This window comes from Mesoplodon mirus, assembly GCF_964341445.2.
Source record: "Mesoplodon mirus genome assembly, chromosome: 12".
NCBI classification, from domain to species: domain Eukaryota; kingdom Metazoa; phylum Chordata; class Mammalia; order Artiodactyla; family Ziphiidae; genus Mesoplodon; species Mesoplodon mirus.
The window spans coordinates 88,428,319-89,415,957 of record NC_138988.1 but is presented as its reverse complement, the minus strand read 5'-3'; the positions used below and the strand labels follow the sequence as shown (position 1 = coordinate 89,415,957).

Below are 987,639 nucleotides of genomic sequence, written 5' to 3'. Positions count from 1 at the left end.
CATCAGGATTGCTTGTAGGTAAGGAAGTCTCCTTCATCTTGGAATGTACAGCTGGACGAAGAGATTTTTGGAGGCTGTAGTCCAAAACAAGCAATTTTTTTGGTCAATGAAAAGCAATAATTCCCCCCTCCAAAATAATACAACTATCACGTTTCAGTATAATTTCATCTTTTAAAGATCATTTTAGCTACTAGTCTCCAAATTTTTCTTTCATGTATTCACATACATTTAGTTTTAATTGCATTTGTGTTCTGTAATGGTAATATCGTTTTTTTAAAAAGATCTTAAAAAAAAAACCAACATGGTATCTTAAGTTTCTTCAAAGACTTTTGTAAAAGGACTCTTCTACAAAGTGCTTTAATTTTTGTTCATGGTAGTGATAGTATGATTGTTTAGTTTTTTCAGATCCAAAGTATGAAAACCTTGATGTAAATGAAGACTATATGTTGTAATTTTTTAAGTATATTTTATTTTGTAGGGTTCTGCTAGAACTACATTTATTCTTCCTTGACTTTCCATATAAGGACAGATGCTTTAACTATTTTCTTTAAGAATTTTGATAACATGGCTTTAAAAACAAAAGGTTAAGTAAAGTGTGTGTCCTTCCTAGGAGATGATAGAGTAAATGTAGGAAACATTTTTGTACTTTCTTTCCTCTGAATCAGTTTTTATTCATAAGGGATACTTACGTGTTAGGTGGTACAAGGCATAATAAACCTGAGAGACCAAATAGTTTAGTATGACTTTTTCTTTCAGATAATTTGGATCAATAGAAAACAAATTTCAGATTTTAAGAATAAGAAGCCACTTTTCTTTAGAGATACTCCTCTGGCCCTGGGCTCCATTAGAAATGTGAATCAGTAATACTTGCTTAAGCAAGTTTTGTCGGTTCCTAGTTGAATACCTATTAAGTGCCAAGGAAAAATGTAAGCTGATAGGCTGGGCTGAGTGCCTGGATTTTCTGCTCACATTGCTTGGTGGGGGGAAACGGGGCAGGGGTGCTGGAGGCATTAAGGGATTCTGAAGAAAATGAGAAAGCAAAGGGCTGGGACGTGGACATCCACATCTACCAACTCTTCCCTGGGTTTATGGGGTACCCAGGAATCAGAACACATGGTTTGGATAATGCTAGCGTTCAGAATATTTAATCATAAATTTAAAATAATTTATTTTAAAGGGGCATCTGGATAGATCCATATGTCAAGAAAACACTAAGAATTCTGGTAAGAATACAAATCCATCTTACCCATTTGGATTTCTCAGGGTGGAAGGTTGGTACGCTTTATTTTTCTTTGTGGTTATTTTATTATGCCTTTTTTTTTTTCCCCTCCTTTGAGTCCTGTAGTACAATATCTCTCTAACCCATATTTGCTAACGTTTACCCTACCCGCCCTATTCTCCTGGAAAATTATCTCCCTATCCATTTTCAGATCTTCACTCTGGCTATCATTTGAAAGCCAAAGGGGGAGGGAGGGAAGCCATTCCAGACATCTGGTGTTCAGACTCTGCTAGAAACCTGCCAGATTCCCGCTTGCCCCAGGGTGAAGCACAAAATTCGTATGCTGCCATCCAAGGTCCTGCACACAATGAAATGCCCACCTTTCCAGTTCTCCAGAAAGAATTCCAGTCCAGTGGTCTCTCCCATTGGACTGCAATTGTTGAAAGACAGGAACTAGACCTTAAATAATTAGTTTCCCCAAATTTACCTTCTCTGTTTTGTGGCATACAGTAAAAATGTTATTGTTATTTATTGAACTTACATTGTTTCATTGGCACTTTAAGAGCTTCCAAAATGCCTTTGCATATTAGGCTTTATTATCACAGCTGTGGTAAGGAGGGAGCCTTGGATTTATTGAAAGCCTGGGTTACAATGCTACCTCTTAGACCAGCCAGCTGTGAAGGATGTTCACATTTCTTAGCCTCCTTAAGCCTCAGTGTTCTAAGCTGTTAAATAGAAAGAATGCTATGTGACATATAAAGCCATTGTGAGAATCTAGTGGAATAACACATGGAGCATATCTGGCATCAAGCCTGGCCTCTTGTATGGGCTCATTAAATGCTAGTTCCTTACCTCATGGGTTGTTCTAAAAAGATAATTCATGTTCAAGCCTAGCACAGTGCAAGCAATATAGAAGGTACCAAGTTCTTAAAAAGAAAACCCTGGAATTGGTGTCTCCTCCTCTGCTACATGAACCCTCACATCTCAGAATTACCCCAAGATTCTTGTTAAGGGCAAAGATGATAAAGATTATCAGACTCTGGGGGTGGGGCCCTAAATAAGCCTCCATATACAATGCTCACTGAAGTTGGAGAATCATTGCCTCCACGGTCATTTAGCATTTTCTCCTAATAAATATGCAGCAAGGGCTTATTACCAGCTTTTGCTCCATGGAGAAATGGAATTCAGAGTGGCTCAATGAGGTCACGAGGTCAGAAGTGAGAGAAACAGCACTGGAATCCCTTCTCTTGAGCCCTAGTTCCGATTTCCAGAAATAGATGTCTTCTGTACTTTAGTCGTAGAGATAAGAGACTTAATCCAGGCCTTAAGTTGGAGAGAAGGATTGGCAGTCCTCTGACTTCCTGTCCACTTCCCAAGGATGCCCTCCAACCTCCCTAGTTGAAAGGGTAAGTGTAAGTAATTAGCTGTGTATACGTATCTATGTTCCAGTTCAACAAATGTGAGCTAAGATAAAAGATCAACTCAGGGACTAAGTTTTGGAAGAAGTAACTGAGGCAGAAGAGAATAGGAACAGTATAAACATGGTGAGTGGAACTTCTGCTTTGCTATCTAAAAGTGAGATAATTGGAAGTTATTCAGAGGAGTGTACTCAACCTTTATAGAGAGAGCTACAACCTACCCATTATATCCTAATGAGATTGACCGTTGGCTACAGTTAACTTGAAGGGTTTTATGGTTTCCTGCATGTGTTGTTTTCCTTCTCAATGTTAAAAAGAAGAAGAAAAAAAAGTCTCACATCACCAAACGGTATTTCCCAGGGGGCTGTTGGAGCAGGCTGCTGCATTTTGGTGTGTGCCTTAGTTAACAATGCACCTTCATGTATGTCTGTGGATCCAGGTGATAATAAATTTAGCCTATTTTTATTTTCTTCTGACAGGTTCAATTCAGGGCAATTGGTTTATGGAGTACTGCCAGACAGGCCAGGCCTAAGTCAGGGCAGGAAGCTTCATGTTAGAGCCTTCCTTTACCCTGCAGACTTGTTCTTTAAGGACCAAGTTGTAACTCATTTTAGCACCAGTACACAAAATTGCTTTCCATTTTTGCATCACTCATACCACATTCAGATGATATTCTACTTGAATTTGTTTTTGGTTTTTTTTAAGGATAGGATAAGAGAAGAAACAAATATCATATTTATCATCATTTAGCCTGCTTGGTACTTTAGATATTTTCCCCAATATATAATTCTTTGGACCAGTTGTTAGACAACTAATGAAAGTGCTGTTTCCTTTCACAACATACAACTGAAAGACTGGAGGCAATGAAAACACTGAGCATTATCTTTAGTAGGCTCTCAGCGTAGTGAATGCCCAGCAGTGTAGCATGATGATTGGCTAGAATGTATGGTGCATATAACTGCTTTCATAAAAGCTGAGCAGCCAGGCCCTGTTTAACGATCAATTAGCTCTGGTTGTATGTGTGGTTAATTGCCACTTTCTTACCAGGGCTTGTCCTAGCTTCCCCAGCTCCAACACCTAAAACCTGTGAAAATAGTCTCTTCTGGAACTCCTGACCTTCAGTCTTGGCCTCTGCTTTCTCCCTCCCCTTTCCCACACTCCCAGTACTTCGGGCCTTTTATCTCTCTTGCCTGCCAATCCCCTGAGATTTTGAATAATTTATTTGAAGTTCCTGGGAAGTTGTGGGGCTGTAGTCTCAAAACACATTGCACTTTGTTCCTCCCCTGGCAGAATTAGGTCCAGAAACCTGTCTTTGAAAGAGGTGGTGCTGGGCTTCCCTGGTGGCGCAGTGGTTGAGAGTCCGCCTGCCGATGCAGGAGACAGGGGTTCGTGCCCCGGTCCAGGAAGATCCCACATGCCGCAGAGTGGCTGGGCCCGTGAGCCATGGCCGCTGAGCCTGCGCGTCCGGAGCCTGTGCTCCACAACGGGAGAGGCCACAACAGTGAGAGGCCCGCGTACCGCAAAAAAAAAAAAAAAAAAAAAAAAAAATGAAAGAGGTGGTGCTAAGGACGTTTGGGAATTTGCTAACAGTTATAATTTGGTTTCTGGGTGAGCACCCAAAGAATCCGAAAGCTGGAGGGGAATAAAACTGGGGTGGAGTTTGGGGAGGTGTTGCTGAAGGTGAAAAGTACTTTACCCAAAGACTATCTACAAATAGTGTCTCTCAAGATTTTAATAGGTGTTCTGTGGTCAAGTAAATTAAAGAAATGCTGTAAGAAGATTTCCATTTTTTATTGTTATATCAATGTATATTTTTTCATATCTGTGCAAACATGTAAGAGTTTTTCTTGAGTAGCTCCTAGAAATAGAATTGCTAAATCTTAGTGTTATAGACATTGGCTTGTGACAGTTTTTCCACCCTGGAGCTGGTTGGGTATGAAGTGGGGTGGATGTTGAGAAAAATCAGTGATAGGTCTAAGTGAATAAATTAGACTGAAACAATCACTTTACGTTCCCCCCTCTGCGCCCAGAGGGTGAATAGATTCTTTTAGCATGTAAAAAGGGACATCTGCAAATCATGTTGAGATGATTTTCTATGCTTAGTGTCTGATAAACATACATGATTCGAAAAACAGAACAATTACAGAAATAGCCTTGACCCTCACATGGTGACAGAGTATAGGGATTTTAGCACTATGGAAATGAACATGAGGACAGGTTCAGCTCCCTCTGGTCTTTTTCTTCTATTAGAATTCACCAGGCTGATTCCCATTCCTGTGTTACTGGCTCTACTTTTTTTAGGCTCTGTGATTGCAAAAAACACTCACTCGAGTAACTTGAAATCATGGGGCTTTATTGCAAAGAAAAGCATGACTATCAGGGAATTAGAAATTTCATGAGCATTCTGAGAGAAATATCATTCAAGATACATGGCTCTAGTGAGCAGGTTAATCGGTTGCCTAATTTAGCATCAAGACTGCAAAAATATTAATACTGACCTGATAGTCTCTTGGACTTCCTATGTGTCTTGACTTTCTCCCAACACTAAATTCTTGATTCTTTTCTCCTTATCTGATCCTTCAAATTCCCTTTTTTTTTTTTTTTTTTTTTGCAGTACACAGGCCCCTCACTGCTGTGGCCTCTCCCATCGCGGAGCACAGGCTCCGGACGCGCAGGCTCAGCGGCCAGGGCTCACGGGCCCAGCCGCTCTGCGGCATGTGGGATCTTCCTGGGCCCGGGCACGAACCCGTGTCCCCTGCATCGGCAGGCGGACTCTCAACCACTGCGCCACCAGGGAAGCCCTCAAATTCCCTTTTAAGACACAATTTCATGTGCTCAGTTACTTCATCATTCACTTGCCCGGCAGTAAATTGGCTGCTTCTGGGTTATATGCCCACTTCTAGACCAATCATTGAGTGTCTACCCACTGATTAGTTGAGTCTATTCTTCACTCTCTCATCCCTCCTTTTTTACCTTTGCTCCAGGGATCTGAAAGCCCTCACTTCCTCTTACATTCCTTCTTTGCTCTCCTTATACTCCAGGATGGCAAGCCCAAGGTCCACGAAGCAGTGCGCTTCCTCCTCTACAATCCGCAGTATCCTCACTTGGAAGAGTTTGGCTTTTATCTACTTGATAGACTGATTTTTTTCCCTGTAGCTTTAATTTTGTCGCTAAGACTTAGAGATATAAACACAAGGATGAAGTATACCACATTCTAAAGAGAGTGCTCAACATTGGCGGCCAGAGAAAGCCCCTTCCCCAATCGTCCAGGGCAGAATTGATCCTAATATAATCAATATTCTCCTTCTCACCACCCCACCACCGTCCGCAAGTCCAAATAAGCAGAAGATGGGAGAAAGGGAAGGAAGAGAGTCAGAGACCTGAAACATCTTTGAGGGGAGCACAGTGGGTCCTCACGCCATTGTATTTGGTCATCGGCTTATTTGTTCTGCCAGAGAGAGAGAGAGAGGAGGGCTGGAGGGGTTTGTTGATTATCTGCCTTCTACTGTTTGACTCAGGAAGGATATGAGTTTGCACAGATCAAGTACACTGAAGTAGGAGTCTGAGAAAACTGTGAGGAGTACTTTGGGAGCCAGAATTAGAAAAGTAAGGAAGAATCCAAGCTGGAACCCTCCAGGACAGGGAGAATAGGGCTGTTCCTCAGAAGAACCCACATATGTGCCCTTGGGAAAAACAGCATTTGGATAATCACCCATCAGAAGGCCATCAGTGACCAGTAGGTGTTCGCTGGAGAATCAACACAAAGAGAGGATTCCAGCCCTGGGCAGTTCGGTGAAGGGATATTCACATTGTTGTCTCTCCTTGCTCCCTCCCCCAACACACTGGAGGAGTTATGCTTTGAAGCGGTATGGGAGGAAAGTATTTTTCCACTCCAAGCTGCTGAAGTTGACTCTGGAAAGGTAAGGAGAGGCGATCTGAGTCAAGTTTGAGGGTAAATGTAAAAATTGTATTTGCTTTTTAAAAATTGGAAGTGACCAGAAAGTTATGGACCATACCATCATGTCAGTAGATGCTCTAGTTTGTTTTTTTTTTCCTGCACCGTGATGCCAGTCTTATCACACTATATTCTACGGGTGGAACATCCATGTGGCAAATTAGCAAAAGATATTTGGGGATGGGCGTGAGGCTATTTTAAAAATAAGTAAGAAAGGGAGTCCATCCTCTCTAGTCATCATGAAGCCCCAAAATTCCCTACTCCCTTCCTTTCTCCTTTAGACAGATGTGCTCAAAGAAATCCACACATAAACATACAACCAGAACAGTTCCCCTTTCACTTATTTTACATAAAAAATTATGCTTAAAAAAAGTGGGGAAAAAAAAAAACTCCACTGCTTTAGGATATGCTCGTAGAATCTTAAACTTTTTCGATTACAAAGGAACGTTAGAGGCCATCTGACCCATTGCCCTTCACTGATCCTACCAAATCCCCCAAGCCCCACCTAACCCTGGAGAGCAGTCCACGCTCCCAAATTATGATTGTCAAAATTGTTATTCAAATCCCTGTCCCCTCAAAACAAGATAAAACCCAGTGTCTTTCCCTGAGGACTACTGTTAGGTAGGTGTTGGAAGAATATCAATATGGTTGAAACTTTTAAATTAAATGACCCTCATTCTCTTAACTGCTGACATATTTACATTTTAAAAAGATGACGTTAAGTTCAACGAAGCTATTCATTTGTACAAGGGTGAGTAGTTTGACAAAATGAAGTGAGAATATGCAGGAAATGGGGGAGATTTCTTTAGCTGTAGGTTAGTAATTGGTCGCCATTTTGGCCGACTCACTGGTAGCAGACCTTGGGAATCTGCCAGAGGGTCGACTCCTCTAAATTGTTTCAGCTTCTCCCAATTAATTCTCCTTCGCCATCCAAACTCACATGTTCTCTGAAAGAGTGGGAGGATGTTAAGGGCAGTGTTCAAATGTTGTAGGTTCAAATACATATTACTAACGAAACTGGCTTAAAGAACTTCTCAATAAACCACAAGCATTTTATGAAGGAACCTAGCCTCAAATATTTAGGGAGTAGAAAAACCCAAGATATTCTCCATTCTTTCATGCCCGTTTGTAAGAAGACAGGTTTGCAAACTGAGACTGCCAATTGCTTTCCCCTTCTTGCTACGATTAACAAGACCTTAACAACTGTGGAACGTTTAAAAACTAAACCCGACAAAGGATAATTGAAACTATTCAGTTCTACCTAACAAAAGAAGCTGGAGACCACTGTGGTTTTCTAACCTGTACACACTCATACAGTCCGGGAGGAGGACCTCCTCATCTCTTGCCCCTTGATTCCCGCATGGCTCAGTCCCTTGGGATGGAGCACTTTTCTCTCTGTGCCATCTCTGATTCAAGTTGGTCCATCTGGAAGTAGGATTACCCAAGCATTTATACCCCGAGCCTGGTTCGCCACAAGCGACTGCATGTTTCCTGAAACCAACTATTGGCAGCTGTTACATAGGCCTTTTCTGCTTTTTAGATACCTATAATTACACCAATTATGCCAATCACTGATGTTTATAAAGGATTTAAAATTTTACACACCCGGAGGAGTCTATCAGAAAGCAGCATCTGAGGCAGAGTGACACCCCACGGAGGGGCCTATATGGCCATTGCAGTTGCTGCATCAAAAGAGTAAGTGGGGCTTCCCGGGTGGCGCAGTGGTTGACAGTCCGCCTGCCGATGCAGGGGACACGGGTTCATGCCCCGGTCTGGGAAGATCCCACATGCCACGGAGTGGCTAGGCCCGTGAGCCATGGCCGCTGAGCCTGCGCATCCGGAGCCTGTGCTCCATAACAGGAGAGGCCACAACAGTGGGAGGCCCGTGTACTGCAAAAAAAAAAAAAAAAAAAAAAAAAAGTAAATGAGGCTTCTTATGAGCCTATATGTCTTAGGCAAGTTAATCCTGTCACTGGAATAAAATTGTTTGCTTAAGGACCACAGAACTCAATCTAACTTTTATTTTCAAAGGAAAGAACACTGTATCCAAGTCAATGAAATCAGGTTTTTTTTTTGCTTTTTTTTTTTTTTTGCGGTACGTGGGCCTCTCACTGTTGTGGCCTCTCCCATTGCGGAGCACAGGCTCCGGACGCGCAGGCTCAGCGGCCATGGCTCACGGGCCCAGCCGCTCCGCGGCATGTGGGATCTTCCCAGACCGGGGCATGAACCCGTGTCCTCTGCATCGGCAGGTGGACTCTCAACCACTGCGCCACCAGGGAAGTCCTGAAATCAGGTTTTTTGAACTGTGACCCTCTGAACCGCAATATGAGGATGAGATGGTTGGTATTCCTGTCCCAGGCTCCACCTTTAGATACAATAAAAGACTGGACGAGGACCATCCAGTCAGCACGCTGAGCTGGAAGGTAAAGAGCCATCCTGGCAGTGCCCAGATGAGCCGTATTACAGCCTGGGGCAAAGGGAAAATAGGGTAATACTGATCCTGTATTTAAAATTTTGATACTTGGTTCATCATGGATTTTTTTTTTTTTTGCATTGATTTTGATTTTTTTTAAATACTGCATTAAGATATTGTTTATTTTGATTGATGAGTTTTTTGGATCCCCCTTAAATTTTGTGTCTCGCTTGCCTCACCCTAGCCCTTGCCCAGGGTTCCCTGGGGCAAGTTTGGTGTGTGGTTTGCTGGCTTGGTGACTGGTCCTTACACCTGAGTCCTTTTTATATGCCTTTAAATGCAATTAATGTATTTGCCATTTGCCCAGCAGCCAGCTGGACAGAATTTGAAGTATTTTTAGTTGACTTCTTGAAACATTAGAACAATTGTCCTTAATTGCTAGTATTTGTAAGGATTGTCTGGGGTGCTTGTTAAGAACCCAGATTCCCAGACCTCATGCCCAGAAGTTTGGGATTTCCTATGCCGAGGTGGAATTCGGATCTCTGCCTATTTGCATTTTTAGATAAAAATGCTTCTGATGCAGGTATTTTACAAACCACACTTGTGTAAAAGCCTCTTTTCAGGGGATAGTTCTATTTTGTGAGTTATACCCCGTTCCATCAGGGGCAAAGGGGATTACTGGGGGTTGGCAGCTGCCTATGGAATAGCCACCAAAAAAGTAACAATAACAAAGTTACTCTCCAAACCAGCCCTGTAAGGAGCAGAGACCCAGAGCCAGAAACTCCTGTTACAGTAGGCTGTTAGCTATCTGCAGCAGGTAGGATTTTCTGATAATTCAGCAGACATTAAATAAAACAACACATGTGTAAGCACTTGATAGCTAAAAGCAGCTCACAAACACAAGAAGTTATTGTTATTACATTTATTCAGTGCTTTTAGAGACACTTAAGACGTTCCACAGAACATTGCATTCCTTCACAAATCCCCATCAGACCAAATTCTCTAAATTTAATAGGATTATCCCCTCATGGAATGCTTTCACAGTATTTCTGAAATCGAGGTCTGAGGATCACCTCTTTATTGTGCAATCCAGAGGTGATAAGGTGGCTTTTCCTGAAAATGTTACCGGGAGCTTCCCAAATGCTTTTTCACAGCCTCAGGCACTTATGGAAAGCTGCAGCATTATCTAAATCACGATAGGAGGAACTTCATAACAACAGAAGCTGAAGCGGTTACCATGGGCAGGTTCTATGCATTTGCATGGATTACCGGCCACACTTAGTTCTTGTAGAGCTGGCAGGGACTTTACCCGTGATCAACAGAGGCAGAATTTGAACTGGGAAGTAGGACACTGGGAACAGGGCACTTTCCCACAGTACTGCAGCTGGCAGTGCTGGGGACTGTGCTTCTGTCAGCTGAAGTCTCTTCCCCTCTAGAGTAACATTCCTAACCGGTTTATCAACGCTTCTTCCCTAGACAGTTTTTCGGGTGATCCCCCATCTTGGTTCTCTGTTGCACATTTCATACTTGTGAAGGGACTTTGAGGACTGAGGACCCTGTCCATCAGCATCAATCCTATGTCATATGTCAGGCCAGCCCCAAACCTTCCTCAAGTCGCCCCATCTTCTTGGATCTTGGTCACGCTGCTGGTCTCTCTCTCTGAGTTTCCTGCCCTAATCCTAATCCTCAACATTCTTATCTGATGCTTGTGACCCACCATTTACCCCACTAGAATTGTACTGATTGTGGTTTTGGCTGGTGTAGAATGATTTTGATCCAGTTTCTTCGAAGGTACACAAGCATTGACCTCTCCAACTCAATTCCATTTATGCTGGCCCTCACTGGCTGTGGTGAGGCATGCTCCGTGTTTGGGATTCTCTTATCTTTCTGCAACAAGATTGGCCCAGGGCATCTGGTTAGGCGAGTCCCCACAATGAGGGGAAAGAACATAGTGCCTCCTTTGAAAGGCAGGAGCAGAAGAGATGACTGCCGTCCCTGCTGCACGCTCTGCTGTAGAAAGGGGCCATCTAGTTCTCACGAGTTCTGCTTTACTTTTACAGCAGATGGAGAGCTTTTTAACCTCCTGACTTTCTCTCTTTGGGGGAGGTGGGGAGCAGGGAGAGTGCCTGGGCTGGGATGAGAGGTGTGGGGAGGGTAGAGAGGGAGCCAAGCCTGGGAATTATCAGAAAGATACCGATGGAATCTTTATTTTACGTTTGGAAGTTAACAGGGGTGAAGTTAAAAGGCAAGTCTAGTTTCTCTGTCCACACTCTACACACAAACACAGACACACACTCACTCAGTCCCTTCTCCACCGTCATTCTCCTGTTGCATTGCTTAGAAGAGGAAGGTGATTTTTTGAAAGACATTTGATCCACCTAGTGGAAGAGGAAGCCAACAGGGAGATGAGATCAGGGGGATTTCTGGGAAAGAAAGTGTGAAACACAAGGAACAAAAGCGTGAGTCATCGGGCCAGATGCAATCATGAGAGACCATCTGGCTCAGTGCTTCCCAAACTTTTTAAGGGATATTTGTAAATTTCTACATCAGTTAATAATTGCCTGTTTTGCCGCATTAGGGAGGCGGTGGGGGGTGGGGGTGGCGTGTTTATCTATTTACCTCTGACAATGAACATCTGTGCAGAGATTGAGGTAGGGCATTCTATTTTGGCTTAGTCATCTGAAATGAGCCTTTGGAAAACAAATATATATCTGATTGATAAGGAAAAGGAGAAACAAAGGTAAAATAAGGTGGCAAACCCTGGTTCACCTTTTTTCTCATTGGGAAGGTGGGAAATCTCCTTTCCCACTGCTGTGGGTACAAAGGGCAGATACTCAGTTCCCAGCCTCCTCTTGGCCAGGACCAGCCCCTTGTGTCCCACAAGACATGCTGAGAGAAAGCCTGCAGGGGAGGGGAGGGGGATGTCTGAGAATGGTTTTCTTGCCGGATAATGGGTGAGAGGCCTTTGATGAGTGCCTGTTCCTGTTTCCTTCCTGTTGGGAGCAGCTGCAGTGGCTTATCCTGTGGCCATGAGGGAAAACCCGAGAGAACCGTGGAGATGCTGACCCAGAGCCATTCAGACATGGTGAATTATGGAACGAAGTCAAGAACAGCACCGCTGAACTCCTTGTTACACAGGGAAAACAAAGTCACATTGACAAAGACACTTAGTCAGGTGCTCTGTGGCTTGCAAGCAAAATCTTACCTGACACAGATAGAGAAGATCATTTTCATGCAGAAAATATTGATTGGCTTGCTTGGAAACAAATGAAATTACTACTAAACAATTACCACCACTCATGGCATCAACATTTATAGAGCACTTTATATATTTGTGCTTTATATATGTTGTTTCATTTAATACTGGCCCTTTGAGATAGTTATTATTATCCCCATTTTATAGATAAGAAAATTAAGTCCAAAGAGGTTAATTAGCCCCAGGTCTAATAAGAAGTAGAACTGAACCTAGGCAGTGCAATTCCACAACTGACCCCCTTTTCTATTAGACATAGGACCAACATTTAAAGTATGGCATATGTGTTAAGGTAATTCTTAGAAAGTGGTTAGTTATATGTTGTTCATACATAATAGCCTTCACTTAACCATCACAATTACTTGGATCAACATGTCCATTTTTACAATTATTTTGAATAGCAATTCAATTAGAATTCCTTTGCAAGATTTTCCAATGTCTGAAGTAATAAAAGCTTGCCAAGAATGAAGTCACAAAAGAAAACAAAAGGCACTTTTGAAGAATCATCAAATCTTAGGTTTGAAAGCAACTTGGAGAATATCATGTGACTTTGTGAAATGTTTGGCTGAAATCAGAATTTACCTTAAATGTAGTATTTATATCTGCAAGATTAGTAGCCCCTATTAAAAGAAAAAAAAAAGAAGAAACCAGAATGTAGTCACTTAATTAAATTTAGTTTGGCTCCATGTGATTGCTGAGTTATTTTCTCAGCAATCACAATCAGTTAAATAGAATGAAAATCTTGAGTTTTTCTGGGGCTTAATGTAAAGCACTTTGGCCTATGGTTAATCTTACCCCTTCCGTTCCCTCTTGAAACAGAAGGATGTTTGCCTTTCTCTGCCTGTCTCCGTGATTACATAAAGATGCCCAAGGGTGGTCCTTCTGTTGTCCTTCAGCCTTTTGGGTCTTTGGGAGATTTTCCTGTGGGGCCTCAGAGACTCAACCCTGGGGAGACAGACAGGGGAGCTCTCACTTTCTCCCCCCATTTGGGGCCTTGGTTGCTCTCAGCCAACATGCCCTTCTTTTTCTAAAGTCAAGCCTCAAGATGGTGAAGATGGAAACTAAATGGAAGAGAAATTGTTCTGAGTTTTCTCTGGACCAAGCAGCAGACCTGTCTCTTTCTTTTCGTGCTTCCTTTCTGAGCCACAGACTGTTTTGCTTTCAGGGATGTGCTTCAGAGGCCTCTGGGCATCCAACTTTCTGAATCTGTTTCAGGTTGGTGCCCTTCTCTCATCTTTAGCTCGGGCCCTTTGCAAACCTGAGCACACCAGAAAGCTTTGCATGCAGCTGGCTTGCAGCTGTCTTCACCTTTTCTTCCTCATGCAAATTCTAATAATACAATCACAAATGATCCCGATTTTGACAGTCCTCTGTTCTCTTACACTATTTCTCATTTTCAGTTGTACCCATCTTTGAATATTTGAAATCTGCTTTCCTCACCTCTTCAAGAGTATGTTGGATGCTACTTAGCTTTTCCTTTCTCTGTTGGATAATTATGATTCCGTGGGCCTCCTGCCCACCCCCCACCCCCAAGTTTCTTGTCATTTCCACTGTACTAAAGAATTATTTTCCAGATAAGAATTAAATCCAGAAAGAGCATCCAAATTCCACTTTAGAAGGGAAATTTTAATTTATTTGAATTCCAGTGTAGAAGGGAAATTCACCTATTTCAAAATTAAAATCTGTAAACAAAGGAAAAATTTATTCTTTATTCTTAAATCAATTCTATAACCTCCTCCTTCCTGGAATTAATATAACGTATTCCTCTTTGGGTGTTAAAGTATATAATGGTGGATCAAAAATCATGCATAGTTTTGTTGATTTAATTGAAAGATTTGGAAGTAACTTTTTTTCAATTTTTTCCTTCTTTTAAAATTCCATGGACACAAAACTTTAAAACTTGATATGTCTTTTATTATTAGCTATAACTGATTCTTTTAAAAATGCCATAACTTAATTGCACTGTGGCCTCAAATCATGTTTATTTTTAAGAATCCTAACTTGATTGTTTCCTGCTAATTTTTTTTTTTTTAATTGAGGCTGTTTTCAACCGTTTTCAGCCCTGATTTGAATTTTTAAATTCAAATCAAAGTAGCTTTTGCAACTTTGAGAACCAAATGTCTTTCAGTGCATAATGCACTCTGTGTGCATGTGTGTGTGTGTATGTATGTGTGTATGTTGTGTATAAAATTATTTTTATTGATTGAGAAAATCAATCAATTTTTATTGATTTTTATTTATTGATTTAAACCTATTTAAAAATGTGTTTAATTATTAGGGTCACTGTCTTCCCCAACAAGAAGTCAAGGGAGCAGTTCCTGGTTGATTGACCATCTCCACAGTGTCTTCAGAAACCCAGTCTCTTTCCTTCTCACTGCTCAGCATCACTTGACCAAATTAATGGGTTTAACAACTCTAGGCATCTCATTGTCACTGAACACCACTGGGAAGCAGGAAGGGAGGAGAAAGCCTTTCTCTTCTTGTCTGCTTCTTTCTCTCTGATGTCTCTCTCTCCCCAAAGTTTCCTGAAAACACCCCCCCCAAACACACACATACATACATATACACACATATATTTTTTATGTCTTACATATATGCATTAACAATATTATTAAAATTTACAAACAGACTACAATTTAAGTAGTGTCATGGAACATTATTAAAGCAAGAAAAAATTAATTCTACTTGTCCTCATTATTTAAAAAATTAGATAAGTAAATTGAGAAAAAAGAAGAAATCTTTGAAATAATGCAGGAGGTGAGGATCATTATTACCCTGATTTAGGCATGTCTGTTGATAAATCACATTCTCTGAAAGAAAACTCTACCAGTAAAAACCTAATATAATGCTATTAAATCTACATTAGGGGTTAATTCTAACCTCTAGCAGTATTTTAAAAACAGTTAATTCTATTAAAATAATCTTCTATTAAAATAAAATAAAAGGTGTAGGTACATATCGAAGACAACAGAACATTCTAGGACTTAGCTCTAAATGAATCCCTGTGCTATGTCTGCAAATTATCAGAACTGGGATCATGTCCTAGGCTCCTTCTAATTAGACTTTATATATGCAAACTGTATTAACTGGTTTGAGTTAATGATAGCTTTTACATGGAAGCCTAGCCTTAACCTTATGCTGCAGCCAACCCATTTTACAGAGGAGCCTGTTGGTACATGAAAGTGAATAGATTATGAAAGCTGTAATTAAGGAAAGGGCATGTACAAGTCCTTTGCTTATTTAACTGCCAACTAAATGAAAGTGCTTGAAAAAAGTTTAAACTTTAAAATTGGCACAAAGCCTTCAGCAAATAAGAGTTCTATGAGTCTCTGTTTCATTCAGGAAACTCTATCAGATGAGAACTTGAGTCTGGGTTCTATTCCCACAAGTCCACTGACCCAGCTCTCACCTTTTTAGTCAATGTCATCTTTGTTACTAAATCCACTGTGTGCTTTTCCATCTTGATCTGACTGGCCCTCCCTGGACACTGCCTGTCACATCCTCCTGCTCAAAGCTCTCCTCCCTTGCTTTCTATGATACCACCTTCTCCCAGGGGTCCACTGCTCCATGGGTGCTTCTCTTGGGCTCTTCTGCTGCTGGACCATGTCTTCCATATTGGTGATCTGTGGTTCTCTCTTCTCATCCTCCACCTTCTCTGGTGAGTAAGAGCATCCAACTAGCATGCTCTGGTTCACTTCCATGGCTTTAAAAATGATATACATTGTACACTCGTAACATATAATATTGTATATCAACTATGCTTCAATAAAACATATTTTTAAAACAAGACATATGAGCTGTTGGCTCCCGGAATCTGTGTTTAAGTGCCCTAGCCTCTCTCCTGCACCCCGGACCTACTAAACAGCTCCATGTGGATGTCTCCCATTGATGTCAAACTCACGTTTGATGTCATGAACTCCTGAGCTCCCCTTCAACACTGCTCTTTCTCTGACACTCTTTTTGATGAGTGACACTATTGTCACTCAGTGGCGAGGTCATTAAAAGGAACAATTCTAGATACGTTCTTCAGCTTTTCTTCACTCACACGTCCAGTGATTTACTAAGTGTCCTGCAGTCTACCTTCTCGATGTCTCTGGAATTTACCTTTCACTCCATTCCTGCTGCCACTACTGTAGGCCAGGACTTTATCATGATCTCACCTGGGATATTTTGGCGGCCTTTCACCTGTTCTCCTATCTAATCTTGCCCAGCTTGAGTCCATTCATCACACTGTCCCTAGCATGGTCTATTTAAAACATAAGTCCAATCATTTCACTCCCCAGGTTGCAATCCTTGAATGCCTCTGCATCACCTTCAGGAGGGTTCAAAGGTTGTAGCATGGCTTACAGCACTCTTGGGAACTGGTCCTGACTTAGCTTCCTGGTGTCATTTGTTGCCGCCCCTCCTTCCTCCTTTACAACGAACCTCTCTGTATTCTGTACATCAGCAGTACTAAAATATTTTCAGTTACCGAAAGATACCATGATTTCTCACTTTTGTGCTCTTGATATGATTTCCTGGCTTCATGTTATCCCCTTTCTCCAATTCTTCACCTGGCTAACCCTTTCCTTGAGAAATCAACGTGGACTTCTCTCTTTGGGGAGGCCTTCCCCACCCCAGTCTGGCCACCTCTGCTGTGATTCCATATTACTCTGTGAATATCAAAGTGCTTATTTCATATCCATCTGTTTGCCTGTCTTCCCCCCTCACCATAAACTCTTTGAGGGAGCAACTAGTGTCTTACTGGTCCTCGTAAGCTCCCCACCTTAAATAGGCCATTCCTTAATACATGCTCTAATGCAGCAAAAATTAGGCAACTAGTTAAGATAGAAAACAAGTTTCGTAACTTTTTCAAGAAGAAGGAAAAAATTAAACATATATTCAAATGACTATTTGGGGTCGTATTTTGGTAGAGAATAGGAATATTTTGATTATAGTAGAAACATTATTTTGCTTTTTCGGGGGGGGGGTGTTATTTATTTAACTGAAGATCTTTTGTTGAAGTGAAATAACTTGGATGTTGGGAGCAAACAAACTGGTCTTCAAACACTAGCCCAAGCCTCCTCTAGTGGTTTGCTTTGGATGAGTTACTTATACTTTGGAAACTCATCTCTCTCATCTGCAAAATGAGGATTGTATTCACCTTAGAAGTGTGTTGTGAAGGTTTAAATAAGAGACTTATTTAAAAGTATCTGGATATAGTGAGTGTTCAGTAAATATTGATCATCTTTCCCCTCTTTGAGTAGCTTATTAAACTAGGAGGTTAAGGGGACTTCCCAGGTGGTCCAGTGGTAAAGAATCACCTTCCAGTGCAGGGTACGCAAGGTTTGATCCCTGGTAGGGGAACTAAGATCCCACATGCCGTGGGGCAACTAAGCCCACATGCCACAACTACTGAGCTCGTGCACCTTAACTAGAAAGCTCGCATGCTGCAAACTACAGAGCCCACACGCTCTGGAATCTGTGTGCCACAACTAGAGAGAAAAAACCCACACACGACAACTAGAGAGAAGCCCGCGCGTCACAATGAAGAGCCCGCATGACGCAACTAAGACCTGACACAGCCAAAAAAAAGAGCCTAAGAGACACATCACTTGACCTTCAGATTATATGGATTATAGAATCTAAATATCGCAAAATTGGGTCTATTTGTTCATTTCTTTAATTATAGTAGCTTTGTGAGTTGTGGAATAAACTCATTTTATGGTAATTAATATTATATAAACTATTTTTTCTGTGTAATAATATAGAAGCATCTACAGTTTCCCCAATTATCTATTATATTGAGTAGCACATTAACAAAAGTGGCCTTATTTCATTCCTTTCTAGAAAACATTTTTAGGTATACTAAATAATGTGTAAGTGTACAGAGTTAAAATAAGTCCAAATGATAATCCATATATTGAAAATTACTAGGTGGAAAGTCATACACTTTATAATTTATTTCTTTGCTATTGCACATGGCATAGAGCACTGCTTGTAATTCTGGAAAGTAAATCACATGAATCTGAGCAAGTGGATTTAAAAGGAGACTATAATTCAGATAGTTACTAAAATAAATTTTCAGATAAAAAAGCTAAATCTAGGCAGTAAATTGGGCAATTTAACATTTTTAAAGTATTCTGCAAACATTTGAAATGGCTTTTTAAAGTTTTTTAAAAGTCAGTTCAGTCCTTTTTTAGGGTAAATAATTGCTCCACTTGAAAGCCTTGGCAAAGGAACTCAAGCTCCTATCCCAATACCCCTCACTTTATGGGTTCTTTCACCCACAGATCTCTAGCAGGTTAAACTGGCTACATATTGGCTTATTTTCACAAGATATGAGTAATTACTTTAATTGCTCTGGTTTTTTAAGTGAAATCCAAAGTAACTTCTTTGCCTACCTAACATTTAGTTAATGAGCACAGTGGTACCTCCAGGAGATTAATGGAACTTTGATAAAGGGGTAGTTTAATGGGTGAAGCAGCACATCAGATTTCATTGGGAAAGGGATGGAATAATCCATATATTTGGATGCAATTTAATGTAATTACATTGTAATTTTGGTTATTGTGAAAAGACAGTTTGCCACTGGAAGTGGGAGCTGGAGGATAACTAATGTAAGTAATTGGAATCTATAACAAATATTAATTGAGTACCTACAAGTTTCAAGGCTCCAGGGTAAGTATTGTGACAAAGACAAGGAAACATAGGACTTAGTATCTCTTCTCAAGTAACTAACTTTCATTTGAAATGAGAACAGATTATGTCGCTCACCTAATTAAAACCCTTCAAATGTTTTCCATTGCAGAGAATAACTTGCAGACTCTTCAACATAGCCACAAGGACTGATGTGACACTGAATATGATGTTCCTCATTGCTCAGTAGATTCTAGCCATACATTCTATGTTTTCCCTGAACATGCCCGGCTTGTTTCTGTCTTAAGGGCTTTGCAGGAACTGTTTCTTATGCCTGGAATGCTCCTTTCCAGTCTTCACATGGCTGCTTCTCATCCTTCAGATCTCACCTCAAATGTCCCTTCTCAGAAAAGACTTCCTCAACCACCAACACATCTCTGGTGCATAACTTACTTTCTACATAGCTTATCACTATGAGAAATTATCTTATTTGTTCTTTCTTTTCCCAGCCATCACTAAAACGCAAATAACCTGACTGTGTCTATTCTGTTTGTCTCTGTGATCTCAATGCCTGGAATGATGCTTGATACACAGTAAATAGTCAACAAATATTTGTTGACTATTGAATGAATGAGGTCGCCACATCTCTTTGAGCCCAGAGTTTCTATTAAGAGAGAATTATATGAGATTTTATACATATCACACATGTATATGATATATTGTAAAATATAATTCAACATATATAAAATCTCATTTCATATATCGATATGTAATACGTAAAATCTCATTATATATAATGTATACACATAAAATGAGATTTTATAATATATAAATGTCAGATCTCTATCTATATCTACCTGGCACTTAGCAAATCATCTGGCCCAAATTAAGAGTGCAGGGCTTCCCTGGTGGTGCAGTGGTTGAGAGTCCGCCTGCCGATGCAGGGGACATGGGTTCGTGCCCCTGTCTGGGAAGATCCCATATGCCACGGAGCGGCTGGGCCCATGAGCCATGGCTGCTGAGCCTGCGCGTCCGGAGCCTGTGCTCTGCGACGGGAGAGGCCACAACAGTGAGAGGCCCAAGTACCACACACAAAAAAAAAGAGTGCAATATTTGGTAACTGTTGTATTTTCCACGGATAATGCAGGATAAAGTTAGGATCCTGGGAACAAGTTTTGAAACTTACATTTATTCTGCTAACAATACTTATGGAAAACACTTGTAGTTTCTTCAGAAATTTCATCTCAAGAACTTGCTGAAAACGTGTTCAAAATTATGAGGAGGCCACTTGATAAGAGTTTTCATAAATATTTTCTCAAACCAGATGGCAATGATTTAGCAAAAGGAAGCACTTCCAAAATCACTGTTCTGAGTTTTACCAAATAACCTGACCCATTCAGAAGATTTGGGAGTTCACTTTAGGAGACTACTGGAAAAGACAAAATTTGTTGTGCAAAACCTATATCATTTTGATTAGGAATTAATTCTTAGTGTCCAATCTTTCCTGAGAAGGCCATTAAATATCTTTTGGATAGCTCATCTTTATCTTGAACTAAGCAACATTGAACTGAATATTCATTTTCAATTGATAAGAATGAAAAAACAGATTTTTCTCTTACTTTCAGGTGTACACTTTTGCAAACCAATTAGCTTTGTTATTACTACTTGAAGATCTTATTATTTTTTAATTGAGTTGCATTCCTTTGTTTTCATAGTATTTGCTTTTATAGTTATTTTCTATTTACAGAGTAATACAGTGCATATGGTGGTGATATAGTATCATTTAAAAATAAATTTATTTAAATAAAAATTTGATTTTCTTTAAATAAAATTATTATTATTATTATTATTATTTTATTATTATTTTTTTTTTGTGGTACATGGGCCTCTCACTGTTGTGGCCTCTCCCGTTGCAGAGCACAGGCTCCGGATGCGCAGCCTCAGCAGCCATGGCTCACAGGCCCAGCCGCTCCGCGGCATGTGGGATCTTCCCAGACCAGGGCATGAACCCGTGTCCCCTGCGTCTGCAGGCGGACTCTCAACCACTGCGCCACCAGGGAAGCCCTAAATAAAATTATTGAATAAATGATAAAGTTAGTGACAGATATGGCAGACTCATGAGGATGGTATATGGCCACTGAAGTTGGAGAAACAGGTCTAGAGTAGTATTTCTATATGTGGTAAAGGACCAGTTTTGTTTTGATTTTTAAGTTTTCAAGACACTGCAAGAGTTTACTTTTATAAAACACAGTAGCAATTAATTACTACAAAAATAAAAGCAAAAAAAAAAAGGCACTAAAAGAACAGGCTTGGATTTTAAATTATTAGATTCACCATTCATAAAATAATTCTGTCAAATTGATATAAAAGTTTTAAACATTTACTCTCAATTTCAGAACTGACCTCCTTGTATACTGGTGATGGTTTGCAGACTGGCAGGTGGGTCCATAGACCACACTTCGAGTAACAGTGGCCTAGAGAAAGGGTATAGACTGGAGGAAGGTTGGTATTGAAAGCTAGAACAGAGGAAGAGTAATTGCAGTGTCTCCTTTTTCAAATCCTTAATTCCAGATAGTCACTACTAATTCCTATTAATTTTTTCTCTCTCTATTGCTGTTGACTTAGTTCAAGCCCTCCCTTATGAATTGAATATAAATGTATTATTGTGTAAAAATGTTGTTTTTCATCAAGTTTTTTAAAAAATGAGGCCTATAAAAGTTTACTAAGAAATTATCCAATGACTGTTGAAGATATTGTTCTGTATACAGTTCAACATCTCTGTGTAGATGGACCTGTAAAAGTTTCTCTTTGGAATTTAGTACCAGGAAAATATTTTCTTCTTATGAATCGGTATGCTTCCTTTTATTCCTTCAATGAGAAAATGAGGGTTACATAAAACATCCTGTTATACACCTCATGGATATTTTTTTGCCGGGAAAATCAGGGATAGATTTAATATATAATCACAGTAATTATATTGGTATTCAATATTCTTCCTCCTTTTATATCAGTTTTAGTTTTCTATTATATGAATCCCCAAACTGAGAAAAGGAATAACCATTGGAAAATCAAAGATATGATTACTTTTTCAGTACTTTACTTCTATCCAAGCAAGGTGAAAGAGCTTAAATCTTAAGAAAAAGAAAGAATTAACAGACACTGAATCTTAAAATACCCATTAGTCTTCCTATTTTTACATATTTCTGAGGTCTTCTATAAGTTCAAAGTAGATAAAGCCTACAGAGCTACAGATTTAAGTGATTTGTTTTAAAATTGTCTTTTTTACCAGCATGGAATTTAACTTGTCCTCTGAGATTGAAACAGTTAACAAGAGAGATCATGATGGAGCTAGTTCTGCATGTATTTTCTGGTTATTGTTAGTTGACTGTTGGAAGTGGACCTAAATTTGTTCAGGATATGAAGTAGGCATGATTCATCCAGTTATTTTGAAAGGGTTGTCTGTCCCAGTTCCGGGAGAGATGCTGTTGTTTGCCCGCTCCACTAAGGAGGAAGGCAGATGTGAAGTGGATTGTATGACTCCATGATTACTGGTCTCAGATAAGGAATTGAAACTGCAGTGTCAACCTAAGGGCATCCAAGCAAAAGTGGCGGGGAATGGGATTTGGAAATACCAGGAGGCAAAGTCCTAGCTTGTAGTCAGTTCAACTCTGTGTTTCTCTAGGTACATTCCTTGTTTTGTTTTGTTTTTCCACATGAGTTTAACTCACAACATGCTCTTATTGGAGGTCCAATAATAGCTCTTTAATTTTTCACTATTTTCTGTGTAACTGCTGGTCGGGTAGAGGTACCATTCCAGCCTTATCTTGGAAGGTGGTTGAGGAGGAACCAGTGAACTAAAGTGTGAATTAGAATGTCAAGAGGATTGGAGCTGTAAGATGGTATACTGAATACAAAGTGTAGAAAAGTAGGAAACGATCATAGTTTTGGTGGCAATGATGAATTTATTGAAATTTGAATTGATATTTGTATTTTTCATCCATCATGAACACTGATTTAGAGTCGGGAGCATATTACAACATTAAGATGCTCATTCTTTATTAGTGATTGGGGTCTGGGAAGTCTTTATTGTGCTACTCAGTTGACTTAATGCATAAGAGATGAGAGAGGAAATAAATTCCTGAAGTATTTACACTAGAAGAAAGTGCTGGCTGCTTGCTCATCCAGAAACATTTATATAAAAGTTACTTCCCTGATCATCATAGGTATTTAGTATATGTGAGTCCTTGCTGCATAAAACGTCCATTTTTATTGGAAAGGACTTTAGTACAGAAACTGTGTCTAAATTAGTGGTTTATTTGTGATAGAAGGAATGAGATAACTTCTATTATCTGCCTTTAATGTAAGAAATTCTTTCCCAGCTGTATTAGGAATGTTCTGGAATAGAGCTGCAACAACATACCAAGAAGTCTTGGCTAACAGACTAAACATTCTATCTTATATTGTAAAAAATGATAAAAAGGAATGGACTTATTAATGTAGCAATACTGTTTGTTGCAAGGAACAACCAAAAAACTAAAACACAATGCAAGCTTAGCAGAGTTAAGCAAAGTATAAACAGAAAAGTGCATGCTAGTTATATTAATAAGTGATCAGATTTCACAATAGGAACACCTTATGGAACTAGAATGTCCCCCATATTTTTGCAATAATTTACAAAGCAGTTCATTTAAAGATTTGTAACTCCAGAATATTTATATTGCTAAAGTTGATTTGACTAGAGCTGATGCTTCTACAGTTATAATCTAATTTTATAGAATTATGAGATTTGAATGCTAAAAATAGCAACCAAGGAGTAATAGTCCCTTCTGACCATAATGAGAACTGTTTGTAGTTCATATTAATATCCTTAAGTTATTCTATGTTCAAGCTAAATGGTTACTGTGGGATTAATTTTTTTTTTTTTTTGCGGTACGCGGGCCTCTCACTGTTGTGGCCTCTCCCGTTGTGGAGCACAGGCTCCGGACGCACAGGCCCAGCGGCCATGGCTCATGGGCCCAGCCGCTCCGCGGCATGTGGGATCCTCCCGGACCGGGGCACGAACCCGTGTCCCCTGCATCGGCAGGCGGACTCCCAACCACTGCGCCACCAGGGAAGCCCCTAATTTTTTAAGATAACTAATTTATACCTTGACATTAGTTTGACTGAACAGGTATTCTAGTATAAAATATTTAGTCACTGAGAAATTAGAAATCACAGAAGAACTTGTTTTCTTTTTTCATATTCCATAGTCTCTAGACAGTTTTCCACTCAGATTACATATTTCAAAAGTATGAGGAAATAAAAACTTTAGACATAAAGATGGCACGTGAAAAGATGCTCAACATTGTTAATTATTAGAGAAATGCAAATCAAAATCACAATGAGGTACCACCTCACACTGGTCAATGGCCATCATTAAAAAGTCTACAGATACTGGAGAGGGTGTGGAGAAATGGCAACCCTGCTACACTGTTGGTGGGAATATAATTTGATGCAGCCACTATGGAAGACAGTAGGAGGTTCCTAAAAAAACCTAAAAATAGAGCTACCATATCATCCAGCGATCCCACTCCTGGGCATATACCCAGAAAAAATGAAAATTCTAATTTAAAAAGATACATGCACTCCAATGCTCATAGCAGCACTATTTACAATAGCCAAGACATGGAAACAACCCAAGTGCCCATCAACAGATGATTGGTTTAAGAAGATGTGATATATATATATATATATATATGTATATATATATATATATACACATATATATATATATACACATACACACACATACACACACACACAATGGAATATTACTCAGCCATAAAAAGAATGAAATATTGCCATTTGCAGCAACATGGATGGACCTAGAGAACATCATACTAAGTGAAGTAAGTCAGGCAGAGAAGGACAAATATTATATGATATCCCTTATATGTGAAATCTAAAAAATAATACAAATAAATCTATATACAAAACAGAAGCAGACTCACAGACATAGAAAAAAAAATTATGGTTACCAAAAGGAGAAGGGGGGAGATAAATTAGGAGTATGGCATTAATAGATACAAACTACTATACATAAAATCAACAACCAACAGGGATTTACTATATAGCACAGGAAACAATAGTCCATATCTTGTAACAACGTATAATGGAAAATTATCTGAAAAAATATATATGTAACTGAATGACTTTGCTGTACACCTGAAACTAACACAATATTGTAAATCAACTATACCTCAATGAAAAAAATCTTTCTCTATAAATGAATTCTAGTGTTTCCAGTGAAACCTTTTAAACACACTTCAAAACTTTTCCTTTTCGCGGCATCCATGTCACCTAGCAACAGACTATGTAAGAAATCAACCTCACGATCAGTAGGAATCAGATTGTAAAAGTTTTTCATATTACCTTTGCTTTTTTTTTTTTTTTTTTGCAGTACGCGGGCCTCTCACTGTTGTGGCCTCTCCCGTTGCGGAGCACAGGCTCCGGACGCACAGGCCCAGTGGCCATGGTTCACGGGCCCAGCCGCTCCATGGCATGTGGGATCCTCCCGGACCGGGGTACGAACCGGTGCCCCTGCATCGGCAGGCGGACTCTCAACCACTGCACCATGAGGGAAGCCCTATCTTTGCAATTTTTTAATAGAATCTTTTGCTGTTTACAGCACCATGGTTTTCTATATATTAATATATCCATAAAACTGCTAGAACCCTTATTCCATGTCCCTTGCTATATAATGCGCCAATGTCTTGTGACTTCTCACAGGTCTTAGGTTATCACTGTCTTCTCTGGTTCTGGACTCCTTTTACTGCTGAGTTATTTAAGATTTGAGACTGTTGTTACGTTTTTCCTGCTCTCCATCCTGTTGAGCTAGATAGGGAATTCATTCTTGGTGGGTTTTTTTTTAAAGTTCTCTCAGAAAACAAAAAAAAAACACTCCCAAAAGGCATTACCACATGTACAGGTCTTTACTGAATATTTTGTCATGGCAGAGACTCTTATTCATGAAAGTTCAACTATCTTAACTATGGAATGTTAAGAAGACCTGGCCCTCAGATCCTTTCTAAATATGGGGTTTGGCCTCTAGCAATATTGCGATCTCTTCCTCTCCCCTCTTTTCAGTCTCATTTTCTCAGACCCAAATATTCTTTGTTTTAAACACAGAGACACTGAGGTTTTTTTGTTGCTTTGGCTCCTGTTGCCCCAAGCTCTCACCTCCCCACTAGTAGTTTGGCAAGAAAATCTAAACAAAGATAGTTCCTTCCCTAAAGGCATTCATTCTCTTGCATTAACCATAGTAGATGCCAAGATCAAGTTCCATGCCCTTTGCTTTATCTTCCTTTCTTCATTGTTTGAAGCAGGATTTCCAGTAGAATGCTGAAAAGAAACTGTGAAATCAGCTTCTCATTGTTTTTTTCTAACAATCAAAAAAAAAAAAAAGCTTCTGACATTTCACCATTATGTATGCTGTTAGCTATAGTTTTTATCTTTTTAAGATATCCTTTATTATGTTAAGGAAAGGCCAATCCATTCCTAATGTGCTAAATTGTTTGTTTTATCATGAAAGGATCTAGAATTTTAGTGATGGTTTTCCTGAAATCATTAAGAAAATCTGATAATTATTACCCTTTAACTTGTTATTTTGTTAAGTAACTTCAATAGATTTTTCTAATGCTAAATGATTCACGTATCCTTGGGGTACACCATACCTGTTCTTGTGGTATTACTTTTTAAAGTACAGTGGTAAAGTAAGTTTTTTAATATTTCATTAGGATTTTGGGGTCTATGTTAATAAATAAGATTAAACTCTAGTTTTCCTTTTTTACACTGTCCTTTGCCAATTTTGGTATTAAGGCAATATTAGTCTCATAAAATGAAGTAGGGAACTTGCTCACTTTCTTCAATTCTGGAACAATTTGTGAAAGATGGAGCTTATCTTTTTAACAGTAAAAAATCACTGTAAAATCATTTGGCTCTGATGCCTTTTTGTGAGTAGATTTATGTTTACTGATTTAATTTTTAAAATGATTACAGGTAAGTTCAGATTTTCTCTTCTTGAACCAATTTTGACATTTTATATTTTCAAATAATTTTCAATTTTATATTTTTAAGTTCATTGGCATAAAGTTGTTTCTAATATTGTCTCATGATTAAACATAAGACACATAGATCTCTTGACTAGTATTGTGTATTCAAGATCTTTCTTTCTATGTTCATCATCTCTGTAATATCTTTGTCTTCCATTGCATTACTTTCTGCTAATTTTTGTTTTTGTAGTGGTAACAAACTGTTCTAGCACCATTTGTTGTAAAGACTTCTCTTTTCCTATTTAATTGTTTTGACGGCTTGGTCAAAAATCAAATGACTGTATAAGTGTGGGTCTTTCTCTGGACTTTTTATTTTATTCCATTGATCTGGTTGTCTGTCTTTACATTAATGCCATACTTTCTTGATTACCTAATGCTATTGCACTAAACAGAGTAAGTTTTAGAGTAACTCTTGAAATCAGATAGTAGAAGTCCTACCCTTACATTTAACATTCATAGGTTACTTGGTGTCTGCTTATTTACATTTCTCATGGCATAGCAATTGCTTTGCCTACTCTTGCTATTTGAATTCTGAGCCTTCACTCGAGTAACATTTCCTTCTTACTAAAATTTGGTGAATAGCAGATTGTCAAGGCCTTTGTAGGTTTAAAATGTCTCTATATTGCCCTCATTCTTGTTTTTTTTTTTGCTGTACGCGGGCCTCTCACTGTTGTGGCCTCTCCCGTTGCAGAGCACAGGCTCTGGACACGCAGGCTCAGCGGCCATGGCTCACGGGCACAGCCACTCCGCGGCATGTGGGATCTTCCTGGACCGGGGCACGAACCCGTGTCCCCTGCATCAGCAGGCGGACTCTCAACCACTGCACCACCAGGGAAGCCCTGCCCTCATTCTTGAATGACAGTTAAACTGAGTATAGAATTCTGTGCTATTTTCCCTGAGCACTTAGATAATATTATGATATCATCTTTCTGCCTATATTTCTGCTAATGAGAAGTTTGCTGTTCCTCTTATTGTCATTCATTTTTGTGTGCATGTATATATATTTCTATCATTCTCTCTGGGTAAATTGATACTTCTCTTTTGGTTTTTCCAGTTTTGCTATGTTGTGTCTGGACTCAGTTTTATTTATCTTGAGGACTTGATTCTTCAATCTGTTCAATTCATGGCTTAATTCTCAGGAGCTTATATGCACATATTTATATAAATATATAATTATATATAAACTATATTTATGAATTTATAAATATAAAATTTATATATATAGATTGCCTCTCACATTTTCTCCCTATACAGGCATACCCTGAAGACACTGTGGGTTCAGTTTCAGACCACAATAAAGCAAATATTGCAATAAAGTGAGTCACATGAATTTTTGGGTTTCCCAGTGCATATAAAAGTTATGTTTACACTGTACTGTAGTCTATTTAGTGCAATAGCATTAGGTCTAAAAAAGCAATCTACATACCTTAATTTAAAAATACTTCATTACTAAAAAAATGCTAATCATCATCTGAGCCTTCAGCAAGTCATAATCTTTTTGCTGGTGGAGTGTGATATATTGCAAGAATTACTAAAATATGACCCAGAGACACAAAATGAGCAAATGTTCAATGCAGGTTGCCACAAACCTTCAATCTGTAAAAAACACAATATCTGCAAAGCACAATAAAGCGAGGCATGCCTGTACTTTCTTCCTGAAAATTATTTAATGTGTTGATATGATTGTCTTTCTCATTCTAGCTTATAAATCTTTCAATTTCTCTTTCATATATTTTATCTCTATCTTCCTGTTTCATTCTAGGATATTTCCTTTGGTCTCTCTTCCAGCTTATAGTGTCTCTCTTTAGCTGTGTTTGCTCCTTAACTCAGTGTGGTATCAGTGGCACAAACATCTCCCTGGGACCTTTCAATGCTTTTTGGCCAGCTTCCAACTGCCAGTATTGCATTTGTTTCTGGAACAGTAGGCTGGAAGTGTTGGGAAATAAGCACCCTTTCCATCAACCCAAAATGACTAAGACAACATAGTAGAAATATGGACTATTTACCCATATATGGAGAGTTTTGGCATTTTGGTTTCTCACAAGACTTTTTTATGCAGTGGACCTGTAAGCTGGTGAAAAACTACTTTGCTGTGTCCCTTAGTGGGAGGTGGAGTTTTTCTGGCTCCTCTTTCACAGTATAGACAGCTATAATAGGGATCTCAGCTACAGCTACAGTCTTGCATGGCAAATATCACAAATATCACATCTATTGTAGCACACACACACACACACACACACAATCCCATGGACTAGGGCCGCCGCTTCTCTGAGTTTCTAGTTCCTTAAGTCATGTTTTTACTACTCTGTGTAACGTACTCTCTTTCTCTCTGGCACTTTGGCACTTCCCTTTTATTCTTTCAAGTGTGTGTATGTGTGTGTAGTATTTCTATTTGTTTGTAATGGTGATGGGAGAGGGAGAGCCACAATCAGCTCAGTCTCCCATTTTGCCATATGTTGGATTTTGAGATCATCTCATTGATAAACAGGTTGTCATTGCGGCCACTGTGATTTTCCATGGTGCCTTGTTCATGGTGATTGTTTAATTCTCTGAGCTGTGGAAGGCTGCAGTGACTGTGGTGTCTTAAGTGTTCTAATCCATGCCATGCAGACACAGAGTTATGGATTATAATGAATGGAAAAAAAGAATGTTTTGAATATTTAAAATCTTAGAATTTTTATGGAGAAAGGCATTTTACCTCTGAGAAAAAGGAATTTCAAATTTGCAAGTTAAAAGAAAAATTTGTTAAGAATATTTAGCAAAAGTAAGTGGGGCACAATGATAGATCTTTTCAAAAAGAGCTATAGCTGATGAGTCCTTTTTTTTTTTTTTTTTTGGTTTCTGCAGGTGAAAATACAACCAAAGATAGGGTATATTTGACACACCCTAACTGCACTGCACGTTCACGAGGATTTCCTTATAAATACAAGGATCTTTTTTTTTAATTGCATGTAGATTTTTTGCCTTCTATGAAACTGCAAGTATACTGATTTCTTCTGACTTTTGATGTCAGACTTTGTGAGCAAAATGTATTCACCATCTTTTTTTTTTTTTTAAGATGTTAGGGGTAGGAGTTTATTAATTTATTTTATTTATTTTTGCTGTGTTGGGTCTTCATTTCTGTGGGAGGGCTTTCTCTAGTTGTGGCAAGCGGAGGCCACTCTTCATCACGGTGCGCGGGCCTCTCACTATCGCGGCCTCTCGTTGCGGAACACAGGCTCCAGACGCGCAGGCTCAGTAGCTGTGGCTCACGGGCCTAGTTGCTCCACGGCATGTGGGATCCTCCCAGACCAGGGCTCGAACCCGTGTCCCCTGCATTAGCAGGCAGATTCTCAACCACTGCGCCACCAGGGAAGCCCCTATTCACCATCTTTACATCCATAAATTTCTGGGTTTTATGCTCAGTGTTATATTTTCTACTTTCAGGTAAGTCCAGATGTTTTTAATTGATGTAATAATGACAATAAGTACTTAATACAGTCTTCTGTTTATTCAATTAATATATTCTTAAGTAATGGTTTTCTAAAACATATCTGTTTTGAAAACTTGAAACTCACCTATTTCTCAACATGCTTTATGCCTATGGTATTTTCTATACCATACGTTTTATGCTAATATTATTTTTTATTACCAGCCTCTTTTTGAAGCTGGTGTATCTAAATTACGACAATGCTATTACTCCGGAACAGATCAGGTTCCAGGAAGTCCTGTTAATTATCTTCCATTCCAGAGAGTCACAGGTTGTTTCATCCTAGAATCTGTGAGTTGTTTATCAGCCATATTGAAGTAAATCTTGAAAAACACCAACACAGGGTATAGAACAACATTAGATGTTAATACATTTTTTCCCCAAGAATGGGTAGTTGAAATATATCAAGCCTGAGTATAGAGGCCCAGCAGGATACATGAGTGTATCTCAGGTCACTTCTGAATTTTCTAATCCACCATCCACTCCTCTAACTTTCTACATCTTTCATCTCACAGATTGCAGTCTAGAGCTCAAAGTTCAACTAGCCATTTCACAGAAAAGAAACAATTGAATAGCATACGGTGGGTTTATACTTTAGAATTGTTTCAGTGATCTCAAATGAAAGATAGACGGGAATTCAAGTGAGCTATGTCTGGGTTTGAATTCTAGTTTTGTCCCTTGCTACTGCTCTATGAGCTTGTGCAAATTGTTTAGCCTCTCCAAGAAGTGGGCATAGTTGACAAAGCTCCCTTTCTGGGTTAATGGAAGGATTACATGAAATCATGAGCATTGAGACAGCACAATTATCTGGCATATAAGCTCATAGCAAACAATTTTCCTTCCTCACTTTTCCACCATAGCTCTTAGCTTTCTTATACATTTAGATATTACTATAAAACCAGTCCACAAGTAGAATTTTATTCTGCATTTGTTTCAGCAAACATTTAATAGGTACCTATCACCAGTCAGCATGTGCTACACAAGAGTTTGTAATATAGGTTCTCAAGGAATAGACTGTGCCTGAAATTGATTTGTCTCTATTTAATGTATTAGCCTTCATAAATGAACTTGTTTTCAAGTGGGTTTGTATTGATTTACCCATGGTGTTTCACTTTGTCCTCCGTGTGACCCAGATCACATGTACTGCAGCGTAGACAGACAAAGCAGAGTCTCACTACAGAGAGAGCAAGCCCAGGGCTTGCCTGAGGTGCTGGTAGTCAAGCCTATGAGGTTTGTTTACCAGCCAGGCATATAAATGGGCCACGATAAGGACTGAATTCTGATGCTCCATTCCCACTTTTGTGCAAACCATCAAAGCAAGCGAAAAAGATTTTTTAAGTTATGATGCTAAGATGTTAATAGCTTAGGGCAAAAATAACCTATTACCTGGGTGAAAAGCAACCTTTCAAAGAAGGGGAAATGAGAAGCCTATGCAGAAGGAAGTTTAACCCTGGACATGATGGGGAAAACTGCCACATGGTGGCCAAAGACAAATAGATGGAGCCTCCCAAAGTGGGAGCTGAATGGGGAATTACTGTCTAACAGGTACAGAGTTTCTGTTGGGGATGATGAAAAAGTTCTGGAAATGGATAGTGGTGACGGTTGCACAACAATATGATCATATTGTACCTAATGCCACTGAATTTTGTACACTTTAAAGATGGTTAAAATAGTAAATTTTATGTTATGCATATTTTACCACAATAATAAATAAATTTATTTCTATAAACAAACAAGCAAATAAATAAATAACTTAATTTTTTTTAAAAGCACAATGGAGATATAGTCATTCCCCCCCTTAAAAAGTAGAAGTTGGCTGGTTAAATCCGGAGGTTCTCTAGGAAACCATCTCACTTCCTTATTTCTATGGCTAAAATGCTAAGGTACTGCACTTCCTTTTTTTAACTCATGAACCTGAACATGTGTGTATATGTATGCTTCCTGTGACCTGCTCTATTAAAAAAGTTGGAATCTTTGTATACAAAGTATCATTATGTAGCAATGATAATGATGTGTTTTCTGACTCAAAGCCATTTTCTAATAATCATATAGCACTTCATATTTCTCCAAGTGCTTTTATATCTATTATCTCAATTGATCTATAGAACCCAGGAGGCATTACCTTTGTCTTACAGATTCGAGGAAATGGAAATGCAGAGAGGTTCAGGCCTCACTAGAGTCTTAGTATAATATATAAGTAGGACTAGAACCTGTGTGTCCTGGGAACTGAGTTAACATTTTTCAGATACAAGACAGTAGGACTTTCATTTCACAGGGCTGACACTACAACTTTTCTGTAAAGAGTGAAAAGAACCACCAATCACGAATGTTTGCTTTCAGTGATAATAAGTAGGACCAACACCAAGATAATTAAATTTTTACTTTCTATCCAAGGATTTTGACATGCTACAGTCATACCCTAAATATAAAAAGAATTTATTACAAATGTTGGAACAAAATAATTTGAGGGGCTTCCCTGGTGGTGCAGTGGTTGTGAATCTGCCTGCCAATGCAGGGGACACGGGTTGGAGCCCTGGTTTGGGAGGATCCCACATGCCGTGGAGCAACTGGGCCCGTGAGCCACAGCTAACTGAGCCTGTGCGTGGAGAGGCCGCGATAGTGAGAGGCCCGCGCGCCGTGATGAAGAGTGGCCCCCGCTTGCCGCAAATAGAGAAAGCCCTCGCACAGAAACGAAGACCCAACACAGCCATAAATAAATAAATAAATTTATAAAATAATAATAATAATTTGAAACCAGGCCATACTTGGCATAGTCTAAAAAGCTCAGTCTCAACTGGAGCTTCAAGATGGCGGAAGAGCAAGATGCGGAGATCACCTTCCTCCCCACAAATACATCAGAAATACATCTACATGTGGAAAAACTACTACAGAACACCCACTGAACGCTGGCAGAAGACTTCAGACCCACCAAAAGGTAAGAAACTCCCCCACGTACCTGGGTAGGGCAGAAGAAAAAAGAAAAAACAGAGACAAAGGATAGGGACGGGACCTGCACCAGTGGAAGGGAGCCGTGAAGGAGGAAAGGTTTCCACACACTAGAAAGCCCCTTCGAGGGCGGAGACTGCAGGTGGCGGAGCGGGGGGAGCTTCGGAGCAACGGAGGAGAGCACAGCAACAGGGGTGCGGATGGCAAAGCGGAGAGATTCCCGCACAGAGGACTGGTGCCGACCGGCACTCACTAGCCTGAGAGGCTTGTCTGCTCACCCGCTGGGGCGGGCGGGGCTGGGAGCTGAGGCTCAGGCTTCGGTAGGATGGCAGGGAGAGGACTGGGGTTGGCGGTGTGAACACAGCCTGAAGGGGTTAGTGTGCCACGGCTGGCTGGGAGGGAGTCCGGGAAAAGATCTGGACCTGCTGAAGAGGCAAGAGACTTTTTGTTGCCTCTTTGTTTCCTGGTGCGTGAGGAGGGGGGATTCAGAGAGCCGCTTAAAGGAGCTCCAGGGAAGCCCCTGGTGGCGCAGTGGTTGAGAGTCCGCCTGCCAATTCAGGGGACACGGGTTCGTGCCCCGGTCCGGGAAGATCCCACATGCCGCGGAGCGGCTAGGCCCGTGAGCCACGGCCACTGAGCCTGCGCATCCGGAGCCTGTGCTCCACAACGGGAGAGGCCACAACAGTGAGAGGCCCGTGTACCGCAAAAATAAATAAATAAATAAAGGAGCTCCAGAGACGGGCGCGCGGCTATCAGCCCGGACCCCAGCGACGGGCATGAGACGCTAAGGCTGCTGCTGCCGCCAAGAAGCCTGTGTGCGAGCACAGGTCACTCTCCACACCTCCCCTCCCGGGAGCCTGTGCAGCCCGCCACTGCCAGGGTCCCGAGACCCAGGGACAACTTCCCCGTGAGAACACACCGTGCCTCAGGCTGGTGCAACGTCACGCCCGCCTCTGCCGCCGCAGGCTCACCCCGCATCGTGCCCCTCCCTCCCCCCAGCCTGAGTGAGCCAGAGCCCCCAAGCAGCTGCTCCTTTAACCCCGTTCTGTCTGAGCGAAGAACAAACGCCCTCAGCGACCTACACGCAGAGACGGGGCCAAGTCCAAAGTTGAACCCCAGGAGCTATGCGAACAAAGAAAAGAAAGGGAAATCTCTCCCAGCAGCCTCAGGAGCAGCGGATTAAACCTCCACAATCAACTTGATGTACCCTGCATCTGTGCAATACATGAATAGACAACGAATCATCCCAAACTGAGGAGGTGGACTTTGGGAGCAATGATATATATATATATATATATTTTTTTTTTTCCCCTTTTTCCCTTTTTGTGAGTGTGTATGTGTATGCTTCTGTGTATGATTTTGTCTGTATAGCTTTGCTTTTACCATTTGTCCTAGGGTTCTGTCTGTCCGTTTTTGGTTTTTTTTAAGTATAGTTTTTAGCACTTGTTATCATGGGCGGATTTGTTTTTCTTCTTTCTCCCTTTTATTCTGAGTCGTGTGAATGACAGGCTCTTGGTGCTCCAGCCAGGCGTCATGGCTGTGCCTCTGAGGTGGGAGAGGCAAGTTCAGCACACTGGTCCACAAGATACCTCCCAGCTCCACGTACTATCAAACGGCGAAAATCTCCCAGAGATCTCCATCTCAACGCCAAGACCCAGCTCCACTCAATGACCAGCAAGCTACAGTGCTGGACACCCTATGCCAAACAACTAGCAAGACAGGAATACAACCCCACCCATTATCAGAGAGGCTGCCTAAAATCATAATAAGTCCACAGACACCCCAAAACACACCACCAGACATAGACCTGCCCACCAGAAAGACTAGAACCAGCCTCATCCAACAGAACACAGGCACCAGTCCCCTCCACCAGGAACCCTACACAACCCACTGAACAAACCTTAGCCACTGGGGGCAGACACCCAAAGCAACAGGAACTATGAACCTGCAGCCTGCGAAAAGGAGACCCCAAACACAGTAAATGAATCAAAATGAGAAGACAGAGAAACACACAGCAGATGAAGGAGCAAGGTAAAAACGCACCAGACCTAACAAATGAAGAGGAAATAGGCAGTCTACCTGAAAAAGAATTCAGAATAATGATAGTAAAGATGATCCAAAATCTTGGAAATAGAATGGAGAAAATACAAGAAACGTTTAACAAGGATCTAGAAGAATTAAAGAGCAAACAAACAGTTATGAACAACACAATAAATTAAATTAAAAGTTCTCTAGAAGGGATCAATAGCAGAATAACTGACGCAGAAGAATGACTAAGTGACCTGGAAGACAAAATAGTGGAAATAATTACTGCAGAGCAGAATAAAGAAAAAAGAATGAAAAGAATTGAAGACAGTCTCAGAGACCTCTGGGACAACATTGAATGCACCAATGTTCAAACTATAGGGGTCCCAGAAGAAGAAGAGGAAAAGAAAGGGACTGAGAAAATATTTGAAGAGATTATAGCTGAAAACTTCCATAATATGGGAAAGGAAATAGTTAATCAAGTCCAGGAAGCACAGAGAGTCCCATACAGGATAAATCCAAGGAAAAACATGCCAAGACTCATATTAACTAAACTATCAAAAATTAAATACAAAGAACAAATATTAAAAGCAGAAAGGGAAAACCAGCAAATAACACACAAGGGAATCCCCATAAGGTTAACAACTGATCTTTCAGCAGAAACTCTGCAAGCCAGAAGGGAGTGGCAGGACATATTTAAAGTGATGAAGGGGAAAAACCTACAACCAAGATTACTCAAAGCAGCAAGGATCTCATTCAGATTTGATGGAGAAATTAAAACCTTTACAGACAAGCAAAAGCTAAGAGAATTCAGCACCACTAAACCAGCTTTACAACAAATGCTAAAGGAACTTCTCTAGGCAGGAAACACAAGAGAAGGAAAAGACCTACAATAAAAAACCCAAAACAATTAAGAAAATGGTAATAGGAACAAACATATCGATAATTACCTTAAATGTAAATGGATTAAATGCTCCAACCAAAAGGCATAGACTGGCTGAATGGATACAAAAACAAGACCCGTATATATGCTGTCTGCAAGAGACCCACTTCAGACCTAGGGACACCTACGGACTGAAAGTGAGGGGATGGAAAAAGATATTCCATGAAAATGGAAACCAAAAGAAAGCTGGAGTAGCAATTCTCATATCAGACAAGATAGACTTTAAAATAAACACTATTGGGCTTCCCTGGTGGCACAGTGATTGAGAGTCTGCCTGCCAATGCAGGGGACATGGTTCATGCCCCAGTCCAGGAAGATCCCACATGCGGCGGAGCGGTTGGGCCCATGAGCCATGGCCGCTGGGCCTGCGCGTCCGGAGCCTGTGCTCCGCAACGGGAGAGGCCACAACAGTGAGAGGCCCACATACGACAAAAATAAATAAGTAAGTAAGTAAGTAAATAAATAAATAAATAAACACTATTACAAGAGACAAAGAAGGACACTATGTAATGATCAACGGATCGATCCAAGAAGAAAATATAACAATTGTAAATATTTATGCACCCCACATAGGAGCACCTCCATATATAAGGCAAATGCTAACAGCCATAAAAGGGGAAATCGACAGTAACACAATCATAGTAGGGAGCTTTAACACCCCACTTTCACCAATGGACAGATCATCCAAAATGAAAATAAGGAAACACAAGCTTTAAATGATACATTAAACAAGATGGACCTAATTGATATTTATAGGACATTCCATCCAAAAACAACAGAATACACATTCTTCTCAAGTGCTCATGGAACATTCTCCAGGATAGATCATACCTTGGGTTACAAATCAAGCCTTGGTAAATTTAAGAAAATTGAAATCATATCAGGATCTTTTCCGACCACAGCGCTATGATACTAGATATCAATTACAAGAAAAAATGTGTAAGAAATACAAACACATGGATTTAAACAATACACAACTTAATAACCAAGAGATCACTGAAGAACTCAAAGAGGAAATCAAAAAATACATAGCAACAAATGACAATGAAAACAAAACGATCCAAAACCTATGGGATGCAGCAAAACCAGTTCTAAGAAGGAAGTTTATAGCAATACAATCCTACCTTAAGAAACAAGAAACATCTCAAATAAACAACCTAACCTTACACCTAAAGCAATTAGAGAAAGAAGAACAAAAAACCCCCAAAGTTAGCAGAAGGAAACAAATCATAAAGATCAGATCAGAAGTAAATGAAAAAGAAATGAAGGAAACGATAGCAAAGATCAATAAAACTAAAAGCTGGTTCTTTGAGAAGATAAACAAAATTGATAAACCATTAGCCAGACTCATCAAGAAAAAAAGGGAGAAGACTCAAATCAATAGAATTAGAAATGAAAAAGGAGAAGTAACAACGGACACTGCAGAAATACAAAGGATCATGAGAGATTACTACAAGCAACTCTATGCCAATAAAATGGACAACCTGGAAGAAATGGACACATTCTTAGAAATGGCACAACCTTCCGAGACTGAACTAGGAAGAAATAGAAAATATGAAGACCAATCACAAGCACTGAAATTGAAACTGTGATTAAAAATCTTCCAACAAACAAAAGCCCAGGACCAGATGGCTTCACAGGGGAATTCTATCAAACATTTAGAGAAGAGCTAACACCTATCCTTCTCAAACTCTTGCAAAACATAGCAGAGAGAGGAACACTCCCAAACTCATTCTACAAGGCCACCATCACCCTGATACCAAAACCAGACAAAGATGTCGCAAAGAAACAAAACTACAGGCCAATATCACTGATGAACATAGATGGAAAAATCTTTAACAAAATACTAGCAAACAGAATCCAACAGCATATTAAAAGGGTCATACACTATTATCAAGTGGGGTTTATCCCAGGAATGCAAGGATTCTTCAATATATGCAAATCAATCAATGTGATACACCATATTAACACACTGAAGGAGAAAAACTATATGATCATCTGAATAGATGCAGAGAAAGCTTTTGACAAAATTCAACACCCATTTATGATCAAAATCCTCCAGAAAGTAGGCATAGAGGGAACTTTCCTCAACATAATAAAGGCCATATATGACAAACCCACAGGCAACATTATCCTCAATGGTGAAAAACTGAAACCATTTCCACTAAGATCAGGAACAAGACAAGGTTGCCCACTCTCACCACTATTATTCAACATAGTTTTGGAAGTTTTAGCTACAGCAATCAGAGAAGAAAAAGAAATAAAAGGAATCCAAATTGCAAAAGAAGAAGTAAAGCTGTCACTGCAGATATGATACTATACATAGAGAATTCTAATGATGCTACCAGAAAACTACTAGAGCTAATCAATGAATTTGGTAGAGTAGCAGGATACAAAATTAATGCACAGAAATCTGTTACATTCCTATACACTAATGATGAAAAATCTGAAAGAGAAATTAAGGAAACACTCCCATTTACCATTGCAACAAAAAGAATAAAATACCTAGGAATAAACCTACCTAAGGAGACAAAAGACCTGTATGCAGAAAACTATAAGACACTCATGAAAGAAGTTAAAGATGATACAAATAGATGGAGAGATATACCATGTTCTTTGATTGGAAGAATCAACATTGTGAAAATGACTCTACTACTGAAAGCAATCTACAGATTCAGTGCAATCCCTATCAAACTACCACTGGTATGTTTCACAGAACTAGAACAAAAAATTTCCCAATTTGTATGGAAACACAAAATACCCCGAATAACCAAAGCAATCTTGAGAAAGAAAAACGGAGCTGGAGGAATCAGGCTCCATGAGTTCAGACAATACTACAAAGCCACAGTAATCAAGACAGTATGGTACTGGCACAAAAACAGAAATACAGATCAATGGAACAGGATAGAAAACCCAGAGACAAACCCACACACATATGGTCACCTTATCTTTGATAAAGGAGGCAAGAATATACAGTGGAGAAAAGACAGCTTCTTCAATAAGTGGTGCTGGGAAAACTGGACAGCTACATGTAAAAGAATGAAATTAGAACACTCCCTAACACCATACACAAAAATAAGCTCAAAATGGATTAAAGACCTAAATGTCAGGCCAGACACTATCAAACTCTTAGAGGAAAACATAGGAAGAACACTCTATGACATAAATCACAACAAGATCCTTTTTGACCCACATCCTAGAGAAATGGAAATAAAAACAAAAATCCACAAATGGGACCTAATGAAACTTAAAAGCTTTTGCACAGCAAAGGAAACCATAAACAAGATGAAAAGACAACCCTCAGAATGGGAGAAAATATTTGCAAAGGAAGCAACTGACAAAGGATTAATCTCCAAATTTTACAGGCAGCTCATGCAGCTCAATATCAAAAAAACCCAAACAACCCAATTCAAAAATGGGCAGAAGACGTAAATAGACATTTCTCCAAAGAAGATATACAGATTGCCAACAAACACATGAAAAAATGCTCAACATCATTAATCATTAGAGAAATGCAAATCAAAACTACAATGAGATATCATCTCACACCAGTCAGAATAGCCAACATCAAAAAATCTACAAAGAATAAATGCTGGAGAGGGTATGGAGAAAAGAAAACCCTCTTGCACTGTTGGTGGGAATGTAAATTATTGATACAGCCACTATGGGGAACATTATGGAGGTTCCTTAAAAAACTAAAAATAGAACTACCATATGACCCAGCAATCCCACTACTGGGCATATACCTTGAGAAAACCGTAATTCAAAAAGAGTCATGGACCATAATGTTCATTGCAGCTCTGTTTACAATAGCCAGTGCATGGAAGCAACCTAGGTGTCCATCAACAGATGAATGGATAAAGAAGCTGTGGCACATATATACAATGGAATATTACTCAGCCATAAAAAGAAACGAAATTGAGTTATTTGTAGTGAGGTGGATGGACCTGGAGCCTGTCATACACAGTGAAGTAAGTCAGAAAGAGAAGAACAAATACCGTATGCTAAGACATATATATGGAATCTAAAAAAAAAAAATGTTCATGAAGAACCTAGGGGCAAGATGGGAATAAAGACACAGACCTACTAGAGAATGGATCTGAGGATAGGGGGTGGGGACAAAGCTGGGATAAAGTGAGAGAGTGGCATGCACATATATACACTACCAAACGTAAAATAGATAGCTAGTGGGAAGCAGCTGCATAGCACAGGGAGATCAGCTCGGTGCTTTGTGACCACCTAGAGGGGTGAGATAGGGAGGGTGGGAGGGAGGGAGACGCAAGAGGGAAGAGATATGGGGACATATGTATATGTATAACCGATTCACTTTGTTTTAAAGCAGACACTAACACATCATTGCAAAGCAATTATACTGCAATTAAGATGTTTTAAAAAAAAAATAAGCTCAGTTTCATGGGGTTAAAGAGTCTTAAAACTTTAACTAAATTTATCCCCTTATCAGGGCTTTCAATTCCCATGTTTGTAAAAAAAAGACAAAATTATTTTTGCCCCGATTCATGTGCTACATTTGACATAAATGCAAAATATAAACCTCAATTTTTGAAATAATTTTTTGGAGGGTAGAAAATAAGGGTAGAAAAACTAAATGATTAAAGCAAGGGATAAGATTACACACACAAACAGGTTAACCTTCTCACCTTGAGTAGGTGCTAGAGAAGATCGGCTAATTGGGCTTTACATTTCTGAGGAACAAAGCAAAGAGGGAACCTGCTTAATTACAAGATTTATCCACAGGATTAAAGCCAAACTATAAATGGAACACTTTTTCTGAACCTAAAACCTGTGAAACATTTCTCCTGTAGATTCACATAAAGAGGACAGGGTATGATATTGTGAAAATGTCCTTGGCAACATCGCTACAATAGACACAAAAATAACTTTCATGTCTCTGGGTCTTTGATATCCTTCAGTTGAGGCCAATAGCATATCACTAAAGCTCGTTCTGCACGGGGTCACTGAGAATCTGTGTTCTGAAAGTCTCAGCTTCACATGTAGTAACAATAATGGAAATATAGTACATTATAATTTGAGCTCAAATTCAATTTCAAAGTATATATAAAATGCTTAAAATGTTTAGAGTGAACTTTATCGAATCCAAGTGTACACAGACTAAATACTAGTGTATATCATAAACAGTAAGGGACGAGGTAGAAGAAGAAACAATAACTTTACAGATTAAAGCGTGACATATTGGGCGGGACGTTCTTGTGACCAGGTTTACCCTTAGGCAGATATGGTTTAGGGAAAAAAGTTATAATGGATTGTGGCAGTAGAATTAGGTGGATAAGTAAGCAGGTGAAATGTGAAAGTAATTAGTTAATGAATTGATTTCAAAGTAGAGGGAGAGTTTTAATGCCCTTTCTCAGGGCTCTCACCAGGACATATTAATCCTTTTATGAAATCAATAACTTAGCTGAAGGTGCAGAATTTGTAATTGGTGGATCCATTATATTAGATCTAACTGCCAAGAAAAGAAAACAAGCCCAAACCTTGACAGATCAGAGTGATGAGATAATGTTAGCAAAATCAAAGTCAAGAGATAAAATAAGGTCATCTACTTTTGAAGTAGTAGGAGCAGAAATGCGGTGTTGATATTTTACCTAGGTCATTCTTCCAATTAAACAAACATTGAGTGCCTGTTGTATGCCAGGCACTGTGCTAGGCACTAGAAAGGCAATGATAAATGAGGCACACGACCTAGTAGGGAAGACATGTATAAACCCTGCTAGACAATTGGTCAGTGTTGTAATAGAGATGTGGATGAGTTTCAACGGTTGTATGAGGCATGGGGAATGTTCGGTTTCTTGCATGTGGAAGATCAGGGAAGGCTTCAATGAGAAAGGGAAGCCAAGTTAAAGGAGAGAGGGGTAGAGGGTAGGAGTGGCACAGACAGAAAAAGACACAGCGTGCTGTAAGTTATTTAATGTGGACGGAGATGTTTATATGTGAGGAGGGGAGATGGTAGGAATGAGGGGAGGGTGCTAGATAAGGCTAGATCACAGAGGAGGCTGAGTTTGGACTCTGGCAATGTAGGGAGCCATTAATAATTTTCTTTTTTCTTAAGGAAATAAATAATGTGATCAACATGCCATTTTTATAAAAGTCACTCTGGGAACAGTGCTTCAGGTTGTTTGGACATGGCGCCAGGGTGACCGCGGAGGAAGAGACTGGTTTGGAGACTGTATTGGTCTGCTCGGACCGCCGTTACAAAATAACACAGACTGGGTGTCTTAAACAGCAGAACATTTATTTTCTCACAGTTCTGGAGGTTAGAAATCCTAGAATAAGGTGCTGGCTGAGTCTGTGGCTGGTGAGGGTTCTCTTCCTGGCTTGTAGATGGCCTCCTCCTTTCTGTGTCCTCACATGACATTTCCTCCATGTGTGCATGGAGAAGGAGAATGAGAGGTTTCTGGTGTCCCTTCTTACAAGATAACTAATCCTATCAGATCGGGACGCCACCCTTATGACCTCATTCAACCTTAATTACTTCCTTAGAGGCCCCATCTCCAAACAAAGCCACACTGGGAGTTAGGGCTTCAAGATAGGAATTTTGGGACCGTTATAGTTGTTCAGTTGAAAGATGATGAGGGCCTGAATTGAGTAGTAGCTATGGGGCAGGATGGGAAGCATGTTGGAGATGCTAAGGAACTAAAACTGACTGTTCTTTTTGAGTGTTTAGGCATTTAGTTGTGGACTGAAGGGAGAGGGGAAAAGTGTGGAGTAACTCCCACAGTTTTGTTGTTTTTGTTCCCTTTACCAGTGTGTATATCTATATATCCTACTGGTTCTCTTTCTCTGGAGAACCCTGAATATATATGGGTTATAATCTCGTGAGTCAGCTGAGAAGTCCCACCATCTGCAGACTACAAGCTAGAGAACCAAGAAAGCCAGCTGTATAATTCAGTCTGAATGCAAAGTTCTGAGAACCAGCAACACCTGTGTCTGAGGGCAGGAGAAGATGGATGTCCCAAGCTTCTTGGGAGAGAGCAAATTCGCCGTTCCTGTGCCTTTTTGGTCTACTCGGGCCTTCAGCGGATTGGATAACGCCCACTCACGTTGGTGAAGGTGATCTTCTTTACTTAGTCCTGTTTAAATGCTAATCTCCTCTGGAATCACCTTGACAGACAACACGCAGGAATGTTTTACCAGCTATCTGGGCAACCTTTAGCCAAGTCAAGTTGACATAAAATTATCCATCACAATTGGCTAAATAGTAGTAGAGCTAATAAGAAGGATTGTAGGGGAGAGCTTCCGATTTTTGAGAAAAAGCTGGTAAAATTAGCTTAAGCTATGTTAAATGAGAGGTATCTGTGGGACCTGTGAGTGAAAACCTCCAGTGAACAGTTGGATTTATAGGTGTTTGGGTCAAGGAAGAACAATCTGGGCTGGAGGTACAGGGATGGGGGTTGTGAAACTCAAAGCCATAGTTGATAGAGTCAGCATAGATAGGCGGGTGTAGTTCAGGAAGAGAAGAAAACCAAGGATTAATTCTTGGGAAGAAACTGGGCATGGAAACATGAAAACCCCTTGTTAAATGTCTTATTACTTTATTTTAAATTTAGGAGAAAAAAAGGGGAAGTACTTTTGGTGTAATACTGTGTATTTTCCCACATCAGACTCTCACCCTTATTCTTAGTAATTTTGTATGAGCACATCTGCACCTTTATTGCTGACTCAAAGTGATATTTTTGCTAATAAATGAGTGAACTCTCTGGAAGTTGCTGTAATGAGTAAAGGATTGCACTTAGCTGTAGATTTAACCTCTGTAACTCCAGTGGCAAAATGAAATCATTTATTACAGGGAAAAATTGCTGGCTCTGAAGGAGAAGACAAATGGTTGCCTCTTTGCCCTAGTTTAAATAGGATGATGGCTCTAACACAGTTCCTTAAAGACAAGGGTCTGTTCCGTGGAGGCTACTGGCAACCATTTATGAGGCCAACTGTGATCGCAGCTGCAACAAGGACCAAGTGGTTCCTCTTATAGGGCAGGAAGTGCTGTTATCAGAATTCCTGCCTGTGCTCTTGATCAATGGATGTCTCTAGCCCTTTTTATGAGGGCTAAGCTTGCCAGCAAATAAAAAGCAAACTAAATAAATAATGAGACAAGAAAATACTATAAAACTGAAGGAAATCTCTTATGAACTAACATAAACTGAAATGAGAAAAGAATATCTAAGCTGGGAGTATAGAGCTTCCAATCCCAAAGTAGGTGATAACCCAGGCAAAGTTAAAAGATGCACTATTCCAAATCATGTTAGAGAAAGTATAATCAGTGTTACTATTGATATACAGGACAATAAAATAGAAAGCAGGGGAGAGATAGCAGGTGGCTGGGGAAAAAGCCACCTTGTTTTTCCCTTGTTCTTTTTAATTGTATCTATTAGTGATAGGCTTCCTGGATTAAGTCAAAGCTATAATAAAAATGTCTTTCTGAGAAACTTCTATGACTAGGATGACCTTGATTTTTTGTTTTTAGCCTGGAGAAGAAAGTCTAATAATACCTTTCTCCACAAAACAAAATATTCAGCAGTTCTGTTCTTATTTAAGGCTGTTATCATCTCAAATAAGTATTTCCACAGGAAATACTAAGCAATGGCAAAATTACATGAATTTTAGAGCCAAAAATATTGCAAAATTGGAAGAAAACAGGTAAGACTATTTCCATTAAATTGTATTTGCCTTTGGTTAAAGATTTTATCTAAGTTAGATATCAGGGATAAATGTCATGAAACAGAATCGGGAATTAAAACCAAAAATTACGCCATTTCACATGGAACAGTGTCAGGCTTTTACCCCCTGAAGTTAAAGATATTACTGTTGCATAATCATGTTAGCCTGAAGGACTGCTTCATACACAGGGTAATCATCCAAGAACATGAGTCGTAATCAGAAGTTGTGAAGTACATTTTCCTAAAAAAGGTGCCAGCCATCTAATTCATGTGGAGGGGTTCAGGGAGAGCTCTATAATGGATGGAAACTTGATTCCACTGGGACGCATACAGTATAACAGTGCAAATACAGGGACGGTTAGATGATAGGAACTGGGTGAGCAACAAGCAGAATGGGCAAAGTTGCTGGAAAGGGAAGGAAAAAGAACCTCAACGGAGGGAAATGTTTAAATTTGTTTTTTAAAAGATGCCATGCTGTTTTAGAATCTTCTAGAATAATGACATGGAAATGATCCTTGGTTCAGATGGGAAGACAGAAACTAAGGAGTTGTAATGCATGAAGAAATGCAGGGACTTTGTTGGTGGCGCAGTGGTTAAGAATCCTCCTGCCGGGCCTCCCTGGTGGCGCAGTGGTTGAGAGTCCGCCTGCCGATGCAGGGGATACGGGTTCGTGCCCCGGTCTGGGAGGATCCCATATGCCGCGGAGCGGCTGGGCCCGTGAGCCATGGCCGCTGGGCCTGCGCATCCGGAGCCTGTGCTCCGCAACGGGGGAGGCCACAACAGTGAGAGGCCCGCATACCGCAAAAAAAAAAAAAAAAAGAATCCTCCTGCCAATGCAGGGGACACGGGTTCAAGCCCTGGTCTGGGAAGATCCCACCTGCCGGGAAGCAACTAAGCCCGTGCACCACAACTACTGAAGCCCGCATGCCTAGAGCCCATGCTTCGCAACAAGAGAAGCCACCGCAATGAGAAGCCCACACACCGCAACGAAGAGTAGCCCCACCTTGCCGCAACTAGAGAAAGCCCACACGCAGCAACGAAGACCCAACGCAGCCAAAATAAATAAATAAATAAATAAATAAATGTATAAAAAATAAAAAAGAAATGCAAGCAGACGCTGATGGATTGTCTTGGACAGATGGAAGGTGGAATTTGTCGAGATCTCTCTTGCACTAATATGGAAAAAGGCTGCATGTGACACATGTGACAAGACAGATTACTGCCAGTACCTTCATGTCAGGTAAGATATTTCCCCCCAAATGATCCTTCAGAAGAGGAGTTTGCCTTACCCAAAAGACCCTATGATGTAATCTTTCAATTTCTCAATTATTTTATTTCAAACAACAAATTATATTTGGCAAAGCCACATTACCCTCAATCTTTGGGCCTCAAGCTGGTTTCTAATGCTTATGGAGGTCATATAACAAACTAGAAATGAAGGAGGCTAACGTATTTAATATAGACTTATTTATTTAAAAAATTTTATCCTGGGGATAAGACCTCATGATCATCAAATTTTGCTGTCTTTGTAAACAAATCTTTTCAAGGTAAAACAAATCTTTTCGTGTTGTGGCTAGCTCAGCTATACATCTGTAGGAAAGATGACTACTTTGTTTTAATGTTATGTGAATGATATTTGTGGGTTGGGATAAAATTTCCATTTTCAGTATCAACATCAGCTCCAGAAGAGCTGTGTTTTCAACAATTTAAATAGAAATAAAGATGATGGGCTCTGATAATGAGAGATAAATGAATCAGAGTGGCTATGGGGATGACAAAGATGTGTAAGAAGAGAAAATAAAATTGTTTCGTGAATTGTGAGTGGCAAAAACAAATATTTCTGAATTATTATTTCTAAATTTATTAATGTGACGAAAATATGGAAGCATATTAAATAAGTAGACACATGATCTAAAAGTGTGTATATTTAAGTTGGCCAAGAAACTTTTAAAACAATCTTCTTATTGGGAAAATGGAGAATTACTGTATATTATTCAGTTACATACAGTACATAGAGCAGAACTCCACTGTAGCCTGGATGAAATACTCTTCAGTCCAATACATGGACAATACAGTAGATTCCTTGCTCTTTCTGAACCTTCTAATGGTCTACTGTGGCCTATATATATTGATATAAAGACTGAAGCACTGTTGATTAGGAAATCTAGTTTCTGGTATAACACAGCACAATTGTCTCTTGAGAGTTTGGGTAGCTTTTGTTTTCAATGCCCAGCATCCTTAAGGAAGATACTTTACTGAAGTTCCATACCTTTATATCGGAGAAGAAAAGCTGAGAATCAAAATGAAATTCACCATCTGCTATTTTACTACTTTAACTTTATTTAAATCTGCTAGAGATAATAAACACTCAATAAATGACAGCTAATTTTTATTACTGTCAGGTTTATATGCTTAGCTCTTTACATTTTTGATGACATTTTATCCATGCAATCCCATGATGCAGGTAGCCTTATGTTATCTTACACATGGTAACCGAGGTCAAAAAGGTAAAGTTACTTGATCACAGTCACACAGCTGGCAGTGGCAAAGCCAGGTGGCAAAGCCAGGTGATACACACCCAGCTGATGACTCTAAAACTCACATTCTTAATAAAAATTCTACTACCTCCTGAAAGGATAGAGATATTTGATGGGATAAATGAAGGAGGGACAGTTAGTCCAACTTGGGGTTTCTGGAAGGAAACCTATTACAGGAGATGCTTGTGTAGAAGGATCTGAAAGGCAAGTAAGGATTAGAGATAGGAAAAAGGTGGGATAAATGTCTTCCGAGAGAACAGCATGAGTAAAAGTGCATAAGCCTGAGCTGGCATTGCTACAAGCAATTTAGTATTATCAGGGCATGTAGTATGAGTCAGGTTGATGGAAAATACAGATTGAGGGGGTGGGGAGGCTTTCTGTGGAGGACCTTACATTCGAGGCTATGGAGTTGGGATTTTACCAGAGGAAATGGAAATCATTAGAAACAATAACAGTATCAACAAGAGTACAAGTAAAACCAACAGTCCTTAGGGCTTAGAAGTAAAACGGGGTTTCAATTTTCCAGATATCTCTTGGGAAAGGAAAAAGATGTGCTGTTCATTATTCTTAGCAACATTTTTGCAATATAGTGATAATTGCTGGGATATTAAGAAAATGAAAAAACATTTCAGAACAGGCAAGCCTCCTTATTAATGTTTCTGAGCCAGGAAAATTGATAGATAAGCTATGAAGTATTTGTAACTGAACGGTAGCCACTATTACATGTAGCCCCTCGATTAAGGACCTGAAAATCTCATTTAATTCTCATAACAACCCCATGAAGTAGGTGATTACTTCTCAGTTTTATTAGGTAAATAAAACCAGTAAAACTTCACCAAAGGTTAAATGACTTGTGGAAAGAACTTTACTTTAAAATGCAGCATGATAAAGACTCATTGAGTTGATGGTGTTGGTTAAAGAAGTTCTGAAAGTTGGTAAGCCAGTGACAAAGATTGGGGAAAGTCAACTCTTTCTGGGGCAGATGCAAAAGTGAAGTGTATCAGACTCCACAAAATCCTACCCCCTTCTTCGTAATTTGTTGCTAGGCTTTTATTTTTTTAACAAGAAGATAAACTAATCTTTCATAAAACAATTTACCCAGCACAGTACCGTTAAACTTGAAGTCCAGCTGCAAAATATTATGGGAAGTTCACGGGAGCTACTGTATAAACTTTCCAAGATCCCAAACCCATAAGGAAACCAGAAGTATAACTTTGTAAAAATAAATGACTGAGAGTATCTGAACAAGTGAGAAGCAGCCAGGTTGTACCGTGATTACAAAAGACCCTAAAATCTCAGTGGCTTAGGACAAGAAAGGGTTATTGTTTTGCTAACACAAAATGATCACTGAGGTTGGCTGTGGAGGGGGCTCTCCCTGGTACCCAGGGCAAATCAGCAACCTTATCCAGCACGGAGGCAGATGGAAAAGGGACACATGAAATCATACACTGGCTCTTAAAGCTTCCACCTGGAAAAGACACTTATTATTTCTGCTCGCATTTCATTGGCCAGAACAGATGACGTGGCCCCATCTGATTCAAGGGGAGTAGGGAATTGCATTCCTAACGTGTGCCCAGAGGGAGAACAACAAAAATTTGGTGAGGGCTTCCCTGGTGGCGCAGTGGTTGGGAGTCTGCCTGCTGATGCAGGAGACACGGGTTCGTGCCCCAGTCCGGGAAGATCCCACATGCTGCGGAGTGGCTGGGCCCGTGAGCCATGGCTGCTGAGCCTGCGCGTCTGGAGCCTGTGCTCCGCAATGGGAGAGGCCACAGCGGTGAGAGGCCCGCGTGGCGCAAAAAAAAAAAAAAAAAAAATTTGGTGACTAGCACTGAGGACCATCACAGGGAGAATTTAAGAAAAACAGCAGTGAAAGCAACCTAAGAAGGAAAGTTCTAGGAGCTAGGGACGGCACTGGGGCTTATAATTATGTGGATACTTGAGGACTTATTCATAATGATGGCTAAGAGCAGAATAAGATTTAATATATAATTTCATAAAAACTGTTATAACAGTTGGCCAATTTATGCTGTGAGAAGTTTGGTGAAAAACACCGTAGGATCTCTCACTGGAAATATTACTGACTAGGTCACACTGAGACGTAATATGAGATGTGTTTGTCATCCTTCTTAACTCTCATCAGAGGCTCAAAAAAAGCCCTCTATGTTACTTCTAACTCAGTTTTTAAAAAGGTGATTCTAATAGAACATGCTGTTGCTTTGCTGTCTGCTGGCATCAGACTTAAAGAACTTCTTTTCTTATGAATCTATGTACAGAAATTTCACACACGAGGTACGATTCTATACTTCATTTAGTAAAATATCTAATTTTAAAGTATGACCCAGAAAGTAAACTAGATAACTTAAACACTTTTCATTGCTGAAATAACCTCTTTTCCAGGGAAAATCTGATTTTGTAACTTCGTTCTCCGAATCGAGTGGATTCCTCCCTTTAAAAAGCACGTATCTGAGAGGTGTCTTCGGCTGAGTTCCTGCAGAAGCTGACCGTGAGACCAGGATTCGAGGGCAAGTACTGTGGCCTGTTTGGGATGTGATGGCAGAAAGCACTAGAAGTACGGGGAGACAGGTAAGGAAGAGAGCCAGCATAGGGTTCCTTAGAGAGCAAGTTACTGCTGTGGGAAACTGAGACTCAGAGATGAGGACCTGTGGGAGACAGTGTAGAATACAACTTAGTAAGTCTAGGCCTACCTCCAGGTGAGGAAGCTGGGGTAGTTTTAAACTGACTTGCATCCTCCATTGCTTGAGGGCTTCTCTGAGGGGCATTATCTGCCTGGCACTTCTAGCCTTCCCTCCTGCACTAGCAAAGTGGGGTCTTCTTCTGTTCAAGGAAGCCCTTGAACAGAGAAGCAGAGAAGGGAGAGCTATAGGATGCTGTCAGCCTGCCGTAGGAATGGCAGGGGTGGAGTCCCAAGTGTGGTGCCCACATTGTGAATTCAGAGAGGATACTTGGATTTCCAAGTCCATTTGCTCTGGTATATCCACCATTTTTATTAATTTAAAAATATTAATAATATGGTGGCCTGGGAGAAACGATGGCATCCTTTTCAAAAGTAGCAGTGGCTAGTGTCGTACACAGAGAAGCCCAGGAGTGGAGATGGGGGAGCTCTGACCAGTTAAGGACCAAGATTCTTGGGAGGAGATCACTTGTTTTCCCTGCAAGCAGGTTGGGAAAGAGATACGTCGAACAGCCCTGACAGGAGTGTTTCATAAAGCAGGGAGCAAACCTTCTTGAAGCCATGTTGACTGTTCACCTGGCAAACGGCCCTTCCCCCTCATTTCTTGAGAAAAGAGAGAAACAAGCAGTCGATATTTTCAAAAGGTTTGGTAATGTTTTAATAGATTCAATTAGTCCAGTATAGCAGTCAGTGGAGTATTGGGTATTATTTAGAAGTTAGCAACTCTTCGTTGATTTACCCCATAGCTCGAGTATTTTTGAGAGGCAGCAGAATTGAATTGTCTCGAAGTCCTGACTTTTCATTATTTTCCAAGCAGATCCCTGAGAAGAGCGGAAAGTAAGGGTTTGTCGCGTGGGGGTGGGGGGAGGGTAGACTTCTTCTAAAAAGACAATTCTGGAAGTCATCATAATTAGACAAAGAGGAAAATGTGCCAGACAGGAGTGGAAAGGGGCTGTTTTCTCTTTGCGGTTGGTTGTGGAGCGTTCAAGATCCCTAACCTAGGATGAGGCTTCTGAGTTCCCAGTAGGCGAGGAGCCGCCCAGGAGACCCGAGGTTCCAGGAGGAGGCGGCGCAGGTGTCCAGGCTCCGGGCAGGTGAGCAGGCCGATGCGCCAGGAGGCGGGCCGGGCGGCCCCGGACCCCGAGCCCTGATTCTGCGGCCTCGCGGCTGCTCGCCGAGCTGAGAGGGCCGGACGGGGCGCGCGGGAACCCGGCCCGAAAGGCGCGGCTCGCGCTCGCTCCCGCGCTCTCGCCTCCCGCGCAGTCCGAGCCACCGCCCTCCGCCTTCCCTCCGCCCGCTTCTCTATTTGCCACCTCTTTCCTCGACCTCACTACCCAGCCCTGCACGCATCCAAACGAAAACTCGCTTCGTTCTCTTCAGGGAGCCGGGGAAAACGTGTGCTCCTCTGGCCCTTGCACCGTGGGTCACCCTGCGCGCGGGTGGGAACGGCGGCGCCAGGAGTGCTGCTCCTCGTCCGGGAGGGGACGGGGAAGAGGGCATCTCTGGTCCCCGGGTACGATTGTCCCCATTTCTTCTTCTGTTCCCTGCGCCGCGCGCGCTAACTCTGGGGGAAGTTGGTTGCAAAGTTTCCGAGAGCGGCGTGGGCTCGTGCAGGCAAAGCGGAGGGCGGGGTGCGGGCCCCGGGAGGCGAGGACCGAAGCGCTCCTCGCGGCGTCTTTGTTCTGCTCTGGGCGAGAGACCTGGCGAGGAGTCGCCGGGAGAGTACCGGGGCCGTCGGCCGCAACATTCCGGCCTCAGCAGGGGCTCTTCGCTCCTTCCCGCACCTCCTCCTTCAGGCATCCCCCACCTCCACCCCAACCCTGGACACTGGTCCCAGGTTCCCAAGCCTCCTTGTACCGCAGCCCTTTACCCCCAAACTCTACCGTCCCAAAGATCCCAAGTCTGGGATGGGGAAGGAGAAAGGGTGGAGGCGAAGGTGGGCGAAGGGCCGGATACCTCCTGGAGGGTGGATGTTCGCTTTGGAATGCTCGTTGTTCGTTGTTGTTGTTTTCCTTTGCCCTAGAAAATGCTTCCCATTGCGGGCCCCCCCATTCTCTCCCATTTCCCCCACCTCCGGCTTTCCTCCTCTTCAATTCTAGTAAGATCTAGAAGGAAAATTAGCGCTACTCTGAGTCACTCAGAGCGCCAATACTGTGGCCCGCAGCTGGGATGAGGGTCTAAGGATGGGGGAGGTGAGGATGGGGTCCCCAGTTCTGGAGGTTGGGGAACGACTGGTAAAGGGCCTGGGGAAGAGTGCGGAGCTGTTCCTGGTCCGAGACACCCGATTTGCCCGGGGCAAGGCAGTGGGGGAGGAGACGGAGAGAGGGGATGTTCGGCCTCGCCAGGGGGTAGAGGATGGGGAGGCAGCCAGGGACCCTGAGTCTGATCTTTGGAGCGAGGACACGGCAGTGGTGTAGAGAAGGGAGCCGGTGAGGAGCGCTTGGCTCCAGGGTCAGAGGGAGCGCGGTCACCCGGAGAGCCGTGCAGTCTCGGTCTGAGGTTAGGAGAAGTTTGGGGTCTGAGAGGTGGGTGCGATGCTCGAGGTGGGAATCCGCCCTCGGCGCCCCTGGACCGAGTCGCGCAGCGCCTGCAGCAACAGGTAGCCCCTAGGGGTGGAGGTCCCGGTGGGACCCCGAGCTGGGCTTTGTCCTCCGGATTAGAGGGAGCTCCCAAGGGACAGAGTGAGTGGGGGGTGGGCGGGGGGGGAGAGTTTTCTAACACTTTTTGATGCCCCTTTGAGTTGTTTTGGTGTGTTGGGTGGAGGGGGTGATCCAAGGGATGGAACCAGGACGGAGAGCCTAGGGTGCACCCCACCTCCAATTGTGTGAGCGCCTTTATCTTCTGGGGTTGACCCCTTGCCCTTCGGATTTTGTCTCTTGGGATGAGGAAAAACTGACAGAAACTCGATGCCAAAGTGGATTGCTCACACTGATTGGCAGGGAAAGTGCAAACAAAGAGGTGCATCTCCCGGAAACAATGATTTTGGAGATTCCTCCCCCTCTCCCCCCGCAGACTTGAGCGCGTTAGACAGCGTGGTGGGTGTGGAGGGGACCAGGACAGGCATCTCCCGGGGAAAGTTTCGGGTGAGGTAGTGGGAGCAGAGGGTCGGGGCAGAGTTGCGATGGGCTGGGGACTGAGCCGCCCAGTCTCGCCTCCGAGGTTCCCGGCCGGGCGGGAGATGCGGGGAGAGGGAGGGGGCGGGGAGGGGAGGGGAGAGAGAGAGGAAGAAGGGGTGAGAGGGAGAAACCTGCCGCCGCTCGCCGCCTCTTTGTCTGCTCCGGGACTTGGAACAAAAGGGGGAACTCTGATGAACTCTCTTTCTTCCCCTCTCCCCCGGACGCGCGGGTATCTCCCTCTCGCAACTTTGCCGCCGCGACTTTCTCCGCTGTCAGGCCACACAAAAGTGTCCGAGCGCCGCGAGGACCGCGACAAGGGAGACGTCTCTCAGAAGTGCGACGAAGTGGGGAAGAAGGTGAGTGGGGACTGTTGTCTTGTTTATCTCTCTCCCCCGCAACGCGCCCCGCTCCCCGCCCTCCGGAGGACCGAGGAGCAGTCCGGTGGCGAAGTTTGGCCAAGTTGTACCTCCTTTCCCCTGTTCCCTTCTCTTTTGTTCTTTAAGGAGCTTGCACAGATTGTTTTATGTGTTTATTTCTAATGGGCAAAAGCCAGGCGGGCATTTCTCTCAAGTGCCTCTTTATATGAGGAGCTGGGGGGATGGGGGGAAGGGTGTCTCAAGGGGGCATTGCCTCGCTTTCTCCCAGCTGCGCGCAGACCGGAGGGAAGCGTGCTGAAATGGTTGGGACTTGCCGGGTCTGACTTTGGTCCTGCCAAGGAAAGAGATATGGAAGCGGGGGTCGTTCCCTCACCATTTTATAACTTAACAGCCTGCGAAGCGTTGCGCAGATCCAACGCACCATACCCAAAGCTGCTGCACGAGAACGCAGAAGAGGTTTGGGTGGTAGGGTATTGGACTCTTGTGTTTGCGGTCGAGGGTGTTAGAGCAAACAGGTAAGAGTTCAGAAAGTTTTCTCTGGGGCTGGGATAGGTTGGAGGAAGAAGCCACAGGTTCTCGACTGTCAGAGATGCAGGGATGGAGGGATGGGGCCTGGACCACTAGCTAGAGTCGGCCATCCCGTCCACCCCTCTCAGTTTCACGACCCACCCAGAATAACCTACGCGGTGCTGGCGATCCATCATCACCTCTCTCACTTAACGCGGGCCCCCACCCCCTCCCCATTTCAATGTGTTTGAGTAGAAAGGGGAACGCGAGCGCCTGAAGCTCCACAGACCCAGCGGCCCGCCCCGCCTTTTGTGTTTTAACCTTTTGTTTCTGTCTGCCACGCCCGCCCAAAAGAGGGATGGCTGTTGCAGCTTCTGCGGGGTGGAGGGGCAGCGCAAGTCCCTCTGTGTTTATAGGCAAAAGGAGACTCCCTAACTTTGTTTCCCAAGTAGCTTCACTTCGCAGTGTTTCTGGGTTGGTTCTTGCTCAGATGAGGCGAACACTGCGCACCTAATAAACATCTCCACTTTATAGGGCATTTCTTTCAGCACTTTCCCACTTTATCACCAAGTTGTTTATCCTCCCAGTCACTTGGTTCATAGAAAGACATTTAGGGACAGAAATTGGGAGTTTGTTGAAAGTGGGCAAACGTGGTATGTTCTAGCAGTGTTTAAATATTGGGAATGTGTGGAACAGGGTTCTTGAGTTAGAAAATGCAAATTTAGGTCATCATCTTCAGGTCTGTTTTGTGAGATCGTTCCAAATACCAGGGTAATTAATTTATCACTGCCACCCTCTCCTATCCCCACCCCAGAGCTAGAAGCTTTCCTCCCACCCTTTGCCTTTATCTCCCACCTTTACAGTTTGACCGGACAGAGGAAACATCAAACTGTGCTGCTAATACCTGGAGGAAAGAGCCAAACATAGTCTATTTGAACTTCTTAAAGTTGTGATTTCGTACAGTAGTATCCATTATTAAAACTTGCAGCTAGGAATGATTCAAGTGCCAGAACTATGTAGTTTTGAATTTTTGTGTCCAAGAAAGAAATATATTAACGCTAAGGTTACTTTCTTAAAAGAAACTGAGTGTGTTGAGTGACTTGGAAGCTAACACTAATTAATTTTAATTGTATAGGTGTGATTACTATTGTCAGCATCTAGAAAGCATGATGAGTGCACTGACTCCTTCGTACTGCATTGTTCTTACTGGATCTTTCTATCAGTGAACATTATGGAAGTACCAGTACAACATCAAGTCATTCCTGAATGAAACTTACCAAACTTTTTTCTTTGGAGTTGCTTAAAAGTTGTTGGGATTTTTGATGATGCCTTCCCTATGTGGATTACTACAATTTGATCACTGGGAACTCTCCACCTTAAAGAAGGTATGTTGCTTTTTAAATACTCTACAATCACTTCATTTTGGAGCTGGTACTTATGCCACTAGAGAATTGCCTAGTTATTTTGAGCTGTTGCCTGATCAAAGTGATTTATGACTTTGGATTTCCTTGTTTTGAACTGGTTTTTGTAGGTTCATTTTCATCTGGAATGATGATTTGGGTACTTCTAAGGAAATTTTATTAATTTGACAGTGTCTTCGATATTATTACACATAATGAACGTGGGTTATATAGTTACTAAGGAAGGTTATGTAACAATGATGGGTTCGATAGGCAAATGTCCTATTTTATTTATGATTGATTTTGCTTTTAAATATCACATTGAATGTTTCTATAGTAGCAGGACTTTTGTGGTTTGCATTAATTTTTTTTCACTTTTGACATTTCATTTTGGTAAACAAAATCCAAAAGTGGTCAGAAGGAAATGAATTCCTACCAGCTGGGAGTCAATATAAAGTACAATAAGTTCTGTTAGAATAAAAACTTTACTATGTAATAACAACAGAAACTGTACATTTGTTTAATCTTTATGGTAGACATTAAGTTTTTATAGTGGTCATTAAGAGTCTTATATTCCTTCTTTTATGTCTTATAATTCATTCTTGATCATCTCTGCGAGAAAGCCATTCGAAATTCACATAAATACTGTTGGTAATACAAAAAGTATTTTGATACAGTATTTACTTTCCTTGTTTAGCAGTTGTTTGCCATGGAAAGTGAGAGTTTTCTTTGTTTAGAATAGGTTGCTTTGAAATGATTTAAGTTGTAGGATTTGATCCTCAAAATTATTCAAGTTCAAGGTGGTTTTAAATGCTACAGATGGAGAATATCATTGATATATTACTGTAATTGAGAAATGTTAAGGTATGGTCAAAAAGATAATTGGGAATTGGAAATATTTTTATCCCGCTGTAAGTAAAAAGTATTATGATTTGCTTTTTTTTAGTTGTAGAAACTTGGACAAATTACTTCATCTTCCTGGACTTTAGTTTGTCATCTATAAAATGAAGGGTTAGGTTAAAGAAACTTGAAGAAATCTTTTAGCTTTAAGGTTTTTTGTGATTTGTTGATTGCTCCTGTAATTAAGGAGCATCCTCTCTTGTGAAGTTCATTTTGAAACTGTTGAACAGTAGAGTTACTGACATGGAAAACTTTATGTGTATTAATAACAATTATTTTATATGACTGTTTAGCTCAGGGAGTATTAGTTCAAGAAATAGGCTTTAAATTTTCTGTGAAGTATACTTTCGGCAGTGTGTTGCATGGAAACGTCAGATTTCCTGAAATGTTTTCAACAAAAGTTTATCTGCTGGAATATTTTGGGGTGTGTGTGTGTGTGGAGTGCAGTGTTATTTCCCAACAAATATTTTACCTACAAATGTCTGATGTGAATATCTTTGAATCTGTTTTAATGGCCACCCAGCATTGCGCTCAGAGGTTTAGAAACAGTCTCTGGAATGAAACAGACCCGAGTTTGAATCCTCATCTTGATAACCTTGGCCAGTTTACTTGCTTTCCTGGGGTCTCAGTTTTCTCATTTGTAAGTGGGGAGCGTAACACTTATCCCATGAAGTTGTTGTGGGGAATATATTTTTTAAAACCATATATGTAAGAAAAAACTTAACAGAGGGGTAAGCATCTGTAAGTATGTTTAGTTATAATAAAAGCTACTATTGCCTTTCACAACGAATCAGTGATGTTTTGATACTTCCAACTTTCTTTGTTGACTGCCTTGCAACTTTCAAGCCACATTAACCAAAAGTATTCATTGAAATATTCAAAGTCAGTTTGGATAGAAGTTTTCACATGTTTAGATATGTTCTTTTCTCTAAAAGTATGTTCTATTCAAGTTTTTTTATCCAGTTAAGCATGGATTAATTAACTTCAACAAACATTTATTAAGGTTTGTTACGTATAAACATGTTACCGAAGGTCATGACTTCCTCTTGTACTATGTGGCCTTTCCTTTTCCTTACAGAAATTTCTGTAAATTGAGATAAGAGCAAGTTTCTAGAATTGATGTACACAAATTCTCTATTTTCAATGTTGTCAGTGAGGAGTAAACTTAGATATAGTTTAAAAAACTTTGTTCATTCACTTTTCAGCTATGATATAAAGTGATGGTTCAGTGATTTCTTGATGAGGAAATCAAGAACTACAGCACATTTTCTGACGTTAGTTTTTATAGAATCGTCTTTATTTAAATAAAACACCTCACAGTTAGTACATACAATACTTAGAAGAATAGCATATCATTGTGAAATGAAGTTTAAAGTCTTGGATTTTCATTTTCTAGATCTGTAATTTAGCAAAATACATGGCCATCCCTGAGTGATAATTTAGTTTGGGGGAGATTATATTCATTTACCCTTAAGAAGTTTCTGATGGGAACGTTAAAGTACTGTTTCTCCTCATTTGTAATTTATCAGCAGAGAGTTGCCTGGAAATGATAATAATTTAAAAGAAAAACATGGGATAAATCAATATTAAAACGGGAAACTTTTTTTCCATATGTATCCACAACTTTCTGTTTGTGGACAACATCTATTTTAATCAAAAGATTATATATCTTTAGTATAGCAACTACTAATATAAAAATTTGTAATTACAGAGTTTAAAATGGTAAATTCCTTAAAGTTTTTCTGTGATGTTAATTCTTAGGTTATAACCAAATATACTTAATAACTTTACTCTAAGTATCAAATTTTATAGTCTTGGTTATTTAAAAGTGTTTGTTGACATGATTAGTTTGAATTATTGAAACCAGAAAAATTTGCCAAGGTACTCACAAGAAACTTACAGAGGAAGAAAATCTAAATGTTCAGCTCTGCCTTCTAAAATGATAAATACAACACATACTAAGCATCTTACAAGTAAATAGAAAGCATTTATTTAACTTTGAACTTTATAATAAGTCTAGGGGGTGATCAACTGAATATTTTGTTATATTTTGAGTACCATTTCTACTTATTTATTTAATTGAAGTATAGCTACTTACTTATTGGCTATGAGTTTCTTTAGGAACATTAAGTGTTTCCAAATTTACTTTGATTTCTTCTCTATGGCCTCACATTTCCTGACTTTTAAGTGTCAGTCATTTCTAAAAACTTTGATAGTATTTCTGCCCGTTATTGTTGAAGATACAGGTGTTTAGAAATATATTTATCATGAATCTATGAAGCCTACTTTGTTCATTCATTCTTTCCTCATTCATTCTTTTAAGTGATATGCCATCTATGTGTCAGGCATTGCTCTAAGCACCGAGGATACAGAAGAAATAAAAATTTTTGTACTCTTGGAGCTTTTACTAGTGACAGTAAAACATATGTTAAAAGGTGACAACTACTGTTGAGAAAAATAAACCAGGAAAGGAAGATGGGGAGTCAGAGGAAAGGGGCTTGCAATTTTCAATGGGATGGCCAGGGAAGACCTCACAGAGAAGGTGACATTTGAGGAATGATATAAAGGAAATGAAGGAATGAGCCACATGATATCGGGCAGAAGAGCATTCAGGCAGAGGCAGGCCAAGCGTCTAGTTTATCAACAGAAAGCAAGGCGGGCATAGTGGCCGGAGTGGACTGAGCAAAGGGGACAATGGTAGGAGATGAGGTCAATGAGGAAATAGGAGTATGGTGAGCAGATCACATGGATCCTTAAAGGCCATTGTGATTTTACACTGAGAGAGATGGGGTACCAATGAAGGGGTTTAAACAATGATTGACCTGATGTAACTAATGCTGTAACAGAGTGACTCTGGCTGGTGGGTTCAACGAGATCAAAGATGGGCAAGGGCAGAAACAAGGGAGACCATTTCGGAAGCTCTTTCAGCTGTCAAGTGAGAGGTGATGGCAGCTCGGACAAGGGTAAAAGCAGCATGGAGGTAGTGAGAAAGGATTGAATTCTGAAGATATTTTGGTTGGAGGAATTTCTGGTGGACTGGATAGGAAGTATGACAGAAAGAGAGGAGTCAAGTCTGAGATTTTTTTTGACCCAAGCACCTGAATGGACCCAATGCCCATGAACTGAGATGAAGTGTGTACTCGGGGTGGGGGTGACGAGGAGCTCAGTTTGAGCACATTGAGATACTTAAAGCATCTAGGCAGTTTGATACACAAGTTTGGTTTTCAGGGAAGAAATCTACAAATTTGTGAGTTGGAAGAAATTAAATGCTATGTAGGGACTTCCCTGGTGGTCCAGTGGTTAAGACTCTGTGCTTCCACTGCAAGAGACACGGGTTCAATCCCTGGTCAGGGAACTAAGATCCCTCATGCCGCATGGCCAAAAAAAAAAAAAAAAAATTAAATGCTATGTAAAGTCATGAGACTGGATGAGATCACTAAGGGAGTGAGTATAGGAAGGAAAGAGGTCTTGATACTGAGCCTTGGAGCCCTCCAGATTTAGAAGTGGGGAAGATGAGAAGGGGCAAGTAAAGAATAGTGAGAAGGGGCTGCCACTGAGGTGGAAGCCCAGTGAAGAGAGTGTGTCCAGGAGGAAGGCAAGGCCGTCTGGGTCAAGTGCTGCTCATGGATTGAGCAAGATGACAATTGAGAATAGACCTTCGTGGTTAGGCCTTTGGGAGGTCAATGCTCATGGGTAGTCTTGGCTAGAGCTGTTTTGATAAATGGTGAGAGATCACATCTTTTTCCTAATTTGTGTGGGCCATTACATACCTTTAAAAAAACCTTATCTATTCTAAATAAAATTTGTCAGTGCTTTATAATTGATAAAATGCTCTTGTTAAAATGCATATGTTATGTTAGTTGTCTCATAGTAGTCTAAGAGAGATGGGATGATAATATCCATGTTTATCTTACAGAAGAAGAAATTGAGACTCAGAAGTAAAGTGATTTGTTCAAAGCCACCCAAATATAAGATAGAGCTGTTTTTTTTTAAACTTCATACCCTTTGTCATTCACAATAGGGGAGATAGTAATAATAAAACAAATTCCAATACAATGTGACAGAGGTGATAATAGTGATATATACAAGGTATAGAATTAAATCAGGGCAGGGAGTGATTATTTTTTGGGGTCAGGGAAGACTTTCCCAAGTTGGGATTTAAAAGATGCATAGCATTTTAACATGTAGTCAAAGGGAAGAACGTTCTAGGCTTGGAAAATATGATGTGCAAAAATGTGGAGGGATGAAACATGGGGTGATAACTGGAATGTATTTGGGATGTTTAAGCCATTTGATTCATGCTGAACATGAAAGAAAGTAGAGGAGAGATAGGCTGGAATGACAGCAAGTGCTAGTTCAAGCTTGGATTGAAATATGTTTTTCGTAAAACAGCTACTAGGTGCCATCTTAAATGTATCTCACGTCACACAAGATAGTATGCAACCTAGTTAGAAATGTCTGAATATATGTATATATACATCACCACAAATGCATTGTCTTTGTCACTTCAGGCTGCTATAACCAAGTACCATAGACTCGGTGGCTTATAAACAGCAGAAATTTATTTCTGTCAGTCCCAGAGGCTGAGTAGTCCAAGATCAAGGTACTGTGTCTGGTGAGGGCTGGCTTCCCAGTTCATAGATGCTGTTTTCTTGCTGTGGTCTCACATGGTGGAAGAGGCAAGGGAGCTCTCTGGGAGCTCTTTATAAGGACACTAATCCCATTCATGAGGGCTCCACTCTCATGACCTAATCACCACCCAAAGGCCTGGCCTCTAAATACTGTAATTTTGATATTTTTAGGTTTCAGCATATGAATTTTGGTGGGATACAAACATTCAATCTATAGCATGTGTATCTTCAAAATTCAATGTATATGTGAATCATATACCACTGAAAAAGCTCTGGTGACTGTATTTCTAGTCTATATCAATCAGGATGCTTTTGGCTTCAAGTAAGAAATACTTAAGTGAGGGTTTTTATTTTATTTTATTTTTTGGTTCCACCTTAAATAAATTTGGATTAGGGCTATTTCAAGAGCATCTAATTTAACAGCTCAGCAAATGTCATGCATGGTTCCTGGTTAGCTGACTTTCTCCTTCTGGTCCTGAGATAGCTACTACAGCTTCAAGCATCATGTTCCCACATGGGAACCTAAGATAGGAAGGATTGAATCCTTACTTTCTCTCTCCCCCCCACCCACCCCCATACACACACACACACACACACACACACACATACGCACGCAAATGTACAGAGTTGTGCAACCATCACCACTTTTAGAACTTTTTATTACCCCTAAAATATCCCCTTTGCCCAATGCAATCAATTTCTCTTCTCACCCTCTGATCTCAGGGAACCACTAATGCAGTTTCTGTCTCTTTAGATTTGCCTTTTCTGAACATTTCACACATAAATGGAATTATACAATAGTGATCTTTTTGTCTGGCTTCTTTTGCTTACCATAAAGTTTTTGAAGTTCATCCATATTGTAGCATATATCAGTACCTAGTTCCTTTTTATTGCTGAGTAGTGTTTTATTGTATGGATATATTGTACTTTTTCTGTTCATCAGATGAAGGGCATGTGGGTTGTTTCTGTTTTTCAACTAGAATGAATAATGCTGCTAGGAACATTTATGTGTAAGTTTTTGTGTGGACACATGTTTTCATTTCTCTTGGGTAGCTAGGTAGGAGTTGAATTGCTGTATTGTATGGTACATTATTAAACTTTTTTGTGAAACCGCCAAACTGTTTTCCAAGGTGACGACAGCATTTTGTGGGTTTGAGGATTCCACCAGTAATGTGTGAGGCTTCCAGTTTGTCCACATCCTGGCCTTTTGTATCTTTTAAGGAGTGAGGAAAGCTTTAAAAGAAGTCCATGAGAAGATTCCCAGGGTAACTACCGAGGGCCATGATGAAACCTAGTCACTAGCAAGGGGGATGCAATTGCTCTGAGCTGCTCAGACTGATCAAGTGACACCCTGAGCCTGGGAAGATGCCCATCATGTCTATCAGTACATAGTGTCAGAACGAAATTGAAGGGAGATGGCTCATGGGTAGGTAACCAACAGAGTCAGCCAATAGGCTGTGTGTCAGGCTAAGGACCTGTGATATAAACATACAAAGTAGGGCCAAGTGTTTACATTACAATTATGATTTAAATGGTAGCCACAAACTTGAACAGAAATAACCCATTCTATTGGAATTCAGGTTATTTTCTGCTTATTATGTGAAGAATTTTTGAAAATTAACCTGTCCAAACTAATAGCAAAATAAGCATAGCCTTGGTGAGTGACTCTGGGCAGTTGCTAAGCCCCAGCATTCCTTTCCTATGAAGTACCATGTAACATTTTTGGCATCCCAGTAATAGTTTTATATAATCTCGGTTGAGTGTAAGTTAACAGCCACCAAATCCTGTCTATATCCTTAAGATATAGACAGATATTTAGACTATTTTAAGTGTTGGACAACCTGGTGGCACCTTGAAAAAAAGTATTTGAGCTTTGATGGCAACAAAAACCCCACAAGACTATATTTTATAGTCCTAACTTATTCTTCCTGTTAATTGTTTTTAAATATATCTTTTATTGGGTGGTGTGACATACATAAGGATAGATAAACCTGCAGTGTGTGTAGGAGATTGATGCTACCCTGCCTTACAAAACCCAGAATATGTGGGTCAACATATTCGTTTCAGTGAATGATGGAGTTTCAAGTGATTCATACTTGAAAGTCCCTGAAAATCTGATAATTAGAATGCATAAATAAGTAATTCTAAAAATGTAGGCAGATACAGATAACTGTGGAGGGAAATTATGTTTGAAATTGATTTCTGTGACCCTCTAGCTCTTACAGTTATTTTCTTCTTTCTTCAAATCTTAGAGTAGGCACCTAGAAGACTATGATACCTAAAATTTTGTACTGTAGTTTTAATGCTAACATTTTGAAGTATACAGTGACTTAAAAATCCAAACAACTCCAGTAGTTCTCTCATAATGAGCCACTGATGGGGAAAGCCAAGAAGAGAAACTTAAGTTTCTTAATTATTGGTCTGAGTGGGTATAAAGTATATGTCTTAAAATTCATAGTTCAGTGTTCTGTTTCTCAGAGAAGTGATAACTATCCAGAAACCTCAGACATTTGTGCACCAGTATCTTATACAGCCTCTTATTTGAGCCTCACTCCAATCCCAATGTAGTAGGTGTTAGTGACATTCTCATTTTACAGGGAAGAAATTGGGGTTCAGAGAAATATCTGGCCCAAGTAACCAAACTGGTAAATGGAATATCACAAATCCATTCATTAGGGACCAGCAGTGTAAATTAAGACAAGAAGGAATATCCCTTTGAGAGGTTCTGCTGAACCTGATAACATTTCTAGTTTCACGTTGATGATTTACCCTTATTCTGCAGGTTCTGTGAATATATTTTGAGACCCAAACATTGAATCAGGCTTAAAAAGAGGACCCTCTGCTCTGCTGGTGTTTTAGATTCCTGCTTGTGTTGCAAGCAGCAGTTGAGAAGCTGGTAAGATGGTGAAACCAGTCGGTGTTCAAGAGTTTTACTTGTCGGATTTTAATGGGATGGTGTCATTATTTGTAATGTATTTTTATACATTATTTATAATGTATTGTAATGCATAAATAATTGTAATGTTCTGGATTTTCAAATGATGTATCAAAGATGATACGTAACAATGTTCATAGAGTCGTCTTTCTGTAGCAAAAGAAAAATGGGTTTTGGAACATCTTTTCATTCTGTTTCTTCTTCAAGGAAGATGTCCAAGGAAGAGCTCTGGGTAGAGCTTACAAATCCTGAATGGAAAACCCTGAGTAGAGGACCTCCCTGTGACTTCAGCTTACTTTGTCTTTGCCCTTAGGTGTCTCTCTTCCTCTATATATGTATGAAAAAGGACACCATGTAGCGACATACTCTTTGTCCGTAGATCTAGCTCCTGTTCTGGGCTGTCTACTTTGGTGAGCAACTGTTCTGGACTGTGGTGAGGCTCTAGGGGCCCTTCTTGGGGCCTAGGCCAGAGGTTGGCCTAAGTGACCTGGTCCCTGCCTTCTTTCCCTCGTCCCGGGGTTGGCCTTCTTAGGCTTCTGGTTCTTACGGCTTCGATAGGGGGAATAGGACTTCTCTAAAAGTCTAGAGCAGAATTGGCCAAGCTGGAGATGCTTTGCTTCCTTTCCCTTGGACTTGGCCTTTCGATGGTGTTGGTGTCTTTTCTGGGGGGCAGGGGTATACAGTGTTTATATTTTATTATACTTACATTGAAATTTCACCATTAAATACTGAGCATAAGTATTTAAGTAGATGCTGGCCTCATGTTCAGATTTTCAAAATGTAAAGATAAATGGATGGACAGCTTTAAGGATGTGATGGATGAGACATTGAGGAATATATTAAACAATTAGAGAATCTAGGGGGTGGTAAAATTTCATCTCTACACATTTACACATTTAGTGGCACAAGAAAACTCTAGGGACATGAAGACATATGTAAAGCTTTGGGTTGCAATTGGAGGAAAAGCCCGTTCAGGAGTTGTGGGTGTCTTTAATCGGGAGACTTCCTGAAAAAGAGGGGCTTTTCCACAGTAGAAGGAAGAAGAGAACTTGAACCTCCCTCGACACTTCACACCAGAAGTTCCATTGCCTACACTTTTTGTGACCCTCATGTTGTGTCCCCGAGGCTCATTTTGGCCTGCACCCAGATCTTCATAGCTCCTGTTTGGATTGAAGGGTGAACCCTAGATATTATGGGCGAGGCGGAGTGCATAACTGAGCCCCTTTCAATTCTTTCATTGGGATGCAAGGAAGATGTAGAAGAAAGGAGTTGTCCCCAAACTCAGAACACCCAGAGGTGGGCAGTTCTTGGCTCTCACTTTGCACAGTGACCCCATGTTTCCACCTCAGATTCTATTTAGCCCCCGCCTCAAATTGACATTCTAGAGAGCTTTCCCTTCCTGTCTTCCCCCTTCCTCGTGAAAAATCTCACACTGCACTAGCACATCAAGGATGATAGTTCCTAATGGTGAATTAGTACAGAATGGAAAGCCCATCAGGGGTTGGCACAATTAGTTATGATGAAATACGTCCTACTGTATTTGACCTCAGTGATTATAATAAAGGGATGGTAGTGTAACAAAAAATTACTAGCCTATGTTTTCAGCTTCTTTTATATTTTGCAGATTAGTGTAGTTAAAAGACTAAAAAAAAAAGGCACTTGTTATTCTGTCTTTGGGATAAATAAACCTTGCTTCGTAATATGTTTTCAGTATTTGTCTCAGCGTGGGAATTTGGGTGAAAGTTCATGGAATTTTTTCTTCAAAAATTTCTGTTGAATTCTGCCTGACTCTGCAGCCAAATTCAAAATTCTCACTTGACTGTAATGATTCAACTAGTATACCTAAATATATTGTGTAGGTTTCTAACTAAATGGCTGTAAGAGTGCATTTGAGATGCAAGCAAACAAACAAGGGCAAGAAGCATCATGTTATCATTACTCTACTGCCAAGTCCTTGCTATGTAGGGTGGCCTCCTGAGTCCTCAGAGTTTGTGTGTGCTGAGGATTCCGAAGCCAGGGATGGGTTTGGCTAACTCTGGGTTGGTATCCAGATCACCTTTGGAACATAGGAAGGGATCCAGGTGCCCAGAAAAGGGGCTCAGAGTCTGAGCATCTTGTAATTCCCATCTTATTTTCTGACTCTTGGCTTTGCATCAATTTAATTCTTATTTACCTACTGATTCAAGTTTGCTATGCAAATTCCATGACTTGGTGCGCAGATTCAAATAGTTTATCTTTGCATATCCTGGCCATTTGTGCTCCTCAGTTGTTTTAGTCACTGACCTTAACTCTGCCTGGTGGTATCCTGCTACTGCTTCTTGTCCTTGGTTCTTACCTTCTTTAGATCTCAATCCCCAGAGCTCATCAATTTCAGCAGCTCCTGGCCAATCCCAGTGATCTCAGGTTCTACCTCCTGTTCTTATGGAATAACATTAGATCCTAATATGTTGCTAAAAACAGTAATCTAGCATATTTCCAAAATCAGAACTCTCCATTTGCTATCACTTCTGCTCTTTTCCAGGGAATTACTTTGATTCAGTTACCAAAAATGACATCTCCGGAGTACAGTGAAATACAGAGCCTCTCAATCATCTAAAAAGAATCAAGCTGTGCTGAGTACTATTTTTATGCCAAATGTATCTGAGTGTTCTGAGTCTTTGAAAACTGGTGATGGATGAATACTATAGGTGGTGGTTCTTTATTAACCAAGCTATTTGATGAATCCACATAAGGAATTGTAGCAAACTAGCTGAAACAAGTTAGCCTTGGTGGGAGACCTTCTGGAGTGATGAATAAGAATAGGGCATTTTGTTTTGAGTTGCTTAAACCCAGAATAAGCCTAATTTACAAGCATCTGTTGACCTAAAGTCTCTTGCTGGTAAAATTGGATGCTTCAGAAAGGGGCTGGATGCCTGGGTACAGCGGAAGGAGGGAGAATTTTCATGGTATATTCTTGTGTATCATTTGAATTTTGAACTATGTGACTGTATTTTACCCAGTAGAAACAGGAGGATAAAAGGAAAAAAGGAAGGAAGGGAGGGAGGAAAGAAACTAATTACAGGGAAAAATACATCAATTAAGTAATATTTCAAAGTCACGTGCTTATATGAAGCACTTTGCAAAACTCTTGGGAGATAAAAGTGTATAGTAAAAGGAACTCTTCAGAGATTCCTAGATGCTAGTCTTTAGGGAAATGATCTCTAAAGCTGTCAACCACCCCATAAATTAGGCATTGTTATCCACATTTTGCAAGTGAGGAAAGGGAAGCTGTTAAGGGTAGAGCTGGGAGTTGGATGCAGGTGTGTCTGACTCCAAACACTGTGCCATGTGCCTATCTTAGCTTGGGTTGCTATAACAAAATACTGCAGACTGGGTGGGTTAAATAACAGACATTTATTTCTCACAGTTCTGGAGGCTGGCAAGTCCAAGATGAAGGTGCGGGCAAATTCAGTGTCTGGTAAGGGCCTTCTTCCTGTTTTGCAGATGGCTGCCTTCTTGTTGTATCCTCACCTGGTGGAGAGAGATCTCTGGTCTCTTCATACCTTTATAATGGCACCAATCTCATCATCGGACCTCCACCCTCATGACCTCATTCAAACCCAATTACCTCCCAAAGGTCTCACCTCCAAATACCATCACATTGGAAACTAGGGTTTCAACATATGAATTTTGGGAGAGACACAAACATTCAGTCCATAGCACTACGTCTCCAACAAAGATGTAGCATAAGGGATCTGTAAATGTTCTCTAGTATCAACTCCCTGGTCAAAACTGGCTTCAAGCAAAATTGTCACGTAGTAGAAATTTGACTGCTACTGTCTGCAGTTCTCATTCGCTCAATCCCTTTTCCTTCCTTTGTTATTTTCTCTCCTTCTCTTTGTCCTCTTTCCTTTTCTTGGTCATCCAGAGCAGTTGAGTCTCTCAAGATGTTATTCCATCCATCCATCCACCCATCCATCCATCCATCCATCCATCCATCTATCCACCTACTCATCCATCCACCTACCCATCCATCCATCCACCACACACCCACATGTAAGGACTGGACTAGATTCTGGAGACACAAAGTTGAGCAAAAATGGACATGGTTCCTGCCATCATGTAGCTTAAGAGGAAAAGAGGCATCTGTGTCTGAATATGTTGGGGGAACTCTACACACTGTGCAGCCCCTTTTGGAGGCTCAGCAGGCCCTCTGAACACCCTGAGATGTCCATTGGTTAGAGTTTCACTTTTTTTAAAAAAACTTTTCAAATATGGAATGATGGTTCCACTGTGATCTGTCCTGGAGTGTAATAATTTGGGGCAGCAGAAAACTTTCTGTGCCTCTCAGGTCATATAAGGAAGTTGCTCACTACAGCCGTGAAAAGATTAGCCCCAAGACAAACAACAAAAACAACAATAAAGGGCTTCCCTGGTGGCGCAGTGGTTGAGAGTCCGCCTGCCGATGCAGGGGACGCGTGTTCATGCCCCGGTCCGGGAAGATCCCACGTGCCGTGGAGCGGCTGGGCCCGTGAGCCATGGCCGCTGAGCCTGCGTGTCCGGAGCCTGTGCTCCTCAACGGGAGAGGCCACAACGGTGAGAGGCCTGCGTACTGCAGAAAAAAAAAAAAAACCACAACAATAAAAACAAAAACAGGAACCCAAAAAATGTACCAGATTATAATGGGGTGGGACAAAACGTAAAGGAGTGCAGTAAAATTAAGATGATGTAATAAGCAAGGGACCGTAAGAACAGCCAGAATGATAAAGACTACTGGGCTGAAAGCGGCCCTTCAGAAGCTCACAAAATCATCTGAGAACATCTGAAAGAAGATAAGCAGACCCTCATCTAGTCCCAGGAGAACCATCTAAGTTTAGGCAACCTGGACCACATTCCCTGAACTCAGGCAGAAAGTTTGTTGATATCACCCAGTGTAGCACCTGCTTAGGATGCTCTGCTTGGTTTTCAGTCATTTCAGTTTGATGGCTGGTAGCCCTGCCTCCCAAAGAGATCAGGTCCTAATATCTGGAACATGTAAATATTACCATGTAAAGAAAATGGTCTTTGCAGATGTGATTAAGTTAAAGATCTTGACATGGAGTGATTGTCCTGGGTTATCTGGGTGGCCCTAAATCCAGTCACAAGTGTCCTTCAAAGAGAGAGGCAGAAGATCAACCCCACAGAGCAGAGCAGAAGGTGATATGAAGATGGTGGCAGAGATTAGAGTGATAGGGCCACATTCTAAGAAATAACAGCATCCGCCACAAGCTAGAAGAGACAAGGAATAGTCTCTGACGGGCACATGGCCCTGTCAACACCTTGATTTTGGACATCTGGCCTCCAGAATCGCGAGAGAATAAATTTCTGTGGTTTTAAGTCATGGAGTTTGTGATAATTTGTTACAGCAGCCCTAGGACACTAATAAAGGTTGTAAACTCTCTGAGTGCCAGGCAATGTCTTCTCCTCTGTATTGGACTTCTACTCAGCATTCAGAATTCTGCACATAATAGGCATTCAAATACTTACGTACTTGAACTAACTGACTTCACTGCTTCAGCCATTCAGAGCCTCAAGACTAGTATTTGAAATTTTATTGGAATAGAAGTGAGACCAGAAAGATCTGGATATTCACTTGCAAAAGAAGGAATTAATACCCCCAAGGCTTAGTCTCTTGTGAATTTGTTTCATCTTAAAACTTGGGGGGCTTCCCTGGTGGTGCAGTGGTTGAGAGTCGGCCTGCCGATGCAGGGGACACGGGTTCATGCCCCGGTCTGGGAGGATCCCACATGCCGCGGAGCGGCTGGGCCCGTGAGCTATGGCCGCTAAGCCTGCGCGTCCGGAGCCTGTGCTCCGCAACGGGAGAGGCCACAACAGTGAGAGGCCCGCGTACCGCAAAAAAAAAAACCAAAAACCAAAAAAAAACTTGGAGTTACACTGCCTTTTAATGTAACAATTCTTTTGCTATACTGGAATATTAATAATACCACCGAGGGGGACTTCCCTGGAGGTCCAGTGGTTAAGACTAAGAGCTTCCAATACAGGGGGCGTGGGTTCAATCCCTGGTCGGGGAGCTAAGATCCCGCGTGCCGTGCAGTGCAGCCAAAAATAAAAAATAAAAATAAATAAAAATAATACCACCGATACCACTGAGAAGACTTCATCTAGCAGAACAAGAAAAGTGAGTCATTCCAGGCAGTGGTTTGACATCTTAATTAGATACTTCCTTGGTGCTGGACTTCTCTTCTTTTGCACTGACAGTATCTAAATGACAGTGTTCTGGGATTTCTGGTTCAAACACAAAATGTCTTCTGCTCAAATCTTCCATGAAATGTCATTTTGAAACTATGAGCTTAGTTCTTATTCAAGCAGAACCCTTAGTGTATTTACTGGGACTTTAGCTGAATAGGCACTGCAGGATCATGTTTTTTGGGAAATAGAAACAGTTTGTTTTTACATATAGGGAAGCTGTAGAAAAGAATTTGGAATCTTGACTCAGTAGACTGACCTGGTGGTGAAGATTATTCTCCCTATATTATGGCATTTCTTTATTTTTCTTCTGTAGGGAAACGGTCTCCTCTAAGACCATTCCTCTAGGATCTCAGTTATCTTATATAGCCATGTAACAGCTAAAATAAATTGTTAGAACATTTAACTGATATTATTAAACTAATGGCAAAGGAAAGGCAAATCACATACCATGCAGTGTTGTGGAATGTGTTGATTTTGTTTTTGTTGATCTATAGAGTGTAGGTAGTGGTTTCTTTACAGATTTTCTGTGAGATTCATTTTTTTAATCACTTATGTCATTGCCTGATGCCACACAGAAACGTTAATACACTCCTAAACTTTACAATATTTGGTCACTTTCATTGATTTTAGTAAGAAAGTCTAGCAGATAATTATAGTAGTATGGCTAAAGTGAAATGCAATTAATCTCCACCATGGCTACACAGGTGGATGGGGTGAGGATTAGATTTGAAAGAGATCTTGTCCCCTCTTGAGTTGAAATTGCATTTGCATGATTACTTTATCTTCTGATTAAGCTTGAAATTTACATTAGACAGTTTTAGCTTTAAATCAACCCACCTCACATATCCAATTAATGAAATCCTTGAATTGTTGTTGACACCATCCCCTTCCCAACTTGCCATATTTTAAATATGCTCCAAATATGCCATTTAGTTTTTACTGCAAATAGCTACAGCCCTATGACCGAAGTATTAAGCTGTGTGATTGGGACCTTGCCTAAAATGTTCCTTATGAAATTCCCTAGACTTTGCCTTATTTCGCCTACAACATAGCAGTTGCTCAATAAATAATTATTTAACTGAATGAAAGAATGATTGAATAATGATTAAAATCCACACATTTGGTGTCAGCAAAGCTTTAACTAGCAAATTAGGTGTCATGGGCTCACATATCAACTTTGTAATTCTCATCTTGTGCTGAAGGTGAGAACAGAAGGATATTCTTAACAGTTTACCCACTGCTGTCCAAGAGAAATATAATGAGAGCCACAAACGTGAGCCACATACATAATTTTAAATTTTCTAATAGCTAGTCCCATTAAAAAAGGAAAAAGAAATGAATGAAATTATTTTTGGTAATATATTTTAACTCTGATATTGAACATATAATTTCATCATGTAATCGAAATAAAAATTATTGAGATATTTTACCTTCTTTAGTTTTTGAAGTTTTATGCGTGTTAGTACTTACATTACATCTCAAATTGGCTTTGCCTTGTTTCAAGTGCTCAAAAGCTACATATGGCTAGTGGCTACCATATTGGATAGCGCATGTTTATACCATCTGGTGGCTCCTATTTTAAGTAATTATTCTCGCTAACTAGATGTAAAATTTGGATTTTATAAGCTATTGAGTGGGATAGGTGTATAGTCCTGTCAATGAACTGATAAAAAATTGTATCAGCTATGTAACTGAAACAAAACTTACAAAATTAAAAAAAAAATCATCATTTAGAGATTGTGTAAAATATGTAATGCCCTCTAGATTTTTGAGTCCACAGCCAAGCTTCCATTGCTCTGAGATTCAGATTTTCTCCTGTGCTGTAGTGGAGCAAGTTAATTATCCTCTCTTAAGCCTCAGCTTCCTCTTCTGTAAAATGGGAGTAATATTTATCTTAAGGTATAACGTTAACATTTCCAAAGGATTTAATGATGAAGCCCCGAGTACTCATCGTTAGCTGGAATTAGTTCTTATCTAGTATTTTCTTTTGCACACAAAACTCTAGGAAAAAAATGGGTGACTTCTCCCCTATATTTGCTAATCTTTTCATAATATTTTTTTCCGAAGTCAACTCCCCATTGTGGCAAGAACTTGATGTGATTATTTGATGAATATAAGATCATTGCCATTTTGTTTAAATTGGTTCGACATGGGCTGCTCCAGGTAGCTCCTGTACAGGGGGCTGTGGAGGATGCCAAGATAATACAAGACTGGCATTTACAGATAAGAAAACTTGGGAGACCCTTAGTTGACTTTCTTGAGCTATTGAACTGAATTTGGAGATTCCATGAATGCATTTCTATTAAACATATACCAATATCAAGCCAAAATCTATTAGCTAGTGGGAAAAGGTGATCATGGTAGAGAATTAATTACAAATACATCTAGACTGTTCATTCTACATAAGACCTATTTTGCCCTCTGTACTTTACTGATTTTATAGAAATTTATGATAGAAAAAGGTTCTAAGCCATTGTTTGTTTACCTTGCTTTGGGTAGGGGTGAAACATATAATAAGAGATCCCTGGAGATAATAGCTAAAATTTCTTTCAGCATCCTACCAAAGCACATCTAAGCTTGGTCAAACACTTGTTTTCTATTTTTAAATGATATAAATATTAAAATTTCCTCTGGTACTTCCTAGGAATTTTTTCATAACTTAAGTACCTTTATTTACATGTAGTCCCTGATTCTAAGTAAGACGATATTCCTGATAAAGTTTGGTGACAACTAGAGTTCTATTTTGGGGAATATACAGTCAGTTCCCTGTTGCTTGCACTAATGATTAAGCAGAGTTCTGATCCTCCTTTAATTGTGGAAAAACATTTATCAAGGGAAGAATGTGCAATTTCAACAATACTTGACAAACCTCTGACAGACTAAGGGAGAATATTATTTTTGAGGCTGGTGTAGATTAAGATTCGTCTAGTTTCAATTTTTTTGTGTGTTTTTAACTTTTTAAAAAACCTTTGTCTGGTTAGTGGCCCCCAGACAGTTGGACTTTGGAAAAGAATTGTTAACTTTGGGGTTGAAAACAGAGCTTTAAACTTAGTGAAAGCCGCATACCTTTGCAAAATATATTTTCCAATAAATAAATAAATAAAATGATTTTTTGCTTTTTTCTTGTAAATTGAAAAAATACACAAAACTGGCCCTTGCATTTTTTTTTACCTTGCACAACACGAATGACTATTTAGTTGAAATAGACATTCATTTAAATGGAGAAAATGGAGAAACACTTAGCATTTCTTTTCAAATGTTGCTGTTAAAATATTGAGGGACTGGGGCTTCCCTGGTAGCGCAGTGGTTGAGAGTCCGCCTGAGATGCAGGGGACACGGGTTCGTGCCCTCGTCTGGGAAGATCCCACATGCCGCGGAGCGGCTGGGCCCGTGAGCCATGGCCGCTAAGCCTGCGCGTCTGGAGCCTGTGCTCCGCAACAGGAGAGGCCACAGCAGTGAGGCCCGAGTACCGGGAGAGGCCGCAACAGTGAGAAGCCCGCGTACCACAAAAAATATATATATATATATTGAGGGACAAATCGTGGAGAATCTAGATCATTGAAAGCAATGGTTTTCCTTTTTTCTGAATCCTTGATTATAAAAACCATATATTTGGCTTATTTTTGAATAGGTGAAAGGTGGCAAACCTAATTTTTGTTTTGTTTTGTTTTTGTTTTTGTTTTAAGGGAAATCAGTCTGAGGTCTCCTTTGGCTGTGAGGTCCAGGGCATTTGACTTCTTTTTTGAGCTTTTCTTTGACATAGTCCACCTTAATGGAAATGTTGGAAACTCTTCTCTGAGAGAAGAAATTCTAGCTGATTTGGCACTGCACTTTATCCTGTGTAGAATGCTCACAGAAAGGAAACCATCTCTGCGAACTTTTGGGACAAGTTGTATTCCTGTGGTATTGAAGGGGTGTTGAGATAGGTACATATTTTCCCTCCTGTGGAAATAAGATAATCACTCTTCAGTGTTCCTGAGTCAAGAAGCAGTTACAAAGCTATAATGAGGTAGTTTATTTGGGGGGAAAAGAAGAAGGAGAAAAGAAGAGCTGGTGAATTGAAAATAAAAATATTTGTTTTCCTTGTATCTACTTGCAAATCTGGTTTTTCCTTTATTCTGTTTGTAAAGAAACCCAATAGATGTATGAACCCTTCTTCATCTTGTGACTGTGCTTTTTAAACCTTTGTTTCAGCTTTGTTATGACTGTGGTTGGGAATAGGGTAATTTTCCTCCTTGGACCTGTGCTCTCTTAATTATTTGGTAAGAAACCTCTCATTGTCAAAGGAGCCAAAAGGCAGGTCTAGCTAATATTTTTGAACCTAGGAAATACTTATTATACGAAATATTGTTCAACTGATGGGTTAGCAGGAAATCCTGGGATAAGATAATTTTCTTCATGATAAGGAGAAACTGTAGCTCAGTTTCTTTTCTAGAGGGCTTTTTTGTTTTCCTTTTCTGATTACTGATCCCGGATTTAAGATTCACTTTTTAAACTAAATGATGATGCTGTTGAATACGAATGTCACTTTTTTAGTTTGGGGATACTTGGTTTTTATTTCATAAGTTAGTGGAGTTCTGTTCTTCATAATAATGGTAACTATAGAGCCCTGGCCATCAGTCTTTATTGAGCCAATAAAGTTTTATTTACTTGCTCTTAAAAGCTTGGTTCAAAAGCCCTGGCAGTTAGATGGATAAATATATTTAACACAGATTTCAAATATCTTTCTTTGAAATGAGGCAAGGGCCGATTGACTTATTGGTTAGGATCTGTGAGAGCGTTTCAGTTGATGTTTTGAACGTTGCTTGATGCTCTCAGAGATGGTTCATTCTGGAACAGGTCCTTGGATTGTGAGAGAGGTGAAGGTGGTTCCTTCCACCAAAGCTAAGTGATTTGCCCAAGGGGTCATTTACACAGCTTGAGGTAAAGCCTGACCCTGCTATGCAGTCAGTAGTACCCCTTCCTTGCTTTATGATTCAAACAGTCATCCAAGGGAAAGTGGAGTCAATTTTAAGGAATATTTTTTCGGTTAGTAAAATTGAAATTTTTCCTAAAAGCCTTGGTTCTTTTACATTTTATTGTGGAAGAATTGGCCAGGTACCTACATTTGTGAGCACCAGAGACTTTCAGTAAGATAACTTACAAATGTTGAATACTCTATAAATATTATGTATACTCCAGTATGCTAAAGTTTTTGTAGTTACTACTGCATGCAGTGAAAGCAAAGCACTCAAACTCCATTAATGATTAGGGTTTCTTGCAGGCATTGAAGAGCCACCACAAGGCACAATGCTGCCTTCAGAAAGATCCCGGCTTCTCGTAGACTACTGTTAATTTTGTGTGTGTGTGTGTGTGTGTGTGTGTGTGTGTGTGTGTGTGTGTGTGTGTGTTACGCGGGCCTCTCACTGTTGTGGCCTCTCCCGCTGCGGAGCACAGGCTCCGGACGCGCAGGCTCAGCGGCCATGGCTCACGGGCCCAGCTGCTCCGCGGCATGTGGGATCTTCCCGGACCGGGGCACGAACCCGTGTCCCCTGCATCGGCAGGCGGACTCTCAACCACTGCGCCACCAGGGAAGCCCTCGTAGACAACTCTTAGCACTGTCATACTGCTGTCGTCTGGTTTAGACAGTCCTGAAATAGAAGTTCTGTAGCAGGAACACTGGATTCATTTTGGTTAATCTTTGGTTATGTGTCATTTAATTATGTATTTAATTAAAAAACCACACTGGTAGAGTTCAGTATCCAGAATAACATGGTGATTTTACCCCTACCCCTCCCTTTCAAGAAAGGACAATATGGGTGTGGGCTATTGGCCAATGTTTGAAAGTAATTGAGTGTACATTAGCTGCTTCCAACACTGAAAGCTTTTATCCCCTAGGCAGTTTGAATTCTTCTGTTTTACTGGATGGTCTCTAGGAATGTCTGATATCCTCGAATTCTGCAGATGGTGGCTATTGAATATTAAAAACATATGTCTGCGAACATTTTAAAATGATGCGATGCAGACTCCTCCTTCGATGTTACATATTGAGTGTGTGGACCCACAAGTGTCCCTCATTAATTACAGGGCTTGACATTTCTAGGACTAACCAAGGAAGATGCAGTTGGCTGTGAATCACTTCTTCCCATGCTGAAATGCCAAGCTTCTGTTTTAGAGCACTAAAGAGGAAGTCCAACGGATTCATCGCTATTCTCAGCACCAGTATTTTTTGCCTCCCTCCACTTGCTGATGCAGCCTTTGTGTAACAAACAATGTACCTCTTCACCTCTTTAAAGCGCTTTACATTTCAACAAATACGTCTTATCAAAAGGTTAGTCCTGACACATTATTGTAAATTATTTCTGGAAGGTCTGCTACGGGTGCAGTTGAATTAAGTCTATGCTATGCATAGCCAGATGTATATTTTAAGAAAGTTTTAGTGCATTTACTCTGGTAAAAGTAGAGCTAGAAGACTAGGGAAGCTCACAATGGGACCAGGATCTTTGCACTACTGGGCAGATAAGGTGCAGATAAGTGATGTTCTGGAAAGGTTCAATTAGAGCTTTAATATTCCTCAATGAAGCACCTTACTTTCTAGTGTAATCCATTTTTTCCCTCTGTCTTTGTGACTTTTTCCCCTTTTCATTTTCTCATCTTAGTGGGAAGGTAAAACCTCTATTCATTTATCTTCTGGAAAGAAATGTTCTTTGTGTTTTTATGACAGGCACTTCTCATACCCATTGTTTGTAGAAGCAGGAGGATTTGTCTCATTCCTTTGCTTCCTGGGTCACAGAGATACAAAGAGAGGATGAAACAAAAGTGGGCCCTGAGAGAGGAATATAAGTTAGTGTTCCAAACAAAGTAAAAGAAAGAAAAAAGGTGTTGAGCACATACCTGCAGAAGGCTTGATAAGTGGAACCGATGAATTAAGTAGATGCAGCCCCTACCTTAGAGGCGCTTTCAATCCAAGACCCACATAGACAGGCTGTAACAGCAACTCACAAATTGATGTTCCTATGGATTGAACCTATGAACCGATGCAATGATGTTTCTGAATTTTGCACTGTGAATGGTGTATTAGTTTGCTCTGGCTGCCATAACAAAGTACCATAGACTGGGTGGATTAAAAACAGAAATTAATTTTCTCACAGTCCTAGAGGCTAGAAGTCTAAGATCAAGGTGTCGGCAGGGTTGGTTTCTTCTGAGGGCTATAAGGGAAGGACCCATCTGAGGCTTCTCTCATTGGCTTGTAGATGGACGTCTTCTCCCTATGTCTTTCACATCATATTCTTTTTGGGGGTGTCTGTGTCCAAATTTCCTCCTCTTCTAAGGATACCAGTCATATCAGATTAAGATATATCCTAATGACTCTTTTTTTTTTTTTTTGGCGGTACGCGGGCCTCTCACTGTTGTGGCCTCTCCCGTTGCGGAGCACAGGCTCCGGACGCGCAGCGACCATGGCTCACGGGCCCAGCCGCTCCGCGGCATGTGGGATCTTCCCGGACCGGGGCATGAACCCCTGTCCCCTGCATCGGCAGGCGGACTCTCAACCACTGCGCCACCAGGGAAGCCCTCCTAATGACTCTTTTAACCTAATTACCTCTTTAAGGACCCTGTCTTGAAATAGTCACATTCTGAGATACTGGGAGTTAGAACTTCAACATATGAATTTTAGGGAAACACAATTCAGCCCGTAACAAATGGTTGCACTTATCCCTGGACACTAACCCACATACTTCTTTTCTCTTTTCTTTTGTTCTTTCAAGTATGTAAGAAGTCAGAATTTTAAATGTTTCAGTTTCTCTTAGACACTTCTGTACTAATGATCTTGAAATCGCTTTTAGAGTTTCTCAGTGAGTTTTGAAGTTCTATTGTAGCCCTCATCATTGGGTCAAATTCAGTGACTTATCATTTCTTATTTTCTGGTGGTCATTATTGGTCTGGTATTGAATAAAACAGTGAATAAAATTAGGAAAAAAAATTTGAAGACTAAAATGTTGGGTCGATCCGTGTAGAGAACATCCTCCTCCTCAAACATTGACAACCTGCCACATGAGCCTTTTCAGATAGATCTGGGGTGAATGAAGTGATTTTTTTTTTTTTTCTCAGCATGTCTGCTGAGTTAAGAAGTCTTGGGAGAAAAGGAAGGAATGAGAATATCATATCTTGGGTATATTTTTTTCATAGTTTTTCGGCTAAGTATATTATAGAAATGTAGAATGTACATTAAAGAAAAGCACGCCAGCCTTGAGTGCACAATTCAATACATTAGCACAAAGTGAACTCTTTAGATTAAGAACACTGGTAGCTCCTTTTCTGTCCTTCTCAGTCATGGTTCCTCCCACAGGTAACTATTGTCAAGACTTCTGTCACCATAGATAGACATTTTATATGCTTTTCCATTAGTCTAAGTGGAATCATATACTATGTACTCTTTTGTGTTTGGCTTCTTTTCTTTTTTTTTTTTTTTTTTTTTTTTTTTGCGGTATGCGGGCCTCTCACTGTTGTGGCCTCTCCCGCTGCGGAGCACAGGCTCCGGACGCGCAGGCCCAGCGGCCATGGCTCACGGGCTCAGCCGCTCCGCGGCATATGGGATCCTCCCAGACCGGGGCACGAACCCGTATCCCCTGCATGGCAGGCGGACTCTCAACCACTGCGCCACCAGGGAGGCCCTGTTTGGCTTCTTTTGCTCAACATTTTATTTGTGAAATTCAACCATGTAGCAATAGTTTCTTTATTTTTATTGCCTTGCAGTTGTCAACTGTTTGGATATTTCATAATATGTTTATCCATTCTACTGTTGGTGAACATTTGAGTTGTTTCCAGTTTTTGACTGTTGTGAATAGTACTGCTGTGAACGTTCTTGTAAATGTCACTTGTTGAACATGTGTATGCATTTCTTTTGTGAGATGGAGTTGCTGGATCATAGGGCATATATTAAACTTTAGTAGGTACTATTAAACGGTTTTCTAAAAGTGCTTGTACCGATTTACACTTCCACCAGTAACGTATGAGAGTTTTTGGTGTTACCACAGCTTTGCTAATACTTTATACTGTCATCAGTTTTAGTTTTAAAAATAAATAAATAAATTTATTTATTTATTTATTTATTTATTTATTTATTTATTTATTTATGGCTGCGTTGGGTCTTCATTGCTGCGCACGGGCTTCCTCTAGTTGCGGTGAGCAGGGGCTACTCTTCTTTGCGGTGTGCGGGCTTCTCATTGTGGTGGCTTCTCTTGTTGAGGGGCACAGGCTCTAGGGACATGGGCTTCAGTAGTTGTGGCATGTGGGTTTCAGTAGTTATGGCTCATGAGCTCTAGAGGGCAGGCTCAGAAGTTGTGGCACACGGGCTTAGTTGCTCCGCGGCATGTGCGATCTTCCCGGACCAGGTCTCGATCCCGTGTCCCCTGCATTGGCAGGTGGATTCTTAACCACTGCGCCACCAGGGAAGTCCCTATTATCAATTTTTAGACTTTAGCCATTCTCTTGGATGAGTACTGGAATCTCGTTGTGATTTTATTTTAAATTTCCCTGATGACAAATGAGTTTGAGTGTCTTTTCATCTGTTTTGCTCATTCAAATATCTTCATTTATGAAGCATTTTAAAGTAATCTTGACCATGAAACAATCCCTCTCATTTCTCAAAACTCTTCTAAGTCTTAAGCAGACAAATAATGGATTGATCTTTTTGCACATTTTGGTTCCTTATTGCTAGAGTGAAGCAGTTGGTTTGCTTGGGAGAGTCTAAGTGTATACTTATGAAGAGAATCCTCATTCACTCTCAGAATCGTTTCAATTTGCACAATAAATTTATGGTCATCTTATTTATATCCATCATCTCTTCTGCATTTTTTTTTTTTTTGCGGAACGCGGGCCTCTCACTGTTGTGGCCTCTCCCATTGTGGAGCACAGGCTCCGGACGTGCAGGCTCAGCGGCCACGGCTCACGGGCCTAGCCGCTCCGCGGCATGTGGGATCTTCCCGTACCGGGGCACGAACCTGCATCCCCTGCATCGGCAGGCGGATTCTCAACCACTGTGCCACCAGGGAAGCCTGTCTTCTGCATTATTTTTAAAGCTTTTCTATCTGATTTCACTTGTTCACTTATTCTGTCATTACTAAGCTCTTACTTTATGCCAGTAGTGTGATAAACACTGGGGATATAAAGAAACATAAAGCATCCGTACCTTAAGGTCCTAAGTCTTGCAGAAGAAAACAGACTATAGAACAGTTTTACCTGATTCAATCACAGCTCTGTAATCACAACTCTAAATTTCAGTGGAGCTAGATTTCTGTAAGAAGAATATCTATGCTAATGAAGTGATTTGTTATACCCAGTAGTTTCCGTTGATGGTTTAGGATATGTTTTATGTGACTGAGCAATTATATTTGGTCTGAATCACTGAGACAGTTCATTGTATGTTTTCCTCTAGCTTTGTGAGGGCAGTAGTCTAAAAAATATCCCTTTTGGCATTCTATTTGTCTCAAGATCTTAATCTGTGTTGTGTATTTATGGCCAGAGAATTCTATCATCAACAGCTTCATAGAACTCATGTTGCAGACACAAGCTTTAAACCCTTGAGTTATAGTAAGAGAAACTGGTCTTAATGAGTTGAACTAAATGTCTTAAAAAAAAAATCATTCCGGTCCCTATGTCCTTGTTCATTTGAATCCAGCTGTGTTAAAGAGGCAATCTAATACTGCCTCTTATCCAGCAGAGAATACTGCTTTAATTTAAATGTGTCTTGTCACATCTGCCAAGGTGCTTAGTTATCACTCTGTGCTCACTCCCCTGTGTGACTGAGCCATAAACACTGTCTTGGAATTGTCTGTTTAGTTGTCCACTTCCTAGATTAGATTGTGATCAACTCAAAATTTCTGGCGCCTGACATGATGCCGATCAGTAAATGTCTTTTGAATGAATTGGGGATAAGCAAATAGCATTAGAACCCAAACTCATTCACTCATTCATTCATTCTTTCTTTCCACTCAGTATGTAATTACCTAGAAACTGTAATGTACCTGGCACAGAACTAGGCACTGGGGCTGGATAAGGGTGGCCCAGAACAGATATGCTGACTGCTTCAATAGGCTTAGAGTTGTGGCGTGAGGAGCAGACAATAATTAAGTAATCACACAAAGTGACGTTTAGTTACAAATTAAGGTGAGTACTTTGACACAAAGGAGCCTGTGACAAATAAGCCTGACCCAGATTTGGAGGGTGGGAAGGCTTCCCAAAGAAAGTGGCCCTTGGGATCTGAAAGATGAACAGAAATTAACTAGAAGCAGGAGGTGGGGCAGAGGCGAAGGCATCTCAGGCTAAGGGAACGGCTTGTGCGAAGGCTCTGTGGTGGGAAGGAACATGTGTGTGCTGGACCACAGAGTTATCCAGAAAAGAGGAATCCGGGGTGACAGGTCATGGGTAGACTATTCCTGGCTGAGCAGGCTTCATTGAAGGTGCTGTTCTTCAAGAATAATGGTATGCTTTTTAAAGCTTTTTCAGGAAGGTATAGGAGTGCTATAGGTATAGATTTGCGCTAGCTGAGGAACTAGCTCATTATTTTACAAATGTAAATAAAGAGAAAGAAACAAATATTTAACTCACTGTGCTGTGCAATTTGTATCCCAAAGCAGCTAGCACATGAAAATTTTCTCTAGAAGTGTGCCAGCTAATACATGAAAAGGAGTGATGGGATACCATCATTTTGTAGTCCTTAATGAATAGTATGTTTAGGCAAGAATTATCAATAGCTGTGAACATTACAAAAAGAGATACAAGCAGCCATTATATCATTCCTGGAAGTATATAATACGGTAGACTTGTTAAGAAATCAAACCTGAATCTGACCAAGCTTCTAGACCTGAGTAACATATTTTCAGGAAATGTGACGGGCAGAGGAATATGCTCCTGTCCACACCACCATGGACATGCAATCAAAGTAAAATCCAGATCCCGGGAGACCCTACAGCATGAACAACCCGGATTATTTCAGCAAAGAAATTGCCAGAGGAAAAAAAGAAAGATGGAGAGGAACCTATAGATTAGAAGATTTACATAAACATATAGATCCTATTTGGATTCCGGTTTGAACACACTACAGTAAAATAAAACAAAACGTTTATGAGACAATTGGGATAATTTGAACACTGGATGAATATTTGGTGATGTCAAAGGAGTATTATGAATTATTCTTATGTAATAATGTTATTTTAATTATGTTTAAAGAGCAGGAACAGAAAGCATCCCTATCTTTTAAAGATACACGCTGAAGTATTTATGAAAAGAATGATGTGATGTCTGGGATTTGCTTCCAAGGGGGAGTAAAAGTGGATGAATGTTGAAGCTGGGTGATGGGTCAATGGGATTTCATTTTACTTTCTTTCTACTTTTGTTTATACTTGACATTTTCCATGATAAAATTTTGAAAACTTATAGGGGAAAAAAAAGAGATCACCTTGGGTTGACTTTTCTCCTTACCCCCCACATTCTCGGTATGTTCAAGATGAAATTTCATCGGCTATTCATATTTTAATGTATTAATATATTTAAATATTTTAATTTTAATACCTTGATATATTAGTATATCTTAATGCCCCTTAGAATGATTAATCTTTTGGAAAATTAATACTGTTAATTGTGGAAAATTAGGATGTTTAGGAGAAACCCAGTGAAGACAATAAATAGCACTGATGATCTCATCACCCTAGGCAGAGCTGTAGTTAATATTTTTGGGTATTCAGTCTCATTGAGGATATATACATATTAAGTATAATTTTAATCATAAAATTGTTTGATTATCTGATAAGTTCCTTGGTTCTTTTCCTAACAGTCTATTGTAAACCTTTCCCCAAAGCATTAAGGATTCTTTTATAAACTAATTTTAGTGGCCATTTAGTATTACATCATATAGTCATTAGTGGCAAAATTTATTTAATTAGTTCCTTTTTGTTGAATATTTAGGGTTTGTTTTGTTTGTTTGTTTTTTAATTTATACCATTAATGACACTCTAATGAATAGCCTTATTGATATATCTTTGTGCACACTCTGATCATTTCCTTAGAGTAAATTCTTACAATCGAGTAGCTGGGTCAATGAGCCTGTATTTTTAAGCAATTGATACAGAATCTTTCAAAATGTTGATACTGACTTGTGCTCCCATAAGCTGTATTTTGTTTTTTCTGTGTCCTCATTAACTCTGCATATTTTCTATAATTTTTTTTGGCAAGCTTGTTGATGAAAATGGTATTAAAATGCTTTAACTTACATTTCTCTGATTACCTCTGAGGTTGAACATTTTTTCCTATTTATTACTGCATTAATCTTTCAAATTGCCAGACATGTCCTTTGTATATTTTTTTATCTGTGCATTCTTTTTTTTATTATTGATTATACATACTCTTTATATATTAAGGACAGCATCACTTTGCCAGTCACGTGGTAACAATTTTCCCTACATATTTTTTAATTCAGCATATGGAATTTTCTGGTATAGACTTTTCATATTTTTATATACTCAGATTGATTAATCTCTTTGTTCATGGATTCTCTCTTTGGTATTATAAAGTCCTTTTCCATTTCAAAATTGTTGTATTTGCCTTTTATTCTTCCTATTTTTTTACTTCTTTTACCTTTGACTCTAATTCACAGTGACCTTATTATTGCTATATTGTTTAGATTAGGGATCTAACATTTTTCTAATAGTGACCAATTATCTCAGAAGTTGAACAGTTCTTCTCTCTTTGGTTTGAATTACTACCTCTCTCACATATTAAGATTTTTTGTACATGGGCTTTGTGTATGCCATGCTATACTCTTTCAGTGCCACGCTAGCTAATCTTATGCCAGTATAGCAGTATTTTAAGCCTTGCAACTATATAGTTTTTATATATAGTATCAATAATCTCTCTTTTTTAAATTTAATTTTATTTTATTGAAAGGAAATGTCTTGGCTCCCTTCCTTCCCCCTACCCTTTTAATCTTCCAGATGTCTTTCTCACTCTTATTAAGGTTTGACAAGAATTTCCTTGTAATGAATGGGATGACATCAGATTTATTTAAGAGAGATTTGATATTTTCACATTATTCGTCTCATCCAGTAATGGATAAGATGTCACCCTTCAACAATGTTCTTTTATGTTTTTCACATCAAGTTTTGTATAGGCCCTGCATCTTTCTTGTTCATTCCTAGATATTTTATTAAACATTAAACTCTGGTCTCTGTCATCAACTGGCTGTGTGATCTTAAATCACTTAATGTTTCTGGACTTTGTTTTAATCTAAGGTTCTTTCTGGCTCTATATTTCTAAATATACAATAGGCCATCAAAATATTTCAGCCTTACAATTTATATTCTATTTCCCCTCTTTCTAGACTGAATGGATTTATTCATTTAAATTCAGAATAAATTCATTCAGGATAAAGTCATTTAAAAGAATTTAAATGGTAGCAGAGCAAATAAAATGTTACAGAAATGAAATTTTGAAATATATTCTGTGTTTCCTCTTCTTTCTATTTACCTGGTATAAGCTCAATTTGGCATTTTAATTGCCCAAAATGTTAACTTTGGGTCCTAAGACTATCAAGTGTGATTAAGAATAAAGCATGACTTCACTCTTGGAGGCTATGTCACCCCTCTGTTTTAGAAGCTAGTTTTAACACTTCTGATGGGAAGAACACGTTTTTATTTCCAGGTTTATTTTATAACAGATGACCCAACTTTAATATTTTGAAACTGGTAGTGTTTTCACATAGGCTGTTAATTTTCCTACTGTCACAAGGAAAGAGTTCACTTAAGTTGAAATCTGAAATGCTTATTGATTATGAAAAACAAAGAGGAAAATTAATGACTAGGAATCCATGCCACAGTCCAGTTGGGCAGAGATTATGTTCCTGGTGAGGTGCTCAGGATTACAAACTTCTGTCAGTTGCTCTTCATTTCTGCCACTGAATATGTAATAACCCTGTGTTCTCAGAAGTAACTGAACTTGCAGAAATAGCTCATGAAGTCATTTTCTATTTAAATGGTCTGCACTCTTTAGACTAAATACTCTTTAACTAGGACAATATTAATATATGTCTTTGACAGCAACTGCATTGAGAAGACAGCCTTTGCAAAACACTTTAGTCACCCATCCAAGTGTGGGTCTTTTATGACAGATTGTTGTGTATCTGAAGGAGCTATTGTGTCAACAAAGAGCATCATAATGAGTCCAAAAATCTGACTCAATGGAACAAATGTGTTTTAATGGCATGCATTTTATTTTAAAAGGATGTACCAAAATAGAGCGAGAATCTGAAAGCAGGGCATTATTTTATAATGAAAGACTAATATATGGGTAGTTCTTAGTAAGAATGTAACTGGGAATGAAAATTGACTTAGGGTGGATAAAATCATTCCCATCAGCAAACCACAAATGCTCTATGAGAGTTATCTGCAGTGGTACAGGAGGCAAAATTAAAAGGGGTACAGGCCCCCAGGAATGTCATTTACTGCAGTGCACCCCAGTGAGGTGCAGGATTCCGTTGGGCATAAGATTGCCTTCCTATGGCTCTCAACACACATAGCACCTCGTTCTGGGCTTGCAAAATCACACTTACTAAAATGCTGTGCAAGCAATCCCAGAATAGCCTGTTCCTGTCCATGTTTAAATTCTACTTATTAAGTGTGCTATAATCTTGAGGGAGAAAGAGTTAAGTTTGGAGACTGAGATAAATTTTCTAACATGTTTAGTGGTAAGGGGTATATTTGTAGAACTCAGGACACCAAACTTGTATGTAAAAGGTAGATGTTACATAATAACAGTGTTCTTTGAAATCTATATCACTGAACTTCTGGAGTTGACTTTTAAGGACTGTTTATTATATTTTTGGTAAGGAAATTTGCATTTTATGGGAATGTAGTATAGTTTATTTTCTGCATTTATATTTTTCAATTTATTAGAATCCCTAGTCTGAGATATTGGAAATCCCATTCATGTGTACTTATATACCAAAAAATTAGGCATGTGATGTCAACCTGGGGATTATGACTTTTTTTTTACTGCCTGTGATGATCCACTTTTTTTTTTTTTTTTTTGATTACATCTGCTGCCTGAAAACAATAGAATCTATATTCCAACAAAGGCCCTTTAGGAGGCAGAACCCTTTTGGCAAGACAGAATAGAGGAAATGGGAAGAAGAATATGAGTCCTGAATTGTCACTTCAGACATTTTATTTTCTGGGCAGGGTTTCCTGTTGACCCAAGTCACCATTATGTCCCTTACCATCTCCTCTTTCCTGCTTAGATTGCTACGGTGTTGTTTCTGGTTTCTTTTGCAAAATTGCTCACTTCATAAATGCATGGTGTGGTTCTTTTCTCCTTCCTTTAGATGCCTCCTTTTAGCTACCAGTAAGCTTGCATAAGGCAGCGATGCCTTTTTATAAATACTGTGTGACTTGCAACTTCTTGGGGGTGGAAGTTTGGGAAGAGAGAAATAACTACAAGAATTAGGATAAGCATTGCTAATTGAGCACCGCTGTGGTGGATACATGGACTTTTATGTCTAATGATCTCCTGAGGAAGGTGCCTTATCCTGATGTGCAACCCGGGGAGCCCTTTGGCAGGAAGCATCTACTTGGTTTACAGATTTGATACAGAATGGGAGCTCTGTGATCTGGAGCTGAAGGGTGGTGAAGCTCAATGCATGTTTTCCAGTCTTCTAGGTTGATGGGAATATGATCCCCCTTTTAAAAAGTAATATGGACCAGCTACTTCGGTGTAGGAGGTACATGTTCTTAGAGCACTGCCGTATACCATCATTCCAACCATGTTATAAACTATTTAAGAGAATGGACTGTGTCCCATCTACCTCTGTGTTGTCTCTGAAACAATGCCGCCCATTAAAGCACCGATGGCTGCAGACCAATAAATTGATACTCAAATGCTAGTTGAAATGAGAGGAAAAAAATTAGAGAACCATCTCCTCTCCCTTCCAAGTTCCTGAACCATTTGCTTATCTGTGTGGTTGTTCTTCTCCACGGAAAAGAAGCCGGGAGTGTATAGATGATACAGAAAAGACGTTCTTGTCAATTGGCACCAGAGAAAGGGCAGAGGTTAAAGAGAGAACAGGGAAAGTCAAACTTTGGGGCTGCAGAGGCATCCCCAGGCTCGTGAGGTGGATGGAGAACTGTCTAGGGGGCACATGCCTCCATCAGTGTGAGGGCTGCCCCGGGAGGTCAGGTCTAGTTTTATGCAAAGCCCCAGAAGTGAGCTCCTCTTCACAGAATTCCAGACTGTACTTCAGTGAACAGAAGGGAGTCTTTTGTTCTTTGGCAAACTGCACATTCCAGAGTCCACTATGGAGAGGTCAGATTTGTGAATGCTGAAAGGGTTCATTTAAGGAAAAGGCATCTTTATTGAAAATGGAACGGGTCGAGGGTGCAAAGGTGAGGTGAGGCAGATGTCGTTTTGTGTATTGTAGTTTCCCATTATCTAAGACATCACTGGTGAATAGTAATTGCTTAATACCTAGTTGTTGAGTGACGGCCTGATGAATCTTTGGGACATTATTTGCTATGTATGTGTCACTAAAGAGTATTAAACTTTTCCCACACTATCTGGAATGCCTCGCTAGAGAGTGACAATTCTCTTTCCAGAGTGAAGCTTACCACCAGAAAGGAGTCTGTTTTATTGAAAATGTACTGGAGTCAGTTTCCATAGTTGGCATTTTCCTTCTGCATTTAAATGAGTTTCAGAGTGCTTTCCGAAGCTGCTGGTAAAGATTACTCTCTCAGGGTAACCAAAAGGCCAGCACTGCCCATGTCTAGGTTATACAGAGATAGAAACGTGCTTCTGGACCCCTTCTAGGCCAAAACTACTCGTTGGCACCAGAAACTCTTCTGTATTTAAAAATTACTGTAGCCTGTAATTTTGGGCACTAAATTTGTCTGTGTTGGCATTGGCATCAGTTAACTCAACCTCTTTTTCCAATGCGTTGCTCACCCACACATTTGTAACCCAGGATGGTGGCATAGGAAATATTTCCAACCTGGAAACATAATAAAGAGAAGGCCTCCTTCAGCAAGACAACTGGAAACCTGCTTTAGCCGTTTCTTAGCAATCTTTGGGTTTACCTTTTCAGTTGTTCAAACTTAAATAAATTTGCTTAACAATACAGATCTGAACACATGATGGGAAAACTGGAGACAGGACATTGGGAAGCATTTATTCACAATTCAGTGAACACTGGTTGCCCTCCCCCCAACTCTGTGTTAGGTGCTCTCTTAGGCTTGGGGGCTGTGGGTATGAATAAGGCAATCACCCACCCCTGAGGGTGCTCACAAACTTAATTTTTTCTTCTCCAAGGGAAGTAAGCTTATGAGAAGACATTAATTTAGGAATTACTAGTTCCTTTTTTTTTTTTTTTTTTTTTTTACCAGTCTCTATGCAAGGCCCTTTATATCCTGTCTAGTCTCGAGAATGCAAGGCACTTACTTACTCTGCTTACTGGTTAGAACAATCCTGTGAGAAAGATTCTGTAGATGTGGAAACTCCAGCTTTGACAGTATGAATAAGCTGTGCAAAGGTCCACACCTGGAGTCAAGATTAGCCCCAGGTCACGGACTCTAACAAATGCTCTTTGGTCTAAACCAAGCTGCCCCCTGCTTCTACACACCCTGTACTCCTATAATCCATCAAGCCATCCTCTAGCGAGGGCAAGAGCTGAAGCAGCAGAATTTTAGAGCTCTCTAAAACCAAGTCCACCCCTGCCACCGGTTCCTGCTTCTTCCTTGAATGGTTGAATACGACCTGTCTGGGCCACGGTGCTCTCTCTTCATGTAGGGCTTGCTTGGAAAAAAAAACCAAATCTTGGTTTTCTTGAGACCCTGTTGACCTGTCAGTCATTTTTTTGTTGACACAAACATATTAGGCTGGTGTCAAGAGAAGATACTTATTTTATTTTGGGAGGAAAACCTTGAAACTTAAATCTAATTTTTCTTTAAGTCTTTAAAAAGGGATGAGATAATTTTCAGTAATCATACCTCCTAAAGGTGTTACCCATTAAAGCACCGATGGCTGTGGACCAATAAATTGAGTTGATAATCAAATGTTAGTTGAAATGAGAGAAAAATAATTAGAGAACCATCTCCTCTCCCTTCCAAGTTCCTGAACCCTTTGTTTATCTGTGTGGTTGTTCTTCCCTACCAAAAAGAACCCGGGAATGTATAGACGATACAAAAAAGACATTCTTGTCAATTGGTACCAGAGAAAGAAGGTCAGAGGTTAAAGAGAGAAAAGGGAAAGTCAAACTTCGGGGCTGAAGAGGCAATATCAACGTTTGATATTATCTCAATTTACTGTGTTTCTCTAATGCAGTCTGTAGCCATAAACTTGATACATTGAAGGTTTTGACAGACTAATAAAATGGCAAGAATCACTAGCAGAAAACATTTACCAAGAGAGTATAGCTGACCCTTGAATAACACGGATCTGAACTGCATGGGTCCACGTATACATGGATTTTTTTCAATAAATACACATAAATATGAATTTCTTTTTCACATTAGTCAATTCATTTTTGATGGCTAGTGTTAGTAATACGTATAACATCTACAGTATTTTGTATCATATAAGGCAATAATGATGTAGCTACTGATAGATGATTTATCTTGTGAACAGACAGCAGACACTTATGGTATCCATAAATACAGTAAAATACTGTAAATGTATTTTCTCTTCCTTACGATTTTCTTAATAACACGTTCTTTTCTCTAGCTTACTTTATTGTAAGAATACAGTATATAATGCATATAGCATACAAAATACGTGTTAGTCGACCATGTATGTTATCGGCAAGGCTTCTGGCCAATAGTATGCTATTAGTCGTTATGTTTTGGGGGAGTCAAAAGATATATTTGGATTTTCGACTGTGCGAGGGGTCGGTGCCCCTAACCCTTGCGTTGTTCAAGGGTTACCTGTATTTCCTATCCCTGTTACCCTACAGGTATCTAAAGCCTTCATCCCTATTCTTTGGATGCAAAGTCAAAGAAGAGAGGGGTGCTTCATTTATAACTTAGTAATACTTGAGTGTCTTCCGCTTGAGGACATGGCATGACACGTTTAATATTAGTTACTCCTTTAATACGCCTTTAATACTGCACTGTCTTGTTTAAACATTTAAGAAAGTGTGGCTCCATTGTACACTTTGAGTGTTTCATTGGAGGTTAAAAGGAAACTGTCTCTCTCCCACACAATTGTGTAACATGGTTGAGTGTATGTATTATTTATCGCTGAACGGAATGGATTCAGTGCGTAAGTTTCTAGCTGCGATGTACTCTAGAATGTGGAATTCCCTGATGATTGAAAGGATGTGGAGTATTCTTTTGAGGACTGCCTCACATATTTAATGTATAGCTTGTTTTGTCTGGGGACTGCTTCTCAGAACTGTGCCATCTGTAGTGGGTGGCAACCAAATCTCAGTCTTGAAGAATTCATCTGTTAATTTTCTTTCTTTCTTTGACTTGATGACACCATTGTGGTTACTTCTCCTCCCTCTCCAATCAATGACATCTCATTTTCCATTATTACATCTTAAGTATATTGCCGTGGTTGCAAGCTGTTACATTTTCATTGTGGAAATATGATGGCTGGAAAAAATCTGTCTGGAAAAAATAGTAGGAGTTCAGATTCTCCAGACAGGGTGGTCTTTCAGATGAATTAGTGCTTCGATGGGAGAGCAACTCCACCTGCCTACATTTCTCAGTTTACCTCCCACCCTGTGTCACCATTTTGTAGATGAAGGCCCTGGAACTTGGGCGTGAAGTCACCTGTCCCCGTATGGCCAATGTAGCTCTCAGAGTACTGGGTCCTGACTCTGTTCTTCTTTACTGCTTCTTTTAAGCTTACATTTGAAAGAATATCAGGGAATTTTAGAAGCAGAGTCTTATTTCTGTTTGGCTATCAGGAAAGGTGTGTTTGACCATCAATAAAAACCAGCCAGAATTTTCTATGTTGTTCTCTACCTAAACGTTGGAGTGGCAGGCCTCATACAATGACTGGACTTGAAATCATGATTTGGTCTTTTGGCAAATGGAAGAAATCTGGAGGGTAATTTCCTTTGTTTCTCTGTGTTAGTGTTTTTAATGCCTTGGTTGATCTCTCACGGACACCCCTTTTTGGCGGAGAGGAATGGGGGTGTTCCTGCCTTTTACCAATGCATTTCAAATGTAGAAAAAAGAATAGCCCATGTTTGTAAAGTTGTATGGGAGCCTTTCTTGAGAAACAATGGAAATACTTAGGGAATGTGTTCTAAATTGGAGGAAGAGTGTGATTTAAGGTTGCTTAGCTTGGTGGGATTGCGACTAATTGGGACTGGATGGTGGATGAATCTTGCCTGGTAATACTCATGGGTAAGTGAACCATGGGAGCCCTTTCTCCATAATGGTTTGGGCTCAGGATGTTGGTGGGAGGCTAGGCGATGGGGGGCCGGTACCGAGCTTCCCTTTCCTCCAGCATTCTCGCTGGCCTCCACCTTGGGGCCAGGGTAAGGGGAACAGAGTGGGAAGGAATGGGAAAAATTCAGCTCTTGGGCCTCTTACAGCATTCTTTCAGGGAGCTGTGTCTTGGTGCAGTTTGAGCTAAAATGTAAATCAGGGTTTATTTCCTTTTACAAAGTACAGTATTATACTCCTCTTACAACAAAGAAAAGCCCTCAGGTGGAGGTGGTGCCCCAGAGGAATGGATTGAACGGATTTCTGTGGTAAGAATAGGGCCCGTCTTGTTGACCTCCATTCCTTCTTTCTCTCTCTTCCTCCCTCACTCCCTTCAAGTCTATTGTATTAATCTATTGATTTTGCCTTCATAATGTTTTCCTGTGGGTTTCCACCCCAGGACACTCCCAGGGCTTTCTCATTGTAGAACCGAAAACCACTCTTCTCACCCTTCCGGCTCACCTGGATCGCTCCTGTTGAAATATCTTAAAATCCGCAGGGCTGTGTGGCCTTAGGCAGTTACCTATCTCTCAGTGCCTCAGGTGTCCCTACAATGAGCGTGATCATAGTACTGACATCTTGGGTTCTTGTGGGTTTTAGATGAGTTAATATATGTAAAACACTTCGAAACAGGCCAGGCATACAGTAGGTGCTTTGCCAGTGTTAACTGTTTTTGTTAACACTGTTAATTGTTACTGTTACTCTTCATTTCCTTGCCCAGGACCAACACTCTCAAATGCCTGGCATCACTTATGGGGTAGCATCCCGTGTGGCCTGAACCTGGCCCCCCTTGGCCTGTACCTTCCCTGCTTCCTCCCTGGTGCTAATCTACCCCAGCAGCCTGCCTAGCCCGGGGTGGGGATGGGGTGGGGAGGTCGGCATGCGGCTCCTTCCTCGTTGAACTACTCTGTCCTCCTCATCAGGGCTTCTTCCCTCTCATCTCCCTTCCCCTGTTGCTGGCATTAACCCTCTAACGCATCTCTCCATCTTCTGAGTTTGAACAAGTCACCCTTCTCTACCTCTCTGCTCCCTCTTTTGCCTCTGCTCTTCTTCCCATTTCTCCCTCTCTTTCTTCTTTTTTCTTTCACCTTCTACCTCCCTGACACCCACCCTATGTTTTATTATTAAAAACAGCTTAAACACTGGGAGAAAGGTCACCCTTTTCTCCTATTCCTAGTGGTCTAGCACATAGCAAGAGTGTGTGACTAGAATGGCTGAAAATTTATATTAGCGAGAAGAGCAGGTTGGGAGGACCCTGAAGGTACCTCATCCTGACGGGTGTGAAAAATAGAGGGTGATAAAGTTCATGAAAACTACGTTGCTTAGTATAATTCAGTGGTGGAGCGGCAGTAGTTACAGCAAAAGGATAAACAGAGGTACTTAGGGTAAAAACCTGTAGCACATAGTTTTTGCTTAACGATGTCAGAGAAGTTTCCTCTTCATTTTTATGGAAAAACTGTATTTAAAAAAATAAATTTATTTATTTTGTTTATTTTTGACTGCATTGGGTCTTTGTTGCTGCTCGTGGGCTTTCTCTAGTTGAGACGGGCGGGGGGGGCTGCTTCGTTGTGGTGTGTGGGCTTCTCACTGCAGGGGCTTCTCTTGTTGCAGAGCATGGGCTCTAGGCGCACGGGCTTCAGTAGTTGTGGCACGCAGGCTCAGTAGTTGTGGCTTGCGGGCTCTAGAGCGCAAGCTCAGTAGCTGTGGGGCATGGGCTTAGTTGCTCTGTGGCATGTGGGATCTTCCCGGACGAGGGCTCAAACCCGTGTCGCCTGCATTGGCAGGCAGATTCTTAACCACTGTGCCACCAGGGAAGCCTCAGAAAAACCATATTTTAGAATCTAGAAACTTCTACCTAATTCTTTTGATGTGTGTGTGTGACTATGCGTGATGCACATTCATATTTTAAAATAGGGTAGTTTACTATGAACTTGCTATATTTAAATAGTGTATATGGTTAATGCAAGGGAGATATTTTAATACCACATATTTAAGTGTTCTTGTGAAACACAATATATCTTTTTTTTTTTTTTTTTTTTTTTTTTTTTGCGGTTCGCGGGCCTCTCACTGTTGTGGCCTCTCCCGTTGCAGAGCACAGGCTCCAGACGCGCAGGCTCAGCGGCCATGGCTCACGGGCCCAGCTGCTCTGTGGCATGTGGAATCTTCCCGGACCGGGGCACGAACCCATGTCCCCTGCATCGGCAGGCGGACTCCCAACCACTGCGCCACCAGGGAAGCCCACAATATATCATTTTTGAATGTGCTTTTTCCCTTTTGTGACTTTTCATTCATTTTACTCCAAATTCCCTGTAAATCTCACTAATAATTAAGGTGAATTAAACAAGGTGCTGGCATACTGATAGATTTGTTCAAGATCTGGTTCACAGCTTTTGCCTTCAACTGGTTTTGTGTGATAAAAGCCCTGCATGCTTAAGAAAATTTCTTTTTTAACCTCATCTATTAATTGATGAGACATTGAGATTCGCAGTTGCATAATATCTAGAGTTGAAAATAGAAAAAATAAGGCTACAGGATCATTTTCTTTTAACATGTTGGGTAATAATTCTTTCTTGTTGAAGCAAGTGGAGGCCTCTCTAGGAAGAGTAGATATTTCTCTGTGAGGCCAGGAGGCTGTCTCTTGGGGCCAAGAACAGATGCTTAGAAATCAGCTTGTTGGCCTCCCCAGATATCAGGAGAGAGTTCAGGGTAAGCACATACCTTCCCCCTTTTCCAACTGTCACCTTTCTTTCTGCCTACAATGCCCACTGATGTTGAGCTGGTGAGAGTGGATGAATAATTTATATCATAGTATCAGCTTCATCAGAAACCCATAAAGATTTCTTGAAGGGTTCAGATCTAAAATCTTTCTGAATTAAGCCCTAAATTATTAATAATGTGAAACTAGAGTATATTTCTTGCCTGTGGTGTGTGTGCTAATATATTTTGAAACTGAATGATTTGTGGATCCCTTTACCAGTCGTTCCTCTTTTTTTGGTCTAATGCAGACAGCATGGAAAGTTCTAAGCATTTTTTCAACCACTACTAGATGTCGTTTATGGCCCTGATAAATTCAGTAGACAAAATAGAAGTAGTTAGTCTCTTGGGCCTTAGTTTTCTAATCTGTAGAATCAAGAGATGCATTGAAGATTCTTTGTAGCTTTAGATTGTGTAATTCTTTCTTTTAGAATTTGTCTGGAATTTATAATATTGATGGGAACTAAAGTTTAAGCCACTAAAACAAGACAGAAATCCGGTTATCAGACACAGGGTTGTTTTTTCAGCCTAGTCTCTGCCATTCCAAGCCTTGTTACAACCACAATGTGGCAAGGTCTGATGTCCCATTATTATTTCTTTCACTTGAGAATGCTTCAGCTGTACAGATCTATCACAGCAGCTGTTACACTGTGAGTTTCCCCATATCCATCAGAAGAGGAAAATCCATCATACTTTTGACCACTTTTTCCTCTCCAAGAAAATGATCTTTAAGAGAATGACATGTAATATAGACTTGACTATTCTTAAGGCATTGGAGAAACTGCATCTGAAATAAAATCAATACATGATGCAGTAGTTTATTTACATTTAAAATATTGAATGGCAAAGCATTTTATCAAAGACTTTGGGACGGAATACACATTCCAGACTTACATAAAGTGAAAGGATAGAAGGAAGCAGAAGTACGGGTATAGTTACTGTGTATAATACCTAGCTGTGGTTCAATTACTCTATGTAGCTCAGCTACACTAACAGAATAAGGTAGATTTTTTTTTTTTTTTTTTTTTTTTTGCGGTATGCGGGCCTCTCACTGTTGTGGCCTCTCCCGTTGCGGAGCACAGGCTCCGGATGCGCAGGCCCAGCGGCCATGGCTCACGGGCCCAGCCGCTCCGCGGCATATGGGATCCTCCCAGACCGGGGCACGAACCCGTATCCCCTGCATCGGCAGGCGGACTCTCAACCACTGCGCCACCAGGGAGGCCCTAAGGTAGATTTTTGAGCACTTAAGAAATGTAGATATTAGGGTCGGTATGTTTAGAGTTTTTTTTTAAATTTCATCCCATAATCTCAATTTAAGTTAAAATGGTTACCAGGCAACTGAGAGGAACAAAAGTACAGTCTTACCCTTCATATTCCTAGTTTTATTTTACACTCTGTTTTGTAGGTAAAGGTATAAATTTTGTTTTGCTGTTGCATCTTTTTAGAAGATTCCTTTTTTTAATGTTCTGTAGCAGTTTATATAGCATGGAAATTGCTGGTCCTTGAAATTTAAAATAATTGGCCAATAAAACCAAATGGGCACTGAGCATTTTTATTGGTGTAAATTACTTTATGCGTTTCTTAATTTCTTCTATTTATTGGTTTACTTTCAAGAATTGAAATCTATATAGAAAACCATCAGTTACATAAAGATTTAAAAACTTTACCATGAATCATTTTGCAATACGTATGTGTATTGAATCATCAGATTGTATTAAATTTACACAATGTTACATGTCAATTATATCTCAGTAAAGATGGCAAAAAGACAAATAAAATTTTGCCATGAAATTATACGTTAGATAATCATAATTTTCTCAATAAAAACCTAAACACAGTTATTTCTAATTTTATTGGTGTGTTCTATTTCTCTTTGATTAGATCTATATATTCTTCCCCCACAAAAATCTAGCTCTTGGAATCCTTTGTTTACTCTGAGGCTTTTTGGGTTTTCTATATACTTTTGGATGCGATCTTTTTTCTTTTCTTTTTTTTTTTTTTTTCTTTTTGCGGTATGCGGGCCTCTCACTGCTGTGGCCTCTCCCATTGCGGAGCACAGGCTCCGGACGCGCAGGCTCAGCGGCCATGGCTCACGGGCCCAGCCGCTCCGCGGCATATGGGATCCTCCCAGACCGGGGCACGAACCCGTATCCCCTGCATCGGCAGGCAGACTCTCAACCACTGCGCCACCAGGGAGGCCCTCTCTCTTCTTTTCTTTTCTTTCTTTTTTTTAAAAAAATTAGTTTCTGCTTTATAACAAAGTGAATCAGTCATACTTATACATCTGTTCCCACATCCCTTCCCTCTTGCGTCTCCCTCCCTCCCACCCTCCCTATCCCACCCCTCCAGGCGGTCACAAAGCACCGAGCTGATCTCCCTGTGTTATGCGGCTGCCTCCCACTATCTATCTACCTTACGTTTGGTACTGTATATATGTCCATGCCTCTCTTTCGCTTTGTCACAGCTTACCCTTCCCCCTCCCCATATCCTCAAGTCCATTCTCAGTAGGTCTGTGTCTTTATTCCTGTTTTACCCCTAGGTTCTTCAAGACATTTTTTTTCTTAAATTCCATACATATGTGTTAGCATACAGTATTTGTCTTTCTCTTTCTGACTTACTTCACTCTGTGTGACAGACTCTAGGTCTATCCACCTCATTACAAACAGCTCAGTTTTGTTTCTTTTTATGGCTGAGTAATATTCCATTGTATATATGTGCCACATCTTCTTTATTGGATGCGATCTTTAATCTTTTCCTGCTTTCCTTTGTACGTATTCCAGTGGCTCCCATTATGATATAAGGTGGCATCACATTCACAGGTCAACCCGAAACCCACTGGCTTGTAGCCCCGCACTGGGAATAGAAGGCTTTTTGCCTCCTCTGTGGTTCTGTCTCCTTCATTCTCCTGCAGAAGGATTCAAGAACTCACAGGCTTTCATGTCTGTCTGGCTCTTTCCTGCATATCTCCCATCACCTGCCTTCGACTCAGCGCTATTGCTGCTCGTAGGCTCATGGTTTACAGCCACCATCACAGAGGTGGGTTCAAAAAAGGCAGACCCTTTCCTTTATTGCTCTAGTCCAAGCTTGGACTTAGACCACCCCCCTTCTCCTGCTGCCATAATTCCTCAAAGACTTCTAAATTGAGGCTGTAACACTGAACATGACTTGATCAAAGTTTAGGCTAAGGGAGAATTATAGCACAGAGAATAACTTATAATTAGCTGTGAGATATGATTATTATGGGGATCCATAGGTCTAGGTCATGCATAAGATTTTATTTTAGGGTTGATGTGTCTCCAGTCTCTGGCTGCTTTCCATGGGGGCAGAAGTCGGGTTTTCTCCCTGTTCTCGGGCACTTGTAAGTGAATCTCCACTCCTGAGAGTCCAGGCCAGAGTCTCACTAGAATTAGAGAGGAAAAGGGAGTTTCCTTCTTAGCCTAAGGCCTTTCCTCTTTATTTCCCCATTGAGGATCTACTTCTTCCCAGCATGACTGATGGAAAAAATACTCAGTTCCATCAAAGGAAACATCACAGCTTATCCAGAGCGTTATTACCTTAACCTAAAGCTCTAGCCAGACCACCATGTAATCTAGTGGTCCATAAGTTTTTAGCTTTGTGGAAGCAGGCTTTGAGCGATCCATGAACACCGTGAAGCTGAGTGCAAAATTTTGTGAGCGTATGCTTTTTTCTGGGGAGCAGATTCACAGCCTTCATCAGGTTGTTAAAATGATCTGGCATCTCCCCCAAAGATTAAGAACCACCTCAGCCTGGATTAATTAGGTAGGACATCCACGGTTTCCTGTAGATGGGGCTTCACTTGTAGTCCTTCCTCCATCAGCACATAAAGATGGGGCTTTCATATCTTCTCTCCAGACATCTGTGTCCAGACAGCTTCTGATCTTCTACAAACAACCACTCAAATGCAGATGTCTCCATGGAATACTCTGTAGGAATAATAGGGTCCAAATCCATTCTTGGACAAGAAACATTCCTTTAGGACAAGAAACAGTCTGCAGAGATGCAATTCTGCCTAGTCTTGTAAAGATCTTCATTTCGTAAGAGGTCTTTGCATAATTAAACTGCCTATTTGGCTGGTTTTTCTAGGACAAAGAGATAGTCTTCTACAAAGGGGTAGGATTTTGGGGGTCTTAAAGCCAAAACTTAACTAGGTCTGAATTCTTATAACCATATGTACCTCCTTTCCCCAGCAGTCTTTGCAAGATGCAAACTTACCTCAGGCACCTGCCCTAGGACTTAGAGCCCAGTAGAGAGATGATGGTAGCAAAAGTTTTCTTTTCTATCATCACATGTACTGCCAGACATCTCATCTCCTGTTATACTTGGAACTTGGATATCTGTCGGGCTTGATATTGGATTCCTCAGTTCCTTCACAGTCCCCATAGACTCTGGCAAAGTCCCTCTTCCTTTGCTGAAATTGCAGGGCAGCTTACTTTGCATTGTAATGAGCCCAGCTTATGATGTCCGGCAATGCGTTTACTGAATGCTGTTTCTCTTTTTGTGCACGGGACTCATTCACTCTTCCAAGTAATGCATGGGTGTTCACTCCAGTGCAGGTTTAGGGTTAGGTGTAGGAGTGGGATAAAGTCATTTGCAGTGGGATGGCAGCTTTGAAAATTGAGGACCACTGTTTTTCTATCTTGTGTGGCTGTCTTTGTAAGAGGTGGTTTCTGGGGCTTTGAAGACAATCTGCTGGAGATTTCTAATACCGTTATTAGGTGTGGAAAAAGGAAACCCGAGAGATGTGAATCTGGGTCACCGCCCTGGCAGGTTGTCCATTTTTTCAGGATAATGTAGTTTCTCGCTCAGGTGCCATCAGCTAAGGTTAGTGGAGCCCTCTCACTTCCACCCCTCACATTGTAACTCAGGAGGTAGACTGCAAAACGGTGTTTCTGAATCTCACCACAATCAGTGCAAGGGTGGAAAATGTTTCCAGATTACGATCATGCCTGCTTCCTGTCTTTGTTCCCCATGATAAGATTTCTCCCTCTCTTGGTATTTTTTCATTTTATAGGAAGCTAGGAGTGAAAAGTCTCAGACTTTACCATTCTATCATTTCACTTGAAATTTTGGAATTTATTTTTTTACAAAAAATGATTTCACAAAATTACAACTTGGGATCATTTAGACACTAATAGGGAGTTTTAAGCAATTTAAAATAATGTCTTTCCCACTGACTTGTAGAGCTTGAAATTTCACATAAAGGAAATATAAAACTATGAAGTACCCAACAGAGTTTAAGATTAAAGGATCCTTCAGTTTAACATGAACTTTTAAGTGTCTCAGTGAATTGTTTTTATTGTAAAGGATCTGATAGTCCTCTTTAGTATTTATGAAATGTCCAGTTTTGAACTGGATTAAAATAACTATTTTACAGCATTATTAGCACCTTAGTTTAAAACACAGAGTATATAAAGAAAAGTTGTTTCAGGGCTTCCCTGGTGGCTCAGTGGTTAAGAATCTGCCTGCCAATGCAGGGGACACGGGTTTCAGCCCTGGTCCAGGAAGATCCCACATGCCGCGGAGCAACTAAGCCGGTGCGCCACACTGCTGAGCCTGCACTCTAGAGCCCACGAGCCACAGCTACTGAGCCCGTGTGCCACAAGTACTGAAGCCTGCGTGCCTGGAGCCCGTGCTCTGAAACAAGAGAAGCCACCGCAATGAGAAGCCCGTGCACCTCAATGAAGAGTAGCCCCCGCTCGCCGCAACTAGAGAAAGCCCGCGCGCAGCAACGAAGACCCAACACAGCCAAAAATAAATAAATAAAATAAATTTATAAAACAAAAAGGAAAAGTTGTTTCATGATAAATCATTTTGTAATACCAATCTTCATGAAATGACAGTCTCCTCTCACCTGATTTCTTTGAATTTGTACCACTGTAATCCATGTTCAAAAAGAGGAGACAGGGCCTCCCTGGTGGCGCAGTGGTTGAGAGTCCGCCTGCCGATGCAGGGGATACGGGTTCGTGCCCCGGTCTGGGAGGATCCCATATGCCGCGGAGCGGCTGGGCCCGTGAGCCATGGCCGCTGGGCCTGCGCGTCCGGAGCCTGTGCTCCGCAGCGGGAGAGGCCACAACAGTGAGAGGCCCGCATACCGCAAAAAGAAAAAGAAAAAAAAAAAAAAAAAAAAAAAAAAGAGGAGACAGTTTGCAGAGTTTTCAGGCCTAAGTGGCAGTTCTGACCGGATTTCCTGTGGCTGGTGAGGTTTCCACTGACTTCCGAGATAGCGCTGGTGGTGGGACCAGGGCTGGGCCTTGCACTGCAGCCAGAGGCTGAGCCTGTGTTGCCTTAAAGTTTTGACAGTTGGGCCTGTGCTGTATATCTTTATTTCAGTGTGCTTTTTTTTTTAAACTTACTTTTTGTTTAAGAAGCGCTTTCCCACTCCTAGGTATCATGAGTGTTGTCCTGTATTTTCTTCTATTGACTTTAGAGCTTTACTTTTTGTATTTAAATCTTTAGTCTACCTATCTTTAGATTACCTGAAGGTAGGAATTTAGTTTTATTTCTTCAATAAAATTAGTCAGTTTTCTCTACACCATCTTCTAAATACTCCATCTTTTTCTGTTTGACTTATGGGGCTATTTTTAATCATATATTAAGTTTTCCTATATGCAGTTGGCCCTTGAACAACACAGGTTTGAACTGCACAGGTCCACTTATATGCAGATTATTTTCAATAAATATGTACTACATTACACATGATTCTTGGTTGGCTGCATCCACAGAAGTGGAACTATGGACATGGAGGGCCAACTGTAAAGTTATACGTAGGTTTTTCGCTGCTTGGGGGTCGACACCCTTAACCTCCTTGTTTTCAAGGGTCAACTGTATATGGGTCTGTCTTTAAGCTCTCTAATTTGTTTAATTAGTTCACTTTCCTGTTTTGCCTCAGTACCACACTGAACTAACTTATGGTTGTAGCTTTGAGATCGGTCCCCCCATCCCCTCTCCCCTATCGAGATACTGCAGGGTGCTTTTTCCTGGTATTTGAGCTATTGGTGCCCAGCCTTGATCATTTAGATTCTTCTTTGCTGTCTCCCTGGCATCCTTGCATGTTTAGTTGTTTTGTCATATTATTTATTTTTCCTCGTAGATGTATGTTGTAAGACACAGAGGAGGGTGTCTCAGGCTGCTATAAAAAAACACCATGGACTAGGAGGCTTAAATAACAGACATGTATTTCTCATAGTCCTGGAGATTGGGAAGTCCAAGATCAAGGTGGCAGCAGATTTGGTGTCTGGTGAGAGCCTGCTTCCTGGTTCATAGACAGCCACCTTCTTGAGATGTCTTCACACGGTAGAAGGGACAAGGGAGGTCTCGAGTGTCTCTTATATAAGAGCGCTAATCCCATTCATGAGGGCTCCGCCCTCATGGCCTGATCACCTCCCAAAGGCCCCAATTCCAAATACCATCACATTAGGGATTAGGTTTTAACATAGGCATTTTGAGAGGTTACAAACATTCAGTCAAAACAGATGGGTAGGACTTCCCTGGTGGCGCAGTGATTAAGAATCCGCCTACCAATGCAGGGGACATGGGTTTGAGCCCTGGTCGGGGAAGATCCCACATGCTGCAGAGCAGCTAAGCCCATGCCCCACAACTACTGAGCCTGTGCTCTAGAGCCTGCAAGCCACAGCTACCAAAGCCCGCATACCTAGAGCCCAACGAGAGAAGCCACTGCAATGAGACGACCACGCACCACAACGAAGAGTAACCCCCGCTCGCCACAGCTAGAAAGCTAGTGCGCAGCAACAAAGACCCAATGCAGACAAAAATAAATAAATAAATAAATAATTTTTAAAATTTCTTTTTAAAAAAAAACAAAACAGGTGGGTTAATATATTGTGTTATTATACTTCCCCAACAAAGCTTACAGTAGAGCAGAGTTGCAGAGAGCCAAAAAGGAACTTTTATATCATCCAGTCCTGCCCAGTGGTCTCATAAATTTGAAGACTGAGGCCTAGCAAGCCTGACCATGGCTTCCTTTTACTACCTGTAGTTATTTCTGTGTCTGGACTTGTAATCATACATGGATTCATATAGTTCATCACTGAGCACTGAGAACAGCAACATCCACCCTCTTTATGATGAACTATAATGTGGATTCTTCTTCTTCTTTGGTGGGTTCTTCTTCTTATTTTTTTTTTTTTTTTGCTGTACGCGGGCCTCTCACTGTTGTGGCCTCTCCCGTTGCGGAGCACAGGCTCCGAATGCACAGGCTCAGCGGCCATGGCTCACAGGCCCAGCCACTCTGTGGCATGTGGGATCCTCCCGGACCGGGGCACGAACCTGTGTCCCCTGCATTGGCAGGCGGACTCTCAACCACTGCGCCACCAGGGAGGCCCATTATTTTTAATACATTTGTTGCTACATATGCTGGGAGTCTGTTGAACATTGTTGAATGTAAACTGTTGAATAATTTGAAGTATTTGTACTCATCAGCACTCATAAGTACAAATGTCATGTCTGTCCCTTGAAGTGTGCAAAGCATAGGTGCTTGAGGGCCTGCCAACCAATGCACAGGTACCTTTATTTTCTCTACATCCTCTCCAACACTCGTTATTTGTAGACTTTATGATGATAGCCCTTCTGACAGGTGTGAAGTAATATCTCCTTGTGGTTTTAATTTGTATTTCTCTGATGATTAGTGGTGTTGAGCATCTTTTCATGTGCCTGTTGGCTATCTGGTATATCTTCTTTGGAAAAATGTCTGTTCAGGTCCTCTGCCCATTTCTTAATTGGGTTGTTTGTTTTTTTGATATTGAGTTGTATGAGCTGTTTAAATATTTTGGAAATTGACCCCTTATTGGTCATATCATTGGCAAACATTTTCCTTCCATTCAGTAGGCTGTCTTTTTGTTTTGTTGATGTTTTATATCATGGTAAATATTTTAAATTAATTTTTTTTAATTGTGGTAAAATACACATAACAAAATTTACCATCATGGCTATTTTTAAGTATACAGTTCAGTGGCATTAAGTACATTTACATCATTGTGCAAGCGTCACCACCATCCATCTCCAGATCTCTTTTCATCTTGCAAAACTGAAGTTCTGGTAATGGTAAAATGTATTGTCTCTACAAATACATCCATAAAGCTGAAATAGTAAAATTCTTATGGTTGAAGGTGCAGTAGTGACATATGACTAATTAGGTTTGTATTCTCCATTTCTTCAACATTTCAACATCTTCAATTAACATTTATATGGTGCTTTATTATAAATATTCTCACTTAATATTCAAAACGCATGTGAGGTAGACATTAATATTCCCATTTTATAAAGGAAGAAGTTGAAGTGGTCGTAGAGCAGTAGTGAAGGAGTCAGAATTCCAGCTTAATGCCATTGCCCTTACATCCTTTCTGTTTCCACTGCACCGCACTTCAAAAGACTGTGACTAGTATTTTCTTTCCTTCCTCTCTTCCTTCCTTCCCTCCCTCCCCCCCTCTGCCCCTCCTTTCCTGCCTTCCTTCCTTCCGTCCTGATCTATCTATCTCTTTTTTTTGGTAGTGATGGGGTAGGTGTCCAGAAGGTAAATTTCTGGAGTTTTGTTTTAAATTATGGGTCTTGCCCTAACAGCAGACAGTCTTGTTCATAACCTTGGGCATGCTCATCAGATCAGGGATTATTATGCTTTGCCTAAACACTTAGTACGTGCAGCAGATGTCTATTCAAATATTACTTTAAAAAAATGCCCGGAATTGTATTTAAATGGCTTCCATTCTTCACTAATTAAATTGCAGATTGTTTCTCCTGGGGATTTTGCACTAGGCTGAGTTTCTTCAATTGTTTGTGTTGGACGATGACAAAATAAATCTATTGCATTGCAGCTCAGTGAAAAATCCTGCTGAATGGGCTAAAAAGTTCACATTCATCCTACAACAGACTTATTTAAAATATATATATATTTTCTTTTTTTCCTGGTAAGATGGAGCATGAGCAGATAGTGGGCTTTTGTTTGTTTTTATTTGTGTGTATGGTGTTTTTTTTTTTTTTTTTTTTTTTTTTTTTGCGGTACACGGGCCTCTCACTGCTGTGGCCTCTCCCGTTGAGGAGCACAGGCTCCGGATGCGCAGACTCAGCGGCCATGGCTCACGGGCCCAGCCGCTCTGCGGCATGTGGGATCTTCCCGGACTGGGGCACGAACCCGTGTCCCCTGCATCGGCAGGCGGACTCTCAACCACTGGGCCACCAGGGAAGCCCTATTTGTGTGTTTTGATTCTAGTGCTTAAGATACCTGGAGGGGGTCTGGGATACAATGGAGGCCCATGTGTTCTATTGAGTGTGTCAGCTTCCTTGGTCTGTATGGATTTTACAAAGAGCAGCGCAATGGAATTCAGATATTTTAAAACCACATGTGTGTTTCTTCCACGGGTGCCACAATTTAAATCTTTAATCAGTCTTGTCAAGAGGTTAGGAGTAGCAGCTGGTTCGCCCTCAGACTTCCTCTAGGGTCATTATTAGTTGCTGTTGCCTTGCTAGGTAGCGTTTACAGAACATCCTCCCATGTGCTATTTTCATTTATACTGAGAGAGGGAAGCAAAACCAGAATTAAGAGAAGGAATCAGCCAGAAGAGTTCAGTGTTTCTGCAGACCAGAGACTTGTCACAATATGCCTTTGAATTTTTGCAGAGGAATGCTTGCTTGCTCTTAATATGTAAATTACTTCCATTCCCCTAATAAAAAAATAGATGAAAATTTCATGCTAATGTTCAGTCTTATAAACAGATAATTAAGACTTTGCCCTCAGAATAAATAAATACCTGACACTTGCCAGCAGTGGCTTTGGGGCAGCAGTGTCTTTGCTAAGCCTCATATACATCGTCATAATGAATCCTTACAACCTTGTTAAGAACGTGGTATTCTCCCTATTTTACGGACTAGGAAAGTGACGCTCAGAGAGGTTAGGAGAATCGCTCAAATGTCACACAGATAATAAATGGCAGATCTGGGATTGTGTCCTTTTTGTGATATCAGTGCTCACTTTTTCAGCATTGTTGTTGATATTAATGTTCTTTAGACTTGAGAACCGACGCTGACCCAACTCAAGCCTGTGGGTGTTATAGACAATCTCAGATAAAATGTAAGAACTTAGTTCCATTCCACAATGCGCTAACATGGCAGAGCTGAAGTGGGGAGCTGTGGAGCTACCAAAATATTGGATGGGAAACTGAATGCTTTTTCAAATCAAGTGCCCTGAGTAGTGACCCTGGACAGTTGGTAAGAGTGTGTCACCAACATAAATAATTGGAAAGAAGTGTTGGATAAGTTGGAAGCAAAGCCAGCGATTCCTACATGGAGCTGTTAAGAGGGGACCAGGAAGCGTGAAGAAATGAAGGTTACTCAGTGTCCAGACTAAAATAAGGGATGGATCTTAGCACAACAGATGGAAACTGCAGCAACAAGTAACAGAGAACCAGAAGAGAGACACTTCCATCTGGATTCATTCAGAAAAGGATGTCAGAGGACTATAACAATGAAAGCATATAAATCTCCACTGGTTATGTCAGATCAAAATTCAGGACAGATTCAACATGGGCCCTTCACATGCATATTACTGTTTTGAGGTACCTTATGCCATATAAATGATGTTGTAGGTCAAGACCTATTTTAGCCTTATACATTAAATAAACACTTCATAGAATCTGTTACCACTTTATTGTTAATTTTTGGAATAAAATGTAGGTAGTTTGTTCTTACTGTTGTTTCCCAATTTTTAAAAATAAATTTATTTATTTATTTGTTTGTTTATTTATTTACTTATGGCTGCATTGGGTCTTCGTTGCTGTGCACAGGCTTTCTCTTCATTGCGGTGTGCGGGCTTCTCATCGTGGTGGCTTCTCTTGTCGTGGAGCACGGGGCTCTAGGCCCATGGGCTTCAGTGGTTGTGGCATGTGGGCTCAGTAGTTGTGGCTCTCAGGCTCTAGAGCGCAGGCTCAGTAGCTGTGACACGCGGCCTTAGTTGCTCTGCAGCATGTGGGATCTTCCTGGACCAGGGCTCGAACCCGTGTCCCCTGCATTGGCAGGTGGATTCTTAACCACTACGCCACCAGGGGAGTCCCCCAATGTTTCAGAAGATGAGCTGGCAGACACAATTCTGTTGTTCTGTAGCTGTGATGTGGTCTTTGAGGAATGCTGAGGAAGTTCAATTATCTTTCGTAGGGTGGTGATGAAATTCAGGACTGGAGGGTGATTTACAGGCCAGTAGGAATAAAATGCTGCTGTTTATTTCTGAATGTCAAGTCACAATGACCTACTTTCTTTTTTGCTTATGTTTTTCATGATTCAAGTTTTTTCAGGCATAAATAATTTGGGGGCTTTTGTTCTTTTTCTTTGCTGCCTCTTATCCTAGGATCTTCGTGTTCTGGCACTTGCTTGCTAACATGGATATTTTAATCATATTTCATCTGAAAAGGCATGGGAAAAGATGTTGACACTTTTCATTAGACAAATGGAAATTGTGTTGTATTTGTATACAAAAATGTGTTCTTTACCAAACCAGCAGGATATCATGTATTTTGGAGTCTGTGTGTGTGTGTGTGTGTGTGTGTGTGTGTGTGAGGTCCCTATGAGAATTTCTTAAAAGCAGTGGAACCTAGCCCCAAGAAAAAATCCATATGTTCACGTACACATAAGATTTTCTCATGCAATTTCACATGGTGGATTCATCCCTGAATTCTTGGTTATGAATCCTTTGTTCTGAAATATCGAAAGTCAGTTTGAATATACTTGGCCTTGGGCACTGGCTATTTGTTCGGTCCCCAGGGAAAGGTGGACTGTTGCGGTTGTATGAGACAGTAGGTGATTTGGAGATTTCTAGATTTCAAGCGAATGCACTATAAGCCACACTTACAGAGTGTGGTAGAAAAAAAACGTGACTTTGAGAGTGTGTATCCTGGGGATGCCGGATGTTGAGAAATGAAACTAGAGAAATATTAGAAAGCATAATTAGTGATTTAGTTTTTTCTTTTTAAAAAAAACTTGGAACATATACTCAACATGGGGATTTCCAATAACAAATACAATAAAGACAAATAAAAGTAAATATTTACAGCCACATTAGACCTTGAGAATGAAGGATGGAAATCCTTGAAGGCAAGGACACGGCCCTGTGCTATATATTCAGGGACCTCCTATATGTGACTGAGGAATTAGCTCTGGGAGTGGAAGAGGCCAGTCCTCATTAGGTATCTTCTGGGAGGAGATGAGTTTTGGGTCAGAGTTTCATCTTGAAGCTTATTGGATTTAATGCTTTTCTCTCAAGGCATCTCAATGATAAACCACCTAGGATGGGAGAAAACCCTAGAAGAGTTAGAGGCCTCCCTGTCCTCCATTCCCCTCATGGTAGAAGCGCCTTTGCTCTCCAGCTCCTGAATTGCTATGGTGAGAGCTGCAACTAAACAAACTGTGCAAAACTTTAACCTAAAAGGAGCCAAAATCTTAGACCACATTTACCATCCTACCAGCCATATACAGTAAAAGCCCATAAAACAAAAAACTTGTCTTCATCCTCCTGTAAATGCCAATAATCCCGTTTATACCGTTTACGTAACATCTATAGGTAATGCCTTATAGTTGCCTTAGTTCATTTGCTGGCCTGAAAAGCTCTTAAATTAAGGTCAGGGATCTTTTCTAACACCACTTGGTAGTCCTTTTACTAGTAAAGCAAGCCGAGCATGTTGCTGGTGTTCAGCAAATAGTTGCTGAACAAACAGTAAAAAGGCCGGTTAGTGTCACTTAAAATCTCTAAACATTCTCGGTGCTTTGTGACCGCCTGGAGGGGTGGGATGGGGAGGGTGGGACGGAGGGAGACGCAAGAGGGAAGGGATATGGGAACAGATGTATATGTATAACTGATTCACTTTGTTATAAAGCAGAAAGTAATAAAAAATAAAAATAAACATTCTCTTTTGAATTGTCTCCAACTGCTTATCCAGTTGGAACAACAATTCAAAGTTACGTTGACAGAGGTGGAGCTATTTGCTTGTCATTCTGACGATTAGTCTTGTAAGTTACCCAAAGTCTGCATAGCAAGTAACATGTAGTCCTTGCATGTTTGGTTTTCCGTTGCTGTTTATGAGGTACAGAATCCTGATGGATGGAATTGCAGTCAGATTCTGATCATTTTGTTGTTTGGTCTCAGTTGTGGGCAGGGATGAAGCAGGTTCGTTCATTAAATGACCATTCATTGACTACCATGTGCTAGGTATTATTTTCTACACCAAGGATCTCAATATGAGTACGATGTGGCATCTGCTTATCATCAGCTCTCCACTTGGTAGGGGAGACAGGTACATGAGTAGTGACTGCAACATCTAATGTGTTAAGTGGCTTGAGAGAGGTAAGGAAGGGAAGCGCAAAGAGGGGACTAACTGATTCTGCTCGTGGGTGGGAGGAATGTGCGAGGCACAGGACAGAGGGAGGAATGAGACTGGAATGGCGACATTCCAAGCAGAGAAAAGAGCCAGTGCAAAGCACAGAGGAAGGTTTGGAGATCCTGGAGCGGAGGGTGCGAGGGCCAGGCGTGGCTGGGATGAGACGGAAAGGGGCTATGTAGACGCTCCAGAAGTGTTTTTAAACCCGCCTCCTTTCCCACACAGAGTAGTTTGGATTTTCTCTTGTAGGCACTGGTGCTTTTGAATGGGAGGAAGCCAGTTCTGACTACCGGGTTTTTTAGAGTAAACATCTACACCCAGATCTCAGTTCTTGCCTGGGGTAAATAGTAAACAGAGGCTGTAATTGGCCAGAGGAACTATTTCATCACACTGCAACAAATTATCAGGGGACCTTAAGCAAAATTCAGAGTAGGGCAGGCTGACTGCCAAATTACCGTAGAATCATTTTAGAAAGTGGGGAGATACTCTTGAATATAAGTTTGTTTGCTTAGACTTAAGAGAAATAAGGGCGAACTTTGTTTTTCATTTTAGCGTTTTGACTGGGATCTGAGTGGGGCTAATGGTGTAATCAGCGCTGTCCTTTCTAAACTGACTTTGTACGGGGCTGGCATCAAAGAGTAGTGGCCAGTGGTATAAATGAAAAAGGAGCAACAGAGAACAATCAAATACTGAATCTAAGTTGTCTTGCGCTTGGTGGGGTGAGGAAACTACGTTAGATCCAGCACTTGTATAACCTGCATAACTGGATTTCCATGTTCTGGCCCCCTATTCAGAGTCTGACAAGTAATTTTAATTAAAAGAAACCGAAAAACTCCACTTTGTCATATACCTAGTAGCATTGTCACCCTGTTCATTCCTTTATCCAATAGCAAGTATTTACTGAGCACCTACTAAGTGCTACTCTTATAGATTAAATTTTTTTTTTTTTTTTTTTTTTTTTTTTTTTCTTTTTGCGATATGCGGGCCTCTCACTGTTGTGGCCTCTCCCGTTGTGGAGCACAGGCTCCGGATGCGCAGGCCCAGCGGCCATGGCTCACGGGCCCAGCCGCTCCGCGGCATATGGGATCCTCCCAGACCGGGGCACGAACCCGTATCCCCTGCATCGGCAGGCGGACTCTCAACCACTGCGCCACCAGGGAGGCCCTAGATTAAATTTTAAGAGGGAGAGGGAAGATGGCACAGTGGGGATGCTGCAGGCATTTGTAGGAGTATGCACCAAAGCCCAGGGTGAGTGTGTGTGTGTGTGTGTGTGTGCACGCGCGTGTGTGTGTGTGTGAGTTTGGGGAGAATGAAAAACACTTAGCCTGGCTGTACAGTGGAGTGTGACGGGAAGCAGAGAAATTGGACTGAAGCATTGCTCAGAGCCCGATCGTGATTTGAACTATGTTCAGGTGTCTGGAATTTATCCTAATGGCAGTAGGAGATTTGCTTCCTAGAAAGATCGGTTTAGCTGGTGTGAAGAACGGATGGAGTAAGGCAAAGTTGAAGGCAGACCAGTTAGGAGGTTTCTGCCGCAGTCTGGTTGGGAGATAACAGTAACCCTAACTGGGTAAGAGGCTGTAGGAATGCAGAAACATGGCTGGAGTCCGAAGATATTTAAGAGGTAGATTTTAAATGGGACTTGGTGACTGACTGGAGGTGGGGTTCTTGGGCAGCTAGAAAGAAGAGGATGCTCTTTCTTGATCTAGGAAACATAATACTTATTTACGGGGGTGGGCATTCTTTACAGTGTAATTCAAAAAGTATTAAATTGATCTAGGAAATCTTTACATTCTGTGCTAGCTCCGTCAATGTACAGATGCATGAGAAAGGAGAGGAATAAATTCAGAAGCATGAAAGCACTCCCATTTTGATTTTTCTCCCTCTGCTTTTCAACTTCAAGGCCAGGAACATATGCCTCGTGAGTTCGAAGGAGATTGTGATCCTATAATCGTTTTCATTTTCACAGAACTAGAGAGATGTAAACTTCCTCGGAGAAGGTGATTTTGCAGCCTCTGGATTAAAAGCTCTTCCAGTTCCACCTTTGGTTGAAAATCAGTGGTGTCTGGTGTTTATCAGAACCCCCCCCCCAACACTCTTGTGTACAGGTCACCAGCACTTGTATTTTATGCCTGGCATTTTTTTTATTTTTATTTTTTTTATGCCTGGCATTTTGAGCCAGAAATTTTCCAGTGGTCCCCAACTGCTAGGATCTCAAGCCCCTATTTTCTTGGATCTTCAATTTATTTTAATTAAAAAAAATCTCTTCTAGAAAAGCACATTTGATGTGTTGCTGAATAAATAGTTTTTTTTTTTTTCCTGAACATGTCATCCCGGTCATTAAATGGAAAAATGTAGTTTACGATGCTACAGAGCTTGCCCTTTTTAATACATTTTAAATATAAAAAATCAAAATTGCGCTCTGTTAAAAGAATGTATAGCTGGAATTTTAATTTGATTATCTTCCCCAATTTTCCCAGGCTTTCATAGGCCAGCACTTTGTTTGAACAGCTGTACTCCCGTAAATCTCAGTAACCAATGAATCAGGAATAATTTTGTGGAGCAAGTCAGATGAAAGGAACTTCCTAAGGAAGACAGGTCATTAAGAGAAGGAAGAAGGAAAAACTAGCAAAAATTTGAGACATTTAACGACTGTTTTTTTAATAAAGCAATTTGCTGTCATAATTCTTTTCTGATAATCTTAACATATGCTGTCCTTTATTTCCCTTTAGGTTTTAATATTGGGTGGAAATACAATTTAAAACTAAAGTCAGCAGGAAAAGAGAAATGCTAAAAACTGAGAAGCCTAAAAAATAGGATAGAGCAGTGTAGTCAGTTTTCTATTATCTATAATTTTCTGTCATCTATACGTGTATTATCCATATGCTGGGGTTGGCGGTATAGAAGAGGAGGGGGTGAAACTGTGAAATCTGTCTGCCTCCAATCACAAAAAGATCAAATTAACATGTGAAAAGATATTTGCAAGAGCTGGAGGATAGAAGGGTTTTTGGCTTCTAACATCTTACCTAGTGGATAGATTTGAAAGCAAAAAATAAAGCTAAAGTAAATTCGGGGAAACATTAATTCACCCAGCTGAATAAACAACTTACTGAATTTGCTAAGCTAATTAATCAACTCTTGCTTCTCCTTTCCAACGTAGATTCGCAGGCAGTAAAATAAATTAAATCAACGTTCCCCTCCCCCGCCCTTACTAAAAGTAAGCTTGCTTTCCCTGGGTAACTCAGTCACTTAAATTCCCAAGGCTGTCCCCCCCGCAGTCCACTGGCAGGAAGCAATTGTACGGAGACAAAATTGGTTCTCTGCAGATTGCAGACTTTGGGTTCTGAGTATTATACTTTAGCTCAACTACCTAAACTGATGAATAAAATAAATATTAACTGAGGTTATTTTTAGAAATAAATGGCCTATGGATGATGTTGATTTGCAGATAGAGGAGACTGTGACTTATAGATTGATCTTTTTATGAAGCTTAAAACTATATTGACAGTAGGAAATGATGACTTGGGGGGAAAATCCTGGAAAATTAAGGATATTTAAAGTTTGAAAACAATTGTAATTGTGAAAATCTGGACACTGAAATATTAAAAATATTTCAGTTCAGTAGTCTGCAGATCTGGTAGTTAATATTGCGCTTACTTAAATTTAAATCACTAGAATAAGATTTGGTTTAGATTGCATGTATCTACACATTTGATACACACATACATTCACCTAAACACAATATACAAGGAACCGTGAAAGAATAAACAGGGAAGAAAACGAATGAAAAAGATTGCAAAGTGGTGAATGACAAGTTTTGCGCAAGTTAGGCAAAATATAATACAGGGATATCCTCATTAACAAGTTAATTATGAGTCAAGACCATATCGCTAGGTTTTTCATTGTTCAAAGGCATGATATCCAGATGCAGAAATAGGAAGATAGCAGATTAGAATTGAGAAAGAAAACAATGCTTAATATAAAAGTTCTGCTCACATTTGCAGCATTTCCTTGCCTTCATCATGATTGGGCACCCTTCCAAGGAAGAATCTAAATGGAAAATACTTCCAGCTGACTTCTTAACGCCACAAACCTTAATCACCTTCTGGTGCCCTCACCTTGAGGATCAAAGACTCCCCACGGATTGCCTTTCCTTACTTTTCCTTCTCTGCTGGACCAATTCTGATTCTTTCCAGTCTTGTTCACCCTAGGATATTATGCTCAAGACTCATTTACATGCTCAACTAATCTTAATTAAAATGTAAGGGAAGATCAGGGCCTGATCAGATTCGGTTCTGAATAAACTTGAACAGTTGGGCATCAGTTTATAGGATTAGACAGTTCTTGGAACGGCTTCTCTTCCTGACATTGTCTTAGTCTTGCTGTCATTTCTTAATACTCTCATCAACTTCCATGTTTAAGTATTGGCTGAATGTTCTCTTTTAACTTACAGATGATTTTGCTATCTGGAAACTTATGCCCACGTCTTTGACTGCGGGTCAAAATTGCTTTCCTCACAGTCTGATTGGGAGAGTTGTTAAGCGTTGGAATGTCCTTCTGAGGTGGGCTGTGGAATGTCATGTAAGTTATTAATATTTTTTTCTGAATATGATGGATTTCCATATGTTGCAGGAATGGCTTGGGCAAGTCCGTGAAATTTCCTTCTTTTTTTATTGAGGTACGATTGACATGTAACTCCCTTCACCCATTCTCCTCACCCACCCATTCCCAACCACCAGTCTATTCTCTATGTCTATGAGTTTGTTTTCTTTTTCTTTTTTTAAAGATTTCACATATAAGTGAGATCATATGGTATTTGTCTTTCTCTGACTTATTTCACTTAGCATAAATGTCCATCCATGCCGTCTCAAATGGCAAGATTTCTTTTTTAATGGCTAAATAATATTCCATTGTATATATACCACATTTTCTTTATCCATTCATTCACCAATGGCCACTTGTTTCCATATGTTGGCTATTATCAATAATGCTGTGGTGAATATTGGGTTGCATGTATCTTTTCAAATTAGTGTTTTCATTTTCTTCAGATAAATACTCAGAAGTAGAATTGCTGGATCACAAGGCAGTTCTATTTTTAATTTTTTGAAGAAAGTCCATACTGTTTTCCATAGTGACTGCACCAATTTACATTCCCACAAACAGTGGACAAGGGTTCCTTTTGCTCCACATCTTCACCAACACTTGTTATTTCTTGTCTTTTTGATAATAGCCATCGGACAGGTGTAAGGTGGCATCTCGTGGTTTTGGCTTGCGTTTCCTGATGATTAGTGATGTTAAGCATCTTTTCATGGACTGGCTGGCCATCTGTATGTCTTTAGAAAAATGTCTACTCAGATCTCTGATGTTTCCTTTTAAGCTTGTGAGTCCCAGAGTTGTTGTTGGACTTTACAGTGTGAGCTCCTTGATTAGTGAAAATGTAGAAGGCAAAGAAGTAATTTAATTTAATAATATTTAAAATCCACCATCTCCATTCTGTTCTGTGGTCAAATATACTGAAAATTGAATGAACTGTTTTAAACTTGGTTATCATGGATTTAATTGCATACGTGGCCAAACTAGATTGATTTCTAAGAATTCGTAATTTATCAAGTAATCTTTAACTCAAATTGGGGAACAATTTGGCTAGATGCAGGTGAAGAAGATAAACATGACCTTGTGTTAATTGTGATGGCTAAGTCACCCTTAAAAACTCATCACTTCTCCTGTGACATCTTCCCAGGCCTCCCCTCCCCACTCTCCAGCCGTTAGTTACTACCTGAGTTGATCCATGTGAAGCAGTAAGCAAAGTGTCTAGGACCATGTAAGTGTGTTCATAAATGTTAGGTTTCACTAATAATATTTTTAATATTCATAATAAATTTTTATTTTATATTAATTTAATATGTATAAAAGATTTATTTTTATTTTATAATAAAATACTTATTTTCATAAACTGTGCTCTTATATGGCAGCTTGTACATCATATGTGTATTCAATCAGTCATCAAAAATTTATTGCTTGACTAATGTGTTTTAGGCACTGGCACTAGATCCCAGAGATACAGAGATGACTAAGACAAAGATGTCCTTTTGAAAATGATGGTTTACCTCTTATAATAATGTGTTATCCTAGTGTGTTTATGTCTTTTATATTTGTGAGTTCGTTTGAGGTCAAAACCATGAGAGCGAAAAAAATCATGTCAACTTACCCTGAAATAGTTTAGAATGAGAAAGATAAATCATCACAAAGTAACCTTGCATTGGTTAAACTACTTTAATTTTTAAATTTTAATTAAGAAATTTTTATTAGCACTTAGCACATTATCTGACACATAGAAAACTCTTAATACCCAACTATTATTATCAGGTCATTTATTTTCAATGTTGCTCTCTGAGCGACTTTTCACTGAAAATTACTACTTAGTAAGGAGGCTCTAAAAAGGATAGAGCATCATGCTGATGCTGATCAGCACTGAGTTCTTTTCTCCCAGTTTAACTGAGATATAATTGACCTGTAACATTGTATAAGTCTAAGGTGTACAAGGTAATGATTTGATAGATGTACATTTTGCAAAATGATCAGCATAATAAGTTAACATCCATCACCTCACATGGTTATTTTTTTTTTTTATCTTGTGACAAATTACTTTTAAAACATTATAGTATATTCAGTTCTGGACACATTAGGAATGTTGAGAACTTCAGCATATTGACATTCCTCTTTATCCTTTAGGAGACCATACTATAGCCACAATGACCACTGGTATCATCATTACAGTTACTCTCTACTAACAATACCTAGTATTGTATGGAGCTCCTGCATCTCTTGGCTCATGTGAACCTTAAAGCAATTCTATGAGATATGAAGGGCCGCAGAATCATCTGTTATTTTATGGATGTGGGCAACCTTCCCAGACAATGTGAGTGATGTCCTTAAGATCGTGCATCTAGTAAGTCTAGCATCACGGCTCAAATCCAGGTTTTTTCAGTCAAAATCCATTGTGTTCACCACTAGATTATTATGGCTGGGATGTTACGTGGACAGTTGAAGAAGCTGGGATGGTTTTAATGTGGAAAAGAAAATATATGTGGGGAAGATGACCACTGTCTTTGCATGTTTGAAAGCCCATTCTGTATCTGGGGTACTAATTAGTCTTACTCTGAAGCTTCTCAGGGTAAAACTTTGAATATTTGTTGCTTATGCCTGCTTTTATTTTAGCTACATAAGGACATTTTTTTTTTCTGATATGTAGGGCCACAGGTGAGCAAAACCTACCATGCCCTGTGCACCGGCCTCTGTGCATCTATTTGCCTCATTTCATCAAGTTCTTCCCCATCCCATTCATGACTCATTGGTCATCTTTTCTACCACAGGACCTTTGCACCTCTAGACCCTCTGCCTAGGTTGCCATTCCACTTTCCCCACAGCTTTGCTTGGCTGAATGTCATGTATCCCTTTGGACTCAGCTTAAAGATTGCTTGCCCAGAGAAGACTTTCCAAAGAGAATGCTTGTTGTGTGCCAACTTCACTAAAGAGTCAGGGTCCCTCATGGCAAGCAACAGAAAATGCACTTGAAGCAGAAATGAAGCTTACTGAAAGGATATTGAGACGTTCATGGGAGAGAGCCTCCACGGGAGGGCTGAAGAACTAGGCACACAGCTAAAATTTCAAGAACAATGTCCACAAGCATGCCAGAGAACTGGCCCAGAGAGGAATATTTTGCCCCCTGAGCACTGGAGGCCGTGGTTTGCACTGCTGCCAGGAAATCTGCTTTATTGCAAGCGCTGCCAGCAGTAGTGATGCTCTGGGAACTCAGCCTTGCAGCCAGCATTGGCCCCCTAAGCTGGACACCTCTCCTGCCATCCTGACCAGTAAAAGCAAATCGAATCCACACCAGTATGTAGCGCCCTTCATCCAGTTGCCCACATGTGAATCCCAGTTTTGGAAGCTTCAGTCTAATTAGTGGTGCTGAAGTCACCCTAGCTGCAAAGTTGGCTGGAGAGCTGAGTTTCCTAGGTTCTATCTTGGGGAAGTGGGACCCCAAAAGCCAAAAATGACCCAGCTGCATCAAGGGCGTTCCAAATGTGCTGGCTGGTCAGAAAACACGGCAAATACCTTCTACACTGAGTCCTAAGGTTCTTATCTATATTATAGGCCAATCATTCCTACTTCACAGGGTTGTTATAAGGATTAAGGAAGGTAATTTAGGTGAAGCTGCTTAATAAACTGTACAGAGAGATATAAGTATAAAATAATATGATTCTTTTACTATGATTTATATCTTGGGCCAAAGCATAAAATTGAGTGCTTAATAAGTTGATTAACCTCCAATTCACTTTAGAGGTTTTTAAAATAGGAAGAATATTCTACTTCCCCCAAAGACATTGTGTAAATATTTGGGAGAAACTGAAAAAAACAACAGCTACTTCTATCAAAGAGCTGCCCTCATAAATTTATATCATCTCCACATTTTTATTTTGTAATGGAATCATACAAAATGATACCAAGCATAGAAATGGTAGTTTTAAAATTTGGGTGGGTTTTCAGCTACTTTTTGACTTGTTTCTGAATTTTAAGTATTTGTTCTGCTTTAGTTTTTACTCTGGTTTCATCATGAATACAGACCTCTTGTTCCAAAGCAGACAATGGGCTTATTCAACCCTCAATGCCCTCTACATTTGGTTGTTTTGCCGTGGCCTTTCAGTGACTCTACTAGAGGGATTATTACTCAGAAAAAAATGTAGCTGTGACAGATGAGTATTTAGCACAAGTAATAGCAGTTGTGTAAAAGAGGGTGTTAGTGTAAATGGCTGTAGCAGTTGCCAGATTGCATTAATGCTAATGCAGTGGGAATTAGTCACATATTCAGTGAATGCCATTCTGGCCTTCCAGGTAAACCTCTATAGAAGAGGAGAGGTCAATAACAGTGTAATTTCAGAGGAGAAAGAGCCAGGCAGGGCTACTTTCTTCTTTGACAGAAATAGTTCTCTGTATACTATCAAGATTTTGAGTTAAGTTATTTGATTAGCTTTCCTTTTTTGTAAATATTAAAGTAATATGTTGCTAGAAAAATTAAAATATGACCCAGCTTTAGAGTGCCGAAAATTGGGTTATAATTCTCAGATTGTTTGATTTCTGCCATCTTAAAGGTTATTCAAGAATATGGAGAGTTTTAAGATACGTGTTTTCAGATACCTTCTTACTTATGCAATGCTTCATACTAGATTGAACTGCCTCTTGAATTTCCAAATCCCTCATGTTGAATTCCGGGGAATTTCTTCTTAGAATTAAGAATTTCTTCTCAGTTTCTTCCTCCATGTCTTCACATATGTGTATACACACTGTTACTCATTTATGTTGAACCTAAATAGGATATTTGTTTCAGGACATTGGAAGTCTGGAATCCTTACATTGTGTTTTGGTAGAGATCTTAGCTTGGAAGTGGAGGCTGCCTTGTAAATAGCATGTAGTCAAGAGAGCTTACTGGCGTAAACGGAGCATTCTAGCAAATAGTAAATTTTGGTGACTCAAAATTTATTTTGGTTATCTGACATGTAGAAGTATTTATGTGATCTGTGAATATTTTCTAGCTCTCAACATTTCTAACTTCAACTCTCGAAGTATATACTCTAGATAATGGAGCTGACTGTTGGTTGGTTCAGGGCCCGGGGCGGGATGAGGTAGATTGAGCAGCAAATGGAATATTCAGTGCTGAAGCTTTTGCTTTAACTGGTGTTGTTGAAAGTAACTTGACACCCTGCCCCCACCCCCCCAGCCAGGCTCCAAGTCTGCAAAGGAGTTCTCAGTGTGGGTGTATTGTGATTGCCTTTTATTTTATTGACTCACTAGATTCTTAGATTACTCTCCACCATGTGATATTGACAGACCATAAAATTCTTATGGAACCTGCTAAGTAGTGACTTCTAAAGAATTATCTTGTTAATAAACTCAGAATCGTTAGGAATTCAAGTTTAATTAAAATGGAAAAGTAAATGATTATGTAAATATTTTTCCTCAGTTAAGCTTGTATACTTTTACTGTCTCTTTGCCTTTTCTCCGAATTCATAGATATTATTTCAAACCCAGTTTTGGTAGGTGAATTTTTACAGAATCTGTTGTAATACCTGTTTTGTTGTTAGCTTTTGATTTAAAGATTTTTTTTTTTTTTAATTAAAAAGGCTGAGAAGGACTTCTGAAGTAGAGTCCGAGGGAGGTAAAATTGAAAAACAAATCTATGTTATCCAGGGGGTTTAGTTTTTAAGGATGCTGTTTAAAGATAATGATTGTTTATGGACTCTTTAAAGGTGTTTTCTCATAACAGTTGCCAGATAACAGATTACTTATCTGGGAGTGGTTTGAAAGGCCTTTTGAAATTGCCTGGGTGACAATATTACCTTACAGTACTTAGAAAGCTCCTTTGAAGTTGGTTTTTTGTTTTTTGTGTTTTTTTTTTGCCATACGCGGGCCTCTCACTGTTGTGGCCTCTCCTGCTGCGGAGCACAGGCTCCGGACGCACAGGCTCAGCGGCCATGGCTCATGGGCCCAGCCGCTCCGCGGCATGTGGGATATTCCCGGACCGGGGCTCGAACCCGTGTCCCCTGCATTGGCAGGCGGACTCTCAACCACTGCACCACCAGGGAAGCCCCTGAAGTTGGTTTTTTATATTGGAAAACCAGAAAATATTTTTCTTTTCTTTTTTTATTAAACAGAAAGTAATATATGGAGTAGAGATTTAGTAAAATGTTGTAGAAGAAATACACTGGTTATTTTTGTGATTGACTTGATTTTTCATCTTTCGGACTTTGTGGGTTACAAGATTTTTCTCAATTTGGATTCTTAGCATCATGTGTGTGCTGTTATTTGCAAATGGTACATCGCTACCAAGTACCCACTGCCATGCCTTCAAATCTGAGGCTCTCTTCCCTTTTCTCACCTCTTTTCCTCCAGATATTATTCGGTGCAAAGTCTGTATTGCTGCTCCCAAGCATGGTTGTTAAGAGAGCTTTGGGCTGTAGGGCACGAAACATTCCTGCACAACCTTTGTAATACACAGTCACACTAAAGGAACAGGGTCAATGGAATGGGCTGTTGGGGTCAAGGCTAGAAACTCGCAGAGGCAGATATTGTTGTCTGGGATGGCGGGAGTTTATGAGAGTCTGAAGTCCAAGCTTATCTGAGCTCACAAAGGAGATTCACGGTCCGTTGCTCTACAAAAGCTATTTAGGCAGGCACTTTCCTTCCCAACTAGCTTTTAAGTGCTCCTGGGGCCTTCCAGTCTGTTCACTTAGGCCTCTTAGATTATGAAGACATAAACCTTAATGATTTTGGAGTCCTAAAGAAAGACATCCTAACCAGAGCATCATCAAAACATGATTCTGCTAATTGAATGAACAAATACATTTTAGGCTATCACAAATTCACTCGATTCTAGTAGTGAATACAGTAGTTAGTCTCTAACACTTGAAGAACATTTATTCTGTTTTAGGATGGTTGATATTGATTATAAATTTGCATTCAAATAGTGGAAACAGTCTTGTGTGATAGATCTAACTTCTGAGAGCAGCAGAAATGATTTTAGTTTTTATGGTTTGACAAAACACACAAGGCATTTGATGAATACACAAGTTGTTTATTTCAAACATGTTGGAGCTTTCATTATCTCATAATCCACAGTTACGGAGATTATGCAGCTTTTCCCCCTTTTCAGTTTTTTCTTTCAAAATAAAAATTGTTATTGCAATTATTTTAAATATATTGTCCAATATATTTTAAATATTTCAGTTGCTTTAATCAATGTTTGATATAACATGAATCCAACTCAAAATTCCTTCAAGGGAGAATAGAAACAATCATATGAAATTTGTTATAATAGGATTTAACCTGTAGTGTTCTGATTCTCTCTTCCCTTCAATTTTTATCAAGTTTTTAATTGCCTACCAGATGATTTATTTTAGAATTGGCCTACTTTTTTTTTCTTACTTTAATGCCTGTGGGCAAATGTAAATTGGTAGCTGAATTAGCAAACCAGGGATCTCTGTATAAGTTAATAACTACAATAGGGAATCAAATAGCTGATTTCTCTGCTTTCCTAGGTTGGCTGTGTATGTAAGGTGGGTAGAGCTAGGACTGGGAGGTAAGGGGGTTTATGGGGGCACAACTGATTTCACATTGTTTTATTAATATAAAAGGAATATATGTTTATTGTAGAAAACACAGAAAAGTATATAAAAGAGAAGGGTGGGCAGAATTAAGATGGAGGACTAGGAGGACGCGGGATTCGTGTCTCCTCACCACTAGGGCACCTATCAGCCACCGGTGGGGGACCACGGACACCTAAGGGGATGGGAGGAACCCTCAGTGACCGGGTAGGACAGGGGGCGTGGGGGGAGTGAAGGGGGAGGAGAAGTGGAGGCGGGACGGGACTGGCGCCCCTGAGGGGCGGCTGGGGGGAGGGGAAGGGATCCCACGCCCGAAGGGGGAAACTGGGGAACCACTGGGAGGGCAGAGGATCAAAAGGGAGCGTGGCCAGGTTTCTCCTGCCCACGTGGGTCCCCGGGAGCCTGCTGAGGGCCCCAAGGGCCCCTCCAGCTGCATGGGTCCTGAGGGAGTGGGAGGGAGGGAAGGGGGAGCAAAAGTAAAGGCCGGACCTCTGGAACCGGCACCCCTGAGGTGTGGCTAGGGGAAGGGAGGGGGTCCTACAGCAGCGGGACCCACCCCGGCTAGGGGTCCAGGGGCTAGGGGAGAGACACTGGGGTGGGGGAGGGGCACAAAGGAACGGAAGGGAACGGGGCGTGCTCTCCCTGTCCGCTTGGGCACCAGGACGCCTGCTGGTCTCCCGGGCCTAATCCTCTGCCCTCGGAGCCTCCCTCCTGCTGCGCAGAGCCCAAGTCCCGCCCCTGCTACCCCACCCGGGACCCCACCTCTACCCTCAGAGATCCCCTCTGAGACCCCTTCCAACGAGCTGAGCCTAAACCCCCCCACACACACCCTCATGCAGGGCCCTAGGAACTCCACACTCCCTGGAGGCCCTCCTTTGCACATGCCGCCTCTCCCTTTCCGAGCAGGTCCTAAGCAGAGGCCCTGCCCCACGCTTGAACAGTCACCCTGCCTAGGCCCCACCCCCAGGGCCTTTTCTGGCTAGCCTAGGACCCGCCCCATGCTCAAACGTCACCTCCTCACCCACTTAGGTCCCGTCCTTGCTTAAGTTCCACCCCCACCTAAACTCCGCCCCCATAGCCAAGGCTTTTTTTTTTTCTCTTTTAGATTGGGGTTCTGTTTTACCTTGTTGATTCACTATTGTGGATTATTTTATATTTTTATTTTCCCTAATGAATCTTTTATGGTTCTAATTTTACTTTATTCTTTATACTTTGTTACTGTTTGCTCCTTTTGGCTTGTGCCCCCCCTCCTTTTTTTTTTTTCTTTTTTCTGTTGTGGTTTTCTTTGCCTTGTTGCAGTTGTTCAATTATAATTTTATTTTTCCTAATATATTTTTTAAATTTCTAATTTTAATTACGTTTTTTATTCTTTGATATTGTACTGCTCCGTTTTTACTTTTTTTTTAACCATGCCACGAAGCCTGCAGGATCTTGGTTCCCATGCCAGAGATTGGCCCAAGCTCCTGTGGTGGGAGCTCCAAGTCCAAACCAATGGACTCACAGAGAACCTCAGACCCCAGAGAATATTAATCGGAGTGAGGCCTCCCAGAGGTCCTCATCTTAGCACCAAGACCCGGCTCTATCCAACTGCCTGCAAACTCCAGTGCTGGACGTCTCAGAACAAACAACCAGTAAGACAGGAATACAGCACCACCCATCAAGAAAATAAACAAACAAACAAAAGGAAACAACAAAAAAATATGTTACAGATGAAGGAGCAAGGTCAAAACCTACAAGACCAAATAAATGAAGAAGTAATAGGCAACCTACCTGAAAAAGAATTCAGAGTAATGATAGTAAAGATGATCCAAAATCTCGAAACAGAATGGAGAAAATACAAGAAATATTTAACAAGGATCTAGAAGAACTAAAGAGCAAACAAATAGTGGTGAACAACAAAATTACTGAAATTAAAAATACTCTAGAAGGAATCAATAGCAGAATAACTGAGGTAGAAGAACTGATAAGTGAGCTGTAAGATAAAATAGTGGAGATAACTACCACAGAGCAAAATAAAGAAAAAAGAATGAAAAGAATTGAGGACAGTCTCAGAGACCTCTGGGACAACATTAAATGCACCAACATTCGAATTATAGGGGTCCCAGAAGAAGAAGAGAAAAAAAAAAAGGGACTGAGAAAATATTTGAAGAGATTATAGTTGAAAACTTCTCTAATATGGGAAAGGAAATAGTTAATCAAGTCTGGGAAGCGCAGAGAGTCCCATACAGGATAAATCCAAGGAGAAACACTCCAAGACACATATTAATCAAACAATCAAAAATTAAACACAAAGAAAAAATATTAAAAGCAATAAGGGGAAAACAACAAATAACTTACAAGGGAATCCCATAAGGTTAACAGCTGATCTTTCAGCAGAAACTGCAAGCCAGAAGGGAATGACAGGACATACTTAAAGTGATGAAAGGGAAAAACCTACAACCAAGATTACTCTACGCAGCAAAGATCTCATTCAGATTCGATGGAGAAATTAAAACCTTTACAGATAAGCAAAAGTTAAGAGAATTCAGCACCACAAAACCAGCTTTACAACAAATGCTAAAGGAAACACAAGAGAAAGAAACGACCTACAAAAACAAACCCAAAACAACTAAAGAATGGTAATAGGAACATACATATTGATAATTACCTTAAATGTAAATGGATTAAATGCTCCAACCAACAGACATGGCCTGGCCGAATTAATGCAAAAACAAGACCTGTACATATGCTGTCTACAAGAGACCCACTTCAAACCTAGGGACACATACAGACTGAAAGTGAGGGGATGGAAGAAGATATTCCATGCAAACGGAAATCAAAAGAAAGCTGGAGTAGCAATTTTCATATCAGACAAAATAGACTTTAAAATAAAGACTATTACAAGAGACAAAGAAGGACACTATGTAATGATCAAGGGATCAATCCAAGAAGAAGATATAACATTTGTAAATATTTATGCACCCAACATAGGAGCACCTCAATATATAAGGCAAATGCTAACAGCCATGAAAGGGGAAATTGACAGTAACACAATCATAGTAGGGGTTTTAACACCCCACTTTCACCAAAGGAAAGATCATCCAAAATGAAAATAAATAAGGAAACATAAGCTTTAAATGACACATTAAACAAGATGGACTTAATTGATATTTATACGACATTCCTTCCAAAAACAACAGAATACACATTCTTCTCAAGTGCTCATGGAACATTCTCTAGGATAGATCATATCTTGAGTCACAAATCAAGGCTGGGTAAATTTAAGAAAATTGAAATCATATCAAGTATCTTTTCCGACCACAACACTATGAAACTAGATATCAATTACAGGAAAAAAAAAACTGTAAAAAATACAAACACATGGAGGCTAAACAATATGCTACTAAATAACCAAGAGATCACTGAAGAAATCAAAGAGGAAATCAAAAAATACCTAGAAACATATGACAATTAAAACACGATGACCCAGGGCTTCCCTGGTGGTGCAGTGGTTGAGAGTCTGCCTGCTGATGCAGGGGACATGGGTTCGTGCCCCAGTCCAGGAAGATCCCACATGCCGTGGAGTGGCTGGGCCCGTGAGCCATGGCCGCTGAGCCTGCGCATCTGGAGCCTGTGCTCCACAATGGGAGAGGCCACAACAGTGAGAGGCCCGCGTACCGGGAAAAAAAAAAAATTGTATAAAACACGATGACCCAAAACCTATGGGATGCAACAAAAGCAGTTCTAAGAGAGAAGTATATAGCAATACAGTCCTACCTCAAGAAGCAAGAAAAATGTCAAACAAACAACCTAACCTTGCACCTAAAGCAATTAGAGAAAGAAGAACAAAAAACCCCCAAAGTTAGCAGAAGGAAACAAATCATAAAGATCAGATCAGAAATTAAAGAAAAAGAAATGAAGGAAAGAATAGCAAAGATCAATAAAACTAAAATCTGGTTCTTTGAGAAGATAAACAAAATTGATAAACCATTAGCCGGACTCATCAAGAAAAAAAGGGAGAAGCCTCAAATCAAGAGAATTAGAAATGAAAAAGGAGAAGTAACAACGGACACTGCAGAAATACAAAAGATCATGAGAGATTACTAGAAGCAACTATATGCCAACAAAATGGACAACCTAGAAGAAATGAACAAATTCTTAGAAAAGCACAACCTTCTGAGACAGAACCAGGAAGAAATAGAAAATATAAACAGACAAATCACAAGCACTGAAATTGAAACTGTGATTAAAAGTCTTCCAACAGACAAAAGCCCAGGACCAGATGGCTTCACAGGCGAATTCTATCAAACATTTAGAGAAGAGCTAACACCTGTCCTTCTCAAACTCTTCCAAAATATAACAGAGAGAGGAACACTCCCAGACTCATTCTATGAGGCCACCATCACCCTGATACCAAAACCAGACAAAGATGTCACAAAGAAAGAAAACTACAGGCCAATATCTCTGGTGAACATAGATGCAAAAATTCTCAACAAAATGCTAGCAAAGAGAATCCAACAACACATTAAAAGGATCATGCACCAAGATCAAGTGGGGTTTATCTCAGGAATGCAAGAATTCTTCAATATACACAAATCAATCAGTGTGATACACAATATTAACAAACTGAAGGATAAAAACCCTATGATCATCTCAATAGATGCAGAACAAGCTTTTGACTAAATTCAACACCCATTTATGATAAATACCTCCCAGAAAGTAGACATAGAGGGAACCTACCTCAACATAATAAAGGCCATATATGACAAACCCACAGCCAACATCGTTCTCAATGGTGAAAAACTAAAACCATTTCCTCCAAGATCAGGAACAAGACAAGGTTTCCCACTCTCACCACTATTATTCAACATAGTTCTGGAAGTTTTAGCCACAGCAATCAGAGAAGAAAAAGAAATAAAAGGAATCCATATTGGAAAAGAAGAAGTAAAACTGTTACTGTTTGCAGGTGACATGATACTATACATAGAGAATCCTAAAGATGCTACCAGAAAACTACCAGAGCTAATCAATGAATTTGGTAGAGTAGCAGGATACAAAATTAATGCACAGAAATCTCTTGCATTCCTATACACTAATGATGAAAAATCTGAAAGAGAAATTAAGGAAACACTCCCATTTACTATTGCAACAAAAAGAATAAAATACCTAGGAATAAACGTACCTAAGGAGACAAAAGACCTGTATGCAGAAAACTATAAGACACTGAGGAAAGAAATTAAAGATGATCCAAACCGATGGAGAGATATACCATGTTCTTGGATTGGAAGAATCAGCATTGTGAAAATGACTATACTACCCAAAGCAATGTACAGATTCAGTGCAATCCGTATCAAACTATCAGTGGCATTTTTCTCAGAACTAGAAAAAATTGCACAATTTGTATGGAAACACAAAAGACCCCAAATAACCAAAGCAATCTTGAAAAAGAAAAATGGAGCTCGAGGAATCAGGGTCCCAGACTTCAGACTATATCACAAAGCTACAGTAATCAAAACAGTATGGTACTGGAACAAAAACAGAAATATAGATCAATGGAACAGGATAGAAAGCTGAGATAAACCCATGGACATATGGTCACCTTATCTTTGATAAAGGGGGCAAGAGTATACAATGGAGAAAAGACAGCCTCTTCAATAAGTGGTGCTGGGAAAACTGGACAGCTACACATAAAAGAATGAAATTAGAACACTCCCTAACACCATACACAAAAATAAACTCAAAATGGATTAAAGACTAAGTGTCAGGCCAGGCACTACAAAACTCTTAGAGGAAAACATAGGCAGAACACTCTATGACATAAATCACAGCAAGATCCTTTTTTGACCCACCTCCTAGAGAAATGGAAATAAAAACAAGAATAAATAAATGGGACCTAATGAAACTTAAAAGATTTTGCACAACAAAGGAAACCATAAATAAGATGAAAAAACAACCCTCAGAATGGGAGAAAATATTTGCAAATGAAGCAACTGACAAAGCATTAATCTCCAAAATATACAAGCAGCGCATGCAGCTCAATATAAAAAAAAACAAACAACCGAATTCAAAAATGGGCAGAAGACCTAAATAGACATTTCCCCAAAGAAGATATACAGATTGCCAACAAACACATGAAAAGATGCTCAACATCACTAATCATTAGAGAAATGCAAGTCAAAACTACAACGAGGGGCTCACAGCCCACCCATTGAAACCATCTGGCACCAGGAACTCTGGTCTGAAATGCCAGATGCAATGCCTCTGCACACGACAGCCTACGAACAAGTTAAACTAGAGGAACGACAAACGGGAAAAAAAGTTTCTTTCCTGCTGCCTGGTGCTAGTTTCTCTGAAGTGGGCAGGGGAGCCCTGTGAGCCCATTGTAAGACCAGGAACCCCAATGTCTGGAAAACCTGTGAGCTGCTGGCCAGAATAAGAAACACCCATTGCCCCCCCACCCAACTTTTGAGGCAAACCTTGGGTGATTATCGACTGAGGTTCCACGAGCTCTCCTCCTGGTATCAGCACAGAATACCATCTGCCCCAGCGGTCTGGTATTATATGGGTGGCAGGACGCAGATAAGATCACACAAATCCATGCAATGTAATTTCCTGTCTCTGGGAGAAATCACAGATGATTGCAGAATGTGGACCCCTTCCAGGGCCTGCAAGTGGACTCTTGTCTAACACTCGGAAATGAATTGTCTGAGGAGACACATGTGCTGACAGAGCAAGAGACTTTATTGGGAAGGGGCACCTGGGTGGAGAGCAGAAGGCTTCCTCCGGAAACTTTAATGAGAGTACTTAGCTTCTATTCAAGGGAGGGGCAGGGTTATGATTCTGGGGCTATGGCCTTGGTAACAATATCATTTAACAAAATTTAACAAAATGTTGTAACTCTAATGATTATTTCCCTCATACCCAGTAGACCAGTGGTTTCCAAATGTTTTTAAAATAAACTTTATTGAGGTATAGTTTATGTACAGTGAAGTGCAGGTACGTTTCAAAAAAAAAACTACAGTGAGGTCTGATCTCACACTGGTCAGAATGGCCATCATCAATAAGCCTACAAACAATAAATGCTGGAGAGGGTGTGGAGAAAAGGGAACCATCTTACACTGTTGGTGGGAATGTAAATTGATACAGCCACTATGGAGAACAGTATGGAACTTCTTAAAAAACTAAAAATAGAACTACCATATGACCCAGCAATCCCACTACTGGGCATATACCCTGAGAAAACCATAATTCAAAAAGTGTCATGTACCACAGTGTTCTTTCCAGCACTATTTACAATAGCCAGGACATGGAAGCAACCTAAGTGTCTACTGACAGATGAATGGATAAAGAAAATGTGGCACATATATACAATGGAATATTACTCAGCCATAAAAAGAAATGAAATTGAGTTATTTGTAGTGAGGTGGATGGACCTAGAGTCTGTCATACAGAGTGAAGTCAGAAAGAGAAAAACAAATACCATATGCTAACATATATATATGGAATCTAAAAAATAAATGCTTCTGATGAACCTAGGGGCAGGACAGGAATAAAGACGCGATGTAGAGAATGGACCTGAGGACACGGGGAGGCCGAAGGGTAAGCTGGGATGAAGTGAGAGAGTGGTATGGACATATATACACTACCAAATGTAAAATAGATAGCTAGTGGGAAGCAGCCACATAGCACAGGGAGATCATCTTGGTGCTTTGAGACCACTTAGAGGGGGTGGGATAGGGAGGGTGTGAGGGAGATGCAAGAGGGAGGAGATATGGGGATATATGTATATGTATAGCTGATACACTTCGTTATAGAGCAGAAACTAACACACCATTGTAAAGCAATTACACTCCAATAAAGATGTTAGAAAAAAAAAAGAAGAGAAAATCCATTATTCCTCTACTCAGAGGTAGTCATGTGAACATTTTGATATCTTTTACTTCGTACTTTGAAAAAATATTTTATATGTAAAAAGTGTGTTTTTGTAATAAAATATAATAAAATACCCACCTGTGCATCTGCCTCCAGCTTAACAGAGCAGCACCCATCCTGTTTTATCCCCAGTCATGCCTCCTCACTTGTGTTCCAGATGCAGTTTTTTTCCTTTTCAATTCAAATTTGTCTTTCAAAAAAAAATGTTATCTTGATTATTATAAACTTTAAGTCTCAGTGTATTTTAAATAATTCAGTACCTTCGATTTTGTGTGTATCATTTTCTTGTGTTCCTTTATAGTTTCACCACACACATGTGTGATCCTAAGTAATCATTGCTTTTTTGTGTGTGTTTTAATCCTTTAAATAAGTGGAATTATATTGTATTTCTTCTACTGCAACTTACTTTTTTTTTTTTTAAAACTAGTTCTTGATATTTAATTCTGATTTCAGCTGACTGAATTCACAGATTATTTTTTGACTTTATTTTTTATTTTTTTAATTTTTGGCTGTGTTGGGTCTTCGTTTCTGTGCGAGAGCTTTCTCTAGTTGTGGCAAGTGGGGTCCACTCTTCATCGCAGTGCGCGGGCCTCTCACTATCACGGCCTCTCTTGTTGCGGAGCACAGGCTCCAGACGCGCAGGCTCAGTAGTTGTGGCTCACGGACCTAGTTGCTCCATGGCATGTGGGACCTTCCCAGACCAGGACTCGAACCCGTGTCTCCTGCATTGGCAGGCAGATTCGCAACCACTGTGCCACCAGGGAAGCCCGCAACTTACTTTTTTCGATTAACATTATATGTTTTGTGAGGCATGTGGCTGTAGTACATTTATTTTCACTACTGTATAGTATTACTTTGAGTGAATGTACCACAATTTACCCGTTTCCTATCGATGGACATTTGGGTTTTAGTTGTGCAGCAGATTCTGTCAGTGCCTCACCCTTGACCCTTGGGTCTCTCTTGGTGCTCTCAGCAATTTCCAGATGCTGTCCTCTGCATCTATGCCTGAGGACGTTTCTCCCCACTCCCTGCAGAAAGCTGTGTGGCCAGTGCACAGTGCAGCAGGTTAGGCACACCCATAGGAGTAGCTCTGAACCAATGACTCTTGAGAATTGGGATATAAATCCCTTTGCTCCCTCTGATAATTCCAGTCCCCATAGTTTACCCATGAGGTGATAATCCAGTGACCCGCATAGTGACTCGTTTAATAATATGGTCAATATTTGGTATCCGCAAGGGATTGTTTCCAGGAGCCCTGTGTATCCCAAACCCAGGGATATTCAAGCCTCTTATATAAAATTACATAGTACAGTAGGTTCTCTGTATTCATGGGCTTTGCAACCCTGGGTTCAACCAACCATAGATGGAAATTTTATGGTTGAATCCATGGATGCAAGACCTTCAAATTTGGAGGGCCAACTGTTCAGTATTTATTAAAAAAAAATCCACGTATAAGTGGACTCCTGCAGTTCAACCCCATTTTCTTCAAGGCTCAATTATATACCCTTTTTTGACTGCCTTTCCTCCCATGTAGTACTTCTCCACACCACTACCAGTCTTCCTGTTTATTTTTCCTTCTAAGTAACCTTAATCTTCACCTCAGGGTCTACTTCTAGGAGAAGCTAAACTAAGACTGGGTGTTTATTGCTGTGGATATTCTTGAACATGTGTCCTGGTACAAAGAGCAAGTATTTTTCTAGGATTTCTTCCCAAGTAGAATGACTGGATTACAGGGTTTGCCTATGTTCAACCTTATTAGATGATACTGAGTTCTTTTCTAAAAAGTGACCAACACTTATGAGTAGTGAATAAATGTTCCTATCATTTAACACCCTTGCTAAGTTACCTTTGGTATCATGGTGAACATAAAGTAGTTTGTCATGGTTTTAATTTGTGTTTTTGGATGATTAATTAGATTGTGCATCTTTACATATATTATTGGCCATTTGTATTTGTCTTCTGTAAAGTGCATATTTGTATCTTTTGTCACTTTTTCTATTGGTCTGTAGTTTCTATTTGTAGGAGCTCTTTATATATTCTAGCTACTAGTGTTTATGTGCTTTAAAGATATCTTCTCTCAGTTTGTGGCTTGTTAGCTCATTTTCTGATGAACACTTTTGATGAACAAATATTAATTTAAAGTAGATTAATTCAGAAGAAAGCATTAAATCTTTAAAAATTAAGTATGATATTACTTGTAGGTTTTTCTTAGATGCCCTTTTAATTGGAATGTTTAGACCATTTGTATTTAATGTAATTTTTTTTTTTTTTGCGATACGTGGGCCTTTCACTGTCGTGGCCTCTCCCGTTGCGGAGCACAGGCTCCGGACGCGCAGGCTCAGCGGCCATGGCTCACGGGCCCAGCTGCTCCGCGGCATGTCGGATCTTCCCAGACCGGGGCACGAACCCGCGTCCCCTGCATCGGCAGGCGGACTCCCAACCACTGCGCCACCAGGGAAGCCCTAATGTAATTATTGATATGATTTGGTTTAAATCTATCATCTTACTTACTTTCTGTTTTTCTTATTTTCTTTCTTCTTCATCTCCCTATTCCCCCTTTTCCTCCTCTTCCTCTTCTTGTCATATTCAATACTTCATACATAGAACCAGAAATCCAATACATTAAAATTTTCACAGTGTTTTTATTACGTGGACAAGTAGAGGATTCCTTTCTATCCTGGATTGCCAGCCGTGGAGTACATATCTAGAATAAAGTGTTTCTGACAGAATGGATTTGGACATCACTCATATCATGAAAAGTATGGAGTGTGAGTTTGTAATACTGAGCCACACTCAGTGGGTGACATTGTTTGCTGATAAGGTGGCTCTTGAAATGTCACAGACCCAGACAAATTTCCTAGAAAACACCAAACAATTGAACATAATACTCACCTTTGAAGACCATGTGAGATAAGTGATGGGCAACATGTAGAGAGTGCAACTTAGAGGAACATCTGTATGTAGTTCATTAGGTTCATGATCAAATCAAGAGTCTCATGCAAGGGACCCAAAGCCGTGTCTCAGTTCATTCACCAAATAAAGGGAGACTTGTTTCTCAACTTTGTTATGTTAATCTGCCCGTAAGTTCAGCAAAACTTTTTTTTTTTTTTAAAGTAACTGAAATTACATGAGAACACTTTATCAGTTAACCTAAGTCTTGCTGCTTTAAACAGCTTAGTGTAGAGAGTCTTCATAATGTTTATAAAATGAGGTTGTGTGAGGTCCTTAGAATGGTGTTTGTTTTTCTTGCAACTATTTCTGTGGCAGTTATATATGCTGCTTGATAGGCTTTGTTTGGCAACGCGTGATATCATGAGCATACAAATTTTTGGTCTGTACTTCCCGAAGCAACATTTTACTCTGTGTATAGATAGTGTGGTATATGCTAGTTCCTGTGATTTTAATAACAGAATTATACTGTGTGAGACCTGAAATGGGTCTTAGATGTCATCCAACTGCTTCACTTAACAGAAAAATAAATAGGCATGGAGAAATTAAAAATCTTGTTTCAATCCTGCTAACTTGGAAATACAGATAGATCACGTAAAGTAGAGTTTACCCCCAAAATGTATTAGTGGTTGAGTATTGATCTGGCAGAACCATTCACAAAATTTTTTTCTTTTTACTATCAGATCCTTTAATTCAGAAAGTGACTAAAGTTACAAGAATGTTGAAGGAAGGCTAAGTTGCAGGAGAATATCTATTTCTCAAGTGATGCATTCAGTGAAAAGTGGTGGGTACGGAGATAGGAATCATAAATCTAAGCTTAGGAGTGTTATAGCCAATCTCAGTAATTTGAAGGCCAAATCTCATGCATGCATGTCTTGAGGTAGTCCCTGTCAGTGATTGCTTAAGAAAGAGGGGACACTTAAAAATAGTTAAAATGGAAAATTTTATATTATGTATATTTTACCACAATTTTAAAAAGAAAGAAATACAAATTTAAAAAAAAAGTAGGCTGTGAATTCACGCCATTTTTTCTAGTTCCTTGGGTAAGAGAGAAGGTAGCCTCTAATGGGTATAACTTCTGTGACTTTCCTGAGGGTTGCTACCAACTCCTGAAGACAGGTATCTCTTTTGAAGGTAGAGCTGAGGGGATCCTCAAAAAAGTTATGGGAAAATAAAAATGGGCCTGGCTACCAGAGGCTACCCAATCCTCTTCTTTCTGTCTTGTCAAATGAGGACTTCATTCCTTTTGCTCTGGCCTTTCTGCTGTGAATGACTCATGATTCCATGTAAACCTGAATGGATGGTATTTATTCAGTATCTGTTATGTGTGAGGCAATGTACTAGAAATTGTATATACATTATCACAATTGTTCATCACAATCATGTGCTGGAGGTGATATTATCCCTAATTTATATACAAGAAAAATGAGGCTCTGAAAGGTAAAATAAACTATTCAAACTCACATAGGTAGTATTTTAGAGTTAGAATCCAACTCCAAGTCTGTTATTGAAGTTCTTGATCTTTTTACTATAACACAATTACTTCAAATTTTTTATCCCGTTCAAGTTAAGTGAGGGCAAGAATTTAGCACCTTACACTTGGTATATAATTTTGCAAGGGAAATAAATATAAGAAAAAGGATTTTGTTTGGCATGAAGTGAGTATTTCATTCATTCATTAGATTTTTAATGAGAGCCCACTTAGTGCTGGGCATGGTGATCCACAGCCCTGAACAAGATAGACAGGGTTCCTGCTTGCAGGGAAAAATAGATTATGTCATTTAAACCCACCTCATCTATATGCAGAAATTTATTTAAAATCTAATTAAAGACAAAAGTAGAGCTTTTGTCTAAACCCACTTCATCTATATGCAGAAATTTATTTAAAACCTAATTAAAAACAAAAGTAGAACTCTTAACCATTTCTCTGCTACTTTCGTTACCACCAGCTGTCGTCTGGTTTAGCAGGAGCAAAATAGACTGATTCGCCAAAATATCTTTCTTTGGAGAACTCCAAGAATACCCATATTTAAAATAAGTGCATTCAATTCTTGTTATTCATGGTAGTTATGCTCTGTAAGGTCACTGTGAACACTGAATTTGCAAATATGGAACCATTGCTCCTAGGGGAAATAGAAGGTTAGGTTCCTGTGAGCCTCTGGTCACAACATTTTTGTCAACTGAACAACACATAGCCTTGTTTTATTTGTGTTTCTGCTTAAAAACACTTGATTTAATATATATTGTTGATTGGTTAATATTTAACTCACAGCCAACAGCCCTGGTACTCATGCCTGAAAGATGTTTATCTAACACAAGAATTTTCTCTGTAAGTACACCATAGCCTTCCTGTGCAAGACGACACTTCAGTACCACACTTGGGGGGGCATCCTAAACAGCAAAATCACCAATAAAAAGCACCAAAATGTGAAAAATGGGCAGTAAATAGACCACAGAAAGGATACTTGTTTGCTGTATGAGACCTGAAACAAAAAATAGAGCAGGGCTTCCCTGGTGGTGCGGTGGTTGAGAGTCTGCCTGCTGATGCAGGGGACATGGGTTTGTGCCCCGGTCCGGGAAGATCCCACATGCCGCGGAGCGGCTGGGCCCGTGAGCCATGGCTGCTGAGTCTGCACATCCGGAGCCTGTGCTCTGCAACGGGAGAGGCCACAACAGTGAGAGGCCCACGTACTGCAAAAAAAAAAAAAAGAAAAAAAGAAATAGAGCATGACCTTGTTGGACCCCAGCTGGGAATGTGTGCCTTGGTCAACTCAATATTTTTGCTGCTCTGTGCTTGCCCTGAATGAATGTGGAAGCACTGCGTGTATTGATTTGGGGGATTACAAATGAATTTTAGCCAGTTAGGCATGTTCATAAATACAAAAGGTGTAACTAATGAAGATGGACTGTTCTGATTTCAATAATAACGAATAATGCGCAAGAAAAATATCAGATGTTGCTCTGCAGAGAATTAAGTAGGGTGATGCAGAAGCACCAGGGTGGGTGCTGCTGATTGGGAGGTCAGGTGAGGTGCTTCTGAAGAGGCTTCCTCTACCCTGGGATCTGGATTGCAAGGAGTAGTCGGTCCTGTGAAGATCAGAGGGAAGGGCATTTGAAGTGGGGGGAACAGGCAGAGAAAAGGCTCAAGACAGGAAGGAATTAGGAATGAGGAACCCCAAGAAGGCCAGTGTGGTCCTGAGGCATGAGGGAAGGACAGGCCAGCTCATTAGGGCTTTGTAGGCGGGGGTGAAGGGTGAGGATTGGATTCTCGTGCGATGGGACACACAGGGATGATTGCAATATCAGGGCCGCTGAAGGTCAGTTTGGGGGCTGCCTGTACAGGTTGAGGAACTGTAGCAGTGTCCTGGTTGCACGGGCTATTTCAAGTGTGCCTGGGAAATTCAGGTTTTCCCGATCCCATGCTTGCACAAGCCTTTCCTCTCCCTGTGAGTGCTGGTCCTTGCTTTTCCAACAAATCCCTGGCCAGGAAGTCCTTCCCTTGTCAGAAGGACTTGATCCTGACCACTGCTGTGTTCTGCATTTCCTGAGCATTCTTACTTATTCCTCTGGTACCTCATCACTGACTCTTGGTCTGTCTCTCTGTCAATGTTATACCCTTTAAAACACTTTCTCAGTCACACTTCCTAAGTGTAGGGGTCATTTTTTCTTCTTTATTCTCTTTTTTTTTTAAAGTAGTAATTTTTTAATTGAAGTATAGTTGATTTATAATGCTGTGTTAATTTCTGCTATACAGCAAAATGATTCAGTTATATATATATTTGATATATATATATATATTCTTTTTTTAATATTCTTTTCCATTATGGTTTATCACAGGTTATTGAATATAGTTCCCTGTGCTATGAAGTAGGACCTTGTTGTCTATCCATTCTAGATATTTTGTTCTCTTTTGGTACCCTGACACAGTAGCCCCCGTATGTGTTGAATGACATTGAACTTTTGTGTTCCGGTGCTGTGACCATTCATCCTGCGGACATTATGGTTGCGAGTGAAATATACATGAATGATGACACAGGAGTTTGCTGGGAGGTAGGGGCTGAGTGGTGGGCAAGGAGGGAGAGGGCAGTACTTACAGGATGAAGGTTACCTATATGCTCCAGGTCTGAGTTTTCTCTAAAGGAAGAATAGCAATGTTTGCCAGGAAACAAAAGTCTGGACCGGAAATACATTTAAGGTCTTTGATAATTCTTAATATCTGTGGCTTTAAGATGGTCATAGAGCAGTTTATGTAGCTCAAACCCTTGAGGAATGGGGCAAGGTAAACATAAAGATATTATACTTTGCTACCTTTTGGTATGTTGGAAGCTCAAAACTGCTGCATTGAGCATTTGATGCCACATTAACCGATAGTTTGCTTCTCTCAGTTATCTGTATTCCCTTTGATCCCTGTCTAGGTAAGCTTTTAGTAAATGCAGCTTCTCGCTTCTGTTTAGAAGCATTGACTGAAAATGATAGAACTTGTGAGTTTTAAAATTTCATAGAACACACTTTGTATGTTGTATTTGTTGGACATTTTTCAGCATATTTGGTGAAGGTGGGCAAATTAAATTTGCCTTTTCCAATGTCCTCTGAATTTTTAATGAGCTGCTATATGTCTTGTCATTTTTTTTTCTGCCCATAACCATTGTTTTCAGCGTAACTGTGTTCTAGAATTCTTTTTTCTACAGAAGTAATTTGTTTCTTTTACTTTTCAAGATGGCTTCTATTTTTCTGCATGCAGGTTGCAAATTTAGTACAGTATAGGGTGTATAAAACACCTTTTTTTAGACTGAAAAGCTATAGAATCTGTTATATGCAATATATAACTGTGACATATTTATCTAAGAAGAAACATGTCACCACAAAGACATGGATTTCTTTGCTTTGGAAGAGTTTTCAAGTGCATCAGTGCTTTAAAAATCACCCTTGTGTTATCCAAATGTGAGAATGAGTGATTTGTCAGAAAGAAAAAATGTGTTCCAAATAGATCTCAGGTGATTTATTTAATCATGCATTCATATTATGGGCTTTTTTTTTTTTGAAGCTGAATGTTTTTACTAAACACTATGAAACTGCAATTATAAGCTACTGTGTCAATTGGGAATTAGAGGTTCTTAGACCCGTGGATTATTCCATAGCTCTGTGAGAACACTGTCTGCATGCTAAAATTCATTTTGACCATAATTAAGTACAGAAGTAGAGCTTTTAACCACTTCACTGCCAGCTTTTGACACCATTAGTCGTGGTTAAGTTAAGCAGGATCAGATAATAGACTAATTTAATAAAATATTTTATTTTGAGAACTAAAAAATACAGGTACTTAAAAATATTTCATTCTAGTCAAAATTTTGTTTATTTACACAAAACTGTAATTTGGTTTTGGAAAGTACCGATTGTTTTTACCTTGGTTTTAAACCCCAGAAGAAAAAGTCCAGTCTCTACTACAGCCAAGATGAACCAGTTGATCAGCTTGAGTGTCTTTGTAAACAACCCACTCTTTCAAGAAGATTAATGACTCAGCCGTCTCGGTTGCCTGATGGATTTAGCTTGGGATCATGGACTAGATAGGAAATTGTGGCTCTGTCTTTGCCCAGTTGTCTGTCACATGCCACCCATTGAACACGATGGTTTATACTGAGAAAACGTGAATAATTCAATGCCAGATACGTCTGTAATGATTGGAAATACAACTCAGAATATACAGGTCCCTAATAGTAACGTCATAAGTATGTGAGAAGATGAAATCATTATATTAACCCTGTGTGCAGGAAGGCAGAACCATTTAGAGTTTCCATTATTAATAATGTGATAATTTTATGAAAATATTGCATCTTCGGCAAACAAAAATGTAAACATTCATTCCTTGGTATATGAGGGGGATTGGTTCCAGGACTGGCTGCAGATTCCGTAATTCATGGGTGCTCCAGTCCCATAGTTGGCCCTCCAGTATGCTTGGTTCTGCATCCATGGATTCAACCAACAATGGTTTGTGTAGTACTCTGTGCATTTATTGAAAACAATCACATGTAAGTGGACTTGTGCAGTTCAAACCTGTATTGTTCAACGGTCAACTGTATACATTTGTCACTATGTTGGTAGACATGCAAAATCAGTAGTATGGGTTTTTTTTTTTTTTTTTTTTTTTTTTTTTTTTTTTTTTTGCTGTATGCGGGCCTCTCACTGCTGTGGCCTCTCCCGTTGCGGAGCACAGGCTCCGGACACACAGGCCCCGCGGCCATGGCTCGCGGGCCCAGCCGCTCCGCGGCATGTGGGATCTTCCGGGATCGGGGCACGAACCCGTGTCCCCTGCATCGGCAGGCGGACTCTCAACCACTGCGCCACCAGGGAAGCCCAGTAGTATGGGTTTTTTATGGAACTCTGAGTGTCTGGGTGATTGGTGACCTTATAGCAAACACATACAAAAAAATCACGTCTGGCCTTTAGGGTTTGTTTGTTTGTGTGTTTTTTTAAGTATAGTTGATTTACAATTTTGTGTTAGCTTCTGGTGTACAGCATAATGATTCAGATATATATATATATGTATATACATATACATATATCTGAATCATTCATATATATGCTCTTTTCCTATTCTTTTCCATTATGGTTTATTACAGGGTATTGAATACAGTTCCCTGTGCTATACAGTAGGACCTTGTTGTTTATCTGGGCTTTGGGATTTTTTAAACTGGAGAGTATAAGGGAGACTATTTAAAAGGAGGTTGAAGCCTCATTTTTCTAATGTGCACTCATATTCATGATAAGAACATTATATATTGCCAACCACATCTCTCTTACTATCTATTCATTTACATTGTATCTTTATGTATTACTCTGTATCTCCCAGAAGGTAGCCATTAACTTGCCTCTTAAGATTTAGTTAAGATTTCCTCATATCCTCATTCCTCAGATTTTGAAGGGTTTGAACCCACTTCCCTCACCGTCCCCTGTCAAGATATCCTTGAATTTCCAGGGCTCTTTTGGCCATTTCTTGTTTTTAGCTCCTTTTCCAACTGAATCCTTAATCTCACTCATATGTCCCCCTCTATGGCTGTCCCTTTCTCTTCCCTCTGCACAAACTCAAAGCCTCAGACTCCTTTCCATGATTAAAAAAAAAAAAAAAATCACACAATGCATTAGGAATGTAGAGACTTTAATGAAAGGTGTTTTAGAATCACAGCAATACCAGTAATTCAAAACTTATAATAAACATCCCTGTTCTTCAGTATCTTACTGGCCATCCTTTCTCCATGGACTCTGGGATTCTGCAAATTGCTGATTCTTCTTTCTCTCTCTCTCTCTCTCAAATTTCCATAATATTTTTACATCAAGAGGTTAGCTACACTATATCCTTTCTCTCCTGTCTCCCTTGCCCTCAAGTGGCTCATAAAGATATTTTCCTAAATAAAGGCAGTTTCTTTCCCAAGAGGCTCTGGGATCAGCTGTTATAATAATACTTATTTTTCCTACAACAAATACAATTGTCATGCAAAATATTGCCAAATTCTCATCCCATTATCTTTCTTTCTCTCTGTGTTTCTCTATCTTGGGGAATATCTGTAGAGTTTTTGTTTCATATTACAGCAGGCTTTGATTACTTTGGCCATCTGTGCCAAGGCAGCAAGGCGTTGGTACTCAGCAACTCAGTGGCAAAGTAGGAGAGTCACTTTGGTTGCTTCTCATGCTTTTCCACATTATGGCACATAAAATATCTGTAAGGCACACACTCAGGAGCCAATAGATAAGGTTGCATGTGGCCAAAGATGCCTGGTCCAGGGGCTCCAGCTGTTCTGAGGGCTCTGGCCACCCAGGCTCTGTCCAGCCAACACAGGGCTGAAGAGATCAATATGGAAGCATACCTGTGAACATCACGTGGCCACTTGTTGGGAAGCTCTGAAACACAGTAGCCTCACTCAAGCCAGGGAAAATCAACGCAACTCCTCATCTGTTTGGGTCAAATGTCTCTGTTTGGGACTTCTTGTGATACTTTCAGGAGATGTATAGTTTTTTCTACATAGTCAAATATGTATTGCATTAAGTTGCATTACCTCCAACTGTGGAACTCTTAAAAATACAAAACCAAAAGCCTGCCTTATGGCACCAGGGTTACTGGATTGTACTTCATTAAATCATGTTGCCAAATGTACTATATTAAGATGCACCATAGAACTATCTTTTGTGTTTATTGTTATTTTAACATTCTAGTCATTGCTCCTTTTAATCAGCTGGATAATTTAAGGGGACTTTAGAACATCTGCAGGAGAATCACCTCAACATGTAGGTGGTTAATTCCAAAGCTCATTTTCAAAAGGGATGGAGTGTGATCATTCATTTTTTTCATTCAATCATTCATTCAAGAAGTGTTGGCTGAATGCCTGATGTGTGGAAAAGAGAGAAAGGAAAAAAGTACGTCATAGTTGCTCCCTCCAGGAACTATGGAAACTAGAGTCCAATGGAGAGACAATTCTGGGATATTTGAAGTGTTGAAGTTACGGATAAAAGAGTTTATAGTAGAGAACAACAGTGATGGAGGAATTTCCCCAAAAGTGTGCTCTGGATGAGGGTGCATTGTTAGGGAGTAAGGCATAATTTTAGCTGGTTTGGAAGGACTAGTGGGATTCAGAATAGCGAGAAGTGAGCTAGTCCTAAGACCATGGATTCCTGCAGAGTTCAGTTTAGTATAAGAAAGGGCTTGTTTTAAAGTAAAATACCTTCAAGAAGAGAGGTAAACATTGGAGCTAAGAGTTTTCCTAAGTAAAATTGTATTTATTTTAATGAAAGAGAGGGTGAAATAAAGAAGAAATGATCAATGATGTTGGCATAATTCTAGTGTAAAATGATCCAGCATGATTTATTCACTAAATATTGGCGAAGGATTGTGTGTTAGCTGTTCAGATGGGAGCTCATTGTTCTGATAATGAAGAATAAGTGTCTCAAAATTGTTGCCTACTAAGAGAGCAGAAATAGGAATAATATGCATTTTTAAGACCCTGTAAATATTTTATTTGTTCATAGCCAACACCTTTATTGAAGGGAAACACTTTGGCTATTTTGTGACAATTTATCTTATTAGCCATGCTGCAAGATGTGATTGATGATAAGAGAAATAAGGATTGTCCATCTGTATTCTCATCCCAGCTCAGCAGAACCCAGTTAGATGTCATTTATTTTCCTTTTCTCCTCTGGATTGCTTTAGGGCCTGCAATAGAAAGGACATAAAACTGTGATTTTTGAGTTCTTCTGGGCCAGGGGACCAGGACTATTTTAAATCCCTAGAAAGAAACAAGACTAAATTCTAGTCCGTTTTTTCCTTGAATGTGCTGGTCTGAATAAATTCTTCCCACGAGTTTTGAAAATTAGTCTGTATAGGAAAGTTGCCCAAGAATTAGAGTGTAGAGGGGCCAGAAAGGGAAAAAAAGAAACACAAAAAAGCCTAGCTGTTCACTTTTGTCATTGTAATCAGTAGAATAAGTAAAAACTGGAGAAGATTCTTTTTGCCAATTAAAAAGGAATGGACTCTTACACCTGCTGAGCAGGTTAAACTTGTCTGTGAAGGTTTTGTTCACATGAGAACCAGCTATTCAATTTATAAAGCAGCCACTTAGAGCATTTATCATTCATTCATTCATTCATTCATTCATTCATCCTTTAAATGTTTTGTACCTACTTCCCAGGTAAGCTACCCTGGTGTATGTGGGTTGTCATACCTCTTTTTGTGCTGTTTGCGTTTTCCCCCACGTGTTCATATACTATGATCAGCTTTCTGCGCCCAAACAACTAGATCTTCCTTATTCTTATGAATGGCATGGCAGTTTTGGATGGAACAGAATGAATGTATCATAATTTATGCAAGGAGTTTCCTTTAAAAAAGTGCAGGAAAACTTGTCAGTTCTCATACTTAAATTAGAGTTAGGGAAGGCAGTTAATATTTGATTTATTTAAAGAATTCCACAAGCCCTGGGGGGCGGGTGGTCTGTGTATACGAATTAGATATAACATTTTCAAATAGAAAATCTGAAGTTAAAATCACCCCTAAAGGACAAAATACATTCATTCTTTACAGGTCCACACACAGAGACAAGACAAAGCATTCTATGGACTGCAAGAAAGTCTTCTGCAGCTTGGGCTGGCCTCCATTCTTTTTAAGGAGCTATCTGCTTTTGATTGTTCCATTGCCCTTCCTCTTGCATATTCAATCATGGTGGGGCTTTTGCTCCCCAACTGCTCTCCGTATTCCTGGAGGGACCACCTCCCTCCCTAGCCTCATGCATATGTTTGGGTGTCCTGAAGATTTGCACAAGCCTGCCCACCATGCACCTTCTATTTAAGACTTGCTGTTTTATTGTAGGTAGAACTGGAACGACTCTTCTGTAAGGTTTGGTACAAGACCTGGTCCTGTTTTCACAGAATCTTCCATCCTTGCTTTCTTCCCTCACTTTGAACACCTTGATGTTTTGGTCTGCCTGATTATAGTTATACTAATTTATTTTATTTTACCTATGTGGATCGAACATTTCAGATTCATCTATTCACATCTATGTAAACATCATTACATAAAATTAATTTGAAGGTTGTTTTTCATACAACAAAGAACAATAGGTGATGTCTTTAGTTTTGGCTGCAAAGTTGAAATAAATCAGTGTTTTAACAAAATGGATTTATTGGGAGATGAAATACAAACATCGCTGAGAAGGAAATGTGGTATGTATTATCTATTTAGGAGTTTACCAAAGATAGACACTTTTGTAATTTGAGAAATAAAGCCTTCCAGAGATATACAGAATTAATCTTACCCTTTGAATGATTGTGGTGGGAGAGGGTTCTTTTTTGTTTAAAACTCAGGTGAAGTCTGATACTTTTGTCTAGAGTCTACTTGGCTGCATTTTATTTGACATCACTGAACAGGACAATGCAACCTTATCCAACATGACTCCCATTCTTTAAAAAAAATTAAAATGGGTCGTGAGACGATAAAAATTTAATTTCTTTTAAATAGAGGAACTTGAGAAAACTATAAAGTGCTTACCCAAACAGTGATATTTCCATGGATTGATAGCTAAGTAATTTAGAAGAGGTTGGTTCATTTCTAACTGTAGAATGATATCTGTACCAAGATACATTTGTGAAATAGGAGATCTCTAGAAAATAATGAAAAATTATAAACCATGCCCATAGACAATACTCAGCCAAACCAGATTGTGGAAGTACAAGAAGATATAGCTCATCTTAGTCATGGTAAGGAGTGGAGAAAATTTGAGAATTATGCATACTCCTCAGAAAAACCCTGTATGGTTAACAGTTCATGCTAAGGCAGCCTGATTGAAAGCATTTCTCTTCATATTATCTTATAGCACTAACATCTACCTGTACATTGTCTCAAAAGAACTTTGGCCTCATAACGGTCTTGGTTCAGCTCACACAATGTCTTTTTATTGTTCTGAGTTATATTCGTTTCACAGGGATGATGCAACTGATTATAGAATCAGTTTATTTGAAAGAGATGCAGCATAAGTACTGTGAATCCTGAAATGTTTTTATTACTTCTTTTAGATTCTCATTTCCTTTGGTCATGATCTTATGGGAGATTTCAGTGGTAATATAATCTTGATTTCTCTTTTCACCATTCTTTGCCCATGAGAAGGCAATCTTCCCTTTATTGTTTTTATTTAATAAATTCTGATGTTTTAAAGAAATCAGTTGTTCACTCATTGATAACTTACCAAGCACCTACTAAGCGTCCTGCACTGAATTAGGTGTTAAAAGGATATTATTTTCAGTTTTTCAAGTCATCTTATTTACTGGATTAAAAAAAGGGTATTAGTATAGACTAGAATGTAGATTTTTGTTTTCTTTACCAGTTGTTTGCTGCTTATATAAATGTGGACTAAATGGTTAGTTTTTGGTGTTCCCAACCACCTAACCTTCAGAGTTTTAAAGGTACTGCTGTAGGGGCTTCCCTGGTGGCGCAGTGGTTGAGAGTCTGCCTGCTGATGCAGGGGACGTGGGTTCGTGCCCCGGTCCGGGAGGATCCCACATGCCGTGGAGCGGCTGGGCCCGTGAGCCATGGCCGCTGAGCCTGCGCGTCCAGAGCCTATGCTCCACCACGGGAGAGGCCACAACGGTGAGAGGCCCACGTACAGAAAAAAAAAAAAAAAAAAAAAAAAGGTACTGCTGTAGAATTAAAATAAATAGATCCCTTAGTCCTGGCCAAACTCATGAATTGGTGATGCTTCAGAATAATGTTGGCTTTTAATGAACAGAATAGATTTGTATGGAAATGCCATTTTCAGAGAGAGAAATGGAGTTGGGATTTAATTTTCCCCTGAAGATCTGCATTGAAAATTTGTCCCAGGCCTGCTTTGCCCCTATCCTAGTGATAAAAATTATCACTTTTATTCTTCCTTGGGATTCATAAAGGTAAGAATGGCAAACAATCTGTTTTGCAGTGCAATTATTTTTACCTTATCTTTTACCATCCACGTAAAATCACTTTTCCCCTCTTATTCCACCTGCCTTGCACAGACCGGACAAGAAGAGTGAATGTGAAGGTGAATTCAAGGGCATCGCTGAAGTCCTTCGCCTGCCCTGAGCCACAAGAATTTTTTGCATAAAGTTACAAGTTTATATTAACTGCTCAACTTTCAAACTTTAACGGAGAACCCAGTCTTTATTCTTCAGTGGTGTTATCAGTCAATTAAGTTTGTATTCTGCATCCTGTCTTAATATTTCCCCTCTCAGCTTCTCCCCAACCCCAGAGATCATATTCTCTGCATGTGTCAAACTTCCTTTTCTCTCCTCATATTTCATCCTTCTAGGATCTGTCAAGTGTCCAAGTTGTCCAGAGCTCACTTAAAAATGGATCAGGTCCAGAGGGACCAGTGCCGACTTCCCATTAATCTATCAGAGTTTCAAATGTACGGGCTTTTGAGGTGGGAGAGGCGGAAAAAGAGAGTTAGGGCTCCTCTCCAGGAAAGGAAGGTGTTTCCTCTATTTCTGTGGCAGGATTCTTACCGTAAAGTTCACTTTCTCCAAGGTGAATTCTGAGCTTAGCCGTGCAGGGACAAGTCAGCTCGAATCCACAGGAGTGAGACAAGAGTTTGGCTAGGACCCTGTGACTTAGCTTTGTGGTCAAGGAAGAACATGTAAATTCACTCAGTTCCCAGGCCTTTCAGCCCTAGAGGAAGAGGATTAGGGGAATCCAAGAGTCCTGACTTTCCTGGGAGGCTGAATTACAACTAGAGCCTGTTTTAACTAGCACAGCTTGAGTTTCATACTTGAAATGAAGCTTAAATCAAAATACTCTCTACTCTCACCATATTCTAATGGGAAATTTATTAAATGTTAAAGTCTAATCTGATAGCAAACGTAGCTTTAAATAAAACTATGCAACATCATTTAATAGTGTTTATAACTTGAGTGTTGGGTATCTGGGCCTAATAACCCAGATAGGAGAAGGAATTCCACAGCCCTCCTTCCCAATCTGGACCTGTCTGGAAGCGTTTATTTGTACTAAGTTTTCCAGTCTGAAAGTCTGTGTCATTGTTTAGATTCTGCCTGAATAAACAGGCAGAATGATAAACTTCCTCTTCAGGTGAGGTTTATATCTTTTGAATCAGACCATAGCCTCTAAGCCATAGCTTTCCTGTTCAGAGGCTGCAGAATCAGTTCTGCAGATGTTTCTGGGAGGCCCTAATATGTGCCCAGACCTGTAGGGTGTACTTGTAGGTATAACGATGATGACAATGATACATAGCCCCTAATGAAGCTGTAGTCATGTTGGGAAAGTAAATCTGACACACATGAAATAAGATGCTCATTTAGGAAAATCCTAAAGTAAATAAAGTCAAAAGTCACGATGTCACATATCAAGTTCATTTCAAGCAGAAATTTTGCACTTAGTCATCAGGAAGAGGAAAAATGAGTGTGGGCTTTAGTTATTGGGGGAAAGCTTGATGAAATAAATTGGATTTGAGATGGTCAGTGCAGACTGTGTTCAATTTGGGGTGCCAGATTTTAGAAGAGTAATCAATACTATTAGTGTAGATCTTCCCATGTGGCTACCATGCAGGGGTTATAGGCATGCTACACATCCATCCTACGCATCCATGCTACACAATCCTGGGCAGGGGCCTGAGCCGAGAGTCCTCAAGCTGGTCAGCACTGCCCCAAACCCTTGTCATCCTCTCCCAGTATGTACCAGTGAACATACAAGAATTCTGCTCCAATAAGTGTTTTCTTACAATTAAAATGTCTGACAGGGCACTGTTTTTTCAGAGCAGTGACTCCGTCATCCCTGAAAGCGTGAAGGAGAAGTTGGATGTCCATGTGGTCGGCTGTGTGGAGAGGGCGGCCGGGTTGGACCGAGTGGGCTCCAAGATGCTTTTCCATTCTGATAGCTTGATCACTGGGTGTGTATTGAGGAAACCTAGGTGAGTAGGAAGTGTGGTGGCAGAGACCTGAAGGGTGAATAAACATGTCAGGGGAAGCAGGGGGAGAACTGGAGATTTCTCTGCATCAGGTGAGTGGTGAGGAATGAGATTGATGGTTGAGAACTTTACGTATTCTGATAGGCAATGGGGAACTTGCTTCCTGTTCCGGGGCAGGATATGATAAAACCAGTGTTTGAGGAAGCTTTGCTTTCTATTCTGTACTCAAAGGATGTAAGAAAGAGAGCGAGAGAGAGACAGAGAGAGAGACAGAGAGAGATTGGTTCCAGCCAGGGAGACCACTTAGGAACTTTCCTGTAATCCTATGCCTTACCTGTACTATGGTGGGTGGTAATGGAAATAGAGAAAAAGGGGCAAAATCAGAAGTTAATGGAAGGATTAATATGGGTCTCCTTGAAAATGGCTTGGAATTAGGATTCTTTAGATTATTACTTGAAAGGTATGTGGTTGATGTTTTTAGGTCAGCAGGGCACAATCAAGTATTTACATCTTGTCTACCACTCCAGCTGACCAGTGACCTGAGACAAGTCATGAAAATTCCTCTTATTCCCATTCCCTGGTAGTATCATCCCAACAAGAAAGAGTGTTTACAAAATAGTCTGAGCCCTGGATGTAAGGGAGCTTGTTCTATTAATATTGTGCTATAACAATTCTTGGTGTTGGGGTTATTGTTCTCCAATACATCTCCAATACAATGGTGATGTAACTCTATATTTCCTACCTTAGGGATATTTTTGTCTTCCAGCAGGATTCTGAAAGTGGGCTTTCCTGTGAGGTGTTCTTTGAAAGACTGGCAAATCTTTCAAATATTTGTTTTAATATTGGTCCATCAGGAGAAAGTGAAAAATATATAATATTCAAGATGATCACTCCTATTCCCCCCTCAATCTAATACCTCAAATATATTGAAAATCCTCTGGCCTCATCTATTTACAAGAAGCTATAATGATGTAGATGGATGCTTTCCTGGGGTACTGATGTTATTTTTCTGTGGAATTCTCTAAGCAGGGCTTTCCTGAAAAGAATACATTAAGACTGTCAGAATGATTCTTTTCAGCAGGCTAAGCTTTGCAGATGCCCTTTGTTGAGGGAAAAATGCATTATTCTGCAAGTCCTTCTGATCTTCAGGAAAACTGAAAATATCAAATGTTCTTCTACAATTTGAACTTCTCTATAAGAAAATCCCGGAAACTTTTATTTTCTGGACTAAGATCATTCAGAGCTTATGGTATTTTAAAACATGAGAATAGAAATGTCTGGAGGAAAACAACAACTTTTAACACATGCGTTTACTGAGAGGAAGACGCCTCTGCTCTCGAAAAGCAGAAATCCTTGTGCCTCCTTTCTGTTTTCCGTTTAACCTTTTTTTTTTGCACCTGAACATTTTTCTGAGCAATGTGTCCAGCATAAACATCTTGGGATATAATTACTTAATGTGTGCAAGTAAGACATGGTTCAGATACTCACTGAGCCCTGGTTGGCTGTGTCCTGAACAAGATCGTGCTGTTTCAGGACTGCAGCAACAAATCCAGCGCATTGGAAAAAGAAGAAAGGAAGACATTCCTTGAAAAGAGTTGCTTTCATGGTTTAGACATCCACTTTGTGCTTCTATGGGCAGACAGAGCTTGGGTGGGAGAGAACTCACTTTGATTTACAGGGCCTTATAAAACATGCTACCCTTTGTACCCAAAGCCCCAGACCTGCTGTTAATAGGGCATGGACCCGGAGTTTTTTCTGGTGGTAAAATTTGTAAAACCCAACACTATTCTCTTCGGTGAGCTACTCAAAGATGGGAGCGAGTCTGTTAACTTCCGTCTGTTTGTTCAATGTTTGGCACGGGGCCACATGTCCACAAGCCCTTGCACATGTCTTTGCTGTTGTGGATGATGATTGAAACGGGGACGAGAGTGACGAGCAGAGGGGTTTGTTTAGCATGAAGGATAGAGGAGAGCTCGGAGAGGGGGAGGGGAAAGATGGATGGGCAGGTCGAGGACGTATTTTGGCAGATGCTACTGCTGTTCTTGAAGAAAAAGGAAAAATGGCTCAACTGATCTTCCAGGAGTGTTCTGGCCTTCTGCTAGGACACTGGTCCCTGGTTTGAAGGTGTCTGAGATGTACACTGTGATTAGAGGGTGAAAGGTCATTTGTGGCAGAATCCTGTCTTGGCTTTGCTGTCTGCCTCCTCTGCTCGGTCTTTTAGGTCAGTCCCAACTCCCTTCCTTTCCTTCCCCTTTAAGTGTCTTCCTTCCTCAACTACTTCTTTAGTGCCTGCTTCTCTTCTAGGCTGGGAAGATACCATTCTTTTCCTTCACGCATACAGAGACCATTTCAGGGAAGGTAGAAGGACCTCACATCAGCATTTTCGTATGTGAGGAAGCTGAGGCTTGCTTAGGGCCAGAAGGGGAAAACCTACAACGTTTTCTCAGGTGCATATTGCATTTTCTTACCCATTGAGTGGAAAAGCATATCAATGGGCCATCCTGTCCATAGGATGAATATAAACTTCAGCAGTATTGCGGTTTATTATTGTTTAAAATGGATTCATGTAAAGCAATTTTGTTGAGAAAAATTTCTCAGTTTGGGGGAAAAGATAGTAGAATCCAGTATGTGGTTGTTTCATTGTTGAGTTATTCTTGAAGTAGCAAGAACAATGAAGAAAAATTTCTCTCAGGTAGTATGCTGCAACTGAGCTGAAATTCTACTCTGCACACATATGCTTGTGAAAAGTTACAGTAATTTCGAATTGAAAATCCTGAAAAACCTGTATGTTGCTGTCAATAGTTACCCTAATTTTAGTTTTTGCAGAAAAGATGATTCATAATAGAAGGAAGAAAATATACACAAGGTATATAGTTTGTTATACTTTTAAAAGAGATTTTGCATGCACGAATTACTGTGATTTTAAATATGTATTTTTATTTATTTATTTTATTTAATTTAAATTTTTTTCGGTACGCGGGCCTCTCACTTTTGTGGCCTCTCCCGTTGCGGAGCACAGGCTCCGGACGCGCAGGCTCAGCGGCCATGGCTCACGGGCCCAGCCGCTCCGCGGCATGTGGGATCCTCCCGGACCGGGGCACGAACCCGTGTCCCCCGCATCGGCAGGCGGACTCTCAACCACTGCGCCACCAGGGAAGCCCTGTATTTTTATTTTTAAAACGTTCTTTTTTATTTGAATCATAGAGCTCTGTTCAGTGAGAACTTTTTACACTATATATTGGTCAACAAGCACATTTTCTTCTAAAATGAAGCCCTCCAACCTGATTTTTGCCTCTGTCCCCAGTGTAGTCTTCCTTAGGGCAACTCTAACTTTGTCCTACACTCTGGATGGCAGTGGGGCCCTTGTGGCCACAGGGAGAAAATGCCACCCCTCGTGGTTTCCTCACTGCCAGAGGCGGAATGACATCCATCAGTTGTAGGCCCATTTGTTCCCAGAGACAAGTTGTGCCCTTTGCATCTGGAATAGTCCAGTAACCATGGTCAATGGTGTCCCTCCTCAGGTCTGGTTTTGCTTTAGGGTTGAAGTGACTCTACACTCTGGCTTGTCCGACACTCCCGTTGAACACCTGCTATCCCAGTAGAATTACTAGAAGCACCTCTTTCATTCTCTGGGTTTATTGCTGACTTTCCTCAGGTATTAGTAGAGAGAGACCAGGGTCAAAGTGGGTGTTACGTTAAACCCAATACTATTGTATTGGGAGAGAGAAACCATTGTTGTTGGTAACTTAGTAACCATGGGTCTACGTGAATAGGTTTCTGATCTGGGAAGTGGATCTCAATTATTCACTTAAGAGAGATTAATTCACCACCTATTTTGCGTCAGATGCTGTTCTAAGTATGGGGAATATTGGTGTGAAGACAACAGAGTCAGGGCCTAAAGAAGCTTAGGTTTTGTCAGGGGAGACTGGCAATGGTGGAAATAAAAAGAGCTACAATTTACTGTCAGGTAACAATAAATGCCATAAAGAACTAAGGCAGAGTGTGGGGATAGGGGTGTCATCAGTAGTGTGGGGTTAGGTGGAGTGTCCACAGACATCTTCTGACATTTGGACCACCATCATCATTCTCTCAGACAGATCCTGTGCAGCAGGGAAGGCTTCCTTGAGTTGCCTCACATGCTCCTGGAGTAGCCAGAACCCTACAAGGGAAAGGACAGTGATAGCTCAGTGCTATGGCAGATTGTTTTGTGTGTTATCTTCAATTGCTCTGAACTTGCTTTCCACATCTTAACTCCGGTCCCAGCCATCCTACACCAAATATTTTCTACTTGGTCTATTCCCCACATTGCACAGCCAGTCCGTTTAAAAGCTCTAAGAGGTATGGAGAGAGGTGGGCATCTTAAAATACGGTGCAGCAACACTACCGAATGTTTCCCGAAGCTGCTTCCTGTCAGTCACTTGGCTTCTTGGGGAGGCATTCTGGAAACTTCTTCCTATGCCCCAGGTCTTAGTGCAGAGCTTCCTGCCATCTGAGAGGACTGCTGTGTTTCCTGAACCTTACAGAGTGAAGGGGAATGGGCTCCTATATCCAAAACCTTCAGACTTAAGGGTTTGCCAAGTGCTTTGCAATCTGCCTTTGCATAATTCCTCTCATTATCTCTGTGATGGGGTTTATCATGCCGGGACTGCACATCACTGAATACATGGAGGGACAGATGGAGGCGGCAGAATGGAGGAGAGGAGGAAGAAATGACATTGCGTCCTGAGCTCTTCACGGGGATGGTCCGTCTGTGGGCTTCCTGTGGGAACAGGCTTGTGACGGGCAACATGGGATGGGCTTTCAGCAAAAGTCGTGGCATGAGTCAGATACATCAGGTGGTGGGCGGGCTGCTGTTTACCTGAAAAGTTTTGAATACAGTCAGATTGTAAATTAACTAAGAGATCGTGCTGTTGATGAGGAATGCGATCTCAAATCCTCTGGCATGGTGAATCCTCTTGATCTGTATATCGTAAAGAATTTTAAAGAAATGGATGGCATTTAAACCTTTTTGGTAGATGAAGAAAGCCTGAGTGATGAGGGGGTTATTATATGGTGGGTTAGCTCACTACCCCCTCGGGTTTGAATTGCTGACAATATCTTGAAAGCTGTAGCTGATGGCTGGTTGGTCTGTCCCTATGTTCATTTGCCCATCCGTTCATCCATCCACCCATTCGAGTTTGTCATATAGGAAGAGGTTCTATCGCTTCACCAATAGTGTGGTTATTCGGTTTTCTTTTTTTTTTGGCCGCACCGCGCAGCATGTGGGATCTTAGTTCCCAGACTAGGGATTGAACTCATGCCTTCTGCATTGGAAGCGTGGAGTCTTAACCACTGGACCACCAGGGAAGTCCCTGTTCAGTTTTCTTATCTATAGAATAAGAAAACTAGATCATTTTGTCTATATCATTTAAAGGGTCCTGTTAATTCTAGAATCCTGAGCTTCTTATAATTTGATTATATGTAAGACAGTGGAACGAATACAAACATGAATTAAACCTGGGTCCCGCCTCCCCCAAAAAGCACACAGTGTGGTAGGTGTGCTGACATTAGAGGGGTAGTGATAATGCAGTTAGAGGGTGCGGAGGAACCCAGCACAGCTGAGTTAAATTGGGAGGGGAATTGAGAGACGGGAGAGATTATTTTTGGCTGCAGGTGTTAAGGAAGGCTTGGGGGTTAAGGGGATGGGGGCATTTAGTTTGGGGGGGGGGAAAGTAACACTAAGTTGATGAGCATGTGTTGATTATCATCCTGGGCTCACTTAAAGTTCACAACGAGATAGCCTTTATCATCCCCATTTAGCAGATGAAGAAACTGAGGCGGGGAATGAGATGAAGTCACTTGTCCAAAGCCACTGGGCTGTTTAGAGGCAGAGCTGTGATCCAGGAGGAGGGCTCTTAACCCCGGTTTCATCCTTCTGTCTTGAAGTTTGAGTCAGTAGAGAGATGAGGATGGCTAGGCATTTCAGGTGAATAAAATACCATCCCCATCGGCATGGCTGGGCAGAAGTGCCTGCACACAGGAGGAACAGCAGGGACGGCAGGCGGCCTGGAGCACCGTGAGCCTCACGGGTAGTAGTAGAAACCAAGCCCGGGAAGACAGTTTGGGGTCTGACAGGAGAGACTCCCTAGTGTCTGGCTACAGGATCTGGTCTTTATTTGGCCCAAACGGAGGTTTTGTGCAGGGATGGGACATGATTAAAGGAGTACATTTTAGGATGTTTATGACGGTAAGACCTTCCTATGATTCTAAAATACTTTCATGCAACTAAGCTCTTCAGTGTGATGCTGAACAAACTCCCTCCCCAAATGCTTCCTGCAGTCTAAGCCCTTGAGAGTTTTAATCCCAGGGTTTCTGTCCTAAGGAACACCCAGGCCCTGGCTCCACCGTCCTGCCATTCTGAGCATCAGCACTTTAAAAATCCCTGCTCGATTCTTGGGATTTTGAGAAGAAAATTCCTTAATCTTCCTCCTCTCTGCTGTTCCCTTGCTTTTAACCTATTTTCTGCTATTTCAAAACTTCTACCTAGATAGACGAATAATTAGATGTCCTTTGGCTTTGCTAGTGAAAAATATACCAAAATATTTAGATTAAAACAGTGTAATAACGACACTAGAAAAATACATCCTGGTTACAAGATGAATTCCTCCTTTTCCTTGTTATTCGTGGTATCCTGGGGTGGCCTACTGGAGAAAAAATACTATTTGATTCTCCCTGGGTGGTCAGACAGGACTTGTAAAGACTTTTGTTTGTTTAGTGTTGAGGCTTCAAAGGCACGCAGACTTTCCTACATAAAGATGTACTAAGAAAATAGGAATTTTTTTGAAGTTGCTTTGTATAAAGGGAAATTCAGAGCAAGCATCTTCCTTTAGAACTACAAGCTAATGTGATTAGAGGGTCCCTTTTCACCAGGCATCTTTGTTGTTTCCATCTTGGGTCATTACCACCAGTCTGATGGGGAAATTTGTGCCTACGAAAACCATCTTCACCTTTTTTTTTTTTAACCCATCATACAAACACATCATTTCAGTTTTAAAACTACATTTATTGTGCATATTTAGATTTCGTAAGAACTAAAAATGTGTGTGTGTGTGTGTGTGTGTGTGTGTAATTCAGGGCTCTCTGGTGGTGTGTACTGCCCAAACCTTCCAGGTCACGTGATCTGCACGTTCCAATTAGTAAGGCCCACCTGCTGTGGTATGGGAGAAAAGTTTGGACTGGGGTTAGGGCTGGCTAAATGTAGGGTACTTTTTAGTGCAGGCTTTGCAGAACTCCCTTATTAGGACCTCGGAGTCAATGAGCACTCGGTGAAGCTCGTATCCTGTGCACATTTGGTATTTTCTGCTGTGCGTGGTGTGTTTCGGCCATTTTATTTACCCATGCTTCTTTTTCTCATTTCAGAATATTTTTAAAATGTTAAAAAGCTTATTTATTTATTTATTTTAAAAATTGAAGTACAGTTGATTTACAATGTTGTGTTAGCAAAGTGTACAGCAAAGTGATTCAGTTATACATATCTATTTATCTATTTATAAAATTAATTGTACATAATGGGGGAGGTTGATAGTGCTGAATTATTTTAAGCCTGGAGGGAGCGGAGCAGCTGTGTCCTGCATCATACCACTGATCTATCTAATCGGTTGTCTTGCTACCTGATTCACTGGATGAATGTGCGTAGCCAATTATGTGAATCCCTATAAGGGAGGAAGAATGACCTTGAACCCAGAGAGCCAGACAGTTGCTTTATGCAATGCATTCACCCACTGAAGCTGCTTCACTGCCTTGGCCTAATAGGAGTGTCATATTTCTAATCCCTAGAAAATTATTGCTCCTTAAAAAAATAGCCACGATGTGAAATAGCTGAATCTTTCATGACTTGCCAAGAACTTTGCTTTTGGAAAAAGGTGCTGAGAAAATAAGTAATTTGGGGATGTTGCCTCTAAAAATTTTAAGCAAGCTCAAAACCTCCAAGCTTCTTCCTTGTTGTACCCAGACATAACCTGCTGGTATAAACTATGTTTTTCTGTTAAATGAGGGATATTAGAGAAAGGAAAATACAGATTTTTAAGTAAAAACATTAGAAATACAAGCTAATTTTCCTGGGCATTCTATTGGGCAATTATTTTATAGTCAAGAGCATTTTCACAAAGTATCAGATATTTTGAAAAGATAAGTCTGGCACAGAAAACAAACTTAACCCTTGATGTAATCTTGCATGTCTTTTTAAGTCCTGGAGTCAAAGTTCACGGTGGCTTTGATGTGATGCTACCAGCAACACGATGGCATTCGGTAAATCACCAAGGGTGTAGTGGGAAGAACTTCCCCTTTGGGGTCAGCAAGCTCCTGGTTTTGATCTATGGCTTTGCTACTGCTGGATCTGTGACCTTGGCCACGTTCCTGCACACTCTCAGCCACAGCCTTCTGTTGCTGTCAAGACTAGCCTCACTAAAGGGTTTTAGAGGTTAAATGAAATAAGCTATAGAAAAGGACTATCTAGGGTCTAGGATGTATACTGCCATTAGCTCCCTTTTCTTCTGATTACATCCCAGGACTAGTCTTTTCCAGTGTAGCTTTTTACTGTCAGGTTTGGGAGTCACTCTGGAGAACATCTAAAAACCCTTCATTTTCCAGATAATGAAGTCTGGGCCCAGAGAAGGGGAGTGATGTGCTCGCAGTGCCTTAGTGTAGGACTAGCAGAGCTGGTGCTAAAACCGTGCCTCGCTGGATGCTTCCAGTTTTACTCCAGGTAGGAGGAGGGCTTAGCACTCTGGAGTGTGTCCCTGGCATGGCTCCAGAGCAGTCAAGTCCAAGGCTGGTTTTAGGGCTATAGTTTAAGACATAATCAGCTCTTCAGATTTTCCTCTAGGTACCTTCAAGGTAGACAAAACTGTGTTCTGAAACCTTACTCTGCTGTGTACTCCTTCCTTTGACAACTTCTGACTCAGTTTCCTTTTCTCTCCTAGTACTCTCAGGTGACTACAGAAGTGTCAGCACCCGCCATGGTCAGGTAAGAGACTTCCTGGATGGGGAAGATTTCCAGACAAATCCCTGACTCCCTCAGTGGTTACCGCTTGTCTCTTGCTCATTTCTGGGCCACCCCAAAGATCCTAAGGGCCACCATTCCCTTGTCTGTTCTCCATTTTGTTTTCCTTTGTTTAAGTTTCTTTTTTATGCTTTTAGTCTATCTATCACATTTTTGGTTTTATTTTTATACATTTGTCCATGCACGCTGTTATGACATAAAACATGCATGGGGATGGTAAATCCTGCGTTCAGGACAAGGGTTGCCTATGAGGAGGGTGGCTGGGTGCAGGGTGGATGCCAACTCTGTCTGTAATGTTTTAAAAAAAAGAAAATTTTTTCAATATGTATCTCTTAAAGATAATAACTTTTTGTTTTTTAACACATAAATACAACACTATTTTCACACCTAAAACAATAGTTAACAATAATTCCTTTCATAAAATATCTAGTCAATGTTCAATATTATTAGAGAGACAGATACTGGAAAAACAAATCTCTTAGGGATGTAAGGCAGTACAGGAGGGCTGTAGTTCCCACTGCTGTCTGGTATAGCTGACAGTTGTTAAGGTAGATCCCAAGACTTATCATCACAAGGGAAAAATATTTTCTCTCTTTTTTGTTGGGTACCTATACGAGATGATGGGTGTTAACTGGACGTTAAGTAAACTTACTGTGGTAATCATTTCACAATATATGTAAGTCAAATCATTATACTGTACATGTTAAACTTATACAGGGCTGTATGTTAATTGTCTCAATAAAACTGGGGGAAAAATAAAAAATAAAAACAAAAACCAATCTTTGGTAGTTCGACTATTTGAACGTGCCAGAAGTGTAGTGAGACCAGCGGCATTAGCATCACCAGGGAATTTGTTAGAAATGCAGATAGTTGGACGCTACCCGGAAGGACTGGATCAGAAACTTTGTTGGTGGGGTGTTTTAACAAGCCCTCCAGATGATTCTAATATTTGGTAGAGTTAGAACCACTGGCCCAAGGAAAATAAAAAATGTATGCTCTCTACTCAATTTTAATTTGTGTTTAACACAGCAACATATCTGGAGACCCTCAGAATACCTAAGATGGTATACTTAACACCTGGATTGCTGTGATATAATAGCAAATACACTTTTTGATCTTTGTCCCTGGCTCCTGGCCAAAGCTCCTAAACGCCCTTCAAGTTCCGAAGACATGAGCAATAGGAGCATGTTTTGTTCTAATATTTGGTTTTTGTCCAAATAACCTGAAACAGCTCTGGAGTGGTGAAGGTGAAAAGACCATCTTTTTTTTTTTTTTGCGGTATGCGGGCCTCTCCCTGTTGTGGCCTCTCCCGTTGCGGAGCACAGGCTCCGGACGCGCAGGCTCGGCGGCCATGGCTTACGGGCCCAGCCGCTCCGCGGCATGTGGGATCTTCCCGGACCGGGGCACGAACCCGTGTTCCCTGCGTTGGCAGGCGGACTCTCAACCACCGCGCCACCAGGGAAGCCCGAGACTACCTTTCTTGTTTTTCAAAACAAGCCGCTTTCAACCACTGCTGAGTTTATGTTAATGAGGTGATTTTGGAAAGCCCCAATATGGAGGCGGGTTGCCAGGGGAACCAACCTTCTAATTGGGGAATTGGCACTCTTAGTCCCGCCCCCTGACCTCCAGGAAGGCGAGTGGGGCGGGAGGTTGAGTTCCTCAGCTGTGGCCAATGATGCAATCAATCGTGCTCACCTGCTTACGTGCTTACGTAAGGAGACCGCCCTTAAAAGCCCTATAAGGCGGGGGATTAGAGTGAGCAGCTAGGTTCAGTACGTGGAGGTAGTGGGAGGTTGGCGTCCTGGAGAGAGCGTGGAGGCTTCACACCTTTCCCTGTGCATCTCTTCCATTTGGCTGACTGTTCCTGGGTTGTACCCTTGATAATAAACCAGTAGTCCGGTAAGTGAACTGTTTTCCTGAGCTGTGTGAGCTGTTCTAGTAAATTGTGGAACCTGACGGAAGGGTCGAGGGAACCCCTGATTTATAGCTGGTGGGTCAGACGCCCAGGCCACAACCTGGACTTGGAATTGGCGTCTGCAGTGCGGAGCGAACTGCCTTGCGGGCCTGAGCCCTCAGCTAGCGAGGTCTGTGTTAACTTCGGGCAGTTAGTGTCAGAATTGAATTAAGTTATAGGACGCCCACTCCGTGTCCGTTGAGAAATGGAAAATTGTTTGGTGTGGAAAAACCCCACACATCTGGGGCCAGAAGTGCTGTGTGAGCAGAGAGAAATGGGAGTTCTGCTTTCCGTTATTATTGTGTTTTATTAAATTAAAAAAATTATACAATTTTTAAAGGTTACTTTCCACCTAGTTATTATAACATTGTCTGTTCCCTTGTTGTACAATACATCCTTGAGCCTATGTTATACACAGTAGTTTATACCTCCTACTCCCCAAGCTTTTACTTTTTAATCCCCAAGATGGCGTCCGGCGTTTCCTCGCCTCCTGGGGCGGGTCCCAAGCCTGCTCCCACCTCTAGCTGTGGAGAGCTTCAAACTCAACCTGCTCCCACGTTAGGAAGTGTGAGTGCTCGCAGGCGGTGGAAGTAATGACCAGAACTTGCTGGAACAGGACAGCCTGGGTGGAATTAGAGCTCTAATGCCTTTGAGTGGATTTGGTAGAGAAACTAGATGCTTTTGTAAAGAGCATACTTCTAAAGTTGTGGTTCTCATCTACTGGTTGTGTAGTGGAGTCACCTGGGAGGCTTAAGAAACACTGGTCCCCTGGCCTGACTTCAAGAGATTCCAGTTTCAACTGAGTTGGGGGTAGGGGTGGAGGGAGGTGAATGCACAGGGTCTCAGCACCCCGTTGGTTTGAAGGCTCTCCAGGTGATTCTAATTGCAGTCCTGGTTCAGCACCACTAGGAAAGACAGGTTTGGTTTGGGACTCAGACGAGAAAGAAGGTAAAGAATCCTGCAAGAGTACACTTTCAGGGGTCCTGTCCCTCAAATGAGTAAGTGCTTTTCAAACTGTGGGTCTTAAGCTATTAGCGACCTGATTTTGGGGAAGCGTTCTTCTGCCAGTCTTTCACTTTTTTGTTTTTGTTTTCATCTGGTGCTGATCCGTTGCACAGTATTTTTGGCCAGATTGTTCTAGGCCAGGGGACTTGACTAAAGTTTATCTATTCATCTGTAGGTGTGTTGGAGGAGACTGTTTCTGTTGCATGTAAATGACATCCCCTCTCACCTCTGTGGTTCTCTTTATGTGAGTGGATAGAGCTCCAGGGAAGGAAGTCAGAGGTACTGATACACATTTTGCAGTGTGAGGCATTCCTTCCTTGCAATCCCGAAGTTAACCGAAAGGAAAGACTGAGCTGTGTTTGTTGAGTGTTGAAATATTCCATGGAAAAAGGAAAGGGAAACAAGTTCTACCACTGATTTTTTTTTTTTTTTTTTTTTGGCAGGGTTTATCACCTCCCCCCATACCAAATTTCTGGCAATTGCGATTAGAAATTGACTTGCAGGGTTTGCTCACACTAGCTTCCCAAGACATCTTTTGTTTGCTTGCTGCTGACTAGCAGTAGTTAATTTGCTATCTCTCACACGTGTTATCCAAAAAATCACAGAACTCATTAGCAATAAACAGCATGAACTTGGTCGGTCACATTTGGAGGATTAGCCAGATGTAAATCTGAGTTGCACTTGGGAGGTTTCGTGGGCCTCATTTTAAAAATAAATAGAACTCTAGCCTTGAGTAGAAACAGATTTTTTTTTTAAAAGAAATATCTTACTGGAAAACAAATTTTTTTTTCCAGTAAAAAATATGTGGAGGAGGTAAGCTTTTCTTGATGCCAGTGCTTATTTGATTTCATGCCCTTCTCCTTGCTGATGGCAGATGTGGCAGAAATAAAGACCCAATTTCATTGTTCAAAATGGGAGAAAAATTTAATCAATTCAGGAATTTATTCTTAATTGACAGCAGACGTTTAAAACTTGATTGGTCACAGTCGACTGTTTAACGTGCCTTTTAGGAAAATAAACATTTTTGTATTTCCCCAACCGTTCTGTGCACTCATCACTACACTGCAGGTTATGGAGGTGTTGGCCTTGATGATGATTCTTAGACCTTTTAAATAATGTTTCTCACTAAGCAATTGAAAGGGGTAATTTTCATGTGGTTACAATATATGATTGATGTGATTAGAAAATTTCTGTTTTCTGTTGATATGCAGACTCGCTGCCAGTGTTACTGGATATTCATATGCCACCTGTTTTTAATTCCAGCAGAACTTATCAGAATGAAATAAATAACTTACCTTTGAAGAATCAGAAAAATAATTCAAATTTATTGAAACTTTTTGTGTTTATCCTTCCAGATCATACTAAATCAGATGAATACACAAATGCCCAGGGGTTGACTCTACCAAGTAGAGATAATGTTTCATGCAGACACATGAACTGAATTAGAGACCTGTTAGAGACTTCCCATGAACTGATTTTGATCATCCTGGTTTCTAGCGCTCCCCAAATGCAACAATTATATCACACTACCTCCTGTTTTCTATTTCTTACAAAAATATAACCTCCTTAGGAAGACATCTGCTTTATCAAAATCAGTACAGGACTGTCAGCAGTTCAGTCCATCTCTCTGCTCATGAAATCATTCATTTTCTATTTATCGTCAATCCTGAGGTCAAATTAACAGTGTATGTTTTTCTTCTTTTCTAGGGAGAAAGACATTTTGCCCAGTTAGCATAAATTTAGTGTTTCAGAAGAAGTAGATGGTCAGATCTGCAGCAGGCTGACTTCTCAGGATTCATTACAGAAGGGCTCTTTTTTGAAACATCTGTCATTGAAGGTGTGTCATGAGGGATGTGGGAGGAATGGAGAATATTTGATCTTCCTCACTTCCAAAGAGCTCTGTCCCCTTAAAAGCTCCATGGTAGCAAGGTAGTAGAACATTTCAATAAGGAAGGCTGCAGGAAAGGGTAAAGAGAAAGAAAGACAAAATGAAGTACCAGAAGCAGGTAGTTCTATCCATGTTCATATCATGTCCATACGACCTGAGAAACGGATACTGAAGTGGCAGAACCAGACTGCTGCTTCGTCCCGATGATCTAATTAAATGTATTTTCACTTAAAAAGGATAACAATGTTAGATCTTAATGGGATTAACCTAAGTGAAATTTATTACTCTTTGCTTTGACGGTAAAGATTATGGATGGCTCAAGTGCCATTTTGAGATGGTAGCTTTGGATCCTGTAATTTTTACTATTGCTGCTCTGCTGAAGATACCAAAGTTACCCAACAAAACTTGTGGGTTATATAACTGAGACTTGAAATACAAGTAGAGTTTGAATATTTTTCCCTTTAATTTTTTGGAGGCTAATTTTTACTCTTTCATACTAGAGTGAAGTGTCTTTAGCTGAAACAAAGGAAATGGGGGCTTTTTTAAAAGACAAGGCAGTGTTGATCACTCCTTATGGTCTGTCTTGCTCAGAATTACCTTCAGTCCATGTTCACTTATCTACCTGCTCCTTTTCCTTTGTATGTATTACAGGAGCTCAATAATATAAATAGATTTTTGGTGGTAAAATATACATAAAATTTACCATTTCAACCATGTTATGTGTACAGTTGAGTGGAATTAAGTACTCATATAATTGTGCAGCCATAACTACCATCTGTCTTCAGAAGTTTTTCATCTTAAACTGAAACTGCTTACCCATTAGACACTTAATTCCCCATGCTGACCTCCCCCAGGCCTTGGCAATCACCATGCTACTTTGTTTTCATGAATTTGACTATTCTAGTGACCTCATGAGTGGACTCATACAGTATTTGTCTTTTTGTGACTGGCTTATTTCACTTCGCAGAATGTTCTCAAGGCTCATCCATGCTGTAACATGGATCAGAATTTCCTTCCTTCTTAAGACTGGATAATATTCCATTTTATGTATGTGCCACACTTTGTTTTCCCATTTGTCAGTGGGATAAGAGCGTTTTTAAACCTTTTGGCTTTTGTGAATAATGCTACTAAGGACACAGGTGTATAAATATCTGTTTGAATTCCTCGATATCTTTGAATTTTTTCCCCATAAGAAATGTCTTTCCAGCTTAATGCTGGTTTTGGTACTAACTTAGTGACTTAATATTGTTTATAATAAAGCCTTTTATGTAGCATAATTGGAATTAGTATGTTGAGTCTGAGTTATGAAGGTCCCCAAAAGCATATGGGACAGGTAATCACAAGGCAATGAAAACCCTTTTGGAACACACTTGACTAGGTATTGTGAGCCATTTTCATTGATAAAGACCCATTGCAAGAGACTTTTTTAAAAATTTGGATTTATTGTAAAGAGCTGTGTTTTAGCATCTTCATTAAAAGATATGTTGCTGCATGGCATCTGGAAAAACCAAACTGTAAAAATGACTTGCAAAATAAACATCCTGTGATTAACCAAAATCCTCCGAGCAGAAGACAATCCAGGGTTTGGGATGTGTGTCTCCTTCTCTAGAGGCGAGTCTGGCTTCCCTCTTGGAATGTAGAGTAATAGCGCATCTGCTGGCATGGAACACCTGAAGATACATATCCTACCCTCACATTCTTGGTGTTTTCAGTGTCTTCTCTATTTTCTAGAACAACCTTGAGAATTCTTTCAGATACCTTAAGCTTAACTAGACAGAGACAAGCTCCTTCGTTTAGTTAATACTATTTATTGAGCATGAACCATACATCAGAGCTATATTATTACTAGCTAACATTTATTCAGTGCTTGGCATATATTGGGCATTGTTCTAAGCTCTATATGTGTTATACCTTATTTGATCTTCACAACATCTCAATGTATTTGATACCAGCATAACTTCATTTTACAAATGAGCAAAGTGAGATACAAGTTGACTTGACTGAGAACACAGAAATTGGCAGAGTAAGACTCGAACCCAGGCATCTGACTTCAGACCTTGTATCTTTGGCCTCCATGCTGTGCTGACCTGATACTTTACAGTTGATCTAACTTATTAGCCCTGTGAACAACAGTCTCTGGAGGACAAATTCTTTTTAAGAAGAATAACAGCTTGTAAATCTAGAAGTTGTGTGGGTCTGTCTGGAAACCCATGCCATGTTAAATGATCCTAGAGTAGTTTAGAGGTTTAACACCAAAGAACCAAGGTTTCTACTGACCATAGTGACCTTTATGTCACTTTTAAAGGTGAAACAGAAAACGATATTCATAGAAAACATTTCATAGAAAACGATATTCAAAAAGACCATGCTGGGCTTCCCTGGTGGTACAGTGGTTGAGAGTCCACCTGCCGATGCAGGGGACACGGGTTCGTGCCCCAGTCCGGGAAGATCCCGCATGCCGCGGAGCGGCTGGGCCCGTGAGCCATGGCTGCTGAGCCTGTGTGTCCGGAGCCCGTGCTCCGCAACGGGAGAGGCCACAACAGTGAGAGGCCCGCGTACTGCAAAAAAACAAAAACAAAAAACCATGCTTAGGAATATTGAGAAGGAGTTTATATTTGTAAAAGGTGTTATTACTTCACTATGAATTCATATTTGGCGAAGAAATTACCAGGAATATGTATTAGGAATCAGCCTCACTCAGATATTTGGTATTAAAGAGTTTGTAAGGAATACCTGCTTAGGTCCATTTATAAAGAGATTTCTCTTAGTAGAAGATATTGGGGGTTTCAAAAATACTTGCAGCCACTTTCATTTAAATATATCTGTGTACCTTTATTTACATCTGTTAGCAAGTGGTGAGTCTTTTTAATGAGAGGTCTTAATTCTTAATGCTCATGGTGAGGTTTAAAGAGTTCTTTACAGCTGAGGGAACATCCACTGAGCAGCAGAGTTGCCAGGAATTTTGCTAGATGCCAGGGCTTTAAAGACAGTCAAGGAATAATTGTTACTTTTAAGGTATGCTTAATTTATGAGATACAGAAGGAAGAAGAGACTTCTTCATCCTCTTGAGGAAAGAGGTGAGGAGAAAACAACTGGGTGGGAGCTGGGTTTTGAAGGTTGAAGAGGAGTTTTCCAGGCAGACAAAGTAGGGTGAGGGGGGTGAGTGGTGTCAGGCAGAGGAAAAGCCATGTACAAGGGCACTGAGACAAGCAGCATGGCACGTTTAGCAAACCTTTAATAGCGAATTGATTATAGTGTAAAGACCGTAGGCTTAGGCAAAAGTTAAAAAAACTACTCTTGAGTCTTGGTTTTACCCTCTTAAAAAAACAAAAACAAAACCTCAGCCACTTTCGTTCTTGTTTTGAGGATTAAAAATAATACATGTAAATTGTTCGGTAACGAACACTTTAATGACATACAGGTTTTTATATTGATACTATCAATTATTTTTAATTTTTGTCTTGATTTATTGTTTTGAATAATAAATCTGCATGGTTCAGAAACCCAAAGAGTAGACAAAGCACCCATCTTTGTGCCTCGTCAAGTTCTTCCTTTTCAGCCCCCATCAGAAGCCACTGTCCTTCGTTTCTTATCCTTCCATAGTCCCTTTATGCTCCACGAGGGCCCTTTTACAGAAAGGTAGCATGTTACACACATTGTGTAATACCGTCCTCTTCTCACGTAACTGTTCACCTTAGAGGACTTTGCACATCAACTTGTAGGGAGCTTCCTCATCCTACTATGAAGTCGTGCTACTTTATTTTCATGTAGCTTGACTCAAGAAGTTGTGACAGTATAGAGTTCCCATTGTGCCCTTCCCCCAGCTTCCCCCAGTGGTGACTTTACATGACTGTAGTAAAGCTGTCAGAACCAGGAAACTGGCATCAGTACAGTACTGTTAACTCAGGTAGAGACCTTATTTGATTTTACATGCATATTTTTATATGCAGTTTTTTTTTTTCTTGCGGTACATGGGCCTCTCACTGTTGTGGCCTCTCCCGTTGCGGAGCACAGGCTCCGGACGCGCAGGCCCAGCGGCCATGGCTCACGGGCCCAGCCGCTCCGCGGCATATGGGATCCTCCCAGACCGGGGCACGAACCCGTATCCCCTGCATCGGCAGGCGGACTCTCAACCACTGCGCCACCAGGGAGGCCCTATATGCAGTTTTTATATGCAGTTTTTGGGGGGGGTACATATTTCTATGAGGTTTTATCATCCTTGTACATACAGTATCTTCAAATAACCATCACCACAGTCAAGGTACAGAGCTAATTGTTCCCTTACCACAAAGGAGCACCCTTCTGCTACTTTAATAGTCACACCCTCTCCCCAATCCTAGCTACTGACAGCTGCTGATTAATCCACACATTGCACGTGTGCTTACTTTAAGACAACCCTACCATGTATTATACCTTCCTCAAGGGTAAGAAACCTACTTTCAAACTTTTTTATTCCCTGCAGGCCTGCACACTTGATGGGTACTTAATGATTTTTTTCTTTATAGGTTTATTTATTTTTGGCTGCGTTGGGTCTTCGTTGCTGCGCAGGCTTTCTCTAGTTGTGGTGGGCGGAGGCTACCCTTTGCTGCAGTGTGTGGGGTTCTCATTGTGGTGGCTTCTCGTTGCGGACCGTGGGCTCGGCGCGTGGGCTCAGTAGTTGTGGCTCGCGGGCTCTAGAGCGTAGGCTCAGTAGTTGTGGCGCACGGGCTTAGTTGCTCTGCGGCATGTGGAATGTTCCCGGACTGGGGATCAAACCCGTGTCCCCTGCATTGGCAGGTGGATTCTTAACCACTGCGCCAAGAGGAATCAAAACCAAAACAAAGCCAAGCCCAAAAGACAATTCAAAGTTGAAAAACAAATGAGTCAGGATAATTTGCTTTCCAAAATAACAGAAGTTCAGACACTCTTAAATAGGAACTCCTCAATGTGAATGAAGTGATAATTTATCACTTCTTTCTGGCAAGACCCAGTAACCTAAAAGTGCTAATGATGAGAAACACAATTTCTCTAAAACATCACTTTGCACTTTTCAAAGCATTTTCATTTTTATAAATTTTTCTCTTTAAGGACTTTGATACGGTAGAACATTTATCTGTAGTTGACAGAGTAGGAAACTGAGGCTAAGTGAGGGAAGAAAGAGAACAGTGACTGAATCTAATGTGCTGTTTCGTTTCGTCCTCCCAACAACTCTGGCCTCGACATTGTTGTGCTCGTTTTACAGAAGAGAACGTGGGTGCTCAGAGGTTCAGTAATGTGTTTGTGGTCAGTGTATAACCAAAAAGTTTCTCAAACCCCACACACCACTATGCCATTATGAAGCTTTCCTTAGGGAATCTGAATTCTTATTTAACTCCTGACCTTTTCTTTTTTTTTTTTTTTTTGCGGTACGCGGGCCTCTCACTGCTGTGGCCTCTTCCGTTGCGGAGCACAGGCTCCGGACACGCAGGCTCAGCGGCCATGGCTCACTGGCCCAGCCGCTCCGCGGCATGTGGGATCTTCCTGGACCGGGGCACGAACCCGTGTCCCCTGCATCGGCAGGCGGACTCTCAATCACTGCACCACCAGGGAAGCCCAACTCCTAACCTTTTCTAAAAAAATGGTGGTGGGAGTGGTGTTTCAGTACATTACTCAGTTATAAACGATAACTACTGCAGTAGTTTATAGAAGTGGTTAAGGGTTTTGGAGTCGGCCAGACTTCTGTCCAAATCCCAGGTCAGCCGTCCTCTAGTTGTGCTGACTGTGGGCACAGTTTTATTTATATTTATTGAAACTTCAGGTAATCAGCTATAAAATGGAGACCCTCGTAGCTCCTGCATCAGGTTGAAGCAATTAAATGGAATAAAACCAGCAAAGCACTTAGCATAGTGCGTGTTGGCTGCCACTCGTTCAATAAACAGCAGCTGTTATATGTGAGTCTTCACTTTATGGACTTTCCACTTCTAATAACAAATTTTAAGCAAATACTGAGATGGTGTTGTGCAAAACAATGTACTATTGATGGAATTAACGTAGCTACACAGTTAGACTTAATCTTTAAACTTAGACATTTAGAATACATTTTACCTATACAATTTTAATATCGTTCAAGTTGTTGTATTTTCACATCTAAAGCTGCCATTCTCCCCCCAACCCCCTAAAGTTTATGACTTTGGTCTGTGAACGAGTAGACTTTCCAGAAATGAAGAATTCGTATCTATAACATGGGAAAACTGTGAAAGAACTATTTGTGGCTTAGCTCTTGCTAAGGTTCTGGTACCCTAATCCCTATATATCGATGGACATTCATGACCTGAGAAATGGTCCAGTGGAGAAGGGGGTAGCTGGTGTGTGTGTGTGTGTGGAGGGGTGAGGGGTACTCATTGTATACAGCTTTTTATATATATATACAGATAATTAAGTACAATCAACAGGCATTACAGTCATATCCTTTGAATTGTTCAGAGAATGTGCTTAGCTCTGCTTAGCGGGGTGTGTGTTTAGGGTGAGACTGACAGTTGAGGTATATCGGTGAGCACAGCGACAGACTGCAGAGCTCTTTCCTGTGTTACAGATTGCTAGGAAATTGGATAGGACCTCCTGAGAAATTCTATCCCACGCCTTCCCCCACGACTAGTCAGTGACATCCGTTAGGAAGGCAGCGGGGGTGGGGAGGAGAGCCGGGGGCTTTCTGGGAGTGAGCTGCCCCCCCCCCACCCGGGCTGGTGTGGGAAACACCCTGTACTTAGGGGCACTCTGCACAGAGCGGTTGAGCGTCCTCAGGTCAGCATGGGGAGTGTGCGAATGTTCCCTTGAGAGCCCTTTGGACTTGTCAAAAAACCTCATCATAAAGGAGAGCTTGCTTGGCAGTTCTCATCAGAAGTCTAAATGACGGAGTTTAATGCTGAGATAGAACAGTGGCTCTCAACTCTAGGTGCAGATGACGTGGGAATTTTCCTTAACCTTCCAGGTGATTCTACTGTACCTCTGGGGTTAAGAACCACTGGGATAAAGAGAAAGCACTCTGACAAAAGGGCAAAAGGGCAAAAAAGCCCCTCACCCTACAATGGGTGGCTGGGTCCCCATATTTCCCAATGAGGCCACTGGCCTTTTCAGTTGGCTGAAATTTCTCTTCACATTCTGGATCAGGGTCCACTGGGCGGAGATGCTGTTGACTGCCGTGGCCATCCAGCTGCATTTCCTGGTGAGTGGGATAAAACTGCTCTGCTTGTCTCTGGGGTAAGGAGCATGATGTTTCCTTACTTTGGAATCATTTTTTCAAGCCTCGGCCCTCAGGCTTTAAGCAGAAATGTATGCCACATTCTGAAGGATATTGTGTTTAAATCTTAATAATTTGTCTCTTTCACATAAGAGAAATAACTGTGCAGGGTGGACAAAAACCCTCGGAGAAAACCATGTGTTTCACATTTACTACGAATAAGTCATTCCCTTGCTTAGCTGTCAGAAGTCATAATCTGGGAATCATTCTTTTCCTACGAAAACCAGAAACCTGTTTTTTTCCCTCTCCTTTTGATAGCAGCCGTAACAAAAGTTCCCATGGGCAAGAGCTTTTGATTTGATAGGATGCAGTGGCTGTCTTTCTAGGGAAGCTGTGGAAAATGCATTGGTGCATTTTTTTTTCTCAATTGCATGTATCTTGTATCCCCTGAACATCACGTCCAAGCATGATGTCACTCACGTGACTTTGCTACATCCCAGGTCCTTTTACAAATGCAAACTACAGAAGAAACAAACTGGTTGAGTGTACAAAGTATATTTCAGGAATGTCCTAAATGGTCTGTTTCAGAGGCACACAATTGTCAGCAGTATTTGCTGACATTTATTGTCCGGCTTCAAATTATTAAATGTCTTTCTGATCACATGGTGCCATGTTTTGCATAGGGTGACATATCTGTCCCCTTTTAAATGCATGGGAATTGGCAACCATCTTATTTCACTGGTGAGTTTGCTCAAGTGTTATTACAAGACAGCCAGGATGATTCATGAATGCTCTTCAGGTAGGGAAATGCTGCCAGCTTGGTTTGTGTTTTGTCTACCTAGAGTTCTGCTGCTTAATTTTCTATTTCGGTTAAGAGTAATCCCTTTTCCTGCTAGTAGCCGTAATCACATTATAAGAGACTTAAAAATTCTCATCTCCCAGTAGTTCTCACAATGTAAGCATTTTTATTTCATGTAAGATTGCTCTTTTTTTCCCTGACATTGGGAAATATAAACTAGGAAATCTAAATATTGGTCTAATTGGAAGAACTTAGGGTACGTTCTGGTCAAGTGGAGAAGTTAAGGAGTGATGGAGGGGAGTCCTGGACTCCATCTGAAAGGGTAGCAATAGGCCTTGAATGTGATAAGAGACTTTACCTTGACAGTTTTTAAAAAAGAACATTAAAATTTTGCCTGAGAATCTGATGCCTTTGGTAAATATGGGATCTAGTGAGGCATACTCGTTTCTGCCTCTCCCCATATATCCCTTTGATCGTGTTTGTGCCGTTTTTGAAAGAACCACATGTCTCTCCCTGACTGGACAGGCCCAGAGATGGAGATAAGTAGGCCCTTCGTAGACACCTATTTTCAAGTTTGTTCTTGCAAGGAGGCCAAGAGTGTGGAGGACAGCTCTAAAATCTGGGAAGTGCAAACTGTAGCTACTTTTTTTTTTTTTTTTTTACAACCTTGAAACTACATTTGGACGTGGTTAATTCTCAGGTGACTTGGAGCCATGGAGCATATGCCTTTCATAATCATATGTATCTATGTCTAGAACTTGTGTTTCATCTCACCTTTCATAGAGTGTTTTGAGTGGTACATTGTTCACAGAACTATCTTTTCTGGACCTAGGATATAAATTTTCTTATTAGGTCCTTTGCCATTCAATACTAGGTATTTAGGAAGTTCACTGCATGTTGAGAGGATGTGATATTATGATATTGCTTGATTAATTGTATGGTTGTTGCAGTTTGGATTTATAGATACTGCAGATACTGTTAATGGTTAGTGGTCAGATAGGCAGAGTGAATCACTAAACTAGCAAGGAAATTGACTTTAACTGGAGGTTTCTGATTGGCTGCCTAAGGCTGCTTAGTGATGTCAATTATCTTAGAAAAGATGAATTGGAAGTATTACTCATTTTTATTTATGAATTTAATCCTGTGGATAAGTAATGTTGAACATGCCAAACAGTAATCCTGTGGCGCTTGTCACCTAAAGGCCACGTGACTAACTCTGTAGTAAGAGACATGGAAACCCATGGTACTCATCTCTTTTGGGATTTGTTCTTTTTTTCTCCCTTTTTTTGGGTTCATGTCTCCTGATGTTCTAGGGGGCTCATTGAGATACAAGAGTTTTATACTTTGGTTTCTTTGCAGAAAGACGGCAAACAGTTCAAATTAAGTTCATAAGTATTTGCTTGGCTGCAAATAATTTTTTACCAGGTGATGATGGAGGTGAGTGCACATGGAGTCAAGCCAAGGGCAGGCGGAGAGGAGCGGGGGTCTGTGTGTGAAGATACATTTCCTATTTCCCATAGCTTGGTTCCGTGCTGCTGTCAAAAGCAAAGAAGTTAATTGGTTTTCTTCCTGGGATGGTCTGTTGGACTGACAAGCCCTCAGTCAGCTATTAAATCCCACTGTCTTGGCCTTAGATTGGGAAATTCAGGTTCCTCACAGATGGACTTTTCCAGTTCTTACTTGATTCTCCTCCTATTCTCCACTGAGGGAAATGGAATGGAAGGGAGAAGAAAGAAGAATCAGATTTCCAACTCAGATTTTACTGATTTGGAATTAGGAGTTGGCTTAGTTAGATGCTACCTTATTTTCTTGTTTCAAGAAAAACAAAGGGTGTGTGTGGGAGTTATAAATAGCGTGACCTAAATTGTGTGACATTTATTTGACACGACGTAGTTTAGAAATACAGCTCTTACACCAAGAGTTGTTATGTTAATTACATATTTACTAGGCCAAAACTAAAAACATTTTGTTTTGGTATTTTATGCCTTTCAAAGCAATCCAACTTTTTTCTTTTTCAATTGTAGAATTCAGATGAACCTTCAAGGCAATTAATGTGAGTTAGGTTGTATTGAACCTACATTCAGAGATGCATGATGATCTGAATTCGTGCCTATGACGTGCCAGCTCCTATTATCATTTTAAAGTCAGCGACGGGCAATGTGTTATGACATTGGGGTTAGACGAATGCTACCTAAACCTAGATTTTTTTTTTTTTTTTCAAATAGTAAACCAAACTGTTAAAACAACGTCGATACATTCTTTGGCTACAGTTCAGTCATTTGAGAGGTTTGAGAGGCTTTTTAAAAGAAAAGTTCATGTACGTGGATTGTCGTCTTTAAATACTAAAGAATTTCACACCAAGAATGTTAACGTTTTGCAGTTAGTTAAAAGACCATTCCACAGTAATTAGAATTACCATGGCATTAAAAAAGCTTACCAAGAATTAAAGAGAGGGGGCAGCTGGGGTATGAGGGGCAATTTGGGGTTCTGTTGATCCTCTGGGGCTGGCAGAGTCTTTGGGCAGCAGAGTTCAGAGCTGGATCTAGGTTGCACCCTGTAGTTTCTCTTTCCACTTGGACAGAAATGGAGGTGTTGGGCCTATAATCTGGTTGTTGCCCACAGCCAAGTTAGTGTTAGGCAGTATTTCTGTTTTGAACACGTTTGTCCTTATTTTCCCTCTTCTCTGCTTGCCCACTAGAAGGGAAAAAAATAATCAGAGGTCCTGCTTGCGTGGAGCCACCCTTTGATCTCAGCGCGCCAGGTTTTTCTAGGTTAACCAACTAGAACTTTTCAGCCGGCTGAGGAGGGAGTGGGCTGCAGCTGCTCTGTGCTGCCTTCTCAGGTTCCCTTCCTCCCTTCCCACTCAGGAGCAGCCCAGTTGCTGAGCTCGGAGGGGAAGACACACTGGTTGAGGGGGCTGGGGACTGTTGACAGCAGCTGTGTCCTTTTGTAGGGAGGAGTCCCAGCAGATTTCCTGGAAGGTGTGGGATGAAAAATATCCACCTTTGAGTTAGCTACTTCTGTAACCTTGCCGTGTGTGCCTGGGAGCTCAGACGTGCTAGGGCGGGGGAATGGTGTGCCTGAAGATTCTGGTGAGGATGGATGGCGAGGAGGTTGAAGCCTCTGGGGCTCCATCAGAACGGGAGTCAGCATCCCAGGAAGCAGAGACTCACCCTTTGGCTTGCATCCTTAACGCTCCCCGGGGGAATTAGGAAGGACCTTGTTCAATTGTGTGGGAGCTGAGAAAGCCAGTGGGGTAACTTGATTCCTCCTTGGAGGAATTGGGCTTGTCAGGCTGCCTCCCCACTGCTTCTCTTTGCTGGGGGTGTGGAAGGGGCAGCGTGGGGAAGTGGGAGGTTTTCTGCTGGAGTTGATTGAAAAAACAGCTGCCCTCCTCCGTTCTCCCCTCCCTCGCCCCTGCCGCACCCCATCCTTCTTTCTGTGGCAGGATAGAACTATGCTGTAAACTTTGGCAGGGGTGAAACATGTTAATATTTTTCGAAACAGGAAACTTTTTTTTTTGTTTGGCATGGGCCTGTTAGGTTAAAGCTGGGGGAAAAAAGCATAAATAAAATTTGATATAGTCATTCAAGAAATGATTTGTGTTCGTCCAGAAAAGGGTCAGAGTTCAGTGGGTTTGAGTCTAAAAGAGCCAAACGAAGATAAGGTAACGAGCCAGTATTTGGAGCTGGCAAGCTCATGCCAGAACTCGAAGGCGCGTTTGTAGCCCTTCCTTTATTATCATAACCTCTTGAACAGAATACACCATTTGAAATGACAGTAAATGCTTCTCAGTGGATAAGTTTATGACCTAGTTTTTTGACCAAGAGCACTTTATGGGATTGAACGGCACAGGGAAGCACAGGAGCTTGGACACCATTGGCCAGAAGTTCTGTGCAAATCAGGAGCTCAGGGCTAATGAGAAGCCCGAGACATGAAGCAGCAGCTGTTTTATGGTGTGAACTTTTGCACAGAGGATTTCACCAGCCTCATTCTCCTTGGAAGTCTGTTTGGAGAGTGGTTCTTTGCTGGCTGTTGCTTCATTCTTCTTTGGAGGCCTGTTTTCACTGAGTGTGAGAGTTTTGTGCCAAACCTAGCAATGACCTTCTGGTGCCTGGAGCTGCCTCCCGCGTGGGCTGACCCAGTGGGGCTGGGCTGGGGGGGATACTTGGGCAGAAATGAATGGGGTGGGAGGGTCATCTTAAGCTCTGCTGGCTCTGGGGTCGTCCCACATCTCAGACCTGGAGTTGAACAGAAACCAAGGGGAAGAGAAAATGTGTCTTCTGTCTGTTCTGCTCATAAAGGGGGATGCTTGGTCCCTTCCTCCCTTGTGCTTTTTCTCTGGACTCTTGGACCCACTCTTACCTATGTCTCTTACCTTACTCTTGGCCCCTTCCCCTCTGCACTCTGTTAAATCTGAACTTGTTTTTTTTGTTACACTTAACATGTGAGAATATGTTTTTCAGGGAAAATTTTGGGAAATGAATTAAAATGAATCTGAAGTTCACTAATGGTATGGGCCTTAGGGTGTAGTTGACAAACTCCTCCCCCCCCACCCCGCTTTTTCCCTCCTTCTTTCCTCCACAGTTGTTTTTCTTTCTATCCTCCCGCATATATTTGCTTTTACAGTGGAACTACTAAACATTCTTAGAAATGTTTTAGAAAGTAAAATCACTCTCTAAAAAGTACCATTAATGGCATGATAACAGAGTCTGGGATCCATGAGAAATTGCAGAATTAAAAAGGGCTAAAGTTAATATCAATTATTTAATTATTAATAAAAGTTACTTAAATAATTACAGAAAACACTAAATTTTCATATTGCACATTTCTTTTTTAGGAATGCACAACTTAAAGACCTTAAAAGATACACACACTTCTATCATTTATAGACACATGAAGTCTCCATGCAAAAGGCTCTTTACATGGGAAAACTATGACAATACCCCTATCATACACCAATAGAGAAATAATTATGTATGTTAAAGTGTATGAGAAATATTGGATATTAAAACTGTTTAGGCATTGTTTTTAATTCACATTTAAGTTTGATTTACATTAGAAAATGTGAAAGGAATATAAGAACGCAGATACAATATTACCTATGTAAAAATGTACTTACAGATATTTAGAAGTAACTATGCCAGAACATTTAACAATAGTTGAATAGGGGTTATGAACCTGTGAAATTATTCACATTTGCTCCACTCAGTTTTCCACAATGAGCTAGCAAATCTGTTATAACATCTAACTTTTGCTAATACACTTTAATGAATGAGCATGACAATGGCTTTCTCCTATGTTTCTTTCTGACACAGTTCAGATGAGATATGAATTACAGGACTTCAGCAAAAGTTATTGTTTTAGGTCTATTCACATTTCCAAGGCTTTCAGTCATATGTATGTGTAACTGACATCGTTTGGGGCAAGGCTGGCACAGGTGGTTTGCACCCCGATTTCCAGGAAGTTAATGGAACACTTCTTGTCTTCCATGGTACGTGCCCATTTTTTTCCTCAGTGCTCGATTCCTTTCCTTTGACTTGAAGGACTCATCCTTCCTCCCTCTTCACGTCGTGTTTCTGTTTTTTTCCTTCTGGGATCTTGCCCGCCGTCCTTGTTGTTGCTGCTGAGTATTCCCTTTCTGCCACCGTGGATATGATCCCTGCATGACTTTATTGAAGATGACTCATAATCAGGGAGCCACAAGTCGCCAGTAAAGTTAATAGTGCATCTTTGGGATCCCATTTGTGGCAATAAAATTTGCAACTAGGTATGAGCGATTTCAATTTGCGACACAGTGTTTTAATTGTTTGGAGGTATCTATAAAAAGCGTGTGGCAAATTAAAATCGCTTATGAACGAGATGCTTTTTCTTACCCAAAGAGGTGCCCCTGGAAAGCACTTCTTTTCCGTGGTGGCACGACTGTTGGCGCCAGCATTTGCTGTCTGCAGTGATCAGGCTCTGCTTGACACAGGGCGCAGGGGCACACGTTTCTCAAACTGCCAGCTTTCCAAATCTTGTCTGAAGGAAGATTGAAGCTAGAGGTAGCACCACCCAGGTTGGTGAATTGAATGAATCATTCCACTATTGATGCATTTTAGCCCTGACTCAGCCTCTTTACATACCACCCAATGAAATGAAATCTAGTTGAATGAATTCTCCCAATCCCCCCCTTTTTTCATGGGAGAAATTAAAATCTTACGAGCTCTCTTCCGCTTTCCCAATTTCCGAAAGGTAAGTGGGGGAGGAAGGGGATGTCTCTAGGGTGTCATGTTGTCACTAATAACTGTGGTACTAGAATGTTTCAGGTAAATGTTTCTGTTTCTTGCCTATATCTGCCCATCTTACCTTCTTCCTCAGTTTTCTTGGTATCATCCCCCACAAGCGACCCACTCTCTTCCTAAATCATTTCGAGGGTGAATGCCAGTAAATACCTGAGATTGTTGCCTGCTTGTAATGCCTTTCATTTTGAGAAATGCCATATACAGCAAATTTCATGAGGCCATTGCTAGTTAAGCTTGGACATCAATTACACCCAAAGTATTCTTCCTTAGTGGGTAATTGGTGAATGTTTCAGGCTGAACCAGACACATTCTGGGTAGAGACTACAGTACTTGTTACCAAGAAGAGAGTTTAAGAAACATTGAATTCTTAACCAGATGAACCTGTTGTGTAGGTAACCATCCTCTGAAACCCAACAGAAGGAGATGATTTGGGCAGTGAGGTTTGGAGTCAGTCTCCCTCATTCTGTAGATTGTGGCATATAAACAGGATATAGTATGTATATTTGGGGAAGGGTTGGGAGCATAATACTGTATCTGAAATGAAAATGGAAAGTGAGCAGGAGACATACAGAGCATCAGGGAACTACCTCTGTTATCACTAGTAATTCTCAGGTAGAAATGCAGCTTAGAGCGTCTACGGTAGCATTGCGTCCTCCCACTAACAGAAAGGTTGCTGGAGGAGTGAGACAAATACACACTCCAAAATCAGACTTCCTGAGTCGCTTACCTTTCTGTACCTTAGTTGCCCCATCTGTAAAATGGGGGTTAACTCGTAGAGTTGTAAAGTCTCTCCTCAGAAGGCCATACAGGAAACACATGCCTGGCTGAATTTGTGGATCTCAGAGCTGGCCTGCTGAGCTGGAGGAAGGCCCCAGAGGCCCTTCTTTGATCAAGTTTTGGCCTTCCCGCCATCTGTCCTGGGCTGGTCATTGTAGCCTTTCTGACTTGAGTGACTTCCCTTGTGGAATGAGATGATGGTGCTCCGTCATCTATTCCCTTAAATCTCTCTGACCCAAACCATACCCTGCAAGAGTCTGGCTCTCTGGAGGGTGAGGGTGAGGGATGCCTGATCTGGAGATCAGGCAGGGTCATTTCTCCAAGTCTGAGTCCCTTTCTACACTGACAGCCCTCTCGTACGAGTGAGGGGGAGGTGAGGCATCTTCACTGTGCTGGGTGTTACGTGCTTGACCTTAACTGTGAACATCAACAACTTAGGCAGAGGTGGGCAGTAAACTTTCTTGGTTCCAAATCGCCCTCTTTTTTCTTCTCCTCACCTATGTGATTTTTTTTTTATTACTTAAAAGCAGAGATGACTTGTGCGGGGAAAAAACCACAACCCATTGTAACATTAAAAAAAAACAACAAAAAACACAACAGAACCCCTCCAGATGGCTATTTGTGCTTGTTTTACAGCCGGAAAACCTACCTCCCCTTCCAGTCCCCCGTGGAGCCCTTGAACCTTTGCTTTCCTTCAGACTCCCCCATGTCAGACTTAATTATGAACAACCAGTGTTGCGGGTTTGGAATGGGTTTGTACACTGGGGCAGGCAGAGAACAAAACCCAGTCTGTCCCCACTTTGAGGCCTTAGGGCAATACTTTTGAGCCGCTGATGAAGCTGTAGTACACACTTTCTAGGGAAGGTTGCTTTTCATAAGCATACAGAGAAGAGAGAATTTGTTGTGTCACCAAACCTGTCTCTAGCTTGCCGTTCATACCATTCTCCTATTAGATCCTGCCACTGACAAGATAGTTAAAGAACTTAAGTTGGAGAGGATTTCCTCCATCCACCTAAATTCTGTGCATTTCTTTCAGATCAGATTTTCGAACTGAAAACCTCTACTGTGCTTCTTTGGAAGGAATTACAGTGACAGAGTTGATGTTTAGAATCTTGTTTGAATCAACTCTGTGTCTGAGGGCTGGTTTCCCTTTGAAAAGGAAGATCTTTTATTTTTTCTCAAACGTTTTTCTCTAGCACCTTGGAATAGTGACTTGTGCGTGGTTGATGCTTACTTAATACATATGTGTCAGATGAATTAACACTTCCCCTTAATCTTGTCTACCCTCTTTTTTTTTTTTTTTTTTGTGGTACGTGGGCCTCTCACTGTTGTGGCTTCTCCCGTTGCGGAGCACAGGCTCTGGATGCGCAGGCTCAGCGGCCATGGCTCACGGGCCCAGCCGCTCCGCGGCATGTCGGATCTTCCCAGACTGGGGCATGAACCCGTGTCACCTTCATCGGCAGGCGGACTCTCAACCACTGCGCCACCAGGGAAGCCCCTTGTCTACCCTTTTTTTACACTGTTTGCCATCACCATAGTTCTTGAAAATCTGCTAAAGCCAAGTGAGTCTACTTGCTATTTTTTGGCACGCAACACACGTGTTTTCACTTTGTTATTTTGCACAAATTTTCTCTCTGCCTAGGTTGCCCTCCTCTCCCGTTCAGTAACTTATATTTGCTATTACTGACAGTCTAGCTGAAAACCTGAGCCTTACAGTAAGCCTTCAGTGAGTGGCCCCATGTACCTAGATCTTCTCTCCTCCTTACCTGCATCAGCACATACACTTGCTCTGTTTTGAGCACCCAGAAACCTGGGTGTATCTTTAAATAGTGAGTATACTTTGATATGGTGGAAGAAGAGTGTGGAGCTTGGGTGCTGGAAGGGACAGCCCATCCTCCCTGGGCAGCAGCACCCCTGGGCTGCCAGACTGCAGTATGTTGATGCCATGATGGTGGCAGTCCTGATTCCCTGCTAGCATTTACGGGCTCGCCTGTATCTGAGATGAAGCTTATTTCAAGATGACTCTTCCACAGCCTTTCTCTCTTCAGCAGTCATGAAGAGATTAGATTTCTTGAAATATCAGCATTTGTTGGCCCCCTGGCTGAATAGTGATCTGTAGCCTGAGGAGGAAGGGATTTCTGAATAGATCTTCAGCAGTAAAGAAGTGCTGAGCCTTAAAAAGAAACATTCTTAGTGCAATGCACTCTCTTACCTACTGTGAACGGGCATATGCTTCTCAAAAACGTGACTCTGTGAAGGGCATTTAGAGGTGTTTGTAGAGAGGGGAGGGGATTTAGAGGGTGGGGAGGGGCATGGGATGGAGAAGGAGACACTTGGGTTTCTCATCCTAGTTTGGTAATCATCACACAGTCGTATTTGAATATCCCAATTCTTACATGTGTAAACCTCTTATTTGGAAGGAATTGCTCAAATTACTTTGCAATTAAACAGTTCTTGGATCAGCATTTATAGGATAAGAGGTTGCAGGATTAAGTAAAGCTATTCTCTGGCCTGTTCAGAACCACAAAGCATCTTTCATAAAGTCTAGCACTCTGTTGCTGAAGTGCCCACTGATGTCAGGGTAAGGAATGAAATGAGACTTAGGATTCAAACTGGTAGTAACAACTTAGAAACAAATTATATCAAAATAACTACTTAAGGGAAGGCTGTGACCACTTAGAGGGCCTGGGTGTGAGCAGTAGGGTTACTTAGCACCTGGACATGGCAGATCCAGTTTTGCTTGGTAGCTAGAATACAATCCTGCATTTATGGCATTTTTATACCTTTTTTATTAAAAAAAAAAGTCTTAGTTGAGGAACCTCTTTGGAGAGGAAAAGAGGTCAAAGTTGTATATCTAACGGTCATTTCCAAATCCATTAACCTGATTAGTGAATTGGGTACTATTTAGTGAACATGGGTATAATTGCATTAACCCAAATGATTGGGCTAGTTCTGATAACAAGACAGAGTAGAACTTTCTGTTTGACTCTACTGCAATCTACTGAGGCTCGCAGCCAGCTGTGGAAACCCAGTGAAATTGGTAGTCAAGCATACTGAAAGATGAGAGTGTACTTTCTCACAGTTGGAGCAGGAAAATAGGGAAGCTACCCTCGGCGTTTGAATAGAAATTCCATGTGCCTTGGTCACATGTACATTGATTCTTGTGTTAGCTCCTGCTTTCATTTTATTACTGATACTTAATTGATAAATCCAAAAGACTTCTTCTGGGTGTTTCTAATAGCACCATGTGTTCACAACGTCATTATCTCCTTCCTTGACCTTTACCTGGGCAACTGCTCTTCTAGATGCAACTTCTTATTTCTTCTAGGTTTTCTTTCTGTCCGCTTCTCTCCATAGAGTTGAAACTAAAATCTTGTGTATCTTAATATGTTTAACAAATAGAAAGAAACCAGCCAAAATTTGTCCCTGAAATATTTTGAGAGTCATGTATATTTCAGCAATTCCTTCATATCGTTGAATAATTAACAATATACATTTGCTTCATATTTTTGGTGATAGAGCTCATGGCCACAGTATGTTCCCATCAATCTGAGAGTAATTTAACCTAAAACGGAGCTAGTGATGGAGCCTGGAACATGAGCAAAGTTTAAGACCAAAATGGATAGTAGGCATTAGACATTTCTCACATTATCTTCTCCATGAATCGCTGGTAGGGTCAGGGAATAACTTTCATCAACGTCTTGACTTGTCTGGCCAATTAAGACATGTTTCTGCAATGTAAGCCTATTAAGTGAAAAGGGTCGAGTCCTATTGGGTATAACTGTAATTAAGAACAGCCCACCATCCCTCAGGTAATTGAACCAAAATAAATATCCTAAATAGAAATAAATCATGGTTAAAGCAAAGCAAAACCTGTAACTCTTATTACCATCCCAGCGATGTTACATCAATATCAATATGTGGATTTCATAGGATATTTTTTCTTCTGTGGGATCTGAGACTCATTTGGAATTACCTTGGCAGAAGAATATTAGCTATTCAGACCTATAAAGCATATTTTGAGCTGAACTATAAAAAGCACATGTAGTAATTAATATAAAAGCAGCTGAAAGTGCCTGAGGTCAGTAGTTACTACATCTATATTGCATGTAAACAAAGTATTAGCCAAAATTAGTTTCAGAGGGCACTAATTACATCTGTTTTAATTTAGTCTGATTTAATGATGCTTTTTTTTAATATGAATTTGCTTCATGGTTACTCTGATTGCAATTTCCTTTCCTTGAGAAGAGTGTATATGAGCTGGGATAATTGTAAACTTTTGTAATCATTTAGTTTGACCCTGGATATATCAAAGGTGTGATGTCTTACTGCATAGAATTTTCGGTCTAAAGAATGAAAAGCTAATAGATAGAAAGCTAGTGATTCAGGCTTCATTTCAATTTGTTTACAGTTTTTTTTTAAATGTAAAGTTTACGTATAATGAAGTGCACAAATCTTGCTGGTGTGTTTGATTTTGACAAATGCATACGCTTGTGTAACTTGGACTCCTATCAAGATCTAGAACGTTACTGTCGCCCCAGCTAGTTTTTCTGCACCTTCCGAGTCACCTACTCCTCGCCTTACCAGCAGGTAACCACTCCTCTAGCTTTAAATTTTTTTCCATTGGAGATTAGATATGCCTCTCCTGCAGCTTCACGCAAATTGAAGCCTCACGATGTGTGTGCTGTTGGTTTAAGGCTTCTTTCACTCATAAGCTTAATTTTAATGAATCGTTTTCATAATATATATAATGGAAGCTAGTTATGATAAGTAATTGCTTGGGAATGAAGCAAAGAGCTGTCTTGTTTCAAAGAAGGAAGACAAAATACTAATTCCAAGATGGTTAAGCTAGCAAATACTTGTTCTGTTTTTTTTAATTGAAATTTGAACTAAGATAATTATAGCTTCACATGCAGTTGTAAGAAATAATAAAACCTTAAACTAATTTCCCCAAATGGTAACATTTTGCAGAAGTATAGTATGATATTATAGCCAGGATATTGATGCAATCTACCAATCTTGGTTACACTTACAGTTTAGCTTATACTCATGTGTGTTTGTGTGTATTTAGTTCTGTACAGTTTTATCTCGTGTGGACCTGTGGATCCACCACCACAATACAGATACTGAACAGCACAAGGAGCCTTCTTGCTGCCCTTGTTAACAGTGACACCCATGTCCCTCCCACCATTCCTCTACTATCCCTAGCCCCTAACTGGTTTGCCACTTCTAAAAAAGCCTTACATAAATGTAATTATATAGTTTATAACCTTTCGGATCGGCTCTTTCAACTCACCATAACTCCCGGGAGAGTCATCCAGGTTGTTGCATACACCAAAAACTTGTTTCTTTTTATTGTGGAATAGTATTCCATGGTATGTGTATGCCATAGTTTAACCATTCACCTGTTGAAGGACATCTGGGCTGTTTCCAGTTTTTGGCTATTACGAGTGAAGCTGCTTTGAACATTTGTGTACAGGTTTTTATGTGAACATAAGTTCTCATTTCTCTGGGACAGATGCCCAAGACTGAAATTGCTGGGTCGTATGGTAATTGCATGTTTAGTCTTAAAAGAAACTGCCAAACCATTTTCCAGAGTAGCTGTACCAATTTATACTCCTCCAGCAAAGTATGAGTGATCTAGTTTTTCTGCATCCTCACCAGCACTTGGTGGTGGTCTTATTTTCACTGCTCTGAGAGGTATGAAGTGAGATCTCATTAGATTTAATTTTCAGTTCTGTGATAACGAAGGATGTTGAACCTCTTCGTGTGCTCTTTTGCCATTGATAACATTCTCTTCGGTGAAATGTCTGTTCGTGCCTTTTATCCATTTCTCTAATCGAATTTTTAAAAAATCTGTGCTTAAAAGACAGACTAAACAAAACACAACCCAAGTAGTTTTCAAGAACATTTAAGAAAATATCTCAAAGATCTCACTTGGGGCCTCCCTGGTGGCGCAGTGGTTGAGAGTCCGCCTGCCGATGCAGGGGATACGGGTTCGTGCCCCGGTCTGGGAGGATCCCATATGCCGCGGAGCGGCTGGGCCCGTGAGCCATGGCCGCTGGGCCTGCGCGTCCGGAGCCTGTGCTCCGCAACGGGAGAGGCCACAACAGTGAGAGGCCCGCATACCGCAAAAAGAAAAAAAAAAAAACAAACAAAAAAAAAAAAAAAAAAAAAAGATCTCACTTGGCTTGAGATGCTTTTAGACTCTAGACAAGTAAATTGAATCACTTAACAGATGTAAATGCATGCTTTTCAACAAAGGGGTGGAAAGAATTGGGAGCTTTTTAAGGCTCCCACAATTCTCCTGTCAGTAGCTTGGGCTTCCAATCACTCCCATTTTCCCAGGTTCTGTGCTCTCTTCCCCTCCTCTTCAGTCTCAGACCTTCTATTCTTTATTGCTTTTCTCTGAGAAGCCTGGTGACAGATGTCACCCCCTTGACTAGTTTAATTCTGAAGCATATTAACAGATTCTTTAAACAGATCTTGTGGACCAATTTCTTTTTTGTAGAACTTGGACATTTGAGATCATCTTTGCACAGTTCAGTAGTGTCTGCTTCTATCATTGTAAGACAGTGTGTCAGTTATCTTGATAGAAGGTTAAGAAAGAAGCAGTCTAGAGACAGAACCTTTCGCGTATACTTGGTAATGAATTACTGTAGAGTGACCTAGGAGTCATCAGAATGTTTCTTAGATGATGCCTTTCTGACCAAATAATAAGAGCCTAAGACTTACAAAAGGACCTGGATTTGTGACGTTGTTTTGCCCTTATTAACTTAGTGACATTGGGCAGATTATGTAACCTCTCTGAGCCTCCACTTAATTATTTGTGAACATGGGTAATAATTCCCATACTATTACAATGAGTTTATAAGGATCAAAAAGAATAATGTAATGCATTTGTAAGTGGTAAAGCACTATACAAATGTAAGCTGCTATTACATTTATAATAGTTATACTTCTCCTTCCCACATCTAAAGCAAACACATACAACCTGAAAGAGAAACAGTCATTTGCACAGAATGAGGTCAAATGATCACTGTTTCCTAAGGGTGGGGGGAACCTCTACACATTGTTTTCTTAGGTGTGATTTTAATTTTGTTTGGTAGGCAAGAGACTGCTAAAAATTAATCAACCAGCAATAATTGCACTTCATTTATGGCCACTGAGGAAAGCTACTAAAAGTTAAAATTGAGTTGCTTTAGGAGTTTCTTGATCTTACTCATTTAAGTTCTAGTTTTAAAGATGGGTTATGAATCTACTTGCCAGTTGAAGCCTTACCTGAAGTCGTATTTCCCTCCACTGTTGTCTTTAGTCGGCAACGACGTTAGCCTTATAAAGAAGCCAGACAGACCTAGGTTTGTACAAGGAATGTTACTAACTGTGTGTAACCTTGGACGAAAGATAGGGTCTCTCTCTCTGTCTGTAATACAGATCCAAATGAAATTGCTAATTGGTGTAGGTGGTAAACTATCTGAATATCTGCCTTTAAATAGTAACTTTGAACAATGCTGTACACAGTAGACACAGGGTAGCTGGTACCCCTATCTATAAATTGAGAAGTGTAGAGAAAAGGTCAGTGAGGGTCTGCTTAGCAGCAAAAATACTTTCTTCTAAAATGTCATTGGTAACAAGCAGCCTAAGATTTGATGAAGCCAAAAGCCAGTTCGCAATTCTTTACCCCCAGATCTTAGTTTAGACAATTTATTTTTGTGATTTAGGGAAAATTAAAAGGGCTCAAGACTGTTGTGAGGATCAGATGAGGTAAATGTATGTGAAAATGCTTTGGGAATTTTTATGTGCTATGCAGGCTTTCAGTTTTAGAGGTGATGGTGAAGGAGGTGGTAGTGATAGGAGCAGTGCTGTGAGAATGTGTTCATCAAGTTTGATGACTTGTCTAAGAACATGTCCAGTTATTGGATCGCATTGGAAAAACATTTAAACTTTCATTCATTGAATGTCATGTATATCACCACCCCACTCTTGGAACACACAGCCATGAATTGAATCACTGTCTACGTTTTGAACAATTCAGTTGTAGTAGGTGACGTTTATAAAATTATCCATGAAGTTGGGGAGAACCAGTGCAATGAATTGAGAGCACAACGGGGAGAACCTTGAGTTAATGGAAACCCAGCCAATGATTAGATTAGGTGACAGGAAGGGGGTCAAATTCATTATGGAAAAACGAGGAAGGAAGTGAAATGAGTCATTATGCTTTTAGTTACAGTATATTTTTACAGTTGATTCTGTGGGTGGTATATTGTTTAATTCATTACAGCTTTTAAGGACCAATTTCAGATTAAAAAACATGAATGATGGAAGCTCTAACCAAAGTCTAATTCCAGTTACTAGAAAGATGACTTTTTAAATGTCCTTCCACATATAGCGGATTCACTTTGCTATACAGCAGAAACTAACACAACATTGTAAAGCAATTATACTCCAACAAAAGTGTAAAAAAAAATTAAAAAAATAATCTGAAATAGATTATGGCTTTCCTGTACTGTCGGATTCCTCCAGTATTTATTTTCTCTCAAATACAAGGGTTTATTTCACTCTTTCAAACCTCTAAGGCAGTCGCCTCCTGCCTTTTAATATAGGATATTGGTATCTTTAAAAAATCTGCATGTTTTAAATAAGAATTACACTAGGAATTTGTTTGAAGCTTGTCCCTCCTTTATTAAGAATAAAAAATATGTATCTGATCATAATTGCAATCATATAATCTTTGTAAAATCTTATTACTTAGGCTACTTGCATCTGGTGGTATAAGTTACTACATTCAGTTATTGCTGTGAAAAAGAGAACCCCAAGGAATTCAACAATAGCTTTCCTTGGATTCCTCATTTTTCCTTTTGTGCAGCCCTTTACATGTGAGTCAACCTTGCGAATGATCTTGGTCAGCTCATGTGAGGAGGGCTAGAGGAGGGGCATGCCTCTCTTTCTTTGCTTCGGAGTCAACCAAGCAAATAGAAGAATCTAGCCTCACACTTTTCTTTCCTTCTCTAAAATTCCTAGATACTCATTAATTCACGTGCTTGTAAGCAGCCTTCCACTTCTCATGATGACCCATGATTGTGACTCTGGAGTTAATATTATTCTTGTTGGATTTAGTCAATATGATTTAAATTCTCTTTCTGTCTCCTCTACTTAAAATAGCAAAATTCTTTCCCTAATCCTTTGTCACTTTCCATCCGCCTTATTCCATCTTGTTTTACTTCTTGGCACTTAAAATTATTTGATGTTATGTTAAATATTTGACTGGTTTTATTGTCAGTCTGCTAGGATATAAGCACTATATGACAAGGACTTGGAGCCTCTCAATTTGGACTGGAGCTGTGGGGCAATACACAAGGATTTGTTGAATCAGTTAATGTGTTTCTGTGAAACACAACCAGCCAATGAGATAGATTCTCCTAATATTTAAATTTCAGGTTCTAAGCTTGGTATCTTTGGAACCATGCTTTTCTCTTTCTGGCTTCTAACACTGTCGTTGTGCTGCACGAGGAGGAACTCCTAAAGAACATGTTGGGAGGAAGGAAGGCAACTGAGTGTGGGTGTCAGGTTATCAAGTAAACACTGGAACCGTTTTTGCCTATGATTGGGAATGTTTATTTTGTTCAAATGTATGTTTGGTCTGACCTTAGAGTTAGAGTTACTTAAGAAGTTGCATAAATGTTAATGAATGTTTATAATGTTGAGTCTAAGCTGAAAGCACTTAAAATATAAATATTTGAGCCATATGTTAGAAAATAACCAGAGCATTGCAGCTCTCTTGGATTGTGGAGGGAAATTGCTTGATTTATTGACAAGAGCTGGAAATTTTGGAGTCCTGGGTTCTATTTCCATTCCTGCTTTTGACAGCACTTCACAAAATGTCTGTTGAATAAATGCTTAATAGGCAGAGCTAATCCTTTTTAAAAATACTTTTATATCACTTAGGCTTCTTGTGCTCCAGGTGCTCCGCTTTATTGATATTTTGTTTGTCTTTTCTTCAGGTTCTTTTTTAAACCTTTTGAGGTCCTCCCTTGAGTGCATGTGTGTGTGTATTTGTGGGAAGTTTGATTCTATCTTATCAGTGCCTCATGAGTATTTTTCTACCTCTTGTTTAAGGTTGACCTAAAAAAAAAAATGAACATGGTACTTAAAATATAAAGTAGTCTAACTGTGCTTATTGTAGCAAATCTTACAAAAGTAAGAACAACAAAAAAAGACGAACTAGACAAATTTTGATGGCACTGGGGAATGGCATTCCCCCATGAAAGTAACCAAAGATGAGAGCTTTCTTCTCCAAAGCAAAGAAAGCGAAGAGGCTGGACCTCGATAAATCTTGAAAGAAGGCAGCTAGGCACAAACAAGGTGCCCTATTTAAAGAAATTCCCATTACCACCGTTAGTGTTATCAGGGCTTCCATGTCAGACTTCTGTCTGTGGTGTGTTTGGTGAATTTTTAACTGAGCAGGCTTTGAATTGGAGCAGTGGAACAGACTATAAACAAAGCTAAAACCACTTTAGAATTCCAGAGGCCTGACTCAACTCCTTCTCTCATTCTCTGTACTCGCCTCTCTTGCTGGGGTTTCTCGAGGGGTGGTCCTCGGACCACGGGCATCCAATCACTTGGGGCCCTTGATAAAAGTCCTAGGTCAGGCTCTACCTGTGGACCTGCTGAGTCAGAAACCACGGGGGAAAATTTTTGAAATCATTTTTAACAAGCACCACTCAGGTGATTCTCAGGCACATTCCAATTTGAGAAGCACTGGTTTAGTGCTTCTAGTTTAGTGCTGTCCCTTGTCTTAAGGTAGCAGTTGATTTTTTATAGCTTCTTCTAGGACCACGCTAGGCTGTGAATGGAGGGGGAGAAAACCAAGATATGAAGAAAGACGTGTTTTTTTCTTCTGAGTCCAGTTTCTTAATAAAGGTTGTAGATGGAGAAGCCATGCACTTGTTTCCTCTGTGGGCCTGCTCTCTAGTGGGATGCCCTATAACTACCAGACTAACATATTGGTGTGTATTCACTAGGAAAACCTCTGCAGATAGGAAGAAGAAACTATGAGCTCAGCAAGACCATACCCACTGGTGCCTATAACCACTTTGATGAGGAGGATGTCTGGGTAACCAAGCCAGACGCATTGAGTATGCAGGGTGGGTTGGGGCTGACGTTTCAGCTCTGGGTGACATTGAGGGCTTTTCACAATGACATTGGTGTACAGTCTTTTCTTGGGGAGCGGGTTCACAATAGAAGTACTGCTAGAGGTCCTAAAATGGGATATAATGTGGTTGCACCCTTTGTGATAGTTGTCCAATAAGGAGTTTCTGTAAGAGTCTCGGTTTCCTAATGTGTGAAAGACAGCCCATCTAATGTAAGAATGCAGTCTCCCTGAGACTGGGAGCAGGGGACAGGCTGAAAAAGCCATCAGGAAGGAATTAGAGAGGTTTTGACTGATCACGGAAAAACGGAGTTTCCTTGTCTTACGTGGGGCACCTGCAGTGAAAGAGAAGAAGCAGCTTCCTCAGTTTATTTAAGTCAAAAAAGAAAGTTGGTGTGCCCAGCTTCCATGACATCATTCATAAAGAGAGTTCATGTGGGAACTTCTCAAGCCAGGCTCCCTGCGTGATGTGATGCAGAGAGTGACTGAGATGCTGAACTTCTTGCTGTTCTTGCCCTTCCCCCTTGCCCGTCTGGGGGAGACTGAGAAGCTGCAGCCTGGTATGGAGAATTAATTTATTTTGATATAGACAGATGGCTAGGTCACGAGAATCGGTTGAAATGCTTTAAGAAACTGCTGCATCGGATCAAGTATTGTGTGCTTTTAAATTGAATTGATGGGCTTGAAGAGACCCAGGGAGGAGACAAGGTATGCTCTTGGCGCTGACGTTGACAAGACATAAGAACTTAAAACTGCAGGGCGAAGGAGGAGCTGGGCTAAGCTATGGAGGAATCGTGCATACAAATGGGGCTGGCGTGCTGGGCATCTGGTGGAACTTATCCAAGACATGTGGATTCAGGGACGTTGCATTTTCAGGAGAGACACACAGGTCATCTTGAGAACCAGTCTTGACTGAAATTCCTGCTGCTGCCTTTGGAGTTAGACCCTTGTTGAGTTCCAGCACACAATTTAGATCCTGCCCCTATTTTGCAGGCTTGTGGGAAGGACTAACTCGGACAATACTTATAAAGCCTCCATCCAGTTTCTGATGCACAGTGAGTGCTTGGCAAAATGTGGCTCCACTTCATGAAAACACGTACAAAGGAGGAAAAGGAGTTATTCCAGAAATGCTAGAGCATTGTTGCTGCCAATGGCCTTTGAAGATTTTTCCTTCTACCAGTTTTTACTGGAGACAGCCCCTAAGTGTCCTCTTTCCTTTTCACACTACACGCAATTGTGTGGGAGAGCTTGGTTTCCTCGTCTGCACCTCAGGGATTCTTTACCCCTTAGATGGTACCACTGAGTGGATTCATCTATGAATATTTTTGCCATTGGAGTTTGGAAGTGGGGATAAGGGGGCAGAAAACACTGTCTCAGTGACAGAACTCTGTGCTTGTGCCTGGGACAGGGTAAGAGAAAAGCTGGATTGAGAAGTGAGGTTTTTTATCCCCAGTAAACCAAGAATCAAGAAGCCACCTATAATCTCAAGATATTTCAACAGAGCGGGCTTATGGTTTTGTCTTGATCTCCTTCCTCTGTGTGGGTTTTCTTTCTTTCTTTCTTTCTTTTTTTTTCTGAGCATAGGATGGGTGAAGAACCAGGCTATAGAGGCCTCATGGAACACCTATTTGAGGATCTGCCTGGGGCTGGGTGTTGGAGAGCTAGCCCTGCTTGCTGGGGTGGTGAAGAATGAATAGACAGTTGCACGTTGACAGGAGCTGTGGAGGCTCTACTAAATGCAGAGAACTCACTGGGTGGGGAGGGAAAGCTTCAGCTTCAGATGTTTTGACTTTTGCTGCTTGGACTTTTTGAGAAGCACAGCTTGATTTAAGATTAGCCAAAGCAGCATCTTAATTGAACGAGTAACAGCTATTGGGACAACCACATATAATTAACTTTGATGTTTTTGAATTCCTTTTCCATTCTTTGGTTCGCCTGTGCTTTGATCCTTAATGATGTGTGCACAATGAATTGCCCTGGAAGAGAAATGTCTGTGTTCATATTAAATATTACCAGACCATTCTTTTCACTGAGTGCCGGGGCATTTTCACCTCATGGCAAGACGAATTGGTAAGGCACACAGTGTCCTCGGTAAGTATGTTTTCAGTTGAAGTAACAGCCAGTAACATCACAAATTCAGGGTCAGAATAAACTCTCTTCCAAACAGACAAATATTTGTGATGTTAGGAAATGCAATAAGTTGTGGAAATAGACTCAAAAGATGGAAATTTTCACTTATTAATCATGAAGCAAGCTCACTACCTACTTACTTGTATGTAACTTTGCCTGTGATATTCCTGACTTGGAGAGCTGCACATTCACTAGGTGTTCATTTTCCTGCAGCTTTTATTCCCCTTATTTTTATAAACTGAAAGTTAATGATAAAAATGGAACCTGTTACTCAGGAATCAGAAGATATGTGTTGTGGTTCTCTGGGCACTTGTTATTGTTTTGGGAAAGCCACTTTCCTGAACCTCAGTTTTCTTACCTGTGAAGTGGGTGTGCCTACTTGATGGATTGCTGTGGGATCAAATGAGGAAAATATATGTGAAAATGGCTTGGAAGCTGTAAAACTCTTTATAAATAGGGTTCTACAATTATGCATAGAGAAAGGCAGCCCAGACTAAGCAGAATAGCATACGTGCAGCTTTTTCGAGGTCTAATCCTTTATCTCACACATACGTGGTAAGAAAAGTTTCCTTCTCTAGGTATCTGCCCTTCAGGTTAGTCTCCTTTCACCTGTCTTATCACTACATCTATTACTTTGGAATCTGTGGTTATTAGGTGACAGACTGTTTGGAGTGCATTGATCAGTTGTTTGAAATAATTGCTGGTTCAGTAAGCCACGGTCAGTTAGAAGACGTAAATACAACTTTTTCTTTTATGGTTCTCACTTGTTTCCTCCATTCCTTTACCCAAGTTTTTGGAACGTAAGTACTGAAATTTTGGTGTATCAGCACAAATTTCTAGATCCAATTATGGATACAGGAATTTGGACCCATTTTATCCAGAGAATGTTGTTCTTTTACTTTCAGGATGAGCTGATGTATCAGCATGTGTTTAGTCTTTTGCTTTTAAGGCTTAAGAACTTGAATAAATTTTACCAGTTCTATTCTGATCTTGTACCTGTTATGTGTGTTGAAATTGGGTTCTCCTGCAATTTGGTTTGCATTCTTATATTTTGATCGTCACCTCACTGGATGTTCGTTTAGGAAGGCGATTTGAAGCAATTGCTTCTTTGCTTGATTGCTTCATTACATCCATGTCCACTCATTTCTCATGTAAAAATCATTAACCTGTCACCGATGTGACCCAATCCTTGCAGTAAGTGTGTACTAAGTATTAGATAAGCGTGCTGGCATTTAGAAATGCCCATCCCCCTTGTTTCCTTAGATGTGTTTTGTTCTGTGTGACATCAAATTTACACTTGTCCTTTTCTCTTAGAGACAAGCAGTGGGAAGGGAAAGACAAGATCATAACATGAAGATTGAATGTGTTTCTCAATCTTCACATCCTTAACTGGTTTCTTTGATGCATTTGAGTTTGCTATAAAATGTTAGGGGAGGAAGGCAGGCAACCAGTGATAATCAAAGGGGAGGAAAGATCAGGGTAAGGCTCGGTGACATTTGAGGCTGTTTTGGAGCTGTTGCAGGAGTTATTGCTGCTTGTGACTGGCCTGGAGACATGTCAGAGCCATTAACTTGAGAATAACAGACCCTTTAAGAGAATGTCCTCTTTTAGAAAACTCCTCATTAACTTAATTTATGGAAGGGGAGAGGAGTTAGGGAGCCGAGAGCTGGGGATGCCTGGAGTGGAGGTTAGGAAACAACACGCACAAAAGCTGTGAATGCTGGATTATGTGAAAAATGTAAAGAAACAAACCCCCAAAACCCAGCTCTGCCTCTGGTATTCTCAGAGGCCGGTCCTGCTGGAGATGGAATTGCCTCCTTGGTGATGGCTTTTGAAGCTCAGTCCCTAACATGGTTCCCAGACAGGAAATCTTCAACTCTAATTAAGCTTTGGCTTATTTTGATTCTCTTCCAGCCTTGTGGTTGAATAGCTTTGTGTATATAGTCTTTTGCTCACAACTTTTCCCACAGTCAGGAAAATGTACGTCTGCAGTGCTGATCCTTACCTGAAAGGCTTTGGCCACCGTCTCGCAGAAAGTGGCTGACTGGTGTACATGCCTCTCCCTCTGGTCCCCCACTTGCCCTTCACCATATTTGGGGAATGGAAGGAATAAAGCAGCTATCATTAATAGAAGAATGGGGGAAAAAGTGCTGTCTGGTCTCGTGTAGCCATGAGAACGCGTCAGGATTGGCCATTCCCCTTGAATGTGTGCCGCTCTGCCCTCCCCTGCCTGGGGAGAAGAGGTGGGATAGGAGGAGACAGTTTAAACTAGTAATGAAATCGTTCAAAAATAGTTGATGCTACCCATCTGTCATGTGTTCAGATGCAGAGGAAGGAAGGATATTGTCATGCCAAGTCATTGCAAGGCAGTGGTGTTGTTGCTGTGGTGTTGTGTATACGGTACCATGATAACAGAGGGAGAAGAGCCCAGTGTGTGTCCTGGGGAGGCCGAGGGAGACTGTCCTGAAAAAGGGGCCTTTTTGGCTGAGGATTAGAGTAAATGTTTGCAAGGTTTTGAAGTGAAAGTAGGGTGTTTGTGTGGAAGGCATATCATGGAAGATGGTATGGGGGAATGAAGCGATCTGTCCACAAGTAGTTTACAATTTCCATAAGATGTTCACTTGTTCACTTAATATGGATTTATTGTGCACTTATTTGTACCAAGTGCTTGGCTAGGTACCAAGAGTTTTACTGGTGAATAAGCTGAGATAGTCAATAGAATCTTGTGATGGATGGCCTTTGGGAGGGGAGGTCTCAAGGTATGTAATGTGGACACCTAGGTTGATGGTGGTCCATTTACTGAGCGAGGAGGAGAGGACCAAGTTTCCAGGGGGAGCAGGTGTGGCCATGGTTTGGGTGACAGATGATGAAGCAATTTACATAAGCTCCTTTGTATCTCAGGGAGATGTTAAGTGGGTGGTTGGATTTACAGCTTTGGAGTTCCGAGCAGAGGTCTGGGTGGGAGATACGAATTTGAGGCGGTTACAGGTGTATAGATGGTAGTTGAAAGAACGGATGAGACCGACTAGGGGAAGAGCAGAGACTAAGGAAGGAAGAAGACCTCTGGGCCGGTGTCACTGAACTGCAACATTTCATGGCCAGGTAGGAGGCGATAAGCTCCTAAAGGATACTAAGAATCGGGAATGAAAGGAAGGTAAGAAAATCGGGAGAGTTTGTTACTGTAAAAGTCAAGGGAAGAGAGTACTAAAGAAGAAGAGACCAACTGCAGACAGAAGATGAGAAAAGCCGAATGTCTACTGGATGTAAGGATGTAAAAGATCACGGTCATTTTAGAGCTATTCATATGGAATGATGGGGGTGGAAGCTAGATTGTTGGGGAGAGGCGGCTGTTCACTCTGGGGGGTGTTTGGGAAATTTGTGTGATGCTTTTTTTTCATCATAATTGATTGGAGAAGCACTGCTGGCATTTAGTGAGCAAAGCCCAGGGTGCCAGTGCCTTACGACACGCTGGCTAGTCCTGCACAAGAAGAATCGACCTGCGCTTAACAGGATCCTCAAAGGTCTTACCAGACCTTTATGTAAGGTTAGGAACAAAACTTGTTTCAGGTGTTTGAGCTGGAACCTAACTCTGCTTTACATACAGGCATGAGTATTTGTGATTAGGTTTTAATATACACACTGGATTTTCCAGGAATAAAACATTTTTTAGATTGGAGAAAGATTGTACATCTTTTCATGTGAACCTTTACTAAATTACCCACTTAGCAGTAGAAATATTGCTGATCTGTGTTTCTTATTGTTGCGTTCATGGTGATTCTATGTATAAATGTGAGCATCTGTCCACTTCATGATATTCCCTAGTATGGTTTTGTGTAAGTACATGAATAAGAAATTATTTAGTGTAAAGTACACTTTTTTTTCTTCCACCATACTAAGGACATTATGCAGGTAGGTTACAATAACTTTTATTTCGGGACAAAGTGTTAATGCAAAGGGGACTTGAGATTTTCAAGGCTATCAAATGCTGGCTTGACCTGGAAGCACTTCATATACCATTGAAAAGAGCTGTGTATCTTGTAGTCTGTTGTTCCTTATAGGTTGAGCCTCAACCTAATCAGAATCACCTGGAGGGCACATAAAAAGTATGTTTTCGGGTCCCACTCTGAAACTACTGACTTCCTTGTGGGGAAACCCAGGAATCTGTATTATCAGTCTCCCTTCCCCAATGTAGACAAGAATTTTTTTTTCATTTACTTGTTTATATGATCACCTTTTCTTTTTCTCTTTTGGCTGCGTGGGGTCTTTGTCACTGCGCACAGGCTTTCTCTAGTTGCGGTGAGCGGGGTCTACTCTTCGTTGCACAGGCTTCTCATTGCGGTGGCTTCTCTTGTTGCAGAACATGGGCTCTAGGTGCGTGGGCTTCAGTAGTTGTGGCATGTGGGCTGCAGACCGCAGGCTCGGCAGTTGTGGTGCATGGGCTTAGTTGCTCTGCCACATGTGGGATCTTCCTGGACCAGGGATCAAACTGGTGTCCACTGCATTGGCAGGCAGATTCTTAACCACTGCACCACCAGGGAAGTCCCTAGACATGATTCTTAACTCCACTAACATTTGAAAACTCTTCCCTGTAGACAGGGGCAATTGTTTAAGGATTGAGAGAAAGGGACAGAAGCTGGTTTGGGGGTTAAAAATAATATTCTGATGGGACTTGAGAAGGTAGGTGGATGGAGCTTGGGACTTTGGGCTGTGAACCAGTGAGGTTTCTATTTTAATGCTCTAGATGAAAAATTTTGATGCAATATAGCAGTGGTAGACCTGGAAGAGAAAAGTTATTAAAAAGTAAAATGATTCAATGTAGTGATTGCACATGGGGACTAAAAGAATAAAAGAGGGATAAACGGTGATTAGAGATGGTTTCCGGCTATGGTAGGATCATTGATCAAGCTGAGGAATCGAGGAGGGTGGATGGCTAGGCTGTGAGTTCTGGTTTGGGCATGCCGGTGCTTAGGTTCCTGTCTACCTGTAAGTGGAGATGTCAATATAAACATATGTGGTTTAAGAGAGCAGTCATCCAGAGATTAGAATGAGGGAATCATTCATATAAGGTGGAAGCAGAAGCCGTTCAGGTGGTAGAGATTGTCCCCCGGGGGGTGTGTGTGTATACAGAACTTTCATTAAAGTAAACATATGTGAGCTTGTTTTGTCTTCCTGTTTCTAAGCAAATCTTACTCCCTGAATATTCAAGACTCCTTTTAGGCATGGTGGTTTTGATTATTGAAGACAACATGAGTTGAAACATCAGGTAAAGGGAATGTAGTTACATCTTTGCTGAATAAGCTTAATTGGGGTGGAGTGTGGGAGACCCATAAACCTGATACACAACATGCCTCTGGTTTTGCTGCTCAGTCCCGCCTTGGGACCAAAGATGTGCCTGAAAAAGGCTGATGACACGGTTTATGACATAGGAAGGAAGGTTATACTGAAGACAGCTGCCAGTGGACAAAATCAGTGCAGTTTATAGAAATGGCATCTGTGAGGCTTATTGATCATTAAGACCACCAAACCAGTTGGTTTAAAAGATTTTTACTTGTCTTTGCGTTTTCTTTTCCCTTAAGAGTACACATACTCTCGCCTTTGAAAAGATCATCCTTTGGGCTGAGGCAGTAGTGAGGATGTTCTAGCTTTGTCAGCTAAGTCACTTCTCATTCAGTTCCTTCCGTTCACTCGTGCACATTTGAACTTGCAAAATTAAACAAATAGACTGACTTTGTTTAGCTGTTGACCTCTGCATGTGAAACATCACAACTTTCTGTTTGTCCTCCTTTCTCTCTGCTGCTAGGAGAAGTGGCAGTGTACAGTTATTCCTGAAGTGAAATCTGTGTATTTCTCTCCTCCCTCTGATAATTTAGTAACACATTGGGCAAGTGCTTTTTAAAATGTTTCTTCGTCAATACTCAGTGCCTTCATTTAGAAGTCAAAGGTCTCCAGCCCTTACCGTGGTTTTCATTGCTGGCGAGTTTCACTTTTACAGTTTAAAATCACAAAGTCATAGGCTCTGGAGCCTGACTTCATAGGGGAGAGTCAATATATTTAAAAGCCTTTTTGCGGTGCCAGCTGGGGCTAATGTTGTGTCAGCATTTCCATCGTAATTCCCAACATTCGAGGGTTCATAACCAGACTGTTAGTTTCACCACAAAATGAAGCTTGGTATGTAAGAGTAGAGCCTGAAGGAAACTTTCATGAAAAAAAAAATGCAGTTTCTCTATAAAACCACTAATAAAGAAGCAAAGCTAGTGATCACTGTTGTTACAGTACCCGAACTGCTTGGTTTACTTAATGCTGCAGGGACATTAGTCTGTAACATAAACCAGTCACTCCAGGAGTTGGGAAAAAGACAGTGAATGTGAATATTTAATTTTGAAGGGTGTCTGTTTGAACAATCGAAAACATTTTCTTCTCAATTTTAGTATAATTTTCAAGGCTTGTTTAACTATCCCATGGGGCAACAAAAGTGCTTGGGACTCGTGATAATAAAGTCAATAGAAATATACAAATGCTGAGGACCTCAGGCAAAACCCTTTTCCCCCATCCTAGGGACAAGAGACATGGAGCATATTGATGAGGGCACTGTGCAGCCCAGCGCTGCTGTAGAGTTGGGCTATCTTGATTCAATAATGTGCTTTCACTTCCAGGTAAACTTGATCCTGAAGGACTGTTGTAGGGAGAGCAGATACCTTGAGAGAGATATTTGTGTGCAGTAATGATGACGGATTTCTGTGGATACACCCCTAAGCTCTGGCCTCTCTGTTGTGACTAGCTGGAAGAATATGCAAGATGCTAATTTGAGTTAAGCACAAAATCTATGGCCCTGGAACAGAAAGAGTGTGACTCACACATGGATGAACCCATGACTCTGGCTCCTCTAACACTCCGTGTTTAAATCACCTAAGTTGCTTAGCACCGGGTTAATGGAATGAAAGCTAAAGATAACCTCGTGTGGGTCAAGTCCTGCCAATCTTGTCCTCCCTCCACTTTGTTGTCCATAGATATTCATTCCACTTTTCTATTTACCTTGTGTTGACTCATCCTCTTTTCTTCATCTTCATCTCTTCTTGGTGGATCTTCTCTTCACTCTGCCTTACTCCAAACAATTTAGGCCTGAGAACTATTTGTAGAGATCCTGCTAAATATGGATACTAGGTGATGAGCTCCATGTTACCACATGCATTCCAAAATTTAAGTGGGTGGACTCAAATTTATTGATAATGAAATGATATACATACGTATATATACACATACATGTATTTATATATACATATATGTATGTATTAACAAATAAGCATATTAAAATAGTTTGAGGGCTTCCCTGGTGGCACAGTGGTTGAGAATCTGCCAGCCAATGCAGGGGACACGGGTTTGAGCCCTGGTCTGGGAAGATCCCACATGCCGCGGAGCAACTGGACCCATGAGCCACAATTACTGAGCCTGTGCGTCTGGAGCCTGTGCTCCGCAACAAGAGAGGCCGCGATAGTGAGAGGCCTGCGCACCGCGATGAAGAGTGGCCCCCGCTTGCCACAACTAGAGAAAGCCCTCGCACAGAAACGAAGACCCAACACAGCCAAAAATAAATAAATAAATTAATAAAAAATACTAAGGTTGTTTCAAAACTGACTCTAGACAAAAATCAATTAAAAAAAAGTTTATTTGAGCAAAAATTGATTTGAATTGGGCAACATCCAATCTAGTAGGCAGAGAGGAGCTCTGAGGAGCTGTACAAAATGAAAGACTTTTATAGTTAGAAGGGAGCAGGAACAAGGAAGTTACACTAGGCAAAAAAGTGGGTTATTGTAAGGTTACTTTCCTCTGGGGGATGGCAGGGGTCCATCAGGCAGATGATCTCACTCGTGCTGATCAGGTGATTCCTGATTGAATAGTTTAAGATTCCATTTCTGGGAGAACTGAAATGCTAAGTTAAGCCTCATTTTGGTGATGTGGGGCTTAGCATAAGTGACTCCATTTTGGGCCTTTCTTTTTTTTTTTTTTAAACAGTAGGTGTGTTTGTAATCTGACTTCGAATATTTCTGCAGCTAAAAAACGTACCCAGTTATGCTGTTCAGGTTATGGGTTTGCAGAAAATTTTAATGAATTAGAAAAAGTCCTTTCTGGCACCAGGGCATGTAGTTGGCGAGTAGGTGAGGGCTGGCTGGTGTTCCGCTCATCCCTTTGCTTAGACCACGGTTGTGTAGGGCAGAGCTTGTACAGCCCTGTGAGGTGACCCTGAGAATGTCATTAATTAGCATCAAGCCTCTTTCCAATGTGTTTTTCTCTATTACTCACTGTAACCCCAATTTTAAGAAAAGGGTCACAAATACTCAAGGGATAACAAAGTATTTTTAATATAATGCAAAATTCTTTCATTGATCTGTATCGGAGTGTATCTGAATTTTTAGATGTCGGGAAGAGGCATATGATCTGAGGAATTATTTGTGCTGATATCTGGCTATTCATATTATAGTGTGACTTGCAGGCAAGTGTTAGCCAGGCCTCTGAGTATGACCTGTGATCATTGTTTTTTCACCCTCAATAATTTAGAAGATAAGTTTCAAGCATAGAGACTGTGTGTTTTATACCAAATTCTATGAGTGCCTGGGGTAGGCCCCTTCTATTCCTAAAGTGTGATGGTTGTCAATTGGAATTATTTGCCTGGATAAATAGTATCTTAGTAATTGTTTTGTTTTTATGTAACTCATATCCTAACCTTCTCTCCAAATCCAGTGACTTAAATATAATTAGGGAAGTTAAGAACTAAACCCAGTATATAGGGAAATCAGGACTGCTGAAGATACTGAATTTATTGTGGACCTCCTGTATGGGTGTTTAAAAATGGGCTTATTAATCCTACCGTCACCATGCCTTGTCCTTTTCCATACTCATCAATTTTCTTTCTCCTGTGTGTGGTGAACACGACCCATAATGCTGCTTAAGCCACATTCTCCTCTAATCTCAACTATACAGTATTGAGGTTATAAACACTATGCTGACCCAGCCTGTTAATTGAGAATGTAGAGAATGTGACTATGAATCTGCTGCTCCCAATATGAGACCTTATTTTTATATGGAAACCAAATCATGTGAAGTGAGATGCAAACCATTCAGATGAAATGTCTGTAAGAACCGACTTAGGTCATTATAAACATAACGAATGATTTGGCTATCTTGGAATATATTGTTTCAGAATAAAAAGTTAATCTGGAGTTGTCTTTTTCCTTTGAAAATGATGGGTAGTTCCTTAGCTATGACTCACTTCCTGTGTTGGGGGACAGGACACTGGATAAGTAGTTAAGGCCCGTATATATCCACTAGCTTTGCAAGTGGATGGAGTTTCCATTGCTTATCCAAGGAACAAGGAGTAGAGATTTGCCCCTTGTTAAACTAGAATGATCTTCTTAGAAACAGAAAGCTGTTCTTTAGTGGTGGTTTATCTATAAAATCTTGTGACAAGATCTATTCTGTAACCTTGGCTTTACTCTTTTGTAAGATTATAGACTTCAGTTTGTCTTTTCTAAGTGTAAAAATGACAGCCAGCTCATGTGTATAAGAAGTGATTCATAGCACCTTAAATGTACATCTCCCTTACACCCCCTCCCCAAATTGCCAAGGCGTCTAAAAAATGAGTCTTACATGGGATTTAAAATTCCTTTCCTAAAATGTCAAACCTATCTTCATTTCTTTTGTACTTCAAATGCATATTGAAAATAACACCCATATTTGATTTGACCATTAATTTGTCCCAAACAAATCATTGGGGACTATAAGGAATCGTACTTGGGGTTGGGGAGGGAAGAAAAGAAAGATGATTCCTCTTCATGGTGGTGGTCTCATATTTTGGGAATATCCCTTCCACATTTCTTAAACTTTTTCTCTTGGATTCAGAAGCAGACATGATGCTTCTTCATTCCACAAAGGGATCACATAAAAAAATATAATTGGATTTGAATGAAGAGACAACAGCTTACGGTAAGATGAATACAAATAGTACCTCATGAGATAGCTTACATACCAACTGCTTGGTAATATTGAGGAAATAATTCACAATAAAGATAGCAAAGGGGGCTTCCCTGGTGGCGCAGTGGTTGAGAGTCCGCCTGCCGATGCAGGGGACGTGGGTTTGTGCCCCGGTCCGGGAAGATCCCACATGCCGCGGAGCAGCTGGGCCCGTGAGCCATGGCTGCTGGGCCTGCGCGTCCGGAGCCTGTGCTCCGCAACGGGAGAGGCCACAACGGTGAGAGGCCCCGCGTACCGCAAAAAAAAAAAAAAAAAAAAAAAAAAAAAAGGCAAAGGAAGTAGATAATGTGATACATAAACATACATGAAGGATTTCTGTACATGAAGGCCTGGGTTCACCTGTGTCTACTGGATCAGATTATTGGGCAATTATTATCCAATGTTCTTATGACTTACAATGTAGTCTAACTGTAGAGCCTCTGGAATCACAATTGGGGTCCAAATTCAACATGCCATTTCTGACTTTAATAAGGGTATGGATTTTGGGAATGTGTATGTTGGATTGGAGTTAGAGGTCCCAAGGTGCAAGCAGCGGCCTTACCTTTGGAGAACTGGGGGAAGGATCAGGTTATGAGCGTGGAACACTGAGTAAGGGGATGTGGTTATCATGACTAAAATGTGTATTTTTGATGTCTCACTGCCTCTCACACCTTGCCACGTCTGTCCCCACCTTTGCTTGCACACCCAAGATATCATTGGCAAACCTAGGCCTCAGGATGCCTACCAGCTCTTGCACCCTGAGCCAAGGCAAAATTCCATCACCGTGATTAGCTACATGTGGATAACTTATCTATGACAATTAAAAAAGCCACAATTGGCTTTTTTCTGTTGCCAGCCAGCCACTGTCTGCAGTTGTTAGCTGGCTTGTGCTGAGGGAATATAAAATTTAAAATCACTCTAAACTGAACTTAATTAGGGAGGAAAGTTGTTGCCAACTTACCACCCTCATGTAACCAAATGTAAATGATTTTTGGATGATCCAAATTAGTTTCGCCTTCTGCCAACTACTTTGGAGCCCCAAGATGAGAGAGAAACAGCAAGGCCTTGTAATAGGTAGGTTTTGGAAGGGATTCCCTTTGCCTTAGGAAAGGGCATTGGGAAGAATGCCCCTTAGAAACACTTAAATGTTTATTTTTGGATTTATGATACCACCGTATTGCCTTCTAATTTGTTCCTTGATTGTTGGGTGCTCAGCTTTTCCTGTCTTGCTTTTGATTTTTGTCTTGGTGAATTTTTATAACTTTGAAAATGACAACTCCCATTGCTTAGCATATGGGACAAAAGGAGCTCTTTTTTCCCTCGTGTGTGTGTGTGTGTGTGTGTGTTTTAAGAAGGCATCTAAAACTTCATTTTTTTTCTCCCCATTCTCTTTAAGCTGCGGATGACCTAAAGATTAGGAGGGTCCTAGGTCAGATTCCTTTCTTCTTTGATTCACACACAACTGTCTTTTCCTTTTTGTGATCCTTGTGATTTGTATGGGGATTCTGCAAGGAGAAGAGTGTATGTGGGTTGTTACAAGATACATAAGCTTTAAGATGTGGTAGGGAGAATCTTTATGCTTCGGTTTAGGTGGGGGCATGTAAGAAATTAGATGACTTTGATTACACAGCCCCTAAATAGTGAGGACCCCAATTCCTCTTCTCCCTCTGAATCTAATTAGTTTGCTTTGAACCCAAGTTAACTGTGGAAGGGGACAGGCTACAGTCACTGTCTTTGCATGTTTTTGGCATGTAGAAGAGTATGGAGTGGGTTGGGGGAGGCTTGTCAGAACCAAACTGAAAGACGCTTGTAGACGCTGAATTTGCTCTGAGCAGATTATTAATTTTTTTTTCTCCTTGTACCTTATTAAATCTGTTGGAAAGAAACACCAGCTCAAGATCTGTTATTCTGGCTCCAGGCCAGCATGCCAAATTCTGTCATCTTTGCAGCATGGCCAAGCATCTTTATTACATGTTACATTCTGGTATTGGGCTGGATCCAACAATCCTGATAACAACATCAGGTGGGTAGGGGTGTGGAAAAGGAAAAGGGCTATATTCATCTCCCAGTGAGGTTTTGGGAGAAGTGTGAGAGCAGGGTGCATGTTGCGCTTGTCAAGAGCAGGGATTTTTTCATGGATACCATAAACATCTTGTTTGTGTGGTCTCGAATTTGAATTGCATTATCAATTTCTGCTCATACAGATTGGTTTTAGACTGAAGACAAATTGGGGCCATGCTTCTGTTCTGGCCACAGCATTTCCAAGCAGTTTGGTAGTTAGTACCGGCCTTGAGAGCAGTGTCAGCATCACAGATGTGCTGGTTTCATCCCACTGCCCTGTTGCTGGGGTCCCTTGATGACACTTGGCCTCCATCAGTCTGGGGGAGTGGGGAGCTGAACTCCTGAATGGTTCTGTCTGCACTGGCCTAGGAGTGACTATTGCAGGGTTAACTTTTCTCTCTCCTTCAAAACTGCTTTAGAGGGGGAGGAAGAGGTGGGAGCCGAGAATAGTTTAAAAAAATAGGAGGGGGAAAAAAGATTGCATTCATTTCTTGAGTACAGGGAACCTTGACCCTGTCTTCTGCAAGCAGCCTCTCCTTTCTGCTCTTAGGGGTTTTGCAGATGAAGCCTTGGCTTCGGTTTGTCAGTGAAGGACTGTTCTGAAGCTCCAGAGTGCGTTCAGCAGCAGCGTCGCAGGAAGCAGTGACACAAGGTCCCGGGCCCTCTCCCCCACTTCCCACTTACTGTTTTGGGATTGTCAGAAAACAGGCTGGGATGAGGAAGAAGAGAGATTGAGGTGTTTTTTTTTTTTTCTCTCTCTCTCTCTCTCCAGTTTGGCTGCTGAATGAAAGCAGGCACTTTATTTAGAAGTGAGTAGGGAGGGAAATGCAGCTTAGGGTTGACACCCTTCTGGTGCTTACCCATAAATATGAAATGGTGTTAGAACACCCGACACCAGAGAGCTTTCTGATTGGCTGTTGGTGATGTCATCTTGTCATTAATACTGTGCTCAGAAAATAAACTGCTCCGCCTGTTTTCTTTCTTTCCCTCTTTTTTTAAAAGCTGAAACGTATAAAATCCATTTTGTAATCTAAAATGAGGCATGTCAGTCAGAGTGTTTTGAAAGAATATTATATTTCTCATGTGTTCAGAGTCATTTGGCCTTCACTTTGGAGCTGCAGTAATCAACCACCAGTATTCAGCCTGTCTTATTGCTTGAAAGTAAGGCAGGTGCTTTTCGACACCTGGGCACCAACAGTTGACATTTGACCACATTAAGGCTAATGCAGTAGATGGGAATGTTTTCCTTTAAATGTCTTAGGACGCTCAGAGCCAGGGTACGGGAGGGATTTGGATGGGTAATGAAAAGTACTTTAAAAATTTTTCTTAAATCCTTATTTTATTTCTCCATCTCCGATAGCCCTGCAGTTAAATCTAAGCTGGCCTGCTTTTCCCCTTAATGCATCTAATTGGGTGATGGTGTTTCACCTGGGGCATCACACTTGTGGCATGTCCAGACTGTGTGGGTGTGTGTGTGTAAAATCCAGTAGCGTTCTTGCTATGTAGGAGTGGAATTCTCAGGAGGAAAGCCACTATTCCAGCATCTCTTTGACCCCTGCATTGATTTATGACCCCTGCAGGTCTGGGAAGGTTTGACAATCCTTCATGCCTACTGGTTTACTCTGTTCGAAGGAGGCATCCTGTTTCCATTAACTATTGGGAAGCATTTTGTATAAACATGGCTCTATGCACTTTAAAAAAAAAGAAATCTAGAACTGCTCTTTTGAGGGAAAGCCATGTTCTTTGTCGTCAGAAATTTTGTGTAGAATTATCTTGCCCTTATTGTAATTAACTTTGCTTATGAAGAACCATTTAATAATGTATTCCTTAGTCAATGTACTCTTAGGAAGAATCTCCTAATATCATGTACAAATGTTATATAAATTCACTCCCCTTCCCTGGAAGCTGTGTCATATAGTGAAAGTGGAACCTAAGAGTTTACTTCATCACTGAAATGGCTGTCCAAGGTTATTTTATGCATGCTGTGGAGGTATTATTTGGATTACCAAAATGCATAGCAAGCAGGTGTAACTTATTTCTGCCGTGCAGTTGTAGCTCTCCTTACAGAGAGATGCTGTGCTACTTTTCAAAGTTTCCCCTCATTTTAGCAAGGTTAGGAACCAGACTTAGTGGCCTTTGGAGTCAAAGGGAAAAGAGAAGGACAATGAGTCCCATTCATTCTTATGAGCTCTAATGAGTCACAGAGATAGTCTGTTTTCCAGGTTAGAGCTCTTTCCCTGACAGCCTTTAATTATCTGTGAGCTGAAACAAGAAGTGATAGAAACATGCAAAAGCCTTTCAGGAACAGATTTTTGAAGATGAATCGCCCAAGTCGGTGTCCTGCTCAGCCTGTTACAAGGGCCGGCTCCCTCTACTTGCTTGCCTCTCGATCACGTGACAGCTGTTTGCAGACTAAAGGAAAGAAACCATCATTCACTAGCAGGAAACTCAATCTTGGGCAGGAACAGTTTGAGTAACGACTCTGGGCCCGGAGGTCATCATGGTTGCGAGACCTAAGCTTTTGCAGATGGTCTGAGTGGGAGGAGTGAGATCCAAGGGTCCTTCTCCCACTGCGGCTCCCAGACCGTCCCCTCCTCCGGGTGGTGCTACCATCTCTCCAGATACCGCTGGACTTTTGAACTCAAGTACAGTGCAGCGTTTAGGATGTTTGTTTTATAGGCTTCAGATAAAGCAGTAGCGGATTTTAAGGAAACAGTGGACAGATGCATTTCCCTTTTTCCTCCAGTGATGGTAGTGATCTAATTGAAGTCAGTGTTTGAGCAGCTTCCTCTGTATGTGCTTTGGGTTGTCTTTCTTTTTTCTGAAAGACGCTTATGGATGTGAACAAAAGCCGGATGTCGTACTAGAGCTTCTGAACAAGTGCTCTGTGTTAGATACGTCTGGAGTTGACACACCAGACTTGCCTCTGCAGACCAAACGTGATCCTGTCTGGTGTTACGGCTCCTTATTTTCATACAGCTGTTGTTTTCACTCTTTAACAGTGTCCCTCTGCCAGTACTGCTCGGCCATAAAAAAGAATGACATTCTGCCATTTGCAACAACATGGATGGACTTGGAGGACTCAGCTTAGTGAACTAAGTCAGGGAAACACAAACACTGTACGATACCACTTAATATGTGGAATCTAAAAAAAATTAGTGAATAAAACAAAACAGACTCACAGATACAGAGAACAAACTAGTGGCTAATAGGAGAGGGAATGGGGAAAGGAGCAAGATAAGGGGATTGAGGTACAAACCACTGTACATAAAATAAATAAGCTACAAGGATATATTGTACAGCACAGGGAATAAAGCCAATATAGTATAACTATAAATGGAGTATAATCTATAAAAAATTTTGAATCACTATGTTGTACATCTGAAACTAATAGGATGTTGTGAATCAGCTATACCTCAACTAAAAAAAAAAAGTGTCCCTCTGCCATTTTATTTCATATCGCTTACTAATGGCTGCTTTTCTAGTTATATTGCTTGGAACTAATGGAGATTCCTGGTGCAGAAACGTGTCACACCTAAGGGCTTGCACACTTGGAAAACTGTAACAATTGTAAAAGAGGATCAGCAGTCATCCTTTCTGGGGGTTGGGGGGTGGGTACCAAAAAACCCAAATAATAGGGGCTGTAGAAAGTATCAAATGTATAAACTTGTAGGGATAAGAGTAACGTTTTCTCAGTTGCAAACTAATTTATTGAAAACTGTGATTCTGGAAAGAGTATAGAGTATTTGCTAAACTAATCCACTTCTCTGAATAGCTCCCTCATTTTTTGTGGCTTGGCGACTAAAACTTAGAAATCCACAATTATACTGTATAGATGAGCCTTGTTCTATATTTAGTGTTTAATCTCCACTCAAGAGGTGCATATGGCCATGAGCACCCACTTAAGAGCTAAAAATGTAAGTTACCGCCCACTTTCTCCCGAATTGGAATCATACATGATGGCTCTATGCTTTAAAAAATCTTGCTTTGAGGAAAGGGTTCAAGATCAAGTTAGTAGGCAATCCCAAATATGAAGCAAAGAGTCACTTGGCTCTTGGACGAAGCTAATTAAATACTTGTTGAACAAGTAACATAACCAGCAAGAATTAACACCTCCTGTTGCTCAATCAGAAAGTGAAATGGTGAGTCCAGAAGCTCTGGAATCATCTTAGAAGTAAACACCCATCACAACATGGGCATACAATATCTAGAAGCAGTAAATGGTGTGCTAGGCTACGAGAACAGGTAAAAATAGAAACTATGGCAAGTCCACTGGTTTGAAAATCTGGCTGTTCATCAGTCATCTTGTGACCCCCCCCCTTTTTTTTAACATCTTTATTGGAGTATAATTGCTTTATAATGGTGTGTTAGTTTCTGCTTTATAACAAAGTGAATCAGCGATACATATATATATATATATATCCCCATATCGCCTCCCTCCTGCGTCTCCATCCCACCCTCCCTATCCCACCCGTCTAGGTGGTCACAAAGCACCTAGCTGATCTCCCTGTGCTATGCGGCTGCTTCCCATTAGCTATCTGTTTTACATTTGGTAGTGTATATATGTCCATGCCACTCTCTCACTTTGTCACAGCTTACGCTTCCCCCTCCCCGTGTCCTCAAGTCCATTCTCTACATCTGCGTCTTTATTCCTGTCCTGCCCCTAGGTTCTTCAGAACCATTTTTTTTATTCCACATATATGTGTTAGCATACAGTATTTGTTTTTCTCTTTCTGACTTACTTCGCTCTGTATGACAGTTTCTGGGTCCATCCACCTCACTACAAATAACTCAATTTTGTTTCTTTATATGGCTGAGTAATATTCCATCGATAAACGTGCCACATCTTCTTTATCCATTTATCTGTGTATGGACACTTAGGTTGCTTCCATGTCCTGGCTATTGTAAATAGAGCTGCAATGAACATTGTGGTACATGACTCTTTTTGAATTATGGTTTTCTCAGGGTATATGCCCAGTAGTGGGATTGCTGGGTCATATGGTAGTTCAATTTTTAGATTTTAAGGAACCTCCATACTGTTCTCCATAGTGGCTGTATCAATTTACATTGCCACCAACAGTGCAAGAGGGTTCCCTTCTCTCCACAACCTCTCCAGCATTTATTGTTTGTAGATTTTTTGATGATGGCCATTCTGACTGGTGTGAGGTGATACCTCATTGTAGTTTTGATTTGCATTTCTCTAATGATTAGTGCTGTTGAGCATCCTTTCATGTGTTTGTTGGCAATCTGTATATCTTCTTTGGCAAAATATCTATTTATGTCTTCTGCCCATTTTTGGATTGGGTTGTTTTTTTGGTATTGAGCTGCATGAGCTGCTTGTAAGTTTTGGAGGTTAAGCCTTTGTCAGTTGATTTATTTGCAAATATTTTCTCCCATTCTGAGGGTGGTCTTTTGGTCTTGTTTATGGTTTCCTTTGCTGTGCAAGAGCTTGTAAGTTTCATTAGGTCCCATTTGTTTATTTTTGTTTTTATTTCCATTTCTCTAGGACGTGGGTCCAAAAGGATCTTGCTGTGATTTCTGTCATAGAGTGTTCTGCCTATGTTTTCCTCTGAGAGTTTGATAGTGTCTGGCCTTACATTTAGGTCTTTAATCCATTCTGAGTTTATTTTTGTGTATGGTGTTGGGAGTGTTCTAATTTCATTCTTTTACATGTAGCTGTCTAGTTTTCCCAGCACCACTTACTGAAGAGGCTGTCTTTTCTCCATTGTATATTCTTGCCTCCTTTGTCAAAAATAAACCCTGCACATATGGTCACCTTATCTCTGCGCTTTCGTGTTCCATTGATCTGTATTTCTGTTTTTGTGCCAGTACCATAGTATCTTGATTACTGTAACTTTGTAGTATAGTCTGAAGTCCAGGAGCATGATTCCTCCAACTCCGTTTTTCTTTCTCAAGACTGCTTTGGCTGTTTGGGGTCTTTTGTATTTCCATACAAATTATGAAATTTTTCGTTCTAGTTCTGTGAAAACTGCCATTCGTAGTTTGATAGGGATTGCATTGAACCTGTAGATTGCTTTGGGTAGTATAGTCATTTTCACAATGTTGATTCTTCCAATCCAAGAACATGATATATCTATCCATCTGTTTGTATCATCTTTAATTTCTTACCTCAGTGTCTTATAATTTTCTGCATACAGGTCTTTTGTCTCCTTAAGGTTTATTCCTAGGTATTTAACTCTTTTTGTTGCAGTGGTAAATGGAAGTGTTTCCTTAATTTCACTTTCAGATTTTTCATCATTAGTGTATAGGAATGCAAGACATTTCTGTGTATTTATTTTGTATCCTGCTACTTTACCAAATTCATTGATTAGCTCTAGTTGTTTTCTGGTAGCATCTTTAGGATTCTCTATGTATAGTATCATGTCATCTGCAAACAGTGACAGCTTTACTTCTTTTCTGATTTGGATTACTTTTATTTCTTTTTCTTCTGATTGCTGTGACTAAAACTTCCAAAACTATGATGAATAATAGTGGTCAGAGTGGACAACGTCTTGTTCCTGATCTTAGTGAAAATGGTTTCAGTTTTTCACTATTGAGAACGATGTTGGCTGTGGGTTTGTCATATATGGCCTTTATTATGTTGAGGTAAGTGCCCTTTATGCCTGCTTTCTGGAGGGTTTTAATCATAAATGAGTGTTGAATTCTGTCGAAAGCTTGTCCTGCATCTATTGAGATGATCATATGGTTTTTCTCCTTCAATTTGTTAATATGGTTTATCACATTGGTTGATTTGTGTATATTGAAGAATCCTTGCATTCCTGGGGTACACCCCACTTGGTCATGGTGTATGATCTTTTTCATGTGCTGTTGGATTCTGTTGGCTAGTATTTTGTTGAGGATTTTTGCATCTATGTTCATCAGTGATACTGGCCTGTAGTTTTCTCTTTGTGACATCTTTGTCTGGTCTTAGTAAAAGGGTGATGGTGGCCTCGTAGAATGAGTTTGGGAGTGTTCTTCCCTCTGCTACATTTCGGAAGAGTTTGAGAAGGATGGGTGTTAGCTCTTCTCTAAATGCTTGATAGAATTCACCTGTGAAGCCATCTGGTCCTAGGCTTTTGTTTGTTGGAAGATTTTTAATCACAGTCGCAATTTCAGTGCTTGTGTTGGTCTGTTCATATTTTCTGTTTCTTCCTGGTTCAGTCTCGGAAGATTGTGCTTTTCTAAGAATTTGTCCATTTTTTCCAGGTTGTCCATTTTATTGGCATATAGTTGTTTGTAGTAGTCTCCCATGATCCTTTGTATTTCTGCAGTGTCAGTTTTTACTTCTCCTTTTTCATTTCTAATTTTGTTGATTTGAGTCTTCTTTTTTCTTTGAGTTTTGCTAATGGTTTATCAATTTTGTTTATCTTCTCAAAGAACCAACTTTTAGTTTTACTGATCTTTGCTATTGTTTCTTTCATGTCTTTTTCATTTATTTATGATCTGATCTTTAGGATTTCTTTGCTCTGCTAACTTTGGGGTTTTTCTGTTCTTTCTCTAATTGCTTTAGGTGTAAGGCTAGGTTGTTTATTCGAGAGGTTTCCTGTTTCTTGAGGTGGGATTGCATTGCTGTAAACTTCCCTCTTAGAACTGCTTTTGCTGCAGCCCATAGGTTTTGGATCGTTTTGTTTTCATTGTCATTTGTTTCTAGGTATTTTTTGATTTGCTCTTTAATTTCTTCAGTGATCTCTTACTTATTAAGTAGTGTATTGTTTAGCCTCCATGTGTTTGTACAGATTTTTTCTTGTAATTGCTATCTAGTTGAATAGTGTTGTGGTTGGAAAAGATACTTGATATGATTTCAGTTTTCTTAAATTTATCAAGCCTTGATCTGTGACCCATGCTATGATCCGTCCTGGAGAATGTTCCATGAGCACTTGAGAAGAAAGTGTATTCTGTTGTTTTTGGATGGAATGTCCTATAAATATCAATTAAGTCCATCTTGTTTAATGTGTCATTGAAATCTTGTGTTTCCTTATTGATTTTCATTTTGGATGATCTGTCCATTGGTGAAAGCGGGGTGCTAAAAGTCCCTTACTATGATTGTTACTGTTGATTTCCCTTTTATGGCTGTTAGCATTTGCCTTATGTATTGAGGTGCTCCTGTGTTAGGTGCATAAATATTTACAATTGTTACATCTTCTTGGATTGATCCCTTGATTATTATGTATTGTCCTTCTTTGTCTCTTGTACTAGTCTTTAGTAAAGTCTATTGTCTGATATGAGAATTGCTACTCTAGCTTTCTTTTGATTTCCATTTTCATGGAATATCATTGTCCATCCCCTCACTTTCAGTCTGTAGGTGTCCCTGGGTCTGAAGTGGGTCTCTTGTAGACAGCATATACACGGGTCTTATTTTTGTATCCATTCAGCCACTCTATGTCTTTTGGTTGGAGCCTTTAATCCATTTACATTTAAGGTAATTATCAATATGTATGTTCCTATTACCGTTTTCTTAATTGTTTTGGGTTTGTTGCTGTAAGTCTCTCCCTTCTCTTGTGCTTCCTAGAAAAGTTCCTTTAGCATTTGTTGTAAAGCAGGTTTGGTGATGCTGAATTCTCTTAGCTTTTGCTTGTCTGTAAAGGTTTTAATTTCTCTGTCAAATCTGAATGAGATCCTTGCTGGGTAGAGTAATCTTGGCTGTAGGTATTTCCCTTTCATCACTTTAAATATGTCCTGCCACTCCCTTCTGGCTTGCAGAGTTTCGCTGAAAGATCAGCTGTTAACCTTCTGGGGATTCCCTTGTAAGTTATTTGTTGTTTTTGCCTTGCTGCTTTTAATATTTTTTCTTTGTATTTAATTTTTGATAGTTTGATTAATATGTGTCTTGTCACGCTTCTCCTTGGATTTATCCTGTATGGGTCTCTCTGTGCTTCCTGGACTTGATTGAGTATTTTGTTTCTCACATTAGGGAAGTTTTCAACTATAATCTCTTCAATTATTTTCTCAGTCCCTGTTCTTTTCTCTTCTTCTTCTGGGACCCCTACAGTTCAAGTGTTTGGTGTGTTTAATGTTGTCCCAGAGGTCTCTGAGACTGTGCCCAATCCTTTTCATTCTTTTTCCTTTATTCTGCTCTGTGGTAGTTTTTTCCATTATTCTATCTTCCAGGTCACTTATCCATTTTCTGCTGCAGTTATTCTGCTATTGTTTCCTTCTAGAGAATTTTTAATTTCATTTATTGTGCTGTTCATCATTGTTTGTTTGCTCTTTAGTTCTTCTAGGTCCTTGTTAAACGTTTCTGGTATTTTCTCCATTCTATTTCCAAGATTTTGGATCATCTTTACTATCATTACTCTGAATTCTTTTTCAGGTAGCCTGCCTATTTCCTCTTCATTTGTTTGGTCTGGTGCGTTTTTGCCTTGCTCCTTCTTCTGCTGTGTGTTTCTCTGTCTTCTCATTTTGTTCAACTTCTTGTGTTTGGGGTCTCCTTTTTGCAGGCTGCAGGTTCATAGTTCCTTTTGTTTTTGGTGTCTGCCCCCAGTGGCTAAGGTTGGTTCAGTGGGTTGTGTAGGCTTCCTGGTGGAGGGGACTGGTGCCTATGTTCTTGTGGATGAGGCTGGATCTTGTCTTTCTGTTGGGCAGGTCCGCATCCGGTGGTGTGTTTTGGGGTGTCTGTGACCTTATTATGATTTTAGGCAGCCTCTTTGCTAATGGGTGGGGTTGTGTTCTTGTCTTGCTAGTTGTTTGGCATAGGGTGTCCAGCATTGTAGCTTGATGGTCATTGAGTTGAGCTGGGTCTTAGCGTTGAGATGGAGTTTTCGGGAGAGGTTTTGCTCTTTGATATTATGTGGAACCAGGAGGTCTCTGGTGGACCAATGTCCTGAATTTGGGTCTCCCAGCTCAGAGGCACAGGCTTGACATCTGTCCAGAGCACCGAGACCCTGTCAGCCACATGGCTCAGAAGAAAAGGGAGGAAGAAAATGAAAAAGAAAAAAAAAAGTTATTAAAATAAAAATTTTTTAAATATTAAAAATAAAAAAATTAAAAAGTAATAAAAAAAGGAAAAAAAAAAGAGAGCAAGCAAACCAAAAAACAAATCCACCAGTGATAACAAGCGCTAAAAACTATACCAAAATAGAGAGAACAAAGAAAAAGAAAAGGACACAGAGAACCCTAGGACAAATGGTAAAAGCAAAGCTATACAGACAGAATCCCACAAAGAAGCATACACATACACACTGACAAAAAGAGAAAAAGGAAAAAAAATATATCTTTTGGGAAGTCTGAGGTGTTCTGCCAGTGTTCAGTAGGTGTTCTGTAGCAGTTGTTCCACATGTAGTTGTATTTCTGCTTTTTTTGTGGGGAGGAGGGTGATCTGCACGTCTTAGTCCTCCGCCATCTTGAAGGTCTCATCTTGTGAGCTCTTAAACAAAGACAAGCAAGTATACTAAAACCACTGATTCCCAGACCTAACCTTCAGAATCTTATGTGTAGACAAGGAACCACTGCCGTTGTCCATAGATCAGAAAGGCTGGGGATGAGTAAGGGATCTGTGGATGGAGGTGATTCAGGGAAAGTGTAAACTAGAGACATGGCAAGACTCTGCCAACACAGAGCAAAAGAATTACACTGTCTTTTTGGTTTGTTTTAAAATTGACTCGGCACACATTTATGGAGTTTAACACACTGCATCATGTGTTGTGATAGAAGTACACAAAATGAGACTTACTGCTGCTGATGGGCTCACAGACATATTTATCTTGGACAGAATCTCACACTTCTTGTGTTATGGACCTCTGAGAACAGTTACTGTAGGAACCTAGACGAGGTAGTACTAACACCTGGATTTGAAGACGTTTTCACAGGGAGGTGATATTTAAACTGGCATGCTGAAGGAGGAGTAGAATTTTTCCAAGAGCAAGAAGACCAAAGGGGAGGTTAAGAAGGTGAAAGATCAAAGCATGCACAGAGACCAGGAAGTAAGAAGGAGCACGTTGTATTTGGGGAGTGGTCGAGAAAACAAAGCATGACCAGAGCTGTCAATACCTTTGTTAGTCTAAAGCCTTTGGGCTTGATACATGAAAGGACACCTTTCCCCACCTCCAGAAAGAGAGGGAAAGAAGGGTGGGTGTTGCCTGCTGCAGAAGGTAAGCCTTCTGAGGGTGGGGAAGCTTACCTTCCAGAGATTATTCTCATTCTGGCAGCATGCAGTAGGTGTTAATAATGACTCTTTTGCTAATTAAAAGATGTTTAATATATGTCTTATTAAGCAGAATACTCAGTTTCTCTGAGAATGCTCTGTGCCTTATTTTTCTCCTTTTAATAAAGGCAAAAATAAATTAGGGGGATAGAAAATAATTAAGGGCAATCTGCTAGCTCTCCATGTTTTTCCCTTGATAATTCTTCCATTCTCTTCATATCTCACTGTTGGCTGACTTTCTCCCTTGACTCCTGCCTCTTCTGATAATGTGAAGGTGAGTGTAGCCCACAGAACCAAGAGGGCTTAGGACTAGCCTGTTTTTCTTCACACAGCTCCCACGATGGAGCCATAAGGTTGTGGGAATAGAGGGATTTTAAACCTTGGTCATCCATGCCCCTCCATCTTTAATGCTAAAAGGCCTTCACAGGTGCCTTAAGGTGTAAAATGGCCCATATCCATAGGCCAGAGGTGCTGTTTCCAAGAGCTTGTTTTTGTGCTTATTTTTACTGCAGGTTTGTATCTCTACAGAATATTCATGAGATAGAAAAGGAATGTTTTTTTTTCCTCCTTTAAGGATGCCAAGTACAGGTAGGGAGTAATGATCTTGATAAATTCTAGCACTTGTCAATTTGAAAATGTTCACGGAAAACAAATGAAAGAGAGGATGGATTTGTTTCTATGCTGTCATTCAGTGATTCAGAGCTGCAGACATTTCTGTCTTCCTGTACTTGTGAAGTTAAGGATTGGAACTGGATAACTGACAACGTTCCAACATGAAACATTATCAAGCTTGAGGGGTTTTTATTGTTTTTTTTTGATATTTCATTGTTTTCTAGTTTGCCTTTATGTTGGATCACTTATTCCTCTGACAGAAGTGTGGTCATGTTGTTGCTTTCCTTTCTTTTCTAAGCATGTATGGTATGACAGGAATTATTTCTCTCCTTTTTCCTTTCTCTTACTAATTTTGTTGGTTGCAAGAAAAAAAATTATCTGTCTAGACCTTAGATAAATATACCAGTCAGCTGTAAATCTGCTTTTGTTTTTCCTTCAAATGTTTTCAGTTTTCTTTTTAAGTTTGTTCATAGTAAAGAATTTTAATTATAAATTAAAATGTAATAAAACCAGTTAAACTTTAGCCCAAGTATTTTAGGTTATCCTTGCTTGGTAAACCTTTATCAGTGCTTCAAATTAACAGCTAAATGATATTGTGGTAGATATGGTGGTGGTGGATGTTGAAGAATCCTGGAGTGTAAACTATTTCCAAGTGTCCTCAAGTACTGGAAGTCTCCATTTCCATAGCAGCACTGGATATGATAATTATGTACGATTCTCCTGTGTTCATTAAAATATGAGCCTGAGGCTCTGCCGACAATTTGTTAGCTTCCCATAGGTTGAAAGTAATAAAATTGCTTTGCTTTAAAACATCTGTACTTCAGGACTTTTACTAATTCAAATGAGCTTTCCCTCTACTTCTTTCCCAAGTAGGTAATGAGAGGAATTACTTTTTAAAATACCTCTGAGAAAATGAGGGGGTCTGGCCATACTAGGGAGGAGAAGGTATGGATGACCCTGGAAGGTGAATGTGATTGTTTTTAGTGCCTTGGTCCTCAAAGGCCAGCAGTTTTAAAGACATGGTAGGTAATCCTCTCCCTCTCAGTTCCAGCAGTCAGTCTCTCTCCCTGTGTTTCCAAAAAGGATATGTATTTTTCTAAAACCGAAATAAAAGTTTCCATTACCTCAATAAGACAGATATTTTAAGAATGGGGGAAAAAAGTTTAAAGACATATCCACACCATAGCCAGAAAGGTGGAAGCAACCCAAGTGTCCATCAGCAAAATTTGTTGCATACCTTCAGTAGACTGCTGTTCAGCCTTTAAAAGGAAGGACCTTCTGACACATGCTGCCACATGGATGAACCTTGAGGACATTAGGGTCAGTGAAATAAGCCAGATACAAAAGAACAAATATTGTATGATTCCACTTATATGAGGTACTTGGAATAGTCGAATTCTTAGAGACACAGTAGCATGGTGGCTGCTGGGGGATAGGGTGGAGAAATGGGGAGTTAGGAGTTGGGTGCAGAGTTTGTTTCGTGAGATGAAGAATTGTGTGGCGGGTGGTGATGGTGGTAGCACAACGGTGTGAATGTGCGTAATGCCAGAGACCTGTGTGTACGCTTAAGAATGACTCCCACGGGGCTTCCCTGGTGGCGCAGTGGGACATGGGTTTGTGCCCTGGTCCGGGATGATCCCACGTGCCGCGGAGCGGCTGGGCCCCTGAGCCATGGCCGCTGAGCCTGCGCGTCCGGAGCCTGTGCTCCGCCACGGGAGAGGCCACAACAGTGAGAGGCCCGCGTACCGCAAAAAAAAAAAAAAAAAAAAAAGACTCTCATGGTCAATTTTGTTAAAAATTTTACCACAAAGTTTAAAAAAACAACAACAAAAGGGAAAAAAAACTGTTAGTTTAAAAAACAAGTTAACATAAAACAAATTTGTCGCTTTAGCTAGTTTTAATGTTTTTACAAGCAATATAAATTGCAAATATGTTTAAAGTTACAACACCGTCTAAAAAACCCCAAAGATGCATGATGTCTTTGCGGCAAATAATTGGGCTTAATCTAAAAAAAACAAGTCAAATTAGGTTTTTGTCATTTGTGGTATTTGTGTCCCCTGTATAGACACTTTTAAAATTTGGATTCCTATCATAAGAAAAGTAAAATTATTTTCTTTTTTTGAATTTGGAATTCCCAGAGCACATGAACATTGATATGTGTCCCAAAACAAAATAGATTGAACTGAGTTTTTCTCAGTTAATACAAGTATGAAGCTCCTGGGGATTTAACGTCCACATTTTGATTGAGTGGGTCTGGGTTGGGACCTGAGATCCTGCATTTCTAACCAACTCCACCTGCAGAGGTACTTCGAATGGTTCTGCTTTCCTCAGGGCTAATTGAGGATCCCTCCAAAGGCTGGCTAGTCACTTATTTCTCCTCATTCTCCTTTTTAGCTTCCCTAGTAGCGAGGCTGTCATCATCTCGGTTGTCTTGTCCTTGTGGATTTCTGCATTCTAAATTCCTTCTTTTTCATTTCAGTGGGTTTTTAAATGAGAGGAAGTGAGGTAGTGTTTCTATTTAACAGGAAGTTACCAATCCCCTTTTCATCATTTGTGGCTATGCGCTCATTGTTGGCAGATCATCAGCATATATCATCAGCATATATCATCATTTCCCCTTGTACCTAACGTTCATTTGAATAAAAATTTATTGAGCACTGAGTATGTGCTGGGTATGATGCTTGTCTTTGGAGCTGAGAGACATGGCTCCTGCCTTAAGGAAACAGGTCACATATGCCTTAGCTGGAAGATGGAGGGAAAGGAGCTTAGGTGACTTTCTTGACCACGCATGTTCTTGAAGTCTGTTTTATATGGTAGGTGACTAAAATTCTTCTTCAGAGCCAACTGTATCACTGTGCCGCTCTGTCAGCTTCAGGTTTCTCCCCAGGTTACCCGTCTGTGTTTCGTTTTCCACTCCTATTGGTAAAATGATTGAAGTGGAAAGAATCACTCTGTCCTTAGTTTCAAGCAGTAGAACATGCTTGTTTCTGTGAGAGGTTTTTTAAATTGCATCCATGCCACTTCATGTCAACAATTATTTTTATAATTAGGCAGTGTTTGGAGTGTGGACAGATGTGGCCTTACAGCCTATTGTGTGGAAGGCAGAATTCTGATAGGGCCCTTGAAATCACCTCTCTCACCCCCTACTGCATATGCACCTTGAATAATCCCGGGGACTGTGAATGCGATGGATTTTAAATTGTTACATGGAATGTTTGACCTTAGGGAGATGATACAGGTGAGCCTGACCTAATTACATGTGCTCTTCAAAAGCAGAGTTTTGTCTGGCTCACTGAAGGAGAGCATAAGAAAGATGCAGTCAGTGCACCCTTGCTGGCTTGAAGATGGAGGGGGCCATGGGGCAGGGAGTGCAGACATACTAGAAGATGCCTACCAGCAAGGGAATGGGACCTCAGTCCTGTAACTGCAGGGAACTGAATTCTGCCAATGACGAGATCTCAGCCTTTTGATATACTGAACAGAGAACACAGCCATGATGTGCTGAACTTCTGACCTAAAGACCCGTAAGCTAATAAATGCTACTTGTTTCAGCCAGTAAGTTTGTGGACGTAGGTTACATAGGAATAGAAAACTAATACACCATGTTAGTGGGCAAATGCCTTCAAAGGCAGGTACAAGTCATAGCAGTGAAAACAAGCTAATGCTGCTTATACAGCTGGACAAAGAAGTCCCGCTATCTTAAACATAATGGAAATAAAGTGTCACTTGACCCATAGGGAATGTCAAACAGTAGAAAGAACTTAGATTTGGAGAGAGGAGACTTGAGCAAGTTGGGGCTCCCTCACTTGCTAGCTGAGGCAAGGCACTCACTTCTCTGGGTCTTATCTATAAAACCAAGAGGTTGACCAGTGGACATCTCAGCACAGTGCTACCACTGGTTTATTTACCAAGCAGTGTACTCACTTCCATAATTTCCCTAAATCCAGCTTAGCTCTGGCCTACTAGGTATAGAATGAGGGGTGTCTGTCACATTATTTTCTGGATAATTTTTTAAAAAGCTGCAGAAAATTTTCTGAGTTTGTTTTTTTTCCTGGGTTTTTTTTAGGACCAGTAAAAAAAAAAAAAAAATAAGTTCCCGTGTCAAAACAGCAATTTCTGTACCAAAAAGCTACATCAAAGTATATTACTTGGAAAAAGTAATGTCTAAGGCCTGTTCTGTCGCTAACAAAACTAATGCCCATGAACAGTTTTCATATCCTTAAAATCCAGAGATCCCGTTTTTATATGTTTAAAAGAAATAACTAGAAATTTACCTTTAAATTCTATTTTTGAAACCTAGGGTGATTCTAACTAGAAGTATTTCTTTGTCTGGAACACCTGCTCATCAGAATTCATTCTTAGTGTGTTTCTGCAGTCTTTTGGGGGTGAGCATATCGTTCTTTCTGATGCATCATCGTGCATGAACCAGGTCCCTTGAACTTAGTCATGTGCAGATCCATGGCTGTGTGTCTAAGTGCTGAAGTTGTAAAGGAAGTGGTTACATGGAGCTCTCTGAGTGGCAGTCTTCTCCTACAAGGTGATTCTTCTTGAGCTTCAGGATCTTATTCACACTGTAAACTAAAAATCTGCAGAAAATCAAGGATACTTGAGTTATGCAGTGTTTGGGAATATGATACTTCAAAGGGAAAATGCCCATCATGGTGACTTTCCCCCAACACATGGAGTTTCTTTTCCTGCTATCAACTAGCTGCTGATTTTTGAAAATAGGACCTTAAGAGGGAGGACAAACCCCAATAGCTCAACCATGAGGAAGAGAGAGAAAGGATCTCTCAGTCGTGAGAAAGGGGGAAAAGGCCTGCCTTCTTTTCCAACCACTGCCTAGATGCAGTGTGGAAACAAAGTATGGAAAACAAAGTTGCTTCCATTGGCTGTACTTAAAAACAACTTCTGAGTTGCTCTCCTACATACTTTAAAACACATGATGAAAAGACCAGAGATGAAGATGCCTGAGTTGCATGGTTCATGGCTCCATCAGACATTAATGGAGCCCTTGCATCTACTCAAAGGGCATCCCCTCCATCAGAGCAGATCTGTGCTGTGAGATGTTTCCCCGTCCATCACTTTTAAGTTTGTCCCAGCCTTGCCAGTCCTCATTTGACATTTGACTTGTGAAGATAACTTTTGTGGAGCTCTTGTCTCCTCTGTCACTCTTACACAGTAGCAGAGGGTGGGGGGAGGGGAGAGAAACTCATGGCTCCCACACAAGCAGATGCCGGAGATTGCAGAAGCAGTGGTACTCTGGGCATAGTAGTCTAGTTTTTCTTTCTTGTCCATTCTTCACCGTTAGTAGATGAGACATTTTCTGACAGTGGTTCAGGGTCCAAAACCTCGGGACTTTCCTGGTCAGCCACAGTTTTGAGGATGCTGTACTGTGAAAACACACCATGACATTCATTAACCAAAGCTGCCATTCCACCCTAGTGAACACCACCCCAGTGTTCTGTGCTGGGAGGGTTACAGTAAAATCCTTTCGAGTGGCAGTTTGGTAAGCACTTCACAAACAGTTAAGCCTTATGCAAATTAAGCTTCAGTTATTTCAACAATTTTATCCAGCATTTATAGCCTAACTGCCGTTTCCTCCTCCTTCATAAGTATGATTTATAAAATTAAGGGGACCAGAGATCAGTGAGTGTTTTGGTGTTAAAGTTCTTATGTATTTACCTCTGTGAAGAATTTCTGGTGATGCATTGTAAATAGATGGCGGCTGATTTTAATTTACAGTTGCCTAACTTTCCACATTACAAAATTCACAGTTTTAAAACCACAGCTCTGTCCTCCCGAGCAGCAACATTGAACCAATATACTGTCTTCAGAGGTTTGTGCCCTGTGAAATGTCCTTTGATGGGGAAAGTACCTAGGACCTTCCTGACCAATGGGGATGCTTCCTTCCTGAGCCATTTATTGTTTTAGTGGAACTGGGATTTCACCTGAGTTCTTTGAATCCTGGTTTCTTAACTCTTGGTCAGTTCTCTTTGGGGGGCTTCAGTTTCCTTATGTGGGAAATGGTTATGAGGACAGCTGCTTCACAGTGTCTTGTGGTTAACTGACTTGGGGAAACTAATTGCCAAGCACCTGACACAAAGCCAGGTCCTGAGTGGGCAACACGTTAAGAGTTGGCTCTTGTTACAGGTTTGCTTTTTAAATAGAAAACATTATTTTAACCACATTAACGTAGTCTCTTGCGCATAACAACAAAAAATGATGTCAGATAATATTTTATATAATGGTTTTAAGTGTGTAACTTACAGCATCGACTCTCCCAGAACATACATTTAAGTAGTATTTCCATTCCATGATCTTCCTGCTAATATTTCCAAGAATTGTTTGGGGCCAGTCGTACAGAACAGACTCAAGGAGGGGCTTAGCAAAGGCATGGGAGCCTGCAGGCCTTGGGCTGGAGAACCACACTCCAGATGTTTCTCGTTGGGCACCTTTTCTATCTCAGCAAGGGGGTGAGTGGTGTCCTCTGCCTCTCTTGGCTGTTGCCTGAGGTGTGAAGACTCACATAGTGCAGTCAATAAGTAGATCACCATGTTCCTTTTTCCTTTAAATGAAAGATACATTTGAAATGTGGATGCTGGCTGCCAGCAATGGCTTTGGCAGTGTCTTTGAGGTCAAGGCTGCTGCAGCAGTGAAGTGTCAGTGTGTAGATTTTAATTTCCATCCCTTGTTCCAGACAGGCCCTGTCCTTCTGCCTGGTGTTATGTGTGTGGCCTTGCCTTGGCTTCATCCTCTGCCTGGCGACAGTGCCAGTGTCTTCACACTGCCAGGGCTGACGTCGTGTAGGAGGGCTCCCTTTGAGATCTTTGGAGGAGTCTGAGAACTTCTCCTGCAGCCTCCCACTCCCTGTCTCCTCGTTTCAGGTCTCTTTTTGCCGCTGGCCAGCTCATTTCATCTTTCTTTTGCCTTCAGAGATGCGTAATCTCACTTGGTCTGGTGTTCCAGTGGTTTCTCTTTTTCTGTGGTGCCTTGTTCTGTGTTTAGACAACTCAGATTATGTTCTATCCTCTTTCTTTTCTCTTCTCCAGTTCCCTTTCCTGGGGGTCCCTGGGCAGGTAGCAGGAAAGGTTGGTGCTGTTATGTGGCTTGTCAGGTTCATGGACCCTTAGGAGTCAAGAATAAACTAATCTAACTGACTCTTCTTTCCTCTTGATTTCCTTGTGTTCTTGTGCAACAGGGTAAGAACTCAAACTGTAAATGAGAAATCTCTTGAACTGTAAGGGTTAATGTTTGCTAGAGTAGAAGTCAGAAGACTTGCTTCAGGCATTTTCTGCTCTTTTCTTTTGCTAAGTAAGTTAAGCTTTGATTTCTTCATCTTTAAAATAGACAAAGTATCTAATCTTCTCAATGGAGCCACCAGGAAAATCAAATGAGATAAAGTATATGAAGAACTTTCAAGTTGTAAGATGAGTTAACTAACTTGTCCCAGGCAATATGCTAAGTGCCGTGGGAGAGGTAGTCTACCTAGAAGAGCCAAAAAAAAAAGAAAAAGATTTAAAGTGAGAAGACCTGGGGTTGAGTCCCAAATGTGCACTGAGTAGCTGTGTTGACCTTCGTTAAATTATTTAGCTTCTTAGATGTTCACTTTCATCAGTTAGAAGAAATAATGTGATATGGTGATGTGTTATGTATCAAATGGCCACGTGTGGTGCAAATGTTAGCTGTTTCATTTTCCTCCAAAATTGTCTAGTGATTCAAATAATTAATTTTTGGCTGTATCTTAAAAAAAGCATATTGTGGAATCCGGGGAAACTAGGGAGTATTTCTTGTGATCAAGGCTGCAATTAACTTAAAGGGGCCTATTTCTAAAGTTAACAGAAGGACACCAGCCCAGCTCCCTTAACTTCCACATAGGTAATAGTTCTCAATTAGTTAAGCACATTTTAATTTTTTTAGGGTCTTGAGAAAAAGGAAAAGTTTCCTATTTCATCCTTTCTCATATTCTGCAAACCTAAGTGGATACCTGTTCGAACTTTTAAACGCTTTGGTATCTTAATGTTCACATCTTTAAAAGAGATTAAAAATATTTGTCTTACTAGGTGGGATTGTTCTAAAGGCAATGTGAGATAATTCAAGGATAGATTTTGGAAACTTGAAAGCTAACAAATATACTATTGCCATCATTTGAATATTTTGAACCAGACATTAAGCTTTTGTCTAAAGGTACCTTGAACAGAATAACAGGTAATGAAGAAAACAAAACAGAAAACAAAAATTAGTTGGGATTGCTCATTTTAAAATTAGCTCACTTTCAAGATGTTTCATCATGGTGGCCTTGAATTTCATAGTTCACTATAATATGAAATGCAGTTGAAGTAATCTCTCTAAATAACAAAGACACTAGTTTTAGTACCGAAGCTTCACGTATAGTATAACAGGGAAGTTTATTCTGTATCAAGCAGAAAAAAAAATCAAAAGTACAATTTCAAGGAGTAGTCAAATACCTATCAATGTCTGACAAGTCAAATGGACAGATACGAAATAAGGGAGCTAAGGATTCGATCAGTGTAATTAAGATGAATTAAGGGATGTAATGTAATTTGTACCCCACTGAGAACAGGCCTTTTTACGTGCATAAGACCTATTTCCAAGAGTTCATATCATTGCTTCTACTATTTTTAAGTGTCAGGATAATCTGGTGATTCTATACCATTAAGTTTTTTTTTTGTAATAATTAGACTTTTCTGCTGTCTTAGAATAGATGCTTTAGGCTTCACCTAAAACAGGAGGATTTGAAGACCTCACAGTCTGATGAGAACCATGACCATTTGAGGCCAGACACCTCCCCAAGGAGCTTACCAAGAGAAAGAAAAACTGGCCCTTCTGCTACCAGTTACCACCCCCTACGCTTACTCCCAATATTTTCTAGTCTGCATAGAACATTGGGGAGGGAGAAGAGAGGCTCATTAGCTTTACACCAAAAGTGAGAGGGCAAATTCCAAGAGACTCACCCAGAGGTTGGGGGTGATTGCAAGAATGTAAGACTGGCATTGGATTTTCTGGCTGGACGTCCACTCAGGCAGACTTGCCTACTTGCCCCTGTGCTTATCTGGATTGGAAAGGGGAGAACTGGTGAGGCAGGGCGGGAGGAGGGGCTGCCACTGGAGCAGCTTACATATCTCCTGTTTAGTTTGGCAAGGATATGGGAATTCTTCAGGGTGAACGCTGAGAATGGTAGTTGCTCTTGAGCCATCTTGCGAGACTGTCTGTCCCTAAGTGGCTGGCTTCTGGTTCATGGGGGCCAAACGGTGGGAGGAAGAGGTTGAGCCAGGGCTGGGGTCAGATCTACATCAGAGAAGCTGTGTGGTGAGGAGGTCCTGCAGGGCCCTTGGGAGAATTCCCACACCAGCCAGCATTAGCTCGGGAAGTCATCATGGCCAGTCATGTCGGGAGACATTTGCCTTTCCCTCCTTACAGGTTGATTGCTGGAGGGGGAGGAACAGCCCAGAGGAGGGAGGAGGGAGTGAGTGAAAGCAAATCCCAGCCCTCCCTGTTCACAGTCCAGGTCACAGCTTTGCCTGGGGTCAGAGTGGGGACTGGTGTAAAACCACAACCGAACTTGAGAATAAACATTTAAATTGGCCTTGAGTTTTAATAACCGAAAGTTACCCCAAATGGTGAGATCTGCCCAAGATGCTATTAAAATTGGGAAAGAAGCTGAAAAAGAGCGATTGGTAGCTCCGATGTGAGTAAAGCCATTTCCTGTTAATTGCCCACTGAGATGGTAACACTCAATAAACCCAGTTTCACAAATTCTCCTTCTTGATGTCGTTATGATACCAAATACTCGTTCTAATATCCAAATTCATCCTAGGAGTGTTGGTATGAAGTGATTAACCTTGAGAAGTTTTACTGTTAAGCTTGTAGCCCTTCGTCATGCTGTGTATGGTGTGAAGTGTGTATGAAGATAAAAAGATGACTCGGCATGAGATGTTTGCTTAAGCGAATTACTTGTGATCATTCCATGGCCTCTTTTTATGTGATTGGAAATGTCTTCATTTTAAAAACTGGGGTTCTGTTGTCAGTAGTGTGTAGGGCAGATCCCTGAGACATATAAAGGATACATACTAGATAAAATAGAGAAACGTATCGATACATAACTGTTGCATTGAAGGAGCCGCCGTGCTCCTTATTTGCTTATGAAGACTAAGCATTATGTGACAGTATGTCAACACACCCTCATAAAGGGAGAAACGGATACAACATGTCCTTCCTAATGTTTCCCAGAAAGTCAGGGAGTGAACTGAAAAGTGGATCCAGGATTTCATGGATCAGCACCATAGATTTTATCATTTATATAATCCTCTTTTTTTTTCCCCCCGTTGCTGTCAAGATTTCAGAGGGATTATGGTTTGAGTTAGAGAGGAGGCAATTCAGGCGCACCACACAAAGTTACTAAATCTCAGGGGCTTGAGATTTCTTAGCTCCTTTTAAGTTTTGGAAGCAGAGCAGTCTTAGGGAATGCTATTAGGAATTGGCTTCATGGAGAAAATTGTAGCTTTTGGACAGTTAGCTTTTGAAGCCGAGGAAGGATAATAGGTTGGTGAACATGAAGGGGGAATTTGCTTCTGGTTTAGAAAACAGGGTGTGAGGAGGTGATGGTCTTGTGCAGACTCGTGCCGTAATAGTTCTTCAGCGGGGCCAAGTGCTTCTACAGATCGAGTTCAGTTTTCCATTGAGTGCATTTTCTGAGTTTTGACAAAGCCCGGGTACCCCCTTGTGGAGTGTGTATCTCTTTGTGCCCTGATTGCTAGGGCTGTGCTATCATCTTGGCCAACTGCCCATTTCCTTTGGGTCTGAAAGGAATTGTTTAATTCCAATCAGATTGTACAGATTTAGGGCTTGGAAGAAAATCTGCAGTGGCTCTTTTTCTTTCTCTGATTCACATTAGTACAGGTCTTGTGTCTAGTGGGTAAATGAGAATGAGTTATACATAGAAGTGAACATATCAGACGTGAGGGTAGAAAGGAAGGAACGAGCTGCCCCGCCTGTGCTTTCCTGAGTGGGAAATTTGCCTCTAGACACTCACAGCATGAGACATACGAAAGAGCATGAGCAAGTGTGGAAAGAGGACTGGGGAGTTCTTCTAGGGAGGGCACGCCAGGACAGCCTTCACCCACTCAGGACATGAAAGGAGTCCATGGAAAAACAGGATCACCTCAGTGGCCCTACCCCAGGCTCTGTGCAGACTGTCTCTATTGCTTCACAGACATTGAGTCAGCTTGTTAAGTGTCATCCCTTATCAAGGATGGAGTTCTTCCTTGCCCCAAAGCTACTGGGATCCTAGTCAGGAAAGACACGTAACATGTACACAGGTCCCTACACCACAAACGAATAGTGCTGCTGTCTTTCAATTAAGTGGACTGCCGGGCAAAATGAAGTTATCTTGCTGGAAGTCCTCTGCCAGAGGGTTAGCTCAGCTGAGGAGAACTTGAACTTCCCTGTGACTGCAGTGCATCAGTAGCAATGCCATGGGGTCGTGCTTGTAGTATTACCCTTGAGGAGGTCTTGATTTTGACATAGAGGAGGAGAGAGGTAGTGGCTCTCATCCTCCATGTGTTTTAGTGAGATTTTTTAAGAGATATTTTGTTGGGATCTGAAGAGTGCTTCAGCAGGTGCATTGGTAATAAAGACCACTGTATTAAATCTTCTTAGAAGCTCGTGAATGTGCTGGCTAAAAAGTCCTGGAGGCTTCTTGTGCCAGGGGGACGTATGTTTCCATGTCGGTTTCCACGTCCCTTAGAATTCTGAGCTAGAAGAGCACATCTGCTCTTTATTTTACAGATGAGGAAATTGAGTCCCAGAGAGGGAGCAATTTGCCCCTTCCCCTGAGATTAGCCGGCAGAGTCAGTACAAAAATCTAGGTCTTCGGATTCAGCCCAGTGCCTTTCCCTGTATGCCGCACCGTTTCCCTCATTATCTTGAGATTTGCTGGAGCCGCAGGACTACATAATGCTTGTGCATATGTGGATTTTAGTGCTGCAGCTGAATTAACTCATCATGTTGGTCTGATCCTGAGCCCGTTTCTGCAACACGAGGTAAATTGTGACTCCTGTGGTCGGAGAATTGGGCACCTAGAGGGACAGCAGCATCACCGGGATGGTTCTTGATGCTGCAGCCTTGGTGTGCTCTCCTCTGCCTCTGCTTGTCCGAAGGCTCTTCCTTTTGGAGGCAGGGACTGAAGGGGTGGAACCTAGCGGTGCACATGTAAAGGCATGTAGCCCCAAGCTGAGCCGAATTTGAGCCCATGGAGTGGTATTCATTTTGACTCAATATATTTTTGAAAATCTAGGGCGTAGTTTTAAGTTGGACTTACTTCTGTTTTAAGAATACTTGTTTGACATCCTCTGAGACAGGATGAGGAGTATTGCCCCAGCCTCTGGTGATGAGGACTCCCTTATGGTTTTTCCAGGCTAGAACTTCTCTTCAGACTGGTTTTGCCTTGTGAAACTCATGATATCTCTTACCATACTGGTTGGCAGAGTTTGTGCAGTGGGTTTTATTGATAAGGAATTGAATTTAAATCTTGCAATTATATGAGGTGATTTCTTAGGGGACTTTGACCGTTGCAGGCCAGGACTGCCATCAAACAGGCCCTGGGCTCTGCTGGATTTCGAGTTCTTCACTTGTGGTGGGGGATCACCCTATACGTGTTCTTACTCTAATACGCGATGCAAGGTGTGTCAAGATAATTCACTGGACTTAAGGATCCAAATAGCAGCTATGGAAAATTACTTATTTTTGCATGAAGTGCACCGGCCCCATCCCTGGAGTTACGCTAGCCTCAATCACAGCCCATACTAAGTTTGTGCCTTGACACTCATTCTTAGACATGTTCCATTTCCTAACTTTTTCAAGGGGCCAACCAAAGTTTGCTTTCATGGTTGTTTTTCTATGTATGCCTGATTTCTCAAAGCCCTTTTCACAAGAACAGCCCACCCAGTTTGGCTGCCCAAGGCATTCTGGCTTCAGGTTTTGGCGCTGTGTGACTTTTCTTGCCCAGCCTCTGGGGCTCCTCACTTGTGCTCCCTGGGTCCCAGGTACTGCTTGCTCCTTTCACTTTACTGCCTATTAGAGGCATGGGCAGGTGGGAATGACCACACTTTTGCCTCTGGTTCCTCCTTCTTCCCCTGGAGAGCAGATATTAAAGAGGAGGATGGGCCGGCAGAGAGCTGTCCAACAGGAGGAAGAGGGCGGAGGCCAAGGGGGGCTGGGGTGCTGATTGCCCGTTAACGTGGCGGGATGCTGAGCACCAGGAAAAGGGTTAATAGAAGCAGGCTTCCTTTCTGTCCCTACAAAAGCCCTTTCCTCCCCGCCACTGCCTCCGGCCCTTAGGTCTGCTTTCCTGCCTAGGTTCTATCAATTACTAGCAGTTATCACCTCAGGTATACATGGAATGAAAAACAAGTTTCTGTAGGCCTGTCTGGAAATCTAATGACTATTGGATATTTCTTTCTATGAGAAAGCTGTGTTCTGAGTACCAAATAAACTACCGCATTCCTTAGGAATATGAACCATGTGCATGTGAGTAAATGTATCTTGTTTCTGGGTTTTTAAGTTTGCACTTCATTTTAGAATCTAGAGTTGTGATAGTTTTGAAGATAACAGGAGGGCAAAGAGCATATTCTTTGCTGGCATTAAATCTCATTTGCTACTTCCACGTGCTTCTGAGATCTTCACATTTTCCTTTCGTTGAATATCAGAGGATCATGTTTTGGTCTTTGGATAATTCTGCTTTCAGAATACAGCATATAGCTGGGACTTGCTTTGAAACTACACAGAGTTTTCTCATTTTGGAATATTTTTTTTTCCCTTGGCTGACTTCACTAAATTCTCTAAACTTAAGAAGTGCTCCATGGCTGCAGATCTGGTATCGATTATCATTAATTCTTCCCTTTATGACTCTGCCACTTAAACACACATTTAGAAACAAACCAAATAAACATTAAATAGCATAACTAGAATTTTGACTTGGGTGGTCCAGTTAGTTTCAACATGTGCTTAGCTTTGAAAGGTGGTTATAAAAACACTAGAGTTAACCAAACCATAAAATAATTGCAATAGATTTTTTTAATTTTAAAATGTATTAATTCAGATGTCTTTAAAAATAAACCTTGGATTATTTACAATTTATTGAAATACAAAATAACCTAAGAGGCAAATTTTTGCATGAATAGGTGCTTAGTTTCCCTGTATTTCCATTTGTCCGATATAACCCGATTGACTGGTTTCCAACTGTGTGGCTTTAAGTTGCTTAACTGCTTGAGCTTTAGTCTCATTTGTGACAGGAAATATGTACTAGTTGGTTCCCAGGCTCTCTCACTTCTGAAATGCTAGGATTCTGCAATTCTGTGAATTTAAAAGGAATCATATGAAGCAGAAGGTATACTATTGACTCCACAGTAGAAGGGAAGAGATGGCAAGTTGTGGAATAATCAGTAAGGTCTAAAAATAGCATATAATCCTGAGCCTTCTTTAAAAAGTCATTTATTGCCCTGTTTATTGAACTGTGCATATGGTTGGGAAAATAGATGGGACGCCTGGAAAAAGTGTTAAGAAATATTTGTAGGCAGGGACTATGCCTCAGCACCTTAAGTATGTTGTATTACAACAACGTGTGGTGATACTGCCATTAAATGCAGGGCCAGCCACGTGAATCAGCCCCATTGGAATCATTCTGGATTTGGCCACATGGTGTTTTGGTGGTTTCTGGATTGTGGGTTAGAAATCAGAGCTGCTAGAGTGAATCTCTTACTTATACAGGTATGTAACTCCCTAGTACAGAAAGGAGTCCTTTCCCTTTTTCTTTTCCATATCTCCTTGTGGTTGTCTTGGCTGTCCCTCCTGTGATCCATTTCCAGCATGACAGTAAGAGTTTCTTTGGGGTAATTAGTTGTCCTAAGTTACTTCCATTAAGGGTTCTTAACTGGTTTCCTTGAGTAAGAATTGGAGATTAGATGTAAAACCATTGTAGAAAGGCTGGTTATATAGAGAAGAAATATGTTAAATGTTAAAAAAAATTCTCAAGATCAGACATGGGTTGTTATTTAAAACTGGTTCCTACAAGCAGAGCAGAGCCTGGGGCAGCCCATTTCGATATGTCACAGAGGCAGCCTTTGGGCAAATGCTAACGGCATATGAAGGAAGAGTGACCACAGTGTTTCATTTAGGTTCCTTTAATCACTCTTTTTTTTTTTTTTTCCCCCGGTACGCGGGCCTCTCACTGTTGTGGCCTCTCCTGTTGCGGAGCACAGGCTCCGGACGCGCAGGCCCAGCGGCCATGGCTCACGGGCCCAGCCGCTCCACGGCATGTGGGATCTTCCCGGACTGGGGCACGAACCTGTGTCCCCTGCATCGGCAGGCGGACTCTCAACCACTGCGCCACCCGGGAAGCCCCTCCTTTAATCACTCTTAACTGGTTTTTAATATGACATCAACATGGTAACAGAAAGCAAAGCATTTCTCAGTACTCTAACTCTGGACATAGTTTTACCCCCTTCTCTGAACCTAGAATGAAAGATGGCTTGTTTTGTCAGTATCTCATGTAAGCAACTCTTTCTTAAAAACTATAGTGGTACGGACTTCCAAGTGTTTCTTTCCTTTTGTTCTGGCATGATGAGAGAGGGCAGAGATGATATCTTGTTAGTGTCCCAGGACCCTACTCAGTGCTTGGAGTAGAGTGGGGACTTCCTGTTGTTTGGCTTCTTATTGGATTGGGTTTTTGAGGACCCTGCAGGAATCTGCCTTTGAAATCTTTATAAACTAGATAAAATCTAATTGGTCAGGGAAGGTAGAGAATGCAATGGACCTTGTCTCTGTTGGTCCTTCTGTTATATCTTCAGAAATGAGGGGTTTTCTTCCCCCTTATAAGTGTAATCATGTAGTTTTTAAATCTACATTTGAAGAGTGTTCAAGTTGATTACTAAATGTGAATATTAAGCATAGAGTTGGTGAGAGAATTTAAAAAAAACCCCAAAAATCCTTCCTTTCAGTAATAGGCTAAAGAATTATGATTAAATCCTTAGAAAGCAAGGAGACAAAATTCAAGATGTTTTTGGTGACTTTTTCGGATCATAAGTTATTTAGAGTGGGACAGTCTGGCCATATCTGTTCTGCCTTTTTCGATACGATTGGGCTGTTAAGAAACATGGCTCTATTACCATCTTCACTTAGAACTTGGTTGTGTAGGTCTTGTTCTATGAGTTTTATGGTCATAATTTTTATTGATGTGTAGTTGATATACAGTATTACATAAGTTACAGGTGTATAAAATAGTGATTCACAATTTTTAAAGGTTATACTCCATTTATAGTTATTATAAAATACAGACTGTATTCCCTATCTTGTACAGTATATCCTTGTGGCTTATTTTATACAAAATAGTGTGTACCTCTTAATCCCCTACCTCCTGTATTGCTTCTCCCCCCCACCCCGTTTTCTCTCCCTGCTGCTAACCACTAGTTAGTTCTCCATATCTATGAGTCTCTTTTTTGTTATAGTCATTAGTTTGTTGTACTTTTGAGATTCCACATGTAAGTAATATCATACAGTATTTGACTTTCTCTGACTTACTTCACTTAACATAATACCCTCCAAGTCCATTCATGTTGTTTCAAATGGCAGAATTCTATTCCTTCACAAGGAATAGGTAGTATTCCATTGTGTGTGTGTGTGCGTGTGTGTGTGTGTGTGTGTGTACCACATCTTTATCCATTCATCTGTTGATGGACACTTAGGTTACTTCCATATCTTGGCAATTGTAAATAATGCTGCTATAAACATTGGGGTACATGTATCTTTCTGAATTAGTGTTATTGTTTCTTTTGGATATATACCCAAGAGTGGAATTGCTGGGTCATGTGGTAGTTCTATTTTTAGTTTACTGAGAAATCTATGACCATGTTTTTGCCACCTCCTTGCTTGACTTTATCTTTAGGTTCCTCAAAGATTTATCATTCTATGGGCTTCCCTGGTGGCGCAGCGGTTGTGAGTCCGCCTGCCGATGCAGGGGACAAGGGTTCGTGCCCCGCCCCCAGAAGATCCCACATGCCGCGGAGCGCCTGGGCCCGTGAGCCATGGCCACTGAGCCTGCGCGTCGGGAGCCTGTGCTCCGCAACGGGAGAGGCCACGGCAGTGAGAGGCCCGCGTACCGGGAAAAAAAAAAAAAAAAAAGATTTATCATTCTACCATCTAGGCATCCTGCCTTCTGATCATTCCACTGGCTGCTTTTATACTGGAACTGATGTTAGGGGTACAGGTCTGTGCAGCTGTGTTGATGCCTTGAGTACGTTGGGCAGAACCTGTGTTTGTCAGTTGTTGGTTTAGACAAGTTATAGGTAAAACACTATGAAAGCCTTTGTCTAGATTCTTATCTTTTGCTCCAGCAGAGTCGGACAGAAATGAAGTTGAATGTCAGGCAGCCTTTGTTTAAAAAAGAAGATGCTGGTGTTTAGAACAACTCAAGCCACTGAAACAGAGCGGGGCTTGGAGGTGGGGGAAAGATGTCATAAAGCTCCGTGTTAAAAGCCCAACCTGTGAAGTTAAGGCCTAGTAAAATCTCACTATTCCTAAAAGACTGAAACAAACCATCCAGGAATGTGAAGATGTTCATTTTATAAATAGAATGAAATCTTCCTCCATATACCCGAGGTCCCAGGATGGGGTAGTAAAATAGAATAAATCTGAAACGTGATCTCTTTTTAAATGTTCCCATTTGTTTTGTGTGTTCGGTTTGTTTTATAACATCCAGATAAGTCTGAAGGCTGAGAAGAGGTCTGTTAAGACAGCAGTGTTTCTTTGTATGGGATAGTTGAAGGGGATCTAAGTGACTCTGTGACTTATTTTTAGACAATACAGAGCCACCCTTGTGAGCGGGAGGAGCTGGGAAGAGTAGGTGTGTTGGGAGCCGGCTTAGCCTGGAGTTTTCTGTCGATGCTTGAAGCCTGGAGAAACTGGAAGAAGAAATTACTTCATGGGAACTCAGGCAAAACTGCTCCTCAGATTATGCCGAAGCAGCCCCGTCAGATCTGGGACCCGCCCAGCTTGCTTTACAGAGAAAGTGATCTGGGTTAGAGGAATTATTCGGTATATTTTAGCCCACAGTTCCTCATTACTCCTACTTCTTTAGCCCAATTTAAAACTCTGGTAAGTGGAAAAACTCCTATCTAAGCACAAGTAAGAGGATGAAGTCACTTATCTTGAAATTTCTTTAAACCTTTCATTATTGTAAACAAAAGATCTAGTTTCTTTGGAGCTCATGGTGATGTCTTAGTTTTGTGGCTGTTGGTGTTTTTTGAGTCTTATCAGATTGAGTCATCGCTTGACTGGAAGATCTAAGAATAACATACCAATCTACTACGAAGAAATGATTACTGTAGTTGGTCTTGACACACAAAAATTTGTATTAATTAATAAGATTATCTACAAGATGCTTTATTTAGTTACTGCAGCAAGTCTGTGCTACCCAGTGGCACTTGGAAGACAGGATTGCCATCCTCCTGCTTTCCTTGGACTCTGGGACTCTTCTGGCCAGTATGAGGCTGAGTACTGAACTCACAGTGATCCCCGCTCCTTAGTGAAAGAAACAATAGAAATGCAAGGGAACATAAAGCTCTTGGCACATAGTACGCATTTAGCAAACACTTGGAAGGCAGCTCGTAACAGGGGGCATCACTCGTGGCGGAATTCTGAAGTAGATGGTGGGTGAGGCTACTTTTTTATTTTCCAGCCCAACTTTACACTGGGCTCACACAGTGTGATCCTTGGGAGCGCAGCATCTGATATTTACTATGCTTTTGTAGACTCGCTCAGGGGGGCTTTGCAGGAGAGTCTGAATCTTGATCCGTGTTGTCCTTCTGTGTCGCTGCTTTAAGGCTTTTCGTCATCTGAGGAGAGTTGTCCTCCTGGTCTCTTTACCCAATTTTGGCAAAGGATCAACAGGCGATCCTCATGCCCCAAAGATCTTGTACAATTTAACTGGTATCAGGACACTGCTTATATGCAAGCAATCCCTACACTAAGGGCTTTAAAAATGAGATTTTTCTTTGAAATTTAAAAGAACGTGGAATAAAACTGTGCTTGCTTTTCAACATAGATTGACCAGCTGGCATGGAGGGAAGGCCGGCCTTTGAAATCTATAGGCATCACGTTGCAGGCCTGACCCCGCCGACCCTGGTGGATTAGTAATGGTCTCCGCGGTCTGCTCTGTCCGCACGTCTGGCAGGGCGTACACGGACGGTGCCAGCTGGAGAAAATCACTGCTGGACGTTGCATTGCAGCCTCACCTTGGCCAAGCGGCCTTGGGAGGAGGAGCCGAGACTGGGTCGTTTACAGACGTGTCTGTGCCCAGCGTGTCGGCATAGACCTGTGAGGATGCCAGTCTGGGTTTAGGATGCGTTTGCTGATCGTGACTTAAGTAATGCTTTCTTGTTGTAGCTTGGGCCATCCTGCCCCACTGAGCAGCCGGGATTTCTAACAGGGTCTGTGGCCTTCGGGTTGTTCTGACACGGAATTCGAAACTAGAACTGATCTCATTCCAAGGAGTCAAGCATAATGCAATACTTGTTTTCCTAGAGTCAGTCAGCCTAAGGAAAATGCTAGTAGGCTGGAATGGGTGGAGGAGGAGTCTTTAGAGTTGGAGTAATGCACTTAGGGGTAAGGGGAGCTTTATTACCGAAAGCAGCACGCATGACCTCTGTCCTTGCAGCTGCCACCAGTGTCTGGGTTGTGAGGTGGTACCGTGACACTTGATAATTAACACTCCTTGTGTGGGGTCTGTCTTAGAAATGGTGATTCTGCCCAAAGATAGCAAGGAAAAGACCCTCATTAACATGTAGCCATCGACTGAAACAGTCTCTCCACAAAGTCGAACTGAGCTGAATCTGTCAGTCTGCTCTTCCGAATTAGACATCGTACCCTTTCAAGTTTCTGCTTCACGTTGCATTGATAGTCCAGTGTTAAAGTGTAGCCTCCCAAGATACCAGCATCTGAGCTGAATTTCAGCAGATTGAGGACAGGCTAAAAAACACTAATGTTGAACAGAAGATGTGCAGGTGTCTACAGTGGCAGAGGGTCACTCGGTCACTCAGTGGACTTTCACCATTTGTATTTTGATTTTGTATTCTTCCTGTCACAAGTCTAAGTCTCCATCCCAGTTAGTTCTGGCTTTGCAGCTTATTACTGTTTAACTGACTGGTTGGATTCCTTTTGGGTTTGTTTTATGAACTACGTTGTTGTTTCATTCTTGAAGAATTTTCCTTGGAGACGCTACTGTTGGGAAATGTGAACTGCCTTTTAAAGCTCTTTAGAAAAGTTTACGGAGGCTTCGTAAAGGGGATTATTTTTTCTTCCCAAAGATGTAAGGAAACGGATCCTGTGCAGTGCCCGCTAGTGCCTTTGAAATGGGGACATAGGGGCATGGCCTGGAGGGAGCTCAGAAAGAATGGAAAGGGCACTGGCTAACCTCTCGTGGTGGGCGCACACTGCAGTACAGCGTGGCTTGCTGGAGTCTGGAAGAGAGATACTCAGCATACTTAAATCTGACAGAAGTCTAGCTCTTCTTGGTTAATAGAGCGTAGCTCAGGCCAGGATAGCTTTATTGACTAGATGTGAGGCGGAAGGAGAGAGAGAAGTCAAGGATGACTCCCAAGTGTGAGGGGGGAAGCTGGTGGGTGATGCAGTGCACTGGCAAGGGGAAGATGAGTGCAATCCTAAGCAGTTTGTACTTGAAACGTCCATTAGGTCCTCGGATATCTGGGTCAAGATTTAAGCCGAGCAGTCTGGCGTAGAGGGAGAAATTTGGGAGTTTTTGACACATAGCCCATAATGAAGCCACAGGAGTGCATGAGATTGGGTAGAGACCTAAGAGAGATGGGAGTGAATACAATTCAGGACAGAATGCGAAGCAAACTACCATCCCCTGCTACTCTGGGATTTGAACAATAATGTGTGTATTTGCCTAGAGAGGACGAATAACAAAAATTGCTTAGTGACTGTTTGTGTCAGGATCGTGCTTGATGTCTAGTTGATAGGAAAATTCATAGTAGTCTTTGGATATGTAGAAATAAATTCTTGAAAATAATCCTAAAGTAGGATTTTGGAAGCTTTGGTCCATTTCACAGACACTCTCCCATTTGAAGCAGATGCCAAAACACGCCAGAGGACAGAGAGCCGAGAGAGAGTCTGTAGGACAGGAAGCAAGCATCTGCTAGTTTATCCAGGAACGGGAGCTGGAAGAATGGAGGGACAAGAGGGCAGCAGAAACCAAGAATAAAACCTGGTCAAGAGGCCACATCAGCCCCACTTGGCAGACAGACCTAGTGGCTTCTGTAATTACACTGGTGCCTGCTGTGTGTGCGCCTTTTCCACTGAGTTTAAAAAAGCCTTTCCTCTAACGACCGGGTCTCCCAGAACTTGGGCCACTTCTGCCCTTGGTGGTTTTTTCCTGTGGAATCTTTGCTGTGTCTGTGCTCTGTGCTGTGCCTGCTGCTTCCACGAGAGCCCTCCTGGCCCTGCTCTTTGACACAGCTCCTGCCCTTATAGACGGTTTCTAGAAGAGCCCAGCAGAAACCCCATGCCTGCATGGCTAGACTGGCACACGTGGACTCGACCAAAGCCTTGTCTTTTTCTATTTCTCTCTCCCTCCGTCCCCCTTGCTTTTTCCCTCGGTGCTTTTGGCATAAATAATATGTAGCTGTCTAAAATCAATAGAAATTTCAAAGCAAGCCTTACAACTAACGGTGAGGGCTCATTAACACTGGCACTTCCTTTGGATTAATAATGTTATTTTGAATAGAAATGCCTTTTACACCCACATTTGCCACCAATTCTGTTTTCGGTATTCTAATTCCGGGAATGACATAGGAAGGAAGTGTACTCAAACTTTAGGGAAATGAATCCCGAAAAAAATTCTGTACTTTATATATACTTCCACTATTTCTATATAGTCCCATAAGAAATATCCAAGAGACTGATTTTCACCCATAGCTGGGGTTTTGTGTGTGTTGCTTTCTGGGAGAAGATAATCATAAGCACAAGTTAATAATGCATTTGTCCCTCTGTTACTATATTGATATGATCCTTTAGAAGGGGACACAGAGTACATTGAGACTAGGGTATCTTAAATATTTGCAGTTGGAAATACTTCTGGCATTTGTTGAAATTTTTGTTTCAGAACTCCATTCTGTTCATACATTTGTTTTCTTTTTGCCCCAGTCAGTATCTTTAAAAAAAAACCCCAGCTCATCCATAGCCTCCTATATATAAATAATAGGTAATGATCAAAGTTAAGCTTAGCCTGTTTTCCTGCCTATCATGTGCTAGGTACTGTGCTACCTTCTGGAGCTCAAAGATGAGTAAGAAATGATTTCTGTCCTCAAGGAGCTTAGGGTCTAGTGATGGTGGGTGTGCACATAAATAGATGATTTTAGTACAGTTTGGAACGGTCCATGGGAGTTTAGTCCATTCTTGGGGGCGGGAATCAGGGGGCACTTTTGGAAAATGCTCTAACTGGATTGTAAAGAATGAGGTGGAGTTAATCTAGGAAGAATGACGTGTTTTCTAATAGGAGTGATCTGAGTTTTAAACATCATGGGATAGGCAGATAACTGCAGTGCTTCAGTACTGGCCAGTTCTAAGACTGGAGGCCATGTGGGGAGGGTAGAGTGGGGGGGGGAGGTGGGACTCAAGAGCACAGCCAAGGTCAGGTTTTGAACCAGGGTTCATATCTATAGTTGATGATGTGTGTATGATAGTAGATTACTCTTCCAGTGGTGCAGAGACTGGGTGGAATTGGGAAATGGGAATCCAGTTGGGTGGTTAATGCAAAAGGGGACAAAGGAATGAATTGAAGCAGGACATTGAGGATAGTCAGGAGGAGATGGACGTGAGAAATAGTTGGAGATGACCTAGGTGGGACTTTGTCATGTGGTGGTTGTGGTGTGGTGTGTGTCGGGAGTGATAGCCGGTGAGGCGTGGGCCCTCGTCTCCAGCTGAGATGGTTGAGTGGATACCACCTGCTGGAATTGGGAGCAAAAGAGGAAGAACAGTTAGGTGAGATACCAGTTGTGAATTTGTACCATTAACATACTTCTTAACTATTTCTTCAGCTCTTAAACTGCATGTAAGGTTATGCTTTACTTCATGTGAATATTCAGACCCGGTAGTAGTGATATTTGAAGACTTGAGACTGTAAGAATTACCGTATGTATTGGGCCTCTGTGTCTAGAGACAGGAGTTTAGGAGAACTGGAACTGCCCTATTCTCATGATTTTGAGGACGTTCCGCATGTAACCCGCTGTAAAGCCTGTGCGGTCTATCTCTGTGATGTGTTCAGTTTGATTCCCTGCAGCCTCTACTGCTACCGCTTACAGTGCAGCCCGCTCACTCCCTTGGTAGTCTGCTCTCAACAAAAACAGCTACGGTGGCCCTTCTATAACAGAAATAAGATTTTGTTGCCCTCTGCTTCAACCTTCAAAGACTTCTTATTTCACTGAAAGTTAACAAAACAAAGAAACAAAAAAACAGCTGTTGGACGTTTTTTCCAGGATACAGCCTCAGAGTCTGAGATTTGCTTGCAGGAGGCTTACTGAGGAGGGCTCTAGGGAACACCCTATGCGAGGTGAGGGAAGCAGGACAGGGTGGAGGGAGAGGTAGAGCTGTGATGCAGTTGCAGGAGGAGGCTGAGCAGACCTCACAGGGATGCTGAAGCTGGGATGACCCTTCAGGCATATCCCTGTTACCCTTCATTGACTGGTCACTGGATCTACCCAAGGAGGGAGTTTTCCTCTATCATGTGGCGCCTGGAGGAGGACTCGGCTGTGAGCCATCAGCAAGCAACATCTATAGCATCTGGAGGAAGAAGGGTCTTGGTCCTGCAGGAGCATCTGGGTGGTAGGTAAGAGCATCCACTGCACGTGGCCTGTGGGATGCTGTGTGGTCTGAGTACTTACTCGTACCACCGCTGTGGCCTCATTCACTGCTGCTAATTTCTTTGCTCATTTTGCTGTCAGTACATTGTCAGTACACCCCTATAACATGATACACACTGAGTTGGTTTTTGCCTGTCTCATGGGAGTGTAAGCTCTGTGAGGGTAGGAACTGCTTACCACTGGTGTGTTTTCACTTGCGTATCTTTAAGTGTTTTGAAAGTTGTTCTTGCAGAAGATATCCTTAAAGTTGTGCTCTTTTTCTGGAAAAGTGAACATTCAAAGATTTAGAAGTGCAATTGAAATATAATTTGGTGGTAGTTGATACCGTAGTTTGATTACTACAGGACTCTTTTTTAGATGGGTGAATTTACCTAGAACATTTCTCATGTAATGAGATTTACAAAAGACTTTCCATATACCTTAGGTTTTAGGACTATATTTATTGTGTAAAATAATGTTAACCTATTATACCTATGAAGAGTATAGTAGTTTGTCATTGCACTATAATCTTACCTTGGACAAGCTTTAATTGAAATAAATATGTGTTTATCTGAAGGCAGACATGATTCTAGTATCATTAATAATTCAGAAGCATTTTCAACTAAGCATTAACAAATCATTGCCTTTGGCTGTGATCTGACTGCTTGAGCTCATAATATCAAATTATTTTTCTCAATGAAGATAAAATTAAACCTCAGATAACCAGAACTCAAAAGTTCCAGTTCTTTAATCAACATATGCTCTTTTTGAGCATCTCTCTTAGGAGAAAGAGATAGATGACAGTAAAACGTTTCAAGGATTTTAATTTTTTTAAGTGTCCTTTCCCAGGCATATCCTAGGATCTGTGTACATTTGGCCCAGTATTCTATGATATCATCACAGTTCACCACATGAAAAATTCTGATTCAAAAACATAATCTTGCAGTACTTAAATTCTTTATCATAAAAGATTATGTTCATTACATGAAAATGTGGACTAATACATTCATTCCTAAAAAGTCTCAGTGATAAGTACAGAAAGGCTTCCTTTTATTGGGTGAGATTTAATTGGATCATCTGTACTGTCCCTGCTAACTTTTTTTCTCCAATCAGAAGGCTTGAACCATAAACAGTCTTCTGGTTAATCTTTAGTAAATCAGAAATGCAGTTTATTAAAACACCTGATTCAACCTCTGGGAGCCTAATAACACATTGCGTGCATGTACTTTTGGTCAGAAGAATCTTTAACATTTAGTGACTATAGACATGAGAATGAGTCTATTTCCTGGAGCAATAGTTGATGCTTCTGCATTTCAAGTAAATGAGTGAATTTTCAGATTTCCAGAGGTGTTGAAGGTATTTGTATTACTCGACATGCCTGTGTGTGTGTGTGTGTGTAAAAACAAAGGCGGTGTTACTCTGAGATTTTATGCATTATTTTAATTTTATTTTTTTGCTAGGGAGATGCATTTCCATCCAGCCTACTTCCAAGTAGGCCAGTATCAAACTCAATACCTCACATTCACCCCTGATTTTTTATAAAAGGCACTTTCCCACCTCAGACACTAATTATTAAAATTGCATGATTTGCCAGGCAAACACGACTCAGTAGTAGTATTTGAGCAACAAATCAATAAGCAAATATTGATACAACACACATGCCACATGAGCATGACACCATCTGGGGTTCTGTACATGATTTATACAGGAAGACAGAGCATCTCTGCCTTTAAGTGGCTCAAAATGTAATTAATAGGAGACTGGGAAGAAAAAGCAGAAAAATATAACCAAAGTTCTTAAACCACTTTTCACAGTGGCTAGTGTAGTAGTATCACCATCCATTGATTATCTGTTGAGTGCTTTGCTGCTTATCAGGAGGTGTGCTGAGGGCTAGGGATCAAGAGGGAATGGGGACATAGTCCTGGCCCACTAGGAACTTACAGATGGGCTTTACTATCTTCGACCATATATATATATACTCAGTAAGATGAAAAGATCATCTTCAGTGATCCAGAAATGAGTGACATAATTATATTGATTACTTAGGAGTAAATTGTCTGGAAGGTTTAATATCTGCTACTGCAGAAAGAGTACTCTTTATCACTCTTCAAGTGGTGGATTTGCCTATGGGGCTCTAATACTACTTAGAGCATAACTATTGATGCTGGAGTTCACAGTCCTGGTTTTAAGTTTGACTTTGGAATTTACCAGCTGTGTGAAATTAGGTAAATAACAAACTCGTTGTGCCTCCACTTATACATCTGTAGGGGAAAGACAGTACAGTAAGAAGTCTGAACTATCCACTTCCTGTGCTCCTTGAGGGTTCAAAAGAGACTATCTGTAGAAACAAAAGGAGTTTGAAAATTGTGCTCTGTGTGTATTACTTGTTAGTATTGATTGGTGGTGGTGGATTGATCCTCATTAAACACCCCTTCCCAACGTGTGTTTTCAGTTTTTGAAGATAATTGTGGCTGCATGCAAGGGATATGTTACAGTTTGTAGGCTTAATAGTAGAATGCAGGAAGTGTGAGGGCCATGTCTCATGCCTTTGATCATTAATAAAAGGAAGTTAATGATAGTTCCAGGCCTCTAAATTTCATTTGCAGTCAGGTTTGGGCCTTCACAATTGCAAAGAATGATGTAAAAGCAGGCCATATTCGTGTTTCCTTTTGTTTAAGTAAATTTCCAAGAGATCAAGAAGAAATATTGTTGTTTCTCTAATGTTCATCCATTATCCATTCCAACATCACTTGAATGTAAGCTCAGTGAAGGCTGGCATTTTCCTATGTTTGGTTCACTGCTGGAACCCAGCGCCTAGGGCAGGGCCTCGTCAATAACAGATACTCAATGGATTTTCCTTAAATTACGGACGCTGCGGAGTGCTGGTTGTGTTTGAGGTACTCTGCAAGGCATTTGGAAATATTGGGGAGGTAAATCTAGAGTCCACAACCTCATCATCCAACAGGGAGAAAGAAAAATAAACAGAAAATCATAATTCATAACGTGCTCCAATGGAGGAGTTGGGGGAAGGCTTCACGGAGGTGGTGATCATTACATTCCAGAGTGTTTAGTAGTGGGGGCCAGTGGGCATGCTCCGCTCCCTGCATAGGCAGTAAAAGCGTTCACTGTCTGTAGAGAATTTAAAATAATCAAACTGGCTAAAAGTTGGTCTGTTATTTTATTCCTCTGCAGGGAGCAATTCTAAAGTGAGACACTGATTAAAAATACTCCTTCTCCGGGGCCAGCTACAAGGCCTGCTCCCCAAACATCTCACTCACCCCTTAGTGCGCCTGTTTCTCTGGGAGGAGTTGGTCCCTTTGAGACATCTGAGCTTCAGAGACTGTTGTCTCCTAAAGTAGAGCCTTCAGGCTTGGTAGTGATAATTTTACATGTATTCTATAAAAATCCAAATATTGAAAAAAGCTTTAACTCTGAATACACACACAATTCAAGACAACTACGATAGAAGGAAAATGTTTTCTGTAACACTCAGAAGTCTAGAAAGACTTTTCTTTTCCCATTCTTTGAAAGCAATGTGATCTCTCAAAAAATCTGCTCAGTCTTAAAAATTGATACTTTCTTGGGTCAGCTTCATGTCCCATCACAGTTCTTTTATCAAAGAATGACCTTTCATTTGTTGAAACATAGAATTCAAAAATTTTAATGAAAACTACCATTTTCATTTTGAATGTCCTGTTGTGATACACTGGTCGGTTATGGTTATACGTTAGGTATCTTTTTCTAGACTTAAAAAAAATTAACCCCTCTCTTGCACCAGACAGCTGCCTTCCAAAATTTACAATTGAGTGGTCATCGTTTGCTGTTGAATTTCTATCTTAATATTTTGCTCTATTTCGGGTGTTGTCCATGTGACAGGCTAATAAGGATCAGTTACCTCACTGGTTTTCAGGTATGTGGAATTAGGTGGGACATCTTTCTCCATATCTGTAACAAACTAAAAATCAATTTAAGAAAGCTCTGAATTCCCTAGGATGGTTTCATCCCTTGAGGCAGTCACTTTTCAAGCGGTACCTAATACTGTGTGGATAGACATACCCACCAAAGTAGCTTATTTACCCGGCAACATGTATACAATTGATTTTTGGAGAGTAAATCATAACAGCCTATTAACATTCCATTATGCTGAGCATAGGACTAATAGGAGAACATCTGTGAGGTCAGATCAGAAGTAGACTTTAGAATGTACTAATTCAAAAAAGGACGAAATGTAAACCATTTATGGAGGCCGGTGGGTAAAGCAAAGGCTTTGAGCGAGACTAACAAAGAACAAAACTGTGCCGTTGTGCAGCCTTCTAGTCAGTGGAATATTATGGCACATTCTGTCTATTGCTAACCTTATTTCCTCTTCGCCAAAATTGAGCTGACTTGGACGTCCACACACCTTTGGAGCTTCCTCGAATTTTCTCTTACTAGAGTTTCAAGTATTTAACTCATTTAGTTGAATCAGAAAATGCAGGAAAATTACTTGAATGTTCTAATCTCATTTAATGTTATTATGTTGGGGGGAGACCCTCTGAGGGCAGAAAGGGCAGGTGAGACACAGCAGTCAGGGCATGGCAGCATCCTGTGGAAGTTCCTATAAAATAGCTCAGGGTCGCTCTGATGCAGACCTGGTAGGGCTCTGAGAACTACACAGTAAGGGACAGTGGAGATATTCTGCCGCTGCTTTAGTTGTAGTCTGGAGCCCAAGTTGTACCCTTAACTGGCCTTGGAATGAAGGGGACAGTTGAATAGTTTGGGAACTTTTCTCAGTAAAAAACTTGGTGGAGTGTGCTAGGGAAAGCAGATTTGAAAGTGAGGAACAAGCCTGTGTTAAGGTTTATTATGTGTCAAATAGTGTGCCAGACAACCAGAGGTGTGAGGTACATGAAATAGAACCCTCATCGTCAAGCGACAGCTCCGGAGGACCTGCATCCTGGAGCCTGTAGAACCTATTACAGGAGCCTCAAAAGAGCGCTGTGGATTTGTTAAATCAGTTTAGAGTAAATCGATTTTGTCATCCATTAACCGTTGTTTGATGGAAGTTGGGGAAGAAAATCTATTAAGAACGTGATAAGGAAGGAGTGGTCAGACGAGGAGGAGGAGGACGGCCAGGAGAAGACGGTGTCCAGAACACCGAGGGAAGAGATAATTTCCAGAAGGAAGAGGGTGGGTCAGACACATCCCTTGCTACATAGAATCTAAGTGAGATAAGCTCCCAAAGCTGAATAGCAGAGGTGTGAAGGTGATGGGTGACCTTTGGGAGATCTGTGGAGTGGGTGTGGTGTGGGGGAAGCCTGCTTGCAGAAGGTTGATGAGAGAAGTTAGAGAGTAGAGGCAGCGGCTTATAAGATTCTCTTGAAAGAGAAGGAGGGTTTGTGTGAGAGGTAAAGGAGGTGACATATGAATTAGGTGCTGTCAGTGCCATCAATTTGTGGTTATGATCTTGGACAAGTCACTTAATCACTTTGGGCCTTGTCTGTAAAACAAGGACTAATACTAGTAGCTGCTACTTCAGAGAATCAAATGAGTTAAGAGCATTATAGTAAGTAAATTTCTATTGGAACAATATCTTAAGAGAGAGACAGTGAAAATGCAATAGTAATTTAGAGGAAGGAGCAGTTCCTTCGGATTATGGGCTAGATATGTTTCTCTTTATTTTCAATCATGGGAAAAACAAAGTTTACTATGTTAACTATTTCTAAGTGCACAGTTCAGCAGCATTAGGTATATTCACATTGTTGTGAAACCAATCTCCAGAACTTTTTCAACTTGCAAAACTGAAACTCCTTTCCCATTAAATAGTAACTTCTCATTTTCCAGTTTCCCCCAGGTTCTGACAACCACCATTTTATTTTTCTGCTCATAAGGGTTTGACTACTCCAGTTACCCCACATGAGTGGAATCATACAGCATTTGTCTTTTTGTGTCTGGCTTATTTCTCTTAACATACGGTGTCCTCAAGTTTCATCCATGTTGTAGCATGAACATTATGCAGCTCTCAGAAGGAAAGGAAAATCCTTTTGAGGGCAGAATAATATTCCATTGTACGGGTATGCCAGATTTCATTTACCCATTCATCTGATGATGAAGAACGCTGCTGTGAACATGGGTGTCCAGGTATATTTTTTTAAAACAAGTGATGGTCACTCTTCATTTCTGCTCTTTGTATGTGTCATGGCTAGTCCAAAGCCACGTGCAAGAATGGATCATTCAGGGGAGATGGAGTGATTGTCACTCCATCCAGAAGACCACTGATGGAAGGAAGCAGGGCTCAGAGACAGAAAGGCATTTTTCCTTTAGAACTTAAGTACAATTCCAAAGAGTGTTGTATTTTCCAGCAGAGAAGGAAAGGGCCCATGTTCAATTCCTTTTTTAAGCTTTAGTTGCTTGAGAACCTCAGGTGTGTTTCACATTGTTTGGGGATGTTAAAACATATTCCTTTACTGTACAATTTATCTTGTTATGAAGAACAGTGATAATAAGGTACCTTCTAGATAGGTGAACCTTCTAGACAGGCGAAGAGGGCAAGTGAGTAGTCCTGCTGTGAGTTAACTGCAAAGCTTATGTTCCTCCTCCTGCTGGGATTGGGATTCCCAACCTCCACAGTTGCCTGGTCACTTCCAGGTGGTCTCGAGCCTCTATCCTATGTAAGTCTTACTCCATTTCCCCCTAAGAAATGACATAAGAAGAGCAAACAATTGATGCCGTGTTTGTGGTTGTCTTTACTGAAGTTTTAAAAAAATGGGGCTGTTTTAAATCTGTAGGAAAAGAAATCTTAGGTTATCCTGAAAATCTCCAGAGAAGGGAGCCCTTTACCTGATCAAAATGGGGCTCCTATTCAAGAGTGGATGTTTCAGGAGGTGCTCCAGACCTGAACATAGCTCATCTAGCAGGGAGCCGATGATCCCAAAGAGTATGGAATGTCAAAGTTTACTCTTCAACTTTGTCAGGGTTTTATGACAAATAATCTTAGGTTGCTCCTAAGTAGCTACTAGATGTTGAATAAGCTAGTGCGGAACTGTGAACAAAGTAGATTGCAACTGGCCTTTAGGGGTAAAAAGGAAGAAAAAGAGAAAGTAGAAACATTTAAGCTTTGTCTGTGGCCTGTTTAGTGGCTATGCTGGATGTTCCTTCCACCTGACTAAGTGCTGGCTGTGTGACCTGCACCTCCCACCAGCCCCCATTTAAACGTGTGGAACAGCCCCCTGCTCTCTTGCTTCCACCCTGGTTTCTGAGGGTCTCCTACCTCACCTGCAGATCCCTGTCCCTGACTGTCTTCGGCCCTGTGCCGAATCCCAACTTCTCTGAAGTTTTACCTGGTTCCCACTTCCTTCAGATGTAGCATTCAATGTGTAAAGGAGGACAGTCTGCTGCACTAGGTAAAGGATGTCGCGCGTTTCTGCTCCAGCTGCGCCAGAGCCCAGCCTCTTCAGGGCCTTTGTTGCACTCTTGGAGGAAACGGGGCTCTCCGCTCCGTGAGAACTGGCAACTGCTCTTAAGAGAGCTTGCTTGACCACTGGACAGAGAAGCGTAGACTGCATGTCATTGCTTAGGCTTCTCCTTTGAAACCGGGCAGGAGTCTGCTGATCTGTTGCCCAGCCTTTTGTAATTCTCATATCGAAAGGTTACATGCTATTTGGACATGCACTGTGATCGAGGTCTGGTTGAAGGTATGCTCAACCTGATCTTCCAGTTCTGATTTGATATCATCCCATGCAAGCAGCTAACTTTTTTTTCCTGCTTTTTTATTTTTTAAAATTAATTTTTATTGGAGTATAGTTGCGTTACAATGTTACAGCAAAGTGAATCAGCTATATGTATAATCCCTTCTTTTTTGGATTTCCTTCCCATTTAGGTCACCACAGAGCACTGAGTAGAGTTCCCTGTGCTACACAGTAGGTTCTCATTAATTATCTATTTTGTACATAGTAGTCCATATATGTCAATCCCAATCTCCCAATTCATCCCACCCTCCCCTGCCCCCATTGGTATCCATACATTAGTTCTCTATGTCTTTGTCTCTGTTTCTGCTTTGCAAATAAGTTCATGCGATACTATACGATATTAATGTTTTGGTAAGGTTTGAAATGTTGCTCTGCAACTTAAATAGAAATGACTTTTTCACAATGATAACAGTGAGAAACAACTGGTCCTGGGGATAAAGCCTAGACTCAGAATCAATAGACCAGGCTTCTTTTCCTTGCTCAATGTCTGTGCTCTCTGAGTAAACAAAGCAACACTTTATCTCAATGTAAATATTTTTTTGGTAGATGGAGTTTTAAAAAGGTGGTGCCTGCTTTTACTTAGGTAGAGGATTTTAATTTTTATTTCTGGAATTTTATGAAAGAATTAGAGAAAAGAGTGAGAAAACAGAGGAAGAAAGTATCAGTTGTTATGGGCAAAGGGTTGGCAGGTGCCCAGGGTAATGGGGAGAGAGAGGGGGCAGAAATCCAAGCAAAACAAGGAAGCAAGGCTTTGCTCTCTCCTCCAGCGAATGCATGTTGGCTTTACCTGACTGATGGTGCTGATGATGAGAAAATAAATCCTGAGACCGTCTGCTACAAGAAGCCAGGTCTCGGCATTCTCACTTCATAATGGACTAAGATTGTGTCTGTTCCGATAGGCATTTCCTGGACGTCTTCCTCCTATTTCCTCAGTCCTCCTCCTGCTTTCTGGGACCCAGTCCACCCTAATTACAAGATTTTTCTCCTGAAATACAATTACTCCTCCTTGCCCCACTTGTACTGTGCTTTAACTGTTTAACTGATTATGTTCTTTGGCTCTTGGTCACTAGATCACTATATGAAGCAAATTTATGCTAAGGAGTTAATAGCTATTTTATCAAGAAGATTTGATACCCAAGACACTAAGGCATGGTAGGGATTTTGGTATTCTGACAAGCAGCCCAGGAAGAGAGAGTTTTGGAGTAGTTGGGCCTCTTGGTACTCCTGAAATACTGTAGGTGTATGCTTAGTGATCCAGATGTGCGGCTCTGCACATAATGAAATACATATAATGTAGTGCAAATATATAGATATATTCTTTTTCTTTCTTTCTTTTTTTTTTTTTTTTTTTGCGGTACGCGGGCCTCTCACTGTTGTGGCCTCTCCCATTGCGGAGCACAGGCTCCGGACACGCAGGCTCAGCGGCCATGGCTCACGGGCCCAGCCGCTCCGCGGCACGTGGGATCTTCCCGGACCAGGGCACAAACCCATGTCCCCTGCATCGGCAGGCGGACTCTCAACCACTGCGCCACCAAGGACGCCTCAAATATTTTTTTGAAATGCAGTTTTCTGTTATTCAGTGTTAGAGACTTTAATGAAATACTAGCACTGGAAAAAACCAACATTGGTCTCATTCTAAAGATCTTTTTCATGAATCAATACATGTATGATTTGTCTCTTTCTTGGGGTAAGAGACGGTGAAAACAAAACAAAAAAATCCCCTGAAGCTGTGCTTCTCACTAGCAAGAAAAGCTTTATTAGCCTAGTGACTTGCAAGAGTGAGTGAGATTGGCTGTGTGTTTGTGTTCTCAGGTCAGTAGTTTATTTAGCTGGTGTTCATTTGGGGCTAAATACCTAAAGCGTTTTTACCTTAAGTGCCTGATTTTTTTGTTTTGTTTTTTGAGCTGTGGTTGAGACCATTTATTGAAATATGCTAAGAATAAATCTAGCTTTTATAAGAAGAAAGGATAAATAAAAGGGTGATTAGAATTGTTAGAAAATGATAGTTCCTTCTTGACTTTTTCCAGAGAAAAATCAAGACAAGACTTCATTCTCATTCATCAAGTACTTTATGTCTCTTCACAGCTGGTCAGGTCCTTTTATGTGGCATTTAGGCCTTGAGTTTGTGTGGGTTAGCAAATGGACAATATCAGCAAATGTTAAGCCACCATATTGGTGTCAAGCCTACCAAATTGGCAAATTACATGAACACACCAAATGCATAGACAAGTTTGTGTGAGCCAAGTCTTCCAAATGAGAACCACAGCTGCTGGTTTTATCCTTAAGAATAGAAATGCCCCTCCTGATCTTCTAATCTGTTATTGCCCCAGGTTGGGAATTGTCAGCTGTAAGATTTATAGATTTAGGGCTCTGGGATAACAAGTTGCCTCTGAACTTTTCAGCTCCAAGAGCTTCTTGTTACCTAACCAGATAAACATATAGAGACATATTTATGCTTCTCTGTGTAATTCTTGAGTCATTACAACCAGCAGTGGTGGGCTTAAAATTTTTATGTTGGAAATTGATAGAAAGTAATCATTGGTAAGCCCTACTAACGTTCAGAAGATGTTCCCTTCAGCTAGTAAATGCTGTTCGTATTGGTAATTGGAGTACAAAACACAGGCTTGCACTCATTTTGCAGTCTGAGCTTAATTGAACCTAAGTGGTACCCCCAGGATAATGGAAAAAATTAGCCCCTCCTCTGCTCTTATATAGCACCAATCCTTTTTGTATCTGTACAGTTTCTTCTTTCTCTTCTCCACCCAAACTTCCCCTTTAAAATGCTGATGTTTGAAAGCTGCTTTTACGCTTTGGCGGATTGTTGCTCTCTAATTGAAATTGAATATCTATGCTTCATTATTCAGTACTGAACTTGATAGGGGCAACATTTTCTGGTAAATCCATAAAACCTTCGTACCTCACTGTAAATAATCCAGTGGCAGGTAGAAGGGACTTCTGACCTATTTGGTCCTCTGCTTTTGATCAAAGAAATGGGTAAACCACTGGGTCTTTGGATCTTCTATGATTCCATAGTGTCAAGAGAACATTTCCATGGATATTTTATTTATACAGAGAAACAAAACCTAAATCAAGTCACCATTTATAAAACCCACAGACTCCTGGGCTGTCATTTTGGTTGCAGACTCTGAGCTGCTTTCTAGTTGTGTTTTGTGTGGTGGGTGATGGGATTACATTTTAAAGGCAAGACGGATTTAAGGATATAATTTAGTGACGTTTTGCTGAGTACACTCCCTGCTGTACATGTCTCTTCATATATTTTACTATTTTAACAATATTCAGTTATCTCTTGGCCTACTTGAGGCAGGCCTAACAATTTTGTGACTGTTTCAAACATACGTAGTGGCTCAGTGTATGTGTCTGCTTATCACATCAGCCATTCTTGGTTAACTTTAGTCCTAGTTTTTGGCTGTATGTGTGACAAGTGTATATTTAACAAGTGAGCTGACTAAATGCCATTAAATGAGTTGTCTTTAGTTTGGCTTATGCCCTGCCCAGTTTTAAGTTTTCATGTTGATATCTAACATTTAACGACTGCTTTTAAATCTCTGCCTTTTAATTTTGCATACCAAATATGGCAGAGTTATTCAGGTGGCCAAGTAGACTTTTTCTGACCTTGAATGTGGTTTACTGGTCTTACGTTTTTTAAAGTCAGTATTTGCTGTTTTAGGATCGCATAAGTCCCTGTGAGATTTTCTGAAGATCGTTTTTAAAGTCTGACATGCAGCTGCCTGACATCTACATTTTTAACTAAAAGGCACCTTTCTTGCGTTTGTATTTAAGTGGCCCTGGAATGCAATACAGGGATAGTTTGCTGTGGGTTAATCTTTGGATGCTTCCTGACAGGCACCAGCATCTGTGGTTTATATTGCATTGTTCTTTAGGTCTAGCAATAATCTGATGATAGGGGAATGTTTACTAAGGTTGCTTTTCTTCCATTTGCACGGTTTTAAAGCTGAGGTAAAACATAACACAAGTGTGATTCAAAAAAATCTGTCATTCAAAAAGTAATACATGGCACCAGTAAGGTTGAAGTAACCACAGGAACTCATGTTTTGTGGTGGAATGTTCATCAAGATGGATTCCTTTTGTTTAGCAACATATTGTGACCATGTACTTTGATATGGATGCCAGATTTTTGTTAATACAGGCTTAAGGGGAAAGGGTATTTTTGTATATACATATACATTCAGGCTAAGGCCTTATTGTTAGTGTTTTTCCACAGCGCAACCAAAAAGTCAAAGGAGATACTTTCGTTTTAATGTAACATTAATGAAGTCTGGATAAGAGTCCTTTGTTGAAAGTGGAGTGGACCACAATTCATTTATATGCAGTCAAAGAGCTTTTGGCCCTACAGTGCAGGGCATCTAATCTTATTAGAAAGCCCTTTAAAATCAATAAAAAATAAAACAACCTTAAAAGTGTGGTAGCATTGAGTTCATTCTTTAAAAAAAAAAATCTGTTTTCAAGTATATTACTCTTTAAATGTACCACAATGATTTTTATTTAAAAAATACTTTTATCCTATGTATATATTCACCACTATCAAAAATGTGTCATTCTTTGTCCTACAAATTCCTATCCTTAGCCATTTCAGAGCCTAATCCTTGAGGAGGCCACTTTGCTGGAAAGCAGTTAAAGAAACAGTCTGGTAGCCTGGTCTGGTTCTTGCTGAAAGAGTTCATAATGCATTTCTTCACCCAATGTGAGTTTTAGTTCCAGATTTTTGAATGAAATAAAACTAAGGTCAGAGAGTCATATATTAAAAAAAAAAAAATCTTGCAGATAAAGCACTCATTCACATCCACTCATTAATCTCAAATGTAGGAGCTAGGAGACCATTGTACTGTTACCACACTGATACTGAGCTGATAGCCAATTTGATGAAACGTGCTGGCAGTTGTGAAGGGCTGCTGATAATAGTGGTGCAAACTCAACAAAGAAATTTAGAAAATACGTCCTGCAGATTTTCCGATCATTTGGCCTTGTTCTGTTGGCTTTTCCTTGGCGAGATGGAGGCCGTGTACTTACCTCCCCAGCTAGAGGGATTTTAAGGTGCTTAAAAGTATTGAGCCAGTACTTGTGATACTGCTTCTCCCCAACAAGACAGACAAATGGAAGCAATGCAGTTGTATATTGAGTAGGAAAACCCACCAAAACTCAGGCAATTCACATAAACCTGGAAACAATTCGCATTTTTTGTAACCAAAATAAAAGTGGGCTCTATAACTATTAAAAAGCTCTTTTCTTCTTTCTACTCAAGGTGTAGTAAATAAATGGGCACATTTTCTTAGAAAATGGGGTAACCTCAAATATTCTTCAGGATTGATAAACATTTGACCCTGGAACAACATGGGTTTGAACTGCATGGGTCCACTTCTGCATGGATTTTTTTTTCAATAAGTACCTACTATAGTATTAATATTACATGATCTGCAGTTGATTGAATCCATGGATAGGGAACCTTGGATACCCAGGGATGACTGTAAAGTTATACACAAAATTTCAACTGCGTCGTTCAAGGGTCAAGTGTATTTTGATTATTAACCACTTCTATGTAAAATTAAATGAGATCTTTTATATAATTAGGTAGCATCTTAAAACATGATGGGTCATGTTTCTGCCCTGCCAAATTTATGAGAGGAAAGTCAGCCTAACCATAGGGCGAATTCTGCTAATTAAAGTCATGCCCAGGTGGATTAACACGATATAGATGTTTGGTTTTAATAGAGCTTAGAAAGGATACTGAGTCCTGAAATGTTCTGTTTGGAAATCTTTGCTCTATAAAAATATGCCTTTAACACGGCTGGTTGACTCAATTAGAATGATACACTTGGTGTGATGTCTATTTGAGAAGAAACAGCACTGGTGTGCCTGAGTATTACTATTTATAATGTATTAAGATCACTTTCTTGGGTATGGCATTTCTGAGGACTGGTCTTCTCTGCTGCGTTTCAGGCGTGAATCATGGTGATGCAGTGAAAGACAGTGATTTACTGCTTTGGGGGGGCACGCGTGTGTATGATTAAGGGATATAAGTGCAGGACTCCAAGGTTTACTTTCTTCCTGTTGCAGCAGGGATAGCTGAGGAGAGTGAGTAAGGGGATAATTTATAACACCGCAGGCCTTTCGTCAAGAGACCTCTTGTCAAAACAGGAAGATAAAACTCAGGAGATTTCAACTAGGAGAGTACAACTTTTGATACTCTCTGGACATACCTCTTTATTGCAAGCAGCAGAGTCTTGAATTTGTCTTTTACTTTTTCAAGGAGACTTCCATTAAAAAGGTTAGTGTGTTAATCCAGTTAAATCACTTGGTTAAATTTTATATGTCTTTCCTTCATGCTTTTTGTTTCTTGACATTCTGATGTGGTTGGGACATCAAAGAAACTAAGTGGCCTAATTACAGAACTCAGGTTCTTTTTGTAAGGTCAAGGTATTAGCCAGTGTTAGGAGTGTAATGACAAATTCAGCATGTTGGTGGGAGTTTAGCTATGGTTTTTTCGGATATTTCATTCTCATTTATATGCACATAATTCCAGTTTTGAGGTGACCAAATGCGGGGTGGAAGGATAGAGTTCCTTTCCCAACTGTGTGTGTCTAGGGCAAAAGGTTTGAACTGGCCTTGGAGAGGACTTTATCCAGCGAGTTTTTAGTTGCCAGGAAATATAGGAGGAGTTGAACAGGGCATTTGGTAATGTTCATATAGTCTGTTTTATCACCAGTGGTCCTAGATACAGGCTCTGCTTATTTCCATGTTTTTTAAACATGCCTGATACAGCATTTAGAACAAAACTCATTCTAAAACTAAGGTAGGTATATCATCACTTTGGAATTGCTTAACATTCAGAGGTTTCAGGCACTATTTAATGTGGTGGCATCTTCTGATTTGTTATTGTAGGTGACATTAGGTTCATGAAAATTGAATACTACAAGTGAATTTTTATGTTAAAAATACTAACTTTACCTTTCACTTTGGAATGTCTTAGGGGTTGGCAGTAGACTTCTTATGTTAGAGATCGTTAAGATAAAATGGGAACAGTTCCAAGTTCTTCCGTTTCTCATCTGCCTTGGGTGACTAAAACATTCCCATAAATAGCTGGTACCCTTTTGAACTGACCTTCAGGTTCATGTGATATAAATAATGATGGCCTTGACATTTCTTGGTATGTGCACAGCTTGGGAGGCACTGTCTCCAGATAACTGAAAGCAGGTGGACAGGGCTAGACAGCCATGAGCTCTCACTACTCCCCGTAATTCAGAGGAGCCTTTTGCCATAACCCTGCTTCTGGATTTTGTGCAGGAAGAATGTCATAGGCATAGTAATCTACAAGCTCGGGTCTTAGAGGCATTTCAATAGCCAGAACTTCCTGAATTGGACCCATGTTAGTCTGGCCTTAAGTGTTTTCTAGGGCAAATAACATGTAGGTGAGCTGTTTTTCTTTCCCTGTAAAATTATGGACCCCAGGATCACTACTGAGGTGATATTGTATAGTAGCTAAATGCTTGGGCTCTGGAGCCAGAGTTCTCAGGTTCAAATCCTGGTTCTATCATTTACTGGAAATTTGACCTCAGACAAATTATTTAACCTCTCTCTTAAAGCCTTCATTTTCTAAGTTGTAAAATGGGGATAACAGTAACATAAAATTAAACGGGATATATCCAGTTGTGATTAGCACTTTAGTAAAGATGTCTTAAGTGTTACTCATTAATAAGCTTTCAGGTATCCTGTGCCTATAGAGACTAGCCTAAAAAGTTGATAAGACCTACAGCATAAGAAAATCTATTTGGAGGTTCACACTCCTGTAGTATATTTGGCAGCATGAAAATCGTATATTAAAAAATGAAAACATAACGTTGACTCTGTAAAACCAGTTTAACAAATGTTATTTTGCTACTGGTTTTAAAGTAAAATTACCAGTTTTATGCAGTGTGTATTAGGAATAGGCATATTAGAATACTTTCTTTATGGTATTGTCAAGCAATATTAGTAGCCTTAATTTATAGCTCCATTGTGCTATAGTTTTAGTTGCAAACTACCCTCTTCAGGGACTATTATAGCACCATGGGGGCTGGAATTACTGCACTCTGTTTTGGGTACATTTTTCACTAAGAAGTATGGGCACCATGAGATGGTACTTACCCATCTGTCTGTCAAAGCATTTGTATGTATATTACCTGAGCACTTAGGCAAACCACCGAGAAGAGGGGATTTAAAACGGAGAAGAAAGAAGAAAAATTGAGAAAAAATAACATGATGGAAATAACAGAAGCCTCTTTGCAAAGAATACCTAAGCTGCTCTTAAAAGCAGATTTAATAGCCAATAGCAAAACCATTCACTATTGTCGTTAAGAAACAAAGCCCAATCCACAAAGTTGAAACTGAAGTACAAATCTGGAAAATTTCCAGGGAAATCAAGCAAGGCAGGCTTCTAGATCTCAAATTCAAGGAGAAAAAAAAAATCCAATTTACAAAATAACTTCTTACATTGACTGTGAGCTGTCCATGTTTGATGGGTAGATCCTGAAACATTAACTGATTAAATTCATCAATGCTATGTGATCATAATTAGGGCCTCTCTGTTTTTGGAGATTTTAAATGTGTGTATTGACACATGGGATGCTCACTGAATGAGGAGAGAAGAGTGGAGCATTTTGGCTTCAGCTTGATCTTTCTAAAGAGAACCAGTAAAAGGGTGTTGAGTTCAGTGCAAATAGGATGTAACTGACTGCCTAAGCTTTATAGCAGCCGTCCCCAAACTTTTTGACACCAGGGACCGGTTTCGTGGAAGACCGTTTTTCCGCGGACTGGGGTGAGAGGGATGGTTTGGGGATGATTCAGGCACATCACATTTATTGTGCACTTTATTTCTATTATTATTACATTGTAATATATAATGAAATAATTATACAACTCATCATAATGCAGAATCAGTGGGAGCCCTGAGCTTGTTTTCACTTGTCACTCACTGATAGGGTTTTGATGTGAGTCTGCAAGCAATTGACTTATTATGGTGTCTGTGCAGTCAAACCTCTCTGCTAATGACAATCTGTATTTGCAGCCGCTCCCCAGCGCTGGCATCGCTGCCTCAGCTCCACCTCAGATCATCAGGCATCAGATTCTCATGAGGACCACGCAACCTAGATCCCGCACACGGGCAGTTCACAGTAGGGTTCGCTCTCCTATGAGAATCTAATGCTGCTGCCGATCTGACAGGAGGCGGAGCTCAGGTGGTCATGAGAGCGATGGGGAGCAGCTGTAAATACAGATGAAGCTCTGCTCGCTTGCCTGCCGCTCACCTCCTGTTGTGCAGCTCGATTCCTAACAGGCCACGGACTGGTACTGGTCCATGGCCTGGGGGTTGGAGTCCCCTGCTTTATAGCACTTAATAAGCTGTCCTATTCCTTAGAAAAACCCTATCTGCCTAATTCTCCCTTTCCAGTTACACCGGATACAGAAATACTCTGTACTGGGGGAGAAGGGAGGGTTTCAGTGTAGTGGGCACCACTGGGGCTCCCTGCCGGCCCTTCTCCTTTGTGGCTGTGAGCGCTCACACTTTTGAATTCCCCTTGGGGGATAAGATGAAGTGTTCTTCCCTGACCCCCTATTAAATCGCCTTAATATTTTCTCCATGTGGCCCCTACTCCTAAGAACATGTTTTCATAGAACTCTTTCACTCATATGGTAAGAGTGGTGTCTGGCCTCCCATGATTCTTTGCATCTGTGCACACTTGAAAACCTGTGGGCTAAAGACTGCAAGGATTTCAGTGGTGATGGGGGTGCTGAAGATCAACTTCATTTTATGGATGGAAGGTGAGGCCCAGAGAGATGAAGACATTTACCCAAGATCATTCAGCCTGTAGGAGTCAGGACAATGCTTTAAAGCAGTGCAATTTCAGCTTTTCCGCTAAGGCATACCGGGAGGGAGGTTTATAATAGGGTGCTGGGCTCTGCCATGGTTAATGGATTGAAGTGGTCTCACAGGGCTGAAAGAAAAAGGGTATAAAGATAGAACAAGGGAATAGGGTTTGTCTGTGGTTATATTAAAGGGATACCCTTTGGTCAGGAAGCATGAATAATTCTTTCTGATGTTAGAGAAAAGGAAGAGATTAAAAGCATGACGAACATTGGATATTTTTAGTAGTAGTTTACCTTCCATTGAAACCATGGAACAGGGAATATTTACTCATCATCAGGTAACTTAGGGTAATGGAGTCTGGACAATTTCTGGTTCTACCTTCTTGCCTCCTTGGGTCCTTGCTACGTTTTGTTCTGCTAAAAGAAAACAACTGAGACACTTTCCAGATCTCATAACTCAGATCTCAGGTGAAACCTCTGGCTCCTGTCCCAGGGTGGTGAGGTCACACGGTCTGATGTTAGCTGGGTTTATGTCACCCTGTTAACCAAAATGCAAGGCGTGTTGCCATGATTGTGTTTCAGCCATTTATCAGGTGAGTAGAAGTGGCTCTTTGGTCAGTTGGTATACTTTCTCATATCCATGGGCATATGTGTATCTTTTCTTTTTTGATGGTTAATGTTGATTGCATGTGGAAAACAGGACTTTCAGTTGTAACTGGTATTACGGCTTTAGCCTTCTGTGCTCACTCATATTTTCAAATTCACACTCGTCCTGTAGGTCTAGAGGTCTGGTGTTTTGGTTTCCAGGACTCTCTCTTCATCATTGAGGAATCTTGTCTTATGGGAAGACTTTGAATATTTCTTGTCCAGTTCAACTAAGGGCAGGTAGCCATTGCTGATGCCTTATACAGTCAGAACAGTAAGTATATATTAAGTGTATATATCTGAGAATCATGCTCATGATAACTAATGGTTATTGAGTGTTTAAGCCCTATGGAGTTAGTGCTATTAACACATTTTGTAGACGAGGAAATGAGGAACAGAAGTGAACAGAGAAGAGACACGTACAGTCTCAACAAACTTATGGTGGAGGTAGAAAATTAATACTTCATTCATCCAGTCAGATGCCTACCAGCCTACTATTTTCTTAATCTAAAGTATGAAAATTTATGTACCTCTCACGCTCGTCCAAAGGAACTTGCAATCTGATGGAGGAATGTTTATGTAAACTGGACTTAAAAATATGTGAGTGGAAAGGAGGATTTCAAGGGAAGCATGGCGACAACCATTTGGATGACCTTCCAGTTGAACTCTTCCCGGAATCATGTTGGAAACCTAGGGAGATGTGACTGTTAAAAGTGGAAGCAGACACTCGAGAGAACTGATGTCACCAAAATCTTGTGCCTTGTTGAGTATGTGAAGCGACAGCAGTAACTCCATTGGGAATCAGGTTGGCAGCCGCAAGAGTTAGATGGCTTGGGCTACTAGGAAGTGACATCATTGGTGTCTCAGCAGCTAAGTTAGCACTTTGGCATTAGCACCTTTGACACTGGTTCTCCTTGGCAGATAGCACTGGGTGCGATTGAGCAGGCGAGTGGCAGATTCTGTGGGATGGATGTGTTCAGGAGCTTATCGGTCCTCTCCTGGGGAGTCTGCGACAATTGCTCACGATGGGAGAGGGTGCCTGGGGTGGGAGGGACGAGTGTTGGCAATTACCTAGAAAGGAAATACCTGGTAACAGTTCCGCACTTCTGTTTGGGGTGTGCTTTGGAGACACAAATTCCATAAAGTGCCTTTTAGCAGGTGTTTGTTCTAGCACACCACTGTGCCTCAGTTCCATTTGGAAAATGGTGATAGCAATGGAATTTACCTCATTGGGTTTGTTTAAGGCTTAAATAAGTTAATATAAGGCTAAGAGTTGTGGCTGTAAGCCATTGTCTTAAGTGTCATTAGCTCTGATGATGGTGATGAAGAAATAACAGCAATCAATCCCTTAAATTAAACAGGAGGAGACATAAACCACTCTGCTAGAATCCAGGAAAGGTTTTCTTCCCTCAAGGAGACTTATATCTTGTTGGGAGAGATAAGGTATACACAGTTGTAAAAGTAATTAACTCAGTATCCAATTCCCATCTATCCATACCTGTCCAGACCAGGATTACCTTTTACCAGCATACATCCTCATTCTCTAGCAAAACCAGACAACCTATGTCCCCCAGATTAAGTTCTCTGAAGTCTTGGTACATTTGCATAAGCCATTTACATCAGTCTACAATTCCTTCTTGTATCTGCCTGTTGAAATACTCTCTGCAAAGTATTTATTTCCTGCCCCAGCCCCTCAGTTCAGCCTGCATTGCATTGCTCTTGTGTCTTATACATGCCTATTTGAAAGTTGTTTTACCTGTGTGCTCCTCCACTAGAAGGTGAACTCCCTAGGGGAAATTTTATGTAAATTTCCATATTTCAGATTCTGTGTAGTTCAGCTTAATGAATGAATGAATGATTTTTCTAACTCCACTGTAAGGTCTTTGAGATTATAGGTATCAATTTTTCTGAGCCTCACTTTCCTCATCTATAAAATGGGTTACATACAAGCACGAAGAACAGTGGTTAGCGTTACAGTAAACTCTCACTAAGTTGTTGGCTATTGTTATGAGCATAACTTTCAGAAATGTTTTCAACACAGACTTTTTTTTTTTTTGCGGTACTTGGGCCTCTCACTGTTGTGGCCTCTGCGGTTGTGGAGCACAGGCTCTGGACGCGCAGGCTCAGCGGCCATGGCTCACGGGCCTAGCCGCTCCGCGGCATGTGGGATCTTCCCGGACCGGGGCATGAACCCGTGTCTCCTGCATCGGCAGGCGGACTCTCAACCACTGCGCCACCAGGGAAGCCCAACACAGACTTTTTTTATTAAGGTAACTACAGTGGCTACTTTCTGTTTTATTCTTCTTAAACTGCTAGTCTTCCTTATTTATAAAAGTACTTCCTCCACTACTTTTAGGAATATTTACCTGGGGCCATTTACCTCCCACTGAAAAGCAAATTAAGCTAATGTCTATGGCTTGAAATCATTCTAGATCAGGGGGAATATGCTAGTCACCTTTGCTAAGTGCTTTTTGGCTAAAGGTGTAAAAGCCTGATCCTATTCGGTGTGTGTGTGGGGTGGGGGTGGGGGGAATTGAATTTTCTGTCTTAAAATTTGTGATTTGGAATTTGCATTTTGAAAGGCAATAGTATCTGAAATTTAATAAGCTCCTTGCAGAGACCTAAGCATAAACTTTTGGGCCTTTTGGTTGAAAGAACTCCAGCAAGGTATAGATTTCTGTGACATGGTGTTTCATTCTGTTACATTCAGTTTAATTTTTAGAAAAACAGTGCAAATCTTTCTCCCACCGTATTGGTGGCGTGTTTTGATAGATATTTAAGGCCATTCATTTTCAAAAAGCACAGACCATTTTAAAGAACGGTACTTAAGGCTGTCAGCCTGCCTCAGTTTCTTCGTCAATGAGTATAACCCTGGCCACCTGCATACCTCCCTGGAGTGTTTGGATGAATGGCTCTGAGCTTGTAAAGTACTTTGAATTTCTTGGATGAAAGGATCTCCCTAAGTACAGGTCTTATGAAGGTATTATATGTGGGCTTTGTAAACTGCCACACAGCCCGTTTTGCAAGAACACTAAAATGCACTTCTGGATTTAGAGTTGTAAAAAGATGTACGTTCAAAAGCCTCAGGCTGCATCTTGTGAGGTTCCTGAGGCACGTGTCACTGCTTGCTTATCTCTAGCATAGATTCTCTCTGCACTGCAGGTAGCTACAAGCATGCATATGTAGAGCAACCATTGGATTTACAATGGCTTGCATTTGGCTCCTGCTGTATTGAGGAGAAAGCTGCGGATGTTAAGAGAGACATGGGCTGTGTGGACCCAGCACTTTGCCTCCTGGGAACCCCCCGGGGGGTTAGGTGCTTTGAAGAGGTGAAGTTGAGGGGAGGGGGTTTGCCTCAAACTGACACTGAGATTATGAAGAGCTGGGTTTGAGTTCTGTCTGGCTCTTCCAGTTACCGGTCTAGTGTCCTTAGGTAGTTGGTTAATGGCGCTGGGCCTCAGTTTCCTTTACTGTTTGTGGGGACTCAGGGCTAGAATGCGAAGGCAGGGTCCACATTGTTTTTGTTTTTTGTTTTTGGGGTTTTTTTTGGCGGCTTGCGAGATCTTAGTTCCCCGACCAGGGGTCGAACCTGGGCCCTTGGCAGTAAAAGCGCAAGTCCTAACCACTGGACCACCAGGGAATTCCTCACATTCTATATATCTAAACATTTACAAGTTTACACATCAAGCTAAAACTGTCAAAATAAGTTCAGAAATCCTCCTGCTCTGACAAATACACCTTCGTAACAATCTTGAAGGCCAGGTTTGAATTTTGAGTTTCCAAATTCTTCAGAGTCCCACACCTGACCAGGTAGCATGAGGCGAACTGTGGACCTAGCATGCATGCCTGTGGACACCTGAGTCCACACGTCCGTGCTGGAGCCACACCCCATCCTGTGGGCCCAGGGTTGCATATTGAAGGTTGCCTTTGAGAGAATATCTGGGGAAAAATCTGCACAGGTCCAATAAGTGTGCTTGGGTTTGAAAGGGAGTGTCAGGGGCCTAGTACCTGGAATATGAACCCGAAGGGTATTTGGGGCTCCAGGTGGTCATGCCAGGGTAGGGGCCCCTCTTGCCTGGGACTGAAGATGTTACTGCATACAGGATTGGAGAATGTTCATTGCCAAATACATGTGATTGGGCATCTATAAAGTGTTAATATTACATAAATGAAAAGACCTGTTTTCTAGCAGAAAGGTTTCAGCCTTCCGTTCAGCCCTGCTCATATCCATGTTCAGCAGTGATGAGACTGAGAGCCACTTTTTACTAGATAAGATGATGCATTATATCCCCTCTGTCTCCAGGACCTAGTACAGTACTCTGCTTTTACTTAGCATTTAATTCATTCGTTTGACAACAAAAATTAAGTAAATATGGGCAACTCTTCTTTCCTAAGCATTATCCTATGGCATGTGGGTATTAGCAGTGAGCAGACACAACTTACTGTCTTCGTGGAACTGATATTTTAACAGGAGGAATCAGAAAAAGGATAAATATGTAAAACGTAGTTTCTTTGAAGATGGCTTATTCTTCATTCGTTTCCAGATTATATATATTATGAATATTTATATGTGCATATATACAGTTAAATACATATGTATAAATTTATTTATGTATAAATATGTATGAATATCTATATAAAGTATAGTGGGCCCATGACAAGGACATTCTGCTTCCACCACAGACCCAGGTATGAAAAGAGTGATCACAAATCAGGAGTGTGGCATCACTAGTTAGTGTGAAGCACTGTTAACTGCCGGGAATACTCATATCCTTTGGAACTGATATTCTGGAATTTTTTTGTTTCATCAAGTGTTCATTCTTCACTATCTGTAAGACATTGTCCTGGGCTCTATGAGAGGTTAAACATATTAGGTGAGACCAGTCCTTAAGAATTCATAATTTATAGGAGGTAATGTGTAGAAATTTTCTAGTAGTTATTGGCGTATAGCACTTGAATGTTAACAATTTTTATGTAGCTGCCTGGGGTTCCGTCAGCAGAGTGAACTCCTCTGCTTTTACACTGTGTCCTTTAGAGAAATCGTGCCCGAACCAAGTTGCACAGTGGGTGTGTACTGAAAGAATTCTTTTCAGCGCCCTGGAATGCTGTCCTTGGGATTCAGCCGACTTTACTCAATGGGGACTCATACATCAAGAGGGCAGTCATATCATTATCTCAGCTACTGTGAAGCCACTGAAAAGCACTTGCTGAATCTGGGGGTAAATTTATTGTGAGATTTAACAAAGGAAAAGTCACCTTCTTCTTTCTGTTTCTTCCCTTCACCTTGAATTGCATTTTAAAAGTCCTTCTCTTAGGATAAATGTATGTTCCTTAATCTATTAATTGGCCTATCCTATCTGCTTTGGGGTATGTAAATACCTTCATGAAGCAAATGAGATGCTTTGGCTGTTTATACTCCTTTGTGGTGGCAATCATGCTCTAGTTCTTGGTTTTGATAATTAAAAATAAAATAATATAGCTAGAAAGGAAAGTATAACAAGTTGTGGTGAGCTACAGTTTTGACAATCAGGAACTTCTCCCCCTGTTGATAAAAGGGTCAGCCAACCTTGACTGTATTTTTTTCCACAGTGTATTTATGATAATCAACTACCCACTATGGTTTAATCCCTATAAGTATGATTCTTCTGTTATATTTACTTATCTCTATGCAAGTGTAAGTTAAGTTTTTTAAAAAATTTATTTATTTTTGGCTGCGTTGGGTCTTCATTGCTGCGCGCGGGCTTTGTCTAGTTGCGGCAAGCGGGGGCTACTCTTCATTTTGCGGTGCGTGGGCTTCTCATTGTGGTGGATTCTCGTTGCAGAGCATGGGCTCTAGGCGTGCGGGCTTCAGTAGTTGCAGCACGCAGGCTCAGTAGTTGTGGCTCGCAGGCTCTAGAGCGCAGGCTCAGTAATTGTGGCACATGGGCTTAGTTGCTACGCGGCATGAGGGATCTTCCCGGACCAGGGCTCAAACCCGTGTCCCCTGCATTGGCAGGAGGATTCTTAATCACTGCGCCACCAGGGAAGCCCCAGGAATATATATTTTATATGAAAGTTCCCCAGAGATTCTTCTGATGCACAGCAAGAATTGAGAATGACCCATTTGCTCCCAGTGATTCTAAAATGGGGAGAGTAGTAAGAGTCCTTGAATTTAAGAAACAAGGGACATTTTCCTGAGAAAACTGTATGTACATTCATGTACCCCTGTATTTAACAAATGTTAAGAGTCCCTGACCCAGAAGTCACTTCTAGGACTCTGTTTTTGTGAATTTCTACTATTCACCTCTGTAATGCCAAACATAATGGGGTTACAGTGTCCACTGATGTGTCTGGTAGGAAATTGCAGTGAGAGCCAGAGACACAGGAATTTGTTGAAACTAGAAAATAGTGGTAGGAGGAGATTTTTAAACTTTAGTTTTGCTTTGGCCTTATTTACTGAGATCTGACCTTTCCGACAGGTTTCATGACTTCTTTGGAATGCAGAGTTGGGGATACTGATATTTGCCACCAGGCAATATTTATTTAGTGATGTGAGAACCTAGGGCATTAGTTGACTGCAAGTGTGATTATTAACAGGACCCGGGAAAATGCTACCAGGAATAATGGCACCTTTGTTATCACAGTGATTTTTTTTTTTTTTTTGCCAATGGCACTGAAGGAAAAGTGACATTTGTTATCAAATGAGGCAGGGAATTTACAAATGATAACAAGTTAGAGAGGCTGCATTCTTTCTAGTATCTGTCTTGTAGTCACAAATATCTTTCTCCCCTGGGAAGATAACAACACTTGACCAGGGCCATAAATTCACTCTGTCTTCTATCACCAGGGCCTTCGAAAGTCTGAACGGCCTTGACCTCCTCTTGTTCTTCTTTTATTGAAACGATATTTATTACGTGGGGATCGTTTTAGGAGGGCAGAGGAGAAACAGTAAATACATCAGCAAGAATTCCCAAGAAAAGATGGCTGTGGCCTGCGGGAGGGCAGAAATGTATAGTTTTTGTTGTGGTGGTGATAGTGGCGACGGTTAGACCCCCGATCCTCCGCCAGCACACACGCACAGCATCTTACACAAGAGCTTTGTGCACAGAAGTAGATGTGAATTGGATGGGTTAAGAGTCGGCATTAAGCAGAAACAAAACCCAGCTTTAACAGATTTCTGCCTTTCCTGTTGATTACACGTACCTTGATTGCTGCTCACTATTCAGGCAGGGGTACAGCTATCGCTGGCTTCAGTTTTTATTACTGGGTACGATTGGGGGTTGGCAGTGACGGAAACGAATGGTTAAGAAGAATTTAACTTTGTTTTATTTGAAAGTGCTTAAATGATGTCTTAGGGCACCCTCTGAACTGTACAGTAATTTGCAGAATGGGTATTGCCATGTATATTCTGGGCTTAGCCTTTGAAATGCCAGAGTTGGATACACAAATTACAACTTCACAGTCCAGAGTGGAGAGTGTTATTTCTGCAGGGCATTAGAAGTCTGTCGATTGGTCCAGGGGAGGGGACACTGGGTACACTTGGCTCTGGTCAAGCTTCCTGTTACATTGCAGTTGACCTGAAGCTAGCAGCTGGTATGACATCATCTTGGGTGTTTCTGGCACTTTTTTCTTTTCTCAGTAGATCTGCACTGAACTGTTTTTCCTTTTCAAAATGCAAAACAGAAAATGCTGGCTCACCTTGCATACCCTGTAGGTATGTCTGCCTGTTTCTGATGAGTGAGGTATTGTCCTCTTGTTTATTTCCTTGCAAGGAAGTGTCTGGACACAATATACATTGCAATCATCTTTATTACAGAGCAGTCAGAAAGGGCTTAGGGCAAGTCAGGAAAGCCCCCTGAGCAACTTCTGAGCCCCTGAACCAGGCCTAACCAGATAGATACCAGCAGTTCATATTACCGTATTTCTAGCCATTTCTCTCTGATGAGAGCCCTCACAGAATCTTAAAGCATTTTATTGAATTGTACGTTAGATGTGAGCAAAAGTCTCCAGGTGGTGGTCTTGCTCTCTGAGTACGTCAGTCCTGCCAGGATGGCGATGTTGTGCCAGATCCCTTTGCTTAGTGCATAAATGAAGTTGCCCAGCTCAGGTCACCCTGGGGTATTTGGGGCTCCCAGACCCTTTGATCTTTTCTATTTCCTGGCCCCTCAGGATCTTGTACCATACTTGGCTATCAACCATTTCTGCTGAGAAGGCTATTGCCAATGCCAGTTCCAGTCACTCCAGTAGCTTCTGGATTCCGACAGCGGGATTGAATACTTTTCTGGAGCCTTCTCCAGGTGCCTCTCGTACCTCACATTGGCTCTTGAGCAGCTAAAATTTGGGGGAGTCTTCCTGCTCTTTCCCTCTACTTCAATCCTCCTTCCAGGGGTTTTGCACACTTAGAGGTAAGCCAGTTGGACTTAGATGCCCCCAAATAATCATAAGCATGGAAACCTTCATTTTGCTTGGATTTTGTAATTCCTGTTGCCCTTTCTAGTTCTGACCCATCAGCTGCTTTTTCTCAGAGATCAAAAGCAGTATGATTTCTCCTTACCATGTTTATTTCTGATATAATATACTGTATTTTGTCCTTAAACCACCTGCTCCAAAAGGAGTTAATAGTCTGTTTGTGGCCTACAGATACATTCAGAAAAAAGAAAAGCAGAGGAAGAGGACAAGGTTGTGGGTGGGGAATAGAGGAAAGAAGTGTCCCCTATGAGTGAGGGGTGGAAATAGTCTAGCTTCGGGGTTTTGATTAAAACGTTGGTAGAAGAGTACCTGCTGGACTGTAGGTTCTGTTTCATCAGCTGTTGGAACCCTGCCCGGGCTGGAGTGGGCAGGAGGCAGACCTGTTTCTAATTCCCTTGCAGAAGTGGAGTTCAGTGTTGATGGTAGAACGCTGCCTCATGATTGGCTTTGATGATGATCATTTTCGAAGAGTGGTTTACAGACTTTCTGAAGCAAAGGAAACTTGATGTGTCGTAAAACTTTAAATCAGTTTCCAATCAGTGCTCCTTTGCCAAGGAAGCATTTATGATGATAAGAATATATTTTCCATGTTTGATTTCATCTATCCCCAGAGACTTCAGCTCATCAATCACTGACTCCTAAACCTTTGCTTCCAGCCTCTGGGCTCCTGAAACCCACATTCCTGTTTGCACAGAACTGCAGCAAGTCTCCATCTAGTTATCTAGGGGGTACATCACATTGAACACAAACATGTTCAAGAATAATTCATTATCCTCTTCTACCCATTTCTTTTTTTTCTCGTATTCTGTGCTTAGGATGTGTCTGTGTTAGAAGCTGGGTGGGACTCCTTCATCATAGCCAATCCGGTCACTAAGTCTTTTCTGTTTTATCTGCTGAACGTCCTTGGACTCTGTCCTCCCCTCTCTATTTCCATGACGACTGTTTTAGTTCAGTCTTTTATCATTTCTTGCTGGACAGCAACAGTAGATGCTCCCTGTCTCCGGAGTTCATGTTTTGAGGAAACTTGTGATCACTTCTTTTCCCGTAATCCTCCGGGGTGTGTAAGACCCTTCCCCAAATGGTCTAAGTCTTCTTCCCATCCTAGCCCACCTCATCCTGTGTTTAAAGTGCCCTGAGTTCTAGTGTTACTGAGCAATAATGCTCTTTCATGTTCTGTCTGTGCATGGACCCATCCTTCTCTTGGTTCATCTCCTCTTTTCACTTCCTCTTGAAGACTGTCCTACCTACTCAAAAGCCCAGCCAAAGGTCTTCTCTGTGAAGCCTGTCAATATCCCTTTATCTGTGGCCCCTTTGTTATAGCAAATATCATATTAAATTGTAATTGTTTATGTCTGCCCACTGAACTGGGTATTTCTTGAGAGCAGTGACTACCTCATGTATGGCACCCAATAGATAGTCAGTAAATATATTGAATGAATGTTAAGATGTGGATGGAGGCTATGAGTGTTACTTCATTTTTTTAATGTGGGTCATAATAAAAATGCATATTTTATGTTTAATTGTACTCAAGCTATTACTTTCTGGCATATTTTCCTTTTGCCTTTAAAATAACTACATTGCTACTGTTGGAGATGAGAGTGTGATTTGAAATTAGAAAATTCAGCAACACTGACATAATACACACTTAAAATATTAAAATATGCCATAACCAACTCCTCCTTCACTTGACACATGTGACAGAATATCTCAACCCTGACCTATGTTTTCATTAAGTCAAACTTTATTTCCTCTAGGTGAGAAAGTCTCCTAAATGTCTCAAGTGTCTGAGCCATTCACATTTCAGGAACTGAGGTTTTTTTCAATCATTGCATGTCTAAACTTACCTAAGGGTAGGAGGAGGCTAGATAAACTGGATCAGATCAAGAATATAGAATCTCAGTCCTGAGGTAGTTATGGAGCACTGACTCCTTAAATGAATATTGCTGTTAATAACAAATTGCAAGATGATTAGCAGAAAACTAAGGTGAAAGGGACCATATTGACAATATACAGGTTTTTTTTAGTGACTTATAACCAGCTAATGAAGGAGTAGTCTCTTATTTGGTGTGACCTTGCAGTTCTAGAGTATGGCTCAAATGGTTCCTTCATGTTCCATACCAATATTGACAGTATTACAGTGGGCATAGACTATGTCTGACTTGTGATTTACAAATGACTAATTCCAGACACTTAACTCTCTTCTGATTTTTTTTAATGCACAATAGACTTAATTAGATATAATCTAAAAATTTTCAAGTTTTGTAATAACACATATAAATGAAACTAGCTTAAGAGTTTACATATTGAGTTTTCATTTCAAATATTCGGAAATTTTCTTGTTAACAATTTCTAGTTTAATTGCATTATGATCTGAGAATATGCACTGTATGACTGCAATCTTTTAACATAAGTCAAGTTTTTTTAAAGGCCCAAGTTAAGGTTTATCTTGTTTAATGTTTCATTTACTCTTGAGAAGAATGTATTTTGCTGGTGTTGCATGGGGTATTCTATATACGTCAACTGGATCCAATTGCTACGTTACTCAGTTCTTTGCTGTCCTTGCTGATTTTCTGTCAACTAGTTTTAACTATTAATGAGAGGGGTGTGTTGAAGTGTCCAACTATAACTGTGGATTTACTTTTTTTGGTTAGTTTTGCTTTGTGTATTTTGGACTCTTGTTGGGTGCATATACATATGATTATTAGGTCTTAAGGTCTTTTATCATTATGCAGTATTCCCTCTTTATCCCTCGTAATTCTCTTTGCTCTGAAGTTTACTTTGCCTATTAATATAGCCATTCACTCCAGTTTTGTTTTTTACTTAAAAACAAAAACAAAAAAAACTTTATATTGAACATTGTAAGTTTACATGCAGTTGCAGGAGTGAACTCTTTACCTAATGTCCCCTGATGGTAATATCTTACAGAGTGTAATACAGTATCACAAACGGGAAATTGACTTTTACACGTGTCCATTATCTTATTCAGACTTATGGAATTTGACATGTAATTGTGTATATTAGTTAAACACAATTTTATCGTGTGCAGGTTTTTGTATTTACAACCACCGTCAAGATACAGAGCAGTTTCATTACCACAAGGACCCCTTGTGTTGCCCTTTTATAGACTTTTTCAGACTCACCTCCCATCGTCCTTCCCCCAATAACCAACCCTTTGCAACCAGTAGACTGTTCTCCATTTATATAATTTTGTCACTTCAAGAATGTTACATAAATGGAATCATACAGCATATACAACCTTTAGAAATTGGCTGTGTTTCACTCAGCATAATTCCAACTTGTATGTATCAGAAGTTCAGTTTTATTGCTGAGTAGTATTCCAGTGTCTAATTTTATAAGAAACTAAACATTGTTTAGTGGTTTTCCGGAATGGCTGTATCATTTTGTATTCCCACCAGCAATGTATGAATGACCCAGTTTCTCTAAGTTCTTTCCAGAATTTGATGTTTCCACTATATTTTATTTTTACCGTTCTGATAGTGTAGTGATAACCTCATTGTGGTTTTAATTTGGATTTCCCTGATGGCTGCTGTTATAGAAGATCTTTGCATGTACTTATTTGCTGTCTTCATATCCTCTTCAGTGAGGTGTCTCTTCATGACTTTTGCCTATTATGTAAATGAATTGCTTGTCTTTCCAGCTTTATTTTAATTATGTTTTACAGTATATATTCATTCTTTTACTTTTGACTTACCAATATAAATATTTCTGAAGTGAATTTCTCATAGATAGCATATAGTTGTCATTTTTGAAATCTAATATGACATTTTCTGACTTCTAATTGTTTTTAGACCATGTACATTTAATATAATTACTGATATATTTGGGTTTAGGTCTACCATTCCATTATTTTTTTGTTCTTTTACTTTTCTTGTCATGCTTTGAGTTATTGGAACATTTTTAGTATTCCATGTTAATTGTGCTTTTGACAATATCTCTTTATATAGCTTTTTTAGTGGTTGTTCCATGGATGACAAAATACATATTTAACTTTTTTTAACATATGATTGCTACCTATCACTTCTTTTGGCATTTAGAACCCTTATAGATGCATTTACACTTCTTCCTTGATGTCACTGGTGTCTTACGTGTTACATCTACATGAATTGGAAAGGTCATCAGGTACTTTTTGCTTTCAACCATCAAACACATTTTAAAGAACACAAGAGGAGAATAGTCTATATTGGTCCAGTTATTTACCATTTCTGTTGTTCTTCCTTTGTTCCTCTTATTCATGTTTCCTTCTAGTATCATTTTCCTTCTTTCTGAAGTTCTTCTTTAATTCTTTCAAAGTAGGTCTGCTGTGAATTCTTAACATTTCCCTTCATCTGAGAATGTCTTGATTTCACTTTTATTATTGATGTTTTTAATCTGAGATTACAGTTCTTTAAAATTTTTGTGTTATTTCTTTTTAACCTTGATGTTTTGTATGAGATATCCAGAATCATTCTAATCATTGTAATCATGTAGCATATCATTTTACTCTGGCTACTTTGAAGATTATTTCTTTGTCTTTTTTTCTTTTAATTGTGGTAAAATACACATAAAACTTGCCATTTTAGCAATTTTAAAGTATACAGTTTAGTGGCATTAATCATTCACAGTATTGTGCAGCCATCACCACTCTTACTCCAGAAGTTTTTCATCACCCAAATGGAATGTCTTTAGTTTCTAGCAGTTTGTCTTAGGGTAACCCCTCCCCCCAAATTCATGCTGTTTGGGGTTTGCTCAGATACTTGAATCTGTACGTTGGTCTTTTTCCAGAGTTGAGTAATTTTCCACTCTTGTTTCTTCAAATGTTTTTAGCACACATTTTTTCCTATATCTTTCAGGGACTTTGACATGAATGTTAGGCCTTCTGTTATTCAATCACACATCGCTAAAGCTCTGTTCATTTATTTCTCAACCTTTTTTCTCTGTTCAGACTAGATAATTTCTATTGATTTATCTTCAAGTCTGCTGACATTCACTTGCCATCTCCACTCTGCTCTTGAGCCCATTCAGTGAATTTTTTTAATTAATTTTTTTGGAGTATAATTGCTTTACGATGTTATTAGTTTCTGCTGTACAACAAAGAGATGATAACCAAGATTAAAAATTCACTGAATGACATATATACACTATATTCAGTGAATTTTAAATTTCGGTTATTGTCATTTCCAGTTTTAGGATTCCCATTTGTTCTTTATATTTTCTATTTCTTTGCTGAGACTTTTAATGTTTCTTTCAAGAATGTTCATGATTGGTCATTCAAACATTTTATATAGTAGCTGCCTTAAAGTCTTTGTCACATAATTTTTCCATCTGCATCATGTCGGCGTTGGCATCTGTTGACTATCTTTTCCTGTGCGAGTTGAAATTCTCATGGTTCTTGGTATGTTGAGTAATTTTGGAATCTATCCTGGATATTTTGAACATTACATTATGAGACTCTGGATTGTATTTAAATCTTACGAAGAATTTTTTTTTTAACCAGTTAATTGACCTGGTTAGATTCTGGCTGCAAGTTCCAACCTACCTCAGGGAACTATTGTTCCAATATCCACCTACTTTTCAAAGTCATTGTCATACTCTTTGGTTCTGTTCTGGGTGTGTATAACCCATTAGCCAGTGTGTGATCTGTGTAGTGGTCCATTTGTTCAGTTCTCAGAATCTTTGTTGTGCTAATTACAATCTGATCCACAGATTCTGGACTTGGTGATGATCCCTGGAATTAATAAATGATGTTACAGGGTCACTTTCTTCAACATCTTCTCTGCACTCTCCCTGGTATATTTCAGTTCCTTAGAGTTGACCAATTTAGTCCTCTCAGCTCTGCTATGTGCTTCCCTATTTGGACTTTTTGGGGGCCCAACAAGCAGGAGGAGAGAGAGTGAAAGAAGCAGCAGGGGTTGGCCTCAGCCTCTTGTGATGACACCTCCAGGAATGGGTTGAAAGATTCCCCTCCCTCAGAGTTTTCACTCTTTCTGACCTCTATTCCTGATAACTGCCTCAGCATTGCCTGGGAGCAGGGTCAGGAGAAAACTGACAAGGGAAGAAACAAAGAACAAAATTGGGGAATTTCCACACTCCTGTGAGTGTTAGGAGTCCCCTTTTTTGATTCATGAGTGAGAGGGCTCCTAGAGGATCCCGGAGCTTTATCCATCCCCACCACAATGCTCATTTCTATGTTTCCAGCTATATTCAGGCAAGAGGATACAGCTGGAAAATAAATGGTAAATCCACTGCCACTCTGATTGTACTTCAGATTCCAGCGGACTTCAGAAGTTCACCTGCTGCTATTTACTTTTCATATTTCAAATAGCTGCTCTGTGTCATCTGCCCAGGTTTTATAGTTTTATTCAGTAGTCGAGGTGGGTGAAGTATGCTTACACCACCTTCTTACCTAGAACTGGAAATCTGACCTAATTGGTATTGATTTTTGAATAACGAAGGTGAATGGCTTTTTTTCTCTATCACACTAAAGCAGTCATGCATGTAAGTTGTGAGGAATATATTGATTTCTATACTTTTCATGAGTCCTACATGGCTTTTGGTAATCTGAATTATGAAATATAGTTAGATTTTCATGTATATAAGAACATGGGAATCTAGGTAAGGAGACAGAATTTTAAAAGACATACTATATTTGAGTATGCATGCATATACACTCACCTACACAGACAAAATTATGACTTTGATAAGCTTAATTTAAAATCACATGAATCCTTCAATGTTTATGTAATTGTCCTCAACTCAGAGTGTCATGGTGTACTTAGTATGTCATTCCTATTCTACATGATAAACATCAGTAATCCAAGAGTATGAATCTTTGTGAAATGTTTGAGATGAAAACTTTAATTTTCCTACTTGACCATGTTCCATAGTCTTGATAATTAACAGAGGAAATGCATAATAATGATTTGGAAAAAAAGCGCTAGAAGGAGTTGGTGGTAGAGTTAGAAAACTGTTCTGTATAGTAATATTTAACCTATTTCCGAAAGGGATCAGAAGAGGATATTCTGCTGCTTGGTAACTCTTAGTCATGGGTCAGTCAAGGAAGCTGAACCTGTTTATGTATTTCATGCATAGAAGGACTTAATACAGGGAATTGGGTTACAGTTAAAAAGGACTGGAGAAACAAACCCAGGTCAAGGACTACAGGAAATTCTCTGCTTCTGCCAGAGTGTGTGCTCACCTGCCCGGACCCTGTCCACCCAGTCACTAAGGTGACCATGGCTCCATGCTGCTCCCACTGCCGGAGGCTGTGTTGGAAGAATTTCCACGAATCTGTTTCTACTACTGCTGTCAGAGTCAAAAACAAATGGATTCTTCCATCTCAATTTCATACAAGTGCCTCTCCTTTAAAGAACCTAAACCTAGAATCTTGGTGGAAAGAAGTTTGAGAAATGTAACTGGTTTTAAGCCCCTGTGATAGGGATACAGTTTAGAAAAATAGGGATGCCACTAATAAATATAAGTATTTAGTTCACGGATATCTTTTTATTTATTTTTATTGTGTAATGTGTCTGTTAAACAAGATTCTAATCTGCTTGAGAGTAGGAATAGGTTTTATATTCTTCATTAACCACACAAAGCATAGCACAGAGCCTTGTGCTTATTTAGTGATGTTTCCATATAATTGTGACCAAAACACCAAGCATGTCCTCAAATGAAAGATTGATCTTCATTACCTCAGGTCGATTTCAGAGCCACCAACTAAAGAATGAGGGGCCTTCTCTTTAGTTCCTGGGGCAGGAGCCTGAGAAACTTGAGACTGTATTCCATAGGATTCCTAGGCTAGGTCATCACTATATAAGCAGGCCTCAGAGATACTGTAGGTTTGGTTCCAGAACACTGCAATAAACAGAATCGTGATTTTTAAAAAATTTCCCAGTGCATATAAAAGTTATACCACACATCTGCTGTCCAGGGAATTGTTTTTGTGCATTTCCTATCTAGTGAAATGAGGGTGAATTTCTCATTTGCCTTTCCAGCTGTAGTGAAAAAAGATCAAAACATTCTGTTTAAAAAAAATGACCAAAAAACCCCACTTTTTTTTGTCTAACAAATAATTTTTAAAAATTTAAAGCAAAAGTCACGTGAAGCCTGGCTACTTAAATACTGTAGAGATTTTGGCACATTTTGATCTGGCTGCTTTTCATTCTTTCATAGTTTTTAGTTTGCATAGATTATTGGATCTTTGTGAGTGTACTTTTTATTGTGTAATCTTCCACCTATTAGATATGCTGAAATTTACATTTCCTTATTTTTGGATATTCCTTTTTTGCCATTTATAAATGCATTATGTATTATACCTAAAATGTTTCATATTTGTCATCGCTTCCTTAAGATAATATTCTAGAAGGAGAACTGGGGTCAAATAAATGAAGCATTTGTTTTTCTTTTTTATATGATTTTTCTTTAAAGTGTAACCTGCATGCAGAAAAGTACACAAATTGTATGTCTAGCTCACTGAATATTTAGATTCTCTCACACAGGCAGCACCTGAATCATTGCCAGCACCTTGGAAACCATCCTTTTGCAGTCCCTTTGACTAGTTTTGCCAGATTTTGAGCTCTGTATAAATGGAATAGCATTGTCTTGCTTGGAGTTTGGCTTTCTTCCCGCTCAACATGTTTGAGAGAGTCAGTGATGTTACCACATTTATTTTAGTCATCATATAAATTCCATTCTATGATACAGACTATCCACTTTACTGTAGATGGGCATAGGTTGTTTCCAGCTTTTGGTATTGTGAATGATGATGCTATGGACATTTTTGTACAGATCTTTTGATACATATGTGTGTACAGTTTTGTTAGGTATATGCATATCCACACAGACACACATACCCAAGAAACAAAATTGCTGGATTATGAAGTTTTCGTGTATTCAATTTTAATAGGCGTTGCCAAACAGATTTGGAAGCTACTTGTACCTTCTCACACTACCACTAAAAGAATATGAAGTTTCTCATTGTTCTGCATCCTTGTCAGCACTTGGCATTGTCACACCTTTTCATTTTAGCCATTCTGGTGGGTTTAGTAGTATGTCTTCATGGTTTTAATTTGCATTTCCCTGTAATGGCTAAGAAGTTGATAATCTTTTATTATGTTTAGTAGACATTTGCATATCCTCTTTTTTCAAGAACTTATTCAAATTTATTGCCCATTTTTATTTGAATTTTTTTTGACTTCTAAGAGTTCTTTGTATACTTTGGAAATGAACCCTTTGATAGTTATGTGTGTTCCAAACATTTTTGCCCACTCTGTGGTTTGCCTTTTTGCTCTCATAATGGCCTTTTGATGAATAGGAGAGATTAATATTCATTTACTCAAATTCATCAGTCGTTTCCTCTGATTAATGCCATTTGTGTTCTATGTAAGATTTTTTTTTGTCTCCAAATCTTGGAGAATCCTTTCCTATGTGTATTCTGTGAGCATGATTGTTTTTCACAGGTAGATCTGTAATCCACCTGGAATTGACTTTTATGTATGCTGTGAAATAAAGGACCACTTTTTTCCCCCCTGATGGATCTCAAATTTGAACCAGCTGTTTTTTTGAAAATACCATCCTTTCCCAAATGCACTGAAGGGTCACCTTCAACATAAATTAGCTTCTGCATATGTGGGCTCCTTCTCTTCTTATGGTGGAGTGTGAGATGCTACATATGACTGCCCTCTCCTTTGGCTGATGATCTCCATTGCTTCTCCTCCCCTCTGCCTGGGCTCCAAACACAGATTATCTTTGTTGTCTTTCATTGTAAGATTTTAGTTGGAAGACCAGTACATACATCTCAGACCAAAAATATGCAGCGTTACCGTTTCCACCTGGTTCCTTATGAATTAGACATTCTGGTATGTCTCTGTAGACCTAAAAGTGACTCACATGGTAGACTTTAGCATTTCTAAAAAGCTCATATGCTGTGATTTACTTTTCATTATTTATCATGCATGTATTGACTCAAATAATTTCAAGCCCTCAGTTTTAGCTGTTAGTTATTTCTACTTCCTCCTAAACTTTTCATCAGAGCTGCCTGAAAGAAAGATGGACTAATTTAATATGATTTTTGCCTTCCCATTACCTCTGTCATTGTTTGGTAAAGGCAGTTTACAGTCAGTAGAATTCTCAAAAGTGGAAAAGGTGGGGGATAGTTGTGAGGAGCTGGTGAGGAAAAGAGCAGAGGGTTTGGCTAATCCACAAAGTTATTAACCTCTTCTTAAGTAACCTGGAGGCAGCTCTGAGAGTAGATTAGGAGTGCTAAGAGGTGGGGGGGGTGTGATTTTAGGAAACTGGCTTTAAAATTGTCTATTTTCCATGGATATATTTGTATTCTCTTATTTTGCTTTTGGAAACCTTCAGCTAGCCTCTTTCACAAACAAACATTAGTGCTTCATTTCTTCTCATATCCTGAGATGAACTTGCAGAAAAGAAAGCTTCATCAAAAAACTGCCCTGAGTTTGCTACATGTAAAAAATAATTAGGAACAATAAAAAGAAAGGATAAACATTGCACGTAGTACTTAAAAGATGTTAATGTGTCTTTTTTAACACTGCACTAGTCGCCAGTGTGCATGCATGTTTTTGCTAAAGGTTAACTAAATTGTTTAGACATCTCTAATGGTTGGACATCCCTCCGCTGTACCCAGCTGATAAATGTGCTAGATTTCTGGAGAAGATTCATTTAATTAGTTATTATGAGCTGAGAGTGGCTAATTTTCTGAAACAAAATTGCTGTGTGAAGTTCTTAGCAACCCAGGTAGTTAACAAATATCAGTCTGTACAAGAAAAAAAAAAGACCTCTTGATGCTTTGAAATGCACTGAAACTTAGTTCTATACCTACTATTGGTATAATACTGGCAATTTACGCAGGCTTTTTTCCTTTTATTTGCTTCTACAGCCCTACAGCAATGCTATGAGGACAGGAACATTATGTTCTTATAAGGAAGAAAGCAGAAGCTTATATTTTAAGGACTTGGGCCCAATGGCATTCAACTAGAAAGCTGGTAATTATAACAGCTAAGGTTTATTGAGTGCATACTGTTTCCTGAGAACTTTCCTAATGCTTTAAACATGTTAAATTTTTAAATCTTGACAATAGTCCTATTAGGGAATGCAGTATTATCCCTGTCTTACCCATGGGATGTTGAGCCATGAAGACGCTAAGTAACGTATTCAAGATCCTGTTAAGTGCAGAGGCAGACGTAAACCAGGCTCGGGCTACACCACCGTGCTGTTCTGACCAGGGCTTGGACCCGCGGTTTTTATTTCAAGTTCAGGGCCCTTGCTGCTTCACAATAGTGCCGCGTAATAAAAATGCTGGTGATGATGTATGTGGATTGAGGTACCCCACTCATCAGTCATGAGTCTTGAATTGGAACCTTGGGTCCTGAATCTGTTTCTGCTCAGTGCCCAGCACAGTGGTAGGGATGGAAATGTCTGAATTGACTGGAATTCAAATCTGGTTTCATTTTCTACCATCTCACCTTTGTTTTTACTATTTATCAACGCACTCTCCTTGCTGCCGTCCAAACAGTCGAATCCTCTCTGTGTGGTCACTCATGTGTCCCTCATCACTAGAACTCCCTGCTGCAGTCCATCCATCCATTCAGAAGGGCCAGCCTCATGCTGTATCTGTGAGACGGAGGTACTCACTGCCTTTCTCGTTGCTCACAGAATTCATTGTCCCCGCTGAACATTTCCACAGAGAATTCTCCCCCGGCTTCTATATTCTGTAATGCTTGTGTGCGTGCATGTTGCGTAGGGTTCCCAAACCCTAGATTTCAGGCTGCCTAGGGAGTGTGTTTTGTCCTTTATTTTCATACGTTCATGAGTCTGTACTGGGTAATCATGATTCTGTCTCATGGTCTAATTGTCAGTCCCTGTGTTGTATTAGCTTGTGCCAACAACTGTGAATTTCTAGGGTATTGTTCCCTTGTAGAGTACATCCCTCCAGTTTTTTTTCAAAATTTTCTTAATTACTCTTGGACTTTTGGTTCTCTGTAGAAGTCTCTGTATAAATAAAGAGGTTTGTTTGGATTTAGGGTTTTTTGGTGGAGTAAGAATTATTGCTAATGTTGTGTTCTTCCATCGGAAGGCTCAAGATGTCTACTTCCCTTTTTATGGTCTCAGCAGCCATTGATAATCATTACCCTGATGGATTATTTCTTTAGGATTTCCAAACTGGTAGTGTACTAATTGCTCAATTATTAGCTGTGATACTTTGATAAACTATAGAGCTATGTAATTTAAAGTTCTATTGGCACAAATGGTTTTTTAGGTCCTCTGATTTTAATCTCTGCTCTCTTTATATGCCTTTTATCATTCCTGATATAGTTTACTTACATATAATATTTTTAAATGCCTTAAGTATTCATTAAACAATTCCCCTCAGCTTGTTTCTATTGCCTAGATTTTTAACTTTACCCAGTTTAACTTAAAAGACTATTAATTTATTAATTAATCAAAATTACTGATATTTTGCCAATTTCTTGTTCTTTATATTCCCATGCTTTTTTAAAAATTCATTGGCTACACTTTTTATTTTACTGAAGTACAATACTTTCTTTAATATTTGCTTTTGATTTTTGTTTTGCCATCATTTTTCTGAGGTCTTTTTTTCCCTTTTCCTGAAGGAGAAATTTAAAAAACTTATTTGATACAAAGAATACACACACAAACATATATATGTGTGTTATGAAGCATAATATTAAATGAATACACAGTAATTCACCACAGGTGTTCTAATGCAGTTCAGTTTACCTGTGTATAATCCTTTACTTCCTCCCCAAAGGAAACCACTGGTCTGAATTTAGTCTTTTTTTTTTTTTTTCTTTTTTTTGCCTTAAACACTTTGAAAAAAAACATACACTTTGGGTTTTCAAAAAAAGGTTTAAATAGTTTTAAAAAATCGGTTAAATAGGGACTTCCCTGGTGGTGCAGTGGTTAAGAATCCACCTGCTAATGCAGGGGACACGGGTTCGAGCCCTGGAAGATCCCACATGCTGTGGAGCAACTAAGCCTGTGCACCACAACTACTGAGCCCAAGTGCCACAACTGCTGAAGGCCACGTGCCTAGAACCCATGCTCCGCAACAAGCCACCGCAATGAGAAGCCCGCGCGTCACAACAAAGAGTAGCCCCCGCTCACCACAACTAGAGAAAGCCTGCACACAGCAATGAAGGCTCAATGCAGCCAAAAGAAATTAAAAAAAAAAAAAAAGATCAGTGTTACCTGTAGCAGCAGGTTTTCTGCTGTAGCTGTGAATATTATATTCTGCGTAGATGTATTCTCCCATTAGGGAACTTCTGTATTGTTTGCTGGCAATAGTAATGCTGTTCGGAACGCTCTTGTGCATGTCAACTGATGCACATATCCCAGAGTTCCTCCAGGGCGTAAACCTTTGAGTGAAACTGCTTGATTATGGACTATGCTCAGTGATGTGTCAGGCATCACATTCATCCACTATTGGCTTAGATGGCTCTTAACTCTAGCATCCTGTGGTTTACCCTTTTGCTAGTTGGCATTTTTGGTCTGATTCTGGTCCATGAAGATGTTTATGATTTTGTCACTTGGGACAAACTCTCTTCTCTTTTAACTTTGCAGTGAGTTTGGAACAATAGTATGTGTCACTTGTGAACTTCAGGCACCATCATGATGTGAAGTCACCATCATTTACTTCTTCAAATGTTTTGTGGTCAAAATGGAGACCCTTTGAAATTTTAAGGTTGAATCCTTTATATGATGAAGCTAGAGTTTTAACCAATTGTGTTTTTTGTCCATAAGAAATGAAGAGAAGCAGCTTTACTATTCTGAGTTTAATATATATCATTGTTTTTCAAGGGAGGGTGATTTTTGTCCCCAGGGCATTTGCCCGTCTCTGGAGACGCTTGACTGTCATGAACAGCAGGGGGTTGAAGATACTACTTGAATCTAGTGTCTAGAGACGTGGATGCTGCTACACATCCTACAGGACAAGGAGCAAGATAGGTCCCCACAACAAAGAACTACTCGGTCTGATATCTCAATAGCGCTAGGGTAAAAATACAACTAACCCTACGATGTATAGGATGGCCTCCCATAAAAAAGAATTCTCTGGTTCAATATGTCAATAGTACTAAGGTAAGAAACTCTGATGTACATGAAGGCCATCGGTCATTGTGTTGTGGAAGTACCGACACTAAAATCCGATGGATTCACAACATTTTTTGGTTTTTCCTTTCATGTGACATCTTTGGAAGCGTGTGTTTGGAATGCCCAGGTAATAAAGCTAACAAATTACTTGTATAAATTCTATGAAGTGTTAATTCATATGAAAGGAGAGATTAACTACCAAGAAGTAACATGTGCTGATCTGCTCAGCTATATGAAAAAAGCTGGGTATATAAAAAAATTTCTATTTCTGTAAATGTTGGTGGGCATTCTTCCTGTCCTGAGACACTAAAGATGACTGCTCTTCCCAACCATCTGAGCCTTTGGTCAGGAGTGAGAGAAGGAGACATTCCCCTGCGACTCAGGAGCTGCTGGTGTGTATGTGGGGCTGGGGGGTTGGGGAATTTGGTCCCTGGATTTCACTGAATTTTGGGGGCAGGGGGGAACATACCTCCCATTACTTGATGGGCCCCAGCTCAGCCATAGGGCTACCCAATAAATGTGAATGAGCAGGAAGTTACGAAGTCTGATTTGCTTCCTTTCTGTTCCAGGTCTCTCCCAGCCAGGCTGAAACCTGAGTGGGCTCTGACAAAGGGGGGGTGGGGGGAGGGAGGTGGAGAAAAGGCAGATAACAGCCGAATGTAATCAGCATTTTATTACCGCCCTCAGGAAGTAGGAATAGGAAAAAAAAAAAAAGTAGGTTGGAGCAAGGAAAGTTAATTATGTGAGGTTATTTGACAGGAAATTACTAAATACAAACAGACAGAAGAAACACATTTTAAAGCAGGGTAGGAAATCTCAAGTTACTTCTCTGTGTGTATTCAAAACCCCCAAAGCAAATTCTGAAAATAGTTTAAACAAAAGCTATCTTATCTGATAAAAGTATTTCAAACACAAAGGGAAATTTATATATTGGGCAGGCAATCTTAAAATAAACCGATTTTGTTGATAACATTGCAAATTTAATTGTGGGAAAACCCCCTTCAGATGTCTGAATTTACCTTGTAAATGTTTTGGATTTATTTTGAATCTGGCATTTCAGTTCTATCAAGGTGTGTCTGTGTATGTGTGTCATCCTGGAAAATTGTGTGTTTGTGAAGTGCAAAATACCTCTGGGTGTTTCTTTTTAGTATATCAGCATTTTTTGGGTGTGCATTTGGTATTATCAGTATTTCCAGAAGTGCGTTATATCAATAAAGCACAAAGAACTGAGAAAGTGTTATCTAAAATATTTATTCCCAGAGGTCATATATTTAAAATGTTTTAATTATTCTGTGATTGATATAATATCATTTGTGGCTTTGCAACAGTTGGGAAAGTTGGCAGAAGTTTTGTAAATTAGCCAAGCGCATTTGATAGTGCTTTTCTGCAAAAGACCGTGATGAAGGAGCAAGACCTTTTCCTACCCTAAATGACTTCTGGTTCTGTAACGGCCTCGTGCTGAGTTGTCATTGTTGCAGACTTAGGAAGAAGTGGCAGAAGTGGCGGTTGAATATTTTGGTCCTTTTAGTTAAGGCTGCCATTCTCCTCTCTTTCTGAAGAGCCATGTCACAGAAATACAGTCTGGGTGAATGTAAAATTGCACCGTCTGTGGATAAAGTTACACATTCCAAGTTCAAAGAAAAAGCAATATTTTGAAAACTTAAATGGAGCTCGAAGTCTGCATTCCTTTTAAAAGGCCAACACCTGTGGAAGGAATGCAGGTTGTTTCCACTTGACCTTCACGTGTGGAGCTGGGCAAGGTACTTAGATATGATGGTGGTCAAGTCAGAGCACCTCTCTCCACAGCAAAGCCTCCTGGGGCAGCACCCGTCCTGTCTGTTGTCAGGGAGGGAAAATATGGCAAACAGTCAGGAATAGTCCGAGTGCCTTCGAACTCTTGCTTTGAAGAGCTTGCTTTGTATTCCACCAAGTCACATGGTGCTGGATGAGTGGGTGTAGATAATGTGAAGTAAGCCATAACCTCTCTAAGCAATCAGGCTTACATTTGGCAAGTCCTGGGAAACCCTGGGCAGACAGTGTTAGAATACTTAGGCTGAGTCCTCTGTGAGCAGTCGTTGACGATTGAGACATGGTTGATGTTCCAGACAGATTCTCATTGTACATAAATAATTCCTTAAGATGGAGTTAGCTACCTCGAGCGGTGCTTCTACTTTCTTAGGCTTCTTGGACTTGCTCAGCAGTTTACTGTTGTGTCTGAAGGACCAAACGCACAATTCAACAACATCAGGAAGAAAGTTAGACATAGAACGTTCTTTTGGAACAAGGGATTTATTAGTGCACGCCACTTGTGATGCGAAAGTGTGAAGGTCTGGCTCCTTTGTCTTTTACTCATCAATTCTTTGTGTGTTCTTACGCCGGGAACTGTTGTCAAGGCTGGGAATACAGTGTTGAAGCATAGTTCACGACGTCCGTACTTCTTAGAGCACACAGTTCACTGGCGTCTGATCATGCTGCCTCTATAATCAGCTTTGTGATCTTGGACAGGTGACAGTTTCTCTCTACCTGAGTTTCTTTGTATACATTGTTTTCTCAGATGACCTGTAAGATCTTGCTCAGTGCTAATATTTTCTGGATGTGTACTTTTGTCATTAAGTATTTTTATCCCTGTGACCTAGCTTGGTGCTCCAGCAAGTGACTGAATAAGGTGGTACCAAATAGATGAGCTTAGATAGTTATATTCAAATTAAAATCATGGATTTGATTTCCACGTGGACTTAGGTACCTTTCCTGAGTTTATACCACTTTTGTATCTTCCAGCTGTTTGATGGGCTCATGTATATATGCAGTTTCCTAAAACTCAAGGTTGTTTTTAAAGAGAAAACATGGATTTCCACGTATGCCGGAAACATTCAACAGCCCTAAAGCATGGTCTTCAGACACAAGATCGTTGTCACCTGTACTTCTTTGATGAGACACTACCTCAGAACAGTTGAGTTGTTTTTAGCTGAAGTTCAGTGCCAGCCGACAGAACTGTGCTTGGGACAGGGTTATAGAAGCTTGGATCTTCCAGGATTTAATATTACTGGTAATGTTGATGAACTCAACCGTCAATTACATCGGTTGGTTTTGTAAATAAAGTTTTATTGGAACAAAGCCATGCCTACCCATTCACATATTGTTTATGGCTGCTTTTAGGCTGCAGGGTCACAATTGAGTAGCTGAGACAAAGATAAAATCAAAAATATTTACTGTCTGGCCCTTAATAGAAAACGTTTGGTGACACCTGGATTATGGGATATGCTTGTAGAATTCAGTCTCAAATTCTAATTTTTAAGGTTGTGTGGAGCCACAATGACCTTTTTTTCCCACAAAATAGTTAATTTGCCTTTTTTGCAGGATGCTCATGAGAAGTGAGCCTTGTTAATGTGTAACCCTTTGATTCCATGCTATTGAGATAGCAGGATTTGATAGCTATATACTCCACAATTTTACTCTTTTGGGGGACTTTTAGCTTCTAGGTGTAATCTTGGCTGCTTTAAAAGCTGGACACCCAAAATTACTGGTGAAAGCCTCTTATTCTGTTAAGTAATTGGTCCTGTGGAGCCTGAGAGCTGAGCTTTCTTCGCATTTCAGCTCTGAGGAGAGCTCAGATCCGCCATCAGCGGTGTGTGAGCACTTGGAGACGTAGGTGCTCACCATCTGCCACGGTCGTTGTTCCTTCTGTGCTTGTCGTCGGAGGGGCTCTAGCGCTGATGCGTCCGGGCTACAGGAGTGCTGAAGGCCACACTGAAGAAAGCTGGGGTTAGTCTAAGTTCTGCCCGTTCATCCAGGGAGCTAGAAGGTGGTGAGCTTAAATGCAATACCTTTTATAAAACGAGCAGAGCTGAGTGTTGCGAGTGTCAGTGTGGCAAGTGGACGGTGGGGAGGAAACGCCAGAGACGGCTCTTCGGCATTTCCTCGGGTTCAGAATGGGGTTGCATAGACACGTCAGTTCCATATTCAAAGGGTTTGTAAGGGTGAGACATATAGCTACTGAGTAAATGTTTACTACAACAGAAAACATTACATTAAATGGAAAATAAAAAAGTTTTAGGATCAAGCAGGGCTGCTTTTAGGAGTTCACATTTGCCTTTATGAGTAATCCTAACGCAGAATAATTGCTGGATAAATACTGGTTTATTTAATATATACACTCCCTGGTATTTGAAGTGAACCAAAGGAAAATTTGTGACTCGAGGCTTCATGTTTATAGCCAAATTACCGGAAATTCCTAATTTACTTCATTCACATCTTTTGAGCGCTTACTATATAAGTTTCCTACCCTCTTGGGGCTTACATTCTATTGGGAGTGACAGATAGCTTAACAAATACTTTCCTAAAAAGGTGATATATGCCCAAATAAGGCATGCAATGGACCATAGAATATGGTGAGGAACGATACCTGTTCGGAAAGTGGGGGAGCGGAGGGCCATTCAGAGTTCCCCCGAGGAGGGGAGGATGCTTTATTCTGACCCATCCCTGGGGATAGTCTTGTCTGTAGAAGATAAGTATGTGTAAAGCATGTGTCTGTAGGCCTCTGAGGACAGGCCTGGGGCAGAAGCTCACACAAGGGTTGCTGGGGAATCCCGCACCCACCAGTCTAACTTCACCCACTTCAGTTTTTCCCTCGGCCTGGTCCTGTCTGAAAGCGGAGACATGTCCAAGGGCCCCGGGTGTGTAAGACAAACGGCTCCCGTCCTAAGAGCGAGACGATTAAGTCATGCCTTATTGTGAAACAGACCCCAATACACAGCATCGTCATCGGTGAGCCCAACAGATCACCCAGTCAGCGGTGCCTCTCCGGTCTCCTTCGAAGCCAGCCTGGCTCTCCTTGATGGGTTCTGCTCCTTTCCCTGGCATTTCATAGAATCCTTCTTCCCAGGAGATATTATAATTAAGTGAGATAAATGCAGGAAATCTGTAATTAAGTACTAACTTCCATGGATGCCAGATTAAGGGGGAAAAAAAAACAGCCCACAAAGTAACACAGTCTGGTGGGAAGAGATCAAAGGGCAGCGTGTGACTGGGCTGGCGAAGGGCTGCTTTCCCAGGGAGTCCACATCCTGCCCCTCGGAGCGGGCCCAGTCGGGGAGGAAGTGGTGAGCAGAGGCCGAGGGAGTGCAGTTCTCAGGGGTCCGTCTCAGGACTCGGGGAGCCTGCCTCCGTGCACGGAATGATATGCTCACATCTGCTTGTGTTCAGACAGGGCTCTGGGAGGCACGGTTCGCAGTCATCACTCCTACCACTGCGAACGTGCCCGTGATCCTGGAAAGATGTCAGGTACTGATAGACCTCAGAGGGAGAGCCCTATCTGACGACCCCGTATCAAGTGGTCAGAGAGCCCGGGGATTGGCTTGCAGCAGGAATACCCTAATCTTGATGGCATTGTTTTTCCTCTCCCTAAAAGGGTGGGATTGGATTTGGAGGTGGGAGGAGAGTCTGCAGTGGGGTTGCTGACACCATGTAAGGAAAACCTCAGAGGCTGCGATTCCCATTTGGAGGGCTCAGCAAAAAGGCCAGCAAAACAAGCCTGCCTCTGTTCCCTAATCCTTACCATGGCTTCTGCTGCCCGATCACACAAAGGCAGCCGGGCAGGCAGCAGCTGCCGTGGGGTGGCTGGTACTTTTCTGACAGGGGGAAGCTGAGTGTTGGTTTAGCCATGCTCTGGAATTGTTACCTCTAAGTGCAGGCAGGCCAGGTGACCGCACCCTTGACTGCGGGGTGTGGAGACCCCTCCCACGCCGGGCTGGCAGCACTCGGAATGTCCACGGAGGAGCTGGGGGGTTTATGCTTCCTCTCTGGTCTTTCCGAGGTTTTGTAGATATACTTAGCAATGACAGTGCTGGTTCGGGAACTTCCCTAGGATGGGCCAGGACTTGTTTCCAAAATAACACCTTTCAAAGCATGCAGAGACTTTTAGAAATTAGATAATTGTGTGATATTTATAAAATGAATCACTTTGTGCTAACAAAGTCTGGGCAGCTGTTTCTGATGCTTAAGTAAATAACACCTTATGATTCATTAAGGTTGGGGGGGAAGACCTTTTTAAAAGTTGCGACTTTACATCTGAGTCTTTGCTAAAAATTTAGACCAACTCACAAAGAAGGTAAAACAGTTTCAAGGTAAAATGTTTTTGTCAGTGGGCATAGCATGGTTCTGTTGTCCTATTTCATTCTTATGACACTTACTGAGCATTTAAAATATGCTTATCCACGTATGCAGAGACACAAAAATAATGCTTTCTTGCTCTTGTCCTCCATGAATTCTGTCTATTGAGGGAGGCAGATGTATAAACAGATAATTGCAATACAGTGAGCTAAGTGCTAACAGAAGGATAAAAGGAATGCTATAATGGTATGAGGGGTATATCCATTTACAGTGCAAATGGAGAGGAGGGAACAGCTTCACAGAGGAAGTGATATTTGAGCAGCATGTGATGGAAAAGGAGGAACTTTGAAAGCGGAGAAGGATGTTGCCTTCTTTTGGCTTCTCCTATTCACCAGCCTCCTCTTAACCCCAGGGCCTTTGCACATTTCGTTTTCCTCTGCCAGGGAAGCTGCTCCCATTTCTCTTCCCTGGTTCAATCCTTTAGATTCCAGATCCCATGTTAATCCCTTAGGCCAGTCTGACTTCTCTAAGTCAAATGCTTTCTATGAGAAGAGCTTACTCATTCAAGTACCTTTTCTTTAGAGCAGTTATCACAGCCGTGCTTTGACATTATTTGCATGATTATTTAAATGATATCATTTTTCCCACTAGGCAGAGACTGCCTCTTTGTTCAGCTTTGTTTCTTAACTAAATATTTGTTGAATGAATTAGATGAAGGGCATTCCAGGTGTGAGAAAATATTGTATGTTCAGCCAGTGACAAGTAGCAGGGAACGTTGGATCTTGGGGTATGTGAATTGGGAGAGACAGAAAAGCCATTCAAGGAACTTTGAAGATCTTAGCTTCTGTTTATGTACTAGCTCAGTTAATATTTCTAAATATCAAAATATTTCGAAGATCTGCCTCTCAATTACTATAATACCATTATCAGATGGTTTAAGTTGAAGTATTAAAATATTTAAATATAAATTTTTGTGGTTTGGGGGCTTAAAAATGGGTATGAGTTAAAAATTGTGATTAAGGTATAACTTACAGAAAAATGTACAGTACTTAACTGTACACGTGGCATAAAGTGAAAATACACGTAACTCCAGCATAAGTCAAGAAGTAGGTCTGCATCCTGGAGCCTGAACTGTGAAAATCGGTATGTGTACTATATCAGAAGCAAGAAGGATGAGACAGGAGATTCTCTGCCAGACTCGAGGAAACTGCAAGCTTTCTGGAGAAAGAAGGATTTTCATAATGCTTCCAGGCTCACTCATGAACTTGAGCAAGCGGAGTGGGAGGGATATAAACCCCATAATCCCTTCATGCATCCCCAAGAAGGGCTGGAGCACACAGAGTGGAGGGTGGGCTGTAGAGGAACAGCTCAGGTGTTTTCAAAGAAACACTGACTCCTGGCTCACTCCTCACCAGGAACCCCGCTTCCTTAGCGCTCTTCATTGGTGTGGACCTGAGGGCTGAGTTTAGATCCTGTCACCCCAGCATTCTGCAGGTGTTGACTTAACGAGCTTCAAGCTCACAGGTGACTTCGGGGTCACCTATGATGCAGTGGTGTGGAGACTGGAGTACCTGGGTCTCAGTGCCTGCTCTGTCACTTCTTACTTGGGTGTCCTCTAGTCATTTTTACTTCATTTCTGTATCTCAGTTTCCTGATTTATTACACGGGGATGATAATGTAACGCACTGCATGGAGTTGAGAGATATGATGCATTTAAAAATATATATATATTTATTTATTTTTTGGCTGCATTGGGTCTTTGTTGCTGCGCACGGCCTTTCTCTAGTTGCAGCGAGCGGGGGCTGCTCTTCGTTGCGGTGCACAGGCTCCTCATTGCGGTGGCTTCTCGTTGCGGAGCACGGGCTCTAGGTGCGTGGGTTTCAGTAGTTGTGGCTCGCGGACTCTAGGGCGCAGGCTCAGTAGTTGTGGTGCACGGGCTTAGTTGCTCCACGGCATGTGGGATCTTCCCAGACCAGGGCTCGAACCGTGTCCCCTGCATTGGCAGGTGGATTTTTAACCACTGCACCAGCAGGGAGGTCCTGATGAATTCTTATATGTAAAGTGCTTATAACATGACCTGGCATAAAGAAAGCACTCAATAGAAAAGTCTCTGTAGTTGAAAAGGCCTTCTTGTTTTTGCCTTATAATAATATGAATTTCCTTAATGGGCCACGGAAATCATTTGAGGACTTTGGAGAGACAAGGTAGTAAGAGAATCAATATTGTAATTTTGGTAAAAGAAATAAAAGTACGAAAGGGACAACTGCCTTTGTAAATGATACTAAAATCAGGATATGAATTTCTAGACCAGGGCTTGTATATAAAAATGGAGACATGGATCTGGGTGGAATGCATCTCAGGAAGAAACAGGAAGAATACATGTTGAAAAGGAACCTCAACTTGATTTTCAAGGTTTCAAGCCAACATTTGTCTTGTAGTTGGGGGAGGGGATACCATAAGGAAACTATAAGAAGGGGTAAGGGAATAAGAATGATCTATAAATAACCACAATAGTAGGCCATAGCCATAATTCCTAGAAGAAATATTAGGGGAAGGAGATGATTATTAATGACTCAGATACTTAAACTGAATGCAGGTTACAGCTTGGAGAAAAAGGGAATATGACATTAACATCGAGAGGTAAACAGTTGTCCAGATAGCACTGAGATAGAGAAGTACTCCTTGGTTAAGGTAATGGAAAGACAGTGGATAGGAAGAATACATACACATATGTATGTATGTACTTAGATATATTGAATACATACATATCTTATCAGATACCATGTTCAGAGATTCCCATTATTTCTATTCTGAAAGCATCCTTAGAACTCAATATTATTACACCTGTTTCACAGATAAGGAAACTGAGGGTGAGAAAGTTAAGTATCTTGGCAACAAGTCCAACACCATATAGATATTGAACAGTAGAACTGTGGATGAGACCTGAGGCTGAATTTCAACCTGAGGCTCCTTCTACTCTCCTATATTGACCCTCTTTTTTTTTTTTTTTTTTTTAAACTAAGGAGGATAGGCACCTGTATTAAAAAATCTTTCTACCTGAATGTAGAAGCACTAAGAACAGCATTTGGGGAAGATTAAAAGAGCAAGAGAAAGAAGTGATATTACTCTGGTTCTATACCAAGAGTGCCAAGTCAGATGGAGGAGTTCTTGTATGATGTTTTTTAAAGCTTGAGTTACAAAATTAACATAGTAAAATGAGATGAGGGAGGCGAGACTTCAAATGTCCAGACCTTTGCAGCGAATTTCACTTTTGCTAAGAACACCATGTGTTAAAATCTAGATTTGCCTTTCAGACAGTTTTATCCCTTGAAGGTTAAGTAAATATGCAAGGAGACTAGCACAAAGTTTAACTTTACAAATAAAGAACCTTCAAAATGGTGCCAAAAGTGGCAGAAACCTGGGCAAAAGTAACATTATTTCAAATCTCAGAATGAAGGGGAAGACGAGTTGGTACGGTTTGATCTACACTTGCGATGCTGAACGGCGAAGAGTTTCTTTTGAATGTCGATTGACATTGGGTGTGTTTTGTTGTGAAGACGTTTAAGACCGGTTAGGAAAACTCCGTTTCCATAGGTATTTGGATGGGAAGATGGCTTCATGTGTACTAGATCCACCCTAGCCTTTAAGAGTGACGACCTAAAGAATATATTTGCAATATGTCAAGCTTCTTATTAGCTAAAATGTTGTTCATATTACAGGTCTGGGCTTTTCCACCCAGTGCTTATGCAGTTCATTTTTTAAAATCTGAAATGAAGGATTTTCTGTTTGTTTCTGCTAAGATCTGTGATGTGAGTTGGGGCCCATTGCTTTCTCTTGTCAAGATTTAGTTCAGTGGATATTTATGTAGAGGCTCTGGTGTGCAGAACTGTGCTAAATGATGTAGAGAGGTCACTGATACAGGAGTTTCAGACGGATTGCGGTGTAGTGATGAGTGTAAAAAACCAACAAAAACAAATGGCCAAACACCCATTTATGATAAAAACCCTGCAGAAAGTAGGCATAGAGGGAACCTTCCTCAACATAATAAAGGCCATATATGACAAACCCACAGCCAACATCGTCCTCAATGGTGAAAATCTGAAACCATTTCCACTAAGATCAGGAACAAGACAAGGTTGCCCACTCTCACCACTACTATTCAACATAGTTTTGGAAGTTTTAGCCACAGCAGTCAGAGAAGAAAAAGAAATAAAAGGAATCCAAATCGGAAAAGGAGAAGTAAAGCTGTCACTGTTTGCAGATGACATGATACTATACATAGAGAACCCTAAAGATGCTACCAGAAAACTACTAGAGCTAATCAATGAATTTGGTAAAGTAGCAGGATACAAATTACATGCACAGAAATCTCTTGCATTCCTATACACTAATGATGAAAAATCTGAAAGTGAAATTAAGAAAACACTCCCATTTACCATTGCAACAAAAAGAATAAAATATCTAGGAATAAACCTACCTAAGGAGACAAAAGAGCTGTATGCAGAAAATTATGACACTGATGAAAGAAATTAAAGATGATACAAATAGATGGAGAGATATACCATGTTCTTGGATTGGAAGAACCAATATTGTGAAAATGACTCTACTACCCAAAGCAGTCTACAGATTCAATGCAATCCCTATCAAACTACCACTGGCATTTTTCACAGAACTAGAACAAAAAGTTTCACAATTTATATGGAAACACAAAAGACCCCAAATAGCCAAAGCAATCTTGAGAATGAAAAATGGAGCTGGAGGAATCAGTCTCCCTGACTTCAGACTATACTACAAATCTTCAGTAATCAAGATAGTATCGTACTGGCACAAAAACAGAAATATAGATCAATGGAACAGGATAGAAAACCCAGAGATAAACCCACACACATATGTCACCTTATCTTTGATAAAGGAGGCAAGAATATACAGTGGAGAAAAGACAGCCTCTTCAGTAATTGGTGCTGGGAAAAGTGGACAGGTACATGTAAAAGTATGAAATTAGAACACTCCCTAACACCATACACAAAAATAAACTCAAAATGGATTAAAGACCTAAATGTAAGGCCAGACACTATCAAACTCTTAGAGGAAAACATAGGCAGAACACTCTATGACATAAATCACAGCAAGATCCTTTTGGACCCACCTCCTAGAGAAATGGAAATAAAAACAAAAATAAACAAATGGGACCTAATGAAACTTCAAAGCTTTTGCACAGCAAAGGAAACCATAAACAAGACCAAAAGACAACCCTCAGAATGGGAGAAAATATTTGCAAATGAAGCAACTGACAAAGGCTTAATCTCCAAAATTTACAAGCAGCTCATGCAGCTCAGTAACAAGAAAACAAACAACCCAATCCCAAAATGGGCACAAGACCTAAATAGACATTTCTCCAAAGAAGATATACAGATTGCCAACAAACACATGAAAGAATGTTCAAAATCATTAATCATTAGAGAAATGCAAATCAAAACTACAATGAGATATCATCTCACACCCTTCAGAATGGCCATCATCAAAAAATCTAGAAACTGGGCTTCCCTGGTGGCGCAGTGGTTGAGAGTCTGCCTGCCGATGCAGGGGACATGGGTTTGTACCCCGGTCAGGGAGGATTCCACATGCAGCGGAGCAGCTGGGCCCGTGAGCCATGGCTGCTGAGCCTGAGTGTCCAGAGCCTGTGCTTCGCAACAGGAGAGGCCACAACAGTGAGAGGCCCGCGTACTGGGGAAAAAAAAATCTAGAAATAATAAATGCTGGAGAGGGTGTGGAGAAAAGGGAACCCTCTTGCACTGTTGGTGGCAATGTAAGTTGATACAGCCACTATGGAGAACAGTATGGAGGTTCCTTAAAAAACTAAAAACAGAACTACCATACGACCCAGCAATCCCACTACTGGGCATATACCCTGAGAAGACCATAATTCAAAAAGAGTCATATACCACAATCTTCATTGCAGCTCTGTTTACAATAGCCAGGACGTGGAAGCAACCTAAGTGTCCATCAACAGATGAGTGGATAAAGAAGATGTGGCACATATATACAATGGAATATTACTCAGCCATAAAAAGAAACGAAAATGAGTTATTTGTAGTGAGGTGGATGGACCTAGAGTCTGTCGTACAGAGTGAAGTAAGTCAGAAAGAGAAAAACAAATACCGTACGCTAACACATATATATGGAACCTAAGAAAAAAAAATGTCATGAAGAACCTAGGGGTACGATGGGAATAAAGACACAGACCTACTAGAGAACGGACTTGAGGATATGGGGAGGGGGAAGGGTAAGCTGTGACAAAGTGAGAGAGTGGCATGGACATATATACACTACCAAACGTAAAATAGATAGCTAGTGGGAAGCAGCTGCATAGCACAGGGAGATCAGCTTGGTGGTTTGTGACCACCTAGAGGGGTGGGATAGGGAGGGTGTGAGGGTGGGAGACGCAAGAGGGAAGAGATATGGGGACATATGTATATGTATAACTGATTCACTTTGTTATAAAGCAGAAACTAACACACCATTGTAAAGCAATTATACTCCAATAAAGATGTTAAAAATAAAAATAAAAATGGGAAAAAACAAAACAAAAAAAACAAATGGCCATAATGGGTGTTCTAGGAGTTTTTCCTGTTAAAAGAGGGAGAGAATACGTTCAGTTGTGTACAGTCAGGAAAGATAATCAGATAACCTCTACATTGGGAAGACCATGGGTACAGTCTGTCTTTCTCTCCCCAGAAACGAACACAGCTCCTGGTACAAAGTTGACAAAAATAGGCACATGATAGGTGATAAATGTTTGTTAGGGGAACTTAAAAATGGATCTTGAAGGACAGATTCTGATGGTTTGGAAATGATTAGGTGGGGATGCAAGGTATTCTTAGGGGAAGTGTATTCCAGCTCCAGGTCATAAAGTGCTTTTCAGTAAAAGTGAATTGGTTAGTGTTTGTGGTATATGGGGGCATATTTTTGAAATTTGAGTATTTAGCATATTTACAATTCGTTATTTTCAGTATTTATTTTTCTATTATGCCATTCAAGTCATTGAAACAAATATTGAACAGAACAGATTACACAGACTTGAATATACTCTTCAGTCTTTAGATCTTCAATCTGGTATTTTCAGATCTACTTAAAAATACTCACTGGGAAGGACTGTACGGCATGCTTTCATCTGGGATTGTTTTCCTTCTGCCTTAAGAGCTCCCTTTAGAATTTCTTCAGTTCAGGTCTTCTGGTGTTAAGATCTTTCAGACTTTATGTAAAGGAGTTTATGTTGCCTCTCTTTTTGAAGGATATTTTCACTGTGTATAGAATTCTTGGAAATCACTTTCAGTGCATTAAAATAGCATTTCTGATATCATGTCTTTTGGCTACCATGATTCTATTGAGACTCGGTCTTATTTTTGCCATTTGAAAATACTGTCTCTCCGTTAAACTTCTCTGCCCCCCGCAGCTTTAATAATGTTCACTTTTTTTTTTTTAGCAGTTTTAAGAGTTTATTTTTTTCTTTGGTTTTCAGCAGTTTATCTGTAATGGTTTAGGTGTGAACATCCTTATGTTTACCTAACTCAATATTTGTAGCACTTGAATCTGTTCTCTTGTTTTTTTTAAAATCAGTTTTGGAAAATTCTCAGCCATTCTCTCTTCAGATAATGCTTTTACCCCATTTTCTTCTCTCATCTGGTATTCTAATTACATGTATATTAATCTGGGTTTCATGTGTTGCTTACCCTTTTTCTCTTGATGCTTTAATCTGGATATTTCCTCCTGATGTAGCATCCAGTTCATTTTATCTCTTCAGCTATACATGGTAGGCTATTAAACCCATATATTGAATATTTTCATACCAGTAGTTGTATTTTAAATGATAAGACGTCCTTTGATTCACTTTACACTGAAATTCTTTTGTTGTACAATTCATTAAACTTACTAATCAGTTATTTTAAAGTCATATGATAACTACAGTGTCTGAATTTCCTGTGGGTCTTTTTCTGTTGTTTATTACTTTTCTCTTGATTTTTGGTTCTTATTTTTGTAAGCCTGATTACGTCAGATGAATGCTGAACATCGTGTCTTAAACGTATAGAGATGACATTTAGCTGTGGGTGGTATTTTCCTCTGACGTGTTTACTTGTCTTCTGGGGGGCCGGCAGGGTAAGGACAGAGCACCTTGATACCCGCGGGGATTACACGGTTCCACAGGTGGCCTTCAGTCTTTGTGAGGGCTGCTCAGTTTCTGGTTTACTATGTGTACTCCTGTGGTTTAGCCCTTAGGAATCCCCGTTGAGGGTCTGGGTTGCTACCAGGGCCCCTTTCCCTTAGCAGGCCATGAACTCCAATTTTTACCTGCTTAGCTCTGAGACTGTTCAACGTCCTAGGTCTTCCACTCCCTGCAAGAGAATCAGCAGATATCTTTGTTAAAGAGGCAAACATAAGGCTCTCTTCTTACCACGGTCATGGCCCTTCAAATCTTTGTACCTTCATGGTCCTTGAATGCCTTCAAACAGAGGCGATATCAGCATTTTCCCCCGTAGTTATTTAGTTCTCTGTTGGGAAGTTTGGTCTCATCTAATCTTCACTGTATTGAAGGGGAAGTAGAAGTAGTTCAAGGTGGTCTCATCCTAGATGTTTTTGGTTCCTTGATACTAAGTTTCAGTAACTTCAAATACCAACTTGCCATTGAATCATTAAAAAGTTTCCCCCTGGCCTTAATAAAAACATCACAATGTCATATGGTTGCATAGTTTCTAACACTCTAAAATTGATCATGTTGTTCTTTTTGAAGATTTAAACCTTATTCAAATGACTTCTGAAGCCTTGCTGTACTAAAGATCATGTCTTAGACACTTGTTACAGTTGAGAATGCATTAAAGCAAAGTTCTGAAATAAAAATTTAGAAACTATCTTTATTATTTTCTTCTCATTTAATCAGCTATATGATGTCACACATTACAATAAAGTTCTCCATGGAGACTTATCTGCAGTTGTAATTAGTGAATAAATTGGGTCTTTATTCATTAATCTCCTGTTTGTGAAATGACTATTTTGGAAAATGGGGATGCAGAGAAGGGGGGGGAGTACTTGAGAGGAATTGAGACGTTCAGAATTTTAAAGGACTTGGTGACCAACTGACTGTGGAATGAGGAGGGAGTGGTCATTTTGCTTGGATAAACTGAGACAATGGTAATTTTCCCTTTAAAAAAAAAAAGGAACTATATTATGAGAATTAAGGTTTGGCAGGGTCAATAATGAATAGAGAAAATTAGTACTGGATTGTACTCCTAGAAGGGAGAGTTCCTGTGGCAGAATGAATTTGCTGTTGGGTGTTTTAAGGAAAAGAGAAGGAGGCAGGGCCATCTTGGAGGGAGAGCCTAGCAGTAGAGGTACCTCTCTCCCTCCCCCCACCCCTTCCTATGTGAGGGCTCACAGTGCCGGACACTGTGCCGTGTTGGTATATACATTCTCATTTAATCTTTAATCCTGCAAGACAGTTACTATCATGGTTCCATCTCAGAGCCTCATCCATTTATTAGGCGCTGAAGCCACTGCCTCAAACGGAGCGAAGTGGTGGAACATACAGTCGATTAGGAGATCCTCATTGCCAATTAGAAAGATCCTGGAGCTGAAGGAGTGCTTTCGAATTGGAACCTGAAGATGACTCGCCGTGCACAGTGCGCCTTCCAGAGGCTGGTGTAGGAGGTGTGGAGTGCCTGACGGTTAGGAGTCTGATTTAGGAGGTGCAGAGTCCAGGACAGGGAAGAACGGTGGGGGCTACCTCAGTGGTGCGAGTTGCATAACGAAGTCCTCTGCTGGAGGGGAACCGGCAGCAGGAGAAAGATGGGGCTGCCGTGAGATCTCAGAGCTAGAAAGGTCAGGGCCTGGGGACTGTGAAGACGGGACAGGCGGAGGAGAGGAATGTCCTAAAGATGTGTTCAGCCTGGAGACACAAGCTGCCCTCCCTGCTCTTTCCTGCTTCTGTGCTTCCTGTCCTCTGACTCTCCTAACCCACCAGGTGAGTCCTCTTCAAGACTCCTTCAACATCTGCTCTCAGCCAAGCCTCTCCTGCCTCTTCCTCCTCCCATCCTGGGATGGAGCTTTCCCCTAAAGGTGTGCTGTGAGTATAGTTGTGTGACTCTTGCTGCCTCCTCCCTGCTTTCCTTTCTCCATTGCTCTGTTGAAAAAAAAAAAAAAGCTTTTGAACAAATATACCTAGCACGACATTGAGCTTTTTGAGTGTAGGGACTGTGATTTCTTTAGGATTTTATTGCTATTGTCTAACACTATGTCTGATATGTATTATAGGCTGAATAAGTGAACAAATGGAAAATCCTGGTGCTGGTGCCCAATAGGTATAAATGCACAAAGCTCACAGCGACATGGAATGGAGTCAACTGTGATTGATTTGTCAAGTGGTGTTCCCCCTTTTTGTTTCTTTACAAAACAGTTCTCCATGGGTTTTAGGATATTTCACCTATGACTACTCTATAAACTAATAGTCAATTCTACAAAGTATATGTCTTGAGACAATAGTAACCAAGAAAAGGAAAATCAACAAAACATGCTGTATCGTACCATTAGTGATGAGGTCTTCTATTTCCTGTGATAACTTCCATTTCTTTTGACAATTGCGTTTATCCCTTCTTGTCCAAATTTCTGCTTGATAAGATTCTGATAAACTCTAAAATGCCCAGTTACTGTACAGTAGAAGAAGAGAGAGAAAGAGAAGGAAACACCTTCCAGAGGGACTCACTTGCTTCACGAGGTTGACTATAGTGGAGTTCAGGAGAGTGATGGCCAGTTTGGGAAAGCAGATGAAAACGGGATTGCTCAGAGCTTAGGATTTAAAAGAGGAACTGGGGAACAAAGCTGTAACAAAATTCATTAATTTAGACCTAGATGGAGAATTTTTACATTAGGCAAAAAGGCCATAAAAACAACTAGCCACCTCATCTCAAATTCAGCATTGTGTGCTCACAAATTATGGCCCTTGGGTCATTAGCCAGCAGGCGACCTTCCCAGCAGGTTGGTCTTGTGGTAGGGAAACCACACAGCCATCACTGCAGCATTTTGTATTTGTTTGTTTTGTTTTTCAATTTTTAAACTTTCGCCCCATTTGCTATTTTTTTTAATTTTAATTTTGGCTGCATTGGGTCTTCGTTGCTGCGCACGGGCTTTCTCTAGTTGTGGCGAGCGGAGGCTACTCTTCATTGCGGTGCGCGGGCTTCTCATTGCAGTGGCTTCTCTTGTTGCGGAGCATGGGCTCTAGGCACACAGGCTTCGATAGCTGTGGCTCGCGAGGTCTAGAATGCAGGCTCAGTAGTTGTGGCACACGGGCTTAGTTGCTCTCCAGCTTATGGGATCTTCCCAGACCAGGGATCGAACCCGTGACCCTTGCATTGGCAGGAGGATTCTTAACCACTGTGCCACCAGGGAAGTCCCAACTGCAGCGTTTTTAATCTGTCTCTTGAAGGAGATTCTCTCTCAGCTCTGTGTTTAGGTATTTGACTATCTCTAATAATGCAGGAAGGTCAGCATGTGCTTAGTAATTTTTAAGCTCCTGGGACCAGACTTGAATTGATATTTATCTGCAGTTTGTCCAGTGGTAAGCACACTGTTGAAGAAAAATAAATATTCACAATAATTTTTACTAGCTCATGACCAGTTGTATGTCAAAGCTGTGAAAAGAGTTTAAGTAGCTTTTCCCAATCCCTGAGATGTGTAGCTCTCCATTTTCATTTGAGCAACGGTGGTAGCTGGACACCAGTGCTCCCCTGGGATGGTGAGCTTAAAGGAGTTGAGCCTTGCCCTTCCCTCTAGCTTTAAAATGTGATGATGTTCTAAGACTAGGGAGAGTGGACTTTTCAGTTTAAATCCCCCGTTTGCCCGTAGGTAGGACTCTGAATTTTAGATTTCATGGCTGAATAGGTAGCCTTAGTGAGTGATTTGAGACTACATAAAAATGTGTCAATAGTTCAGGATGACGGATAGCTCCTCTTGTAACCAAAGCCACCTGCAATTTTTTATAGTCCTGCAGCATAAGCCATCTTGAACAGATAATCAATTCTATTGCACAGTCACTTCTGTTCACCTAGGAGGCCCACTTTGTCTCCCCAAGCAGGACTCAAAAAAAAAAACAAACCACCTACATAATTGAAATAATCAAAACTTCTGAAATACTGGGGCACTTGTAAAGGTAGCCTTCTGCATCTCCCCTCTCAACCTTGCCCCACTCTTCCCTTATGAGCTAAAGAACAATAGAACCATGTATACAGCGGTAACACATCAGGGAGAAGTTAAATGACGTGTTCATATACATACATGCAAACACACATATATACCCATGAATGTTTGAGTCAAAGTATTGTTTCTTGTACAACATTTCCCCAGAATTTTAATCTTTAAAGGACTAGGAGAAAATTTACTTTTCTCCTTAAGGGATCAGATTGCATTGCAACAACAGCCTGTGGACAGGAGGAATTCGTTTTTCTTCAGTGACTTTCTTCATTTCATTGAATTAAAATTTGGAGTTTGCATTTGAAATCTGAACGTCTTGAGGTGTTGACTAAAAATATTTTTGTGAATTCAAGTTTTTGATTAAAGCAGATTTATAAACAGTTCACCCATTTTTCCTCATCCATTAAAACGCCATTATTCTGCAGAATTAGTGATTCTGGGTTTCTTCATTTCTTCAGTATGGTCCACACAGGGTCATATTTGCTGTTTGAATATTCAGCAGTATTCAAATACAAATTAAGTCATGGATTCATTCCACAAATGTTTACTGGGCTTTGAACAGGTGACAGGCACTTGTTTTAGGTGGTGGAGCTGGGGATGCGGGGTTGAACAAGACCGCTAAGGTCCCTGCCCTAAGAGCCGACTTGTGAGCCTAGGTTATCAAGGTCTAATGAATACAAATCTAAAATTCTCTTAGTAGCATTTGGGCCACTAACAAATGATGATTTTGAAGGAAACAGTAAACCTCAGAACTTCACAAAGAGGGGAAAAATCAATAATCAATGATTCTGGCTTTTTAGTTATAAAACATTGTTTTCATATCTGGATCTCAACCTGAGACCTGGCTGTTATTACTTAAACTCATATACTTTCGTAGTAGCGAACAAGCCAAACCCAGTGACTCGTGTCCTTTTCAGTTTCTAGCGTACAGCTTAGAAACTGTATAGAACTCTCAGATTTAGAATTTTTTGACCAATTCCAGGTTGAAAGTCAACTGGGGACATTTTGTTTTTTAAATGTTAAGTGGCCCCTAAAAGATCCCTCAGTGACCTTGTGAACTACTATCACATTCTCAGCTCAAGTCACTATTTGAGGTGCCATGATAGCTTAAAGCAGCAGTGCTCAAAGTTTGGTTCACAGACCCCTAAGGTCCTTGAGACATTTGCAGTGGATCTACAAGGTCAAATCCATTTTCATAGTAAGACTAGGATGTTATTTGCCTTTTTCATCTTCTTTCTCTCTCACGTGTACCATGAAGTTTTCTCCTGTACATTTGGAGCCTCTGTATAACACAGTCAATCAGTATTTTCTAAATACCCTGTCACTGATGTTACAGAATTGGGCATAGGTAAAGATGAAGTGCTAATTCCATCAGTGGATTTTAATATATCAGAGAAAAGTTCACTGATACGGATTCAGATTCCTATGGAAAGTGCCAGTTGTTGAGTTTTGGTGTAGTATCAGGGAAAGAATATCCAAGATTATCTGAAAACGCTATTACATTATTCCTCCACATTGCAATTACGTGCCTGAGAATGTTTTCTTCACGTACTCTAACAAGAGGGTCACAACAGATTGAATGCAGCAGATAGGAGACTTCAGCTGTCTTCTATTAATCCAGGCATGACAAAATTTGCAACACTGTAAAACAATGGCACTACGTTTGGGGGGGGAAATCTAATTATTGCTTTTTAAAGTCTCTCACTTAATGTTAATGTGTTTTTAGATTATGTTTTAATGAATTAATAAATATTAAGTACTTGTTTGAATTTGCAGTATGGTAAATATTTGACTCCTCAGTACTTTTTAATAAAACGGTCTTGATATTAAGCAAGTTAAGAACAACTGATCTAAAGGAATGTGTTAGCAACTTCACCTTCGGGAAGTTCAAGTGTAGAGTTACATTCCCTGGGATCCAAGATCTGTTCCTCGTTCTCATTTTGAAGTGGTTTCAGGAAGTTTAGATAGTCTCCTTAATGGCTTGGGGCCCTCCATTCTGTGTGCAGTGACAGAGGATGAAGACAGAAAGCCTGTGCAGTAATTTAGTCAACAGCATCCATTTTTAATCTCCAGTCTCCTGTGTCCAGAGTCAGGAAATCCTCTGGGACCATTTATGAGTTTCGAACTACAGCTACGGAAGATGGAGCGTTTTACAAGGGCTTCATGACATTTATTCTTGGAGATGGAGCTTGCAGCTCTGCATGCTAAAAGGGAATCAAAACTGCTTGTCTGAAACATCTTCATCATCCATTTGGAAATGAAGAATTCTGCCCGCTGTACTTCCATCCCCACAGGAGGCTACACCCAGCTGACTACTTAGTCTGGACTTGTTCTCAAGGTCACCCATGTAATTTTTTTTCAAAGCCTCAGTGTCCTTCGTCTTCTCAGAGATAATAGTACCAAGCCCCTCAGCCATCATTTCCTTGTCCTCAATTTTCTTTCTGGCTTCCTGCAATTTTAATCCCAAGCCCCTGCAGTTCCTTTCCATGGAGGTTTAAGTGGCCCCATTTACAACCAATTTTCAGCTAATATTTGATGCATTCTTTTAAAATAAACCAAACTGTTCTCCTCTGCAGGCTTGGTACACTTGGACTAAATAAAATCAGAGGCCTGATAGTGGGCTTTTAAACTGATGTGGTTTTTGTTCTGTGATTTTTAAAGAAAAATAAAGAGATCTTTAAAAATAGGAGGTAGATATGTTCCTGATGGGTTAATTTCAGAATGTAGTGCTGTCATTAATCAAGGGAAAGAAATCGCTTTCATCTGCACTTTGCTCCAATTCTTTATCAAAGGAGAGAGGGAGGGAATGAGAGTAGGGTAGATGAGTAAAGAAATCGTAGAGTTTTTTTTCTGAGGGCTGTTTCCTTCTAACCTCCTTTGGATGCCTTATCTCCGGCCCCTTCTGTAAGCTGATCCAGCTCATGTCAGCCTGACACATGAACCATGCAAAGCTGCTTTCTAAAGAGATTTTAATTCCTGCTTGACAGGCTAGGCTGAAGCCCATGAGCGACAATAGGTAGTGTTTTGTTTTGTTTTGTTTTTAACAAGACTGAAAGCCATGGTGCACCTGGTATTCCACTGAACGTCAGATTTAAATATATTTTTTTCCAGAAAAGGGAAAAAAAAACAGTTAAAAATAGCTAATCTTTAAGTAATAAAATACAGCTTAGTTTGCCAGGAGTTGTGTATTAACAGAGCCACCATTTTTGGCTTGCCTGAAGACTGTTTCTGTCCCTGATCTCTTTGAAATCTTTTAAGGGTTTTATTGTTTTTTTCCACCTTTCCATAAAATTAACTCAATTTTTTTTTATCCTAGTCTGAAATTTCATCCTTAATGAGCCCCTGCATGGTGAAGTATCAAAGTATAATGTCACGTAAGATAAATGACATCTTTGGACCCAAGATATCTGGGTTAACTGACCATGTTTAATGTCCTGGGTCGGGTAGAGCTAGAAACTGGGATCATCCTGAAGGATTGTATGAGGCCAAATCCAGAAAAAATGAAAATGGTTTAGGAGTTGCCTGCATGTCCTCTTGCAAATAGAAAATGAACTCCCTTTTATTTATGACCATAGCAAATTTCAAATAGCTTTTGTTCCCTGCCGGTAGTGTGCATTGCAAGCGTAAGGTCTGAATGTGGTAACAGTAACTCTGGTAACAGAGATAGTAGTGGCGGTGCTTTGATGGGGGTGGTGACGATTGGGAGCTGTTATTTATTAACTGGGCACCGGGTGCCAGGCTTCAAGTTCGGCGCTTTAAGTGCCTTTTTCTACTTAATTTGCATACCAGCTCTTACAACTGGGTGTTGTCATTTCCGATTTACAGATGAGGATCAGGGAAACTGGGCCACCAAAAGTTGGGATGACCTGCTTGGTGTGATGCTTAGTGCGAGCTTGGTGCTAGAGCTGATACCACGAAGTTGGTTTAATCAGCTTTTTGACAGAAACTCCCTATTTACGTCAAGGGAAAAAGAGCCACTTAGAACTGTAGGGCACAGCTCTATTTACAGATATTCTCCCAAGCATTATCTTAATCATTCCAGTGTGCTGAGGAGGGAGGTGGTCTTATCGTCTCCATTGTGCATTTCTTCTTCTCCATGGAACCGTGGTGACTGATACTAATTATGACGTCTTGGAGGAATTGCACACTACTAAAATAAGGAATGCTTTTTGGTTATGTGAACTATGTTTATAGCTCAGCATTTGAGTAAGTGTTTTATTAATGTTCCCATGGAAGAGACTGTTCTTTTCCAGTTATTTGAAGGAGGCTTGCTGCATTCATGGGTATCAAGTTTGCTCATGAGGGCTTGCAGCACTGCCTGTTTCTGAGTGGGTATATTTTTAAATTGTATGTTAGTTACGTGGGAAACATTTTCAAAGGTAGCATGGCACACTGATCTGGACAGTAAGGAACCTAAGGGTCGGATGGTACTTTGCTACTAATTAGCTTTGTGACTCCAAGTCAGGCCTGTGACCTTTCTGGGTCCCACTTTCCCCATTTTCATTTTAAGTGGGTTGGATGTTCACTAAGGATTTACTAGAATTTCTTTGGAAAAAGTTGATACTAGGTTCTTGAAACTTTTACTACTCAGTAACATAATGCTTATGTCAGTTCTTTTTATTATAAATATATGAACAATTACGTGTCTTATACACATCGAAAGACAGTTGAGCAGCCATTGGAAAACAACTTTAAACTTTTATCTGATGTGGCTAGGGAATGAGGTGCAGTGTTGAGATAGTTCATTTTAGGGCCTAGGTTGTGTTTTTGTTATAAGTAGATTACCAAATCTCAAAACCTTGGTATTGCCAGCCTTGCTTGCTTGCTTCCTTCCTTGCTTAATTTAGTTAAAAAGCCATTAGGCAGGTCTGAGCAAGGAGGCCCAGTGAGGCCAATAAGCAAATATATTGAAGGTAATGGGAACCAGACTTCTTACTGTCAGAGAAGAAAGTTACAAATAGAAAAAAGGGGAAAGCTGGAATGAACCCTGTGCTATGGATTGGAATTTGAGGTATTGGTGTGAAGTCATGGATTTCAATATGTAGAAATGTCTTGTATATGACATTTAAATTTAAATATAGAAACAATAAATGTGCATGTATGTGAATATGTACATATATATACATAGTTGTATATAAATATACAATACACCCATTTCCTAACTTTGCTCACCAAAAGGGCCGGGATTCAGGGACAGCCCAGTGAATATGAGCACATTTATTGTTCAGATCTTAGTTTCTAAACATTAGTCTTTGCTAAAGAAACCACACGATTTTAAAAAAAATGTCTGGTTCTAGGGCTGGGGCAGGGAAGGCTCAAAATGAGCTTCGAGTATTTTCTTGTGCCAGGAAATACAGACGTTTTCAGAGAATGATCGAAAGATGGTGAAGGAGCACAGCAGCCAGCTCGAAGGCGCTCCCGTTAATCAAACCAGGGACAATTGGGGCATCCGAATAATATTACAGATGACATCCCACTAAACAAACCAGAAGCGCGTGGGGCCGTACTGATGACAAAAAATGCATGAATAAGTGACGAGAGAATTCTTTTTAAAAAGAGAATGCTATCTGTTAAATAGAAAGAAAGCCGAGATTAGGAAGATGGTGATTTGGCATCTTTCTAATAAGAATACAGCTAAGGAACATCAGTGAATGCTAAAACCAGTGAGTGAAGTTGAATGAGGATCAGGATATGTATATTACCTCAAAGTATCTATCCACAAATCCTTATTAATTATAAAGGGCAACCCAAAGTTCTGCTAGAGAACTTGGAAGATTTGACCTTAATCATGTGATCAGTTACCATCACCATTGATGGCACAGACTGACATTATATGGGATGCACTTGATGGGATGCAGCGAGAACACAGCATCTTTTCCTGAAAATGTAATCTTTGAATCTTGTCATGAGAGAACTTTACTAATCCCAATTGAGGGGCATTCTATAAAGTAATTAGCCAGCAGTCTTCAACGATGTAAGGGGAATGAAGGTTAAGGGAAAGCTGGGTACCGCTCCAAACTGAAGACTGGAGAGAGATGGCTAAGTACACAGGTCATGGAGTGGATTCTGTGTCTATAAAGAACATTATTGGGGCAGTTGGCCAAAATTGAACGGGTGGGATCTCTGGGTGAAGGGTATATTGGAGTTTTTTGAACCCTTTCTACAACTTGTCCGCAAGTTCACAATTTTTTGGAAATAAAATGTAAAAGAAATAATCAGCACATGAATGCTTAGTTTTAAGTTTTTACCTTTTTGTATGAAGTTTAAAAAATAGTTTCTGAATTCTATTTCATTTTTTGTTTTACTTGTATAAGAATCTTACAGGGTATGATTAAATCAGACTTTCAGTTTTGGATTTTTATGAATGTTGTATAGAGAAGAACATAGTTTTACAAAATCAGGACGTTTCTGGGCAAGTGGTACGGTTTGTGTACCAAGTGGTATGGTTTGACTGAGAAAAGAATCAGAATCTCAGAGGGTCCTAGGGTCAAAACTATGGATATTATAATGGTAGGGCATTTCAGATTAATGGGATTGTGAATAGACGTACTGGAGTCAGACCGCGTGGGCTCAAATCCTGCCCTCACCACTTACCAGGTGTGTGACATTAAGTGGGTGAACTAACCTGTTCTCCATATCAGCAGTAAAATAGGTAATAGTGGTACCTATGTAATGGAGTTATTGCGAGGACTATGTGATTAATACTAGGAAAGTGCTTAGAAGGATATTTGGCGTAAAGTAAATGCTACGTAAGTGTTTTGTTATTATTATTGCTACCGTTGCTTCTACTACCACAATATCTGTAATTTATGTAAAGACTAGAGAAGCTGGTTAAAAGAAATTCCATTCGTTAGTTGGAAATTTGATCCCTTCTTATACACTGATGAAAGAAAATAATGCCATTGATTTTTGGATGCTAACACTGTGCACTGATTTTTTTTACAATGCTTTTCTTATCCCCAAAGCCAGCCCCTACCCCTAGGCACACCTTCGGATTTCTTTACTGTTTTATAAGAGGGAAGGCACACATTTTAAATGTTCAGGAAAAATAGCAGAAATGAAGACAGGAGCAAAACAAAACACAAAGAAAGCAAGATTGAAGAATCAGAGAATCAAGATCCAAAGAAAAATGTTGACTTTGACAGAAATACCTAGGAAATAACATGACTGCTGGTCTTATTTCAAGTTCGCATATTGAAGCTCAACAAGTTTACATATTTGTAAATGCAAGTGAATTTGTTCACCAGAGGAGATAGCAAACATGGAATATCCCTGAAAGGAGGACGTTGTCCTGCGACTCAGTGTTGCCCGTGATGTACTTAGCAACCTGCCACCTGCACGGGGCCCACAAGGACTCCCTTTCCCCAAAGGCCTGCTGGTCAAGCTCATGACGTATCACACACGATACTTAGAGAGCATTAAGCATTATGCGTTTTTATTTATTTAAAATAAATGCTCTGCTGCTTTCCTAAAACGGTTCGACGGAAGAACTCGAATGGCATATTACCCTAATAAGTGCTAAATTATCCGGGTTAGACCAGCATTAACAAACTGTAAAATGAAAGAAGAGACCAATTGACAGAGAAGAGAGATTTTGACCAGCGCTTGGAGGGATGGGAAATGAAGGACTATTCAGAGGAGGGAAGTACAGTGGCAGTGGAAGTGGTGAGGGGCCTCGCAGAATGTATGTTTTCTGCTCACTGATCAGGAATTTTAGGGCTATAAACACATTTGTGTTCAACTAGTTGAGCAAACTCAGGCATAAGAGAACTTGAGAAACATCTCAAGACACAATTCATTAGTTTGCAGTTGTGCTTACAAAACCCAGGTCCCTAGGGCTTCTCTGGTGGCGCAGTGGTTGAGGGTCCGCCTGCTGATGCAGGGGACACGGGTTCGTACCCCGGTCCGGGAAGATCCCACATGCCGCGGAGCGGCTGGGCCCGTGAGCCATGGCCGCTGAGCCTGCGCGTCCGGAGCCTGTGCTCCACAACGGGAGAGGCCACAGCAGTGAGAGGCCTGCCTACCGCAAAACAAAACAAAACAAAACAAAACAAAACAAAACAAAACAAAACAAACAAAAAAAAAACCCAGGTCCCCTCCCTTTGATTTGGTCTCTTTTCTCTATATCATCCTGACTATAGTATTTTGAATTTTGGGTTACATTTATATGTTTTGAGAAACACTAGCAATTGAATCGAAATGAGTTACCTAGAATTCCTCATACTACCCAGGCTTTAGGGTCCTTCCTGGAATAGAGTGTCTGGATGGATGCCCAGGCAGACTGGGTGGTGATGACACACTCGAAACCTAGAGCCAGAAACCCTGCGTTCTAATCTTGGCTGTGCTATTTACTAGCTGCTCCATCTTCATCATCTGTAAAACAGTGCTGGGATAAGAAACAAATGAGGTTATATGTGAAAATGAACCTGCAATAGAGAAGCCTTTCAAAAAATATTACACTAGTATATATCTGTTTAATGAATAGAAATCGGAAACATTTTGTGTCTAAGCAAATTGTTTTATAATGCTGAACATGGAAGCTGATTTTCTTTTTGTTTGTAAAGCACGTGTGGGAAACTTTGAATAACTGGCTGATTTTCTGGTCCCCACTCTTTCCTTTTCTCGATAGAGGTGGTTCTTACCTTTCTCCATTCACTTCAAGGTTCCTACCTTACCAGCTTGCCATATGGTTATAAGAGAAGCTTTGGACGCCACCTTCCTCACCTTCTTTCTTCACGTCCACACGATGAAGCTGTACTCACCCCTGTACCGCCTTTGCCACCAGTGGAAGGTGGGCCACTCCCTCAGTCCCACTCAGTTCCCTTCTCGCCATGGTCTCAACCCACGTCAATTTCTCCCCTTTATCATCTACCATTCTTGCCCTTTGTTTCTTCTTTGTCATCTTTTTTTCTGACCCTTAATTTTGTTAATACTTGCCCACTCTTATTTCTTGTTTCTTTTTCTATTTTGAGATACAATTCATATGCCTTCAACTTTTCCATTTTGCAGTGTACAGTTCAGTCAATTCAGTAGCTTTTAGTATAGTCACCAAGTTCTAAGACTATGATCATGATCTAATTCCAGAATATTTTTATCACCATTGAATAGAACTCCATACTCATTAGCAATCACTCTTCATTCCCTCTTCCCCTCCGGATTCCTCGCCCCACCCTGGAAACCACTAATCTACTTGGTCTCTAGGAATTTCCTTATTTTGGACATTTCATATAAATGGAATCATACAATTTGTGGCCTTTTTATGTCTGGCTTCCTTCATTTAGCATCGTGTTTTCAAGGTTCATCCACATTCGTACGTTTTCCAGCATTTATCAATACTTTGTTCTTTTCTTTTGACTGAATAATAGTTCATTTTGGAATGTACCACAGTTTATTGATCCATTCATCAATTGACAGACATTTGGGTGGTTTCCACTTTGGGGCTATTTTGAATAATATTGCTGTGAACATTCGTGTGCAAGTTTTTGTGTGGACACGTCTTCTATTCTCAGGTATATAACAGGAGTGAAAATTACAGGGTCATAGAGTAATTCTTTAACATTTTGAGGAACTGTCAAACTGTTTCCCAAAGCAGCTGTACCATTTTACATTCTCACAGGTGATGTATTGATATGATGCATGAGGGTTCCAATTTTTCTACATCTTCCCCAACACCTGTTCTTGCCAGTGTTTTTTTATCTCTAGCCATCCTAGGGCATGTAAAGTAGTTCCTTATCTCCTAGTCTCTTCTGGACATAATTTTCTCTGGGACTCTTCTGAACACCCCTAACTCCTTCCCTCTTCAGATTGTGTTCAAATTTCCTCCTATATATTTCCATAGCACCCTGTGTTTATCCTTGTAACATCCCTCATCATGCTGAATTATAATTGTCTGTTAATTTTATCTCCTCCATTTGAGTGTGTACGTGTTAGGGAGGGTACTAAAATATCATTTCCTGTGGTACCTCCCTGGATTAACACACTGTCTGACACAGTTATTTAGTCTTACCTTTTTGGGGGAGAGGTGAAGGAGGGTAGGGAACTTGCTGATTAGACTTCGTAGCATTATTACCTAGACACCTGAATATGAGTGGGAGAATTCATTGCTATTAATTGTTAGCTAATACTTAGTTGTCTGGGAGAGAAGACAGGATTTTTAAGCCCATATGTTTGGTATTATTTTCTTTACTATTGTACTAATACAGTACAGTGCCTTAATTTACCAAGAAGTAGGAAGGAAAGAACTAGAGACACCATAAAATATCACCATAGGGAGAAAACGCTGAGGTGACTTTAAAAAATATAAATCAACTAGCCATTTTTACCTTGACCCTTTTTAAAAGCATAACTGATCGAGAATTGTTTCTTTTTTAAAAAAAAATAATACCAGTTTCATATGTTACTCTAAAAAATTTCCTAATGTAGAGAGATGTCAAGGGCAGTGCCATGAAATCTGTGGACCATCAAAACTAACGCTGAATTCTCATGGGGTTTCGTTACAAATATCGGAAATCTGAGATTCATTAGCATCAGAGTTGAACAGATAGAGATCAGTGCCTGGGAACGAAAGCTGGAAGTAGAATTAAACGTAATTAAAGACTTAAAAAATTTGAATTAAAAAGTACATGCAATTCAAGGTTGACTCATAGTAAATTATAATGCCCTGTGCATAAGCACAAATGAAAAGGCGTATTTAATTAGTTCTTTGGAGCTTTCCTCTCCAAAAATCTATTTGTCTTCATAATCAATATTTAGATAATTTTGTTTCCAGTTATTATTTTTCATCCCATAAAGATTTGTTTTAGTGTTTTTAGATTTTTCTTAGTTGAAATAAGGTTATGCTTGGACTAGATGGCCATTCCTGTCTATGCTGTGATAGGGCTGTGCGTTCTTGGAAACTCTGTCCAGTTTCTGTGCTGTGGTTTTCATATGCTTCTGGAATGAAGAGGAAATGGGGGAGGGAAAGGGAGAGAGAAACAAATGTAAGTTGGATCCAGATCAGTGAGATAGTATCAGATGGGGCCAAAAACGAATCTGGCAGATCCTCTTCTCATGTTTCCCACTTGAGTGCACACATATTGTTACTTGGAATACCACTTGCATTTCTTTCATACTTTTAAGATTTTCTTCAGCTTTAGTAACAAACTTTAACTTCAAATAGGAGCCAGGCATGAATATTAAGATTTTTTTTTTCTTAATGTCTGAATGTGCTCAGAATGGATATTTTGCTATTAGGATTTGGTTAATGAGTAAGAGAGTCTATGCTTTTTAAGCATAGAAATGAAAGTGTGGAGGGGCAGAGTTAGTGGAAGTTGTATCATCTTTAGAGTCGTATAGATCTGAGTTTGAATCCCCACTTTACCACTGAATAGGTGCACAACTTCTGCACATCAATCTGACTTGCTTTCTGTGTGTGTAAAATGGGCGTGTTAATTTCTACTTTAGAGTTGTTAGGATGTTAAATGGATTTAACGACACACAGAAGGTGCTCAATACATGGGAGCTGTTTAAAAATTATTTACCGGACAGAAAAGGGGCTTAGTAATTCTTAGGGGCAAAGAGTAAATTTCCTTGCCAACATTCTTTTTCATGTCAGCTAGGCATTTGATTCTCATGATGTTCAATTTAGATATGAATGTAGTAGCTCTTTCCCTGGTTTCTGTATGTAAACAGGATAGACAAGCATGAAAAACCTGGGAGTGGAAGCATATAAACTTGTATAGATGAAGTAGTACAGTGCCATGTGGTCACAAGTATTTAATGAAACTTTATCAATATTGAATGGGAGTAGAAGGGATCCAATATTTTATTTCTTGTGGTGTGTTGGTCACTGCAGACAACTGAGAATTAGCTTTGAAAAACATCTTCAAAAGAAATATTTATCTCCTATATATACATCAAATATATATTTACATATGAACTATATCTCACATATACTGCATATAAATATATATTGATACCTATACAAAGTTGTTTCTCATTCTCTCAGTATCCACGGGAGATTGGTTCCAAGACCACCACAAGTATCAAAATACCTGGGTGCTCAACTCACTTGTATAAAATGGTGTAGTATTTGCAAATAACATCCTCCCTTGTACTTTAAATCACCTCTAGATTATTTAATACAATGTAAATGTAATAATGTAGATAGTTGTAAATACAGTGTAAATCCTATGTAAATAGTTGCCAGGCTTGTGGCAAATTCAAGTTTTGCCTTTTGGAACTTGGTGGAGTTTTTTTCTGAATATTTTTGATACATAGTTGTCTGAATCTGCAAATTTGTACCCGTGGATATAGGGGGTCAACTGTATACCCAAAGAGAAAAAGCTAGCTAACCTTCCAAGAAGATCATTCCCATTACTTTAAAAAAAAAATTTGTGGGGCTTCCCTGGTGGCACAGTGGTTAAGAATCTGCCTGCCAATGCAGGGGACATGGGTTCGAGTCCTGATCCAGGAAGATCCCACATGCTGCAGAGCAGCTAAGCCCGTGCGCCACAACTACTGAGCCTGCGCCTAGAGCCCACGAGCCACAACTACTGAGCCTGCGAGCCACAACTACTGAAGTCTGTGCGCCTAGAGCCTGTGCTCTGCAACGAAAGAAGCCACCGCAATGAGACGCCCGCGCACCGCAACAAAGAGTAGCCCCTGCTTGCCGCAACTAGAGAAAAGCGCGTGTGCAGCATCGAAGACCCAATGCAGCCAAAAATAAATACATAAATAAATTTATTAAAAAAAGAAAAATTTGTATAAAAATAATTTAGGTCACAGGAGTGTGCAAAAATAGTAGAATTTCCATGTACCCTTCACCCAGCTTCCTCAATTATGGTATCTTCAATAACCGTAGTAAAATAATTAAAACCAGGAAACTGACATTGGTAGTTTACAATTCCGGAGTTTAACCCGTTCCAGTATTTTTGAATGGAGGAAATTCTTTTTCATGTGGCACTTAATTTTCATTCAAGTATATTTTTAGAGTCATACCCGTAATGAAAAGACATTTTGAATGAAGAATGCTTTGGGTTAAATCTTGGCTCTGCAACTTAGTTCTTCCTGTGTATCCTTTGGCATCTAGGTTAAAGGACTTTTTGTTTTTTTTTTAGCATCTATAATGATGTTTCTTCATCTGTAAAGGGGATATCATTTACCTTGCAGAATTGTTGTAAGCATTAGCAATTGTATATTGTAAAGAGCCTTTTCAGTAAATGGGATGTTTCAGTATTGCTGTTCTCTTGCTATATTTTCATCAGAATTTAAAGTAGCTGGTCATTATATTTAACATCGTATGTGTACTTCTGTACTTTGTGAATACCTGTGAGTGAAGGACCAGCAACCGGTAAATACACGAGAACAACCTGTGGCTCCTCTGTGTCCATCCCTTTTAAATGTACCTGCTAGAGCATATTAGCTTTCTTCCCTTTCCTTCTGTCTTATCTGCATAGCTGGCTCTTTACATTTTTTTCTATCTGATAGGCCAGAAGTCATTCCTCTCGTTGTACAAATTATATTTCTTCTCCAGGTGTTTTTTGTTATATGGATTCTGTGCAACCTAGTTATTTTTAGATTTTTGTTTGTTTTCATAATGCCTCTTCTCACTTAATTCTGTTTTCTGAGTAGTTGATTATAGCCCTAGGTAGATGCCAACTTCAAACACAAGCTCATACAGCCCGGCTATCCCTGCACAGGGAAGGCTTTCCAAGGGTGTGCTTGTTGGGGTGACGGGCGGTGTTGTTCAGAGTACTGTGGCCTCTGTGACTGTGGAGGGGTGTGGTGTTCTGTTTCTAAACCTCTTCACACAGTCTCATCTCTGAACTTGGGTGCAGCTGCAAAGGTAGAAACAAGTTCTGTGCCCTGCTCTTTATTGTACTATTTTCTTTTTTACCTCATTCACCCCTGAAGTGTCTAACCCTATTAAACTTCTTTAAAATGACTATTTTCGGTACTAACCCAATAAATGTGTTTTCTGATAAGACCTTCTGATATAAGGAGGACCTAAAGCTGCCCTCAAATGGTAATTTTCACTTGATTTGGAGTAGAAATTTTTGTTTACTTTTAATTTTTATTGAGCTGCCAACTGGGAAGAACAGATGGACTTTCCTAGTCTCCTGCAGCATTCACCTCCTACTCTGACTTAGCTTCTTGCTCTCTTCAAGTCTGTGTAACCTACTCCTGTTTCCAAGGTTTTTTGTTTTATTGTTCTGGTCCTTAGCACGTCTACCCTTTGCATATCTTCCAACTTGCACCTCCAAGAGAGGGACCATATTTTCTTATATCTACATACTATTGTTTATAAGTATATAAATGTGTTTAAGGAATATTATAGTGTTCTTTCATGTTTTAAAATACCTCTTTATGCTTTAGCAAGTGCCATAGCATTTCCTGCTTTAGTTTTTCTTAGATAAGCCAGGGCTGAAGTAGGGGTGAAAAGTTCACTCTCCAGAAGTGCTGTTTAGGTCTGAATCACATGACAAGGAGCAGCCCAGACTCGTGGTCATTCCCTGTGGATGTGAATCTCTGGACAAGGCGGCACAAGAGAGGCTTTTTCTCAATTCCACTTTCTGTGCTTAAATTGGTAATGAATGCATGGCACTATTATTATTATTCCAGGAACTCACTATAATGCCCTTATTATTGTCTAGATCCATGCTTTAAAATCAAAAGTTTTAACCATGTAGGTTATGCAATCAATTTTTAGTAGATAGAGATCAGCATTAAACATAGGAAACAAAATATAAAGAGAGCACATTACTTGTAATAAGAATGCTATTTTGTAAAACTTCTGTTTGATACATATATATATATACACACACATGTGTAAACATAAATTTCCATAGGGCCCTACTTGTGTTGGTGCATGTGTGCATGCTGGCATTTGGACATCCCCCTTTATCCCCAATTCTGCCATTTAAATTTATTTTATTTATTTTTGACTGCGTTGGGTCTTCCTTGGTGTGCGTGGGCTTTCTCTAGTTGTGGTGAGTGGGAGCTGCTCTTCGTTGCAGTGCAAGGGCTTCTTATTGTGGTGGCTTCTCTTGGTGCGGAGCACGGGCTCTAGGCACGTGGGCTCAGTAGTTGTGGCGCACGGGCTTTGTTGCTCCGCGGCATGTGGGATCTTCCCAGACCAGGTCTCGAACCCGAGTCCCCTTTGTTGGCAGGCAGATTCTTAACCACTGTGCCACCAGGGAAGTCCCAATTCTGTCATTAAAAAAACCCAGTTTTCAAAGTGTATGTACTTGTCGATGAATGTTTCTTATCAAATATCCAGTTTCATATTTTGAATTTATTGTACCTGCATTTTAATTTATGTAAATGTGTTATATATCCTGTTTTATTTTCTCCACTCAGCATTGTTTTAAGGTCCATAAATATTGCTACGTGTACACCTAACCTGTTGCATCATACGCTCATGGTATGTTACAGTGTGCCTAAAACACAGTTTACTTGTATCCTCCCCCAGGAATGGACACTCATACTGTCTTCATCTTATCTCTTACCACCAACAGGGCCACTGTGAACAGCCTCAGACATAGACCCTCTTGGAAAATACCAAAAATACTTACTTGGCATCTAGACTGATAGAATTGCTGGGCCATAGGGCATATGTATACAGCTCAGATACTGTAAGACAGTATAATTTCACAAAGTACTCTCAGGTTACCTCCAGAGTGATTTACCAGTCCATACTGCCACCAGCATTATGAGTGTTTATGTACCCATATTCCCTCCAATACTTATCATTGGTCAGTTTTCTAATTTTCCCTATTTCTGGTAGTGGGTGTAAAATGATATCTTTTTGTTGCTATTATCTGACAGATGAATTTGATCATCTCTTGATATACTTGATGTCTTTTGCATTTTTCTCTTCTGTAAATCTCCCCTTCAAATTTAGTGCACATTTGTCCACTGGAAGGTGTTGTGTTTTTCCTATTGATTTACATAAATTCTTTGTGTATTCCAGATATTCCCTAGCTGGTTTTAAACTTGACAGGTATTCTCCTAGCTTGTCATTTTTCTATTAACTTTGTCCATTGTGTTCTTTTAGTGAACAAAAAATCTAAATCTTTAATGTAATGTAGTTCATCAAGATTTTACTGTGTGGGCTTTGTGAAATAAATGATTCCCTATCCCTCTGTCATAAAATTTATACTACCTATTATATGTATAGTTTTATCTTCCACGTTTAGGTCTTTTATCCACCTCAACAGTCTGTATGTATATATGGTGATAGGCAGGAATCCAGTTTTATATTTCCATATGACGGTTCTCATTTCCTTGGCAAGTTGGTACCACCTTTGTGCTCCATTGCTCTGTTTTTTAACCATAGTTCATGCTGTTTTGTTACTATAGCTTGGTTGTATATTTCAAAATCTAGCAGAGTAAATCTTCTTTATTGCTTCTCTTCAGAGTGGACTTAGGTATCCGTGAACTTTATTTTTCCATGTGAGTCTTAAATTCTATTAAGTTCCTCACAATAAAACTAAATTTTTGATTAGGAATGAATTTGAATTTTTTTCGGGACGGGGCACATGCCTCATGGCTTGTGGGATCTTAGTTCCCCAACCAGGAATTGAGCCTGGGCCCTCGGCAGTGAGAGTGCAGAGTCCTAACCAGTGGACCGCCAGGGAATTCCTGTAATGTATTTGAATTTATAAATGACAACAGAAGTAGTAACATCTTTTTACTAAGTTCCATCTAGGAGCGTTCTCTGTTTCTCTATTTTGTCATCTTCTATGTAGTTTATTACAGTTCAAATTATGAACCGTATCACATTTCAAATTGTTCTCTATAGAGCTATAGGTATTCTTGTCAGCAGTTGGAGTCAACAGAAGATGAAGGAAAATAAAACATGCATAAAAATGATTCTAAAATAGTTGAAATATAGAAATTGAGGGTTCAGCAGTTGTTCAAGTAACAGTATCCTTTGATCATGGATTATTTGTGTAATAAGAAATCTTAACGATAATCTCAGATACTCCAACATACTATAAATAACAAAACGAGTTCCCATTGAGGTCAAATGACTCACAGGAGATTACAGAGTTAGACTGTGAGAGAACCTCACACTGAAATGAGGTTTTCTGACTCTTAGTTCATTACTTTTACCAACAAACCATGCCTGTACTCACCACGTACCTCTCATACCTTGGCATTTAGAGTGTGTGTATGTTTACTTGGTAGAGTTAATATTACAGTTTGCTTATGCTTCAGAAGAAATCAGCTTCTTTTCTCACTGATGTTCACAGATAGAATGATTGACCTGCCAAAGCCCTAAGATAGAAAAATGACCCACCTCTTGAGCAGCATATTGTTTCTTATTAATAATGGTGTGAGTTAGCTTTTGGGTCATTTTCAACGGTTATGTCCATTGCATTCTAGCTGTGGTTGCTAGAGGCTTTAAAAGATGCAGGGACTCCCCTGGTTGCACAGTGGTTAAGAATCTGCCTGCTAATGTAGGGGACACGGGTTTGAGCCCTGGTCCGGGAAAATCCTACATGCTGCGGAGCAACTAAGCCTGTGTGCCACAACTACTGAGCCTACACTCTAGAGCCTGTGAGCCACAACTGCTGAGCCTGCGAGCCGCAACTATTGAAGCCCGTGCACTTGGAGCCCGTGCTCCACAACAGAAGCTACCACAATGAGAAGCCTGTGCACCACAGCGAAGAGTAGCCCTAGCTCACCACAACTAGAGAAAGGCCGTGCAGAGCAATGAAGACCCAATGCAGCCCAAAAAAAAAAGGACTCAGACTGTGGTACTTGCACAAAATAATGGGCGCACGTTAGCATATTAATGAAGTGTTAGAGTACCAAGCATGGCGAGCATGCTGAAGCCTGAAGCCTGGCGGAGGCTCCATCTTCACTGCTGCGTCAGCCAGGCTGCACCATCCAAATGGCAGCCGGCTCAGTGGGCTGGAGGGGCGTTATTCATTATTGACACACGTTTTCTTCCTCTCCCCTGTGCGTGTTGAAACTTGGTTTTTTTAACCCATCTAATTTTCTCCCCAAATAAGTCGGTTTGGAAACAGAAATGAGTGCTTTTCCTTTTTTTTAGACAGACATCAGAACTCATGAGGGAGTAATTACAAGACTAATTCCTCTCTTTTAATGACATCAATTGAATAACATTAAAAAGTCAAAGCCCACATGATTTTGCAACATTTTTATTCAGCATATTTAAATCTAAATAACATGTCATTTTGCTCTGAGTTTGTCTGTGTAGTAGGGCCATTAACTTAAGCTAAATTCTGTGTGTGTGAGTGTGTGTGTGTGTTTCTGGGGCAAATCATGTTGGTGGGTGGCAGAGAAAATTCCTGCATGTTTCCTTAAGGTTGGCAAGATGTCAGTCTGCTCTTGTAGCCAATATAGACACTACTCTCCCACGTAGAAAACCATAGAAATGCTGCTGAACTCCCATGTGGCTGAGTGATTCTGGAGCCACATCTTCGGGCTCAGCCTTTCTTCAGAATTTCAGTTTATTTCTACTCACTTGTCAGGATTTCTTTACCCAGCTGTTCCCTGCTTGCTTACCCCCCATTAGCTCAACATATCTAAAACCAAGTTCACTGTCGTTGGCTAAAACCCAGGCCTCCTTTAGTGTCCTCTTTCTTGGAACTGTTAGCAGCTCGCTCTCTCCCAGCCTTGTAGGCTCAACCCTTAGTGCAGGGGTGCGGGTCTCATCTCACACTTGCAGGCCTGTCCTCTTGCTCACTGCCTTTTTACCAAACTACCTTGCAAGCTCTTGGTCATAGAACAGGCTCCTTTTTTTTTTTTTTAACATCTTTATTGGAGTATAATTGCTTTACAATGGTGTGTTAGTTTCTGCTGTATAACAAAGTGAATCAGCTATATATAAACATTTATCTCCATTTCTCCTCCCTCTTGCATCTCCCTCCCACCCTCCCTATCCCACCCCTCTAGGTGGACACAAGGCACCAAGCTGATCTCCCTATGCCATGCAGCTGCTTCCCCCTGGCTATCTATTTTACATTTGGCAGTGCACATATACTTACCCTTCCCCCTCCCCTTGTCCTCAAGTCCATTCTCTACATCTGTGTCTTTATTCCTGTCCTCCTAGGTTCTTCAGAACCATTTTTTTTTAAAAGATTCCGTATATATGTGTTATCATACGGTATTTGTTTTTCTCTTTCTGACTTACTTCACTGTGTGTGACTGTCTCTAGTTCTATCCCCTCACTACAAATAACTCAATTTTATTTCTTTTTATGGCTGAGTAATATTCCCTTGTATATATGTGCCACATCTTCTTTGTCCATTCATCTGTTGATGGACACTTAGGTTGCTTCCATGTCCTGGCTATTGTAAATAGAGCTGCAGTGAACATTGTGGTACATGACTTTTTTTGAATTATGGTTTTCTCAGGGTATACGCCCAGTAGTGGGATTGCTGGGTCATATGGTAGTTCTATTTTTAGTTTTTTAAGGAACCTCCATACTGTTCTCCATAGTGGCTGTATCAATTTACATTCCCACCAACAGTGCAAGAGGGTTCCCTTTTCTCCACACCCTCTCCAGCATTTATTGTTTGTGGATTTTTTGATGATGGCCATTCTGACCGTGTTAAGTAATATCTCATTGTAGTTTTGATTTGCATTTCTCTAATGGTTAATGATGTTGAGCATCCTTTCATGTGTTTGTTGGCAATCTGTATATCTTCTTTGGAGAAATGTCTGTTTAGGTCTTCTGCCCATTTTTGGATTGGGTTGTTTGTTTTCTTGTTACTGAGCTGCATGAGCTGCTTGTAAATTTTGGAGATTAATCCTTTGTCAGTTGCTTCGTTTGCAAATATTTTCTCCCATTCTGAGGGTTGTCTTTTGGTCTTGTTTATGGTTTCCTTTGCTGTGCAAAAGCTTTTAAGTTTCATTAGGTTCCATTTGTTTATTTTTGTTTTTATTTCCATTTCTCCAGGAAATGGGTCAGAAAGGATCTTGCTGTGATTTATGTCATAGAATGTTCTGCCTATGTTTTCCTCTAAGACTTTTATAGTGTTTGGCTTACATTTAGGTCTTTAATCCATTTTGAGTTTATTTTTGTGTATGGTGTTAGGGAGTGTTCTAATTTCATTCTTTTACATGTAACTGTCCAGTTTTCCCAGCACCATTGAAGAGGCTGTCTTTTCTCCATTGTATATTCTTGCCTCCTTTACCAAAGATAAGGTGACCATATGTGCATGGGTTTATCTCTGGGCTTTCTATCCTGTTCCATTGATCTATCTTTCTGTTTTTGTGCCAGTACCATACTGTCTTGATTACTGTAGTTTTGTAATATAGTCTGAAGTCAGGGAGCCTGATTCCTCCAGTTCCGTTTTTCTTTCTCAAGATTTCTTTGGCTATTCGAGGTCTTTTGTGTTTCCATACAAATTGTGAAATTTTTCAACAGGCTCCTTGATGTTTGTCCCCAGAGCTCTTTTCTTCCTCAGTTCAGATTTCACTTTCCATGATGACCCCAAGCCAGAGCAGCCTCACCCATATTTGGAGTTTTTAAAAATCTTTTTATTTCTTAACATTATCTTGCATTTATTTGTCTAACTTTTGCTATCTGTTCTTTTTTCTACTTCTGCACTAGCATGTGAGCTCTTTAAAAGCAAAGGCTATGTCTGTCTGCTTTGCTGCTACAGCCTAGAATGAATGAGGGGGCCTTACATATCTTTTTAAGGCATATGAGTTGGAACTCAGCCTTAAGCCATTCAGAGTATAAAGCAGCTGCAGGAGGAGGAGGATGGAGAAAAGTCTCCTAGAGATGAACATAGACCCACGTAGGGCATGAGAACCAGCCTTAATAGGCTTCTGTGTGTTATACATAGAAGAATCACCCTGGTGTAGTAATTATAAAGACTTGAGTAACTCTGTGAAATTGTTTTCTTATTGTTGGATCAGTTTCTTAGGGCCATCACCTTCCTGGCATTGGATTTCCTTCAGCCTTGCCCCCGACCCTGACCAGCCCTCAACCTGCCTCACCTATTTCCAGGACCTTAATCCTTATTCATAATCCTACTGCAGGCCACTTAACCCTTCCTTTAGTGACCACAGGTTCAACTTTGCTAAAGGCTGGGCCTCCCCCTGGCCTATGCCCTTCCCTAGCCGACTTGCCTTGTTCTGTGTAACCCTAAACAGACTTGCACCATCACTGTCATTCTTGTTCCCATTCACTGGACAAATAAGCCTGTGCTTTGTATACTGTGTGAGGCACTCCCATATCAGTTGTAGTGTATTAACCAGCGTAGAAAGCAGCACAGTGACTTGGCCCACTGTGGAGGTGAAAACTCTGGTCTCTAGGTTGCTATTACCTCTCCACCCACCCCGACCGTCACATTTCCCTGTCTCTGCATCTTCCTAGTCCACACTTTGTATGTATTTGCTCCACTGTTGGGGAAAGTTCAGTGCTTCCCCAGCTATGACAGGATGACTTTGCACTTCTTAGAGGGCATTCCAGGCTTGCCCAAACTGGACTACATTTAGTTTCCACTCATGATATCTAAGTGTGAATGCTTTGCCTTGCTTTTACCCTGGTCCACAAAAATATTGGTACATCTGCACTGCAGAATTGTAGCCTTGCCGCAGCTACATCTCTGCCAAGAATGACCCTCTCCTGCTCCTTTGTGCATTTTCAAGTTTGAGCCGGGCTTTAGTTTACAGTTCTTGGTTGTTCCAGGAAGTGTCTCCAACTATTCCAGTTAAAACTTACCCCCCCTCCCACCCTCGATCTTCTCTTTTCTGCTCTACCCTCATTTGGTGGGTAGCTGCTGCTGCTTACAGTGCCCCTCATCTCACAGTGAGTAGATTGGGCCCCCAACTTGTCTCAAAAGCTCCTTAAGGGAAGGGATTTAGCTTTCTTCCCTTTAAAAAAAAAAAAAAAGTTGCAACTTCTGGAACTGTTTCTTGCTGAAGATGACAGTTATACTTGCTATTTTGGGGGGGACACCATCTTTCACATTTTGTGCTGAATGTATTACATGTATTACCTCATTTAATTTTTCAATTACCCTGTGACATAAAATTTGTAGTATTTTACAAGAGAAAACTGAAATTCATTTAGCTGATAGTTGGGAGTGTAGTTTCAAAGGTCTGTCTGACTTTAAAGCTTGTGCTCCTTTCCATTGTTCAGTGATCGGTGGTTCAAAGTGGTCTATATTTTAAAATTTGGAAAGTGAGATTTCTAATATGGTCTGAATACTCTGGAACCTGCTACCAAAGAGAAGGAATAGTAGAGACAGGGAAAGACTCAGTCTGTGGGTCAGACCAACTCACACATGGAGTTCTTTCTGTGAAAATATTTTCATTCTCGTTTCCTAGCTGGAAGATGAACGGGCAGTCAGTTCTGTTCAATCAGGTAATGGGAAACATTGACAAATAGAGAAGATAATATCATTGATAATATCTGAAATGTATTTTAGTCATTGGTTTTCAAGACTCCTTTAAACTGTTTACATTAGTGATGTTTACAAGTAAGAACACGATTGGTTCTCGACTTTTTTTTTTTTCCTTCTGGGCTCTCTTGGGAACCAGTTTGTTTAGTGGAAGGAACATTAGCTTTACAGCAAGTCAATGTGGTTTTAGATTATATTGAATAAGAGAGGAGAGGGCCATAATTGTAATTTCTAAATAATTTGGGATTAAATTTATCTTTCATATCCAGCAGGTCATATACTTCCTTCTGTATTTTGGGACTTTTTACAAAGGTATATACCCTTCCATGTGTTCATTTAAATGATTATATCCTAAGAAAAAACCTTATATAACCTTAATAATAGTTAATTATTGGTATTCACTTTTTATGTGCACATTATCATTGCTATAGTTATTGCTATCATCACTTAAAAAGTCCTAATAAATGGACACCAGGATCACAGAACCCCTGAGCTCTGAGTAAATATTGATGTCAACTTTTGATTCAATGGTGGATGACAAGAGCCCAGGAATCGTATTTCTTAGAAAATTGGGGCAAACAGTTTACCCTCCCAGGGTCTAGTTTCCAAAAAACAAAATTAGAGGATTAGACTAGATGGCCTTTAGGTCTCTTGAGCTTAAAAATTTTTCACAATCTATGACTGTAGTTCCACTTCTTGCCTCATTAATCTCTCCTGCAAAAGAAAACCTAATGTCTGACAAGGTCTGAGGAAAGAGAAACAGCATGTTCATAAGAATTGGAAAGACTGTTGGAATGAAGTGGTTATTTACTTCACTTTGTATTTAAAAACAGCAGTGTCTTGAACATCGGGGAATGAACAGCATAAAGGGACGACTGGTCCTATGTGATAAAGAAGTTAAATTCCTATTGTCCAGGATTTTTCTTTTTTACCTGTTCAGACATGGCCAAGAGTCAGTTGGAACTGGGGTGGTAACTGCCCCAGAGTTTTTGTACCTTGAAATAACCAAAGACAATCTTATATCATAGTATGACTCATAAAATAGACGTTATTGTGTTTGCACAGGGCATTCTACTCAGCAGGGACTTAATGTTAAGTCAGTATTACTGTCCCCATTTTTCAGATAAGAAAACGGAAGTGTTGGAGACGTGACTTCCCCACAGTCCCACAGAGCGCTGGAGCGACCATTCAGTGGTGTCTAAGTGTGCCTGCCCACTGATACTAGGTGGTTGCCCTGTGCTCATTTCTATCAACATCAGATATTCTGCCTGAAGTATTACTTACAGGCTCAAGTTCCAGCTCGGTTTCTGTAGTTAGCTGTGTACAGCATATGTACTGAAAGTCACTACCAGATCTTTTTGGTGTATGACTTAATTAAATGTTGAACAATAACGAAGGCACACTTTTTCAGGAAGTGTAAAAACACTGTTTACACCTGACAAAATCAACTCACTGTTGTGTCTATCAAGGTACAAGAATGCAAATTGTAAAGTGCTAGACAAAGGCCTTTTCTATCAACTTCTCATTCTTCAAATTAGGAACAAACGATACCAATAGGAAGAAATGAGTATTTGTTTTGATTATACTTTCCCTTCCTAAAATACGAGCAATCTGTTTCCCATTTTTATAATAATTCATTGCCTTATTTTTTCTGCAGATCCTAATAATGTCTGAAAAATATGTGTAGTTCATTAAAGATTAAATGACACAGTATTTAATTGTGCTTTAGAGAGCCATGCTGTCCAATATGGTAGTCACTGTCCACCTGTGGCTATTTAAATTTAAAATAAAATCCATGAACATTAAATAAAACTGAAAATGTGGTTCCTCCATTACAGTAGCCGTGTTTCAGTGCTTAGTAGCTGGGAACTACCGGGCTGGAAAGTATAGATGTGGACCATTTCTAGCGTTGCAGAAAGTTCTACTGGACCAGGATGATCTAGGGTCACCTTATTGATGTTTAAAAAGACCTTTATTTTTATGATTTTAAAATTTAAGACCATTTTTAGAGCAGTTTAAGGTTCACAGCAAAATGAAGAGATTTCCCACATACTTCCTGCCCCACACATGCATAGCCTCCCTCATTACCAACATCCCCAGCAAGAGTGGTACATTCGATAAACCTGTATTGACACATCGTAAGTGACCCAAGTCCATCGTTTACAGTTCATTCCTGGTGGTATTATCTTTTTTGGGTTTGGACAAATGTGTAATAATGTGTTTCCATCATTATGGCATACAGAGTATTTTCACTGCCTGAAGAATCCTCTGCCTTCCACCTATTCATTCCTCCCCACCTCTGGCCACCACTGATCTTTTTACTGTCTCTTTAGTTTTGCCTTTTCCAGAATATTATCGAGTTGGTATCACACAGTATGTAGCCTTTTCCAATTGGCTTCTTTCACTTAGTAATATGCATTTGTTTCCTCTATGTATTTTCATGGCTTGATAGCTTATTTCTTTTTAGAACTGAATAGCAGTCCATTGTCTGAATATATCATAGCTTCTTTATCCATTCACCTAATGAAGGACATCTTGATTGCTTCCAAATTTTGGCAATTATGAATAAAGCTGTCATACATATCTGTGTGCAGGCTTTTATGTGGACATAAGTATTCAACTCCTTTGGGTAAATACCAAGGATCATGATTGCTGGATGGTATGGTAAGAGAGTCTTTAGTTTTGTAAGAAACTGTCAAACTGTCTTGGAAAGTGGCTGTCCTATTTTACATTCCAAACAGCAATGAATGAGAGTTCCTGTTGTTTCACATCCTTGTCAGGGTTTGGTGTTGTCAGTGTTCCAGATTTTGGCCATTTTAATAGCTGTGTAGTGATATCTCATTGTCTTGATTTGCGTTTCCTTGATGACATATGATGAATATCTTTTCATATGCTTATTTGTCTGTATAGCTTCTTTGGTGAGGTATCTGTTAAGATCTTTGGCTCATTTTTAAATCATGTTGTTTTCTTATTGTTGAGTTTTAAGGGTTCTATGTATATTTTCGATAACAGTCCTTTATCAGATGTCTTTTGCAAATATTTTCTCCCAGTCTGTGGCCTGTCCTCATGCTTGAGACGTTTTCTTTGACAGAGCAGAGGTGTTTAATTTGAGTGAAGTCAAACGTACAAGTTCTTTCTTTCATGGATTGTGCCTTTGGTGTTGTATCTAGAAAGTCATTTTCATACCCGAGGTCATCTAGGTTTTCTCCTATGTTAACTTCTATGATGAGTTATGTGAGTTCTGTGTTTTACATTTAGGTCTTCTGTGATCCATTTTGAGTTAATTTCTGTGACGGGTGTAAGGTATGTGTCTAAGTAAATTTTTTTTTTCATGTGGAAGTCCAGTTCTAACACCATTTGTTGAAAATACTATCCTTGTTGCATTGTGTTGCCTTTGCTCCTTTGCAAAGACCAGCATTTGATTGTATTTATGTGGGTGTATTTCTGGACTCTCTATTCTGTTCCGTTGATGTATTTTCTATGTTTTTGCCAATACCACACTGTCTTGATTACTGTAGCTCTATGGTCCACACTATCTTGATGACTGTAGCTCTATGGTAAGTCTCGAAGTCAGGCAGCAGTGATCTGCTTTTAATAATCTTTTTATTTGGACTAAAACATTTTGAACTGGGTGTAAAAGGTAGCCAGATCTTATTGCCAGAAGAAGTTCTGGTATGTGTAGTGTGCTTTGGAAACTTGGGGGGGAGATACATCTAATTCCACATAGGCAGCTATGGATTATGTTGTTTGCTGTAGTGTATGTAATAGCATTGGCTACTGTAATTTAACCTTGTTTCAGAACATATATTCTAAAAGAACTATAATCTTATGAACTATACTGTGCACCTGATTTTGATTGATTCTGTCTTTGGTGAATGGACTTGGTAAGAAGCAGCCACAGACTCTAATTTAGTAAAAATCCTAACACAGAGAGTCTTATGTTACAGGACTACTTGTTTAAGTTCGTTTTTTAGTCTAGAGATTGTCCTACAGAAATTCACCCTTGAGGTCCGCGGAGAGTTCAGCAGACTGTCTGGTGGTTGTCTGTTCAAGTTCCTTGAGGCAAAGAAAAGAGACAACGGATCCTTGTTCTTTGACAGCTTTATTGAATGTATTCAGTCCCAAGTTTTGAATAATTTGTTTAACTAGAGATATTCTGCACAGCGAATAAAATTTCTTTGGTATGAAATTTAATCTTTATGGTATCTTCAGAATAATTTTAACATTTGCCTGATTGCTATATCTACTGCCCAACTCTGGGTAGGTATCCAAATGCCTGGACTGTTTGAAAAGAAAACTCTGCATTTCTGATTTTTCATCCCTCGTAACAGCTGGGAAGTGTAGAAAATGTTTTAAAAAAGATACAGAAAATGATTGGTTTTAATGTTGCTCTTGATCTTACTCCCTCCAGGCATACACTGTTTGACCAATTTTCACTAATTCTTAGGTTTCTCATTTATAGACGAACAAGTAGAACAGTGTGTAAAAGATAATTCATAAGCTGCACAATTAGCTGAATGGTAATAAAAAAATGACTGGACAAGCATACTCCAAGGGCTTATATGAAATTGAATATGAACTTGGAGGACACTCTTGTTTTCAACTCTGCTGGTGGTTCTTTAAAATCTTTTGTGATTGTGAACAGTTTCACTTAAAATTGTTTGCTATAGTTAGCTTAATATGATACTTTTTGCTTTGTTAAGATGTCCTTCTGTTTTGTTTTTGTTTTTTAACACCAGACCCCATGCATATTTTTAGGGTGAAGGATGGTTACTCATCTCCTGGGCCCTGGCAAGCCCCCTCATTTAAGAGATCTATTTATGGACAGGCCTGAAGCAGGAATGAGTGGGTGGGTGGCTCCTCCAGTGATGGGATCTTAGATTCCTGTGTTGGGTAGCTTACAAAGGGTGTCAGCTGTTTATCACCCTTCCACATTCTATCCAGTTCAAACCTGGTCAGATGAATGCTTAGAAAGCTTCTGCACTCAATTAAGACTGCATGCCAAAGAGTCCATGCAGCAGATGGCTTCGCAACATTTACTGTCCTAAAAGTTTTCTCTGCTTAAATTATAACCTTACCTTTTGTGGCTGCCACGCTTGAAAATGGCCCTTTTGAAAGTGGCAAATTGTTCAGGTTGAGTTTGTTTTATAATGCACCTTGGCTTTAAGTAACCCAAAGAATTTAGTTAATAGAATTATCTCTATTCAACTTGCTGTTTTTATAAATGATTTACCTAGACTTAAAAGCAACTGAGCAACCCTTCCTAAATTCACGGGCAGAAAATGTTTGTTTTGCAACCTGGTGGTCTTTTAGAATTTGTTGGCTTTGTTTGGAGGCTCAGAACAGAAAGATAAAATGGGTGATGCTGTGTTCAAAGTAGCAGTTGTAATATGGTTAAGCTGGAATGCTTTTTTAATGTTCGGGTTTGTAGGAGTGAATGAAGGGAGACAAGCACAATATTGGCTGCTATTAAAATAATACCACCAAAATGCAAGATACTTCTCATTCTGTGTGAAAGGAAGCTGTGAGTACATATAAAGGGGAAAAAAGGAAGGTCATGCAAAATTTAGTTTTGAAAACTCGAAGTCCTTTGGTAGTCCCTGCTTGGTATTACGGATTTTGGAGAAAACGGTATTTATTTGTATTTTCCATTTCTATTTAACTTTATTTTCTGATCTTTCATATTTGGCCAGCTACTTTCTGAGAACATATTGTACACATGTTCTGATGCTCTTTGAAGGCCCTCTGAGAGACAAGAGTTGATGGAAAGCTCTCAGTTCTACTGAAGTGGGTGGTCCAAGAGCTCGAACTGAACAGCTGCCACACACCCATTGAACTTTTGTCATTTATAAATTATTTTCCATGCCATCTGGAGCAAGAATGGTGCCATGGTTTAGAGAAGCTCTTTGTAGGGTGCATTCATACCCAGTGCTTCTGCAATTTGCTTATTACCACCATGAACTGAAGTTTCCAAATCTGTATTTGCTTGGAGGCTTTAAACGTGAATAAATGAGTTATTTCTGTAAATGTCATATTAAAGACACTACCTCCACCCCTCCTAGCATTTCCTCCTCCCTCTCCCCCTTCCAGTTACTGCATCCTGCCTGCTTTTAGCTCCAGTGGAAAATACATTAATCCCAGAGTCTCCATGAGGTTTCCTGTTCGATGACATAATCAGAAAATCCTCCTCAGTTTGCCCTTGGGGTTGCTGTCTGGATGTTATGTTGTCTTGGTGGGCGTAACTCAGCCATCAAAAGCATCAGCACAGGCCCTAAACTCAGAGCCTGAAATGCATTAATATCATGTTAAAAGAAATGAAGCTGTGGGCATGTCTGCAGCACTGGTGGGGAATTTCATCAATCTGCAGATTCTCGCTGGCGTCGAATGCATTGGCTGGTGACTCCCGTGCATATGGCATGAGCTGGTGCAGTGCCACTAGCAGGAGGCATTTGAACTGCTCTCGTGCAACCTGTTAGACTGCATCTCGCGGCAAAGTACCACGACCCCTTGACGACTAGACTTTGGTAGTGTTGATGTAGGCTTTTAAGTCAGTTCCCCCCACTCCTCCCTTGCCCGTCTGTCCCACCAAGTCTGTTTACCTAATGAGTGTTGCTCTCGGTTGGTGATCACAGGAAGCTGGGACAAAGAAAACTACCGGGAAGAGTCGGAAATAGAACGTGGGGAGGGGGGATACATTTTAAAATGAAAAAAGCGAGATGGCATCTGACATGTAAAGTGGTTTGTAAAATTTCAGAACTCGTGAGGCAAGAACTTCAGTAGCTGAATTCCTTGGAAAGGAGAAACGGTATAAATTTGAAACAAGAATATGACATTTAGATGGCAAAGGGCAGGCACAGTTTTGCAAGTTTAGAAGTTTATTGGCAAAGGAAATTGTACATATGCTCAAATATGGATTTTTCCTTCAGTATTTGGAAAACTTTTCATGTTTTTTGTTGTTTTGGTAGGCTGCCATAACCTTCCATTTGGTTGCCTTGGATTGAGGTATCTTCTGCCTTGGGTCTTGGAAGTCCAAGCTTGGTTGGCACTCGATCAGGGTGAGAACAAGGAGCAGATCCCCAGCAGGGTTTACAGTATCTAGATGCAAGCTGTCTTCATGCCTCTTCCTCCTGTTGTACCCGTCTCCAAGGTCTAGTTCAGAGGGGACTAGTAAGAGAAAGAGAAAAGATGTTACCTGATAAAGCTTCATTGAAGGAAGTAAAAAAGGAAGGAGGAGGGCCTTAAGCCCAGCCCCAGTACACTGAAAGCCTGGAAAGATGTCCCCATTTCTACCTCGTTGTATCAGAGTTATTGTTGGGTTTTCCATATCATATTCTAAGCAGCAATATACCTTTCAACAGGTGCTACCTGTGTGCTTAGGGAGTTTGGATCACATCACGCTAGAATGGAAAAAATATATGTCCCTTTATGGCTATTGTGAAAGTTTTTGAAATTTAAAAATCACTACTGCATGAACTCAAAAACTTAAGAGTTCTGCATTTCAAGTTCTATGATTTGTTTCTTACATAATGGTATAGTGGCTACATGCCCAAACTGTGAACTTTACTCTCAAAATAGGTTCTTTAAAGCATTATATGCCTTATACTTCAATAATGGTACTTCCATGGTGGGATGGGATCTTAAATATCCTGTCTGATGGATGGGTGACTTTTTCTACTCATAACATTTGGAAGAAATGTTATCTGAGCCAAGGTTGAGTATAGCTGGTCACAGAGAGTCCACACTTTCTGGAGTCCATTCAGTCTTTGGGTACCTCACATACTTGTACTGGTCGGAAATCTAAGCTTCCTTTTTTGGTGACTCTGTACTGTACCCATTTTGCTAAACTGAAACTGTAATTCCCAGAATCCCTTTCTCACACAGTCCCCTTGTGTGGTTCTTGGTTAGACTTGGGCACAAGAGAAATGTATAAGGTTTTGGAGGTGGAAATAAAGGAGCAGCCAGTTTTGATGCTCTGGAGGTCGGTGTAGGGCGCCAGGCACCGTGCAGCTCACGCACCTTGTCCTTCAGCTGTGGCCCCCAGTGCTGGTGTGGGGCTGCACTTGGGTCTCCTCCTCTGTTGGCTTCCCCACATCCTGGGAGTGAGCAGCATGTGTGTCTGTGTGGAGAAGGCACCACCTTGTCTTCATTCATGTGGGAGATGCTGAGAGACGTGGGTCTCAGTTTTTCCTTGTTTACCCCCACTTCATTTCAGCTCTTCTTCTCAATTGCCTGCTGCATGAACTATAGCGATTCCAGACCAAACAACAGACACAGCCCCTACAATGCGTAAGATGTAATTCCTTTAATAAATCCCTTATTATATATTACTTATGGTGATATATATCATTTCCTGATCAAACTCTGACTAATAAACAAATTGTTCTGTTTCTTTCCTTTCATGACAGTCTAACACATGACATATTTTTGAAGACAGCTATTAGTCTCTTCTTCCTATCCATAGTTGCTTTTAATCTACTTTAACACCAATAATTCCTTCATGTATCCTTCCTATGACATGATCTTATCCCCTCATTGTCTTGATAACTGTTCTCTGGTTGTCTACTATCTCTCTTAGAGTCTTTTTTTTTTTTTTTCTTCTCTTAGAGTCTTCACAAAATGTTGAATGCTCTTGCTTAGGTGGGTTGAGACCAACAGAGAGAAGGGTGACTATGATCCTTTTTACTCTGGATATGGAATGCAGCTTGGCTGGATTAGCACATTGACTGTCTCATAAATCTCATGTTGCTGAATGTTTCAGAACATCTGTGTGACAAAATGGCACTCATCTGCACACACCGGGACTCCATTTGATGTCATTTCTCAGATACTTCCCCTCACTTTTGCCTGTCGAGATCTGTTTGTGTGTATCCTTCAACTATAGTTGTTTGGTCAGAATGTGAAGTCAAAAGACTTAAGGTTAAGTACCAGCTCTATTTTCTTTCTTTCTTTTTTGTTTTTTCTTTCTTCCAGCTCTGTTTTCTAGCTTTGTTATTTGAAATGAGTAACTTAACCAGGATGTCTGTTTCCTCATTTATAAAATGGAAAATAATGTTTTAACTCCCTTATTGAATAATTGTGAAGGCAAAGAGTAATAGTGTAGGTGGAAGTGTTTGGGGCTAAAAAAATAACATACAACACAAATTATTTTTTTATTGAAAATTTAAAAATATATAAATATTCCTTTTGCTTCATTCAGGTGATTGGTTTAAAAAAAAAGGGCAAAACCCTATCTCTAGGAACCCTTCATAGGAAAGTACCGATTGGATGTCGACAGCATTTTGGATCAAAGGTTTATTAGTCTAACAAAGTGCCCTGGCATTCAGCCCATATTTTTACATCTTGTCCTTTAAGTTGTCATGAGTCTTTGTCAGATTCTGTCTTTAATTCCAAATGTATTTTGTCCACTGTATTTCCCTGATCTGCCAGGCTACCAGCCTTGTCAGAGAAGGAAATGAGATCTGTCTTGTCCCTATTGAACCCACACTGTGTGCCAGAATTGTTGCTTTTTTTCTGAGTTGTCACAAACCATTCTTTTAATGATGTTCCAATAATCTTGTCCAGGATCAACACTAAGTGCACTGGTGCTGTGTATTATTGAGATTCTCTCTTTTCGTTTTTCTTTCCTGTCTTTTTGAAAGTGGGAATTTTATTTTCATCATCTCCAGTCTTTTGGCGCCAATTCTGTTTCTCCACCAGTATTTACAAGAAGGAAAATTCAAGAGCAATTAACTTTTGAGTCCAGATTGCATTTACCTTGCTTTTCTGATGGCTCATCTTATTTTTGCCAAGGTTGTGGCAAACCCTTAGCAGTGGTGAGGTGTGTCTGCTATTATAAATTCAGATTAGTTAAAATCCATGTAATTGGAAGACCCTGGAAATGTGTTCTTAAATATTATAAGTGCATTTTAAAATCTAGTGTTGCTTTCAGTTCCCTTATGAAAGCAAAACCAACAACATAAAAAGCCAATATATCATTAAGGACATTATAATAACACAATTTTATTGTTGAAAAGCTGGATTTTTTTTAAAGTGAAGAAAGCCTGAGAGAAACCTGTTAAATGAATTTTTTACTTGGCCCTGTTAGTTTAATGTGGACATGGACAGGTGATGAAATGATTTGCTCTTAAGGTTTTGTTCTAAATAATACTAATAAAACATGACTAAGCAATTAACTGTTATGTTCTATGCTATATTTCAGACATTTTACATGTATTAACTCATTTAGTACAATTATTCTGCAAGGTTGCAAATTTTGGAGATGAGAAAACAGACTCAAACAACTTGGGTAAAATGCTTAATAAGTGCCAAGCTGGAACCTGAATTTAGATCATCTGATTGAGATACTGCAGGTTTTTCCATTACACCACAATGTAACTTTAAACGACATTTTCCATTTGACTTTTAATTTTCTTACTTATTTGATATTATGATGACCATGCTGAGGGACCTTTAACTTGGGCCATGTCAGTGGGAATTGCTTTAATAAAGCTGTGTTACAGTAATAAGTTGAGTGATTGTTGAGTTGGACTGCTTCATTAAAATTCATCTAAAATTTAATTTTAGATGAAAGAAATTTACCAATGAGAAAAGAGCTGCCTTTATCAATTGTTGGTCATAAGTGGAGATTTTGCTTTATTTATTACAAATCAATTAATGGTTCTTTCCTCTAACACCCCATCAATCAATGCATAGAAGTTTCCAATGATAAGGATACCTCACCAAAAGAAATCAATTCTCCTTTGTCATTTTGACAGAAATTAGCTATAAAGGTAGATTAATCTAGAATGCTATAGGGAAATACTGCAGGCTAAGGCCAAAACCTAATTTTGTAAAAATCAAAGTTGTCTTAAGACAATTTCACAATCGATGATAACAAAAGGTTTTGCCCCTTGTTCCCATAGTAAGGATTAATTTGCCTCTCCAACATATGAGTTGAAAACTACGTTTGTTTTTTCATTTCACCACTCTAGTCCTATTGCCAGATGCTGTAGAAAGGCTCAAGATAGTGTCTGCTCTGTTTCCCAAGGCTTGGTTTGGAATTTAAGCCATTTTAATAGGGAACTGTATAAGAAAATCTAGTGTAACGCCTGAAAAATGTACAGTTGCAGATCTTCATGAGGCTGTTTGCTGGCTGGCTGTGATACAAGGTTTCTGTAAGAGTAGTCCGAAAGAACCTTTGGAAAGGAGAATTTTCATTAACACAGGCTCACCAGAGGAATGTTTGAACCACTGTGAGCGCAGTCAAACGAACAGCTCTATGCATACAATATTACTAATAGCATATTAGAATGCAGCAACCCCAGAAGCTGCATCTGTAGACTCTTATTTTAAAAGGTGATTGCAAACATGTGAGTAGTTACCATGATTATGGCCCAAATTAGGGCATGCTGTTTCCATAGTATTTATGGAAATTCATTTTTATAGAAGTTTAAAACTTAGACATTAAAAATCTTCTCTACTTAACTGTGTGATATAAAGTATTCAAGAAACGTTTATGCTTCTAGTTCATGTTTATCCCCAGGCTGAAAAATTTTAAATCACTTGTAGCCCCTTCTTTCGAGGATATTGCCTCGATTTTTTATTTCTATAACTTACATTATATAGGTCAAGTCCTTGACTAGAAACCCATCTAAATAAGGTTTGCTTCTGAATCTCGGTGTTTAAATAGCTTTGGGGGAATTCTACTTAACTAAATGGTTTTCCCTAAAGTAAGACAGTAAGCACTGAGTGTTTGGTCTTTCATTAAAAGAATTTTTTTTCATTATTTTAAAGTTACCATCCTTATTAGAAGCATAAAAGTAGTTTTGTATGTTTGTTTCTCCTATAATATATTTGAAGCCTTTGGAGAAAACGTTTACATTTTTGTTGCATATAACTTGTATATATAAAGTTTGATGTTGGACAGTCTTTTACTGGTTACTTCTTAAATCTCAAATTCCAGTCCAGTTCAGTTTTTCCTAGGGTGAGTTTTAAGATTTCTTCGTCTGTCACCTGGTACTTGACTCCTAGAGGTAGAGTAAGTGATTAGTATCTGGTTTAGAAATCGCATGATCTGTTTCTAAAATGGTGTAACTCTTAAGATATGGTTATACTATTTTAGCCTCTTTTAGTCAATGCTTTGGGTAGAAAAAATACTTATCACTAAAAATAAATATCTTGTCCATTTTCCACAAGTAGCAGTCACTTTCACCTAATTAAATAAAATTTGTTCTTAGTTTGCTTGTACTTAAGCAATCTAATAAGTGATACAGTATTTTGAATTAATGTAGCCAATGTGAATGCAGCTAAATTATGCTATTTTAATTTCAAATGTGAGACCGTATGCTGAGACGTCAGTAATTTAAAAGGAGTTGAAATTATACAAAATATGTTCTCTGATAACCACAGAATTAGAAGCTAATAACAGAAAGCCATTTAGAAAATTCCCCACATTTTGAAATCAAACAGTGTACTTTTAAATAACCCATAGGTCAAAGAATGATATATTTTGAAATGGTAATAGAGCATGCCCAATATATCAGAGTCTGTGAGAGATGCAGCTAAAGGGTCACTTCGAGGGAAATGGGTAGCTTCAAGGTTTTAAAAACATCAAATATAGTTGGTAAAAGTATAAAGAACTGCAAAATGAAAATCAGTAGTATGGTTGCCCTCGAGGGAAGAGGATTGTGATGTGGGAGGGGCCCACAGAGAGAATGCAAATGTTCAGTTTCTTTAACTTTTGTGGAATATGGGTGTCTGTGTCTGTTACGGATTGAACTGTGTTTCCCCAGATTCACATGTTGAATCCCTAGTACCTCAGAATGTAACCCTATTTGGAGATGAGGTCTTTAGAGAGGTGATTAAGTTAAAATGAGGCTCTTAGGTGGGGCGCTAATCCTCTCAGAATCCTTATAAGAGGAAATTTGGAGCACAATAGAGATAACGGGGACTCCAAAGCACAAAGGGATAACACTGTCAAAGAGGCAACAAGAGGTCGGCTGCCTACAGGTAAGGAGAGAAGCCTCTGAAGAAATGTACCTTGCTGACACTTTGATCTTGGACTTTCAGCCTTCAGAACTGTGAGAAAATCAACTTATGATGCTCAATGTGTGATTTTGTTTTTTGTTTTTTTTGTTTTTGGTACGCGGGCCTCTCACTGTTGTGGCCTCTCCCGTTGCGGAGCACAGGCTCCGGACGCGCAGGCTCAGGGGCCATGCTCACGGGCCCAGCTGCTCTGTGGCATGTGGGATCTTCCCGGACCGGGGCACGAACCCGTGTCCCCTGCATTGGCAGGTGGACTCTCAACCACTGCGCCACCAGGGAAGCCCAATGTGTGATATTTTGTTATGGCAGTCCTAGCGGACTAAAAGAGTGTCCATGTTAAAAATAATCTTTATTCTTACACATCTTAAATATTTTTGTATCCAGTATTTTATGTCAGTTACACATGAATACATGGAGAATATCCTGTGGAGCCTAAATGTTGCTCTTCTGTGTCAGAGCATGCTAATGGCATTTCCGGGACTCCAATTTTAATGTTTAAATTTACAGGAATAGCTGTGTATAAATATTTAAAATGTGAGAGCACTATTTGTGGTAATTTTATGTACCTGAAAGTTGTAAGGCTAAATGAGAAAATCTAGGAAAAGCCCTTGTACTACATTCCTGGCACAAAACACGTTAGGTGTTACTACTAATACTGTCATTTATGATTATTTCATTACAGTTTAGTTTTCTTGAAAGGTATAGGCTCAAAGAATGAGCCTCCCTTAGTAGACCTCGGGAAAAGGGTGACAAGTTTCAATATACTTGTTGAGAACATAGTTGTTTTCTGCTGGCCTGAGGTTAAAACATCTTGGGCAGAGACTGCGAGTGTCCTCTTGGAGACAGACGGTTCTGCCGCCAGCATGGATACTGTTCTCTGCCTTTGGGGATTGGTCGGCAGCGGCAGCAGCAGACAGTGAGACGAGAGTTCTTGTTCCAGGGCTACTTCTGCCTTTAGGGCCACGTCTGTACTTTTTCCAGAGGAAATCAGGAAAGAGCGAGGGCGGGCACTTTTGAGATACTTAGACCTAAGTTGGTGGACCTGAGCGGTACACGGGCTGGTATGTGTGCGCAGGAATGTGTATACTTAACATCAGGCATGTGTAAATGGGCATATGCTGTGAAAATGATATTAATAGTCAAAGTGCTGTTGATTGAGGGATCAAAGGATGTGTATGTGAAGTGTGCCGTTATTAGAGAGCAATGGGAATGAAGCAAATTTCTCGAAAAACTCTGCCCCTAAATAAATCTTTCTCCTGATCCTTTTCTCTCCCTTTCTCTTTCTCTCTCTCCCCATCATGCCTGGGATTCTAGAGTTAAAAAGGTACTCTTTGGATTAAAGATGTTCTTTTCCAAGAATTTATTTTCATACGATGAATATTCTTGGAAAGTAAGGCGTTCCACATGAAGGACTGACTCATATTGCTTTCCCATATGGTAGCTGGGCAGAGAGTAAGGATGGAGGCATATCTGGAGAGGGGTCCATCATTTGGGCTCTGTGTCCTTCTCTCCAGAGCATATACTCTCAGGGGCTTTGCTCCTCCACCAAAGAATGTGTTTCCATCTGGTAACAATGATAAACTGATACAAACACATTCTGAATCATGTGAATGATCATGGTATCACACGGGCATCCCCTGAAACTTCAGCGCCTGTGTTTACATTTGTGCCTGCCTCTAAGTTGTAGTCTTTGTTCCTGGCTAATGCCTGATTTATAAATTATGAGTTTCTAGCAGGCTGAGGCTGGGTGGCATCCTTTTCTGATAGAGGTTCGTAGAAAAAGGGGTGGGCGAATTGAACCACCCTGCTGCCTGGAGTAACACAAGCACTCTTACTTAGCACAAGGGTCTTAGCTGGGGCATCAGTGCCATAGTCAGGCTGCAAGTGAGAAATTAGTTGCAGCAAAACCTCCTCTATCACAGTCAATTAATGTTAAGTTGTGTTTTTATAGCTCTCCTTGAATTTTTCTCATAAGTGTATTTTGGCTTTGTATTTGTATAGGACTTACAAGCTTAAGGAGTTTATTCCTAGTTGTGCTTGTATACCTATTTTGAAAATCTAATAATTTAGTTCAACACTGGGAGTATGAGGAAACTTTTGTCGGTTACTCAGGTTTAAGAAGTGCTGGTCTGATGTGTAGCAGAGAAAGTCGGGACAGGGTGAGTGCTATAGGGAGGGGGGAACCTTGGGAAAGGAGGAGGCGGTGAAGAAGAGAGATTATATGCTTGGGGATGAAGAAGATTGGGTAGATTATTGTGTAGGTGTCTTGGTTGAATACAGGGAAACCAGGAAAGGATTTTAGAAGGTCCTTCTAAACCTTGATTGACTTCGCAACCTGACCTATAGCTGGCACTCGATGAGTTATTAAATAATAGAAGTGCTATCTCAGAAAAATCTAACATCTCTCTTCTGGATTATTTAAAAAACAAATGCATTTCGAAAGCAATTCATTATGAAAATGGAGGTCAGTGACCACCGTAAAGAAAGGTGAAGTGGTGTCAGACCCTTTCCATTTAGCTACTGCTGGGTCCGTAGGCCAAATGCGGGGTCTTAGGCTTGCACAGGAGAGCATGTGCAGTCAGCAGCAGACAGACAGGCAGGGGGGCAAGCAGATGGCCAGAGAGAGCTGACCCCCACTCCCCAAAAACTTGGGGAACCTCCTTGCTAATGCTGAATTCCTGTGTTTAATCTGCTGTTGAAGTAAAACTACTGTATTTTTATGTCCTTTTTAGTTCTTCATTAACTAATGCTACTTTTGGGTGGATTCAAAGATGAACCAGCTTTACATCAAATTCCTAGAAAGGGAGTAGTGTCCCCAGGTTCTCCTGTGGTTGACATACATTTTCAGGAAAGGAGCCTGAGCTAAATGACCTTATGCTCTCTTTTAATTTAGTAGAAGTATAACCCTTAGTCTAAATAGAAATGCTAAGGTTTTTTTTTTTTTTTTTTTTTTTTTTCTTTACGCGGGCCTCTCACTGTTGTGGCCTCTCCCGTTGCGGAGCACAGGCTCCGGACGCGCAGGCTCAGCGGCCATGACTCACGGGCCCAGCCGCTCCGCGGCATGTGGGATCCTCCCAGACCGGGGCACGAACCCGTGTCCCCTGCATCGGCAGGTGGGCTCTCAACCACTGCGCCACCAGGGAAGCCCTAAACAAACTTTTATATGCACTGGGGAACCAAAAAATTCGTGAGATTCACTTTACTGTAATATTCGCTTTATTGCGGTGGCCTGGAACCGAAGCTACGATATCTCCGAGGTTTGCTTGTATAATGAGAAATACAATATATGCTGTATACAAAACTATTTTCATTTTGTATGTTTATCACATTACTCCCTGTTATGGGGAAAACTGCTTTGAGTGGAAATCAAGTCTTTGCATCTTCAGAGGAGGAGGAGACCACATTCTCATGGTGAGTGTGGACTTCAAGTAGATTTGAAGCTGGATTTAGTTTGCAGCTTACACTTTGTCACTTCCACTTATTATTATTTTTTTTTTGCGGTATGCGGGCCTCTCACTGTTGTGGCCTCTCCCTCTGCGGAGCACAGGCTCCGGACGCACAGGCCCAGTGGCCATGGCCCACGGGCCCAGCTGCTCCGCGGCATATGGGATCCTCCCAGACTGGGGCACGAACCCGTGTCCCCTGCATCGGCAGGCGGACTCTCAACCACTGCGCCACCAGGGAAGCCCTGTCACTTCCACTTTATGTCAGCATCAAACACCAAAAAGCAATCCTTCTCAAAAGAAAGAGCAGGGTAGGAAGGAAAAAGGGAGAAATGAGACTTATAGAAAGTAGCAGTGCTGAAAATAAATGTGAAATTAAGTACAACAAAATTGTCACCTCATGAAAACATAAAAGATATCTTAGACATGAAAGAAGTATGAGATATAAATAAACAAAAAACAATGTTGAGTGTGTGGTACAGGTAGAGATTGAAGAAATTGAGACAGGAAAGAAAGAATAAATAACGACTGGAATGTTATCAAATAGGTTTGAGTTTCAGATTGTTCCTCAAATGATACCTGTTAAGACTTTGTTAAACTGATTTATTCTCATTTTATAAACATTTGATTATGAAAGAACTTCTGAATGTGTTGAGTTTTTCAGCAATAAGATGAAAACATGTGCTCTCCCCTTTTTTCCGTAAAATGTTTATTAATGTGTTAAAAGAAATGGAAAAAAACCCATAAAACCTAAGTTCTTCTTTCGTGACTTTTTCCTTTGATCAAGGAAAGAGAAAAATGGTATCTTTCATGTTTAAAGTGATTCTACAGGATGCTAAAATGATGTGCAAGTAAAAACATGGTTATGTATATGCAAATGAATGGCAGTGTAACACACAACTTCCACAGTTATGCCGATATCAGAATTGTAATTTAGATTGCTTAATGGATTTCCCAGTGATGATTATTGTTTGCTTAAAGTTGGAATTTTACCACCCCTGTAGGAGGTACAGTAGGACTTAGGAACTGTAGATAATTGTAGCTCCCACAGCAAGCCTTTTCTTTGCCTCTTTTTTTTTTTTTTTTTTTTTTTCTTTTTGCGGTATGCGGGCCTCTCACTGTTGTGGCCTCTCCCGTTGCGGAGCACAGGCTCCGGACGCGCAGGCCCAGCGGCCATGGCTCACGGGCCCAGCCGCTCCGCGGCATATGGGATCCTCCCAGACCGGGGCACGAACCCGTATCCCCTGCATCGGCAGGCGGACTCTCAACCACTGCGCCACCAGGGAGGCCCTTCTTTGCCTCTTGAAATAAGCAATCCATACAACAGCACAGAGTAGCATTATAGGGAGCACAGTGGAGGTTTGTATGTGTTAGTCTTGTAATTGCTGTACCAGCCTTCACAATAAGTCTTTTACTTAGATCATAGGGACGTAATAGCGTTAACGTGTATTGCGTGCTTTCTTTGTATCAATAATAAGCAATGTTGTAAGAGTGTCACAAGTATTATCACATTGAACTGTCACAGCAACACAATGGGGTAGATACTATTTTGCCTCCATTTGTCAGATGAGGAAACAGTGAAGCTCAGAAGAAATGTGCAGTCAGATACTTAGTAAGAAATAAAGCCAGGACTTGAACCCAGACCATTTGCTCCAGGGCTTTTAATCAGTTCTCTTTAGTGCTTCCCCAGAACAAGCTTGGATGCTCCCTCATCTAAGCCACAGAGGAGTAATTCTAATTCTGGAGTTACATAATGAACTGCTTTTGTAATGTTTCCGCCATTCTATATGTAATGGTATATTGTTCTTTTCACCTGGTTAAGAAAACATAATACTTGACTATTAGACTGGCCATTTTCCTGTCTGAGTGGTTTTTCAGATGTTACGCTGGTGAATATGTGTTGCACATTGACCTTTGAACTGCATGGGTCCACTTGTAAACTTTTTTTTTTTTTCCAATAGTAAATACTGTAGTACTACGTACGATGGAGGTTGGTTGAATCCATGGATGTGGAACTGTGGATACAGAGGAACTACATATAGACATGTAGGGCTGACTGTAAGTTACATGCTGATTTCTGACTGCATGGCAGGTTGGCACCCCCTACCCCTTTGTTGTTCAGGGGTCAACTGTATTCTCTCCAGGTTACTTTTTAAAAAATAATTAATTAATTAATTTTGGCTGCGCCGGGTCTTCGTTGCAGCAGGTGGGATCTTTAGTTGTGGCATGCATGCGGGATCTAGTTCCCCGACCAGGGATCAAACCTGGTCCCCCTACATTGGGAACGTGGAATCTTACCCACTGAACCACCAGGGAAGTCCCTGTCCAGTTACTTGGAAGTCCAGAATTCGTTGTTCAATACTCTGCACATTCAGACTTCAGTTGTCTTGGTTTGACTTGCCAAAATCAGATACATATGAACTTGTTTCAGGCTAGGTAGGAACGTATTTCCTCCATAGAGATGGATGTGCCATATAGTTGCCATGGAGTTGAGATAGAGAGCCTAATGTCATCTGAGGTCTCCTGAAATGTAGAGAGTCGCATGGATATATTCTGGAGGGGGATTAAAATAAGACCTGTGTATATACTACATAAATGTATTTGAAGTTACAAATTTTGACATACAGAGTAGAGTAAAAGGAATTAACTTTGTGGTCACAGAAGGTACGGAAATCCCAATGCTACTCACTTTTTTAAAGGTCCAAGCGTGTTCTGTGTTCATTAAGGTGTTCCTAAGAAATTCCTCTGAGACGTCCATTTGCAGACCTAAGTTGATTGTGTCCTTTTGGTAACTTCTAATCCAGGCCAAAAGATTTTCCAGAGACGATAAATATGCCCAGCTAAGTGTTTTGAGTCATTCTAGGGTCAATCTGTTTTTTAATGCTGAAAGCCATTCATGGCATTGCAAAACCATGTGAGAGGTTACTGGCATGGGTTTCCTAATTCATCAACATATATGTATAGAGCGTCTGCTCTGTTGGAGCAAAATACTATGTATTAGATACTGTAGTAAAAACTAGGAACTCAGAGCCTATTCTCAGCCACTTGTTGGGTAGTTGGGGGGACCAGACATGGGTGCAGCAAATGTGGAGTCATAATCCAGGTAGTAGGTGAGTCCTGACAAAGTGTCATTTTATTTGGGCTGGACTATTCGGGGAAAGGAAAAATCACATTATGTGGAGGAGACACAGGAGGGTGGGATTTTATCTCAAGTGTCAAGGGATTAAATTGAATAAAATGATTGAAGGTAGAAATTCTAGCCTGGGGAATGGTCTGAGCAAAATGGTAGAGCACATGTCTATTGAGGGTAGGTAGAGGAGATGAACTTGACTGGAGGAGAGGCTTTCTGTAGGGGAATCTAGGATGTGAGACCTGCATTGGTCATCAGTTGTCAATATATGTTCTTGATTATAACTAAGGGTAATTTGGGGTCAGATTCTTAAGTCATGAGTGATAAGCTCAGGAGTTGAGAGCAACATTTACCAAACTGCATTTTATGCAACCCTGATATCCCATGAAAGGCATTCCCTGATCAAATATGTGTAGGCAACATTTCACCAAGATTCTGTGGACTCCTCAGTGTTGAATTTGCTAATACATACTATGCTTTCCAAAAAGAAGGAAGACTCAGGGCATGCCACGTGTCTCACACTTGGAGCACAGAATCTTAGTTTCCCAGAACACCCATGAACAGCTACCCTGGATGCTAGTTTTCTGTTCTATGCTGTTTAGAAAAAAAAAACTGGCTTAGACTGTTCTGTGTACGATGAAGCACTAAGAACCATCTCTGAAGAGGGCAGTAATAAAGTATGATTTAAAGTTTCATACTGCTTAAGCCTGCCTGCAATTTTTTATTCTCACGGGCGTAAATCTAAGCAGCTAAGATTTAAAAACTACCGAGAAGTCCTAAGGTTTCATGGAAACCCCAAGTCCTTTATAGGAGCTCATTTCAAGGCATTTAAAAAATTTAGTTTATTTTTTTAATTGGTATGCTGAGCTTTTAGCTTCTGTTCTCATTACTGACACTGAGGTTGAGACTTCTTGTTTGTTGATCTTATTTATCCATCGAGATTAGCATTATGTTGGGCATTGGGTGCTATTAGAAGCATGTGGTCAGGGGGAGAGAACATTACCACCCATGTTTCCTGTAACATTGTCCACACCACCATGGTGTTGAAGGAAGGATTCCCTAGGGCCTCGTGTAATGGATAAGGACCTGGTGGGGCTGGGGCCATATCCACTCTCTCTGGCAGCTGTTGATAGAGCTTTTAATGCCATTTCTAGCACCCTGCTTCTAAAACTATTCTGAGGATTTGGCCTAGCAGATCCATATGATATATCTAATACTTGTGTTCTATGTTGTCAACTCAGGATTACACAGGATCATGGAAGACTGAACCCAAAAGTTATTTCCTTCTCTACCCATGTTTGAAGTAGAATCACATAGAAAATGGTATTTCATCAAGAAATCATTGGTTGCTTTCTTCTCTGTGTTTCATTAGGACCATTTCCTCCTTTTAAGTTTTGAAATAAGGTAGCAAATAAATGTCTTAGTGAAAAATATCCAAATGAGAAAATTCGATCCAGAGTCATGTAAGGAGAATCAAAATACAATTAGCTTGATTGTTAGTTGTAAAGGCCTTCAATTAAAATCTGTTCTTTAGAAATACAGGTTGAAACATCAATTTTTAATGCAAGTTGCCGTGCTTACCAAGAATCATGTGCCAGATGCTTGTATAATTCTTTTAAACTCAGATTTAGACTGCAGTCAGGGAAAATAGGGGGAAAATTAAAGTGCAAAATAAATCCTGATGTCATCTTAAAGAAATAACTGTATTTAGTCCAAACTCTACTTTAAAAAGTAGATACATGTGAGTCTTGAGGGAGAATTGCTTTTTTCAGGAGTGGATGCTTCTAGCTCATTCTGTTTTTCTGCCATCCTAAGTGGTCAAAAGTTTCTCTACATCCAACTGGAAGTTTTTAAAGTATTCTCAGAAAGTGTCGGTTTGTGTGTTGCTATCTTCTTTTGGTTTGTTTGTATTTGTACTCTGGGAGATTATTGAAATAATCAAAAAACACTTATGCCATAGAGAGTGTTTACTGTCTTTAAACAGTAGTTTACTGTTTTTTGTTTTGTTTTTAAATAGGAGATGGGGTGTTGGCTTGTGTATTTGAGAAACAGAATAGAGACATCCTGGATATTTAGTGTGAGACACTGGAATCCTGCTTAGATTCAAGTCCTGGCTCTGCTACATTTTAAAGATGTACCTTTGGTTAACTTAGCCTCTCTGCCTTGGTTTCTCCTTATATAAGACGGGGTTGATGATAACAGTATCTACTCTGTTTGATTTTTGTGGATATTTAAGAGTTTAGAACAGAGCCAGTGTTAAGTGGTTCTGTTAAGTGTTAAGCAAATATCGGCTATTCTTTACTAAATCAATTAGTAACAAACATTAGGCCTCCTTTTTTGGTTTTCTTGTTTGAAACAGTAGTTTCCCTCGTATTTTTGGTGGGTTACTGCAGGAGAGGGCAAGAAGTGAGACAGGGAGGCAGTGTACTGTTTTTTGCTTGCAGTATGATCACTGAGACATGGAAAATAGGACTCTAACTGGAAGATAGGACTTGCTTGTTAAATGTTTTTGTATGTATGCAGAAGCCATATCATTTACCCCCAATTTATGACAAGATCCAGAACCCTCTATGTACAGTCTGTGCAGCTGTGGAAATCACTTCTAGCTTCAAGTTCTCTACCAGAAGCTCAAAAATGACCCAAGAAAATAATTGGTATACCTTCTTAGTTTCAGAAGTCTTCTGTGGCTCTTAGACACTGCAGCTCACCATGTTTAGGGTCCTAAGGAACCATCAACATATATGTCAGTGGCTGTTAATGTGTTGTCAATGGCAAGAAGGGAAGGGCACTGAAAATACCAGACCCTGCATACCTGTTGGTGACACTGGTTTTTTGGTCACAGTGTTAATTGTTTAAAATCAAGTTATTAACTGTAATTTATTTACAGAGTTAAATTCCATAGAACTCGATTTAATGTCATTAGTGAATTCATTATAGCATTGACAGTTTGATATTTTAGGATGACTTTTGCTTGTTAGATGTTTGTCTTTTGAAATGGTTTGAGAACTCTGGTCCCTGTGTCAGTCCAACCTCATCTCTGAAGTATTTCCAAGTCCTTTGATTTAGAACGTTTCCTGTCAGTTTGTCACTAAAATCAGAAGATATGGTGGTGTGTTCGAGAAATTTCCAAACCTTTTCACTCCATAGCCCCTGAATTCTTTCTCTAAATGGTTTCTCTAAGGCTGTATTTACTACTTCAGCTTCCTGTCAGTGATCCCTTCTAACTCTAACTCTTCAGTCCACAGCACTCACATGTGCTCTTATTCCTTCAGAAGATATTTTGTCTGGGTTATATACTATTTGCATCTCAGATCCTGTCTTCAAAAACAATCATTTTGTCAAACTGTGTCCACCTCCTTTCTTCTCAATGGCCTTTAGTGATAGGCTTCTGGTTACTGAGGTGTCATCCCAAGCAATTTGTAACTTTTCCCTCTTCTTTATCCTCTTTATCCACACAGTCGCTGAAGCCTGTTAATTCTCCATTAGTTCTTTTGTCCCCCACCGTCCCTCTTTCAGCTTTGGCCTTGCTGCCTCCCTGGTCTGGAACTCATGGCTTCATGCCCCCTATAACATAACAGCTTCCTTACTGTACCACTATATACTATAGGTTACTAGAGTTTACTATGGATTACTTTAACAGCTTTCTAACTAGCCTCTAAGACACAGGTGTTCAGTCCTGTTCCCTGTGTAGCTTTCTCATTAAAGCCCGTGTTTTGTGCTTCACTCCTGACGTACACCTCATGGTGGTAAGTAAAGCCCAGACCCCTCAATCAACTCGTCTTCATTGGGCCCCATCATCATTTGTCCTTAATGTCTCTGTTCTGCAGCAAGAATTTTTTTAAGCTTCGTGCCGTAATTGATCACATCAGGGTCATTCTTAACTTCTTTGGGTCCAATCCTTTGGATTCGCCTTCACCCATATTTCCACTCACGTATCTTTCATCCCCTCCTCATAAGCTTCCCGTTCTCCTTCATACATACCCCTCACTCAAAGACTTAAAACCTGTATTTTTTTCTCTCATTTCTTGCCCTGAATGAACACTTAATTGTTACCTGCCCATTCTTTGTTTCCATTTTATGTTTTCCATTGTTTACTTTCCGTATTTTATATTTTCCATTTAGTTGTTTTTTAACTTCCTAGGACAGGTATTATTACTTACGTTTCTATGTCCCTGCAGTGTGATTGATATAGTAGGCACAAAATAAGGAAATGGGGAGTGAATCCATGGTCAGAACTTGGGGAAGTCAACATATGCACAGCTGTGCCAGGGATCCAGTGAGACATTTATGAAGCAGCATTTATATGAGTCTCTGCAGATGCAGGGTGGTGTGATTGTTGGGCATGTTTTGGGCTTTTCCTGCTGATGTCTTCTATTCTGGAATAGCAACACTCTGCCTGGACTTCTCATGACCTTCACAGTTTAATTGGAGACAGTGAGATGTGTTTCCATAATAGGTCTTACAAGGAAAACCCTATTTGGTCCTGTTTGTTGAGTCACATGTATTTTACTTGATCTTTTGTTTATTTACTTACAGATATTTGTTGGTCTGTCTTGTCTGTAAAAGATGACTAATTTAGAGTTGCTGTTTTATTGTCACCTCTGTACTGCTGTGGGCTCTCCACTGTAGGACAAAGAAACTTATTTATCTGAACACATACAATTGCTTAAGGACAGGGATTAAGTCAGTCTTTTGCATCTTTGCATTATACCTTCCTGCCTTCCTACATTGTCACCCCTACCGGACTACCTAATCTGGAATTTTAGATGCTGCCCCCTCTAAGCTATTTCCACACTTCACCTAGTACCAGCCATGATGAACTGCAGGCTGGAGGGCAGAGCTGCTTGGATTCTGCCATAGAGCCCTGTACACTAAGCATTTTGGTGAAGAGGAATCTGTATACCTATAGCTGCAGGGCACAAATGAGTCTTTTTGTGTGTGTCTGATTAGTGTACGTTCTTCTTCCCTGGATAAATCTGTCTTGATTTTTTTCTCATCTCTTTTCCCAGGTGGTCCATATTAGTAAACATGTTGGTTTCTCTTTGTAGGATTTGTATTTAGTGCTTTAGCAGTGTCTGAGTTGATGTTCTCTGCAAATTTAAAAAGTGTGCCTTCTTTTCCATCATCAGATCATCCCTAACTGCCTCTGACCCATGGATAGCTATTCTGCTGTCCATTTCACTGGATGTCCTTAAAACTAACAGAAGAGGGAAATGACTGATGGTACGATTCCCGCCCCCACCCCCCGACGTCTTAGAACATTTCTAACTTACTAAATGCTGCCAATGCAGGGTTTTTCTTGTGAGTGGGTGGTATGACTGTAGTTCAGAAATGTTGTTTTTAGAATAGTAAAATGTTAGGAACCTTTTTTGGATCTCTTTCCTAGGGATAGATCAGGAGGAAGAAGATGGAAAGAGCACATTACAGATAACTGTTTCAAATCTTCAAATATTCTTGACATTCTGAGTTTTAGATCCCAGTGTTCCATTGGCTTCTGGCTGACACCCCTGGCCTGACCCACCAATACCTTAAACTGAATATAGCCAGGGACAAACTCATTCTGTCTGTTCTGCTATGATCTTATCCTTTGAGTTTTATACTTCAAAGGTTGTTGTCATTTACCTGCTGCTTTCCTGCCCTACCAATCAGTCATGCTTAATTTAAGTAACTTACCATGTGCTCCAAATATTTTTCTCATCCATCACCCTTTTCCCATTCTCACATCTGGCCTCTATCATCTTCAGCCTTGGCTGGTTCAAGCACCTTTTTGCTGGGCTACATAGTCTACTGTGAATACCCCACCCTGCTCCCACCCTGCTCCCACCCTCCTGAAACAGATCACGTTGAGTTACTTCCCTTATTGACTAAAGAGCACATGTAACTTGTTGGTATTTCATGTTCTGTTCATCCCATTGCCTAAACCCTCCCACACCTGGATCCTCTGATGTCTTTGATTTGATGGTCTAGTCCTGGTCTAGTTCCTGAGTCAGTCCTGACTGATCCACGCTGCAGGTAAATGTTTTTCATCTCTTACATCTTCCTATATCCAATGAGTACTTAAAATAAAGCAACTATCCTAGATCAGAAATTTGTCATGGGGATGACCTCTGAGTTGCTGTGTCTCTCCTACTGTTTCCAGTACTATTCATGGCCAGTTTCTGTCCCCCATGTGTCATCACTAGGTGGCCGTGATTTGCAGTTCTTCCATCTTGTTTTGACCTAGTCTGGGCTTTTACCAGGGTCCCATTACCTAAATTTTGACTACATGTAGTTACTCAGGTTAATAACGTAGCCTTCCTCTGAGGCTTCAGCTTGGACCTGAACTTCTTGATAGTTGAGGTGCCTTCCATCTGAATTGTTTGTATCAAGACTGGTGATGGTGACTGACACCCAAGAGCCCCTGGGGGGATGACTCTTTGCCCACTGTGTTTTAGTTTCCTTTGATGACCGTAACAAGTTGCCACAAACTTGGTGACTTAAAACAACAAATTTAGGTGTTCACAGGGCCACACTCCTGCCAGAGGCCTAGCAGAGAATCTGTTCCTTGTTTTTTCCAGCTTCTGGTGGCTGCTGACATTCCTTGGCTTGTGGTGGCATCACTCCAGTATCTACGTCCATGGTCCCATGGCCTTTCCCTTTTCTGTCTGTAGTCAGATGTCCCTTTATCTCCCTCTTATAAGCATACTTGTGATGGCATTTAGGGCTCAGCTGGATAATCCAGAGTAATCTCTCCATCTCAAGATCCCTAATTTAATTGCATCTGCAAAGTCTTTGCCATAGACGGTAACATTTACAGCTTCTAGGGATGCGGACCTGTTACCTTTGGAGGCCATTATTCGTCCTGTTACACTGTGTTTTACCCACTTAATTTGGGCCTGCTCCTTTTCCTGGAAACCCTGGTCCTGACCATTCCTGAGTCATGGTTAAGCTTGCCAAGCCCGTTGGCTTCTCTGCCTTCTTAACCAGCTCATCTCCACCTAGAGAATTGGCCTCAACAAAGCTGTTGGTTTCCCCAGGGTCCTTCTCATGCCGGGGGCCGGCACCACCTCCCCTGCTTCTGTCCATCTTGCCTCAGTCTTATATATTGAGTTGTAGAAAATATCAAGTCCTGGGGACTTCCCTGGCCGTCCAGTGGTTAAGACGTCACCTTCCAATGCAGGCGGGGGGGTGGGGGGAGCGGTGAGGGTTTGATCCCTGGGCAGGGAGCTAAGATCCTACATACCTCGAGGCCAAACAACCAAAATATAAAACAGAAGCAATAGTGTAACAAATTCAATAAAGACTTTAAAAGTGGTCCGCCTCATAAAACCTTAAAAAAAAAAAAAAATCAAGTCCTTTTACAAAAATACCATCCTGTGATGCTCTTTCTCTCTTCCACAAAGACCTTGGAATTCAGGCCCTCCCAGATTGTTTCCATTGTTCTTCACTTAACAAGGCATATCTAGACGTGCCCTGAGATATAAGGCCTGCTGTTCGCTTATCTAGAGCGCCCTTTTCCCTTCTGTATTTGGTGCAGTAGTGTTCATTTTATAAGGTCCTGTTCAAGTGTCAGATTCTGTGAAACTTTCCTGAACCGCTCCCCTCCCTCCCTCCCTCCCTCCCTCTCTCTCTCCATGCAGGATGAATTACTTCTTTCCTCTGTTCTTCCTTGGCACTCTGTTTATGCTTGGTTCTAACCCTTACCACATTGTGTTCTACTTCATTGTGTCTCGGTCTCCTCCTGGCTAGACTTTGAGGTTCATGAGAGCCAGGAATAAGATATTTATCTCTTTTTTAACTTGACACATGGCTCACAGTAAGTGCTTGATATACTACTATATAATATAATAAATGTGGTTAATCAATTCCAATTTCAAATTTTCCATAATTTAGAATATCTTAGCATGTATAAATATTTAATACTCTTCTCCCAATTTCTTTATGAACCCCAAAGTACTTGTTTTCTTTAGGTGGCTATGTACAGTCCATTTTGGCCTTTGTTTCCATTACAAATGGATTAAAAATACTCATGTATTCTGTGCTTAAATTTCAATGTGAGGACGTCATTACACTTACAACTCTATGGAACCAATTTACTTTAATATTAGACTTCACTAAAACTGAAAAACTACTATATAAAGTTGCTTAATTGTCTTCTTGTAAACTTAGAGCTTTAAGCAAGAATTTGGCATTTTATTTGTCAGGATTGCTTCTTTTGACTTACTGGAGGTTTGTTGAAACAGGACTTCCCCCCCCCCACCCCACCCCTTTCTCTGGATATTTTGTTTTATCTGAGTAGATCTGAATTTCAGTTATTTTCTCCACCTTTTCACTGGAAGCTGGGGACAGAATTGCCCACCACCTCCCTGATCTTAAATGTTACACACTGTGAGGTATCTGCTGTGTTGCATTGCTGGTGTCAGTTTCCCATTTCTATAGCCTTGAGCCTCTTAGGAGTTTTGTAGAGGGTGCTGGTATTTTATTAAATTGCATGTCTTATATTTATGAGAAACTCAAAGGGCTTTGAGGATTTTCTTTTTTGGTATCTAATCTTCTAACAGCTCTCTGAGGTAGGAAGTGTGAAGTGTTATCTCCATTTTGCAGATGTTATAACAGAGGCAAAACACAACTTGATGTAGGCCCCATAGCAAATCAAGGGCTGAGTGGGAAATGTCTCCAGGTCTTTTCAACCTCAGTTTCAGTGAGCTAGATGCCAGATGACTTAATTTTAATTTTTAACACCTCTACCCATTTTGGTTTTGCGTGAAATAGTATTGCCAGCACTCATACAGTAGCCAGTGCTCCAGTTTTAACATTTTTCTAATTTTATCCCTTCTCATTTGTTAACATGCGCACACACTCGTGTGTGTATAATTTAAAAAATCACATGTGTATGTATTTTTCTTTCAAAAGAATTGTTATTCAAAATTAGGTTGTGCAAAAAGGTTACTTGGTCTGGGGACTACATGCAGGTAAGAGATTCAGCACCAACTCGTGATACTTTTGACTAACTTTTCAGCTGAACATACTAAATACGTATAGGCTGTGGACACGATGAAAACATTAAAAAATATAACCTGTGACAAGAAATACTATAAAATTGGATAGCAGGCACTCTTAATAAGTGAAATAAATGTCTTTTTATTTGAGTAATTCTTCCTTGCAAATGACAGTATCCCCAAAGTGAGCCCCTACTGTAACTTTCGTATACTTTTCCTCAAATGTTAAGATTTGTTATTCTCTTTCACTCAGGACAGTTAATACATTTTTTTTTAATTTAAAATTTTACTGCAGACGTCAGTTCTTGATCAGGTTTGCCCGAGTCTTTAAAGGGAATGTCTCAAGAGGCTTTGTGTCTGCGGTGTAGGCTGTGTGGTAAGGCTCCGTCTCCTTGATGACTGCATTTGGAATGCCCCTCTCTTCGGCCAAGTGGCACTAATTACCCTCTTGGTCCTAGAGCACTGAGAACTGTGTGGCAGGGAGATTTCCCCACAATTCCTGTAGTCTCTGAGGCACAGTTTCAGTTTATTGCTGTGGAATGGCGGTGAAGCCGGCTGTGACCCAGCTGCCTGAGCAGTAAGCCTGGAGACCTCTGTGCGCTTTGCCTAAGCCAGGAGAGGGGATTTAGAGCACCTGGTGGGGGGATGCATCTTGCCAGCCTCCACTTCGTCAGCCTCCACCCCCCTACCCCCCACCCCCGACTTCTGAGCACCACCCAGCTGCAGTGCTTTTGCTTTGAAACCATTTGGAGCAGCTGGAGCGGAGGCCACCCAGAGCTTCTGTGAGCAGCTGTGGCTGCACGGCTCCTATTGGCCAGAGCAGAGAAGGTTCCTGGTTATCTACCCTGAACACGGGTGGCCATGATCCCTGAGGATAATGCAGCTTCTCACTGTCTGGGGGTGGAAGCTATTGTCCTCCTTTCCAGCTTGCTGTTTGAAGCCCTTTTGTAAGGCTTCCGGCTTTTGCTGACTCACAGCACGCGTGCGCGCACGCGCGCGCACACACACACACACACAGAGTAAAACTCCTTCCCTCCCACCGTGCTTCCCTTGCTCACCCCTTCATCCCTGTCCGGCTCCTGCTGACTCACAGCGCGTGTGCGCGCGCACGCACACAGACACACACACACACACACGCACACACACACTAAAACTCCTTCCCTGCTTCCCTTGCTCACTCCTTCATCCCCATTTAATGGCTTTTGAAACTACTGAGAAGATAACAGATCTCCCTGCTTGGCGGGGGTTGGGTGTGGGTGGGGAACGGCTTAAATAGTAAGTAGAAGGAACTGTTCACACAGGTTCACAAAAGTCTGGAAAATTTCATCTCATCATCCTCGTTCACTGTGAACTCTGTTTGCTTTTCTGTCCCTCCTCCCCTCTTTAAATGTTCTGGGCTGAGCCAGAAGCCTAAATGTGGCTGGCGTGCGCTTACAGAGGCATCATTCACATGGGGGAGACTTTGCACATGAATGAGTTGAAGGATGCCATTTTTGTTGCCCCCGATAGAAAATTGCCATTTCTGATGAACGTTTTATGAAGGCGGTTTCTTCAGCATCCTCTCACTTGTGCCGACCTGTAATTAAAAAGAATGAAGAACTTGATTCCCAGTGCACACACCTGAGCTTTTTGTGGAGTCTCTTAGTAGTATGCCCTGAGAGCTGACTGGCAGGTGATGGATTTCTAAGCAGAAAATCAAGCTTCTTCACTATAGAAGCTTATAGTTTTAGAAACTGCATGGCGACGGGCGCCGTTATTTGCAGGCTTTGGCAGGCATCATTGAACCCGGCAGCCACCGAGACGGAAAACGTGGAAAGTCCGCTTTGCTTCTTCATTACTTTTAAACGATGTTAGCTCGTTCTCAGGCTCAGAGCAACAGCTTCAATCCTTCATTAGAGTGATACTTTTTGTTGCAAAAAATTAATGTTCTTCTGTGGTTTTAGCATAAATTAGGACTTTTTATTAATGGAAGAAAAATCGAACAAGTGTGTGGACAGCATTCCTACCTGGTAGCATGTATAAACTTCTCGTATTAGTAACATGCTGGTGGAGCATGAGGAACTTTTCAAATCTATTAGAACCCCTATTCTTTGTGGTCACTACTTGTCCCACTAGATACGTCACTTAACTGGTGACACATGCACCTTTCTCAATGATATTTTAGACCAAGATCAGGATACAAAAATAGTCCGTGTCCTCTGTTTTGTTGTCATCAGTTCATGAAAATACTGCCAAAGGGCTGGAAAACAAAATTTTCTCATGTTTTACAACACAGCTCCCCAGGGTCCCTGGGCCTAATTTGTTCTTAATAATTTTCAAAAGGGACTCTGTCCTTTCGCTCATCATCGGTGTCTGGACTGCTTTAAAGTGAGCTGTAGCCTGATACAGACTCTCTGCCAGTTTCTATGTAATGGAAAGTTCTGGAAGGTAGATCATTTTCCCTCAGTGGTAGGTACGATGCAAGTGTTAGATGCGTGTGGTGTTTGTGTTTGACATATGCATATACAGCTCCTAGTACAAAAATCAGAAATCTTTCAGTTTCCCTAAGGCTTGACTGCAGTGCCTGTGCCTTGAATACAGATGGTAACAAATAGAGGCAGTCTCTGTTTGCAAATGCTGGACATCTCTGCTTGAGTTGGAGCTCTTGTTCCAGGCCTCAGGGGATAGAGACAGAGGGTTGTTTTCTAGCTTGCCCCGGAGCCCCTGAGCTTTTGCAAATTGACATAGCTGCATTTATCTGTGTGCAGAATCTTGCGTCCAGCCTCCCACAGTGTGGGGAGAAGTGGGAGGAGGGAAGATGATTCAGCCACTGTTAAATGTCAGGCACTGTGCTGGGTGCTGTACATACATGTCACTGCAGCTATACCATGACCTTGAAAAGTACGTGCTTTATAGATGAGGCAGTGTAGAGCTTCAGAGCTCAGATATTGGAGCGAGACTGCTGGGATTTGCATCATGACGTTGCCACCTTCAAAGTATATAATCTCCTGATGCCTCTGTTTCTCCATTTGTAAAGTGGGGTTAATAGAACAAACCTCAATTGTTTGTGGTTGTGAGAAATACCTTAAGAATTGTAAAGTGCTTAGAGCATTTGCCGTACAGTATTAGGTAAATGTTTGCTACAGAGAATAGAAACACAGGTCATTTAACTTGCTCAATGTATATAAGTAGCTGGATTAGAATTTGAACTTGGATCTTCTGGTTTAAGAAAGGTGATTCTTTTCACCTCCCCACCCACCATACTTCCTTTCTTTTCTTCCCAGTCGCTTTTGAGGTGGTGTCCTGAGTCCATCCTCTTCATTCCTCCTCAGCTCCCCCTGGTCAGGGGGGGTTTGTGGGCCCTGTATCACTCTGGGTTTTCCTTTTGCTCTCCCTTGTAGAGACATCCTAGGGTTTTTCTCAGAGCTTAAATGTTTTAGACTGTCCATACAGGTAGACGATAACGACTCCTTTCTCCAAAAGACTTGGGGTTGAACTGATACTTTACTTGCATGGTCAAGTGATCCTTTGTTATTTCCTATTGTTATTTTGTGTGTTCTTTTCTCCCTCAAAAATGGGAGCATCTTGTGAGCAGATTCTGTGTCCTGTACTTCTCATGGCCCTCACCCTGCACAGTGGACTCTGCTGAACAAATAGGCAGCAGCTCTCGGAGGAAGGAAAACACCACATTTAGTAGCTTTTTCAGTCACTACATGAAAATGCCACGGTACAGCGTTTTTCCTTTTCATGGTGGCAGGATCAAGAGTATGGTCCGGATTTTGGGGTCTCTGACATGTCCTTTGCTTCGTTGGACAATTTCTGCCAGGATTTTCAGTTCTAAGCTGTGTCCTTCTGTCTTAGGTCTCCAAACACTGTGGAGTTGGCTTCAACCTGTGTATCTTACGCCAGCTTTCCTTCTTGACACTCTTAAGAAATGCTGCTGAAGACGTAGAACGTATATATTTACAGAGTCTTTAGGTGTGACGAGGAACCTAACATTTGGTCTCCAGTAAGGAAAATGTGGAAGGGACTTGATTACTTTTGCTCCAGTCCCTCCTGACTCACCTCCACGTGTCCCATTTATTTTGGATGCAAGTGTTCAATGATGTTAAAATTCATGTAAACTGTGATGGGTTTTTTTTTTTTTTTTTTTTTTTACTAAGGATGCAAGGTCTTTAAGGCAAGACAACACTATTAATAGAATGTGGATGTGTGTGGTTTATTTTTGTTTTCAAAATGGAAATGTTTCTTTGGGGTTTTGGCATGCTCTTTGATACGCTGAAAGATGAGAAAACATCATTTGGGAAACTCAGCACTTCTACCATATTAGGAAATTTACAGTGCCTCAGATTTCACATTTAATGTTTTAATTGCCTGCTTTGGTAATAGAAAAATGTCAAGCTTCTCTCTTTCCTTTAGAGTTACCACCACTCCCCCCCTCTCCAGCGGTGGGCCGTTGCCAGCTTCTGCTTCCTGCCCCAGCCCCAGTGTGGACTGAGGGTTTGCTCCGAGAAAGCAGTTCATCACATGGCATTTTAAATGAGTATCCTGTTGACTTCTGACATGCTGGTTTTTTTTCTTCCTTATAATACCATACATGCAGTTATTTCCCATGGTGGTTGTAAATATCCTAAAAGTGCAACTGAAATTGAGTTGTATTTTTGAAACTTTTGTTTTTGAATGGAGGGCGCTACCCTGAACATTATGTAAAGTACAGGTGAACTCCATCTTGGTCTGAGGGCAGTATTTAAGAGGCATGCCAATACATTAAACAGAGAGAGCGTGAGAGAGATGGGGGCGGGGCTGATTGGTGTGCGGACAGTATAGAAGAGAGGAAAGAGAAGAGTTAGAATATTCCATGGAATTTAGGCTTTCTGGAAAAATCAAGATCCAAAATAAAGTTGATATTTACACTTATACATACCTTCTTAGGAAAAAGCATTGATGAAAGGACTTCTAAAAGTCATTTCTTGTTGACAGTAAAATGTGAGGGGAACAATCCTATACCTTGTCTTTACAGTCATGCATAGTCACAGGTTTAGAAGAGAAATGTGCTCTTGTCTGGAAATTAGGGCTCTGTCACTAGGCAGCTCAGAGTGGGGACTATTTTTACTTTTCCGTGGACAGCTCTCTCTAATTAAAATGTTTATTTTGTTTTTCAGTAACTAAATATAACTTTGAATTACATAGTAATCCATGCTTATTGTAGAAAAATTGGAAAATATGGAAAGACCTCTGAAAGAAAATAAAAATAACCTGTAGTTTTATAACCTAGAGATTTTGGAGGTATCGCCTTTTAGTATTTCCATATGCTTATCTCTCTATACATTTTTATATAAGTGGGGTCAACTATATGTACACATTTTGAATTTCGTGTAACAATAAAATAAACACGGTATTTAATGGTCAAGTTGTAATTCTTTTTTTAAATTAATTTTTATTGGAGTATAGTTGCTTTACGATGGTGTTAGTTCCTGCTGTACAGCAAAGTGAATGAGCTATATGTATACATATATCCCCTCTTTTTTGGATTTCCTTCCCATTTAGGTCACCACAGAGCATTGAGTAGAGTTCCCTGTGCTATACAGTAGGTTCTCATTAGTTATCTCTTTTGTACGTAGTAGTGCATATATGTCAATCCCAATCTCCCATCGAGTTGTAATTCTTGACGCGACTGTATCACAATTTCACAGTCTCCCTATGGGTTTTCAGCTGTGCTAATTCTGTTGGTAGTGGTTTATTGTGTTAGGCAAGCAATGCCGTAAGGGCCATCTTTGGGCATGAATGTTTTTTTTCCATAGTGTACTCCAAACACATACCTAGAACAGTTCCCACATCCTGGAGAACTGAGTACTCAGCAAAATGTTCATGTTCGATCACTCTCGTGGTTCTTTTTCTGTCTGGTCTCCATGTCCTTTTGCTTTTCCCTTTCTTACTACGGGTTTTCTCCTTCAGTGATAAAGAATCACTTGGTGTATTCATTTCGGAAACAGTGTTCCTTACTTGCCCCGCCCCGCCCGCCTCCCGTCTCTGAAACATTATCCTGTGTCCTGTTCATAATGTGTCTTGTTCAACTGCCACAGTATCTTTGAGTCTTCAGAAATTGATCAGCTAATTTTCTCATATCAATTCTCACTGTATATTTTTGTTTTCTTGGCAGACTAGTCTGTCTTACTTTCTCTCAATACACGTCATACTGCCCACCTTCTCTGACGCCACCACACCCCGCACCATGTTCTGTAACCCTTACTGGCTTCTCTAAGGTGTGAGGTCCTCCCCACATTCTAGGGGACCAGGAATATACTGGTGAAGAATTTAGAGATAAAGCACTGAGTAGTGACATGTGGGCCCTTAATGCACCAGAAGGAGATCATGAGGAGAGAGACGGATGGGAGCTAGTTTACTCAAGAAAGGCATTATTACTGGGGGTGAGGTTAATTTATGGATGTTGAAGGATGCATAGCATTTACATGGGACATGAGGAAGGAGAGGGTATTTACCAATGGGAACAAGAATAAACAGAGTTTCAAGAACTGGTGGCTGGTAGTAGTTGGTGGAAGTGAACACGGTATATTAGTGGGGAGTTGAGGATAATAAGGACATCTAGGCTTAAAATGGGCAAGAGTGGGGGCATAATTACCTCTTACAAAGAAGTCAGTCTATGCTTACGTGTGGAAGTTGACCACGAATATCTGATCTGAAGCCCCTTGCTAGGCCTGTTACATGGTGTTTTTTCTTTAGATTCCTCCCTGCTGCGCCTCCTTTCTTCTCTTATTAACCCTCCTACTGGAAATGCCATCATATATAGACTTCTTAAAGTTTTCACGAGGAATTTCCCAAACATTGTCTCATTTGATACTTATAATAATTTTGGGTCGGTGTTGTTACACAAATTTAAAAATAGGAACCTGAAGGTCTCTGAGATTAAGTAGCTCTCCTGAAGCCATGCAACCAGCAAGCCTTAGACCTGGCCTGTGAGGCTCAGCCCCCCATGTGGTCAGGGCTCTCTGGGGTCAGTCATGCCACACCTGCCATTTAGGCCCACTCTGTTCGTTCGCGTGTTCACTCACTCATTCACTGATTCTTGGTAAATCGGTTTTTTTGGTGAGACGCTTTATTTTGGTCCCCTTTGGGGCATTGACTTAATATGAAACTCTGAATCTCAGAGTTACAGGGGCTCTGGGAGGTCATCCAGCTCAGCTTCTCTTCCACTTTATTCATCCACCCGTTCATGTACCTGCCGAGCTTTTACTGAGTACATGCTATGTGCCAGGCACTGGGAGACACCAGTTCCAAAGCCGAGGGAGACGTAGACCTGTCTTCAGAGAGCTTACAGTTCTAGATGGTGCATTCTGAGGCTTCTTCTACAGGATCCTTGAGGGCCTCAGCTTGAATCACTCCAGTGGCAAGGAGCTTACCACCCCAAAAGGAAGACTGTTCCGCTGATGAACAAGCCTAATCTCTAGAAAGTGCCTTTTTTTTTTTTAAAAGATCCCAAGGCATTTATTATTTGGCTTATCTCAGAGTAGTTCTCCATCTTAGCCAGATCCAAGTTAGTTGTTCATTTTTTTAAAATTAATTTTTATTGGCGTATATGTTGCTTTACAATGTTGTGTTAGTTTCCACTGTACAGCAAAGTGAATCAGTTATATGTGTACATACATCCCATCTTTTTTAGATTTCCTTCCCGGTTAGGTCACCACAGAGTATTGAGTAGAGGTCCCTGTGCTATACAGTAGGTTCTCATTAGTTATCTATTTTATGTATAGTATCAATAGTATTATGATATCGTAGTATCAATCCCAATCTCCTGATTTATCCCTCCCCCCTCCCCCCTTGGTAACTCTAAGCTTCTGGGTAAATCTTGACTGACCACCTCCCATGTGCTGGGTGGGCCTCACATTAAGACAAAGGTGAACAAGGTGCACATCTTGTTCCCTCTTGTGAGTTGGGTGGGGTCAGAGATACGAAGGTGGTCGTCAGTCTCGTGGTGATGCTGTGGCTACACCTAGAAGGATGTGTAAGGCTGAAATCACTGCAGGGACGAAGGCTTCCTGGAGGAAGTGATGCCTGGACTGAAATTTTGGGAAAAGGATTGTTCTTTGTAGGAATCGGTAACATAAAGGGCCGAAGGGGAGAGAGGGTAGTGGTGAATTTGGAGAGTTAAAATAGTTGAATTCGCCTGTGATGTGGAGTGTAAATCGGAGAATGGTGGCGGGTGAAACTGAAGAGGTAGGCAGAGACGAGGTCATGTGCGGTTTTGGAAACCATGGTTTAGGGATTTGAATTTCTCAGAGTGCAGTGAGGCAGTATTTGACAGTTTTGGAGCCTGGGTAACATGGTCAAGTTTGCGGTTTAGAAAGTCTCCCCGGATGCAGTGGGAAGGATGGTCTGCTGAAGGAGAACCACCAGCAGAGGTCACACGTGGTGCTCCTCTCTGTTTCAGGCTCCGGAGTAGGGATCTGGCGGAACAAAAAGGCCTCTTCCCCAGCACAGCTGACCAAGACGGAGAGCGGAGTTTGCTGTCTTGTGTAATTGGGATCCAGTTGCAAAAGGCTTGTTCCAGTTCTTGTTAACAGCTGTGAGTCTCATGTTAGGAAAACAGCTTGAAAACCATAATGTCCGCATAGACCTGGCATTCAGAGCACCTTTTCCCAGCTCGGTAACCAAGGGCCAACTTTGATTTCATTAAAGTTGTATACTTTTCTCTTTGTCTCCAAGTTATGGGTCTAAAAAAGCAAGCTGTTTCCTGAAAGTTGAGAATAACGTTCTCTATCTACAGCAAATAAAACCTTAAAATCCATAAAATACGAAATGTAGCTCAGGAGCTTTTCAGCATGGACCGGGTTCAGAAGAGCACTTTGCAAGGTGAAGCAAAGAAGCGTGATGAAAATGTGCTTCTGTCACGTTTTCAGGCAGCTGAGGGGCGGGGGGTGGGTCCAGTTGGTCAATGTAGCCGAACTTTTTGACTAAGGCAGCTGCTTTTTTTACGTAAAGAAAGCACTTTTCTCTTGTATTTCTTTCTCTCTTTTTCTCATGAGCAACAACCTTGAGAGACTGCTTCGTTAATTTTTCCCTTCCTTTTTCCCCCCAAAAAAGAGATGATAGATTATCCCAAGTTGTTGGTGGGGGGTGGGGGCAGGAGCCACCGAGCACTTTGGTTCTTAGGGTCCCTGAAGAACTCTGGGCTTGCTGTGGGCCCCTTCACGGTCCCTCAGATGGCCTCATTGTTTCTATTACCGTGGTAGAAAGAGTGTGCGACTCCCCCGCCTGCCTTGCCATCTCGTTGCCATGGAAACTTCCATTCCACACACCTGATTCACACATCATGCTTGGCTGAGTCCAGACAGAGGTCACAGACTGGCATTTGCCCTTTGTTTCCCCTTCTTGTGTTTTCCAGACACTTAAAAATGGAGACAGAGAGGTGGTGGGGTTGCAGGGGTGTGGTGCATGTGTGAGGAAGCTTTGCTGCCAGGGGCAGGAGTTGGGGAGTTTCAGAAAATAGTATCTGTGAAGGGAGGAGGAGAACAAATGGAAAAGTCTGTGTAGTTTTAAACTTCTCATGGAAAGAAAGGCTTTGATCCTAGGATGCGTCTGAAAATGATTTTCTGGATTTCTGGTGAGAGAAGAAACAAGTAGAAAGGATTCAGGAAGCTTTTGCTCCTTAGTGGGTTTTCTGTCCCAGTTTCACCAGATTGTTCAGTCTGAGCTTCATGGGGTACACATTTGGATCGTGATCTGGGTTTAGGCAAACCATTAATGACAGCTGTGTATGAAGAATCAGGTCCTCTGATGACGCTGCTTATACCATGGCTTAACTTTATATAAAGTGAAATGTTTTAGAAAGCATAAGTAACTTTGAGGAAATTATCGTTAGTGAAGTGTCAGTACACTTGCTGGAGTCTATTTTGTTTTCCCTCTGATTTCCCCCCCTCTCTTAGAGCTCCTTAAATATATAATTTAGGATGACGCCGTACAAGAGCAGATTATTAACCTTCTTCCACAAGTTGAGTCATATTCTTTTGATTCCTGTTTGAGGCCGATCAGAAATTTTAAAAAAGACTTTCAAATTGACATGGTAACCAGCCCTCGTAAGATGTTAGGTTTCTGACCTTCTGTGCGGTGCAGTTAGGTATCACTCATGTCTTGGCAGTGGAGTTGGCTGGCCAGTGCCTGCCTGACTTTTTTGTTTCTCTAATTTGTTAGTGTTCCTCCGATTTGGGTGGGCTTCGTTTATGAAGTGTGCCCTCACTGTCAGCAGTCGGGCTCTAGTGTGGAGCAACTGACTTGAGTGGAACATCTCTACTCCCTTGTGCTTGGACAAATGCTTTTGTTAATCTGAGTTTCCTCATCTGTGAAATGTTAATAATATAAGGTTGCTGTCAAAAACGTTATAACGTTTAAAGTACTTTGTGACATGTCTGCTACATAATATCTATTGTTTTTACCTTGCTAGATCATTTTAGAAATATCATTTATAGCATCTGAAAGTATATTTTGCCATCAGTATTGCTAATATTTGTTGTTACTGACTTTGGCATAGGTGAGGGTAGATGTGGGCTAAGAGTATGAACCGTGGGTTAAAAGAACTAGGTTGTTCTTACCAACAATAGAGTGTGCACTCACTCTCTCTCTCATTTGTTTGTGTAGACTTGTTGTGTTTTTTGAGTCTCATTTGCAAGTTCAAGTGGTAAAATGAAAAGGTTGTACATTAATTGGAAGACAAAATGGTGTCATAGAGACCATCTGGTTTAGAAGCAGTGATGCTCCATCAACATTTCAAGTCTGTCAAGGGGAGACGTGTGAATTCCTATTCAGATGATGCAGGGGTCATTCCAATCTTCCTCTGGCTTCTCACCTTCTTACCTTTCCTCTTGTCACATTTTCTCTTTTTTTTTAAAATTGTGGTAAAACATACTTAACATCACATATATCGTTTTGACCATTTTTGAAGTAAACAGTTCAGTGGCATTAAGTGCTTTCACACTGCTGTACAACCATCACCGCCAACCATCTCCAGAACTTTTTCATTTTCCTAAACTGAGACTCTATCTATTAAATAGTAATTCCCTACCCCTTCCCCCCACCCCCTGGCAACCTCCATTCTACTTTCTGTTTCTATGAATCTGACTACACTGGATGCTTCATATTCGTGGAATCCTGCAGTATTTGCCCTTCTGTGGCTGGCATATTTCACTTAGCATAATGTCTTCAGGGTTCATTCATGTTGTAGCCTATGTTAGAATTGCATTCCTTTTTAAGGCTGAATAATATTCCATTGTATGGATATACCACATTTTGTTTATCCATCTGTCACTGGACATTTGGTTTGTTTCCACCTCTGGACTATTGTGAATAATAGTGCTATAAACATGGGTGTACAAATATCTGAGCACATTTTCTTCTTTTATTATAGTAAAGGATGGTGAGATGTTATACTGGATCAGGGTCTCCATTGTGGACTCTTCAGTAGCAGTTAAATTGATCATGCTATGCATTTTTTTCTTTTTTCATTGTGGTTAAAAGAAAACATAAAATTTACCGTCTTGGGCTTCCCTGGTGGCACAGTGGTTGAGAGTCTGCCTGCCGATGCAGGGGAAACGGGTTCGTGCCCCGGTCTGGGAAGATCCCACATGCTGCGGAGCGGCTGGGCCTGTGAGCCATGGCCGCTGGGCCTGTGCGTCCAGAGCCTGCGCTCCACAACGGGAGAGGCCACAACAGTGAGAGGCCCACATACCGCAAAAAAAAAAAAAAAAAATTTACCATCTTAACCATTTTTAAGTGTACCATTCAGTTAAGTATATTTACCTTGTTATGTAACAGAACTGAACTTTTTCTTCTTGCAAAACTGAAACTCTGTACCCATTGAACAACTCTGCAGTCTCCCCTCCCTCCAGGCATTCACCATTCTACTTTCTGTTTCCATGAGTTTGACTACTTTAGGTAACTCATAAGTGGAATGATATAATATCTGTCCTTTTGGGACTGGCTTGTTTCACTTAACACTATCCTCTGGATTCACTCACTTTGTAGCATATGGAAGGTCTTCCTTTTTTTAAGTTTGAATAAGTTTCCAGTGTATGTATACACCACATTTTGTTTATCCATTCATCTGTTGAATGGACATTTGGGTTCTCCTCCACCTCTTGGCTTTGTAATTAATGGTGCAATGACCACGGGTGTGCAGGCATCTAACTGAGACCCTGCTTTCATTTCTTTTGGATATGTACCTGGAAATGGAATTGCCGGATCAGATAGTAGTTTTAGTTTTAATTTCTGAGGCTCCTCCATGCTGTTCTCCATGGTGGCTGTGCCAGTTTACATTCCCACCAACAGTGCACAAGGGTTCCAGTTTCTTCCACACCCTCACCAACACTTTTATTTTATTATTATTTTTATAATGGCCATCCTGATGGTGTGGGTGATATCTCACAGTGGTTTTGATTTGCAGTGAATTTTCTGAAAACACTCTAAAAGAGTATATTAAAAGCAAACAGTTGGACTGAGAGAACAGTTATGTGTAGGATGAAGAGAAGCTTGGAAAACTGTGGGGTTCCCAGATTGGTGGTTTTATTTTTGTCTGGTGATTTCTTACAGTGTGTGTGTGCTTGGTCTTTGGCTCTGCTGAGTCCCCACCATAGGACCGAGGGTTGTTTGGCCTTGGTGGTGTGGCCTGGCCGACAGTCTGTCGCCCTCTCATCCTTTCGGAGTCCTGAGTGATTAGTAAGCATTTTCTCCCAGCAAGTGACTCAGAATGAAGTGTAGCTCTAGATACAAAAGTTATTTCAAAAAACAACTATGCCTCACTACTTTTTAACCATTTCTGTTGACTTTTTCTATGTTGATTTAAAAATACTGATACTGATCTTATGTCAACATTCTTTCGTTCATTCAGCAACATTAATGGTATATCCAGAACCATGCTGGACATGCTAGACATATAATGCAAATATATTTATATAAATATAAGTTTATAATGTGATTTAAAATTTTCCAGTAGCCATGTTAAAAAAAGAAAAATGAGTGGAATTAATTTTAACAATAGTTTATTTAACCTGATACATCCAAGTATTATTTCAACATGCAATGAATATAAAAAAAATTGAGATCTACTCTATTTCTCATGCTAAGTGTTTATAATCTGCTGTGCATTTTAGATATGCAGCACTTCTCAATTTGGATTGGCCACAGTTCAAGTGCTCAAGAGCCACATGTGTTCAGTGGCCACCTTATTAGACAGTGCAGACCTAGCATATTTGGTCAAGGACCTGAAGTCCAGAAGAGGTCAGCCCTCAGCTCGGCCTCGTGGGCAAGACACGTGAATAAAGCACCAGTGATGGCGGTGCGATGTGCGTAGAGTGCCACAGCAGAGGGGCTCCCTGCACTGACTTGGGTTGTCCTGCCACCACTACACCTCATTCCTTTGAACTAGTCTCCATGGGGAGGGCACTGAGCTGGAGTGCCCCGTCTGTCAGACATTAACTTTTTGCCTCATGTGTTAAGAGAGCTGCTGGCAAGTTTACCTTTAATTACAGGCTCTGCTCTGGCCACGGGTCTGTGAGCTGGGGTTTCAGTACCACAGCCTCACTGCTCTCCGGGGCCTGCCTTTCATTCCCACACGTAGACTCGTCGCTCTCTTCCTTAAGGGAGACTGGCTCCTGGCCAGGCGGGTCCCCTCACTTCTTTGGGCTACAGACACCTAGGAGGAGGTTAAAACTGTGGTGCTGGGAGAAGGGAAGGAAGAAAGCATTTTGATGGCTTTTCTGTGTCCAGACACCCCTCTGCTCACCTCTGGGGAGCGACCCCAAGAACTCTGATTGCTAATGGAAAGGTCGCTGTCATCAGATGGGCTTCCTTGCGTCCACCCCGACCGCCCTCCAGGCCCAAGCGTCTCAGGGACTTAGGGAGGCTCCTGGTGTGGGTGGCGGGGCTCTGGCAGGCAGGCAAGCCCGTGCGCCTCCCCAGCGCCCTGTGTGGGGACAGGCAGCGGAGATGTATGTACAGGCAGGAAATGCAGGGGAAGAGGAGGAGTTGTTGCTATTAGCCTCCCACCTCCTTTTGGCTTCTGTTCTGCTGTTGCCTAAGGCCAAAGAAGAGGTGGGAATCTGGCAAAGTGAAAGTATATCATTGTAATTCCCTACCCCTCCATCTCCTCTCCTTCCTAAGGAAGCCAGGCTAGACTTTTTTTTTTTTCCCCTACCCAGGTCACTTAACACTCAGGGACATGAAATTCCTTTCCTACTGCTGATGTGGAAGAGGCTTGGAAATATGTTCCTTTCCAGGAGATGAGTGATATGGCAGAAGGACAGGGTCAGATGAGGCCAAGGGACGGGAGCCAGAGTCTTACCAAACTTTCAGGCAGCATTGTGACTGCCAGGCAGGCTTAGCTGGTGGAGCGGGGGAGGCCTCGGGGCTCCACATTGTCCGGATTCCTCCTTGATCCGTGGAGTCAGGGAGGGTAGAGAGGACTTTGGGGGGTGGGGAGACAGGAATGAGTCTGGCCCCTCCCAAGACTCCTCCGGTATATGTTGATGTGTTGAAAGATGGGACAATTAACGTTGCCAGCCTAGTCTGACTCTGCTTCTGACACCACCTAATCTCTCTTAATCATATTTTAAGAGAGATTTCTTTGGGAATTCTATAATCCTTCCACCCTTAGGAATCAGATCCACGGTGTAAGGATCACAGCAATCTATAAATAATTACCTAAATTAAAGAAGAGGCCAAAGTATAAATATTTCTTCTCCCAGGGAAAAAAATCAAATAGATGATAGCAGAACAATTGCTCTTCTCATTAGGCTGTAGTCATAAGTCTCCTAAAACTCCAAGGTGGCTTTATAGCGTGCATTAGCAGATACTGTTTTCATTGATAAGAAGTACAAGAAGTGTTAAGGAGTTAACTCTAGGAAATGGAAACTGATTAAGAAAATGGAAAAGGCCACACTGAATCTCACACATGGCATATTTATTTTGTACTGGAACAAAAAAAGAGGGTCATTATTGCTACTGTGGCCTATGATCATATGCATCTTGGAACCAAAAATATTTTGTATTTTTCTCAGTTTTACTAGATGGGTTGAGTGATAGTTTGAGTCCCTTCAGCCTGTCAGTAGTAGACCAGCCCAGAAGCCAACTGTGCTTATACCACAGGCTGTGGTCAGGCACTGGGAGCCGTGGCCAGTGTGCAAGACTGTGGGCTCTGGGTTTGAATCCTGACTCCACTACTCATTAGCCCTGGGTGAGTTACTCAACCTCTCTTAGCCTCATTTTCTGTAAAAATCAGAATTACAAATTTATAGTTATGGTGCTTAGTCATGCTAAGATGATCCATGTAAAGTACTTAGTCCAGAGTGTCTGACAAATATTAAATTGTGAGCAAATATTAATTGCTATTATTAATACTTTAGCAGAACATGTGTAATATAGTTGGTAATAAACAGCTGCCCTTGTTATTTTGTGCCAACAGCAAAGCAGTAAAATGTTTGGTTAACATTTGCTTGGTCTCCTTGAAAAACTCTTTAACTGTGTATAGTTTTTCTTTGCAGGTGTGTGTGTGTGTGTGTGTGTGTGTGTGTGTGTGTGTGTGTAAGGCTGGTAATTACCTCTTGCAGATGGAGCTGCCCCAAAACAGTCTTTCCCATGGCAACTGAAAAAAAAAATAATAAAAGCCAAAAAAAAAAAAATAGAGGTTATAAAAGTGCCGTCAGTGGCCTCGGAGGAGTGTGGAGACGGGAAGGTTTTTCGTGGCTTTTGGTTTTCTTTTGGTTGAAGGTGTTGGGTGAAGATACAAAGGCCCTACTGAGTAACTGAACAGGATGCTGTTGCTTGCTTTGAAGTGAGTAAATTGGTCAAAAGTGCAAGTGGGAGGGAAGTTGAGGTTTGGTGAAGAAGGGTCATTATTAACGTTTCCATGTTTCGAGCAGTTTAAAAGTTGGGAGTTTAGGCAAGGTTGTTGGTTGTGGGGAAAACAGCCCACAGACATTCAGACATGGGTGAAGTTCAGTCCTTCAGTCTTCATTTTAATCTGAAAGTAAGGAGCCGAGCCTTCTGAATAACATAGCAAAGGGATCACCTTATAAGTCTAGCAGTGAATGCTAATTATCGTGTGTTCACAATGCCACAAAATTTAGAAAGCTACACCGTTCTTCTCAAATCCTAATTATTGGAAGGTTGTTTTTTTGAGGAAGGAGAAAGAATATTGGTCTTTTGGATTCCCAGCCCTACTTTCAAAAAGATTTTCATTAGTTTCCCCAAAGTCTAGGTGGAACCAAAATCATTAGCTTTCAATGAACAGGTAGTGTCTTTTCTCCAGCATCTATGAAGTGATCTTGTGTACATTCTTTTTGTATCCCTTGTATAAAGGTGATAGATGACTTCATTTATTTGATTGGAAGGCAGGATTGGTTTTTCCACTGGAGATTTGGCCCTCTTGACTCTAGAACAGAGATAGATGAAACTATTAGCCTTCACCTCCCGCCATCCTGCCCAAATGTACGTTATGCCCATTAAATATAATAAATTAGATTATTTTTTCCTCCAAAGACCCAAGAGATAATATAAAGCCAGCTTTACTTTATCAATAATAATATGGGGGCAGAAAGAACACAGAGAACCGAAATCTATAAATTCTCTGAAAACCCAACCTTCAGAAACCTCTCTACTGCTTAGCTCTTTAAATGTAAGCAAAGGATGGAAGAGGGAGAGAGAAGTTATGTTCGGTGAGTGCCCATGGTTTAGGGCCCTTGGAGTCAGGAACTCTGAATTAGAAACCAGCCTCTTCCAATTACCTAGTAAGGTCTGGGAAATTTGTGACTTCTCTGAGTTTTCCTTTCCTCATTTGTCAAGTGGAGATGTTTACAATGCTTGTTTTTTGTAGTGGTTCTATTAGACAAGATATGATCTATGTGACAGTTTGTAATCTGTTGGACACTCTTTATACCTTGATAGAGGTGAGGACGAGGCTCACACAACCAGTAGCCTGAGTGAAATGTTTTGTATCATTCACCCTGAATTATCAAGAGTGGCCTGTAAACCAACAATCTTCATGGTGTAACCTCCATCAGCTGTAATTGCCCCAGGCCTAAGAGCTGCTATGGGTAAAGAAACAATCAATAAAAGCAATATCCATATCCTTCTTGTTCACTTTTCCCCATCCATGGTGGTCAACTGGGGATATTTACCTAGTTCTGCTGACCTGGGAGGCTAAATAAGTGAGCTTTTCTTTATCCTTTCTGGGCATCCTGTATCACCCGTTTCGATCTTCATAAGTTGTGGGAGCTGGGAATTTCTTTCTTCCCATTATTGGCCTCTTTTACATCAGTAGCCTAGGGAACAAAATTCAGAACTCTGGGGAAAGAAATGGAACAATGGCGGTTTCCTTTAGCCTGAGAGCTCAGGACTTGTGCGACATCTCCGCTCCAAGTTTCTGGTCTACCTAGTTTTTACCTGGATCTTGGGTAAAGAAAGTGTATCTCTGCCTTCTGTCATTCTTCACTTACTCTAACCTAGCAGGCGTAACTCCTTCCTAACAGTGTTGCCTCTTTTCGTGTGCCTTCTCTTCATTGAAGAGTGGGCTGAACATCTTGTTTCTCTTTCAGCTGCTCTTGGTTCAAACCAGTATGGAAGAGTCGGCTTTTCAGTGTCTGTGTTGTGGGTGAGGTACACGAGGCAGCTCCCTGCAGGCCCACACTGCCTTGAAACAGCCAGAGCTCTCCGCTCTCCTAGGGAGTGTCCTTGGTGTAGCCCCAAGCACATACTCTGTGATACCAGGACCCCTGGTAAATTCTGAATACCAATTATCAACATCCAGCCATGAGAAAGGAGTGAATTGGTGGTCTGATTAAAAATGGTAGACATAGTATAAAAATTTATTCCAGCAACGTAATGAAAAGAAATAGTCAAGAGTCAAGATTGGAGATCTAGTCTTGGTTTTCCCACTAACTAGAATTGTAAAGGTGATGGAGTAACTTTAACTTTTATGAACCTCATATCCAAGTATGAAGTTATCTCATATTTGAATGTATGACATAAGATTGTAGTCTGAATTATCATTAAGACTTCTCTCAGCATTATGATTGTTTTTAAGTCGAATACTTCCGATTATAGTTTAGTCGTTTTCTTAAAGATAACAATGTTTGTACTTTATATTATCTAAATATCGCATGTTATTCAAGATCAGCCATTTCTATTAACATGTTCAACAATTCAAAGCACATTAGAGGTAAAATTTAGTTTTCTACAAGTCTGACTAATCTGTCCCACCCAGTGGGGGAGAGTGGTCAAGGGCAGTTATCTCATAAAAGCAAGCAAAGAAAGTGAGGTGAAGATGACTTGGTGTCATGCCTTTTATTGGGTCTTTGGAAAAGAGACTAACAACTAAAAAATCTGCTAAGCTGAGTTTAAGACTAGGTATGTTTTGCTTTTGGAATCACTCCTTAAAAATGGAATCGTCAGGTCATTCTGAAGACAGGAGAATTTTAATTGGCCTCTAAAGACTGAATCTTAACCTTAGCCAGTGTTCAGATGCTTCTCTTTAACATAATCTTTTGATAGTTTATGGAGTCTTTTCAGAAAACATGTAGGAAAAAGATGTAGGTGCTTACGAAAGCCAGCAAGACTGTAGTTGGAAGGTGGATGTGTTCACGTAGAAAGCATTATATGAAAGCCTGTTCCTCAGAAAGATGTAGGAATAATGAGCCCGCCTGTCCTTGTTCTTGTTTTAAAATATACATATTGTAGGATTGTAGTTGGTTCCTGATGACCTGTTCATGGAGCAGTTTAAGGCATAAGCTCTGCCCTGGTATTGAACCAACTGAATCAAAGCTCTTCATAACCTTGTGTACCTTTCCAACATAAACACTATCTCTTAAGTAAATCATTTTTATATTAGCTTATATATAACATCATGTGGGAGCTTTTTCTTTGACTTTTTGTCTGATCTGAATTGCTAGCTAGGCATTCATATCTTCTGATGGTGCTGTTCTAGGTTATCTTTTTACATTCCAAATTGGCATAAGCCAGAGTTATTTATTTTACCCCTGTCAAGGGATAGCACTTAGTGCTGTGTCATAACCAGGGCTCACAGTCAGTGGGTACTTCTTAAAAGCTGTTTCAATTTTCTGCCTATGTATACAAGTATTCCCTTTAAATGAATGCTTGTATTGAGGAAGCAGAAAGTGTTTTTTACTCATTTATCTCTCACCCTTACTTGTCATTATTGTCCTCCACCTGAAATTGTTTCTCTAGAGGATCTTATGGAGCTTGGTCGTCCATGAATATATTTTGTGTTGACTAAATCAAAGAGGGTAAGGAATGTGATACATTTTTCCCAAGATTAAAATTATTAGTATGACTATATTCCATTCTTCTTTGGTTCTTTTAAAAAACAGACTTCTTTTTAGAGCAGCTTTAGATTTGCAACAAAATTGAGAGGAAGCTACAGAGATTTCTCATATACCCCTTGCTGCCCATACATACATGTTAACATCTCTCATTAGAGTGGTACATTTGTTAAAATTGATGTACCTTCATTGGCACATCATTACCACCCAAAGTTCATAGTTTATATTAGGTTTTACTCTTGGTGTGGTACATTTATGCATGATGACATATATCCATCATTATGGTATCATACAGAGTATTTTCACTGCCCTATAAAACCCCTATGCTCCACCTACTCCTCCCTTCCCCTTTCACATCCTCCCAAACCCTGGCAACCACTAATCTCACTGTCTCCATAGTTTTGCCTTTTCCAGAATGTCAAAGTTGGAATCATACTGTATGTAGCCTTTTCAGATTGGCTATTTCACTTATTACGATGCATTTAAGTTTCCTCCATGTCTTTTCCTGGCTTGATAGCTCATTTCTTTTTAATGCTAAATACTAGTCCATTGTATGAATGCACCACAGTTTCTTTATCCATTCTCCTGCTGAAGACATCTTGGTTGCTTCCATGCTTTGACAATTGTGAATAAAGTTGTTCTAAATATTTTTGTGCAGCTCTTTGTGTGGACATAGGTTTTTAGCCCCTCTGAGTAAATATCAAGGAACATGATTGGTGAATGTTAAAGAATGTTGGGTTTTCTAAGCAACTGCCAAATTGTCTTCCAAAGTGGCTATACCACTTTGCAATCCCACCAGTAATGGTTGAGTTTCTGTTGCACCACATTCTTGTCAGCATTTGGTATTGTCAGTGTTTTGAATTTTGACCTAGAATGGCAAAATAATACCTACATTAGAATATAGATGGGTCTTCCCTGGTGGTCCAGTGGTTACGAATCTGCCTTCCAACGCAGGGAATGTGGGTTCGATCCCTGGTTGGGGAACTAAGATCCCACATACTGTGGGGCAACTAAGCCCATGTGCCGCAACTACAGAGCCCATGTACTCTGGAGCCCGTGCACCACAACTAGAGAAAAGCCCGTGTGCTGCAACTAAGACATGATGCAGTCAAAAATAAATTAATTAATTAAAAAAAAAGAATATAGATACGTGGTGATATCTCATTGTTACTTTAATTTGCATTTCGCTAACAACGTATGATGAGGATAATCTGATCGCATGCTTATTTGCCATTTGTGTATCTTCTTTGCTGAGGTGTCTGTTAAGGTCTGGCTCATTTTTTAATTGGGTTTTCTTTTTGTTGAATTTTTAAAATTCTTTCTGTATTTTGGATGTACAAAGTCCTTTATGAGATATATTTTTTGCAAATATTTCCTCCCATTCTGTGGCTTTTCTTCTCATTCTCTTGACAGTGTCTTTTGCAGAGCAGAAAATTTTAATTATAATGAAGTCCAGCTTGTCAATTATTTTTCATGGATTAAACCTTTGGTGTTGTATCTAAAAAATCACTGCCAAAGCAAGTTCATGTAGATTTTCTCCTATGTCATTTTCTAGGAGTTGTATAGTTTAGTGTTTTACATTTACGTCTGTGGTTCATTTTGAAATAATTTTTGTGAAGGGTGTAGGTCTGTGTCTAGATTCTTTTTTTTTTTTTTTAATGTCATGTCTAGGTGTTCCAGCACCATTTATGGAAAAGGCTATCCTTGCTCTGCTGTATTACCTTGTCTCTTTGTCAAAGGTCAGTTGACTCTATCCTTGTGTGTTTATTTCTGGGCTCTCTATTCTGTTCTGTTGATCTGTTTGCCTATTCTTTTGCCAATACCATGCTGTCTTGATTACTGTAGCTTGATAATAAGTGTTGAAGTTGGGTAGTGTTAGTCCTCCAACTTTGTCTTTCTCCTTCAATATTGCTGGCTATTCTCGGTTATTTCATTTCTTCTTATGCATTTAGTGGATTTCATGAAAGCTGACCTTGGATTTTCACAATATAGAAAAGTGTTCTTTGGAGGGAGGGTCTGGATGTAAGAGATAATGATGATAAATATGATATATCCTAGAAACTTTGGAAGGTTGGAAAAAGTTACTTGTTTCCCAGACTTTTATTGAATGATGTAATCAAAGAGACGAGCATCTGGCCGGAAAGCATTGTTACAGGGAGAACAGTTTCAGTTGTTTTCAAAAAACACTTTATCTGTCTATAACAGTTTCAGCGGCTCCTTACACCTACTGAATAAAAGACAGACATTCAATGGCCACCACTAGTTGGCTCCAATCTGCCTTTCCAGTAGTGGCCTCCACAGCTCTCCATTGTGAATGTATATTCTTGGAGGAAGCATAATTTGATGGGGAGGGGAAAATGGTGGATTTAGAAAACTCTGTGCTCAAATCCTCCTGCTGCAATTAGTAGCTGCATGAAGTTCATTAAATTACATCACCCCTCTGAATCTTAGTCTTCTAAAACCTAAGGAAAAAAAAATAGACTTCTTTCATCTGTGATACCATGTAAGTAAGTATGACGTAGGGTCAGAAATTTAGATCTATTTCTTGAACTGCTTATTCTGGCTAATTTCTTTTTTTTTTTTTTTTTTTTTTTTTTGCGGTATGCGGGCCTCTCACTGTTGTGGCCTCTCCCGTTGCGGAGCACAGGCTCCGGATGCGCAGGCCCAGCGGCCATGGCTCACGGGCCCAGCCGCTCCGCGGCATATGGGATCCTCCCAGACCGGGGCACGAACCCGTATCCCCTGCATCGGCAGGCGGACTCTCAACCACTGCGCCACCAGGGAGGCCCTCTGGCTAATTTCTATCTGGAGTGTATGCACATAGGATACTTGGAATTTGGGAAATACACCCTTTCCTTGTCATCTGTTGAGTTGGCAAATTCTTCTTTTCCTTTTTTCTGATATCAGAACAGTTTGGCCACAAACAAAGATAATTTAAATAATAGATTTGGGGCACAAATAAGTTATTTAAAAGTTAATAAAGAAGGCTATACACAAATCATTTTGAAGCGTATGTCCAATCTTCAATTTTTATATGTTGCTCAGTTATGAGGAGGAGAGAGAACATAAAAGCTGATTTTTATTGGATTACTTATATGCTCAGTATCTTAATTTTTTTGATCTTATCTAATCCTGCAGAAATATCTAGAAGGACATACAATTCACTGTTGTCAGATACTGCTCACCATCTGTTTTCAAAGTGAAAAATAAGCATCATATTGTACCTTTATTTCCCTTTGTCTGCTAAGTCCAAAATCTGGGGAAGGAGGTCACTGTATTCTGTTGACAACTAACTTGATATTAACAATTCACGTTCCATGGTCTGCTTCCTTTAAATAGTTTTATGGTAACTATTCACCTTTTTTTTTGGCCCTCTCACATACTTACTGCAACAGATATTCTTAGCTCAAGGAAATAGGGAACTCATTCATCAGGAATGTTTGATTGGGTTTTTTTCAGGAACAAAAAACTGATTTGCTTTTTTTAGTATTTTTTTCCTCTTTCAGACCTGATCCAATGTGCAAGGGAGAGAGAAAAACAAGAGTCTTGGAAAGCTGATGTGAATCACAGCAAGTTCACAGACTTAGATAGAAAATGGGAGGAATGAAAATGTAACGACTGCATGACTCATCTGTATTTTAGATGCTCTTATATATGTAATTTAGGTTTTATCCAAAGCATTAGCTATCGTGAAGATGTGGGGACACTGAGTAATCTCATTGGGCAAATAAGGAAGCAGGCTCAGAGAGGCAAGTAACCTGGCTCAAAACATATTGCTAGTAAGCATCGTAGGGTTTTCCTTGTTCACTTTGTTGTATGTGGCTCAAAAAGGTGTTTTTTTGTGTAATCATATGGATTGTAGTAAAACCAGTACTATAATTGTATTTCCTTTCAAAACTTTCAACGGTTTCATGCCCTATAGGAACATAATGTTTTAGGATTAGGTTTTTATACTGTTGTCTGTGCCTTATGCTCAAAATGGCAGTGACTTTATAGCAGAGACTTGCTGAGGTAGTGCATTTTCTTGTCTTCTGGAATGTTCTACGGCAGTAATCGTGTAAAAGACAAGAACATTTGAAGATGACTGTACAGCAATAGCTCTATTATTTTTTATTTTATTTTATTTTTTTTCTTTTTTTGCGGTATGCGGGCCTCTCACTGCTGTGGCCTCCCCCGTTGCGGAGCACAGGCTCCGGATGCGCAGGCCCAGCGGCCACGGCTCACGGGCCCAGCCGCTCCGCGGCACATGGGATCCTCCCAGACCGGGGCACGAACCCGCATCCCCTGCATCGGCAGGCGGACTCTCAACCACTGCGCCACCAGGGAGGCCCAATAGCTCTATTATTGAATGCTTACTGTATGCCATGTATGCGTCTGTTTGCTTTATCTGTGTTAACTTTTCTGCTCTGCACAATGCTCCTGTGGGGAAGGCACCATTAGTTTTTCCATTTATAGGTAAAGAGGTCGAGGCACAATAGGATTCCTAACTTGCCAAGGTCCCAAAGCTAGTGTGGATTCAAATGCAAGCCCTCTGGCTCCATAGCCACCCTACAGTGTGACCTTTCGCCTGATGAGTTAGTGGCTGTGGTTCTCTGAGAGCCCTGACTTGGCCTCAGTGGACATAGGAAATAGTTTCATGTTTGTTTATTTCCAGGACTATCATATTTTTTCATTAATTATAAGTAGTGTACATTTTTTAGCATAGTTGTTGTAAAATGTAACTCCAAGCTGTAGTTAGAGGGTGGGGGAAAATTAAGTCATTTGGAACGGTGAGGAAAAGCCCCCTGGGCACCCATCTGGAGTTATAGTGGGATCTCGGCATCCTGAAGGTTTGCAGAGAGTGGGGAGATTTTGTGTCTTTGCTCATAAGTGTCCCTGCGTCAGTTTGGTCTTAAGCCTGAACCACTCAATGATGGAAAAACAAATCTTGGGAAAGATAAAAAGGTAGAACTAAAGGGAAAACTACATAGGTTTCAAAGGACTAGAGTTTCACAGCTGTAATTTGTAATGTCCACTATCCTTGTTATATTTTACATGAGATTATTTATCTTTCTCTGTTTGGGAATATATTTTCCGTTCTATTTTAAAATACCCTGTCTTTAGAATTCTTTTAATTGTAATGACTGGAGGGTGGAAATAGGTGAACTAGGTTCTTTTTATTCCAGCCTTTTTTAGTCTTTGGGAGAATTACATGTTTCTTTGTTCACTGGTATACTTATTCAGCAGATGTTTATTGAACACCTGCTGTATTCCAGACCCTCTACTAGCTTCTGGGGATAAAAGATAAAGTGCTCAATCTGTCCCCAAGGCATTTGGATTCTGGTGGGAGAAGTTGTCCTGTACTCAGCAGTCATCATGCAGACAAAGAAGTACTATGTTCTGTTAGTTCCCCGATGGTGATCAGCAGACATCTGAGCCAAAGCTATGAACAGTGTTAGGACTGGGTAGGCGAAGGTGGGCACGGTGGGTGTTGGAGGCTGGAGTGCTCAAAAGCCTGGAGCAGTGAAAGGACAGAAATCAGCATAATCATCTCACAGCGAGAAAACTGAGCATTGTAACCAGCTCAGTTTACCTGTGAAGGAAATGCCACCTGCACTCAGGATTCTGGGACCTCCCCAGCCAGTCTTTATTCATTGGGTAAAATTGGGCTGCTTCTCTTTTCCTGCTTTTTTTTTTTTTTTTTTTTTACTTTTTCTGTTTAGCTCGATGGGTTTGAATGACATGTAGGTGTTTGCCACATCAGGCTTTAATCCTACTGAGGGAGTAGGGGAAAAAAAACAAGCTGCCTCTATCACACAATGGAATGTAAGGTTTTCTGCCATTTGTTTCTATGTTTTCTTCCTGTTTTTCTCAGGAAGTTCTATTTTTCTGCTATGCCATTAGAATGTCTTTTTCATCAGAAGTGTCTGTATCCCTGCTTTTCTCAGCTTTTTTTTTGTGTGTGTGAGCAATCCTGGATAAGCATGGCATGGTGATGGGGAGACTTCCTCTGTTGAGTACCTTAGATTTGCTGATTTGGGGTTATATACTGGGACAGCAAAATGCTCTTGTTTAAATAACTTGCAATTCCTGGGAAACTCATATAACTGCCTGACATGATGTTAAATAGTTTGTGCCTATAAGAAACTTTGCAGATGGCTAAGATAAGTATGAAGGATGTTTTCTATGCTTTGACTTGCTGTCTCTTCAATTACATTATGTAAAATTCAGCAGACTTCTCCATGATCCCTAGGGAAATGAATGATTTTTCCTGCCATAAATCACAAACAGAGGAGGATTGTAATTGACAGGTACCCATCGATAGTTTATTTATATTCTCCAAGAGGACTCACAAAAAATGTAGCATCCACATATTTATTCAGAAAAAATACATTCTTAAATAAATAAAATTACCCTGACACTGGCTGCTGTACTTAAGAAACTTTAAAAATTCCAACTGCTGACTTTGCTTAGTAAACTAGCTGGGTGTCCCAACCATGATTGTGTAAGGTAAAGAAAAATAACTGTGTACATGTACACACACACACACACACACACACACAAATGTACAGTTGAATACTCTGTTCACACTGTTCCGATTCAGGGCAACTTGAAGATGATTTGGAGGTGTTATGTGACCAACTTTGCATTTATTCCAGAAAACTTCACTGGAGGAGAAAATACATTCTTGGCATGCAATAAAACCCCACATTAGGTTATATAATTCATTTTGTGATTTAAATTTTTATAATTTATTCAGTAAATCTAATAAACAACGTAGTGTTGGATAATGAGTTAGTTTTATGAGTAAAAAAAGGTACATGACTGATCTGCCATTTTACCAAATGCACCACTGAATTGTGGATTTGGATGTGGTTTGGGGGAGCCTTTCCACTCCCCCCTCCTGGTCTCCTAGCTCCTTCTACGCATTCTTCTTTCTCACCCAAATCTCCTTTGATCAAAGGGAAGCACTTTAAGGAAAGAAATCTTCAGGAGTTTCAGTATAATTACCCTTAGGATGAGAGTTCTGTTCAACATAACATCATTGGCTGATTTAGTAACAGCTTGGATTCTGCCCGGACTTGAAAATACTTCCAGTGTCCATTGCTGAATATTGCTGTTGTCTTCATGTTTTGCTTCTGGGATTGAACTAGATAGGATTTCAGTTTTTAAATGCATTCCAGTGGGTATCAGTGCATTGGCGAGTAAAATTTCCTTAATTGACCTGGTTACAGTAGAAATGATCCAGTCCCCCTGCCCCTAATTTTTCTCCTTTTTAAAAGCAGAGACGAATAACCCACTGTTGTCTCTTATCACCTTGAGAAGAGATTCTGTCAACAGTGGTTTACAAAAGCAGCTTTGGGGCCTAGACCCGGGGAGTGGCTAGGACGGCAACAAAACGAGATCCATGTTTTTCTTTTAAGCTACACATGGACAACTTCATAAATTATCAAATTCATATTCTATTCACATAAGAGGGAACATTTTGCAAAAAAAAGTCTGTTCAAATAAAATTTCCTCTGGAATATTTTCTCCTACCCTGAGGACATATGCCTTTCCCCATTCCATTTTCCCTGCTCCCAGTACCTTGTGTATGGTGAGCATTCAGTAGTCAGTGAATGAATTCCTTTGTCACTGTGTCTCTATGATGTCGAGTGGACGGAAGTCTGCACCCGAACAATAGCTCCTGGATGGTCTGCTCTGGGGAGGCCCGGGCTCCACTTCAAAAGCGATTTCCCCATCCTGGCAGGGCAGAACACGTTCTCCTGGGGCTGGGAAGTCATAGCTCTCTCCCTGTTAAACACTACACCTCCCTTTTGCTTTTTTTCCTTCCCAGGAGCTGTGGAATCCAAGTGTGGCTGCCAAGAGGAATCCAGAAAAGCCAAAGAGCGCGAGCATGTCAGACCTTCCTGTAGCCACACACACACGTCAAACCCCAGGGAAGTGATTGAGGATCGGCGGGAAGAAGATCCAACCAGGTGAGCAAGCGCATCAGTCTGAGGGCTAAAAGCAACAGGAAAGGATCCTTGGCAGTTCTGTTTATTTGGCAAGATGGGGATATGACCTGAGCTTACACCAGATTACCCCAGAGCGAATTAATTTTTACTAAGCGCTATAAATATTAGGATGACTCCGCTGAGCTCTTGGGCTGAGGACAGATGAATACATCAAAGATGATGAATTTGTTTCCAGGTGTGATTGGGGGATTGCTTCTCTTCTTTCAGAAAAGGGTTAAATCCCAACTGGTTTCCACCTTCAGGGGAGGTTCTTTTGTTCCAAGCCAGGAGGGGAGCTTTTGGTTTGGGTCTTGAGTTCGGTTTTGAGTCTTCTGGTTTGGGTATGTATGGGTGTGGGTGTGTGTATGTGTGTTTCCACAAGAGGTGGCCAAGACTGATTTTCCTCTTTATAAATATAAATCTCACTTTTTTTTTTTTGCTATGTTTGGGTCCTTATGTTTTGAAGCTACCTTCTCGGTGAATTCAGTTTGACAATTGATTACTAAAATGTTAAAAAGTAAATAAAAACAGCAATCACTGGCTGGAGGCTTATGCAGAATTTGGTGCTCTTTACCAGGGTTCCCTTGTGACTCTAAAGTAGTTTTAAATTTCTGCCCCTTGCCTGCCTTTTCATTTATGTTAAATGTTACTATTATGTGGAGAGGAGGGATTTTAATGATAGCAAGATGTCATTTAGAAGCTCCTGCTCTACTGCTCCTATATATATGTATATATATAATATCAACAGGGGAGTTGAATCCCTGAAACAGCTCTCAGGCAGAGATATTCATGTTCACACTATTGCCATTTGGAGCTGGATAATTCTGTATTGTAGGGTTTTCGCCTGTGTATTGTAAAATTCAGTGGCGCCCCTGGCCTCTACCCACTAACTGCCATTCCCCCAGTATTGCAACCGGAAAAGTACCGCGGAAGGCAGAATTGCTCCTGGTTGGGAACCACACTGCTCTAGGGATACATTTTTACTAAGGCAAAGAAGGTAAAGAACATATTGAAGATGGAGAATGTAGAGCTATTGTTTTTGCTTTTTAACTATATTGATATTACCTGTGTAGTTCTAAAGAAAGTACATCTTTAGCAGATAAGGTCTGCCAGTAAAATTCCTACCTCACCACCAGTTGTCTGTCCATTGCTGACTGGAATTTGGTTTAGATGAATACAACAGTTGCAACTCACTTAGAACAAGTATTGATTCTTATGTTCTCATTATCAACTAAAGAACTTCTGGGTATTCATATACCATGCAGTACTTCCTTTGAAGGGGACACCCTGGTCCCTGGGTGCTTTCGTGGCGCTAGCCTAGTGGTTGGTGAACAAGATTCAAATGAGGCTCGCATGAAACTTTAACTGAATGTGTGAACTGAAGGAAGAAACACGCCCGCTCTACACTAATTCAGTTTTAGGAATGGGAGGTCAGATACACGATTTAAAGACAGGTTGCACTGAGTTCACCGTCTTCTACAGTACTGAAATTGTCCAGGATATGGCATCCTTCCCATATAGGATGGTAATTCATTTGCTCTGTTCTCAGTCTCCTTCCAAACTCACTTCTCCCTCTAGTAGTAGAATGTTTGGGCTGCCAGACAAGTAGAGTCCTGTCTCCACTGTGATTATTTAACGTTAAATGTCCTGCTGTCTTTATTTCAGAAAAATTTTTTCCTCTTTAGTCTCTCTTCACGTGAACATACATGTTTGCCAGGCACGTTCTTGCTTTTCCTTTTTCTCTCATTTTCCATCCCTCCTGCCCTTGTTTTCTTCCCTTTTCTCTGACTATAGGAACTGTCAGGTGGCCTGGCTGGCATCATCTTACCTTTTTTTTGAACTGTGTTACCCAGAGACCTCCATTTATTATGCCTCAGGCTCACTCTGTCCTTAATGCTGTATCTCTCTGAGGGATAGTTAATGATCTTCGCAGCAAATGAAGGTGAACTGTAGCTACATTATTGTGATAATACAGCCAACTGTATGGAACAGATTGGGCTGAGCTTTGAACAGCTGGGGCTGGCAGAGTGAGTCTTGACTCCTCTCGGAAGAGTTCCAGAACTGCCAGATCATCAAACTTGAAGGGGAAAGAGGGACGAGAAAGGTTATAGGGAGAGTGGTTCCTGCAGGTGCTTTTTTGCCTTTGTGATCTACTTTTTGTAGGTGCTGTTTGAAATGTTCACTGGTTTGTAGATCTGGCGAAGCCCAGCCTAGTTGAACCCAGGGGCTGCCGTCACTGCTCTTGGGCTTGCCTGCCTAGTGGCTGGGATGGTATTTCCTTGTTCATTTGCAGGTATGGAACATGAGAGAGATAGATGCTTCTGTTAGAGCTTGTTCCTCTCTTCAGTCCAGTGAAACCTTTGTAGTTTTAAGGGGGAGTTTTGATGTGCAGAGTGTACAGAACCCTAGTATAAATTCATAAAGGCTCTGTTGGAACTTTTGGACTTAGACTGTTGTGTGGCTTCCTGATGGATATAATAAATGGGCATCAGTGTGGGGTACGGCAGATGTTATAAATTGGTGGCCCATGGAGCCAGATCCAGCCCTCAAATATGTTATTTGCCCATACAAGGGTGTGTGTGTGTGTGTTTAAAGAACTAGCTGCCAGTGGTTTTTTGTTTGTTTGTTTGTTTTTAATTACATAAAAATCTGGTTAATCTTGCCAAAGAAGCCAAAAAATCTGGCTTCCCCAGAGCTCTAGTCTCCCATGGTACATACCAGCTGAGGCCGAGTAACCACTGCCCCATACCTGTCTTCAGTAGGCAAGGCAGGGGCTTTGCAGCTCACGGGAGTCCTCACCTAACACCCTCGCATTTACTATTTGATGGGCCTCTTCAGGAGAAAATCAGGAGAGAACAGTTAGAGGCTTTGGGATGGGGAAGAATTGAGTTTGACTTTGAGCTTCATTGCCAGCTTTGTCAATTTGGTTAAGTTACTTACCTTTCTGAGTCTTAGTTTCTTCATGTATAAAGTGGAAATAAGATTCTTTACCTCATGGTTGCCAGAGAGAACATGAAGTGAGATAGGATATTCGACACTCTTAAAAAAGAGCTATGTATCGATACATGCCTAGTAGGGTGCTACACACATTAGCCAGCATTGTAATTTTCAGTTGCTATGGATCATAGGTGACGTGAGGCCAATCGTTTAGGGTCATATTGACTATGTTATAAAATTAGATAAACACATCTACTACTCAGGACAATCAGGGGACTTGTGTCTGGGCTTCCCATATTTCTGTTTTTATCTTAACAATATAGAATTTCCAGTGTCTCTAGGGGAATAATACTGCAGAAACTGAGTTCTTAGGGGTGATATTATCTAAAGAGAGAAAAATCTCATAATTTAGTTCATATTAGGTAGACCCTTGGTTTTCTTTTGACTAGGTCATGACTTTGTAATTTTGGTCTAAACTCCTGAAGTTTCTGTCTCCCCATCCCAATTACATTCAAAATCAGGTTGATGACAACCCTGAGGATTGAAGATACCCGTAATCTTCATGGAAGGAAAGGTACAGAAATGAGAGCACCATATCAATTAATATATTTTCTTAAAAGTGCGAGTTGAATTTAGTTCTTGTTAGGCTTGTAATCTATCGAAGGCAGCAATGTATCAGCATGTTCTCACAGATTCTTTAAAATTTCAAAGGATTTTTTTCCAGCATTATTGCACTCAGTTGGCATCTTTTCTCTTTAATCCCTGACCTTTGACAATTATCAGAAGGTTCCAGCACACGTCTGGCTGCCACACTAGGTGGGCTTCCTGCTTATTATATATGTAGTTAGGAAATACAGGTTTTTCCGCCTATTTTTCTACTTCCTGCAAAGATGGGTTTCCTTTAGATGTGGATATTTCACTTAAATGCATACTCCTGTCTCAAAATGGTAAGGGATACCAGTGCAGTAATTTCTTATTGTACTTTGTGAAGGTATCTGGAAAACTCCTGTGTTCTAGCGAAGAGCTTCTTAGATAGAGGAAAGGAGGGTGGCTAGAAGATGTCGAGGCAGTTGTGGGACCAGTGGGAGAAAATATATGTAAAAGGTGAAAAATGATTTGTGATTAGCTCACTTATAGAGTTCAGAATTCAAACAATGTGGTGTGTGTAAACAGTTATGTTTTCAAGGGTTGTCTTAAATCTGCCTTAGATGAGTGAAAGTCATTATTAGGCTAGAAAGTCCCTGAATAGAAGGCATCAGAGAAGAAAACATTATTTTTAGAGCCCAGCTTTTAAAAACTTCATGAATGGACATGCAGGTCTACCTCTGGACCTTGAAATGGGGCCCAAACCAGATCTGGTTCTCGGTGATTACTCAGCACCCCTTCTCCCTCCAGCCTCCATCTACTGCCGTTCAGGGAGGCGGTGCAGGGAGGGATGGAAGGAGGTGAAGAGAGGAGGAGGGAAGAGTGTGGCTGAAAGTGGGAGGATTTGGAGGATGAAGATTCTGTGCACTTTTTTTTTTTTTTTTTTTTTTTCCGTATGCGGGCCTCTCACTGTTGTGGCCTCTCCCGTTGCGGAGCACAGCCTCCGGGTATGCAGGCTCAGCGGCCATGGCTCACAGGCCCAGCCGCTCTGCGGCATGAGGGATCTTCCCGGACCGGGGCATGAACCCGTGTCCCCTGCATCGGCAGGCGGACTCTCAACCACTGCGCCACCAGGGAAGCCCTCTCTGCAGTTTTTAAACATCCTGTCCAAATCCCTGAAAGTGCCGTGGCATGTTTAAGTCTAAGGAAATAGTTGGGTTGATCCATATGAAATTGGCAGTATTTCATTTGTTCAAAAATGGCAGTTTTACATAGTTCAACCAAATACAATTACGACATTTTTGCTAGAATTGCTACAGGCCCTCCAGCTGGGTGTACGGAGTGGTTTTAAAAGCCAGAACTGTTTTGGCATCCCATTGGTGACTTTTCTTTTTTTGCATGGTTTTGCTAAAATCTACAGGTATTTTCTGGCTTGGATTTTTCTTATCAGTTTTTTTCTAAGTTATACTTATTGCCTCAAATCTCAGAAGAAACTGAAAGGACAGCACAGTGTGAGGGGGACCGAAGCCCGTGGCTCTCACCAGATTGTTTACAGCGGGACGTGCGCGACAGGCTGGGTTTGGTTGTGGGTCAAAACTGGGTTTTGACCTTAGCTGACTTCATGTTTGTTTGTTTTGTTTTGGAAATAAGACATGGATGTGAAAAGCTGAAAGGCTACCCACAGGGCACATGATTTAGTAAACCGTGTCCGCGTTAGGGTAGGTTGAACCGCGGTGAGAGTTGTGATGCTTGCTCGGTAAGGCATTGTTCTCCTCCGTGTTTGTGGGACACAATGATTCCATGAATACTGTTACAGTTTTTGGGCAAGAAACAAATTTACTTAATCAAGAAAGGATAAACGTCTCTAAGAAGAAAGCCTAGAGGTAGTGAAGTCAATGGCCCTCAGATGGAGGGGCCTGGAGGGGGTGGGGGTGTGTGTGTGTATGTATGTAAGAGTCTTGTGGTGGGGGAGGTTTGTTCTGAGTGAAAGAGACAGATGCTTCCTTCGTTGGCTTGTTTCCTGGTTTTTGCTGTTTTATTTTAAGGTTGGGTGCATTTTCGATCTGTCTGTGAGGGCGTGGTGAGCCCGCGGGCACACGCACCCGCCCCTGTAACTTGTTATTCCGTGTGTAGCATCAATGGAAGGTGCGAGGCTCCACCAACTGCTCTGAGCAGAGCCCACTTCCCTTCACCCACAGAGCCCGTGAAGCAGTTACACCAACATCAATCAAGGAAAACCCACAGGCTGAACTCACACAGTTGAAGCAGGTGCGTGAGTGAGCAGTCTCTGCCAGGCGCATGTGATTGAGGTGTACCTCGGCGTCGTGCCCACAGATGTCAGTTACGATGACTGTGTGGGACTGTGCCCACTCCTTGCAGAGCCAGGGCAAGCCTGTCGTACTTGGAGGACAGAGGAGGGGGCAGCTCCTGGCATCTCAGTAGCTGAGGTGCTCAGACTAAGGGTCTAGTATCCGTGTGTGTGTGCATACACTGGTATAGGTCAAATATATTTATACGGATGCATGCACACGCATGTGTAGATATATGTGTGTGCGTGCACACGTGCGCCAATTTAAAGCAAACTCAAGTGGGCCATGAGATAAAGAGGGAATATGAACTTCGGAGATATTCCTTAGTATCTGACAATAAGGGAAGGCTGTGGTTTACAAAAGGTGCATGTCCCATTCTAAGTTGCACCATCCTGATGCATGTTGAGCTTTAGGAAATTCCTACAAAAGTTTTGCACCATCTTTAAAAAGAAGAAACATTGAACACCAGGACTTCATTATGTGTTGTACCTTATAAATAGTTATTAGTTCCCCAAAGCTGCTTGAACACGTTACTGAGATGCTTCAAAATGTTATGCATATTATTTATATTCAAATATGTGGACAATCACCCTCTCTTTAAGCAATGTTCAGCAAAACAGGACACATTGTTTTTTTAAACTACCAAAACTGGCTAAGTTTGAGAATAATGATAAAATCCAGTGTCACTACAGGTTTGGGAAAACCCCACAATATTGGTGGGGAAATTTTGTAAAAAAAAAACATTTATCTATTTATTTAGGTTGCACAGGGTCTTAGTTGTGGCATGCAGACTCTTAGTTGGAGCACGCAGGATCTAGTTTCCCAACCAGGGATCGAACCCAGGCCCCTGGCATTGGCAGAGCAGAGTCTTAACCACAGGACCACCAGGGAAGTCTCCTATTGGGGGGAAAATTTTTATATGCTATCTGGAGATTATTTTGCAATATATAAAATCAAAAGTCACCAAATGTGTGTATTCATAGTTCTGGCAGTACAGCTTCTAGGGAGAGTTGTCCTAAGAGTATAATCGAATGTGTGTAAAAAGATTTTACTACGAGACTACTTTACCACAAACTTATTTTTGATGTATCTTGTTATAAATATCTGAACAGTATTAGGGTGTCAAATAAATTATAGTAGACATGTACAGTAAAATACCAAATGAGCCATTTAAACAATGTTGTAGATTTTTCTGTGATCTTACTTAAAAAAAAAATACCTTGTTTGCATGCATACATGAATGGGTAGGCATTGTAATAGTTTGGGAGATTATACATAAACTTAAAAGTTATTATCTGTAGGTGATTTGAGAATAATTAAATGTCTTTATTTTGCTTATCTGTTTACTAATATTCATATGTAATCACCTACATGTTAAGTGTACAGCAGAGGGCAGTCATGGAAACAGTATTTTAAGCCTAAAAGCTACCTAGAAATATTTGTGGAGACCAAGAAGGGAAAGAGCTTTTTTTCCCCCCTAGATGACTGTTTAGCAGATGTTAAAGACTGCTGATTGATTAATTCAATTATATGGGTGTGCCAGGTACTGTACAAGGCTCTGTCATGTTGCTCTGTGCTTCTCACATGGCAAATGGCTTAATCTTTGATAAACTGATTAGTGTGGCTTTAGTAACAGAGTCAATAATACCAATTCGAAAATTCTCATATGGACATGTAAACATCAAGACTAAACAGTGACCTTTGGCTTCATGTTTTGACGTATGTTTTATCTGCTCTAGACTGTCTCACATGGTTAGGCTTTTCCTACCGTGTGGATGGTCGGCAACCTCCAATGTCTGGGGAGCCAAAAGCAGATAGGAAAATCATTGGGAAAACTTGACACCATTTATGAAAACCTTAAAGAACACTAAAAAGCTTATTGGCAACTGCTTTGAAAAATCTGACTTCTCCTTATTTTGTAGGTTTTTGGCTTTGAAACTCAATCTCGTTTTCATGTTCAGCAGGTGTCCTCTGGGGAGTTAGGACAGGGTTTGAAGGGTGGGAGATTAGTGTGATGAATTTGGTGTCCGTGCATCTGGAATGTTGAGACCTTGGAGGATGTAAGTAGGAGGTTTAGATTAGGGATGTCTGCCTGGAAGAGGATCAGGATTCGGGCAGACTTGTAGAGACTCATGTAGAGGTTTTAAATGCTTCTTTGAGCCACCGAGAGTCTACCCAAAAGGCAGGCTGCTTCTGATCCCAGTTTCTTTCTCACTGTCGTGGTCCTAGAAGTGTAACCTTCCTCTTGCCTCTCAACACTTTGGCCTCTTGGACAAGTATGAGAGTAGAAATTTAAGAATTCCAGACTGAATTACCCAGGGCTCCCAGAATGAAAAAGAGTTTTCATGAGTTCAACTATAAAAATAGCAAAGATTCTTGAAGAAGGGTTTGTTTTGGATGAGTACCAAGTACCAATTTGCCAAGTTGCTGTGTGTGTGTGTGTGTGTGTGTGCGCGCGTGTGTGTCTGAGGGAATGTTTATGGCTTCTTGAACTTGGTTCATTTCTTTCCCGTTGGTGAAGGGAAGAAATTAAAGTTTGGATTTTGTTCTATTTCCATTGTCCAGTGAATCAGGAGAGTTGGGCCCATTTGTTACTCTACTGCTGTGGGAAAATTTGTCATGATCACTTCCGCTTTTTTCTCTCTATCCTTCTCTTATTAAAACAGATCTGATGTCCTTAACTAATTGCCTTGGGGATAGTTTGAAGTATAAAGTGTGAGGGTGGTTTGAGCTATCCTTGAGACAAGCCCAGAGAGATAAAAATCAATAATTTAAGGAATCACTTGCTTTAAAACAAACAAACAAACTTGTAAATAGAACAAGACTGTACAAATCCTGTCTTTAGGCAGGCTAATCTAATCACACACAGAAGGCAGCCTGTTTTCTTACTTGCTGGACCACTTCCACTACATATTCTCACAGGGAACAATATACTAAGTACAGTGTTTAGAAATATTTGTTGAATCCTACTGTCTGATTTTGGCAAATCCCAAGGAAAAAAAAGAATATGTCTTGGACTGCTTGAACCTTCCTGGAAGGATGTAGGAGTTTTCCCAGCGAGGCTGGCTTCACATTGTGGGAAACACTGGTTTGGTAGATAACACTGTTAGAATTTATATTCAGAGGGCAATTTAGTTCTCTTTAGGTTTTTGGAGCAGCCACAGCTGATCTTATATCTCTCAGGATCTCAAAAATACCCAAAGTGTATGCTAATCTTTCCTTATGTTGATGTTGTCATTTCCTTTTGAAGGGCACTCTTGCCTCTAACCCCCTCATCCTGTTTCAGCAGCAAGCTGAGCTCACGAACACTGAAATATACAGTATCAGAAGAGAAGACATGGGTGATAACAAGTGAGAGTGGGTGAAAGATAGGGCATTATAGGGTGAAATATCCATTGGCTAATGCTTTTTTCTATTATGGAATGTTGGAGCATCAAGATTAAAATTCCTAGAGGAAAACAAAGGCAGAACACTCTTTGACATAAATTGCAGCAATATTTTTTTGGATCCGTCTCTTAAAGCAAAGCAAATAAAAGAGAGAATAAACAAATGGGATCTAATTAAACTTACAGGCTTTTGCACAGCAAAGGAAACCATTGACAAAACAGAAAGATGACCTATTGAAGAGGAGAAAAATTTGCAAATGATCTGACTGATAAGGGCTTAATAGCCAACATATATAAACAGCTCATATAACTCAACATCAAAAAAACCCAAACAACCGGATTAAAAAATGGGCAGAGGGACTGAATAGACATTTTTTCCGAAGAGGAAATGCAGATGGCCAACAGGCACATGAAAAGATAACTCAGTCGCTAACCATCAGGGAAATGCAAATCAAAATCACAAAGAGATATCCTCTCACACCTGTCAGAATGGCTGTCATCAAAAAGAGCACAAATAACAAATGTTGATGAGGATGTGGAGACAAGGGAACCCTCATACACTGTTGGTGGAAATGTAAATTGGTGCAACCCTTGTGGAAAACAGTACAGAGGTTTCTCAAAAAACTAAAAATAGAACTATTGTATGACCCAGAAGTTCCACTCCTGGGTACATATCCGAAAAAACAAAAAGCTGATTTGTAAAGATATATGCACCCCAATGCTTATAGCAGCATTATTTACCATTGCCAAGGTATGGAAGCGACCTAAGCATCCATGGACAGATGAATGGATAAAGAGGATGTGGTATATATACAGTGGAATACTACTCAGCCATAAAAAGAGAATGAACTTTTGCCGTTTGCAGCAACATGTATGGACTTTGAAGGCACTATTCTCTGAAATTAGAGAAAGGTAAATACTGTATGCTCTCCCTTGTATGTGGAATCTAAAAAATTACACAAACTAGTGAAAGTAACGTAAAAGAAGCAGACTCGCAGATATAGAGAGCAAACTAGTGGTTACCAGTGGGGCGAGGGGAGAGGGGGGCAGTATAGGTGTAGGGGATTAAGAAATACGAACTATTGGGCCTCCCTGGTGGCGCAGTGGTTGAGAGTCCGCCTGCCGATGCAAGGGATACGGGTTCGTGCCCCGGTCTGGGAGGATCCCATATGCCGCGGAGCGGCTGGGCCCGTGAGCCATGGCCGCTGGGCCTGCGCGTCCGGAGCCTGTGCTCCGCGGCGGGAGAGGCCACAACAGTGAGAGGCCCGCATACCGCAAAAAGAAAAAAAAAAAAAAAAAAAAGAAATACAAACTATTACGTGTAAAATAAGATACAAGGGAGCGGGCCCTGCAGGCCTCGGGCGCCTGCGCACTGGCCTGGCCGCTCAGGCAGGCGGGCGGAACTCCCGTGCTATCTAGCCCTTCGCCTCCCCTCGCCTGATGTCTTCCCCAGGCATGGGGGCGTCCTGGTGGTAACGACTGGCGACCCAGGTGCTGTCCAGGAGGAGGGAGCCGCAGCCACACCTCCGCGCCTGCGTTCCCCCTCTTCCTGCAGTGGGTGAGGAGGGCGCGCCGCTTTGGCCCAAGACGGGGGCTGCCGGCTGCTGGGTTGCCGGGCCCCCTGAGCTGGAGGCCGAGTGTAGCCTGGGTGGCTGCAGGGGCCGCGAAGAGGACCAGGAGTTGGGAGAGGAGGGCGACGAGCTGGAGGAGGCACGGAGGAGGCACGTATTAAAAAACAGACATAAGGGCTTCCCTGGTGGCGCAGTGGTTGGGAGTCCGCCTGCCGATGCAGGGGACACGGGTTCGTGCCCCGGTCTGGGAGGATCCCACGTGCCGCAGAGCGGCTGGGCCCGTGAGCCATGGCCGCTGAGCCTGCGTGTCTGGAGCCTGTGCTCCGCAGCGGGAGAGGCCGCAGCAGTGAGAGGCCCGCGTACCGCAAAAAAAAACAAAAAGAAAAAACAGACATAAGCTACAAGGGTATATTATACAACATGGGGAATATAGCCAGTACTTGACAATAACTATGAACAGAGTATATAACCTTTAAAAATGGTGAATCACTGTATTGTACACCTGTAACTTATACTGTATAGCAAGTATACTTCAATAGAAGAAGAAGGAAAAAAAGATTTGGCAAAATCTTAAGGTAATTTTGCTTAAATGTGGTCATCACATAGCACTGACAGAGTAATTGAAATTTGTGATGGTGATGAAAATGAAAATCAAATATTTAGAAAGTAATGTTATGGCCCCTTTATTTAAAAAGGTGTAGTACAATGAGGAATGTAGGTGAAATAAATTCATTTAGTTTGCTTCTCAGCATGTATCTGGCATAAAATCGTTTTAATGGATCTTATGTAAGGGCTTATGTTGCAAGGGCTTATCCACTGGTGCTGAAGTGTGAGTAGACATATCTAAGTTCTCCTGCTTTTTAGCTTGTAAGTTTGGGAAGCTATTTAAGCTATAGTATCTCATCTCTAGAAGGGAGATAAGAGCATCAACCTCAGAGGGTTTTTAAAATAAACTTTATTTTAGAATAGTTTTAGATAAACAGAAAAGTTGCAAAGATAGGAAGAGGGTATTCATATCCTCTTTACCTAGTTTCCCTTATTGTTACCATGTTACTTTACTGTGGTATGTTTGTCAAAACTAAGGAACCAACACTGGTACTTTATTATTAACTAAAGACAGTTTATTTGGACTTCACTAGTTTTCCCCTGATGTTTTTTCTCTGTTCCAGGATCTTGTCCTGGATACCACATTACATTTGCTCATCATGTCTGCTTAGGCTCCTCTGGTCTATGACAGTTTCTCAGACATGTTTTTGATGACCTTGACAGTTTTGAGGAGTGCAGGTCAGTATGTGGTAGAATGTCCCTCATTTGGAATTTGTCCAATGTTTTTTCACGATTAGGCTGGGCATGGGTTTTTGAGAGAGACTACAGAGGTGAATCATTATTCTCAACACATCAAATCAAGGGTATATACTATGAACACGGCTTATCACTGTAGAGCTTGACCTTGATCACCTGGCTGAGATCATGTTTGCCAGGTTTCTCCATTGTAAAGTTACTCTTTTTTTGCCTTTTCCCTATTGCATTTCTTAGAAGCAAATCCCTAGGCACAGGTCATAGCGTTGTTTTAAGGTTTAAATGAGATGATAAAGCTCTTAGCACAGAGCCTGGTGCTTAGAAAACCCTCATGAAATGTCACTTGTGACTGTCGTCGTTGCTTTTGCGCTAGTAATCCCCTTCAGTACTTAAAAGCCAGTAGTCTTTAGAGTGTCTTCCTCATAGTTATACCATTCTCAGTCATGTACTGATGTTGATCCAAAAAATAAAAATGAGGAAGAGTGCTCACAAACTTTTCAAGTGAGATGGCTGTACTCAGAGGCACTCTAGGATGGGGGTGTATGAAGTCACTCAAGCTTTACTGCTGAACAGCTGTGCTAAACTGGGATCATCAGCATCTGGTCCTGTTTCAAGGGGTGGTGTCAGTCATCAAGGATGAGCATGGAGATAGAGGGTGGCTGGGGGTGAGGGTGCCTGGCAAATCTTGAGCATGAGAGGGAGAAGGAAAGTAATTCAGGAGCTGAGCCTACATTATGACGAGACCCTCCCCCCACTCCCCATGGTCAATTTTTCAGGTAGAATTCTGAGTTCTTAGAAAAAAAAAAACTGTCTTCAGCACTTCTCTATAAAATGAGGGCCTTGTTCTGTGACCTGAGATGCTTCAAAGCCCTTGCAGTTGTTGCTAGAGTATTCGCTGAGCCTGGATAATAGAGCCTGGAGTCCTGTGTAACCACGTCTATTGGAATAAATAAGAACGGCTGGTCTCTTGTACAGATAGTGTTTGGCATGAATTTTTTATTTAAGTCTCTCCATGTATCTAGTAAACAGTAAGCAGTAGTCTAACATTACTAAAAGCCTCCCAAGTCTCCTTCCAATAAATTTCCTTCACTCCTCCCCATTTAGAAGTTCAGGGTGTAGGGCAGGGTTAATGTACCAGAGAAGGAATGCTAGGAAAGTATTTCTGAGCTAGAGAAAATAAAGTTCCTCTTCTATGTATTCTTTCCCATTTGACCTTCAGCTTCTCTCTTAGATAACATATTTTTTGGACTGTTTCTTGGGAAAGCAAGATTTATGCAGACATTCTTTTACTGGTTTGTATGTACTAAGTGAAGAGAGACATATTTGTATTAAAATGGAGTTCTCTGTCCCTGAGTGCTTCATGGGGAGAAAATTTACATCTGCTTTAAGGGTAGATGAGTGAACTATTTGTTTGGTCTTCTTTAAATGACTAGCAAGGAAATTCTTTCCATTTATCTTTGTGAATTTCTGTCTTAACATGCCTACTTGAGACTGAGCCACCCCTTTCCTGTCCTACAGAGAACCCAGGAAGCACTTGAAGGACATACATGGCATCATTCACTTATTCTGTTCTCTTTGTTATTAACAGCGGAAAGAAAATTTTAATTTAATCTGCCAGATTAACTTCGGGGTCCAAAGGAGTGAAAACTATGATGATACATTGTTTAGTCTCGCTCTTCTTTTTTCCAAGCAAACAGTGAGTTCCCTGACCTGGGGGCTGGGAATATAAGTAAAAATAAGATGGGATCTACCTCAAGTATCAAGTGATAACCTTGGTGGGCTCCAGGAGATTTTATTATTCTTTTAAGCCTTTGTAGGGCTCCTGTGGTCCTCACGGATGCTCACAAATGTGTCAGTGGCCCTCTTTGGGGGCATTTAGTACAGTTGCACTTTCTGGCCTCTTTTGAGGTTAGGCATGACCATGTGACTGGCTTTTGCCCAGGAAATGTGAGCAGAGGTTGCATCTGTGACTTCCCAGACAAAGCTGAAGAGTCACCGTGGGATTTGCTTTCATCCCCTTCCACCTACCTTCGTGGGAACCTGCACAGTCCGGTCTCGGAGGGGCCGTGATGGAAAGACCCTCTGACCTAGGTTGGACGTACAGTGTGAGCAAGAAGTGTGCTTAGGTTATTACACGTCAGTAGGATTTGGGGTGGGGTGTTCCTTCAGTACTGTCAGCCTGTCCTGACTAATGCAGTCAGTGTTATTATCTCTTTAGAGTCGCAGGAATTAAGGCCTAGATGTTTGAGCTGTGGAGGGGATGTTCACAGTTGTGATGGTGGTAGCGGTAGGAAATCTGTACACACAGTAGTTACTGTCACACAGGAACTGGGCTGCCAGTGTATGCTCTCAGAGGTGTGACCTACATTTCCGTATAGTTGTTACCTTTCTTCAAGGAGATTACATCCCTTCTGACCCTGCATGCGTTCTTCTCAACAAATATCTTTACATAATGGAGAATAATTCCAGAGAAGGAAAAATCAAAGTGTATATTTAAAGACACACACACACACACACACGCACGCACGCACATTATCTTACCCTCCCAAGAGTCATATGGGAGGTTTTAATGCCAAACTACTGGTTGAGTGCCAAGAAGAATTTATTGGGTGGACATAATGCTTAATTTATATTTAGGGAATTTCCACTGCTAAGTCACAGAGCTTATAAAATTTAAAAAGAGGAGGAGGAGGGGGTGGAGAAGGGAAAAAAGGGCCCAGGGATATGGCTGACAATATTCCTTTTAATTTAAAGCCACCTGAAGGCTTTAGTTGAATAATAAATTCCCATATGGTTTCCGTTCTTTCAATGTTAGAAACTCAGAAATGCAGTCTACTTTTAGCCTTGGCTTCTGCTTGCCTCTTTGTCAGGGTGAGAATGCTTCCCGTCTGCCTGCTGGTAGGAAGTGTAAGCCAAGCCCACTTCTCATGGGGATAGTTCCCAGGCTGTACTTTCTACTGGGCAGGTTGGCTTTTCTGGCGGGAGGACCCACTCCTACAGGGAGCTCCTTTTTTTTTTTTTTTTTTTAAACATCGTTATTGGAGTATAATTGCTTTACAGTGGTGTTAGTTTCTGCTTTATAACAAAGTGAATCAGCTATACGTATACATATATCCCCATATCCCCTCTTTCTTGCATCTCCCAGCCTCCCTATCCCACCCCTCTATGTGGTCACAAAGCACCGAGCTGATCTCCCTGTGCCGTGCTGCTGCTTCCCACTAGCTAGCTATTTGGTATTTGGTAGTGTCTATATGAGGACATGGGGAATGGGAAGCTGGGACGAAGTGAGAGAGTGGCAAGGACTTATATACACTCCGGGGAGCTCTTGACTCCTGGAGGGGCAGAGGCAGCCAGTGCGACCATTCGAGATGACTTCAGGCCTCATTAGTCACAGAGCCTCTTTACAGGCGCTTTCTCAGCTCCCTGTTGTGCTTCCCAACCGTACAGTTCTGTTCACAATCAACTTTTCCCCTGAAGGAAAAACCCATCCTCCATTTGGGCTTTGTTGTTTTCCCTGATGTTTTTTTGGTAACCATCAGAGTCTTTAGAACGGCAAATACTCAGTAAAGCCTGAAACTTAAGTAGAGAGTTATTTTCAGTTACTTGTGCTTTCGTTACTAAAAATTTCCTCTTTTCCTGATCGTGTGTAAGTTTACTTTCCTCATGTGTCAGTGAGTTCACGATACACCCAGGGAGTCTACAGAAAACCTTTTGAGAAAGAGTTTTTAGAGTATGATGATTGCTCTAAGCCTGCCTCCCTTTTTTCTCTTAATTTTGTTTTCAGTCTTAATGCAAAAGCTACTTCACATCAAATGTTAATGAAAAAACACCCAGTGTTCTTTTGAGAGAAACCTAGAAGGAAGATATATATATATATGTGTGTGTATATGTACACATTTATATTTAAATTTGGATCTGAAGTGCTTCAATTTTTCAAATAGATTGACTTAAGGTAGCTAAAGACTAGAAATCCATTATAAGCATGTACTCTTGGTTGTGTAAACCATTCTGGGCTGAATTTGTGAAATTCTACACTAATATCATTAAAATGCCAGGAGATAACTTTGTTGTGGCTCAAAAGAAGCCATCTAGAAATTAGGAGCTAGGATCTTGGTCCTGCTTCATTGTGCTCGTGTCACTATTTAACTTCTATTACTGTTTATCCATTTAAAAGTTAGATTAATGGTGCTCACCTTTCCAGTCTTCATGGAGTTGCAAAACGATTTCTTCACACAAGGGCAGTCGAAATGATATGTATAAAGTGGCCTGAGTCTTTGGAAGAAGAGTCCTACAAATATATAGGTAGATGGAAGTAGAAGAAGACTACTGTATATGGGAGAACAAATGAAGTTGAAAGGAAATGGGGTTACCACCTCTCTCAGCTGACCAGACAGTACTAAGTGAAAACTGTTCTGTTTCCACCAAAGGCAGCATTTTGAAGAGGACCCTCTGGCAGGGTCATTGCGTTAGTATCCTATTAACCTGAAATGAGAAAGTACATTTTGAGTACAGAGGCACTCAAGATGAGCTCATGTCAAATTGGGCCTTCATGATCCTCAGAAATCACTTGTGGGATATACTATTAGGATGAAAATGGTATTATCTGGCTTGTAAATTAAATGCCACAGTTTGTCTCCTGCATAGTGTGTCCTCAAGTGGTATTTCATGTGTTTCTAAAAATGCCTTGTAGAAACTAGACTAACATACAGCTTGTTTTTTCTTTTTGCTTGATTTGTAATTGTCAATTGCTAATATAGTGATTTGAATCAAATGTAAAACAGAAAGAAAATCAAGCACAGTCCCAACACCACTTTCATTTAACCCATCTCCTCCATGTCCTATAATTTTCCTCAATACAATGTTTCATATGTGTGTATCACTTTAAAAAAAAAACACCTCTACTTCTGGTTTACTTGGATAACTTTACAGTAGCATATTTAAAGATCTGTTTCGTGAGATGAAGATATGGGCACCTTATCCTTTACCCTAGCTCTACCCTTCTACTTTCCAACGCGTATAAACTGTACATTTATTTTCACATTGCTAAAGTTAACAATCCTATTCTGTAAATTTTACGAAGTCTCTCATGTTGCATATTCGGATTGATACTTAAAAAAAACCCTGAAAACCAATCATCAGTGTTTATATCTACGTATGCAAATAATGTCCACTACAGGACCAAGTAAGATGCTCTGATTACATTTTTTTCCAGTTTCATGATCCCTGTGCCTCTCTGTGAGAGGGGTCAAAGGAAGACTCCTTATTTAATTGTATCAATTCATTGAAACCATACAACATTGTTTGCTTCAAATGTGGCCTCTAACCTTCTTATACAACTTGTTAACCCTGAAGTGTTTGATCTCTATATTTTCTGGGAGAAGAAATAGAAGCCTTTAAAAAAAATTGGATTTTCTTTCTAGATTCAATGTTGTTTTCTCTCATTAAACTTTTGGCATCTCTTTTAAGCTTGATTTTCAGATTTTGTAGTGATGTTCAGGTCTTATTAATTCTGAGTGGTACTTGGAGTAATCTGGAAACTACATCTCCCATTGGCCCTGGGCCATTTTCTCTTATTATTTTGATGTGTTTTCCTTAGGCTTTCTCTGCTGTTTCTTAACAATTTCTGTCAGTCAGATGTTGGATTCCCTTACATCCCTCTACGTCTTATCTTTCCTTCACATTTTCCATCTTTCTGTCTTTGTCCTTAATGTTGTGGGAGATTTTGACTCTATCTCTTAACCCTTTCCTTAGTGGTTTTTAGCCATCAAATTTAATTTCTAAGAGCTCATCAAATTTTTAACTTCTGGGCTTCCCTGGTGGCACAGTGGTTGAGAGTCCGCCTGCTGATGCAGGGGACGCGGTTTTGCGCCCCGGTCCGAGAAGATCCCACATGCCTCGGAGCGGCTGGGCCTGTGAGCCATGGCCGCTGAGCCTGTGTGTCCGGAGCCTGTGCTCCACAACGGGAGAGGCCACAACAGTGAGAGGCCTGTGTACCGCAAAAAAAAAAAAAAAAAAAAAAAAAATTAACTTGTTTTTATTTTTGTGGCATCTGTTTTGAAATTCATTAAAACAGTGGTGTAAATCACTAGCATTCTGCCAGGAATTCATCTATTAAAAAAATATGCATTATAAATTCAAAATCCCCTATGGGTATTTGAAGCGACATCTAGAATTACCCTTCAGTTTCATAATCTGACCACTTAGGAAAAAAGTATCACCAGTTGCTCATTGGCCATCTGATTTGACTTTGACACTATTAGTAATGCATACCGAACAACAGCAATATACAGAGTGAGTGATAAAAAACAAAACAAAATACAGTTGCTGCCCTCAAGGAATTTATGGCCCCGTTGAAAGAAAAAGCTGAAGCATCTTAAGAATAAAAAAATACTCACTTAGGCAGTATAGAGTTTTAAACCAGAAAAGTTTCTTTTTTCAACTAAGATGAAACTTTTGTACACAAAGCCTTTTTCTGTATATTGGATTTTTTATTCATTGAGAGACAGAAAGTCAAATTGTTGGATGGAGACTATTGCTTTTGATATGTATGTTCATATTCTTTTTATAGGGCCATCCGTCATCTATCACCAGATCAAATTTATCAAAATCTAACTAACAAAGTGTGTTGTAATTTTTAAAAAAACGAGTAACTTATTCATGAAACATGGCATTTTCTTATTTAACTGAATTATTTGATTGCTATTATGCTCCTTTTTATCATTCATTGACATGTATATATCATAGTATTCCTATATGCAAAAAATAGTTTCTTTTTCTCTTCCCCCTCCTCTTTCTCCTCCACCTCATCTTCTCTGTTTTCTACTTCTTTAGTCTTACTCACCTACACTATTGATATAAGCATATACTGAGTCCAACTTGTGTCTGAATATTTTCTACACATCATATGCTCAGTACTGTGATGACATAGGGTTATTTCCTGAAGAAGTGGTTAGATGTATATTTACATATACTATTGGTTAGGGGCAATGTCAGTTAATAACAGTAAGGCTACCTGTTCTTAGATGGTAGGAAATGTAAATATGGCTTCTGTTTTGTTAGGACTTGATTTAGAAAGTGGTGGACATTTGTTTTTACTCTTGAACTTTTTCCTGAACATGAATTTTCATGATTGATTTAAAGGCTGTCTTGATGTGGAATAGAAGAACCATGTTTGAGGGCTTGGATTCTTATAGCTTTTTTTTTTTTTTTTTTGCTGTATGTGGGCCTCTCACTGTTGTGGCCTCTCCCGTTGCGGAGCACAGGCTCCGGACGCGCAGGCTCAGCGGCCATGGCTCACGGGCCCAGCTGCTCCACGTCATGTGGGATCTTCCCGAACCGGGGCACGAACCCGTGTGCCCTGCATCGGCAGGCGGACTCTCAACCACTGCGCTACCAGGGAAGCCCGAGGGCTTGGATTCTTAACCTGGCATCAGGGAGGGACTTAAGTGAATCAGCTCATCATGGTGTTACTTCTGTTCTGAAAGCATTCTACAAAAATACACAGAGTCTAACAGTTTCATTCTGAGAGAATGGTAATTGTCCCTACTTACTATATCTAAGTGTTGGTCCCTAAAATTGTTCTTAAGTTTTGAAATTTGGCTGTCAGTATATTTTGGCTCAAGAAAACTCAAGAAGAAATATTGCACCATTTGGAATTAGGCAGTATGTCTGTTTCCCATCAATGAAAAGTTTTAGTTCTTGGGTAAACTAATTCTGAAACTATAAATGCATGTGATATTTGGAGGAAAGCTATTTGAATAGGGTTTTTAGGATGAGAAACTAGGCTGCAGCTACAGATGTAGGATAACTACTCTGATGTAGGATAACTACTCTGATGTTGAGTATTGGTAGTTGTTTATTATGCTCTAATACTTGTTACCATACCGAGTTTCACATTTAATTGATAAAAAGCTTTCTCTATTTAATCCAGTAAAATTATCTTCAGCTTATAGGTAATGAACATTTAAACACTGTGGTGATGGTGAAAGCCCAAGATGAAGGTCTATAGTCTTGGATATAATGCTGTTGGTTCTTAGAGCATTATCTGGCAGAAGGACATGTGATACAGACAATAAGAATCATGGAGATAAGTGTAATTCAGTTTGAGTTTTTAAAGAAAGAATTATTCAGGTACAATATAAATGTGGATAATCTCTATCAATATATCTTTGAATTTCTTTGATTAAAGCAATCAATAGGATGCTTCAAACTTTGTGTAAACATGTTCCTGTACTACATGTCACTTTGTGTCCCAGTATTTGTAGGATGATGTTGATAAATTACATGACTGCTTTTTTTCCTGATGGATGGTAATAAAGGACAGTGATTTATCACTTTGCTTTTCAAGCAGGCTTAAGTGATGATAAGGAACTAAACTATTCAACAGAAAAGTGGACCTCTCCGTTCTCCCAGAAGCATATGTCTAAATAGTAGCAGTGAGGAGTGAAGAAGGGGAAGGAAGCTGGTCTAAGGGTTGTTCTGGGAGCATTCCACACAGTCAGAACTGAATGGAGAGCTCATTTCATGCCTGGCTGTCTGCTCTGTCAGCAGCACTGGTATCTGGATCTTTATCAGGTTACTGCTGCTGGTGTCTACATTTTCATTTACCTTGGCTGCCATTTAATTAAAAAGCAAAAAGACAAATGGCTAAGGCAAGGCTAGGAGTGCAGCTGAGGATGGATGTCTGTTTATTAGTGTGTGAGTCTGTCACATCACCTGTGATGTCTGCGATGGGACAAAGCCTTGTAATTTTACCAAGTCAGATTCACAATTCTTACTTTCCTAATTTTTCTAACTTGTTATAATTTTTTGGAAATTATAAAATTGATGAAAACTCTGAGGTCCCATTTCTAGAAGTAGGCCACTTTCAAATTGTGTTTTAAATAATCTCAAGTACAAAGATGTCTCTGTTATTGTGGAGGGTAGAGGTATGAGAATGGGAAGGTAACATCTTCTCAGAAAGAGAAGACTTCAACCAAGTCTTTTATATAGATTGGAGTTCTGTGAAAATTCCTTTTAGAAAAGAATGTTCTGAATAAAGTGTGAAAACCATTGGTCTAGGCCACCATAAATTCTGAAACACCTTCCTTCCTCCAGTATCCCAGCATGGACAATTGTTTGTTCCTGTGTTGTACAACACATTTGCAAAAAGCATTTTGACGTTAATCATAGCTGGAGCTACTTTCCTCAGACCATCGTGCTTCCCCTAGGATTATGTTTCTGCTCCAGGGTAGGTGGCTGGTTAAATTGATAGGTGGATGCATAAGGATAGGAAAGGATGGAAGCAAGGGCATACAGTTACTTCCACTTGTCTCTTCCTTTATGTCTATGCATGTATCTTTAAATTATTTGATTATATTTCTTACTGCTTTGGGGCAGGATATGATGCATCTTGCTCACACTTCATTGTCTCATATGCACTTACAGTAATAATATTAACTTCCCAGTCCCTCTTTTATGTATATATGGCCCAGGCACCATTCTAGATGCTGAGGATATAGAAGTAAGAAAACACACAAATACCTGACCTCATGGAGCTGCTTTCTAGCTGGAAGGGAAACAGTAAACATCGAAGTGAACTATACAGTGGGGCAGTTAATGAGGAGTGCTGTGCCAAAATAGAACAAGAGAGGGAAGGAGGTAAAACAGCAGAAAGCCTATAAATCAAAACCTACAGAGCTGTTTCACTGAAACTTCTGAGACAGTGAGAAACTTGCAGCACCAAGACAGGCTCCTCCTGTGGCCACGGGCACCAGAAAAAGCAGCATCCTTCCCCTTTGCCAGAGGCCGCAGTTTTGGCTTTATCACCTTAGGGCTCCCAAGCCATCGTGGAAGTGCCCTGCACTGTGCACAGGGCTCCTCACAGAGAGAAGTGGCCATGGAATCTGATGGAGGTGATGGTGAAGGCTAGGGAAATTATTCGAGTTTCTGTGTAACCACATCTGATTCTGCACGGGGGTAAGGCCTAGGTATCTTTGAGGTATACGCATAAGCAGTTAGATCTTGCTCAGTCAGTTACTTTCAGGCACAACCAGGCAATTGAAATAGGAACTGTGAGTTATAAAAGGGCCATTCCTTTTCCAAGTGTTTGTGGATTTGCAGATATAGTCTTAGACATTAAATTTGACCTTGAGCCAAGTAATTGCAATTTCTTTAAGGAAGGAGTTTGGCAGATACTGAGATGGATGGGACCACCTGTTTTTTGGGAATTTCTTGAAACGGAACATTTTTCAATCCAGTGAAAAGGAAAAAAACCCAGTATTTATATTCTCGTCGTGTAATAGAGGCAATAACTGACTCTTAGATAGCACCTCCTCCCGCCGGCCAGGCACACTTTTTTTTTTTTTTTTTTTTTTTTTTTTAGAAGATGTCGGGGGTAGGAGTTTATCAAGTTATTTATTTATTTTTGCTGCGCTGGGTCTTCGCCCCTGTGCGAGGGCCCTCTCCAGTCGTGGCAAGCGGGGGCCACTCTTCATCGCGGTGCGCGGGCCTCTCACTATCGCGGCCCCCCCTGCCGCGGAGCACAGGCTCCAGACGCGCAGGCTCAGCAGCCGCGGCTCACGGGCCCAGTCGCTCCGCGGCACGTGGGATCCTCCCAGACCAGGGCTCGAACCCGAGTCCCCCGCGTCAGCAGGCAGACTCTCAACCGCTGCGCCACCAGGGAAGCCCCCAGGCACACTTTTAAAGTGCTTTCTGTCAAGCTCATTCTGAAAACAACCATGTGAGGTAGGTGTTGCTCTTTTTCCCACTGTAGAGTGGAGGATAACTGCTTCCAAAAAGGTTTCATAACTTGCCCAAGGTCACACAGCTTATATAACTGGTGAAGCCGGGATTTGAGCCCATGCAGCCTGACTTCCTAGTTCCTCTTCTTAATCACCACAGTGAGTACGTTTCCACATGCATGATGCATGGATCCCTGAAAGATACTTTACAGATCAACTCATATTAAACTCTGTGAGTTTGAAATACAGTGCAGTCCTCCAGCGAAGCCTCGTGAAAATGATGTACTTTGGGGCATTCTTAGCTTAGTCATTTGTAAATACGGATTTTTGAAAATTTCAGACTTATCTAAAGTAGAGGTCATCTAGAGGAGAGAAGGCTTTGAGCTGGTCAAGAAATATGTGCTAAACAAATGAATAAAGGAATAGAATGTTATTTGGCAAGCGAGTTGGTCTAGTGTAGAGTTCCCCGGTAAAATTCGCATCTTGACCTAAGTCTTGCTTTTAGCTTTTTAAGCTATTCTTATACTTCCCATAGACACACCCATCTGATAGATGAGAAATCCAGGCAGGAAGCCTTGCACAAATCATCCAGGATGTTCTTTCTTTGTTCCTGTGTGTGCTCTCTGAACCAGCTCTTACCTTACATCTTTGCAGTCCCAGTATTGATCCTGCCTTGACCCTCTGGGCTCATTTTTCACAGTTTGTCTCTCCAGTGTTTGAAAGTCAGTTTTCCCTAAATAATTCCTGACTTTGGTCAGTCCTCAGACCCTCACAATCCCTTGCTGTCTGGGTAGGAACCTGTAGTGTAGGTCCTGCCTCTGTTGGAAAACCAAGCCCCCCATCTGCCTACTTGGATGATATTTCGAAACCAAATGTGCTAGTGCAGTGTCTTGTTCAGAATTCCTGTTTCTTAGAGATCTCTCTGGAGGTTTCTATGGGCTAATGGATCCCCACCCACTTGACGTTTTGCCCATTACATTATATGTTTCTTCCAAGGAGCGAAAATGTGACTCTCCTTTTCTGACAGCTTGGGAGACATTCTCTTGCTGTTGTTCTCCAGGAAAAACCTCATAATCTAACTAGACAAACCCTTGCTGAAAAATTAGACCAAATGACATTTGTAAACTCCAAGGAAAGCATTTTTCTTCTGTGAAGTATTCCCAAGCTGTAAGTGTTAGAAACCTTACATATAGCAATACCAGTTAAGTTCATGGAAAAAATGAAAGCTATAAACAGCTGGATATACTGTCAAAAATGAATCCTGTCAACCCAATTTTTTCCCTAGCCCTGTTGCTGAGAAACTTTCAGCCTTCTTAATTCACTTTTATGAGATGAATGAGAAAACTGAATGGATAAAATTTAGTTGCTAAAAGAAATGCTGGGTAGCTAGCTAGCTCCTTTTTGCTTATTTGGGAAGTTTAAGTGAAGAAAATACTACATGGTTACCAAAGGGGAAAGGGGGTGGGGGAGGGATAAAGTGGGAGTTTGGGATTAACAGATATGAACTATTATATATAAAATAAATAGCAAGGTCCTACTGTAGAGCATAGGGAACTCTAGTCAATATCTTACAATAAACTATAATAGAAAACTGAGAAAGATAGATATATATAATGTATAGCTGAATCCCTTTGCTGTACACCTGAAACTAACTCAACTTTGTAAATCAACTGTACTTGAATAAGAAAAGAGGGGAGTAGATAAATTGTGAGTTTCATAAGTGGAATACTTATTGGCCTTAAAAAAGAACAGACTACTGATTCATTCAGCAGCATAGATGGATTCTGAAAACCTTTATTCTGTGTGAAAAACCTTACACAAGAGGGTGCCTACTCTGTGGTTCCATTTATATAAAGTCCTTAAATAGGAAAAACTAATTTATGATGAAAATAATCAGAACAGGAGGGATAGGGGCAGGGATTGATCAGGAAGAGGCATGAGGGAAATTTGGGGGCTGATGGCAGTGTTCTTTGCTTTGATGGAGGTTTGTGTTATACAGGTCTATGCATTTGTCAAAGCTTATTGAATGTTATATTTTAAATTTATGTGTATCACTGTATGTTATAAAACAAAGATTTTGAAGCCTATCTTATGTATGCCGAAGTGTTTAGGGGTAAAGTGTATTGACATTTGCAACTAACTTTGAAGTAGATTAAAAAAAATAGATTGATTAAAAGATAGAGGAATGGCAATCTAGCCCTAGAATTGAGGTGGAGTGAAAATGGGTTTTGACTGTGTAATTTTCTGAACTTTCTGTACATATGAAAGTTTTCATAATAGAGTATTGGGGGAGAAGGCAATTTTTCTGTTCTAGCTTCCGAGGATAGAAAAGATGTTGTTTTACAGATGAAGGCACTGAAACCTAACTCCTCAGAATCCAAAGTTGTTGAACAACAGAGCTAGTATTAAGTTGCAGAGGGCTCTAATCCTCCAACCCATGTTCTTTCTGTGTTGCTGCACTACTTTCCAAATCCAGACACCCAGAGCCCGTCGGTTAAAATGGGAACTAGGCATGAAACCTGCTTTTCTTTGAACCCCTGTGGCTACCCTCCAGTCTGAGTCAACAGACCTTTTTTCAAACCGTTTTCTTGAGAGAAAAAATGCTAGGGGTAGTCAGGTTATTGAGCCCACCTTTACTAAATATCCATATGAAGGTAAATACTGAGATTTAATCAGGTATAAAATAAGTCTGTTTTCTCAGAGAATTACTTTTTTCTCCTAAGTTCATGTACTGGGAATTTCAGATACAGGAATAAAATTCCAAGTATTATAGAATTAAAAAACCAAGCCCATATGTATTTTGTTCCTAGTTCAAGCAGAAATTCTGCAGTCTTGCAGATGGTAAGCATGTCTCCTGTTCAGCAGACTGCTGCAGGCAGGCTTTCTGAGCAGCACGTGGACTGGAGAGAATGCCGTGCCGGGTGCGCAGAGACTGGGACTCTAATCCCAGGTCTGACCGTAACTGGTCCTGTGACTTCGTATAACTCCCCTAACCTTTCTCAGGGCCATCCTTTGATCTTGCTCTCCCTATTAGCTTGAGGATAAAAATAAAGCAAATTTCAAAGTTGAAAGAGTTGAAAGATACTCAAGCCCAACCTCCTTATTTTCTTGGTGGGAAAATTGGAGACTAGTGATTTGTTCAAGGTAATAGAGCTTTGAAAGAGGCAAAGCCAGGCCCTGAAACAGTCTTTTCCTGATGTACAGGTTAGTGTAATTGCCCCATCATAATTACCTCCCTGCAATAGCTATGAAAGCACTCCAAGATAAATGTACCATAGGAATGCATAGTGGTGTTGTGGGTGATATTTCTTAAGATGCACATAAGTATTACATGTATATTTTTACTTAGAGAATATAAGTCTTCTGGTTTTTAATATGTATACTGATATTTTATGTTAAATCTATAACTGTAAAGCCATGTGTAGATAACAGTTTATCTATAGGGAAGTGGTCCCTTTGGTAAAATTCATCATCTTTGTTAATACTCTCATCACTATGGTGGACCTTTTTATAGATTATTCTTAAGTGTAGTATTCAATATATGTAATAAATTACAAGATTCACTATTTCTTCAGTTGTAGGTATTCCACTGGGATGTGGTTGATAAAAAGTATATAAAGCAACACTGTACAGTATTGCATTTTGAAATAATAGGACTTTTGCAACACTGTAACTAAATATAATGGCATGTTTTCAAATATATTGTGTCTACCCTTAAAAAGCCAAAAACCATTTTGAGGTAAAACAGGCTAAATGAAATTTCTTGAAAGCAAATATGTATTGGCAAGCTTTCTAATTTGGGGTTGGGTTTGTGTTTTGTAGACTTCATGCAAGAGCATTATGTATTGTTTTTACATCTTTATGAGGTGTTATTGAAGTACAATAACTGCACATATTTAATTACAATTTGATCAAATTTAACATCTTTATACACTGGTGAAACCATCACCACAGTCAAGATAAAGAACATGTCTGTCATCCCCCAAACTTTACTCAGAGCTCCTTTGCAATCCCTCCCTCTTTGCTTCTAACCTCATCCCCCAGGTAACCATTGACTTGCTTTTTTCCCCATCCTCTAGAACTGTATGTAACAAGAATTGTGTGCCTAAGAATTGTTTTCTTTTTTTTCCTTTTGCCTAGTTGCATTCCATTATGTGGATGGATATGCCATAATTTGCTTATTCATTCATCTGCTGGACATTTGGGTTATTTCCAGTTAATGTCTATTACAAACGAAGCTGTCAGAAAATGAAAGCAAAACTGTTTTCCTTTTTCATGGCTAAATGCCTATAACTGGAAGGGCTAGGTTATATGGCATGCATATGCCATATACACATTTTATGGAGCTTCCAAAGTGGTAATACCATTTTCAGTTCCATCATCAGTGAATGAGAGTTCAGGTTGCTCAAAATCCTTGTCAGTGCTTGGTATGGCCAGTCTTTAAGTTTTAGCCAATCTAATGGATGAATAGTGTCGCCTCATTTTGTGTTTAGTTTGCTTTTCTCTGAGGACTAATGATGCTTTTCATGTACTTTTGGGCATTTGCTTATCTTTTGTGAAATGTCTAACACTTCTGTCTTTCTTTAATGGGTTCTTATTAATTTACAAGAGTTCTTTCTATAATATATTTTGAACCCAAGTCCTTCATCTGATACTTGCTTGAGCAAATTTTGTTCCTGAATATGGCTTGCATTTTCATTTTTAGTGGTGACTTTCCAAGAACAAAAATCTTACATTTTGATGAAGTCTGATTTATCAATTTTAGCTTTAATGTTTTATATTTTTTTCATGTGTTGTATCTACAAAAACTGCCTACCTTAAGATATAAATATTTTCTCCTATGTTTTCTTTTTGTGGTTTTAGATTGTACATTTAGGTCTATGATTTGAGTCAGTTTTTGTGTTGAGTATGGGGTAAGAATCATTGTACTTTTTTTTCAGTTTTGATTTCCAGTTGAACTAGCACCATTTGAAGAAAAAACTTTCTTCTCACCATTGCGTTGCCTTGACACAGATGTCAAAAATCAACTAAACATGTATGTGTGCCTTTATCTCTGGACACTGTTATGTTCCATGGATCTCTGTCTCTGCCAATAATCCACATCCTTGATTACTGTAGCCTTATAGTAGATCTTGAAATTAGGTAAGGCAGATTCTCCAACTTTTAACTATCTAGGTCCTTTGTATTTCCAAATTTTAGAAATGTGTTGTCAATTTCTACCAAAAAAAAAAGCCAGATAAATTTTGTTTGAAATTATATTGAATCCAGTCTTGGGATAATTGTCATCTATGACTGTGGTGCATCTCTTCATTTATTCATTTATAATTTAATACAGCAATGTTTTGTAGTTTTTAGTGTAGAGGTATTTGATAGCTTTTCTTGGTTTTATTCCTAGGAATTATAAAAATTTTATTAATTTTTTGCCAGTAATATGTCATTATAGAACTAACTTTTCATATTAATCTTCACATACACATTGCTGAATCTTTCATTAGACTGTGTAGGTTTTTATGGGTTCCTTGGTATTTTCTAAGTAAATAATCATTTCATGTGAATATTGATAGTTTCACTTCCTTTTTGACTGTTATTCGTTTATTTCCTTTCTTATGTAAATGCAGTGGCTAGGTCTTGTAGTAAAATGTTGAATAAGACTGTTGAAAGCAGACATTCTTGCCTCTTATCTTATGAGGAAAAAATTAGGTCTTTAACTTTTTGCATGTGATACTGGCTATTGGTTTTTCCTTAGATGCCCTTTATCAGTTTAATGAAGTTCCCTACTATTCCTGATTTGCTTTTTCTGAAATCATGAGGGGTGTTGAATTTTGTTAAATGCTCTTCTTTTTGCATTTATTGAAATGATATTTTTTCCCTTTATCAATAGGTGAATGACATTGATTTCTGCATGTTAAACCAACCTTGCATTCCTAGGAAATGCTTTCATTGACCCTTGAACAACAGAGATTTAAACTGTACAGGTTCACTTACACATGGATTTTTTTCCAACAAATAGGTACTGCAGTATAACATGGTTTGGGTTGGTTGAATCCATGAATGCAGAACTTTGAATACAGAGGGCTGACTGTAAAGTTATACATGGAATTTCGACTATGCGGAGGGTCAGCATTCCTAACCTTCACATTGTTCAAGGGTCAACTGTGTATGAGTAGATTAGTTTTGGTAACATTTTGTTAAGGATCTTTACATCTATATAAGGGATATTGAACTGTGATTTTTTTTTTTTTTACAATATCTTTTTAAGATTTTGATACTAATGTTAAGTTGGCCTTGTAAAACAAAATTGGACAGTGATTCCAACTTCTTTATTTTCTGAAAATATTTATGTAAGATTAGTGACTTGAAAGTTTGCCAGAATTCACCAGTACAAACATTTGGATCTGGGGTTTTCTTTTAGAAAAGGTATTTGCTAATTTAATTTCATATATATATTTCAGCTTTCTATTTGCCTGTGCCAATTTTGCTAAGTTGTATTTTTCAAGAAGCTTGTCAGTGGCATGTAGTTGTCACATACTTTAGGGTAATGTTGTTGTATTATCTTATACTTTTAAAGCTGTTTGATCTGTGTGACTCTTTTTTATTCCTGATATTGTTGATTTGTGTCTCCTCATTTTCTTGAACATCCCAGGTAGAGCTTTGTTAATTTTGTTGATCTTTTCAAATAACTAGCTATTAGATTTTGTCTGTCTGTTTTATTGATTTCTGCTTTTTTACTAGTTTTTCCTTCTTTCTTTGGGGTTTAACGTGTTTATTTTCTCAGCTTTTTATGGTAGACTCTTAGGTCATTAATTTTATTTTTTTACTTTCTAATACAAGCATTGAAAGTTATGTGTTTATCTCTAATCTTTTCTTTAACTCTATCCCACAACTTTTAGTATATTGTATTTTTGTTATGAAGTTCAAAAAGTTATGAATTTCTAATTATTTCATGGATTTGTGTTTTATCCATGAATTATTTTGAAGTGTGTTATTTGATTTACAGGTATGTAGTGTTTTTCTAGATATCATTGTTTTCTAATTTAACTACATTATGGTCAGAGAATATACTCTGCTTTTGATTATTTTGATTAAGATTTGATTATTTTGATTTGATTTGATTATTAGTCAATATATTTCTAATATTGACTGTGTTAATGAATCAGAATATGATCTTTCTTGGTGAATGTACCATGCACATTTGAAACTAATACATATTCTGAAATTGTTAGATGAGTTCTATAAATGTTAATTAATCAGAGTAGTCAGTTGTGTCTTTGAGATCTGTGTCTTTGTTGATTTTTTTTTTTTTTTGGGGGGGAGGAATCTAGTTTTTCTATGATTTACTGAAAGAGGAGACCTTTTCCCCCCCAACCTATAAAGATGTTGTTTTGCCATAAGGTCTTCATGGTTTCAGATGAAAAATCTTAAATATTTTGACCCATTCCCCTGTGTATAATGGGGCATGTACATCTAGCTATTTTCAATAATTCTTTCTTTATATTCTTTCACCAGTTTTATGACGTGTCTTAGTGTACTTTCCTTTGTGCTCGTGAATCACTGAGCTGCTTGAGTCTGTCAGTTTAGGTACTTGACTAAATTTGGAAAACTTTCAGGCATTATTTATTCAAAAAAAATTTTTTTCACAAAAACTGCATCATCTCACTTGAATGTGGAATCTAAAAAAGTTGAATACGTAGAAGAAGAGAGTAGAATGTTGGTTACCTGGAGTAGGGAGGTGGGGAAAATGGGGAGATATTAGTCAGAGCGTACAAAGTTGGAGTTACGTAGGATGAATGTGTCGAGATGTAATGTACCATATGATACCTATAATTAATTCTGTAGTGAATATTAGAAATTTGTAGTGTCTTTAGTAATAATTTCACATCAAATCATCATCTTGCACACCTTAAATGTATACAATTTTTATTTAAAAATAAAATTTTCTTTTTTTCATCTCCTTTCAGTGGTCCAATTACCTAGGTTAGATCTTTGGACATTGTTCCATAGGTCTGTGAGGCTCTTTTCAAGTATTTCATCCTTCTTTCACCCTGTTTTTCAGATTGGATAATTTCTGTTGATCTGTCTCAAAGTACTTGCTTCTTCCTTGCATTATTTCTATACTGCTATTGAGTTCCCCCAGTAAGTTTTTCATTTTAAGTACTGAATTTTTCACTTCCAAAAATTTAATTTCTTAAATTATTTTTCTCTGTTGAATTCCTGTATTTTCATTATTTCAAGAGTGTTTTCCTTTACCCATGGAACATAGTTTTAATAGCTGCTTAAAGTGTCTTTGATAGTTTCATCACCTAGATCATCTCATGCTTTGTTACTTTGTTTTTGTTTTGTCTTTTCCCTTGAGAAAAGACATGTTTCTGGTTCTTTGTGTGATGAGTAGTTTTGGATTGTATTCTGGATATTGTGAATATTCTGTTGTGTAGTCTATTTTATTATTCCTATCATAACCATCTGGAGAATGATGATGTTTATTTTAGCAGGCAGTTGAGCCGCTTAGATTCGGACTGTAAGTTGTGTCCCGCTTTCTTTGGGAGGTAGTTGAGATCTTAATTCAGTTCTCTCAGTCTTGACTGTATGGGTTTGTATCTTTCTGGTGCATGTGCAATTCAGGGTTAGAATGAGACTTGTACAGAAGGCTCAAATCTCTGTTCAGCCAACAGAGCCTTTTATATCCTCATTTTAGACTTTCATGCATGCTTAGCTCAGGAATTAAGGTGATATTTGTTGATTAATAGAATTAAAGGATCCCTTTTTTTCACTTTCTCATCTCTGAGATTCTCCCCAAACTGGCCTGAAGGAGTTCATATTTCTGATTCTCCTTGCCAGAAAAACAAGGTTTGTCTGCTTGTGAAGCTGCCATTGCTCAGTGCTTTGCAACTGGGGTCTACCCTTGGGGTCAGTCATCCTGCACAAGAAAAAAACAAATGGGAAACATCACTATGCAGGTCACTTTTCCGAGTTTTTACTCTTTGATCATCTTCCAGCTTTTCAGAGTCCTTAGGTGGTCGGTGCATGTGTGTGTAAAATTGAAAGTTTTTAGTTGTAATTAGCATGAGGAATGGATGACAGTGGGCTTACCTTACCACGATAGAATCAGAACCCATGTTGAATTTTTTTCCCAGGAAAATAATTCTATATCAAGATATAGGATCTTTCTTTTAAAATTAGCCAAAATTAGCCATGGTGACAAAGTTCTCTTCATGTGTAACTTGTGCGGAGTAGAGCAGAAGTGATTGTCAAATTGTGTCCATTACACACACGAGCGCACACACACACACCATTTAAGAATATAGCTGCTGTTATATTTTAGTTTATGCGTTCCAACTATTCTTTGCATATACCATTATTTCAAGGACATGGAAGACATTACTATTTTCCTCCTTCACTGGGTTATTAAAGATAAAATCGGTTATGTATGTGAAGTGCTTAGAGCCGTCAGAATCAAGCTGTATATAAATTAAAGTGGTATTATTACTCTAATGCACAACGAATCCTTAGATATTGTTAAAACTTATTAGGACCAATTCTTTGTGGTGATTTAAATGTTTTAGTTAGAGTTTAAGAATTAACATTGGTGACAATATTTCCTGTTGTGAAATGCATATAGTAGGTCAGTGACAACTTTTTAATGAAGGTAAGTTTATATAATGATAAAAAATATAAAAAGCAAAGGACAAGTTATTTCTGAATGATGTACATTTTGGAAATAGCACAGTCTTCTTTTTTTTCATTTTTCAGAATCAGGCTGATGTGAATTGTGTGTTATATATTTCTACTTTTTTTTTGGTAGTGATTAAGTGACTCAAGGAAATGAAAAATGAGGGCAGCAAGGCCATTTTATGTAACAATGAAATTAAATTGTTTTTTAAAAAATAAAGGATGTGTGGACATGTGATAAAATATAAGATTTTCCATATGCTTAAGAAACCCTTCTGACCCTGAATTGGATTAAGTTATTGAAATGGGGCTCGGATAAGGAGCACGTTGGAGTTCAGGTGAAAGAATTTCCTCAGGGGCACCTTCCAAGCATTTATTAGTCTTTAGTCTTATTTGCTCCTTGAAACTGTGGGTATAAAAAAAGCAATTTTCTAAATTTATGTTATTTGTAAAATGCACTGTTGAGTTAGACATTTTGTTTCATGGCAACCAGAGTTTAAAAAATATTTACCTGATTAAGCTCTGTTGTATCAAATACAATACCTTGATGTTTTACACTTAAAAATTGAGATATAATTTGCATTCAGTAAAATGCACAAATCTTGTGTAAAACTCAGTGGCTTTCACAGATACATTTTTTAATACATATGTAACCCAGACCAAGATAGAAAATATTCCTGTCATCCCTTAAACTTCTTTCATACATTTTCCTTTCAGTATCCTCCATCCCCCAGCCAGAGTTAATCACTTTTGACCTTGATCAGCACATATTAGTTGCCTGTTCTTAAGCTTCATATAAATAGAATCATACATAATGTTTTGAGATCCATATGTATTGTATATATCAGTAGTTCTTTACTTTGTTGAAGAGTACTCAATTTTATCAATAGGCCCCAGTTTGATTATCCATTTTTCTCCTGCTGACTTGCTTCCATTTTGGGGCTATATAAATAAAAATACATATATCTTCCTTGTGCTCATCTTTTTGTGAATTTAGTTTACATTTTTCATATTATGTAAGTTCATTATAAATTATTTGAATATAGCAATTTGTCTATTGAATCTCTTTTTCATGTCAACTTTTATAAGATACTTTGCTATATAAAAAAAAAAAAGGTCCCAAGATGTACAAGTTTACAGTAAGAGATTTTAACATTTTTGAGACTATTTTCCCTTTTTCAAAACACAGATTGTCCGTATTTGATTTTTCTGTACAAGTTATAAGGGAAAATTAACATTTGTAAATCTGTTAAATGCATTTGAAAATTAAAACATACCACATATATGAAATTCTCATTTTTTTCCATCAATTTATATGACTATTTCATCCTGCAAAGACCCATCACATAGTTCTGTATCTTTTCTCCAGTATGCTATTTCACTGTAGTATGTGATAAGCAGTTTGTGTCCCTCTCCCTGTGAGACCATAATCTCCTTGGAGACAAAGACCATCTGTATCTTACTCTTCCATCCCTAGCATCTAGCACTTTACCTGGCACGTGGTAGGTACACATTATATGTTGAGTGAACTGAATAACTGCCTTTTGTCTGGGGTGTTTATTTGCGTTGCAGAAGTCATCTTTGCTATGGAAACATAACACACACTTAGCTTTAACTCAGGAGTTTACTATTCCCTTTACGTCTTAAATCTTTTGTTTAATACATGAGCTGACTTATCCCAGTTTCCTGTTTATATAGAGTAGGCTTTTGATGAAAATGTGCACTACCAAAAACCTATAAAAGATTTCTGTTTTGTTTAAAAAGATTTCTGTTTTATTTAATAACATTATGTTAAACTTCACTGCTATGTCATTGAGAAAAACAACCTCAAGTGGACCTTCTGTATATATATGCACCCACATATATACATATATTACATACATTATATATATATATATATATATATATATATATATTCCTAACTCACCTTTGCTTCTAGGGTATATATTAGTGCACGATACACTTAATGCATAGAATACGTCATTTTATTTATCTTTTTTAATATTGGCCAGAGACACAATATCTGTTTTTGACCAAAAAACCTTGAAATTATGCATGATTTTCATTATACTGGGATTTCTATGTTGAGTCAAAGGTCATTATTCTAATCGTCTCAGACCCCCCTTCTTTTTCTTTTTTTCCCCCCTAATAGGTCTGTGCAGTGCCCATCTGTCTGTGGTTCGTGGTATAACCTTTTTTGATAGGAGCAGCGTGGCAGATGGGCAGCAGATGGGAGTTTTGCCCGACATCTTGGTTCAGATCTTGGCACAGGCAGAAACTGTCAGGGACTGTCAGTTTGTCCTCACAGCTTGTGGGCTCCAGTCCTGTGTTTGGCATCACGACCAAGGGTCTGAACTGATGCAGAGCTGGACTAGCTATTGGTCATTCTGACTAGTTAATAGCTAAAGACTAACAATAAGGGTAGGGGACACCCAGTGGGACTGTAAAAAGCACCTGAGAGAAAACGTCCTTTCTATTTCACTGTGTGCTGGATCCTCAGGACCCCAGAGTCAGCTCGTTCTCAAGACGGAAGTGGCAGAATGAGGAAAACAGTCTTGTCATCTAGGCATTTACCTGTTTGCAAAATATAATTCTCAGAAGTCCTTGTTTCTGTTCAAAATCACATGAGGAAGCGAGAAATACAGGCAGTGTCTTGATCCTTAAACCAAATGTTCTTGTCTAAATTGTTGGACAACTTGTCATCTTCTGGAATTTCTAAGGATTCTACATGATTAAAACTTGGACTAATGATAACATTTTGAATGCAGTAAGTGTAACTGCTTCTACCAAAGCATTAAAAGATAGTTCATGAGATTACTAGTCTCTCCAAGGGGAAAGAAGAAAGTCTTTTTTTTTTAAAATTCTGAACTATCAGTGCATAACTCTTCTTTTTTTTTTTAGTGTGTACATAAATTTGTTGCCTTAGAAGTCACTCTCTACATTTTAGATAGAAACCAGATTGGAGTAAACAGATGGGGCTGGGCAAATCCTCCTAATGGAGGGTAAGGCTTGGCAGTGACCAAGAATAAAAGGCAATAATGAGTCCAATTGTATGCTGAGCTCAGAGGGTTTTTTTTTTTATTATTGTTTAGTTTCTTTAGACTTAGAGCTTCACAGTGATCATATTGTGCTCTTTCTCTGAGTCCCAAATTTGATAACACAAGCGAGTTTATGTAACGAATATGTGTCCACAGATCTCTAAATAAGTGCCCATCATAAGTATAGAAAACTGTCACAGTCTTTCTACTGAGCTATCACTAACTTATTACCCAGTATTAAAAGAGAAGCCTAGACTATTCCATTCCTTTCCTGTACTCTGAATTAAATGGAAATATTGTGCCCTGCTGGTTAATAGCATTTCTGTCCATACAGTAGGTAGGTTATAACATGAGTACACAATGTATTAATATGAATTGTTTACATTCAAATCTTGTGTTCTGGGAATCAGTGGTCGCTTATACATATGTGTTGTTCCCAATTATCTCCATAACATTGGGCTATGATGCTGAAATAAATGGTTTGCAGTAGTACTTCAAGAAATTCCTTCAACCTAATTTATACATTTGCAGTGTGAACCACCATAGGGCACTGGAAAATGTAGGTTATAACAGAGTGTCGGGAGCTCAATTACCTAAACCTTGAGTAATAATCATCTATATTATAAAATGGATATACATTGTATACCATGTTCCATCAGGTATTTTCTCTTTTAAAATTTCTTCTTTCATAGCTTAATATATTTAAAGTAAGAAAAACTCTATGTCATCTGAGGAGGTGAGGTTGTGTGTATGTAATTATCTATAAGGTTACGTATTTGACAGACGACCAAGGTACCTTCATTTTGGAACCTTGGCACTTTATCTGGGGCTTCCTTGAAACTAACTCATTTATTCTTTACTTTCAAACGAATCTTGAAATGGAAAAATCTTGTTACAATGCTGCCTAGGATGGCCTAAGGACTGTGTTACACCTCATCTAACTCTAAATGTACCTTAATGTGGATCTTGCTAACGTGATTTCAGGTGAGGTGTGGACAGGATCTAATTAGTTATAAATCTGTAAATGCTTGAACAGAGGCTTAGCTTGAAAGTCTCCATCTGACCGATAGCACTGCTGCAACACTCTAATCCCAGAAAGCTGTCTTATAATGAACTCCCATTAGCTACGGAGTTCAGGCAAAGTCATGAACTTGAGGAAACCAAGCAGTCCCTGTGACTTAACCAGTTAGATGGAAGCTCTACTTTGCCAGTGTGCTGTTTGCTTCCCCCAGATTTGTTCCTGCTTTGGGAAGGCAGCTCTCAAATGAAAGATTACAACCACGGTGAGTAGTTCTATAGAGATTAAGGTATCTTACATAGAATGTCTTCCATAAACAGCTAATTTCTTATATTTAATCATCCTTTAGATTGTATCATGTTTATGGATTTCAAAGGGCTTTACTCATGCTTTACCTCTTTAGATGTTTTAATAACCCCCATTTGGCAATTAGAGAAGAAATCTAAATAACCAAGAAAATAAATCAAAGTTCAGCATCCAGTTTGGTTAATTATTGCCTTTTGGTCATAGCCATTGTCACTGGATATATAATGACAAACAATATAAAAAAGTCCTTACTGGCAAGAAACTTATGTTCTAACAGGCAATGCAGATAATAAATAAACATATGCTAGAGTGTCAAAGCTCAATAAAGAAGTGTTATCACAAATATTGAGGCAGGTGAAAGTGTCAAAAAGAGAGGGAGATGCTACTTTATGTAGGGTGGTCAGAGAAAGTCCATAATTCTGTGTGCGTGTAGATGTATTTTTTTCACATTTAGCTTTTTTTTTTTTACTAAGATATAATTTACAGATTCACAGATTGAGAATTGCAGAAATCTTATTCACATAGTTTGAGTTTTGATAAATGTATGCACCCATATAACCATTACTCTATCAATATATGAAACATTTCTATCACCAGGAAAAGATTGCTCCTGCCCTCTCCTAGACAGTCTTCTCATCATCGTTCCCCAAGGCAACCACTCTTCTGCAGTTTCACCATTAGTTAGTTTTGCCTATTTTGGAACTTTGTGTAAGTAGAGAATCCTACAGTTTGTACTCCTCTGTGGCTGGATTCTTTCCTCCTCTTAAGATTTGTGATGTTCATCCATGTTATTGTTCTATTGAGCTCATTCTCTTTTATTGAGTTCCCTTATCTGGACATATCACAATTTGTTTATCCTTTCTGCTGATGAGCATTTGTACTGTTTCCAGTTTGGGGCCATTTATAAATCTATTAGGAACATTTTTGTGTCAGGTTTTTATGTATATGTTGACATTTCTCTCAGGTAAACACCAAAAGGTAGGTGTTGACTTTATAAGTAATTTCCATGCCGATATCCAGAGAGGTTGTACCATTTTATCCTCCCATCAGTAATGTAAGAGTTCTGTTTTTTTGTTTTTTGTTTTTTTAACATCCTCATCAACATTTGGTGGTCAGTCTTTTAAATTTTAGCCATTTGATTGGGTGTATAGTGGTGTCTTGTGTGGTTTTAATTTGCATTTCCGTAATGACTAATGATGGTGAGCACTGTTTCATGTGCTTATTGGCTATTCATATATATTCTTCTGTGAAGTGCCTATTCAAGTCTTGTGCCCATTAAATTGAGTCGTTTGTCTTTTTATTATTGAATTGTAGGAGTTAGATAGAAGTCCTTTGTCAGATGTCTTGCAAACATTTTCTCCCAGTCTGTAGCTTTACCTACTTACTTCCCTAATGTTTTTCTAAGAGCAAACATTTTAATTTTGATAATGTCCACTTTTATAATTTTTTCTTTAATTGTTAGTATTTTCTTCTAAGAAATTTTTGCCTTCCCCAGTATCACAAAGATACTCTCCTGTGGTTTTCTGAAAAGATTTATGGTTTAATTTTGATGTTTAGATCTGTGATAATCTAGGATACATTTTTGTGTATAATGCGAGGTTTCATCCCCCTCACCCCAAATGATCAATCAATTATTCTAGTATCACTAGTTGAGAATATTTATTTCTTTAAGATTTTCTTATGGAAATGCTTTGGGGCCTTGGTTGGAAACTCATATTTTGGGCTTTATATTTAGGATGTAGAAAGATGAAAAGAGCAATGTTCCTGCCTTTACAACAACAAAATGGTAGAAAATTTGCAAATACATAACTTTTCTTGAACTCATGGGAGAGTTGAGGTCTCAAAGAAATGAACTAACCTAAGAGCTAACTTAAAGTCCAAGGAGAAATGAGATGCAATCACTTGCTTACCAGAGGCAGATGTGTAAGGACAGTGGTAAGAATTCAATGAAAATTTTTAACTAATTGCCAAAAGCCAACTGTGAAATGGCAAGAGAAGGTAAAACTACAGGGGACTGCAGATATGAGAGGAATTTGCAGTTATTCCAGGCTCTTCTACTCATGCATAGGATATGCATAAAAAAGAGAGGTCAAACGTCCAGAGAAATCATTCTTAAGGGCAGGCCTGGCAGAGTGGATCAGCTACAGTTGGGGGAAAGCCAGCAAGTCCTGCTGCATCATTCTCTTCTCTCTCCTATGGAATAAAAGCCTTAAACACTGTGGCAAAGAGCAATAAACTTTTGTCCTTAGGGCACTGATGAAAGCTCATTGCAGCTAGAAGACCATATAGGAAAAAAACATCTATCCCTGAGTAAGGTCCAGGAATACATCTTGGGGCCAGACTTAGAGGTTCTAGTGGAGCAGGACTCAGGAGGAGGTCCCATTTCCAAGACCCGGGGACTCAGTGTCTGCCCAATGAATCAGAACAACAGAATACATCCCAGCCTCTGCCACCTGGCCAACAAGTGTGGAGTGGCTAATACTAGTGGGATTCCCAATTTGCAGATGGGAAACTGGGGGCAGAGAAATTAAATGAGTTGCCCCCAAATCTCACAGAAAGTAGAAAAACTGAGCTTTGAGACAAAATAGTCTGGCTCCAAAGTCCTCATAACTACTGTGCAATACTGCGGAAGAGTGGGAATATCGAGAGGAATAAAGCAAATCAGAAGGGTGGACTGTTCCAAGAACAGAGGGGAGTGCTCAGGGGAACATAGAGTTTTAAGAAAGGGATGCAATCAACAAGACCAGATTTAACAGAGCTGTTAAACCAGGTGAGGGATTAAAAGTGTCCATTGGACTAATCAATTTGGAAAATTATCTGTAACTTTAGCAGTAAGTGGTTTCACTAGATCGGTGAAGATTGAAACCAGAATCCATTGGGTTCAGAAATGAATAAGGGGTGAAGAAGATGGGTTAGTAAAAATATTCCACTTCCTCTGAGAGTTTGGATAAGAAGACAAGGATTGGCACGTAGGTAGCGAGTGACCTGGGAACAGGTGTGGTTTTTAAGGATAAGAGTGATTTGAGCTTGTTTACAAGACAAAGCGGAGAAGACAGAATGGGAGCATTTGTCGTCATAAGAAAGAAAAATAGACCAGAAAAAAAGAAAAGAAAAATAAGGTGATGTCAGGAGGTTTGTTGATGTATCTGGGATATGTATTGAGGAAGTTTTCTGTGAATACAAATCCTTTATGTACAGTATTAAAAGATACGTAATTTGCACAATTTCAGTATATTCCTTATGTCAGATAAAAACTTATCCATACATAGAGACACACACATTAATCTTGTATATCTTCCTTGTAATTTTTTTTGAATGAGTTAGCCAGGAAAAAGTTGTTTCATCTTCACTGATGTGTGTTGATATGCACTCCGTCAGAATACAGCTTTTTGGTAATGGTGCAATAAACAACTGTCACTCTGATGTAGTAATATATAGCAGACACAATAACTCAATCATTCCCTGTTACTTGATACAATGGAAAATGGCTTATGAAAAAGAGAGCCCAAGGAATCTGGTTGAAATTCCAGGTAGCGTTGAGTTTTAGGGTCTTTGAGGGAAAGGACTGTAAACTTCCGTGTCTTGATCATCATGCCTAGTATGGTAGATGTCTCAAAATGTCAAATGTATTAAAAGTGAGTACACATTTATGTAAGTCTGTTATCAGCGTTTTAAAGCATATGGCTAAACATTTAAAATCCTGTATCTGACAACTTGTAGAACCTCTAGAAGTTGTGGAATTTCAACTAGAGCCATGAAGTTTCAGTTGAGCTTAGAGACTGAGTCATGATACCCAGTTACTCTGGTGAATCTAGAAGGTGTTCCACCTGGCAGAAGCACTGGAAACACTCTCTCTTACGCTTCTGGATCCTTGACTGTGTGGTAAAATTGTGTGGTCAGGTCCATTTCTGTAATATCCATCTTATTCTAAATATTCACTCCTTCCAATAATACAAATATATGACATTTGTTATTTTTTAAATGCATTGCTTTTTTACTCCAGACATGAGATGAATTTATTTATATCTATATCTTAAGTATTAACACATATTAATGAAAAAGTAAAGTTTTCATTTGGAAATTGAATTGTCATTGGGAACTTTAGGTTGGCTGTCACAGTGGGTCTCATGGAAGAACTTGGCCGAGTTTTTCAGTCATATTTAGCCTAGTTTTCTGCATATGTTTGCCAGATGCAAAAGCCAGTTTATTGCCTGAGGGCACGGAAACCTGGAGGAAAAGCTTGGAAATCGTGCCATTAAATCCATTGGGTGTCTGTCTTTTTGCTTAGATTTTGCCTGGAGAGCTTTGATTGTACCAGTTTATAAATAGAAGAATGATGCTTGTCTTTGCCTTTCATCAGGCACACAGTTTTATAGAATGCTCTTGTCAAGCATTATTGGGAACACAGGTACAAAATAAATTTTAAAGAAGAGCTTTGTGGTGAAAAATACAGTTCTAGATATGAATGGTTGACAGATGAGTGAATTAACAAACACAGTCTCTTTATTTAAGGGGTCTCAATTCCTTGTGGATGTTATCACTTACAATGGGACACCATGAAAATATTTGTATTCATATGAAGTTAGACCCATATGTAACATATTTTAGAAATTTTGACAAATCAATCACACAGTTAAAGGGCATATATTTACAGCTGATTCAAACCCCAGCTGAATAGAGATGTCAAAGCGTTGAGCATATTGGACGTTTATGTGTGGATAAACAAAGTGGCAGACATTGTTTTCAGGCAGCTCTATTTTTTTGCTTTTCCATGTTTTTTGGTGGTTCTTCAGTTTGCAGTTTTCAGAGTATTTTTTCGTATTTACATTAGCATGTTATTAGCATATGTAATTTTATAGTGGGATATGTAAATGCTCCCCTTTCACACAAGAGGCAAATGGGTGTGATTTTTTTGTTGTTGTTGTTAGGAAGGTGTTTTTATTTATTTATTTATTTTTAACCTCTTTATTGGAGTATAATTGCTTTATAGTGGTGTGTTAGTTTCTGCTTTATAACAAAGTAAACCAGCTATACATATACATATATCCCTATAGCTCCTCCCTGCCATCCTCCCTATCCCACCCCTCTAGGTGGAGACAAAGCACGGAGCTGATCTCCCTGTGCTATGCAGCTGCTTCCCACTAGCTAGCTATTTCACATTTGGTAGTGTATATAAGTCCACGCACTCTCTCACTTCATCCCAGCTTACCCTTCCCCCTCCCCGTGTCCTCAAGTCCATTCTCTACGTCTGCGTCTTTATTCCTGTCCTGCCCCTAGGTCCTTCAGAACCATTTTTTTCCTTTAGATTCCATAGATATGTGTTAGCACATGGTATTTGTTTTTCTCTTTCTGATTTACTTCACTCTGTATGACAGACCAGTGAGGTCCATCACCCTCACTACAAATAACTCAATTTCGTTTCTTTTTATGGCTGAGTAATATTCCATTGTATATATGTGCCACATCTTCTTTATCCATTCATCTGTCGATGGACACTTAGGTTGCTTCCATGTCCTGGCTGTTGTAAATAGTGCTGCAATGAACATTGTGATACATGACTCTTTTTGAATTATGGTTTTCTCAGGGTATACGCCCTGAGTGGGATTGCTGGGTCGTATGGTAGTTCTATTTGTAGTTTTTTAAGGAGCCTCCATACTGTTCTCCATAGGGACTGTATCAATTTACATTCCCACCAACAGTGCAAGAGGGTTCCCTTTTCTCCACACCCTCTCCAGCATTTATTGTTTGTAGATTTTTTGATGATGGCCATTCTGACTGGTGTGAAGTGATACCTCATTGTAGTTTTGATTTGCATTTCTCTAATGATTAGTGATGTTGAGCATCCTTTCATGTGTTTGTTGGCAATCTGTATATCTTCTTTGGAGAAATGTCTATTTAGGTCTTCTGCCCATTTTTGGATTGGGTTGTTTGTTTTTTGATATTGAGCTGCATGAGCTGCTTGTAAATGTTGGAGATTAATCCTTTGTCAGTTGCTTCATTTGCAAATATTTTCTCCCATTCTGAGGGTTGTCTTTTCATCTTGTTTATGGATTCCTTTGTTGTGCAAAAGCTTTTAAGTTTCATTAAGTCCCATGTGTTTATTTTTGTTTTTATTTCCATTTCTCTAGGAGGTGGGTCAGAAAGGATCTTGCTGTGATTTCTGTCATAGAGTGTTCTGCCTATGTTTTCCTCTAAGAGTTTGATAGTGTCTGTCCTTACATTTAGGTCTTTAATCCATTTTGAGTTTATTTATGTGTATGGTGTTAGGGAGTGTTCTAATTTCATTCCTTTTTTTTTTTTTTTTTTTTTGCAGTATGCGGGCCTCTCACTGTTGTGGCCTCTCCCATTGTGGAGCACAGGCTCCGGACGCACACGTTCAGCGGCCATGGCTCACGGGCCCAGCCACTCTGTGGCACACAGGATCCTCCCAGGCCAGGGAACGAACCTGTGTCCCCTGCATCGGCAGGCGGACCCTCAACCACTGCGCCACCGGGGAAGCCCTGCATGTAATATCTTGTTCCATCCCCTCACTTTCAGTCTGTATGTGTCCCTAGGTCTGAAGTGGGTCTCTTGTAGACAGCATATATACGGGTCTTGTTTTTGTATCCATTCAGCCAGTCTGTGTCTTTTGGTTGGAGCATTTAATCCGTTTACATTTAAGGTAATTATTGATATGTATATTCCTATTACCATTTTCTTAATTGTTTTGGTTTTGTTATTGTAGGTCTTTTCCTTCTCTTTTGTTTCCTGCATAGAAAAGTTCCTTTAGCATTTGTTGTAGCACTGGTTTGGTGGTGCTGAAATCTTTCAGCTTTTGCTTGTCTGTAAAGGTTTTAATTTCTCCGTCGAATCTGAATGAGATCCTTGCTGGGTAGAGTAATCTTGGTTGTAGATTTTTCCCTTTCATCAGTTTAAGTATGTCCTGCCACTCCCTTCTAGCTGGCAGAGTTTCTGCTGAAGGTCAGCTGTTAACCTTATGGGGTTTCCCTTGTATGTTATTTGTTGTTTTTCCCTCGCTGCTTTTAAAATTTTGTCTCTGTATTTAATTTTTGATAGTTTGTTTAATATGTTTCTTGGCATGTTTCTCCTTGGATTTATGCTATATGGGACTCTGTGCTTCCTGGACTTTATTGACTATTTCCTTTCCCATATTAGGGAAGTTTTCAGCTATCATTTCTTCAAATATTTTCTCAGTCCCTTCCTTTTTCTCTTCTGTTTCTGGGACCTCTATAATTTGAATGTTGGTGCCTTTAATGCTGTCCCAGAAGTCACTGAGACTTTCCTCAATTCTTTTCATTCTTTTTTCTTTATCTGCTCTGTGGTAGTTTTTTCCACTATTTTATCTTCCAGGTCCCTTTTCCGTTCTTCTGCCTCAGTTATTCTGCTATTGATTCCTTCTAGGGAATTTTTAATTTTATTGTGCTGTTCATCATTGTTTGTTTGCTCTTTAGTTCTTCTAGGTCCTTGTTAAACATTTCTTGTATTTTCTCCTTTCTATTTCAAAGATTTTGGATCATCTTTACTATTATTACTCTGAATTCTTTTTCAGGTAGACTTCCTATTTCTTCATTTGTTTGGTCTGGTGGGTTTTCACCTTGCTCCTTCATCTGCTGTTTGTTTCTCTGTCTTCTCATTTTGCTTAACTTACTGTGTTTGTGGCCTCCTTTTTGCAGGCTGCAGGTTTGTAGTTCCCACTGTTTTTGGTGTCTTCCCCCAGTGACTAAGATTGGTTCAGTGGGTTGTGTAGGCTTCCTGGTGGATGGGCCTAGTGCCTGTTTTCTGGTAGATGAGGCTGGCTCTTGTCTTTCTGGTGGGCAGGACTGCGTCTGGTGGTGTGTTTTGGGGTGTCTGTGACCTTACTATTCTTTTAGGCAGCCTCTCTGCTAATGGGTGGGTGATGTTCCTCTCTTGCTAGTTGTTTGGCATAGGGTGTCCAGCACTATAGGTTGTTGGTCGTTGCGTGGAGCTGGGTCTTAGCGTTGAGATAGAGATCTGTGGGAGAGCTTTTGCTGTTTGATATTACATGGAGCTGGGAGGTCTCTGGTGGACCAATGTGCTGAACTCAGCTCTCCCACTTCAGAGACACAGGCCCGACACCCAGCTGGAGCACCAAGACCCTGTCATCTGCATGGCTCAGAAGAAAAGTGAGAGAAAGAGAAAGAAAGAAAAAAAAAATAAAGTTATTAAAATAAAAATTAAAAAATTATTAAAAATAAAAAATTAAAAGGTATTAAAGAAAGAGAAAGAAAGAAGAGAGCAAGCAAACCAGTAAACAAATCCACAAATGATAACAAGCTCTAAAAAGTGTACTCAGAAAACAAAAAGAAAAACATGGCTGGCGGAACCTTAGGACAAATGGTAAAAGTAAAGCTATACAGACAAAATCACACAAAGAAGCATACACATACAGACTCACAAAAGAGAAAAAGGGAAAAAAAAATATATGTATATTTAAAAAAAATAGGAAAAGAGCAACCAAATCAGTAAACAAATCTACCCATGTTAATAAACTCTAAATACTAAACTAAGATAAACATAAAACTAGGAACAAATTAGATGCAGGAAGCAAACCCCAAGTCTACAGTTGCCCCCAAAGTCCACTACCTCAATTTTGGGATGATTCCTTGTCTATTCAGGTATTCCACAGATGCAGGGTACATCACGTTGATTGTGGAGATTTAATCCGCTGCTCCTGAGGCTGCTGGGAGAGATTTCCCTTTCTCTTCTTTGTTCGCACAGCTCCCGGGGTTCAGCTTTGGATTTGACCCCGCCTCTGCGTGTAGGTTGCCTGAGGGCGTCTGTTCTTTGCTCAGACAGGACGGGGTTAAAGGAACAGCTGATTGGGGGGGCTCTGGCTCCCTCAGGCTAGGCGAAGTGAGGGGTACGGATTCAGGGCAAGCCTTCGGCAGCAGAGGCGGGCGTGACATTGCACCAGCCTGAGCGAGGCGCACCGTGCATTCTCCCAGGGAAGTTGTCCCTGGATCCCGGGACTCTGGCAGTGGCGGGCTGCACCGGCTCCCAGGAGCGGGGGTGTGGATAGTGACCTGTGCTTTCACACAGGCTTCTTGGTGGCGGCAGCAGCAGCCTTATCGTCTCATGCCCATCTCTGGGGTCCGCGCTGATAGCCGCGGCTCACACCTGTCTCTGGAGCTCGTTTAGGCGGTGCTCTGAATCCCCTCTCCTTGTGCACCACGAAACAAAGAGGTAACAAAAAGCCTCTTGCCTCTTCGGCAGGTCCAGACTTTTCCCAGACTCCCTCCCGGCCAGCCGTGGCGCGCTAGTCCCTTCAGGCTCTGGTCACGCCGCCAACCCCAGTCCTCTCCCTGCGCTCCGACCGAAGCCCGAGCCTCAGCTCCCAGCCCCGCCCGCCCCAGCGGGTGAGCAGACACGCTTCTCTGGCTGGTGAGTGCTGGTCCGCACCGATTGTCTGTGCGGGAACCTCTCCGCTTTCCCCTCCGCACCCCTGTTGTTGCGCTCTCCTCCGCGGCTCCGAAGCTTCCCCCCTCCGCCACCCGCAGTCTCTGCCCCCGGAAGGGGCTTCTAGTGTGTGGAAACCTTTCCTCCTTCACGGCTCCCTCCCACTGTTGCAGGTCCCATCCCTATCCTTTTGTCTCTGTGTTTTCTTTTTTCTTTTGCCCTACCCAGGTACGTGGGGGTGTTTCTTGCCTTTTGGGAGGTCAGAGTTCTTCTGCCAGCGTTCAGTAGGTGTTCTGTAGGAGTTGTTCCACGTGTAGATATATTTCTGATATATTTGTGGGGAGGAAGGTGATCTCCGTGTCTTACTCCTCCACCATCTTGAAGGTCTCTGGGTGTGGGTTTTTAATTTTTCTTACTGAGATATCTCCAGACTACTTAGTATTTTGCAAATAACTGTAGTTTTTTTTTGCGGGGGGGGGGTTGTTGTTTTTTTTTTTTTTGCGGTGCGTGGGCCTCTCACTGTTGTGGCCTCTCCCGTTGCGGAGCACAGGCTTCGGACGCGCAGGCTCAGCGGCCATGGCTCACGGGCCCATCCGCTCTGTGGCTTGTGGGATCTTCCCGGACTGGGGCACGAACCCGTGTCCCCTGCATCGGCAGGCGGACTCTCAACCTCTGCGCCACCATGGAAGCCCAAACTGTACTTTTTAATTGTAATTAATAGTTTTAAGTGATGCAGCAGCCTAGTCAGTTCCATTTTTAAGTCAAGCATCTTAATATTTCAGGGCAGGTGTTTGGGTTCCAGGATTTGGAAGAACAGAATTCTGACACATTTGTTACTCTTCCCTTCACCACAGTTGTCATTTGAATACTCTTTATGTATCAAAGGAAATCTCGTATTATCCTCATAAAACCTTCACATAACCAGACACCTGAACACTTACTCAGAGTGACAACATACCTCTGGAGGGAGTCTCCCTGTAACTCTCTTCCGATTGCTGGAAAATGTCATATTTGAGGAAATTTTTTTTAAGTATAGTTGACTTATTATATTAGTTGCAGGTGTACATCGTAGTTATTCACTATTTTTGTAGATTACACACCATACAAAATTGTTATAACATCATTGACTGTATTCCCTGTGCTGTGCATTATATTCCTGTGACTTATTTATTTTACAGCCCGTAGTTTGTACCTCTTATTCCCCTTCACCTATTTTGCCCACTCCCCCAACCTCCTCCCCTTTGGGAATTACTAGTTTGTTCTCTGTATATGTGAGTCTGTTTCTGTTTGAGGAAAATGTTTTAATGAAGTTTAACACATTTATTTTTAATGCTTTGTGTGTATGTTTATAGCCAGCTGCAGTTGCTCTAGAGAGGAGCTGTTTGTGGTGGGTTGAGACTGTTGAAAAGTAAGATGGCCAGTGATAAGTGGGCAGGAAGTAGACCTGGGAGCCTCCTGAAACTTCCAAGCTGCTGACTCTTCAATATTTCTGTCTTTCCCTTTGTGATTTGAGGATTTATTGAAACAGGCATTTCTGCTAAGTAATTCCTCACATACAGCTTCTACCTGTAGAATCACTAACAAATTCTAATAACTATTTGAGGCATGTGAAGAATTGATGTGGAAACCCTGAGACCCTCACGATACCTGAAATCCATACAGCGCTGAACTTGCTTAGGTGTATTATAATTACATTGGTCCATCTCGACACTATATTGTGATTTAATTAAAAGCAGAGACAGTGAAGTTTGAGATTTGTTACCTTGCACCCAGTATTTGTTATATTGGAGGCTTTCAGTAAATGCTAGGTGAATGAAGAAAATAGGGAATAAAGAAGTTTAATGTCTCATCTGAATTTCTCTTGTTTGTAATCTTCACTGAAGTCAAGTAGATTTTTGCTTCGGTAAGTGGCAGGAACTCATAGCCATGTACTCCCTTTTAGATTGACTGACATTGTCAAGGAACTTCTGTATTAGTAGTAAAAAGAACCTTGGAGTTATAATACAAACACTTGAGTTTAAGCATTGGCTTCACTGCTCACATGCTGTGCCTCACTGGGGAAAATATTTATCTTCCCCAAGCCATCATTTCTTCATCTATAAGATGGACTAATAACATCTGCTCTATATGATATTTCACAAGGTTACCTTTTTTCCTTTATTCAAGAAGCTCTTGAAATCACCCATAATCTTAAACATCTTAGCTTATGTATAAAATTTTGAAGTATTTAATGATGCTTTTACAAAATCGCCTGTAAATCTTGTTGCCCTGCAGCTGCCAGACTCATGAAATCAATGGCCTTTATTGCTTTAGGCATAGAGCAGATAGAGTCTGGATTCTAGAACACATATACCATTGTGCAGTTGGCAGAGAAGTTCTCATACAAGCCAGGACTCGTTAAAAACGCTAGCACTTCCATTTTACGTATGGAGAAGAAAGCCTGAGGGCTTAAGACCAGGTCTTATAAAAGTGGGACCCAATCACGTAGGAAGGGAAGCCCCCACCCAGTAGTGCAAGACGATGCTTGATGGCGGATGGGATAGGAGCAGAGAGCAGGGTGATTTAAAAAGAAAACAGGAAGGTTGAGGAGGGAGATGAGAGCAAAGGAGGCTATGTTGGCCTTCTCTCCCGGAACCCTGGGGAAATGCCTCTTGGGAGTCTGTAAACCACCTTGGCCTGGGGAGCAGAGTTGAGAAGTGGCCTCTTGAGAAAATGCCGCCTCTTCTGCAGGTACCTCACCTCTTAGAATGGACTCAGAAGTTCCGACCAGGCCGAGATGATGAACAGAGCTTATAAGTAGGAGTTGGCATGCCTCACAGGGGGTCCCAGTATCACAGAGCAGGGGAATCTGTGGCAGAGACTGCAGGGTGTCCCTCTATAACTGGAGTTGGGACAGTGGACACAGCCAAGTCTCTGAGACGAGGAGGGAGAGCCGAGCTTGGTCAGTCAGGGAAGATGGCCAGAAGCAGTGTTTGTCCCACGTCTCTGCTGAGAGAACCACCCCGGACACTTAAGAAACAGATACAGTGAAGGTAGGACCAAAACCCAAAGATCAGGCCAGATTAGCTCCAGCTTACTCAGGATGTAGCATGGCCCCCAGGCAGAGGCTCCAGCCCCACCCCCACAAATCACATAAACTTCTTTTTGAGGAGATTCCAGTATGTCAGGAGAGAGTGGAAGGGGGAGAAAAACCAGAACAGCTAAAAATTGACCCCAAATTGACTGTTTTCTGAAGAACCTGAGTTATGCCCAGTGAACAAGATTTCAATTTCTGTTTTGATTTGCTTTTCACCAAGAATGAAGGCCTTTGAACAAGATGAGGTCAATTACGTGACAGGATGAACTGGTTTTTTAAGAATTAGTTTTTGTCCATCTGTGTAATAATGAGTAAATTTCAGATCAACCACACTAATCTGTCTTCTTCTTTGTTTGTAATTTACACATATATATTGTTCTCATTGATTCGTTTATGTGTTTGTAACATTTTATGGCTTTCACATACACCCTTGCCTCTGTTTACCAAAACAGCATGAGATAATTTCAGTATTACTATGCTTAAGGTTCCGGTGAGGAAACTGAACATTTGTCCAAGAGCAGAGAGCTGGTGAGAGAGAGAAAAAGGAAGGAGAATGGCTTACAAATCAGGTTCTCTTTGCATGCTCAGAACTACCACAAAGCTACTCTGTTTGGCCTCATTTTGTTTCTCTCTGGAGCTCTGTCTGGGTGATACATTGTGAGTACATCTGGGCAAAACCAAAACAACCTATGGAAAACTCATTCTGATAATTTCACATCTAGGAAAAATGCAGAGAACAACAAAAGTGAGTCAGTATGTTATAAATTCAAGGTCAGTATCCTATGTCAATGTCTGTAGTGAATGAGTTCCAAAGGATTTGTGTCACTATTAAATTAGAAATGATCGACTCTTATTTGATGTGTAGTAGATTTAGCCATATAATAGAAAGAAACAATACAACGGATAGAGAGCAAACGTATTTTGTAAGACAATTGCAAACCTCTTATGAGCTTCAACACAAAGTAATAGACCATCTCATCTCTTTGGCTATTCACTCATCTTTAGCATTAGTGAATTTATGGTTTGTATTGTTGACCTTGACCTAGATCCCTGAAGTGTTGCATGTGCTTCAGCAGATACATTTCAGGAGAGTGACTGTGTGTTACAAGTTACATATCTATAACCAGAGATCTTACATAGATGGACACGATTAGAATTGGGAGAGAGGCTATAGGTTGACATTCAGGGATTTCTCCTGTTTGTTTATTTTTGTGTGCTCTATGTCCCCTTTCATTGTAAGCTTTTTATTCTCAATTTTCAATCTAGTTGAATTTGTTGAGCTGTTGGTCGTAGAAATAGATCTACAGGGTTTTCTTCAGTGATATTTTTTCATGGCTAATGTGTTCTGTAGCCAGCCAAGTTTACGGATAACCCACTTTGTGTACGTATCAAAGCAGGTTTCTCCTCCTTGCAGAGGAATTTCTATTTTCCATCTGAGTTCACGGGGTCACACAGTGCCCCCACTGTTCATACAACTTCCACTACTTAAGCAGTTTCTTTTAGGATGTTAGAGAGCATGTTGTCCCTTTTATATAACTTTTATTTTCCCAGTCAGACTAAACTTGTCATTAGAGTGTTGTAAATTCACGTCTTAAATTCCTTTGGAATTTCTTGTTCATATTTTTAGAGCCTTCACATCAAGCTGAATTTTTCCAGCCCATCTTTCCTTACTACCACTGATGAAAGAGGATGAGATGAGCAAACCCGTGTTTCTGGGTGCCTACTGTGGCGGGCTCTTTGCCACGTACTTATGATCATTATCTTGATACAGAGAATAGCAAATTAAAAAATGCTCAAGTTGGGGCTTCCCTGGTGGCGCAGTGATTGAGAGTCCGCCTGCCGATGCAGGGGACACGGGTTCGTGCCCTGGTCCAGGAAGGTCCCACATGCCGCGGAGCGGCTGGGCCTGTGAGCCATGGCCGCTGAGCCTGTGCGTCTGGAGCCTGTGCTCTGAATGGGAGAGGCCACAAGAGTGAGAGACCCGCGTACCGCAAAAAAAAAAAAAAGCTCAAGTTGAATAAATTAAATCTCTTTATCCATCACTTTAGAAGAATGACAATACAACATGTATATGGTTTTAAATGACTTGGAATATTTTTGACTGGATTGGGTGAACATCTCTACTGATAAGCCCACTTGATTGAAGTTTTCCATGGTATATATTTAACTCAGTGTTCTTAATATCCACAGCTCATTTTTTCTATTGATAATAGCTCCACCGTGCAAGGTATAAATATAATGAGGGGCTTCCCTGGTGGCGCAGTGGTTGAGAGTCCGCCTGCCGATGCAGGGGACACGGGTTCGTGCCCTGGTCCGGGAAGATCCCACATGCCGTGGAGCAGCTAGGCCCGTGAGCCATGGCCACTGAGCCTGTGCGTCTGGAGCCTGTGCTCCAGTGAGAGGCCCTTGTACCGCAAAAAAAATAATAAATAAAATAAATAAATAAATAAATAAATATAATGAAAAATATCCCTACATGTAATTTTAAAAAACTTGAAAGAAGCCTTTAATTCACGTGAATTTTAGTATGTAGTCAGCTCAGGACTGAAGCTATATAAGCTTGAGTTGTGGATGAGGCTACAACATGAGAGAGGCTGCGAGTGTCGTAAGAGCGGATGAGGTGGGACACATAGTGATGATGTGCTTAGAATGAGCCTGCTCCTGCTGCTGTCCTCAGATGAGAGTTTTCCTCTTCTTTTGATCTATTATGTATTTTACATACAATTATTGTTTCTCTTTGGCTCTCCCATTAACACTTAACTCTTTCAATGTTATTTTTTTTATTCTCCTCTTTTTGACATAAAGATGACATTAAATGGAAAGTGTAAATAGCTTTGAGCTATTTAAGGAGGGTAGGAAAGAGAATTTCCCAGCCCTCACATATTTCCACATCTGGACCTAGAACATAGCACATCTTGATATGCATCCTCTAATTCATGTCCTGCATACACATTTCAGCCGATTTGGGCAAAAGCCATGTCCTCTGATGAGGAAGTGACTGTCGTCTTCTTGTGTCATTTCCCAGCCCTGGCGTCTTGTTTACACCAAGCTCCTTTGTTAAGAATTCAACATAAAGATCTTTGATACTGTGGAGCCCATCCCTGACTCATTATTAGCTGACACTTTGTGTCTGGCTGGCAATTTTTCCACGAGTGGTAAGATCAGCCTCATACAGTATTACACAAGCTTCCCCCCTTCCTTGTGTGCGTCAGTGAGAATCAAATGACTCTTAATAGTGAAAAACAAAATCTTGGAGCAGGGTAGAAAGATGACCAATCTCTAAATAAAGCAAACCAATGTTCAGACTGGAAGGATTCTCTCATGTTCATTATGCATTTTATTGGTTCTCTGTGAAAGGCTTTCTCTTGCTAAAAGGACTGTTAAAATTTGTCTTTGCTGTAGGTGATCATCATCTGTAACGTGTGGTTCTCTCCTTAATAAAGTTAGGGAACATTTGAAGGTCATTCAGGGTCAGCACAATGTAGTGAAGAGGGTATTGAGTCAGTAGGTGCTCCTTGGAAGCACCCTTCTCAATCTATGACTCCATCTGTATGATGGGAATAATCATATCTACCTCACAGGGATGATACATAATTTAATGTGTGTAAAATAACTTGGCAAATTATTAAAAAATCTCATTTAAGTGAAACGGGCTACTATTTATTTAAGAGCCAGAAGAGCTTGCTGTCATTATTTGAGAGAAGGTCACAGTACTGGGACCTCTTAGAAATTGCAGCATTATGTTCTAGAAGGAGTGATTTGATAAATATTGGCTTAAACTAGTAGGATTTTCAATAGCTCAATTGCAACATTTTTCTTATTACTTTGCCTCTGTAAGGCTACTGTGCTATATTGGAAAAATCTTCTTCCCGTAACCATGAAATTAAAAGTGGAGCTGGGTCTGAGTTAGCTGCTACTCCTTCAGCGGCTTGCGGGCGATGTATTTTGAGTAACTTGCCCCTTACAACTGTTTCAGCTCTGACACCCGTCCTCTTCCCTCAGTCCTTCCTTTGTTACTTGGAAAGAAGCAGTGGGGAATTTCCACTGACTCTCCTTTGCCCGGTTTTTGATGAACATACACAATTTCTTTTTAAGAAGCTGGTATCCAATTCAGAGAAAATGTAATATATGTTTTAAACCTAATGGTGGATACACCAGTTAAGGAACCTATAAATGAAGTTGAACTTTGGAGCCAAAATGATTGTTGGGGCTTGTCATCTTCATCATGGAAGTCTTGCCACTGTAAGCTCATTTGGCAAAGATACGGTTCTCCTCTCGGGAAATACCTTACCAAGTCTTCATCCGTAATTCTGAATTGACGCCAAGCCAGACTGTTGTTTGAAAACTACTTCATATCTTTGCTTTATGGTCTATGCCGTTAACCTCAAGGATTTAGAGTGTGAGCGTTGAACAGCCAGAAACTATAAATAGGAGAAAAGGGCCTTTTTAAAAATTGCAGTCATTAAGGTGTAATGCCATATGGGCTCAAGGGGTGGCAAAGATGGTGAGCGGCTTGTTGTTCATTAAAACTGAAATATTTATATGAGCAGGAACAATAACTGCATATTTTAGAGTCTGTGTGATATGGCATTGAGCACAGATGCAATTAGATAATATTGATGGCCCCTATTGTAATTATGTAAATGGTACCAAGTTCGGCTATCCTTTTATCTTTCATTTCCTTGTGCACGTGTAAAGCGAGGGCTAGAAAGTGAGTAACTTCTGGGCTGGAGTGCTGGGCTATTTATTTACCTGACGTAGTAGCCTGAAGCTTATGTTCCTCTGAGTTATTTTTTCATCCAAATTAAGCGTGTCCGGTGGATTGCACAGAAGGGACACACAAATATGTGTTTATTTGAAGAAATGCTTGGTGATAAAGCATCCACATGAAAACCCTGCCAACCCAATAGGTCCATTTTGAGTTTTTCCATTTCAGAGCTGTGTGTTTGGATGCCACTTGACCAGTACTGATGCTTCTTTTGTTACCTTTCCAACAGATCATTTTAGATGGTTCTCCTCCCCTAGGGAGGTTTTCTATGCCTATCAGTCTTCCCATCTCAATGCAGAAGCATTTGATTAGTGTGTTTAAAGTAATAAAGATGTCAACAGTCGTGTCACCTTGATTAATGCTAATTATCAGTCTTTAATGGTTCCTCTGCTTTGGCCACCATCCTTGCAGATTGTGAGTTTTATGGTTAAAACAGTGCCCTGCCATCCAACAGCTTCATGATAAATTCTGGTCTATCTTTCTTTAATGATTCTGCATGCAGTGGTATAATCCCAGTAACATACATTATCTTCGTTCTTTAAAAGCAAGCAGTGACTTTCGTAGGGGTGATTAATGCATTTATAAGGAGCTTGAAGAATCCTTGTTGGGATCACAGCAGAGGTTATGAAGATTATGCTTGCCAGGCATTAGAATTAGTGGCGATGTTACATAGGCTGCCTGAAAATAATTGAAGATTTTCATGCAGTCCCTGTTTAGCACATTATTGTTGTAAATGAGACTCTAACAGCCGTGGCAAAAAGACTTAGGTTTTGCAAGCTGAAGATGCCATCAGTATGTGGCTGTCACACCAGTGAAATGAAAAGCACGTTAAATGATCGGAGGGCTTTCCTTCTCTACAACAACAGTCTTGTTAAACAGATTTGGGGTCACTCAATTTGAAATATCCGTTGATTAAAATGTCTTTTCTGCCAGGGTTTTTCAGGCTGAGTTTCCACAGTGCTAGTTTATGCTGAGTCTTTAATCTCCTTACTCTCAAGCCTGGAGATAGAGTTTTAAATAAGAGATGTGCCCAGTCCTCTATACCTTTGCAGGACCTTCAAGATATGGATAATTTGCTTATGTAAATGTAAGCCCATATATTCCACACAATAGTACTTCTCTGAAATGCTGTCTCTTATTGAAGAAACGCTGAACGTAAGTTAACAGGATGCTTTACTATTTTATGAGCCGTTACCTTCACATCAGTTATAACACATAGCTCCTTGCTCATAGTAGACATTTTAAAACAGTGTTTTAATGCTATTAACGAAGGTACTGACAACTTTTACCGAGATTTTTTTGAACTAATATTAGTATGCACCTGTTTGTTCTGTGTTTAATATTACTATTTTCTGTGCTCGTAAATTAAGCTAGATGGAGCGTCAATCTACTACAATCTCAAATGTGAGATGTGTTTACACCTCTTTGCTTTCAACTAATTTTTATATTCAGTTCTAATGATAATATCCTAGTACAATAACCTCTACTAGCTCTGACCTCTTGCATTTAAAAACTGCTCCTTAACTTCTAGCAGGGAGAAAATACTTAAAAATTTTTTTGAACCATATTCACTTTTAGTTAAGGAAATGCCAAATTGCATTATAGGAAGACAGTTATTCCCCAAGTGGTACCAGCTTAGAGAAACCACAGACCTCAGGGGCCAATCTTGGGAGAGTAGTTCACTTGTAATAGCATGTATTTAACATTTATAGGGGTGGCTTTAGTTTGAGTTTTGGATGATAATAAACTTTACCCAATATATTTCTTTGGCTAGGCATTTAAGGATATATGCCAGGCTGCATAGTGTTTACTAGTAGGCCCCTCAATTTGCAAGCACTGAACTGGGGACTCTTTAACATCTACTTTGGAATTTTACGATGATGACTTACTGCAAAGTCTTTTAATCTTGCAGTCATATAGTTTAAGATGGTTGAAATGTTAATTTTCCTATATCCTAGTGTGCTCTGTTGGATAATGATTGTCATAAGTGAGCCAATGTACATCTCTTTACTAGAGTGGTAATATAGAAATGATACAGCGTATAACCTCTCCCACGGGAAACCCTTTTCTTTTGGAGCTTTGCTCAGACATTTCAAATGTGAGTAGGCTGGAAAGAGATGTTGAGATGGATGAGGAAGGCCAGAATTAATTGAACTAGGATTGATTGGGAGAAAAGCCTGGTATGGGAACTTAACACAGTAGCAGAGGTGATCTGTATGGTGATTAATTCCCTGTGAGGTCAATGTGTATCCCCAATGTGTTTGTCCACTTCATTTCCACAATTGTAGCATTCCACTTCCCACGGATGGTGTGTCTCATTAGAATAAACAGAGACTCTTCTGTGGGTGCCAAGACTCAGTGGACACCGCAGAGATGGAGGCCTTAGCACCACATCGTGTATGATTCTGCAAAGAGAAATACAAACGGCTTGATCAGAGGAGGTGTTAGCTGTGTTGCTTAGTCTCTCACTATATGGTTGTTTTCTCTTGTAGTTTTGATAAATTAACGTTGACTCACATATTCAATAGGAATATGTTTTAAGGTATTTTTAAAGGCCCCAGGGCTTTGGTTTAAAAATGCAGGTTAATTCTCAGAGGCTTTCAAAAGCATTTCTGCATCATGCTGCTAATTAAGATAAGGTTCTCATTTTAAGTTATACCAGGAATGTAATTAGAGCCTCTAGTGAGAACTGTAGCAGTCAATTTTATACAAATTATTCAGACCTGGTAAGGTAGAATACAGTTTTAATAGGACAAGTGAACATACTGTGATTTATTAGATATCATGTGAATTCAAATGACACCTGAACACAGCATGTGTAACTCATCATGCGCCCAAGTCACTGGGAATCCAGCTCAACAGCCTTTCATCAGAAGAGATTTAATAACATGCCTTCCATTCCCTATTGTTCGGTGGCCGTTATTTTGGATTTGAGAGAGATTTTTGTTTTCAGATTTGAATGGTTTTAGACATGAGAAAGCCATCTCATGTGTAGAATACAAAGCACAGATTACCTAGCACTCTCATGTATCAGGACCGATGCGTGCTGCAGCGAAGTCGCTGGCCCCGCTTGCTTGCTTTTTTCTTTTGTGTGGTCTGCAGAGCAAGGTGACCAACTGACAGTGTAATTAACTAATTTTTCTGTGTTGTCCATCTCTGCTGAAGAGTATTGGGTGTTGTATAAGAAAGTTACGTCTTATCTGCCAGCTGTCAGTAATTACTTATTCATTAAGTGGATACCTGCTTTCTAAGGATGTGTGAGGAGGGCAGAGTTGAATAGCTCCTGAGAAGGTTGTCTGCCTTTTCCTTCTAAGATCCCTGCAGGGCATCCAGAGCTCTGTACTAGGGCATATATTTCAAGGACACCTTAAAAATATGTGGAACATCTTTTCCTTTTCCCTGGTTAGGAAAGGTTTCCTTTCCTTTTATTCTCATTTGACATGTCAGCTGTTTTACATTTTGCTATGGGCCTAAATTCCTCAAATTGGAGTCATTCATTCAGTGTGTATTTACTGAGCTTCCATTGTGTGCCATGCATTGTGCTAGGTATTTGGCATGTGGTGGTGAAAAAAAAGATAGTGTACTAGTGTCTGTAGCATGAGCCTACCTTTCCCACCTCTACCATTAACCATATAGCACCATCTCACCTTTATAATTTATAGGGAAGAGAAATAGCATCTCATGCAATCTCCTCCATCTTCTCTGTCCTTCATATCCACTATTATCTACAGCTGAAAGGTTTTCTTTCTGTTCAGTCTCATTGAAAATGTCCATTCTCATCCATAAAATTAACCCGATTAATTCTAAAGTTACTGAATTAATTTTCTTCCTCTCTCCTTTATCTCAGTCTTTCTCACTCCTCTGCTGCTTTCTTTCAACCAAAAAGCGTGCTCGCATTTTGCCCTTAATCTATGGATAAGCAATAAACAAAAATCTGTCTTACCTCTGTCACTCATTCAAACTTTCTAGTTGCCCGGTTTTCTTGAAAGTGTGTCTGTATAGATGCTGAATCTTCTTCCTCATTTCTTCATCTTATACAACAGTCTGGCTTCTGGACCAGCACATCTACAGACGGATGAACAGTGACGGCCTATTCTCATTCCACGTAACTTCTTAATAACATTTGGTATTGCTGCCTGTTTCCTGCTTCTGGAACTTGGCAGCTTTCTCAAATCCATGATGTCCTTCTCTCCTGGTTCCCATCGAACTGCCTTGATTATTCATCCTCAGTTTCCTTTGCTGAACTGTCCTTCTTTACCAGTCTTTTTAGTGATGGCGTCCCTCAGGGTTTCAGCTTTAGTTTTCTTCCTTACTTATTCTGTCTTAGGAGGTTCTTAAGAGTCTCCAAAGGTGTATTGTGAATGCCCTTAAATCATATACTACATATTTGGTATAGGTTTGGGTATGTGCATCTTTCTGGGAAAAGGATTCATAGCTTTTATGTGATTCTCAAAAGTGCCAAAGAGGGCTTCCCTGGTGGCGCAGTGGTTGAGAGTCTGCCTGCGGATTCAGGGGACACGGGTTCGTGCCCCGGTCCAGGAAGATCCCACATGCCGCGGAGCGGCTGGGCCTGTGAGCCATGGCTGCTGCGCCTGCGCGTCCGGAGCCTGTGCTCGCAACGGGAGAGGCCACAACAGTGAGAGGCCCGCGTACAGCAAAAAAATAAAAATAAAAGAGATTACCTTATAAAAAAAAAAAGCGCCAAAGACTGTACAAATAATAAATGCTGGAGAGGGTGTGGAGAAAAGGGAACACTCCTACACAGTTGGTAGGAATATAAATTGGTGCAGTCATTATGGAAAATGGTATGGAGGTTCCTTAAAAAACTAAAAAGAGAGTTACCATATGATCTTGCAATCTCACTCCTGGGCATATGTTCAGAGAAAACTTAATTCGAAAAGATACATGCACCCCAGTGTTCATAGCAGCACTATTTATAATAGCCAAGACATGGAAACAACCTAAATGTCCATTGACAGATGAATGGATGAAGAAGATGTGATATATAGATAGATAGATATACATACACACACACAATGAAATATTACTCAGCCATAAAAAAGAATGAAATAATGCCATTTGCAGCAACATGAATGGACCTAGAGATTATCATACTAAGTAAGTCAAAGACAAATATCATGTGATATCACTTAAGTGGAATCTAAAAAATGATACAAGTGAACTTAATTACAAAACAGAAACAGACTCACAGGCATAGAGAACAAACTTGTGGTTATCAAAGGGGAAAGGGGCAGAGGAATAAATGGGGACTTTGGGATTAGCAGACACACACTAAACACAAAATAACCAACAAGGGCCTACTGTATAACACAGGGAACTATATTCAGTATCTTGTAATAACTTGTAATTGAAAAGAGAAAAAAAGGACCAAAGACTGAAAAATGCTTAAAACCTCACTTTGTGAATGATGGTGGCCTCTTCTGTAGTGTCCAACACCAAACCACTCCTGTTTCTATGCTGTGTCTTCTCTCAGGCGGTGGCTTCACTCTTGACCTAGGTTCTTAAAAGACCCTCCTGTCTTTCTCCTTCCACATTTAGTTATATAACACATGCTCTGAATTATGATTCACAGATGTAATTGGTCTCTCACAATGTTGCCTTAATTAGATTCTCTGTCACCTATTTCTCACCACCCTGGTCCAACCTGCTTAGTATTTCCAGAAATATCTTTTGATCTATCCTGAAATAAAAACCTGCTCATACCACTCTCCCTCAGTTAATATTCTTCAGTAGACTCCTTCCCTCCTCCATACAGGTTAAATTCCAAGTCACTTAGATTATAAAAGCCTCCCGTGGAATGTCCTTTACTTTATAAGAGCACTTTGAACCCTTTTCAGTTCCCCCAGTGTGTTGTGGTGCTGTTTTCTTTCCCTGAAATGAACTCCTCTCTGTTCTACGTGGGTGATGTCTGTTTATCTTTCAAGATTCATCTTGACCATTACACTGTCATTGAAGCCTTCCCTAGTCCCAGGAAGAGTTAGCATGGCTTCCCTTTCTTTTTAATGCTATTGTTGCATTGGCTACTCTGTATTTTAAGTTTCAAAGAAAAAAATTCATTTATTGAGGTAACATTGGTTTAATTGGTTTATAACCTTATATAGGTTTCATGTGTACAACATTATATTTCTACTTCTGTGTAGACTACAGTGTGCTCACCCCCAAAAGTTTAGTTTACATCCATCACCATGCAGTTGACCCCTTTACCCATTTCACCCTCCCCCACCCCCCCTTCCCCTCTGTACCCCCTTTCCCCGCTACTCTGTTCTCTGTATCTGTGTTCTTGGTTTGGTTTGTTCCATTTATTCTGTTGTAGTTTTGTTTTATTTTAAGAGTCTGCATATGAGTGAAATCATGTGGTATTTGTCTTTCTCCATCTGACTTATTTCACTTAGCACAATACCCTCTACTTAAAAAGATATATGCACCTCTGTGTTCATTGCAGCGTTATTTATATGTAATAGCCAAGATATGAACACAATCTAAGTGCCCATCAACAGATGAATGGATAAAGAAGATGTGGTATCTATATGTAATGGAATACTCCGCAGCCATAAAAAAGATAATCTTGCCATTTGCTACATGGATGGACATTGAGGGTATTATGCTAACTGCAACTTTTAAAAAATTCCTTGGGACTTTCCTGGTGGCCCAGTGGTAAAGAATCTGCCTTGCAGTGCAAGGGACGCGCGTTTGATCCCTTGTCGGGGAACTGAGATCCCACATGCCGCAGTGCAACTAAGCCTGTGTGCCACGACTACTGAGCTCGAGCGCCTCAACTAGAGCCCATGTGCTGCAAACTACAGAGCCCATGTGCCCTGAAGCCTGCATGCCACAACTAGAGAGAGAAAACCTGCACGTCATAACTAGAGAGAAGCCTGTGCTCTGCCGTGAAGAGCCCGCGTGCCCCAATGAAAGATCCCACATGCTGCAACTAAGACCCGATGCAACCAAAAATAAATAAAATAAATAAATAAATAAATAAATAAATAATCTTTAAAAAAATAAAAAATTCATGTGATAACGTGAGAGGCCAGGGAATTGGAGGCCAGTTGTTTTAGCTGAGCATCCTCAGTACCCAGCATGATGCTTCAAGACACTTTCTCAGGGAGCACAAGCTCTCAACTTCAACTGGGCATGAGGGTATAAAAGACACTGAGATCATTTTCTGGATCAAACAAGCAAATCAGTCTTTTCTGATTCTGTTTTTGAGAGAGACTCGAACTCCTGTGATTAAAAGTAGTTACCATCTCTGAATTTCCTAGCATGATGTATTCTGTACAAATGCCCATCGTATGTAATATATGTTATTATATATGTTATACACTAGGAGAGAAGCTTGGGTCTATTTTATGAAACAAAATGAACAGCATGTATAAGCACATATACTTTCTCTTATATGCCTTTTCAAAGAAAGGTAAATTCTGAGTATGTTGACAGCAGCTTTGGAGTAGTTGATTGATAAGTGACTTCCTTAAGATTTCAGTGGAAATCAGGTATCTTGAAACTTTCTAGCAACTGTGCATTATATGAAGAGAGACCTCTTCCACTTTCCTGTGCCACGGATCTTTTCCCTTTCCTGCCAATGGTTAAGACAATCATTAGACCAAAGCAATTGATACCTCTGTGCCTTAAGTTTCACAGTGCCATGCTTTAATAAAAATGATAGATCTTTTCTGAGATCTGTTAAGTAATTTATTAACAAGACATGTCCTAGGGAAATATATTTTTCTCTTATTCCTATCTTAGTAACATATTTTGTTAATGGGAACTGGATCATAGAGAAATTAAATTACTTTCTGTGGAGTTTTTGTCAGAGAAACATAAGTGTTATATCATTAAAAGTTATAAAAATTTCTTCTGGAAAAAATTGTGATGGTTAATAATCTATATTAGTACTTTATTCTACGTCATCTTGGTAAATAGCTTCTAGATACCATGAAGCCAACACCAAGTGGTAGCATCTCGTCACCCTGTGATTCATCAAGCCATCATCACTCTTTCATTTTGTTCTCTATAGCTACTAGAGAAAAATCATAATGATTCTTCAGATTTTTATGAAAAATCTAAAAGTGAAATAAAACAAAAATAGGAATAGAAAGAGTTACTTTCCTTTCTTTTTTTCCCTAAAAGCTCTTCAAATATGGAGGGAACTGATTCTTTGGTTATATTAGGTGGATTAATTGGGGGATAGACTTTTTTTGTTGTTGTTGTTACCCTTCCTGAATTCTTAGATTTCCTTCTCCCTTTTAGATGGCTTGGTATTTGGGTTCAAATAGAGAGAATTTAGATCTAAGCTCAAATTTCTTTTCAGCCTATAAACAGTCCTGTTATGAAGCATCCAAATTAAAATTTTGCCTTGTCACCAATAACTCAAGGGTGTCATCAGTCTCTTTACTCTCTGAAACTGATTTGATTTGTGTTAGTTTTGGTCACCTCACATGTACTTTGTTTTGTAAAAGAATGGAGCCTAGCTATATGAATGCTCTAAGGCTAGAAACTAGATTTTTCTTTTTATTTCCTGGAAGGATTTTTAAAGGCTTGAACCATTGTTTTCTGGAGAATGTTAGAGTATAGGGACTTCTCAAGATGTCTGACCATGTCTGTGAAATGCCTGTATATCCTAGGTTGAGTATCACATACCATAATTGAAAGTATGCTTTATGGTCATACATTAATTCTCTCCATTGCAAGGGCTGATTGGCAAATACAAGACATTGTGGGCATGAACTGTGAGCACTCAGTTTTTAACATTGTTTAAATACAAGACAAATTGATCAGAGCCCCCCTGCTAATATCATGAAAACCAGGCAAGTCCTTTGCATATAGGCCACCACTCCCTCTCTTCTACTCGGACTCTGGTCTATGGTGTTTGGTACCTCCTAGCTTTCTGCTCACAGTACTGTCTGTTTTCTGGTCCCATCCACATGTTTATGTAAGATTCACCAACCTGTAGTTGAAGGTTCTCTGGGATGAAAATAGGGCATTGGTCAGACTGACAAGAACATCTGGTTGTATTGATAGTTGCACATCTCATCGTAAATTAATAGATTGGCATTCTGATTAGGATTTCTGTGTTGCTTGCTTAGTAGGGGAGTATTCATGGACATGCTAAGTACAGGCATGTTTGCTTGAAAATATTCTTTTTTGATAAAATAATAGAATGGCATATATGTATGTTTCTGTATTTGTGGGAGTGAAGAATATAAGTCTGGATCTAAAAATATGACTAAATATATGAAGTCAAGATGCCTGGTACACTCCAACATTTTCTTTAAATATGACTCCGTTTTATATTGGTAAAATGATTATAGTGGTAACTAGATGGAGAACTGCATTGAAACAAATATCCAAAATCATATTGAGTTCCAGAGGGCTTTTTGTTTCAGTAAGTGTCCTGGACACAATTCATTCATCCGACAGCTATGTATTCAACATCTTTACCAGGATAGAAACCAGGTGAAAAGGTGGGGGATTGGGCAGCGGGTAGAACTTTCTCAGTCAAAAGGAGAGCATGTGCAAATCATCTGAAGCGAGAAGAAAATGGCATAGTGAGTTATGAAAGCAGGCAGAGATTGCCAAAGGGCAAGGAAACCAATGTGAGATCAAACCCGGGCAGTAGGCAAGACCCGGATCTATTACTAGTTTCCAAGGCATATATTACGTAGAGCATCATTTCATTCCTTGGCTCTGCATGAACATACATGAGTATATTTGTTTCATATCTGTCTCATCCTGACTGCTGAAGACGTTTGCACTGTCACTGTACTCTTTTCTCTCATGTATACTCAACTTCTCCCTCTCAACTGGACCCTTTCCATTGCCTTTAAAACTTGCTTAAAGCTCTCTGGTCTCACACACAAACAACCCTTCCTCGACTCCATATCCCCCTGCAGGTATTGTTTTCTTTCCTCCCCTTTATGGCCAAATTTGTTGAATGCGTTTCTGTCTTTGTTTCTTTACGTCTCAATCACCCCTCTTTAGTTTAGCTTCCGTCTTCATCACTACATCAAAACAGCTTTTCCTAAGTTCACAATGGCCTTCTGTTCTCAGTCTCAGGGTCCTCTTCTCAGTAAACTTAATAGCATTAAAAAAATACATTTTTTTGAACACTAACTCCTCTTGGCTTCGAGGATATTTCAATCTCCTCTTTTTCTTTATGTTTTTGGCAATACATTCTCCTCTTCAAAAGGTACTGTAAAAAGAGGTCTAATTAGTTACTAAATTATTGATACTCTTGAAATCCCTCTTCTGTGTTATTCCCTACTGTCTCCAGAATTAGTCTCATTTCCTTCCTTGGCTTGTTATGAGAGATAGCTTAGCATGACAGGTAAGACCACAAGCTCCAGGGGCAGAGTGCCTGGGTTTATATCCCAGCTGTGTGCGTTAGGCAAGCAACTTAATTTCTAATAGTTTCATTATATGTTAAATAAGGATAATTATAATATCTGCCTCATCTAGCTGTGAAGATAAAATGAGTTCGTGTATGTAAAATGCTTAAAGCAGTGTCTGGAAAAATGGCAAAGACCACTTGAATGCTTAGCTGTAGTATAATTTGTGAATGAAACGTGAATTTTTATTATCTACATACGTTAGATATTCAGTTGCCTATGAACATCTCCACTTTCAGCTCTAAAGGCACATCAGAGTCAATGTGTGCAAGATCAAATGCACAGCGTTTTGGTGCTTCATCCCTAGAAGAAAATGTCTGGTCACTCCTGATGTTTCCTGCCTCAGTGAGTGACTCAACCATCCTGTTGTTTACACAAGTCAGAAAAGTAGATCCCATCCTCCATAATCTCTTTTCTCTCATTTCCCGTTTATCACTAAGCCCTGTCAAGTTAACCCACTAAATTTCTAGTGAAAGCTTGAATTTCTCAATGTTTACACTTCAACCACGCCCTCCAGAGATACCATTACCTCTCATCTTAAGTACTATAAAAAGAGGTCTCGGGCTTCCCTGGTGGCACAGTGGTTGAGAGTCCGCCTGCTGATGCAGGGGACATGGGTTCGTGCCCCAGTCCGGGAAGATCTCACATGCTGCGGAGCGGCTGGGCCCGTGAGCCATGGCCGCTGAGCCTGTGTGTCCAGAGCCTGTGCTCCGCAACAGGAGAGGCTGCGATGGTGAGAGGCCTGCGTACCGCAAAAAAAAAAAAAAAAAGAGGTCTCTCTGTTTTCTCTCTGTCTACTCATCACCTCCAGTAAATTATCTACCCTCTTGCCAGAGTTCTCATTTCAAAAGGCCAAGCCGATGATTTCCTCTTGGTTTCATACTTTTCCATGGGTTCCCATTGCTCTGAGGATAATGGCCAAGTCTGCCAGTCCCTCCCTGTGGTCCAAAGCCTCAGGCATACAAAAGCACAGGTGTCTACCAGCCCATCTCCCTTCCCACCTCCTACTGCTCCTTGTGCTCCAGCCACACCTGTTCACTTTCAGCTGCTTGTATACACTCTCTTCTGATCCACCAGAGACTTTTGTGCATGTACTTCCCCATGCTGGAAACCTCTCCCCACTCCTGCCGTACTTACTAATAAATTCTTATACATCCATTAGATGTCAATCCAAACATCACTTCTTCAGGAAAGCCTACCTTGACCTCCTAGTCTACTTCAGGTAACTATGTTATAAGCTCCAATAAATTAAATGCTTTCAGAGTATGTGCCTCAAGTTTTCACTGTAGTTTAATGTCAGGGGTCCCCAAGGCCACCTTTAGGCCCAGTAGTTTGCCCTAAGGACTCGCAGGAAGCTCAAGGAAGCTATTATACTCACTGTTACAGTTTATGACAGTGAAAGGATGCAGATTAAAATCAGCAAGGGAAAAGGTGCATAGGTGGAGGCCAAGAGAGACCAGGTGTAAGCTTCCAGTTGTCCTCTCCCAGTGGAGGCACAGGTACAGCGCTTATCTCTCAGCAATAATGTGTGACCACATTTGCCAAGTGTTGTCAACCAGGGAAGCTCACTTGAGCCTTAGTGTCCAGGGTTTTTATTGGGGTTCAGTTATATAGGCATGCAGCATGCTAGCTACTCGAGTCTCCAGCCGCCTAGAGGTCAAATTGAAACTGTGGTCCAAAGCCTCAGGCATACAAAGACACTCTTATCTGGTAGGGTATTCCAAGGACTTTGAGGTCGTTTCCCAGATGCCAGGCCAAGGATCAGTTCTGAAGATGAGAAAGTGCAGGGTTTGAGCAGCCCAGGCCTACTGAGTTATCCCTTTCCTGCACATGTTTCAACAGTGCTATTATCCGATTAATATCTATCTTCCTAATAGTCTACATGAGAGCAAAATCTGTAAGTGTTTTTACTCAGCTTAATATACCTAGCCTTTATCATGGTTGCTGACCGATAGCAGATGCTATGTAAATGTTTGTTGAATGAATGAATAAAATCTACATTTTTATTGTCTTTATTTCCTTCCAGTCTATACTGTGTTCTGTATCTTTCTATCCCACTTTTTCATGTACTTTTTCTTTATTACGGAGTCTTACGCATTTTATGCCTAAAGTTACTTTGTGCTAATGAATGATATGTAGTAAGTACCTAATATATTTACTATATTCCTTTAACCTTCAGTTGTATTCCTATACTTCCAAGTGTTACAGTATCTATGTTTTAAAAACAATTTTTAAAAGGCGAATGTTTTTTACATTTATACCTGAAATATTTGCAGTCAGTATATTGGATCGTGTCATACCCACTTACATCATCAAAGTTATTTCTGTGAGACTGAGGTATTGATCCAGCATTTGTCTTAAGAATTTCAGTAACCAAGTCATGCTTAACTTGAAGCCACTGACTATGTATTGAATTTTATCCTGGCTATATCAGAAATAAAGGGGAAAAGTCCCCTGGAATGAGGGTGAATGTCCTCATTTCCTCTGTAAGATGCAACAGAGGAAGTGTCCTCCTGATGATCTTCAGCATCTTCATCTTCAAGGTATACATGACATCCAAGCACTTTGCTCCACCTACAATCTTTTTGCTTGGCCGGGAGTCAAAAGGTGGCTGGTCCATTCTGGCCAATCAATTTGAATAAATCTCCCTCCATTAAAATTTTCTTTATTGTGGTAGTATTGGATTATAGCCCAAAGTATAAAACAAATATTCATAAATCTATATTGATATTTGAAAAAGGTTGAATAAGTAAGTAAATAGGAGAGAAGAGACAGTTTTCCCCTGCAGAAGAGTTCCAGATGATTTATGTAGATATTCTGCCCACAAGTAGTTGGGGCATAACTTCCCACTCCTTAGTGTAGGCTGCCCATGGTGACACCTCTCCAAAGAGCACAGTATGGGAAATTGGGTGGAGGGTGGGGCGGAAGAGTAACTTGACAGTGGAGCAGCATGCCGAGCAGTGCTGCAGCCAGGCGATCAAGGTTCACATCAACAATAAAAAGGCACGTTGGTGGTATGTATCCTTTATATAATGTGGGGAGAATGGCAGTGGCACTTGTTAGTTCTCCTCCCCCAAACCCATAACCCCCGTCAAACCATAAGGACAATGTCAGACCAACCAACTTGAAGGGCATTCTCATTCCACACAGTTCCTGAGCAGTACTCCTCAGACTGTCAACACCATCAAAAACAAGGAAAGTCTGAGAAATGCATATCCTAGAGGCACCTAAGACATGACAAATAAATGTAATAGGACATCCTTGATGGGATCCTGGAACAGAAAAAGGACACTAAGTAAAAACTAAGGAACTCTGAATAAAGTATGAATTTTACTTAATACTGTATCAGTTATTCCTTGTTACCAATGTAAGATTTAATAATAAGGAATACTGGGGACGCTCTGTAGTATCTTTTACGTTTTCCTATATCTAAAGCTATTCTAAAAATTTCTTTAAATATTAAAAAATTTTAATGTGATAGTGTTTCAATTTAATCTCAGTGCTATTCAGTGAAATTTGCCTATCAGTTTTACTTGTATTTAATCAAGCATTACCTCTATTTGATTGGCATCACATTTTTTAATGTGATTGTCATATGATTGATTTTTCTCCAACAGAGAAACCATTATATCATTGTTTAATTTTTTGAAAATAAATTTTGTCCTTTGTGATTATGAATTTCTTAAGGTTCTTTAAGAAACTGGAAAGATTCTAAGATATTATGAGTTAAAGTTTAGAGGTAACAGGATGAAACCATTAAATTAGCCAAATGCATTGGCACAAATTCAGAAACAGTATTTTTGGGAGCATGAGTCCAGACAATGTATCTGTAAGATAGACTTTACAAACTTAGTTTGATTAATTTTTGTTTTTCTGAGGATATGATTCTTTTCTGTAATTATCTTTCTGTTTTCCCTGACAGGCCATCTAGTACTGGCTGCCTAAAGCTCCCTGCGAATTGAGTTATTCTCAATAATACTCTGTATTATGAAGGCATGATTTGAGTGGCTGTCCACTGTGATCTGGTTATTTGGACCTTTACATAAAACAGGTGGTTCTTCCATCTCATCAACATTTCTTATTATCCAGAATTCACCATCTTTTTGTCTGTGGTTCATCACACTTTGTCCATCACAGACGTGGCTCTATCCTATAGGTGGCCCCAGTTTATTTAGCTTCTTACTTACATCTTGGTCATTTCTCTTAGCTACTCCAAGTTCCCTTGTTTTCATACTTTATCAGGGCTCATTTTATATGGTTATGTTTTTACTTACACTCTGATTAATTCCCAAATGGGTTTGCAGCAGCTAATTCTGTTTGTTTGGCTCTGAGATGATCCAGGCAACTCTGATTCCAATCAGATGGCATTTACTTTCAGCAGGCACAGGACTGAAGCCCATAACCAAAGAGCAAGCTGCCTCTGATCTGTGATCCTACTGTCTGAGCTCAACGTTGTTTACTGGTGCCATCTTAATGACCCAGATGCTTGGGGTTTGATCCTGTTCGCCTAGACCTCCCTATTGGTCTTCTTTGATTTAGATAATGCTTTGAACTTGGCCTGTGGTAATATGACTATAATCTCAAGAGCACAAGCTGTAGAGTCAAATAGAGCAAGGTGTGACTCTTATCTCAAATGATCGTTAGCTCTTTGATCTTGAGGAAGTTACTTAATCTCTGCCTCAGTTTCCTCATTTGTAAAATAAAAATAATAGCAGATTTGCAGAGTTGTAAAAATTAAGTGGTTCTAAAGCCCGTGTAGAAAGCTTGATTCTATATCATGGATGTTTAATACATACTGGCTGTCATCAATATGATTATTGGATTGGGCTTATCTACCTCATCTTCTCATCTGGCCCCTTCTAGCTGTCTCTCTACTACTCCCAGGCATGTCTCAGCCCACCATGTTGATTTATACATTCACATGTTTTTCTAGTCACTGTCTCTGTGGTATGAACAAACTTGTCAGCTTTTGTGCCCTGCTTTAATTTTCCTTAAAACTCTATGGTATGCCATTTGATTATTTTTCACTAGGTAAACATGTCACTAGAAGAGTTGTCTTTTCTTCCTTGAGTTTTGCTGTCTGTTGTTTTCATAATGATGTGAAGACTTGGGCAGACCCAAGAGCAGGATCAGCCTTAAGTGGATATTTGGTATTTGGGGTCTGGTGGGAGAGGGGAGAAAGAAGGAAGAGAGACGCAGGTAGAGTGATGGAGTCTGGTGCAAGAATTCTGGAGCCTGACTGCCTGAATTTGCAGCCTGGCTCCTCCACCTATTTGCTGTGTGGCCTTGGTCAAAGTACTTGACATCTCTGTTGCTGTGGTTTTCTCATCTGTAAAATGGAGATAAGGATAATGCTTAAGTCATAGGTTTCCTTGTGAGGATTGAATGTGGAGTGCTCAGAGCATTGCCTAGCATGTGTTAAGTGATAATTAAGTGTTCAGTGTTATTAGAATGATTCTTTTCCCAATGTTTCACAACATTACTAATAATAATGATAACTGATAACAATAAGATCTTACTGATAGATAGGGCTTGTTACAGCCTCAGTGATAAGATCGTCTTTATTATACCCACACAAATAATTTTGTCCTTTCAAAATACTCACATTAAGAGATGCTATACTTATGTCTATATTAGCATTTTTAAATATCTAAAATTTTTCTTTAGAGTCTTCAGAAAGAATATTCTTTGGAACATCCTCAGCAATAACAAATATTTGTCTTTTGAATATAGACTATCAAGATTTAGAGCCAGCTTTATTAAATTTAAGTGAATGATCTGTGTTGACAATATCTTCTATATATTTGTATAATTTCATGTACTTGTATATATAATATGTAAATTTCCTGACTTTATAATAAGATAAATACACATAATATCCATCTGCACACAAAATGTGTATATGTGTGTGTGTGTGCTTGAAAGAGTGTCAAGAACCAGTGTTTAATGTAAGCTCAATTATTTTCACGAAGAAAAAGATCATCTCCGAGCTACAGTTCACTTCAAAAAAAATCACACAGAATCTCATGTTCCAGAAAATTTTAAGAGAACCTAAGTTTCTCACCTTATGCAATGAATTTTATATAAACCATGCATTCAAACAAATGGAAGAAAAAGTAAACATCTCGTCTGTTTCTGGCACTCTTATCTCCTTCCACATCTATACCTTCCTATAGGCACCATAACACTATAGTGCTGATCTTGGGCGACCTGTAGCAAAGGACAGCAGATGCAGGTGTGCAGTGCTCCAATGCGACATGCTATCTACATTTCAGATGTATGCCTAAGTCGATTGCTTGAGAAAACGGCACTGTCTTAACAGCCAATGATATATATCTGTATGTGCTTGGCATGTGCTTGGCATGCTAAACATGGCCATTTTAATTATTTTAAAGTTTCCTCTAAAACTCTGCCTCACGACTTGAAGGGAGATGAGGTCATTTGTGCTAACTGCATTTTAGAGTATTATATTGGTGACAATAAGCTAATGTTTACAACTTTTGTTCACATCAAGTACCATTAGCCACTTAATTAGATAACAATTTGCTATCTAGCTATACTCTGCAAATACCAAAAAGCATCAGTCTCTCTCCCCAGTGCTGCGTGTGTCTGGAACACAGGTGCATCGCATAGTCACGGCTTCTCGTCAGGCTCACTGGTGTGCCCCGTGACCCTTGCTACTCAAGCCCAGCATCTTAGCTTGAGAACTCTCCGCCTGACTCCCAGATGGTGGTTTGAGACTGAGACAATAGTGTTGCAGTAGGGCCTTTGCCATGAGGCTTCTGAGAATGAGACAAATTAGGAGGCAGTGTGACTTGTGGATGTCCAGGATCATAGATAGCTAGGGTACTTTACATGTTGAGAACAGAAGACCTTACAAGGAAAAAGAAAAAGCTTCTGACCTATAAGCAGAGAGTATTAGAGCCTGGACACTCAGAGTCCTCCTTGCTTTGCAGAAGAGGATGCTGAGCCCAGAACAGTGAAGGACGTGCAGAAAGAAAGGCTGGCCCAAAACTGTGCTCTGATTTCGTGAAAATCAAGCCTACCCTTCCAATTTTTATTTCTAGTTTTTGATCTAAGAAAAAAAATTGCATAGTCTAATAACATACTTAGTGAAAAGATTAACTATTGTGTTCTGTCAGGTTAATGCTACAAGGGTGGGTTGTGTCTTAGAATCTCATTGTGGAGTGAGTTTTACTGGAATGCCAGATCTCACAGTGAGCTGGTATTCTGTTAGTGACCATAGGCCATCATGCTTCCCTTTCTAACTGAGAATGTGAGGAGTGTTCCCATCGTGTGAACTGCTGATTGACGTCAAGCAATTCTGTTGTCATGGTTCTAGTTAAAACATGTGAAAGAAACTAGATCTTTTCAACCTAAAGGTTCTCTCTGTATAGTTAAAGACATTTTCAGAAGACATTTGGATTATGGGAAAGCAGTGATATGACATTTATTTTATTCCCTACCCCAAGAATCTCAGTAATTGGTTCACCTATTCAAAAACTGTTATTTTATCCGAGGGTAAAGATCTCAGGACCCGGAGTCAGACTCACCTAATTTATCTAATTGGCATCTTCTTTTATAAACAACTCTAGACATAGGACCTTTCTGATTCATGAATGTGCCATTCACTTGTTTTGAGACAATTTAATGTAAAACATCTAATTTCAATGAGAGTCTTTAGGCAACTTTAGCTAAGGGTTAATGTCTTATTTATGCCATTGTATTAAAGAAAATTTTAGAAATGAAAAGTCCACCTAAGCTGTTGAAATGCTGGGCAGCTCCAGGTGCATATTGTTGAAGTTGTTCACTTTGCACCTGAAGAAACTAAGATGTGGAAAAAGATGAATGGCTTACCTATGCTCATATAGCAAATAAAACGATGGTGGCAACATGGCTACCAGTACCCAGAGCTTTTGACTTCTGAAAGTCCAGTGGTCTTCCTACCGGGCCAGGCTATTTTACATACTTGGAGGTATTTCATTTTATGCAGTGCTGTTGAGATACAGGAAAAACAGAAGGTGTACTCACTGGCTTCAGAGAACTCATACCCTTGTGGGGATTGTATGTTCCCATGAAAGAGATAGTATGTGTATTTACAAATACATTTATATTTCCTTCAAGGGTAGTTTACTACTCCTCCTTTCCTTTTTGTTACCGTAGAATCTGCTCATCTCTGTTAACCAAAAACAAAGCAAAAAGGGTCATATAGTTGCCTAAAACCACTGTCTGATGGTTTAGGTGGATGGCGTATGAACACAGGCATGGGTGAGCCCCGTGAATCATCACTGTGATGTGCCCACCTGGAGAGCAAAGGCAGATGATGCCTCACTGATTGCAGTCTGGACTCCTAGAGGGAGGGAGGGAGGTGACGGTACTGTTTACTCTGTGCAGCCACACTGTGGAACCTCGTGTTGTGTATCATGTGACACATCATTCAGAGGGCTACTGATAAACTGGAATGCATTCATAGGCTGGAAAATGGGATGTTGAATGGAGTAGACATCACAGAGGAGTGACTAAAGAAACTGCAAATATTTGGTGTAGAGAAGAACCATCTGAGTGGGTGATGATAGATTCCCTCTAATATTTGAGGGACCATCATGTGAAAAGTACACTAGACTTGAGCTCCCAAGCTTCTAAATTGAGGGCCAATAAATAGAAGCTCCGGCGAGGTTCCCCCTACCGTGGAACCAGACCTTTTGGCTCAGGGCTTCAAAAGATGGAATGGGCTTCTCCCTCTCAGGGCACTGCATTTTCAGGCACTGGAGGTGTTGCATGGAGGAGATATTTTTAAAGGGCAGTGTTCACAATTCAGCTTTGCAGTTGGACAAGATGACCTTTAAGGTGCTTTCCTGCACCTGGGGTTTTACGATTCTATTTCTATTATGCTTTGACGCTGGGTATGTGTCACATTGTTTGAATCAAACACTGGACAGGAGCACAGTTTGGAATGTTGATGGCGCTCACATTTATTTTGTGTTTCAATTTCTGGAAGCGGTCTCTTTGTCTTTGAGGCAGTTTGGTCCCTGACCTTCTGTCACATTTGGATCCCAGCCACACTGTCTTTGTTTACTGTAAAGAGCGTGGAAAAACTGACTTCCTGACACTGCTCTGCAAAGTCTAAGGTCAGACCACTCACAGGTGAACAAACACAGTCTTTCCACCTTCAAATTGCCATTTGGCCCCTGTAAACTGGATCAGGGTAATAATACTGGGTAACAGAAAGAGGGGAAACCAGGGCTCTGCCAGCCATTAGTCACTTTGTCATTCTGCTTTGTGAAGAGTTAATCTTAATTCGGTATCCATTTTGGGGAAATTAGAAAACATGGCATGCAATTTTAAGCCCTCTAGCAACCTAGTAAATAAGCCTATAGAGCCTTCCTTTCTCTACAGCCTGGTCACTATCATCAATATCTCTCAGGATGGCAGAGACAAAGCGTAGCATTCTTATTCACTTAAGGGATTTAAGAGTCACACTCGTTGAGTATTCGTATCATCCAAGCTCCCTCTTTTTATGGGTAAGACCTCAACGTGGCCTAATGGGTTGACTTCCTTTCAAGAAGCAATATCTTTTTTTTTTTTTTTAAACTAACCTCTGCTGTGCTTTACTGTTGTTCGAACGCAGTAGGTCCCCTTTGTCAAAGAGAGGGAAGTGTCTTCCTGGGTGAGGGAATCATAAGCTCTTTATGGGCCTAGACAGTGCCTCATTCATTTTTTTCTCCTCCCATCATGCTTAATACACCGTCTGATCCTAGAAGGTCCACATAACACATTTGTGTGAGTGTCACTGAACAAACCAGTGACCTCACTCATATATTACCCATTTACTTGAAATCACTTATTTGTCAGATTCAAGTTTCCTTCTTAATATTTAAAGATTAATCACTAGAATTGATCTAAAGCAATATAAAAAATACTCCCAACATAAATTTGCATTTTTTTCCCTTTAAGAATGTAAGAATAAATCTGGCTTTAACTGTGTATTTTTTCCCTTGGTCTCTAGTGTAAGCAGGGTCTTGAAATGCCCCAGTTATCTAACACTGCTCTTGAACTCCACTTAGAGATGATATACTAGCCTTTTACTAAAATATATCTGGGTATTAAAAACCCAATTCTTTGTGGCTCATGAGAAAGATTATTAAACTTTTTTTTCCAGCTATAATATGAGGCAGTAATACCCCTTTTTACTTCCAGAGCCAGAGGCAGTATGTCATATTAACCTTCATTAGCTGCCTAAGAAATGAGGTGCATTTGTTAATTTAGTATTCTGGTGAGCTAAGATTGTATGCGAAGGCTGATAAACTTGTGTGGTTTCCCCGCTTTGCTACGTATCAAAAAAAAAAAAAAAAGAATGGTAAAGTATTTTAGGATACTGATTTTATTGCCTTGCTAAGTGCAGTGTTCGAATTAGGGGCTGGGCCTGGGTAAGATGGGTCTGCGGGTGATGCACAAAGATTGATGTGGCTGGAGAAGGGCAGAGCCAACGCGACCTGCAGGCCTGAAGAGGAGCATCTGAGGTGCGTAGTGTGGGTGAAAGCAAGTATCATCGAAAACCTGGGCCGAAGGTGGCAACAGAAAATGGATTCTATTTCCATGTATATGATTCCATGATGGACCTTTCCCCTTGGATGTCCTATGAAATATTAAGTTTTCTGTAGAGTTTTTCCTTCTATGTGGAATTGCTTTTAATTTTCCCATTTCTACCTCCATTTACTTATGGACTCATTCACTCACCATGTTAAAAAAAAATGTATCAAGTGTTGTGCTTGCTACTCAGGAAACAGAGATGAATGACACAACTCCTAAGCTCAAGGAGCTGCTTGCTTAATTTCTCCAGGCTTAAAAAATGTGCAGTCAACTTTGCTATCATCATTTTCCCCATTCCCCAAGAATACCTCAGTAATGTTATTTCTTTTCTCATAAAGCCTCCAGAATCCATCTCAGTTTTTCTTCTGCCACGACCAGAGTGCAGGCACCATGCCCTTAAAGTCAGGCTATTGCAGGAACCTCTTGATTACTCTCCTTATATCCAGTCTTTCCTTCTCCCTCTATTAATTATAGCCGTGGCTACCTGTAATTTTGTTTGCGTGGCTTATGATAAGGGTAACATGCCTTAGTCTTATAATGTGGCTCTCCCTGGTCTGGTCTCACTTCTACAAAACTTAAACTCCAACCAGATTGATCCCCTCACACACCTTCAGTCAGGTTGTGTGTTCTCACCTTTGTGGTTTTCCAGCTCCGAGGCAGTACTGCATGGCAGTTAAAAAGATGTGCCCGGGGGCCAGAAGCACTTCACCTCTTACTTGCTGTGCAGTCTTGGGCAGCTTAGTTAACCTCTCTTTTGTGCTTCTGTTCTGTATCATTGAAAAGAGCTTTTCCAAGCAATAAGTCCCTCACAGGATTGTTAAGATTAAGTGCATTCATGTGTATGAAATGCTTAGAAGAGACCCTGGCATAAATTAAATGCTAGTGTTCCGCTATAGCTATTACTATTAATTGCTATGACCCAAACCTCGCCCCCTACCCTGTCCAGACATTTCATAGCTCACTGCAGATCTCAGGGTTCTCTGGGGACCTTTCCTGACATTTAGGTACAAGTAATCTTTCCCTTTTCAGCCATTTTATGGCGCTATTTAGCCAACGTTCATTTGGTAGGCAGATTTAGACCTGTTTATTATTGTTATAGGAAATAGACCTTGAAGAGATAGCAATTCATGATAGTACATGGTAAGTGCCAATAGAAAAAGCACAGGTTCATAGATTATACATTGTCTGAGGGCAGGAGCAGTGCCTCATGTGTCTTTGTTTTCCTTACAGTGCTCTATGCCTACTTATTAACAAAAGTAAGTCAAAATTATTATTTTTATCCTGATTCAATGGGTGATGTGTTTAGAGGATCAGGAATAGACCAGTCTACTGAAATAGATAATGTACAGTCAGATATAGGGTGTCTTTTTTTTTTTTTTTTTGCGGTACGCAGGCCTCTCACTGCCGTGGCCTCTCCTGTTGCGGAGCACAGGCTCCGGACGCGCAGGCCCAGCGACCATGGCTCACGGGCCCAGCCGCTCCGCGGCATGGGGGATCCTCCCGGACTGGGGCACGAACCCGTGTCCCCTGCATCGGCAGGCGGACTCTCAACCACTGCGCCACCAGGGAAGCCCTAGGGTGTCTTTTACTGGTAGCATATGCATGTGAAAAAAATAAGGAGCCATCCTCAGTTTTGGACAGTGGATTGCCCAGACCCCACGGACAGGGGTTCTGGACATCCAGAACATGGTGGTTTATTAGGATTCGTCTAGTGGCAGGTTGCCCAGTGGACTGGAACAAAGAAGGAGACCAGCGAGAAGATTGTTGAGTGTGAGTGCATGAGCGTAGACTCTAGAATAGAGGAATAGAGAGGAGATCTTAAATTCAAGGGTAGTTTGTAGGGAAAGAATCCATAGAACTTGGGAGTTCATACAGGTTGATGGCTAGGAAAGAATGAAAACGTGACTGCTGAGTTTCTTCCTTAGATGTCTTTGGAGTATCCAAATTGGGAGAATGTTGGCTTTTTTTTTTTTTGTTTTTTTTGTTTTTTGCGGTACGCGGGCCTCTCACTGTTGCCTCTCCCGTTGCGGAGCACAGGCTCCGGACACGCAGGCTCAGCGGCCTTGGCTTGCGGGCCCAGCCACTCCGCGGCATGTGGGATCTTCCCGGACCGGGGCACGAACCCGCATCCCCTGCATCGGCAGGCAGACTCTCAACCACTGCGCCACCAGGGAAGCCCAGAAGGTTGGCTTTGAAGATAAAAAGATACATGCAGTTACTGGACTGTGAGCTCCAGGATGGAAGAGACCTTGCCCGTCTTCTCCCCAGTGTCTAGGACAATCCCTGACTGTCTTACAACTGGAGGCTGATCAGTGTATCTTGAACAAATTAAGGGCCGCTTACCTTGACATCTACAGTTGAATAAGACAAGTTGTAGATAATTCTTGCCACCTGTTTACTGATTCTCTGGTTCTAGTTAGGTGGCATGATCAAATTTTCTAAAGAAGCATACCTCTCACATCATGGGCAGGATGTCCCAAATTGGCAGCGTATTTAATTCCAGGATGAGTGACGGAATCTACAAGGCCCTGAGGCCACCTCTCTGCTACCTGCCTTAATGTAACTAGTAAAACGTACCTGGCAGTGCAGCATCTCTGCAGAGAGGTGCTCCAGAAAGCAGTTGTTTGCTCTCACCCTGCTGACAAGTAGCAATATCCAAGTGGCTTAAGGGCTCTAGATGCAGCCATGAGCAGCATTAGAAAAATTTCACCACCATTTGCCAGCATTAGATGCCAAACTGCAAATAAGAGGCATGTCAATTCAATGAAGCAGAAACATTTTGCTTGTTTTTAATGCTTACTTCCAGGAGAACTTTATTATATGTTTGTATGCCTTTAAATAAGAAATTGCATTTTTTGAAAATAATGAAAACTGTCTCGTCTTTTCTCCCTACAAAGGGGCAAGCTTCTCCCACTTGGGTGAATATTGCCTGTGCCACTCACTGAAGAAAAGGGGAGCGGTCTTGGCAAGCATCTTATTAGTCTAAAAATAAATTATTCAGAATGCAGGTTCAGATACAGATTGCAGGGAGAGATAATAGAATTGGTTTTCCAAGCCTGATCATGCTCTGAAGACATGGTGTGTGCTTTTCAGGAATCCAGTTAAGTGGAATCAGCTTTGACTAATACAAACTAGAAATAATCTTGCTGCCATCCAGCTAGTGTCTGCGGTACAGCATCCTCAAAATGTCTCCAAGCACCCATGGTCTCTTTAGGCTATGTAAGTGTGTGTATATGAAAGTCTGTAGGCATTCACAAGCATTTCTTCAGAGATGCCTTTTCCTCATTGTTCTTTTAAGGAAATTTCTTCCTGGCAGCATGAGAGGGGCATGTCTCACTTCAGATTTGTCTCCCTCCTACTCCTGTGCCTCGGCAACACAGTTGACCACATCAGCAGCCGACTGCAGTTGTCATGTGGCTTCTCATGTGATGCTGGGTCTGCAGCACTTTGGAGCAAAAAGCCTTTGTGACTCGGCACTCATGGACAGTAGCGTTCGGGGCAGAAGAGATTTTGGAGGGGGCGGGGAGGCCAGTAACCCGAGAAACGTCAGAAATAAAAGTCACATGAAGTACTCTGATCTATGTATTATTTTTTTTTGAAATTTGATTTTAACTCTTGCTTTTTTTATGGTTTGTGTCTGTTTTTTCCACCCCCGCAGGCACCGAGCTGTGCTGTTTTGTGTTTCTTCCTTCCTTCCTTTCTTTTTTTTTAAATTTTAATTCTGAAGCCAGACCGTCTTTCCTCACAGCTCCAGGGCTGCATCGCTGTGGGCACGCCAAGCTTCCCCTGGTTACCTGAGCTGCTCCTGCCGTTTCCTGGCCTCGGCTTCTCCGTGGTGCACCCGAACCCGGCATCGATGGTGTACGCAGTGAGGAAGAAGGACCTGCTGGTGGAGCTCTGGCCAGGGTCCCCTCGCGGCCGGATGAAGGGACTTGGAGGACAGGGTGATGCTGCAAAAGACCCGGGGTGGGATGGATAGAAAGAATGCCAAGGACCAGGGCAGGAGAAGTTAGGAATACTGTCCATCCAATGCCCACCGATCCTCCGCAGGGCGCACCCAGCTCGGGCTGCTCCCAGGGATTAGTCTTGGGGGGAAACCCATGCCGAGATGTGGTGGCATTTTACCTGAGAGTGGAGCTGAAGATGGATAAACCAGGTATCTGACGTGTCTGCCTGCCTGACGACGAGGCAGAGTTGGAGGAAAGCAGAGCAAGCGAGCGCCTGAGAAGAAAGAGATGCCGGATGCCGTTTGTCTGCCGCTCGCCCCGCGTTCTCATTCTAGGGAGGATGGCATAATTTGTAACCCAGTACATGGATGGAGGAACTGTAAATTGTAGTCTGGATGTGCCCGGTGCCGTCAAGGAAGAAACTGTGATGGGCTAGGTGACTGTACCAGTGTCCCCAGAGAAAAGAGCAGCCTTGCAGCATGGATTTAAATGCATGTGCATGCATGTAGAGACATGAGAAAAGAGAGATTTCTGACCATTTTACACAGGAAGTCTGTCACTTTGCTGGGTCGGGCTTGATTGCAGCTTGTATTTTCAGCTTCAGCTCAACACCCATTTCCTGACTAGCTAGAGAGCATGGCCAAAGCAGCTGCATGCAGAATTTTCCTGTTAATGTGAAAGCATCCCTCCTCAGCTTTAACTCCTTGAAGTTCTCAGTGCTCTGTGCTTCACTGGGACTGATTGTAGGGTTTTGTTTTCTTCTTCTTCTGCAAATCCCTGTAAACACAGCTGTATTCAGTATGGTGAAAAATTCTATCCTGTAAATAGAAATCTGATCAATTTAATCAAAATAAATGTATCCCAGATGACTTTGAGACCAGCTGGCTACCACAGACTTCAGATGCTAAACATTCAGTGGAGATGAATGCAGTCTTATATTTACATGTTTTAGAATTCCCGGATCAGCCTCTAATTTTAAAAAGAATTTTAAATTCCTTTTCTAAGGAAGAGGTGGTCTTACCAGCTCACAGGTAGTTGGTTGGATTCAGGTGCAGATGCTGTTCCTGAGATTTGGGATGGCGGGGTCGCATTTTGAGGGCACGTGCCATGTGGCAGAGGACGGTCATACTCAATACAGAGAGAGCCTGCGTCTGCCTAGCCGTGTGGAGACACGAGTGCCCTGGGAAGAGCCTCTGGTGAAGCTGGGGGAGGCACTTGAGGCTTGTTTTGGATTTGGGTGCCTGAGCTGTGGTGCTCCAAGCCCAGCTTGGTGGAGTCAGCTCAAACCTGAGGGTAAGGAGCTTTCCCAGTTGTCATGGGGAGCTCTTCTGGGCCGCCTGTCTGGCCCTTTCACTGTTTGTTACTATTTCTACAAAGGCAGCTCTGTGTGTTGGATTATGTTTGGCCAGCTGTTGATGCATTCCCGCGGGTGGGGCTGGGTGGGGACCTTATTACTGTACTTCCAAACTGTAGATCTCTGTGCGTGTGTGGGGAGTAGGGAGGGAATGGAAAGAAATCAGGTTGGAGAAGCTGATCGCTCTTACTGCTTTCTCCAGGTAGTCCTAGAGCGAATCCAGAAACGCTTAAAGTGGGAAGAAGGGAAAAGGGAATGACGGGGGGAGGGGAGCAGTGAGGGAAAGAGAATGAAACTGAGCAAGCACATATGAGAGAAAAACAGACTTAGAACTTCAAAGCTGCATAGACAAGCAGAATGTCAGCAGCTTGTAATTAGTGGTTCATGGTTGCGTCAGTGACTGTATCTCTCCAAGAATAACTGTGTGATGTGTGCCACAAAGTGAAGAAGATAGTCATAACTAAGTTATCAAACCCAGTTCAAACAAGGGCAAATGGATTAAGGAATTTTCTGTGTTTGTAAATCAAATACTGATGGATTACATGTCTAAGACTTGCTGAATTCTGCATAATTGAAGGCTGAATTATCAATTTGTCACGGGGCGGGGGGGATACTGTATATTCATTAAATGAAACTGAACCCTTAAAAATGCGGATTAATTGTGCAAGGAAATATCAGCGCCTGAACCATCGGTATGCGATGTTTCCCCACGTAGCCCCAAACCGTGCTGCCAGTCTCCCTTATCTCTGCATCCACACATAGTTTTTGGTTGCTTGTTTTTGTGCATTAATGTGGAGAGGAGTTAAAAGTTACACTCAGGTCAATAGGGTCAATTACATGCGACAATTTGCATTTTAGAATTCGAAAACTCCGGTGGAGTCCTGATTTTTGTTGGTGGCCCTCGTATAAACCTTGACGGAGCCTTGGTTGTCTTGAAGCCAAACAGCAGTCTGTTAGTAACCCCATGGGAAGTCAGGGCACCACAGTGGTCGGGATTTGAAGGCCACGTTCACTTCCCTCCCTTGTCTCTGGTGCTTAGAGATTGTGGTGTAACTACCGCCCCACAAAGAGACGGTGGGAGGAGCTGATTGGTCGGTAGGCTTAGGATGTTTACTCTTATTTGTTTTCAGCGCTCCTCCAGGGCATTCATTTTGTATTTGTATTTGTGTTCACACTGCACAATTACTCTCGCCCGCTTTGTTCTCTGCCCGAAGAGAAGTCAGTTTTAGTTCAGCTCCCTGCTTTTGGCTGCCTGGGTAATATGTGCATATGTATTGCGTTACCCATGTATGCATTTCCCTTTTTAATGTGGATTAGGGAAAAGCGGAGGCAAGGAAAGCTGTGTATATTAAATCAGTAGCTTTTGGACTCACATGTAATATAATTTAAATATACTTACTCTGAGGTTGCCGAAGCTGAGATTGTCGGAGCCCGTTTAATTTACATCTTCGATTTAGTCAAGAAGCGGAACCTGCCAGATCAGAATAGCGTATTCTGTGCACCCAACAGGGTGGAAGACATGATTTTGTTTGTGTTAGTTCAAACAGCTGGTCATTAATGCAGTCCCCGTTTCTCGAGTGAAGTGCTGGTGGACGTGAATGGCTGCCTGATTAATGCTGTCCCTCCGAGGGTCCTTCACCCAGCAGTCATGCTTGGAGCAGAATAATGTAGCATGATGTGATTGCTCTCTAACAGGGTAGTATGTCATTGTGTCACCAAGCAATTGAGGTTATTATGGGGCAGGGCAGACAGACGGGACAGTGGGGTTACTAGACCGTAGCATTTTTAGAAATACAGGCCTGACCTACTTAGCGTTATTCTCTCCGGCTGGCAGCTGCCTGGAACATACAGTCTCCTGATAGGCTGAGGCTGTTGCTAGGGGGAATTAGCCTGAATTTTTCCACACGCAGACTCAGTGACTGAATGATAAAAGCTGACTGGAATTAAAGAGATTTGGTTTAGTCTTATACAGATTTATCTGCCCCGTTTTTCTGTCTCAAGTGCAGAGGAAGGGTGCAAAATACAGATTTTTGCGTCCATTTTGTTCTTTGACCCTCTTGTTCGCCCCATCGAAGAGGCACCAGAGCAGGGCAGTTATGAAATTTGGGTTAATCTCTTAAGGTTGGGGGTCATTGAAACAATGTTGCAAATTGCAAGATATTTAAGCTTAAAGACTGCTGCGAATGACTAACAGAAGGTTAGATTATTTTTCCTCCTCTGTGCACTAAGCTGTTTTGAAGTTGGGCATGCATCTTTCATGCACTGTATACTTAAACTCTCTTTCCCTTTTGGGCTTGAACAAAACATTTATATAAATTATTTTCTATCCAAACAGATAGAAGCTTGCAATCTCTGGCTTGTTTAAAATAAGATAGTAAGGATTCCAGATTTGGACAGGAAAAATATATATATAGCTCTTTTTTTTTTATTACAAAATATTTTTTTCTGGGCTATTTTGGGTTTGGCTTATTTTTCAAAAGCCAGCCTGGTGTTTATGCTCATGGATAAAACTTAACGGCTCCCACCCTACCCTCTTGACTTCACAGTGTACGGAAAGATACAGGTTTTTCTCCAGAAGAAAGAATATCTGCTGAATTTATCTGGATATTGTTTTTCCTGGTTGCTGACATATGCACTGCATGTAGAGAGTTCACATAATCAGTTTTATAAGATGACCCATTTTTCTCCGACTCCTGTATTCTCGAAGTATTTCTGTGTTTGTGATTTTTAATAGATCTTTTCCAGAGGCAGATTTTTAATAGCTCTTTTAACGTAAACTCAAAGTCCATCAGGAGAAAAATAAAAGCAATACACAGTCAAGAATACTCTGATTTTTCTTGTTCCTAATTATATACTCTCAGTGCTTAAGCCACAGTGTCCTTCTGTTACCTTATCTGTTCCTCTGCTGAAAGTAATCATTATCCTACCTTTTTGATTTGAAATTAATTTTTGTAAGAACATGCTGTGATATCACAAGTACACATGAAGCTTGGCTACATTAGGGAGAGGAATAGTGTAGATTCTTGTTAACTTCTAACATTGGATTCCTTGGCTACATGGAAACAAATTAAATTTAAATGTGGGTTTTTCTTTTCATTTCAGATTTTAAAAGTATTCAGGACTATTTAGCTATATATATTTTCAAACAGTGATTTCCACTTACACCAGAGACCACACTCAATAAAAAATGCTCTGATAGTGTCAGAGCCAAGAAACCCATCAGTTTTCTTTTTCTCTTTTTTAAACCAGCATTGTTTACATTTCAGCATATAAATATAGCTTATCAAGCTAAAATAGAGTGTATTTTTTGATGTTGCAAGTGATGTTTCACACCCTTACTAGCTTTGAGAATCCCCCAGATAACATTTTTTTGTACTAACCATTTTTCTTTACTAAAAAAATGCCAATTTATGTTTGTTGAATAAAAGCTTACCTTGGTGTGCTGCTCCTTCCAAAATGAAGCAATTTCATTTATTATTTTATTAAATGAACATTTTAACTCTTCTCCTGTGGTACTTTGTTTGGGCCAATGGATGATCATTTAAATATTTAAGTTCAAAATAGACATAAATATCACTTTAAAATCACTTAAGTAAGGGAATTTGTTAGCCTAAGTTTATTAACGTTTGTTAAAGGACAGATGCTTCATTTTTATGTTAAGTACAACCTGTGTTCAGGTACCCAGTCAAATCGAATGTTTATTGTCTGATTCATTAATAAATTAATCACACTGAAATTGTTCAGTGTACGTCTTATTTGGTTGTTAGGTTTTTAAGAATTTTTCACTGTTGTGGCTTTCACCCATTACTAGAGAGAGAAATATTAGGTGGATCAAAAACAAAACAAGACTGAGTGTCATTTATGCTGCCTTGCTATAGTTAAGCTTAACTTCTAGGTATTCACTTTGACCGTGTATGTCTGTGGTATGTATTTCATCCAGTGCCATTGATCAGAAAGCCAAAGGAGCAATCACAGTCATTGCATCAATCACTTATTCATTAGGTAAGTATTTACTTTCTGCTCACACATGAGGCTGGCGTCTTCATTTATAAGGTTCAACATGGATCAGTGAGTTTCGGGGATGATGTTGGTTGAACAAAAAAGGGGAAATTGCAATTGGTGGTTGTGGTGCACCAACCACAGTTAGATCTTGAGTTAAATCGTTTCCCTCACTGTGTTAAGTTCAACACCTGAAATTATGTAATCCTTATAATTTGAGGACAGAGCTGGTGATAATAACACTAGATCCTTGGAGATGGTGAGCTCCCCTGATCTCACAGACAAGCTACATCTCTTCCGAACCATCTGAACACTTTTATAATATTGAAGATCTACAGTAAGCTAGTATGTGTCTTTTGTGAAGTCATGAAAGCATATTGTGTGAAGTCATGAAAGCATATTGTAACTCAAAGACTTTAGACATTGTTACTTAAACAATTAATAGTATTTCAGAAACCTTTAAATGCCCAAGCTGTATACTCCCTGGAACGGCATGAGTCATTTTAAATGTTTTTGTCTCGGTTTGGTTCTTCCTATCCTTTCCTTTAATCTCCTTCCACTCCTTGAAGTATGACTTGGTTACCCTCGTGTGTGGGCACCCCTGAGTTTGCCAAGGAGAGAATGGAACTAACTGTATTCTTGCTTTTCACCCCTCTGATCACCTCTGTAATGAACTGAATTTAGACCTGTCTGATTCCCTCAACGTGATACCTTCCAGGCTTCCTTCTCTTCATGCTCCTAATTAATTAGAGTGGTCATTGCGTGGTGGTTGTCTTCTGTTTCTTCACGAGTCTATGACCAGTTTTTCATCTATGTGCCAGGTGCATAGTAGTTGCTTCACAAACGTTAGTTGGTTAACGAATGAATAAATGAGTGAATTAATGGGAATCCAGATGACAAATTCTAGAGAAGAATAGTAAAGTCTTCTATCTGGGGACTTACCAATGGTATAGAGGCAGGGAGCAGCAAACTTTTTTTAAATAAAGGGCCAGACACTAAATACTTGAGACTTTGTGGACCTTAAAGTCTGTGTTGCAACTCTTAAACTCTGCTGGTGTGGTTGGACAAAGCAGCCACAGATGATATGTAAATGAATGAACATGGCTGTGTTTCAGTAAAACTTTACAAAAGATAGGCAGGGCTTGCCTGGTGGCGCAGTGGTTGAGAGTCCGCCTGCCGATGCAGGGGACACGGGTTCGTGCCCCCGTCCGGGAAGATCCCACATGCTGCGGAGCGGCTGGGCCCGTGAGCCATGGCCGCTGAGCCTGCGCGTCCGGAGCCTGTGCTCCGCAACGGGACAGGCCACAACAGTGAGAGGCCCGCGTACCGCAAAAAAAAAAAAAAAAGATAGGCAGTGGGCCCGATTTGGCCTGTGGGGTTTAGTTTGCTGACCCCTGGAATAATCATTACCTGTGATATTTTGAGGGTGTGATTACGCAGGATGTGTATACTGAAGAAGAGCAATGTATTAAAAAAGGAAGAGAATTTCAAACAATTCAATAAAAATTAAGACAAAAGGGCAAATATTTGAGATGAGAACTTGCTGCTAATCTAGTAAATTTCATTCGCTTGCTGATGACACAGGTGGATCAGTTTATCTTAAAATTCAAAGATGAAAGCGAGGATTGTTGCTCTTCCTTAAAACATAATGCAATTATATTGTTCGATATGTAAGAAAGATGAATGGAAAAATTTTACTTTTCAGAATTGACCTTCTAATGCTGATTACCTAGGGGCAAGGAGGAAGCCCAGCCTCTGTTTGTTCAAAGAGCTGGCAAAGCGTTCAAATTGTGCACAATTGTGAATCCAAAAGGATTGCCTGCTGCCTCTTGTTGTTGTCTGCAGATTCTTCTAATCAATTCAAGTACTGTATTATTTCAGTAACCTAAGTCAGATCTTCCTCTTTCCCATCTCCCCAGTCTCTTCTCCATTAGATAGTAGTTCACCTGCAGTATTAGAAGCTCTGTGCTCTCCCTTCTCATCTTTGTTCTTGTTCCGCTGGAGCTTCTTTTCTTTCCCCTCTCTTATATTTGGGAGGGTGAAGTGAGATTATTCACATAAAACCCTTCTCGTACTTGGTAAGCGTTCCATAAAGTTGACTGCTGGTGCTGCGGCTTCTACTCCTGCTCTTAGGTTCATTATTGAGAGTTTTTCTGCAAAGTGTGTGATCCAGCATTAGGCTTTGAGATCTCAGTGGCATCATTATGGGCAGCTCTCCTCAGTGTGAGGAGTCCCCTATTTCTTTATTCTGGGAATCGGGTATCAGAAGTCCTGAAGTCGAGAGCAAAGCAGACACAGACGCCTAGGGGTGCCCAAAAGATTTCAAGGAATTGTATGCTGTTTCCTGTCTAAAATTAAAAAAAAAAAAAAGTATCGCCTGGGAGTGTTTTAGCATATTCTAGGACTGTCCTAGAGGCACAGTATGTATTTTGTTTTGTGTTTTTCTCTCTCTCTTTTTTTTTTTTTTTTTTTTGTTTTTTGGCTGTTTAGAGTGAGACCAAAGACTGATGGAACACAAAAGACTGCTGTTCTACCTTAAAGCTACAATTTCCTTTTCTGAAAATTATGCTCAAGGCTTATCTCCTATGGAAAATTTATCCCGATTAAATGGCTTAGGAGCGTTCCTTAGTCTTAAGCTGATTTTGTGTCAAATGATTTTTTTTTTTTAAAAAACATTTGTTGTTCATCATTGCCTGGCTAACTTCTCTACTCCTTCTAGGCCTCTGTTCAGTCATCATGCTCCCCTTGAAACCTTTTCTGGCCCCTAAATGTGACCTAGGTTATCTCTTGTGTGAGCACCCCTTAATTCCCAAGCAAAACACTTACTCCACCATCATTCTCCCTTTTCAGCTCCCTGATCGTCACCCCCAGTAGGCTGTATGTACCATAAGGCAGGTGGACTGTGTCTTTCTTTAGGATGATATTCCCAGCAAGTAGTAGTGCATGCTAAGTGCTCAATACATGTTTGGGAAACAGATGTATGTCAGAGGCTCGTCCATTCTGTATATTCTAATAATTCATATTAAATAAGTCACTTGGCATTGTGCTGCACTTGCAGTAGGCAGTATACATTAATGGTGAAGTTCACAAATGAATCTTTCTCAGTAGTCATAGGACATAGTCCCATCCATATAGTTACTGAATTTGTAAATGAGAAAAGATACATATTATTGTAACTTCTGAGATTAGAACCAGCTAATTACACATTTTTATTTTGACATAGTGAAGATGAAAAATATTTTTAAAGTAGCAAAAAGTGGAATTGTTACAAAGCAAGCATTCTATACAAAAGAATGCTCATTCTTCTTTCGTGGGGACTTTATAAGACATGTCTCATTCTACGAGCGAGACGTGTCCTTAGTTCTAACAAACCATTGAGGAGCTTATTAAATGAAAAGTGTTCAGGAAACATCAGTTGAATTTGATATTTTGGCTTGTCTTTATATTTTTCTTTAATAACAGAAAAATCCTTTTAGCTCTCTCTCTACCCAGAAAAATGTTCCTTTGATGCTTTTAAGGACCCCTTTAGCCCACAAGGCTAAAGTGTATTAATAACAGAGAGGTGTAGATGCAGAAGAGGTGGGGGTGAATTGAACCTATCTGGTCTCCCTGGGGTTTTCCCTCGCTGCTGCTAGTGGCCACAAATGGCCACGTACCCCAGGGGAAGTGAATGCAACAGCATGAGAGTGAGAGCCTTTTTGTGTTTCCTGCCAATTATTAGGTGTGATTGAATATTTTGAAAGAAAGCAGTACATAAAAATTGGCATTTGGCTAGTGCCTTACAGAAGTGATCCTTTCTCCCCGTTTTACTTTCAAATGTGTTTGATACTCTGACAGTAGACTCTGCCTACCCCTCTTGTTAGCAGAGGTGGACACCAATCTTACAAATGATGCTCTATAGATACGGGGTAGATGATACTGGGTTTACTGTATTTTTCCTTCTTTAGCTACTGTGGGTTTATGTGTTTTTCCTTGTTCTGAACATTACAGGGGTGCCTTTACTTCATCTTTTTCTCTTCTAGGACCATAATAAAGTTTGTACCATAAAGGCTCTTTGGTTTAGGTTTCTAGCTGTAAGAATGAGGAATGCCAATATTGTTTTCCAAGAATGACCACTGGTACATTTAATATATTGCATTTTCAGAATGCAAGGCATAATAGAATTTGTAATTTTTGTAATTTATTAAGGGACTCTCTTTACTTTTCCTTACTATAAAAATATCCTATGGAATTTTGCATTTCACTTTGTTTCAACAGAAACACAGTAGTAGCAGGAGTGATGTTGGGCAATCACTAATCTTTACTGGAATATAAGGACTCTTAATTAAAGAATTAAACAAGCCCCAGGGTTTTTTTAGGCAAAACATACATATGGAAAGAAAGGCCCTTATAGCAAAATATTAATCACTTAAAGCCAATTCAGGTGAAGGTCAGCAAATGGAGTATGAGCAATTGTATCCTGCTTTCCACCAATTCTCCGTGTTGCTAATTGTTGGAAATCAGGAGTATGGGGACTTGGCTTCATTTTGGGAGACGATGGGAAGGACAGATAACTATGAAATCCTTGAGAGGAAATAATGATGTGATGCTGTGCAGAAAATATATATACTTAAAGTCTTTATGTCTCCAAAGCCTTGGAGTTTTAAGGAAACACTTTAGCATACAGGACCCTGCTGTATATCCACAACCTTGTATTTCCAGTTCTTGCTTTAGAACAAATGTACTCACTTCTGTCTTCTTAATCACATGTACAGGTAGAAAGGTAAACATGGATTAAGGTCTATATTTTTATAAAGCTGCTTTTTTTTAAGATCAATTTTTAATATTGGAAGGTCGACCTGGCTATATTATATACTCAATCCTTGCATTAGTTTAATTTCCTTTAGATCTGTACATTGGACTATAAAATTCATGGGGACAAGTATTATATCAATTTAGTTCACTATTGCCTGGCTCAGAGAAGGTGCTGTATATGTATCTATTTAATGAATTTAAAGCAGTGGTAGAAGTATTGAGATATTTTATACCAAAATTTCCATTATAATAAATTACCTTTCAGTTCAAAATGTAAAAAGAAAAAAATATATCCATGCAACATTGTTATAGATCATCCATATCCCATTTTTATTTCAGTAAAATGAACTTTTCTGAAGGAAAGTGTAGTTTTAACCATGCTATCCTATCACTTTGTGTAATGCTTACTGCTATAGGAGGCTTGCTCATTGAGAAAGAGTGTTATGGTAGTGATTGCTTGAAATTTAATTTTTTTCTGTATAAAATATTCAGTATAATTTGGCCAGTCCTTAGAAGTATCCATAAAGAGAACAGGTGGCAGCATTCATTTTTCTTCTAAGTAGAAGACGAACTTAAGTTGTTATTATATAATCGTTTGTCTAGCAGGAATTAGAATAAGTATCTTAGAACTAGAAGAGACCTTAGAAATAATCTAATCCTCCCTCTGCCAGTCATTTTGCACATAAGGAGATTGGGTCATGGAGATGTTAAGAGATTTGCTCAAGGTCACACAGCTAGTTTTTTACCAGAGGTAGAACCAGAACTCGTTTTTACCCGTCGATTCCAAAGCTGTATATGTTCTGCGCGGCTGCTATACCGTAGGCCTTGTTCCTCTGCTTCAGAACGAGTCTGCAGTTCTTGCAGTTTAGAAGTCACTTGTACTTGTTCATGCCTAATATATTTATTCTTAAGAGCCCACATAGGAAAAATTATGGGGAAATACCAACGTGATTCTGTGCAGTAGAAATACATACATAGTAGGCTTGACTGTGTGACATTCAACACGCTGAACAGAAAGTTACAAAACCAGAAATGTAGATTACCAATCTGGATCTGCTGTCAACCAGCTGTATGCGTTTAGGTGAATCATTCTTCTTTCTCTAGGGCCCAGCCTTGTACAGTGAGAGGATGGCACTTTGATAATTGCTGGAGGTTTCCTCTGTTCTCTTTCTCTAACAGGCAGTCTTTCCAGTCTCTAACAGTGAGCAGTCTTTCAGTGCCCAAGAAAAAGTGATCCTATATTTTTTAAGCTATGACTTAAGTCTCTTTTTAGTCAGTCATGGTCTATGGACTCTGTCATGAACTGAAGGAAGTCTATTTCCAAGTAAAGGCATGGCATAGTTAAAGTTGTGCCATAAGAAACTGTTGCCCTGGTGGTGTCCCTCATATTAAAGGAAAAGAAGAGTTCTGGGTCTGAAATTCTACCAGATTTGTACTCATTTTAAATCTCTGGAATATAATAGTAGATGTGTTTACCTTGAACCTGTGTTTGTAGTTGTGCAACGTTAGATGAAAACAGAAAAATGAATATGTGGCCAAAAAAAAGTATTGGGCAGTGTGCTATCTAATAGGTAGCTCCTAGCCCCATAAGTCTGCCAAGCACTTGAAACATGGCTAGTATGAATAGTAAGGATAAAATACACTCTAGGATTTGAAGACTTAGCACGATAAGAGGAATACAAAATATGTATTTCATTTTAATATGGATTTCATGTTAAAATGATAATATTTAGATATATTGGATTAGAAATATGTTATTAAAATTTATTTTCTTTTTATTTTACTTTTTAAAATGTGGCTTCTAGAAAATTTTAAATCATATGTGTGGCTCACATTCTGTTTCTACTGGACAGCACCTCATCTGTGCTGTGGCTTGCCAACTTTTTATGTGGAGAATATCTCTTTTGGTCTCAGAATTCTTGTGACTACCAGAATGTAAGGGGGACACTGAGTGTGTACTGCCGAGCTTGGGAAGGATAGATGACTATGAAATCCTTGAGAGAAGTGAGCTTCTCACAGTTGGGGTGTGGCTTTCTTCTTGAATTTGCTAGCTGTGATTCCATATTTATATGTTAATGCCAATAAGTTTACTTGGAATATGCTCCTAAGTGACCCAGAGATGAGTGTGACCAGCTACCAATTCACGATCAACTGATTGAAATCAATTTTCTAAACACTTCTTATCTCCACAGTGCCAGATGTCTTGACTTTTTTTTTTTTAATTTAATTTATTTATTTATTTTTGGCTGTGTTGGGTCTTCGTTTCTGTGCGTGGCCTTTCCCTATTTGTGGCGAGCGGGGGCCACTCTTAATCGCGGTGCGTGGGCCTCTCACTGTCGCGGCCTCTCTTGTTGCAGAGCACAGGCTCCAGATGCACAGGCTCAGTAGTTGTGGCTCACGGGCCTAGTTGCTCCGCAGCATGTGGGATCTTCCCAGACCAGGGCTCGAACCCATATCCCCTGCATTGGCAAGCAGATTCTCAAACACTGCGCCACCAGGGAAGCCCTGTCTTGACTTTTAAAGGGTGTTTCTTTTATAATGCAGCTTGTTGGCTTCAAGTAGATTTAGTCTGAAGTTCTTACAATGCCAAAAAGGCATAATTACCCATAGGATTCATGATAATAGGGAAATTATAGAAGTTGGAATAGAATAGATGGAATAGAAACCATAAAGGATCATAAAAGGGTTATTAAAAATATGCCAGTAATAACAAAACATTTGAGCAATAACAATTGTAAACTTGTGGGATCACCACCATCATCATAAACAAGCCCTTTGAAAATAGTATTGAAGTTTTGAGAGAGAAAGAACAGAACACTGATTATGTTAATGTTCAGTGTATTTCAGTATTGCTTTAAACTGGGAAATAATGTTTATTTAACATTGTAATACTTAGATTTAGCATGTATTAGATGTTTTTCCTACATGATTAAGAGCTCACTGAAGTCAAGTTGAGCTGGACATTTCTAGTGATGAGGAAATAGGTGCAGACACGGTAAGCGATTTGATGTTGCTAGACCTGGGGCCCACAACTCTTGATTTAGAGTCAAGTACAGTTTCCAGGTTACCAAAGAAGTGTACTTCCTTGAAGCTACTATTATTTTTTTTTTAATGACGTCACTAAAGCACAAAATCTTTTAATTTCCTAAATCCTCTTGACAACTTGTATCTTAAATCAGAGAATAAAATGCAGCAAGACCTATCCAGAAGCCTCAGTCTTTTGGGAAAGTTATTTGTTCACACACAAACAAGTGTGGAAATAACTGAAAAGAACCAAATACTATTTGAAAACACTGAAGGGACATCTTGTTTGCTGACTAAATACTTTCTTTGACAAACTAATAGTAACTCTCAAGGTCAGGGCCTCCTGAAACTGAAAACAAGCATCAAAGGAAAAGGGAAGAAGGCTTTTGCTTTATGTAATGACAAAGTACAGTCCTACTGACCGACACCACTACCAGAAAAAAGCTACAAGCTCTGGGTATAACACAATTAGCAGTCTCTTGAAGACACTAGAGTAAACACAAGTAGGCAGAGTCTAATAAAGGAATCATCCTGAAGGAGGGGAATTGAATGGAGCTATTGCCTGTTTTCATGACTTTTAATCTTGAGACATTGTATGCAGGGGAAGAGGGTGCTGGTGAAGAAATCTGTAGTCCTCCTCAACAGAGAACCAGAAAACTACATCTGGGGAAACCACAGCCAGCAGAGATAAGGGGAAATCCTAGAAGGGAAAGGCTATAAGCCAGATTCCCACATTCTGTCTCTCCACACATCTGGCTCACCTGATTCACATATACACTGAACAGATTCAAAACATTTCAGCTAAAGATAAAACATCTGAATCAGGACCATAACTGTCATCCAAAAATAAACATTCACTGTTCCAAGTTGAGGCAACATACTGGTATGCTAAAACAAAAGAAATAACACTCACAGGAGAAAAATAACAGAATCCAGAGTCTCTACATCTTAACATTTATAATGTCAAGGATACAATCCAAAATTACATGACATACAAATAATAAGGACAATGGGGTAGTATTCTCATGAGAAAAGACCATTAACTGAAATAAAGACCAAGATGGCACAGATGTTGAAAGTAACAGACAGTATTTAAAACAGCTATCATGACCATCTGATATGAAGTAAATACAATATATTCAAAGTGAATGGAGAGAAAATCTCTGCAGAAAAAAATAGGGTAAAGAACTATTGGAAATTCTAGAATTGAAAAATGCAGTATCTGAAAAAAAGATATTCCTGATGGACTAACAGCCAAATAGAGTTGACAAAGAAAAAACTAAGGGAACTTCAAGGTAGATTAATAGTAATTATTTAATGTAAAGGTCAGAGAAAAGAACAGATTGAAATAAAAATGAACAGAACTTCAGAGATCAGTTAGATAATATTGAATGTTTTAACTTACATGTACTTGGAGTTCCAAAAATAGAGAAAAACAATGGAGCAGAAAAAAGTATTTGAAGAAATAATAGCCAATATTTTCCCAAATTTGATGGTAGAAGCTGACTTTTCTTCAGAGACATGGGAGCCAGAAGAACAGCATTTTTATAATGCTGAAAGAAAAAAAAAAAGTCAACCTAGAATTCTATATCCAGCAACAATAACCTTTAAGAATGAGGACAAAATAAAAACATTTTTTAAATAAAAGAAAGCTACCAGTGTTCCTTATCAGCAAACTTATAATGCAAAAAAAAATTCTTTAAAAAAGTTTTTCAGGCTGAAGGGAATTAATCCCAGGAGGAAAATTTGATCTTAATAAAGGAATGAACATCAAAAATGATAAATAACTGGGTAAATTAAAAATATTATGTTTTGCTTTTTAAAAAAATTCTTTATAATATACACAATTGTTTAAAGGAAATTATAACATTGCATTTATGGTTTCTATAACATGTAGATGTAATATATGTAACAACTAGAGAATAAAGGAAAAGGAGGGGTCATGGTATGGTTCTATACAGTTGCAAAGATTCTAATTTGTAAAATAGTACAATATTAGCTATAAGATGGCTGTGGACATTTTAAGAATTTATGTTGTAATCCCTAGAGCACAATTTTTTAACTTTGGTACATTGACATTTTGGGCCAGATGAGTCTTCGTGGTGGGGGGCTGTCCCATGTGTTGTAGACTATTTAGCAGCATCCCTCGCCTCTACCTGCCTGTAGCAACCTGTCCACCCCAGTTGTGGTAACCAAAGATGCACAGATTGTCAAATGTTCCCTGAATACCAGAGTCACTTGTGGTTGAAAATATACATGTACACACACACAACATTTTCTTGATGCTTCAAGTTTGTTATGTGTGTGCATACAAAAATTAAAATAGAATTCTAAAAATTATTCATATAATCCAAAAAAGATAAGAAAAGTAAGATAAATTTTAAAAATAGGATTGAGAAAAAACAAATGTAAACCCAACCATATTAAAAAAAATTAAACATTATTAGGATAAATATTCTACTTAAAATGAGGAAATTATCAAAATGGATTAAAAGAGAAGCCAGATGAAATGATGCTGTTTACATGGTCATGTACTTGAAATACCAGAGATATCGACTCTTATTTTAATATTTTATTTTAAGTATCAAGACATAGTTAGGTTGAAGTAAATAGATGGAAAATGTATCTTACAAACAGGAAAGAGAAAAATGCTTGAGACAGGTAAATTTCAAGAATAAAGTACTGCCAGAGCTAGAAACATTTCCTGATGATATATAGGTCATTTCATCAAGAACACATAATAGTAATAAATACATATGTACCTAATAGCAGAGCTTCAAAATACATTGAGCTTCTTTTACCTCTGATAATATAAAATTTATTTGTGTCAAAGGGAGAAGTATTTAATTCCACCAAGCTAGAGATTTTAACACCATTGTTTCAGCAACTAATATTACGGGTATACAAAATATCACTGAAAAAGTTAGAAGAGCTGATCCACCTATCAACAACTTTGACATAGATGATATTTATAGAGCACTATATCCAACAATTATAGATTACATAGCTACTGAAATGCATGTGATGTGTTCTCCAAAACAGATGATATGCTGGGCCATAAACCTTGATATATTTATACACAGTTGACTCTTGAACACCTCAGGGGTTGGAGCACGAACCCTCCTCATAGTGGAAAGTCTGAATATAACTTTCCAGTCAGCCCTCCGTATCTAGTTCCGCATCCTCAGATTCAGCCAACTCAGATTATGTAGTACTGTAGTACATATATATTGGGGAAAAAAAAAACCTGTGTGTAAGTGGAGCAGTTCAAACCCACATTGCTCAAGGGTCATCAACAACCTTTGATATTTATATGTTTATATTTTGGTGTCTATCTACAGAGTATATATACTTGGTCTCTGCCCCCAGTTCCTGATGTAGAGCTCCTTGTCTATTTCCTGAATAGTAGGGTGACAGAAACCTTTTTTGTTAAAATATTTGGTGTTAATCCCCAGTTCCTGACATGAGTTTCTAAGACCCTTGGAATCTCTGGAGTGATGAAAATCTTTCTTTGTATGCCAATGAGATGACTGGTGGCTGAGGTCCCTAGATAGCTTCAGGTTGTAGCTGATTGCTAGAGGAAGCAACCGTGTGACTAGAGGGTTGGAACTTCCAGCCCCATTCACTTATCTCCAGAGAGGGGCCAGGGCTAGAGATGAACTTACTCACCAACAGCCAGTTGTTTCATCAAGCCTGCCGAATAATGAAGCCTCCATAAAAACTCTAAATGACAGGGTTTGGAAATCTTCCAGGTTGGTGAACACATCAAGGTTCTGAGAGGGTGGCACACCCTGAGGGCATGGAAACTCCATATGCCCACCCCATCACCATACCTTATCCTATGGATCTTTTCCATTAGGCTGTTCCTGAGTTGTAGCCTTTATAATAAACTGGTAACAGTAAGTTAAGTGCTTTTCTGAGTTCTGTGAGCCAGTCTAGCAAATTACTGAACTGGAGGAGGAGGTTGTGGGACCCCTCAGTTTTTAATTGGTTGGTCAGAAGTAAATACAGGTCATAACCTGGGAATTGATTGGTGTCAGAAGTGAGGGGTGGCAGTCTAGTGGAACTGAGTCCTTAGCCTGTGGGGTGTGTGCTGACTCCAGGTAGTTAGTGTCATAATTGAATTTTTGGACACCCAGTTGGTATTCTGAGAGTTGGAGAATTGCTTAATGTGAGTGAAAAACTCACACGTTTGCTGTCAAATATGTGTGAGTAAAGAAAAAAAAAGTGTTTTTAATTAATTGGAAATGAAATAACTTCTAAAAATCAATGATATATGTTCCTACTGTAAAAAGTTACAGTGGAGAGCAAATTAAACCTAGTAAGTAGGAGAAAAAAGGGAAGTTATAAAGAAAAAATTAAATCAATGAAGTAGAGTGAAAACAATAGTAGAGAAAATTAATTAAACCAAAAGCTGGCTCTTTGTGTGGGTAAATAAAAATTGATTAACGTATACCTAGATTAACCAATAAAATAAGAAAAAAGAAGCAAATTGCAAATATCAGGAATGAAAGAGACACATCATTACAAAGCCTATAGATATAAAAGGTCAAAGTATTTGACAACCAGGATGAAAGAGACTAATTGGAAGACAAAATTTATCAGAATTGACCAAAGAAGAAATAGGAAACTCTAGACCTATATCAATAAACGAAATTCAATTCATAAATTAAAACTTCCCAACAAAGAAAATTAGAGGCCTTAATACCTTTACTGGTAAATTCTATTTAAGATATAAGAAATAAATAATACTAATCCTACACAAACTCTTTCAGAAAATTGAGAAGGAAACTCTTTCTTTCAGCAAAGATAGAGTATTAGTCTGGATCAAATAATAAAATGTATCAATAGTTGATTTTTTTTTCGGGGAGGTCTAAAAACTAAGTATTTTCTGGAGTATCACTGTCCAATACAATTTTCTGCAATGATGGAAATATCTCCCCACTGTCCAATACAGTAGTCACCAGACACATATGGCTTTGAGCACTTGAAATGTGGCTAGTGGGTCTAAGGAAGTAATTTTTTATTTAACTTAAATAGCTGCATGTGACTGGTAGTTACCATACTAGAACAACTCTAGAATACATAAACTTGAAGCATCAAGGCAATGATTCAGTGATTTTCAGTAGCCAGAGGGTGTACAGCTATTGTAATTAAAATTGTTAAAATTAAAAACAAATTTTATATATATATATATATATATATGTATATATGGCATGCAAAGTATACTACAGTTTTACCTGAAGAAATACTGGGACCTTCTAAAAAGAGGTGCTCACCAGGCTGTTGAAAAATGAGACTAAAATAAAGCTGAGAGGCTAGAATTAGAGATTTATTCATCATCAAAAACAAAGAAGCAAAAGAAAGTTTGAAAGAACAAGGAGTAAATATTAAGTATATAAACTGAATCATATGATTCACTAATCCATATGTTATATTAGAAAAATATTATAAAACGTATAATACATATATTTATAACTCTAATGTATATAATATAATACGTTAAATAACTTAAAATAATGTATACTATAATATGATGGATTGTGATTATAATACTTATACTTTATAATAGTACCAGTTTTCAAAGCTGTAGAGTGTAAGAGATAAACGATAAGATTTCCTGACAAAATGTAACCTTTGTTTGAGAATGCAGTGGGATCTTGCAAAAAGTCATAATCATGAGTATGGATTTCTACCATATTGGCAAAGCTTGGAGTTGCTTGTAAAGAGGAGCTTCTGGTTGAAGGACTACCAAATATGCAGGCTTTTACTGTAATCTGTTCTACAGGCTAAAGTTAGTATTGTCAAACACTGCAGGCAACATTATAGGTTTTAGGGCTTCAGTATCATTATATCTCCCAAGGTATTAAATGCAATTCAAACACAGAAAAATGTTCTTCTCTCACTTTGTTTTTTCTTTTTGGTGAGAGATGAATAGATCACTTGAGAAATGATGACATTGACTATTGTAGTTTTAAATTTTCTTTAACACTACAGAACTGGCAAGAAGTGGCAAGCTGGTAAACCCAAATAGGCTGGTGAGGCGTGATTGCACATCACAGATCTTTCCTCTGCAACATAATGGAACAGGGTATACAGTATTGAGTTATTCCCCAATGAATTACATCCCTCTTGCATCCTTACAAATCGTTTAATTAATGTTAATCATTACTAATTGTAATTACAGCTTGCCAGTAAATAATGGGAATTACATTTTTACAAATTTGGCCTCACAAAGACTTTTTTTTTTCTGCATCCTGGTCATTGCGCAGTCTGCTGGCTTTCAAAGAACAAGCCAAATTGTCAAACGCTGTCAGTGTGTAATGTCATGTTCGATCTGGAGCTGAAAAATGCCACCTCAGGTTTCTGGCCTGTCTTTTATGTTGCAGAAGCACAGAATTGTTAAACAATCTGGGGAAACTGAAGGCAGCAAATGTGCAATAAAATTTCCTGTGTAGTTCAGTGGTACATAACAAGAGGGACTAATAAACCTTGCTCTCCTCTTGCATTGGATGCTGACTTATCTGTAGGAACACCAATCACAGCAGATGTAAAGAAGAACAGATAGAACTTTTAAAAAATAAACTTCAGGAAATAGTTTTAAAGTTTTTTTTCTCTCTGTGTTTCAACTAAAGCTCAAAGCTTTCCTAAAACGTTTTGTTGGAAACAATGAGAATGGAACGAGGTCTATTTTCCATTTTCTTCCTGGTTTCTGGCCTTGCAGAATGGCCTTTTAATAACCTGAACTTGTAGGGGTGTTTTAATTAAGGACTTCATTGTTAGAAAATAATAACATAAACCTAAGATCTCCTGTGACGGTCATGCTTTATTTATGGTTTTACAACAACCTTGTGTTTTATCCTGTTGGTATATCACCATTGTATCTTGGCGTTTCTTTTGAAGTTGCCAAAAAATCCCAGAAGCTTAAAGAAGGAGAGAAAACATCTTCAGCCACTTTGTCTTTTTTTCTTGATGAAGTAATTTATCTCTGAAAACTGTACTCAATTCAGTACATGGGACTTATGAGTACATTTATTGTTTTAAAATGTCATATTAGATCAAATGAAGAATGTGTTGAAATTAAGATAACTATTTTGTAAAAGAATTTCTATCTGTCTCTGCCAAGAATATTATGTGTATTTCCCTCACATCAGGAAATGGGCATAATTCTGATGCCTTTCACTTTATTTTTGAAAGCGCTTGTGTTTTTGTCTTATAAGGAAGGGCAAAAAGGTAAGCAATACTGACTGTTCATCACCAAAATTAATTTACATTGAGGTAAGATGTTAGTGGAATTCTCTTCTCTTCCTCTTTCTAGCTCTGAAATTCCCTCCTAAGGCTGCAACGTAGGGCAGAGCAAGGTGTGCATCTGCAGCAGGGAGAAAGGGGGCCGTGATGGCTTAGAGCGTGTGTCAGACCCAAGGGGATGAGCAGGCATAGACAGAGAGGGACGTCCGGCAAGGATGTCGGACACTGGTCAGGGTGATGAAGATGCTTATGTTCAGGGAGAGCCTGGTGTGCCATTTTAGAGCCCAAGCAGGGTAAGGAAGGTATCCACGTGTGTAGTGGGTTGAAATACAGATCCTGGATGGATACGTCCAAGTCCTAACTCCTGGTACCAAAATCTGTATTAGTTTACCAGGGCTGCTGTGACAAATTACTGCAAACTTGGTGGCTTAATACATCAGAAATATATTCTTTTACAGTTCTGGAGGACAGAAGATCAAAATCAAGGTATCAGCAGGGTGGTTTCCTTCTGGAGGCACTGAGCGAGAAACTGTGCCAGGCACCTCTCCTAGCTTCTGATGGCTGTCAGCATTCCCCTGACGTTCCTTGGCTTGTAGATACATAACTCCAGCCTCTTCCTCTGTCTTCACATGGCCCTCTCTCCTGTGGGTCTGTGTGTCATCTCCTTTTCTGTCTCTTATAAAGACACTTGTTTTGGGGTTTAAGGCCCTCCCTAATCCAGGGTGATCTCATCTTGAAATCCTTACCTTAGTTACATTTGCAAAGACCCTGATTCCAAATAATATCATATTCTGAGACTTCAGGTGTTCATATTTTGGGGGGGCCACTATTCAACACACTACAACATGGCAGGGGACAGCTCATCTTGTGGAGTCAGAGATCAAGGGGAGTGAGAGGGCGTCTCTGTGGAGGGGCAGCTGCATGAGGTATCAAAACCCGTGCAAGGCAAGAGAGCATCCATGCAGGAAGTGGTCTGGCACAGGGTGTCAGATCCAGAGTGGTGTGAAGAGGGCATCTGCATGGGGAAGGGGAGAGAAGGAGGCATGAGAGACTGGTCATATATGATGCAGTGATCAAACAGGCAAATATATTGAGGGCAATGGAAGTGAAGTTTCTCACTGTCAGAGAAGTTAAAAATGTGAAAAAAGAAGAAAGTATTGGAATTGAAGATACTGGTGTGAACTCATGATTTATTAAATTCAATATGGATATAGTAACACACGGAGATGTAAATGTGCATAGATTGTGTATATTCCCTAGCTCTATCCACTGAAGGGTCCTGGGAACAAGACACTACAATAGCAGTGAGCATACTTAGCACCCATATCTTGGCTTCTAATGACCAGACTTTACTAAAAGACAGCTCCTTGGAAAAATGGCTAATTTCAGAGTTTGGATGGAGGAAGTGTAGTATAAGCCTGAAGTGTTAGAAATTGTGGAAGTATTCAAAGAATAATGGGAATATGTCAGAAGGACATAGAAGTCCCCTCGAAGAGGCTTGCATAAGCCAAATTGTGGATAATTAGAGCATGAAAGTAAATGATAGTCATGTATTACAAACTATTAAATACAAAATCGGAAGTCCATAGTGATCTCAGTAAATAAATGAATAAAATGAAAATTTGATGAGATGTTTAGATACTTTCAAATACCTCCCCACAAAATGCTTACTCGCAACAAAGGGGAAAGTGAGTAGCCTTTCAGTGGGAAAACCTGGCAGAGACACCACCTTAACCAAGTGATCAAAGTGAACACCATCGGTGATGGCATAAATCAAAATCGTCACCTGATAGAATGCCATGAGAAACATCTGTGATATTCTTGCCATAGATGCACAAATAGAATCTAATTATAAGGAAGTGTCATAAACCCATCTGGGGGCACAGTCTATAAAATAATTGAACTGTAATTTTCAAAAACGTCAAAGGTATGAAAGTCAAGGAAAGACTAAGGAACTGTTCAGTCTGAAGGCATCTAGAAAGACATGATAACCCACTGCAATGTGTGATTCTGAAATGGACCCATGGTTTTGACAATTGGCAAAACTGGGAGTCTGAAAATTAGATTGATGGTAACACCTCAATATATGAATTGCTTAGGACATACCTGGAGCAGGGTAAGCACTCATTAATTTTAGCTTTGATTAAGATGAAGAAGAAGAGGAGGAGGAGGAGGAGGAAAGTGAGTGAAGGACCATGTGAAAAATATGTCTGGCAACTGTCTACTGTAATATCCTGGAAATTGGAAGATGAATGTTCTGGATTCATACGGAGAAAACTGTTTCCCTCAGGTCTAGTCAAGTTAAATTGAGATATAAATATAAGTTATATTCTTTTCGGCCCACAGAGAAATAAAAGGCATTTGACCAGGTAACTCGACACTTGGGACCCAGGAATTGTAAAATTAAATTGTTTTCATGTATGTGAAAAATTCACTTTTCTTCCAGTATCCAAAGAAAAGAAATGAATATGAGAAAGGGAGCTTGAAATGTCCCATCATTGGAGTATCAGGAGCAATTCACTGAGCTACAGGGTTGGAAGAGATAATGGAAAGAATGCCAAGATCCTTTTACAATTTGGAAGAACTGATTCCTTATTCTATTTCCATTTTTCAAGGGAAATATAAATCCCAGCATAGTATTAGTACCTCTATGTAGATCTTGGCTTGTGTTTTCCAATGTGTAGAGTTCAAAGTGTGGTGTCATTTGTGTTCAGGGAAGTCCTGTGAGTATCCTCACTTACTCGTGTTGGGATCGCATTTCTGTGGCTTCGGAATATCCATAGGCCATTGTTTCAGCAACACTGACCTAATGCAGCACAACCACAACCAAGAAGTATGTCAAGAAAGTATTTCCAATAATTGCCACAAATTCAGTGTTCTAAAACCATCTCATATTGTCTTGAGTTGTCACTAAATGTGGATTTGACCCTTTTAATATGTAATCCTCAACATGCTTGATTATCTGATTTTCCAGAGGAAAATTTCCCTCATCTAGGAAATAATAAATTATTGGTATAACCTTGATGGTGAGAAAGTTAGTATGAAAGTTAGTTAAAAAAAAAAAAACTGGAGGAGAGATGGTGGAAGCAGAGAAGGAGTCAAAGCTGGCCACCTGACAGGAGGGAAGGAAACAATGAAAATGCTCACGCAGAAGTACTTCATTTTGCCGTCCAGAAGAAGGAAGTGTATTTAAGAGAGCACTAGACAAAGATTCTTGAGTTCTAGTCTTACTATTAGCTATGGGAGACCTCAAAAGAGTTATGCAATTACATTATCTCTATTTACATCTATAAAATGGGGACAATAATAACTTCCCTGGCTACCTCACACAGTTGTAGTAAGGAACAATTTTATAATAAAAATGTATTATAACTTAAACATTCTACTCAGATGTAAGGTGGTATTCTCTTACATGTTTACAATGCTGATTGTACTTTAATGAACATATTTGTTATTTAATCTCTACTTAGGCTCAGAGAAGTGTATAACAAATGTGTGAGGAATTTGTATTAAAGGTAGTCTAATTAAAACAGAAATTATGGTGCCCTAAGTCAGCAGTCCCCAACCTTTTTGGCATCAGGGACTGGTTTCGTGGAAGACAATTTTTCCACGGACCAGGGGGATGGGTGGTGGTTTCAGGATGATTCAGGCACATCACATTTATTGTGCACTTTATTTCTATTATTATTACATTGTAACATATAATGAAATAATTATACAACCCACCGTAATGCAGAATCAGTGGGAGCCCTGAGCTTGTTTTCACTTGTCACTCACTGATAGGGTTTTGATGTGAGTCTGCAAGCAATTGACTTATTATGGTGTCTGTGCAGTCAAACCTCTCTGCTAATGACAATCTGTATTTGCAGCCGCTCCCCAGCGCTGGCATCGCTGCCTCAGCTCCACCTCAGATCATCAGGCATCAGATTCTCATGAGGACCACGCAACCTAGATCCCGCACACGGGCAGTTCACAGTAGGGTTCGCGCTCCTATGAGAATCTAATGCTGCTGCCGATCTGACAGGAGGCGGAGCTCAGGTGGTCATGAGAGCGATGGGGAGCGGCTGTAAATACAGATGAAGCTTTACTTGCTCACCCACTACTCACCTCCTGCTGTGCAGGCCGGTTCCTAACAGGCCATGGACCGGTAGATTGGGGACACCTGCCCTAAGTGGTAAACCCCAGATTAGTGAAAATTCACTTAGCTGATTGTTTAGGATTTTGGATTGCCAGTGACAGAAACCTCAGGTAGGTGAAGCACATACCTGAGATGTTCATGATTTGATTAGGGTTCAGAAAAGGGAGAATGCTGGGATTGGCTCATATATCATCTGTGTTTTTTTATTCCCAGGCAGTCTCTTTGCATGTGGTAGCAAAGAGGACTACCTGCTAATAAAGGTCACCTTTTTAAGGGTCATTTCAAGCCATTCTGGAGAAGCATTAAAAACTACTTTGGGTGTACTGGGAAGGTTATTTTCGCTTTCCCTAGTTCATGATGAGTGGAGCACTGAGCTGAGGTGCACAGTAATGTCCTGTAGTGCAGGGGTTCGTGTAGTATGGCCAGTGGGCTGGATCTGGTTGTCAGTCTGTTTTTTGCAAGTTTTATAGAAACACAGCCACAGCCATTCATTTACATATTGTGTATGCCTGCTTTCAGGCTACAACAGCAGAACTGAATAATTGTGACAGAGATATTTACCGTCTGGTCCTTTACAGAAAAAAGTTTGCTAAACCCTGCTCTAGAGGAATGTGTGTTTCTACTCTCAGCAGTAAACTTCCTGGATTTTTGTTTTCTCATCTTTACAATGATGGCTGCAGACTGGATGATCCTTGAGAGTCCTTTCTGAAAGCCACTGATTCTCCGACAGCTCTTTGGCTCTGTTCCTAATGCTACTGAATGCACAGTTTAGTGCCCTGGAATTCCCTTCTGTCTTCTGCTAAGCTCATGCCTCTTCACAGAGTTAAAATCCTGGCCAACCTTAGACATCTCCAAAGTCATTTTCCTCAATAAGAAGAACTGGATTCAAAAGTTAACCATTACGCCATACACACTACGGATGAAAAAAAAAGCACCTCTTTTATGCTTTGTGTGGACTTAAGCACCTACTCAGCTTCCCAGGTAGCAGGGAAGACTCTTCTACAGCATATATTATCCATGTAGGGGCCAGAAGCTCCCCTCTACTATGAGGGTGATGAAAAGGAGGTATGGGGTGAAATGGTATGAAGGGATATAATAAAGAATCATAGAATTTGAGAATTAGAAATAGACCTCTGTGATATTTCAATCACTTAAAATTTTTTAAATGAGAAAAATGACTCCTGGTCAGCTTTCACCTCCTTAAATGACTGTATTGGCAATGCCTGTGTATTTGGGTTTAAGAGTCTCAATCTATCAGTTTTAAAAGTTTGAAGTAATGAAATTATAAAGTTAAAACAAATAGACAAAAAATTCCAGAGCCAGCCTCTTCCTCCTTTACTCTTCCTTTGGTGTTGGTTCTAATTTCTCAAGCTAGTAGGCAGTCTTTTGCTTTTTATTACTTGCTTACTGATGGCATTTGCCATTTGTAGCAGTAATAATGGGATCATCTATATGTCTATGACGTTGTTGAATGTCTAATTATATCACTAGAGAAAGGACAGTGGCATTCTCTAATTTTGTAACCCTCCAGCACCTTTGACAGGGGACTGTGGTCCATATTTTATACCTTTAGTGTTTCTGCAGAAGCTGGGGAGTTAATGTATTTAGCACACTATCCTAATCACTAGCCTTTTGGGGGAGGGCTGTATATACACACACACACACACACACACACACGTTATGATGGCATCATTCCTGTTTTAACATAGGGCTGATCAAAGATGGACGTGTTGCTCATTTTTGCATAACACTGACAAAATTACTTAATTGTCGAAAAATTGGAGCTCAACTCTAGGCATTTAATGTCATTTCAAGTATACCATAATATTTTAAGGCATAAATATTCAACTATCTTCAACAACCTGAGAACAAAAATAAATATTTTAATGAGAAAAAAAATGTGTGCTATGACAAGCTGTGACTTAATAGAGAAAGACAAGGAATGGTCTCCATAGACCAAGAGAAAAATAGGGCCTCAGATATATTTGTACTGGAATGTTATGAATGTAAAAAGCAGCTTGTCAGAAATCACCCACTAAACTTACATTATTTCAAGACCAATGCTTCTTAATGAAAAAAAAAAGGAGAAATCAGTTTTACTTCTCTATGTTTACTATTTATTAAGTTTTTTTAATAATTGCTGGAGGGTTTTAATTTCAAGTACAATAGGATGACAGTAACAGTTTTAAATAAGGCAAATGTGAAAACTGCAAGTAAATGAAAACAAAATAGGGAGAAATGTCTAATGCGTATAAAGCTTAGTACCCCAACTCTGATGTGCAAGAAATGGAATGTATCTTTCTTCATTTAAACCTAATTTCACTTTTGAGCCCCTGATCCCTGGATCTTAATTTCATTCAGTTCAGGGATGCTTCCCTTTTTCTAAGGGTTGTACCTACATTTAAGGGGATAAAATAGAGCCACAGTGTGAAGGGGGTGAGAGCTTGGCGGGGCGTTGCTATTTCGTGGCACCAGGCAGCCTTGCAGGTCTCTTTCTACGCTGGTGTTTATCCACACTGGCCTAGACCCAGATGTCTTCTTTTGCATTTGATTCTTCATTCATTCTTTTCTACAATATGACTTCTTTAGTTCTGACTTGTTCTTGAGTATTTTCAGGCCTCTTTAGATTCCATGGAGAACCTTCTATTTCCTCTTCACCTTGCTGATCCTGGGGTGGGAGGCTCTCTGAGACCTAGTTTGCCTAATCACACCTCATAGATATTTCTTTCCTGGGGTCTTGCCACCTTCCCAGGACAAAAGACTATAAGTCTTTCCTCTTAGATCTTCCAGACACCCAAGTCTAACCAGCAATTTCTCAAAAGTCCACAGAGTTTAAACACCCTTGCTTCTCCTTCAATCTCCCCTCCTTCTCTGTGGGGAAACTTTGTCTAGTTTGGAAGTAAAATGGCCTGTCTTTCCCTATTGAGTATAGTCTCGAGACTGTTGCTTATTATTTGAGATTTTTCATTTCTCCCTGAGGACTAGGCTGTTAAAACAATAGGTGACTCCCTTTATCTTTTTCTTTTCGTCTTCTGCTGGGTTATGCCTTCTCTAAAGCAACAAATTAAAAATGCTTTAATTGAATAAATGGCACAAAGATCAAGGAGGACACGCTAATATTTCAAAGTACTGCCCTGCTATAAATAAAAGTGTGCTTTAAATTACAATGGTCGGGTTACAGGTGATTAAAAACCACCTCATTCATTACTTCCAATGCTCTTGGTTTTCCAAATAGCAGATGAGGAGTCTTCCTGGGCTATTGCAATATCTATCTGAAATTAGACTCAATTCTTTGAAAGCACTAACTCATCTTTAAGATCCAGGATCATTTGCAAATAAGTGGACTTCATTGTGTTAGTTTACTACCAGCTTATTGCTGGGCCCCAGCGGAATGACAGAGTAATGGGTATTAACTAGCAAGCAGAAGTCCCATGTTCAAGTTCTGATTCTGTCACTAATTCTGAAATTCTGCAGTTAGTAGTTGCCTGCTTTGTCTCATTTAAAAATATATAATGAGGAAGTGGATTGATTTTCAAGACTTATATTTCAGTTTTATTTTGATTCAAATGTATACCACATTGGGTGACTTTGGGGTATAAGAAAAGATGAAGGGAAGATCTGGATCCTGAACCTCTAGGGCAGCGGTCCCCAACCTTTTTGGCACCAGGGACCAGTTTCGTGGAGGATAGTTTTTCCATGGACGAGGCGGGGCAAGGAGGATGGTTTTGGGATGATTCAAGCGCATTACATCTGTTGTGCACTTTATTTCTATTATTATTATATTGTAATATATAATGAACTAATTATACAACTCACCATAATGCTGACGGGAGGCAGAGCTCAGGCGGTAATGCGAGCGGTGGGGAGCGGCTGTAAATACAGATGAAGCTTCGCTAGCTCGCCCACTGCTCACCTCCTGTTGTGTGGCCCAGTTCCTAACAGGCCATGGACTGGTACTGGTCTGTGGCCCGGGGGTTGGGGACCCCTGATCTAGGCAACGCAGGTTAGTGGAGGGTATCTTGGGGGTTCTTAGAACCCCAATGCGAGGAAGAGTCAAGAGGTTATATGGAATGCAATTTGGTAAATAATAATTTCTTACTGAGCATTTTTCTTTAAGCTGTAATATGCCCACATTTTTAACCTCCACCAGGCTGAACTGTTTGACTCAGTTTATATTTCTGATATAAAACTCCATGCAGGGGCTTCCCTGGTGGCGCAGTGGTTGGGAGTCCGCCTTCTGATGCAGGGGACATGGGTTCGTGCCCCGGTCTGGGAGAATCCCACATGCCGCGGAGCGGCTGGGCCCGTGAGCCATGGCCGCTGAGCCTGCGCGTCCGGAGCCTGTGCTCTGCAACGGGAGAGGCCACAACAGTGAAAGGCCCATGTACAGCAAAAAAAAAACCACAAAACTTCATGCAGTAAAAATTGGTCTTGTTGTTTTAGGTACATATTATAAACTGCCCAATAGATTATAGAAAAATCCATACAAAATCTCTGCTCCCAGAGGATTTGTGTTTGTAATTATATGGCACTTTTTATTTTGACAGGCCGGTTTACTAGAAATTACTTAAACATTTTTAAATGATGGCCTTAAAACGAGGGTGGGGGGAGAATGAGCACACTTGACCTCCCTCCCGAAAGCGGAATCGCTCTTTGTGTTGAAAGTTTTGACAGAGAGAAAGAATATCCTTATTTGGTAACGGTACCCATTAAAAGGACAGTATTATTACATTTCATCTTCCTCCTTCACATTCCTGCTTGAAGGATTTGCGAGCAGAGTGCTGTGAGACCTCTAGAGTTAAGAGGCTGGAGACAGGTAGTTTGGAGGATGTTTTAAGGCGTTCTCAATAATATGTATAGTCTGAGTGGTGAAGCTTAATTAGCTTCAATTAAATCCAAAACATACCGAACAGCTACTGTGTGTCTAGCGCTGTGCTATGTGCTGATGTAGTATAAAGGGGAAATAAGAGCCATTGACTATTAGAGATGAAAAAAAAAATTACAGCAATTGATTTCCTGTCCAACACACAGTTAAAAGGTCACTAGTGCCTTCTTTTAACTTGCTGATCATTGTCAGCCCCTAATTGTAGATGGATGGTGTGATACAATGAAAAGATGGCTATATTTAGACTCAAAAGTCCTGGGTTTGCATTCTGACTTCACTATCTATTCTATGAACCTGTTAAATGGAGGTGAGGACTATCCCACCTGCCTTTCTGGGTTGCTTTGGGTGGCAAATAAGATGGTGTATACACCAGCTTCTTGCAAACCAGAAAAAGTCATTCTGGCTTTCTAAAGCTGCGCTCTGTGCCTGCCGATCCAATGCACCACAAGCTTCAGTTGCCCATCCCAGATACCCACTCCTCCACGAAGCTTTCCTGAGCTATCTGGAGGTAATCTCTCTGAGCTTTCATAACATTACTGCTAGTGACTGACTCTCTTAAAGCATGAATTTTATGGTGCCCGTTATTCAAGTGATCAATTTTTAAATTGTGTATTTTTGATAAAATTAAAAATCTCATCCTATTCTTCAATATTCCTTGGAATTTCAAAATGTACTAAATATCATGAGTTAAAACATCATGGTGATTATAATGTTGAGTATTCTTTTTTAGAATATGCATGCCCCTCTCAAGACTCTAGTATACTTTCTGCCCACTCCACATCCTTTCCAAATGCCTCTTATTAAGGTTTACTGACTTAAAGGGCTTGTCTTAGACCTTGGATGGTGGAGGCTGTGCCTGCTACTCCTCCCTTTCCCCCAATAGCTAATGTATAGTTAGTGTTCGGTGAGTATTAATTTTGGATACTAATAAGGACCCTGGATAAGGCTTAAAAGTCCAACACATATAAAAATTACACGGTTAACCAGGCACTGAACTGCTGTCAACCAAATAAGCTGAGCTGTCAAAACATGCTCGTAGACACACACGGGTTTATGGTTGCGAAACTAGAAGACGTGGCTGCATCTTACACCACAGAGTGAAGAGCAAAGGAGGTTATGCCTGCCACAGAGGCGGGGCTCCTGGACATGTTGCCCTTGCTTCCTGTTCATTGATACTTATTTTGGCAAATTCAGAGGGCTATCAAACTGGCATCTCATTTGTCTTTATAAACAGAATTATTTGCTGGCCTTGTAATCGAGGCCTCTGTGAGGTAACCAGCCCCTCAGTTTGTGGGAGCAGCGTTACACCTGAGCCTTAGCAGAATGGAAACCCTAAACAATAGTTCAGCCCTTTAGTTTCTTTCTCAGTCACCATCTGCTTGAGAGAGCTCTGTTGGTAGAAGCAGATGCCGATGCTCAAGGTGGCAGTGCTGGAATCACATCCGCCATTTATTTCCTTGGGGGGTTTAAGATTTATTTCCCTGGGCGGTTTAAGACTAAATAAATAGAGAAATCATTTAAATAGAAAAAAGCTGAGTACTTTCTTTTTTAAAATTTTATTTATTTTTGGCTGTGTTGGGTCTTCGTTGCTGCTTTCTCTAATTGCGGTGAGCGGGGGCTACTCTTCGTTGTGGTGCGTGGGCTTCTCATTGTGGTGGCTTCTCTTGTTGCGGAACATGGGCTCTAGGCACGTGAGCTTCAGTAATTGTGGCACTCGGGCTCAGAAGTTGTGGTGCATGGGCTTAGTTGCTCTGCGGCATGTGGGATCTTCCTGGACCAGGGCTCGAACCCGTGTCCCTTGCATTGACAGGCAGGTTCTTAACCACTGCGCCACCAGGGAGGTCCCAAAAGCCGTGCACTTTCAGTGTCATCTTAGAAATGAATATAGGGACAAGGTAGATAAGTGGTTAACTAGGGTCTGGGAAGGGAGTGAGGAGTGACTGTAAATGGCATAAGGTTTCTTTCTAGGGTGATTGAAATAAATTAGATCGATGATGGTTATATAGTTCTGTTAATATCCTAAAATTCATTGAATTACACCCTTAAAATGGGTGAGTTTTATTGTATTTAAACTATACCTTAAGAAAACTTGAAAAATGAAGATTTCCTAAGGTAGAATAATATTGGTAAGAGAAACAGTGTGGCCTCTGGGAGCCTCTCTGCACAGTGGACCCATAGTTAGGTAGGTATGTGACAGGGCCAGTTCTGATACCCAAGACAACTGCTCGTTATCACCCCTGACAGGCAAGTGTTCATCCCGTCACAGCAGGTGTCAGAAGGTGATGCAATTCCCTGCTGTTAGTATGATTATATTGACTTAAGTTTTTAATTTTCTTTCTTGCTGTTTTTTGGTTTTTTCCACCTTCTTGGCTACTAAAGCAGGAACATTTGTTTTTCAATTGCCTTTTCAGAAGGCAATAAAGAGGGTTTGGTCCATTCCTCTCTTCTAGATCCTTAAGATTATCAGCACCCCCTCACTGGCTTAACCAAACACAAACCAGAAGCAACACTGAAAGGATCATGAAAGAGCTGTAATACGTATCTGCTATGGACTGAATTGTGTCTCCCCCAAATTCATATGTTGAAACCTAGGCCCACAATGTGACTGTCTGGAGACAGGGGCTTTAGGAGGCACTTGAGGTTAAATGACTTCATAAAGTAGGACCCTAATCCGATAGGAGTGGGGCCTTAAAACAGAAGGAAGAGCGAAAGCTTGCTGTCTCAATACCACCCCCTTCCCCATATGAGGACATAGAGAGGAGGAGCCAGGAAAAGAGCTCTCACCAGGCACCAAATCAGTCGGCACTGAAATCAAGATACAAATTTCAGACATGGGTTTAACAACAGATTAGATATAGCTCAAGAGAGGATTGGAACTATGGGTCTATTCCTATTCTATTTTTTGTCCTGTAAGTCAGAAGAAAATATTGATACTAAGACATGAAAAGAGAAAAAGGACAAAAATATGGAAAAAAGAGATACACGGAAGACAGTGAATTAGCCAACATACATGTAATTAAAATCTTAGATGAGGAGGAGAAAGAAAATAGTAAAAAAAATTAGAAGAGATGTTTGAGAATTAGACAAAATGAATGAAACACATTGAACCACAAATGCAAAAAGCCTTACAAAACTAGTGCAGAAAAATAGATAAGTAGGGCCTCCCTGGTGGCGCAGTGGTTGAGAGTCCGCCTGCCGATGCAGGGGATACGGGTTCGTGCCCCGGTCTGGGAGGATCCCATATGCCGCGGAGCGGCTGGGCCCGTGAGCCATGGCCGCTGGGCCTGCGCATCCGGAGCCTGTGCTCTGCAACGGGAGAGGCCACAACAGTGAGAGGCCCGCATACCGCAAAAAGAAAACAAAAAAAAAAAAAAAAAAAATAGATAAGTAAACCAAACCTAGGCACACCATAATGAAACGCTAAAAACTAAAGACAAAGAAGAAATCTTGAAAGTACCCAGAGAGCTTCTGGTTCCAGACGTGAATGAGTACCTTGTATCACACCAACATTTTCCCAAGCACAACCATAAAAGCTAGACAAAATAAATTTTAGAAAAGCCCAAAGTCATTGGAGTACAACTATTACAGACAGGGCTTAAGGTGCTACAGTCCCTGATAGAGGGGAAGCACATCAAGGTGAGCGTCCAAGTCACACTGATTTTTCCTCAAGGGCACTTGCCAGATCATAGCATTGGGGACATAGTGTCTGAGCAGAAAATTATAGTTTCAATGGCCCGAGAGACAAAGGCTGCAACTTGGGACTGCCAGAATTCCTAGGATGTGAAGACCAAAATCCTAGAGAGAAAAGCTGCCAAGAAGTAAGTTTAAAAATTCGCAGGAGTCATTAGCTGATATCTATGTTGTCCATGTGCAGAATAAAATCCCCCCCAAATGCTGGAAGCAGGGGCAAAGATTTGAGCAGTTGTGACTGTTGGGGAGATGAAAATTGGAGTTCAGAGTGTGCCAAGGTGAATGAACTCCGGTGACTACCCCAACTTTTAGTTGAGATTTAAGAAAGGCCACTTCCTAAGAGTAAGAGCCATACCAAAGAGGAAGGGGGAAGCTCTAATATAAACCAGCCCTAACTAAGCATAAAATAAACCTTTGACAGAGTCAAGGTGGTGCTCCTATATTTTCTATACCTGGCAGAGAAAAATTTTCTCAGTTGAAGAGGTCACCATTCAGAGCCTCTACATTTTTATATGGGTCTATTCTTAATAATTTAAAAAATTGAGGCATAGTCAATAACATGACCAAATGACTGGAAACCAAGGAAAAAAATGACAATAGAAACTGACCCCAATACGATTCAGATATTGAGGTTATCAGACAGGGTTGTAAAATAGTTACGAATAATACGTTTAAGAAAATAGAATAAAAATGGAGAATTTCAGCAGAGACTTAATCTACAAAGACAAAATCAAATTGAATATTGGAACTGAAAAATACAATGTCTGAAATTAAGAATTTGATAGATTGTTTCCATTGACTAAGTGAAGAACAATAGAGGATTAATGAACAGGAATACACATCAAAATAAAATGACAATTTTGAAGCACAGAGAGGAGAAATGGAAAATATAGAACAAATCTGAAGAGACATTAAATTGAAGCAATATTTGAATAAATGCTGAACAAGAGTTTTCAGAACTAACAGGCATCTTCAAAACACCATTTTAAGATACTCCATGCAGTTCAAACAGGAGTATCTATACCTAGGAAAAACGATACCTAGTTACATCGTAATCAAATTTGATTAAAAAAAGACGAAGTTAAAAAACAGTGGAGTAAAAAGTTCCATTAAAGGGGAACAACAATACTACTAATGGATCACTCTTCAACAGAAATGATGAGAGTCAGATGATAGTAAAATAATACCTTTAAATTTTGGAAAGAAATTATCTGCCAAACTAGAATTCAATATTTGGTGAAAATACTCTTCAAACATGAGAGGGAAATGAAAATACTTCCACACAAATGAAGTGAGAACTTTTCACCATCACAAATGTACTACAAGAATTCTGAATTCTTTATAAAGTAGAATGTTGATCCTAGGAGGAAACAGAGAGATGCAGAAAGAAAAGCAAATCATCAAAAAATGGAATAATAAAATAATAATATAAATAATACAAATAAAAATTCTTGATTAATCCAAAAGAAGGCAAGAAGGGTAAATAATGGAATAGATAATAAACAAATGACAAAATGGTAGATTTAAACAAATGTACTAGTAATTAAAATAAATGGATTAAATTCTTCAGTGATAAGAAAGGTGTCAGACTAGGATAAAACAATAAAACTTGATTATATACTGTTTACATGGGAAAATTTTTATATCTTTGCATATTAAGGCCAATGAAAATAACTTTTTTAGTCTGATTTTATTTTTTAAAGTTCTGAGGCTATCTTAAATTATGTGATTTATTTTCTGAAAAGAAATCACTGTCAGTGCATTTAAATCTCTGATCATGTTAGTTTTATTTTAACATGCTTTTCACTCTAATCAGGCTGTATATTTGACTGAAATGAAATCTGTTCAAATCAGTGCTTTTTTTGATATTTGTTAAAGCTGATTATTAAATACTATAACTTCCTTTTATAGCTGGATTTTGATTTTCCAATAAATAGACCAAATCATTAGTCAGCTTTGGTATGGTAACAAAAAAGAAATTCCTTGATGGACCACAGACCTGCTGTCTTAGAACTCTCAGTTCAGGGTTTTCTGTAGCTCTTGGCTTCATCTTTTGGGATGTCCTTCCTTTTCTCCCATTTTCTTTGGCCATATCTGAAGGGAATGTTGGAGAATGTCCTCCTTGGATACTGAGCAGATTTATCAGCCTAATGTCTCATGGGAGAAATTTGGGGCCACAAACATTGGTTTAGGTTTTCAGCTGTCATAGTCTTTCTTAATCCTGGTTGGTGCCACCTTTGCCAATACAATCTGTCAAACTTTTTATTGCCTTCTAAACACCTCCATGTGCTAATAGCTATACCCACAATTCTTTTTGAGAGACGCCCCTCTCTGTAGATTTATTTTGAGTTTACTGGATTTCTGTGTGAGCTACACAGACACATTCTCTGTATTCTGAGCAGTTTTTTCCTAACTAAAAGATTTTCTGTGGACAGTCTTAAACCATTTATAGTTTTTAACTAAGAAGGTGATGACCATACTCAAGATTTAGTGTTCACCTTGAGATCTAGTCTCAATTTTGTTGCTCAAGTCTTTCTCAGTATTTTCTTTCACTGGTTGTAGATGAAAAAAACAAAAAAAAAACTGCGTCTGTCAACACTGCTAGAACTGAAGTTTTTGGATTCTCTCTATACATCCTCATTCCTGGATTCTCTTTATCTGCTTTCATACCAATTCTATTGAGCTGCTTTTTCTCATATAAAACCTTGTTCAAAGGCAGCTGATAAAACAAACCAGGCACCCTAGCAAAATCCTTGCTTCACCATCTCTTTGCCTAAAGCCACAAGTTCAGTAGATACATTAGCTGACTTCTATACTATCACAGAGGATGTTTGAAATCAATATCACATCACTGTATAACATGGCTCCTCATTTTTCTCAGCCTCAAATAGTATTTTTCTCACCACCTACCACCTGGTTCCAAGGCTGGTGCCTCATATTTTATGTATTATAAAGTCGTCACCTTGCTTCTGGTACCAATTTCTTTATTCTGGTTCAAATTTATGTATTTTTCAGATTTGGTTCAGTATCAACAACCATAAAATCCCATTAATTTACAATAACAAACATTTGTTTTTTGCTCTCATCACAATTTGGCAGCACAGCTGTGCTTCACACGTCCTCACATTCTGAGATGCACATAGAAGTGACATCCTTTATATTTTCTGTATACACTTCAGCTCCACTATATACATTCTTTCTACATTTATTATGGTAGAGGGAAAGCACAACAGAGCTTCCAGAAACAGCCAGTGTGTCTTCAAGCTTCTGCTTGTATGTGGCTCACATTATGTCATCTCTTATGCGTTTGGCCAAAGCAAGTCACATGGCTAGGCCTTACAAGGGAATGGGAAAGTATAGCCCACTTCCATGGCACAGCAAGTCACATGGCGATGGATGGGGATGTACTGTACTTTTATAATGAAGAGGGGAACAAATAATAGAGGACAGTAATCTACCAAAAACACCAAGGCCAATTGTGTCTAAGAAGATTGATCATTTTGGTGGAATGACTTACTAATGCACTGAGGTGCTCATATTTACTGCCAAACAGACTATTTAGGAAAATCAGAATCCCAGTTACAATGGGAAGAGGTATATCACAAAGATTTTTTTTTTTGGAGTGCAGTTGAGTTGTTACGATGTTCATTATTAGTTTTGCTATTACCATGATGTTAGTTGTATGTGCATTTTTATTTATTAAGCACTTACTCTGTGTCAGGCACAGTAGTAAGCCTTCTTCTCACTTCATCTATTTAAACCTAAGAAGAACTTTGAACTGTAACTATTTCTTTTCCAAGTATAGAAGAGAGTGTTAAAGGACAGAATAGGTAAACAGTTTACCTAAGGTCATAGATCCTGATCTTACGCACTGTAATATATCTTATTTCTCCATTATTTCTCTTTCATGTAATGCAGAAATCCTGTGAACATCATCATCCATCCTCTATTTGGACTTCATGAAGTGGTTTATTTACCAAATTACCACTTCATGAAGTAGTTTACTCTAAATTAGGATAGTTCAAATTACCAGAAAAAAAAATTAATGTCTTGAATCAGTTTCCCCTAATATTTTTTCCAGTTGGTCCCAGTTTCATCTTACGGAGCTAAACGTATAGAACATAATCTAATGAATCTTCCTTTTAAGTAGTATAAATATCTTTTAAGTGTTATCTTTTCTAAAAATAGTTTCTTTAATTTCTTACATGACATGGGTTACAAATTTTCACCATCTCAGTTAACTTTCCCTTGGACTGTCAAACCCTTTTAAGTGTGGAACAATTTCTGTTATGCTATAGGAACTCAACTATTTTTTCAATTTTAAGGGGATCAGTGGATACATACTTTATCCAGGCTGTCATCATTAGATTTTATCCTCCTTACTGTTAATTAAGTGGTTAGCTCAAAAGTATGGTGGACGTTATTAGCAATAAGCCCTGAAGCCAAATTTTGGAAAATGTTCTAAAAAAATTGCTGGACATGTCATTCCAAATTTAATAATAAGTGCTTTATAGGAACTTTTGTTTTGAACTAGTGTGTCATGATGGAGTTGAACAAGTAGATTAACATCTGAATACCAATTTTAAATTACACATTTGGCTTATATGAACAGAATGATTGTGATTAATAACTAGGCCTCCTTTGGTCTTGTTTTCCTCATCTGTAAAACAATTCTACTCTTAATTCTCACCAACACTAATGATAAAATCACTTAAAATATTGCTACTTGTGCTAGGCAGAGTTATGGTGCCCTAAAGATATCCCCAGAAACTGTGAGTCTGCGAACTCGGCCATAGGGCCTTTGCAAATGGACTAAATTAAGAGTCTTGAAGTGAGGGAGATTATCATGGATTATCTGGGGTGGTGGGAAGTGTAATCACAAAGATCCTTAAGAGTAAATGAGGGACGCCAGAGATGACAGAGGCAGAGTCAGAGTGATGCAGCACGAGAAACATTTGACTGTATGCTGCTTGCTGGATTTGAGGATGGAAGGGGCCATGAGCCAAGGAACACAGGCAACTTCTAGAAGCTGGAAAAGGCAATGAAATAGATTCTTCTCTAGAGCCTCCAGAAAAAATAAAGTCCTGCCAACACCTTGATTTTAACTCAAGGAGACCTGTTTTGGACTACTGAGCTCCAAAAAGGTAATACAATAAATTGGTGTTCTTTTAAGTCATTAAATTTGTTGTAATTTGTTACAGCAGCTATAGGAAACTAATACACTACTTCATTAGATTATTATGATGATTTAAAAACTTAACTGATACTGAGAAATTGCTTTGTAAACTGAAGTACTATAAATGTTAATTATTATTAATAAAATTAAAATGGGTTCTAACAACTCTAATTAGAAGGATGATGTCTATTTCAAACAAAATCTGGATTAGAAATGGGCTAGTGGGTCTTTGCCATTTTCATCAACTTTAATAAGGTTTCTCTCAAAGTGAATTAACAGAACCATTTAAAGCAGCCCCTCTGAGACCAATCTGAAATTAATTTTTTGGCATGATCTCCACAACATTCTCTAAACCATAAATTTAAAAAAAGCAATCATTCTTCTCTGCGTACTGCAACTGCCTAAGTTAGAAGTCCACTGGTACAGCACACAAATGGCCTTAGAAGAAAACAATCTGTTGGTTGAAAACCTTCAAGAAAAGAAAAAGATTTTATGTATGTCATAGCCCATTGTAGTGTAATCCTAATAATAAATTGATTATTTTAAAAATTTGTAGCCTGCAGATATATAGAGGAAACATTTTCTGGCGGTACTAAGCTCAAGAAAGAACTGACCTAATTCTCCCTCTCTCACCTTCCTCTTCCCTTCCCCCAACCTCAACCTCTGGTTGTTACCACTAATTAACCCTCATGAGAAATTATAATGACAGTCTTTACTGGTGCAGACTGTAAAATAATCCAGTTGGTACAAATTGTTAGAGATCACCCCTTTTTAGCCAGTGGTTTCCTCCTTTGTGCACCTGAAAAGTATTTTACATTCAGGAACAATGATATTTGAAATTTAAGTCAACATGTGTGTTTGCTTTAAACTATTCATATATGCAGCATTATGTAGAAAAACAATTAATTGACTAAAATCTTCACCATGACTCCAGATATCTTTTTGTCACATTAAAAATAATTCACTTCTTTATCCTCAAAATTGTTTCTTTGCTGCGATATTCAAAAGCATATCAATTGAAATTGAAACACATTTGTCTGTTTATAGACATAACCTTGGTTTCAAACAGATTCTGCTTAATCTGTCCAGTCTAGCACAAAGGGGAGAACATATTAGGAAGAATATGGCTTGGCTACTGGACCTTGTAGGGACATTTACTCTATGATTTCACTCTGGACTTTGAGAAAATGTTCCTTTTGGTTTAATTCCTACACAAAATTATTTTCATCTAGCAATTAAATAACAAAAACCTCCTGGGGAACTTCGAGCCACTAGACTTCTGGGAATTGTAGTCTGCTACAAAAATGGTGGAGCTTAAATGATGCTAGGATGAATGTGAAATTCTGCCTCAGGAGTTGAAGAGTGCCAGGGAAATCTGGGTTTTATTTGTAACGAATTCTCTTTGGGCCCACACTTAAAACAGTCGGGTGTGGCATGCACTTCAGCAGTGCAATTTGAACAGAACAGAGAGCAAGCAGAATTTTGATTTGCTCTGGTTTGGTATGTCAGTATTAATATAACTAAATATGAATTGTTTTTGTATTTGTAACTCTTGTCCAAAACTGCACCAGCGGTTGCAAAAAGTAGACGGGCACCTGCTAGTTCCAGACATTTGACCTCCCTCATCGATGTCCTTGGACACCTTCACTCTAGAAGAACACGGTCCCCTTTGACTACTGGATTAGTCCTGTTTTTCTGAGAAACCTTCACACCTTCCAGTGCCAGGAGTTGCATCCCTGCTGCCCTGTCGCAGCTTCCTTTACTGTAGAGCTGCTCTCACCTTAAACCATGCTGAGAACAAGGATGCCTCTCTGGATGCAGCCTAGTATGGCCCCAGGGAATATCTCTCTATTTATTCAGACCTCACCCCCCAAATTCTTTACTTCCCCCAGATATTTTGAAGTGTCCAAGATGGCCTGTATTTATTCTGTCACCTCCCTGTGTCTTCTCAAGCCATAGCAGAAGCTTCGCCTCTCCATCGTACCCTGAGTTTGGAGGACCTTGCTTCCATGTTTCCATTATCGATGCAGGAATAGTGACAGGGCTTTGCTATCCAATGACACTGTTGTGTCAGCTGACTGGCCCTGAACCCTACAAGGTGAGATCCCTGAGGCGAGTGTTTTTCACCTACCTGATCTTTTTCCTCTTTCCAGGTGACCACTACACACTGACTCAGCTAGGCATAAGACAGCCCTGCTCATTTCGGTCAGGTGTTTATTTATGTTATCCTCACAGGTGCTTTTTATCCTAATCATTCTTCATTTCCAGCTCAAGCAGTGTGGCTATACCAACTTGCAACACTGCCCATCTCACTTTCTAGAAGATTTTGGTATTTGGCTTATAGTAAAAGTCCTACCAAAAGTTTGTATTCTGTATAGCTGAGGTAGGTAGTAACTTCCATCTAATGAGGGGTCCATTTTCTTATTACTTCTCTTCCTTTTATGCCCAGTATGGGTCTTAGCATTGATTCCACCTTTTACCAGAACCTCTTGGTTTTTTTAAACTATAATATTTGTTCCATTGAGCTACAAAACTTCAATATGAAACTGATGATATAATTTGCTTTCTGGATTGCCGTGTGAAACTAGAAAGGAGGGAAGGGAAGAAGGGATGGATAGACCACACGACCCTGCCATCTACACCAGCTCAAAAATTAATGGAAATATCCTCTAGGATATTTCTGCATTTCTAATGAACTCCAGGTGATGCCCGTGCGCTGCTGTTCCTCTGGCTACATTTCAAATAAGTAGGCTCTAAAGAGGATCTGAGTGATTAGCCTTTTGATTCTTATTTTAAATATGTAATTGATTCTTGTAATTTTTTGTTCTTGTTGAAATCATAGCAGTAAATTTGCAATTAGTATTGGGAAGCTTAGGAGAATTTGAAATTTTTCTTTGTAAATTTAATTTATTTAAAGTTTAAAGATTTGTTCAGAACGGGGAAAGATTTTGCTTGTTAAGATCATAAATTTACCCAATCAGTCATTTGAAGTAGGACATTTTAATTTATAAATGGAATTTTAAGATTTTAAGGGGATTTAATTAACTAAGTTTTTAAATGACACTGGTTGTTTTAAGGGGAATTTAGTTTATGTAACTTGAGTTTATCAAACACTAATCAACATTTCCTTCACAAGTTGTCCTACTTTATGTAACATTTACTAGATTTGTAAATGGATGAGAAGATTTGCTGGTTGAATTTAATGCAAATTATGTTTCTTTTTTTTTTTTACTTTAATAAACAAAAATAAATCTAAAACACAAATAACTCTGAATAGCTTGGCCCTTGGATAAAACTCACCTTGACACTACTGACAATTTGTGCAACTCTGGCACATGGCTTTGAAAATGCCTAATTTCCTCTGCGTTGCCAGGGCTTCTTTTTTGTTCATTGTTCCACCTTGGGTGGACATCTGAGAGTACTTTCTAAGTTACTCAGGGCACTCAGCTCACTCCTGAGTAGGTGGGGCTTTGTAATTGATTCCTGGAGCTTTCTACACAGTCGCCCCCTACTGGTCTGTCTGGGAACCTCCCCCAGGTGATCTCTCCCTCTCTCCCCATCTCCACACTCCCCACCCCTCACAGTTTCCCCAAAGACTCCTATTTCCTGTAAACTCCTTACCTTCCCTCCTTCCTCTCACCACATGCCATGCAGGCAGGGGACCTACTTCCTTTTGTCCTCAGTCCTTTGGTCCAGGTTCAGTTCCATCTGGTTTGCCATTGTGGAGAGAGCAGGGGATTTAAATCCATGAAGGCAGAGAATAGGATTGAGGAAGGCAAGACATATACACGACATTAAGAATTTAAGCAAATCCTTTATTAAGCTAATGAAAATATTCTTTGTCTCTTTTCTGTGAATTGAGTTGCATTACAAACATAATCCCCTTCCAAGCTTGATATTGATCTGGCTTCCAAATCAGAGAGCGTAAGTACAGACCTTGCGAAATAGATGGGTTGGGGTATGTCATCCTGCAGGAATAGACAGAGCGCTCTTATCTGGTGTTCTAACAGAGTAAATCACAATTCTCCTTTACCTTTTATTTCTGTTTGTCAGTTCCTGCCTTCTCCAACCTGTCCCTCCCTTTCAAGAAGATGATCTCTTGACTAAGCCTTTTTTTGGAGACAATTTTTTAGAACAGTTTTAAGGTTCACAGAAAATTTGAAAGAAAGGTACAGAGGTTCTCCATGTGCCCCCTGCCCCCACACATGCATAGCTTCCAACACTGTTAGCATCTCCAGCCAGAGTGGGACGCTTGTTACAACCTGCCCATCATTATCACCCAAAGTCCCCAGCTTACATTAGGGTTCACTCTTGGTGTTGTACATTTTATAGGTTTAGACAAGTGTATGATGATAAGTATCCATTATTATGGTGTCATACAGGGTATGTTCACTGCCCTGTAGATCCCCTGTGCTCTGCCTGTTCATCCCTTTCCACCCTCCCAAACCCAAGCAACCACTAATCTGTGTACTGTCTCCATAGGTCTGCCTTTTCCAGAATGTTGCTGAGTTGGAATCATATAGTATTTAGCCTTTTAAGGTTGACTCCTTTCACTTAGTAATGTGCATTTAAATTTCTTCCATATCTTTGTGTGGATTTTTTATATAGCCTAACAGGAGCCTTTTCTTATCCCCAGGTGACTGTGTTCTGAAATCAACATGCTCACTTAAGCCTCGAATCTGGGATGCTCATTAAGTTGAGCCCCTTCTCCCCACCTCTCCAGCCTGTGCCTAACTTTCTAGTTTCCTGGTTTGCCTTTCAATTGCCTGATAGAACCAGAGCCCTGCTCTGGACCTTACAGACCCAGCCCCAGATTGATGGGCCATATCTTGGAAATCCCAAGAGCTGGATACCCCACATATGGTTCTAACACCCTGAACCAACTAGATTGGAGACATATGATCTGCCTGCTTTGCTAGTACAGAGATTTGTGGTTTTATGTTCCCAGCACCTGGGCAGTACCTCCTGGATGTATGTATCAGCCTTGATTAAAACCCGAATTCCCTCATCTCCTAGAACTTTATTATTTCAACTGCTTGTTTTACCCTTGGGGGCAAGTCTTGCCACCTGGTTAGTTTTCCCTGCCCTAGACCCTTCCATTCCCTGATTCCATTAGTCTTCCTGCTGCCCTGCTTGTGCTCCCAGCATGCAGAGAGTCCACATGAGTTATAGCCTTGCACATCCGTAGTTCCATTATAATTGATGTTCATAGGCATGTCCCTAAGTCACTGTAGGAGCTAAAGGTGCCTTCTAAATCATCAAGGAAAGAATAAATTATTTTCAGTAAAATTATATCATTCCCACATTTTCATTCTTTAAAACCTGGTAATCCACATAGGAAATATGTTTAGCTCTGTATTAATCAGATTCATCAACAGTCCATTCCTGAATAGCTTGAAATTTACAGCCTTAGGAAAGATCTAGGTGATTGAATATTTCATTTCTTATTCAGATATTTGACATCATGTACACAGATTCCAGGCAGAGTTTAGTGTAGAGGGAAGGTAATTTCTAGCACAGGAGCCCTCAGCTCCTTGGCCTTTCACACCAGCTGCCTCTACTACCTGCTCACTCTTTGGTTTCAGTCATTGACATCTAAGTCTTCTGAGTCAGTTCCTTTCATTCTTTGAAGAATTAAGCACCTGGTTCACCATATCTCTCTCAAACATTGCCTCCTTGATAATCCTTAAAAATAAAATATTTACCTTGCAGCAGCCAGAAGTGCTCACTAAATATTCCACGTGTTACCTTACACTTGGTACAGGTAGTGGGGCATATGACTGGTTTTAGCTGATGAAGTGGTGAGTGGAAATACGAGTATCATCTCTGAACTGAAGCATGTAAGGGCCAATGTGCCCTCTCCATTTTCTCTCTTCTCTTTTAGCAGGAGAGGGAAAAGTCCTTTTAGTGATGACAGATGCCTCAGGTTGAAATGCAGAGTCAAAGCTGGAAAGCTGTTTGACTCTCTGAGTCACTCAGTGGAGAGAGCAGCCTTGAAGAGTCCCTGAGATACAACTTTGCATGCATTTGAAATGTGCAGGTTTGCTTGTTACCACTGAAACACTGGGGTTATTTGTTGCTGCACTGTAGCCTCACCTGTACGTGTAGTTGATGCTTTCAATACACTGAACTCTCGATTCCTTGACCTCTTTTCTTCCAACTGTCTTGGCTCTCATCTTACCTCAGCCATCCATTCCCTTGCTTGTATCCTGGTTGCCACCCATAACGTCATCCTTTGCATAAACTAAATCTTAAGTGCCCTACTCTCCAAACATTATCCCCTGCATTTACAACTTATTTCTACAACTCCAATAACTCCTCAAAACCCCAGTTTTTGTAATTCCTCAACCCACTTGTATCCTCATTTCCTTACTTTTTTAGCCTATATTCCACAGTCCATCACTATAATAATTCCTGTGCGTATACCCTCAACTACTTTGACCTTTGTCCTTTCTTAGCAGACTCCCAACCCAGGTTAAATGTGACTCTCTTGGAACACCATCTTGTTTGTGTGAACAGGCAAGTGGATGTAGTTAGAGAGAATACGAAATACTTCTGACTGGATTCTGATTGTTATTTAATTATTCCTATTCTGTTTTCTGAGTCTTTTTACTCCCACTGTCTTGGATGAACATTTCATATCTTCTGCTCTCTCCTCAGTTTCCCATCACTTCTCCCGCTTTTACATTCTCAGCTGTTGAGAATGTTTCTTACTTTATTGAGAAAAATGAGCAATCTGAAAAGCACTTCCACACACTTTCACTACCAAATCTACCAACCTGTTTGCATCTTTGTCCATCTTTTCTACTACCCGACCTGCTACTTCAGAGGAACTGTCCTTGCTCCTAAGGACAATCCCATTATTTGTGCACTGGATTCCGTTCTCTATGCCTACTCAAGGTTATTCATCCTGTAATTGTCTCTCTTTTCTCCTGCATTATAAATGTCCTCTTTTTTTACTAAATCATCTCGTCAACATAAAAACATGCTCTGGTATCTCTTATCTTAGAAAGAAGAACTTAACATGACATAGACACTCCTGCAGTTATCTCACCATTGCTCTACTCAACGTATACAAGGGGTGGTCTGCACATCCTCTTCTCCCATTACCTCCTGAACTCCCTCCAATGAAAGTTTCTTGTCAAGATCTCTTCCATCCTCCACATTACCAAGTCCAAAAACCAATTTTCCATTTTCATCTTACTTTATCATTTGACATAGTTGATCCCTTCATCCACGTTGAAATACTCTTTCACTAGCGTTCACGGACATCACTTTCTTGGTTCCTTCTACCTCACTGTCATTTCCTTCTCAGTTTCCCTTCCCATTTTCTAGACCTTGTGTCATGTTGGCATGACATGGGGGCTTTAAATAAAATTTATACACTGACTACTCCCAAATATGTCTCCATCCCAGACCTGATATTCAAACTTCAGAGTAGACACACAATTATGGAAAAACTCAACATGACATAAAGTGCTACTGGACTCTATTTTGCTTTTCGTTCTGTAAATTAAAGTGCAGGAAGACAACTTTTGCCATGCAAAATATAAAGTGAGTCCCTAAAATATTTCAGTATTTCTATTTGAGTTTTTAAGACATTTGAATATTCTGAGAGATGGGGAGAGATCAATTATACTCATAATTAATTCCAAAAGCATTAAGATTGAACTTAGGTGAACTCATTTCATTTCTTACGTCAGAGACCAAGATCAAGTTAACTTTTTCTAAGTTTTATGCTAAGTGCCTTTTCATTTCTCTGTCTGAACATAGATGTGGTTCTCATTTTTCTTTCTCTTTTTGCCAAACTTCCCCCACAGCTGTAGGGGAGTGCAGACAAAGAATGTAAAATACGTGAGTCAGTAGTTTTGAGACAGATTACAATTAAGTAATTAAATTATTATTTAAATATTAAGGCTGGGTACAGTACCTTGGGCTTAAAACTTAGGCTAAGTTCAATATAAATTTTGAAAAATTTATGTGGGCACCTACTCTCCAATAATGTTTAAAATTTTATTTATTGGCTTTCCATGGAAAAACTTGTGTGAGCAGAGGAAATCATTCAAAGTTGTAACAGCCCTGAAAATCAAGGAATATAGTCCATGATTTTGTCCCGAGTCTTGGAGGTATTAGTACTGACCAGGTTTGGATGGACTCTTGCAACATAATGGGAAGAGCCCTGGACTAGAAATCCTGGAACCTGCCACCAAACAGTGGTTTTGAATGAGTCACTTCTCTGTGGACTTTTGCTGCCTCATCCAAATTAAAGGTTGAATTTAGTGGTTTGTAAGTATCCTTTTAGGTACTTATATCCTACAACCTTTTTTCCCCTCTATCTTTTCAAAGATGGATGAGATCGAATGGGAACTTATGCCTTCCTTTTTTGTGTGCTATATTATAAACTTTGCAGGCTTGTGCCTGTGACTTACCCTACTTCTGTTAGAAAGCAAACCCTGCTCTTATGTTCTCTGAAGTGGAGTCCACTTTTTCTCTGTCTAGTGTCCTTCTGGTTTTGTTAGGATATGCTTCCCCTCTTTTGAAAAATGCTTCTTCTCCCTCCCCTGCAGTTCTCTTGGTTCTTCCATGTGCTAAAATAATACATCTCCTCTTTCATAATGATTATGAAATCAAGCTGCTCCAACCTTAAGAGACTTTTCTCCTGATTATGCATGATTGGTCCCAGAGACAGGCATGTGACCAAACTGGGCCATCAACATTTTTCCTATAATTGTTCAAACTAAAGATGGGGGTAAAAGGCATTTCCTCACTGGTGATGAAGGGAAATAGGAAGCAGGTGGCTTCACATTCTATTGTTTCCTGCTACATGGAGAAAGTTGGTCTGAGAGTGTGATGTGACACAGTGAGAAGCCAAGGCACGAGATGAAAGAGATGGCCTTGGTGGTGTTTGAGGCTGTAGCCAGCTGAATCACTCTGCTTCCTGTAGTTACATCAGCCTTCCAATAAATTCCAGTTTTTGCTTAAGTTAGTTGGAGTTTAGATTTCTGTCCGTTGCAACCAAGATTAATTACTGACTTTTAATTTCATACCTAATCAGATATGAAAATATGTGATTGAAGAAGTAGCCACTTTTTTCTTCTTTCTTTTTTCCACCCCCCCACACACTTTTTTAAGCTATCAAAATAATTGAGGACATATGGAAGGATTCTGGTATGAATTAGTATCTATCACATTAAAAAAAAAAAAGGCTTACTGTTGTTCTTGTTCATTCTGTGCCTTCTCTCCTTTCTTCTGATAGCAGTCTTGGCTCCCTGGCCCCAGGAATGAGAACTTGACCCAGGATGCCATAGTTTGTTGTTGTTGTTGTTTTTAATGGCTCTGGGCACAGTGATTAGTCCAAGGTGTGAACACATAAGCAAAACCAGATCAACGAGGGTCTTTTCCTGGATTATTTCAAATTGGACCTGAAAAGATGCTCTTAGACTCTTAGGCCACAGAACTGCTATTGTATGAGTCTGATGTGTCCATGGCTGTGTTTTCCACACACAGGATTGAAAAATTGCATCTTCAGTGGGAGACAGTTAAGCTGATAGGCAGAGAAAGACAGAAATGTTGGAAAGGATGATTCTTAACGCTGTGGAGCTTCTGGTTCTAGTTGTCACCAGCTAGAGGCCCGCCATCACAGTTGGGTTCTTCAGAAGCAGATGCTGAGATGGAGTTTGACATGCTGGATGTTTTTAGGAATCAGTGTCCGTGGATTGTACATTGTGGGGAGGGGGAACATGTTATCTTGCAAAAGAGGGGTCTTGTCTTTGTTTTCAATCAAGGGAACAATGCTAGCTTTTAATAGGGATGTGTGGGCCACTTTTGTAGGCTCCAAAGTTGCAGAGCCCTCTGGGGTTCAAAAATTTGAGGGGCCTCTTCTCAGATGATCCCCATCCCGAATGAAAAGGTCCCATTGTCCCAACCGGGTCCTGATCTTTTTCTAGCAGCCTGCGTTGGCTGGGTGTTTTCCTTCTCTGGAGTTTGATTGTCCTGACTTTAAGCCAGAACCTAGTCCAGGTTTTTTTCCTTCTGTTGGAGGAAATGATCTCTTGGTGAGCCACCACAGAGGCCTGCTGGCTTTCACACTTGGTTTTTGTTATCTGTTAATTACCTGTACCTTTTTATTAACTTCTTCTAGAAGAGTTTCAAAGGAGGTCCCAGGAGTAGTACCATCAGTATCACCTTGGAACTTATTAAAAATATAAAATTTTCAGCCCCATACAACATCTTCTTAATCAGAAAAATTTTATCGGAGCTCCAAAATCTGTGTATTACCAAACAAGTCATTTTGCTTCATGGTAGTTTGAGAACCAAAGTCTTAGAATATCAACATCACTTACAGTAGCCATTGGAGAACACTGTCCTTTTGGTTACAAGGTCCTAACACCTCTGAAATACCTGATACATCATATCAACTAGTGCATTCCTTTCTGCAGGTGTGCCATCCCTATTCAACACTACTGCGACTTTTAATATTGAACTTCTTCCTTGTGCCAGGAGCTGTCTGGGCTCTGTCTAGCCAGTGACTGAGTCCTTTTTGGCTAAGGCTAATTTAAGTTAGAATTCTGCCACTTGACACTGAATGGATTCTGACTAATATACCTGAAACACCTAAGTATACCTATGGGGAATGTATTTTTATTAACATTAGTAACGATAATAATTTTGCATCACATAATCATATAGTACATTGCTGCTTACAGAGTGCTTTCATATGTTACATCATGTGATGGTAACAATAAATCTGTAAGAATAAGGGCCAAGCTGGTTCTATTGTAGGTGCTTAGGGCTCTCTTTATCTTTGGATCATATTTAGTTTTTCTTTTATTGTGATATAAAACATAATGTGTAGTAAGGTAGAAACTTCTGGTTGTTCGCTGTAGTGCAAGACGCTCTCATTCTTTTATTGCCTTTCATTGAAACTTGCCCCTGTACTCTCAGGAGGACTGAAAAGATAAAGACCTGTCCTCTGACTTCCTCAGAGGCCTTTTCTGCAGGATGTGCTGTCACTAGGATGACACAATCCATCCACAAAGCGTATGACAGTATTCAATGACAATATTCCTCACATTCTCTCTGGGTGTATGTGCAGTTACCAAATGACACACTTGATCCTATCATTTTGGTAGTGCTCACATCCAATACCAATCACTGCTCTCAACTAACTGTGATTTACATCGGTTGTTAAGACAGATGAACAGAGTTTTCCATTGCACAGTTCCTGTATTTTGCATCTATGTTCTTGGTCTCTAGGTCTTTACAACTGAAATTAATAGTCTTTACTCCTGTAGATATTTTGATTATAGATATTTCAACCAATCAACCAGAAAACATTTGTTTAATCACATAATATGAGACTGGTACTGTTAGATATTATGGCAGAGAAAAGAAAATACATGAGAAATAGTCTTAAGTCTAAAAACCACTATCTGCTTAGGTGAGTCTCTTAGGTTGTTTTCTTTAGATTCTGAGCCTCATATAGGAAGTCTTGTGCAAGTGAGTAATTGAGGTGATACTCTCAGGAGAACCCTGCACGGGAGCGAGGGAAATGGGATAGGACAGGGCAAGAAGCTAAGCAAAAGCATGGTTTCATAAAACATCTAGGCACAGATTGTTCTCTTTGCAGAACCCTGCAGAGGGAATCATACAACAGACTTGTCCTACACAGAGACAAGGGCACCAGGCTTTTTTACCCTTTGCACTAGTTAGTCATTGGCTGATGGGTTGCCTCTGGGGAAAGGGGTGTAACACCCCAGACCTCATCTGTGGAGTCAGTTCCCATTAGCCACAGACAATATTTTGGTGAAGGCTGCAGGTATGAACCTTTAGCACCCAACACCTGCAGCAGCTGGGCAGTGGGTGCATAACCCTGGTAAAGGGGAATCAGACAGGGCAGCAATAGCATCTTATACATAAAAATTATTACCTATAAATCTAATAATGTGATAATGAGGTTAATAATAATGAATAATTATATTAACACTTAATATACGTCAGACACCATTTTGAGTGTTCCACAGCTATTGACCCATTTAATCCAACATCCCTGTGAGGTAGGTAGTATTATTTTCCCCATTTTACACATGAGGAAACTATGAATGGTTGTGATCTTGGAAATAATTTAGGAAGCAAGGGCAAGCGAAACCCAGGCATGGTGGAAAATGTAGTCCAGGCAATGTGTCTTTGGAGAAAGAATAGGATAGGCCTGGTGTTTGCCCAGATGATGATCTAGATGGATGTGGTTCTGACATGGGCAAGCATTGGGAGGTACACTGAAAATAATGAGGATATCAATGATAACACTGCTATTTATAAAACACACTCACTAACAGTCTAATCAAATTTCCACAGTAACCTGGTGAGATAAGGGTTTTAGAGAAGTGAAGACTAAGAATTAGTGTTTATGATCAACTTAGTGACACTCAGGAGAGCTGTCCCAGCTAGGTCTCCAGACCAGACCTTTACTGTCCAGATGGGAATGTTTTCAGTTGTTACAACTATAAGTAGAAAAAATTAAATACATTTGAAGAGTGGTATGGACTGAATTGTATCTCTGCAAAATTAAAGTGTTGAAGCCCTAACCCTCAATGTGACTGTATTTAAAGCTAGTACCTTTAAAGAGGTAATTAAGATCAAATGAGGTCATAACGGTGGGCCCTAATCCAGTATGACTAGTATCCTTATAAGAAGAGGAAGAGACATCAGGGTTGTCCACTCAGAGAAAATGTCACACGAGGACCACAGCAAGAAGGCATCTGTATGCAAGCCAAGGAGGGAGGCCTCAGGAGAAACCAGTGCTGCCAACCCCTTGATCTGGAAATTCCAGTTCCCAGAGCCATGAGAAAATAAATTTCTGTTATTTAAGTCTGTGGTATTTTGTTATGGCAGCCCCAGCTGACCAACACAAAGACCACTGTTAGAGAGAGCTAGTGATTGCAACAATCACCACTAAGTACATTGAACGCACCATTGAATTTTAGAATATAGATGATCCGTATGTATCATTCAATCTAATATACTAACTGTATTAGTTTGCTAGGACTACCATAATGTACTACAGACTAAGTGACTTTAACATCAGAAATTAATTTTCTCACAATTCTGGAGGCTAGAAGTTTGAGATCAAAGTAGGGTTGGTTTCTCCTGAAGCCTCTCTCCTTGGGTTGTAGATGGCCATCTTCTCCCTGTGTCTTCAAGTGATCTTCTCTCTGTGTGTCCTAATCTCCTTCTTTTATAAAGATCCCAGTCATATTGGATTAAGGCCCACCCTATAGACCTCACTTTAATTTAATTACCTCTTTAAATATCATATCTCTAAATATAGTCACATTCTGAGGTAATGGGGGTTAGGGCTTCAATATATAAATGGGGTGGGGGGAACACAATTCAACCCAGAAGACTGACCATTTCTGAAAAAAAAAACTCAGAGTACCTTCTAGATGTAATATGTCTCTCTCCTGAGAAAATTAGCTGCAGATGTTTCCTTTTGTAGTAGTTGTCTTGCTTTGTACCAAGTGACTTTGCCAAGAAATCTGTAACTGATTGGATCAGTGGCTGAGTCAGAGATAGTCCTGAAGAGGGCTGCCTGCTATGAGAACTCTCCTTAATAGCACAGATTTCAGTTGAGCAGGGAAATCAACCCAAATATACCCTTTCTTTTGGTGTGTTTGAATTCATAGCCTGCAAAGAGACAGAAGTTAGAAATAGAAGGTAAAGCAGAGACAGGGAGATGCTAAATCTGGAATGGTGGAGTAGTGGGGCTGGGAGCCACAGATGGCCTCTGCTGAAATTTGCCTCTTGGTCCTCAGATTTTCTCCCTAGGCTTCCCCTGCATTGATCTGTATCACTAACTTCCAGTTATGTTAAGCCACTGGAAAGTACTGGTGAGAGATTTGACTGCAGGAGGAAGGGAGAAGCCAGAGTATTTTTCCCACTCTTCTTGTCTTAATTGTTGTCTCAGGCAGAGGCTGTATTACCTTTGTAATTCCAGTTCTGCCTGAAAACATCTCCTTCAATAGTCCCAGCTCCCAATAGGCAGGCTCACCATGGTACCGTTTCCCCCCAGGGGGCCATTCTTTGTGGACTCTAGTAACACCATCTTCTCCCTTTGTTTCTCCAGCCCTCAGGATGATAGCAGATTACTGCTGTTTTTAATGAGATCTGCCATCCTCTGTTGGGCTCTCACAGAGAGCCCACTTTTGTCATTTGTGAAACCAATTACTCTATTAAATTCCTTCTACTTGAAATACCTAGAGTAATTTCTGTTTTCCTGATTGGACCACAATTCCATCTTTTTCAAAGGAGATGAATTCTAAAATTGCTGTCAAGGCATCATTTATTTTACCCTAAAAAATTATGAATAGCATTCTGTTTCCAATCTTTGGTGTGCATTGCATTGATGGTTTTTAGAGTTTCTTTCCTTCCCATAGGATCTTACAATATATCCATCATTTGAAATAGATTGGGCATATTTCTGATTCTTGCAACCCGAAAGAGTCCGGCATAACTCAGGCAATAACCTATAGAGGAACAGCACTTTTATCAAAAAGACAAATTGTTAAAATGTCACAAAAAGGATTAGGATAAGGGTAGATCCTAATAGCAGTCTTCTTATCATTTACATGGATGTTTTTCCCATTTACCCATTTACCAGCTAGAATTCTCAGACTGGGCCCCAGCAGGAAAGGCACACTCTGTTTGGAATGTGGACCTGTTTCACAGCTACTCTAACATTTGAGATTATACCCCTTTCAGTTACACAGTGGAGATGGTCAAGGTTATTTTTAATTATCTACATTCCTATAAGAGCCTCAGAGTTAATCTTATAATATTATTGCAGCAGAACCATGGAAAAATCTTGAATAGCCTGATCTATTGGAAGGGGGCACAGGCAACCTGGGGCCAAGGCAATTCTAATTTTTTTAAAAGCCCCATAGTTGATTCTGATACGCATTCAATGCCGAGAAACACTAGTATAGGTCCGTAGAATGATACAGTGTCTTTTCAACTTTTTTTTCCCAAGCGTCATCTTGGCTGTGTGGTAGATTTCCATGCTGTAAGTTTGTACATGATATTAAAAGCATATTTGGAAAAATAAATATGATTTGGCATTGTTTCAAATTACATTCATATGAAGGCATTATTTCAAATTGAATCTGCATAAAGGAATTTACCATGTTCTGTGGGATATCGGTGGATAGAGCATAACATAAATTTAAGACCAAAGTCAAGCCAAGAAGAAGATGGTCGTATAACAGTCCCAGGCTGTCACATGTCAGAGACATTAGTCCTGACTCTTCCAGGCAGTTGTAGCAGTTGCACTTAGAAAACAGCCTCATTAAATCAAATGATAGGAGTTTCGGTGTGATAGTCTGGAGGATTGCTTGCTGACAGATTTTAAAGCAATGCTTCTTATAACGCAACTCTGCTGGGAGGAGCTGGGCCGACCCAAGTCATTTGCTGTACATCATCGTGAGTGGAGCGACCGACATCCAGTTGAACGGAAGAACTACTTTCGAGGCAGTCAAAGCTGTCTGGTGGGAGAAGACTGATGAGTAGGAGAAACTAACAAATCTTCCCAGGCATGGGGTGGACGAGGAGAGCGCTGGCTGCCTGGAAGAGCGCCTTGGGTTTGATTCTTCATGCTGTGGGGAGACCAGCTTGGGCTAATCTGCTCTCAGTTTCAGACAAATGTGGCAAACCTGGAGTGGGGTAGTGATGGGAGTTCTGGATAGGATTGTACTTACATAGAGGACCTGAATGCATCCTGGAAACAGCACATTCTGAGGGAATGGGAGAGTCAAGAAGTAGGAGGGACAGGAACTTTCCCCCATTTGCATTGCCCTGTGGTAATGGCTCTGGGTGGGTTTTCACATCAAGTCAGATTAGTGGCATCTTTGGGGAAAGGAACAGCTAAGGGATGGTGGAACTGGAGCTTCCAAATGGACAGAAGAGGGAACGATGCCAGGAGAATGAGCCTGAGCATTTTCAGAATGACTCTGGGATGCCTGTTTTCTTAGTGTGGTCAGTTTTGTTTATGTCCTTCTAATTTTTCAACTGATGCTTCTTTCTTACAAAAGGAAAAATGCAAAATCATGAAGTATGTCTGTGTATTTTACTCAAATGATAACTGATTCAAATGATCTGTGTAATGTTATTCATTTCAGTATTAATAATGTCACAGTGATTAAATGGATAATATTTTACTGACTTATTTGGAATAGTTATTTGTGCAGTTATTTTATTAATATTTTCTATTTGTGGTATAAGACTAGTAAGATAAATCATTTCAGGTGGATGAGGAAAATAAGGGAAAGACTGAGTTTTTTTCTAGAACTTTAATACTTTCGATGAAAGGACCTCAAGGCATAGGCTTCTTTGAGATGAAATACATTTTACATCACCGTCTCCCCCTCACATCATGGGTCTGTGCCTTTACCCCACCTGGATATTGGCTCAGAGACATGTCTTATCTCTTCCTAACATGCATCCTGCCATGTTATACTTCTGAAATGAATGGAAACCTTTTTCAACAGGGGAGAAATATAATGATCACCTTACCTGTTTAAAATGACTGCATGAGTATGCTTTGGTCATTGTCATTAAAAATATATCTGCTTGGTAAGTTCTACTGCTGTATGAATGACTCTATAAGAATTCCCCACAATGGTTATTAGGAGATGGAAATATAGGTAAGTGACTACTTCCACATGTATTTTAAAATTAAAGGTGGCAGTTTAATAAAATGAAAAAGAAATAAATTTTGGAGTTAGAACTTAATTCTGAGTCTAGGTTTTCCGTTTACTTTTGTGTGACCTTGGGCAAAACATACGACCTTGTTAAGGCCTCTGATGCTTCATCTGTAAAATGAGAATAAAATCCATTTCATTAAGTTATATTAAGAAAGATTGGTATATAAAAACACCTGACAGAATAGTTGGCACAGTGTAGAAGCATAAACATAATTGTTTGCTTCTTTTACCATTTTCATTTTCATGTTTTTAATTTTACTTGAGAATTCATTGGTAATATCATGTTTTGTTAGATAGGTGTTTAAAACTGCCTTTGCTACTGTCTTCCAAGAGTGTGTCAAATGTGCATTTTCTTAACAGAAAGGAGAGAAACGTCAGTGAGAATACAGGTTAGGATAAGTCACCTTAGCTCTGGTGATTTTCTCTTGCCATTTTGATCATTTAACATCATTTTTCCATTTTAATTTGAAAACTTCCAAATGTTATCAAAACGAGCATTTTTTAGTTCCATAGAAAACTTCAAATTTTACATTCTAGAAAGGACTAAATCGGTGGTAGTATTCCAAGTACTCGGAAAAACAGCTTGACAAGTTCAGTTTAAAGAGAAAGGGATATAAGTAATGAGCATCAGAAAAACAAAAACAAAAAACCCCTTCCTGGCTTATGAATTCAAGCTGCTTGACTCTTTCAGAATGACTGGTTCACAGTTTTAAAGGACCCACAGAAAGAGCCCTTTCTATGGAGGTAGATAATATAATGATATCACTGTGGCTGGCAAGGTCAGCTGGGACGTTGGCTAGGTAGCAGAAAACATGTTGCTTGGCTTCATTTCCTTCCAAACAAGGGCATATTCCATATTTTGAATAGAATACTTATTTCATAGATGTAAAAAGAAACAAGGTTTAGAAACAGAACAGTGTGATGTAGTAAAAGAATATGAATTTTGGAGTCAGATATACTCAGCTGAGGTCATGTGACAGCTGGACACATTTAAGGAAGTCGTGTATCCCTCTGTACCTCAGCATCTAAAAAATGGGAACATTGTCATCCAGTCTGCCAGCTGGTTGTGAGAATTTAAATGAGATAATACGTGTAGAAGTGCCTGGAATATATACTAGACTCTCAGTAAGAGTCATCTGATTCAGTAAGTCATTAGTTTTTTACTAATGATATTCTTATTTATAACTTAATGGTTAAACCAATCCTAAGAGGCCAAGGAGATTTAGAAACCTCACTGAGTTCTCATGAAGCAATCTTTTAAGAACTTCTGTAAAATAATACCATGAACATATGGAGTAGATTTCCAACTAGAACACACTGTGGCTTTAGGATTAAGATTACAGTGATTGACTTTTACCTACCCTGGAAAGTTTGGCAGGAGTTCAATACATTTGACCTCTCACAAACCTGTTTGCCAAGACCAAGGAGCCAGGAAGTGTTAGATGACGAAATTTATCTGCTCCCAAGCCTTTAGAATTCATCTGATTTAAAGTTCAGGGTTATACATATAGCTGACCTACTATGAGACTGACCATGGAGACTTCTTAATACTTTGACCACTTATTTTTCTTTCCTCCATTTACATTTCTCGTGGCGCTTCTCAGAGATTAAATCACTAGCTCAACCAAAGCATTTTCTCCAGCATTACTCTTTAGCTCATTCCCAAAGATATGCTACAGTTGGATGAGGTTCAGTTGCTTCTGAGAGATTGTTGTTTGACGTTTGGATTCCATTCACATGACTTTATCCTTCATAACTCATAGATGATCATTAATAATAAATACTGTCATGAGCGTGTTATGTGAAAAGTCATATTTAAGAGGCTGAACTCCTAAAGCAAGACCTATTAAGCTGTAGTAAGACATCGAAGTTACAAGGAAACTTACTGCTTCTCTGAACTATGCTCAGTCTCTTTCTCAGTCTTCCTAATGACTGACACCTCTCATCTTAATGCGGTATTATAAAAGAATTAGAGATTTGGAAAAGGTCAGAACTGAGAGGTCATTACTCCAGCTTCCAATTTTTACTGGTAAGATAACTGACAAAATTGTTTAATGTTTTTGTTTTCAAAACATGCATACTGCATGGAAGATAATAAGACTGTGTTGTATAAAAGGATACTTGAGGCCAAGGCCACATTTAAGAATAGGAAACGAAGGTGCTTAAGTGCCCGCTGTGGGTTGGGAAATGGAGAAAGTATGATTTAGTGGAAAACATCACTCAGAGCCTCAGTTTCCACATCTGGTAAAATGGTGATGATAGTAACATCTCTCAGGGTTGTTGTGAAGATTATGTGAAGCAAGTCACACAAAATGCTTAGTCCACTGACAGACACCCGCTAAGAACTCTGTCTGTCTCTATACATATACATATACATATACGTATAACGCATACATAAATTGTGGCAAAGTGCACATATCATAAAATGCACCATTTTAAGTTTTTTTTTTTTTTTTTTTTTGCGGTATGTGGGCCTCTCACTGTCGCGGCCTCTCCCGTTGCGGAGCACAGGCTCCGGACGCGCAGGCTCAGCGGCCATGGCTCACGGGCCCAGCCGCTCCGCGGCATGTGGGATCTTCCCGGACCGGGGCACAAAACCGCGTCCCCTGCATCGGCAGGTGGACTCTCAACCACTGCGCCACCAGGGAAGCCCCGTTTTAACTATTTTTAAGTACACAATTCAGTGGTATTAAATACATTGACAGTGTTGTGCAACCAGCAATACCGTTATCTCCAGAACTCTTTTCCTCTTGCACAACTGAACCTCTGTACCCATTAACAATAACTCCTCATTCCCCGTGTCCCCCAGCCCCTGGAAACCATCATTGTACTTTAGCTCTCAATGAATGTGAATTAGCTACTTTAGCTAGCTCATATAAGTAGAATCATACAGTGTTTGTCCTTTGGGATTGCTTTATTTTACTTAGCATGATGTCCTCACGGTCCATCTAGATTGTAGCCTATAGAGAATTTCCTTCTCTTTCAGGTTAAATAAGATTCCATTGTATGTATATGCCACATTTATTTTGTCCATCATTGATGGACACTTAGGTTGCTTTCACCTTTTGGCTAGTGTGAATAATGCTGCTATGAACAAGAGTCTATCTTTGAGACCCTGTTTTCAATTATTTTCGGTTTATATCCAGAAGTGGAATTGTCAGACTGCTGTGAGTTGTGGAGGAAAGGGGAGTGAGAATGTAATATCAGAGCGCGTGGAGAAAGCTTCCAGTGGAGCTTCCAGAAGGAGGGAAAGAACACAGAAATCTAGCAATAGAACCTACATGATGCTGGAGGAGGTCGAAATGTGCCCTGTCCTCTACAGTCGTCTTTTGCCATTTGAGGTGTGGCTAGTGCCACTGAGGAACTGAGTTGTTAACATTTGACTTGATTTTAATTAATTTAATTTAAATAACTCCCCGTGGCTTGGGGCAACCATAGAAGACAGAGCAGAGAGCATGGGATCTCTAGACAAAGAGATTATTGAGGGAGGTTTTTGTTTCTGTTGTTTTCAAGAGAGTAGAGACTTACATGATTATAAACGTGACGAGCATTAGGCAGCAAGAAGGAGCTTTTGAAGTTGAAGCACAGGGTCAGAGAAGTAAGAAAGTCTCTGAGAGAGAGGTGGTAGGGTTGATGCGAGCTAGAGCAGAGAGGGGTGGTTTGGCCTCTCAGAATACATGGGACCATGATTCTAGGGGAAGAGAGAGGGCGTGTGATGGGGTTGGGGAATGTTAGGTGTGTAGGCTGGTGTCGGGAAGCTGAATGGCTTTCCAGCTGATGGATTCCATTTTCTCTGCGGGGTGGGCATTGAGGTCATCTACTGCGAGGGAGGGGAAGAGTAGTAGGTTAGAGGTTTCCGGAGTTGAGAAGATTTAAAACAGCTTTGTGGAGAAGACAGAATGCTGCGGAGGGAAACATGGAGTGTGTTGAGTGATTCTTATTTTTCAGGTGGGGAAACTGAGACATAGGGAGGGCGTGCACATTGTTCATTTCTCTCAAGTCCAGAGAACAATGGAGCCTTGAATCTTTCTGATTCCACAAGCACAGTTCTCACCACTGCCTGTGTCAAGCTCCTAGCACCTTATCTGTGCCTCTTTTGACACTTTTCACCTCCATCTTTTATCATATTTATTCATGTAAAGGCTCTGTTGCTCTTAGTAAATCCCAGGTGTGCAGAATCTTTCATCTGATTCATCCTTGTATCCCCAGCAGTGCCCAGCACAACTCCACGCCCACAAAATAGGGTCAGTAAATATTTGTGGAGTGGTGCATGGATGAATAAAGAAAGGAAAGATGCATGAGGTGGAGGAAAAGCCCCTTTCTCATACCTGGGTTCACTTTCCCCATTCTTATGCATGATTGACTCCATTTCTACTTTGCATTTCTGGCTTAGACATACCTGGAGCCTCTCCCCATTATCATGATGGTTTGGAGAGGCATAATTAAGTCATGTGAAGCAATGCAGTGTGAAAAAGAAGGGCTGTTATTTTTGAGTTTTTTTTTTTTTCTTTTAAAAAAAAGTATTTAATTATTTAATTTATTTTGGAGTCCAGACATGGCTGGAAAGCTGACACTTGGGTGGTTCCCCTTTCCCCAATATAATTGACATCACAGAGTTCATGCCCTTATCTTTCATTCTCAAGGATATAAACAAACATTGAGATTGGCCAGAACCCTGACCTTGTGGGTGACCAAGGCCCCCTGGAGTTAAAATCTAACTAAGATTTCCCCCCAGAACTCCAATTCTATCATTTTGTGCTATATTTACCAATGATGTTACACTTTATCTTAGCAAATATTTAATTTGTTGAGAGAAAACATGTCATGAATGCATTACTCATAAGTTTCCATATTTCCCAAAGATTCTGGCAAGTTGGCAGAGATGGAACTTCTGGGGTCCTATTAATACAGCTGAAACAAAGCCAAGTGCCAAACTTTAGCGAATTCAAAGGAGAAGAGATGGGTGTTGTACCGAGGCTGGCAGAGTTATGCTGAATGATTTGAGGTGACCAGTTGATCAGTGGGCCCTTCCTGTGCAATGGTCAGCCTAACTCTGAAATCAGATGGTTTTAGAAATAAGCATCTAAAAATCAAGAAAATGTATCTTACTTCCTGAAAATATGGGCAGCTTACTTTTTTCCCCCCCAATTCCATTCTTCTCTGTTCAATTAAATATACATGGAGCTGCCAATGGATAAACCTAAAGATTGACTGAAAATTTGCATTACCAATTTTTGTGCTAACGTCAAAGCTTCTGAACTGAAACGCCACTGAGAGAATAAAATACCTCTTGACATTGATGGTTTTGAGACTACTGAAACACATACTATTTTAGAAAACCAAAATAGGCTGTTTAAAGAAGAGTTTTTTTTTTTTTTTTAATCAATAAGCACCCGTAAAACCTCGTTATTTGTACTGCGAGCTGAAATCTGACCATAGAAGCCGTTCTCTTGATTTCCCAAGTGACCTCATAAAGGGTTTGGGCTAACTTTCTCTAATTCCAAAATCCAAAGAAAATAAATTTTATCCACATGTTGGGCTTGGAGATTCGTGTTACATTACAAACAAAACTGAATATTTGTTTCTGGAAAATCTTACTACTGTATATAATTTAAAGTAAAGGTTATATGTGTTCCTTCATTCTTGTCACAGCTTCTCGTTGTTTTAGCCTCTGAAGCCACTTTCCCACTTCTGAGTATCCAGCATTTCTGTGTTGTCGACAATGCGCATGATTAAAATGATATTTTCATATTTCAATGTAGTTGGAGCTCCTTAAAGTAGAGGGTTGTAAGTGCAAAAAAAAAAAAAAAAAAGAGAGAGATATGCAGCTCCCTAATGGCTTATTACCATCACATTTGCAATTCAGATCAGCTCTAAATTGACTGAAATTTTTAAACACATAGCAGGCAGTTTAAACTAATGATTGTCTGGAGGTTCACATCTGACATGAACTAAGCTTCTGTTCAAAACAAATTGCAAATAATTCCTCCCTTAGAGTCAAAATGTCACTTTTAAAACTCCATGTTATTGCTAGATTTTTGTCAGTTACATACCAAAAAAAATCTGCTCTTATAGTGTGTTCTACCTTTGAAAGGACTGAGTGACACCATTTCCCTATAAAAACAATAGCACAGCCCCAAGTATCTCTATATACGCGGCTCTACATCAGCTTCACTAGGAATAACCCCCCGCCTCCCCTTCAAAAATCCTAATTGTAAAGTAAAACACCCTTGGGGCAGTGGTAGGCCCGGTTGCTTAGCAACCCTCAGCAGGTAGCTGGGATTCAGCTGCAGCTGTCCTGATTCTTTCCTAAGAACCTTCTTATTACTGTTTGTGTTAATCTTTAACCAGGCTTTTAAACCACAGTCTTTCTCTTGGGTCTCTTGTTGTTAGATTGCAGAGGCCTCCTGAAATGTTGTCCCAGAGGTAATGGTATTAAGGGTGGCTATTGAATGTTTGAAGAGTGATAAGCACTGAAAGGGATTAGAGTTGCATGTTCCAACTAACCTTATTTTACGTTCTTAAAAAATATCGTGAACATTGGACCGTAATAGGAACAATGGTTGGTGTTGACACACAGCTCTGAACCTGCTTTCTCTCCCCGCGTGTAAATACGGTGAGGCCACCTCACGATAATTGTTCTTTTTAAAAGGCCCACATTCTCCTACAAAGACCACTTATGGAATTCAGTTAGAATTTGTAGATAGCCTTAGACTGATTCCCGAGTCGCTTAATTTAATTACGGGAGAGCCAGGTACGAATGGGTTGAGAGAGAGACAGATTTAATAACGGGTTGAGAAAGTCTCCCTCTTTAGAGAAGCGTTTCTGCCTCCACTGGGGGAGGAGGACCTTGACCGTCCAGAAACTCTGTGGTTGGGTTTAAATTTGACCAATTCTTCAAGGATATGTCAGTCTTCTGACAAGAGAGGCACATTTAAAAGTGTCGAGATTTCTTCATTTCCCCTGTTGTGAGGTTTGGATAAATTTCAGAGACCACCCACAGCTGTTATTAGCCAATAGGAGTAAGCTCATAAAACACATTAAAATAAGGCTATTTCTGCATCCCCATTACACAACACAAGGCGAAGTGTAGACGACACAGCTTCTCTGAGGTCTTTTCACTCCCTCTCAGTAGATTAAAAAAAAAAAAATCATCACAGATGATTCACTCCCAGGACCTGCATTCTGTGTCATTTAAAAGGAATTCAGGCCTTTTCCCAGCATAACATTTGGTTACAGACCTGGTCCTATTATGCAACATAATATGTGCTTAATAATACTGATTAACTGACTTGAAATTGGAGAAAGGTCAGAGAAAATGTTGGAGATAACATTTCCATATTTTCCAGACCTTATTGAAGTTAATCTATATTGATACAATCTTCAAACTTTGGATTAAACACACACACACACACACAAATAAGGCATTAGTCTCCTGATTTCTGAACTCCATTGATATTCTCCTTTTGTTTGAGGCTGTTTAAAAAATATTTTGATCTTAAGTAAAAAACAAAAAGTATAGTTTCCTCCAAAAGGTTGACAGTTGTTAGTCCACTGTCGACTAGGGTATGTGTGGACTAGTTCATTTTTGTTCCTCTAATCTGACCAAACATCAGATGCTAGGAAAATACCTTATATTTCTGATGGAGAAACAGACAGGGAGCGTGTATCCAGTCTTCAGACTGCCATGTTTGGATGACCTGAAAGTACCAGGATATCAGATAAATGTCCCCCAATGTATGGTGGCACTCAGGCTTCCCCTGAGATTAGTTCTGAATTTAGAAGACTAGCTCATTTTCTTTCCAAGAAACCTTGGACATACCATTTAGAAATGATAAATCTTCTCTATAATTTTGATTTGTCTTCTATTTAAACTCCAACCTCTGTCTTTTATCTTTCTCTTGCTCTAAGATAAATTATTTTGTTACATGATGATTGCCCAAGTGGGTCAATTAAATTCTGAATACAGCTGGTGTTGATTACAGTTCTGCTAATGAAAATATCTTTGTGCAATCTTCAAGGCAACTTGTAAAAATAAACTGTTTGATGAACCTAGAAGAAAATTTTAAAAGTGTGTCCATAAGCATGTTGATAGATTCTATCCTATCAATCAAAATTTAGTTTATCAAATAATAATTTGTCAAATTCCTGTAGAGGAAAATATCAGTTTAGAAAAGGGTGATTTGAAACAGTGTGCTCGTGCCTAGATTCTAGAGCCATTTTCACAGGGTTGGGTTTGGCCTTTGTCTCTGCAGATAGTGGGAACATAGTCTCCATACTTCCATCACTTGTTATCTCTAGGCAGCTACCTGTGTCTACTCAGGGCAGACAGCTTTGTGGACCTCACGGCTACTCCGCATTAATGCCCAGGATCTGTGGCCTCAAAACCATCAATCCACATGCCAGAACTATAACCCCATCTGTAAAGGGTGTGTCATTGGGGTGACCCATTGTAGGCTCTATGACGTTCATCGTGGTTCATTATTTATGTAGGAACACACAGTTTTAATGTTTGTAGCCCCCCAATTTCCTTCTTTTTGACTTCTGAATCTAGGTATGATAAAATGCCACATATTACTATAGTTTACACTAAGTGGTGAAGATTTGTTTAGTCCAGGGTTTTTCAGCCTTGGCACCATTGATATTTGGTTATTATTGATATTTTGAGCCCAGTAATTCTTTAGGATGAGGGCTGTCCTGTGCATTGTGGAATGTTTAGCAGCATTCCTGGCCTCTACCGACTAGATGACTCTCCTCAGTTGTGATAACCAAACATGTCCCTGGGCATTGCCAAGTGTCCCCTGGGAGCACAGAATCGCCCCCACTTGAGAACTACTGGTTTATTTCCTTGCCTCAATGTGTGGTATAGAGTAGTGCATCAGCATCACCTGTAAGCTTGTTAGAGATGCAGAAACTCAAGAGCCACCCCAGACCCACTGAATAGAAATCTGTGTTTTAACAAGGTCCCTAGGTGACTTCATATGAACATTAATGTGTGGGAAGTGCTGGTTTAATCCATCATCTTGAGCAGAAGTCTGGGCTTATTTATTTCTTAGGCTAAGATAGCACGACTCCAAGGGTTGAAATGTAATTGTAGCGGAATGCTCAGCCTGCAAGTTGATGTATATACTGGGAAATGTATTTAGAGCAAGGTTAATTGACATATTTAAGAAAAAAGGGCACCGACTAACCTAAAAGTCTTTTTTTTCTCCCAACAGTTATTATATTGTTTTCTCTTTTGGCCCACTTTGCACATGATGAATGCAGATTAATGATACTTAAGAAATATTTTTGTATCTCCCAAGATAATCCATAAATAACACTAACAATAATAAATACTAAAATTCATCTAGTATTTATTAGGTACTAAGTGCTCTATCAGGTACTTCAATCCTCACAACAACTCTGTGAGGTATTAACCTCATTTGACAGATGGAGAAGCTAAGAAAGAAATTGAGTACCATTGTCCTGATCACACATTTCTACAAAGTGAGAGAGCCGGCACCCAGGCCCATGTTCGTTCCATCCTATTATCCTACCTTTCCTTCTAAAGAGAGAGAAAAAAAACAGTAACGAATATTTCCTCCAGCTAATTATGCCTAAACAGCATCCATGCAGATTCTCAGCCCCAGGAATGAGCAGGGGGAAAGAATCGTTTTTCTGTCAAGCCCTCTTTTGTTCTGTCTTCTTAGATGGGTCTCATTATACCTTGAGAATGTCTGATTGTTGCCAACAGCTTGAGGTGAAGAATCAGGCTCACCCTTTCCCTCCCCTTGCCCTGACAGGATTAGTGTCCAGCAACAACAAAGCCACACAGTACATTGTAAGAAGCATTCTTGGAAAGGACGGTTTCGTCTCTTGTTTTTGAGATTTGCCCACTGATTGCAGGACTAGGTTCTGTGGACTGATTAGCTAGCCCAAGCATTTGATGAGTAGACACAAACAGAGAAAGAACACTAAATGTGGCGTTTACATGATTTAATTGGAAACTAATACCTCTGTAATTCTTAATTTTTCCTTCATCAGAAAAACCTTCTGCTTTTGCTTCTGATCCTTTCTTTGGCAGAACCTCTTCTACTGTATCACCAACCTATTTTTTAATTCAACCTATATTCCATCAGACAGTATTCCCAGCTTCCTTTTATCACCATGGTGACACCATGTGCTTATGCCTTTATTAAAAATTTATCTTAAATAGATCTTCTAGGAACTAGTCTTCTAGGCAATGACAGTTTTTCAGTTTCAAATCCACCATAATGTCCAGATACTGGGAATTTGTGTGCAAATATTATTCCACTATTACTATAAAGGGAAATAAAGCAAAATGTTTAAAATTAGATAGCTGCTATTCCTGCTAGCTGCTTATGCATGGAAAAAGGCATTTTATATGCATTCCATTCTTACGTTCCAAGTGCACTTGGCACACAATCTTTTTAAAGAAGAACTCTATGTAAGCTTGAATTAGCTTATATGATCATCCATAATTGGTAAATTTTTAACTTTTAAATTTAATGTCAACTTTCCAGGAATATGTCCTATGAAAAAAATCAGAAATGCTGATGAAGATGGACATGCATTGGCCTCATATTGTTTATAATAAACAGCTTAAAGACTGTATATATGTCCAGTAATGGGAGAAGAAAGAATAGTATGGAAATTTGTACTATTGCTGTAGTATATTACATACTGTATACTAATTGGTGTGCTATAGTATAGTATAATTGGTATACTACAAATTGCTCAACGGTAGTAATGACTGAATAATATATATTTCTTACGAATGATATTGCAAATAATTTTAGTGATGAGGAAAGAATTATAATTGAAAATATACTAAATTTATATATGGTATGGCTTCTATCTTTATAGCTATGTCTATAGCTCTTCAGTTAATTAACTATATTTAGTTACATGTCTGTCTATTTATAAAATTTAAAAATTGCCAAATTTTAATAATGACTATACCTGATTGGTGAGTTTATGGATGATTTTTATCTTTTTAAAGATTTTCTCTGTTTTCTACAGTTTTTTGGTGAACATAACATGCTTTTGAAATCAGAAAGAAAAAAGTGGATATTTGAATATAAAATTAAACTAACTTAATTCTACCTGGATTGTAGTAATATGATTAAGAGGTCCCTGGGATTTTCAATATTTTTCTTGTATTTAAAGAGTCTATTGTTACAGAAACTACTTTTAACCTCGTACTTTTGTTTTAAAAGAGGGTTTCAAAACAATTATTCCAAATGAAGGACAGAGACTATTGTCTTCACCACAGATAATGAAAAATGAGTTAGAAGGAGATAGGAACAAAATCAGGGAACATTGTCCCCAGTGTGTATAAATTAAATAGCTAATTTTCCAAAAGGTCAAATCTGGAGTCTGCAGATGGGTTTGACAAAAGAAAAGATCGCCAGAATATTTTTCATTATACTTAAACAAAAATATTTAAATTAAACAAAATGTAAGAAGATGCTTTTATAAAGGATATGATTAATGGGTATTTTAGGGGGAAAATAGTCAGAGGATGGTGCGGGTATACTAAGTAAAAGGCACAGGATTTGGTCACAGCAAACCTGCTATTCTAGATTTAACTGCCGTTACCAAGACTTGGATAAATAATCTCTCTTGGCCTCAGTTTCTTCACATATAAAATAGAAGCTATCTAAAATCCCTTAGAGTTGAGAGTCTGCTTTATCCTACTGTTTTATGTGTCCTTGTAGCAGAGATCAAATTATGGGGCTTTATGTTTCTGAAACTTGGATCAAGTTCCTGGTTGATCCTCAATACTAACAACTGTATGGGCATCTCTTGTGATGATAGGAATTCTTCGGTGGTCAGTCAGCTTTGTTATTCTCACCAAGTAAATGAAGCCAAGCAACATGGATAGTAAGCCCAAGCACACAGAATGTCTTCTTGGTTTCCACCAAACAGCGCTCTTTCATTTGGAACACTCCTTCCACATGTGGAAGTGTTTCACCTTTCATAAAGTGCTTAGTGTAAATTTGTGATGAGAAACAGCAAACGGTGATAATAGCTGTTCTGTTTTATGAGTACCAGTGTCTGTTAAATATATCTAACATGCACTTGTTTATACGAATGTGTGTATTAAAAAGGCACTTAAGTAATTGATAATAAATAAACGTATTAGTATTTTTAAAAACTGCTTTACTGAAGTGTAATGGATATGCAACAAACTGCATATACACTTAAACATATTTTAAGTATACAATTTGCTGTTTTGATATATGCATATATATAAGCCCTCACCAAAACCCATAACATCACCCCAAAAGCTTCCTTGTTTCCTTCTGTACTTCCTCTGCAAACTCATGTATGGTATAAAATATTGATCAGAGTTTTTGGCTTTTTTTTTTTTTGGCATTGTGTATATCCAATTATTCCAGCACCATTTGTTGAAAAACTTCCCTTTCTTCCACTTGCAACTTTGTTAAAAATCAATTGCCCACATATGTTTGGGTTTATTTTTGTTTTTCATTTTGTTTTTTTGGCTGCACTGCTTGTAGGATCTTAGTTCACCGACCAGGGATTGAACACAGGCCAAGGCAGTGAAAGAACCGAGTCCTAACCACTGGACCGCCAGGGAACTCCCATGGGTTTATTTTTGAAATAACTGTTTTGTTTCACTAATATAGTTCTCTGTCTGCCAGTACCACATTGTCTTGATTGCTGTAGTTTTATAATAAGTCTTGGATTTAGATAACATAAATCTTCCAAATGTGTTTTTTTTACATTTTTTCCGAAGTATTTTTGGATATTCAATTTTCATACGAATCTTAGAATTAGCTTGTCAATTTCGCTGAGAAATCCTGCCGAAATTTTTCTTGGGATTGCATTGAATCTCTCAGTCAATTTGGGGAGAATTGATATCTTAATGATATTGACCTTTCTGATCCATGATCACAGTACATCTCTCCATTTAAGTTTTCTTTAACTTCTCTCTGCAGAGTTCTGTAGCTTTCAGTGTATAGGCCATGTAAATCTTTTGTCATATTTATACTTAAATATTTCATATTTTTGATACTGATGTAAATGGTATCACTTCTTTCAATTTCAACTGGTTATTTATTACTGATTGAAAAATACCATTTGATTTTTAAAAATAAAAATACCATTGATTTTTTTTAGTGTTGATCTTGGATCTCATGACCTTGTTAAACTCAATTTTTAGTTCTAGTAGACTTTTGGGGTGGATTTCATAGGATTTTCTACATGGTGATCATATCATTTGTGAATACTGACAGTTTAACTTCTTTGTCTCCAATCTGGATATTTTTCTTTCTTTTTACTTGTCTTATTACATTGACTTAGCACTCCAGTAAAATAATGAGTAGATGTGGTAAAAGCGGACATCATTTCCTTGTTCCAGATTTTAGGGGAAAAGCACTCAGTGTTCCACCCTTAAGTATGATGTTAGCTGTACTTTTTTTGTAGCTGTCCATTATCATGTTGAAAAAGTTTCCTTCTAGTGGTACTTTCCTGAGAGTTTTTTTTCTTTTAATCAGGAATGGATTTGGATTTTGTCTAAAATATTTTGCATCTATTGAGACTGTGTGTGTGTGTGTGCGTGCACACATGTGTGTTTTAATCAGTTAATATGGTGAATGATATCAAGCCGTTTTTAATGTTAAACCAGACTCATATTCCTGGGGTAAATCCCACTTGGTTATAATGCATTTTCTTTTTAAAATTATATATTGTTGGATTTGATTTGCTAAAATGTTAATTTTTGTATCTGTGTTCATGAGGGATGCTAGTCTGTAGTTATTTTTCTTGTCATGTATTTGATTTTGGATTTAAAGTAATGCTATTATCACACCTTCTCTTCACATTTCTAGAATTTGTGTAGAATTTGTTATTTCTTCCTTCAGTGTTTGATAGAATTGACAAATAAAGCTACAGGTGGTGACTAGACTTATCGTCATGATAATTTCATAACGTATAAAAATATATCAAAAATATCTACTGTGTTGTACACCAGAAATTAATATAACATTGTATGTCGATTATAATTCGGTAAAAAAAGGATTGAGGGCTTCCCTGGTGGTGCAGTGGTTGAGAGTCCGCCTGCCGATGCAGGGGGCATGGGTTCGTGCCCCGGTCCGGGAGGACCCCATGTGCCGCGGAGCAGCTGGGCCCGTGAGCCATGGCCGCTGAGCCTGCGCGTCCGGAGCCTGTGCTCTGCAACAGGAGAGGCCACAGCAGTGAGAGGCCCGCGTACCGCAAAAAAAAAAAAAAAAAAAAGTATTGACCAATCAGGCCATCTAGACATGGGGTTTTCTTTATGGGAAGATTTTAAATTACAAATTCAATTCCTTAATAGGTACAGTGTTATACAGATTATCTGTTTCCTCGTGAGTGAGCTTTAATAGTTCGTGTCTTCTAAGGAATTTGTCATTTTCATCTAGTTGTCAGACTTATAGACATAAAGTTTACAATATTCTTTATTAGCTCTTCTAGTTATCAAATTATTTCCTGTCAGCTCCAGATCCACTGTTTACCTGCTCTGTGACAATGGAGCTTTAAACATTTCTTCTTTGCAGCAAGCATGATAATATGCTTTGTCAGTAGAAGGCACTGAAGGACATTATAGAGGAGGGATTTGTCTTCCTTCTTTCTGTAGGGAGTCAATGTTCTATGTATATTTTCAAATTTTTGCAGTCAGGCTTTTAAGCAAAGAACATTGGCACCTGGGTTGAAGGATGATTGAATAGAACCATGAAGGTAGAGGCATCTGGAGAGAGATACAGATTTATCCCCACAGAGCCATTTGTTTACATTTGTTTATGTTCCAGGGTGGTGTTATAGAGGGGAGAGGAGGGAATCCCCAGAGAGGGTTTCTTTATATTCTGGTGCAAAGGTCTCTCTAAAGAGGAGGCTGGCAGGTGTGCCAGCAGCCCTCTATAAGCTTTGAGTTTCGTAATTTTGGAGTTCCTATCCTGTGGTGCAAAGCTCATTTTTATGCACAGGGTACATGTGCTCTACCACGTCACACCACATTTTCATTTGGAACAGTTTCCACACGTGGAAATAGAGCATGTGATGTTCCCCTGCATCATCCTATGGGAGAACTGAGTCATGAGGAAAGGACACAAACTGCTGTGTATGTAAAAGTGCTGTTTCCTGGACAAGAGGTTTTATGCCCACACACACACACACACACACACACACACACGTTTATGTATACATGTACATACACGTGTACCTACCTCTGTGGCAGGCTTACTTGTTGGTTTATAGATCTCATAACATTTCAGATCTTTCACAGTTTCAGACTTAACGGTTCCAGTTGGCTGCTCTTTTGCCCCTTCTTTGCCCCACCTGCATGGTTGCCAAGGAGGGCACTGCCTCAGCAACACATCCAGAGCACTCAGCCCTTCAGTGAGCTCACAGCCCTGGCCACTGCATTCACTGTGGCCCTGCTGACTTGGACACAATATGCTCCAGGTGTTGCTCTGCCCTTTTGGTCAACAGGCTCCCCACACTTCAGCCTCCTCTGCACAATATCCCACCAGCCTTGACCCATCTGCACCCCATAGGGTTGTTTCTCACAATCCTCCTGACATTGACACTGCCTACTCCTGGATGCATTTCACCCTACCAGCGAGTGTGCTCCAGAGCTTTGACTCCTCTTGTGCTGTCATTCACCGGCATGGTTTCACCTGCAGCTGGGGGAGGTTTTTAATTTACCTATTTATTTTGCCCTGCTTCCTCAACACCTGGGGACCAGCTCAGGCTTAGCCAATCCAGAGAACTTCCCTGCCATGTGGTGGGCTGCAGGACCAACTTTTCTAATAAGGTCTTAATTCAGCCTTGAGGAGGGCACCCCCTTCCAAGTTCATTCCTCCTTGAGTACTCTCCCTCAAGCTTATGTTATTCTTGAGTGCTTTCTTTATATCTTTATTATTACCCTTCATTATAGTGCTTTATTCTTTTTTATAGTTAATGCAGACTTTATTGATAAAAGACTCTCAAATTAGTTGTATAATGCCGTGCATTCCATACAGAATAGGGTGACCATTTAGGGCTACAGGGAGAAGAGCTCACAAACTCAACAGTTAACTACTCTTTATATCAAACTTTCTCTGCTCAAATTACTGTGTGTTTTCTGTCCCCTGATGAGATTCTGACTGATGCGACTGTTCTCTGACTAATGAGAACAAATTTGTACTCAATATACAATAAACTGCACCTGCTTAAAGTGTACAGTTTGATATGTTTGATATATGTATACGCCCATAATACACAATCAGGATAATCAATGTAATTGTTACCTCCAAATGTTCATGTCAGATGGTATTTTGGGTACATTGGGATCAGTTTCTGGGATTCATAGTCACCTTCAGGGAGAGTTAAATCACTGCTGGTCATTCTGGTTTCGGAATGGATTCTAGAATTACTTCTACTGACTATTTTCTCTCACTCACATCTGGATAGGAAGGATCAGGGCCAAACGAACATGTCCTGTGGTGCTGAGCATGGACCTGTGTGGCTAATGCAGGAAAAATACGGTTTACAATAAATAAATATTTAGATCCAGGACCTTGGCTGTGGAAAATTGTTCTGAATTCTACACTCACGTGAACAAAGGCTTGATAGAGGTTTTCAAAGTTATCAACAAAATTTTTTTTTTTTTTTTTTTTGCGGTGTGCGGGCCTCTCACTGTTGTGGCCTCTCCCGTAGCGGAGCACAGGCTCCGGACGCGCAGGCTCAGCGGCCATGGCTCACGGGCCCAGCCACTCCACAGCATGTGGGATCCTCCCGGACCGGGGCACGAACCCGTGTCCCCTGCATCGGCAGGCGGACTCTCAACCACTGCGCCACCAGGGAAGCCCTCAACAAAACTTTTAATTAAATTACTAATAATGCATCAAGAAGCTAAAAAAATCATTTAAAAACTACCAATAGGGTTTCCCTGGTGGCGCAATGGTTGAGAGTCCGCCTGCCGATGCAGGGGACGCGGGTTCGTGCCCCGGTCCAGGAAGATCCAACATGCCGCGGAGCGGCTGGGCCCGTGAGCCATGGCCACTGAGCCTGCGCGTCCGGAGCCTGTGCTCCATAACGGGAGAGGCCACAGCAGTGAGAGGCCCGCGTACCACAAACAAAACAAAACAAAACAAAACAAACTATCAATAATAAAAGGAAAATAAATTTTGGTTAACCATGCTCAAGGAAAGACTGAATTAGCTATCTCGCATCTTTGCAAAAGAGGCAGTCAAAGAGGTTGAAGCTAAAAATGTAGGCAAAACTCACTGTAGAGGTGGGTCTGTCAGGCTATGAATAGAAATGTTTATTTTCCTTTGGTTTATAATGTTTGTGGTATCTGTCAGCTTTTACATGTTGAAATCTGTTGCCGTTTATTTTTTCATCCCAAATAAATATTTACTTTTATACTTAATTTTGTATCCATAATTTGGTATTGTTTTTATAGTGGGACCCCCAAAATGCTTTGAGTCCCAAAACCTGGATCTGCCCGTTTCCAAGCATCCTTTTCCTTAAACGTGTGAAAATATACGTAGAACACTGACTCCCACTGGGAAGTAGGAAGACAAGTCCCTCCTCTATAATGTCCTCCAGTGCCTTCTATTGACAAAGCGTATTGTCATGCTTGCTGCAAAGGAGCAATGTTTAAAGTTCCATTACCAGAGAGTGGGTAAAGAAGAGTGGATTTGGAGCTGACAGGCAGTAAGTTGCCCGGTGTATGGAAATTTTTATGGCAACAGACTCTGTAGGGATTTTGAAAATAATGACCATGATGATGATGACGATGACAGCGATGGGAGTGATGGATGGTGATGGTAGTGATAATTAATGGCTGTTTCTTTTATTCCTATAGACCAAGCTAAATCCATTAACCACCTTTGCAGATTTTTCTGACATATCAAAGATTTCTTCTTTATTCTCAAAATTGCACCAACTACAATTTAAACTTCCTCTTATCTATGCTACTGTGCAAGGAGAACCTCTGGTCAGCATTTATCATATATTTCTTTATGTGGTCAGTGTCTGTGATGACTCTGTTTTATCAAACAAAAATCAGAGAGCACAGTTTTTTCTAGTTTATACATTTCTGGTATTATACAACATGGTATTTAAAGCCTTATACAAGTATCCAGTTAATTTGTATTCATTTAAAGTAATTGCCTTTATTGTAAAAAAATATATGAAAATTGAGTGTATATTTTGAGTAAATATTTCATGTACATATAGAAGTACATGAAAACTGTACTGAAAAATTAAGGACACTGTTATTTAGAGTATTATTTGTCTAGTCTTCACTAATTATATTTTCGGGTGTGTTTTTTCATTTAAAAGTTAGCGTTGAAATTGGTGGCTTCAGACCTATTTTAGGTTCAAGATAAAGTTTAGAAATGCTCTTGTGTAATATACCTTAAGAATTATTCAACGTAGCATAAGGCAACTTATAACTATGCTTTTATCATATTTTATTTATTTATAGGGCAAATGTATTGGTTTTCAGATGTCTATATTTTGCTTTTATTCTTCACGTGTATCTTCCTGGTTTGAATCGATCCCTTTCCTTCTTTTCTCTCTTAGTTTGTCATTTTTTTCACAGTCAGGTTGCTCAATCCCAAGACAAAGAGCTCTTTGATAATGGGGTAGAAAACGGGTTAAAGAATGGTTTAGAACTAATTCAAGAAAGAACAATCTGATTCCCACTTGGACACAGAAACTGAATCAGATGGGGCTGTGGAGCCTGGGGAGGAAATTGTGAGTACTTGCTCTTGATTGAGTATCATTATCCTCCTGTGGTCTAGGAAGATGATTGTTATAATTAGCAACAAATGTCATGGGCAACTATAATTTACCTTTCCCTGTAACAACTGATAGTTTACCTTTTTCAGTGCTTTCTTCTACCTACCCACCAGTTCATTCTCCCCACCCTTTCATAACAGTCAAATACAGAATAAAATATATTAGTCTTATAGTGTTATATCTCAATGTATAGTGACAGTAATAATGTGACTATTAATTTTTAAAGTCATTTAATGAATGCTCACCCCAATTTGGGGCTCCCTTAAAATGAAAGTTTCTACAGGGAGAAGTTAGAAACCACAGGATTACATAATAAGCATGCAGGAGGGACCGTAGAGATACTTTAGGACTACTGCTCATTAATCCTTTTTCTAAGTATAGTATAAAGTAGGGTCCCCAACCCCCGGGCGGTGGACCGGTATAGGTCCGTGGCCTGATAGGTACCGGGTCTCACAGCAGGAGGTGAGCAGCGGGTGAGGGAAACTTTATCTGCCGCTCCCCATCGCTCTCATTACTACCTGAACCATTCCCGCCCTCCCCCAACCCCCCGTACGTGGAAAAATTGTCTTCCAAGAAACCGGTCCCTGGTGCCAAAAAGGTTGGGGACCGCTGGTATAAAGGGATATTATTTACTGTGCTGCACAGTATCTTTTAAGTGAATTTTAATATTCTTTAGATTTTATTCATGGCATACTTTTTCCAATTCCAATTTGATGCAGTAATTCAACAGAAGTACGTGTAACTTGAGTTGAATTTTAAAAATAGAATGCAAAGCACAGTATTTTATGAAGCATCATATAATTAATTGTGAAGAATACTTAAATAGCATGTACCTGTGCTAGGTATTTACTACATGATAGAGTTGTTGAATTGCCTTTAAATGAAAGTAGCTCAAGTGCTGTTTTTAAAAAGATGTCCCACTCTTTTGGAATTTGGACTAAGTCTAGATAAGTAGGTCTCACTGCAGATTTTAAATAACATAGAATATCAAGAAGAGTAATTAAATGAAAAACGTCAACAAAATAAGTAGCTGATAAATCATCTGGCAAAGATGAATATTCCCAAAACTGAGGAGAGATGAGAATAATATAATGATTTATTTTTATCATATATGTGTAGCTACTGCTCTGACATTTCTGCTTTTTTACTACCACAATTTTAGAATGAATGGTCAGCATCTCATGTCTATGTGTCTATTCTGTATCCTCATGATCTGAATTAATTCTTTGTTTTCCCTATGACTGTTCTAGAATACCATTCATATGTTCTTTTAACCATATATCATGGCCTTTGCTCAGTGTTCATCCTCCATAACATCCCTTTAGACTTTGATATTTTAGACCACACCCTGCTTCTTGAAACCTTGTCTTTTGTGGCTTTGATTCTGGGTTGTCTTCTGACATCTGGACTGTTTCTTGTTTCATTATTTTTGTCCACTCTTCTAAATGTGCATGTTTTGTAATGCTCATTTCTAGAACATCTGCTCTTTTCCTCCTTCTTTAGGAAATATGTATTTTCTCAACTATCATTTCTCTGTGGACAAGACTGTGATAACTAACATTTTTCCATCTCTAGACTTATTTTCTTGAATATCCTAGAGACAAGGAAAATGAGAGAGCACTAACAAGATTAGGAAATTTTTTTTTGTTAATATCATAAAACTATCTGTTTAGAGAGTTGGAACTACATAAATAATTGGAAAGATGGAGCATCTGTTAGTAAAAACAAAACAAAACAAAACTGGAGTTTGATTTTTTATTTTTGTTCTCTTTTGAAGGACAATAATTTTTTCGTTTTAATATTTATTTTAATTTTCATTCTTTTAGAGGTTGTTCTTATGTTGTTGCATAGCTATTTGCTAAAGCTTAATAACATATATACTATATCCAACAGTTTTCAAGTAATTCAGGTACTAAGCAAAGGTGCATAGTTTTTGAGACAATGGGAAAATTCAATTACTATTTATACTCAAAGTTATATTAATGGCACTGGGGAAAGTCCATTATTTTAACACCACTTGCTGATTTTGCTGGCAGTGATTACAGTAAAATATAATAAATTTTATTTATAAAGGGCTTTTAAGCTATATACTTAGAGTGCCTGGATCTCAAATGACACTCAAGGTTTCCTTTCCTTTGTATGTCAGTTGATAATTTCACTTTCTCAGAGCTGATGAACGTATTTGCATAGAGTTCATTCTGCTGATTACTGACATCACAAAAACCAAATTTACTGCATGTGTTCAAATTATCATAGGACTACCCAATAAAGTCTTGATTTTTTTAAACCATATTATTCTTATATAAGGTTAGGATTTAAAACAAACAAACAAACAGGAAAACATAGAAAACTTCTTCGTCAAAGTCTTAAACTAGGGCACAAATTAGATTTTTGTGTACTAAGTACAATGTGATATAAGACAATGCACCTGATTTTTATATATGATTGCAGAATTAGTCTCATCTTAAAATCACATACTGGCTATTCTTGTTACCATAAAAAAAGCAAAGAATTGTTTGCTGCCTAAAGCTTGGTTTTACTAATGAAAATATTTCTATGCCACCTCTTAGCTGTTAGGTGTTACATAAAGAGACCCCACAGTTGCTTCTTAGAAGTTAAAGCATACTTGCTTAACAGGTTAATTTTCTCCCTCAATTTCATTTTGTTCACATTCATTCACTTTTTCTTCTCTACCCGTTTCTGTCTTTTCCAAAATGTTTGGATAATGATTGTTTAACAAATTTTTAATTTGAAGAACAGTTTCAGCAAAAAAAGTTTTTCTTTTGTTACCTCATTTTCTGAATTGAAATTATCTGCATATCCACGTATGGCATTCAGTATATTTGAAAATTGTATTTGACAGTAAAGAAAATGTTATACCAAGTATTTGATGGAAGTAAGAAATAAAATCTTAGAATGATAGAGCTCATGTAACTAGACAAAACCATTACATGTTATTAAATATTTGTTATAAAAACATATTGAAATAGAAAATTGATGTTACTGTAAACACTTAAAAAATATGGCTACATTGGAAATTTGGGGATGGAAATTTAAGGAATTTGTTCGAATGTTTTTATTTGAACTATTCCTATTAGCTTTTTAAAAAATTTCTATTCAAACTATACCTATTCAAACTATGAGTAAATTGGAGTACTTGAATTACCAAATATTGCAAGACTTACAAAAATATTACCATATTCATATCCTTGTTAAATTCATCATACTGTGTTCTAGTGGCTGCCAAAACATATAGTAATATGACAAATGTATTGAGGGGCATTCTGGGATGTATGTAGTAGTTGAAGAAAATAACTTCTGCATGATATAGGGCAAAAAATTTAAGATATTAAAAGTAAATACTTTCACAAAAGATTCCAATTTTATAACCAATGATTTAAGAAGTCCCATAACATGGGACTAATTTAGTTTATATATGTACTAAAACTTTTTTATTTAGTTTTATGTCACAGTTAGACTTTTCACAAATAGTCTTAGATAAAACAACAGCAGCAAACCCTCCTCCCTCCAAGAAAACCCTTCAGCACCTTAAGGGAAATCAATTTAATTTTTTTTTTTTTTTTTTTTTTGCGGTACACGGGCCTCTCACTGTTGTGGCCTCTCCCGTTGCGGAGCACAGGCTCCGGACGTGCAGACCCAGCGGCCATGGCTCATGGGCGCAGCCGCTCCACAGCACGTAGGATCTTCCCAGACCGGGGCATGAACCCGCGTCCCCTGCCTTGGCAGGCGGACTCTCAACCACTGTGCCACCAGGGAAGCCCTCAATTTAATTTTATTTGTAAACTTTTAAGGATATTTGGGAGTTATGCTCTCATCTTCAATTCTATTCCAAAGTAACAAAAACATAAGTCGATGATATATTTTCTCCTCCTCCAAATCTTAGACTGATTATATGGTTAGTCATCTGATTTAAAATGTACACCAGCTTTGTTTTCTTTTTTTTTTTTAATAAAGCAGGCTACTCAATCTCATATTTTTTCCAAAGAGAAAACACATTGTTGGCAAGTCTATTCTACTATTGTAGATTTAAAGGAGACATAAAACACAAGAAAATACAACATACCACTCAGAGTAAATTAAAAATAATTTAAACTTTAAAAGATAAACAATGATAAGGATATTAAATGCATGTTATAAAAACCTCTACACTGCCATAAGTAGACCAAAAATCAGCACTAATCTTTTTAACAATTAACTGAAAAATTGTAACCTGAACAGTTCCATAGTTCACAGAGTTCATGTGTTTAAAAATAGACCAATTGGGGCTTCCCTGGTGGCACAGTGGTTGAGAGTCCACCTGCCGATGCAGGGGACACGGGTTCGTGCCCCGGTCTGGGAAGATCCCACATGCTGCGGATCAGCTGGGGCTGTGAGCCATGGCCACTGAGCCTGCGCGTCCAGAGCCTGTGCTCCGCAACGGGAGAGGCCACAACAGTGAGAGGCCCGCATATCGCAAAAAAAAAAAAAAATAGACCAATTGTTTAAGAGGTACAGTTATTTTGTGTACTAATCCCAGGAAGAAAGTTCTTGCAACGTTTCTCATTAAGAGGATAATATAAACAATGTCCTCCATGAGATTGCTACAGAAGAGTTCAGAAGTCTGTTTTTAAAAAATATATACTAAATATTTAATATTTATTGTTATATATTTATATTAATATATGTGAATTAATATAGAAATATGATAATTGATCATATAAGTATGCTAAATATTAAATGTATGTTATATTCCCTTAGAGTATTACAATAAAGCAGAGAATAGAGAGGTAATCTTATTTTCTATGGAAGTGCATAACATAAGTACCATGAACCAGCAATCGCCTTAATAGACACCTGGCTATGCTATCTGTTGCCAAGCAGAGGGGTTTAGGTGCATCACTCCAAAACAACAGTCATCAACTTGGCAAGCTATCCATACAACTGCCTTTTAATTTATGATCTTATGTAATAGGTTAACTCATTTAGCTCTCCAGGTATATATTTTGCAGTCAATTCTCTACTGTATAGAGAATGGCCTGCTATTCAAGATTAACTACTCTGCGGGTATTTTCCTAATACTTGGGAAAAAAAAAAAAAGCCAAGGGGCAGGCATGATGGGTTTGCCTGCATATATAATTTTCAGGCTAACTTTTTCTTCAGCCATCTACCCTTTTCTGGAGAACTTTGGGGAACCATTGGTCCCTTCATCCATATATACACAGTTACATCCCAGAGAACTTGTTTCATCTTCTTGTAGGGAGAGCCTTTCTATGCACTGTACGTCCTGTTGGGCAGGCACATCAACTTTTCTAAAAGGATGTTAGTCCATCCCAATTTAGGTATATGGTTCCAAGCTAAGACAGAACATGGGACAGCTCTGCTTCAGGTACCTGTTAAGGAATACTACCTTAAGGTCCCTGCGCGCGCGCGCGCGCACACACACACACACACACACACTATGCGGTCCAGCTGAGAATTGCATTAATTGACTGCTTATTGCTGTTGGCCCCTCATGTAATTGCTTTTATTGAATTGCTTCTTTAGCGCAATGCCCCAGCCTACAGTGGGTAATTTTATAAGAAAACAGTCTTATGAAACATATTACTGCATCTAGTGTAAGAACGCTGTGGGGTTTGTTTCATCGCCCAGTGCCATCTTTATGAGGACCCATGGGAGAAGAGTCTCTTGGATTACAAAAATAGGAATGCCTGTCCTGGGCCACATTTGCCCTTCTCATCCATACTATGAATAAGGTACCTGATTGGGCCACAGCTGAATGCTGAGCTTCCTGGCTGTGTCCCCCACGGCCCACCCTTGCGCTGGATGCCAGAAAGGGTAGGGTCAGTATCTGACCTTCTTCCAGCAAAGGTCCAGATCCACAGGCAGCTTATGTATTCACTTCAGTCCTGGCTTCAACTAACTTCTTCTAGTGTCATTTTCCTTTGATTTCATTTTTTTATCCTCTTAATTGAGAGTTTATCTTTTCTTAGTATAGTGTATAGATTTTGAACGCTATCTTAAATGATTTATGGAAGTGAGGGTGAGAGTTTTGAGAAGAGCGAAAGCCTTGACCTTTCATTGTTACATGTCCTTCTAGTCCAGGGACCCTTGTGTACTTTAAGCTGCCTCAATATGCAGTCAGACTGCACTCAAGCTTCGCTCACTGTTCCCTCTACAGGGATTTTCTTTACTGATAAAATAATATTTTACCACCTTCCTCAGGGAGGACATGAAACATGGTTGCTGTTGCGTATCACTTGTGCTGTGCTCTTTGAGCATATAAATTTTCATATAAAATTTAAGCCTTCTTGGAAGTATTAGATTCTGTGAGCTTAATGTTTTTGATGACTCATATTGTCACTCAGTTTCTTGGGTGATTTAGTAAAAGATCTGAACTCTTCTCTGAAATGAATATACTCATTTAATTTAAAAAAATGAAATGTTTACATAATTATATTGATAGGAGTTGACAGTAAAGCAGAAATTCTGAGAAATGCTAGTACTAAATATTGTCAGTAAACTCATTTCTTCATTGTCTGAAAATAACTTCTTACTAAAATGGCATAGCAGAGATTCAGTATATCCTATGAGTCACTTTACCATTCACACTTTTTGAAAAACTAAGAGGAATGTGGGAAAATCATTTTGATTACGTTAGCATTCATTCACTCATCCACTTATTCCTGTTGTCAATAACTACTCTGTACCCTGTACTATTCTAGGTATTGAAGATACAGTGATGAAAATTCAAAACCCCTGCCATTGTGGAACTTATATTCTAGTCAGGGGAGATAGATAATAAACACTAATGAATTCATAAACCACCAAATGAGATGATTTCAGGTGGTTTTGGATGCTGTGAAGAAAAAGAGGTGACTAACTGTGGTGACAACTTTGGCTAGAGGAATCAGGACAGGTCCATGACCTTTGATACGAGACCTGAACGATGAGGGGGAACCAGCCACACAAAGATCTGGAGAAAGAGTCTGCCAAGCAAAGAGAACAGCTAGTGCAAAGGATCTGAGATGAGAACAAGTTTGCATGCTCAGGGTCCAGGGAGAAGTCCAGCATGCTTTGAGCACAGAAGTGGTGGACCAGGTGGGTAAGAGGCAGGCAGAGGGCAGGTCACTTGGGGTTGATTAGCTGTGCATGTCTATCTGTCGGGACCTTGAAAAAGTCATCTAACATGTCTTGGTCTCAGTTTCCAGAAGCAAATGGGGAGGATGAAAGCTCCTTCATAGGCTTGTTTGTGAAGATTTTGCATGTTAATCAGTGGTAAGTGCTCGGGAGAATGCCTGGCACTTAGTAAGAACTATATGTGTTATCTATTATTGTTATGTATATATGCATGGTACAATTTTCATCTAGCTAACAATTTATTGTTCTGATAGACTTTTCAAGCAAGTATAGATCTTAGTAATCATATCAAATCTTGACATTTTACAGATGAGGCTTTAGCTCAGAGAGGTCAAATGGCTATACAGGTTCCCACAACTAGTAAGTAAATGTTTAGACTAGAATCTTGGTCTTTTGACTCTCAAGCCAAGAGCATTCTCTATTGGATGGTGTTGGCCTTTAGTTATCAACCTAATGGCTTAGAATTATTTTCCTTAGTGTTTGCCTTATAGGATTATATTTAGAAAAGTATAATTGAACCTGACTTTTTTTTTCTTTTTTTTTTTTTGTAGAGATTGAGATAGTTACCATGTTGGTAGTGAATTTATAAGCTAATGATTTACTGATAATTAAAAGATCTTTGGAAGTAATTTGAATTTCAGATTATTCTATTTTAACTAACAGATTAGCCACAGATTCAAATATCCCATTTGTAGCTTTAGCATTTACACTTTTTGGGTTAGGTGGATCTAGGAAAATAATTTCATTTCATTCATTCATCCCCTCAACAACTCCTCTGTGCTCTGTACCCAATACAAAGCACCTGCGCTCATGGAATTTGTACTCTAGTCAGAGAAGCAGATAATAAACACATGAATAAACTAACACATGATTAAAAAAGGAAATTTCAGAGAAGTCCCCCAAAATATTGGAAAATAGGGAAATCAAGTAATCAGTGATTTTTCATTATAATAGATAAGAATGTTATCACTAAAATTGGAAGAGCTAATCACACTTTAAATGATTAACTCTTTTTTTTTTTTTTTTTTTTTTTTGCTTTTTCCTTTCAATAGGGCCATGAGTCACTTTGGTTACATAGCTTTACCTCTCTGGGTTTAATGTCCACATGATTATCCATAATTTATCATTTAATAAACATTAATAGGCATCTACATTAGCTGTGGATTCTAAGTGCAATAAACCTGCTTATGTATGTATATATATTCGTTTAAATTTGTCCAATTACTTTGTTAGAACACTTTCCTATAAATTGGAATTGGTAGGCAAAGGGTATACAAAATTTAAATTTTGAGTGATATATGCAAAATTCTCCCTGAATGTAGAGATAGTCTTTTTAAAAAGTTATTTTTCAAGCCTCAGTTCTCTAGCCTCACTACCTACCAATAAACGAATTAATGGTTTACATGAATTCAAATGCAGTTATGTACATGGTGTTATTGAACAGTGAAATTTAAATTAATATGTAGCACAGTCATTGTTAAAGCATTAATATATAGGGCTAAGTTTATTTTACCCAAAATGTGTGATTTGGTGGCTTGGAAAAATTTTAAATTTTAACTTGTCTCTTTCTAGAACTTTATAAATTTTCCTAGGCAAAGGTAAATTTGTTCCTGGGATAGTTTTTTCTTTGTTTTTCTCTTCATAGGAAGTCCCTTACCTAGGAAAGGTTTGATTCCAAAAGTTTACTTGTAAACCATTTTGAACTAGATTGCCATAGAACTGGGCTTAACATGGTGGTTAGTTTTAAATGCCAGTTCACAGAAGTTTATTTCCCCATTCTTGAAGCTGAATGGTTGTAGTTATGGTGCTTCCTTGAGTTCTGACCCGATTTGGTTTGGAAGGAGTAAACAGAGGATGCATACTTTTCTCCTCTGAGCTCAGAACTGGAGCCAGTCCGTCCCTCGAAGCTGATGAGCTCTCCTCTTTGCACCTTCCTTGCTTCCTTTCTGCACCCCTGTCTCCCCATGGCACCCTTCTCTTTAAGCCCTTATAAAGTTATAAGTGTTTTTTCCCCAGTAAAAACTGTGTTCCTTATTGTCTGTTTTCCATTTTATTGAAATTATGCCAAAATTGATAATGAGGTACACAAAATGAATATGTGATTTTCAAGATACCAAACAGATATTTCACACTGTTGAAATGATTTCTTTTAAAGTTTGTTCAGATACCTGTTTTTAGGGTTCAAGAACTTATTTTCTCAGCGTCACCTCCCTTTGCCCCCTAACAACACCCCCTGTTCAGTCAGGGCTGCAGCTGACTGGTCCTCAGATGTTCACGGAATGTCCCCGTTTCTCGATTTGAGATGGTAAATTGGATTTGAAAATCTATGAGATTTCACTCAAGGCAAGCTTAGTCCTGTAAGGAAAGGCTGAAAAATTATAGCAATATTATCCAATTAGTTTGGGTTCACCCTGCTGTTGGCATCTGCTTTGTTCTCTATATCGTCTTTGTGCACTTTGCTGTCACTTTAGAGAAATATACTACACAGAATCCTAGCTTAAGCAAACAGCAAACGGAAGCAGTGAGTTTGTCCCACGCCACTCTAAAGACAGTACATAGGTCTGCTGCCTGCCAAAAATAGATATAGTTTATAGTATGTTCAACTCCATGGCTCATATTTTTTCATTTCCTCTTCCCAGACCAATAAATGGGGGGAAAGAGAAAAAATTACTCCCATAAAAAGTACATTTTCCCCTCTCTGTTCAGTTATGGAGGGACATCTATAAACACAGGCGTAGAGCCCAGAGGAACGGAGATATTTTCGAAATGTTGTCTGATAGTCACTTTAGCTTCCAAATAAAAATTGTTTGAAAATACATTTAGGCCATACAAGCAGAAATATTGACATATGGTATGCGATATTTGGCTGAGTTCGTGGATGATACACGAGCCTGCCTGAAGGAGATTTGCTGGTAATTGTACAACCTAGGAAGGGACTGATTGTCAGAAACATAGACATTTAGGGATCTATGGAAACTTACTGGTCATGTAGGAGAATTTATTTGGTGATTAAAAGAATGTAACATACAAAATATGAGTAAAACTGATGAGACTTTTTAGAAATAACTGAACTGTTCAGTTTTTGTTTTTGCAATTTCCGAAAGATGCTATTTGCTGGGCCCTAGGTAGCCACTGCAAAAATGTGCCCTTTGTCAATATCTACTGTTGAATTCTGCTTTCCAGGCTATTTAGGGTAAGCATTTATTTGTTCATTGCAATTTTACCTCTAAAGCATAAGTCATATGTGCTTGTAGCATGTTTAAAGTTATAAGGCAAATAGATTTATGAGAAAGAGCAAGATTTGCAGCAAAACCTGCTCAAACCTGTATTTACTTGGAAAGTAGAGTTTTGAATAGATAGTACAGTTTATTGGAATGCACATTGGTTTAAACTCAGGTAACTTTGTTTCTGTTTCTACTTTTGCCATCGATTCTATGAGTTTATATAACTGACTTAATCATTCTTGGATTTATTTATATATCTCTATAATGGGAAGATTGGTTGATTTTCAAGGTTTCTTCCTTTTCTAAATATCCAATGAATCCCACTGGGTAATTATCTGGATTAAAAAAACCCTTTTATATGCCCAGAGTAGTGGCTGAAATATCTACAAAATTATATAAAAAGAAAATGTCTAAATCATTGATTTTTTTAACAATTATTTTTACATGATCTGTGGCATGTTCTTATTCTTATGATTTTGAAGTCAGGAAAAAAGATATCACCCTCCTATTGTATACACACTAGTGATAGATCCTTGAGGGGCCATCTTCATCTAGCCACTCCCTAGCCACCTATATCATTGTCAGAAGACAAGATGATATGTACAAATAAGGAAAATAAAGAGAGCTTAATGAACTTAATGAACTTAGTTGAACTTAGTTGGAAGTTGTATCAGAGTTCAGGATAGCTTAAAAGGAATAACAGAAATCTTTGAGATGGGCAAGAGCAGGGAGACATTAACACATTTAGGCCCACAGGGTAAAGGAAAAGAGTGGACGTTGGAATCTCTAGAGAGACTTGCAGGTAGCTGCAGCTGCAGGAGAGGGCCTCTGACCAGAACTCTGGGCTTCAGTGGAGAAACCTGGCCACTTTCCAGCAAGAAGGGAGTTAGAGGAGAGAATCAATACACTAATCTCTTTCTCCACTGACTCTCCAGTCTCTTGCTTGGTATCTACCATTGGCCAAACTCAAGTAGAAGTCAGAAGTCAGGAGAGCCAGAGGGATGCAGTCTGGTCAGATCAGCCTCCAAATGTCCTTAACATGATAGAAAAGGATCAAGAGTGGTTCTAGAGGGGCAAATAAAGAATATCAAGTATATCCATCATTTTTATACTGTAGATATGTTTTCTTTATCCTATAAATGTAGTTGTAGTTATTTTGGCATGATTAATTTTAATGGGAAAAGTCAATTTCTAATTTGACCTAGACTTGGATATTTGTCACTATATTGCTATTATGATAATATTATTACTAGGACCCCAACTAACTGTATCACTGATTCAGTTAAACCCTTTGAAGAGATAGGTAGTGTGACCAGACTTAGGAGGGGACCAGAAACTATCAAGGTCTGTTTTTATACATTGTTGGATTCAGTTTGCTGATTTGTATGTGTGAGAGTGAGGCCTTTTAAATGTAAATTTATGAGAGAGATTGGTCTGTAATTTTCTTTTTTTGTACTGTCTTTGTCTCATTTTGGTATTGGGCGATACTGGCCCCATCACATTAGTTGGGAAGGGTTTCCTATTCTTTTATTTTCTTGAAGAGATTGGGTACATTTGATCTTAAGTCTTTAAATGTTTGTTAGATTTCTCCAGTAAAGCCATCTGGGATTGAAGAATTTATTTTCAGAAGTTTTATATTACAGTTTCAATGTCATTAAAGGTTATAGGACTGTTCAGATGATCTAATACTTCTTGGTTGAGTTGTGGTAATTTGTGAATTTTGAGGAACTGTTCATTTCTTCTAAGTTATCAACTCCGTGAGTATAAAATGGTTTATAGTATTCTCTTGCTAACTTTTATAATAACTGTAGGATCTGTAGTGATATCCCCTATTTCATTCCTAATATTAGTTGTTTGTGTCTTCTTTCTTTTTGTCAGTCTTGCTAGAATTTTATCAATTGTATGATTTTTTTCAAAGAAACAGCTTTTTGTTTTATTGATTTTTCTATTGTTTTCCTATTTTCAGTTTCACTGATTTCTACTATTTTTATTATTTCCTTCATTCTTCTTGAGTTGGGTTTATTTCACCCTTCTTTTTCTAGTTTCTTGAGGTATGAAATTTTATTATTGATTTCAGACCTTGCCTTATTTCTGATGGATGTAAGCATTCACTGATAAAAATTTCCCTCTCAGCACTGCTTTAGCTACATCTCACATATTTTGTTATGTTGTCCTTTGCTTTCATTAAGTTCTGTGTATTTTTAAATTCCATTGAGATTTCCTTTGTGACCTCTAGATTATTTAGAAATGTGTTGTTTAATTTACATGTTTAGAGATTTTCTTATTGTCCTTATGCTATTGATTTGTTTGTTTGTTTTCCATTATACTCAGAGAACACACTCTATAGTTTCAATACACACCGTATGTTTTCAGTAGTTTCAAATTTGTTGAGCTTTGTTTTATGGCTCAGAATATGGTCTATCTTGGTGAATGTTCCTGGGCACTTGGGAAAAAACATGTATTTTGCCATTGTTGGGGGAGTGTTCTATATGTGTCATTTAGGTCCTGTTTGATTGTGTTGTTCAGATCTTCAGTATCCTTGCTGATTTTCTGTTTAGTGGCTCTATCAGTTTCTGAGAGGGATGTTGAAGTTCCTAATTATAATTGCAGATTTATTTATTTCTCCTTTCAGTTCTGTCATTTTCTGCTTCATGTATTTTGACACTGTGTTGTTTGATGTATACATATTTAGGGTTATTATGTATTCCTGCTGCATTGATTCTTTTATCATTATGTAATACCCTTATGTTCCTCTTTGTTTCCAGAAATTGTCTTGAATTGTCTTGAATTCCAGAAATTGTCTTGAAAATTGTTTGAATATTCTTTATCTGATATCAATGTATATTTTTTTCCTTTTATTTTCAACATACCCATGTCATTAGTGAGTTTCTCTGAAACAACATACAGTGCCTCATTTTTTTATCACTCTGCCAATCTCTGTCTTTTGGTTGATATATTTAGACCATTTATATTTTAGGTAATTAATGATATATTAATGCTTAAGTCTGACATTTTATTATTTGCTTTCCGTTTGTTCTTCTGGTTCTTGTTTCTCTGTTTCTCTTTGCTTCACTTTTTGTGTTGCTTGAACAGTTTTGGGATTCCATTTTAGTCTATTTCAGATGTTTTTGAATGTCTTTATTCTATGGGTCTATCTATCTGTCTATCCATCTGTCAGTCATCTATCTTATCTATGATTTATCACAGCCTGTTGGCATCAGTATTTTACATCCTTTAGTGAAGTGTGGAAACTTCTTTCCATTTAGGGTCTTCCACACTTTTAAATACATTCTCATGAGTATCAGATGGTATAATTTTTGTTATAATCATTAAATATGACATAAATGTCATGAGGAAAAGGACAGTCTATTTATATATGCAGTTCTTTCCATTGTTCTTTCTTTTCTCCTAAAGTTCCAAGAGTCTTTCTTTTGTTATTCCCTTTCTGTGTGAAGACTTTCTTTAGCAAGAGTAGATCTGCTAGTGACAAATTCTTTTAGTTTCTCCTTCATCTGAGAATGCTCTTATTTTCCCTTCATTCCTAAAGGATAATTTAGCAGATGAAGAATTTTGTGATAGAAAGTTCTTTTCTTTCAGGACTTATGACTTTCGTATAGCCTCCAGAGTTTCATAAGGGAAATCCACTGACATCTGAGTTGATGTTTCCCCCTAATTAATGCATTATTTCTCCTTGGCTGCCTTCAAGACTTTTCCTTTGTCTTGCATTTTCTGAAATATAATTATGATGTGTCTTGGTATGGATTTCTTTGGGTTTATCCTATTTCGATTTGCTGAGCTTTTTCAGTCTGCAGGTTTGTATCTTTTCCAACATTTAGGAAGTTTTCAGCCATTATTTCTTTGAGTAGTCTTTCACACCCATTTTCCTTCTCTTTTTTTTTTCCTGGGAATGTGATGAGATGAATGTTGGGTTTTTTTATTGTTCTCTCACAGGTCACTAGGGCTCTATTCATTTTTTTTTTTCAGTCTATATTCTCTTTATTGTTCAGATTACATGAATTGTATTAATCAATCCTAAAATTCACTGATTCTTATCCTCTGTCATCTCTGCTCTGTGAGGTTTTTCTTTGTTATTTTACCTTTCATTTATGTCATTTCCATTTGGTTCTTATTTAAATAACTTCTATTTCATTGACAAGATTTTTTAAGTTATTTCAAGAGAATTTGTAATTTATCTTCAAGTGTTTTTATCATGGCTGCTTGAAAACTTTTGTCAGATTATTACATCTGATTAATTTCAGTGTTGGCATTGGTTGCTTGTCTTTTCTTAGTCAAGTTTTCATTTTCTTGGTTTTTAGTATGACAGGTCATTTTCAGTTGTTGTCTGGATATTTTGTCTTATGTTAGAGGACTCTGGGATCCTATTTAAATCTTGTTTTACTAGAAAGTCACCCTGTTTAGATTTATCATGGAGTTCCCGACTGAGTTTGTGGGCTGTGGTTCCATTAACAGTTTAATTTTAAAGCCTTTGCCATGTTATTTTGGCCTGTTTGACTTATCTAATGCTGCTTGGGCTCTCACTGGTCTCTTAATGGTATGTATGAGGAAGCAACAGGCGTTTCCCCAGTCTAGGCCACCGGGTGTCTCTAGGTGAAAGAAGGCAGTCCAGGGCCTTTAGGAAAAAGGGGCTTCCTGAGCCAGACTTGTTGTGGCAGGATCCCCCTACTAGTGCCTCCCAGCTGCCCCCCACGGTGATTCTGGGCAGAGGCAGGAAGTTTTAGGCTCTTGGAGACAAAAAGACTTTCCAGGCCCTGCTGACTGTGTGGTTGGGTTCCTTCTGTGGTTCTACCCGCCCACCCTTCTTTCCCTCGTGCAAAAGGGAGTTTCAGGCTTCTGGAGGCTTTCCTGGCCAGGTACTCGTTCTGACAGGATCTTCTCTGCTGTGGGGTACCAACAGTGCTTCCCAGGCTGGCCTGCTTATGGTGGTGGGATCGCCTTACAGGGGAGTCACAGGCTTTGGGAGCAGAGAGGCTTCCAGAACCCAGTTGCTTATATGGTGTCTCTTGCTGTGCTCTGTGGCAGCCTTGGAGTCTCCCCCAGGAGACTTCTTCCCATCCATCCCCCTTGCTGATTTGGCTCAGCTCACCTGCTGTTCCTTCATATTCTTTCCTGGGGAGGAATGGCCCTACTCAGGCTGCCTTCTGATGCTAGGTTGGAGGTTAGGAAATGCTGGGCCTGGGTTGCCTTCTTCTGTTGGGTGCTGCTGTATTGCTCCTCCAGTCTTCAGGTCCCAAACTAGTTCACCTTCTTCTTACCAACTCTCAGAGGTCTCCTTTAGTGGCCTCTTGTTATTTCCAGCATGAAGAGTGGGCACAAACAGACCCAGGCCATCTTGTCTGGACCACAAGCCCAAGGTCCATTTTATACCTAGGGAAGACATTTCAGTGAAGGAAGTTGTGGAGGAAAGTGGAAGACTCCACAGTAGACAGGAGATGAAAGTCATGGAGCCCTTTTTCTTTAGAAGTCATGGGAAGCTGAGAAAGTACTCTAGGTCAGGGGTCCCCAACCCCTGGGCTGCGGACTAGTATCAGTTCATCTGCTGCTCCCCACATTACCACATGAACCATCCTTACCCCCCTAACCATTCTGAAAAAACTGTCTTCCACAAAACCGGTTCCCGGTGCCAGAAAGTTTGGGGACTGTTGCTCTAGGTGATACACACGTTCAGCTCTGATTGAGAACACTTTCTGATACAGCCAACTGTAAGTCTTCTGTATTTCTTCATTAATTCTGTTTCCAAATGGACATGTATAATGATACCCATACTACATTTTGTTTCTTCTTGTAGGCCATTGCTCTGCTTTTGGCATGACTTGAGATTTAAACCCTTGAAGAAATCTATTGTAGAATTTGGATTATTTAACAGTAGATGAATTGATGGAATAATAAAAGGGCTAATGGTGATTACTTGATTGAGCTTACAAAATTTTATATCTGCATATGAAGAGAGATATTCACATATAATTTTATTCCCAATCCCTTGTGGTATTCTGAGAGCTTTGTTTTAAATTGTATGTAAAAAAATTATTTTATTATGATAGTTAAACAACTGTGGTATAATTATATGTGTACATACAGAATCCATTAGTCCAGTGGCTGTAAAAGTGAGTGTCAAATTGGTTCAAGATGGTGGAGTAGAAGGACATGTTCTCACTCCCTTGTACGAGAGCACCGGAATCACAACTAACTGCTGAACAACCATTGACAGGAAGACACTGGAACTCACCAAAAAAGATACCACACACCAAAGACAAAAGAGAAGTCACAGTGAGACGGTAGGAGGGGCGCAGTCACAGTAAAATCAAATCCCATGACCACTGGGTGGGTGACTCACAAACTGGAGAACAGTTATACCACAGAAGTCCACCCACTGGAGTGAAGGTTTTGAGCCTCATGTCAGGCTTCCCAACCTGGGGGTCTGGCAACAAGAGGAGGAATTCTCAGAGAATCAGACTTTGAAAGCTAGTGGGATTTGATTGCAGGACTTCGAGAGGACTGGGAGAAACAGACACTCCACTCCTGGGGGGCACACACAAAGTAGTGTGCGTGTGAAGACCCAGGGGGAAGGAACAGTGACCCCATAGGAGACTGAACCAGACCTACCTGCTAGTGTTGGAGGGTCTCCTGCAGAGGCGAGCGGTGGCTGTGGCTCACTGTGGGGACAAAGACAGTGGCAACATAAGTTATGGGAAGTACTCCTTGGCATGAGCCCCCCCAGAGTCCACCATTAGCCCCACCAAAGAGCCTGTAGCCTCCAGTGCTGGATCACCTTAGGCCAAACAACCAACAGGGAGGGAACTCAGCCCCACCCATCAGCAGACAAGCAGATTAAAGTTTTACTGAGCTCTGCCCACAAGAGCAACACCCAGCTCTACCCACCACCAGTCCCTCCCATCAGGAAACTTGCACAAGCCTCTTAGATACCCTCATCCACCACAGGGCAGACAGCAGAAGCAAGAAGAACTACAATCCTGCAGCCTGTGGAACAAAAACCACATTCACAGAAAGGTAGACAAGATGAAAAGGCAGACGGCTATGTACCAGATGAAGGAACAAGATAAAACCCCAGATAAACAACTAAATGAAGTGGAGATAGGCACCCTTCCAGAAAAAGAATTCAGAATAATGATAGGGAAGATGATCCAGGACCTCAGAAAAAGAATGGAGGCAAAGATCGAGAAGATGCAAGAAATGTTTAACAAAGACCTAGAAGAATTAAAGAACAAACAAACAGATGTGAACAATACAATAACTGAAATGAAAAATACACTAGAAGGAATCAGTAGCAGAAAAACTGAGGCAGAAGAACAGGTAAGTCACCTGGAAGACAGAATGGTGGAATTCACTGCCGTGGAACAGAATAAAGAAAAAAAAAGAACGAAAAGAAATGAAGACAGCCTAAGAGACCTCTGGGACAACATTAAACACAACAACATTCGCATTATAGGGGTCCCAGAAGGAGGAGAGAAAGAGAAAGGACCCAAGAAAATATTTGAAGAGGTGATAGTTGAAAACTTCCCTAACATGGGAAAGGAAATAGCCACCCAAGTCCAGGAAGTACAGAGGGTCCCAGGCAGGATAAACCCAAGGAGAAACATGCCAAGACACATAGTAATCAAACTGACAAAAGTTAAAGACAAAGAAAAATTATTAAAAGCAACAAGGGAAAAACAATAAATAACATACAAGGGAACTCCCGTAAGGTTAACAGCTGATTTCTCAGCAGAAACTCTACAAACCAGAAGGGAGTGGCATGATGTATTTAAAGTGATGAAAGGGAAGAACCTACAACCAAGATTACTCTACCCAGCAAGGATCTCATTCAGATTCGATGGAGAAATCAAAAGTTTTACAGACAAGCAAAAGCTAAGAGAATTCAGCACAACCAAACCAGCTCTACAACAAATGCTAAAGGAACTTCTCTAAGTGGGAAACACAAGAGAAGAAAACGACCTACAAAAACAAGCCCAAAACAATTAAGAAAATGGTAATAGGAACATACATATTGATCATTACCTTAAATGTGAATGGATTAAATGCTCCAACCAAGAGACACAGGCTCGCTGAATGGATTCAAAAACAAGACCCATATATATGCTGTCTACAAGAGACCCACTTGAGGCCTAGAGAGACATACAGACTGAAAGTAAGGGGATGGAAAAAGATATTCCATGCAAATGGAAATCAAAAGAAAGCTGGAGTAGCAATTTTCATATCAGACAAAATAGAACTTAAAGAACATTACAAGAGACAAGGAAGGACACTACATAATGATCAAGGGATCAATCCAAGAAGGTATAACAATTATAAATATACATGCACCCAACATAGAAGCACCTCAATATATAAGGCAAATGCTAACAGCTATAAAAGAGTAAATTGACAGTAACACAATAATAGTGGGGGACTTTAACACCTCATGCCAATGGACAGATCAGCCAGCCAGAAAATTAATAAGGAAACACAAGCTTTAAATGACACAATAGACCAGGTATATTTGATATTTATAGGACATTCCATCCGTAAACAGCAGATTACAGATTACACTTTCTTCTCAAGTGCACACGGAACACTCTTCAGGGTAGATCATATCTTGGATCACAAATCAAGCCTCAGCACATTTAAGAAAACTGAAATCATATCAAGCATCTTTTCCAACCACAGTGCTATGAGATTAAAATTAAATTACAGTGAAAAAAAAGTAAAAAACACAAACATATGGAGGCTAAACAATACGTTACTAAATAACCAAGAGATCACTGAAGAAATCAAAGAGGAAATAAAAAAAAATACCTAGAGACAAATGACAATGAAAACACGATGATACAAAACCTATGGGATGCAGCAAAAGCATTTCTAAGAGGGAAGTTTATAGCAGTACAATCCTACCTCAAGAAACAAGAAAAATCTCAAACAATCTAACCTTACATCTAAAGGAACAGAGAAAGAAGAACAAACAAAACCCAAAGTTAGTAGAAGGAACAAAATCATAAAGATCAGAGCAGAAATAAATAGAAACAAAGAAAACAATAGCAAAGATCAATAAAACTAAAAGCTGGTTCTTTGAGAAGATAAACAAAATTGATAAACCTTTAGCCAGACTCATCAAGAAAAAGAGGGAGAGGACTCAAATCAATAAAATTAGAATGAAAAAGGAGAAGTTACAACAGACACCGCAGAAGTACAAAGCATCATAGGAGACTGCTACAAGCAACTCTATGCCAATAAAATGGGCAACCTGGAAGAAATGGACAAATTCTTAGAAAGGTATAACCTTCCAAGACTGAACCAAGAAGAAATAGAAAACATGAACAAACCAATCACAAGTAATGAAATTGAAACTGTGATTAAAAATCTTCCAGCAAACAAAAGTGCAGGACCAGATAACTTCACAGGTGAATTTTGACAAACATTTAGAGAAAAGCTAACACCTATCCTTCTTAAACTCTTCCAAAAAATTGCAGAGGAAGGAAAACTGCCAAACTCATTCTATGAGGCCACCATCACCCTGATACCAAAACCAGACAACGATACTACAAAAAAAAGAAAATTATAGACAAATATCACTGATGAATATAGATGCAAATATTCTCAACAGAATACTAGCAAACAGAATCCAACAACACATTCAAAGGATCATACACCATAATCAAGTGGGATTTATCCCAGGGGTGCAAGGATTCTTCAGTATACGCAAATCAGTCAGTGTCATACACCATATTAAGAGCTTGAAGAATAAAAACCATATGATCGCCTCAGTGGATGCAGAAAAAACTTTTGACAAAATTCAATACCCATTTATGATAAAAACTCTCCAGAAAGTGGACATAGAGGGAAACTACCTCAACATAATAAAGGCCATATACAACAAACCCATAGCAAACATCATTCTCAGTGGTGAAAAACTGAAAGCATTTCCTCTAAGATCAGGAACAAGACAAGGATGTCCACTCCTGCCACTATTATTCAACATAGTTTTGGAAGTCCTAGCCATGGCAATCAGAGAAGAAAAAGAAATAAAAAGAATACAAATTGGAAAAGAAGAAGTAAAACTGTCACTATTTGCAGAAGACATGATACTATACATAGATAATCCTAAGGAGGCCACCAGAAAGCTGCTAGAGCTAATCAATGAATTTGGTAAAGTTGCAGGATACAAAATTAATGTACAGAAATCTCTTGCATTCCTATACACTAACAACGAAAGATCAGAAAGAGAAATTAAGGAAACAATCCCGTTCACCATTGCAACAAAAAGAATGAAATACCTAGGAATAAACCTACCTAAGGAGGTGAAAGACCTGTACTCAGAAAATTATAAGACACTGATGAAAGAAATCAAAGATGACATAAATAGGTGGAGAAATATACCATGTTCTTGGATTGGAAGAATCAATATTGTAAAATGACTGTACTACCCAAAGCAATCTACAGGTTCAGTGCAATCCCTATCAAATTACCAGTGGTATTTTTTACAGAAGTAGAACAAAAAATCTTAAAATTTGTGTGGAGAAACAAAAGACCCCGAATAGCCAAAGCAGTCTTGAGGGAAAAAAATGGAGCTGGAGGAATCAGACTCCCTGACTTTAGACTGTGCTACAAAGCTACAGTAATCAAGACAATATGGTACTGGCACCAAAACAGAAATATAGGTCAATGCAACAGGATAGAAAGCCCAGAGAGAAACCCATGCACATATGGTCAACTAATCTGTGATGACAAAGGAGGCAAGGATATACAATGGAGAAAAGACAGTCTCTTCCATAAATGGTGCTGGGAAAACTGGACAGCTACATGTAAAAGAATGAAATTAGAACACTCCCTAACACCATACACAAAAATAAACTCAAAATGGATTAAAGACCTAAATGTAAGACCAGACACTGTAAAACTCTTAGAGGAAAACATAGGAAGAACACTCTTTGACATAAATCACAGCAAAATCTTTTTTGACTCACCTCCTAGAGTAATGGAAATAGAAACAAAAATAAACAAATGGGACCTAATGGAACTTAAAAGCTTTTGCACAGCAAAGGAAACTGTAAACAAGATGAAAAGACAACTCTTAGAATGGGAGAAAATATTTACAAGTGAATCAACAGACAAAGGATTAATCTCCAAAATATACAAACAGCTCATGCAGCTCAATATTAAAAAAACAACCCAATCCAAAAATGGGCAGAAGACCTAAATAGACATTTCTCCAAGAAGAAATACAGATGGCCAAGAGGCACATGAAAAGCTGCTCAGCATCACTAATTATTAGAGAAATGCAAGTCAAAACTGCAATGAGATATCACCTTACACCAGTTAGAATGGGCATCATCAGAAAATTTAGAAACAACCAATGCTGGAGAGGGTGTGGAGAAAAGGGAACCCTCTTGCACTGTTGGTGGGAATGTAAATTGATACAGCCACTATGCAGAATAGAATGGAGGACCTTAAAAAACTAAAAATAGAACTACCATATGACCCAGCAATCCTACTACTGGCCATATACCCAGAGAAAACCATAATTGAAAAAGACACATGCTCATTGCAGCACTATTTACAATAGCCAGGTCACAGAAACAATGTAAATGCCCATCGGAAGACGAATGGATAAAGAAGATGTGGTACGTGTATACAGTGGAATATTACTCAGCCATAAAAAGGAACGAAATTGGGTCATTTGTAGAGCTGTGGATGGACCAATGACTGTCATACAGAGTGAAGTAAGTCAGAAAGAGAAAAACAAATATTGTATATTAACACATATATGTGGAATCCAGAAAAATGGTACAGATGAACTGGTTTGCAAGGCAGGGATAGAGACACAGATGTAGAGAGCAAATGTATGGACACTAAGGAGGGAAAACAGGGGTGGGTGGTGGGGGTGGTGGGGTGAATTGGGAGATTGGGATTGACATGTATACAGTGATGCGTATAAAATAGGTAACTAATAGGAACCTGCTGTATAAAAAATTAAAATTAACTTGAAAAAGAAGTGAGTGTCCTCATCCTTTGGGAAGAAGATATTAGTATTTCTATGTCTATTTATTTTTATCTTTTTGTTATTTAATTTATATTTTGTGTCTATTTTTAAATGTCACAGTAAATTAGAAGAGCAGTACATATATAATATTTTTACATTATATAATTTTGGGCACTGATAGTGTGTTGTAAAATGAAAATAATTTAGAGATTAGTCCTTCAGGAAACAGAAAATTATCAAAATCTGTTGCATAAAATGTTACTTAGTTTGGGGGAATTTACCCCAAATTATTTATAAAATCTTTCTGTTCAAGTGACAAGAGGCAGAATGTTCAGAATATTCATGTTTGCATAGAGCCTCAGAGATGGAAACCTTTTTGAAGTTGTGCAGAAGAGGAAGACGTCTGCCTGGATGAGGCAAAACTTGGATCTGGAATGCAAGGGAGCACATTTGCATGATTTAACAGAGGAAATTGGCTGCTGCTGCCCGCAGTGGGTTCTAAGTTGTCTTTTTAAATCACTTCCCTTTCTTCACCTTTACTCCCTAAAACCCTTCCTCTGCTTTACTATTTCTTTTTCCATAGTACAGATCACCTGTTAACATACTATATGATGTATTTGTATTCATGTTTCTTGTGTGTTGTCAGTCTTCCCCACCCCCCAGCTAGAATCTAAGTTCTGTGAGGACAGGCGTCTGCCTGCTTTGTTTATTGATGTAAACCAAGCACAAAAAATAGTGCCTGAGTCAAGTGGGAATTAAGTAAATATTTGTTCAGTGATCAATAGCAGAGTACTCGGCTGGCCTATAGGTTTTAGGATTTAGTGGTTTTTATTAACTATTGTAACTAAACTTGTCTGCAGTTAATGTTACAAGATTAGGACACTTTTCTGCTTTCTTTATCAGCATAAACATAAACAACATTTGGAGATAAGATTTTAGACCCAATATGCTAGCTAGAAGGTACTTTTGAAAAAAAACCCCAAAATATTAGTTGATTTGCTTTCTTTGTCCAATATGTAAAGTATATTTCTTTAAAAAAACTTTACACATATATTGGTGTGTATATACACACACATATAAGTTTTAGGTATACAGCATAATGATTATATAATCATTATGCATATATAACATTGACATATAACATTATATTAGTTTCAGGTGTACAGTGTAATTATTTGGTGTATGTATATGTTGCAAAGTGATCACCACAGTAAGTCTAGTTAATGTCCGTCACTATATATAGTTAAAAATTTTTTTTCTTGTGATGAGAACTTTTCAGATCTCTTAGCAACTTTCAAATATGCAATAAGTATATTCTGTTTTTGACTTAGTGCAGTTAAGTGGGACGAGTGGCTCTGAGTCTTAGAAACAAAGAATCATATTTAAACAGTTGAGCTGAATAAGACTTCTCAGTGCTAGTTGATATAGAGCTTTCTTGAAAACTCCACCCCCGATTAGGCCCACCTGGCTCCCATCACACTGGTATGGTGTGCAAGCATGGATCTGTGTTTAAAACATATGGTATCTTTTCCACTTGTCCATGCATTTCTTTCTAAATGCCTTTCATTGCCTCATTTGTCTTTCTGTCTTTACTATCCAAATAGGTTATAATTACAGCAGAAGATTTCTAAGTAGCTAGAGTCGCATCTGGCTGCCTACTGGGCATTTTGGAAAGAGGCTGGGGAGGAGTCATTCCAATATTAGAGTTTTATTTTCAGAGGATTAGAAAGCTTTTCAGTTTCAAGACTCCTTCAATATGAATATTATCTTCGGAGTGAGCACTTTTTAATTATTTATGTGATTAGTGATTAGCTGACCATCTGCTGAGAGGAAGACAGTGAGAGGACAGTAAACAAGGGTGGATTCAGGCGAAAGGAATGAGAAACTCTTGGAGAAAGTGGACACATGTTAAAGAGAACATTACTTATGTTTTGTTTAGGTTTGGGGTCGGGCTGGCTCTGTGAAGGAGTGGATTGTTTTCATTTTATTTCCATTCATCCACTATGCTTTACAATGCATGTCTTATTTAAGTGTTGAAAGTGACTAGTGACTTACTACTTGTTATCACTGGGCAGTGATGCGTTGGTTCTGGTATTTGATAGAGTCTAGCAAGGGCTCTTGAGTGTACTTATTTCTGTGATGTGCTATAGTAAGTTAATATTTTTGATGAATTCTTGTACAAAGTTGATGAAATACAGGAAAATAAAGTTCAGATGCTTTTGGACAGAACCTTAATTTATCTCCTGTCTTCTCTCTGACTTTCCAGTCATTGATTTACTCATCCAGTCCCATGTTCTTGGATGCCTTTTTGACTCTTAGGCCTGCTTCATTCCCTCTGTGTAGTCAAGCCTATTTCTTTTCCTGTATCTCTCACATCCTCTGCTGCTTTTTGCTTGGCAGATTTGACTTTTCTTTGATTTTCTTTTAGTGTCATAATATTCCAAGCTGTTTCTGGACTGCTGCTTTTTCTCCATCAGCCCCACACTCCCACTACCCCCTCAGACCAGGTTAATGTTTCTGTTTTCCAATTCTGGACATACTTCCCTCTTGCACTAAAATTTCCTGGTTTCCTGCTGCCTTGTTGAATAAATACAGGCTCTCCAGATTGGCATAAATGATCTTCCACAATGCATAAACAATCCTTACAAGATTTTCCCCATAACAGTAATATATGTAGAATACAGTAATGTATATAGCACATAGTGGGAGCATAATAATGAGAGACATTACATGTCTGTTAAAAAAAAATGAGCATTTCTTGTGTTTTGGTCAAACTTGATTAGTCACTGATACCTTATAATGCTGTATGTATTAATATCTCAGTTCCTTTTGCCCAGGATATAGGAGACACTTATGATTCTAAATGAATTGACAGATATGCTGTCTTCCTGTTTTTGCGTATCAACATCCCATCAGCCTTTCAAAACTCCATCATGAAGCCATCACAACTGTGTCACTCCAAAAAGCTTCCTGTTCTCACAACCAGGTGTCTCCTAGCTGTACTTCAATTCACTGTAGCACTTTGTTTGGTGTCGCCTCTTATACTTACTTTTCTTTACCATATAATATAGTAATTTGCGTGTTTATGTCACCCTCTCTTTCTCCACAGCTTGAGAGCCAACTTCTGGAAAATGGAGATTTTTTTTAAACCTCAGTTTAAATCTTTATTGTATCCATGACACGTGATTTACTCATCTGTGGGGTCAGTGAACTTCAAGGGTTTTTCATTTGTTTGTTTCCGTTCGGTAACCTCTGCTACTATTCTTGCTATAGCAGGGTCGTTTCTTCAAATGTAATCTTACATGGAAATCTGTAAAAGAGGAAAAAAATAGACTCACTCTGGTTGGCAGGGGAGTGAGTGATTGTTATATCCTTCCCAAATACCCTCTTTTCAGCTACCCCTTGCTGACTCTACAGAACACCTAGGGCTCTGCTCAGTATTGTCTGAAATCTACAGTATTCAGTTTATATGTCACGGTCAAGCAGGGAGAGGCCTTTCAGTCTCACCTCCTCCGTTGTTTATCTACAGCCTTAAATTTGTGCTCGGAATAAACTTTGTAAGAGAAGAATACGTGAAGATGTGTGTGGGCTCGTGGTGAACGTGTGTTTCCTACAATTGCATTGTCCCCCTTATTGCCCAATTTCCCCTCTGATAAATACCATCCTCTCGGTTGGAAATATCTAGACATTGAAAGAAAGAAAGTTAAGTGGGTAACACAATAGAATTAGATGTTTGCAGCAATAAGTGACTTAGAAAGTGCATACGTGTTTTTCCCATAGTCTTCTGCCTTTTGAAAGAAGAAAGCGCAAATACGAGGAAGCTGACATTTTGCATGCATGCGGGAACAAAGGGAGAGATGGATAGATTGGTTTGGGGCAGAGTATTCTGTTGTGTTCTGAAAGGTTTGGGTCATCACAGCCAGAGGCAGGAGCAGGACTCAGACAAAAATAACCCTGGCTATGAGGGGAGAGGTTGGTTTTGCTGGACTGTGTCCCTATACGTGTATGAAAAGTTTCTTTGCATGACAGAAGAAAATTGCCTTGAGTTCTGACCTGAAGAGGTGCCCAGTTTTGTTCATCTCTAGAACTATGGCAACTCAATTAGTAGCAGCAAAAGAATACTCCTCATACAAAGGACAATTTCAGAAAAAGAGGAGAGAAGAGGAAATAGAAGTAAAAGAAGAATATGAGGTGATATTTGCTCTTAGGGTATAAAAATTAAAGCATGTATATTTGGGTCTTCACCAAATATAGTATTCTAATAGCATCTCATCCTTCATGACCCGTCTTTTTTTTTTTTTTTTTTGTATTTGAAATAATTTTTATGAGATAAAGTACAAAAAAGAATTCAGTTTCTTGAAAGAATATTAGATTACTATTTTTTCTTTTGTTATTTTTTCCAATAATGCCATCCATTTAATCTTTTTTTTCACTTTAAGCATAAATTTTATTTAGAACGCTTTCTAAGTGACCTAAAATTTTTTTAAAATTAGTTTCTGCTTTATAACAAAGTGAATCAGTTATACATATACATATGTCCCCATATCCCTTCCCTCTTGCGTCTCCCCCTCTCCCACCCTCCCTATCCCACCCCTCCAGGCGGTCACAGAGCACCGAGCTGATCTCCCTGTGCTATGCGGCTGCTTCCCACTATCTATCTACCTTACGTTTGGTAGTGTATATATGTCCATGCCTCTCTCTCGCTTTGTCACAGCTTACCTTTCCCCCTCCCCATATCCTCAAGTCCATTCTCAAGTAGGTCTGTGTCTTTATTCCTGTTTTACCCCTAGGTTCTTCATGACATTTTTTTTCTTAAATTCCGTATATATGTGTTAGCATACGTATTTGTCTTTCTCTTTCTGACTTACTTCACTCTGTATCATGACCCGTCTTTTACTCACTTTCTCTCTTCTGTATTTCCTTCCTTCCATCTTCTTCTTCTTTCCTTCCTCTTCATTCTCCTTCCCTTCTACCTTTTTTATTTCGTCTCTATCAGGATGTTGGATGAAATATTTCCCATTGACTGTTGTCTAGGAATTCCTGCTAAAGCCATAAAGATGCTGCAAAACCAGCCTGGCGACACCACTGCCAGGAGAGCTGGCAATGAGATTGGCCCTCATCCCAGGTTGTTTTGAGGCAGTTGAACAAGCTGAGCTACCCTAATCCAGTCATGTCTCTCCAGTCTCACTAGAAACTAAGTCTATGAGGAGGGTTTTGCAATTCAGGCACCTAGTAGGGAATGTTTGTAAGGCTAACTACCTAATTATTGACAAAGATAGTTCTCATGGTTCTGAAAGGAGGAAAGAATGGTATCTCACTCAGATTAATGTCTGTCTATGAATCCAACTTTCTAATCTACTCTGTGTTCACCAGGTGGAGAATTGTCCAGAGACCCCAGGATGGGGTCACATGCACACCAGTATTATTGCCATTCAGTTGTTTGGAGTGTCTGTGGTGCATGGCTTTCCTATGGGTCAGCTAGTAGGTAGCTGACCTTAAGCCAATTCATTTTCTCCAGGAGGGTGCTTGCAGAGTGAGGGAAACAGACAGACTGTGGAGAATACTGCAGGTGGCTGAGCTGTGGGGTGCCAGAACATTTCCCTTGGTTAAAAAAAACAACAACTATGCAGTGGGGTATCCCCAACTTGAAAATGTCCTGGAAAATCACAGGGGTGCCCCACAAGAGAGACACTTGTCACTCAGGGGAATTCCAGATCACTCCCTCTTGGCCATGGGACAGCTACAATAGCACCATGTAAGTCAGTGATGTCAGAGGTTTTCCATCTTATCACCCTCTACCCGCTTCCAACATGGCCAGAGGAATGAAGATCCAGAGAGTAAGGGAGAAGAATCCTTGCAGAAACGGTCATATCTGCTTTCCCTGGTAGGTCCCCTGGGCCTCAGTAGGGGAGGGGGAAACATTAAATAGGCTGAATACGAGGTGGACCTGAAACTTGACCGGACTGAACTTGTTAAACCCAGTGTGACCAGAGCGTATGGAATGTGTGCAAGATGATGCCAAGGAGATGGGGATGCGGTTGAGCACGGCTGAAGACAGCCAGTGGAGGAGGATGAAGCCAGTTCACGTTTGTATCCACTATGGCCTCAACCTTTGTGGCCCTCAGAGGTTTCATATGTTGAAATCCTAACTCCCAAAAGTGATGGTGTGTGTTCATGGGTGGAGCCTTTGGGAGGTGATTAAGTTATAAGGATGGAGCCTCATGAATGAGATTTAGTGCTTTTATATGTGAGAGAGCTCCCTCGTCCCTCCACCCACGTGAGGATCCAGTAAGAAGTGTGCGACCGGAAGAGGGCCCCACCTGACCACGCTGTGGAAACCGATTTCTGTTGTTTACAAATCTATGATATTTTGTTATAGCAGCCCAGAAGGGCAAAGATGGTATCCTAATAAATTTTAGACAGTTTGGTAAACCTCACACTATTTCGGTACATTACAGTTTCATAGCACTTAATTGTCTGTTGTAACACTGTGAAAATTGGCTGACAGTACGTGGCTGGTTTTCATAAAGAATCCCGAGAATTCAGTCTTCTCGGTAGCATGACCAGCACGATTAATAATTATCTAATTCTTTGATTCTAATAACCTGACCCAGAATAATTTGCTGTGATGCTAAAGTAAGCTGTTAATGGTCTTCTTTGTAATGCCAGATTCTGCTATTTGTGACAGATTTTAATAGGAACTTCTCTCAACGGTAGGAATGGATTTTCTTTTGATTTTCTGTTAAATGAAGATAAGAAACTTTGACAAATTGCCTTCTTAGATTTTGACATCTCTGTGGAGTCTGTTTTTATTTTTTAAGATGAGACCCATTACACCCAAGCATGCATTAAAAAGCTATAAAACTAGAAGAAGACTGCTATGGGATGGATCATTAAGAACCATCTCAGAAATGAATGGAATGGATGTGGGCTTAGCAGTTGCTGTCGTAGATGATTCGGCACTTCAGGAGCTTGAGATAACTGTCAATCTTATGTGAATCTCTGCGTAGGCAGTGGAGCAGGTTATAAAAAGCAAAAAGGCGTGTATCTTCATCGGCCATCTGCAGGGATGGAAGTCCCGACCACACGGAGTAGACCTCATTCTCCTTGACTCCAGGATGAACCTAAGCACCCAAAGATAATGACTTATTATGAGTTTTATTAGTATTTGCTTATCTTCGTTCCTTCTAATTATCAAATTAAGTTTTGGGGAGGACACATGAATATAAAACTCTGTAGACGTAGGTTTTGGAGCCAGCGTATCAGAAATCTGTTAGTAATTTACAAGCTAGAAGCAGACCTCAAGTGTAAGTTTTCTTAGAACATGTATGTGATCACAGATTAAGGATATTTGTACAGGAGTAAAACGATGGAGAAACAAAGCTACTGTTTGAATATTCATATGAATGTGATCAAGGGACACAGTTGTATCACTTGAACTGTTTCATGTCCTGAATCTGTTCTCTGAAATGTACTTTTTACTTTATTTCTTCTGAAGGTCACCATCATTACATTTATCTTTTCCCTGCTTTGAACTGATTCTCTTCTCCATAGAGCGTGTGGTTAAAGACCTTAGAAATGATGAGGATTGTACTCGATGGTTTAAGGGGCAGATAATCTAGTGATGGCTGTGACTGACAAAATCTTCTGAAATAGTCAGGAGGCATTCATATTCCACCCAGGACAGATAACCCCCTGATGTCTCTGAGAAATATCTTCTTTCTCTTGATGTCTCTTAAGTGAGAGGTACTGGGAAAACTGCCTATAAAAAGCGGGTGCTGACAGCAACCCCTCAGTGGTGAGAGGTGGGTGGTAGGGTGGGGAGCATGACTGTGATAACAAAAGGACACTGAGCAACTGAGCACCATGCATCTTCATGCTTGATTACCCTCTGTGGGCTGGGAATCCCCGGAGAACCAAGAGACCAAGTAACCAGCTTGGCAACTAGATATGTCATCTAGTTTGGAGAGCTTCTAGGTATAAACGTGGGATAACTGTAGACCCTGCTAAACTAACTTTCTGCTGCAGAGTAAGACTATTTTTGAAACCTGGGATTCCTTATTGGAATTTAAAGTTTGTGTTTGTTGCCTTGCTTTTTATTTTTTATTTTGGTGCTTGAGCCCTAAGACAAAATTTACTGTGCAAAGGGCAGTGATATGAATAAGAATAAGTAAGCGGTAAAAAAGAACAAAATGAAGTATTATAGAACAAATTAGTGACCTCAGAAAATAGGCCCACAGGAATGAGGAAAATAACCTGAAAATCTAGGTGTTTATTTCATATGTCCCAGGGTTAAAATGTGCTTTGTATTTGTGATGGATATATTCTTCTCCCCTGAAAATGACAAAAGTGTCACAGGATTAACATGTACTTTGTCCACAATAAGAGAAATATAAAATTGCTCCTATTATTATATTGGTGGGAATGTAAATTATTTTCATTTAGATTATATATTATTTATAAATATATAAATATATATATAAATATATTTTTATTTAGATTATATATTATTTCTGAGAACTTCAGGAAGCTGCTTAGATGTTCCCTCCCTCATGTTGAAATTATCCCATCTAAATGGAGATTTATATTGCATATATCAATCTAAATATGATAAATTATTTGGGGAGATTAAATGCAATGATTAGAGTTTTTATTTTGGAGCCCCCCCCCAAAGAAAATTTAGGATGGGAAAACTTTGTATAAATTACAAAATAAAAAAACATTCCAGAAAAGGAGCATTTCCATCTTTTGTGACCCACTGAAATCTAGTGCTTGTGGGATAGCATTCATGCTATGGCCTCCTCTTTTCAATCTCCTTCCTTCCCTGACAGATCTCTCCAGCAGAGCAGGGAGGAGTGGGGAGAAACACCATCCAACCTGGTTTTGACTTTCTCTTTTCTTCCTTCCCACTCTCATCCTTTGGATTGAGGAGGACAGAGAAGGAATACAAGCAGAATCTCAGCAGCAGATGTCCTGGGATACTTTGAAGAAAACATTTATTCTGCAACTTCTATTCTATAGTTCTCTTACCCTTGAAAATATTTCAACCACCTGTGCCCAGGAAAAAGCAAGCTTTTGGTGGGATTGTGTGCAATGCAGGGAAGGCTGCACCTGTCAAAAATCGTAGTAGAATTCTGCTTCACTTACAACAGAATCTATCACTATGATGAATGGCTAGGCTCTTGCTCTATTTAATAGCCGTCTAGAATATAGAAGGCCTGCATCTTGTTCTTGCAAAGTGAGATCTTTCAAAACTCATTCCTCATCACAGAGGTCACTTCTTTCATTCATGAGAAAACCAAGGAAGCCTTCAGGAGGCTGCTCACCTGGCCAACTATCTTCTCCATGCCTTCTAGAAGTCGTTTGTTCTGTTCCTCAATCTCTATGGCTCTTGACAGGATAGCATCTGGGGCTTCTTGCATACCCCGCACCTCAGTGACCAGGTGGTACAGAGGGTCATTCCAGGAGCGCAGCACTCCAAGGATCATGCTCAGAAGGACTTCATGCTAAGCGACCATAGGAAGCAATTTCATTAAAATAAGCATAATACAGTGGGTTTAGTCACATGTGATTTTTGTGCAGAGAGGCTGACCTAAAAAACTCTTTGTTATTCCTGTGTGTATACAAAAATTTTTGAAGGTGGTAAAAGTTGTAAAAGTATAAAATGTAAACTATTTGTTTACATTTTGCTAAAATTAAAAAAAATCTGGCTTATTGTTTTTCAATGCTTTTATTTTTACTTATTTGAAATTTTGAATTTTATTTATTTTTTTATACAGCAGGTTCTTATTAGTTATCTATTTTATACATATTACTGTGTATATGTCAATCCCAATCCCCCAATTCATCCCACCCACCCCCCACCACCACTTTCCCCCCTTGGTGTCCATATGTTTGTTCTCTACATCTGTGTCTCTATTTCTACACTGCAAACCGGTTCATCTGTACCATTTTTTCTAGGTTCCACATATATGCCTTAATATACGATATTTGTTTTTCTCTTTCTGACTTACTTCACTCTGTAGGACAGTCTCTAGATCCATCCACGTCTCTACAAATGACCCAATTTTGTTCCTTTTTACAGCTGAGTAATATTCCATTGTATATATGTACCACTTCTTCTTTATCCATTTGTCTTGTCGATGGGCATTTAGGTTGCTTCCGTGACCTGGCTAGTGTAAATAGTGCTGCAACGAATATTGGGGTGCATGTGTCATTTTGAATTATGGCTTTCTCTGGATATATGCCCAGTAGTGGGATTGCTGGGTCACAAGGTAATTCTATTTTTAGTTTTTTAAGGAACCTCCATACTGTTCTCCATAGTGGCTGTATCAATTTACATTCCCACCAACAGTGCAAGAGGCTTTCCTTTTCTCCACACCCTCTCCAGCATTTGTTGTTTGTAGATTTTCTGATGACAGCCATTCTGACCTGTGTGAGGTGATACCTCATTGTAGTTTTGATTTGCATTTCTCTAATAATTAGTGATGTTGAGCAGCTTTTCATGTGCCTCTTGGCCATCTGTATGTCTTCTTTGGAGAATTGTCTATTTAGGTCTTCTGCCCAGTTTTTGATTGGGTTGTTTGTTTTTTTTAATATTGAGCTGCATGAGCTGTTTATGTTTTGGAGATTAATCCTTTGTTGATTCGTTTGCAAATATTTTCTCCCATTCTGAGGGTTATCTTTTCATCTTGTTTGTAGTTTCCTTTGCTTTGCAAGAGCTTTTAAGTTTCATTAGGTCCCATTTGTTTATTTTTATTTCCATTACTCTAGGAGGTGAGTCAAAAAAGATCTTGCTGTGATTTATGTCAAAGAGTGTTCTTCCTATGTTTTCCTCTAAGAGTTTTGTAGTGTCTGGTCTTACATTTAGGTCTCGAATCCATTTTGCGTTTATTTTTGTGTATGGTGTTAGGGAGTGTTCTAATTGCATTCTTTTACATGTAGCTGTCCAGTTTTCCCAGCACCACTTATTGAAGAGACTCTTTCCTCCATTGTATATCCTTGCCTCCTTTGTCATAGATCAGTTGACCATAGGTGCATGGGTTTATCTCTGGGTCTGCCTTATATAAATAACTAATTCTTCTAATGAGTTCTAATTTATAATGTAAAGAATTTTGTTTTTCCCTCAGAAATTCGACCATCTACTCAGTGAGTTCTTTATATTTGAATACTTTGCTTGTCCAGGGAAAGAAACCTAAGTATTTTGTTAGAACTCAGTATGTGCCTGGAGTATCTACCCAGGAAAGACAGATTTCACCCATGCCCACATCATTTTCACCCAAAGATTCATTTGTATTAATGGATCAAATCATGTATTAATATATCCATTTTTTGATTGGTAATTTTATTTTATGCTATTGGAACAAGGAGACAATGAGGAAGACATGGCATTTAAAAACATGCTTTCCTTAATCTATCCCAACACCAACCCCCATGCTGCTATCAGAACAGTCTATTTTGTCGACATGTGTAGGTGCAGACAGTGGCGCAGTGCTGTCTTTAGTAACAGCATCAGTGGGATTCACAGTGGAGGGTGTTGCCCCCTAGTTTACTACTACCACGATCAGGCATGAAACCCCAAGGGGCTGAGCATCTCTGATTTAAGATGCTTACTTTCTTGATGTCCATGAACTAATCTACTGGTAAAGGAAATGAAGAGTGGAGAAGAATCAAATAGACATTGCAATGGAAGCATGACTAGAATGTGAGAGAAGGAGTTGTAAAGAAGTACAGGCTGTATGGTGAGTGGCGCATATGCACTGGGCCATTGTAGCTCAATGATTAAAAGTGAGAGCTCTGAGTTGGATGAAACCCAGATTCACTGCTTCCTAGCTGTGTGACAGGTGCAAATTCCATAACTTCTCTGAGCCTCGGTTTCCTTAGGAAGTGTAATAACAGTACCTGTGTTATAGGATTTTTTGTGATGACTGAATATAATAACGCACACAAAGTGCTTTGTAAAATGTATGGCAATGTAGTAGGTCTCAATAAATTTTAAATTTATAAAAAATTCCTTCTCCTCCTTCTTCACCTTCTTCCTTCATTTTATCATCTTCGTTATTAATGAGCTTAGTAGACTGAAAGAATGCTGGTATCATTAACCAAGTTGTAGAGAGAGAACAGATTGTATTTAAGGGGGGATATATGTGAAAGTATTTAAAATCATGTGAGGACTGTGGTTCGGGCAGGGAAACAGAAGGGAGAGATTATGATGATAAAACAATGGAGCTGGCATAAATGAGCAGGCCTTGATATACAGACTTTGTTGTCATCAGAACAGAGGCAATAGTTGCGGTCATGAGAAGCAAACCATTTTTTAGGACCTGATTTGGGGAGAGACCTGTAATTAAGAATAAGAGGTGACAGAGGAGTCAGTGAAGAATGAAGTAGGTGTCAGAGAATTAGAAACAGAATCAGGAGAGCCTTGAAAGTCAGAAGCAATGGCACGAATGGTACAGTGGTCTGTCATGGTAAATGCTGCCCATGTAAGAGTCACTAGTAATGGGGAATACATCAACTGGGTTTGCGTTTCTAACGTAAATTTTGCAAATTTAATATTTTACACATGGAAGTCCCATTCCGTTCATGCTTTCATGCAGTCAAATATATGCAATCCTAGGTCTAATGCATTGGTTGAAGTAGTGTTGTCTGCATGGACAATTTATAGATCATTCAGTTTGCTGCTATAAATCTTTAGTCAGCACTTGATTTTACTCATACTTCATCAAGTGCAGAATGTAATTTCTCTTCGATAGCTTGCTCTTCCTCCACCTTTCTTTGCATGTGCCATTACCATGACTTCTAATAATCTGCAGCCTGGTAACACCCATGGACTATCTCATTTGTTTAGGTGAAAAACCTGGATAAAAGACTCACATGGACCTGTTGGGCTTGTTCTTTGTCTTCAGGGGTGGAGAGGGAGGAAGTGTGGCAGCTGTTGATAGCCTTGGTAATGAACCCTCTGCCCTGGGCGTACCGTTTATCCTGGAAGTGATCAAGCAGATTTACTGAGTTAGTATTGTTTGGGCATTGAATAAATGAACCCATTACCAGAATAGTAACACATTTGATAGATGTATAATTTTTTTAATGAAAGCCACGTAAAGGTTGAAAGTCATTCTTCTTCCTACTTTTTCTTTCCATTATCTCTATAAAATTGTTTTTTTCATCTAACTTTTCTAAATGCCAAGCTCTTCCCTTTGCTATTCCTTTGTTTAATTTCGCCCTTCCCACAAGTTATTATCTGGAGAGCAAACACTAAGAATACCCCAAATATGAAATATTAAATGTTTTATTAAGTATCATCTTTTTAAAAAGTATTTGAACCAAATATAGTGCATATGTACCTGTATTTAGCCATTTAATCTCTTGTTCACTGTGGGTCGGAACCAATATACTTCCTTAATAGGAGTTATAAAATGATAACTTTTCTTTGACTAATCTCTGAATCCACATGCCTATAGCTTAGTGTTCATCATAGATGCAGACTACAATTTTGTTGATGGTGACAAAATGGTAAGTCAGAAAAATGTGGCATATATATATAAAATTCTAGGAAATACTAAGCAATGGACTGAGAATAAGAATAGAAAAAACTAGCTAACACATTGATAGAGAAAAACTAATCTTTAGTAAAACTTGTGAATGTTTAAAGGGATTATTTGTAAGATTTGGAAAAAAGGTGGCCAGTTAAAAATGGTGAATGAAAGAGAAGCTGGTGGGTAGAAAGAACTACATGAATTTAATACAAACATTGAATACCCTGTTTTATCAGCTGTTTGCTCTACTGTGTGCTCCTTGATTGTCCTGAGTTAACATACAACTTTCAAAGTACCTTCATCAGAAAGAGAATAATTGTTTCCACTTCTAAACCAACCCTTCTAGTTGGTTCTAAACCTATTCACTGCAAATCTTAGAACCATAATTTGTAGCATTTAAAAAACTATCATTGTTTGTTTTCCTGACATGGATTCAGCTTCATTTATCATGTTCAATCCACCCAATTCACTGCAGTGCAGTTCTCATTTATCGGGTATCTACTGTGTGCTAGGTGAAGAATGCCCAGAGAGACACTTAAGGACAAAAAAGTCAACATACTTCCTTTTCCTCAGCCCTACCTAAAAGTGCTTTGGGTCAGGTGCTGTTACGGACTGAAGGTTTGTGTCTCCCCCAGATTCCTGTGTTGAAGCCCCAACCCTCAATGTACTGTATTTGGAGAAGGACCTTTATGAAGGTAATTAAGGTTAAATGAGCTCATAGGCTAGAACCCTGATCCAGTGTGATTAGTGTCTTTATAAGAGAGTTTTCTTGTTTTCTCTGTAATCTCTGTCTCTTTCTCCCCCGCTTACCATGTGAGGACACATGGAGGAGCCAGATTGGGAAGAGAGAGCCCTTCCAAGAACCTGACCATGCTGGCACCCTGATCTGGGACTTCCAGCCCCCAGAACTGTGAGGAAATAAATTTCTGCTGTTTAATCCACCTAGTCTATGGTATTCTGTTATGGCACCCCAAGCTGACTAATATAGGTGCTTTAAAATTTATTTTGGAAATTAAAAAATAAAATGAAGTAAAGGAAATTGAAAAAAAATTTTTACACTCTTTAAGAATCTTTGAGATTTCATGAAACTGACCCTTTCTTCTACATCTTATGAGCTGATGCCTTCTTTGACCTAGAAAGTGTATTATTTGAAAATTGGCTGGTGCAGCTTTCTTGTTTCCAGTGTGGTTTAGCCCAGTCACTTATGTGAAGGTTCTTTCGGGAAAGAAGCATGAAGTGCAGTACTTACAAATTCGTTGAACATTTCCGAGGAGAGGTTATGGATGTAGTCGGACAGGATGACTGCGCGGTCAAACAGGTCTCGAAGGGACACCTGGCAGTTGACAGCCCCGCTGGGACAGATGGGAAGGGAGGCCACGCTCTTGCACAAGAGCAGATTTGACACCAGCAACAGCAGGAGCAGGAGTGACCCTGCTTAAAGAAAAAAATGAGCCACTCCGAGATGATCTATTCAACTGAGGTTATCAAAAGCCATCCTGTCAAGGGAAGCCTTATCTCTCCCCATTGCCCTCTGCATGATTTGGTACTGAAATAGCTGGGGTGGGAAAGAATCAACACCTTCCACTGTGTAAATTTAGATGTATAATCGTATTTGCACAGATAGGTAGTTTGAGAAGTAGGTTACTCCCTGCATTTTTGTATTGCTCCCAGAAGTGCTTCTGTGCTTTGCAAACATTTGGAGCTGAAATTAATTCTGAGCCGGAGTGTTTAGGTCATTCTCTTAAGTTAGTTTAATGTCTTGGAACTTTCTGCAGATTCTCAGCAGCCAGGCTCTCTAGGAGTTTGTAATTTTTTTAACTCTATGTTGACGAATGCTTGCATTCTAGACACTGAAATGGCAAGAATAGCACAGTTGATCTCTTTGGTTTACTGTCGTGCCTGATAATAATAAACACATGACCGACTGATTGCTAATATTGAGTACAAAGAGAATTCTAAGATAAAAAGGATACTGTAGCCTGGATCTGCTAACTCACCTTAATAACCCCATGCATTTCCTTGATACTTTGCCCAAAGCTTTAAAAAATTTTTTAAATTTGTGCTTCACAATAACGCTGTGAGATAGCCTTGACTTTCATTATCTTCAAATTATATTAATGAAACAAGAAGACTTAGAGAAGGTAAGTAATTTTCCCCAAGTCCCATTATTAGCAGATGGAGGCGGCTGGGTGCCAATACTGTCATCTTTTCACTTCCTCATGTCACGTCACACACGCGTGTGGGCTCTCGGTCTGTGTGTGTGTAACAGGGACCACATCGGTAGCTGTGATGACTCAGAGCTAGCAGAGGTCATCGCCATTACTAGTAGAGAAAAATACTTTGATTGCATGATAATAGTGAACCTAGAAAGTTGATTTTATCAATTTGTTCTGCTCTATCTATAAAACACTCACTTTAAAAATATTTGACAATTATCAGAGATGATTTAGTCACCAATTTACTATCTCAGAAGATGGACAAATAAGAACTACTAACATATCAATAATTTACACTTCCAAAAGGAAAGAAACAATATATTAAAATCACTTTTAACTCCAAAGTACTCTAAAAGAATATAAAGGATATAAAATATAAAAATGTGTTTATCAGAAAACTCATTTGCTATGGAATCTTCAATAAATGTAACTGGAAGTGTCCCAGATAAAACTAGGCAAGTGCTAAAGATTTATGGTGAAAAAATACCTAACCCCAAATACCTGAAAATATATAAAAGAATATTTAGTATAGAATGTAGCTAAACAACCTTTTAGCTGCAAAATAAAAAATATTAATGTTGTGAGATGATTCGTATAACAGACTTTTAATTTTTCAAAAACATGTTTCCAAAGAGTTTATTTTAGGTACATTACAGTCATGTAACATAGCTGATTAGATGTTTTATCTACAAGTATAAATTAAAAGTGCTTTGCAGGTAGAGGCATTGGAATAGTATTGGTTCTAGGAAATTCATAACTGGATAGATATTCTTTAATTCTGACTACATTTGTCTGTACCTTTATCATCTGAAGCATTTTCATAGTCTAAGATGAGATAAAAGAGATAAATGTTTTTGTTGTTTCATGAAATAAATTTTGTTACTAATTTCCTTGTCTTGCAATTTCTTTTTCTTGCAAATGTCAACCAAGAAAGTAAAGGTGATTAGTTATTACTAGCCTGTTTTTTCTTTTATAATGTCATTTGGCTTAAACCCAGTCGACAAAGTATTGTAGGAGACAACTCTGCTATCATTGTCTATATTATGGCTTCAGAGTTAAAAGTTTCATCAGGCTGACTCATCTTGGCCAAACCACATAAGAGGCCTGGGAACTAGAAAATGTTTGTTTCTACCTTCTGGAGTTTTGATGACTTGGACTCAGAGACACTTTTGGTCTTATTCCAGTCCAGGGTTTCTCACCTTTGGCTGATTGACATTTTGAGCTGGATAATTCCTTGTTCTGGAGGCTGTCCTGTGTATTGTAGTATATTTAGCAACATCTCTGACCTCTACCCACTAGAGACCAGTAGCGCCCCTGCCCCAAATTAAGACAACCAAAAACATCTCCAGACATTAACCAAATGTCTCTGGAAGACATTCCCCTGTTTGGGAACCACTGTCCTAGTCCCTTATACAATGATTTCTAGAGCAGTGATTAGATAGCTCTTCTAAACTCTGTAATGCTGAAACCTCTGACTAAGAATATTAGCTACAATTTCAGATTAATACCACCACAGGAGTGTTGATAAAGCGAGCAGCTCCATGAGTTGCTGCACATACCTTTCTGTGATGAACCTTTGTTGTCCATGGTGGTGATGATTTTGAAAAACACACTTCACCAGAGAAGATCTGGTAGTCCTACAGCTTTCTCTTTCCCAGATATTGGCTTTATAAGCCTTTGACATCTTCATGAATATATTTAATCAGGCATTCCCTTCCCTTTTGCCAGTCATCTATTTCCGTCATCGAGATTACCCCCATAATTTCAAACATCAAATGGTATTCTATTTCTATTCATATTCAGGAAGACATACTGGCCAGAAATGAACATCTAGGAAGGATTTTGATTAATTAGACCAAAAGGAAATGAGAGAGATAATGAAGGTGAGATCTGGAGACTAGTTTGGGTTAGAGGACCTGTAAAATTATAGCAGTCATTTACTTTAACATTTACCTTTATTTCTCTGCAGTTTCTTGAATATAGCATTATCTTTCACTAAGGTGTCACATGTATTATCAAAGGTTATTTTTTTTTGCATTCAAAATTGCTGGGTGAAGTCAAAATTTCAAAACTTACACACTAAATACCAAGAAATATAAAATAAGGATGAGTAAGATTTTCAGTTCCTGTTATACTCAATACATTTCCCTCATTTTTTCTTGATTTTTACACATTCTGTTTTGTCCTTTTAAAAATGACATACCTCTGTGGTAAAATGTACATTTTCATTTATCTCTTTTGATTTTAACATTTAGGTAAAGTTATATTTTCATCCCCAGTTTACAGATTGGAAAACAGAGGATTTGAGATATTAAATGTCAAGGATATAGAAGAAGTAACTAGTCAAGTTAGGTGCTGAAAGGATTGTCGTTTCAAGAGGAATCAGGAGGGATGTGAAGAAGGCTGGAAAATGAATCCTTTAACACACGTTGCCCCCTCTTCTAAGATGAAGAAAAAAGTCACCTCTGACCTTAGGGGGTTTATTCTGGGGAAGTGACACACACCCTGGTATATAATGCAGTAAAACAAAATTCTAGACAGTCATGTCCACTTTCAAGGATAGGGGTGGACAAACTGTTACTAACTTATGGTGGCTTTATTTCTCTGACCTCGAGCTACTCTGGAGCCAAGGTGACAAAAATTCATCTTTCATGGGCTCAAAAGTTCCACTTGCCTTTTAGAGATTTCCTGAATGAAATGACTGTAATGAATACAAACTAAGTTGTTGACGACATTCTCTAATTTTTAAGTCCATGCATCTAAAGCAGCCTGTGACCTTTAGTTTCAATTTTACCATATGTCTCTCATAGTAAATTGACAGGTGAGGTAATTTAAAAAAAATAATGTCTTTCTATGGCATTTACTTTTTCTATAGTTGCTCCTGCCGTATTTATGCTTTAGCAATTATCTAAGTGCTCTTATGGGGACTTAGAAATCTCCACAAAGACTAACGTCACTTAAAAACTATCTTCCTAATTGCCTTAGCTTAGGCAATACTAGATTTTGAATCACATGAATCAAGTATGATGATATATAGGCTCTATCAACCTAAAGCTGGATCAGGATTCCATACGCTCATACTAGGTATCCATGTTTTTCCCCCGGACAGTGAAAGTCTGAATTGTTAAGAGAGCAGTGCCATGTGGTAGAGAAATTAATGCTTAATGCTGGAAACTTAAGGGTAGGAAAATCTGCCATAAGAACTGACAACTTAATCTTAAAATTTAAAGGTGTTGCAAGTTTTGTAGATAGCCAGGAAAAGAGTAATCTAAGAAAACCCGAGTTGTGTTGTGTTCAGTGGAGGCCAATTGATTTATTTGACTCCAAAGAGGAACGTGTTTCTCCATAAAATTTCTTGTGTGCTTTCTTGCTGCTTCGCAGACCCATGTTTCCTGCTAAAGGGATATTGCAATATCTAAATAACGCAAAAGGCATATTTTATGTAAAAAGTCATAGTTGTCTTATTTTTCTTTCCTGTAGTGTCAGCCCCTTCCCACCTTAATTTTTGTATGCGTTCTTTTGCAAATTTTTCTCTTTATGAAAACCTGCCCTTTAGAGCAGTCAAGAAGTTCACTAAGAATGGACTTGTCTGTTTCTAAATATTTACAAAAATTCATTCTTTGCCATTTTTGGTCTGAGGGTTTAGACTTAAACCTGCTGATTGATTTCTGTCAAGTAGCTGAATAAATAGCTCAAATGATGTTAAATGCTCCATGATATTTTTAGTACCTGAAACTAATAAACAAATTTGCCATCCTTTCTAAATGACTCTAATTTTTAACACTAAGTAACATCAAGTTGGATTTCATTCCTAATTTGGAACTGAGCTTGTATGTTCTTTATATTTTCTTTTGGTCATCTATTTTTAAGTTTGGAATAATATTTTTTTCTTCTGTCCTTAATGATGCAAAAATATTTAAAATAATTCACATAACTTGAAAGGTGTCTACTGCAGGATATAGTAGGGAATATTAAAGAGCAAAAGAAATTAGGAGGTTTAAAAATCTGAATAAATGGATCACAAGGATGTTTCAACTTACATTAGTAATGAATTGTCTTCTTATTGTTATTATTTTTTGATTGAAGTACAGTTGACTTACAAAATTAGTTTTAGGTGTACAACATAGTTGAGTAGACATTTTTTAAGTTATGCTCCATACAAAGTTATTATACTATTATTGGCTATATTCCCTGTGCTGTACATTACATCCCTGTGACTTATTTATTTTATACCTGAAATAAATAATATTCTGAGTTTGTACCTCTGAATCCCCTTCACCCATTTTGCTCATCCCCCCCACCCCCTCCCCTCTGGTAACCACTCGTTTATTCTCTGTATCTGTGAGTCTGTTTCTGTTTTGCTATATTTGTTCTGTATGTTTTCACTTATATGTGGAGTGATGGTCTTTAATAAAGTGAAATCTGCAAATGACTAAAGGCATAGTGTTTATGGATTTAAAAATTCCAGCACTTGGACTAAAAGATCAGATAGGAAGTTGAATCTGGAATATGCTCATTGTAATACATTAGCATGCTAAGTGACACACCCACCGATGCCATGACAGTTCTGAGGCCAACCATAAAAGGCCAAGAGGGGGTGGTGGCGCAATTCCTGGAAATCTCTGCCCCTTCTCCAAAATAGTTGGAATAATCCTCCCACTCCTTAGCTTATGAAATTACCTAGCCCAGAAAAGCTAACCACCCCATATTTTGGGGCCTCTCACCTTCTGAGATGGCCCACACTCTGTGGAGTGTGTTTCTCTCTAAATAAATCCACTTCTTACCTAAAAAAAAAAAAAAAAATCGCATAGGATATGTATCGTGTGTTTTTGTTTGTTTTGGCTGTGCCCCCAGGCTTGTGGAATCTTAGTTCCCTGACCAGGGATTGAACCCGCGCCCCCTGCGTTGGAAGTGCGGCTTCCTAACCACTGGACCCAGGGAATTCCTAGGATATGTGTTTTTTGTTTGTTTGTTTTTTAAATTTTTATTGGAGTATAGTTGATTTACAATGTTGTGTTTCAGGTGTACAGCAAAATGAATCAGTTATACATATACATATATCCACTCTTTTTTAGATTCTTTTCCCATATGGACCATTACAGAGTATTGCGTAGAGTTCCCTGTGTCATTTTTGATATAAAATATCAGAAAATGTAAAGGGTACATTGGAGACAAGATGAGTCACAATGGGGCTTTCTTGAATTACACTGTTTTCAGGATAAACAAAAGTAATGATTTGATTATATCCTGTTATTTACATTAACTCCATTTGTATTAAGACATACAGTTTTTCCTCCTAAGTTCAATGCTTATCTCTTTGCTAGGGCTTTGCAAATCATCAACTTCCCTAAATAACTCCAGAACCCAAGTTCTTAATCTGTCAACAGTGTCTTGAGGGCATTTGCTCCTTAAATAAGAAAGCAATAGTGTAAGCATTTGGAAATTTCCCCTGTTATTCCTTTTTTCTTTTTCGTTTTTTCACCGACAGGATATTCATATCCTCTGATCTAGTTCCGTGAATTCTTTGTGTTAGCTTATTCTATGAGTTTCTTATCACATGTTTGTTTTGAACCATCTGTACCTTTGGACAAGTTTTAATGCCTGATATAAGACAATGCCAGATCCAAGGATGATGTGTCTAGAGACTTCACAGATTCTCTCCTTGAGATTACATTTTTTCAAGTAAAAGTGTCAAATATTTAGCTGTATTCTAATGCTAAGTGGGGTGGATAACAACTTACCTCATGAAAGTTTCTTCGTATTTTGATATGTGCGTGTGTGTTTGTATGTATGTGTGTATTCCTTGTCTAATGGGAAGTGGATCTGAAGCATGCCCACTTCCAGTGAGAGAGGGAGAGAGATATTATCTAATAGGAAATGGGACTCTGAGCCATGTCTTCTTTCAGGGATAATTTTAAATTTTATAATTAGCATGGGCACCACCAAGCAGAACAGATACCTATAGCAATAGACCAGGGTCCTTGAGGCTCCCTGAACTGACAGGCTTCAATTCTTTAATTGTTCCATTGTGGTGAGACAGTGGGGGTCCCAGAGGAGGGGCTGAAACCTTCAAGAGGAGTCAGGACGTGTGGGAAGACCTGGAAACAAATCTGTGCTGACCTCAAGAGAAGTAGTTTTATATTGTAATAACTCAGAGAGCCGTATATGTGTTGATGTGCTGTCACCCCTGCCTTGCTCCACTGTTCATCTTTTTCAATATATTGAAAGAATTCGGATTGGGAAATAAGGTTGGTTCTTCACAGGAAATAATATCCTCCAGTTTCAGTCTGCACCCCCCATCATCCTCTAATACATTTTTCTATTAAAATTTGTCTCCAGTATCTTAGCTGTGACCTGTCTCTATCTTTTTGTCTTATTCACTAAATGCAACATGTCTTGCTAGTGTAATATATGCTTTGATATTCAGGGATTAACTGAAGTGACAATTGTTTGCAAAGCTTTTTTTTTTATCATTTGGGGTTGAAATATAAATAAGAATGAATTCTTTGATGGAATGCTCTATTGACCCAAAGAAATATATATGTGTATGTATATATATACACACATTTAAATATGTATATATTTATGTACACACATATTTATATACCTATATAAAGTATGTTTATCTGTATATACATACTTTATACTCTCTCCCTATCTATCTCTATGTAAATAGATAGATGATAGGTAGATATGTACTAGTATATATGTACTAGTATATATATTATATATATATATATATATATATATATTTTTTTTTTAAGCTACAAGGGGGAAGTAAAGGTACAAGGTGCTGATGAGGATTTCTGAGATAAGGATACCACACAATCTTGACTCTCCCTAATTCTAATAAAATGAGCAACAAAATAAGCTTTAAAAAAAACTAGCAAAATTACATGTCGGTCAAAGATGGAAGGAAGTATGAGCATGTTAATTTTTTCATGGTTCAGTGCGGGGAATCAATAGATATAGTCAAGGTGATTTTTAAAGAAGAAAGATGTCAATAGATGGTGCAGAGTTGTCATCACAACCACTGGAAAATGGAGAACAGATTATAAACCTTTTAGCTTCTCAGGAGAAAGGAAATATCACACAAACACAAGCACACACAAAATGTATTTTCCATTTATCAAAAGATAGAAAACAAAGGAAACGTAAGTAACAAAAAGTATAAAATTAGAGATCAGAATAGAATCAAACATCACACACATTATGGGATAAGTTTACTCATTAAAGAAAAAAAAAGACTTAATTTCTTTAAAAGTGGCAAATCCCAATAGATGGTATTTCCAAAACAAAATAAGTGATATATCCGAAACAGTTGTTTTCAAAGGACAAAGAGTTAGCGGTTGATTTTGAGCCCCCCCCCCCCCAAGAGGACATTTGCCAATGTCTGAAGACATTTCTGATTGTCATAACTGAAGATGGCAGTGCTCCTGGCATGCTCTACTGGGTAGAGGCCAGAGGTGCTGCTAAATAACCTACAGCACACGAAAAGCCCCCACACCAAACTGGTATGGCATCCACAATGTCAGTAGCTCCAATGTTGAGAAGCCTAATGTTGAGATCTAAAATGAAGTGGCTAAGTAAAGTTAAAGTGTAAGTATAAAAAAACCCACAGCAAGCAAATTATTTAAAATTGCTGGACAGCGTTCCCTGGGCTATACAGTAGGTCCTGGTTGGTTATCTGTTTTAAATATAGCAGTGTGTACATGTCAATCCCAAACTCCTTATTCTTTTATCATAGCCTGTTAATTCTTCATATTAAACTTCTGTTTAATCCACAAAAAAATAAAAATGAAAAAATAAAATTGCTGGATTAGTAAAGTTACTAATAGGCAAGTTTAAATGTAAGGCAAAAAGTGTTAAAGCAAAGGGCCATCCTTTGTGATACTGTTGTATGCAATCAACAGTGGAGACAAGGCTATCAACAATCTTTATGCATTTAATAATAGGATCCAAAACAGACAGCATATACTAAGAAAATGCGAGGGGAAATTAACAAAGACTTAGGAGTAGGAGATGATATGTATGTGTGTATTTCAAACACCTCAAACATCTAAAATAAATGACATTATACTTGGCCATAATGAAAATGTAACAATTTCCTAAAAGTTAGAACACAGGGCAATAAGAATATATAAGTAGGTCAGTTTGTTTTGTTTTGTTTTCCCTTACTAGTCACCAGTGATTATTTAACTGCTGAATCTAAATAACTCCCTGAGTCCTTTGCAATGTCAAACCTTTTTCTGGCATTCAACCCTCATTCTCCCCATTGGCTGTCATATTCAGTGTCAGGACTTTACCTGTCATATCCATAAAGATGATCCAAACTCTATTTTTCTTTCTCTGACTCTCTTCTGAGCTGTCATCTACTTGCTAGACATTTCAACCTATATGTCTTCAACCAAGATATGCTGACTTATTAAAAGAAAACCTTTAACGACTCATCTTTTCTCTTAACCTGCTCTCTTCTCAGTCACCCACACTTAGCCTCTCCGAGCTGTGTTTGTTTCCTTTTCTTTTGTCTCCCTTGACTCACACTCAACCAGCTGGTATGGTATGTTGCAATTATTCTGCCTCTCTAACATCCATAAAATTTTCTTTTCTCCTCTCTCTAGGTTATCTTGACCTGAATATTTATAATAGCTTCTCTTCCATTTTCTCCTGATTATGTCCATTTCATTTTCAATCTGTTTATCCATTGGGAAGATTAATCATCCTGAAGGGCAACTTCTGAACAATCTCTAATTTGTCTAAATCATACTATTTGAGATCAGAGGAGCCACAGAGTAAATCTAACCAAATACCTCATTTTACAGGTGAAGAAAATGTGTTGAACATGTGTAATTATTGACAGAACTGGCACTGGAACTCCAGATTTTTTGTCATACCATTAATATTTCTTTTTGCTTTCTGTAATCATACTTGTACCCACTGAGCTTCTTATGCAGCTGATAGTGGGTCTTGGTGAGGAGATATGGATGTGACCTTGAAGACAAATTGAGAAACACATTACTTCAAGGAAAAATGCCACAGTAATTGGGTTCCCAAAGAGAGAGGTGAGAGAAATAGCATGTTTTAAACTCTTTGGAGCCTTTAAGGAAACGTTGCCACTGCCAAAGAGAATTTAAGTATGATTCTAAATTATGTTATAAAATAATACATTTGTTGAAATATTTCTTGATGAGTTATGCAGATAAGCGATGAAGAGCTATTAATTTTATTTCTTCTTCAAATTGGTCTTTGGTTTATCTGCCATTTTGGTCTCTAAGAATTCTTTTACTAATATGTGTCTTGCATATTCCATAAAATCTTCATTTAACTTTTTCACTTGTCAATTGTACATCATTAGTAGAATGAAAGTCAAAGAATTCTTGTAGATTAAAAAAAATAAAAGGTTATCTGTCGGCCATTGAGAGGAGCAATATTATTATTACCTTTAGAGGTGATGTGGCATTTGAATGTTCTCTCTTTTACAGGCCATTTTGTACTCAGACCTTATAAATTTACTTAATAGATGAGAGATAGGGTATTTCTTCCAGGACATTCATTTCATAGAGAAATAAAGAAAATGAATGTAAGTTTCTGTTAATAACTGCAGAATAAGAGCTAGACAGTACTTTCAGCTGCACCTGAAAATAGGGATAATGTCCATTTGGATAAATAGATAATCATACACGTGTATATTGGAAACAGCTATGAAACTGTGAGAATGTTTTTCAAGTTCGGTTTATATAAAGCTTTCTCATTAAGGTCACATCAAGTATATAGGAACACATATTTTATCATTTAAGAACATTTTTGAAGATAAGTCTGTGAAATAACTATGTTTTCCAAACTCCTGTCTACATAAATGAAGTTTAAAAACTGAAGTAATATTCATATGATTCAATCTAAAGAGAACTTTAAGCTCAAATATCAAGACAGAAGGTTTGTTCCTGTTATTTTTTCAAGCAGTTTCAACAAGTACAGTTGTCCCTTGGTTTATCCAGGGGGTATTGGTTCCAGGACCCCATTGGATACAAGATCCACAGATGCTCAAGTCCCTATATAAAATGGTGTTGTAATATAATTGACCCTCCAAATCTGCAGGTTCTGCATCCCCAGATATGGAGGGCCGACTAAATTTGTTGCATTTGCTTGTCCAGATCTGTATCTTATTTTCATTCAGAACCTTTTAAATTTTTGTTTGCACATGAGCAAATTAGATAGTTAAAAACAGCCAATCAAGTTGTTTGGTAGGCTTTGTAGACTCTGAGCAACTGTTAGTGAAATCATTAATAATTTTTACTTTTCAAATACCTTGATGACCTAAACAATGATGATTAAAAGAGTGAAATCTGTTTTTTTTAGTGCTCTGATCAGAATCCTATAACATGCACACTGACGGGTAGATTTTATCAATGTTACCTGAATATTGTAACTTTAAAAATTCAGTAAGTCACTTTTACTCACTGTATTTAGGGGGCGAGCCATAGATGTGTATGTGTGTCTGTTCTGAATTACTCAGATAATTGTCATTGTCTCACCGTGTACCACAAAAATATATTACATGCAAAATGTATTTTAATTCCTTATCAGTGTTTTCAAGTTTTTAGAAAAATGTATCTTTAAAAAATTATGTGTAGCATTGCCATTATATGAAGTATTTCTAGCAATACAACTCAAAATAAAAATTCCATAAAAATGATGCCATTGGAGCTTTCAGTGACTCCGCAGAAAAGTCAAGGGTATGAAAGTAGAAATAAGGCAGTTTTTGATGGATTTAAAATTTTTATATAACATATATGTAAAATAAAAGGTGAAAACTTAGGTCTAGATAGCATCTTATCACCCAGGCCCATTTCCACAGATAACCACTGCTTCCTTCAAAGGTTAATTAAATTGTAAACTCACACCTGCAGAATATTTGCGTATTTAAAAAAGTCATTAAAAATGGAATATACCTTCCTGTTTGGCCAATTCCTTAATGAATATATTTGCATTTAATGATAGCAGCCCACCTTTAGAGCTTTCTTGCTCATTTTCTCTGCCTTTATCCTAAGCAGCCAGCTTTCCAAGGTTAAGACCAAAGGCTTTGTGAAAATGTCATGGGTTTTTCCTTGTCAGAAAAAACCCCCAAAACCTCAAAAGTCTTTTCTTGTAGTTTACTTCAGTGTCATCCCAAGCATAGGAAACTTTATCATCCCAAACATAAAACAAAAAAAAATTTTTTTGTAATGTTATGAAAGACTTTATTATATATATTCTCCGTTTTGACTGACACACTTTAGCACAGTTCATAAAAAATGACATTAAAACTGTTTTACCTTCATTACAATCCCAAATTACAAGTTTACATCTTAAGCCTTATTTTTTAGAAAGGGCTGTTTCAGAGCAAACTCCAAGATTTAGGATGAAAAAATGCTTATTCCGTGGATCAAATTGTATGTGATTGTTAAGAAATTACGTAGACTTATGCATAAATCATTGACTATGAAAAAGGAGTTTTGAATTACACTGCTGACTCCTTTACTAGCTTACTGAGGCTGTACCTATATGATTGTGATAAAATAGTTACTTTAGTACCAAATTTAAGGAATGCGATTTGTCATGGTTTATAATAGTTCCTGATTCTTGCCAGCAACTTCCAGTTATATCCAGTTCTGCCAAGGCATCATGAAATAAGATAGGTCAGGTAACTCATTTGGAGCAGTGACCTCTCTGCAGAGGACTGATTTCATGATATATCGAATAATGTTAAGAATATTCTTTGAGTCTTTCATAAAAGATAAATAGTTCTGATTATCTATTGTTGCAACCCCCCCCCCCAATTTAGTGGCTTTCAACAACTACAATCAGTTTCTTATTTCTGATGGTTCTTGCTTAGGGTCTTTCATGCAGGTTGCAGGCAGGTGGTAGCTGGGGTTCAGGCATCTCAAAAGCTTCCTCACTCAGATATCTGGTGGTTAATGTTGGCTGTCTGCAGGGAGCTCAGCTGGGGCTGTCCAGCAAAACACCTTCTCTTGGGCTCTTCATGTGGTCTGGGCTTCTTTACAGCATGGAGGCTAGGTTCCAAGAGCTACCACCCCAAGCCTGAGAAGTTATGCAGCATCACTTCCTTCATGGTCACCAGCATGCACAAATTCAAGGGGACAGACTAGACCCCCATCTATCAATAGGAGGGGTATCAACAGGTCACTGTAAGAAAAGTGTGTGGAATGGAAAATTCTGTCATATCCATTTTGGAAAACATAATCTGCAGTAATCATTATACTTTAGTGCTGATATTATATTTATTCCATAAATTATTCTGCAAAGGATCTTAGATATTTACCATCTAATTAATATTTTTATACAACCAGCAGCACATTTCCCCATATTCTACTCAGGGGTTGCCAGACAATGAAGATTCTTCCTTTGTCCCCCCAAACTGTTTCTATAACTCTTTCTTATAACCTGAGATACAAGTCATGAAAAGGAAAGAATATCAGAAATATTTTTTTGGTCTTTCCAGACTAGATCAGGGGTTGGCAAACTTTTTCTTAAAGAGCTTGATAGTAAATGTTTTTGACTTTGCTAGCCAAGAGGCAATATCAAGGATGTTATGTAGGTACTTATAAAATGATATTAAAATGTAAATAATATTCTTAGCTCATGAGCTGTACAAAAACAGCTTGCTCTGCTGGAGTTGGTATGCAAGCTATAGTTTGTCAACTTCTGGCCTAGCTCATTAGATCATTTGTACCACTGTACAAATCAAATTTTTAAAACCCAGTGAATTACTTTTCATTTGGTTTTAAGGATGTGTAGATGTTGAAAACCTGACTTTACATCTACACTGGTCGCTGCAAATATTCTGCCTAATGCTTTCAATTTTAATTGCTAAGAATTACTGTAACAGTAGTTTGATGGGTCTTTCATAAAACTTGTCAATCAGTTTAAGTTATAAAACTAGTGTGAAAGTGAATCCTAGCTATCCAGAACAGAAAAATAAAGAAGAGAAAAAAAAGTGATGTTCAGAAAATGCAGTTCCTTTTCTTTTTTCTTTCCTTTTTTGAATGGACCTTAGTTAGATACAAAGGTGGATTATTCATTTCATGATACATCATTGTTATTGCTCAATGCATAGCTACTCCCTTTATTTTTTCATCTATCTACCTATCCATCCATCCATCCATCCATCCATCCATCCATCTTTTTTTATCCTCTTCTGCACTCCCTTCTTTTCCTTTCCCCAGAAACAACCATTCTGACATGTTTATATGAATTACTTTGTATGTGTTCCTGTAAGATGTGTAGTATTGTTGAGTTAGCACACATTTTAATTTACCTAAAACATACGGTCTTAGAGATTTCAGTCTGATCTTTGTCTTGGTTTTTATTTACTCAGTTATGTTTAGAAGATGCATTCATCTTACTATGTGTACCTCTCATCTGTTGTTTCTAACTCTTTTATAATACATCATTGAATGCTTCTATGTTTGACTTATCTGCTTTTCCAGATTACATCTAGTCCCTCTCCCACTATAAACAATACCATGATAAATATTTGCCTTTACATGCCTTTATGTGAACTAGTGATAGGAAATTCTTTTCACAATTGAATTGAAATTAGGAATCTAATTACTGTTGTGAGTAAATCAGTGCTTTACAGATCCCTTTGAACTAAATACTATAATTTCTGTTCTGTCATACAACACACACTTAATAGATTGAAAAGAAACAGTGTAAACAAAATTTCACTAAGAATTGTAATGCCAATTCTTGGTGGCCAAGATGGCAGAGTAGGAGGATCCTGAGCTCACCTCCTCCCATGGGGAACACCAAAATTACAACTATTTATAGAGCAGCTATATATGAGAAAGACCTGAAGACTAGCAGAAAAAAAAATTTTTTTTTACAACTAAAGATACAAAGAAGGAACTGCAACAAGAAGGGTAGGAGGGACAGGCTGTGGTATAGACAAGACTTACAGCCCTGGGTAGGTGACCCACAAGTGGGAGGATAAGCACAATTGCAGAGGTCCTCCCCAAGGAAGGAGGGGTATGAGCCCCACATTCATCTCCCCAGCTCAGCGGTCATGCACTGGCAAGACAAGCTGCAGAATGGCTTTGAAGGTCAGCAGGGCTTGCATATGGGAGAGCCAGAGGGCTGTAGGAAACAGAGACTCCACTCTCAAAGGGCATGCAGACAATCTCACATACTCCGAGACTCAGCATGGAGGAAATCATATGAAAGGAGCCTGGGTCAGACCCACGTGCTGATCTTGGAAGCCTCCTGGAGAAGCGGGAGGCAATTGAGACTCCTCCTGGGTATGGAGATGCTGACAGCAGCCGTTTGGGGGAGCTTGTTCTACCATGAGGACACTGGTGATGGCAGGCACCATTTTGGAATCCTCTCTTTAGCCTATTAGTGCTGAGGGCTTACCCACTCACCAGCAGGGTGGTGCCAATCCTGGGACCCCCTCTTCCCTGCAGCCAGCAACCCCAGGTATGTGTGGTGAGAGATGGTAACTAGACTTATTGTGATCATTTTGTAATGTGTAAAAATAATGAATCATTATATTGTACACCTGAAACTAATATAATTGTAATATAATTATAATATAATTGTAAGTCAATTATACTTCAGTTAAAATAAAGTGCAATGCCAATGATTATTCTATTGGAACTAAATTTATTCACTACCTTAGATTTGATTGAGGTGATAGTCACTCTCTTGAAAATGAGTTATGATATTTGAGTTCTCTTAATATTTTAGTAGTTGCTCTAGAGATTATAATATATACCTATAACTTTTTACAACTAGGTAGATTAATAATGTTTTATTCCACATAAAATATAGAAACCTTATAACCATATAGGTCCATTTCTTCCCTCTCCGTCTTTTATGCAAAGTTGTCATATGTGTTATATGTACATACATTTTATAACTCAAAACAATGTTACATTTTTTGCTTTAAATAGTTATATGTATTACATAGAAATCAAGAGAGTAAATATTATTATATATTTATCTAGAAACTTACCGTTTCTGGTGTTCTCCCTTGCTCCCTAGAGGTCCAGTTTTACCTCTGGTATTGTTTTCCATTAGACTGAGAAACTTTCTTTAGCATTTCTTATATTACAGGTTTGCTCATGACAAAGCCTCTCATTTAAAAAATCTAAAATGTCTCTCTATTGCCTTTATTTTTGAGGAATAGCCTTGCTTAATATGAAGTTCTTAGTTTATATTTTTTTCTCTTCAGCACTTTGAATATGTCATTCAAATGTCTTCTGGCATTCGTATTTTTAGATGAGAAGTCATTTGTTAACTAATCACTGTTCCCCTACATTTAATGCATTTATTTTTTCTTATTGCTTTCAGGGATTTTTCTATTTTTGGTTTAAAATAGTTTGACTATAATGTGCTTAGATACGATAGTCTTCGAATTTGTACTGCTTGTGTTTCATTCAGATTCTTGTATCCTTATTATTTTCACTGATTTGAAAACATTTTGGTTGTCATTTTTTCAAGTACTTTTGCCCCATTTTCTCTCCTGAGACACCAGTTAAATGTAAATTGGACCTTTTAAAATTATGCCATAGGTACCTGAGGCTCTGTTTATTTTTCTTTTAGTTTTTCCTTGTTCTTCAGATTAGATAATTTCTATTATTCTACCTTCAAGTTCACCGACTCTTTATTTTGTCATCTCCATTCTGTGATTTTTAAAAAAGATATTTAGATATTGTAATTTTCTGGAATTTTTGTTTGGTTGTTTTTCTTTCAGTTTCTCTGCTGCTATTCCTACCTTTTCATTTATTATGAACAAACTTATTTTCATATCATTGATCATAGTTACAAGAATTGTTTTAAAATTCTTGTTTGCTCAGATACCTTAGTCATCTCAAGATTGAACTCTGCTAATTGTCTTTTGAAAAGATGATCAGTGACATTTTCCTGTGTCCTCATATGTCAAGTAATTTTGTATTGCACTTTTCTCATTGTAAATGACATATTGTGTTTGGATTTTGTTATAATCTATTGAAGAGAATTGCTTTTTGTTTGTTTGTTTTACCTGGTGAGTAATTTAACAAGATTCAAACTTCAAACTCCAGTTCTTGGGTGGCAATTGAAACCTTTGATCAGTTCTTTAATCCTTAGCTGTGCTGCGTGAAGTCCGCCACACACACAGAGGTCAGCCAGAAATCTGCACAGAATTTGTACATAAAACTGGGGACTCCTCTTCTCTGGAGAAGAGAGTCTCCCCTCCCTTTCAAGTGGCTACAATTGCCCACAGTGACTGTGGGGCTTCTAACAGAGTTTTAGCCACTCAACAGAACATTACTGCACTCTTCTCTGAGGTTAAAAGCCATACTATACAGAAAAATCATTGTCATTTTCTTCTTCTTGATATTAACAGTCCTCTAGAAATCTACTGCATTTGTTGTTCATCTTCAGTATGTTCAAGTATGGTTTCGCTTGTTTTTCTTTTTTTTTCCTTTCTCCTTCTTCCTTCCTCCCTTTCCCCCCTTCCTCCCTCCTTCCCTCTCTCCTTCTTCCTTCCTTCCTATCTTCCTCTCTCTCCTTCTCTTTCTTCTTTTCCCAGAGCTCATAATTGTTCTCAGCAGAAGGAAAAGGTATAGTAGAAGATTCAAGTACATGTAAATTTGAGGATGATAGTAAATCCTCCTTTGAAGTTCAACAAAACACAAATCTTTTGATATCCTACATTGAAAAATGTAAACAGTCCATGGTAATAAGATGAACCACAATCTATTTTATATAAAGTAGTGTTGAGCTTCCCTGGTGGCGCAGTGGTTGAGAGTCCACCTGCCGATGCAGGGGACACGGGTTCGTGCCCCGGTCCGGGAAGATCCCACACGCTGCGGAGCAGCTAGGCCCGTGAGCCATGGCCACTGAGCCTGCGCGTCCAGAGCCTGTGCTCCGCAACGGGAGAGGCCACAACAGTGAGAGGCCCACATACTGCAAAAAAAAAAAAAAAAAAAAAAATAGAATCACTTAAAGTAGTGTTATTGCAGTTGGCTAAAAAATAATTCACAATAGTATTTTCAAAAATGTTTACTCATTTTCCTTTTTATAAAAAGGATATCAGAGGACAAGCAAATGTCCTTTTAAGCTAAAGTATTTTCATATTCTTATTGTTTTAAATAATTTTATTTTAAATATCTCATTATAAAAATGTTTCTGAGAAGGGAATTTAAAAAATATGTCTACAAACTCTGCCATAGTCAGGTCTGCTCTAACTTTCATGCTGCCATCAAGTTTTAATAAAACTTGATTTGCTTTTTGCCCATGACACTGAAAAAAAAAATATATTTATACACACACACACACACACACACACATATAGGTAGAACCTGACTCTAGAGTAGAAGAATAATATAACTAGTGACCTTTGTAAGTAAGCAGAATTTAAGACTGAAGTGAGCGAGAATTTAGCCTGGACAAGGACTGCTAAATGAGAGAGATTTTATCATCCTGAATAAGATCTGAAGATGATTGTTTTTCCAATTTATCAGAAGTGGTCATTTAATTAAGGATAAGATATCAGCACTTACTAGGTTTTCTCTGCTCTTATTCAATTGTAAATGGGCATGGTATCTAAGAATAAAATGGTTATTTAAAATTAGGTGATGAAAACAAAAGAAGTAGCCCTTAAAAAGAAGAAATAAGTTGGAGAAATTTGGGAATATACCTCTCAACACACTAAGGGCTTATTGTGACAAGCACAGGGGAATAATACTCATATAACATAGACATGTTTGTGTACATATATTTCTGTGTATGTATACATGTGTTATGCATAAGTATAAATATACATTTAATTACTACATGGTACTTTGGGCCTTATCAAAATTAGATTTTATAGGAGGCAGTTAAGTATAGCGGAATATCCTAAGTCCTAGTGTAATTGATCATTTTCTGGTAGATGGATAACTGTATGGTTTTTTTCTGTTAAAATGTTATTTGGTGATCATATAACATATCCAAGTATCTAATATATCACCAAAGAGGATCTCAATGAGTCATCCAGACTGTAAACTGAAGGCCTCGATCATCACTGGGTAACTATGCATTAACTTTATAGTTTAATGAGAAAAATAAACACTATTGTCTTTGACTCAGTGTCACAGCAAGATATAATCCCTGCCTACTTTCACTTTTAGGTGCTATAGTGTCCAAGCATTAAAATTGGGGTTGCTTCCAGAAGTGCACAGACATGAGCCCTTTCCTAGAGTTCTTGATCTTGATGCTGGAGTCTTCCATTCTCTGGTCCACCTAGCCCCAAGCTTTCACTCCTGAGCATCCTCTGGTTCTACCATTTGTGCAAGTCTTTGTGTTTTCCAATTCGATTCTCTTGTTCTTTTGATCAGACTTCCAAGCCTCTTGAGGATTTCCTTTTCAGACCCTTTTGTGCTTTGGTTTTCCTGATACTCATTAGTATATTTGCTTTCATATCTACCTCTATTCCTGAATTTCAGTATCTATATATACCCTACTCAGCTTCTCTTACTGTCTAATTTTTGGCTTTTTAGTGTTGTCATATTTTTATGAACTTAATTTTCCCTCTGGTGCAGTTTCTGGTATACAACTTAAGCTGGTTCCTCACATCTGGCTTGTTCTTGGCGTCTCAAGCAACTTTGAGAACTTTGCTTTCTCTCTAGGCAGTACTGCCCCTTACTTTGATACCATTGCTGACTTTCCATAATTTCACTTCCTGCCTCATATTGGGTCTTTGTCTTTCTCTATCCACTATAATTTCAGTACCATGTGTCTCTATATTAGTATTAATATTCATAATATATTATTAACCTGATGTACCGGAGAATTAAAAGAAATAAAATTGCAGTAGTAATGATAAATCCTCCCCAAATTATAATCCATAAATGCTCCCATTTTAAAATGATCATCTATCCATATATTATTGAGGTTCTCTAGCTCATTTTTCCTTACTAGGTGGTTCAATTTTGACATAGAATGTAGAGAAAAATGGATTGTTAAACTCTAGAAATTACCTTGCTTTTTATATGCCTCATTAGTAAGTATATAAATATTACTTTTTGCCCAGTGGGGCTATTCTGGGGTCCATATTATAGCTCACTGTGGGGTGATTGCTCTTGAGTGAAGGATGTACACTGTGGACTGCAATCGCCAAACAGATGGGTGCAGATGAAAGAAAGCAATGCCAGGAAGACACAGGCTTTTGTTGCTCTGGAAGGAACAGCTTGCTGTGTCTATCATCTGCAGTCTAATCTTCAGATTTATCAAAGCCCTTACTCTTCCTTTGCTCATTAAAAAAAATGGATTCTTTGTTTTTTTGCTATTGCGTTGTATGAGTCACTTATATATTTTGGATATTAAGCCCTTATTGAATATGTACTTTGCAAATATTTTCTTTCATTCTGTAGGTTGCCATTTCATTTTGTTGATGGTTTCCTTTGCTGTGCAGAAGCTTTTGAGTTTGATGTAGTCCCACTTGTTTATTTTTGCACTTGTTGCCTTTGCTTTTGGTGTCAAACCCCAAACCTCAGTGCAAAGACCATTGTCAAAGAGATTACCCCCAATCTTTTCATCTAGGAGTTTTATGGTTTAAGCTCTTATGTTCAAGTCTTTAATCCATTTTGAGTTGATTTTTGTGTATGCTATAAGATGGGGGTACAACTTCATTCTTTTGCATATGGCTATCCAGTTTTCCCAGTACCATTTATTGAAGAGACTGCCCTTTCCCCATTGGATATTCTTGGCTCCTTTGTTGTAAGTTAATTGACCATACATACATGTGTGCTTATTTCTGGCCTCTCTATTCTGGTCTGTTGATCTATGTGTCTGTTTTTATGATACTACGATACTGTTTTGATTACTATATCTTTGTAATATAATTTGAAATCAGGAACTGTGATGCCTCCAGCTTTGTTGTTGTTTCTCAAGATCGGCTATTTGGTGTCTTTTGTAGTTCTATACAAGTTCTAGAATTGTTTTTTTTTTTTTTTTTTCTATTCCTGTGAAAAATGCCTTGGAATTTTGATAGGGATTGCATTGACTCTGTAGCTAGCTTTGGGTAGTATGGATATTTTAACAATATTAATTATTCCAATCCATAAGCATGAAATATATTTCCTTTTATTTCGGTCTTTTCAAAAATTTCTTTCATCAATGTCTTAAAGTTTTTAGTATATAGATCTCCCAACTCCTTGCTTAAATTTACTCCTGAGTATTTTATTCTTTTTGATGCAATTGTAAATGGGATTGTTTTCTTTATTTCTCATTCCAATAGACTGTTGTTGGTATATGGATATGCACCAACAACTGAATTTTGTATATTGGGATACAATATACAAAACAGTATCCTGCAGCTTTACTGAATAGACACTTTTTTCCCCCAAAGAAGACATACAGATGGCCAAGAGATATGTGACAAGATGCTCAACATCACTAATTATCAGGGAATGGCTGTTACCAAAAAAATAGGAAATAACAAGTGTTGGTGAGGTTGTGGAGAAAAGGGAGCTTTTGTGCACTGTTGGTGGGATTATATATTGGTACAGCTACTGTGGAAAACCACTGTGGAGGTTCATCAAGAAATTTAAAATAGAAATACAATATGATCCAGCAATCCCACTTCTGGATATGTATAAAGAAAATGAAATCAATATCTCAAAGAGATATCTTTAGCCCCATGTTCACTGCAGCATTATTCACAATTGCCAAGGTATAGAAACAACCTAAGTGTCTGTCAACAGATGAACAGATTAAAAAAATGTGATATATATATAATATATATAATATATATAAATATATATATATTTATATATATATATAATATATATAAATATATATTAGCCATTAAAAAAAGAAATCCTGCCATTTGTGGCAATATGGATGAAACTGGAAGGCATTATGCCAAGTGAAATAAGTCAGACAGAGAAAGATAAATACTGTATGATCTCAGTTATCTGGAATTCAAAAAAAAAAAAAAGTTGAACTCAGAAACAGAAAATAGAAGAGTGATTGCCAAGGGCAGGAGGGTGGGAGAAATAGGGAGAGGTTTGTAAAAGGTTACACATTTTTCACTTGTAAGGTTAATAAGGTCTGAGGATCTAATGTATAACATGGTGACTATAATTGATAAGATTGTACTATGTAATTGAAATTGTCTAAGAGAATGGAACTTAAATGTGTTCTCTTCAAAAAATAAAAGGTAAATATGTGAGGTGATGAATATGTTACTTAACTCAATAGAAAGGGGAATTCTTTTACAATATATACATATATCAAATTATCATGTTATACACTTTAAATAATTACAATTTTATCAGTTATACCTCAAAAAATACTTTTACTCTTCCTACTAGTCACTATTTGTGACATTTGGTATATTTGTGTTGGTGTCTACGTAGGGAAAAAAAAGAACTTGTTCTTTGCAGTATCTTCTGAGAAAGGCAGAATGGAGAAGATTTTCAATGGCTAAATACTATTTAAGCAAAAGGGTTAATATTTAAGTAGTTATCAGTGGATGAAAAACCCCTCAGCCACCTGCCTCAGTTTCAACTGGACCCTCTTTTTTTGTCTTTCTAGTATCTTTGTAGGTTCCATCACTTTCAGGACCAATTAACAGGCCAGGCTCCATAAAGATGGTCATTGGTATGACTGGGTGCTTGGTCTCCAGAGGTGCCAAAGTCCCTTATCATTTGAATCAGCTTGTGTGGAATAAAAGCCTCTCCCTCTATCACTTGTGTTTTTGAGGAGTTCAAGAAGGCTGAAGTGACACAGAGGGAGGGGCTTTGTTTTCCAAGCTGGACTCTTCCTGTCAGGACTAGATCGGTGGTGCATGAAATTTTTCAGGCTACTAGAGCACCGGTGGCACTCTTATGCATGTATACATATGGCCCTCTCCAACACATACCACAACATAAAACTATTGGCATGCAACCAAGAGTCAGGATCCCACTTTCCAGTGTGCGAAGATCAAACATTTAGACTTCTTATCTTGTTACCTTAATTCTCTTCTTTTCAGAATAAAGTCTGGACGAAAGAAGTGAAAATACCACACCACAAAATGTTGATATCAGAAGAGAATTTTAACTTTCCCCCTTCATTTTCTTAGAATGAATATTAAAAATACTAAAAATAGTAAAATACACATACATGCACATCAACATATACATACAGATACACAGAAGTGTAGATGAAAGACCTTGTAACAAGGATGCCATTAACTTTTGTTTGGAAGGTCAGTGACAGTGTTTATGATGACCAGTCACTGAAAGGATGAACATTTTTGATGTGACCAAAATATTTTTTTTTCCTGGACACTTCAGATCATAAAGGTTTTATGGGGCTGCAAACAAAAGCAGAGAAACTTGGTCTTGTGTTTCTATTACCACCTCTGTGATACAATTTTGAACCTCTTGGAGTGTCTCAGAAGTCTCATCTGAAATGGCTGCTGTTAAAGTTTTCATTTATTGTGTAGTGCATGTTTTATTTAAAAAATATTTTTATTATTTGTTAGCATCATAGCTGGAATTTTAAACCGATTTTCCAATCTGTAGGAGATTTTACTTTTTAAAATGTGGATGTTTGTATTAAAGTTATAGGGACTTTGCATGAGGTCTTTTAAAAAATTAATACGTTGACCATTTTGGAGCTGGAAAACATGATTGGGGTGACCTAATCTACTCACTCCTTTTGCTTGGTTACAAAGTATGAACCACATCAGATGGTGATCATTCTGCTCCTTATGTAATTCCTAGGAAATCAAACCACAGTCTCCTTTAATGATTCATCCATCCCAGGACTCAACAACCCAGACTGCTGGAATTTCTTTTTATGTATACCTTGAAGCTTGAAGTCATTCCACATTTTTTTTCCTGTTTTCCACAGAGCTTGAAAGCTCCTTAGTCTAATAATCCCTAATATACTTGAATGTAATTATTAAATGATCTTGAACCTAATTTTTTTAAAGGTAAGCAATCTTAAACATATAGCATTTCTCATGTTTTCCTTTCCACTCTATCTTTTGTATATTTCAGTACATGAATTAATAATCATAATTGAAATTATTACAAAGCTTCGTAGTTTACAAAACAGTTTTACATCCATTATGTCTTGTATTTGGTCCTCCCAAGAACATTGTGATAAACAGGGAGACGAAGCTTTCATACATTTATACAGGGAAGGAAGAAATCTATGGGGAGGAAGTTATGCTAATGTGCAATGAAGGGTCAGACAGAACAGGAGAGGAATGTGAGGGCATGAAATATGTGATGTCTACGTATTTCAGTGGCCAAGCTATGTAAGATAGATGGATCTGCCTAGAATACTTCCCCTTTTCTGATTCACTAATTTTCGTAGCAAAATCAAAACCTCTCATTTTTTGCAGACTCTTGCCTGGTCGAATCCCATCCTGACCAAGTTGGCACACAGATGCTCAACATACCAGGTGTGCACACAGACTTTTACAAATGAAATCAGCTGGTTAGTCACATTGTGGCACCAATCGCTCTTTGGTCATCCCCTCTTTCCCTCCAATTTTTTGTACTCTTCTTGGCTGTCTGCTTCATTGCCCATTTGGTAGGCAGTGGAAAACGGGGAGCTCAAACACAGCCATCCATTAAAAGCTTGGGGATAGAGGTGGCTCCGTTAAAAGTTAAAGTAGACCTCAGAGAAGTCATTCCCCCATCACTCCCTCTTTTTTCTGGCCACTGCTGAATATGATTTAAAAGCTGGAGATTTGGGGTTGTAATTGAAAATCAGAATTATTTGTAAAGTTTCTGACTGAAGAATGAGTCGATTAACTCAGCCCCAGAATGTTTAAAGTCTTGGAACTTCCTTAAGCTGTGATGGCCGTGGTGAGACAGTCAGGGCTGAGAAATAGAAGCTCAGGTCTTCTCTCCCCAGTGAGGTGGCTGCCAGATGACACTGTGCTCTGAGCTTGTCCTCTTTGCCTCTGTTCTGCTTGTCTCCAGCATGTAGAGCAAGAAAACTTAGAAGGCTATTAGGGTTTTGTGAGTCAGATACCCAATGGCAAAAAATTTTCCCCACTCCCCAATCCCACAAAGAAAACAGCCTCTTTTTGAAATTGGAAACTTTAAGGGAAGATTTATGAACCTTCCGGTTTATGAAACCATCTGGTGCTTTGGAGTTTGCAGGCTGGTTGCTTTGACAGTTCAAAGTATGGACTGGCCCCCCACTCCCCCTTCTCAAATAGTTCAATTTAGTCTCTACATTGATACCTAAGAGGCTAGTCTTTTAAATTTATTGGACAACTTGTAAAAATCAGTAGGATTTAGAAGAATATACCTGTGACTTTTTAAGGGCATTTTTACTGTTTGTTACATGCTGCATTAAGGAGTCCAGTTGGTGAACTCTGAGTTTCCCCTCTGCTTAGCTTCGTTGCAGGAGCACTGTGTAATTTTGGTTTTGTTTTGACAGTTGGTGACCTTTGACTCCTCTCAGTAAAATGTTTAGGCTGAGGAGGACTGAAAAGAGCTTTCAGATGGGATATTTCCAACCTCTTTCAAGCTAGAGCAATCTTCCCCTCAGCATAGCAAACCCTTATATAGAAATGGTTTTCAGCCTCTATAGAGTGTTCTGGTGGAACAAATTAGATCAAAGCCTCGCTTAATATGTTTGAAAAATGCACATCCGCATTGCAGAGCAAAAAACATGTTATGGAAATCAATAATATCATATTCAAGCAGCTCTAACTTCAAAGTAACTCCTATGTGTGTTCTCAATTTCAAAAGAAAATGGAGAAAATGAGAACAGGGTGCATACGTTTTCTCTGCTTAATTCTATTTATAACTGAGCTGAGATCTCAACTGTCTCTCTACTGTTATTTGACGGGCCCCCAAGGACTCTGGGTGTAGGGCAATCTGCTTATTAATTGCCTGCACCTGTGATAATCTTGCACACTTAGGTTACAAGAGTGACAAACTTTCTTCCACTCCATGCTTTTGGAATGCAAATTATTTATACTTTATTGGAGGAATAGCAATTTAGGGAAGAAAACAGAAACACAGAGGTAATGTGAATTGGCCCTTCAGATTCTTTTATTCCCAGAAAATTGGTTGTATTGATAGGTTTTTTTTCTGTTGTTGTTACAGTATTTGTTGAATACCCATTGTATGGCTGGCTGTCTTTCTCTTAGGTACAATATAATTATATCTTTAAATTATACAACTTTTTAGGGATAGGACTTTTTTGCATGTTGACATGCTTTATGATAACATTAGAACATATAGTCTTATTTGTGCATCTATGCATGCATGTAAATGATTTAGTGTATTATATCAATACTTACTTGACACATGTATCATGCATACATTATCTGATTGCTAGAAACTAAATTAACCATATTGTGATGGAAGGGTTGTATAAAATCAACTCTCCTGATGACAACTTTTTTTCTTCCTGTGTTCTTTCCTGAAGTGGTGATGGTGAACTATAATATTGTGGAAGTCCACGTTCAGGATGTAAAGCTCAAAACAGGAGACTCAGAAGTTAAATCTTGAGGTGTGATCTGTTCCTTAACTTTGCCTTAACCTGTTGGACATCTTGTCAGAGGTTAGTCAAGGCAATATTTTTCCTTCCATAACAGTAGCTCTTACTTTGCTTCTAAACCTCAGGTAAATCTACTTGTTTGCATCCTTTTTCCAACACAGTGTTAACATGTCAAAGTTCATATGACAGACTGAGATGAAAACTGAATTGTGGGTCTTAAATGATACCACACAGTCATTTATTTAGAAAATGGAGAGACTCCAGATTGACCAGATATGATACACTGATCTTTGTCTAAATTGGTTCTGGACCTGACTCATCTGTGACTGAATCTTGGTTACCAGACCTGCATTTCATTTCTACTTAGACTCCAAAAGTGCTTCAAAGATTTTGATCAGGTACTTTTGAATTTACTTTTAGATAATCCCCTTAGTTATAGTTTATAGACTAAGGGGTGCCTCCCAACTCTTTGCACAATGAAGTTGCATCCCCTATGATGGTTCCTTCTTATACTGCTCAGTAACTGGTTTAGAAAAGCAGGCTGACTTGGGCTGCTTTCTTTCCTACTATTTTGTAGTTGGTAGAAAAGAAAAGGGCCCTGTAAGCGTTGTTGAGTGAATAGGCAGACAGAGGCTCAAGATTTGAGTCACCTTTCAATCACTCACTCCTCCTTTACCATCTTCATATCCCATCTCTCGCCAGTTCTCTCAGACGTTTCCTCCAGAGAGCAGGTATTTCCACCTAACTCTCATGTCAAGTGCACTGAAAATATTTTTGAGTTTTGACAGATATACCAACTTCAGTTTTTCTAACTAGCAGCACGAAATAAACTCTATTCTGGGGATTACTGACTTTAAGTCTGCCGACTGGGTTTGATCAATGGTTGTCATCACTTTTTAGAAAAGCACATTTGAAAACATCACATGATGTGAGTCTCAATTGCAAAGTTTGGGGAACCCTCAGAATCCAGCTGTTGTCCTAACTCAGAGATTTAGAAAATCTCTGAAACTATATATATATATATATATATATATATATATATATACACACACACACACACACAGACACAATTTTATTTACTGTTTTATATAAATAAATCTAATTTATATATATAATCTGTTATATATGTGTATATATATATATATAAATTGCAAAGGTTATTTGTGTTAAAAACTTTTTATCAAGAAAGGACAAAAGACATTCTGTTCAGTCTTTCATGTTAGTATGTTTGGTCTTTCCTCTTAAGCTTCTGACTCAAGTTCTAGTTTTCACTCTAAATTGAGTGAAATCCAGACAAAGTTTGTTACTCTTCCCCAGCTTACTAAATGCATCATCATGGAGTCTTCATGTGTTTTCTGACCTCTAAATTTCACCAGAGCAAACCCACAGTTTGCCTCAAAACCATCACAAGAGTCTGCCAGCCTTGACCTCTTGATCATTTGTTTGAGATTTTTATACTAACCATGCATTTCTGCGTAAGTGAGCACACATATCCATGCTCTTCTGCAATATTATGGTAAAAGCCTCGGTCAGTGGTTTTCACAGGGGTTGGGGAAGCTGTATTTTTAGTATTAGAGTGACCCCTGGGTCCTGGGTAAAATGCAGATTGCAGAAAAGAAGACATGACCAATCCAGGAACTTTGGACTTTGGCCCAGAAATATATCTTGATGGTCTCTGGCTGAATTTCCACAGCGATTCTTAGCCCAATAAAACTGACAACCATTTCTCAAATGTTTACACTGTAGTTTCTTAACAACATGTGAACACAATTGAAGCATTTAGAAATCATCTTTGGATTCTCAAAGTTCACAGACATTTGTCTGACCTTGAAAAATGCTATAGGCAAGGAATTTGGAATTCTGAATCTGGAATAACTGAATTAAATGAGATAATGTATGTGAAGATTCTCTGTTAACTTGTAACTGCCAGACTGATGTTGGTCATTGGTATTTACAGTTTGATTATTTTCTTTAGCTTCTGTGGAATAAGATTCAGGTTAGGTCAGGTTATTTGGTTTATGTATGTGTCATAGTGAAACATAAATCAAATAGGGCTCAGACTAACGGATTCTGTTCTTGCTTCGGTATACCAGATATCTGTTGGTTCTACATTCCTTTCACCCCTACTTCTGGGGAGCATTTCTCTCTCTCCCTCTCTCTGTCTCTCTCTCACTCTCTTTTTCTTTTAGGAATTATCTATCCCCCACCCGAGTCTATGCTTTGGGGGTGGGGCTGACCCTATTTTCTTATTCCATGGATGGCCAGCTGTCTTGATCTGACCAATCAGAGTTCACTAGGATCCATTGATGGTGGGTTTGTGAGTAGCGCTAGCTTAACTATACTCAACTTCGGAACTTTGCTAGAACTTCTGGGGGAAGTAATCTTATAGCTTCTAGTAGTTGTATTTTCTATCCTGTGGGGACAGCCTGCCTGAGAATGAGGTCAACCTGGAGGAAAGCAGAGGGATGGAGAAAAGAGAGACATTCCTAATGACGAAGTTCAGACTCCTGCGTCCAGTGCTCCAACTCAGTTCCATTGAACTTCTAGCTATGCGGTCCAAAGAACATCTCCATCTCTTTTTCTGTTTAATTTGTTTCAGAGAAGCTTCTGTTACTAGCAATGGAATGTTCTGGTTTATTCCCACTAAGTAGTTGTGTTACCTTGAACTTGCCACATGACTTTTCTCAGGTTCAGCGTTTTCATGTGTAAAGTTAAATTGTATCATTTAGAGATCAAACAGAAAGCAAAGAGCACACCGAAATGAGAGTATTTCAGGAGTGTTTGTTTATCAAGTTATGGGAGTTGGTTAGTATTAGATGAGCTGTTATCACCCTAGGTCCAAAAAGATGAGAGGAGGGGGAATCTCTGGAACCTGAATGGAGCCTTGCAGAGGAGGATACCTTGAAGAAGCTGTGATTTGTATCTGGGGCAAACTTAAGAGGGGGGAGCTGGGGGAATAAGTTTACTGCTCTCATTCTCCTTCCTTCCATCCATCTCCTGCCAGGGCTTCCCTTTCGTTGATCCCAACAGGAAGACAGAGGGTAAGGGGGTCTGTTGATGTGGTCCATAGGAGTCGCCCCACACAGGCCGAAAGCAGGGTGGAGAAGGCAGAGAGTGTATCCGGAGTGGGCAAAGAGAAGGCATCTGTCATGGCAGACAATCTTGGACTTGTCTTCCAGTTCTAAAATTCAATGAGAATCGATGAAAGTTTAGAATGAGGTGACACTGGGATCAGTTTGGATTTATGTACATGTATGAATGAGAGAAGAGGAGGGAAATCTTAAAATTTGTTTCCCCCCCCCTCTTTTCTGCACATTTAACATTGTAGTTTATTAAGAACATGAATAATTTGGCCAATGCCTTTTTAGTGTTTCAAATTACATGGCACAAAGGTTTAGCTAATTTACTAGTTAAATTAGATAATGCATTTGTTCAAATAATTCTTGAAAGCTTCTTTCAGTAATTAGAGTGAGACTTTATCTGAGTGTCAATTTTGAAAATAGATAAAAAAGTACTTTTGTATGCAGTGGAGTTATATGGCTTTAACTTACTCAACTAACATGTACTTGGGGAAAAAAAAGGCAGACTCACAGATGTGGAGAACAAACTAGTGGTTACTGGTGGGTGGGTAGGGCTATCTGGGATGGGGGAGTGGGGTGTACAAACTACTGGATGTAAGATAGGCTCAAGAATGTATTGTACAGCATGGGGAATATAGCCAATATTTTGTAATAGCTAAAAATGGAAAGTAACCTTTAAAAGTTGTATAAAATTTTTTTTAAAAAGCAGAAAGCAGACAAAAAATGTGTTTTTGCAAAATAGCCACTAAACTCAGGCCTGGTGTCTCATTTGGTTTCTCCACTGAAGAAACAGCAATTTGTTTCAATCCTGGATGAAAAGCTGACCCTGTGAGACTTCTTGCAAGACCATAAAATATGTATAAAACCACGTATACCATTCTTTGTGGGTGATTTAAGGAATGTTCAAGAGTAACTTTTTTCACTATGAAATTTTTCCCCACTGATTTAATTGCTGAGTAAGATGTGACTCCATTGTAATGGCACAATAGTATATTCAGGGAGAAAATATAATTTTGCATAATGATATGCAGGTCTTACAAATTTAGAAAATGCCTGTTCGATTCCTGTTCTTTTATTAGAACTGCATCCTGATAAATATGGAGTGTAAATGTATGCATGTTAACCTGTAATATAGAAAGGCCACCCTCCTCTTTGGTGGTAGTGATGGTCTGTGTCTCTAGTGAAAGAAATAGGACAGGCTCTTTCTGTCCTGGGATGGTTCTCCTGTGCCCTGTCCTCCAAGGGGGTCAGCATGTGGCCAACTCTACCTGCAGGTACCTTGTGCGTGGGTCAACCGCAGTTCTACAGCCTGCCCAAGAACTTTGTCTTGGCCACTGTGGGTGCAAACTGTGCAGTGTCTCAAGACTTTATTCAATCCCAAAGGGTTTCATCAGGAAGGTTTAACCCACAGCAGTAAAAATGGACTCATTGAAGAAGAACGCAAACTCATGGCCTTGATTGTCTTCATAAATTTAAATGACAAATCTCACCAAACTGATTGAGATATGGTCTCAAATAACACTTTTTTATTGGCTGCCAACATGTAAAGGCAGGCCATTCATAATCTGGAGGACTCCCTGTAGGCTCTTTCCATGTAGTGACAGTGCTCAGTCACACCACATTCATTTCCATTTGCATTGGTGGGCCGCAGTCTTTGCTCACAATGGAAGAGTTCAAAGATAAGAGGTTTGACCCAGAAAAAAATTCAACTCGCATCACTTGTGAGAAGCATGAAATTTCATTTGACTCTAAAATTGGCCGTTTTCATTGTTTTGAGTTTCTATTGTGCACTAGGCAGTGTTAAGAGATGTGTAATGTAATATATGTTGTCACATTTACATTTTTATTCACACGACCATACATGGCAGGGATGAATATCCTTATTTTATAGCTAGAGAACTTCTTTCTCTCTTGCTTTCCTTATCCATCCTCTATCTATCCATCGCTCTCTCTCTCTCTCTCTCTCTCTCTCTCTCTCTCATGGTTGTAAATTTCAACCATTCTTTTTCCTAAATCTTTTACAGATTTGTCCATTTCTTTCCTGACCCTCTACCACAGATTGATCCATCATTCTCCTGGATAATCAGCAGCCCCCTAACTAACATCCCTGGGATCTCCTTTTGCCTCCTCTAATGCAGGCTCTGTTCTTCACTAGACTTTGCTTTAAAAATACGAATGTAATGTGTCTCTGCTCCTTAAACCCTTGGATGGCTTCCCCTTGTCCTCAGAATCCGGCGCAGTGTTCCTGGGTCTCTCCTAGATCTGACCCTTGCCTGGGCTTCGGCCTCACTCATGCCCTGTCCTCACTCTTCTCTCTCCAGTCCACATGCACCAAAGCTTATCAGTTCCCTGAGCGCACCATGATCCTCCACTGTTTTGCCGGCTCTTGTTTTCCTTTGCCTAGAATGCTTCTTCCTGTAATTTCCTCAGCTTTCTCCCACGTATCCCTTAGATTTTTAGCTTCTGTGTCAGTTCCTTGGATAGTGACTCCTAACCCTTCAGACTAGGTTCCCTGCTGTCTGCTCCCACAGCGCCCATCCTTCCCCTTTCAACATCTCTTCAAGATTGCAATTACTTGTTCAAATATCTGTCTTTTCCTCTAGAATGTAATCTCAGTGCAATCAATGACCTTACCTGTCTTATTTACCAAGGTGTTTTCATCCTGTAATGGCAAACCTGGCACTGAGTAAACATTCAATAAACAGCTGTTGAATACATAAAATTTTTTAAGAAAACAGAAAACCTGAGATGTTGAATCACCTACCTGTGGTGGCACCCGGATTAGAACCCATGTGTGTTTAACGAGATTGTTCAGCTTTCCCTCCATTTTACTGCTACCCAGTGGAAGGGCCAATGTGACTGGAAAGGTTCATTCATGCTGTTTCCTATTTTCTGCCCTAGGAACAGTATTTTGGATTTAGTTTTAAATATTGGAAGGTTCTAAGTTCTTTGCGATAATAGAACATATACTTTAAAATAGTATTTTGAAAACTACAGATGACTGCTTAGTGATATATCTGCATGTTTTGAAAAGTTATATAATCTAGACCCCTCCTGTGAAACCCATCATAAACTACTTTTAATTTTCATCTTGGATTTTATGTTAAAATTTAAAGGAAATTTTTTATCATCTTCTAATCTTTCTCAAGTAAAGTTTTCCCTGAAAGATTGCTTATAACTCACAATATTACTTGGGTATTTACTTTTGCATATGCAATACCAGGAGGAAAGAGGTCAGGTGCTGCCACAAAGCTGTGTTTGTTTCTGTCTATAAAGAGGAGAACTTCATTTGTTGGCAAGCATTTGACATGTGGAAGGTGAGTCTGGTTCCTGTTTGTCAGTAGTTAGTTCATCTGTGAACTTTATTAATTCCCAGTCCAAACAGTGGTGAGTAATAGAAGTGCAAACCTTGGCTCTGGTTTTGTTTAGCTTATTTCTACTGATATTTATAAACACCTCTTTGGTTGTTAGCAATTTACAAAGATTACAGATTGCCTGAAACCAAAGATAATGAGCGATGTAGACACATCCCTTCATCCTCCTTCCAGACTTCATTTTTTCAGGCATCTCTAATGAGATGAGAATTTACTGAAGACATAGAAACAAATATCTTTGCCTGGCTTGTGGTGGGAGAATAGGCATTTACGTTTGCTTTCAATTTTAAGGAGTCATTGGTAGTTGGTATGTGCTGCCTGGCAGTTACCTGCTTCTAACTGGTGCCAGTTCTACCCTGGAGGGAGGTTTGGGGACAGAGAGGCTTTCTGGGATCCCATGAACCCTGCTTTCTTACTGATGAAAGTTTGAAAAACAGTAGATCGTTGCAGAGATCTTTGCTTTCCAACACAACTTGAATATTAGTGGAATTTATTTATTTTTCTTGTTATCTGCATCCATTTTGTAACTTTCCATGGATACTCCATGATTTCCAAATTAATTTAGTCACCCGTGATGTAGAATTTGTGGTGTCTGTTATGAAACGGTAGCAGTGACAATCTTTGAAAGTTTGTTTGTTGTTTGAGAGTGAAGAATATTCAGCCCAATGTCACTGTTCTTTGTTTGCTTAAAAAACCGACCAGTTATGGTTGCATTCGGTTTGTAAACATGAGTGAGCTTAGAGCTATCTTCAATCTCGCCCTAACTCATAGGGAAGAGTTTCTTAGGTAATGACTGCAGAACTAGGCATTTGGGAAATACAGCAAAGTTTCAAATGACTCATAAATGTAGAAGAAAATTTTCTGTTGTAGTTCACTTGAAAGATGAACTTGGTTTTGAGTACTAGCAATGGAATATTAAACTTTTGAGGTACTCAATGAGATTTTCTAAAACAAAAAAACTTTGTAAGGTATTTTATCTTTCATTAATTTACGTCTTTTGCAACTTTAGAACTTTTACAATTTTAGAATTCTTTGGGGGGAAAAACCCACTGGAAGTGACAATTTCACTAAGCAATCAAGAATTAGTTTTCAAATAAATAAAATATTGCATGCGATGCTCTTTACTGAGACTCTTGGTATGTTTCACAATTCCGTTCTCAAAAAAGTGACATTGTTTTTTTGAACCAGGTGAAAATTCTAAGTTGTGAATCCCAGTTGCCTGGAACAAGGTCCCACTGTGTTTCTACTGCATTGGGATTCTTAACATTCTTAATTCGTTTGGTGGACAAAATGATGTTAATCATAAATGTTCCTCATAAGAATAAGCAGATGAGTGCTCCCTGCAATAGACAACTTTGGTTTTGAACCAAATCTGCCCCTTGTGGAAATCTGACAATGAAGAGGCAGAACAAAGGGGGGGTATGAGTTGACTGGGAAAAGTATAACTGGAGCCGTAAAGGTATTCATTTCTCATTTTTTAGGACAGCGATTGTAGTCACGTGCTCTCAGTCTATTCTCCCGTGGATTCAGAAATGAGGAATTTGTATGCTACCACATCCGGGGCAACTTTTTATCACTTACTACCACCATTTGAAACAGAAGATCTACAGTTCTTAGGCAGGAGTGGCAAGAAAAGTCACCACGAGATTCCTGAATATTATTTAGGTTCTAATTAGATAGCATATCTTCTGCCATAGCTTTGTAAATGCCTCATTGGTTGCAAATTTATTTTGAACTCAGGTGGACATTTTATCAAGAAATCATTCATTTCTGCCTAAATGCTTTTGGATGACAGATCAGCGCTTCAGATGAAATCACAAGCAGTACTTTTACCAAATCCTAATGGTCAGCTTACATTTAATTATAAATGGGACAGTGCCTTGAACTTTTCCAAACCATTCCATTTTCGTGCTAATTGGTAGAAAGCAAAGTGAATTTGGGATAACTGAGAACAGCCTTTGGATGGCTCAGACACTGAGAAAATACTGTGGCTGGGATCATCTTATTTTAAAGACATTTTTGTCTGCATCACTCATGCTGTAATGCATTAATTTATTATGTTTAAATATATGCTTGTAAATACTTTTTCTTCATACAACATTGCAGTATTTAGTCCATGGGACTACAGAACCCTAACAGGCTCTGTAGTCTTCTTGAGAAAACAGGACTTATGATGAGAAAACAAACAAACAAACAAACAAAAAACTTCACAGAATGTTCTTAATGATCTTAGATTTGAAAGAGGCTTTATGGCCTTTCAAATCAAGGTCCTCTGCAATGTCTTTCATGGAATGGGTGGCACACAGGGACCTTTATGTAAGTGACCCCCACTTAGTTAACTCTCCTTCTGTAGGGATGCCCTCTGTTCTCCTCTAAACATGTGTCTTGGTGTCCCCAGCTGGCTGAATAGTGAACCCAGGACAGGGGGCCCTCGGCAGCCAGCCCATCACAGCGCCCTCCAAGTGAGTTAACGCTCACCCAGAGACAGTTTTGTTAGTCCTCATAATACAACCTGGAGAAAAGCAAAGACCAGGTTGCAGTGCAAGCCTGGAGAGTCAGGGAGGCTGGAGTGAGGGATCCGTACAGGGAGGCCACATGGAGAGGTTCAAAAGATGTTTGGGTAGAACTGGCAGATTTGGATGATTGTTAATGCCCATGGTGTGTGCTATTATAATTATATAATGTAATGAAGTACTATACAAGTCAATGATGTGTGAGTATGATAAGAGAGCTATTTCAATAAAAATGAAAATCAATTACTTTGGTATAACCCTCGAGTCTAAAAACATTACTATCCAATGAGGAATGAACTACAAAATGTAAACAGTTAAGAAATTAAAGCTTAGGCATCTGCTTAGGCATCTGTACTCAGATTTTTTCCCAACGTCTTTATACTATTTTACCTTAAAGAACTTGAACCTAGTAATTATGAGTGATGTGTAAAAAGCTTGATTTTTGAAAAAAAAAAGGGGGGGAGATATTGGAAACTCTACTCACTGAGCATAGCCAGTAGAGGCCACAGCCACATATGAAGAGAAGCATTAGAAAATAAATGTGTTTGAAGGACTTTTTCATTTAACAAAGAAACTACCAGTGTCGAACCTTTGGTTAAGAGGGACTCTACGTAGCTTCCTCTCGGATAACCATAATGTTCATTTGCAAAGTTAAGGCTTTGATAACTTCTGCAGAAAAGAAACTCTCAATTGCTTGACTCAGTGTTTCACAAACCTTTTGGAATTCATAGCTCTTTTCTGATTCACATTTTGGGGAATTATAATTCCAAAGTAAAAATTTCAGTTCTCTACTATTCTGTACTATTTGTGAAATATCAGCAGTGTTATAAGCTATGCTGTGCTCTGTGGGGAAGAAAAAGACAAATCAGACATAACCTTCACTCTCAGGGAGCTTACTATCTAATGTGAAAAAAACACACGTGCATCATTAATTGTAAATATACTGAGGCTGATACATATATGATAAGATACATACAAAAACATTAATTGTATATGTAGAAAAACTGGAGTACAGAGAGATTTAAATATTTACCCAAATTTAGGCAGTGTGGCATGGACTAGAAGCCTGATACATCTGACTCCAAATCTAATATTCTTTTCAGCTTAATAGCATAGTACAAAACATACTCATAAAATCTTACAAATAGAAAGTAAGCTTCCATAGTTTTCAGCTAAATTTGTTATTTTTAACTCTGAACTGAATTATAAAAATAATTTTATCACTGACTTGGATCCCCTATTTTGTTTTCTGGAGTATGGAATAATAACGTATAAGAAGTGATGTGTACCCTTTTAAAATATGCTTCATTTTAAGTACTTAATTTTTTTTAGCGTTCTTCAATAAACCAGACTCCCCCCGATCCTCCCTATATTGGGATAGATTTCCACCCACCTGGCCTGGAGAGATGGCCAGTTTGTTGGGGTCTCACTGAAATACACAGAATGCCATATATTACTAAGACAGATAAAGTCTCATCTCCCATGTTATAATATCAAGGAGTAGCACAAGTGAGTTTTTACTGAAAAAACATATTTCTGGAAAACCTTCTAATAGTTTGTTCCAATTTATTAGATTAAAAGACCAGAGAAGAGAATACAGAGAGTTTTTTTTTAACCCTCTATCTAATATGTTTAGAGAATATACTTTATTGAAATGGTATTCTTAGATAATAAACATAATTGTTATTTGCTGAAATGGTTAATCTTGGACAATAAACTTATACTGTATCACAATATCAGTTTTTCCTTTTTCCTTACCATGGTAAGATTCCTTACAAGAGACAGAAACAGAACAATTAAAGAGAAAAACATCTAAAACATTTTTTACAGCAGATACTAAAGTAATTATTTCTTCTTTTTTAATTTATTTCTACTATTTTTATTATTTAAAAATTTTTATGAATCATTAAGTCTTTTATATCTGGCTTAGATTTTTATTTATTTATTTTTGAAATGTTAGCTCAGAGCAAACAGATAATAATGTACATTTTAAATCAGTGTTTTTGTTTTCTAAAACTGGAGGATGCAAAGTCCCTTTAAAGTTCTGAAATGACACACATGAATATTTCAGTATTTCATAACTTTTCCTTTTGACCTTTTTTCTGTTTATCTGACAATGCTGCTTTATTTTGCAGATCTGTTTGGTTTTAAAATATAATCCCAGTGCCTGAAGCATAAAGCATATCTCCTTATTTCCTGGAAGTGAAATCTGAGAAATGCCTGAATAATGGGCAGTTTTAGAGTAGTAGGCTTGGTGTGTCAAAAGCATGGCTTTGAGTGAGTGAGCTCGTCCAGAGAGCCGCTGAAAGTTGAATGTTCCTAATAGTCCATTTTGCCTGGAGTAATAGGTACGTAGTTGGGGGTGTGTAAAATAATTTAGGGTCACATTGTCAAGGGACTTGTGTGACATGTTGATAAATTTGGATTGTATCCTTAAGGAATGGTGAACTTTGAAGGAAGTGTGAAGTTAGAGAAAAATTTTGGAAGAATATTAAAGCAAAAGATTTTTTTTCTAATATATCTGCCAGGCAAGCACAGTCTAACATATTGTCTACAGACTGTGAATTTTTTGGTTGTAAACCAGACATCTAAACTACCGTTGCCTTAGGTGTAACTACTGTGCCTGCTGAGAATAAAAAAGAAGAAAAGAAAACTGCGTATAGCTTTTCTTGTATTTTAATTGTTCATTTTAAAAGTAAAGCAACTGCTTTAAGTGGTACATTTGGAGAGTTATTTCACTGAAGCAGATTGTTATGCTCTGAGACATTTCTCCTCCTTTCAAAGATTTCCGTTGCTTTCTCTGAATGAGAGCCCAAGAGAGTATTAAGAAGATTAAGAAGAAGGTTTAAAACAAGCTGTTACGTGGGTTTTAAATATTATATAATACAACCTGGAGAAAAGCAGAGACCAGGTTGCAGTGCAAGCCTGGAGAGTCAGGGAGGCTGGAGTTGAGGGATCCGTACAGGGAGGCCACATGGAGAGGTTCAAAAGATGTTTGGGTAGAACTGGCAGATTTGGATGATTGTAAACTGATTCCAGTTTGTGATTTGGGCAACAAACTGGATGGTGAGAGAAGACGACTAGTCAGATGAAAGAGACATGAGGTCAGTGACTTGAAAGTAGACTGCTCGGGTTTCTGTTACCAGACTAAGTAGTCTAAAGCGTTTCTGCCTTTCAAAGGGAGTTTGAAAGTTTCAAAGGGAGAAAAGATGTCCATACTTACCAAGACTGTGGGTCTAGCAAGGGTTATAATTCCTGCTTTCTGCTGAAGCTGCCTAATGGGAGTTTTAGTGTAGTACATGCCAACAAATGAGCAAATGAATGCTCACTCTTCCACTCTTGTTTCGCCAAGGTAAAGCAACCCAGGAGTATACTTGTGTTTCATTGTAATGTGTTTGGTTATTTACTGGTATTTATTGTTTTGGTGGCTTTTAATATATATAGTATAATATAAGAGATATGGTTACCCTATAGGTGCATTCAAACCCATGTAGTAATATGCCTGGTATATTGCATTTTTACCAAAGAAAGTAATTATGTATCTAATTCTGGCTTTCTTACAAAGGCAAATTCCTGTATCTCACTGTAAGAAATGTTTGTCTGAAGGATGTTGAAGACACATATATGTCTTTATAGTTGGTTGTGAGTGATGTAAAAAATGAAGTTAGTAAATATCCATAATATCATCTACCAGAAATTTGGCATTCATTGTAAATTGGACAATATTATTATACATTATTATTGAAATGAAATGAAACATGTGAGATGAATGAGTTATATTTATAAGGCACAACCACTTTGTAGGTGATATATTTGTAACAGTATTTTATTATGTGTTTCCTGATGTGAGGAAATATAAATTGAGATGTAGTGTTCGGAGGTGGTTTAAATTTCAGAAGGATAAGTGAAATGGAATTTTTGATTGAGATGAATACATTAAATTGTTTGGTTTTACATTTGAATTTTCTCTATATATAGACTTCATAATAGGACTTCAAATACATAAAGGGAACCATTCAATAAGCTAGAGTTAGAAATTCATTTTAAATATTTAATGATTTAATTAAGTTTTATTAGTGTGATGTTCTTTGCTGATTAAAAATTGACAAGGGTCTCATATGTTTTCTTTTTTTTTCCATTTTGGATAGTATCTTGGCTAGGTTTGTTGTGTATTTTTATAAACAGTGATAAATACTGATTTCTTAAAATAATTTTTTTCACAGTGACTGAAATTGCCAAGAAAAAAATAGTAAACAATTGTGAAGCGTTAAAATCCACAAAATTTACTTATTGCATTGCTCTTTTGATTTAAAAAATGATATGTTATACTGTCTGTCTAGAGAAAATTTGATTTGCTTTGCTCTTTATAGTAAGAGTTTTTGCCAAAGTACAGCAGCTGCTCATAGCCTACCTCTCAGGCCAGGTGCAAATGATACTTGTTATTGCAGTGGATCTTGGGGCATGGGTGAGAGTGAGGCAAAATGGTGGTCAAGCAAACAACAGTGAAGAAGATGAAAGAGTAAATTACATGAGTTATACCACTATATACAGTGTGTTCACTATGGGAGGTGGGTAGGGAGTGGAGGTACCCCAAGTTTATATCTCAGAATTATGCAGGTACTCTTAATGTGTTGGTTATGGATTTATCATAAAAAGTAGAGGGAGACTTTGGCCATATGCATTTCTATGGTCCTTCATATTCCTATTTCACCTATATTAATTGACCTAAGAATCTATGCCGACGTAGCTCTGGATAACTTAATGGCTTGAGAAATTTTACTGACAAGAGGAAGGGAAAGGAAGAGAGTCTAGGTTGTAATATTCATGCAGCAGGCAGTTGACCCTGGGTAACAGAAAACAAGATTCTCCTGACTTTCCTGATAAACTCCCTGCCCTTTGCCCCAGTTGTGATGAATAGTAAAAAGTTACCTTCAAATGTGCTTCTGAAGGAAAAATAAAATATGTTTTAGAGATAATAGATGTAGATAGTTGTTAACTATCCTCTTTCCTTTTAGAAAAATGAACGCCATTATCCAAATTCACACTTACTTTTGTCAGAGTTTTCAAAATTCAGGACCACAGGCTACAAGTAGGTAGGAAGTTATGCTGAAAACAGTCTTGTGTCCTGCTGAAAGTTAGAATGCTTATTACTAAAAGTAAGAACTGAGCTTCCCATTATGGCAGTCACTAGCCACATGTGGTTATTAACATTTAAGCTTAAATTAATTAAAGTTAAATAAATAAAATGCTCATCCTTTCAATAGCCACATGTGACTTGTGGCTGCCATACTGGACAGTGCAAAAACATTTCCGTCATCACAGAAAGTTCTTTGTACAGAGTGATAAAATCAACTTTCCCTCAAAATCCATTGGTGAGAACTAGTGATATGGGCCCCCTAGAGGCAAGGCTTTCTAATAGCAACTATATCTTACGGAAGAAGAAGGCATTGAGAAACTGCAACAGTTTCTCAGTAGTTGAGAAACTGCTAAATAAATAATGAATTTTATAGGAAAAAATTACCAAATGGTCAAGGGACACTTTTGTGAATTATTAAACTAATTGCATTTCCTCATCTTAAGCATACGTATATTGTTTTCTATCTTTTTTTAGGAATTGGTTTTCACAATGTAACTTGATAATCTCTAAGAACCAATTAATATCTTTATCTTCATGTCATACTTTGAACCTCTTTATGCTTTACAAATTAAAAACAATCCAATAGGACAACCCCGTTTTTACTGACTTTATATAAAATATTATAGATTCATGGGAAATTTAAATAAAAATGATTCACATTTTTGTGTAGGCTTTTTATTTTATAGATGAAATAGTGATACTCTTTACTAGAAATTTTTTCCTGTGGTTTTAAGTATGATTTAATTTAGAAGAGTAGAATTTATATAAAATTAGGATCACATGTATTACATAGAGTGAAGTACACTTGCAAAGGTGTATCCCTTATTGTTATATACAAAGAGCTGTTGGCAGAACTCTCATAGAATTATCTCTTGTATATCAACTCGCAAGTTAAAAGATAAACCCCCATGATCCATACTCAAAAGCTGCATGTTATATGCGTATGAATATTGTAATTGGATATCCAGTGCATATACATACAAGCATACTTTCCCTTATTAAACCTGGTACTTGGGAACACAAAAAATGATGGTTCAGGGTTACCACTATGTCTAAATTCATTTTGACTATTTTCTTCTATTACTCTCTATATAGCTCCATGTCTATCTGTATCTCGTCTCATCTCTACTTGTACATCTATCTATCTATCTATCATCATTTATCATCTATTATCATCTATCTATACTTATTGACAATCTTCACTTTGCACAGTACTGTGGGATTGTAAAAATGACTTTGAAAACTGAACATGAAGAAAGCAATTTTAATAATAAGAAAAGTCATGTTTCTTGGTGATCTGTATAATTTTTTGTTAAAACATTAAAAACTCTTGCTTTTAGTCATAAATGTGTAGGGAAATGAAAAAGCATTCAAATGTTTGTTTATTTAGTGTTTTATAATTTAAAAGAGAAATATGGATAATTAAAATGCTTTATTTCTTTGTGAAAATGTATCAAGAATAGTTTGAACCTTCTTGGTTCCACGTTGTCTTGTTCTCATTATGTAACTTAGGAGAGGGAGTGAATATCTTCTAGGCCATAGCAACTTGCCCTACTACTTTCTAAGTTTGGATCATCTTCCAACATTTCATCCTTTGTGCTTTCAATGGCATGAAACTGAGAGTTCTTTTCATATGAATTTATTTTTACTGATGTCACTTCCCCTGGAACATCTTCATCCCAACCATTTTCCTCATTTATGTTGGTAAGTTCTCTTTTACTAAGTTTTTATGGCTGCATGTCCAGAGTCTCTTGAATAGTGGCAGAGTCAACATTCCCATGGTCAGCTATTTATGTAAGATTCTAATTTAACCTCCAGTGTTAGCTCTTTTCATTTCTTTGCTGTACTTTCATCTTTGTTGGCCATTTCCCTCTTGATTATCCTTTCTGTAAAATGTTATGTGGGATTTTCACCGGATGACAAGGTGGCAACACAATGACATGTCTTTCTGTCTGTGCATGCACTGAATCAGAGATGCACAGTGACCAATCAGTCACCAACAGACTTTGAAAGAAGTGCCCTGATTGGTCCTGGGATAGGATGCACACCCATTCTTTACATCGAGATTTGTGGACTGAAGAGCTAGCAGCAAAGTTTATACTCTAAGCAACTGCTCTCATTTGATAGATTGTGGTAACTGAAATTTGAACCATGTTGTTGGAGACTGATATAATTTCACTTAACCATAATAACCGAAGTTTGTGTATATTGGAATCATGCAGACAAGGACTGCTTCTGTGTGTGTTTTCCTTTTATGGAATCCTCTCTCTGGTCCTCAGATCGTTTCCCATTCTCTGCTGTCCTTGCTACTGCTACATTCCACATAAAAACCACTTGGAGGCCTTTATGTACTCCCCTATAATGCATCTATGACATAAGTTGGGGAAAGTTCAGAGAAAATAAGTATCGTCATTGAGATAAATCCATAAAACATTTACCTCTGGAAATTGGGTGTTGCCTTGAATTAGAGGAAGATAAAGAATACCGCATATTGCAGGGAGAGCCACATTCAGGTGGATCTACATAATCTGTTGATGTGAAAGCATTCTACTTTTAGAGTAAATTGTTCATTACTTGAGATAGAAAGTAAACGTGAGACTAGTTAATTACTAGGTTTGTGAAAGAGCAACGCTGATGTTTACAAATAAATTAGATGTGACTTTGGTGTGCACACAAAACAAACTAAAATGATTTTAATCTATACTGTAATGGATAAGGTTTTCCCTTGAGTTATCTTTAGTAGAATCTAGATTCATGCTTTTCAAACTTTAAAATACATTTGAATCACCGGGTTGGTTTTTTTTTTTTTTTTTCATTAAAACACTGATTCTTTGGTGAAGTAGGGTCTGAGATTTTGTATTTGTAACTAACTCCCAGGAAATACTAATGCTGCTGACCAAACACTGTGTATCAAAGATCCAGAGCTACCTAGATTCTGTTGAAAGCCAACAGCTTGAGCAAATAAAAGTTTCCCTTATTTAAAATTGCCTTAATTGGCTATTTTCCACTTCCATGAAAGGAAAATGTGTGCTTGTTAAAAACAACTTTGGACCCTCTCTCTCTCTCAAACTTCTGCCTTGTGTTTCCCCCTTTCTTCTAGTGTCCTCTGTAAGATTCATCTTTCTTTACTCCTGTATCGTCACCTTCCATTCACTCACCAGCTCACCAAATTTGGCTTTAACCTGGATCTAAACTGTCTGAGAAAGACTTTTTAAATACACATAGGGACCTGTGTATGTTCAACTGTATGATGTGTGCATAAGGTCTGGTAATGTTGAGCTACTTCATGAAATTCTCCCCTCCTCTGGTTTCTGGAACATCACTTCTCTTATTTCTTCTGCAGCTTTTCTGATGCTACCTTCTCTGTCTCCTGCATGAGCTCCTCTGTTTGTCCAGTCCTTCAATGTTGGTCTCCCTAGGGATCCATCTTTCTTCGAACTGACCAGCTGTTCCTTGCTCATCACTTCCCCCACGCCTCTAATTCCCATGTATAAATAGTGACTCCTAAGTGTCAGTCTTTCTACCTCCAAGACTGTCATTGTTCCTCTCCCATAATGACCTTGGGCAAGTTTCTTAACTATTCTTATCCTTATTTTCTACCTCCTAATGTTTTTGTGGGGATTAAAAAATTTACTATTTGTAAACTGTCTGAAGGAGTGACTAACATCTAGTAAGGGTGTAAAAAATATAAGCTATTATGCATTTTTTGCGATTTTGAGAAAAAAAGAGACTTTCTCTTCTTTTACACGGTATGTCACAGAATTTAGGAATATACCTAACTGCTTTGAATAATAATCATCATGAGATTGCTCTGACAATATTTCCCATTTCTCTGCATTGCAGAGAAGCAGGCTACAGTAAATATATCAATTTGAATGTCTCCAGGATGGGACTTTCTGTTTTGACCCTAATGCACTTACTGACAGTTGATTTAATGGAGGCACCCAGTGTATGGATAGGACATATTTCCTTGTTCATCTTTTTGGTTGTCAATATCTCTCTCCATTTAAAGCCATACTAAGTATAACCGTAAGTTTTTTTCAAGGATTGCATTATCTGGCAAGAATTTGCCTTTGTAGGTGGAATTTTTGAAACTAGTCACCTTTGGAAAATATTTGAACTGATTTTGAGTTTACTGTTCTATTCCCTGACATTAATAAAAATTTAACATTATCCTAAGATGTAGCCTAAAGAATTTTGGCATGAGAAATGACCTTGATAATCAATTTATAAATAAATAATGTATTTTGTACATTTAATTCAACATACATTTATGAAATATTTATGAAGGGTCACTATTTGAATTTAAGTCTTGCTGGCCCCAAATTTTTCATGAGAAGGAGGTAAATATGTGAATAAATAGTTATGGTCAGTGGTGTTAATTTCTATGGTAAATGTAAGTAAAACCTACTCTAGTAACCCAAAGGAGAGAACAGCTAATTTGTCATGAGAAAAGTCATGAGAATTTTCAAAAAGTAAGTGAAATTGGATCTGGAGGAGTTCTCCAGGAGTGGAAGGAGGAAAAAACTCCAGGTTGGAGAAGAGCAAATACAAAGAAAGGTATTTAAACCCAAAAGGGCCCTGCAGTTTTGGGGAAAGATGATAAATTCTACAGGCTCACTCCTATCTTAGTGGGGTCCAGGCAGAAGCAGCAAAGGAGCCCTAGCCTGTGACCCACACCTTTTCACTTGCTACCTATAGTCATGTCCCTATTATGAGTGGACTTCTAGGCAGACACATGGACACTTGAGCCTAGGAGTGAACCCTCCACTGCCCATCTGTCCCAGAGAAGCCTCCTCATATGGCCTTGGGAGAGGGCTTAGGGCCCTTTAGGCAGAAAATTTCAGGGTTTCAGGGTTTTAGGTCTAGAAAGATGAAGGTACATATCCTGAGAAGGAACATCCTCTTGGTCCTAGGGAAGAAGGCCAGACCAGGGCTTTCTGCAGCCACATCCAGGTCAGAGGTCCTGTGCCAGGTCTGAGGATGGAGCTCAAGTTCCGTATGGCTCATAGACAAGTTGCTTGGAGGTGGTTGAGTATGGAGGATGAAACTGGACATTCGGATTAGAAGCAACTGAGATTAGATTTTTAAAAAATCTAATGGCCATTGTCTCTGAGAATGTAATTTGTGTATCAGATTTTATCATGTAGGATCACAAAGTTAAACCAGAAGGATAATAATACAGTTTATGACATGGTTGTGAATGAATTTTGATTGGTAGTATTACTCATTTTCAAAGAAGTAGAATGCCAGAAGTTATGTTAGATATAATTAAATCTTTTTTCTCTCCAAATTTGATTGTTGCTAGCAGTTTTAAGTTCACAGTGGTTCCAAAAAAAAAAAAAAGTAAGCATAGCCTATTAGATACTGATAATAACAACAAATCAAAGAATTGTGATTACATCGGGCCTTTTAATTGTGCTGGGATTAGTCTTTATTATAACTCCTATATACTGAAGCTATTCTATATGTGTAATGTAAGAGTGCTTATATTTCCTAAATACTAAACTTCATACTCACAAGTGAGGCCTACCAAATACCTAACTAAAACTTTCCATCAAGGTTAATGCTGTGGTTAAAGAAATATATAGCCTTAGGATAACCACATTCCAAGAATTTTTGTTTTCTTTCTTTCTCTCTCTCTTTTTTTTTTTTACCAATTACAATGTTTCTTTTAATAATTCTGATTTATATCTCAAAGTATTCTTTATCATAGAACATGATTCAGATTTACAATGAATCTACTATGTTTGCTAAGAAATCCTATGACTAATGACACAATAAGGGAATAAAATGGAAAAAAAATAAAGTGGGTAAAGCTGGAACTAGAGAAAAAGAAGAGAACAAAAAGGAATTAAAAAGCTGTATGTGTTGGATAAAGTGCTGGGTGGTAAAGTGATAACTGTCAGTTGCCTCTTTATGAACATTTGCCATATGTGTACACCTCTCTACGTTTTACAGATGGGCCTAATATTAAGACAGGGTACCAATTTTTCTATAAAGCTTCCACTTCCTGGGGACAGTGGGTTTTAAGAAATTAAAAATTAGAACTCATTTATTTTGCTAGAGGAAATTTAGTGTAGAAGAGATACATTGGGTGTGGCAGGAAAAAAGTCACTTTTCTCAGCAAAAGACATTTTAATCTCAGGGCATTTTCTAGAATAATCAGTGCTATTAAAAAGCAGGCAGCTGTAGCATCCTATAAAAACAAAATGAAATGAGTTTAATTGATCAGTAGAGATTCAAAATCTTTAGTATCAGGTAGATGAAACATCCAGATGCCGGATAAAAACCAGCTTTGTTAAATTGGCCAGCTATTTTGGCATTATGTAAGATAAAAGTCTTAATTCTATAAAGATTGTTAGACAACATCAGATTTTTTTTCTGCTAAGTTGATGAATACTACCTAGATGACTGGCTGAAACATTAAAACTTCAGTTTAAAAAAGTAGTGATTTTGCTTTTCAAGTATACAAAAAGTTTAAATTATTTTCTATTGGGGTCATTCTGTTTTTAATTGGTTGGGAGATATTATGTAAAAACTAAAAAAAAAAAAAAACTTAGTAAAAAGCTACCCAGAACAACACAGATTTCTCTAGCAGTGTGATAATATTTTACAATTATAGAGTTCTCTGCATTTTTCAATGCTTCCATATATATTTTCTCATTTAATTCCCCAAATATTTTGAAATTCAAATTATTAAGTTTTCCAATTTAGGGATGAAGAAAATGAGTCCCTGAGAGGTTAATTGGCAGATTGTTACGATAATCCCCACCCCCCATTGTTCACACCTCCCTGTGTTATTCCCTTATGGCATCCCCTTCTACTCTGACTGAGCTTAGTCATATGATTTCTTTGGCCAAGGGAACCATAGCAAATGTGGTGCAAACAGAGGCTTGGCAAGTGCTTGTGCATTGCATTTGCCCTTTCTTCCTGCTGGGAATCCATCTGCCACGAGGTGAAGAGGCCTGGGCTGGCCTCCTGGAGGCCCGGATGAGGCCGTCAACCAGCCCCAGCAAGCCAGCCAAGGGGGTAGAACCAACCGGATAACCCACAGAATCATGTACTACTCAGTGATTGTTGTTTTAAGGCACTACATTTGGGGGTAATTTGTCAAACAGCAAACACTAACTTGTAAACCTAGCATCGGAAGGTGGTAGAGGCAGGACCAAACCCAGATCTTGGTGGTTCAGTTTCAGCGCTCTTGGGGAATGCCATGAAGAAGTGGGTATTTTACTCAGATGTTGGAAAAAATGGGTCTAAAGGATGTTAAAAATTGAGAAGGGAGAAATGAAATCCTTTTACAGTGCTAACAGAGGCTTTACTTTTAGTTTATTTTTACAAAATTCTTTTATCTTTTCAGCTAAGTGCTATTATCTACAGGCACTTTTTTTTTTCTCCCCTACTCCTAGTTTGTCTGCAGTCTCTGGCATCATAGTATGTGCCTTTTTTATGGGTTAAATTTTCTAGCGAAAATGTAAGATAAAACCATTCAGGTTTATTCATTTATTGTCTTGACATATTTATAATTCATGGCATATGTATTTTACCTTATACAGGCCTATGGAGTTGAATAAAATAACCAAGGTAGTATAAAGTAATGTTTTTTAGTTTCAAAACTTCCTCTGCAGTGGTTTTGCACACTCACATCAGGAGTTCACAACCGCTTAACAAGAAAACATTATTTTTGCTGCTGTTGTTTTACACGCCACCCATGTATTGTGCAGTGTAGAGTATCCCAGTGAAAACAAACATCCATTTTTACAATATTTATTGTCTTTGTAGTTGCTTTGTATTGTCTTTGAATTTCCTTTAACTCTTCATCAGGTTTCTTCTGGTTTTTTGGTACCAAGATTGATCATTTTCAGGCCCAAAATGATTTTTTAAAAATTAAGATTTCATTTGAAATGGGGATGGTGGAGGGCGTAAGACAATGGCTTTTCAAGGGAGGCGGGCAGCAACTTTGAAGTGCAGAGCTGTAGCCATGGCTTCAGAATGCCCCATTTGGAGAAAAAAAAATCCAACAGAAAAGTAAACATTTTGACAAGGATCTAGACATCAATTGGAGCTTATCCAATATTAAACAGAAACACATGCTTTGTTCAAGGCATTTACAGAAACAAAACCATCCTGCCTTCTTTAATTAATTTTTTTTTTGTTTAAAGTTCAGTCTTCTATTTATGCTATGTCATGGCTAAAGGAGGCCATGGAGCTGGAAACAAAGGCAAATTTCTTTCAACTAATGCTGAAATCCTCCCACTCTCCCCTCCCCAGAGCCTTTATTCATGACCTCGAGACCTTTTCTCCCACCCTGCCCTAACTTACCCCTCGTGATACTGTAAACGCACTTTACTCAAGTATTAATTATAAGTGCCAATAAAAAGGAAGCTAAACATACACCCATTCCTTTGAGGAAAATGCTATGAGTCAATCCTTTTTTTGTTTGTTTTATTTCCCACCTTATCTGAGCTGTACCTGCTGGTGCTGGACGTTTCCACTAATGGAAACGGGAGCCAGCTTCTTCCTCTGAACTAAAAGTTTGAAACGTTACCTCACATAACAGTACCAGGAGAGGGTGTCCATGCTTCTTCTGGACCATACAGTCCACAACTTTGAAGGACTGGGATATATTAAGTAGCATAGACAACAACGTAAAACCACATAGTTACGAGGCTTTGTCAATCCAGTGGGATAAACTAGCAGCAAACCAAAGCAGATGGCCCCTCAAATCCAGAATATTTTTGGTTTTTTAGTAGGAATGGTACAATTGGTTAATTAAGTAAAACTTTCACTTTTCCACTCATTATATTGATGTGAATTCAGTGCCTTTCTTGTTTTACTAAAAACACAACTTCGGAGCATTTGTAGAGTGTAGGTACGATGAAGCACTGACAGTTGTTTGGCCAGATTTCTTTAAAGGTCGTTTATTTTCTAATCACTGTAAAATAATCCTCTGAGTAAGGCAGTTTTACCTATTAAATTTTGCAATTACCTTTTTATGAAATTTAAAGGCAGTAAAATAGAAGAACATCTGTATTTAATATTTCTTTAAAATCACAATTGTAACTGCTGTTTCCAAGGCCACCCACCTGAGGGGTAGGGAGACACAGTATAGTCATAAAAGTGTCTCTAGACCTGAATGGTAACTCCACGGCTTATGCTCACCAATTGGCTTCCTGGAAGGAGTCTGAGCTCCTATCCTGCTTCTTCCAGGAAATGCTCTCTCAGATGAAGGTAGAACTAAGAAAGGTGGGAGGCGGGTCATAAATATTCTCCCACTAAGAACACCTTTTGTTGCTTAGGACTGGTCTGTGTTGCTCCTTCATCGCTGTGTCACTTGTATTGCTGTCGTTGGTATCATCTTTTGGATACCATTGGCTACAGTGAGAGCCCACTCTATCATTAACAAAGGGCTGTGGGCTGAAACACTCCGTCATCATGTTACCTGAGCTTAGACTCCATCATTTCCCCTGTCCTCTGTTGTTTGGGGGGGGGGGGGCTCTTTCTCACAGCACCTTGAGGGCCACATCTCACCAATCACCATTCCTCAGAAAAATTAAAACTTCCTTCTCCCTCTGTGTATCAGACTTAGACTTCAGATTAAATTCCTCATCCATTCACTCCATTTTCAAGACTCCCATTGCAATTTATTAATTATCAACACCATTGGTCACACGGCAAGTTAATGGCAGCTTTACCCAAAATTAAGAAAATCCTCAAAATATTGGATCATTCAGACTAGTTGTTACCAAACCAGGGTATTCTGGGGTGCACAAAGATTTCCATGGAGTATGCTCACATGGAGAGTTATAAGGGAAACAGTTTTCAGACTCTCAACATCCATGTGCTCTCTTTTCTAAAATTTTCTCTCTGAGAAAGCATTTATATTTGAAGACTCAAATACAAGTCTTCTTTCCCACCTCCCCTTTCAGAATTGCCCTTATCCTGTTTTATAAAGAAAAGCATGCCTTTCACTTATCTGGAATCTTATTATTGTGTGATGCCCCAGGGTGTACAGACCTCTGGGATGCCGGACAAAAAGACCATTTGAAATACTCTTGTCAACTAAGCCTTCTTTGATCAAGGCACCATGAGCTCATGGTGTCTTCATGTCTTTCTGCCTTATGTTTATTTCTGTTAAATGTATAGCAAGAAGTGTTTCATGCTGTAACATTCTTAATTCATATATATTGTGGAACAGAATGGCAGGACTGGACAGTATTCATTCAACAGCCTTGCTTCTTTGGCCATGCACTTGCCTGTGAACATCTACTTCAAATGGAAATGGTGGTATGTTTGCAATATAGTGATTATAAGTATGAACTCTGGACTCCTGTTCCCCTTGTTCATAGTCCCTCTTCACCACTCACTAGCTCTGAATTTTAGGCAAGCCTCAATTTCCTCTTCTCCATAATGCCATTAAAAATCATGTCTACCTCATGGGGCTACAGTAGAGATTAATGGAGACAATACAGGAAAAACATTTCAGAGGAAGACCAGAAGAAAATAAATGCTTGACAAATGTTTGTTGCATGTAGAACCACACTTTCGGATTTTCTTATTGTGAAGTTACAACAGGAGAGCATCCTCAGGCAAAACCAACTATCCAGCTGTGTAGTAAAGGACTCAGCCTCATCCAAAGAGAAGTCTGGACCTTGCCCTTGTCTCCTAGGAGCTAATCTCTAAGCCCGTAGAGTGTTTTCTCTGAGAAAAGTTGACAAAAGTTGTCGAAAGTTGACATTGAGAAAAGTGCTTTTGTTTATCTGGAGGCCTCGGGCCAGCCAGATAGTGACCTAAGCAATGTGATTTATAGTGAAGGCTTTGGGCCACACCAGCAGTGTGATTTAGGGTGGGTTTTGGGTCATGCAGTATCGGCTGGACCTCTGGAGGAGTTAGAGCCTGAGATTAGCTGTATGGACAGTCAATCATGCTAGGTGATGGAGCCCCAATAAAATCTCTGGACACTGAGGCCTGAGTGAGCTCCCCTGTTTGGAAATGCTCTGTGCCTGTACATCAGTGCTGGGAACATAAAGCTGTTCATGACTCCCAGGGAAGAGGACAACCAGAAGCTCCACATTTCACACTTTCTTTGACTCTGCCCTATATGCCTTTTTAATTGGCCAATTTTAATCTGTAGCTTTTAAAGAGCTGCAATATCCTGGGCATATACCTGGAGAAAACCATAATTCGAAAAGATACATGTACTCCAATGATCATAGGAGCACTATTCCCAATAGCTGGGACATGGAAGCCACCTAAATGTCCATTGACAGAGGAATGGGTAAAGAAGATGTGGTACATATATACAAAGAAATACTACTCAGCCATAAAAAATGAAATAATGCCACTTGCAGCAACATGGGTGGATCTAGAGATTGTCATACTGAGTGAAGTAGGTCAGACAAAGACAAATATCACTTATATGTGGAATCTAAAAAAATGGTACAAATGAACTTATTTACAAAGCAGAAGTTGTCACAGATGTAGAAAACAATTTTATGGTTACTGGGGGGGGAATGGGGGGAGGGATAAATTGGGAGATTGGGACTGACATATACACACTACTATATATAAAATAGGTAACTAATAAGGACCTACTGTATAGCACAGGGAACTCAATACTCCATAATGACCTATATGGAAAAAAGAATCTAAAAAAGTGGATATATGTATATGTATAGCTGAGTCACTGTACAGCAGAAACTAACAACATTGTAAATGAAGTATACTCCAATCAATATTAGTAAAATAAAGAAAAAGCCGCAATAAACCATAACCATAAGTATAGCAGCTTTCAGTGAGTTCTTAGAGTTCTAGCTGATTATCAAACCGTAGAGTGGTCTTGGGGATCCCTGAACTTGCAGTTGCTATCAGAAGTGGGTAAAGTCATGTGGACTTTTCTCTATAAACTTTGCACCAGCAATCCATAAGGCTCGCTGTTTTCATGTTGATCAGCTGGGATTTTGTGATACTTTGTCTAGGAACTCAGTAATTAACTCATATTCCAAATAGGAGCATGTATGGGGGAGAATTACTCAATGACTAATAACCAAGGAAGAACCTGGAAATACTCATATAGTGTTGTGGAGTCCGTCAAGGAATTTGCCGTCTCAGAACCTCCTCCTGGGGCTGTTGGTCCTTACGCAGCTTTCTTAGGACTTGGCTTCCAGTCAGCACCACAGGGCACCCAGTATGGATGAGGAATTTGGTTACCTTAGACGAGTTAGTCTCCTCCCTGGGTGCTCTGGTGTGAATGTTTGTGTTCTCCCAAAATTCATATGTTGAAAACCTAATGCTCCAGGTGATGGTATTAGGAGGTGGGACCTTTGGGAAATGATTAGGTTGTGGGGGAAAAGCCCACATGAATGGGATTCGTGCCCTTTTGAAAGAGGCCTGCAAGAGCTAGCTCATCATGTGAGGATAGAAAAGAGATGCCTGTTTCCTGGAAGAAGGCCCTCACCCTACCATGCTGGCACCCTGATCTTGGACTTCCAGCCTCCAGAACTGTGAGAAATAAATGTTGTTTTTAAACCACCCAGCCTCTGGTATTTTGTTACAGCGGCCTGAATGGACTAAGACACTGGGCATGATTAAATGGGAAAAAATTTGTCAATTTCTCTTTCCCTTCCACAGTAATGAAGGTGGAACAGGTAGTATAGATATCCATTTCCAAATAAAATGGCACGTGGATGGTAACGTACTCCACAGAGCTGTAAATTTCCTTCTCTAAATCTCTGACATGCTCTAACATGTATCTACACACGCATCCTTCCTGCTTGCACTTACCAGGCACTCACTAAATTCGGGGTTGTAATGATTAATTTATGTGTCAACACGGTTTGCTCAAACACCAGTCTAGATGTTGCTGGGAAGGTTTTTTTTTTTTTTGGATGTAATTAACATTTAAACCAATAGATGGTGAATAAAACAAATTACCTTCTATCAGTATAACGTGGGTGGGCTTTATCCAATCAGTTGAGGGCCTTTAGAACAAAGACTGAGGTTTCCCAAAGTAAAAGCAATTCAGCCTCAAGACTGTACCTGAACGTCCAGCCTGTCAGCCTAGTCCACAGAGATGGAGCAACTGGACCCTAAGGCCAGATACTGGGCCCTCACCTGAGTCCTAACATAACTGCTCTTTGATTTGGGAAACTCATTTTCAAGGCCTACGTTTTCTCAACTGTACAAGGAAATTAGATTAGAAAATCCTTTACATTTGCAAAGATAGTGCAAATCTCTATAAAACATGATCCCAAGCTGAGTTTTTGTTTGTGGCTTTCTCGAAAAGAAAATTAACGATTTGTTGTGCAGCTTCCCTGTTTGAATCTCTTATTCTCCTCATTATGTGTTCCAACTCACAGTGTATTTGTCTAGCTTAGCTTTAGGGAAAATATCCTTGATAGAAATAATAACTTGACTGTTCTGGAATACTATTTTTATTTCTTTGGTCTTCCATTTAAAAGCCTGAGTTGTAGTCGGTGTACTCTAGTTGAAAGGAACTATTTCAAAATGTCAGTGTGTCACCTTGAAGAAGTTTACCAGTTTAAAAATAGGTCTTGAAGTATACAGAAGAAGCATGATTTGCATAGTTTTGTTTCCTGCAACAGTGTTTTTCCAAATAACATATCTGTCCTCTTGCTATTTGCCTGAAGCTATATAGAATGCATCCTCTCTTTGAAAGAGAAAATTAACAGAAAGGCAACTTTTATCTGGAATAGCAGTTAAGATTTTGTCCAGTCGTCATCTAATCCAAAATTTTAATATCATTTCGGGATTGTAGTCCCTAGGAGGATGGAATTCCCATGTAAATTGTCACTAACATCAATTTGATAATCACTCATTTAATATTTGGTATGTGCAAGGGCCCATGCTACATGAGGAATATAAAGAAAAACAACTTCTCTGAGATTGTTTCCTCATCTCTGAAATACTTATAATATTTACCTCAAAAAGAACTAAATAAGATGGTATGTGTAAAATACCAGTTTCTGGCATGGTTGAGATAATAAATAGTAACTTCAATGCAGCTAGTGTAGCCTTTGTTACCCTAAGGGAACTGAATTTAAGTAGTGGGAATTGGCGCTGTTCAAATAATTAACTATAAGTCAGAATGTGGTCAGTGAGATAAAAGTGGTGAGAATGAAATTAGGAAGTAGCTAGGAGGAAGATGGTACTTTTGTCCAGAAAAATTAGGTAACAGTTCATCAAGGAGGTGAATTTCTTTTGGACCTTAGAAGAGAGATTAGGTGTCCGTATGCGGTGTAAGGAGTTTTGATTTGTAGACTCTCTTTAAAGTATCAGCCATGATCAGGATAGTACAGCTAAGAAATTGAACTTTTATGGTAAAGTATCATAATCCTGTGGTAAGAAGTAGGTTCAAGTGGCGGATTTGGAACTCTTTCTCTAGTTCTCTCCTATTCAGCCTTTTTGTCAATGACTCGATTATCACATTATCATAGGACATGAAAGTGGGAGGGGTAGTACATGTTGAATAACAGACTGCAAACCCAATGGTTTCCATCTAATAAGGTGGTGATTAAAAGCAAATGCATTTACCATTCTGTAATTATGCCCAAATAATCAGACATAAATGTTTGGATGGGGGAAAAAGAATCTCAGTGATTTTAATTTTAGTCCACTGTAAGTTGTGGCAGGTAGCATCTAAAAATTCATTGACGTTTTACTCTGTAGGAGAAAAATTATTGAATTCAACAAACACCTAATGAAGACCTGCTGGATGCAAAGAACGGACAGCAGTGAAGAGCACACATGTGGACATTGTAACTCAGGACTTAGATTTTTAACAGAAAAACAGAAATAAGATACATTTCAGTTAAATGTTGCACTACAGTTGTGACAAATGTCGAGAGGGAAATGCACGGGGTGCCATATGTCCACCTAACAAGGAGACCTGAGCTATGTCAGAGTCAGGAAAGGCTTCTTTCTGGAAGTGATTTTTACTGAGACCTGAAAGATGTCTGGGGATTAATCAGGTAAAAGAGAGACAGAGAGTCTTCCCGGTAGAGGAAACAGCATTTTAAAAAGAGCTTTAGCCAAAAATGAGAATATAGAGTGAGAAGAAATGACATTCGAGGATTAAACCTTAAAGGAATTTAGTTTAATTGGTAAAACTTGTGATAACTAGACAACTAATATTAGGTGGAATGTGGTCAGTGCTGGGAAAGAGATAAGAATAAGGTTTTGCAGAGCATAAGAGATATTTCCATTTGCTAGGGGAATTCGGTAAAGATTCATCAAGAAAATGGCATTTCCGTTGGGTCTAAAGAAAGATCGAGTTTTGGCAGGCAGAGTTAGGGTGTTCTCAATATACAAACGCTAGTAAGAGGAGGATAAGGGAGCAGTCATTTAAATTATTAAACAGAGAGGTACGAGGAAAATCAGGAGAATGTGAGATCATAGGAATTAAAGGAAGAGAGCATTACAAAGAGACAGGGGTCACCATTTGGAATGATTTAACAGCAGTCAGATAATATGAGGACTGAACTATATCCACTGTATTTATTGAACTGGAAGTTATTGGTGAACTTAGCATGAGTAGTTGAAGCTGTGAGTATGAAGTGAAGAAACAGAGGGAACAGGAGATGGCCAAATTGTGGGATTAAAACAGCAGGATCCTTGTGATCATTTTTTGCGTTTTTGGGAGGAAGCCTAATACAGTAGTCTTGTAGCAGTTATACAAAAGTTAATTTCAGTTGTTGAATGAATGAATGTTTGGGAAAAGAAAGGTTAATTATACCAGAAATAGGACAAGACTTTGGGGAAAAAGAGTTGAGATTAAACTCTGGTTCTTGCAAATTACTAACTTTGTGACCTTGGGCAAGTCTTTTAACTAACCACTCTGAGCCCTAGTTTCCTTACTTATAAAATGAGGATAATGATAATTGATCTTATTTCTCTAGAGAGTTGGCGAAAGTAAGAGACTTTCCATGAATGTGCGTTACAGGCTCTGGAGTTCTTACCTAATAGAAGGTACTATTTTGTATGAGAAGCTGTATTAGAGACTGACTAGGTGACCTGACCATTTCCTTTTCTTAGACTACATTTCCCAGTGGCCCTTGCAGTGAGATACCACATGTCCTAGTTTGAGCCAGTGACAATGCTCAGAGGTGATGGGTACCACTTCCAGGATTCAACCATTGAAACCTCCCACTAGGGCTCCTCCATGCTCCTTCTGTTTCTGCTGGCTTGATGCATGTGGGTGGGGGGACCTTGGAAGATATACACTGATGGATGTACACATTGTTACTACCAATTTGGAAAATAATTTGACAATAGCTTCAAATTTTGAACATTTTCATACCCCGTAGTCCTGCAGTGGTACTCCTAAGTATATTTACTCTAGAGAAACTTGAAAATGTGCTTTAAGACGGGTCCCCAACCCCCGGGGCTGCGGTACCAGTCCTCGGCCTGTGAGGAACCAGACCGCACAGCAGGAGGTGAGCAGCAGCAGAGCGAGCGAAGCTTCCTCTGTATTTACAGCTGCTCCGCATCGCTCCCCATCGCTCGCGTTACCGCCTGAACCAAACTCCCTGCCCCCGCCACCCCCGTCCGTGGAAAAATTGTCTTCCACGAAACCGGTCCCTGGTACCAAAAAGGTTGGGGAACGCTACTTTAAGAGACATATATGAGTGGGTTTATTGTTTATAATAACTTGAAACTGAAAACAACCCAAATGTCCATCAATAGGAAAGCCAAATGCCCATCAGAAGAATGGAGAAAATTTATAGTCACAAAAAGTTTAAATAATTGTGAAAATTAATCCCTATATCTACGTGAAACTACATAGATGAGAGTAAGAAATATAATGGTAAGTGGAAAAAAAGGTCACAAAGGAAAGGACATGTGATAAAATTATAAAAAAACTAAAATAACCCCAAAATGCTGGACCAGACAATATAGTTCTCGGCACCATATGCATTTGTGATTTTTTTTTAAGAGGAGGAGAATTGTATAAGTAATGTATTGCCAAAACAATACTGCAAACAACGACCTCAAAATTTGCTAGCTTAAAGAAAGAACATGTATTATTTATCTAGCTCACAAGTCTGCTGCATTCATCTGATCTTGCCCGTGCTCAGCTGATCTTGGCTAGGCTTGCTCACGCTTCCATGGGAGCTAGAGGTTACCCAGGTCGTTCTGGTAATCTTGGCTGACACCTGTTCTCAGCTTGGCTCTTGACAGGTCTCGGATAGCCATGATCTAGTGTGAACGGCTCTGCTTCACGTGCCTGTCACGGACCAGTGGGCTAGCCTGGCCTTTCCGGAGGGAAAGGACAAGCAAGCCCAGTCCTGCAAAGGGGCAAGCAGGAATCTGCATGTGCTTTCCAAAGCTCTATTTGCATCGAATTTGCTCACACCCTATCCGCAAAAGCAAGCCACACGACCCAGCCTGGAATCAGAATGGAAAGGGACAGCGATGTTATAGGCTGAAGGCCAGGGCAGGACCTTAATGGGGCTATGAATACAGTTAGTCAGCCACAAGAACACTCACCACAGAATTCAGGATCATGACGATGACCCCTGTCAGGAAGGCAGGGGTAGAAAGGAGAAAGAATACACAGGCAGCTGCCAGGTTACTGGCAATGCTGTAGTTCTTAACTGAGGTTGAGTTTTATTAGTCTTTATTATGTTATGCTTTATAACTTGGATATATATTACCTTCATTCTTATGTAAACATCAGATGCTATATTTTTTCAAATATGGTGGGGGACTTCAAAGATGAGAAAAACTGAAGGGCCAATTTACGGAGTCCCGTGGAAGATGGGGCCTCTGGTTTCTCTTTTTGAGTTTCTGCAAAATGGGATACTGTCACTTTTTAAAAGAAGATTGTGACTTTGACAAAAAAAAAAAAGTCATTTATTAATAGAAGTTGAAGGGCAACCTTGGCTAAACTGGTGAGAATAATTCTCTCTTTCTTCTGGAGACCTCAGATCAAATTTCATCAGCGTAGAAAGCACACATTTATTCTGCTCCCTTTTGCTCTCTTTTATTCAGTTTGTTTTATTCCTGGAACAAAGATACCCCAGCCTCTCCTCGAAAGACTTCCATGTGAGTTTGAAAGAGTGAGAATTTGGAACATGCTGTATAGTTCAGATAAAACTCCCGAGTTTTTTCAAAGCGCTTCTCAATTGGAGCCAGATCTCAGACCTCCGGGGTGGGATTCATTCATCTCTGGCTGGAACTAGGTTTTTTCGCCCCTCTCCAGAAGACTGAGAGATTCATTTTAAAAAGACACTGCTGCTGCTTTTTTCACATCACAAAAGAATTAATGTTCGAGCAGTCCTTTGAAGATGTGCTGTCACGCATGTGCTATTATTAATAATAAACTACAGATCTGCTTCACACCATCTGAAAAACAGGGCTGGGCCGCCTTGAAAAGACTTTTATTTCCACCAGTTCTCCATTATGTTTAGCCTAGATCCAGCTCAGCTTCAGACTGGGGCTAGTCCCAGAACACGGGGAAAGAAAGGAAGCAGCTGGAGGGAGACAAAACAACATATACCACCCAATACATTGAGAAAACACAAGTAAAAAGGAGGCTTTTATAACCATTAGACATCAAGGCCACCCGCTGCAAGCATTTCAGCTAGAATGTGGGTTTGGGACAGAGCGACTAAAGACAGAACTTAAAGGAAACGGATCTTTGATTCTTTATGCATCCTGGGGACGGTAAACATTCCCAGGGTTCCTGAGCCTGCACGGGCAGGAAAGAAGGCACCGATCGCAATCTGCTGTTAGGCTTGCCTCTTGTATTTGCTCACTGCTTTGGAGTATTCATTCTCTTCTTTTCTGAAACCACTAATATCTTGCCTCCTGTAGCTGTTTGCGTTTACTAGCTCCCTTTACATGCCTGTGTTTTGAGAAGATAGATGTAAAATGAGGCTACTGTAAATAACAGTCCAGTAAACACTTCAGGACAGGTTCCATTTGGAGAGGCAAGTGCAGACACACAGAGCTGAATGCAGAGAATGGCTTCTGTGGCTCCACCACCAACAGGCACGCCGCTGACAACAGCAGCCTGAGAAGGAGCAAATTTGAGAGCCGGCTCTGTTATTTTTTTTTTTATTTATTTATTTTTTTTTTTGCGGTATGCAGGCCTCTCACTGTTGTGGCCTCTCCCGTTGCGGAGCACAGGCTCCGGACGCGCAGGCCCAGCGGCCATGGCTCACGGGCCCAGCCGCTCCGCGGCATATGGGATCCTCCCAGACCGGGGCACGAACCCGTGTCCCCCGCATCGGCAGGCGGACTCTCAACCACTGCGCCACCAGGGAGGCCCCGGCTCTGTTATTTTTGTTGAAAAAAAAAAAAAATCTTTGCACCTGTCTTTGGTGGCAAGGTTCTCAACTCACTCCCCTGGTTTCAGCCTCCCCTTGGCTCTGCTTGTTTTGGAGCTGGTTGTTCAAAATGAACTCCAACCTTCTTTTTGAATTACAAGGTTGTGCAGAAGGGGAAAGTATTTCTTGCTCTATTTCAGGCCCTAACACAGAAGGTGGTGTATGTGGAAAAGGGAGCTGGAGAGAGAAAGAGAGAAAAAGGGAGAGAGAGAGAGGGAGAAAAAAAGAGGCAAACATACAAAACTCAAGGAAATCAAGACCATGCTGTGCAAAATTGTTACAGCTGTTTCTGTTTTTATTGGCTTGCTCTTTTGGCTTCACTTTTTCAGCAACTGCGGTTCATATGAGCAGGAAGGCATCCAGCATGGCCGGGCAGCACGGAGGTGGGAGGGGGGAGGAGAGAGCGGGGAAGGAGGTTGTGAATCGTGTACAGGGCTCGGAGGGGAAACACATCAAAGCATTTCTTTCTGATAGTTTTGTGGAAGCTTTAGCAATAGAATTCAGATGCACTTAATGGAAAGCTCCTAAAAGCATCCCATCTCCCTGGCTGGATCAGATTAGTGGTCCGTTTAAGGCATTGTACTAGCCCTGGAAATGACGTTCAGATATCTCTGAGGAAATAAAGTGTCAGGACACATCCCTTTCCCAATCTCTCCCCGACTGTGATTCACCTAGACCATTGCGCAGGGCTGAACATATGGAGAGTGCATATTTTCCCGGGGCGACTCTATTTCTCATGGTTACAAATGGAATGAACTCTATGCCTGCTCACTGACCCTAGGAGGAGGGTATTGGCAGCTGGGATCCAGCGCCTTAGGGCTTGGGGTAAGCTGCTCACCCACCTTGATCCCCCTGCACAGCAGCTGGAAGGTGAGCCAGAAAAATGCACGTGAAAGAGCCCACCACACTCTTTCTTAAAACTTCCTATTAAACTGGTGATTTAAATGACATTTTTAAGGTTTATAAAATTGCTTAGACTGGAGTTCTTGAATTTGATACTATTCTTAACACACTTGCCCTAACACACACACACACACACGCGCACACACACACACACACACACACTCTGTTAATCAAAATAATTCTATAAACACTAAGGAAATATTCTGAATAGTGTCCCCAAATGAGGGCAAGTGGGCAAGAGAACTGGGAGGTAAGGAATATAATAAGGGGAAAACATATTTTTTGTACTTATATTTGGCTGGCAGTTATAGCAAAAGGAAAAATATAATGAAAATGTGATTAACCCAAAACCCCTACATCTGGTGATAAAAGATTGCCTACTCTCACACTGAAAAACAACAACAACAAAAAACCCAAGCCAGTGAGCCCAGCTGTAGAATGAAAGGCAAATCCCAAGCCCAGTGCCCATGTATTGGTTCTGTTTTGGAGACTTACGTGGTTTTTCTGAACTTGACTTCTGACTTATTTGGCCACAGGAGGGAAAATCATAACCTATATGCCTCTGTGTTCTCATCTAAAAATGGAGCTGGACTTGGAAAGAAGGACTAATTAAAGGTTACAAAGCAATTTGAGGCTGTAAAACACCAGGTAATTGCAAACATTAAATCTAATAACATAATTAGGTGTTGAAGGTTGTGTCTTGGTCATTTTGTTTTCTGAATGCAGGAAAGGACTCCCTTGAAGCTTGTTTTATTTATTTTCCCAAGGAAGTCATTGAATAACTTGAAAAAATGATGATTTGGACTAATGCTATCTTGAACAATTATGTGTTTTGAGATGTACCACGCTTTTTCCACATTTTCTAATATCATTACTTCTATTCATTGTTACCTTTTTCTTCTGTGTTAATAGTGGCTGACAATAATACATCATTAACAAATATTAAATTTGTTTAAAACTTTTCAGTTGAGACAGTATATGATAAATGTAGAGTGAGACTATTTTTGAAAGGCTTATTAACCTTTGTAAACAGGAAAATGAATGATTTCAAGAACTAGCAATGCCTAGAGAAAGCTCTTCTCTTGTTGTAAAGATTGAAATTGTTCCTCTTGAAAAATAACCTCACCAAATTTCATATTTAGCAACTGACACTTAAAGTTTGGGATAGTGAGTGGTTCATTCTCACCTCAGCCTCTGACTCAGTGTAAGGGTTGCCAATTTTTTTTCCCTTGGATTTTGGCCACAAAATGCGTTGATAGTGCTGGACCCCAAATGAAGTAAGTACAACTGGAGTTTGGAAGCGTACAGAATCTCTGTTCTTTGAGAACATTTTCCCCTTATGCATCTGTTAGCTGTTGTTACAAATTTGCGATACCATTAATCAGTAGCATCTTTTGCAAATAAAGAGTAGATTTTTGCCTATTGAGGTTCAGCCAGGCACCCCTGTTGGTTGGTGAATATTGAACCTCACATGTTTCTGCTATTATCCTTACAGAAGGCTGCGTGTTCACACACATGCACAATTACGAGACCGAACACTCCCTTCTTCTTTGGGTTGCTCTTTGATCTTTTGTTGTTTTGCTGCTTGCATCCATACGGAAATGTTACCAACCAGCGGGCAGTTCCTTTCCACGATGATTCCTCATCCAGTCTTCCCCCCTGTTGTTTCTTATTTGAATTGGGCTCCAGATTGATGCCAATATTTCAGAGGCGCAATATTTTAAAGCAATATTTCAATTTGCTTTAAGTAGCCTTCAAAGGTTACCCTTAGATTTAAGTACCTGCTTATACCCATGTTTTCCTGATGTGCGATGACAACTAGGGCATCTGAAGAGAAACACAGTGTTCTTGTGAGACGGGGGAGACCTCTGGGATTAGGTAGGTAGGTCATAAATACTGTCAGTTTAGTGCTGTCTGTTGATTTCCGTATCAGTCTTTACCAACTAGGGGTATATGTCATACACACACAGGCATGACCTCATCCAAAGAAAATTTATTGAAAATTCTCAAACCCTATAAAAGCTCCATTCGTGGATGCCAGTTTATATTCATTCTTAAATTTTCTTCCTACCCATAGTACCCAGTAACTGTAGTCCTGGAAATCCCTCCTTTTCTTATACTGGAAAATACCAGAGATCTGAGAGCATAGAAGTATGTGCTTACTCAGGGAGCTTTCTTTTTTTTTTTTTTTTTTTTCTTTTAGAGCCTTCTGAAGCTCCTCCTAGGAGAGATTAAATAAAGTCAGTGCTTTCCCACTTCCCAAGTCTATCTCCACACATCAAACAAATGAAAATCCTTCCAAAACCCATCTCCCTTCATGCCCACACTCAAATATGCTGTTTTATGTGGGTCGACCAAAGTCTTTTTCTGATTTTCCTCCCCATCTGTTCTTTGAATAAACATGCATCCTAAAGAGAAGGAGGACTTAAAGGATCAAATTTGGTTCCTGTATTTGGAAATGTTTTCAAAAGACCACACCGCACTTGGCTATTCGGTCAAATTAGGTTCCGTTTGCTTCTAATAGCACTTAATTACCCTCCCACATGCTTCTTGGACTCTCCTGCTTCTTAGTCTGTACAGGTTAGCTATTATGATGTCCGAAAAAGTTTGTTTTTTTTTAAAAAAAAAATCATGTGCGTGAGCTGGTAGAACTGCTGCCATTGGCTGTGTCTCTACCAGACCAAAGCCACCGGTCTTTTCAGGTGACCACACCGGCTACACTGGGTGTCTGGAATTGTAGAAACCAAATAAGCAGAGATATCATCAGTTGGTTTTCAAGTTTTTTGGTTGCCATAGACATCGTGCCTCAATTTCTTTCTTTTATAAGTCAACCATGTGCACTGATGAATCTCTGAAAGTACAGCCCCACATATGAAAAATTCTGAGCAAATCATTATATAGTGTCTTCAAGGTGGGATTTGGTTATCCTGATTAATTAGTTTTTATTTTCCTTTCTCCAGATTAAAACGGAGGGGAGGGTGGAGTAAAGCGCTTCCGTGGCGTGTCATGCATGTTTTCAGTTTTCATTATTTCCAGCTTGAAACCTCTGAATAGGTTGAAAAAATGTTTGTTAATCTGAATTGAATTCCAGTGGCATAACATACAAAGACAAGTTATTTTCCTTATCACAATTTAGTTGAAACCTGGGGTTTTTTCAAAGGGCCAGGTAGTAAATGATTTAGGATTTGTGGACAAAGAGCAAAACTGAACATACCACTTAGGTACTTATATGAGGGGAGAGAAAACTCTGGCCTCACTGCAGTCCTGGGTGTCAGCATTTGGGTCCTCCTGGTGTTGGGCGCACTGCTCACAGCTGTCGTCGGCTCTGGCTCCAGGGAGGGGGCCTAGTGGGGAGGCAGGAGTGTGTGGGGCTCGGGGGGTGGGGATGGGGGAAGATGGGTGGCCACCAGCCAGAGGGCAGGCGCTGTGAACAGCAGGGGTAACGGGGGTAGTAGGGGGCCCCTAGCTTAGCCTCTGTGGCTCATAATGTTAGCCCACGGGGCCAGTGCTTGAGGGCCATACAGAAATAAGCTTTGGTCTGGATCTGGTCCCCTGGCTGTAGTTTGCCAACTTTTGGTGAAACAAATACCTAGATACTGATGACTCCCAAATTTGTATCTGTGGTCTGAGCTCCAGCACTCTGTTGTACATTTCCTCTTAACTACTTGGCGGGCCCTTTAAAGAAAGGATGTTCCAAACTGAACTCGTTATTACCTTCATCCCTCTGTGCCCTGTTTCTGTAAATGGCACCACTACTTAACAGTTGCCCAAGTCGGGCACCTTGCATTCATTTTCGACTCCTTCTTTCCTTCATTCTCCTATTCCTCGTGCCATATAGCGGCTGGACTGGAAGCAATGTAAAGGCAGGATCAGGCTTAGCTTATATTTATATTTCATACTCTCACACTGTAGGCTTTCAAAAATTGGTTGTTGAATTAATCTCTCAATCACCAAACTCAGCTGATTCTTCTTATTTCGTTCCTCTGTCAAAACTCTTCCATGGCTTTCCACTGGTTAGAGAATAAGTATAAAATGTTTGGCGAACCATGTACAACTTGCTGTTTTGACGTTGTCTCCTCTAAAGACTGACCATGTTACATGAAACGTACTTACGTCTCTCATCCTTCATGTGTCTCTCCAGGCAGTGTTGTTTCCTCTTCCCGCAGGATCCTTTCCCACAGATTTTATTTGATAAACCCCACTCATCCTTCCAGATTTGACTCACGGATCATCTGCGGGAAGGCTCCCCAGGTACCTCCCCGTTCATTAGGAGTTTGTTCTTGTCTTTCACAACACTTCATCAATGCTAAGGTTGTTTGCCAAGTGCATTTAGCCCTTCCCAGGTTATATACAGCACGGAGGCAGGACTATATTTGTCTGTGTTTCCTTGTGTCTTAGTTGGCACTTCGAACATGGCAGACAAAAATGAACATTTGACCGAACTAAACGTGACCCCACAGTGTAACTGAGGAACCTCATCTGCATCCATGAAGACCTAAGAGGGCCTTTTCTATGTTCCACTGGGCCTTTCCCAAACCTAAGGAAGTGAAACCAAGCAGGACCCTACAGGGCCTTCCCTGGAGACATATACCCCTTTCCTTCCCCTGACCACACCCCTGCCGTGTCCACCCACCTCTTGTTTGTAAAAAAGGTTTAGCCTCCTAGGCCTTCCTTGAGTTCCAAACAACAAACTTAATCAGCAAAATGAGAAAATGAGGAAGCAAAGGAAAATAGTCAAGCAAGACAATATAATAGTAGTTTAGCCATAAAACAAAGTCACAGACCCTTAGTTCCTCCTCAAGGGCTATAGATAATATACTGAATCATATCCTTGAGTTGTTTTGCAGCTACTAAAACACCCACCAGGTGGAAGAATTTAACTGCATGTTGACTACCAGCACCTAGATCCCAAACTGGTTGGAACTAGAAGGTTGAGGGTGCTAACACCTGAAATACTACCCTGTTATTTCACCACCAACAAATCAGAAGGATGTCCACAAGTTGATCACACACACCGTGACCCTCTCCCTCCCCTTGCTTTGAAAGTGTCCATCAACAGACGAATGGATAAAGAAGATGTGGCATACATATATAATGGAATACTACTCAGCCATAAAAAAGAATGAAATTTTATCATTTGCAGCAATATGGATGGACTTTGAGGATGTTATTGCTAAGTGAAATAAGTCATACAGGGAAAGACAAATACTCTAAGATATCTCTTATGCGTGGAATCGAAAAACTACAACAAACTAGTGAATAAAACAAAAAAAGGAAGCAGACTCGCAGATACAGAGAACAAAGTAGTGGTTACCACTGGGGAGAGGGAAGGGAGCAGGGGCAGTAGAAGGGTGGGGGGAAAAGGAGGTTAATATAGGATTATATGAAATGAGGTGTGTGAAACTGTTGAAAATTATAAAGCACTAAAGAATTTAAAGAATCTTTCATTCAATAAAGATAAATAAATAAAATAAAATTTGAAAGCCAAAGCAAGAAAACCCTTCCCTGAATGCTCTCAGGGAGTTTGGGTTTTTTGAGCATGACCTGGCTATGTTCCTAGCTTAGCCCCACGTTGGATGTCCTGCAAAACACTGTACTTTCCTTCACCACGACCTGACCCCGTGTCAGTAGATTGGCTTTGCTGGACCCAACTTTGGCTGGGTAACAGGAGTAGACTACAATTAGTCTGTATCGGGGGGTGTTTTGTGTGCTGAAAGGACAAAGGGAGAGGCCCTGGCAGGAGGGAAAGAGGACAGTTCTTCAGTGTAGAAATCCCCCTGGCTCTGGATTTGCATTGCACGTAAGGCAAGGAAATTGCACTTATCAGTTACCTAGACAAAAAGAAGCTGAGTCTTACTGGGCCCAGCCATCTGGGGACAGCACTGAGGTATAAATTTTGTCTTACAAGTCACAGCAAGAATGTGCAAACAACTCCGGAATCATCTATAAGAACCTTGACATATTTCTTTATATGCTTAAAATGAGAAAACTCCAGAATGATCACTGTAATCAGTGACTGTAGTACCTCTGTGTGCATGTCAATATTGAAAGAAAACAAATGACAAACAACAAAATCAAGCAATATACTACTTAATTTCTCTTTCCTTTTTTTGAAGTCTCTGTACGTGGAGAATTACAGAGAGGCAAAACTATAAAGAATAAACAATCTTATCACTGTATGAATTCAGAAAATCTGGAACAAGGCCTGGTGGCAGTGACATCAGGAGAGAATATAATATTGGCTAAGTTATTACTTGGGTGTAAGCATTATGTTGTTTAATGCATCCATCGTATAATTAAGTGTCATTAAAAATCTCGCGAGCAGACATTGATGATTGCAATATAATGAAGGAAGAGAGATAGAGGGAAGATTACAGACTTTTGGAGGAAGTTGTGTTTTTGAATTTAATGAGGAATGTAATAAGGTATCTGAGAACATTGTATTCAGACTTTTCAGTTATATTCTTTCTTTAACCATGAGGGCCTGGAAGTTAGGTGAATTTGAATTATTATTATAAAAGGAGGAAAAAATTACAAAATTGGGTGCTTGGAAAATACCTATTTTACTTCCTTCTCCCCTACTTTCCTTTCACCTCAGTAAAAAAGGGATGAAGTTTTCCAAAAGTCCCACTTCCGAATGATGTAGAAATAGGGCTTTTTAGTAACCAAGAACCAACCTCCAACCCCTAAATAATGCAATTAATTTACCAAAACCTGTGACTTATTAAATTCTATAAGGAGAAAACTTCCTATACTTTTCTATTTTCCCGTTTTCGGGAAAAGAAAATAATACATAGTGCTTTGATCCATCATTAATTATGAGAGAATAGAATTCATTTTTGCCGATTTTGGGGAAAAGTGGATAATGTTGATTTTGGGGAAAAGTGGATATACGGTTTTTTCCTTTTCTTTCTTTTTATATAAGGGAATAAACTGGCAGAAATAAATGAACCACAAAATTGTCTGTGGACAAATCAGACCTCTGGAATCAATGAGATCTCTCCAAGTAGAACTTTCTCTGAGGCCAGGTTTAGGCTCTGGCGGGGCGGGGAAAGGAATGCTTGCAGGGCTTTAAAGATGGAAACTGTTTCCTCTGCATGGTAAAGCAGAAAAGGATTTACCCCACAGAATGTCCCCAGAGTCCTCACTAATATGATAAAGTCAGCTGAAAATCACTTTGCTCAGCATGGACTGTGACCTCTGAAAGGCTTATTGAAATTACTCAGTACATTTCTGTCTTATACCGTCTTTATGTTTCACATGGAAGCATGTTCATTAGGACCAAGTGAGGAAGAGATGGTTTCCCAGACACAGGGTGCTGGTGGTCTGGGCAAGTGTCACTTCTTTACAAGGTGGGCTGACACTGGCTGAAAGCAGCTCATCTGAAAGGTTTTGTATGTTGCCGTCGCTGATGTACATGACGAATGGGGCTGACAAGCCTCTGTGTTACCTACTTTCTTCATTCTGGATTATTCTGCTCTGGAGTATTTCAGGCAACATAAAAGACTGAATGACCACACTGCCAGGCAGAAATTAAAGGGAGCAGCCAGGAGAAATATATCGTGTGCTGGACACTACACAACCATCAGGAAAATAGTATATGCCTTTGGGGGAGACCCCAGTGGTTCTTTCTAGCCCTGGTGTTTTCGTGGCTGACTTTGAGATTCCATCGTAAATGACCTTGTCCTTTTATTTCAGCCACGTCTGTTTTTCTCATCTATTAGAGTGTCATCTATTAGAGGTTTGGGTTGTCTCTGGATTTCTTCAGCCTTGCCATAGAAGTTTGTTCAGTGCTTTGGAGAAAGGAGATACTAAATAGAATTTGAGAAATTGGATTGTAAGGTGAATGACGGAAATGATGCATAAACTCTTGCCCTACAGCAAGATAGTCCTAGATTTTTCTTTCACTTTTGACATTTAAGTAAAATACTTAAGATTATTTTGCATGTTTATGTGTAGGTTTTCCTTTAATTACTATATTTTTTAAAAGTTTTCTGGCATCTATGGTTACACTTTCCCCCTCTTTTCTTCATTGAATCAATAAATTTATAGTGAGGCTTTAAGTGTCTTCCTCTAATAAATTCATTCCAATTCTAAATATATGGCCTTATTTGATAGTTCTTAAGTTTTTGTGATTTTCTTGTGTAGTCTGGGTTTACTTCTTAAGGATGAGGTGGCAGACATAATGTTATGTGTTCACCAAATTTCATTTGATTTTCCTCTTCCTTGGGTACATGGCAAATCATACTTGTCAGGCCCTCTGAGTTATGAGTTAGGTGGCAGATGATGGCTTCTGGCTAATGAAATGTGAAAGGAAGCAATACATGTCAGTTCTGGACTGAGGCTGTGAAAAGCCCTCATAGGATTTTTTGGTCAGTTTCATCCCTGCCATGGAGAGTATAGAGGCCTCTTGTTGCTATGGAACAGCCTCAAGATCAAAGCCACTTGGATCGCTGGGTTGCTGTGTGGAGGGCACCTGCTGTGGAGAATGGCCTGGCCCTGCTGCCAGACTTCGCATCTAATTTTTTAAACAGCTAAGATTACTGGGTTGTTCCTTACACAGCATAAGCCAAGCCTATTCTAGCTGATACAGAAAGGATGACGTAGGAGTGCTTGTCTACTCCCCTGTGAGAATCTCTGTTTCATCACTGGTGATAACGTGGGCCATAAACAAGAGTTGTTTTTGAAAAAAAAAATGTTTTTTTTAAAACAATCATCAACTTTATTCAGATTTCACTAGTTTTACATGCACTGATTTGTGTGTGAATATGTTTGGTTCTATACAGTTTTATCACATGTATAGATTTGTGTGGCCACTGCCACAGTCAACATACAGAATTGTTCCATCACAAGGATCCCTCATGCCATCCTTCCTTAGCCACAGTCCTCTTCCTCCCTCCCTGACTCCTTTCTAACCAGAGGTAACCACTAATCTGTTCTTCATCTCTATTTTTTGTCATTTCAAGAGTGCTATGTTATGGAATCAGACAGTATGCAAACTTTCTAAAGTGCCATTTGTTTTTGTTAATTGAAGCATAATTGATCTACAACACTATATTAGTTCCAGGTGCACAACATAGTGATTTGATACTGCTATACATTACAAAAGATCCACAGTAAGTCTAGTTACCATCTGTCACCATACAAAGATATTAAGATATTATTGACTATATTCTCCATGCTGTACATTTCATCCCTGTGACTCATTTGCTTTGTAACTGTGTAAACAACAGTCTTGAGCTGAGGATCCTCGTTTTTTTGGATAGTAGGCTCCTAACTTGTTATTCAACCAAAGGGTAAAGTGAGAAGAAGATATATATTGAAGACAAGGTGCCACAGTGGAAAAAATAAGTACGTTGAAGTGAGATAGTCCTGGATAAGACTCCCAATCTGCCTCTTATTACCTCTATTTATTTGAACTTTGTAATTTACCTTCTGAGTCTCAGTTACCTCATCATTAAAATGAAGATACTAATATCTGCTTTGGCGAGAATTGGTGAGAGGATGTACTGACATGTGCATCATTCATAACAAAACTCATTGGGTTTTGTTTTCATCATTAATAAGCTATGTGACCTTGAGAGAGATACTTGACCTTTGTGACCATGAGGGTTTTTTTTTTAAACATTGTCTAGGTTATCTTTATTGTATTTTTTGTCTTCTATTTCATGTATGTTTTATTTATTCTTTTATTTTTAAAATTTTTTAACATCTTTATTGGAGTATAATTGCTTTACAATATTGTGTTAGTTTCTGCTGTATAACAAAGTGAATCAGCTATACGTATACATATATCCCCATATCCCCTCCCTCTTGCGTCTCCCTCCCACCCTCCCTATCCTACTCCTCTAGGTGGTCACAAAGCACCAAGCTGATCTCCCTGTCCTATGTGGCTACTTCCCACTAGCTATCTGTTTTACGTTTGGTAGTATATATATGTCATTGCTACTCTCTCACTTCGTCCCAGCTTCCCCTTTCTCCCAGCCCCCATGTCCTCAAGTCCATTCTCTATGTCTGCGTCTTTAGTCCCGTCCTGCCCCTAGGTTCATCAGAACCATTTTTTTTAGATTCCATATATATGTGTTAGCATACGGTATTTGTTTTTCTCTTTAGAAGCAGGAATTCCCCAGTGGTCCAGTGGTGAGGACTCCCGCTTCCACTGCAGGGGGCACGGGTTCGATCCCTGGTTGGGGAACTAAGATCCTGCAAGCCATGCGTTGCCGCCAAAAAAATTAAAAAAAAAAAAGTAGAAGCAATGTCTCCTTCCCCCTACTGGGGGGTTGTGGTAAAGATTAAGGAGAATGTATACATTCTGTGTTGGCTGGCATATGCTAAATTCTCAATAAATGCTGAATTTCTACCATGACTTGACGAGCAGACTCATTGGGATTTACTCTACATAGTGGTATCTCCAAGGGCTTAATCTCTTGATTAAGGGCATGATGAGTTTCCCTTACCCAAGGCTCCATATAGAGCCAAACAGTTTCCTTTTGCTGCTCAGTGTGGTGGTGCAAATTAATAAAATGACACTATGTTGTGCTTCAACCCTATCATGCAGCGTTTTTATAGACAGCTCTTAACGTCCATTTTGGATTCTGCATGGAGAGAAATAGGCTTCAAGTATGTTCTCATCCTGGGATTATAATGTCATAGAGATAAAACCTAGTTTGGGTTTTCTTGGAATTTTCAAGGAAATTTAACACACCATCTACATCTGTACTTTCTCTAGTTAGTTTTTCAAACCATCCTAATCTGTTTTTACTAAAAAACACACAGTGGAAGTATAAGATGGAGAATTTGTTCTCCTGCATCAGCTGCCAGCCTTTCCATTCTTGATTCGTTCCTTGTTTTTGATAGGCAAGTTCATTTGAGAAGATTTGAGAAGTGGAAGCACAAATATCAAGCTAGCATCTTGCATACATTATCTTGCAATAATTCACATTACAATAAACAGCTGTTAATGATGAGTCTCAAAGCAGAGATACTGGTTTTACGATTTACTCTATACAACTAATTAAAAAGAAATCTTTATTGCCTCTTCTATCCATACAGTCCCTTCACATTTATGTCTTTTAGAATTCTTTTCTTCAAATTTTATGAGTGGTATTGGCCCACATTGGCTCATGTTCCAGATGGATTAAGATGTAACTGGATTCTCTTAAATCTCCACAACCACCTTTTTTGCCCACTTCCTACACTTTAGGCCTTCCACTTCTCAGGAGCTCCAACACCCTCTGGCTGTCCTGGTTGACCCGCCAACAATCTGTTAAAGGAAATAATTTTCAGTTTGTAATGACTTTATTATTTTTTAAATTTTATGTAGTGACTTTATTATGCACTAAATAACTGCATGCATTTGAGCAAGTCACTCACCTCTTCGTGTATTTCCTCATCTGTAAAATAATGACATTTGACTAGATGACATATTATAAAACCATTCAAGGGTGAGGATTCTATGGCTAACCAGAAATCATGTCAAGAGTATTAGGGCTTTCAGATAGAAAACTGGAAGGAGGTGATGCTGAATTTAACCAAATAATTAATTTCTAGTGGTAGACTGTATCATAATCGTCTACAAATGTTTTTGAATACATCCCATATGCATGGCACTGTGCATTAGGGTGGAACACACACACAGAAGAATGCAGCAGACATTGTTCCTGCCCTGAAGGAGTTTTCAATTCAGTAGTAGAGACATGTATATGAGTAACATTACATCATAGGATTAAATTAAATTAACTAATGTCATAATGGAGTCACAATCAGCACAATGGCTAGTTTATGTCCATTTTAGTTAGCTAGAGTTTGGTAGATAATTACAACTGCTTACTTTATCAAAAACAGGATCATTTTTGGAAGTGAAACAATGCCTGAAATGGTTGCCAGAAGTCTATTTAGAGAGTTGAGGTCTACTTGTTTATTGCAAAGAGAACATTTTATGTGTTCTCTAGAAACACTTTAAAATCCAACACATCCTCCATTTTGAATTTCCAGGAAGCCAAAGAGATTCAATCAAGATAAAAGGAGGTAATTTAGTGGCTTAAAACAACCATTTTAGTTTGCTTACAGTTGTGTGTGGGTCACGGATTTAAGAAGGACTCAGCTGGGCAGGTCATCTTTTATCCACATGAGATCACGTGGGTTTGGAGGACCTGTTTCCACAATACTTATTCATGTAGTATCATATCTGGCATCTCCTTGTTGTCTGATTTATCTTTCTCCACATGGTGTCGCATTTTCTAAGGTCTCTCCATGTAGTTTGAGCTCCTCATGGCAAGGTGGTCTCGAGTAGTTTTACTTTTTATCTGGTGGCTGGATTCTAAGAGGGCAGGACAGAAGTATCATTCTCTTAAAGGTTAGGCCCAGGAACTGGTTTAACCTGACTTCTATCTTACTTCATTGGTCAAAGCTGTCATAGGGAACACTCCTCTTCATGGGAAGAGTATCAAAGAATTGAGGTCATCTTTAATATGCCACACACTCTTTGGGGCATGAGGTCTAATATGAAATCATAATTCCTTGATTTTTCATTTGCTCATTTTTTTTATGAGAAGGAAAAAATAAATGGTTAATCCAACCAACTTTCTTAACAGCATTTAACTGGCATTTTGAATGAGACGATTCTTTGTGTGAGTGTGTGCTAAAAGTCATAGGATATTTAGTATATAGCACCCACTAAATGCCATTGGTGCCTCACCCCCATCATTCGACAATAAAAACACAATCCACAACATTTCAGAGCTCTCCGTGGTGGCACAGATAGTACTCCCAGATGAAAACCATAGACCTGATATCTTAAGATGATAGATTTCCTAGAGAGGTGATGATCAGGTTACTCTGTGGGCTGTATTGATGTCGATAGTAATAAAATGACTAGTTGATGTTCGTTCCAATCCATACAATTCAAAGTTCTTACTGAGTACCTAGATCCTCTGTGTTTCTGTCAATGGAAGTTGTTGTAGAGCTGTAGGAACATATAATATGCACCCTGCCCTCAAGCAGGATCTAACATTATTGGAGACATATTAGTCAATCTTCAGTGAAAAATACTTCATGCCACTTACAATAAGAAAAGGCATTTATTATGGGATATTCGGAAATGTAGAAAACTAAAGAACACACACACACACACACACCTTGGATCACACAATTCAGATGTACCACTGTTGACATTTTGATGGGTCTCATTCCTATTATTAATATGTGTATCTGTATGGTAGGACTTTATATATGTGTATACATACAACGGATAATATCTAGTACTATGTAATACTTGATAATAGAGATATGGTATTATATATAGTACTTTCTGTAATATGCTTTGATAACTCTTACCACTGAAAAGCACTAGAGTTAATTTTTAATATAAGACATTACTTAAATGAAGTGTTAAACAGAATCAAAGGGTAAAGAAGTGTGTATGGCGATGCTGACCAGAGTTAGTGAGGAAGACTTCAAGCTTCATCAGGAACTTGGAGAATGAGTAGAGTTAGGATTATTAAATTATCAATAAGTTCATGATAAGAATGGGCATGGTATAATTAGAAGACAGTCTAGTTTTTATCTTGTTATTTTTCCTAACTTTGGTAAATACGATAATGTCTTACTAAGTTTTACCAAGTTTTGAGTTTGAAAATGGTAATGCATTCAAGAGATATGGGGAAACTGGGAGCAGGTGTTGGTTTTTAAAATGCTCTCTCAAAGATGTCATTAAAATCTGCATAGCAGTCTAAATAAACGCACAGGTGGAGTCAGTGACAGCTGTGATATACTGGTCCTACATGAGATGGTAGGGTGGGAGTTTCAGAAGTTGGTGAGTGAGGAAATAATAAAAGATACCCTCTAAACAACACTTATTATTCACAGTGAGTTCAACTCCAGAATTTCTGTTTCTTTCCCAAAGTGAAAGGAAGGAAACAAAGCCTTCTCTTATTGTTTTCAGTTTACTGCTATAGTGATAAAAGAGACAAGAGAGTTATTACCAGCTACCTTGACAGTAAATATTATATTCTAAACAATATTGCATTTACTAATATTACCCATGGTACCAGTAACTGAAATTACTAATGTACTAATAAAATAAAAATAATGCAAATGAATTTAAGTTGCATGAGGCCAGAAACTTTATTTTGTTCTCTTCTCTCTCCTAACCACTCAACAGTTACTAACGTATTGTAATGTTGAATGAAAGATTCCACATTAAGAAGAATGTACTCCCTTATGAAAAATGGGAGAAGAAATAAATGGCATGAGCAAAAACAAGGAATTACTTTATAGCAAATGTAAATTTTTGCCTATCGAAACTGGCTAGTAAAATGCTGTTTTTATACTGTGACACCTTGGTTGAGTATAACCTACCCAGCGGCAAATCCAGAAAATCTTTGTGTAAGCAAAACAACCTTGAGATTCTTGCCTACATTTTTGGTTAATCTAGTTATAACTTCTTTAAGACAATGTATTCAAAGTGACTAAAAGATTATTTTGTTAACATTTGAGAGTGACTGTTATTAAAATTCATGCAATTATATAAAGTAGAAAGCCAGAATATGGTAGATAGAGAAACAACATATTATTTTAAACACCACTTAGTCTAGGGTAAATTAGATAATAAGCACTATATAAATACTTGTTATTGAATGAACAAATGGTTTGTTTGTATTATATCATAATGAAGATGAGTCAGTAGGGGGAAAAAAGACTACTAAAGGTGGTTTCTAAAAGAAATAAGCATAAGCACTATTTACAATAGCCAGGACATGGAAGCAACCTAAGTGTCCATCGACAGATGAATGGATAAAGAAGATGTGGCACATATATGCAATGGAATATTACTCGGCCATAAAAAGAAATGAAATTGAGTTATTTGTAGTGAGGTGGATGGACATAGAGTCTGTCATACAGAGTGAAGTAAGTCAGAAAGAGAAAAACAAATACCATATGCTAACATATATATGGAATCTAAAAAAAAAAAAACTGGTTCTGATGAACCTAGGGGCAGGACAGAAGTAAAGACACAGAGGTAGAGAATGCACTTGAGGGCACGGGGAGGGGGAAGGGTAAGCTGGGCGAAGTGAAAGAGTAGCACTGACATATATACACTACCAAATGTAAAATAGACAGATAGTGGGAAGCAGCCGCATAGCACAGGAGATCAGCTCAGTGCTTTGTGACCATCTAGAAGGGTCGGATAGGGAGGGTGGGAGGGAGACGCAAAAGGGAGGGGACATGGGGATATATGTATACATATAGCTGATTCACTTTGTTATACAGCAGAAACTAACACACCATTGTAAAGCAATTATACTCCAATAAAGATGTTAAAAAAAAGAAAAGAAATAAGCATATTAAAAGAATAATTTTAGTTCATACTTATAAACTTTTTATTAAAACATAACCATTGCAAAATAACCAGGACAGACTCATAATGATAAATGGACCAACAAATCCTGGTCAAATGAAAAGAATATTTCTGAGTTAATTGGTAATTCTAATGCCTCATTTGATAAAGTCAGTATCATAAGTAACGTTGTTATTCTACACAGTAGGAACCATAAGTAGAGTCACTGTTTTAGGGACAACAGTGGTTAAATTTTAGTGGTCAAGAGAATCAGTTGAGAAAGTTGTTAAAAGTCTGATTTCTGGCTCTCAACACTAAATGATCCTCATTCAGCAAGTCTGGGGTCAGGTGTCTGAATCTGCATTTGTCACCTCCATTTCAGGTGATTGCTGGATAGGTGATCTGCAGTCTACATCTTGAAAAACAGTTCTTGGAATGTTTGCTGCTTTGTCCCTGCTCAGAAGATTCAAACTGTAAGTAATTAATGGACCCAAGATACTGTTATTTTGGGGGGACTTTTTTGTTGCAGTTTCTGGGCATTCTTTTGGGGCTTGCCTTCCAACTAGATTAAATTCCCCTAAAATCTGCTTTGCCTTGTTAAAATAACTACCCTCACTCACTCAGGACTTACGTTCACAGGTAAGACTGATCTGAAAATTCCTTTCTTGTGTACTCTTTACTGGGTTTTAATAACCATGTTATATATGTCTTCCCTTTCTGTGCTATGGAGGCCGTTAAGTTGCATTAGAATCAACTGCTTTTAAAAGTTTGTAAAATCCCCCTGTGAAACCATATGGACCTGGTGATTTTGATAAAGGGGGAGACTAGATCTTTGAGCAATTCCTCTGTTTTTCTTTTATTTGTATTTGAATTGTTTGGCTATTTTATCACTTCTAGAGTAAATTTTACATTTTTGAAAACTGTAGGTTTCATTCGTGTGTTCAAATTTTTTTGTTTGTGCAGGATTTAGTAAGCTAGTTTCATATGCTTCTTTGAATTTTACCCATTTTATGAATATTCCTCTCTGTTCCTTATTTTGTGTATTTTTTTCATATCTCACTCTTTTCCCTTCAGTTAGCTTATAGGTGAGTCATGGAGAAAATGACAGCAAGTAATTTAAACAATAATTTTTTAAATTAGAAAAATAATTTAAAATGAGTTTCAAAAAAATTTAAAAAAATAGAGTTTCCTCGAAGATGGGAAAAGTGTATACAAATACACATATGAATCTGCCATTTTCCATTCTAGTTAATCTTGTAGTGTCCTTGGCAAATGGGGCCTGTTCTAATGCATTTATACTTATATAGAAATATAAATAAAAGAATGCGGTTCTATTTTACTAATGGTGTATGCTGATTAAAAACTATTTCATTTTAGTTTTTTACACTGATGTGTTAATGTTGATTATGTTTTGAATATCAGTTAATCTATATGCAGGCACACCGCCAAGATATTGCAGGTTTGGTTCCAGACAACTGCAATGAAATAAATACCGAAATAAAGCTAGTCATACAATTGTTTTGGTTTCCTAGTACATATAAAAGTTAAGTTTACATTATATTGTAGTCTGCTAAATGTGCAATAGCATTATGCTAAAAAACCAATGTACATGCCGTAATTAAAAAGATTTTATTGTTAAAAAATGAGACCCATCATCTGAGCCTTCAGTGAATCCTAGTAGTGACATCAAAGATCACCAATCACGAATCACCATAACAAATAAAATAATAATGGAAACGTTGGAAATATTGTGAGAATTACCAAACTGTGACACAGAGACACAAGGCGAGCAAATGCTGTTGGAAAAGTGGTGCTGATAGACTTGCTCGGTGAGGTCTGCCACAAACCTTCGATTTGTAAAAAAAAAAATGCAATATCTGCAAAGCGCAATCAAATGAAGCACAGTAAAGGGAGGTATGCCTGTATCTATCCATACATTTAACTGGGTTAAACTTTTTTCACATGGTAAGAATGCTTACCGATCTGTAAAATTCTCCTAAGCATAAGCTAGGGTTGAGCACAGGAAATATGGCAGAATGAGGTCAATAGAATAGCAATGAGTTGTGTTCTGTGCATGTTAGTGTCGGATGGTCATTTATGCTCACTGAACCCTCCCTACATCTTCAATGTGACTGTTATTAGTCCTCATTTTGTTGACTGGTCTAAAAAGAAGGAGAAATAATGTAATATTAAGTGTCTTAATTATACTGGGTAATATTAATCACATTTCACTTATTTCATTCTAATAGGTATAGTTCTGTTAGTCTTATGGTACAAATTTGAAGAAAAAAGATACTTCAACTTGGTCTTTTTTGTGTGTGTAAAAGTAAACTTCCCTTTTTTTTTTGCAAAGCTCATTTGTAGCACTTGGGAGGTCATTTCCTATCTGTAGGTCAGAGATGGATTGAATGCAGAATTCTGATACCTTTTTCAACATATGTTGACACCTATAGTCTTTTCTTTCCCTTGGTGTGTGGGGGTAGGGTGACGGCTCTAGTTATGTGCAGCATTGCTGTGAAGATGCCCTCTGTCATGATAGGTGCCGGGTGCAGCGCTAGCACTCAATAACTAATGGATAATGATAGGGTATATTCACACCTTGGAAAGGAGGTGGTGAATGTTTTGAATCTTCTGATAGAATTCAGTGCAATGAGAAGCCCCACGGAGGTACCCGGAGTGAGGACCTGTCCCAGCGATAGCAGGTGATGACAGGGGACTCTGTTTCAATACGTTTTGGACAGGAAATCACAGCTTTGGTCTGCTGAAGCTGGCGAGTTTTCATCACTTATACACCAGTGGTGTTACAGACTTGTGGAATCGGTCATTCTGAAAAGATTCTGGAAGCCAAAGAGTGACTCTTACCTCAGGTGACATTGGCGTCCCCTGGCACTGAAAATTAAAGGTATGAAGTGAGAACTTCTCTAAAAACAATAAAACAAACACAATTATGAGGGCAATAAGAAAGTGGTGGTGTTTGTCAAGTTGAGGCTGGAAAGGAAGAGCTTTTGATCTCATTGATAGCAACTCAAATTACTACACAAAGTAAAGACAGACAATGTTTGGAGTGAAATTAATCCTATTTAAATTCTTTAATGTCTTCAGATTCTTTTTAAAAATTGGTTACTAGACAGTGGGAGTTGGATGCCAGACTGATATCTAAAGGCCATTGGTCCCCTGGAATTATAAGTATATTAGTACTCCAGTGGGAATCTGTATTGGAAGGCTTTATTAAAAGTGACCCTGATTTAGTTGTTTTGAATTTCTCCATGAAGACTACGAAGTCTGTTACTATTTAGTGGGCCTCATCCAATATTAAGTGTGAAAAGTGGAGGGTACTCCATCAGTTTGGGGATTTATGTTTTCCCACTTGTACAGCCCCAAGGGCAGCTCATTTCCAGGGAGTGAGGTGAGGACAGATGGGACCAGTCCACCTGCCCAATGCCTCGCAGAGTCATCTTGCTTAGGTCAGAGAACCATGGCAACTAAACACTTCTTATGCTCACTGAGTCACCGCTTGGCTGGGCAGGCCTGGCCAGTTCCTGAGGTCCTGTCTGACCTAAAGTTCTGTTCTCTATGTGTTAAGAAAAAGGACAGGGTCAGCAGAGTAGACGCTCCAGGTCATGCTGACCTGCGATCCTAAGACAGGGACATTGGACTGTTAAAAAATAATGATTTCCCTTCTAATCTTTTCCTTGTATATATATTCCTCTTTTCTAATTTGCCCCAGTTTCTTTCACTGTTCTGAAAGCAGTTGCTTTCCTGAACCCCTTGTTGGGGTAAGCCTAGCTTTCACAAGCCATATTCCTCTGTTTTAGACATTGCACAGCACTCTTTGAAAATGTTTTCAGGTATTTTTGGTTGGTTTAATTATTTTGCCGGCAAGATTTCAGCCCCTGAATAGATTTTGTGTAGCCTTAGGAAAGTGCTGTTTTACTACCCTGTTGCAAGGCTGTGAGTTTATCACAGTCCTAAATATTTAGATAAACCCTGGTTTATCTAAATATTGGTTGATTTCTGGTCCTCTGAAGACAGCGTCTGTGATTAAACTTCATCCTTCCTTTCCCAGATCCAGTGTCTACCTCTAATTTGTTCCTGGTGAGTGACAGCAAGTTCATAGCCTCAGTTAGATTTTTACTTCTTTCATTTCTCAAAGCTGCCTTATCTTTTCCTTCTGTGTGTCTTAAGATTTTGTTTGGGCATGCGTTTGAGAGCTTTAAGGGCTTTGTCTTAAGATCCCCGGATTGGAGTCTTTAAGTTCCCAACGAAGATCACCCAGCAGTCAGCAGCCCTGCCTCTCCACACTGCCCCATCAGCAGGATCACTTAGAGCAGAAGCAGACCCATCCTTTCCCTGGAAGGACCACCCGTTTCCCCAGAAGGACCACCGAGACAGCTTATACAATTGTGTGCGCTGAGAGAGGCCCCTGTTGGCCTGCACCTCCAGAGTTTACTTTTCAGGCTTAGAAAAGCCCACGGACATTCCACACTATATCACCCATTTGCAAAATACGAGATGGAAAATGCAGAAATGAAGCAAGTTTGTAAATTAACGGAGAATGAGCTCCTGTGACTATGTCATCCTCTTCCTTATGAGTTTTCAGATGTTTAGCCCGTGGGATTTGCAGTAGAATCTCATAAGAGCAGGAGTCTTAAGCCTTTAGGTTTGTCAGTGCAAGTGAGTTAAGGGGCTTTTCTGAACAAGAGTGCTAAAATTTCAAACAATTCCTTTGTTTTTGACCTAATGATACATGTGAAAGAGAAAAAACCATTTTGCTTGCTTTCTCAATTCTAAACAGTTTACCTATGGATGTATGTGTCCAGAGTCCATATAGGTGATGGTCTTGGGACCAAAGGAGGAGATGAATCTGAGCTCCCAGAGCTCGGAGAGAAAGAACTGGAAGGACTGAGCTTTGAGATGTGGTCACCCTGACGACCATTGCTTGAGCCAAGCACTTGTCATTGTGTGTCTGGGTATAAAAGAACCAGGGAAACAAAACGTGCATTCAGCCACATGGCCTCAGCAGAACCTCTGTTAGGACTGTGGGATCCTTCCTTTCGTTTGACACGGGCCTCAGGTGGTCATAAACAGATGCTACTCAGAGAACAGATGTTTGGAGACAAGGTAACCTGAATGTCACCCAGCTGTAATGGTTTTAGGTGTGGTACAACCTGGATTTCATACAGTGAGCTTTCTTAGGAACCAGGTTTGGTATATGCTTAGAAACAGAGGAGAGAGGAGAGGAACTCCCCAACACAAGAATTCAGATGACTGCTCCAGCAAGAAGCTCCTTTCCAGAAAAATGAGGGAAGCAGCAGCAAAATGCTGAAAGGAATCAGTGGTCATCGGAGCATTACTTCAGGCAACTGAGACAAAGAAATAGGTGGGAAAATGCTTCATAATTTCCCTAATAACTTGGATCTCTGGTTTTCTGTGAGAAGGCTATTTTAACAGGGACTTGTGCTGTTGAGAGAGAAGTACAGTTAGTGTAAATGCTGAGGTCATAAACATTACATATTAGGGAAAAATCCAACCAGACAAATTATTTTTAGGCCCTTACATTTACACTTAATTTGAATTATTTTATTTTTCTCCTTTCAGTGTTGACCAAATTAGTCTAGAGAGAAACACTCTAGTTGTTGCTGGTTTCTGGTTTCTCTCGTTGTTTTTTGGCCTACCACTTGATCATTTGAATATTTTGAGGCATATAAACCATTTCCCATCTCCTAAGTTAAGAATTAAAGATGTAGAACGTAGGCAAACCGAAAAATTATAGCTGAGAAAAGCTGCTACGTCTCCTTGGAAGGAACGTTGTCCTTTTTCGCTTTTTCTTTCTTTCTTTGTAGTTAGTCTTTGTCTGAAATTTTAACATTTATTGTCCACATGGTTATAATCTCTTTGGGGGCACCAAAATCATGAGACCCGTCTTATTTTCAGACTCTCACAGCAAGATTATTTCTTAGAATACATTTCTCAAAACATATATCACAGGCAGTAATTTGTACTTGTTTCAACTGGGAGTTTTGTAGCAGTGGTTCCTGTCAGTGGGACAGCGTTCGTTGTTAGGTTGGTTCAGCATCGTTTTGATTAGTTCTTCCTTCCATACTCCAAGGACACTGGTTTTCCTTTGCAGACTATATCTTGAGTCAGTGTTAAACTTTGAGTGTTAAATCTCTTGTAGACCTCTCCTTTGTATGGCTGAAGGGAATTTTCAACTTACCCAGCATTCTTGTATATAACAAAATTACATTTTGTGTTCCCAAATGCTTTGTACCATTGGCATTGTTTATTTTGGCTTGGGAGTTCTAGGGACCTCTAGATCTAGCTGCTTCTCCTAGAAGCTGTACAGTAGATTTCCAGAATGCCTATTGAATTGAATAAAGATTTACATTTGTCACAGAGTTTACAATTTAAGAGGTTGTCGTGATCTTCTTTTTCCAGATATACTATTACAGTCAGAAAAATCTCCCATATGAGTGTTTGTACCTCTCCCCTTGCCATCACCTTACAACGGGATGGACCCTTGGCCCACTGAATTAGAAACAATTAAGATTAAAAAAAAAAAAAAAAAGTCGTCCAGCCACGTCTGACTAGCAGAGACACTGGAAATAGCATGTCATTTTAAAGTTAAAGTGTTCTACTTTTTGTAATGTTTTCATTGTAAAATGTGGGAAAGGATGACATTTGGCTGTCAAAGATAACATTTCTGAAACTTTTGCATTTCTACATTTGAGATTTTAAGTTTTGTTTATGATGTTGACAAAGTACCTTAGAGCATTAATACGGGATTTATAAAAGTAAAAGTTATTTCCTTTACTGTATATATTTAGGATATTTGCTGCTAGGTGTCCTAAACTCATAAAAGAGTTTCTGTAATCTAAATCACCAAAGTTACTTCAGTTTTATCTATTCTTTGAAATACACTGCATTAAATATGGTGAGAAGGTGGGAAACATTTACTTTATGTAGCACTGCAGGTAAATCACCACATCCACATCCCCTCGCATGCCCTCCTCACCCTGGAAAAGTCATTGACAAGACACTTCAGATGGTATGGGCTCTACAAACATGAAGATTGTGTAACATGATGCAGCATTATTGACCTGTTCAGCTGCCCCATCCCACTCCTGAGAACCCCTCCTTACCCTGCCCTGCAGGTATGGCTCCCTGGAAGGGTGACCACTGGCCTTGGTTTGCCTGGACCTCTCCCAATTTTAGTACCCAAAGTCTCATGTCCCAGGAAACTCCTTAGTCCCAGGCAACCAGGACAACTGGTCACCCTACTCTGCAGCCATGTTCTGGATCATGAGCCTCCTCTAGGGCCATGACTGACACGGTCCGTGGTCTATGTTTTTGTCAAATTGGACCAGTCACCTTCTCTGTCCTTGGGATTCTGAATGCTGAACTGAGAGAAACACATTGAGACTAGGAGTTGTTTGCAGCATTATTATATTAAATGCAGTCCTTTAGAGCAGTGCCACATCGATTGCACATTAAAATCACCTGGGACACTTACAGCTGAGTAGGCCTTGGCTCCCAAAACTGATTTAATTGGTTTGAAATGGGGCCTGCATATGGTACTTTAAAGCAGTCTTATCTGATGGTTCTAAGGTGTAGCCAGAGTCCCCAGTCCACTGCTCTTAAAAAAAAGATTTACAAACTCCCCAAACTTCCAGTATCAAGGCTTCTGGAAGTGCCTTGTTTTCTGCTATTTCTGAAGCCTGCTTATCCAACGGTTTCTTGGATTCCATAAGGTACTCCAGTATCTTTCTAGTAAATCAGTTAAAAAAAAAATCTACCTTGAATTGTTTCCTATTTTTTACAACAAAAAGAAACATGAATATTATACAAACAAAGTCAGTTTTTCTAAGTTTTCTACTTTGGGTGAAGCAGTTGGAGAAATAGATCAAAGCAGGGTGCAGTACTGAAGGAAAGACTTGTGCTCAGGACCCAAAGAATAACAGTCTTACAGCTAAGGCCAAAGCCTCAGCATAGCATATATTAAACATTCAAGCATTATGAATTGAATGAATGAATCAGTGAATTCCACAGCCCCATACTATGGAATATGGATCAAAACCCATATGATCATTTAGAATTAAGTTCTAGGAAAAATTGTCACCCTAGATAAAATGAAAAGAGTATTAGTTTAAAAATAAAATATTAGAACAGTTGTAGCACTCTGTTTTCTGTTATTTTGCCTCTGTTGCCAGGAAACTTAGAACCAAAATTATGCTTAATTAGTAAGCATATTTCCCTAAGTTTAAAGCATTTTTATTTTTCCGTTCCTTTCCAAAGTTTATATTTTATAAAGTTTAATTTTCCTTTTTATTCAAATTGTTCTATTTCATGAGTCTCACATACTAAGCTATTTTAAAGTTTCTTTTGAATTAAAATGTTACAGACTAAGAAGAAAAAATATAAGAATGAAGTGTTCATAAGACGAAAGCCACTATTAATACTCATAGGACATGGCTTGTGGAAATTAAAGATCTTCTTTTAAATTACAAATGCTGATAAATAAGTGCTATGATAATAAATTTGGGAAAAAAATCAGAATGTAGACTAGTTAATATTTTCAGAATATGTTTAATGCAAAAAGTTAATATTTTTAATATAAAAAGTCATAAATAAAAATATAAAAAGGTAAAAGACAAAACTCCAAGAAAAATGGGCAACGATTGTGATATAACAATTCACAAAATGAAAAAAGGCTAATAATCCTATCAAAACATGTTCATCATTACAAGTAGTCAAGATAAAGCAAATTAAGACAAGAATGAGGTGTTTTGTTTGTTTTTCAAAAAGGCAGAGATTTTTTAAATATCCAAGGTAGTCAAGAATTTTGTAGAGAAAAGAACTGTTTGTTGGGATCACTAAATGGAAATGGAACAATATTTCTAGAGGACAAATCAATAATATAGATGAAGGTATTCATACAGTTCTGCCACTCTGTTAGTAGAGTTGGCCCTTTGTATCGTGCGTTCCTCACCTGAGGATTCAACCAACCATGAATGGAATATTTTGAGAAAAAACAAACAATCCAAAATGTTCCAAAAAGCAAAACTTGAATTCGTAGTGTGCCCTGGCAACTATTTACATACACTTACACTGTATTTACAGCTTTTACATAGCATTTATATTATATTAGCTATTATAAGTAATCTGGAGATGATTTAAAATATATGGGAGGATGTACATAGGTTATGCAAATTCTAGGCTGTTTTATATAAAGGACTTGAGTATATGCAGATTTGGCCCTGGCACCAGTCGCCTATGGATACCGAGGGATGATTGTACTCATACCTCATATATGTTATAAATGTTATATATAAATTAAAACCAAATACATATGGTACATTTTCACTCTGTGTGTGTACACAAACATATATACAACAAAAATTTTACTAGGATATTGATCTGTACTACCATTATTGATGATTTTTATTGACCTTTCCGTAATTCCTACATTTCTTTAATACATGTATTATTAAAAATCAATAAACTGTTGTCCAGTAATTGGTAACCAATATATGTAAAAGCCATTCTCTTGATTTAATACTGTTCTGAAGAGTTCACTATAGTCTTTATAGCTGTATTAGTTGTTTCCCACAGGTATGTATAACGCTGAGAAATTGGATGTGTGTATGTAGCTATTGTCCTATGATGGAAGGTGGATGGTCTTGGCCAGACTCTGAATTTATTATTAGTGGTTGAAATATATCCATGAATTGGGAAGGAGAGGGTGCATGAGAGAAGAAACCTATTGTGTGCTTTTAAATTCTTTGCATAACTACAGATGCATGCGTTGGTTATAAATATTGTAGACAATCATAACTTTGTATTTGAGATTTTTTTCTTAGAATTAGTAGGCTTTACTACCATACCAGAAAATTAGGATACAAACCCTAATTATGATAACCCACAGAAAATCTCCTTTGTGGATTAAAAGCTATGATCAAAGCCTTTATGTGAATAGTTACATTTTGGAATAGAAGGCATAGTTTAGATGTTGGGAATATATTGATCATTCATATTTCACTGTGAGCATTGCCTGTTCCTTAGACTATTAAATATTCTTATATACATATGTTTAACAGTATGCATAAAACCAAATTTTGTAATGATTTGACAGAAAATTTTAATAAAGTTTATTAATTTGGATACATTATTAAATATGAAGTATGGGACTAGGTGCTTTATGTATCATGTCATTTAATTCTCTTATTAACCATTCAAGGCATGTAGCATTATTCCCATTACAGAGGTGATGAAAATAAGTAGTTTGCTTGTAAAGGAATTATCTTTTGTCATCACCTTTATTTTAAAAATATATAATTAGAATCTGTAATCCTCTAAATCCTGTGATTGTTTTATATATGTATTTGGCACAATAGATTTTTTTCTTGCAGGATATGCATTTTAGATGATCATAACCTCTCTGTATATGTATTAGTATATTCTAGAGTAAGTAGAATTTGAGGTTATTGCTTTTGAGTTTTTGCTTATAATTTTGCAATGTGTACTACCATGAATTTATTGCAACTATTAATAAATAATTGGTGAGACTTCTGAAGAACTCCATTTAAGCATTGAACATGGTCTTTCAAATTCACTATTTTACAACATCACATCTAACTAAAATACAGGGGAAAGTAAACTATAAAACAATAAATTACACATGCATTATGTTTTTATATTAATGGCATGAATTATCTTATTCTATTTTATTTAACTAGAACCTGCATTTCCAAAAAACTCCCCCAAGAATTTTGATGCAGCCAGTCTATGTGATGCTTTTTTAAAATCCCTAAAGTGTTCCATGGTTAAATAAGTGTGCAAAATGCTGGGTTAAGTGAAATTAAACAAGTTATTTGGTGTGGGACTTCACAGAATTTTTAAATGGCAGATACACTTTGTAACTCACCCTAAGAAAACTACAGTATGTACCATTTCTCAAATTTGACCACAGAATCCTATTTAAAGGGAACATACCTTGGGACTCGAGTCCTGGGAAACGCTCTGAGAGAAGAGTTTATAACATCTGGACCTGTGTTGCTAGAGTGGAAATAGTGAAAATGGCTTTATTTTTGGCAACCAGAAGGCACTCTCAGGCTACACTGCCATCCCCAAATGGGCAAATTTTTCTTAGCAATAACTGTCATACATACAAACAGTACTTCTGTCCCTGTTGGTTTGCTAGCTCAATATATGATTTGAATTTAAAGGCCATTTGAATGAGGAGTCTATTAGCATATGTATAATAATATTTGATAAACAAAACAATATGCCATTTAACAGGGTCCTTAAACCTATATATTGGATTAACATATCAGCCTCACTAAAAATTATTACTTTATAATATCTACTAGTAGCAGATAATGTTTTTAAGCAAAATTCAGCATCAAAAGTGACAAGCACAGAGGATTTTTAGGGCAGTGCAACGAATCTGTAAGATAATATAATGGTGGATATGTGTCAAAACCCACGGTGTGTACAACACCAAGAGAGAACCGTAATGTAAACTGTGGACTTTGGGTGATAATGATGTGTCAGTGTAGGTTTATCAGTTATAACAAATGTACCCCTCTGTCAGGGGGCGGATGTTGATATTGGGGGAGGCTGTGTATGTGTGGTTATGGGAAATACACCTTCCATTCAACTTTGCTGTGAACCTAAAACTGCTCTAAAAAATAGTGTATTAAAAAAAGTGACAAGCATATACGTTTTCAAAACATGAAGAAGGGCTTCCCTGGTGGTGCAGTGGTTGAGGGTCCGCCTGCCGATGCAGGAGACACGGGTTCGTGCCCCGGTCTGGGAAGATCCCACATGCCGCGGAGTGGCTGGGCCCGTGAGCCATGGCCGCTGGGCCTGCGCGTCCGGAGCCTGTGCTCCGCAACGGGAGAGGCCACAACAGTGAGAGGCCCGCGTACAGAAAAAAAAAAAAAAAAAAACCATGAAGAAGAACCTCTTCTTTCTCTCTTCTAATGGAGGCATAAGTTGAATGAAGATGAAAGAACAGTGTAGTTAGGGAATATAATGGATTTATAGAAACTTTATGCTCCAAGCACATTTCACATAAAAAATAGGTCAGTAAAAATCTTTGCGCATGGATGGAAAATCACAGCAGTGCTGGTACCAGATATCCCAATGGCCAGAAATTCTTCACATGCAGTTCCTTTTTCATATATTTATTATGTACAGATACGAAAGTCAGTTTTTTTTCAGAAAAGAGCAAATATGCAAAAAAGTCCCTAAAATAGTACTGATATCCAAGTTTGACATTTCTTTTTTTATTGAAGTATAATTGATTTACAATATTGCATTAGTTTCAGATGTACAGCAAAATGAGTCAGTTACACACACACACACACATATATATATTTTCAGATTCTTTTCCATTATAGGTTATTACAAGGTATTGAATATAGTTCCCTGTGCTATACAGTAAATCCTTGTTGTTTATCTCTTTTATATACAGTATAAGTTTGACATTTCTTGAAATTAAAATTTATTTTAATGGATTTACAGCTTTTAGTCAGGAATACAGGTTTTCCATACAGCCCTTGAGTTAGTAACAGAAAAGAAAAGGGGTAACTTGGAGGGTCTATGATTTTAAGGATAATGAGTTTAAATGAAAGATCACTTAAGGAGGACTGTGGACAAAGCACATGAAATCTAGAAAAGATTTTTGCATTCTACCTGATCGACTCATTCCAGATTCTAAGTCTCAAGTATAAATGTTGGCATTTGAGGATGCGTGGCCATCTGTTTTCATTTTTATTTTTTACTTATTTATTATTAAAAAACTACTGAGTATAATTGACATACAATATTATATTAGTTTCAGGTATACAACATAATGATTCAACATTTGAATACCTTGTGAAATGATTACACGAGTCTATTTATCATCTGTCACCATACAAAGTTAATACAATATTATTGACTACATTCCCCATGCTGTACTTTATATCCCCATTACTTATTTATTTTATAACTGGAAGTTTGTGTTTCTTGGTCCCCTTCATCCATTACATCCCCTCCCCACAACCTCTCTCCCCTTTGGCAGTCACCAATCTGTTCTCTGTATCTGTGAGTCCGGGTCTTGTTTTACTTTTTATTTGTCTCTTTGTTTTGTTTGTCAATTTTTAGGTAATGTCAAGATTTAAGGCATTTGGGGCTTCCCTGGTGGTGCAGTGGTTGAGAGTCCACCTGCCAATGCAGGGGATATGGGTTCGTGCCCCGGTCCGGGAAGATCCCACATGCCGCAGAGCAACTAGGCCCGTGAGCCATGGCCACTGAGCCTGTGTGTCCGGAGCCTGTGCTCTGCAACGGGAGAGGCCACAACAGTGAGAGGCCCACGTACCAAAAAAAAAAAAAAAAAAAAAAAAGCAAAGATTTAAGGCATTTGGTCACCTAAAGATATATTATTTCCATTTAAAAAATTCTAGCACTGGTACTAATCTCAGGGAAATTACTAACTGACCAGGCAAAAAACCCAGATTATCCTAGATCTTCCTAACTCAGACACACAAATCCAACTTAAGCCTTTCTGACATCTAGGGTTTTCATGGAGAGGTCAAGGTATTGGGGTGCAATGGAGAAAGAAGGCATTACTCCAGTCAGTTATTCTCCCTTCTTCCTGTATTCCAAGGATGGGGCCCTTATGATTCAATGATCCTTCCTTAGCATACCGTTGGCCAGTGATGGATGTGATGATAATGACCTATCTATGATTTTGGCTTACTCCACTGGGCTCTCGCCTCAGATGCTTATCTGAGACCTGACTTCACTTTTACCAAAGTGTCATGCAAAAAGCAGTAGACACATGCAGTGACCCTTGTCTGAAACCACTGCTATCCTGTCATTTGTCATCAATAGCAGGCTTTTCACTGGCTTATTTCTCCTTAGATTCTTACTGCTTCTTCACTCAAATTGTACCATCAGCTCAAGTGTTTCTATATAATCCTCGGTAAAGCAAAGTTTAGCATAACTCTGAGGTAGCATTTTTTTTTCTTTTTTTTTGCTTAACAATAGCTGACGAAAGAAAGATTATTTTTTTTTAAACAAAGCTTTCATTAATTAGCCATTCTAATTTTTCTCTCATTACCTTATCCCTTAAGAGAAACACAACAATCGCAATAAATGCAATAAGGAAAATTACTTAGTACAGACATACCTTGAAGATACTGCAGATTTGGTTTTAGACTACTTCAGTTAAGCAAATATAACAATGAAGTGAGTCATACTAATTTTCTGGTTTCCCAGTGCATATAAAAGGCATGTTTATACTATAATCTTGTCTATTAAGTATGCGATAGCATTATGTCTAAAAAAACAATGTACAAACCTAAATTTAAAAAAACACTTTATTGCTAAAAAATGTTAACTGTCATCTGAACCTTCAGCAAGTTGTAATTTTTTTGCTGGTGGAGGGTCTTGCCTCCATATTTATGGCTGCTGACTGATCAGGGTGGTGGTTGCTGAAGGTGAGTGGCTGTGGGAATTTCTTAAAATAAGAGAACAGTGACGTTTGTCTCATCAATTGACTCTTCCTTTCATGAACAGTTTCTCTATAAGCATGCAATGCTGTTTGATAGCATTTTACCCACAGTACAGCTTCTTTCAGTATCGGACTCAACCCTCTCCAACCCTGCCTCTGCTTTATCAACTAAGTTTACGTAATCTTCTAAATCCTTTGTTGTCATTTCAACAGTCTTCACAGCATCTTCACCAGGAGTAGATTCCATCTAAGAAACCACTTTCTTTGCTCATCCGTAAGAAGCAACTCCTTATCCATTAAAGTTTTATCATGAGATTCAGTCACATCTTCAGGCTCTATTTCTAATTCTAGTTCTCTTGCTGTTCTTACCACATCTCCACTTACTTCCTCCACTGAACTCTTGAACCCCTCAAAGTCATCCATGAGAGTTAGAATCAACTTTTTCCAAACTCCTGTTAATGTTGACATTTTAAACTCTTCCTATGAATCACGAGCATTCTTTTTTTTTTTTTTTTTTTTTTTTGCGGTATGCTGGCCTCTCCCCGTTGTGGCCTCTCCCATTGTGGAGCACAGGCTCTGGACGCGCAGGCTCAGCGGCCATGGCTCACAGGCCTAGCCTCTCCGCGGCATGTGGGATCCTCCCGGACCGGGGCACGAACCCGTGTCCCCTGCATCGGCAGGCGGACTCTCAACCACTGCGCCACCAGGGAAGCCCACGAGCGTTCTTAATGGCACCTAGAATGGTGAATCTCAGACCCATCAGAGGACTCACTATCTATGGCAGCAATAGCCTTACAAAATGTATTTCTTAAATAATAAAACTTGAAAGTTGAAATGACTCCTTGATCTATGGGCTGCAGAATGGATGTTGTGTTAGCAGGCATAAAAACAACATTAATCTCCTTGTGTATCTCCATCAGAGCTCTTGGGTGACCAGGTGCATTGTCAATGAGCAGTAATATTTTGAAAGGAATTTTTTTTTTTCTGAGCATTAGGTCTCAACATTTGGCTTAAAATATTCAGTAAACCATGTTGTAAACATATGGGCTGTCATCCAGGCTTTGTTGTCCCATTTATAGAGCACAGGCAGAGTAGACTTAGCATCATTCTTAAGGGCTCTAGGATTTTCAGAATGGTGAATGAGCACTGGCTTCAACTTCAAGTCACCAGCTGCATTAGCCCCTAACAAGAGAGTCAGCCTGTCCTTTGAAGCTTTGAAGCCAGGCATTGACTTCTCTCTATGAAAGTTCTAGATGGCATCTTCTTCCAATAGAAGACCATTTCATCTACATTGAAAATCCATTGTTTAGCTTAGCCACCTTCATTAATTATCTTACTGGATCTTCAGGATATCTTGCTGCAGCTTCTACATCAGCACTTGTGCTTCACCTTGCGCTTTTATATATGGAGACGGTTTCTTTTCATAAAGCTCATGAACCAACTTCTTCTAACTTCAGACTTTTCTTCTGCAGCTTCCTTAACTTCTCTCAGCCTCCATAGAATTGAAGAGAGTTAGGCTTTGTTTTTTGTTTTTTTTGTTTTTTTTTGCAGTACGCGGGCCTCTCACTGCTGTGGCCTCTCCCATTTCAGAGCACAGGCTCCGGACGCGCAGGCTTAGCAGCCATGGCTCACGGGCCCAGCCGCTCCGCGGCATGTGGGATCCTCCCGGACCGGGGCACGAACCCGTATCCCCTGCATCGGCAGGCGGACTCTCAACCACTGTGCCACCAGGGAAGCCCTAGGCTTTGTTTTAAAACAGAATGCTGTGGCTGATTTGATCTTCTATCTAAACCACTAAAACTTTCTCCATATCAGCAATAAGGCTGTTTCACTTTCTTATCATTCATGTGCTCACTGGAGTAGCACTATTTATTTCCTTCAAGAACTTTTCCTTTGCATTCACAACTTGGCTAACTATTTGACTCAAGAGACCTAGCTTTCAGCCTATCTCTGCTTTCAACATGCCTTCCTCACTAAGCTTAATCATTTCTAGCTTTTGATTTAAAGTGAGCCTTCCTTTCACTTGGACACGTAGAAGCCATTGTAGGGTTATTAATTGGCCTAATTTCAATATTGTTATGTCTCAGGGAACAGGGAGGCCCAAGGAGAGGGAGAGAGACAGGGATTTGTTGGTTGATAGAGCAGTCAGAACACACACACATTTATTAATTAACTACACCATCTTATATGGGCACAGTTTGTGGTGTCCCAAAACAATTACAAGAGTAACATCAAAGATCGCTGATCACAGATGACCATGACAAATATAATAATAATTAAAAAGTTGGAAATGTTGCAAGAATTACCAAAATGTGACACAGAGACACAAAGTGAGCAAATGCTGTTGGAAAAATGGTGCCAGTAGACTTGCTGGATGCAGGGTTGCCACAAACCTTCAATTTATGAAAAAAAAAAAATCTGTAAATCACAATAAAGTGAACACAATAAAATGAGGTATGCCTGCAATGAGTTTAGGAGTATAAATCTATAACCAAAGATTTGTGAGAAATTAGTAAATTTCCTCAGTATTAACTGACTACTTAATTCAGTAGCTTAAAATTATGATGTCTTTGAATGCGAAAACAAGAGAATCAGATGTGCTTTCTTTCTGGCTCAGTGTTTCTCAGGGAAAGTCCTGTTGGTGTGTGGGTGGGAAGAGACTTCTTTGGCAGAATGTCTAGTTACTGTAGTATGTTTAATCCACTGCATGCAATAAGCTCTCTCCAGGTATTCTGACAACTAGAAATCCATTCCTTTCCACATATTTTCTGATGACCCCTAGGAAACACAGTATCACTCCAAGTGAGAAACTTTGCTCTAGTGGGGTTATATTGATCTAATTTGGAAGACAGTTAACTCTGAAAAACAGTATTGTATAAACTGGTGAATATTTGGTGAATCAGAATTGTCAGCCCTTTTGAATGAGTATTTACTATACTTTGTTTCTGGGTGCCAGTAATTACTATATTTTGTCCTAATGACGACCAAACCAATTGCCCTCTCTACATGGTCCCTTTATCACCCACTGAAAGTCATGCTGAGGTAAGAAGGTTCCTAAGGGTCCTTTAGATGTTTTTAGTGTTAAGACCTCTAGAAAATCTGCTAGAAAAGTCAACTTCGCTTTTTAAAACATTGCATATGAGAAGGCAATTGGCTTATTCTTTAACAAATGTAATAATTTTATTATAAAAATCACAATTATAGAAGTTTATTACTTGTTTAAGATATTTAATATCAAAATTTTAATAGGGAGGATAAATCAAAAAGAGTAAAAGAGTAGGATGGCATATTATGTTACAAAAAAATGATGAGTGTCATAGGAGACATGAGTCCAAACCTGGTGCTGATTTTCAGCGCGTGCCTGGGTGACCTGGATTTTATCACCACTTCATCAGTTTTCTCATCTATAAAATGCAGGATTTACATGTTATCGGTTAGATGGAAAATTCAGTCTTTCTGGAACGTCCAGTTAATCTGTACAGAAACAACTGGAAATAAGTATCTCCAGAATTATACATTACAGCTGTCAAAGAATGAGATGTGAGTCAGGAATCATGGCCAACTGAACCTTGTTTTTATAGTGTTGCAGCTCTGTTAAAGAAAAGCTGATTTACATAATGTTAACTCCTAGCAAAATTCTGGGTAAGGTAGCAATGACTTCATTTTTATTTTGGGGTCACATTTCTTGAGGAAGTTACAGTATGATCATCTGGATTACTGTGGATTTATTCAGCTCTTTTTAAATGTTGAGTTATGATATATAGTACAGAAAATCACATGGAGTCTAGACATTATTTAATACCGCAGGCTGCCAGATCATGCTAAGGGCCCCTTTAGCTGCTTCTGAGTTGTGTTTGGAGGGTGACTTAATTCAAAGTGGAAGGCAAGGGAAGTATTATGTGAACTCTTATCTTTTTGCTCCCCTAGTAGAATGGTTTAGTAGTTCTTATCCCAAGAAAGGCTGAAAAAATGAAGCACCTTCCGTCAGTGTGTTTATGCTCATTTTCTTAGCTTGAATTCTTCCTGATGTGGTTAATGAATTCCAGGAATAAACAACTTTCTCGCTGATTGACTTGAAGTGTGTAAAGTTCCAAAGAAGCAATGCTTAAATTAACTCGTTTACTTCATTCATCCATCCCCTACACCTTTTGAGATCCTACTTTATACCAGGCACTGTGTTAGGGAATAAAATAAATGTGAAGTGGACTGCCCCCAAGGGTCATACAGGGGTCTGTGAGAAACAGACATTCAAGCAAATGATTGCAATTGAATATACTTGTTATGGTGGAGGAAGGTGTAGTAATACAATAAAAAATGGAATAGCAGAGTCTGTCTGCATGATCAGGGAATGTTTCATAGAGAAGGTAGTTAAGACTTCAGGGGAAATCAGAGGATGCACTGGAATCTGATCTTATGGCCTAGGAGCAGGTAGGTGGGGAGAGTGTTTCAGGCACCACAAGGATGAAGGCGTGGAGGATGGGAGAGCCTGTGGTATGTGAGGCACTGGAAGCCTTTAGGGAGCTTGTTGCTTTTACAGTCAAGGAAGCTGAGACACAGCAGGCCACAGAAGTCAGACCCTTAATATTTTTGCATTTCAGGCTGAAATGCAGAGATTCAATCTTGTTACACTTGTGTCCCAATACAGACTTAACTTAAACTTGGGTTTAAATGTGAACACGTCACTGGATACGTGAGGTTGCCGGATACCAAAGCAGCATCTTCTTTGAACAACAATTAAATTCATCTTAAATAATTTGAAATTTTTATTGACAGAAATAAATAGTAAGCACTAGAAAACAAACATCCTGAGTTTTAGAGATTAAACATGAGATTTCAAAGACATTTCTCTAATGAAGGTGAAGTTGAGAGCTACACGCCCAGAGCCTCAGTGAGTTTGTTTGCCTTTGCTTTCCTTGGTCATTAGAGCCTCTTTAGCACAAGGGCCTATGAAGGTGTTCTGGAACGTGATGCATTACTGGCTTTCAAAGACAAGTAATGGAAAAAAATAGATAAAGCTATTATTTACAGTGAAATGGAGTTTAACTTTTTTTCTTGAAACAAATATTTCCTTCAAAATAATTAAACTTTGTTACTGATATCGATAGCCTTGTCCATTATACTACTATATTGTGTTTATCAGGCTTAAGGAGTAGAATAAAAGGATTCTGCATCATATGAGACGATCCAGTAGAGTTTCACATTACTCTTTGGAACTTGAGAATTAAGGCAGCCCTGAAGGCAGACATATGCCCCCAAACAGATCTTCCAGGAGGCATGAGTTGATGACTTAGATCTAGGCAGTTTTGTCATGCTGAAAAATGACATTTTATATCATATTTCAGCACTATTATAAAATTGCAAGTAATTAAATAAAACATTATCTTGACATGAAACCATGCAACAATAATGATTATTTTCATTTGAGTTTCTCTGTTCATGACCCACATGGACTTTATTTAATTTTTTAGGGAATGATTGATAATATTTTTATTTTAAAATGATTACTTCAAAGGCATTCAGCAACAAATGTCACATGTTAAGCTGAATTCATAATTACTAAGCTTAGTTGAAGATAGTGATAACACAAAGGGGAACACAAGCTTATTTTATTTACTATCATTTCAACAAACCAGTAAGGAAGACTAAATTGTAATTTAAAAAAAAATCAAGCGTTTAAAGTTCTAGTCACTTTAAGAGAATCCAAAAGGCTTTATTTATTACTAAAGGTGGACGCAATAGTGGTGTTAATGAAAATTCTGTTTTCTGTTCCCATTTCACACACTTGAAATCTCCTTGACCCTGACAAAAGTGCTTAACCTCTCACTCTCCTTTCTCCATCTTGAAAAGGATATAGAAATTAATCTATCTTCTTAGTCTATGATTAAATGAGATAATGTCTGAAAACTAGAACATTTTATGCAAATGTAAGGTACCATTATTTTTCTGTTAGTGACCATAAATAGTCTCTCACAGGTTAGGGTAATTTTCCTTTCCTTTTGTGGAATTTAAATGACCAGTTTCTTGCAGGTAAGCTTGTCATGCTTTACATAGATTCGTCCATATCTTGAAATTGAATTTTAATTCACATTGTTTTTGTTTTCATATTGCTTTTTCACAGTTTTGTGGTTGCCATATTCTCACAATGAAGAAAGTTAATGTCATAAGATAAAAATAAAAGTAATACAATTGTATTACAACCATATGTCCCCCAAGTTAAAAAATATAGGAGAAAGAAAAAGGGAACAGCCATATTGCTGCCATCCAAATACAACTGCTGTTTCCACCCAGTCTTTCTTCCTGTTTACTATTATAGTGTATTCATAGAATTTTTCACATAATATTACAGCATATGAGTTTTTCTAGGTAGTGCTACCTTTCCTCCTCCCTCTGCATCATGCAGATCCAGGGGTCAGCAAAACTGTTCTGCAAAGGGCCAAATGGTAAACGTCTTAGGTTTACAGGCCAATGGGTCTATGTCACATCTACTCAGCTCTGTTACTGAAGTGGCCATAAATGGTATGTTGAATGAGTAGGTGTTGCTGTGTTTCTACAAAAGTTTGTTAACAAATATAGGCTGAGGGTTAGATTTGGCCCATGGGTCCATAGTTTGCTAACCCTAGGTTGAAATGATTACAAGCTATTTTATTATTTAACCATGGAATTATTGTATTTCTCTAGAGTTCTTTTATATTTCTTTCTTTCTCAATTGGAATTTGTCTTAAATTCAATGTTGGGCTTAATTTTTTTTCTGTAATTACTCTCTAAGGACATTGTTGAAGTAAACATTGTATTTTATCAACTTCTTTTATCTACTTCTGAGAACAGTGTGTTTTTTTAATTGAATAAATTTGACATGTAACATTGTATAAGTTTAAAGTCCTCTGTCCATTTTTAATTGGATTTTTTTTATTGTTGTTGTTACTGAGCTGTACGAGTTCTTTATGTGTTTTGGATATTAACCCCTTATCAAGTAGACAGTTTGCAAATATCTTCTCCCATTCAGTAGGTTGCCTTTTAATTTTGTTGATCTGTTTCATTTTTCATACCCTGTATCTCCATTTGTTTTTTCCCAGATGATGACCTATTTCTGTATCTTATCTCCAGTATCTTCCCTTATCTCTTCAAAGACATTTCATTACACTTATTTAAAATTCTTCTTGTCTAGTGTATTAATTCTGCTTTGTCTGTTATAGTTTTTTTAATTTATTGAATTTTAAAAATAGCATTTATGTTTAAACGTCTCATTTTCCCTCATGAGATCATTTCCCTGGGGTCTAGAAATGCATTCTTGGGGAAAAAATACTGGCAAAATACTAGATTACATCCCTCCCCGAATATTTCAGAAGGGGAACATGTTTCAGGGAGAAGATTCTTTGGTATTGTGATCCATCAAGATGGACCACTCTCATTTCCCTCCTTTGCTGTATCAACTTACCCTAGGAAATTTCCTTATACCTTCAGTTCAGTCACTGTTCTTTCCCAAATGCTGGTTCTATGAATTGTAATCACCTAGTCCTCGAGGTATTTCAGCAAAGAGAGGAAATGCTCAGGGTCTACAGTGGGCCTATACTTGTTCTTATCCACTCCCTCACTGGCCAGAACACTGCTCTCAAGTTACCTGGTCATTCCAGGCTGGTGCTAGCTTGATATGACTGTGGATTTTATTTTATATTGGGTATGTATATATGTATATATTTTTTTAATCCCACAGAGCCAGTGGAATGCTCAACAGTGTGATAAAGTGATGTAAGGTGGAAGGAATAACAAAGAATGACTAGAAAACTCTTCTTGCTCTCTGTTCCAAATGTGACTCCCAGCCTTCGCACTCTGGATTTCTATCCCTGCCCTCAGCATATGTGCCGGAACTCAGGCTCCTTCTATTTCCCCAGAGGGTTATCAAGGTTTCTATGATGTTTTCTCACATCTTCAGTCTCCCTCTCATTTCTGTGACATCTCCAGCATTGTATTGTGGTGGAGGAGGCTACCTAATCCCATGTCTAGGTCACCTTCTCATCAGGAGGACAAATCTAGTTGATTCTTTAAGAAAGGCTTATGGGGACTTCCCTGGTGGCGCAGAGCTTAAGAATCCACCTGCCAATGCAGGGGACACGAGTTTGAGCCGTGGTCCGGGAATATCCCACATGCTGTGGAGCAACTAAGCCCGTGCGCCACAGCTACTGAGCCTGTGCTCTAGAGCCCTTGAGCCACAACTACTGAGCCCGCTTGCCTAGAGCACGTGCTCCACAACAAGAGAAGCCACCGCAATGAGAAGCCCGCTCACTACAACAAAGAGTAGCCCCCACTCGCCACAACTAAAGAAAGCCCATGCACAGCAACAAAGACCCAACATAGCCAAAAATAAATAATTAAAAAAAAGAAAGGCTTATGAAAACTATGACTGCCTTCGTGTATGCTGAAAATGTCCGTCTTAGACTTGAATGATATTTTGGCTGGGTATATTAATTTAGGACCACACTTTCTTTCCCTGGGGCTTCATGTGTATAGCTTACCTACTCTAAGACATTCTGAGAACTGTCTGATTATTTACTTTTCTATAATTAATTTTTATTGGAGTATAGTTGATTTACAATGTTGTGTTAGTTTCTGCTGTACAGCAAAGTGAATCAGTTATACATATACATATATCAACTCCCTTTTAGATTCTTTTCCCATATAGGTCATTACAGAGTATTGAGTCGAGTTCCCTGTGCTATACAATAGGTCCCCAGGAGTTACCTATTTTATATACAGTAGTGTATATATGTCAATCCCAAATTCCTAATTTATCTCGCTCCCCACCCTCCTTTCCTCCTTGGTAACCATAAGTTTGTTTGCTACATCTGTGATTCTATTTCTGTTTTGTAAATAAGTTCCTTTGTACCACTTTTTTAGATTCCTCATTTTCCCATTTAAAGTGTCTCAGTTTCCCTGATTTGATTTTCAAGACTGTTTATTTATATGTAAAGTCTAGTAGTTCAATAGTTTTTCTCTTGGGTCTGGTTGTTAATTATATACTACTTTTTTTCCCTGAAACACCGAATGCGTCTTAAAATTGCAGATTCAACTGTCTTCAGTTTCTGAAATTTTTTTGAATTAAAAATAGTAAAAATTTCTGTTTTATTCATTTTTTCTCACCTTTTGGAGATCCAATTATGCCTAAGTTGAATCACCTTTGTGTTACATACATACCATTTTCTTTAGAAATTCTTGGATCATTTGTTCACTTCTGTTAAGCTTTTCTTGTACGTCCCTCTTCTCCATTTTGCTACTTCCAATGCAGGCTTCATTTTGTGACAGTTTTATTATTTGCATTTTCTCTCTTAAGTTCTGCCAAATCATTTTTCATTTCCTAATCTGATGTCTCCTTGTTTCTTTCTTCAATCCCTATCTCTCTTGTGATCTCTTATTTTATAGATGTAGTATTTCCTTTAATTTCATTTAAGTTCTTGGAAATGGCTTAGGTCATGAAGTTTAATCTGTAGAAACATGTTTTCAGAGGTGTTCTTTGCCATTTATTTTCCTTATTCATTTATTGCTTTTTGAAGAGACTTAAAAAATATGCTGCACTTGTTCTCTTTGATTATTATGCATCTTTTTAAGTATACAACATACAAAAGTTAATAGCTAAAATGAGTCTAAATTGTATGGAGAACAAATCACATAAAAAGAATACCAGAATATGTTTTCCATGTTTGACTGATCAGCCTATAAAATTAAACATAGTAATATTTTTAAATAACAATGATTGCCATTAGGCCTCATTTTTAGCCTTTGATTCATTAATGACATAGGAGTCTAGATATACAGCAATTTTTTGTACCCACTTATTGTCTCTAGAAACAATTGTTTATTTATTCACTCCTTCTCTAATACTCTTCCTTTATTTATGTAGATCTAGGTTTCTGACTTATATCATTTTCCTTCTTTCTAAAGAATTTTCTTTTAAACTTCCTTGCAAGGCAGGTCTACTGGTAACAAAATTTTCAATTTTTGTTTGTCCGAGAAAGTTTTTATTTCTTCTTCACTCTTAATGGATTCATTCACAGGGTACAGAATTCTAGGTTGGTGTTTTTTTCCAGAAACTCATCAATTACAGTTCAGGTTTCACTACCCCACACTGATTCTCACAGATGTTGCTCTGATTCTCTGGATTCATCTGTTAGTCTCTCCCATTTGGGGGGCAGTGGTTTGCCCTGTGACCTCACTTACAGATCTAAGAAGAGTTGTTGATTATTCAGTTTGTTCAGTTTTCACCTGTTGTTAGGATGGAGTGATGACTTTCAAGCTCCTTACATGCTGCTCTGGATACAGGATGTCCTATTACTCATTTTTAAAATATGTAATAATGGTTTGTCCTTGCATTCCTGGCCACTTTGAGGTCAGATGGGTTATGAGGTTCATCTGTATCCAGCCCTTTTACCTTAGTCTTTTGCTCTGAGTGAGAGAATTTTGTATTGGTCCTTCACATCCATCTAGCTGAAGAAATCTGTACCTCACACACTCTTTCTAGGAGCTCATTCTCTTTGTGTCATTTTCTCCCCTGCCTAACTCTCAAGGTCTTAATGTTAACTTAATCAAAAATGTGAGAGAAGGAAGGAGAGATGCTAATACATCGCCATCTTAAAATTGGAAGATACCTATTTTAGTTTGCAAAACAATTTAATCCCTCACCTCTTTTTTAGGTATTAGGGAAACATCATGCTTTAGATGTTTTCCTAAAGAAAAGAGCTATCTACCTAGATCTGTACCCTTAACCAAAATGGGATTGTCAGGACTTTCATAATCATGATTCTGCTTAACCTTCCCCAAATTAAATTCTCAGACAAAGCACCATCTCCCACATTAGTCTCTTGTCCCACACTTGGGAAAAAGAGAAAAGTTTATGATCTTAATGTTCAGGAAAAATCCTAGGGGTAGTTCCTGGGGACAGCAGATAAACTAATTCGAGAATGAAGGATAACTTTTCCATGATCTAGGGGAATCACAGAGTGAAAATATAATGTTTACTGTCTGTCCCCTGAGAAATGATGATGATATTTTCAGTCATATTCTTGCTGATCCATAACCCAAATTGGGTGGAATATGTGCTGTTGTGTCCCCCTATCAACCTAAATTATGATCAACACAGAACACAAAAAGTTTCAAAATCTGATTCAAAATTTCTCTGCCAACATGCCAAAACATCAGCAATGCCTTTGCCTTATATTTAATATAGTTTTTAAAAAAATTCATTGACCTATAAAATTAAAGGTAAAATTGTTTTCATACCTGCTTCCTTCAAGTGAAAGGAATGCTTTCTGTATCATCAGAAGGGGTATAGAAGAAACAGGAGAGGAATGAACAATTAGTGGCCATTAACAGTATTACTTATTCAGACAAGAGGCATCATTAGTATGGAGATCACCAGTGTTACATCAGCATCCCACGTCCTTCTATTTAAGTGTCAGTCTCCAACTTGGAGTTAAATAGGAGAAACTCTCCAAACCTTAAAGCTTCTGTGTCTGATAGACAAGTCTGATAAACATACAACAAAACATAAACAGAAGACTGATTTAAATGCATCAAAATATCTCATGGGCAACCAAAAGAATTAAGACCTCAAGGATCTGATTCATGAAAATTGTGTATTTAGATTGGGTTGTCACCAGGGGGATTCATTGCTTCTCCTTTGCTTAGATATATCTATGTCTAGTGAATCATTCAGGAAATATTTATCGGGTACCTACTGGCTGAGAAATAGCAATGCTAGAGACATAGTGACAGATATGAAATAAATCAGACATGGGTCCCTCCTTCTACTAACTTACAATGTAAGAGAAGAAAGTCTACATAGCATAAAATAGAAAGTTGAAAATAGTGAGTGTTATTAAAACAGTTCTTTCAAACACCTGGCCACTCCATATATTGCTGTGCTGTGGTTTTTCTACATCATCATCTCAGTATGATGTTTAGCCCTTTCTGTGATTTCCACACCAATATACAAACAACAACAAAAAGAACAAAAATACTTACATAGACTTGGCAGATAGGATGAAGGTTTGGTGGAGATGAAGACTGGAATATATCATGTAAATAAAAAGAAACTTAAATTTCATGTTAGAGTTCATTTTCTTTAAAATTTATTTGGCCATTCTGCTGTCTTGATACCCATCCAGTCCTTGTATACAAGTACCATTTTCATCAAAAAGTGGTGTTTATAAGATTGTGTTCTCTAGTTTGTGTCAACAGCCTGCAAAAGAGTATAACCTGTGTCTCTCTAATAAGAAAAAAATATTGTTTCTGGATAAATAAGGAGATTTCAAGTCTTTCCTTACTTTGCATAGGATCCACAAATGCCCGTAATAGACTACTTATGAGGTGTGGGACACACACAGGGCATTGGTTTTCCATGGGGATCCATGGGGATCCAGTTACTTCTATATGATCCCTTTATGTGGAACTGGTGACCTAACAACATTTATTCATAGAATGAAAATTGGTCGTATGAAAAATGGCCCATGTAAAAAGTCTTAGAATCTCACGATATTAGACCTTGAAAGGATCGTAGAGATTCTGAGCTTAACCCATTTGTGTTATAGTTGAGAAACTGAGATATAGAAAGGTCTACCCAAGGACACCCGGCTATCTTATGGGATCAAGCAATTTATAACCTTCTCTTATAGTTCCTAAGATTTACATGCCATAAAGTGGTAGTGTGAAGTCATAATACAGGGGTTGTAGGACAAGATTTCATCCTTGAGAATTGTTTTTAAGACCTTTAGAATTTATGTGATTTTCCATCTCCCTAGATTGATCATTTCTGATGCTTTATAGCTGCAAGTTAATGCATAACCCAGATCCAAATTATTTCCATCGAAGAGCAAATATCATTTCACACTGCAATATAGAATTTGATTTTAATTTAAAAATCGAAATGAAAACCTTGCTCAGAATTCTTTTTTGTTTGTTTGTTTCTAAACTTCCCTAGCACTTACCTGTATCTTTAATACTGCTGTTATACCTTTATTATATTATTATTTCATATTATATTTCTGCTAATCGACTATAAGCACTCTGAAAGCAGAGACAACTGTATCGACACCTCTCTCATGGGTTATCCCAGTGCTTTCCCAAAAAATTTGCTCCATAATCGTTTGATGTCTTAATGAATAAATGAAAGGAACATCTACTTGCTATATTTAAACTTACTACCTGTTTTCCTTATTTAAAAAAGATACATGGTGATAAAGGTAAAAAAGATCAAAGTCCTACACTGTAGGTGAATGACTAGCTTTTCTGGCTGATTGAGGTTAACTTTTTTTCACAGTGAAATATCTAAACATAAATGGGACTGACTTGTTTTCCCTTCATAACTACCAAGTATTTTATTCTTTCCCTTGTTTTACTTGTCAACATGTTTTACTTTTATGATGCTCTTACATTTCAACACAGTTAACACATAATGACTTATTATGCAGTTTTCTGTCTTTTTCTTACTATACGATACTGTTTCTTTTTTGACTTGACTTGCAGTGTGGATTCATTTTAGCAGAGTCACACAGTAAGCTTGTGGTGAAGATGATTGTAGGACTTAATATTTTTCATTTTACATCATTATTCCTAATTACTGACTCTCGATTTTAGAAGGACTTTTCATCTACTATCTGCAAATTCATCTTTTGGACCATTTTCCACTGTAGATGAGGCGGGTAACATCAACCTCAATTCATTAAGATCATCAGGGTACAGTCAAGCTTGAATATATTTTAAAAGTGTTATTCCACATTGAGCCTTTGCTTACTTTCATTTTTAATGGAAAAAGCTTAAGGCCCTTCAGGTCAAACCCATTTACAATCAATAGTACAAAAAAAATCATTAAAAAAAATAATCCATTATTGATGAAGGTGGTTGGTAGCATCTTCCCATGTTAACATTTATAAGTTAATAATAAATCTATAGAGTGGGGAACATAAAATATTTAAAAAATGAATAATTGATTGGATGGAGGATCATTCATTAAGATTAGAAATAATTTACCAATATGGAAATGAGCAGGCACAAACAATATTGGAATTCATTCCTGAGAAATTACGATTTGGCTGAGGAGTAGAAAAGATCCAGGGAGAATGAGAGAAAAGTTATTAATCTCAACTATTTCATTTGAAAGAAAGGTGTAGGTTATAAACAAGTGGCTGAAGCTTTATTTCTCTGTTAGCCACACTTCCAGAGTCTTTTAGGGCAAGTCGCATTTGCTCTGTGGATCTGAATCAGTATAATAAAAGGGTTGCAACATGAGTAGGTTAGAAGTTTGTGTTTAGAGGACTAAAAAGCACAGTGCAATAATATTCCTACCTATAAACTAGTGAGAGTGGTATAGGTGACATTTTCACGATCCAAACTGGTTTCCCATTTGGGGGAAAATCTGAAGATTACTTCAAGAAAGGAAGATTGTATTTCCCACTAAGGAAGCCAAAAGTGGATATGAATGGGTTGAACAGATACAGCCTTTTCCTGGCTCCTGCCACCTAATACAGAGACACTTGACCTAAGCCCAGCTCCTCCCCAGGACTCTGAAGTTTGAGGAAATGACATAAGGTGCAGGGTCAGATAGAGATTTTTTTCTGACCTCATTTGGAGTTGGGAATCTGGTTGTAGAGCAGAGGCTAGAGTCAGCATCCTTTCTGTAGCTGCATCTGGGCTGGGTTCTGCTCACCTCCATTCTTCCTCAAGCCTGATGTTTTTTACCCTCACCACAAATGCTTTCAGTCACCCAATTTCTGATTAAATTAGCCAGAGTCCCCACTGATTTATTGGTACTATATTTTCTTCATCAATAAAATAGAGATTAAAAATTGCACCTATTGTACAAGACTTGAGGATTAAATGAGATAATGTGAAGAGTGCTTGGACCTTGGCTTATGGCCAGCACTCCATAATGTTGGCTATTATCATTTTCATCAATATATCAGCATAGTGGGTATCAATTAGATCCTGCCAAAAGTATTTTTTTTTTTTTTTCCCCGTACGCGGGCCTCTCACTGTTGTGGTCTCTCCCGTTGCGGAGCACAGGCTCTGGATGCGCAGGCTCAGCGGCCATGGCTCACGGGCCCAGCCGCTCCGCGGCATATGGGATCCTCCCAGACCGGGGCACGAACCCGTATCCCCTGCATCGGCAGGCGGACTCTCAACCACTGCGCCACCAGGGAGGCCCCTGCCAAAAGTATTTTGTCTTGGATGGATTAAGTATTTACCTGCTTAGTGCACTGAGCTAGACCAAATGACCTTTTATGGCTTCCTCTATTGATTTCCTAAAGGCTGTTTATTCCTCTGGGGGCAGCAGTAGCTTTTGGATTCTTGTACAAGATGAGGATGTCGTTCTAAAATTAGCGTGGCACAATGAATGGATAAGAAGATGTCTTTAGGAATGTCGTAAATATGGATCAAAGAGTAATTTTAGAAATACCAAATCAATGTTTTAGGTCAAAGTTGAGGAAATTTTATGGGTAAGTGTGTAATTATATTTCAGTGGATTTGAAACAACCTCTTTGTGACAGATTTAGGTAGCTTGGCCAGGGTCCTAGTTTTTCTGGGGTAGAAGACAGTCTAGGAAATGACTGAGGAGTCTCTACCTTCCTTAGGTCTTGAGCCACAGGGTCGTAGAAGACTCATATTTCCAGGCCGATGGAAAAGAAGTTAGATTATGTTCCTTTACAAGAGTCACTCTGTCTAACTCTCTCCTGAGTCTACCCAACATTAATATCTACATCATGTTCCTCATTGGAAAATGAATATATCAGTTAGATATGTGTAGAAATTAGTATTTTAGCCCTAAAATTGAAATTGCCTGTTTCAACTAATCTTGCATACCCATAGCTAGGAAGAAATCATTACTGTTTATAAGTGGAAAAAAATGGGCATGCAACTGTTACATGATTCCTCCATGTGAGATAATTTCAGAGTGGAGCTAGGAATGAAATACTGGTTTCCTGAAACTAAGCTTAAAGTGTAGATATATGTTTGGTCTCTGATGGAACGAGGTGTTTTTCTAAAACTCTATTTGTTAACTTTTGATGGAAACAGATCATTTTTCTGAAGCTTTGATATCTGGGAGTCTAATTTTAACTGATGAAATGGTGGCATTCTGTTAACTTGAGAACATGCTTTTTAACCCCAATCACTTAACTTTCTCAACCATATTCTTCCCTTTTCATTAAGCTTCCTTCCTTCATTCTTCCCTTCAATCACTTAATTATCCCACAGTTTTTGCCTGCCCGTATTTCTATGTCATGCACTCTGCTAGTTTCTGGGATTGTCAAGATAAATAAGGCATTGTTCTTACCTAAAAATGTCTCACTTCAGTGAGGAAGATGGGGACTTCCCTGGTGGCTCAGTGATTAAGAATCCACCTTTCGGGCTTCCCTGGTGGCGCAGTGGTTGGAAGTCCGCCTGCCGATGCAGGGGACACGGGTTCGTGCCCCGGTCCAGGAAGATCCCACATGCCACGGAGCGGCTGGGCCCGTGAGCCATGGCCGCTGAGCCTGCGCGTCCGGAGCGTGTGCTCCGCAACGGGAGAGGCCACAACAGTGAGAGGCCCGCATACCGCAAAAAAAAAAAGAATCCACCTTCCAATGCAGGGGACACAGGTTCAATCCCTGGTCCGGGAAGATCCCACATGCTGCGGAGCAACTAAGCCCATGCTCCACAACTACTGAGCCTGTGCTCTAGAGCCCGCGAACCACAACTACTGAGCCTGCCTGCCCCAACTACTGAAGCCTGCATACCTAGAGCCCACGCTCCGCAACAAGAGAAGCCACCGCAATGAGAAGCCCGCACACTGCAAAGAAGAGTAGCCCCCACTGGCCGCAACCAGAGAAAGCCTGCTTGTGGCAATGAAGGACCAACTCAGCCACATAAATAAGTAAATAAATAAATAAATCTTTTTTTAAAATGAGGAAGATGGGCAAGTGAATAGAAGATTATAATTTAGCAATAGATTATTTCATGCCTACCCCATCAACTACTAGACTCTATGCTCTAAGAGAGCAGAGACCATCTAGTTCCTAGCATAATGCCTAGAATATAGTAAACAATAAATATTTGTAGAATTGAGGAAATAGGTAAATAAGAGGACGGGCAGCTCATCTTAATGGATAGCTGATTTTGTGTCTTCCACAAAAATTACCAGAGGATCCCATCACATGTTTTATTTTATAATTCACAGATCACACTCCATCCTAATAAATGAATATACTCAGTGCTTTTCTTCCTTGTTGTAAATCTAATTTTTATATACAGGCAGGAAATGTGGGTAGGAAGCAAAAAGTAAACAAACAGAAGAATATGTGTTTTGTCTTTTAGATTTATGTTTATTTGGCTATTCATGTCAATCTTGGGTCTAAGTATCACATGAGTGATTTAATTGGAAGTATTTGTCTTTGCCTTGACTGGTCTTACTTAGTATCCAAGCAGTGTATATCACTATCATCCTTTATGTTGGCTAGTCTACATCTCTGGAGGTGAATGATGATTTTCAGTGATAGATGTTTTAATTCTTTGTCCAGTCTAATATTATAACTACAGTTTATGCCCTTTCTCAGTCTGACATCTCCCACTGTCAGCAAATTCTTCCTGATATTTAGATGAATGATTTCTCTCCTCCTACTTTATTCAGATGTTTTGTGACAACAGACCTAATTTTTCTAAATTTTTAAATTTTACTCTTAGAAAAATATATACTAAATAGTAAAAGTTGTTCAATATAATAAGAATATAAATATCTATAGACTCATTAACCTTAATTGATCTCACCCTTTTCCCTGTAGTTCTATTGAGTTAAGTTAAATTGAATTTTTTCTTATGACAATTAGATGGGTCAAAAACTCATTTGCTAGCGGATTAGGATAAATTGTAAAATTACCTTAAGATCCTTAATATTACCTTAATAACTTCAGTTATTTTCTTTGCCTTTACACACTTTTCTTGCTAAACTTAAACTAGAAAACAGATATTCTAGATCTTTGTTCCCTGGATAAATGAAATACCTACATAAATCCTTGAATAGTTTTTTACAACTATTTTTCAGTCATTTCCATCTACTGTTCATTCTTCTATATATGCATTTTACTCATTCATTTATTCAACATATATTTACTGATCCCTGGTAAGACATGATGCTAACAGTACATATTAAGAATAGAACAGAGAAAGACTAATTGCAGGGAAAAATCATGAGGATTGCATCAGCTGCCAAAGGAAGCTGATTTTTATTTATCAATATTAAATTAGGTTTTAAATTATTTGTGAGTATTTGCATTTTACATTCACATCCACATTCAATATGTGTAATATTTCATGTTTTTGTTTACAACATTTAACATGAGTAATCAATAATTCATTTTTCCTTCAAATTCCTTCCTCAAAAAGTGCCTTATCGGGCCTCCCTGGTGGCGCAGTGGTTGAGAGTCCGCCTGCCGATGCAGGGGATGCGGGTTCGTGCCCCGGTCTGGGAGGATCCCATATGCCGCGGAGCGGCTGGGCCCGTGAGCCATGGCCGCTGAGCCTGTGCGTCCGGAGCCTGTGCTCCGCAACGGGAGAGGCCACAGCAGTGAGAGGCCCGCGTACAGCAAAAAAAAAAAAAAAAAAAAAAAAAAAGTGCCTTATCAATGTTGATAAGAAGTACCAAAAGTGGACTTCCCTGGTAGTCCAGTAGTTAAGACTCCACGCTCCCAACACTGGGGGCATAGTTTGATCCTGGTGGGGAAGATCCCGCATGCCGAGTGGTGTGCACAAAAAGAAAAAAAGAAAGAAGTACCAAAGGTTAGTCAAAGTTTTGGGCTCATTGTTCACCCATTGTTCATAGGAATGTCAGAGTCTAACTTTACCAGAATGGCAACTCCATCCTCCCCATTCACAAAATTTACACATTGCTTTTCACTCCTTTGTGTTCTTTGCATCTCAAATTTCACCTTTCATGGAGGTCTGCTACCTTAGTCTAGGCTATGGATTTCTACTTATGTTAGGATAGGCTAGGGTGTGTTACAGTTAAACACTAAATCTGAACCCTCAGTGGCTTAACACAAGAAAGGTTTAATTTTTGTTCACACCGCATGTTCTATATGTGTTGATTTGCTTGATGCAGGAAAGTTCTGTTTCATGGTCATTCAGAGACCCTGGTTGACATAGCTGGTCACTGAGGCAGGGGAAGGCAGAAATTGAAGGATCATGTAGTCTTCCCACCTCAATGTGGCTTACTCCCATGGCTCAGGACTATGAGTCTGTTTCTTTTTTAATGTGTTCTATGTGTTAATTTCCAAGTCTTTTTAATAAAGGATTGAATGAATGAATGAATTTATAACAGTTTTCAGTGATCTACTTCCAACTCCTTATGACTAGTTTTACTTGGATATCTTTCAGTTTCCTCAAACTCCAAACTTAGCTTTATAATCTTTCTTCCTTAAGCAGCTCCTTCCTTGAATTTCTAACCCAGGGCTCCCAGTTAACCAACTCAGAAACTTGGAGTTTCTTTATATCTATTTCTCTACATCTCTCTATGTCATTCCTCAAAGACCCAGGTTCTACTAGTGGCTGCCTTGCCATAATTGCTTTTCCATCTTCACTCTCCGTTCCCAATGCTGTGGTCTAGTCTGGCCTTCTCCACTGTTCCCTGATGCTTCAGCTGCTGAAACAGCTCCTTAAGGCTCTAATCAAATGTACGTAAAACTACCAGAGCAATCATGGCTGGGATTTTGCTCACCTTCACAAAAATCTCAACTTCCTTATTAATATTGAAATTTCTGCCCTTTTTCGAAGTTTTCCCTAAATTGTATGATACCCTAATTTGTACCTATTTCTAAACATACATCCTCTAATTTTATCAAGTTTGTCAATTTTCTGTTTTACAAACACACTTGTCTCTTCTTCCCTTGGACTCCTCATCTCCCATCCAGTTGTTCAAAGCCAAAGCCATCCCTCCAGGACCAGCCTAACAATGGTCTTGGAGCCCTCCCTGCCCTCTATTCAGTGCATTGATGCTCTTCTGCTCAGAACTCCTCAAGCCCTTGATTAGTACAGGGTTAGCATCAAATTGCATATTACTTGAATTCATTCATTCATTCAATTAGTATTAATTGACTGGATATATGTGAGAAAACACACACATTGCTGCATATGCAGGGGGTATTAAAAAAACAGCAAAAAAGTTTCAGCTGTCACAGAGATTACTATGTAATTGGACAGGTAGACATAAGACAAATGATTACTCGAAATACATCATCGTAAGTGATGATTCGGGCCATTCAGGAAAGTTACAGGGTGCTCGGAGAGAGAATTACTGGAAAAGCTGTTTAGAGATGCTGCAAAGGATAGTGCCAAGTACATTGACCTTGGACGGAGGGTTCTCAATTTCAAATCCTAGCCTCACCACTGATCATCTGTAAGCTCTTGTACAAGTTGCTTCACTTGTTCAAGTCCTAGTTTCCTTAGTGATGTCATAGGAATGATCATGGTACCCATCTGTGCAGACCATATGGGTTACTTACACACTGTCCATTTCCAACTCTGTCTCTAACTTATTTCCACTATGGTTATAAGAAGAGCTAAATACTCTCCAAGTCTTCCTTGTAGTGAAGATTGGGGGTCATGTGACATGTCTCTGGCTCTGGAGGAAAGTACTAGGGGATGTCTGGAAAAACTTTTGCTTTTCTGATGTGGAATGGTGATACACATGTACTGGCTTTCTATGAGGTTCTGTGTGTGATGGCTGAGGATTGTCACTTCCATTGGAGTCTCACAGGAAAAGTCTGTGACCTGAGGTGCCTGATTGCACCTCTGTTCATTGCAGTGTGAAATGCCTAACACACCTGCCATGAAGGACAGCGGGCCGAACCTGGGCTCTATGTGCCTGGGGAGTTCTCTCTGCATCACGGTAGCTTTGCCCATGCCCAGTGCCAAGAGGGATGATGCAGCACTTTCTCCTTCACACAGAGCTCAGATGGCGGTACCAACTCTTGAGTGTCCACTCTCTGACATTTCCTTTATAGGCCACTATGGAAAACTGGGAAAAGTACCCAAATAGTTGAAGTATATCATCATCATTAACATCTTTAGGAGGAAACAAGAAATCCTTTGTGGCAACCCCACTGCTGGCATGACACTTGCTGAATGCTTCCAACTACAGTGTGGCATCGGGCCATGGTGTAAATTGCAGATTAAAGAAGCTCCTGCCCTAGGTAGAATGGTTCCAGCTTTTCCATGCTCTCTTTGGCACCTCTTGTTTCTTGTCATCTGTCTTTTAGCTGATGGTGACCTCTGGCTGCCCAAACAAATCCATAATTACCAGCCTAGGCCTGCCCTGTTCAGAGGTGCCCTCAAATTGACTTTGTACACAAGGTCCACCCAAATAGGCTTGTCTTTGTTTTCAGTTCTTCTCAATACTTTGTTCTTGGCTAGAGTTAATCAGTTAAACCAAATTATACTCAGGTATTCACAGGGTTATTTCTAAAAGCATTACAGATCCTAATAATCTCTTTGTAGGTTAATTGGAGTCCTAATGAAAAATCTGAAGGAATCAGATTTAGATACAAGTAATATTCATTGAACACCTATTTTGAGTGAGCCACCATGGAAGGTATATATCTATACATCTTCCCCACCTGATGACATGGGTATTAGTATTCCTTAAGTAAAGTTAGAAATTTTCATATAGCTAATTAGTGAAGTCAAGACTCAAAATTAGTTCCTTTAACTCTCAGTCTGGTGATATTTCTGTGTTGAGGGCAAAATACAGCCTAATGGTTAAGAGCATGAATCTGGAGCCATGCAACTTGGTTTGATATTGGCTTTGCTGCTAATTAGCTGTGTGACCTTGAACAAGTTATTTAAGATCTCTGTGCCCCAATTTCTTCAAATGTAAAATGAAGATGATATTAATGATAATAGATACCCCATACGATAATTATGTGAAGATTAAATGAGTTGGTATCTTTAAAGGGCTTAGAATAGTATTTAGTCTATAGTAAATAATGATCAAAGTGGTCACAATTATTAAACTGGACAGTGGGCTGTTACTGACTGGGCATTTCTGGACTTCTAAAACAACATCACATGGAAAACTGTCTACCTGATAATGCTTATATATGGCGCACTATGAGACACAAGAAAGTTTTGCTAAAGGAAAATGTAGAGTATCCTTCCAGGTAGACCCATTAAAGTAAAAAGATAATTCAGGACATGTAGGACATTTTAGTTACACTATTCAGTAAAGGCCAGGAGATAAAAGTATCACTTTTAAGTAACCTTTTAGCAATTAACCTATATTCCAGCTGGGCAAATATCAGGTTGTTTTCTACAAGTCTTCCAGAAACTCCTAAAGCAGTTTAAGTATCATTTTCTGGGGTAACCATCATGGCCTATTAAATTCACATTTACATTTGTGAAAAGTTTTCCATTCCCATCCTATATTGCTAAATTAGAGTTACATTGATCTTCCATACATCACTTTTATGGCATAGACATTTAACTTAGAGTATAAATATCTTGTCCTTCTAATGTGCTTTGCATATAATGATATAGAGGGATTTAAATGGAACTGGGAAAGCCTGTAGCATAATTCCCAGCATGCAGTGGTGCCCACTATATTTGGTGATGATGTGATTTAGGCTGATACCAAATCTAACATTCTGCAGTAAATCAACCATGTCTATTAGCCTAAAAGGTATTATCTTATCCACTGAAAAGCATATCTGCACACACATTTGGTTGTGAGGTTATTATTGAGGCCAAGCAACATTACAGAGAGGAAACCCATTGTCTGCACCCCACAAATTCTCCCTCAGTTTGCAAATTTGGGGTCAGTTCAATGCAACAAACACTTATTGAAGAGCTTCACCCTGGAAATTCTAGTTGTATTAACAGAATTGTATAAATAATGATACTATAGCCCATTAATTATTATAACTAGAAGTAAGTATCAAGAGCAACAGAAATGCAGATGAAAGGGCACGTGGGGAGTTGTCCTACCCAACTGCAAAATGCTGGCTAGCTCCAAAGCTGAGCAAACCTAATCAGGCAATGCAGTAACCTACTATTTAAGGAAAAATTAGAGCACTTTACATATTAGGTTGGCCAAATAGTTCATTCGGGTTTCTCCATAAGATGTTACGGAAAAACCCGAACAAACTTTTTGGCCAACCCGATACATTGTCTCATTTAATATCTGCCTAATATACTGAAGTAAGTATTATTTTCATGCCTTTAAATGGCTAAATGGATACCCAGAGGGTTAAGTAACTAGCCAAAGGTCATAGAGATAATACACCACTGAGCTAAAATTCAAATTCACATAGGCTGACTCCAAAACAAAGTTTTAAACTCGCTGTGCTATTGAAATTTTGTAACACTTCAGCTAATGCTTTGTAATATGGTGGAGACTATTTTAATCATTTCATTTTCTGATTTTTGTCACCTCTTTGGCTGTCTGACAGTTGGGAGGAGGAGTTATTACTATCCTTATTTTTCCAAATGAATGGACTGATGTTTAGAGAAGTGCAGTGGTTTGCCTAAATCAGAAAGTTAGTAAAGACAGGAGCTAGGGCTTTGATCCAATTCTAACTCCAAAGATTGTGCTTGTTTTAGGGAAAAGAAAGCCACTATTAAATTTGTGAAATAGTCAAAATTTGTGTTTGCTATCTCTCATCCTTTGTGGGTCTGATCCCAAATATTGTTCGGTGGTCCCACAGTGATGGCTAATCAGAGCTTTCATTAAGGAGCCTAATCCAATAATTATTTTATTACATGCTGTTACAGTTAATGAGTATCATCATATCAACAGTAATGCTTTAAACAGGAATGTATAGCTGCTGGAAAGGTTTCAGCCACTCAGTGTTATTTGGAACTGGAGATTCTCCTCTTTCTACCTCAGAAAAGTATGGAAATACCCTGCCTAATTCCCACAATTGACTGTGGTCATCCCCCCATAACTAGATACCCAGTTTGCAGACTAAGTCCTCTCCAGCCTCTAACACCTCCACTCTGGTTGCTTGTAGGTTCTCATCTTGCATTGGGTTCTTATCCTGTGCCTCACCCCGCAGGCACAACCACCACCCTCCCCTCTGACACACATACCTTTGCCTAAACTAGTGTTTCAGCATCCTGACAGCAAATCAGTTCCTTTTGTCTAGACCTTAGACCTTCCTTGCTCTGGAATGCTCTATACTAGTACCAGTGAATGAAGTGCTGTCAAGTAGTTGAACCTTGCTGCCTGATGCATTAGTTCTCTATGCTGTGTAACCAATTACTGCAAACTTAGCACCTTAGAACAATACACATATTTTAGCTCAGACTTTTGGTAGGTCAGAAGTCTAGGCTGTGCCTGTTTCAGGGTCTTACCAGGCTGCAACCTAGGTGTTGGCCAGTGTTCTCATCAGAGGCTCAACTGGGGAAAGATCCACTCCTAAGCCCTATGAGGGTGTTGGCAGGACTCATTTCCTTGCAGTTGTAGGGCTGAGATCAGTTTTCTTTCTGGCCATCTTGGCTAGGGGCAACTCTAAGCTCTGAGAGGTCATCTTCAGTTCTTTGCTGTGTGACCCTCCCGGTATGCCCGCTCTGAACATGACATCTGACTTCAAAGCTAGTTAGTGGGAGTCTGTTGCTCCAATCTGTTTAGACAGTCTTAGATAATGTAATGTAATCATGGGAATGATATCCTGTCACTTTGGCCAAATTCTGCTGGTTAGAAAGAAGCAAGGCACAGGTTCTGCCAGGATTCAGGGGGAGAGGGTTATTCAAGGGCATGACTCATTGGTGAGAGTCAATTAGGGTGTGTTGACCACATCTGGGAACAATTTTCTTTAACACTCAAGGCCACTCACGTGGATTTCTGGGGCCTGTTTCTCTGACAACTTGATTTCCCATCTTTGCCCATTTGATGACTGTGCAGGCCATGGGGCAGGACAATGATCTCTAAGCAGAGCTAAGCTTCACTGAATTAATCAGAAATATGATACCAGTAAAATGAAATTTTCACATGTGACTTTTATATAACATTTGAACTATAATTAGAGCTGCCTCTAATGAAAGATTTTGAAAGTTCTTCATCTGTCTAGGTCTGACTATGTCAAATAATGTTTCAGTGCACAAGTAAGAGTTGCAAGTGGTAACTCTACCTGCCTTGAGACCAGCCACTTAACTGGCACCTGGAATCAAGAGAAATTCTAAAACCAAACAATGCTTGACTTGCCATGATTTGCCATGAATAGGTGATTTCTCTATTATTTGTTCTGAGTCATTTTATGGGCCTTTCAAATATCTGTCTATTGCACAAAATCATAGTTCTAGGGCAATACCTAATGTTATTTTACATTAAGTACGTGTAATGATTTCCTTATTTTGAAGATGGAATATTTTATAATAGAAAATTAGTTTCTTCCAGTCCTCTAAATAGATGTTTAATAAAGACTTAAAGATACTATTTTCAAGGGGCATTAAATTCTTACTCTGACTAGGATGTCCCTAAGTCTCCATAGGGCCATGCCTGTCAGAAACTACTTGATTTCTTATTACCAACTGCTCACCTATGTTTCCAGTGTTGGCGATCGTATCCCTTTGGTCCTCTGAGTGTCTGCTTCCCTATTTGTCCCCTTATCTTGCCTCACTTCACCTGTAGGTTTAACTCCTGGGAACTGTCCCCTGCTAGCCCCATGCTCTTGTTCTACACTGAGCTGCATTTGGAGTTATGATGGATTTGGGCAAGCAAGCCATGAATGGCATTTTTGTGTGTGTGTGTGTGTTACGCAGACCTCTCACTGTTGTGGCCTCTCCCGTTGTGGGGCACAGGCTCCGGATGCGCAGGCTCAGCGGCCATGGCTCACGGGCTCAGCCGCTCTGCGGCATGTGGGATCTTACTGGACCGGGGCACGAACCCGTGTCCCCTGCATCGGCAGGCGGACTCTCAACCACTGCGCCACCAGGGAAGCCCCATGAATGACATTTTATAGTGTGTTGTAATTTATAAGCCCATTAACATGCTTCATCTCCCTTGATCCCCACAATAACTCTCGTGGGGGTGTATTTCTAAACTTTGTATGTGATGGGCTTTAATGAGAAAAGGGGAGGGAGATAATGTGTTTTGTAACTGGTTCCTGTGTTTTCTTTTTGGAGCAGCAGAGAGGCCTAGAACTGACCACCCTGTGACTTAACTTTCCTGTGATAGTGATGGGGCCCAAGCCCTTCATAATATCAGTGTCTTAATTTGCCACAGGTTGAGGGGTATACACTTGAGCAAACAACATCTCAATCCCATCTACTAACACTGGAACTCATGTCAGCCTAACTGAGCAAGACTGGTGACTGATGCAATTGGTTTTTTATTTTCACATGACACGAATGGTAAGAGAAATTTACCCTTTTTATTATTCCGAGTGAATAAAACATGTCAATGCCAAGCTTAGAATGTCTTTCACTCTGCCAAAGTAGCAAACTGGAGGCTGAACATGCAGCTAAAACTGATAAAAGATGATGGTAGACTTGAAATGGCAAAACTATAGATCAGTTGAAGCAAGTGATTGGAAGAGAGGAAGTTAAGCAAATTCAGCCCAGACCTATCAGAAGTACTGTTTCCTGCTAGCTGTACTAGAATGTGATTCACACAGAATGAATGAATGAGCGTCTTCAAGCCTAGAGACTCTCCTCTCTCTGCCTCTCTCTCTCTCTGTCTCTTTCTCTCAGAGTCATTTACATATTAACATCTTATATAACTGAAAAACATATGCATTGTCAGAGTGACGATGCAAGTTCACTAAAACCTGAGAATCTGTTAACTCCTTTCTTCAGCAATATTCACAGTCAAGCATTATGTGCTTATTTTCTATGTATGTTCTGTGGCAGGTGCTGCTTGGTATAAAAACATCAATAAGAAACTGTCCTGGTTCTCAGAGTGTTTAATTCAATTTAACCAAAAGGGCCGATAATGGCCAAAATCTTAGGTTCTAAGTTAGTCTCTAAATTCAGTTTGTAAATAATAACTCAAACAGCATATGATGTCCATACTACATAAAGCTAACCTAAATTCTGTGGCTTCATTAGTGAGTACTACCTTATCCATAAAAGTCTTTCCTGCACTGTCTTCTCTGACACCATTCACTCCTGTTTCCCCCTTTTCCCCCTTTCATTATCTCCTCTTCCTTTATTTACCCTTTAGAGTTTGGTATTTCCTTGGGTTTACACTTAGCCAGTCTCTCTTTTCAATTCCGTGCACTCCCATGGCAACCTTTCCGATGCTTACTGCATCCAGCGCTACCAGGATACTGATGACTGCAAATCAGTACCTCGTTCCAGGCTTCTTTCTTTAGCTCTCTACTCTTCTTTTCTTTCTTTTTTTTTTTTTGGCTCCCTGCTATTAATTACTAACAGGATATCCCACAAGAAAATCCAACATATTTAAAACCAAAAGTATCTTTTTCCCTAGACTTGCTCTTATATTATGTATATACCAAAAATCTGGACATAATTACGAACTTCTCCCTTTCTGCCAATACCTAATCTCTCATACCCATCTGGTTACTGGATATTACAGGTTCTCCTAACTTAACATCTCTCAGTCTGTCAACCCTTCTCCAATCCCAGCACTACTGCCCTTTTTCAGGTCTTCATCAGCTCTCTTGTGGACTATTTTAAGGATTCCCTCATAGGTCTTTCTCTCTATGGTTTCTCCAAGTCTGTCTTCCACATTGTTGGTAGTTAAGGTTTTTTTTGTTTTTGTTTTTTAATGAAAACAATATTACTTTACTTCCATGTTTCAAATCTACTGGCTGTGAAATAAATCAGTATCATCTATGGATGCCATTCAAGGTCTTCTGTGATTTGGTCTTTGTCTACTCACCCATCTCACCTTCTATTTTCTTCTGTGTACAAACTCTGCTTCCATCATAGGTCCCTGGGTGCACCTTGCTACTTCACGTTGCATGCCTTTGCATTTATTCCCTCAGCATCTAAGGCTTTGCTTCCCCCTCTGCCATCTTTCTGGTGAGTCTCTACTGATTCTTTAGGACCTAGATCAAGCATCATCTCTGTTTTCTCCCTTCTCCATTTCTTCTCTTGTGCCGTGATGATGTCTTATTTGTTGTACCATGTTAGTCTGTTAGTACAATTGTTTATTTATATGTGCACCTTCTTTAATCTCAGTTTCTTGACCTAATAAAATAAATATTGGTAATTTCTAACTTTAGGACCTATCATGAATCTGTGTGGTTCAGAGTAGTTGAAGGAATTAAAGTAGGAGAGGGCAGAGGAAACATTTTATCAAAATATTATAACATTTTAATCAAAATTTTAAGTGAACCATGATATTTTGGGAAAAGGATATATTCCAGTGGAGTCTGCCAGTAGAAAGTAAGATTTTTGTTTGCTGTGACAGCAGTGTTCCTTGAGGGAAATACACAAGCATCATATAGACAGATACTTCTTTTTCTCTTCTTCCTCCCTCCCTTCTCCTTCCCTTCCTCTTTCCTTGTTTCCTCCTTCCCCCCTTCTCTCATTTACTTTTTCTCTACCTCTTTCTGTCACTCATTTTCTAAGCTCATTGTCACTCATTATTGTGACATTGTGACATTGTCACTCATAATAATGTCACTCATTATTACTTCAGTACTTACCAGATAGTAAACACTGTGCCTCCTTCATAATTACACATTTGCTGGATGATTCCAAGTACATACGAAAGAAAAAAAGTCCACGTTAACACTTTTTTCCTTAGTGAATTATACATAGATATATGTGAACTTATCCTAATGAAAAAGCAATGATTCAATAAGTTAGTTATTTAGGGCAGCAACGTTGCAGCCAAGATGAAGTGAATTAAATGATATAGCTCCCCTTATGCCTCAACTCACTTTTGCTTCTGTGTTGACTGCATTTCTGAAGTCTGGTCTTAAAATTATATCATGGAGTTTCTGAGTCTACCAGGAAAGGGCCTTTCCTTTCCATTTGCATGTTTAGTCTTCAGAATTGTAATGTTTAATCTAGTGTCATAAACTCTGGTATTCTGAGAATTCTAAAGGAAGTACAGCCAGTGCGTGAGATGTGCATGTCCCTGTACATAAGATACATCATCTGGGGCTCTGATGCTATAGAACATACATCATTCCATGTGCAGCCATGACAGGCAGACACTAAAGTTTCCTTCCTGAAGCAGTTTCCAATTCCATTATGAATCTCTGGAAAACCCCAATCTTAGGTGCATTCTCTCAGGATTGGTAAAAGACACCCCTTTATGCTTTTGGTTTGCAACCAGAAAAAATTATATTCCTTGGCAAGCAAGGTAGCAGTAGGTGAGTCCTGTCCTATACAGAAGGTACTGTAACACCAGCAAGTAAGTGATAAAACAAGGCACACAATTCTAAATTGTCTCCAGGTAATATTACACACTTGCAGAGTGTCTCAGTAAAAGTTTCGGCTTTGCATCAGCCAGCTCTGAATCACATCTGAAATATATATCCTCCCTTTCATCTTCCTCTCTTACTGAAAATGATGGAAAGAAAGAGGCTTATCCTATGGGAGGAGCTGCATTTGTTTGATACGTCTCTGACATTGACTTTCTCTGGTTCTTACTAAGAAAAACATGAAATGCTGTTGTTTCTGTGTGCAGAAACATTTGTGTATTGAGCACTCAACATAGGAATATAAAAACATGTATTTTAGATGTAGTTCCTTCTTTTGGAAATGTATTACCTACATCTTCACTATGAAGAACTTTTTAGGACTCATCACCCATGTATGTGCTCTGTTATCTATAAGACTATCTCATCTTTCCAATAAACATGCTCTCCCATTGATTCCTTCTTACTTATTCCTTCATTCATTGTTTATATATTGAGAGCTATCATATGACAGCAACTATGCTGGGTCACAGGTAGAACTGAGCCAAAGCAGAAAACAAGTGTTTGCCCCCATGGATCTGACAGTCTAGTGAGAGAGATATGCAATTTAATTATTTCATGAACAAATATAAAACCGTGGCCTCTATTGGAAGAAGTACATGGCTCAAAAAGAAGTGTATGAGAAGGGTTCCAACTGGTCAGGAAGATCAAGACGGTGTCTCCAAATATGTGAATTTTGAAATGAAGAGATTCAAGGAAGGGGAAGAATTAACTAGGTGGTGAGAGAGGGAAAAGTATTTTAGGCATAAGGAACAGAATTTATTCAATTTCAAAAGTTGTTTCTGATATAACATGGAAGCAACATTTGTGTTTGTTAGTCCTACATTTTTTAAAAAATTGAGATATAATTGACATAAAAATTGTTTTAGTTTTAAGTGTACAACATAATTTTATATATATACAATATACTGTACAATGATCACCACAATAAGTTTATTTATCCATCATCACACATAGTTACAAAATTTTTTCTTGTGGTGAGAACTTTTAAGATTACTCTCTTCATGACTTTCAAATATGCGGTACAGTATTGATAACTCTAGTCGCCATGCTGTATATTACATACCCTGGAAGTTAGTCCTACATTTAAATCTCAGTTTCTATTCCACCCGATTGAGTGACCTTGGGAAAGTTTTCATTTTGTATCCAGAGATAAAACGTACCTCTATGGCTTATTTTAAGGATTATAATTAAGCTAAAATGACTATTTTTTAAAATATTTAATTGAAAATAATTATTTACCAAAAATTCTGTTTTATTTCTTTGTCCTTTTTTTTTTTTTGGTCTTCTTTCCTACTTTATTTGTATCAATTTTTCTAAGCATAAGCGTCTACCATTAGCCATTAGGAAAAGGGGATAAGAAATCAAGAGGTATGCCATCCTGCCATAGGATATTGAAGAAAAGTTTTGAAGACAATCCCCTGAATTTTTCAGTATCTGTTTTATTCTGTTCATTTATGGTCATCTTTTTCTTTTCTGTAGTACTTTAGAGTATTAAACCTAGTTACCTCTTGAAAACCTGAATTATCTTGTTTTATTGTTGCTGTCCTTTAAAAATATAAGGTTGTGGTAGATCGGTTATATTAACGATTCTAATTCTTCACCCTTCTCTGTCACGGTGCCTTTGGTCATATGACTTTGCAGCTTTTCTCACGAACAGGGTGGTGTCTACTGCCCTGTCCCTTGGATCTGAGCGGAACTTGGAACTTGCTTTGGCTAATGAGATGTCAGCAGAGATAGCACAAGCAGAGGTTGGAAAAAGCCTTTGTGTGTTTCTGCTTGCCTTTGCTCTTCTGCAGTTTCTGTGAGAACGTGCCCAGGGGAGCCTCCTGGAAGGTGAGACGGGTGAGGGAAGCCAGATCATCCCAGTTGTCCTGGCTGATGCCATCCTCATCAGTAACAGCTGGGTGAGCCCAGGCCAGAACTGTCCAGCTAAGCCCAGCTGAGCCCACCAGAGTCACTGACCTGGAGACGTACGAGCAAAACAGAGGCTTATTGCTTTAAGCCACTGAGTTTGGGATGGTTTATCATGCTGCATTATTGTGGCAGGAGAAAACTGATACAAGGGGAAATTTGAATTGTTTAATTAAACTTGTTTAACAAGTTTAACAAGTTTAATTTGGATTGTTTTTTCCCAGCTACTCACATGTATGTGGCCTTCTCCCTGCCAAAAGTCCAGAAGATGGGAAAACTGTCTAACCAGTAAAGCTCCCCAATCTTTGGGGAAAAGGTTGCAGAATGAGAATATAGTAGAAGGAGGCCACGGGACACGTGAGAGGTCCTGGCCTGCTCTGAGGATTGCTTTATTCTAACACAGCTCATGGAAATTGACTTTATAAAGGTAGCATGTTTTTCAGAAGATTAATTCCTTTTATCCAGCACACCATCTCCGTGGATATACAGCTATTTACAATGACTTCCGTTAGTCAAAGAATTAATTTCATCTTTAATGTTGAAATGATTATATCATAGACTATCCATATAATGGAATATTATACTACATTAAAAAGGATGCATTTAAAGAAAATGTTAAGGGCTTAAAAAATGCTTTAGATGTAGATGATAAAGGCCAGTTTTAAAACTGTACATGCAATATAGTCATAATTATATGCATGTGCATTTCTATTTGTAGTATGAAAAATACAAGAAAGAAGTATACCAGAGCAATAATCTCTATGTGATGGATTTATGATTGTTTTGTTAATCTCCTTCACACGTTTTTTGATTTTTCAATTTAAAAAAGTGATTATATGAGAACTTGTGAGCAGATAAATTAAAGTATTAATTAAAATATACTGGTTTAGGAGCACTTTGGGATAAGGGATGTGTCTTATTTTTTCTCGAATTTGAGCACTCCAGCACCTAGTGCTTAGAAGGTTGTAGGGGGGAAAAAAGAAACATACTTGATGAATAAAAAAGGAGACCTTAGACAAGGGTCCAGTAGGCAGAATAGGGCCTTGGTTAATAAAGCAGAACACCAAGGTTATTTTAAGGTGCAGTTATAAGAAGGCAGAGATTCTATTTCTTTAATAGTTACTGTCATCCTTATCCTAGAATACCAGGAGCTTCCTGAGATCTAGGAACCATTTTTTCATCAGTTGACCACCTTTGGATTGTTTCTTAATTGCTTTTTTTTTATTGTTATAAATGTATAATTATTTCTGAATGCAGTCTTTCCCTAGAGTAACACTACTCTAATGGGTATATGATGTAAGAGAGACTACGAATGACAAAGAAACTAAAGGGAGCATTTTTCCTATTTTGATGAAAACCTCAGTCCTTTCCTCCAGGAAGTCTTTCTTGATTACTGCAACTACTATTCTGCTTAACTGCCTTCACTACATATTGTCTTTCAACCAAATGCTATGCCACATGCACACTTAGTTTTCCACTTATTCATTTTGGTAGTGTTCCCCAGGCAGGAATCATTGCATAGAACTGTTCTTTTTCATTATAAAGTGAAAGCTCTGTGGTGGAAGAACATGCCTACAGTTGCTGACTACGTGCTGGGCACTGTCCTAAGCCCTCTGCATATGTGAGCTCATTCATCCTCTTAACAGCCATCAGAAGCAGGTGACCCTTCTTGTTCCCATCTTACAGATGAGAAAACTGGGTAGAGAAGTTAAGGGCCCTGCCAAAGTCACATAGTCCATAAAGAGTGGAGCTTTGCTGCTCTAATCACACTTTCCTGCTCCCCATCGCAAGGTTATACTACGTCTTTAATAATATTAGTTAAGTGCTTAGTCAATGTATGTTGATCACTTAAAAAGAACTCCCAGATATCTTTGTGATTTCAAAACCACCGTAGACAGAAAAGCAGAAGAGTTATAGTATCTGACAAGCTTTATAGAACAGTTTGAAAAATTGATCCTACTTTAAGTGATAAATCTCAAACAAATGAATAATTATTGTTTGAGTTACTCAAGGGAACATGAGCGGTTGTACCTTTGGGGTGAGTGTATCTATGTGGATACATTAAAACACCTTCTTGTGCTGGGAGAAGTAAACATTCCTGTCCATTTTCTTAACTCTGCATTTTGTTTTGGTCCTTATTTTGTATATGCAGCAGGTTTCTAATGCATGTTAAAAGAAAAACAAAAACAGAAACAGTGTAAGCAACCTCTGTACCTGTTTAAATCGGGAGGTGAGTTAACGGGATAGGAAGGCTTGAAAACAGCACATCAAGTGCAGAGAGTTTGCCCCTGAGAGCAGAGCAGTCAGTCTGCGAGGACAGGAGGCTCAGGGGAGTCAGACCATTCTGGAGGACAGAACATGATCCGGGAAGGTGGGCCTGAGGTCCTTCTTTCAGCTGTGCCCCGACTCACATGTGTGCTCTGGGTCTAATCGTGTTTCTTCTTTCTGCTTGAGTTTTCTTATCTGTCATTTGGGGAATTAATAACCAGCCCTGCCTTGGAAAGCCTTTTGAAACCATTCCCTGAAAGGTGTTGGTTGTCCGTGTTGTTATTAATATTACCAGATCACCATTACAGGCCAGCCCTGGGCTTGGAATGGAAAAAGTGAGCCGACCTTGCCTGACGTGATTGTAACCCTATGAGCCAGTCAGCTTTCTCTTCTATCTGACCCTGATGGCCTCGTGCTACCCGATGAGGCTCAGCCTTTTGACAGCTGGCCCAGGGTCATCCAGTTCAGAGCAGAAGTGGGCCCTGTAGACACAACACTTTGAGGTCTCTTTGAATGATCCAGCTGGGGTGGGTCCAGGTTCTTTTCATGCCAAATGGAAAAAGAAGTGTGTGTTCGTTCTGGGGAAACACAACACGGGCAGCAGTGCACTCTGTCCTTCCCTTTCCCCCAAACTTGTATTTAGTCTGAGCTGCTGCCTTTATATCCTTTATTACCTACCACTAACCATGAACATCTCCAAAGCCCATGTACTCTGCCTCTTGGCTTTGAACTCTTCAGCTATGACAGAAACTTTAGATTTTTATGTGTGCTTGGCTGAAATCTACTCCTCTGGGAGAGAAGACAGTAATTGCCTCTTGGGTGATTTCACCTCCACTAATTCTTTTCATATTCATAAAGGGTTTTTGATAAAACCTAAAGAAACAAACTTGCATCCTGGGCTACATTGACATTCGAAGAGCAGACTTCAGTGGCTACAGCCTGTTTATAATCTCCTGGGCCCGTTTCTGTTTTTATTTTCCTGAAGATTGAAGTGGCTGTAGTGCAGAAAACAATGCAGGATAATACTGTAATCCTCTTGGTTCTCACACATGTTATTCACTAGCATGCATTCAGAGATGTATGTAAGAATCTTCTGTCCTTATACCCATGGGTAAACAAAGGATCCCACAGTCTGTTGCCTATCCCTGGGGAATTAAAAACAAATGTATATACTATAATATTCCTGAAGATTAAGTTATTTGGAAGGCATTTTATTTTACAATCATGCAAATACATCTGTTCTTGTTTTTCAGGCTGGTAACCAGATCTGAAACAGCCAGTAAATAATCTCTCCTTTTCTTTCTTCTCCTCTACCCTGTCTCCCTTATCCTTTGCTCTTTGATGCATACAAGGGGATAGCAGGGTAATCAGGTGCTGAGAAACCACAATTACTGAGGGTCATTTTTCATTTATTATTTCTTCTGATGCTTTTACTGTTCTCGATTTTACATGGTTAAGGAAAGGGGAGGGAAAGAGGTTGATAAGAAGGTCAGTCTATTGTGTTGCCTCTGGATTCTGTGTATTTGCTCTTCCTAAGTCTCTTTACACTCTGAATCACTTGACATGCTGCACATTCTTCTATAACATCTAGCTTGGAGCACCAGTCTTTGGGTACTAGGGAGGTACACTCAGTTAATCTAGGATTCGAATAGTTAAGAAAACTGGGAGATTTTTTTTAAATGACCTGAAGCCTAGGAGAAGATACTTTCCTTAATGGTGACTAATTCTGTAGTTTTCCTTTTAAATATACTAAGATTGTTATGCGTAATATATGGAAGCATTGCTCTTTTACAGTTCACATGGAATATGAGTATAAAGTTCACATGGAATATGCCCATTTCTGGTTTGCTTAACGGAAGCACCACTGTGAATGCTACGCACTGCTTTTCTTTGCATAAATAACATAAATGGTAGAATCAAATGTCATAATGGGCCGCTAGAGAGTATCTGGTCTATTATTGGAATTCCAGTAAAATGATATTTAAAGGGTTTGGATAGAAAGGGCATTTATTTAAGAACACCTTAATATATTTTTCATAAACATACATTGCAACTAAAGACAGAAATCCAGTAATTCATAAAATGTATCTACCTGTTTGCAGATTGGAAAATTAAAGATTAGTGTATAGTTTATTCTGAAGGATAATCAAGTGCTGTTCTAAGACTTTAAGTTGATTACAGGCATCAGCATTTGAAAACATCAATTGAAACTGCCTAAAAATATGTGATGTATGAAATCCAAACACAATGAAATTTAAACATATTTATAATCACAGATGATATTAAGAAACCTTATAATGATTAAAATGTATTACTGATTTTTAAAAATTAATAATTACAAGTAGTCAGAGATTTCTCGGCGAATCATCACTCACAAGACAGATAGTTATTGTCTTTTCAAACAAACTTTTAATCATTTAGTGAGTCATATAATCTGTTATTTCATTGTAAAATAATCCATAATTTGACTATTTAAAAATGTATTAACCCAATCTAATCTCTCCAGAGTCATTAAGACCTGACTAGTTGGGAGTGACATTTTAATAATCCTGAATCTTTTTGTTTACGCTGGATTCAGGCTCTCATTGGCATTTTGCTGGGTAATCCTGTAGAAGGGCTATGCTATAAATCCAAGTGTGTTTCCCTCCTGAGCTTGAGACACATGAAACCAAAAGACTTGCTTGTGTCAGAACTTGGATTTTGTTCTTGATTTGAGCATCGAAGCCAAAGGTTGAATTACACCATTCCTTTTCAGTTCAACACTGTACTGGAATCATTTTATACTTTATATTTATAGTGTAAATAGTAGAAGAATATGTGAAACTATAATGAATGAGTGGAAGCTTTTAATTGCTTTTCCCTGCAATCGACAGTATTTTGTGTTTAGTCCTTAGCCATGGCATTCATTTAGAGCAGCAATTCTCAGTGGTGGGGTTGGAGAGTGAAGTAGAAAAAATGGTATATCACAATCTCTGGGAAGGAGGGTTGAATTGGTTGCTGGGTTTCAAAAAATATGCTTGCCTACTTGAGAATCAATTCCGTAGTGAAACTCTGTCACGAAAGGGATTGTACTAGGTGAAAGTGATAGGCTTGAAGCCATTGATTTAAAGTATTTGTAGCAGAGTGGTCAATTTAAGTGAATGCAAAGATCTCTCTCTCCTAAAAGGACTTTTTTCGTGAGCTGATATGTAATAAGGAGTGTGTGTGTGTGTGTGTGTGTGTGTGTGTGTGTGTGTGTGTGTGATGAAAGAAGTTTGGAGAGAGGGTGGTGCTGTTATCCCACTCCAAATGATAGGAAAGACTGGGAACTGGAGGACAGGGTGGTGTCTGTTTCCTGTCCTATACTCAGAGATGATCCTGACTCTGATACTCACTTGTGAGGTGTTTCTAGAGACTCTTGGAATACTTGGAGACACCTCAGTAGTGGTCTGAGATCCTGTAATCATCAGGTCTCAGAGGTAAACCAGTGAAATCTGGATATTAAGGTCCACATTTCATTTTTTCTCAAGCTTGTGAGACCTGAAAAGATTTGGGTAACATTTTTTTTAACTTTAATGATTAAGATAATGGATATTTTAGTAATTCAAAATTCTATATAAGTGTCATATTCTGAAGGCTGAATTTTAGACACAATCATTGGCATTAAGAAGATATAAAAATCCTGATTTTTTTTTTAATGAAAAAGAAGCCTTCCAGCAAAATAACACATTCTGAATTCTTTTTCACTTGTGGACTATAGCCAGTAAATATTTTAAACCCTTAGATAAAAATTAATGACTGGAATTGTTCCTGACTCCAACAATTTATTGGCTGTGTGACTTTTGACAAGTTTTGTAATGCTCTGTACCACAGTTTCCCTATCGGTGGAAGAAGGTGAATACTCTTTGCTCTAGATACTTCAGTAAAAGTGCCTTATTAACGTTTTATTTTCATTCCTGAATCCAGTGACTGAAGCAAGGTAAACCTTATTTGTGAACCTAGTTTATCAGAAAGCTGAGAAACGAAATTTCAGAAAATCATCTGAAGGTTTCTGATGTTATAGCAGAATTCTCACAGAATCCCTATGCCCTCACTCCCCCCTCCAAGAAAAGCACCCCCACAAAAAACCCACCTTTGCTACTACTGAACTTTATGCATATTATTTATTGTGATTAAAAAGATAAATTCTCTTTGATGGCAGATATCAATATTTATATGTATAACATTTCTGAAAGTAAATGAGGTGAGCACTTTTTGCCTGGAGAAAATTCCTGGACTACAGCACAGGGAGGGGGAATCGAAACAGAATCTAGCAATCTTGCAGAGTTGAGACCAATACTAGGTTTCAGAAGATCAAAGTATCTAGAGTTTGTGAAGCATAGTACTGTGAGGAGGCAGCTACACAGAGAAAGAGGTCCTGAAATGTGCATAAGAGACCCCTTGAGACCTGTTGAATATGGTTTGCATGGGGTGAAACTACACAAGGCTCAATAAAAACAACTTCCAAAGAAATAACTATTACTTGGGGCTATAAGACAAAAAATCCCAGAGCTCACACAGGACTGGAAATTTTTTGTGTTCCTTCTAACTCAATCCAGAGTGAAGATACCTGGGGCATTCAGTAGATACCCTAGAAAAGGTATAATTTAGAAATGGGGCAAAATTAGAACTAAAATAAAACCACTCTAAGCATATGCCAAAAGGTTTAAAACCATATAACAAGTGGATCAAACTAGCCCTCAATTAACTTAATTATCTGCTGGAAAAGTTCCAATGCTCTTTAAAGCAATACAACAAAATTAATTGCTCAAAAACAGAAAAATCTAGATGTACAGTCTTCAAGAAGTCACTAGAAATTTGAAAAAACAGAAAATATAACACATAACCATAAGGGAATAATTCAATAAAAACATCCAGGAATTATAGGATGAAGAAATTGACAGGAAAAAAAAATATGCCTCTTACGCACAAGATATAAGGAAACCATGAACATGATGAAGAGAGAAATGGAAAGTATGAAAAATAATGCAAATATAACTTGTAGAGATAAAAGGTACAGTATCTGAAATGAAAAATACACTAAATGGGAATTATAGCAGATTCCACACTGGGAGTAAAAATACTAGTGAAATTGAAGGCACAACAATAGGAAAAAATCAAAATTAAAGCATGGTGGATTAAAAAGTAGTCACTGGATGTTGTCCAGTGACCCACTGGATAATATCCAGTGGTATAATATACGTTTAACTGGAGGCCAAGATGGTGAGTCAAACAATACTTGAAAAAATGATAAAATTTTTCCCAATTTGATGAAAATGATAAAGCCCCATATTTCAGAAACTCAGTAAACCCAAAGCAGAGTAAATATTTTAAAGACACAGACAAATGTACATCATGGTAAAATTGCAGAAAACTAGTGACAAATATAAATGTTAAAACCAGCCAGGTATGCTATATTATTTAAAGGGAGAACCAAAAAAAAAAACAAAAAAAAAACCCTTAAGAATTACTTCAGACTTCTATCAGATCAGAAACTATGCAAACCCAACAAAAACAAACTGACATTTTTATAGGATGAAAGAAAAAATATTTAAAATGTCAAATTAATAATCTATACTCAGTGTAAGTATTTTTAAATAATGACTTTTTCAGACCTTCATTACAAGAAATGCTGAAGGAAGTTCTTTATGTGGAAGAAAAATGACACTAAATAGAAATTCAGATCTGTACAAATAAATGAAGAAAATCAGGAATGGTAAATATGTGTGTAAGGATGAAATATATTTTCCTCATTTGTAAATTCCTTTTAAAAATATTGTCTAGAGCAAAAATGATAATGTATTATGGAGTCTATAACTTGAAGAATGGCACTATAACTTGAAATGGAGTATGTTGTCATAAGGTTCTTAAACTGTGTGTTAGTGATGTAATATTTTAAGAAAGATTATAATAAGGTAAAGAAGTACATTGTAAATAGTAAAGCAAAGTGATCAATTTAATAAGTCAATGGAAGAAGTAAAATGGAATAATAATAAAATAAGCTCAGTCCAAAAGAACACAGAAAAAAGAATCAACAAAAATATGGGACAAATTGAAAACAAGTAGCAATGTGGTAGATTTACATTCAATCATATTGATAATTCTATTACATGTAAATGGTTTAAAATGACAATTAATTGGTAGAGATTGTCCAATTCAGAAAAATAAAAAGAGCAAGTCCCTACTATATGTAGTCTACAAGAAACCTACATTAAATACAAATATAGATGTATTAAAAGTAAAAGGATGGGCAAAGAAGACCATCCAAACAATAATCAAAAATAACCTGAAGTGGCTGTATTAATATCAGACAAAAATAGATTTCAGAACAAGAAAAATTACCAGTAAGAGTCATTTCTAAGGATGAAGGACTCTCATCAAGAAGGTATAGCAATCCTAAATGTCTATGCAGTTTCAACATACATGACAAATAGCTGACAGAACTGAAAGAAGATAGAGACAAATTAAAATCTAAAGTTGCAGATGTCTTCTTTCAGTAATTGATAGAAGTATTGATAATAGACAAAATTTAGTAAGGACATAAACAGTTGAACAGTCAGACTGAACATTGACATTTATAGATCACACCACTAAACAGTAGCAGAACACACATACTTTTGAAGCACACATGGAACATTCTCCAAATAGATCATATTCTGATCATTTAAAAAATGCCAAATATTAAAATAATACAATCTATATTCTCTAATCATAACAAAATTAGATTAGAAACAAAAATCAAAAAGGTATCTCTAAAATGTGCCAAAATTTGGAAATTAATAATACTCTTTACAAACCCCATGTCGGTGAAAAAATTATAGCCATTTAACTTCATGAAAACAAAAACACAACATGTCAGAATTTGTAAAATACAGCTAAAGTAGTGCTTAGGATGAAATTTATAGCATTAAATGCTCAAATAAGGAATGAAAATGGTCTAAAACCAATGATTTAAGCTTCTATTTAAGTGGAAAAATACCAAATTAAGCTCAAAGTAAGAAGTAGGAAGAAAATGGTAAAGATAAGTACAGGAATCAGTTAAATAGACTATGGACAAACAAAAACTAAAAACTAGTTCTTTACAGAGACAATAAAATTGCTAAATGTGTAACAAGATTAATGTAGAAAAGGAAAACCCACAAATTACCAATATCAGAAATGATGGTTAGAGCCTACAAATAGACCCTACAAATGATAAAAACATGAGGAAATAGTATAAACAAGTTTATGCCAATTGTGACAAGTGTGATGAAATAGACATTCCTTGAAAGACAAAGACAAAAAGAGATACAAGCTTACCCACAAAGAAAGAACATGAATAGCTTTATATCATTGAATTTGTAGTTAAAATTCTTCCTACAAAGAAAATCTAGTTGCAACTGGCTTCATAGTGAAGTTACCAAAAATTTAAATATACAATAACAATTTAAATGCAACAGACCTAGAATAGCCAATATAATGAAAAACAAACAAAAAGAACAAAACTGAAGGCCTTGAACTACTTGATCTCACGAATTACCATGAATTTACAAAAATAAAGGCAGTATAATGATTGATATGTAAATTAATGGACTAAAACAGATTCCAGAGGTGGATCAACACATACATGCTCAGTTGCCAAGTTAATTCAATAGACTGGAGAAGAATCTTTTCATCAAATGGCACTAGAACAAAATCATCCATAGGGTAAACAAATTTTACCTCACACTATATACAAAAATTAACTCAGTTTGGATCATAGACCTAAACATACATGCCCAAACTATGGACTACAGAAAGAAAACAGCAGAAAAATTTTATGGCCTTGAGTTAGACAAAGATTTCTTAGATCACAGAAAAGAATAAAAGACTTAAGTGTAGGAGTTAAAACTATAAAAGTTCTAGAAGGAAATCTTTGTGATCTTGGGTTGGACAAGATTTCTTAGATCTCACACACAGAGCATGTACATAAAAGCAAAAATGACATGTTGGACTTCATCAAATTAAGTTTTGCTCTCCAAAGAACACCGCTAATAAAATGAAAAGGCCAGACACAGAATTGGAGAAAATATTTACAAAACATATATCTGATAAAGGATTTGAATACAGAGTAGGTAAAGAACACTTATAACTCAGTAACTAAAAGTCCAACAACTGACAAGAAAAAAACAAGCAAAAGAAGTAAGTACTCCACCAATGAAGATATATGAATGGTTAATAAATACAAGATGTTCAGCATCATTAGTTAATAGTGAAATGCAAATTAAAACTACAGTGTGATACCTCTACATACATTCTAGAACTACTAAAATTAAAAAGACCAAAAATACTAAGTGCTGGTGTTGACGTGGAGCAACTGGAAATATACAATGCCGATGATAATGTCAAATGATACAGACATTTAGGAAAACAGCTTAGAAGTTTACTGTCAAGTTAAATGGCCTCAATGAGCCTAATTTTAAAGTCCTCTGAACCACATTGCAGCTCACTATGTATTTATATACTCATCCACTTATTCACTTAACTAATTATATGAGCTAGGATCTCGTAATTGGGGCCACTTTTAACTACAACATGGTAAACACAACTTGGTACTGAAAGATCTTACAGTTTCGTTGATTGGCTAATTAATTGGACTAATGGAATACTGTGTCCAGAACTGTCCCTATGGGACCATGTAGAAAGACTGTTTATACCAGATTTATGGGGTAAGGGAAGGCTTTTCAGAGGTAAAGACAATCAAATAGAAACCTGAAGGCCTTCTAAATACTGTACCATCTGGCTACTGTCTCTCCGTGTTTCAGCCCATATAGCTTTTCAGATTTGTGCCAGGCTACACCCCAAAGCAAGGGATCAGAACTGCACCACAAAATGATTTCCTCTCTAGGAGGTGAAGGTAGAGAAATGAACAATGGTATGAACATGAGCTTTATCACAAGACTAGACATGTTGAGCCTTGGCCACCATATCTTGTTCATCTGTGTGTGCTTAACAATCCAGAGAGTAATTAAATAAAGCAGAGACGTGCTCTTTGAATAGTCTGCTGAATGAGTAATAAAGGGATTGCTGGGCAATACATGAATCGGGAACTGAATCCAGTGGTGATGGGGCATAATGGATTATCTGGGGATCCTGGGTCTGAGTAAATAGTAACTGCCACTGTTTACAATGAGACCTAGTTGGTCTGGTGGCAGTGACATATATGGCAGGATGGCTTTTGAGTGCTAGATTTTTCAGGTAAAATTTGTAATGACCTACCTCTGCTCTTACTATGCATATTGTTCTCAAATAAATAAATAGTAAGCCTGGAGAAAAGCTTTCTAACACTTTTAAGGCTCTGTAGTGGTAGGGAAAGCCCAGATCTCTCCAGATTATTCTTAATTCACCTTACCAGACTGAAGATTCCTTGATATATATTTTTTCTGAGAACACAGGAAATGTGTATTATTTTAAACAATTAGGTTCATAGATACAATCAAATAACAGAAGTGTTCTTATTCACAGCAATTGATTTGAAAAGAACATCTCTGATCATAGCAATTTGGAATCAATGTTATTCAGATTGTATTAACTGAGAAAAAATGTATTATTTGGTCTCTAAGAAAAAATTAGTCATTTCTTCAAAACTGGCCAAATAACCTAAGGTACTGAAGTCATAGAAGTGAAAACAAGGGATTTGGTGTTCTTTTCTCTTTTCATAAAATATAAATCTCTTTCTGCTTTCTCCCTTTCATAGTGCTCTTTATTTTTTCATTTTTTTCTTTCCATCTTTATTAATCCATGTCTTTTTATTTCCCATTTTGCTTTGTTCATATTCCCTAGCTTGTGAAGTTTCCATATTCCCTGTTTGAATCAATGGTTCTTAAACTTGAGTGTACATAACAACTGCTTAAAAGGTTTGGTAAACACAGATGGCTGGGCTACAGCTCTCAAGTCTGATTTGGAAAGAGGAGGGATGTGTGTGAAAATTTGCATTTGTAATAAGTTCCCAGGTGAGACTAATGAGGCTGATCCTGTGACCACACCTTGAGAATCACTGACTTATAAGTCATCCTACTGGTAGCAGCCAAGGGAGGTTGTGACTGTTCTAGAATGGGCTAAAATAGACTTTAAGTGGTCTGGAAGACTAATTGCAAGAGAACCAGACAATAAATCTGCCATCTCAAGGTTAATTGCCAATATTGTTTTTCACCTTGAGATTGGAGATATTTTAAAATCTTTTTATAGAGGTTCCAGTAGATTATAAATTCAGGAAGTGTACAGTTGTGAAACTTTTATCATTGCTGCCTCTTCCCCCTGATAAGTTCTTCTTGGTTTACATAATCACCTTGTAATCTTCAAGCTTTGCTGAATATTTTCTCCTGAAAACATTATAAAGTAGATATCTTATTATCAAATGGTTCTGACAGCTGAAGAAAATTAAAAGGATTATGTCTGTGTTTAATAGGTCAAGAATGGAAGAGTAATTTGTTAACATAAATGAAAAAATGCAGATATCTATATTGTCTGTACACTTGGCATTTTATAGGATTGGGACAACACATCTTTATTTGCAGGCTTGGTAGTTAAACCCTTTCCTTATGTTTTGCCAAAGCTGAAGTAACAAAGTTAATAAATAAAAACCCTCTGAAAAGTCAGGATCTTCTTTTAGAGTTTCCATCAGGCTTCAAAAAATCACTTTTCTTTTATTTTTTCATACCAGTTTTTGTCTTTCTTCATTTGATGTTCCTGAATTTAATTATGTTTGTGGATTTGCCATCCAGTCTTTTTCTTATTCATACTTGTCTGTTTGTCCTTCTCAGTAAAGTTGATTTCTCTCTTTATTGAAACTCATTTTAAGCTTCCAGGTTACATCTTACTCCTGTGGGCTTTTCGTCCAATACCTGAAGGGAGTATTGTGCATTTTGTGTAGCACATTGATACCTGGAAACAATCGGGTCCCTATTAGCCAATTAAACCTGGCAAGATACGGACGGTTGCCCATCTCTGGGACCTTTTGATCCAGACACGTGGTGCATACCATTTGAACTTAAGAAAATTCTCTACTTTTTCCCCAGCTGTCTCATTGTTTTTGTTGAACAGAGTAGGGGACATAGGTGGCAGGGAACATGGGTGAGAGAGGGGAGACTTGGGAAGAAATACAAGCTGCTCATCCAGAATCTTAGGATGCTTTTCTTACCATTAAAAAGAAAGCCTCTTAACAATTAAGATTTGCTCTTTGTTCTCAAAATGCTTATAGATTCCTTTTTCCGCCTAGAATTCAGGTCAACAACTAGAGAGGACCATGTCACAAACACTTGAATGTGTTTGACCATGTGCTTAGGAAAGGGTGGTGGGTGCATACCAACCATACCAGCACACACGTTATACCTCGGGCCCTCTTCTGAGCCCTTCAGGAAGGTCAATGGGAGCTTTCTGTCAACATGTAGCGAAGAACTTGGCTCTTTGTGTTTGCTTCTTTGCCTTCAGTCACTTGCATCTGGATCTTAATCTCCTGAACTAAACCTTGGTGAGTCATTCTGCCTTGATTATCCTCTCATTCTATTCACTCCTCTTCCTTGGGACACCTTAGTCATTTTTATTTTGAGAGAGTTCAAATTGGTAAGTGGTCCTGCTCCCAGATTGTGTATAAGGGATTGATAAATTGGCATTGTTTAGGGGCTGGCAGATGTTCGGAGATTAGTAATACGAAGAGCATGAGAGGAAAATGAGAATGGAGAAAAGTTAGTTAAAATGTGGAGGCAGTCCGATTATAGGCTCAATAGAAGATATTTAGGCCAAAGAGCTTTAGAAATCCATTCTCAGTTCTAATCAGTTCCATACGTTTTATGTTCACATGTTGCATGAAGGCATTGTTTTATTGGAGACTTCTTAATATCCAGAAATCTTTGTGTAAATGTTCTTCCTTCACTGAGAGTTTTTTTCTTTTCTTTTTTTTTCTTTCTTTCTTTTATTTATTTATTTATTTTTTTGCCGTAAGGAAGTTTTGTTTGGCCTGCAGTAAATGAAACTTAGAGCTCAAAAGGCTCAGTTAAATTGAGCTTGAAACTGAGAACCCATGACGCTCTATAATGAGTGCTGAGCAAAAAGAAGAGTATTTGCTGTGCTTCACCCCAGTGGAATCATCTGACTTCTCTATTTCCTCTTTGCTTTCAGAACTAGAAGATAAAAACTTATGAATATATAAAACTAAACCTTCTGAGATATTAAATTTTTATAACCTGGAACTCTTTAATAACTGATGCAGTCATTCAAATTAAACTGACGTTGGTTGTGAGCAGAGTTTATTGACCTAGTTGCAATGAAATGCCCCAGCACTTCATGTTAGCTGCCCACTGTCCATCATACAAGCACTGCACTTGCTACTGAAGCCGTCCGATCTGCGCCAGTTGGCAGCTTTGGTGGCAAAGCCATAGATCCAATGGAGATGGAGAAACCACTGCCCCCTACTCTTGCCCACTAGACCAGTCCCATGCTCAATTCAGGTTTGGGACAGCTCAGCCCAGGCCCAAGATAAATGCAGCAAAACTCATGTTAGAGGTGCCTGTTTAAGATCTTCAGTGGACTGGAATAGTTACACCTGTCAACTCCCTGCAATAAATTAATCTCCATGTCAACATTAAGCCTGATAGAAAATTCCGACTGAAGTTAGAACCTAGAAATGGCAACATTTTCTTCATTGTAAACTAAGATTGATGTGCAGAAGACATGTTTCAGGGAAAGACTTTGAAGGCTGGCTGGCATTTTAAAATTAGTCTCTGCCAATTGGTTTGGTTCATTCCTTATCATAAACCTTGGTAATTACATTTTGTAAGTCCCTTGAGGCTTCAAGACTGACAGGACCGTGTATAAGGAAAAGGAATGGAAAAACTCCCAACAATACTTGAATTCAGCTTACTTGGCTGCATGCATTATGACAACATCTTTCATCACTGTAGTAATCTCCTGTAGTGATGCTGGGCAGCATAACAATGAATTGCTTTTATCTTTTTTTTTTTTCTCTTTTTGAGCTTAAAGATTTCCCTTATAGCAAACATTTTTCTGTAAAAACTACATACATTTTTCTTAGTGTTTTCCTTGGGGGGAGATGTTGGGTAAATTGATATGTTTTTGCATCTATTTGGTATTTTAGATTTCAATGAAGAAAATAAATGCTCACATTTTCAAGGCTTTCCTTAGTTTTAAACATTTACTCACCACATCACAAAACTGCTCTTAACAGGAGCTATAGCTATATGCTAAGTATGGAAAGTGAGGATTGGATCATGATGGGAGAACAAGAAAAGGTAGACACGAGATAAGAGTATTTATGCTACCTAAACGATTTTAGGCAAGGTTTTCGTACCTATAGTCTTGGTGGCTAATTGATGCTGTTGGTTTTTACTGCAGTTATGAAATTGGTCCTGTTTGTACATGAGAGATGTTGCTTTGTTTCCATCTTACTTGAAATAGAAGAGAAATGCTAGTCCATTGTGAATCTCCGTGTTCTTAGAAATAGTGAAAGCAGAATTCAGCATCAAGTTAGAGTTTCCTTGTATGAGATGGCCATTCAAAACCTAAAGTTCTTAGACCAAGGTGAGGAATTAATTCACTGCCAGGGGAACAAGCCTCATAATAATCACAATAGCGTATGTTAAAATTTCCAGATAAAATCGAGTGAGTGTAATAGATTTTTTTTCCGTTTGGACATTTGATCCTTTGGCATATTTGGCATCCATTGAAAAAGCTCAAATGGTATTAGTACTATCTGTTAGATGCTTTAAATATGTCACCTTATTGATTCAAATAACAACTCTTGAGGCAGATACCGTTATTGTCTCCATTTTTAGATGAGGAAACTGATGAATCAGAAGTTTATCAATTTCTTCAAAGTCGACCGGTTAATTAATGGTGAACACAAGATCCAATCCGGGGGAATCTGACCTAGGAACTCTTGCTTTTAAATGTCGTATTTTAGAGTTAGAGATGTGAATGTGGCTAAGGTTCTGTTGCTTCTTTGCAGACAAACCAGTACCATGGTTGTGTTTCTTCTTGTAGGGAACTGTCTATTGACCTTCACGTTACAACAGTTCACATTATTTCAGTGATTTGTAAGTTCTCCTTTGGATCCTCCTCTGAGTGGTAGGATTCATATTGGAGAAACACAACAGAAGACCTCTCCTGTTAGGTACCTGCCCCAGTCCTTATCTTCAGACTGAGTTTTGACATCAAGATGACCAGAAGGCAGCATCGTCCCTCTGTGGCCTCCGGAGGGAAGACCCCTGGGAGAGACAAAATTTCCCAGAGAGTTAAGAGTGGTCCCTCCATCCAGATCCTTGTACAAAAGTTTCCAAGATAATTAGTGAGCAATTCTCACTCACAGGTTACTCAGTCTTAGGCCTAATTTATAAAGTTTCTTTAAAACTTTGGTATCCAAAATGTGGTGCCAGGGCCACCTGGGAGAATGCAACCAATGAACATTCTTGGCACCTCCCCCATCCAGACCTTCTGAGCCAGAGTCTGCATTTTAGCAAGATCCTTCAGTGATTCATCTACACAGTAAAGAGTGAAAAGCTCTGCTTGAACGAGCATGAGTGTCTACACTGCTAGGATGTAATCCAAAGACCAAGATCCTGCCTCTGTCAGATATTGGCTGTGTAAACTTGGGCAAGTCACATAGTCTTTGATCCTCAGTTTCCACATCTGTAAAATAGAGGAAATAACCAACAACATAGGGTTGTTGAAGGATGAAAATAGGGAACACATGTAAAGCCCTTGAAATGATGCTGGTATAAATTGTCAAATGAACCTGTTCAGCTTACAAGTCAGGCTGACCCTGTGCAGATGTGACACTTTGTGTCAGGGTGATCTTGAGGACAAGGACCACCTCATCCTTTTAGTCCTGTCCACAGACTGCATCAGGGCAGCATGGTGTGGGCAACAGTGGAAGGGATGTGTGGAGTGGTTGAAGGTCACATGTTCATGATGGCCCCAGGCCTGGAAGCTCTGCTGTCAAGGAATGTTCTGGAAGCAGGAGAAAGGTAGCCAGAGTTCAAATAGACCTTCTTCCTTTAGTTTGATTTGTATATTAGCTTTTTCAGTATATTAACACATGGGGTTCATCACACATCCAGCCCAAATCCAGTGGTCTGTCCAGTGTAAGAACTGCAAAGGGGGGACTTCTCTGGCAGTCCAGTGGTTAAGACTCCGTGCTTCCACTGCAGGGATCGTGGGTTCGATCCCTGGTTGGGGAACTAAGATCCCATATGCTGCGCTGTGCCGCCAAAACCAAACAAACAAAAAAGAAAAAAAAAAAACCCCAAAACTAGGGGAAGTAACTTTGGACTTCCCTGGTGGCATAGTGGTTAAGAATCCGCCTGCCAATGCAGGGGACACGGGTTTGAGCCCTGGTCCAGGAAGATCCCACATGCCACGGAGCAACTAAGCCCGTGTGCCACAACTACTGAGCCCACGTGCCTAGAGCCCACAAGCCATAACTACTGAATCCCACGCGCCTAGAGCCCGTGCTCCGCAACAAGAGAAGCCACCGCAATGAGAAGCCCACGCACCGCAATGAAGAGTAGCCCCCGCTCGCTGCAACTAGAGAAAGCCGGCACGCAGCAACAAAGACCCAATGCAGCCAAATGTAAATAAATAAATAAATTTATATTTTAAAAAAAGAACTGAAAAGGGGAAGCGTAAGTCAGCAATCAAGGACTTAAGACATAAGAGAGAGAGAAAACTAAGAAGGTGGCAAAAAGGGGGTGCTGACCACACCCAAACTCTGAAATAGCTTTGAGGATGTTAATGCACCCGCAAGAAGTGGTGTTCCACAGGCAGGCCTGCCCCCCTCTCTGCCTGCTCTGGGGTGTGCAGGTGAGTGCAGGGCTGGAGTGGGGATTTTCCTATTGTCACTGATGGGCCCAGGGCACATTTTCAGAATGTATTATAAATACAGCACTTCCTCAGCGTCCCTCACTGTGGTCACACTTCCTGATCAACATGGGTTTTGTTATAATAGTTTCTTACTGTTGACAGAAATATAGTTGGCGACCTCAGGCAGCCTGCAGCTGGACCGCGAGCCAAAACAAACACACCCTTGGGCTGTCCTAGTTTCAGATGATTGTAGTTTTTGAATATGTGCCATGGCGGCCTCCACTTCTATCAGTGTTATTATTTCAATTTATTGTTAAACTTTTTTATCATTCTAGTAAAGATATACATTCCACGATAGGACAAGGGTTAGCTGAGTTCACTGAAAGAGGAGAAAATGCAAAGAGAGGTGTAAAGCTGCTGAGGGCAGCGCTCTTTACCATCAAGGGAATTCATGACCTCTGAGATCACCTTTCCAGTGTCCTGCAGCCAGAGTTGTTTTTCAGATTATATGGGCCACATGAGCCACTGAGTGTGAAATATGCCAACATGACCCAGAATTTACTGGTTATTTTCTCCACCTGGTTTTAATTCTGGTCACCAACAAGTAAAATAAAATTAATAAAAATAAATAAGAACCTACTGTAGAGCACAGGGAACTCTATTCGGTGCTCTGTGATGACTTATATGGGAATAGAGTGTAGAAGAGAGTGGATATATGTACATGTATGGCTGAAGCAGTTTGCTGTACAGCAGAAACTAACACAACATTGTAAAGCAACTATATTCCAATTAAAAAATTAATTAAAAATAAATAGATAAATGTAAAAAAATAAATAGGGCTTCGATTTCTTTTGTTTCTTATTTCCATTATTTATTATTTCCATTTCTATTTTTTTTGATATTTCTATGCCTTAGATATTAATGTGAACCCTTGACATCGTGGCAAACAGAGTGCCTCACAGTCCATTTTATTCTCTCTGCCTGCCTTCAATCTGCTTTCTCATCCTTTGCCCATCTCCTGCATATATTTTTATAATTTTCATTTAGCACTTGTTATCTGCCTCGGGCTTCTAAGATGCTGGCTTCTCTGATCAAAAGGCGAGGTTACTTTTTAATCTTCCTCATTTGCATCTTCGTTTGAACTGGCAACATTCTTTTGAGCTAAGGAGCTGTGAAGACACGCTTATGAAACTATTTAATTTTATCATATCCTGCTCTGGGTCACTAAAAGGGATGTTGAGAGGACTTTGATAATCTCTCTCTAAATGTCCCAAATGCTAAAGAAGTAACCAAACTCTCGGTATCTCATAGAAAACCTTAATTAAAGTAAATGGAGATATTACCAAGCAACCAAACAATTAGTTCCCTTTGACCCCTCAAGTTGGTTGTCTCCCTTGTACTCTATGTCTTAACTTAAATGGCCTAATTTAGAAAAGAAGCAACCATTACATCCTCTCCCCACACCCCTTCTCCGACCTATGACGTTTGTCAACATTGTCAGCGTATGTGTAGTTAGATTTTTCCTTCCGAGTTCTGGAGTGAAGAGCACAGCAGCAGAGAGATGACCTTTCTTCACCAACTAGGGTCTCAGCTGTCTCAGCTAGGGTCTCACCTCTACTGACCATCAAACTGGCCCCTACATCTGTGAAGTTGACAAAAAGGCATCTATAAGAGAAATCTGCCAAAGGACTCAGAATTGTTTCTTCCCTACTATTCGTTGAATTTACACTTAAATTTAAATAACCACACATGCTATTGGCTTGTATTTTGGACAGTGCATTTTCGAGTGTCCGTCATGTCAGACATTCTTGGTAGCCCATGTTTGCATCTCATTTCCTGGAATATATGAAGCAAATAAGCATCCCAGCATCACCAAGGTCATCAGTGAGAAGCCTCTAGACATGTACTTATCCTTCCTTTAGGAAATCTTCCCACAACTGAGTGCTCTCATAGCAGTCACTACTTACCCCCTCTTGGCATTAAAATTGCTGATTTATTTATATTTCCCCACTAAACTCTATACTCTGAAAAAAAGGGATTGTTTTTGTCTCATTCACCATTGTATACTGAGTGCAAACTACAATGCCTACCAGAGAGGTATTTGAAAAATACCAGTTGAAAAATAGTTTTCCATATGGATCATTCATAGGGTAATAAAATGTCAAAGCCAAAGGGGCTTGTGTTATTGCAGCATTCCCCCTGTTGCCGACCCTAAATCTTTTTTTAGTTCTTCCTTCTGGCTGGTGAAACCCAATGATGTTGGGGTGTTCATGCCTCCCCACTATGACTCAGTGAAATGTGGCCCTTTCTTCCCAGCTCTATGGGTAAATCCTGATTGGTAGAAACAAATCACAGCCGTCTGGCTCAATTCCCTTAGCAACAATCCATTTAAAGGTGAACATGTAACCTAGTTCTGATCGGTAAGATGTGAGAGGTTTCTTCAGGGAGTTGTTTGGGGAAAGGTTGACTCTCAAAAGGAACATAAGAAACAGGTGGCCCATCTTTTGCCTCTAGGTATTTCTGTATCTGGATATGAAACCTGGAGCTTCTGCAGCCATTTTGTAAACACTGCGGGAATTGAACTGAGGGTAGACAGTTGGGACAGATATAGAGTCTTTGATGTTGAGCTTGCTAACTGACCAACCCTGAAATCTGCCCAACATCTGCACAGTTTTGTTATGGGAGATAATACCTTCCTTATTTTTTTCTTTTTTTTTTTTGCGGTATGCGGGCCTCTCACTGTTGTGGCCTCTCCCGTTGCGGAGCACAGGCTCTGGACGCGCAGGCCCAGCGGCCATGGCTCACGGGCCCAGCCGCTCCGCGGCATATGGGATCCTCCCAGACCGGGGCACGAACCCGTATCCCCTGCATCGGCAGGCGGACTCTCAACCACTGCGCCACCAGGGAGGCCCACCTTCCTTATTTTTAAAGCCAATTGAATTAGGATTTTCACATGGCTTGACTGGGTCCTCCGCAAAGCTGTAATCAAGGGGTCAGCTGACACTGGGTTCTCACCTGGAGGCCCCTGGGGAAGAATCCAGTTCCAAACTCACATGGTTGTTGGCAGCATTCAGTTCTTTGAAAGCTACCTGGGGTCTTCGCTTTTTTGCTAGCTGTTGGCCAGAGGCTGCTCTCAGCTCCTCGTTGTATGGCCTTTTCCGTGGGTCAGCTCACATCTCAGCTTGCTTCTTCAAAACCATCAAGAAAGAGTTTCCTCGAAGATAGCTTGTTGTAATCCTTTGTATGGTATCATGTCCATCTTGTCACCTTTGCTGTGTTCTGTTGGTTAGAAGTAAATCTCAGATCGTGCCCAAACTCTAGGGCAGAGGATCACACAAGAGCTTGGTCATGGGGCCACCCTAGAGTCTGTTTGCCAAACCTCCTTATTTTAAAGGTGAGGAAATAGGCCCAGAGGGATGACTTGGCTTTCCAAAGACACAGCTGCTTGGTTGAAGATCTAGGAGTAGATACTCCACTTTTTAATTTCAAGCCAGTACTTAAGCCACAAGCTGGCTCTGTGAAATTATCCATGTCACTTAATCTTCTTGAGCCTCAGTTTTCTCATTTCTTTCTTTTGGTGGGGGTGGATTTTATTTTATTTTTTTAAATTAATTTTTATTGGAGTATAGTTGCTTTACAAAGTTGTGTTAGTTTCTACTGTACAGCAAAGTGAATCAGCTGTACGTATACACGTATCCCTTCGTTTTGCATTTCCTTCCCATTTAGGTCACCACAGAGCACTGAGTAGAGTTCCCTGAACTATACAGTAGGTTCTCATTAGTTATTTATTTTATACATACATACATTTTATACATAGTATCATTAGTGTATATATGTCAATCCCAATCTCCCAGTTCATCCCACCTGCCCCTTCCCACCTTGGTGTCCATACGTTTGTTCTTTACGTCTGTGTCTCTATTTCTGCTTTGCAAATAAGATCATCTATACCATTTTTCTGGATTCCACATATATGCGTTAATATACAATATTTGTTTTTCTCTTTCTGACTTCACTCTAATTCTAGGACACAGTTATGATATCAATAAGAAATTATTTTAGACAGTTTCATATAGTAACATTTGTATTGAATATGTACCTGTCAGAATTTCTGCAAATATTAGATGTTAAAAAATGTTAATTACTATATGCTTTCTTCCTTCTTCTACTGTATCACATAGTCTTGTTCTCTTATCTCCTTAGTGGGGAAGACTAGAAGGTTTGGCTTGTTGTGTTTTAATTTTGAGTTTTAGAATGTAATCTGTTAGGTTGAAAATAATGGTAAGCGAGGTTTTTTGAACCATCTCGGGAGTAAAGTTCCAGGTCCGGAGTCAAATAGGGATGCTTTATTTAAAAGGTGCTAACATAACTGTGTCTTTGCTTTGGCCACAATCTCTGAACTTAAAGTCAAAGCAATTGTATTGCTGAACTGAGCTCTGGGGGCTTTCTCCCTAGCATTTTGGTTTTAGCTTTTTAAATCAAGGTCAACCAGCTCCAGTGGAGGGCATTTTTTGATGCCAGCTGGTCATCATAAATAATACACCAATAACTGCTTTAAAAGGAGGATACAGGCTGAATGGTTAATGAAAATTCTTAAAGTGGTGCTGTTATGCTGTGATTCTTGAAATGAAATTCAGAAATTTCCATGGGTTCAGGATAAGTTCACTCCATAAAGTCTGCATGAAAATTCTATTCCTTTTCTCTGACCCATGCTGAATTGTTTTATAGCAGAAGGTCAGTGGGTTGAGTTCTTTTTCATGACACTATCAGCCTGCTGTCCTTTGGGGACCAGAGTCTTTAATACACCTGTGAACTGTCATGTGTGATATGAAAGTAATGTCTCATGATAGACTTTGACAGAGTTAAGAGCCAAACTATTGTCCCCTTATTTATTAAGTTAGGCTCCTGAGGAAGAGATATATATTTAAAATGTTTCAACAATATTCATGGACATTTTTCCTAGGGTTTTAGTTCCATGGTGCCATTTTGGCCTTTACTGGAAATCTGTATTGCTTTAGCTAAAATGATTTTGTAGTCTTTGTCTTGTAATTATAATAAAAACAGCTTACAGTTATTGAGATCTGACTATGGACCAAGCCAAGTTTTGTTCTAAGTGCTTTACAAGTATTAAGTCGCTTAGTTCTCTCAAATATCAATACTCTGACATAGGCACTACAATCCTATGAGGAATGTGTTTTTTTAAACAGACACAGATACAACATATGCCACCAAATTATATTTGTCACTTATTTTGTCAGCAAAATGCAAATATTATTCATGGTATTGCAGGATGGAGGCACATCTAGTCTTCTTACCTGTACTTGTCCAGTGCAACATCTAACTGTTTGATTTACCCTGGCCTTTACCAATGTAGGAGAGCCAAGGCATTCAGAATCATATAGTTTATTATAGAGACTACCCCAAGCCCTTGAGGATAAGGACCATCTTACATCACTTCCTATTTTCTTGCCCCTAAATATTGTTCATTAAATATTGTAAAACTGGAATTGGAGTTAATATGAATATGCCTTATGGATTATAAGTGATTGTCTGATATATTGTTATGCTACAGATTTACTCATTATGTGTCAATGTTTCATACGTAAGTAGAAGAAGAAAAAAATGCTCCTTAACTAAGATTTACTTGAACACAACAATTAAAACAAGAGTGTACAATGTTCAGCTCAAAGGGCCTTTGACTATGTGTCAGTAATTAATATATTTTAGCATCCTTACTTAGTTTCATGAGCTTTTAGAAAGGGTGAACAGTTTGTTCTGGCACCAGTAGCACTGTGCCTCCTTTTCTCAGCTGATTTTTGTCATAGGAGAGACGCTTATTCATGGTTTCTGTACCACACACAGATGTCCTGTCACCTATTTTTATTGGATTACCACAAAGTAGAGCAGAACTGTAATTCTTCCCCTTGAAGAGTAAAAGAGGATCACATGTCTCTAATTTTGACTCTAGAACAACTACCAAATTTTTTTTTCTTTTTTTTTTTTCCACATCTTTATTGGAGTATAAATGCCTTACAGTGTTGTGTTAGTTTCTGCTGTACGAGGGGATATGGGGATATATGTATACATATAGCTGATTCACTTTGTTGTACTACCAAATTTTATAGTTTGAAAAATCACATTTTAGTGGCGGGCTCTTATGAATCAATCATCATCAGGATGGAAAAAACCAATAATATTTGACTTTAATATTCTGTGGCCAGCAGATATTTTGAATAAAGAAGTTGTTTAATGATGAGGGTTTTTTAAACTAATAGCTAGGACTGATACTTCAAAGCTACCCAATGGTTTTAAGTTGATGCCAAGGTCTTTCTGATGTAATAATCTACTGAATTACACTTGCTTTAACGTATGTTAGCATCCTCTAGAAGCCATATAGAAACTAAAATCCAGTGTCAGAAATCTTTTCAAGGAAATAATATGCATGTTATTTTGAGAATTATTAAAAGAATCTAGATCCAGCAGAGCCTCAGAGTTACGTCTCAGTAACTTGACAAGTTCCTTTATGTTCCTCACTGCCAGAATAACTGGGTAACAAAGAACAGTGGATTTAGTTGGAAAGTTTTATTTCTCCCATGTGCATGAATGTTAGAAACACAGAAATGGACGTGGTTCTTTGCACTGCATCTTCATAGCCAATAGACAGCTGATGTTTTAACTGAACAGATAGGTTCATAAGTAGCTTGGGTGTTAACCTGTGGTGACATTTCCAATTATAGCCCCCTAATGGACAGTAGAAGTTCTGATTTTTTTTTAAATTTACTAACACAAAACAAAGGCCTCTTGATGTCCATTTCTTAAAATGTCTGAAAGAAGTTGCAAAGTAGTTGGTGTGCAATATAACTAAAGGAAAAAAATGTACTGCCTTAGATAATCACAAAAATATGTTATACTTAGAACAATCAAGGCATATGTATTGTGGGAGAGATCTGTTGTCTTTCGAAGCCTTATACCTTACTTTGCTTAGGTCTTAGATGCCTGGATCAAATTAGTATATCCCAGGAGAAATCAGCAGGGCTGATTATATTCTAGATTGGAAACTCCTGGAAGAGGCTTTCTGACTTGGAGTCTAGTTTGTCTGGAGCAGGGCAGCTGGGTACCCAACTCTAAGGATTTGCTTAATCAGGAAGTCAGACACAGGCATAACAATCTAGGGAGGATTTAATTCCAAATTTCTAAGTGTAGTTTTAATTTTTAATGTGTAGTTCCATATTTGTGTGTGTGCATGTGTGTAAACTTTTCAAGAACCAGGCTGAGGAGGAACTCTGTACACTTTAATGGTGAGCTACTTATATTTGTCTTTATATGGAACATTATGGTCATTAACCCTATTTCAATATTTTTCCTTTGAAGTATACTTTAATTTGCATTTCTCTATGTTATATTTTGCTTTGAACTAATACCTATAGGTGTAACTATTTGGCATGCTTGTTTGAATTCTAATAGTTAATTAACAAAGTGAAAAACAAAGATGAGTGTTTAATTTATGTCAACAAATTTATTAGAATTTTGGCCCGAAAACAATCATTTCTTTGATTTTAACCAGTATTTGTCTTTTTTTTTTTTTTTGAGGTGTTCCCATGGAAAATCTCCTAATTAACTAATTAACCTATTGACATTTCAAGTTAAATTTCCACCTAAAACATGCTATTATAATTACAGAAATAAGACTGGTTAGAATTAAGGGTTAACCTTTACATTGTCTAATAATAAAACTGTTGGAAAGATGGCATCCATTATTTGTTACCATAATTCTCTGTGAGTATGCACTGAGAGAGTAAGTTCAGGGTGTATGTTAGCCAAGTTAGGCAGACACAGAAATATATCCACAATCAACTGATAAACATTTGTGTGTGAAAGCTCTGTGTTGGTTTATATACAATGGAATCAATTTCCATTGGCAATTGCTAAATTTTCAGCATGAAATTGCCAAGGATGTAGGGTATAACCTAACTTTACAAATTGTTGATCCTCCCCCCAACACACACTTTATCATTTCTCAAATTCAGCTTTAAAAATTTTTTTTAATGAAAGCAGATTTACAAAGTTTAGACACCATTCCACTTATGGTTTGAAGTTTAGCAGCATTAGAATTGCTGGGAAAATAGGTTTTCATTATGAAATTAAATCTGCTTTCTTCCATACAGAAATTAGACTTGCTTCTGGTTTGTGGGCTAACATCTAAGTAGTAAAAATGATCTGAAGTATAGTCTTTAGTTTGACAAATATGTAGGTCTTTTGAATAAAACCCTACTAGATAGCACTTTAAGTAGGATTAACTTGAAGTTTCTCTGTGGACATAAGACAAGGAATTCATTAAAATAGATACTTCAAACTCCTTGCCTAACAAATGAGAGTAAAATTAGAGCGGCAGTCCACACCTTAAGCTCTCACGGATACATGAATGGATTTGTCAATAAAGTTTAGCGATTCACAAGAAGGCACAGTACAGGAAGGCCAATTTCTATCTTTGATGTTAGAAAGCAAAGAAAGAACTGAAGGGAAGAAAGAAGTATGGGAAAGAGAAAGTGGTGCATCCGCCTCTTCCCTGCTTAATTCTATTCACAAAAGAATATTTAATTCTCTTACCATGGCTTGCTGATTTGAGGTTACTTTCAAAAGCCTTTTATTATTGTCCTACCATGGACACAGTAGAATGGGCAATGGACAAACAGTAAAAAAAAAAAAAATGGTTTCCTGTCTTCCTGGCAATTCAGTAGATTAGGAGATCCATAGGCCTGTAAATAATGATTGTATCTTCTATGGTTCCCATATTTCAAGATGAAACATCTCTTGTGAAGAACACAAAAAAGGCCAAAAATGGTTTTGGGAAAAAAAAAAAAGAGGAAAAACAAAAGCAAATACTGCATGAAAATGGATTCCTAATATTTGAATGAGTGAGAGCAAATGAAATTATCTTCCATTCTTGAGGTCATCCCAAAGGAAGCTGGAAGCTCAGAGTGTTAAAGGCTCACCGAGTCTACCCCACACGCAAGAGGGAGGAGATATGGGAACATATGTATATGTATAACTGATTCACTTTGTTATAAAGCAGAAACTAACACACCATTGTAAAGCAATTATACTCCAATAAAGATGTAAAAAAAAAAATGAATGTCAGTAGAAGAAGATGAGCTAGGGGCTCGGGCTTGTAAAGTAACCAAGCCTTTATCTAGGGACTCTAGGAAGCATTAGCATTGTGAGAAAGAAAAACATCAGTTTGGTTTTCAAAAGAACTATGGCAAATTTATTTGTGCCAAATTAATTCTTTCTGGCAACCTTTTGCATTTCATGATCTAAGCCCACTAAAACTTTACTTTTTCTCTAAGCTTGGTATACACAGTCAACATTTACACTTATTACAAATTCAAACAAAATTGTCCAAATTCTGAAATCTGGTAGTTTGTCAAATTACCCTTAATTTTTCTCTGTATGATTTTTTTTACTGCCCAGTGTTTTAGAATAGTACATGTCTATTCATTTCCTTTAAAGGTTGATATCTGTCTCTGGTAGAGGCTTGCATATGTGTGTGTATATTACCTTTTTTTTTTAAGAATAAGTGAACAGGTATTCTTGATCATCTATTTTAAAAATGTTTAGTAGTTTATATATTAGAAATAGCAAAGTTCTTCTGTATACACGAGAACCTGAAAATTTCTTCTGATGAGAAAATGAGAGATTTTGCATGTTGAACTACTCTAAGTGATTCTGAAGCACTTATTTATTGGGGGGAAAAAAACTTCATAGAGTTGGATGAATCCAGATGTACTTTCAGATTGTGAAACAGCTCAGGCTATTATGTAAATGTTTGGGTTGCGGTAGAAACCATGATATATTTTTCCAAAAGGCATGCTCCTTCCATTTTCAACTTATGTGCTCTTTGAGGGAAATTCAGTACATGTGTTTGTGATTCATTTACACTTAACTCATCACAGTAATGTTTGCTAAGAGCTGTTGGGTATCCAACAAGGTTCTTAATCTACGTGTATTTCATTTTTAAGGTTTTTCTTTTTCTCCTTAGAACCAAGAAGATGCATTTGGTCAAACCACTTGAGTTTTTGCTTTTTTAATTTTCCAAAACTTGGAAACATAAAAGATATATAGTAGATTCCAAGCAGCAAGATACCTGCTTTCTCTTATTAAACAATTACTTTCCTAAGACTTATTTCCTAAAAGAAATCAACTCCTAAGAAATGAACTTTCTAGTGTTGTTAAAACAGTTAGGTTACTACAGAATTACTAAAACTTGATGTGTTGAGTGGCAGTAATTAAAGAATATAGCGGCGAGGCTTGGCCATTTAGAAGTAATATTTCCTTTGCTTTTAACAAACACATTAAAAAAATAGTCTAGTATGATGACATAAAAGAAATAGTCCACTATGATGACTATAGTTAACAATACTGTGTTGTATACTTGAAACTTGCTGAGAGAGTAGATCTGAATTGTTGTCACCAAAAGACAGAAAAAAAAAAAGGTAACTTTGTGAGGTGACCGAGGTGTTAACTAACCTTATTGTAGTAATCATTCCACAACATATACATATATCAAATCATCGCATCATATACCTTAAACTTATATGATGTTATCTGTCACTTATATCTAATAAAGCTGGACAAGGAAAGAAAAATAGAGAACAAGACACAGGCATTTTGAAAAGAAGGCTTGATAAGGCAACAGAGACATTACTGCTCTACTTAGAGTGATAAAAACTCAAGGAACACACAAAACAGTGTTGTCCAAGAGCATTCTCTAAGGAAAAACAAGTGCTTTTAAAGTACTTGACTCAGAGAAAAAGAGGTATCTACGTCGCTCTTTAGTTTACAAGTAATTTCTCCTCTTAAGACTTTTATGATATTGGAAAATTATAGACAGGTGGATGAATTTTGCCTTTTCTGAAGGGATGAGAACTTCTGTGGTAGCAAAATTCAGATTTTACCATTGTTACTCCAAAGGAATGAGGGGAAAGTGTTACTAAGAAAAAGGGAAGGGAAATCTTTACCATGAGATCAAGGAGGTAGGCAGGAATCAGTCAGTGCAGTCCCCTTTGGGCTGTGAGGAGTTTAGATTGGGTTTTAACTGTGACGGGAAACTATTTGTGGATTTTAGGCAGGGGAGTGACATAATTCAATTTATGCTTCAAAGATCACTGGGCTACTCTATGGAGAATGGATCACAGAAAGGCAATGACAGAAAAAGCAAGACCAGTTTAGGAGGCACCTGGAGTCGCAGTACAGAAAGAGATGATGGTGATTTGGCCTATGGTGCTAGCTCGGTTAGAGAAAAATGAGCAGATTCATATTACATTTTGAAGACAGAATCCACAGGACTTGCTGACGGATTGCATGATGGGGAAACAATAAAACCAGAGGTGACTCCTTGTCTTGCTTTAGCAACCTGGAATATGGTAGTGTCATATCCTGGGAGAAATGGATGTGGTCATAGGGGTCATTTGTTTTGGTTTTGCTAAGTTGCTATGTGGCCTATTAAGATGCCCATTAGATAGCCTCATGTAAATGTCAATCAAAGTATAGATAGTGGTAATGTGTACTAGGCATTCTCAGTAAATATGACTGCTGTCAAAAAGTTTCTTAGATAAAAGTATTCCTACCTGTGCTCTCTACCTGGACTCTTCAGATGTTTTAATGAAAACCAGGACATCTAAGTGGTCAATATGGATAATCCTATTTGAACTTTTCTTTAAGACACAGCTTCTTAAGTAATATTTTCCTGAACCTAGGGGAGAAAGAATTAAAATCATCTACCTGCTGTTTATTATTTGTGGAGTACTGTTAAGTATTTTATACTTATATTAACTGTTTACTGTTTGCATATAACTCATTCCAAAATCCCATACTCAGTTAATCCATTTGTTACAGTTATAGAGTTCTTTGGGTGTTATTGAAAATAAGTATCTTTTTAACACTGCCACACACCAGATGGATTTATTAAAATGATGTTTGTTTCTAAAAAATGTATACGTATATTTATATGTAAAATATAAATTTTATATATAGCATACATATACATGTAAAAATACATATTAATATTTATGTATAGATATGTATCTATTACATACATTATAGCTATTTCTGACCCCGCCTCCAACAATCCCTAAGTTTTGTTTGTATATTCTCAGCCAATGAGTACTTCCCAGGATTTTCCGAGTTAAGTATATTTTGTAAAAAAAAATTCTTTTCCTGTTGTGGTCTCTCCTTCAGCCAAAGATTTGTGTTCTGGCAGTTTTGATCCATTAACTGGATAAAAGTAATAGTGCTGGACTTACAACAAAGAGATTAGCATTGTAGCTGTTAACATGCAAGTCTCCTAATAACTTGAAGTACCTTTAAGAAATGGCCCATTATGCAGAGAGGACAATCAGTAGGCAATAAGGGACTAATACAAGTTTGCTGACATTACAAAGTGCTTCATTTCATATCACTGCAGCCTGGAAAGATTTGCCTAGCATTATATGGACTATAACTGGGAGCACCTATGGCCGGACAAAGTGCATTCTTTTAGGGAATATACTATCATGATACCACATAGAGCTAGGTCAGTTAGTGATACCATTTCTAGGAACATATGCCTAATGCAAACTGAGGTGTTTATTTGTACGCATATATTCTGAACTGAGTGAATACCAAATAAACCCAAAGTAAGTAGACCTGGTAAGCTTCCATCTCATAGAATGGTTCTGAACAAATCTTGTTATGTGTAAAACCTCTCTCATGTTAAATGAATTCATGCAGGACAATGTGTTGAAGCAGCAGCACTCAAGTTATTTTTTTTTCCATCATGATACACAAGTTGAATGATATGTACTTAGGTAACACTTTCTGATGTGAAATTCCCAATGTCCTAGCTGAAACTCTCCCACATTTTTCCTACTCAAGAAAAGTTATGTATATGAGTGCAAGTACATGATAATAAAAATATACAGATACTCTCATCATTGCTCTAATTTGTATTAAAACATGTATATCATCCACTAACTTTGATTCTTTGTTAATAATTAATTGCACTGAACACATCTCAGAGCTAATGGCTGTCTTGAGTGGTTCTGAGATTCTAAGTACAGCAAATCCAAACACTTTAATGATCCATGTGTGACATTTCTACCCAGAATCAAACCAACACTAAGCCTGCACTTTCCACAGTCCACTCTTAGGACGCAGATTTTTTTATATTATACACTTTGGTAGCTATTCTTTTATATCTTTTGAGTTGTATGCCACACTTAGAAAGGCTTTCCCTTTTCCAAGATTGTATTTTTAGAAGCAATGTATGTTTTCTTCTAGTACTTTTATGGTTTACTTTTTTTAATGTCAGTGCTTGGTACCTCTGCTCTAACTGAGCTGTGGAGAAATCCTATCACAGCTAGCTACTTTGCTGAAAATAGCTCAAAGACTTCTACCACATAGTAAATCTAGAAACAAGGGTTTGCAGACTTCAGAGATAATAATCAGGTTTTAGAGCAAGAATATGCTGTAAAGATCATCTAGTAAAATGTTTTCATTTTCAAGATGGCAAAATGGAAATAAATGTAAAGAATGCCAGTGTAGGGACTTCCCTGGTGGTTCAGTGGTTAAAAATCCTCCTGCCAATGCAGGGGTTCAAGCCCTGGTCAGGGAAGATCCCACATGCCGCAGAGCAACTAAGCCCGTACACCACAACTAGTGAGCCTGCGTGCCACAACTGCTGAAGCCCACATGCCTAGAGCCTGTGCTCCGCAGCAAGAGAAGCCACCACAATGAGAAACCCATGCACTGCAACGAAAAGTAACCCCAGCTCGTCGCAACTAGAGAAAGCCACGCACAGCAATGAAGACCCAACACAGCCCAAAATAAATAAATAAATAAATAATTTTTTAAAAAATTAGGGAAAAAAAAAAGAATGCCAGCATAGTAAAATATCTTACTTAAAGTCCTGCAGTATCAGGTGCCAGAAGGAACATCTCTTTCCATGCTCATGAGGTTACTCTCTCATTTCATTCATCCCTCTGCTTTACCATAACTTAATGAGCAAATTGTGATATGGGCATCACATGATTCTAGTTGGCCACATTGATTAATCGTCTTCTTTAATTTAAAAGGATAAAATGTACTCCAGGTTTTTAAAGCTTTTTGGAGGGGAGGGTTGGGAACCTAGTACATCCCAAGTGTCAGATTGCACATATTTTACTTCCTGCCCAGATTCAGAATATTGTCACTGGTTATTATAAAGTCTAGGGTTAGTTATAAAAATACCCCTTAATGTGAAACAAATCTGGCTTTATTTAGCACTTGTAAGAGGTTGAGAAGAGGAGGGTAAAGAGTTGAGAACCCATCCACTGCCTTTAGCAACATCACAGCATCCTAACTGAGCAGTATATTTCCCTGCATTATTCTATAGCCTTACTGGATTAGCAAGTCAGCAAAAGGATGCTTTCAGAGGGAATTGAGATTTAGTGAGATGTAAAATGCAGAACTCAGTTTTCTATGACACAGACATTCTCTAGTTTCATCTTGTTCTCATGCATGTAGATAGTTATAACTATCGATTATATGGTCCATCTGAGGGAAACCCATGAAAAGACTAGATCTGCTTCTTTGGGGAATACACTTCCTTTGTAGAGACTGAAGATTCATGGAGCCATCTCTCTGAAATATTTTCCTTGGGACGCAGTATTTAAACTCACAAAGCTGCACGCAGACAATTCTTAACAGTGATTATTGTTTTAAAGAAACCATATTGCCCACCTGACGCCACCCCCTTCCGACCATCTCCCCCCTCAAAAAAAACCCTCACCTTTCTCACTCCATAGTAGCATCTCAGTCTGTTTTAAAAAATGACAGTGGGTATAAATAGTAATCTAATTATAGTTAGAAGAGATTTACAGCTCTAATTACAACTGCTGTTAAATTTCAAAGGAACTGACATAAGCAATCAACACTTCCCATACAAGAATCCATCTTGCTATTATAAAAGTACCTGCCAATTGTTTGTCAGTTGAATGACATACAACACTGCATACATTATCTCCAGAATTAGTGATACTGACAGTTTTGCCATGTTTAACGTATGTAGACAGTATGATGCAAAGGCATGGAGCCTAGGAATTACTCAACTCGGGACTACCTCATTGCCAATATGTGCATATTTCATCAAGTATATTATCATCAAAGGCATTTTTTAAAAATTTAGCTCAACCAACTACATATTTAGAACTTCTGTATGGTAAAAACGAGCATTCTGAAAAATATATACACATACACTCACAATCTATTAGACATCTAGACATACATATATATACATACATACATATATATAACAATTACATATATAACAATTACAAGGTATTTGATATGTGTCAGTGTTGAAATTTTATAACAGTCTCAGAATAATCCTTTAGTGTATATGCTGTTGTATCTATTCTTTTGGATAATTTCTGTTATGGAATGAATATTGTAAATCTTCTGGAATGAAGCAGACATATGTGCTTTTACAAAAGTTTGCTGATAACTTCTACAGGCTGAGGAAACTTGGTCAAACCATATCTCAGCCCCTACCTTCATTAACCTTGCGTAGCTGGGTATGCTGACCTCCACATCTGAGGCCTCAACCTGACCCTGGATTCCTGAACCGTCTGGACAAAGCATATCTAATTCATTCTAGACCAGTTGTCTAATGGGACTTCACATTAGTCATGCTCTGCCATTTGGAATTTGGGGGTCCCAATGCAAACCATCCAGCATCCTGTAGTGTTCTCTAACTCAGTGTTCCCTGCTTCCCTGTTAGGGCTCCTCCTGCCCTGGAGATCTTGACCAGGGACAGGAATTGTGCTAATAAATTTCAGCGCAGGGGTAAGGTCCTGGTGTCCTGTGTTCAGACCAATTATGATAACTTGTTACTAACATGTTACACACCACTCTCCAGAGGTGTGTTACCAATACATTCTTCCAGCTCCTTAAAACCTGATACTTTCTGATCTGGGAATCCTGGTCTGACTATTAGTGAAATCCGGATTTGTGTTGGGATTAATATTTGGAGAGTACAAACCAGTGTGGGCATATCAGTCGCTAAAGTAGTGAGATACTTCCCAGCAGTTAGTAACGAGCTGTAGATGCCGGGACCTCCTCTCACCCCCAAGTGTTCCTCATTTCCCTCAGCTGTTGTGGCCCCTTTCTCATACATATTGTATCTCACAATATGCAAACATGCATATTATTCAGCAACTGAAGGGTGGGACCCTGGCACCTCAGGAGACATACGGGACACTATTTCGGCTCTAACTGGTGTCCATTCTTCTTGGTTGGTGGTCGTATCTGTTGTGCTGTGTCTGTTAATATTTTGAATATGACTCCTGACGTAGACCTTGCCATTTTGTCTTTGATTTAGACAAAATAGACAGCCCTCTATTTCAGGCTACAGGGTGGGTTTACTGCCAGATCTTTTCTCCTTTTCACTGCTTAGGTTCTCCCTCTTGCCATGAGAAATCTGACAACCCCTACCTCACAAATGATGAATCGATATTTTCATTTTTTAAGTACTTTCGTTTTTTTTTTTTTTTTTTTTTTTAGCACAGCTACGGACAGCACAGCTTTTAGTCAGCATAAAAAGTATAAAGGTGCACTAGACTAGCAAAATGAAGGAATTTTAAAAACCAGGGTTTGGCGATGGCCATGCAGTTTAACTAGATTGTAGGTCAAGGCAGTTGGTCACGTCTCTGATTCAGTGACATTTGAAAGACATAATTACAGTAAGACGGCTGCATTCATGCCAACATGAATAGTTTTTTTCCTTGAGATAACTGATCCCAAAGGGTGGCAGGAATTATTTTCTTATGTATTCTACTGGCATTTGTTTTGTCAGAACATAACAAATTATACATAAATCCTGTTTTATAAATGGTATGCTGTGCTTTAAATACAGCCTAATCTGTCATTCTGTCAGAGATTAGCAATAGCAAACTGTTTTGTTGATTGATTCATTATTCTCAGTGCCCAATTGAAAAAATTATTACCGAATATGATGAAAAATCTCCTTTAAATGAATTATTTACATAGTTTACACTGAAATAATAATAAAGGTGTTTTTATTTTTTGCATGTTAAAATTATTACCGAGCCACTGACATGTCTTCCTCGTCACCCTGAGAATTCCCTGTAACATTAATGATGTATTAGATGGCTACATAAATGGTGTTTGGTTACAACTAATGTGGAATTTGTGTGACAGCATGAGTTACTTTTTTAATAGCACCTGGCATCTTTCAGGAAACTCTGCAGCTCTAAATCAACTCAAATTTCTTGCTTGATATTTTATTCCCATTCATTTTTATTTTAAATGTCTAAGTGCCCTCACTGAATTAAGAACACACAGCTTTGGCAAACCCAAAGCTTGCTGTGTACTTGCTATGTAGAAGACTAAACTCAAAGATTACATCTAAATGACACCATTTAATCAGAGACAGAATTAAGCCCACATCATCACTGAATACTTGACTTTTGGTTTTTTGGCAGCAAATAACTTGGTTGTCTGGTTTTGAATAATTAAAATAGTGAGTCCTTGCTTGGGTTTTGCCTAGCCAATTCCTTTAGGAATCCACAGTTTTAATTCTCTGAGCTGAAAACTTATCACATTCACCTTATTTATGGTTTCCTGCTCAAGATTTTTGTTACTACACCTGCTGAACTCTAGGCTAATTACCATGAATTCAAAAATATGAGTTTTCCTGTATGTAAAATTTTGGCCTAGCTTTTCCTTTCTTTGGTCACAGAATTCTTTCCTTTCAACTCAGTCTAAGCAACACTAACTGTGGAACTCTTGTGTTACTTTCTGTTCTAAGAGGCCAGATAAGGACAAAAATTTGATCTGTCTGTGTAACAAGGCATGGAGTTCCCTTTTATCTCATTATGGATTAGGCAGTGATCCTTTGATGATTGGGTAAATACCAATATGGATCGAATGAGTCCCCATTTTACTGAGTTGGTTTCAACTCTGAAACCAAGAAAGAAAATCTCCAAAACAGATGACCTTGAAGGGCCTTTTTAACTTGCTTATTCTGTTAATTTTCTAAAGGAGCTCACTCTCATACTTCTTTCCCTCCAAAGAAGGAGTTAGACGACAAATACATTTTGATTCTCATTAGCTCTTCAGCTAAATACTACTTTTAGCCTAAATAAACGTTTTCACAAAATTTAAGGTTTAGAAAGAGCTGTTGAATTTACACTGAAAGAAAGAAAGAAAGAGAGAGAGAAAGAAAGAAGGAAAGAAAGGAAGAAAGAAAAGGAAGAAAAGGAAGAAAGAAAACACCTTGTTTTGAAATCTTTTAAACTCTGAGTATGAAGGAATGAACTTCTCACAAATGCCCTGAAGAAAGCACTAAATCTAAGTCAATAGAATTCACTGGAGAACACTTGACGGTGAATAGAAAGGTCGGGGCATTGGACAATAACCTGAAAAGAAGTAACTTGAGAATCCTAAATCCAGCTGAACACCCTGTGATAGAAAGCCCCAACTGAGTTGAAAATAAAATTGAATCCGTATTAGAGACAAATTGTAGACCTTTCCATTATTAAATTTATTAAATTTCTGGTCCGAGTGTTAAAAGTCTAGATATTGTTTTGCACTTTAAAAGTATCTTTCTGACAAAGACAGAGTCCTTAGTAAAAGTCCAATGAATGAAAAATTTCACACTGGAGGCAGTCGATATATTCTTGGACTAAATTTACAGGACTCATCTTAAGAGAAAAAGACCTGGACAGTTGAAAAATGCTGTGTTTTCAGATGAAATAGAAGTCCATTTTTGTCATGTTTAGGATCTAATTTAATTCTAGAAGTATACCTGAGATGTAAAATTGTTACAAACTTTAGAATTGTTAACAGCTTTGGTAAAATCTTATTTTTTTATGCTTAGGGTGAATTGATAAAAATAATTTCATAAAGAGATTCATCCTAATGTCATTGCCAACACTCAAACCTGATTTCATAAATATTAAATCATTTACCTTTATCCCTATTAATGCTTGTCTTGAACAGTTTTACATATGTATATATTTATATATAGCCACACATACACACGCATACATGCATCTCTTAGGTCAAGTTCCTTGGCAAACAAAGACAAGATCAACAAAGGGTTTTTAGGGGAGTGTTCTTAACTTTTTTTTTTTGACCACGCCATGTGGCTTGCGGGATCTTAGTTCCCTGACCAGGGATGAACCCATGCCCCCTGCAGTGGAAGTGTGGAGTCCTAACCACTGGAGTGCCAGGGAATTCCCTAGGGGAGTGTTCTTAAAAACACCAATTGTTGGGGAGTGAAGGAAGCAGTACTGGGCAGATAGGGGAGTTGAGCTCTGATACAGACATAACAGAGCTCTCAGTAGAGCCTTTAGAAAGCTCTGGAACCGGGATCTCCCTTCAGAGCTGTTCTAAATTGAGGCAATAGGCCTTGCCTTTGTACCCTGCATCAACCAGTCATTGGTCATGGGCTGCCCCTGGCGAGGGTGTATCATCTTGGATGATGCAGTTTTTTGCCTGAGGGCAATTCTCAGGGAGAGACTCAACTGTGAACCACCAGCACCAGACACTCTGGCAGCTTTGGTCCTCAAAGGGTAACTGGACAACTTTTTCATCCACTTGCTTTGTAAAATAATTTCATCCCACCTGAAAAGAGTTTCTCCAGTTCTCTGGTTGATTTCACTTAGGAAATGTGTAAGAAAGGTCAAAGATAGGTCTGTTGTTTCTGGACTGAGTTGTTCGCGATATAAATGTAACACATGGGGAAAGACATAAAGACTTTCAAGGACTAATGTATTGAAGGTCTTGGTGATATCAAAGAATGTGGAGTTGGGATATTAAAAGGTGTGAGATGGTGGTCAGAAGCAGAATGCAAAGATCAACATTATGGGTTGTTTAGAGTTTAAATGAATTGTTCATGATAAGACTGTAATTCTGGGAATGAGTGGCTGATGTAGTATACAGAACAAGATTTTGGGGGGAAACAAAGTCAAGGAAGAGGCTAAGGAATTGGAGGGCTTGTCTACATGGATACTGAAATCACCAATAATGTTGACAAGGGTAGTCTTGTAGGGAATGGCAGTTAACCAACAACAAATATTTAAAGGAAATGAGGAGGGGTGTTGTGTGTGCAAAAAGTAGGTATCTTGTGAGATTCAAAGCTGGGGTTTTATAGGAAGGAAGGAAAATGATATCCATGTGGTAATATATAGCAAAAGGGACATCAGGACCAGTGAAGTAAGAGCCACAATAGAAGAAGTAGCCACCTCTTGAGGCCATGTGTGAGGTAATGCTTGGTTCTGAAAATTAGGTTTTGAGTAGAGTAAAAAGATGACATTCCGAGAAGTGGCTAAGATAATAGGGGATGTTGCTGATGAAGTGCCCCATGTTTCAGTGGAAGGATTTCAAGAATCAGGAAGGAGTGGGAGATGCCATCAGAAAAGGTATGTAAAAAGCCATATAGCAGTGAGGGTTGGGGGATGAGGAATGACCTGGGAGTCCTGGGCTGTTTGTGTGACTGACATAAATAGGGATTAAAGTCCTGATGGTCCCAAGGCAGACAATAGTGGTGAAATTGTGGGCATTGGAGAGGAAGAAGAGTGAGATTTTGGCAGGAACATGGAGAGATCTGGAGCTTCCCCTAATATGGGATTGTAGCCAGTGGAAGGTGGGCACATTTTTGATTGATCTGTTGTAACATCTTTCTTTTCTATACTTTGGACTCAGAAAGAAGATGGAGGCATTGATAATAGTGTAGACACAAAATAGTGAAGTTCTAGACCATTCCTCTCTGTCCCCACAAAGTCTGCACATCATTACCAGGTTAATCTTTCTAAAACTCTGATTTTATGATGTCATTTTCTTACTTAAAACCTTCATTAATATCCTGTTTTTACCCATGTAATATTCCTAGTTCCTTCACTTGATATTTAAGACCTTCTCTGAAATGTCTTAGAACTACTTTTCATTTCTCATTCTTTTGGTTTATTAATTTACTATTTACCTATATTTATTGAGTGCCTACCTAGTGCAGACACTGGGGGCACAGATGGTGAATATTCACTGCCCCAGCCCTCAGGATAGTCTTTTTGTTACCCTAAATTTCTAAATGACATTGCACTTGAGACCACTATTCCTGACCTCCTCCTCCCATTACCAGCTGAAGAAATGTCACACGTACTCAAGTTTGAGCACTTGCTTAAGGTGTTTTTCTGCCATGACACCTCTCCCATTCCGCTGTATTTACTTATGATCTACTTACGCTTTAATGGCCAGCTCAATTTTGACCTCCTTTTCCAGAGAATATTCCAATCACAGGAAGATCTTCCTTTCTGAAGATAGCATGTTGTTTTCATCACCAGCACAAAGCCTAACACTAAGTATTTTCTCACTAAGTATCTGTTGTTGAATAAATAACACCTGTTAATGCATTATAGAGTACTCTCTAGAAAAACTGAGTTAAACAACAGGAGTGTATCTGTTCACCTGTTCCTTCTTTCATTCAAAACTCACCCACTGAGAAACTATTATGTGCCAGATACTGTCTTTGCCATAGGGGGCCTTTTAAGCCGAGATGTCTTCTGGTTCTTCTACCTGACAAGTGTCTTTTTGAAAGTCTTTTAAAACATTTTAAGGAAAATAGCAGTTGACATATTCCTCCAAGTAAGATTATTAAGGCATATCTAACATTTACACAGCAGCAGATTCCCATTTGGAGATGGATTTATTTTAAAATGTCCTGTGTTAGTTACCCACAGCTGCTGTAACAAATCACCACACATTTAGTGGCCTAAAGCACCACAAATTTATTATCTTACAGTTCTGTCATCCAGAAACCCGAAATGGGTCTTCATGGGCTAAAATCAGGGTTTCATAAAGCCTTTCTGGAGGCTCTAAAGGAGAATCCATTTATTTGCCTTTTCCAGCTTCTGGAAGCTGCCCACTTTCCTTGGCTTGTGGCCTTTTTCCATGTTCAGTTTCCCTTGTTCATATTTAAGGAGTTTGTGATTACATTGGGCTCATCTGCTTTATCCAGGATAATTTCCCATCTCAAGGTCAGCTGATTAGGAACTTTCATTACACTACAACCTTAATTCCTCTTTGCCATGTATTCTCATATATTCACAGGTTTCAGACATTAGAATGTGGACGTCTCTGGGGGCAGTTACTCTGCCTACCACATGCTCTTTTGGAAATAAGGCATCAGATATCATCATCTTGGAGGTGTCCAGGCTTCTGGAGGTTTGGCCTTGGGCTGCTTCTCAGTCAACCTTGATGCTTCTGCATTTTGAAAAAGTCACCCACCAGCCAGCACTCACTTATGCTTATTGCGGATTGATTATCATTTGGACACGAAACATTCAGTATCTCGTCTTGCAGGTCTTGTTTAGGGAAACCTGCAGTCCTATCATAGAATTAAGGACCTTTTGTTTAGATAGAAGAACTTCAGAGAATTAAGCAGAAAGAGTGCTTGAGGGAATTTTACTAGAAGAAGGAAATGATAAACTTGGCAGTGAGACAGGTTGTGTCTTGGTTTACTTACTGGAAATCATTCATTCTCTCTTAATAAAAAATTATGGCAATTCTCTTCAGATGAATAGAACTGGGAATTTATCTGAAATTAGAAATACTGTACTTGTACAATGCTGTATGCATTTCAGAAGAGGATTTTGTGTTGTTTGGCTGTGCCAAGCCTTGAGCCGTACGTCCCCAAGGAGAAAAGTTTTTTAAAAAAAGGAAAAGAAAATTCACTGAAAGACTGAAATGAAGGAAACACCCAGGTCAGGAAAACTAACTTCATACAAGAGATATTACAAGGCAGACAGTCGTATATTTTTGTTTGTTTGTTTGTTTTGATAGTAACATTTAAGATATTTTAAATTTTTATTGGAGTATAGTTGATTTACAATGTTGTGTTAGTTTCAGGTGTGCAGCAAAGTGATTCAATTATGCATTTACTTATATCAACTCTTTTTTTTTTAATTAAATGAATTAGTCTCCAGAGAAAAGGGTAGTTGGAAGCTTCTTTTAGTAAAACAGAAATTGAGTGTCTAACATGAACATCAAGATGAAAATCTACTGCATGTCCTCTATACCGAATTAGCTAAAATCCATTAAAAATTAATATGTATACTATTAAAATGAAATCTGCTTAAAATATTTGGAAGCTCTGTGGCCAGTTTATCTAAGGATGGTCAAACGTATACAGTTCTTTCCTAACTTGTATTATACATGTTAGGAATGGGTAAACTTTTTTCCTATCAGTATTTTTATCATGCCAAAAAATAGAAAGTGATACACACACACATAAAATTTTCACTACAACTTTATTTCCTTTGGCTTTTTTCCTTACAGACATCATCCCTTATTGTTTCTTTCCAAAATCCCATTTATGAGACCATTTTTTCCAATCCACATTAAAAAGTTAATTGTGCAGAATATCTTTTACTTTTCTTACTTAAGGCTTTATCTATTCATTATGTTCATCAAATACTGGGGAAATATGTGTTGTGTAATTACAGAATTCTTTTTCAAACTTGTGCTTAATCAAATTGAAGGTATGCTTTTAGAAAACATATCTTAGCATTTCCAAGATTATTGACCTTCATTTCCCTTTGGAAAACGTAGGTTAATTTGAAAGTTGTGGCATTGAAATGCAGACAGAATTTGTAAGGACACCATCTATATTTCAATTTGTTTATTTGGTGTGTTCATTTTGACCAACTTGGACACAGTTTGACCCATTCTCCTTGCCCTGGCAGCAGTTCGCGTTTTCATAAAGTTGAGTGTGATCTTAACACACTGTTCTTATTTCTGACAGTGTTTTCAGTTTTAACATCTTCAAGAGCACATTCTTTTCCCTGCACTATTGTATCTAGTCCTGTGAGGAATGGAGACACCATGCTCACCACCTGGATTTTGTTCCTTAACGACAGGCCCATAAAATTGTCGAGCTGGAGAAAGCCTTAGACTCTGTAGTCCTGGGAGCTCTCTGAGACTTAGCCTCAGTGCTTACCCCTTACTCTGCTCTGGGAAGAGAAGCAGCTGCTTTCAACATGAATCCAGCGTAACTCTACCCATCTGAGGAGAGGCTTTCTGTCCAGGAAGCCACAGAGTGGTGTCCAGGGGAAATCTGGCTGGATTTCTGCTGGTCACATCTTCTCCCTGGGCTTAAAGATGGGTTTCCTTCTCCTTCCCTAACAAAGCAGCTTCCTCTCAGTTCACCGTGAAAGGAGGCTTGGCCAATTATTGACACCCTCATGCAGGTAAATCATACTGCATATTGTGATTAATATATATCAAAAATCGAATAATGTTGTAAATGCGATATTCCAACTTTTGGTCAAGATCATATGCATTTTCACACAGTTGTTTTTTCTCCAAACTGGTATCAAGGATAGATAAAATGTGAAAGGAGATAATTAAATAGAGTCAAGGCTTAGAAGATGTGATAGTAACTCCATGGACCAGAAATGAAATAGAAATGTAAAGAGTGAGGAGAGAAGGGAAGAGGCTCCTGGAGTCTGTGTCCTGAAGTAGGCAGTAGGTCTGGGACGTTCTGTTCACAGTGAGCCTGAAAGTCTCAGAAGAAAGGGTTCTACAGCTCAGCTCACAGGTGGAAACCAGGACCTAACAGGGGCTCTGGTCCTCAAAGAGCACCTTATCCCCTCCCTGAAGTTATGTAAAAGGTTGAAATACACTGCTGCCAAACCGCTGTAGATGATGGAGCTGGTCTAGGTGACCAGGAACTAAAATAGGTCAACAGGTGACTCAGTAGCAGGTCCTGAAATGTCCTCAGTTTCACTATAAAGCAGATACTTCGACCCACCATTCTAAAACCAGCTTCTGGAATGAAGACAAAGAGATGAAGATGGGCAGAGATAATTTAAAAAACAATAGCGACATCAATAAAACCGAGAACCCAGCAAGAAGAGAAGTGAAAATAGAATAAGGATATAAAAGAACGGGACAACAGAATTGGAGGACTTGATCTTACAGGCTCGATTCAATAGATATGTGATACAACACCCACTCCCATTGAAGAATATAAAATACTTTTTTGTTTTTAAAAAATTTTTATTGAAATATAGTTGATTTACAACGTTGTATTAGCTTCAGGTGTACAGCAAAGTGATTCAGTTTTATATATATATATATTCTTTTTTTAAACATTCTCTTTTATTATAGGTTATTACAAAGTATTGAGTATAATTCTGTTCTATATATAGTAGGTCCTTGTTGGTTATCTATTTTACATATAGTAGTATGTATATTTTAATCCCAAACTTCTAATTTGTCCCCTGCCCCACCTTTTCCCCTTTGGTAACCATAAGTTTGTGTTATATGTCTAGGAATCTATTTCTGTTTTTGTAAATAAGTTCATTTCTATCAGTTTTTTAGATTCCACATATAAGTGATATCATATGATATTTGTCTTTCTCTGTCTGGCTTACTTCACTTAGTATGATAATCTCTGGTCCATCCATGTTGCTGCAAATGGCATTATTTCATTCTTTTGTATGGCTGAGTAATAATATTCCATTGTGTATATATACCACATCTTCTTTATCCGTCCATCTGTTGATGGACACTTAGGTTGCTTCCATGTCTTTGCTATACTTTTAAAGTACACATGGAACATTTGTAAATATTGGTGCCATAACAAATCACAGATAATGTCTTGACAAATTTCAATGAATAGGTATCATGCAATCTAATGCTATAAATTTCACAATAGAATTTTTTTAATCTTTCTATCTTTACTTTACTGAATAAGCTATCTTGTGAGGCTCTTGTGGGAGAGGGATAATCAGAAGTTGTTATAAGGGATGTAACCAAAGGAATAAAACTGATAGTGGGTTGACCAATGGTGAGATCTGAAGCAGAGAGATCCATTTACAGAGATATTGAATTAATCCAATTCCAGGTAAAAAGGGATTTACACCTGGTGTGATGGGAGAAAGGTAGCTTACTACAGCAGTAGAAAGACTATAGACCTTGAATCACACAAACCTGTGCTGACTTGGAGCTTCATCAATAACTTATTAAACCTTTCTGAGCCTCATTTGCCTCATGTGTAGAATGAGGTTAACACATCCTACTTTGCAGGGTGGTTGTAAGGACTGGTGATAATATATGTAAACACCTTTGCAGTTTCTGGCACATAAAATTACTACCCAGCAAATGTTAGACTGGTGGTCATGGGGAGTGAAAGTTAGGGTGTATGATGCTACTATGTGAAAAATAGAATGAAAATTACTTAACAATTGATTGTATTTTTGAAGTGCTGAAGATTAAAAGACAGTTCCAGGGGCTGCAGCAACCCGATATTTGAATAAAAATTGAAATCAGATATGTTTTCTACATAGTTCTAAACATCTAGGTGTTCATAAATGTCTAGGTAGTTAACTCATTGCTTTTTTAGCTTTTATTCACACATTTGGAGTCATGTCAACAGCCCACAACCTACAAATCAACCTGGCAGTTATAAGGTTCCTATTTTGACCACAGCTAAGACTTTTAAAGAATTAAAAATAAATATCATGCATCTAAAAATTTAAATCTAAGTACCTATCTAGTGTCTCACCATTTCAAATTGTACTCGGTGCACAAATCAGCCTCAGGTCCCTTTATAATTGGCACATACACTTTTCCTCGAATCCAATGTAAATTTAACTAAATTGTAACTCACTTCACTATTAATAAAATAGAGTTTTATCTGAAGTCCAATCTTTATGTTATTTTCTATGTTTTTTAAGTAATTAGCAATAGTATAAAATTATGAATACTTTAAATCATTAGTCACTTTTTAAATAAAAAATGGAAAAATTAAAGATCTTGATATTTAAAATCCTTTTTTTTTTTACTGAAATAACTTTATGACTTATCTAACTTGTACATGGGCTAGAACAGAGATGTTTAAAATTTTTATTTTTAATTGAAAGCCATGAGGGGAAAAATTATGAACCATGAACAGAAAACACAAAATATATGTGATACTACAAATAAAAAGTATATCCATGTATTTTAAAATTATGTATCACTAGTTAAGTGGGAACACCAAAAGAAGATGGAGAACCAATCAAATAAGCAAGTAAATAAACGTGATAGATAGGGAAGTATGGAAGAAAGATTTATCGCAAAAATATGAAATAGAGAACTTTGTAACCCTTATAAAAAGGGAAGCAGAGACACACCTAGTTATAACCTTCTTTCATGTTAAGTCCCATGTATACCGTACTTTCCTTCTCATTTAAATATCTCTATATCTGTATTCTACTCCCATCCTTTCTAGATGCTGAAGGCATGATGTCCTCTCTCCATTTCACGAAATTCTAATTGGCTTCTTCTTTCAATCATGTCACCTTCCTTCTGTTGATGAATTATTCAAAAAATGTTCCCTTTTTCTAGTATCTCCAGTGTCTTCTAGAAGTCTATGTTTTGAGATACATTGATGCCCCCATAGCTGCCATCTATACTATGTTTTGCTTTCTTTACATCATAAAATGTTTCAGTGAGCTTAGTACATCTGCTGCTTTTATTTTCTTCATATCTGGTCACTTGTAAATTCTACCACTCCACAACTAAGCTTAATTCTTGGTGAGCAACAATACTCCAACCAAAAAATCCAATGATCTTTGTAGTCTTTGTTTTCTCTTAGCCTTTTAATAGTCTTTGTTTTCTCTTAGTCTTGTTTAAGAAGAAGAGAGGTAATCATACTAGATTACCTTCATCTAAATTTTATAAAACCACAAAATTCTAGTTCTTCACCTAACCACTCAGATCTCTCCCTTTTTGCCTCTTTCAAAGGTTTATTTCCTCTTTCCACCCTGCCTCTCCTTCCAAACACAGATTTTGTGACCCTTTTTTCTTGTTTAATATCTACTTAATCATAGAAATCTCACCCACTTTCTCCAATTTTGATCATCACTTTCAACGTGATCACCTCCAAAGGTCCAAATTTAACTCTGACTTTACCGGCAGGACACCTATCTAGTTTTGTACTTTCCCATCTGGGTGTTTCCGTGCCCCTGAAAAGTTAACATATCTGGAAGCAAACTCCTTGTCTTCTTCTCTAAGCATAATGACATTCCTGAGTTCAGGAGACTTAGAAGCTGTGCTTCAGTCTGATTCCGACACTCTTTGGATCAACTTATCTAATCAGGCAACAAGAATAATCTAGATTTGCTCTTCATTGTGCTTCTAGAACATTTAAAAAATATATTCTACCTCTATTATTATCATCTGAATTCAAGTCTTTCCTTATTTATGTAGTATTGAGATAACTGCTTAACTTCAGTCTTTTTCCCAGGCAGTAATTCATCGGGAATACTCTTGTCAGACTGGTTTCCTAACACATATCACATCATTTCCAATGGCTTTTCACAGGACCATATACCTACTCCTATCCTGGTATTCAATACCTTCTATGACCATTTTAGCTGTGTCTCCCCACTCCTTACTACACTCTGCCCTGGCTTGGGTATTTTGTATGAACCAGGCATGACTTATACCTCACCCACTCAATGCTTTGTTCTTGCTATTTCTTTCCCTGGAGCCCCTTCCACATCCTCTCTGCCTATTGAAATATTTCAACTAAGGATCAGCTTAACCAGTTTTACCCTCACTTCCGTCTTAAAATTTTCCTGACTATCTCAGCCCAAATTATCCTCCTCTTTTACTGAGCATCTCTAGTGCATTCTGTTGTGTATTGTCTCTCTAAGTAGACCATAATGCAAGAAGTAATACCTGGTATTTTTTATACCCTTCAGTTCCTGGGAGAATGCTTTATCCCATACTGGGTGATTAATAAGAATCTTTTAACTGATTTTTCTGAAACAAACACCACTCTTCTTAAATTGGTAGGTCAAAAGGTGTCAATTAAATACCATTGAGATAAGCTAACTGACTTTCCACCAGCCAGCTACGTGATTTTTTTTTACTGATAAGAGCCATTTTGTGGGCCAACCAACCTCACTTAAGATGACATACATTCAGGTTTGCCTGGGACAGTTCCGTTTTATGCCCCTTGTCCTGGATTAATGATGAATAGCACCCCCTTTCACTCTCAAAAGTGTCCTGGTTTTGATGATAAATTATACGGTTACTTTACCTGTACTGCCTCCTATAAAAATGATTTTTTAAATAGAAACTAAAAGGAAACACTCTGTAAGATTTTAACCACGTGTCATTGAAGCCTCCCCTACAATAAAAGCCCACAAGCATTTTTATTAATGAGCTGAATTTTGTGATTTGGACGGCAAATGTGTGTGCTCTGAGATGGCCTCACAATGTTTGCAAGTCCCATCTTAGATGGTGTTCAGTGAAGTGTGAGGATGGGCTGAGGTTTATGAATTTATAATAGGCACCTCACTGGGAAGGGCTAAAGGCAGAAAGTTGTATATGATGAAAGAAAACCAGAGAAACAGCTTTCAAAGAACATGGGACCAACTACCCTGTGCTTGACCTGAGCTACTGCTCACTGAGGAGAGGAAGCAGTTTCTAAATTCAATTGAGTTCAAATAAGGGAATAGATGCTACAAACCAGGGATCAGAGAGCGAAGATGGAAGCCAGGGACCTGTAAGGAGAAGGAAAGCACCATAGCTGGTATGCTGGCCCTAACGTCAGGGGAAATTTGGCTGCACAGGTTAAAGGAATCAAGAAACTGTTTGTATATTTCCTCTGAGACATCATGGCTCTTAAAAAAAAATTCTTGGCAATGTTTCAGTTATACTACAGAAATCTGCTCAATGTGGGTTCTCAGATTTCAGCAGGGGATTTGCTGTCAAATGTTTTGGTTCTGATTCATGGCAAATTTTCACATCGTTTATAGGAAACTTTCAGATTAACTCAGAGAACATATATATACAGGGAGTTGAAAAAGTATGTTTTCAAATCTTAAAAGGAAAAAGAATCATTTTAAAATCTCCTCTGTATTTATGTATAAAAAAGTCAGCCCATGTACTATTGCATTCCTAGAGAGGTCTTCAGTTCCTCTTAGTTGGAATGCAATTTATATGTAATGGTTTGTTTCACTTGTAAAAAGAATAAATAAATATGCATCCCCACTACATAAAATCTTGCAGATACTTCATGATGGTTTTCAGAAATTGGGCTCCTTAATACTCCATTTGCTTTGTCTAGAAGCATGCGGCAAATGGGCTGTTGCGACATCTCAGCTTTCTTTTGTTATTCTTCTTGGTGGATTCCTACAGACAGGCTGCACTTGCAATCAAACTTGTGCCTCCTGAAGTTGTCAGTTCTGGTCTGAAATAGCATGACTGAGGGTTCATTTGTTTTGTCAGAGTTCAAAAGGGCACCCGAGTTTTATCTCCTGTCCCCCTCCCTTTCCTTGCTTTTCAAAATAATTCTGCAATGCCACTTCGAGTTTGGCTCCGACTCCTGGGCTTGTGCATGCTGGCGGGATGAGGCTCTTTCTGCTCACCTTCCCAATGGAAGATGCTGAGGCTGGAAGGAATGGGAAAATGAAATTTGAAGGTATTAATTTTTAAACTCCCAAACCAGTTGCTGTACCTGTCACTTTAGGCTTCTGAATTTCATTAGTGTTGACAGAGATGAATGATACGTCCTAATTGAGGGCTCGCACCTGCAGCTTGACAGCACTGGCTTCTTTATTAGCAAGAGCGTGGGGCCTCATTCCCCACGTCTGATGTCCTGAGAGGCAGTCATCATCTCCACGGAATGTGTAGCTGGAAGAGGGCAAGGGACCTGCAAGCCAACATCTGATGAAAATCTCTGCTTCTTTCTCTATTCCTTTCTCCTTTCAGCTGCTCTCTTGCAATCCCCTTACCACTAATACATTGAAATACTTCCACCTTTGTAAGCCCCATATAATATCAATGGAAGGGAAGAGAGTGAATGAGGACAGGAGGAAGAAAAATAGTGAGAGAAAAAGGAAAAGTATGATGGGAGAGAGAAAACAAGAGAACAAATATTTGAGCTCATGTAAATGAAATCTCATGATCTTTATACTATGTTTTCAGATCATTCTTCTGCTCACATATGGCTACTTTTCAGTTTAATCGGTTGTTCAGAAGCAACAGCTTTGTGTTAACATCATGTCCATAAGTAAGTACAGTTGAATGAATGCAAAATTCACTCACACCAATGAATCTGAGTTATCTGTTTTGACTTTATTTAACTAAAGCTATTCTTAAGTGAGATCAAAAGGGTTCAACTGACTATATTTCTATCTACCATTCCTTATAAGTACAAACTTACACATACTTAGTACAGTCATATATAATACACATTTATACAACTAGCCATACTTGGTATGCAGTGGACATTCAATAACTGCTCATTTGCTGTCTTTAATAAGTGAGATTAGTTCCACAATCCATGAATGAAAATTTGCTTCATTAGCTTAATATATATGTATGAATATGTATATATGTATATCTCCTAACATGTTTTACTTGAAAACTTAGAATATTTTAAAACACAGAATTATTTAATATATTTACTAATAAATTCAGTTATTTGGATTTTTCCATAAGCTATTCTGTAGCTATTGGGTGGGGGGAGGGAATAGCAATTAAGAATATTTGACTCAGATCAGAATTTCAGATATTTTTGCCACTTATTGTGTATGTGATCTTGATAAAAAATCATTTAAACTACAAATTAGTAAGAAAATAATGGGTAATTCTATAGAAATATGAGCAGATATTTTGAATAGGCACTTCCCAAATGAAGCTATCCAGATGGTCTATAACCATCAGGGAAAGTCAAGGTAGCATCATGATGCAATACCACTACACAGACAGGAGAATGGCTAATATTAGAAAGCCGGCCAATACTTTTACATCAACTCTTATAAATTTCTGGTGGAATTTTAAAATGATGAAACCACTCTGAAGGTATGTATAGGCATATTCATATAATCCAACAATTCCAATTCTAGGTATATGTCCTAGAGAAATGCATGCAAATATGCGCCAGAAGATAGGAATAACAAAGTTCGTAGAAGCATCATTCAAAACAATCACAAGGTAAAAATAATGCTAATATCATCAATAGGAGATGGATAAATTATGAATTAATGAAAATGACTGAACTGCAGTTATAAACAACACAATCAATGGATTTTCATCAACATAAGGTTGAACCAAAGAAACCAGACATAAATGAATAAATACTCTATGATTTTAATTATAAAATGCCTTAACTGCATTGTACAAGGAGGGATATTTAAGTAGTAAAGCAATAAAATGTTTAGTATAAAAGTTGAGATAGTAGTTATCTTTAAGGAGGAGGAAGGAGGTTGGATTAAAAGGAACATTAAGAGAGTGTCTGGGGGGCTGGTAATATTCTATTTTTTGACCTGTGTGGTACTTACCTGTACACTTCTATTTTGTACACTTTTCCTTACACGTGTTGTTTTCACAATAAAAATAAATCTTTAAAATGCAATATTTTTAGCTCTTTGTACCTACTTCTGCCAAATCTCCCAAGAAAGAAATTCACAGTATCACAAGCAAACATATTTGACTTTCTAAATCTAATCAGACATTTCCAATTTTTAAGCCCATCTCCTTAATCACATTTATGTTCCATCTCTTTGACTCAGTGTTCTTTTTTTTTTTTTTTTTTTTTTTTTAAGAAGATGTTGGGGGTAGGAGTTTAGTAATTTATTTATTTATTTTTGCTGTGTTGGGTCTTCGTTTCTGTGCGAGGGCTTTCTCTAGTTGTGGCAAGCAGGGGCCACTCTTCATCGCGGTACGCGGGCCTTTCACTATCGTGGCCTCTCCCGTTGCGGAGCACAGGCGCCAGACGTGCAGGCTCAGTAGCCGTGGCTCACGGGCCTAGTTGCTCCGTGGCATGTGGGATCCTCCCAGACCAGGGCTCGAACCCGTGTCCCCTGCATTAGCAGGCAGATTCTCAACCACTGCGCCACCAGGGAAGCCCCTGACTCAGTGTTCTTATACTAAAATTAGGGGTCTTGAATCAGAATGGTAAAATGATTATTTTAGCCTATTGTGTTTTCAAAAGAGTCATATGAGTTAGGAGAAAAAGTTCCTCTTTTTTGGTAGTTTGGGCTTGGTTAAGATTTGAGCTCATAATTCTTGTCCTTGATTGGGTTGCTCATATTCTTTGGCATGTCTCCCATATGGTTTTTTTCCATATTTGCTCCATATCCCTAGGGTGAAAATAAGCCACCTTCCATGGGAACTGTGTAGAATTCCTGAGGACTCACAATCTGACTGTTAAGTCACATACCCTGCATTTCCCTTTGTGTGCTCTGGCAAGACAAGGCATTGGGAGAGAATTGGGCTACCCTAGAATAACTTTCTGTGCCCTATATTAATCAGCAGTTCATATTCAACCTAAAGAAAGTTTGGGAATTTCTTAAACATGGCTGGGGTATCATCTAATCTACTTGGTGAACTGAGAAAGGACCTGAGGTTAGACCCGGGTCTAAGGCAGCTGGGAGTTCAAGATAAGGGGAGGGATGAGTCTCAGGTGCAAATCCCCAGGATGGAAAAACACAGCTAATAACTCCCATTTCATTTTATCCCATCAAGCAGTTCTTACCTCAGTTTCACCATAAAACCCTCAGGGAAGAACATATTAGGGAGGAGGCTTGTATTCCCCCAACCCAGGGGTTTAGAGAAGGACAGAGAAGAGAGTGTCAGTCAACGTTCACCTGTATTTCCTTTTTTTGATCTCCTTACCCTTGAATTGTCTATATATTATTCCCAAGGACACCTTGGCCTGAGCCTTCAATGAAGTCCTAAGGCAATGGTCCAAGGTAAGGGAAGAGCAGAACTGATGCCATCTTTTTATATTTCTCATCTCAGAGTGGCCACCATTGCCCTCCTTTTCTGGTTGTAATGCAGAACAGCCTTCAGTTTCTCCAGAGTTTTCTTACTTGTCATGTTGCTGCCACTCTTGTTATTTTCTGCATTACACGTTTTACTCTGTAATTTTTCAAGGGGGTGTGTGTGTGGTGGTGGGTAGAGAAATTCCATTTAGTGAGACGAAGAGCCTGAGTCAGTGCCTGCTTGACAAGCAGATACCAAAGTGGGCCAGAGTCCTGGAAAACTATAGAATTCATTACATGTTAAGTCCACAGTAGATAATATATACGGATCAAGTTAGATTTTCAAGGCAAGGCTACCAGGGAGAGTTAAAGCCAAGAAACTAAGTGTAAAAAATACAAAAAGTAGAAAGGGCAAGAAGGGCAAAATTGTGTGAACAAAACAATCCACACAAGTTGGAGGTGGGATATTATGAGCCTCTCATGCAAGTTAAAGATACTGGGAATATGTACTGATGCTGAGCATAGGGTAACTATTCAATGAATTCAGTGATGCAACTTCTAAATATAGTTATTGAGTATTTCACACCTTCAACATTATTAAGCACCTTTTTTGTGACATATATTCTTCTAGGCTAATGAGAACATGACACACAATGTCACTGCCCACAGGGAGCTAGTGATAGAGGATGACATAATACAGAAGTGTACATGATAATATAGACTCATGTACTTCAATTTCAAGTTGATGGGACTCAGTGCACAGGTGAAGGATTTGGTCTCATAGAGGATGGGAAATCTTCTTCCACTGAACAGTATGACACAGAATAAAGGATTGGTGTTGAGAAGCAGGGGGAGTTGATTTTTCCTAGGTGAGAAACTGACAGTATCACCTACTATGAGCGAGGAGGTGGCAAAAAATGTGAAGATCCGTGGGAGTGTTAAAGGTTTAAAACGGCCAAGAACAGAGTAAGGGAGATGAGTATGGAAACAGAAGTATTGTCAGAACTAGGACCACTTGGGGTTGAAAATCATGAATTTATAGTGAACCAATGTGGGTTAATTTTGTGGCATTTTTAGCCACTTGCAACCACCCAGATTAGATTCATCCATGATTGAGGCTGTTGAATGAGTCTGAATGAAAGAAAATTCAAGATTTGGGGACACTGGGCAAGACAGTTAATTGGACTGTGGCAAAATTGAATGTTGACACTATATCAAAACCTTTTGTTAAATACATCTTAACAGTTCAGACTGAAGAACAACCACCCTACTCAACAATAAATGGAACAACCTTCTATTAGTTGAATGCTATTAATTTTGCTTTGTAAAAACAGCTTCAATTAGAAATTAAAAGAAAATTATGTGCAAGATAAATGCCTTGAAGGCTTTTCGACACTTTTTTTGGTTTGAGTCTATAAAAGTATTTAAAAGAGCTACAAAATTGGGTAATTTGAGAAGCAGTTACTAGACAAAATTTGACCTTTTAAGCGATGAAAGTGCTAGAAAATACAAAACGTTTACATGGGATGATGACTTAAGCACCACCTCATTAATGCACAGAGAAATACTTGCCAGAATATTTAAAGAAGAGCTAAAAAAAAGTGTGAACGTAATCTGTGGTGAATTGTCTTGTCTCAGAACACATACTTTATAACCAAAGCAAATATACAAAGAGTAAAAAAATAATGTCTGGTTTCTAAGTTTTTACTTTTTGTTTTTTACAAGTAGGTAGAAAACAGGTTCTACTTTGTGTCCCTTCAAGTTAAAATTAAGCAATGGAACTAAACAGCCACTTAATATGATTACAGATTGAATCTAGCATAACATTATCAGTCCTGGTGACAATGGAGAATGTGCTATTGTTAATAGAGATCTGAAAGGACCTCTCAAGTGGATAATGCAAACTTTGGCAACACTAGTATAGGAGTATCACTTGGTACTTTGAGGTCACTCTGGTTCTGAAAAGTTTCTGAACATGGAGACCAGCAGAATTTTTTTAATTTTATTTTTTGTAGTGTGGTATCTTTCAGCAGGAAGAGATGTGCACAGATCAAAGCCAGGACATGTGCTTAAAAATAGATACAATGTAACCATCCACTAGCTAGGCAATCTTGAAAAAGGCTTTACTTTCTTAGCCTCAATTTTTTCAACTATAAATCAAAGTAATGCTACTCAATACTTTCTAAAAGTCCTTTCAGTTCAAATATTATGTTGCTTTTAAAGATAGTATTTTTTGGAGTGTGCATATTATCTCTACACAGTGACTGGCCCAGCTTTTCAATAAAAAGAAAATGAATTATTCTGATGATATCTTAAGAGGGTGATCTAACAGGTTTGTGGAGTGGGAAAAATGACCAGAAAACATAAAACTTAGGCTTGTGTCTGGTAATTCCATCAAATGTTGTTGACAACAATTTCCGTAATGGTGGCATGGGAATTCTCATAAACCCTTCCTGTTGCTGGATCAAGATGCAATAATACATACAAAAGAACTTTGATCAAATAGCAAAATAAGACCACAAAGGACTATAAAAATATAAGAGATTTGTGGTCTCTGCTGGTTTGATCACTTGTCATCATTAACCTATACAAGCCAAGGGGCTATACAGTTGCATTGGGGTTAGGGGCACAGTATTTATAAAGTCTACTTGGAAAATATGCAGTAGATTTGTTTGGATTATATGGATTGTATGTAGTAGATCTGTTAGACCAATTCTCTCCCCAATCAATCTTTTAATAAAAGAAGCCCCACATAATATCCCTGAATCTTTATTTGGGTGACCTTATAGGTTAGATACTAAAATTCATTTGGATGAGAAAATGCACAAGAGCATCCAAGGCAATTTTGAAAAAGAACAGTGGGGAAGGCAATGGCAGTGCTGTGGGTGGTAGAGAGAGGTTTGTTCTACATGATCACAAAACATTTTAAAGAATGGACTTAGAATTCTGTCATTTTGGCATAGGAAAGTCAAGAAGATCATTAGTATTGAGTAGCGAGTCTATTTAATTTGCTAATTTAGAATATTAAAGTGAGAAAAAACATGAAATATTCTACAGCATGGTGAAAATTCATTGTCCTTTTTTTCAAAACTTAGAATCCTAACTGACAATCACAAAATTCTAAATGTAAAAAAATAAAACTATAAAAATCATAGAATCAAATGTAGGAGAATGTGCTCATAAACTTGATCCTTGTTTGAGGATATTCTTTATCAAGGTAAAAAATGCAAAAGCCATAAAGGAAAAACAGTATTTAAGAAATAATGAAGTGCTAAATAGAAACTCTATAAATAAAGTTAAAAGCTAATTTGCAGACAAAAATATTTATACCGTATATAACAAATGACTAATATTTAGAATGGAGAAAGAGCTATTAAAAGACATTTGAAATCCAATAAAGATAGAGGGAGGGAAGGAGAGAAGAGGAAGGAAGGAAGGGAGGGAGGGAGGAAAGAAGGAAAGAAAGAAAGAAGGAGCAAAGGATATGGACCATACTTCTCACAAGGGGAAGTATAAAAATGTCTGTATGTATATATTGTGTACATTTATATACTTATTTATATTTATGTACTATTTTTACATCTGGTATATATGTATGTATATTAAGTAAATATCCATATGTGAATAGAGTCAGTTGTTGAGGAGGGCTGATCTTCAACTGACAGAGTGATTGGACCATTGAGAATAAACAAACAAAACCAAAAGTCAAGAGTTCTTGGGTGGGGCTAATGGCGGACTCTGAGAGCGCTCTCGCCAAGGAGTACATTCCATATCTTCTGCGGCCAGTGTCCTTGTCCTCACGGTGAGACACAGCCACCCCCCACCTCTGCAGGAGACCCTCCAACACTAGCAGAAACTTCTAGACTGCAGACAGCAGAAGCAAGAAGAACTACAATCCTGCAGCCTGTGGAACAAAAACCACATTCACAGAAATATAGACAGGATGAAAAGGCAGAGGGCTATGTACCAGATGAAGGAACAAGATAAAACCCCAGAAAAACAACAAAATGAAATGGAGATAGGCAATCGTCCAGAAAAAGAATTCAGAATAAGGATAGTGAAGATGATCCAGGACCTCGGAAAAAGAATGGAGGCAAAGATCGAGAAGGTGCAAGAAACGTTTAACAAAGATCTAGAAGAATTAAAGAACAAACAAACAGAGATGAACAATACAATAACTGAAATGAAAAATACACTAGAAGGAATCAATAGCAGAATAACTGAGGCAGAAGAACGGATAAATGACCTGGAAGAAAGAATGGTGGAATTCACTGCCATGGAACAGAATAAGGAAAAAAGAATGAAAAGAAATGAAGAGAGCCTAAGAGACCTCTGGGACAACATTAAACGCATCAACATTCGCATTATAGGGGTCCCAGAAATAGAAGAGAAAGAGAAATGACCCAAGAAAATATTTGAAGACATGATAGTCGAAAACTTCCCTAACATGGGAAAGGAAATAGCCACCCAAGTCCAGGAAGTGCAGAGAGTCCCAGGCAGGATAAACCCAAGGAGAATCACGTTGAGACACATAGTAATCAAATTGGCAAAAATTAAAGACAAAGAAAAATTATTGAAAGCAGCAAGGGAAAAATGACAAATAACATACAAGGGAACTCCCGTAAGGTTAACAGCTGATTTCTCAGCAGAAACTCTACAAGCAAGAAGGGAGTGGCATGATATACTTAAAGTGATGAAAGGGAAGAACCTACAACCAAGATTACTCTACCTGGCAAGGATTGCATTCAGATTTGATGGAGAAATCAAAAGCTTTACAGACAAGCAAAAGCTAAGAGAATTCAGCACCACCAAGATGCCACCAGAAAACTACTAAAGCTAATGAATGAATTTGGTAAAGTTGCAAAAATATTGCACAAATACAAAAATATTGCACAGATATCTCTTGCATTCCTATACACTAATGATGAAAAATCTGAAAGAGAAATTAAGGAAACACTCCCATTTACCATTGCAACAAAAATAATAAAATAGGAATAAACCTACCTAGGAAGACAAAAGACCTGTATGCAGAAAAGTATAAGACACTGATGAAAGAAATTAAAGATGATACAAACAGAGGGAGAGATATACCATGTTCTTGGATTGGAAGAATCAATATTATGAAAATGACTATACTACCCAAAGCAATCTACAGATTCGATGCAATCCCTATCAAATTACCAATGGCAGTTTTTACAGAACTAGAACAAAAAATCTTAAAATTTGTATGGAGACACAAAAGACCCCGAATAGCCAAACCAGTCTTGAGGGAACAAAACGGAGATGGAGGAATCAGACTCCCTGACTTCAGACTATACTACAAAGCTACAGTAATGAAGACAATATAGTACTGGCACCAAAACAGAAATATAGATCAATGGAGCAGGACAGAAAGCCCAGAGATAAACCCATGCACCTATGGTCAACTAATCTATGACAGAGGAGGCAAGGATATACAATGGAGAAAAGACAGTCTCTTCAATAAGTGGTGCCGGGAAAACTAGACAGCTACATGTAAAAGAATGAACTTAGAACACTCCCTAACACCATACACAAAAATAAACTCAAAATGGATTAGAGACCTAAATGAAAGACCGGGCACTATAAAACTCTTACAGGAAAACATAGGAAGAACACTCTTTGACATAAATCACAGCAAGATCTTTTTTGATCCGCCTCCTAGAGTAATGGAAATAAAAACAAAAATAAACAAATGGGGACTAATGAAGCTTAAAAGCTTTTGCACAGCAAAGGAAACCATAAACAAGATGAAAAGACAACCCTCAAAATGGGAGAAAATATTTGCAAATGAATCATCGGACAAAGGATTAATCTCCAAAATATATAAACAGCTCATGCAGCTCAATATTAAAAAAACAAACAACCCAATCAAAAAATGGGCAGGAGACCTAAATAGACATTTCTCCATAGAAGATGTACAGATGGCCAAGAAGCACATGAAAAGCTGCTCAACATCCGTAATTATTAGAGAAATGCAAATCAAAACTACAATGAGGTATCACCTCACATGGCTCAGAATGGCCGTCATCAGAAAATCTACAAACAACAAATGCTGGAGAGGGTGTGGAGAAGAGGAAAGCCTCTTGCACTGTTGGTGGGAATGTAAATTGATACAGCCACTATGGAGAACAGTATGGAGGTTCCTTAAAAAACTAAAAATAGAACTACCATATGACCCAGCAGTCCCACTACTGGGCATATACCCAGAGAAAACCATAATTCCAAAAGACACATGCACCCCAGTGTTCATTGTGGCACTATTTACAATAGCCAGGTCATGGAAGCAACCTAAATGCCCATTGACAGACGAATGGATAAAGAAGGCGTGGTACATATATACAGTGGAATATTACTCAGCCATAAAAAGGAACGAAATTGGGTCATTTGTAGAGATGTGGATGGACCTAGAGTCTGTCATACAGAGTGAAGTAAGTCAGAAAGAGAAAAACAAATATCGTATATTAACACATATATGTGGAACCTAGAAAATGGGACAGGTGATCCGGTTTGCAGGGCAGAAAGTGAGACACAGATGTAGAGAACAAATGTATGGACACCAAGGGGGGAAAGCAGTGGTGGGTGGGGGTGGGGGTGTGATGAATTGGGAGATTGGGATTGACATGTATACACTGATGTGTATAAAATTGATGACTAGGTCTTCCCTGGTGGCACAGTGGTTGAGAGTCCGCCTGCCGATGCAGGGGATGCGGGTTCGTGCCCCAGTCTGGGAAGATCCCACATGCCGTGGAGCGGCTAGGCCCGTGAGCCGTGGCCACTGAGCCTGCGCGTCCGGAGCCTGTGCTCCGCAACGGGAGAGGCCACAACAGGGAGAGGCCCGCGTACCACGAAAAAAAAAATTGATGACTAATAAGAAAATAAATAAACATTTTAAAAAAAACTAATGGCAGTTCTTGTATTAGAAAAAGCATAACTGAGATTGGAGAGTTGGGTTTAAACAAAACAAATTTTTGAATATGAGAAGCAGGGTCTTTAGAATCTGGAGACTGCTGACCTTACAACTTGATGTTACTTTCATGCACCTAGGCTTTAGAGCAGGATACTTAAAAACATGAACAGATGCCTCTAAACCGAGTGTGCAGATAGATTATGACAAAATCTGAAGTTATTGATATTCATCGATTGCATTCTTGAAGTCCTAGGACTAAACGAAACTTCTCTACACTTTCTAAGGACCATTAGACATCAGAGGAACAGGAATGGATTAGGGTTGAGGCAATTTTACTTGTGTCTCTAGGTTTTGCTGTCACGAAAAGATTTTATGAGAGAGACAGAAAAGTAAAACAGGAAAAGTGGCCATACATGATTTTAAATTGTCTTCACAGTGACTTTGTGATACTTTATTCCTAGGAATGCAAAGTCAAATTAAACACAACCAAATCAAAATAAACTTTTCCAATGATGTGGTTTGGCTTAATCAAGGATTTAACTACACTGTAGCATTCTGTTTAGGTTAGGTGAATTTTAAAAATACAATCTTATATCAAGGTAGACTCAATTCTCGTCTACTTTTCTTCTATTCTTACACATTTGAAACTATCTTTATAGCTATTTATATGAAAATAGCACCTTTAATCATACTTTAGCCATGTCCAAGAACAGTTAATAGATGTTATAGAGCTAGGTCAATGTCTAAATTTACATGAAAGTCTCATAGTGGTCTTGAGTACACAGTTTTGTTTTGCTTTAAACATAGTTAGATTTAATTATGTGCCCAATAAGCATTTTATTGAGGATTTCACAATGTCCGTGGCCATATAGCTATCTTAACAGCCAAAACATTTGTTGAGCTTCAATTCTTTCAGTTATATGAGTTATGGGAAATTGGTTGTTGGGGAACTGAAAGGACGGTCTGCTTAAGGCACAGGGAAAGTAGCCTGTGGGTGCCCTCTCCTCTCTCTGCGTGAGGTTCTGTCCTACAGAAAGGTCTGCCCATTCCAGGGAGGTGATGTGCTTTCTCCCACCCTAGGAGTAGTCCTGAGGCAGGACGTCAGCAGAATATCTCACCTCACCACTGTTTTGCCCATCTCAGTACTTAACTCTTTCCCCTGTTTCTCTTCCTGTGTGCCCACATTAACTCTGAACAGGGAGCAATGAAGTGCCTGCCACAGGAAATGGTCATCTAAGGCTTAGAATAAATTACAGACTCTGGAGCTCAGAATTAAAAGCCATCTGTGATCTCATCCTGAACTATGTAACCTGCCTTTCCCATTTCCCTTCCTGCAGCTCCAGCTCCAGGAGTTACTTATCACATTCTTGCCCTGTGCTTTCACACCACTCTGGGTTTATTCTCCTCACCTTAAATACTCTCCCTCTCTCCCTCCCATCTCTACGTATTCTAAATTCTGCCATTCTTCAGGGCCTAGCTCAACTTCCACATACTTCTAAAAACTTTCCTCATCCCCTGATCCTTTGTCATTGTTAATATCTTTGGGATATTCTTGATAACTCTGACATTCATCAACTTCTGTCTCATCTTGTGAGATGTCTCATTTGCAAAGAAAATTCTGAAAAGCAAACCAACAAACAAACCTTGTTAAATTATTAAATGAAGATAGCAACAACCTCCAGGCTTTCCCTTTATATTTTATTTGGTTGAGAAGTATGCCACTGGCTGAAATGTGGCTTAGAGCTCTCTAGACAACACTAATCAATGAAGGTGAATTCTGAGTCAAGAGGCCATGTGACACTTGAGTGGCACGTTATGGAAATCTAGTTTGAGCAGGTCAAGTCTTTATTGGGGCAAACCCTGAGCTTTAATCTGAAGTAGCTCAGGGATACTGTGGGAAACTGGGTTTCCATGGCACTGCTCTGTATAGTTGCCTAGGAGATGCCCCTCTTTCCCTTGCATTGAATAACAAAACCGATTTTTATCTGGGCACATTGCTGCCAGCTAAAATATTACATATCCCTTTTTCCCTTGGAGTTTCATGTAGGCCTGTGACTGTGTTTTTTTCAAAGGATGTAAGTGAAGATTTCCTTCATGAACTCTCTCTAAAGTATGCTTCTTTTGCCCCTCTTTCATCTTACTGCTTGGCATGAGAAGGCTGGACGTCAGACAGTCATCTTGGACCATTAGGAGAGAGCCGTATATCAATGGAGAGATTGTGGGAGGTGAAAAGTTTAGGTACATTGTCACATTAGGATTTTGGTCAACTGCATCCAAACTTACTTCTCATATGCTCTGTAAAGCTTGGTTCACTTCTGCTAACCTAAGAGTTGCGAACTTAGTTTATTCCCAAACCATAAGAAAATGTTATATGACAGAACCGTAAGTCTACTGCACGTGCTCTGAAAGATAATGAATAGATCAGACTCTTTGAAACAAAGACCAGAAAAATACTGACCTAAGACCAAGACCCCAAACATTACACTACTCTGGCCTCTCCCAGTCCTGTTTCCATGGTCATGTCTGGTTTTAGGCCATATCACTTCTCATTTGGATGACTGGAAAAGTCTCTCTTCCAGTCTCCCCTTGTTCAGTTCTCCCTAATACATAGTATTAATGGAGTTATCTTTTCAAAGTATTGATTTTGAATGTCCTGTTGTTTGCTAAAAGTAATTTTTTTTCCATTGCTATCTGATGTTTTTCAAGCTACTTACTGGGTAAGGCAATGCATGCTCTCAAATCAAGTTCTTTCTCTGGTTTGTTCCTGTCTAGTCTTCCTTGTGCCCCCTGTACTTTATCAAAATTCATAATTGGTTGTTGCTATGATGAGCCCAGCAATGATTCAGCTCCTGCACACAGCCTTGTCCACATTATTCCTTATATCTGTAATGCTTTCTCACAACATTTGTAAAGGGTTTCATTCATCCTTAAAGATTCAGCTCAAATATTACCTCATATTTGATACTTTCTTTAATAATAATAATGCCTCTTAAATTATGAATATAGGAGTTTAATAATAATAATGACTAAATTTTAAGTAACTGCTGTTATGTAGTAAATGGTCTGAAAGTTTACAGTACTTGCAAGCTAAAAATTTAACCTGACAGTTTATTTATTATGTTTATCTATCTATCTATCTATCTATCTATCTATCTATCTATCTATCCATACATACATACATATATACCTCCACCAACTGTATGTATCTGGGTCAGAGACAAAGGCCATTTGTTCCTCACAAAAAAGCAGCAACAAGAGCAATACCTTTGTGTGGATTCCTTAAGTCTCTAGTCCCCACAGGGTGATGTGGTAAGGGCCAGATGTTGCTTGCACATCAAAGGAAAGGAAGGAAGTCCAACATTAGGAAACTCTCATCTTATATAGGGCTGCTAGTGACATGCCCATTCTGTCCTCTAGAAAAAGAGAGAAACCTTATCACTGCACTGAATTGTTAGCAAATGTCCAGAGGGAAAGAGGGTGAAGGTATCTTCATCCAGGATTTTATTACCCTGGAATGTAAAAAAAATTTTCTCCAGGGAAGGCAAGGGAAGAGGAAGGAAGGGAAGGGAAGGTCTTTACCTTTATTACCCTAGGATGTCTCCAGGGAGGGCATGTCTCCAGCTTTACTTTCCTGGAATGTCTCCTTATACAAACACTGGCTGTAAATGCCATTTCTCAGACGGCTTGAAACATGAGACGATCACGGAGAATTGTCTTCTAACAACTACCACGTGTCAGGCATATTATATACATTATCTCCAATCCTAACTATAACTGTAATTTAGATGTTAGTATTCTAGTTTTGCAGACAAGGAGAAGAAGTCAAGTCAAATAACATGCCCAAAGCTCCTACTAAGTATTAGAGTCGAGACTCACTGTGGTCAGTGTGTCTTAAAGCCAATACTCTCTTCATTACAAAAATCAACACAGTACATCTTCCACGGAAAGCAGCCTTATGAAGTGTAATGTGAGTTTATTTTATGGTGTATATTTTCTGTTTTTGCTATTCTCATGTCAGCTTCTTGAGGATGGAGTCATGTCTTATATTCTCCACTGGGCCTAATAAAGTGAACACCTTGTGATTATTGGATACCTTATTAAGATTGTCTGAAAGAAGAAAATCTGTCAAAAGATGTATGATGAAAACTTGACATTATACCACCTAAATAATACATGATTGTGGAAAAGAGGTCACATCATAAAATTCAAATATAGCAACCTCTTGCTTGAAATATTAATAATGATCTCAACTATTTTTTACTTGGCTGACAATTTAGCTTGAATGTTTATGAAAATTTGATGTCTAAAGTTTAGAGAAAGTAACTAAGAGTTGATAATAATCAATGACAAGGAATATATAGAAACATTGCATGGGTCGAGTCACATGAGAATTCATGTTTTAATATAGGATATCTTGAAAAATGCAAAATTTCATTTCATTTTAGAACTAAACTTCCATTCTAACCAAAAATATGCTCTGTGCTGAAGAATGAAAATTAGTGGTTGTCTTACAGACTTTTTCCCCTTCAATCTGGTTCTGGGGCAAACGTCTTTTTCTTATTCCAGTTTATTCTAACATAGTCATCTTCTATTTACATAGTCCATCTTCTATTTTCATAATTTATATCCCTGGAATATGTGTTTATAGGTCTTCCTTGCCTGAAACGAGGCTGTTCCACTATTCAGAGCTTAATGAGCTTTTTAAATAAAAACACTAGAGACTGTTAAACAACTATTGAAAACCTTAGTCCCAACTTTGTCATTTAAAAACTCTACTCAAATTATTCAGTAGAATAAATATATTTGGTTGTATTTCCCCCTTTGGGCCAGTATTCACTGCTTTCTTTTCCTCCTTATGTCAAGTCATAAGTTTTTAAAGCTGTTCTTGCATTCCTACTAAATACTTGCTTGAATATGTGCCTCTTCCCGGGATAAGAAACCTCTATTTCCAACATATATGGAAAAAACAAACTATATTTACATAATATTTTCATAAATATTAAAAGCGATGTTTTAAAATAAAGGGGATATTTTTACCTTTCCTCAAAAACATATAACAAGAAAATAGAAATGCAGGTACTCATGCGTGGGAGGAAGGTGATGTTTCACTATACTTTAAACTACTTTGGCAGTTGTTTTCCTTACATATATGCAGGATATTAAAGTGTTAGCTGTGTGTGTGTGATTTATTGTGAAACCTCTTTGCCCAAAAAAGCCCTGCTATTTTAGTAGAGTTCAATATATTTCCTTTGGGGGAGATTAAATAAAATATGTTAACTCAGTTAAATTTGGAGTCTGATGACAAACGACTAAATGTGTTCAAATTAGGCAGGCACAGGAAATCTATCCTGCAAAGGACTAAACTGGGAAATAATGTTTGAATGTACACTGGCAAAATTTTGCAGTGTGTTGCTCTAGAGTTCAGTATTACAATATGCCATTAATTTTACATAGTAAATTAAACAAGAAAATTGAGTCCTTTATTCTGGCACATGCGCACAACTCAACTATTCAGCTATACACTAAAATACAAATGTACACGTAAAGATGAAATGAAATTAGGATGGGGAAGTGGATCATATCTTAGATTTGATTTTAGTGTATGACATTTTAAAAAAGGGAAGGATATCTCAACCCCAAATTGCATGTCAAAGTATGCTCAGAGACTACTCAGTTATTATATTCTGATAATGGAACTAAATTATTCTGGAGGTAGGAGTGCTGTGAGTTTTACATCAGTTATTTTATATAAGGGGTAATTGTAAAGATAGGGGTAGGAATTAACTTGGGTCCAATCTAGTCCAGGCCAGTTGACTTTGGTAGGTAAAGCTAGGAAAATAAGGACTGAGGCATATTTTTTTAAGTGTTTTGCTCAAGATCAACACTGGAGTTGATGACAGTTGGTCATCCCAACTATACATGTTTCTGAAAGTAGAAGTTCAGAATTATTAAGATAATGTTTATAATCCCAGAGTGACTTAGCTGAGAGGTTTAGAAGATAGCCTATTGCTATTAATGCTAAACTCACAAATGTAGGAATAATTTTCTATGTTGTGAATTTCAAATGTTAGAAAAACACATACAGATATAAACAGAGACCTGGAGAATACTACTTAGGCCCCAACATCTTCCTTTTATTTAACCCTTGATGTCCAAGCACAGCTATGCTCCTTAGGAAATGCCCAGAGCATCCCTTTCATCCTCAGAACAGACTGGGTTCCACTGCTATGTCTGTTCATAGAATAACTATTTCTCCTGAAGGGCAATCCATACTTCCAGCCCCTTGTCCTCATTAAAGAGAGAATCAAACTTAATGAGAACAGAAAGCTGGTAACAGTAATGTAATATAATAAAATGGTTTGTCTCTTAATTATTCTTACTTTCCCGTGAAGCCTAGTTGGCTTTCCCAAAGTCATAAAGGTCAACAAATTATCATCTTATAAGATCAGTTATGTTTTTCTTTTCTTCTATACCATCCAAAATGCATCTTTGGTATGATATTTTCTATTGAAGATAAATCAAAAGAGGAAGTATTCATGTCACTAAATCACAATGGTTTGCCTTTTTTTTTCCCAATAAACTTCTATGTAAACCGTTTCTGATATCTAAAAGAATTACAGGCCAGCATTGAGGATTCAGGCCATTGAATTAAAGATGGATAGGGTTTCTTAGACAATTGGAATTTAATTTCAAATAATGAACCAAAAGGATTTTAAAAGTTGATATTCTCAGTGATGTTGAGTTAGCAGTATTTTCAGATGAAGTTTGCATCACCTTGAAGGAATGACCTCTCTATTTTTTTTAGAAAATATATTATCACACTACAGAAAATGTAAAATGAACTGTACATATGAGACACTGTATGAGTTAAGATGGGAGCTGAAAATATGGGAAAATGAAATATAAGACTTCATAACAACAAAAAAACAGGGTCTGGAAAAAATCTTCCACCAGAGAGAAAAAAAAATCTGCTTATTAAACTATTCTTAATAGTGCCATGCAAAATGGGATCTATAAATGCAGTTTAGTCTGACAGATTTCCTACGTCTTCAAAAATGTTATGATCCCACTTTTCTATCTTGACACCAGTGCACTGCCAACCGGCCACTCACATGAAGCATTAGTAGCTGGAGATACCGTCACCCATTGTGCTGTGTTGGATCTCTGTCGATTTTGATCAATTTTAAGTGTAAATGATTGAATAGCTTAAAAATGAGTAGCTTTTAGAGAACTGTTATAGGTGAGTAGAACTGCACTTAAAAGATCACAAGATGGGGGTAGGTTAATGTGTCTGGCAATCTAATTGTTATTGGAAAAAATAATCTCCTTGAGCCTAACAGCCATGGAGAATTAGGCAGCAGGACTTTGACAGATAGGCATCAAGTCTCTGTTTGAACTAAGTGTTTTTGCTTTTATCTCTGTCTATTTGTGATAACTTCTGAGGAAGCGGAGTGACTTTGACCCAGTTTAGTAGAAAGTTCAAGACGTACCTTAATTTCTTTTTTTTTAATTTTTAAATTTTCTTTTTTTTTTATCTTTGGCTGCGTTGGGTCTTCATTGCTGTGTCCGGGCTTTCTCTAGTTGCAGCAAACTGGGGCTTCTCTTCACTGAGGTGTGCAGGCTTCTCATTGCAGTAGCTTCTCGTGTTGCGAAGCACGGGATCTAGATGCGTGGGCTTCGGTAGTTGTAGCACGTGGGCTCAGTAGTCGTGGCTTGCCGGCTCTAGAGCGCGGGCTCAGTAGTTGTGGCTCACCGGCTCTAGAGCGCAGGCTCAGTAGTTGTGGCACACGGGCTTAGTTGCTCTGCAGCATGTGGGATCTTCCCGGAGCAGGGATGGAACCTGTGTCCCCTGCATTGGCAGGTGGATTCTCAACCACTGCGCCACCAGGGAAGTCCCACCTTAATTTCAATTAATGGGTTAGTTTGCCATCTTGATTGAATAAAAGTTTGGATGATTTGGGCCTATTTAAAAAATATATTTTTTCTATCTTTCTTATCAAAGAAAATAGCTAGGACCTTTTATACTGCCTTCCTTGATATAACTGTTATTGATAGTAAGTCGGTTTAGTTTTCCATGGAGGCAATTTGTTTCAGATAATGTCTACATTTTGTTATAATCTTCAGCGTAAATAATAATGGTGGAATTTCCTCTCATTAAAAAAATTTTTTTTAACATCTTTATTGGAATATAATTGCTTTACAATAGTGTGTTAGTTTCTGCTTTATAACATAGTGAATCAGCTATACATATACATATATCCCCATATCTCTTCCCTCTTGCGTCTCCCTCCCACTCTCCCTATCCAACCCCTCTAGGTGGTCACAAACCACGGAGCTGATCTCCCTGTGCTATGCGGCTGCTTCCCACTAACTATCTATTTTACATTTGGTAGTGTATATATGTCCATGCCACTCTCTCACTTCGTCCCAGCTTACCCTTCCCCGTCCCCATGCTCACAAGTCCATTCTCTACGTCTGTGTCTTTATTCCTGTCCTGCCCCTAGGTTCTTCAGAACCACATTTTTCTCTTTTTTTAGATTCCATATATATGTGTTAGCATACGGTATTTGTTTTTCTCTGACTTACTTCACTCTATATGACAGACTCTAGGTTCATCCACCTCACTACAAATAACTCAATTTCATTTCTTTTATGGCTGAGTAATATTCCATCATGTATATGTGCCACATCTTCTTTATTCATTCATCTGTCGATGGACATTTAGGTTGATTCCATGTCCTGGGTGTTGCAAATAGAGCTGCAATGAACATTGTGGTACATGGCTCTTTTTGAATTATGGTTTTCTCAGGGTATATGCCCAGTAGTGGGATTGCTGGATCATATGGTAGTTCTAGTTTTAGTTTTTTAAGGAAGCTCCATACTGTTCTCCATAGTGGCTGTATCAATTTACATTCCCACCAACTGTGCAAGAGGGTTCCCTTTTCTCCACACCCTCTCCAGCAATTATCGTTTGGAGATTTTTTGATGATGGCCATTCTGACTGGTGTGAGGTGATACCTCATTGTAGTTTTGATTTGCATTTCTCTAATGATTAGTGATGTTGAGCATCCTTTCATGTATTTGTTGGCAATCTGTATATCTTTGGAGAAATGTTCCTCTCATTTTTAAATCAAATAAATAGAGTCTAGAAAGAATTTTTTTCTGCAGTAGGTAAAATGGGAACGTGTCAATCTCTGAAAACTCTGGCAACAAGCTAAATTTGGTGAGACACCTGGTAGAACTTGAATCTTTTATAACCCATAGTTGGCAAATTTTGCGCTCTACCCACATCTACCCATACATACACAACATTTTCAGGAACTTACAGTATCCTAAAATACTACCCAGGAGATGTCTTAGATGTACCATGAAACAGGTCTAGTCAATTCCTATACCATTTCACTCTCCATTTTCCTCCTTTTTTACTCAGTTCTCCTGCACTGCTAAAAGCTCTCTGCTTCTAAGATGCAGTGACACTGCTTATTGACTAAGGATTGCTCAATTCTCTGGAGTTGTCCAAGTGTAAAGGCAGATTGTACTCTAAGCAGTGGTTTGGAGAATCCCTTTCCTCAGCCTAGTATTACGTACTTCCATAATGGTAATTTTAAAAATAGCCCTTAAAAAAATGATAGCCCCTCCCCTTCCAACATTTCTGAGGCTCTGATTACTCCATGAAGTAGAGTCTGGGCAGGGACCAATAGCTTAGTATCAAATATCCATAGGAAGAGCTCTCCCCACTGCTAATAGGCTTTCTTACTGGATCGTATTTGTCTGCTGGGTTTTCTGTTCCCATAGAGTTATCTTCCAGGAAACCCTTCAGTCTCTCCAGCTGGTAGCCTTAGGTTGGGCTCCCCATTAACGTGCCTGAACGCAGCTGTTTCAAAGCAGGACAGTGTTAAGGCTGAGGCCATTTCCTTATCATCTCCATTACTTTTACAGATAAAAATCCTTTGGGGGAAGAGAAGAACTATTTTGATGCAAATTATTACTAAATCTTCTAAGTCATCCTCTAGAGACCTGTAACTGCTGAGGGTAGAATTAGATTCTGGAGGTAGCTCAAGATGGATGCTGTTGCACGTTTCCCAGTGAGCTAACACATGCATTATTATTTTTGTTGTTACTGTTATGGCTGTTATTGACTCTCTTGGGGCAGTTATTCTCAGACATGTATTAGTGAAACACAATAACTCCATATGAGTAGCCATGTATCAAAATACATGTATATTTTAAGATTCGTGGAGATTCTCTCTGAACAAGGGAAATGCCATGTCTATGCTCTTCTCTCAGAATTCCATGGCTTAAAGTTATCACTGAATTTGGGCTTCCCTGGTGGCGCAGTGGTTGATGCAGGGGACACGGGTTCGTGCCCCGGTCCGGGAAGATCCCACATGCCGCGGAGCGGCTGGGCCCGTGAGCCATGGCTGCTGAGCCTGCGCATCCGGAGCCTGTGCTCCGCAATGGGAGAGGCCACAACAGTGAGAGGCCCGTGTACCGCAAAAAAAAAAAAAAAAAAGTTACCACTGAATCTGATCAAAGTTCATCTGGAGCCTGTGGAAACATTCCCAAGATCTCATGAGCTTTTCAATAGCCCCGCGGCCCCTTTGTTGCTGACAGGGAGGCAGAAAGGACTACCTTGTAGTTTAGTGAATCTCCCATCAGGCCTTGGTGTGTGCAGGCAACAGCTTGATTGTCAGAAGTCCCCATCCAGTGAGGAACTCCATTTTCGATCCAGTCTTCTTTCTTGGATGGACCCAGCAAGCATCTCCCTTCTCTGACTCTGTCTGATATGATTCCACAGACAATAATTCTTTCAGCGTCAAGTCAGTACCAGCACTCTAGTATCAGCTTCCCAAGTCTCCATAGTCTGTAATGACTGAAAGTATCCCTGCAATCTGGACACAAAACTGAACATGGTCAACTTAATATGGTTGTTATATTGAACACACGCCTCCTTTTGCTTTGCAAGCAAGTATCACAAGAAGAGTGTGTTGTTCTTACAGACTTAATAAATCAAGAAGTTAAAATAGTTCACCCAGAAGGTAAATCTGTCTCCTAAGGATGCAGCTGTAGAAAGCAAAGAAGAAATCTCCATACATGGCATTTCCCCTGCACTTCAGCATCTTAGCTCTTAAAATGTGTCTCTTAGATATGTTATACCATTTCAGGCAAACAAAATACTATATTCTCTTCAAAAGAAAAAAGGAACTAAATTTCTCAAAGAAAAGGAACTCACATTTCAAAATATTTTTTTCTAATTGTGGAAATAATAGGTGTTTATTGTGGAAATTTAAAAAGTTATATAAAGTCAGAAATAGTTTCCTATAATCCCATCACTGAGTGTTAGCAGATGTTAGTGTTTTATTCAGTTTACTTGGAGTCTGTCTTTCTATGTGCGTACATACCGATCTATAAACTACCCATACAATAACAAGAATACTGGCAATAATGAAAGCTAATATTTATTGAGCATTTTCTATCTTTTCAAACATTAACTCATTTAGTCTTCATGTATCTCTGTGAAAGAAATAATATTAAAAAGAAGTAGTATTATTATAGTATTGTAAAGAAATAGTATTATCCCCATTTCTTAGAGAAGAGAAAACTGAGGTACGGAAAAGTTAAATAACTTTTTAAATGTCACATAAGTAGCATTTGGCAAATTTAAGAAAGGCACAAACACACACATACACACACACACAAACAGAAACTCACAGACCCAACATACACATACCAACATACATACATAGACACAACATACACTTTATCCAGCTTTTAATAGTTAACATTTTGTAGCAAAATATTTAAAAATAATATAAGCCTGTTATGAAAAACATGGAAAATGCACAAAAATTAAAAAGGGAAAAGAACAATCATCTAATCCCACCATTTAAAGTAACCACTGTCAACACATGTAAACTATTTTCTTCTGCTCAACTGGTTCTATGTCTTAAAATATTTTTAAGTGGCTTTTGATGCCACTGTGTTTTTTTACTTAGTACTAAAGCAAATACATTATTTCATAATATGTCATACCCAACTTCCTGGTTGCCTACTTTTCTATTCTGGGTTTTCCCTCAGGAGCTACCCATTTTTCTCCTTCTATTATGTAGAAGAGTTAAGCACATGTTCTGACATCTTAGTGTGAGACAACTCCTAGGCTCCAGTGAGGAAAAAAGGAAGTACTCCAGGCTACGCAAGGCCTGTAGGGTTTAAATAATTTTCCTAAACAAAGGCAGTGCTCTCCCTAAGAGGAATTATGGTGCACGTACATCTTCCTATCTCATTATTCTTAAAATGAAAAAAATATGCAACTTAACTAATATGCAACTTAACTGAGATTTATAGTAATAAGTTAAATTGATTTTGAGTAAGAGTCAACATGTAGAAAGTGGTCAAAAATACATTATAGAGCACAGTTTGAGGTCAATTTCAGTTAAAATAAACATGGGCAACACACATATTCTACTTGCTTTGAATCGTGTACTATCTTATTAATTATACAACTATTACTTATAAATTTAACATGTACTTAAAATTACTGTGAAGAGAGATGCTCAGAAATAATAAACAATTTCAAAATTGTTATTCATGATGACAATCCTCTCCTCCCTTTGCAAAATGTCAGAATGTTTCTTTTGTGATACAAAAACTTTATGCTTTGGAATAAGAATGTTTTTGTGATGAGAAGGAGTGTTGGTAAGGGATATATTGTTGCCATGGGAAATGGCTACAAGAAATTTTCTGAAGATGGTATGGTAATTTTTTTACCTAGAAATAATTGAATTTTGATCATGACCTAAAACACTGCAACACTTTGATGAGCTGGATATGAGTCTGGCCAAATCATCATGGTGGTCACATTTGGGACACAGTCCTAAGAAAATCTCTTCACTTAAAATTTCTCCCTCAGATCCTAGGAAGCAGCTGAAAGTTGGCGTTGCTTGATTGGGTCCCTCAGCTATTGTCTGGGATTCCAAAAGTCCTCAAAGGTACCTTCTGACCCCGGTGACAGGTGTCTTAGTCGTATCTACCACATAGATTTAAACAGCAAATTAATTTCATACGTTTGGCTTGTAGCTTGTTTGTTTTTTTAGTTCACTTGTTATAGCAAGTCTGTACTGCCAAGGCTACAATGATAAATATGTTTTTTGCCCAGCACAATAATCTTTATTACCAACAAAGACGATCATTTATTTCACACTTCATTACAGCTATCATTTAGTGAATTATTCTCAACGCTTATCTTAAAGTATCGGTAGATATTTATAAACACACACAGGGTGTAGAATACCGTATTTTTTTTCTCAGCAGACTATCTGACATTTCGTAGCTAATAAGAGATTAAATGAGAAATCTGATCACTGCATGGATCTTCTCTGCCTGTAAAGTATTGTTGATATTCTCAATTCCAGCATCATCTCAAAATGACACTAAAGCCCCAGGAGGGGCATAGCATAAATTTACAAACTGTCAGTATCACACTTTTTTATCTTACATACACAGGCTTAGTTACCCAGAAGTTTTTAAAAACTCTTTTATGATTATTCTGCTCCTTCCCTCAAAAGTCTGCAATGGTTGCCATTGTTTGAATTGAGATGGTGACCATTACTTTCTTTGAACTAGAATAAAACTTAATTTCTGAATCAAGTGCTAACCATCTAGTAAATATTGAAACTAATATTATTAATTATCATTGCATATACACACACACATACACACACACACACATATATCCTGTTTCTCCAATGAGAGTATAGACTCATTGAAGCTAGGCACTCTACTCTTTAGGCATCTGGAAATAGAAAGATTAAAATTCCTAGTGATCATTGGCTACTATTGAATGCACTTGGCAAGATATTGCAGGAAAAAGAAAAGATCATAGGAAAAAAATCACCATTTTGTAAGCAGAAATAAAAGGGAATGGAGAAAGCCTAGAACTCTGAGACTTTGAAGAATGAGAAAATCCTGTTGCTCCAAGATGCAGGAAATAAGAGGAAAAAAACATTTTTGAGGGACAAGAGCTCCTTGAATCCCAGTCTTGCAATAAATGTCAGATTGAGGTTATGGTCTTATAAGGCTATAGCTTCAAAATAGCTACGACTAAGGAGAGAAAGAGGTGTAGTGGGGGTGAAGGATGTAATAAAACAGAGCAGGTTTGAGAATTCCATCTAGGAAAAAACTCTATGTGTGAATATTGGTACATGGAAGTAACTGGGTTTTGTGGGATATGTATTGCCTAAAACACCAAAATCTGGCACTAAACATTTTTTTGTTCAAAGTTAAAATACACTTGAGTTCTCACCCTTCTATAAACAGGAACAGGTTCCAAAAACTGTACCATCCTCAGAAGGGGTATAGGTCCTAATGCTCATGTAGCCATGGAGGACAGTGAACACAGACCCCTTCCCTGCTGAAGTCAGAACCCAGAACTATACAGATAAATGGAAAACAGTTTATTAGAAAGCCTCCCCAGTGCCAGTTCAGGAAACTTTATAATGCCTGTACCATAGTAATACTGCAAACCAGCAACTGCTGAATGTCTTCCATTTTTTCTTTTACAAATAGGAGTTTTATGTGCCTAATGTCCCTACTCCCTCATTGAATATTGGTGTATCTGATAAAAAAGGGGCAAATAAATGTTAACTCTTTAGTTCATGTTTTCCTCTCTAGTACACGTGCATTATTTTCCACACATCCCTCAAAACTGTTGCTCTACTTTATGATTCCAATATGATTTAATTTAACAGTATTCACTGATACTGATAGTATTTCAATAGTTCTTAGTTTTTAAAATTTCTCAAAGAGTTCCCCTTCAATCAGTCTTCCAAAGTCCACAGGTACTCATTCATATACATATGCTCATTTAGATGTTTCCAAGACCGTACAATCCCAGAAACAAAGTCCAGGTCCAGCAACACAAAAGCAAACTCTATAAAACCCATCAAGCTCACTCAATCGAAAGCAACCACTCATGTGACAGGCAAGCTGTTGGAAGCCCTCATTCTAGACACCATGATATTGGGTTCTCAGTGTCATGCAATCTCATATTTACTTATTAACTTATCATTTAAGTGATATTTATTAAGCACTTACTGTGTGTCGGACATTGTGTTCAACACTAAGGACATATTGATGACTAAAACAGATTCCATCCTTTCTAGAAGTCTTTCTAAATGTTGTTGGCAACGCACTGCTTGATAGTAAATACACATTTGGATAGTAAGTCCTCTGCTGGCAGTTTGATAGCTTTCCTGGAAAACACATTAAATGTTTTCTATACCTTTCACAAATATGAAATGTAAATTAATTATGATTTTCACAGATATTCTCTGATGTTACATTTTTAAGGTTTAACATAACTGTAAGGAATGACCTGGTCAATTTATCTTGACTCACATACCATTAAGGTAGAGTTTGTCCTAACTAAGTGTTATAAATTCAGTGCTATTCTTCTTATTTGCTACATTTATTATTACTATTGTATTGAATTTTATCACAATGTCATAAAATAAACTAATGTCTAATAAGTTATCCACTAAAGTATAAAAGGAATCAATAACAAATATTTGAAAATAAGATTTTTATTGGAGACTCAATCCATTTTTCCTAACTCTTCAGAGTAGTGTTTATTATGAAGCTTTGTCAATGAGTGACATAAATTCATTAAAGATTTCTTGTCATTTTCGAAGTATAGTAACCTTTCTTATATTCCAAAGAGTATTTCCAGAATAGGGCAAAATAATGCTTTCAGCATGAAAAGTTGTCATGCAAAAGTACAAAACTAGATGCAAGTCATGGTATCGCTAAGAAGTTGTAAAACCTGCATGCTTCATAAAATTTTTTTCAGAGAGAGAGCAGAATGATCAATTGGCAATATTCTCTAATCTGAAGGCACACTTGGATATTGTATCAGTGGCATAAAAAGTGGAGGTTTAGTTACTATCTATGTGCTAGCAGATATTTTTATATTGCAGTAGGATAGAAACAATTGGCTTTTCATTTAAATAATGATTATTTTAAAAAACAATATAAACTGGAAATAGCATTTGGTTCCTAATTGACATAGTTTCAGCTATCTGATCAACAAGGAAAGGCATTGTCACATGAACAAAAAAAGCTGCACAAAGATGACAATCCACTTACCACATTAATTAGAGAAAACAATTGGAAGTAGATAATATGTCTTTGAATTTGATTCAGTGGTGAAGAAAAGAATTAAAATTGAAAATACAATCAAATTTTGGACTTCTCTGGTGGCGCAGTGGTTAAGAATCTGCCTGCCAATGCAGGGGACACGGGTTCGAGCCCTGGTCCGGGAAGATCCCACATGCTGCAGAGCAACTAAGCCCGTGCACCACACTACTGACCCTCACTCTAGAACCCGCGAGCTGCAACTACTGAGCCCACATGCCACAACTCCTGAAGCTTGCGCACCTAGAGCCCATGCTCCACAACAAGAGAAGCCACTGCAATGAGAAGCCTGCTCACCACAACAAAGAGTAGCCCCAGCTCGCCGCAACTAGAGAAAGCCCGCGTGCAGCAACAAAGACCCAATGCAGCCATAAATAAATAAATAAGTAAATAAATAAGAAAATACAATCAAATTTTGCCTCTAAAGGTATGCTTTTTAAGCATGATGTACACATCTATGCTACAGTACGCTGACTATCAATGAAAGGTACACATATAAGTATCTGATAGGAGGCAAGAGAAGATTTATTTTAAAAAATAACTTCTTTAGGTGACTGATAATGCCAAAGAAATATTCAAGATTCTGAGTAACATGACCTAATACTTTAGAATCAAATGATCATGGTTCTAAGTGCAAGACTATCAGGATTTCTAAGAACTGTACTGTCATCTAAATGACTTCATTGCCAAGAAACTGACTTTTTACTACACTCACTGGAAGAAACAGTCAATCATGTATTACCGGACATATTTCAGAATATCATCAAATTTCCTCAACAGAACATAAATGTTTCCCAGCACTGAGTGCATTGAGAGACTGATTAAAAATCAGTTACTATTATCACCCGAGTTAAAACTGTGCAACCACTAGCCTCTGAATGTGATGTAGTCAACTTTTAGTCTCAGACACACTGCTGAGTGGTCTTCAGTAGGGGAGAACAAGAACTTCTGGGTTTAATCCAAGTAGCCAGAACTATCTGACAGATACATCAACACTTGCAGCCTTTGTCAAAGGCCTTCAGTTGTGAATTAGTTTTCTAATTTAAGGGAAATAGAGAAGCAAGAGAAACTGATTTGGTTTAAGCCATACATTATCAAATCGAATATAGAACAAACAGTAAGTTACTAATTTAAAAATAAGGTGCTTTTTTATTATTTAATATTACGATAGACCGATTAAAATACGAACAATGAATGTTTTATTTTTGTCAAGCTGTAGTTAAGGAGTCTTTAGATAGATGGCCCCTGACTGCCTCCATCCCAGACCCTAGGGGCCTCTGCAAAAAAAGTCTTCAGGCCCAGCTGCGGCAGCAGTCTAGCTGACTTTCAGACTCTATATAGCTCTGTTTACTTCCTATTCTTTCCGGGTTCCCAGAAGCTTAGATAAGTAACCAAGACTCTAGAGCAGGGAAGAACCAAGTCTACAGTTATCTAATCCAGTTTGCCTTATGTCACGTGATCCGTACTCTTTAGGTAACTTTTTAGTTTTGGACCAGGCCCCTCATTCTCATTTCCCTTTGGCTGGGCCACTTGCTCTAGCCCGAGGGCCATGCCCAGAGGCTAACTGAAATGCTCCAAAGGGCAAGAGTCTATCAGCCCCTTTCTAGTTATGCAGTCATTTGCCAAAATTTTGGGAAAGCTTAGGTGCCAGAGGTCTTGATGACAGATAAAACCACACACCCTTGAGTAAACAAATGCTTTCCAATGATTAAGAATGGTCATTAGTTCTTATTCTGATCTAGTACCAATTCTGATTAAAGTGGGTATTTCAGAGGAGGGTCAGAATAGGAAAGAGATAGCATATGCAAAAGGATTTCATGGAAAATAAATTTACTAAATGAATCACATACAGAGGTGTGATCAGGGTTCCAGAAGTTTACATGATAAGTCATCTGAGGATCAGCTTGTAAATGATGGACACCAGGGATTTCTTCTGGAATTCCTGTTGACTAGTCTTTCACTCATTCTGATACAGGAAATCACATTTTATTATCTTCTCTTTCTCCATGAATTCTGTTTCCTGGCATTTTCTTTGTGGGATAATATTCAATATAGCTATCCATGTCCATTCACCATTTACCATTGAGAAACTTACATTGTATGGTGTACATTTTCAGAAATGGCAACTTAGATAGTAGAGATCTCTGATGACACTCTGTTGGTGGCATACTTTAAAACTGTGGGTTTGTATTTATGTGAAGTACACAGATGCAGAAAGGATGGGCTCTGTGCAGAAATATGTAAATAAGTAATGCTTAATTTCATTTTGAGAGTCTAAAAACTTATTTGAAGTTAACCACAAATGAGAGGACTTCTTCATAACCTATGAAAGCCTGTTTAAAATCCTAATTATGCACACTTTTTAAGCAATGCCAAATGGTGATTATTTGGAAAGAGCTAGGAGGGAACCAAACCTGGAAAAAGGGCATGTCCTTCCCTAAGTCAAAACTGACTGCATATGCACATATCTAGTTTTAATTGCAAAAAAGTCTCATCTTCTTATTCATAAAATATGAGGCATTCTGACGTTGGTTGTTTTTTTTTTTCTTCTTCTTTTGACACGGAGAATAAAAAACTAACTTTGACTTAAGAAAGTCACAGATACATACCAACCTTAACTCTGCTGCTAATTAATGCTATCAAAAGACCTAGCAGGATATTCTGCAGGCTTTTTATCTCTGCATGATGAGTAGCTTCAAATAGCACCCATCTCCCATTACCAGTTGAATGTCATCTAAAAACTGAATAATAGCAGCAACTGTTCTTAGTAAAAATACTGCAGCCTCTTCCTCTAGAGTATAAAGTAAAAGAAAATGGTCAACCACATAATAATCTAATGACCAGTTTTTTTCCAAGGTAGATGAAAGGTCAAGATTAGCTGGGAAAGGAGCACCGGAATATTTTTCTGCTTTGACAGTAAGCAAAAAACCTCTTTACTTGAAACTCTTTCATATAACTCTTTTTTTTCTACACACACACACCACCCACACTCACACACAATTCTTGCCCATCATTTTAATTTTAGAAATAAATGTTCTCTGCCATGTATATTAGCAATGTCTGAAATGTTTCAAGGTGAATTAGTTTTCAGATTGTATCACACTGTACTATAGGAAAACATGGTAGAGTTTTTGGTAAAATATCTCCAGAATCTTTATAGACTTTGCAGTAAAATTTCTTTAAGAGGATAAGCCAAAGCATACATGTCACTGTCATACTCTATATGACAGTTTATGCTGTATATCATCAGATGACACACTTAAGTTTGTGCAGATACATAAATGACTCTTATCTTTTCCAAATGTACTTATAAAATCATGTGTTCTGAATGCAGTTCCCATCATTTACAAAGTATTTTATTTTTCCATATTGCTATTAAAAATCAATTTATCCTATAAATGACACAATTTCTAGTCTTAGTAAATTGATGAGTTAAATCTTTTTATTTTAAGAATTAAAGAATAGATTGCATGGTTTTATTTCCATTATTATAAAAGATAAAGGAATACTGTAAATAAATACATGCAAGAATATTTGTAAATGGCTTGTGAGCTAAAACTTTTCTAGGAATGAAAATGAAAACATACAAAATAATTCCACATGTTCCATAATATTCCAAAGAAGAACTAAAGTGAAAAATTTCTGACCAACTCTAGTAATTAAAGAATATTTATTCCACTATAATTTTCAATAGGATTTAGGGGAAAAAAAAGTCACTGGTATATGATTTCATTCTCATCACAAATCAAGAAACATAGTACCATGGTTTGAAATAACAGGGTTTTTTTTTAATTAAAAAGTCATATTTTAATATGGCTTATAATAGCTATTGAATAAATCATCAGTATTTGGGAAAATATTTTTAAAATCTTTTTTCCCTCTTCTCTCACAAGCTAAATTGTTTGGTATTTCTGAGAGTAATGCCATTGTACTTGTTACATAATTTACAGTAAACACACACCCTCTTAATCACATCACAGAAGCTTAAATAGATTTGTAAAACCATTAAAAAATCAATACTTAGCTTTTAGGTGATGAATTAATTAACAGAGTGTGAATGCTTGAAGTCTGCATTACCCAGCATGCACTACGGCTTTTTATAACATCATTGTTGATGAGAACAGTATACAAAGTAACATAATGTAACTAGTTGGGGAAGTGCTGATAAAAATATATCAACCTCTGCTTCCCAATGAGAATATTCCAGTAAAAATTTCCTTTTGGTAAGAAAGGCAATTCAGTATTTTTCTGTTACATATAGTGATAGAAGAAAGAAGCATTGTTGACAAATGAAATCCAGAGAAAAAAATAATCAGGAATGTTCCAACACTTTTTAATTAATCAGGCAAAAGATGAAGATACATGCAATGGCAAGATATGAAATTATGGAGGGCTCTACAGATTGGGGAATGCTATTTTACTGTTTCCTCCATAAGAGTTTTTTAAAAGTCTTTTTCTGAAAAATAGACCATATTTTCCTATTTTGATTTGGTTTTATTCTATCTTATCCCTCTTCCAGTGCTTCTTTCCACTTCTTTTAAACCTTCTTCCTTAAAGTTACTAACCAAGATTTCTACAGGAAAGTGTTGTCAAATATTGGTCCCTGCCTTCAAGAACTTACACTCTAGTTGGATAACATTATAAAGCAGACTGATATTAACAACAAAGGAGTAATTGAAACAGAGGGACTTGTATGTTTTCAGGTGGCAAAATGCATAATTTTGGTGATGATTTTTAAGAATACCAAGTTACAAATATAAAATTAAATTGGAAGGTTTTTACTTTGGGCTATAATTTCAGCCAGACTTAGGCTTTCACTGAGAACAACCAGTAAAGCTGAGGAAATTTTCTAAAAAAATAGTCTATTTAAAGGAACTGGGAAACTATTGTGGCAACCAAGACTTTTGGGCAAGTAATTTCTGAGACTAGGAAACCATACAGAGAAGAGAGAATCCAGTTTTAACCTCAGAACATTGCTGATTCTGGATATAGGGCAAAAGACTTAGGATCCAACATTTTGGACAGAGGACCTCTACTAAGAGGCAGATTAATAAGTAGAGATTTTGGCAATCTTGCAGGAACAGAGACCAAAATTATAGTCTTGAAGGCCCTAATTAAGCTAAAAATAAGTAACAAAATATAACCAAAAAGTACTCAACTTTTAGCAAATTAAGCTATAAACTTCTAAATAATATACTGGTCAAACAAGAAATCAAAAGGAAGTTAAAAATTTTTTTGACTGTGATAATGAAAATAAGACATCAGATGATTAGGATGCAGCTAAACCTGAGTTAAAAAGAAAATGTACAGTCTTGGGGCTTCCCTGGTGGCGCAGTGGTTGAGAGTCTGCCTGCCGATGCAGGGGACACGGGTTCGTGCCCCGGTCCAGGAAGATCCCACATGCCGCGGAGCGGCGGGGCCCGTGAGCCATGGCCGCTGAGCCTGCGCGTCCGGAACCTGTGCTCCACGATGGGAGAGGCCACGAGAGTGAGAGGCCCGCGTACCGCAAAAAAAAAAAAAAAAAAAAAAATCCTCTAAATGTCCTTACTTTGCCATAACATTTGAAAGATAACTGGGTATATAATTCTAGGTTGTAAGTTATATCCTCCTAGCACCTTTAAGATATTGTTTCATTGCCTTCTGACTTTTACTGCTGATATTTTAGTCATTTATGACTTTTTTTTAATGTTCTTTTTTTTTTTCCTCACTGTTATTTCTGAGAAAGTTGTCCTTCAGAATTCTAAGTTTTATGTAGTGTTGGAGGGAAGCTTGTTGTAGAGAGATGACGAGAGGGCTTTCTCTGCTCAGCCATCCACTTTGATTGGTACCATGTTCTTTCTCCTAATTATGTTTCTGTCGCCAGTACAGTTCAGGACCTGGCAGCTCGCAAGGAAAGTACTACTTCCAGAGTTTGTTTACCTCCCTTGCTTCACATTTTCACATTTTTGCTGGCCTTGAAGATGTCCTTTGCTTTTCTGCCAGTTAAGCAGGGCGTTTGAAGAGAAGTGTACACAAAATAGTTTTGGATCAATTGAAGTGTTTTTTGTTAGGATAAAGTTTCTGGAAATCTAGTCTGCCTTTTTACCAGAAAAGGTAGTATGGAAAGGATTTGTGTATTCTGTTTGTGTATGGGTTTGTTTACCCTCCTAGACTGTGAACTCCATCTAGTTTGAGGCTCTATTTTAATTATTTTTGATTCCCTAGACCCAGCATATCATCTAATAATGTAATACACATCAATGGATACTTGAGTTTTTGAAGGACTGTGGCCAAAAAAAAAAAAGACAAAAAATAAGGTTGGTATGACTTTTGAGAAGGAGTGAGGAGGAGATGGACTTTACAGTCAGGGACCAGGAGAGGTCATTGGACATAGACATTAGAAGGTCAATTTGAAAGAATAGTTTGTAAGGTGGTAGAGGGAAAAGGTGTAAAGAGATGAGCAGAGGAGTGAGAGTTAAATGGTGAAGTGGCTTCTCCAAGTAGTGTGAAGATGATGGGAAAAAGATGGAGAGGGGGAGCTCAACGGGCAGGGAGGATTGAGAAAATAACATTCTTTCGAGAAAATAACATTTTTAATATGAAAGATCGTCAATCAGTGCTTAGAGGGGAAGATCTGATAAAGACTGAAAAATTACAGGAAAGAAAGAGTGAATAATTGATGGAACACGTTCACTGAGAAGGCAGTAAAAATATGTGATTAAGAGTAAGAATGGTTAGCTTCAGAACAGGATAGAGAAAAAACGAATGGGTGGTAATAAAATTCAGTTAAGAGGCAAGAAAGGTAAAGGGAGATTTTACCTGATGGAAATGGTTTTCTCATTTATTTATAATGTATTTCCCACCAATTACATAAAAAGGATTAAAAGCATGTGGAATGTAGGTAAAAGGGCAAGAAACTGCATCCTGAATAATTTAATTGGGACAGCTGCAAGAAAATTTGTAACAGTAGATAGCTAACATTGAATTCCATATGAAACAATAAAGAGAAAAGATGTGGGAAATAAGCCCATGTGATTCATAAGAAAATATCATCTATACATTTATTTTCATTTAGAACTCTCATCTGAGAGGTTCAGGACATGAATCTTTTACTGTGTAATAGTTTTCGCACCTACCAGACAAGCATAGATTTGTTTACAGCTATGGTTTGGAATTCCAAGGCAAAAGTTATGTCTCTCCTGAGGCCAGAGTGGAAACATCCCTATCTCTTTAATTAGATGAAGACAAGAGATGAGACTGAATCTGGACTGATTTTTCCTCCATTTTCAGCTTTGGAGACCTGGGGACTCAATGTCGAGTTTCAGTCTATGTGGAAACTTCAAAACATGGTACCATATCTGCTGTCAAGGTACTGAATCATGTCATGAAAATATAACATAAATTTCGGGGTTTCCCTGGTGGCGCAGTGGTTAAGAATCCGCCTGCCAATGCAGGGGACATGGGTTCGAGCCCTGGTCCTGGAAGATCCCACATGCTGCGGAGTAACTAAGCCTGTGCACCACAACTACTGAGCCTGCTCTAGAGCCCACGAGCCACAACTACTGAAGCCTGCGCACCTAGAGCCCTTGCTCTGCAACAGGAGAAGCCACCACAATGAGAAGCCTGCACACCACAATGAACAGTAGCCCCCACTAGCCGAAAGTAGAGAAAGCCGCCTGCAGCAATGAAGACCCAACGCAGCCAAAAACAAACAAACAAACAAATATATATATATAACATAAATTTCTATATGGAGCAGACCTAGAGAACATTTTTATAATTAGAATTTGCTGCAGTCTTCACTAGCATTCCAGGTATAATTGTGTTACAGTTTTTTTCCCAACACAAAATATTGTATAATATTCAAGTTAAGTCATGTCCAAGGCAGGTAGGCCTTCTTTGAATCATTCACAAGAAAGCATATATTTTTGGGACCCCCTCTCCTACCCTTAGATTTTCACAACTGATTGCTTTAGGTAGAAAAATCCACAGCGCTGAATATCCACTTACTGAGTCACAGAGAGGCAATGGCCCAATACAAATATCATAATAAAAGATGAAGCTAAGAAGGAGCAAAAAAGAAGCAAAGATCAAATGGAAAATGCTCTTTCCAAAATGAAACAGTTAGTCCAGGAAAGCCTTGGGTGTTAAACCTTGAACCTGAGAAGAGCTTGGCTCTGACATCTTGGCCTCCAGTAGATGAGTGTATCTGTTACTCTCTGTGTGGCTCCATGTGACATATACTCCCCAAGTGTGGAAAAAGAAAACAAATCCCTGCCCTGAGTGGAGGGCTGTCTAAAGATAACATCTCAGTCATCAACCCCATCCCCCGCCCCCTCACAGGGTGCTGTTATCTAACTTCCTCTTTCCTCTTTCTTTGTGTTTCCCACTAAAATGTAAGAACCAGCCATCACACTGTTCTCCACAGGCCATGAAGGGGGCTCTCTCTGCAGTGTCCCTTTGAGACACACTTCCCTTTACCCCCTTATCAATTGCGATACAAACCTTGTTCCCCATTTGCTCAAAGTGTCACCAACTAGTAACTAGTACTCCTGTTAGTAAAGGCCAGTGTAACTAATTCTTCTTACGTAACACGTGTTATCATAGGCATCTTTTAGGGGAAAAAATGCTTTCATCCCAAAGAGTGGCTGTGATGAAGGTAATGTCAGCAGCTGGGATTAACCAGTGCGAAAGCATGAGTTGAAAGCGGTCTTGTGTCTCTTCTCACCCCAGACTTTGAGGTGAAGAAGAAGAATTTCTAATGTTTAAGGATCTCGAGTATGTCCTTTGTACCAAACAGTGTGTCGTGTCTGTTGCTTTCACACGCATTGTTTCTTTTAAACCTTCCAAGAACAAGTGAAGAAACAAGCCAGAGGGGTTCACAACTTTCCCACAGAGGATTTAAACCCAGGTGTGCTTGAAACTTAAGTCATGTTAATTCCCTGTTCATGATACTCTGATGGTTTCTAATCACGCTTAACGTCCCAAGTCTCTACCATGTTCTACAAGGTCTTACCTTTCTGGCCTCTGTCTACACCTCTGCTTTTATCTCCTACGGTGACCCCCCTCCCTATCTGTGGTCACGTGGCCTTCTTGCTCTCCTTCTAACACAGCAAGTTTGCTCACATGCAGGATCTTGGCATATCCTGATCCCACTGCTTGGAAAGCTCTTCCATTGGATATCTGTAGAGTCTGCTCCACTCAAATGCTTCCTCCTCAGAGAAGCCTTCCCTGCTACCCTATAGAAAAGAGCATTTACCATCCCAAATCGTTCTGCATTCCTTTATCCTACCTCACTTTCCTTTGTGGCCTTTTTCACTCTGTGTTAGCAATATTCCATGATGTCTTGTCATATCATATTTTTATTGTGTTTCCCACTAAAATGTAAGTAAACTGTGTGGGTGGAGACATTTTATAACATGAGTGCTTAGAACAACATCTGGCACTTAGGAGGTGCTCAATAAATGTCAGATATATGAATGAATTATATGATTCGTTTTCTCTCCCCAGCCCTATGCACACGTTTTGATGCAACAGTAATGTTGGCATTTTATAGTTGTTGCTAATGTTTACTGGGTGCTCACTGCATTTGAAGCATGAGCTAAATGCCTTACAGAGTTTATTACATTTAATTTTCACACACTCACATAAAGGCATATGAGTGAGAATTTTTATTATTATTTTTATTATTACCCTAATTTTGCCCTAATTTACATGAGGACATAATATGCTCAGAGAAATTAAATAGTAAGTCACAAAACTAAATAAGTGAACAGCTGGATTTGACTCTTGAATCCATGTCACAGCCACTGTTGACAGACATGCCTGTATTGTCTTATCAGTGATTTTGTTATACCCATCCCCTACTAGAATCGGTGATTTAGCCCTGACCCTTCTTGTACAGATGAGACAAGTTGAGGCCGAGAGTAATTTAGAGAATAGGAAGGACGGCAAGATCTAGAACCCATATTTCTTCACACTTTCCTGCACATACCAAAGCAGCCTGGGACTAATAAAGAACCTGTTGAAGAATATTAGCTACCAATCAAGAAGGAAAAATGTTTAGGTTCTTCCTGACAACACTAATCAAAATAATACATTCAGTGGCAAATTCAGAAGAGAAGTATGTGAAATTGACATTTGGAAGTGTGAACAATATTTGGATGAAATAAGAATCCTTTGGATATAAACTTGAAATTAACCCACAGTATGTGTGAGATTTTAGCACATCCATGTGTGACAAAGTCAGACTTTCAATCCCAAATAGACTTCTGATCCAGTTTGTAACCATGTTTAAAATATTTAAGTGAGCATAATAACCTGGATGACTAAGAAACTCCCTCCAGCACTTATTTCTTCACAATGTACACATTTGAAGATGATTGTTCTCAGATGTTGGAGAAGATTTCAATATATTTTACTCACAGAGATTGAAACTTGCATTAACACTCTATTATATGGAAGGGGGAAATCATCAAAAAAACATAACTACTGAACTTATTTAAAAAATGAATAGGGATGGATGGATAGATACCTAGACAGAGAGTGGTACCCGTACATTTTTTTTTTTAACCTCTGCAGTTTTGTTTTATGTTTCTTTTTACCCCCCATTGGATCAGGGGTTAAAACAAGATTTTTTCCCTTTCTTTTAATTTTGAATTAATTTTAAACTTACAGAAAAATTACAAGACTAGCACACAGAACTTTTTCTGTCCTGAGCTATTTAAGAGTATGTTGCCAGCAGTATGCCCTGTCACCTATATAAAATACTTTACGGTGTGTATTTCCTACAAACCACAGTGTTCTCTTGCAAGAAGTACAACACAACCATCAGAACCGGGACATTGACAATGATACTTCACTACAATCTAACCTACGGAGCCCATTCAAGTTTTGACAATTGTCCCAACAATGTCCTTGCAAAAGAATCCAACCCAGGATCATACCTTGCTTTTGACTTTTCATCCCTCTTTAGTTACCTTTGGTCTGGAACATTTCCTCAGTCTTTCCTTGACCTTCATGACCACTCTTGATGATAACAGGCCAGTTATTTTGTAGACTGTCCCTTGATCTGACCCATACATTTTTAGCTCAAGTTTATTGTTTCAAACTATAAGAATATTTCCCTCCAGAAGGCTCCCATTTAGCATTTTTACTAATTACCTACCAGCATGGCAGGAGTTGAACTTAACATTTATCTCTGTTTTTTCCTGAAACAACACAGAAATGACATGACAAAAATAAGCATGGATTCCCAAGGAAAAAGAGAGCTGGAGGGAAGACAACATCAGAAAAGAAAGTGTTTTGAAAACTTAGGAAAGAATAGACATGTAGCTTATTTACAGAATAGAGAATCCAGCTAAGCCTGTAGAAGGGGAGGGGCATGGTGGGGGAGGGAAACCAAAAGGAACAGGTTGAATCGTGGCAGAATTCTGGACTTGCCCAGGAATCAGAGGCAGCTCCTTCTGTTGAACGTGGGAATCATATGGGGCTATAACCATGCAGAAAGATGAAAGGTTTAAATACAAAAGCATTTGGTCCTCCAGATCATCTGCCCAGACTTCTTCTATTCCAGCAGAGGACTGGACATTTATCGTGTGGACAAGCTGACCCAGGTAGACTCTGGGCTTGGGGACATCAGACCCAAGCAAAGGCAGGAGTAAGGATATGAGTCATCTTTCTGAAAGAAGACTTAATAAATATCTACGAACTGACCTTCAGCTCCTTTCATGGGCTTAGTGTCTCCACTAAGCCCAGTTGGCCCAGTCTAATTATATCCACTTCCAAGCCCCACCACCTCTCCTTTCCAAGTGGGAGATTTCCTTTTTGGAAAACTGACCTGTTCAAGAGAAGAGACCAACAGATAAAGCCACTGGGGCTTCCCCCAATAAAGTGTGATAGTCATCAGGATCACGCAGCAGTGAAGACTGCCACAGAACAAGCCTCACTCCCACTCAGAGACTTTCCAACCATCATTCTAAAGCAAAGATGGAAAGACATCACCACCAGACACAGAAGAGAAAGACCCCAACATAAAAGACAGAGACCAAAATAAACAGAAAAAGAAATATGCTTGCAGTCAACACAATGCAGAGAGGAGAAAAAAAATCAAAAGAACTATGATTAATATCTCAGAGAAAAAAAGAATATATCACATCCATTAAAAAAAAAAAGAACCAAACACTATATAAAAGAAGTCAGAATTGGAGAGAACTCTCATAAATTAAAAAGTACAGAAAAAATAAATTTAGGGGTAATCAACCCAGAAAGTACAACAAAGATGTGCTCTTTCTTACATGCCCTTCCCTGTAGGGCCCACTTGCTGGCCAAGAGTCAATGATGAGTGACACCTGCACGTGATCTGGAAGGCTGAGGAGATGCCTAATATTACAGTGGTCAGCAAGTGCTTGGGTTTGGCAGGCTGGGATTTCACAGTGGCCTCTAGATGTCTTACTGGGAATCACCCACTTCAGTGCTGGAGGAGCTGCAGTTTCTCAGACCCCTAGATTCCCAGAAATCTAAGGGGGCTTTCACTTGTCCGAATTCTTCTAGTCCTTCCCCTGATTTTTAAACACTTAATTCCCGTATCGAATTGCTCTCCACTTATGATACCTGGAGCAGTTTCTGTATCCCAAAGAAAAAGAAATTCTCACATAGCATGAAAACAGGAATGAGGACTTTGATTAGAGTGTACACGCGGGTGTGTGTGTGTGTGTGTGTGTGAGTGTGTGTGAGTGGAGATTTGGAGGCAGTCCAGGTGTTTGTCACTAGGGAAATTAATAAGTGAAACACTGGGTATAGTTAGTGGTGCATAGTAATGTGTATCAGTTGGAATCACAAACTGTACATGTATCAAATAACGTGGATCAATTGAAGACACAGAAGATAGTACTTACTGGAAATGGGATGAAATGAGATTGAGGACACACTACATTCATGTAAATCAAAACACAGAGGCAAAATAATACTGCACATTTTACACTGGGCTGTGCGTGTTTATGCGAGAAGGAGAAGGGAATTGGAAGCAAGTGTGGATGAAGAGGAGATCATAATACTGCCCTTCCTGTTGACTAAGGAGCAAAATTAACTCAACTCTCCACACCTCCCTCTCTCTCTCTCATTCATACACACACACACACACACACACACACACAACTAAAATTGGGCAACCAATTTGGAACTAGTACCCACTGATGCTTAAGTCCAGGAGTGATCTGTGACAAGGGCAGATAAAGGTTAGATAAGGATATTTTTTAGCTGTAAGCTCACTGGAGACAGGGATTTAGTTGAGTTCATCATCGTTTTCCCTGTACCTGTAGATGCTCATTAAATTTTTGTGAAACTGACCTGAACTGAAATCAAACTACCTCCTACCACAGAGTCCAGGTTCCAAGGGTAAAGTTCCCTGAATTGAAGTAAATCATAAAAATTATCAGATCTTTCTCTTCAGTGCTGCTGCATCAACAGTGTGTAGTAAGCAGTGAGTAGCAGGCTTGCAGTTGCCTTAGTTGTGGCAATAATAGTATCAAGCGCAGGGACATAAAGTTAGCCTTCTGCTTCCTGACCTTCAGCGTTTACGCTAGCTCTCTAGAGAAAGGTTTGCATTGGGGTGGATTGGGGTGAGTTCGGTCAGAATTCTGTCTCTTAGCAATGTTTGTGGTCTTAAACAGCCACATCTGGAATGAGAAGACTCAGCCAGTGACCATTCAAGAAACAGAATTATTTTTCATGCATTTTGAAAAATCTTTGTTTTGGACTTACAGTGACCCTGAACTTTATATAATTATGGAATCCCCTCATCGTTTAGGAAGATCAAATGACTATGTAGAAGATACCTCTATAAAACTGGTATTCAATAACACATGTTGACAATTATAACAAAGTTTAAGAAATATAGTATGTGTATATAGATATATATATTTAGATTTATACATACATGTACATGCATATTATACATATACATACATATATATAAATATTTCATGGACTTGACCCAGAGAACATTTGCTCTTATAAACAGCTTTATTGCTTAATTGGTAATTAGGTCCTGCTTGCTTGTATGTGGCATTAACATAAATTGATAGAGAACCTCACCAGGTGCATTCAATTTAAAAAGTTTTAAAGTGAGGTATCATGTTTTACCACTTGGTTGCATTTTGAAAGTATATTTAATAGGTTTATTCCAATGTCAGGGCTGCAATAAATGGAAGTCAAGCTGACTTAAAACAGACCTGTCTTGTGGGTTAATCTTCCCGTCTCCTGATTTCCATCACCTACCTTGAACCTATTTAGTCATCCATTTGCAGACCTTGCCAAAGCCTGTGGCTAAAGCTTACAGTTGCTCTTGTCTATGCACAAGAGCTACACATTTTCCTTCGCTTGAAATGTTATTAGTCTGAGTCAGGCTAACCATCAGAACTAACAAGGCACAAGGCCAACTATATCCATTATTTCTGTAAAATGGCTGGATGGACATCGGTGCAGTGTGAATAAGAGAGACTTAAACAGAGACATTAAATAAACTGTGAGCCTATTTTCAAAATGTCCTGCTTCTGGTTACTATTCATTTACTGCCTCTTGGCATGTGTGATGAACCCCTAGGTCAGGCCCTGACGAGCAGGCATCAGAGGTATATTAGGGCATTATGTAATGCAATTATTTTTAGGATTTCTGAGGATATGAATAGTTTATGAAGTAGCTTAAAGCTGAAAACTCAGGCAGAGGGAAGTAGCATACACTTAGCTTTAGATACTGGATTTCTCTGGGAAATGAATGAATACTGATCCAATTAGTTTTTGCTAATGCTTTCCTGGAAGAATGTTCCTCTAAATGCAATAACACAGTAGTTATACTCTTAATATTTCTTAGAGGACATAGATATGTACACCCATTTCCACCTCTTGCATCAGCTTCTCCAAAATTGAATGACTGCTGGGACAAGTTTTTATGTGAAACTGCTAGGACCCCTCCTAAAATTCTCTCTCAATATTCCCACTTGATTGTGTACCCAGAGGTCTAAAATTTAACACACTGTCTTTGTAGCCCTCAAAGCCATTTTCAGGGCACATAATAAAGTGAATCTGTAAAGAATTAAAATTCATATATTTCGTGTCCATTCAAATTTTACTCATTCCTTAAGAAAAATCTCAACTCCTCCTGCCGTGTTCAAAAAGCCTACCCTGATTATTTTTGTATAAATGGGTACAAGTTTTATTTTTATTAGAATCTCTTTTGTATTCTCTAAATGTTTCTTGCTAGAATGTTTCAGGTTAGAATCTTTTCTCCTCAATTAACTTGCAAACTGCTAAGGGGAAGGGTATGCATGACATTTTATAACTTCCTGATACCTAATTAAGATGTTATAAATTCATGCTTTGAGACCTTCCCTTTTTGATCCAACATATGGCAAATAGCAGGTAAAATATAAAAGATACAATTAAATAACTTCCACGTACTAAAGGTACTGATAGACCAGAAATGGAAGGAAATGCAAAATGTTGAGAGAAACTAACACTGCAGGTCTGTTAGGATCTGAGGCTGGAAGCAAGAGAGGTGGAGTCTGTGGGGTGGAAGGAAATATGGTCCCTCGTGTGCAGTGGTGAACTAGAGCTGGGCCACTGTGGAGCTTCCTGACACTGAAAAGGCAGCTGAAAAAAGCCCCGACTTACTAATTTGGGGGAATACAATGTTTATAATGTTGCCTCTTATACAGGCACAAAGAAGCAGACAGCCTCACAGCCAGGCAACCTTGAGCCAAGCCACCACTTGGCAGCAGGGAATGAACTCATGACAGATTAAATGAAAAAAAGAGAAAAACATCAATAGTGGTTTTAAAATAAGTATGTTTAGAATCTCTAAAGGGACAGAGAAATGAATAACCATGAAAAGAATGAGAAATTATGAAGCCAAAACAGGTATAAATGAAATAATGTAGGGTAAATATAAAAAAATTAGAAATCCTTAGAATGAAAACTATTGTTTTTGAAATGATCATAATTGGGATAACCTTTAAATGAGACACAAAGAATAAATGGAAATACAGTTTTGGGAAGTTTGACAGAATGTAGCACAGTAGATAGAGACATAAAACATGAATAAGAGGTATGGGCTATAGATTGAGATAATTTAATGTAATTATATGTGTTCCAGAAGAGAACTGAAGAAACGTCTGAGGCTATATTTAAAAATGTAAGAATTTTCTGGACTGAGGACAGAGATAAGTTCAAAGTCTCCACCAAGTATCAGTCATAATAGATGAAAATAAGTCCATACTCATACACGTCTTAATGAAACCGAAGTATATCAAGGATAACGAAGAGAAAGACATGATACTTGATAAGGAATGACCATCACATTGATGGCAGACTTCTCAGCAGCAATAATAAATGCTAGCAGAACACAGAATAATGCCTTCATAATCTTAAAGGAATGAAATTTTAAATGTAAATTATATACCCAGCTAATATACTGTTTAATAATGAGGTTGTAATAAATACATCTTTAGCTATATAAAGCTAAGAGAATTTATCTATCACTCCATACCCTCACTAAAACAATTACTAAGTGACGTATTTCCTTTAATGAAAGTAAGGGAAGAGTGTGTAAGAAATTAATGATAAAATATCTGAATAATTGTAATAAACGAATTGTAAAAAATAACTATTATGAACTTATAAAAATATAAAATTTTAGACAATTACAAAGTTGAGTGTTAGGGCTACTAAAAACATGCTCAAGTCTTTAGATTTGGTTAGAAAAATTTATAGTTCTGCATGTTAAATAATAATTACTGAAGGAAGAGTTACCAACCAGCAAAGGGGAAAACAATAATAATAATGATGATAATGATTATGATACTAACTTTATCGATCCACTGGAAGGTAGAACAGCAGAGAGGGGAAAAAAAGAACACTCTGAAGGCCTAATAAGTCACAAAATGAGATGGTAGACATAGAATTCATCACCACATATTAAGTAGGTTACAGTCTCTTGATAAAATATTAGATTGAAAGCAATCTACCTATACAGTCGGGTTGGCCCTCCACATGGGGTGGGGGGTAGGGCTCAGCATCCGCAGATTTGATCCACAGCTGGTTGAGTCCACAGATGTGGAACCTGGAATGTGGGGTGGGGTGGGGGCGGGGGCTACTGTACTGTGCCATTTTATACAACAGACTTGAGCATCCATGGATTTTGGGTGTCAGAGGAGGCAGGTGGAGAGTGTCTTGGAACCAATGCCCTGCCTATATGGAGAGACTGTATACTGGTTTCAAGGGTATAATTAAACAAAATGGTGTAGAAAACTTAAAGAGCTATTAACTATTTTGAAATGCTAATCAAAAAAAACTCCTGCAGCATCATTAATACCAAAGTAGAATTTAAAGCAAAAGCCTTCAATAGGGCAGTTATTTCACTGTGATAAAATGAAGATTCTAATAGATGCAAAACAATATAAAAATAAAGAATATGCAGGTACTTAACAATAATAGAGCCTTCAAATGCACAAAGCAGAACAAACCTAATTTGAAGGAAATTGACTAATCTAGAAATAATCCATGGAAAATCGTTACATATTTTTATCTTAATTAAATAAAATAGACAAAATATTAGCAAGTATATAGAACTATTGAACAAAACAAGACTGCTCATGTATATTGATAATTTAAAAATTTATTATAAATAATTTTTGTATTGTAAAATATTGTAAATTGTAAAAACAGTTCACAAATAATGTTTCAAAATATATCAAAGGATTCATATAACACAGACCACCTAGTATGGTTAAAATATTCTACACTCATCATGTCTTTCCCACAGCACTAGCTTTCTAGTAGCCACATGGTAAGTAAGCACTCAGATATGGATTACCTGAACTAGTGTCCTAAAAGATACATTACATTCTAGATTTCAGTTTTTGCTGTTTTCTACATATGTAGCCTACAAGCCTACAAACTCCCTGTCAATTCACAGGAGTCCTATAAAGTGAATAGAAGAAAACACTGAGCAAAACCAGATTAGTCTTTCCCAATATGATAAAGCTATGTGCTTTCATTCCTTCATTTTTTTCCAGTTAATTTAAAGTGTGAAGCAGCTAAAATTAGTGAAGACAAAGGAACCCAATTAATTACTTCAAAATTATAACAGACTGAAGCATCATTAATTAATTAATTATTAATTAGCATTACATTGTTCAATTTAACAGTTAAGCATTTTGTATTTATCTGTTCAATGAAAACTTTATTGATTTTGCTTTTACTCAAAGAGAAAACAGCTTGGTCAGCCATCATGAAACAAGATGGTAGCTGGTAAAAAGCTCAGAATATATGCCCTTTGAAAACTTAAAAGATTCTCTTACATGGTTAGAGTTTACAGTTATAAATATCTGAGGAGAAAAAGAAAGGCTGGATATTTTAAAAGGTAGATATTTTATCTATAATATTTATATTGGAGTGATATCATGTCTGTACCATTATTGCTTGATGTGTGGTTAACATTGTTTTACCTTTATAAATATCTGCCAATCACAGATCAGCGGTATAATTACTGTTCTACTTTGATGCATTTCATTGTGAGGAACAGAGGCTCACCCAGACACCCTTAAGATTAAATCTGCACCCTTCATTTCTCCCTCCCCAAATGCCATCATCAAAGATATACATATTTGATACACTATTTTTAATGTAATGTTTTTAATGTAAGGATGCATGTAAACTGAACTCAAATTGTAACAGGAAAAACCTCAGGGACTGAAACTGCTCTCTGAACTGACAGTTTTCTCCATCTCACTTTTATGATCCTTCTATTAACTTACTGTTCATGACATGTCTGCTGTCTTAGCATCTGCTTCACTCTTCTGTCTTCATTTTCTCCGAACCAACTTCTCTGGTTGCTTATAGGTTGCATTTCCTCAATGACTGTGCTCACGATGAATCGATGGGCAGGCAAAAGAAAGGAGAAAGGCAGTAGAGAAAAGTGTTTTAAGAATTGAGAAAATAAAGTGCTTACAACAGGGTGTGGCATATATGTGCTCAATAAATGGTAGTTAAAAATTAGTTCTATTGTAATTTTACTTACTATGAATATATTCCTGTTATGGTTGTACTTTGACAAGCAGAAACAGAGTATTGGCTTTTGTTATATCTGATTTTGAAGAGCAAAGATGACAAGACTATATCCTGTTTTATTTAAGTATTTCAAGTTTACAAGTATCCAAAATACTGTATTTTGTCTAAGAAGAAATTTATTTTCACCATGAAGAATGAGCGACCAAAGAGAAAAGTGATGATAGTATTTGTTCAAAGAGTCATCATTTGTGTTATACAGGACATTTTACTGAGGCATTTAAAAGTGTTTTTATCATCAACTCCGTTTTTAAAGTAAATTCTATAAAAGAGGGAGGCGTTGCTTGTTGAAGTTTGAGTGCAAATGCTGGTTTAGGAAAGTTATGTCGAATTTCTACTGTTCTGCTTTTCTTTTACTTGACCTCTAATTCATGCTTTATGAGTTTTTGAATATATGAAAAACCACTAAACTAACTCCTTAGAGTACTTATTTATTTATTCCAACAAATAACATACATGTTCCTTAGTACAGAAAAACCTAATGTTTGGAAGGCCAAATATTTCTTTTGCAATGTTTAAAAAGAGAAAGTCATCCACCTCCAATAATCCTCTGGTTAAAGGATAACTACCAACTCAATACAGATATTGCTAAACTAAAATTAAACGAAAAATTAAAGTCATTTTGTAATAATGAAATAGGGAAAACTTGATAAGTCAAAATGATTATCTACCTCCACATACCATTATCATTAATTCAAAATTAGACATCTTGGCCTAAAAATATTTCCTCCTTTTCATTATCATGCACACTGTTGATGATTTCCTTAAATGGAAATTGTATAAATTATTTATTCCCAAATATTAATATTTTGGTAATTATATCGAAAGCTAGGAAACTATTGGAAGGAAGAGGTGAAGACTGAAGTTACATCATCAAAAACTTTAGCATGACTTTCTGAAAACTTTGGTCATTTTAACCATTTATATGATATCTTATTATAATGGCAAGAAGTGTAAAACTGAAATTGCAATGCCAAGTTCCATATTTGCTTATAGAGATGACATTGTTGATCTTGGATCTTTAAAAACGTATCTTTAGTTCATGAAGAACACACCCCCTCCAAAAAATAAGAAAAAATATATGATTATAATAAAATTAAAGGAACACTGGCAAGGTGTCAAGCTAAATTTAGAACCGGAAACAATCTGAGGGAGGAAAAAACAATAGTTACAAGAAAAGATATGTATCACATACTGCAAAAAAAAAAAAAAGAAGCCAAACAAACAAAACAAAACAAAAACTGCACTTTAATAAAATAAATAAAATAGAGCTAGTACTGGCTATTTTAATAGTAATGGCTAATAGTAATTGAACACTTAATAGGTACCAGGCAACAAACTTGACACGTTGTTCTGTTTATTTTAAGCAGCCTTTCTCTCAAATGGGTACTACATTGGGATCCACATTTTTTTAGATTTAAGGAACTGGGTTTCACATAGGCTAGAAAATTACCTATGTTATATATTTTGTCCTGCCTTTCACTCAACTTCATATTGTAAGAATTTCCAAGTTACTAAATTATACTTTAAAAACTCTAAACACACAGAAGATGGCCATTTAATTATATAATTATTATGTAAATAGAACATGTTATATGTGTCCACTCCCCAATTATTGAATACTCACCAGCATTGATAACTTGTTTAAACTTTGCTAATTATGTATATTTTTTAAAACCTCATATATTTTCAAGTGGCAGAGTTTGACTAAGTATCATGCAAGATTCAAATTACAAAAATATTCATATTATTTAGCACATTTTATTTAAATTTTTTTCCAAAGAGTAGTTTTTAAAAGTTTTAAGTGCTCCCAAATCAGTATAATGAAATATTATTCTTAAGCAGCCACATTTATTTATTTTAGAGTGGCAATTTTCTTTCCATGGCTGCTAAAACAGCAATTTTGCAAACAATTCTGAAATCTCTCCATTTGCCCCCTCCTACACCCTACCCCATAACATTTATGATTAGCCAAGGGGGCCCAAATCACCAGCACACATACAGCACTTGGAAAATCTGCACTCTCATCTCTCCCCCCACCCCCAATCCCATCATCAAGTTAGATACAGATTTGACACACTATTCAAATTGATTATGATACGGCTCCTTGGAAACATCCCTTAAATTATCCTTTAGCTGCAGGACATCCCCACTGATACCAGGTTTATCCCCACCCACAGCAGATTCCTTGGATTTTAGAAATCCCTGAGGCTTTAAAGGTTAGGCTAAGTGTATGCTGATAAAATGTAGAGGTGACAAAATATAGAGGTAGCTCACCTCCTGTGACTTTTAAAGAAAGGAGGGTGGGGGGATTTTCTACCCATGGTGGGATAGGGGATTTACTTTCTGTGTAATTATGTCTGCTAGAACATTTTAGAAAGAAAAGCCTTGACCCCAAATACCAACCATGTATAAACACTTCTGTTGTATAAACACAGAGGCGGCTAATATTTTTTAATGAAACAAAAGCACATAGAAAACAATTACATTTATTTTAAATCATAGTTTATACCAAAGTAATTGAATTTAAAACTAATTAAACAAGAAAACATCCATTGGATATCTAGTCTCTCTCTTGTACAATTACATTGTTTTATTGCCCATGTTTCATAATTGTTGCCAAGCAGCTTTTAAATCCTATCATTAGTTTTCCAGAAAAGGAAACTGTGATGTGTTATCTGTTCTAAGGTGTTTTGATAGGTTTGCTACTGCTGCTGAAATTAGGTCCTTTTTACAAACAGACGGTCTTCGTACTTTGGATTTTATTCAAAATATTTGAGCTCAAGGAGATCTAGTTTCTGAAAATTAATAATAATAGTTGCTCCTGAGAACTTTGTTTATATACCAGCCAAATCTAAACCTAACCAAGTTACCATGAACACTACTTACCTACTCTTCTCACTTTGAGCAAAAGAGAGACAATAACTTTAAGAACAAGTTGGTTTCAAGGGTAAAAGAAGCAAAGATCCTACTATTTAATTGCATCATGGAGCATGCAAGTGTAAGAGGATGGGAATATCTGTGAAAGTGGTATCCAACTCTACATGCGTTAAACTTTTTGCTCAACCTTCCTCTTATTCTCCCCTTTTAGTGGTTTTTAAAAAATATTTATTTATTTTATTTTATTTTGGCTGTGCTGGGTCTTAGCTGTGGCATGTGGGCTTCTTAGTTGCGGCATGGGGGCTTCTTAGTTGTGGCATGTGGGATCTAGTTCCCTGACCAGGGATCGAACCCAGGCCCCCTGCATTGGGAGCATGGAGCCTTACCCACTGCACCACCAGGGAAGTCCCTCTCCCCTTTTTGGAATTAGCTACCATTAGGTGATAAATCTAGTTGAAGAATGCTGTTTTAAAAATAATATTTCCAAAGAACAAGAACTTTTATGTTGTTTCATACGGAAGTTGTGCTGGATATGGAATTCCATATGTAGTAAAGAATTTGGCTGGCGGATAACTTTTCTTCATTCTTCAGTGTCCTTATTCATGACTTTACTCCTTTTGACATATTTTTCCTTCATTCAGCCTAATAATAATAATAGCCTGATCCCATCCATAATGAAATTCTACGTCACACTTGTTAGTACATCATAGAACTTTATACCCATTGTCTGGACTTTCATACCCATAATCTCATTAATATATATATAACAATCCTGAGGGAAATTCTAAATATTACTTTAAACATCTTAAGATCATGTAACAGAGGCTCAGACATATTATCTATTCCCAGCTTTACAAGGCTGGTAAACAAGTGAAGGATACTAGAATTCCTTCCATTACATCTGCTGCTACTCCTCCCAAAAGCCTTGCCCTAATAACCACACTCCCACTGGTTTCTCCTAGAATTCCTTCAATATTTATGTAAGAACACATGATTTAGCACTTGAAGACTAGCTTGCATTTCTCTGTAATGAAGTCCCTGATGCTTTCGCTCTTAAATTATATTTTAAAGTCCTCAAAAAGTAGCATCTTTTGTGCCAGCCCTTATTAACACCACACACAGAGTATTAGTGGGTAATGGGTGGAGGTACAAAAATGACACTCCTTTGCCTAATAGAATATCTATTACCCTTTGCAGATCTGGATCGTTCTTTACTAGATCCTCTGGCCTCTATTTCCTGACTTTTTGTTTCCGCCTCAGAGCCCTACGTGTTCACCTGCAGTGATTCAACTACCCAACAATCTTTGATGTTTGGCTGATACCCATGGGATCCTTTTGACGAAGATCACTCTCAACTAGAGCAGCTGTAGTTGACGCCTTCCGCCTATAATGCGACAACTAAGTACCCTTTCTGGGCATGTGTCCATGTTACTTAATTGGTAAAGTTGTAGATATTCATGGGGCAGATAAGAGTTCTAAGAAAATGGCTTGACAGAAGAGCTAAAAGAAGTTGTTTAGAGGGCTTCCCTGGTGGCGCAGTGGTTGAGAGTCCGCCTGCCGATGCAGGGGACACGGGTTCGTGCCCCAGTCCGGGAACATCCCACATGCCGCATAGCGGCTGGGCCCGTGAGCCATGGCCGCTGAGCCTGCGCGTCTGGAGCCTGTGCTCCGCAACGGAAAAGGCCACAATGGTGAGAGGCCCGCATGCCGCAAAAAAAAAAAAAAGAAGTTGTTTAGAATTATCAAAGTCTATCGTACTTGTTTTGCCTTGTTGGGAGAAGAGAACTTCTTTTGCCCAGAACAAGTCTCCACTACCCAGAGGTAAAATGGCTGATCCAACCCAGCAAACCAGAAACAAATTTGAGTTATATTGAAATGGGTTAGTGGCTCTAATTCTCCACTGGTCACTGTTGGTTACACTAGGAAAAAACATCTATGCAATTAAATACACGATTGATATTGAAAGGTCTTTGTCATAATAGCCAAGAGTACTAGTACGACAAATTTGGCTAGGTTTCAGAGTGCAAGCTCACAGCTAGCTAGCAGGACTCAAAAAAGATGCAGACAAATGTGTAACGACTGCAGTTACAGGGAAACTCCCATAATTATCACTTAAGGAGAACAAGTCTATTCTTAAAATAGTCTCTCAGCTGAAATGATTCTTTTTTAGTCTGTAGCCTCCAGGAAGTTCTAGATAGTAACAAGATATTTGATATGAGCAGAGCTCTACCTAATTCTTAAGCCCAATTTTCCCCTCTCTATGAGGATACTGAGAGCATTTGACATCCTTTCGGTGTTATAACCACCAAGAGATAAGAGTCTTATCTCTTAAAATATGCAAGAATCAATTAAAGGGTAAGGGCCATGCCCAGCATCCCATGTACAGGAGGAAATTTTGACATGGCTGGTTTGCCATGGTCATGAGGCTGCTCTATACATTTTGTGACCCCCCCCTCCAAAGTTTAGGACACCAGTTTCCAAGAGATGTGCACTCTAGACATCCTGCCAGCGTTGCTGACTCTATTCCTTTGCCTCCACTCTATTCTTGAACCCCCTTGCAGGCACCAGTGTTAGCTCTCAAGGAAATCAGAAAAGGGGTGAAACCACTGACCCAGGCATCTCCTGAGGCAAGAGTGGGGTTTTCTGTAATGAGCAGATCGGGGTCCCCACGGATACTGCAAACTGGCGCACACACACACACACACACACACACACACACCCCGCTCTCCACTCACTCTCCCTTTCCACCCCTGGTCCTTGGGGACTGAGCTGGATGCGGCAGGCCACCAGGCCCTCACCTCTGTGCCCTCACACCACTGGGCTCTGAGTCGGGGCCTCCGCTCCCTGGGATGAGATGAGACCACCGTGCCCCCTCCCTGCCTGCAACTGTTTACCAGCGCCTCTGTTGGGCCTGGACCGGCCTTTTCCCCCTTGCGACATCCCTCCATCCCTCCCCTCGGGCATTATGGAGCTCCCTTTGGAATCAGGGGTGGGAGTTTCGGAAGGGGTGAAGGAGGAACAGGGGGTACTTACAGGGGCCTGCCAGGGGCACCCCTCAAACTGTGGTGGGGCGGGGGTGGTGTCTCCCTGAGTTCCTGTCCACTCCTCCCAGGCCTATTGTATCCGAGGCCTAGTTGCTGAGAAAGTGGGACAGCTTATGGGGCCGGGGCCTCCCTTTTGCCGACCCAGGGAATTATGGGAGTTGTAGTTTTCCATCACATAATTTGGGCGCTTCCAAGTTGTTTGTGCAATCATAAATTTAGCTTTGACTAGCTTCTTGGATTGGAAGGTTGAGGAGCATCTGTCCCCATTTAGATCTTTAGAGCCACACGGGATGTTCTGAGAAGACCCCTGGCCACCCCCCTCCCTCTTCCCACAGTTCAAGGCCACCCTACAGTCATATACATCACCCAGGCATAAAAGAAATGGGCATGCCTCCATCCTGTTCCTAGCTCTGCCGTTGCTATCCCCATTTCTGAGATGAACTAGGAGGTTCCCTTTCTACTTGGGGTTTGATGACTTGTTTTGTAGTTAAGGTTCGGTCGGTGTTCCTTTGCAGTGTCACTTCCCATCCATATCCCCCAACCTGGTCCCCTCAGGACTGTCACCAGATCTGATATGTAACTGACTGAGAAGACAGAGGGAAACAAGGGGCCCCTCCCCACCTCCTCCTAGTGGTCTCTCTGTGCCTTCCTTCCTCTTTGGTCTCTCTCACCCCTGCCCTTCTCCCTTGGGCTCTGATGAAAAATTGTTGACTGTAGCTTTGGAAGTTTAGATCTGAATTCTTTCAGTTCTAAGGAAATAAAACACATTGATTACTTTAAACAAATCTCGGGTCTATTCCTTTGGTTTCTGAAGAATTGGCCCTTAAATGTAACGATCCTCTTGTTTTCTATACATCCTATACATGTATACATCTATACATCCTATGTTAAAAGCAATTATTTGTAATGTACAGGTATCTTTTAGAATCACCCTCGATAAACCTTTGTTATCTTAAGGTCTGTACCCTTCACTCTGTCTGTGATAATCACTGCCATTAAATAATTAAAATGTTTGAATGGTGACACCTGGGACAGTAACTGAGTTTCTAATACTCTACATGCTTTGCCAAACAACAGATTTGGTCCTTTTGTTGTTGCTGCTTTCCCAGATCTTCTCACTACTCTTCTCCAACACCTTTTACAGGAAAAGAAGGCAGTTGCTTTTTATTTCCAGTTCTTAAAATAAGGTAGTAGCTGCAGAATATTTTGTGTCTTTTCAATGCTTTGTTCAAATATCTGGGGATATTTAGATCTACTTAATGATAATCACATGCTGGGTTCCAGTTTCTGTATTTGTCAACACTGCATGCATGCAGAGACTTACTAAATATTGGAGTCCTTCTCACAGAACATGCCAGGCCATCGCTAACCAGCAGGGTTAGCAACGGAAGGCAATCCTATTTTTCTATCCCTGTATAAAATTGTATTATTTTATTCCAACACAGACACATCAGATGAATCTTTGCTTTTCAAGTACTGCTGTTACAATAATATTAATACTAAGAGTTACTATTCAATGAACGTTTACAATGTGCTGAGAAGAATGGTCTCATTCAATCATTGTAATCTGGCAAGGTAGATATTAGTATTCAGATTTCCCATTGGAAGCAGCTCTGGTTCAGAGAGGTTAAGTGATTTTTCTTACACTTCACAGAACAGTCAAGATTCAAATACAAACTTTGCTGGTCCAAGCCTAAGCTTTTCCCCCTGAATTGCACATTTAGAAAGCACTAACCATGAAATCAGAAGTTTAAAAAAAATGTTATTTTAGTATCAATAACAAGTAATCATGGGAGTAGTTTATATTGAGTCTCTAAAAGTGAGTCAGGCTGTATACTATATTCTACACATAATGTCTTTATTAATACAACTACTCAATTAGGTACCTACTATTATCTCTCTTTCAAAGCTGAGGGAGCTGCAGTTCAGAGTTGTTAAGTAATTTTCCCAAGGTCAGACAACTAGTAAATGAACCAAAATTCAAAGGCAGGTCTTTCTCATTCTAATCATGGGTGCTTTGTTTTATTATATTTTATCGTTTGCTATTGTATAAAACTTCCTATTGAATAAAATGGGAGTACTTGCCCTTTACTATTTTGGAGTGAACGTTTAGAAATTTGTGTGGCAAAGACTATATTAGCAAACATTGCTTGTGGCGTGTAAGAAAAATCATTTGGGGCATCTGACAATTGTCATTAAATGACTTCGGGAAATGATGAGGACAACTGCACATTCAATATTTTTCAAGGAGTTTGTGACTGTAGGAAGTTTGAATATGGATCGGTATATTTGCCACAGACAGGCATGTGATTTTGATAAGGTTTTTATGGAGACACATCTTCCGAAATGATTCAATAACCCAAAAGATAGAAAATGAAATTACTACCATTTGAGTCTTTCTCTTTGTATTATTTCTTTCTTCCTTCTTTTTTGTTTCAAATGTTGAAGATAGGAAAATTTAGTGTTTATTAGGGAGCAGCACACACTTGCCTTCTTGGTGACTATAATATTGTAGTTAAAATGGTGATCTAAATACTAGTACATCTAAAGAATGATTCACAGGGTTAGTAAACACAAATAAGACCCAGTAAAGAAAGGGAAACATGGGAAATCTGTATTCTCAGCCCTCTTCTCCTGGGCAGTAGACCCTATATGTATGCTTTGGTGGCCAAGAAATGTTTTGTACAGACTGAAAAAGATGCTGTTTTCTAAAAATTTCTTTAATTTTAAAATTCTCCGTGATTCCAGTGCTGTTTTTTGTTTTCTTCTGAACAATATGTGTCTCAGTGACAAAATGACTGATGAAGAATTAGTTACTTTACCGAACAAAGAGCACTGCCTGGCCTTTTGCTAATGCTGTGTTGGGGGTATTCAGATATGTTCATGAATGTTCTGAAGATCATGTTGAACTGTTCCACGTAAATGTGTTTTCATCACGTTGTCAGTGATCTGCAGACACATTTAGTGTTCTGGTTTCTGTAAGGCTTTCCAAGTATTTGATATTTCACACAAACATCACAGATAATGTCACTCTGGCAAGGGATTAAGATGCCACTGAGGGTTGTAAATTTTGTTTCTATTTTCCAGCTCTCACCCCTCTGCAAATTCTCATCCACGGTGCAGGTGCAGATTCTTCCTTGTGGTTTGTATGTCCATTTTATGTTTCCTGAAAATGTGGTAGATATTCAGGGCACATAGAGCATCTTCACTTCATTGTCAACACTCTTGTCAAAGAAAAGCTTCTGCTACACATGCTAAGCACACGTGCTGCTCCTTGTGTTTAGACAGAGCTGCCTCTCTCTTTGAACCTGGCCAGCTAAAGGTAAGAGCCACCCCTGGGTGTTCTTGGAGCACTTTATGCTCACACTGATCATATTGTACCTTGTTGTTTATTTTTTGCCCTTTCACTAGACTAGAGGAGGAAGAAAATATGTTTCATTAATATTTTATCTCCATTCCCAAAACATGTTAATAAGTGCATAATAGAGATTTTTTTTTTTAAGAAGATGTTGTGGGTAGGAGTTTATTAATTAATTTGTTTATTTTTGCTGTGTTGGATCTTCGTTTCTGTGCAAGGGCTTTCTCTAGTTGTGGCAAGTGGGGGCCACTCTTCATCGCGGTGCGCGGGCCTCTCACTATCGCGGCCTCTCTTGTTGCGGAGCACAGGCTCCAGACACGCAGGCTCAGTAGTTGTGGCTCATGGGCCTAGTTGCTCCACGGCATGTGGGATCCTCCCAGACCAGGGCTCGAACCCGTGTCCCCTGCATTGGCAGGCAGATTCTCAACCACTGCGCCACCAGGGAAGCCCCATAATAGAGATTTTTGAAGTGCTTCAAAGCCTGTTATCAAATACTCCTTATAATCATGGTGATGGAGTAAAAGTCATAGGTGAGGTTGAACACATTCTAACTCTGAAAACAAGGAGGCAGTGTGTACTGGCCCATAGACTAATGACACATGCAGGTTGGGTTGATTTTGTGTCCATGTAAGTAGCTTCCTAAATTAATTAGGTGACTCGAAGAGCACTGACAATTCTCAGGGACCCAGAGAAATCTTTGCTCTCTGATGCCAAAGCAACGCTATTTATTTTATCAATATTTGAGTCACTTGTTAAACCACATAAAACAGGGCATCGTTTGCATAATACCTCAGCCCCCAGGTAGGCAAGAGAAGATTCTGGTTGCTGCCTTCTTCAGACAGGAGCCATATATTAACCATTCAGCCCAAAATTTACAACAATAAAATGTGAATATGCCAAGGAGAACTTGCATCTTCCCTTCCTTCAGCCTCTTATGGTGTAGACACCTCACCCAGGGTCGACATCTCAAAGAATTTAATGTATTTAAAGGAACGGGATCTATTCACCACTCTCACAAGCCAACTATCTGGCTTATGTATAAACACTTACCTTTCCCACTCTTGGTGGAAATATTGATCATATTCAACTTTGAGATCTCTAAAATAGAGACCTCCCAAGTGGTTTTCTAGAGTAACTCTGACATCAGATGGTTTTCTCTTTGTGGTCTGATTTTACACGTAAACTTCAGCTTCACTGAAATGGTCTTAAGAATGCCAGAGGGTACACAGAAAATATCATGGCAAAAGGCTCCAGATGGCCAGAGGCAGCTTGGGGCATATGTTGCTCAGGGGCAGTCCTAGTCATAGCAAGACCAAGTCTTTGGCATGGGGACCAGTGAGTAACAAACTCCACCTACTTCCTGTCCTGGTGTGTGGTCAGTGCCTGAGGACTATGGGTCATTCGGTGAGGGCTGTTTTCTCTCTCGTTTTTATCACTTTGGGACAAGCTCTTCTTTCTGCCCAGAAACTGACAGCTCTACTACTCCCTTCTTCCCTGATGAGCTTCCCCTAAATAACTGCTTCAGAACTAAGTATCACTCCAGTGTGTCCCAGTCAGATCCTGCCTTCCCTACTTCATTTCCATGTACTCCACTCTCTTATGCTCAGTAAACAAGTAAAATTCCTTTACTCGTTTGTATCAACCAATAGGGTGTACCTTCTATATAGACAGGAGCTATGATCATTTTGTTTATTCTAAGAACCTAGCAAGGTGCCTAGTTTATATTAGGCACTCAATAAATGGTTTTCATAAAGAAATAAATGAATGAATGACTAAATCCTTTTGTCCCTCCTCACCCTCATCCCAGCCCTCAGAGGAAAATTTGGGGAATTTTGTCATATAATAATGTCATGTCATGTTTGTAACAAAACACAGGGAGGGTGGTCTAAGGATTTTTTTTTAATGGGTGTGTACCATTTTTAAATAAGATTGTTTTGTTTTTATGTATAGGTAGGTGTTGGTCTCATAAAATAACAAACCTTAGCAATACTGAAGCCCAAGGAGGATAAATCAAATTATCTGTGGTGGACATCTGAATCTGAGTGTGAAGAAGCATATTAAACAATATCCAGATCCTTAAGTTATATTTTCTCTTTAGTAATTTGATGCTTCACTATAAACTTCCTTTAATGCAGGAGGCAGCTGGGTGCCATCCGGCTTTGGAGCCACCCCAACTTCAATGTAATTTCTGGCTCCACTATTTAAGAACTGTGCGATCTCAGTTTCCCTCAACTACAAGTTGTGATCATGACTTCCGTGTGACAGGTTTGCTGTGTGAAGCCAAATAGCTCATATATGTTAAAATGTCAAACAGGACCCAGCACAAAATCAGCATTCTATACATGTAAATTCCCTTCCCTTCCATGTAGTCCAGAGAACTCACCATACCATTTGAAATAAGTAGAGCCTAATGCATCACTTTTATTTAGGAAAACACTGGCGGCCTCTGTCTGATGCCCAAGCAGCTTCCTGGGTGTGATAATCCCGTGTTTACCCTGTCCATAGACAGAGAGAAACTGAAATCTTATCCTCCCATTTACTCAGATGGCCCTTCAACTTGTTTCTTTAAATTCCCTCACTGTTAGCTGAATTATTTTGTGCAAACATGTCCCATTTTAAATATTTCTCTCTTTTAACATAACTCATCCAGCCTGTGGCCAGTTTTATTGCTTCTGTTATTTCCCTGGGATCCACTTACTGTTTTCCAGTGGGTATTTCTTCAATGCATCTCCTCCAGTACCTCACAGTCCTGTTTTCTTGCATCTGTGGATATAGCCATTGTATTACTCTAATTGTGTCTTGGCTCCCTCACCTTTTTGCCAGTTATCTGTTCACGCATAATTTTAATGAGCTGCCCAGTTGGATTACTAAAAGGCATCAGAGCGTTACGAGGGATGGACCCTTCTATCCAGAAGCCCTCTCAGGTTTCACGTCCTCCTGTGATTTACCAAGTGTCACTTAATTTTGCTTTTTTTTTTTTCTTTTCACACCCTGGCCAACTCTTCATCACAGTCATTACCCACCTCTCTGGGTGATCTACTTAACACTTCATTAAAAAATATGTTCAGCTCAGCTACTTTCTCACTGCTCATCACTTGTCAACAAGACCTGCTTTTTCCCTTCCAGTCATGATTCTCCTGGTGCTCAGGATTTGTCAATCATTCCTTCTGCCCTTGGTGCAGTTTCTTCATGTGTTCTCCTCAGTGGCATTTGTATTTCAGCCTGTGCCTACCATCAACTTCTATTCTTTTTATTCATCCTTGTTTTTCCCCTTGGAGGTTGAGATAAAAGCACTAATTTTAGTCCGTGAATACTTTGATGACTACACCTCAAATATCCTTTAAAATCAAAAATAGAAAAAGACAAGAGTCACTGTTCCATGGTATGCGAATCACTGTTGTTTTTCTTTTAAAAATTACAATCTGCAGAATTATCAGAAATGGAGTAACAGCTTGGCTTTCACAGTTTTGGGTTTGTTAGAGGTGGGTGTTGAAGGGGAAAGCATTCTTGCTACAAATAAGTGGGTGTGGCTGCGTCGCCCCAGGCCCTGTGGAGAGCACTGGGGACAGAGCTGCCAGTAAGACAGACAAGCTCTCTACCCTCAGGAAGCTTATGTTCTATGGGAAAAACGGACAAATAGACAAGGAATAAATACAATGGTAACTTCAAAATGCAGTAATACTGGAGTGTGAACAGAGGATGACTGCGTGAGGAACATATATTTTCAATTATGTTAAAGTTAAACTTGGTACATTGTAAGGCTCTTAGGAAGTCTATGGCTCATTTCAAATTAAACTGTTTTACCAAAGCCAAATATTTCTGTCCTACTGTGAGTTCACAGCACCAGTGCTTGTACTTACTCAGGATGCTCAGTCTTTCTAACGCACAGAAAAAGATCCCAGAGACGTTCATGCGGTAAACATTCCTATACGTGTTCAGTAACAACAAAAACAAAATAGCACCCATTTATTGAGTGCTTACTATGTGTTAGGGCTGGAGATATACCACCAAACAATACAAACAGAGCACCTGGCTTCTTGGTGCTTCCATTTTATCAGGTAGAGAAAGGCAATTAAGACTATACTTAGCAAATAAGGAAACTATATTTTATGTTAGAAAGATAAATACCACTGGAAAAACAAAGCAAGGTAAGACGGGCTGCACAAGGGAAATTCTGTAATGTAAGTAGGGCAGTGAGGGTGGTGGCCAGGTTTAGATGTGTACCTGGGGCTTTCACTTGCCCTGCCCTTCCATTTGTCACATCAGAATGTGAGTGTCTAGAGTGGCATCCTTATGTAGGTGACCTTGAATTGATATAATTATGAAAATATACATAATCCACAAGCTCAAATACTCATTATTTATAGTAAATTACTAGTGGTACACCTCACGGCAGAGAAGACACAAATCCTATCATATTTGAAATGAGAATTGTTGCCCAAGGGCATGTTTTGTGTACTTATCATACATATCCGTGTGGCATCTTTTGCACTGTGGTATGGACCAAGCTTTTATCTTTATGCCATTTAACATTTTATGTGTTTTTTTTTTCTCCCCAAATACAAAATACTCAACCACAGGGGCCATGAAATGTTCCGTATCTTCTGCGATACCTAGGAGAGTACTTCACAAAGAATCATCCATTTTTATAATTAATTTAAATGAATGGAGTCAAGAGTAGATAGACGTTAGCAACACACCTCAGTATCCTGAGAGTTCTGTGTACATGTAAGATAAGTTTCATGTGCAATGCCAGTCACAGTAGAGGTTGGATGCCAATGTAACCTGATGGAGTATTCATGAGGCACATGGTGACTGCATGCCTATAGATTAAGGTTTGCAGGGTGGGTACGTTTGTCAGAACACATCCCTATCCCAGTCTTTACTAGCTAATATCCTTGAGTAACTCACACTGGAGTATGCATAGGGAGGGAAGTATGTGTGCAGGTGGAGAATACTCTAAAGATAAATTTTTACTGTAACTCTCAAGGTCAAATTTTTACTTAGATTGCATAAGGATAGGTTGACTTGTTAGTGTTAAGTCATCTTAGGTTTTGAAAGCCATTTTTTTTTCTGGCCCAGAATCTGAATTGTTGTTTCATGGCGGAACAGAGTTAGGAATTGATATAATAGATATAAATCAAATATGTTTCCAGGGTCCTATTTTCTATTCAGTCTCCCAAGGAGAGGCTTGTAGTATCCTAGGATTTTGTAAAACATAACTTGAAATGCCAATCTTTTAGATGAACAGTATAAGCCTGGGTTGGGTGACGGTGCAGAGTGTGCAGAGACAGATTTAGGAAAAGTTAAAAGCCTCCTTTCACACTAGAGAGAAAACCAATAGTTTTGCTCTTTTCACTTGATTGGCATTTGTAACAGCTACTCACCCGTTAGCAGGAATTGCTTTGGGTCTGAATGTCAGAGCCTTGGAAACAATCCACAGTAAGGTTCCTTGGTGAGGCAGAAAAGGGCTGCTAGGCCACATCAATTAATAAGACAGCTGAGTATCCACCTTCTCATATTTCTTATGACTGTCATGAGAAATGGACACTGTAACTATATTTTAATCACATTGATATATGTGTTTGAATGCCAAGCAGATATCATTTAGTGCAGGTACTCTGTAATATTTCTCACTCTGTGGGATAAAAAGAGGGAGAGAGAATGAGGAAAATGATATTTTACATCCCAAGTGCTAAGTGTGGAACAAAAAAAACACCAAAAACAAAACACAGCCCACTTTCTCCCCCTCAGCCCTCCTCACCTCCCCCAGAAAACATCACCTATGTTGGTTCCCAGAAACAACTATTACACTGGGCAAGAGAACGATCCTCTGGCCCTTTGATTGTATTCACCCTAGGAACTGGTTAAGGAGATTACCTCAAAGCCGAATATAAATAATAACGAACACGTTAAAAATGGCGGACAAAAAATGGCCCCCAAACCTTCACGTTGACAGCATTGCCACGTGTGTTGTCACGGAGAATCGAAGGGAAACTTCCTTCATAGAAGCTGCATATTTAATCTTTTTTTTTTTTCCTGATCTTGTGGGACCAGGATGGATACCACATATTTATCAAATTTGAAAAACAAACAAATAAACCTCAAGCCACAGATGGTTAGTGGCAAGGTGCCTCATGCTACACTTGAAGGGCTGTCTTTGCTGTTCAAATGAAGAGATGCCCCCAAGAATTATATCACAAAAATAATTAGCATAGCGTGTATCTGCAGGGCTGCTCTTTCTGCGTTTCGCCTCTCTGGCTCAGGAGGACAGTGGTGTATTCCCCCTGCTGCCACCACCTCCCTCTAATAATGGCCATTATTCATAGCAGGGCACTTGAGGTCACTGGTGTGGTCTTTGTGCACAGGACCCTGCTATTCATCCTGTACCATCCCCTAGACTGTGAGCTATGGCAAACGGATTCGAAAACCAGTTTGTTCTTTGTATATGAGATATAGATTTGACCTTGTGTTGTCCTTCTGCATCTTCTATGATCTCGCAAACCGTAGACACAAGACTTTCAAGCAGCCTTGTAAAAAAATCTCCAACTGTGCTTTGGTTTTGAGTTTAAATCATGAGATTCCAATCATTTGTTGGTTTTGCTCTAAAGATGCCTGGGGCATCCAGCTGCAGCTGAGAGGGCAGACTCGTCATTGTTAGTAATTAGAAAGAGCCCGCTAGTGATTCAAGGTAGCTCAGAATTCATACATTTTTTTTTTAAACCAAATGTGTTAGTGAGATATAGTTTGCTGAATTCATTGTAGCTGTCTGGCTACCTTTTTAACCTTGCTGCCCTGCTCACTATACATGCAGTCAGTCACCAAAGACCCTGGTTCCCTGTTGTGTTCCTGAAGCCTGATAAAACGCATCAAATATTAGCTGAACCTCCTGGTCTTCCTCTCTGTTGGTCACCATCTCTGAGATTTCAGCTACATTGACATAGCTATACATTGAAAGAACTTTCTAACATTTAATATGTACGCTAGGGTTCGGTAGGCACAGAATAAATGCCTAATGAATTAATAAATGATTGAATGAAAGGATGTTGCTTATGGTATTTTGAAGAATTATTATTTTTTCTAAAGAAATTGAACGATAGAAGATTGCCAAATCTTGCACACCCAAGGAACACTTCTCAGGGAGGCAAAATCCTATGGCTTCTTTTCCGTTTTTGCTTAGTTACTGTGTAAGGGGCACCTAGATACATAAAATAGTTGCACTGTACCTAAGATCTCATTTCAGGAGTTACTTTATTGTCACTAAGGAAGGTATTAATAGTCATTAGCAATTGGACTCTGCTTTGAACACTGACTTTCTGAAAATAGACAGTGATGCTATTTCAGGGAAAAAAATCATTTTAGCAGTATAACCAGGAAACATTGGGCGGCATAGCAAATTAATGGATGTCTCACATTGAATAAAATGATAAGGTAATTTGTGATCATCTCAATTAGTAACTTCATAAATTCCAGAGCTTAAGATTAAGGTAGACAAGTTAGAATCATTGAAACATTTATGAATTGTTTACATTTTCATTTGGGTAACATCTATATATCTTATGAGCTCTTCTATTAAAAATAAAACTTTATTCAGCTTTCTTGATCTAGATATGCTGGCATAATTTATCTAGAATTTAAATTTGGGTGCAGTGGAACCAAATTGCATTTTAATGTGAATATGCACAGAAATGAAAATTAATAAATTTCCTAATTAAGCTTTACTCTCAGGCCCTTTGGTTTTTTTTTCTTGTGTCATTAACCTTTTGAATCCTTATTGGGATAATGAACAGTTATTATAAATCATAAACAAAAATTCAAGCTAAAGATAAAGAGAATGAAAGTAGAATTGTCATAAGAGAAAAGTGGGAAAGGGAATTTGGGGAAATTTTTTGGAACCAAGCAAAATGGTCAGATTTTGTATAGTCTGGATGTGACTGTGATGCCAGGGCAGGTCCTGTTCTCACTGGTGAAACCTGGTGAGCCACTCAGCGCTCACTGTGCTGTGCCTCATGCCTTATCCAGGGATTCTGTTAGCATTTTCAGGTAAACTCACCAGAGACACTTATTGAGAAATTTGAGGGAAATCAACCACAGAAGTATTTTTATGTAAAATTATGCCATGTCCCTCAAGAAGAACAAATTTCTCTACACACGCATAGCAGCAAGCATTTACATAGTCTCAAAAAATATTTTTTTCAGAGCCCCAGCTTTCTTTTTTTTTTCTTTCTTTTTTTTTTTAAAGAAGATGTTGGAGGTAGGAGTTTATTAATTAATTTATTTATTTTGCCGTGTTGGGTCTTCGTTTCTGTGCGAGGGCTTTCTCTTGTTGCGGCAAGCGGGGGCCACTTTTCATCGCGGTGCGCGGGCCTCTCACTGTCGCGGCCTCTCTCGTTGTGGAGCACAGGCTACAGACGCGCAGGCTCAGTAGTTGTGGCTCACGGGCCTAGTTGCTCCACGGCATGTGGGATCTTCCCAGACCAGGGCTCGAACCCGTGTCCCCTGCATTAGCAGGCAGACTCTCAACCACTGCGCTACCAGGGAAGCCCCCTGAGCTTTCTTTATGATAAAATACTTCCACCTCCCTTTCTAAGGTGATAATAGTAAAAAGTTGTGGTTTTTTTCCCCTCATGGTAGCAAGTTATAAATTTACATTGGAAATTTATAAGAAAGAATTTCTGAAAGCTGTAGATTAGCATTTATAACTTCACGGGAAATTTTTAAACAGCTCAACATTTGAATATTTTTGCATTAATAAGGAAGAGGGCTATTCAGTGAGATCTAAGGATGGATTATGAGTGTTAATTTAATGTTCTTTGAAAAATGAAGAAAGTGCAAAGATTTAAACCAAATTCTAAAGCACTTATCCACAGTCTATCTGTTACTTGCCTCCTGGTCAATATTATTTACAATGTATAGTTGAAGAGGCATTAAGTTTCTTTAAACATGTGTGAAAGAAGCATGCGATTTATGAAGGCTATAGGTGATTTATTTAAAACCCTTCCTATTCAAACAGGGAGTTAAGGGCTCATTGTTGTGATGGTAGAAAACACCCATCTTTAACCTAAATCTCCTAATGTTCCCTCTGTACTTAAAATATTTGGCAGACCTGTTTAATGTAACTGTTTCTTTTCTGGCACATAGAACTTTATTTAGTGACTGGGATAACTCATTAACCAAATCCCAGAAATAGAGTTTTCCGTGAGAGTCAGCATTTCTAGTTTCTGATTATGAACTTTAAAAAGTGATGAGATTCTCATGAGCTTAAAGCTAGTGAGAAGAAAACCATCCACTGTCAGGGCAATGTGACTTTGCTTTCCTTACAGGGTTTAGCATGTGCCCCTAAGAAACAATGGAAAATGTAAAACATTTTAACAGAGATATTTCATTCTGCTACAAATGAGGTCAGAACCTAGTTCCTAAGTTTGAGAATTGGAACCAATTGCTGCCACTTACCATCACAAATTTCTGTCAAGGAAATGGGAAATGTGAGAATAGTGAAAATACGTGTATTTGACAGCTCTTGACAGCATTATCATAGACAGTCAACTTGACTAATGTCTTCTGTGCCATGTGCAAATGAAAGCACACTAGATACCCTGTAAGCTCAGCCCCAAGAGTGGCTCACATCCAGACAAATGAGGCTGTAATGGTGGGTTCTGCACTTCAGCATAAATCAAGGTGGGTGTTTGACCACTGGTTTAAATGGGTCTGTGATACTGACCCGTAAACATGGGTGATCGTCTATTGCTTAGATAAATATATAATACCTCATTTCACATCTGAGTTTTTATTAAATACATCATAATTCAGAGTAAAATTGTGAAGCCAAGAATATGTAAGAGGACAATCTTCAAGCAGCCAAAACAGATGTCAATAAAGCTCATGCTTGAGAGAATCTGTCCCTGGGACTCTGGGGATATCGTGGAGAACTATGAAGGCAGGTGGTCAGTCTACCTTATGAGAAGACCCCAACGTTAAGATGCTGAGGGTGTATTGTGGCAGGCCAGAGCCAAGGAGGCAGGCGAGGGAGGTTACGCTGAGTCACATGGCTCATGGGGAGTGATGCCTCTGCAGGGCCTCTGGAAGGACCAGCATTCTCCCCCTGCCATAGCAAGTTTTCATGACCTGCGACACAGGGCTTGGGCAAGAGCCTAAAGATGACACATAGCAGCACCATATGGGGCCTTCTTCCCTTTTTTGTTCCACCCATCCTCCTGGTGGGACAAGGCGGAGGTAGGAGACCTCAGAAGAGAGAGGAGAGATAGGAGAGGCAGCGGCAGGTGGTGGCCAGCAGGGCTGAGGGCCACACTGGACTTGGGGAAGCAAAAGCATTACAGCGGCTGGAGACTGAAATTTGAAACTGAGTTAGATTAGCTTGAACTTTTAAGCAACCGATAATAGTTAAAAATGATAGAATCGGATCCAGATGACATTAAAGGACACAGAAGGGGGATTTTACGGAGCAGGTCTGAAAATAGTGGTTAGAGGGAAAAGGAAGAATCACGTTTTCATCCTGTTGAGTAAATTTTTCAATTTAACTTCATATTCAATGCCTTTTTCTTTTCCTCAGTTGTTATGTTGAATGAATGAAGAGATGAATGAGTGAATTTGGGCCTTTGGATCATTAATCGCAGAGTTAAATGCATGTTTTTCTACATTTAAAACAAAACCAAAGCAAATGGTAGAAGCTTTTCTTCTCCAGGAGACAAGGAACCTATCCACAGCCTGTAACTCACAGCAGTGGGAGTGCATTCCACCGCAGCCCAACCCTGTCCCCGGGAAGACAGCTACAGCTTTCACATTTATTTTATTTAAATTGTCAAAAAAAACGTGTTTCAGGGAGCTGTTTGATTTTTGAGAAAATTAATACTCATATTGGTGTTTTCACTTTTATTAAAATTGAAAAAAAAAAAAAAACCCACACATTCAAAAGACAGCAATCAATTTCCCCAATAGGGAAACCAAGATTTCCAAGAATAGAAATTTAAAATCCCAATACTTGGTATTAGCACTGATGTTGCTTAAATTCCAGAAGGATTTAAATTTGACAATGTGAACTAAAATATGCCAGCTCCTTCGATGTCACAGTTGCTTAAAGTGTTACTCCAAGAAAAGCAACCGAAACTACGCATGTTGTTTGTTATTTCATGGCATAGGATATTTGCTCTTATCAGAGTCTTATTGTTTGAAAGAGACTCCTTTTTTCTAGTGCGAATGTGAAATATCTCCTTTGGGGCCTGAGGCATGCATAAAGATGTATCATTTGCCTTTTAATGGGGGCTTTCTGGTGACTCTACAGTTTTAAATTGTTTTATATGCATCAGGTATTCCTTACCGAATGTTCTTGCTATGTGCTCTACAAATAATGGATGGAAATAATTATAGTGAGGATGGCTTCATATGATGATGTCACTCCAGAGAAAGCCTGCACCGCAGGGAGCATTTCCAGTAAAGTATGGCAGAAACTGCAGGGTAATCAAAGTGCAAATTCCAATTTATTTAAGCAATATTGTTCTTGCTCCTCCATTTCACAAAGCTGTCCTTTCTCATTAAATTTTTGAAAGAGAAGGAATGAATTTTACCAGCATAAATCTGAATGCTAGTTGACCTTTTTGAAAACTCTGCATGGAACACTGGCATCAGCTGTCTTTTCCCACATGTGGTGACAAAGGGAAGAAATTGAGGCTTATAAGGAGTAAGCTGAATACGTGTGAGACTTGATGCCATCTAACTCAGCTTCTGTTTGAAGAGAAGTTTAGGTACGTTGAGGGGAGTGCATTTGTTGATGACCCCATGAAGGGCTTGTTCTGGATGGACATCCCAGGGATTGGCTTTGATTTGACCATGTTTTGCCCTCTGGCAATGAACAAATGAATGAATATAAATAGAGTTGATATCATCTGTACACTGGTGACAATTCAACTGTTAAGTGTCTTAATTTATTTAATAGCTTATTTTTTATCAGATGTTTATTAAGCATCCATGATGTATCCATTGATGATGTGGAAGGATTATAAAATCAAAGTAAATGCAGTTCTTGCCCTTAACATGAAAGTAATTAGGAGGGGTCTTCTTATTAGAAGATTATAATACGGTGTGGCCAGTTTTATGATGGAGGGAGACCCAGGGTGCTGTAGGAGTGCCTAGAAGGGACCCTCACCCAGATAGGTGTGAGAAGGAAGCTTCCCAGAAATGGTGATATCTGATGTTTGATTTGAATCTTTAATGACCAGTCGATCAGGAAGGGGTGAAGTGAAAGGGTTTGAAAGCAAAAGGACTAGAGTTTTTCAAAGCACCCAACATTAAAAATGAGAAGAATGGGGAATAAAGTTCCTTTCCTTTGGCTGGGGAGGAGAACATGGAAGAATGAGGAAAGCATCTAGTGGAAAAAAGAAAACAGGAGTTTGCCCATAAAGAGTCCTGTTTTCTCTACTGTGTTTAAAATACATGAATTCTGGTGTAAAGTCCAGAGTAGTTATTGACGTAACTGCTCATAGGCTCAGGCTAGAGGGGCCCTTGCTCCGGAACCCATGCTTTAGGAGGCTTTTCTTTAACAATCACACACACAAAATAAAATCATTAAAGCATGCAAGACCACCTCTGTGCTCCAGATTTAGCAGTCATTGCTGGCCCCATTCAACACATAATCCAAAACAGCAGCTCTTGTGATGAATGTTCAGGGCCCAGGGAAGCACCCCTCCACAGCTGGCCCTGTGTCCACTTGAGAGGAGAAAAACTGGAAGCAATTTTCTTTTATTCATTTCTGCTAATTGACTTAAAACTTCTCAGATAATATGTAAGCAGTAGATTCTTGCCTAACAAAGGATAGTTTTCAAATTGCACCAAAAGAGCATCCATTTCCTTGCTTATCTTTAATGTTCTAGTTTGTAGACAAAGAACAAACTAGAATGAATTCCTGATTCCTAATTTGGGAAATAAGGTTTGTATTCCCAAAATTTGCACAATGAAGGCTAAGGAATATCGTACAGTATTAAATATTATATTACTAGAAAAAAATTCGCTCTCTCTGTCCCCCCCTTTTTCTCTATCTCTATACATACACACTCACACACAATATATACACAAAAATATATACATGAAAACACATAAGCATGATAATTTTACATTGAATGCTAAAATTTGAAAGGCTTTATTTATATGAAAATATTAAATTCTTTAAAATTACATAAAAATTTCAGCTTTATGTTAGAACATTTTACTTACTCTTTTGATAGTCTTATTAGAATTTGTCTTTTAATTTTATAGATAACTGAAAATTTTGGAAGAAAAGACTTTTTGAAAATATGAAAAAATATTCATTTTTCATTTGTACTTATAACTTACATCTTTAATGAGTGAAACTGTATTAAACTTTTGTATACTTAGAATATTTTTTAATCCTTTAAATCACTAGAACATATATAAAATATTGATTAAAATAACATAATTAGTAATTTTGCTAAAATGATTATAGACATACATAAAATCTATATTTTGGTGTGCTTTTATTACCCATTCTAAACTCACCAGATTCTAAACAGAATGCTCAAGTATGCACAACAGTGATACAATTCAGTTGTTTTTACTATTTTCCTAACTTCATATAAAAAAACCATAGCTTTACATGTTATGTTGATATTTTATCAATATAAAGGCATATTTTTCACAGGACATATTCTATTTATCAGTTTGTTAAATTGAATAGTTCTTGTATATTTAGCTATATGTATGTAGGATTCCATTTGTGTGCTTGCCCCAAGCCCTGGTTATTGAAATGTCTTAAGCAAGGGAGTAGCATAACCAACACTTGAGAAAGATTACTCCAGTGGAGACAATAAGACCAGGTAGGAAGCTGGTCTCCTTCTTTGTGGATAATGTTTCGCCCTCTAGCCTGAACTTCTGAGTCAACCCCACTCACTTCTTTCCATATTGTATCTTCAGAGAGGGTTTTGAGCCCTGCCACTATAGGTTTCCTGGCCAGTAAGTTCCCCGCTACAGGCCTATCCATTTTCAGACCAGGCATTTTTGACAGCTCAGTCACAGAGATAGATGGACTGGAAAGTCTTCTGTCCTTAAGTAAAAAGAAAGCTGAGAGTCCACAGGAGCCTGTCTTGAGTTTCAAAACCCAAGCAAAACCATACAGAGTGAAGTAAGTCAGAAAGAAAAAAACAAATATCGTATATTAACGCATATATGTGGAACCTAGAAAAATGGTACAGATGAACCGGTTTGCAGGGCAGAAATTGAGACACAGATGCAGAGAACAAACGTATGGACACCAAGTGGGGAAAGCAGCGGTGGGGTGGGGATGGTGGTGTGATGAATTGGGAGATTGGGATTGACATGTATACACTGATGTGTATAAAACTGATGACTAATAAGAACTTACTGTATTAAAAAATAAATAAAATTAAATTCAAAAAACAAAAAAAACTTTGGCCCAGAAGATAGAGATTAAAAAAAAAAAAAAAAAAACATTGCTGGGAAAGCCCTGCAGATATGAGTGGCAAAATAAATGAACTTCTTTAAGAGTCCTTGAACCCTCTAGCCTGACCACTGCCCCAGTGAGTCTGCAAGGTTTCCCCGGATCCTCTCAGGTTGCAGCCTTCCAATCTGATCCACCATGGACCCCTCAGGACTCAGCCCTCCAATGTCTTTAATGACAAATAGACAAGAGCTGGGTGTATTTGAGATGCTATTTCAAATATTCCACATAGGTTCATTTCATGGGGAGAAGGGAATTATGAGGACAGAAACCAGGGGTTATTTTTTTTTTCCAAAGCACTTTTCATTCTGGCTTCAACTTCCAATTGAATGAGAAATCTGCCTACTGTCAAGCTGAAATAAGATGTAGAATTCACCCTAAGCAAGAGCCAGGGATTCTAATTATAGTTCTTCTTGGACTTACAGATTTGAAAGCTTTCTTCTCTATTTTTATCTTAAAGTAAAATACAGGAGTTAAATTTGATGGTAATGCCTTGGTGACATCAAGTTTCTAAAATGGGAAGCAAATTTTGTTTAGAAAATACACTCTGTAATGCTTGTATGTTTTATCATCATTCATAGGAGAATATATCTTGATGGGGATATTGAAGGTTAATAAGTACTAAATTATTAACTAGGAGATGAAATTGAGTAGTCCTGATAAATTAAAGTTTATACACGTAAATGTATAATTTATGTATATGTGCATAAATTTACATATATGATAACATAGAGACAGTATTTTAATAAGCCATATAATTTCTGTTTTCAATTTGTATGGAGTTTGTGAATTTCTCATCACATCAGTAGGACTTCTGAAATGGACTTATGTAATTCATACTAGATTTTAAATAATTTTTGGATCTATTACTGTGGTTATTCTTATTAGCAGTTTAACTTGGCCCTAATACATTTTATTCTGTTTTATGCACGTCATCTCTCCATTTCCCATAGGAGTGAGATGTGGCAGCATCATCAACTCCAAAGATAGCTTCGTACAAGCTTAGCATCTTCAACAAGAGTGTCGGAGGCATGTCGATGAGGGAAATGTAGTCACAGCCACTCACTATGAATTTACTGGGACAAAATGGTACTTAAACAGCAACAACAAAAGGTGAACTTATTTAAGATGATTGGTGGCCAGTTCTCCCTCGCTAAGTTTCATTCAGAAGAGCACAGGTCATACCTGAGAATGTTCTCATCAAACAGTCGATTACCGTTCTGGTTTTCATCTGGGATCTGCTACTTATTATGTGTGGGACCCTAGTCAAGTTAACTTTTCCCTTCCTCAGTGTACTCATCTGTAAAATGGGGAGAAGAATGGTACTTGTTGGGATGTAATATAATAGAAATAATACCTCTTTGTTGTAAGGATTAAGTGATAAGCTGCAGATGAAACACTTAGCACAGAGACTGGCACTTAGTAAACTCACAATATATGTTAGCCATTATTGTAGTATCTGAAAAGTGTACTCTACTAATAATTGAACAGCCGATTTTTCTTGTTATTTGTCCACAATAATTGACCACCTTGGATATTTGTTTTGAACCATAATGAGGATGGAGTCAAAAAATCAACCAGTCATCCCTCATATTATAATTGTAAAGAATTATCTTTAATGAACTTCAATTAGAAACTTCCAGGAAAGAATATTCTTTATGAGGAAAAAGATAAAGAGAGCTGAGGCCATAAAGAATTGGGCCCCACTTAAACATTCTCTCCCAAACCCAGGACAAAATAATATTGATTGGCGTCAAGTAACAATTCTATCATTTTGGCTACCTGGATCAAGTCTGGCTAAGATAGAAGGACACGGTTCTTGTCTCACTAAATGAGTTTTTAAATGAGTTTTTAAAGCATTGCTCCCAGTCTCTCTGTGGGTATGTTTCAACTCAGTAGAGGGCTCAGCCTGAAGTACAAGAAATCAGGAGTTAGTCTAGAGCAGGACAGGGTGGCTCTCTGAGATGTCTGAAGACAATCCAGACCTATAGCCTTGATTGAGAGCCCAACGCAGTAAGCCCATGCAGGCACAAGCCACAGAATGGAAAACTCACAGGTTAGCACTTTGGAATATTTATTTTGTCTACTTCTAAAATATTTAGTTTGGGCCATTTAAACTGATACTTTATTGGTGTATACACTTGTCCAAATTTATAGCAGCTGACACTGCATGGAACTTTGGGGACTGTGGTTCATGGCTAGCTGATTGTTTAAAAAGCTCATGTGTGAAAAGCCAGATCTCTCTGTGAATGTAGATAAAAAGTGGGTCAAGCCAGGTGTATGGAAAATGAGATAACGGGAGATTCAAAGCATATTCCCATGGGGTCCACTTTCTCTGATGTCCAACTGAACTCCATATTAATGAAGGATGAAAACTTCTCACAACTGATAAGCACGCTGTCTCCTGGCAATTATCACAGCTCCTGTTGCAAAATAGGTACTTTATTTGGACTTTATCCATTCCTTGGCTTGCTCTCCATGAGGAAGCACAGCCTCAAATAATTGTGCATCTATTAGCACATCAATTATCTAAAGACCTTGATTTTAGCAAGGAGTGGATTTTAATCAATCACTGTAAATGTTATCGAGAGATTAGTTTGTCCCAGAGAATAAAATAAAATTAACTACAATTAGACTGTAATAACTTGCAAGTGCCACGAGCATATATTTTCTAGTTCCTTTAGAATGAACACATTTGCCTCTACCTTGTATAGAAAAAAGATGTTTAGACTTTTGCAATAATAACGGGAATTAATGTGACCTCTTATCTTCCCTTCCTTGTAAGAAACTGAAAGTACACGACTAAACTAATAAATAAATAGATCACCCTTTAATATATCTGAGATCTTGCTAAACAAGACAATGTGAGATAATTAATAGAAACTAAAGAGCTTGTTAAAGAAGGATCTCCTTTCAATCCTAGGTTTTTAAAGCTTTGGTAGTTGGAAAGAAGAGGGGATGATGAGGAGTGAACAGAGAAGATGCAGAAAGGTTCAGTGATAGTCAGCTGAGGTACCAAGTGACAGCGTGGCAGATCTGGGGACATGAGAGCATCCTGTCAGGCATCCAGAGACACTTGGTGAGAGAACTTATTAAAATATCGCACTTGCTATTTTCAAGCTGAATGGGGGACTATTACAGTGTCTGTAATGATTTACTTTAAAACACTTTGGCACACACTGTACAATATTATGTGTGTGCTAGTTAGTTTAAGCTTCAACTCTAGGGCCATTCAGTTTCTTTAATCTGGAATCCACACACCAAGGATAGAGCTTAACGTGATATGAAAACGGCTCATTGCAAGGGTGGCTACTAAAAGCCCTTTAACTATCTATATAGCTCAATCAACACCTGAGGATTTTCTAATCAGAATAAGGAAGGTCAGACAAGGGTTTGCTCAGTGAAATTCGTGACTTGTTTTTTGGCATGATCTCTAGTAGAACTGTACCCTGGTTAGATAAAATGAAAACTGTTCTGGAGATGTGGCTTGGCTAAAATATTTTAGTGATGTTGCACATACTTGCATGAACAGAATGTGGGAATTCAGGGAGGCCCAAAGTCTGTGTTCTCAGGGATGGCCCCTGATGCTTGATCCGTTAATGGCTTTGTGCCTGCTCCTTGACTGCCTGATGCTAACTATAAATGTCACAGTTTTACACCTCTGGAATGTTAAAACATGTACCTGGAGTGGAAGTTTCATGCAAGGTGCTGGGCAGGGCATCTACAAAAGGCAGAAAGGTGAGATTTCAAGCTTACAGAGTAGGGATTTGATTGCACATAAATGTTTGTTTAATATATTCATATTTATAACAGCAGAATTTGATCTAAAACTTACTTTCTTTATTACCTGGTAAATAAGGTTCTATAGCTAACTTCCACTCACCTCAAACTATTCCGTGATTAACTTTCTCCACCAAAAAGTTGTTCTTGTCCGAACTTAGGCCACTTTGCAGCAGGTCATCAGTGGAAGTATCACTTTTGAAGACCAGAAAAGTCAGAGATATTTGAGTTCCACTTAATTTGTGATATTTTTAGTATTCTGACTCTAAAACAGGGATTCTTAACCTAAATTTAAGGGGCCCATAACCTAGAGGAGGAAACACTATATTTTTAGTTTCACTAACCACTAACAGAATTTACTTCCCTTCATTTTTGAATGTAGACAGACTACATTTTAGTGCATCCATGATTTGGTTACTAACAGGAATCACAGCTATTTCTTGTATCACTTTGTGTTGGTTGCAGATAGCTCTAAATATCATTTAGGATCATCACCACTTAAAAATTATGGTAGTTTTTAGATCAACTGCTAGATCTTTTAATTTAATGTATCAGTGAAGAGTTGTATAAAGAACTATATCAAAAACCTGTTTTCGGGCCTCCCTGGTGGCGCAGTGGTTGAGAGTCCGCCTGCCGATGCAGGGGATACGGGTTCGTGCCCCGGTCTGGGAGGATCCCATATGCCGCGGAGCGGCTGGGCCCGTGAGCCATGGCCGCTGGGCCTGCGCATCCGGAGCCTGTGCTCCGCAACGGGGGAGGCCACAACAGTGAGAGGCCCGCATACCGCAAAAAAAAAAAAAAAAAACCTGTTTTCTTAATATTTTGAAACTTTTTTCAATATAATTGGCTTTCTTTTGAATCCTATGTATTTTATCTTACGCATTTAAAAACATTATTTGGAGAAGGGGTCAACAGGAATCACCAGACCGTGAAAGGGTTTCATGGCACAAAAAAGGTTAAGAACCCCTGTCCTAGAAGGTTCCTTCAATGCCAAATTTTCCTGTTGCCAAAATTAAACCTAGCTACTTGAACTATTTCCTTGTTTATGTGATGTCTCAGAAGTAAGCACATGGTGAGTATGTGTGGAGAAGAAGTTGGGTTTGAGGTGTGAAACAGAGTTTAAAGGATAAGGACAGCTAGTAGCACACTTCCAAAAGAGGAAGGAAATGAGTAAGAACGAAGTTGTTGGTATGATTTGCTTGAAAATCTCTTTTCCAGTCTGTACAGTGGAAGAAGCAAATTTCATGGGGAATGATTTGCTATGACTCTTTCTCCTACCTCAGCATCTCCTGTGGGCCAAGAGGCTCATGAACAAAAACAGGCACTTGGGAGGCGGGCAGTTAGGCAAACAACTGTAGCTTTCAGAGCTGTGATCCTGGGCCCCAGACTTTAAGGCTTTGGGCTGGCCATCTCAACATTCTGGGTTTAATTTGAGTGGGGAAAAAATTCTCACATACCACATTCATTGGATTCAGCTTTCTTACCTCCAGATGTGTGTTGCCCAAATAAGAAAGGGGGTTCCAGATCCTTGACTGCCCTGAACTAGACGTGTCTGTGCTTGGCAGGTCTTCCTGGAGAATCCTTGCACTGCTCATCTGTGAAACCTGGGGAGAAGTGACCTCTGAGTACCAGTGAACTTGTGGATAGATCTCTCCTAGGTCTCCACTGACCTCTCAGAGACAAGTCTTATTGGTATCTGCCCGTGGAACCCTCAGGTGTGAAGAAGCAAAAACCATGAGCATCGACTGGCCTGGTTTGACTCCTGACTATACATCTTGTTGTTAAATGACCTTATACAAGTCATTTTCTCTTTGAGAGCCTCAGTTTCCACATCTATAAAATGGGAAGAATAATAATAACAATAATAATAATAAAATCATCTCCCTTCTGTGTCTCTGTAAGGTCTAAATCACATCCAAATGATATCTGGCATACATAGGTACTTACTGAATGTGCATCCATCCCGCGTCCATCCCTCCTGGAGTCAAATAACTCCAGATGCTGAATAGCATCTACAGGGACAAATTTGCTCTCTGAGAAGCCTGTTTTAAGATATTTTCCTTTATTTTACATGTTTCTTTCTTAAAAGTGTAGGGAAGAGCTACAACTTGTTTTTATTGATATTTTAGTGTTGTAAAGACCAAGTACCCCATGACAGACATTAATACTCTAGGAGAACACAGTAAAATCAAGCAGTAGAAAAACAAGGCATGACAGTAGCTGCCTCACCTTACACTTGAGGACATGTTCTCTCATTTACTCATTCACTCAAAAAGCACTCCTTGTTTCCAGACTGCCACATCAGAGACCACTGGAAAAAATAGGGGTAGGAAGAGTAAAGCATTTATGGTAGGAACTATGGTCTTTCTCCTCAAGTAACTTACATTGTACTTGGAAAAACAACAAAACATTATCAAATATGAGCGTTTGTGAAGAAGTCAAAGATCCCGACCTCCTCTTTTTTTTTGCATCTCAGTGATTGGCATACCCTCCACCCTTACTCCCCCAAACTAGGAGTTATCCTTGTTCCTCTCTTTCCTTCGTTTTCCTACGTTTAATTCATCAGCAAGTCCATTCTTGCTACTCTCAGAAAATTAACCAAATCCAATCACATTTAGACCAAGCCGTCATCATCTGTTGCCTGGATGCCTGAAATAATATCCTGAAGCATCTCCCAGCTTTCACTCTTCCTCTTTCAAAATCAGTTCTCCACGAAACAGCCAGAGTAATATCTTTAAAAATTATAAGTTGTGTCAAGTCACTCTCTGGCTTAAAACCATCTAACCATTTCCCCTCCCATTTAGGCTAACATTCAAATGCATTAACCAGGCTTTCGGAGCCCAACATGAGATCCTCGAGTGCACACTCTCCTATCTCAGCGTCTTCGCCTTAGCCATTCCCTCTGCCTCTCATTGTTCTCCCTGATCTTCACATGGACGACTTTTTATCTGTTAATGTCATTCAGTTCTCAGAGTTCTTTAATGGCCATTGGATCACTTGGCTGCCCTTGATTGTATTTTAATTCTCTGATTTGCAGTGATCGCTGTTGATTTTTGCTTATTTGTTTAGTAGTTAACATTTATAGAATATGTGCCACTCATCATCTGAGTCTTTACCAGTTGTAACCACACCTCCATCTGGGATGATCTCTTGCACTCCTAGGGTTTCAGTAAACATCCACATGCAGGGTCCATGAAGGTGGGGACCCTGTCTCCTCCTTTCACTGTTGTTTTTCTAGATTGAGCACAAAGTGTAGCAGAGAGGAAGTGCTCAGTTAATATTTGTCCAATCAGTGATTTGTGACTCTTAACTTCCCCCTGGATTTTAGAACCGTTCATTGCAACTAGATGGTAATACGGAGATCTCAAAATTGTGTTCAAAATGGAATCTCTCACCTTGCCCCAAGACTCCTTTTTCCTTCTGTGCTCTGTACTTCCACAAATATTAATGGCACCTACACCATTGTTCAAGCCACAAACATCCTAACGGTGACCCTGAGCAAATTTCTCCTCTGTTAATTGCTATGGAAATAGTCTCAATTCTGTAAAACTGTGAAAGCCCTCCAAGGTCCTGAATGAGCTAGAGCTTATGTCACTAGCTTTATTTCTCTCGACTGTGTCCGTACACCTGCCTCGCGACACACTGTATGCTAGGACGTGATCGTAACAAATGCTTGCTCATATTTAAGGTGCTATGTGGGCTGCTTCCTCAGATTGTAACATGCTTCTCCCACTCCCATCTTATTCAGTGTGCCCCACCAGCCCTGCCCCAGACCCGCCTGAGAGCAGCCTCACACAAGCCTCTCCCTGATCATTTCCCATCCTTTTTTGAGACTCATTTCCTCTGTGAAATGAGCTCTCTCCTGACTTCCCTGACTTGCCAAAACATAGTTCCGATTCAGATGCCTAGAGCCCAGTCCTAAGAATGTGGGTTTTTTTTAACATCTTTATTAGAGTATAATTGCTTTACAATGGTGTGTTACTTTCTGCTGTATAACAAAGTGAATCAGCTATACATATATTCCCATATCTCCTCCCCCTTGCACCTCCCTCCCACCCTCCCTATCCCACCCCTCTAGGTGGTCACAAAGCACTGAGCTGATCTCCCTGTGCTATGCGGCTGCTTCCCACTAGCTATCTATTTTGGTAGTATATATAAGTCCATGCCACTTTCTCACTTCGTCCCAAATTACCCTTCCCCGTCCCCATGTCTTCAAGTCCATTCTCTACATCTGCGTCTTTATTCCTGTCCTGCTCCACATTCTTCAGAACCATTTTTTTTTAGATTCCATATATATGTATTAGCATATGGTATTTGTATTTCTATTTCTGACTTACTTCACTCTGTATGACAGACTCTCGGTCCATCCACCTCACTACGAATAACTCAGTATCGTTCCTTTTTATGGCTGAGTAATATTCCATTGTATATATGTGCCACATCTTCTTTGTCCATTCATCTGTCAATGGACACTTAGGTTGCTTCCATGTCCTGGCTATTGTAAATAGAGCTGCAATGAACATTGTGGTACATGACTCTTTGAATTGTGCTTTTCTCAGGGTATATGCCCAGTAGTGGGATTGCTGGGTCATATGGTAGTTCTATTTGTAGTTTTTTAAGGAAATTCCATACCGTTCTCCATAGTGGCTGTATCAATTTACATTCCCACCAACAGTGCAAGAGGGTTCTCTTTTCTGCACACCCTCTCCAGCATTTATTGTTTGTAGATTTTTTGATGATGGCCATTCTGACCCGTCTGAGGTGATACTTCATTGTAGTTTGGATTTGCATTTCTCTAATGATTAGTGATGTTGAGCATCCTTTTATGTGTTTGTTGGCAATCTGTATATCTTCTTTGGAGAAATGTCTGTTTAGGTCTTCTGCCCATTTTTGGATTGGGCTGTTTGCTTTTTTGATATTGAGCTGCATGAGCTGCTTGTATATTGTGTAGATTAATCCTTTGTCAGTTGCTTCGTCTGGAAATATTTTCTCCCATTCTGAGGGTTGTCTTTTCGTCTTGTTTATGATTTCGTTTGCTGTGCAAAAGTTTTAAGTTGCATTAGGTCCCATTTGTTTATTTTTGCTTTTATTTCCATTTCTCTAGGAGGTGGGTCAAAAAGGATCTTGCTGTGATTTATGTCATAGAGGGTTCTTCCTATGTTTTCCTCTGAGAGTTTTATGGTGTCTGGCCTTACATTTAGGTCTTTAATCCATTTTGAATTTATTTATGTGTATGGTGTTAGGGAGTGTCCTAATTTCATTATTTTACATGTAGCTGTCCAGTTTTCCCAGCACCACTTACTGAAGAGGCCATCTTTTCTCCATTGTATATTCTTGCCTCCTTTATCAAAAATAAGGTGACCATATGTGCGTGTGTTTATCTCTGGGCTTTCTATCCTGTTCCATTGATCTATATGTCTGTTTTTATGCCAGTACCATACTGTCTTGATTACTGTAACCTTGTAGTATAGTGTGAAGTGTGGGAGCCTGATTCCTCCAGCTCCATTTTTCTTTCTCAAGATTGCTTTGGCTATTCAGGGTCTTTTGTGTTTCCATACAAATTGGGAAATTTTTTTTTTAGTTCTGTGAAAAATGCCAGTGGTAGTTTGATAGGCATGGCATTGAATCTGTAGATTGCTTTGGGTAGTATAGACACTTTCACAATGTTGATTCTTCCAATCCAAGAACATGATATATCCCTCCATCTGTTTGTATCATCTATAATTTCTTTCATCAGTGTCTTATAGTTTTCTACATATAGGTCTTTTGTCTCCTTAGGTATGTTTATTTCTAGGTATTTTATTCATTTTGTTGCAATGGTAAATGGGAGTGTTTCCTTAATTTTTCTTTCAGATTTTTCATCAACAGTGTATATGAATTCAATAGATTTCTGTGCATTAACTTTGTATCCCGCTACTTTACCAGATTCATTGATTAGCTCTAGTAGTTTTCTGGTAGCATCTTTAGGATTTGCTATATATAGTATCATGTCATCTGCAAACAGTGACAGTTTTACTTCTTCTTTTCCAAATTAGATTCCTTTTATTTCTTTTTCTTCTCTGATTGCTATGGCTGAAACTTACAAAACTATGTTGAATAATAGTGGTGAGAGTGGGCAACCTTGTCTTAGTGGAAATGGTTTTAGTTGTTCACCATTGAGAGCACTGTTGGCTGTGGGTTTGTCATATATGGCCTTTATTATGTTGAGGTAAGTTCCCTCTATGCCTGCTTTGTGGAGGGTTTTTATCATAAATGGGTGTTGAATTTTGTTGAAAGCTTTCTCTGCATCTATTGAGATGATCTTATGGTTTTTCTCCTTCAATGTGTTAATATGTTTTATCACATTGATTGATTTGCATATATTGAAGAATCCTTGCATTCCTCAGATAAACCCCACTTGATCATGGTGTATGATCCTTTTAATGTGCTGTTGGACTCTGTTTGCTAGTATTTTGTTGAGGATTTTTGCATCTGTGTTCATCAGTGAGATTGGCCTGTAGTTTTCTTTCTTTGTGACATCTTTGTCTGGTTTTGGTATCAGGGTGATCGTGGCCTCATAGAATGAGTTGGGGAGTGTTCCTCCCTCTGCTGTATTTTGGAAGAGTTTGAGAAGGATAGGTGTTAGCTCTTCTCTAAATGTTTGATAAAATTCACCTGTGAAGCCATCTGGACCTGGTTTTTTGTTTGTTGGAAGATTTTTAATCACAGTTTCAATTTCAGTGCTTGTGATTGGTCTGTTTATATTTTCTATTTCTTCCTGGTTCTGTCTCGGAAGGTTGTGCTTTTCTAAGAAGTTGTCCATTTCTTCCAGGTTTTCCATTTTATTGGCATATAGTTGCTTGTAGTAATTTCTCATGATCCTTTGTATTTCTGCAGTGTCAGTTGTTACTTCTCCTTTTTCATTTCTAATTCTATTGATTTGAGTCTTCGCCCTTTTTTTTTTGAGGAGTCTGACTCATGGTTTCTCATTTTGTTTATCTTCTCAAAGAACCAGCTTTTAGTTTTATTGATCTTTGCTATTGTTTCCTTCATTTCTTTTTCATTTATTTCTGGTCTGATCTTTATGATTTCTTTCCTTCTGCTAACTTTAGGGTTTTTTGTTCTTTCTCTAATTGCATTAGGTGTAAGGTTAGGTTGGTTAGCTGAGATTTTTCGTGTTTCTTGAGGTAGGATTGTATTGCTATAAACTTCCCTCTTAGAACTGCTTTTGCTGCTTCCCATAGGTTTTGGGTGGTCATGTTTTCATTGTCATTTGTTTCTAGGTATTTTTTGATTTCCTCTTTGATTTCTTTAACAATCTTTTGGTTATTTAATATTGTATTGTTTAGCCCCCATGTGTTTGTATTTTTTACAGTTTTTTTCCTGTAACTGATATTTAATCTCATAGTGTTGTAGGCAGAAAAGATAATTGGTATGATTTCAGTTTTTTAAAATTTACCAAGGCTTGATTTGTGACCCACTATATGATCTATCCTGGAGAATGTTCCATGAGCACTTGAGAAGAAAGGGTATTCTGTTGTTTATGGATGGAATGTCTTATAAATATCAATTAAGTCCATCTTGTTTAATGTATCCTTTAAAGCTTGTGTTTCCTTATTTATTTTCATTTTGGATGATCTGTCAGTTGGTGAAAGTGGGATGTTAAAGTCCCCTGCTATGATTTTGTTACTGTCGATTTCCCCTTTTTATGGCTGTTAGCATTTGCCTTATGTACTGAGGTGCTCCTTTGTTGGGTGCATAAATATTTACAATTGTTATATCTTCTTCTTGGATTGATCCCTTGATCAAAGTTTCCTTCTTTGTCTCTTGTAATAGTCTTTATTTTAAAGTCTATTTTTTCTGATATGAGAATTGCTACTCCAGCTTTCTTTTGATTTCCATTTGCATGGAATATCTTTTTTCCATCCCCTCACTTTCAGTCTGTATGTTTCCCTAGGTCTGAAGTGGGTCTCTTGTAGATAGCATATATACAGGTCTTGTTTTTGTATCCATTCAGCCACTCTATGTCTTTTGGTGGGAGCATTTAATCCATTTACATTTAAGGTAATTAGTGATATGTATGTTCCCATTACCATTTTCTTAATTGTTTTGGGTTTATTATTGTAGGTCTTTTCCTTCTCTTGTGTTTCCTGCCTAGAGAAGTTCCTTTAGCATTTGTTGTAAAGCTGGTTTGGTTGTGCTGAATTCTGTTAGCTTTTGCTTGTCTGTAAAGGTTTTAGTTTCTCCTTCAAATCTGAATGAGATCCTTGCTGGGTAGAGTAGTCTTAGTTGTAGGTTTTTCCCTTTCATCCCTTTAAATATGTCCTGCCCCTCCCTTCTGGCTTGCAGAGTTTCTGCTGAAAGATCAGCTGTTAATCTTATGGGGATTCCCTTGTATGTTATTTGTTGTTTTTCCCTTGCTACAATTAATATTTTTTCTGTTTAATTATTGATAGTTTGATTAATATGTGTCTTGGTGTGTTTTGCCTTGGATTTGTCCTGTATGGGACTCTCTGTGCTTCCTGGACTTGATTGACTACTTCCTTTCCCATATTAGGGAAGTTTTCACCTATAATCTCTTCAAATATTTTCTCAGTCCATTTCTTTTTATCTTTTTCTTCTGGGACCCCTATAATTCGAATGTTGTTGTGTTTAATGTTGTCCCAGAGGTCTCTGGGACTGTCCTCAATTCCTTTCATTCTTTTTTCTTTATTCTGCTCTGCAGTAGTTATTTCCACTATTTTATCTTCCAGGTCACTTATCCTTTCTTCTGCCTCAGTTATTCTGCTATTGATTACTTCTAGAGAATTTTTAATTTCATTTATTGTATTGTTCATCACTGTTTGTTTGCTCTTTAGTTCTTCTAGGTCCTTGTTAAACGTTTCTTGTATTTTCTCCATTCTATTTCCAAGATTTTAGATCCTCTTTACTATCATTACTCTGAATTCTTTTTCAGGTAGACTGCCTATTTTCCTCTTTGTTTGGTCTGGTGGGTTTTTACCTTGCTCCTTCATCTGCTGTGTGTTTCTCTGTCTTCTCATTTAGCTTAACTTACTGTGTTTGGGGTCTCCTTTTCACAGGCTACACGTTCGTAGTTCCCGTTGTTTTTGGTGTCTGCCCCCAGTGGCTAAGGTTGGTTCAGTGGGTTGTTTAGGATTCCTGGTGGAGGGGACTGGTGCTTGTGTTCTGGTATTTGAGGCTGGATCTTGTCTTTCTGGTGGGCAGGACTGCATCCAGTGGTGTGTTTTGGGGTGTCTTTGACCTTATTATGATTTTCTCTGCTAATGGGTGTGGTTGTGTGCCTGTCTTGCTAGTTATTTGGCATAGGGTGTCCAGCACTGTAGCTTGTTGGTCATTGAGTGGAGCTGGGTCTTAGCATTGAGATGGAGATCTCTGGGAGAATTTTTGCCGTTTGATATTACATGGAGCTGGGAGGTCTCTGGTGGATCAGTGTCCTGAACTCGGCTCTCCCACCTCAGAGGCACAGGCCTGACACCCAGCTGGAGCACCAAGACCCTGTCAGCCACACGGCTCTCTCTGGGCTTTTATTACAACAGCAACAATGTGACTCTGGATGGTGTGAGCCACTTTTTTCGCCAATGCAAAAATGTGTATTTTTAAAAAGCCCTCCAGGTGATATTGATGCAGCATGATCATGAATCATCATTTAGTAAATATGAACACACCATTTTGTAGTTGGACATTTATTTGTCTGTATTCTTCACTAACCTGTGAGCTCTGTGAGGCAGTGGACATATCTATCTTGTTCACTTTCTAAGAAACACACGATCTAACAATTAGAGACGCTCAATACTTTTTTGTCAAATAAATGCATAAACTCTGTGACTTTTTGGGGGCTATCCAGGGCTCCATCCTATAATTTTTAGGGTTGCTGAGTAGGAGTATCTGGTATGTGAAATGTAGCTATGTCATTTTAATAAGTCATGTCTCACACCAATCTATAATAATATTACTCAAATTTTCCCCATAGCTTTGATGTCATTCCCAGGATTGTTCATAAGATGTATACTAGAGCTTAAATCCGGAAGGCTAATGGTTTCTGATTTCTTTTTTATATAGAAATGAAAAAAGTTTGTTAAAAGTCAAAAGCATATTAGCTTCTCTGGTAGATTCCTTATCTTTGACCAATATTTACTAAGAGCCTCTTTTGAGAATAACATTGTAGGATATGTGTTAAGAATAAATTGTTAGGTATAAATGCCATTACCAAAGTCCAGGTAAATGTCAAGGTAAATGTAAGTAATGGTGAAATAGATGGAAGTTTACATACATATGTACACACACACACACACACAAACACACACTTTAAACTGGGGTAATATTTTTACCTGTGAATGTTAACATTTTTCCACGTGTTATACTGAAACTAATTTGAAGGTTTATCAATTGAAATAGAAATGAAACGTTTTCCCACTTGAGGATAATGCTTTCTTTGGAGCCTGTTGTGCTTGACTTGCAAATTACCGCTAATCATCACAGACAGCTTGTTTTGTCATTCCCCTTCCCTTCTTGCCCCCATACAGATAATAAAAAGTCTTAAACTATGTTTGAAAAATCAATTCTGGTCTTTATGTCTTTAAAATGACATAATTAAATATGATTATCTTGGGGTGTTTATAATACTTAGAGAACTAGGTAAGATAAAAAGAATTGCTCAGATAATTTACATGACTTTCCACTTTGGTACTGTCAGAATGAAATCTATGTGTTGGTAACTCTGTCTTTAAATTATATAGGATAGTCAATTTCTTAATGAAAACTCAATTTGTATCTGATTAATAATGTAATGTATAATGATAGCACATTTTGATAATTTAGAAAAGTATAAAAAAACAACCCATACTGCCATATATGGAGATGACTAATATCTCATGGTTAATATCTCGTGCCTAAACTTCTTTTACAAGGATAGAAAATAGATTTCTCCTTCAGTGGGGTCCTCTATCAGTTTCCTCTAACTGGTGAAAGCTGCCTGGATTACTGTTTTGAGAAAGGCAGAAGCTGCTTCTGAGCCCAAATGGAAAAATAATAGTGAACGATTAGTAAAGACTAACATGGGCATTGGGGAGTGGGGAGCGTGGAGACTATGCCATGCATTTGCTATCTTTAATTTTGAATAAAATACCCATGTGGACAAGGATGTGTAAAATTTGTTTTTTAGTATGGATAAGGCTAATTTTTGAGGACATTAGATAGTGAATTTGTGCAAAAAGCTTTTAAACCCTCCTCAGTTGTGTGCAACCTATAATGTCATTCCTTATATGTGGAGAATTAAACACTTTTTATCAGATATATAGCATGGACATTTATGCATTTTATTTAGTATACCTTCTGCCATGGACATGGCCCTTTCTATTAGTGCCTTCTTTCTTTAAAAATATACATTTCCACTACAGGCTAAACATATAGGGTTCACCTCTTAATTATCACCTTTTAAAATGTGTTTAACATTATTTGCTTACCATTTTCCCCAGAGAAGAACAAAATGAAGGGTTGGATGGAGGGAAGAATAAAAGGAAGAAAGAAAGGAAGGAAGGGAGGAAGGAAATGAGACAGTTAAGGAGGAAGAGAGAAGTTGGAAGGGGAGTACACACAGGTTTAGAGAGATTAATTGCAACAGCAAATCCCAAGAGAAAAGAAAAATGAATCCTTAAAGGAAAGTGGAAAAGCCTAAACTCTCTCAGTCTTCTCTGAGGATGCTGACTGGACACTCTGCCCTCTGGTAATCAATACAGTCATTTGCAATTAAGCTAAGGGAAAGGCTAACGGGTAACAGGGATCCCCCCCCACCCACCCCCACTCCTGTGATCTGAGCTGTGGGAGCAGCAGAGGATGTCTGCAAATGGATAAATGATGTCATGGAGCCGAGGTAGAGACGGGAGCAGGGAGGGAGCGGAAAGGCAGCATGCTCAAGGAACTTCTCTGCTTGCAGCTGGGGACCTGGCGAGCTGAGTTGAAATTAACCGACCCAGAGGAAAGTCAGACACAGGAGGGAGGAAGTGGCAGGAAGAGAGGAGCTGTGGGAACTGAACTGCAGGGTTCTCCGTGTCCCACAATCACAGAGCCAAGGAAGAGGGATGTGGGGCCGGCCGTGGCTGCTCACTAATGCTTCAGGGGACAACTGAGAACCCTTCAGCCAGACTAACCATTTGTTGATGGGAATATTAAGAAAAAAGGTAGAAAAGCATTTGAGCTGGATGTTTGTACTTTGGCTAATATGCCAGAAGGGAAATTGTGTTCAAAACCTGTGGCTTCATTAATGGGCCATGCAAACAGCCATGTGGGGACCCAGCCCTGTCCTCCAGCAGGCTGGCAGCAGCCCCCCAGGCCACATTCAACTGTGCAGGGAACTTATTCTGCCTTCCAGTGGGCCTGCAGCCACTACACCAGGCATGGCCTCACAGCCAACCAGGCCAGGGAGCCAGCCCTGCCTACCAGCACACCCTCAATAGTTGGCCCTGCCACAGCAGGATGCACCCAGCCCACATAGGGGGCACCCCTAGAGCATATAGCTCTGATGAACAGAGGGAGCATGTTGCTGGGCCCCATAGGATGTCTTCTACACAAGGCCACTTCCCCAAGATTGGGAAACATAACCAACCTACCTAACACAAGAAAGAAACACAGAGAAGTGGGCAAAATGAGGAGACAGAGGAGTGTGTTCCAAACGAAGGAACAAGACCTAGTGTCAGAAAAAGAACTAAGCGAAGTGGAGATAAGTAATCTACCCAAGAAAGAGTTCAATGCAATAATTATAAAGATGCTCACTGAACTCGGTAGAAGAATGGATGAATACAGTGTGAATTTCAATAAAGAGCTAGAAAACATAAAGAAGAACTATAAAGAAGAATGAAGCAAAGCTGAAGAACACAACAACTGAAATAAAAAAATACACTAGAAGGAATCAACAGTGGAATAGATGATACAGAGGAACAGATCAGCGATCTGGAAGATAGAGAAGTAGAAATCACCCAGTTGAACAGAGAAAAGGAAAAAAAAAATTAAAAATGAGGACAGTTGAAGAGACCTCTGGAACCACATCAAGCATACTAATATTTTCACCATAGGGTCCCAGAAGGAGAAGAGAGAGAAAAAGGGACAGAGAATTTATTTGAAGAAATAATGGCTGACAACTTTCTTAACCTGGGGAAGGAAACAGGCATCCAGGTCCAGGAAGTACAGAGAGTCCCAAACAAGATAAACCCAAGTGGCCCACATCAAGACATTATAATTAAAGTGGCAAAAATTAGAGAAAAAAGGAGAATCTCAAAATTAGTAAGAGAAAAGCAATTAGTGGCAAAAAAAATGAACTCTCTTTCATAAGACCATGAGCTAACTTTTCAGCAAAGACTGCAGGCCAGCAGGGAGTGGCACCATATATTCAAAGTGATGAAAGGAAAAAACCTACAACCAGGAATACTTGGACTTTATTTAGGCACAGATAGCCAGCAAGCTTATCACTCATGTTTGAAGGAGAGAAGAAGAGTTTTATAGACAAGCAAAAGCTCAAAGAGTTCAGCACCACCAAACCAGCTTTACAAGAAATGTTAAAGGGATATTTCTAAGCAAAAAGAAAAGACCACAACTAGAAATATAAAAATTAGGAAAGGAAAAATCTCACTGGTAAAGGCAAACATACAGTAAAGGTAGTAGATCCACCACTTATAGAGCTGGTAGGAAAATTAAAAGACAAAAGTAAAACAATTATCTCTATCTATAATAAGTAGTAAAGGGATACACAAAACAAAATGATGTAAAATATGATGTTAAAAGCATTAAACCTGGGGTGAGGGGTAAAAATGTAGGGTGGTTAGAATGTGTTTGAACTTAAGAGATCATCAACTTAAAATAATTATATATATACACACACACACACATATATATCCAAAAAACCTATTATAGATACCCACAAAAAAAACAGAAAGAAAGAAAAAAGAAAAAGGAATCCAAACATAACACTAAAGATAGTCATCAAATCACAAGGGACACTATTCCAAAAAACTGAACAGGAAGTAACACTTCTGAACGCAGCAAAACCAAAGATAGTACATCAACTATATTTAAGTAATAAAAAAATTCCTGTGGCTTCATTGAGACACAATATGTACTCTACATTCTGCTTTTATAAGGAATAATATTTTCACTAATACACAAGAACCAGTGGCTTCAAGTTAACAAGATAGAGGCTCTTAGAAAGGACTGTGGAGAGAAGACCACTGCTGTAGCCTATGGAGCTAACCTCCTCCTCCTCAACCTCATAGAAATGGTGGTCTATCTCAGGCACTTCAGAAGGATTAGGCTGAGAAGCTGATACCTAACTTCAGTGGAGCTGGTTGGGATTGAGAAGGTTGCCTCTAAGATAGAGGTTGCTATAACAAAATACCACAGACTCGGTAGCGTGTGCACAACAGAATTTATTTCTCACAGTTCTCAGATGGATGTCCAATATCAGAATGCCAGTATGATGCGGTGACGACCTTTTGTGGGTGGTAGATTTCTCCTTGTATCCTCACAGGTGGAAGAGGTTAGGGGTCACTCTGGAGAAAGGGAGACCCTACTTCCATTCATGAGGGTCCACCTTCATGACTTAAGCATTTCCCAAAGCCTCCAACTACCCATACCATCACCTTTGGGGGTTAGGATTTCAACATGTCAATTCTAGGGGGACACAAACTTTCAGACCATAGAGCTCCCAAAGAGAATACTTTGAGACAGCAATGACTACAGTGTTTGCTGAATTTTCATAAATTCCTCTTTATTCTGACTTCTCATATCTTTGGATAGCAAATAATGAAAATAGAAAGTATGTATTAACCTGTTTGAATGGCAACAGCATGAATAAGGGGGAAATATCTCAGGATGATATGAGCTTTTTAATATTTTCTCTGATTTTTACTGACTCTAATTCATATAGTTGTTATAATGATTAAAGGGTACAGTATATAAATTCTCTAGTACACAGAGGACTTAAATAAATGTTAGCTCTCATCTTCTGTTTACTTTAAAAGTTTACCCTCAGTTTATTGGCTAATGCTTGCTAAAACAAATTTTCACCAGTTGACTATTTTCAGAATCATATAAAACTTTTTTGCAATTAATTCCAATGAAATCTATCAGATTGATTATATTGTATCCTTGATCTTCTATAGTAAAATAATATTAATATTGATAATATATACCATAGAAAATTTAATCCCCATATAATATTTTTGAAATCAAATTTTGTAAGTAAAGCCTGGTATAGCAAGGCAGGAAAGAGATGGTGTGCTCAAACAAAAAGAAATTAATGTAGGGACTTTTCATGGAGGTATTTGAAGGTTAAGAGAACTAGGGAGACTGGAAGGTGTCCAAGAGGGCAACCAGATGGAACTGTGGCCTTCTGTGGAGAAATACAGCCCCTGCCATCCAGTAGCTGAGCCCGGGAGGAATTTGGGACGTACATACCCTGACCTCATTCTGCTCCTGCCCTCTGTTCTACCAGAGCCTTCCATCAGCTGAATTCAATGAGAAACCAGAGTGAATCTGGGAAAGGAAGCAAAGATTACCCAGGATAGTTGTGTGTGTGGGTGTGTATACACATATATAAAATCCAAAGAGGCTCAATCCAGTACCTTTACCAGGAGTTCCCCAGCCTCCCCAGCATAAGGTTATATGCTATAACCTGATTATTTGGGCTTGGAAGATAAATAACTTAGGCAGTCAACTATACTGGGGCAGAAGGTCAGAGCAGGGGTTCATCACACAAGTTTCAAGCTCTTGTTGTGCACCGATAGTGTTTCCCGAAAACTGGGTTCGCCTCTTGGCTGTCAAACCAAAACACAAACACGCCAAAGGTCAGAAGGAAGGATTTATTACTACTGGCAGCAAGTAAGAACACTGAGGATCTTTCCCAAAACAGTGTCCCCCGGAACAGGAAAACTGGGGAAGTTTTAACCTAAAGGTACATGCATATTCATGAAGCGGCTTGAGTGGTTGATAGAGTCCAAGCTTGAGTGGATTCAAGCTACAAGGGTCAGAAAAGGTCACCATCATCACCACTTCGGTTCCTGTAGATCTGGAGGTTGAGCATCTCAGGCTAATCTTCACTACTGAAACAGAACTGGGAGTCTTTACAACTGATATATGACCTTTGCTATCGTTACTTCTCTTGCCTGATAACAGGCAATGTTCTGCACTCTTTTGTTCCCTTAAGATCATTAATTACCAAGACCTGTTCAAGGGCAACCACTGTGGCCAGGCTTAGATCACAGAATGACTTAGGCCAAAAATGGCTTCTCTTCTGTCAAGAAAACCATTCCTCGTTCTCTTTCTCCAGGGACCCCGTACCTTATCAGGTTACAATAAGATAGCTGGGAAATGATTTAACTAACCTGAGATTCAGTCTCTGTTCTTTGGAGGAGAAGAAAGATGGCTCCAAACTGAGATCAGATGTGAGTGGGTTAAAATTTCCATCTGCTTCTTGAGAAGGGCTGAAATTAATTCCCCAATGAACAGACCATCTATTATTTCCCTCACTTAACCTAGTACTCATGGCACGAGAATTATCACCACTGGGACTCTAGTTTGCCCTTTTGACTAATAACTTTCTTGGGAGAGATCTGTTTTGCAGTGAGAGGAGCACTGGCTGTTCTATCGGTTGAAAGCTTTCAGATGTTAATGAAATTGGATGCATCCCTGACCCATTTCCTAGTCCTTGGTGTTTCACCTGAGGGTGACCTCAAGAGATAGCCAACTGGGAGACAATGTTCTAACATGCTTCTAACATTTGTCTTACAGGGGAAACTAAGCAACTTTTGACTTCATGTCTCATGAAGATGATAAGCCACATTTCATATTTTCAAATGAATTGAGAGCAAATATGAAACCTGTAATTAGTGAGCTGACAACGTAGTCAGTGCTTTTGATTTGCAGGGATCGCGGTTAACAGAGAAAACAATCTCTGAGTTTGGGGAGGACTAGAGATGGTAATCTTTACCAAACCTAGAAATCATACCCAAGTAGTTCCTTCGCTCCCTCAGCTAGAGGTATGCAGAGCTTTGAGGGAGGCAAACCATAAACGTGGTTACAAATTCTGGCAACCTAAGGGATTTTTTTCTATTGTATATTGACAATACTAAGTCATATGTTATTACTTTATAATTAAGTTTCTCTTTAGACAACCTTGAGATAAGACTGTCCTTTATTTCTGATCTTCCTTAGATTTCTATGAATGTGATGGTAGTACTGTCAACCATAAAATTCTTAGAAATCAACAGCCTGAAAAATGTAAAGGAGAGAGCACTGAGCTGGGTGTTACTATAAAACATTTTAGAGAATGTTTTGTCCGTTGGAAAGTAAGTCTGTCAGTGCTTAAAAGGTATTTCATTTCCAAATTGCCTCAATATGGAAGAAGGCTTCTACACAATGTGCCAGAGTAGTCTTTTCAAAGAGTAGGCATTGTTTTTGTTTTGCTTAAAGCCCTACAAATGTGTTCTCATTTTCATTAAAATAAAACCCAAGCCACTCATCATGGTTTTGAAGGCCCAACGTGTTCTGGTTCCCATCTTCCTTTTCCATCTCACTTACTACCGTTTCTTTGCACTGTACTCTACCCATACTGAGCCCCTTGTTGGCCCTTGAACGTGCCAACCTTGTTCTTGCCCTCAGGGTCTCCTCTGCCTGGATGACTCTTCTCTCAGCTTTCATTAGGCCCCCTCCATTTGAACTTTCCGTTGCATGTGCACACATGACCTCCGTGGAGAGGCAGTCCCTGAAGACTTTTTTGAAACCAGTGCCTCATCCCAGCCAGCCTTTATCTCTAATCTCAATTTGTGTTTTCTTCAGAGCATGTCCATTAAAGGAAATATTCTTACTTGTTTATCTATAGACAGACCTCGGAGATGTTGCATGTTCAGTTCCAGACCACCGCAATAAAGTGAATATCGCAATAAAACCAGTCACATGAATATTTTGGTTTCCCAGTGCGTATAAAAGTTATGTTTACTCTACTGTAGTCTGTTAAGTGTGCAATAACATTATGTCTAAAAAAATGTACATACCTTAATTAAAAAATACTTTATTGCTAAAAAATGCTAACTATCATCTAAGCCTTCAGCCAGCAGTAGTAGCAACATCAAAGGTCACTGATCACAGATCACCATAGCAAATATAATAATAATGAAAAAGTGTGAAATATTGCGAATTACCAAAATGTGACACAGAGACATGAAGTGAGTGAACGCTGTTGGAAAAATGGCGCCGATAGACTTGTTGAGGCAGAGTTGTCACGAACATTCCATTTGTCAGAAAAGCGGTATCTGTGGAGTGCGATAAAGTGAAGCATGATAAAACGAGGTCTGCCTGTAGGTACATATGGTTTGTCTGTCTTCTTTGTGGAATGTAATCACTTTGAGGGCAAAGACTTGTCTGAAGACCACTTTATCTCTAGCACATAAGGCTATGATTGGCCAAAAATAGCTGTTTCACAATAAATAGCTCTTGAGTGAATGAGTGCTTACATCTCTGGATTGAAGCCCTGCATCCTAATTCCTCTTCTGATTTTATCTTTAACCTCAAAGCAAACATGACTTGGATTAAGTTTTAACGTCTTTAAACTTTAGATTACCACTAATAACTTTCTCTGAGGGTCACACTATCCCTAAGTGGCTTGAAATTCTTCCATGAGAGCTGCTTTATGTGTCAAAATTAGATCTGCAGCCATATGAGAGCTGGGAGATGAGGTTGATAAAGTATTTGGGTGTTTGAGCAGCAAACGTTAACCAGTGTCATTGAATATAACTAAATGCCTCTTGAATTATATTCGCCCTTCATACTTAGCATGGTCAAGGTTCTGTGCGTTGTGCAGTAAAAGGACATTTATTAGTCCATATTTATTGTTCTTGTGTTTGCTTAATATTGCTTTCCATGGGGGTTTGTTTTCATGGAGTAAATATGTCCATCCTATTGAAACAGCTATATTTACTAATTTAAACTGATGAAGTGACAATTTGTTTTCCCACCTCTTTTTTTCTTTTAAGTTTTAATTAAAATGTTTTTAATTTAAAAAAGATGTTATATTATTATTATTATTTTGCCACTAACATTTTGGAAAGAATGTATGTCTTTCAGAAGGTTTTTTTTTTTTTTTGCTGTACGCGGGCCTCTCACTATTGTGGCCTCTCCCGTTGCGGAGCACAGGCTCCGGACGCACAGGCCTAGCGGCCATGGCTCACGGGCCCAGCCGCTCCGCGGCATATGGGATCCTCCCAGACCGGGGCACGAACCCGTATCCCCTGCATCGGCAGGCGGACTCTCAACCACTGCGCCACCAGGGAGGCCCGTTTTTTTTTTTTTTTTAACCACGTAACTCTTATGTGCCTGGGTAATGTGAGTCAATCCCTGAGCGATGAATCACTGTTTCTGATGTGGACAAAATTGCATGGGTTTTGTTTGCTTGTTTGTTTACTATGGCATTCCAGTGCTGCCTTATGAGGGATCAGAGTAGGCAGCCAGTCAACTTTTACAAAATGAGCACCCCTGTCTAACTACCACTCAGATCTAGAGCCTCCTTCAGTCATTTATCTCCAAAGGTAATCATAGATTAATTTTGTCTGTTCTCTAACTTCATATAAGTTGAATAATGTGGTATTAAACCTTTATGATTGTTCTTTCACTCAACATTTATCCATCTTTTCTGCACTTAGCAATATTTGTCCTTTTCCCTTGTTGTATAGTATTCCATTATCCATTATCACAATTGTTCTTTATCCATTCTATTGTAGAAGGGTATTGTTTTTATTCCCAGTTTTTAGCTTTTACAGATAGTGTGATATGCAATTTCTTATATGTCTGAGTCCATATATATGCCTTTCTGTTGGGCATACCCACAGCTGGCCTCATTGGACGTCTGTGTGTCTAGATTTATTAGATATGACCAAGCAGTTTTCAAAAGTAATTCCATCGAGCTGTACTCCTACCATCAGTGTGTGAGTCTAATTTGCTCTCAGTTCTTTTAGCTTTAGCCATTTTTGTAGATGTTTAGTAGTTATCATATTTTGAACCTGCTTTTCTTTAGTGACAAATGATGTTGAGCACCTTTTGATATATTTTTGACCATTTGGAAATTAGAAATTAATTATATTTGTTGACTGTTTCTGCAAATTAGGGAAAAGCCTCCATTTTTCAAGACCCTTCAAAGCTATCTGCTGAGAAAACTGCCACAATAACCTTACACATCTAGAATGACTTGAAGGTGCATGACAACACCTGGAGTTGTTCAATGCATAACTTGATACCTAGGGTGAACAATAGCCCCTAATGCACAACACTACAGACATTAAAGGTAGGCTAAATATTTACCTCAGAAATTTACATTGGCCAAAGTGAACAGGACCCTGATCTTTTAAAAGATTCTCAGGGACCGTAAGATTTTAAAGTGGAGCAGATACTGAAGAGAGGAGATGATAACTCTGGCATTGTGTGCTGTTAGCAGAGCTTCACGTGAAAGGAAGGATGTGGCTTAGAGAGCATGAACCATGGGTCATTTTCAAAATATTTCATCACCTGTCTGGGGTAGGCACTGTTCTATCATATGGATGCCAACCATAATAGGCTTATAGTGTAAGGGATGCATGCCAATGTGCATTAGTCCTGGGTTCGGTAATGCTAGGGACCATCATGGACTCAGAAGGTATTTGAGAAAAAAGGGATACATACAAAAGAGGAAATAGGCTACAAGTAAACACTTTTCTTCACAGTTTTGCTTAGACCTGGGCTCTAAGTTCAGTATTAAGAAATATAAATTCTCTTATTAACCAGTATCCCTAATACATTGTGTGATGCCATGTAAATCGATAGCAAATTTGCTATATCTTTAAATTTAGGAATAATATCTTCCTTATTTGTCCTCATTTGTTTCAGATAATACAGGTTCATATTTGGAAATCAATAAAACCTGTTACCAACAGGAGATAATATTGTTGGAAAATTAAATGGGTACTATTAAGTGTTTCAGATTCCTTTTAGATTAAGTGTGATAAGAAACGTGAAACATGTAATGTATAAAAATATTTTCATTAGATGTACGTTTAGATAGATAAAGCACCATTTAAAAGTTGTTCTGGATTCAGAACAGAAGCTATAGTTATATTGATAAAACTTAACCTTACCAAAATTAAAAAATCTTCTGTTTGTGGTAAGTCTCATGACATTTAGTTTTTTTTAATCAATGTAATATGAATGATAGGCGAAAGATTATAGCGTATAAAATATTTTCATTAGATATACATTTAGATATCAGGAAACGCAATTTAGAAGCAATCTATATTCAGAATATAACCTGTAGTAATATTTATAAATCCTATCAAAATTAAAAAATCTTCTAATTGTTTAGTGACGTCTCGTGACCTTTAGATTACCTATTGCATTCGATTTTATTTTTAGTACTTTCAATTATCTTCCTGATCTCAGATATTTTACAGTGAATTAATTCTTACGTGGAAGAGTTTCATCTTCGTTGTGGGGTATGAATCATTATTACTTTCATCTTATGCACAGCATTTCCCCATAGTCATTTGGGTAGTAATGAACTATTTAAGCATTTCTGAATATAGAGAGTAGGCACGAATTTGATGGTCATTTATTTGGAGTGAGGGAAATGATCTTATAATGTTAGTGGTTATGCTAATTACTTCAAAGGGTGGATTCAGCATGTGAATAGAGAAAACGAAACTACTAATATTGCTAAAACACACAAATGGCATCTGATTTAACCATATGTAGCATTAGACATAATTAAAATTACATAGGGTATTTTTAGGTTAAAATTTGCTCAACTTTTATATTACCTGTCTTTATTATTTTCTAGGATTCTCTGTGTGAATTTTGATATCCATATCTTATATGCAATTTTGTTAGCTCTTCCCTTCAGAACTTAAATAAATCGTTGCCCTTAATAGAGCCTATATGAGGCAGACATTTCAGTCCCTTAGAGAAAACATGAACATCTCTAGGTCAGCTTGCTTTTATAATAGTGTTGGGAAGCCCAAAGGCCGCATATAAATAAGTGCATTTAAAAGCCCTTGGCAGAGTGATGCATAATGTGTAGGTCATGACAAAGATACAGTGAACTGAATTTCAGTTCAGGCTGGCTAACAAACTAGGAAACGCACATAGCTAATTTAAACAACGTTTGGTGGAGGAAAAGATAACCACTTACTGCTACTCTTCTTAAATTGGATTGTGCATGTTATTTAATTATTAGTACTGTTGCTCTGAATTAATTAAGCAACCACAGTCTTGCTAGGTGTTATGAAATATAGACAGAGATGCAGTATAGGGCTTGGGGTTGACATTCTACTGAAACTGCCAGGAAAATATGCGTGTGTCAAGTGGTCTCAGTGAGAAGAAGGCATTTGGCCCGGAAAGATAAAAGGAGAAAAGGGGGACTCTGCATGGGTAATAATGGGTAAAAGAATATTGGTTTCTTTTTCTCACTATGTGTCTCAGCATAGGAATGTATATGGAGTTCCCTTACTAATTTCAAATAAACTTCCATGTGCCTGTTTTGTTTCCTCCTTAACTACAGAAGTATTTTACAGCACCATATTAGACTGCAGAAAGAAGAAAATATATATTGTTAATGGGAAAAAGAACACTTGTGATTGACATTCTCCTCATAATAATTCTTAATGCAAATATTCATTAAAACTCTGTAATACTATCTTAGACAAAACTGCCCTGATTCAATTGGAAATTCATCCAGTATAACAGTTCTGGATTTTAAACAAATGTTACATAAATGATATTTACTTATTCAAAAATAATCCTTGAATACTAAGTGGCAGAAACTTAGTTGTCTATCAATTTCCTTTTCCTTTACTTAATAATCAAGTTTCTTAGTTTCACCTGAATGCATTGCCACCCAGATTGGAACTGTGTTTTCTGTCTTCTCTTACAGCTTGGAGTGCCATGTGACTAGATTCTGGCCAGAATCAAGAAGAGACAGGATGCCTCCTTAAAGGTATGGATACTTTCCGTTTCCCTTTTTCACTGTGTGGGAGATATTCTAATATGAAACCACTCACCTCCAGCCAGCATGTCAGAGAGAAACAAATTCCAGTATTATAGAAGCCCTTACAATTTGAGGTCTCTTAATTATGCCAGCTTTGCCTGTTGGTTAAATAATACAGGTATTATAATTAGTGATGCTAAGAACATTTTCATGTACCTGTTGACCATTTGAATATTTTTCTTCAGAAAAATGTCTGTTCAGGATTTTGCCCATTTTTCTCATTATTTTTTGTTATTGAGCTATATGAGTTCTTTATATATTTTGGTTATTAGTCCCTTATCAGATGTGTGGTTTGCACAAATATTTTCTCCCATCCTGTAGGTTGCCTTTTCATTTGTTGATGTTTTCTTTTACTGTGCAGAAGCTTTTTGGCGTGACACAGTCTCATTTAAAAAAAAAAAAATTTTGTTGCTTATGCTTTAGGTGTCATATCCAAAAAATCATGCCAAGACCCATGTCAAAAAGCTTTTTCCCTATGCTTTCTCCTAGGAGTTTTATGGTTTCAAGCCTTACATTTAAGGCTTTAAGCCATTCTGAGTTAATTTTTGTGAGTGGTATAAGATAGAGGTGTAGTTTCATTCCTTACATGTGAATATCTAATGTTGTATTTCCATTTTCATCTGTCTCAATATACTTTTTCATTTCCCTGCTATCTTCTGCTTTGATCCACTCATTGTTCAGGAGTGTGATGCTTAATTTCCATATATTTGTGAGTTTTCCAGTTTTCCTCCTATTATTGATTTCTAGTTTCATACAATTGTGGTAGAAATGATACTTGGTATGATTTCCATATTCTTAAATCTGCTAAGACTTGTGTTACAACCTAACATATGATTTATCCTGGAGAATGTTTCATGTGCATTTGAGGAGTATATGTATTCTGCTGTTGCTGGATGAAGTGTTCATTATTTATCTGTTGGGTCCATTTGGTTTATAGTATTGTTCAAATCCACTGTTTCCTTATTAATTCGCTTTTTGGATGATTTATCCAATGTTAAGAGTGTAAGGATATTAAAGTACCCAAGCATTATTATACTGCTGTTTATTTCTCCTTTTAGTTTTGTTAGTATTTGCTTTAGATACTTAGGTATTCCCCTGCTGGATGCACAGATATTATAGTTGTTTATGCCTTTTTGATGAACTGACCACCTTATCATTATATACTGACCCTCTTTGTATCTTTTGACCATTGTTAGCTTAAAATCTATTTTGTCTGATATAGATTTAGCTACTCCTGCTTTCTTTTGGTTAACATTTGCTTGAAGTACCATTTTCCATCCCTTTACTCTCAGTCTATGTGTGTCTTTAAAGCTAAGTGTGCATTGTACGCAGCAGATCATTGGATCTTGTTTTTCTATCCATTCAGCCAACTATGACTTTTGATTGGAGAATTTAATCCATTTACATTTAGAGTAATTTTTGGTATGTAAAGACTTACTATTGGAATTTTGTTAATTGTTTTCTGAATATTTTATATTTCCAATGTTCCTTTTAATCTTGTTGTCCTCTTTGTGATATGATGATTTTTTGTAACAATATTCTTTGACTCTTCCATCATAATCTTTTGTGTAACTACATGTATTTCCTTGTGGTTATAATGAAGCTTACATAAAATATATTTTATTTATAACACCTTATTTTAAGCTGATAACAATTTAACTTTGATAGCATTCCTAAACTTTACACTATTAGCTCTGCGCCACTCACATTTTAGGTTATGAATGTTACAACTTAATTTTTTTAATATTGTATATCCAAAACCAAATTATTATAGTTATGATTTATTTTTAATATTTTTGCTTTTTTAACCTTTACACTAGAGTTTTAAGTGAATTACAGACCACCATTACAATATTACAGAATCTGACTTAGACTATATATTTACTTTTATCAGTGAATTTTATACCTATATGTATGCTTTTATGGTGTTAGTTAGCATACTTTTATTTCTGCATGAAGAACTTCCTTTAGCATTTCTTGTAAAGCAGGTTTATTGCCAAGGAACTCCCTCAGCTTTTATTTGTTCTGGAAACTCTTTATCTCTCTTTCAATTGAAGAACATCTTTGCCAAGTATAGTATTCTTGTTATTTGATGAGTTGCTTTTCTGTCACTACTTTCAAAATTCTCTTTGTCTTTTGACAATTTAATTATAATGTGTCTCAGTGTAGCCCTTTGGGGGTTTAACATATTTGGTATCCTTTAGGCCTCATAAATCTGTATGTCCATTTCTCTACCCAGGTTTGGGAAGTTATCAGCCATTATTGCTTTAAATATATTTTCTGTTCCTCCTCTTTCTCTTCTCCTTCTGGGATTCCTATAATACATATATTGTTTCCTTTTATGGTATCTCATAAGTCCCTTATGCTTTCTTCACTCTTTCATTTTTTAAAAATAATTTTTGCCCCTCTGACCTACCTTGTAGTTCACTGATTCTCTCTTCCAATTGGTCAAGTCTGTTGTTGAAGCTGTCTATAGAATTTTTCAGTTCAATGATTGTATTCTTCAGCTCTAGAATTTCCAGGGTTTTTTTGTTTTTTGTGGTTTTGATGGTTTCTATTTCTTTGTTGAATTTCCCATTTTGTTCATGCATTTTTTAAAAATTTCATTTAATTGTCTGTGTATTCTTGTAGTTAAGAAGATTATTCTGATTTCTTTTCCAGACAGTTCATAGCTTTCTGTTTCTCTAGGGTCAGTTGTTAGAACTTTATTAGTTTCCTTTGGTAGTATCATGTTTACCTTTTTTAATATTCCTTCATTCCTTATGTCGGTATCTGCATATTTGTGTAAGTGGTTTCCTCTTCTAGACTTCATAGGTTTTCTTTGGCAGAGACAGTTCTTCACCAGTCAGTTTAACTTAGGATTCTGGACAGGTCAGCTGATAGAGTCCTTGGAAGGTGGGGCTTACTATTGGGGTCTATTTTGGGGCAAGGCCACTGCCCAAGCTCTGAAATCAGGAGTGGTGGTGCTGCTTGCTGGGAACATTTCAATAGGACTGTTGGCTTGGTTCCCTGCCCAAACATGGCTGTGGGATGGGCTCGGCAGTTGCCTGGATTCTCACCAGCCTTCCTAGTCAGGGGGTGGGGGTGAATTGGGGGGATCGGGTTCTAAACTCAGCAGTAAGCAGTGCTATGAATTAGCTTCAATTCCTGGTTGGAGCAGCAGAATGGGCCCCAAGGCTCGCATGGCTAGTTGTTTGGGGACCCAAAGCAGGCAGATATGTGCACTGAGTTCCCTGACCAGATGGGCCAACTGGCTTTGTTCTGCAGACAAGCAGAGTCACTGGCTGCACTCTTGGCTCATATGCCACTGTAAGTAAACAGGGCTGTAGAATGGGCTACATAGCTTTCTGGATGCTCTGGTTAATTTTTCTTGTTGGGTTGATCTTTAATGCTGTATTCAGGGCTACAAATTAGCTTCCTTGTCTGGGTTGGGCCACAGAACAGGCTCCAAGACTGGCACAGCTTATTATTTGGGGCTAAATCAGACAGGGCTGCACACCAAGCTCCCTGGCCAGACAGGGCTACTGATTTGGCGCTATATATAGCACAGCTGCTGACCAGGCTCTCTACTCAAACGCTGCTAGGCTCTTTCCAGGTGCTCTGGCCAGGTTTCCTGGTCAGGTGGGGCTAGGGTGTCACTCGGTAGTAGGCAGGGCTGTGAATTAGCTTCCCTGCCTGGGCAGGGCAGCAGAACAGTCTTCAAAGCTGCCAAGGCTGGTTGGTTGAGGTCCCAATCAGGCAGAACTCTGCACAAAGCTCCCTAGCCAGATTGGTGGTTTGGCCCTACAGAAGGGCAGAGCCATTGGCCAAGCTCTCTGCTTCAATGCTACTGGGCCACACAGCTTCCCAGGTGTTCCAGCCAGGCTTCCTGATTGGGTGGGGCAAAGTGTTACCCTCAGCAGTGGGTGGGATTATGAATTAATTTCCCTGATGGGGGAGGGGGAGGGAAGCAGAACAGGCTCCAATGCTGGTAAGGCTCGTTTTTTGGGGGGAGGGGGCCAGGGCAGGTCCCAACTCAGGCAGAACTACATAGCAAACTTCATGGCCCAATGGGGCTGCCAACATGACTCTGCAGAAGGGCAGAGCCACTGGCTACACTCTCTGCTCAGGTGCTGCGGGGCCATGCTTCTCAGGTGCTCTGTCCAGGTTTCCTGGTAGATTAAGGTTGAAGGCTGCACTGAACAGTGGACAGGGCTATGAATTAGCTTTCCTGCCTGGGTGACATGGCAGAACAGACAGCAAGACCACTTATTGTTTCAGATCTCAAATCAGGCAGAACTGCATGCTGAGTTACCTGGCCAGAGGAGCCACCATTCTGGCTCTACAGATGGCCAGCACTGCTGACTAGGCTCTTTTCTTGAGTGCTACTGGGCTACACAGCTTCCCAGGTGCTCCAGCAAGGCTTCCTCGTCCAACAGGGCTGGGGATTACACTTGGCAGTAGGCAGGCCTATGGAATAATGTCCCTGCCCAAGGCTGGAGGGGTGTCAGAACAGGCTCCAAGATCAACAAGACAGGCTCCAAGACCAACAAGACATGCCATTTGGGATCCCAAATTAGGCAGTACCACACACCAAGTTCCCTGGCCAGATGGGGCTGCCATCTTGGCTGTGCAGGTGGGCAAACTGCTGGTTGGGATTTCTACTTGGGTGCTTCTGTAAGAACTCAGTCTGCCAAGATCTGAGTGCTGGTTGCTATAAGCCCTTCCCCTCTTCTCCATCACTGCCTGACCTCTAGAAGTCAAGCCCCATATGATCCCCCTGTAATCCTGTGATATGAGACCTTCTTAATGGGCTTCCCAGGAAGTGACACACAATGCTGGGGGAGCTGGAGGTCCACCTTGGCTTCTATTTTTCCCACTGGGGAAACTATGGGCCCAGGGGTTCCCTCTCAGTATGATGCTATGCCAACTTGGGGGAGGGGAGATGCAGTCAGAGTGTAGCCACTCCTTTACCCTTCAAATTCAGTCCTTCTTTGTCCCTGTTATCCAGGAGGATGCTTCAGCATCACCCCTGTGTTCTAGAATTTATGCAGTGGTGTCTTGTCTATGAATAGTTGTTAGTGGGTCTTCTTGTGAAGGAAACTGAAGTCAGGAACAACCTATATTGCCATCTTGATGACATCACCAGAACCCTATTAGTTTCTAATGATGAAATGTAGGAATAAGATTGGTGTTAAAGAGAGAAATTCAAAGACAGTGAATCAAAAGAAAAGAAAAAATGAAGAAAAAAAGTTGCTTTCTTTTAAAGAGTCTATTTAGTAATCTCAGATATATAGAGTTAAAAGGATATTTTGTAGTGACAAATTTCTTCTTTTTTTATATTCACCTAATAAGCAAGAAAGGTTAGACAGGAGGGCCCAGAATCAGTGACTTAACAATTACAGAACTGATATTCTTCAATGATCTCAGCGATATCAGGGAAAGTTTTCTTCCATATTTTTATTTCAGTTTGTAAAAGAGTCATTGTTTAAGAGCCAAATGTATATCCCAAAGCAACAAATAACCTATTGATTTTCCAGTACTTTTATTTATTATTGCTATTTCACCTATAGATAAATGATTCCCATATGGTAGTTTCCAAATAGGCTTCCACCCCAGATCTCCTGAGACAACCTTGGAAAATTCATGATGCTCGGGTCAATTCATGATCACTTAGGAATTTCTGAGAACCATGGTAGATATGATAGCATCACAGAAATAAGCCTTGAGCATTTCTAAATATCATTAGTCATCACAGTGTGTACTTATAATTTTATATTATTATCTGAGAAACAGAACTTTTTAAAATAATGGGAAAATACTGTATGTGCACATATAGGCCAACAGTATGTAGAATAGCCTTGAAAATGACTTGTCTATCAGCCTGGAACAGTACTAATGGAACAGATGACTAGGGAAGCATCCCAATTCCAACGATTTACTAAAGGAAGAATATTAAAAAAATGCATTGATAGTAACTGTTGTGTATTTCAAGTCTATTAAAAATTTTAAGTACTTAAAAATGTAGTTATGTTTCAAGTTAAGGTGGACTAGTTCTCAGTATTGAAACATTTAAAATATATCCACCAAGTCCTTGAAAGTATTTGGATATATTTGGACATATTGTCCTTGTGGCAGAATGTGGGTCACAAAAAGTAATAATCTTTCATTTTTAAAATAGAAATATACTGATGCATAAATGTATTGCTTATAATGTATCAGTCTGCAGGGTATTATTTTTCTCATAATAGGAAATGGCAGAAGCAGGTAACTATTTTCTTGTGGCGTAAAATGGAACTGAACAATCTTTTGCAATTACAGTGCATAGACTATACTGGTCCTAGTGCAGGAAGCATAACAATTTGCATATTTTAATTTAGAGGTGAGGGACCCCTGTCAAAGTAACAGCTTGGACCAGGTCAGCAAGGAGAAATCACGGAGAGAGAAATAATTGAAAAGGCAGTTCCCAACAAAATGAAATTTGTCTCACTGTCACTTAAGGTTGTCTTCTTGTCTTTCTCGAGGAGCAAGGTCAGCTTAAGAAGGAAGGGAGGGTAGGGCACGGTAGATCGCTAAGGACCAAAGGATAATTTTTTTTAATAACAGTGGCAATTGCAATATATATTTATGAAGGGGAGAGGAAAAGAATGCACATAACTTTCTGGTAAAGAGTCAGCAGGTGTCCTTTGAGTCCAAATATTGCAGGCATGTACACAGCCGATCCACAGTTTGTCCTCAAAGAAAAGCAGGTTACAGAGGAGATGAAATACTTAATGAAATAATTTAGTGTGACACATTGATATTGAAGGCTGGAAGGCAGAAAAGGATTTGCAACAAAATTAAGGTATGTCTCTTGAAACGGTTCCCCATTCCTTTCTCTGAGGACTGATCTGAGATTTCTTGAGAAAAGAAGCCCATTTTCTTTCTTTCTCCAAGTTGATGCCAAAACAGAGATGGCATTGTGAAGTTCAGCAGCTGCGGCCACAGGAAAATCTCATTGGAAAACAGTCCAGAGGAAAGTCAAGTTAGAAAATGTTTCTTTGGTTATATTTGAGAGAGGTTTTAATCTCTCCAATGTCATGTGTTTTCAGTTAAAATGTACATTAGTGAAAAACGAGGGCACCAGCAGTGAAGGGAATTAAGCCTGGGGAATGTTAGTTTTAGATAGAGGCCATGGAGGATGGCTAGAGCTATTATCAGAGCATAAAAACAGCAGCCAAATTTCAACTCTGAGCAGGGATAAACATTGTCACAAGGATCTGAGTATATTAAAAAATCCTGGCTTGGGAAAATGAAGATAAGCATTTCATGTTCATGGGATAGTATCATCATTTACATAAAAAGAAAAGAAAAAACACTCACAAAAAGCCATATTCTGTGGTTGGCAAGTTATTTTCTGTCCTAACACATTGAAGGGAAACCCACTCATCATGGTGGCTTGCTGTGTCAGTGATTCTCAACTGGTAGGACATTGCACAGCAAAGTCGGCAGATAGGCAAGTAGGGAGCATGAAATGTGTAGGAGCTCCCCCCTCCCTCCCTAGTTGAGAATTAAGGGTATAACATCAATCCCTAGGTGAAGAATCAAAATGTTGGGTTTAGGGCTTCCCTGGTGGCGCAGTGGTTGAGAGTCTGCCTGCCGATGTGGGGGACATGGGTTCGTGCCCTGGTCCGGGAGGATCCCACATGCCGTGGAGCGGCTGGGCCCGTGAGCCATGGCTGCTGGGCCTGCGCGTCCGGAGCCTGTGCTCTGCAACAGGAGAGGCCACAACAGAGAGAGGCCCACGTACCGCAAAAAAAAAAAAAAAAATGTTGGGTTTAGAGTACTAGCTCTTTAGGTATGCAAATTTGGATAAATTAATAACTCTAAATTTTAGTCTTTTCAACCTGAAACAATGCATTGCTCTACTTCACAGTTTTCATGAAACAACATGCACAGTGCACTATTTTAACCAATAAAGTGTGTTGCAAGTTTAAGTTCTAATTAATTGACAGTGATGAATGTACATACTTGGCTTCTAGATTCTTACACCCCACCCCCCTCAGTTGCTTAGTTATTTTCCCTAAAGCTAAATCTCAAACACCTATGCTTCCTCTTTGGTCCCAAGCAGATAATGTTTCACCAGCTTCTACACACTCACCTGCCCAGGGCATCTCATGAGGAGTGGACTTGTTCTCACGAGTCCATTTTCAATACGAAGAACAACTGTTGCTCCAGAAATGGTCCCCAAATTCCTAGTGACTCCTAAATTCACTGTGATTTTTTTCCCCTTTAAAAAATAAGAAAATGTATTAGTTATAAACATATCTAATAATGAAGTCATGTGAAACTCCGATAGCTCTGGTAAGAAGCTGCTAAGTGGCAATTCTGGAAAGAAAGCTTACAGAATATACTTGGCAATGCTGAGCCTTCCCATTAAAAAGACAAAAAAGAAAGACCACACAGCACTTGCTATGAAAAAATATTACGTTTTCTCCAGGGAAGTAAATACTTCCTACTTTGTCCTGGAGGTTCTCCAATGACTTTAAAGCATTTTTGCATATTACTTTACCTAAAGTTATTTAAACTCACAAAATTGCCATACAGTAATAAAATGAAACTATTAGTATATCAACCAAACAGATATAGAAACAGTAGTCCTAAGAAACTATGACCTGTCTAAAACCTCCCAATAAATGGATACATCCAGAAATAGAATCTAAGCTGCTGACTCTAAACATTGGGCAACACTTCCTTTCTTCGGAATTATTGTTAATAGCCTCTTTACGTAAACAACTTCCTGCTCCTTGAGGATGGATGAGATCATACTCACAAGCTGCCCATTCTTTCCATAAGAAACGCTGCAGTCATGGCCAATGAGCTAGTTCATAGAATGTTCTTGTACCACAGTGAGCAAACACACATACGCATGCATGCACACACAAAATCCCATTCTCGGTTCAGATTGTTTTGGTTTGTTTTCTTAAACTGAACTCTAGTTGAAATTTTAATTTCAAGCTTTAGCCACAGTTTTTGCCTAAATTTCACACTCTGACCTTTTCTATTCTGATTTGTTCTTCCCTTCCTAAATCAAATAATGAAGAACTAGACGGTGGTAGAATGGATTTTTAATAGATTTTATAATTTAGCTATTGTCACTTCTACAAAGACTGTTAATTCAACTAGCATATATTATGGACATGAAATAGAATTTGGAAGGTTGAAAGTCATTCAGCCTTGACTGTGAAAAGTTATCTGCTAATTTAAAGTGACCACATCATAATGACACTTGGTCTTAAAGATGTGGAAAAAGATGAATATTTTTGAGAAAAAAATACTTTCAAATAGCATCTCAATATAATGTAGGTGATTTGTGCAATTTATATATATATATATATATATATATATATATATATATATATATACCTTTCCCTGCCAAAATACATCTGGGAAAAGAAAATGGAAAAGATAGTAATAGTAAACAGAAATTGGCTCTTCAGAGACCAGCTGAAGTTATAGTCAAAAGGTACTTTATCTGTGTGAGGTTTATAAAAGACTGTTGGCATACATTGGGTTTTAGGTCAAACTGACACAGGAGGGCAAAAGCCATTACCAGCTTCATCTTTATATATGAAAGAGGATATTCTGGCTACATTGTTGGTAATCAGCTGTTTCTGATTCACCCCCTGCAATCTTTCCATTACAATGCTCATGAAAACAGGAAAAGAGATGTAGTTTCAACAACAGTGGAAACTAGAAATTTTGGTCAAAAATGTGTCATGCAAAAGTTGGAGAGTCAACTAAGGAAAGCTTAGCCTGGAGGCAGAATGGTAAAGCCATGTGTGTTAATAAGGTGGGGGATTTCCATTTACACAGACTCATAGAGGCACATGCCCACTTTTCTGTTCCGTGAAAGCTCCTCAATATGGAATTCAGACACATTGTTCCACCCTTTGGCCCCTCTTTAGTCTTTAGTGCATCTCTCAGCTCAGTATTCCTCAGGAATGAAACACTGCCGAGGCCAACATGGATGTGGTAACATTTTAGATCCAGATGTTGGAATATTTATTTCACCATTTGGGTTTTTTTTGCAGTGCAAGAAATACAGACAACTTTAGGCTGTACAGGAAAAGACTCTTCCCTTATGATAAAATAATCAGATCATAAGACCATGGGGTTGTTCCTTAGGCCAACGGATCCTTACTAAAGACAACACAGAACCAGAAAGTTGATTGGGATTGTAAACATAAAGACCTCCTATGTCTTGAGATCTGAAAGGATGATTCTAACTGGGCTCAGATAAAATTGATTAATACCAACAGATTGATTAGTACCATTCTTTTCAGGGACAAGAGAATATCTTTTCAAAATGAATAAGTATCATATGAAGTGATTCTACTATATAAAACACAGAAACTATAGCACTGAAAAGAAGAACATATGTTGAAAATATTCCTAATTTTAAAAAAGCTTGTAAATTATTGTATTTAGGTTCTAAAAATTTTGGGGAAAACAAGCTTCCTACACAAGGAAATTGTTAAATTATTATTAAAATAACAGACTGAGATAAAGAATGAATTGGAGAAACAAAGCAAGATGGTGGTTGACAGGGGCTGAGGTAGGGGGGATGGGGAATTGTTTAATGGGTACAGAGTTTCAGTTTCGCAAGATGAAAAGAGGTTTGGAGATTCAACAATGTGAATTTAACACTACTAAACTGCTTAAAAATGAGTAAGTTGGTAAATTTTATGTTACTTGTATTTTATCACAATTAAAAATTTTAAAAGAAACATAGTTAAATGTAAAAGAAATGAATTAATTGCATGAGGGGCAAGCTAAATAAACCAGAGATAAAGCTTACTGTGCAGCTCATGAATAAGAATATGGGCTTTGGATTAAAAAATGCCTAGTTATATGTCCTGGTTCCATGTTTTCCAGCTCTCTGCTCTCAAAAAAATTAATCTCTGAAAGCCTTATTTTTTTCACCTTTAGAAGAGATAATAATAGTACATTCTTTGTAGGATTTCTGGAAAAAATTCATTGAGATAATATATTCAAGTGTTTAAGTGGTGTTTGGCATATAGTTAAGTGCTCAATAAATATTAATTATTATTAATATATTCAAATACTAAACTGTAATTGAAGATTAAAATTACTTTTAGAAATAATAAAGAGCTGTATCAGCATTACAGAAAATTGAGCTTTTAATAATGAATAAAAACTTGAGTGTTTGTCTTGGAACACAGAAGAAAAAAATAAGGAAACAGAAACAATGAGAGAAAAGGTGACAGAAAGTCAGAGAAAAAATCTTCAACATATGCTTAACTGGTAAAATAATAAAGAAATGGAAGTAATAAATAAATTTTAATAGAAGCCAAACTTCCTAAACTAATACTTTAGTATGCAGAACAAATTATGTACCAGACAAGTAAGTGGAGAAAAACAGTTAGATACAGGTTCATATAGTTTTATTTTCTTTTTCATGTATCTATAGTTTGAACTTTTAAAGAAATCTCCTTAATTCCATCCAGGCAAAGCATTAAAAAAAAAAAAAAAAAAAAGGTCACAAGAAACCAGACAACAAAAGCCAGAATTGTTTCACACTTTTCTTCAATAATACAAAATTCTAAAAACCAGTCAAGCAGCATTAGGGCTTACAGTCCCAGTTGCCTTCAGATGTCAGGCAGGTAATGCAAGAGAATGAAGTAGTGCAAATAAGCACTATGGTGAGCTGAAGATTGCAGGTTCAGACCAAAGGCAGAAGTTGCCACTCAACTCTAGTTCTGTATTGCTATGTGAGAATGCCATTCCAGGGCTGCCACCTGTTATAACTTTTGGAGAAAAGCCAGATATGCATATTTTTATGTGAAATTTCCAGATTTTGAGAGTCATCAGCAAATTCACATTTTCTGTTACCACTCTGCACTCTAAGAAAACCATATCAGCAAGCCATATGGTCTCTAAACTAATCCCTAGTCAACAGTTCATAAACAACAGAGCAGTAACTTAAATGAAAGAGTTCAATTTCTAGCCAAGTCTTTGTTCATATGTAACAAAAAATATATTTTCATAAATCAATTATTTATTTTTATATTTTCATAGGTAGCACATCTTTTCCCATCCTTTTGCTTTTAACATATTTCTTTGTATTTATATAATGGATTTCTTTCTTTATATTTATGTAATAGATCTTGGTTTTGATCTAATTATACAATCCCTGCCTTTTAACTCAGTTTAGACCATTTAGATTTGATGTGATTATTGACAATCTATTATCCTGCTACTTGTTTTCTATTTGTCCAATTTGTATTTTTTTTCTCTTTTCTGCCTTCTTTTTAATTATTTTTTATGATTCTATATTATTTCTTTTGTTGGAGCATTAGTTAACACTCTTTATTATGTTATTTTAATGCTCACATTAGGGTTTAAAGTACACATCTTTAACTTATCACTGTCTACCTTAAAGTGATATTATACAAATTAATGCATATTATAAGAAACTTAAAATGATGTAGTTCTATTTCTTCCCTTCTGGCCTTAGAGCTATTGTAATCATACATTTTGCTTTGACATATGTTATAAACCTTGTTACACGTTGTTATTAATTTTGACTTAAAGAGAAGATTCTCTTTTAAAGGTATTTAAATAATTTTCTTACAAATCTTTATATGTATCTACATAGTTATCATTCCCAGTGCTCTTTATTGCTTTCAGGTTTTGTATGGTTGAAAAGTCTTTATTTAATCTTTGTTTTTGAAAGATACCATCAATAGATAAATAACTTTAGGTTGATAGTTTTTCTTTCAGGGCTTTTGGTCTGCATTACTTCCAATGAGAAATCTGCTGTGATAATTATCATTGTTCTTTTATATGAAATGTACTTTTTTCCCAAACTCTGGCTGCTTTTAAGATTTTTTTATTACTTGACTTCCCTGGTGGCACAGTGGTTAAGAATCTCCCTGCCAAAGCAGGGGACACGGGTTTGAACCCTGGTCTGGGATGATCCCACATGCCGTGGAGCAACTAAGTCCATGCACCACAACTACTGAGCCTGCACTCTAGAGCCCATGAGCCACAACTACTGAGCCCGCATGCCACAACTACTGAAGCCCATGTGCCTAGAGCCCATGCTCTGCAGCAAGAGAAGCCACTGCAATGAGAAGCCTGTGCACCGCAACGAAGAGTAGCCCTCACTAGCCACAACTAGAGATAGCCCATGCACAGCAGCGAAGACCCAATGCAGCCAAAAATAAATAAATTTTTTAAAATCTTAAAAAAAAAGATTTTTTTATTGTTGATTTTAGGCAATTTGATTGTAATGTGACTTGGCAAAGTCTTCTTTATGTCACTTACACTTGAGGTTTATTGAGTTTCTTGGATTGGGATATATGGTTTTCAGCAAATTCAGACAAATTGTGCCAGTTATTTTTTAAAATATTCTGTTATGCTTGATTTCCTGTCTTTCAGCAACTCTAATCATGTATATATTTGTTCCAAGGCTCACTAGTGTTATGTCCAATTTTTTTAGCCTTTATCTTTTGTATCTTTCTTTCATATTAGGTGGTTTCTATTGATATGTCTTCAGTTTCACTGATCTTTTCTTCTTCAATATCTATTCGGCCATGATTCCCATCCAGTGAATTTTTCTTCTCAGATATTATAGTCTTTATCAGTACAAGTTCAAGTTCTTTTTTAAAATATATGTGGTGTATCTCTATGTAACATGTTTAATCTCTCATCTAGTTTCTTGAACATAGAGAATACAGACATAATAGCTTTTTTAATGTTCTTGTCTACTAATTCTATCATTTGTGTAATTCTGGTTCTCTTCAAATATTATTTTACCCCATTTCCTTTCTCTGCTTCTAGAACAGTTTTATATATCAGGAGTTGGTAAATTTCTGTTAAAGACCAGATAGTAAATACTCTAGGGTTTTCAGGTCATTTGATGTGTCACACCTGCTCAGTTATGCCACTGCAGTGAGGATGCTGCCATATGCAATATGTAAATGAATGGACATGGCTTATGATAAATATTTCTTCTTGTCCTAGTGTTTGTTTTACCAGTATGTAACATCCTTCTTGGCATTAAATTATATTTGTCAGGTATAAGATTACTATGTTATTTCTCTTTGGGTTCATATTTGCTTGATACATCTTAATATTTTTTTCTTTTACACAACATATTATTGACTCTTTTTTTAAAAAATGTATTATTAGAATCTCTACTTTTAACTAGCATGTTTAACTCAATTTTATAGATAACTATAAATGCTAGATAAATACAACTACTGTTATGTTGGTACTTATTTTTCGTGTAAACTTCATGTGGTTTTCTCCATCTGTGCTTTCTATTTGAATGACTGTAGTTTGTTTTGCTGTTTAAAATTTATACGACACTTACTTATTTCATTATTATGGCAGTTATCCTTCTCCAAAGACCCAAAATCCTGCTTATATTCTTGAAACAAATTCTTAAACCTTTATTATGTACACACACACACACACACACACACACACACACACACACACTCATATATAAGAATTTTATATTTTTTTCTTCTGACAACAAAAGTAACAAACAACTTTCCCAAAAGGACATTTTCCTTGACAAAATAACTATCTTAATTCACTTTCATTCCTCAGGTTTCCTACTTCATCAAATCAAATCATGTTGAACTTTAGTTCTGGGTTACTGTATATATACTTCTTCATTTGCTTTAGAGTCTTTTCCATTCTCTCTTTCTCACACACACACACACACACACACACACACACACACACTCATCCACACCATCAGTCTTTGCCAGCTTTAACTGTTACCACAATATTTGATCATTTTAATGATATCTCTTCCATCATCTTCTAGATTTGTTCTTTTCTAATTTGATTACATCCTTTAAAATTGTTTTCACTTGGAGTATTTGTCCCTTCCTTTGCTTTCTATTTAGCAGTATTCAGAATTTTCTCTAAGGTGTAAGTTTTTCATTATCAATAATACTTGGCACTCAGTGGTCCTTCTAAATCCAAGACCTTTCATCTTTCTTTAATTCTGAGAAAAATTCCTAAATTTTAATACATCATATTTCTGTTTGGAATTTCTTTTGTGGTTTATTTTTACTCTTTTATGTGGCTAATATCTTCTAATATTCCTGTAACTATATTTATCATACTATTTTAAATTCTTAATCAGTTCCAGTAGTTTTGCTTAAGATGATACTGTTGTCCAGTTCATTCTTTCTATTTTAAGTAACTGTAGGCATTGCTGTCTAGTCATCTTGGTGATGTCATGCTTTCCTGATGTGTCAGCTACTCTGTTTCACCAGGACCTCTGAACAGAAAAGATGGCCCTGATTTTTCAGAGATGTGTTTTGGGTAATGGCCAAAGGTGAGGCTCCAGTCTATGTGAATTTTGGTGAATTTTAAAAATAGAGGCGGGGTTAAATCCTTGGGCAGAGAGTCTCAGGCACCATAGAACCTCTGTGGATTCCAGGCTGTTAACTATCACTCCTGCAGGGGTTTCATCATGTCTTTTTTATTTTTTTATTTTTATTTTTTTGTGGTATGCAGGCCTCTCACTGCCGTGGCCTCTCCCGTTGTGGAGCGCAGGCTCCAGACGTGCACGCCCAGTGGCCATGGCTCACGGGCCCAGCCGCTCCTTGGCATGTGGGATCCTCCCGGACCGGGGCACGAACCCGCGTCCCCTGCATCGGCAGGCAGACTCTCAACCACTGCGCCACCAGGGAAGCCCCATCATGTCTCATTTTTAATGGTAACACAGCAATGGGAGGAGGCAGTCTCCCTAGGCTGATATTCATCAATGAATGGATACTGATGGGGAAGAGTGGATGCCCAAGGGCAGCTGGTCAGTCTTCATCTGCTTTTAACAATTCATCACTCAGGCAGGGTCTTTGTGCTGCCCAGCATTACCTCAGAGACACCACGTTAGTGATCTGAGCTGCTGGTAGAAGATTTCTGGTGAATGGGAAGGTGATGACTGTCCAAAGACAACGTGAAAGAAAGGCAAGTGCACATTTTAAAAGGCTTTTCTTCACTTTATCTCCTCAAGGTCATCTTTGGAGTACTTCCATGGAAGGATGCGAATCCCCTAAGGAGGATGCGACTCCCCACCCTTTCACAGGCAGCAATTCCAGACATTCTTCAGACTCCTCAGGGTCTTCTGTTAGTTTGGTTAGCTTCTCAAAGCAGTTTTCCTATAGGGACAGTATTACAAAATAAACTTTAAGGTTGACTTGAGGAAACTGAGCCAGCAGAGCAAGCCATTTTACCATCATGGCAGGAACTGTAAACTGAGGGTTAGTGGCTTAGTTAATTGTATAAGTAATTTGCATTTGTTTGTTGTTTGTTTAAATAGTTTAAAACATGTCTCCTAATGTGGGTTTATTTGCATAATTTTCTGCTCAAGGGCTCTTACATATTCAATATATGCACAGCCCATTATAGCTTTAAGATTCCTGTGTCTAAAAGTGGTGTCCATTTCAGTAAGAACTATACCAGTTTAAATTCATGTCTTTTAAAGTGGAGGAAAATGGAAGAGCTTGGGCTGAGATGGTTTCCTGTTTCTGGATCTCTAATTTAGAACAATGCTCTCCTGCTAGTAGTTCAAGCTGACAAAAGGACAGACTGTAGTGTGAAAAAAGCTGAATTACATTTTCCCTCCCTCCTTCAATTTAGGTGCCTTTTCAAAATTAGGGATCAAAATGCAAAAATATAAAGCAAATTAAAATGCAAAAATTACTACTTGCACGAAGTCTGTACAATTTTAATTCTAAACATTTCTAAAAACTCTTCTAAGATTGCATGTATTTTGTGTGTGTGTGTGTGTGTGTGTGTGTGTGTGTGTGAAGGTGGAATGGATAATTTGAATTACAAAAAAGCCTTGATAACCCCCCACACATCAATTTACCTGTGAACAAAAAGATTCACACTGAGAAAATGGGACTTGGGACTATTTGATAAATTACTACAGACTACTTGAATATTCCATTAGCAAAATAATAGCTCATTATAGAACCTCAGAAGAATGTAGTATAATTACAACAGCGCTCTCCTCCCTTGGGTGGGGGGGAGGTGGGAGGAATGCAAATGTTAAAAATGATAGCTATTTAACCAATGCTGGGGGAAAACGCCTCAAAACAAACTGAGAAGGTATATGATTTCTGGAATTCAGTGAAATTTTTGTCGTTTCTGCCAGCTTTAATTAGTTGAATGTGTTCTGTCAAGTAGAAGGTTATTCTCATTCTTGGACTCTTATAAAACATACACATGCACACCCCATGTGACAGTGATGATAGAATTGCCTTAGTCGCTTCACTTTTTCTGTAAACCACACCTGGATATATTTGATGGCACGTTCATACTCTCAGTACCAGGTGAGGAAATTTTGAGAAGTTGATAATTGACCAGAGGTAGTAAGGTAGAAGATGAGAAGAGGGGAAAGGATGGAAGGAAAGAATGGAGGACAGGATGAAGGAGGAAAGAGGAGAAAAAGGGAAATAATGAAAGGAAGCCTAGTGTCTAACATACAAATATGATAACGTCTATCACAGAGCTGAAGTACAACATACTAACGTAACAAAATTTCCCAGGTTCATGAGCTAATAAATTTGTAGCAAGTGCCCTTCTCTTGCTACTAAATCAAAATGACACAGAAGTGAATAAACAAAACTCATTTGTTTCTTTAAGAATTTAGCTTCATTTTTCAGGTCTGAGGTTGTTAACTGTGACATTCAATAAACTACCTGGGAAAACTATGCTAACCAAGCCATTTAAACTTTCAAAATTAAAAAGTTGCTTTAAAAAATAAAAAGGTATAATTATTCATTTCAGCTGGGAGAGCACAAATCAGAGGAAAAAGAAGACTTGACTCAACCTGTGGCTTTCTTTTTTTTTTCTCTTTCGTAAAGCTGACATATTTGCCTAAATTTAGGAAACTTGCAAAATATTTCAAGGCAAGAATTTCACAGTGAGTGCTATGCTCAATGAGCAGGAATAGTCATACCTAAACCACATTGTTACGTTTAAGATCACTCAGTTGAACATGACGTTTGTAATGGTCCCAAACTTTTCCACGTGCAGTACATTTGAAAAGAAATGTGATCTGTCCAGTCTCCACCCTGTCGTAAAGATCACCAGAGGCAAAGTCCGCTTGCAGAATCAATAAGAAAAAAATCTGCCTACTCAGAACAACAATACAGAGCAGTTACGCTTGTCAGCAGGCCTATATTTTATTCAAATATCCACACTAAGTAGTATGAAGACAGGACCTTAACCAATTTATTCATGCCCACAGTCAAAGGCAGAACTAGATGAACACTCAATAAATATCTGCTGAATGAATAATAATGTATGAAATAACATGTTACAGTAAGACTGAACATATATTTTCAATATATAGCCACCTTCCCGCTATTTTAATGATGGTAGTCAGTGGCATGGATAGTTCAAAATCATGACTAGTTAAGTTTGTAAAGTCTATATATTTAGGGAAAAATACTTTAACTTTCTAAAAGATGATTTTCATGGATACAATTAAAATATCCTTCCACTTCTTCAGTACATATTGGCAATGTGATGGGAAAGTGACTAGGAATATAATTATTAAAGAAATTAGATTCCTTTGAATAATCTATAAGCAGAAAACCAAAAGTGACTTACTTAGCATTCATCTGCAATAATGTTATCGAAAGTGCAAGAAGTAATGTTTTGTAATATTTAGTAATTTTTCCAGAACACATACTTCTCTTATCCCTGGTTAAAATTATTCTAGAAAAATGAAGTTCCAGTTCTGGGTGACACTGAGTAAGCAATCCTTGTATCTCCAACTGAAAGCAACTATAAGCCCTGGATAGAATGTAGGGAGTGTAAGGCCAACTGGCCCGAGGCAGGGGAATGCAATCAGATTCACAGGTTGCATCAGACCGAAACTCTCCGGACCACCCAGCTCCAGAAACTGACCTGGAGACTTTCCGGACCACCCAGTTCCAGGAACTGACCTGGGGACCTTCCACCCGGCCCAGCCTTCCCGCCTTTTGAGGGGCGGGACTAACGGTCCCAAGACTGATGTAACCGGCACCAGATATTGCCACGATACCCGAAGAGACCACCAAATAAGGAATACCCTGCACCCTCCCAGATTCACCACACCCCTTTCCCTTCTTCCCCTATAAAATCTTGCCCAGCCCTCGCCCGGGTGCGACTTCTCTGGCCCCTTTCTCTCGGACCAGTGAACCTCGCCCGGGAGCGCCCCCTAATAAAGCTCACTTGAAGCTTTCCTCCGTTTCGCGGTGCCGTTTGTTAAGATCCAACCTTACATTTGGTGCTGAAACCCGGGAGGGGTACCAAGCCCCGCGGGTTACCGCGAGGGCCGCTCCTCCCCTCCCCCAGGAGACAACCAGGGAACCTCTACTCATCCACCCAATCCGGCAGAAAACGGAGTAAGTCCCGCTCCCTTGTTCCCTCCGAACCCCAGAGTCCCTACCCACCGGACTCCCTGTCCCTAATCGCGGCCGCGTCACGGACTCCTCCGTCCTCTCTCCGGGCCTCGGGCAACTGGGGAGACGTCGCAACTGCCTGACCGCCCTCCGACCTGCCGTGAATTGGAGACTGAGACCAGGGACGCCTCTCTCCCTCTCCATTCACTCAGGGACAGACTGGGGGTCATGGGAACCTCACAATCGAAACCAGATTCTAAGACGCCCCTGGGGTGTCTCCTAGCCAATTTTACAGCCCTCGGTTTCTCCCAAGATCTCCATCACCGACGGCTTATTTTCTATTCCACTGTGGCCTGGCCACAATATCCTCTAGACAGTCAATCCAAAATGGCCTCCTGAAGGGACTTTCGATTTTAACATCCTCCGTGATCTAGATAATTACTGCCGCAGGACGGGCAAATGGCCCGAGGTCCCCTACGTTCAGGCCTTCTGGTATTTACGTTCCCGCCCCTCCCTCTGCGTCGATTGCTCCACTTCCCAGATCCTTCTTGCCAGACATCTCCTACATCCAAGCCCCTCATTTCCTTTGACGATGACGCCTCTCCACTAGCGGACCCACCCGAATCTCTCGCCTCTCCCCGCTCCAGAGCTCCGCTCCAACCTCCACCCAACCCTGAAGCAGTCCCTCCTCCTCCCAAACCCTCTCCAGCCCATCCAACCGCTCCCCCACCTCCCTCAACGGTCCATCCAACCGCTCCCCGCCTCCCTCAACGGTTTCTCCTCCCACGCCCCTTGTCTCGCCAATTAGTGCACATACACGCTCTCACGACTCCCAAGATCCAAATCTCGTCTGCCCTCTGAGGGAGATGGTAGGAGCGGAAGGAGTAGTTAGAGTTCATGTTCCCTTTTCCCTCCAAGATCTCTCTCAAATAGAAAAGCGATTAGGCTCCTTTTCTGCCGACTCTTCCCGCTACATCAAAGAATTTCGCTACCTCTCTCAAGCTTACGATCTAACCTGGCACGATATCTTTGTGATCCTATCTTCTACTCTGACCCCTGACGAGAGGGAAAGAATTCAAACTGCTGCCCGAAACCATGCAGATCAGGTTCACCTTACCGACAACTCCATGCCTGTCGGAGCGACTGCCGTACCTGGCACCGATCCAGGCTGGACTTATCAGGATGGCCAAAATGGCCATCGTAAACGCGACCTCATGATCCAATGCTTCCTGGCTGGCATGCAGGCTGCCGCTCATAGGGTAGTCCATTTTGAAAAACTAAAAGAGATAACCCAAGAACCTAACGAAAATCCAGCTATCTTTCTCAATCGCCTTACAGAGGCCTTAACTCTCTACACCTGGCTGGATCCCGACATCCCAGCAAGGGCAACGGTCCTAGCCACCCACTTTATCACCCAATCAGCCCCGGACATCCGAAAGAAATTAAAACGGGCAGAAGACGGCCCTCAAACCCCTATTCGAGATCTGTTAAAGATGGCCTTTAAAGTCTACAATGGCCGTGAGGATTTGGCAGAATCCAGCTGACAGGCTCGGATGCACCAGAATGTGGCCCTCCAAACCCAAGCTCTTGTAGCCGCCCTAAGGCCGGCCATCTCCCATGGATCACAGCATCCACGGGGTCCGCAAAAGGCAACCCCGCCGGGGGCCTGCTTCAAATGCAGAAAAGAAGGCCACTGGGCTCGCCAATGTCCCAATCCCCGACCTCCTACTAAGCCCTGTCCCAGCTGCGGGCTAACGGGCCACTGGAAGAGTGACTGCCCTACGACTGGCCCTCCCTCGGTGTCTCCACGTGGGGGGCAGGCCGACCCCACGGCATTACCACTCGAACTGCTGGGATTGGGACTGACAGTGCCCGGACTCGAAGACCCCCATCACCCTCGCCGAGCCCAGGGTAACGCTACAGGTAGCGGGTAAGTCCATCTCATTTCTGGTGGACACGGGGGCTACCTATTCGGTCCTGCCTACTTATTCCGGGCCAGTTTCTCCTTCCCAGATCTCGGTCATGGGTACTGATGGCAAACCATCCTTCCCACTCCAGACCGGTCCACTCCCAAGTCATATCGAAGGCCTCCCTTTTACTCTTTCCTTAGTCATACCAACCTGCCCAGTTCCCTTGTTAGGCTGAGATGTCCTTTTCCACTTAGGGGCCTCCCTCCAGCTGGTTAGACTTGACCCTAAGGTCCCCTCCTCCCAACTCCTGCTTCCTCTTCTCGGCCTGTCTCTAGAACCCTCCCCCTCCTATCCCCCTCTTCCAATCACACTGAACCCAATCAATCCCCAAGTCTGGGATACTTCTAAGCCCATAATAGCAACACACCATTCCCCCGTCCTCATCCGCCTAAAGGACCCCTCCAAATTTCCATCAAGGCCCCAACTTCCCATCTCTGAGACTCACCTTAGGGGCCTACAACCTATTATCACCAGACTCCTAAACCAGGGACTCCTTATCCCCACTGACTCTCCCTGCAACACCCCCATCCTGCCTGTCCGCAAGGCCTCTGGGGATTATCGCCTGGTCCAGGACCTCCGACTAATCAGTGAGGCCATAATTCCTCTCCACCCAGTAGTACCAAACCCATACACCTTGCTCTCCCATATCCCCCCATCCACAACCCACTTTATGGTTCTGGATCTCAAAGATACCTTTTTCACTATCCCCCTACATCCCGACTCCTATTTCCTCTTCGCCTTTACGTGGACAGATCTGGATACTCATACTTCCAGTCAGCTCACCTGGACAATTCTTCCCCAGGGCTTCCGCGACAGTCCTCACCTCTTCGGTCAGGCGCTGGCATGGGACCTCACTTCCTGCTCCCTTACCCCCAGCACACTCCTTCAATATGTAGATGACCTCCTCCTTTGCAGCCCATCTCTCAGCCTCTCAAGACAACATACTGCAGATCTCCTCAATTACCTTGGCTCTCGCGGTTATCGGGTCTCCCCAGCCAAGGCTCAGTTATCTGTATCTTCTGTAACCTACCTGGGGCTCCACCTTACCCCTACCACAAAAGGTCTAACAGCCGATCGCACCCGGATTATCCGTGAACGCCAGCCTCCGGAAACAACGGAACAAGTTCTCTCCTTTTGGGCCTTATGGGATTTTTCCGACACTGGATCCCTAACTTTGCTCTCCTCACTAAACCCTTATATCTAGCCGCTAAAGAAACCCCTCAAGGACCCCTCACCTCTCCTTCCGCCGTTCGACAGGCCTTTCTCACCCTCCGTAACGCTCTGGTATCTTCTCCTCCCCTTTCTCTGCCCAACCCAAACCGACCTTTTCACATTTTTGCGGATGAACGGGCCGGAATAGCCACTGGACTCCTTGCCCAGCCTGTAGGGCCTTCCTACTGCCCCGTGGCTTACCTCTCCAAACAGCTAGACCCAACCATTCGGGGATGGCGACCATGCCTTCGGGCCCTAGCAGCAGCAGCCGAACTGACCAAACAAACACTCAAACTGACTCTGGCCCACCCACCAACGTGTTTTCCTCCCACTGGCTGGTCGACCTCCTAGGCCACAAGTCTCTCTCCCTCCTGGGCCCCTCCCGCATCCAGGAGTTCCACCTACTATTCATTGAAAACCCAGCTATTTCTCTTGATCTCTCCCCTCGCCTGAACCCGGCTTCCCTCCTGCCTATCTCTGGCACTGGGGGTTTTCCATCCCATTCCTGCCCTCATGTCATAGAAGCCTTCAAACCACCAAGAGAGGGACTCTTTGACACCCCTCTTTCAAATCCGGACTGCACTCTCTTTGTGGACGGTAGTTCGATACTCGGTCCTGACGGACGCCGATGGGCAGCCTACACGGTGGTAACTATCTCAACTATTATCGAGGCTAACAGCCTCCCAGAAGGAACGACCTCCCAAAAGGCTGAACTATCACACTTACACGAGCCCTTAACCTTTCCAAAGACCAAAGAGTTAACATCTACACAGACTCTAAATATGCCTTTCTCATTGCACACAGCCACTCAGCACTGTGGAGGGAACGCGGATTTCCGACCACTAAGGGATCCCCAGTGGTCAGCGCTTCCCTCATTGCAGAACTCCTAGAGGCCCTCCAGCTTCCTAAAGAAGTAGCAATTATCCATTGCAGGGGTCATCAACTCCCATCCAACCCAACAGCACAAGGTAACTCGAAGGCCGATTCCGTGGCCCGAGAGCTTACAAAAGGGGATCCTCCAGCTCCACTCCTATTTTTTTACCAGTCCTACCCAACCCACATATACCCCGCACGAGGAAGCTGCCTTACTATCAAAAGGGGGACACAAAGACAACAAAGGATGGATTTTTATAGACAACAAAATTGCCCTACCTCTGGCCCAAGCAGCCGGCCTCCTATCAGACATCCATAAATCCTTACACATTGGTCCAAAAGCAATGTTCCGTTTTTTGGACCCCCTCTTTCCTCTGCCAGGACTTAGAGAGGCCATCTCAAAGACTCACATGGCCTGCCAAACCTGCGCATCCGTCTCCCCACAAGGAGGCCTACAGCCCCGAATTCCTACACACCAGATGCGTGGACATCAGCCTGGTGAAGACTGGCAGATTGACTTTACCCATATGCCCCTCTGCAAATGCTTCCGATATCTGCTCACTCTCATTGACACCTTTTCAGGTTGGATCAAGGCCTATCCAACAACTTGAGAAACGGCAGACACAGTCGCCACCATCCTGCTTCAACACATCATTCCCCGATTTGGTCTGCTGGTCTCCATTCAGTCGGATCACAGAGCCGCCTTTGTCTCTCAGGTGGTTCAACAGGTATCCGAGGCTCTCCAGATCACCTGGCAACTCCACATCCCCTACCACCCCCAATCATCCGGTAAGGTTGAGCGTGCCAATGGGATCTTAAAAGACCACCTCACCAAACTGTCCCTTGAGGTCCGTGTCTCATGGCCCGACCTGCTTCCTCAAGCCCTTACCCGAATCCGAGCCTCACCTCGGACTCCTACTGGCCTCAGTCCATTTGAACTACTTTATGGCTGCCCTTTCCTCCTTCATGACCTACCAACCCAGAGTCCACCCCTAGCCTCCTACCTTCCCTACCCCTCCCTGCTTCGCCGTCTTCTCCGCGAACACGCTGTCATCTACCGACAGTGACTGTCTCTGAAACTTCCTCTCTCCCTCTACAACCCGGCGATAGCGTCCTCCTCAAAGAATTACACCCTCAATCTCTCAAGCCACGGTGGACAGGCCCCCATACGGTGATCCTCACCACTCCCACGGCAGCTGAACTCTTGGGACACCCCTCCTGGTACCATGTCTCCCGCCTTAAAATGGCCCCAACTCCAGAGACTTGGACGGCCCTACCGCTGGGTCCCACGAGACTACGGCTTGTCCGTCACCCTGTCTCTCCTCCTGCTGCTCCTCCTGCCACCCAGGACTCACCAGATGTCCCTATGGCGCTTCCATGTCCACGGGACATGGCAAGCTAAAGGTCGGACCCACACCCGAGTCCTGGGCACGGGAGACTGCCAACCAGATGGGTGCCAGGCCCTGGTAACAGTGCAGATCCCCATCTCTAACACAGAAGGTGTTCCCCTGGGATGGTCCACCCCCGCTGTCTGCTTCACTTACGATCAGACCCGAGACTACTGTCAATGGTGGGATGAGACCTATGGGGGGTGCCCCTATCACTCGTGTAACATCCATGTGGCAAAACTAGATACCAGGAGCTTGTTCCGACAATCCCACCTGCTCACTACAAATGGCAAGGGTCAATTATTCATCAACATCAAAGATCCCTGGGACACAAGATGGGTAAAAGGGGTACAAGGAAAAATCTACTGATGGGCAACTGATGCCTACCCTGTGGGCTCTATCAGGGTCTTTTGCTCATATATCAGTTTGATTCCCAAAGTTATCCAACAGTTGAGTGAACAAGCCACTGCCATCCAGGAAACAGAACAAGCCCTAAGACACCAACTACCTCACCCCGAACACAAAGAGGACCCTTTTTCTTGGTTGACCCTTGTCTGTCAAGCAGTACAGATACTCAACCACACAGGAACAGGTAACATCTCTGACTGCTTTCTATGTGCCTCGCTTGGCCGGCCACCCTTGGCTGCTGTCCCACTCAACCAGCCCTTCAATTCTACTTCCTACACCTCCCAAAACCCACCTTTTTCCCCGTTAAAAGTCCCCATATTCCTTGATTCAAAAAATCTCACCATCTGTTATGGCAGCCGCCCAAATCTAGCTGATACTGGGTTTCTTTGCAACTCATCCCTCACAGTAAACACATCAATTGAAGCACCACCAGGCATGTTTTTGTGGTGCAATGGTTCCCTCGCAAAAGAGATCAATTCTTCCTCCCCCTTCCCATGTATCCTCGTTACTCTCGTCCCACAACTCACACTGTATAGCCAAGCCGAATTTTCCTCGCTAATCACGCCGCCCTTTACCCGACGGAAAAGAGCTATCTTTCTTCCTCTGGTCGCAGGCATCTCTCTCGCCTCCTCCCTGGTCAACATCCCGTGACTTAGAACATAAACTCCAGCTAGCCATTGAAGCCTCCGCCGCCTCCATCTCCTCTCTCCAGCGCCAAATCACCTCCATAGCCCAAGTTGCTCTCCAGAATCGACGAGCCCTGGATCTCCTGACGGCCGACAAAGGAGGTACCTGCCTCTTCCTACAGGAGGAATGCTGCTATTACATCAATGAAACAGGACTCGTCGAAGACAACGTAAATGCCCTCCATCGCTTAAGAGAAGAACTCCAACGCAAACACCAACAGTCCACCTCCCCAATTCCCGATTGGTGGCGATCCACCCTCTATACCTGGCTAACACCAATCTTAGGCCCCTTAATTCTCATCTGTATCTTGCTCACATTTGCCCCGTTTTCTTAGGTTCCTTCGCAGGCGCATGGAGGAAGTCTCTCGGGTGGCCACAAACCAAATGCTCCTCGGTCCTTACACCTTGCTTCCTACAGAACCCCCCACTGGTCTCCCCTAAGCCTCGGACCTCTGGTCGCCCAACTCCCCTTTCGATGCCCCCATTCATCATGAAGTAGCCAGAGATCAGAACGCCGCCCCATTACACCAAAGATGTCGGGATGTAAGGCCAACTGGCCCGAGGCAGGGGAACGCAATCAGATTCACAGGTTGCATCAGACCGAAACTCTCCGGACCACCCAGCTCCAGAAACTGACCTGGAGACTTTCCAGACCACCCAGTTCCAGGAACTGACCTGGGGACTTTCCACCCGGCCCAGCCTTCCCGTCTTTCGAGGGGCGGGACTAGCGGTCCCAAGACTGATGTAACCGGCACCAGATATTGCCACGATACCCGAAGAGACCACCAAATAAGGAATACCCTGCACCCTCCCAGATTCACCACACCCCTTTCCCTTCTTCCCCTATAAAATCTTGCCCAGCCCTCGCCCGGGTGCGACTTCTCTGGCCCCTTTCTCTCGGACCAGTGAACCTCGCCCGGGAGCGCCCCCTAATAAAGCTCACTTGAAGCTTTCCTCTGTTTCGCGGTGCCGTTTGTTAAGATCCGACCTTACTCCCCCCACCCCCACTGCCTTTTTTTATGAACAGAATCTTTATTGTTCTGTGCATTCCTTTTATGCATTTGAATGTGAGGGTAGAGGGATTAGAGCCAAACGATGGATTAAATTAACCTCTCAAGTTAGAAAATCTGAAATTTTAGTAGCGGCTTTTACGCACCTAATTATCACAAAGACATGACCACTGGTGCCAGTTCAGGTGCCATTAGAGTAACTAGGGCAGAGAAGTAGCTGGCTATGAAAAGATTGTGCTTGTCCATGTAGACATCTAGGAGGCCCTTTTAACACTCCTTGGGCCAGAACTAGAGTGCTTCTCCTGGATTTCTGTATGTGCCAAGGACCCCTTCCAGTTCTCAGCCATCTTGAATTCAGGCCATGGAACTCTAGAGGGTAATAAAATTGGTGAACTCACTGTCTGTTTGATGGTACTTTTAATTCTGGTCTTCTTATCCAACCCACTTGCTGCTATTTTCTTTTCAAAGTCCTCAAATAGCTACTCTATGCACATTCTTTCCAGGTTTTAAAGCTGCATTCAATAAGACAGATGGATTAGAGAGGGCTTAGTCCTTCTTAGCTAGGAATGAATGAATCTCTCATCTCATTCTCTCTATCCACCTATCTACCTCTCTTTATATCTCTGTCTTTCTATCTAGCTATCTAGCTATCACTATATTGGACTAGCTTAGATGCTTGACTTTAAAGCCATAAATAAGTAATTGACTTTTTTTTTTTTTTTTGGCAGACCTATTAACTGTTTGGGTTAAAGCTTCTTAACCCAAAAGCTAGTTTCATGACTCCCTGGTATAGATATTCAAGGTGTAATGAGATGCTTTAGGAAATTGAGTTAGTTAAATATGGTGCACACATGTCCAGCTATATATTTTTTCAAACTACTGTAAAGATTTAGATCCATGATGAGCTTTGTTATTCTCAATGAATCCATGTTTTAAGGGACATGGCAAACTGAATCACCTATGCACCACAAGCTTGAATCCCCTTAATCGTATCTTTGCTAAGTGGCAATCATTCTTGGATGAGTCAAGAAATATTACTTTCTAAGGTAGTTCAGTTTGATTACTATGAAATTCTTCTCTAAATTGAGGCCAAATCAATTTTTCTACATTTTCCACCCATGTTTCATTTTTCTGTCCTTTGGAGTCTTATAAAGAAGAGCATTTAAAAATAATCTATCTAATTTTTTTCCAAACAGGAAAACCCTTTAAATATTTGAAGACAGCTTAGCTTTCCCCACCTAAATATTCCTGGTTTCTCTGAAGGCTTTTCATTTAACAGTCTATGGCCATGTTTCTCTGGGTGGTCTGCAGACCATCTGTTGCAGAATCTTCTGAGGTTCCTATTAAAAAATGCCGATCTTTAGGTTTCACCTCAGATGTACTGAATCAGAACGTTAGGTTGGAGAGCTGTTGCTCTGTGCTGTGGGAGCTGGGCCCCAGCTGGACCCAGTGTCAGACTGCTCGGCACTCCTTTTAACTGAGTTTTCTCTGCCCATCAAGTAAATACCAGTGGGGAACTCATCCTTAGAATCTCAAAAGTACTTTAAAAATATTTCCAGAAATTGGCAAGGGCATATGTCTTGGGATTCCTGTATTCTCTGATGAATGATACAATTTATAGCAAGCCATGTAGTGAGAGTCAGGCTCTCTGAGAGTCTGAGGTACTGAAGCTACCTGTTTAAGTGGCTATTTCTAGGTCAAAAAGACTAAATAGTGAGAAGAGAGCTAGAGGTGTGGGGCTTGGTAAAGTGACTATTATTGTTGTTATTATAACCCATTTGGGCTCACAAAGTAAGTTGGCACAGTCTACTTCTCTATAGGAGGAAGGCAGGACAAGTTTAGTTCTAATTCTTTCTTTGTGTCCTGATAGAAATCCTTTCCTACAACCTTTTTTTTTTTTTTTTTTTTTTTTGCGGTATGCGGGCCTCTCACTGTTGTGGCCTCCCCCGTTGCGGAGCACAGGCTCCGGATGCGCAGGCCCAGCGGCCATGGCTCACGGGCCCAGCCGCTCCGCGGCATATGGGATCCTCCCAGACCGGGGCACGAACCCGTATCCCCTGCATCGGCAGGCGGACTCTCAACCACTGTGCCACCAGGGAGGCCCTCCTACAACCTTTGATTCGCAGCCACAAAGAAGTGGCAGCTCCCTGGGAGTAATTTTTAGCCCCGTCTCCCATGACTGTAGATTCAACTGAGAGTTAGAAATAAAATACCAATGACTGGCTTCCATGTCTAGAGATTATGATTTAGTTGGTCTGGAATAAAGCCCAGACATCCATTCTGTTTAAGCACTCCAGGTGATTCTGATATGCACTGAGGGTTGAGAAGTACGATCCTTAATAATTAAAATAGAAGTAACTTCCTGCTGGCATGTACTGTCAAAAGTGATGTGAACACTTCCAGCTAATTGATAACAGAATCATGAAAAACCTGGTAACTATTTGGGGCTAAACCTCCTCTCTCCTAATCCACATCCAGTTTGAAACTCTAGAGAAGAGAGAGACACGTTTGAATTATTTGGGGAAAAAAAATCTCTCTGCAGCAGGGAATAAATAAAAGGAAATAAATCCAGAAAGAAAAATCTTTAACTTTGCTTCTGAATCACTGGGATACAGTGGAAGTCAGTCACTCATTTTTTAATTAATAATTTTGTTGGCCTAGGGGCTCTTCAGTGGGGCTAATGGTGGACTCAAGGAGGGCTCACGCCAAGGAGTACTTCCCAGAACTTCTGCTCCCAATGTCCTTGTCCCTGAAGTGAGCCAGAGCTACCTCCCTCTCTGCAGGACACCATCCAGCACTAGCAGCCATGTGGCTGACAGGGTCTTGGTGCTCCGGCCGGGTGTCAGGCCTGAGCCTCTGAGGTGGGAGAGCCGAGTTCAGGACACTGGTCCACCAGAGATCCCCCGGCTCCATGTGATATCAAACAGTGAAAGCTCTCACAGAGATCTGCATCACAACGCTAAGACCCAGCTCCACTCAACAACCAGCAAGCTACAGTGCTGGACACCCTATGCCAAACAACTAGCAAGACAGGCACATGCCACCACCCATTAGCAGAGAGGCTGCCTAAAATCATAATACGGTCACAGACACCCTAAAACACACCACTGGACATGGTCCTGCCCACCAGAAAGACAAGATCCAGCCTCATTCACCAGAACATAGGAACCAGTCCCCTCCACCAGGAAGCCTACACACCCCACTGAACCAACCTTAGCCACTGGGGCCAGACACCAAAAACATGGGAATTACAAACCTGCAGCCTGCAAAAAGGAGACCCCAAACACAATAAGTTAAGCAAAATGAGAAGACAGAGAAACACAAAGCAGATGAAGGAGCAAGGTAAAAACCCGCCAGACCAAACAAATGAAGAGGAAATAGGCAGTCTACCTGAAAAAGAATTCAGAGTAATGATAGTAAAGATGATCCAAAATCATGGAAATAGAATGGAGAAAATACAAGAAACGTTAACAAGGACCTAGAAGAATGAAAGAGCAAACACACAATGATGAACAACACAATAAATGAAATTTAAAATTCTCTAGAAGAAATCAATAGCAGAATAACTGAGGCAGAAGAACGGATAAGTGACCTGGAAGACAAAATAGTGGAAATAACTACCGCAGAGCAGAATAAAGAAAAAAGAATGAAAAGAATTGAGGACAGTCTCGGAGACGTCAGGAACAACATTAAATGCACCAACATTCGAAGTATAGGGGTCCCAGAAGAAGAAGAGAAAAAGAAAGGGACTGAGAAAATATTTGAAGAGATTATAGTTGAAAACTTCCCTAATATGGGAAAGGAAATAGTTAATCAAGTCCAGGAAGAACAGAGAGTCCCATACAGGATAAATCCAAGGCAAAACACACCAAGAAACATATTAATCAAACTATCAAAAATTAAATACACAGAAAAGATGTTAAAAGCAGCAAGGGAAAAGCAACAAATAACATACAAGGGAATCCCAATGAGGTTAACAGCTGAATTTTCTGCAGAAACTCTGCAACCCAGAAGGGAGTGGCAGGACGTATTTAAAGTGATGAAAGGGAAAAACCTACAACCAAGATTACTCTACCCAGCAAGGATCTCATTCAGATTTGATGGAGATATTAAAACCTTTACAGACAAGCCAAAGCTAAGAGAATTCAGCACCACCAAACCAGCTTTACAACAAATGCTAAAGGAACTTCTCTAGGCAGGAAACAAAAGAGAAGGAAAAGACCTATAATAACAAACCCAAAACAATTAAGAAAATGTTAATAGGAACATACATATCGATAACTACCTTAAATGTAAATGGATTAAATGCTCCCAACAAAAGACAAAGAGTGCCTGATGGATACAAAAACAAAACCCATATACATGCTGTCTACAAGAGACCCACTTCAGACCTAGGGACACATACAGACTGAAAGTGAGGGGATGGAAAAAGATATTCCATGCAAACGGAAATCAAAAGAAAGCTGGAGTAGCAATTCTCATATCAGACAAAATAGACTTTAAAATAAAGACTATTACAAGAGACAAAGGACACTACATAATGATCAAGGGATTAATCCAAGAAGAAAATAAAACGATTATAAATATTTGTGCACCCAACATGGGAACACCTCAATACAAAAGGCAAATGCTAACAGCCATAAAATGGGAAACCAACAGTAACACAATCATAGTAGGGGACTTTAACACCTCACTTTCACCAATGGACAGATCATCCAAAATGAAAATAAAAAAAGAAACACAAACTTTAAATGATACATTGAACAAGATGGACTTAATTGGTATTCATAGGACATTCCATCCAAAAACAACAGAATACACTTTCTTCTCAAGTGCTCATGGAACATTCTCTAGGATAGATCATATTTTGGGTCACAAATCAAGCCATGGTAAATTTAAGAAAACTGAAATTGTATCAAGTACCTTCTCTGACCACAACACTGTGTGACTAGATGTCAATCACAGGAAAAAATCTGTAAAAAATACAAACACATGGAAGCTAAACAATACACTACTAAATAACCAAGAGATCACTGAAGAAATCAAAGAGGAAATCTAAAAATTCCGAGAAACAAATGACAATGAAAGCACGATGACCCAAAACCTATGGGACACAGCAAAAGCAGTTCTAAGAGGGAAGTTCAAAGCAATTCAATCCTACCTCAAGAAACAAGAAACGTCTCAAATAAACAACCTAACCTTACACCTAAAGCAATTAGAGAAAGAACCAAAAAAACCCGAAGTTAGCAGAAGGAAAGAAATCATAAAGATCAGAGCAGAAATAAATGAAAAAGAAGTGAAGGAAATAGCAAAGATAAATAAAACTAAAAGCTGGTTCTTTGAGAAGATAAACAAAATTGATAAACCATTAACCAGACTCCTCAAGAAGAAAAGGGAGACGACTCAAATCAATAGGATTAAAAATGAAAAAGTAACAACTGACACTGCAGAAATACAAAGGATCATGAGAGATTACTACAAGCAACTATATGCCAGTAAAATGGACAACCTGGAAGAAATGGATAAATTCTTAGAAAAGCACAACCTTCGGAGATTGAACCAGGAAGCAATAGAAAATATAAACAGACCAATCACAAGCACTGGAATGGAAACTGTGATTAAAAATCTTCCAGCAAACAAAAGCCCAGGACCAGATGGCTTCACAGGTGAATTCTATCAAACATTTAGTGAAGAGCTAACACCTATCCTTCTCAAACTCTTCCAAAATATAGCAGATGGAGGAACACTCCCAAACTCATTCTACGAGGCCACCATCACCCTGATACCAAAACCAGACAAAGATGTCACAAACAAAGAAAACTACAGCTCAATATCACTGATGAACATAGATGTGAAAAGCCTCAACAAAATACTAGCAAACAGAATACAGCGGCACATTAAAAGGATCATACACCATGATCAAGTGGGGTTTATCCCAGGAATGCAAGGATTCTTCAATATATGCAAATCAATCAATGTGATGCAACATATTAACAAATTGAAAGAGAAAAACCATAAGATCATCTCAATAGGTTCAGAGAAAGCTTTTGACAAAATTCAACACCTATTTATGATAAAAACCCTGCAGAAAGTAGGCACAGAGGGAACTTACCTCAACATAATAAAGGCCATATATGACAAACCCACAGCCAGCATCATCCTCAATGGTGAAAATCTGAAACCATTTCCAGTAAGATCAGGAACAAGACAAGGATATCCACTCTCACCATTATCTTTCAACATAGTTTTGGAAGTTTTAGCCACAGCAATCAGAGAAGAAAAATAAGTAAAAGGAATCCAAATCGGAAAACGCGAAGTAAAAATGTCACTGTGTGCCCATGACATGATACTATACATAGAGAATCCTAAAGATGCTACCAGAAAACTACTAGAGCTAATCAATGAATCTGGTAAAGTAGCAGGATACAAAATTAATGCACAGAAATCTATTGAATTCCTATACACTAATGATCAAAAATCTGAAAGAGAAATTAAGGAAACACTCCCATTTACCATTGCAACAAAAAAGAATAAATACCTAGGAATAAACGTACCTAAGGGGACAAAAGACCTGTATGCAGAAAACTATAAGACACTGATGAAGGAAATTAACGATGATACAAACAGATGGAGAGGTATACCATGTTCTTGGATTGAAAGAATCAGCATTGTGAAAATAAATATAGTACCCAAAGCAATCTACAGATTCAGTGTAATCCCTATCAAACTACAAATGGCATTTTTCACAGAACTAGAACAAAAAATTTCACAATTTGTTTGGAAACACAAAAGACCCTGAATAAGATTATTACAAGAAACAAAGAGGGACACTACATAATGATCAAGGGATGAATCCAAGAAGGAGATATAACAATTGTAAACATTTATGCACCCAACATAGGAGCACCTCAATACATAAGGCAAATACTAACAGTCATAAGAGGGGCAATCGACAGTAACACAATCACAGTAGGGGACTTTAACACCTCACTTTCACCAATGGATAGATCATCCAAAATGAAAATAAATACAGAAGCACAAGCTTTAAATGATACATTGAACAAGATGGACTTAATTGATATTTATAGGACATTCCATCCAAAAACAACAGAATACACTTTCTTCTCAAGTGCTCATGGAACATTCTCCAGGATAGATCATATCTTGCATCACAAATCAAGCCTTGGTAAATTTAAGAAAATTGAAATAATATCAAGTCGCTTTTCTGACCACAATGCTATGAGACTAGATATCAATTACAGAAAAAAATCTGTAGAATATACAAACACATGTAGGCTAAACAATACACTACTTAATAACCAAGAGATCACTAAAGAAATCAAAGAGGATATCAAAAAATACCTAGAAACAAATGCCAATGAAAACATGATGACCCAAAACATATGGGATGAAGCAAAAGCAGTTCTAAGAGGGAAGTTTATAGCAATACAATCCTACCTTAAGAAACAGGAAACGTCTCAAATAAAAAACCTAACCTTACACCTAAAGGAATTAGAGAAAGAAGAACAAAAAACCCTAAAGTTAGCAGAAGGAAAGAAATCATAAATATCAGATCAGAAATAAATGAAAAAGAAACGCAGGACACGATAGCAAAGATCAATAAAATTAAACGCTGGTTCTTTGAGAAGATAAAAAAAATTGATAAACCATTAACCAGACTCCTCAAGAAAAAAAGGGAGAAGACTCAAGTCAATAGAATTAGAAATGAAAAAGAAGTAACAACTGACACTGCAGAAATACAAAGGATCATGAGAGATTACTACAAGCAATTATATGCCAATAAAATGGACAACCTGGAAGAAATGGAAAAGTTCTTAGAAATGCACAACCTTCCAAGGCTGAACCAGGAAGAAATAGAAAATATAAACAGACCAATCACAGCACTGAAATGGAAACTGTGATTAAAAATCTTCCAACAAACAAAAGCCCAGGACCAGATGGCTTCACAGGCGAATTCTATTAAACATTTAGAGAAGAGCTAACACCTATCCTTCTCATACTCTTCCAAAACATAGCAGAGGGAGGAACACTCCCAAACTCATTTGACAAGGCCACCATCACCCTGATACCAAAACCAGACAAAGATGTCACAAAGAAAGAAAACTATGGGCCAATATCACTGATGAACATAGATGCAAAAATCATCAACAAAACAGTAGCAAACAGAATCCAACAGCACATTAAAAGGATCATACACTATGATCAAGTGGGGTTTATCCCAGGAATGCAAGGATTCTTCAATATACACAAATCAATTAATGTGATACACCAGCTTAACAAACTGAAGGAGAAAAACCATAACATCATCTCAATAGATGCAGAGAAAGCTTTTGACAAAATTCAACACCCATTTATGATCAAAACCCTGCAGAAAGTAGGCACAGAGAGAACTTTCCTCAACATAATAAAGGCCATATATGACAAACCCACAGCCAACATCGTCCTCAATGGTGAAAAACTGAAACCATTTCCACTAAGATCAGGAACAAGACAAGGTTGCCCTCTCACACCACTGTTATTCAACATAGTTTTGGAAGTTTTAGCCACAGCAGTCAGAGAAGAAAAAGAAATAAAAGGAATCCAAATCGGAAAAGAAGAAGTAAAGCTGTCACTGTTTGCAGATGACATGATACTATACATAGAGAATCCTAAAGATGCTACCAGAAAACTACTAGAGCTAATCAATGAATTTGGTAAAGTAGCAGGATACAAAATTAATGCACAGAAATCTCTTACATTCCTATACACTAATGATGAAAAATCTGAAAGTGAAATTAAGGAAGCACTCCCATTTACCATTGCAACAAAAAGAATAAAATACCTAGGAATAAACGTACCTAAGGAGACAAAAGACCTGTATGCAGAAAACTATAAGACACTGATGAAAGAAATTAAGGATGATACAAATATATGGCAAGATATACCATGTTCTTGGATTGAAAGGATCAACATTGTGAAAATGGCTCTACTACCCAAAGCAATCTACAGATTCAATGACATGCCTATCAAGCTACCATTGGCATTTTTCACAGAACTAGAACAAAAAATTTCCCAATTTGTATGGAAACACAAAAGACCCTGAATAGCCAAAGCAATCTTGAGAAAGAAAAACAGAGCTGGAGGAATCAGGCTCCCACACGTCGCACTCTATTACAAAGCTACAGTAATCAAGACAGTATGGTACTGGCACAAAAACAGAAATATAGATCAATGGAACAGTATAGAAAGCCCAGAGAGAAACCCATGCACATATGGTCATCGTATCTTTAGCAAAGGAGGCAAGAATATACAGTGGAGAAAAGACAGCCTCTTCAATAAGTGGTGCTGGGAAAACTGGACAGAGACATGTAAAACAATGAAATTAGAACACTCCCTAACACCATACACAAAAATAAACTCAAAATGGATTAAAGACCTAAATGTAAGGCCAGACACTATAAAACTCTTAGAGGAAAACATAGGCAGAACACTCTGACATAAATCACAGCAAGATCCTTTTTGACCCACCTCCTAGAGAAATGGAAATAAAAGCAAAAATAAACAAATGGGACCTAATGAAACTTAAAAGGTTCTGTACAGCAAAGGAAACTGTAAACTAGACAAAAAGCAACCCTCAGAATGGGAGAAGGTATTTGCAAATGAAGCAACCGACAAAGAATGAATATGTAAACTTTACAAGCAGCTCATGCAGCTCAATATCAAAAAAACAAACAACCCAATCTAAAAATGGGCAGAAGACCTAAATAGACATTTCTCCAGAGAAGATATACAGACTGCCAACAAATACATGAAAGGATGCTCAACATCACTAATCATTAGAGGAATGCAAATCAAAACTACAATGAGGTATCACCTCACACCAGCCAGAATGGCCATCATCAAAAAATGTACAAACAATAAATGCTGGAGAGGGTGTGGAGAAAAGGCAACCGTCTTGCACTGGTGGTGGGAATGTAAATTGATACAGCCACTATGGAGAACAGTATGGAGGTTCCTTAAAAAACTACAAATAGAACTACCATAGGACCCAGCAATCCCACTACTGGGCCTATACCCTGTGAAAACCATAATTCAAAAAGAGTTATGTACCACAATGTTCATTGCAGCTCTATTTACAATAGCCAGGACATGGAAGCAACCTAAGTGTCCATCGACAGATGAATGGATAAAGAAGGTGTGGTGCATATATACAATGGAATATTACTCAGCCATAAAAAGAAATGAAATTGAGTTATTTGTAGTGAGGTGGATGGGCCTAGAGACTGTCATACAGAGTGAAGTAAGTCAGAAAGAGAAAAACAAATACCTTATGCTAACACATATATATGGAATCTCAAAAAAAAAAATGGTTCTGAGGAACCTAGGGGCAGGACACTAATAAAGACGCAGAAGTAGAAAATGGATTTGAGGACACGGGGAGGGGAAGGGTAAGCTGGGACGAAGTGAGAGAGTGGCATGGACATATATACACTACAAAAATGTAAAATAGCTAGCTAGTGGGAAGCAGTTGCATAGCACAGGGAGATCAGCTTGGTGCTTTGTGACCACCTAGAGGGGTGGGATAGGGAGTGTGGGAGGGAGACGCAAGAGAGAGGGGGTATGGGGATATATGTATATGTATAGCTGATTCACTTTGTTATACAGCAGAAACTAACACACCATTGTAAAGCAATTATACTCCAATAAAGATGTTAAAAAAATAATAATTTTGTTTCACTAACCTGTTTTACATTTAGGACACCACCCCCCCCATCATTATTCAGATCATGAGAGCCAAAAAAAACCCTGAAAATAGTGAATGTTTTCGGAGACACAAGCTAAAACATCCTAGAGCATTTCAAAACATGTAGTTATTCATTCTGCTTCTAACGGTATATGTGTAATTGGGATTGTGGGTCCAATTTCTTTAGCTTGAAAAAAAAAACGAACATGTTTTTCTTGTTTTTCACTCTGCATATTCATACATAGTGGTTTTTCCCTCTTCTGAAAACAGTACACTCTAGTAAAACCACATTATAATCAGTCTTGACCTTGTTTTTTTTCCCCTGCAAGATTCAACTTTCACAGCTGTTTTGAGCCATGGGCCAAATCAAAGTTGATAGAAGCTTTGTAATTTCTGAAATTTCCCCTTCTTTCCAGAAAGTAACAAGAAGTCTTGGGATGAGTGAGCCACTGCCAGCCAGTGACAGGGCTTGAAAGCACTGTCTCCCTTCTCATCTCTCAGGAACTCAGTTGATTGAAGAAAACCACCTGTTCCTAGGCCACTGTCTTTCACTGTAATCAAGACATAACCACATAGGGGAGAAGAATCTCTTTGTTGGTTTTGGTGAGCATCCTAGGAATTTGTGGTATAACCAAACATGAGCAAACTTCAGCTGAAATCAATGCCAAGAGCAAAGTAGAGGCATATTAATAGCCAGTTTTCATTTTTCTTTTATTACCATATGTATCTCTATTGATATTTGAGCTACTACTTCATGTTATGTAGCTATATAAAGAAGGTATTTTTTTTTCTCCCACTTTGGAGTTTCAGCTTATTTGTCAAGAAGACCTTTTAAAGGAAGATGTTCCAGTGATAACAGTGACTTGTAGAAAGGGTTTGAGTGAAGAATCAGCAGTCTGAACACACCAGGACATGATCTAGGCTTCGCCAGTTAGATGTTGCAGCCTCAGAATTTTAATCTGGAGCAGACAGTTCAAAGAGAGAGAGAGAGAAAGACTGAACATGCATTCATAGCTCTCACAATGTCCAGTGAGTGTGCAGTGTCCAGCCCCATCAGCGTTCTGTGGTAACTGAGGCAACACCTCAACTGGACACATTTCTGCTTAAAAGGCAAATGTTTTGCTTCTTGCTTCTTGTCTTCACCAAATTCCCTTACTTTTGGTCTATTTCCTAAGTCTGATTTTTCATCATCTGCAGGTTCTGTGAGCCCATTATATATCCAATAAATGTTTTTCTATTTAAATTACCCAGGATCAGTTTCTGTTTCTTGCAACCAAGGATCTTACCTGATACGCATGAGATGAGAATGATGTAATCATCAGAATGGGAGGTGATAATTGTAATTCCAAGCCTAACAATATTCCTTGGGAACATTTCTGCAGTTTTGCAATATATATGACATTATAGTCTCGAGCACAAACACAAGATTGGAGATAAATATGGGAAATTTCAATTATACGGTACTGTAAAAAGTTGATAGGGATTTTTGAATTTTGAGAGTGAATATTTTTTACTGGACCACCTTAAAATTAAATAAGTGCTCCTTTTTCTAAAATAAGGTGAATGCAATCCTGCTTTGAAGCAAGGGCTTGTCTGCATTCTTCCTATATAATGGATGTTTACAGCTCTCAGCAATTAAGTTCATGTGAGAAATGCTGCACTTTCCCTGTGTTTTAATATTGAATTGGAAGTCTCATCTTCTGATGATGTGAATCTGGGTCAGATATTCTCCACTACTGTGGGGTTGAGGAAAACAAGCATAACCTCCCTATCTTTTGGAATGTTCCAGCCCTTTTTTCAATCACTTAGGTCACCTAGTTACAAAGGATTCCTCTCTGGGGCACCTAGACTTTGAGGAACCCCAAAGGAAAGAAAATAAAAGCATCCAAGCAGGCTTTTTTGTTGTGTGAGGGCAGCAGCAGGTGCATGGAAGGAGTCTAAGCACTTGTCTGGTTAGAGCAAGTTAAATAAGAAGAGCTGGGGAAGCCCCTGGGAGTAAAGCCGTTCTCTCTATAGTTTTCCTTTGTAAAGGATCAAGTTAGGGTTGAGTGAACCCAGAAGCTTTTTCCTGTCGGGGGGAATTAGAACAAAGATTTCCTTTAAAGACAGTGTGCTTAGTACTGTCTAGTGACGGGTGAATCTCAAAAGACTTCGTTGTGATAAACCCCAATGTGTAGATTCCTCGGTGGAAGCACAGAGTAACTTCTCTAAACTTTTCTCTGCTTGTCCTTTGTTCCCCTGACACCTCGTTTCCTGTTTCTGGCTCTCTTCCCTCATTCTAATTCCATCTGGCCCTTTACTGAGAAGTATTATTATTAAAATAAAAAAAACAACTCCCAAGTTTTCCCCTTTCTGAAAAGCAATATAACTTCAAGTTGTTGAACAAGCATCTTTTCACGATGGAGTGGCGTGGTACTGAAATGGTGCAGTTGAAATTCCCATTTAGCATTAGATTTTCTGCCTGATCTTAACCTTCTAAAGTTATTTTTCCAAGAGACTAATATTTATTTACAGTACAGGAAGTCCGGGCTGAATAAATAATGACATTTAGTAAACCACTTAAAACACCTATTGCCCCAGAAATGATACATATTATGACAACCCTACCATATATGCTAAAGGAACAACTCTCTTCACTTTCCTATACTATTCCCTTAATTCCAGCTTTTCCTCAGCCCCAGAGTGCATAGCTCACCTGGTTATACAGTTGCTATTTATTTCTCTACATGTCCTGAATCACTATGTTGACTTCTTATTATGACTCATGTTTGAGATGAAATGTTACCCCATGAGAATAAGTTTGTATTACCTTATCTTCCAATATGGTACTCTGGAGTATTATATACCCAGGATAGGCTGGATAAATACATATGGAAAATTGTTGAAAAAAATATTTGACTAAGGTGGCCTAATTACATAAAACCAGTGCAACTATAGAGCCCTCATGTTCTGCACTTTGATTCTGTGTTTCTGTCATTATTCATATTTCTCCTTAGCAGATGTCTCTCAAACAGCTAGAGAAGTGGAAATAGAGGAACATTCTCCCGGGGTTGTGTAGATGCACATGACACAAATTTAAGGGGAACCATTCTCATTGCAGTCAGTCTTAGTGGCTTCCCTGATGCACCCCAACTTCATACCTTTTCTCCCTTTCTTTAAGACAGTACTTACTAAATAATATAAATGACAGAGATCTCCATTAGATCACCAAACCAAATATAAGCATACTGACTTTGTCAATTATTCCATGGTTTTGTGGGAGTTGGCTTCCATCTATTTCCAGGCTCATGGCACAGTAATTCCCCTCTGTTCATTTATGCTATATTTATTAATTGGGTTTCTACTGTGAGACAGGTAGTTAGCTAAGTAATAGTTATACGATACCACCTGTACTCTAGTCATGCTTACAAAACCTGAATTTCCTATGCCGTATTATACTTCTGGGTCTTTGCACATAGTCTGTTTTAGCCTTTTTTAAAAAAAAAATTTACATACAGTTACATTCATCCTTTTTAGGGTAAAATTTTATGATTTGGGGAAACACATATAGCCTAGTAACCACCACCACAATCAAAATTTAGAACTGTTCCATCAGCCCTACAATTTTCTTCATGCCTATTTAAAGTCAATGCCTCCTCCTATCCCATAGAAACCACTGATTTGTTTTCTCTCCCTATGGTTTTCCCTTGTCCAATATGCCACATGGATGGAATCATACATTATTAATGTCCTGGGTCTGGCTTCTTTCACTTAGCATAATGCATTTGAGATTCATACATGTTATTGTGTGCATCATTAGTTCCTTCTTTTTTATTGCTGAGTAGTAGTCCATGGTAAGAATGTACCACAGTTTGTTTATCCATTCACCCACTGAGGGACATTTGGGTTGTTTCCAGTTTTGGGTTTTTTTTTTCTTTGAGATTATGAATAATCTATAATCTGTAATTATAATTTATAGATTATATATATATTATATATATTATATATATAATATGTTATATATATATATTATATTAATATATATAGATAATCTATAATCATCTATAATAATCTGCTATAAACGTTCATGGAGGGGATTTTGTATAAACATAAATTTTCATTTCATTGGAGCAAATACCTAGGTGTAGGATTGCATCATTTGTTAAGTGGATGTTTAGCTTTATCAGAAATTGACAAACTATTTTCGAAAGTAGCTGTGGCATTTTACATTCTCACCAGTGATGTGGGAGAAATCTGGCTGCTCCAGGTCCTCTCCAATTCTTGGAATTTTCGTCGTTTGGTTTTTTTTTTTTCATTTTATCTATTCCAATACTTAGGTAGTGGTATCTGGTTGGAGTTTTAATTTGCATTTCCTTAATGACTAATGATGTTTGCACACCATTTTATTTATTTGCCCGTACTCTTCTCTGATTTTCTTCTTAGAGTCTCTACCGTTTGCAGTTGTTCAACAACAGAGCAAATATTATCCTGTCTAGAACACCTCCTCAGGCTGCCCCAGCCAGGGATAAGCCCTTCCTTCTCCATGTTTGAGTGCCGAAAGGAACTTGCCTCTCTGATGCGTTTCATACTGGCCTCTACCTGCCTATAAAGATGTTGAATCTCAAGTGAATAGGACTTTGCTCTCTTCATGTTTGTATCTTGAGTGCCTATTTCAGAGCCCGATGCTTAACTCTGGCCAATTTGTGATTAACTATATGAATTCCGCAGAGTTTCCTCATGTATCCAATAATAGGGTTAAACAGTATAATTGCAGTAATCCTGTCTGTCTAGATGCTATATGATTTTATCCTTTGGTCTGCCTACAGGAACAAGGTCTAGTAAATGTGTTGAGAGTGCAGTGTGAGGGCAGATACATATCTACATGGCCACTGATAATGTAATAATAAACCATTATTAATAATAACATGCTGAGTGCATTATAGGTGGCAGGAATTGTAGCGAGTCAGAGGTTTAATGCATTGTTGTTCTTCGTAACAACCTTATGCAGTAGATATTATTAACTAATGTCCTTATTTTACAAATCAGGAAATGGAGTATGGAAGAGCTTGAAGGAACCTGTCGAATGCTGCCCAGCTATTAAGTTGCAGAGCTGGGATATGAACTCAGGTCTGACACTCTCTACATCCTTTGCTATGCCCTGCTGGGCAGCTCAGTTCCTATCCTAGGCCGTGCACTGTCCCAGACTCGCTGCACCCTCTGTATCCCTGTCTATCCATTCTAACAATCATAGCTTAAAGACCTGGGAAATTAGGGAGCTCCTGCCTTTGAATAAAACTAAATAAAATGTTAGTGTTTTATAAATAACCTCTTTAAACAGATACCGAGGGGAACACAGAAATAATAGATGGAATTTAATGAGCTCTTTGGATGTCTAAGGTACTTTATCATAGTTGAAAATACTGTACCTTCCTATGAGAAATCAAAATGCCATATTCTAGGTGGATGCATGAGGAGGCTGATGTTTCTGCTGATTAGAGTTCACGGCTGTGAAATACCAGTCGTTTATGTAAGCTATTTCGAAGGCAGTGGGGGGGGTTCTATTTTTTCCAACACTGCTGTCCCTCAGCCCAAGATCCTGTTGCTTCCCTTAATTGCTTCTGCTTTATTTGGTAGTACCTGACAGTTTATTAAGGCAGAGAGAAACTGCGGTGATTTATCATTAAACTTCCACTGCAGTTACATTTCCACGCACGTAGGCGCTTGTCAGCCTTACAATTCAGCTCAATATTGCATACGTTAATGTTATTAGGATATTAACAACTATTAGATGCTAGGCAGGGCAATCTTTTTTTCATTAAGCAATAGGTAACAGGCAGGTATGTGCTACTGAGGACATTGACAAGTGAGCCAAGCCCTGGGGCATGGAGGCAGGCTCCACATGGAGACTGCACAAGGCACTGCCACACCCCACACCCCCTTAGTTACAGAGACATGCCATCAGTCACCTGAGTTATTTTCTGAAAGTGTCTGGCCATGATGGGCCTTGGAGGTTTTGAGTGGAGGGGAAATGTTTAATGCATTGAAGAAACTTAAATAGCCTTATCATAATATCCTTTCTGGGATAAATTCCTAAGGTTGGAGGGCTGTCATTCTATCACACTGTGAGTCACAGGAACGACGGACTGGTCCCTCTCCCTCTCTCTCAGGCTCAGAGAACATCCTGTTCTCTTCCACTAGACAAATGTGGAAACAGTGATGACTCTTCCTCCAATATTCTCACTTAGTCAACATGTAGACTCTACTATATTGAGATGTAGTCTGGACAGATCTAAAATCCTATCTTAATGAACTATGTGGTGATGAAAATTCTGGGGATTACTTCTTCAAATTCACAAGATGGTGAATGAAATGTATGAAATGGCTTGTGGTAGGACAACAAATATCTACTCCGAATTCTTCAAAGCAAAATGAAGTATTTATGGTGTTGCTGAAGCTTCTTACATGGATTCCTATGTTCCTCTAGAGCTTCCTTCATTCATGGGTAGCTGTCTAATTGTTGTTCTTTATTGGAGAAATAGTGTCTCAGGTCTCCTACAGTGCCACCTTGGTGCTGTTACTCTCCTGAAATTATTTTTTATTTATTAGCTATGTTATGGGCCAAGGCAGCAACATGTCTATAAAAACGGCAGAACTACATAAGGAAAAAGGAAATGTAGTAATATTCCTGGAAAGAAACAAAGTAAAATAAACTCATGAGAAATTATTTTTAAGTTGTGTGAAATGTCACAATTTGATGGGATGGCTTTGAAAGCAACAAAGTGTTAGTTTCCACTTGGGCAAGGTTTATGTATTATATTAATGTTTGCTTTATTACGGGACATCTTTCAGAATATGTTGACAATTCTATTGGATTTTGTATAGCCTTAGCGTTTTCTCCCAAATTAGAAGTATTTGTCAACTATTTGGAGTACATGTAAGTTGTATTCTAAATTTGTTATAAGATAAAGGACAAAGGTGTTACTTATGTCATGTAACATGATACTACATGCAGTGGAGGGGAAATCAACTTCATTAACTCTCTTCACCTCCCTTGGTCCCTTCCACCTTCCCAAAGTAGAGTTGCTATTTTGATTGTGTTCACCATCTCCCAAACTTTTTTGGACTCATTTTGTAATGACGCTCCATCATGATGCAAATTCTTTTTTGTTTTTTTTAAACAAGTGATTATTGAAAATTTTCTCATTTTCCAAAACATAGAGAATAGCAGAATTAGAATTTCAGGGAAGTTCTCTCTTCCCTACCAAACCGTTCCTTACTCTCAGCACATTTCTTCTGCTTACCCCTACCACACACAGGAACTGCTACTTTGGCCAGATTCCAAAATGCAAATTGGGTACAATTGTAGGGGAGGGGGGTTGGTGGAGGATAACTAAGCTAAGAGCAATGCATATGAATGTAGCCCCATCACTTTTGCTTCTTCCTTCCATGCAGTAAGTTGCCACGCTTGCCCACACCCTCTTTATATCTCATTCTCTTATCCACATTGTAAAAGCAACAGAGTTTGACCTGACACTCTGGGTGATGAAGAGCCATGTTGATCTCACACAATTACTCTCATGCCTTGGATCTCTCATTAATTTGGGCTTAGTGGTTTGCTAGAGATGAGAACTTAAAGCCAGAGAAAGGCCTCTCCTGTACAAGTCAAGCATTCCAACCAGATTTATTATGGGGTTTAATTGGGAGTTACGGACAGTTGGATAATCATAGTAATGTGGTAACTGAATTTCTCAATCTTGTAAGAGTGCAACGATGAGACCATCGCAGGTTTGGGGGTCTTCCTTAATCTCATGGCTATAAATCAGCATAATAAAGAACCTCACCTTGATTCTTAATATTTTGGTTATTGTGTATTTTTCAGTGGATTAAGTTCAGTTACTCACTTTCAGACCTCCATAAAGATGATAGAAATATATGAACCTTTCCAAGATTTGATGAACTATGAAGAGTTGCATTAATGGATGTTACTTATATTTCATTTTTCAAGTATGAGTATATATTTCCCCAACTACATTGTAAGCACCTTGAGGAGAAAAATGACATGTTATTCATATTTTTTGGACTCTATCACAAGGCAGAGCACATGGTTGGTGCTCAATAAGTGTTAGTTGAATAGAGTTAATGACTGTGTGTTAATGTTAATATTCGAAAAGGGCTAGTTTTCTGCTTATAGTTTTGTTGTATTCCTATTTTTGACATTTTAGGAAAACAATATTAGCAATTATTTACAGGTCTTACTTTGGACCTTTCCGTATGAATTAAAAATGAGTGTAGATCATTGGTGCATTTGATTTAGAAATTATAATTACATCGTGGTTAATAGAGAGGTTAGAAGTAGTGAAACACTCATCTCAGTTTATTTTCAGTACAGACTCTCAGTCAAGCAGTCCTATTTGTCAGCAATACCAGTTCAGTTGCATTGTTGAATGAATACATGTAAAATTAAATTTTCTGAATTAAAGAGCTATGTTGCAATTTTATTTTGTTTACAATTTTAGAAAGGCTCAATTTACTTAGCAGTATATATAACACATTCTGTCAGGGTGTTTTGTTTAAAGAACCTGAGGGAGGAAGTTAATACTGTCTTTCCCATTTCTGTACATTTTCCATCCTTAGAGTTTCTACAATTCTCCATTGCTGTTAGACAGTGGAAGGCAAGTGGTTTTCTTTTCTCTGGTGTACTTAGACATCACCAATAAAGGCTTATTGGTAGAAGACAGTTACTTCCAACATTAAAATTTTATAAGAATCCGCCCTTGTGAAATTTTGTATTAGAAAAGCTGGTAATAAGAAAAACTTATGGTTGCCAAGGGGGAAAGTAGGCAGAGGGATAAACTGGGAGACTGGGATTGACAGATACACACTGCTATATATAAAATAGATAAGAACCTACTGTATACCACAGGGAACTCTACTTAATTCTCTGCAATAACCTACATGGGAAAAGCATCTAAAAAAGAGTGGATATATGTATACGTACAGCTGATTGCCTTTGCTCTGCAGCAGAAACTAACACAACACTATAAGTCAACTATACTCCAATAAAAATTAATTAAAAAAAAAAGAAAAGAAGTTTAAGTCTAGGCCACATATGACCCCATCAAATAATACTGATACAGCACAAAGATAAAGCAATTGAGTAATATTTTACTTGGCAACGTACATTTAGATTCCTTTCTAATGTAATTTATCCCTATGCTAGAATGCTATAGGTAAAGTGCTGAAAATCGTGTCCTTCCAATACTGAAAATTGTATCTGTTTGTGACACCCATTCAAATTTTAAAGCATGACTATCCTACCCCATAACAGTAAAGACACTGAGTCTTGAATCACTGCAAGGAAGACTATCCACTCAGCATTCCCATTGGACTGTTGTATGCGAGAAATAAATTTCTAATGTTTAAGCCACTGCAATTTCATGGTTTATCTGTTTTAGCAGCTAGTATGGTTTTAACTACTGCAGTCACTAAACTTCAGTTTATTCATAGGTAGAATGAGGGTAAAGGTATTTAAACTTTGTATCTACAATGATTATTAAGGTTCTATTTAAGTTAGTGCATGTAGAGCATGAAGTATGGAGAAAGCTCTCAAAAAGTATTGGCTGTTGTTATGAGGTTTTGCTATTTCTATTTTTATATGATCTATGGAAATTTTACTAACACCAGCATTTTTTAGAAGACTTGCAGTAGCACACACCAAGGGATTAAACATAAATATATGTGTAAAATAATTAACATTGAGAATATAGTCAATGATGTCATTTCTTTCCATGTGGGTTGGGAAAAGGTTTCCACTATTTCAGTTTGCTGAATGCAGTGTGCTCTGGGACAAATTACTTTGAAAGTAGGTTGAGCAACCAAGGTAGGTTTGCTCCATCCATAAAAATAGGAGATCAGAGCATAGAACCTCCATCTTTTTCACCCCACTTCTCTTATTTAAAGAGATTCATTTTGGGGCATCTTTTTTCTCATAAGTATTACAATGGTTGATTTTGCTTGTCCTTAAAAGCAGGAAGGATGACATGGGGACACTCACTGGGAAAGCTCCCAGGGAACAGTAGTGGGAAATCAGTCTAGAGTTTCAGCTGCAGGCATTGCCAAACACTAGGACAAAACATAGTATGAAGGGGAGAGAATTAGGCCAGCGACAAGCTTGGTCAGCCAGTGCAGCCAGTCATGTAAGGGATACGCAGGAAATGAGAATACTCTTCCCTCTTACTCTAAATTGCACATATTGCACACATTCCAGTTTATTCCTGTGCCAGTCTCAGGCTTCTAAATTTCACTATTCAATGCGTCTCTTTTCTATAGCATTTCTGTCTCCTTGAAGAGAAGTGATGATTTCTCCTGACCAAAAAAAAAACAGAAAAAGAAAAACCCCACAGGCTAATATTCAAGTGATAGTTCTCTGTTTGAACTGTATTCCAAAAAGAATATCTACCTAAATTTTAGTTTAGTAAGTACACTAATGTGTTATTATTTGTATGAAGATTTTCTAGGTTTGCGCATATATTGGCTGCTGCTATTTTGGGCCATTTTTGTTTGGCATAATATAACGTGATACGAAGATTGTTATACACAAAATAGCTGGGTTGATGAAGTTAATATAAACAAACTGAACTAAAACTTACTTTAGAAATATCCTTTATCTCCCTTCATTTTTACCCAAGATAGAAGTGTTTTTGGAGAAAATAAGAGAAGGTTAGATATCCATGCTAAATAAAAACAAAATATAAACAGGGTCACTCTGTTTGGGATCTCAGAATAGTCTTACATCCAGGACTAAGTAGTTGTTCAATAAAGTTTTTTCAAGTCAAAGTGTGGTGTTGGTGTATGCACTCAAATCTGACCCTGACCTTAAGAAACATGAAACATCTCAAATAAACAATCTAACCTTATACCTAAAGCAATTAGAGAAAGAAGAACAAAAAAAACCCAAATTTAGCAGAAGGAAAGAAATCATAAGATCACATCAGAAGTAAATGAAGGAAACGATAGCAAAGATCAATAAAACTAAAAGCTGGTTCTTTGAGAAGATAAACAAAATTGATAAACCATTAGCCAGACTCATCAAGAAAAAAAGGGAGAAGACTCAAATCAATAGAATTAGAAATGAAAAAGGAGAAGTAACAACGGACACTGCAGAAATACAAAAGATCATGAGAGATTACTACAAGCAACTCTATGCCAATAAAATGGACAACCTGGAAGAAATGGACAAATTCTTAGAAATGCACAACCTGCCAAGACTGAATCAGGAAGAAATAGAAAATATGAATAGACCAATCACAAGCACTGAAATTGAAACTGTGATTTAAAATCTTCCAACAAACAAAAGCCCAGGACCAGATGGCTTCACAGACGAATTCTATCAAACATTTAGAGAAGAGCTATCACCTATCCTTCTCAAACTTTTCCAAAATATAGCAGAGGGAGGAACACTCCCCAACTCATTCTACGAGGCCACCATCACTCTCATACCAAAACCAAAGATGTCACAAAGAAAGAAAACTACAGGCCAATATCACTGATGAACATAGATGCAAAAATCCTCAACAAAATACTAGCGAACAGAATCCAACAGCACATTAAAAGAATCATACACTATTATCAAGTGGGGTTTATCCCAGGAATGCAAGGATTCTTCAATATATGCAAATCAGTCAATGTGATACACCATATTAAATTGAAAGAGAAAAACCATAACATCATCTCAATAGATGCAGAGAAAGCTTTTGACAAAATTCAACACCCATTTATGATCAAAACCCTGCAGAAAGTAGGCACGGAGGGAACATTCCTCAACATAATAAAGGCCATATATGACAAACCCACAGCCAACATCGTCCTCAATGGTGAAAAACTGAAACCATTTCCACTAAGATCAGGAACAAGACAAGGTTGCCCTCTCACACCACTATTATTCAACATAGTTTTGGAAGTTTTAGCCACAGCAATCAGAGAAGAAAAAGAAATAAAAGGAATCCAAATCGGAGAAGAAGTAAAGCTGTCACTGTTTGCAGATGACATGATACTATACATAGAGAATCCTAAAGATGCTACCAGAAAACTACTAGAGCTAATCAATGAATTTGGGAAAGTAGCAGGATACAAAATTAATGCACAGAAATCTCTTACATTCCTATACACTAATGACGAAAAATCTGAAAGTGAAATTAAGGAAGCACTCCCATTTACCACTGCAACAAAAAGAATAAAATATCTAGGAATAAACCTACCTAAGGAGACAAAACACTTGTATGAAGAAAATTATAAGACACTGATGAAAGAAATTAAAGTTGACACAAATAGATGGAGAGATATACCATGTTCTTGGATTGGAAGAATCAACATTGTGAAAATGACTCTACTACCCAAAGCAATCTACAGATTCAATGCAATCCCTATCAAATTACAAATGGCATTTTTCACAGAACTAGAACAAAAAATTTCCCAATTTGTATGGAAACAAAAAAGACCCCGAATAGCCAAAGCAATCTTGAGAAAGAAAAACGGAGCTGGAGGAATCAGGCTCCCACACTTCACACTATACTACAAAGCTACAGTAATCAAGACAGTATGGTACTGGCACAAAAACAAACATATAGATCAACGGAACAGGATAGAAAGCCCAGAGATAAACTCACGCATATATGGTCACCTTATCTTTGATAAAGGAGGCAATATACAGTGGAGAAAAGACAGCCTCTTCAATAAGTGGTGCTGGGAGAACTGGACAGCTACATGTAAAACAATGAAATTAGAACACTCCCTAACACCATACACAAAAATAAACTCAAAATGGATTAAAAACCTAAATATAAGGCCAGACACCATCAAACTCTTAGAGGAAAACATAGGCAGAACACTCTATGACATAAATCACAGCAAGATCCTTTTTGACCCACCCCCTAGAGAAATGGAAATAAAACCAAAAATAAACAAATGGGACCTAATGAAACTTAAAAGCTTTTGCACAGCAAAGGAAAACATAAACAAGATGAAAAGACAACCCTCAGAACGGGAGAAAATATTTGCAATTGAAGAAACTGATAACGGATTAATCTCCAAAACATACAAGCAAATCATGCAGTTCAATATCATAAAAACAAACAACCCAATCCAAAAATGGGCAGAAGACCTAAATAGACATTTTTCCAAAGAAGATACACAGATTGCCAACAAACACATGAAAGAATGCTCAACATCATTAATCATTAGAGAAATGCAAATCAAAACTACAATGAGATATCATCTCACACCAGCCAGAATGGCCATCATCAAAAAATCTACAGGACTTCCCTGGTGGCGTAGTGGTTGAGAGTCCGCCTGCCGATGCAGGGGACATGGGTTTGTGCCCCGGTCCGGGAAGATCCCACATGCCGCGGAGTGGCTGGGCCCGTGAGCCATGGCCGCTGAGCCTGCGCGTCCGGAGCCTGTGCTCCGCAATGGGAGAGGCCACAACAGTGAGAGGCCTGCGTACCTCAAAAAACAAACAAACAAACAAACAAAAAGCTACAAACAGTAAATGCTGGAGAGGGTGTGGAGAAAAGGGAACCCTCTTGCAATGTTGGTGGGAATGTAAATTGATGCAGCCCCTATGGAGAACAGTATGGAGGTTCCTTAAAAAAGTAAAAATAGAACTACCATATGACCCAGCAATCCCACTACTGGGCCTATACCCTGAGAAAACCATAATTCAAAAAGAGTCATGTACCAAAATATTTGTTGCAGCTCTATTTACAATAGCCAGGACATGGAAGCAACCTAAGTGTCCATCGACAGATGAATGGGTAAAGAAGATGTGGCACATATATACAATGGAATATTACTCAGCCATAAAAAGGAACGAAATTGAGTTATTTGTAGTGAGGTGGATGGAACTGGAGGCTGATACAGAGTGAAGTAAGTAAGAAAGAGAAAAACAAATACCTCATGCTAACACATATATATGGAATCTAAAAAAAAGAAAAGAAAAGAAAATGGTCAGAAGAACCTAGGGGCAAGATGGGAATAAAGATGCAGACCTACTAGAGAATGGACTTGAGGATACAGGGAGGGGGAAGGGTAAGCTGGGACAAAGTGAGAGAGTGGCATGGACATATATACACTATCCAACGTAAAATAGATAGGTAGTGGGAAGCAGCCGCATAGCACAGGGAGATCAGCTCGGTGCTTTGTGACCACCTACAGGGGTGGGAAAGGGAGGGTGGGAGAGAGGGAGATACAAGAGGGAAGAGATATGGGTACAGATGCATATGTATAACTGATTCACTTTGTTATAAAGCAGAAACTAACACACCATTGTAAAGCAATTATACTCCAATAAAGATGTTAAAAAAAAAAATCTGACCCTGTGTTTACCTTCAAAGTTCACATAGGTTTGCAGTGTGAGAAGATTTGGACTTGGCTTGTTACAGCTGTGGACACAGTCTCTCACTAATATGTTGTGTGCTTACTAGTTGAGAAGCTTCTATTGACTGAGCAATTCTAGCATGTAAGAATCTTCCCTGTGCTGCTTTCTGTCAGTTAATTCAGAGTGATGAACTTGAAGGCCTCAGGTAAGGCTGAGGGCCCTTGATCTAAATGGTCATTACCTGACAAACACACCTGACCTGGGGGCTATTAACACAGCAGAACTTTTAAGAAAACCAAGAAAATCTCTGATAATGAATTCCCTTGTATTTGGCAGTTCGATTTGTTTTCATATTTTTCCCTTGTAGAGTTTTATTCTTATTTATTCTTATTCAAGCCAATGACCGATGGGAAGCAGCACATGATTTTCTATACTAGGAGAGATGTAGATATCTATACACATATATATCTCTATCCCTATCTATCTATCCATCTATCATCTAATCAGAGAGAGAGAGCATGCTCATTAAATATCCCATGATATTTTAGTTTTTCATATAGATTCTTTATGGTCTTTATTTGGTCAAAATATCTTTTATATTTAACTTAGAAAAGCAACATCAAAATGTGTAATGTAGCAGAGCTTCTAAAAAGTACCTAAAACCCTGAAGGCTATTCTTAACTATGCCATTTACTACTTCTGCTACTCTGAATAAGTTACTTATTCTTTTTGGTCTTCAGTTTTTTTATTGGCAAAATGAAAAGAATTTTTTATTGTGTTTAAGTAAAGTTGTTATAATTGAATAAAAAATATAATATTCTTAAGTCATGGGGATGTAATGTACAGCGTAGGGAATATAGTCAATAATATTGGAATAACTTTGTATGGTGACAGATAGTAACTAGACAATTGTGATCATTTTGCGATGTACAAAAACGTTGGATCACTGTGTTGTACACCTGAAACTGATATGTCAATTATACTTCAATAAAAATGTATAAAATTAAGCCATTTGTATTTTTATGAAATTTATACTGTTTACATATTCATCTGAATATTGTAAGGTCAGTCAAAAACAAATCTCAGTTTTATCAATCAGTATTTTTTTTACTGATTTTGTCTTGTAGCTAATAAAATAAATGGTCTTTGTGCATACCATGTCCATCTGGTTGTATACTATATTCCCACAGATAAAATTTTCAGAATTTAAGTGATCACCATGACTGCCTTGACAATAGTCACAGATCCTTTTTCTTGATTAAAGATATAAATGTTACTGCAACACAAATGCATATTACTCATGTATCATTCATGATTTTATCAAGAATTTAGTATAATTTAAATATCTACAGTGCTTTGACAAATTTTTGTTTCTTGGGAAAACCTCTGGGAAACCTGTCTTTGTGATAAATTATTATTATTATTATTTTTTTTTTTTTCCCGTACGCGGGCCTCTCACTGTTGTGGCCTCTCCCGTTGCAGAGCACAGGCTCCGGATGCGCAGGCTCAGCGGCCATGGCTCACGGGCCCAGCCGCTCCGCGGCATATGGGATCCTCCCAGACCGGGGCACGAACCCGTATCCCCTGCATCGGCAGGCGGACTCTCAACCACTGCGCCACCAGGGAGGCCCTGTGATAAATTATTGATTTTCCCTTCCGGAAGGGGGGTGATGGTGACGTAAGTAGTTTGAGGAACATCCTTTCCTTCTTGAAATTTCTACTTTTTCTGATATGAGTGTTCCAAGTACTAGGCACTTAGTCACATTTTCTTGAACTTAACAAATGAGTTTCTGATCATCCATCTGTAAATATGCTCTACATTTCTTTCTGAGCTGTTACAATGTGATCTCAAGATGTAAAGCAAAGGGTCGTTTTGAATATGCTCAGAAACATTTGCCCCCATATAGAGGACAGAAATTGTTGAGCTTGAGGGAAGACATCTTTTCCTATAACCTACTCTGTCCAGAAATGCTTGGCTGAAGATCCTTGCTTCCCCACAGGTGATTCACAAGCCCAGAGGGCAAATACTTTTTTAACAAGGGAATTTCACTCTGGTGCTAAAGAGAAATGAGAGAACATTGCTACTTTTTTTTTCTTTTACAATTTTATGGATTAATTTATGTCTATGTCCTCAGTTTTTTATTTAAGTTATTTAATAAAACTTTCTTTTTTCATTGATTTTTCTACAGCCAAATTCTTTATAAATTTACCCATTACTGGTAACTTAGGTGGTTTTTTTCTTCTGCAAAAACAATGATAGCTTTCTTCTACTTTTACTCACTTTTGGTGGTCAAGCCTGTTTCACATAATATTGGTAAAGGAGAATGAACTGCAGAGATTTTGCAGGTTTAATTCGGTTTGGCTTTATGAGCAAGAGTAAAGGGGAGAGGTAGATGTGAAGCTCTTGATTTTATGATGTTACTGTGTAAAATGGACCTTTTCCTGTCACACAGTGTCCAAATGGCACCATCAGCCTGCTTCCTATTCCCTACAGAACGTGGGAGGGAAAATAATTGACAGTTTTGCATGCAAACAGAACTGTATCAGAAAGCAATTTCAGTGTGGTGACAAGGCTAAGGAGGAGACAGACGCTGTGCTGGCAACAGTGCAGAAGCCAGGGGATGAGCAGATCCTCCACATGATGTCCCCTGATTGCTCCACAAGCCACTCTGGGCTGCATCCCCCACGCATTGCAGCGCACAGCTATGGAAACCCAAAGAACAGCACTCGGTGTTGAGTGGCAGGCCCTCTAGTCATAAATGAAAGAAAATGAAAGGCATTTGATGGTTATCACAGAAATGGGCGTTTTACAGAAAAGAAAAATGTACATGTTGGATTTAACCATTCATTTCAAACTTTTTTTTTTTAATCTCAAAATTTGATTTTTTTTCCTAAGTGTTTAACATGTTTCACCAATACTGGTATTTCTGTTTCAGGTTTTAAACTTCACTGTTTTTTAATCTTTTCCACTTTAGTGAGGTATAATTGATGAAAAAATATATATATTTAAGGTGTACAGTGTGGTGGTTTCATATAAATATACATTGTGAAATAATCTTCACTGATTTAAAGAACAGTTTAAAGAAAAATGTCACCATTTTAAAAATAGCTAAATTTAGAATACGTAAAAAGCAAAATATTCTCACTGTCTATAACCTACAATGAGCTATCATTATAAAGCTAAACATGCTTCTCTGGCACTAAGCTGTATGGCATGAGATGGTTAATGTGATGAGATGAGGGTGCCCTTTACCTTCTAGTGTGGCCGCTTAATACAGGATGGACCATCCCATGAGTAGTCACAAGATGCTAGAAGATTTTAGTCTGTAGCCCATGTCAAGAGAAATTCACCTTTTCTATTAAAAAAATTATTACTTTTTTCATTTATATTTTCCTGATCTCATTCCATTTGGGTCAAATATGAATAAATGAAGTGACAAGTTAATCAGAGCTAATTAATAAAACTTTCCTGGTAATGTGCTTCATTTCATCTAATAAGTTGAGTTCAGAGATGCTTAAAAGAAAAGAACAAAACTATAAAGAAAGTTGGAAGTTATGCATTGCCTTTGGTTGTAAACAAGCCCAACACGGGGGTATTTGGCATGATGACAGTTAAGCTGGAGGACGCTGACTCCAATGTTGATAAGTCTGGTCCATCCATTCTGCATTATGTCCACATCTTTGGGACTTAGAATAGAAGGCAAATAGAAGGGGGATTTTATCTTGTTGGAAAATATGAGATGGAAAATCAACCCAAATGAAATTGCACAAGCTGAGAGGTGAAAGAGAGTTCTAGAAATTTTCTAATCCTTCCTTTGCACCTAGCTAGACTACATCATAGGGAACTATGTATTCATTATTTTGAGACACTTTCTAAAGAGTGGCTAGAATTGCAAAGATGCTATTAAGAAAATATCAGTGATAATTTTAAAACTATGTCAGCATTTATATAATGTTAAAATAAACTCAGTTAAAAGGCTTGGCTCAACTTTCTATCTATTGCCTGAGTAGGTTAGAAGACAATTTCAAATGTTATCTTTTTGATGCTTTGTTAGCTGAATATGTTTGACTTTCTCTCTCATGCTTCTAAGCTTTTGTTTCCATGTTCTGATCTGTGTTTTATTGCCATTCTCCCCTCAGTATTATAAGTGTGGTCATGGTTGTTACTCATGTTTAACTTGCTACTCTTAACATTTAGAGATGGGAACAAACATGGAATTAAAGTGGTTCAGGTATCTGAATCTATTTAAGGGCAAAATTTTCTCTGAAAATCAATCATCAGTGTCCATGTACTTTCTTTGAGCAGCAGCTGAACTTAGATGATATTTTACTGAGTCATCCTTATGTAGCATTTATTATAAGCTAAATTTAGTTCTAAATTTTTTACAATTATTAACTTATTTAATCTGTATAGCAGAAGATTATTACTACAAAGTAACCTTTTTATTTCTAATTTTCAGGTGAGGACATTTAGGCACAGAACGTTAAAGACTTATTCATGCATGGGAACAAGCATTAGATCCAGGATTTAAGCCCAGTCAGGGTGGCTTTGGAAAGTCCTCTGTTAACCACTGCACCAATGCCTGCCAGTGTAGTTTTGCTGACCATTATGGTATTATAAAAAAAAAAAGCAAGAAACAACCTTAACAATTTAGTCAAACAAACGTCAGTGATGAAGCAGCCTTAATTTAAATCAAGTCAGCAAATATTTATCAGATGCATAATATACAGCAAGCAATGTCCCTCCTACTGTATTAGCATCAAATGCAAAGTAAGGTCCAGGGTAAGTGCCTAGCCAGGAGTGGAAGAGGTTGGATGAATCATATTAAACGTTATATATATAATTATTCTATTGGCTGTATTTTGTTGATTAGCAAATGATGTAAGAAATATGAATCTAATCTTGTCAGAGAGTAATTGTGGAGACTTTTTTTTTTTTTTTTTTTTTTTGCGGTACGCGGGCCTCTCACTGTTGTGGCGTCTCCCGTTCCGGAGCACAGGCTCTGGATGCGCAGGCTCAGCGGCCATGGCTCACGGGCCCAGCTGCTCCGCGGCATGTGGGATCTTCCCGGACCGGGGCACGAACCCGTGTCCCCTGCATCAGCAGGCGGACTCTCAACCACTGCGCCACCAGGGAAGCCCTTGTGGAGACTTTTATAAAAGCAATCGTCACCCTAATTTTGATTCTGGTAAAATTAGTAACTGAGGCTCTAAAAATAAATTGAGAGACCAAAGCTCTAAAATAGTAAACTCAAATGTTTTGGTCTTAGGACCCATTTATGTGCTTAAAAATTATTCAGAACACCCCCAAAAGCTTCTGTGACTATGGGTTATATCTGTTGATATTTGAATTAGAAGTTAAAATAGAGAAACATTTCAGTATTTATTAACTCATTTAAAAATAACAATAGTAATACCATTACATGTTGACATAAATGCATGTTCTTAGGAAAAATAATTATCTCTTTCAACACAAAAAATGATGAGTGGCATTGTTTTGTATTTTTAAACATTTTTTTATTGTCTGGTTTAATAGAAGACAGCTGGATTTTTAGATTTGCTTCTCTATTCAGTCCCTTATGATCTCACACATCATGTATTCTCTGGAAAACTCCACTGGACACTTGCAAGAGAGTGAGAATGGAATAGGAAAATATCATCTTAGTTTATTATGAAATTAGTTCTGACCTCATGGACCCTTTAAAGGGTCTTAGTTTGGAACCCCAGGGGTCCTCTAACCACACTTTGGGAACTATTGCTATAGAATAAATCTGCTGCCAACTTAATCTTTTGTTATGCTGTGTGTTTTAACCCCTTTTCATCTAATATTATCTGACTTTGAGCTTTAGCAATTCAATGTATTGCTTATCTGTAATTTAAAATAAAAGAACACCCATTTATCATAAAAACTCTCCAGAAAATGGGCAAAGAGGGAACCTACCTCAACATAATAAAGGCCATATGTAACAAACCCACAGCAAACATCATACTCAATGGTGAAAAACTGAAAACATTTCCACTAAGATCAGGAACAAGACAAGGATGTCCACTCTCACCACTCTTATTCAACATAGTTTTGGAAGTCCTAGCCATGGCAATCAGAGAAGAAAAAGAAATAAAAGAAATACAAATTGGAAAAGAAGTAAAACTGTCACTGTTTGCAGATGACAGATACTATACATAGAAAATCCTACAGATGCCACCAGAAAACTACTAGAACTAATCAATAAATTTGGTAAGGTTGCAGGATACAAAATTAATGCACAGAAGTCTCTGGCATTCCTATACACTAACAACAAAAAAATCAGAGAAGTCAAGGAAACAAGCCCATTTACCATCACAAAAAAAGAATAAACTACCTAGGAATAAAGCTACCTAAGGAGGCAAAAGACTTGTACTTAGAAAACTATAGGACACTGATGAAAGAAATCAAAGATGACATAAACAGATGGAGAAATATACCATGTTCTTGGATTGGAAGAATCAATATTGTGAAAATGACTATACTACTCAAAGCAATCTATAGATTCAATGCAACCCCTATCAAATCACCAATGGCATTCTTCACAGAATTAGAACAAAAAATTTTACAATTCATATGGAAACACAAAAGACCCCGAATAGCCAAAGCAATCTTGAGAAAGAAAAACGGAGCTGGAGGAATCAGGCTACCCGAGTTCAAATGATACTACAAAGCTACAGTAATGCTACCAATATGGTATTGGTGCAAAAACAGAAATATAGATCAATGGAACAGGATAGAAAGCCCAGACATAAACCCACACACATATGGTCACCTTATCTTTGATAAAGGAGGCAAGAATATACAATGGAGAAAAGACAGCCTCTTCAATAAGTGGTGCTGGGAAAACTGGACAGCTACATGTAAAAGAATGAAATTAGAACACTACCTACACCATACACAAAAATAAACACCAAATGGATTAAAGACCTAAATGTAAGACTGGACACTATAAAACTCTTAGAGGAAAACATAGGAAAAACACTCATTGACGTAAACCACAGCAAGATCTTTTTTGCCCCACCTCCTAGAGTAATGAAAATAAAAAAATAAATAAATAAACGGGACCTAATTAAACTTAAAAGCTTTTGCACAGCAAAGGAAACCATAAACAAGACAAAAAGACAACCCTCAGAATGGGAGAAAATATTTGCAAAAGAAGCAATGGACAGAGGATTAATCTCCAAAATTTACAAGCAGCTCATGCAGCTCAATATCAAAAAAAAACCAAACAACCCAATTAAAAAATGGGTGGAAGGCCTTCCCTGGTGGCGCAGTGGTTGAGAGTCCACCTGCCAATGCAGGGGACACAGGTTCGTGCCCCGGTCCAGGAATATCCCACATGCCGCGGAGTGGCTGGGCCCGTGAGCCATGGTCACTGAGCCTGCGTGACCGGAGCCTGTGCTCTGCAACAGGAGAGGCCACAACAGTGAGAGGCCCGCGTACCACAAAAAAAACACAAAAAAACAAAAAGTGGGTGTTAGACCTAACTAGACATTTCACCAAAGAAGACATACAGATGGCCAAGAGGCACATGAAAAGATGCTCAACATCACTAATTATTAGAGAAATACAAATCAAAACTACAATGAGGTATCACCTCACACCGTCAGAATGGCCATCATCAAAAAATCTACAAACAATAAATGCTGGAGAGGGTGTGGAGAAAAGGGAACCCTCTTGCACTGTTGGCGGGAATGTAAATTTATACAGCCACTATGGAGAACAGTATGGAGGTTCCTTAAGAAACTAAAAATAGAACTACCATATGAACCAGCAATCCCACTACTGGGCATATACTTTGAGAAACCCATAATTCAAAAGGACACATGTACCCCAGTATTCATTGCAGCACTATTTACAATAGCCAGGACATGGAAACAACCTAAATGTCCAATGATAGATGAATGGATAAAGAAGATGTGATACATATATACAATGGAATATTACTCAGCCATAGAAAGGAACAAAATTGGGTCATTTGTAGAGATGTGGGTGGACCTAGAGTCTGTCATACGGAGTGAAGTAAGCCAGAAAGAGAAAAATGAATATTGTATATTAACGCATATATGTGGAATCTAGAAAAATGGTACAGATGAACATATCTGTAGGGCAATAATAGAGATGTAGACTTAGAGAACAGACATGTTGACATGCTGGGTGGGGGGGGAAGAGGAGGTGGGACGAATTGGGAGATTAGGTTTGACCTAAATACACTACCATGTGTAAAATAGATAGCGGGAACCTGCTGTATAGCACAGGGAGCTCAGCTCGGTGCTCTATGATGACCTAGATGGAGGGGGAAAGGGGGAGGGAGGTCCAAGAAGGAGGGGACAGAGGTATACATATAGCTGATTCACTTCATTGTACAGCAGAAATTAACACATTGTAAAGCAATTTTACTCCAGTAAAAAAAAATAAAATGAAATAAAAGAACTAGATAATTCCTTCCTAGCATTGCTATTGATATAATTCATGTATTTTAAATATCCATGAATAAAATATAAATTTTAAAAAAAAGGCAAATGATACTTTCAAGTAGTCCAACACCCAGGAAGCTACAATATGGTGTACAATGCACACAAGGTGAATTGAGCATCAGATTTATTGAGGCGGATAGACCGACAGACAGACAGATAGATAAATTGAAAGAAAGAATTAGATATATATGCAAGTATCTCTAGGCATCTATGTTTGGCTTAAGAAAAACACATAAAGTTTCCCACCTATTGTTTTGTAATGTACATTAACAGTCTAATAATTTGTTCTGTTTACCTCACCTACTTGGACTCTTTTCTTCAATGATCTGCAGGTATGGAGATGTTGATTAAATCAGTAAAGACACTACTCTTACACAACTGAGAACACTGTTTAGGTGGGAATAGCCAATAAGATATTAGATATTTATAATTCTTATAATAATTTTAAATGTGTTGACTGTTAATATTCATTTGGCTGGTTTACTTTGTTGTGTTTGAAATGCAGGTGCACAGATAGTAAGAGTGTTTCTAATTTGCTCCTATTAGGGGGCTTTAGGTCCTTTAGTTTTCCCAGGGTCAAAGAGGCATGGGGTCTTTTCATTTTACAGGGGATGCTTACCAATTGCCTTCTATTTACACTCAGCCTTTTTTTTTGCGGTATGTGGGTCTCTCACTGTTGTGGCCTCTCCCGTCGCGGAGCACAGGCTCCGGACGCGCAGGCCCAGCGGCCATGGCTCACGGGCCCAGCCACTCCGCGGCATGTGGGACCCTCCTGGACCGGGGCACGAACCTGCGTCTCCTGCATCGGCAGGCAGACCCTCAACCACTGCGCCACCAGGGAAGCCGTACACTCAGCTTTTGAAGTAACTTTTCCTTTTTAGGGTCCAAATCTGTCATATCCAGAGCCTTTTCGGTACATGTTGTGATTTAAAGAGAGTAACTAGCTTTTATTGTTTCAAAAGAATCGTTGAAAAATTTCAAACCGGCATTTTGAAAGAAAGCACAAACAAATAAAAATCTATTTTGAAAGCAAGGAAGAGAAAGTTTTTGTCCCCAGCATGGTAAATATTTTGGAAAAAAGAGAAAACAGTAAATAAGTGTGAATGTGTGTGTGTGCTTGTGTATGCATGCTCTACCCTTTCCAAGAAAACTTGTCATTGCCATGATCATTCAAACTGAACTTTTCTGCTAGAATGAAGAGGTTTCTAACTGAAATGTTTAATTATTACCCCAATAGAGCGGAGAAACAAAGTCTGGGCTCTTCTGTATTTGGAAGTGCCTTGGCGTGGATGAAAGGGCAGTGGCCAACTGCCAAACAGCCACATACAATAGCAGCGTTCTGTTTCTCAGTTGCTAAGGGGACTCTAGGATCTCCCTCCACATTTGGAAGCAAGGAGTCCTCTTCTTTCCTTGGCATCTTTCTTTGGCAGCTCTAGGAGGGTTTGTTACCCAGTCTCAAAAGAATGTTCCTAAAGATAGCTCATGCTAAAGAATGACTTCAAATATATACATTTACTTAGAGAAAACCATAACAACATAGGGTGAATAAATGTGTTTGAAATCAAGGAAACTTTTACTTTTTCTTTCTTTCTTTGATAAGGTGCATTTATTCCATGTTTTTAGACACTATTCTGAAGCTTCTCTCTTCTGAATTTTTTTCTTTGAAATTAGTTCTAGGTTTGAGTTTATAGAAATAGCCCATTTTTCATTTACTAAAATACAATATTATATAATTAAGGCAAAATTGTGCTCCAAAGTAGACATTAACTACTCTGTCAATGAATTGGGACACAACAGAAGCTTGATCCACTTATTTGGTCAATAAGTAGCAATTGATCCACTTATTTGGTCAATAAGTAGCAATTGCTGAAGCCAAATCCATCACACAGCAAACCACATCAATTGTCAGGATGGTCAAAATGAAGAGGCAATAGTGGAGTTTGTTTTACGTATAAGTTATAGATATAGCCAAAAAATAGTAAGGAACTCTGCCAGACATTAGAACACAATACATAAATCTCAATGTGAAGCATACTTTTGGAAAAAGTTTTGCCTACCTGAATATTTGGAGTTAGATTTATACAGGACCATTCTGTTCTGATAGGGTATCATCTTTGAAGCTGACATACAGAGTAGCTTCTATCCAAAGACCCTGAATTAAAGAGACCAGTCAAAGTGAGACACACACATATATTTCATTATCTTGAAACTTCCTTACAAAATAATCATTCTGTGATTCTCAGTTAGGTACAAAATATAATATTTTAAAAATAGTTTTACTAATCAAAGAAGAAATCTAAATAGAATTGCATTCCACTCCAATCAATCAACACTGTCACAAAATCCCAAAAGTCTCCACAGAGGACCACATTGAAGCAATTCTTGATCTGGTGTTGAAATTGCATCGTTTCCTATCTAGTAGGGTGACAGATTTTTCAATACAGAAAGGGTCTGTCCAAAAATTTCCAGTCTTCTGTATCATTTGTTCTAATAGTTAAAATTTTCTCTATTGCTTATAGTAAGCCAACTGTTGTCAGTTAAAAGTTGAAGAACTCACTTTCAAATATTTTAGTTTCTCCAAATAAAATTATACCATGATACAGAGCATTAGGTTGTTATTTACATACTTACGATTCTGAACTCATTTTAGACTTCACCGATGGAAAAGTAAGGGAGATGTGATGAAACAGCAAGTCCATGAAGGGCAAGAGCTAAAAGTTTAAATTGTAGCAGCTTTTGGAGAGCTTGGAGGATAATGGACTGAGAGGCTGAGAGCTTGGAGGATAATGGACTAGGAAAAATTCTTTGGAAGATAATGACCGGAGAAAAATTGTGGGTCAAATGCAGCTATTGCAGTGAAGAGATATTCAGATTTCAGATTTGAAAAGAAATCATTGTTCCACAGATTGGAAGGTGAGCCTCTGCTGCCTGTCATATAGCAAACAGGAAAAATGAAGACGTATATTCCTTCTTTAGGCCAGAGCCCATGGTACAAATATTCAGTTAGAATTCCTAAAATACATGGTGAATCAGTCTCATGAATGGAAACCTTGATTTTGTTCTTGAACCGGTAATGCTCACAGAGTCCTGTGAGGAAAGACTTCTATAAAATATCTTAAAATACGGTGTCCTCTATTTTGAAAGAAAGACAGAGTATCTTTCCACTCTGAATACGCCCTTTGTGTTATGAACTGCTAGGACATGACAAGGCTAAACAGTTGATTCTTTCTTCTTTCGAAGCCGTTTTTGCTTTGGTTAATGCCATTGTTTGAGAGGATTAGGACACACATTTCTATGTTTCGAGGCTTTTTGACGTTTCCTGATGTTCCATGTAACTTTAACAGAATAACCTGATGAAATAATCCACCGCAGCGTTGCTCTGACCTTCACTCAAAGGCCAAGACTGAGGGAACTTGGGTCCTCAATAGACTCATTTCCTTTAACAACAAGTTTTCCAGGTCAGGCAGGTATTTCATATCCAAGAAACTGATCTGAGACTTTATCCTGAGGGAGAAGTGGAGATGGAGGCAAACTTGCCCCCTGACCTTGAATATTTATATGTACTGAATATGAGGTTAGCTTTGCCCATGGCTTTCTGAACATGGACATCTGGTGAAAACCTGACTATTAAGAAATCACCTTGAATCAGAGAAAGAATCAGAGAAACACAGTTTTGTTGAATTAGTTGTGCAAAGTATTTGCTCACTCATTGAATGGAAGCCAGCATTGTAGGGGGAAGAGAATATAGGTTCTGGAATTAGATACCTGGGCTTAGCAACTGCCAAGGTTAGTTTCTTATATTCTCTGAGTCCCTGATTCTTATGTCTCAAAGTTAGAATAATATTTACCTGACAGAATTGTTAGGAATACTAACTGAGATAAAGTATGTAAAGTACATGGCACAAAATATTCAATAAATATTAAGACAGTTTAGTTCAGGCTAAGGGCCTTACTCTCTTTTGTTTTTTGTTTTTTCTTTAACATTATCCAGTGGTTCTTTTTTTAAAATTGAAGTATAGTTGATTTACAGTGTTGTGTTAGTTGCAGGTGTACAGTGAAATGATTCATATATATATGTGTGTGTATATATAGATAGATAGATAGATAGATATAGATATAGATATTTATGTATTCTTTTTCAGATTCTTTTCCCTTATAGGCTATTACAAAATACTGACTATAGTTCCTTGTGATATACAGTAGATGCTTGTTGGTTATCTATTTTATATATAAGAGTGTGTATATGTTAATCCCAACCTCCTAATTTATCCCTCCCCTTCCCCCTTTCCCCTTTGGTAACCATAAGTTTGTTTTCTATGTCTGTGGGTCTATTTCTGTTTTGTAAATAGAGATGATATTTTTTCCCACTCTGATTGACTCTTATTATTTACAGAGATAACTATATGATTTTCCTTTCCTCTAATATCTTATTCATTTTCAGTAATTTTTTCTTAAATAGAGAACAAGTACTTATATAAAATGGAACATATTGGGAAGAACTATTCAATGGCCATTCCATGGGCCAAGAAAAGGCAGATGTCATCTATGTTTTTATTCTGTTGATGAGCCCTAAAGAGGCTTGTTCAAGGTCCTGATGCGTTTTCATGCAGGACCCAGATGGTTTCCTTGACCTTCCAAATTTATCGATCTTTCAGTCTTGATATAAGTCAATCTCAGCATTGAACGCCAATGAATTTTTAAATATTGAACATATTCAGTAGGCCACCCATACAGAAAAGGAAGTTTCTGGAAAACCATGCCTAAAGAGACTATCTATTAGAATCCTTCAAGAGTTTAATGATAAAAATTATTCTGAACATTTACATAAATCTCCAGGAAGCAGGCATGAAAGAAGACCTTTAACCAACTAGTAGAACTTTCACTTTAATTGATCTGTGTTTCAGATGAGTAATTAGCAAACATGGTCCCTGATTCAGAGTCAAATTAGGCTTTACTGGGTAGAACAACAAAGAACTTTCATTCTTTCTTCTTGAGTAGGGAAAACGGATTTGCCTAAGTTAAGACCATATTCTTGCTTAGCAGTGAAGGGAAAAAGTAGGTGATACTTTTTGCTTCTCTTTTTCCCCTTTAGAAATGGAGAAAACTCACCAAGAAAGGAAGGCAAATGCCTTCCTTAACCCCAGATGCAGCTGTAGGGGCTTCCATGGATGTCCAGGGTTTACAGCATGTGGGGATTGAGTTCTGCTTCAAGCATCCACAGTTTGCTCACATACTTAGGAGGCTAAATTTGGGTTTGAGTTGATTCTATGGCTTTCTTTTCCAAATCCTATCCCAGACTGTCATTGTATCAGCATCACCCTCTCCAACTACCACTAATTTCTACCTCAGTAAGAACATTCAACAGTTTTCAAGAGTAACTGACCTCGAGCTGGGTAACAGCACTCCACTGCATCATGGAAGTGAGATGTGGGGACACCTATCAGCCTATGGGACCCGATGCATCCGCTGCAGCATCTTGTTACCCAATCACTGCCTTTGGGTCAGATGAACAAACGTAATCTCCTTCTACCCAGGACAAGTCTCCACAAAGATTTACCTACTGAGTAAATCTTTTCATCTCCCATATTGTACCAGAGATTCCAAAATGAAATTAAAATTAATACTGTCATCACTAAGGTCTCAGGATTAAGAATCTAGACTCCTTCTTTTAGATTATCCATGTTAAAAACAAAACAAAACAAAATTCAACTTAGTAAATTTTAAAAATCTTATTGGCTTTATTCAATGATCCATCCAACTTAGCAGATAGAAAGAAGCTCCAAGGAGCTGTGTGAAATGAAAGACTTTTATAGGCAGAAGGGAGCAGGAACAAGAAAGTTGTACTGGGCAAAAAAGCAGACTCGTTATTTTTAGTGGGTGGCAGGAGCATATCAGGCAGATTACCTGATGCTGATCAGGTGATTCCTTATTGATTGGTTAAGAGCCTATTTCTGGGAGAGCTAAAAATGTAAAGTCTTGGTTTGGTGATGTGGCGCTTAGCATAAGTGACTCCATTGTAGGCCTGTTATCTTGTTTTTAACATCCATCTTTAAAAGAACTGAAGCCAAATTCTCTTTTGACAATCATGGTTTAAATTAAATATCATGTCTCTCAACCTGTAATCTATTATGAACAAGCTGAACTACAGTGTTAGACAGAAGGGAGATTCTTGGAACCAGCATTTAATGATGAAAACCACTGGGCTTTGCCTCTTTGGAAACGCAGAGCATGTTTAAGGGAATTTTTTAAATTTGTAGATAAATGTTTTACTATCAGGGTTCTTTAAAGGAAGTAAAAATTGGCAACTCATTAAGAGTGTACATAGGTACTGTAAACAGCAAAAGAGTACCTCTGGCATATTTCATGGTTCAGACATCAAAAGAAAAAGCCATAAAATCTGCTTGCTGTAAAACAAAGTCAATTTTTTTCCCCTTGGCATGGCTGGTATCTATTAGCTACCTCATATGTAAAGAAAATAAAATGTTACTAGTTTTTTAGTCAGCTATTTCGAGAAGTTTTGTGAATACATGTGAAATATTAAATCATTTCTGTACTTTATGTTCACATTTTTCTATACTACACAGATGAAAATAACCATCACCATATAAGAGTTCATTCTGTTTTCAATAATACTTACAGTTAGTTGTGTTTATTAAAAGCTTCACTGGGGCTTCCCTGGTGGCGCAGTGGTTGGGAGTCCGCCTGCCGATGCAGGGGACACGGGTTTGTGCCCCGGTCCGGGAGGATGCCACATGCCGCAAAGCGGCTGGGTTCGTGAGCAATGGCCGCTGAGCCTGCGCATCCGGAGCCTGCGCGCCCGGAGCCTGCGCTCCGCAGCGGGAGGGGCCACAACAGTGAGAGGCCCGCCTACCGCCAAAAAAAAAAAAAAAGCTTTGCTAATCGTTTACAAGTGGTAGATGACCTCAGTTTTTTAGTTCGTTAGTTTAAGGCATGACCAAGATTGTGTTTTTGTTTTCCCTATCTTACACCAAAAAATCACATGTTTAAAATGCTGACAGAAATCAGTTGTTGCTATAAATAAATGAGTTGAATGGGAGTTTTCTGGGCTATTTTATTATGAATACTTCACACAAAAAAAGCTAATGTATCACGCCAGAATGTCAGTGGGGTACAGAGCGAAAGAAATAGATACACCTGGAGTAGATTACACATGTGGGGTTAATCTTCTATTTAAAGCCAGAAAGCTCAGGTAATGTGCTGTCCCCTGTGTGGTAGAGCAGGAGAAATCTGGAAATTAACCACCCAGTCCTACCAAAGCAGTTCATTAAATGCAATTTACAGCCTCCTCTCTGTATTTCTAGATGGCTGAGAATCAAGTAGTTGCACATCAAAATGTGAATTTTTTTTTCTTGCTTCTTGGCATGGGACCTTTATCTGTCATCATTTCATGTCCTCAAAGGCTTGAGAGAAGCTGCCATCCTTGGGCAACAAAAGATGCCATGAAAAGCAGCGCAGAACTTGAGTTGTTTCAACAGATGCTGTTTTATGTTTTGCCAAAGAATAGTCCCTTTTATTTCTGTCATGAATGCAGTCTTTCTTTCAGCTTCTAAATGTTTTCCAGTATTAAACCTAATCCTTATCTATCATTCTTTTGGATGATAGGCTGTCCCTTTGCCTTTGGAACGAGCATAGCCTTTACCATGTAAAAATGGATTTGCAAAGAAATGGAAACTTCGTGTTCTCCACCTTACAGCTCCTGCTGATTTCTTGGTGGGATGGAGGGGCTGCATTTCAAGGTCAGAGCAGCTGAGCCAAGTCATTCCAAACGTAAGAAAAAATGCTGAGATGGAAATGAACAATTTTACCCTGTAAAAATTCGCTGCTTATGGTAGTGGAAATATTAGAAAAAGTAGCTAGTTGAGGGAAGAGCTAGAATAAACAAAGCAAGCTCAAAACTATTTATTCCTGTGTTTGTTTATGGAAGCAGAACCAGGAAGGGTTGATGAATGCCTGAATTAATGTAGTTTATAGGAAGAGAGGCTTTCCTACAAGGCCATAGGATTCTGTCTTTCCTGGGGTGTTATCAGGATTGACTCCCCAGAAATCCAGGCCATGCCAGGACAAAGATGGTACCCAAGGTCTTCACAGTCTCTAGTTTTAATTCTAATAAAAGGGATTCCGAATTGTTCATTAAAGTTGCTTGGATGACATTTTGAGGATTGTTCTATTTCTTGTCACAGTTGAATTGCTCAAAAGCATTGTCCTAAGGATCTGATTTTCCACAATATACTAGTATTTCTTCTCCTGGGGCCAGGCAAAGGGGTAACCAAATCTCAAAACTAGAACTTCTCCCACTGTACTTTCTAGAAGCACTTGAAGTTTATTTGGTCTGTTTGTTCTGTGGCTCCTTTAATTTACCCTGTCTTTATTTTGCTTTTTAAGGGCAAAGCCACTGTGCTGGCGATTATGGTATATATAAAGGAGAGTAAAGCACTTGCTCAGGGAAGTTCACAGATAGGGTGAATACTCTATATACAATAATAACAGCAACAAAAGAAAGAACACAGTCAAAGATACAAGGAATAATGCATTATAGAGATTTTCACAGATTTCAGTGATTGCTACCCAGTTCCTCTGTTTTCCTGTTTCTGTCTCCGATGGGACTTATCAAAATAGCCACTATCTACATGTCCAGTCTGCACAGAGGAGAGATCTATGAAGAAAGCAAGAAGATACTAGCCTATATGCAGGGTAGATATGCTTTAGACCCACACTCAGTTACTATTTTTGATGAAGAGCCTAGAAATAACCATCTGGGCAATCAGACTTTTGCATTAACAAGCATTGTTGGCTAAATCCACAGGCAGCTGGCTGAGTACTATTTAAACTGGGTGCTAAGATAGGAGTAGGCCCTGACAGGCAGTAGTTAAGGGACACTCATCTATTCTACCCAGGTCAATGGTAATGATACTGTAATTCTCTCCAAACCGTAGTCCTTTTAGTATGTTTTGACAGGCTGCTTGTTATTCCAAGGGTCTGTATCATTGGAGATACATAGACTAGATACTAATATACATATATGTGTATGCATGTGTTTGTATGGTATGGCAGTATATACTGATGAAAGAATTCATGAGAGTCGGTCATACTTAATAAATATTGATGACTATGAGAAGCACATGATTGTGTGATACAGAAAAATGTGGAAAAATTTAAGAACTCTTAAGTCCAGGAGAGGTTGATTCACTTATTTTCCAGAATTTTACTTTGTGTTTCTACCAAATAACTTCTAGGGACCAACCAGAATCTAATAATTCCTAGGTCTTTTCTGTGATTCTATCTTTCTAAGTAAAAAATAAGTACAATGTTAAAGACACATGGATTAGATTAGTGGTTAAGAGCATAAGCTTTGGTGTCAGGTTTACTTTAAACGTGACTGCAGTTTCTGCCATTGAAAAGTTCTGTGACCCTGTGGAATTTATTAAATCTCATTGGCCTTCAGCGTCCTCAAATGTAAAATGAGAAATTGTAATAGCGATCTACCTCATAGGATTGTTGTATGGATTGAATGCAGTAAGGCGTGTAAAACATTTTGCAGAAGTCACAGTGAAGAATAATTATTACAAAAATGTTAGCTTCTATTATGGTGATAGTTATAGGAGTAGTGAAAATTGGGAAAAATAAGTCAGCAAAACCGAATAAACATGATTTCTTTGCATTGACTGTTTGGTTTGAAAAGTGTTGACAGAGTAAATTTTCCCTGTTCTAGGGAAAAATATAGTGCATTTCTTTGTAAAGTTTAGAAGCAAGTAAGGAGCTCTTCTATAAAAAATCACTGAATTTCTATTAGCCCTAATTATTCCCACAGATAAACCCAGGCTGTAGGTAAGGAAACACTTATGTTTATTTTTTTTCTTTTTAAAAAACAATGTATTTATTGAACTGTAACACATGTAGCATATGCACCCTTTGAAGTAGTGATAACGGAGCGGCTCTTGCTATCTTCGTAATGTTGTGCAACTATCACTTTCAGAACATTAGCAGTCCCTCCCCTCCCCTAACTCCCCTCTCACCAGCTCTTGGCGTTCACTAACCTGCTTTCTGTCTTTATGGATATGCCCATTCTGGACATGTCATAAAAACAGAATCATGTAGTAGGTGGCCTTTTGTGTCTGGCTTCTAACACTTGCATTTATTGAATCAGTTCATTAGCAGTGAAGGGGTGTGTGTGTGTGTGTGTGTGTGTGTGTGTTTAAAATCATCTTCTACGTATGTCTATAAGAAGGAGCCGGGAGCTGTGCACTGGAAAGCAGGAGACTCAGATTCAAGCACAGTCTCTAATATTCACTGGCAGTATCATTGTGGATGAGTTAGTTAATCTTTGTGGCCTCAGCTTACTTTGTACAGTTAGGGCTTTGGCTATTAAACTGTCTCAGCTCCAACATGGTTCTGGTATTCTGTGACTCTTTGTCAAAAATGTTCCATAAATGAAAACCTCCACCCTAAGAGATTGACTAGGGTGAACTGTGTTTCTCAAGTTAGAATTGGACATCTCAAGAGTTTAGTGTCAACTCAATCAGCAATCTCAGGACCTCCTAGCCAAGGCTGTCCCGTTCAGAAGTGCTGTTCTCTCCACGCCAACCCTGCAGTCCCAAATCCGATAGACATGCACTGGGAACCAACAATATGGCAAGCACTGTGCTTGAGGCTCGAAAAGTGAGAAAGAAAAACACACTATCCTAATAAGGAAGACACATAGTATTTACCTTGTGTTCAATGCTAAGAGAAAACAAAGGAAAACTACTGAACCTTCCTGGTAAGGTCTGATAACTTTCCATACAACTGTCCTTGGGGGCATGTTTTATAGGCTGTCAAAGAATTGATATAGTGAATAAGGGGATGAAATAGTGGTAGAAGTTCCCCAGAATGGGGAACAATATTTGTAAACATACAAAAGTATGAGAAATCTCAATGCATTCAGAGAATAGAAATGACTTCATTACTACAGACGTGAAATCGAGCACGTTGGCTAAGAGCCCAGATGGATTCCACTGTCAGATGGTCTAGGTTCAAGTACCAGACTTGTCACTTTTTAAGATGAAACACGGGGCAAAGTATGTAACCTCCTTGCTCCATTTCTTCATCTGTAAAATGAGAACAATAAGATATTGTAAGGCTATGTTTTTGGAACATTCTCAGTAAGTGGCTCTTTTTATTAGCATTAAGCAGAGGGGATGGGTGAGAACAGAGGAGAAAGTGGAGAGGAAGTCACGGATCTGACTGTAATGAAAGGTCATTTTATTTTTTTTATTTTATTTTTTTTTGCTGTACGCGGGCCTCTCACTGTTGTGGCCTCTCCCGTTGCGGAGCACAGGCTCCGGACGCACAGGCTCAGCGGCCATGGCTCACGGGCCCAGCCGCTCCGCGGCATATGGGATCCTCCCAGACCGGGGCACGAACCCGTATCCCCTGCATCGGCAGGCGGACTCTCAACCACTGCGCCACCAGGGAGGCCCTGAAAGGTCATTTTATATATGCTTTACCTAAAAGGGTCTCTTACGTAATGCTGATGGGGAGTCATTATGGAATTCATGCCAGAGAGTCTAGCGACCATTTTCATAGAATTGTGAAGGATAAATGAGAAAAAGGGAAAACTGGAGGAAGAGAGTCATTTTATGGAAAGAACTGACTTGTGGAATACGCCAATGTTCAGGCTTTGGTGACTGGGTGAGCTGTGGCCATTAACACGCGACAAGGAGGTGTCAGTTACTGGAAAATGTGATGAATTCAGTTTTGTTGAGTTGAAAGTGTCTGCGGGGCATCAGCTGGAGATGCCCAATGAGTGCTTGGATATAGAACAACATCTCAGAAAAAAAGTCTGGAATCGTGGTGTCCAACAGAAAGCCGTTGTGAGCCTCAAATGCAAATTCTCTGGTAGCCACTCACAAAAGAAAGAGTGAAGAAACAGGTGACGTTCATCTTAATTGTACATTTTACTTAACACAATAGATCTAAAATGTCAGTTCACTTTGTCATCAATACAAAATTATTAACAAGACAGGCTGCATTTTTTTCTTGTTAAGTCTCAACCTCTGTGCATACTTAACACCCAGCACATCTGAAGCCACATTTCTAGTGGTCGATAGTCATAATGTAGGTGAGGGACAAGAGTCCTAGAGTACAGTGCAATTTTAGAACATAGGAATGGGTCGAATTGATTTATGAAACAATTATTAGTTGAGAGATATCAGGCGCTGTGATAGGAGCTGAGAATTCAGTGGTGAACAACACAGCCACAGTTTGCTTTCATTAAACTTACCAGTTAATAGAGAATTGGGCTTCTGCTGGCCTAAAAGTTCTGTTTGTGCAAATTAGACAAAGGCACAGCCTCTGGGCAGAGCTGTTCCACTCCAGGGATCACAGAGTGCAGGAGAGATTTCTCTGCCTGTTCACCTCTTCTGTGCTGCACATTTGCATGGAACAAACAGCACTACACCACCAGTGGGGACTCCACAGGGAATACAGGCATTTATGAGTAATTAAAAGAAAATAGGCTGAGTATTCTGATGGAAGAAGTTCACGCAAGGGGACCCAATTGTGTAAAAATCAGAGAAGTCCACCCTGAAGTCGACATCTAAGCTGACACCTAAAGGATGGCCAGGAGTAAGACCAGTGGGAGGGTGGAGGGCATTCCAGCAGAGAGTAGGGTACATTGGGAAGCACAGAGGCAATGACCTCGGGGCAAGTCAGGGAAGCAGAGAAGTTCAGACCACAAGTGGGAGCGGAGGGCTGGCAGGGCACGAGGTGGAAGAGTCCAGGGCTTCCTCTGCCAGGTGGATTAGGAGAGCAAGGGACAGGTGGAGTCCTTGTTACTAATAATACCAGTGGTCAACAGCAAGGGGTCCGAGAAGGAGCAGTCAGAAGCACAGAGCAAAACACAGGAATAGATCATGTCGTAAAGGGCACAGGGAGAGAGCAAATTCACTTTTTGAAAGGGGCCAACCAGGTGTCAAATGTAGCCCGCTAGTCAAGGAAGGGGAGGGGTGAAGAGCAGCTGTTGAGTCAAGCCACGGAGGCAGCACCGAGGATCTTGGTGAGTACAGTGGTGAGGAAAGGGGTAGAACCCAAGTTGCAGTGGTGGCAGAACCAATGGAGCATGAAGAAGAGAAGATACTTCAAAGAAAGCCGACCATTGTGAAACAAATGCAGAAGATAACAGTCTTACAAAAAGCAAAGTACTATGTAGTATGTGGGAATTGTTGGCCTTTTGATTTTTTTTTTGTCTTTCATCATAGGATACCAGCACCTCTCTAAAATTCATATTTCTGTTGTTCACTCTATTACACCAAAGCAGAGAAATAACCTACAGAAAAGGTTAGTTTCTCACTCATTCAGTAAACACTCTTTAAGCAGGTACTTCACACAAGGAGCAAAGTAACAGCTGCAGCAACAATAAAGCAGTGGATGTATTGATGATTTATTATGTCAATCACTTGTCTCACTTTTTGACAGGTATCACCTCATTTAATCTCTCCCAAATCTTCATTGGGCCCATCCTATAATTCATCCCATTTTACCAGTGAGAAAAACTGAGACTCAGAGGGATTAAGTCGCTACCCAGAGTCACATGGTTATGCCAGTCCCACATACTGGCTCTAAAACACATGCTCATAACCGCCATGCTATCAGCCGACAGAGTCAGAAGGTGTCCTTTGGTCCGTTGTCACTCCTTGTTGGAGCTTTGGTCAAAACCCTTCTCTTGAAATTCTTCCCTAATTAACTCAGAGCATCCCAGTACATCAACTTTACCTAGTCATATGCTTCCTTTGAGTCATTTGAATTGTTTTCATTAGATATTACACTGTAGTGTTCCTAGTTCATGTTTATGTAGCTATTGTACCAAATCTGTATTATCCTTGGTTTAGTACCTGATAGACATAAAGACCTTTCCAATACTAAAATTTTCTAACATTCTCTGGGTTTTTTTTATCCTTTTAATGGGAGGGTTCCGTGAGGTTCATTTCTTCCTGGGGCAGTCTTGACACCTGAACCGTGGCTGGATGGAGCACCCTCTCTCCTGCACCTTTCTCTTTCCGGTCATGTCTTTCTTTCCTCCATTTTGTTCAGAGTGTTGATTAGATGACCAAAGGTGCCTGGCCCAATGCCAGTTGGTACAGAAAACATGAAGAAGGTGTCATCACTGTTTCACAGATGCCTACATTCCAGAGGATCCCATCAGAGCATAAGAGCTCTTCTGGATAATTAGTAATTGGTCCTCACAGCACCCCTGGGAAGTACCTGGGTCCGTAGCAAAGATACACAGAGAGTAAATGAGCATTTCCGGAGTGCAAGACCATTTCCTCCTCAGTGAAATGGGGACAATTACAGTGATCCACCTTACAGGAGCGTCAATTATTCACAATCTAAAGGCCCTGGGAATTGTAAACCACTCTAGGAATACTACACACCGTGTAGTTGTATTGCACTTAATTGACATTCTCCTTTATCTGCCCTGCTCCCTGCAAATCACACCGTAATGACACCCATGGGTTTACCTTGGGTCCTGGTTACTGACATGGAGCCTGCCTTCCTGCATCACAGATCTGCCTGTATCACACCAGATGATAGAAGAACAAACCTGCCAGGTGTTGACGAGCCGATGACAAGCAACTTAACTGGAATTCTGACAGGCCTTTGCAGCTTTGTACATAAACATAATTAATCAACACAGAATGCACACTCAATAGCTACAAGTAAAGCAGGAAGCAAAGTATGAGGATAAAGGGGAAAACAACAGGTTGATCTAACTGACGATTGGAATCTCAAAAGCCCACCTGAGTGGCCCTGGGCACAAGTGAGGTATTCCAAATAAGCTGCTGTTAACACCTGCCTCCAGTGACCCACCCACTTTGGATCCTGTTCATTTGGGCCTTTGGTATCTCCTCTGTCTTTCCCATCCTCTCCCCCCACCATCTCATTCTCATCTTCTTTCATGCAACTGACCTATATCTCTGATGAACTGAAGCTGTGAGCCTCAGGCAAGGAATAGAGCCTCTATGTTATTTTGATTCTATTAAATATGAAACACAGTTATAAACAAAAAACCACCATTTCTGCTTCACTGCTCTTCACCTGTGGAATTGCTTATGCATTTCATCATTGGCACATTTACCACGCGATTCCTTCCACGTTCTTTGTTTCAACATTTCTTCCTTATACAACTTCTCATTTCATGCAGCAGCCCTGATTTCACTTGTCCATGTAGAAACCCATACATTGTTTGCTGCAGAGGTAGTTGTAGGAGTGACTCTAATAAAATAAATGTGTGTAATATTTTTGGATAGAAGAACTCTTCTATATTCTCCACTGACTACCTAAATCCCGGACTCCTCTAAAGATATGTGGGACAGGGATGTAGTCTAGGATGTAGAGGGGAAACTGAGGAACAGAAGAGGAAGCTGAATGATTATCAGAGAGAGAGTCAGAAGCAAAATAAAAATTGATAAATAAACTATCCAAAGAAGAGTTTTCAAAATATACGCTAGACCAATCTTTAGAACCTAACTCTTACTAGAAAGCATCCTACTGAAGGCTTTTTCTCCCAAACACATTCAGTGACTTACTCTCCATGTGGACCCCTTTGAGGGAGGAGTAATGGCAATCCTATTACCTCTGTGATTTCCAGAGAAGGTGAAATAACTAAAACAAATCATCCCTTGCTATAGAAAAGAAGGCAGAAAGAGTCAGGTGAATTAGAGCCCAAAGGTCTTGTGAGAACCGCACAAACTCCTCAGACCCAAGTGACTGTTTAAGTTCCATGATTTTTATTGGTCAAATGCTTGCCACGTGATCATAAACATGACCCCTGGTTGATTGCCTGCATGGAGGAGAAATTGGTCCAATCACCAAGATGGAGGTTTTTACATTTGCCTTAGGAAAATGAGGAGTGAGGGCATATATTCTAAAGCTGCATTGAATAAAAAAAAAAAAAACTGAAATAGAAAGCAAGCTATAAACATAGCAAGAAATGATTTCCAGAATTCTTTCTCCAAACAGAATGCATCAAAGTGTCTGGAAAAGCAACCATTGTAGAGCTAAACAATAAGGCTTTGTCTCTCATCCCTTCACATTAAGTGAGAAAATAGAGCTCACCAACCAAGGAAATCAACAATAACTCTCCTCCGTGAGTTTAAGGAACATTTTCAACAGCTCAGGTCATTGATATCAAATCAGAAGAAACGTAAAGAATTCCACCCAGACCTCACAGTGGTGTCTGCGGTGTGTGTGGATACAGACAAGCGTGCATTTGGGAGAAGTCAGTCTCAGAATAAGCTTGTCAAAGCTGATTTAAAGATACTCTATCATGCTGTTAGAAAACACCTCATTATGAGGAGGAAATCTGCTTTGGGGTGGTTGATATAAACAGACACAGGAGTTAAGCTTTATAGATTAATGCTTTCTTGTATTTTGTGCAATACTTTAAAGACAGGGTATCATAGAAGAGAGGAGAATGTAGAAGCCAAGAAATATATTAACTCATACACTGGAAATGCATAAAATATACATTGAAATAATAAGCAGCAAGCTACAATATATTTTTGTGCCTGAATTATCCAATTTAGATATTTACATATGTTAAAGTTCCTGTCAGTCCTCTCTATCACGTTTGTGCTGTATAAATCTGGTGAAAGAAGGGCCCAGGGCATTCATATATTATTTATTCACTTATTTGCAAGATTTATCCAGCATATAGTCTCCAAATAGCTAACAGCATTTTGCCAGGGTAACTCTCTACTCACAGTATTTAATGTTAGGACCTTGGAAACGAGCGAGTCGGTGGGGAATTATTTTGACTATTGGAGCATTGTGGCTATGGAGAGGAACAAAACAACATGGATTTCATTTAATAAATTTTATTTAGAAAAAAAGATTAAGGAATATCATGGTTCAACTATTTGTAATTCATATTCTGAAGAATGATAATTCTACATCCCTAAAGATACTAAAATAATGTTAATATTTGACATAACAGCCTGTTAAGACACTCTTCTTGGCTGGAATTGATGCTGATCAAATTTCAAGGTAGGTTTGCAGTCAGGTGATAAAGTATTTATAGGCCTAAACACAGCAACACCAAAACAATTCTGATTTCCTTTTTTTCTGATAAGGTCTAAGGTCTCCCAGAATTTTTCTTGGACCCATGAGAGCTCTGTTTCTCACAGTTGCCTCTATTTATTTACCTGCTTCCTCCAATGCCTCTCAGAATGATTTTCAGTAAATACTTCAGGCTTATTTACATCAAAGCCCCGATAGCATAGGCTATAAAATGTCATATGTGGGTTGAAGGATGAGATTTGGGGGATCCGGGAAACTAAGACAGGATGACCAATGTTATAATAGCTACTCATTGGAGGCAGAATCTCAGGGAGCATCTTACAGCAAAAATTTCTTGTGGTCTTTAGGGAACAAACATGGATTTGGTCACAGGTAAGGTTGATTCTAACATCCAAGGTCAATTCTGGGAGTTTGTGCACATCACGCAGTACTGTTCAAGTTGATGGAGCTCCCTCAGCATCAGGTGGCCCCATAGCCCACCTGGGTCTTTTCTCCAAAATAAGTGGAAAACAGATTTTTTTTTTTCAAACAAACAAGAGAAGAAATCCATTCTTCTAAAATGAGAAGAGACTTTCTGTTCCCAGGTATCTCCTGCAGAGAGAAGAAGGTGGTCACCAGGTAACTGAGCTTTAGTACCATGTTCAAGGGAGCTGGAAGTTTCAGTTTTAGACTTAAAGACTAACTGAAAATACTTGAGGCTTTCTGCACCGGGTGACCTCACAGGCCTTTCTATCTATACCTCCGTGGACATGGTTCGTTAGAAACTGCCAATGCCTCGGAAAGACTTCAAACCACGTCTTTTCAATGACAGCCTGAGTTTACAGGACCTCTCTGTTAACAGCAGCCAAGTGATCTGGCCACGATTTTTGTTCCATGCCTGAACTCACTCTTTGCTGATAAATTTAAACCTATTCTGGGGGCCAGTCTTTGCACCCTAGAATTCCACAGGGAATTCCACAAGCTCAGTACAGCTGTCACGCGATACCACTCTTATGTGAAATCACCACGTGGAATCCTGGCTACGCAACCACGGCTTGTGTATCTCCCCCTCCTCTTCCCTAAAAACTGACACACACACCCTGCCACCCAACTAATTCAGCAAGGTGGTCTAGTTTTATTCTGAGTTTAAGGGTACTTAAACTAGAAAGAGATGTTTTTCTCTCTATATTTATTAAATGAAAGGTTTTGGGTCTACAGAAATGTTCTGGGGAGACCCTTCGCTATTACCCCTTCCTCGTGATGTGTCTTTTCTGGAGCACACAGCACAGGGCAAGGTACTGAAAGGCAACTGTGACTCAGTGTTACAGGGCTTATTTCTAACTCACTAATTAACCTGCTTGCATTTAGGCAACTCTTTAGAGTCTTTCTGAGTCACGGCTTCCTCATGTGATCCTGAAGGAGATCGCTTATGTACCCCATGGGCAAGATGTGTAAGAGAGTTTGGAAAAAAATATAAAGGGCTGCATGTGTGTGCCAGTATAGAGTGGTTTTACACTTACAGAACAGTCATTGCTTTTCCTTTGGCGCTTCCTTTTCCCTCTTCTCTATTTTTGCTTTTGTTGTCTCATCTGTTTATTCAACTGGCTTGAGTTAGTGCTTCCAACCATGTGTCAAGATACTATGACAGGCACTGGGGTTTTGAAGATTAATAACAGGTCCTATCTTGAAATAGTTTATAATCCCATAAGAGAGACACAGCAAACCAAAGAATACCCTTTGAAAACCCCAACAAAGTCATCTTACATGGGCTTTCATCACCCAAGAAGACTTCCCGGATGAGGTGATATTTCAAATGAGGGTTGAAGGAAAAGATGCAGGAGATGGCTAGTTGAAGACGTGGGGAAGCATAACTCCACTAAAAGAGAGGGATGTACAAATGCTCAGGGATGAAGTAGTGTTTAATATTTGGGAATTCAAACCGGCGTGGGATTGCTGCCACAATGTGAGTGGTGCAGGGAGTGAGCAGGGCATGAGGCTAGAATGGTGGTCAGGACCCTTTCAGCTCATACAGAAGATCTCCATCTTTATTCAGGGCTTGAGCAAATGATGAACCATTGCTGCTGTTGTTTAAAGAGAGATCACATCTGTGTCACGGACGTGTGCAGATGTGCGGGGACCAGTTGCGATCTGATAGTTTCCATTTTGAGATCATCCAGATTTGCAACCTACCCTGCTCCTATATAAACTAACTGGTTGTGGGGTGTCCTTCCAAATGATTTAAGTTTTAATGGGAGTAATTGGAGTTGCTAAAAATCGGTAGGGGTTTAGTAACCAGACTTGAATGCGTGATTTGATTAAAATCCAAGCGTGAGGAAATGGAAACTCACACTCTAAAACCACAAGCACAATGGCCATTAAATTGGACTTGGTAGGGCATTTGTAGTCATTATGTCATGGACAAAATAGGTATCGTGACTGACTTAAATTGTCATTTCATGACATTTATTTTAAAAGGACTGAAGGAAATTTGAAAAAATGTTATGATGACTTGCTTGATCATATGTAAAGACACATTAATTTTTACTTTACAAGACATTTAACTCTCTTAAATAATTTCAAAATAAAATGTAGGCATTGTGGTGAAAAATGTCCTTCCAAAAGTTGGTTATTATCATGGTTAGATATTAATCATAATGAAGATTGTGAACCATCATATTCCTTTGGTGGATTTGTTGGCAGTGCTGTATCTGTTGCTAGACTCTCCGTGTTTCTAATGGTAAACATTAATTTATGGAAATTAGTTACATCTAAATTTAAGTAAATCAATTAACATCAGGAAGTTTTCAAGGGGGAAGGTTTCTATTGTCACCACTGTTGTTCTTGGAGGCTTATGATTTTTATTAAAATTTTCCAATCCCCACTACTTATCAGTGGTATCAATAGTATTTTATTAACCCAGGCAATAAAGGTTCATTATGTGTTCTGTACTTATAGGTATTTCATTTCCTTTCTCCTTTTTCTCCCCTCCCTCTTCCTCTACCTTCTCCTCCTCCTCCTTTTGCTATTCATTACAAGTAATTTTTATTTTTCCTTTTCCCATGCAGTCTTTGGCACTGATTTTGTCAAGCCTTCAGAAATCATTTCAATGTCTCTTCTTGCTTATTTTTGGATACAGAGTTTCACCCCAAGGGAATTAACCTCCTGACCTTTCCTGGCTCCTAATAACTAACACACCCACTCTAACCCACATTTATCCAATTATGGTTTATCCATAAACTTTGGAAATTAGTTAAAATTACTTAAAAATATTTGCCTTCCATTTACATGGGAATAGCAACCTAGGTTCATTTCCTTTTTCAGGTTAAACTGAACAGTTTCTGTGCTTCATACTCAAAGAGACCTGTGATAGATAATTTTATCTGGTTATTTTCTAACCAGATGGTCATGCGGAGGAACATACCTATTATTCATTTGAGACCAATATGCATGTCATTAGAAGACTCTTCTCAGTAAAGCAATAATCAATTAGTAAATAGTAACATTAAATCCAAAGGTCTTTTTTATTTTTGTTTTTTAAAGACTTAAAAAAATTCTATTTATTTATTTATTTATTTATTTTTGCCATGTTGGGTCTTCATTTCTGTGCGAGGGTTTTCTCTAGTTGCGGCGAGCGGGGGCCGCTCTTCATCGTTGTGCGCGGGCCTCTCACTGTCGCGGCCTCTCTTGTTGCGGAGCACAGGCTCCAGACGCGCAGACTCAGTAGTTGTGGCTCACGGGCCCAGTTGCTCCGCGGCATGTGGGATCTCCCCAGACCAGGGCTCAAACCCGTGTCCCCTTCATTGGCAGGCAGATTCTCAACCGCTGTGCCATCAGGGAAGCCCTATTTTTGTTTTTTAATAACAAACACCTTATACCATGCTCTTTCTGGTTGAAACTATATTCAGTGCTCCGCAATTTATGTTTTAGCCTCTATAATGTTAGCAAAATATTAATATATGCATGAAGAGTTGCAGTGAACATAATTACAGTGGCAAAGTGATAAACACATAGCTATTTTGCCTGGTGATATTATGTGTTTAACAAGTTTATTTGTTCAACAGTTCTAACTTTAATTATATTTCGCCATTTGGGAATTTTAGACATATAACAATCATAGCTCTTCTCTGGCTATTAGTCTAAGAAGATTGCATTCATTATAAAAATAATCTGTATTTGTTTACTTAACTTTTTTTCTCAATGCTACACAAGTAAACTAAAAAATGATAACTTTTTATGCTGCTGGTGTTATGTGACTCATTTGAATGCTAGATAAATTATTGCCTATTTCTCTGCGTGGGAGTGGAAGATGCTAAACAGGGTTTTGACCCCAGGCCTGTTGGGTCACAGGAACAGTACTGAGTTCTCTCCCACAAACTTGGAGTTAGGTGTTAGCCCTCAGGACTCTGGTTCAAGATCTTGCTGAGAATCTCCAATGCTTTGGGAAGCAGGCTAACAAAAAATAAACAGGCAACATGGACTGAAGCTGATAAATGATTGCAGACGGCCAGACTTCCTAACAGCCAGGCCTGGTCCTTTTGTGTTCAACCACAGCAAAATTATCTCTCTGAAATTCTGCCCTTCAGACAGTGAAGAAAAGATATGGGTAAACCCCAAGGAGGTGAGTTTGTAAGAATGTGATAAACTCATGTTTCATCGGTGAGGATTCAAGAAATGTACTAATGGCTCTTTTGCAAATTGCCTGTTATAGGATGAGAAGGCAAGGAAAGTTCAGGACCAAAGGCCTTCTTCTGACTCCCATCCCCAGATGCCTTTTAAGGAATCTACCTCTGCAGTGCTCTTTTAGCTAAGGCAAATTATTTCTGCAGTACATTTTTTTTAATAAAAGCAGATTTTTCCCCATATGTGGCCTGAAGACACATTTTATTTGGCTTACACAGTGTCGTTGTTGGAGCTATAACTTACACACAGGCAAGTGCACAGATCTTAGGTGTACAATGTGACGAATTGTACTTAAGTATGTTCCCATGTAACCCCCTCTCAGATCAGGATGTGGAACATCTGTGGTACCCCAGAAGGCCCTCTCATCCCCCCCCCGCCTCCCCCTTCCCACAGGGTAACTTGCTTAGAGATGTTTATTTATTTTTTGATTAAAAGCAGATTTAAGATTAAAAAGATAGTGACAACTTTCTGATAAGATATGGTTATTAATTTTATTATTTTGGGATCAAAGTATTTGAGTACAACTGTTCATCCCTGATAAGTAGAACTTCAAAGCACAGTGTCATAGATGAAGCAAAAGTTCTTCCTCATTCAATCATTAAACAAATATTCATTGTAATACATAAAATGTGTTAGTTGCTGGAAATAGAAAGATTAAAAAACGAAAAACACACCACAGACCCTGCCCTGACAGGGCTTGTGGTTATGTCCCTATGGGCTGTTATTTTAACTATGGTTGCAAGTGTGTATTTGTGTGTTTGCACACACATATTCACACACAGCTTTTATTTTTATTTTTCCCTTTTCCCCCATATATAAGCCAAAGGAAAAGATCAGATGATGTGATCATCATGTTGAACCAACCAGATCAGTGACCTTAATATCTTCTTCCTCCCACCCAGGCTTGAGGTTAAAAGCATCCTACAAATGCCACGAGGTGAGCCGTCCTGTTCTGCACCTGGTAGATTTACTCTGATATCTTTGGTTAGCATCGTGTTGCCTTGAGCTTCTGCCTTTTTCGCTCAACCTCTTTAGTTTGGCACTTCCTTTGGACCATCTGCTTGGTCCTAGATAACCCCTTTTCTAGAATGGGCTTTCATTTTCTCTTGATCCTGCTCTGAAGCCCATGGACCATCTCCTCAGATAACTCTGGCTGCTGGTGTCCTTTCCTGGGTTGTACCCCTCCTGCTACTTAAACAAAAGTAGAGTTCTGATTGCAGGCTCTTGGTGTAAGGAACAAAATTCTCTTGTCCTCAGTATGTATAGTTACAACCAATTTTCCAGTTTCCTTGGTTCCACTGGAAGATACAACTTTTTCCTTGGAAATTCTCTTTCCTTGGAAATCTCCTTGGAATTCTCTTGGAGAATTTCTTTATGATTTACCATCGGTAAGTCATCATTTTTTTTTTTCTTAAATAGGTTTTCCTCATAACCTTGAATTAGGGTGCTTTGTAGTGGAACTCCTGTTTATAAGAACATAGATCTTTTATGTAACCAGAGATCACCAATTACTAAAACATATACACTCCTGTACTCATAACTCATAATACCTTTATATTTTTTGCATCTGTTGTTTAGGCACTAATTATTCTTACAATATTTAAAGTGAAGATAGGAACCCTCCTTCACAAATTTAGCTTCCATTTGAAAGGAAATGCAACTGATGAAGCAATTGCTGTGTATCATAAATTATAGGAATGGGGCATGCATTATATACTGTTTCTTTAAACAGTAAAATATCACAGGACTTTACATACATATGTATGTATTCTGACAGAGAAGGAAAAACACCACACTCCAGATTTCAAAGTGTTTAATCTGCCATAGCTTTGTTTTTCTCTTTCTTGTTGGTTCCAGTTTGAAATATTTCGTTCTATGTTTTGTGATTCTCTGCAATTAGCAGGGTATTTATTTACAAAACAGAGGAAATTGAAGCTTATTCTATATAGGCACAAGAATATTGTGATCCTTCAATTCAACAGAGATAAGGTAATCCGATAAAAGCAACTGATTTTGTTCCCCCATTCTTGTGCTTTTCTGAAGTTTTGGGATATCATCTACTTTTACCTGTGACACAAATCTTAAATATTTTGACACTCTGGAGGATACACTGCAGTTGAACCCATAAAATTAGGACTGCCTTCTTGGTAGCACTCTGTCTTGATCATTAATGACATAGCATGCTTTTTCTCCATGTGGTAGGTGCCTGATGTGTGGGGTACACCTTGCATTATATAAAAAATACCATCCTCATCATTTACCCATCTCACCATTGAGCCATTTTTTGAAAATAGGTATTCAATGAGGAACAGAATAGAATTTCAAACTTTAGCAAAATAATTCAAACTGATTCTTTAGGAAGAATTCAATTTTGCTGGAAAACCCATTGTTGCTTAATTTTTAAAAGTGTAGGGCTTCCCTGGTAGTGCAGTGGTTAAGAATCTGCTTGCCAATGCAGGGGACACGGGTTCGAGCCCTGGTCCAGGGAGATCCCACATGCCGTGGAGCAACTAAGCCTGTGCACCACAACTAAAGAGCCTGCGCTCTAGAGCCCGCAAGCCACAACTACTGAGCCTGCATGCCACAGCTACTGAAGCCCACATGCCTAGAGCCCATGCTCCACAAAGAGAGAAGCCACTGCAATGAGAAGCCTGCACACCACAACAAAGAGTAGCCCCTGCTCACAGCAACTAGAGAAAGCCTGCGTGCAGCAATGAAGACCCAACGCAGCCAAAAATAAATAAAATAAAATAAAATAAAATAAAATAATTTATATAAAAAAGAGAAGACATTCTTGCCTTCTTTAAAAAAAAGTGTATTATTTGCTTCTGGCATTGGGTTTTGCAGACCATAGCATAGCAGGAAATATCGCCTTCATGTGTTCTCAAAATCTTCTTTTAGAAGCTGTATTTTTTTCTCAGAAATGCATTTTGGATCTAATAATTTCAAGTTGCTGTTAGATACACATAATAAACTGGTCTTTGACATTATGGTCAAATTATAAGGTCTCCTATAAATTATATGGTCTCCTATATAATTTAGTTGTTTGAGCAGTTATTTCTTGTTTGTTTTGCAAATTTGTGACTTCTTTATAATTTTCATTTTACCAGTGCTTTGATACACCAGACTTTATTATCTGAGAATAAGTTGATATTTTCCTGTGACATTTGCTAGAGTAAAATAAGAGTGAATTATTGCTTGGTATTCCCCTTCTATATGTGTATGTGCTTACCGTTTTCAGTATGTTAAAGTGTTTCCTTAAAAATTTTAACCAGAGTTCTCCTGACATATTGGTATGTGAGAATATAGTCAGTTTAAACTGTTCTTCTTCTTTTTTTTAAAATATATCTTTATTGGAGTATAATTGTTTCACAATGCTATGTTAGTTTCTGTTGTACAACAAAGTGATTCAGCCATATGCATACACATGTCCCCATATCCCCTCCCTCTTGAGCCTCCCTCCCACCCTCCCCATCCCACCCCTCTAGGTCATTGCAAAGCACCGAGCTGATTTCCCTGTGCTATGCTGCTGCTTCCCACCATCCAACTATTTTACATTTGGTAGTATATATATGTCGATGCTACTCTCACTTTGCCCCAGCTTACCCCTCCCCACCATGTCCTCAAGTCCATTCTCTATGTCTACGTCTTTATTCCTGCCCTGCCACTAGTTCATCAGTACCATTTTCTTTTTTTTTAGATTCCATATATATGCATTAGTGTACAGTATTTGTTTTTCTCTTTTGACTTACTTCACTCTGTATGAAAGACTTTAGGTCCATCCACCTCACTACAAATAACTCAATTTCATTTCTTTTTATGGCTGAGTAATATGCTCAACATCACTAATTATTAGAGAAATGCAAATCAGAACTACAATGAGGTGTCACCTTACACCAGTCAGAATGGCCATCATCAAAAAATCTAGAAATAATAAATGCTGGAAAGAGTATGGTGAAAAGGGAACCCTCCTGAACTGTTGGTGGGAATGTAAATTGATACAACCACTATGGAGAACAGTATGGAGTCCTTAAAAAACTAAAAATAGAACTACCATACGACCCAGCAATCCCACTACTGGGCCTATACCCTGAGAAAAACAGAATTCAAAAGGAGTCATGTACCAAATGTTCATTGCAACACTATTTACAATAGCCAGGTCATGGAAACAACCTAAGTGTCCATCGACAGACGAATGGATAAAGAAGATGCGGCACAAATATACAATGGAATAAACTGTTTTTCCTTTAAAGTCATGCATGACAGTTTAAAATAATAAACGTATATGGATAATTAACATTTTTCTTTAAAAATCAAAAAACCCCAGCTCTGCATAGTGAGGGATATTGGTGATAGATCAGGCGGAAATGGTCTCTGGAAACAAGAGCCTGAGCTTGAGTCCCCACCCTTTCCCTTATAAGTTCTGAAACTTAGGGCAAGGCATGTAACCATTCTCAGTCTTATTTTACTCATCTTTAAAACAGGAATAATAATGGTCTTGCCTCTTAGGGTTATTGAAAGAATAAAATGAAGTTATGCTTACAAATGTTTAGCTCCATGTCTTTTATAGAGTAAGGACTCAATAAATGGGAACTATTATATTATAGCTACCTATTATATTTGCTTACATAGACTATATAAAGCATTTTTATATTTATTCAGAGATGTATATGTCCAAGGCTTAGGTTGACATGATTTTATGTGATTAGTAAATGCCAGCACATTTTTTATGGAGGGATCAACCAATAAATAATACCCAGTTGACCTTTGGGAAAGTCTTATGAAAATCACACGTGGCTGAATTTTGGGAATCATAACCAACCATTATATATAAAATCATGTCATTAGGTATAAGGAAAAAGGAATGCTGCTGATATTGAACCTTTAAGTGTAACTTTGATACTATACATACTAAAGGACTCCCTATAGGTGTGTGATCAAGTGAATGGTATAATAGTACAGGGTTTGAGGAAGACATTCCTGAGTATTGTTACGCGGTCAGCTGAGTCTAGGAGAGTAAGGAGTAAAAAACTCTAGTTGTCTGAGAAGTTTCCATAAAGATAATATAGACCTATTTTTTGATATAATAGACCTAATTTTTTTTTATGCTAAGTCATTACTTGGTCAATGTAGGCACTTAGGAATTTTTTAATGGGTTTTGGGTATTTATTACCTCTGTTTAAAAATATAATTTATTTAGGGCTTCCCTGGTGGTGCAGTGGTTGAGAGTCCGCCTGCCGATGCAGGGGACATGGGTTCGTGCCCTGGTCCGGGAAGATCCCGCATGCCGTGGAGCGGCTGGGCCCGTGAGACATGGCCGCTGAGCCTGCGCATCCGGAGCCTGTGCTCTGCAATGGGAGAGGCCACAACAGTGAGAGGCCCACATTCCACAAAAAAAAAAAAAAAAAAAAACCTAAACAAAAAAACTAATAGAACGAGATCTATAACTATTATCACCTATAAATCTCAAAAACATGACATTGAATAACAAAAGCTAGTTGCAAAAAGATATGTATAAGAAGATGCCAAATGTGTATAATGTAAAAGACTCAAAATCATGTGGAGAGATGATAGATGGATAAATAGATTGACAGACTGAAAGGTAGATAAGGTGAGAGCACAGAAATATGGATGGATGATATGCAGCAACTTCAAGATAATATTATAGTTACTTCTACGCAACAAGGAATAGGAAGAGGTATGGTGTAAGTTTTCAGCTAATTTTGTAATGTTTGATATCTTTTAAATGATCTAAGGCAAATAAGACAAAATATGCTGATATCTGTTTAATCTCAGTGGTAGGTACATAGATACCTCTTACTTTATATATATGTATTTCACATATTTAATAATTTTAAATAATTTTGAAAGAAGAAACGAAAAACAAGCAAACAGGTGATTTACTGGTAGAAATTTTGTAAGTAATATACCTGTACCTTCCCTGTGGCAGTTTTATTTTATCCTTCAGTCTCCTAAAGTAGCAATCTGGAGAATGAAATCTTCCTTAGTCAGGACTGAATGGGGGATGGAGGAGGTGACAGGTCTTCTAGGCGACAGGCTGGGGGGTGATATCTCGCAAACAAGCCTCCTTAGTTGTGTGTGCACCCCAGGGTCGGGACAGCTGGGATGTTGCTAGGATTTTTAACAGAAGTCAACTTGGCAGTATTGTAAAAGCAGTTCTCTCCGGTTGGTAAACATATTCAGAGTGCTCACACCTGCCTGCTCAGGTCTTTACCTTACGGGCTTGTGAAGGTCAACGGGACGGGTGAGGACAGCCTGTCTCCTCACGCCCTTGACAGCTTGGAAAAACATGCCAAGTGTGGCCGTCAACATTTTCTTCAACCACCACAGAGTCTTGACACAAATGAAGGATTTTTCTTCTCCTCAGCAGTTACTCATGGAAGAAAATTCCTATATAAAAGGATTAAATTCCCCAGTAATTTCCAGGCTATTTGGAAACTATTTGGAACTTGGGTCCTAGCTTCCTTTTATGCTTTTTCTTTCTAAACTGTTATTGTTTCCATTGCTCACTCCCATTTCTAAGCAGCAATCAGAAGCTTTGTCTGGTTCATAGGACAATTGAACAGCTCCTTCTTGAATACCTGAAGTAACAATTCTACCTCTTCCACTAAGTCTGTCAGCTTAGGAATACCTTTGAATTGACTGAAACTTTCTTGTTCCACCTATAAAATAGATTATAAATACAGTTGTTCTCAATGAGGCTTAAACAAAAGTACTTGGTACTAGATAGAGAAATTAAAATATATCTTTTGTTATTAATTATGAGGGTAATTACAGCACTAATTCTTAGAAACATCATGGCAAGTAAAGAAATTGGAATGTATTCTGGAGTAGGATAAGAGACATTTGATAGGAAAAGCAATTTGCCCTGGACCAAATAACATTCAACATTCTAGAAAATATTGTTAAAGGCATCTAGAAAGATTGAATCCAAAGAAAATCAGCAAAGTCATGGTGGAAGCATGGTCTCTGGAACCACACCACCTGAGCTGGAATGCTGTTCCAGTATTTATTTGCGACAACATCTTGAACAATTTACTCCATTACTCTGTATCTCCGTTTCCTCATCAGGTTGTTGTGAGGCTAATAAATGAAGTGGTGTATGAAATCCTCTGGATATTGCCTGGAACATACATTTTGTGATGGTCTTTTTGATGTGACAACCTCGCTAAGCTACAGTTACCAGTTATGCAATGTTTCACTAATGTATGCGTTGCTGAGAAGGACCTTGCTGGATACCACTGAAGTCCATAATCAGTTGAGTAAGGGAGAGATACTCCTAGATATTATGGATGGCCCAGTTCCATCACTTGAAAGCTTTAAAAGCAGAGCTGCAGCTTCCCTGAAGAAAAAGAAATTTCTTCTGTGGAACTTCAGGTTCTACTCATGCCTAAGAGTTCTAGCCTACCTATCCTGACGGCATGCACTATGGATTTCAGACTTGCCTCACCAGACCCTGCAATTGCGTAAGCCAATTCCTTGCAAGAAATCTCTTAATATCTATCTCCTACTGGTTCTGCTTCTCTGATTGAACCCTAACTGGGACCCATATATAGTACTGTAAAATAAACCACTAAAAAATCACAATTATTTTACATTAGAGGTTTACCTGTGTTGACAGAAAAGAGGATATGACAAAGTTCACCCGGAAATTCAGGAACAGGGGAGAGCGCTGGAAGTATCTGAAGGACAGGTAGTTCCTGGACACTGAGAAAAGATGATGACAAGGTTCCTGCATTCTTGTCTTGTCACAAGCCCCAGGAATGGGGCCCGGGCACCTTCAGCCAGTCCTGGCCTCACCTGGACTCATCCTTCCCACAACTGTGGCCCTCTGGGGATGATGGATTGTTCCTCACAACACCCTCAGGAGTTTCTTTGTGTCTTTAAGAAGAGTGGGGCAGTCTTCCACACATTACAACGTGTCTTTTCTTTTTTCTTTTTATATAACTGATTTAATTGTAAAGACCTTAAAATTCCTGAGAAGTAATCCCATCTCACCTCCTCATACAAAGAGTTGATTATGACTGGGGCCTGGATGGCACAGGAGACCAACTGATACTTTTGTCAGAGTATCTTGGACTATTTGAAATTTGAAAATAAATAATCCTTGAATTCACCAAGGCATTTGAAAGAATGCCTTCTGTAAGAAGAGAAAAGAGAATCCTTCTGACATGGGGATACTTTCCAAGTGGGTCAAATATGAGAGGTTGGAGGCACAGTTTGGCAGCTGGTTTAATTTTGCTTTGCTGTGTGTGTAGAGTGTGTGTGTGTGTGTAATGTGTGTGTGTGTGTAGTGTGTGTGTAGTGTGTTTGTGTGTTTGTGTGTGTGTTTGTGTGTGTAGTGTGTGTGTAGTGTTTGTGTGTTTGTGTGTGTTTGTGTGTGTGTAGTGTGTGTGTAGTGTGTGTGTAGTGTGTGTAGTGTTTGTGTGTGTAGTGTGTGTGTAGTGTGTGTAGTGTGTGTGTGTAGTGTGTGTGGTGTGTGTTGTGTGTAGTGTTTGTGTGTGTAGTGTGTGTAGTGTGTGTGTGTAGTGTGTGTGGTGTGTGTTGTGTGTAGTGTTTGTGTGTGTAGTGTGTGTAGTGTGTGTGTGTAGTGTGTGTGGTGTGTGTTGTGTGTGTGTAGTGTGTGTGTAGTGTGTGTGGTGTGTGTGGTGTGTGTGTGTGTAGTGTGTGTAGTGTGTGTGTAGTGTGTGTGTAGTGTGTATATGTGTGTGTTGTGTGTGTAGTGTGTGTGTGTAGTGTGTGTGTAGTGTGTGTGTAGTGTGTTTGTGTGTTTGTGTGTGTGTGTTTGTGTGTGTGTAGAGTGTGTGTGTGTTTGTGTGTAGTGTGTGTAGTGTGTGTGTAGTGTTTGTGTGTTTGTGTGTGTGTAGAGTGTGTGTGTGTTTGTGTGTGTGTGTTTGTGTGTAGTGTGTGTGTGTTTGTGAATATAATTCTGTCCTCTGTCAACTGTCACTTACTTTCTTTCACTTGGTTTTCTTTTACCTGCTCAGCATTTCTTCATATTAATGTATTTTCCCCACTAATTGCAGTTGCTGACAATTGACTCAGTACAATGCCTCCTCAGAGGGCAAGAGAAGAGACAGGTGAACTCGTGAGGGTTTCCCCAGACTTACACTTATATTCGTGCAAGTGGGTTAAGGAGATACATGAGTCTTTTCTCCTTTGTGTCTATATTTTGTTTACATCATTAAACTATTTTTTGAATAAAGAGATTGAATTACACTCAAGTATTAAATATGACAACACATGGTGCCATAGATTATGCCTAGAAAAAAGGCAAATTTATTTATGTCTCTGTTGTATATAAAATCATTTATAACAATTCTAGGCCAAATGTTAAAATCAGCCCATCCTTTCTGGATCCATCCTCTCTACCCTTCTAACCTCCCAAACTGTCTCAACTACTAACATTTTACCCCAGGATGGGAGATGATGATCAGTTGCATGGCATTTCTGTAATAATGTAAATTAATCGCTAGGCTATAAGTTGGGGAGAAACAATGTTTAAATCTTTCCTCTGATCCTATAAAGAGATTTCATATTTAGTCTGAGTGTATGGAGGAAGGAGGTGTTGGGAAGGGAGGCCCTGTTTGTTTCAGGCAGGGGAGATTATTTCCACCTCCTTGGGTACAGCAGCTATATTGAGACAGACAATGCTGAAAGCAGAGTAGGATGCTGTGGATTCAAGCCATGACCTGATACCTAATACATGTGTGTCTCTGAGTAAGACATTTCATCCCCTGAACTTCAAGGTCCTGATCTGTAAAATAGAGGTCATTGTACAGGCTTCACAGATTTGTTTTGAAATCTTAAAATGATCATTGTAAGTTGCAAGCACTCTGTAAATGGAAGAACTGATTTTCTCTCTCTGTAAACACATTGCCATCTCCTCCCCCCGGTCCCCTAAGGTCAGGCTTCCAGCCAAGAACACACTGTCCAAAGAGCTAAACGTCATAAGAGCTGATACATACTGAGTCCTTACTAGGTGCCAGACACTGTACTGATCACTTGAGTTGAATAACTCATTTAATCAGCACCAAAGCATTATCAGGCAGGTACTGTTAGTGTCATCATCACCCACATTTGGCAGAGAAGGAGACTGAGGCACAGAAAGATTAAGTAACTTACCCACTTGTACACAGCTGGTAAGCAATGGACTGGAATTTGAATCCAGGTGAACTGGTTTGAAAGCAGGGTTACAACAACTCCGCTCTGTCACCACGAGTAGAAACCCTGAATAATGAATGTTTTCCCTATGATGTAAGGATTTTCAAAACAAGACAAGTTGTCAGATAAAAGAAGTAAAGGAGAAAGTCACTTGGGAGATATGTTGGATGTAGATTAAAGTAAGTAGAGCCTATGTATCTGAAGATGGATAGGAAGGGATGGAGGGACCAAGGAGACAATTCATGCTAATGAGGCCTTAAATCAACCACCCATGGGTGGTACTTATTCTGGCCCCATGTGTCCTCTGCCTGAGAAATACAGATACATTATAGCTGCTCATCAGGCTAATTGGCAAGTTACAGTTATTGGCCGGATGGACTTGCTCTGTGTCTTTTGGAAAATGCAAGTGTGTGTTGGCTCCAGGCATCTCCCATCTCCTGAACCGCCAGCTCAAAGCTCTGGGCAACGCCACAGGGATGGCTGATGTGGTGGAGAGTGAGCACGTGGGAATATTCATACCGGGATTCAGGTAGGGTGGTCCTTCCGTGCCATTTACATACTACCCCAATTATTAATACCTTATTTCTTCCCCTTTTTCTTCCTGTATGTTTTCAATTGATTTAATAAGCAATGGGATCATTTGGTCTCTGAGCCTCTCTGTTCCGTAACCTTTGGACAGCACACAAGTTGGTGTAGTTGGAGGTTATGTGGAAGATAATTTTCCACAGGGCCCCCTAAATTTCACTGTAGACAGTAATTTCAAACTGTTCCACCAAAACACATCTATCAGGTTACTAATAAGTAGTGGAAATCATATTTAATTTTTTATAACCTCCCTTTCTTTAGCCACTTAGTGGTGATGAAAATGAAGCTGGTAATGATAATGATGACCTTGAAGTTGATGTGACGGTTTTTCATATTTATTGCATATGTGATGTTCCGGGACTATGCTGAGCTGTGTGCATGTTGCATCTCATTTAATCCTTACAACAACACAATTCGCTGGTTATTATTATTATCCTGATTTTGGAGATGGAGAACTGAAAAACTGTTAAGTAGTTAAGGAGATTTCAAAAACAGTTACATAGTATTAATTGTTAATAATTAAGTCACATAATTATTAAATTTCTCTGCAGGGATTCAAACCCAGCTCTTAAGCCTGAGTTGCTAATTTTACCACTGTCAAGTGATATTACTAGACCTAACTTCCCCAAATCAAGTGCACACTTAAAGGAGACGATAAATAAGGGAAGAACCAGGGAACCCAGAAACTGAAGCTACAGTCTTTGATATCAAGAGTTGACAGCATATATATACTTATGTGAACATCTGAAATATATATATATATATATATATATGTCACTAGAATGAAAATAAATTTTAAGTAACTATTTGAAAGCACTACTTAAAAATGGGTACATTTCACATGCTAAATGCTGAAAGGAATAACCTCTGGAGAGTTATGTAATGGGCAATGAAGAAGACCTTCCAATTTTTATTTTTGCAATTCTATATTATTGGAATTGTATTCACCTATATGACTTGATGTCATTTTTCAAACAATAAACAGGAGGAAAGAAATATCATTTACATCCCCAAATATGATCCTGGTGGACCAGAGCAAATTTATCATGATATTAATGAAGCTTCAACTTCAGGGCCCCTTCCCAGACCCCTGTATTTAATTTTGTATAGGTTTCCAGTGCCACAGAATTGCTCTATGAAGACATACTTGGTAACAGAGAAATACTAAAATATAAGAAAGTAAGTTAAAGTATTATATTTAACATGACCATCAAACAGTGCTATGAGACAAAATGCTAACACATTTAAAAGCAATTTTAAATAACTTTGAATAAAATTTAAAATAATTAAAAAATTTTAATTTAAATAATTTAAAATAAAATTTTAAAGGCAGTCTATTTCCTCTTCTTTGTTTCCTTTCTCTGTGCCTTTTTATTTCCTCTTTCTTCCAAATGTGTCTGCTTTTTCATAGAAGGCTGAAAAGATGGCAAGGTAATTTCAGCAGGGAATTTTATGCAGATGCAGTATTTATGATGGTAGTCCTGGGGAGAGTTGGTGATTAATGATCACATATAACCTGGTTCAATATATATATTTTTAAAGTCATCTTCCCTATTGGCAGCAATGCACTACAAAGGGGGCTATCCATGGCAGGATCTCTTAATCCGAGGACACAGACCAATGGGTCAGTTGGGTACTGTTTATAACCTTTAAGATCAATGATTTTGAAGGTCATGTGTGGCACACATTTATCTAGCCTGCCAGTAGCTAGTCTATTTCCTGGATGTGTTAACAAAATTGCTAACGTTGACTATTTTCTTTACCTGGCCATGAATGCTATTAATTTTTCCAAACAGCAATTTGAAGACAAATTTGCCGTACACATTAAATGATAGGGACACTCAGCCACAACATGCCTGATTCCCAGCTTCTTCTCTGTAGAAGTTAGCCAGGAACTCACACACTTGGGAGGATCATTTTGTATCACAAGTGGCAGCAGGAACAACCACAAAAATAAACAACTCACCCAAGTGAGGTCAGTAGAGAAGTGTGTTAGCATCACAACACCCCTCAATATCTTTTCATTTTAGTTTGTCTTTTTCCAGATTCTTTCCCCCACAGGGTCTTTGCCTGCCTTGAGAGGCCCTAAGCCAGTGGTGATCCTAAATGCTGGATGCACTTTATAAATACCTGGGGGAACTTTTAAAAATTACTGTGCCAGGGCTGTTTCTCTAGAGACTTCATTCAATTTGTAGAGCCCAAGCGTTGGTATTTTTAAAAAGCTTTCCAAGAGGATTTTGAGGTGCAGCAGGGTTGACGCTACTCCTCTATGCCCTGACCAACCAAATTCCATCACCCTGCTCTGCCAAAGTTGTGCGGTGTATTTCATCTCTTGAGTTGTCCTTCTCTTCTCCCCTCTCCTTTTCTTCTACCCTCCATAACCTTCTCTTATGCGCTCGTTCATTCATTGATTCAAGAAATATTTACTCTATATGTACTAAGTGTCTGACACTGGGCTAACATTGGGGATACAAAAAAATAATAATGGAAATACAGGCACTGTACTTTATTATAAATATATAAATATTATATTATTTAATATACTGTATGTATATATATATATATATATATATATTCTGTCTTCAAGTTCATAGAGTGTAGGGGTCCAGATAGGAACACAGTACCTAGTTCAATTTGAATTTTAAGTAAACAAATAATTTTTAAGTTTATTTGTTCTGTATTTTTTTTCTAAATCATACAGCCCTAGTAGAGGGTGAATTCTCATTTTAAATTTCCAACTCATCTAGTGGGGAGATAGCAACTCCCCAGAAAGATATATCCCCCCATAAAAAGAGCCATGATGAGGCTGAGACATGATGAGGCTCTGTCTTTTGTTAACAGATGCACATGCCTATAGTGGACAGAGATATAAACTGAGCGGAATAGTTGTTTGTGAACATTTATGGGATTTTTGCTACCAACAATCCCATACAACAAACTTCAGTAATTTGCACTGAACAGGAGAACTGCCCCACCCCCAGCATATTCTTCTTCTTCTTTTTTTAAATAAATAAATTTATTTATTTATTTTTGGCTGCGTTGGGTCTTTGTTGCTGTGCGTGGGCTTTTCTCGAGTTGTGGCCAGTGGGGGCTACTCTTCGTTGCAGTGCACGGGCTTCTCATTGCAGTGGCTTCTCTTGTTGCAGAGCATGAGCTCTAGACACGTGGGCTTCAGTAGTTGTGGCTCGCGGGCTTCAGTAGTTGTGGCATGCAGGCTCAGTAGTTGTGGCTCGCAGGCTCTAGAGTGCAGGCTCAGTAGCTGTGGCACACGGGCTTAGTTGCTCTGTGGCATGTGGGATCTCCCAGACCAGGGATCGAACCCATGTCCCCTGCACTGGCAGGAGGATTCTTAACCACTGCGCCACCAGGGAAGTTCCAATTTTGATAGTGTTAAACTACAGAATGGTGTACCAATGTGAAGTAAGACCTGGCAATCCATGCGTATCTAGTGAAATCTGGAAGAAATTCAGAAATCATTATTTTTGACTCATTGTCAAGTGCTGTTTGTAATTCATGACATTTCGGGTTAAAACTTGGACAAAGAATGCATGGATACCTGGTGATTATTTCAGAGCTGGGGTCTACCCCTAGCATGTCTATTGTTTCAACTGATGGCTCCTCTTAAAGTACCTACACCAGGGCACACAGTTAGAAGAGGCTAAGGCCATAATATACTAAATGATTTCCAAGAAAGACATGAAATATTATGAAATAGGTCTTTGTGGTAGTTTGCTAATGATCTCTCATCCTTCCTATATATTCCTTTGACTTTGTTCCTTCACCCTTCCAAAAGGCAGTCTATTGACCTACTCCCTGAATATGGGCTAAACCTGTGACTTGCTTTCACCAGTGGAACTTGTCAAAAGTGACACTGTGAGTTCCAGAGCTTAGGCTTCAAGATGCCTGGCAACTTCTGCCTCATGCTTCATGCCTCCATCCCTATGGCTGAGCTGTCAAAAATGCCTGGTTTGAAAATGGGGAGGCCTATGGCTGGGGACTTGCTGGCCAGTGGGAGGACTCACCTCCTTTCCAAAGATATGATATGGAAAGAAGTGAGTGGGGTTGTTTCAGAGGTTCAGGCTAGAGAAATACTACCCATGCAGAGGGAGACAAGCCTCCCAATGGGTTTGCTGTCTCCACTGGAGTGACCTTTCTTAAGTTCAGTGTTTATCATGTTGCTTCTTTGGTTGAGATATTTTAATAACCAGACCTGCACCTAATATTTTCAGGGCTTGGGGCAAAAGTACAAATAAAAACCCACAAACTAAATACATAAAAAATTATAAATCAATTTAACAAACATAAAAGGAATATGTCCTGTGAAAAGTATGCCTTTATGTTGACAAAATTTACACATACATGTACAGCTATGGTTTTTATACTAATGAAGTTAAGAAAATAGTGAAAACAAGTAAATCATCTACTGTGCATGTCTGAATATTCTAATACAGTTGATTATGTTAAGATGACTAAGAAAATAAAGGTATATAAAATACATAGTTTATATATTTATTCCATAACATTCATCTTAGCCAAATCACTGTTATTTTAATCAAGATTTTCACATAATTTATGTTCTAGTGACTGTAATGAGCAAGAATTAAAAATATGAAAAATGTACAAAATTAATTTTGGAGCTATTTTCATCAGAGACGTATGGTAAATGTAAAATATAGAATATGAAAATCATTTGTCATATGTCTTTTCAAAAGAGGCTTTCCAGGCTTCCCTGGTGGCGCAGTGGTTGAGAATCCACCTGCCAATGCAGGGGACACGGGTTCGAGCCCTGGTCTGGGAAGATCCCACATGCCGCAGAGCAACTAGGCCCGTGAGCCACAACTGCTGAGTCTGTGCATCTGGAGCCTGTGCTCTGCAACAAGAGAGGCCCCGACAGTGAGAGGCCCGCGCGGCACGATGAAGAATGGCCCCCACTTGCCACAACTAGAGAAAGCCCTCACACAGAAATGAAGACCCAACACAGCAAAAATAAATAAAATAAATTAATAAACTCCTACCCCCAACATCTTCTTTAAAAAAAAAAAAAAAAAGCCTCCTTTCCCTAGGCATCCTTTGCTAGAAAAAGCCCTTTAAAAAAAAAAAAAGAGGCTTTCCTCCCCAAAGGTCAAAGTTATCTATAAAATTAAAAGGCAGAAGCCAAATTATCATAAAAGAATATCAAAATATTAAATATTTTAAATAAAGCCTTCACCCTCATGGAACAGTTTTGCTGCCAGTTACTGGAGGATGAGAAGCCATGAGGAGAAAAAGCAAATCACAGCGTGAAAGCCCTAATCATCTGTCAGGCCCAGAGAGGGAGGTCCAGGAGGCCCAGGTGAGCCCAGATAAGCCCAACCCCCAGAAGACCCACCAACTGAATGCAGCCTCCGAGGAGCGCCCAGGCAAGATGAACAAAAGAACCAACCCACACTTGAGGGTATATGTAACCTCGTTTACCCTTAATTACCTCTTTACAAGTCCTATCTCCAAATACAGTCCATTCTGAAGTACTGGGTTGTTAAGGCTTTAACATATACATTTAAGGGGGCACAGTTCAGCCATAACAATGTTCATTATCTTATTTATAACAACAGAATATGTAAATCCCTTCATATTATTGTTAAAGGGCATCTTATGTATTCCTCTTTACATTATTTCAACATTCTACATTTTATGACTATAACAATTATCAATATTAAACATTTATTTTGTACCTACTATCTATCAGGTATGGCAGTAATTAATTTATTTTAATTATACTGTGTAAGCTTCATGCAACCATATGAGCTAGATCCTGTTATTATTTCTATTGTGGTAGTGAAAAAACTGAGATTTAGAGAGGTTCAGGGATTTGCAAAGTTCATGACTGATCAATGGAGAAGACCGGAGGCCCTTTGCCTGCACAACAGCTTTGTGAAATCTGTACTGCAGGTAGTATGTGATTTGGTGGGAGGGTGGGAAGGGATAGTTCCCTTAGCAGATTTTGAACTTCTACATGGCGGTTCCATTTATTCTTCTTGTATTTCTATATTTTAGTTCAGTACTTGGTAAAAAATTGGTACTCGATACTGATGCTGGTTGGTTTGAATCAGTATTGTTGCTGTTTCTTTTTTTTTTTGGAAAAATAAGGAAATAACAGATAAGTAACTTTGCAGTTGCTTCGACCTAACAGCCCAAAGCTACGTATCAGTAAACATTCTGTTGAACTTGAATGCAAGGCTGCTTCCTACATGTTTGAATCAAACCAAATTAAGAGATTGAACAGTTTGCCTAAGGCTACCCAGTTAATTGGTGACAGATAAAAAAAACTAGAACTTTATCCATTTCTGGTTTAGTTATTTTATTTTTACACCAAATTGCTCCCTTTAAGAGTAAAACGGCCTGCTAAGGTTTGAAGGAGAGATAAACACATATTACATATTCTTTTAAAAATACTTGTTAGAGTTCCCTCAAAAAGTGAGCCCCAATGCACAGCTTTTCTCTTCTGGCAACCAGATATTTATTTAGTAACTCAGAGCCAGCTTGAAATGAAGGGAATTTAGTACTATTTTCAGAATAGCCACAACAGCATTTTTAAATTTATAATGAAAAAAAAAACCCACCTCTATTGGGCATGAAATTAGTATTATATCTGCCTGCAATACTTTAAGATCACAAATGCACCTATGCATTGTGAGTTGCTTTCCTGGAACACCTACCCATTCTGCTTCCACGTTATAATTTCAGCTTTAGCTTTGAATGGAAAGCTCTGGGTCTCCATGTGCTTTCTACTAGAATCCAATTCATCGTTGTTTCTCTCCTTCAGCCATCCAGTTACTACTGTGAGTATGCAGGAAGCATCGACACTTTATCAAAGCACAGAACGATGAAATCCCAAGCACGTTGGTTCCTAGTTTTTCCACTTAGAAATCAAATTCAATCCTGTTACTCTTTTTGCTCCTTTTTTTGTAGCCATGTTCTGTGTTATCTTTATCGGCCTTCTTTGACTTTCCATCTTGTAAAAATAGGATCGAAGGTGTTTAGAAGGTAATTTCCTAAACACTTTCCTTACTGAAATAATCACAGAGGTGTTTCACCTAATTCTAAGTAGGCATTTTCCGTGCACACACCTGCTCATGATATACATATTTACTTCTTTATATTGCTTTATGCTACATGTAAAACTGACTAATCCTGCTATTTTACTTTGTACATCACTTTAAAGCAATAATTTTATCTGTTTTTACCATTCAATTGGCTTACCTGTGCTGTGGGGACAGTAAGTCTGAATTATTTCAGAGGTAAATCTGGGAAAGTAAATTCCAGTTTGGAAAGAAGTTTGAGTGTCTCTGCTGAAAGATTTTATAATTGATATTATTTTTGTTGACATCAACAGGCTGCAGAAAGTAATAGAAAAAAATTTTTACTGAACAGGGTCCAAGCCTTGTGCTCCACTGTTGGAGTATAATTCTGTTTCAGTATAGAAGCCTTAAGTTCCATTCTGTATGTGACTGGACCCACAAAAGGCAGAGACTCCACAAACTCATTATAATCAAATGGGACTTGAATTCTCTTGTCTGATGTCATAATAAGCAATTATGAGCATCTTCTCAGCATTCAAATCGGGTAATGGTGAAACCCTAGAGAGACATTAGATGCTGGCAGACTCTAGCTGATGGAAAGTGCATATGCTCAATGGATCCCTGAGGGCAGGTTGGGGAGCTGTATGCCAGGGCAGATTGCCCTCAGTATTTAGGGTAGACGCTACCCTCAATTATGACTTGTGTTTTATAATCTGAGCAGTTATAATAATATGTGTGTTCATTCTGGAGAACTCTCTGTGACAACAGATGGAACAGCCTTTTACATCTATCTCCCATTTTCATGAGAGAATAGCAAACAGAACTCTTCTTTCAACTTCATATTTCTCTGATGGTGAAGTCTGGGAAAATACAAGTTGCTACTCTATGCTACCATTTCTTTTTTTTTTGCAGTATGTGGGCCTCTCACTGTTGTGGCCTCTCCCATTGCGGAGCCCAGGCTCCGGACGCACAGGCGGCCATGGCTCACGGGCCCAGCTGCTCCGCGGCATGTGGGATCTTCCTGGACCGGGGCATGAACCCGTGCCCCCTGCATCGGCAGGCAGACTCTCAACCACTGCGCCACCAGGGAAGCCCTACCATTTCTTTTTAAATTAAATCTCCTTTTGTCCGCTCTGGGAAAGGTAGTAGATTTTGCATTATCAGTGGGCCTCTTTGTGAAGATAATTAGATAAGTAAATACTTGCAGCCCTACAGCAAGGCGTTGAGTAGTGCTTCTTACTTATTGGAACATTCCCCTGCACACAAGTTAGTTACTAAATTGCACTGTTCTTTTCATCTGAGCCCTCACAGCAAAATGAGGTGGCTTCTCTATTTTTACAGTAGTTAAAAAAAGGAGGTTCAACCAGATGATTTCTAAGGGGTATTTCTGCTCAAAATTGTATGATTCCGTGAAATACCGATCAGATGACATTTAGATATATTATAGACTTCTTTAACTCGTAGATCTTTAGAAGAATGTACCTTCCAGAAGGACCAGTCTAGATAGTACAAATAAAATAGAAAGTTGGACCAAATTAAACGGCTCTGAAAAGACAGCGTGGGGGCAGGGGCAGTTAACTGTGAAGAAAAAGAAATGGATGATTCATAGGAATTACTGTTATTATTTTCACATATCCATACTTTGCACCTTACCTACTTCCAAAAACTCTTTAAAGCATATAATACACATTGAAAATTAAACCATTACACTCTGTGTGGACTAAGCCATAAAACTTCAATATTTAAAGATGTTAGATCTATTATGTGGTTCATTTGCCCCCCAGCATAATCAATGTAGTTATTTCTTTTGTCTCCACAACCAAATCACCCTGCTGCATGGTCGGTCTGATCCATGATGGCAGCATCAGTTATGGCAATGTTCAAAATCCTGATGTGGTCATCCCATTCAGATATAGTCAGACTGCCCTGTGAACCATACCTCAGCTGCCTCTCAAATAGAGGCCCTTTAATGCAATAAATCAAGAAGGGATTCATTTTTGACCATCAAATTGAGTTCTTTTAAGACAGTCCTACCTTGAAATGACTATTTTTCATTCTGCATATTACAAATGTCATGATTTCTTTTCCAGGTATTGTCATCTCTCTAGGTTAACAAAGACATTGTCATTGAAAGAACCAGCACCCATTTTTTTAAAAAACAGACCAATGGTCTCCTACTTACCAAAATCTGACGTGGGAATTTTCATACCATGTTGACGGAAAGATGAATAAAAATGTATCAGTAGTCCCAAACACATTATGTTGAGATTATTTTTCAACTGAAAAAAAGTTGGGTAGTTTTATTTCCAAATTGGCACATAATTCACAGTAAATTTTTTTTATGCAATTAGGCTTAAGGATTGGGTGAAGGTATTCAAAACAAATGACTCAACAACAAACAATCAAGTAAGGATAGGAGATTTGACACAGTTCAAGAGTTGCCTGGAGTTCAAAAGGCCTGCTTTTCACATCAGCTGTAGTGACTCCTGCTCTCTGTTTCTATCTGGTATCGAGCACTAGGAATGCTAAGGAAGAAGCACAAAACAATGCCCTCAAGTGCAAGAAAACCTGATCTTTTTTATGCTTTTAGCAATATGACCTTAGGTATTGATGTACAGCCTGCTGCTGCACCCTAGAGCGAAAGGGAACATTGGTAATTAAGTCAGTATCTGCACTTTTCTAAAATAGTGCTGACTTGCAACAAAGAGAGACCCTTTATTTTTCCTCTGTGTCTCCCAGTGAATGCAGATGCAGGCACTGACCTCTGACCTTTCTCCAAATTCTCCTGCTGCAGCTGTTATTTTTCTTTTTCTGGGCCTTTAGTTGCTGATAGACTGGTAAGATTCATTAAATTGGGTGTGCAAGTTTCTTTTAAGCAAACATGAAGCAGTTTATACCCCAAGCCTTATGAAATATATCTTTATTGAGCTCAGAATGAAAGTAAATGCTTTCACTGGGGCGACAATCAGGGATTTACCAGATAAGTACATAGACTGATTGACCACTCTAAGAAGCCACAGAATATTTTTTGAGGAATTTTATATGAAATATGAAACTTTCCATTGTAAAACTCCCAAGATTGTAAAGTGAATTGAGTCAGGAATCTTTTTTTATATTCCATTAGCATCATTACTGAAATAGGGCCATAAAAGGTAATAGCAATAAAACCAAATACCTTGAGATGTATATGCAAATTTTATGCTAATATATGGTAATCTGAGCACCACGTTCAGTGGCCATAAAAATACTAACTACAGCTAATTAAAGGTAGGTAAGTTGCTCTGTTTTATACTTCACAGCAATATAAGAGAAGCAGTATATTATGATAATTATAGCATTGCTTGCTTTGGGGAATACCTCCAACATTTTAACAGGATTTCTTATTTTGGTATATTTGTCCATTTCACTGAATGTAATCACTTTTTCTCTTCCTACCCCAGGTTGTAGATCCATGAAATTAGTGCAAAACTAAGTAACAAATTAAGTCTTTAGCCCGAAGGAAAACAAACGCTCTTCTCCCTAGAAACTTTGGAAGAGTCATACCCATGCCTATTAAAACAAGTGCCCCCCAACCTGGGTATTGGGGTACAGAAGTTAGCCACATTGAAAACTTGGGTCACCAGAGCCAAGAATTCTCAGCATACATGGCAAATAACTATTTCTCCCAGAAATGCAACCTTAATACAGAGCATTCTTTCTTATCGTGAACTCAAGTCATGGAATATATATTTACTTTTTTAATTCTTAGGAAATTCTAAAGAAAATAAAAAGAAAAACTGCAATGAGATTTATAAGAGAGCATAAAGTTGATGTGAAATCTGCCTTAAAAATACCTGATTTTCCTTAATCTAACTAAAAAGCTATGTATGTATATTCAATATGTTAATAGTACTTTAACCTCTAAAATGCTTTTGCTCTATTATATTAAATATATACTTTATCAGGCTGAAAATTACCAAAGTTAGGCAAAACGTTCATCTGAAATCAATTTACCAGCTTACTTGTGAAGTTTATGTTGTTAAACTTCACTGGGCTGCTAGGTAGAGATTTAACAGCTCTACAATAAGGGGGTTAATATTTCATGAATTCATCCTATATCACATATCAGTATTTCAAACAAAACTGAATGTAAAATGTACCACAAGCCAACCAACTAACAACAGAAAAATCAGTGATATGGTTTGCCTGTAGGATAGTGGGTCCCAAACTTTAGAATGCATTAGAATCACCTGGAGGACTTGTTAAATCTCAGAATTTCTGCTAAAATAGGTCTAGGGTGGGGCCTGAGAATGTCTGTTGCTAATATGTTACCAGATGATACTGCTGGTCCAGAGCCCATACTTTGAGAACAAATGCTGTAGGCCAAGGAAGGCTAATTGTGTGACCTGCAGCAATGAAAGGCATTCATGAGCTTTCTTTGAAGACCTTCCAGGCCATTCCAACAATGAACAAAATAGTCCTTGCTTGGATAGAGGTCATGCTATTTCACCATTGTAGGGAGTGGTTTCACCTCCAGCCTCTCTCTGGGTATTGTGACTCAGGTTTTGTGAATAACTTGGATTTTTCTTTAATTACCCTGACATATATTGACAGCTATATTAGCCAGGACTCTTTTGGTTGCAAGAATCATAAACACAATTTTAAATAATTTAAGCAAAATAGAAGATGTGGATACATAATCCTGGGCTAGTCACAAAATTGAGACTGGGGAGGGTTAGGAGTTGGAGCCATACATGTACCACACATCCTGGGGGGACTGAGGGTCTCAGATAAGTGACTAGACACATTCAGCCATTTCCTTTTCTTCTTGCCTATCTTCATTCTCGCAGACTATTTTTCTCTGTATAGCAGTGAACAAGAATGAGAACGTAAACAAGGGAACATCTTCCCACATGGCAAGTCTTTCTTTCTTGTGGACCACATGGCAAGTCCCATTGGATTGGCCATATTATCCTTGTTTCAGATCCCCATGGGTCATCGTGGGAAGACAAATAAAGGAAGATATATTTAAAACTCTACCGGATCCACTTCAACTAGGAGAAGAAGCTCCAGCTTGAGGAGATGTAGGGTATTTGTTTTAAGCTGATTGTATTTTCTTCTAAAGTCCTTATGGAGGGAAAGAAAGCAAATTTTAGTCAAGAATGGTTTGCCATTCTCTGCCAGGGTAGAGGATCCAAGTAGCCAGCAATTAAAGTGGTACCTTGAGGAATGACACACATCAAGGACATCCCAGAAATTTGGGGGTCGCTTCTCATTTGTCCAGAAGGAACAGGGCCTGGAAAAGCAGTGGTATCTTTGGGATATATGTCTCCTTTGGGGCAAACATCAGACTATTCCTTGAAATCTGAGAAGATCCCTAACTCTACATTCTACAGTGATTAGGTTTAATGAGCTGAGAGTTTTAAGAAGACATGCATTCACTCCCTAAACATCTCAAACTCTGACTCTGTGGCAAGTGCTACTTGTGTTAATTTCCTGCGGCTGCTGTAATAAATTACCCCAAACCCAGTGACTTAAGACAACACAAACTTATTATCTTATATTTTGGGAAGTCAGAAGTCCAACACAGGTCTCACTGGCTAAAATCAAGTTGTCAGCAGGGCCGTGTTTCTTTCTGGAGGTTACAGAAGAAAATCCGCGTCCTTGCCTTCTCCAGCTTCTAGAATCCACCTGTATTCCTAGACTGACTTGTTGCTCCTTCCCCCATCTTCCAGGCTGAGTCCTTCTCACACTGCACCACTCTGACCTTCTTTTCTGCCTCTCTTTTCCATTTTTAAGGACCCTTGTGACAACTGTGTGCCTACCAGAATATCCAGGATAATCTCCCCTTTCTTAAAGTCAGATGATTAGCAACCTTAATTCCTTTTTGCCACATAATACCACATAGTCGCAGGTTTTGGGGATTAGGGTGTAGATATCTTCAGGGGGGAGTTTATTCTGCCTACCACACTGGTATATGTATAAGGAGAGTGGATTCAGATATGAATAAGCCATGATTCTACCTTCTATGATTCCATAGCATGTGTCAGAAGATGGAAGTGCAAACACATAGGTACCATACAGTTTAATAATAAATAGTATAATAGATGCATCTCCATGGTCCAGTGATGGACCAAAGGAAGGAGTAGCATATTAAGTCTTGATGGATCATAAAAAAGAATTAAGAGAGTAGGGGGGAATTTAACCTCAATTTTGAAGAAGGAGAAGAACATTTTTGCCGAGATGTCAGGTGGGTGGAGATTCAAGGCAAAGATATAATTCAACTTGGATTTTATCCTGTATGAAATGAGGTGCCATTTATGGATTCTGAGCAGTGTAGATACCATCCATATCCGATATGTATGTTAGGAATATTATTATATTGACCATGGAGGGAGAGTTTACAGGGGAATTAATCTGGAATTGGACACATCACCAAGGAGATGATTGCAACATTTCAGGAAAATGGGTGCTATAGACTTGAACTAACTCAGTGGCAGAGAAATTAGAGGGGAATAGATGTATTTGAGAGAAATGTTAAGGGATTCACTGGAAGAATTTGCTGAGTGGTCGAATGTAGAACACGAGGGGAATGAGTCAAGGAATTACTCCCGGTTTCTGCCTTGGGTGACCAGTTACATTGTGGCACCGTTAACCAGGATAAGAATTGCAAGACAATAAATCATGATGGAGAAAAAGATAATTGCTTCCATTTGGATATGTTGACTTAAAGTGCCTGTGGGAAGATGGTGAAGATTCATCCTTATAGCAATTAAAGTGAAAAGATCTGGGATATTTGGTTGATTTTTAAGTCTGAAATACCCTCCCCCCCCAAATCATAATCTTAGTTTAGTTGGATGAAGAGATTATTTAGGAATGAGATGACATATACAAAAGGGGGCCCATGGCCAGGAATGGATAAGGAGACATGGCACAGAGCAGTGTGAATAATGTCAAGAAGGAAAAAGCCAAGGAATGTACAAAAATTTTAAGGAAAACTAAAAGCACTCTGTAATGTATATTTAGAGCAAAGAGAATGTAAGCAAAGGAAATGTTATATAATATTAACAAATGACACTATAAAAACAGAGTTTACAGTGATTTTCTTGTGTCTTCACAAAAGAACGGTCTTCAAATTGAAAATGGGTCTAACAAAGACGGTAAAAAGGGAATTGGATCCAAAGATAGATATGAGAGATACTTAAGGAACATCTATTTGCTTTAAATGTGTTCCTGTCTTCAGGCTTAGATTATTCCAGGATACTGAAATAATTTCCAGATATTTTCGTAGAGCCATTACTCATAATCTCTGAGGAGTTATGAAGAACTGGTACAGTGCCAGAAGCCTGGCCTCTAAATGGTAAGGACCTGAGGATCAGGCCATTACAGCTGGTAATCTTCTGTTTGATTCCTGACAAATTCTAGAATGGACTACTTAGACAACTTGTCTGTGGGTGTTGAGAGGATAGTCAATCACTTGCAGGGTTTAACAAAAATGCATCAGTAAGAAGTCATTTCATTTATATATATTTTTTTCACGGAACAAGAAGTTTAGAGAAGGCTAATAAATGGGGACAGGATCAAAATTGAATGAATATTTCAGTTTCGAAATAATAGACCCACATAAATACAGGGACAAATGTAAAAGTCCTAAGATTAGGTTTAAAAAAATCAAACCAAGTGGGACGATGTTGAGGATCTGGCTTAGAGCAGTTAAAATAAAAAGATCTGCATATATGGTTGATTTTAAGTTTAAAAGTTAATACCCAGAATTATAACATAGTTTGCCCTCAAAGGCATGTTATTACCTCAAACAAGGAAGAAAACAGCTTTATCTGTATTGGCAAAGATTCCATTTCGAGTATTGAGCTGTCTTTTGGGTACTGTATTTTAAAGGGACAAAAACTTAGGATCTGGAAATTATGTTGAATGAATAATAGTTGAAGGAGCTAATTATAATGTTTAGGCCAGAGAAGACATGTTATGTCTTTAAATATTTGAGGACATGATATGAGATTGGGCTCCTAATTTTCTTTGGCTCTAGAGGCTGAAATTAGTTTAATGAGGAATGATTATACTCAATATTGAAAGAACTTTTAAAAATTAGATCTTCTAAAATAATGAACTGCCTGATGAGAAATATGGTTCTTTTCAATAGCAATCCTCAAACACAAGTTAAGTGACCACTTAACAGGGATAGTGGAAAGGAAATTCCAGCATCAGGTGGGAGTTTGAAATATATTCATTTTTTTCTTATCTTTTTAACTCTAAAGATCCTTTCCAACTAAAGAAAATTCCATGGGTCTTCACATACTAAAACTTTTAGTATCTGTTACATGAGAGAGTATATAGAGCAATAGAAAAACATTTGTTTGGATCCAGAATTATTTTGATATAAATATGTACTAAAATGGCTTAAAAGTATTTTTATACTTTCATAAAAATTAAATTCTCAAGACATATATTTATTCTACAGACAATGCCTGCTGCTCTTTTGGATTCACAACTCCCATAAACAACTGCATGTCCTCTCATGTTTCCAAGATTCAGATTAAGAACTGAACAAGATAATAAAATTATCAATAGGTCTGGGTGCAACCTGAGAATTTGCATTTTTAGCAGATTCTGAGGTGATGCTGATGCTGCCAGTAGGCAGATCACATTTTGAGTAGCAATAAAAGTTATCTTCCAGGTTCAGAATTTGTTTTATCATGACTTTTTTTTTTTTTTTTTTTTTTTTTTCTTTTTGCGGTATGCGGGCCTCTCACTGTTGTGGCCTCCCCCGTTGCGGAGCACAGGCTCCGGATGCGCAGGCCCAGCAGCCATGGCTCACGGGCCCAGCCGCTCCGCGGCATATGGGATCCTCCCAGACCGGGGCACGAACCCGTATCCCCTGCATCGGCAGGCGGACTCTCAACCACTGCGCCACCAGGGAGGCCCCTTATCATGACTTTTACCCTTTATCCACATCCAAAATTGATACTGTTCCCTGTGGATAATTTATAGCATAGTCCCCTGTCCTACTCTGAATCCTGGCTTTACCATTTATCAAGCAGAGTGATCTTGAAGAAATTCCTTCAGATTTCTCATTCCTTTGTGAGGTTGACATCTAAGGATTAAATGAGATAAGTAAAATGCTTAGCATAGTAGCTGACATAGCAAACATTCTAAATTTATGAATATTTTAATGACAACAAATGTAAAGGTGATGATGAGAAATGAGCAGATTTCTTATACAAGCCTTCTTTTTTAAAATTTTATTGAAGTATAGTTGATTTATAATGTTAATTTCTGCTGTATAGCAAAGTGATTCAGTTATACATATATGTATTCTTTTTTTTTTTTTTTTTTTTCTTTTTGCGGTACGCGGGCCTCTCACTGTTGTGGCCTCTCCCGTTGCGGAGCACAGGCTCCGGATGCGCAGGCCCAGCGGCCATGGCTCACGGGCCCAGCCGCTCCGCGGCATATGGGATCCTCCCAGACCGGGGCACGAACCCGTATCCCCTGCATCGGCAGGCGGACTCTCAACCACTGCGCCACCAGGGAGGCCCCATATATGTATTCTTTTTCATATTCTTTTCCACTATGGTTTCTACAGGATATTGACTATAGTTCCCTGTGCTATACAGTAGGACCTTGTTGTTTATCCATCCTATATATAATAGTTTGCATCTGCTAGTCCCAAACTCCCAATCCTTCCCTCCCCTACCCGCCCCCTTGGCAATCTCACGTCTGTTCTCTATATCTGTGAGTCTCTTTCTGTTTCATAGATATGTTCATTTGTGTTGTATTTTAGATACCACATATAAGTGATATCATATGGTAATTGTCTTTCTCTTTCTGGCCTTCTTTGCTTAGTATGACAATCTCTAGGCCCATCCATATTGCTGCAAATGTCACTATTTCATTCTTTTTTACAGCTGAGTAATATTCCATTGTGTATCTTCTTTATCCATTCATCTGTTGATGGACATTTAGTTTGTTTCCATAAATAGTGCTGCTATGAACATAGGGTTGCATGTATCTTTTCAAATTATAGTTTTGTCTGAATATATGCCCAGGAGTGGAATTGCAGGATCATATGGCAAATCTATTTTTAGTTTTTTAAGGAACTGCCATACTGTTTTTCATAGTGGCTGCACCAATTTATATACCCACCAACAGTGTAGGAAGGTTCCCTTTTCTCCATACCCCCTCCGGCATCTTATACAAGCCTTCTTAAATAAGTGTTCTTCCATAATGCCATATGTGTTCCTAAAAAAATTGCATATTAAAAGAATAGAGGGGCTTCCCTGGTGGCGCAGTGGTTGAGAGTCTGCCTGCCGATGCAGGGGACACAGGTTCGTGCCCCAGTCCGGGAAGATCCCACATGCCGCGGAGTGGCTGGGCCCGTGAGCCATGGCCACTGAGCCTGCGTGTCCAGAGCCTGTGCTCTGCAACAGGAGAGGCCACAACAGTGAGAGGTCCGCATAATGCAAAAAACAAAACAAAACAAAAAAACTCTGCTCAATAAAAGAATAGAGTTCAAGGAAACAGACCCATCCAGTGCATCTTTGTAATCAAAACACTAAAAATACAAAATAATGATTAATACCTGGGTAGTTAGTTTAGATGCCCCAGGCAGAAGCTCAGCATTGCTGAAAGCTGCCACTGTGGGTATTAAAAATAAGCAAAAGACATTACAGAAGAAATACAGCAGCACTGCAATGAGAGCAGCATTAATGGGTGTGGAAAGGTCTGAGATGCTAGAGCTGACAATAAGGTGGGCAAGAGGGGTGGGCAGTCCAAGGCGGCTTGAGGTATGAGCCCAAAAGACTGGCCTTGCCTTTCAGATTCCTTCAAACACAGCTGAATAGGCTCCTGCTGAAACTGCAACAGCTGAACTGATGTTTGTTTGTTTTTCCTTTCCACCTGAAGGTTATAATTCTGTTCTACTGTTTTGCACCCATCTCTGCCTGGGGTTGGGGAGGGCAGGAATCACATATAAACCAAGCCGACGTCTGCATTTCACCGACATCATTCTAGTTACAAAACTGCATTACAGAACTAGTTACTAATTTTAGTTACCCAAACTTGCATTACAGCAGAACAGAATGCATTGGGTTTTGTAGTCTACATTTAATCTGGGAGGCATTGAGAAGGAACACCTCCTATAGCCTTTTCGGATTCTCTAATATCCAGGTGACTAAAAGATTTCCCAGGTTATTGTGGTGAAGAAAACCTTTTGCAAACACTTGACCAATAGAAGCAAAGGGGTGGAGTCCCCAGTCGCAGAGGCCCTTGGTTTAATATCTCCCTTACACCTACATTCTGTTGTTGTGTTCCCTTCATGGGTGACGACCAAACTCAATCATGAAACATTTTCTCCTAGTTTAACTCCTTCCTAAACCTCCTCTCCTCATCCCAAACTGCTTTTCAATGCAGCTTCCGTAGACGACAGCAACATAAGTTGGGCAAGCAAGCATCTTCAAAGGAAACTGAGGAGATCAGGTGTAACTTTTTGGTTGGTGACCTCAATTCCTTGTGGGAAGGAAAGGATAAAAATAGTACATACATTCAAAGAAGCTGTGGCTCTTGGCCCAGTATCTGGGCTAAGTGAAAGCCTGACAGTTTTGCCTTGATGTTTGTTTAAGCAGCAGCCTACAGTATGGCACGAGGTGAATTTTTCCTCTACTTGTTTTATTCCAAATAGTTTTCAAAAGCTCCTGTGGAACACTGACTGTGGCTTTGATCGGGCTCTTATTCAGGGCTGACATTCCCATGAACAACTCTAGCTCTGACCAGCTTCAGCCACTTTTAAAATTCTCATTTAAATTCCAATTCCCCATAATCTTAACAGGCAAGAGATAGACCCAGAGTGAGGAAGGGAACGTGAGATGCCTCTTCTGGATCCATGAGGCCCTCAGATGAAACGGACCCATCTAGGCAGCAGGAAAAGAGTAGAAATCCATAAAGAAAAGAGCTAGATACTTGATGTGTGCCATATGCCTTCGAGACCAGGGTTTCTGACCGACACTTGGTTCAGATGAAACTGTAACATGTGTCTGAAGGTTCCCATAACCCTGTAAAGCAGAAAAAAAAAAAAAGTAAAGTAGCCATACATTTCTAAATACCCAACTGTCTTGCAAGATTTCTGAAATTTTTTAGGCTGTATTTTGGGGTAAAAACAGAAATAAAAGGGCTGATGTGGTGAGCAGTGTCTGCGGGAGGAAGCGTCCCCTGCTTGGGTTCATTTTATGGGCATTCCTAAAATCTGTCATTAGGTTTTGCTTTTCCACCTCTATCCCCACAGCCTCTCTCAAATTCACACTCCAGAGCCTCTTCTTGTCCTTGGTAATTTGAGGAATTTTATCTATATTCATGATATCGGAAGGTATTTGGAAGTTACGTGGACTGACAGCAGATTCACCTTTTTTCTGGGACGATGCACAGGAAATATGAAATCCTTTTCCTGCTTTTCACCTCTGGCTGCAGAGAAGTGGGCCTGGTCTCTCATTTGCCTCTTTTGTTACACAATTCGGGTATTCCTGGTTTTCCAATGAGCTCTCCCACCTCTCCATGTCCTAATCCATTCCACTCTGGATTTGGTGACTTCTAGTGACTCCGTATTTGCACTAGCAGGCGTCTCAGCTAACCTGTCTGGTTTGGTGACCTGTTCTTTGGACTCAGTGGACACCACCAACCCAAGGATTCTTCTCTTTGTCTGGGCTCAGTGGTTTCTCCACTGAGATTGTAAATGATGTTCATTCCCCTTTCATACTCTACTTTTGGGAGAACAATGTAACAGAGAAGAACAAACTTGACTCCATATTAAATCATTTCCTTTAGCTCTAACCCTTGCACTCTGTCCCCTGTGCTTAGTCATGCTGGCTCTGCACCTTTTGTAAAAGAATGTTGCCTATAGCCTGAAATATACATGATAGCCCAATCTCAAGGTTCTGACCTTTAAATGTATAACAGTTTTCCATTCACATAGACTTTTCCATTCACATAGAGATAAAAATTTGCAGAACAGAAAATAACAATTGTCTTGTTGGAGGTTTATAGGAACATTGTCACCAGACAGACCTATGTGGACAGCTGCAGGATCACAGGATTCCTGCACCAAGAAGTTTGTGACAACCAGCCACACCCCTTCCCCTTTTAGTATAAAAGAAGCTTGAATTCTAACTCCAGTAAGATGGTTCTTTGGGACACTAGTCCACCCCCTTCTCAGTCTGCTGGCTTTCTGACTAAAGTTCCTTACCCCAACAACTCATCTCTCAATTTATTGGGCTGTCACATGGAGAGCAATATGGGCTTGGACTCAGTAACAGTATGAGATAGGCTTTCTTGGCCCTGAATCCGATTTTTCCAGGAGAAAAGTTGACAAAGCACAAACTAACAGTGAGTTAATTTTATTGTTGATCTTCAGGATATATTTGGGACATATTATGGTTTTCTAAGTTGCAACTCAGTCACTGGGTACAGATGATTTTGACAACCTATTATCTTCTGAAACCATTCTATGCTTCCTCTCTCCATTCTTTCTGCCTTAGATGAGGATCTTATTCTTGATCACTAATGACCTCTTAATTAGTTCCCTTGCTGCCAGGCCTAGTCCTGTTCACATTGTCACCAGAGTATCTCTCCTTTGCTTTGCTGTTTAAAGCATTTCACTGCCTATCCAGCACTTACATCAGCATTTCCTAAAGGACAGACAATCATAGAGAAACTTCAGCAAATAAATAAGTGGCTGAATAAATCTTTAAAACACTGATATCCTGAAACCCCTTTTGGAGACTCTGTATGCTTTCATAATTCAGAGCTGTAACGGTTCTGAAGAATCCTACAGTGAAGAAACTTGTTCAGTTCAGAATTTTCTTAATGTATTTAATCATGGAATTCCTTTTCAAGTTTTCCCTACTAAATATCTATAATACTAGTTTCCACAAAGACACTTGGGTAATGCTTTCTAGGATAAAAGACAAGCTGCTTACCTTGTAGCACTGGGCATATCATGGCATGTTATTTCCTGTCTACCTATCTTACCTGATTTTCCACCCCTGGATGCCTTGCCCTTTTATATTCTACCTGAAGGATAGACAAAGGATCACCTTAGTCTGTGTCTTTGCATTTGCCTCTCTTTCTGCCTAGAGTTTTTTTCTTTCCCTTCTCTGCCTAGTAAACTTTCCCGTCCCCATCTTTTGAAACCCCAAATAGATCCTTGCGAGGGGAATTCTTCGTTAACTCCTGCCCATTAGAAGTAATCACTCCCTCCTTAGTCCTGCTGCTATGCCTGTTCCCCTCCACATTTTGGTTGAATTCATATACTGGTTTAGAATTGTGTTTGTGGGTCTAATGTGTTCAAATTGCTCTGAGTGACTTGATGAAAAGGGGTTGAGTCTGTGCAGTTTTTAGGATAAGCCTGGAACATAGTAGGAGCTTAACAGATGTCTGTAGAACAGAAGAAAGGCCTCATACCACACATGGTAACATCATTCTGGATTCTGAACTTCTGTTCGTTTGGCGTCTTAAGTTAGATAACACATGGACACCAAGAAAAAAAAGCAACAATGTCTTCATAGGGAAAAGAAATATATGAGATGTATGTGTGTACACATCTGCATATATACACACACAGATATGTACACATATATAGTACTCAAGCACAGATAGATTATATGTTTGCAAGGGACACTCGCAAGCACACACTATGCCTTCACAGACGTTTTCTCCAGCCATGAAACACAGCAATTTAATAAAGGATGATGAGGAAATACAGGAAAATAAGCTTCACTGCAGGCAATGGAATACATCAACTGTTTTAGAAATAACACCTTGGGAGTTTTAATCTTTACACATAACCTTAGCTTCTAAGGTCTCCTCCCAACAACAGACCTTCAGCATCCTGCACAGATTTCCATTTATCTGCGTGGGCTGGGCTGAGCTTACCCTGCTGGAAATCGAACATTGCTCCAGATATTGATCCAGGCACACTGACACTGGTGAGCACCCCTTTTGTGAAATTTACAGAAGAGCCTGCTAGAGAGTTCTGAAGTGCAGGAGCACCTGCGAGGCTGCTGCTTTCCTCCCAGGGCTAGTAGAAAGGAATCTTGGGCCACTTCTGTCCCCGCAAGGGAACGGCACCGCTGAGATGCCTTTCTCTCTGACTCTTGGGCTCTGTTCCCCCAGTCTCCTCTCATTCCTCACGCTCTGTCTTGCTCTGACCCTGACTGTAACATGACCAGTTAGTCATGACCTTCATGTGCTGCAGGGGTGCACTGTTCCCCCTCTGCTCCGTCTCGCTGGCCTTAAGCTAGAGTGAACTCACTAAGCACGAGATTCCCTTTAAAAAAAATAGAACTGAAAGAAGTGTTGTTTGCTTTCTGGCCCTCAAACACCAAGGCACTGTTGTGCTCCTTAAAATTGTAAATTATGTCTGTTTAAGAAAATGTCAGTGTTTTCTAAAACAGAATAACAGTGCTGGAAAAGACTTGGCTGTGCTATTTGTTACCAAAGTTTCATGCAAGAAAAATGATGCATTCATCATTATGAATGCAGTCAAGGGGCATAATGACTGGGGCACAATGCTGCTTCAGTTCTTATAAGTAACATGATGGATTCTTTTTCTCCTCAGCAAGTTATCTGAGTAATGTAAAAGCTCATAAACTGAGATCCAGGGAGACTCTGTCGATAAAGGACTATACTTAACAACAATTAGAACGTGAGACACATCTCGTATAATTAAATTGATTTTTTTTTTTCCTGCCAGAAACAAGACTTTTCCAGTTAATGATTGCTTTGGTTGTCTAAAATTGTATTTATTGAGGTGGGGGGAGGATTAGCTCTGTTGTTACATTCAGGCACTGCTTCTTGTATCTTCGAAATCCGATTCTTAAATAGGCCGATTGGATGATTTTTGAATACAGAAGGGTAAATAGCTATGGATAATCTCTGAAATCAACATAAAATCCCTGTCCTGGTAAACATATTATTTAGTGACATAGAATTTCAGCAAGTGGACTCACAGGGGTGGGAAGGTGGGGGTAAAGGGGTTAACAAAGGGATCAGGCCCCTGATTTTGATGGGTTCCCTGGCCAGTCAGGATCCTGAGCAAGGCTCTTAATTTAGCCATGCATTCTCCGGTGTAATGCAAGCATAAAATGGTCACATTTTTTTCTGTGTCTAAAATATGTTAAAGATTTATAAAACGAGGAGCTTTACTTTTTACATTAAAAATTGCCTTTTAGGGGTACATGTAACACCCTCCTCCCAAAAGCACATAACCCCTTTTTGATCCCTGGATAACGCTATTAAATTGGGATATTTACCTGAACTTTCCTTACTTGGCCTCCATTCATGTCAAACAGCTGTTGGAATGAATACAAAGGGACTTGTCTGACTTTCTAGTAATAACCTTGATTTTTTTTCCTGGTGTCTTGAAAACATTAATAGTGAATTGAGTTTTACCTTTTCCAGCAATGGGAGTGGCTGTTTTTCCGTTAAATATCATTGGGTTTAATGGGGCTAGAAATATTAAAAGAAACCCTAGCTATATGGAAATTTCAAAAGAAGGAAAGAGAGAGAGAGAAAGGGAGGGAAGGAGGGAGGAAGGAAGGGAGAGAGGGAAGGAGGAAAGAAGTTATTTGTTGTTTTCTTTTATTTTTATTCAATTTTTTAAAAGCTCTGGAGGAGAGCAGACAAGGGTTGTGTGCAAGTGGGTGGAACATATTTGCTGTGAAATAGGATGGAATGTTTACTGAGCTATTTTCCATGAGAATCAAAATGTTTCTGCTCTCATATCCCCTTTTCACAGCAGTGGCCTTTTAAAACATGTTGCCTCGGTGACTGGTGGTCAGACTCCATGTGATGCTCCCTTTGGAAGTAATGGCCCTAGACTGTGACTGGTTTTGCTCACCCTGTTGGGCAAGAGCACTGGGAGATACGCTCCATTTCCAAGCCTGTGGGAGTTGAGTTCATCTCTTTCCAGTATTTACTGGAGAAATGTCTAGTGCGTTAGGGCATGGGAGAAAAACTTATCCTAACAGAGTGCTTCCTTGCCAGCTGGGTTAACGTGTGTCATTGTGCCTGACTCTTGGCCTTGAGCCTCTGCCTTTGCTACCCGTTGGCCCTGGGAGGATGATGGAGGGTGGTGTGATGGATAGAAAGTGGACCACAGAGGACCCCCAAGGAATGGTGTGTGCTTGAGCAAGTCCCTTATCCTCTGTTAGTCTCTATATTCTGTAATTGAAGAAAATGGTATCACCTAAGCTTAGTAGGACGACTGTTTGTAATAACTATATGCATAGCAAAAGGGATGGAATTTAGTACAGTAAAATTGTAGAAGTGGTTATGTTAGTGGGATTGAGGTCAAACTGTTTTTCTGTTTCTTTGGATTTTCAATAATTTTCTCTACCAGTGACAACAACAAAAACAACACAGCAAAGGCTCTTTGGGCAAGTCTTCTGTGGTGGATGATTCAGTGTTTTGTTTTGCTTTTTGCGTGAATCAGTAACCTTTAATTTGTAAAAATAAAATAGAGTTGATCCTTGAACAACCTGGGTTTGAACCATATGGGTCCACTTATATGCAGATTTCTTTTTAATAAATACTTACTACAGTACTACACGATCTGAGGTTGCTTGGATCTAAGGATGAGGAACCCCCATAGAGAGGGCCCACTTTAAGTTATATGCAGAGTTTCATCTGCATGGAGGGTCAGCACCCCAACCCCTGCATTGTGCAAGGGTCAGCTGTACATAAAAAGTACATAAACTGTATCATACTGCTTTGTGAGTTGTTTTGAAATGCAAATTAAATGACTGAGTGAAAGTACGTAATATCTTATAGCCTATTTTACAGGTAGTAGTTGTTATTTTGGAAATCAAATTCTTTTTAAATAGTGATGATGAATATCACAATCCCTTTGTTTTATCAGGAATGCACTGCACACACTCATAGTGACTCTATGAGTTAGTAATCGTGTCCTACACTAGTGTATACACTATGCACACTATAGTGTATAACAAGTGAGAAAACTGTCAGAGAATTCAGCAACTAGTCCAGAGTCACACCAGCAGAGCTGAGACCCAAGCAGGCTCTTGAGGCCTGAGATCTACTCATTACATATCGGCTCACTGACTCCGAGGCCTGGAATTTGCTCAATTTGACACCAGCTTACTCCCTTTAATTATGGCCATCTGAAGAACATAATTTATCAGAACATATATATAATATAATATATATGTTATATATTTTTTTCTGATAAATTATATTCTGAACCGAACTTTTAATTTTCAAATATCTATTAGTTTTGCTATATTGTGGTGAATCCTATCACTTCTTTTCTAAGAACCAGACAAAGCTAACCAACCTCTTGATTACAACAACATAACAAAGCTCAGTGATAAATTGCATACAGTAATAATTTAAAATAGTGCTGTGCTTAGGGCTTTGATGTTTCACAGCTACCTCCAAAATGTGAACATTGAATGTCAAGTTTGAATTCATTCAGGTGAGAGGATGTTAATTCAAACCTTTATTTTGGAAATGCGAAGATAAAATCTTTTGAAGGCTACCTTTAGTAATTAAAAAGTGTGGGGTTTTTGTTGTTGTTTTTTAACAAAAACAGGCCAGACCTTTATGTTGTCTTAATTACTAGTGTAGTTTTTAAAAATTCCATGTTTTCCACTATTTTCTTTCTTTAAAATTCACTTTAGATATCTGAGGTCCTTTTATTTCCTTCATTATTAGTGAATCCTGCATTAGAAAGCCACCAACTTATTGTAGCTTTTAATTAATTACAAAAAAGTAACTTTATCACTACGAATTTCAATCTTATGAAACAACGAAACCAAGCCTAGAACATTTTAAGTAAATTGTTTTTTATAGGATTTTTATCTTCAAAACTCACTGTGACTCCACGGTTTGTTGTGATGTATCAAACCACATTAGTTTGAACTTTTGATCAAATCGACTAAATTTGGTGAATTTATTTTGCTATACATTTGGCCAAAGGTTTGTCAGTAATAGCATAAACCAGACTTTAGGGATAGTAATAAAGACTGGTAAAAGTACTAAATGAGGAAGTATACTATTGTAGCTTACCAGTGTTAGAACATGAAAACACCTAAACAAACCAAAAGCAAGCAAGTAAACAAACAAACAAAAAGAAATGAAAGGAAAGAGCTAAATTCAGAGGTATGTAAACAAGCAGTATAATACAGCAGAAAGGTCAAAATCTGGAGAAATGAGTTCCTACCCCGGCTTTAGAAATTCCTGTGAGGATTTAGGTAAATTTCCCCAGGGCCTTAGTGCCCTTTACTTGTAAATGAGGTTGATTGAGCCAAAACAATAAATGGCTTTCTAACAGTTACAGTTCTGTAGGATTTACTAATAAAAGAAACTATGTGTCCTGCACACATAAAAAAAAAAAAAGAAAACAAAACTGTATGAGCTCTACTTTTGTATGTTTTATATATTCCTGTTCTGTGTAAAATTTATTTTGGGGTAGGGAGTGTTCTCTGTTTAAAAAACTATATCTATCTGTCTATCTATTCCTTTCTAAACAATCACTGAGACAAAATGGTCTGCTCTAATATTCTATGATGTAGTATATTCCTCAGTGTAGAAAAATCCACATATCTGGAGCAATGTGTAGAATAAGAATAGTGATAGTGAAAATGATTCATTTAGTCAACAAATATTAATTGACTAAATATTTGCATCTACTACATGATAGAAGGCTGTGGCCGGCCCCAAGAGATAGAATCTTGAAAAATAAGTTCTGGATTGGTAATGGGAAACTTAGAATCCAACTGGGTCCAACACACACCAGCCGTGTCAACTTAGGTGAGTCAGGTTTCTAGACTTAGATAATTCATAATCTGATTCGTTAAACATATATCTTACCAAATGTAACCCTAGATTCTAACTGCACATCTGGCACTTTCCCCCCTTCCAGCGCTCTTAACATACTCAATTTACTTCTGTAACAAAACTCTGACAATGTTCCTAGCCTGATTTAGATTTAATTGCTCAAGGATTCCAGGTTTCAGGTTTCTGGAACCTGTTTTTCAGAATATTTGTTTCTCCTGACTTTGTGTTTGTTGTTCTGTTCTATCATTAAAGCATCATTTCTTTCCTTTTCTTTCTAAACTCCCTGAAAGTGCAACTTTGGGAGGGAGATGCGTGGACCCACTATCACTTTTGCATAAATTACTTCAACAAGTATTTGTCCATGGCAGATGGGATTAAGCATGGTGGGACAGAGTCTTGGATTGCCTAACTTTGATAAGGGAGGAAAAGGAGAAAGAAACTCTTGACAGGTGAATGACCACAGAAAGAGAAAATGGGAAATTGCCAAATACACCTACAACACAGATTTCCCGATGTCCACTGAGAAAGTTAAGTTTCTGTCATCAAGAAGCTCAAAAATATTTTAAAAGACAAAGCATGGACAAAATAGGACTCTTGAATAATTATACAGATAGTTTACAGTTCACTCTTAAAGTTAGTGGTTCATAGAGTATTTTGGGAATTCAAAGTGTTGGAGACATCTTTGTGGGATGATTTCTCTATCAATGGATGCTCAAATATAAAACCAATAAGATTGCTCTGTGCCAACATCCTTCTCCCATTCTTATTGTTATGCAAAATTGTGATAACATCTCAAATATTTTTATTCTGCTTAATAGGGTAGAATAACTCACACCAGAAAGATAGCTATGTCAGTCAGTGGGTGGGAATACATTATGGAGTTTTAGGTCTCAAAGAAAGACAGAAAGAATGAGTTACTCTAATTAAATCTGACAGCAGCAGCAGAACCTGACCTGGCTGGCGGTCCTAAATTCAACCCACTCCCATTTCTGTAGGTTTTGTTAGTTTGTTTTTAATGAAAATGATCACTTCTCACATGTTTACATTCAAATAGGGACTCGAAAGTCAATAAATGCATCTATTCATTCAGTTGAGAAAAGCAATCCAATTTTCCCAGTGTGTGCACATGTGTTTGTGGTTTGCTAATATATATATATATATATATAGTCTTTTTAAGAAATACATATGCTGTAGCATCAAGGGGGGAAAATTTTACACACTTCCAAAGTGATGAAGTTTAATGGTAATCCTTTTGTATGTGTTTCTGGAGAAAAAAATTTTTTTACATAGGCATTACTTTAACACCAAAGAATACAAATAAAGTAGCATATTTGAAATCTCTCTCTTGCAGGCTCTCCTAACAAGAATATCAGGTCACTAGTTCTTTCTGTGCCTCATCTTGTGTTAATTCTACATAAACACATCCTAGAAAACAGCAAGGGGATATGCCAGTTGTGACCTTCCAAATACATTCCCCTTCTCTGTATGCTAGAGTATATTTAAAACAGATTATATTTTCCCTCTGTGTCTCAGTTTTCACAGTTAATAAGACAGGCATTTCCATGGCTGACTTGCTGTTTTCATGGGTAGCAAGCATTCTGATTAGTATTCCACATACCAAGTTTACCAAATTTTATCCAGAATTCAAAATGCCATAGACAATAAAGATTTTGCTTCTTGTTGTTTATATTTAAAACATCAAAATAATACTAATCGTATTGTTAAATATGTTATGATTGTTCTGGTAGCTGGTGTTTCTAAAGAAATGTCTGTTGAACCAGTGCGTCTTGAAGGATTTTCATGCCAAGTGGAAGCTGGAGAGATTAAAAATAATCTCCTACCATTAATCTCATATGCAAAACTGTAAAATAAAACCTTGCATTGCACAAGGGAGAAGGCAAGCTGGAGATTTACAACACTGAGAGTTATGAGTTTCAGTTCTTATGATCTGAAATTTTTTTGCTCTCTATCATACACAGCCAATCTCTAAAAACCCCCACTAAATGGAAGATAGTTGAAGGTAATGTTGTGTAAGCTGCTGATAAGTTTTCATAATTATTCTTGTGAAATTAACAGAATCAGTTGAGTTTTAGTACCAAACCTAATTAACTTCCAAACCTAACTCTTCACAAGGATAATTGACCCAGTGTTTCAAAAAAAAAAAAAAAAAGAAAAGTAAGCTTAGCTGTTTCCTGCTACCATTTCCTCATTTGGATTCATCCTAATCTTATGATATTAAGGATGGCACCATAATAAATAAGATAAATAAAATTCAGTGAAGCAATTAGAAGGAAAATGGAGGAAAAATTAAGGAAAAAGTGGAAGTGGTGGTGGAGATGGACATTCTCAAGGGGAGTGAGAATGCAGCAGTGTGTAGATTACATGAATTCCTGTTACAGCTTCTAAAGATCAGTCCCAAACTTTGCAATTAGTTTTTTTTTTTTAATTTTAAGTATTATATTCTGCATAAAAATATGGGATAATTTCATTGATACATTTTATATGTAAGCCTGAAAATTTTATTCCTAGCTAGTTTAACACTAATATTTTGAGTTGGATGCACTCTAAAATCCAGTTTGAGAGAACCTGCAAAGAATATCTTGAAACTACACTAATATCATGTATGCCAATGGAGCTATTTGTCAGATCTGGTGAATTTTTATTTTCCTCTTGAGAATTTTCCAGAAAGGAGTATACTCAATTCTGTCTGGCTTACAACTAACACCCTTAGCTCAAAGATAAGTTTGATAGGAGATATGAGGATGCATAGCAGATTGGCCAGCAGACACCACCCAGTTAATGTTTAACAGTGGGTGCTGGTTTTATCTGGAGTATTGTTCTGTCTGGATTCTTATCTCAGGCTGGCTTATAGTTGGAAGACTCTAGAACTTCTGGAGAATTACTTATGCAGGTCCCTCTCCTGGATGTAATTTTGGTTTAGATCCAGAGCAGAGAATCAGCATGATGTTATCTTTTTTTTCCAATAGTTCAGTACATTGAAGAGAAGGTAAATTGCCACTAGGAAGGAAATGCACATATTTTTGTTATTTTTATATTTAAGAGGCTTTACTGAGATATAATTGACAAAACTGTAAGATATTTAGAGCATAGAATGTGATGATTTGATGTACATACACATCGTGAAAGGGTTCCCAGAATCAAGTTAATAACACATTCATTACTTCACATATTAATTTTGTGTGTGTGTGTGAGAACATTTAAGTTTTACTGTTAGCAAATTTCAGTTACACAATACAGTATTATCAACTATAGTCACCATATTTTACATGAGCTCCTCAGACCTTATTCTTATAACTGAAAGCATGTACCCTTTTACCATCCTCTCAACATTTCCCTCACTCCCCAGGCCCTGGCAAGTACTATTCTACTCTCTTCCTATGAGTTCAACTTTCTGTGTGTGGTTTGTTTGTTTTTTTTAATTCCACAGGTAAGTGATACCATGAAGTATTTGTCTTTCTCTCTCTGGCTTATTTCACTTAGCGTAGTGCCCTACAGTTTTACCTATGTTGTCACAAATGGCAGGATTTCCTTCTTTTTAAAGAAATGCACTTAAAAACAAAAGATATGTATCAGGATACAGTGATCCAAATGTGCCTTTAAAAATAAGAAATCTGTTCTCATAGGCAGAATCAGGTCTATTACCTAAAAGTTAATCTTCTTATATTACATTAAAGAGAAAGAAAAGAGGGCTTCCCTGGTGGCGCAGTGGTTGAGGGTCCACCTGCCGATGCAGGGGACACGGATTCGTGCCCCGGTCCGGGAAGATCCCACATGCCACGGAGCGGCTGGGCCCATGAGCCATGGCCGCTGAGCCTGCGCGTCTGGAGCCTGTGCTCCGCCACGGGAGAGGCCACAACAGTGAGAGGCCCGTGTACCGCAAAAAAAAAAAAAGAAAGAAAGAAAAGAAAGAAAGGGGGGGAGGAAGAAGGGAAGGAAGGAAGGGGAAGAATGAAAAAGGAAGAAAGAACGAGTACTTAAGAACAAGGTGTTTTCTGAGAATTATCCAAGTAGGTAAATTACAAAGCAAATGGAAGTCCAGATCGAATCACATTTACATAAATTAGCATGCAGTTCTTGGTAAATTCATTGGTTAATTCTGCCACTCATTCATTTTTCCAGGCATGTGCAAAGGGCTAGAAGGAGAATGGTAGAAAAGACCCTGCCAGATGAGGCAATGGTTTCAAACCACAGCAGGCAGGGACCCCGACCTTAGTATGCTTGGGAGATTTGACTGTCAGCAAAATGATCTCCGTGAAGTACCCTCCAATATCTATTGTCCATACAGCTCTCTTGATGTTTCGGGGACAAGTAGATTATGCCTTCTGTATTTAATATTTATAAATTGGTTCAATGTCTCAGGCTTTGGCTTAGAAGCCATACAAGAAAGGGCAAAGTATGAAAGAGGGTAGTCAGGTACAGAGAGAAAAGTAAAAAGAGAAACAGAGTCTCAACAGAGCTGTAGTTATTTTCTGTAAGCAACTGGCCCTCCGAAGCAACTGACATCCTTAGTCAGAGGCTAAGCATGTGAGGTGGAAAGGCCATGGCTGGCACCCTTCACAGAGCATCGGGCGTGTACACGGCGCAGGTGTTCTGGTTGCAGAGGCCTGCCAACCAGCAATCCGATTCTCCGAAGGGATTATGCACAGTTGCCTCTTATTAAAGTGGGACATTTATGCAAACACAGGATCCACTGTTGTTCACTTTAGTTGTTCTCGTGAAGTCCCATCCTCTCTGGTTTAGAGATGAGAGAAGCAGATGTAAGCAGTGCAGGCTTTACGATTCTTGTTTTTCTGCTTGTTAAAATTGGTACCCACAGTTTCTACAGAGTGACTACACAACTCTGAAATGATGCATGAAATGGGAAAAAACGGAAACAATTTTTGCCCTGAATGCTCAGGTCACAGAAATTACAGACAGGGATTCACACAGCAAATGGTGATAAGCCTTCCCTTAGCTTCAGCCAAGAGTTAAGCTGACTACAGTGGGTCATCCCAATAAATGCTGGACTGAGTCAAAGAGAAGAGAATGTCTCTGTCAGTTTCTCTGACGCCAAGTAATATGAATCCTCTCAGGCCCTGCCCTTCTTCCGACCCCGTCCACCAGGTTTTCTTATCACCCACATTGCTTCCGGACGTTTTGCTTTTCCTTTTGCTGTATGCCCTTTCCAAATACGCCAGCAGTCCCCAATTTTTTGGCACTAGGGGCTGGTTTTGTGGAAGACAATTTTTCTGCGGCCCAGGGTGGGGTGGGATGTTTTCGGGATGATTCAAGCGCATTACATCTGTTGTGCACTTTATTTCTATTATTATTACATTGGAATATATAATGAAATAATTATACAACTCACCATAACGCCGACAGGAGGTGGAGCTCGGGTGGTAATGTGAATGATGCGGAGCGGCTGTAAATACAGATGAAGCTTCACTCCATCACCCGCCACTCACCTCCTGCTGTGTGACCCGGCTTCTGGGGGTTGAGGACCCCTGAAATACTCCATCTTTTATTTGTGTGCACTCTTCTCTTCCTTCTACTTTTTTTCTCTAAGTTTCCTTACACTTAGTGGCTGCTTAGGAAGCATGCTGAAGGGAGGCAAAGTGGGAATGGGGTTATAGAACTTAAGTATTTATTAAAATACAGTCATACCCAGGAGACAGAGCCACCAAGTGCTACCTATCTTTAAGTGCCAATCCATGTATTCTAAAAAAAAAAAAAAAGCTATCTCATCTCACCATCGTTACGACTGTCAATCAGATGTCTTCTGGGACACACTTGGGAAAGACCACTTTCCTATGCACTGCATGCTTGCTTGTGTGTACCCATAAGGTGTACCCATAAAACATGATCTGGATTTACTCCTCAGCTGTCTATCTCTATCTCCATCCCTGTCTCTCAAACTCAGAGAAAGAGATTAAAATGTAAGAGTAAAGTTGTATTAGAAGTATAACTTAAAAATTTGCTCAGAATAAAGAAAAATAAAAAATCATGCTGCAATTTAAAGACTGTATTTCTCGGGAATTTTGCTGTTCAGATGTATAAATGAGGCTGAGGAAGTTGGTTATAATCCCCATTGCTTCTCTTACTTGACTTTTGAGAATTCCTGGGGTTTCCAGGAAAAGTATGAGAATTGACATCAGGATACTGGCAAAGGGTTCTGACTATGGCACCTACTAGTTGTAGGAACTGTTGAAGTTACTCAGCTTTTCTAAGCCTTGATTATTTTTTTTTAAAATATGGTAAAATTAGGGCAAATCCCTTTTAGAATTTTGTGAATCAAATGAGATGGAGTGTGTTTAAGACTTTAAAATTAAGCAACTGTGCGTAGAGAAGGTGATTACCTGCTTTACAATACTAGCCCTTACGTCAATTTCAGATGGCTAAACTGTGAGAATTTTGTTTTGACTTCTTCAAATTTCACCATATTAGTTCATAACCTGTATTTTCAAAGTGAGAATCTAAAGTCAGTGTAAAGAATCCATGTCACACCATGGATAGGAACATGAATTCCACAGCCAGTCTACCTGAGTTCAAATCCCAACTTTGCTATTTGATTCTGTTTCCCCATCTGTAAAATGTGTCTAATAATACTGCATCAGCACAGGGTTGATATGAGGACTCTGTGTTGTAGACTGGTGCTTGGCACATGTAATGTGCTCCACAAGCGTTTGCTGAACTAAACTAAAATAAAATAAAACAAAATAAAATTTAAAAAGTAAAATGCACTCAAGGCTGTTATTACCAAAACTATTCTCACTAGCATTCTAATCAAGTACCTAAGGCTCAAATATTATTTGATCTTAGAACTTTTGCACAGAGATCAGCACTATAAGTTTTGTATGGTTCCAATAAGATATTTGCATCCCTTCTATTTTTGCCTTCTCATCTCCAACAAACCACTTCCTTCAAGTCCTTTTTATTGGCAATCAAACATGTGCTGCTCTAATGCATGTAGAATTTAATCAATTAATGGAGTTCAACAGGCCATTTCCATTTGCAATATTTTGAGAGGTTAATTTTGCAAACATCTGAATACTTTGGAAGATTATGGAGCAGTCTGAAGTTATGGCTCATGCTTAATGTCAGTGGACTGAACAGAGAAGGATCAATAATTAAGTATAATCTTTTCTCCACCAAATGTCCTTGGACAGATGCTAATTCCCTACTGACTCAGTATGTTTGTCTTAAATTTACATTTCCAAGCTGTTTTCAAAAATAATTTTGCAGAAAAGTTCATGGCTCTGCTGATATTTATCATATATATACTAGCTTTCTTCTTTACCATGTCTACCTCCTTGCTCACATTTCTGAGGATAAACAACTACTTATGACAAAATATCTATCATTCAAACATAAAATATTATAAAACTCCCAACAAGAGCAACAACAAAAAACATGAAGAAATTAAAAAAGGAAGTGTGTGTGTGTATGTGTGTGTGTATAGAGACAAGAATAATTGTTAATTAATTCTCAGTCATTTTCATATTATACAGGATATTTTATACTAATAGTCATAGAAGGCTGTTAGCAAAACTGATCTTTTTATAATTAATATCATGTTGAAAATATGATATTAATTATGTATTATATATAGATATTCATATTAAGAGTTAACTAGTTGGTTATGCTTTAACATATTCCACATATTACACAAATGCAATCTGTTTCTTTTGCCCTTGAATTCTCAAACTTTTGTCTGCATCTGTATCACCTGGAAGGCTCGATAAACAGAGATTTATGGGCTTGTGCCCAGAATTTCTGGTTCATTAGGTCTAGGGTGCAGCCCAATAATTTGTGTTTGGCACATGTTTCCCAGTAATGCTGATACTGCTGGTCTGAGGACCACACTTTAAGAATCACTGTCCTTGGGCTTCCCTGGTGGCGCAGTGGTTGAGAGTCCACCTGCCGATGCAGGGGACCCGGGTTCGTGCCCCGGTCCGGGAAGATCCCACATGCCCCAGAGCAGCTAGGCCCGTGAGCCATGGCCGCTGAGCCTGCGCATCCAGAGCCTGTGCTCCGCAACGGGAGAGGCCACAACAGTGAGAGGCCCGCATACCGCAAAAAAAAAAAAAAAAAAAAAAAAAAAGAATCACTGTCCTATATTCTCCTGTAACAAAGGAAACTGAATTTTATTGTGATAGACAGTTAACTTTTTTGGCTCCCTGTGAATCACACCTCTTGGCATCAATTCCCTTTGTATGAATTTGGGCTGGGCTTGCGACTCGTTTTAAATGGTAGAAAGAGGCAGAAATGATGCTGTGCCAGTTCTGGACCTGAGCATTAAGATAGCCTGGCAGCTTTTACTTTTGTGCTGTTGGAAGTCAGCCACTATATAAGAAGTCTAACTACCCTGAGACCTTCATGTTTGGGAAATTTCAAGATAAGCACATGGAGAACTAACATGAAAGAGAACTGAGGAACCCAGCCAGCAGAGAGACCCAAGTTCCCAGGCAGACAGCCTCAGCTGGACTCCCAACAGCCAGCCAGCACCAACATGTCTTATGAGTAAAGGCATTTTAAACCTGCTAGCTATCAGTAAACAGAAGGTAAAGCAGGAAAACTGCCAAGGTAACTGATGATTGTGAGAAATAATAAGCTGTTCTTAAGTTTGCGGGTGATGTTTTTAGGCAGCAATAGAAAATAAAGGGCTTTAAGGAGACTTTTACTAAAGGCTGGGGAAAATAAGAAGAATATTGCTATTGGTGGCAGAAGAAAATCAAATGGATGATAAAAAGGGTACTTAGTAAAATTATGGATCTGGAGATTTCCAAGCAGAATGTTGAGAGTGCAAATTTACTTTCTCTGATAAAGATAGGAGGAACAAGATACAATAATTTAAGTTTTAGTTTTCAAACAAAGTTACAAAGAAATACAAAGAAGCCAGGATTTGCTTCATTCAAATTAAAGCTGTTTCTCATTCTCAGTTTTTCCCAAGTGGAATAATTCTCAAAATAATAAATGGCCTGAGGGCAAAGATCAAATGAGGTTGCTGTCAGTAAAATGTGGTGGCTGGGTTAGGGTCACGTCTTAAGACACTTTGTTAATTCCTTTAAAACACCTAAGGTGTTGTTTGCTAGACCCTCCCTGTTAGGCAGTAGGGTTTCTGAGAATTTTAAGGGTGTACCACATAAAGCTTCTCAGCTAGAAAAAGGATGTTGAAGAGTCATAGGACATTGTCCCGCACCCAAAATTAGAGAGGAGTCTTTTTTGAAGAGATTTGTTGTTGTGACTTTCATCTATTTTATAGTAATAGGATGAACTCCAGTAAGATTCATTGGAAACCTATAAAGCTTTTAAGATAATTGTATTAACTGAAGCACTGCCAATTTGGATTAAAAGGTAGAGACACAGTTCAAAATTAACAGCTTTCTATTGGCAGGAAGTAGGTTGAGAAAGTTACTCATCTATAAATATGGGTCATTTAATATGGAAAAGGAAGGACAGATTAGAGGATGGAGCCATTAGTCATAGAGAAACCGTTGTCAGTTCTAAGCAAGGAACTATTTATGTTTACCCTAATAGATTTCAGAATTCCTCTGGACCAGTAATTACTATGTGCCTCCTATATTCCCTGGTTTTGAATGCGAGTGTTTATTATGATTTTTCTTGTCCCTGGTGTACAGCTGTATATTGGGAATATGAGGGAAAGATAAATTGTCTCATTTTCTCACACATCTTCAAATCAGGAGGAGCCATGCCTTCCGAACCTCATCTGCATCTAGATCTGATTTAGGTGATGAGAATCTGGACTTCACGTCTAAGACTATGCTATAATGAGATGTAGATTTGTGGGTTGTAGGAGGGAATAAATATATTTCGTATGTGGAACTTGAATCATTGAGGGCCAGAGGACATAGGAACCTAACTGTAGGAAGAGGACCTGGGAAGAAGAACTGGGGCCCTTGATGGCAGCCCCTGAGCTTCTAGCTGACAAGTGGTATCAACTTGTCAGACAAGTGAGTGAGCCATTATGGAAGCAGAGCCTCTGGCTCTGACACCATGTCAAAGACAATTCAACCCAAATTGCAGAATTATGAGCAAATAAATTATGGTTGTTTTAATCCACTAAGCTTTAGGGTGAGTTGTTATGCAAGAGATATTTGAAATGCTTTATCTCTAGAACAAAGACAGATTAGGGTTCATCCTAAAAACTGACCACCCCACTCCCCTTTCCCCTTGCCATCTGTTTTGCCAATAATCTTGTCTCCTAGGATTCCTGTTATCTTTTGCCCATTTATAATTTTTCTCTAGATAATATAGTCAATATTCTTTATATATTCATCTCCCCCCCTTGCTTTTTACTCATCACTTGTGTAACAATTAGTGGACACGTTTACAGTCATTATTTTTTGTTTGTTTGTTTCTATATACTATATCTAATATTTGACTTCAAAATCTTATCCTCACAGAAACCAGTAAAATGGACCTTACTGAGAAGTGCTGGAATCTGTCTAATAAAGATGGAGTTGGAAAGTTTCTCAGCCTCTGAGTTCTCTCTGCTTACTCTCCTAGACTCAAAGGATGCATGATTGGTGCCCAGGAGTGACTCTGCAGCACTTACAGGGTAGAAGTACTTCTGGTATCTGTCCAATCCTCTCCAGTCTTAGACAACTAGGAATTTATTTTGCTCTTCTTACTTTATTTTCAAGTCTACTAAACTTCCAATTCTCTTTTAAGATCAAGTGGTTGAGTCATTGTTAGTTTATCTGGGGGGACTAAATTCAACACCAAAGCAGGATTTTATTTTTGAAACACTTATAATTTGTTCAAAGGAGCAAGAGAAATTCTTGACCTTTGGAAAATTCCAGGACTAGGTTACCACTCTTCTTGCTTTCCAAATATGGCCCTATTTTATCTTCTAATTATAAACCTGCACAAATATTTAATATGAGATATATTTGTAGCATTGGACCTTCTTATGCTCTACTTAATTCAGCATCATTCATCCATTCATTCATCCAAATTCACTTATGTATCCATCCACCAATCAACCAATTTTTTTTTTACTTATTCTTTATGAATAGGTCTATAGTAAGCACAGAATAGAGAATAATATCCCAGCTCTGATGGATTGTTTTATATAGTTGGATTCATGTTATAGAGGAGAAGTAGATTATTCTTGAATTTGATCACCTTAAATTTACTAGTTACTAAAATGTTAAAAAAAAAAGAAGCAGATAAGAAAGTAGTATTTCTGACACATCGCAGAGTTCTTTGCAAGTGTGTTTAATGCTCAGTGAATGAATAGATGAAATGAGTAAATAAAACATCATCTCGGTGCTCAGTCTAAACCCAGGAAAATCAAAGGAATTTAGGGAAATTGTGTGTTCTACATTGGGATGTGTCTGCTGAGTTCAAGTCTTTTTTGCTTTCTCCCAGTCTCACTTAGGGAATTTCAGGATCAGTACATTGTTCTCTTTTACCTAGAAGTCAACCATAAGAGAAGAAATATGAAAAAGTATCATTAATTAGGAAGAAAATAGCAAGCTCCTCCAGATGATCACATGAACTCATTTTTTTTCTTTCTTTCTTTTTTTTTTTTAAGATCTAAAGCCATTAAAGAGTTCTTTCCCCTCAGCTTATGTTAAAACTTAGGGACATTCAATTTAGGAGGCAGAGTAGAAGCTGGGAAAGACAGTGTCCCAACTGAAGAGGGTCCTGTGTATTATTAGTTGTAAAAAATAAATTCTATTTAATTTTTTAAAGTGTGGATGTGGTCAAAGCAATAGAAATATTTTGGTTATGTACTGCTGTGAACAACCCTAAAACTTAACAGCCTTTTTTTGTTTTATTTTGGCCGTGCCACACAGCTTGTGGGATGTTAGTTCCCCGACCAGGGATTGAACCCAGGCCCTTGGCAGTGAGAGTGTGGAGTCCTAACTGCTGGGCCACCAGGGAAGTCCCCTTAATGGCTTACAACAACCACCCTTTCATCATTCCTCATTATGGCACAAGGGAGTGGTATGTTATAGTGTCCAACTGGACTTTTCACTCCCATGCCTCAGATGTGTATGTGGCCCAAAATGGCTCACCTGGGTTCATATGTCTGGGACTTCCATTTGCTCTTTCATTTGGGTTTATGGGTTCTCTTCCAGTGGTGTCAGTGTTTCTGCTTCTCTGTATATTCTCTACACATGGGTCTCACCGCACGGTGTCTCTAGCAGGGGAGCCATACTTCTTACATGGAAGCTGGGGCTCCCAGAAATGCAAAAGCAGCAGCTGCCAGGCCTTCTTCAGGAATTTGGATAGTATCATTTCCACGATATTCTATTGATTAAAGAGACTTTCAGGCCCAGCCCAGATTTAAGGGAAGGCACTACACCAAGGTGTGAATACCAGAAGATATGATCTATTGTGGTGCTGCAATGGAACAGATCACAAAGTGCAGTTCTTAGTGCTTAGCAACTGAAGCCACAAGTCTAAAATCAAACTTGCAAAACACTTATATGGCTCTAATAAAATGTACAGATGACAAGAAGGGAAGATCACCATATAATGACTGATGCTAATCTCCCAAGGATGGACTAAGTATAAAAAATGTGCCCTGGAGGAGGAAAGGCTTTTTCATTTGTCATCTTGAACATTAATTGTTTTCATTGGAATCATTCTTTTCAATATCAGAGAACAGAATGAATTTTACCATACTGCTGTGAATTACCCTCCAGAAAAATCAGACTCTGAATGTAGAAATAATCTCTATTTCAAGAATGTGTGCATTCGTGCAAAATTCTTTTTCTTGATGCTGATTTCACATAAAAAATTATAAAATAAAAGGAAATAAAAGGCATGCAATCCTGACTGAGTCTTATGTATTTTAGCTGAGGGCTGAAGACAAATGCCCAAAGCAATCTTGTATATCAGAATACCACCATTTACATCTTTTGTTCTCCTGTTTTCTTATGTATTGTGCAAGGTCCTACCTAAAAATGAATTAAATGGCAACTGTCAAGATGACAGCTTAAAAATAATTTTCTCTGCATTGTTTCTTTGATGTTTAATTGTATAATTTTTAAAAAAGACATGTTTAATCATCTCCTTATTTGATTAATTTACATTATCTCATTGTATGATATTAAAAGAATGACAGGGCAATTCATACTTTTTTTATATTTTACTATCTGTTGCTCTAGGACTAACTCAGTTTTGCAAATTAAGATTGGAAGAGATAGCAAGGAACATTGCAGGGAAAAAGGAAACCCTAAATGGATCTTCATGTTTATTAGATAATAAATTGTTTTCTTAGTTTTAAATTATATTTTATATATTATTTTGATTTCTCAAATGTGTCTAACCTCCCAAAGAGTGAATTTTTTAGTTTCTTTCTAATTATTATCCACATTTTTATTTTCTGTCACAAAAAAATGGTATGAACTCCACATACATTTTCATGCAGCTCTGCAGCAGTGCATGAGATGAAATATTTGAATAGCATCTGATGTTGTGTGTGCTTTTCACCCCAGGAGATTTCTTTCAAGAAAAAGCAGTAGCCAGGATGTCCCAGAGTCTCTCCATCAGTATTCCCATAGCTTTTATTTTTGGCTTCATGCTAATCCTCGGGTATAAGGATTGGAGGCCTAAACATGCACTCTTTGTTTACATTATACAAAATGGTCAAGGAAGAGGAAAGGGAAAAAGCAGATTGTAGAAATAAGATTTTTTAATATGATTGCTTCCCTGGTAGGAAGATATTAGATGTGAAACCACAGCCAAAGTTAACACGTATGTGCATGTGTGTGTATGTGTGTGTGTATGTGCACGTGAGTAGCAACCTCTTTGTTGAATCATAATCAGTACCATTCTCACAAAAGCTTACAGGCAAGAATGCCTATTCTACTTTGATACTTTAACAAGCTAATTCTTTTGAATTTGTGGCCTTGGAATGTACGGGTCTATGTCTATGTGATCACTGATTATTTAAAAGAACATAGTTGATTATGTTTCTTTATTAATAGGGTGACTTTATGACCTGCCTGAAAACCACAAGGGAAGTCAAAATCCCCTTCCCCTCCCCACAACCTCCTTACCACCCGTTTTTCTGAACCGCTTGGAATAATCTAAAGCCCTATTCAGCTTGCAGCCAGATGTGAACAATCACTGCTTGACACGGGGTACAAATAACACCTCCTCCAGCCATTACTCTTAAATTGGAGCTGTGCCCTTGATGGAGGCTGGAAATTGCTCTGGCTTTTGTAACTTGCACGTGAACATGAACGGTAGTAGGCACAGAGGGAGAAGCGGGCCAGAGTGTTTAGGTGGCAAGCTGCAGGCATATCTGGGCTTGTCTCACAGGAGAGTGGTCTGTTGAAGTGGAGCGAGGTCACAGGTCACACAGTTCAACCTGAAGGAGTAAGTGGACTAATGTGTTCGGCAGACAAAGACCCGTTAAAACAAAACCAAACCAAAAAGAAGGTGAGGAAGGGTCCAAGCCAACTTTGAAACCTGAACGACCATTTGTTCTCATTCTTCAAAACTTTCAGGGCTCTTCCAACCAGCCAAGGCTAAAGCTGTTTTCTGGTTCCTAGTGTTTGACAAAATGGAGTCCTGACATCTGACCTTCCATTAACCACAGACACAGAGTAGAATGAAAGTCTTGACAGGAAAGGTGCTGTTCCCTTAGCAAACTGCTATGTTTGATGGTCATGGTCAGATTTTACCAAGATCCTGAGATTATGCTTCAAAACTAAAACTAAAACTCTCTTGAATCCAAGTAGTATTGATCATCTTTGTGTTTGCTGCATGCATCTTTTTTTTTTAAAGTTAGGCTGCATTCTTTCTTTCCTCCTAGATGTCTAGTATTTTTTTGTGAAGAATAATAGTGTGTGCCATCTGCAGAGAAGGCCCCTGCTGAGTTAATGTTCAAAACCAAAGCATTAGAGCTATAAAAATCAGGAAAACAGGTAACCTTCCTAATGCTTTATTCTTGAATTATTTATGTTTTATTTACCTTAGTATTTTTCTTAAACATTGTTTTTGACAAAAGTCAGATTATCCTCTCTTTATAATTTGTGTATTGAATTAACTACCCCAGTGGGGGGGAAAACATGAAATGATTGCATCTAACCGGGTAAAAATAAACATGATCCACAAATTGTGATCAATACTAGTGAAGTTAATGGCTCAATGATTAAAAAAGCAAATGAAGAGAGGCACAATATATTCTTTAAAAGAGATCCAGGTTACTTAAGAAGGCATAAAATGCATAGAAATTTTCCCCCATTAAGAATCATTTAGTGGAGCAACAGGAATTCTCATATATTGCTGTTGGGAATGCAAAATGGTATAGCCACTTTGGAACACAGTTTGGCTATTTCTTACAAAACTAAACATACTCTTACCACACAATGCAGCAATCATGCTCCTTGGTGTTTACCCAAAGGAGGTGAAATCTTATGTCCACACAGAAACTTGCACATGGATGCTTATAGTGGCTGTATTCATAACTCCCAAACTTGGAAGAAGCCAAGATGTCCTTCAATAAGTGAATGGATAAATAAACTGTGGTACATCTGGACAATGGAATATTACTCATCACAAAAAAGATATGAGTTATCAAGCCATGAAAAAACATGGAGAAATCTTAAATGCATTTTACTAAGTGAAAGAAGCCAATCTGAAAAGGCTACATACTGTATGATTCCAACTCTGGAAAAGTTGACATTCTGGAAAAGGCAAAACTATGGAGACAATAAAAAGATTACTAGTTGCCAGAGGTGGTGGGGGTCTGGAGATAAAAGATTAATAGGCAGAACATAGAGGATTTTTTAGGACAGTGAAAATACTCTGTACAATATAATAATCATGGATATATGTCATCATACATTTTTCTAAACCCATAGAATGTATAACAGCAAGAATGAACTGTAATGAAAACTGTGGATTTGGGACAATTATAAAGTGTCAGTGTAGGTTCATCAATTGTAACATATTTTTATAACCCACTCTGGCGGGTGATATTGATAATGGAGGAGGCTATGTTGGAAGTGGGGAGGGGTGGTGTATGGGAAATCTCTGTACCTTCTCTCAATTTTGTTATAAACCTAATACAGCTAAAGAAAAGGTCTTTGAAAAATCACTTAAAAGTGAAAAGTGAGCATTAGAGGAGGAAAAAAAGTTTTCATATTCATTACATTAGAAAAAGGAAAACTCTTAATGTCAACTCTGGTTCCACTGAGTACTTGTTGCTGTTGACGCTGTCTGACTTGGTTATTAGTGGTCCAAGTGAAGCCTTAGTAGAAAATCTCACTGGCTTAATTTAAATTTTGGCCACCCCAGCTCTTAGAGCTATGAATAGACCCACTCGCATTTGTTTGGCCTATGGAGAAAATCACCTCTTAGAAATATGCTTTGTGAGAAGGGTACTAGATTTCCCTTGAAAATAACATTTATGTACTGAAACTTTTAAAAAAGAAAAAAGTGCTGAACATAGAGCAAACGATTTAGAAATGGATCACATACAATATTAATATTGAGAATGCTGATAAAAAATGTACATGCATGTTAGAAACACTGACAAAAACCCACCCACTTAATTTTGTTAATTGATTTATACCATATATATATATATATATATATTAAGGTGCACAGAGCTTAAATGAAGATCTTAATGAATTTTTATATATTGTTATGCTTCTTTCACCACCACATGTATTAAGACATAGAACATTTCTAGCATTCGAGAAGGCTCCCACACCACCCTGCAGTTAGTACGTACCTCAACAGGAGCCATTATTCTGTTTTACCTCTTTTGCATTTCGTATAAATGAAGTATATGGAATGTATGTTTTTGTACCTGACTTCTTTTACTCAACATTATGTCTGTGAGATTCATCCATATTATTATGCGTATAACTATTTCATTCTTTTTTATCGGTGCATAGGATTCTGTTGTAGTTTTACACCACAATTTATTTATTTATTTTACTATTGATGGATATTTTTTCCCTGAGTGTGGCTATTATATGATCATTATTGTATATACCTTTTGGAGGACAAAAGTATTCATTTTGGATGGCTATGTACTCAGCAGTGGAGTTGCAGGTCATATAGTATGTAGACTTAATAAGTGTTGTCAAATGTTTTTCTAAAGTCACTGTACCAATTAATAGTCCCACCAAAAATTCAAGAGTTTTTATCCTCCTCAATCCTTCATATTTTTAATTTTAGCCATTCTGCTAGTGGTTAGTGATATCTCATCTTAATTTGTATTTTTCTGATGAATAATTATGTCAAGCATCTTTTCATATGTTTATGTTCCTAAACTTTTTTAAAATATAAGGTTCTGGAGTTCAGCTTAAAAGTTACTCAGGAAGCTTGGGTATAGAGTCAGGTTCTTGGCAGTGAAAAGGAAGGTGAGAAAAGAGAACTAATGTTTACTTAGTGCCTATCATTTTGTGAGAACTTTATGTATGCTATCTCAGTTAACTCTTTTAGTAGTGGTATGTGGTAAATATTTTTTAACAGATGGTAAAGTTCATATGTTTATGAATAGAATTTAGGCAGTTTTCTATTCTCTTCCCATACTCTGATATGGCCTAATTTTTCCTTCACTCTCATATATATTGGAAATTAATGTTTTTCTAGATTTATGAAGAATCATGATTATTACTATGACTTCTTAATGATGTTTCCTTAACCCACTAACAATCTAACATCATGTTGAATGGTCTTCTGTATGACTTTTGGTGTTTAACTTTTTACAATGAATCATTACTGTTATAATGTAAGACACTGTAAAGTTATTTCCATTTTGAAAAAAAAAATCTATCCCTTCCTTCTGGCCAAATGAGACACCAGATCCTTGCCTTTTCAAATTGTATTATGAGAGGTAACCAATGACCTATTTGCTTTATTACTTATTTTCAAAGGCCTTTCAGATCCTAGCTTTAAATTAATAAGTAGTCTTATCCCAATATTTACACTCTTCTTTTAAGTTTTAGCAAGTCTCCCTTATCTAGGATTTTCTTTTTACAAAAATGTTCTCATATTTCTACTTAGTCTCACTGACACAATTAGCCTGTTTAAGGAAAAAAGAGACTGGATGTAAAATGTTAACTTGGGAGGAAAACCAATAATTTTCTTTACCTCAAAAGAAGTTTAGGTGGTACTTCAGTAGGGAGTGTTCAAGTTGGCTGATGGTGTTACTGACTTCATTACTGGGTAAGAAGTTTCCTATACCCCAACACTCAAATCCTCTCCCCTTCCTCAGTCTGCAACCAAAACAAAACAAAACCCAAAATCAAAAAGGAAGAAAAAATTCACTGGAAAAAAATTAATTGGTGTTTATCTGCTTTTTAAAAAAACAAAAGTATACCTTAAAAAAAATTTTTTTTGGCTGCACTGTGCTGCTTATGGGATCTTAGTTCCCCAGCCAGGGATTGAACTGGGGCCCTCGGCAGTGAGAGTGCACCACTGGAGCGCCAGGGAATTCGCAATATACCTTAAATATTAACCAAAGCCCTTCTAGTATAGTTCTCAAGAATGAAGGTGAAGGTCAACTGGAAAGGCAAACTCAATACATGGAATTAATACTTTAAGCCTTTTTCACAAGACTGAGTACATAATAGACCTCAGAATTTTTGTTTGATTTATCTTATTTTTCCTTGCCCAGGTACTTTTAAATATCAGTATTATATCAGTGCATTTGCTTATTTTGTGCCTAACAAAAACCTATGCATTTTTGGTATTAATTCCTTTAACTACAAAATTAAAAATGTCTTCCTTGAGATATCATAATAAACCATTTCAACTTCTGAAATGTACCAGGCAGGTCCAGATCAATTTTTTATGCCATCATTAAAGATGAATATATTATTATCTACAAGTATTTATTATCAATAATATATACTTATAATGACAAATATCTCCAGGAGCAAATGCATTAGCTTCTAATCTTCCTTGAATAATGTCAAATGACATGGCCTAAGTCCAGCATGCCTTATTGTATAATTTCTGAATTTACCTTTGTCTACATTCTTCTTTGTTGTATAATGTTCAGTGGGTGGAGGTGTTTATATAATTTTAAGTACACTTTTTGCCACACATTTGAGTAGATTCACACAGTTGAGTCAGTTGAAAGAAAGCCTAAGGATTTGATGTAAACGTGTTGTATTGGGTTTGGCAATGGCAATTATATATTTGGATAGACAAGAGGGCTGGCTGCCAGCTCTCCAAAGGGGTAGAAATTTCTGATACTTTTTCCCAGGTCAGTTTATTTTGCCCTTAAATTGACTTTATTAAGTTAAAGAGTCACCAATAAATCTCTATTTTAGAATTCAAAAGACATAGGTCTTTTTTTGGAGCAACAATGTTTTTCTAAGGGAGTTAGGAATAATTCAGCTCAGTTGCCTTCAATCCAATCTCATTTGAGAAGATAGAATGAGCCCTTCATTAAGAAAGAGTGGGGAGAGTTTAAGAGAGAGATTGGTTCAAGATGGTGCAGTAGAAGGACATGCACTCACTCCCTCTTGTGACAGCAGTGGAATCACAACTAACTGCTGAACAATCATTGACAGGAAGACACTGGAATTCACCAAAAAAGATATCCCACATCCAAAGACAAAGGAGAAGCCGCAATGAGATGGTACGAGGGGCACAATCACAATAAAATAAAATCCCATAGCTGCTGGGTGGGTGACTCATAAACTGGAGAAAAATTATACCACAGAATTTCACCCATTGGAGTGAAAATTCTGAGACCCATGGCAGGCTTCCCAACCTAGGGTCTGGCAATAGGAGGAAGAATTCCCAGAGAATCAGACTTTGAAGGCTAGTGGGATTTGATTGCAGGACTTTGACAGGACTGGGGGAAACAGAGACTCCACACTTGGAGGGCACACACAAAGTACTGTATGCATCAGGACCCAGGGGAAGGAACAGTGACCCCATAGGAAAGTGAACCAGACCTACCTTCTAGCTTTGAAGGGTCTCCTGCAGAGGTGGGGGATGGCTGTGTCTCACCATGGGGACAAGGACACTGGCAGCAGAAGTTCCGGGAAGTTTTCCATGGCATGAGCCCTCCCAGATTCTGCCATTAACCCAACCAAAGAGCCTATAGCCTCCAGTGCTGGGTTGCCTCAGGCCAAACAACTAACATCTCTACCCACCACGAGTCCCTCCCATCAGGAAGCTTGCACAAGCCTCTTAGATAGCCTCATCCACCAAAGGGCAGACAGAGGAAGCAAGAAAAACTACAATCCTGCAGCCTGTGGAATGAAAACCGCATTCACAGAAAGATAGACAAAATGAAAAGGCAGAGGGCTATGTACCAAAAGAAGGAACAAGATAAAACCCCAGAAGAACAATTAAATGAAGTGGAGATAGGCAACCTTCCAGAAAAAGAATTCAGAATAATGATAGTGAAGATGATCCATGACCTTGAAAAAAGAACGGAAGCAAAGATTGAGAAGATGCAAGAAATGTTTACCAAAGACCTAGAAGAATTAAAGAACAAACACATAGAAGAATTAAAGAACAAACAAACAGAGATGAACAATACAATAACTGAAATGAAAAATACACTAGAAGGAATCAATAGCAAAATAACTGAGGCAGAAGAATGGATAAGTGACCTGGAAAACAGAATGGTGGAATTCACTGCCATGGAACAGAATAAGGAAAAAAGAATGAAAAGAAATGAAGACAGCCTAAGAGACATCTGGGACAACATTAAATGCACCAACATTTGCATTATAGGAGTCTCAAAAGGAGAAGAGAGAGAGAAAGGATCCAAGAAAATATTTGAAGAGATTATACTCGAAACTTCCCTAACATGGGAAAGGAAATAGCCACCCAAGTCCAGAAAGTGCAGAGAGTCCCAGGCAGGATAAACCCAAGGAGAAACAATGCCGAGACACATAGTAATCAAATTGACAAAAATTGAAGACAAAGAAAAATTACTGAAAGCAACAAGGGAAAAATGACAAATAACATACAAAGGAACTCCCATAAGGTTAACAGCTGATTTCTCAGCAGAAACTCTACAAGCCAGATGCAAGTGGCATGATATATTTAAAGTGATGAAAGGGATGAACCTACAACCAGGATTACTCTACCCAGCAAGGATCTCATTCAGATTCGACTGAAAAATCAAAAGCTTTACAGAAAAGCAAAAGCTGAGAGAATTCAGCACCACCAAACCAGCTCTACCACAAATGCTAAAGGAACTTTTATAAGTGGGCAACACAGAGGAGAAAAGAACCTACAGAAACAAACCCAAAACCATTAAGAAAATGGTAATAGGAACATACATATCAACCATTACCTTAAATGTGAATGGATTAAATGCTCCAATCAAAAGAGACAGGTTTGCTGAATGGATACAAAAACTAGACCCATATTTATGCTGTCTACAAGAGACCCACTTCAGACCTAGGGATACATACAGACTGAAAGTGAGGGGATGGAAAAAGTTACTCCATGCAAATGGAAATCAAAAGAAAGCTGGAATAACAATACCCATATCAGATAAAATAGACTTTAAAATAAAAACTATTACAAGAGACAAGGAAGGATACTACATAATGATCAGGGGATCAACCCAATGAGAAGATATAACAATTATAAATATATATGCATCCAACATAGGAACACCTCAATACATAAGGCAAAGGCTAACAGCTATAAAAGAGGAAATCGACAGTAACACAATAATAGTGGGGGACTTTAACACCTCACTTACACCAAAGGACAGATCATCCGGACAGAAAATTAATAAGGAAACAAAAGCTTTAAGTGACACAATAGACCAGATAGATTTAATTGATATTGATAGGACATTCCATCTGAAAACAGCAGATTACACTTTCTTCCCAAGTGCACACAGAACATTCTCCAGGATAGATCACATCTTGGGTCACAAATCAAGCCTTGGTAAATTTAATAAAACTGAAATCATATCAAGCATCTTTTCTGACCACAAGGCTATGAGATTAGAAATCAATAGCAGGGAAAAAACCATAAAAAACACAAACAGGGGTTTCCCTGGTGGCGCAGTGGTTGAGAATCCGCCTGCCGATGCAGGGGACATGGGTTCGTGCCCCAGTCTGGGAAGATCCCACATGCCGCGGAGTGGCTGGGCCCGTGAGCCATGGCCGCTGAGCCTGCACGTCCGGAACCTGTGCTCCGCAATGGGAGAGGCCACAACAATGAGAGGCCTGCGTACCGAAAAAAAAAAAAAACAAACAAAAAAAACAAACACAAACATATGGAGGCTAAACAGTATGTTACTAAGTAACTGAAAGATCACTGAAGAAATCAAAGAGGAAATCAAAAAATATCTAGAGACAAATGACAATGAAAACACGATGATCCAAAACCTATGGGATGCAGCAAAAGCAGTTCTAAGAGGGAAGTTTACAGCAATACAATCCTAACTCAAGAAACAAGAAAAATCTCAAATAAATGATCTAACCTTACACCTAAAGGAACTAGAGAAAGAAGAACAAACAAAACTCAAAGTTAGTAGAAGGAAATAAATCATAAAGATCAGAGCAGAAATAAATGAAACAGAAGCAAAGAAAACAATAGCAAAGATCAATAAAACTAAAAGCTGGTTCTTTGAGAAGATAAACAAAATTGATAAAGCTTTAGCCAGACTCATCAAGAAAAAGAGGGAGAGTACTCAAATCAATAAAATTAGAAATGAAAAAGAAGTTACAACAGACAGTGCAGAAACACAAAGCATCATAAGAGACTACTACAGGCAACTCTATACCAATAAAATGGACAACCTGGAAGAAAAGGACAATGCTTAGAAAGGTATAACCTTCCAAGACTGAACCAGGAAGAAATAGAAAACATGAACAGACCAATCACAAGTAATGAAATTGAAACTGTGATTAAAAATCTTCCAACAAACAAAAGTCCAGGACCAGATGGCTTCATAGGTGAATTTTATCAAACATTTAGAGAAGAGCTAACACCCATCCTTCTCAAACTCTTCCAAAAAATTGCAGAGGAAGGAATGTTCCCAAACTCATTCTATGAGGCCACCATCACCCTGATACCAAAACCAAAGATACTATAAAAAGAGAAAATTACAGACCAATACCACTGTTGAATATAGATGCAAAAATCTTCAACAAAATACTAGCAAACAGAATCCAACAACACATTCAAAGGATCATACACCATGATCAAGTGGGATTTATCCCAGGGATGCAAGGATTCTCTAATATATGCAAATCAATCAATGTAATGCACCATATTAACAAATTGAAGAATAAAAACCATATGATCATCTCAATAGATGCAGAAAAAGCTTTTGACAAAATTCAACACCCATTTATTATAAAAACTCTCCAGAAAGTGGGCATAGAGGAAACCTAACTCAACATAATAAAGGCCATATTCAACAAACCCACAGCAAACATTATTCTCAATGATGACAAACTGAAAACATTTCCTCTAAGATCAGGAGAAAAACAAGGTTGTCCTCTCTCACCACTATTATTCAACATAGTTTTGGAAGTCCTAGCCACAGCAATCAGAGAAGAAAAAGATATAAAAGGAATACAAATTGGAAAAGAAGAAGTAAAACTGTCACTGTTTGCAAATGACATGATACATGATACATAGATAATCCTAAAGTGCCACCAGAAAACTACTAGAGCTAATCAATGAATTTTATAACGTTTCCGAGTACAAAATTAATGTACAGAAATCTCTTGCATTCCTATACAGTAACAACGAAAGATCAGAAAGAGAAATTAGGGAAACAATCCCATTTACCATGGCAACAAAAAGAATAAAATACCTAGGAATAAACCTACCTAAGGAGGTAAAAGACCTGTACTCAGAAAACTATAAGACATTGATGAAAGAAATCAGAGATGACACAAACAGATGGAGAGATATACCATGTTCTTGGATTGGAAGAAGCAATATTGTGAAAAAAACTATACTACCCAAAGCAATCTACAGATTCAATGCAATCCCTATCAAATTACCAATGGCATTTTTTTACAGAACTAGAACAAAAAATCTTAAAATTTGTATGGAGACACAAAAGATCCTGAATAGCCAAAGCTATGTGAGGGGAAGAAACATGGCTGGAGGAATCAGACTCCCTGACTTCAGACTATACTACAAAACTACAGTAATCAAGACAGTATGGTACTGGCACAAAAACAAAAATATAGATCAATGGAACAGGATAGAAAGCCCAGAGATAAATACACGCATATATGGTCACCTTATCTTTGATAAAGGAGGCAAGAATATGCAATGGAAAAAGACAGTTTCTTCAATAAGTGGTGCTGGGAAAACTGGGCAGCTACATGTAAAAGAATGAAACTAGAACATGCCCTAACACCATACACAAAGATAAACTCAAAATGGATTAAAGACCTTAATGTAAGACCAGACACTATAATACTCTTAGAGGAAAACATAGGCAGAACACTCTATGACATACATCACAGCAAGATCCTTTTTGACCCACCTCCTAGAGAAATGGAAATAAAACCAAAAATAAACAAAGGGGACATAATGAAACTTAAAAGCTTTTGCACAGCAAAGGAAACCAGAAATAAGATGAAAAGACAACCCTCAGAATGGGAGAAAATATTTGCGAATGAAGCAACTGACAAAGGATTAATCCCCAAAATATACAAGTAGCTCAAGCAGCTCAATATCAAAAAAGCAAACAACCCAATCAAAAAATGGGCAGAAGACCTAAATAAACATTTCTCCAGAGAAGACATACAGATGGCCAAGAGACACATGAAAAGCTGCTCAACATCACTAATTTTTAGAGAAATGCAAATCAAAACTACAGTGAGGTATCACCTCACACTGATCAGAATAGGCATCATCAGAAAATCTACAAACAACAAATGCTGGAGCGAGTGTGAACAGAGAACCATCTTGCACTGTTGGTGGGAATGTAAATTGATACAGCCACTGTGGAGAACAGTACAGAGGTTCCTTAAAAAACTAAAAATAGAATTACCATATGACCCAGCAATCCCACTACTGGGTTTATACCCAGAGAAAACCATAATTCAGAAAGACACATGCACCCCAATGTTCATTGCAGCAGTATTTACAATAGCCAGGTCATAGAAGCAACCTAAATGCCCATCAACAGACAAATGGATAAAGAAGATGTGATACATATATATGATGGAATATTACTCAGCCATAAAAGGAACGAAATTGGGTCATTTGCAGAGACGTGGATGGACCTAGAGACTTTCATACAGAGTAAAGTAAGTCAGAAAGCGAAAAACAAATATCTTATATTAACACATATATATGGAATGTAGAAAAATGGTACAGATTAACCAGTTTGCAAGGCAGAAATAGAGTCACAGATGTAGAGAACAAATGTACGGACACCAAGGGGGGAAACTGGGGGAGTGGTGGTGATGGGATGAATTGGGAGATTGGGATTGACATATACACAGTAATATGTATAAAATAGATAACTAATAAGAACATGCTGTATAAAAAAATGAAATAAAATTCAAAAAGAAGAGTGGGGAGCTGGGAAGAACACACATACACACACACACACAAACTAGAGCTCAGAATGTGGGTGAGACAGTGACCAGGTTTTTGGTTGGAGTTGCTGCTCAAATTGTGGGGAATGATATTTCTAGGCTGTTATTTTGGTATATGTGAGTGGCTATTCTGAGATTTATGGATAGGCTCAACAGGATATGGCTGGGTGTGACGAAGATGTGGCTTCCCAGGAAAAGGACCCAAACAAGGAAAGAGCATGACAGAAATGCATGACCTTCATTTAGCCAAAGGTTCCTGCATCCTTGTAGATTTGAAGTCTTAATCTATGAAGGTGTGTGTATACTGCCAAGGGAAAGGAGATGTGACTTTCATCACTCTCTCTTGTTTGGCTCTCATTTTTATTAAATACAATGGGGAAATATGGTACATTCCACTGAAGATATATCTCTCCATGGCAGCATGTCCACAAGGGTGGCTGCAGGCTGCACAGGACAGAAGCTGGGAACAGAAGAGGGAGAACCATTTGGAATAAAATGCAGTGTTGGAAGGAGAATCATCATGGTGCACATCTTATCACCTCTGACATGACCCACAGTTTAGAAGAAAGAGGTGAAGTCTTTGGAATATTTCAGAATCAGTGATTGAAAATGAGAGCAAACAACCTGATGCATGATAAATAAATAATATAGTGCCCTTCTCCCCAACTCCACAAAGCAGTTCCAATGTTTAGTCCAGTCTGTATTAGCATGATTCTAGAGGTCCATCTGGAAATACTTCCTCACTCTTATTTGCTCACTTTCAACAGATATTGTTGAATATGTCTATATGTAAAAGTTTCAAATTCCTTGAGTGTGAATTGTGAGGCAAGAAGATAGAAGTTAAAGTAAAAAGACAAGCAGTGATCAGGTAATGGAAAGCTTGCCTTTTTTTCCTAAAGACTTGGTCTTTATCCTATAGGACCTAAAAAAGTATACACAAAGGGGGATCATTGAAGGGCTTTAAAGAGAGAAAATAATTGCATTTAAGTACTATAAATAGTCAATGTTCACTTTTCTTTTGCTTTACATGATTGGTTTAAGGCCATGGTTCCCAAATTTATCTGAACCTTAAAATCATCTGGGGATCTTTTGAAAATTCCAAAGCCCAGACCACATCCCAAACAAATTAAATCACAATCTCTAGGAGTAAATGTTGGGAAACATAGAAATAAACAGGAAAAAAAACTAAGTATTATTTACAGCAGATTAAATTGCCTTGAGATGGGTTGGGCCAATTCATTTATTTATTTTACATTTTTTTCATGACTTTTTACTTCCTAATTTTTAAGTGATGGAAAATGGCATGATGAAACAGTGCCAGAACATCTCACCAAAACAGAAACATTCAGTTGTGTTACTGCATAGGCACTTTGTATCTTGCTAGAAGAAGCTGGAGCTTGGGGTGAGGCAGGAAAGATGATTTTCCAGAGACTATATCTTTGGGTCCATAAATTTCCCTTCATTTCTCCCATTATGTCCCCATAGTAGTATTTTCAGTATAACATGATGTATTTGTACAATATTTGTGCTTAGAGAGTGCATAGTATTTATTTTTACCAGGATGTAGTTATATGTCTGAGCAGGCATGGCCACATAGGTCAGTCATAGGTACACTCTGTCCCTGTTACCTGCAATTCAGGTAGGGATCACTTAACACACAAAAGGGCTTTTACATTATGGCCTGCATCACGCCTTTCTCCTCTACTTTGTGTGAAAAGCAGAACTTTTCCCCTTGGCCTTACTTGGATGATTAGGAGGAAGTTTCTTTTTTTTTTCCTTTTTAGTTGCAAAATGCTATTTAGTTAAAACACATACTCACACACACACACACCCCAAATGCAAACTATGAACTCTTCTTGGTCTAGCGAGTGACCTTAAACTAGAAAGCACACCTAAGATGTAATATAAAGGCAGTGATTCTGCGCCCCACCTCCAAATTTGGTAAATGTAATGTGTTGCTCGGGAATCTGAACTTTAAACAAGTGCTCTGATACTTCTGATACGATCGGTTTGCTGTCACTTTTAGAAACACTGATTTTGGCAATTGAGAAGCAAAGATAAATAAGGTGTGAAAAAAACTGCCTTGAAAGTGTTTTGGGCTGAAACAATTTTTTGTGGCTTCCATATTTGTCATAGACATTGTTCTGAATCGGAATGATTTTTCTCCTTCCACAAGGCCTCAGAAAAATGTCTAAGCAGGGCCCTCTTCCATCTTTGAAGTAGGCTTTTCTCCTCTTTTTTCTAGCTTTTTATGGCATGTTTGCTTTTCCTCACCATCCATACTGTACTTGGAGTTTTGGATTCTCCTCATTCCTTAGCTTTGACACATCCTTAATCCAATTTTTATTTTATTTTATTTTATTTTATTTTATAGTTTATTACTTTCATGCTCAGCCGTTAGGGGCTCCACCTGGGCAGCCCAGCCAATGCGTCTCTAGGGCCAGGTAAGCCTCCCTGGCTTCTTTGTCTATTCGGTAGTAATTTTGCTGCTTAGGTAGGAGGTTGCCATGGAATGAACGTTGAACTAGAAACTCTGTGATCTAGTCTTGCTTTACCATTTAGCAACAGAATGATCTTGAACAAATTCCCTTTCTAAAGTCTATCTTCCTCTTCAGAAATTTGGAGAAGCTACTATCTGTTCTGCCTACTTAATGAAATTATCATGAGAAGAAGTGAAACCTCTGTATGCCAAAATAATTTGTAAATCTCAAAAGTCAAAATGGCTAAGGCTGTGGTCCTCAAAATTTAACTTGTATCAGTCTCACCTGGAGGGCTTATTAAAACAGACCTTGGTGAAATCCACCCCCAGGATTTGTGATACAGTAGGCCAGGAGTTTGCCTTTCCAGATGGTTCCAGGAGATATTGACGCTGATGCTGCTGGCCCCAGGATCACACTTTGGGAAGACAGGTCTAAGGCATTATTATAAAATGGTTTAATCTCTCAGTTTACATATGTTCTTTGTGGTTCCCAGTGGATCTAAAATCCTGAGATGCCATTAGTGAAGTTAAAGTGAGCTAAGAGTAATTTGAAAATTGACCAGTAGGTCTTCATAAAGTAAACACCTACTAAATGGGAGCTAGAAGCAGAGAAAAACAAAATGAAACAAAACAGATGTCACAGGTAGAAGATTCACAAATCTCTAAGAAATTTTATTTCATTTTATAATTTTTTTATTGGAGTAAAATTGCTTTACAATGTGTGTTAGTTTCTGCTGTACAATGAAGTGAATCAGCTATATGTATACCTATATCCCCCTCTTTTTTTTTTTTTTTTTGTTGTTGTTTTGTTTTTTTTGAGGTATGTGGGCCTCTCACTGTTGTGGCCTCTCCTGTTGCAGAGCACAGGCTCCAGACGTGCAGGCTCAGCGGCCATGGCTCATAGGCCCAGCTGCTCCGCGGCATGTGGGATCTTCCCGGACCGGGGCATGAACCCGTGTCCCCTGTAACGGCAGGCAGACTCTCACCCACTGCGCCACCAGGGAAGCCCTATCCCCTCTCTCTTGGACCTCCCTTCCACCTCCCCATCCCACCCGTCTCGGATAATGAGTTAATTTATTTTTCTGGGTATGGAAGTGGCCAGTATTACCCTTGAACTGAAACCATACATGCCCAATCAGGGCCACTGGGTGTGGGCCCCCCACCCCGGGTCTTCCTGCTGCCTGTTTAATGGTTTAATGGTGTAGGCCTGGGTTACTGTAATGAAGAGGAACAGGACACTGTCAGCTTCAAAGCGAATGTGCTGTACCGTAAATAGTAATGCAGAGCACACAAGACAATTTTAGCCAGAAAATTAAAATATGCCACGACATAGCTATAAAATTCTTTGCTGTCAAGCCAATATCATTCTGGCTCATGGCTATTGGGCCTCACCAAAGGAGGTTAATTAATGAAACAAACCTGTTGTAAAATGGTCTAAAGAAAATCTGATGGATTAGGACAAACTTTGAGGTGCCACATGAGATTACATCTACCTAAACAGAGAAGGAGCTGGCTGGATGTCAGCGAAACTCAGAGTGCCTGTAGGTTTCTGTGTGAAGCTGGCTTCTATAGCATGTCAGTGTGTGCAGCATGTGTCTTTGACCAAGCATCAGAACAATCAGGGCAGGGCTTTGAAGGAATGATGGGTCAGCCTAATTGGTTTTTCCCAAGCAGTTACATATAGTGTTCAATTAAAAAGGAAAGATGGGTCAGCTTAAAGCCATTCGCATGACTCAGATTAGCTGTTCAGGTCCTACAAAGGCCCAAACTAAGGAATCCTTGCTCACTGTTCCTTCAGGGTACAGGATGGATCTAGCCGACAGTGTGGCTCTTGATTGCCCTCTGCAGGGATAAATCCGGAGCCTTGTTTGGGGAAAAGACTTGAGAGAATTGCAAGCCTTAGAAAGATATATATGCTGTGGCAGTAAATTTCAAGGCATGCCTGGCTCTTTCAGGGCCCATCCAGTGTGGGTGATTTAACAAGCAGGCAATATTTTCAGGAACCAGGGTTAGTGCTTCAGATGTACAAGGCATTGGCTGACTTGGGAAAACAGAGAAATTTAGGTCTGGGACCGACAGGAGAATGATGAGGATTGTTTTTCCCCTTCTCCTTACATCAGAAGGCTACAGCTTTGTGGAGGTGATCTTAGGATAAAACAAAAACACAGCACCATGCACACACACACACATGCACGTACGTCTCGTTTTTATATATTTAGTACTGATGTTAGTGAAACTAATGAAAAGCAGATTGGTCACAGCAACATAGAAAATCAATTCTCAAGCTCTTTCTTATTCAGGTTTTTTGATAGTATTTTGCTCTCATCTGATATGTGAGGGTTGCAACATGAGTTTCAAATGGGTTGTTCTCTAGAGTGGAAATGAAGACACTTGCTCTAGGTCACACACAATAATAAAAAGTGACCTCTTTCTTAAAATGGGTGCTTTCCTTGGTCTTCAGTTTCAAGGCTGAGAGGAAAGAACTTTTATAATTCTCTTCCATGAGGCTTTTTCTGGGTAAGAGAAATCATCAGCTGAAAAATGACATATGTGCATTACACATGCATATATAAACTAATATTGATCAAACTTCGGGATATTTTATGGCTTCATGGTGACCTAATGCTTTGTCATTTTTCCTCACATGTTAGCAGAACTTGAAACTAGTAAACCTGGCCACGTAAATACATGTTCAAAGATAGATCAGAGACTATAGTCTCTTCATTATAGCCAAAGAATACACATTCCCACCAGAAACATTTGCATCAAGGTGTATTTAGGAAGTATATGGACAGAAGACATTTAGGGAAAAGCGTAGAAATAATTTCTAAACAGAAATCTGCATTTTTGCTATTTCTCTTTGTTTAAGGGAGATGAAAGTGTGTTCAGCCATTTTGGGTAAAAATGCAATAAGAAATATCTGTGGGGCAAAAGTGGCACATGCATGAGGAAGGATAGTAAGATTTTACAGGAGTGAAAATAAAAGAGATGAGAACAGGCAAGCAACCACTTGAAGCCTCAGCTTCCTTGTATATCATTATAAATTGGGATGATATTAACATTTTCAAAGTGGATTGCACTAGAATGTAACTTCTATTGGATATTAAGTATGATACGGATTCCCCAAAGGTTCCGTCATGAAATAGGTTTGAGAAAGATCTGGTCTGGTTGGGTAAATTCAATTTCCAAGAGGTGGACATCATATACAAAGTTTTCAATCTTTTTGACCATGCAACCTTTTTCTCCACTGTACTATAAAAATGCTGACTTTCATTATTGTTAGTGTCTTTTCCAGTTCCAAAATTATATGAATAGTTGAGAAGATAGTCCATAAAAAGGGACAATACAAAATGGAAAACAGAATTGATTTGAGTGACAATGACCTTGTTTGCATCTCCACAACATTATAGCAGATTTGTTTTGCCCTTAATTTTCTACACTTTGCCTTACTAGGATAGAGAAACTTAAGGTAGAAAAAAGAAGTCACTAGTAAGAAAAGACCAGATATTTACATGGCAATGAAAGGAGGTCTTTGTTTCAGATTGATATTCTCTGGGATATCCATCAACAACATGTTACTGGTTTTAAAGGCAGCACAGTATCTGGCCGTAAAACTGAAGCTCTTCCCCATCTTCATTTTCCACCCTGGTAACTTGTGCAGTATGCCAATGCCAGGCAGGCTCCTGGCACTGCATCCCTGTTGGGCCTTCATAATTAAGAGAGAAAATGTGGAGTGTTCAAAGGAGAACCAGAAAGATTATTAAGGAGTTAGAAAACAAGCCCAGTTTGGAAAGGTTAAATGAGATGGGATTTTTTTTTCTTTTAGTAGAGATGCAGTTAATAGTGATTTCTATTAAGTGAAGTGTTATTAAACAGATAAATGGGGCCGGCTAGTCTACACTGTCAGTGAGGATGGAACAAGAGAAAATGTGCTTATGCTCTAGCCATGAGGGTTTATTTCAGATGTGGGGAATGGTTTTCCTATTGGATTGTTTTGCACCATGATTGCAGTGACTTACCATTTGATTAGGTCAAAATGTAGTTTCCAACAGGTACTTTACCAATGAATAACTAATCATGTTAATCTTTATTAAATTTTTATTGCGGGCCATGTACCATCCTGGGTGCTTTATATACATTATCATTTAATTTTCATATGAACTTTTGAAGAAATGTATTTTTATCCTTATTTTATAGATGTAAAAAATAAGCCTTATAGATATTAACTAGCATCCATATTTAGGGAAGTCAGTTTTCAAAGCTAGATCTGTCTGACTTCAAAAGCCATGACCCTGAGCTCCATAATGTATAACTTCACCACTGCTGCGGTCTCCTTGGGTAGGTCAGCTAATATTTCTTTGAGTTTCTTTCTCAACAATAATATATGGTACAGATTTACTGTAATAAGTAGATCAAAGGAAAGTTAAACAAATAGCTGATTTTACCTTTTTTCTTGGTGCAAGGAGACAAAGTGTGATCTTATTAGAGAAGAACTACTGCAGTGGTTCTGTATGGCTCTGGGGTTTGCAGACTGGGTTTCCTGGGATTTTCACTACTGCCCCTCACCTTGCCTTGACTTTTATTGATTCTACCACTGAAGACAAAAGATGGAAGGTGGGAATGTATATCAGAAGTGTGGGTCCTGATAGAGGGTCTGCAACTAAAGGGCCCTTGGGTGCTTTATGAAAGGGTATAAGAAGTTGCTCAGAAAGATAATATATGAAGTCCCTGAAAGTTAATGTCACCTCCTTGTACAAAGTCTAAGTAGGTAACTAAATTCCAATTGCTGTGAGAATATGTATGGGTTTGCATGGCTGTATCTGACTTTACTTGAGAATCTGATTCAAGGTAGTAAATCAGTAATAAAGAGAGAGAAAGAGAAAAGAGGTGCAATGTTAGAAATGCTATCTAAATCTTCACTATTTCGCCTTAACTTATCTTAGGAAAGTGCTAACCCTTTAAGGTATATGTATACATAATGTGGATGACAACATTAATGAAGTTTGGGAACCCATGCAGACTTGGAATAGTTCTTCACGTTTACCACTACTTTCATAGTTTTCTGACCACCCTCCTGGGAAAAATCCAGCAGATCTGGCAGGGGGAGTCCTAGGGACCTGGGCTTGGCATAAGTTGGGCTACCTTATACAGTGTGCAGATATGGACCCCAAATTCTAGATCATGCTGCCTTCCTCATCCTGAAGCAATGCCTTGAGTCTGTGGTTGTGGTGCATGGAACCATGGCAGCATCCTGCCAGAAACCCAATTCAGAGAATCAGGGCAGATAAGTCAGAGCATCTTACCAAGTCAAATCCCGAGTGTGAGGTCAAGCAGACAGGGCTGAAGAATGTTATGTGGCGATATCTGAATAAAACTGAAAAAAAAAAAAGTCTACAGGAATGGTCCAACAGCATATATATCAAATGAATTCTTGCCAGACTCATTTCTTTGCTCACATAAGAGAGCTCTACCCAAGTCTTCAATGACATTGAATCATCTTACATCTGATTTTCATTGGCTTACAGGCGATTTTCCTAATAGCCTCTTTATTGTCCTCCTGTCCCACTTGGAAGAAAAATATGCTGAAAAGTTGAAACTACTTTCCTAACGTTTATCTATTACTCTGCTTATTCGGCAGCCACTCTGACAGAACCCCCAAACTGCTCTGGATCAGTATTGCACGTACGCAGAATTGCACACCAGGTCATCACTATGCTTAAGGCTGCTCAGCAAAATTACTAATTGTCCCTGAGAAACTGTTCTTTAATTGTCCTCAGTTGCTACTGAAAACTTGCACAATTCTGAGAGTCTCCACCCTCCCCTGGCTACCCTCTCCCTCTGCACATAACTGTCCTTCATCTCATTTTATGAAACATATAAAACAGGCCCTCATGCTTGAAGTCCTTCAGCTCTAAAGGTGTATCTGCAAAGATCTTACCTCTTTAATCTCCAAAGAAGAGTGACCCTCATCCTCTCTAAAATGGATCTTTCCCCCCGGGCGCTGAGTCCCACAACTGCCCTCCTCCCCAGAGACCTTGCTCCAGGAACTAACACCATCCTGTCCTACTTCTTCAACCCCTCCCCTCATCCTCCATCTCTCTTTCTCTTGGAATATAAACATGGGGAAGTATCACCCATATTTTTAAAAAGACCTCCTTTTCACGGTACTACTCTTTATATCTCTTTTTGTTTCAGTCAAGTCTTCAAAAATGCTTGTATTGTGTCCACTGTCTTCTCTCTCATTCTCTTCACTTCAGCTCAACATATTCTGTGTTATTTTCTCATCAATCCACTGAAACTGTACTCTCTGAGATTATCAACATCTTCCTAGATGCCCAATCCAGTGGTGACTTTCAAACCTGATCTGACATGATTTCTCTCTGGTGATAGACACTCCTTCCTTTTTGAAACACAGTTTCCCCGATTCCATTTTTTCTCATTCGTTTCCAACATCTCTGGCGGCTCCTCATCAGTCACTAATTTCCGGTCCTTTTTCTGTGCTTTACTCCTAGATTTTAAAGTATCTCAGGATTTTGTCTTTGGTTTCCTTCCTTCTCCCTTCCTTCTTAGAGTGTGCTCAGTCATCTTTTCCAGGCCCTTGACCTCAATAACCCCAGGGCAGCTGATGGCTCCCAAAATTCACTTCTACTGTCATTCTGTCTTCTAAGCTCCAGACACATTTATCTGATTGCCTATAGACTCACCATTTAGGTATTTTTACCCACATTTCAAAATATAGAAGCCATATTTTAAAGTTTACAGTGCTTCTTATATGGGAACAACAAAGTGAAAAGAAGTGGGAATCCAAGAATGTGATAATTCCAAGACCAAAATTAGAAGTTTGAATAAAGAATATAAATTTGAATATGTGGTGGTTTGATTTGTGCCATAAATGAATAAATTATACTCCTAAAGGAAATAAGAAAAAGCGACTATAAATGGATTGAGTGATGGTTTGTGCAACACTTTCTGTCCGATTAAAACAAAATGTCAACATGCGGTCAAAAGGTGATTGGTACTCATGTTGCGTGAGCATTGGGAGAGTTAAAGGTTGTACTTATTCCTCACTTCTTGTATTTCCACAGAAAAGAGAGAATGTACACTACATTCTCAGGAGAGAACAGTATTGGATAAACAACTATTTTCTGTCCCTTAACAAATCCTCAGGTCTAGAAGAATTTCTAATATGATTGGTGAATTTTGGAGAAAGAACCGAGCATGGTGGTCTGCTAAAGCCTGTCTCTGTCTCTATCTCTATCTCCTTTTTCTCCCTTCCTCTTATATCTGCCTGCCTGCAGCAAGGGCAGTGTCTTATCTGGTCTGTTCACTTGGAGTAAAGGGAAAAAATTCTACTTAGAGAGTTTATTAGGAAACCCATTGACGCTGTCTAATTCAGGTTGTATTCTTAATTAAACTGGTATTATGAACTCCATCCATTTGATTTCCATATGTCTATTTTTTAAAGTTTGTAGAGAGAAGAAAGGAGTATTATTTATTCACTTCAAAATACCAACACATTAGTAATGATCAAATGTGATCAGATATTCTTAAACTTGTGACTTTAGAAGTTCCTCAAGAATAAGAACTAGCTGTATAAAAAATAAATAAAATAAAATTCAAAAATTCAAAAAAAAACCAGATACCTTTCTCTTTATACCTCTTGTTGAATCACAAGCATTGATTCCTTCTTTTTATGTTCCAATAAATTTTTAAAAATATCTTTATTGGATTATAATTGCTTTACAATGTTGTGTTAGTTTCTGCTGTACAACAAAGTGAACCAGCTATATGTATACATATATCCCTATATCCCCTCCCTCTTGAGCCTCCCTCCCACCCTCCCTCTCCCACCCCTCTAGGTCATCCAAAAGCATCGATCTCCCTGAAGCATTGATTCTTTAACTCTATAAAAGAGATCATCTTTTAAATTCGTTTATATATGCTAGGTAAAATTTTTATTATGTTCCACACATTTATTATATCTTTTTATAAACATATATAATCATAATAGGTATTACATGATAATTAAATGAAGAGACTCAAAGTATCTAGCCTTGTCCCAGGAAGGAGTAATACTAGCTATCATTAAAATATTTTGAAAATTAGTATCTTTGATATAACATAAAGATGAATTTATAGGGAAAAGACATCTCATGTTCATGGATTAGAAGATTCTCCAAGCAATCTACAGATTTGGTGCAATCTCTATCAACATCCCAACAATCTTTCCTGCAGAAATGGGAAAGCTGATCCTAAAATTCATATAAAATTATGGACCCTGAAGAGTCTAAACAAACTTGAGAAAAGCTGGAAAACTCATACTTCCTGATTTTAAAACTTACTATTTACAAAGCTCTAGCAATCAAAAAATTGTGGTACTGTCATAAGGATAGATCTATAGATCAATGGAATAGCATTGAGAATCCAGAAATAAGCTTATGCGTCCATGGCCAGTTGATTTTTAATAAGGCTTCTTACGCCACTCAGTGGGGAAGGAATAGTCTCTTCAAAAAATGGTGCTTGGACAACTGGATATCTATATGCAAAAGAATAAAGTTGAACCTTACCTTAAATTAACTCAAAATTGATCTAAGACCTAAGTATAAAAGCTAAAACTATAAAACTTTTAGAGGAACACATAGGGGAAAATCTTTATGACCTTGTATTTGGCGATGGTTTTCTTAAATATGATATCAAAAGCACAAGCAAAAAAAAGAAAAAAATAGATAAACTGAACTTCTTCAAAATTAAAATTTTTGTGTATCAGTGAACATTATCAAGAGGGTGAAAAAGCAACCAACAGACTGGAAGAAAATATTTGCAAATCATATATCTGATAAGTGTCCAGTATCTAGACTATGTAAAGAACTCTGACAACTCAACAACAAAAAGAAAAACAACCCAAGGGAAAAAAAAATGGGCAAAGGACTTAGACATTTCTCCTCTAAAGAAGATATACAATTGGCCACCAGGCACATGAAAAGATGCTCAACATCATTAGTCATTAGAGAATGCAAATCAAAACCACATGAGAGGGCTTCCCTGGTGGCGCAGTGGTTGAGAGTCCGCCTGCCGATGCAGGGGACACGGGTTCGTGCCCTGGTCTGGGAAGATCCCACATGCCGTGGAGTGGCT

General features: G+C 39.3%; 1 protein-coding gene and 1 long non-coding RNA gene across 3 annotated transcripts; one reads left to right on the top strand and one right to left on the bottom strand.

Annotated features, from left to right (window-relative positions):
- The first annotated feature begins 113,429 nt into the window (after nt 1-113,429).
- Nucleotides 113,430-640,457, top strand: LOC309813791. Its single transcript, XR_014295544.1, has 4 exons — nt 113,430-113,542; nt 155,366-155,409; nt 373,625-373,766; nt 640,367-640,457. It is a non-coding gene; the product is annotated as an uncharacterized lncRNA (long non-coding RNA).
- On the bottom strand, nt 555,973-566,381 carry PRL (prolactin; the record flags this gene model as incomplete). Of its 2 annotated transcripts, none has more annotated exons than XM_082637127.1 (5): nt 555,973-556,164; nt 558,367-558,546; nt 561,917-562,024; nt 563,828-564,012; nt 566,354-566,381. In XM_082637127.1, 5 exons carry the CDS (start codon nt 566,379-566,381, stop codon nt 555,973-555,975), a joined length of 693 nt encoding a protein of 230 aa, XP_082493253.1. The 2 variants fall into 2 exon arrangements, with proteins under 2 accessions (XP_082493253.1, XP_082493254.1); XM_082637128.1 differs by having other exon boundaries at nt 563,828-564,009.
- Nucleotides 640,458-987,639: the final 347,182 nt, after the last annotated feature.